Source organism: Balaenoptera acutorostrata, chromosome 16 (genome assembly GCF_949987535.1).
Source record: "Balaenoptera acutorostrata chromosome 16, mBalAcu1.1, whole genome shotgun sequence".
In the NCBI taxonomy this organism is placed as follows: domain Eukaryota; kingdom Metazoa; phylum Chordata; class Mammalia; order Artiodactyla; family Balaenopteridae; genus Balaenoptera; species Balaenoptera acutorostrata.
In genome coordinates, this window is record NC_080079.1 from 60,726,453 (window position 1) to 61,694,258 (window position 967,806).

Sequence of the window (967,806 nt, forward strand, 5' to 3'; positions counted from 1 at the left end):
CATCCTTACCCCCCACGCACCCCTACCCTGCAAGCCTCAGGCCGGGTGCTGGCAGTACGATGTAGCTGCACCCTCCTCGCCATCCCATGCCGAGGGGGAGCAAGCCCTTACCCGCCGGGCGTGCACCCCCCCGGCTGCACACTCGCCAGTGTCTGCAAGCACGTGCACCGTTCGCCGCTGCCTCCAGCCACCCCGGTCCCCGGCTAACCTCGCCTGCAGCCCGGCCAATCGCTTGCTGCCCTTTGTTGCTGCAGCCCGGGTCTCCCCGCTGCCTTCCTCAGCCTCCGCCTCGTCCTTTGCCAGCCGCCCGGGTCCGCAGCGCCGCGCTCCCCCCGCCCGGGACCCACCGCCGCCGCCTCCTTCTCCTCCTCCGCCTCCTCCTCCTCGGCTCCGGGCTGCAGCGCACAGAGCCCGAGGCAGCGCCGCCCAGCCCCGCTCCCCCCGCGCCGCTAGCTAGCCCGCCCGGCCCGGCCGGGGGCGCAGCCTGGACCCCGCCCGCCCCAGTCCCCGCCCCGGGGGTACCTGCCTCCGCCCTGGGGGGGCTCCGCTTGCCGCCCTCTGGGGAGGGCGGGGATGCCGGTGTCCGCGGGAGGATGGGGACGCCTGGGCCGTTTGGGGCGGGGAGTGTGCCCGCCAGGGCTGGGACTGAGAGGTGCGGTCCTCGCCAACGCGCCCCCCCTCCCGCCGCTGTGGGCCCCAAACTTCGTCCTCCGTCCGGGCCTTGTACCCTCGGGCGATCGCGGCAGTTTTGGGGTGGGGGATGCCTCAGGAACTGTGTCTACCCTGATCAGGAGGAAGAGGGAGCAGTGACATTCAGCGACTGCGGACAGGGCACGGCGGCGGCATCCTTGGGTGGGAGTGGGGATGTCACACGCGGGCTGGAGGGGGAAGCTGCCCCTCAAGATGCCCTCTCCCGGCCTGCGAGGAGCTGGAGAGCTCTAAGCTGCGTTCTCAGTGCTTTCTTGGGCGGTGCAGCCGGATGGCAGAGGGGTTGAGGGGCAGGGGGAGACGGCTGGGGGGCCCTTCCCCCTCTCCTCTAGCCAGCGCTCGAAGGAAGGCTGATGGTGAAGTTCGGTTTTCCAGGCTTCCCCTGGGCCCCCCGAGTTCCTGAGGCCCACAAGAGGGAGGCTGGGGACTCCTCTGGCCGCCCAGGCGAGGCCACTCTGACGCTGCCCACATGCCTCCCAGCGCCCTCCAGACTCCGAAGAGAGAGTCCCTCGTTCTTCCCGGAGATGGGTGGGATGCTGGCAGGGGAAACCTCTGAAAATAGAAAAAGTAGCCTCGAGAAATGGCTTCTACAGAGTTTGAGTACGAAGTTTCCCTTCCGAGGCGCCATTTCTTGGCGAGGGGGAGGAGAACTACGGCTTTGTAAAAGAACCAAGTTTCAGGCATGGTGGCCTAGGTGGAAAACCACCTGTTGACTGAAGTCTGTCCCAGGGCTATCTTGGGCCCTGGCAGGGTGACACATGGTCCCAGGGAGAGGAGTCCCCTGGTTGGCTCTAGCATCCTCATGGCACTGACACTGCAACAGCAGCATCTTCAACTTCCCATTAGAAACCATTGTACAGACTAGGTAGGTACTTTGTTAGAGCAGCTTATCTCAAACAAAACAAGCAGCACAGCCCAGTCATCAAATGCAGAGCTCAGCACACACTTCACTTTTTAAAGATGGTCTGCGTCTCTGGAGTGTGAGCTGCCCCTACTGATATGCTTCCTGGCAGCAAGGTGAGAAAGGAGCTAAGACAAAGGGCACAGAGTTGGATGAAAGGATAGAAAAAGGGAGAGGGGGAGCAGAAGAGTTGTAATACTACACTCAAAACTGTCACCGGTTCCATTATAAATCCCTTTTATAGGTGTTTTATTACTTGGTTGTTAGTTTTTAAAACACAAACCTCTTTAGATTAAATCTTGGCATTCACGGGCTCAGCTCAGGGAAACAAAACACAGGGAAAGCTCCACCATCCGCCATTCGCTTGGCTACTTCTGAGTTACATTACTGATAAAACAAACAAACAGCAGGTTGGGTTTCCTCAGAGTCTCTACCTCTTTTATTTAGTATCTTCAGTAGCCGACTCAAGGTGAATTTTTACAAGCCATTAGTTTATAATTCAGTCTAGTTCATTCAGGTATTTCAAAGAGAAGGACATTTATAAGGTGTGCTTTTTTTTTATAATGCAGATGCTGGGATTTTTATTCCCCAAGAAATTACTAAGTAAACTTGAGAATCCTGGCACACACTTCAGCCTTTATGTTCTATCTTTTTTCCTATGGTCTGCCCAGATGCACTTTATTTTGTAACTTAGATTTGAGTCTCCTAGCCTGCATTTAATCTCAAGCAATAAAAATAAACCATGTCTTAATTAAAAACAAGTTTCGAAACCCCAAATCTGTATACTCAGAGTATGCTAAAGAAGCAACCAAAGACAATAAAACCCATAAGTCCACATTTAAGATGTCTTCAGCCAATGAATTGTGGGAGGTTTATGAGCATCTAACACTTGTTATCACTAATGAGTTAGCCACATGGATTTCCAGTGCATCAAGACCTGAACAGATACCTTAGATAGAAATGGGTCTTATTTGTCTAAACTTGTGCTCCTGTAATCCCAGGAGCTGGCAAACACAGAAAAGGGAAGTATCTTTATACAACATCTTGATGTGTCTTTTGAGGTTCTTTTCTTAACAAACATAGTTCTCTAATGGGCATGGCAAGGAAAGGTACTGTGTTGCTTTCCCAATGATACTTTCCTCCAAGGTTACTTGTCCTTTGAGAAATCCTGGCTCTTCAGATAAGTGGGACTGGAAAGGATAACAGAGACACAGCCAGAGATACTTAATGCTTCCTCCTAAACCTCTCTTTATCTGTGATATCTCAAATCCTTGGCTGAGATAAATAGCTCAATTAAGAAGTTAACCTAGAAATAACTTGAATTGAAAACCAAGCATAGTGCAAAATTTGAAAGCTGACTGCACTGAAGGATTGTGAATCCAGGGGCCCATCTGACCAGTCCTTCTCTCTCCCCCAAAATAGTTGCCAATGGGCACCACTGACCAGAACTGCTCAGTGTGGTCCACAGATCAGTGGCATCAAAATAATCTGGGAATGAGTGCTTAAAACACAGGTTCCTTGGCCTAACCCCAGATTCTGATTCAGTAGGTCTATAGTGAGGCTCCCAAATCTACATTTTTAGCCCATGACTTGGCTTGAAGTTTATGATCATAACCACTGGCTTAGGCTGAATCCCCTTCTTTCCCAACTGCAAAGGAATGCTTCTTTTGTGAGCTTCTTAGCCAGAAGGCTATAGTCCCTAGTACTCAGATGATTCCATGGTCTGACCTATTTGTCCCTGAGTCCTGAGTAAGGATAAAAAAGAATGCAGAGTAGCTTCAGGAGCTGAAGGGAACCTGGAGGGTTTGATCTTTTGGGTTTGCTTACCTGCTCTGAAGCAAGTCAGACAAATACTCTGATAAGAGGGATCACATCCACAGATGCACTAACAAGTCCTTCTGAAAGAAATTGGGTAAGGGAGGCAGCAAGCAGGGACCCTGAACTGATTTGTCCAGGCCACAGCCCATGATGAACTCTATTCACATTCAATTAGTCACTTAAAAACCATTGGTCTATACTGTCCTTCCACCTGCCACATGACTGGAAACTGTATCCTAACAAGGTCACAGTGCGGTTTTGTCAGTCAAGGGCAAAGGGGGTGGGGGATGATCAGTCAAACCATTAGTTTTAAGTAAGCTAGCAAATCCAAGCTACAGATGTGTATGAGAAGCCTGCATTGTTTTAAATAGCAGTATTTTGCACTCTCACCCCATTCGTTCCAGCTTAAAAAACCTTTAGTGTCTTTTAAATGCATTCTGGACCAAGTCTACACTCCTCAGTCTACCTCTAAGGCTATGCACATCTGCACCCAACCATTATCTCATCTCCGGCTACTCCCAGCCCCATGCACTCCTCCATGCCCAGCACACGCTGTTCCCTCTGCAGCCGTGCCCGCCCTCTTTAGCTTATCTGATGAAGACCTTGGAAAAAGATTCCTCCAAATCCCTGCTTGGCTGCAGGCTCTCCTGTTAAGTTTCCCTGGTCTTTGCAGGTAGCCCACAGGACTTGAAGCAAACCTTTACTCCAGCTCTGGCACTTGTTAAGTGCTCTGTTATTATTTGTTGAATTACGGAATAAAAGAAAGCACTTACTACACTCTGTTGTCACATTTTGCCAGTCTGTTTTCCTAATGAGCTTTTTTTCTACTGCTTAGCCTGGTTTGTTCATCTTACAACTGCCCTAGAGCCTGGCACATAGAAGCTACTTAATAAACACCATCCACACCTGTGGTTCCCATCCCTGGCTGCGCATTAGAATCACCTGAGAACTTTTGAATCCGCCTAGCACCAAGTCCCACCTGAGGACACTTAAGAATATTTGGGGGTGGGGCCTGTTTATCAGTATTTTTTTTAAGCACCTTGTGCAATCACAGTACAGAACCACTGGTTTATATTTACCAGGAGGATGCCTCAGCATCAAGTGAGAAATTCTGAAGAAGACAGGAGGGTGGTAAAAGATCATAAGATTAGCTAAATGTTGCTGAGAGGACAGAGTTCTCAGGGATATTTTTGATGTTGTTTTGAGACTTAAGAGAGTCTTAATAAAGATGCGGTTTTTAGCACCAGGCTATACCAAAGAAAAATTGAACTACACCAATATTTAATTTAATGATTCCCAGTCCTTTGGATTTTGAAATTGGGGAAAATGACAAAGTTGCCAACTTTTAATTTTGATAATAAGGACATTTTTTAAAAGAACTAATTGCCATCCACTATCTGCATCATTACATAAAAGAAAGAACTCCCTGAATAAGGGATAGTCCCGCCCATGAAATGAAAGTGGATGACTCTACATCAACATGTACATTTTCTCTCTTCCTCTTTTTTTTTTTTTTTCCCATTTCAATGCAGAGAGTGAAACTTTACCTCTGAGTCTGGCTACCCGACCAGAATGCATTTAGGAATCACTGGACTATTTTACACTTTTCCAGGGGTAAGAAGTATATAGATCATGTTCAATCTAATAATTAACAATTTTCTCCAATATGCCCAACTCAGTGTGCTCAACTAATTGAAGATGGTTTTCTCTTATTCTATCTTTAATACAGAAAGAAAATATATAGCTCAGAAAGGCAGTGGCAAAGGAATATGGAAGAGAGCACCAAAATAAAAGTAGGTACCAGATTTTTTTTTTTTTTTAAGTTTTACTTGATTTTATTTATTTATTTATTTATTTTTGGCTGTGTTGGGTCTTCGGTTCGTGCGAGGGCTTTCTCCAGTTGCGGCAAGCGGGGGCCACTCTTCATCGCGGTGCGGGGACCGCTCTTCATCGCGGTGCGCGGGCCTTTCTCTATCGCGGCCCCTCCCGTCGTGGGGCACAGGCTCCAGACGCGCAGGCTCAGCAATTGTGGCTCACGGGCCCAGCTGCTCCGTGGCATGTGGGATCCTCCCAGACCAGGGCTCGAACCCGTGTCCCCTGCATTAGCAGGTAGACTCTCAACCACTGCGCCACCAGGGAAGCCCATGGTACCAGATTTTTATCCATCTCTGCCACCAACTAATACGTGTCCTTGGACAAATCACAGGGTGGCAATGTCTTAAAAGTTGGGTTTTCAATGAGACACTAAGCCCCGTATGGACAGTTTTGTCCTCAGAGCCTAGTACAATGCCTGGTACATAACAGATGCTCAATAAATATTTGTTAAATTAATGAGTAGATTAAATCAAGAGAGTTATTTTACATCATCTCTAAAGTCTTGGCCAGGCCCCAAATCCTACAACATATTTAAACAGTAAATTACAAATCTCTGCTCTTAGTAATTTATTATTGGCTTACCCTGTGATTCCCAAAAGGTCATCATTCTCGTATGTAAAGTGTCTAAAGAATTGATGAAAGAGTAAAACTGCTGAATACCTTTCTTTTTTTCCTACCGCACTTTAAAATTATAACATTTTTATACATATTTGTCATAGAAAGTGTGGATAATAAAAAAAAAAGAGGGGGACTTCCCTGGTGGTCCAGTGGCAAAGAATCCGCCTTACAATGCAGGCGACACGGGTTCGATCCCTGGTCAGGGAACTAAGATCCCACTCTGCCGTGGGGCAACTAAGCCCGCGGGCCACAACTAGCACACCTCAGCTAGAGCCCGCGTGCTGCAAACTACAGAGCCGACTCATCCTGGAGCTTGCACGCCACAACTAGAGAGAAACCCACGCACCACAAGGAAGAGCCCGCATGCTGCAACTAAGACCTGACACAGCCAAAAATAAATAAAATAAATAATAAATAAATCTTTAAAAAAAAAAAAAGAAAAAGAAAAAGAGGGGGGAAAGGGGAAGAATTAGTTGTAGGTCCTTACACTGAAAGATAATATGTTGGTGTGTATTCTAATTTTTTACCTCAGTCAATATTTCTGTTGTGACTGAAGTTTGCGGTAAAATTTTCAGCTAGGGAAACTGAAGTAGTAAAAAGTAACTTACTAGGACTTACTAGGATATTGAGACTTCTCAGACAGGTTGCATGTATGATAATCATTCCATGTCTGGAAATACTCCAATTTTTCAACAGAATTGCAGACAGAGGGCCTGAATTAGCCTTTTCAGCTATAAGGTCCTCAATTCAGTCCACATCCAATCATTCAAGTTAGCAAGTTAAAAACATCCCAAAGACGGCCAAGAGGATCAGCCTGGTGAGCCATTTAACCAGCTCCATATCTTTCCCGGTATTAGTAACAAGACTGCTTGTGGGAGACCATGGTTGAGCTTGATCATAACAACCTTGGCCAGAAACTCCTTCAGAGTTGGGATTGGGTTTATCTTTATATCCCCCAAATTGCGTTGCACATGGTATTAATAAATGATGTTGATGGAACTTCCCTGGTGGTCCAGTGGGTAAGACTCTGCACTCTCAATGCAGGCAGCCCGGGTTTGATCCCTGGTCGGGAAACTAGATCCCACATGCATACCGCAACTAAGAGTTTGCATGCCGCAACTAAAAAAAAAAAAATGATGTTGCATAAAAAGGTTAAGGATCTGTTATCTATCTGCTTATCTAAAATGTCTTATAAAATTCATAAATTAGACTGTAAACCTCATAAGTTTAAATATTTCTTGTATAGTGTGATATACATCATAGGCATTCAGTAAATATATGAAGGTTGGATGAATACATTCCCTAACCACTGTAAAATTGTACTTCCTGTTACCTAATCTAAAACCACTTTTTCTAAGCTATGTATGTTTGTTGGGGAGTGTCTTTAAACATTTAACGTTTCAGCATTTGATCAGTGGGCGTGTTTTATTTTACATTTGGTTTTTCTCTGCTATGTATGTGTGTGTGTGTGTGTGTGTATATATATATATATATATATATATATACACACACACATATAGAGAGAGACTTGAAACCACTCCCATCTCAGTTACTCTTTCTAAGATCAAGAATACCATACTTTGAGGAGCTTCTCTCTACTCCCACAACTGTTTTAGCTACCCACTTCTGGAGTTTGTGACCTATTATTCTGCTCCATGTGGCTCACTTCAGCGGCTGATGTGACTTGGCATATCTACTAGTTGGGACTGATATCTTCCATTTTCTTTCCATTGCAGTGCCACACATTGAATGATAACCTTTAGTAAATAGTCTATAATGGCTCCTGTTTTGTTTCCTGAATTGTAACTGATGACCTAAAATAACAACTCCAAGTTCAGTTTATTTGTAGCTTGTAGTATCTCAACCTATGGCAGAGAGATTAGTGTTCACCAAGTATTCCCTATCCTCCCCTATATGTCACAGCCTTCCTTTCAGTCAGGTTAGATCATGTGGCTAGTTTCAGCCAATGGACTATGAGTAGAAGTGGTATGTACTACTTCTGGGTCAAGGAAGTTAAGAACCAGGGTGGTCGTTCTCCATTCTCTCTTTCTCTGCTGAAGCATCTCAGAAGCCATGTGTTTACAGATGAGAAGCTATTGTACAATTCGGCAGAGCCATTATCAGCCTGGACCCCTGAGTGACTGAATGGAGCAGATTCCCCCAATCCCACAATTGGTTTTAATGTGTAACAGGAGAAATAAATTTTGTTGTGTTAAGCCAAAGAGATGTGTGTTGAAGTCTGTCTACTACAGCAGGTAGTAGAGTTGGAGAACCTAAATTAATATATTCCCTAAATGCAGTACTTTACAAATACCTTTTAAAAATCTCAGTAACTGTGTCATTGAGGTAAAAGCACTTCCCTCCTAATTATCCTTTTCTCCAAGCACCCCAGCTGACTGCCCATTGGCCATGGTATATCTGATGGGTATATCAGATATATCACATTATGTTGGACTTCCCCCAGAATGCTTTAGTAAAACTGTTGGTGAGATGAAGAAAATTAAAAAGTGGATCCGTTTCTTCATTAAATAAAAGCTGTGAAAGCCTGGGGCGGTAGTGTCATTCTCAGGCTAGAATCTACTGTGTTTCTGAAGACAGTAAAAGAAGTAAGTTGGAATCACCTTAGTGATTAGTTTGTTGGCTTCCAAATAATTAACTTTGTCACCACTGTAAGTTGAGTTTGTTGAAACTCAAAAATGGACAAATGGCTGCTTCTTAAGGGAAAGAAATTCTGCCCCAGTCCATTCAGTGCCCTTTTTTGCAGCTTCTCGGCCTACTCTTGGAGCTCTAAGAAATGACAAACGACCTAGGAGCTGATTTGCAAGGCGGCTAGGAGAAGTGCATTTTGTTCCTGTCAATTAAAGGAGTAGGGGACTCAATCGTTGGGCATGGTGTTGTGTAATTCTGTGGCTCCACTCAAAACCTCTTAGGATGAACAGTGGGGGAATAAGGGATGTTGAAGTGGACTGCGGGAGCATGTTGGCTGAGCATGGCTTTTGAGTGCTTGGCCTAACAATATTATTAATAATAGCTACCACTTATGGAGCACTTACAGGGTTAAGTGATTTCCCTGAATTGGCTCATTTGATCCTCACAAAAATCCTTTTTAAATACTGCTATTATCCCCCATTTTACAGACAAGGAAACTGTGGCCCTGAGGTGTTGAGTGGTTGGCAGGAGGTCAGAATTCCCTTTCCGGGCCTGTCAGTGAGGTCTGAACTCAAAGCCCAGGGCTCCAGCCACTGCCCCATGAGGGTGGCCCCGCGGGGCTGTTCAGGAGTCCAGGCCGGCACTGAGCAACCTGCCCTCCTCACACCGCCCACACGGCGCCCCCCCGCGAACCAGAAGCTACACTGCGGCGCCCGTGACCTCACCCAGGCACCGAGGCCGGAGGCCGGAGGCTCTCGGCCAGAGAGTAGGCTGGCTCCACCAAGGAAGGGAAGTACACGAAGGCAGGAGGCCAGGAAGGCAAAGCGGCCTCTGAAGCAGAAGCAAGGAGTCCTGGCACTCGACGGAACGGAGAAAGAGAAGAACCGCCCAGGCCAGGCCTCAGGGAGGCCAGAGGCCCGACCACTTCCAGGCCGTGAGGACTCCGGAACAACCACTTTTCGGCGTGCCAAAGCCTCTCATTTAATTCCGACAAGAATTCTTTTAGAGAGAGGAGGAAGGAGCGACGCCGCGAGCGAGGACACGAAGCTTCCGCAGACGGGTGCTGGGGCAGAGGCTCCTGGGTGCAAACTCGGGCTCGCCGCGGCCTCCCCTGCCAGCCACCCGGCGATGTTCCGCGCCTTTGTCATTCAGCATCCCACGGTGCCAGCTAAGTCACTCGGCTGTCACCGGCAGGCCCAGAGCCGCAGGACACAAAATAACTCCGGTGAGACCTCCCGGAGGCGGAAGGCCCCTTCTCGGCGCGAAGGAGCATCAGGGGCATCTCTGCAAGTTGCTAAATTAGCCCGGCTGCTGTTCTGTTTTTTAATTTTTTGTGTGAATTCAAGACTAGGTCGCGGATGTCTGGGCAGCGTGTGAATGAGTCCCTTTCTGAAAGAATTCACCTTGCCGAAGGGCCGCTGTCAGGCGCACCAAACTTGCAGTGAGCCGCAGGCGTTGACAGGACCCCTCCCTGTGCCCGGTGCCTCGGCCTCCCTTCCCCGCCGCGCCGCCTCGGGGAACCCCACGCCCTGCGCCACCACCTCCCCGGGAAGGGCCAGCCCGGCAGGACCTGGGCCTGGCGTGGCCTCGGTGCCTCCGCCATCGGGGAGCCCGCGCCCAGCCTTTTTCCTCCCGGCTGGACATGACCCCAGTGGCCTGCACACAGGAAGAAAGGAAATCAGGCAGAAGGTTCTGGAAACTGGCAGGTTCCCACCTGGAGGAGCTCTGCTCTGTGCTGAAAATGTGCCTGCCTCTGGGGGGTCCCAGCCAGAGCGTCATCACCAGCCTGACATCAGCAATCATGCAGAAGGAAAGGGCCATTTCAGTGAGGATGACCCCAGACATTTGTTGCTCTAGCAGAAAGCAATAAATACATAGCTGGGGCACTGTAGTGTGGGTTTTGTTTAAGCATCACATCCAACTCCTTGCTGCCACCTTTCTCAATCTGAACATGCCTGATTTCTCCCACGGAGGTCCCATAAACCTGCTGGATTTGGACCTCCAGTGTGAAGCCAAGGACACAGGAGCTGGAACAACCCATCACGTTGCCTCGGCTGCCGCTTTTGCCCACATGAGCCAGTGTTTTGACTGAGACTAGATAAGAATTGACATGATACATTTTAAAGAAAGTTTGATATATTGTAAAGAATACATAGTCCAACATGAACACTTAACAAATGAGGAAAAGTACAAATAGCTAATAAACATATGAAAAATGTTCAGATCTACTAGTTATTGAAGACGTGTGAGACCCTATTTTTTTTTCCCTTCTGAATTAGCAAAATGAAAATATGGAATCCCCCCCACATTGGCCTGGGTGTGGCAAGTTTAGCACTCTCTCTGGGAGCGTAAACTGATGCTGATGCGAGGTTTGTGGAAAGTAATTTGACAACGTTTATCAAGAGCCTTAAAAATGCCCCGCGCAGATGAGTGGACTCTAAAGCAGGGGCGTGGGAGCCAAGCAGATGTGAGTCCTGATCCTCACCATTCCAGTTGTGTACCAGGACAAGTCACTTGGCCTCCTTTAAGCCCCTTTCCTCAAGTATGAGAAAAATGGGATGCTTCTCCCTACCTCACAGGGCTGTTGTGAGGATGAAAGGAAAAAATACAGGCTGCTTGACAAACAGGGATGGTAGCTGTAGTGGTTGTTATCATAAATTCTCTTTGAGGCAGTAATCTGGACTGTCCTAAAGAAATAATCTGAAATGTAGGCAAAGATTCATGTACAAAAGATGTCTATCCAGCATTACCTATAATCATAAAAACATGGAAACATCACACCTAGCATTAGGGGAAAAGTTAAGAAAGTTATGGTACAGCCACGTGGTTTTAGATATAAACTGGATTGATAGTATAACAGGGAAGAGCCAAATCGGATTACATGTTGGACCTGTTTCTTTAACCTTTGCTTTCAGCTGCTTTTGTTCACTAAAAGGATACTGTCTATACATAATGGCCTGCCTTGGGGAACCCTGCCCCTCTTCCTGAATGTTAAACCAAAGTGCCTTTGTTCAGGGAAATATCCGGACCCTGTTCCACCTGTGGATGGCTACAGAAAGAAGAAATTAACACATCCCCTCCCCAAGGCTGCCCATTCCAGGTGATATTTGCAAAACTTATGGCCTTTTGACTTTACTTCCTCATCTCCTCCCCTTCTCTGTGCTATGAAAGAAACTGGCATCCAAACCCCAATAAGATGGTTTTTCAGAGATACTAGTCTGCCATCTTCTCGGTCTGCCGGCTTTCCAAATAAAGTCGTATTCCTTGCCTCCAAACCTCGTCTCCAATTTATTGGCCTGTCATGAGGCAAGCAGAGCGAGCTTGGACTCGGTAACAATAGCATATGATAATGCACTGTTCTGTACCTTGCTTTTTTCACTTAACAGTGTAACATTTCGCAAGATACACGTGTCTGCAAGATAAGTGCCTAACATTGGAATTGTTGGGTCAAAGATGTGCATTTAAAAATTTGCAGCTATGGCCAACTTGCCCCACAGAGGTTGTTCCAGTGCACACTCTGACAGAAATATCAGAGGGCCTGTTCCTGCAGCTCTCCACAACAGCGTTATCGACCTTCGTTTTTGTCCAAGGTGAAAGTGGTATCCTGTTGAAATTTCAATTTGCATTTCTCTTATTATGAGTAAGGTTGAACACCTTTTCATATGTTTAACAGCCATTTGTGTTTCCTTTTCATTGAATTGTCTGCTTTGGCCTCAGTTTCTATTGAGTAATAGGTCTTTTTTTTTTTTTTTTTCATTTAGCTCTTCAGTTGACACATATGCAAATCCTTTTCCTTTATCACTTATCTTTTAATTTTTTTGTGGCTTTTGCCATTCAGCTTTAAAATAAAAAAACATATTGTCAAGGTTCTAGGAAATTGCTCTCTCTGTGCTATGACACAGTGTATTGTCCTAACGCATTGACTCTTCTCCCTCATTCTGAGCTCCTTAAGGGCAGGGACTCTGACCACTTGAACCTCTGGCAAGCACCCAAAAGATACCTGGTCAGTGACTGTAGTTCCACTTAGTGAGTGAGTGCCAAGAACCCATGCCTCCTAGGTAAATCTGCATAGTACACAAGGGGAAAATATTCTCCTGACCTATCAACTTCTTCCATGAAACAGTCATGGTCAACTTGTAATGAAAATGTAATGAATTTTCAAGATATTATCCCAGCCTCAGAGGTCAGTAGCCTCAACGTTCAAGGTCACACTGAGAGTTGACAAGTCCACCCGCAGCCTCCCACCTGGCCCAGTCCCACCCAGTCTAGCCCCAAGTGGGACACACTCTCCCAGCCCGCGGGGACTCACTGTGCTCTGGCTCCCTGCTGAGCGAGCTGGTGGGCAAATCTCCATCCGCAGGGCCTGGGGCAGCTTCAGAAGACCCTCAACTTATCTTCTCAGGGACCTACAAGGAAAAGCAAAGTTCCTTTCCACCAGCAAAGAACAGGGTGGCCCAGATTGTGTTATGCAAATGATTAACTCCAATCTATGGAAACTTCAGAGCATTCCTGGCCTCACAGGGAAGGATCAAGAAAATTCAAATTTTAAAAAAAAGGAAAAGGAAGAGAGTACAGGCAACTTTCAGCCTTTGGCAGAGGTGGGCCAGGTTAGGAATTGCTGCCAGGGTCTCACATACCGCTTGCTGTTCAGGGGCAAAAGTGGGCAGAGGTACAAAGATAAACCTTGTCCCCAAAGCTGATTTCATTTTGGAGCTCAGCCATTGGTATCGTTTCTTTTCTAACAGCTGCACTCCATGAGCAAGGGACATCAGAGGGCTGTGTTCGGGCGTCCAATTCTGCTTTACTCGAACGGTTAGCCTCCTCTTCCCAGAAAGCATGATGGACCCAGTCTAAACAATGACCCTCCCATACCAGAGATATTGGAAATTTCTTTGTATCTTTACATATCTTAAAGGCTTTTTTAGTTTTTGTTTTTATTTATTTATTGTTTTGGCCGCGCTGCGTGGCTTGCAGGATCTTAGTCCCCGGAGCCCTAACCACTGGACGGCCAGGGAATTCCCAAGGCTTTTTTATTTTCCACTTCTATTTTGAAAAAAAGTCAAATTTACAGAAAAGTTGCAAAAACAATTCCGTGAACTCCCAACGCTCCTCATCTATTTTCACCAGTTGTTCTTATTTTTGCTACATTTGCTTTATCACGCTCTTTACAATATATACTATTATTATCTTTTTAATGAACTATTTGAGAGCAAATTGTAGACTTTTACCCCTAAATATTTTCATCTTTGCTGCTAACAGTAAAGACATCCTTTTAAATAATCATAGTACAATTATTAAATTCAGAAAATTTAACATTGTTAAATTACTGTTATCTAATCTGCAGTTCATATTCAAATTTCACTAATTGCCCCAATAAAACCCTCAATAGCTCTTTCTTTCCCAGACCAGGATCCATTCTTGGTTGCATTTAGTTGTTTTGTCTTCTTAATTTCTTTTAATCTGGAAGAGTTCCTCAACCTAGTCTTTTTTTTTTTTTTTTTTTTTTTTTTACTGTAAACTATTATTCTTTTTATTTTTATTTTTTTATTTTTTAAATTTTTTTATCATCTTTAATCAACCTAGTCTTTATGATCTTGATGTTTTCAAAGATTACCGGCCAGTTGTTTGGTAGAATTTCCTTCAGTTTGGGTTTGTCTTATGTTTCTCTATGATTAGATTCAGATAATACATTTTTGATAAAAATATTTTTAATTGCTCATGATTCTTGTATATTATAACCAAATTATCAGATGAGTTGCATATTGAAACAAGTTTTTTTTCATTATAGTTCATATTCACTTGCAGCTGACTGTCTAAAACATTATTTTCTGTATTTTTGCACTATCTCCTTTTGGTAATCTTTAAACATGGTAAAAAAAAATTTTTTTTTTTGCATTTAGTGTTTATTCTTTTGAACACGGATCAGGGAGTCTCTCTTGCTGACTCATTCTCTTTTTGTCAGTTCTATTTTTTGTTTCTGTTTATTGGATATTGACAGTTTATTTAAATAGAAGTTGTTCCAAATCTCTCTTATTCTCCTTTGTATCTCTGGATCTAGCAACAATAACTGGTACCACTCAGGAAACCTCCGGGAAACGTTGGTTGACTAAGTGAATGAATTTAGTGGCTACACACTGAATTTTCTGAATTCAGGGCCTATGTAAAAAATAATTTTCGTTGCTATTAATTATTATACACATTGAGAAATATAGAAATTCAGGTATTACAGTTTTACAAAAGTGTCTTCTACTAATGATTTAAGTGTCTCAATCTTAAGATGAACCCAAAGTCCACCATCTTTGACTGAAACCCTGCTTGAGCCCTGGTGCATTTGAAGGGGGAAGGCTGAGAGGAAGGTGTTGGTGGTCTGAAGTCAGGCTTTTCTGGAGAAAGTCTCCTCCCAGAAATAAAGGCAGAGGCAGGCTGGGGGCTTTCAGGCTCTACTCAAGGACACCAAGTCTGAATGCAGAGAATTGGACCTAGTCACTCCTTGGTTCGAACCTTCTAACTTGTAGTATGGTCCAGCTACGTCAACCTGAAGCTCAACACACCTGCCATCTAGAACCTGCCCACCTCTCCAGGCTCAGGCTCTCCCTCCCCCTTGTTCCTCTGCTAGTAAGGTGCCTTCTCCATCCACCCCCTCCCAGGAGTTTTGATACTTGGTTAATAGAAGGAAAGAGGCTTAAACTCAGAATTTTAAAAATTTAAATCATAATGAAATTGTTTAAATTTATTAGCTTGGCAAAGATGAGAAAGATTAATTATATGCAAGAATGTGGCAAAATAAGCACTTTTATACACTTTTCATACATTTTACAGCATCTGTTTAAACTTAAGATGCCTTCATCTGAGGACCAAGCAATTCCACTTCTGGGACTGTTTCCTATAGAAATACTTACACAAGTGCAGAAAGAAACATATAAAAGCATGTTCACTGTAACCTTTTTGTAACAATGAAAAGATGGAAACTGCTTTCTCAACTGTCCATCCATAGGGGCTGGTTAAATATTGGGTTGGCCAAAAATTTCGTTTGGGTTTTTCCCTAAGATGTTACAGAAACAAACTTTTTTGGCCAACCTGATAGAATATTGCACAGCATATAGTATAATACAATCTGGCTGTTAAAAAGAACAAGGTGGATCTGATCTCGGGTGGCCTCGGCCTGCAGCAGCTTGAAGTGGGTTTCAGTTCCCAGCCAGTGATAGAGGTTGGGTCGCAGTGGTGAGTGCACCAAATCCTAGCCACTAGACCAGTAGTCAGTGACAAGGCCCTGGCCCTATGGCTTTGCCAAAAAAGAATTCCCACAAAGATGGAAAGTAGTGAAACAAGTAAAGTATTTATTAAGAGAAAAAAAGTACAGTACGTGTGGATAGACACACGGGCGGGCTCAGAGAGACAGTGTCGCGCCCTAGTGGCAGTTTGAATCACTTTTATGGGGCATTTCTTCTGGGTTTCCTTTGGCCAGTCATTTTGATTTGCCTGGTTCAAAGTCCATATTTGGTATAGCTCAGGATTTTCCCATGTGTGTGCGTGCATCTCTTAGCCAAGATGGATTCTACCAAAGAGGCCTATGGGTAAGTGAGCATTAGTTGGAATCACTCCCCTTTTGACCTCCAAGGAGCCTTTCTGCACATGTGTAGTCCGGGAGGTCTTCTGACTTCGAGAATGAGGAATACGTGGTCTCTTATCTTCTATCTGGGCAGGGCCCAGTCTCCTCTCTTAATTGTCCTGTTATTCCCGTCTCAGAGTATCGGTCCACAAGGAAGGAACTCACACTGTCTGTCCTGGGGGCCCATCTGTCTCCTGCCTCAGATCTACATGATCTAATATGGAACCTGTCCAAGATATATTGTTAAATGGAAAAACAATTTGCAAATTAGATTAAATACAGTTATTAATATTGTCAAAAATATTAACTAGTTTATGTTAATATATTCACAGCAAAAAAAAATCTGAAAAACACCTACACTAAACTGTGAACAATGATTATTATCTGAGGAATGTGGGATTATGGGAGGCTTTCATATTCTTTGTTCTGTACATTTGTGATGTTTGAAATTTTTATAAGAAATATTATTTGAAAATCAGGGAAGAAAACAAAGAATTTAAAAGCCCATGAATCAAAAAAATGGTAGTGTCTGGGGTCAGGGAGTCGTTGGGGTACAGATGCAGCAAGACTGACCATATGTTGACAAACGCTGAAGCTACGGGATGGGTCTATAGGGGTTCCTTTGTACTCTCTACTTTTGCATACATTAGAATATTCCATAATAAAAAGTAAAAGAAAAAAAAAACACCCCAAATCCTAGGATAGGTAGGGTAAGAGGAAGCACCGCCTGCTTGTCAGTTGGGAAAGGATGGAGTTCCATGGAGTCCTCTAAATATCTGAATTTAGATTTTAGTAGGTAGAGAATGAGGCTCATTATTGATTTTGTTAAAGTATGAAAACTGATTTTAGAAAGATTACTTTGTATAATTTGGGTTGGAGGAGAGAAGGATTAGAGGTGAGGAGACAGACTAGAAACCACTTTGCTACAGGCCAGTAGCAATAAGGTAGAAAGGAAGGATCAGTTAGAGGTGCAATGGAGGCCTCATGGAAAAGTCATGGTGACTGCTGAGGAGTGGGGAAGTGAGAGAGGAGTCCCAGGTAACATCTCAGTCCTTCTTCAGAGCCCCTGGGAGACTGGTGGGGCCAACAGACCCAGACAGAGATCAGTTTCCTGAGCGCCAGCTTCTATCTGCTTCCCAGTCAGGGAAACCTCCCAACCTCGGCAAGGGCCTTTTAGACGGCTCTTCTCTGGCTCAAGTGTGGCTGGAATAACTGGCCTTGAACTTGACTCCACTTTTTCCTCTCCATTCCTCCCAACACTACTTTCCATTTCTTGTAGGGTTCCCTAATGGGCTATAGGAGTTAGCAGGAGGATTTGTTTTCTAATGTTCGTTTATTCATCCATATCTTTAAGTAGTTAACAACAAGCCCAGGCACTGTTTGAGTACACACGATAATGAATAGAATGGACAAGGCACTGGTCTCCTGGTGCCTACGATCCATTCTTCCACCATCACATAAGTAGTTTATTTTCTCTTTTAAAAATTTATTATTATTATTGTGGTAAAATACATATAACATAAAATTTACCATCCTAACCACTTTTGAGTGTACTGTTTTGTGGCATTAATTACATTCATATCTTGCAAGATTGAAACTCTATACCTATTAAATAATACCTTCCTATTTCACCCCGCCCCCCAGGTCCCGGCAACCACCATTCTACTTTCCATCTTGATAAATTTGATTATGAAGGTACCTCATATAAGTGGAATTATACAGTATTTGTCTTTTTAAAATTGTTTAATGTAATTTAATTTAATTTTTTATTGAAGTATAGTTGATTTACAATGTTGTGAGTATTTCTTTTTGTGTCTGGTTTACTTCACTTAGCATACTGTCCTCAAGGTTCATCCATCTTGTAGCACGTGTCAGAACTTCCCTCCTTTTAAAGGCTGAATTAACATTCCATTGCAGGGATATATCATATTTTCTTGAGTTGCTTCTGTTTTTTGGCTATAGTGATAATGCTGCTATGAATATGGATATACAACTATTTCTTTAAGTCCCCAGAAGTGGAATTGCTGGATCAAATGGTAATTCTATTTTTTAATTTTTTGAGGAACTGCCATACTGTTTTCCATAGCGACTACACCATTCTCACCAACAGTGCACCACAAAGGTTCCAGTTTCTCCACATTCTCACCAACGCTTCTCATGTTGTTTGCTTATTTGTTAGTTTTTACAGTAGCCATCTCAATTGTTACGATGTGGTAGGATGGGTTTTAAAATATAAGAATTTTTGGGACTTCCCTGGTGGTGCAGTGGTTAAGAATCCGCCTGCCAATGCAGGGGACACAGGTTCGAGACCTGGTCCAGGAAGATCCCACATGCCGCGGAGCAACTAAGCCCATGGGCCACAACTACCGAGCCTGTGCTCTAGAGCCCGCAAGCAACAACTACTGAGCCCACGCGCCACAACTGAAGCCTGAGTGCCTAGAGCCCATGCTTCACAACAAGAGAAGCCACCGCAACAAGAAGTTCATGCACCGCAACAAAGAATAGCCCCCACTAGACACAACTAGAGAAAACCCGTGTGCAGCAACAAAGACTCAATGCAGCCAAAAATAAATAAATAAAATATAAAAAATTTTTACAACTAATATTGTTGAAGAATATGATTTTCAATTCAAAAGTTTATTTTCCTCTCGTATTAAGCCACTCAATCAGAGACAGAAAGCTTTGAGAAGGCTGTAGCACCTTCTTTCCAGGTGTCTAATTCCACTATTCTGAATGCAACACACGTGGAGGGTTTAATTCACTCCGTATAGGGCTGTCCTTTAGCTTAGTTTCCCCATTTATACAATGGGGATAATAATAGTATCTACCTCATGGGGTTATTATGAAGATGCAATGAGTTAATTAACATAAAGCACTTAGAACAGGGCCTTACATAGTGTAAGCTCTGTACAAACACCTATTAAGTAAAATAATAAAAATAGTTTTCCAGTTTTGTGGCTTCTTTGGAGGTGCTGACAAAATGTAAGAATTGTCTATTACACTGGAAAGAAATATGAACTGATCAAACTTTACTGAAAGCCTGTACGTCCAGGATTGTTCTAGGTACTGGGAGGGGACATAGGAGATGCCCCAGGACTGCCCAGGATCTGTGGCTACCTAGTGAGAAGAGCTTCTGAACTTCAAGTTTCAGCTTCTCCAGAATTAAAAACACAACTGCTCAGTTTGCCTACCACATTCTGGGCACTGTCCTGGGCATTTTATATGCCATTTCTAATTTTTCCAACAGTCCTATAAAGTAGGGATTATTAATACCAGTTTACAGATGATGAAATTAAGGCTCTGAGGGGTTAAGTGACTTGCCCAAGATGGGGAGCATGGTCGGAGATGAGTCTAGGAGGGAGGCAGAGACAGTTCACCCCAGAACTTGAGACCTTCAGGGCTAATGAACATCCATCGTTTTCTGAGCCCTGCCACATGCCAGGCCCAGGCCAAGTGTTCATACACTGGACTCACCACTCATGGAAGAATTCTTCCAGGGAGGGACTTTTGCAAAGAGGAACCGGAGGCAGAGTGAGGCTAAGCCATCAGCTAGCAAAAAGTGGGTTCATTTCAAAGTCTCCAGACACCTGGAAGGGTGGCTAAGCACTACCGAGGAGTTTAAAAGGATTTTGCATCAAAATCACCTGAATTGCATATCAAAAATTCAGATTCCTGGGCCCCATCCCAGGCTTATTAAATAAAAATCTGCCTAGGATATGGAAGTTTCAGTAAAGCTTTCCCTGCAGCCTGGAAATAAGGAGAATACAACTGCCCACAGAGAGTTAAACCATGAAATCAGCATTAAAGAATCCAGGCAAGATATGCAAAGTCACCTCTAAAGGGACAGATCAGTCTTCCCCTCCCCTCTTAACACTAACCAGATTGATTGTATTAACAAATATAAAGGAATAATGAATAGGAGAAAATGTTATGACCTTGGCATAGAGAAACACTTCTTAAACAAGACACAAAAATCTTAAGCCTTAAAAGAAAAGGATTCAAATATTCAACCGTATAAAAATTAAAAACTTCTGTACAACAAAAGATGTCATAAAAAAAAAGTAAAGACAAACCAGAGAAGGGGAGAATATATTTGCATTACATATAATCAACAACAGATTGTGTATAATCAACAAAAGATTAGTATCTAGAATATATTAAAAAACTTTAAAAAATCAATTTAAAAAGAGAGAGAAATACTTCTGTAGAATAGTGATCAAAGGACATGAACAGGGCTTCCCTGGTGGCGCAGTGGTTGAGAATCCGCCTGCCAATGCAGGGGACACGGGTTCGAGCCCTGGTCTGGGAAGATCCCACATGCCGCGGAGCAACTAGGCCCGTGAGCCACAACTACTGAGCCTGCGCGTCTGGAGCCTGTGCTCCGCAACAAGAGAGGCCGCGATAGTGAGAGGCCCGCGCACCGCGATGAAGAGTGGCCCCCGCTTGCCGCAACTAGAGAAAGCCCTTGCACAGAAACGAAGACCCAACACAGCCAAAAATAAATAAATAAATAATTAAAAAAAAAAAAAAAAAAAAAAGGACATGAACAGGCAATTAGAAGAAAAGCCTAAACCACAAATAAACATGTGAAAAGGTGTTCAACTATCAGGGATGGGGAAATGCAAATTAAAACCACAAAGAGATATTTCAAGAGCTGGCTAGGCTGTGCAACTGAAACTTGCATATACACTGGTGCCAGTATAAAATGGGACATGCTCTTTGCAGAGCAATCTGGCAATAGCTAATAATATTTAAGAAGCAAATACCCCACAATCCAGTAATTTCCCTCCTAGAAAAATTCTCCCACATGTGCTCTAAGGTACAAATTTTAAAATGTCTACTGTGGCATTTTGTATAATAAAAAAGGAGGCAATTTAAATGTTCACTGTTAACCTAAAACAAGAAAATAGCCAGTTATTTTTTTTTTTACCAGCAAAATGGGTTTATTCAGGAGCAGCAAAGAATTGCAATTTAGAACCTGCAACTATGGGGAACCACATGTAAGTCCAATAAAGCAAAGGAAAGGAAACTCTTTTATAGAGAGAAGGAGAAATTGGGAGGGGCTGTTAAAAACAAAACGTTTATTGCAGGAAACAAGAAGTTTGAGGTAGAGTAGCTTTTCATTGGCTGAGTTGTGACAGTCTCTCATTGGCTGAGTTGTTGCCAGGCGAGGAGAAAATCTTTCTTCCTCCTGCCAGCAGTAGTAGAGTAGTGTCACTTCCTCCTGGAGATGCAAGGTCCATCTCTTCCTGTTGGGATGTGTGGTGACTTGAGTGGTACATGTGTGAGAGCTCCCCTTCCTGACCTCCCGACTGGATAAGTACCCAGGTGGGTAATATGGTAGGCCTATTTTTTACTTTTTGAGGAAACTCCACACTGTTTTCTATAGTGGCTGCACCAATTTACATTCCCACCAATAGTGCACAAGAGTTCCCTTTTCTCCACATCCTTGCCAACACATCTTTTTTTCTTGTCTTTTTGGCAATAGCCATTCTAACAGGTATGAGATGATATCTCATTGTGGTTTTGATTTGCATTTCCCTGATGATTAGGGATGTTGAACATATTTTCCTATTGGCCATCTCTATGTCTTCTTTGGAAAAATGTCTCTTCAGATCCTCTGCCCATTTAAAAAATTAGATTGTTTGTTTTTTTGCTATTGAGTTGTATGAGTTCTTCATATATTTTGGATATTAACCCCTTATCAGATATATGACTTGCAAATATTTTCCTCCATTTAGTAGGTTGCCTTTTCATTTCACTGGTGGTTTCCTTTGCTGTTCAGAAGCTTTTTATTTTGATGTGGTCTCACTTGTTGATTTTTGCTTTTGTTGCATTTGCTTTTAGTGTCAAGTCCAAAAAAAATCATCACCAAGACAATGTCAAGGAGCTTACTGCCTGTTTTCTTCTAGTAGTTTTATGGTTTCTGGTCTTATATTCAAGCCTTTAACCCATTTTGAGATAATTTTTGTGCATGGTGTAAGATAGTGATCTGGTTTCATTCTTTCATGTGGCTGTCTGGTTTTCATTTCTTGAAAGAGACTGTCCTTTCCCCATTGTATATTCTTGGCTCCTTTCTTGTAAATTAATTGACCATAATATGTATGTGTTTATTTCTGGGCTATTATGTTACATTGATCTATGTGGGTATTTTTAATGCCAATACCATACTGTTTTGTTTTTTAAATTTATTTATTTTATTTTATTTATTTTTGGCTGTGTTATGTCTTCGTTGCTGTGTGCGGGCTTCCTCTAGTTGTGGTCAGTGGGGGCTACTCTTTGTTGCGGTGCGCAGGCTTCTCATTGCGGTGGCCTCTCCTGTGGCGAAGCACAGGCTCTAGGCGCGTGGGCTCAGTAGTTGTGGCTCATGGGCTTAGTTGCCCCGTGGCATGTGGGATCTTCCCGGACCAGGGCTCGAACCCGTGTCCCCTGCACTGGCAGGTGGATTCTTAACCACCGTGCCACCAGGGAAGCCCCATACTGTTTTGTTTGCTATAGCTTTGTAACACGGTTTGAAATAAGGGAGTGTGATACCTCCAGCTTTGTTCTTCTTTCTCAAGGTTGTTTTGGCTATTTGGGGGTCTTACGTGGTTCCATACAAATTTTAGAATTGTTTGTTCTGGCTCTGTGAAAAATGCCATTGGAATTTTGATAGGGATTGTATTGAATCTGTAGATTCTGTTGGTAGTACGGATAATTTAACAATACTAATTGGGCTTCCCTGGTGGTGCAGTGGTTAAGAATCTGCCTGCCAATGCAGGGGACGTGGGTTTGAGCTCTGGTCCGGGAGGATCCTACATGCCACGGAACAACTAAGCCTGTGTGCCACAACTACTGAGCCTGTGCTCTAGAGCCCGAGTGCCACAACTACTGAAGCCCACGCACCTAGAGCCCGTACTCTGCAACAAGAGAAGCCACTGCAATGAGAATCCTGTGCATGGCAACAAAGAGTAGCCCATGCTCACCACAACTAGAGAAAGCTTGCACACAACAACGAAGACCCAACATAGCCAAAAATAAATAAAATTAAATAAATAAATAAATAAATAAATAAATAAATAAATAAATAAATAAACTGATTGTTTCAACCCATGACTATGGAATGTCTTTTCCATTTATTTGTGTCTTCTTCAATTTCTTTCATCAATGTCTTATAGTTTATAGCTTACAGGTCTTTCATCTCCTTATATTTTTTCCTAGGTATTTTATTCTTTTTGATGCAGTTGTAAATGGGATTGTTTTCTTAATTTCTCTTTCTGATTGCTCGTTATTAGTGTACAGCAACGCAACAGATTTCTGTAGTTTTTATTTTTTATTTTTTGGTCTCACCATGTGGCTTGCAGGATCTTAGTTCCCTGACCAGGCATCGAACCCGGCACCCCATCAGTGGAAGTGTGGAGTCCTAACCACTGCACAGCCAGGGAATTCCATTCTTTTTTTTTTTCTTTTGCCACACCGTGCAGCATGTGGGATGGGATCGTAGTTCCCCGACCAGGGATAGAACCTGTGCCCCCTGCAATGGAAGCACAGAGTCTTAACCACTGGACCACCAGGGAAGCCCCCCCCCGACTTTTAAATTTTAATAAATAAATAAATAGATTTTGATCCTCTTAATTATTGTTGAATTTGGCTTGCTGATTTTTTTTAAAATTTATTTTTATTTTTTTGGCCGTGTGGGGTCTTTGTCTCCATGCGAGGGTGTTCCCCAGTTGCGGCAAGCGGGGGCCACTCTCCATCGTGGTGTGTGGGCCTCTCACTATCGCGGCCTCTCTTGCTGCGGAGCACAGGCTCCAGACGCGCAGGCTCAGCAGTTGTGGCTCACGGGCCCAGTTGCTCCGCGGCATGTGGGATCCTCCCAGACCAGGGCTCGAACCTGTGTCCCCTGCATTGGCAGGTGGACTCTCAACCACTGCGCCATCAGGGAAGCCCCAGCTTGCTGATATTTTGCTGAGAATTTTTCCATCTATATTCATCAGAGATGTTGGCCTGTAATCTTCCTTTCTTGTATCTTTGGTTTTGGTATTTTTCTCATTTCTTAAGGTGAAAGGTTAGGTGATTAACTTGAGATCTTTCTTCTTTTTAATATAGTACTTAAAGCCATACATTTCCTCCTAAGCACTGTTTTAGTTGCATTCCATAAATTTTGGTATGTTGGGTTTTCATTTTTATTCATCTCAAAGTATTTTGTAATTTCCCCTGTGACTTCTTTGACCCACTGGTTTTTTAAGAGTGTATTGTATGTTTTCCACACATTTGTGAATTTCCTAAATTTCCTTCTGTTATAGATTTGTACTTACATTTCACTGTGATCAGAGGCATATTTGTATGATTTCAATCCTTTTAAATTTATTGAAGAAATTTTTTATGGCCTAACGTATGATCTAATACTGGAAAATATTCCATGTGCACTTGAGAAGAAAGTGTTTTCTGCTATTGTTAGCGTATTTTATAGATATCTGTAAGTTGATTTATAGTGTTGTTCAATTCTTCTTTTTCCTTGTTGATCTTCTACCTAGTTATTCTTTCCATTATTGAAAATAGGATATTAAAGCTTTCAAGTATTATGATTGAGTTGTCTATTTCTCCTTTCAGTTATGACTATTTTTGCATCATGAATTTTGGGGCTCTGATATATATATAAAATAAATCTATGTTTATAATTATTATGTTTTCTTTATATATTGGTCACTTTATACTTATATAATCTCCTTCTTTGTCTTTAGTAACAATTTTTAGTATAAAGTCCACTTTGTCTTACATTTATATGGACATTTCAGCTCTCTTTTGTTTACTGTTTTCATGGTATGTCTTTTTCCATCTCTTTTCTTTTAACCTGTGTCTTTGAATCTAAAATGTACCTCTTGTAGACAGTATATAGTTTTTTTTTATCCTTTCTGAAAATCTTGGCCTATTAATTGGAATGTCTAGCCCATCTACATTGAATTACTGATAAGGTAAGATTTATACCTGTCATTTTATTATTTGTTGGCTATATGTCTTTTTTTTTTTTTTTAGCCTTGTGTCTACAGGTACATTATAACTTTTTTTTTTAATTTTTGAATTTTATTTTATTTATTTTTTTATACAGCAGGTTCTTGTTAGTCATCAATTTTATACACATCAGTGTATACATGTCAATCCCAATCGCCCAATTCAACACACCACCCTCCCCACCACCCAGCCGCTTTCCCCCCTTGGTGTCCATACGTTTGTTCTTTACATCTGTGTCTCAATTTCTGCCCTGCAAACTAGTTCATCTGTACCATTTTTCTAGGTTCCACATATATGCGTTAATATACGATATTTGTTTTTCTCTTTCTGACTTACTTCACTCTGTATGACAGTCTCTAGATCCATCCACGTCTCAACAAATGACTCAGTTTCATTCCTTTTTATGGCTGAGTAATATTTCATTGTATATATGTACCACATCTTCTTTATCCATTCGTCTGTCGATGGGCATTTAGGTTGCTTCCATGACCTGGCTATTGTAAATAGTGCTGCAATGAACATTGGGGTGCATGTGTCTTTTTGAATTATCGTTTTCTCTGGGTATACGCCCAGTAGTGGGATTGCTGGATCATATGGTAAATCTATTTTTAGTTTTTTAAGGAACCTCCATACTGTTCTCCATAGTGGCTGTATCAATTTACATTCCCACCAACAGTGCAAGAGGGTTCCCTTTTCTCCACACCCTCTCCAGCATTTGTTGATTGTAGATTTTCTGATGACGCCCATTCTAACTGGTGTGAGGTGGTACCTCATTGTAGTTTAGATTTGCATTTCTCTAATAATTAGTGATGTTGAGCAGCTTTTCATGAGCTTCTTGGCTATCTGTATGTCTTCTTTGCAGAAATGTCTATTTAGGTCTTCGGCCCATTTTTGGATTGGGTTGTTTGTTTTTTAATACTGAGCTACATGAGCTGTTTATATATTTTGGAGATTAATCCTTTGTCCATTGATTCATTTGCAAATATTTTATCCCATTCTGAGGGTTGTCCTTTGCTGTGCAAAAGCTTTGAAGTTTCATTAGGTCCCATTTGTTTATTTTTGTTTTAATTTCCATTACTCTAGGAGGTGGATCAAAAAAGATCTTTCTGTGATTTATGTCAAAGAGTGTTCTTCCTATGTTTTCCTCTAAGAGTTTTATAGTGTCCAGTCTTACATTTAGGTCTCGAATCCATTTTGAGTTTATTTTTGTGTATGGTGTTAGGGAGTGTTCTAATTTCATTCTTTTACATGTAGCTGTCCAGTTTTCCCAGCACCACTTACTGAAGAGACTGTCTTCTCTCCATTGTATATCCTTGCCTCCTTTGTCATAGATTAGTTGACCATAGGTGCGTGGGTTTATCTCTGGGCTTTCTATCTTGTCCCATTGATCTATGTTTCTGCTTTTGTGCCAGTACCATATTGTCTTGATTACTGTAGCTTTGTAGTATAGTCTGAAGTGAGGAAGTCTGATTCCTCCAGCTCCTTTTTTTCCCCACAAGACTGCTTTGGCTATTTGGGGTCTTTTGTGTCTCCATACAAATTTTAAGATTTTTTGTTCTAGTTCTGTAAAAAATGCCACTGGTAATTTGATAGGGATTGCATTGTATCTGTAGATTGCTTTGGGTAGTGTAGTCATTTTCACAATATTGATTCTTCCAATCCAAGAACATCATATATCTCTCCATCTGTTGGTATCATCTTTAATTTCTTTCATCAGTGTCTTATAGTTTTCTGCATACAGGTTTTCTGTCTCCCTAGGTAAGTTTATTCCTAGGTATTTTATTCTTTTTGTTGCAATGGTAAATGGGGATGTTTCCTTAATTTTTCTTTCAGATTTTTCATATTAGTGTATAGGAATGCAAGAGATTTCTGTGCATTAATTTTGTATCCTGCAACTTTACCAAATTCATTGATTAGGTCTAGTAGTTTTCTGGTGGCATCTTTAGGATTCTCTATGTATAGTATCATGTCATCTGCAAAACTGACAGTTTTACTTCTTCTTTTCCAATTTGTATTCCTTTTATTTCTTTTTCTTCTCTGATTGCCGTGGCTAGGACTTCCAAAACTATGTTGAATAACAGTGGTGAGAGTGGACATCCTTGTCTTGTTCCTGATCTTAGAGGAAATGCTCTCAGTTTTTCACCATTGAGAGTGATGTTTGCTGTGGGTTTGTCATATATTGCCTTTATTATGTTGAGGTACGTTCCCTCTATGCCCACTTTCTGGAGAGTTTTTATCATAAATGGGTGTTGAATTTTGTCAAAAGCTTTTTCTGCATCTATTGAGATGACCATATGGTTTTTATTCTTCAATTTGTTAATATGGTGTATCACATTGATTGATTTGCATATATTGAAGAATCCTTGCATCCCTGGGATGAATCCCACTTGATCATGGTGTATGATCCTTTCAGTGTGCTGTTGGATTCTGTTTGCTTGTATTTTGTTGAGGATTTTTGCATCTATATTCATCAGTGATACTGGTCTGTAATTTTCTTTTCTTGTAGTATCTTTGTCTGGTTTTGGTATCAGGGTGATGGTGGCCTCATAGAATGAGTTTGGGAGTGTTCCTTCCTCTGCAATTTTTTGGAAGAGTTTGAGAAGGATGGGTGTTAGCTCTTCTCTAAATGTTTGATAGAATTCACCTGTGAAGCCATCTAGTCCTGGACTTTTGTTTGTTGGAAGATTTTTATTTATTTATTTATTTATTTTTGGCTGTGTTGGGTCTTCGGTTCGTGAGAGGGCTTTCTCCAGTTGCGGCAAGCGGGGGCCACTCTTCATCGCGGTGCGGGGACCGCTCTTCATCGCGGTGCGCGGGCCTTTCTCTATCGCGGCCCCTCCCATCGCGGGGCACAGGCTCCAGACGCGCAGGCTCAGCAATTGTGGCTCACGGGCCCAGCTGCTCCGTGGCATGTGGGATCTTCCCAGACCAGGGCTCGAACCCGTGTCCCCTGCATTAGCAGGCAGATTCTCAACCACCGCGCCACCAGGGAAGCCCCTGTTGGAAGATTTTTAATCACAGTTTCAATTTCATTACTTGTGATCGGTCTGTTCATATTTTCTATTTCTTCCTGGTTCAGTCTTGGAAGGTTATACCTCTCTAAGAATTTGTCCATTTCTTCCAGGTTGTCCATTTTATTGGCATAGAGTTGCTTGTAGTAGTCTCTTAGGATGCTTTGTATTTCTGCAGTGTCGGTTGTAACTTCTCCTTTTTCATTTCTAATTTTATTGATTTGAGTCCTCTCCTTCATTTTCTTGATGAGTCTGGCTAATGGTTTATCAATTTTGTTTATTGATTAAGAACCACCTTTTAGTTTTATTGATCTTTGCTATTGTTTTCTTTGTTTCTATTTCATTTATTTCATTTATTTCTGCTCTGATCTTTATGATTTCTTTCCTTCTACTAACTTTGGGTTTTGTTTGTTCTTCTTTCTCTAGTTCCTTTAGGTGTAAGGTTAGATTGTTTATTTTAGATTTTTTTGTTTCGTGAGGTAGGCTTGTATAGCTATAAATTTCCCTCTTAGAACTGCTTTTGCTGCATCCCATAGGTTTTGGATCATCGTGTTTTTATTGTCGTTTGTCTCTAGGTATTTTTTGATTTCCTCTTTGATTTCTTCAGTGATCTCTTGGTTATTTAGTAACGTATTGTTTAGCCTCCATGTGTTTGTGTTTTTTACGTTTTTTTCCCTGTAATTCATTTCTAATCTCAAAGCATTGTGGTCAGAAAAGATGCTTGATATGATTTCAATTTTCTTAAATTTACTGAGGCTTGATTTGTGACCCAAGATGTGATCTATCCTAGAGAATGTTCTGTGCGCACTTGAGAAGAAAGTGTAATCTGCTGTTGTTGGATGGAATGTCCTATAAATATCAATTAAATCTATCTGGTCTATTGTGTCATTTAAAGCTTCTGTTTCCTTATTTATTTTCATGTTGGTTGATCTGTCCATTGGTGTAGGTGAGGTGTTAAAGTCCCCCACTATTATTGTGTTACTGTCGATTTCCTCTTTTATAGTTGTTAGCAGTTGCCTTATGTATTGAGGTTCTCCTATGTTGGGAGCATATATGTTTATAATTGTTATATCTTCTTCTTGGATTGATCCCTTGATCATTATGTAGTGTCCTTCCTTGTCTCTTGTAACATTCTTTATTTTAAACTCTAATTTATCTGATATGAATATTGCTACTCCAGCTTTCTTTTGATTTCCATTTGCATGGAATATCTTTTTCCATCCCCTCACTTTCAGTCTGTATGTGTCCCTAGGTCTGAAGTGGGTCTCTTGTAGACAGCATATATATGGGTCTTATTTTTGTATCCATTCAGCGAGCCTGTGTCTTTTGGTTGGAGCATTTAATCCATTCACGTTTAAGGTAATTATCGGTATGTATGTTCCTATGACCATTTTCTTAATTGTTTTGGGTTTGTTTTTGTAGGTCCTTTTCTTCTCTTGTGTTTCCCACTTAGAGAAGTTCCTTTAGCATTTTTTGTAGAGCTGGTTTGGTGGTGCCGAATTCTCTTAGCTTTTGCTTGTCTGTAAAGCTTTTGATTTCTCCATCGAATCTGAATGAGATCCTGCCAGGTAGAGTAATCTTGGTTGTAGGTTCTTCCCTTTCATCATTTTAAATATATCATGCCACTCCCTTCTGGCTTGTAGAGTTTCTGCTGAGAAATCAGCTGTTAACCTTATGGGAGTTCCCTTGTATGTTATTTGTCGTTTTTCCCTTGCTGCTTTCAATAATTTTTCTTTGTCTTTAATTTTTGCCAATTTGATTACTATGTATCTCGGCATGTTTCTCCTTGGGTTTATCCTGTATGGGACTCGCTGCGCTTCCTGGACTTGGGTGGCTATCTCCTTTCCCATGTTAGTGAAGTTTTTGACTATAATCTCTTCAAATATTTTCTCGGGTCCTTTCTCTCTCTCTTCTCCTTCTGGGACGCCTGTACTGCAAATGTTGTTGCGTTTAATGTTGTCCCGGAGGTCTCTTAGGCTGTCTTCATTTCTTTTCATTCTTTTTTCTTTATTTTGTTCCGCAGCAGTGAATTCCACCATTCTGTCTTCCAGGTCACTTATCCGTCTTCTGCCTCAGTTGTTCTGCTATTGATTCCTTCTAGTGTAGTTTTCATTTCAGTTATTGTATTGTTCATCTCTGTTTGTTCTTTAATTCTTCTAGGTCTTTGTTAAACATTTCTTGCATCGTCTTGATCTTTGCCTCCATTCTTTTTCTGAGGTCGTGGATCATCTTCACTATCATTATTCTGAAAGGTTGCCTATCCCCACTTCTTCTAGTTGTTTTTCTGGGGTTTTATCTTGTTCCTTCATCTGATATATAGCCCTCTGCCTTTTCATCTTGTCTATCTTTCTGTGGATGTGGTTTCTGTTCCACAGGCTGCAGGATTGTAGTTCTTCTTGCTTCTGCTTTCTGCCCTCTCTGTTTGCTATATGTCTTAAGTATTTTTTATTCCTGTGTTCCTCCATTACTGACTTCCTTTCTGTGAAGTAGATATTTTCTAGTGTACAATTTTAATTTCATTTCTTCTACTATATTTTTTTGAGTTATTTTCTTAGTGGTTCCCTGGAGACTGCAATTCACATCTTAACTTAAAACAACCCTGTTTGGAACTGTTCCAAGTTAATTTCAAAATTATACAAAAACTGTGCTCCTACATAGCTCTATTTCCTCCCCTTCCTTTGTGCTATTATTGTCAAGCAAATACATCTATATTTTTTATTTATTTTAATTAATTTATTTTTTAAAATAAATTTATTTATTTATTTTTGGCCGCATTGGGTCTTCGTTGCTGCACATGGGCTTTCTTTAGTTGCATCGAGCCAGGGCTACTCTTCGTCGCAGTGGTGGCTTCTGTTGTTGTGGAGCATGGGCTCTAGGCGTGCAGGCTTCAGTAGTTGTGGCACAAGGGCTCAGTAGTTGTGGAGCATGCACTTAGTTGCTCCAAGGCATGTGGGATATTCCTGGACCAGGGCTCGAACCATGTCCCCTGCATTGGCAGGCAGATTCTTAACCACTGTGCCACGAGGGAAGCCTGCAAATACATCTTTATACAATATATGACTATCAATATATAGTTTGTATCGTTCACAATTAGGTTATAATTAGTGCTTATGCAGTTGTCTTTTAAATCAGATAGGAGAGAAAGTTAGTTACAAACAAAATATACATGTATACTGTCTTTTATATACTTATTTAGTACCTCTTCCAATGCTCTTTATTTCTTCATGTGGATTCAAGTTACTCTCTAGTGTTCATTCATTTCAGCCTGAAAAAATCCTTTTAGTATTTTCTGTTGGATAGGTGTGTTGACAAATTCTTTCAGTTTTTGTTTATCTGAGAATGTCATAATTTCTCCTTAATTTTTTCTTGCTATTTTAATCTAACATTGTATTTTTTCTTACTGTGGTAAAATATACAGAACATAAAATTTATTATTTTAACCATTTTATTTATTTATTTTTGGCTGCATTTGGTCTTTTTTGCTGTGCACAGGCTTTCTCTAGTTGTGGCGAGCAGAGGCTACTCTTCGTTGTGGTGTGCGGGCTTCTCATTGCGGTGGCTTCTCTTGTTGCAGAGCATGGGCTCTAGGTGCACAGGCTTCAGTAGTTGTGGCTCGTGGGCTCAGTAGTTGTGGTGCATGGGCTCTAGAGCACAGGCTCAGTAGTTGTGGCGCATGGGCTTAGTTGCTCCACAGCATGTGGGATCTTTCTGGACGAGGGCTCGAACCCCTGTCCCTTGCACTGGCAGGTGGATTCTTAACCACTGCACCACCATGAAAGTCCCTTAACCATTTTAAAGTGTATAGTTCTGTGGCATTAAGTACATTCACATTGTTGTGCAACCATCACCACCATCCATCTCCAGAACTTTTTCATCATCCCCAGTTGAAACTCTGTGCTCTTTAACCAGTAACACCCCAGACTTCCCTGGCAGTCTAGACTGTTCTTCCACTGCAGGGGGCATGGGTTCGATCCCTGGTCAGGGAACTAAAATCTCACATGCATGCTGCGTGGCACAGCAAAAAAAAAAAAAAAAAAAAAAAGCATATAGAAAAGCAAAAACACTAATTCCCCAATCCCTCTTACTCAGCCCCTGGCAAGCACCACCATTCATCTCTATGTCTCTATGAATTTGCCTACTCTATGTACCTCATATAAGTGGAATCATACAGTGTTTGTCCTTTTGTGTCCTGCTTATCTCACTTAGCATAATGTGTTTACGGCTCATCCATGTCGTATGTGTCAGAATTTCATTCCTTTGTCTGTATACCTCATTTTGTTATCCATTCATCTGTTGACAGACATCTGGTTTGTTTCCACCTTTTGGCTCTTATGAATAATACTGCTTGAACATCGACATACAAATATCTTTTGAGTTCTCCTTAATGTTTGAAGGATAACTTTGCTGGATATACAATTCTTGGCTGACAGTTTTTTCTTTCAGTACTTTGAATATGTCTTCCCACTGCCTTTTGGCCTCCATGGTTTCTGATGAGATTTTAACTGTTAATTTTATTGAGGATCTCTTGTATGTGATTGTGTTGCTTCTATCTTGCTGTTTTCCAGGTTCTCTCTGTATCTTTAACTTTCAACTGTTTAATTATGCTGAGTCTAGGTTTGAGAGTCCTTGAATTTATCCTACTTTGATTTTGCAGAGCTTCCTGGATATGTAGATTATTGATTTTTCTCAAATTTTGGAAATTTTGAGACATTATTTCTTCAAATATTCTCTTTGCCCATTTCTCTCTCTCCTCTCCTTTTGGGACTCTTCTTATGCATATGTTGATACACTTTAAAGTTTCCTACAAATCTCTGAGGTTCTGTTCTTTTTCTCCAATCATTTTTCTTTTTGTTCCTCAGGTTGGATAATCTCAACTGACCTATCTTCAAGTTCTCTGATTCTTTTTTTAAAAATAAAACCTATTGAGATACAACTTACATACCACACAATTCACCCAAAGTATACAATTCAATAGTTTTTAGTATTCTAAAAACAGAGTTCTACAACAATCACCACAATTAACTTAATTTAATTTAATTATTTATTTATTTTAATTAATTAATTAATTTATTTTTGGCTGCATTGGGTCTTCATTGCTGAGCACGGGCTTTCTCTAGTTGCAGCAAGCGGGGGCTACATTTTGTTGAGGTGCGCAGGCTTCTCATTGTGGTGGCTTCTCTTGTTGTGGAGCATGGGGTCTAGGAGTGCAGGCTTCAGTAGTTGTGGCACGTGGGCTCTGTAGTTGTGGCCTGTGGGCTGTAGAGCACAGGTTCAGTAGCTGTGGTGCACAGGCTTAGTTGCTCCGCAGCATGTGGTATCTTCCCAGACCAGGGCTTGAACCCATGTCCCCTTCATTGGCAGGTGGATTTGTAACCACTATGCCACCAGGGAAGTCCCCACAATTAATTTTAGAATCTTTTTATCACTGAAAAATAAATCCTGTACCCATAGCAGTCACTCCCCATTTACCCCAAAGCCTCCAGCCATGGGCAACCACAAATCTATTCTCTTTTTGTATATATTTTCCTACTGTGAACATTCCATGTCTTCAACTTAAAGGTTTTTGGACAATAGATTTGGCCTGGTCACCATACCCAGCCCACCCTTCTGCCTAAATGGAATCAACTTTTCCTTCTTAATTCCTCCATCACAGAGATACAGGTTTCCTGCCACTTCCTTGTCCTCTTCCTTTATCTGCATCCCTGTTCTTCTCATCCATTCCCTTACTTATTTTTCCTCTCTGCTTCTTCTCTCTTCTTCCTCCTCTTTGCTGTACACTTTACTTCCACTTCCCTGCTCTCTCCCCTGTACCTCCCACATCTGCTCTAGTCAGGCAACATGACTTACTGAATGTGCTTGGGTTTTGGCAGCAAGAAGATCTGAGTCTGAATCCCAGCACTGCTGTGTGTTTGGGGATGACTGTTTACTCACCTGTAAAATGGATTTAATAACAATTAACTAGCAATGTTGTGGTGAGGAATAAATGAAATAATATATGCAAAGATTGGTACATGGTAAATTGTACTACATTGAAACATTATCTTTTTTTCGATTCACTGAGGCATGCGGGATCTTTCGTTGCGGCCCACGGTCTCTTTTGTTGCGGTGCTCTGGTTTCTCTCTAGTTGTGGTGTGTGGGTTTTCTCTCTCTGGTTGTGGTCCGTGGGCTCCAGGGCACGTGGGCTCTGTAGCTTGTGGCACATGGTCTCTCTCTTTGAGGTGCTCGAGCTCAGTAGTTGTGGCGCCCAGGTTTAGTTGCCCCACAGCAAGTGGGATTTTATTTCCCCAACCAGGGATCGAACCCACATCACCTGCATTGGAAGGTGGATTCTTTACCACTGGACCACCAGGGAAGTCCCCTGAAACATTATCTTTATTCATTAATAAAGTCAGTGTTATACATCATTATTTTTGCTATGACTATATTATTATTGTTTCCTTTTTTTCTGACTGTTAAATATTTGTATAATTTACTATCTATTGTTTTAAAGCATCTATTTCTTTTATTACTTCATGTCTTGATCCTTTATTTCCCCTTACCATGGCATATGGTCCCCGTCTCTTTAATTGTTTGTATCCCTTCTAATGTGTAGCTCCTCAAGGGCGGACCATGTGTTGGTCGCCATCTGATGTCAGTGAACAGTGTCTGGACGTGACAGGGACCCAAAAAACATTTGCTAAAAGCCAAATGAATGAATGAAAGAAACTCTTCCCACTCTGGGACAGAAAGACGTACCCAGCAGTCTCAGGATACCTGTTTCTGTTTCCTGTTTCCCAGACCTCACAATGGGGTATCAGTATCACTGTTTCACCATTAGCTGAGGGCTGACCATGCTATTATTTATTAAAAGTTTTATTTAAGTGAACTTGCTGCTTTACTGAAATGTAGTCAGAAGGGAAATTTTATGTCAGTATCATAAGATGAAAAGCCAGTATCATTTGTCTTTATTCATTAACATACACATATGAATGTTCCAAATTAAAAAAAAAACATTCCTTTGTGTATCCCCTAAAGTGATCTTGGGTATCATACTTTGGGAAATATTACTTCTCATTCAGCATTTTTCCCATCCAATATACTGGCCATTTACATGGCATATGTGAATTTCTGATTTTTCCTGTCCTTCTCCTTCCCAAGGCCTGAGATGTTATATCCTATGAAAAATGACAATTTTGGGCTTCCCTGGTGGTGCAGTGGTTGAGAATCTGCCTGCCAATGCAGGGGACACGGGTTCGAGCCCTGGTCTGGGAAGATCCCACATGCTGTGGAGCAACTAGGCCCGTGAGCCACAACTACTGAGCCTGCATGTCTGGAGCCTGTGCTCCGCAACAAGAGAGGCCATGATAGTGAGAGGCCCGCCCACTGCGATGAAGAGTGGCCCCCGCTTGCCACAACTAGAGAAAACCCTCACACAGAAACAAAGACCCAACACAGCCAAAAATAAAAACAAAAAAACAAAAAAACAAAAAAGCACAAACAACATGATGGTTTAAAAAAAAAAAAAGACAATTTTTTTGGTTTCACTTAATTTGAATTTATATGGGGTCAACTCAGGATGGTCTAGAAGAGCCCATCATGTTTGGTGCCCAGGTGTGCATTCTGCTGCCCTTGGGGCTTGGTCCTTGGTTGTTCTTATTTCATTGCACCCCTTTGCTTCCCCCCCACCTTGGGTGAGGCTGCCATGACCTGCCTCTGAGCATAAGACATTAGATTTTTAAGATTTGTAAATCTGATTACCCAGAAAGATCAGGATAAGGGCTCAGATGAATACTTGGACTCACCAGGGGAAAAAAAACAAAACATGTCATTATTACGTACCATGTCATTGTTTCCAGTTAGCCCAGGATTAGTGTTGTATGTTACGGAACATAAAGTATCTCTAAACATGCTAGGAGAAATTTTCCCTTGTAAAATATCCTTCATAATTATATCATTGCTGCTGATTTATAATTTCCATTATACACAAGTTTGCTGAGAGGTTCATAACTCTGCTTTAGTTCCCATAAAGTGCCTTTTTGGCAGGTAGATTGTTGAACTGGATGCAAATCCTCTCTCTGTATTAAGTGAAAACTTGTTAAGTCACTTTATTTAGATCAAGGAGGGATATTGATCTGCTTTCGGAGAGGGTACACTTTCTGATCTGTCCACTTCCCACAGTTATAGAAGGCTGTTTTACAAAGAAATACTCAGGAGGTTTGCCTTCGTTCACAGGGATAAGTACTGCCGAACACGGGAAGGCCCTCCTCCTTCTGAGGAGCAGAACTGCTGGGCGACAGGGAGCTTAGAACCTGTTCTCCTGTGCTCTGCTAGGGGACAGCAGAAGCCTGCCTGGAAGTGTGTCCTCCACCTGGGGTCCTGCCCCCAACTCTGCTCCGGCTCCCTGGCTCTGGTTGCCACAGTTCAGTTCTGGCATGAAGTGGCCACTAGTGCCAGCATCATTGGTCCTCTCCTCCTGCAGAATTTGTTTGGAAGAACTTTGGGGGCCCTTGTGAGGGGGACAGGTCCTCTGGCTAATCGAAGAGGCTGGTTATTTTGCCAGTGTCCCAAACTGACAAGTGACTGTGGCAAATAAATCACAGTCACTGGGACTTCCCTGGTGGCACAGTGGTTAAGGATCCGCCTGCCAACGCAGGGGACATGGGTTCAAGCCCTGGTCCAGGGAGATTCCACATGCCGCGGAGCAACTAAGCCCGTGTGCCACAACTACTGAGCCTGAGCACTAGAGCCCACGAGACACAACCACTGAGCCCATGTGCTGCAACTACTGAAGCCTGTGTGCCTAGAGCCCGTGCTCCGCAACAAGAGAAGCCACCGCAATGAGAAGCCCACGCACTGCAACAGAGAGTAGCCCTGCTCGCCGCAACTAGAGAAAGCCCGCGCGCAACAACGAAGACCCAACGCAGCCAAAAAATACATTAATTTTAAAAAAAAATCACAGTCATTTATTTTGAAATATAAAGTCTAAAAATTCTATCCAGGGAACTCCCTGGTGGTCCAGTGGTTAGGACTCCATGCTCTCACTGCTGAGGGCCCGGGGTTCAATCCCTGGTTGGGGAACTAAGATCCCATAAGACGCGAGGCCTGGCCAAAAAAAAAAAAAAAAAAAAATCCATCCAGACTCTCTGAAAGAATACAAGCCAGAAGTTTTTCTTTTAGGGCACCAGTGAAGTCAACGATAAAGTGGTTTTCTTCTTCCCTCATGTAGGTCTTCTCAAGCGGGTGAGAAGGGGAAGGAAGGTGCCTCTTGACACCTGCTGTTTGCATTTGTCCTTTTGAGCATTTTTGTTCCTGGGTGAGAGCAGCTTAGTGACCACACAAAAGAGCAAAGACGCTGCCTATGGTCTGAGTCATTCCCCTCTGCTCACATTTTGGTGTTCACACAGAATAATCCCTATGAAGAAGAATTCGCTCTTTCCTTATTAACAAACCAGTGATTCCTTCTCCCAACTCTAGATGCCAATGTCCTGTGTGTTGGGGAGGCCACGGTTTTCCGGGCTGGTGCCTTTCATCATTCTGTTTCATCTACCTGGAAAACCCATCCCTGTTTTCAATTGCACATCTCAAATGCCATCTCATTCAGGTTGCTTTTCTGTCTCTCCTTACTTTACATAGCACTCTGTGAGTTTCTTCTAGAGCTTCCCTCATTCTGTGATACTGGAGTTCTGTGTGGCCTGCGATCTCTCCCCACTGGGCTGTGTGCACCCTGAAAATAGGCCCTGTGTTCTCTCACACCCTGTATCCCTCCACACCCTCCCCCAGAGGGCTGAGGACAGCATGTGTCGAATTAAACCAATTGCATCTATCTTTGCTTCCTTGTTTTCTATTTTTCCCCGATTTGAACCCTTAGCTTCAGTCGTCACTAGTTTCTGGATATACGTCTCTTTCTCCTCATCCATCTCTTCATTTGTTGAGCATTTATCATGTTCCTTCCAAGTGTCGGAAGGTCACAGTGAACAAAACACTGTCCCAGGTGACCAGAAGCCCTGGTCCAAGGAGAGGGATAGGGAGGGGGGAAGGGCAGACTGCAAGGGGGCCGCTGATGCAGTTTAGGGAAGCTGGAGGCTTTCCTGGGCTGCCATGTCTAAGCTGAGGCCCCTGGCATTTGCTCATGTATTCCCTCTGCCTGCATGCACCCCTTCAACCCCTGGGACCAAATCCATATGGCTCTTCTCCCCTCCATACCCTCATCCTGGATGTGCCCTCCTGGGTCCTCTGACATCCTGGTCTCTCTTTGCCAGTGTCCGAGGGCATAGGCATTTGTCCTTGACCTTTTCCTCATTCTTCCTGGTTTGGTTCTCAGCTCAATGTAGATGACTTCTGAACATGTGTCTCTAAGCCCATCTTTCTCACCTGAAATAAATCGCTACCTGCTTGCTGGATCCAGCCCTCTAGACATTCTGCTTTCTCAAACTTTGGCACATCTAGAACAGAACACGGTATTTTCCTTCTGAGTCCCGGCTCCTGAGACATTCAGGTGACATTCAGAGGTCTTGGGCTAGAGAAGGCAGGCTTGCTTTTTTGTCTTTTTACGTAACCTGATACAAAGTTTACCCTTGTCATGTTCTCTCTTGCTTAGATGTTCTTTGGTGACAAGTACAACCATTCTATTATTTGTCTCTGTTCATAGGTAATTGTTCCTACCAACCTGCATCAAGGAGCACTGGCTGGCAATTTACATCTCAGAGGCCATACCCCGACCTCCAGGAGGTGCTGTGGGCCGGCTGGCTGGGTTTGCCTGCGGCCAGTTGTCTGAGCACCAGACAGCGCTGATATTTTAGGATGGTCACTCCCACTATTCACCAAATACTTCCGGCCTTGGTAGGACTGCATTTCCTGGCCCCCTTGTGTTGGGTAGGGCCATGTAGCTCCTTCTAGCTCCTGAGTCCTGAGTGGAAGCACCATGCCTGGGCTCAAGCATCTAATTTTGAGTACGAGATCCTTCCAAGATCTCTTTCCCTTTGCTCTGCGCCGGCAATGTTTGTGATGACAGCTGCTTCCCCAGTCTGGGTCCTAGAATGAGGAGATGTGGGGCAGTGGCCCCAGCCAGCTCATGATAGACACACAGATCCAGTGGAAATAACCTCTGTTGTTATAAACCACTGAGGTTTGGGTTGTTGGTAATGTATCTTATCCTGACTAGCACCCTGCTGTGTGGAGTGAAGTCATATTTAGCACCTTTTCTGTTTCAAGCATGTGTTCAGTTTTTGTAATAGCTGCCATTTCCACGTCCATGAACTTTGTAGATGAAACTCCCCACACCAATAGGTTTCTCCTGAAACAATGGTTGGAAGTATATACACACTGATGTCATATGTTTTATACAAACCTCACCCGTGTGAAATCAGAGTAGGTTCCACACTTAATGAGTAAATAAGTTAGGCAGGGACCACACGTACTGTCGAGTTCGCCTTAAGCTGCAGCTGCCTCTGCTGTCACACCACACCTTCGATCCCATGCTTGGCTCTGAGCTTGCATCCACAGCACCCAGCACTCAGCGGCTGCCTCGGGCTTTTTCGTGTCCGCTGTCACTCACTCTGACAAGTCAGAAGTGGCGTTTCCACTGGTGTCAGCCCCTCCGATCTCTCTCCTCCTTGTTCCAACCTGTCAGCAGAGTTTCAAGTTAGAAGAGCTCCTAATGGTCACATACCCATCTCTCAAACCCCAAGATAGAGAAAGGGAAACCAGGTGGGACCATCCATCTCCAAGTGGCAGAGGATGGACATCTGGGTTCCAGCCAAGGCCAGTCCTTGCAGATTCTACAAGAGACCACGCCCCATTCCCCCAGCCTCAGATACTGCTCCCTCTGCCTGAGGCTGGGTGGCTAACTCCCCCATCTTCAGGTCTAGTCCTCCCAGTGGACTGACCCTGCCCCCGAGATTTAAAATTGCAACCAGCTCCTTTCACCTTCCTTAACGCGCTCCATCTTCCTTGCCTTATGTCTTTCCTCCATAGCACTTAGCTCCTTACAACATCCATACCATTTACTAATTTATTGTGTTTATTGTTTCTTTTTTTCTCCACTAGAACATGAGCTCCACAAAAGCAAGGAATTTTGTCTTTTTTTTTTTTTTTTGTCAGTCTTATATCCTAAGTAAACAGAACAGTGCCTGGCACAAAATAAAGATGCTTAATAAATATCTGTTGACTGAATGAACAGCATAGGGCCGGGCACCGGTGACTTTGACAGGATCCCTGAGTGAGTCCAAGCAGAGCAGGGTAGAAAGCTACTGCCCTATGGTCCCTAGTTCACTGGTGATGTGTGTAGTTCTTGCTCTTTTCTTGATTAGGACCTAAGTGGACAAGCATGTTCTGGTTTATTCCTGCCTGTCAGGGACAGATCCCTCCCACAGCTTTGGCAGAGCAAGGAAAGAAAGTTGGTTCTATGCGAGCCCATGATGGCTGCTTCTCCCAGTGCCTGTATTCTAAATGGACACATACCAAAAAAGAACACCGATCACAGGATAACTCTTAGTGATTATTAAATTCGGGATAAAGGTAGAGGACGTTTTTTTTTCCCTAGTTAAATTTTTGGAGCAGAAGTCTCCCTGGCTTCCTGTGGCTGTCAGGAGAGTTTCTGATGCCTACTGTGGCATTGCTTTTGTTCTGAACATTGAGTAGCAACAGGGAGACACAGTGCCATGACATTATCTGTGCTTTGCAAGAGAAGAAACATCATAGTTGGCAAGCACATAGACGTTATTTATTTATTTATTTATTTATTTATAAAACCACTTTATTTAGGTATGATTGACACGTAAAAAAGCTGTACCTACTAATGCATACAACTCAATGAGTTTGGGGATAAATGTACACCCGTAAGACCATAACAACCATCCAAGCCATAGACATACCCATCCATTCCCAAAGTTTCCTCCCATTCCCCCTTACTATTTTTTTATTATTATTTTTTGTGGTAAGAACACTTAAAATAAGATCTACCCGCTTAGCAAATTTTGAGTGTACAATAAAGTATTGTTAGCAGTAGGCACTATGCTGTATAGATTTCCAGAACTTATTTTGCATTAACTGACACTTTGTACCCTTTGACCATCACCTCCCTATTTACCCCTCTTTCCAGCCCCCCCCTGGTAAACACCATTTGACTCTGTGCTTCTAGAGTTTGACTCTCTTAGATCCCACATATAAGTAATACCATATGGTATTTGTCTTTCTTTGTTGGGCTTATTTCACTTAGTATAATGTCCTTCATGTCCAACCATGTTGTCGTAAATGGCAGGATTTCCTTCTTTTTTTAAGGCTGAATAATATTCCTTTGGATGTATATACCACATTTTAAAATTCATTCATCCACTGATGGACATTTAGATTGGTTCCATATCTTGGCTACTGTGAATAATGCTACAATGAACCTGAAAGTGCAGGTATCTGAAATGCACACAAACTCTGAAAAAAATTTAAATTATTTTTAAAGAGTACTGGGATTTCCCTGGTGGTCCACTGGGTAAGACTCCACTCTCCCAATGCAGGGGGCCCGGGTTTGATCCCTGGTCGGGGAACTAGATCCCACATGCATGCTGCAACTAAAGATCCCACATGCCGCAACGAAGATACCTCGTGCCTGAACTAAGACCCAGCGCAGCCAAAATAAATAAATAAATAAATTTTAAAAAGAGTACCATTTGTTCATATTTTTTGGCCTGATCTGTGTTAGTCTTGTGTATTTTTAATCTGCCTTCTGTTTGCAATATTCTTTTCCTTAGTTTTTTTTTTTTTAATCAATAGACCATTTTTAGACCAGTTTTAGGTTTACACTAAATTGAGCAGATAGTAGGGAGAGTTCCCACATAAGCCCTCCAACACACGCAGTTTCCCCTATTATTAACCTCTTGCATTAATGTGGTATATTTGTTAGAATTGATAAACCAGTATTGATACATTATTATTAACTGAAGTGCATAGTTTACATTAAGATTCACTCTTTGCATTGTACATTTTCTATGGGTTTTGACAAATGCATAATGTCATGTATCTACCATTATAGCATAATACAGAATAGTTTTACTGCCTTAAGAATCCCCTGTGCTCCACCTATTTATCTCTCCCACCCCCAAACTCCTGGCAACCACTGATCTTTTTACTGTCCCTATAGTTTTGCCTATTCCAGAATGTCATATAATTGGAATCACATACTATGTAGCCTTCTCCAACTGGCTTCTCTTACTTAGCACTATGTATTTCAGGTTCTTTCATGGTTTTTTGGGCTTGATAGATCATTTCATTTTATCATTGAATAATATTCCACTTTATGGATTACCATAATTTATCTGTTCACCTTTTGAAGGATAGCTTGGTTGCTTTCAGTTTTTTAGCAATTATGAATAAAGCTGCTATAAACATTCATGTGCATATTTTTGTGTAGACTTTTTTTTAAAATAAATTTATTTATTTACTTTTGGCTGTGTTGGGTCTTCGTTGCTGCGCGTGGGCTTTCTCGAGTTGCGGACAGTGGGGGCTACTCTTCGTTGTGCTGCTTAGCCTTCTCCTTGCGGTGGCTTCTCTCGTTGCAGAGCACAGGCTCTAGGCGCACGGGCTTCAGTACTTGTGGCACGCGGGCTCTAGAGCACAGGCTCAGTAGTTGTGGCACACGGGCTTAGTTGGGTCTGTGGGATCTTCCTGGACCAGGGCTCAAACCCGTGTCCCCTGCATTGGCATGCGGATTCTTAACCACTGCGCCACCAGGGAAGCCCTAGACATCAGTTTTTAACTCATGTGGGTAAACACCTTGGAGTGTGATTGCTGGATAGTATGGTAAGAGTATGTTTGGCATTGTAAGAAAATGTCAACTGTATTCCCAAGTGGCTATACCGTTTTGCATTCAGAGTTCTTGTTGCTGCACATTGTTGCTAGCATTTAGCGTTGTCTGTTCTTTGGATTTTGGTTATTTCAAAAGGTGTGCAGTTGTTTAATTTGCAATCCCTAGTGAGATATTATATTGAGCATCTTTTCACATGCTCATTTGCCATCTGCATAACTTATTTGGTGAGGATCTGTTCAGATCTTTTGCCCATTTTTAAACTTGGTTGTTTGTTTTCTTATTGTTGAGTTTTAAGAGTTCTTTGCATGTTGTGGATATAATTCCTTTCTCAGATATGTGTTTTGCAATTTTTAAAAATATAGCAGCTCTATTGAGATAATTCACACACCTTACAATTCACCCTTTTAAACTGTCTAATTCAATGATGTTTAGTATATTTAGAGTTGTACAAACATAACCACAACCAATTTTAGAATACCATCACCTCAAAAAGAAACCCAAGACTATTAACAGTCACTTCCCATTTCCCCCCAACACCTCTAGTCCTAGGCAACCACTTATTTACTTTCTGTTTCTATAGATGTGCCTATTCTGGACATCGCATATAAATGAAATCATATAAAATGTGATGTTTTGTGACTGGCTTCTCTCATTTAGCATAATTTTTTAAGGTTCATCTGTATTGTAGCTTTTATCAATACTTTATTTCTTTATGTGGTTGAATAATATTGCATTGTATGGGTGTATCATATTTTGTTTATCATTCATCAGTTGGACATTTAGGTTTTTTCCACTTTTTGGCTATTATGAATAATGTTGCTATGCACATTTGTGTACAACTTTTTGTGTGGACATATGTTTTCATCTCTCTTGAGTATATACCTAAGAGTGCAATTGCTGGGTCATATATGGTAAAACTATATTTAACTTTTTGAGGAACTGCCAAACTGTTTTCCAAAATGGCAGCACAATTTTGCACACCACTAGCAACATGTGAAGATTCCAATTTCTCATAGTCTCATCAACACTTATTATTCTCCATCTTTTATTTTTGGGCCACACTGTGCAGCATGCGGGATCTTAGTTCCCCTATCAGGGATCGAACCCATGCTCCCTGTGAGTCTTAACCACTGGACTGCCAGGGAAGTCCCCATCTTTTTTACTATGGTCATCTTAGTGGGTTTGAAGTGGTATCTCATTGTGATTTGGATTTGCATTTCCTAATGACTAATGATGTTGAGCATCTTTTCATGTGCTTATTCACCATTTGTATGTCTTCTTTGGAGAACTGTCTTTTTTTGTCATTTTTTAATTGAGTTGTTTTTCTTTTTGCTATTTGGTTGAAAAAGTTATTTATATATTCTGGATACTAGACCCTTATCAGATCTATAACTTGGAAACACTTTTTCCCATTTGCTGGGTTGTCTCTTTACTTTCTTTTTTTTTTTAATTAATTAATTTATTTTTATTTTTGGCCACCTTGGGTCTTTGTTGCTGCGCGTGGGCTTTTCTCTAGTTGCGGCGAGCGGAGGCTACTCTTCGCTGCGGTTTGTGGGCTTCTCATTGGGTGGCTTCTTTTGTTGCAGGGCGTGGGCTCTAGGCCCACGGGCTTCAGTAGTTGTGGCACTCAGGCTCAGTAGTTGCGGCTCGCGGGCTCTAGAGCGCAGGCTCAGTAGTTGTGGTGCATGGGCTTAGCTGCTCCGCAGCATGTGGGATCTTCCCGGACCAGGGCTTGAACCCATGTCCCCTGCACTGGCAGGCGGAGTCTTAACCACTGCGCTGGAAGTCCCTCTTTTTACTTTCTTGATAGTGTTCTTTGAAGCACAAAAGTCTGTAATTTTGAAGAAGTCAACTTTGTCTATTTTCCTTTTGTTGCTTGTGTCTTCTTGCCTAATCCAAGGTCATGAAGATTAACACTTATGTTTTTTTCTTCTTTTTAAAAAATATTTATTTATTTATTTTATATTTAGGCTGCACCGGGTCTTAGTTGCAGCACGCAGGATCTTTGTTGCGGCATGCAGGATGTAGTTCCCTGACCAGGGATTGAACCTGGGCCCCCTGCATTGGGAGCGTGGAGCCTTAGCCACTGGACCACCAGGGAAGTCCCAATGCCTATGTTTTCTTATAAGAGTTTTAGTCCTTATGTTTAGGTCTGTGATCGATTTTGAGTTAATTTTTGCATATGGCGCATGTGAGGAAGGGGTCCAACTTCATTCTTTTGCATGTGAATAACCAGTAATCCCAGCATCATCTGTTGAAATGATAGCACACAGACTCTTAAGGAAGAAGCTAGTGTTAACATTTGAAAGAGGCAAAAGAAAACTTCTCAGCCAGGTCTTCTGACTCCATGCTTTCCTTTGGGGCCACCTGACGAAGAGTTACTCTGCAGTCAAGTGCTGATGGTGGCCATGACCAACTGTTCTCATCTTTCAAGACTCATCTGTACTCCACACCAATTTCCTTCATCTTCTAGTGCACTTAGAACAGAACAGAATCTCCATGAAAGTTTCTTATAGGTTTAGCCTGACCGACTCTCTGAAGCTTGAACCTTTCCCACAGGATCCTGGATAAACTGCTGCCCTGTCTCTCTTTAGATACCTCCTAGTAAGAGGAAACTCACTAGTTTCCAAGTTATAAGTTCCACCGGTGGATGGCTTGGTAATAATAATGACAATGATAATAACAGCAACAACAACAACTATTTTTTCAGTCCTTACATTGTGATAAGATATCATCTTTTAATTCTTACAACAACCATCTGAGGTAGTTATTCTTAGTCTATTTTACAGAGAAGCCCAAAGAAGTTATTCGCTCAAAGTCACACACAACGTTACTTTAACTGGGTGCATCTAGGTTCAAACCAGGTCCATCTGCCGCCAAAGGCTGTGTTCCTAATCATTATACTCTTCAAACGTGCTGTTGTGGAAGAGAACAGACTTGATTCTCTTCTCCTTTGTGGGCACACAGGAGGACCACATTTCCTGGCATCCTTGTGATTAGGTGGGACTGCATTACTACGTCTAGGCTGTGAGTGTAATTTCCAAGCTGAGGCATTTAAGAACAGGTGTGAGTTTTCCACTCTCTTGTTTTCCTCTTGCAGCAACCCTGGAAGCAATGGTTGGAAACAGTGGAACTATAAGATGAAAGGTGTCTTGATTGCTAAATCACTGCACGGCAAATAGCTACTCTGGCCTGCATTTAACCTTGCATGAGCAAGATACAAATTTTATGTGTTATGCTCCTGAGAGTTCAAGGTTGGTTTGTTCTTGCAGTGTAGACTATCCCATCCTGAGTATTAAAGCTGAATACTGTAAGTGCCTCCATTTATTTTCCTCTTGATTAGAGTTCTGCTTTCTAGGGTTATACAGGTATACACAAGGATATGCCACATAATCTCAGTTTCCGATACTTGCCGTGATGTTTTATTTGTTATCATTTCCTTTGTGCTCATCTCATGTCACTGGTTAGTTATAATCTCCTTAGCAGGTCAGAGATTATGTTTTACATTTCTTCTTTATCCTAGCAGTTCTAGGCACAAAATCAGTGCTGAAGCAATGCTAGTTAATTGTTGAATTTATATTACCCAGGGAAAACTATCTGTATTTACTCTGGCTTTAAAAAGTTAATATTCATTAGATTTTTAAGTTCAGTTGAAGGCCGTATTCTATTTATAAACCCAGAAAATTTTAGCAATTACTTTTAAGGACTTTTATGTATTTTTTTATTTTTTAAAGATTTAATTTTATTTACTTTTGGCTGCGTTGGGTCTTTGTTGCTGCGTGCAGGCTTTCTCTAGTTGTGGTGAGCTAGGGGCTACTCTTTGTTGCGGTACGCGGGCTTCTCATTGCGGTGGCTTCTCTGATTGCGGACCACAGGCTCTAGGTGCGTGGGCTCAGTAGTTGTGGCTCACGGGCTTAGTAACTCCACGGCATGTGGGATCTTCCCGGACCAGGGCTCGAACCCGTGTCCCCTGCATTGGCAGGCAGATTCTTAACCACTGCGCCACCAGGGAAGTCCCTCTATTTCCTTTTAAAGGTACTTCAATTATTTAACTGACAAACCCTTCCAAGTACCTAAGTAGTTTTTATAAATCTAATAAATTAAGCATATAGATATGGTGAATCTAATTTCTCTGACATGTTTCTCTACTGTATATAAACTTGGTAAGATTTCTACTTAAAAATCATAAATCTATATCAATTACCTGACAACACATTTTTGATACAAACACAAACTTATAGAAAAGTTGTAAGTACAGTACAGAGAACTTTTTCCCTGAACCATTTGAGAGTAAGTTGCCAATCTGATGCCCCATTACCTCCGAATATTTTAGTGTGTGTTTTCCTGCAAACAAGGACATTCTCCTATGTAACCACAACACAGGCATTAAAATCAGGAAATTAATACTAATACCATTAACTCTTCAGACTCCAACAGAATTTTGTCTATAGCCCTAACGATGTCCTTTACAGCAAGCCAATCAAGCTCAGAATCACGTGTTCATTTAGGCGTCATGTGTCTATTCTCCTTCAGTCTGGCAGTTCCTCAGGCTTTCTTTGACTTTCATGTCCTCGGTATTTTTGAAGGTTACAGGCCAGTTGTTTTGTCCTGTTCAGTCATGACCTTCAAGGTCATTCTATTTCCCCTGTCCTCAACCTCAACCCCCACCCCTTTCCCCCAGCATCCAGCCCAGATCCTCATGCTACAAACTTCCCTCGCTTCTTTTTTCCTGTGTAGGGTCCAGAGGAAGGCTCCTTTTGCAGACAAGCCCCCTGCCTTACAGCTTGGAGCACAGGCACCCCCTCTGCCCCCGCAGGTCTCCTCAGCAGGGTGAACCAGTTCCCTTAACACCAGGCACCAGCATGTGGACAAAGAACTCATGCTGTTGTGCTGAGCCTGGTGACTTAAACTGTAAAACTGCAGTCCAAGTTGTTAAACCCAGATTCAGGTAGACAGCCAAAGAGGGCCAAGGCTGCCCTGCATCTGGGTTTTGGCAGATAGAGCAGTTTCCCCATCTGTGGCGCCTTAGTGTGGCCTTTCTCTCTAGGAGGCAAAGCCGGTATAATTTATTGGGCCATAACTGTTGAAAGGAACAGTCCTTCAGGCCATTGATTCAGGCCAAAAATGTTTCTTTATTGAGCATTCTCAATGTTCTCTGCCTTATGCTCTGTGTGTGTGTGTGTGTGTGTGTGTGTGTGTGTGTGTGTGTGTATGTTGGGGAGAGTCACAAAAAAGACCAAGACCCAGACCCTCTTCTGTGGCTTACCAGTCAAGCAACAAAAGAAAGCAGAATAGGGGCTTCCCTGGTGGCACTGTGGTTAAGAATCCGCCTGCTAATGCAGGGGACATGGGTTTGAGCCCTGGTCTGGGAAGATCCCACATGTTGAGGAGCAACTAAGCCCATGCGCCACAACTACGGAGCCTGCATGCCACAACTACTGAAGCCTGCGCACCTAGAGCCCGTGCTCGCAACAAGAGAAGCCACCACAATGAGAAGCCTGTGCACCGCAATGAAGAGTAGACCCGCTCACCGCAACTACAGAAAAGCTCGTGTGGAGCAACAAAGACACAACACAGCCAAAAATAAAAATAATAAATAAAATAAATAAATTTATTAAAAAAAAAGAAAGAATGCCACTAGTGTTAAAAAAAAAAAAGAAAGCAGAATATGCTAAAGCCAAATAAGTAGTAGAAACAGTAAATGCTAAATAATTTCTAAGGAAGAACTTCTCACAGTGGACTTGAATTTCACAAGGTTTGAAAGCTGAATGGGATCTAGTCAGTGAATGGCCAGGTGAGGGAGATGAGCTCACAGGATGGGTATAGAAGGTTCTGGGACACATCCGGCAGTGGCAAGTTGTAGGTATAGAATTCCTTAGGTGGAGGCTCCTGGGGAAGTTCTGAGGGAAGAGCTGAAGATGTGGGCAGAGACCACGTGGGAGAGTACCTTGAGTGACAGACAAAAGAGTGTGTACTCCATTCTGCAAGAAAGAGGAACCCTTGTTGCAAGTTTTCAAGGAGAGGAGTAGCATGATCTGCTCTGTGCCACATGAAGGCAAAATGGGGATTTCTGCTCTCACCATTGGAGGTATTTTCTCTAAGAGGAGCTTTAGCAATGTGCCAAGATTTCCAGGCTGAGGGGGTCACGAGTGAAGGACAAAGGTTGGGGATGTTTCTAACATCCAGCTGTGCTCACTGGGTTGTCCTCGTTGTCCAGTCACATTTGCAGTAGGTGTCAGATATAATAATGTGATTCATACTAATAACAATAGTAATAAGTATATAACCATAAATGTAATAAGGATAGGTAAAATTTATTGAACAATTCCCATGTGCTAGACTCTGAACTAAGTACCCTACATGTATGATTTTGTAAAATACTAATGTCAACTCTCTGAAGTGGACACTATTTTTTTTAAATAAATTTACTTATTTATTTATTTATTTTTTTAAGCTGTGTTGGGTCTTTGTTTCTGTGCGAGGGCTTTCTCCAGTTGTGGCAAGCAGGGGCCACTCTTCATCGCGGTGCACGGGCCTCTCACTATCGCGGCCTCTCTTGTTGCGGAGCACAGGCTCCAGACGCACAGGCTCAGCAATCGTGGCTCACGGGCCTAGTTGCTCCGCGGCATGTGGGATCTTCCCAGACCAGGGCTAGAACCCGTGTCCCCTGCGTTGGCAGGCAGATTCTCAACCACTGCGCCACCATGGAAGCCCAGAAGTGGACACTATTATTATCCTCATTTTACAGAGAGAAAACTAAAGCACAGAGAAGTGAAGGAATTTGCCCAAGGTCACACAGCCAGGAAGTAGCAGGGGGAAGATGAGACTCCAGCCATGTCTGACTCCAGGGCTTGAACTCTGCCTGCACTGTATATACTCCCTTCTGAAGTGAGACGATTCCTCTATGGAGCAGTTCCCAGGGTATCTGGGCAAGACGGCAAATGAGAGGCTGGATGTTAACCCAACTAGGTGGTTTAGTAAGTGGCTGAAGGACCACGTTCAGACAGTGCTGGAGAATGAATTCAGAATGCCTTGGAGGGTAGTTTCTAGTGGTGTCACAGGCTCTGACAGTTCAATTACTTTAATGATGAATTAATTGATTTTAACTGGTGGCCCATAGGACATCTGTTCCATAGACATTTTTTTTTAAACATTTATTTATTTATATATTTTTGGCTGCGTTGGGTCTTTGTTGCTGCGCGTAGGCTTTCTCTAGTTGCGGCAAGCGGGATCTTCTCTTGTGGTGCATGGGCTCTAGGCGCCCGGGCTTCAGTAGTTGTGGCTCATGGGCTCTAGAGCGCAAGCTCAGTAGTTGTGGCGCACAGGCTTAGTTGCTTCACGGCATGTGGGATCTTCCCAGACCAGGGCTCGAACCCGTATCCCCTGCATTGATAGGCGGATTCTTAACCACTGTGCCACCCGGGAAGTCCCTAGACATTTTTATCCCACATGATGGTAAAAAAAGAGCGTCAATGTTTTAAAATCAGGAGACTCAAAAAAAAAAAAAATCCAGAATGCCAGATTCTAAACGAAGCTGGAGATCAGGCAATAGTGTATTTGCATTCCTGCAGAGCAAGAGTCAGCTGAAGTAAGTAGTAGCTGCCCCTCTGCCAAGGGGGAGCTCCTGTGTTCACAGAGCCCACATCACTCACCCAGAGTGTACACTTACACCCAGCCCCATTGATCTACTCCTTGGTCTCTACAGATATTTGATTTTGAAGCCCTGTTGACAGATGCTTCCCCAAATTATCACAGATGAAGTGAAAGTGAGAGGAATAGCAATAAAATGGATAAAAACATCAAGATCTAGAAAGATCTCGTAAACAGATGTGCATCTAGTGAAAGTTTAATAAAGATGAAGTCTTGTAATTGTCCATTAAGTTGACTGTACTAGTGAGGACACAGAGATATGGCTTAACAGCAATAAACTAAAAAAAAGCCCCCACAACTTTTAGTTGATGAAAGCCTCGATGTGAATGAATAGTATAATGTGAGTGCCAAAAAAGGCTGTGATTTTAGGTTATGTTAATAGAAGTATAGTGCAAATATTTGGCTTCCTTGTAACAGGGATTAGAGATGTACTGCATAGCCTCCCAGGAAGAGTATGAATTAATTTCACAGGGTAGAGCCTAAGGGAGGAGAGATATTGGCACAGTGTAAGGAAGCTGCTCAGAGCCACGCAGAGACAGAAGAGCTGCTCACGAGGTAGTGCGTTCCCTGGAAATTGGAGTGTTCAAGCATGAACTGGATGACCACTGGGCAAAAAGATGGGGCAGTAAGGGAACCATCAGAGGATGATGGGTCTCAAAGAACCTCAGGTCCATTTTGACGCTCACATTCCTCGATTCCAGAAGTCTCTTTAGTATATGTGCTGCCGAAGCAAGCGCTAGAAGTCTCTTTAAAGAAAGGAAAATGAGTATTAACTTATTTGTGCCATTTCATGTGTGGGAGCTACACATACTGTGCTACCTTAGAAGAAGGCACTGGTTAACTGTGAAAGCATATGTCAGTATCTCTCAAAGCCAAGCGTGCCCTGCCTTAATCTCATCATTTGAGGGCTTCATATGTGAGTTGAGCTGAAGATGGCATTTTGTTCCATCCCCTAGGTTTGTGGGATGGCGGAACTTGCAATGGAGACATGACACACATTTAGGAGAAACATAGGCTTTGAGGAACTGGCAGCCATCATATCCAAACTACTTGACAGTTACTAGGGGGGGCGGGGTCCCTGCACAGTCTCAAACCAAATCTGGAAGTCTGTTCTCTGACAACGCTTTGTACCACTGGGTTAGCAATGAGTCTGTAGTATCCAATGCACATAATCACAGCACACAGGACATGATGCTCTATAGTGGAAAAGAACACAGGCTCTGGAGTCAGACAGCCTGGGTTCAAATCCTGATCCAGATTACTCATGTGTAAAATGAGGATAATATCATCGATGTACAGAATGATATATAAGAAAGTGTTTGTATCTTAGTAGATGATCAACAGAAAATAACCAAAGACTTATTTTTCTTTACAAGTATTTTTAAGACCAGACTTATTTTTCTTTTTTCATTCTGTTGTGGCTTTGCCTGTGAGACCGCTTGGATTTCAGAAACTTTGGCCCTTTGAAAAAACACATGCTGAGGAGACTGGATGGAGGGATTAGAAGATGTGGGGACACATTACAGGCAGGAGCAAAACCCACCCTTCACACAGAGAGAACATCACTAGCAATTTTACTAAGAAGCCCCTTATTCACCATCTAACTCAATGTCTCCTGTAAGAGGCACTCCAGGAAGAATTTCTGTCACCATGTCTTCAAAGCGCCACCTTCGGCTCCTCAAACATGCCAAGCACATCTCCAGCCAGGGCTTTTTCTTGCTATTTCTTCTGCCTGAAACTCTTGCCTCAGATATGTGTGTGACTCAATTTCTTCATTCAAGTATTGCATTGTCAGAGGAAACTTGTCTGAGCAGTCCATCTAGAATAACATCTTTCCCCTTGTCCTGATTTCTCTCTCTTGCCCTGAAAACCACATGGCATATGATGTAATTATTTATTATCTTTCTTGTCTCATTAAGTGTGTGCTCCATGAGAGCAGGGAGCCCATCCTCAGGGCCTGGAGCCTGTTGGTATATGTTAGGTCTCAAGGAACATTTTTGGGTTGTCTGGTTTACAGTGGCTCCCTGGATGGCTTTATTGCTTCCCAGAAAAACTCTACCCTAAACCACCCTGAGTTCACTCTGAGTAATGGGTCTGTGGCTAAACAGCAATTCCTAGAAAGAGAATGCTACCCACCTGGCATTGGCATGGGCCTGTTTTGCGGTTGGCTCCTCTACCTTTTGCTTCCCTGCTGCTGATATGGCTAAACAGTAGCAGCAAGAGATTAAGAGAAGGAGCAGGGGCTCCTAGAAGAATGAGATGTTTACTCACATAATGGGGGACAGGACAAAGCACCCTACTTCTGCTGAGCCTCGCAGAATAATCCCTGGTAATAGGCAGCACTTACCATCCTGTCTTTCAGTGGTCTGATTGTCTGGCATCACAGAGCTGGTAAAGCTGTTTATAGATGGGCTTTCACACCAAGCAAGGAAAGAGTCTACTTCTGACTGCGCAGCTGAAGGTAAAACTTGAACGTGTCTCATCAATACACAGCCACTGCAGTTCATCCACATGGAAGATCATGTTTACTCCTTTGGCCCTTAAAGGGCTGATCCTGTTGAAGCAATTCTTCACCAGCGGTTCACGTGCTGTCTAAACCTGTATTTCAAAGCTGTGTTTGACATTAGACATAAACTCAACTGGCTTGGAGGATTGTTTTGTGTGTTGGCATTTGGCCTTGCTGGGCAGTGGGAGCTTTTGAGCTGACACTTCAAACAGTATCTTCTGATGGAGAGTGGTCACATGGATATGGCTGTGGGTCTTAAATGAAGAAACATTTTTGGGTTGCTATGAATATAATTATGTTTTGCATGACATTGATTTTTTAAAATCTAACTGATAAAAGTAAACAGCTCACAGGATGGGGGAGTGATGGCTGAAAGATAACATTTGGACTTCAGTAAGACAGTTAACTCAGCACTCAGCTATATTATGTATTCTGTATTTGTCCTTCACAACTTGCAGCTCATGCCACATATGCAAGCATTTCTCCTTGTCACCAGGGCTCGCTGGATGGGGGGTGGTGGAAATGTGGTGAAAAATGTGTTTGGTGACTCAGTGCATTTAATGCCCATTTATTGGACTACAAAAATGGCTGAGGCCCAGATAGGAGACAGGCAGAGATCATGGCCTTTTATTAAGGACCTTCCAGCATGTTATAAACCAGCTCTGGAACAAGCATATACACCCATTTCCATCTTTGTGCTACCCACCCTCTCTCACTTAATAAGATGGCCGGTCCTGAAATGGTGGGGTCTGTGAATCATTCTCCTGGGCCTAGAAAGTGCCTGGCACAGGATGCTCAATAATGATTGTTTAAAAGAATTAAATGATCACAAAACAGAATTACAGAAATGGATGGACTTCAGAGATCACCGAGTCCAGGAACCTGATTTCATAGAGAAGGGCGTGAAGAGCTGAAATAAGCTGCCTGAGATCCCAAAAAGGCTGGCAGCCACCACCAACCAGGGCTTTTGGTTCCTTGCCAGACCTTTTTCCACAAGAAAAACAAACGTTTCAGAGCTGGAAGTGGTCTTGGTATTCATGAAACATCTTTCTGTTTTGTGTGTCTGTGTGTATATATCCGTATGTACTGGGTCACAACTAATTTCTTTTGGCTTGTGATATAAAAGAGAAAAAAACGGAAGTTCTCTCTCTAATGCTCTCATTTTATAGATGAGGAGACTGAGGTCCAGAGTCACAGTGTAGCTACTGGGGTTACACGCTTGTGTGGGGCAGGGAGGGGCAGGGCTCCTTATTCTCTAGGAGCTAAGCCTGGGTTTTTCCTGGATGACTGAGCGCCAGGCCCTCCAGAACTTAGGAACCTGCCAAAGTGCCCATGGGGAGGTGAGCTATGTCCTCCAACCACAGTAAAACACTCTGAGAGGGTAAAGACCTTAAGCTTGTGGCAGTGCTTAGCACACAGTCAGTATCCAGAAACTTTGTTGAATGAATGAAGTACTAAGGGTATTTTGAGGTGGGCCATCTAGAGAATGGCTACAAAGTTACAACGTCAAAATATACTTGCACACTTTTTGGCACCAGGGACCTGTTTGGGGATGGGGGGGATGGTTTTGGGATGATTCAAGCACATTACATTTATTGTGCACTTTACTTCTATTATTATTACATTGTAATATATAATGAAAAAATTATACAACTCACCATAATGCAGAATCAGTGGGAGCCCTGAGCTTGTTTTCACTTGCCACTCACTGATGGGGCTTTTTTAAAAAAAATTTATTTAAATTTATTTTTGGCTGCATTAAGTCTTCATTGCTGCGCGGGCTTTCTCTAGTTGTGGCGAGTGGGGGCTACTCTGTTGTGGTGCACGGGCTTCTCATTGCAGTGGCTTCTCTTGTTGCGGAGCACGGGCTCTAGGCGCGCGAGCTTCAGTACTTGTGGCACACGGGCTCTAGAGTGCAGGCTCAGTAGTTGTGGCTCACGGGCTTAGTTGCTCCGCGGCATGTGGGATCTTCCTGGACCAGGGATTGAACCCATGTCCCCTGCATCGGCAGGCGGATTCTTAACCACTGCACCACCAGGGAAGTCCCACTGATAGGGTTTTAATGTGAGTCCGCAAGCAACTGATTTATTATGGTGTCTGTGCAGTCAGACCTCTCTGCTGATGATAATCTGTATTTGTAGCCACTCCCCAGCGTGGCCTCACTCCCCATCACAGCCTCAGCTCCTCCTCAGATCATCAGGCATTAGATTCTCATAAGGAACGCGTACAACCAGGATCCCTTGCATGAGTAGTTCTCAGTAGGGTTCAGGCTCCTATGAGAAACTAATGCCGCCCGCTGACCTGACAGGAAGTGGAGCTCAGGTGGTAATGCGAGCGATGGGGAGTAGCTATAAATACAGACGAAGGTTCGCTCGCTCGCCCGCTGCTCACCTCCTGCTGTGTGGCCCAGTTCCTAACAGGCCACGGACCAGTAACGGTCCGTGGTCCAGGGGCTGGGGACCCTTGCTTTAACAGAACATTTACATCTAAATGCGTCTTGTGGTCTAAAGAATTCACCTTTCAAGGTTGTGTACATTTATTTCAATATGCTGCTACTGTTCAAAATATTGATACTTTCTTTTCTTTTGCATATATTTATTATCTAAGATGCTATTATTGCTATCATATTATTTATTTTACTTGACGCTCATAACAAATTTGTGAAATAAGCAAGGAAGGGATTATTATTATCATTTCACAGTGGAAGAAACCGAGATTTAGAATTAGTTGGAGGCTTTTTTGTATGTGATAGAATGTCCACAGTGATTTCCACCACTCATTGCTGCTTCTCAGCCATGCAATTTTCCATATAGATATGAAGGAGACATAATTTAGAGAATCTTCTTGATTTGAAGACATTCAGTCACCTACCGTCTGCACAGCACACTGCTAAGGATGCTGGAGGAAACACAGAAGCATAATTATTATACGCATTGCCTATTCAGTAGACATGAGGTCCCTTCTCCTGCTTGGTTCATGGTCCTTCCTGGCTCAGAGAGTTGGCTCAAAAGCACAGTCATGGGGCTGAGGTCACCATGGATATAATGTTGCTGATAATGTACATTCTCTTAGATACTAAGGACTTGGTGTTAAAGCTGGCTTCCTCCTCTATTTGACCTTTTTTTTTTAAATTTTATTTTATTTTTATATAGCAGGTTCTGATTAGTTAACCATTTTATACATATTAGTGTATATATGTCAATCCCAATCTCCCAATTCATCAGAGGACCACCACCCACCTCCGCCGCTTTCGCCCCTTGGTGTCGTTTGTTCTCTACATCTGTGTCTCAATTTCTGCCCTGCACACTGGTTCATCTGTACCATTTTTCTAGGTTCCACATATATGCGTTAATATACGACATTTGTTTTTCACTTTCTGACTTACTGCACTCTGTATGACAGTCTCTAGATTCATCCGCGTGTCTACAAATGACCCAATTTCGTTCCTTTTTATGGTTGAGTAATATTCCATTGTATATATGTACCACATCTTCTTTACCCATTCGTCTGTCGATGGGCATTTAGGTTGCTTCCATGACCTGGCTATTGTAAATAGTGCTGCAATGAACATTGAGGTGCATGTGTCTTTTTGAATTATGGTTTTCTCTGGGTATATGCCCAGTAGTGGGATTGCTGGGTCATATGGTAATTCTACTTTTAGTTTTTTAAGGAACTTCCATACTGTTCTCCATAGTGGCTGTATCAATTTACATTCCCACCAACAGTGCAAGAGGGTTCCCTTTTCTCCACACCCTCTCCAGCATTTGTTGTTTGTAGGTTTTCTGATGATGTCCATTCTAACTGGTGTGAGGTGATACCTCATGTAGTTTTGATTTGCATTTCTCTAACAATTAGTGATGTTGAGCAGCTTTTCATGTGCTTCCTGGCCATCTGTATGTCTTCTTTGGAGAAATGTCTATTTAGAACTTGTGCCCATTTTTTGATTGGGTTGTTTGTTTTTTTTCATATTGAGCTGCATGAGCTGTTTATATATTTTGGAGATTACTCCTTTGTCCGTTGATTCGTTTGCAAATACTTTCTCCCGTTCTGAGGGTTGTCTTTTCGTCTTGCTTGTAGTTTCCTTTGCTTTGCAAAAGCTTTTAAGTTTCATTAGGTACCATTTGTTTATTTTTTATTTTTATTCTTTTATTGTTATTCATTTTATTCTCTTTGTTGCAATGGTAGATGGGAGTGTTTCCTTAATTTCTCTTTCAGATTTTTCATCATTAGTGTACAGGAATGCAAGAGATTTCCGTGCATTAATTTTGCATCCTGCAACTTTACCAAATTCATTGATTAGCTCTAGTAGTTTTCTGGTGGCATCTTTAGGATTCTCTACGTATAGTATCATGTCATCTGCAAACAGTGACAGTTTTACTTCTTCTTTTCCAATTTGTATTCCTTTTATTTCTTTTTCTTTTCTGATTGCTGTGGCTAAAATATCCAAAACTATGTTGAATAATAGTGGCGAGAGTGGACATCCTTGTCTTGTTCCTGATCTTAGAGGAAATGTTTTCAGTTTTTCACCATCGAGAATGATGTTTGCTGTGGGTTTGTCATATATGGCCTTTATTATGTTGAGGTAGGTTCCCTCTATGCCCACTTTCTGGAGAGTCTTTATCATAAATGGGTGTTAAATTTTGTCAAAAGGTTTTTCTGCAACTATTGAGATGATCATATGGTTTTTATTCTTCAATTTGTTAACATGGTGTATCACATTGACTGATTTGCGTATATTGAAGACTCCTTGCATCCCTGGGATAAATCCCACTTAATCATGGTGTATGATCCTTTTAATGTGTTGTTGGATTCTGTTTGCTAGTATTTTGTTGAGGATTTTTGCATCTATATTCATCAGTGATACTGGTCTGTAACTTTCTTTTTTTGTAGTATCTTTGTCTGGTTTTGGTATCAGGGTGATGGTGGCCTCATAGAATGAGTTTGGGAGTGTTCCTTCCTCTGCAATTTTTTGGAAGAGTTTGAGAAGGATGGGCATTAGCTCTTCTCTAAATGTTTGATAGAATTCACCTGTGAAGCCATCTAGTCCTGGACTTTTGTTTGTTGGAAGATTTTTAGTCACACCTTCAATTTCATTACTTGTGATTGGTCTGTTCATATTTTCTATTTCTTCCTGGTTCAGTCTTGGAAGGTTGGTTATACCTTTCTAAGAATTTGTCTATTTCTTCCAGGTTGTCCATTTTATTGGCATAGAGTTGCTTGTAGTAGTCTCTTAGGATGCTTTGTATTTCTGCTATGTCTGTTATAACTTCTCCATTTTCATTTCTAATTTTATTGATTTGAGTCCTCTCCCTCTTTTTCTTGATGAGTCTGGCTAATGGTTTATCAATTTTGTTTATCTTCTCAAAGAACCAGCTTTTAGTTTTATTGATCTTTGCTATTGTTTTCTTTGTTTCTATTTCATTTATTTCATTTATTTCTGCTCTGATCTTTATGATTTCTTTCCTTCTACTAACTTTGGGTTTTGTTTGTTCTTCTTTCTCTAGTTCCTTTAGGTGTAAGGTTAGATTGTTTATTTGAGATTTTTCTTGTTTCTTGAGGCAGGCTTGTATAGCTATAAATTTCCCTCTTAGAACTGCTTTTGCTGCATCCCATAGGTTTTGGATCGTCGTGTTTTCATTGTCATTTGTCTCTAGGTATTTTTTGAGTTCCTCTTTGATTTCTTCAGTAATCTCTTGGTTATTTAATAATGTATTCTTTAGCTTCCATGTGTTTGTATTTTCTACGTTTTTTTTTCCCCTGTAATTGATTTCTAATCTCATAGCGTTGTGGTCAGAAAAGATGCTTGACATGATTTCAATTTTCTTAAATTTACTGAGGCTTGATTTGTGACACAAGATGTGATCTATCCTGGAGAATGTTCCGTGCGCACTTGAGAAGAAAGTGTAATCTGCTGTTTTTGGATGGAATGTCCTATAAATATCAATTAAATCTATCTGGTCTATTGTGTCATTTCAAGTTTGTGTTTCCTTAGTAATTTTCTGTTTGCATGATCTGTCCATTGGTGTAAGTGAGGTGTTAAAGTCCCCCACTATTATTGTGTTACTGTCGATTTCCTCTTTTATAGCTGTTAGCAGTTGCCTTATGTTTGAGGTGTTATTTTGGGTGAATATACATTTATAATTGTTATATCTTCTTCTTGGATTGAACCCTTGATCATTATGTAGTGTCCTTCCTTGTCTCTTGTAACATTCTTTATTTTAAAGTCTATTTTATCTGATATGAGTATTGCTACTCCAACTTTCTTTTGATTTCCATTTGCATGGAATATCTTTTTCCATCCCCTCACTTTCAGTCTGTATGTGTCCCTAGGTCTGAAGTGGGTCTCTTGTAGACAGCATATATATGGGTCTTGTTTTTGTATCCATTCAGCGAGCCTGTGTCTTTTGGTTGGAGCATTTAATCCATTCACGTTTAAGGTAATTATCGGAATGTATGTTCCTGTTACCATTTTCTTAATTGTTTTGGGTTTGTTTTTGTAGGTCCTTTTCTTCTCTTGTGTTTCCCACTTAGAGAAGTTCCTTTAGCATCTGTTGTAGAGCTGGTTTGGTGGTGCTGAATTCTCTTAGCTTTTGCTTGTCTGTAAAGCTTTTGATTTCTCCATCGAATCTGAATGAGATCCTTGCTGGGTAGAGTAATCTTGGTTGTAGGTTCTTCCCTTTCATCACTTTAAATATGTCATGCCACTCCCTTCTGGCTTGTAGAGTTTCTGCTGAGAAATCAGCTGTTAACCTATGGGAGTTCCCTTGTATGTTATTTGTCGTTTTTCCCTTGCTGCTTTCAATAATTTTTCTTTGTCTTTAATTTTTGCCGATTTGATTACTATGTGTCTCCGTGTGTTTTTCCTTGGGTTTATCCTGTATGGGACTCTCTGAGCTTCCTGGTTTTGGGTGACTATTTCCTCTCCCATGTTAGGGAAGTTTTCGACTACAATCTCTTCAAATATTTTCTCGGGTCCTGTCTCTCTCTCTTCTCCCTCTGGGACGCCTGTAATGCAAATGTTGTTACGTTTAATGTTGTTCCAGAGGTCTCTTAGGCTGTCTTCATTTCTTTTCATTCTTTTTTCCTTATTCTGTTCCGCAGCAGTGAATTCCACCATTCTGTCTTCCAGGTCACTTACCCGTTCTTCTGCCTCAGTTATTCTGCTATTGAGTCCTTCTAGTGTAGTTTTCATTTCAGTTATTGTATTGTTCATCTCTGTTTGTTCTTTAATTCTTCTAGGTCTGTGTTAAACATTTCTTGCATCTTCTCGATCTTTGCCTCCATTCTTTTTCTGAGATCCTGGATCATCTTCACTATCATTATTCTGAATTCTTTTTCTGGAAGGTTGCCTATCTCCACTTCTTTTAGTTGTTTTTCTGGAGTTTTATCTTGTTCCTTTATCTGGTACATAGCCCTCTGCCTTTTCATCTTGTCTATCTTTCTGTGAATGTGGTTTTTGTTCCACAGGCTGCAGGATTGTAGTTCTTCTTGCTTCTGCTGTCTGCCCTCTGGTGGATGAGGCTATCTAAGAGGCTTGAGCAAGTTTACTGATGGGAGGGACTGGTGGTGGGTAGAGCTGCCAGTTGCTCTGGTGGGCAGAGCTCAGTAAAACTTTAATCCACTTGTCTGCTGATGGGTGGGGCTGGGTTCCCTCCTTGTTGGTTGTTTGGCCTGAGGCGACCCAACACTGGAGCCTAGCCGGGCTCTTTGGTGGAGCCGATGGTGGACTCTGGGAGGGCTCACACCAAGGAGTACTTCCCAGAATTTCTACCGCCACTGTCCTTGTCCTCATGGTGAGACACAGCCACCCCCAGCCTCTGCAGGAGACCCTCCAACACTAGCAGGTAGGTCTGGTTCAGTCTCCTATGGGGTCACTGCTCCTTCCCCTGGGTCCTGATGCGCACACTTCTTTGTGTGTGCCCTCCAAGAGTGGAGTCTCCGTTTCCCCCAGTCCTGTCGAAGTCCTGCAATGAAATCCCAGTAGCCTTCAAAGTCTGATTCTCTAGGAATTACTCCTCCCGTTGCCAGACCCCCAGGTTGGGAAGCCTGACGTGGGGCTCAGAACCTTCACTCCAGTGGGTGGACTTCTGTGGTATAAATGTTCTCCAGTTTGTGAGTCACCCACCCAGCAGTTATGGGATTTGATTTTATTGTGATTGCACCCCTCTTACCGTCTCATTGTGGCTTCTCCTTTGTCTTTGGATGTGGGGTATCTTTTTTGGTGAGTTCCAGTGTCTTCCTGTTGATGATTGTTCAGCAGTTAGTTGTGATTCCGGTGCTCTCGCAAGAGGGAGAGAGAGCACATCCTTCTACTCCGCCATCTTCTCTATTTGATGATACTTTTTTTTTGAATTTTATTTTATTTATATTTTTATACAGCAGGTTCTTATTAGTTATCCATTTTATACATATTAGTGTATATATGTCAATCCCAATCTCCCAATTCAACCCTCTCGCCACTTTCCCCCCTTGGTGTCCATACGTTTGTTCTTTACATCTGTGTCTCAATTTCTGCCCTGCAAACTAGTTCATCTGTACCATTTTTCTAGGTTCCACATATATGTGTTAATATACAACATCTGTTTTTCACTTTCTGACTTACTTCACTCTGTATGACAGTCTCTAGATCCATCCAAGTGTCTACAAATGACCCAATTTCGTTCCTTTTTATGGCTGAGTAATAATCCATTGTATATATGTACCACATCCTCTTTATCCATTCGTCTGTCGATGGGCATTTAGGTTGCTTCCATGACCTGGCTATTATAAATAGTGCTGCAGTGAACATTGGGGTGCATGTGTCTTTTTGAATTATGGTTTTCTCTAGGTATATGCCCAGTAGTGGGATTGCTGGGTCATATGGTAGTTCTATTTTTAGTTTTTTAAGGAACCTCCATACTGTTCTCCATAGTGGCTGTATCAATTTACATTCCCACCAACAGTGCAAGAGGGTTCCCTTTTCTCCATACCCTCTCCAGCATTTGTTGTTTGTAGGTTTTCTGATGACGCCCATTCTAACTGGTGTGAGGTGATACCTCATGCAGTTTTGATTTGCATTTCTCTAATAATTAGTGATGTTGAGCAGCTTTTCATGTGCTTCTTAGCCATCTGTATGTCTTCTTTGGAGAAATGTCTATTGAGGTCTTCTGCCCATTTTTGGATTGGGTTGCTTTTTCAATATTGAGCTGCATGAGCTGTCTATATATTTTGGAGATTAATCCTTTGTCCATTGATTCATTTGCAAATATTTTCTCCCATTCTGAGGGTTGTCTTTTCAACTTGTTTGTAGTTTCCTTTGCTTTGCAAAAGCTTTTGAGTTTCATTAGGTCCCATTTGCTTATTTTTGTTTTTATTTCCATTACTCTAGGAGGTGGATCAAAAAAGATCTTACTGTGATTTATGTCAGAGAGTGTTCTTCCTATAATTTTCTCTAAGAGTTTTATAGTGTCCAGTCTTATATTTAGGTCTCTAATTATGGATATAAATCTTTACATGTGTCACTTGATCTTTTCTTCAGAAGAAAATTCTAGATACCATATTTCCAGGTCATGTTTTTAAGGTTTTTATCTGCCTCTGCAGTATATGAAGTCCTTGCTTCCCAGTAGTTATACTATCATTATTTAAATCATTGCCAATCTTGGATGCAAAAAAAGGTAACTTATGTTAATCTGCATTTCCATGTTAGTGAGGGAAACATTTCTTTTTTTCATTTGTATTCTACTTTTGTGAATTGCCTTTTGTTCATTTTTTTCTACTGGGATATATGTCTTTTTCCTTCTGTTTTGCAAGAGTGTTTTTAAAATTAAGGATATTAACAATTTGTCTACATGTCATACTGCCAACATTATTTTTTTAACCCAATGGTTTGTTTGTATTTATTTATTATAAATTTAATTATTTATTTTTGGCTGCATTGGGTCTTCGTTGCTGCACGGGGGCTTTCTCTAGTTGCGGCAAGTGGGGGCTACTCTTCGTTGCGGTGCGTGGGCTTCTCATTGTGGTGGCTTCTCTTGCTGCAGAGCACGAGCTCTAGGCATGCGGGCCTCAGTAGTTGTGGCATGCAGCCTCAGTAGTTGCAGCTCACGGGCTCTAGAGCACAGGCTCAGTAGTTGTGGTGCACGGGCTAAGTTACTCCGTGGCATGTGGGATCTTCCCAGACCAGGGCTCAAACCCATGTCCCCTGCATTGGCAGGCAGATTCTTAACCACTGTACCACCAGGGAAGCCCTAAGTTTAGTTTTAAACTTTAAGTTATGTACTTATTTCTGGTGATATATATACACATACATACATATACACACACAAATATATATACACACATATATACAGGCATACCTTGGAGATACTGTACATTTAGTTCCAGACCACTGCAATAAAGTGAAAGTCACAATAAAGTGAGTCACACGAACTATTTTGTTTTTTCCAGTGCATATAAAAGTTATGTTTACATCATACTATAGTCTATTAAGTGTACAATAGCATCATATGTAAAAATGTACACACCTTAATTAAAAACGTTATTGTTAAAAAATAAAAACTATCATGTGATCCTTGATCATCTGATCCTTTTTGCTGGTGGAGGTCTTGCCTTGGTGCTGATGGCTGCTGACTTGATGCTCAAGGTTGGGGTGACTGTGGCAATTTCTTAAAATAAGACAGCAATGAAGTCTGCCACATCAATGGACTCTTCCTTTCATGAATAATTTTTCTATAGCATGTGATGCTGCTTGATAGCATTTTACCCACAACAGAATTTCTTTCAAAATTGGAGTCAATCCTCTCAAACCCTGCTGCTGCTTTATCAAATAAGTTTATGTAATATTCTAAATCCTTTATTGTCACTTCAAGTTTTATCCATTAAAGTTTTATCAGAAGGTTGCAGCCATTCAGTCACATCTTTAGGCTCTACTTCTAATTCTAGTTCTCTTGCTATTCCCATCTGCAGTTACTTCCTTTACTGAAATCTTGAACCCCTCAAAGTCATCCATAAGGGTTGGAACCAACTTCTTTGAAACTCCTGTTAATGCTAATATTTTGACCTCTTCGCGTGAACCACGAATGTTTTTTTTTTTTTTTTTTTAAATTTATTTATTTATTTTATTTATGGCTGTGTTGGGTCTTCGTTTCTCTGTGAGGACTTTTTCTAGTTGTGGCAAGCGGGGGCCACTCTTCATCGCGGTGCGCGGGCCTCTCACTATCGCGGCCTGTCTTGTTGCGGAGCACAGGCTCCAGACGCGCAGGCTCAGTAATTGTGGCTCACGGGCCCAGTTGCTCCGCGGCATGTGGGATCTTCCCAGACCAGGGCTCGAACCCGTGTCCCCTGCATTGGCAGGCAGATTCTCAACCACTGCGCCACCAGGGAAGCCCCCGAATGTTCTTAATGGCATCTGAAATGGTGAATCCTTTTCAGAAGGTTTTCAATTGACTTTGCCCAGATCCATCAGAGGAATCATGATCTATGGCAGCTAAAGCCTTACAAAATGTATTTCTTAAATAATAAGACTTGAAAGTCAAAATTACCCCATGATCCAAGGACTGCAAAATGGATGTTGTGTTAGCAGTCATGAAAACAACACTAATCTCCTTGTACATCTCCATTAGAGCTCTTGGGTGACCAGGTGCATTGTCAGTGAGCAGCAATACTTTGAAAGGAATCTTTTTTTTCTGAGCAGTAGGTCTCAACAGTGGACTTAAAATATTCAGTAAATCATGTTGTATACAGATGTGCTGTCATCCAGGCTTTGTTTTCCACTTACAGAGCACAGGCAGAGTAGACTTAGCATCATTCCTCAAGGGCCCTAGGATTTTCAGAATGGTAAATGAGAATTGGCTTCAACTTAAAGACACCAGCTGCATTAGCTCGTAACAAGACAGTCAGCCTGTCCTTTGAAGTTTGAAGCCAAGTATTGCCTTCTCCTATCTAGCTATGAAAGTCCTAGATGGCATTTTCTTCCAATAGAAGGCTGTTTCACCTACAGTGAAAATCTGGTGTAGCCACCTTCATGAATTATCTTAGCTACATCTTCTGGCTAACTTGCTGCAGCTTCTACATCAGCACTTGCTGCTTTACCTTGCACTTTTATGTGATGGAGACAGCTTCTTTCCTCAAACCTCATGAACCAACCTCTCCTAACTTCAGACTTCTCTTCTACAGCTTCTTCATCTCTCTCAGCCTCCAGAGAACTGAAGAGAGTTAGAGTCTTGCTCTGGATTGGGCTTTGGCTTAAGAGAATGTTGTGGCTGGTTTGATCTTCTATGCAGACCACTAAAACGTTCTCCATATCAGCAATAGGCTGTTTTTCTTTCTTATCATTTGTGTGTTTTCTGGAGTAGCACTTTTAGTTTCCTTCAAGAACTTTTCCTCTGCATTCACAACTTGGCTGTTTGGCTCAAGAGGCCTAGCTTTCAGCCTGTCTCAGCTTTCAACATGCCTTCCTCACTAAGCTTAATCATTTCTACCTTTGATTTAAAGTGAGAGACATATGACTCTTCCTTTCGCTTGAACAGTTAAGAGGCCATTGTAGAGTTAGTACTGGGCTAATTTCAATACTGTTGTGTCTCAGGGAATAGGGAGGCCCAAGGAGAGGGAGACAGATGGGGGAACAACCAATTGGTGGAGCAGTCAGAACACACACAACATTTACTAATGAAGTTCAGCGTCGTACATGGGTGTGCTTTGTAGCACCCCCAAACAATTAAAATAGTAACATTAAAGATCACTGATAACAGATCACCATAACAAACTTAATAATAATGAAAAATTTTGAGATATTCCAAGAATCACCAAAACGTGGCACAGAGACACAAAGTGAGCAAATGCTGTTAGAAAAATGGTGTCAACAGACTTGCTCGACACAGGGTTGCCATAAACCTTCAATTTGTAAAAAAAATACCATATCTGCAAAGCACAATAAAGCAAAGTGCAATAAAACAAGGCATACTGGTATACATTTTTATGTATTTATATAAAATTGCTGTAATTGCTACTTTAATGGGAGCTTTTTCTCACTTTATTTTCCAATGGATTATTGACAGTGAATATTCATTCAGTCATTCAGCAAATACTTATTGTCTACTGTGTGTCAGGCACTGTGCTAAACAGCAGGACTATGCTAGTACAAAACAGACATCGTCTGTGTATAGTACTTATAAATTGTAAAGTTTTGATTATCCTTGCATTTCTGGGCCAGGCCCTACTTGGTAATGGAATGTTATTACTTTAATATATTGTACTAATGGATTAGATTTGATAGTATTCCACTTTGTATGTATGTTTATAAATTCCATATAAGTTGCTTAAGTGAGACTAGTCTGATTTGGATTGCGTGTATGTGTGCATGTGTGTATGTTAGCTTCAAAATAAACTGGAAACCTTGCCATTATTTCTATAGTTTATATAGCACTGGAATTAAGTGTTTCATCCTTATTCCTTGACAATCACATTAAATCATAAAGTTCAAACTAGAAGACTAGAACTGAGAAAAGGCTCCAGGTTTCTTGAATCTCACACCTTTGAAAGAATTTATGGAATTGGGACAGAATAGAGATTTGAAAACAATAAGCCAGATGACAAGAAATGTGTTTCTTCATGCCGTGGAGCAACTAACCCCATGTGCCACAGCTACTGAGCCTGCGCTCTAGAGCCTGCGAGCCACAACTACTGAAGCCCATGCGCAACAAGAGAAGCCACCACAGTGAGAAGCCCGCTCACACAACAAAGAGTAGCCCCCGCTTGCCGCAACTAGAGAAAGCCTGCACGCAGCAACGAAGACCCAATGCAGCCAAAAAAGAATAAATAAATAAAATAAATTAAAAAAAAGAAAAAGAAAAGAAAAGAATGCGTTAAAAAGGAAGTACTATAGAAAAAAAAAATGTGTTTCTTGTTTTGGTCCTGTCCCCTCACGGGAGAACAGAAGCCTTGTATGTTCACTTCCTGAAAGGACTGGCTTTTTTTCCAGGGAGGACACCAAGTATGCCGTCATCTTAGAGCTGTTCATACTCTCGGCCAGTACAAGACTGGACTGATGCTTTGGGGCAGGTGTGACCAATTGGCTTTGTACGAGTTAAGTAGAAAACTCCAGTAATGACAAGTTGGGGGCAAAAAGCAGTAGTACCATTGTTGTTACTTTCTCAAAGAATCCCCTGACATCAGACATAAATAAGGGTCCCACTTCTTGTCTTCATTCTATGAGTCTTTCTGAATTTGTACAATGGTAGCTAAATCTATCAGGCCAGTTCCATGCCTGCTGCAGAGTTCAATATCACAGCCAACCCGTGAGTCCCAAACCCTGGTTCTGTGATATACTATAATCCTTCTCATAATATTTTTATTTATATCCCTGAATGTGTCTTCCAATTTTTAAGTTTAATTTAAATTTAAGCATCTTCCCCCTTACCTTCCCTAAGAACTTTTTAAGTTCTAAACCCCTTTCCGATAGCTCTTGTATTAGTTTTCTATTGCTGTGTAACAAATTGCCACAAACGTAAAACAACACCCATTCATTATCTCACTGTTCTGTAGTAAGAAGTCTGGTGGGGGGACCTGGTGGCGCAGTGGTTAAGAATCCGCCTGCCAATGCAGGGGACATGGGTTCGAGCCCTGGTCTGGGAAGATCCCACATGCCACGGAGCAACTAAGCCCGTGCATCACAACTACTGAGCCTGCGCTCTAGAGCCCGTGAGCCACAACTACTGGGCCCGTGTGCCACAACTACTGAAGCCTGCAGGCCTACAGCCCATGCTCTACAACAAGAGAAGCCACCGCAATGAGAAGCCCATGCACTGCAACGAAGAGTAGCCCCCGCTCGCTGCAACTAGAGGAAGCCTGCGTGCAGCAACGAAGACCCAATGCAGCCAAAAATAAATAAATAAATAAATTTATTTATTTAAAAAAAAAAAAAAGAGGTCTGGTGGGCTTGGCAAGGTACTCACCTTCAGATCTCAAAATGTCAAAATCAAGATGTGAGCAGGGCTTTATTCCTTTCTGGAGGCTCTGGGGAAGAATCCACTTATACGTTCACCTTGGTTGTTAGTGAAATACAGTTCCTTGTGGTTGTATGGCTGAGGGCTAGTTTCCTGTCTGGCTGTCAGCCTGGAGCCCCTCTCAGCTCCTTAAATTTTCCTTGTCACATTGCTTCTACATCTTCAAAGCCAGCAATGATGCACTGAGTCCTCATGCTTCGAGTCTGTCTCACTTCTCTTTCTGCCTCAGCTCCCCTGCCTCCTACTGGAGAAAGTTCTCTGCTTGTAAAGGCTCATGTGATTAGACTGGGCTCACCAGATCAAATAGAATAATCTTTATTTTAAAGTTTGCAACCTTAATTACATCGGCAATGTCCCTTTCCACATGCTACATAATATGCTCATAGGTTTTAGGAATTAGGGTTTAGACATCTTTGTGTGTGGGACCATTATGTTTATTAAAGCTTTCATCTCTATTTTCTATGCAGGATATTTTAGAATCATCATTTCCTTTGAAGAAGAAGTGGAAGACAGTTCCACCCCTTTGGAAAAAATAAACTACCAGCCACCATCATGCCCAAAACTCACATAGACATCATGCTTTTAGCTTATGACCTATAAAGTTGTTTGATTCTGGCATCAAACTTAGTAAAATTCGTTTGGTGGATTTAAGATTTGATATAGCCAAATACTGACACACCATTAGGTGGCACTTGATTAGAAAACTTGATTCTGTCTGAATTTTTCCAAGGCAGCAATCTGTAAGATGGAAAGGAAACTCTAATGTAGATGGTTTGGGGGGGGGTAGAGTTGGGGATAGCATCCTTAGTGATTACAGAAAAATCCTTAAAAACTATCCAAAACTTGAATGTAATTTTTGTATATTCAAGCCGATTTTACAGAACTTAATTATTGCTTAGCAATGTAAATGGAGTATTTAAAATCTTTTACACATGATAGTTTTAAAAAATCCTGGGGTCAAAAAATTACCTCTAATATATTTTTATTGCCTGCAGCATTTGTCCTATGTTAACAATGAGCAAATATTCATAGAACACTTAACATATGCAGGGAAGGCGTATAATGAGCACCACTATGTCCTCCCATTTACCTTTGGCCCATATTTAGCACCAAGCTGTGTTTCTCTGAAACAGCACTGTCCAACAGAAATAGAATGCCAGCCATATATGTAATTTTTCACAGTTTTTTTGATATATAATTTACATACCATAAAGTTCACATGTTAAAGCATATGATTCAATGTTTTTTAGTATATTTATAGAGTTGTGCAATCATCATGTAATCTAATTTTAGAACTTTTCATCATCCCCAACAGAAAACTTGTACCCATAAGCAGTCACTTCCCATTCTCCCCTACACTTAGGCCTAGCCCTCTGCTCATCTACTTTCAATCTCTATAGAATTTCCTATTCTGGACTTTCTGTATCAATGGGATCATATAATATGTGGTGCTCCGTGATGGCTCTTTCACTTAGCATAAATATTTTGAGGTTCATTCATGTTGTAGCATCTATCAGTACTTGATTCCTTTTTATGGCCGAATAATATTCCATTGTATGGATATAGCATATTTGTTTATCCATTGATCAGTTGATGGACATCTGAGTTGCTTCTGATTTTTGGCTATTTTGAATAATGCTGCTCTGGAGCATTCTTTGTGTGGAACGTGTTTTTATTTCTTTTGGATAGTTATGTAGAAGTGAAATTGCTGGGTTAGACGATAACTCCACGTTTAGCTTTTTGAGGAAACTGCCCGACTGTCAAAAATGGCTGTACCATTTTATAGTATCAACACATATGTAATTTAAAAAATAGCTTTATTGGGGTATAATTGATTTACAATGAAATGTACCTATGTACCTGTATGAAGTATTTAATTTGATAAGTTTTGACATATATATATACACCTGTAAAGCCATAACCACAATCAAGATAATGATCATATCCATCACTACAAAATTTCCCTCATGCCTTTTTGAAATCCATTCTTCCCATCCCTTCCCACTCCATCACCCTGTTATTCCCAAGCAAACACTGATCGGATTTCTGTCACTATGGTTTAGTTTGCATTTTCTAGAATTTTACATAAATGGAATCACACAATATGTACTCCTTTTTGTCTGGCTTTTTTCAGTGAGCATAATTATTTTAAGATTCATCCATGTTGAATAGATCAATAATTTATTCTTTTTTATTGACGAGTAGTACTTATAGATATATATAAATTTGTTCATTCATTCACCTGTTGATGGATATTTGGGTTGTTTCTAGTTTAGGGCTATTACAAATAAAGCTGCTACGAACATTCATGTACAAGTCTTTATATGGATATACGCTTGCATTTTGGCAGGGTAAATATCTGAATGGAAAGTCTGGATTATGTGTTAGGTATATATCCTACATTTTACGAAACTTCTAAACTCCTTTCCAAAGTGGTTGCACCATTTTATATTCCAACCAGCTGTGTATGAGAGCCCCAGTTCCTCCACATCTTCACCTATACTTGATATGGTCAGTTTTAAAAATTCTATTGATTCTAGGGGCTTCCCTGGTGGCGCAGTGGTTAAGAATCTGCCTGCCAACGCAGGGGACATGCGTTCAAGCCCTGGTCCGGGAAGATCCCACATGCCACAGAGCAACAGCGTGTGCACCACAACTACTGAGCTTGTGCTCTAGATGCCGTGAGCCACAACTACTGAGCCCACATGCCACAACTACTGAAGTCCGTGCGCCTAGAGCCTGTGCTCTGCAACAAGAGAAGCCACCACAATGAGAAGCCCATGGACCGCAACAAAGAGTAGCCCCCACTCGCCGCAACTAGAAAAAGCCTGCGTGCAGCAACGAACACCCAACACAGCCAAAAATAAATTAAAAAAAAAATTCTATTGATTCTAATAGGTGTGAAGAGGTATCTATTTCTGATTTTAATTTGCATTCTCTTAATTACCAGTGATGCTGAGCATCTTTTCATGTGCTTATTTGATGAAGTGCATGTTCAAATATTTCTCTATCTATAAAAACAGCTTTTTTTTTTTTTTAAAGGTTTTTATTTATTTATTTATCTATTTAATTTATGGCTGTGTTGGGTCTTCGTTTCTGTGCGAGGGCTTTCTCTAGTTGCGGCAAGTGGGGGCCAATCTTCATCGCGGTGCGCGGGCCTCTCATTATCGCGGCCTCTCTTGTTGCGGAGCACAGACTCCAGATGCGCAGGCTCAGTAATTGTGGCTCACGGGCCTAGTTGCTCCGCGGCATGTGGGATCTTCCCAGACCAGGGCTCGAACCCGTGTCCCCTGCATTGGCAGGCAGATTCTCAACCACTGCGCCACCAGGGAAGCCCAAAAACGGCTTTTTTATTAAGCAAAATAAAGAGCTTGTTATATATTCTTGATACAAGTCCTTTATCAGATATGTGTTTTGCAAATATATTTTTCCATTCTGGGGCTTATCTTTTCATTCTCTTAACAGTGTCCTTTGACGAGCAGAGCTTTTTATTTATTTATTTTTTTAATATTTTGGCTGTTCAGCTTGTGGGATTTCAGTTCTCTGACCAGGGATCGTATCTGGGCCATGGCAGTGACAGCACCAAATCTCAACCACTAGGACACCAGGGAACTCCCAGAACTTTTAATTTTGATAAAGTCAGAATTATTGATTTTCCTTTTGGAGATTATGCTTATGGTGTCATATCTAATTTTTTTTTCTTTGTATAATTGACCACAACAATTTTCTCCTGTTTCCTTTGTAGAAGTTTCATAGTTTTATGCTTTATATATAGGTAAATGGTAAATTTTGAGATAATTTTTGTGTATGAGATATGCAAGATATAGATTGTGAGATACAGATTGAAGGTTTTTAAATTTTTCTTTTTTGGTTTCTTTGTTTGGTTTTTTGGCATAGGACTATCTCTGGTGCTACTTATTCCAGCCCCATTTGTTGAAAAAACCTATTCTTTTTCTACCAAATTGCTTTTGGACTTTTTTTTTTTTATAAATTTATTTATTTATTTATGGTTGAGTTGGATCTTCGTTGCTGCGTGTGGGCATTCTCTAGTTGTGGCGAGCGCAGGCCGCTCCTCGTTGCGGTGCGCAGGCCTCTCATTACGGTGGCCTCTCTTGATTCGGAGCACGGGCTCCACGCGCGCGGGCTTCAGTAGTTGTGGCATGTGGGCTCAGTAGTTGTGGCTCGCAGGCTCTAGAGCGCAGGCTCAGCAGTTGTGGCACACGGGCCCAGTTGCTCCGCGGCATGTGGGATCCTCCCGGACCTGGGCCCGAACCCGTGTCCCCCGCATTGGCAGGCAGACTCCCAACCACTGCGCCACCAGGGAAGCCCGCTTTTGGACTTTTAACAAAAGTCTGTTGCCATAGAAATAAAATTTCAGAAATAAACACGTACAATTATCATCAATTGTTTTTTGACAAGGGTTACAAGATAATTTACTATCTGTTGAGAGAATAATCTTCTCAACAAATAGTGCTGCAACAACTGGATATTCATATATAAAGAATGAAGGTGAACCCCCTACCTCACACCATACACAGAAATTAACTCAAAATAACTCATAGACCTAAATGTAAGAGCTAAAACTATAAAAAGCTTATAAGAAAATGAAAAGTAAATATTTGTGACCTTGGGTTAGGCAATAATTTCTTAGGTATGACACCAAAAGCACAAGTGACAAAAGAAAAAATAGATAAATTGGGCTACATCAAAATTAGAATCTTCTGGGAATTCCCTGGCAGTCCAGTGGTTAGGACTCCAAGCTTCCACTGCAGGGGCCACGGGTTTGACCCCTGGTTGGGGAACTAAGATCTGGCAAGCCATGCAACTCGGCTAAAAAAAAAAAAAATCAAAATTAGAAACTTCTGTGCTGCAAATAATGCCAACAAGAAAGTGAAAAGACAACCTACAGAATGGAAGAAAATATGTGCAGATCATACTTCTGAAAAGGAATTCCACCCAGAATATATAAAAAAAATTTACAACTTAATAACAAGACATAAGCCAATTAAAAAATGAGCTAAAGGGCTTCCCTGGTAGCGTAGTGGTTACGAATCTGTCTGCCAATGCAGGGGACACGGGTTCGAGCCCTAGTCTGGGAAGATCCCACATGCTGCAGAGCAATTAAGCCCGTGTGCCACAACTACTGAGCCTGTGCTCTAGAGCCCATGAGCCACAACTACTGAAGCCTGCATGCCACAACTGCTGAAGCCCGTGAGCCTAGAGCCCGTGTTCTGCAACAACAAGCCACCACAATGAGAAGCCTGTGCACTGCAACAACGAGTAGCCCCTGCTCACTGCAACTAGAGAAAACCCCTACTCAGAAATGAAGACCCAATGCAGCCATAAATAAATAAATAAATTTTAAAAAATGAGCTAATGATTTGAAAATATATTCATCTAAAGGAGATTTATAAATGGTTGATAACACATGAAAAGATGCTCAACATCATTAATCATTAGGGAAATGTAAATCAAAACCACAATGAGATACCACTTCACACCTACTAGGATGGCTATAATAATAAAAACAAAACTGAAAAACAACAATAACCAGAAAATTAAAAATGTTGAAGAGAATGTGGAGAGATTGGAAATCCTGCACATTGCTGCTGGGAATGTAAAATAGCTAAGCCACTGTGGAAAACAGTTTGGGGGTTTCTCAAAAAATTAAAAATACAATTACCAGATGATCCTGTAATTCTACTCCTAAGTATATATCCAAAGCAATTGAAAACAGGAAATCAAACACATCCTTGTATGATAATAATTACTGTAGCATTATTCACGATATCCAAAAGGTAGAAAGAATTCAAGTGTCCATCAAGAGGTGAATGGGTAAACAAGAGGTGGTATAGACATATAGTGGAATAGTATTTAGCCATAAAAAGGCATGACACCTAAAACGTGCCATACCCTGGATAAATTTTGAAAACATTATGCTAAGTGAAGTAAACCAGAGATAAAAAGGCAAAAAATGTATGATTTCACTTGTATAAAATATCTAGAATGGGCAAATTAATTGCAAGAGAAAGTATATTAGAGGTTGCCAGGGGCTGGGAGCAAGGGGAATGGGATTTTATTGCCTAATGGGTACAGAGTTTCTGACTGGGGTGATGGAAAAGTTTTGGAAATAGATAGTGGTAATGGTTGCAAAACACTGTGAATGTAATTAATACCACTAAATTGTATACTTAAAATGGCATATTTTATGTTATATATATTTTACCACAATTAAAAAAAAAGATATACCACTTCACTTTTATTACAATGGATATAATAAAAAAGACAAGCAATAACAAGGGTTGTCAGGATGTGGAGAAACTGGAACCTTAATATAACGCTGGTGGGAATGTAAAATTTTGTGGCTGTTTTGGGAGACAGTTTTGCATGTCCTTTAAAAAGTGAAACATATTCAATAATTCCACCCCCTACATATCTATCCAAGAGAAATGAAAACATATGTACAGAAAAATCTGTACACAAATGTCCATGGCAGCACTATTCATAGTAGCCAAAAAGTAGGAACAACCCGGTGTCCATCAACTGATGAATGAATAAAGAAAATGTGATATATCCTTATGATACAATATTATTCAGCAATCATAAAGAATGGAGTTCTGATGCATGGTATAACATAGATGGACCTTGAAAAAATTATGCAAAGTGAAAGAAGCCAGCCACAGAGGATCAAATATTATATGATTCTGTTTATGCCAAATGTCCAGAATAAGCAAATCTGGAGAGATGAAAGTAGATTAGTGGTTGCTTAGGGCTAAGGGGAAGGTAGCAGGGGAAATGGGGAGCTATTGCTAATAAGTACAGGGTTTCTTTTTCAGTGGACAAAAGTGTTCCATAGATGGGAATTCCCTGGCGGTCCAATGGTTAGGACTCTGCGCGTCCACTGCAGGGGGCACGGGTTCAGTCCCTGGGCAGGGAACTAAGATCCTGCATGCCGCGCTGTGTGGCCAAAACAAAACAAAACAAAAAACAAAAAAAGTTCCATAGATAGCAGGGATCACTGCATAACCCTGTGAACTTACTAAAAAACACTGAACTGTACATTTTAAATGGGTGAATAGTATGGCTTGTAAATTATATTTATAAAGCTGTTAAAGAATCACTGGTCCATATCCATATGGTTCTATTTCTGGACTCTGTTCCATTTATCTGTCAATCTTTATGCCAATGCCACCCTGTCTTGATTACTGTGGCTTTAGAATACGTCTTGAATAAGGTAATGTAAACCCTCTGACTTTGCTCTTCTTTTTCAAAGTTGTTTTGCCTATTCTAGGTCCTGTGTATTTCCATACAAATTTTAGAATCAGCTTGTCAGTTTGCATAAAAAAGAGTACTGGATTTTTTATTGTGATTGCATAGCTTCTATAGATCAACTTGGGGACAACTGATATCTTAGCAGTGTTTTCTTCAACCCAGAAGGTCTATCATTTATTTTTATTTAGGTCTTCTTTAATTTCTCTCAGCAGTGTTTTCTAGTTTCCAGTGTAAAGGACTTTCACATATTTTGTCAGATTTATCCCCAAGTATTTCACATATTTTATGTTTTAGTAAGTGACATTTTATTAATTTTAATTTCTCATTTTCACTGTTAGAATACAGAAATGCAATTTTTATATATTAATCTTGTATCCTTCAACTTCGCTAAACCCACTTATTAGTTTCAGTTGCTTTTTTTCTAATTCCATTGGATTTCTACATAGGCAATTGTATTGTCTGCAAATAGACAGTTTTACTTCTCCAACCTAGCTGCTTTCTCTCTTTTTTTCTTGCCTGACAGCGGTGGCCAGTACCTCTAATATAATGTTGAATAGAAATGGGGAGAGCAGATATCCTTATCTTGTTCCTGATCTTAGGGGGAAACTATTCAGTTTTTCACGATTAAATGTGACGCTAACTTAGGGTTTCTGTAGATTCTCTTTTTCATGTTGAGGAAGTTCCTTTCTATTCAAAGTCTAATGAGAAGTCTGTTTCTTTGTTTGTTTTTAAATTTATTTCATTTACTTATTTTTGGCTGCATTGGGTCTTCATTGCTGTGCATGGGCTTTCTCTAGTTGCAGCGAGCGGGGGCTACTCTCTGTTGCGGTACGCGGGCTTCTCATTGCAGTGGCTTCTCTTGTTGCGAAGCATGGGCTGTAGGAACGCGGGATTCAGTAGTTGTGGCATGCGGGCTCAGTAGTTGTGGCGCACGGGCTCTAGAGCGCAGGCTCAGTAGTTGTGGCACACGGGCTTCGCTGCTCCGTGGCATGTGGGATCTTCCCAGACCAGGGCACGAACCCGTGTTCCCTGCATTGGCAGGCGGATTCTTTTTTTTTTGGCAGGCGGATTCTTAACCACTGTACCACCAGGGAAGTCCCCCAAGCTGCTTCAAGCTTTTGATTACTGTCCAGAGTTCTGAAAAAGTTGATTCTGACAGTTTTTGCCAGATTTTAGGTGCACTTTTAGCGCATAAGAATTTAGGTGTTCCTTACTCTGTTATTTTCACTGATGTCTCTCCTCTAAGTTTTTAAAATCTGGTTTGCTTGCAACCCTACTCTTCCAATCAGCCACATTTCAAGTGCTCAGTAGTCACATAATGCTAGTAGCTACCATGTTGGGCAGTGCAGGTGTATAAGAAAATTTCTAAGCAGAGTTATTTAAAGGAATATAAATGAAAAATGAGGTCTTGGGGACTTCCCTGGTGGTCCAGCGGGTAAGACTCCATGCTCCCAAATTAGGGGGCCCGGGTTTGATCCCTGGTCGGGGAACTAGATCCCACATGCATGCCGCAACTAAAAGAGTTCACATGTAGCAACTAAAAGTCCGCGTGCCACAACTAAAAAGATCACACATGCCGCAACAAAGATCCCATGTGCCACAAGTAAGACCCAGTGCAGTCAAAATAAATAAATAAATTTTAAAAATATTTTTTAAAGAAAGAAAAATGAGGTCTTTAATTGCTTTCTTATACCTTGCCATGAAATGATTTTCATGGCAAGGTGAGGACACTATGAACCATAGGTTGCAAATAATAATAGCTATCACTTCTTAAGCACTTTACTGAATGCCAGATAACATTTTAAGACTTACATGTATTAACAGTTTTATTCTTTATAACAACTTAATGGAATAGGTATTATTGTACTTTAACAACACAGAAAGCAAAACATCAAGAAGTTAAGCAACTTACCCAAAGTCTCACAGCTAAAAAATGGTAGAGCCAGGATTCAAACCTTGAAAGTCTGGTTTAAAGCTCATGCTGTTAACCACCACTCCATGCTACTTAGTAGACCTTAAAGGAGAAATTCAGAGAAAAATTATTTTGGCCAAGGGAGGACAGGGTGGGGAGGAAACAGTACTATACAGAATATTTTTAAAAAATATGAAAGTCTAAAACACATTTACAAGAAAATAAACTCACATTTTTATTGAGGGCTATATACCTGCACCTAGCACTTTACTTGATACTTAGTAAGCAGTCAGTGAATATTTGTTGAATAAATAACTACTGCATACTTATACATTGTGCTAGGTCTTTACAAATGTCTCACTCCAAGTCATTTTAAAGAAGAGACACTGAAGCTCAGAGTGGTGGAATCATTTCCCCCCTCACTTGCTAGGCAGTGCAGGGATTAGACTAGAGCTCAGTCCTCAAATTCCAGGTCTCCTACACTTTAGCTTTTTCTGAGTTCAAAAAGGATCAAAGTTACAAAGGATAAAAACTTACACCAGATTACACGATCACGTTTCATTTATGTGCATGTAGATTATGTGACTGGGGAGGGGGAGAAAAGACGGTCCAACTGTGGCAACCTGGGTACTCTTTTCTCTTGCTTGCTCAGGGGACAGACTTCTAAGAATGGAGCTACATAGAAAGGATGGAGCAGCAACTAATTGCCTGAGAGGTTTAGAGAAAACTTTTTAAAGGATTTGTTTGAACTGGATCTTTAAACTTGAGTAGTTACAGTATGAAAAGAGTAATCCAGATGGAGGCATGAGTGTAGTTATAAGGTATGTTTGGGCTGGAGTGAAGGGGTATGAGGAGGGATGGCAGTAGGAAGGCTGTTACAGTGGTTAAGGGGTGGATGGTCAAGGAATTTAAACAGACCAGGGAATATGACTGTGTCTTCTTTAGCGAGGCATGCCCCATGGTGAGGGAGGACGACTAATGAAGGGGAAGAACTAGAGTTGGGCAAATTAGTTAGACATGATAAAGGTCTAAATTACACCTGAGAGAATGAGGAGGTGAGGAAGAGATTTAGGAGAGGTAGAACTGACAGAACTTGGTGATCAATTAGATAAATGGGCGAGGAAGGGAAAAGTCGGGAAGAATTACTTCTATTAATGATAGAACAAGTAGGAAGAATAGACTGGGCTGGGGAGTTCAAGAGAAGTTGACTTCTGTTTTGATAATCAACTTGTCTGCAGAATATCCCAAGGGGTTGACCTGTAGGTTTTGAGCCTAAAGTTTGGGAGGAGATCAGGGCTAGAAACAGAGATTTGAGAGTAATTAGATGATAGGTGAATTTGTGGCAGTCAAATTGGACACCTAGGAGGAGCTGATAGAGTGACAAAAAGCTTGTGGGGTGGAGGCTCCCTGACACTGAAGAGAAGGACAGAGGTGTTCCTAAAGCAGACTAAGAAGAGGCTGTAAAAGAGGCACGATAATGAGGTAAAAGTGGTTTTGTGAAAGTCAAGGGAATAAGAGGTCTCAAGAGAGTGTGGTTCTCCAAGTCAGATGCTGAGAGAAGATGAGATAGGATAAGGATTGAAAACTGGCCATTAGATTTGACAATTAGGAATTTTCTGATGATCAGGAGAAGGGATGCCTCAGAGAAGGCAGAAGCAGTTTGCAGTGGGTTTAGGAGTATGGATGGGAAGAGGTCTGGTTGGTGTTTGCAGAGGTGGTTCATGAATATTCCAATTGTCAGGTGGGTTAGGGGATGAGGAGAGGGTGTACTCAGAAGAGGAGCTTGGAGGTTGTGGTAGCCCCAAGAAACCCTGCAGCAGCCCAGGACTGGCTAATTTTGTCATGGAATTCATGCGAAAATTACTTTGAAGTAAATTTATATGGGGTTTTGTATCATGTGGTCTTTTATCTTCTTCATGAGATGCTGCCATCAATCAAGTTGAAAAGGTTTTCAATAGCCAAGACATGGAAACAATCCAAGTGCCCCATCTGTGTATTCCATACACAATGGAATATTACTCAGCCATAAAAAGAATGAAATATTGCCATTTGTAGCAACATGGATGGACCTAGAGAATATTATACTTAGTGAAATAAATGAGACAGAGAAAGATGAATACTATGGGATATCACTTATATGTGGAATCTAAAAAATAATACAAATGAAATCTATATACAAAACAGAAAGACTCACAGACACAAAGCAAATTTATGGTTATCTAAGAGGAAATGTAGGCGAGGTAAAATTAGGAGTATGGGATTAACAAACTATGTAAAACAGATAAGCAACAAAGATTTACTGTATAGCACTGGGAATTATATTCGATATCTTGTAATAACCTAAAAAGGAAAATAATTTAAAAAAATATAACTGACTCACTTTGCTGTACACCTGAAACTAATACAATATTGTAAATCAGCTATACTTCAATTTAAAAAATTTATTAGGTTTTCCTACTTAAGTACTTTATATTCTTCGAACATTAGGACAGATTTCAACCGTACAGAAATATTGAAAATTATACAACAAACATCCAACTATTTACTACCTATATTACTACCTATATTTACTACCTAGATTCTACAATTAACATTTTGTTGTATTTGCCTTATCACTTACCTACCCATCTTACCATCCCTCTTTCCATTCATCTTATTTGATGCACTTCATTGCAAGTTAGAGACATCAATACACTTCATAATCTATCAATATGCATATCATTAACTAGAGTTCAACATTAGCTTAGTTTGTGTGTGTGAGATTTAAAAATCATGCAACTTAAGTGGGACATTCTCTGAGTTTTGGAAAATGCATATACCTGTGTAACCCCTATGATGACATCACAATTAGCTTAGAAAGTTCCCTCATTTCTCTTCCCAGTCAGTTTCCACTTCCCTCCTCTCCCACAAAGCAGCTCTTGTTCTGGTCTTTCTCACTGTAGGTTGGTTTTACCTGTTCTAGAACTTCACATACAGGGAATCTTACAGTATGCACTCTTTCGTATTTGGCTTCTTTCACCCAGTTAAAGTGTTTCTGAGATTGATTCATGTTGTATTAGCAGTAATTTCCTTCTTTTGCTGAGTATTATTCCATCGTTTGAATATACCACACTTTATATCTTTTCTCCTGCTGTTGGACAACTACCCAGTTTCCAGCTTTTGGCAACAATGAATAAAAAGGCTATAAATATTCGAATTCAAGTCTTTATGTGGACATATGCTTTCACTTCTCTAGCATAAATACTGGGAGTGGAATGGCTGGAGTCAAAGAATAGGTGTGTTTAACTTTATAAGAAACTTCCATGCCTTTTCCCAAAGTGGTTGTTCCATTTTACACTCCCACTGGCAATGCTGCTTCACATCCTCTCCAACATTTGGTGTTGTCATTTAAATTTTAGTCATTCTAATGCAATATCTCACTGAGGTTTTAATGTTCACTTCTCTCATGACTAATGAGTTGAATACTTTATCATGTGCTTATTGGCTATTCATATATTTTCTTTTGTCTTTTCATTACTGAGTTAGAGTTTTTAATATATTCTGGATATAAGTTCTTTTTTAGACATTATATGTGTTGCGACTATTTTATCCTGGCCTGTGGCTTGTTTATTCATATTCTTAATGGTGTCTTTTTAAAAAAATTTTTTTTTTTTTTTTTTTTTTAAGATTTATTTATTTAATTGATTGATTGGTTGTTATGTTGGGTCTTCGTTTCTGTGCTAGGGCTTTCTCTAGTTGCGGCAAGCGGGGGCTACTCTTCATCGCGGTGCGCGGGCCTCTCAGTATCGCGGCCTCTCTTGTTGCGGAGCACAGGCTCCAGACGCGCAGGCTCAGTAGTTGTGGCTCACGGGCCCAGTCGCTCCGCGGCATGTGGGATCTTCCCAGACCAGGGCTCGAACCCGTGTCCCCTGCATTCGCAGGCAGACTCTCAACCACTGCGCCACCAGGGAAGCCCTAAAAAATTTTTTTAATCAATTAATTTAAACATCTTTATTGGAGTATAATTGCTTTACAATGTTGTGTTAGTTTCTGCTGTATAACAAAGTGAATCAGCTATATGTATACATATATCCCCATATCCCCTCCCTCTTGCGTCTCCCTCCCACCCTCCCTCTTAATGCTGTCTTCATGAACAAATAGTTTATAAATTTTTTTTGGAATTCGATTTATCAATATTTTTTATGTCGTGGTTAGTGCTTTCAAAGTCCTAAGAAACTTCTGCCTACCCCCAAGATGTGAAAATATTCTCCTGTTTTCTTCTAGGAGTGTAATAATTTTTGCTTTTATATTATGGCCGTGATCCATCTTTAATTTTTATGTATGGTATAAGGTAAGGGGCCAAAGGTTCATTTTTCCCCATAAATATATCAAGTTGTACATGAATGGACCTAGAGATTGTCATACTGAGTGAAGTCAGACAGAGAAAGACAAATATCATGATATTGTGTATATGTGGAATCAAACAAAAGGGTACAAATGAACTTATCTACAAAACAGAAATAGAGTTACAGATGTAGAAAACACATTTATGGTTTCTAGGGGGTAAAGGGGTAGGGATAAAATGGGAGATTGGGATTGACATATATACATTACTATATATAAAATAGATAACTAATAAGGACCTATTGTATAACACAGGGAACTCTACTCAATGCTCTACAATGGCCTATATGGGAAAATAATCTAAAAAAGAGTGGATATATGTATGTGTATAACTGATTCACTTTGCTGTACACCTGAAACTAACATAACATTGTAAATCAGCTATACTCCAATAAAAAGTAAAAATAAAATCAAGTTGTAATAGCACTGTCTATTGAAAAGACTTTCCTTTTCCCATTGGGTTGCTTTGGTGTTTTTGTAAAATATCAAACTACTTCACATTTAAATTTATTGTACTATTTATAAAATGTTTTTACTCTCATATTCTCTTAACACTCTCTCACTGGGGGTGGATATATTTTCCTCATTTTGAGTTGAGAAAACCAAGGCTCAGGGCAGTTCAAGAACTTGGCCAAGGGGACACAAAGCGAAGGACGTGCACATAGAACTATTACTGAATCATAAAGAAATTGTTTACATTTTAAACCTACTTTATCCAGTGGAAATATTATTAAATGGACACTTTTTCTGAAGGTAGTGGAGTAACAGAAATAAGTGCATGTTTTTATATTTCAGCACTGGTGGTATTATCAGACTGCCAGCCGAACATATGCTTTCTTTGTAGGCTTGTGTATGTCTAAGACAATCTATATTATGCATCTCTTTTTGAAAGGGTAAAGAATTACAATACTTGCTTTGCAAAATGGGTAAGAATAATAGCTTTTAGCCAAGGTCGCTTGGACTTTATTTAAGATAAAGAATGTATTTCTCTCACCCTGATCTAAAAACAAAGTTACTCTTTGATTCGAGGAAATAAAGCAGTACGTAAATGTACATATCATGAAGATAGATATGAAAACTAGAAAAAAACTCAACAGCCGCTCTTGCTCTTTTTTCTTTCTCTCCTACTCTGCTATACTAATACTTGGGCATCCAGCCTGTCTCCAAATGTTTGGTACCACCTTCTTTTCCACCTCATGGAAGCAGTTTTCAAGCAAAATTGATCACTCGCTGAGACTAGGCCAATCTCAATGTTCTAACTCTCCAGATCACCTAGGCTCCCCCTTGAAGTATCAGTCTCCTGTGCCCACCTGATTCACCCAACTGTAACACACAAATGAATGGCCTCAGTCTTTGTGGCTCACTCCTCTGGTAAGAACCCTCTTTTCCCACATTCAGAGAGGCAACCTTGTTAAAACCACTAGTACATAATATACTTTAGGGATGTCACAACCAAAGCATCTACATTTTGTGAATTACATAGAATAAGAGGGTTACACAACTATCTGAAGGGAACCTGAGGTCAGAATCCATGTCTTTTTTTTTTTTTTAATATAAATTTATTTATTTATTTATTTTTGGCTGTGTTGGGTCTTCTTTGCTGTGCGTGGGCTTTCTCTAGTTGCAGTGAGCGGGGGCTACTCTTCATTGTGGTGTGCGGGCTCCTCATTGCAGTGGTTTCTCTTGTTGAGGAACACGGGCTCTAGGCACACAGGCTTCAGCAGTTGTGGCTTGCGGGATCTACAGTGCAGGCTCAGTACTTGTGGCACATGGGCTTAGTTGCTCCGTGGCATGTGGGATCTTCCCGGACCAGAGCTCAAACCTGTGTCCCCTGCATTGGCAGGCAGATTCTTAACCACTGTACCACCAGGGAAGCCCAGAATCCATGTCTTCTTGACAACTTCATTATTCTTCCCCCGTCCTGTATGACTTCCCTCAACTATCTGTTAAACCAGGATGCTATAAAGTGGGACTAGGTTGACTACTCCTCATTCCAAGATGGAAAAACTTAGGTCAGAGAGGAGAATGCCTAACAACCAATTAAAGGCAGTTTTCCTGAGACCCAGTCAGCTAGGCTAGCCATATTTTCCCTTTGTCCTTTACCAAAACAGAGAACTAAAAAAGTATGCCATAAACCCAAGAACAAAATACACAACCTAATGACTTTTTTTAACAGAAGAAAAGTTATGTGGGACTTCCCTGGTGGTGCAGTGGTTAAGAATCCGCCTGCCAATGCAGGGGACACGGGTTCGAGCCCTGGTCCGGGAAGATCCCACATGCCACGGAGCAACTAAGTCCGTGCACCACAACTACTAAGCCTGCGTTCTAGAGCCTGTGAGCCACACCTACTGAGCCTGTGCGCCACAACTACTGAAGCCCATGCGCCTAGAGCCCGTGCTCTGCAACAAGAGAAGCCACTGCGATGAAGAAGCCCGTGCACTGCAAAGAAGAGTAGCCCCCGCTCGCCGCAACCAGAGAAGGCCTGTGCAAAGCAATGAAGACCCAACACAGCCAAAAAAAAAAAAAAAAAAAAAGTTACGTGATCTGTGTGCATGTTAATTACTACCAGTAGGCATACTTTGGAACCTGTTATAAATAGCGACTGTCATAAAAGTTTAGCTGGTGAGTGGCACTTGATCAATAGCCTTGGGGTAAGGGATTTTCTTATCAAAAAAAGAATAGGAAAGGTTTATTAGTGTCTCACCTACTGATCTAAGAGAAAGATATTCTGCAGTAGTTTTAATATGATAAAGATACTCTAGCACTTAAACTAACTGTCTTTGAGAGACAAAGTTGGAGGACTCACACTTCCTGATTTCAAAACTCAAAGCTCTAGTAATCAAGACAGTCTGGATTGGCATAAAGATAACATACAGACATATAGACCAATGGAACAGAACTGAGAGTCCAGAAATAAAACCTTACATTTATGGTCAATTAATTTTTGACAAGGGTGACAAGACAATTCAGTAGTGGATAAAATAGTCTTTTTAATAAGGTACAGGGAGGACTTCCCTGGTGTTCCAGTGGTTAAGACTGAGCTTCCACTGCAGGGGGCACGGGTTCGATCCCTGGTCGGGGAACTAAGATCCCACATGCCACAAGGGGTGGCCAAAAAAAGTAAATTAAAAAAAGAAAAATAAAAAAGGTACAGGGACAACTGGATAGCCACAAGCAAAATAATTTAGATCTTCCAACTCAAATATATGCCAAAATAAACTCGAAATAGATCAAAGAGTTAAATGTAGGGGCAAAACCCATAAAAATCTTAAAAGAGAATATAGATGTAATTCTTCTTGACCTTGGATTAGGCAATGGTTTCTTAGATATGAAGCCAAAAGCACAATCGACCAAAAAGAAAAAAAGAAAAGAAAAAAGATAAACTGGATTTCATACAAATTAAAAACATCTGGGGAATTCCCTGAAGGTCCAGTTGTTAGGACTCCGAGCTTTCACTGCCCAGGATGCGGGTTCCATTCCTGGTTGGGGAACTAAGATCCCACAAGTTGTGCAGCATGGCCAAAACAAAAACAAACAAACAAACAAATTTGTGCTTCAAAGGATACCTGCAAGAAAGTGGAAACACAACCCACAGAATGGAAGAAAATATGTGTAAATCGTATGTCTAAGACTTATACCCAGAATATATAAAAAACGCTTACAACTCAACAACAAAAGGACAAATCACTCAATTAAAAAATGGGCAAGCAATCTGAATAGACATTTCTCCAAAGAAAAAAATACAAATGGTCAATAAACATAATATCATTAGTAAGAGGAAAATGCAAATTAAAACCACAATGAGATAGCACTTCATACCCTCCAAGATGGCTATAATCAAACAGAGAGTAGCAAATGTTGGCAAGGGTGTGAAAAAACTGAAACCCTCAAACCATGTTAGTGAGAATGCAAGATGATGCAGTCCCTTTGGAAAAAAGTGTGGCAGTTTCTCAAAAAGTTAAGCATAGGGTTACCATGTGATCCAGCAATTCTACTCCTATGTATATACCTAAAAGAACTGAAAACATACATCCACATAAAAAACCTGTATGTGATTGTTAATAGCAGCATGACTCATAATAGCCCAAAAGTGTTAACAACTGAAATGTCCATCATGAATGGATAAACAAAATATGGTATATCCATACAAAGAAATATTATTTGACAACAAAAAGAAGTACTGAAAATGTCCTAAGGTGGGCAAACTTTGTAAACATGCTAAGTGAAAGAAGCAAGACACAAAAGAACACATTTTTATGAATATCAAGAATAGGCAAATCTATATAGAGTCAGAAAATAGATTAGTGGTTACCAGAGAATGGGGAGTGAATTGGGTTTCCTTTTGGGGTGATGCAAGTGGTCTTGATTTAGATATTGGTGACAGCTGCACAGCTTTGTGAATATACTAAAGCCCACTGAATTGTATACTTTAAAATGAAAAATTTTATGGTATATGAATTATATCTCAATAATGATAAAAAAGATAAACAAGTATAGGAGACCTAAAAGTTGACTTAAACACAAACAAAACAAAAACCTGAATGCTTTTCTATGGTTTGAATTCAGTTTTATAACTATGATCTTTTTTTTCTTCAACAACAATAATCATAATGATAACAATAGTAGGTACTTATTAGACTTTAGGTAACAAGCATTTTATACTTAGTATTCTCTCTCAAATTATCTCAATGACCTTGTACATAGGGGTTATGATCACATTTTACAGAAAGGAAGTTGAAGTTCAAAGAGGCTGAGTAATTTGCCCAAGGTCATATCAAGGTAATTAAGTCTGACTCCAGAGGTTCTTTTTTTTCAGAGATTTTTTTTTTTGGTTGCATTGCACAGCATGTGGGATCTTAGTTCCCCGACCAGGGATTGAACCCGTGCCCCCTGCAGTGGAAGCACAGAGTCCTAACCACTGGACTGCCAGGGAATTTCCTGGAGGTTCTATTATACCATTTTGTGTTCCTTAAAACAGTGGCTTACTGGTCTCTAGCACTAAGTTATTTCTCAGTGTGTTATGTTGTTCTTTCTGCCTCCATCAACAAAACAGATATTATCTCAGGATCCAGGATTAAACAATGATCTTTCTTCCTTAGTTTGCGGAGCACAGGGCAAAGACAGAAAAAAAGTCCCATATGACAAGTTTTTATTTGTATCAAATTACAGAGTACCATAAGTAAATATAAGATTATGACTTGAATATTTAATATAGCTTATAATTTGGCAAATTATTTAATTATCCAAAGTTTATTACATGTTTGAGTACACACTGAAGAAATTACTTGGCATAACTTGGCAAGACAAATATTTCTGTACCTTATTTAACCATTTATCATGTATATACGTGGTACGTATATGAACATATGTGTGTATGTATGTATACACACACTTCTGAATTAAATATACTTGTATAAAAGCTAAAGATTTATATACTGATATTATCTTTAATTCCTTAAAAAAATCTATCATATTAAATTGCGTCTGCATTCAAAGCAGAAATGTAAAAAAATGATCACTTTACTAAGTACACATGAATTTACAAAGTAATAAAAATGAAACAAAATTTCTATTGAAATGTTATATTCCTGTTTAATTGACATTTAAGTGGCACTATCAAACTATGGAAATAAACCTCCGATTTTAGGTTGCTGAGAGAATAAAGATTCTAGTGCGTACTACTGTACCCTCTAAATTAAGATGAACATTATTATAGTAGGAAAGGTAGCATTTAATTTTCTTCTTTATTAATATGGGAATTCTCAGGAAGCCATCAGGGCAGTGTCTGTACTCCTGGGCTATGGTTTCCTGCTTTTTCATCAGTGGAAGTCTGGCTTCTCAGGAAAGGTGCAGCCAGTTCTCCTAATTATGACACTTGCTGCATAGTGGCCAGCACGGATGCATTCAGTCAGGGGCTTGTCAGAGACCAGCTGAGACAGAAAACCTGGAACACAGACAAAAGGGAAAAACATGAGTATTGTGTAACAGCATCAGAAATGTCATATGGGTCAGAACGAAAAATGGTCTACATACCTATGCCTTTCTTCAGTCTTGAGAGTGAAGTGTCAAACCTCTAGGGTTAGAGAGTTCTTTCCTAATATTTCTTTTAAAGAGCTCAAGTCGGGACGTGACAGCTCACCATCAAGTCAACCTAGTCTTTCTAAGCCTAAACTATCATGCTTTCCTTGATAAGGAGACTTTAACTCTGAGATTAAAAGGTTATAAGTAAGAAATACTGGCCAAATAATATTATATTGGGTCTTTACAGCTGAGAAATTATTAGTTATGCCTCTGCCTATCTCTCTGGATTCCTTCTGTATTGCTGTTATTCCTAGAAAATTGCTATTTGGAAAAAATACCTGGATATCTCTCTAAGAACAAATTTGAGAGTTGAAAAGTTATGAATGACCTTATATCTCTTTCACTCCCAGAAGTAACAGTGAAATAATTTCTATAGTCAAGCACCATGGACCTACTTGACATTAAAATAAATATGGTAAGGTAGGAAACAGTGTTGAGGCCTTCTGCTTCCGACCAACATGAAATAAAAGGAACCAGATTTACCCTTTCTCCAGAAACAACTTTAAAATAAAAACAAAGTATATGCAACAAAGTTTTTCAAATATTGTACTTCAGCCACAAAAGATCCATGAAAGAAGGGAAACAAATGAGGTAAACTGTAAAAGTTACCAGGCCACAATACATGGCCACAACACTCTGCCTAGGCAGAGCCTGACAGTTTCACTGACTTGAGAAGATGGAATTGGGAGTCAAAATAGGATAAAATTAAACATCTACACAGACTGATCAGGAAAAAAAAGAGGGGAGATATAAATTGCCAATATTGGTAATAAGAGATATGACATCACTATAGCATCTACACATGCTAAAAGGATAATAAGGAACATTAACAACTTTATGCCAATAGATCTGACAAGTTAAATTGGACAAACTTCTGGAGAGACACAAACTATCACAGCTCACTCAGGAAGAAACAGATAACCTGAAGAGCCTTCTATCTATTAAATATTTGATTTTATAATTAAAAAGTACATTAAAAGCACATAAATAATTCCAGGTTCAGATGGTGTCACTGGTGAGTTCTACCAAATATTTAAGGAAGAAACATAATGTCAATGCTATACAAACTATTCAGAAAACTGAAACGGAGAGAATACATCCCAACTCATTATTTGAGGCCAGCATTACTCTGATACCAAAATCAGAAAAGATGCAAATATTTTAGCAAATCTAATCCAGTAGTATATTTAAAAAAAGATAGTAAATCATAATCAGGTAGCATTTATCCCAGAAATACAAGGTTGATTTAACATTCAAAAACCAATCACTGTAATCTCCCACATTAACTAAGAAAACCATAAGATCATCTTCACAGATGCCGAAAAAGCATCTGACAAAATCCAAGATCAGTTTCTAAAAAAAACTTTCAGCAAACTAGGAATAGAAGGGAACTTCCTCAACCTCATAAAGGGCACTTGTGAAAAACTTGCATTTAATATCATTCTTAATGGTGGATGATGGAATGTTTTTCCCTTAGAATTGAGAACAAGGAAAGAATGTTCGTTCTTAAACATTGTACTGGAGACCCTAGCCAGTGCAATATGGCAAACAAAAGAAAGAAGAAAAAGCACCAAGACTGAAAATGAAGTAAAATTGTCTTCATTTGCAGATGGCATGACTGTCTATGGCTACGATTCTCAACAATGCCAAATGTTCTCTGGGGGGCAAAATTGCCAATGTCTGGAGACGTTCTTGGTTGTCAAACCTGCAGCAGAGGGTGCTACTGGCAACTAGTGGGTAGGGCCCAGGGATGCTGCTAAATATCCTATGATGTCAATAATGCCGAGACTGAGAAATCCTGGTCTATGTAGAAAATCCTATGGAATCTAGAGAAAATTTACTAGAACTACTAAGTGAGTTTAGTATAACTGCAGGATACAAAATCACTATGCAAAAATCAATTGGATTTCTGTACTAGTAACGTGTATATAGCAATTGTATATGCCAGCAAAATTGATATTAAAAATAGTATTCACCATACCATCAAATATGTGAAATACCTAGGGCTAAATATGACAAAAGCTGTGTAAGACATTTATTTACACTGAAAATGACAAAACAGTGTTGAGAAAACAAAACAACAATGCTGAGAGAAATTTTAAAAAGCTAAGTAAATGAAGAGATATAAAGTGTGCAGAGATCAGAAGATTCAATATTGTTATCAGCTCTACTGATTCAAAGTAATATCAACCAAAATTTCAGCAGACTTTTCTAACAGAAACTGACAAGCTGATTCTACAATTTATGTGGAAATGCAAAGAATTTAGACTAATCAAAACACAACTTTGAAAAGAAGACTACTTGATTAAAAAACTTATTACAGAACTAAAATAATTGAGACATTATGGTATTGGCATAAAGATAGACAAATCAATGCAACTGAATAGACAGTCCAGAAGTAAACCTACTTCTATATGGTCAATTGATTTTTACAAAGGTATTAAGTAATTCAATGAAGAAAGGATAATCTTTTAAACAAATGTTCTTAGAAGAGCTGGATGGCCATATGTGAAAAAAACCAAAAACAAAAGCCCCCACTTCTACTCTTCCTCACATCAACCACAAAAATTAACTTGAAATGGAACATAGGTCTAAATATAAGAGTTAAAACCATAACACTCTGAGAAGAAAACTTAGGAGGAAACCTTAGTGATTTTGAACTTGCCAAAGATCTCTTAAGACATAAAAAGTGTAAACTTTTATGAGAGAAAAAATAATTTGACTTTGCCAAATTAAATACTTTTATACCTCAATAACAAGAAACAACCCAATAAAAAATGGGCAACAGTGTTGAACAAACACTTTAGCAAAGAAGATAAACAGATGTCAAACAAGCACATGTAAAGATGTTCAATATCATTATTCATTAGAGAAATGCAAATTAAAGCCACCATTAGATACCACTGCCCACCCACCAGAATGGCTAAAATTAAAAAGACTGAAAAACCAAGTGTTGGCAAGGGTACAGATCAACTGAAACTCTCATATACTGATTGTGAGACTATAAAATGATAAGCCCCCTTTTGAAAACCATTTATCTGCATCTTAAAAAGTTAAACATATACCTACTATATGACTCAGTCTTTCTATTTCTAGGTATTTAACCCAAGGTAAAGGAAAGCATTTTTTCCATACCATGATTTGTAAATGAATGTTCAGAGCAGCTTTATTTGGAACAGCCCAAAACTGGAAACAATCCAAATAGCATGGAAGCAGTAGATATGTCCATAGTGATGGTTTCATAGGTGTATACATAATTCAACATTTGTAAAACTGTACACTTTAAACATGTGCAGTTTACTGTATGTCAATTACACTGCAATAAAACTATAAAAAATTGTTACAGTTATAAATAAGATAGTCAAGAACAGAAGAATCTGGGGCTACTTCCCTCTTAGGAAAACCCAAGCTGCTGTAGCAGTACTCAAATACTCAGAAGAACAGATGATAATGAGAAACTGTTCCGTAGCCAGACTTTTAGGCCCTCCCATAGCCCCTGGGCAGCTGGGGGGTGAAGGTTAATTTAAAAGCTGTGGTGTAGTGACCTGTACAGAGCATTATAAGAGATTTATGTTCTTTCTCTTCTACCATTCTGACCACACAGGCTTCTCCCTGTCAGATTTGGGGAATGCTCTGTATTCAATAAAATAAGTAAGTACGCCCAACCTAAGAATAATTAATTTGGTTAATGGAGTGATGTATTTTGAAGACGTTTGCTTAGAATGTGAAATCAATCTCTCAAGAGATTTAGTAAGAGTATTTTATCAATGGGTTTTCAGGTAACAGTCAAAGGTCGATATTAACTTTCAGCCAAACTGTGAGACTAAACTGCTCAGCCCACACAGTGAATGGAGCAGATGCCAAATTTAGTCAGATCAGCTTACAATGGAAACACGTCTATCAGAAGACTTATAAGGAACATCTGTTTTCCTCATTCCTCCTGGTATGTTCTTTGAGAGCAGAGAAAGGGAAACCAGTTTAATACCATGCAAATATGCTACTCCCCATCAAGAATCCCAATCTCTTCTCCCAGATTTAGTATTCACTCATGATTCTTAACTGAAGCAACTTAAACTGTGACGAATTTCTAACTCCAGCACTCCTTTCACATTTACCAGTCAGCTTCTGGCATTTTACTATATGCAAGAGCTTACCTTTTCTCCCATTTATTATTTTTAATCTAATTATTTATCAATAAGGAGCACAGACTTTTGTTTTTTAATCAATGGTTTATAATTCATTATAGCCCTTAATTTGGTGATCAAAATGTCCCACTTTTTGCCAGTAGGAGCACCTTCAAGCTGGCTCAGGTGTCCTTGGACGTACCCTCACACTATTTTTGAGCACTTCCTTACTTTCTGGCATTATGTTCTGGGCTCTTAAACCCACCCTATCCCAGCCCTGGAATCAGCCATTTTTCCAAGGATACCTATTTCCTATTAGGGTGGAATGGTATTAGAGACCAAAGTGTGGGTGGTAAGTGCATTCTTTGCTTTTGAACTCTGTCAGCGAATTGAGCTAGGAAGTATGCATGTACACACATGCACAGATATACATACTTACAGACATAAATGTGTACATATGTATATACATATACACACAGACCTATTTTAGAAACTGAGTTGACACCAATATTTCCAATTCCAATCCATCCCCACAGAGTTCTTTCTTACCTTCCCCCCTTCCATTAAAATGATTTTGTACTTTCTTCTATAGTGAAAACCCTAGTTCCCAACAATATCAACACATTTATTTATTGGCTCAGTTTTTTTTTTTAATTGGAGTATAAGTTGATCTACAATTGGCTCAGTTTTGAAATGTCTCTAAAACAGCTTCAAAATTGCTTCACCACTTATTCTACGAAAACCCAAATCTACTAAAAAGAGTTTGGAACTGGTTTGCTGTTCTCCAATGTACTCAAATACTGTGTTCAGTTTGCTCTTTAGATTGGTTCTCTTTTTTACTCCACTTTAGAAAGGTTCACTTTACTTAAGACTGAAAAAAATGTTGGGGTCGTGTGTTTCGGTTTGCTTTCAGTTTTCGTTCCCCACTTTCATCCTTGTTAATTTAATGTCTTTAAAAATATGTAGAATATTAACATGTTTCCAAGTAAAAACTCTAAAAAAGGTATACTCAGAGAAGTGCCATTTCCTTTTACCCTGTGCCCCTCTGTGCCCGTCCCCAATTTCACTGTTTTCTGGTTTGCCTTCCTGTTGTTTATTTTTGTAAAGGTAAGCAGACATATGTGCATTTTCTTATTTCCTCTTCTTTCTTACGCAAAAGGAGATAGCATAGAATACATGCCCTTTTGCACTTTGCTTTTTTCACTTAAAACACCACCTGGAAATCACTGCATATTAATACATAGAGATTCTCCTCATTCTTTTTTACAGCTGCATAGCACCATATTGTATGGATATACCATAGTTTATTCACTCCATCTCCTATGTGTGAATGTTCACATAGTTTCTAATGCTTTGAAATTACAAATAATTCTGTAATGAATAACATTTTGCATACATATTTTTGTGTTGTTGGGTGTGTGTGTGTTATCTTTGGGATAAATTTCTACAAGTAGAATTTTCTGGGTTGAAGGGTAAATACATAAGCAGTTTTGTTAGATATTGCCAAATTCCCCCTCCTTGGGGTTGAACTGTTTTGCATTTCCACTAGTCATGTTTGAGGGTGTCTGCTTCCCCACAGCCTCAACAAGAGAGTATACTGCCAAGCTTCTGAATTTTTGCCAATCTGATGGGTTAGAAACAATATCTCAATGTAACTTTAATTTGCATTTTTCTTACTATGGGTGAGGTTGAACATCTTTTTATATGTGTAAAGAACAAATCTCTTTCTGTGAGTTGTTTATTCTGATATTTTGCTTATTTTTCTATAGAATTTTTGGTCTCCTCTGCCCCCCCCCCCCAATTTTTAAAAGTTCTCTGCATTTTTAGAATATTATTCCAATAAAGTATTTTGTAGGTAGGAAAAATACAAATAATGACAATATGCTATTAATATATACAAATTCTGTGCCAGTAAGTAAACAAAGTGCTTATTCATATTTCATTCACTGACTGTGGTGAATTATAAAAAGTGTGGTTGGCAGACACTATAGCAGATAAATATGGCTTGCAGATAAATTTAAAAAAGAATTTTGCACTCTTTTACTGAAGATTTTGGGCCTAACAAGAAGTCAAGAAGTAAAATCTTAAATAACTGACTTGGCTTGTGTACTCAATATGAAAAAGTACCTTAGAAGCTCTTTTTTGGGGGCCATTAGCTTACGGTCCTTGTCAGTACATCATGTTGAAAATGAAGGGTAAGGCTCTGCATATATGCCTTTCAGCACAGCCATGAGAAGAGGAACAGGAGGCATAACACTGGAGAACAAGAAACATCAATACAGGTTTCCAAATCAAGAACTCATACGCTGAGGCGATTGTTGTTACCTTTTTACTTTGGTTCATTCTCTCTGTGACCTCTAACTCCCCTCTGATCCTTTTACAGATAGGCTTATCCCAGGGCCTCTCAGACTTTCCCCAACTTTAGACCAAGTCATGGACCATGGGTCTCCAGCTGTTGAGGCACAAGGTAGGTTAAGGCTTCTCAATGACACTGAGTTTGGTTCCTAGGGCTAGTATCAGCTGGCTCTGAATCCTGGAGCAATCACAGACCCAGAGCTCTCAGAATAAACCTCTGTCCATTAACAACTGGTACAGCTTATCACCTTCTGGTAAATTTCATTTGGAATTTTCTTTTACTGATGTTAAAGAGAGTGATCTGCACATATGGTCACCTTATCTTTGATAAAGGAGGCAAGAATATACAATGGAGAAAAGAAAGCCTCTTCAATAAGTGGTGCTGGGAAAACTGGACAGCTACATGTAAAAGAATGAAATTAGAACACTCCCTAACACCATACACAAAAATAAACTCAAAATGGATTAAAGACCTAAATGTAAGGCCAGACACTATAAAACTCTTAGAGGAAAACATAGGCAGAACACTCTATGACATAAATCACAGCAAGATCCTTTTTGACCCACCTCCTAGAGAAAGGGAAATAAAAGCAAAAATAAACAAATGGGACCTAATGAAACTTAAAAGCTTTTGCACAGCAAAGGAAACCATAAACAAGATGAAAAGACAACCCTCAGAATGGGAGAAAATATTTGCTAACGAAGCAACTGACAAAGGATTAATCTCCAAAATATACAAGCAGCTCATGCAGCTCAACATCAAAAAACAAACAACCCAATCCAAAAATGTGCAGAAGACCTAAATAGACATTTCTCCAAAGAAGATATACAGGTTGCCAACAAACACATGAAAGGATGCTCAACATCACTAATCATTAGAGAAATGCAAATCAAAACTACAATGAGGTATCACCTCACACCAGTCACAGTGGCCACCATCAAAAAATCTACAAACAATAAATGCTGGAGAGGGTGTGGAGAAAAGGGAACCCTCTTGCACTGTTGGTGGGAATGTAAATTGATACAGCCACTATGGAGAACAGTATGGAGGTTCCTTAAAAAACTAAAAATAGAACTACCATACGACCCAGCAGTCCCACTACTGGGCATATACCCTGAGAAAACCATAATTCAAAAAGAGTCATGTACCACAATGTTCATTGCAGCTCTATTTACAATAGCCAGCACATGGAAGCAACCTAAGTGTCCATCGACAGATGAATGGATAAAGAAGATGTGGCACATATATACAAGGGAATATTACTCAGCCATAAAAAGAAATGGTTATTTGTAGTGAGGTGGATGGACCTAGAATCTGTCATACAGAGTGAAGTAAGTCAGAGAGAGAAAAACAAATACTGTATGCTAACACGTATATATGGAATCTACAAAAAAAAATTGGTTCTGAAGAACCTAAGGGCAGGACAGGAATAAAGACGCCGACATAGAGAATGGACTTGAGGACACAGGGAGGGGGAAGGGTAAGCTGGGACGAAATGAGAGAGCAGCACTGACATATATACACTACCAAATGTAAAATAGACAGCCAGTGGGAAGCAGCTGCATCCCACAGGGAGATCAGCTTGGTGCTTTGTGACTACCTAGAGGGGTGGGATAGGGATGGGGGGAGGGAGACGCAAAAGGGAGGGGATATGGCGATATATGTATACATACAGCTGATTCACTTTGTTATACAGCAGAAACTAACACAACATTGTAAAGCAATTACACTCCAATAAAGATGTTTAAAAAAAAAATAAAGAGAGTGATCAATTTTGGCATAACTGAATCCAGTGTCGGAGACGAGGCCTGAGACATAATTTAAACTGTGCCAAGGTGCTAAGCTAGTTTTTTCCTCAAAGCACATAGAGGTGGGATGGCTGGTGTGGGCAAAAGGCAATGTGATTTCCTAACTTCCATGTAGTTACTGTAGAAGAGATATAACATTTAGAATTTTCTTAGTGTCATTTACAGAGAACTGAGAAATATCGTCAGTAGATATGAAAGCCTTAATGAAGACACTTAAGAGCTAGGGATATTTTAAAAGGAAATGAACAAAGTCTACAGATCAATTTTTTCTTTTCCATATAGTTCCTCCACTAATAGTTTTCATGGTGGCTGGAACTAAAAACCCAGTAGACTCCATTACTGTTCATTCAACATTCACAGTAAAAAGGATGAGTTAGCTTTTCTGATTATCATCAAATATGGTTACACGGCTTATGCTTAAAAAAAATCCAACAATTTGAAGAGGGGACTAGTTAAATCCAGGCAATGGAATAACAGAAAGCAGTTAACTAGAATGAGTTAGATCTTCACGTGCTGCTAAGAAACAACCTCCAAGATATGAGTAAATGAAAAATCAAGAGATTGAACAGTAAGCCCAGTATCCTTTCATTCGATGAAAACGGGTGTATTCATACACAAAGTTGCACAAGTACAGGATATTTCTGGGCGGATTCAACAGAAACTAGCAACCAAAGCTACCTCATGGAGGGGAATTAGTGGACTGGGGTAGGAGCAATGTTTACTTTTCATTATATATAAATACACTACTTCTATGATATATATATATATGTATCTCCTTTTTGTGCTGTTGTATTTTCTACTGCTTACAGGTGTTATTTCTGCAATAAAAAGTAGATTAGAAACATTTTCCCATACCTTTAAATATTCTTAGAGACCATGCATTTTAAATGTGGATGTAGCATAATTTACTTAATCCCATTTTTGGATATTTAGTTTTTTTCCAATTTTGTTTTCTACCATAATTAACACTGTAGTGAATATCTTTATAACATTTTAATAACATTTATCATTGTGCATGTTTAAAAATTTTAATTTCCTTAGGATAAATTTCTTTAAGGGTAATTAATTTTAAGGCTTTATAGCCACATTGCCAAACTCCTTTTCAAAATTATCTTATTAATGTATATACCCAATAGCAGTCTTGCTATAAAAAAATTGTTTGATAATCTGAAAAGTGAAAGGCAGAATCTTGTTTTAACTTACAGTTATTTGTTTATTAGGGAGGTTGAAAACTTTTTTTGTTTGTATGCCTACTGACCATTTGTATTTCTTCTTTTTATGAACTGTCTGATGACAGCTTTTACCTATTTTCCTATTGGGGTATTTCTCTTCTTTTACTGATTTGTAAGAGATATTCTCCCAGTTTGCCTACTACATATGTTGTGAATACTTCCCGTTATTTTGTCATTTGCCTTTTATTTCTATTGTTACATCAATATATTTATCTTTTCTTTAATAATTTTTCCACTGAATTTAGGCTGAGAAAGGTCTTCCATACCATGAGGTCAAATAAATATTACCTTATATTTTCTCTTAGTTCACTTAACGCTCATTTAACTTTTTTACTCCATCTAGATATTGAGTATGATGGGAGTGATCAACCTTCATTTTTCCCAGAGAGTTGTATTTTTGTTCCACTACCATATCTTAAGCAATCCGCCCTGTTCCTATCATTTTTAAACATTTTATTTTGAAATAATTTTAGATTTAAAAAAGAGTTGCGAAGATAGTACAGAGTACTCCTGTACTCATCCTGACTTTATTAAATTCTTACATGTGTTTTCTTCCATTTTTGCTCTTTGGTCAAATCTTTGCAATGCATTTTAGATACATGTGTATTCAAAACAGTAAAAAAGCAAAATTCTTATGTGTCTGAAAAATTATTATCATTTCCAGATTTCAGAGACGATTTTTATTTTCTGTTTACTTTTATTTCCTAAATATTCTATAATAAGCAGTATTACTTTTATAATCAGAAAAAAAGCCAATAAACATTATTTTAAAGAATAACATGGGAACATTTAGCTATTCAGATAAATGGTTAAGAAAAACGCATTCAAGAATTTCAGCTAAGTGGTATTTTATTCTGACAGTTTTCCATTCATGCTTTTAGAGTTTATTAGTAATTGTAGCCACTTGGGAACAGAGCTTTCTGCAAAGTAAGTCAGTATAAGAATCAGTGTTAAGTACAATGAAATCGGTCACTCTTGGAAAGATTCCTCAAAACTAAAGATCTTCACTACTTTCTGTACCCTTAGGCTTAGGGAAACACAGGCAGTGTTAGAGGAGGCATCTTAGAGAGTTTTTGAGGGAATCTTAGCACAATCTTTCTTCCCCACATGAAGTCTTCATCTTTAGAAGGCATATGCCAAATAAATCAGTCTGCATCTTTTGAAATGGAAATTCAAGGACCAAGGTTTCCCTAGCAGAGATTCTGGGAGAATTCCTCACAGAATTAAGCAGAAAGGATCACTGTACTTGGATAGCGTGGTCATTATGTGATATCAATAAAACAAGCTTCTGGTAAAAATGGTGAGGTCACTGGCCATAGGACACTGGCCTTAGCATCTCAGAACACTGTAACTGATGAAGTTGGGAAACATAAGGCACACACACAAACTGAAGATATTGGTAAAATGAGGTGGGTGGAAGAAAGGTTTTTCCATTTTGGCCTTTTTTGTTTTTTAAATTAATAGACTATTTTTCAGAGAAGTTTTAGGTTTACAGAAAAATTGAACAGAAAGTACAGGGTTCCTGTATTCCCTCTCATCTTCCCATCCCTCAGTTTCCCCTATCATCAACATCTTGCATTAGTGTGGTACCTTGCTACAATTAATGAGCCAATAATGATTCACGAAAGTCCATGGTTTATGTTAGGGTTCACTCGGTGTCGTTCATTCTATTTGATTTGAAACTGTATAATGATTTGTTATGCACCATTACAATACCACACAGAATAGCTTTACTGCTCAAAAAACTCCTGTACTCTACCTATTCATCCCTCTCACTCCCCCCTCAGCCCTTGACAATCACTGATATTTTTACTGTCTTCATAGTTTTGCCTTTTCAGAATGTCATATAGTTGGATTTGTACAATTTGTAGCCCTTTCAAATTGGATTCTTTCATTTAGCATGCTGTATTTGAGTTTCCTTTGTGTCTTTTCATGGCTTGATAGCTCGTTGGTAAATAATATTGTATGGATATTACCACAGTTTGTTTATCCAGTTACCTATTGAAGGATATCCTGGCTGCTTCTAAGTTTTGTCAATTAAGAAAAGAGTGCTATAAACATTTGTGTGCAGGTTTTTATGTGGACATAAGTTTTCAACTCATTTGGGCAACCAAGGAGCATGATTGCTGGATCATAAAAGACTGTGTTTTTTTGTTTTTGTTTTTTGTTTTTTTTTGATAAGACTGTGTTTTGTAAGAAACTGCTAAACTGTCTTCCAAAGTGGCTGTACCACTTTGCATTCCTATCAGCAATGAATGAAGAGTTCCTGGAGCTGCACATACTCACCCTATAGGCCACACATACGAACTCAAGATGCTGCTTAAACGATATGGGTGAAAGAATGTTTTTTCCATTAAAAAAAAAATTCTGTAAAAAAATTTTTTAATTAAAAAAATTTTTTAAAACATCTTTATTGGAGTATAATTGCTTTACAATGGTGTGTTAGTTTCTGCTTTATAAAGTGAATCAGCTGTACATATACATATATCCCCATATCTCCTCCCTCTTGTATCTCCCTCCCACTCTCCCTAACCCACCCCTCTAGGTGGTCACAAAGCACCGAACTGATCTCCCTGTGGGGTGCAGCTGCTTCCCACTAGCTATCTGTTTTACATTTGGTAGTGTATATATATCAATGGTACTCTCTCACTTCGTCCCAGCTTACCCTTCCCTTTCCCTGTGTCCTAAAGTCCATTCTCTACGTCTGCGTCTTTATTCCTGTCCTGCCCCTAGGTTCATCATAACCATTTTTTTTTTTTTTAGATTCCATATATATGTGTTAGCATACGGTATTTGTTTTTCTCTTTCTGACTTACTTCACTCTGTATGACAGACTCTAGGTCCAGCCACCTCATTACAAATAACTCAATTTCATTTCTTTTTATGGCTGAGTAATATTCCCTTGTATACATGTGCCACATCTTCTTTATCCATTCATCTGTCGATGGACACTTAGGTTGCTTCCATGTGCTGGCTATTGTAAACAGAGCTGCAATGAACATTGTGGTACATGACTCTTTTTGAATTATGGTTTTCTCAGGGTATATGCCCAGTAGTGGGACTGCTGGGTCGTATGGTAGTTCTATTTTTAGTTTTTTAAGGAACCTCCATACTGTTCTCCATAGTGGCTGTATCAATTTACATTCCCACCAACAGTGCAAGAGGGTTCCCTTTTCTCCACACCCTCTCCAGCATTTGTTTTTTGTAGATTTTTTGATGATGGCCATTCTGACTGGTGTGAGATGGTATCTCATTGTAGTTTTGATTTGCATTTCTCTAATGATTAGTGATGTTGAGCATCCTTTCATGTGTTTGTTGGCAACCTGTATACCTTCTTTGGAGAAATGTCTATTTAGGTCTTCTGCACATTTTTGGATTGGGTTGTTTGTTTTTTGATGTTGAGCTGCATGAGCTGCTTGTATATTTTGGAGATTAATCCTTTGTCAGTTGCTTCGTTAGCAAATATTTTCTCCCATTCTGAGGGTTGTCTTTTCATCTTGTTTATGGTTTCCTTTGCTGTGCAAAAGCTTTTAAGTTTCATTAGGTCCCATTTGTTTATTTTTGCTTTTATTTCCCTTTCTCTAGGAGGTGGGTCAAAAAGGATCTTGCTGTGATTTATGTCATAGAGTGTTCTGCCTATGTTTTCCTCTAAGAATTTTATAGTGTCTGGCCTTACATTTAGGTCTTTAATCCATTTTGAGTTTATTTTTGTGTATGGTGTTAGGGAGTGTTCTAATTTCATTCTTTTTACCTGTAGCTGTCCAGTTTTCCCAGCACCACTTATTGAAGAGGCTTTCTTTTCTCCATTGTATATTCTTGCCTCCTTTATCAAAAATAAGGTGACCATACGTGCATGGGTTTATCTCTGGGCTTTCTATCCTGTTCCATTGATCTATATTTGTGTTAAAAAAAATTCCTAATACTTAAAAATAAAAACCGCTCAAAACATAAAAGTATATGCCTTATATCCCATACTCACTTATCTATTTCACTGCTTGGTGAACCTACTATATTTTACGTTTGCTGTCTTCAGAAAGCTACATGATTCACTTCAGACACTTTTGGTAATCTCCACGGCTTTGGTTCAGAGCCTTGAGGACTGGGTCAATGATCTAATGAACCATTTGCATTCCAGATTGCTATAATACTATGCTTTCCCTACTGTCTCCATCCCTCACCCCACCCCAACTTATTCATTTAATTTATCAATGTTCTTTATACAAGAGTAATATCGAACTACACACTGTACAGTAGTGACAAGTTAATTACATAGTTATTAAGAGATAATGTGGGAGTAGTAACATAAGTTATCATGTAATTACCTTTGTTCTCAGAGGCATTATCATGTAATTAAAGCAAACCTGATATAATATTTTACAGCAACTAAGAGTGCTGAATTCTATATTCTCCCTGTCCTTTTCCCTGTAAAAAATTTGCTGTCATTTCTGGATCAATTTGATTTTTCAGTTCTTTGTTCATTCTCCATCTTTCTTAGATATCTACACTTTAGTGATGATTTTATGGGCTCTCTTAGACTGGCCTGCTGTACCTTCTAAACCAATGGCTACCAGATATATGCTGCCACACGGCACGTGAGACAGTAAACTTAAAGGCTGTACTTTTTTTTAAAGGCTGTAGTTTTATTATTATTACCTGTGCTTACTTTAAGAGACAGAATAAGATATAAATTAAAATGTTGACTAATCTGAATCCTCAATTTACTAGACTTATGCCACTACCACTCTGACCCTTGTATACATATGCAAACTTGTGTAAGAAGCAAATGAAAATAAAGTAAAAACCTAGAACGCTATCAAAAGTATTTTGATTTATTCAATCAACCAACATTTATTGAATGCCTACCATCACTAGGTACTGTGCTAGACACCAAAGGATTCAAAGATGGATAAAACATAGTGTTAATCCTTGAGGATTTTATAGTTTTAGGAGAGAAAGCCACATAAATACTTTAAAAATAATCCTGGCAGAAGTGTGGAGCATGAATTTACTAGGAAAGAGACTGGTGGCAGAGAGATCTCGTAGGAGTCTACTGGAATATTCTAGGAGCGTTTCTCGAAGTGTGGTCCCTGCACCAGCAGCTTTAGTGTGACCTAAGCCCCACCCTAGACCTATCGAATCAGAAACTCTGAGGACAGGACCCAGCAATTTATCTTTTAACAAGTCCTCCAGGTGATTCTGATGCATGCTCAAGTTTGAGAACCATTGTTCTAGGGTGACAGATAATAAGGATAGGATGGAGAATAAATAGTGATTTGATGTGGGTGCTGATGAAATTTAAAAAATTAAGAACAATTCTGTGGCTTAAAGCTTAGGAAACTATGTGGAAAATGAAACATGGAGTATGTCCCAGGCTCAGTTCATGTCAAGTGCTCTTCACCAGAGTCTCATTGCTTTTCCTGTGAAGGAGCTACATTTTACCCCACTCCCAGTAAGAAACAGCAGTAAAGATCCTAGGTAGGACATGACAAGGGTGCTGTTATTTGAGGCACTGGACATTCCACTGGGCATTTTGGCAAATCGAATCTAGAGATCTACTGGGTAACTTCAATACGTTCTATGAAATCTTGCCAGGAGCCTCTGACCTGTATGCTATTGTCTATTAACGGCAGGAACTGATGTTCAGGATTATGATCTTGAGAATCAGTTTTCATATTCATACTACAGGTATTAAGGGAAATAGATATGAAACGCTGCTTGCTTCCTTTCCTAACACATGTGTTCTCTCCACATCTACATCCATTTTAAATAACAGTAAAGAAAAGGTAGCTGTGATCAGTCTGTCACTGGATTATTCACATATACATTCTAGCATAGTTTAATGTTAAGTCAAGGTGACCTGATACGAAAGTATGGCCTAACCTGCTATTTCCTGACTCACTCCCTTTCTGACAAAATCCCTCAATAACCAAGTTCTTAGATATACTGACTAGAATGGTTTCTATCTGATGGTAGGAGGTAAGTTTGTTTGTAGCTATGCATGTGATTAATTGACTTATTCATTCATACAACGAAAATTTACTATCTACTCTATGCCAGGCACTGTGGTGGGTCCTGAGGATACATTGGTGAATAAGACACATAGTGTCCCTGCTCTCTTGAAGCTTATATTTTAATGGGGGAGATTTTTAAAGAAGTAATAAGTTAGTAATTAAGATAATAAAAAAGTAAATAAGATAATTCCAGAGAATGTTAAGTCCTATTAAGGAAAACGACTGTGTGTAGCAGTACAGAATAGTGAAGGGACCCATGTTAGATAGGATGGTTAGAGAACACTTCTAAGTTGAGACTGAGGATGGGAAAGACACAGCCATGTAGAGTAGGGAAGAGCATATTAGGCAAAGGGAACTCCACGTGCAAAGTGTCTAAGGCCTTAAGGAAGACCAGCATAGCCACTGCACGCAAGCAAAGGTGAAAGTGGCATGAAATACAGATTCAGAGATAGGAGATCATATAGATCCTTTTAGGCCACTATAGGAGTTTAGACTTTTAGTCTAAGTGCAACTAGAAGCCACTGAAGGGTTGTAAGCAGGGGAGTGAAATAATTTGATTTCTCCTTAAAGTGAGTACTTTGGCTACTGTATAGAAAAATGGAATAGAAGGCAAAAAAGACTGAAAGTATGGAGCTCAGTTAGGAAGCTACTGTAGTAAGTAAAAAACAGGCCTGAGTTAAAGTGGCAGAAAAGAAAAAGCAGAAAAATGGATGGATTTGAGATCAGATATGAGATATATCCTTAAAATTGAGTCAAAAGAACACACTGAAGGTTTGGACAAAAGGAAAGGAAGGTATTAAGAATGATTCCTAGGTTTCCACCTTAAGATATAAGCTGTTTGATGTTCCATGTATTGTGTGATAGATGGATCATGCTGTAGGGAACATTTTCAGAACTCTAAGTATGAGAAAAAGGGCAAAGACAAAGCATGCAAACATACATGTGTATAGAGCCCACCCATCCATTACCCTTTTAAGAAAAACTGCCTCACCTCCAGCATTGTTGAGGGGGTCAGTTGATGTATTTGGAGCATGTAAATCAACGCTTACTGCTAACTGGACCAAGGCCAGGGCATCTGACCCCAGATGTTCTTCCAGTATCCTATTTATGAATGGCACAAAAAGTGAATTGAGCTAACCTACTGTTCCCTTTCAGGAGCCAGAATGGAAAGCAAAGAAGGACCAGAAAGACCAGGAAGGAAGAAGCAGACATGCAATGCAGCTGAGTGACATTAATGTGTAAGCAATGGAGTGAAGATCCATGAATACCTGCTGTTGAGGTCTCTAGAACTGATGGAATCTAGAATCATCATCTGGCTCCACTCTCAGTAAAAACTTGTCCAGTTTTGGTTATTGCTTGAGATTCCTTTTATGACAGGTAACACATATGAATCCTTACTATGTGTCAGGTACTGTTCCTTTATAAACATTATTTCATTCAGCTTTTACTATAACCCAAATGAGATAGGTACTTTATCCTCATTTTTACAGACGAGAAAACTGAGGCTCAGAGTTGTCAAATAACTTGTCCATAGTCCCACAACTAGTTAATGCCAGAACAAGGACTCAAATCCATGTCTTCTGACCCACTGTCTTAACCACTGTTTTATAATGTCTCCCTTAATGCTTATGTGCGTCCTTAAAAAAAATTCCTTATTCTGAGCCAGATGAAATGGGTTCCTGTTCCTTTGACCAAAGGAGTCTGATGAAATAGTGCCTTAAAGCCAACGTATGGCTGCCCTACTAGATCCTGCACCCCTGCCCCTGCTTCCATGACAACGAGCTCCCTCACATAGTTGTCATTCTTAAGAAAATTGAATAGAACAAAATAAATTACTGTATTGTGGGGATTTTGAAATGCACATATATAAAACAGAATGATATATTATAATCATAAATCTATATCATTTCTTTTTCCTCTGTCTTTGAATACTTCAATATAGAATAGAGATCGAAATAAACTGTGAAAAACCAATTTCTTCCTCTACCTTCTGAAAAATTAAAAGAAGGAGCTCTGGTGGTGTCCACTTACGTAACAAAATTTTACAACCTGCTACTCCAAGGCTTAAAGGCTTAACTCAGGGTAGAATTTGGCTTATAACTCTATAGCATTTCAAAGGCAAAGAAAACTCCCCATCACCTTCCACTGTTCTTTTTGACAGAGTCTGTTACTCCTAGGCTTTAGAATTGTTCATCCCTCAGACATCATCATTTTTATGAGTTATTTAGGCAAGCTGGGGCAGTAGTGCAAGAAAGCATGAGTTTACTGTAAGGCACTGAATAAATGATTGTAGATATGGGAAGAAGACTAATTTTAAATATAACGGTAAAACTTATTTTTAATAAATTTTCAGTTTTGTGTTCATCATCCTAGGTGACGTATTTCAACTGTGGTGTTTTTCTAGTCATTTGCAAGACAGCAGGTAGAGTGTTTATATGAATACCTTTCATCAAATTCTATAGCTAATACAGTTTCTCTAGAAGGTAAGCAACTTCTCAATCTGACCTGTGTCTTTTCCACAGTTGTTCAATCAACTTTTATCTTTAAGATGACGACTAACTTACAGCAGGCTAGAATATTTTAGATTCTTCTTTAATGAAGGAAGGTATTAAGAAAACAGGGGTGGCATTGACAGTTTTATGTGTCTAGGTCATTTAGGTTAAACATTTAAACTTAAATGTTTAATAAAGATGCTAACTGGGTATTTTTTCCTTTATAGGATGTGTTTTAAATATTTTATAATTGCTTTATCACTTCCTTAAAATTGAGTTTTCAGAAAAACCGTGTACTTCTGCTGATGAGTACAGATCACTGTCTCTTTACATTGTGTTCTAGTGTTAGCCTAATTACTAGAATGAGAAAAAGTCTGAAAAACCTTTAGCCATTAAATTCATACATTTAACAAGTTACAACCTTGAAATCTTGCTCTACCTGAAAGCACCATTAAAAGTGCTTGACTATTATCACTAGAGGAAATTTTTAATAAAAGCTAATTAAGCTATGAAACTCCCAAATGGTTAACTGATTTTAGGGGCTAAATTTCTGGTACTTCTAATTATCCTCTGATGGCTTTACTTAGTGTTTCACAACCATGACAGACGACAATGAAAAACTGCAGTGAAATTCATCCACCCTGACACTGTGCTAAGCACCAGCTTCTCCCTCTCCAAGTAAAATCAATACTCTGTTTGAGTAAACACGTTTACAGCTTTATTAGGATGTCTTGCTTGTTCTGTAACAGCTACTTGAAGCTGTGGTAACAAATCGACTCAACTCAGTTAAACCTAGAGAGCTGGGTAAGAGGCCCATCGATAAGGCTGTTATAAAAATAAACTGCAGGAGATCAGAAAGCTGGAGCAAACAGTCTGGTAAATGTCAATATTTTCCCTTACAGAGGATGACAAAAACAGTGAGATTATGTGGAAAGTCTTTTCTTCCCCCTGAAAGATGTCTCTTGTTTCAACTGGATAAAGCATTTCTACTTTTTGTGTACAACTCTTCTGAATGAAATTTTTGCTTCCTAATGCCCATGTGCATCTGGAACAGGAAGCTGATGTAAATACTTGGTATTTCTCCTACCATTTCAGATTCTTTATTTTCCTTTATATAAAGAGGTTTATTTTGGTCTTCACTGACTTTATAAAATGACCTTATTCAAGTTACCTGGAATACCCGTGGTGGCTTAGTCTTACCTTCTTTTTATTAATGAAAGAAAATTTCTGTCATCCACATTTGGGAGGTCATTTCAACACAGTGTTCGCTCTTGCTATAATGTTGGTGAGACCTCATGTTGTACCTTCCAAATTAGGCCTTCCAAATTAATGCATTTAACAAGAGCAAACAGTGTTAGCTATAGTCAGGCTACATAACCTCCTGACGAGTGGTAGTACATAAAAATGTCTGCTACCTATTAGGAGCAAGCCTCCACAGTGGCTACAGCTCTACCAAACAAGAACTCACATACCCTCTTTTAGATGTTTACAGGTTGCTCAAAGAACTAACATATGGCAGGAAATTCCCACTTCAATTTGGCTGGCTTAGACTACCCAGATGTGACAAAGTAATGGTTTCCCCCTGCTGAAAAAGGCTCAGATGTAAACTTTTTTTTCCTTTCATTTTTTATGTAGTTTAGTTAGTAAAATTTTATTTTGTTTTGACTTCATATTGACTACCAACTAGTCATGAACTTAAGTAACAACTTGTGACTCATATGTTAGAAAACACAGATTTTTCTGGAAAAAGGAAATCAACAAACATTAAATTTTGAAATAACTTAAAAAGCTACTGTGCCTATCAGGGTAAGGTCTGACCTAGTAGGTATTTGCATAATGAAAACCAAAGCCTAAGTGGCGTCAGATGGTGTAGTGACTGACACGCACAGGAAGTCAATTCAGAGCAAAGGTTCCTTCACGACAGCTAAGCACAATACATCCTCCCACACAAAGTGAGCAACTGAGCAGTATGGTATAATATATAGGCAGTGGTCAGTGCTATAACAATGAGGATAACTTATCTGCTCTTTCTGGTGTATGAAAATGGAAACTTGCCAAACTGTATTAACATGGCATGGGATATTGCATTTGAATTAAAAAAAAAAAAAATCCCAAACCAAAAAAACCTTTCTATGCCCCTAATTCAGGAAAGAAGCTCCTGAAGAGTACTAAGCAGTATGTTTTACTTGTATGGATAAGGTGCCCTTGCACCCCAACCCCTTTCAAAATACTGCTTTAAAGATCATTCCTCCTTATGGAACAAAAATGTTAGAATCTGAATTTTAAACCTAATGTGTGATCTCTTGATGTGGTTCCCAAAATAAAAGTTTAGCATATGCTTCTGTTTATTGTTAAAGTTAAACATCTTGGATACCCACATACCAAAAAAACTACATCAAAGGCTTCTATCCATTTGGGGTATCAACTCTTGACCTATATATTTCCAAAAGGCCTATATAACAGACTACTTAACTGACAATTTTCATTTGGGTTATGAACACATGTAATCACTGGATCATGAATTAATGAGCCAGGAGATCTGGCTTCTAGTATTGCATATTTACAATTAACTCCCTTTCCTGATCCATCAAATGGGGGCTTTTTAATAGACCATGTTAGGTTTTCATACCTAACATCAACTCATTCAAGAGAGTTGCTTTTTATGAGCAACCAGATAAAATGTGGATAGGGTCAAATGGGGATTTGTTTAATCTCATTTCATTCTGATTCAGATAAAACCTCATTTGAACACAGTTTCACTATTGAAAGTTTGAAAACCTGAAAACCAGAAACGTGATTTTAAAAAATACTCCCTTTCAGCATTAACATTTTAAGCAATATAATTAAAAACAAAAAGACTTACCAGGACAAAGTCATAGCTGCTAGAGTGTTAGAATAAGGAGATGACAGTAAGCTTATTTATGCCCTAATTCATAAGCAAGATAACTAATTTTGTCACTATTTAACTCAATTCAAAAACCTGTATTTGATCAACTGACAATTTCTCACAGCAGGGTGGTTCTAAAATTCAAAGAGCACTTGACGACAGAAACTGGTTTTAATTTTCCATTTATTTCATGGGATAGAAATAAAACATACATATCTTAATTTTATAAAATGTCAATGTAAACTGGATAATTAAATGAAAAATAAATTAAGATCCTGTGTTCATACCCCAGGTTTGGGAACTCATATCTGAAGTGAGAATAGCTGTAAATTTAGTAATTGCATTGATAATTTTTGTTTGTTTTATTCAGACCCCTGTTTATAGTAAATAGCCATATAACATCAGAGATTACACTTCATACAAATTTTCATACAGTTTGGGAAGTTGTTTGTAATAACTTATGCACCATTGGTAAGACTTCTGCTAGGTCACAAGGTTGGCCAGGCTATGCATCAGTACTACCGACATGTGATTTCATTTATTTTGATTATATTAATTACAAAACCAATAAAGGCACATTGTAACAAATTCAAACATCTATGAGACAAGATTTTAAATTGAATACATTCAGCTTTACGAAAACTTACTATATTGCTCCTACCTTTTTTTCATTTTGCTACTGACTGATGAAATCTGTTAAGTCATAGATTGGCCCCAGTCTACAGACTAGTGTTTAGAAAAGCACTTTGGCTATTTTTCCTCACTTGGAGAGGAAGACAAGAGGATACTAATGGAATGGAGTATAACAAAATCATCAGAGGTAAGAAATTTGGGGTCAAACTTTGAGTTTGAATCCTGCCTTTCACTGTGACCTTGGGCAAATTACTTAATCTCTCGAAACTCTGAGACCAGAGGAACTGTCCAGTTGAGCCTAGGCCCAGCTGCCAATTCACAGATTTGTGGAGCTAAAGAAATGGTTGTTGTTTTAGGTCACTAAGTTTTGAGGGTAGTGTGTTATGCAGCAAAACCTAACTGATACAGATTGGATGAATCTGACAGATAAGGTAGGTAAAATTGACCAAATCCATGTAAGAGCAGCTTGGACTGCTACTGGATTCAAGTGAGTTCCATTTGACTCACAAATATCGTAGGCCAGGAAACTGATATACATATATTTTGTCATATCACAATTCTGTCTAACAAAATTAACTTCAGGTATTTTGCTTGTGACATTTCTTCTGGCCCTCTGCTACTAAATGAAATCTTATAAATACCAACATTGTTTTCTTAGAATAAGCATTTCTTAATAACCATCAAATATAGGAGATGTAAGGTTCATACTTAAGTTTTGGGGTCTGATAGCCTCCATGGCTCAGACTGTCTCTGAATTATCCAAATCTCCAGAAGACAAAGTCTTTTGAATTCCATTATCTACTTACAATTGCTTCTAGATGGAGGCCATCCAGGATACTAGATCTTTGAGGGAACATTCCTGTTTGTGAAAAATTCCAGACTTTATCCTAAAATCATCCTGTATCCCATGTTAATGAAAGTTATTTCTCATTTTTGTCATGGCTTGAGGATCATCTTTACCTCTTTAGACCCACAAAGGCTTAAATAATCTTAGGCAAGACTCTTGAAATTTGGTCCTGGTCCAATGTCAACTCATCAAAATCTCTGGATGTGAAACATCAGAGTAGCATGGCGTGAAGCATCCTAAGACTGTGCAAGGTGTGAATCTCTCTTCCCTTTCCCCCTGTGTGAACTTGAGCTGCTGTCTGTGGTGTATTTCAAATTCCTAATGACCAAGTCAATCCCATACCTCATTTGATGGTTTTAAGGGAAACTGCTTAAGAAATCAAACACCAAAGATGTCCTGCTAGAGGTGAAAGGCAGGGAAAGGGATCATTGTTGCTGTGGGATGGGGTAGGAGTGTGCAGCAATCATCTTGGTTACCACCCACAAGTAAATCTTCTGCATACAGTGGGTCATATGAAGGTTTCGTTTTTGGGTGAAGAAGTGTGAGAAATGATATATTCAACACTCACCAAGTTATTTTCTAGTCCTCTGAGTTGACAGCAAAGGAAGGGGGTGGTGTAGAAAAAAAAATCAGAAGACTTCTACACCACTTCTTTGTACAGCACAATGAAGCATCAGTTAAGAAGAATGGGAGAGTAAATTACAAATGTTTGGGAATAAAAAGCAAGGTGAGAATAGAAAATATAAACATAACTCAGAGATTCCCTCTGGTTCTCTGAAGTATAGACAGGTGCTACTTAAAAAGGAAGTAATATCCTTGCTCTGGTAACTTAAATCTTTTTTTTTTTAAACAAAAAGTCTTTTCTGAACATGAATTAGAAAGTGAAATTAATGCTCCTTTTTATTAGATGGGAAATAGGATAATTATTTACGCTGTGATTGCTAAGTGGCCTTAAAAGTCATTTGCATATTGTAGGTAATATCGTTTAGGATAATACATTTTCCCTGATAAAGCTGTCATGAGAAATTTGAAAATAAAAGTATTAAAGGCAGCACAGTTACTTTACTATCATTCAAATAAACTATTCTAAGTTATATATGGCTCTTAACATTTAATGAAGCTTTTTTAAACCTAAGAATGTTGGTCCTTGGGTAAGGTCTCTAGTCTTTTTTCTGAGTTATATGTACATGCCTGGGTATAATCTGTCAAAGGTGTACTCACTTTTAATCTAAAGATGATTTGTAGGTCTAGTTCATATTCCTACAGCTGCCATAAAACATACAACTAAATCATATTAGATTAACACAGGCTCGTATTGACAGCCCACTGGGAACATATTGATTAGGTCTCCTTTCATGTTACTTGTTATGATTTTTCTTCTCAGTTTCATTTACTGGGAAGACACAGGGGAAGAGATTTCACAGGGAACAATGACAGTGCCTGTCACAAAATGTTCTCAATGTTTCCATTTGTTACTATGGCAGTGACAAAGAGGGTTCCAAATGAAAAGGCAGACCTGCTGTGACAAAGCACAGCAGGACAACAGGAAGAAATTTTCTACTGACCTGGGAAATTAGGAAATCATACTCAGAGATTATAGAATTGTCTCCATTTCCAAGGGTACAACCGTGGCGCTTTGGCTTTTGAGGGAGAATGTGAAAAGGGTAGTTCCATCAGGGCTGGCTAGTGACAAGTAAAGGGCAGACATTAGAAAGTGTTTAAGATCTCCAAATAGAACAAGGAGGTATGCTTGTAGAGGTTAGAGGGATTTGTCACTGTCACCAAACCCTCGAGATGGAACTATGAATTTAATTTATGTTCATTTGGCGTACTCATTTTAAAATTATACATGAAAATCTATGATGTGGTCATGTATCTCTTATGTGGCTAATAAGAACGCATGGCACTCTGGTATTGGGATATGTAATATCAGCACATGGTAGGTGAAGTCATGGTTTACCTAAGAACTTGAAATTGGGACTGGAATATAGTTATGCAAAGTCACAAAAGAAAGAAATGCTTGTAAGCCAGCAAAACTTGAAAGTAATAGGAGGAATATATTAACCATCTAAAGATAAAATGTGTCAATCAGAAAGGAGATACGTTAATCAGGCAATAAAGCAAAGAAAAAGAAACTACATAGTAAACGCAAAAGTTGCCATTGCCTCTCCATTCATGATCAAGGTAGAGGAGTATGCTTCAAAAGATAGAGTATTTCCAATCCTCCTAGAAAGCCCTTCCCTGGTGTAGAGATGGGAGTAGGGGATTTCAGCCAATGGATTTTTGAGTATTTCCAACTAACCAGACCATCTCTATTGTAAGATGGATGTATCAGCCTGGTGCTATTAAACAGTTGATTCATATAGCTCCCTGTATTCGGATTCCATGCTGACCAAGCGAGTTTATGATCTGGCTTTCTGTATCTCTGTAGTGCAATCAATTCTACTGCTTAGCAAAAAGCTCCCGGTTCAAACTCACCAGGGATTACAGTCCTTCGATTCTCTTTCCTTTCACTTTCTTTTCTGCAACAATCTTACCCCAGAGTCCTAAGAATCCTATCATGTAACAAAAGCTCCTGTTCAATAAATGAAGTCATCTATTCAGTCAATAGGAAGATTCTCTCTGGCAAAACCAGCTTTTGTTAGTAAGGCTGGTCTGTGCTTCTGAGTCCTAATGGTGAGATTTCCCTAAAAGTTTAGAGAAGCAGTACAGTTCAGACTGCCTGGGTCTGAATCCTGGCTCTGCTACTTTCTAGCTATGAGAATTTGGGAAAGTTATCTAACCCCTCTGTGTCTCAGTTTTCTCATCAGTAAAATGGGGTTAAAAATAACCTACTTCAAGGAGCTTTTATGAACATTAAACGAGTTAATTTATGTAAAGTGCCTAAGATATCAATTGGCTAGTAGGTGCTGCATAAATGTTATCTATGCTATTAATATATAGCTTGATGTACATAGACAGAATGTGCTGAATATGCCAGCATAAGTATTCCTTGTTAATATGACATTAGAGTATTCATCTCATTGCATGACTCAGTCCTTCAGGATCTGAATATCCTGGGAACCGATGACAGTAGGGTTAAAATGAGAAAAATGGCTACTTAATTGAGGTTGTACCAGTAAAGTTCTGCCTAGTTTCAGCTTGACTTCCACTTTCTCTATACTGATTTCAACAGTGTGTAGTGAAATCCAGGGTATGATGAAAGTGAATAAAGTGAGGAAGTTGCCAACGTATTACAAAAGGGGTTGGCAAACCATAGCCTGAGAGCCAAATCCAGCCCATGCTCTGTTTTTTGTACAGCTGGAGAGCGAAGAAAGGTTTTTACATTTTTAGAGTACTGCAAAAAACCAAAAACAAAACAAAAAGCAAGCAAGAAAACAACTAGAATATGCAGTATACGGCTTGCAAAGCCTAATGTATTCACTGCCTGGCCCTTTAGGAAAAAACGTTTGCAGATCCCTGTTCCACACTCTTTCCTTTTTACTTACCTCACTGTACCCCAAGAATAAGTATATAAATGAGGCTGGGTAAGTAGAGTGAGATAAGAAAGAGGCTGAAAATCCTGTAACAAAGAGCCCAAGGGCTTTGATGATATAGTTCATTTATCACTCTAACTGTAATACAAATGGCTAGCTAGCTGTTCCTATTTTAGTATCCTAAGAATGACTTCTCTCTTTCTCAAAAAGTCTATATATTCCTACCTCGTAGTGGAAGCATTACAGGTAGTTAGGGATCTATAACGGAACCTGTTGTTGCAAGGCCAGGAAGCCCCAGGCCTCAGACCCAGGAGCAGTGGCTAATTAGGTCACCATCGTATCTATGACAGCCTCAGGATGTACCCAACTAAATAGCAAAGAAAGAGAATACTTACTGTTTTAAGTATTTTAAAGTGCTTAAATAATACACACACAGGTTACAAATTAAAAAGTTTCTGTACTAAGATTCCTGGTTTAACCAATTTCTAACCAGGAAATCAATAGTGTCTCCTTAATGTATTGCAGAATTTGGCCCAATTCTGGATAAGGTATTTTTAGGCTACATGGGTTTACAGCTCTGAAGCGGTATGGAATAGGAAAAATAGCTGCAAAATAATCAATGATGAAGCCTTTCAGAGCAAAGGAATAAAAGATGCGTGCGTGACAGTAAAGTAGAACATTATTTGTTGTATGTACTCTTTCCAAAAAAGATGGCATGGGGCATGCTACCAGTCTAATGGTAAACAGCTCATTTAAGACTAGGCATGAAAAGTTTCAAAGAAAGAAACATGAAAAATTTATGCTAGTGAACATTAAAATAAAAGAATATAAATATTTTAAATAACACTAAGTTCAAACCATTATACAAACTTAAATAAGTTTCCCATAATTCAACTTATCTTCCAAGGGAAGGAAGACAAGGGTCAGCTCCATTTGCCTTTTTTTCCTTGTCTTGCTTGATGTTATGAGAAAAAAAGATCAGGAGGGACTCTTCTGGGCTATCAGGAGTCTAAAGCTTTCTAGAGATCTTAACCTAGATTAACTACACTTAGCTAGAAGGAGTTCAGACATATGAAAAGAACTTTTGAATCCGATTTTAGATCAATCTAAGTTATCAAGCCAAAACTCTTCCAGTTGTCTTGATCTTATTTTTGACTACTCACTCCAAAAATGATTTAGTTTTTATAAATTGTGCCAGTTCTTTTTTCTTTTTTTTTTTAAAAGGATTTTCTTATTTATTTATTTATTTATTTTTGGCTGTGTTGGGTCCTCGGTCCGTGCGAGGGCTTTCTCCAGTCGCGGCAAGCGGGGGCCACTCTTCATCGCGGTGCGGGGACCGCTCCTCATCGCGGCGCGCGGGCCTCTCTCCATCGCGGCCCCTCCCGTCGCGGGGCACAGGCTCCAGACGCGCAAGCTCAGCAATTGTGGCTCACGGGCCCAGCCGCTCCGCGGCACGTGGGATCCTCCCAGACCAGGGCCCGAACCCGTGTCCCCCGCACCAGCAGGCAGACTCTCAACCACTGCGCCACCAGGGAAGCCCTGTGCCAGTTCTTATTGAACCTTAATGAGACAAAAATTTAACCCTTCCTGGTACAATAAACATCCAACTATTATGTTAGAAACAGATGTTTTAACTAAAGGATATAATCCAAAGACATCATCCTTAGTTATTAGCGTACTATTAATATTCACAATGTGTTTTAAAGAACAACAATTTGTTAACATTTAAGCCTGAAGGGCTATGAATATACTATGTACTGTCTTGATGCAGCCTGTTTATGCAATATTCTGACAGACACAATTAATCTTGTGAAAATGACTGGGATATAGCGTAACAGTAAATTATCTTTAAGCCCAAAATACATATTTTCCTGTAGTAATATACCCTCATAACACAATGATAGTAGCATACGGAAAAAACATCAGGAATTAATTATTTAAAAGCAGAAATTGGGGCTTCCCTGGTGGCGCAGTGGTTGAGAATCTGCCTGCTAATGCAGGGGACACGGGTTCGAGCCCTGGTCTGGGAAGATCCCACATGCCACGGAGCAGCTGGGCCCGTGAGCCACAACTACTGAGCCTGCGCGTCTGGAGCCTGTGCCCCGCAACGGGAGGGACCGCAATAGTGAAAGGCCCGCGCACCGCGATGAAGAGCGGTTCCCGCACCGCGATGAGGAGTGGCCCCCGCTTGCCACAACTAGAGAAAGCCCTCGCACGAACCGAAGACCCAACACAGTCAAAAATAAAAATTAAAAAAAAAAAAAAAAAAAAAAGCAGAAATTAAAAGTTACTATATTTATAAATCTTGGCTATGTGGCAGAGACAGGGTTAAAGGAAATGTTTAACTTGTAAGTAAGTATGAAATAAATGAGTCTGTACCTCCAACAAATGCATCTCCAGCTCCATTGGTATCAACAATTTCTTTCTGGTCTTGATCCAAGACAGCAAAAGCGGTGACTTCACTTTCTGCAATTAGAGCCAAAGAAAGGCAGACTGACTTCTCTTTGTAAACACTCAATATACAAACTAACCCAGGAAAGCTTGAAGCTCCTACATCAGCCAAAGAGAGAGACAGAACATGAGGCCCATATTCTGTACATGAGCACTTGGGAACCAAGGTGAAAAGCCATCTGTAAGCAATGCTTTTTGGCATTTTCAGCATACAGATGTTGTATGTGTTTTGTTAGAGTTATATACTTAGGTAGTTCACATTTTTGAGGAACAACTGTAAATGGTAGCAGTACCTTTTTGGACAGTAAAAATACCTGAACAGAAACTATGAGCTAAAGGAAGTATTAAGTACTAGATCATGGATCTCTAATAAAGCATCAAGCCTGGCTACATTCCTGGCAATGAAATCTTGGATATAGTTAAAGAGCTGTAAATTTTAAAAATACAAATAATGAGTCTTGAGTGTTTCTCTATAGAAAATCACAATGGCACAATAAAAATATAACTACTATTCTGAATAATACTTGATGCCAATGTCAAGGATTACTGATATTAGTTGGCTTATTACAGATAACCTAATCTGGTTACTTTTTACAACGGAGTCACTATTTCCTCCAAACTATCAGTCAAATAACAAAAGGGAAAGCTACCACTGAATGCATGGGCAGAACAAAATGGACAGTGCAATGAGCTCTTGTCTTACAGCAGTCTGGACCAGGGCTTGGTTGTTTTGACTACAGAGTAACCTAATACACTACTTTAAACCTGGCACATGACAGTGGAATGGCATTACAGTAGTCTCCATTATCCACAGTTTTGCTTTTTGCGGTTTCAGTTACCCGCGGTCAGCTAAAGTCTGAAAATATTATGTGGAAAATTCCAGAAATAAACAATTCATAAGTTTTAAGTTCCACACCATTCTGAATACCGTCCCAATCCATCCTGCCCTGGATATGAATCATTCCTACGTATGCCGCCTGTTAAGTCACTCAAGTAGCCGCCTCGGTTATCAGATTGACTGTCACTGTACTGCAGTGCTTGTGCTCAAAGTAACCTTTATTTTACTTACTAATGGTCCCAAAGCACAAGAGTGGTGATGCTGGAGATTTGGATATGCCAAAGAGAACCCATAAAGTGCTTCCTTTAAGTGAAAAGGTGAAAGTTCCCGACTTAATGAGGAAAGAAAAAAATATTATATGTTGAGGTTGCTAAGATCTACAGTAAGAATGAAGCTTCTATCTGTGAAATTGTGAAGAAGGAAAAAGAAATTTGTGTTAGATTTGATGTCGCACCTCAAACTGCAAAAGTTATGGCCAGAGTGTGTGACAAGTGCTTAATTAAGATGGAAAAGGCATTAAGTTTTGGGGTGGAGGACATGACAGAAAATTTATTCCTATTGACGGCAACGTGCTGTGCCAGAAAACACTGAGCCTATAGGAACATTTCAGCAAGGGATCCCCTGAAACAAGTGACAGCCAAGCCATTTACTGCAAGTAAAGGATGGTTACACAGATTCAGTAAAAGATTTGGACTGAAAAATATAAAAATTATTGGAGAGGCTGTGTCTGCCGATGAAGAAGCTACTGCCACATTTCCGGCAGTGCTGAAGGAGTTGATTAAGGAGATAGCATACCATCCAAAGCAAGTCTTCAATGGTGATGAAACTGGGCTCTTCTGGAAGAAGATGCCCAATAGAAGCTACATTCATAAAAGTGCAAAGGAGGCACAAGGGCACAAAACAAGGAAGGACAGATGAACTCTGGTACTATGTGGCAACACTGCAGGGCAGATGATAAAGCCAGGCGTGGTGTGCGTAGTGTTCAGGGTGAAGAACCCATGTGCTCTCAAAAACAAAACCAAAAATTATCAGAAAGCATGGGTGACAGTTATCTCATTTATGGGATGCTTCCACCAATGCTTCATCCCAGAAGTGAAAAAATATATGGAAGAAGAAAGGGTGGAATTTAAAGTCCTATTAATAACAGATAACGTACCTGGTCATCCTGAATTGTTATAAACGTGAAAATGTTGAGGTTGGAATTTTATCTCCAAATACAACTTCACTGTTTCACCCTTTTTACAAGGGCATCATTCAGTTTGTCCAGGTCACATACACCCACCCTGTATTTGATCACATTTGATCAGCAATTGATGCAGACTCTAATCTGGACACAATGCAGTGCTAGAAATCATTCATTATTACTGACACAATAACATTCATCAAAGCTGCAGTGGATGAATTAAAACCAGAAATTGTAAAGGCCTGCAGTCATGAATGATTTTAAAGGCTTCCTGGGGATCAGTGAAGTTAGGAAAATCATTCACACAGTAAGAAGGATTTGCCAAGATGCTTGATGAAGAAGCAGAACACATCAAAGACCATGGAGAAATGTTAACAAATGAGAAAGTGGAAGAACTTGTTGAGTCATCTACAGAGGAAGAGAAAGATGATGAAGAAGAAAGTGAAGCAGAACCAGCAACTTGGACATTACCAAAATTTGCTGAAGTGTTTCAAATTGCATAGACTTTAAAGGACAAAATTAGGGAATAAGATCCTTGGATGGAATGCAGCATTAAAGTCACCCTTATAATCACTGAAGGATTCAACCTCTGTAGCAAAACACTGATAAGTTAAAAAGAGACAACTTCCAATTACAATGTTCTTCCAAAAGGTTTCAGTGAAACAAATAAACAACCACAAACAAAAACCCTTCAACTATTGAGGATGCCCAACCATGGACATCATCTGCTGCTGATATCCAACCATCGACATCATCATGGCTTGATGATTCTCCTTCTGACATTATCATCAGAAGGTCAATGTTACCCTAATGATACATCACAATATCTGTGTCATTCACCTCACCTCATTTCATCACACAGGCATTGTATCATATCCTATCATCATAAGAAGGGTGAGTACAGTACAATAAGATAATTTGAGAGAGAGAGACCACATTCACAACATTTTTTTTTTTTTTTTTTGGCCATGCCGCGTGGTATGTGGGATCTTATTTCCCCAACCAGGGATGGAAACCTGGTCCCCTGCAGTGGAAGCGTGGAGTCCTAATCACTGGACCGCCAGGCAATTCCCATCACATAATTTTTATTACAGTATATTATTATAATTGTTATATTTTATTATTAGTCATTGTTGTTAATCTCTTACTATGCCTAATTTATAAATTAAACTTTATCATAGGTATGTATGTACAGAAGAAAAACAACATAGTATATATATAGGGTCTGGTACTATCCACGGTGTCAGGAACCCAGTGGGGGTTTTGGAACATATTCCCTGCAGGTAAGGGAGACTACTGTATCTGTGATGAAATCTGGCCTAGAGGACATTTGTAAAAGACTGAATAGTGCTTTTCATTGGTGTCTGGAACTTCTGAAACCACAAATTTGCATCCTTTATGGGGACAAATGTGGCCAAAGAGCTATAAACTTCAATCTCATCTAAGATCAAGAAGCAGAGAAAAGGAAATCTTGGAAACTTTAAGGTCTTAATAAAGAACCTAAGACTCTCAAAAAGCATGTTCTGTCTGCCTTTTGCTACCTGCTACTAATGGATACTTTCAACAAGAGATAAACAAAGTAATGATAATGAAAAAAAGATCCTCCTGGAAAGATTGATATTCAAGAAGAGGACTCATTCACTTAGTGATGCCTTTTGACTGTAGATGCTAAGAAGATTCCATATTAGAAGTACCTATTTAAACTCTTTAAGTATTACCTTTCCACACTTTGTAACACCAGACCTACATGAAGTTGACAAGATTTTGATTAATTGGAAGTTAAGGCATAAATATCCAGGATTAAATTTTCTAGGGAGTATGAAGTACAGACTGCTACGCAGGCCAAAAAGATATACGCAGACTTTATTAGAAATAATTAGGAAAGGAAAGGGCTACAGTCTGGTTTAGGGAAAGGTCTGTACCATAAATATTTATAAAGAAATCTGATTTTATTACTTCCAAGTACAAGTCACACTATAAAGGGAATTAACAACTATAAACTAAGAACAAACAGGCGCTAAACAAGTAAAATGAGCTAAGTTAATGAAACCATTACCATTTATAATAAGATTATATTATGTAATAATATAACATATCTATAAAACATTTTAGGTAATATAAGAATTAATTCCTGGATTACAGATTAAAATAATCACATATAAATGATAAGTAAGCTGCAATTAGATATAATTCCTTGAGTTCTTTGTTTTAAAAAGTTATTGATTTTTGATTGGATAAATCTTCATTTATGAATAAAACCTAATTCACAATGGAAGAGTTTATCTGAATTTTGTTCTTAAGAATCATGACTTTTTGTCTAAATTGGCAAAAATTCTAAATGAATGCAGCTTTACTCCACTTTTTTCTGGATATATGTGTAGATCCTTGAAATCCTTTATCCTTAGGTGTCATATGAAGTTCAATTCCCTGAAACATAAAGTAGAAATATTTTCCACTTTTTGTACTTATTAATTCAAATAAATATATAGAATATTAAGAATGTAAAAAGAGCTGTCATAAATTGGTACACAGTCCAGGCTCTATTATCTTCTGCATCTAGAGAGCTATATTATAAGAATTCCTTTCAAAATAATAACGCTGAAAATTTGCAACATCTTGAATGGTGTTCCAAATCATTGAAAAGGGATTAAACAATGTTCAATAATATTCAAGTTCAATTATATTTTTGGTACATTCTTATTTTGAAATACAATGATCTAAGCTGGTTTACAGAGTTATTAAAAAAACTCCCACAAACTAAGTAAATGGTATTCACCAGCATGACCCATTCCATAGCCTTCTAGTCAATTTACTGTATGAACATACAAAGTACCTAACTAAATCTTAAGACACACTTATAGGCATGGGCATTATTCAGCCAATGAGGTCCAAGACACTCACATCACTGTTACTGGGACCTTGTTTTCTTAGGTGTGAAATGGGACTGGAGTAGCTGTGGGAACAAGTAGCAAAAATAGCTTTTTGCCTTAGTTATAGAAAAATGACACTTAGTTCTGATCAAGTACTTCTACTCAAGAGCTTAAGATAAGTAAGTGCCATTGTCTCTTCCCAAATTCTTTATAAAGTGAGAAGGAAAAGGATTGGGAATAATTATTATTCCTATTTTCCAGACTTCTACAACAGCACAAAATCATGAGCTTCCCCAAGCAGACAGGAAACAAACACTAACAATTCAGCTGATAACAGATTTGCTTAGTGTCATTTATTGGATAAGACCCTCATGGCATCTTCACTCAGAACAATGAAATTTAATGTACTTAAAATACAAAATAATAAAAATCAAACAGTCTCTGGACAGTTTATACAAACAGGTAATTTACTCTTCACTTTACTGTGACATAAGCCTTACTACCCAGTCTCTTAAGAGGCCAGTCTGGCTAGAATCAACTATAATGTTAAGTCGTTTATAGTAGAGATGGTTAGTTCATACAAATGCCACAATATCTAACTGAAAAATAATAATAATAAATCCACTCATTCAATGCCAAACAATTAGACGAAATGTTCCTGCAGCTTTACTGCTACCAAATTAACTATACATTTTAGTACTGTATACACACACAGCCTCAAGATAATTAATATCCTTAGGAAATTTTGTTCAAGGTATATTAAAGTGCCATGTGTTGTCACTGTCTTACTGATGTCACCTCTAAATTGTAGTGAAGATATAACTGAAGAAGATACAAAGCAGGACGAGAAGCAGATAGGCAAGTGTTTTTCAGCCTCAAGGTAGACTGTAGTCACCACCTCTACCACTGCCTCTGATGAGCATTACCAGCCATGGATAAAAACAGAAAACTGATGGCAAAAACTTCACCAGAAAGTGACAAGTACGACTGTTTAAAAACCAGAACTCCTAAGATTCTGAAAAGTGGCTCCTGCACCTTGGTGATTTCTTATAATGAGGTATTGCCAGGGTATTAATGTTTTTGTTTGCTTTTTTTAACATTTAATTAATTAATTAATTAATTTTTGGCTGCGTTGGGTCTTCGTTGCTGTGTGCAGGCTTTCTCTAGTTGCGGCGAGCGGGGGCTACTCTTCGTTGTGGTACACAAGCTTCTCATTGAAGTGGCTTCTCTTGTTGTGGAGCGTGGGCTCTAGGAGCATGAGCTTCAGTAGTTGTGGCACGTAGGCTCAGGAGTTGTGGCTCGCAGGCTCTAGAGCGCAGGCTCAGTAGTTGTCGCACACGGGCTTAGTTGCTCCGTGGCATGTGGGATCTTCCCAGACCAGGGCTCGAACCCATGTCCCCTGCACTGGCAGGCGGATTCTTAACCACTGAGCTACCAGGGAAGCCCTGCTTGTTTTTTATTAACCTTTTTTTGGGGGGGATAATTTTAAACAAGCAGAAAAGTTTGAAGAAAAATACAGAGAACTCCCATGTAACGTTTATCCAGATTTACCAGTTTTTCATTTTGCCACAATTTATCAGTCCTCCTATATATATATATACATATTTATTTATTCTTTCAAGCCATTTGAGCATAAGTTGCATATATCATGTCCTTTACTCCTTAATAATTTATTTTATTTGGTGTATTTCCTAAGAACAAACATATTCTTTTAGGTAACCATTGTATAGTTGATAAATTTAAAAACTTAATATTGTTATTTCATCTAATCTATACTCCATATTCCAATTTTGTTAATTGTCCTAATGTCTTTTATAGCAATTTTTTTCATCCAGTACAGGATGCAGTCCAGAACCACATACTGCTTTTAGTTGTGCTTGTTTTTTTAAAAAATTTAACCTTTTAACTTTTACTACAGGTAATGCATAACTATAGTCCCCAAATATAAATATGTGAAAATATATGGTACAACCACCCTTCTCCTCTTATCTCTCCCATTCATCCAGTTTCTAGCCCCACTATTTTTCAATCTGGTTATCTCTGTTATTGCTTCCCTGTATATACTTCCACAATTTCTCTATGCACATATAAGCAAAACATTCTTCTTTTTCTCCTTTTTATTTTAAACAACAAAAAAAAGTATCATACTATATGCATGCTGTTCTGGACCATGTTTTTTCATTTGGAGATCTTTTTATATTGGTAAACAAAGAATGTCATTATTTTTAATGACTGCATAATAGTCCACTGGATGGATATACTATAATTTACTTAAGTAGTCCTTTATTGATGAACTTTTAGGCTATTTTCAGTCTTCTGTTATCACAAACAATGTTTCAAAGCACTAATGCTTTTATTTTAAGTAGACTCTAAATTTAATTATTTTACTTAATAGCCAAGTCAAGAATATCATTCCTACTTTATACTGGGAACTGACACAAAGAAATTAAGTTGTTATACAAACAGCATGAAATTAATGCCTGTGTCACAGAATAGGGAAAAAAAAGAGAATCCAGGAAATGCTTTTTCTTTTCATTGGGATACACATATCAGGATATGAGCAAAGACACCCTGCTCAGACTGCCCTAATAAACAGGATAATGAAACAGATGACAAATTCTGCTAATAATAGAGATTTATAGAACAATCCTAATTAACAAGGACTTTTGGGGGAAATGAAGAGCTCTGGGTTAATTTAATTTTCTGGTTAACTAAAGAAAAAGCAGAAAGTCTTTTTAGTTGGAAATCTTTCTAAATGTACTAATATAATAACATACCATGACATCCTTGCTTTAATTAGTTTAGTTTATTGAACTCAATGAAAATTTTCTTTAATAGAGAATCCTACAGCACATGTTAATGTCATTATTCTGAACATCGATTCTTATTGTAGTTCCAAAAGTATAAGTCTTTCATGAAAGGCAGAATAAATGGAATGATGGCAAGTACGCCGGATTAGGACTCAAAAGACCCACGGTTTGAGTCAGGTTTTTGTTCAGCTACTTTATTCAACAAATACTTATTAAGAGCTTATCATGTGTCAGGACCTCTGTCAGAGGAGAATACAGATGTGAATAGGACAAACGAAAACCCTGCTCTCACAGGATCTACATTCTAGTGAGGATAGATAATATATAACTAACACAAAAATGAAGAAGATAATTTGAGATAACAATAAATGCCATGAAGGAAATAAAACAGATGATAAAGTATGACTGGGGAGGAGGGTTAATTTAGATGGGTGTTACTTCCTCACTGAGGAGGTGATGTTGCAAGAAGGAGCCAGCCATGTGAAGATCCAGGGGTGGAATATTCAAGTGCAGAGGCCCTGGGCTAGCAACAAGCTTGGTGAGCTAGGCCTATTTAAGGTTAAGAAGGCCACTGTAACTAGAGTACAGTGAGTATGTGGAGATCAAATTTATGTGTGTGTGTGGGCGGGGGTGGGGGAGAAGAGCTGGTAGAATTTCATTCTATGTAATAAAAAGGGAAACCACTGGAAGGTTTTAAAGAGAGGAGTGACACAATCCCATTGTCAAAAGAGATTGTTCTGGCAGCCTTATAGAGAATGGACTGAATGGTGGGAGTTGGGAACGGAGTCTAAGATGCTACTTAACCAAGAGACCTTATCCAAGTCACAGTGTAACTTAAACTCTGTCTTACTGCTCAGAAAATGAGGATAATTCTTGCTTTAGCTATTTTCAATGACTATTATATGGATTAAGCATAAACATTAATAAAAGCACCCTGTCAAATATAAAGCCCTATACAATTCTATAAGGTGTTTTTAGGAGCTTATTATCTTCAATCAGGCAATAAGTACTTGTTGAACACTCACTATGAGCTCTTCATTTTCTGCTAGATCCTTTGGAAGCAGATAAAGGAGAATTATTAAGACATGGTCTGTCTTCTGAAGGAACTTAAGAATCTAGATGGAAAGAGAAATCTAGCATATGTGGAAGAATTTGTGAAATATTATACAATGTAATATTTATAGCTGCAACAGGAGCTCAAAGAAGAAAAAGAACAATGTGAGTTTAATTAACTGGTGATGGTTTCATGGAGAAGACTGAACTTAAAGCTGGGTTTTGATGTGGATAGTGAAAAGGAGAGGAAAAGAAAGGTATATATATCCCAGGAGGCATAGAGAAAGAAGGACACTTATATGTCAGGTAAGGCAAGAAATAACGCAAGATGGGTGGGGTCCAGCCATCTCTAGGGAGGCTTTGAAAGCCAGACAAATGTTTGGACTTGATACATGAGGCAAATGGGATGCAACTGAAGTTTTTGAGCAGAAAAGCGATATTCAAATACTTACTGTGAGCCAGGTACTGCACCAAGTGCTTTATATACTTTTTCTCATGTATTCTCACTGCAATCACATGAGTTAGGTGTTATTGACCTGATTTTATAAATGAAGACATTGAAGCTCACAGAGGCTGTCAACTACCCAGGGTCCCAAAGCAAAGTAGGACTTTGGGACAAAAAGAACGAGAGAGAAGTAAAATATAATTCCAAAGCTGCCATTTGAGCAATGTTGCTAACATTTTTTCCAGAAAAAAGGTAATAATGGAAAAAAACAGATTTTGATTAAACAGTATGTAACAGTTTACTGACATTTAAATTCCCCTTTTAAGCCCTGTACTGATAACTAAATTTGACTAAATTAAGTAAACAAATACTCCATAAAGAACAGAGGCAGTATAACATTGTGATTAAGAATATGAACAAGACTCTTGGGTTCATATTCCCATTTACTAGATCATAACCAAGTTAAACTCTCTATGCCTCAATTTGTCATGTGTAAGATGGGGGCAATAATTGTAATTATCTCATAGGGTTTTTGCAAACATTGTCAGTTAATACATGTAAAGCACTTAGGACAAATGTTGGCACGTAGTAAGCATTTAATGAATAAATGGACAAGAATATTATTAATCTTAAAATAAGACTTCTGGGTATAGGCGACCAGGTCTTACTTAAAATTGCTCCTTCTGAAGGCATGTTTTTTTTTTTAAAAACAAATTTATTTATTTTTGGTTGCGTTGGGTCTTTGTTGCTGTGCGTGGGCTTTCTCTAGTTGCAGTGAGCAGGGGCTACTCTTTGTTGCACTGTGTGGGCTTCTCATTGTGGTGGCTTCTCTTGTTGTGGAGCATAGGCTCTAGGTGTGCGGGCTTCAGTATTTGTGGCCATGCAGGCTCAGTAGTTGTGGCTCGCAGGCTCTAGAGCACAGGCTCAGTAGTTGTGGCACACGGGCTTAGGTGCTCCGCGGCATGCGGGATCTTCCTGGACCAGGGCTCGAGCCCGTGTCCCCCGCATTGGCAGGCGGATTCTTAACCACTGTGCAACCAGGGAAATCTGTTTTTTTTTTTAAATTAATTAATTTTATTTATTATTTTTGGCTATGTTGGGTCTTCGTTGTTGCGCATGGGCTTCCTCTAGTTGCGGCGAGCGGGGGCTACTCTTTGTTGCGGTGTGCGGGCTTCTCATTGAAGTGGCTTCTCTTGGAGCACGGGCTCTAGGTGCGCAAGCTTCAGTAGTTGCAGCATGCGGGCTCAGTAGTTGTGGCTCGCAGGCTCTAGAGCACAGGCTCAGTAGTTGTGGCACATGGGCTTAGTTACTCCGCGGCAAAGTGGGATCTTCCTGGACCAGGGCTCGAACCCGTGTCCCCTGCACTGGCAGGCAGATTCTTATCCACTGCGCTGCCAGGGAAGTCCCAACAGTCCCAACAGATTTTAAAAATGGATATGCATGTACAAAGTTGTTCTCTATTATTAAAGATGAAGCTATTGATGCCACTACTTCTAATCATGGGCTTTCTATTGGTAAGATTTCTGTTTGAATTGTTGATGGTGGCAATGGCAAATGTTATTTAGCTTACAAATGAAAAACTGCATCAGATATGAGACGACCAATGGCTCCTTTTTTCTCATTATGGATTAGAAGAAGTCTCAAAGCAAGAAAGCACTGCTGAAATACCACTGATATTTAGTGCCATCTGGTTTGCAGGGATGATAATTTGCAGCATCAGATTTTTGAAAAGTTTCAGTAGATTAAGAAGAACGGCACAACCCTATTAAAAAAATGATGAAGATCCTATTTCCAAATGGGCTGGTGTTTGTCATCCAATACTGTGCCAATTACTGCTAATTCCTCTCAGAACTGGTCCTACTAATAATCCCTAGTTGGTGCTTCCATTCCCCTCTCCAAAGTATCATTCTAAATGTCTACTACGCTTCTGAATCCACCAAACAATTGTTACCATGAGGGGATAGAACAGAAGCCATTAGGTGTCAAATCTTTATACTTTGCTAGTTATGTTGAACTAGCAAATAGTTCTTCAAACAATACAAAAATCAGTATCTTTGTTTCTGAGACTGGAAGAAGATGAGAGATAATTCAATTTAAGAACACCACATTGTACAGCTTCAGAGGATACTATTTATACTCTAGTCCATGTAAATGGCACCTGCTAGACTTGGCCTGTTCATAGTCCACAATACTATTTATACTTCCTCAGATGACCCAGAGACAAGACACAAACTGGTCAGGCACAGATGTCAGTGCAGCAAGGCTGGTGTCATTAATTGTATAGTGTGTGAACTCTTGACATTGGTTACATCTGGACAGAAGAAACTTGGGCCTTGCTATTAAAAAAAAAAAGAGTCTCTGTTTTAATGTACTGACAAATTGCACTTGTATCCCCAAAGAAATAAAAGAAGCAACAATGGCCTCACAGGCCAGATATCAATTTGCCCACCTATTTTAATACCTTATTTTAGATCATGTAAGTAAATGTTCTATGTGAGCAACATAAGCATCAGCAATTACTTTCTATTTTACTATAGTGGCTGCTGATAAGAAAAGGGAAAAACCCTCATGTTCCGGTTAGCACATTCTGAAAGCTTAGAATTTGAGTGTCTGCGGGTAAGGTTCACAATTTCTCATAGTAATGGCAATACCCTAAATACTTTAAGAGTTAAGGGAACATACACTGCATCATACAGGTGCCTTCTACTCCTTACATTCAGGTACCTTGGTTTTAAAGGTTGGAGATAGAAATATCTTTTACACCTTTAGGGAAAGTCATGGGCACAAGCTTTCACATTCTTTACAGCATAAATGCAGCTAGGAGATAAGAACATTTAATCTAGCATATTCCAAGACTAGGAAGTCACTGGAGACATCATATAATGCTTTCTTGATTATATGTTTACACATTTAGTGGGAAGAAATGGAGATAATTATTGAAACCTAACAGAAAGCCCATTATATTAGGTATGCAGTAAATACTTGGTGATTGACAGTAGAATTTAAAAGACTTCTAAGCTAGCGAACAAGTATATTTTCTGACAAACTAATTTTTATATACTATTTTAACAAAATAGAGAAAACTTCTGTATTCCTCAAATATTTTCTTAGTGGGTACCACGGGGATTACAGTTAACATTATAAATATATAACAATCTAATTTGAATTGAAACCAAATTGGCTTCAACAACATACAAAACCTCTGCTTCTATATTGCTCCTTTCCCCCTTTATGTTGTTATAAATTATATCTTTATGCAGGTGTGTCCATTAACATATATTTATAATTATTGTTTAATGTATTTGTCTTTTAAATCATGTATGAAATAAAAGAGGAGTTAGAAATCAAAAATACAAGAACACTGGCTATTACATTTACCTATGCAGTTACCTTTACTGGCGTTATTTCTTTATATGGCTTTGAGTTACTGTCCAGCATCCTTTCATTTCAGCCAGAAGGATTTCTTTTTATTTTATTTTATTTTATTTATTTATTTATGGCTGTGTTGCGTCTTCGTTTCTGTGCAAGGGCTTTCTCTAGTTGCGGCAAGTGGGGGCCACTCTTCATTGCGGTACGCGGGCCTCTCACTATCGCGGCCTCTCTTGTTGCGGAGCACACGCTCCAGACGCGCAGGCTCAGTAATTGTGGCTCACGGGCCTAGTAGCTCCGCGGCATGTGGGATCTTCCCAGACCAGGGCTCGAACCCGTGTCCCCTGCACTGGCAGGCAGACTCTCAACCACTGCGCCACCAGGGAAGCCCTGAAGGGTTTCTTATAGGGCAGGTCTACCAGTAATGAACTCCTTTAGCTTTTGTTTAACTGGAAATGTCTTAATTTCTCCCTCATTTCTGATGAACTGCTTTATCAGACATAAAACTTCTTTATATTTAAGCCGTTTTTTCAGATGGTGAATTACAAATCTAATTACCAAAAAAGCTAACTCACCAAGTAGATTCTCCATGATTCACCATGCATTTTAATTTACTGAAGGTCCAAGAAGATAAAATTGTAGTGTGGGTGGGCAAAGATCAATGTTGAGCTCAAGCTAGGAAAGCTTTTTAGAAACTGGTTGCTGATTGTACTTTGATAATTAATTAATTAATTTATTTATATTTATTTTTGGCTGTGTTGGGTCTTCGTTTCTGTGCGAGGGCTTTCTCCAGTTGCGGCAAGCGGGGACCACTCTTCATCGCGGTGCGCGGGCCTCTCACTATCGCGGCCTCTCTTGTTGCGGAGCACAGGCTCCAGACACGCAGGCTCAGTAGTTGTGGCTCACAGGCTCAGTTGCTCCGCGGCATGTGGGATCCTCCCAGACCAGGGCTCGAACCCGTGTCCCCTGCATTGGCAGGCAGACTCTCAACCACTGCACCACCAGGGAAGCCCGTACTTTGATAATTAAATATACAAACCTATGATCCTTTTAGGCTCACCTAATTAGTATCAAATGAGTTTACTTAATTATAGTTGTAAATTAAATGCATAGGGTTTGCCTCATCTCAAATAATTACATGTGCATTGTAATGTGAATTATGGAACATTAATTCGCAGTTTATCGATTACTCCCTAAACAGAGACTGGGACTCATTACGACAAAGTTATTATCATAGCAGTTTTGATAAATAGCTCCTAGAAAAGGCTTCTGAATAATGTTTGCCTATAAGTTCTTTAAAGGAAAGGTGTTCATGTGTCAGAATTGGTACTGCCCATTTATGCAAAGCCCCAGCCTAGAAAAATGTTTTTCCTGAGGTATTTAAGTGAGAGGCACATATATATGCATGTATGTATGTATGTATGTATACAAAATCTCCACTCTCATTCTGCAGAGCTAGAACTTTTTCAAGTTTATAGTAGAGGCTGTAATTACTTTTAGAGTCTTTAAGCATAATGTTAAGTAATTACAGGTCAAACAATTACCTCCAACAAACCAGTTCTTGGTATCCCTCAGATGGAGGCAATGATAGATCAACTGTCATGTTAAGAAAGCTTCTGCTATGTTCACTACACTCGGAACCAGCAAAAAAGAGGACAGAAACACTATATCTTCCTCTACTCTGTGGATACTTTACTACAGTAGATTTTTTTTCTTCCTATGTGATCTTAAAAAAAAAATCTGAGAAGGGAAGAAAAATTTGCTGCTAGAAAATGAATGGAGAATTATTAAAGGTATAAATACAGATTAATCAGGGGGAGAAAATATTCCAAATATTGAAATGTTTCAAACACAATTTCATGAACAGGCCTCAGGTTTTCCTTAAATACAAAATAAACTTAAGTAAAAATATGAGATTTTCATGTTTAAAAGACACAAACTTTTCAGACCAGCCCCTTGCCTCACCTACTTTAAATGCATCCCTTATTTTTTACATTTTCCTACTCCTGTTTTATTATGAGACAACTCCCAATGACCACACCAATAACTGTTACTGAACTTTTATTATTTCCTCTCATTTTTCTTGGCTATTTTGCACTGTGTGCCAAAAGAAACTCTCTGCTTCCACAGAGCCTGAAGAACGCACTTGGCCGCTTGCTGCGAACACTAACATTTTGCTGGTTAGGAGTAGTGATGTTATCTGGCTTCAAAGAGCAATAAAGGCAAAGACTGAACAGATATGTCAAGCCTTCCCTCTGAATTGACAATTTCTAACTTTGGCCACCATAGTTTTTTTTCAGTATACTTGTCGTTTTCTGCCATTTTCTCCCTTTAAGCATAGAAACTGAGGGGAAGACCCAAGCATAACAATTCTGCTTTAATTCAGCCCAATTTTGGCCTAAAGCAAACATCTAATTACTCGTGATTAATTCTAAAGCACATAACCTACTTTCATGTTCAATGGATCTATGTTTGAATCTAACTAGTGGCTTCCCCTCATTTTTCACTGCCTTTCAGTCTTTTCTCTGTGTTAACTTAATCCCCAAAGTGACTGAGGAATCATAAACTGCCATTCTCCTACTGCACAAAATATCTGTATTATGCAACTCACATTTCAAAGGACTTACATTATTAGTCTTGAATCGTGTGTTCAAATTCAGATTAAATTCAGACCTCTCTGTAATAAATGACAAGATGCATGAGGGCTGCCTATGTAATCTAGGCAACCATAATTATACAATTATTGATGAAGTTCCTGTTGATAAACAATGCAAACATTAGGAAATACTATTTTGCAATTAAATGGTGAAGAAAACTGTTTATTGCCTTCCATTCTATCCTCTGTTAATAAGATTGAAGTTGCAGATGTTCTTGTATGCTGCATTGATGTTAAATGGTGCATGATGCTCTAGGTGGTTCCCATAACCTTGCTTTGTCTACTATGAACTGACTCAATTGATATGATAATAGAGAAAAGAGCTGGGCTGAACTGGCACCATTTGCATAGCCTTGAAATTTGTGATTATTGGACAGCCAACTGCTCCTAAAAGTTCTTGTTCAGTTGTCACTGACAACAATGCGTCAGACAAATAATATTTTGGAATTAACCACTCAGGTGGGGGCATCAGTTATTGAAGCTTTTATCCCATCCAACAAGGTACTCAGCAATGCATTTCTAAAGCTAACAAAAGGGAATTTCATGATTTTATTTGGGATCAATTACTATTAGACTTAGTACAAAGAGAGCAGATATCATTCAGGGGGTCACAAAACAGTGGTAGCACTTACAGCTTTTTGACACAGGAATTATATTTCATAAAACCTGTATTTTCATCTCACTATTAAATAAATATTATATTTTAGAATAAGGAATAATAAAATCTTTAATGTTGCTCAATATTGTACTTTGCTCATTAAAAAAATTATATGAGATCCCATACAAATATAGTAGGAATTGCTCTGATGCATGAAAATAAAAGAACATGCTAAAGAACCTCAAACACCTCAAACACTGAAGAAAATCCCAATACATTCCAAAAACATTTTGAACAGTAATAGGAGAACAACTAGAAAAACACCATAACTATAAGGCAGAACTGAGAATCTCTGAATTTAGAATTTATGAGCATATATGATGAATGAAAAAATAAGAGATAGTAAATGTATCTTTGGTGCGTGGACAATGAAACAATTAGAAGAGAGAAGAAGTGCAAATAAATGGGAAGAATGTAATTTAAGGTTTTAAAAAACCTGTTAAAATAAAAATCCTAGAAAAGCTAGTATAAAAAATTTAGTGCTAATGAAGGTGTAATACAAAACAGAAAACAAATGGGCTGTGAGTAATACCTAGAGGTCAATATTAAAGACTTAACTCCCCAAAGAGCAAATTCCTTTATCACTAGTGGGATAAGAGATGGGATAAAGGAATTTAGAGAAACACCAGATGAAAGAAACTGTGCATACACGGAATTAATGTTTTAAAGAAGGGCAATTTGAGTGGTTTTTAAAACAAACCCAATTCTTTACCTTAATTCAAGGTTTAAGCAATAGTTTGTTTTGACTTTTTTGTTTTTAGTGGTTTAAATCCTAAATTATAATAAGACCATTAGTTTTATTTCAAGAAGACTAGAATATAAACCTGTGAAGGAAAATGGGGACACAGGTACACTGTATTCACTGCTCCTCTTTACTCGGCTCATTCCCTTGGGAGAACTATATTCTGTTAATAAGGACTGTACTTCCTACCTGATTATTATCAGGTCTGGCCACATGACTTGCTTCAGCTAATGAGATGTGAGAGGAAGTGATACAAGAGATATAAGTACTGCGTAGTTCTTTCATCAAGTCTTTACTCCTCTAATACAACTAGCATGCTCCTGATTAGGGCTGCCCTTCAGTGTTGGTCCTAGAAAGAAGAAAACATGGAGTAGGGCCTCAGCTACAGTGAAGAAAAAGAATGCAAGAGAAAAAAATATCTATTACTGAATGTCATTAAGACTTTGAGGGTTATTTGTTAGGCTGCTGCCTTAGCCTAACCTGGGTAATAAACCCAGGTAATACAGAAAAAGGGTAGCTCTGCAATCATTAATCTTAACAGAATTCAAAATTATGAGATGAAGGCTATAGAATAACTGCTTATTTGAATTTGATAATACCTCCAGTTTGTCTGAACCAAAATGTAGTATCAGACTAAACATTCAATATGTGCTCTTAAAGAGCTTCTGGATAAATGTGGTACAGATGGTAAAATGTGTCTATGAGGATGCCCTTTCAGGGTTATGCCTGCTCCCTAACAGCTTCCTAAGCAACCCAGAAAGATAGAGAAATATTAATATGAATTTAAGTAGGTTCTAGGGGCTTTGATAACAGTAGACTAAGTAATTTGTACCAACCATTTCATCAAGAACAATTACGTCTGGACAAAATGTATCTTTAAAAAATGTGCTTGAAGGGCTTCCCTGGTGGCGCAGTGGTTGAGAATCTGCCTGCTAATGCAGGAAACACGGGTTCGAGCCCTGGTCTGGGAAGATCCCACGTGCCGCGGAGCAACTAGGCCCGTGAGCCACAACTACTGAGCCTGCGCGTCTGGAGCCTGTGCTCCGCAACAAGAGAGTCCACAATAGTGAGAGGCCCGCGCACCGCGATGAAGAGTGGCCCCCACTTGCCACAACTGGAGAAAGCCATAGCACAAAAACGAAGACCCAACATAGCAATCAATCAGTCAATAAAGAAATCTTAAAAAAAAAAAAAAAAAAAAAAAAAGTTGCTTAAAAAAAAAAAAAAAAAATGTGCTTGAAGGTAGTGATGGCCTAACAAAAGAATGAAGAATTACCAGGGTAGGACATAAGGGATGAGAGAGACCAGAGAGGTGAGTCTGATGTTTGATATTGCTGGGAGGACAAAATTTGGAATCTAGAGTCTGTCAAGAGAGATGGCTCTGGTAAAACCTCTTCATCTTAAGTTTGGAACCCAAAGGACGGCAGCTAGGCTTAAGGATATACAGGGGGTAGATAAGCCTAGGCAATGAACTGTGGCTTAGCTTCCAATCATTCTAAGTTCCTGAACTTAGATCAAGATGATTCTAGTATGCTAGTGTTCCTGTGCCTGCCAAAAGAAAACATGAATCATCCTATGCCTCAAATTATTTCTACGAAGAATTTTCCAAATACAAAGTCTCACACACAATAAAAAATACTAATATATGGAGGCAAGCAAGAAATTAAAACCAGCAGAAATCATAGAACAGAAAGTAGCCTGAAGTGGTTCCAAATATTGAACTTATCAAACAGCAACTCTGAAACAACTATACTTACTGATCATGAGTTAAAAGCTAAGCTGAGAATTTTAGTAGAGGACTATAAACTATGAAAAATAGAAACTGAAATTAAGAATTTGATAAGTTTAAATGGAAACTGAAAATAAGAATTCAATGAATATGTTTAATAGAGAATTAGATGCAGCTTAGAAAAGAATTAGTGAACTGGAAGATAGGTCAGAAGAAAGCAGCCAGAAAGAGACATAGTGAAGATGGATAAGAAGGATTCTACATAGTTCCTGAAAGTGAAATTAGGACCAATGAAAAGAAGTTATAAGAAGGTACATATCTGTTCCACACAAGGAAAAACTTTTTAACAATTTAGGGTTTATAAAACCAAAATGAATAATCTGCTAGGCAGTGAATGTTTTAGAGAGGATTCTTGAATTGAGTTGGGAATGAGATAAGATGATCCTTATGCTCTTTTTAAGACATTAGGATTTTATAAGAATTCAGAGAGCTAACAGCGAGAAAATTTAAACTGAACTGTCTCATGAGAAAAAGTCTGGAAAAGTATAGTATAATCCTACATATGTAAAATTATATACTGTGGGCATGCAAGCACTCAGTAGAAAGATGTCTGGAAGGATAAGCACTAAATTGTTAACATCTGTTCTCTGAATGGGGGAATTTCAGTGGATATTTTATGTATGGGAATATGCTGAGGGTGTTATCAGTAACCATGAGATGAGAGCATTGCAACTAAGGGTATTACATTAGGGTAGGAGTTCTCACACTTTTTGCTTCTAGGACCACTGAAATACTTTTAAAGATTCAGGACCCCAAACTGCCTTTCTTTATGTGAGTTATATTTATCAATATTTACTGTATTAGAAATTTAAAAAGAGAACTGAAAAATATTTACTAATAGACCTATTACATTTTAACATATTTTTATAAATAATATATTCAAAACAAAAATATTATTGAAAAAAGTGGCATTTGCATTTTTTGCTTATCTCGTTAATGTCTGGTTTAATAAAAGACAGCAGGATTTTCATATCTGCTTTAGTAATCAATCTGTTGCTATGTTACATATTATGCATGCTCTGGAAAACTTCACTGAAATTGAGTCATAAAGGCAAACAATATCTTAGTATTATTGTGAAATAGTTTTGATTTCACGGAAGAGACGCTTTGGAGTCTTGGAGACCTCCAACTGGTCCACACTTTGAAAACTGCTGCATTAAAGTAAGGGCTATAGTTGTCCCCATGCTGGGATGGTAGAACTGCTCACTCTGAACAAGATGTAACTGAAAGAATATGTCAGTTCTGCTGTGTTTAGTGGGATAGGCCAGTAAGGAGCTAATGCTCTAAAGCTTAGAAAGTAAAAGATTCCAAAAAGTGCTTAGATGAAAGCAAGCTGGCTAACAAGAATGTTTTAGACTTCCCTAGGCAGGTAAAGTGTCACTATGCTGATTCCTTTATGTAATAATAGGCCTGAATTAATTAACCCAAACTATGATTGCTTTGTTGTTATAGCAAACAAAAGTAAAGTTTGCTATAAATGTTCTAGGTAAAGGACACTGGATGAGGCCTGAAGTGGGAGAACTAACAAAGGTCTCCAAAGTGATGACAGTCTGATCTCCATATTAGAATCCTGGTAACTTAAGACCAAGATATAAGCCCAACCCAAGACAGATGGAGACCTGAAGCCTGCCTAGCATGGCAGTTGCCCTTTTCTGGAAACACACACACACACACGGTCTGAAGCCCACACTACCATGAAAGGCATGATTTAGCCTATTTTATAAGAAACAAAATTAACAGGCCATTGAACTTCTCTCCTACTAGGCTCACAGTTTTGGAGACTTGAAAGAATCTAGTCACAAGTGTTGCAGACACCATTTCTTCCTTAATTGGGAATGACAGGATTCCTCTATTGCGGAGAAATTACTATAATAGTTTGGTGACAGGGTATTTTTATCCTTTTCTCCATGCTGCTAAACTCTGACTTTGAAATATCAGTTTATTTTATTTAATTAATGTATTTTTTGGCAACACTGTGCGGCTTACAGGATCTCAGTTCCCAACCAGGGATTGAACCCAGGCCACTACAGTGAAAGCCCGGAATCCTAACCACTAGGCCACCAGGGAATTCCCTGAAATATCATTTTATGTTTGACTAACCTTTAAAAGTAGAAAGTCTGAGAGAATGGTCCCTCTGAAATGTGATTTATATCATATCCCCCTAAGAATTCTTTTAATACCTCCATTACATTAATATCTAGACCAGAGGTTGTCCAACTATGGCTTATGGGCCAAATCTAGCTAGCTGCCTATTTTTGTAAATAAAGTTTTACTGGAACACAGCCAGACCTATTTGGTTACGTATTCTTACATATGGCTGCTTTCATACTAGAGGCAGAGTTGAACAACTACGACTGAGATCGTATGTCCTGCAAAGCTGAAAATATTTACTATTTGGCCCTTTGCAGAAAGGTTGCTGACTCCTGATCTAGACACATAGACCATTAGAACACTCTGGACATAAAGACCATTAGAACTGAAAGATACAATAGAGATTTTCTAGTCAGCCCTTTCATTTTATAGTTGAATAAAATGAAGCCCAGGGAATCAAAAAAGCAGTACACGGAGCACACAGAAGACAGGTGGAAGCTTCCTAGCACATGGGATACCCTCTTTGCTATTTTCTAGCCTACTCGTTCCACACTAGGAACGCTCTGCCTAAATCAAGAGTCCTGCCGAGTCTCTTAAAAGCCACATATGGTCTTGGCACAGAAATTGTTTTCTTAACACCTGGGTAACCAGGCTGTGTAGGTCCCAGGAGTACAGCAGTGCCCTTAGCATCAGCTCTAGCCAACCCCTGAGGAGTTAGATCTGAGAGAAAGCCACTTTCAAGGCCCTGCCTCATTAGTCCCTGCTGCCACCAATCTAACTCAGAGAAAATTGATCCTTCCCTCATGCCTGCTGCACCAAGTCCAGTCTTGGGGAAAGAGGTTTTGTTCATAGAGGATTTGTTAATTAAGTCATTACTGTACTAATGAAACCCCTGAGCTTCAGCCACTAGTAGTCTATATTACTTTAGTGTAGCTAAATTTATACACTTAATTAAAAGGCGTGTGTTCTTTTAAAAACAACTGATAATTTAAAAAATATATAAAATAAGATATGGAAAACACACAGTATTTATCATCTTACCCCCCAACATAATCACTCTTGCTGTTTTGATTGTAGTGGCAGGCAATTTTATATTCTGATTTTTGCATACTATAGAAAAGTCCTCAAATTTTAAGTAATGAAGTTTCACAAAATGAACAAACGCTTTGCATTGGTTCATTTTTTTATCTAACACAACACATAAGGATAGTCTCAAATTGCTGCATTATTTTTAATGGTAGCATCCAGTAAATGACATACTTTATCTGTTCCATCAAGGTTTCTTTTAATTTCTACTATTATACATAAAAAATGACATAAATATCTTCACATACAGATGCTCCTATTTTGATTATTTAAATTCCAAGAATTGAAATTACTGTATTAAAGGATATGAATATTTTCACATTTATATTTTAACAATATTATAAAGGCATCTGACTGACCACACTCCAAGCATCAAATAGCAATTCTTTTAAAAGATCCTCTTATATCAATCACATAACCTAATTTGATCTTTTATCAAAGTCCTTATGTCTTCTAGCAGATCTGTGTTCTATGTATAGAATTAACCTTTAAAAATTAGAGTTCACATTGGTCTCAACCACAGCCAGGATGACATGGTCAGAAAGCCATTAATAGTCTGATTTTTTTTTTTAATTTTTTTTTTTTAAAGCTCATTAATAAAAGTGTACAAAGGTAAAGAAAAGTATTACTAAAAATATTTATTATGATCTGGGGCACCTGGGACATTGATCTTTCTGCATCTCTCACACGGAAAAAATACTCAAACTAAGGTGGTACTGATGTATTGTAAAATCTGCTTAAAAGCCAATTTAACATCTTTAACATTCAATCCACAGTCACCAATTCCCAAAAAAAAAAAAAAAAAAATCATCCAGAATCAGCACAGATTCACAAACACACATACACAAATCTATATAAGTGTATTACTCTTAAGACTCTGGTTAAAAATCACTACACTCAATTCATTATAACTCAGGTAACCTAGATTTGTTCAAATTGTATATATACATTTAAAACTGGCTAGATCTTTTTTATATGAATAATGGTGCAGGACCCAAAATATTATATCTGACTATTCTAACATTAAATTTATTTCTTTTAATAAGAGCTATACTGAGGCATGATTTGAGACAGGCTGGGACTTGAGTCCTGGGACCCTTTATTGGAGTGTGTGTACCTGGACAAATGTCTCCCAGAGCAAAAGAATACAAAGAAACTATAAGGGACTAAAAATAACTGCACAAATGTGCAGTTGGGGCAAATTATGAACAAGATACAAAAAGGCAAAGCCCCAACTGCTACTTCTGAGGTGCCAGAGCAAAAGCAGGATACTGTACATGATCCCTGCACACAGCACCACGAAGGGGTTGGGCAGACCACCTAAGCCACCCCTCAGGCCCCACCCACCAACCCGCCCCTACTCTCACTCCATTTAAGGGACCAACTCACCCCCACATAGGGGAGTGAGCAAGGCAACTTGTTTTCAATCCCTTGTGCTACAGTATGAGTACCAATAAAGCCTTGCCTGAGTTTCTCGTCTGGCCTCTTATCAATTTCTATTGATTAAAGAGTCCAAGACTTAGGTAGGTAACAGACTGACATACAACAAACTGCACATACTTAAAGTGTGTAACTTGTTAAGTTTGTAGGATGTATACACCCATGGAGCCATCACCACAGTCAAGATAATGAACATATCCATTACTTCCAAAACTTCTCTTGTGTTTTTCTTAGTAAGCTCCTACCTTTTCCTGCCCCCTAGTTCTCAGACAACCACTCATATGCATCTATAGTGTCAAAGTTTGATTTGGATTTCTAATCAATTACTTTGTAATAATTCAGGTAATAATGCCTGTAGTCAGTGGGTTGTGTCTCAAAAAATGGATATGTAATTTGAACAATAGAGGTTACTTCTAGGAAAATTTCTGAGCTACAGATTCATTGGACCAACAGCAGCTTCAATCATCTGCTAAGTGCCAGTCTTCTGTCTGGCACTGCCAACTTTGTCATACATTAACACATAATTATACATCTAGTATTAGCTGATAATTGGTGGTTCTTGAAACAACAGTATTTTAAAACAAATGAAAGAGGAATTAATTTGATAATTTGATAATTTATAACCAAACCTTTGGAACATTCCTAACAGTTCTGTTTCTTATTCAGTTAACCTATTTCTTTTCTTCTGAGTTAAGAAAAATTCAGGTGAATTTTCTTTTATTTTACAGATTGTAATTTTGAAGAAAACTGTGCCAATGGTTAAGAATCAATTCTAGGTTGTTGATTGGCTTTAATAACCTATGATGAGCATATGATATTCAGAATTTCACTGATGAAACACATTTAGTGTTCAAACATACATAAAAAAATACCCTCTGGGTATTCCAGGTCCACTCAGATGAAAAATATCTACAGATTATGTAATTCTTAACACTGAGTTCCCATTTATTTGTATTATCGATACCATTCTTCTAGTCACTTAAATTCAAAACCTTAGGGTAATTTTTGCTTACTTATGTTGTCACTAATTTCTATTAAACCTTCTTTCATGACACCTTTTGCCTTTAGCGATGTGATCCTTCTTTATCTTTCTAGCTTCTTGTACCTATGCTTAGCTTGCACACGCAGACATACTGAACCATGTCCTCAATGCCATGATGCTCTACTCTTCTTTGCCTGGCAAACTTCAAATACTCATCTAATGTTTAATCTTACATAAAGCACTTCTTAGACTCTTCCATACAATTAGTTGCTCCCTCTTCTTGGGTCCTTAACACCTTAAACACTCATCTACTTTAAAAAAAAAAATTTATTTATTTGGCTACGCCGGGTCTTAGGTGCAGCACTCGGGATCGTCGTTGCTGTGTGCAGGATCTTCGTTGTGGCATGCGGGATCTTTAGTTGCGGCATGCGAACTCTTAGTTGCGGCATGTGGGGTCTAGTTCCCTGAGCAGGGATTGAACCCGGGCCCCCTGCATTGGGAACATGGAGTCGTAGCCTCCGGACCAACAGAGAAGTCCTAACATTCATCCATTAAAACTCTTATTACAACAAACTGTGATTAGTTCTCTACACCTGTATTTCATATATTGTGAGTTCCTTACCCAGTGCCTGGAACATAGTAGGTTCTCAATCCCTGTATATGGAACAAATAAATTCTATTACTTTCTTTCCCATTAACTTTCCATCATTCTAGTTCAAATTCTTATTGGTGCACCTCTTAATTGCTGCTCCCAAATAAGTCTGCATGATTATAACCTCTCCCTCCTCCAGTTGATTTTATACACTAGCATGAAATTATATCTACTAAACTACTGTTCTGATCACATTATTCCTCTGCTCAAAACCCTTTAATAGCTTCTCACATCCTTTCTAATCAGACCCATTCAAATCTAACTGTAACATAAACTTAAGTTTTTTTTCTTTATCATCTATTAATTTTCCTTACAAAACTTTACACTAGTCAGATAAAAAGTACTTGTATTCTCTGGAATATTCTGTAGTCTCTATTTTTGCTACATTATTCTTTAACATTATTTCTCTACTGTTTGCACCCCATTTGAAAGTAAACTTTTTACTGAGGTATAACACATATATAAAAAGGGTTTGAACTGTAAGCCTGACCCTGGACATACTGATTCTAAGACTAAATGGAAAGAGAGAGAGGGTTCTAGTCATCCCTAATGAATCCAGCCTGCAGCCAACACACTAGCTGGATGCAGTCACTCAAGTGACTACTGTCAAGACCAGTAGAAGAACTGCCCACCTGAGCCTAACCTTGATTTCAGAATCATGAGAAAATAAAACTGCTTTTCTTTCAAGCTACTAATTTGTGGGGTGGCATGTTATGTGGGAACATTCCCTTCCTGCAATTACTAATTCCCTCGAAAGGTAACCTGACTTCTATCTTCTTCTTCTATATATGGATTCACATAGTATGTAGTCTTTTGTTTACATAAAAATGACTTTATTCCACCTTCATCCTTGAAGAAAAATTCTGGGTTGGCAGGTTTTTTTGAGCTCTTGAAAAATGTTCCACTCTCTTTTGACCTTCAGTGCTTTTGAGGAGAAATCTGCAGTTATTCATATAATGTTTCCCTTGTATGTAATGTGCTATTTTGCTCTGGCAGCTTTTAATATCTTCTCTTTACCTTTTGTTTTCAGTAGTTTGATTATAATATGTTTAGTTGTGGTTTCTTTGTATTTATTCTGTTCGTGGTACACATTGAGCTTCCCAAATCCATAATTTCATGTCTTTGATCAGAATTAGGAAACTTTCAGCCATTATTTCATCAAATATTTCTCCTGCCCCATTCTCTCTCGCCCTTCCTTCTGGCACTCCAATTACACATACATTAGGCCCTCTGATATTATCCCACAGGTTACAGAAGCTCTATTCATTCTGTTTCAATCTTTTTTCTCTCTGTTCCCCAGATTTGATAATTTCTATAGATCAAGATTGAAGGTTGCTAGTTCTTTTATCATATCTAAACTGCTCAAAGAGCAACTAGTGAATTTTTAATTTCAGAAGTTGTATTTTCAGTTCTAGAATTTCTACTTTTTTAAGTTTCTATATCTCTGCAGAGAGTTTTGAACTGTTCATTCATATAAGCATATTTTACTTTACATCTTGGAGTACACAGTTAAAACATTTCCTTTAAAACTCTTGTCTGGGGGCTTCCCTGGTGGCACAGTGGTTAAGAATCCACCTGCCAATGCAGGGGACACAGGTTTGAGCCCTGGTCCAGGAAGATCCCACATGCCGCCAAGCAACTAAGCCCGTGCACCACAACTACTGAGCCTGTACTCTAGAGCCCACGAGCCACAACTACTGAGCCCACGTGCCACAACTACTGAAGCCCGCGCACCTAGAGCCCGTGCTCTGCAACAAGAGAAGCCACCGCAATGAGAGAAGCCAGCACACTACAGCGAAGAGTAGCCACCACTAGCCAAAACTAGAGAAGGCCAGTGCGCAGCATTGAAGACCCAACATAGCCAAAATAAACAAAGAAAAAACAAAAAAAACTCTTGTCTGCTAATTCTATTGATATATCAGGGTCATTTCAGAGCTGGTCTCCACTGACTGCTTTGTTCTTCATATGCATGTTTCTTTTTTTTTTTTTTTGGCCATACCATGCGGCATGCAGGATCTTAGTTCCCCGAACAGGGATTGAACCTGTGTCCCCTACAATGGAAGCGCGGAGCCTTAACCACTGGACCACCAGGGAAGTCCCAGTACGCATGTTTCTTTTCAAATCTTGTAATTTTAGATTATATCCTGAATATCGTGAACGAGATGTTGTGGAACAGTGGTTGGCAACCTACAACCAGAGGGCCAGTCATTTGCTTTTGTAAATAAAGTTTTAGCAGAATGCAGCCATGTCCATTTGTTTATGTATTGCCTATGGATGGTTTTGCATTACAATGGCATAGTTGAGTAGTTGCAACCGAGACCACAAGGCCTGCAATTCTAAAATATTTACTCTTGTACCTTTTAGAAAAAAGTTGGCCGACCTCTGTTGTAGAGACTAGTCAATTGTGTACCTGTGAAGAGAATTAATTTTTTAAAAAGTAGGCAGTTAAACTTGGCTAGACTCAAATTCTAAACTCCTGGCCCCAGCAATAGACAACAACAGAAATCATCATTCGGTTCTTTTAGCCTTAGCTGGGCTGCTAGAAAACTACTTTGTATATGTGTAATTCAGGGATCATACAGAGATTTGGGCAGGGTCTTTATGCAGAGTTTCAGGCTAGTTTTCTACGGTTCTCTCCTTCCAGGAATTTCTTTGCTCACTTTCTACCTGATGTGGTCACCCCAAACTCTTTCTCTGCTCTTAAAGTCTATAAGACTACATGTCTTCCCTTTCAGTTTCTGCCTGATTTTCATTGTCTTCTAGTATCTCCCAGTATTTGCTTTTCTAATATTTTGTCCAGAGTTATAATTGCTACCTGAGAAAGGACTGGTTTGATAGGAGCTATTCCTACTCTGTCTAAGATGGAAGTCAGTATCCACTGTTTTGGGTCTGACTATAATGAGTAAGACCTCTGTGAAGTAATATGGAGCAACTTCCAGGTTATATTACTCAGTGAAAAAAGCAAAGTGCAAAGGAGTATTAATAGTATGCCACCTTTCAAATAAAAAGAAGGGGAAATAAGAAAACACTGATGTATCTGTTCCTTTGGGCATAAAGAAACATAAGAATGAAATGTCCATCAACTGATGAATGGATAAATAAAATGTGGTAAATTCATATACAGTGGGTTGAATAGTGTCCCCCCAAAATTCACATTCATCTGGAACCTCAGACTGTAACCTTATCTGGAAATAAGGTCTTTGCAGATATAATTAATTAAAATGAGGTCATACTAGATTAGAGTAGGTCCAAAATCCAATGACTGGTATCCTTATAATAAGAGGTGAGGACGTAGATACATACAAGAAGTCCATGTGAAGACAGAGGCAGAGACTGGAGTGATTCAGCTACAAGCCAAGGAATGTTAGCAATGCCGAAGATTGATTGCCAGGAGCCATCTGAAGCTAGGAAGAGGCAAGAAAGGATTTTTCCCTATAGTCTTAAGTGGGAACATGGCCCCGCTAATATCTTTATTGCTCTATATGCTGATATCTGGAGACCGCTATGCTTCAGAACTGTGAGAGAATAAATTTCCGTTGTTTTAAGTCACCCAGTTTGTGGTAATTTGTTATGGCAGCCCTAGGAAACTAATATGCCATGCAAGGCAATATTACATAGCAATAAAAAAGAATGAAGTACTGACAGATGCTATAACATGGATGAACTTTGAAAATATTATACTAAATGAAAGAGGACCGATACAAAAGAGAGCATATTGTGTGAAAATATTATATATTGAAAACATAAATTTATTTAAAAATTTACAGAAAAATATACACGAATATATTGTGTATATCTTTCTATGTTAATAAAAACACTTTTATGACTAAGTCAATTCCTGCCATATGGATATATTAATAAATTCAAAATTCAAAAAACAAAAGGCATATATAGAGAGACAGGTTAGTAGTTGACTAGGGCTGGGAGAGGTTGGAGGAACTGAGGTAAACAGTATCTTTTGGGGTGATGAAAACGTTCTAAAATTGATTGCAGTGATGGTTGCACAACTCTGTGAATATACCCCCAAAACTGAATTACACATTTTAAATGAGTAAACTGTATGTTATGTGAATTCTATCTCAATAAAGCTATTAGAAAAAAAAAAGATGAAATACAGGAAGAATAAGTCAGAAACTAGTGAGTTCGGTTGCCTACAAGAGGTGGGTGGAAAAAGTATGAAAGAGAGGGAAAATGGGAACGCAGAAGAAGGAATGAGTGGAGAATGACACTTCACTGAGTATGTATGTAGTCATGGTAACTTTTCATATATCATAAAAATGTTAACATTAACCAGGATGTGGGGGGAACTCTGTGGTGTTGGACTGGAGTAGGCAATATCAGTATGAACTCATATTTTAAAAATCCATACACACAGATATAGAAATAGATATAGATAGATGTGTTTATACATTCATATATTTCCTAATCTCACCCACAGAAGTCTATAAATAAAGATAATCCAGTAGAAATGACAACAGCCAGTGCCAGTAAAAGGATCCAAGGTTTTTTAGAGAAATGGCTGATTCCATGGGTAGGGCAGGGTAAGTACAAGATGATCTTGGAACATATTGTGTCAGAACATAAGGAAATAAAGACGATGGGAGCATGTCGAAAGGGCACAAGAGCCAACCAGAAGGTACTTCCAATGACCAAATCTAGGACTATCTGAGCAACAAATAATGACAGTAATGAATGTGCATCCATAGAATGAAATAAATCTCTGTAAGTCCATGCTGATATAAATAAGTAAATGAATCAACAAATAAATGGGGAGAAGAGTATGCTCTTTCTGATGACAGAATTCCAATTAATAAAGCATGAGGAATAATAAAAACAGAAAATCATTATTTGGCTGACACCACAGTAATAATTATTACTGATCAATCAATGGATGTTAAAATTTGAGGGCAAAAGTATAATGAGAGGGGGGGAAAAAGATGAAAGACACAATCTCAAAGTGTCTACCCACAAAATATTTTCTTCACTAAGAAGGGAAAAACACTAACTTATAATGGAGAAACGTGAGAGGTACCACCTTAACCAAGTGATCAAAGTTAATGTCGCCACCAAAGAGGTAAATTGATATCGTATGCCTCCTGATATGATGCACTGAGAAGAGCAAGATATTATTTGTGAGGTATTCTTGCCTAAAAAGGCATAACCTGAATTTTATCTTGAGGAAACATTAGTCAAACCCAAATTGAGAGACATTCTACAAAATAACTGGGCAGTACTTTTTTAAGAGTGTCAAAGTTACGAAAGACAAAGAAAAAAATGAAAAACTATGCTGAACTGTAAGAGAATAAGAGGAACTGACTAATGACTAATGCAATGTGGCATCCTGGATTGTATCTTAGGCCAGAAAAAAGAACATTAGTAATAATTGGCAACATATGAATAAGGCTTGTAGCTTTATTAATAGTATTATATTAATATTAATTTCCAGGTTTTGATAATTGTACTTTGATTATATAAAATGTTAATGTTTAGGAAAGCTGGGGGAAGGATATATGAAGAATCTCTACTATTTTTACAACTTTGCTGCTGCAAAATGAGAAGTTAAAAAAAATTAAAAAATTAAGACCAATGCTGTTACAAACATCCTTGTGTGTAAATCTCTGTGTATATGCTAAATTATTCCATAGAATTAATTCCTGTAAGTAAAGTTACTGAGTCAAAGTTATGCATTTTTTTAAGGTTTGTGATATGTATTTTCAAGCTGTCTTCCAGGAAAGCTGTACAAGATTTCTCCCACCAGCAGTGGGTCACAATTATTTTTCAAATTTCTAAGATGTACCAGATGATCTCTAAGATCATTTCTAGTTCTTATTTGCATCAAAATCTTACTGATATTCCACAAACTAGTTTACATGTCCGTTTTAGAATATATCATTTCCCTGATCACTAGTGTAAAGTGAATTCATGCTTGCATTATTTCTACAGTACATTTTTGGATAAAATTCACATAATTTTTTCTTATTCTGTTTTATAGTGTATATCTCACCTGCCTTACTTAAGTACAAGCTCTGAAGTGAGGGCCGTATACCTTTGTTTCCAATATTACCCCAGCACGGTAGGTTACACATAGCGGTCTTCAATTTAGCATTGTAGTAGTTAAAACAAGTTGCAACTTGCTTTCTGCCATGACATGTTCAGATACCTTATCTGTTGACATTTTAAGTCCTGATTTCACTTGCATGAGTCCTTCTTCATTTTGCCCTGCTTACATCTTTCCTAGTTCTTTGTAGTTCGGGCTGCACCTGCAGAGTTGGGCACCAACTCTAAGCTAATCCTCATAAGGGCAGGATACTTACCAAGAGTAGGGCATGGAATAACTTTAGACATTCAGGTGTAAGCTGTGGTGGCCCAACTGTGACCACAAAGCTTTGTTCTATCTTAATAAGTTGTCTTCTGTGCCAGTCAGTCTTGGGAACTGGACTGAGCTTCACTCTAGATTCCCTATCCTTAGCCCTGAGTATTATCCTTCCCAACAGTCTAGTCTCCATCTTCTAAAACTAGACTCCTTTCACTCCAAGGTGTTTGCTAGGCATTTTAGTGCTTGCCGGCTCCTGGCAACCTTTCCTTTTAGAAGACCAATACAGCTCCTTTTATATAAAAATAGACTTCTCTGAATGACACTGATTTCCTCCTGAGAAAGAGCTTTTTCCATTTTCCCACTACCACTGCTACTCACATAATATCTTGGTGTGTTTACACCAGAATTCCTCAGGTTGTTGTACTCCTGTGGAGACTGTACTTAAACTGACTTGACACCAGATTTGCTACCAACCTCTGTAACCAGGACATCCTATCTCAACATCTGCCTCATGTGGTTTAAGTTTTTTTCAGTCCCTGCTGTCTCGGCTTTCCTGACTTTCCTATTTAACTGATCTGCTATGCCTCCTTCCTTGATCATTAATCTAACTTACTGTAATCTAAATTATCACAGCTTTGGCTTGTGAATTACAGAAACAGCACAAGAGGTCAATGCCCAGAACCTTTCTGGTTGGCATGACTCATCTGGAGAAAAATTATCACCCCAATAGTATCTATTTAATATTTCTATTTTCCTCTGTTAGGTAAAATTCAGAATAAATTGAAGGAAAAAGTGAGCTATGCTTTGAAACTGAATTGAGACCACCATATGCACAGGAACACAGGGAAAGCTGAGTTGCAAACAGATCCCAGATTAAATGTTAGTACTGTCAGTGGTGACAAATGCTTCCATGCTTTACAGATAAGCTTACAAGTGACATGCTGGGTTGGGTTCTTGCTATCACGTGTCAAAGAAACCTCATGACCTCCCTTATGATTCACTTCTTAAGTTGATACACCAATGTGCAGGTTTCAAAAAGTTTACTACAGCCAACTGTTCCATTAAGGTAAAAACAAACAAACAAACAAACAAAACTCCCTTCCTCCCTTTTTTTCCCCAAAATGGTTCTCTGTACTTATAAAACCTCCAATCAAATAAATCGGAATATAGAGATCCTTCATAGAGTAGTATAAAGATAGAGATTGATAAATCTGAGGTCATTTCAAAAGAAATCTTTTTTGATTACCCCTTGCATCAAATTTTCAAAGTAGCTAGAGTCAAGGCTCTAAAAAGTTTAAATCTATATGGATTTGCTATGAGGGCTTAAGGTCTAAATGCTTCAACAGATCCCAGAACAGCTGACTGCAAAACTACTGTTTATTTGATCATAATAAATTACATTGTTGATCTTTCACAATAATCATGCTATAATCTCTAATTTATGGTAAAACCTTCTGCAAGATACAGAAAATGAAGGCCATGGTTCACCTTCTAGGACTCACGGGCATATTAAGTACAACTAGCAGTTTAGACAGAAATATGAACCTTGCTAAGGGAACTCTATAAATTGTTCCAGGGAACTACACCTTTTGCCTAGGGCTCCACCCATTGTTCCTCATCTAACTTTCCTTAAGACCTAGATATCCTCTAGGCATATAAACAACATCTAGAGGGAGTAAGAATTTTAAAACATTTCCTTCATTAAAATCTGAGTCAGAAGTAAATGTTCTATACAAAATTCAATCACAAAGATTTATCTGAAAAACTTCACAAAAAATCCACTTTGAATCACAGAATATAATCACATTATACATCTTATAAACATAGACTCTTTAGTGATGACATATTCCTACAGCTCTACATTTTAGGCGACTCTACCATTCAGTTCTTAAAACCCTTAAACCAGGAGTATCTCCTGGAAATAGAGACATTTCTCAAATGCTAGCTGCTGCTTCCATGTGGGTTTAAAAATGGAATGAATATATTTTATCTTATTTTAAACACTATTTTGAACTTCTGTATCCAACTTCCAGTAATTATTATCAGAATTTCCATAATTTTATTAACAGATACAGTATCTCCAAATTTAGTATCAACTGCAAATTTTATTAATGGGTTACTTAAATTTTCCCCTTAATTTAAGGGAAAAAAATGCTTAATAAAAACCAGGCCAGCAGCAATTCTATTTGAAAGCACTTCAGTATAAACTTTCTCCATGACTGAATTCATTAGCCTTTTGCATTAGTCTCTGTTTATCATCTTTAAACCAAGCCAATCTTCATTAATTTTCTAAGGCGTTTTCCCTAGTGCTTTCACCACAGTTTATATATAGCTCCTTTTCTCTACAATTTTTCTAACCCTATCAAATTTGTCTCACTCTAACCCCATGGGATTGTTCATCACTAATACTTTTGAGAGGGATTATTGCAGCTTTTATTCTTTGGCATTTAATAAAAAAAAAAACACTTCATCTTTAGTATTTGTTGATCCCTCTGAAACAGAGCTTTATAAACAAGTGTAAGTATAGTTCCTTTCTTTTATTGAATTATGATAAACTGACCACAAAATGTTTCTCGACCCAAATGATCTCTTCCTTCTCAGTATGTACTTTAAGCACTTTACTGTGCAGCACAGCATTCAAAGGCCTATTACAACTTACCATTTCATGCTCACCCACACCCCTCTCCCCTATATGTGACTTTCTTTGTGATACATCACACCCTTTCAGGCTTCTTTGCCTTTTGATCTTATTATTCCGTTAACTTACATTCTTTTGTAATCTCAACTTGCCAAAATTGTAAGTATTCTTCAAAGCCTAATTCAAACATCACTTCCTTTGTGAAACTTTCCCCAACTTCTTCTTCCTTCTGTTATCCTATATAAATTAGTTCATAAAAATTGTATACCACTTCTCATACTGTATTAGTGGGTTATGTCTCTCCTAGATTTTAAGAAAAGGAGTTTTTGTCTTACATAACTACAATTTTCGACATATAGAAGGCACTCAATAAAACCACACTGACTTGAATTCATTTGTACTGTTACTTTATGTTTTATCTATCGGTGTCTTGCCTCTCCAACTTGTCCTGCTTGCACTTACAGATTCTCAGGCTTAAGTTCTATATTATCTGGCATATTCTTAGCACATGATCAAAAATCTGTGAGTTCGAAGAAATGTTAGAAATTAACACAGTTCAAAACGTCAACCAATGCAATAATTCATTTTACTAAAAACCTTTGTTTAAATATCTATAATGACTCGCATGACCACACAGACTGGTTTGCCCAGGATAGTCCTATTACAATTAATAGCACCCCCTTTCACTTCCAAAAGTATCTAGGTGTTGATGACAAGTTGTATGGTTATCATAATAATGAAAAACTGCCTATTTCCTCAGAAGTACTGGACAGCTGAACAGCCCTAATTATTGTACCTTTTGAATTCTGAACCATGTGAATGCATTGTTTATTCAAAAAACATTTTTAAAAATTTCCCCTTTGTTATAGGTGAGTATGAGTGGAATTCTAGGACTAAAGGAAATCATTAAGAGTATAGGCTAAATTTATTACGATGAGTAAATTAAATAGATGGCTAAGTGTGAAATAATTAATTTGACAAAAAAACTAGGCCATTTTCTTGAGACTTGATTGTTTATTGAACCAGAAAAACTCTAGACATAAGAACTTAAAATAGTTTAGTAGAAGCAGAGAAAAGCTAAATAAATGTTATGGACCAAGATTAAACAAAGGGGGAAGTCCTCAGGAATGCTGGCTTCTACAGGGCTACTTTAAAAATGAATAAATCAAAAATGATGTGAGCTTCTAAAGAAGTTTAATTGGGATAAACTGTCTTTATCCTAATAAAAGGAATAAGGCAATACTTTAGTCTTCATTTAAGTAGCTTTTCATATTCGATGTGCAAACAATTTATTCCTTTTAACTAAGGAAAATTTTAGCTGTTCAATGATCTGAATCATACTTATCTGCTACACCTCCAAAGATTTTTATCTGAGCCAAAAACTTCCATGCAGTGATTCAGCCAAAATAAAATTTTGCCACCAAGTTGTAACGCTCTGAAAAATGAATTTTGGTGTCTAATTGAATTTCAGAAAAATCACTCACTGGATACAAACAATAATTATTCTGAAAAATATTTGGTAATACACCTCTTAGATAAATATCCATTTGTATATTTTTAAGAGCTTTCAATGATAGAAATTGATTATATGGAGTTTTAAAACATGATGGATACATTCTCTAAGAACCATTTAAGCTAATGTCTATCTATCTATCTATCTAACTATAAATGTGTAGGTAAACACAGCTATCATCTAGATATCTACTCATATATGCAAAATGAATTTATAAGATATGTATACCCACCTCTTCATCATAATGTTTTCCAGATCTTAAGAGATTCTACTTAAAGAGAAGTCTTAGAATTGAAGATTATTTGGAAGAAGTTCTAAAAACACAGTTAACCAAGTATGGACTAGATCATACATGGATGCTTTCTTCGATCACGGGGCCCCTGGATGTATTCCTACAAGAAGATTTATCCTACTAAAGTCTATTGGTATTGATCTTATGGTTAAATGTGTAATGGGGAAGTAGACAGTGATCCTTTAAATATACATTCTGAGCTACACTGTGAGCCAGGGGTTTTCCAATCTTGATGCTATTTATATTTTCGCTCAGATGATTCTCTGTTGTGAGTGATTGTCCTGTGCATTATAGGATGTGTAGTGGCATCTCTGGCCTCTATCCATTAGATGCTAGTGGAATTCCCCCACCCTCCACCACCTATCCAATTGTGACAACCAAAAGTGAGGAGAAATACTGTTCCTAGTTGAGAACCACTGCTGTAAACAAATGAGGCAGCATGGTATAGAACAGATTAGACTAGATTGAGATTCAAGAGGCTGGGTTCTAATCCAGCTGTTTTTGTCTCTAATTTTGGGATCATGGGGAAATTACCTAATCTGGCAGTTCTCAAAGTGGATTATGGAGGGTAGTATTGCTAAATCAGCTAACAACCTTATATAACAAATAGCTAAGCCCACTTAACTTTCCAGGACTATATATTTTTCTATTTATAATAAAAAATATTGACTAAGGACTTTAACTTAGGCTCTAATGCTACTGCTTGTAATAAACCAACTCTTACACCATAAACAGCTAGAAAAGTTGCAAAAATTAAAAAAGAAAAAAATTTAAAACAATAAATGAAGCCAGGACTTGATGGGACAAGATCTCTGAGAAAAGAGAACCTTAAAGACCTAGGCTAATGTGCTAAAAGTTGACCTGCAAATTCTTGGTGCTGGGTGAGAGGTTGAGAATCTACGCAATTGGCTCTTGCTAAGAGGCAGCAAAGCCAACAGAGCTTTTGGCAGTCTCCAGGGCTGGTGAGACAAAAACTGGAGTTTCAGGCTGCCAAGGCAATCGGAATTGAAGTGGCGTGATCCTGAAGGGGAACACAGTGGAGTAAGCCTTATACTCAGGGGTTTTCTCCTTTGAGGTGTTTGCCAAACTTGTAAGGCAGCAGGACAAAAGGCCAAGATACTAAGCAGAAGACCTCTAAAAGGCAGAGTAATTTTTTGGCAGTTATATGGTGCCAAAGAGAACCTACCAATGAGTAGGGACCTTAGTAAATACGCCAGGATCAGGTGAGATTTCAGGAGAGAGACAGAATTTCAGGAGTGGGGAAAAAAAACGGAAGTAGATCAAACCTTATAAAAACTGCAACAAAACCTTGAGCTAGTTCAGTTTTTGATCTAGCTTTACTCTAGCTACCTTCTACAGGAAAACAGTATCACCAACAGAAATGCTATAATTTATTAGGAACAAAAGAAACAGACCAACAGATGACTGAGACATTATAGTTTTTGGACATGCAATTTACTATTACAGTGATTAATATGTTTGAAAAATTAATGAGAAGGTAGAGGATTACACTATAAAACTGGGATCAATAAAAAAGAATCAAATAATTTAGAAAAAGAAGAATGTGATTACTGAAATAAGGAACTCAACAGATGGGACAAAGCAAAAAAGAGAGGATTAGTGAACTAAATGCTAGGTCACCGCAAAACACACAAGCTGAAGCTTGAGGCGGGGAAAAAGGACAAAAAATACAAAAAAGGCATAAAAGACATATGGGACACAATAAAAAAGGCCTAAGGTATGTGTAATTGGTCTCCAATTGGAAAATCAGGGATGCAGTATCTAAAGAGATAATTACTGAGAATTTTCCAAAACTGTTAAGAGTCATCAACCATAGATTCAAGAAACACTAAAACCCCCAGCAGGATAAATACAAGGAACACCAAAACCAAATACAAAGTTAAAGTCAAAGAGAAATTCCAAAAAGCAATCAGAGAAAATGGAAATATTATATAAATACCTTATTCAAAGAATAAGACTAAAATAGTATAAAGATGTTAATTCTCTCCAATTGAGATGCAGATTCAATATAATCTCAATAAAAATTCTATTAAGGATTTGGAAAAAAAAAAACTTTGGGGGTTGTGACAACAAGTTGATTCTGGAATTTACCTAGAAATGCAACGGGCCAAGAAGAACCAGGACAATCCTGAAGAACAAAATTAGAAAGCTGACATTACCAGATAAAAAGGCTGATTATAAACTAAGAAACCAACAGTGTAAACTGGTACGAGAATAAAGAGAACAATGGAATAAAGTCTCGAAAAAGGGACACAGATATAAGGTCACTTGAAATGTGACAAAGGTACCAATTCAGTGCAGTTAGGAAAAGGATGTTCCTTTTAATAAGTGATGATGGGTCAACTGGTTACTCATACGCACAAAATAGATAAATCATGCCCTCTAGCCCACACCATATATAACTGATTCTAATTCTAGATGGACTGTGGATCTAGATTAAAAAAATAAAAAATAAAAATTATAGAAAAAGAGAATAGGAAAATATCTTCACGAGCTTGGCATATGCAAAGATTTTCTTCAAAGAACATGAAAAGTTATTACCCACAGGAGAAAACATTATAAATTGGACTATATTAAAATTAAAGGCTTTTGTAACAAGACTTGCATGCTGACTGTAAGAAGAATTATAATCAATAAGACAATCTAATAAGAGCAAAAGACTTCAGGGCTTCCCTGGTGGTGCAGTGGTTAAGAATCCACCTGCCAGTGCAGGGGACACGGGTTCGAGCCCTGGTCCGGGAAGATCCCACATGCCACGGAGCAACTAGGTCTGTGAGCCACAACTACTGGAGTCTGTGTGTCTGGGGCCTGTGCTCCGCAACAAGAGAGGCTGCGATAGTAAGAGGCCCGCGCACCGCGATGAAGAGTGGCCCCCGCTTGCTGCAACTAGAAAAAGCCCTCGCACAGAAACGAAGACCCAACACAGCCAAAAATAAATTAAAAAAAAAAAAAAGTTACTTTTGGATAACAGTATTTTGACTAGATACTGTAGGGCCAAAGACAAAAAGGACTATAATCTAACACTGTACATTAAGGAAATATGTTTCACACAAGGGTATGGGTAAGCAATTCAAAACTACTTTAAGACAGAACAAATAGTAAATATATCTTATATAATGAGAACCAGAACTTTCAATGTCAGAGGAAGTTATAAATAAGGAAAGAGAGAAGGCTAGAATGAACTCTTGCTGGACTGGAATCAAAGGTATCAGTTTGAACTCATGGAATTTAAATATATAAAAATGGACAGATATAGGAATAAGTATAGATGGGTATAGATTCATGGGTTGTTATACATACATATATTGCCAATCTATTTGCAAGAGGGCCTAGAAGCAATGATTCTCAAGTAGCAATGAACATATCTAGCACCCAGATCTGGGTTTCTAAATACCATTTGCTAATAAAAGGAACCGGGGTTATTTGAAGAAGTAGTCGATTCTTGGACCGAGGTAGGTAAATACAAGAGCCTAGAGCATTTTATGTTGTCAAAAGTAAGGTAGTGCTTAAAAAAGTATGGGGGGCTTCCCTGGTGGCGCAGTGGTTGAGAGTCTGCCTGCCAATGCAGGGGACACGGGTTCGAGCCCTGGTCTGGGAAGATCCCACATGCCGCGGAGCAACTAAGCCCGTGAGCCACAATTACTGAGCCTGCGCGTCTGGAGCCTGTGCTCCGCTACAAGAGAGGCCGCGATAGTGAGAGGCCCACGCACCGCGATGAAGAGTGGCCCCCGCTTGCCACAACTAGAGGAAGTCCTCGCACAGAAACGAAGACCCAACACAGCCATAAATAAATAAATAAATAAAATTAAAAAAAAAAAAAAAGTATGGGGACACAGCAAGATAAAAAGTCTATATACTGGGTGATTCTATTTTAAAAAGAAGCAAAACAAATTGTTAGCAGCAGAAGCCAAAATAATAAGTACATTTGGTGGGGGTAATGATTAGGAGGGGAGCACAAGAGGTGGCTTCTAAAGTGCTAGAAGTGTTCTATTACTTGATCTGCTGGTAGTTGGTACAGGTGTGTTGACATAGTGAAAATCTGTACCAATTTTGTATCCATACTATATTTCAAAATAAACCATACAAAATGTTCTATATTTTGATTATGGTGGTTACACGTTATTTGGTGAAATATATCTGCATTTTACTACATGTAATCTATACCTCAATAAATCTGAATAAGGGTCCTTCCAAAAATAAATGCTATAATAAGGCTAACATTTGCCTAATGTAGGCTGTCTCCCATTTTGCTTTCTAGCTTTGACAGAAAGGTGGGAGTTGAAAGAAGTCTCATTTCTTGACAGGCCTGAGATCACTAAACCACACATACCATGCCCCAAAGATATTACTTTGTCAGGAATGTGACAGTTCCACATATGTCATTCTAAATTATGTTCGACCTCTTGGCTAATTAAAGGACTTTGTCTTTTATGGTTACAAAAATCTAAAAATGGAACATGAGTTAGTAACTTACTTGTTTATATTCATAGTTAAGAAATATTGATATATATTCTGTAAAATCTCATCTGGTAAGAACTTTTTTCCATGAATGCCATACACAGACACTCTGAAAGAATGCTACTTAATTTGTTCCATCCACGCCATTACCAACCTATGCCAACAAGAACATGATTTAAAATTGGTTTGGCTGCAGTAGAGATAACATTTTCAAAGTGATTTATAATAATATTTTGTAGCAGTCGGAGTTGTGATGATGTGCTGACATTATTCTTCCAGCTGCTGAGATTGTTTTCCTTCAGAGTTTGCATTTTCTTTTGCACACCTTCTGTGCCTTATGCCTACCAGAACTGCAAATCACACTGATCTTTTCTTAGAGGGTAATGGACAGCACTGAGTGTTTTCAAAGAACGTGAAAACTTAACTAGCAAATGGGGTGACAAGTTTAAGGACTCAAGAACATGAAGGCAAGGAACTTCAATAACCCCATTTACCCATAATGAAATGACAAAGGACACTACAATGTGACTATCTTAAATTACAAGCATGCCAGAGGCGGGAGACTATTTAAAGTAGTATGTAGATTGCTTGTTATTGTGGATGGGTCCTTGTTACTTTGTGATTTATTGAGAAAGAGAAGCATTCAACAAGGCCTGACTTACTGAAGTACTAGATGCTTAGCTGCTAAAAGGTTTTGTTTCCATTATCCCATAGGATCATAGAACTCACAGAAACATTATTAAATCACCTAATCCAATGGTTCTCAACGTGAGAGATGGAGGATAGACAGCACTGCTATATCACCTAAGGGAGCTTTTTCAACAAATACACAATCCTATACTCCCCTTCCCTCAGACTCTATCACCCCCATTCTTATACATCTTCTTGAGGATGTATATTCTAACTCCTCACAGGGATGTATCAGGTTGAGGGGAAGGTGTTTTTATGAAGGGAGGGCTCTATTTACCAAAAGCCCATTAGGTGATTCTAATATAACAGCACCAGTCTTCCAGGTGAAAACCTCTGACCTAGTCTGTTTTTTCTGTGTGGGCAAAATTACAATTCAAACAGCCCAGAAAGCACTCTGAAAGTATTCAGAAAAGTCTACAGTTTATTCTTCAGTGGACCTATTTTATTGTCTCATAACAGCCACTGTGTAAAATGCATTATTTTCAATTTAGAACAAAAGTCCTATTGCTTCCTCTAATTTTTAGTGATAACTTTAGTATGGAAACTTGGAGAAATTTAAACTTCCTATAAGGACATATATATGTATATGTATATATATTTACACATGTGTATGTAGAAAATCTTTATTTTTTTCACTACAGTCCTTATCATAGTAAGATGTTAATATATGAAGACCTTATTAGCAGCTGCTTTCCAGTAGGTAATCTATAGTATTAGTTTTTCTAAAGTTTATAGACACAGAAACGATTTCCCTAACCTGACTCCCATTCCTCTAACAGGTTCATTCAACATTAAAAGGATCAAAATGGATAGAATCATCTTTTCCTTCCTGCCCTTCATCCCTAGTCTCTTACTCATTACTTTCCAGTCCCCCTCAGGTCCCCTCACCCCCCAAAAAGCTCGGAACTCAATTATCCTGTAAGCAATGAACCAATGATGTGACAAAACCTCTGGGCTGGTATGTGACAAAACCTCTGGGCTGGAAGGATAGAGGATGGATACCCAAATGAAATAGAGGTGACCAAAATAATAGGGTAAGTGGAAAAGGCTTTAGATTCACAAGCAATTTATAGGCGAGGAATTCAAAGAATTACATTTATAAAATAAGAGAAAGTAGTTTACAGACTCTGTATTTCAAAAGGAGAAAGGTCTCTAGAATTAAATACCAAGGAAACTAATTTTGTTACATTATCGCTAAATGTCACAAACTTAGCAGTGATCATTTAAAAGTACTCTACAGTGTGAGGTTTAAGGAACTAAAACACGAATTCCTAATTAGTGTTTTAATAAGTGTGCTAGCACTGCCTTGTGCCGTTCTGCAATGTCACTTATGGTAAATTAAGGGACACATTCCTTCCCCATCTTCCATTAGTATTTTATGCTAGGAGGTGGGAAAAAGCTGACCCATATTCAAGAGGAAAGGAGGAAAAACAATAACAAATTGGCATCTCTTCTGTGAATTGCCCCACAGGCCAAGCATTTTTATGTTCTTAATCATTATTAAATGACTTAACATGACACCCAGAGCCTGGCGAATGATTGCATCCTGACATGAGAACGAATTACAAATGAAATGAAAGATCAAGCCGTATTAGAGGATTGCCTCTGGGAAATGAAAATCTTTAATTCTCTTTTATTATTGACATTTATTTGGCTGCCATGAATAACAACATAGCAAAGAGATTCAGCTATGCTTGTGCATTGAATAGCTTATCCCAGGGCTCAAAACTGCATTAACATTTATCATGTTTGCTTTTGTAGCTGACACTGCTGAACAGATTCTCTATCCATCTTGTATTTATCATGCATTGCAGATATAGTGCATCCTCTAATTTAAGTTCATTTTCATACAGTAGGAACAGCAAAGATTAGCCAGCGTCTTTCCTCAAATAAATTCCTGCTGGTAAGCATCCTTAAGAATGGTTTAATAGATTTAATAAAGAACAAAATGAGTTGACAAGGAAATTCAGTCACAGGAAGGGGAAGCTAATTTTAAAGGTTTCAATTTTGGGAAAATTGTGCAAATTCACAACGAGGAAGACACTTGTACAATATGTAGATCTGGAATATATAAAGCCTTAAAATAAATGTCTCCATAAAGAGCAACAAATTGCATTTTATGAATCTGAAGGCAGTATAACAGTTCCTATAAGAAATCTGCATGTTTTTCACTTTTCTAAACAGTGTTCATTGCTAAGACAGGAACAGGCCACATACTATAGGAAGACAGCAATCCAGATAGTTATTATCAATGAAGGGATATCTTTTCATGACTTATTTCTTTTCTTTCTTGTACAAATTAACAACATGGCTTTTCCTGTCACAACAATTAAAGATTATATACTACCTGGTGCCTTTGCTCACATGGTCCTCTTTAACTGGACTGCCCTCCTTTCTTTAAATCCTTCCTAAAATTCAAGGCTTAGCAAGGATATCAATGTGTCTTGGGAAAAACCACTTAATATCTCTGAATTGTGTCTGAAAAATTATTTTTTACTTTTCTTTCTGTTTTATATACTTTTAATTTTGGAGAATTTTAAGCATATATAGAAGTGGAAGTAATAGCATAATGACCATCCCCCATATATCCATCACATGGCTTCCACCATTATTTACTCATGACAAATCTCATTTCATCTATAACCCCACTTCACTATTTACCACTCACTGAATTATTCTGAAACATATTTTTTGAAGTAAATTTCTCAATCTTGCTTTTGACAATTCTAAAATAAGAAAGTTGAAATAAATTAACTGTAGGGTTCCTTCTCCCCACAATTTGACAATAATTTCTTCTTTCACCCATTTCAGGCTTATATATTTAATTCAATAAAAAATTTACTCCATATTCACTATCACTTCTTTCTTCAAGCTTTACTGATCTCCTTCTCTGAGTCAATACAACCCATATACTCTGTACCAATAATTAAGAAATATAATTATACTTTGTTGTATTCATACTTTGATGTGTACCAATTTTATGTTCCAGTTAGATATTTAAGGCTATCTTAAATTTCAGTGTTCAGCAGAGTACTGAACAAACACAGAGGTAATAATTGCTACTGTTTATAATAATTATAAGTTAACTGGTTTTAATCCTAAGGGTTCAGAGAGTATTTAAAGGTTTGTATTTTGGCTTTAATAGTAGGCGGCATCATATTGGCAATATTACTCATTTTAATCAATAAATGTTTGTTTACTAGCTGAAATTCCTATTCTATTTATTTTTTTATTTATTTTTTTTTTAAAGGATTTTCTTATTTATTTATTTATTTATTTATTTATTTATTTATTTTTGGCTGTGTTGGGTCCTCGGTTCGTGCGAGGGCTTTCTCCAGTTGCGGCAAGCGGGGGCCACTCTTCATCGCGGTGCGGGGACCGCCCTTCATCGCGGTGCGCGGGCCTCTCTCTATCGCGGCCCCTCCCGTCGCGGGGCACAGGCTCCAGACGCGCAGGCTCAGCAATTGTGGCTCACGGGCCCAGCCGCTCCGCGGCATGTGGGATCTTCCCAGACCAGGGCTCGAACCCGCGTCCCCTGCATTAGCAGGCAGACTCCCAACCACTGCGCCACCAGGGAAGCCCCTATTTATTTTTAAAATTATTTATATATATATATATATATATATATATATATTTATTTATTTATTTTGGCTGCACTGGGTCTTAGTCGAGGCACATGGGATCTTCATTGCAGCATGCAGGATCTTTTTTTTTTTTTTTTTTTTTTAGTTGCGGCATGTGAACTCTTAGTCGCGGCATGCATGTGGGATCTAGTTCCCCGAACAGGGATCGAACCTGGGCCCCCTGCACTGGGAACACAGAGTCTTACCCACTGGACCACCAGGGAAGTTCCCTCTATTCTATTTATATGAGAGCTATAAAATAGATGGCTGAGTAAAAACAGAAGTGAGGTTTTGTTCTTGAAGTTTAAAACTAAGGAAGTAACTTATTTCTGAATTCTATTTGCTCATAATCAGATAAATTTATTTTATTCAAGCACAGGTATTTGCTAAGTAAAATGTCTTTTTTTTTTTCAGGAAAGACATTTCTAGACTGACACTATCTCCAAAATATCAAAGTAAATAAATTAAATCAATGTGGATTTACTCAACTGAATTTTAGTAAATTAAGTTCTTGAAAATGAAATCTTTTCTGAGAGAAGATAGGTGTATTTATTAAAAAAAAAACAATAAAAGGTATATTTTCATAGCAATAGAACAAACAGTCCTAAAATTTGTAGGGAACCACAAAATACTCCGAATAGCCAAAGCAATCTTGAGAAACAGAACAAGGCTGGAGGCATCACATTTCCTGATTTCAAACGATATTACAAAGATAGTAGTCAAAATAGAATAGTACTGCAGCATAAAAACAAACACATACATCAATGGAACAGAACAGAGAGCCCAGAAATAAACCCACACATGTATGGTCAATTAATTTATGACAAAAGAGCCAGGAGTATACAATGGGGAAAGGATAGTCTCTTCAATAGATGGCGTTGGAAAAACCAGACAGCCATATGCAAAAGAATGAAACTGAACCACTATCTTACAACATACATAAGCATCACCTCAAAATGGATGAAAGACTTGAAGGTAAGACTTGAAACTAAAAAACTCTTAGAGGGAAACAAAGGGGATAAGTCCTTGATATTGATCAATGATGATTTTTTTTGGATTGCACACCAAAAGCAAAGGCCAAAAAAGCAATAATAAACAAGTGGGGGTTCAAACTAAAAAACTTCTGTACAGCAAAGGAAATCATCAATAAAATGAAAAGGCAACCTATGGAATGGGAGAAAATATTTCCAAGCCATGCACCTGATAAGGGGTAAATGTCCAAAATATATAAAGAACTCATACAACTCAATAGCAATAAACCAAATAATCCAGTTAAAAAATGGGTAGAGGATCTGAATAGACATTTTTTCAAAAGAGGACAACACATGGCCAATAGGTACATGAAAAGGTGTTGACCATAACTAATCATCAGGAAAATACAAATCAAAACCACACTGAGGTATCACCTCATACCTGTTAGAATGGCAGTCATCATAAAGACAGGAAATAAATGTTGGCAAGAACATGGAGAAAAGGGTACCCTTGTGCACTGTTGGTGGGAATGTAAATTGGTGCAGCTGCTATGGAAAACAGTATGAGGCTCCTCAAAAAATTATAAGTAGAACTACCATATGATACAGCAATTCTACTTCTGAGCAATTAGCCAAAGGAAACAAAAACACTAACCCAAAGAGATATCTGTACCCCTATGTTCGCTGCAGTATTATTTCCAATAGCCAAGACATGGAAACAACCTAAGTGTCCACTGATAGACACTCAGGATGGACAGACTTCAGAATGGATAAAGAAAATGTGGTATACACACACACACACACACACACACACAGAAATATTATTCAGCCATAAAAAAGGAAATGCTGCCATTTGAAACAATATGGATGAACATTCAGGGCACTATGCTAAGCAAAATAAGTCAGACATGGAAAGACAAATACTGTATGATCTCACTTATATGAAGAATTTTAAAAAAAACAACAAAACCCAAAATCATAGATACAGAGAACAGACTGGTGGATGCCAGAGGTGGAAATGGGGGTGGAGGTGAGATGGGGTGAAAGGCACGAAGGTGGTAAAAAAAAAAAAAAAAAAGAAAAAGTACATTGCTTTGAATAAATTATAATAGAAAAAATATAGAATTTTGTTAGAATGATTAATCTCCATAATACTGGGTTTCTCCCACAGTTTCCACATGTACCTGTAGCCAGTACGGTGTCATCTCTCCCTTGGGTGAAAACCACGATTCGCTGCCTCTCTGAGTTCACCTTTGGAAGAGCCTGGGTCTTTTTGGCTATTTCTTTAATGTCTTCAGTCTATTAATAGAAAGGAGGAAAAAAATTCTCATAACCAATACAATAAACTAAAATTTTATTAGTAGATTAAGGATTTATCTTCTCATGTTCAAAATAAGAGATACCTGAAGATGTATTAAGAGTTATTATTTAAAAATTTTAACCACATACAGAAGTAAACAGAATAGTATAACAATCTTCAAGGAACCCACCATCAAGATGCAACAATTTTAAATTTATGATGACACTTATTTCATCTATATACCTTTATCCACCTTCCTTTCATATTATTCTGAAGCAAATCTCATATACTAATGTCACATGTAAATGCTTTAGTATGTATTTCTGAAAGGTAATGACTCAAACATAACCATATAACTATTACCATACTTTTAAAAATTAACATTTCTTTGATATCAACAAAAACACAGTTTTCAAATTTCCAATTAATGAGAGATTGTAAAAAGAGTAATATTAAATTATTTTAGAGGTTTACAGAGCATAATTATGCTGATTCTGGAAATAATGCAGTTACTATAATGACAAATTTTTCAAAGAACTAAAATAAGAGAAAGAACTACTTTTTTTAAAGATAAAGTTTTAAAAATTACAAATTAATTCTAGAAACCCTCATGCTATTTTGCATATCACATAGGCTGCGAAGTTTTACATCATAAATGTCTGTCTTGAAATCTAACTCTTGAGCTATGGGTTAGATTTTTAGAATCATGTTTTCAACAATTTTAGATAACTTAAAAACCCATGTCTGAATTCAGTGGGCCTCTACAATTGCCCATGGTTTGGGGTTTGTTGGTAGTTTACTCTAACACTGTGTAAAGTTTCAAACAGTTATGGAGAGAGAAACACATACCAGAGGGGAAATATATCTAAGAAAATAATTTAATTAGGATACAGGACAGAAGAATTTAGGTAAGTAAGGCAGACAAGTCACATTGGTTACAGACAACATCAGAAACCATGATGTTTTTAAAAGTATGATGGTCATCAGTGAAGTATTTGTATGCTGTTTATTCACAAAATACTTAAGAAATTCTGGATGATATATGAACCTAAGCTTCTCCTATACCTAACATCATGATTCCAGAGGACTGTTGTTTCTGAAAAGAATAGCCACTTGTGATTGGACAATGCGCTGACCTTTCAAACATGCTGACTATTCCACTTCTGGTTGCTTATTTTAGAAGAGAACTAAGCCTGAACTCTGATAACATGAGAAGAAATTCCCTCAGTTTGAGGGGAAAGACTATTAGAAATGACTGACAACAGTTGAAAGGACCCCTCAAAATGTCAATGTCTTTTTTCTGTTTGTTTGTTTGTTTTTTAAATTTTTACTGGAGTATAGTTGATTTACAAGGTTGTGTTAGTTTCAGGTGTACAGCAAAGTCAATCAGTTATATATACATACACATATCTTTTTAAAATTCTTTTCCCATACAGGTCATTACAGAGTATTGAGTAGAGTTCCCTGTGCTATACAATGGGTCCTTATTATTAGTTATTGCCAATGTCTTATAATAATAATGTCTTTACTCTCTCAAATAAATGTATACATTAAAAAAATTACATATATTCTCTCAGTCTCCTTATCAAACACATATTTTACTGCTGTAGGATTTTTGCTTATGATTGAGCACAGTTCATCTTAAGTAAAGGTAAGAGGTAAACTCCAGAAAGATTCACTTTACCATCTTGGGAGCGAATCTTATGCATGTACTGGATGTTTTTTAAGTAGAGGTCCTTCTTTAAGGTGGTATAAGGAATAAATTAAGAGTGAGATTCGGTTGTCTTATACCAACCCTGTGAGAAGATATATTTTTTGTGGTAGTTTTGGTATCCTAATCAAAGAAATATTTTTTTTAATGTCTCAGATTAAATCTTATAATAATGGCAATTCAAGATGGAAACAAACTTTTCAAATACAAAAGATAAATCTTTACAGAAAGGTTAAGCTATATTTTCTATTGATATTTGTATCGATATCCACAGTTCGTGCAAAACCCCTTTGTCCCTCTTGGAGCACTGTCAGTGTGCACCAAATCTAAATTTCTCACTATGCTTTGAGGAGTCATTGCTTCACCCTCAACAGCTGATTCCCATCTAGTATAAAAACTTTCCTTAAAATCTCAATTTTGTCTTCCCAACAATATATATATTTCGAGTTCTGTAGCCTCTCCTCCCCTATCCCCTGCTAGATTCTTCTCCCATATACCTGGGTTAACATATCTTAACAGAATGATGAAATTACAAGGGAGTATGACACAGCTGGATTTACTATTTGTGTGACCTCAAGGAGGTAAATAAACCTCTCAAGCAGGTAAATAAACCTCCCTACAAAACTAAGACAATAATATTTGTGTTAAAAGATGTTGGGAGTGAAGTATGCTAAAATCAGTGGGCAAAAGTCTAAAGAGAATCAGGATATTTGCATAGGCTCATAGTATCTCCTCCTAAGATACTTATTCATTACAAAAGGAAAAACAGAAATGTTACAGTGGAGAAAGTTGACAGACATCACAAACCCCAGTGATCAAATTTAGCGATGCTAAAATTAGTGGGTAAAATAGGATATTTGCACAGTCTCAAAATATTGCCCCCAAGATATTTATTAACTACAGTGGGAAAACAGTAACTTCACAGAGGATAAGTACCACCGTAACCCAGTGATCAAAGTTAACTTGGCAAACAGTAAGACACTGGGCTATCATGTACATCCCTGATGTGATGCACTGAGAAGGGTGATCTCTGTGGTATTTCTGCCAAAAATGCATGAGCTCAATTTAATTATGAGAAAACATCAGACAAACCTAAATTGAGGGACATTCTACAAAATGACTGACAGGTACTCTTCAAAAGTATCAAGTTCATGAACAAGTGAGAAACTGTCTGATAGGAAGAGACTAAGACAATATGACAAATAAATGCAACGTGTAACCCTGGATTAGATTGTGGAACAGAAAAAGGAAATTAGAGGAAACTGGTAAAATCAGAATAAATTCTGTAGTTCAGTTACTGACACTGTACAAATGTTAATTTCCTGACTTTGATTATTACATCCTGGTTATGTAAGATGTTAACATTAGGGGAAGCTGAGTGAAGGTATCTGGAAATTCTCTGTACTATTTTTGCAAATGTTCTAAATCTAAAATTGTTTCAAAATAAAAAGTTAAAAATGGTTTTTTGTGAGGATGAAAGAAGATAAGGTAAGTGAAAGAGCTTAATGCAATATTTAGCATATGCCAAGTACTTAATAAATATTAATTTATTTCCTCTATTTACTGTCATTTTAATACTTTCCAAAATTGTCAAATCCTAAGTTGCCTCAAAATCTCTAGAAAGGACCTCAAGAGTTTTGAGTATCGAGAATTCAATTATGGTATCTAATAAGGGAGGACAAAGAGAAAAAAGGAAGGAGAAGTAGAAGAAAGCTCACACAATTTAGCTATGAGCCATGTATAAATAGCTATGAGCACTCTGAAGTACTCATTAAATCTTAACCACTCTAGGCAGTAGGTATTATTACTATATCCCTATTTCATAGATGTAGAAACCAAGAGCCATGTATGTAGATCTAAAGTACTCATTAAATCTTAACCACTCTAGGCAATAGGCACTATTACTATATCCCCATTTTATAGATGAGGAAATTGAGTCACAGAGAGGTTAAGTAACTTCCTAAGGTCATAAACATACTAAGAGGTGGAGTCAGGACTAGCACCCACAAAGTCTAACTCCAGGGATTATACTCTTCCATGTTATCCACAGATTATACTGCTTCTATGAATTCTGGCAATGTGCCTTCTGTTGTTGTAACCAAAAAACTAGAGCATGTTTATCCTAAATCACTTTATGCCACATTCACAAGTCATTGCTGATCTTGCATTTAAATATGATATTTTTTCTTAATTATTCTGGCTTGTATTTTACCCTAGTGAATTTCATCTTCTGAATGTCCAGATATTTCTCATTTTCCAAGGTCACTGGAAATCTAATTTCCTCCTCCAGTATGTTAGAATGTGAGAAGGAAAGAAGTGTAGTTTATATAGTAAAGAGTACCAGACTCAGAGAGCTGAGCTCTGATTCTGGCTCTATTGTCTGTTACCTACATGACCTTGAACAAGTCATGCAGCTTATTTTTTCTGTTCAACTGATATGGCAATACATGCCCTACCTACCCGACCCACCAGGTTTGTATGAATAGTAAATGTATCGATGATATGTTAGAAAAGGTTTTATAAACTGTGAATCATTTCATAAATGTTAAATTATGCTTTTATTGTCACTGGTGATCACGCACCTTAAATTTAGCATTGTTTTCCAAATTAAAGAATATATTCTCGGGACTTCCCTGGTGGCGCAGTGGTTAAGAATCTGCCTGCCAATGCAGAGGACATGGGTTCGAGCCCTGGTCTGGGAAGATCCCACAGGTTGCGGAGCTACTAAGCCCATGCGCCACAACTACTGAGCCTGCGCTCTAGAGCCCATGAGCCACAACTACTGAAGCCCTCACGCCTAGAGCCCATGCTCCGCCACAAGAGAAGCCACCGCAATGAGAAACCTGCACACCACAACGAAGAGTAGCCCCTGCCTTCTGCAACTAGACAAAGCCTGTGCGCAGCAACAAAGACCCAACACAGCCAAAACTAAAAAAAACAAAACAAAACAGAATATATTCTCTTCATTCCATTTTTAACAAGCTGATGATACAAATGTTAAACAATACTGTCACAATCTACCTACTCTTATAGAATACTAATTGTGGTGTCCGCATACATTGCCTCACTTAACCACAGCGTATTCTGCTTTGTTTCCGAAATAGGAACTCCTTTAATAATTATGGGGTTCATATGATGTGTCAGCCTCCATCCTGTCTCATACTACTTCCTCCTCACTCACTCTGTTCCAGTCACACTGGCCTCCTGTCAGTTCCTGGAGTACACAGTACATTATGCTCTTTCGTGTCTGGGGGCCTGTGTACTCTTGTTCCCTCTGTTTGAAATTTGTTTCCCTATTGTTTATTTGTTTTGTTTTTTTCTGTCATAGCTAGATATTTGTATTTTTCAAGTTTTCAAAGTGTTAGGCAGAAAGTTAGTGCTCAGCAAATATTTGTTGAATGAGTAAGTGATTAAATGAAGAGAATTTGAAGACTATCGTATCTCTTTCTGTTAATCTAGTGTTTTAAAACTGTTGTCATTTGGGACTCAGTCACCTAGGGAAGCAGCATTGTACTCTCTTGGCCAGCATGACCTGACTTAGTGTCTTATTTCCAGAAACTCTTGGTGATCATTCACTGCATTCTTTGTATTTGTAAGGAACACAGGAACCTTAGAAAAATCTTGGAGAATTCTTTGGGAATCAATACCTCCTGAAACTCTCTGGACTTGCTATCCAGTGCTGATCAGTGGAACTTTCTGTCATGATGTATATGTTTATATCTGCTCTGTCCAATATGGTAGTCCCTATCTACATATGCATGCACTTCAAATGTGCCAAGAGACTGAGGAACTGAATTTTAAATTTTATTTAATTTTAATTTAAATAGCCACACGTGGCTAGTAGATGCATACTGGATAGCACAATTCAATACTTTCCTCTCTCAGTGGTATAAGATGATAGAGTTGTCATTGGTCAGAGAAAGACTACAAGCCTGGAAGCCTCTGGGTAGAGTCATGGGCTGTAGGGAAAGTAGGAAAATGTTAAAAGATTGCTTTATTTCCTCTATGGTTAGAAGTATTGTATTTTAGAGATCTAACGTAAGAAAATTAAAATTTGTTGCTTGGAGTAAAACTGAATAACTGATCCAATAGAAAAGGTATGAGTTCTCTTCATCATTTGGCATATACTCTATTTCACTGAGAATGAAAATATAAAAAACATTTTTATTTAGGTTTTGGAGGTATGTCCTTCACTTTAAATCAATTTTCAATACTGCTTTTAAAAGGTTTCATAATGAAACATGTTACTGAGTACCTTATTTTTATTTAGGTTCTAAAAATACAAACCTTTAATCAGTTCAGTTCAAGATAAGGTTGATTTAAAAACACACTGCAGTCTGAACTGATTTTCCATAATAATAAAAGGCCTCACGAAACTTTTTACCCCAAGAATTGTCATTTTAAATTCTTAGCAGGTCTGTCATTTAAATCAGGACACTATGCAATTTTCCATCAACCTATATATATATAAAAAAATCCTCTCTCTTCTGCTTTGTGCTCTGCCCAGCTCCAGTTTTTATCTCATTCTCCAGTGCCCTCCTAAGCTGCCTCTTCTTACTGAAAATTACCCAATTCGTTTTAAAGATTAAAGATTTTTTTCTTAAAGAAAGATTATCTAAAATTTGCAGAGGAGCTAATCAGAATATCATAAACAATGCTCCTGAGGATATTTCCTGATGAATAAACACTGGTTATTTTTAGAGGCATTTAGATTGGTCTCTTAGCAGACAGATCACTAGTGGCAACACTCAGTGGCTTTGGGAACTGATTGGGATTTATAATAGAAAATGAGGGTAGGACAGTGGATTTGTGGGAAGAAAACAATGCCCACCTTTCCTTTCTTTTTTAATTTTTTCATTTCTCTCCTCTCATTCATGCCCCAAATTAAGAGGTAAAATTAAAGTTGGGAAGAATAAGACACAGATTTTGTCTAGTTTGTCACACTAGACTTGAGAGCACTGACACATTTCCATAGACATTAAACTGTTAAGTGATTTATTCTTGTTTGAGTCTTTAAAAATACCAAGTTTCAAACCTATGCTTTCATATTCCTATCTAATGGACTAAGGAAACTTTCATGACATTTTAAAATCATTCAGTTTCTCCAGATAGCATTCCATACATGGATTATATTTTATTAACAATACTTACTTCAGGGTATTCTACTCATGGCTCTTACAGATTCTGCGATGCGTATAATATTTTAGGGAACCCATGAAGGGACACATGAAGACACCGTGTGCTTTAACCAATCTAACACATCATTGTCAAATCAACAACTGAGTCATCTTGCTATGTCAGGAGGTAATAAGGTATCCTACTATAATCATTATCACTTCTTAATATGCTGTAATCATTTTCACTTCTTTATATGCTGTAATCATTTATGGCAGATTTATGGTAAAAGAAACAACTCTAGAATCAATGAGTAAGAACTAACGGAAAGGTTAATATGGTGCTGGTTAGTAGAAAATAGAAAAAGTAGTTTGTTGCTAAGACTGTATTTAAACCAGGCATATACAAAGCATGTAGCTCAAGGGGGCAATAAAACTATGAATTAGTAAGGTTTAATAAACTATTAAAAATTACTATCAAGGTACTACTGAATCATGATCATTTGTTATACAACATGTTATATTTCTAAACATCTACAAAATTGGTTATTTTCTAGAACCAAAATACATTTTTAAATGTTAGCATAGAAAACAGGACACAAATTTATACTCTGCAGGCTTTTATCTTTGGAGAATTTTGATGTAACAACAGAGGGTATTAATTGTTAATACTGAAATTTCACATCAGTGAAACTAAAACATGACTGAAAACGTTTACGTATAGTCTCATGATCAAAACATTTGACTTTTAAATTGAATATTCCCTTCATTACACTTAGCCCTGTATATCAATTGCCAGTTTGGGAAATGACAAAGTGAAACTTAAATTAGATAAAAATTACTTGGAAATCTTTATTCCTTCTTCTTCATGTGACTCAACCCCATATTCATGAGAATATGTTAAAACAAAAAAAGCAAACTCCCAAGAAACTATCAAAGTTGCCATTAATTGAGCATTATGAGGCAGAGTTTCATACCCTGATACAGTTTTTTTCATAAGATCTTGAGAGTAGAATACTTATACCACATGCTCACTATCTTCCTCCAAGAAAAGGAAGCCCTATGCCTGGTTGTCAAGTCCTATGACATGGATAACATACACATGTATCACTTTGTTGCTTGATAATGAATCTGTCTTTAGTACATTTAAATAACATTTCCATCACAATTTCATACAACACCTTTCTCTAAAGAGTTCAAAGTGAGCTTACTAATATATCCAATCAATGCTCACAGCTTCTGTAGATGGTAGACAATACGGAGTATGCAAATAAGGAGAGAGTTTCTGTATGTTCCAGCTCTAGTCAGATTAAATGTTAAAAAATTACTACCATGAAACATTCCAAGTTGCTGTATAGAACACAGTATTCTATGTAGTTCTAGCTAAATAAATATGATAGTCATAAAACTCACAAACTCAGTGAATTCTCTGTCAATTAACCTGTGCTGAGATTAGTCAGTGTTTCCTAACGGTAGACTGGAAGGTAGATATTACGTAGGTAAAAACATAGTCTTGTCTATTATCTTAATTTTGCCAACAACAACCACATGGAGTTTGGAATCTTGACAAGATAATATTTCTATGAGGAAAACAGAATCAATTATCTGGAAAGTAAAGCAAGTATCAATATTTTGTTTCAGAAAATGTATATGTTTTATGCTATCAAAAAAAAAGAAAAAGAGAAGAAAAAAAGATTCAAACAGGAAGTTTACATGAGCAGTATTTAAAATAATCAGTTCCTAACAACTGTTAAGTACAACTTTTGGAAATTAATTTACATAATGATAATCTACATGTGGTAGGGTTGAAATTAGTTAAATGACATTATATTTCACTATTTAGTCTTGCTCCACCACTGCTTTAGCAGTGAATCCTTATGAAATGTAATGCAGCTAATGAGGTAGCTTTTTAACTGAACAAACTGACAGGCCCCATATCTGCAGAGGCAGCTTGAAACCGTGCCCAACCTCTTGGCTTCCCAAGAGGCTTTTCAAAATTCAATAAATAACATCTGTAGGCGATGTTGGGTGCAGACCTAGCAGAGTGCGTCATAACACTGTGCTGGCAGAACAAAGAAACCATGACGACTGCCAAGTTTCCATGGCAACTGCTGCGAGGCTCTGAGAGTATAATAGCACATCAATCACTGTCCAAAAGAACTTCATTATCAGCTAGAAGAAACCTTTAGGATCTGTTTAGTGTACAATTGTGGGTTAACTCACCTCAAAGCCTTGCTCTCTAGCAAAAGTGGCAGCTTCCTGAAATAAAAAAAAAAGAACAGTTAATTATAAAGTGCTAGGTAATGAAGAAATAATCCATTTTGAAACTCATTCAGTCTTCTTTTTACACAATTATCTCAATATATCCACATAGTTCAATTTTTATTCTTACACCAAAAAAAAAAAAAAAGATTTCTTTTTACCTTGGCATAAAAAAAAAGGCAGCATAATGTCAACACACTTCACAAGTTGAAATAAGATATAGTACATGTTTTTACTGTAGCTGTCACTGTGAGTTCAGGTGTTTTGACCCCAGCAAAGAAAATCATTTGAAACCTAAGGAAGATGCTGATGGTTATGTTTTTAATTAAAACAATACCTTTCAGAAAACTCTTCTGTAGAGAAAAACGTCTGCTAAAAAATGTATAGATTCAGAAAACCCACCACTTTGCAATCCCTGATGAAATTTATTCAGGCAAGGATCATCAATGGATATTAAATTCATTAGGTGAAAGGATGATGGGGAACTGGGTATTTCATGGAATCAAAGTATCAAAGATCACATGCTGGTCACAGGGAGCAAAGTATAACTTTATAATGGAAGGATCAAGCTGTCATCACTTTAACCCAGCGATCGATCCTATCACTTATCATTAATAATGGGATCACCAAAAATAGCGTGTCTTCTGTTATGATGCAGTATAAGGTACACAGCATCAGCTATAAAGTTTTTAACATGAATTAATAAAAATTTTATTCAATAACTTGCAGTCTACAGGAAATATAGAGGATAGGAGAACAAGTTAAATGATACACTGAGAAAGCATATGAACAAATCCATAATGCAGGACATTATACAGGACAAGTAGCTTGGTCTCTTCAATAAGTCAATGTTATGATAAAGTGGGGAGGGGAAAAATGACCAGAAGCAATATACAGATTTTAATTGGAAACTGTTTTGAAGAAACCAGCTATAAAATACATTTTGGGACAAGTGGAGAAATTTGATTATGAAATGGGAATTAGATAATATTAAGAATTATCGATTTGATAAGGAAAATGTTCTAGATTTTTAGAGGTGTATCCTGAAGTATTCTGGGATAAAATGGCATGCTATATGTAATTTATTTTAGAAAACTTAAAAAAAATAAAGTAAAGCAAAAATGGTAAAATGTTAATGACTGAATCTAGATGTATTCAGTATTACTATTTTTTTGGCCTGTTTGAAAATTTTTGTAATAAAAAGTCCCCCATTTCTCTTTGATATAAGATGACAGGGTAACAGAAGTTGAACATCATTTTAAAAATACAGTTAAAAATGTTAAAACAATGTTTTTCTGGATATTAAATATATCTTAAGGGCACAATCTGATGAACCTTATTGTATACTCTAATGCCCTTATAATAGGTTATCAAATGACAAAAAACACATCTGTGTAACCAAATCCTTTCCCTTTCTTCACTCTGCTTTGCATATATATTTTCATTTTATACTGATACAGAAAATGGAGGCAATATTACTTTTCCATTCCACTTCCCCCTTGAAAATGGAAAAAAAAAACTGCAGACAACTGTCAAGAGCCTCTACATCTTAACTTACATTCCTCCAAAATTATCTTTGCCAAGAGATATTAATAGAAGGATGGGATGTGAGCCTGAGTAGTGAGCAGATCCAACTAAAACGACTGCTGCACCAAACCATGTAAGGCAGAAACTACAGTTAATGTCTCCAGCACAAATCTGGGTACTATCTACATGTTAAAGAAAACACAGGGAAGAAAAGTATGTATGCACTTATGGTCCAATATACTAATAGCATATAAATTTAAAGAACCACTTTGAGGGTTTGAAAAGGTCGAAATAGACCATTACAGCTGAACACTGAAGTTAATAGAAAGTGATAAGCTGAAAGTACAACTCCTTAGGCTGTTGACTACAGAAGCATAAGGCTGATTGAGTTAACCTTACTTGATACAGATTTTTAAAAAAATGGAATTATGATCTTGACAATTGTTGCAAGCAAGGCTGGCCTCTTTGACAATTTACTTACACTAGAATCTTGTATACCACACAGTCAATAACATTTGCTAGCCTGGATGTCAAGGAAAAGGATAAAGTTCAAAAGATATCAACGTAGAACTTTTCCAAGCTGTCCAACTCAAGAACTAACCAAGCTAATTCTTATATGGAAAAGACAACTAAGAAACCCTGCGAGAACTACTTATTTACATGGAACTTTATCAGCGGCACAAAAGAAACCTAGAGGACTATAAGACAAAGTTAATATGAAGAATCTGTATGACTGAAGTTGCACTAAGACGTAAAAACTTAAAATTCACATACAGTAGTTAAGTTACCTTTTTAATGTCCAGTTCTGCTCCCACAAATGTAAGAAGCTATCGGCTGTGATCTGTTACGGTATAGTAGAACTGACTAATTGCAAGAAGGCACATTTATAAATGTCAGATCATTATTCTTTAAGGAAACTGGGTCCTAGGACACTTCCACATCTGTAAACTATTCCAAGCACCAACATATTTCTGACTGAGGAAGGACATGCTGAAGAAAAGTCAACTCAATTTTCTATCTTAGCGCCCCCTCACACAGGTTTGCAGAGCTGTGCCCTATCACTGAAAAGCTAAGCACTTGTTCTATGGCTTAAAAAGATCTTATCTCCTGACTTCCTCCCACCTTCTTTTGATCTTGGGCTGGTGCCCCCAGTCACTCCATTAGAGAAGGCAGCTGGCTCACATCACTGCAGACTTTCCCACAGCTAACCTCTGATCTGAAGGTGTTTGTAGATACAATGATGGAACAACATTTATTTTTCCCTCTCAGCAAAACAAATAAAACAACACAGGGGAACAGTTTGACCCAGTAAGAATTTTAAGCAGAAGTTTCGTCTTCAGATTCACTGCATGGAGGGACAGAAGGAAAAGGCATTAGGTCAGAAATCAGGGAAGAAAAAAGGGGCATAAATGGTAGGCAGAATAGTAAGGCAGGTTCCAAATATCAAGGGTAATTCCAAGTGAACTGATCACACTAAATTGAAAAGGACTTTTTAGCGTGCCTTCGCAGTAAAAGTGAGAAAAGAAAACAAGCAAGTCCCCATCTGTGCTGCCCCAGGGCGCCACGTACTGAGTTTCACAAATCTAATGAAGCAGTCAAGTTAAAATCCAACCACAGAGTGAATGTGACATGTGGAGAACAGCTAGGGTTAGAATAGAGAAGCAGAGCGGTTCCTAATGCAGGTGATTATCCATGTGATAATCATTATATTTACAGGCTTTCCATTTTAGATCTGACATAAAAAATCACAAAGGAGGAGGGATTAAGGAAATAAACAACCGACACAGAGGCTTTCCTGCTCCCCTGAGAGTGCAGCACTTTCATTCATGCATGACAAGCAACAAAAGCAAAAGGCCAGGAAAGAGTATTTCTGAGAAGGCTGGATTTCACATTAACACTTCTTTCCATTTTGATAACTTTCACTATTATTCAGTTTCTCATACAGGTCACATTTTCAAAATCAGTTCCCATTGTTGTCTATGCTATAATACAGTATCATTTTTGGTTTACAATGAATGATACTCACATAATATGTCTTTTACAACAACAAAGCCATTTTTTCCTTCCTGGAATTGAGTGTTGTGAATAAAATGACACATAATTAAAGTCTTAGGCTCTCATCTACACCACGCTATTTAGGATTTGCATTAGGCTTGCTGCTTCACCAACCAGGCTAAAAGGATAAAACAACAACCAAGTATGGTTTTTTGAGTAGAGGTTTAAAAAAAAGCTGAAATTCGCGGTTAATGAAAACTATGGAATACTTACATTACGAGTTATTTAAAGGGATTAGCAAACCACTACCAAAAAGCACAATCCTCAGATTATACAGGAAAGGAAGGAAAAACTCAAGTGTGTGTCTGTGTGTATGAAAGACAACAATTTCCTTTATATTCAATTGAGAAGAAAACTGTTTTCTCTGCATTTTGTCTGATAATACCCTGATTTTATTTTATAGAGAATTATCTGTAATCACAAACTAAAACCATAACTAGTCCATATTGTTATTCTAATTCCAATTATTTCTTACTAGTTATATAGAAATACAAATGATTTCTGTGTATTGGCCTTATATCCTGACACTTTGCCAAATTCGCTTATTAGCTGTAGGAACTATTCTTTTGCTCCTGTAAAGAAAGATGTTCCTACTAACCATACTACAAAGTTATTTTAAGAATTTAGCAAATGCCTTAAAAAAAATTACCTCTCTCTTCTCCAGAGTGATCTGAAGGGTATAACTACTAACTACCACCACTACCATAGCTCATAACCCTTGCTCTCCCACTTCCTGCTCTACACTTCAAGGCACTGAACCCAGTTAGAGCTATTATCTGCTTGCTTACGTTACCACTCTACTTTCTGATAGTGGACATGAGGGGTCTTGGGTGTAGGCTGAAACTTCATGGACTGAAGCAAAAAAGGGAGAAGACCCAACTTAGGACCAAAGAAAGGTAACTTGTGACTATCCACCGAAAGCAGCCCATCCATTCAAAACAAACTATTCTGTTACCCCAATGCAAACAGGAAGCAGAAAGTTCACTGGAGTTCCCATGGTCTTCACTCAAGTCATAGGAGTCCAGGGCTTTAGGAGAAGCCAAGGGAGAACCGAGCCACCAAAACAGTTCTGCTGTTTTGTTTGTTCATCTCTCCATCCAAATAGAATTTACCCAGCAAGGACAGTTTTAGGCTAACAGATACTATTATGCTAGAGGTATATCAGTGCTACAGCTGTTGTAGACCTTACAATAGTATTAGACTTTGACTTGATAATATTTGAAACAATACTGTAAATCCTAATGGTGTGGTGTACATGAGAGTCTAAGATGGAATGTTATCTATGTCTGCCTTTCTCTGTATAAATCTATGTATAAAAATCTCTCTATATAAATAAAATTCTTAAATTTGTATATACATTTAGATGTATAATGCCTTTTTCGAAGGGCTTTAAATGCAAGATGCTTCCTTTTTGCATTGGGGTAACAGAATAGTTTGTTTTGAATGGATGGGCTGCTTTTGGTGGATAGTCACAAGTTACCTTTCTTTGGTCCTAAGTTGGGTCTTCTCCCTTTTTTGCTTCAGGGGGCAGTTACAGCCAAATGGAAAGAGTACAGGGCTTAGAATCAGAAGACCTACACTAAGGTTGTTGTTTTACAGCTCATTTGATATGTAATCTTGAGCAAGTCACTCAGTATATCAGTTTATATCAACACATCTGAGGTCAACAAAACGTACTGGATTGTTGCTAGGAATAAATAAAATATTTAATGTGAACTGTAAAATCATTTTGCCTATTGAATTCAAGCTCTTGGTAAGATCTTAGGATAATTTAAACAAATGAATTTCAGAGCATCCAGAGTACATTCAATGATTTGTCCTATCTGTGGATCATATGTGTAGTAGAGAAGCCTCTGAATTGGTTGCCTACTACATTGATCCCTAACTGGTGATGTTCAAATTCTTGTAAAATTCCCTCCCCTTTGAATGCGGGCTGGACCTAGTGATTTGCTTCTAACAAATATCTGACAAAAGTGATGGGATGTCTTGTTTGCCCATCCACACGCTCTCTCTCAGCTCTTGCTCTAGGGGAAATAAGCTGCCATGTTGTGAGGACTCCTATGGAGCGGCCCATGACTAACAACCAGAGAGGATCTAGGGCTTGCTAATAGCCATGTGAGTGAGCTTGGTAGTGAATACTTCCCAAGCAGAGATATGACTACAGCCCTGGCTGACATCCTGATTACAGCCTTGTAAGAGAATCTGATTCAGAGGCACCAAACTAAGCTGTGCCTGGATTCCCTATCCACATTTTATACACGAGGAACCTAAGCCTTAGAGAGGTTAACTAACATGGCCCAATTCAGATACTTTCCATTCAGATTATGCTAATTCTTAAAAAAAGGTCACAAAAATCAAATCAAACAAGCGTGGCTAACAAATCAATCGTAGGTGAGCAAATTATGGAAAGATAATTTAGATACATACTATCTAAATGGTTTTATATACCTGATTATGATTAACCATTTCTTAGCTGTAGCGGTGATATACCTCTAAATCATGCTGACATTTAATGATAAAGAACTACCTGCTGTTTATTTTTTTCCTGCAATATATTATAAAGACTTATGTTGCTTAAGCCTCTAAATATTTCTTCATGCTATCCTTCAGACTATGAATTACTTCTTCTTTATGCTATCTACAAAATCATTTATATATTTTCTCATGAAACTGCATTAATGTTATACTACTTTTAATATTAAAGGATTTCTGAAGAGGAAAAGGTTTAATTTGTAAATAAAGTAAACAAAGCCTAGAGAAATTTGTTAAAGAAAATATAAATCTGGGAAACCCCTTTTAAAATGTTTCATTTACGAAAATATCTGTACTGGTTTTTCCAAAGAATATAACATACAACTTTTGGGAGATTTTCAACCTGTACTCTGACATTTATTACCATATGCTTCCTGTCTGCAGAATGCTGAATAGAAATATTATTTAACATTTACTGAGTGCCAAAAACTCCGTGGGGCAATGTATACACTATAAAGGCACGCATGGCCCCTATCCATTAGGTTTATAATAAAAATCAGATAAACAGTATATAAATTATAACTTCATAAACATGACTGAAAAAAATTACTCAGACAAATTACAAGCCAAAAAAAATTAGGTTTAGTTTAGAACATACTTAACCCTTTCACAAAATGATTTACTAGATGTGTCTATTCTACTAAGCAAAGTTGTTAATTCCCACTGTTAAGCATATTTAATGGTGGTAACTAAAGGAAAACAAGTTTAGGAAAAGTGCTTCATCAAAATTTGACTGACTAGCTATTTGGCTAACTTATAGAATAATCCAAGTTTTTCAGTTGCTGAAGAAAGAAAAAAGAGATGCTAGCATAAGAAAATCATCAGGGTAGCAGGCCTCTTATTGGGTATTTTATTTCCATTTTTAATGAGATAACATGTGCTTGGCATAATGAAGGCACTCAACAAATGTCAATTATTTTCCATATTTCATTTGATCCTCATGAAAATCCCGTAAAATAGGTGTTCTTCTCCTTTCACAGATGAAAATCTGAAGGTTCAGAGACATTTAAATATGTCCAAGACCAAATAACAAGTAATCGTAATAGCTGGCATTTGGATCTGAGGCTTTCCAAGTGGTTTGTGCTGGTCTGCTACTGATGAACTCTTTTAGCTGTTTTATGTCTGAAAAAGTCTTTATCTCGTTTTCATTTTTGAAAGATATTTTTGCTGGCTATAGAATTCTAGGTTGACAATTTTTTGTCTCAGTGCTCTAAGGTCCAGCTTGCATTGTTTCAGATGCATTCTTATCTTTGTTTCTCTGTACAGAATATGTCTTAAAAAAAACCCAACCTGTCTGCTTTTAAGATTTTTTTTATCACTGATTTTATGCAATTTGATTATGATGTTCCTTCATGTAGTTTTTTCATTGTTTCTTTTGCAGTTTGTTGAGTTTCTTGGATTTGTGGGTTTATAGTTTTCTTCAAATTTGGAACATTTTCACTCTTTATTACTTCTAATATTGTTCTGTTTCTCCTCTCCAGGACTCCAAGTATGTATGTTAGGTCACTTGAAGTTGGCCAACCCCTGTATTATGCTATTAGTAGAATATTTATAAGTTTTAAAACAGACATTTTTCTTCTTTACTGAATTACCAGTGAGGAACTGAAGGCCCTATGGAGAGCAGGCTACAGCTTGTTAGCCTTAAGTAAAATGTATATCTTTAGACAGGTCTTGTTTCCTTCATTCACTGGCCAAAAAAACCCCTAAAACCTAAATCACTTATATTAATAAAAAGACAGTAAAAGACAAGACAAGTAACCAATTCTTACAAGTTTAGACACATGTTTACATGGGGCAATGAGAAAGGTATTACTGATCAGTGCTAAACATTAGACCAAAAACGGAAAGGAAGGCCTCATGATGGGGAGAAACTGGCATTCTTACTAAGTGTCTTTTTAATAATTCTTCTCTCTCAAATGTGCACCAGTGTCTTTTGCATTTTCCATATTCCATGCACGAAGCTTCCTAAAGTGTCAAGGTGTGATAATCACTGCCTATCAATGCAACCTTCTGTGGCCACTCTGATGACACTAACAGCAGAACCTGTCATAAAAGCTCCTCTACTCTTTGAGTCTCTTGGTCTTTTGAGGAAGAAGACGAAATAGAATTGGAAATCACAGTAACATTCACAACCCAAAATATTACTGAATTAAATTAAGAAAGAAACTTATAGGACTACACTGTGACTTATTAGCATAACAAAATATAGTAAAAAACAGAGAAGCATCTAGTTTCCTACCTCTAGTGGGGAAGGGGGGCTGGGGGCAGGAAAGGCAGTTCCTCTTCCTCCCCAGGTCAGAATTTTTAACCTATGGATACGTACATAACACATTCCGTTCAAGTATCACCAATAACCAGTATTATTTTCCTCCTTCTTACTAGGTGACTCACAATAATTATGCACAGAGTGTATTGTAATACTTATGTCTTAGAAACAAGTTCAACATAGACAAACTTAGAATTTTCACAGTGGTCAGTGGGAAGTAACAAAGATAGCCATGGCAGTAACAATGAATACAGCTCTCTCAAGGAAAGGAAAAAAAAACAAAACCTACACCAAAAATGAAACTACAAAGAAGTCAAAGGAAAAAAAATCTAATGTGCATGAAAAACAAATCAGACAAATGTCAGGCTATTAAAAAAATAATCACAGAAAGACGATAGAAAACACCCAACAGAGTATGTAGCAGGCACTCCATAAATGATTAATTGAAAGCATAATTCACCTATCCTTCCTCTATGATAAATAGGTTTAAAAAGATACTTTTGAAATGCCAGTACTGCATTTGATAATGAAGTGGGAGCCAATCATTAGTCTACAAACTAGAATCAAGAAATGTCTATCTTTCTACCTCACAAACATTTTTTTGTTTTCTTTTTATTTTGGCTGCACCACACAGCTTGCAGGATTAGTTCCCTGCCCAGGGATCAAACCCAGGCCCCCTGAGAATCTGAGATAATATATTTTCTAATCCTAGTGCTTCCCTGTGTGTTTTGCTGTCTCTGTAACAAAGTATGAGTTTTCATTACATAGTAACAAAATGCAGGAAAATGAAGGTAATTCAGCACAGAGGTAGTAATGAAGTGCTGACATTTTTTTTTTAATTTTTAAATTCAATTTTATTTATTTTTTTTATACAGCAGGTTATTAGTTATCCATTTTATACATATTAGTGTATATTTATCAATCCCAATCTCCCAATTCATCACCCCCCCCCGCCGTCATTTCCCTCCTTGGTGTCCATACGTTTGTTTTCTACATCTGTTTCTCTATTTCTGCCCTGCAAACTGGTTCATCTGTACCATTTTTCTAGGTTCCACATATGTGTGTTAATATATGATATTTGTTTTTCTCTTTCTGACTTACTTCACACTGTATGACAGTCTCTAGATCCATCCACGTCTCTACAAATGATTCAATTTCGTTCCTTTTTATGGCTGAGTAATATTCCATTGTATATATGTACCACATCTTCTTTACCCATTCGTCTGTCGATGGGCATTTAGGTTGCTTCCATGACCTGGCTATTGTAAATAGTGCTGCAATGAACATTGGGGTGCATGTGTCTTTTTGAATTATGCTTTTCTCTGGGTATATGCCCAGTAGTGGGATTGCTGGATCATATGGTAATTCTATTTTTAGTTTTTTAAGGAACCGCCATGCTGTTCTCCATAGTGGCTGCATCAATTTACATTCCTACCAACAGTGAAAGAGGGTTCTCCTTTCTCCACACCCTCTCCAGAATTTGTTGTTTGTAGATTTTCTGATGATGCCCATTCTAACTGGTGTGAGGTGATACCTCATTGTAGTTTGATTTGCATTTCTCTAATAATTACTGATGTTGAGCAGCTTTCCATGTGCTTCCTGGCCATCTGTATGTCTTCCTTGGAGAAATGTCTATTTAGGTCTTCTGCCCATTTTTGGATTGGGGTGTTTGTTTTTTTAATATTGAGCTGCATGAGCTGTTTACATATTTTGGAGATTAATCCTTTGTCCATTGATTCGTTTGTGGATATTTTCTCCTATTCTAAGGGTTGTCTTTTCGTCTTGTTTGTAGTTTCCTTTGCTTTGCAAAAGCTTTTAAGTTTCATTAGGTCCCACTTGTTTATTTTTGTTTTTATTTCCATTACTCCAGGAGGTGGATCAAAAAAGATCTTGCTGTGATTTATGTCAGAGAGTGTTCTGCCTATGCTTTCCTCTAAGAGTTTTATAGTGTCCAGTCTTACATTTAGGTCTCTAATCCATTTTGAGTTTATTTTTGTGTATCATGTTAGGGAGTGTTCTAACTTCATTCTTTTATCTGTAGCTGTCCAGTTTTCCCAGCACCACTTATTGAAGAGGCTGTCTTTTCTCCATTGTATATCCTTGCCTCCTTTGTTATAGATTAGTTGACCATAGGTGCATGGGTTTATCTCTGGGCTTTCTATCCTGTTCCATTGATCTATATTTCTGTTTTTGTGCCAGTACCATACTATCTTGATTACTGCAGCTCTGTAGTATAGTCTGAAGTCAGGGAATCTGATTCCTCCAGCTCCATTTATTCCCCTCAAGACTGCTTTGGCTATTCAGGGTCTTTTGTGTTTCCATACAATTTTTAAGATTTTTTGTTCTAGTTCTGTAAAAAATGCCACTGGGAATTTGATAGGGATTGCACTGAATCTGTAGATTGCTTTGGGTAGTATAGTCATTTTCACAATATTGATTCTTCCAATCCAAGAACATCGTATCTCTATCTGTTGGTATCATCTTTAATTTCTTTCATCAGTGTCTTATAGTTTTCTGCACACAGGTCTTTTGTCTCCCTAGGTAGGTTTATTCCTAAGTATTTTATTCTTTTTGTTGCAATGGTAAATGGGAGTGTATCCTTAATTTCTCTTTCAGATTTCTCACCATTAGTGTATAGGAATGCAAGAGGTTTCCGTGCATTAATTTTGTATCCTGCAACTTTACCAAATTCATTGATTAGCTCTAGTAGTTTTCTGGTGGCATCTTTAGGATTCTCTACGTATAGTATCATGTCATCTGCAAACAGTGACAGTTTTACTTCTTTTCCAATTTGTATTCCTTTTATTTCTTTTTCTTCTCTGACTGTCGTGGCTAGGACTTCCAAAACTATGTTGAATAAGAGTGGCGAGAGTGGACATCCTTGTCTTGTTCCTGATCTTAGAGGAAATGCTTTCAGTTTTTCACCATTGAGAATGATGTTTGCTGTGGGTTGGTCGTATATGGCCTTTATTATGTTGAGGTAGGTTCCCTCTATGCACACTTTCTGGAGTCTTTATCATAAATGGGTGTTGAATTTTGTCAAAAGGTTTTTCTGTATCTATTGAGATGATCATACGGTTTTTATTCTTCAATTTGTTAATATGGTGTATCACATTGATTGATTTGCATATATTGAAGAATCCTTGCATCCCTGGGATGAATCCCACTTGATCATGGTGTATGATCCTTTTAATGTGTTGTTGGATTCTGTTTGCTAGTATTTTGTTGAGGATCTTTGCATCTATATTCATCAGTGATATTGGTCTGTAATTTTCTTTTTTTGTAGTATCTTTGTCTGGTTTTGGTATCCGGGTGATGGTGGCCTCACAGAATGAGTTTGGCAGTGTTCCTTTCTCTGCAATTTTTTGGAAGAGTTTGAGAAGGATGGGTGTTAGCTCTTCTCTAAATGTTTGATAGAATTCACCTGTGAAGCCATCTGGTCCTGGACTTTTGTTTGTTGCAAGATTTTTAATAACAGTTTCAATTTCATTACTTGTGATTGGTCTGTTCATATTTTCTATTTCTTTCTGGTTCAGTCTTGGAAGGTTATACCTTTCTAAGAATTTGTCCATTTCTTCCAGGTTGTCCATTTTATTGGCATAGAGTTGCTTGTAGTAGTCTCTTAGGATGCTTTGCATTTCTGCGGTGTTGTTTGTAACTTCTCCTTTTTCATTTCTAATTTTATTGATTTGAGTCCTCTCCCTCTTTTTCTTGATGAGTCTGGTTAATGGTTTATCAATTTTGTTTATCTTCTCAAAGAACCAGCTTTTAGTTTTATTGATCTTTGCTATTGTTTTCTTTGTTTCTATTTCATTTAATTCTGCTCTGATCTTTATGATTTCTTTCCTTCTACTAACTTTGGGTTTCGTTTGTTCTTCTTTCCCTAGTTCCTTTAGACGTAAGGTTAGATTGTTTATTAGAGATTTTTCTTGTTTCTTGAGGTAGGTTTGTATTGCTATAAACTTCCCTCTTAGAACTGCTTTTGCTGCATCCCATAGGTTTTGGATTGTCGTCTTTTCGTTGTCTTTTGTCTCTAGGTATTTTTTGATTTCCTCTTTGATTTCTTCAGTGATCTCTTGGTTATTTAGTAACGTATTGTTTAGCCTCCATGTAGTTGTGTTTTTTACGTTTTTTTCCCTGTAATTGATTTCTAATCTCATAGCATTGTGGTCAGATAAGATGCTTGATATAATTTCAATTTTCTTAAATTTACTGAGGCTTGATTTGTGACCCAAGATGTGATCTATCCTGGAGAATGTTCCATGTGCAGTTGAGAAGAAAGTGTAATCTGCTGTTTTTGGATGGAATGTCCTATAAATATCAATTAAATCTATCTGGTCTATTGTGTCATTTAAAGTTTGTGTTTCCTTAGTAATTTTCTGTTTGCATGATCTGTCCATTGGTGTAAGTGAGGTGTTAAAGTCCCCCACTATTATTGTGTTACTGTTGATTTCCTCTTTTATAGCTGTTAGCAGTTGCCTTATGTTCGAGGTGCTATGTTGGGTGAATATATATTTATAATTGTTATATCCTCTTCTTGGATTGATCCCTTGATCATTATGTAATGTCCTTCCTTGTCTCTTGTAACATTCTTTATTTTAAAGTTTATTTTATCTGATATGAGTATTGCTACTCCAGCTTTCTTTTGATTTCCATTTGCATGGAATATCTTTTTCCATCCCCTCACTTTCAGTCTGTATGTGTCCCTAGGTCTGAAGTGGGTCTCTTGTAGACAGCATATATATGGGTCTTGTTTTTGTATCCCTTCAGTGAGTCTGTGTCTTTTGCTTGGAGCATTTAATCCATTCATGTTTAAGGTAATTGTCGATATGTATGTTCCCATTACCATTTTCTTAATTGTTATGGGTTTGTTTTTGTACGTCCTTTTCTTCTCTTGTGTTTCCCACTTAGAAAAGTCCCTTTAGCATTTGTAAAGCTGGTTTGGTGGTACTGAATTCTCTTAGCTTTTGCTTGCCTGTAAAGCTTTTGATTTCTCCGTCGAATCTGAATGAGATCCTTGCCGGGTAGAGTAGTCTTGGTTGTAGGTTCTTCCCTTTCATCACTTTAAATATATCATGCCACTCTCTTCTGGCTTGTAGAGTTTCTGCTGAGAAATCAGCTGTTAACCTTATGGGAGTACCCTTGTATGTTATTTGTCATTTTTCCCTTGTTGCTTTCAATAATTTTTCTTTGTCTTTACTTTTCGTCAATTTGATTACTATGTGTCTTGGTGTGTTTCTCCTTGGGTTTATCCTGCCTGGGACTCTCTGCACTTCCTGGACTTGGGTGGCTATTTCCTTTCCCATGTTAGGGAAGTTTTCGACTATAATCTCTTCAAATATTTTCTTGGGTCCTTTCTCTCTCTCTTCTCCTTCTCGGACCCGTATAATGCGAATGTTGTTGTGTTTAATATTGTCCCAGAGGTCTCTTAGGTTGTCTGCATTTCTTTTCATTCTTTTTTCTTTATTCTGTTCAGCAGCAGTGAATTCCACCATTCTGTCTTGCAGGTCACTTATCCATTCTTCTGCCTCAGTTATTCTGCTATTGATTCCTTCTAGTGTAGTTTTCATTTCTCTAATTCTTCTAGGTCTTTGTTAAACATTTCTTGCATCTTCTCGATCTCTGCTCCATTCTTTTTCTGAGGTCCTGGATCATCTTCACTATCATTATTCTGAATTCTTTTTCTGGAAGGTTTCCTATCTCCACTTCATTTAGCTGTTTTCCTCGGGTTTTATCTTGTTCCTTCATCTGGTACATAGAGGTACCTCTGCCTTTTCATCTTGTCTGTATTTCTGTGAATGTGGTTTTTGTTCCACAGGCTGCAGGATTGTAGTTCTTCTTGCTTCTGCTGTCTGCCTCTGGTCAGTGCTGGCATTTTTACTGTACTGAACATTATAAAGTGATTGGGCTAACAGATGGGATTTTGTTAAAAGCAATTTTGACTTATCGCACGTAGTATTACAAATTGGCTTCTGCCTATATCCATTTCAGAAACTTTTCCCATTGGTCACCAATCTTGGCCTTTCTTTTTGACTTTTTCGAATAGGACTTGATGAATTTTCTAGAGGGATGAAGGGTTTCTGCATACTGTAAAATTTAGGAATAATTATTTTAAGAAATAAAATGGGTACTCGTTTTCTTCTATCTCTTCAGAGGTGTAATTTCAATCTCTCTCTAAATTTCTCTGCATCACAAATTACTGTTTATTTCCTGAGTAAATATTTTCCCTCCTTCAAGTCTTTGCTCAGTTTCCCCCACTTACTCCTGCACATTTAAGCCCTTTTGTTTGGATTTTTCCAATTCCACTGGATAATTTAATAGGTGAAAAAATGAGACTCTTTTTGATGCTTTAGGGTTTAAGTTTTGCCATCCTCTCCTAGAAACACTCCTCCCTACTTTTCTGTTGCATATCATTTTCCCTTTCTCTCTCACCTTTCTGTTGCTTACCTTCTTTCTCATTCATTACCTGCCCTATATAGTCTTATCTAGAAATTCAGCTATCAACTTTTCAACCTTTTCTCTCTTTATAGTTTTTAGGGGTAATTTCCTTTATTCCTTTCGTTTGGTATCATTCTCAGATATCCTGCCTCACTTCCAGAGTTGCTTTGCACTTGACAGCTTCCAAATTCTGCCAAGTATATTTTACAAGCACAAGGCCTATAATATCTAGTCTTGTTTCCATTCTTACTGACAGAAACCTAGGTCAGGCCTGTACTACCTCTTGCCTAGATTATTGCTATAGTGTCTTAATCAGTCTCTAGTACCAATCACACTCAGTTTGAATGTATCCTTACATTCCGACCATTAGATCCACCTTCCTAAATATCAACTCTGATTAGCCTTTGTTCAACAAGCTACCTACTACTTCCTGAGAAAAGTCCCAATTCCATAGCCTGACTTTCAAAGGTCCTCCATAAAGTGCCCCTACTTTTCATTTCTAGCCTGATCTTTTACTATTCCCTTATACATGTACCAGATGCCACTCAAACTAGAATACTTGCTATTCTCTGAACATGCCCCAGGCTTTTTTGCCTTCATGCTACCTTGCACATGTAGGCACTAAATGAATTAGAATACCCTTCAACCACCCTTGTCAAAATACTACCAGTCCCTCCAGGGTTAGTTCAGCCATCTTCCGCTTAATGGAAGCCTTCTTAAATTGTTCATGGTCTCTCCTTTCCCACCTTCAGAAGTGGCTTTATGCATTGCAGAAGTTTTCCTAAATTTGTAAAGGCTTCTTTTATGGCAGTTAGGTACAGACTGGAAACATAGTTATTTGTATAGACAGCTTATCTCTCCTACTAGATTATAAACTCTTAGTGAAGAAACTCTTTTTCACTTTGTATCCTCAAAACATCTAACATACTGCTCTGCCCAGAAGAGATAATAAATCCTTGTTGATTTACCAAATGATAAGGACAAAGCACTCACCTACATTAAGCAAAGAAGAAATACCTCTGCATTAGATCAGCAATGACTTGATTTGTTGTGCTTCATACTCTTATTTTAGGGATCTCAGTGCTCTGTATATTCTTCTATTACGCTATTTCTTCCACTGAATTATAATTTACTTACATGGTCTATTTTCTCCCCTAGCTTATGAGTTTCATAAGAACTAAGTTTTATATCATATCTTAGAATTGTGCCTCATACATAGTATGAATTAAATACATGAGCGCTGAAATGAGTTATACTGATTTAAAAGAATCTTATTTTAAAAGGTAAAAGATCTTTCTACTCATGTGTATTGAGCTTTTCTAGAATAGGATCTAAGATTTGGCTAAAAATTTAGTAAATTGCTAGCCTGATGTGTTCCGTGAGAGTATTCACGCAATACGTATATCGTGCCATTTCTGCAGTTCTCCTGTTTTGGGAAGTTACCATAAAGGATTTTGGCATTTGTCTCTTTTCCAAGGATCACACAAATAATCAGGGAAATAGTTTTTCCTGGAAGAATAATTGACTCTGAAATATTAAACTATATTTTCAAAGATATATACATTCTAGACATCACTGGCAGATACTGGATATTAAAGGGTATAATATAGCTCAACAAAGATAAGCACCAATGTTTATGATAGAATTAGCAAGAATAGCGAAAAATCAACAAAAATAACTAAACAAAACCCACAAAACAATCCCCTACATACAGATTAAATAATGGGTAAATAGCAAGTCTCAACTCAGTTTGAGGACTTTGTAAGTTATCAACTAAGCAATTTTATGACAAGCTACTATTTTATTTTGCTGAAATGCATGGTAATTAGAAAATTTATAGCATGTGGGATAGAAACACAGGTCAAATTAGTTTATAAACAGCAACAACCCATTACAGTACATTTCACAACTTCAAAATGACACTTTTTTTTTCTTTAGCAAATAAATGCTAATACCTCCATTGTAATATATGTCATTTTTTCACTGCCAGTGCACATATCCTTATAGACACTACTCCATACATGTGTAGCTCAAGAGCCAATGCTAAATTTTCTTGTTTCAAAAGAAGAGATTATATACATAAATTCATCTTATGTGTTAAGTGTTTGAAGGACAAGATCTGAGTCAGATAGCAAATCCCTTGTACACAAAGCTAGGAGCAATGGTAACAATCTTAAAAACCTTGTTGTGAAAGGAATGATCTGAGTTACATCTCTAATTAACATGCACTACACCTCACAAACAAGGAAAGTCAATTCTTCATTAGCCAGAGTGGATTAGAGATGGTTTAGACACAACAGGGGCCTGCCTGAGACGTGCTCACCAACCCAGCAGAGTCTGGTAATTAGGCAGTATTGGATTAGCAGTAGCAGGGATGAAGGCAAGGAGCCTGGATTTAGGAGTGTGTTGCTGTATCTCCCACTTCCACTTCAAAGAGAATAATTCACTGTATCACTATCATGGTTAACCTTCACCTGGACAACCAACACTTAACAATGGTTTTGTTATTATAGAGATTTTCAGTTATCAATAACTTCTCTTCCTGCTCTGCTACCTTTACATTATCCTCTGCTTAACAATAGGTGATGGCATTCTATTTCTCTTTTTTGGAAAGGATGGCAAGGGAAGTCAAGAGTCACGAAAAAGCAACACTACATTCTTGAGAAAGAAACTACAAAAACTGCACATATGAAAAAGTACTAACATACTCAAGTTCTATTTAAGGTTTTTCAGGAGCATCCTAAATTACTCAGTGTATTATCGGACACAGCATCTGAGAACATAGTTGCCACAGAACATGGCATAATTTTCTGTGTAATTGTGTAAGAAAAATAAGCCCTCTCATTAGTATCCCCAAAGCAAAACATATACATTGGATATTCTATAGATATTGCCTAAAATGTGAAATTTGGTAACTGTAATAGGTTCAGAACAGGCATTTCATAATTGATGAATATCTCCAGCCTCAATGTAAACACCATGATAATGTTAGTCAGATACTATTGAGAGCTGGATAGGCATGGGAGTTGTTGGACTTCTCTTGGTTGTAATGACCTGGACAGATTTTTGATTATCTGTTGTAGGAATAAAGGGAGGCGGTAGCAATAACCATCGTACATCTGCTTCAAGAATTTTAGCAACCAATGAACATATTAGATACCATTTATTTCCATAGTTATATGGCACTGTGCTAGACTCATCTGATTAATCAAAAATAAGGAAAGAAGAATTAAGATGAAAGCAAAAATTAAAGTCAGAGTACAGTATGCTGCAATGGAAGTTAAAAGGAAAGAAAACAAAAGAAAAGGCTTTATGGCGGAAGCAGAATTTGATATAAATCTATCAATACAAGGATAGGTAAAATTTTAGGTGAAGGTGTATATAAGGAAGGACAGGGAGGTATGGAAAATGAGAGGTGTGTCCTGAGACTAGCAAGTGGTCCAATAAGGGATGAAGAGAGGACAGGAAAACACTAAGATTTTAAAGGTAGATTTACTCTGTAATGAGTTAGGAGACTGGATTTAATTCATTTAACTATGTGGTAGGTAGATGGAGAAGGTGAGAGATATTAAGGTTTCTGAGCGGGTAGGTACCCTTATTAGGACTACATTTCAGAAAGATTAACTTATCTAGCAGCAATATACAGACTGCATGTAAAAGGGAAGACAAGTGAAGATTTTTAGATGGCAGATCAGAAAACAGGTGATAAATACAAAATATTTTAACTCAAAGAGCAAAGTACAGAAATGACAAGTTATAAGATAAACACAATATAATGAATTTTAGACAAGCAATCTTTTTTAGGCTTTCCTTCCATGTTCCATAAAATAATGAAATAAAATCAAAGAATCCTGCACTTAAAATGAAGAAACTTGGATTCTAGTTCTTACTTTGCCTCTTATTTTACCTCTAGTGTGACTCTGGGCAAGACATAAACTCTCTTTCTCAGGTTCCTCATCTTGCAAATGAGAGGCTTATAACACTTTCTAAAGTCCTTCTAAGTCTAAAATTCAGTGACCATAAAAATGAGTTTTTGGAAGGTCTCTAACAACCACAGGGAGGGTTCCTTAAGCAAAAAGTCCAGAGACTCTATTAAGAAATGACTGGCCTAAATCAGTGAGATTTAAATATCTGTCATTTACTGCTCATACCTTTTTGTAAAAGGTAAAGTAACTTTTCAGAAGACAGTAAAAGATTCATTCCTTCTTGCTAAAAGCCAAAATTCAAGAAACCTTTTGCGTTATTCATGTATACTTAAAACAAACCCTTGCCAAGAAAAACAAACTGCAAAATATGGAGGTTGGAAAATGTGAATCATCACTGGTATTAAAACCAACATTTGATAATTATGTTGCAATTTCAAACTACTGCTGAATCCCATTAGGTTTAAACATAAATTCAATAAGAATTTATGATTTTATAAATGGCATTTAAATGTATTCAGAAGTAGAAACAAGAACCATCTGACAGAGAAGTGATTGTGGTTAAAACGAAAAGGAGAAAATAAAGACATAAGGAGGCCAGAAGGTGAAAGAGAGGAAGGATATAGAAATAGGCTGAAAGTGAATGCAGTACAGTAATGATTCTGAGGCAAATGCTTACAAATTTATCTTTTGTACTATGCATTTTCATACTTGATAGGATTCTGAATTAATACAATAAAAGATGAGGCACCTGTCATTTAAGAAGCAGAAATTATTACAGCAGAACTTTATGCCAAGTTCTTCTTCCACATTTTTAGAAATATGGAAATATACACCACATGAGTGAAAAATAACATTTTGGCCTTTATTCCACATCCAATTTGGATTTTATTTAACTGTTTTCTAAAATTTTTATTCTATCTTATTTTTAATCACATTCATTTATCTGAAAAATAGAATTGCAAGTGGGGTCTTATTACACTGTTCCCCTTCCTAAGACAAGAGTTTTGCTTTATTGTTGATATGACCACTTGTTTAAAAATCATCAGTATCATAAGCAGTATCATAATCTTGAATTGTTAAAATCTTTAACTGTCTCATTCAGTTAGTTGAGACAACTCAACAAACCCATATGAAGGACCCAGTAATGTTCCTGGAGCTCTACGGTACTGGAGCTAGGCTGAATTCTAAGACCCATGATTTGACCTTCCAGGCTCTAACTCCCCCTTTTTGAACCTGTTTACTTTCACCTGACCTTTTAAAACCATATTTTAAATAATTTAGGGCCTCACAAGGACCTTTTCTCTCCATGCTATTCATACTCAGCAATTTTCTAAGGGCCCTTGGGCACAAAACAGGGAAGGAAGAGAGTAAAAAGTCAATCTTGAAGGGTCAACAGAAAATATTCAACACAGAAAATTAGATCCAAGCTACTAAAGTCACCAGCCTTAGCCAGAACTTTCACGCCAAGGAAGGAGCAGAGCCACTGAACTTTAAGGGCTAAGGGTTGGGGATCTAAAACAAAACAGACACACACACAAAAGCCTACTTCCAATACAAAATAATGTACATATAACCAAGTACATGATAGTATAACATATAAAAGTTGAGAAATAATATACCAAAATGGTGAGAAAATTCAAAGAGCTATAAAAAAATGGAATAAGGTTAGTCAGGAAAGGTTTGTTAGAGAAAAAAGATTTCTGTGTTGGACCTTGAAAGAGCATCCTGAGAAGAAAAACAAAGCAAAAGCATAAAAGTATAAAGTATTACAGAATTCTAAGAGAATCACAGGACTGGGGCACATGGGCCATCAAAGAGAATAGATGAAACACCATTAGTTTTCCTGGGCTTGAGAAGGTTTTCAGGTTTTGAAAATTAAAGGTAAAATGTAATATAGTGTTTTCTTTTTTCAAGTGGCTTTCCTCCAAATCTTGATGGGCTCATTTAATTTAAATAGCCTTTTCTGGGAGATTTCTGAGATTCTGGCTTTTGACTCTAAGCAAAGAACTGTTAGAAGCCAAAGATGCAGAAGCAGAGAGATGCTTGGGGAAGTTGATAAGTGAAATGGGTGGTTTTTCTAGAAGTAATTGTTAGGAAATTATTATACAACAGTATCCACTAAAGTAGTAGCTTTCAAGTTTTCTTGACAGCAACCACAGTAAAATATTCACTTTACTTTGCAACATGCCATACACAGACATATGTATACATGCATTTATTATAAATGTACATTCTTATATCTTTTATACTTATTTCATTCAGAATTGCTAATTTTGTCCCCTGAAGTGAAACTAAGAATATCATTTACAAAGTAACATGGCCCTTTGGAACTCAGACGTAAGAAAGTTTCTTGAGGGCATTAAAAAAAAAAAAGTATTTATTTGGCTGCGCCGAGTCTTAGTTGCGGCACACGGGATCTTCGCTGCCCCGTGCGGGATCTTTTAGTTGCAGCATGTGGGATCTAGTTCCCTGACCAGGGATTGAACCTGGGCCCCCTGCACTGGGAGCTTGGAGTCTTAGCCACTGGACCACCAGGGAAGTCCCCTTTGAGGGCATTTTATACAATGAGTAGTATATAGTAAGTGCTCAATATATTAATCCATCCTTTCACTTACCAAGCACTCACTATGTACCAGGAACTATTAGGAACTAGTAATATAGAAGAGACTATTAAGGGGGACCTAACTGAGATTTGGTGGTGTGGATGAGGAAGGAATCTCTAAAGAAAATGATATTTAAGTTGACACCTAAAGAATGAATAATAGTTAGCTGGGTGAATAATACTAAATAACGGGGTAAAAATAGGTCAAGACAGAGGTAAGAGCACATGCAAAGACTCTGCTAGGAGAAAGAGTTCAATGGTTTTTAAACTGGAAATGGGCCAGCACCGGCAGGAGATCGGTTTTTGGAGAGACGGTATTATGAATTCTGAATTTTCTTCGATGTAAAAAAACAGAATAAAGCAAATGCCCACGACACAACGTAACCAAACAAAGAAAAAATCCAGAAACCAAATTTAATTCTGCCCTTGACCTGGTTTGTAAGGACAGTTTTAAAGTTATAGAGCATAAAATATAATGCAAGTGTACTTGACACAAAGAATGCTGATTTAATTTCTTGCCAAAGCAGGCATTTATTGAAAGCACATGTACCACACTAAAAAGGATCCTAAAATTTTATGTGCCACATTTGATAAGAGATCTAATTTATATTCTGGCATTTAGCTAGAAGCCTGGATTAGTGATGCAGCAACATAACAAGGACTTCAATTTTTGTGTTCTTTTATAGTTGTTATATGCACTTGGTCACTGGCAATTCCAACTAGTTCAAACCGATGCACTGATTTCAAAACAAAGGTTAAAGGTCAGGAACAAGGAGACTAGGACTATGAAAACGAAACAAATTGCTAATTAGTGAAAGTGTATTTATACGCATTCCAATATACTCTAGTCCTTGAATCATCCCCAAATCAGAACCCTTCATTGTTTTTCTACCTGCTCCAATTACCCTAGTTCTTTGTCAAGTACCCTACAGACATACACTTTAAAAAAAAAAGTCTATATTCCTTTAAAAATGCCATTTGGACTTATTTATTCAAAAAGCATTTATTAAGCATCTATTATGCATCAGGCAGTGGGCCATTAAAAACAAACAAACAAACCCTCCCCCACCATGAATCACATCCTTGTATTTCCCCAGTACTGATACTTTCCATAATTAATGCTGGTGTTTCCCTGTCTCACTTTCCTACTAGACTGTCAATCTTGCTCACCATTGTATCAAGAGAAGTGTTAGGCACACAGCAGACATTTAAATCTTTTTTGAATTACTAAATGGTTTTTACAAACCTTTAGTGGTGAGAAGGTTATGGAAATGCTCAAGAACATCAAATATAAACAATTAAGCACAAAAAAACTCACAACCAAATTTCAGTTAAACTAAGCTATAGACCATAATATCAAAGGCTAAATTCTAGGGTTCCTTTATAAAAAATTACAAGGTAAAGGTAGGAGGCAAGGCAATGGAGAAACAGTAAAACTGTGTCACTAATCCTTTTGAGATCTCTTAGAACATGTTTTTAATCCTCCAAAGAGGACAAAATTCATTCTCATAAAAGCCACCTCTACAAAGTTCGTTAAATATCCAGATTTTCAGTTGTGCACCCTACGAAACATATTTCTACATACCAGGATCTCTCATACATAATAACATTACAAAGTGGCAAATAGTTTAATTGAACTAAAAATGGAGTACTTTCAGTGTTCTACCTATATTCTTAGATAAACCTTGCAGGGCTTTAGGTGAAAGACTAACTCAACTAAAATATTATATCCCTAAATGAGATATTCCAAGTATTAAAAAAAAAAAATTTCACAGCCTTTCTAGGCTTTAGATTTTACACCTGCAAAATGAAGGGATAGATTCAGATAGCCTCTTGAGGAGACCCTTCTATTTTATGACCAGCAACAAAGCTTATTTTCTGAGTGTGAATGGCACTACTGTAAATGATTATTAGGGTTACCAGTTGTAGGGAAACTATTTTTTGTGAATTACAGCCGAGATAAGAATTATTGTTTAAATTATGTCTAAAGGATTAAGATGGCTTTTTTTTTTACATATCAGCTTGGTTAGGCTGAGCTATCTTCCCCAGGTATTCAACCAAGTCCTATTCTAGCTTCTGCTGGGATGGAATTCTGCAAATGAAATTAGAGTCCCTAATCAGTTGACTTTAAGTTAATCAAAGGGAGATTATCCCAGGTGGCCCTGACTTAATTAGGTGACCCCTATAAAAGAGAGCCTAGGCCTTCCCTGACCTGAGACTCTATCACACATACACCCATAGGGTTTTTCTTATATACCATTTTTTTTCTTTTTTACTTTTTTGGCTATATTGGGTCTTCGCTGTGGTACGCGGGCTTCTCTCTAGTTGTGGTGTGCAGGTTTTTTCTCTCTCTAGTTGTGGCATGCAGGCTCCGGGAAGCATGGGCTCTGTAGTTTGTGGCACGTGGGCTCTCTTGTTGAGGCACGGAGGCTTAGCTGCCCGAAGCATGTGGGATCTTAGTTCCCCGACCAGGGATCGAACCCGAGTCCCCTGCATTGGAAGGCGGGTTCTTTACCACTGGACCACCAGGGAAGCCCCTACCCACAGGGCTTCAACCTGCTCATGATCTTCCCTTCCTGAATGGACTTTGAACTCAGCCGGCCTCCAGAACTCTATAAGCCAATTCCTTGTAACAAGTCCCTATATCTGCATCTGTATGGTTCTACTGTTTCTGCTCCTCTGCTTCAACTGACTCATATAATGACATCATATAGTGATGCTATATAAGCTATAAACAGTGAATGCCTTAAACTATTTTAACTGTTCCCATCAATTTCAATAAAACGTGTGGATATGAGGAATAGACACATGTATATTGGGCAGATGAAGTGTATATTCAGATGAAACTTTGAGGTGTGCAAAAATTCCCTTTCCCCAGATTCATACTGTTCATCCTCTCCCCTTACCTCAGACTTCTAGTATTCTCATTGTCTCTCTTCTTCCCTATCCAAAACTGAGATGAGGAAAGGGTGTTAAAGTTATTCACGCTGTAGTATTAATATTTGCCTATACTTAGTATGCTAAAATTTCCCAAGGTACTTTAATAAAAGTGAAAGCCTGAACACAAAGGAGTAACTGGCAAATGGTGAAATAAGCAAGAAAATAAGTATATTCTGGCATACTTAAATTCACAAACTCTTAAATGACCACTTATTCTGCCTACCTGCAAACTGGCTACTTTCAGTTTTTTTTTTAATGATTTATTCACTTTACATTCTAGAAATGATTGCAGCCAAAGCTTCCACACCAGTAACATTTCCTTAGCACGTAATACTGCTACAGAAGAAACTGATACTTTTTTTTTTCTGTTTTATTTTGGTTTGGGGAGGAGTCTTCATATATTATTGGGCAATTATCATTTTTTTATTATTTAACTTTTGATGTACTTATGCCATGTATACCAAACTAGATCATGAACTCTTTGAAGAGAGACTTACAACTCGCACCTTGAAAAAAAACAAAACAAAAAACAAAAAAACAACTTACCAGTGCTTTTTCTTGTAAGAACCTAGCAATAAAACAGGCACTTAGTAAGTATTTATTAATTTGATAATTTGCAGAATAGTATGTAAAATGAGGATAACTGCAGTTTGGCTTTTATCTAAAGGAATTTTCTTCTGTTCTGTGTGAAATGCCAGTAGTCATGCCTTTCATAATAACACCATTAACTTGGAAAGATGTCCATATATTAGCCACAAACCTAATAGTAAATATAAAGACACAGAAGAGACTAAATTAACTAAATTTCAGAAAAGGACAGATTGTTTGTTAGATGTAGCTTTTTACTTTGGCTTTACATGTTACATGTTACCTTTACTTTATGACAATATTCAGAAGTAACTGTTAATAATTCTACAGAATTTGGTCATGTTACAAGTTACTTTGCTTTACAGCAATATTCAGAAGCAGCTGCTAGCCATTCTAGAGAATTTGGCCTACTGCTAGGCTAAAACATCACTGTTGCAAATATGATTATACTCCTAGACTGTACATGCAGTACTGACCTATCATCTCCAGACACTTGGTATACTATAGGACTCAAATGATTAGATTCTGTAAATAAGTGAATAAAATGAGTACCTTAGACCCAGATGAAACATATAATTTGGTATTAATAAAGGTCAGAAGCTACAAAGGACAACACTAACAAATGTGACTACCAATAAATGAAAAACTTCCACATACAAAAAGCACCAAAAATAAAGTCAAAAGACAAACTGCAAGAAATACTTACAAGTCACCTGGGATTTATTTCCCTTATAAACAAAGGGGGGGAATGGGGAGAAAAAAGTTAGTAGTAAAAAAAATGAACCATCCAAAAGCAAGATGAGCAAAGAATTTGGGAGATAACAGATGAAAATACAAATAGCTTGTCAACTTATGAACTTCAACAATAACTTTAGAAATGCAAATTAAAACAATGAGATGTCACTTTAAATTGATCATTTTGGCAAACTTTAAAAACACACTTAAATTGGGAATACGAATTGGTAGAAACACTCAGGAGGGCAACTGGAAAAGTTTATCAAAACTTAAAATATTTATTTCCTCAGAATTGGCAGCTCTACTTCTAGAGATTTATCCTATAGAAAAATTTACACTAAAGTACATAGACATATATATTCACTATAGCGCTATTTATAATAATAAAAAAACAGAAGACACCCCAACAGCTTTCAAGAGGAGAACAAACTATGGTGTATTCATACAATAATATAACTATTATAAAAAGTAAGGAAGATAAGTCTGTACTAACAAGAAAAGAGGCCTATGTATTTTGTTAGGTAAAAAGCTTCAAAGCAGAATTACAGTACAATCTCATTAAAGTGAATATTTTAAATACTTTTATGACAAAAAATAATCTGGAAGGGCATACCCAAAACTAGTAACAGAGATTATCTTACTATGAGATGTGGTGGGATTATGAAAGAGTTTCCTTTATCTAGTTTTATAAAGGCCAAGTTTTTAACAATGACCACGAAAAAAGAAATAAAGTTCAAGTACAATATAACAATGACATCTTCAGTCATTTGTTCTATACTATTTGGATACAGAAGTATCTGATACTATATAATTTATGTAATACTAAGTTACATGGTTTTTAAATTACAAAGGGGATGAAAGGGCAAACACAAATATTATACACTCAACATATATCCCATCAGTAATAGCCTGTCAAATATATGCCTATTTAGCTTCTTAAATTTACTTATTTGTGTTTGAAGACCTACAATTCACCTCTCACAAACTGCAGTCCAGAGTATAAGGTAAAATATGAGGAAAATAAAGCACCAGATTCCTCTACTATCTACGGTACAGTTGGTTCTAGTAGTTTCAATAAAAACATTTAAAAATTTTAATTCATAGCTCCAGTGACAATAGGTGTAACATAGCTGGCAGCTCAAGTAGAAATTTATTTTTATTTTATACACATTAGAAATAGTTACCGAGTAGCACCACTCTCTCATCTGTCACGGTTCTTGCTTGGACTGTTTCAAATAGGTATCTGATAAGATCCACAGTAACAGGGGTGTGCTCGTATTTTATTTCTGAGGTCTGACACCCTACTACCTACTCTAAAGAATGCAAGAGGCAGAAGTGAGGACCTGACAGCACCAATCACAGAAATCTGAAGTCCTTTTTTTTACAGATACACTGCTGTGTAACCTATGCTTAAATCTTACAGAGCAATAGTGGTCCTAAAAGGGAACTAACAGCATGCCTCCAGCTGTGCCTGGCATCCTCTTCTTCTCAAATTCTAGAACAGACTCCTGTATTTTTTTTAACTTGATACATAAAAGAAGGCAGTAGGAGAAAAGCTAAGATTGGATAAGGACTGGTCAATAAGACTGAGAAAATGTTTCCGTGAATGCTACATATGCCCCTCCTGCCAAATCTCCTGAGTAGTAGAGATATTCCAACAGAAGATATTTGGTTGAATACACAATAGCAGAGTCCCCGCTGGTCAAAGCTAGTGAAGCCGTTCTTTTAGCTCAGTGGCAAAGAATACACACTATATAATACAAGAGAGGTTGGAAACTTGAAATATACTCCTGCCAATTGCTTTTCACTTTGAAAGCTTTCTAAATCAATGATAAGCTATCTGCACTGAGAAGGGCATGGAATATCCTCAAGTTGTATATGCAGTCCTTATGTAGAAAATAAGCATGGCTCATATGGCATATTGCTGTTCTCTATTTTAGAACTAGCACAGGAACCATGTGATGTGTTCATTGCTATGGTAACTACATTTCAGTAGCGAACAGGAGAGCAAACGGGCATGTAAAACATGTATAAGTTGTCAATATATAAGTAATTGCTGCCCTGGAGCTGCAGTAACGTAAATTTCCTTGTTGCATGACTTATTAGAATAAAATTCTACACCTTCTTTTTAAAAAATGAGGTTTAATAAGCCTTCACTCCCTATAATGCCTCCTCCATTCAAGAAAACAAATGAATAGTGTCTTTCATCACAGGGTTTTAGTTGCTTCCTAAAGAACTACTACTACTACTACTGCTACTGCTACTACTACTACTACTACTACTACTACTACTACTACTACTACTACTATTATTATTATTGATCTAGGCTTCTAAAAAAGTATGTGCAATGTCCCATGTGATTTAAGGATGAATGAAGTCTCAGCCTTGGTCAATAGGAAAAATGCTCTGCTTATCTTCTCTAGGGGTCTGAGTCTACTGTTAGGACCAACTAAGTCAGATTTTTAGGTTGATTACAGCGGGAGAAATCTCTGATTTGGCACCAGTGTTATTTCAATCTTCTAAGTGCTTTCTTGCCAGAGCAACCTAGAAACACGATCCTCCTAAGACTCTGATTACTTTTAGAACAGTCTCTGATTGTCCTGTATTTTAATGATATGTTTATAATATTCTATATTTAATTTTAAACTTTCTGTATGATGCCGCTTAGGAGTATAAATCTTAACAAGTTTCTCTGCCAATTCTCTCTCCCTCACCTCACCCCTCCCTCCCTCTCTTTCAATCCATTATTCTGACTTATGAGACAGCTAAAGGGATCTCACATAATGACTTAAATTATGTTTTTATATAATAAACATTTTGGGGTTCTTTTATAAAGAACCATATTCTGTGGGAAATAAAACACTACTAAATACAACAAATACTAACATCAAGATGGACTACTGAAAAAACCCATCAGAATTATGTTTATTATTCATAGTAAATGACAATGTTATAAGCTTTACCATATCCTATATTGAATAACTTGCTATTAACTTTGACCTGGAGGTTGTTATTTTTCTTAATTGTAATAAACTTTCTAACCTAGAAAATACAGTATCATTTTATTAGAACTCGGAGGAAACATACAGGTTAAATAAAGCAGGTTATATTTATAATCAATATACTTTATACATACAACTATCATATAGAAAGACAAACTTGTGTACAAAAGAGTAACCCATACGTTGTGCTGTTTGAGCAATAGGAATATTTTCTTCAAGCTCATTGGTTCAGTGGCACCATATGGAGCATGTTGATCTTCAGATAACAAAAAATGTCTCCAAGATACACTTCATTCTAGTGTGTTAAAACTTTCTACCCTGCAGCTGTCAGTATAACTATATAATTCATATCCTACTATGAAAATGCAAATCATATAGCTTACTATACTTGTAGAAATAGAAGGGACTTCTAATGGTATCTATATTTTCAAGTCATAATGTTAGAAGTGTTCCTTACATGTGAAGTCACTCATGATTTTGCTGATTTAACTACTGCTACAGGTGTAGTCAAACGATGTGAAAGACGGCAAAGGAAAAAGGACCAAAATTTTTTTCAACAATATCATACAGCAACATAAATTAATAAACTTCAGCTATATATAGCAACATGGATGAATCTTAGAACCCTATTATTGAATGAAAAGAGCAAAACTCAGGACACTACATTCCATATTATACCATTTCTATAAAGCTAAAAGAGAAGCAAAACAATATACTGTATAAAGATATATATACATATGTATATACACACACACATATATTTCAGAAAATAAAAATGTAGAAGTCAAAATAGGTATTAGCTTTGCAGGGGATTGGCAAGAGTTTTAAATGAATCAAATGGGGAGAGAGGCAGACGCATCTGCTTTGTAACATATGTGTTCTGTACGTTCTTTGATACATATTAACAATTTCATAATAAGAGAAAAAAGAAAAAGGACAAGAGAAGAGAAAAAGAGTACACAGATGTATAATTACCCTTTCTTGGGCAGAACATCACAGTTCACATTTTACCACAAGAAAGCATAAGAAAACAGAGTATAAGAGGCTACCACAGGAAACCACCTTGTTTTACTAAATATAAGAGCATATACAATAAGGCAAAAAACTCACCCTTCTTCATAGAGGATCTTTATTCCATTTGTTTAGATAATCTTTTTATAATCTGTCATATATAAGCATTTGTAAAATAGCATTAAATAAAACTGTTTCCTTTTTTTAGAAACAGGATTTATTTTTCTTGTAAAAACTGATGAGATTTATTAAGAGAGATGCTTGGTTGGCTTGCAATTGGCTGTTATTTATAGCATTTTGTATTTTCTTATAATTGAGGTATACTTTGCAAACAACAGGATGCACAGGTCTCAAATGTTCACTCAAAACAAGGTGTAGAACATTTCCATAATCCCAGAAAGGTCTCTATTGCCCTTTACCAGTCAATTTCCATGCCTGCTTAACAAAAAGGAAACTATTTACTGATTTTTATCATAGATAGCTTTTGCCTATTTGAATGGATTAATACAGAACACAAATATTATTTTGTGTCTGACTTCTTTGAGATTTATCCCCGTGGTTGCGGGTAACAGTAGTTGATTTCTTTTTATTGTCTAGTAATGTATTATTGTATGAGTATACCACAACTTATTGAAAAATTATCCTTTTGATGGACACCTGTTTCCTGCTGTGAATGTGCACAAGTATTTTTGTGGACATATATTTTTGCTCCTCTTAGAGATAAATGACTTGCTGGGTAATAGGGTAGATGCGTGATTAAGCTTACATATATTTTTTAAAAACCTTATCAAATAGTTTTCTAAATTTGTGGTCCTACCAGCAAAGAATGGGAGCTCTAGTTGTTCCATATCCTTTCCAACACTTGGTAGTTCTTTTAATTTTAACCACTAAAGTTGGTGGGGAATGTTATCTCATTGTGTTGATTTATATTTCCCTAATGATGTATGACACTAAGCCCCTTTTCATGTGCTTATTGGCCACTATATTATTTCCCTTTGTGACGTGTCCAAGTCTTTTGCCCACTTTTTGTTGTTGTTGTTGTGCTGTTTAATTTGTAGTATATATCTTTATATATACTATATACAAATCTTTATCAGATACATGAATTGTAAATGTTTTCACCTAACTTGCTGTTGGCCTACTCATTGTATTAATGGTGTCCTTAAAACGAGAAAAAGTAGTTTTATTAGGGTATCAATTTACATACTATAAAAGACATGTTTTCAGTGCACAATTCAATGATTTTTTTTTTAAGTTTTTAAAAATTAATTAATTAATTAACTTTTGGCTGTGTTGGGTCTTCGATGCTTCGCGCAGGCTTTCTCTAGTTGCAGTGAGCGAGGGCTACTCTTTGTTGCAGTGCGCAGGCTTCTCTTGCTGCAGAGCGTTGGCTCTAGGCACATGGGCTTCAGTAACTGTGGCACGCAGGTTCAGTAGCTGTAGCTTGTGGGCTCTAGAGCACAGGCTCAGTAGTTGTGGCGCACAGGCTTAGTTGCTCCACGGTTTGTGGGATCTCCCCGGACCAGGGATTGAACCCGTGTCTCCTGCACTGGAAGGCCAATTCTTAACCACTGCGCCACCAGGGAAGTCCCTCAATTCAATGATTTTTGCAAACATCACCACAATCCAGTTTTAGAACACTGCCATCAGCCCAAAAAGATATCTCCATGCCCGTTAATAGTCAATCTCTTTCTACTCCCAGTCTACTATTTGAACTGCTTTAGACATAAAAGACATTTTGAATTAATGAGCCATTTTAAAAATGTAAGGTAATAATGTAAAGTAAAAATAAGAAGTACAAAATGTTTTAAAATATCAAATAATAGCTGATAGCGGTGGCTTATGAAAACAATTTTTTATTAGGTTTATCTAACATTACCACCTAACTAAATCCTTTCTATCAATGTAAAAAATTAGTGGAAAGGGCTAAGATATCTCACTATTTAATGAGGATAAATGTGGCATATTTCATAGTTGGCTGGGAATTAAAAAGAGTTGGGGAAAGAAAACCCGTTTTCTAACCATTAAAAAGACCCTAAAAGATGTATATAACATATGCCTGAATTTATAAGCCTAAGGTATGTACATTTACTAAGTAAAAGTCATAAAATCAGAACAAGTAAGGATTCAAAATGTTTTCTGGCTTTAGTTAAATGCAGGATTCTCTACTTTTCATATTTCTTATATAGGGAAAAAAATCATGCATGACCATATTTCCTTTCACTAGTCTCCCCTGCTGAACTTCTCATGATTCTTAAGTCCACTTTGTATCTTATCTTTTCACTTTCATAATGATGTATTTTGAGGAAAAGAATTCCTTAATTTTAATGATTCTAATTTATTTTTCTTTATTGTTAGCATTTTGTGTCTTTCATAAGACATTTTTGCCTACTCAAGACCATGATGATATTTTCCTGAGTTCTTCTGGAAGCTTTATTGTTTTACATTTTATATTTATGTACAATCCATATAGAACCGATTTTTGGTGTAAGGTAGGGATCAAAGTTAATTTTGTTCGACATGAACATTCAAGTGACCCCCAGCACCATCCTTTGCTCTCTATTCGCCAGTGGCACCTCTGCTGTAAATTAGGTGACTGTACATGTATGGGTCTATTTCTATCCTTTGTCTGTTAGTTTATCCTTAAGTCAATGCCACACTGGCTTAATTACTCTTGTTATATAGGATTGTCTTAATATAAAAAAAAATTTACCTAAAATCACTAGGTGTGTAACAGGAACTAACATAGTCTTGTAGGTCTATTATATTTCAAAAACAAACATACAGACAAACTCATAGAAAAAGAGACCAGATTTACATTTACAGAGGCAGGTGGTGGGGTGGGTGGGGAGAGAGGGGGAATTGGATGAAGGTAGTCAAAAGGTACTACAAACTTCCAGTTATAAGATAAATAAGTACTAGGGATGTAATAATAAATATGAATACAACATGATAAATATAATGAATACTGCTGTATATCATACACAAAAGTTGTTAAGAGAGCAATTCCTAAGAGTTCTCATCGTAAAAATTTTTTTCTATTTTTTTTTAAATTGGAGTATAAATGCTTTACAATGTTGTGTTAGTTTCTGCTGTACAGTGAAGTGAAACAGCTATATGTATACCTATATCCCCTCCCTCTTGGACCTCCCTCTCAATCCCCCCCATCCCACCTATCTAGGTCGTCACAGAGCACCGAGCTGAGCTTCCTGTGCTTATAGCATGTTCCCGCTAGCTATCTATTTTATGTATGGTAGTGTATATATGACAATCCTAATCTCCCAGTTTGTGACAGATATTCACTAAACTTATTGTGATAATCATTTCATGAGGTATATAAGTCAAATCATCATGCTGTATACCTTAAACTTACATAGTGCTGTACGTCAATTATATCTCAATAAAACTGTAAGAAAAAAGTTTACTTAATAAGTAATGCAATTATATTTGAGTATAGCACATTATAAACTAAGGTTCAAATGGATATTAATAAGTAAAAAGATGCAAATTAATTAAAAAGACTAAGGTTATTAGTGTTCTCCAAATCAACCCACATTTACCCTATTCCTATTCCAATCTATTAAGCACAATGTAGCCATGTCAAAGCACAGATCTAATAATGTTACCACCACTGCCTAAAAACCTCTAATATCTTCCTATTGTTGCAAGGGGGACAAGATCCAGGGGGGAGCAATTATGAGTATTTTGAAATAATCCAGGAAGTGATAATACCATCTTGAACTAGGAGGAAGATAACAGACGTGGTATGAAGTAGTCAGATTTTCAATATATATTGAAGGTAGATTCAAAACAACTATTTTGATTAATGTGACAATGGTTATCAAAGCTCCTTTGACTGCAAGTCCCTGGATAGATGCTCCGACCTAAAATTGCCACTCAAGGTCTACAAACTAACAATGACAACTAGGCATCACAACCTTCTTTAAGATGTTCAAAGAATCCAGAAATAGTCTCAATCCTAATGTACACGGCATATCTACAGCTATCAGAAGCTCCATTATAACTTCAATGAATCAACATATAAATAATTTATACCTATTGATACTATACACATGAAACTATATGGGATAAAAGTAAATCTAAATACTTTTTTGCCTATCCTAATCTCTCCTTTCTCAAAGAATATTCAATCTACTATGTAAAGGAAATCACCCACATAAAAAGATAAAAAACCAAGTGTGACAGCCCAAAGAGAATTCTATAAACTCAGGGGGAAAATTAATGAACGAAGGAAAACTTCATAAAAGAAATTGTGTCACTCCCTCAAGACACAACATAACTCCATGTTGAACCTGGTCAGGTTTTTAAGACTACATCCTTATTTTATATAATTTCAGAACAAAGTACCTTCCCCTCATAATATTTGATTGTGTTGATACTTATAAATTAAGAAGTACCTTAATTAAATAATGTCTGTCACTCCTGCTTGACTAAAATCCATAAGGGTAGGGACCATAACTGTTCTTATTCACCTAAGTATCCCTAATGTGAATGAGACACAAAGTTTTTATCCTTATGGAGCATACTCCATTCTTACATTCAGTGGCTTTCTGAAGCCATTCCTTTTGTGTAAAACATCTTCTTTACTCCCTTCCATCACCTCTACCATGAAGGTTTCCTGAACACTCAATCTTCTGGTATGGCTGCCAGATGAAATACTAGATGCCCTGTTAAACGTGAATTTCATATATGTAATTAATAATTTTTTAGTGTAATTATGCCTCAAATATTGTGAATCCCATCTGAAATTCAAATTTAAATGGAAATCCTGTATTTCTCTACGCTGAATCTGGCAACCTCATTATCTGGTACTTTTCCCCCTTTCCAAATTTCCATTTTAATTACATTCAGAATCATAGAGATTAACATAGAGATTAACCATAGAGATTAATTTAATTGTTGTCTTCTGTAGGATTTTTGTTTTGTTGCTCCATGTTGTAAGCACTTAACAAATACTTGATAGATGAATTCAGAAATCAAAATTACATTGAAAATTTATTTACAAAGATGTTCTTCCAAACTGTATTTGAATACTGAAAAAATCAGAAACATTAAAAACATTCAACAATACAAGACTAATAAAAATAAATGATATTATACAGCAACCCCAAATGATACTTGAAGGACAATTAATGACGTTGGAAAATGACGAAAATATAATGCAAGTAGAAAAGGAGAAATAAAATTATAATAATGGAAATAATGTCAATTTGTTAAAACTTTGCATATATCAAAAGTTGGCTATACTCTTTGAAAATGCCAATGTCATGACAGAGAAAGACCAAGGAACTGTTCCAGATTAAAGGAAAACAAAGAGATATGACAAATAAAGGCAACGCACAATCTTGGATTGGATCTTGAAGTAGAAGAACAAAATTACTAGAAAGGACATTCCTGGAAGACAAGAAAAATTTGAATATATGCTGTGTATCAAAGGCAGAAAAAGAGAATGCTTAAAGCATATGGTAGAAATTAATTTGTACTCTTCTTACAACTCTTCTCTAATTTGAAATCATTTCAAAATAAAAAGTTTAAATATATGTACGGAAAAAAACACTGCAAGGAAACAGAAAAATGTTTTGGAATAATTAATGCTGGATGATATAATGAATGTTGATTTTAATTTTTTTCTTTGCATGTTTCTATATTTTTCATTCTCTAAAATGAGCATGTATTATTATTATAGTTGGAAAATTGTTAAAAATCACTTAAAGGTACTTTGATGAAATATATAATTTTGACTTGTAAATTCGTCATATTTATAAATTTCCAGAATAAAAATTTATTTTTAACATTATATTAAAGATCATTATAAAATAAATTAGAAAACTGAATACATCCTCAATTACTGTCTTAAGAATGAGGGGGTCCCAAAAGGTATCAAATCATCTGGAAGTTTGTCCATCTTCTTTTCCACTTCTATTTCTACTCTTCTCTCTACTATCCAGGATGTTCTATTTTCTCACAACACAGGTAATTTTTAAAGGCTCGACCTTGAAATTGATCTAGGCATGAGCAATCTTTCTAGAAACATTCCCTGTACTCATGTTACCTACTATACAAAGAGATAAAGGGAACCTGATAACTAAATCAGTGACATCTTAGGAGTATTTTTCTGATTGCTTAGAATAAAAGAAAAAGAAACAAAATCCAGAACTCAGTATAAATCTAACTGAGAGTAGCTAGACAAATAGAGATTAAAATATTTCTAGAAAAGGCCTAACTCTTCCCATGCTTTTGCCACACAGTAATTAATGCATTAAAATCACAGTTTAAAAGGCCCCTCCTAAATCCTCCCCTTTCCTAAATATTCCACTTCTTCCACTTGTTATTTGAAAAACAATACCAAGTACCGATCAGTTGTGACAACACTGCTTGATAGGTTTGTGTCTTTTCACCCATTTTGTAGCTGATCTAAACATCCTGAGCAACAAACAAAAGTTCTACTAATTCATTTTGTGGTATTCCTCGTGGTGCATTTTGGGGTTCAGCATATCAAGAAATGTAAACTCTCAGTTTAGCATAACAAAAGGGAAATTTGATTATGAAGGAGTAAACTGAATTTACCTCCTAACCAGAATTTCCCTCCTGGAAGAGGCAAAAACTGAAGAGGTCAATTTTATTTTATGTATTTACTTATTTTTAGCAGTCATGTTGCTTTATTTTTTTTTCTTTTTTTTTTATACAGCAGGTTCTTATTAGTCATCCATTTTATACATACTGGTGTATACATGTCAATCACAATCTCCCAATTCATCACACCCCCACCCTTACCTGCTGCCGCTTTTCCCCCTTGGGGTCGATACGTTTGTTCTCTACATCAGTGTTTCAATTTCTGCCCTGCAAACTGGTTCATCTCTACCATTATTCTAGGTTCCACATATATGCGTTAATATACGATATTTGTTTTTCTCTTTCTGACTTACTTCACTCTGTATGACAGTCTCTAGATCCATCCACGTCTCTACAAATGACCCAATTTTGTTCCTTTTTATGGCTGAGTAATATTTCATTGTATATATGTACCACATCTTCTTTATCCATTTGTCTGTCAATGGGCATGTAGGTTGCTTCCATGACCTGGCTATTGTAAACAGTGCTGCAATGAACATTGGGGTGCATGTGTCTTTTTGAATTATGGTTTTCTCTGGGTATATGCCCGGTAGTGGGATTGCTGGGTCATATGGTAATTCTATGTTTAGTTTTTTTTTTTTTTAAAACATCTTTATTGAAGTATAATTGCTTTACAATGGTGTGTTAGTTTCTGCTTTATAACAAAGTGAATCAGTTATACATATACATATGTTCCCATATCTCTTCCCTCTTGCATCTCCCTCCCTCCCACCCTCCCCATCCCACCGCTCTAGGTGGTCACAAAGCACCGAGCTGATCTCCCTGTGCTATGCGGCTGCTTCCCAGTAGCTATCTATTTTACATTTGGTAGTGTATATATGTCCATGACACTCTCTCACCCTGTCACATCTCACCCTTCCCCCTCCCCATATCCTCAAGTCCATTCTCTAGTAGGTCTGTGTCTTTATTCCCGTCTTGCCACTAGGTTCTTCATGGCCCTTTTTTTTTTCCTTAGATTCCATATATATGTGTTAGCATACGGTATTTGTTTTTCTCTTTCTGACTTACTTCACTCTGTATGACAGACTCTAGGTCCATCCACCTCACTACAAATAACTCACTTTCATTTCTTTTTATGGCTGAGTAACATTCCATTGTATATATGTGCCACATCTTCTTTATCCATTCATCCGATGATGGACACTTAGGTTGCTTCCATGTCCTGGCTATTGTAAACAGAGCTGCAATGAACATTTTGGTACATGATTCTTTTTGAACTATGTTTTTCTCAGGGTATATGCCCAGTAGTGGGATTGCTGGGTCGTATGGTAGTTCTATTTGTAGTTTTTAAAGGAATCTCCATACTGTTCTCCATAGTGGCTGTATCAATTTACATTCCCACCAACAGTGCAAGAGGGTTCCCTTTCCTCCACACCCTCTCCAGCATTTATTGTTTCTAGATTTTTTGATGATGGCCATTCTGACCAGTGTGAGATGATATCTCATTGTAGTTTTGATTTGCATTTCTCTAATGATTAATGATGTTGAGCATTCTTTCATGTGTCTGTTGACAATCTGTATATCTTCTTTGGAGAAATGTCTATTTAGGTCTTCTGCCCATTTTTGGATTGGATTGTTTGTGTTTTTAATATTGAGCTGCATGAGCTGTTTATATATTTTGGAGATTAATCCTTTGTTGATTCGTTTGCAAATATTTTCTCGCATTCTGACGGTTGTCTTTTCGTCTTGTTTATGGTTTCCTTTGCTGTGCAAAAGCTTTGAAGTTTCATTAGGTCCCATTTGTTTATTTTTGGTTTTATTTCCATTACTCTAGGAGGTGGATCAAAAAAGATCTTGCTGTGATTTATGTCAGAGAGTGTTCTGCCTATACTTTCTTCTAAGAGTTTCATAGTGTCTGGTCTTACATTTAGGTCTCTAATCCATTTTGAGTTTATTTTTGTGTATGGTGTTAGGGAGTGTTCTAATTTCATTCTTTTACATGTAGCTGTCCTGTTTTCCCAGCACCACTTATTGAAGAGACTGTCTTTTCTCCACTGTATATTGCCTCCTTTGTCATAGATTAGTTGACCATAGGTGCGTGGGTTTATCCCCAGGCTTTCTATCTTGTTCCATTGATCTATATTTCTGTTTCTGTGCCAGTACCATATTGTCTTGATTACTGTAGTAATCAAGTATAGTCTGAAGTCAGGGAGTCTGATTCCTCCAGCTCCGCTTTTTTCCCTCAAGACTGCTTTGGCTATTTCGGGTCTTTTGTGTCTCCATATAAATTTTAAGATTTTTTCTTCTAGTTCTGTAAAAAATGCCATTGGTAATTTGATAGGGATTGCATTGAATCTGTAGATTGCTTTGGGTAGTATAGTCATTTTCACAATATTGATTCTTCCAATCCAAGAACATCGTATATCTCTCCATCTGTTGGTATCATCTTTAATTTCTTTCATCAGTGTCTTATAGTTTTCTGCACAAAGATCTTTTATCTCCCTAGGTAGGTTTATTCCTAGGCATTTTATTCTTTTTGTTGCAATGGTAAATGGGAGTGTTTCCTTAATTTCTCTTTCAGATTTTTCATCATTAGTGCATAGGAATGCAAGGGATTTCTGTGCATTAATTTTGTATCCTGCAACTTTACCAAATTCATTGATTAGCTCTAGTAGTTTTCTGGTGGCATCTTTAGGATTCTCTATGTATAGTATCATGTCATCTGCAAACAGTGACTGTTTTACTTCTTCTTTTCCAATTTGTATTCCTTTTATTTCTTTTTCTTCTCTGATTGCTGCAGCTAGGACTTCCAAAACTATGTTGAATAATAGTGGTGAGAGTCTGGCTAATGGTTTATCAATTTTGTTTATCTTCTCAAAGAACCAGCTTTTAGTTTTATTGATCTTTGCTATTGTTTTCTTTGTTTCTATTTCATTTATTTCTGCTCTGATCTTTATGATTTCTCTCCTTCTGCTAACTTTGGGTTTTGTTTGTTCTTCTTTCTCTAATTCCTTTAGGTTTAAGGTTAGATTGTTTATTTAAGATTTTTCTTGTTTCTTGAGGTAAGCTTGTATAGCTTATAAACTTCCCTCTTAGAACTGCTTTTGCTGCATCCCATAGGTCTTGGGTCGTCATGTTTTCATTGTCATTTGTCTCTAGGTATTTTCTGATTTCCTCTTTGATTTCTTCAGTGATCTCTTGGTTATTTAGTAATGTATTGTTTAGCCTCCATGTGGTTGTGTTTTTTACGTTTTTTTCCCTGTAATTCATTTCTAATCTCATAGCACTGTGGTCAGAAAAGTTGCCTGATATGATTTCAATTTTCTTAAATTTACTGAGGCTTGATTTGTGACCTAAGATGTGATCTCTCCTGGAGAATGTTCCATGTGCACTTGAGAAGACATTGTAATCTGCTGTTTTGGATGGAATGTCCTATAAATATCAATTAAATCTATCTGGTCTATTGTGTCATTTAAAGCTTGTGTTTCCTTAGTAATTTTCTGTTTGGATGATCTGTCCATTGGTGTAAGTGGGGTGTTAAAGTCCCCCACTATTATTGTGTTACTGTCGATTTCCTCTTTTATAGCTGTTAGCAGCTGCCTTATGTATTGAAGTGCTTCTATGTTGGGTGCATATGTATTTATAATTGTTATATATTCTTCTTGGATTGATCCCTTGATCATTATGTAATGTCCTTCCTTGTCTCTTGTAACATTCTTTATTTTAAAGTCTATTTTATCTGATATGAGTATTGCTACTCCAGCTTTCTTTTGATTTCCATTTCCATGGAATATCTTTTTCCATCCCCTCACTTTCAGTCTGTATGTGTCCCTAGGTCTGAAGTGGGTCTCTTGTAGACAGCATATATATGGGTCTTGTTTTTGTATCCATTCAGCGAGCCTGTGTCTTTTGGTTGGAGCATTTAATCCATTCACGTTTAAGGTAATTATCGATATGCATGTTCCCATGACCATTTTCTTAATTGTTTTGGGTTTGGTTTTGCAGGTCCTTTTCTTCTCTTGCGTTTCCCACTTAGTGAAGTTCCTTTAGCATTTGTTGTAGAGCTGGTTTGGTAGTGCTGAATTCTCTTAGCTTTTGCTTGTCTGTAAAGCTTTTGATTTCTCCATCGAATCTGAATGAGATCCTTGCCGGGTAGAGTAGTCTTGGTTGTAGCTTCCACCCTTTCGTCACTTTAAATATGTCATGCCACTCCCTTCTGGCTTGTAGAGTTTCTGTTGAGAAATCAGCTGTTAACCTATGGGAGTTCCCTTGCATGTTATTTGTCGTTTTTTTCGTTGCTGCTTTCAATAATTTTTCTTTGTCTTTACTTTTTGCCAATTTGATTACTATCTGTCTCAGCATGTTTCCCCTTGGGTTTATACTGTATGGGACTCGCTGCGCTTCCTGGACTTGGGTGGCTATTTCCTTTCCCACGTTAGGGAAGTTTTCGACTATAATCTCTTCAAATATTTTCTCGGTTCCTTTCTCTCTCTCTTCTCCTTCTCAGACCACTATAATGCGAATGTTGTTGCATTTAATGTTGTCCCAGAGGTCTCTTAGGCTGTCTTCATTTCTTTTCATTCTTTTTTCTTTATTCTGTTCTGCAGCAGTGAATTCCACCATGCTGTTTTCCAGGTCACTTATCCATTCTTCTGCCTCAGTTATTCTGCTACTGATTTCTTCTAGTGTAGTTTTCATTTCAGCTATTGTAGTGTTCATCTCTGTTTGTTTGTTGTTTAATTCTTCTAGATCTTTGTTAAACATTTCTTGCATCTTCTCGATCTTTGCTTCTATTCTTTTCCCAAGGTCCTGGATCATCTTCACTATCATTATTCTGAATTCTTTTTTGGAAGGTTGTCTATCTCCACTTCATTTAGTTGTTTTTCTGGGGTTTTATCTTGTTCCTTCATCTGGTACATAGCCCTCTGCCTTTTCATCTTGTCTATCTTTCTGTGAATGTGGTTTTTGTTCCATAGGCTGCAGGATTGTAGTTCATCTTGCTTCTGCTAGAAGAGGTCATTTTTAAATTAATACCATGCTGAGAGAAAAACGTGTGTTTCCCCATGTTGTAAAAAATTAATTTTGTACAAACTATCAACCCTAGTTGGCTTGATGCTGTAATAAAAGAACTCTATTTGTGAAATTAAGAATTCTAACTTAATATGAATAATTAGTACTAATATGAATAAATTAGTACTAATATCCACTCTATTAACTAATATCTCAATACATAATATTTAGTTTTATTCAGGTCAGTTACTGAAAACACACATCGCCTCTCAAAATGTATTATTCATTATATAATGTTCAAAAGGAATAGTAACTTAACATTATAACAACAGTCATGGGGACAGCATACCTATTTGGCTTAAAAATATCTAACATCAATCCTATGAGCAGTCGTATTTTAGAAAGAATGTTAGGACACCCTTCCAAGGAAAAGGAATTGAAAATAGGAGGAACCAATCATTTCTTGACTATAGGAAAAGATGATAGGTTTAAATCTTCTGTTTTTTAGATAGCGAAATGTGAAAAGAGGGAGCTGAAGTTTCAGTTCCCTGGTCTCCCTTCTCTACAGTATGGATTGAAACCAGAGAGTAAGAGGGCTGACAAAATACTTTTGGTGGAAACCAGGGTCCCCTGGGCTTGTGAAATTAGTACAGGGTTACCACAAAATTGAGGCTCTTAAAACGATTCACATGGACTGGGACCTCTAAGCTGGACCTGAACTCCATACGTGAAAACACATTGCAGATTCTTATTTTGAAAAAAGTTGAGAGGAAAAAGATAGTGATAAGTGAGTGACTGTGTAACAGCAGTGTTAACATTCTAAAAAGATTTTAGAATACAAATGTAGAACACAGTGCCTGATGTAGAATATGCTCTCAATAAATCGTGGTCAAACTGAAGGACAATATTATATTACCTAAAAATATTTTAAATGTGTTAGATACAGCCTAAAATAGTTACAAAGTTTAGTTTGGTGGATTCAGATTTAAGATCAAATTTTAAATCCTAAATCTTTCTAAGATCAAAAGTGGTGATTAAGCAGGACAATCATATTTAAAAAGACAACTATTCTCTGTAATTTGCAAAGGTTCAAACTCTCCCAGCAAAGGAAAAAACTCATTCATTCATTTATTGAATGTTTAATAAATACATATTATTTGTTAGGCAGTAGGACTATAATAATGAACAGAAGTCTGCTGTAAAGGAATACATTAGTGTAAGAGAAAATACATTAACAAGTAATTACTAAACAATGTAAGTATGAAGAAAAAATGTCTTATAATTACACACAAAATATCAAAAAATCAAATTTATAAAATGACTAAGTGAATGAGGGTGGAGGGGGGAGGAGAAGGAGAGGAGAAGGTGAGGGAAGTAATATATGAACTGAGTTTTAATGGATAAGTAGAAGTTAGCCAGACAGAGTTGGAGAGGGGTAAGGATAAAGACAGAAGGATTAGAATATGAAAAGACATGAAGGCAAAAATAAATATGGTGCATTCTGGAAAACATGAGTAGTTAGGTAGTGCAGGAGAAAGAGGGATTTGTAGGAGAAAAGAAAATGAAGATAAAAATATAGGATCAGAAAATAAAACTATATGATGAGGATTCAATTCATATTCATTGAATGATTTTAGACAAACAAGGAAAAATGAGATGGAAGTCTTTACAGTCTATACCTTAAAAAATTATCACTTTTTTATTTTTTAGATTATTTTTCCTGTGCTAAAATGAATTGGCTGATAGGTGCTGAATCATGTTATAGTCTTAATTCAGTTTAATTCTTGCAGCAACCAAGTTTGTGAAATAAGGCTAGAATCGGACACTTCTAATGAATTCTATTTGATGGCAGTGCCTTAAGAATAGTTAATATCCAAACATTAAAATAACCCCATTAGAAAAAAAATTCACATATACTGCTGTTGGGAATGAAAATATTCACATATACTGCTGTTGTATCTTTCGTGGAGAGGAATTTGGCAGTATCTAACAAAACTACACATGCACTTATTCTGTGACCCAACAATCCCACCTCTAGGAAGTTACTCTGAAGAAATACCTCTAACAACATAAAAACATGCATGCACAAGATTATTTATTGAAAGATTGTTTTTAACTGCAAAATACTGTAAAGAACCTACATGTCCATAACAAGAGGGTGATTGAATAAACTATAGTACATTCACATAGTTGGGTAAATACAACTATGAAAAAGATGAGAAAGATCTCTATGAGTTTTTATGGAATGACTTCTAAGATATATTTAAGCAAAATCAACAAACAAACATTTCTAAGATATATTTAAGCAAACAAACAAAAAACCCAAAAAACAAAAACAAAAAACTAAGTGCAAAGAGAACCTACAGTGTGCTATATTTCATGTAACAAAGAAGGAGATATGAAAAAATATACATTCTGCTGGTTATCTGTGCTAAGAGAAATATAGGAATGTGAGTCAGATTATCTACAGGGTAGGTGGGAAGAAACAAAGGAAGAAAGAAGCAGAGAGAGAAGAGGTCCTGGGACACTTCTGAGGAAATTTTTTGGTATAGTTCTTATGTTTAGAACCATGTAAATGTGTCGCATGCTTAAAAAAAAAACTGTACACAAATACTGAATTCTAGTTCATAAATATGTTTTTCTCAGCAAGTATTAGTTATCTATTCTTGCATGACAAATTACTCCAAAACTTGGTGAGTTAAAACAACAAACACGTTATCTCATAGTTTCTACACATCAGGAATCTAGGCATGGTTTTGCTAGGTGCCTCTTAATCAAGGTGTTTCACAAGGCTGCTAACAAAGTATAGGCCAGGGCTGCAGTCATCTTATGTTTGATTAAGGGAACATTTGCTTCCAAGTTCATTTATGCTCATTCATGTAACTCTCAGGTCCTCATTGGCTACTGATTTGGGGACATCAGTTCTTGACATATGAGTCTCTCTTTAGGGCAACTCAAAGCATGGCAGCTTGCCTTCCCAAGAGTGAAGGCTCCAGGGACTTCCCTGGTGGTCCAGTGGTTAAGACTTCACCTTCCAATGCAAGGGGGGCGGGTTTGATCCCTGGTCAGGGAGCTAAGATCCCACATGCCTCGGGGCCAAAAAACCAAAACATAAAACAGAATCAATATTGTAACAAATTCAATAAACACTTTAAAAATGGTCCACCATCAAAAAAATCTTAAAAAAAAATAAGAATGGGGGCTCCAAGAGAAAGTGAGCAAGAGAGGGAAAATGAGACAGAAGTCATAGAACTTTTGTAATCCAGTTTTGGAAATGACATGTCATCACTTTTGCCACATTCTATTTGTTGTAAGTTACTAGCTCCAGCCCCACAGTCAAAAAGAGAGGACTACATGAGATCATAAATACCAGTAGAAAGGGATCAAAGGGGAATATTTTATAGGATGTCTATCATAGTCCGTCTTCTAGCCCCTAATTCATGTCCCTCCTGCATACAAAATACACTCACCTTCTCCTAAGGGTGGTTTTGCAATTCTGAAACTATAGGTATTTTAGATTTGAGCAAATGAGTCATTAAATTGCAGATAATGAAAGCCAGGTCTTACTGCCAAGGAAAGGAAATATGAATAAGGAAAGAAGGAAGTTTAGATTTAACCTTGTGATGCTGGATCGCAATCTGAGTTTTCCTTTCAGCCTCATGATTTTTAATACAAATATAGCCAGGTAGGTAGGTAGGTAGACAGACAAATATAAAAGTGTGTACACACACACACACACACACACACACACACACACACACACACACACACACATATATTTCTTAGGTCTGTTTGCTTAGAGGGCCCAGAAGATACCCAGTAGCACTGAGCACACCTAGTTCCCAGCTCTTGGTTTCTAAGTACAATTTCTAATAAACCAGTCTTCAAGGAACCAGAACTCTACGAAGAAACAGATGATTCCAGGGCTGAGACAGGCGAAAATACAAGATGAACTTGGAACAACTTGTGGTGCCAGAAAGTAAAGAAGTGCTAAAAAATTAATCAGGGCGTGTCAAAAGAACAGAGGAGCCAAGATGAGGGAGCTCCTAATGGCCAAAACTGAGATAAATGGAGAAACAATTAATGATTTTAAAAGGATTATAGCCCATAGAATAAATATCCATAAATTATACTGATATAAACAAATAACTTAATAAGTGGAGAGGGAGCATTTCTTCCTTACACAGAATTCCAATTAATAAATTTAAGAGGGACTTCCCTGGTGGTCTGGTGGTTAAGAATCTGTCTTGCAATGCAGGGGACGCCGGTTCGATCCCTGGTTGGGGAACTAAGATCCCACATGCTGCGGGGCAACTAAGCCCACACACCACAACTACTGAGCTCTGCGCCACAACTAAAGAGCCCACGTGCTACAACTACAGAGCCCACACACTCTGGAGCCCAAGCACCACAACTAGAGAGAAGCCTGTGCACTGCAACAAAGAGGCTGTGTGCTGCAACTAAGACCCAATGCAGCCAAAAAAAGAGAAAATCATAATAAAAAATAAATAAATATTTTAAAAAATGTAGAAGAAATGATGGGAATAGAAAAATCACCATTTGGTAAACACGCAGTAAGTGCTGGAGGCAGTAAGTGCTGGAGGCAAGAATTATCAATGAATGCTAAAAGTAGTGGGTGAAAGTACATTGAAAACACAAAATATGTACATAATCTCTTGTAAATATTTCCCAAGATAATTATTATTTAAATTAAAAGGGAAAAATGGTAACTTTAAAGTGCATACACTGGATCAACATCTTCTTAACCAAGTGATCAAAGTCAATATCATCAGTAATGAGACAAGCTGAAATCTTGATATAATGTATGAAAAAAGACAACAGCATTTTGAGGTATTCTTGTCAAAAAGAATTATGAAAAAATATCAGTTAATCCTACCTTGAAGGACCTTCCATACAATACAAAATAACTGGCCTGTACTTTTCAAAAGTGTAATAGTCATAAAAGACAAAGAAATACGAAGAAATTGCTCCAGATTAAAGAAACTAAGGAAACATGGTAAGTAAATGATAACTGAGATCCTGGATTGGATCTGGATCAGAAAAAGGAGGTTAGGAGTATTTCAAGTGTGGATATTTACATAACTATTTTAGAATCATCAAAGCTAGGAAATTACTGTTGATAAAGTACTATTAACTAATCTATAAAACCTATTTAAAATTTGCCAATTATCCTCCTAATGTCAAAGAAGAAAGGCACAGAAAAATTCAAGCTGAGTCAAAAAACGGATTTTCTAAATATAGTCCTGGGCTCCTTCTTCTGTCATATAAATTTAGTTTTTATTTACAAGCATAAGTCAATTTCATTATAATTTTAGTAATAAGAAAATTTTAAAATTCATTAAATAGAAAGTTTAAATATTAACTCATTACCTTTATATCATGGCATACTAGACAAATAATACTAAAATAGTCACAGATTTATAGTACAGTATCTAAAACATTCAAATAAAAAGAGTAATTGAAATACTGAATAACATAGAAAGACATCAGCATAAAATATGATTATCTCCATAGCAATTCAAACCATTTCAAATTACAGGGTTTTTTTTTTTTTTAAGCCAATGATGAGTTTGGGAATGATTTGAAAACCTTTCATCATTAGAGAGGCAGTGTAGCTTGGTAAGGGGAGGGAGATGAAGGGAGTAAGAAAGGAAGGGTATGTTGGTGGGGACTGGAAGAGAAAAGGAGAGAGTTAAGTAGAAAGGAAGGAAGAGACACACAAAGCTTATAGTTAAATAGCCTTTGGCTCTTTCCAAATCCTTCCCACAGCACATCTTTACAACATGCCACTGACATTAGAAGACTCCCTTGTGCTACAGTGAATCTCATTTTTTTTTTTTCCAGGTGAGTAAAATATATCAGAAACACCCAAAGGAGAAAGTTGAATCCAGGAGCTAAGCAGCAATCTTACAATGCCACAGCCCTATCTTAATTGAAATTTCATTATCCTTAGCAGAAAATACATCAGAATTTTATATGAGCACCATAAGTTTTAATTTTTTTGAAGGGGTTACGTATCTTCTCTGAAACATCATTTCCCACTTTCCTGGATTGATCTTATAACAACCTTAGATTTTTATCTGTATCATAGGCTCCTCTCACTTTGTTTGCTTATAGTAAAGAGAGAGGAATGGAAAGATCTATAAGAAGAGTCTCAGGAAGGTGACTTCCATCTTTCCTTGGAAGAAACTAGGCACTTTTGTATAATTACAAGGGTAGAAATTACCATTTTAGGTATAGCCCTATTCCCCACATTCATGTTGGAAACACCTTGATATGAGGAAAGAAAAGACCATCTCTTCTCCCGTCAGAATACGGATCTGGTGACAGCCTGCCTCTGTGAAAATGTTTGGAAATCATGTATCCTAAGGAATTAGATTTAACAAAAAGATGTAACAATTCAAAAAGGAATTCCCTGAGGATAAAATGTACAGACTTAGAAAGAAAGGAAGTTTTTCCCATAATTAAAAATAATACCTTTATAAAGAACAGTAAGTCTCCTAACCAAAGAGAGACTATCTGGATGAAGATGTATGCATTCATAGCACTTATTATATTTGGTGCACATAATTTAAAGATTTACACAGATTTTCATAGTGAAACAGCAAATGACATCTTTCTATAGACGCTGACAGACTACTTCAGATAAGACAGAGTTTACCAAAGGTTATTTACAATTAAAGCACTATTGCTGTTTTCCAATTATTAATTTTTATATTGTTATTTTAAAAAGAATCAATGGCTATTAGAAAGATTAAGGATTTAACAGTGTAAACAATAAATATCAATAAATGTCCCCCTCCTCTCCCAGCAAACTATGTAAAAGAAGAAAAAGTTAACCTAATTCATCTGCTTTAGTAAAAAGATGATCAGGGTTTACTTATAAGGAGACACAGCCATTACTCAGGTTTAGAAAACATGGATTCAAGTAATTAAAGCCAATTATACATTTCTTTCAGAATGTCCCAATGCATCATGTAGCATTCCTGTTTTTGGCTATACATCACTATCCTAATATGATTTAAGAGCTACTCAGCCACAACAGAAACAACAACAAAAAAACTGCAGAATTTTGTATATTGCTTTGTAATTCATTCATTGATAAGGGATATTTTTTTTAAAAGTTAAATCATCACTTAGGAAAGAGACAGTAATTTCAATTTTCCTAGTCTGCACTAGAGGTTTTTAACATACTGAATCCTCTGTAGGATCAATAGGTTTAAAATGGATTTCCCTGAAAGAAAATGTACAGTGTGGGAATAATGCCAGCAGAAGGATGGATGAAACAGAGTAACACATAATCTTTATAAACAGAAATCATCTGTGAGATTCAAAACACTAGGTCTATGTGGGAGAGTTTTATCTAAAATGCAGCATTCTTAATATGTATGAAATAATTAAACTGAATTCTGCCCAATTTTCAAGCTGTATTTTACTGTTTAAACTCTATCTTAAAGCGCATTGTACGGGTAATGTGACGTTTCACTGTGGAATTAAGTGGTAACTCTTGACAAAGCAGTTATTATCATGAGATAATTGACCTTGTTTGAGAGTTAAGTATCCTGAAGCAAAGTTGAATGTACTTAATCCTGGCAGGTTAATTATCTAGTCATTATGGAGCCTTGAAAAGTATTACTTTTAAGAACCATTTGCAAGGTGACACTATTCAAAAAAAGTTCTTAATTTAATAAAAATGAAAAACAAGAATAATCAAGTTCTTTAGTCATGTACTGCTAGATTATGACTACAAAGCAGACTGCATTAGCAGGCATCAATGAATATAATTACCTGCATGTAGAATGTCCTTTTTTAAGCTGAGTCTAGGTAACAAATGGTTGTCTAGGTAACAAATGGTTGTCGCAGAAGGGAAATGCTTTAAACTTTGAAGATGTCAGAAACAAATTAAAAATACAATGTAACATTTAAATAATTTATATATTATGGTAGTTTCAAAACTACCTTAACAAGGACAACCAATAAATTCAGATGTGTAGTTTAAAAGTATAAAATGCAATTTACCAGGTTACCAAGAATTTTTAATTGAGCCAACATAAAAATTTATTGCTATGCATTTCTGAATCTCAGTTAAAAGTAAGTCACACAAATCAAAATCAGAATGAGATGCTATATTACACCCCTTAGGATGGTTATTGCCAAAAAAATGGAAAATAGCAAGTGTTATTTAGCAAGGATGTAGAGAAATAGGAACCCTTGTGCATTGCTGGTGGGAACTGTAAAATGGTGCAGCTGCTGTGGAAAACAATTTGGTGGTTCCTCAAAAAGTTAAAAAGAGGATTATTACCATATGATCCAGCAATTCCACTTCTACATACCCAAAAAACCTGAAAGCAGGGACTTGAACAGATACTTGTATACCAGCAGCAGCAGCATTATTAACAAAAGTCAAAGGTAAAAATAAACTGAATATCCATCAATGGATGAATGGATAAACAAAGGGGAAACTCTGATACATGCTACAACATGGATGAACCTTGAAAACATTATCTTCAGTGAAATAAGCCAGACAGACAACTATTGTGTGATGCTACTTTTTGAGGTATGTAGAATAGGCAAATTCATAGAGAAATCCAGTAAAATAGTGGTTATCAGGCACTGGGGGAAAAGGGGAATTAGCAGTTATTGTTGAATGGGTACAAGGCTACTCTTTTGGAAAGATAAAAAAGTTCTGTGAATAGATAGTGGTGATGGTTGCACAACACTGTCAGTGTACTTAAAGCCGATGAATTATACACTCAAAAATAGTAAATTTTGTTCTGTATTTTTTACCATGATAAAAGAAAGAAAAAAAGTAAATCACATCAGTTAATAATTTATACTTTGTTTTTATCATATTAATGGAGTATCGGTATTCCTGTGAATACTTCTATTTTGTTTCAGAATGAGCTCAACCAAATATTTTCAGACATTCCTTAGAGAAGAATACCCTTTTCCCTGGGCAAATCAAACAGAGAAAAGAAACAGTAGGGGTGAAAGAAGAGGAAAAAAAATCTAGCTTGTAAGGCATTACAGTTGAGCCTGTTAACAATGAAAAGAATAACTATCTAAAATTAATGTTTGGGATTATATTATTCTAGATTTCAGAACAAGGACTTGCTGATTTATAGTAAAATTGGTCAGTGTTACTATTAGAACATCTGAGAAAAATGAATCCATGGTTTTTGTAAAAAACATTTTTAGGCTCTAAGAAAAAATTTAAAAGATCTTCTAGTATTTCTACACAAATCTTTCATTTTACATATGAGGAAATGGAAGGAACAGTAGTTAGCTAATAAATCAGCAAATTGATTAAATTTAAAAAAATTTAGTTTAAAAAGTCTATAAACATTTTATTAATATATAATGATATATCATTTGCTAATATTTAAAGTAGGGTCAAGACTTTTAATGTGTGTATGCTGACTGATATTCTAGAGCCTTTCTTATAGAATCAGATCCATAATTCATGGTTTATGAATTTCACTTTTAGTTTCTTTAAAGGAGAGTCAAAACTTGAAGACTTCTATGGAGTACTCCTGAGTGCAGATATTTAGTTTCTTCTTCCTTTAATCTTTAAAACTTTTCATGCCCACACCTAATTCAAGAACAACTTTTTAAAGCAATTTGTCTTTACTGAGTTTTGTACCCAAACTTAATTCATTAAACGAATTCTCATTCTATTTGCACTCTATTCTATTTTATCAGATTATATAATCATTAAAAGCAAATTTGTAGGAAGAGAAGTTGGTCTATCAGAGAACAGCCTAATAGCGTAATAGTTTTTCCTTACTCACTTGGCACTACTTATTATGTTTTATCAAGGGAATGGAGAGTGCATGTTATTCAAGCAAGTTAGTTAAGTGAAAACTTAAGAGAGGAATAATATCAATACTGCTAAGAACACCTTCAACACTACCTAACAAAAACTGAGCACAGTTGACCTTTGCACAACACCAGTTTGAACTGCACGTGTCCACTTATATGCAGATTTTTTTCAACAGTAAATACTACAGAACTACAGGATCTGCCGTTGGTTGGAACTTCAGGTGCAGTGGAACCATGAGTACAGGGAGCCGACTATAAATTATATGCAGAATTTTTATTGCCTTTAGAGGTGGCAACCCAACCCCCTGTGGTTTTCACAGGTCAACAGTACTTTCTATGGACCACCTCATGAGGGAAGTCCCTCGTGTCTTCATTTAACATTGGTTCTTTAGAGCTTTTTATATGAACAACTCTAATTTTCCCCATTTTTAAACTTATGTAAATGGAATCACACAGTACGTATTCTTTCAAAAAAGCTTTATAAGGTATAATTCACATATAATGATCTGCACAAATTAAAGTATCTACTTAGATAAGTTTTGACACATGCATAAAGTCCTGAAACTACAATCACAATCATGATAAGGAACACATTCATTATGTCCAAAAGTTTTGTTACGTCCATTTGTGATCACTGCCTCACAGCACAACTCCTTCCCAGGCAACCATGAATCTGCTCTCTGTCACTACAATTTGAATTCTCTAGAATTTAATTTAAATGGAGTTACACAGAATGTACTTTTTGTCTGGCAGCTCATCTTTCACTCAGTATAAATATTCTGACATACATCCATGTTGGTGCATGTATAAATACTTCATTTCTTTTCTAGACTAGTATTCTAGCATATGGATATACCACAGTTTGCTTATCCCGTCACCAGTTGATGGACACTGAGTTGCTTCTAGACTTTGGATTTTACAAATAAAAATTCCTACAAGCATTTGTATATGTGTTTATGTGTATATATACTTTCATTTCTCTTGTGGGGGGACAGCTAGATCATATGGTGGGTTATATATAACTTTGTAAGAAACTGGAAAACTATTTTTCAAAGTAGTTGTACCATTTTGCATTCTCACCAGCAGTGTATGACAGTTCTAGCAGCTCGTGCAAATATCTCATATGGTCATACTTTTTAATGTTGGACACTTGAATAGTTGTTGCATGTTGTATGGGCTGAAGTTTTGCTTTTTTGGATATGGATATTCAATTGCCATAGCATAATTTGTTAAAAAGACTATTATTTACAGAACTGCTACTGAAATTTTGCTAAAGAATCAATAGTTGGTCTATTTCTGTACTATCTCCTCTGTTCCATGGATCTATTTGCCTGTCTTTAGGCCAGTGCCACACTGTATTGACTACTGTAGCTTTATAAGTCCTGACACCATGTAGTGTAGGCCCTCTGATTTTTTTTTTCAAAGTTGGTTTGACTATTTTAGTCCAGTGTTTTTCCATATTAATTTTAGAATACGATTGTTGACTTCTAGAAAATGAACAAACAAAAAACCTGTTGGGATTTTAAATTAAATTATGTTGAATCCAAAGACCAATTTGAGACCTGACATCTTCACAATAGAGTTAAAATCCATGCACATGCCCTCTCTCTCCATTTACTTAGTTCTTTAATTTTTCTCAACAATGTTTTGTAGTGTTCAGTATACAGGTTTTGTATATATTTTATTAGATTTATCCCAAAGTACGTTATATCTTTTTATAGTAATGGAAATAGTAATTTTAAATTTCAATGTCTGCGTGTTTGCTGCTACTATATAGAAATGCAACTGGTTTTTGTGTGTTTATCTTGTATCCCACAACCTTGCTAAACTCATTTTTATTTGTAATAGCTCTTTGTAGATTTCAAAGGATTTTTCTACAAGATGATCATGGTGTTTAGTAACAGACAGTTTTTCTTCTTCCTTTCTAATCTCGATGATTTTCATACCTTATTAGCACGGGCTAGAACCTCCAGTACAATGCTGAATAAAAGTGGAAAGAATGAACATCCTTGCTTTGTCCCTGATCTTAGAGGAAAGTATTCAGTTTTTAATCATTAAGTATGATATTAGCTGTACATTTTTTGTGGATGTCCTGTATTGGGTTGAAGAAGTTCCATTCTATTCTTAGTACTCTGAGGGCTTTTTATCAGGAATGGATGTTGGATTCTGACATAGGTTTTTTTCTGTGTCTATTAAGATGGTGATGTTTTTTATTTTTACAAAGGTGAATTACATTGATTGGTAAACCAACCCTACAGTCTTGGTCATGATGAATTATCCTATTATTGGATTGAATTTGCTAAAATCAGGGGGGGTGGAGAATGTCAAAATCCAACATCCATTCCAGATAAAAAGCCCTCAGATTACTAAGAATAGAAGGGAATTTCTTTAACCCAATACAGGGCACTGTATGCATATTGGGATAATATTGTTCAGAGGGACAAAAGGAGCCTCACTCTAGACTAATTTTGCCCCAGTGGTGTTCTAAGTACTCTGAAGCTCATGAATTATGAGGTTCTCTACTCTAGCTAGTAGAATAAGAATGGTTACAGGCTATCTTCTCAGGTGGTTCTTTTCTCAGCCTTCATTAGTTTCCTCACAGCTGATCAGTACTCAGCTGAAAGACTTGGGTGGGACTCTGCAAATCTCCTGTGTTCTCTCTCTATGCAGCTCTTTCCTTTCGGGTACTATGAAGTGCAAACTCCAGCTGGCTAGCTGTTAGATTTCCTGAACTTCCAGCTCCATCTCTTCAATTCAAAGAGACTGCCAAGCTCTACGTGGGTTCTCCTCTGTGCAATGGCCTAGAAATTCTCTTCAAGTGGTAAGTTGGGTTAATCATAGGGCTCATTTCATTTATTTCTTGTCTCATAAGGATCACTGTCCTTCATTATCTGTGAAGAGATAGCCTTGGTGGACAAGTTCTTTTTTTTTAAAATATACTTTCTGAGGTTATCAGAAAAGCTTTAAAACATCATTAGTAGTACACAATCCTATGAAAAGGAAAGTGGCACTAGGTAGAAAATAAGAGCCAAGTGCGTTTGGTTTTAGCTAAGTGCTGACATTTTGAGAATTTATATTAAGCACAGTAGATTTGTTTTTTTTTGTTTGTTTGTTTGTTTTTTTTCTTTTGAGGGAGAAAGAGGGGGAGAAGGACAAAGCAATCCTGTGTGTATTCCCTGAGAAATATATTTCACACTTTATTGCAATTTAGAAAAGAAATGTCCCTTGTTTTCCTAGAGAACCAAAGATAGTTTATTATTACTATTCAAGGAGAACAATGAAATATGAGATTAAAGAGATAAAGCTCATAATAACATATTTGCTTTTTTATAATCAAATATGGTATCATTTTTATTTATCCTCATTAAATTTCATCACTTAACTGGTATTTCCAAATCTACTAAAATTGCTGAAAGTCTCATTTTGACATTCAACTTACTTGGTATCTATTAACGTGTTGCATTATTTACATTCTGTGCGTTTGCATTATCTACAAATACAGCTTTATCTGAATCACTGATAGTTTACTTGAGCAAACACTGAAGCATATCACTAGAAATCTATTAATTTATCGGAGGACTTTTTGAGACTGGTTCAGTAAACTATCAAATATATCTAATTGCCCTGTATCCAATATTTATTATTCTATAATCCATATTACAACAAATCATCTCAAATATACTATATATCTACTGTTTATTGGTCTGCTATAATAGGTACTACATATCTGTTGAATTCATATGAATAGCAATCATACAAAAAAAGTAAAAAGTTATCCTGACATGACTTGTAGCCATGTAGTAGCTTGTAATTTTACTACTTCCTCTTCTAGGTAGGGAAAAATAATTTCTTTAATAATCTATACAGTACTAAGTTCTAGCCAAACTTTAACTTTACCAATCTGTAGAATCAACCAATTTTTTAAATTGTGGTAAAATATACATAAAGTAAAATTTTACCACTTTAACAATTTTAAGTGTTAAATTCACTGACATTAAATATATTCACAATGTTGTGCAATCATCACCACTATCCATTTCCAGAACTTTCTTTCATCCCAAATAGAAGCTTTGTACTCATTAAATAACTCCCAACTCCCCTTTCCCCCCAGTGCCTAGTAACCACTATTCTGCTGTCCTTCTTTATGAGTTTTTCTATTCCAGATTCTTCATTTCAGAGGAATCCTTATAGGAAAACCCAATAGGTGTCTGCTTGTATCTGCCTTATTTCACTTAACATAATGTTTTCAAGATTCATTCATATTGTACCATGTATCAGAATTCATTCCTTTTAAAGGCTGAATAATATTCCATTGTATGTATATACCAGATTTTATTTTTCTATTCATCTGTTGAAGAACATTTGGTTTGTTTCCAACTTGTGGCTATTGTGAATAATGCTGCTAAACATTGGTGTAAAAGCATTTGAATCCCTGCTTTGAAGGTTTTTTGGTTATACCTAGAAGTGGAATTGCTGGATCATATGGTAATAATTCTCTTTTTAACTTTTTGAATAACTACCAAATTGTTTTCCACAGCAGCTGCACCGTTTTACATTCCCACCAGCTATGCACAAGAGTTCCCATTTCTCCACATCCTTGCCAGTACTTGTTATTTTCCATTTTTTTATTTTGAAAACAGCCACCCTACTGGGTGTCAAGTAATATCTTACTTTGGTTTCATAAGCATTTCTCTAATGATTACTGATGGTGAGCATCTTTTCACATGCTTATTGGCCCTTTGTATTGATATATCTTCTTTGAAGAAATATTTATTTAAGTCCTTTGACCATTTTTAGATTAGGTTGTTTTCTTCTTGTTGAGATATATTTGAGTTGTTAAGATATATATTCTGGATAATAATCCCTGAACCGATAGATATTATTTGCAAATATTTTCTACCATCCATGGGTTGTCTTTTCACTTTCCTGATAGTGTCCTTTGATGCACAAAAGTTTTTAATTTTGATGAAGTCCAATTACTTTTTCTGTTGACTGTACTTTTGGAGTTTTTTTAAACAATGAAGACCATTTTGATATCATCAGCATTTTCTGCAAACCTAATTATTCTTGGGCCTCTATTCTTTTCTATTCTTCAATGTCTCTGCCAAACTTTTAGCATTGTTCCCTGGTGCTATAAATGCTTTCCATCTTTTTTACATATGTTTTACAAATGTGAGCTCTTATTAAAGAGTTTTCTGTGTGCTCTCCAATGCTTTTTATTTTTGTTAAGGCTCTTCCTCATTTTCTTTTTAATTAAGGTCATTTGAGGTTGATGTTAAGGGCTAAGGATGAGGGCAAGGGTTGACTGATAAATGTGATGAAAATGTTTTTTATCTTGCTTGTGGTCACAGTCACATGACAGGTATGCATTTGCAAAAGCTCACAGAAACGTATAAGAAGAGTGAATTTTACTACATGTAAATTATAAACCTGAATAACCTAATCCTTTAAAAGACTAATTTTTTACTGTGTAAGAAATTAGTATATTCTGAAGGAAATACTAAAAATACTGAGTTAGAGTGGTCCAAACTGAGGCAGTTTTACTTAATTCTCAAATACACAGTTTTTATTTATATATTTCTAAACATATACACAAAGAGAAACCAAAACAAGTAGGTACTTTAAAAAAAAAATTACTCACCGTCTCATTTCCAAAGAGTATGTCAACATAAGGCATAACTTTCATCAATGATTCCTTGTAGAACTGACTAATAAATGGTGCAGACAGATTCAAAGTGAAAATTCTGTTGTTTTCAGAAGCATGGTGAGCCACTTTTAAAACTGACTCTGGGGAAACTGTGAGAAAAAAACCCTGGATAAAGAAAAAAAGGAAGGGAAATTAGAAATGCTATCTCCACAGAGTCACTCTCAGTGAGAATAAAAGAAACCTATACAAAATACAAAAGCCTATATAATGTAAACCTTAAAAATACAATTATAAAATGCAAGGCAGAAAATAGCATTTGATTAGGAGAAAAGTTTATCATACGAGTACTATATGCTTGATATATGCCATTACATTAGAGAATAAGACATTATTTCATATTAGATTTGTATGTTCAATACTGAAAGAATTCTAGGAATCTACATAAGAAAAAATATTTGAAAGGTCTCATTCAGGACAATAATTACTTTTAAATTAGAGAAATAGTAATGAAGGTAGATTAGATCCTTACAGCTTCTTACAAACAGTTTGGATTCTTATTGTCAGGAAAGCTACATTTTAAAATACTATTTAACTGTATCTTAAACATTAGTAAGTCTTTTAAAATATATATTTACGCTTTCTAGATGCAAGAAAGTATAAGCAAAGACATGGATGCTTATATAGAAATCTGGTTTGGATGATGTGCAAGGAAATGAAGGAGTACACAAAGGGCAAAAGAAGATAAAAGTTTGAAAGCCCAGCTGAGTTAAGAACACGAAGGGCCTTGAGTGGCAGTTCAGGAGTCTATTAGGTGGAGTGGGGATGAGTGAAGGGTAATGAAGTTTTCCTTGAAAGAAAGGAATAGCAAGCTTAATAGGAGAATTCAAGGGAAGGTTACTCTGGACAGCAACAGTCAATAAAAGCCTGCTTTTGGCTTTGTAAAAGGAAATGATACTGGGAGTATTACATACTGGACTTAGCAATTGTTTAAGATGTGGGATACAAAGGAGAAAAGAGTCAAAAGATTACTAAGATTTTGAATCTGGTTCTACTATTAATAGAAATAGAAAAATCCAGGAATTCCCTGGTGGTCCAGTGGTTAGGACTCTGCGCTTCCAATGCAGGGGGCACAGGTTTGATCCCTGGTCAGGGAACTAAGATGCCACATGCTGCATGGCACGGCCGAAAAACAAACAAACAAACAAAAAACCCAAAAAACAAAGGAAAAAAAATAGAAAAATACAGAACAAGACCTGGCTTAGATGTCAAAGAGAGTGTTTAGTTGTGGTCATATTACATTTGAGGTGTTAAGGGACTTCCAAATATATCAGAAAGCTGGACTCAGGAGAAAGGCCATGGAAGTAGGAGATGGTAAAAGAGGAGTTGTAATTACCAAGAAAGAGAACGTAGAAAAAGAAGAGGGCAAAGGACAGAATGGAGAAGAACCAAAATCAGGGGACAGAGGAAAGGAAAAAAGCAGAGTACAAGAGGAAGGTACACAAGAAGAACAGAAGCCATGAGAGAGAAACCCAACAAGGGAAACTTTAAGAAGATACTTAAAGGCACCGAAGCTATCAATGGGTAGAGAGGAAAGGACTGAGCCAAAATCACAGGATTTGATGGTTAGGAGAAAGCACTTAAGGTATGAGGGTAGAAACAGATAGTTGTTTAAAAAAAGAATGGTGAGAAAGTAAGGGTAAAGATAAATTATTTGGGGAGTTTTATCAGTGAATAATAATAGAATCATCTAAAATTCACTGAGCAATTCTTACAATCCAGGCACTATATTAAAAGCTCTATGTATATCAACTTAGTTATCATTTTTTCCTTACATAAACCTATGAGGTGGATACTGTTATTATTCTCTTTTTATTAATAAAGAAGGCAAGATAGGAAAGTTAAGAAAGGTTTCCCAGGTCCTACAGCTTATGTGTGATGGAGTTTGAATTCAAGTGACTCCACAGATAATTACCCTAGTTTTAGTAGATAACAGAGAAGAAAAGAGCAAAAAGATACTTTTAGTGGGAGAAGGGGAGTAGGAGAGTTGTTTTTAAGAACAGGGAAAGTTTGAGCATTTCTGCTCTTCAATGAAGGATCTACTGGAGAACCAGAAGAATGAAGAAGCAAGAGAGGGAGGATAATTAGAGCAAGGAACCAGAGGAAGTAGGGAAATGGGAACGAGAAGAGGAGAAGAGCTACCTTATGTTAGAAATAACCATCAAAGTGTAAAGGAAACTTCTTTTAAAAGTTACAAAAGAGCTATTGAAATACTCACTTATAACTGAGGGACTAACCACTTCTACCTTGCAAACTCAAAGAGTTTAAAGAGAAACAAGATTTTTTTTCTATTATTTTCAAACTTCAAAATGAATATTAAAAGAACACTAAAAAATTAATTTTCTGGCAGGAGTCATGTGTACTGGGATCCACCTTTGAAGGGTTTCTTGCCCTTATAAATTCTGAAATATTAAGAGAATTTTATACTATAATTGTCTCTTACTAAAGTATTGCTAATGAAATTCTAATAAAAACATTTTCCTATCACAGTAACATAAAATTTTCTCATCATTTAAAAATTCTAAACCATTAATTCTTTACCAATATTCAACTGTTCTAAAAGGAAACAAGTCTTAGTCTTAGGTAACATCATTTAATGTTTTCATCTTACTTTTTAAACCAAATACCATGTCACTTGCAAACTATGAGCATCCAAGCTGCTTTGCTATTTATGTCACTTGGAGAATTAAAATGAACAGTTTCTATAGCATCTTGTCTCCATAGTAATATGTATGTACTTGCTTTTTAGTCTTTCATTTAATGAGGAGAGTTTAAAGCTCCCCCCTCCCCCTATTTCTCCCCAAACTGTTTCAGCATGAAATAAAAACCTCCCAGAGCTAGCATTCTGCCAGCTGTGGATTAACCACAGACAGCCATAGAATGGTCTACATAAATAGTAACCTGGTCAAATAATTAGGCTTCTCACCAACTTCAGACTGAAAATTTGATCTGTGCTAAAATACATCTGATTGTAATTTAAGGTACAGAACAGTATGCCCCAGAGTCTAAATCTGGCCTCATTCCAAATGTGTGTATGTTGTATGTGTGTTTTACTTTAAAATGCAACATAAGAGGATTGTGATATGGACAGTAGAACTTCCATTTTCTTAATTTTACAAAGAATACACAAAAAAACATCAGCTTTTAATTGAGGCAAATTCACAATTTAAATTAATTCCATTTTTGAATGGTTTCTTGTTTTTCTTTAAGTAAATATTTAGTATTTAAACAATTTAGGATTTGTGTTCTCTTAGAGTGTAAAGACTTAAAATTGATGCCAACCATAATTTTTCTTTCTAGATTTATACCCTTTGCTAGGCCACACGTTCCAGACCATCATATCACCAAAACAACACTATTATAAAAAAATTTTTTTTTCAAGTAACAGGTTTGTAATAAAAACAGGCCAATAGTTTATAGACCTGTAGTTTAGAAAAATACTCTATATTATCAACAAAAATCTTGTAATTTTCAAAATAGGGATCTCAGTAGATACAAGAGTTAGCCCTTCTACTCTTTGGCCCTAGGACCAACGAAAAGCAAAGGAGAGTCTAACACTTAGAGAGTGGATAATATTAATCAGAATTGAGGGTGAAGTGAGACAATTTTATCCATTAAAATGGAAACTGAAACAGAAAAAAAAGGCAGGAGTAAGAGGAAAGGGGAAAGACCAAGACAGAGCCGAAGAACCATTTTTATCAGAGCCAGACTTAAAGCTTGGAAATCTCAAGTATGTAGATTTGTCATTCAGCCACTCTGAGGATTTCTCAGGGTAGTTTAAACATGGGGGAATGTAAGTAATTGAAATATTTAAAATACTAAAAGAAAAGAAAAGAAAAGAAACTGCTCATTTCAAATCACATCAAAAACAAAATACCCAGGAATAAACTTAACCAAGGAGGTAAAAGACCTACACTCTGAAAACTATAAAACACTGATGAAGGAAACTGAAGATAATACTAAAAAATGGAAAGATAGTCTGTGCTCATGGATTAGAATAATTAAAATCGTCAAAATGCCCATACTACCCAAAGCAATCTACAGATTCATTGCAATCTCTGTCAAACAACCCAAGGCACTTTCCACAGAACTAGAACAAATAATCCTAAAATTTATATGGAACTACAAAAGACCCCAAATTGCCAAAGCAATCTTGAGAAAGAAGAAGAGAGCAGGAGGAATCATGATCCCTGTCTTCAGACTATACTACAAAGCTACAGTCATCAACAGTATGGTACCAGCACAAAAACAGACACATAGATCAATGGAACAGCATAGAGGGCCCAGAAAGAAACCCACACACTTATGGTTAATTAACCTATGACAAAGGAGGCAAGAATATACAGTGGAGAAAAGACAGTCTCTTCAATGAGTGGTGCTGGGAAAACTGGACAGCTACATGTAAAAGAATGAAATTAGAACATACTCTAACACTGTATACAAAAATAAACTCAAAATAGATTAACCTAAATGTAAGACTGGATACCATAAAACTCCTAGAGAAAAACAAAGGCAGAATACTCTTTGACATAAATCACTGCAATATTTTTTGGGTTTGTCTCCTAAAGAAAAGGAAATAAAAGCAGAAGTAAACAAATGGGAATTAACTAAACTTAAAAGCTTTAATACAGCAAAGGAAACCATTGACAAAACAGAAAGACAACCTACTGAATGGAAGAAGTTTGCAAATGATATTACTGATAAGGGGTTAATATCCAAAATGTTATATAAAGAGCTCATACAGCTCAATATCAAAAAGATAAGCAATCCGATTTAAAAAATGGGCAGAAGATGTGAATACACATTTTTCTAATGAAGATATACAGACCTACAGGCACATGAAAAGATGCTCAATACTGCAAATTATTAGAGAAGTGCAAATCGAAACCACAGTGAGATATCACCTCACATCTGTCAATATGGCTATCATCAAAAAGTCTACAAATAACAAATATTGGCAAGGATGTGGAGGAAAGGAAGACTTGTATACTGTTGGTGGGAATGTAAATTAGTACAGCCACTATGGAAAACAGTATGGAGGTTCCTCAAAAAACTAAAAATACAATTACCATATGACCCTGCAATTCCAGAGCTGGATATATATCCAAAGAAAACAAAAACACTAATTCAAAAAGATAAATGCACCCCAATGTTCACAGCAGCATTATTTACAATAGCTAAGATATGAAAGCAACCTAAGTGTCCATCAACTGATGAATGGAAAAAGAAGATTACTCAGCCATAAAAAGGAATGAAATTCTGCCATTTGCAACAATGTGGACAGACCAAGTGAGAATTATACTTAGTGAAATAAGTCAGACAGAGAAAGACAAATATTCTATGTTATCACTTATATATGGAATCTAAAAAATAAAATGAATATAATAACAAAACAGAAACAGACTTGCAGATATAAAAACACAACAGTGATTACTGGTGGGGAAATGGAAGGGGGGAGGGGCAAGACAGGGATATGGGATTAAGAGATACAATCTACTATGTATAAAATATATAGGCAAGTACATATTGTACATCACAGGGAAATACTGCCATTGTTTTGTAGTAACTTTAAACAAAGTATAATCTATTAAAATATAGAATCACTATGTTGTACACCTGAAACTAATGTAATATTGTAAATCAACTATATTTCAGTTAAAAAAATAAAATACATAAAATATAAAAAAAAGAAACGTGGTAGTAACTTGATGATGAAGAAAGGTTGGTGAAATTAATATATTAATACCACTGATGGGAGTGAAACTGACACTTTTTCCAGAAAATAAGTTGAAAATACACACGAGGAGCTATAAACAAATTCATATTCTTTGACCCAATATGAATAGACTTCTGAGAGTCTACCTTAAGGAAATAATCCAAAATATGGAAAATATTCATTTAGGAACATATCAGTATACTATTTATCTGACTGAAAACCTAGGAACAATATATTCAATAATAGAAGAATAAATAGTCAAGTAAGAATTGGCATATATACCCGTTCTAAATCTGGCTACTGATCATTTATTTATTTTTTTTAAAAAATATTTATTATTTATAAATTCTTTACTTATTTATAGCTCTGCATCTATTGGGTGTTTCCTTATGCCAGGCACTGTGGTAAACACTTTACAGCTTATCTTTCTTTTTCACATATCTATGGTCTTTAAGAGGTGGGAGCTATTGTTTGTTTCTTTTTTTTTGTCCACGCCACATGGCATGTGGGATCTTAGTTTCCCAACCAGGAATTAAACCCACACCCCCTGCATTGGAAGTGCAGAGTCTTCACCACTGGACCGCCAGGGAAGTCCCTGGCTATTGATCATTTAAAATGTGGCTAGTGCAACTGAAGACCTGAATTTCAAATTTTATTTAATTGTAATTTAAATGTAAAAAGCCACATGTAGCCAATGAGCACATGGAATGTGGTTAGTGTGACTGTGGAACTGAATTTTAATTTAATTTAATTGAAAAAAAATTCAAAATGGAAGGAATGTAAAATATTTTTCTGCTAAACACAATTTTATTGTTTTGGTAGGCTACACTTCATTTTGACTGTTGACAATTTAGTGACTGAGCTGTGTTATAAATGTAAAACAGACACCAATTTCAAAGACTTAGTATAAAAAAAGAATGTTAAAATATAATTAATTTTATATGATTACATGTTGAAATGAGGATTATTTTAGATATCTGAAGTTAAATAAAATATATTGTTAACATTAACTTTAGCTGTTTCTTTTTACTTTTTTAATGTTGCTACTAGAAAATTTAAAATTGTTTATGTGGCTTGTTTCATATTTCCATTGGATAGTGCTATTCTAGAGAATACTTTGAAGATAATAAAAGTGATGATTATTAAAACTAAGTGGCAAAGTGGAAAATGTTTATAATACACAAATGTTAAATGAAACATAAGATATACAAGTAGTATGTACAAAATATGGTTATAAACTATATCATATCAATAGGAAAAGAAAACTGGGAGAGAATATACCAAAAGCAAAAATGGTTAAATTTCAGTAGAAAAATTATGGATAATTTTAATATTTTTATTTTTCAAATTTCAGTGAAGTGGTTTGATTACTCTCTGATAAAAATTATTTAAAAGATAAAAATATTTTATTCACTTGAATTAAATCTCTGTTCAAAGAAAAGATGTTTATAAATAGTGAGAAGTTTAGTTCAAAAAACAAGAGTAAGAACAGATCAAGAGCTGGGAGTAAGTCTATTATTTCTTCAAGTAGATAGACGGCTTAAAAAGGAACAAACTAAATATGAAGTGACTTTAGTAAATATAAACCACTATTCATAGAGGCAAAAGAGAAAATAAAGAAGAATGTATAGTAACAGGAAAATATTTGGACAACTCGAGAACCCCACTAAACCTAGACTATCACTGATGAGGGATGGCTGAGAGTACCAGATGGTGTATCTCAAGATGTACCACAGTTGTCTATTCTAAAGAACATAATTAGTATGTTTTCCATGCCATAACGAAGGTGCCATAGTAATACTAGTCAAGACAACGGGTCGAGAGAAAGAATAAATTAGAAGCCAAAAATAACAAATACAAAAACCATATAGCAAGTTTTCTTCCCTTTAATGAGTCCTACATGTTTTGCAAATCTCTCATAGAGTATAAAATCTATTTCCTTGTAGGAGTGTGAGGATCAAATATGACTTTTTTTTTTTTTTTTGGCTGCGTTGGGTCTTTGTTGCTGTGTGTGGGCTTTCTCTACTTGCGGTGAGCATGGGCTACTCTTTGTTGAGGTTTGCGGGCTTCTCATCGCGGTGGCTTCTCTTGTTGCAGAGCACGGGCTCTAGGCATGCGGGCTTCAGCAGTTGTGGCTCACGGGCTCCAGAGCGCAGGCTCAGCAGTTGTGGCACATGGGCTTAATCGCTCCATGGCATGCAGGATCTTCCCGGACCAGGGCTTGAACCTGTGTCTCCTGCATTGGCAGGCGATTCTTAACCACTGTGCCACCAGGGAAGCCCCAAATGTGAATTATTATAAAACATACTTCCTATTTGCTTGTAAGGAAAATGACTTTGACAAACATTAAGATAATGTATGAATTGTTTACTATTACAATGTTACGATATGCACTACTTCATAGCAATGACAGCAAAAGAATACTACAAGAAGAAAGCCAGAACAAATATACTAGTGATGCTGTAATGCTTATGTTACCACTGACTGAACATAATGCATCAATGGAATAGGATAATTCACCTAGATCTTCCTGCCTGTGTGGCTCCTTTTGGAAGCATCAATGAAATCACCTATTCCACATATATTTTAATCTTTTTCAGGATTAAAAAACCTGCAATCTTACCTATCCCATGAACACAGATGTCAGCTTTTCTTCCATCCGAAATAAACACCTCAAAAAGCATGTAATAGGAGGCAGCAAGACATAGTAGAAAGAAGATGGGTTTTAGGGGGACATACAAGAGGATATTTATCACAGCTTTGCTGAAAGTAAAAGGGAGTGTGAGGCATTCTGGGAGTCTATTTCTAGGGGAAAAGATACGGAAAATGTGGTGAATGCACACTATTATATAAAGATTTAAAGTAATATATTAGAAACATATACATCATATTGTATATAGTTCATCCTTTTATATGTTATGTATAATGTACACACATGTGCGCATACCTAAAACATCATGATACACTTTTCAAGGATGCAGGACACATAGCAAACACACTGGAGTACCCATGGTGGGGAGAAGAATAGGATTAGGGATCAGGAATGATAGGAAAAACTAAAATAGTAAGAGAGGAGCCATACCTAAGCCAAATAGTAATAATCCGTCAGGATCTGAGATGGATTCACTCAATTCTCAGCACCACAGAGTTTAAACAAACTAGTATACTTATTTTTAACAGTTTTGCCAGTCTTGGTACTTATTAGATACATGACTTGTGCTATGTAACTTCCCTACGTCTCATTGTTCTCATCTAAAAAAATGGTAATAGTAATGGCTATTAAGGTTGGTGCGAAAATTAAATGAATGCTTAATACAATGCCTGGTATGTAGCATGCACTCCATACATATTAACACTGTATTAACATTATTTCTGTAGTAATATCAAGAGCATTAGAACGTTTTGTTTTTCCATTAATGTTGAGTTCTATGTTATAGCTCTTAGTTCTAATGCTTATCAAAATTATGCTTTTTAACTTGAATATAGAGCTTGGTATTTCCTTTGAAATACAAATACATAAAACAAGATCCATCATTCCCTTTCCAAAAGCTCTCCCTGTCTCCTCTCTCTCCTTGATTTAATCATCCTATATCCTGCCGACAGATTAATCACCCTAATCACTCTTCTTTTACTAGTAAATTAAATCCAAATGCCTCACACCCCAGCATTCAAAGCTCTCCACAACAGTACTCCAATGTACAGAGCATACCAGCTGTAACCTCTATTACTCTACAATGTATGTGCTTGCTTCAGTGATACAGAATGATTTGCTTCCCCCCAAATAAATCTTCTGAGTCTTTATGTTGTTTCTTCTATCTGAAATATCCACTACCTCCACCTGTTGGAATTTCACCCCTCCATCAAGGTCCACTTAAAATCGAACTTTCATCCCACAAAGTCTTACTGCATTCCCACCAACAGATGTACTCGTTCTTCTCTGAACTTCTGTAATATGTATTATGAAATAAATAACCAAGGGTATTTATTTTATTAATATAAGCAACTTGCATTTGTCTTACCTCCCAAACTTCATTGTAACCTTAAGGGCAAGAGTACTTTTTATTTTTAATGTTTGCTACAGCACAAAGAGCAGTGTACAGTGTACAGATAATTTTAAAATATCTGATTAAATTCTTATTGAGATTCTACATAAATTCCCATGTAACTGAAATGCTATTTTGTTTTTGTTATTTTTCTTTTTTTTTAAATTTTTATTGGAGTATAGTTGATTTACAATGTTTTGTTAGTTTCAGGTGTACAGTAAAGTGAATCAGTTATACATGTATATATATCCACTTTTTTAGATTCTTTTCCCATATAGGTCATTACAGAGTATTGAGTAGAGTTCCCTGTGCTATACAGTAGGTCCTTATTAGTTATCTATCTTATATATAGTAGTGTGTATATGTCAATCCCAATCTCCCAATTTATCCCTCCCCCCTTTCCCCCCTGGTAACCCTATGTTTGTTTTCTACATCTGTGACTCCATGAAATGCTATTTTGGGGGGGGGGGGGAAGGACTGCTGCATTTTCACATGTTAAAGGAAGAGTATATTTATTTTAGAGTTGGATAACTCTCTAGCTCAAAGAATCTGAACTTTCTCAGCTCACAGCACCCTTAGTGAATAAGTAACTTTAACATGGTGCCCTAAGAGATACCTAACAGTTCTATTTTTTGTAACAGTCAGGTCTGAACAACTTAGTAAGTACTGATAATCTTAACAACTTAATACCTGGTTTGAAAAAATAATGTATATAAATTGAAAAAAAATTTTTTTTACTTCATTCAAAAACCACCACAACACTTACTAATGGGATATGGTGCTGATGATGGGCACTGCACAACTCTTCAAGCCTTGGATTCTAACTAAATAGTGCAACCCTCATTTCCTGTTCTGCACTGATTTTCAGGATTTTGTTTTTTTTAATCACAGCAACCATTCCCAAAGATAGGACATCATCCCAAAGGAATGCATCACAATCTGATATTGAAGATATGCATTACCCTGATATATAAAATACCCTATGGAACTCTTGTGAGTTTGTTGCAGGACCGTGGGGTGTCTCAGTGTACAGTCTGGGAACTGTGGCTCTAGTTGAAGAAAATACTGTGATAAGCGTTTTTATTTGAGAGACCTAAAGCCCTTCTTGGGCATGATTCAGAGTATTTAGAAAATGTCAGTAATTTACTCTGCATGAGACAACAGAAGTAAATCAGAGTATAAGGGTGACATTCTGGAGAGCAGAGGTAAGAGGATTTTATGAAGAGATGGACCCCAATTAGATGATAGCAATGGGATACCCTGAAGGTAAAATATGGCCAATGAAAAACTGCCTTTGGCTGGGATGCCCTAACAACTTTGGTAATGCTGATACCTAGTAAACAATTTTAATTTGTTTCTTATCCTATATAATGTTATAACCTCTCTCCATTAACTTAAACCTTCCATAAAAATTAGTTCTTCACTTCCCAAACAAATATGTACAAACAATTTTGTGTCCTGCTCAATGAAGTTTTGAATCTAAGAATTATTAACTCTTTGTCCCCAAATCAAATGTCCTATCAATTACATCTTTAGAAATTCTTACAACTATACTCTTTCCCATTAATATGTATACAACATTAGTATTAATCTTCCATTAATACAACCCTCATTTGCCTTGTAAACATTACTGCAACAGTTTCCTCTTTTGGCTAAGTTCCTTTGCTCAAAAACCTTAAATGGCTCATTTCCTAAACAATACATCTCAAATTCCTGACATGGCATCAAAAACCCTGTAATTATGACATAAGTAATCTATCTTTTTTTTTTTTTTTTTTTTTTTTAGTAATCTATCTTGTCTACATTTTCTCTGATGATCCACCTTCAAGAAACTTTTACACTGACCACACAGAGCTTCTAGCTAGCTTAAGCACAAATTCTATATTTCCCTATATCCTCTCCTTTGCGGGCCATATTTATTCACTCTGTAGAATCTGTTCTTCACCTTCCACTTGGACAACAAAAGCAAAGATTGCCAAATGTTTTCTGTTAAAGGCCCAATAGTAGGTATTTTAGATTTGTGGGTCATATGATCTCTACTGCAACCACCCAACTCTGCTGTTTTAGTACTAAAGTGGGTATATACAATACATAAAAGCATGAGCATGACTGTGTTCCAATAAAACTTTATTCACAAGAACAGTCAGTGAGCCAAATCTGGCCCAGGTGACATATTCTGCTGACCCGTGAACTGAAGGAAAGGAAGGAAATACATACTACCAAGTAAAAATACCACTCAGATAAAAGGAATATTGAAGAGAAAAATTAACAGGAAATCCAAAATAGTATAATGACAGTTAGCTTCCTTAAAAGAATAAAGAGCATGAAGAAATTGAATGTCAAAGTGGGCTTAGAGCGGAGAAAACAATATACAGTTGATCCTTGAACAACAAGAGTTTTAACAGCACAGATCAACTTATACGTGGATTTTTTTCCAATAAATACATGTGAAAGTACTGCATGATCCCCAGTTGGTTGAATCCATGGATACATATGCATGCATGTGGAGGGTTGATCGTAAAGTGATATGCAGGTTTTTAAAAAAAATTTTTTATTGGAGTATAGTTGATTATATGTAGGTTTTTGACTACATGGGTTGGCACCACTAAACTCCCACATTGCTCAAGGGTAAACTGTAATTATATTTCCTCATGTCCTCCCCTGAAATAAGAACACAGACTATTTTGAGGCTAGCACTAAATCAACACAAGTTACTTACACTTAAGTAGAAGACTCAATTTCCAAGGGATACAAGTTATCTTGTTTTCATAGTTGCTGCTCTCTACCTCCACCCCTCAACCCCACTCAATGCTTCTCCCTAGGTGCCTCTGAAGATAACTGTTGAAAACAGACCCTCTAGTCACCATAAGCTAGGCAGAAACACATATAATTTTTATACCCTGAGTGTTCTTCTCTGTTGGAGAAACAAAAATTGCCAAGTGGTAGAAAGCTAACCAATTTTTTGAAGACTTTTTTTTTTTTTTGTGGCCACCACACGTGGCATGTGACATCTTAGTTCCCTGACCAGGGCTCAAACCCACATCCCCTGCATTGGAAACACTGAGTCTTAACCAGTGGACAGCCAGGGAAGTCCCTTTGAAGACTTTTTTGAACTTTCAGAAATGAATCATAATCATGGTAGAACCACAGGGTTCACAAACCAGACAACTGTGGACTAGAATTAAAATATATGCCTTCTTTGATGTATTGCAGAGAATCCTCTTTTAACTCAAGCTCTGGCCTGCTTTTTGGCACATTATTGAAACAAACACCTGCTGTTCCTGCATTTTTAATAAGTGGCACAAATGAAGCTATGTTTCTTTGTTGTTATTTTTATGTGTAATGACAACTGGAGTAGTATTTCCCCTAAAATATCTAAAATAGTAGCAGATAATAGAGCAGCATGTCATAGCTTAAAAAAAAAGTGACTGGACTAGAAATTCAGGATTTCAAATGCTGGTCTAGGTTTTGGACAAGCTACCTTGAAATACTTGAGTGATATATTTAATCTTGATGAACTTCAGTTTCTTCATGACAGGAGAATGGGTGGATGATCTTGAGAAGCCCCTCCATCTCAAAAATTCTGGAATTCAGTTAGGTTTTAAGTTAACTGATTTTTTTTCCCAATTGAGGTGAAATTTACATAAAACAAAACTAATCATTTTACGGTGAACAATTTCATGTCATGTGGTCATATTCATAATGTTGTACAACCATCACCTCTATCTAGTTCAAAAGCATTTTCATCACCCCCAAAAAGAAACCCCATAGCCATTAAGAAGTTACTCCACATTGCCCCTAGCTCCTGGCAACTACCAATCTGTTTTCTGTTTCTGTGGATTTACCTATTCTGGATATTTCAAATAAATGGAATCATATATTATGTGATCTTTTATGCCTGGCTTCTTTCACTTAGCATAATATTTTTGAAGTTCATTCATATTGTAGTACATAGTAGATTTATTCCTTTTTATGGTCGAATAATATTGCATTGCATGGATATACCACAGTGTGTTTATCTATCTGGCTATGGACGTTTTTCTTGTTTCCATATCTGATTTTTTTTTCCTGTGGATTAAAGTTAATACAATTGTACATTCATGCTGTGGTGGTAACAACTTTCACATTATTTGTTTGACTGCTTTTCTCAGTTGACTCTTTCATGATACAAACACAAAGGTGCAATCCAAAGGACACTTACCTTTATAATAGTTTTAAACAAGTGTGAAGAACAAATTTTGAGTACTAAACAAGACATTTGAATATGGATCAACTTGAATATATTTTCATTAAAGAAAATATTTCTACTTTTCAACAGTCTCATTTTGATGATTTTTAAAATAATTTTGGAAGCAATAAATAACATAAAGAACATGTACATATCAAAGTTGTACTTTAAAAAAGGTCTGAAAGGATATTCTGAGGGAGGGTGTCCCTTTTATCCAGAAATTGACAACTCTTAGTGAGCCACAAATGCAACTTATACTTATAACTTGTGATTCATGTAACTAATTAATTGAGGATATAGTGAAAAATTAACAAATACAACATTCTATCTAAGATGGAAAAGTTTATGAAATACATAAACCAGGCTCTGAAAGAGAAGGAATAGAGAACACAAGTGATCTGTAAGAAACTACACTGAGATGGTTGTTCTTTTGGATCATATTTTATCTTGAAGTGATCTTTTAGTTGTTACTTAATGTAATGCAAAGTAGTGATTTCTCTCCCTTACTGCTGGACACAGTTGTTTTAAATCTGAGCTCAAAAATGGAGAAAATGCAACTATGCAAAAATAAACCATTGCTTGTTTATTTCTATAAAAGTATTACTTTATAAATGGAAAATGACTAAGCTGAAAGCTATTGCTTTATCATTCTGAGTGGTCAGTGTTTCTGTTTTTGATAAAAGCCAAATTTCAAACCATTTTCTGTGACATAGAAAAGAGCTAAACTGTCAGTAAATGCACTTATATTGACTCTGACATTTTCTTCTTAGGTGCTTCCAGCATGTCGAAAGGAGAGGATTGCTTTTAGACTTGAATAATTTCTTTATTGCTGAAGCCAACCCTGATTGCTGCCAGATTACTATCTATCCACTCATAACAGTAGCACAAGAAGTCAAAAAGGTACAGATAGCCCTTACTGCTAGATATGAAAGCTTCAGGACATTAGAAGCTTTGGATGTTAATTATCTTATTTTACAGATATCACTTATACATTACTTGTCTTCTGGCTGTTATTGTTACATGATTTGATATAATTTTTAAAATAAGAAAACTGACTAAAATGCATATTTAACACTGATATAGGACAGCAGTTCTCAAAGTGTAATTCTCAAATCAGCAGCTTCAGTATCACCTGGAACTTCCTAAAAATGCAAATTCTTGGTCCTACCCCAGACCTACTGAAAGAGAAAGTGTGGGAGGGACACAGCAAACTGTGTTTTCACAAGCCCTCTAGGTGATTTTGATGCATGTTGAAGTATGAAAACCACTGATTTAGAATAATGAAATGCCTACTCATTACCCTTAAGACTTTTATTCCATCACAGAGCAACTCAAAATCTTTATGAAGATGGCAACAAGGGGGGGCCGCCACAAAATATAAAACTTGGCTGTAGTGGAGGAAAAAGGGTTGTGTTTCTTTGTTCCAAGAGGTAGCACTGATATTATCTAGATTAAAAAAAAATCAGAATTAGTTTCCCTGCAGCTATGGCATTGGCCTGAACACATCCTCCTATTATCTGATTTATATATTGGGCATCTGAGTAACTTCCCATGAAAACAGGGTTCTGCAGTTAAAAATATTTGATCTATAAACCCATTCTGCAGATATGGAAAATACAGCCCAGAGAGATTGCTCTATTTGCCTAAGGTCATACAACTAATGATGTGAGGAGGCACTTGCACTCCAGTCTACTGACTTGTATGTCTGCTTACTTGTTTATACACTCCACAATTCATGTTCCACAATTAATGAGGCAACTTTGAAAAAAAAGGATGAGGGAAAATATAACTCAGAACAGGTTAAGACTGGGTGGGAATGGACCTAGAGACTGTCATACAGAGTGAAGTAAGTCAGAAAGAGAAAAACAAATACCATATGCTAACACATATATATGGAATCTTTAAAAAAAAGCGGTTCTGAAGAACCTAGGGGCAGGACAGGAATAAAGATGTAGATGTAGAGAATGGACTTGAGGACATGGGGAGGGGGAAGGGTAAGTTGGGACGAAGTGAGAGAGTGGCATGGACATATATACACTACCAAATGTAAAATCGATAGCTAGTGGGAAGCAGCCGCACAGCACAGGGAGATCAGCTCGGTGCTTAGTCTTTCATTGAAGAATGCACTGATAAATAGACTGAACTTGCTACTGAGGAGTTGTTGAGGACAGCATAGTCTCCTGTATTAATCAGTGTTCAATATGTTAAGCACCACATGAGAATATTTTAGAAAGTGGCTATTAAAAAGAATGCTTAAACTATAAAATAACTACAAGTAAAAGGAGAAAAATCACCAAATTCCACTGCAAGATTTTCTTATATTCATGCCCCACCTCCATTTCACCATGAGGCCTTGTGGAGAGCAAAGGTAGTTTGAGAGAAAATGTTGGGTAAGGAGAAGAAAGCTGGTAACTGGTCCTCAGGTCAATCTAAAACCACTGTCAGAAAGATGATATCCACCCTAAATATGAAAATATTTAATAGGTATCCAGGTAGATCAGAGGAGGAATTTAAAAGCACAAAAATTTGAAGGGGCACTCTATGAAATGCATACTTTCTAAGGGAGAAAAGAGGCAAAAAAAGAAGCCCCTTCAGCAATTGAGTCATGAAGAGAATAAGAATCAAAAGGGGCAAAATTTAGGGTTTTGAAAGAGAGCACAAAGTAGGAGAACTCACAATTCCTAACCCCTTCACAAAACAAACCCACTGAAAACAACTCCTGCCCCCCCAACCCCCAAACAAATCCACTAATAAATCTGCACTTTGACATACTGATGGAAGAGGACACTATTACACCAGGAGTTATTTAAAGCACCATAATAACACACACATGCTCTCTCTTTGAATAAGAGACAGAGTAACAGATAGCTAGCAAACATCAGAAGTGAAAATCAACTAAGGAAATTTCCACAAAGGAAAACCAACCATGAAACAAAAGAAAATAACAATTTAGTACCACAAATGGAATTAAGTATACTCAAGTAAGCATCTGAAGATTTGAAAACTTACCATAAATCTGAAATTCAAAAACTTAAGAACAGAAATAAACAAAACAACAAAAAAAGACTGGATTGAACTCAGAATGAAAAAGGAAGACAAAGATAGGTTTCTCAAGAAAGAATAAACTCAAATGAAAATGTAATAACGGACACCAAAAAAAAAAAAAAATAAAAGACAGGAAAGTAAAAGAGAATGAAAATGAAATAATAAGGAAGTAAAAAGAGGCAGAGGAAAATAATGGAAAAGGAAGACAGAAAAAGGAGGAATAACATTCATATTGTTTGAGTCCCTAAAAAAATAATACAAGTGGACAGAATTAATATTTAAAACTACAGTCCCAGAAAACTTTTGAAAAATAAGAAAGAACCTGATTCTAGACATTGAAAGAGCCCATCGGATAGCTGGGAAAATTAAAAACCAACAATAAGCAACCTAGAGATATATCAGAGTAAAACCATTAGATTTCAAGAATAAAGACAAAATCTTCCAAACATCCAGTCAAATAACTTAAAGGCAAGATAATTAGAGTGGTATGAGACTTTTCAAAACTAACATGTAAAGCAAGGCAACAATAGAACAGCAAATTTTTAAAATCTCAATGAAATAAAGAGTCAATCAAGGATTTTCATATCCAGCTAAGCTGTCCCTTAAATATATTAAGACTACAGAAAAACTGTTTCAACACACAGAATTTAGGGAATTCTGTACCCATGAGTCTTTCTGAAAAATTTTTTAGAGGAAGAGTTTTAAAATGGGGGTGAACATTAAAAATATATACATGTACATCTATAACTAAAACAAAACCAGGAATAAATATAAAAGACTAAAGTACACATTTTATATGTTGGGAGAAAGTAGAAATAATGTAACTAACAAAGGGAAGAAAAGAGAGAGAAGGAAACAGAATAAGCTCAACACAGGCAATAGATGAGAGTTACAGGATACCAATAAAACCAGATAAACCAGATAGTAACAGGTTAAATAAAATAAGAGGACTCGGAAAAGAACATTAGAAAATGTGTAAGTATAACAGTAACCACTAAAACCAAAATATAAATAAACTCAATAAATACACACAAAACATTTAATTTTTAATTTACAAACAAAGTTTTGTTTTTTTTCATAGGCAAACTTAATAAGTGAACTGAGTAATAACATTCAAAAAAGTCATTTCTTCTCTCTAGGCAGGACTACACATACTCAATGAGCAACAAACACCATTGTTTCTGGCAAATAGTAGGTGATTCATAAATGTATGTGGAAATGAGATAGATCATTGTTTTTGGCAAATGTTAACAGTATGTTATTATTTTAATTGAAAAATGCTGCCAAAAGCAATGCCATATTTTGCTCTGATCAAATAGAATATTACCCATCTCCAACCATAAAATATTATTGATTCTTAAGTACTTATTTAAATGGATTAGATCATTAAAAGTCAAAGATTAAGGAAAACTTCATTTATTATAGCTATTTCTAACTACTGACAGACTTTAATGAGAGATAATTAAAAGCTATGGAGTTGGTTTTAAGATAGCATTTCTGATGCCAGAGTATAGACATTTCCTACAGTCTCTTGTCAAAAATTACCTCAAAATAATAAAGAGAATGAGAAACTAAAACAAAACACCTTTGTAAATAAAACTAGAAGATACTGGCAATTATGGGTTATAATATCTAAAGGCAGAAAGTATACAGAGAAGTAGTACCTAGATTAGCAGAGTAAAGAAAGCTAAAGTATAAATGCTGGCAGAGATTCCAACAAGAAACAAGCTGATTCACCCTAAGAACCCTGTGAAGTTCAGGAAGTGGTAGTACCATTTATCTAGTGGGGCTGAAAAATTGGGGGGATGATTAAGAGCTGAACTTTCAGGTTCCCATTCACACCCCATAGAGCCAAATATCTTTCCTGATTTCCTCCATTATCTCTGAAGGACAATGGAGAGAAGGTACGCTAGGAAAGAACTGGAAAGGCTTCAAGTTCAGGAACTCCAAGCATAAAGGAAGATAGGATTCAGGATGAAGTGCTATGCTGAAATCAGGCCAAGGTGAAGGTGGTTATGTGAAAATCTATATACTAAATTGTCAGCCCTTCAGACACTTTTCCTGGCTAGCATTCAGTCTCAAGTTCACCCAAACAGAAAACTGGAGGATCCAATCTACTCTGGAGAAACTAAATAGCCCTGGAAAGACACAAATTACCTCTCCCATGAAAAAGCTGTCTTTTATTCCAATACTCTAAGAAGGTCAAAACGTCCCATCTTGTGCAGTCTAATGAGGTATTTAATGCATCACTCCTAAATATAAATGGACAACCAGGATTACCAGATACTTGAGAAGAGTCTCCAACAAAAAGTGAAGATATAAAAAAGGAATTCCAATGAACAGAAAAAATGGGGGAAAAAATCAAGAGAAAAAGAATGAGAATAGTAAAGGGTCATTCCAGGAAGTCAAATTTCTATCACAAATTGCAAAAAGAAAGAATAGAAAAATTGTAGGAAGGAAATTTTAAAAGAAATTACATTTTAAAATTCACCAGAACTTTCTTATTGCCTAGATTTATAGGAACCAGTAAGTTAACACAATGAATTAAAAGAGACCTATGCCACTACTACTTATCAGGAAATTTTAGAAAACCAGAGATAAAGATAGATTATAAATGCTTTTAGAGAAAAATCAGATCACATACAATAGCTTAGGAAACAAATGAACTGAGACTTCTCAAAAACAACATTTGAGGTTAGAATATAATAGACCAATTATTTCAACATTCAAAATGAAATATTCTTTCTAGAATTCCATATGCAGCCAAACTATTAATCTAGAGTGAGAGTAAATGGTAGAGATTGAAATATTAGGTCTCCAAGTATTTATCTCCCTTGTATTTTTCTCAGAAAGTTAACAGAGAATGTGTGTCTTTCAAACAAGAATTTAACTAGGGAAGAACTCACAGGATTCTAGAAACTAAGGATTCAACACAGATCAGAGATGAAAGGAATTTCAGGATGATAGTGAAGGAAAAGTAAAAGCTTGAAGCAGAGAAATGAAGGGCCTCAGAAGGAAGGTCTTCAGGAAAAAAAGAAAAAAGAAAGTAAAAAATTATTACTACCTTCTTTAAAATATGAAGTATATAGGGTAAAAAGGAAAGAGGTCAAGTATTTTGAAGCAAATCTTTGAATGTAAAAATGTTTATGAGGGCAAGATGGCAAAATCTTAGTAATTGTTGAACCTTAGTAATGGGTAGACGTGGATTCATTATAGAACTTTTGCAATTTTGTGTGTATCTTTGAAAACTTTTGTAATAAAATGAAAATTTAAGGAAACGGAATGCACCAAATGAAATGACATTTTATTTACTTAACAAACACTCAATTGAGTATCTTCTGTCTACCAGGCACTGTGAAAAAATGCACTGTATGATCTTTATCTCAGATTAGAACTATCAAGACTTTTATAAATAGCTTAAGTAGTAAAGAAATGTTTTTTCCTTATGCTCATTTTAAGCTGACACAGTAATATTTAACTGATAAAAGCTTACTATTAGAATCCTATGAGGTCATTATTTTGGTGACTCAATGTGTCATATTTTTGAAATAAAAAGAAGACATTACATTGTATAGAAGTATACAATTCCTGTAAGTAACAAGTAAAAATTAAAATAGCCACAGATCTACGGGTGCAAATCTGATTGAATATCTGATATCTCAGGGTGTACAATACTACTTCTATCCTGCGAAGCTATCTGTGAGTTAACAGAGAAAAATCAACAGAATTCTCAAGCTAGAGGAAGCTTTGAGGATCACCTTGTTCAACCCTACCAGCAGAAAACTAAGACAACTAAGACAAAGATGAACTGAGTGACATGCCCAAGGATAAAACAAAAACAAAAAACTTTGTTATTAGGCAGAGATGAATGGTAATGAAATCTTTGGACTTTTGGATCATTTAAATTAGGAGATCTAGGCTGAGACACTAGATCAAAGATGTTTTTCCTCTTATTTACTAGCACTATGAAAATAATTTTAACTATTAGGCTCTGAAGCTTTGTTCTAATTTTGGCAATGTATTCTGGAGATCACATACTGCATAGGGATATAATATCTCTGGTACCATCTAGATATAAAGAGAGAATGTAAAAAGACAAAAAGACTGCATTTTCAACTGTAATTTTCTTCTATATAATTTGTGGCTTTGGTAAATCTCTGACAATATTTTGTGGGTTAACATAGTTCTATACTATCATTAATTATATAACATATACCATATGTTGAACTTATTCAAAGTTACTATGTAAGTATCTTTTCAGAAACACATTGATAAAATCAGTATTGCAATGCATGCATAAAGATTTTATTTTGTCAACCATTTTTATCTAATTTGGAAAATCTTTTCTAACACATTAAAAATGCTTATTTTCTTCCTTATTGAAATATTTTCCAAATATAGATGCTATGAATTTGAAAAGAAGGAATAAAGGGAAGGAATTCCTAAGTATAGAGATTATGATTGGAAAAATGATTCATTTTCAGAATAATTGGTTAAATGCTCTAACATGTTCAAAAATATGGGTTAAAACATTATTATAATAAGATAACATTAATGTGGGCCATTTGTGTTCCAAGAAACTTATAAAAACTCAAATCATTTTATATGATTTTTAAAGAGTCTCTTAGAAGAGCATTTCAAACCCCAGTATATTATTCCTATTTACACAAGACTTTTTCCTGCCTGAACTTTGGTGGTCTCAGTAAGTTATATATATAAGGTGTGTGTTAGGTCTAAAAAAGTAGAATCTGTGAATTCCATTTTGACAGAGTAAAATGTAAATAGGTTTAATTCTGTGAGTCAGCATTTAGTAGTTATGCACAGAACTTAGGTTGAGCCATCATACTGTGATCCAATTGGAGAATAATCAGAAAAGTATCCTATCCTGTTCTGATTCTGGCACAATAATAGCAGCATTTTCAGGACTAGATGTATCCCTGTTTCAAAGTATGACTTAGGAAACAGAATGCTATCAAAAATGGGATGCTTACAGAAAATGAAGTCTTAAAATCAGAATTTAATTCAAATCTAAACATTCTGAAGATTATTTTCATATACATTTACACACACACATACACACACACACACATTCTAATCCACTGGATGTACTACATGTATCTGTACCCTTCCCCGACTCATTATCCCAGCTGGCAATGTCTCCTTTCAGCATTTCTCTAATCTTTATCCAAAATTCATGACTTCCTTTATTGATGCTAATTCATTGAATTTCTCGGAGTAGTATTATTTTGACACTTATAAACTCTCTGCTAAGTATATCCTTACCTGTTTCTTGAGCTGAAAGCTACGTTTTATATTGTAGAACTCCGTATCTGATTGAAAACATGACTAAGCATATAAGCAGTGTTCTATATGAACTTTCTATATGAACTTCTAACATAAAATGTATAATTACCTTGTTTTTGAGTCAAACTACTACACTGTGGCAGTCCAGTCTTATAGTCTTACCCTTTCTTGGCAAAGATCCAGGTTATAACAACAACAGCAGCAGCAGCAACTCTACTTTTTAAAACACTTATAAGTGCTCCAAATATATTAACTCATTTAATCATTACTAAAACTCTAGGAGATAGGTACTATACTTACCCTATTTGATATGAGGAGACTAAGGCACAGACGCCACTGACATCAGAAGACTCCCCTGTGCTACGGTGAATCAGGGTATAAACCTGGACAGTTATAGAGATTAGCCACTTTACCACAGCACCTAAATGTTCAATACTATCTGTTGAACAAAGCTAAACACTGAATCCCAGTTAGATAAATTAAATGCCTTTAATGTTTTAAAAGGCCAGTTTTCATTAGCATTTAGATGTGAAATGAAAAACATTTTTTGGATTCCTCCATTTCCAGTATTGGAAGTTTGGAAAATTATTTTTAAAAAGTTACCAAGAGGGAAAAATCTTTGTCATATAAACATGATTTCTAAAAATATAACTCATAAAAGTTACAAAAGTATATTTAGTGTATTAATTTATTATTATTATTGCTACCATATTTGAAAATGTATTTTTTACCTTGTAGGTTATTCATCCACTCTTGGTTTTGAAAAAATAACAAACTTACAGAAAAAGCTGAGAGAATAGCAATGAACACTCTTAGAGCATCTGTATTTACCAACTGCAACATGTATGACACAGGGCTTTTTTTTCTCCCTGAACTGCTGGCAAATAAGTTCCAAACATCATGACCCTTAAGTCCTTTAGTATTTATCTCCTTAAAGACCAAAGACATTTTCCTATATAAACACAAAATATAACAGTGATACAATAATATTATCTAACATGCAGTCCATACCTAACATTTTTCAACCATCTCAAAAATGTTCTTTGCAGCAAGTTCCTTTCTTCCACTGAAAAATTTTTGATGCAGGTTCAATCAAGAATCAACTATTGGGGGCTTCCCTGGTGGCGCAGTGGTTGAGAATCTGCCTGCTAATGCAGGGACACGGGTTCGAGCCCTGGTCTGGGAAGATCCCACATGCCGCGGAGCAACTAGGCCCGTGAGCCACAACTGCTGAGCCTGCGCGTCTGGAGCCTGTGCTCCGCAAAAAGAGAGGCCGCGATAGTGAGAGGCCCGCGCACCGCGATGAAGAGTGGCCCCCGCTTTCTGCGACTAGAGAAAGCCCTCGCACAGAAACGAAGACCCAACACAGCCAAAAATAAATTAATTAATTAAAAATAAAATAAAATAACAAATGTTCAAGTACAATTGGTGTCTAAAAAGAATTCCCCCACCCTTGGTATCTAATCAAGTTCCTTTCTTAAAAAAAAAAAAAAGAATCAACTATTGAATTTGCTTGTCAAGTCTCTTCAGTGTCCCTTATTCTGAAAAACTCCTACCCTCTGCCCTGTGTCTTTCACGAGAGTGGCATTTTTGAGATTCTAGGCCATTGTCTTATGGAATGCTCCACAGTCAAAACCGGTCTGATACTTCAGTGTTCTAGGCGATGTAGAAGGTGATGTTTTGTACTTCTCACTGTATGCCTTGGGAAACACATTAAGTTATTATTAAAGATGTTATACTGAATCACGTGGTTAGGATAACTCCCTAATCTTTATATAAGGTTCCCTTTCTAATTGGTTATATTTAATGACTAAAACTCCTGGTTGATTAAAAATATATGATTTTTAGATAAGCCAAATAATATGTTGACTGTGAAAGATAATTTTCTGTTAGAGCTTCAATATACTCTTTTAACTGTTCTACTATTTCTTGCAATTTTCTCTTTGGAACTTCCCTTACTTTCATTATTTCAAAAATATGTAAGAGTTATTAATCCTAATTTTGACAACATTTAGAAATATAAAAATTTAAAAATCTTTTCCTTTATGTTTTTTTTGTATCTTCCTCAAGAAGTCATTCCTCTATAAAACTCTTAGAGGAAAACATAGGCAGAACACTCTATGACATAAATCACAGCAAGATCCTTTTTGACCCACCTCCTAGAGAAATTGAAATAAAAACAAAAATAAACAAATGGAACCTAATGAAACTTAAAAGCTTTTGCACAACAAAGGAAACCATAAACAAGGCGAAAAGACAACCCTCAGAATGGGAGAAAATATTTGCAAATGAAGCAACTGACAAAGGATTAATCTCCAAAATTTACAAGCAGCTCATGCAGCTCAATATCAAAAAAACAAACCACCCAATCCAAAAATGGGCAGAAGACCTAAATAGACATTTCTCCAAAGAAGATATACAGATTGCCAACAAACACAATGAAAGGATGCTCAACATCACTAATCGTTAGAGAAATGCAAATCAAAACTACAATGAGGTATTACCTCACACCGGTCACAATGGCCATCATCAAAAAATCTAGAAACAATAAATGCTGGAGAGGGTGTGGAGAAAAGGGAACCCTCTTGCACTGTTGGTGGGAATGTAAATTGATACAGCCACTATGGAGAACAGTATAGGGGTTCCTTAAAAAACTAAAAATAGAACTACCATACGATCCAGCAGTCCCACTACTGGGCATATACCCTGAGAAAACCATAATTCAAGAAGAGTCATGTACCACAATGTTCACTGCAGCTCTATTTACAATAGCCAGGACATGGAAGCAACCTAAGTGTCCATCGACAGATGAACGGATAAAGAAGATGTGGCACATATATACAATGGAATATTACTCAGCCATAAAAAGAAACGAAATTGAATTATTTGTAGTGAGGTGGACGGACCTAGGGTCTGTCATACAGAGTGAAGTAAGTCAGAAAGAGAAAAACAAATACAGTATGCTAACACATATATATGGAATCTTTAAAACAACAACAACAACAACAAAAGCTGGTTCTGAAGAACCCAGGGGCAGCACAGGAATAAAGATGCAGATGTAGAGAATGGACTTGAGGACACAGGGAGGGGGAAGGGTAAGCTGGGACGAAGTGAGAGAGTGGCATGGACATATATACACTACCAAATGTAAAACAGATTAGCTAGTGGGAAGCAGCAGCATAGCACAGGGAGATCAGCTCGGTGCTTTGTGAACACCTAGACGGGTGGGATAGGGAGGATGGGAGGGAGACGCAAGAGGGAGGAGATATGGGGATATATGTATATGTATAGCTGATTCACTTTGTTATAAAGCAGAAACTAACACACCATTGTAAAGCAATTATACTCCAATAAAGATGTTAAAAAAAAAAGTTATTCTTTATCCACAAAGTCGTAAAGGTAGTCTTCAATGTTACCTTCTAGAAGCTCTGCTGTTTTAACTTAAATATTTAGATCGACAATCCACATGAAATTGTTTTCTGTTTGTTGTAGAAACAGGAATTCAGTTTCATTTTTTATGAAAAAATAATTATCCCAGCAACAGTTATTGAATATCAACCATTTCCTCACCAAGCTGCAATGCCAGCTCTTTCATAAATCAAGTTACTATGTATGAGGGGGTCTATCTCTGTGCTCTCTATCCTATTCCAATGTTCTGCCTCTGTGCCAATACCCAATAGTTTGGGTATATGGTAGGCTATGTCACACCTCCCCTCACTGTCTTTCTTCAGGAGTATCTTTATTTTTTTGGCTTTTGCTATTCCTTAAAACTTATGGTAAAGTTCCCCAAAATATTTTAATTTTGATGGTAATGGCATTAACTCTATGGCTCACTGTAGGAAGAACTGACCTTTTTAATGACATTAAAATTTTCAGTTTATGAATGGTATAAGACTGAGGTATTTGATATTAGAGTTAAAATTTTAATGGGCAAAAATAAGAGTACTTCCATAATAGCTGTAAGTGATTAAAAAACTATGGCAAACTTTCCCTAGATATCATCAAGGCTTAACAGAAAAGAAATCTAATATAAAGTGCTTGAGGAGAGTGGTAAGAATACAAGTTAGAAACATAAAACAGTAGAACAGAAAAATTATTAAAAAAGTATTTCGAGATAACAGCATTCCCCCTACACGAAACTTCTATTCATCTTTTCTCAATAAGCCACAGTAACAACAAGCAATGCAAATAAAATACATGACCATGTCTTCAGTATTACCAGGGCACAGAATAAATAGTAATAGTAGAACTTAACTTTACTGGTGTACCTGTAAAGTAGTTGAAAAATTGCTAAATTGTACCTTTGATAAACAAATTAATCACTGAAAGTACAGTGTATATATGCACAGTTCTTTATGTCTTTAGCCTTATAGTATCTAAAAAAAGTACTGTTTGCCGCCTTATTTAAGTTAGCTCCTTTCTTCCCTAGTAAAGGTACAGTAATTTAAAAAATAATCCTCTGGTGAACCAGCAAAAACATCAAGCTACCTAGAGAATTGGAATATGGGACAGAATCAGTTTGATCTCATTAATTCAACAAATGTTTATTAGATAGAAACTAAGTAGTGAACACTAACAGAGGTTCTTGGAATTCAGCGGTGAACAAATCATACCAAATCCCTTTATTATTGATGTTTTCATTCTATCGGATGGAGACAGACAACAAACAAATAAACCAAGAAATACATAACACCAGATGGTAGAAAAATAAAACTGGGTAAAGGAAAAGAGTTACCCATGAAGAGAGAAGAAATATATGTGAGTGTGCAGACTCTTCAAAGCATCATCTAAAGCTGCAAGATAATGAAGCAATGGCCATCCCCTCCTCAAGGAAAGAAACTCCTTAGTTAAAGAAATTTATTTCTGATTAAATTACCAGGTAAGTATAAATGAAATGACAAAATCTTTGAACATAAAAGAACTAGGGGAATGCAGTGTCTAGTGACTTTCTGAAGAAATCACTGAGAATAAACTTTAGCAAACTAGAGATGACCTGACTACTATTATGAAAAGCTTGGCAATGAATGTTGATTCTTTTTAACTGTTAAGAATAAGACCAAAAATTTTGGGTGGATGAGTGGTTATGGTTATAGATCAGAATGTAAATGTTATAAAACCTGATGCATGCATACTCTCTCTTCCTCTCAGTAATTGAGAGAACTGTGAGAAACAATGATATTAACTAAGATTTCCTCTTCTTTCAAAGTCAGGGGTCAAGGAGCTTCGGAAAAGCTGATAAACCATGTAATTGTAGTCTAAGTATACTTAAAAATACAAAGAAGAAGAAAAAAAAGACACTCTGTAAGAAAAGAGAATGTGGAATTTCTAAGAAGCGACAGTTAATATACAAAAAAAATACTTAATTATTTTATATGAAGTTACAGATCACAAGGGAATCATTAGAATAAAAATACAAGCCGTAAAAATTTATGGAAAACACACACACACAAACCAAACCAGGGTGGAAGTAGGGGGGTTAGGGAGAAGGAAAAGAGACCATATGAAAGGTAAAAACAAAAAAAACCTCATAAACAGAAAGCATAATATAAAATTACAGAACTCATCCCCAAAATATCTGCTTTAACTATATATTTTACATAATAAACATGACTGATTCATACAACAAGAGTGAATCTTAAGTGCATTTTGCTAAGTGAAGAAGCCAAATCCAACAGGCTATATATTTATGATTCCATTTAAGTGACATTCTAGAAAATACCAAACTATAGAGAAAGAAAAACAGATTCATGCTTTCCAGGAGTTGAATGGGGGAAGGGATTATTTATAAAGGAGCCATACTTTTGAATTTTTAGGGTGATAGATTTGTTCTGTCTCTATTCTGAACAGAATAGAGAACCCACAAACAAACTCATGTATATGGTCAAATGATTTTTGACAAAGGTGCCAAGTCTACACAACAGGGAAAGGATGGTCTCTTCAATAAATGGCAATGGGAAAAATGGATAGACACATGCAAAAGAACAAAGTTGGACTTTTACCTTAAACCGTATATAAAGTAACTCAAAATGGATTGAAGACCTAAATACAAGACCTGAAAGTACAAAACTACTATAGGAAAACATGGGGGAAAGCTTCATGACATTGAATTTGGTAATGATTTCTTGCATATGACACAAAAAGCGCAGACAACAAAAGCAAAAATAGACAAACGGGACTACATGAAACTTCAAATCTTATATCTAATAAGGGATTATTATCCAGAATATATAATGAGCTCCTACAACTCAACAAACAAAAAACAATCCAATTGTAAAATGAGTAAAAGACGTGAATAGACATTTCTCCAAAGAAGATATTCAAGTGGCCAATAAGCACCTGAAAAGATGCTCAACATTGCTAATCATTAGGAAAATGCAAGTCAAAATCATAATGAAGTACCACCTCACATCTGTTAGAATAACTACTATGAAAAAAGAAGAAAAGAAATAACAAGTGTCGATGAGGATTTGGAGAAATTGGAACACTTGTATGCTGTTGGTGGGAATGTGAAATGGTAACCACTATGAAAAAACAGTATGAAGGCTACTCAAAGAAATAAAAATAGAATTACCAAATGATCCATCAATCCCATTTCTGATTATATATCCAAAAGAACTAAAAGCAAGATCTTGAAGATATATTTGCACACCAGTGTCAATGAAGCATTCTTCACAATAGCCAAGAGGTGGAACCAATCTAAATGTCCATCAAGAGATAAATCGATAAAATGTGGTATAAAAATGTGATATATGTGTACAGTGGAATATTATTCAGCCTTAAAAAAGAATGAAGTCTTGTCATATGCTACAGCATGGGGAAACCTCGAGGACATTATGCTAAGTGAAATAAGCCAGTGACAAAAAAAAAAATACAGATGATTCCACACATACCAGGTATCTGAAACAAACTCTTAGAAACAGAAAGTAGAATGGTAGTTGCCAGGGGCTGGGGGAAGAAGAGAAGTTGTTGTTTAATGGATATAGAGTTTTAGTCTTGAAAGATGAAAAAGTTCTAGAGATCTGTTTCACAACAATGTGCTTATAGTTAACACTACAGCACTGTACATGAAAAAATGGATAAGAAGATAAATTTTATGTTAGGTGTTTTTGAATACACACACACACACAAAACAAAAAACTAGATGATAAATACACACACCTTATCTGGATTATGATTTGAACAAAACAATTGTGAAATGAAAATTATTTTTACTGAGATGATATGAAAATTTTAATATGGACCAGATATTTGAATACACTAGGGGTTACTGTTCATGTTGATAACATATGAATGTGGGTAATGGGAATATAGGAGTTCATTATGCTATTTTATTTTTGTGTATGATTTCAATTTTTCCATAATAAAATGTTCAAATGATTACAGATTTCTAGAGCTGAAAGAAACTTTAAAGATAACCCTATTCACCTTCCAATTTTATGAGAAATGTAGGCCTAGAAAGTTTATTAAACTTGCACATAATATAAATTAGTGACAAAACTATGATTAATACTTAAATACTACTTAATACTACAATACTTAAAATTGTTCCATTAACAATTATCACTAAAAACTGAAATGACAGTATGTCATACTTTTTGAAGGGATCCCTAAACATGACTTGTGAAAGTTTGGAGAACATAAGTTTATTAAAACTGTAAAAGTAAAGGACCTTTGGTTCATTTTTCTTTGAGTTCCTCACCTCAATAACAGTCCGAAGACGTCCCTAATGGGTGGCTTCATAAATAAGAATGGCAATAAGTCAGTTAAGGCACAGCCTTTGTCTTGAGAACGTGAGAGGAGGCTCTTTTTAAGAGGCATAAGTGTACATCTACCTGCTTTCCTGAGGACCTTTTAATCCCACTAGCTACAACACCACCCGCTCCCTCTCCCCAATAAGAATCACTGACCACTTGGGACCCTTGAATAGAAACAGTACTGAATGGAAAAGGGAACTTGAGAAGAGAAGCATAGTTCTGCTTTAACAGCGTAATAAAATACAGAAAGTTAAGAGGAGGAAATTGCCTGTATAGTGCAGTGAGAACTAATGAGGAAATGTGGTATAAAGGAAAAAAGATAAGGTACCTGGGTTTAAGAACCAGCTGTCAGTGTCATGAGATGTGACCTCTATCTAGCTGCAAAAAGAAGATACCTTATTTAATAGAGATCAATTGAGACTGCAAACTCACCTATCACACAAAAATAACATTTTATATAAATTGTGATTCCAGGGTACTATAAGATCAGCTGATGTTTAAAAAAAATGAATAATGAAAATTAATACTGTCCTTATAAAGGTATTTACCATGAAAACTGCAAATAGAGAAAAACATAAAATAGAAAGTGAAAAGTTGTCCATAATCCCACTTCCTAGAGATAAAAATGAATAGTTTTACTAGTAATTATCAACTACTGTTAAAAAAAAAAAGATTTAATATATTATTCTATAATTTTTTACTGTAATGTAGCACTGAATGTAATATGTCAAAAAATTTTATTTTATTCTTTTGGAGTCTAAGTATCAATGACTGGCAATCTGGACTGTGGAATCAAAGACACAAGGAAAGCCCTGGAGATATAAATAATCCATAATTTTAGGTTAATATTTGTTGTGGCTTTGTGTACTATCAACTCAAGATAGAGGCATCCAGACGGTAGTTCAATGTTTTTCACTGTACCAAGTCTGAAATACGCTGGTAACTCACATTTTCTTTCATACAGACTTACAACAGTGATATAGTGATAGAAGGTTATTCAAAAGGTAAAGGGACCAGTAAAAACATCTATGAATTTTATTTTAATGCTAAAAGATGCCACTGTCCTTTCTTTGAGGTCATTTACCTTCACTGAAATAGTATAATAGATAAAATAATTTTTTTAAAAGGAGGATGGTAATTCTATTGCTGGATCAATAACCTATACTAACAAAAGGGAAAACCTTGACTTCTATCTTTTCCTTCTATATTTACCAAAAATATCTAAAATCATTCATTTAAAAAATATACAAACGCATTAACATAATCATATATATTCACTTATTGTCTTACTCCTCTTGGGATTTTAAATAACTAGTTTCTTTACATTTTTTAAATTGGACTGAGGATTTTATTTACTGCATGTAAATACTATTAAATCACCAAATGTCTCATGTAACAGATATTAAATGAAGACATGACATTTCAGCTAATGAAGCAAAGCCATTTATCTTGAAATTTTCTTGCTACAGAAAGAGGAACCTTTAAACATGGCCTTAAGTTTGCAAAAATCAGCAACTTTAATCTATCCACTTTCTTTTGACCTTTACACTCAAACTCAGAAAAATGTTCAGCAACATAAATTCGATCTCAAAAGGCTGCTGCAGATCTCATTTTCTGCTGTTTTTCCATTAGGTATTTATGGGACTTGCTAGTGTTACAAGGGACTAGTAAAACGCCAAAGTAATCCTGCAGTTCCTGTGTATGAATTCAGCTTTTCCCTTAGAGATGATAACTTTTTTTCCCCTTGCCCAGGCCTTTTCAGAATCAAATATAAAACTAAGACTATAGGTGTAATGTGCTTTTTTAAGAGGTAGGATGGGTGAGTTAGGACAGGGCAGGGGGAAAGAACATTAACCAGGTTTAGCAGTTCAACTATTGAAACAAAATAGTTTTTTAAGCCATTAAGGTAACTTGTTACACATTTGTACTAATTGAAATCACAGCATGATTACACAAGATAGAAAATGAATCCAACGAATTCTGAAGTTTGAAGACCTCAGCTGTGTGCATGCCTTCTCTTAACTACACAGGAAACCAGCTGCTTCCACTTATGAACTGTATTGAACACATGTGCTCCAGTATACCCATGACATAATGTGTAACACTATACTTTCAAACAAGTTTGCCAAGAAGGGGGAGGGTGTACAAATATGTTAGTAAGACAAAAGACATTATATATACTTGTTTTTGTTTTTAATGTTAGTAAGGAAAGAAAAGAACTTCAAGCTGTGTTTCTACTAAGGTGCCTCAAATTCCATTATAAAATAGAAATAATAGAATCAATGAACTTAAAAAGACCAGTTTCCTCATCATAAACATAGAAGGTTATCAAAGTCTAAGTCTAAACCAAGTCTGAGACAAAAAGAAATATTAAATGACTTATCACTCATTCACTGTGGACAAGGGACTGTATCAGCCATAGGACACTGGGCTATGAGACTAAAACTTTCCATAGTTTATATAAAACTGGACCAAATTTTCCCCATTTCCCCCATCTCAGTTAATGGATGTTCCAACTTTTACTTCTTTCTTTCTCTCATACCTTACTTCCAATCCAACAGCAAATTCTATTACGTCTACCTGCAAACTATATTCAGAACCGGATCACTTCTCACCACTTCCACTGCCAATATCCAAGTTCAAGCCACCATATCTCTTCCCTGCATTACTGCAATGCCCTTCAAATTTATCTCCTGTCTTCTATCTTTGTCCCATTCAGTTTCTTGTCCATAGAGCAGCCAGAATAACCCTACACTAAAATATAAGTCAGGTTACGTTGCTCCTCCACACAAAACCCTCTAAAGACTTTTTATTTCATTGAGAGTAAAAAAAAAATAAAGTTTTTACTATGGTGTGTAAAGTCATATCCAATATGCCTCTCAACTCTTTCCCTCTATAACTACATCTCCTACTACTTTGCCCATTTCTTACTGCACTCCAGCCAGATTTGCCTCCTTGTTGTTCCTGAAATATGCTATGCTCCCCCCCGCACAGTCTTTTTTTAAAAATAAATTTATTTATTTTATTTATTTATTTTTGGCTGCGCTGGGTCTTTGTTGCTGTGTGCGGGCTTTCTCTAGTTGTGGCGAGCGGGGCCTACTCTTCGTTGCGGTAGGCCTAGGGAGCACGGGCTCTAGGCGCACGGGCTTCAGTAGTTGTGGCTCGCCGGCTCTAGAGCGCAGGCTCAGTAGTTGTGGCGCACCGGCTTAGTTGCTCCGCAGCATGTGGGATCTTCCCAGACCAGGGCTATAACCCGTGTCTCCTGCATTGGCAGGTGGATTCTTAACCACTGCGCCACCAGGGAAGGCCCAAAGAGTCTTTATACTTGTTATCTATTCCCTGTGTCTTGATTGTTTTTCTCCCTAAGATGTGCATGACTGGCTCATTTAACTTCTTCAATTTTTATTTAAATGTTACCTTCTTGAATGAGACTTTCTCTAATGGGGCTATTTGAAAGTACAATCCCTCTCTCCAGACCCCAGGACTCCTTTGCACTCCTTTTCCATTTTATTTTCCTCCATAGTTCTTATTATCATCTAATACATTATATATTTTGGTTGAAGTCTTTATACACTAAAACGTAAGCTCCTTGGGGGCAGCAATTTTTATTTGTTTTGGTCACTACTATATTTTTAGCACCTATAAAAAGTGCCAGGTACATAGTAAGCCTGTAATAGGAATGAATTAAACATATAAAACAATGTTTAAATTTAAGTACATTTCTAAAGGTAAGGTATCTTTTGAACTTATTTCATGTACCTCCTGAATAAAAATGATTAAAAGTTCATGAAATATTCTCTCAAAGTATGATGGAAACAAATATAAAGTAAAACTCTAAAATAATATCATTCCATGAATTGTTTGTTTACAGATTCTTATTTACATAGAGTTAAGAAAACACTTAAATACTATTCTTAAGAAGATGAAAATTTCTAGAAACTAGAACACAAAGGACACAGGAAAAGGTGTCATATATAAAATATATCCTAGGTGTATTCCTGAAAATTTTCTTACTGGTCATTGTTAGTACAAATGCCTTATATGTATAACTTTGGAAGCACACAAGGAACACACGTATACAGGAATCTTTGGGTGTCTATAAGAATACACCGATTCAGAGTAATCATAAAAGTAACAGTACTTTCTAACTCAGTAAACACCGCTTTAATAAGTTTTGCTTATGATTTTTCTCTTATAATATATTTAGGATCTTATATGTTGGCAATTAACAATCTAAAAACATTTCCTTGAGTTCTATAAGTATTTTATTTACACTTTGCCTAATTCCTTGAGGATTAAGGTGTTTGAGAAGAATGTAAAAAAGATAAGATCATGACTAAAAGTTAGTGGTAAAGAAGAAAACAGAATAAACCTTTAATGTCATAAGCTGCACAAGAGAGATTTGCTTTTAGTTTTCTAATAACCATGAGAAAAAGGAAAAATACATTGAAACAATTGAAAATGTACAAAGACTAGCAAACTGTAAACAGTATAGAGGTTCTCTGTTTTAAAAATGAGAAGATAAAATAATCACATTAGGTAGAAATTTCTCAAGAATTTCTCAGAAACATGTAGTTTTCCATGTTTATTGATGAAATCTGAGTCATCGCTTTCTTCGAATTCCAGAAGACAGTTTGAGACCATCACAAATCCTTAAATCTATGAATTATGGAGAAGTTAATTAAAAATTGTTTTTATCCTAAATTTTGTATGAGAGTCATCCTTCCTTAATGTGCATCTCTAAACTTAAAGCTAATCAGTTTTTAACCCTACCATAATCTACTCTTCTCACTGAAAGGTAATTTTTCAGAAAGAATCCAAATTCTCATCATTTCAGAAGGGCAACTGCTATTTGATAAGCCGTAGGGAACAACAAAATATGTCACACTGGATGCTAGATAGTTGACTAGACTCATTCATCACCTAAAATCATGGCAAAGGTGAGTCAAACTGTGAAAGCTAAATTTGTGAATGGCAAGAACTATCTTGTTCTTTCATTTTGAAGTGGATGACCCACTCAACCATGACTAAACTGTAAGATTTCTACCTGATAGCCAAAATAAAAATTACTTGGATTTTTGAAATTAGATATGAAACACACATTATTTAATAAATTACTTTCCGAAACTTCAGTAGTTAATTTTAGGAGAAAATGCAGTCTCTCCATATTTTTAAAAAACTTTTTTCCTATACTTTTTTCTCTGTATATTGACCTACAGAATTTTAGAAAAGTTCCTCAAATGTACTCTTAAAGAGGTTTTATTTCTCCTGGGACTGCCATGATAAGACTGTTTTCTTACTATGCTGTATAACTTCTCCTCATTTTTCCAAACTGTTAAAATTTTAGTCATGTTCCCCATAATACATCAATAATGTAGATAGACTTTATCTAATTTAAAACATATTAATAATACCATATTATACAAAGCAATGTCCTAAAGTTGCTGGTGCTTAGGACTTGGAGTTCTGGTATAAAGACAAAACAAACAAACAAAAAAGACATACAGCAAAGAGATTAGATTCTTCTCAAACACTGTAAAGCATTTGTATAAGATTTAAAACAGATAAATACTCTTAAAGTCAAGAACTTTCAAATGCAACAGTTAATCCACATAATAATTCAACAACCAAGATAGGTTTAAAGTTCTAACAGATACCATATGCAACCTGTAGTAAAACTCGAGTTAAGATATTTTCAAGCAACAGGATAATTTCATTTTCCATTTTAAGTACCCATTTATTTTTAGTTAACAGGCTATCATATAGCACAAGAAAAAGCTGTAATTATTGTACAATAAAACTCTAGTACAGATAAGATATTTTACTATTAGTCAGGAAGCTAAGATTTGGGGAACAATATTGCAAAAACATTTTTTTACGTTTACTACAGAAGATAATGCATAATGAATTTACCATTAATTGTAAAAACTCGTGAAGTCTAGTAACTGTTAAAATAAATCTAGTTAAGAAAGTAGATGAAACAGCAGGTTATATTTAGCCTAGAAAATGTATGAGTTCCAAATCACCTTCCATTACGCTGAATACTGCTATACGTAAAGCTCTATGTCATTCATAAAGGGGATATATGTTTGCAAGATGTTATGCTACTGCAATAGGAATTACCAAAAAAATTAATACTCAGATAGGGAAGGATCAGAGATGTATCTAAAATTGTTCATATTTTAAATTGTAAGGAAACAATTAAATGAAGTGCAAATAGTACTGTCAGGATATTTTTCCTTCCCAAAACAAAGAATGAAAGTCTTTGTTCTGACAATCGTAACAATACAGGGCTACATAAGCCATTCAGACTAGGAAGGCGAGAAAAGTTTTAAAATGGAATCAATGAACAGATAAAATCAGATGTTAGCTGAGTAAAACAAGAAGTATATTTATTGTTTTTTGCTAGCAGTTTTTAGACAAAGAAACAAGTGTCTGGCAGCTGAAGCAAGAGAAGTTGGGAACTTAAATGGCATTATTAAAAGGAAATATCATTTTCTATTTCTGGTTTCTCAAGTTTAGAGTTGGTTTACTCTAAGGACTTATTCTAAGTATTCCTTACCTTAATCACAGAAGATGTTCTGTAAATTTAAAGACAGAAAACTGGCAACCCCCATCAGCAGTTTTTCAATATTACAGTAGCGTCTTTTATAAATCAGTACTCCTAATTCATCTGCTTGACAGAACTTCCTGGTTAACAGTCCATTGTGATGACATAATTTCTGACAAAGGTATGCTCAATAAAATGGAGACCACCAGGACTAATCATTATAGTTTTACTTTAAATATTTTCTTAAACTATTTGTAATTCATGGAATAAAAGGAACATTTCAAGCATCGACATACATACACTACTGAATGTAACATAGTTGGCTGGTGGGAAGCAGCAGCATAGCACAGGGAGATGAGCTCGGTGCTTTGCGATGACCTAGAGGGGTGGGATAGGGAGGACAGGAGGGAGGCTCAAGAGGGAGGGGATATGGGGATATATGTATGCATATGGCTGATTCACTTTGTTGTGCAACAGAAACTAACACAGTATTGTGAAGCAATTATACTCCAATAAAGATTTAAAAAAACAAAACAAAAGGAACACTTCACTAGAACATCCACATCATATCATGTTACCCTGGAGGGACAACCTGACAGAGGAAAAGATACGAACAAACAAAAACTTTGCAGATTTCATGTTTGCTAGGAACAATTTTGCTTATACTACAGTTGTTTGCAGTGTCTAAATTGTACATGCCTATTTGATAAGGCAAATAGGATAATCTGGCACTGAGATGGAACCAATTACACTGAATATAAAATCATAACTGAAGTTTTAGGAAAAACTAAGCATCCTTGAATAGAAATCTCTTCATTATTTGAATTATACAAAAAAACGAATGGGGTTAATGAACATCTAAAAAAACTACAACCTTTTTACATCCATGCAACTTTTTTGTAAAAAAATAGCAACAATACTACACATGTGAGTGAGGTAAGAAATAAAAATCAAACCAACAGGACTTCCCTGGTGGTGCAGTGGTTAAGAATCTGCCTGCCAATGCAGGGGACAAGGGTTCAAGCCCTGGTCTGGGAAGATCCCACATGCTGCGGAGCAACTAAGCCCGTGTGCCACAACTACTGAGCCTGTGCTCTAGAGTCCGTGCGCCACAACTACTGAGCCTGTGAGCCACAACTACTGAGCCCATGTGCCACAACTACTGAGCCCACACGCCACAACTACTGAAGCCCGTGTGCCTAGAGTCTGTGCTCTGCAACAAGAGAAGCTGCCGCAATGAGAAGCCTGTGCACAGCAATGAAGACCCAATGCAGCCATAAATAAATAAATAAATATCAAACCAACAAATTGGATATACTAATAACTGAGATTTCACAACTGCAGAATAGCAGACTCATAAGCACAACAAATGAAATAAGCTCCCCACCCACAACAACCAAAATGAGTTTGTGTGTGTGTGTTATGTTAGTATCACACAGCTTGTGTCAAAAGGACCTTTTGGTACACAGGTATCACAAGGCTTTTTTTGTTTGTTTGTTTTCCATTAAAAAAACCCCTGCTTTATCTGCGGTAAGCGTGGGAGAATAATGTTCAAAGAGCACTCAATAGCAGGTGTTCTTTCACAGTATTTTCCCCTTGGGGTAGAGGAACAGTTAGGTAGCCAGAGAAACAGCTTCCAAACCCAAATCTCTTTCTAATTTGTAATTTCAAAATAAAACAGGCTGTCTTCCATTTCTTAAAGTGAGAGCAATTAATGGGAGAAATAGTCTTGGAGGGAAGCTAAAAACAAGAAGTGATCATGCGGTTGGGGATGGGGTGGGAACATATTTAGGTATTTTTTCTTTATTAAATCATTGTAAGAGAAGAAAGAACCAATAAAGGTTGATATGGAAATTAAGCAAGGAGAAAACAAAAAATCTGCCTTATTTTAGCAGTGAAAATGTTTGACTCTTGACTACGGAGAGCTTATTCTTTTTGTACTAGTATTTTCCAAATAGTGTCCTGCTGAACTCTAGTGCCCCTTGATATGTAAAAACATGTTCCGTGAAAAAAGTGTTTTGTTCCACAGTAAAGAAATCTGTTCAATTTTTGCCTATCCTTAAATTTTTCCAGCAATTTGGAAATGAAACTGTTTTCTCATGGAACATAATTTAGGAAAAACTGCTTTTCATCATATGTTAAGGTAGGGTATATACATGTATGTTTAAAGAAAAAAATCTTTTAATCAAGTTTTGCTTTATCATTTCTTGATCTTTCTCATGTTAAATATTAACTAATCTAAAGAATTCTGTGGTTGTTTGTTTTGGGAGCTGAGACAAGTGGGAGCTAGTAGTACAGGTGTGGTAAATGGAACGGCCTACACCAATCTGGATCTACAGGACCTTACTATAAAGTATGGCATAAAAAATTTCCAAAGTCATACCTTCAGAATACATCAGAGATATCTGTGATCAGTCTGATTTTGTGATGCTAGTTATAAAACTAAGCTTAAATAAATAAATGGATTTTGTAATCTAAAAATAAAATAAAATAAAAAGCTTTGAGAAAAGACTAAAAAAAAAAATTTCTAAAGCCAAGCTGAATGATGATATACAGCTCTCCTCTGGAATAGGTCTCAGAGTACTCACTCGTGAATGATAGAAAACAGCAGAAACTTCAAACTGGGATGTGGTGGGAACATGAGGAATCTGAGGGATATATCATAAGTTAAAAATTCTTGGTCATCATTTTAAAAAATCATGAGAATTCTGCATTAAAATGTTCTCATACAACATTTAAGAAATCATTTACTCCCAATTTTACATCCAAGAAGATGTGACAAACTTCTGATATTTTTCAAGCCAGTTTGAAAGGCAGGGGCTTAAGTCGATCAAGAGAATAGTTATTAAATAAACAATCTGTCTGTTTTGCTAGGAAAATAATGATCTGGGCCAGTGTTTCAAATATCAGTCTATCATTCAACAAATATTTACTGGTTATGTGCTAACCACTATTTTAAGGGCCACAAAATATTGCCACCCTTCTCATCACAAAGGTTTCTTGTTCCTCAAAAACATCAAGCATGCTGTATTCTCTGTTCTATCTGCCTGGAACATTCAGATACATACATGATTTTCGCCTCAAAAAATTTTTGTCTCTGACAAAAATCCTTTCCTTAAAGAGATCTTCTAAGAATACCATGTTTAAAAGAGAACATTCCCAATCCTGCCTGTCAAATGCTAATCAATTTCCCTGATTTATTCTTTTATAAAGTACTTATTGCCACATGATTTCCATAAAGTACTACTACCACCTGAATATATATACTATATAATTGTTGTGCCCTACCCCCTTCCCCTGCCTCTCTAGAATGAAATATTCCTGGGAGCAAAAATTTCTGTTCCTGAAGTATATACATGGTACCTAGCATACAGTATGGACTCATTTAATATCTGTTGTCGAAAGCGTGAATGTTGTTGGTAGGATACAAGAGTATATTAAATGAAACTAACCAAGTCAGGAAGTGATGACTGAGGTGAAATCTGATAGAACTGTAGAGTTAACTAGGTAATGGAAGGTGAGAATATGAGAGACTTGTTTCAGCAGAGAAGAATAAAACCTGAAAGAAGTCCAGTGCGGCTGGAGCTCAGAGAACACTGTCTGAAGACAGGCAAGAGAGGCAGGTAGAAATCAGTCAAGGAAAGGCCTTTTTTGGAAGTCAAAAAGATTTTTAAATTAAATTCTCCCTTAAAGATTTGCTTAGAGGAAGAGGCAGATGATAGTTTTATGCATCTTAAAGGCAGGCCATTGCAATGCAAGATAATAACAATCACTTCAGAAATATTCATTTATTTTAGATGAAGCAATATTTTTGAAAAAGAAAGTTAAATATTTCCTATGCTACATGAATGAAATTCACTTATGAATCATGAAATCAAACCTGAAGCTTCTGATCATATTGTTCAAGTTAACAAATAACTTTACTTTTTGTATAAAAAAGATGTCAACTCTCTGAGGTGCTCCTGATCAGCCAAGGAATAGACAGATGCTATTTACTCACTATAACTCAACCATAAGTCCAAGAGTTAACTATATTTTCTAAATTGTGAACTTCCTTTGTACACAGTTCGACTTCAATGAAGTATAATGAACTCTTTTTATTATACCAAATAAGCTACTTGTCAAATGTTATTTTTATGTATAGATTTTCTTTTTATTGGGATTCAACTTATCTCTTTTGGTATACCCTTAATTTTGGAATAAACCTGCATAAAATTTTTTTAAAGACGTTTAATTTATTCATTTAATTTTTTTGGCCGTGCTGCGTGGCATTCAGGGATCTTAGTTCCCCGACCAGGGACTGAACCCAGTGCCCCCGGCATTGGAAGTTCGGAGTCCTTACCACTGGACCACCCGGGAATTCCCCTAAACATGTATAAAATTTAACATAGAGTCTGGCAAATAATAAAAATATCTTCAGAGCAAACATTTGCTGAGTATTTCCTGTGGGCCACACCATGTTTTAACAACGTACATATATTATCTCAATTTATCTGTATAAGATACATATTATTTTGGAGATGAAGAACATGAGGTTCATAAGTTAATTTGCCCAAGCTCACATAGTTAGTTAAGTAGTGATACTTGGATTTATATCCTGATAGTTTAACTCCATGGCATACCCTCTCAACCAATACAATGCATTCTTGCCTTAATATAGCAGGAAGTGCCTATTAAGTATTTGCTATTATTTTTATACATATTTTCAAATAAAAAGTGTAAAACATCAAGAATATTTCTATAAATGAATATGACATTTCATATACTGATTGCAATACTTTAAAACTTTTCCAAATTACCTCAGATGCACTCTAGTTTTGGTTTCTTTACGATAACCAAGTATATTAATGAAACAAACTGAGTCAAGTACTGTAAATTTACAAACACCAAGAAAACAACTCTTAATAAACAATTTTTTAATGGGAGAATAATAGAGAAATCGTAGCAAAGATTCCCAATATGTACAAATGAAGCCAAAAGATTTTAATTTAATCAATGCTATAGCATTCCTAAAGACTTAGGTGGTCTTCAACATTTCTTACTTCTGATGTGGTAAAGAAAGGTCCATTCACTGCAAAAGTTAAGGAACCAAAAATATGGACATCTGCTAGCTATAAGAAAATGTTAAGGTATTAATATAACTCTAATTTAGAAAGCATACTGCCTCAAAAGCTTGAAATATATATATACACATGTGCTTTTTTAAAAGCACTTACTAAATAATTTTTAGATCCAATTCCTGTTGTTGTTCTCCAGATTCATTATGGCTTCTATTATGAACATCCATAAGCTTAAAATAAACAAGTCTTATAAAACAAAACAAAAAATTTCATTAGTCCTGTAAAAACTGTGTTAATTAAAATACTAAATTACTGAATTACAAGTTTCTAAGTTGTTACTTTTTATGAAATCAATCAATGAAACGGTTGTTTCAAACCTTTTTTCTAGAGTTTTATAGGTTGGAAAGGGGAGAGAAATGAGAAGGAAAGGAAATAATCATAAAATGATGAAGTAATTTTTAAAAGCAAAATCACTGAAAGGCCACTAATAACTTCAAGTGAAATGCCATATAAAAGCTTTTAATTGCCTTAAATTTGTGAAAAACTACCCAGGAGATCAACAAATTCACATCAATGAACTGCATTATACTAATAAGAGACCCCTGGCCTCTAGCCAGAGAGAACAAACAAAATGAACCATTCTCACATGGCTGCAAATTATCCAAAAGGAAGAGAAAGAGACAAAGTAACATGTTTGCATGGTGGGAAAAAGATCAAATATTGATCAGTCCAAGCTGAGGTAATTAGAACCATAGTCAAGGAGATGGGGTGCAGGTTCTTAGTCCTACAGAAATGCATCTTAAATGTTGAATGAATTAAGCTATTCACTAGTTGGACTTATGCTAAAAAAAATTTCAATGAAACATCTGGATGGTACCAGGTGTTTATACTTTAAAAATTTAATAACTTCTTGAACCTGTAAGAAATCATCTCGTTTGTATGATTTTCAGAAAGATTTATAAAATTTGCTTGATTTTTAGTTAAACATATCTCTGTTACCAGGAAACTAATCACTTGTCCATATGATAAACCATGGTTTGCACAAAAGTAAAATAATTGCAAAATGAAGACAATTTAAAAATTAGTATATCTGATTAAGTATTTATATACATCTATAAAGTATGAAGCTTATATAAGTTTTTCTAAATTTTATTATAGTAAAATCTAGACACTTATCACTCTCATTGCTGTAAACTTTAGAGGTTATAGTAACCTAAAAAAAATTGGGAAAAATTCTTAAGTCTACAGCAAGAAGCAAACCAAATTTGTCCATTACTTGTTCAAAATGAATTTTTTCATTTAAGAGCTATTCTAATTATAACCACTAAGTGTATGTGGTAGTTAAAATTAAATGTCTATATTAAAAACTTGTGGCCAGTCATAAGATAAACTAGAATTAACATGAAAATGTTCAACCAGAATCAACTGGCCATGAAAGAGTGCTGTTGAAAACAACTGAAAAGAATTCTTATTATTACTGTTCTACAGCAAAATGAAGCTCTCATTTATAAATTTCCTGAAATATATCCAAAGAATTTTATTTCTATAACTATTTATAAATTCATGGTTTTATAGTGTTGAAATAAAAATAAAGGTTATATGCCTAACCTCATTTCTTCCTACCACATTCAAGTGTGTTGATCAATTAATTACAGACTGACTTCAAAAACTGTTTAAGAAACAGCAAATCATTAACAGCTAAAAAGAAGGCAGCACCAAAAAGCTTTATACCATAAATTCAGTACTTTAAAAGCTGTCAGTAAGTAGAATGAATGCCGGGACTTCCCTGGTGGCGCGGTGGTTAAGAATCCGCCTGCTAATGCAGGGGACACGGGTTCGAGTCCTGGTCTGGGAAGATCCCACATGGTGCGGAGCAACTAAGCCTGTGCGCCACAACTACTGAGCCTGCGCTCTCGAGCCCGTGAGCCACAACTACTGAGGCCGCATGCCACAACTACTGAAGCCCATGCGAGCCACAACTACTGAAGCCCACGCGCCTAGAGCCTGTGCTCCACAACGAGAAGCCACCACAATGCGAAGCCTGCTCACTGCAACGAAGAGTAGCCCCCGCTTACTGCAACGAAGAGTAGCCCCCGCTTGCTGCAACTAGAGAAAGTCTGCGTGCAGCAACAAAGACCCAGTGCAGCCAAAAAATAAATAAATAAAATAAATAAATTTAAGAAAAAAGTAGAATGAATGCCTAGTTCTACATTTTAGCTAATGACATAATCCAAATGCAGATAAAATTATAGCTTAATCTGAAAATTTTAAATTCATTTATCTGAAATATATCTTTCATATATTTTCTTGTCAACCAAGTCTATTTTCTTAGTTGCAAATTTACTAAAATAACTATTATTTGTTCAAGGTAAGGTGTATCTTTCTTTTAATTATGCATGATTATACACAGCTTAATTTTTGTGCAACACATGTCTGTACTCTGAATAATTAATTATAGCTGGTCCACCATTAACAAGCAAAACAGTCAAATGTGATGTTTAATCAATGTTTAATCAAGTACTTTCCGATTAAGTACTTTCAAGTTCCTTTCCCCAAAATACCAAATACAGAAAAAAGGAAATAATCACTAAAATAATCATTATTTTTACATTAAGAGTTATTCTTTTAAAGAATACCATGTTTAGTTTTCTTTTTACTTTCACTCTTTCTGGCATTTTACTCCTTCATTTTAGGGTAGTTCTGTTCCATCATTTACTTTTTTGTAAAAAGCAAATGAATTACATCCATTTCTGTCAAATTCTTGATACCAGTGAAGCTCTGACAGATGGAATGAAATACTCAGTCACTTTAGTGGCTTTGCTATATATTAGCCCTCCCACTCTCACCTTTTTTTCTGAATTGCTGAAAAAAGTGGATCAGGTCATCTGTTGAAAATGAACTGCAAATCTAGATGTCGCCTCAAAAACAGGTTTCATTTCTAAATTTTTAGTCATATTTCAAGGAATAGAAATCATAGTCATCTTTCATCATTAGCATTTTTCACTATATCTATAATCATGTGATAAAAGCTACCAGTACCTGCCAAGAAAGCGCAGTTAGCGAATTGTTCCACTGGAACACTGCTTTTATTGTCTCTTTGCAGAAAGGTGGAAAAGTAAATACACTCCTTTGCATTTTGTTACCTAGTTTGCAGACAACTTTACTAGCTAAAATAAACAATAAAGCAATGTCTCTCTTTCTAGTAATAAAATCACTAAACAGCCATCAGAGTAAGATATTCTTTGCTCCCTCCTGCTCCCCACAAGGAAATCTCTATAATAGCCAATTGATTAGATATTATAAAATCAGGAAATTGAAAAGAAAATCATTAAATAAATGGAACCAATATTTTACTTTTTTCACAAGATCCCAGGAAAAAAATAATTTAACTACAAAAAATAAGCAGTAGAGTCATAATTCTTAAAAATTTTAAAAGCACAAAAAAGGAAAAAAATGTCCAGTTGTTTTTCCTTTGATATTTTTGATACTTAGAAGTGGGAACACAGTGGGAAATAAGGCAATTTCTGTGTATTAACAGACGACTGACCTACAAATGAAATAGGAAGGTAAAAAGATAGCACAGTTAATTAATCTTTAAACCATTTAGGGGAGTTCCCTGGTTGCCTAGTGGTTAGGATTCTGGGCTTTCACTGCCGTGGCCTGGGTCAGGGAACTGAGATCCCGCAAGCCACACTGTGCGGCCAAAAAACAAAAACAAAAACAAAACAAAACAAAACCAAAAAACCCCTTTAAACCATCTATCTAATAAACCTTTAATCCAAACAAATATTTATACTCAGTAGGAGAAAACTACAGCACCTTTTGGGACTCCCCTGGTGGTCCAGTGGTTAAGACTCCACGCTCCCAAAGCAGGGGGCCCGTGTTAAATCCCTGGTCAGGGAATTAGATCCTGCAAGTCAGCAACTAAGAGCCCGCATGCGGCAACTGAAGAAACCTGCATGCCGCAACTAAGACTCGGTGCAGCCAAATAAATGAATAAATAAATATATAGTATAAGTACTAAGTTAACAATCATCACAAACATAATAAGAGATGTTTGACAGAAATTATTACTGGAAGGGTAGAAGATGTGAAATGCTTTCAGTAAAGCAATAAAAAAAACAAAAACAAAAACCCAAAGCTTCCCCAATGAAAATCAATTAATGAGGAACATGAGGTGCTTTGAGACTAACCATATATACTTTTGGCTTATAAAATCAATGTAAAAGTTTGCTTAAAATCATTGTAATATTTAAAATACAGAAAATATAGTTGATGAAACAGGAATAGTTGAAGACCTTTCTTCTACATTTCATTCACTGTACGTATTTGGGAACCACTAGCATTAAGGGTTAAATACAAATGTACAATTATCTAACCTCTCACTAGTATTCTTCCAAATTACATTCTTATACCACATTCCTTCTTCAAAAGATGTTATGGTTCCCAACTGCTCATACTATAGAGTTTATACTTTCAACCATGGGATATAAGGTCCTCCTAACTTTTCTATTTCCTACCGTCATCTACTTTTCTACCACCACCTCCTACCATTCTTCACCATGCAACCTATCTTAGTATTTCACAATCTGTTCCACAGGAGAGGTTAATAAGCTGTCTTTGAAAAAAGGCTTGAGTGGCAAATAGATTTTAAGAGCTGCATATCATAGCTCCCTCTTGCAAATTCAAAATGAACATTAGCATATTAAGGGGAGGGGGAAGGTTGGAAGGATTTCTGAGAAAGTAACTTACACAATGGTCACACAATTAGTGGCAGACCACCCTCCCTCCCCCCAATTTCAAGTAATTAGAATGAGTAAGGAGAAAAATTATCAGTCTTAAATCAGTATAAAAGAAAAGTTAAAGCCCTTTAAAGTACCTACCATCCATTTTACCATTCACCTGGCAGAACCTATTCCAAAATTACTTACTGGGTTTTGGCTAACCTACTATTTACATGTAATAAAAAACATGTTTATGCTGTATGCTTCAATTAATTCAAAATCACTACTGAGATAACAAATCAAAACACCATATATATTCATTTATGTATTTATATTTAAACAGCTCTTTTTTTAAAACGGTAGAAGTTTTAAAAATGATAGTTCAATGAGTGAACTGTAATTCCTTCAAGAGAGGAGAGCAGTTGTAACTCTTTCATTTATACTTGACATTTTCCATTACCCTTTCTTAGAATTCTCAGTAAACAATTACTTGCACTCACTCTATGATTTAGGTAAAGCTCAACAGCCACTTCCTCTAAATAAGGAAATCAAGGTTAAGAGAGGTTAAATGCCTCAGAGCAGATCAGTGGTGAGACTAGCTATATAACTGTGGGGTTCTCAGGAAATAATTTACTCTCTCCTTCAAGCAGGTGTAAACATACGAGGGGCATGGGATATTACAGACATTCCAAGTAGCTTCTTTTACATTTCAACCACTTTCATTCACTCAAAGGCACTTAAAAATATGGCATAATAGTGGAGAAATACATAAAAGAATGAATACAAAAAGCATGTTATAAACAAATATAGGAATTATTATTAAAACTATCAGCAGCACTTTATTCTTTATGAAATTAAAGAAATATAATTACCACTTAGTTACAAACTGGAAATTTCTTCATTCTGAGGAATGAATAATAAGAAACATGAGGTGTTAGTAATGAAATTAAATGTAGATACATTAATGATATTCACACTTGTTATTAACATGTTAATCACTAAGTACTCAAGATTTGTCAAGGGGCAGCTGATTTTTAACAGAAAGTCTTTTCAACAGAGGCTGTGCATTACATCTGCAATTTTCATGTCAGAATAGGGAGAGGAAAAACTTTTTTGGAAAAACTTCTGGGCAAGTGTGTAAAAACTAAATGTGTGGGCTTCCCTGGTGGCGCAGTGGTTGAGAATCTGCCTGCCAATGCAGGGGACACGGGTTCGAGCCCTGGTCTGGGAAGATCCCACATGCCGCGGAGCAACTGGGCCCGTGAGTCACAATTACTGAGCCTGCGCGTCTGGAGCCTGTGCTCCGCAACAAGAGAGGCCGCGATAGTGAGAGGCCCGCGCACCGCGATGAAGAGTGGCCCCCGCTTTCCACAGCTGGAGAAAGCCCTGGCACAGAAACGAAGACCCAACACAGCCATAAATAAAATAAATAAATAAAATTTAAAAAAAAAAACAAAAAAACAAAAAAACTAAATGTGTATGCAAAGAACTAATTCTTTAGAAAAATACCGAACAATCTATTTACACCCATTGTTTACATTTGTTTTTCTAAATTAGTGATTATGACTTTAAAAAAATTAATTCTACCAGGATATTTATTCTCAATGTCTTATTACTTCTTTTCTAACCCATATTTTTAATCTTCTGTGTGTATGTGCCACTATAATCAGATGTTATGAAAATTATTATACTGTCATAGGAAATGGATTTTGTGATTTCTGGTGGGAAATAAAGCAGTCAAACAAATGAACCATTACCAGAAAAAAATTGTATTTTTTTATGAAAAGTAATGGATCAAGATATTAATGACCACCACCCCTGAACTCACTGCTGGATGCTGAAGAAAAAGGATCAAAACCCCTTAACTCTGAATTTAAAAAGGAATAGGTTTTTTAAAAGACCAAATCATCTTTTTACCACATTATAACTTGTTGATACTACTATAGTCATAGAAGAGATGTTGCCCAAGGGAGAAGCTGCCTTAGAGTACATTCCTACCATCCCTTGCTACTTTTCCATGTCTACTCATTTCACTTCAAAAGACTCCAGAAAGAAAGAAGCCTTTCATTTTAACAGGGAAGGCTAGAGAACAAATTAGAGATGTTTACTCTATAGAGGTTCATATCAGTTATATGACTGGGATCAAACAGAAGACCAGTGAGTCTATTTAACTCTGAAATATGTGTTCCTCAAAAAACAGACAAATATTTCCCATTAAAAGTGCAAAACCTTGGGGCCAGGATTTATCCTCAGCAGAGACTTTTCTTCCTCCTCTTTCACTGCCTCCTACCTAATTAATGCTTTAATTTAGCTGTATTAAGCATTAAGCATTTATGAAATAGTGTGGGGAACTAACCAGCATCTGCACAGGGGGATAATTTCTGTGGGGAAATGCATTTTAAGCTCCAAACAACTAAACTACAAATAAACTTTGGGCATGTTGCTCATTTGTTCACACTGCATCATCTGGCAAATGACTGATGAAGTGCCAAAGAGATCATCGTATTAATAGGTAGGTCAGCTGCATATACCTGAGATGGAGAGGCAAGTGACAGATGATCTATAAAATTCTGATATCAATTCTTCCTCACTGGATCACCAACATTTGAGTTCATTCTAAATACTATCATGTATTTAACCAATAGGGACTACAGTGGAATGAGTAAATTACCACCACCACGGTTTTGATGAAAACAGTAAATAAAACAACAGTAATAATACTTCTACATTATACATTTCTCCAAGGTGTCCCTCTCTAACTCTATGCCTTTAATACTACAAATAAATATACTTCTAAGTACTAATCTCTTAGATGCTTTGTTCTTAGGTGTGCCAAGTGGTCTAAGTAGTCTAAACATTCTGCAACATCATGTTTATTATTATTTTTAATCCCAGCTTTACTGAGCTCTAATTCACATACCATACAATGCACACATTTAAAGTACACAATTCAGTGGTTTTAGTATATTCACAGAGATGTGTAATCATCACCATGATCAATTTTAGAACGCTTCCATAACCCCAAAAAGAAAGTCTGTACCCATTAGTAGTTACTCCCCATCCCCCCCGCCCCACCAGGCAACTTCCAACCTAACTTCTGTCTCCACCAATTAACTATTCTGGAATTTTCACATAAGTGGGATTATGCATCTGTAGCACTTTGTAAATGGCTTCTTTCACTGAGCATAATATTTTCAAGGTTTATTCATGTTGTAGCATGTGTCAGTACTTGATCCTCTTTATTGCTGAATAACATTCCAGTGTATAAATCCATAGATTATAATACATTTTATTTATTCATTCTTCAGTTGATGGACATTTGAGTTGTTTCTAATTTTGGCTATTATGAATAATGCTGTTATGAACATTTGTGTACAAATTTTTATGTAGACAAAGGCTTTCATTTCTTTTGGGTATACAGCCGGAGTGGAATTGCTGGGTCATATGGTAACGCTATGTTTAGCCTCTTGAGGAACTGGCACATTCCCACCAGCAGTTCATGAGTTCCACTTTCTCCACATCCTTGTCAACACTTGTTATTATCTGTCTTTTGTTTTTATTTTTTTGGCCATGCCATGCAGCTTGTGGGATCTTAGTTCCCTGACAAGGGATCGAACCCGGGCCCTCGGCAGTGAAAGCGTGGAGCCCTAACCACTGAACTGCCAGGGAATTCCCCTATTATCCGTCTTTTTTTTTTTTTTTTGGCCACACCGTTCTGCATGTGTGATCTTAGTTCCCCACCAGGGATCGAACCCCCACCCCCTGCAGTGGAAGCACGAAGTCTTAAACACTGGACCACCAGGGAAATCCCATCTGTCTTTTTGATTACAGCAATCTTAGTGAGTGGGAAATTGAATCTCATTGTGGTTTTGGTTTACATTTCTCTGATGCCTAATGATGTTGAACATTTTTTCATGTGTTTATTAAAACCTCTACTTTGGGTATATATGTATGTATGTTTTCAGAAAGTGATGTAAGGTCTTGAGTTTGTAGAGCTATAGATTAGTACAAAGGCGATGGAATTACAGTTAACTTGTTACTTTTGACAGCTTAGCTGAGGAAATCCTCACATATACTAAGTAAGCACTCATCACTCTAATTTATATTGCAATAGATCTTATCCTTCCTAGAAGATTGGTAGTTTAATAAAGACAGCACCCATGTTTTCTACATCTTTGTACCTGTCCCATTACTTAATAGAATACACACAGTAGGCAGACTCAATGAATGATGTTTAAATTAATAAATTTAACATGTGTTCTCATATTAACTTCACAAATACCTCTAAGATATAATGGACTGATAGTATTCAAATTCCATGTGAAAAATGATGATCACAGACAATTATGCTTTGAATTAGTGAGACCAAAACAAAACTCCAAATTTCCTAATCCCAAGTTTACTGCTCAGTATGTCTTTGATTAGGCCAGAGATTTTTCTGGTTCAGATGATCTAGGTTTTAAAATATTCATTTCAGTAACAAAGCAATGTCTTTATTTTGGTTTACGAGATGAATAAGTAGTTCACTTATTTTAAACAAAATGAACATAAAACTAGGTACTATCTCATTAGGATATGGTAAAGCTTAATTAATTTTCTCATTAACTGTGAAATAAGTGATGAGTAGAATCTTTGTTCCTATCAAGTATAAGAGGCAGAATTGGGGAATGACTGTTTACTTCCATGAACCTATAATGAGGGCCTGAGTTCCAATCCCAAATCTACCACTTACTAGTTGGGTGACCTTGAGCAAACTATTTAACCTCTCATAACTTCAGTTTCTGTATTTTTCAAGTAGATAAAAGAAGTTAACTCAGAGGGCTATCAAGGGGAATAAATATGTAATGTACTGGGGTGTAGTAGGATATGTTGAAGTAAGCTATTATAATTCAAGGAAACGTTGTAAGTATGTCCAATATGGAATCAATTTTGAACAAAAAAATTCTTTAACCTATACCAAGCTACTAGGATTAATCCAAACATCTTAGCTTGGTGGGGAACTAGGTGACAGAGATGGGAAAAAGATGAACTTGTACTTTTTGAATTACATATTATTTGCATGTTTTATATACTCAAAGTAAGTCAATAAAAACATAAACAAATAACTTTAATTACTTGACTATTAAATGGAATATACTGTTATGAGAAAAATACTTATAAGTTGACAGAAGAGTTTATAGGACCTAATAACATGAGCTACTAATATCAAACATAAATGCTTACAAGAAATTATGCATGTCTATATACTGAAATTAGTCATATGGATTTGTAAGAAAAAGTTGTGAATATTTCAAATCGGGACATTAATTTGAACACTAAGTAACAAAAAATGGTTTAACAGGTTTAACATTTAATTTTATGTGATGCCCTTAATATGTTCGCTTGATTTATTGTATATTATACACTTCATAAACATGAGAACCATATTTGCTGAAATAAGTAAACATTTTCAATATGAAGGAGAACTTTCTTTTGGAAGCCAAGACAGATTATAATCCATTAATATATCTTTCAACAAAAAGGATGAAATCTTCCACTGGTTAGGTTGATAAACTCTTTCGTGTCAAAACTAAGCCTCTTTATCATGATAACCCAGAATAATGGTCGGCTGCTCTAGGCACTTTATCTACTTTACAGATGAAAAATCAGCTCTACTTTCATGGAATTAGATTAATGCCATAACAGGAAATACTTCTGGGCCTGAACTTGCTTCATGCCTTCAAAGCTGCCTGTAAATTTAAAGTACTTCCTGAACTCAAAAGATAAGACAGGGGAAAGAAAAAGAAAAACAGTACAGTGACCCTTTTACTGAAGGAAAATATTGCTTCCTGAAAAAGCTGTTGAAAGCTACTTGCTAAGGGTATTATGCTCTAGAAAGCCTAGGGCAAGTCTGTTTTAGTTGAACATGGGGATTCTGGTCATATATCAGACAGTTGCTATAAATCTGTTCTTTCTATAATCCTTTTTGATAAACTTTCTTTAAGTCATCTTGGTGAAAGCTAAAGTAATAACTTTCTCAGCTTTTAGTAAATTCAAAATTGCTCACTATTTTACATATAACATTTTATAAAGGATTACAGTTTAACACATTTGGAAAAATGCTGATCCCAAGCTCTAGAATTAAATTTTGGTTCAGAACATGTACCAAAGGCAGCAAATCCATCTGACACCGAATTGGGCAGTCTAACCTAACAACAAGAACAAAAAATAGGAGGCATTCTGTAGAACACATAAAAGAATTCTTTAAAAGGTGATCATGATAGACAAGAATTTTTATTCAGAAGACATATACTTAGGGAGAAAAGAATACTGGTCATAGGTATGCATTTGAATAGGCCCACATGAAACTGAAGACAAATCAATAATACAAATGATTATATGATCTAAAAAAGAAGGGAGAAAGGAGGGAATGGACCCACTATAAAACAACAAAGAAAATCAAGAGAAATACAATATCTCTCTCTCTCGCTCGCTCTCAATGCCTGGCTGCCAACAATGTGGTTAGCACTGTGCAGTATATAAAAAGAAAAATAAGATTCTACAAATGCATACTGAACAGTCATTAAATACTAAGCACTATGCTAGTTGCTAGAGGTAATGTGGTTAAGACAGGCAAGGACTTTCTTTACCTTCTCATCTAGTTAGCATCTTAGGAGGAATCAAGACAAGATAATTACCAATTGAGATAACTCAATAAAGGTAACAAACACGATTATAGGGCAGGTGGGGAGTATGTTGGAGATGTATAATAACAGGAGCAAGAAAAAGCAGGAGAAGCAATTTTAGACAGGTGAATTCTCGGAAGAAGGAATAAGAGTGAAGAACTTGAAAAGGAAAAGAGCTTAGATGTTTAAGAAACGGTCAGTGAGGGAGGAATGGAATAAAACAGTATGACTGGTAAGAGAAAGCCATAAGACATGTAGGGTCTTATATATCATTGCATGAAGTTTGGACTTGATTCTATAAGCAACTGGCAGCCATGCAAGGAATTTAAACACCAACGTGTCTTATGCTGATTTGCATTTTTAAAAGATCACTCCTATTATTCTGTGGAGAATGGTTTGGAAAGAGTTAACAGGAAAAAGTAAGGAGACGAGTTATTGCAGTAGGCCTAGAGTAAAATACTGATGTCTTATAATAGAAAGGTAATTGCAGATAAAAGAAAAATAGCTGGATTCCAGATAAACTTTAAGGATAGATACTTCCTGAAGGTAAGGGAATAATCAAGGATGACTCTTAGGGTTTGGCCAGAGAGCCTTGAGCAAAACCCTACAGTGATACCATGTACAGAGATATATTATCAATAGATTTGAGGGAGAAACAAGAGCAACAGTGTACTTCAAGACTTCTGTTTGCATATAATCAAGTAACCAGTGGGAGATTAGAAAAGAGATATGCACTAAAAAATACATTTGGAAATCATCACTCTATGAATGGTATTTATAGCCATGAGTATGGCTAAGATTAAGTGAAGATAATATATAAATAAATGAGAAAATTTCAGAATGTGTCAAACTTTTAAACATATTGGCCCCAATTTTTTCTTCATTTTACTGATTAAACATCACTTTCATTTCTAACATAGCTAATGTGCTTTTCCTTTTTTCACTTGATTAATATTATCAGATGATTAATATTATCTATTTTGATTACTCATTTTATAAAACCCAGGGTTTAGATTTATCTAATTTTCTATTTCATTACTTTCTGTACTTATGTTTATCATATCCCTTCCCTCATTTTTTTCTTTTCCTTAGTGGATGTTTTAAGATTGTCTATATGCAAAATCATATTATCTGCAAATATAATGTCTTAGTCCATTCAGACTGCTATCACAAAAATACCATAGACTGAGTGGCTTGTAAAAAACAGAAATTTATTTCTCACATTTCTGGAGTCTGGGAAGACCAATATCAAGTGTTTGGTGAGGGCCTGTTTCCTGTTTCATAGATGGCCATCTTTTTGCTGTGTCCTTACATGGCAGAAGGGGCAAGGGATCCCTCTGGGGTCTCTTTTTTAAGTGCACTAATACCACTCATGAGGGTTCTGTCCTCAAGACCCAATCACCTCTCAAAAACCATACCTCCGAATACTATACCATTGGGGATTACATTATTAACATTCAACACATGAATTTTGGAGGGACACAAATAACCTATAGCAGATAGCTTTACTTTCTGTTCTAGATGTCGTTTATTTTTCCTCCTTAATTGCTTTGACTAGAACTTCTGGTACAATGTAGAATAGAAATTTGCTTAGCCCTAGATCAAGAAGATTTTCACCCACTTGTTTTCTAAGAGTTTTATAGTTTACATTTTATATTTAAGTCTGTGACCCATTTTGATTTGATTTTTGTATAAGGTATGAGGATTTCTATATAAGGCTCATTGTTTGGCCTATGAATGTCCTATTCCTGACGCAATGTTTTGAAAAGACTATCCTTCCTCCATTGAACTGATTTTGTACTTTTTGTCAAAAATCAGTTGAACATATTTATATGGGTCTTTTAATGATTTTTAACTATAATTTTTGTGATTTTCTCATTGGTTGTCCCAAGGCTTAAAATATACATCTTAATTACATCTATATCAGATTCATATTAACTTAATTCTAGTAAGATATAGAAACTTTATTTCTATATAGCTCTAGTCCCTCCTCTCTCTTGTGTTATTATTATTACATATTAAGCCTATATGTATGTGACATACATATAGGCTTAATACATTTTTGTATGTATTACTTTATATAATTTTATGTCTCTTAGAGAAGAAAGGAGAGCAAGTATGCATTTATGGTGTTTGTTATATTAACCTTCCTATTTACCATTTTGGTTTTCTTCATTTCTTCCAGTGGATTTAGGTTACCATCTGGTATCATTTTCTTACTTCAATACTGCTTTGTTGCCACTCACCCCCTCTGTGCTGTTATCGTCATATATATTACATTCTGATATGTTATAGGGCTAACAATACATTACATACATATTGTTGTATGCATTTGCTTTTAAATGAGTTAAGAGAAAAAAAGAAGTATGCAATTACATTGTCTTTTATAATAATTACCTACATAATACCTTTATTGGTGCTCTTTGTTCTAGTGTGTATAAATTTGAATTACTGTCTGTTGTCACTTTCACCTTGAAGAACTTTCTTTAGTATTTCTTGTAAGGCAGATAGAGCTGCTAGCAACAAATGCTCTTGGATTTGCTTATCTAGGGAAGTCTTTATTTTGCTTTTATTTCTGAGGTATTTCTGCTGGACAGAAGATTACTTGTTGATAATTTTTTTCTTTCAGCACTTTAAATATGTCATCTTGCTGCATTCTGGTCTCCACTGATTCTGATGAAAAGCCAGCTTAAAATCTTAATGGTGCTCCCTTTTATGTGATGACTTTTTTTTTCCTTGCTGCTTTCACAATTTCCTATTTGTGATTGTTTTTCAACATTTTGACTATTGTGTGTCTTTACATTTATCTACTCTTTGCATTTATCCTACTTGGCATTCAGTGAGACTCTAAGACGTGTTGATTAATGTTTTTCAATAAATTTAGGAAGTTTTCAGTCATTATTTCTTCAAATATCTTTTTTGTTCTTACTTTCAGACATGATAGTAGTTATTAGTATAGAACTAGGCATCAAAATATTTCCATTCTTTAACCACGTTATCATGGATAAGGCACTTAAATTTTTTTTTTTTCCTCAATTTCCTTCCATGAAAAAGGGAATGAATTATACCAATTATACTCCACCTAACTCACTGGATTCCTGTAAGGACCAAAATAAACATCTAATAAAAACAACACACAAAATATTAAGTGTAAATTTTCCCCCAACAATAAAGCCTTCATCTATATGCCTTTCATCTCATTCCATCTATTAGTTATCATTCTTCCATACTGCATCATCAGACTTCTATCATACCTTCTTCAGACAATATACAAACTCAGATCTCTTATGTCTTTAAACAAACCTTTCTTCTCATCCAATACCCTTTAACTCTATGGAATCTGCCTACTATCACCATCTCTTTGGTGTAGTACATCTCAAAGTCTCTGTGGTGAAAGACAAGTTGGGTTTTTTAACCCACTGCAGCATGAACCCATATATAGTACTACTGTACGTGACTTGTTTAGAGACTGTACTACAGGAAACTCACCACAATGTTTCCCAACATTTGAAGTTGTCCATTCCCTATTCAATGAGGAATTGAACTGACATTTAGCAACAAAAACTTGCTAAAAAGTTTCTAAATAATTACTCTTGATTTCTGTATTTTATTCACTGCAGACTGGGATCAAATGTTTCGCAAACTACACTCTGCTCTAGTGATTTTTTTATTTTAAACTGTCACCGGTGATATAATCAAAGTCTGTAAGTTGGTTTACTCAGTGATGAACTCTTATCTTTCAGAACCATTCTTCTCTACCTTCTTAGTTAGTTTTAATTTCTTCATTCACCAATTAGGAAGCACTTTTCAAAGTACTGCTTTTGGTATTCTTCTTCTATATTCTTTCTCTTGATATCCTCAATACTCTAGAAGCCTTACCAACTCCATCATTAGGGCTGACTCCCATAGCTGCACCTTTAGCTCCAACTCACTTCCCAAGAACCATAGTTGCATTTAGATTACTTATGGGTATCTCATTGGTATTTCTAATTCAACATGTCCTAAATCAAACTTACTGTGTATCTAGAAAATCATTTCTCCCTCTGGATTTACTAATGGAGCCACGATTCTCTCAAGTCATTCAAGAGGGTAATCTCTAATTTGTTTTAGTCTGCCACACACATTCTTTTCCAAAGGCTTTTATGTTATCTCCTGCTTTCTTACTGGTATCTTAGTTCAGGTTCTTACACTCTCTTGCCTTGACCTCCACTAAAGTAACACTTTGCTGATTAACGTCCTTGTAACCAATGTCTCTCACTCCAGGTCAGGTTAATGTAGCCAGTAAAGTTTTGATCCAACTACTTCCCTATCTACTCAAAAACTTTCAATACTATTTAGTTGGTTTAGCACACTGTGATATAGCACCAATTTCAAATTTTACCACTAACTTATACAAATCATTCTGACAAGTCAACAATTCCCTTAACATACCTAGCAAGTGTAAACATCAGTAAATAGTTAATGAATGACTAACTTAAATGATTAAAATATCTGGATTCAAAATAACTTTGAAAATTAAAAAATCACTCTCTATACTGTTTATGATTATATGCTTTTATATTACTATTCTTCTTTTACTAAAACCACTCCATAACCAATGCTATTTTCCCATGTCTAGTAACACTGCTGCTGGTTTTACTCTTGGATGAACCACATTCTAGCCTCCTGCTGTTACTGAGAGATGCATTAAAGCAGGTCACGTGGTTTTTTCCTCCTGTCAACAAATGATGGCTCAATTAGGCAGATAAGTATCTACAGCCCTCAGCAGAATCTTCAGTCCATTCTCAGCAGTTTAGAAAAGCACTCTGGTTAGCATTAGAGCTAAGGAAAGGAACACTTGTAATTCTTTAAGCATTCAATTAAATTTTTAAATTCAAGCCTGGCTATTGAATGTTTCCAAACACAAACAGGGTGCAAGTAGACTTTCATCATGAATGAGTACTCTAAAATCTGTGTGTATGTAAATTTCTTAATGAAATGAGATTATGACATTTCCGATACACTGTTGGCAGTATAACCAATTATGGATGATACAATTTGCTAATTTTCTCATCAACAGAATAATTCTTTGTCGGGTTGCTTATAATGGGCAGTATTTGCTTCCACTGAACCAAAGGACTTCCAACTAAATGATACATGGAGCTATTGCTGAGTTACCTTGTAAAGCCTTACACTTAATGAAAGGAAACCTCAGAAATGCAGAGTACAAAAAAGAATCAGGAAGTAGAAAAGTTCCCAGAGTATTTAAATACTTAAATATTTAGTACTGGATTTATTTACTCTTCTCTAAAAATGCCACCTACCTAATTAGATTTTTCACACCCTAAAAAATTAGAAATACTAAAAGGAGTTTGGTTAAGGATGATACATCACCAGCTCCAGAAGTGGTAGAATTATTACAAAGTATCTATATATATTCAAAATACATAGCAGTTTGGAGCCACTTAAAAGCAAATAAATGTACCGTAGAAAAGATCAACATAATAACAGATATTGTATATCACAATCTTGAGACATGGAGAAAAACAATTATATTCATAGAATTGATAAATAAAGAAGACCATGAATTTATACAGCTACATCTTTATCTGAAAGAAAAAATTTAGAAAAGGTCTCACTCAATACTTCGTTTGTTTGTTAAGATTCACTGCTGTCCTTGACAATTCTGGATAAATGATATATCGCTAAACAAAGTTTCAATAATACTAATTGCAATACTAAATTTATCCAAATGAAAAAAAAGTCTAGTCATTTTATCACTGTTGCCAGTACAATGATGCAGTGTGAGACATCCCTCAATAACATGTAATAAGAAATATTCAGACTGCCTTTTAGTCAACCATAAAACAACAAAGTAGGATGAGATAGGCAATATGGCCTATCTAAATATATGAACAGATCTAGAGAAAGACTATGTTGAAGTTAGGAGTTATGTTAGTGTTGATAGGTTATGAAAGAAACGGAAAGGCAAATGTTAATACTACCTATTAAACAAGAGCTCAGGAACTGAGGTCAATGAACTTTAATTTTTTAGGTCACTATTGATGAGATAAATGTGTCACATTCATGCGCTACTGAAGATGAATTTACTGAAGTCTCCTTCCTCTGACTCTACGTCATCAGAGACAAAATATTAAGTTCCAATGCAAACTTATCCATGGTTAGAGAATGTGCAGATTAAGCAAACAAAAATATCTGGGCAATGTGATAATTATGTTTCCTACTGTAAAAGAGTAAGGTGATCTATTGGTTTTCACATATCACTTTGGACTTGGTAAACTGAATCATCCCTGTCACCTCTCTTCCTCTTATCCAACAATCAGCCTATCAAAAATATATCCAGGACTTCCCTGGTGGTGCAGCAGTTAAGAATCCGCCTGCTAACAATGCAGGGGACACAGGTTCGAGCCCTGGTCCAGGAGCAACTAAGCCCATGCACCACAACTACTGAGCCTGCGCTCTAGAGCCCGCGTGCCACAACTACTGAAGCCTGCGTGCCTAGAGCCCGTGATCCGCAACAAGAGAAGCCACCGCAATGAGAAGCCCGTGCACTGCAATGAAGAGTAGCCCCCTCTCGCCACAACTAGAGAAAGCCTGCGCACAGCAACGAAGACCCAACACAACCAAAAAATATATATATATACATATAAATTTATTAAAAAAAAATATAGACAGCTGCCCGCGCCGCGATGGCCCCGCCGCCGCCCCCGGCCGCGCGCTGAGCCGGGCCGGGGCCGCGGAGCCGCAGCCGCAGCCGAGCCGTGGCGCCATGGCCCCGACCCTGCTGCAGAGGCTCTTCAACAGGAAGGGCGGCGGCGGCTCCGCGGCGGCGGCGGCGGCGGCGGCGGCCCCGGGCCGGGCGCCCCGGGAGGGGCCGGCCTTCAGTTGGATTTAAAAAAAAAAAAAAAAAATATATATATATATATATATATATATATATATATATATCCAGAATCTGACCCATCTTAAACATCTCCACCACTAGTGTAAGCCACCATCATGTATTTGCAAGTACTATTGTAACAGCCTCCTAATTGTTCTACCTGGCATAAGTACCATCTATTTTCTTTCAAGGAGCTACAGTGATTTAAAAATATAATACAGAATATGCCACTCCTTTACTCAAACTCTTCAATAGTTGCCTGTCTCACTTTGGAAAAATTTAAAACCTTATGTATCTTAGAGATCTAACTCACAGCTGCCTTTCAGAGCTCATCTCCTTCCATTCTCCTTGCAGTGTGTCTCACTGTCCTCCTTTGCTGTGTTGCAAATACTAAAGGCATATTCCCACGTCAAGGTCTCTGCACTGCTTCCGCCTGCTTGAAATGTGCTTTCCTCAGAGAGCTACGTGGCATTTTCCCTTAATTCCTCAGGCTTCTTTTCAATGTCACCTTACCAGCAAGTCATTCTCTATTCAATTTATTGAGAGATGGTAAAATGGGATGGATAAAGCTTAAAAGCAGCTCAGAAAAATAAAAACAAATATAAACTAATGTTTATAAAAACTTGTTTGTAATAGCCCCAAACTAGAAACAACCTACAGGTCCTTCAATGAGTGAACAAACAAATTGTGGCACTTCCATACCATGGAATACTATTTATTAATAGAAGAGAATGAACTACTGATATATGCAAGAATCTGGATGATTCTCCACAGGATCATGCTGAGTGAAAAAAGCCAATCTCAAAAGTGAAATACTGTATGATTCCATTTATACATTCTTGAAATGACAGAATTATAGAGAAAAGACTAGTGGTTGCCAGGGTTAAGGGGGTGGGGCAGAAGGTAAGCGGGTGTAGCTATAAAGGGGCAACATAAGTGCTAGGTACTGAATGTCTGTGTTCCCCCCCCCCCAAATTGGTATGTTGAAGCCCTAATTGCCATTGTGATGTTTTTGAAGTGAGGCCTTTCAAGGCTATTAGATCATGAGGGTGGAAGCCTCATGAATAGGATTAGTGCCTTTATAAGAATAGACAAGAGAGACAGTCCTTTCTCTCCACCATGTAAGGCTACAGCAAGAAGGTGGCCATCTGTAAGTCAGGAAAAAGGTCTTCATCAGAACTCAACCATGCTATGCTGTCACCCTGACCTTGGACTTCCCAGCCTCCAGAATTGTGAGAAATAAATTCCTATTGTTTAAGCCACCCAGTTTGTGGCATTTTAATATAGTAGCCTGAACTAAGACAATGAGAGACGCTTTTTTTAAAAATTGCATTATTATTATTTTTAACATCTTTATTGGAGTATAATTGCTTTACAATGGTGTGTTAGTTTCTGCTTTATAACAAAGTGAATCAGTTATACATATACATATGTTCCCATATCTCTTTCCTCTTCCATCTCCCTCCCTCCCACCCTCCCTATCCCACCCCACTAGGTGGTCACAAAGCACCAAGCTGATCTCCCTGTGCTATGCGGCTGCTTCCCACTAGCTATCAATTTTACGTTTGGTAGTGTATCTATGTCCATGCCACTCTCTCACTTTGTCACAGCTTACCCTTCCCCCTTCCCATATCCTCAAGTCCATTCTCTAGTAGGTCTGTGTCTTTATTCCCGTCTTGCCCCTAGGTTCCTCATGACCACTTTTTTTTTTTTTTTTTTTTTTAGATTCTATATATATGTGTTAGCATACGGTATTTGTTTTTCTCTTTCTGACTTACTTCACTCTGTATGACAGACTCTAGGTCCATCCACCTCACTACAAATAACTCAATTTCATTTCTTTTTATGGTTGAGTAATATTCCATTGTATATATGTGCCACATCTTCTTTATCCATTCATCTGTCGATGGACACTTAGGTTGCTTCCATGTCCTGGCTATTGTAAATAGAGCTGCAATGAACATTTTGGTACATGACTCTTTTTGAATAATGGTTTTCTCAGGGTATATGCCCAGTAGTGGGATTGCTGGGTCATATGGTAGTTCTACTTTTAGTTTTTTAAGGAACCTCCATACTGTTCTCCATAGTGGCTGTATCAATTTACATTCCCACCAACAGTGCAAGAGGGTTCCCTTTTCTCCACACCCTCTCCAGCATTTATTGTTTGTAGATTTTTTGATGATGGCCATTCTGACCGGTGTGAGATGATATCTCATTGTAGTTTTGATTTGCATTTCTCTAATGATTAATGATGTTGAGCATTCTTAATGAGAGATTCTTGTGATGGATATGTTTGGTATCTGACTTATGTCACTGTCATTACGATGGCTGTGAAATTGTATTATAGTTTTTTTTTTTTTTTTTTAAAGGATTTTCTTATTTATTTATTTATTTATTTATTTTTGGCTGTGTTGGGTCTTCGGTTCGTGCGAGGGCTTTCTCCAGTTGTGGCAAGCGGGGGCCACTCTTCATCGCGGTGCGGGGACCGCTCTTCATCGCGGTGCGCGGGCCTTTCTCTATCGCGGCCCCTCCCGTCGCGGGGCACAGGCTCCAGACGCGCAGGCTCAGCAATTGTGGCTCACGGGCCCAGCTGCTCCGCGGCATGTGGGATCTTCCCAGACCAGGGCTCGAACCCGTGTCCCCTGCATTAGCAGGCAGATTCTCAACCACTGCGCCACCAGGGAAGCCCTGTATTATAGTTTTATAAGAGATTAACTTTGGGAAACTGTGTAAAGGGTTTATGAGATGTCTCTGTATTACTTCTTATGATGACGTGAATCTTCAATGATTTCAAAACAAAAATTTTATTTAAAAAAAGGGCTTGGGGGCTTCCCTGGTGGCGCAGTGGTTGGGAATCTGCCTGCCAATGCAGGGGACATGGGTTCGAGCCCTGGTCTGGGAAGATCCCACATGCTGCGGAGCAACTGGGCCCGTGAGCCACAACTACTGAGCCTGCACGTCTGGAGCCTGTTCGCAACAACAGAAGCCGCGATAGTGAGAGGCCCGCGCAACGCGATGAAGAGTGGCCCCCGCTCGCTGCAACTAGAGAAAGCCCTCGCACAGAAACGAAGACCCAACACAGCAAAAATAAATAAATAAATAAATTTATAAAGTTCCTACCAAAATTCAAAAAGAAAAAAAGGGCTTGGACACACGAGCCTACACGATGTGTTCAAATCCTGGGTTAGCCACTTACTAGCTGTGAGACCTGGAGCAAGTTAATTAACATCTCCATGCTTCTGTTTCTTCAACTATTAAATGGAGGTGGTAACAGTATCTATACTCATAAGGTTATTTAAGGTAAATTAATTAATATATGTAAAGATCTTAGAACAGTATGTGGCACAGAGTAAGTGCTACACAAATATGATCTACTATTAACAATTCTTCAGAGAATATTTTCTGTTATATTGTCTACTATAAATACAATCCTTATTCTCAACTATGTTCTAAGTGCCTAAAACACTGTCTAGCACATGATAAGCACTTGAACAAATGAATGCTCCTGAGAGATGTATTTGCTTCTAGTACACTGATAAATTCACTCTTCTGAATCTCCAAGTTTGAGAATATCACCTGTCAAACTTTGTTTTTATATTTGTATAACTGATTATGGATGACCACAAAAATTTTCCTCTGTATTAGAGAGTTTCTCCTTCTTCCCTTCTCATGAAATCTTTCTTGGCTTAAAATCCATTCATATTATATCCAACTTGATTGAAAGAGCTGATGGGTATATTTTTAATCTCTTTCTTCTCTATATCTACTACAGATATGAATTGTGGTTAATAAGGCCACTTGTCTTAAGAATTTGCAGGTTTCTTCAAATAATTCTAACAATCTCTTTTATGCATATAAAAATTGATCAGAATTAATGGAAAGAATTGAGATATTTTGTTTCAAGTTACAGTACAAGCATATATTAACTATATAGCCAGCCTTCTGTATCTGTGGATGCAGAAACACCTTGATATGGAGGGCTGATTGTACCACACCATTTTATATAAGAGATTTTAGCATCCAAGGATTTTGGTATCCTTGGTGGGGGGACATGGCTCCTGAACCGATTCCCCACAGATACTGGGAGATGACTGTGTAATTATATATTAACTCTAAACCATATATATAATATATATTAACTATACATATAACCACATATTAAACTGCTATCATGTTAAATCTCAAGGTGATTCTAGGTAACATAACTTAATGCTGTAAGAAGCATAAAGTCAGTGTAATAAGACATTTCACAATTACACCAAAATCAGTTTCCTAATTGAATAGTTTGAATAATATTCACTTAGAAGGTTGGCTAAGTGTCATTTGGGACTCTCCACTATCTGAGTGCACTTTAAAATGTTTTTCTCCTCAATTTCTCCTCTGTTACTAAAGAATAATTTATCTAAATTTTTGATTGGAAATAATTTCAAATGTAAAAAAGTTCCAAAAATAAAAATTGTACAGGAACACCCCTATACATGTGCCTTTTACCCAGATTCCCCTGTTAATATTTTTACCTCATTTGCCTTATTTATTTGCACTTGCTAGTATTCCTTCTCTATTTGAGTGTATTTTTCTAATATGTCCTTGTGATTAAGTTGAGATTATGCATTCTAAGCCAGAATATTGCATAGGTGAAGTTGTGTCCTCCTCAGAGAACCTCATCAGTAGGCACACAATGGCCATCCGACCCTCACTGGTGATCATAATTTTGATCACTAGGGCCTGACATATCCAATGCATTACTGCTATTTCTTTTTGCCCCTACAACTAATAAACATGCTTTGGGGAGCCACTTTAAGACCATGCAAACATCCTGCTCCTCATCAACCCGTCCTCTTAGATGTTGTATCTACTGATGATTTTTGCCTGATCTAATCTTTATCCAAAAATAATATCGGGTTTGTTTTCATTTTTGTTTTTTTCCAACTCCACCACACCCTTCACATTTGCCATTCAACTTTCAGCATTCTACTGTCGGCAAGATGCTTTCCTCTTCCTTCTTTCCTTCCTTTTTCTTCCTCCCTTCCACCTTTGATTGGCATAATCTCATAAAACTTTTTTTTTCCCCAGTGGTTTATAATTCATTACTGTATTTAATTATATCGATGCTCAAACTGTCCCAGATTTCGCCAATGGGATACCTTCAAGCTATCTCCTATATAATTAAGATAAACCCTCCATCATTGTTTTGAGCACTTCCTTTGTTGACATCACAAGATGTTCACCTTGTATGTACTTGGCCCTAGACCTGGAACCTGCCATTTCAATATGGAGTCCTGGTTCCTTTTAGTGGTGTTGTGGGTTGAATTGTGTCCCACAAAAAAGGTATGCTTAAGGTCTAACTGCTGGTATTACTTGTGAATGCAGGCTTACTTGGAAATAGAGTTTTTGCAGACATACCAAGATGAGATCACACTGTGTGGGCCCTAATCCAATGACTGATGTCCTTATAAGAAGAGGGAAATCTGGACATGGACACATGGAAAATGCACGTGACAATGGAGGCAGAGACTAGAGTTATGTTGCCACAGGCCAAGGAACTTCAAGAATTGCAGGCAACCACTAGAAGTTAGGAGAGAGGCATGGGACAGATCCCCCCTTTGTCTCTCCAAGATCAAGAATTAACCAACCCTGTCAACACCTTGATTTCGAATGTCTGGACTCCTGAACTGTGAGAGAATAAATTTCTGTTGTTTTAAGTTTCTGGTAATTTGTTACAGCAGCCCTAGGAAACTAATAGAGTGGGAAATAGTGCTAGCTGTGTCATTACTACTTGAGCAACTTTGCTCTTTTGCCCATTTGGCAAGAGAGCTAGGAAATAAAACGCATATATATTCACATAAAAACACACACATATACAAGTACACACACACATAAATCACTTACACACAGGAATGTATATATTTACACAGATACCTCTAATCCAATCCATTCTCACAGCATTCTTTTCTGTCTTCTCTCATTCTATATTTGTGTGTCCATTTTTCCAGTGATAACGCAGGATCCAAACAATATTAAGTCAATTACTCATTTGCTCAAAATAGTTTCAGCATTAGTTTGCCCATACCACCAAAATAAACAAACCTTAATAAAAAAAGTTCAGGATTTATACGCAATACTTTTCTCCTCTCCCACTCTGCCCCAAACTGAGGACATATAATCCAATATTGTGTTCATAAATTACTTGGCTGAGTCCTCCCTTCTTTCTTCTTTATCCTTTGGTATACAGTATTCATTTGACTTTTGATAAACAATCAAGTTCATTTGTTTTAGTATGCTTACAATTTTACATCCCCTATCCTACCGATGTCATTCATTTTCCTTTAACCTTTGAATAGGCAGGGTATTAACATGCTATCAAAATTTGAAACTATACCAAAAAAATAAACTCCAAGAAGTGTCATGCTCACCCACATCTCTTTCATCACTCTTTCTGCCACATATAGGTTACTGATTGTATTGTTTTCTACTTTACCCTTCCTGCATATATGCATTTTTTATTTTCCCTTTTTCTTACACAAAAGGTAACACTCTATATGTTCTTTTGCGCTTTTTGTGTCATATTTCCTGGAAATCAATCCACATCTGTTTATAAAAAAGCTGCATAGTACTCTATAGTGTGTATGTACCATAGTTTATTCAATGAATCTCCTATGATTGGTCATTTATATAGATTCTAATATTTTTAAATTATAAATGCTGCAATAAATAACCTTAGCAAATTATTTTAATATGCCATAAGGACTGGATTCCTGGATTAAACTAATTCCTATCTGTGCAGATGTTTTTCTTTACTCTCATGTGTAATGGGGTGTGGGGGTCTTGTGGAGGAATATTTAATGACAAGCAAACATTCATTAAATATTAAGAAACAAAAACCATTATTATGAAACAGTAGATACAGTATGATGTAAATTATATAAAAACTCAAAGGGACAAATGTATGCACAAAAAAATAAATGTGTGATGGGATTACGGGGGATTTTAATATTCTTCTCTATACTTTTTTACATGTCTCAAGTTTAATGTAATCATCATGTATTATGTTTATAATAGAAAAATAAAAAATAAATTATATTGTTAGAAGGAAGAGTTCTATTTTTGGTAGTCAAGCTGACTCAGTTATCATAACATAGCCCTTTTGCTGAAAACAATAACAAATGATGAGTTAAAAAAAAAAAAGAATCTTTTTTGTTTCGAAATGCATTGCTAGGTTAACACAGAACACTCAGAAAGCTAAAGCAAAGTAAAAATGGAAATCCAGGGAGATAAGCAAATACTCAAATGTCTTTCATTCTGGGGACATGCCAAATCCCGTGAACTGAGCTTTAGGTTTCACAGCCATGTATAGAGCTGCCAGTAGTGTGCTGAAAACGGCTTGTGAAAGCAAACTATACATATCTTTTCCAAATTCATGTTCAATGACTTCACACTGGTAGCTTGAAATCAGCCGTAATATAAAATTAGAAAATATTAAATATCAGGACTTTTTTTTTTCCCTCTAGAGAGCAAGTTTCAAAGTATTTACCAGCACACTACTAAGCCCAAGGTTTAGGAGAGAAATCCTAGGTATATCAAAGATAGGGAGTCTATAGAGATCTCCACATAAAGCTGGTACTCTGAAGAGCTGCACACTTAGTGTAAGAGTGAAACAGAAGTATGCCTTTCCCAAAGAAAGAATCACGGGAAATTCGCCTGTTTCAAACTTGATGCTAGGTGGAGGTAAAAATATCTTCCCTGAAAATTTAACCACAAGCCCACCCTCATGAAAGTTTATGTGTCTACAACTCATGTTACCTATGCAGCCCACAAAACTTTAAGCCTAAAATTTATTTGAATGCGTTCCCAGGCCACCAGTATCCCCAGGCTTTTGGCAGATTCCCATGCAAATCCTCTCTCAGGAAACGTATCTTCATCTCAGCCTCAAAATTACTACAAATAATGAATATCAGCTCACAAACAAAACATAAGGGAGCCTGAGTAAGAGCCAGCAGAACCAACAGACAACAAAATCAGAACTGCAAAAGTTTTAACTATTAGGCTAGGCACAAAATAGAAAATAAGATTAATGTATGTAAAGAAATGAAAGGATTAGAAACGGAAGAAAGGAGTCACAGTTTATCACAATGATGAAACAAGAAGCACATCTGAAAGAAATGAAAGTGAAAAATAAAGTAATGGATATTAAAACTCAATGGACAGGCATAAAAGGAATATTAGACACTACTGAAGACACAATTAGAAACATCAGAATATAGATCTGAAGAAATTATCCAGAAAGTAGCAAAGAAGACAAATTATGTTAAAAGGTTAAGGGATGTGATAGAATGATTAGGGATACATATGTGGTTAATCTATAAAGAAAAACATGGGAATAATATTCATAAAATTCAAGATAATGGTTACACTGGGGGTGGAAAGAGACATGGGATCATAAGGATCACATAGAGATTCAAAGATACTGGTAATGTTCTGTTTCCTAAGATGGGTGGTGGGTACACAGGTTTTTAAATTATTTATTTATTTATTTATGGCTGCATTGGGTCTTAGTTGCTGCCCACAGGCTTTCTCTAGCTGTGGAGAGTGGGGGCTCTTTGTTGCCGTGCGTGGGCTTCTCACTGTGGTGGCCTCTCTTGTTGCACAGCCCCGGCTCTAGGTGCGCAGGCTTTAGTAGTTGTGGCACACGGGCTCAGCAGGTGTGGCTCGCGGGCTCTAGAGCACAGGCTCAGTAGTTGTGGTGCATGGGCTTAGTTGCTCCACGGCATGTGGGATCTTCCCGGACCACGGCTTGAACCCATGTCCCCTGCATTGGCAGGTGGATTCTAAACCACCGCACCACCAGGGAAGTCCCCAGGTTTTTAATTTTTAAATAAAGTTTTATTTGGGAATAATTTTACATTTATAGAAAAACTCCAAACATAATAAAGAGAGTTTGCATATGCCCTTCATTCAGTTTGCCCTAATGTTAACATCTTCCATGACCATGGCACATTTGTCCAAACTAAGAAATCAACTTTGGTGTATTACTATTAACTAAAGTCCAGACCTAATTCAGTTTTCACCAGTTTTTACACTAATGTCCTTTTTTGTTCTGGTTCCAATCCAGGAAACCACTTTGTACTTAGTTGTCATATCTCTTTAGTCTCCTCTTATCAGTGACAAGTTCTTAGTTTTTCCTTATTTTTTATAACCTTTAGAGTTCTGAGGAGCACTGTTTGGTATTTTGTAGAATTTCCATCAGTTTGGATTTGTCTGATGCTCTCAAGATTAGATCAGGGCTATGGGTTTCATGGAAGAATACAAGATACTACAAGTTCATTTTCCCTGTCCTAGAATCAGCCATTTCTCCAAGGAACCCTGGATCCTTTTAGTGGAGAATAGTATTTTCAAACCCAGATCTGGGTGCTGGGTGTGTCTGTTGCTATTGGGGTATCACTGCTTCTAAGCCTTCTCAGGTGACAGAGCTAGGAAATATATGTATGTACACTAACCCATGTGTACACATGTACCTGTAATTATTTCTGCATCTACCCATTTATACATATTAAGCTGAACATGAATTCATACTATTATCTCCAACTCTAACTCAGTACCACAGGGTTTATTTTAGCCTTCCCCCCGGCTTATCTTGTTTATCTGTAACATCCCTCTCTGACAGTGAGAAACCTGAATCCCACCATCCATCATCTATTTAGATATTTATCCAACCCCAGTATATATGCAAAGTGGGCTCAGAATTATTAAAACTCATACTCCTATAAGAAACAAATCTGCCCAGTAGAATACAGTGTTTCTATAGTGTTCCTCTGTATTTAACTTAACATTTTCCAGTCAAGACACCATTTTCCAAAGTTACTTAGGTCAGCTCCTTTTTTCTACACCCCTTCAGTGAGGTGATGTCATATATTTGTAACACAGGTTGATTCATTTGTCAAAGTCTGCATTAATCCTAGGATTCCCAACATCAAAAGCATTTGCAAGTTAACTTGTTGTGATGTACAATTCTATGGGCTTTAACAAATGCACAGAATCACGTACCTACCACTATAGTACCATACAAGAACAGGTCTATCACCCAAAAAATTAACCTGTGTGTCTTCTTTGTAGTTAATGATTTTCTTTCCCCATCACTTGTAATTTTAACATCTCAATGATTAAAAATCAGAGTGTAAAAATTAAAACTCATGATTCTTCACAAAATAATACCTAAAACTGTGAGGAGAGTCAATGCTTAAAAGTTATGGTTGAGTGCTTATAATCTATCATTTCAGAGTTCTAGACTGGAGAAAAGACATGTGAGAGTATGAGATCAACTTTGACATTGTTCATGGTTAGGAGTTGGGTTCTAGTCCCAAGCACCTATTTTATACATTTAGAAAATATTCTCCAAGAAAGGACCCTCTAAGCTTTTCTCACAAAAATGTTTAGGATTGAATTGTAAATGGTTTACTAGAAACATTTTAAAAAACAAAAACAAAAACAAACCCACAACTACACTGTAGGGACAATAAACTAGAAAATTATCTTACAGACTACTCAATTTGGTATATCAATTATGTGACTATTTAATCTTAGTGGATACACTGACAGCTACCCAATATCATAGATCTGAAGAATTCAATTTCAGAAGGATAGCTCAAGTAGATTGACAGTTTAAAAAATATAATAAAAATCTTCAGCTTGCTTATTTGTACCCTCTCTTAAAAGAAAAAAAAAATGAGGTTTGGAAGTTTCCATTTTACTTACATTTAAGTAGTCTGTTAAATCAGTACAGATTTCACATACAATTTGAGAATCACGTTCCCAAAGGCAGTATCATCTGGAGATATGGTTAACTATATGGGTCTAAGCAGCACAATCCACTTACTGGCAGTATTATCACCAGTTAAAGACTTTAAGTTTAGCTTTCTCCCCCTGGTGGTAGTATCTGTGTTAACGTTTTAAATAATATTTGGCCTCTTCTAAAGGAAGCACTTGTCTCCTATAGTTCCTCTTTTTTTTTTTTTTCCCAAAATGCAATTACAACCATTATATTATTGTAAATTACATGCTGGGGTTATCTCAGTAGGTATCTGTCAAATGTAAAACTTACAGAAGGTTTTCAATGTAATAACGATGTTTTATCATCTTAATGACAAACTCTTTAAAAAACTTCCTAAAGTGTACCAATTGGGGTGGTCTAAATTAACGGTATCTTAGCAGCCCAAGGGTAGTAAAAATAGATTGAACTACCAAATTTCATCATACTTATAGCAGCTGTCTTCCTGCCTCTAGGAAGCTAAGTATTTAACAAAGCAGACAGCTTGGCATTGGCATCTGATTAGCACTGTGTGTATTGTCAGATAGAATGTGCTTGGCTCTTTTGTTCCAGGGTTTGATTAAAAATCTGGAGAGCAGTGGCATCATGTAACTTTATTCTTAAGGCCTCTGAAAGGTAAATAAACTGTGATGCTTCGTCTGGTATTGTACATGAAAGACTGATCAATGATTTTCTGGTAATATATTTTATCAAACCATAGAAAATTTAAATAAAGGAATTCTTTTTTTTTTTTTTTTTGGTACATACACCAAAGATTTATTGAAGCAGGCAGATCTTAAAATCATTTAAATTAAATATTTTATATATTAAAAACAGTTTCACAATAGGTTGCTTTGAAGCATATTGAGTCCTATAATTAAAATACTGTGGGTGGGGAGGAAGAAGGGTCATTTTAGAGCACATAAGTACAAGATTCTATTCCTAAAATTATCAACAGTATAGATGAAGATTCACAAAAAATTTTCAAATGCATATGAACATCTTACTGGAAAAATAACACTTTCTTGTAAGAATAATACTGTTTTGATGCAGATGCCCAAACATTAAACTATAAAAGGGTGACTCTCATTACCTCCTCCCCACAAATTTCTTCGAAAATTAATTACAAATGATTGTGCTTACTGGCAGAGTTCAAAATCAGTAGAGTCCATGCAAACAATCTACTTCAATGAGAAGTACATTCTTTTACTCTATCAAATCCATCGGAGGTAATCAGACTAGATGTTTTATTCAACAGGGCTGAAGAAAATTGTTCTACAATAGGTTAATTCAAAATGGCAGCATAGAAAATGCATCTGTCAGTGGGGATCAAATTACAGGGCAAGCTCCTCTCAATGCTTAGAAAAACAAGTCTGCAGTTCTACAGATTATGTGCCTGTGTGTGTTTAAAGGGGTGGGAAAGGAGCTAAATATCTGAGCTAACCTCCAATTAAAGTCAATCATAAAAACAGCCAATTTAATGAGTGCGGATTTCTTTGGGTAATTATAACACCAACCACTTTTTTCTCTTTTAAATCTGTAATTCTGCCTTCTTGTTATTGCTTGCTTTGTCATTAATCGCCTCAGGACCTTGATTTCCTAGCAACAGACTGCCACCAAACATTTGGCTCCTGTTCAACATTTCCTTTGTGAAAAATGGCACTGCTGTTGCCGCCTGGGCTGCTGCAGCTAGACTGGCTGTGTAAGTGCTCTAATAATGTATTCTACTGAAAAAAAAAAATCACATGATATGGGGTGCGATGACTGAGCTCAGTTAATTACTGAGCTGGGAAGTTTATCTACAATCTAAAAGCTGTTGAGGAGTAGGGGGATATAAGGATTAAAAAGGTGCTCCTTCCATTATCAATAATTTGCAGGTGAGAATTTACAAAGAAATATTTTATTCTTGAGTTGACAGGTTTCTGTTTAACTTTATTTAGGAAAGGGTACAAAAGGCCAATGTCCCTCAAATGTTGCTTGACAAATTCTTTCTCCACAAAATAGCCCCAAACACACAAAAGAATCATAGAACAGTTTGCTGCAATTTTAAAAAGGAAATTAACCTACATATCTGTCAGCTGTTTCTTTTCTACTTAAGGCAAAAATCATGTGTATATGTAAATATACTATGAGATGACAGAATGAGGTTTTCATTCACAATATGAACACTAGACACAATGAAAATAGACTAATTTAAGTTATTGTGTTTTGATATATTGTACACCTAAATAACTATTTTATAACTCAAGGTAAGAGAAAAAAGATGCTTATCATTATTTTTGAAATGATTCAATTGGGATTGAAAGAAACCAAACCTCATAATTGGAAACCCAGTGATAAAGTAGATATTTTGTCATTTTTTTTTACTTGGTAGATTTATCAAGATTCTCCATGCCTTAGAAATACTACCACTTCCAGTAATGATAGTTATGGAAATTAACATGGCATGTCAGAGATGGTTCGCTGAAACCTTGCTTTAGTTCTCAGAAATATGGCTTTATAAGACTGGCATGTTTCAGGATTGCTGTCAGGATATGATAATTTAACATACCCAAGGGTACACTAAGTATTATGGAAGCATCTGTGAAACTAATAAGTCAGTGGACATTCCGATTCTTACCAATGTCTACATACTATATTAAAAAAACTTTCCACAAAGTATAGTCCCAATTCGGCTCATCTGAGGAAGTAAAAATGCTACAGTCTACCTGAAAACATCACAATGGCCACCTTGACAGACTGAAATAAAAATGACTTTAGGGAATATTTACAAAGAAGCACTAGCATTATTAGGTCTTTGGTTATATTCAGGTAATGAAAACATACAGATATTTTTAAAAGAGAGCAAATGATTCAAAGATATTTGAATAATTTTATAAATTCTGCACTTCTATCACTGGCACTAAATATATCATTTCACCACTAAGTCTGATTCTCCACTTTAACATATTTTCACAAAAAACAATTCTTGACTGATATAAGGAAACAAGTATAGAGTCACACTAGAAAAGTTTTAGAAATCCAGAATGGACATTTTCTAATATGGAACTATAATTGGATTATGTATCATTTAATTCACTATTTACTATAACAGAGGTTCTTGACCTGGGCTCCAATAATTAGCAGAAAGCTTTTTGAATCTATGAACTACCAAAAATTATATAAAAATTTTATGAGTAAATAAATTTTTCTGGAATGGTTCAAAACTCAGAAAAGATTAAAATCTACTACACTAAGCACATCAATCTACCTCAGAAACGCTAGTCAACATTCTTAAGCAAAATAATATTTTTAAGATTCAATTTAGTTTATTATAGCTGTCAAATGTTAACCTTAAAGGAGCTACATATCTGTAAAAATAATTATTTTTGTAGGATGAGTAACAGAATATATGGTGCTCTTTTATTTTGTATATGTGCATCTTTCTGAAAACACTGAATCAAAATATTTTTGTTGGGTTACTATACATTTTATATTTTATTTGATAGTGACAATTTATGTCATGTCCCTTAAACTTAACAATAATAAAGTTGGTCTTAAATTGTTTATAGAATGAAGAAAGAAATAATACTTTGAAAAATGAATACACAAAATGACTAGTCAGGACAGCAGAGTTAAACAGGGGTGGGAGGTTACACAAAATTTATGTTTGGGCTAAGGGTATTATAGGGAAAGATGGGAGAGAGTTACAGGGAAAAGTGTTCAAGGGTTTATCAAAATTTAAAGAAAAACTTGTGTCAGCAATCTGTATAGAGTACAAGAGGAATGCATTTGGAAAAGCAGCAATCTATCTTTCAGAATATCTTCAACTATTTAGGATTTGCTAATGTTTCTAACTGTATCAGGACAATGTCAGTGAAAAAGTTAACATGAATATGTCCAAGTGGTAGAGAGAAAACACATGACAGACACAAGAGGTTAGAGTCAAATGAGCCCTCTTATAAAGCTGAGAAACCTGTATTGGTCTGAAGCTGGATAACAGCAAATATGGATTTAATATGCCTGAGTAAGTACTGGAAAGGAAGAACACTGTTTTCTCATTCTTCATCCCACTTTACCAAATAGAATTTTAAAATCTTCATCTACTACATGTCATTCACCCAAATCAGAAAAAAAAAATTAAGTGACATTTTAAAGAACTGACCCCAAAACATGGTAACATTGTATCTAGAACAAATAAATGAGAACAAAAGCTTACAAGACACTCTTTAGAGTACCTGCAAAAGAGAAAGAGGTAATAGGAAGAAAACAAAAAAGACTTACTATGACTTCCAATACATATGTCAAAGAACAAAGACATAAATTCATTATTTGTCTAATTAGGAACAATTATATAATTTATAGCCATAATACCTGAATATCACTGAAACCATTATGAGATGTGGATACAAGATTGAATGCAGGGACCATGGAGAATAACTGCTAATTGGTACAAAGTTTCTTTTTGTGGTGATGTTCAAGTTCTAAAATTAGATTACAGTGATGGTTGCAGAACTCCATGAATATACTAACAATCACTGAATTGTACACTTTAAACCAGTGAACTTTACAGTATATAAATATCTCAATAAAGCTGCTATAAAGAGATTAAATCCAATTTAATTTATCTAGAAGAATAGAGACAACAGAACATATGGGTTAAATCATATTAAGCTATAAAGATTGTATACAGTAAAATATGTTAGAAAACAGATATACTTCTACAGATACTAGACTATGTCCAATTTATATACAATTTCAAACATGTGACAACTAGCACATAAAAATGTATACTGTCATCACAATGTCTATAAATTTTCCCTCTCAAAGATGTTTATTAAAGAGATTTAGTAAACATTTTCTCAAGCAATTGCTGAGTGGTCTGAAATATATAAATAAAGTAAACTGAAGTGTAAATATTTCAGTAGATGGTTTGTTAATTCATTTGAGGCTCTATATAAGAACCTACTGTCTTAATAACTAATTGCTATACATACGTTTATTTTCTTACCTTCTAAGGCAATTAGCACGTAGTGTGGTTTCCAACCTCACATAAAATTCCAAGACTTCATTATAATGTCACAAATCCGAAACACAAAAACTTCCAATCTTTATCTTTAGAGCCCAAAGCTTCTTTAATCAACACTCTTACTTTTCTAACTAAGTAAAAAGATTATTCTGTTTAGCTGAAAATAACCTTACTTTAATATTTCATAGATTCCCTCCTCCTAGTAGAGAGTTTTATTTTTGACAACTGCTAAAAATAAGACTTAAGAAAAATTACAGGAATATAGGAGTAAACTGCTCAACTTGGAGAAAATATTTATCTATAAAAATTCAAAGTATTAGTCTAAAAAATGATACTGTTAGAGTTTAACTTGCCAGAAAAAAATTCTAGACAAACTGAAAATAAGTACAAATAGAATTTCTAAAAATCACATTCTTGTTCGAAAAATTTTCTAGTATGAATCAAAGATTATCTCTAATAAGGAAGAAGTAAGAACAGTAATCATTTGTGTAACTCACTGGACATCAATAACATAAGGAAAATTTTAAGTTAAAAATTAAACTCTAATACTAATGCTTAAGAAGCAATACAATTAACAGTCTTTTTCTTTCTCTCTATATTATATCCAAGCTAAAGATAGACATTTTTACCACATAGTTTTGGGCTTTACTTGAAGGGGTATCAAATTGGTACATAAAACTCTAAATTCCTGCAAGACAAAGATTCATATATATACAACAACCCCCTTATCTGTGGGGAATACGTTCCAAGAACGCCAGTGTGTACCTGCAACTGCCAACAGTACTGAACCCTTTATATACTACGTTTTTTTCATCAGCACTATTCTTGCACTTTGTGGCCATTATGAAGTAAGATAAGGGTTATTTGAACACAAGCACTGTGATACTGCAACAACTGATCTGATAACTGAGACAGCTACTAAGTGACTAAAGGGCAGGTAGAGTACAGTGTGGGTATGCTGGACAAAGGACAGAGCAGGATGGCACAAGATTTCATCAGCCTACTCAGAATGGTGCACAATTTAAACTTATAAATTGTTTATTGCTGGAATTTTCCATTTACTATTTTCAGGTTGAAGTTGATCATGGGTAACTGAAACCACAAAAAGTAGAACGGCGGATAAGGGTTGGAAGGAGGGGCAGGGGTTGGGTGTACTACTATACTAAATGTCAGGAATTATATACAAACATGTAATGCTCCAGATAGAAGGGAAAAAAACACATTTTTCTTATTTTATTTTTTCAATTTATAAATGTAATAGTTAATGCCACCTATAAGGATATTTTAAAAAATTTTAAAAAAGGCTTAAAAATTCACAATTACTCCCTAATGAAGTCAATGAAGCAATCCAGAATAGTATAGTCAAACACCTGAAGTAAAAAAATGCAGAAATAAAGCCAAATGATGATCTTTGATTTGACCAATACAATGGGAGCTCCAATACATAAGCGTTCAAAAACTGCATTTAGAACACTGATAAAATGAAAAGTCAGAGGTAGTTCAACCATCCAACTCCTTAACTAATAATCTCAGAAGACTATTATGAAGATTAATAAATTCTAAAAATGCCTTGAATTCATTCATAGCTAAATGCTTTATAAAGAACTGTGACCTAGGGCTTCCCTGGTGGCGCAGTGGTTAAGAATCTGCCTGCCAATGCAGGGGACACGGGTTCGAGCCCTGGTCTGGGAAGATCCCACATGCCACGGAGCAGCTAAGCCCGTGAGCCACAACTACTGAGCCTGCGCGTCTGGAGCCTGTGCTCTGCAACGGGAGAGGCCGCGACAGTGAGAGGCCCGCGCACCGCGATGAAGAGTGGCCCCCGCTCGCCACAGCTGGAGAAAGCCCTCACACAGAAACGAAGACCCAACACAGCCATAAATAAATAAATAAATTTATAAAAAAAAAACAAAAACTGTGACCTATTAAATCAATTATCATTCACAATTAAATAGCTTAAACTTAAAAAAAATCAATTTGTTTACTTATTTTGCCAAAGTATATTCATTATAATAGTACAGCGCTCACAAGATGATACTACAAAGGCTTTTTCTATGGTGTAATAAGGTTTTATGGCAACGAGTTTAAGTAATTGTCCATAAGTGAGCAAAACTTTTCTATTTTCACCTATCCAGATTTTTTTTGGGGGGGGAGGGAGTAGTACAAATCTCATACATGTATATTAAATTAATAGGTATCTTTCATTTCCTTGTACATTACTCTAATTTCTGTTAGGTCACCATTACGAGACAAATTCATTCCCTTTCATTAGAACCTTTCTCAAATTTTTTCATGACAAAGTTAGAATATTAGATGATACAATTTTGAACATAATCAAATGTCTTTTAAAATTCCTAATCATGTTATACTGTAGAGTATTTTTTAGTAAATGCTATCAAAAGAAAACCAAATCCTAAAAAAACAGCAATTATATTATTTCATTATACATTCAATTTGTTATTCAACATTCACTGAAAAAATTTCTAATATGTAAAATTCCAAATAATGATCTCATAGACTAGATTTCTTATAATTTATCACCTCATTTTAATGAATTTAGTTATTGCTTTCACATTACTGACAAAAATATTTAATTGTGAGTCTAAGTAACAGTTCTACTAAGATAAATTATTACTCATGGAGTCATTAAGAATTTTAGTAGAAAACCCAATCAGGACAAACAAAGTGAGAGATGTAAGACCTAAATAGATGTTATTGATTACTGCTTGTCCTTTACATGCAAAAACTCCTATTTCTTACCAAATATGGGAACTCTATTCCTTTCCTCCAAGGTTGTACACTTCTCCAAACCATGTTTCCTCCAATTATCCATGATCATACCTCCCGTTATTCCAGAAGCAAATATTAGTAACATTTAAAACCTTACCTTCACAAAAACTATATTAACCAAAATGGTAAGACTGTAGACTGAAAAGAGATAAAAGCGGTCAGATGGAGTTATAAATTAAAGACAGACAGGGTAAAAGAAGATCTGTAATAAGCCACTGGAACTGGAAAAATCACAGAAAGAAGGAAATATGCATAGGAGTCAAAGGAAAATTCAAACTACTGGTCCCATATTCTCAAACAATTATTGACAAACTATGATTCCCTATTCTTCCATTACAGTGCTTAATTTTGAATCAGTAAAAAAGAACACACATTGGGTGACAGTTTATGCAAAGTAAGTCACATGGCACTGGAAGCTTTTGTTAACCTATTTCTTAAATATCTGTTTGATCTCTAAAGTTAAAATTTCTCCCTATATAGGCCTAAACTTGCAAGATGATTAGTGTTTTACCATGTATTTGAAACTTGGAACCTTTTTCTCATTAAAAAGTCTTTAGAAATAATGCATAAATTTCTGTGCCAAATCCCACTGTACTCACAATGTAGTCCAAAACACTATTAAGGACTGACTGACAATATTAGAAAAATTACTATAACATTAGTAATTATACATGGATGAACAGTTATCTACTAGCTAAGAGCTTTTAAATTTATTTTTAAATGATAAAGTGACAGCTAGAGAATTTTATAGAATCTACAACAGTAATTTAGGGAGTTTCTTAGGTTGAATCAACCTTAAGACTGTTCAAATTCAAAGAAAAAGTCAGGCAATCTGGCAGAAATAGAGAGTCATCTAAAAAAAAGGAAAAACAAAACCAACCAGGAAATTTCTAATTCCAACCAAGATGAAAAGAATGAGGAATGGATTTAAACAACTTACACAACTATAAAATTGGACAAAGTATAGGAAATATCAATTTTGAGAAATTGGACAATAATCAAATAAGGGGCAAGATAAGGTGATCCCTACAATTATTCAAACTTAATTCCTAGAGAGAATTTCCAGATTGCAGTCAGGGCAGAGAGAACCTAAACAGAGTCCAGTAGTCTCCATTCAGGAAAGCCAAGGTAGCTAGCACATGCAAGGGCAGCATACTGGAAAGGAGAGAGCCATTTGAAGAAAGAGGTACAAAATGAGAACTCAAGATCTGCAGGACTTTCCCAAGTCTTTAGCACATGTGCATGAGGAAACAACCCATTGCCATGGCAAGAACCAGAAAAAAACACATATGATAGAATTTGCAGACAAGGGCATTAAAACAGGTGTTACAACTATATCCCGTAACTTTAGAAATGGCAGACAGCAACACGAATATGTAAAGCAGACAGAGCAGGAGTAAAAACAAGGCCCAAATGTTTAAACACTGAAAATATAAAAATAAAATGAAAATAACTACAAATATCAAGAGGCAGGATGAAATTAGAGTGCTAATTTTCTCACTTTTCACAGCACATTAATATTGCTTAAAAAAGAAAATATATGGTTTAGAAATTTAATGGCTCCAATTTCCTCATGTTTTTCATAAACCTTTCCTAAATATCATAGTCTTAGAGGGCTAGTGTAAGAAATATTTCATATAAGAGAAGAAGCAGACATATGCCAATCTGATTATAAAGGTAAAGAGCAACTAAGATTTACGTTTTCAACATGTAATTAGCTATTGACATAACCAGTAATCCCTAAAAACCTACTAACAAAGAGTTCAGTTTAAACATGGAAAAACTGAGTTTATATGCTGTAAGTGGGACACCTGCTATGAAGGTAAAAAAGATGTCAACACTTCATTTAAACCGAAGGAGAATGCTGGTATATGCATATTCCATTTCAACTTTTTATTAGAAAAGTTTTTGCTGTGAATTGCAGATTCAATGCATTATGTGACAGAAAATGAGGAAGGTTTTGAATTTTCTTAACGCTTGTGACCATTATTAATTCATGGAAGAGTGAGAAGAAGAGTTGAGTATGTAGATCTAGTTTATTTTATGTAATGCAGATAGACATCTTACTTATGGAAATGTGTTAGATATATTGAGCTGCTTCTTCAGATCAAGAACCTTTTGTATAAAGAGCTCCCACAATTTCAAGTTATTGAACCTCTGAAGTTTATGATGATGATGTAAGACGACTGCTGACACTACAGAACCTGAAAGTGTAGAGAAGCCAACCTGATTTCTTGAAATAAGTATAGACATACATATCTACTCTATCTAAATTTGCAGTTTTCTTATTAAGACTAGACTGGATGCTCTGAGCTGAAAGGGAATTAAAGATTTAAAAGAAATGCTGAAAGTCTGTGGAAATAATTTTACATTTCAGAAGAAATTTCACAGATTTTGATGAATAAGAAGTACGTTCTTAGTTGTTAGCAGAATAAATATTTGTTGAATGTTCACCAAGAATATACAGCATCTACAGCATCCCAAGTATCCAATATGAGTCTACTATTTTCAGAACTATTTAAAAATAGCCAAACTCTGAACAAACTATAGATTTACCTGGCAATGTGAAAGAGCATTCTTTTATGAAACAGCTGAAACAGAAACTAAGAGCTAACAGCTACAATCAGATATATCAACTGGAATACATTTTGATACTTGTTTCTGGCTGAATATACCACACAAGGCTCAAAAGTAATTCAATTTTATTAATTTGACCAAAACTGATCACTCTACACTTTATACAAAACTGTACTTGAATAGTTAACACTACTATAAAAGTTCCATCCACCCAAAGTTGGCTAGATGAGTTATAGTTACATGATTGTTAAAACTATTAGCTGGTTGCAAGTTGGGTCTATACTGCTACAAAAATTTCATTCACACAAAACTGGCTAGATGTGTTACATGTACGTAAGTGTTAAAATTATGACTTGTTTCCAAGTTAGCTCATTAATTTGGGGCCCAATTACTATATACTGACATACAAAGAGTTGTAATTGTCAGGATAAAAATATTTTTCTAACTTAATATATTGTCATGTTTCAGTCAGTACATATAACATAAATAACACCAAACTTTAAACCATATGCTCTTTGACTTTCAAATGTAAGATGGCTGGAAGAAGAGATAACATGACTTTCCTCTATATAATCGTCTCAATGTAAGCATTTACTTGACAGTTATAAAGGGGTAGGATTTGCTATACAGAGGAATCAATAACCTTGTAAAGCCTACAGCAGTGCACATAAACATGCTGTAGGAGACATTAACACTAGACTGAAAGAAATAATTATATTTTCAATAAACATGTTCCTACTGGATAATCAATTTTTTATGCATCTTACCAGCTGTTTCACAGCTCAGGTAGTAAATGGCAGCAGCTGTTATATCAAAACCGTATATGCAAATGAAGTGCTTTTAATTTTTCATAGGTATCTACTTAGTATTTGTGATGAGCCACATTTAACTCACATTAAATAAAAACAAGGTATTCATAGGGTGATTAATTCAGGAGAATCTTTAGTACAGTCTTATTTTAGAAATGAATTCTTAACCAATTATTTTTTATGCCAGAAGGCTTAATAATTCAAATTACATGCTGCCCATATTCTGATATTTAAAAGATTTGTCATGATCAATGTTTCTAAAATATTAACTTAAAAGGTGTCATGGTAATTACTATGGAATAAATAGTAATTAAGTTTTTTCATCAAATAAGCTCAAACTGTTTGCAGTGAATATTTATATTGCTAATAATATTTCCGCACACAATGCATGGCATCATTCACAACAAGTAGCCTAAAAATACAAAATATAAATTTCCAGAATTACTTCAAAAGACCTTAAGATTTAATATAGAATTTGATACTTGGTTTAAAAACATCTATGTATAATGTATGCAAAAAGAGGTATATTTGAAGGTGAATAATACAAATCACCTTACCACAGAATGATCATATTTCTGTTCTGTATTTGTAATAGTGAACCTAGCATATGCTTTGAGATGGGTAAAGAATTTACAGGATAATAAGAGACAATTATTTTTAAATGTACATCAGCTAACAACTATAATTTATAGTGTGAATATGTACCAGAAATTTGAATTAGGCAAATACTTACTGCTATATAATAAACTCTTGCTTTGTCTACCAACATCCAGTTTTTCTCCATATCAAGATGATTTTCCTTTTTATAACAATTGGCAGCAGCAAGATTAGCTACAAGGGATCTAAAACAACAATAACAAAAAGTAAGTAAGTTTTACATATAGTCAAACTTGTTTTATAACTATACAGTTAACTAAAAACATTTTTGTAAATTTTGTTTTAATTTTATTCTTAATTCTTCAAACTGCCGTACACTGATTTTAATAAATGTAAATAAAGTTACTTTTGTTTTGAAAACTTTTCAAGACTTCTCTGTTGCCTTTGAGATAAACAAGGACATTAATCCTTGCTCTAAAATCATCTGGTATTTTGAGAAACTGGCATTTAAGCTTCCTTTTGATACTAAAATGATAAAATTATCTACTTTCTACATTTTTAATAGTTCAAAATGCAGTTAAGAAATAGCTACTATGTAGTTACACACAAAAAAATATATATGCAACTAAACTTCAGTTTTCAAATATCAACACACTATCCACTGATATTTAATCTAATGCTTTAAAAGCCAAGTATGGGATTAATTTTACAAAACATACATATAAATGTAGACCATATTTACTATGAGGGATTAATTTTATTAATCCATTACATTTTACATTACATTACATAAAACCATTACATTTTATGGACTAGAATAAATTAAAATTAGTTTTCATAGTTGAAAACTCCCTGCGCTGTTCCAGTTTTGTAGCTGAAAATCTAAGCAGAATACTACACTTAAAATCCTGTTCCAAGTGCCACACAGAGCATTTTATTATTGCCCAACAATTATACTTAATACAATAATTATTTATGTTACAAAGAAATAAAAACTTTTCCCCCTCCTTCTGACCCACAAATTAAAAAAAAAAAAACTTGCCAAGTTTTCAAATTTTTTTTTTTTTAGTACAGTTGTGGTTAAAAACATCCCACAAATACATCATCTCATCACTTAAGATTTTGGTAATATGGCTAGATTCTCTTTTGAAAAAAATAAATCAATTCTCTTCCAAAACATATATCTACTCACTCATATGCCATCTGACTAACTGAAGGATACATTCTGTTTATGCTCAATTAAATTAATGAAAATAAGAGTGATATTCATCAATACATGTATATGCAAAATAACTATATTACAAATTCAAGGATAATTAATTTATAAAAAATATTTTAGTAATCATGACTCTTGCAAAATGTTGACAAAAAATGGTTACTAAATAAAAGAAAATACTTCTGGTATGAGCTACTAAACTGTATTTTGATTAAAAAAAACTACTCTTTCATAGGAAACTAAATAGTTCCTCCAAAAGAAAATACAGGTATTCTTACTATCCAAGTATATCTATCTGGTTCAGAGTTTGTGGAGAATAAGAAGATTCTTATTCTGTGGATTAAGAAGAATATTCCCTTAACCTGAGTTTGGGACACTGGAAGTAAGAGTTCCTAGCTCTATTTAAAACAACTTATCCAAATCTATTAGGTTCCACAATTTGCATAATGAATTAGACAGCGAGGGTTTCCCTCAGTTTCTGACTTCCAATAGCACCTAATTAATACTGATCACCATAACCATTATATGAGTATATAAATTAAGCTGTTGAAATCTGGAAGACCTAATATTATCATACCTGTTCTTTAAAATAACAACTTAACATACAAAAACAATTTAGCAATTTTACTGTAGCCAGAGTGGTATCAGAGGCAAAAGTTGACACATTTCTCACTAATGGGAAAACTCTGCACCTGCCTACTAAAGTTGGTTTTTAGAAAAACTGAAAAGGGAAAAGGTCTAAATAAGTATATCTCAGTGTTTGAACTGATGGTTTTATTTATTGAAACCTTAAAATCATAAATTTCTCCTACACCCAAAAAATAAAGTTACAGGAAAGTTTGAAAATGGCTTTGGTACCCTAATTGTTTTTGAAAGTTATATTTTAGTTATTTAATGACTACTGTCCAGAATAGTGTCAGGTCTTTAACATACATTTGAGAGGTCAAAGAGTGAGCAAAAACAAATGAGGTAAAAAGGAGGAATGGAGCAAGGGGAGGAGAGATAAGGGAGGAAATAAGGAAAAGAAGACAAAGAGGCAAATAAGAAAGAAGGGGAAGAAAGGGAGATAGGAAATGGTGGAGGACAGACAATATTTTTAGCTATAAGGGATGTAAAGTATCTAGTAAATCACCATTTTAAAAGAGATCATCTTTGGTGATTCTAACAATATAATAACTAGGAAAATTATTTTTTTTCCTTTCCAAAGGAGAAAAAAGCCCATGCTGATAAGCAGTATGCTAATAATGATGTTAGCAAAGCATGAATGTACTGAAGATATACCTCCATGTAGCTGCAAAAGGCACCAAAAAAAGCAATGCATGGAAGGTTCTGAGAGACAGAGTCCAAGTTCACACAAAGAAAAACTTTCTGATAAGCAAAGTTGTACAGAAATGTAATAGATTGTTTTTTGAGTGGTGCATTACCCACGACGGAAGTTGTTTAGTATGGACAGACGACTGTTCGCCAGAAATGCTTTAGATGACCTAATTTATATGAGGCTGGATATAATGTAATATTTTATATATGTTAAAAAATATATATGTGTATATATGTATTTTAATATTCCAATCTCAGGATATGTTGAAAAGAACATTCTTCCTAATGCCAGTTCGGCAAGAACCTAGCTACAAAACACTGAATAAAATGCGCTCCTTTTCTGACCCTAATTATAAAAAGTAGAGGCTGGACTAGATAATCTCAAAATTTTCATTTCATTACGCTTCATGAAGATAACAACAGGTTCAAGAAAGGTAAAAAAAAAAATTTTTAAGGAAACGTGATACTAGGAAGAAGAGTTTATTAAACATTAAAATCAATTACAAACATGAGGTCTAAATTCCAAACTCAGATTTGAATTCAGATTTTAAAAGTGGTTAAACAGTCAATTAGTACAGTGCTTCCCTTGAAATAGCACTGACCTGTTGCCACCAGTGATGCATGCAGCACAAGTTCCTGTTGGTTGCTCATTCTGTTCATAGTAATGAGCGTCCACATGGGCTTCGGCAGCTTTTTTCTTCAGGATCTCCCCAAATTTATCTATCCCGATGCATCCAAAAAATGTTGCTGCTTTGTGTGGCTGCTGAATCATCCACTGAAAAATAGGAACATAAATAATTTTAATGGGTCAGAAAAATGGTACACATAGTTCAGTATTCTGCCAAGGATGGTGTCATAAAAGGGTTGCTTTGTTAGCAGCTGTGGCTGTTAGGAATGGAATTTCAATCCTGTATCACCACTTATGATAACAAATTTGATATAACAACCACATAAAATCTTATTATACTTCCTTCAGGGAAAGAAAGAGAACACAGTGGTTAAGAACTCAAAGTCATACAGACCTTAGGTCAATACTGGCTTGATACAGAAAAATAATACTGAGTCCAAAAGAAGTAGTGAAGTGCTGTCATTAAAAGCCCAGAATCTATACTGAATACTGTGTGGGTTCAAATCTTGCCTCTGCCACTAATTAGCTGCATAAGTAAGACCATGTCACTTAACATTTCTATGCCTCATTGTCCTCATATGTAAATGAGGAAAATAATTATAAATACACCTCATAAAGCTGTTGGGGAATAAATTAAGTAATTTAAGTTAATGTATATGCATTATGGTACCAGGCACAAAGTAGATGATGTAAGATGATGTATATTAGCTGTGGTTGTCACTATTATTGTACTTCATATATATATGTGTGTGTGTGTATATATACACACATATATATATGCTAAACTACGTTCATGTTTAATAAGTTGTTTTAAAAACAAGTTATTGGACTTCACCAGTGGCGCAGTGGTTAAGAATCCGCCTGCCAATTCAGGGGACACGGGTTCAAGCCCTGGTCTGGGAAGACCCCACATGCTGTGGAGCAACCAAGCCTGAGCGCCACAACTACTAAGCCTGTGTTCTACAGCACACGAGCCACAACTACTGAGCCCGTGCTCCACAACTACTGAAGCCCGCGCACCTACAGCCCATGCTCCACAACAAGAGAAGCCACCGCAATGAGAAGTCCACGCACTGCAACGAAGAGTAGCTCTCGCTCGCTGCAACTAGAGAAAGCCCTCGCGCAGCAATGAAGACCCAACGAAGCCAAAAATAAATAAATAAATAAATAAACAAACAACTTATTTATTCAGAAATAAACAGTATTAAAAATTCTAATTCATTAGTCTCATAAAACTTTAATTTCTTTGCTATAAATTAATCACAGTGTATTTATTTTAAAATGCATACTTTTCACTGGTATGTTATCTTTTATAATTAGGCTGAAATTCCTGAGGTTTCTAATACTTGTATTAGTTATTGTAAACAGCATCTATTTTTTTCTAGGACTTTTTAGCAAAATACTCAATATGCAAAGTCAAAAGATAACAAAATCTTACATTACTTCCAAATATCTGGAGTATAAAAGAAATGCATGTATATTTAGTGTTAAAGGGATGAGGAAAGTAACAAAAGGTAACAAAGAGAAATCTGTAAGATAAAGATACAGTAACTGATGATCCAGTAGTCCAATTCTACATCTAGGGATTTATCCTGAAGATACATGTCCACAAATATAAAACAACATATACAGAAGTATTCTTTGAGACATTATTTGTAATGGCAAAATGTTGGAAACAAAATGTCCATCCATAGAAGACTGGTTGAATAAAATATGATAAATTCAATCAATGGAATACAACACAACAATTTAAAAAAGAACAAGAAAAGCCATTTGAAATACAACAAATAAATGCAACATGTAATCATTACTAGATGCTGGACTGAGAATAAAATCAAACAGCTATAAAAGACTATTAGAATAATCACTGAGATTGGAATATCTATAATATATCAGAAAACAGGATTGTATAAATTCTAAATTTCTTAAATAGAGGATAAATACTTCAAATTGTTCAGGGGAAAAAATATATATATATTTATTTATATAAAGAAAGAGAAAGCAAATGTTGAAATGCTAAAAACTGGTAGATCCAGTGGCATTTTTCACAGAACTAGAACATAAAATTTCACAATTTGTATGGAAACACAAAAGACCCTGAACAGCCAAAGCAATCTTGAGAAAGAAAAATGGAGCTGGAGGAATCAGGCTCACTGACTTCAAACTATACTACCAAGATACAGTAATCAAGACAATATGGTACTGGCACAAAAAGAGAAATATAGATCAATGGAACAGGATAGAAGGCCGAGAGATAAACCCACACACATATGGTCACCTTGTCTTCGATAAAGGAGGCAAGAGTATACAATGGAGAAAAGACAGCCTCTTCAAAGTGGTGCTGGGAAAACGGGACAGCTACATGTAAAAGAATGAAACTAGAACACTCCCTAACACCATACACAAAAATAAACTCAAAATGGATTAAAGACCTGAATGTAAGGCCAGACACTGTAAAACTCTTAGAGAAAACATAGGCAGAACACTCTATGTCATAAATCACAACAAGATCCTTTTTGACCCACCTCCTAGAGAAATGGAAGTAAAAACAAAAATAAAATGGGACCTGATGAAACTTAAAAGCTTTGGCACAGCAAAGGAAACCATAATAAAGATGAAAAGACAACCCTCGGAATGGGAGAAAATATTTGCAAACGAAGCAACTGACAAAGGACTAATCTCCAAAATTTACAAGCAGCTCATGTAGCTCAATATCAAAAAAACAAACCACCCAATCCATAAATGGCAGAAGACATAAATAGACATTTGTCCAAAGAAGATATACAGATCACCAACAAACACATGAAAGGATGCTCAATATCATTAACCATTAGAGAAATGCAAATCAAAACTACAATGAGGTATCACCTCACACTAGTCAGAATGGCCATCATCAAAAAATCTACAAACAATAAATGCTGGAGAGGGTGTGGAGAAAACGGAACCCTCTTGCACTGTTGGTGGGAATGTAAATTGATACAGCCACTATGGAGGACAGTATGGAGATTCCTTAAAAAACTAAAAATAGAACTACCATATGACCCAGCAATCCCACTACTGGGCATATACCCTGAGAAAATCATAATTCAAAAACAGTCATGTACCACAATGTCCACTGCAGCTCTATTTACAATAGCCAGGACATGGAAGCAACCTAAGTGTCCATTGACAGATGAATGGATAAAGATGTGGCACATATATACAATGGAATATTACTCAGCCATAAAAAGAAACGAAATTGAGTTATTTGTAGTGAGGTGGATGGACCTAGAGTCTGTCATACAGAGTGAAGTAAGTCAGAAAGAGAAAAACAAATACCGTATGCTAACACATATATATGGAATCTTTAATATCAACAACAACAACAAAAAATGGTTCTGAAGAACCTAGGGGCAGGACAGGAGTAAAAATGCAGACGTAGAGAAGGGACTTGAGGACACGGGGAGGGGGAAGTGTAAGTTGGGATGAAGTGACAGTGGCATGGACATACGTATACTACCAAATGTAAAACAGACAGCTAGTGGGAAGCAGCAGCATAGCACAGGGAGATCAGCTCGGTGCTTTGTGACCACCTAGAGGGGTGGGATAGAGAGGATGGGAGGGAGATGCAAGAGGGAGGAGATATGGGGATATATGATATGTATAGCTGATTCACTTTGTTATAAAGCAGAAACTAACCACCATTGTAAAGCAATTATACTCCAATAAAGATGTTAAAAAATAAAAAAAAAACAATAAAATAAAATAAAATGAAAATTGGTAGATCTATGACAGGTATACAGAAGTTCCTTTTACTGTTTTTTATACTTCTATGTAAGTTAGAAAATTTTCAAAATTATAGGATGGGTTAAAGATATTGTAATGAAATCAAACATTCCATTTAAAAATAACAATAATTTAAAATTAGCTTATTCAGTCTTTAATATTATCAATCAATTTATTAAAATGAGTCCATCACATGAAGCAGTTAATATCTTAAAATGCATCAATATCCATACCTAATAGCTTTTAAATCCTTTAAACCATGCTTAGGTAAATAATACATTTAACAGTAGAAAATACCTGTATGTTGTTCTATAATTTACTTTTATTCATGTAGAAGCATGGTTAAATGATGAACCATGTGTGCTTTAGGTAGTAAAATAAAAAAAGGCAAAGTCAATAGCAAATTTTACTATGATTATTAAAATAACTTAAAATGCCATCAAAATAAAAGGAAACATCAGTGAAAGTGACGTTATTATAATGTAACTCAGCCTAATTATAATCAAAGTTCACATGTTCTAACTAGTCTGAAAAAAAGGGCTATATCAACTAACTATCGGGCTTAAATCTGACTTTCAACCCTCCCATAAGCAGGATTTAAATGAATTGAAATGTTTCCTTTACAAATCAATACTACTTGAACCTGCAAGACAAAAAAATGGACAAATAATAGAACTATTAAGCAGGTTGTTGTAATTCCACTATTGAGTATTGCATCACAGGAAACTGGCTAACATTCTGGAAATATCTGATTATCAGCATACTAACAAAGTATGATACCTTTACTCTTGATCAGTGATTTCCACTCAAAAGTTAGTCAATCTAAAATGAAAGTTTAGTAAGCCAAAGCAGACACACTAAAGAAACAGAAGCAATGTTCACTGTTCAAAGTACTCAGTAATCTAGCTGAATAAATCAAGATGTTGTAATCGAGAAAGTTCAAAAATATTAAAAATATAAATTTTAAAAAAGTTTATAAATAATTTAAAAAAATTTTTTTAATTTTATTTTATTATTATTTTTTATACAGCAGGTTCTTATTAGTTATCTATTTTATGCATATTAGTGTATATATATCAATCCCAATCACCCAATTCATCAACCCCCCCCCCACTTTCCCCCCTTGGTGTCCATACCTTTGTTCTCTACATCTGTGTCTGTATTTCTGCCCTGCAAACCGGCTCATCTGTACCATTTTTCTAGGTTCCACATATATGCGTTAATATATGATATTTGTTTTTCTCTTTCTGACTTACTTCACCCTGTATTACAGTCTAGAGATCCATCCACGTCTCTACAAATGAACCAATTTCGTTCCTTTTTAGGGCCGAGTAATATTCCATTGTATATACATACCACATCTTCTTTATCCATTTGTCTGTTAATGGGCATTTAGGTTGCTTCCGTGACCTGGCTATTGTAAAGAGTGCTACCATGAACATTGGGGTGCATGTGTCTTTTTGAATTATGGTTTTCTCTGGGTATATGCCCAGTCAAATTACCATATGCCCATAGTAGGGTCATATGGTAATTCTATTTTTAGTTTTTTAATGAACCTCCATACTGTCCTCCATAGTGGCTGTATCAATTCATATTCCCATCAATAGTGCAAGAGGGTTCCCTTTTTTTTTTTTTTTTTAACACCTTTATTGGAGTATAATTGCTTTACAATGGTGGGTTAGTTTCTGCTTTATAACAAAGTGAATCAGCTATACATATATATATATCCCCATATCTTCTCCCTCTTGCGTCTCCCTCCCACGCTCCCTATCCCACCCGTCTACGTGGTCAAAATGCACAGAGCTGATCTCCCTGTGCTATGTGGCTGCTTCCCACTAGCTATCTATTTTACATTTGGTAGTGTATATATGTCCATGCCACTCTCACTTAGTAACAGGGTTCCCTTTTCTCCACACCCTCTCCAGCATTTGTTGTTTGTAGATTTTCTGATGATGCCCATTCTGACCGTTGTGAGGTGATACCTCATGTAGTTTTGATTTGCATTTCTCTAACAATTAGTGATGTTGAGCAGCTTTTCATGTGCCTCTTGGCCATCTGTATGTCTTCTTTGGAGAAATGTCTGTTTAGGTCTTCTGCCCATTTTTGGATTGGGTTGTTTTTTTTTTTAATACTGAGCTGCATGAGCTGTTTATGTATTTTGGATATTAAACCTTTGTCCATTGATTCATTTGAAAATATTTTCTCCCATTCCGAGGGCTGTCTTTTCATCTTGTTTATAGTTTCCTTTGCTGTGCAAAAGCTTTTAAGTTTCATTAGGTCCCATTTGTTTATTTTTGTTTTTATTTCCAATTCTCTAGGAGGTAGGTCAAAAAGGATCTTGCTGTGATTTATGTCAAAGAGTGTTCTTCCTATGTTTTTGTTGAAGAGTTTTATAGTGTCTGGTCTTACATTTAGGTCTTTAATCCATTTTGAGCTTATTTTTGTGTATGGTGTTAGGGAGTGTTCTAATTTCATTCTTTTATATGTAGCTGTCCAGTTTTCCCAGCACCACTTATTGAAGAGACTGGTTTTTCTCCATTGTATATCCTTGCCTCCTTTGTTATAGATTAGTTGACCATAGGTGCGTGGGTTTATCTCTGGGATTTCTATCCTGTTCCAGTGAACTGTATTTCTGTTTTTGTGCCAGTACCATACTGTCTTGATTACTGTAACTTTGTAGTACAGTCTGAAGTCAGGGAGTCTGATTCCTCCAGCTCCATTTTTCTCCCTCAAGATTGCTTTGGCTACTCGGGGTCTTTTGTGTCTCCATACAAATTTTTAAGGTTTTTTTGTTCTAGTTCTGTAAAAAATGTCATTGGTAATTTGATGGGGATTGTGTTGAATCTGTAGATTGCTTTGGGTAGTAAAGTCATTGTCACAATATTGATTTTTCCAATCCAAGAACATGGTATATCTCTCCATCTGTTTGTGTTAACTTTGATTTCTTTCATCAGTGTCTTACAGCTTTCTGAGTATAGGCAATCAGAGAAGAAAAAGAAATAGAGGAATACAAATTGGAAAAGAAGAAGTAAAACTGTCACTGTTTGCAGATGACATGATACTATACAGAGATATTCCTAAAGATGCCACCAGAAAACTACTAGAGCTAATCAATGAACTTGGTAAAGTTGCAGGATACAAAATTAATGCACAGAAATCTCTTGCATACCTATACACTAACAAGGAAAGATCAGAAAGAGAAATTAAGGAAACAATCCCATTCACACTGCAACAAAAAGAATAAAATACCTAGGAATAAACCTACCTAAGGAGGTATAAATAATTTAAATTCTGTTAAAACTGTAGTACACCAACTTTGTCTCAAACACAATGTTACCAACACGTGACCAATCTGTTTCCTACCCTTCTGACATGCGATCAGTAAACATTTAATACATGTATACTAGAGAAAAAAATGATGAAAATGACAGTGTCCCTAATATGAAATCAAAATCTTTACATTGTCAGATTCTCTAGAAAAGAGATTCAACTTTGTTCATAACCTGATTATGCTGCCTTTTTTTAGGTAAAACAAACTGCCCAACTTTTCTTTGCTTATATAAGGACATAACATCGTTAAACACCTATCTTTAACTTCCAGTCTAGCCCTGAGGGAGTAGCAGGGTCCAGAACTACCCCTGTGTTCTGAATAACTAAAAAGAAAAGCCAAAGGGAACGACTACAGAATTTTCAGACATTGGCCAACAGGCAGAACTGGACTGTAATCTCTGATAGAAAAGACAGAAGGTGAGCCCTGACATCATGCAGACTCTCTGCCAGGAGGCCATTTCCAGACTGTGGTGCAGGGAGGAAGAAGCCAAACAGAGCCTGGCATTCTCACTGAATTAAGCAGACAGAGATAAGTGTTCAAGGAGTCAGGAGACTGGAAATGGCAAAAAAGAGTTTCAGAGAGGAATGAGCTGAAATCCATATAGAGTAACTCTTGAGGCTTTGGCTGGGGACCGATCTGTGCATGCTTACGGAATATATGAGATCACAAAGAATCTTATATAAATGCTCCAGGATTAGAAAGTCAGTTTATCAAGGTCTCAGGGCTCAAGAAAAAATCTAATGTGATTCTATATACTACCAAGGAACAGTTGAAAATTAAAATTAAGAAAACAGTGTCATCTATAATAACATCAAAAAATGAAACATACTGGGAAAAATTTAAGAAAACACGTGCAAGACCTATGCACAGAACACTATATACGTTTGCTGAGGGGGAAAAAAAAAACCCCACCTATATAAATGGAGAGCCTATGTGTATGAATTGGAAAACTCAATACTCTTTTTTTTTTGTTTTTTTTGGGGGGCTGTCCTACGCAGTTTGCAAGATCTCAGTTCCCTAACCAGAGACTGAACCTGGGCCCTCAGCAGTCAAAGCGCGGAGTCCTAACCGCTGGACTGCCAGGGAATTCCCGAAAACTTAATATTCTTAAAACAGCAATTCTCCCCTAATAGATTCATAGAGTCACTGCAAACCCCAGTCAAAATCTCAATAGGATTTTTGCGGATATCAAAAAGCTGATTCTATCAACAGTAAAAGGAGAAGTAACTAGAATAGCCAAAGGTTAGGAGGTATGTCAGTGTGACAGAAACCAACATTGCTAAATTCCAATTTCTTCAAATATAAAATGTGTATATATAACCTGTGATCTTGTAAAGATGCTTAAGAATTAGAAACAGACTATCAAGACATGCACTCTAGTTCAGTAAATGCTACCTAATAATATAGTTGTTTCACTTTTACACAGAGGATGAAAGGGCTCTCACTATACTGTAAGTAACTACACCTAAATAGAGAACCAGAAAGCCATTACTGTTAACTTTAAACAAATAAATGAATTAGTTGCATTCAATTTTAACAGCAATAGTAAAGCTACAATGTTATCAGAAAACACCCAGGAGGGAGATTAATTGCAGCTGGGGGGATCAGAAAAGGCTTCCAGAGACAGGTGACATTATCGAGTAGTCTTTGAAGGATAGGTATAATTTTTAAAAATGGCTATGAACTGGAAAGAAAGTAGAAGCATAGAGCACATGCCTCCTGTACTGTGTTATGAATTTTATCATGGTGTCCCTAAGGCAAAAGAAATTCTATTTATTAAGTAGTTAGTTCTAAACAACTTAAGTATTTATTTCCTAACAATTTAGTACTTGTCTAGCACTGCAAAATTCTCAAACCTTGGAATCAGGCTGGTCACCACCACCCTCATTTCCTGTCTTACATTGATTTCTGAGCAGTGCTTATTTTTTCTAATCACAGAAACCCAGTTTTACAAAGTATATGATCACCAAAAGGAATGTAGCAACCTAATTTTAAAATGAAAATATCTGAAGTTAGTGGTTTGTGCTGTACCTGACAGATGTCACTGTTTCCCTAGAAAATTTAAAATATCCTAAGGAACCAAAGTGGGTCTGCAGTGAAGAGGCCTTAGCACACAGTTTGAGAAATAAAAGAAGTATAGTGTTAACAAAAATAATAAGAAAGAGAAATAAAGGAAAATAAACATTTGTCAGTTAGGAGTATGACAGAGCACTATGTGTGAGGGAAGAGACTAATGGAGAAAAGATCTATGCCAGATCATTAAATACCACTTAAAGAAGTTTAGGTGGCATTCTGTAGATAGAAGGGTGCACAGGAGGGTTTTTGAGCAAAGAAGTTAGGTGATAAGAGATGATACCTCATTAAGGTAAGAAACCAGGAGGAGAAAATTTACAACTGAATTTAAACAGGGGCTGAAAAAATGAGCTTCACATTTTGAGCTTCACATCAAGAGTCTTTAACAACATATGGAAAGATTTCTATTAATATTAACTTCACCTTCCAGATGAATTTCCACTTTGTCACCTAAATGCAATATTTAGGACAATATAAATGACAATGATGCTCAAGAACCAGCCACTTCTAAAATAATGCTATGTACTTTAATTCAATCTGTAACAGAATAATAATGACACCTAGATACTAAAATAATTGCAAGATAAGTCTAAGAAATTTTATACAAGAAAACCCAATGAGGCATTTCAAGAAAACTGTAAAGCACAACTAAAAGAAATTAAATGTCAAAACTGGGAAATAACAGGAACAAGCAGATTGCAAAGGGTGATGAGGAAATCAAAACTGAAGTAGTTGGTTAGGACAAGAGCATATATCACAAAGCTTAAAGGATTGATTCTCTCAGATGACGGCTAAGCTAACAAGTGAGTCAGGGTGAAACAGAAAATTTTCATAAATACTATTAAGAATCCATTCTCCCTCAGTAACTAGTAACGTTAGCCTCCTTTCCTGCCAAAACTGCTCCATTTTCACCTGCTGGCATGCATCCTATTAGTAAAATTGATTCCCAATAATCCTACTATTATCCCAGCAATAGTTTTTTAGTTATTTTTGTTGTTAAATACCTGTTAACATCTATTGCTCAGAAGAGATTTTGGGAAACTTTGGCCTACTAGAAAAAAAAAAAACTTTAGACTCAGATATATGTAAATTCATCTAGTCATGGGATGATAAATTATATACTCTGTGAGAAATTATATTCCTTGCAGAATTATTGTGAGACTTGAATAAGATAATGCAAGCAAAGTGCCTAAAGTAGTGCCTATTAAAGAGTGCTGCTGCAGCTGATAATAACAGGGCACTGAGATATGATAAAAATAAATTTTAGTGTAACGTCATTTAACTCATTCCATAAATATTTTTTGATCACTTACCATCTGTTGGACATTACTGTAGTAAATAATAGATAAAGAAACATTTCTCTATCTCTTTTGTAGGCTTGTTTTCTTCTCCCCATTCTTGAGTGTTCCCCAGCCTGGATTCTCTTCACACCCTATCTATTTAGATAGACAGATAGATAGACAGGTAACAAGAGCAAGAGAGACAGAGAGAGAGAGAATGAGAATGTTATTGCAGCACATGGGAGTAGCAAGTACCTTAGACTTTGGAGAGTGACCAAAGAAGATCTCCTAAGGGAAATATGAGAACCTGTGTCCAAACTGAAATTTGTAGGAATTAAGGGACATGGTGGGTGTTGGGTGGGATAGTTAATTTTCCATGCAAGAAGAATGACAAAGAGGCTCAGAAGCAAAAAAGAGAGTACTGGAATTAAAGAACTAAAAATAAATTCAGTATTCCAAAAAGGATTCTGATACCTTATAAATGCAATGAATGAACATAAATAAGGTGTTAGAATCAAAATGCTTATAATCTCTTCTTCCAATTTGTATTCTAAAGATACAATATTTTCTAAAGCACACGATAAATGCAAACTGGATATAGTCCACATGGAGATATCATTAATAATATAACCATTAGTCCAGGTTAAAGGTTCAGCAGAAGACCTGGCATAAGGTTGGCACAGAATAAATTTTAACTATTCTTATAATTACTACTATTGTAATTATTATATGAGTAGCAATAACACTATTATTTCTAAGGCAAACTGTTAAATATTTAGAATACTAGGAAGGAGTTTGAATTTTATTTTCTAAGGAGATTTGTAGCCTGTACAATGTCTGTGGGCCCCAATCAGGGCAAGGTATATGTGAGAGGAAGCAGGGAATCCATTAACTCCCTGAAATGTAAGGAAATTTTTATGTATTTTTCAGAGGAGAAGATTCACGAATTTGATCAGATTCCTAAAAGGGATTAGGCCACTCACGCCAGAGAGGAAGGAGGGGGGAGGAAGAATGGTATAGGGAGAATACAGCTATAGCTAGGGTGGACGCCTTTTTCTTTCTAATAGGACTGCACCAAATTAACCAAGAAAACCATTGATCCAAAGCTATTTATCTAAATTAGAAAATACTGTATGTTATGTTTTTTAAACAACTTATATTAACTGAAATTGTTACTCAATTTCTTTGGCTATCAAAAATAAGTAGCCTAGATTTATTTCCAAAAGTCTCCAAAATTAGGTGATAAAAAATAACACAGCACCTGAATATGGTGCTACAACAGGCTTCAGTTTTTTATTCAATCTGCCTTTCCACAGAAGCCTTTAAGCAACAAGACTTCTACCCAATGGATAATATATATTCTATTTCTAATTCTCCCAAGATTTTAAAAATCATGCCTATCTTTTCTTTAAGTTTCTTGCTATGCACAATGAAGTCTCACTTTTAGGTTGGAATAAAGATATCTCATAAGGAGAAATGAGATCTATAATTAAAAAAAAAAAAAAAACCTGCCAGAAAGTGTCTGCAGAAACAGAATTCAATATAGCATTTCCACAACATTAACTGAAATTGTTAAATTCCCTTACATAGTGAAATGATGTTGTAAATATATATGGCAGAATGCTGAAGGGGTGTAGGACACACTACTCCAAATTATGGCATACTGGCTAAAGGAATCTGAGAAAATGGCAGAAGTAGAAAGGTCCCTCTGCCCATCGCTCTCCTTCTCTCCTGATACAGGTCATAAAACCCTCACGTGAGAGGTGCCTTCACAGTATCTGCAGGAAAAGAGCACATTTATCTCCAAAGACAAAGGGATGCACAGAAGAATCCTAACAAAAAGACCTTGCTAAGTTTTCCCCAGTTAACACTTGCTTCATACTCTGACCTATATCATATTTCTGATCGAACCTAGCTACTCAGGTCAAACTGTTTCTTTGGGTCTTCATTTCCTTATGAAGGCTCCCATGTCACATAAAACTTATACTAAATAAATTTGTATGTTTTATCAGTTTAATTTTCAGACCCAGCCAGGACCCTAAGAGGGTCAAGGAAAATTTTTCCTTCCCTACAATCCTCAAGAAACTTCAAAGTAAAGGAGATGGTAGCAACGGCTGCTCTAGTTTAAAGGACATTTTATTTATCTATATATTTACCATAATTTAAAAATAATTTCTAAAATCATTTTCACTTTCCCCATATAGTCTAAATACTTCCTTCCCCCTGACAACTTCAGAAAAACTGCATTGAAAAGCAAATATAAGGGGCTTCCCTGGTGGTGCAGTGGTTAAGAATCCTCCTCCCAATGCGGAGGACATGGGTTCAAGCCCTAGTCCAGGAAGATCCCACATGCCGCGGAGCAACTAAGTCCCTGCGCCACAGCTACTGAGCCTGCGCTCTAGGGCCCGCGAGCCACAACTACTGAAGCCCGTGCACCTAGAGCCCGTGCTCCGCAACTAGAGAAACCACCGCAATGAGAAGAAGCCTGTGCGCAACTAAGAGTAGCCCCTGCTAGCCACAACTAGAGAAAGCCCGTGCGTAGCAACGAAGACCCAACTCAGACAAAAATAAATAAATTTATAAAACAAAAACAAATATAAACCAAAAGTTCAGCTAAAAAACACTATAATTAACCAAAGATGAGTTAGAAACAAAAACATAATTAAGAGCTAAATTAGTGAGTACTTACTTTGAGTACTTCAATTTGCTAATTCTTTACCTACTACGTTATCTCAGCTAATCTGAACCACCAAACACAATGCAGATACTTACTATTCCAATTTTACAGATGAGGAAAGTATGTCAGAGGCAGGCTCAAGTCTGTATGATTTTAGAAGGTATACTCTCAATCACTACTCTAGATATAGGCAAGAAAGGGAAGTAAAGAAAATCTTACTGGAAAGAGTGTCATCAGTTCTCAGAAATACAGCTGGCCTCGAAAAGAGTAACCATGTGACCTTGAATAAGTAGCTTAATCTCTCTAGCTATCATTGTCCTCAAGTGTAAAAGTCAGGAAATTACGGTGATTTTCTAAGAGATCCATCACTTCAAGCTACGAAAAAAACAGAAGAATGTACGGTATATGAAATAAGAAAAAAAAATCTCCACAGAAGCTTACTGTGGCCAATTAAAACTGGGACAGAGAGGTGAGCAGAGTAAGAAACCTTTAGAGAAAAACCCACAGTGGGTCTTTAGAGGTAAAAATGTCACTCAGATGCATTTGCCCAGAAATTCTACAAAATCCACAGAAAAACATGCCAACTTATAACCAAAGAGCAAGAGAAGAATTGAGAAAAATCCTTCTCCTTTACTATTTCTAGCATACACCTTATAAAAAGAAAAATCCCTCAAGGCAGTAAACATCTGCCCATCAACACTTATCAGCAGCAACATCAAAAGCATAAGGCAAAGGTCAAGTCAAAGTTTATTGACAGTGATGAACTATGACAGCTTCTATTAAATTACCTCTTCCTTCAAGGTGTATGTGATCAAAGCAGCAAAGATATTTTCACTCAGTCACATAACAAGCTATTTGTTGAGATTGAAACATCTGGTCAATATCTCCTAACACTGCAATTTCATGCACAGTTAGCATCAGGGCACATTTCTTCTCCTCTTCTTACAGGGTCCATAAGGGTGGCACATATGGCTGATCATTTCATTCAAAAAGGATTCAATTCAAGGCATTACACACAATCATCTGTGTTTTATGGTGTTTTAAGTCTACCTTCCATCGTTTTCCATCATCATTGCTCACTGCTGTTCTCTTCGACTATAAAAGCCTGCAAATATGACAGAGCACTTAAAGCTTAACAGCTTTCCTCCACTGGAGTTAGCTAGCATTTAAGGCAAAGGAATCTATAAAGTGGCAGGTCATTTTCTATTGTCAAAAACTCCCAATACAGTAAACTATTTACCATTTAAGCAAAGATCTAGTACAGATTAGAAAAGTAATTTTTAATGTCAAATCAAATGCTTAACTTTCTGCATGACAGATCTATGAAAGTATATTCTTTTGGTATAATTTTAAGTCATAATAAATGACTTTAAAACAATATTATAGGAACATTTAAAAATTAATTTTAATAGGGGATTTCAGAATTTTTTTTTTAACTTGACAAAGAGCAATTCTATACTAAGAGAATAGGGATGCTATAATTTTATCAGTCCCCTATGCTGAAAATTTTCCACTTGAAATACATGCATTTGTTGTCATGGTAACAGGGGCCTTTCTTAAACACAGTAGTAAACCTGAACTCACACCATAGATTTCTCTTTCTTCCCTTCCTTCCTTTAGGATAATAGCTTCAAGGGAAAAAAGGGGTGGGAGTAGGGGACATCTTTAAAGCTGCTACTTCACATTTCCTTTGACACATCTCCGTGACAGGTACTATAACTATATGACTATAGTTACCTTCTGAAATATAAGGATTTGCCTACATGTTAATAACTAAATGAAATTCAAGGAAGAAATTTTCTTCTAGTGATAAAGAATCATGTATGACCATCTTACAATCAGCAATATGCGATGGCTGATTAAGGAAGGAGTATCAAAATAACAAGACTAAATTAAAATCTAAGTTAGGTGTAATGTCCAGGGCTGCTACTCTGGCATATAAAGTAAACATTTTGTTTGTTCATTTGTTCATTAATATAGTCAGTCAATCCAATCTAAAGCTATTTATTGAATAAGTCTATGAGCCAGACACCTGGCTAGCACTGAAACACAAAGTTGAACAAGTTAGACATAGTCTCTGCTTCACGGAGATCCCAAACAAACAAATGCAAAGCAAACAAAACAAAAACATTAAACAGAGAAACAAAATAATTGCAAGAAATGCCATGAAGGAAAAAAAAATGGCTGAAAAGGACAATGGGGTGGAAGACAGATGCAAGGAAATAATCTACTTTAAATAGGTCTAAGAAACTAAGCTGAGACATAAAATATGCAAATAAGCTAAAACAGGCAAAAAATAAGCTTGGAGGTTGGGAACTCTTCCAAACCGAAAGAGAAGCAAGTGCAAAACTTCTAAGCACGTAAGAGGTTGGCATATATTCAAAAAACTGAGGAAAAAAAAATTTTTTTTTTATAGTAGCTAAGTTTTTATAAATACGTAGGTTCCAGATCATGTACACCTTACTGACTATGGTAAGGAGAATAAATTTTATACAGGGTGCAACAGAATGCCACTGAAGGGTTTTAAATAACAAAGCCAAATTATCAAATTTAAATGAGGATCAATTTTGCTATTGTATATAAAAGGATTTTTATACTGCACATAAACAGAGGCAACAAAGAGATCAGTTAGGAGGGTGTTTCTCACATCCCACATCCAGTCCTTTGGGAAAGTTTATTGGCTCTATCCTCACAATATTTCCAGATTTTAACTACTTTTTTTCCCAAACACTTTTTGTTAATTCCACTGCTACCACCCATCCAAGTTACCATAATCTCTTGCCTGGATTATTGCAATAGTTTCCTGATCTCCTTGCCTCCTTTCTTGACATTTTCCTTTTAAAACATAAATCAGCAGATGTCATTCATTTGCTCAAAACCCTGCAATGCTCTCCAGATCACTCAGTAAGAAGCAAAACTCCTTGCATTAGTCTCTGAGGCCCTACAGGTTCAAGCCACTCTTCTTTACTACCTCCTGCTGCCTCTCTAACCTCATCTTCTGCTACTCTTCATATCTTGCTCCAACTACAATGAATCCCATGCAGGATTCTGAAACATGCCAAGCATGTTCTCCCTTAGCAACTACTGACATCTCTACTAGACCGGACTTCCCCAGTGAGCCAGAAAGCTATTGCCTCATCTCGAAAGTCTTTAATCAACTCGCAACAAAACTGTTCCACACACACTCTATTTAATATTGTAAAATGCTCTTTTTGTTCCAACATTCCCAATACCATACTCTTCTACTTTTTACTATTTTGCTTATGTAAAATTTAATAAACAGAAACCTCAATTACTTTACTTCGACCTCTCAGTTCCTCCAATGGACTCTTCCTTTACTATAGCCCCCCAACTTCTTTTTCACCTCTTTAAGAGTCCTTCCCTCCTTCATGTGCAGAGACTTGCACAAGGCTTGTCATGGTTGCAGATGCCCAACTGCAATTCTTTGTTGATCCTGAATAAACCCATTTTGCTAAAGAAATATTTTTTAGGTCAACACTTACATATGACATTATTTGTATTTCTCCCTCCCACTAAAATATGAACTACATGAAGGTAGGAATTTTTACTTGTTTTCTCATCAATGTATCCCCAGCAAGTGACACACAGTAGATACCCAATAGGTATTTGATTAATAGTATCTTATTAGCAGATCAGTAGATACCAAAAATTTTATTTTGATGATATCATTGCATATTCCTAAAATAACACATTTATTTATTATACAACAAGAATAAGAGTAAAACAAGAATAAGATAATACTTCAATAAATATTAGCTATTAATATTATTGGAGGTCACATGTTAACACTGCCATTATTTAACACTGTCATAGCCAGTATAATTACATCATAAAATTAAGTAAAGCACTAAAAAGGTTGAAAGGTGAAAATATAATGTCACAATCTGAAAAAGAAAAGGACATTAAAAACACAAACACACACACACACACACACACACACACACACACACACACACACACACTTTGGGAATTCCCTGGTGGTCTCGTGGTTAGGACTGCACTTTAATTGCCGAGGGCGCTGTTCAGTCCTTGGTCGGGGAGCTGAGATCCCGCAAGCCACACAGTGTGGTCAAAAACAAAAACAAAAAACCCCATAAACAAACAAACAAACACAATTTATTTTCTGCATATTATGGGAAATAACTCACTAATCTCCCTTTTACAGATGAAGAAACCAAGTCAAATAAACTCCCTAGGACTTAAATCTAGACAGTGTACCAACAAGGCCCATGTCTTAACCACTTTTCTGTAATGGTCACTGAAGAGGATCCACACAAAATTATTAGAAATAGTAAAGAAAGTTTGGTAATATGTTCAGTTACTAAAACATGTGTTTTAAGAACTTCCCCAAATACTAATCGTAACTTATTAGGAAAAAAATAAAGAGATGTAATGTACAACATGATGACTGTAGTTACCATTGCTATATGATATACATGAAAGTTGCTAAGAGAGTAGATTCTAAGAGTTCTTATCACAGGAGAATTTTTTGTTTTTCCCATTTCTTTTTACTGCACTTTTCTGACGTGGTGGATGTTAACGAAGCTCACTGTGGTAATCATTTCACAAAATATGTAAGTCAAACTTTTATGCTGTACACCTGAAACTCAAACAGTGTTGTATGTCAATTATATCTCAATAAAACTGGAAAAAATGTTAATACAAACAAATCAAAAAAGGTACAAATGCTACATATAATGGCAGCAAGAAGAAACCAAACTTGAACCCACTGCTTAATCTTAGATTGCTAAAAGTGGAACAACCAGACATGATGGATTACAAAGGAGATATAATAAAATGATAGAATAGCACTTTTAAAAGATTCTTGCCTAAAGAAACAAATCTGCAACTAACTAAACCTCTAGCACTAACTACAAGCAAACATTAAATATGAAGCAATAGACCAAATCCAGAAAGTGAGACAGTCTACAGTAGAAATAACCCATTTGTTCTTAAAGAAAAAAAAGTCACTGACTCTTTAACAAGGAGAAAAGCAAGATAACAGCTAACTAATACATATAAGGTATAAACGCACTGTTTGAATTCTTGTTTAGATTCTGATTCAAATAAAACTATCACAAATGGATTTTTAACAATTATGAAAATTTGAATTCTGAATTGGGTATTAAATAACATTAAGAAATGAACATTTTAAGGTAATAGTATGGTATTATTGGGTTTTTTAAAGTGTCATTCTTGGAGAGACAAACTGAAGGATTTATAGATAAATGACAAGATACCTAGAATTTGCTTCATAGGAGAAATATAAAACAAGTTTGGCAAAATATTGATAATTACTGAAGCTAGATAATGGGTACATGGAGGTCATTATACTATTCTCTATTCTTCTATGCAGGTCTGAAATTTCCTATAATAAAATGTTAAAAATATAAATATATATACAAAATGGGAAATTAAAATGAAAATATTAATGTAAGACAAAAAGACATTTACCCTAAAAAATTTATTATAAAAATGTTATTTCGTCCCAATGAACCCTATAAACCCTAATGTGATATTTTGAAAATATTAATATGGTCCTTAAATTCACCTGAGTGGATAATAGGAAAGTACATCATGATGGGGGAAGGGGAGGCTTTACTACCAGGCATTAAAATGTATTATTTGGCAACTGTAATTGAAACTATTTGGTATTGACATCAAAAGAAATCAATGGAAAAAGAAAAAAAAGAGTTCAAACACAGATTCATGTACTGATGGCAACACAGCATAGGATACAGATGACATTTTGCTAAGTTGGGGAAAAAGGGAGTTATTCAATACAGTGAGCCAGGTTAACTACACAGCCTTTGGTGTGTGGCAGGGGGTAAGGGTATGATTCTTTCCGCTAATAATTTTATTTTACTTTTTTTTTTTTTTTGGCCCTGCCGCGCAACTTGCTAGTTCTCAGTTCCCCGACTAGGTCAACTCTGGCCCCCAGCAGTCGAAGAGTGGCGTCCTAACCACTGGACCGCCAGGGAATTCCCTCTCCTCATATTTTAACCAAAAAATGTAAAGAAGAAAACCAGAAAGGTAGAAAATTCAGCTACTTCAAAAATAACTTTAAGACAAAGAAAGATTTCCTTAACCATGGCATAAACGCCAAATACTATAAAGAAAAATATTGATAGCTGTGACTAGATTTAAACTTAAGATCATTACACAGGAGAAGAGAGGGGCAGGGGGTGGGGAGAGGTCAGTATTCTTAAGGTACAAAGCACTCTCAAAAATCAATAAGAAAAAAATGTGCAAGGTTGTCACAAGGATGGTGGTGCTTGACAGAGTGATGCCCATATACCTAGGCAATAATACATATATTCCTTTAATGTAAGTAAAGAATACAAGCATTTAAAATATCAAGAGGCTGTACACAGTAAGAATCAGCAACATTGTAAAAACAAGAAAACTTCACTGGCTTTCAAATCTGCATTAAGGACACCACTGTTGATGCTACTTCCTGTTCAGAGGGAGGATGCCATATGTCTTTCAAGAAGCTACCCTTGCCATCCTCGTCATACTGCTAAAGTGCTTATGCAATTCTGGCCCCTCCTGATTGACTCTAATAAGAGATTTTAGCTTTCAGCCTGTCTATCCACCGTGTGTAAATAAGTGGTAACAACTGTATCATCTGTGAGGCCACGTGAATCAAAGGATAATTTCTCAGGCATATCCATATCTCTGACAAGCCTACGCTTTAGCCCACCTGTATCTATTCTTAAAATGAAATATTCAATAGCAATCAACAATAAATATGTGTATTTTTTGCACAGTAACATCAGATAATTACACAGTAGCATCAAATAATTAAAATGTATAGTGTTTTTTAGGGAAAAGATTTACATTCAGAGATTGCAAGGAGAATCTTATTAGCAGCTCAGTTATACCATCATCAAAATAAAAATGTTACTGGGCACCCACCATGGAATTATACACTTATTAATCCAATAAACTTCTATCAAGCCCTTATTATATCTAAAGTACTCTGTGAAGAAATACAATCTCAAATTAAGACCTTGAAGAGTTCACATTCTAGTGGAGGAAGCAGCATGGAAACAAAATACAATGAGCGAGGGATTTCCCTGGTGGCGCAGCAGTTAAGAACCTGCCTGCCAATGCAGGGAACATGGGTTTGATCCCGGGTCCGGGAAGCCGCGGAGCAACTAAGCCTGTGCACCACAAATACTGAGCCTGCACTCTAGAGCTCGCGAGCCACAACTACTGAGCCCGCGTGCCACAACTACTGAAGCCCGCACGCCTAGAGCCTGTGCTCTGCAACAAGAGAAGCCAACGCAATGAGAAGCCCGTGCACCGCAATGAAGAGTAACCTCCGCTCACCACAACTAGAGAAAGCCCACGCACAGCAACAAAGACCCAACACAGCCCCAAAATAAATTAATTAATTAAAATAAATAATGATACCAATTTATGAAACATACAGCATGGGGAATATATTCAATAATGATATAATATCTCTGTATGGTGACAGATGGTAACTAGACTTATCATGGTGATCATTTTGTAATGTATAGAAGTATTGAATCATTATATTGAGCACCAGGAACTAACATAGTATTGCAGGTCAATTATACTTCAAAAACAAACTCGCAGAAAAAGATATCAGAATTGTGATTACTAGAGGCAGGAGGTAAGCGGGGGAGGAATTGGATGAAGGCAGTCAAAGATACAAACTTGCAGTTTTAAGTAAGTACTAGGCATGTAATGTACAACATGATTAGTATATTTAACAATGCTGTACGTTTTTGTTAAGAAAATAAATCCTAAGAGTTCTCATCACAAGGAAATAATCTTTTTCTTTTTCTTTTTGTATCTGTATGAGATGGTTGATGTTCACTAAAAATATTGTAGTAATCATTTCATGTTGTATGTAAGTCTAAATACTATGCTGTACACCTTAAACTTGCACAGTGCTGTATGTCAATTATATCTCAATAAAACTGGAAGGAAAAAAAAATTTTTTTAAGATACTAATTTAAGAATTTTTTGAAGCAGCAAAAATCATTGATTTTTATTAAACAGTGAGCTTTAAATACACATCTTTTTAATAATCTGTGTAACAAATTGGAAAGTATGAATGAAGTAAAATGGTTTCCTGAGGAAAAACACTTGTGCTGTTGAGTTTCTATTGTACATGAATCAACTGCTTTCTTTATGGAAAACTATTTTTGTTTGAAATAATGATTGACAGACAAATGATAGTTATTCAGACTTGAGTATTTGGCAGATATTTTCTTAAAAATGAAAAAAAGTTAAGCCTGTCATTTAAAAAAATAACTGTCAGGATTTATTGCTAATAATAAAATTTGAGCTTTCAACTGAAAATTATAATTGTGTAAATCACATATTCACCACTGTGAGATTCCCAATACATAAAAGACTCTTTTCTTGAAATTGGTAGTGATATCGACAAATGAGACATTTTACATTTGGAAGATCTGCATAATTTAATGAACAAGAACTTTGCAAATGACCAATGCACCACAGTAAAAGTCACGTGTGGGCAGAATTTCTATCCAAAGAGTTAAAGAGACAGATATATATTTTTTAACATGACAGCTTTGTTGAGATACAGTCCACATACATACAATTCATATTTAAAGTGAACAATTCAATAGCATTTAGTATATTCACAGAGTTGTGCAAGGATCACCACATCAATTTTAGAACATTTCAATATCCCAAAAAGAATCCCTCATCACTTAGCCATCATACCCTCAAACCCCCATTCCCACAAACCCCAGGAAACAACTACTGTATTTTCTGTCGCCATAAATATGCATACTGAGGACATTTCACAGAAATAGAATCATAAAATATGTGGACTTTTGTGAGTGGTTTTTTTCACTTACCACAATGTTTTCAAGATTCATCCATATTGTGGCATGAATCAGTATTTCATTCCTACTTATTGCCAATATTCTGTGGTATAGATACTTCACATCTTGTTTATTCATTCCTCTGTTGATGGACACTTGTATTTTTTTCCACTTTGCTATTATGAATAATACTGCTATGAATATTCATGTACAACTTTTAATGCAAAGATATGTTTTCATCTCTCTTGGGTATATACCTAGAATTGCTGAGTCATATGGTAACTCTATCTTTAGTCTTTTGAGGAATTGCCAGACTATATACCAAAGCAGCTGCACCATTTTATAATCATACCAGCTCAGTTTCTCAACATCCTCACCAAAATTTTTGTATATGGTGTGAGGTAGAGGTACAACTTCATTATACTGTATGTAGATATCTAGTTTTCACAGCATCATTTATTAAAAAGGCCATTCTTTCTCTACTGGATTGTCTTGATATTCCTGTCAGAAATCAATTAACCATAAATGGATGAATTTATTTCTGTACCCTCAAACCTATGACAACTAAATCTGACAAAGGTACAAAAGTAATTCACTGGAGAAAAAATAGCTTTTTCAACAAATGGTGCTAGAATTATTGGATAGTCATATACAAAAATTTCCATTCGCTCCTCATACCATAAGCAAAAATACTTCTGAATGGATCATAGATCTAAATGCAAAACCTAAAACTATAAAACTTCCAGAAGAAAATCTCTGTGAGCTTAAAGTTAACTTTTGTCTTACCAATGAATTTTTAAATACACAGATTTAATATAAAACTGACATTCAATAAATGCTAGTGGCATAATTTTTTTATCATTGGAAAATTAGCATTCCATATACAAATATATCATGACTGTAATTTTCCCCTATTGCTGAATGTTTAGATTGTCTTCAGTTTACTTTATTATAAACACTGTCTAAATATATTTACATATTACTTATGCACATATCTAACTATTACTATAGGGTACCTAAAGTAGGAATTACTGAGTCAAAGATTATGTACATATAAAATTTGTAATAATACTGCCAAACAGCTCTACAATAAGGTGTACCTTGTTTTCATGCCCATACAGAAGGGTATAAAAGTGTCCTTTGCTGTTATTTATTTATTTTTGATTTTTATTTATTTTTGGTTGTGTTGGGTCTTCGTTGCTGCGTGCGGGCTTTCTCTAGTTGTGGCAAGTGGGGGCACTCTTCATTGTGGTGCATGGGCTTCTCACTGTGGTGGCTTCTCTTGCTGCGGAGCACCGGCTCTAGGCTTGTAGGCTTCAGTAGTTGTGGCACATGGGCTTCAGTAGTTGTGGCACTCGGGCTCAGTAGCTATGGCTCACAGGCTCTAGAGCGCAGGCTCAGTAGTTGTGGTGCATGGGCTTAGTTGCTCCACAGCATGTAGGTTCTTCCCGGACCAGGGCTCGAACCAGTGTCCCCTGCACTGGCAGGCATAGTCTTAACCACTGTGCCGCCAGGGAAGTCCCCTGTCCTTTGCTTTTAAATCTCTCTACACTGAATTCTAATCAGTTTATTTTCAACAAAGTAATATGCAAATGTGGTGACTTTTATTTTAACTTGCATTTTTTTATTGTTAATTAGGTTGAGGAGCTTTTCATTTACTCACTAGCAATTCATATTTTTTCTTATATGAATTGAATTACTCATCATATCCTTTGTTTACTTTTTCTTTTTAAAGATAGAGTGTATTTATTTATTTATTTATTTATGGCTGCACTGGGTCTTCGTTGCTGCACGCGGGCTTTCTCTAGTTGCGGTGAGCAGGGGGCTACTCTTCATTGTGGTGCGTGGCCTTCTCATTGCAGTGGCTTCTCTCGTTGCAGAGCACGGGCTCTAGGAGCGTGGGCTTCAGTGGTTGTGGCACGCGGGCTAAGTAGTTGTCGCTCGCGGGCTTAGTTGCTCCGCAGCATGTGGGATCTTCCCGGACCAGGGCTCGAAAGCATGTCCCCTGCACTGGCAGGAGGATTCTTAGCCACTGCACCACCAGGGAAGCCCCTGTTTACTTTTTCAGTTGGGTTTTTCTTTTCTTAATGCTGCCAAGATCCCAAGAATCAGTTCGGGGGCTTCCCTGGTGGCGCAGTGGTTGAGAGTCTGCCTGCTAATGCAGGGGACAAGGGTTCGGGCCCTGGTCTGGGAAGATCCCACATGCCGCGGAGTGGCTGGGCCCGTGGGCCACAACTACTGAGCCTGCGCGTCTGGAGCCTGTGCCCCGCAACGGGAGGGGCCGCGGTGGTGAGAGGCCCGTGCACCGCGATGAAGAGTGGCCCCCGCTTGCCGCAACTGGAGAAAGCCCTTGCACGAACCGAAGACCCGACACAGCCAAAAATAAATAAATAAATAAATAAATAAAGTAGCTATTAAAAAAAAAAATTAAAAAAAAAAAAGAATCAGTTCACATGTTAGGGACATTAACTCTTTACCTGATACATCTTACAAATATTTTCTTTCATCTTTGTTTATGATTTTTTTCACCTACTTTTGTTTTTGTATTTTTATGTACTTTAATCTTTATGACTTATAGATTAGAAACAACAGTAAGAAATTGACAAAGGAAGATAAGCCAGTAAAGGTAAAGAGACAGGATAACTGAAAGAGTTAGTAAGAACAAAGAAAGACTGCTATCTGTCCTGAAAGCTAAGGGAAGAAAGAAAGTTTTCAAATTGAGGAAGTAATCATCAAATGAAATAACCTCAAGTGGGTCAATTAGGATTCAGATTTTTAAATGGTCTTTGGTTTTGGCAATTATATTATTAGTGACTTTTGCTAAAAAAAAAAAATGTTTCCGAAGAGAGATAAGGTTGAGATCCCACACTGCAGTTAGTGAATAAAGAATGAGTGGGAAGTAAAGCAGTGGTGAAAATGAATGTAAACTACTCTGTCTAGACATCTGGCAATGAAGGGAAGGGGGAAAGGATAACAATTTGCAGTTGTAGAGAATGAGAAAGAAAATGGAACAGAATTTAAAACACAAAATTATATAAACAAGTTTGAAGGCAATGGGGAGAGAAGGTGACGAAGTTGAAACCTGATGATTCCTGTTATATTTATAGAGTAGGATGAAGTAGCTTGCTGAGAGTAGGGTAATATGGTACAGGAGACTGAGAAAGATTTGAACAAACAGAAAGGAAATGAGAGTTGGAGTAGAAACTGAAATTATTGTAGATGCAGACATGTGTGAGTCCCTTACAATGCCTAGAAAATGCTTACATATAGACAGACTCAATGAATGAGTATAAAATATGACCAAATTTTAGATAACCAAAAAATATACATGCTTCAGGAAACTTAGTTTTTATATTAGTTTTTAATATATAAGTTTTATGTAAACCAGTATACTAATATGATGAATACATGGTGACATGATTTCCCAAGAAGAACACATAATTCTACTTTGTTTAATTTCTATAGAATCAGATAAAAACTTTCAGATAAGGGCTTGGCAAGTTGCTGAAGTGGCAGCTATTAAAATTTGTAAATGTCATTAAAAATGGAATCTTTGGGCTTCCCTGGTGGCGCAGGGGTTGAGAATCTGCCTGCCAATGCAGGGGACACGGGTTTGAGCCCTGGTCTGGGAAGATCCCACATGCCGCGGAGCAACTGGGCCCGTGAGCCACAACTACTGAGCCTGCGCATCTGGAGCCCGTGCTCCACAACAAGAGAGGGTGCGCTAGTGAGAGGCCTGTGCACCGCGATGAAGAGTGGCCCCCACTCACCACAACTAGAGAAAGCCCTCACACAGAAACGAAGACCCTACACAGTCAAAAAAAAAAAAAAAAAGGGTATCTTTAACTTCTCAAGGCATTTAATAATATTTTAATACATATATAACCCTAGAAATAATAACTTAAAATATTATATTGTATAATATAAGAAAAAAATTTTAAATTAGTCAAGTTTCTATCTAAACTATATTACCAGGAATAATTGTCAATAAATCGTTTCCATAATAGAAGCAAAAGTAAAAAGTATTAAAATTGCATATTAATGGTAAAGCTTATATCTAAATAGAGTTAGAATAAAGACTTTACTAAATGTATTCAGCTACTAAATGTACACTGAAAATGATATTTTTATTTAATAAGCTAACACTGAGAAGAAATTAGGTGAGGATTACATAGGAACTCTGTACTATTTCAAAATTTTTCTGTAAATCTAAAATTATTCCAAATAAGAAGTTTACCCTCCTACACTGTTGGTAGGAATGTAAATTGGTATAGCCACTATGGAGAATAGTATGGAGGTTCCTTAAAAAACTAAAAACAGAGCTACCATGTGATCCAGCAATCCTACTCCTGGGCATATATCTGAAGAAAACTATGGTTCAAAAGGATTCATGCACTCCAATGTTCACTGTAGTGCTGTTCACAATAGCCAAGACATGGAAGCAACCTAAATGTCCATCAACAGATGAATGGATAAAGAAGATGTGGTACACATTACAATGGACTATTACTCAGCCATTAAAAAGAATGAAATAATGCCATCTGCAGCAATATGGATGGACCTGGAGATTATCGTACGAATTGAAGTAAGTCAGAATAGAAACACAGATATCACTGATACCACTTATATGCGGAATCTAAAAAAAATGATATAAATGAACTTACTTACAAAACAAACAGACTCACAGACTTAGAGAACAAACTTATGGTTACCGGGGGAATGAGTCGGGGGGAGGGATAGATTGGGAGTCTGGGAGTGACATGTACACACTGTCTATATTTAAAATAGATAACCAACAAGGACCTACTGTATAGCACAGGGAACTCTGCTCCATATTCTGTAATAACCTAAATGAGAAAACAATTTGAAAAAGAAAAGATATATGTATATGTATAACTGAATCACTTTGCAGTATACCTGAAACTAACACTGTAAATCAACTATAGTTCAATATAAAATAAAATTTTAGTAAGTTTATTTTAAAAAACTAAAAATGAAGTAATAGTTTTTTTTTATTTTTTAACATTTTACTTTGAAATATTTTATACTTATAGAAAAGTTGCAGAAATAATACAGAGAATTCTCATATACCTTTCACATGTTATATTAACATGTTTATAATAAAATTAACACATTCTATAACAATAATAAAATTATCAAAATCATGAAATTGCTTTCCTGTTTTTAAGTGTTTGTTCCGCATATCATAAAAATCTTCTCTGTGTCATGAAGTAACATTTTTTTTTGCAAAATATCTTTGACATGGTTTGTTGATATTCAACTCAAGTGATAAATAAAAGGATACATTTCCATTTGCAAGCAGAGTAAAAAAAAGAGTAGTGTTTTCACATATCAATTACAGTGGACCCTTGAACAACACGGGTTTGAACTGCACAGGTCCACTTAAACACAGATTTTTTTCAGTAATAAATACTACAGTACTACACAATCCATGGCTGGTGCACATTGGGGATACGGAGGGTAGACTATAAGGTTATAGGTGGAGAGTCGGCACCCCTAACATCTGCAATGTTCAAGGGTCAACTGTATATTCTTCAACTGTCTAGAATGTATTCCTATTTTGGAAGTCAGTATCCTCCAAGTGGATAGATAACGAAGTATTTACTTAAATTATACAAGACTTTAATATTAATCTTCAAAAGAATTTCTAGAAAGAAAAGCTACTATTTCAAAAAATGTTACAGGCAGAACTAAGTGCGGGTTTGGAGACCAGGAATTTGAAATAGGACCCACCCATAAAATAGTACTATGATTTTCATCTAATAATCTCAATACCCAAGGAGTAAGAGTGGTAGATGGTTAGACTGACCTAGAATTGGTGGCTAGGCACTGTGAAATAAAAGGACACAAAAATTGAGAGAATTTGTTTACATAAGTTTGAGAGAAAATTAAGTGCACTCAAATGCACTAAGTGCAGTGAAATGGCAGATTTGGGGGCAGTGACACTTAGAGGTGCAAGGGTTAGGAGAATTCTGTGTCATCACAGAATATGAGATTTTTAGATTTCATGCATAGAACTGTAAGGGATGACAGTGTACAGCATGTAGACATGATAGAGAATGATTTTAAAAGAACCAGGTTCAACAAATTCTGAAAATGGATGACGGCTGGGTTCATAACAGCTAAATTATCCCTTACCTTCTGATTGGGAAATTCTAGATAGACACCTTTACAAGCCACAATAAAATTCACTTAAAGATCTTTAGACTTCAAAAACATAAAAAGAAAATTAAAATGTGCATTTTTCCTGCTTCTGTTGGACCAATAAGAAATATACAATTTAAAAAATGATTGCCAAAAGAGGGAAATGTTAAATTGTCTTGAAAAGGCATATTAGATCAAGATCACCATTTCACAACATTATATTCTTTGTTTTTCAAATAATGTCTAGTATTATTAACTTGAACTGAAAGTATTTATTCATAAAAAAGTTTTATTTCTTCAAAAAAGTAAGATAAGTGATTTGAAAGTTCAAGAAACATATTCTAAACCAATGCTATAAAGAAATACTAATCATTCAATAAATGCATACTGACTCAGAATAGAAGGATCTGAAACATATGTACAAAATAATGCTGGGATTGAATATTGTCATTGTTCTGAGCAGAGCAAGAAAAAACAATAACTGACAGTATAAGTGATGTGAAAATATGAATGGAATTTTTACTAAAATAAAAAATACTGATTATCATAAATGTCCCATTTATTAGATAAGTTAAGGATTTAAATAAGAGTAACAAATGATCATGGGGCACTCAATAACTAAAAATAGAGTATAAAACAGACAACTATTACATCAAGGATTATAATTCTTCATTTGGTTAACTTTTAACAACTACAAACACTTTCCCAGGAGTCAACTGATATCAAAAGTTACCAATTAATAGACACCAAAAAAGCCTATTATTCAGAGAAACTGCTACTTGGAAAAGTAGACAAAAAATAGAATGTTTCTGTTCCCGAATAATTCATTGCCCATTTCTCAGAAATAATTGGTACATGGTGAAAATTCCCTGATAGCTAAGACATATACCTTATTAAAAGATGTAATTTTTAAAAGCCACAAACAAACAAACAAAAAGATGTAATTAGTCTCCAGAAATTACATGCAATGACAGAGAACAGACATTCAAATTAAGTTTGTAAAGTAAACCCTTTAGATAAAGCAGAAAAATGTTATATCTACAAACTTTTCATTTGGAAATTAGTAGATGTCAGATTTATTACATCTTTGAAAAATTTGGAGGTAAAAGATATTAAGGGATATATGAATTCTCTCTTGCAAAACCTAATCTCTTTCGTGCATTTAGCATTATGGCTAAGCCTTTCAGTTTTTCCTGAACATAAGTCAAAGTAAATATATGACCTTTCAAAATCTGTATGTTAGAAATCTAATCTAAAACACTTCAGAAAGTTGAGGGTAATTTACCATCTTTGGGGTGGGGGGGTGAAGAAAACTTCAGATTATAATTTTTCCTTTCCAAATCCAAAAGTTACAATTGCTAATATATATATTTCATTGTGAATTTACTTTTCATCACAATCTGTTGCTTGAAAAGGAAACACCATGATTAAAAACATACTAGACATTCAGTAAAGGTACGCCCAAACCAACAGTTTAACACATCTCCATGAAAACAAATTGCAATTTATTATTTTCAAATTACCTCAAAATTACTGTATATAATCTTCAAAAATATTAATCAAAGATTCTTAATAATAAATAATTCTTAAATATCCTCTACACTAAACACACATATCTCAAACTCATCTCTAACCCTAATCTGTTAGACCAACTGTATACCAGAAGAAACTGGAAAACAGTCAAAAAGGTTCAAAAGATGTTGCTCACTCAAATTTTGGAATGCTGACCCAAAACATTATGGTTAACAAGAAAACAAATTGGTCAAGGCTATGAATACTCAAGCTAGTTGTGCTTTGCAAAGAAATAATGTTGACTAGTATCCAACACTCTATACTACACTCATAACTTTTGTTCAGTGATGTTTAGTCATTTTTTAGAGATCTTCTGATTAAAAATTGAGTTGACTTTAGTCAACTCACTTACTGTTATGTTGACACAAATTCCTTTACTTTTCTCCATTGTTTGTTGATTAAATCGTTTCACAGAGGTTTAAATGATACAAATTTATTTATATGAATATAAGGTATAAAACTGTGTAGGTTCTGATCTATGTATATATACAGGTCTTGTACATCTTTTGAAAGATTTGTCCCCAAGTATTTTATATTATGGACATTATGGTAAACATTGCTTTTACTAAATTTCAAATTTGTTGTTGCTAATAGAGAAAAATACACCTGATTTTAAAATGTTGATCTTGAATCCTATAAGCGTGCTAAAACTCAATTATCAGTTCTAGTAACTTTTTGTAGATTCTATAGGATAATGAACAGAAATGATCGTATCACTGACCAACGATGACAGATTTACTTCAGCTTTTCTAATCTAGATGCTTTACTTTTTATTGACTAATGGCTCTAGCTAGAACCTCCAGTACAGTTTTGAACAGAAGTGGTGAAAGTGGACATCCTAGTCTTCTTCCTAATCTTAACAGGGAAGCATTTAGTCTTTCAACAATAAGTACAGTGTTACCATTGGTTCTTCATGGATTTTAAGAGAAATGGATGTTGGATTTTGTCAACTATTTTTTCTGCATCTATAAGACATGATCATATGGTTTTCCCTTGATCATTATTTCAGGTGAGAGGGTAAATCCAATACTTGTTACTCCATCTTGTTAGAAAGAGGGAGCCCCAAATTCCTTTAGTTGTGAATAATGAAAAAGATAAGTGCATTCACTGAATCAAAGTAAGTATGCAAATATAGAGCTAATATTTGCTAAAGACCCACTTCTAACTCTTTAACTGTTAATGAATTAACAGGCCCTTAGATAAAATGGCTAATGTCAGTATGAACAGTTACCAATATCCCATAGCAAAATATGGTACATGTATTATATTCCAACATACTGTATGATGAGTGGTAATAACATTTCAAACAGAAATTTGAAGTAGACCAGTGAATTCTGGCAGAGGTAGAAAGTGTAAATATGAAGCCCACTTATGTCAAAAGCATTTATCATGATTATGTTAGAAGCATTTGATGTGTGATATTAAGAGATGAATGATGCATAGCCTCATTTATATAAATGTTCACAGAAAAATAAAGAAATATTAAGTTAAAAAAAAGACTTCAAAAGGTCAACTAGATAAGCTTCACTGGCTCTAACCAATTACAGTTAATTCTTGTTATTCAAGGTACTTATGCTGTACAAAGTTATTATGAACACTGAATTCATGAATACTGAACCACTGTTCCAACCAACATCAATACATAATTTTGTTTTACGTGTGTTTCGGTTTAGACATATATTTATACTTATATAAATATATCTATATATAATCATAACTGCATGTAAAATATTTATCTGTATATATGCACAAATTTATATTTGGCTCATTAACATTGATTTCGTGGTCAACAGCACTATAACTCATGTCTGAAAAATGTGTACCTAACAGTATTTTCTCCATAAGGCTCATCACAGCCTTCTAGATCTTAGAAACAATAGAGAGCATTTCAGCACTATGCTTGGGGCCGATATTAAGCAACAAAATCATCCACAAAAAGAAATGCAAAAAACATAGCACTAAACACACCTCGAAGAAGATACTTGAAACAAAAAGGCAAAGTGTCACCTTGTTTGACTTCACACAGTATTGTGCACATCAATGACTATAAAAGTGCCCCTTGTACTAATTTTGCATCTACAAATAAATTTTTACTGCATAGGTGAAGCCACAAAAACGGAATCTACAAATAACGAGGATCAATTGTATATATAGTGGGCCTTTACCAACATTTTAAATCAGTGGTTTGTAACCAATTATAAAATCTTGGATTCATTTGAGAATATGATACAAGTATTGTATTTTCCTTTTAAAATCACATTAAAAATTATAATTTCAGTGGATTTATGGACTTCCTATAGGTCCATAAACAGACCTCCACTACAACTGACAATCTAAACCATAGTTTCTAAAATGCCAGCTTTACAGGCTCTAGGAAAAGAATTTTTAAAGCACCCCTTGATAACCATTTTAGATTTCAACTACTACCCAACTCTTCAAATTCACAAAACACTCACTGCTGTCCCTACCATCAGCTTACATTTTCTGAAGGAAAGTGCATAGTGGTGTTTACCAACTAGATAAACTACATAGTGTCATAGAGATTAAAACAAATTTCTGGCTTTCATGCTTTCCAGAACAAATTTTTCTTGCAGAATTACTATTTTTAAAAAATCTACAGAACATAAGTAGAAAAACAATACATATATTAATTTAGAGAGCTCTTCTTGCTCTTAAAATGCTCCAATTCTCGTAATATGAACACAAGCTATGAGGTTTCACAGCACATTAATATTTACATCAGCTTTATAATTTATTTGGTTCTTGCCATATGAAATATCTAAAATTGTTGACTATAATCCATTATCCCTTTAGCCACCCCCCCCACCAAAAGTATGACTACCAAAAATATCTTTATATCTGATTTACAACTGACACATTAATCTGGTAAATGTTTCTGAAGTACTAACAAGCAAGCAAGTAGTATTTTTTAAAAAGAGAAAAACATGAACAATAGAGAAATATCACCAATTACTTGAGCATTAACCAATGACTGCTAGTTAATCGACAAGGGAAATTACACCCTTTATATAACTGTTCATTAGGGTATGAAGAACTGCTAAGTGGAAATGTTCTATATTAAAACTATCAAAAGGTACTGGATATTTTAGTACTAAGATTAAAAAATAATTTGCTGCATTTTAAGTACAGAGGGTCCAGACATGCTGAGAATGTTCAAATAGTTATTAAAAATGAGACTATAATAATAAAGAACTTCAAAGATCAAAATGTAACTCTTCTTTGATAATCATTAAGTCTAGAAATATGTTGGATCTGATCATTTAAAAGGTATTTCTGAGTTAAAAACAAAACACAAACAAATCTAATAAAAAATGGTTAAATAAGTTGAATACACATTACCCCAAAGAAAATATACAAATGGCCAACAAGTGCATAAAAAGATGTTCAATATGATTAGTCATTATGGGAACTAAAAACATGATGATGAAATACCACTTCATAACCATAAGGTTGTTCATAATTAAAAGAAAAAAGAAACGGTGGGGGGATAGTGCTGGCAAGAATGTGTACAAATTGGAACCCTCATACATTGCTGGTGAAAACGTATACTACTGCTGCCACTGTGGTAACAGCTTGGTGGGTCCTTGAAAAGTTAAATGCAGATTTACCATATGATCCAGCAATTAAATTCCTAGGTATATAATCATACGAATCAAAAAGAGGCATTTAAACGATCTAAACAACCCAAATGTCCATCGACTAATAGGTAACAGAATATATCCATACGATGGAGTATTATTCAGCTACAGAAAGGAATGAAGTGCTAATACATATGACAACCTAGATGAACCTCAAAGATATTATTATAAGTCACAGAAGCCAAATAGGAAACGTCATATAAAGCAATGATTTCATTTACATGAAACACTCAGAACTGGTAAATCCATAGAGAAAGATAACCTACCAGTGGCTGTCAGGGGCTGGCAGGAGGGGAGAAAGGGGAATAACTGCTTTCATTCTGGGATTTCCATTTAGAGAGATAAAAACACATCTTGGAACTAGATGGGGGTATGATTGTACAACACTGTGAACACAGTAAATTCTACTGAATTGCACTTTAAGTGATGTATGTTATATGAATTTTTACCTCAGTAAAAAAAAGAACATAAAAAAGAAAGATAAGATTCTTTATCCTAACTATTAATGTTACCCACTGAAGCATTCTGAAGGAGTAACATGACAAAATTTGTCTTTTAGTAGGGTTTTCAGCAGCTCCATTACAAGACAAATTGGTGGAGAGCCACATTAGCTGAAGATAAAACAGAGGAAAATCATTCTATAACCTGGAAGAGAAGAGAACAAACTAGGGTAAGGGAGGAAGGAGTGTCAGAGAAAGATAGTGGGAAACAGTGATACCCGGGGAGAGACTTTCTAAGACTGCCAGGCAGATAAAGGAAAGGAAATCACAAAGAGGGCCTGTGATACTCCAGTTTAGTGATAGAATATATCAGAAAAAGAGTTGGAATTCATTTGCTAAGAGGCTATGAGAGACCTTCAAGATGGTGGAGGAGTAAGATGTGGAGATCACCTTCCTCCCCACAAATACATCAGAAATACATCTACATGTGGAACAGCTCCTACAGAACACCTACTGAATGCTGGCAGAAGACCTCAGACTTCCCAAAAGACATATTTTTTTTTTCCTTTTTCTCCTTTTGTGAGTGTGTATGTGTATGCTTCTTTGTGTGATTTTGTCTGTATAGCTTTGCTTTTACCATTTGTCCCAGGGTTCTGTTTGTCCATTTTTTTCTTTTATTTTATTACTTTTAAATTTTTTTATTTTTATTAATTTTTTATTTTAATAACTTTATTTTATTTTTTTCTTTCTATTTTTCTTCCCTTTCTTCTGAGCCGTGTGGCTGACAGAGTCTTGGTACTCCGGCCAGGTGTCAGGCCTGTGCCTCTGAGGGGGGGACAGCCGAGTTCAGGACATTGGTCCACCAGAGACCTCCCGCCTCCACATAATATCAAACGGCCAAAGCTCTCCCAGAGATCTCCATCTCAACGCTAAGATCCAGCTCCACTCAATTACCAGCAAGCTACAGTGCTGGACACCCTATGCCAAACAACTAGCAAGTCTGGAACACAACCCTACCCATTAGCAGAGAGGCTGCCTAAAATCATAATAAGGTCACAGGCACCCCAAAACACACCACAGGACGCAGTCCTGCCCACCAGAAAGACAAGCTCCAGCCTCAGCCACCAGAACACAGGCACCAGTCCCCTCCACCAGGAAGCCTACACAACCCACTGAACCAACCTTAGCCACTGGAGGCAGATACCAAAAACAATGGGAACTACGAACCTGCAGTCAGCGAAAAGGAGACCCCAAACATGGTAAGTTAACCAAATGAAAAGACAGAGAAACCCACAGCAGATGAAGGAGCAAGGTAAAAACCCACCAGACCAAACAAATGAAGAAGAAAGAGGCAGTCTACATGAAAAAGAATTCAGAGTAATGATAGTAAAGGTGATCCAAAATCTTGGAAACAGAATGGAGAAAATGCAAGAAACGTTTAACAAGGACCTAGAAAAACTAAAGAGCAAACAAACAATGATGAACAACACAATAAATGAAATAAGGAATTCTCTAGAAGGAATCAATAGCAGAATAACTGAGGCACAAGAACGGATAAGTGACCTGGAAGATAAAATAGTGGAAATAACTACTGCAGAGCAGAATAAAGAAAAAAAAATGAAAAGAATTGAGGACAGTCTCAGAGACCTCTGGGACAACATTAAACACACCAACATTAGAATTATAGGGGTCCCAGAAGAAGAAGAGAAAAAGAAAGGGACTGAGAAAATATTTGACGAGATTATAGTTGAAAACTTCCCTAATATGGGAAAGGAAATAGTCAATCAAGCCCAGGAAGCACAGAGAGTCCCACACAGGATAAATCTAAGGAGAAACACTCCAAAACACATATTAATCAAACTATCAAAAATTAAATACAAAGAAAAAATATTAAAAGCAGCAAGGGAAAAAAAACAAATAACATACAAGGGAATCCCCATAAGATTAACAGCTGATCTTTCAGCAGAAGCTCTGCAAGCTAGAAGGGAGTGGCAGGACATATTTAAAGTGATGAAAGGGAAAAACCTACAACCAAGATTACTCTACCCAGCAAGGATCTCATTCAGATTAGATAGAGAAATTAAAACCTTTACAGACAAGCAAAAGCTAAGAGAATTCAGCACCACCAAACCAGCTTTACAACAAATGCTAAAGGAACTTCTCTAGGCAGGAAACACAAGAGAAGGAAAAGACCTACAATAACAAACCCAAAACAATTAAGAAAATGGTAATAGGAACATACATATCGATAACTACCTTAAACGTAAATGGATTTAATGCTCCCACCAAAAGACAGAGAATGGCTGAATGGATACAAAAACAAGACCTGTATATATGCTGTCGATAAGAGACCCACTTCAGACCTAGGGACACACATACAGACTGAAAATGAGGGGAAGGAAGTAACAACTGACACTGCAGAAATACAAAGGATCATGAGAGATAACTACAAGCAGCTATATGCCAATAAAATGGACAACCTGGAAGAAATGGACAAATTCTTAGAAAAGCACAACCTTCTGAGACTGAACCAGGGAGAAATAGAAAATATAAACAGACCAATCACAAGCACTGAAATTGAGACTGATTAAAAATCTTCCAACAAACAAAAGCCCAGGACCAGATGGCTTCACAGGTGAATTCTATCAAACATCTAGAGAAGAGCTAACACTTATCCTTCTCAAACTCTTCCAAAATATAGCAGAGGGAAGAACACTCCCAAACTCATTCTATGAGGCCACCATCACCCTGATACCAAAACCAGACAAAGATGTCACAAAGAAAGAAAACTACAGGCCAATATCACTGATGAACACAGATGCAAAAATCCTCAACAAAATACTAGCAAACAGAGTCCAACAAAACATTAAAAGGATCATACACCATGATCAAGTAGGGTTTATCCCAGGAATACAAGGATTCTTCAATATACGCAAATCAATCAATGTGATAAACCATATTAAAAAACTGAAGGAGGAAAACCATATGATCAGCACAATGGATGCAGAAAAAGCTTTCAACAAAATTCAACACCCATTTTTGATAAAAACCCTCCAGAAAGTAGGCACAGAGGGAACTTACTTCAACATAATAAAGGCCATATGTGATAAACCCCCAGCCAACATCATTCTCAATGGTGAAAAACTGAAACCATTTCCTCTAAGATCAGGAACAAGACAAGGTTGCCCACTCTCACCACTATTATTCAACATAGTTTCAGAAGTTTTAGCCACAGCAATCAGAGAAGAAAAAGAAATAAAATGAATCCAAATCAGAAAGGAAGAAGTAAAGCTGTCACTGTTTGCAGATGACATGATACTATACATAGAGAATCCTAAAGATGCTACCAGAAAACTACTAGAGCTAATCAATGAATTTGGTAAAGTAGCAGGATACAAAATTAATGCACAGAAATGTCTTATATTTCTATACACTAATGATGAAAAATCTGAAAGAGAAATTAAAGAAACACTCCCATTTACCACTGCAACAAAAAGAATAAAATACCTAGAATAAACCTAACTAAGGAGACAAAAGACCTGTATGCAGAAAACTCTAAGACACTGAAGAAAGAAATTAAAGATGATACAAACAGATGGAGAGATATACCATGTTCTTAGATTGGAAGAATCAACATTGTGAAAATGACTATACTACCTAAAGCAATCTACAGATTCAATGCAATCCCTATCAAACTACCAATGGCATTTTTCACAGAACTAGAACAAAAAATTTCACAATTTGTATGGAAACACAAAAGAGCCCGAATAGCCAAAGCAATCTTGAGAAAGAAAAACAGGGCAGGAGGAATCAGGCTTGTGGACTTCAGACTATACTACAAAGCTACGGTAATCAAGACAGTATAGTACTGCACAAAAATAGAAATATAGATCAATGGAACAGGATAGAAAGCCCAGAGATAAACTCACGCACATATGGTCACCTTATCTTTGATAAAGGAGGCAAGAATATACAATGGAGAAAAGACAGCTTCTTCAATAAGTGGTGCTGGGAAAACTGGACAGCTACGTGTAAAAGAATGAAATTAGAAAACTCCCTGGGCTTCCCTGGTGGCGCAGTGGTTGAGAATCTGCCTGCTAATGCAGGGGACACGGGTTCGAGCCCTGGTCTGGGAAGATCCCACATGCCACGGAGCAGCTGGGCCCGTGAGCCACAACTACTGAGCCTGCGCGTCTGGAGCCTGTGCCCCGCAACGGGAGGGGCCGCGATAGTGAAAGGCCCGCGCACCGCGATGAAGAGCGGTCCCCGCACCGCGATGAAGAGTGGCCCCCACTTGCCGTAACCAGAGAAAGCCCTCGCACGAACCGAAGACCCAACACAGCCAAAAATAAATAATAAATAAATAAATAAAGTAGCTATAAAGAGTATTACAGTTTAAAAAAAAAAAAAAAAAAAAAAAAACTCCCTAATACCATACACAAAAATAAACTCAAAATGGATTAAAGACCTAAATGTAAGGCCAGACACTATAAAACTCTTAGAGGAAAACATAGGCAGAACACTCCATGACATAAATCTCATCAAGATCCTTTTTGACCCACCTCCTAGAGAAATGGAAATAAAAACAAAAATAAACAAATGGGACCTAATGAAACTTAAAAGTTTTTGCACAGCAAAGGAAAACATAAACAAGATGAAAAGACAACCCTCAGAATGGGAGAAAATATTTGCAAATGAAGCAACTGACAAAGGAATAATCTCCAAAATATACAAGCAGCTCATGCAGCTCAATATCAAGAAAACAAACAACCCAATCCAAAAATGGGCAGAAGACCTAAATAGACATTTCTCCAAAGAAGATATACAGATTGCCAACAAACACATGAAAGAATGCTCAACATCATTAATTAGAGAAATGCAAATCAAAACTACAATGAGGTATCACCTCACACCAGTCAGAATGGCCATCATCAAAGATCTACAAACAATAAATGCTGGAGAGGGTGTGGAGAAAACGGAACCCTCCTGCACTGTTGGTGGGAATGTAAATTGATACAGCCACTATGGAGAACAGTATGGAGGTTCCTTAAAAAACTAAAAATAGAACTACCATACGACCCAGCAATCCCACTACTGGGCATATACCCTGAGAAAACCATAATTCAAAAAGAGTCATGTACCACAATGTTCACTGCAGCTCTATTTACAATAGCCAGGACATGGAAGCAACCTAAGTGTCCATCAACAGATGAATGGATCAAGATGTGGCACATATATACAATGGAATATTACTCAGCCACAAAAAGAAATGAAATTGAGTTATTTGTAGTGAGATGGATGGACCTAGAGTCTGTCATACAGAGTGAAGTCATAAAGAGAAAAACAAATACCGTATGCTAACACATATATATGGAATCTAAAAAAAAAAAAAAGGTCTGAAGAAGCTAGGGGCAGGACAGGAATAAAGACGGAGACGTAGAGAAGGGATTTGAGGACATGGGGAGTGGGAAGGGTAAGCTGAGGCGAAGTGAGAGAGTGGCATGGACATATATACACTACCAAATGTAAAATAGATAACTAGTGGGAAGCAGCCGCATAGCACAGGGAGATCAGCTCAGTGCATTTTGACCACCTAGAGGGGTGGGATAGGGAGGGTGGGAGGGAGACACAAGAGGGAGGAGATATGGGTATATATGTATACGTACAGCTGATTCACTTTGTTATACAGCAGAAACTAATACAACATTGTAAAGCAATTATACTCCAATAAAGATGTTAAAAAAAAAAAAAAAGAGAGGCTATGAGAACCCAAGAAAAAATGTGGAGTAAAGATTTAAAGGAGAAGGAAAGAAACACTGTAGGAGCTAAAACAATAGGAAGATCCAGCTATGGAAAAGATAGAGGAATCAGAAAAGGAAGAAAGTCTGAAGAAGAGGTATCACAGAAGCTAAGCCAGAGAGGAAAAAAGTTTCAAACTGGTGGTAGGGTCAACAGTGATAAATGCCATAGATGAGTCACATGAGATGAGAACTAAAAAGTGTTCACTGGATTTGACAATGTGGCTCCTACTACCTAGGTTTCAGAGCAGCGGTAACAGCAATTAAGAGATACAGAAGTATAGACTACATTTTTCAAGAAATTCAACCGTAAAGGAAAGAGGACACATAAGGCAGATGTTGGAGAGAGATTTTCTTATCTTATATTGGAATGGGAGAGAATTAAAGCACATTTTTAACAAAGATAGTGAAGGTCAGGGAGGGTATAAGATTTGAAGGTAGACTCAAAGATGAGAAGAAAAGCACAAATAAGGGATGTCAGAAATAAAATGAAAGAAGGGGAATAACTAATTCTCACATATTAGGTAGAAACAATAAAGTAAAGGTATGGATATAATTAAGTGTCACTGCACAAGACACTGAAAACACTTCTTGAAGCCAAAATGGTTGCTTGGTTGAGAAGTTGGGAAGTTGTCTCCTGATAGAGGGATAGGAGACTGGGTAGATGTGGGGATAGGAATAAATTATTAACATAAATTCTACAGAAAATAAGAGAGAAAGCTAACTAAAAGCAAAATAAAGAATTGAAAAGAAGGTTCACGTCCTACACTGCTGGTGGGAATGTAAATTGGTGCAGCCACTATGGAGAACATTATGGAGTTTCCTTAAAAAACTAAAAATAGAGTCACCATATGATCATACAATCCCACTCCTGGGCATATATCTGGAGAAAACTATAATTTGAACACCCCAATGTTCACAGCAGCACTATTTACAATAGCCAAGACATGGAAGCAACCTAAATGTCCATCGACAGATGAATGGATGTGGTATATGTATACAACAGAATATTACTCAGACATAAAAAAGAATGAAATAATGCCATTTGCAGCAATATGGATGAACCTAGAGATTATCATATTAAGTGAAGTAAGTCAGACAAAGACAAATATCATATGGTATTACTTATTTGTGGAATTTTAAAAAACAATAAAAATGCACTTATTTACAAAACAGAAAGAGACTCACAAAACATAGAAAATAAACTTATGGTTACCAAAGGTGATAAATTAGGAGCTTGGGATTAACATATACACGCTACTATATAGAAAACAGGTAAACAACAAGGACCTACTGTATAGCACAGAGAACTATACTCAGTATCTTGTAATAACCTATAATGGAAAAGAAGCTAAAAAAGAATAAATATATAGAGTATCTATATATACAATACATATATACATAAATTGAATCACTTTGCTGTACACTTGAAACTAACACAACACTGTTAATTAATGATACCTCCATTAAAGAAAGAAAGAAAGAAAAAGAAAGAAAAGAAAAGAAAAGAAGGTTCAGGGCCCAACTTAGTCTGGAAAACTGAGTTACTTTGCCTATGTACAAACAGCATGGTTTTATGCAAGTCTCTACCCATCACTTATTCTGCTATCACCCTGATTTCTCTGGCAAGATATGCAATTTCAAATAACTATGATTCAGAATACCACAAATAACTAGACAATATTTACAAATTACATATGCTGCTTAAATTTTTTTTCATAATTAACCACATTAGACAGTTCCTTCTGTACTTCAGAAAATGTGGCTATATTGAATGGATCTGTACAGATAGATATAAGTATTTGTTGATGAGAGCTTATTTAAAACAAAAACACCTTTGCCCTCTCCTGCAGCCAAATATAGGATAAAGAATTCCTCACTCTGAGGAAGCAAGCATTAGTCTGTTTCTTATCTCCTACTATGAACTATATATAATGTGAAATTTATATTCTATATATACATTGTGAAAGGGTTTTTAATATAAAACCATATTCATATAGAAGTAATCTGTATGCTTTTGTGTAAACTATTTTCTAGATTCTCAAAATAGAATGAGCTATATTCTTCTGGCCACAAACTTAATCTCGATATAGATATAGATATAGATATCCTACAATGAAATTTGAAATAAATGGCCCATAGGTTTGTATTAGACCCAGATAATGTTAAATCAACTATTTTAACACCTCACACTTCGTTTTAGAAGCCTATGCTAATGCTAAATTAAGGGCTTTCTCTTAAGTGTTCTATAAGGATAACACATTACAAATTACTCCTCAAAACACAGGATTAATACCTAGAATATCACATAAGGAGGGTCACTTAAAATCAATTATTTGTGGATATTACCTCACGGTACTTCCATAACAAGTATAAAGATATATTCTAATTTTTTTTTGGCTGCACGGCATGCAGGATCTTAGTTCTCCAACCAGGGACTGAACCCGTGCCCCCTGCAGTGGAGGCACAGAGTCTTAACCACTGACCTCCAGGGAATTCCTTAAAGATTTTACATCTGTCACAATCATGAGAAAATTTTAGTTTTAAAACTTTTTATCATAAATAAGTGGTGAATTAAGTCCAGTTTTTTACTTTGCATTACAATCTTAGCTACTGAAAAAAATATTAAATTAAAAAATTCTAGAAGTACTTTTATTCTGTGGGGATTAGATTCTTTTAACAAACTTTTTTAATTCAAGGTCATTACACTTTTATTTTTCAATATGTTCTGAAATGTATGTACATATATAGGAAACTTTATTCTTATAAAAATAATTTTACCCCTAGATATTACAGGCTCAGCCTATCACTTTTTTAGTTTAACATATGGGGATGAGGAGAAAAACATTCACACTGCTCATGAGTCATAGATCAAAAATATGCAAATGTGATATAAAATATTTATTTTGTCTGCTTACACCAAACTCTAGTCATTAGCACCATATTTTCTAGTTATATTATCCACCTACGTAAGGTATAGGTTCAAATTGCAGTTCTGCTACTTACTAAGCATGAGGCCCTGCACTTCTTCTATAAACAAGTGTTAATTCAAAAACCATCAAGAGTCTGCTATTTAACTGTACTTACATGCTAACAAAGTAGTCAGCCAGTGTTTGCCTATCTGTCTCTTTCTCCCCTTTTCTATATCCAGGAACATGAGTGTGCATGCATGTGCACACACACACACAAACACGCACACACACACAAACAAACAGAAAGACATGAGACCTCTGGATCAGAGACAAAGACAATTTATTACTCATGGCAAAAACAGCAGCAAGAGCAATATCTTAGTGCTGCTTCCCTGAGCACCAATCCGCATGGGGCAATGCAGTGAGGGTTGGATGTTACTAGTGCCAGCGAAGAGCATCTCAGGAGAGCAATCCCAAAATTTAGAAACTGATCTTCACAGGGTTTCTGCTCCAGAAAGAAAGATTATTCATTTCTCTAGTAATACAGACAGTCCCTGACTTATGATGGTTCGACTTATGATTTTTTGACTTTATGATGGTGTGAAAGCTATACACATTCATTAGAAACTGTACTTTGTATTTTGAATTTTGATTTTTCCCAGGCTAGCTATATGGTGTATGATACTCTCTCCTGATACTGGGCAACTGCAGCTCCCAATCAGGCACCCAGTCACAAGGGTAAACAACAGATACACTTACAACCACTCTGAACCAATGCAAACATTGTTTTTCACTTTTAGTACAGTATTCAATAATTTACATGAGGCATTCAATACTTCATTATAAAATAGGCTTTGCGTTACATAATTTTGCATAACTGCAGGCTGATGTTTTAGGTAGACTAGGTTAAGCTATAATGTTCAGTGGGTTAGGTGTATTAAATGTATTTTCAACTTACTATGGGTTTACTGGGATGTAACCCCATTGTAAATCGAGGAAGATTTGTTTACACAAATCTCCTATGGAGATGGAAAACTGAGGTCGTTTATATTTAATTCCTTGGGATGTCTCCAAGGAGGGACATGGTACTAGTTTTACTATCCAGGAATTTATACTTGTATATACAAACATGGGAACTGTAAATGCCCTTGCTTAGAAGACACAGACTGTGCAGGAATATAAGAAATTCATGAATTATCTCCCAACATTCAGCCATCTGTAAATGGGGGTAATAGATATAGTAAAGTTACACTGAAGTATTAAAAGGTTTAGAAGTAAGGTGCCTAATAAAGTGTCTAGCATATGGAATAATTAACTATTTGAGACACGAGGAATTGCACTAGGCTTGCTAGAGATGCACAGAACAAGAGTGCTCTTGATTCACTTGGTACAAAAGGAAACAATGGAAAAAACCCCACAATGTATAACAAGATACAAACCATCCTATGAACTGAGTATCCCATGAAATAACCTAATAACCTCTCCTATACAAACAAGATGAGAAAGATTCCTCCATTTATACTAATCAACCTCTTTTATAGTGACTTTCAAGCTGTAGTCTGTGATGTGCTAGTGGATGTTAACTGTAATTTTTCACAACCATCATTTTTACATGTAACAGCATACAATAAAAAAATGAAAATGTACTGCAAGGTACCAAAGGTAAGAATTATTCAGTCATATATACACTCATAGGCATCCTTGGAAGTAATGTAAACTGCATTTCTTAGTGCGGATTGACAAACATATGCATTTAGTAATATCATAAGATTAATAAGTAGCACTATACCCAAGAATTGGGAATTTATAAATAGTACCTAATGTTTACCAACAAATAAATGCTTAAGAAAATAAAACTGAGGAAACCTGTTTTAAATATAGTGAAAATTAGAAAAGATATGGATCAACTGTCCAAATTTCAACTGAAGATAAAAACAACTAAATTATAAAAGAAAAAATGAGACAGTGCTGAGTCAGAAGGCCTAAATATCTTAATGAAAAAGTTGGGCAATGCTAAAAATCCTTCTAAGGACAATATACCCTTTTTGTTCCACTTCTCAAAATTCTAGGTAGCAAAAATGAATCTGGCACATATGAAAAGAATTACATAACACCATCATGTGAGATTTAATCCCAGGAATGCAAGGTTGGCTTAACATCCCAAAATCAATTAATATAATAATCATATCAATAGCACAGAAAACAAAACTCACATGATTATGACAACAGATGCAGAAAAAGCATCTGGCAAAATCTAACACTGTTTCAAGTTAAACAGACTCAGCAAACCACTAATAGAAGGGAACTTCCTGCATATAATAAAGGGCATTTAAGAAAAACCCACAGTAAACAACATAGTGAATGACAGGATACCTTTGCCCTCAGACGAGGAACACAAGGATGTCTACTCTCACCACTTCTCTTCAACATTATACTAGAGGCCTACAGGTGTCAGTCAAAGCAATTAAGCAAAATAAATAAATAAGTAAATAAATAAATAAATGTCTTCCAAATCAGAAAGGAAGAAGTAAAACTCTCTATTTGTAGATGACATATTTAGTACATAGAAAACTCTAAAGAATTCACTGAAAAATATTAGAACTGATAAATGAGTTCAGAAAGGTACAGGAAACAAGATCAATATTTAAGTAATGAATTGTGTCTCTATACACTTGCAATGAACAATCCAAAAATGAAATTAAGAAAACAATTCAATTTACAATAACATCAAAAAGAAAAAATATTTGGAAATACCAAATATTTCCTTTAACGTGCAAAACTTATACTCTGAAAATTCAAAACACTGTTGAAAGAATTTAAAGATCTAAATAAATGGAAAAACATCCCATTATGAATCAGAAGACTTCACACTATTAATACGGTCAATAATACCTATATTGATCCTAATTAGAGTCCAAGCTGTATTTTTTGTAGAAATGAACAAGCTGATTCCAAAATTCATGTGGAATAGGGATGGGGGAGGACCAGGGAGTGATAACTAAAGAGTATGGGGTTTCTTTTTGAGGTGATGAAAATGTACTAAAATTGACACTGATGGTAGCTACACATATCTATGAATATACTAAAAACCATGGAATTGTACCCTTTAAATGATGAAATGTATGGTATGTGGATTATATTGCAATAAAACTATTTTTTAAAGTAGAATGAGAACAGAGGTTTAAAAAGTTAAAGAACAGTTTAAAGGTACCAAGGAGCAGTAACATTTATGCTAAGTATATGTTTTACTGTTCTTTAAGTCTTCAAAAATTTGAAAATACACATATAGCAACAATTAACCACAACAGCACAAACCTGAGCACACTGGTCTTGCACTGCGTATTTCTGTACTAAGGAAGTTCATAAATAAACAACTGTCAAACAATTTTCAATAAAATGACAGCCAAATAAATAAATATATAAAACTCCAAGAACAGTTACCTGTATTATGTAAGCAACTGCATGACATGGTGAACTATTAGGAGAGCTAACACATGGTGGATTTTGCAATAAATAAGTCCAAACACATATAAAACTCTGAAAAGGGCATAAATAGACAGCAAAACAAATGAACAAACAAACAAAACCAGAGACAGCAAGAAGCAAAAGAAATAATTTCAAAAATTATTTCAATGTGTAAAATACACTATGGCAAGTATAAGAAATTTTGGCAAAAGCATAGTAAAAATTAAAATTTAAATGATTTTTGACATTACTTTGAAAAGAAAGTAAGACAGACATTACTTTGAATATACCTGTGTTAGTATACTACCAAAGAGAAGGGAAAAAACTGTAAGTAGAAAACTGTAACTTTGGATGTCACAAAGGCTATAGCACAAGAAAATGATGACAAATGTTCATCAATCAGGTTGTCATAAAATTTCTCTCATTCTAAATTTCTGACATAAAGGATAATGGTAGGGCATCACTGGTGGCGCAGTGGCTGAGAATCTGCCTGCCAATGCAGGAGACACGGGTTCGGGCCCTGGTCTGGGAAGACCCTACATGCCGCGGAGCAACTAGGCCCGTGAGCCACAACTACTGAGCCTGCGCATCTGGAGCCCGTGCTCCGCAACGAGAGAGGCCACGACAGTGAGAGGCCCGCGCACCGCAATGAAGAGTGGCCCCCGCTTGCCGCAACTAGAGAAAGCCCTCGCACAGAAACGAAGACCCGACACAGCCAAAAATAAATAAATAAATAAATAAAATTTTTTAAAAACCTTTATTTTAAAAAAAGGATAATGGTAAATGTCTAATGAATAGAGTTAATTACTAAGAAATATTTTTTATGGAAGAAGGTTGACTATTTTTTAAAAAAGTATTTGAAAGACAGCATCCAATGTTCTACAGATCATACTAATCCTGGTATAATTATATTTTGCAAATGGACAATTAAATATTGATTAAATAAATTGCTCCTATAAAAATTTGCCACTCATTTTAATTTTTCAAAATTATGTACTTATTTAAAATTGGTAATACACAACATGTTATAAAAATGATTAAAACAGTAAGAAAGCACATTGAGTGGAAAAAAATTCTCCCACAAATAGCAATTCCTTAGTTTTCCTCCACTGGTTGCCAGTTTTATATATATTCTTCCTGAATTTCCATTTCTATTTGAGTTTATTTCTTGACTCTATTTTGATCCCCCAATGTTAATCTATGTACCTAGATTATATATATACATTGAAACTATATATCCTAGATTTTCCAAAATAGCCCATATTTCTATTCACTTTATCAAAGCAAATGGGACATATGCCCTCATTTTCATAAAAGATCTATTTGCTTACAGTTTTGAATAGTAACATTCAGAGTTCCCAAACTAGGAACCAGAATACATCTTCTGAAACCTTGTTTAAAAAATATTTTAAGGGACTTCCCTGGTGGTCCAGTGGCTAAGACTCCATGCTCCCAATGCAGGGGGCCTGGGTTAGATCCCTGATCAGGGAACTATATTCCACATGCCTCAACTAAAGATTCCGCATGCCGCAACAAAGATCCCATGTCCCGCAACTAAGACCTGGTGCAGCTAGCTATATATATATATATATATATATATATATATATATATATATATATATATATATATATGATATTTATTTAAATGAATAAATATTTTTAAAAATATATTTTAAGAACGAAAAGTTACTAGGTGCAGAAATGAAAACTGTCATACTTCTCAAACTGTCAAAAAATATATGGGAATATAGGGAAACAACCAAGTTTTTCTCATATAATATAAACAATGCAAAATTCAGATACACAATGAAACATTGAAAACACTTCCTTAGATTATTAACCAGCATTTTATACCTTTTCTTTCCCTCATACCAAAAAACACTATTTTTTCTGGTCAATAGATCTGAATCCTAAAATTACACTTAATAAATATAAATTTATATATATATATATTTTTTTTTAACAAACCAAAGATAATTTATAGTAACAGAATGTTAATATCAGCTCAAATAGTTTAAATTCCCTCATATGTAGGTGAAAAATGGCTCTTCAAAATGGAAGGGAATTTCACCAACTGGTTTAAAAATAACAGTGAAATAAAGAGCAGAAGAGACAAGACTACTTACTGTTGACCTCTGGGCTTCCTTCAATATAAAAGTATTATAAAGCAAAGAGTAAGCCAGCATTGATATAATAAAGGAACCTCCACTTTAATAAATCATTTTTTTAGGAAAAGGAAGTCTGCAAAATCTGAGAAAGCAATTTATCTTCAGGTGAATAAAATAAACTGCAACTGATCTTGTACCCAGGGAGTGATTCTTCTTCTACCAGTTACAAATACATCTCTGTTAAGCATCACTAGAATAGGCTGGGTGGTCTCCTGTTTTAAATAACTGATTCACACATTTAAGATTTAGGATGTATTCTGAAATTTTATGCCAAATGCCACTGTCTCAGTTGGCTGATTAACTTGCCCATTATCTGGTCACGTTGTACGTCTGTAAAATGAATCCAACTTGGTATAGGAGCATACCTGAGTAGCACCAAAGACAGATTTTGGGGGAAAGAGGAGTGTCAGAAGTAAGACCTCCACAAGAAAGTCACATTTAAGCTGAGACATATGAAATGGGCACAAATTGGTCAAATGAAGAAAAAGAATGTTACAGGAAGAGAAAATTACATGTTTATATCAATGAGATGGGTCACCCCCAAAAATTTCGATTTATAGCCTAGAATTCTGAAGACATCATGAGTGTCCTCTAATATAGTCTATAAAGGAGTTCATTTAAAAAATAAAACTATTCTAATTATATTTGCAATCTTGAAATTCTGTGAAAAGGTCAAAAAAGTAACACCCAAGGGAAAAATAGTTTACAAAATTAATTTTCACACAATTAGTTTCATAGTCTTTTAAGCCCTAACTTTAAAAAAAATTTTAAGTACGTATCATGAGATTATTCTGTCATGAAGAAATAATCAGCTTAAATATAAGACATAAAGAATGTCAATAAATAGAACATACTGAGTGACCAAATAGTAATTTTAGATTCACAAGAAGTTGCAAAAATAATATAGAAGGCTCCCACATTACCTTCCCCCAGCTTCCCCTAAAGATAACGTAATTACATAACCATAGTCCATTTTCAAATCCAAGAACTTGACATTGGTACAACACTAAACTGCAGACCCCATTCAGATTTCACTAGTTTTTACATGCACTCTCATTTCTGTATGTGTACAGTTTATGAGATCTTATATGCTGTATGGGTTTGTGAAACCACTACCACAATTAAGATATAGAACTCTTCCATCACCACCAAGAAAGTCCCTTGTGCAACTCCTTTATATTCATACTATCTACCTTTCACCTTCATCCTTAACCTCTGACAAGCACTGTAATGTTTTCTAAGACTGTAATTTTTTTTTCATTTCAAGAACATTATATAATTGGAATCATACAGAATGTAAATATGTGCCATTGGCTTTTTTCACTCAGTGTAACCTCCTTGAAATCCATGCAAGTTGTCTGTAGCAATATTTTATTCCTTTTTAAAGCTGAGTAGTATTCCATTGTACAGATGTATCACAGTTTGTTTATCCATTCACTTGTTGAAGGTTATTCGTATTGTTTCCAGTTTGGGGCAATAACAAAGTGCTATGACTATATGTGTAGCAAGTTTTTGCGTGAACGTAAGTTTTCATTTCTCTATGACAAATGGTCAGGAATCTGACTGATGAGTCACGAAAATGTATGTTCAATTTTGTAAGAAATGCCAAGCTGTTTCCAGAGTGGCTGTGTCATTTTACATTCCCACCAGCAATGTATGAGAGATCCAGTCATTCTGCATTCTCATCAGCACTTGTTACTGTCATCATTTAAAAATTTTAGCTAATTATCACATGTTCTAAATTTGCACTCTTCTGATGGCTAAAGATATTGAAAATGTTTTATATGCTTATTTGCCATCTTATGTATCCTCCTTTATCATTTAACATTTTAACATTACCTGAAAAGGGAATATACAATATTTCCAAGTGTGTAGTTAATAAGCTCTTTTACATAGTATGAGAAGGATAAATATACAAAAAGTTAATGACGCTTTACGAATAAGAAGTGGAGACAGACACGTAAGTACAGAAAATATAATCTAATTTATTTAGAAAATATCATTATAGGGATCATTTGATTAAAGCTATTTATTATGATAACCCAGAAAAGGGACTTAAAAGTCATAGAGCACGCATCAGATGCTGTCAGTGCCCCTCCCATATCCTTTGGACCTAACAATTTCCCCTGGCTCCAGGCTTCCAAAAGCTAGAAGCTTCCTCTCTGTGCCAGAGGGATTTTCTCCTGAAGTGGTGAAAGCTGCTATGCCCACCTGGGCACTAGGCAGGTGCACAGCCTTCCAAATTGCACTCCACAGCCAATAACAGGAAATATACTTGCATTTCCAGTGAGTTAATTCTGAAATCGATTTCAACATTGATTTTTCTCAAAATTTCCCCACAGGATAAATAAAGCCCCAGTAACTTATTGTGGTAGTTCGATTAATGACTTTTTATTAGCTGCTTTGTGTTCCCTGAATCACCTCCTGCCACCCTTGCCAAAGTTACCTACATCTTCCAAATTGGCTACTTGTTTTAAAATCCTTGTTCTGGGTTCTGCTGCTGGGAAAACCTATAAAAATTAAACCACCCACAAAAACAAAATAAGTCTCATTAAAAATAAAAACATTTAGGGGGCTTCCCTGGTGGCGCAGTGGTTGAGAATCTGCCTGCCAATGCAGGGGATGCGGGTTCGAGCCCTGGTCTGGGAAGATCCCACATACCGCGGAGCAACTGAGCCCGTGAGCCACAATTACTGAGCCTGCGCGTCTGGAGCCTGTGCTCCGCGACAAGAGAGGCCGCGATAGTGAGAGGCCCGCGCACCGCAATGAAGAGTGGCCCCCACTTGCCACAACTAGAGAAAGCCCTCGCACAGAAACGAAGACCCAACACAGCCATAAATAAATAAATACTTTAAAAAAAATAAATAAAAACATTTTTAAAAAGTAGTGACAAAAAAGTAGTGACAATAAGATGTATAAATTTTCCTTTATTTAATTTTTCTTCTTATTACTATTAAATAAAGTCACTACTACAAAACTCTTCAACTGTAAGTTAACAGCACTTTGCATACTGAAACAATTTCTAATATGTAAATTAAATCAAAATTCAATAGTGAAAATTTATAGATGCTTATGACTACAAATGTAAGAAATTTTCAACCTGTGAAATGTAATAATTTCAACTTCTAGATTCAATGTAACATGATTATAGAGAACATAGAAAACAAACACATCAAGGGTTATTAGAAAGCTGCAGTAATCAGGGCAGCATATTGGAGACAGGATAGACATATAGATCAATGGAACAGAACACATAGTACAGAAAAACAACCATATAATTGATTTTTGAAAAAAGTACAAAGGCAATTAAAGCTATTTAAAAAGACTTCAGGAAAGGGTACTGGCTGGAACAAGTGGATACCCATATGCCAAAGTGGGGATTAAAAAAAGAACACTGTTCCATATCTCATCCTACAAACACAAAAATTAACTCAAAATGGAACACAGACCTAAATGTAAAAACTAAAACTATAAAATTTCTAGAAGAAAATATAGAAGAATATCTTTCTGACCCTCAATTAGGCAAAGAGTATCACATAAAAACATTATCTGTAAAAAAAACAGACTGATAAATTGGTAAAAACTTCTGCTCATTGAAAGATACTGTTAAGAAAATTAACAGACAAGAATATAATGGGAGAAAATACTTGCAAATCATATATCTGACAAAAGACATATTCAGAAAATATAAACAAATCTCAAAACTCAATAATAAAATGAACAACACGATTTTTTAAAAAGATCTGAACGCTGCTCTAAAGAAGATACACAGATAGCAAAAAAAAAATAAAAATATGTTCAACATCATTAGGAAGTGTAAATTAAAACAATGAAATACTACTTTACCCCTGTTACAGTGAATAAATAACAAAAGCTAACAATACCAAGTGCTGGCAAGAATGTGAAGCCAATAAAACTGTTCATACACTGCTGGTGGGAATGTAAAATGATACAGCCACTTTGGCAGTTCCTTATGAAGCATGTGATCCAACAATCTTACTTCTAGTGGAATGAAAATGTATGTCTGTATAAAGAAACTTATACAGAAATGTTTATAGCAGATTTATTAGTAATCATCAAAAGTGGAAACAATCTAAATATTCCTCCATTGGGGATGGATATACAAGTTGCAGTACATCAACATGACGGAATACTACTCAGCCATAAAAGAAACAAATTACGGATACTCAACAAAAGGGATGACAATCTCTGATGCACTTATGCCAACTAAACGAAACAAGATTCAAAAGCTATGCACTATATGATTCTATTTATATGTGTCAGGAACTCAAGTGAGTTGGAGAGAGGCAAGCTGCCAGGTTTCAGAGTAGTCGATTAAGACAATAAGCCAGGGAATTCCCTGGTGGTCCAGTTGTTAGGACTCTGCGCTTTCACTGCCCAGGGTGAGGTTCAATCCCTGGTCGGGGAACTAAGATCGCACAAGCCTCGTGACAAAAGAAAAAAAAAAGACAAGCCAAAGTGAAGTAATAATTAAGTCTTTCATCACTTACTGTAATACTATAAGAAAGACGGTGAATCGGAGAAAGTGTCAGCTCCCCACTGCTCCACATTCCCCCAAGGACCAGTACACTGGTCAAGGATCAGGTGAATCTGCACAGATGCAGGAGTTGTTTCACTGCGAAGGGAGCCCCCAAAAAAGGGTCCTGCAGTTTTAAGACCCTGGGTCTGGGGTAAGATGGAAGGGGGAGAGCTAGGTGTAGAACAGTATTGAGTTCTAAGTCACAGTACAGAAAGGTGTCTCCAAAGTTCTTTGTCACTTCCCTAATAAAAGTCTTGACAGAGGCATCTAAGCCAGGCCTCAAAGAAAAGCCCCAGATAAAGGGGCCTCCAAATGAAGGTGCTTGGGCTAGGAATACTGACATGTGTAAGAGCATAGCTGGCCAGGTGGGATGAGTCCTTGACTGCAACTCCCTTCAGAGACAGCAATTCATTGGCTTTACACCAAGTCTGGTGTGGGGAAGGCAGCTTTCCCACATAAACCCCACCAAGTAAAACCTTTGTAGATCCCTATGATTGGCCTGAAAAATCACACACAGGTTTTTGGCCAGGAGCTAAATTCATCAATATGAAACACTGGAAAATGCAAAACTGTAGAAACAGAAAACTATGATATGGAATTTGATTTTACCTTGTTTTAAAAGCTAACAACAACAACAAAAAAGGTTTGATGCTGATTCACAGACAAGGGCAGAAGACACGAGACCCCTGGGTGAAAGGCAAAAGATTATATTTTACTCAAGTCAAGGCACACGAACATGGGCATATTCGCACCAGTTCCCCTTGTCCCAAGTCCTATGCAGGTAACAGGATGGTTCAGATAGATGCTATGTATGCACTCACTGGGTTTGCACTGGCAGGTGAGGAACATAAAGCTTGGGGAATCTACCAATTTTATAGCAAACAGTAACTAAGTCTGCTCTTTGTCTGGGGAGAGACAGTTACCTCATGTTTTAAGTCCATCAGCTATATAAATAATACTGAGAAATGTCCTAGGAAAGAGAGCAGTCAGAGCCTTACAGTCTTGGCACACCAAGCAAGGAGGTCTGTCTCTGCCAACAAAAACAGAGCAGTGATCGCTAGGAGCTGCGGTGGGGAAAGGCTGACTACAAAAGAGCACAGGGGAAGTTTTAGGGTGCTGGAACTAAAACATATCTTGCTCCTGGTAGTGGCTACATGACTGTGTGCTTATGTCAGAACTTATACAACTGTACATTAAAAAGGTCAATTTTATTTTATGTACGTTACACCTAAAATTTTTTTATGCAAAACAATACTGGGGGAAAAAAGGTAAATCTTTTAAAAAAGAAAAGGAAACGATACCTAGGACTTTGTGGAAACATCCCCAGTGGCCTTTTCTCCATATGTCTTCTTTCCATTGCCAACTACTTAACAATGTTTCCAGCATTCATTTAAAGTTAATAAATTAAACACTTTTAGATATATTTAAATCACCTATTCAGACTTATTAAATCAGAACTCACAGTTTCTAAATCTCTTGGTTTTTACAATTTCTGAGAAAGAAAATAGCTTAAATTAAATTTGTAAAATAAATTAAAAATATAGTTCACTGTTGCCTTTCAGCTTTCTAAATTAAGATATCCAAAATACCATAACATTTAGCAAGTTTCCCTTCACCCTCCCTACCAATATTAACTGACAAACAATAAATTTTCAAAATCATTAAATTGCCATTGTTCATGTTTCTCCCATTGACCAGTGATCTAAACATTCATTTTAGTTAAGAAGGTTTTTAATAGAATGTAACATCTGTTTTATGTTACATGGGAGACAGCAAAATTCTTCCTCTCTGACTGGATTATTAATGGTCGTGCCTTCTATGGAGTTATTCTCTTCATCCGCATCCCCACACTAGCTCTCTAAAGTGCAACATACCCCCTGATGTAATACATTTTCCTGCTAACTGTACAATACTGTAGACACCATAACTTTAATGTGACATGCTGGTATTTCTTTTTTAAACCACAAATGCATTTCTTATTCTTGATCACAAATTTAAATTTCCTGTATATTCCCAGCCCACCAGGCATTTTTTGTTTAAAACTGCTGAATAAAAATAGGTGAATTCAATTTTTTGACTTGTCATCTCATTTTTTTTATAGACCTCTCTCCAACTCTTAGAATGGAAAAGTGAAAAGATATTTCTTTTTATCCTTTTACTATTAAATCACTTAAGCTTAAAACACTGTAAACTACTTCTACTCCTTAAGAGTGATATAAGTCCAGGACACACATAAAATTATTTAAAATAATATGTTTGCATTAAATTCAAAACAAATACCTTTAATAAAGGCATTCTTCAAGTGTTCATCTCTATAATTATTTTAACATGAATATCTTTTTGTTTTTATCTTTAAAAAGTCCTCAAATTTGACATATATTCCTCATTTTATTTCTGAGGTTTACATCAAGATTTGAGACCATCTTAACATTTCACTGATTAAAACCAAAATAAAATAATATGCCAAATGGAGTTTTTGTTGTATTTCTACTACCTTCAGTTTTTCTTGTACAATATTTTGCCCTTTATGAATGAATTCTGACAAAATTGAGATAAACCACGTAACTACTAATGATTCTCAATTAGTTCTTCAGTTCATTTCCCTTGCCTAATTCTAAGAAAACTACATATGGTTTAAACCACTGGTATTTTTTGCTTTCTGCCAATACACAAACCATCCATTTTTTGTGTTGAAAACACTCCCATGAATAATTATAATAGTCTCCAAAGAGACCAGATGGTAATAAACACTAGAGCAGATTTGGAAGCTAACCATAAATTTACCTTTTCATAGTCTCACCATCATAATATAGTTCTTTGTGCTTATACCATTAAAAAAAAAATACTGGTGATAGAAACAATATGAGTATACTTTGCACTTAAATAAAAAGATACACAGTAATGTTAAGGTCTTTCATAACTACATATACCTCCCTCATTTCATATTGTTATCATCAACAATTTTTAAGAGAGCATCAGCTTGATAGAGTATGACATTACTAATGACGTTATATAGTAAATTTTTACATTAGCAAAATTACTGTTAAAGTAAAACTTAAGAAATGTGATCCAGCTAAAGGCAACAAACGATTTCAAAGTTAAAGAAATAGAAATATAGGCTAATGTTACATAGAATTACCACTGATTTTTATTTTGTTATTCTTCTGGGATATTAAATTATTCTGGCTTTCCTACTTCAATTGAAGTAGAATGACTTAAATAATCATTTATCAATATATTTATTTTAGAGTATCATATTTCTGACAAATAAAAATTAAGAATGGTTTTCAAAACTAGAAGCATGATACGAAACTTTCAAAACACGTTGTGGTATATAAGATTGAAATTCAGGCATTTCCCTGCATCTGTAAAAAACAAAAATTAGCCCAAGAATTAGCTTATTTTTGTACTTTTTGATGTAAGCTACAATAGTAAATTATATTAACTATATTTTCTGTATGCATTGCAATATTGCTACCTGTAATGTTTCTGGTATTAAATTATTCTTACAGCTCAAAGCAATAAATATATAAAGTCACATGGCAATGGAAGGATAGAGACAGAAAACAAATAGAAATAAAAATAAGAGGAAAGAAAAAGTACGCTTAAATAAAAACAGGAAATATGAAAGGGGGGTGGTGGGGGAGAGACTGCAGAAAACCAGAATAAAAACAATGGCTGTCCAAAAGGTATTTATCTTTTTGGTTGCTATTGTAAATGAGGTTTATAGTTTGTTTATCCCGTCTATTAATTTAAGCACCTAAATATTTTAATTTTAAATCCACCTAATTTATTAATTCTTTGTTTACAACAGTATTCACTTCACTCTATTGGGGTTTTCCACAACAGACTCAACAAAGGTAGTGTTAATTTTATTTTCCTATTTTATCTATAAAATATGATATTGGCATTGGAGTTGAGAGAGACAGATTCTACTAAGAAAACATATATCTATTTTCTTTAATGGAAGTTGTTTTAGCATCTCCATAGAAGATCCTATTTCTCTTTTGTTTTATTGCTATGAGACCAAATTACAGATTTTGTAACTCTGAACCATCCTTGCATTCCCAGAATTAACTTCTCAACTTGGTCACTGACAATTATTAATGTGGTACTAAATTTATTTCCAAATATTGTATTTGGGCTTTTTTTCACAACAGTCATAAATAGTATTAATCTATACTTTTAGTTTTATGCTTCCTTATTTTTCTTTCTGCTATCCTTGTTGGGTTATGGTATCAATGGGAGACCAGCTTGAAAGAAAAGAATCTAGAAGGGTTTTTTTTCTCCTATGCTGCCCAATGGTTTAATTATCTTAGAATAATCTGATGTTCACAAGTCTGGTGGATTTGCCAAGTGAAGTCACCTAGGATTTTTACTCTTGTGGAGAGGAGGTTCTTTGATAATCTGCTCTATTTCTTAGATGAGCATTACACCACACAGATTTTTCTCTTTTTAGAATGAATTTTGGTAATTTATTTCTCTCAGAAATTAGTTCACTCCATCCAAGTAATTCATGTCATCCAGAGAAATGTAAATGTAAACTTTCAATGAGATCTTACTTTTTACACATCATACTGATAAAGAAGACCCTGATTATATTCTGAATTGGTAAGGATGTATTAAAACAAACATATGCATTCAGTTCTGATAGGAATAAAAATTGGTAAAATGTTTTATGTGGACAAATTTGACAATTTGTATAAAAATTTACCATGCTTATGCTTTCAGCCAGCAATTCTTATTTCTAGGACTAAATTATAAACATACACAGATGGAAGGGACGTCCCTGGTGGTCCAATGGCTAAGACTCCGCGCTCCTAACGCAGGGGGCCCAGGTTCAATCCCTCGTCAGGGAACTAGATCCCACACGCTGCAACTAAGAGTTTGCATGCTGCAACTAAAGATCCTGCATGCCACAACGAAGATCCTGTGTGCTACAACTAAGACCTGGCACAGCCAAATAAATAAATATTAAAAAACAAAAACAAAAAAACCTATTCAGATGTAACTTTCTATGTGACTCCCACATAGGAAAAAAAAAAGATATACATATGGAAAATAACATGCATATTAAGGTACTCCTAAAGTATCTTTGTAAACCATCTAAATGTTAAACAGTAAGAGATTCATTAAACAGATTATAATACTGGGACTTCCCTGGTGGCGCAGTGGTTAAGAATCCTCCTGCCAATGCAGGGGGCACAGATTCAAGTCCTGGTCCAGGAAGATCCCACATGCCGCGGAGCAACTAAGCCCATGCACCACAACTACTGAGCCTGCGCTCTAGAGCCTGTGAGCCACAACTACTCAGCCCGCATGCCACAACTACTGAAGCCCACGCACCTAGAGCCCATGCTCCACAACAAGAGAAGCCACCACAATGTGAAGCCTGCGCACCGCAACTAGAGAAAACCCGCGCACAGCAACGAAGACCCAACGCAGCCATAAATAAATAAATGAATAAATTTATTTATTTATTAAAAAAATTATAATACTATCATAGAATGGACCATTATAGTCATTAAGAAGAATTAGCCATATCTATTTCATACTGGTATGGAACAATCTCCAAGATATACTATTAAGAAAAAAAAATCAAAATACAAAACTGTGTATACAGTATAACATATGCAGAAAATACACATTAATAGATATGCACATAGCTGTAAAGAAATAAAATATTTCTGGAAGAACACAAGAAACTTGTTACGGGAATCACATCTAACTATGTGAACTGGGTGAGCAGAGTATGGGCACAGGAAGGAAATCTACTTTTCCCTACATACTCTTGTACTTTTAAAATTTTGGACTTTGTGCCTCTTAGTTATCTGTTGCTGCCAAACACAGTGAGTTAAAATAAGAAACATAACATTATATAGTTTTTTTTATGGGTCAGGAATTTGGGAGTGGTTTAGCAAAGCAGTTGTGTCTCAGGGTATCTCATTAGGTTATGGTGACTGGGGCTGGCTCCTGCACATGGCTAGCATGTTGGTGCTCGTTGGTGGTAAAAAACTTTAGTTCGTTGTCATGAGGGCCTCTCCATAGGCTAACTGAGTCTCCTCATGACAAAGCAGTTGACTTTCTTATTATGGGCATCCAAAAGAAAATAATGTGGAAGCAACAATACCTAGCCTCAGAAACAGCCCATCATCAATGCCACACATCAATGCACATCATCAATGCCACACACAATTCTAACACATTCTATTTGTTAGAAGCAAGTTACTAAGTCTGGGCATACTCAACAACAGGGAAATTAGGCTCTACCTTTTAAATGAAAGAATGTCAAAGAACTTGAGAGAGATACTTTAAAAACCAAAACATGCATATTGCATCTTGGTAAATACAAACAGAGTAACATTAGAAAATTAAATTAAAAGATGCATTTAATTCTCTGGAAGACAAACTTTTTTTTTTGGCTGCATCACACGGCTTTGTGGGATCTTAGTTCCCCAACCAGGGATTGAACCCAGGACCTCAGCAGTGAAAGCACTGAGTCCTAACAACTGGACCACCAGGGAATTCCCGACAAACTTTTATCATTAATCAAAAGGATGACAGAGAGTACTGGGAGATTTAACTTTTATGAAATGACAACACATACCTCAATCCCTACATTTCTATGTAAAATCCCACCCATAACACTATACCTTCTGAGAAGTCACAGTAGGTAGAGCAGCAATTTAATAAATGTGTAACTAAAGGACTATTTTGAAAATGGCTCTCAACAGTGAAATATATCCATGTGTACCACCTATTCATATAAATATGTTGTGAAAACAATGAGAAATTAAATCACATAATCTTTAATGATGATGATGATACTGAAGTTTAATAACATCTGTGATGTTATTAAAGGTGCTGTGTGCCAGCACCTTACCTAGTAGTACATACTCCTCCTTTTATTTTACATTTCACCCTCACAGCCCCAAGTGTACAGTGTGCATTTTACAGTGTACAAATGAGCAAACAGAGGCACAGGAAGGCTAGGAAAACTTGCCCAACGTCATCTACAACGAGAAGTTTGTCATGTATTCTAAATATATGGTTCCCAGAACTAAGCGCCACATTCAAGAAATATACTGTTCTTAGCCCATTTTCCTTCATTTGGAATAATCTTTTTACATTATTTTCCCTAAGATTGTGTTTTGGTGGCTCTGTAAAACTACGTGACACAAACTGAATTTACTTTAAAAAAACAAAGCAAACTGTTTTCTCCCCCAAGTTCTCCAATTGTAGAACTAGGTAAACACACACACTGACTCACATACAACTGGAAAACAAAAAAGAGGTTACTGTCATTTTTTCTTTCTTTACATTTCAATTTTCTAAAATGTGTTCTAAGTGTAACAATTAAAACCACTTAAAAAATGTTAAGAAACCCTACAAATAAGGGGGTATGAGGGTGAAGTATCAACCTGCCACAACTTCCTACATGAAAGGTTTGATTAGACATAGAAGAGCCCAAAGGCTGAGCTTGCTACTTCCACCGACTATACAGTCACTCCAAAAGCATGAGCCCTATCAAGTCAGCTTTGTACATGTCCCCAGCAATGTACATTACTTGTAGTCACTGCTGCTATGAAATTAACCTTCATCCCATAGGGGCCTAAAGGAGATGGTTAAGAATTGATAGTTCCTGCTTTAAAAAAAATGCAGGGGCTTCCCTGGTGGCGCAGTGGTTGAGAATCTGCCTGCCTATGCAGGGGACACGGGTTCGAGCCCTGGTCTGGGAAGATCCCACATGCCACGGAGCAACTGGGCCCGTGAGCCACAATTACTGAGCCTGCGCATCTGGAGCCTGTGCTCCACAACAAGAGGGGCCGCAATAGTGAGAGGCCCGCGCACTGCAGTGAAGAGTGGCCCCCGCTTGCCACAACTAGAGAAAGCCCTCGCACAGAAACGAAGACCCAACACAGCCATAAATAAATAAATAAATAAATAAAATGCAACACTGACTACGTTATTACTGACTACAATCTTTCACATTTAGGATAATTTTCCTCAGGGTAGGATTAAATCTATAAGTTTGGGGAAGGGAAAATGACCTACTCTAAATAATTTAAAGTACTGCTCTATATACTTAGACTTTCACCATTTCAGACAAATGACACATTTATATAAATGCTTCACAGAGATATTACTTTTTAGTTCCCCAGTATTTTTAGATAAATCACATGGTTCAAATATTACTTTCCTAGGTGAGTTGTATTAGTCTACCTGATGAACATCTCATTCAATTTTTAATATAAGAGAAGGTGACGGGAATTCCCTGGTGGCACAGTGGTTAAGCATCCGCCTGCCAATGCAGAGGACAGAGGTTCGAGCCCTGGTCAGGGAAGATCCCACATGCTGTGCAGCAACGAAGCCCGTGCGCCACAACTACTGAGCCTGCGCTCTAGAACCCCCAAGCCACAAGTACTCAGGCCGTGTGCCACAACTACTGAAGCCCGTGCACCTAGAGCCCATGCTCCGCAACGAAAAGCCACCGCAACAAGAAGCCCGCACGCCACAACTAGAGAAAGCCTGTGCAAAGCAACAAAGACCCAACGCAGCCAAAAATAAATAAATTTATTTCAAAAAAAAGAGAGAGAGAAGGTGACAACTGTTACATAAAGCACGAATCTCTAGTGGTCCATAAATATGAATAATTACTATTCTGAACATAACTGAAAGTAATCTGATCTAATGAAACATATTATTTAATTGTTCATATTTGCATAAATTATATGCCATCTTCATAAAGGACTATAACTGGTATTGCTTTCATAAAATCAAACCTCTCCCTTCGCCCTGGGGCCCCCCTTCCTGGTCAGATGGCGGGCAAGATGGCTGGGTGTGCACCGTCCTCGAACCCACAAGCGAGCAGATCCTCCGCGCCTCTCAGGACTCCGGTCCACGCCATGGCGGATTCCGAGCGCCTCTCGGCCCCTGGCTGCTGGGCCGCCTGCTCCAACTTCTCACGCACCCGACAGGGAATTCTCCTGTTTGCTGAAATTATACTGTGCCTGGTGATTCTGATCTGCTTTGATGCCTCGACATCAGGATACTCCTCCTTGTCAGTGATAGAAATGATCTTTGCTACTCTCTTCTTTGTTGTCTACATGTGTGACCTGCACACCAAGATACAGATCATCAACTGGCCTTGGAGTGATTTCTTCCGAACCCTCGTAGCGGTCATCCTCTACCTGATCACCTCCATTGGTGTGCTTGTTGAGAGAGGAAACCACTCCAAAATCGTCGCAGGGGTACTGGGCCTAATCCCTGCATGCCTCTTTGGCTATGATGCCTACATTACCTTCCCCTTGCAGCAGCAAAGACATACAGCAGCCCCTACTGACCCTGCAGATGGCCCAATGTAGGTGAACTCCCTTCATTTCTCTCAGCAACCTGCAAATAACACCGCCATCGAAGTAATTCCTCCCAGCTCACAACTGAGGTAAAAGTGCCTTTATCGAGAAAAATTGTCTTCCAGACTGCCAATCAACTCCTCTGGGTATGGCCACCTTTATGGGTGTGCCTAGGTTCCCCTTCCTTCTGCAGTATCCAAACGGAGACACCAGTTCTGCCTCGACAATGCCCCCACCTAAGCCACAAAATGACGGAAGAGGGTGCCTCAGATTTCAAGACTCCAGGCCCCAGGTTGCAACCCATTCCAAACAACCTCCTCAGTGTCCGTGTGTGTGTGGGGGGGTGGGGGTGGGGGAAGGGGGCTCTGTGGAGGAATAAATAAATAATAAGTAGATTATTAGGGGGAAAAAAAATCAAACCTCTCTAAGTTTCTTATTTTGCCAGATCTCAAATTTTTAAATCCTCAAAATTTTCAGTTTTCTGTTACATGTTGTTAAATCACTTCTAAATACACAAACAGTAAATGGCAAAGTTCTTCAATTTAACTAGACACCACATGCAATCAACCTGCTACGCCTACCAAGAACAGAGCTTCTCAATGGTGAGCTAACTTTCACCCATCCATCCAATCTTCTTCTCCCTTATGTGAAAAGCCCACTGCATAGCCGTTAATTTTCACGTAGAGATTTTGTGAAAGAAGGAAATTATAGCTGTCATGATGGGATGGACAGCAATTACTACCAAGTAAGGTCTATGAAAATGAGGCCAAGGATTGTATCACTGCATACTGGATTCTAAACTCTTTACATGGGAGGGATCCAGGTAGGACAGTAGAATGAGATAAGGCTCCTTAGGTCAATTCTTCATTTAACCTCACAAACTCCGTGTATACATGCATACATATTTATCTTTAGGGCCAAACATACACATAGTTTAATTTCAAAAAGAGAAAATATACCTCATCCTATTTACCTTGCACTTATTTCAAATTTCATTAACAGAAGATCAGGCCTTTCATTTCCTAATAATATAAATATTAAACAGGTACATATTTAAATAACTTTATAAATCAATGTGAATACATGCTCCTGAAAATGCTGAAGATGGAATAAGAATATTGACTGGTACAGAAATAAAAATTAGAAAATAGGAAGTTACTGGCTCTTAATGGATGGCAACAATGCCTCTGAGGGGGAAAACAAAAGACAAGAAGTAGGGAATAGGGGTTCTCAGTATTTGGTCACCTATAAGCAGCAATGCACAGGATAGTACCTAGGAAGCCAGCATTTTGGCTCACTTTCTTACAGTTAAAGATGACTAGCAGGCAAATTAGTAGAACCTGGAAAGTAATAACACAGATTCTCAATTTGACAATTCATTATTATAGATTCCAAAAGTTGACAGTGAACTACAATACGCAGACTATATCTATGAAGAATGAAGAGCAATTTCCTAAGATTTAAGACAGATGCCTGATTCATTTACAAATTCAAAATTTTTATCAATAAGCGGTTATATTCAAGAGCCTATTCATAAAGTACTGTTACAATAAAAACTGTCTTAAACATTTTCTTTTACATAATTTGAATTTCTTCCAGTGGAATCAAGAACATTTTGCAATAATACTCAACTTAAAATCTAAAAAAACCATTATTTTCCTATACGCTTTGTCTTGGATATTATCAACTAAATTCAGGGTTTAATGGGGAACCTTAAATGATTAGCAAATGCTTTAAAATTCCTTATTTATATAGCACAAAATGTATTGTTAAGCAAAATTCAAACCTTTGATTTAAGCCTCAGAAGTTAGCTAAATTGTTCATTGTTCCAAGTAACAATCACAATGTTATTTTATTCAGTATGGTGAATATCTTATGAGAGCATATATTAAAAAGAATGTAAACATCTTGAATACCAACTTATAGAAAGGTATTCATTAGGGTCCCACATTTTACTTTATCATATCTATTATTTATGTGACAAATCACCATTGTATTACATTACACGTGTGAGTCCTTCAAATCAGAGATAGTTATATAACTAACTGTATATATAAGCACAGATTTTTAGGACACTATTGAAATGACTGCTTTTACAGAATAAATATAAACTTTTACAACCCCATGAAATAACACACCAAAAATCAAACCCAACTAAAATAATAATAGTTTAACAGCACAGCTAAGCTTTTTTGATCATTTACCATGTGCCATGAACTTTCCTAGGTAATTTATGTGTATTACCACATTTAGTTCTCTTAATAAACTACAAGGTTATAGTGTTTTGCGTTATCATCTCATTTTACTTGTGAAGAAACTACTGCTCAAAGAGTTGACGGCCACTCAGTATGCAAGAGAAGAACCAGTTCTAGAATCCAGATCTTTGCCTCCAAAGATTATACTCTTCATTATAAACTTTGTTTATATTGCTGTCAAAATATACCAACGCATGACATTAAAAGAAAAAAATTCAATAATTAGATTAAAATAAATACCTATGCTTGTACAGAAATTATGTGTTTGCCCTGGCAAAACACTAAATAAAATTAATACAAACCAGAGAATCGAGCAGTAAAGAAAAATACAACTTTCTCATATAGGGTTATATCTATTAATCACTTCAATCACTCAAAATGTATTCACTTAAAGTCTTCCAAGTCACAGAGATTATTGGAGATGTTGAGGACACACAGTAGGGAACAAAACAAAGTGCCTGCCCTCATGATGCTTATATTTTAATGAATACAAAACTAATAAAAGAAGGAAAAATATTAAGATAATAAATTATAGCAATAGGCTAAAAAGGGAAAACAATTATGTTACCAACTCAACAACTATTCTTAATAAAATCTGTGAAAATACAAGGATTAGAATTATTCTTCCCTATCATGAAGTATATATCTTTGAGCTATTTCATGAGTTTGTAAATTGTATATTACTTGCAGCAATAATTATTGCCTATAAAAAAAAATCAGAAAATAAAATCTGTCCTGTAGAGACACAAATGAAATCCGCCACCCCACCAAAGTCAGTTTTGTAATATTTATAGATTGATTTCATGGACCACACATATCTCCAGTCTTTGAATTCCCCTTTAAATAAATTGCAACATCTTACCTGTACACTAATTAGAGTTAAATAAAATTGCTGACATGTGTTCATTTCATATCTGAGAGTCCCATTTTCCCTTTTAAGAATGTTAGCCTATAAAAGTACTATCATTATTCCCATTTTACAGAAGAGGAAACTGAAACTTGAAAAGGTTAGGTGACTTGGGACTTCCCTGGTTGCACAGTGGTTAAGAATCCGTCTGCCAATGCAGGGGACATGGGTTTGACCCCTGGTCCGGGAAGATCCCACATGTTGTGGAGTAACTAACCCGTGCGCCACAACTACTGAGGCTGCGTGCCACAACTACTGAGCACATGCACCACAACTACCGAAGCCCGCATGCTCTAGGGCCCACGTACCGCAACTACTGAGCCCACGTGCTGCCTACTACTGAAGCCCGCGTGCCTAGAGCCTGTGCTCTGCAACAGGAGAAGCCACTGCAATGAAAAGTAGCCCCAGCTCACTGCAACTACAGAAAGCCTGAGCTTAGCAAAGTAGACCCAACGCAGACAAAAATAAATTTTTTAAAACAAATAAATAAATAAATAAAATATAAATAATAAATAAATAAAACATATTATTAAAGAAAAAAAAGGTTAGGTGACTTGCCCAAGTTTGTACTTGTCCAGCTTTGCTTATTGCACAGCACATTCCCTAAGCCCCTACGCTGTGCTAAGCTAAAATTTAGACTATTTTTTTACTTTCTCTCAAGTATCTTAATGCCAAAAGTACCAAAGAAAACAGAAATACTCTAGAAAAGCTTGTCTTAAAAAACATGGCAGTTGACAGTACCACTATGTAATTTAAATGGCAAACACCATATTCATTGCCCAACCAACCAAACAAATGAGACATTTTTCTCTCCCAGAAGAGATTTGACTTTATTTTTCAGTTCAAATAAATATATTAACAAGACATTTATTTTTAAAAGTTCCTGAAATCTAATTACAAAATAGAATGAAAAGGAATGGAATCAGGGCAAGAATTTTATCCCCTGAATGAAATAAGATCCTGCAACTTGTGGTTTTCCTTACTGAAGCACTTGTTGCTTTGCTCTTAGGCAGGAGAGACAATCTCAAACTGTACCCGTGTTTAATGTCATACTGCAGGACAATGCACCACATTAAGGTTCATAAGTGTAAAAGGTATGCTTTCTTTCATAAAGTGGATAGTTTATGATGTGTAGGTGTAGATTTATACTATACAACCTCAGAGCACACCTTAACTACTGAGACAAAACTAAAAGCATGTTTTACTAACAGTGGCAAAAGAATCCCTTAACACAAGACATAAAATAAGGCTTAAGGACAAAAAGCAGAAAGAAAAGAAGAAGGAAAGAGAAAAGAGGAGGGGGAGATAAGGAAGGAAGAGAGAAAATATAGGTTTTGCTTTACATTAAAGAATCTGACTTAACATAGAAGGATATCACAAACACATTAAAAATATCGTTCAGGAAAACAAAACACTACTTTCTTCACCTTAGTTTAGCTACTAAAATCTCTCACAGTCTTATTCAACAAAGAAAAAGATTATCAAAGAAGGGAGGTGTTAATTCATACTTAAATTTTTCAATTGCAAGGAGAAATTCACAATTTTAATAGTCAACTTTATTTTGTAAGACCTAAGTTACTTAAAATTATTCATTAATCTTAAAATTGGCACTAAAAGGAACCTCCTCTTTAGTGACATAAAGGTTTGGCAAGACTCTGTGTTGTATCACCGTCTGCCACATCCTGCTCTGATATTTATAAATGTAGTTGTGCTATTGACAGTTCTGCAACTGCTCCAGGTGTAAGGCATTAGAAGGGAGAATTCTCTTTGATCACTCCAATGTCGTTTCTTCTCTTTAGATCTAAGCAGTCTGCACTGTTCCCAGATTCCGAGATATATCTACTAAAATGCCTTTTAATCTCTATATAGTTTTTTCAGATGAAATAGGTCACAAAAAGAGATAATCAGAATAATATTTATTCATACAGGAAAGCCACACAGATTAACTGGTTTTTTTTGAAAAAAAGGTCTAAAAAAGAAAACACGAGGCTCTCAATTTTCATCAATTTTCATTTCTAAATACTACGACTTAATTGGAAATGCTACATGGTTCTTAAAATATCAACTTTACAATTCTGGGTTGAACATGTTTCTATTCATTCAAACATAATTGTATAAACTTTATAAAAAAATGTTTTTAGGTACTCAATATACAAAGAGTTTGGGAAAACTTTAAAACACAATTCTGAAAACTGGTTCATTACATGATGTTTGTATAAAAAAAAGAATTAAAGCACCCCTCCCCCCTCCACTCACCCCAGCAGCCATCCTGTATAAAACGTAAAAATACTGGCACAAGACAGTTCTCTCAAAATTTCATTAAAAACAAAACAAAACAAAACAAAACAAAAGCTTGGTTAAAATTTCACTAGAAGTTAAACATAGAGGCTTATCTAACTGTGAGAGAGATGAGAAAAAGAAAGATTGAAGAGTCAATAATGAGAGAACCAGGTGAGGAATTAGAAGTAAGGATATAAGAATTCAAGTGACCAAGAGAAACATTTAATACTTATGTGAAGAAAAGAATCAAATCTATTACTGATGGATTTATATAAATGATTAAGGAAGAAAATTTGTAATTAGGAACATATTTTACTTCCTGAAGAAAAATGGAGGAGAGAGGGCTATTTGGCAAGGAACATATACACATTTAGTAGTTTTCAATAAATGATTTCAATTACAGCAAAGAAAGAAGTACTATTTTATCCCTAAGATCTTTGCTTTAAATGAGAAAGAAAAATCTACTTTATTTAGAAAAAATGGCAGTTATTAAAGTAATAAGAAAATGATTACTCTTTATTATTGAATAGCAAATCATAAAAATCCATATAGCCTCAACACTTTGGAGGATGAGAGGAAGAAGAAATAATTGATTCCAACGATGATCTACTTATACTTCAGGTAACAGACTAAGAAGGCACTTAAAATATTTGATTAGATGCCCAGAACATATGCAAAAATGACTAATTTTTAACAGGTATAGAACATTAGAAAGATCAGTAAATCAATTTGCAGGAAGCTTAATAATGAACTTATATAACTTAAAACAATATAAGAATACCACATGTAGCTGCTCATGAGGCTTCTGAAAAACACGAGTCAGAAAAAAGCATATACTGCCATGGAGCAAAAAGATATCCAAACACCAAAAAAACTGCTGTCCCTCAGAAGCATGAAGGAAAGAGTTGGTTTAATTAGAACTGTATTAAAAATGATGGCTACTTGATTCTCTCTGACAACCTCCAATTCTTCCCAAATTGAAGCAGACTGTAAAAACTGGAGAGAGTATGTGAAATGCTACTCAAATCTAACATATATGGACAAGTCTAAACTGAAGTCCATTAAGGAAGAGAGAGAAATTTCCAGTAAGGAGAGCAATCAGAAGTTTCCAGTTAGAACACCTGGGTTCTAATTCTGATCTGCTTAGTTACCAACCATGGCATTTTTATCTATCTTATATAATCAGAATCCTTTTCATTAAAATGAGATCACATCTTTTTTCCTATCTCACAGGCTGTTATGAGGCTCTGAAGGTTGAGAGAGCATACAATAGTATAAAATAAAGATTGCAAAGAGGTAATACAAATAAGTTAAGTAGGTAAGTTTTTTTTTTTTTAATATTTATTTATTTTTGGCTGTGTTGGGTCTTCGTTGCTGTGCACGGACCTTCTCTAGTTGCGGCAAGTGGGGGCCACTCTTCGTTGCGGTGCGCGGGCTTCTCATTGCAGTGGCCTCTCCTGTTGTAGAGCACGGGCTCTAGGCACGCGGGCCCCAGCAGTTGTGGCACGTGGGCTCAGCAGTTGTGGCTCACGGGCTCTAGAGCGCAGGCTCAGTAGTTATGGCACACGGGCCTAGCTGCTCCGTGGCATGTGGGATCTTCCCGGACCAGGGACCGAACCTGTATCCCCTGCATTGGCAGGCAGACTCCCATCCACTGCACCACCAGGGAAGCCCAAGTAGGTAAGGTTTATGAAAACCAATAGCCCAGCATAAGAACAGAAAACAATAAGGCCACTGGCCTTAAAACAGAGTGACCAACTTTTTAGAATCCCAACACAGGAACAAATATAACAGACCAAAAAATACATATATAATGATAATTATGGAGCAACTTGATGGAGTATGCAGCTCCAAACTCTTTCCAGAGAAGCATTAAAACAAAAATAAACAAACAAAACCCTATCAAGTACACCAACATATGTACTGTAGGTACTGCAGAAAAGAGAAAGGAGCAGAAAAAAATATTTGAAGACATATGGCCAAAAAATTCCCAAACTGATGAAATACATGAAAGTACACATCCAAGAAGCTCAATGAACTCCAAGGAGAATAAACCCAAAGAGATTCACACCAAGACTTGACTAAATTATCAAAAGATAGAGAAAGAATCTTAAAAGCTGAGAGAAGCAATTTGTCAAGAATAAGGGGTCCTCGATAATATAAATAATATTTCTAGAGCTTCCCTGGTGGCGCAGTGGTTAAGAATTCGCCTGCCAATGCAGGGGACATGGGTTCAAGCCCTGGTCCGGGAAGATCCCACATGCGACGGAGCAACTAAGCCCGTGCGCCACAACTACTGAAGCCCACATGCCACAACTACCGAAGCCCATGTGCCTAGAGCCCGTGTTCCGCAATGAGAAGCCACCACAGTGAGAAGCCCCCGCACCGCAATGAACAGTAGCCCCCACTCGCTGCAACTAGAGAAAGCCCGTGCACAGCAACGAAGACCCAATGCAGCCAAAAATAATAAATAAATAAATAAATAAATAAGCAAGCAAGCAAGCTGATTTCTCATCAGAAACCATGGAAGCCAGAAGGCAACGCTATGACATATTTCAAGTAATAAAAGAACTATCAACCAAGAATTCTACATCTGGCAAAACTATCCTTTAAGAGTAAAGGATAGGGAGTTCCCTGGTGGCCTAGTGGTTAGGATTCCAGGCTTTCACTGCTGTGGCCCAGGTTCAATCCCTGGTTGGGGACCTGAGATCCCACAAGTTGTGCAGCACAGCAAATACATAAATAAATAAGAATAAAGGATAAATTAAGACATTCCCAGATAAACACAAAAGCTTAAGGAGGTTGTTAATAGTAACCTGCCCTACAAGAAATGCTAAAAGGAGTCCTACAGACTGAAATGAAAGGACACTAGAGAGTAACCTAAAAACATAACAAGAAATAAAGAACAGTGATGAAGGTAACTACATAGGAAAATATAAAAGCCAGTATTGTATATATGTGCTACATCTTCTTTATCCATTCATCTGTTGATGGACACTTAGGTTGCTTCCACGTCCTGGTTATTGTAAACAGAGCTGCAATGAACATTTTGGTACATGACTCTTTTTGAATTATGGTTTTCTCAGGGTATATGCCCAGTAGTGGGATTGCTGGGTCATATGGTAGTTCTATTTTTAGTTTTTTAAGGAACCTCCATACTGTTCTCCATAGTGGCTGAACAGAGTGAAGTAAGTCAGAAAGAGAAAAACAAATACCATATGCTAACACATATATATGGAATCTTAAAAAAAAAAAAAAAAAAAAGGTCATGAAGAACCTAGAAGCAAGACGGGAATAAAGACACAGACCTACTAGAGAATGGACTTGAGGATATGGGGAGGAGGAAGGGTAAGCTGGGACAAAGTGAGAGAGTGGCACGGGCATATATACACTACCAAACGTAAAATAGATAGCTAGTGGGAAGCAGCCGCATAGCACAGGGAGATCAGCTCGGTGCTTTGTGACCACCTAGAGGGGTGGGATAGGGAGGGTGGGAGACGCAAGAGGGAAGAGATACGGGGACATATGTATATGTATAACTGATTCATTTTGTTATAAAGCAGAAACTAACACACCATTGTAAAGCAATTATACTCCAATAAAGATGTTAAAAAAAAAAAACAACTTGATGTGCCTTTAAAATGGCCAAGTAGTCCCTGAAGAAGAAAATAAATGAAGAATTCTAAGGCAAAAAAAAAAAAAAAGCCAGTATTACCACACTTTTGGTCTGCAACTCCTCTTTTATTCCTAGAGGATTTAAAAGGTAAAATGAATTATACAATAATTATAAATCTGTGTTAATGAGCACACAATGTATAAAGATATAATCAGGGACAACAACAATATAAAGGGGGAGGATGGAGATATAAAGGGGCACAGTGTTTATGCCATTGAAACTAAGTTGGTACTATTCAAACTAGATTGTTATAAGTTTAGAATGTTAATTGTAATCCTCAAATTAACCAATAAAATAACTAAAACACATACAAAAAAGTAAAGAAGATGGGAATCAAAATGGTATACTACCAAAAATAAAAAATATAAACAAATGAGTACTTGTCATGGACTGTGTCCTCCCAAAATTCGTATGTTGAAGCCCTAACCTCCAAGATTTCAGAATGCAACTATATTTGGAGATTGGAGCTTTAAAGGAGTCATTAAGTTAAAATGAGGCATTTATGTTAGGCCCTAATCCAATCTGACTGGTGTCTTTATAAGAATTAATAGGAACACACAGAGAGACACGAAGGGTATGCACAGAAGGACAAATATTTGAAGAAGCAGCAAGAGAAGAAAGGACCCTGAAGAAACCAAAGTAGCCAACACCTTGATCTTAGACTTCTAAGCTTCCTTGATCTGTGAGAAAATTAATTTCCCTTGTTTAAGCCACCCAGTCCATGGTTATTATGGCAGCCTGAGCAAACCTATACAGTACTTAATTGAAATTATATACTATTCTGTATTATTTCCTTTTCTGTTACATAAGTGCGATTATTTAAATGAAACAACATGAATAATTAACAAGTGGCAATTAGTAATAATTAAAAGAAGGACTAACTAAACAGTATATGTATGGGAAAATATAACAATCATTTCTTTTGTTTAAATAAATATAGCAACTTATTTTAACTTTTTTAAGCTATTACGTATTTAAATTTCTATAGGCCATATTGTATGTTCTTAACGTACATAAATATAAGATTTTTAAAAAGAAGAGTAAGTACAGTTGGATTAAACAGATGTTACCAAAATTTAGAAAAAAAATAACAATGATGTGTTCCTTTTTGTCCCATGAAATAAAAGAATATTTTAACTCTGTGTGTTTCCTTTCCAATAATACTTCTCTGAACTGATTAAAACCATAGGACACCTTCTTTAATGTGTGGTAAAACTGAATACAGTTAAAAGTAAATTTCACTTTGACTTATGGCTCTGCTGTTATCTCCACATTCTTGGTGTCAGTCCAACGTGATGACATCAAGCTAAATATTCTTTCAACAAAAGCATTTGAGCGTGGAATACTTAGGATTTTATTTACTAGCAATAGCAGGCATTTAGATATACAAGAATTAGTTTCTAGCTCTACAAAATATTCATCTACCTTGAATCTATCTAAATGCTTGTTGTGGTATTCCAACTGCTTATTCAATCATGTCCTTTGCATTTATAGATTCATTACATATACTATCCATGCCTAAAATGAACATTATTTCAAAACACTCCAAACTACAATGGTGATTGCAATTTCTGTTATCAAAGTTGGATTCCAAGTAACTTACAGTTTTAGTTAAGACACTGAGAAAGCCCTATTTAAGTTGGCTGCCCTTCTATAGTAAACTTTTCCCCCTCTTGAGATATAAAGCAGTCATATTACACAAAAATGAGTCATTTGTTTGTTGTATGAGTTTTTCCTAGCCTCCTTATGGCCTCTTCAAATATCATCAAACACTTTTGGAGAAATGGCATATAAATTTTTGTTTTACTGTAATCTTTCTCTGCATTCTCATCTTCAATGTATTGCCACATTAGATAAGGACATTCTTCTTGTCTCACATTCTAAAAATATTATACTGCAGGACATATTTTCTAGGTCCAGCAACAATTATAGCCATCTTTTAGGCACATGTCCAAGGAGGCCATCTCCTTCCATTTTTTTTAAGTCAAAAATCACATTAAGTGCATCTGTACTTTTAAAAAAAACAGAAAAGTGACCAAAAACGTTCACTATGAAAGCATCAATATCATGGGTAAGCAAATCACATCCCTTTTTTTAGCAGTGCTGTATACAAGGTGTGCAGGATATTTAGAAGATAAAATCTTTATTTTCATTAATAAGTTTACACTGAATAGAATTTGTCAAAATTTAAATTTGCACTGTCAAATATGTAGGTGAGAAAAGTCTAGAAATTATATTGGACATGATATCAACAATACTGTTTTATGTTGCCTGTGGTTTCATTAAAATCTTCAAAAACATGTTTTAACAAATTAAATTATCTAAGAGCTTATGGGAAGATTTTCTTGTTGACATGATTTGTCACATCACTTGATATATCAAAGTATGATTGTTGGTAAGATCTGACAGAATGAGCTCTATATTGTCAATGTTAACCTTTACTCTTCATATGACTTCCACTTCTTCTTTCACAGAGGTGATGATTTTTGCCAAGTAACATTCTCTTTCAATGTTTCAGCATATTTTTCCATAGCTACCATTAGAGTTATTGTTGTTAAACTACCGAACAAGGAAAAATCGATCTAAACCTAGTGTGATGTGGGGAAATTATCTTAAAGCCCTGGTAGACTCCAAGTATCAATACATATATAAGCAAACTATCCCAGAGGACACAGAACGGAAAGGGCCTACCAACCAAATTAAGATGCTTAAATCACAGATGTATCCATTTAAAACACACAAGAAGCAAGGGAGAGAGTTGGAGTAAGTTAACACACAGGGTGCAAACAAGTATAAGGACCACATTGCCTGAATGTTCAAACATCATCTGCTTTTCACCTCATCTGCCTTCCCTGATGATGATGGTATCATTATGAGAACAGGGCCACAGTTTGAGCAAGGGGGCCACAGACAGGAGTCCCTGGGAGATATTAAAAATCAGGAACACTTTGGAAAAGAGCCTGAACAGTCATGGCTTTATTTGCCTTTCCTGGGTTATATGCATGTGGAGGTTAGAATGAGAACATAGTAAGTTTCACTAATGAGTGATCTTTGGAGAGGTGAGCCTAGTGGTATATGATCATAATACGGTCTTTCCATCTCTTTGTATGTATCACTAATACTCTTGTTTGTTACAACACAGTTTTGCTTTATTCTGTCTTTAGCAGTCTTACAGGTTACAAACTTACTTGCTATTTATATTTAACAAATTGTATCAACTTTGCCCATTTCCCAAGCTACTTGTTTATTTACTATCTATACTTAAAATATCCTATGAGCTTTGCCTCAATCTTAAAAGCTACCAGGTTACTATCTATGAATTTCATCTATCTTGTTATTCTTCTTGTCTTTACAGAAGAACTGAATTATTTTCAAAATACCTGTAACAAAAAACACATATTACAGATGGTACATGCTAACGAAAAACATATAGAAGTAAGTGGTTTATGGGGACTTCCCTGGTGGTCCAGCGGTTAAGAGTTTGCCTTCCAATGCAGGGGGTGCAGGTTCGATCCCTGGTCTGGGAGCTAAGATCCCACATGCCTCGCGGCCAATAAGCCAAAACATAAAACAGAAGCAATACTGTAACAAATTCAGCAAAAAATGGTCCACATCAAAAAAAAAAAATCTTAAAAAAAATGGTTTATGAATACTTCGATGATGATTGAATTCTTACTCTTATCCTTGGCCCTAATTTTAGATCTACAGTTCACAGCACCTAGCATACATTCAGTTAGTGTAGCTACACTGAACTGGTATTTGTTGTCCAGTATTTGCTTCTTCAGTAACCTAGAGTGATAGAGAAAATGGAAGACTGTAATCCAGTTGTTCTCAGAGGTGAAGGAGACACAAATGAATAAGAAAAGAACACAAAAGCCCAAAATCAACCAATCAAGTGCATTAACAGAAAACAAAAACCAGAACCTTCCTGGATGGGCTGTCCCTGGCGAGACTTTTTAAACAGCATAAAGCTCAACCTCATTCATTCACCACAATAGATTCAAGCAAGATTATATCAAGATTGTTCACTCTAAGGCTCTAAATATTTTATCACATTTTACTTAAAATTTAGATAGCATAGCTTATGTTACCAGCTACTACGTAGCACAATGACTAGCACATAGCAGATGCCCAATAAATATCTGCTTTATGTACAAAGGAATCAGTTCTTCCTATTAATAACTGCCAAGGAAAATCTTAAGAATTCTCCTTCTAAAGAAAAGTACTTCTAAAGGAATGTTTTTCAAAACTCTGTGGTTATCCTAGTCATAAATTATAACTGGGCAATTATGTAGTTGAATCATCAATCAGATGGAAAGGAAAAGCCCTCTCAAAATAGTAGGGGAACTAAAAACCCAAACAAGATGTTCAACTGAAGACTAGATTGAAATAAGTATTTTTAAGTGAATGAGAGCCAAAAATCTGGTTGTTCTGTCCATGAATGGGTAAATTTACATTCTGTTAAGATGAAGAAAATTCAGAAAAATGGGGGGAAAAAAGCCCTTTCCAAACTTTCCAAACTTTCTTTTGAAAACTAGGATAGGGACTTCCCTGGTGGTGCAGTGGTTAAGAGTTTGCCTGCCAATGCAGGGGACACGAGTTCGAGCCCTGGTCGGGGAAGATCCCACATGCCACAGAGCAACTAAGCCCGTGCTCCACAACTGCTGAGCCAGCACTCTAGAGCCCGCGAGCCACAATTGCTGAGCCCACGTGCCACAACTACTGAAGCCCGTATGCCTAGAGCCCGTGCTCTGCAACAAGAGAAGTCACTGCAATGAAAAGCCCGCGCACTGCAATGAAGAGTAGCCCCCGCTCACTGCAACTAGAGAAAGCCCATGCACCGCAACTGGAGAAAGCCTGCGCGCAGCAATGAAGACCAACACAGACAAAAATAATTAATTAATTAATTAAAACAAAAAGAAGCATAATTTTTTTAAGCATTCATTATCTCATAAATCCTTACAACTTCCACCTGCAATAAGCATTAACCTCCATTTACAGGTGAAAGGGCCATAAAAGTTGCTCATGCTTTCATAGCCAATAAAGTGACAAAGCTTGAACTCAAACCCAGTTCTAATGTACTCCCATGGCCCCAAGAGCAAGCCCATGCTTTTGACTTGTTATGTCACCTCACTGATAATTGAATAAACAAATGAAATCCGTAACTTGAATCAAGTTGTTATCACTCCCTTTTGAAGCATTTCTAGAATCTACTTTTGATTTATTTTTTAAATGTAGTAAGACATACAAAATTTACCTTTTTAATCAGTTTAAAGCATACAGTACATTCGCATTGTTGTAAAACCATCACCACTATTTATCTCTACAACTCTTTTCATCTTGTAAAAGTGAAACGCTATGCCCATTAAGCAATAACTCTTCATTTCCCCTTCCCACAACTCCTGGCAACCACCATTCTACTCCCCATCTCTATGAATTTGACTAACCTAGGTACCTCCTATAACTGGAATCATCATCATTAGTCCTTCTGTGACTGGGTTATTTCACTTAGTATATATGCTCAAGATTCACCCATACTGTCGTATGTGGTAGAATTTCCTTATTTTTAAGGTTGAAAAATATACCATTGTGTGCATATACCACATTTTGTTTATCCATTCATTCACTGAAGGACATTTGGGTTGCTTCCACATTTTAGCTATTGTGAATATAATGCTGCTATGAACATGGGTTTACACATATGTCTTCCACACCCTGCTGTCAATTCTTTTGGGTATATAACTTGTCTTAGTCTGCCCAGGCTGCCATAACAAAATATTATAGACTGGATGGCTTGAACAACAACAAAAATTTTTTTTGGAGGCTGGAAAATCCAAGATTAAGATACAGTTGATTTGGTTCCTGGAGAACCGAACGCTCCCCCTACCACCCCACCCCCACACGAGGACACAGTGAGAGGAAGGCAGCCATCTACAAGCCAGGAAGGCAGCCATCTACAAGCCAGGAAGGCAGCCATCTACAAGCCAGGAAGGCAGCCATCTACAAGCCAGGAAGGCAGCCATCTACAAGCCAGGAAGGCAGCCATCTACAAGCCAGGAAGCACCTTCATCTTAGATGGCACCAGCCTCCAAAACTGTAATAAAATAAATTTCTGTTGTTGAAGCTAACCAGTCAGTGGTATTTTGTTACGGCAGCCTGAGAAAACTAATACACAAGTAAACTGTCTTTTTTCCATTAACCTGAGCTCTCAAAGTGACCACCAGAATGTTAAACAAACAAACAAACAAAATCAGCTGACAAATACAAAGACCTCATCTCCTCAGGCCACTGCACACAATATTTTACAACCTACAATATTTTAATACTATGATTAAATTTGAGCTTTGGAAGTATGCAGGATAATTAGAGTGTATGTCTAAATCTAATAAAACTTAGTTCAAAAAACCAGAAATTGTTCAACCTTTGTCAATTTTCCACTTCTCTGGCCCATAATTAAAACTCAAAGGGAAAGCATTAATCAATAAAACAATCAAAATGACCTGAGTCCCTCAGAGTTGACCTTTGACGGCAGTTAGTGGGATTTTGAGCTAGTTTACAAATCGTAGAGGTAAGAACCAGAAGTTTGTAAAGCTTTTTCATGTCCTTCATAATTGGAACTTTAAATAGAACACTAACACTCCCACTTAAAATTAGGTCACACTGGTAACTTGTAGAGTATATGTCAAAATGAGTTTATCCAACTACCCTCTGGAAGACGTATATAGATAGAGACACAGATACCTAAATTTACACATACATACATACAACTATGTAGATATACAGGTATATATGTATTTATATATACAACACGAAAACTTATAGTATCTTGTTGTAAGAATGTCCATTCTAAGTATTATATGAAATGCAGAAGCCATAAAGTTTAACTATATTAAAAAAAACTAAGAACTTTGGCAAAGTAAAAGACATGATAAGCAGGGTTAAAGTACAAATGACAAATAAGGAATACTTCCAATTTATAGAATAAAAAAGAATACTATCTATAAAATATGCAGAATTTCTACAAATCAATAACATGAAATATAAAATAATAATCAAAGGATTCCACAAGAAATTAAGAAGAAATGTAAATGAATAATAAACATTCAAAACCAACAAAAATATTCTATAGCAACAAAATATAGATTGGAATAATTATGCACAATGACCAAAAGTCTAGAATCATTCTGAATCCATTTCTTTACCACCTTTAAAATAATTAACCAACCTGGGCCACTTTAATTGAATTCTGGGTAGAGCCACCAGCATGATATTCAACTTTGAATTTTTTTACAAGTTCATCAAACCTAAAAGGAAATCACAGTAGAAAAAATAAGTTAGCATTTGTCAGTTGTCACAATGCAAATTTTTCTGATTAGAAGTTCGTTAAATCACATTTAGTGAAACTTTTGGAACTACATAATAATGTTGAATAAATGAATTAAAATGTTGTATAAAAAACAACTTTGCTAAATTTCCATACTTAAGAAATTCTTTCCACAAGTGTACAACTATAAGAATTTAAAATATATAGGCTGACCAGAATTAGCCATTAAACTCAACAGAAGGTAAAAATAAAACTTTATAAATTATTATTTATAAGCAATGCATATCTTCCTATATTAAGTGTTGAACTCTAAAATCCTTACAAATGTATATTCTAATAAGTTCTAAAAGTTTTAGATATCATAAAGGCTATTGGTTTATAACTTAAAGAATTGGGAAATTACATTGGGTTGTATGATTCTAGGAAAGTTGCTTAGTGACACAATTTCTGTATCTGCCAAATATAGGGGCAGAGAGAGACAAACTAAACCTTTGATACTTCATTACTTTGGCATCTGATAAAAGCTAGAGAACTTCTCCAGGAAAATACATATACTAACTATACATAAAACTTTTCATACAAGATGATCCATATAAACCCCTAGAATTACACATACCCAGACAAAGGGCTATGGATACTGATTCTAATAAGTCTCAAATTACATAGCATTTAATAATCCAGATCACAAGTCAATATTCCCTACTACATGTCTCTAACATGTTAGACGCTATGGGAGATAACCAAAGGGCATACGTATACACTTTAATTTCAAAGGATTTACAAGCTTTGGAGGGACAAAAGGATGAATACACATGAAAAAGAAAATTTTAAAATACCAAATTATCAACCAACAAAATGTATGCAACGTAGACAGCAAGTGCTACAGAAGATCAGTCAAAGAAGAGAGAGATGGGGATGTGAATACAGTATTCAAAAAAGATGCCAGTCTTGGAAAGTATTTTCAAAACTTTAAATTTTTAAGTATGGAAGTAGATCTTTTTACTCAAATGAAACATTTCACAGAACTTCAAAATATAAAAAGAGATAAATACAGAGATGGTTACATTAGGAGTAGGAAAAACACAGTTATTATACCCACTTCCATACTTCCAATTGCCTTCAGATCCCATCTATAAAACCCTGAGATGCCAATAAACACAATTAGCAAACCTGCCAAAATGCTGACAGCAGTTATTTGTATACCACTAATAATATTCACCTAATACTAACAGGAGAGAAAACAAAGCACATAGTCCCAGATGCAGATAGGTGGCTAGTTGTGGTAGTTTAGGAAATGTTCTCTTCTAATTACTTTCTGAACTATGTAACAGCTAAGAGTGATATTAGAGACTGGAGGAGAAAGGAAGAATGAATAGACAAAGTAAACATACAGTGATCAACTGCCATGTTCGTTTGAGGTCATTCCACTTTCAAAAGCCAATTTCTCCAAAAAGGTATGTCCCCCCAGAACCTGTGAATGTAATCTTATTTGAAAAAAAGGTCTTTGCAGACATAATTAAGTTCAGGATCTTCAGGTAAGATCCTCCCTCCTGAATTACCCAGGTGAGCCCTAAATCCAATGCCAGGTCTTCTTACAATGGACAAAAGAGAAGACAGAGAGGAGAAGACGAGGTGAAAATGGAGACAGAGATGGGAGTGATGTGGCCATATGCCAAGGAAGCCAAGGAATGCCAACACCCACCAAAAGCTGAAAGAGGCAAGGAAGGATTCTCCCCTAGGCTCGTCACAAGGAGTGCAACCATGCTATCACCTTTATTTCAGACTTCCGCCTCCCAAGAATACTGAGAGAATAAATTTCTGTTGTAGGCCACCCAGTCTGTGTTCGTTACAGCAACACCATCCTTTCTCACTTTCTCAAGAACTTTCCTTAAGTTATAGTCTTCTGCGTTCCATCATCATTAATTTCTTCCTTCCAATGACTAAGAATCAAACAACTATAATATTTCGGGAAGAACTAGATGAGCCAAAATTTATTATAGATACTAAAATTACAGTAAACCAACTACATACTCTATTGTTTACTTTGTTTTTGTTATCAAATTCTACCAGCACCATCCAACAGAACTTTCTGACTCCAGTGGGAATGTTCTGTATCTGTGCGTCCAGTTTGACAGCCACTAGCCACACGTGGCTATTGAACGCTTGAAAGGTGGCTAGTGTGACTGATGAGTTTTATCTTAAATAAAATTTTAAACTTTATTTAACTTTATTAACTTAAATTTGAGTATCTATAACCTCAAGGCTAGCCGCTACCTTACTGGACCAACATGGTTCTAGACTATTACGGTTTAAAAAGAACACTAGCTTTGCAAGACGCTCTAGAGAAAAAGGATTATGTGACCAAATAAGCGTAGGGAATGTGTGTACTCTATTTCCACCTTGAATTTTCATAGTGCATATCAGCATATTAAAGGCACTGAGATATCTGAAACAAAGAAACCTGTTTGACTATTATTCAGTTTTTCTAAAACTTACAGGATTTCAGAACCCTCTGACGTTTTAGGGTGAGGTTCCACAGCTAACATTTATATAATATTTATTATGTGTGCCAAAAATTATTGTTTTAAACATTTTATCCAAATCATCATTTTAAAAAATGCTCACAACTTTATGAGGTGGGTACTATTAGCTCCTATATTTTTCAATTTTTTTTTCAATAAATACCTGCATTGTACAGTACAACACAATCCACAGTTAGTTGAATCCATGGATGTAAAACCATGGACACTGAAGGCGGACTGTAAAAGTTATGTGAAGGTCTTCCACTGCAAGTTGTTCAGGCAGGATAGAAGGGGAAGAGAGGCGGCAACACACCAATCCCCGGGGACAGTTATCTCTGCCTCAAAAATAAAGGAACTGATAAATGACTCACCCAAGGGCAGGATGCTAAAGCAGTTTGGATAAAATCAGGATTCAAACTCTAGTTCTTTTGATTCCACGTACTGTAATCTCTAACCAAAAACAAACTTTTCCCCACACTTAAAGACCTGTAAACTACGTTTATTGAAAAAAAAATCCACTTATTAAGTGGATCCAACACAGTTCAACCTACGTTGTTCAAGGGTCAACTGTAAACATGATCAATTTTAAAACTAAAAGGGATAAACAGAATGGCTTTATTTAACAAACAAGGAGGGGCTTCCCTGGTGGCGCAGTGGTTGAGAATCTGCCTGCCAATGCAGGGGACACGGGTTCGAGCCCTGGTCTGGGAAGATCCCACATGCCGCGGAGCGACTAGGCTCCTGAGCCATAATTACTGAGCCTGCGCATCTGGAGCCTGTGCTCCGCAACAAGAGAGGCCGCAATAGGGAGAGGCCCGCACACCGCGATGAAGAGTGGCCCTCACTTGCCGCAACTAGAGAAAGCCCTCGCACAGAAACGAAGACCCAACACAGCCATAAATAAATAAATAAATAAATAAGTAAAATTAAAAAAAAGAAGCAATGGAAGGATGTGGCTGAGGCTTCGCCGGCCTCACTATGTCTGCCATTTAAAAAACAAACAAACAAACAAACAAGGAAAGTGAGGCATAAAGTACTTGAGCAGACTATCCAACAAAGGTCACATACAACTCACTGGTTAGTCAAATTCAGAACTGCAGTTTCAGAATTACTTGTTAATTACAAACACATAGAAATCAGTGTATTTCTCCTCATTCCAGTCAACTAAGAGTTTTCTACAGAGACCAAAATTTTGCTTATTAATGTTATCTCTAAAATTAGTTCAAGGGGTATAAAAATTATAGAACCTCACATTTCAGGATGGAAGAGGAAGCGTATGTTTGCTTCCCCTTCCAAATCTGACTGAATGGCAAAAAGTATGTTTTTTATATATGAAAATGAACAAAAGTATAACAGCACCACAAAGCAAGGAAAGATGCCACGAACAGACAACGAATTTGAGAAATAAATTCTAATTTAACAGAAAGCAAATGTAACAGAATTGACAAAGCAGTGACAGGAGACATAACAGCAAGAGCAATTTCTTTAAATACTATATTTGGTACACGAGGATAGCTGCCCAACCACTCCTACCTTACCCACAAGAGTCAGATCTGTTTAAATGCTCTAATCTGTCATGAAAAAGTCCTCCTTTATCTAGCAAATGTGTAGATTCCTCGCCTGCCTTTTTCTTTTTTTCTTTATTTTTCTGATAACAGCTTTATTGAGATATAATTCACATATCATACAATTCAACCATATGAAGTCTACAATCTGATCATTTAAAATATATTTATACTTCTGTAACCATCATCACTAACAATTTTAGAGTATTTTCATTAACTCAGAAAGAAACCCCATACCCTTTAGCTATCAAAACCCAATCTTACATCATCTTCCCCCGACCTAAACAAACACTAATTTACTTTCTATCTTCTGTATTTCTACCTATTCTGGACATTTTACATAAATGGAATAATATATATGTGTATGGCATTGTTGACTGGATTCTTTCACTTAGCATAATGTTATCATGATTCATATATGCTACAGCATATATAAGTACTTTATTCCTCTTTATTGCTGAATAACATTCCATTATAGATATACCATATTTTGTTTAGTCCTTCATCCAACAATGGACACTTGGGTTGCCTTCATCTTTTGGCTATTGGGAATAATGCTGCTATGAAAACATTCATGTACGAGGTTTTATGTAGATATAACATTTTCATTTCTCTTGGGTATATATGTAGGAGTAGAACTGCTGGGTCAAATGGTAACTCTAAGACTAACTTTTTGAGGAACTCTCACACTGTTTCTCACTTTCTGCCTAGTTTTTTCTCAGAGACAATTCGGAGAAACCTACCTGTCTAGTTATATGAAAAACGAACAATTAGAGAATAACAGAGCTGCTATAAATTAACTTTACCACCATTGAATTTTTAAAATTAATAGTTGAATCAATGACCTAAGCAATTAAAATGGACACAGATTTTAAAAAGATGAAGAGAACGAAACTGAAATTAAGAAAAATACCCAGAAATTGGATAAAAAATGTAAGAGATGAAAAGTATGAAAGAAAACTTAAAAGGAACAGAGAATGAATTAGATGGTACAAGATCCATTTAATATGAATGACAGAAAAGGAGAACAGAGATAATGAAGGGTAAGAAAGAAACACTAGGAAAAAAAGAAGTCATCAAAAGAAAAAATATATATATATATAATATTCAGATATCTCCAAACACCAAGCAATTACACTCGGAAGTAGGGACTGGAATCCACACTTGGACATACCTTGTTAAATTTCAGAACTCTCATATTAAGAGAAAACCTTAAAAGCTTCTGGGGTGAAAAATAACACACTACATAAAAAGGAATAAGAATCAGAATAACACCAGACTTAATATAGGAAGCTAAAAGACAACGAACTACTGTACTCTATGCTGGTGTATAAATCAAAAAGAAACATAAGAGGGAATTCCCTGGTGGTCCAGGGGTTAGGACTTGGTGCTTTCACTGCTGAGGGCCCGGGGTTCAATCCCTGGTCGGGGAACTAAGAAACTAAGATCCCACAAGCCCTGAAGCACGGCCAAGAAAGATAGAAAGCAAGAAAGGAAAGGAGGAAGGGAGGAAGAAAAACAATTGCATGGGGTTTTTTAAAAAAAAGGAAAAAGTGACAACTGTTTATGACTTTGGAAAAGTGTATTTTGAAAGAAATTTAAATGAGGGTCTATTATATTTTTTTCATGTAAAATTCTCCCCTACACAGTAAAAATTTTAATAACAAAGGATTGTATTTTCTCTTCTAAGAGTTCATTCAATCACACTACTTGGTTCTACAGAGAAAAATATCTACCTAGTCATTCAGTAATGATGTTTTGTTTGGTTTTCAACTTTGGAATCTATGCAGAGATAAAATATGTAACATTTAATTATACTTATAAAACAGAATGTAAAAACATCTATAACACTGACATTTTGAAGATGGGAGAATGGAGAGATGTAAAGTTTTCTTTTTTTTTTTTTTTTTTTTTTTAAAGTTTTACTTGATTTTATTTATTTATTTATATTTATTTTTGGCTGTGTTGGGTCTTCGGTTCGTGCGAGGGCTTTCTCCAGTTGCGGCAAGCGGGGGCCACTCTTCATCGCGGTGCGGGGACCTCTCTTCATCGCGGTGCGCGGGCCTTTCTCTATCGCGGCCCCTCCCGTCGCGGGGCACAGGCTCCAGACGCGCAGGCTCAGCAATTGTGGCTCACGGGCCCAGCTGCTCCGTGGCATGTGGGATCTTCCCAGACCAGGGCTCGAACCCGTGTCCCCTGCATTAGCAGGCAGATTCTCAACCACTGCGCCACCAGGGAAGCCCAAGTTTTCTTATTCTCATTCCTTCATTTGAAAAGAGTCCACAAGTATCTCATGTTAATGATCAACTTTTTAAAAAAGATGCTTTAAGTATATTGCTTAAAGTCATAAAGTCACGGGACTCCCCTGGTGGCGCAGTGGTTAAGAATCTGCCTGCCAATGCAGAGGACACAGGTTCGATCCCTGGTCTGGGAAGATCCCACATGCCGCGGAGCAACTAAGCCCAGGTGCCACAACTACTGAGCCCGTGTGCCACAACTACTGAAGCCCGCGCACATAGAGCCTGTGCTCTGCAACAAGAGAAAGCAGCGCAATGAGAAGCCCGCACACCACGACGAAGAGTAGCCCCCACTTGACGCAACTAGAGAAAGCCCGTGTGCAATGAAGACCCAACGGAACCAAAAATAAATAAATAAATAAATAAAATAAAATTTCCATCCTGTTGCGAAGAAGTCTCTTGACTTCCCCTAAGCTTTAAAATAAATAAATAAATAAATAAATAAGTCAGTAGAAAAATTAAAATATCTAAAATAACATAAGTAAGACAATGAGGCAGGAAAAAGGAGAAAAAACAGTAACATGTGCACTATATTCTTCAGCTTTCAGATGAGTCAATAGATAAGTAACTCTGTTAATTCAAAAAATGGGACATAACTACATTATTTATATTTGTAACGGTAAACTATTAAAAACAAACTGTTGGACTTCCCTGGTGGCACAGTGGTTAAGAATCCGCCTGCCAATTCAGGGGACACTGGTTTGAGCCCTGCTCCGGGAAGATCCCACATGCCGTGGAGCAACTAAGCTCGCGAGCCACAACTACTGAGCCCGCGCGCCTAGAGCCCGTGTTCCGCAACAAGAGAAGCCACCGCAATGAGAAGCCCGCACACCCCAATGAAGAGTATCCCCTCCTCACTGCAACTAGAAAAAGCCCACACGCAGCAACGAAGACCCAAACGCAGCCAAAAATAAATTAATTAACTGATTTTTTTTATTTAAAAAAAAAAACCTGTTAGTGTTTGCCCCTGTATGGAGTGGAGAAGGGAAGGTTTTTTTAAAATTGTTTCTTCGTTTTTAGTTGTTTTATTTTTTATAAATTTCTTAAAGGTATCTGAAATAAATATACAACTTAAAAATAGTATTTTGAAATTCAGCGCCTGTGTAACTACCATGACCATCACCACTACCAAAGACCAACAGACAGACAGACAAATAGACAACTATATGTGTGTGCGTGTGCGTGTGCGTGTGTGTGTGTGTGTGTACGGGGGGGGAGCTCTTTATTCTGACTCATTGATCTATATGCCTATCTATATGCCCTGCAAAAATTCCATTTCTGTTTATATATTATTGTTTTATCAGTCTTAATGGAAGGACAAGTGCCCTCTTCATGTTCTTCTTCATGAGTGCTTTGACTATTCTTGGCCCTCTTGGACCTCCACATAAATGCACAACTAGATGTCAATTTCCAAAAAAAAAAAAACTTGTCAGAATTTTGACTAGGATTGCAATTACTTATTTATATATATATATACATATATATATATATATATACACACACACACACATACACACACACAAGGAAAAGTGGTATCTTTCCAATATTAAATTGTCCACTTGTAGCCGACATGTTGCACAATTAAGATCCATGAAGCAAGCCCCCCCACCATCCCAACAATTGTCCAATCCATGATTACGGTATATACCACAGTATATTTATTTAGGTCTTTAACATCTATTAGTTTCATAATTTGTGCCATAAATCCTGCTCCTCTCTTATAGTCACGACTTCATACTTCCTACGTTTTAACAGTACTGTAAATGATATCTGTTTAAACCTAATTTTTATTTGTTGCTGGTATTTAGAAATATAATCTTTACATCAATTTTTTTTTCCAACCAAGTTGCTAACATCTTTAATTAACAGCAATGATTTTTCTGTGTTTTTGCCATACATATATAGTCATCATTTGTGAATAAGGAAAAAATGTTTTTCTCCTCTTTTCCTGCCTTAGTGCAGACACTAGAACCTCCAGCATAATATGCACAGAGAATAAATAGCAGTGAGAATCAATGGACAAATTAGGCTTATTCCAAATTTTGGCCTTATAAATCCTGATGAATTCTGATGAATGATAGGGTAGGTCCATTTCAGAAAACTGGAAGTCTTAGAGAGAAATGCTTAATTTTTCACTTTGATTTATTTTTACTGTGTGTATGCATTGCTTCTACTAAAGAGTTAAATATTTTTAAATGTTGTAGACTTATACTACTGATAGATATTTTCCATATATTTCAATTCAGAAATATTAAGTAACCAAGACATACGCACAATATAATCCAAAAAAAGTGCAATATATATATGCATATTGCAAACAAAATTATCCAATATACATGTGTACTAAAAAGGACCTGGAAGACTACAACCAAGGTGTTAACAGTGGTTTGCTCCAAACTACAAGCAATTATGGATCTTATATACATTTGTTTCGATTGTGTAATAAGCATATAAATTGTTTTCTAATAAAAATATTTTAAAATCTACTTCACCTTATAATGGAAGAAAACAGCAACTTTCCATACAATTATATAAATAGAACTATATACAGAACAAAACACAGAGCAGAGAAGTAAGTGTTTCCAAATGAAACAGGTAGGGAAAGTTTAACATTTGAACAATAATTTGACAAATAAGGGAGAAAAAATATTCAACGGTAGGGGTAAAACAAAAACTCTAACATATTCAGAAAATAAGTTACAGGTAATGTAGGTAAAATAGTAAAAACTGACAAAACTCTCTGTGCCAGGCTAATCAATTTAGACATTCTTCAGTAGGCAACTAGGAATTTTTAACATCTGTTTACTAATAGTGTGAAAGGCAGATTTTTTTTTTGGAATGATGATAGCACTCTTCTGAGGACAGGGCAGAATAAAAAGAGGCAGATCGCCAGCCTTTGGAAAAGTTCATACCTAAGATCAGATGCTGAGTTAAGGGGCTACAGGGAAGTGATCAAGCTAAGGAATCATTTCTTAAGTTTAAGACATCAGATGTGATAAATAACTGGAGGTGAAAGATGTGGCAGAGGGAAAACAATTCTAAGACCTCTACTTCGGATGATCAGTTGGATGGTGTTAGGAAAGAAAATACAGGAGAGAAGAAAAATCATATTAAAAAAAGGGAACTCCTAAGTAGTTGATTATCAAACCCAGAAAATTTTCTGTTTACGGAACTAACTGCATTGAGGAAAAATTTAGTTTCTTTAATCTCTTGCATGGATTCGGCACATTTTCTCTACACACTTTTCTAGTTGATACAAAATCTCCGGTTTGTGTATGAATGGTCCACATTATCTGTGTCAAAACTATCAGTGTACACAGTGGAAAATGCTAGGAAAAGATGAAAGACTGTGTATCTTTAATGAAAGAACAAAAAAGTTCAGGCTAAAACATTAATAAGCCTCAAAACCATGATTACAGCTTTATAAGGATATAATCAATTATATAAAAACCTTATTTTCTAAGTTGTTTAGTGATGACAGAGTTTATGATATCTTTATATTTTGCAGGGAACTTCTATATATTTCCAACACGTGATTTTTTTCTATAGGGAGAGATGTGTGGCAATTTTAGTACTTTATAGATACATTCTTACTTTCTCCATTTGGTTCAGCTTCTCTGTGGGAATGGAGTAGGCATATCAAACACCTCAATCAAAAAACACAACTGGGACTTCCTTGTTGGCACAGTGGTTAAGAATCCACCTGCCAATGCACGGGACACAGGTTCGTTCCCTGGTCCGGGAAGATCCCACATGCCGTGGAGCAACTAAGCCCATGCGCCACAACTAATGAGCCTGCACTCTAGAGCCCACGTGCTGCAACTACTTAAGCCTGTGTGCCTAGAGCCTGTGCTCCGCAACAAGAGAAGCCCATGCACCGTGACAAAGAAGAGCCCCCGCTCGCCGCAACTAGAGAAAACCCGTGTACAGCAATGACGACCCAATGCAGCCAAAAACAAACAAACAAAAAACACAATTGAAAGAACAGTAGCTGATACATTTTCCTACCAGCAATCTGGTAGGATTTATGAAGCTCAAATTAATAAAGTATGCAGCTTTTATGATGCTAAAAAATTCCAGAGGAAACATTACTTAAATAAAATGCCAGAGAAAACTGGATCCAGTGCTTATCAAACTTCTGGATGAGAGTTTGCAGTTGACAGAAGCAAACAAAGAATAAGAACAACAAATTTGATAACAAAAATATTTAAAGCATTTCTAAATAAAAGCAAATTCAAACAAATTAAAAACTTAAAATATAAAGGATAAGAACTGTTTAACAAATATGAAAAATGGTTATCTTTACCCAAAAGATTTTTAAAATATTTTAATTATCATTTTATATATTTTAACATTAACTTTTAATGAATTTATTGATTCAATATTTTTTAAATACTATTTTAATATTCTCATATGAGAAAAAGAAACTATTATGGCTCATATAAATGGACAAATGAACAATAAACAAAAGAAAAATGATACATGTTGAAAAAGAATCAGCTTCCTTCACTAGTAATCAAAAACACGATTCACTAGTAATCACTAGTAATCAAAAACATGTAAACAGATTTCTGCACATTAAATTGCACACTAAAAATTAATACTCAGCATTACTAGAGATGTGAAAAAGCTGATATAACCATACAGTGTTAGTGACAGAACTCTTTTGGAAGGTAATTTAGCAATACATATCAAGAATCACAAAAATTTTTATATACTATTATCATAAAAATCCATTTCTAGGACTCTACCCTAAGGAAGTAATCCAAATCATAAATAATGCTATATGCAAGAGCTGAACATATTACCATAAGATATAATAAAGTAAAATTTAAAACAAAATATTCAAAAATAGTGGAAGGATTAAATTATAATGATTATCATTGGACAGAATATAATATAGTTCATATTATAATTGTTTATATGCTATACTATCCTAGGAAGGAATTCTGGCAGCTTATGATGATACAATTAAAATAGAGTGAGTAAATAAACAAATGTATGAAAATGACATTGAAAATATAGGTAGCAAATTAAGATAAAGTCGAAATAACACAAAATGTAAGAAATGAACATTTGTAGTTTATGAAAACCAAAATATAATAAGGAATGTTCTTATATTTACTGTTCAAAGAGATTATCAGAATATAAAAAGGTATTCAGTATTTTTCGTTAGAATTTAACAAAATGTTCAGTATTTTTCGTTAGAATTTAACAAAAATGAACAGAAGAACCGCATTAACAGCCTATCAGTATTTTAGACATAAGCCTTTTCCTTTTCGATATTTTCTACAATTTGATCATGTATTTATATTCATTTTTAAATGGAAGTATTTTTATTAAAGACAACTTTTAAATAAAAATGAATGTCACTGGAATGTAGTTCAGAATTTCTTGGAAGACTAACCTTATGGAAAAAGCAGAAAGCAATATACCATATACTTATAAAGAATTTTTAATACTTGTGCTGATAGTATATAGGAGAATTCAAATTCTAAGTAATGCTTTCCACTCTCATATCACATATTATTAAATACTTTATAAACAATTGATAATTCTTGACAATAATATGAAAGCTATCTATATATCTGCTTTGTTTCTGAGAAGAAAAGTAAAATACAAGAGAGTGGAGAAGATTTCAAATACTAATGTGGTAGGGAAAGCAATGACTAAATACTACTCTTTTAATCCTGGTTTAGTATTAGACCATACCTCAGAATGGTAGTATGCACAGAAAAGGTATCATATGAAAATGATCAAATATGAATATTTAAAGTCTATTAAAAGATAGAACATAATATCAAAAAAACAACCCAATCAAAAAATGGGTGGAAGACCTAAATAGACATTTCTCCAAAGAAGACATACAGATGGCCAACACATGAAAAGATGCTCAACATCACTAATTATTAGAGAAATGCAAATCAAAACAGTGAGGTATCACCTCACACCAGTCAGAATGGCCATCATCAAAAAATCTACAACAATAAATGCTGGAGAGAGGGTGGAGAAAAGGGAACCCTTTTGCACTGTTGGTGGGAATGTAAATTGATACAGCCACTATGGAGAACAGTATGGAGGGTCCTTAAAAAACTAAAAATAGAACTACCATATGACCCAACAATCCCACTCCCGGGCATATACTCAGAGAAAACCACAATTCAAAAAGACACATGCACCCCAATGTTCATTGCAGCACTATTTACAATAGCCAGGACATGGAAACAACCTAAATGTCCATCAACAGAGGAATGGATAAAGAAGATGTGGTACATATATACAATAGAATATTACTCAGCCATTAAAAGGAATGAAATTGGGTCATTTGCAGAGATGTGGATGGACCTAGACACTGTCATACAGAGTAAAATAAGTCAGAAAGAGAAAAACAAATATCATATGTTAACGCACATATGTGGAATCTAGAAAAATGGTATAGATGATCTTATTTGCAAAGCAGAAATAAAGACACAGACATAGAAAACAAATGTATGGATACCAAGGGGGGCTGGGGTGAGATGAACTGGGATATTGGGATTGACATATATACACTATTGATACTATGTATAATAAAGAGATAACTAATGAGAACATAACTGTATAGCACAGGGAACTCTACTCAATGCTCTGTGGTGACCTAAATGCGAAGGAAAACCACAAAAAGAGGGTATATATGTATATGTATAGCTGATTCAAGTTGCTGTGCAGAAGAAACTAATAGGACATAGTAAAGCAGCTAAACTCCAAAACAAATTTTTTTAAAACAATGTATAGATATAAAAAAATACATATATATATATATATGTATAACTGAGTCACTTTGCTATAGAGTAGAAATTAACACAACATTGTAAATAAACTATACTTCAATAAAATAAATTGAAAAAAAAGATAGCACAGACTTCTGATAAAAATAAAAATAATACTGATGATCATAAGCATGCTACTCACAGCAGCAAGAGCTTCTAATTGTGGAACAGCTGGGCAGTGACTAAATGACCAAAGTAAACATAGGCAAGCTAACATAATCCATCCTTAGCTAACATAATCCATCCTTTAGCATAAAAGCCATTTTGGCATTGAAGTCAAGCCACAAGTATTAATGGAAATAAATGCAGGATAGTATACTACAAAGAGATTCACCTTTTCAAAAACAGTAATTATTATACTAACTGCAACATGGTCAGATAGGTTATGGGAAAGTCAATAACTGAAAAATTTAATGGAAGAGAATTATGATGCTATACTGAAGAGAGCATCTACATTTTGCTGCTTGTTAATATACTGTACTGTTCGTTTCAGAAAATTTCCAACTAGTTTCTACTTTACAAAGTTAGAGTGAGGAACAAACAGTGAATGATTTTTCAATGAGTTGTAAGAAGTAAACACAAGCAGAGTCTAACATAATATATCCAATGGGATATATAATGTTCTGCTCAGAAAATTTAGCACTCAAGAATAAAGAATACCCACCACACACAAGTAAAGAAAATCAGGAGTGTGAAGAGTAAGGAGAACAGTACTTGTTGGAAGATGATAATAAAACAATGCATATTCACTATATCTTACAAAAACAATCACAGTATGCTTAATTCCACTGACTGTGACCCACACATAAGGATATGAATGAAAAACTAAGTCTTATTCCTGTAACCTGAGGATCAAACATCATCTAGTTCAATTTATAAGATCCAAAGAAAGTTTTAGAATTTAGGGCATTTTAAATTCCTATCATCACTCGGTTTTTAGGTTAAGAAATTTCTTCCAAATATACCTCTTTTTAAACTCTAAATAAATTACCCAATCAATGATGTAAATTGGTAAGACAAATGGCAAAGATATAAATGTGAGAATTTTAAAAGAAAACTTTAGAAATATAAACTTTTTATTCTCTAACATTCCTGAAAAAAGTGACTTACCAAGCAATGATATTTTTCATATTATATAATATTAATTCCTGACAAGTCTGACAAGCTATGCTCAGTCTGAATATGTCATAGTGAACCTAGCAACTAAGGGTGCTAAAGCAGTGTTCATAATTCATAATGACTTAAACAGTACTGACCTACCATTTCAAAAATATACTTATTGTTATAAAAATACTTTTCAACATTTATTATAAATATTAACTTTGAGAAGTATATACTATCCAGAATACATAAAGAACTCTCAAAATTCAGTAATGAGAAAACAAACAATCCAATAAAAAAAACTGGGCAAAAGATTAATAGAAACATTTCCAAAGAAAGGATATAGACAGCAAATAAGCATAGATTCTAACATCAACAGTCATTAGGGAAATCCAAATTAAAACCATAAGGAGATACAGCTATTAGAATGGCTTTTTAAAAAATAACAATACTAAGTGCTGACAAGGATGCAGCGTAACAGAAACTCACACACTGCTGACAGAAATGAAAAATGGGTACAGTCTCTTCAGAAAACAATTTGGCAATTTCTAAAAAAAGTTAAACATATACTTACCAGCTGACTCAAGTATGTGACTGTTTATAACAGCCTTATTTATAATCATCAAACTCTTGAAATAACCCAAATGTCCATCAGTGAATGGATAAACTAATTGTGGTACATCCACACATTCAAGAACATGGGTGGATCTCAAAAGTATTACGCCATGTGAAAGAAGCCAGATATAAAAGGGCTACAAACAATATGATCCCATCTATTTGACATTCTGGGTAAGGCAAGGCTATCGGGACAGAAATCAGAGTAGTGATTGTCAGGAACTGAAATCATCGAGAGGAGAAAATGACTACAAAGAAGTATGAGTTTGGAGGACAACAAAAATGTCCTAATTTGGTGATGGTTACACAACGGTGTACATTTGTGAAAACTCATAGAATATTACATATAAAAGCAGTGAGTTTTACTCTATGTCAAGTATACCTCAATATACCTCAATAAACCTGACTTATTTAAAAAAAAAAAAAGGACTTCCCTGGTGGTGCACTGGTTGAGAATCCGCCTGCCAATGCAGGGGACACAGGTTCAAGCCCTGCTCCAGGAAGATCCCACATGCCGCGGAGCAACTAAGCCTGTGCACCACAACGACTGAGCCTGCGGTCTAGAGCCCACGAGCTACAACTACTGAGCCCGCGTGCTGCAACTACTGAAACCTGCATGCCTAGAGCAAGTGCTCCGCAACAAGAGAAGCCACTGCAATGAGAGCCCACGCACCGCAACAAAGAGTAGCCCCCGCTCGCCACAACTAGAGAAAGCCCACGCACAGCAACGAAGACCCAACACAGCCATAAATAAATAAACAAATAAATTAATTAAAAAACTAAATTAAAAAGAAAAAAGAACATAGTATCTAGGGGGGCACCAAAGGAAATTCCCCAAAACTCTCTCTCTTCAATAATGAGATCCCTTGCTCTAAGGATCAGGACAGGGTTCAGGGGCTTTCCTAGGCAAGCCACTTAAAGGGCAAAAAGAGAAATCTAACTGGAATGGATTGGGGATGGCGCACTGACTGGTGAGAGGGCCTGTCTGATCCTGCTCCATAAACACAGGTCTGGAACATGTGTTGGACTTTTTCTTTTCAGGAATGATCGTGTCTGTTCTTGAACTACATTCTCCACATCTCTCCCTTCTTTTTCATAGGCTCTTAAGGCCCTCCACCCTCCACCTCTGCTCTCCAGCGGTAAAGATGTACAGGAGTAAGTAAGAGCTTGCTCTATTGCAACATGATGTTTCTTCCAATACTTATAAGAAATTTGAGTTCTTAGTATGATCTGTCTCCTAGCAATTCTGAAGTGCAGGTTATGTGTGATTCTATTTGTGTTCCTTGTTTTAAGAAGAATGAGTAAATTCACCTTCCTTATCCTCTAAGCCCAGTTAAATGATTTTTGATGAATTTCTCACAATTAGTAAGTGGCAGACTCAGAATTAGGAGATCCATCCAAAAATTAAGAAAAAATTAAAATCATATAAAATAAAAATAAGACTATTTAGAATAAAACACCTTGTGGCCCAAAACTAAATGAATTACTTTTTAATAAAAAGGCAGTTGGGGGCTTGTTTTTAAGATGAATCCAGAAAATCATTCTAAAAAGCCAGAAAAATAAAAGGAAGAATGATAAGGAAAAAAAAAATGGGAGAGAAGAAATTAAAGAATAGAAATAGCTCCTTAAATTTTAATGTGTAATTTTTCTAGCTATCTGATATTAAACAAATACTACTTGAAATGAGAAAGATTTCATGATTCTACCCTAATGTAGGACCAATCATCCTTAAGCACACACACAAAAAAAACAAAAAGTCCTTATAAGTAAAATGTAAGAAAGAATATCAATAGGAAAGTGTCCATAAAACCATCCTTTATAATTTCTAGTTCTATCTTAGGGCAATTGCTTCCCACTTTCACAGTTAACTACAGCCTCTTTTACCCCAGTCTTGGAGGGAAAAAAGAGAGAGAGAGCTCATCATACATCATAAGATAAAGGAGATCTCACATTGTGCTAACATCATGGCACAGAAACCAAACATCAATGATTTTGAAAACTTCATAAAGAAGACATATTAGGGATAAGACACAAGTAAAATCTTTAGAGTAAAACTCAAAAAATTTAACTTCCTTAAGAAAGCATTCATAACTGCCAAGTAGGGTTTTTGATGAAGTTCTTTCCTAAACTTCTCATCTAAACAAATAATAAATGAAAAAACATCAGTAATTCTAAACAGGTTATACTTATTAAGACCAAATGTTAATAGAATAACACAGGGGGAAAAAATCCATAGGCAAATAGAAAGATTCAAAGCTTTGAAATCTTTTACCACAAATGTTTAGTGAGGTTCAAAAAAATTCACTTAAATGTCAGTTTGATAAAAGCCAAAAGAACATTTCCCACATGTGTTTATATTTAAGCATATTTTTAAAAGATGGAAAAAGTAACAGTCATTCAAAACCAGGGTTAAGCTATTAGTTCATAAGGATTGTAATTTAAAGGTATTTCTCCAACCTCTAATTTTATTTTCTTTGATAAGAAAGCAGTTTTAAGCATGTGTTGCTTAGATAAGTCCTTATTCAATTCTAAAATGTTTTAGTTTTTAATTATTCCCATTTATAACTCTGAAGGTGAAGATTTTTGCACATGAAATAATCAAATATACTGTTGAAAAGTACTTTGTATATAAGTATAGATGATTAAGATAAAATGAATTATTCCTAAATTCAGATGCACGGCATATGCATTAGGTTTCTACCCATTATAAAAACACACAACAGAATTTCACTAAACCAAAGTATAATTTTCATTAAACAGTAAAACTGTTTGATATTTACTCTTAAACTATACAAGAAAAAGCCATATATAAGGAAAAGAGAAATACTGTAAGACAGTGTTTCTCAAAATGAGATGAATAGCCTCTTGATAAACCTAGAATGTCATCCATATGTCCACAGGAAGTTCTAAAACACAAATTATACTTTTTCCCTCCTTTACTGCTTTGGTTTTGGCTGTTATTTCTATCACAGAATACATGGTTTGTAATGGGCCTTAGTTACTCTGATTGCAAAAGTCTATAAACATATGTAACAGATATGGATAGTACTCAAGCAATAATTAATCATTTTTCTCTACACAACTATAAAAAATATCACTCATCAGAAACACTCAAACATTTAAATCTCTTATCCAAACATAACATATAGAACTTCTGATTCTGAGTACCATATAGTGGGTCATAAGCAGCACTCCTGACAACAACTAGAAAAGTCATGCAAATTATAAATCATTAAAGGTAGAAAAGATCTATGGAAGCAACGAGCACCAAATGAATAAATTTCCAGGGAGGTTAGAACTGTTCAAAGGGTAGGCCAGCACTGGTAGCTGTTTGCCTGACCTGTCCAAATTTGTACTCAGCAGTATGAGGCTAGAAAGACAAAATTTGACATTTCAGGGACCTCAAACACACAGCTGGTTTGTCCCATAACACATCTGCTGAATTCTGAAAATGAAATGTAAGCTAAGAGGGTTAACCCAAATCACCTAAAAACCAGAAAGTTTGCCCAATTTGGCAGTGCATACAAAACAAAGGCCAAGAGCAAAGGAACTAAAAACATGATAGGCAAGAAATGAAATCCCTAGAAGAGTGGAGAATAAAAAACTAAGACACTCTTCTGCTGGGGACTGGGAGAGGACATGTATCTATCCTGGTTATATCTAGAAGCTTAAAATTCAGACTTTGGGTTTAGCAGAACAATGGTATGGAGGTGGAAGGCAAGGGGGTTAAAAAAAAAAGTTGGAATTTTAGTTATTACATAGTACTAAAGTGATAAAATTGGAAACTGAGGGTCTAAAACAAAATGTCATATGGTTACCAAAGGGGAAAGGGGGTGGAGGGATAAATTAGGAGGTTGGGATTATTATATACACACTATTATTTTTTTTTTATTTTATAAATTTATTTATTTATTTATTTATTTATGGCTGTGTTGGGTCTTCGTTTCTGTGCAAGGGCTTTCTCTAGTTGCGGCAAGCGGGGGCCACTCTTCATCGCGGTGCGCGGGCCTCTCACTATCGCGGCCTCTCTTGTTGCGGAGCACAGGCTCCAGACGCGCAGGCTCAGTAGTTGTGGCTCACGGGCTTAGTTGCTCCGCGGCATGTGGGATCTTCCCAGACCAGGGCTCGAACCCGTGTCCCCTGCATTAGCAGGCAGATTCTCAACCACTGCGCCACCAGGGAAGCCCTATACACACTATTATTAATAAAATAGATAACTAACAAAGATATACTGTATAGCACAGGGAACTATACTCAATATTTTTTAATAACCTATGAGGGAAAAGAATCTGGAAAAGAATATATGTATTAGTGAATCACTGTCCTGTACTGGTGAAACTAACCCAACATTGTAAATCAACTACACTTCAATTAAAAAAAAATTTTTTTTTTAATGTCAGTCTCCCACTTGAGCTATTTGGCAAATTTTGAAGGTATGCTGGGCAGAAGGATGAAGAATTAAGCTAGAAACCTCTGAGAGCAGCTCTAGTGAACTGTTTCACACAGCTGATAAGACAAAGACCCCAGTGGTCTAAACTAAGAGTCCTAGAGAGTCAAGCTCTAGAAACAGAGGCAAATAGTGTAGACTGAACCTATCAAAACTGAAAATCAACTTTGACCTAGCTTTAATCCTTAACTTTATTAAGGTGATCAGCTCTCCTGTCACTCCACATCAGCCTTGTATACAAAAGGGTGAACACTCTGGTAGAATATACAATCTGAAGGATCAACAGTTCTTATATAAAGTGTCTGGCAAACAATAAACAACTGATAGTTATGGAAAGAGGCAAAATAATTTGATTAAAAACTAAAACCAAAACAAAACAAAACTAGAAGAAGTTTTCAAAATGATTTAGATACTGGAAGTAAAGAAAAGAATGCATAAACTAGATGAAAAAATGGAGAATTTCAACAGAGGATTAAAATTGTAAAAAAGAGTAAACATCTAGAACTGAATAATTTGATATATGAGTTTAAGAATTTATTGAGTAAGTTTAAACCTAGAATATTCTCTCTATATCTTCCTATTACTTAGCCCCAGACAAGTCTCAGTCACAGAAGTTTGTGGCAGAACTGGGAAAATAAAGCCCCGGCTCTCTGGCTAGAGGACCAAAGAGGAGAACTCCAGGGAACCAAAACTACTAAAACTCTTGAAATATCTGGAAAAAAAGAAAGACTCAGCAAAGAAATATAAGATGTAAAGGAGACCAAATAAAAATTAAATAAGTGAAAATTTAAAACTCACTATATGGACTCCACAGCGAAATGGAGAAGACAGAATTAAAACTCAGTATACTTGAAGACAGATCAATAAAAATGTTACAGTCTGAACAACAGAGAGAAAAATGATTTTTTTTACATGAACGAATACTCAGATACCTATGAAATAATACTAAAAGATCTAACATTTATGTTACCAGAGAGTGTCAGGAGAAGAGAAAAAATGCAGTGCAGAAAAAAGTTTTGAAGAAATAACATATTATTAAAACTTCCCAAATTTGATTAAAGACACACTCTTACGGGCTTAAGAAGCTCAAAAAACCCAAATATTATAAAGCCAAAGAAATCCATGCCCAGACAAATGAGAAGAACCCAGAGGGTGGAACTAGGTGGAATATCAGTATTTAAGAGGAAAAGGTGGAAGGAAGGAAGGAAGGAAGGAAGGAAGGAAGGAAGGAAGGAAGGGAGAAGGAAGGAAGGAAGGAAGGAAGGAAGGGAGGGAGGGAGGGAGGGAGGGAGGGTGGGTGGAAGGAAGGGTGGGGAGGGGGAGGGGAGGGGAGGGAGGGGAAGGAGGAAGGGAGGGGGGGAAGGGAGGGAGGGACGAAGGAAGGATCCAGCATAGTCAAATTCCTTACTAAGGACATATAAGACAAATTTGATACCAATATGGTCAAAATACGATTTTACACTGCAAGGCATCAGGACAGGCAGTGTTCCTCAAGCAAAGGCTCTGGTATAGACAGACCTGGCTTTAACTTCATGTTCATCTAGTAGTCTGACATGGGGCAAGTAATTTATTTTTTAAGACTAGGTTTCCTCATTCACAAAACATGGTATTAAAGACCCTATCTGTTTTTGCATTCCACAATATTTAAGCATAGTGCCTGACATGCCACATACACGCCAAAAAAATAGTTTGATAAATAAATGGATGGATGAACTCTGGAAGGATTAAATGAGAGTCTTCTTGCTACTGCTGCTGGTGGTGTTGGATTTTTAAGAAGGTACAGATTACCAACCTGTACACATTTTAAGGAAATTAAGTTTTTCTTGAATATTTTTTAAAAGAACCCAATATTGACATTGATTGTGATTTTGCCTATGTCCCACATACCTACTAGACACGAGGTGGACTATGAAGGCAAAAGAACTCAAAAAAAACAAGAAAAAAAGAATGTAGAACATTGTTATTAGAGAGAAATTTAACTGTAAGACAAATTTTAGGTTAACACTTAGATATGATGTTACCTGGTGAGAAAAAAATCAGATTATTTCTAAACAACTGAGATCAGATAAGATGCTCCTACTTGCTTCCTTTACAACAGGCTCAAGATGAGAAAAGCCCCTGTGTTTGTAGTGCACTATTTCACTCTTTCATTTATTAACCCTTTATTATCTTTCGATTAGTACAAATCATTACCACTCTGTTGGGAGTATTATGCCAGTGCCTTGAACATAGTAAGCACTCAATAAATGTTACCAACTATTTTTATAACTATGGAGGAATAATTTAGTTGCTGATTTTTCAAAGAATTTGCAATTTGGCTACCCTCTAAAAAAAGAACTAAATGACTGACATCTTTAAAAGTTTAAATTCAAACTTCCCAACATTTCGGAAAAACACTTGAAGCAAAGCATCCTCAGTCTCTACTAAGTAATGAAGAATAAAATCTATTGCATAACCCGTTAAACAACTGACCAAATGTCACAGCTATAAAAAACCAAAAACGAATCACATAACAAAGTTGATTCAAAAGCACATGCAACACACAATATTATTTTTTACATTATTGTTAATGCAATTCTCATTTTGATATTTTTAAAAGAAGGATTCTGAAAATTTATCAGTATAGAAGTTTTATTTTATGCATGTCTTCGCAGCAAAAGACACTAAAATCAGTATGAAAAGTGTTTAGAGACTGAGGAGATGTTTTCTTTCATCTTCTGAATACTACCAACAGAGATTCCAATAAAGAAAACCACAAGTTTGCTGGAGTTTAAAACATCTGGGGAATATCTTAAGATATTCATTCTTAAGAGTTCCATGTTAAAGAACAGCCTGAAGGGTAGATGATAAATCTGCTCTAAAAGTGGAAGTGTGTTTTTAATCCCACTGAATATAAACAGACTTAAAAAAAGAAAAAAGGAACTATAATTCAGAAGTAAAGTACCAAAAGACAAAACTGCTCCATAAAAGAAAACTTGAAAAACAAACACTAGGGCTCAATATATAGGACTTAATTACAAAATAATCATGATAATATAATGATTTTAAAAGGATCAGCGACCAGAAGGTGACTGTCAATAATCCTTTGTAATTGCTAACTGAACAATATTGGGTGATGAGTTCAAATTACAAATATTCTTGTCAAAGATGTAAACTCTCAAGAGATAGCAATAAGCTCTCAGAAAGCTACTGTAAGGAAAAAATGGATTAATTTATATTAAAAACCTGAAGATGTATTGTTCTTTTGCATCAAGATATGAATGTAAATGTGTTTCATAAAAGATTTTTTACCAATATATATATTATAGAATGTATCAAGGCATGTTATATGAGATCCTAAAACTCTTATTTCTCACAGAATTTAAAATAAAACTGCCCATGAAGCTTAGTAATTTGCAGGAGGTATTCATACTTTTTTTTTAACTTGATTAATCTATTTTTGGCTGCGTTTGGGTCTTCGTTGCTGCGTGCGGGCTTTCTCTAGTTGTGGCGAGTGAGGGCTACTCTTCATTGCAGTGCGCAGGCTTCTCATTGCGGTGGCTTCTCTTGTTGCAGAGCACGGGCTCTAGGTGTGCAGGTTTCAGCAGTTGCGGTTCACTGGCTCTAGAGCGCAGGCTCAGTAGCTGTGGCACACGGGCTTGGTTGCTCCGTGGCATGTGGGATCTTCCTGAACCAGGGCTCAAACCCATGCCCCCTGCATTGGTAGGCAGATTCTTAACCACCGCACCAACAGGGAAGTCCCCATACTGTTTTTTAAAACAACCGCCAACATTAGACTCAGCATAAAGTGGAATAAAAATCCTTTTCAGTATATACTGGATTTCAGAAGTAAAAAACTTTGAGCAACGGTCATCAGTCAATTTGGAAGCAAAAGCAAACAAAAAAAGGTAAAGAAGGCAAAGCTGTGAATTCCAAAGTTAGACAACTACTACAGAATAGTGTTTGTTTCAAGAAACCCTATAGGATATACTCTACTGACATAATTTACAGGTGAATTTTGTTTCCAACACTTCAGAGATTTAAAATACATTACATAGACAATAAACTTTTCTAAATTTGAACATTTTTAGTATTTTCTAAATGCAAGAACTCTAAAATGAGAATAAAAGACAATCAATTCAATGCGTAACTGGTTTCTAATTAGACATACTATTATTCCTTCAGGGGGAGAGTAGGTTCAGAAAAGTTTCTCTGTAAAAAGTCAGGTAGGGCTTCCCTGGTGGCGCAGTGGTTGAGAATCTGCCTGCTAGTGCAGGGGACGCGGGTTCGGGCCCTGGTCTGGGAGGATCCCACATGCCGCGGGGCGGCTGGGCCCGTGAGCCACAACTGCTGAGCCTGCGCGTCTGGAGCCTGTGCCCCGCAACGGGAGGGGCCGCGATAGTGAAAGGCCCGCGCACCGCGATGAAGAGCGGTCCCCGCACCGCGATGAAGAGTGGCCCCCACTTGCCGTAACTGGGGAAAGCCCTCGCACGAACCGAAGACCCAACACAGCCAAAAATAAATAAATAAATAAATAAAGTAGCTATAAAAGTAAAAAAAAAAAAAAAAAAGTCAGGTAATAAATATTTTGGGCTTTGTGGATAAAGAGAAAAACAAATAATAACAGTATTATTTAGGTAGTTATAAAATAAGAGAAAAAAATTTCCAAAAAATTTTTGGTAATTCAGGTCTACTATTAGTGGTAGAACGTAATTCTTTTGTGGGGAATAACATTTCATTTAATGGGTGTTCAAAGTTACTGCTCGCTATCATCAAAAATGACTGCAAATGTTCACCTACTAACACTGATCTATAATGAGATTTTACATATTTCAACTTTGAAAATGTCTTTTCACACAGATATACTGCCAAATACTGATACCAATCCACAAGCATATGATTTTAATTGAGTATATTCATCACTTAGAAGGTATTTACAGAATTCTATTACAGAGGTCTCTTGATATTTGCCTTTTAGCATGTCACTACATTTTAGATCAATCACTTCTAACTTAAGGTTAAGTAGAGGCTCCTCAACTGCATGGTTAGAAGATTCTGAAATAAGGAAGTTTCTTTGCACTTCCATCAAGGTCTGAAAAATACTGTTGGAACTGTAGTTTCAGCCTGGAAAATATATCTGCTACAAATGTGTGTGTGAATGGAGATATGACTCTTTGCTTTAACTTCTGACAGAATGTGACGTATACAGATTGATACTACTTGTAATTCAAACTACCTCAGTCGCTGTCAAATGACTACCATGGTGTAAGTTTCACATATAAGAGCTGGTTTGCCTCATAATTAAGAAACACTATCAATTATATCAGTAAGAAACAATATAAAGACTGAAGCAAAAGGTAATGTTCAAGCCATTCAGTGTTCCATAAGAGTAGTAAAACGAGAGTGTTCATGTATAGAAAAATTTGAATCTTGACCGTGAGGTCAAAAAATTGTAATTATCAAACTTACGGGGGTAGGCCATGTCAAATAGCTCAAATTTCTGACAAAAACTGGAACTCTCTCTTCATGAAATCAAATGAAGTTCACTATTTATATTACTGGTTCAATAATAAATGACAGACACAAATGTTTTCCACAATTTTGTAATCATAATAATACAATGAATAACCACAGGCTTTAAAATCTTTACATTTTCACAAACTTTGTAAATTTGTCCAAATAACTTTTTTTCTGTTCCACAATTATTTTTACCGCCATCGCTTATAACACATCTTAATATTCTACTTCAGACTATACTGAAATAATGTTGTCAACTTCTATGAAAATAATCTTGCCTGCAGTTGTTCTACAAACACTTATCATGGAGGCTAATTAATTCTTCAGTCATTTGAAACTTAGCATTACCTCTTTGAATACACAACTGAACACTCTCAGTAAACATCTGTTGACTCATCAAGAGTCAGGAAAACCAGTCAAAATCATTATCCTCTTCTTTAATTGACTACTGATGTTGCTACCAATGTCCTTGATCCTTAAAGCAATTATTGTCGCCAAAAGGCTAATAGTCTTCAACAAATTTATTTTTTCTGAACACATTTCTTTGGCTACTACAAAAAAACACAGTTTAATTAGCTCACCGTTGGTAAGTGGTTCTCTTTGCTTGGCTAACAAATGAGCCACTCCAAACCTTACTTTGACTGCCAACTCATTTTCACCATTTTTGTACTTGTGGAAAAAATCTGCTATGATGAAATATTTTAAATTTTCTAACTTTTATGAGAGTTGCTTTCCTGTGTTTGGAATGTAAGTACTTAGCCTGGTAAAGGCAGTGTATATTATATTCTTTTAATAGAGCATAACAAACCCAATGTTTTACCATCTAGTTTAATAAAATAATCCACAGTCCATGCTCCCTTAAAACCATAAGATTCAAAGCCCCCTTTTCTCTCCTTTTCTTGTTTTGACATAATGGGATATGAAACAGTAATAAAAAATAAAGTGTATGGTACAGCAATATGCATGACACCTGAAACACTACTGAATCACAACTGCATCACTGAGATGTGCAGTGTGTCAGGCAGCAGTGTGAATGAAGCAATCAATGAGAATACCACGTCAAATCTCTACTGCAACTACTCAACTCAGCCACAGTGGTGGGAAAGCAGCCACAGACAATACATAAATGAATGTTTATGATATCTTTTAATAAACTTTAATTATGGACACTGAAATTTGTACTTCATATAACTTTCATGTCATAAAATATTATTCTTTTCCCCCCCAAGTCATTAAAAAATATAAAAACCATTCTTAGCTTATAGAGCATACAAAAACAGGTGATGGCACAGATTTGTCCCACAGGCTTTACCAATCCCTGCTTTAGAGAAATCACTTAGTCACTTGGGCTCAGTTCACTCTTCTGAAACATGAAAATAAAATAATGACTGCTGTATCTATCTACCACAGGGGGCTAAATATGTGACCAGGTTCTGAAACTATAAAATAAATGAGTGTCTGAGTGTCAACTAATTCTATTTTGCATTCACAAAATATTGACTGTACAGCATTCAATGTATTATGCCAGGCAGTGTAGAGCACATAATGAGCATAGAACATGGTCCATATCTTCTATTTTCATTGAGTTTACAATATAAGTGAGAAAATACAACATAACTAAAAGAAAATGCTGAATAGCCTGTGTGAAATACCAGATGAAGTCAATTCAATTCCATAAACATAAAACAAACAGCCTTTACCTTGCACAACTGACACTAACTGGCACTTCAGAAATTCACTATGCACACATGAAACACAGACACTTCACCCATAAACTCTTTTAACAAGATACATTTTTCAGCAACCAATCTTTCCCAGAGCTTGTTCCATAACAACCAGCGCCTACAGTCTACCTCTTTTCAGTGGCTTCATAGCTCCATTGCATAGCTACATAAACATACAGGTGTTTTCTAAGCTTTTATTTATTTATTTTTTGCTTTTACAGTTAATAAGGGAACCAACATCCTTATGCATACATAAAATTCATAGATTAAAGGGCTTTTAAAATTTTGATAAATAATATAAATTGTTCCTTCAAAGAGGTTGTGGCAGTTTATATCCCCACCATATTATGCAAGTGCCTAGTCTCTATATCCTTGCCAATATAAGAATTATCACAATATGTTTATTTTGAATTCCTCTTACGAGAGAGGATGAACATCATTTCATATGCTTAAGTGCCATTAATATTAACTTTTCTATCCATCATCTATCTGTTCATAGACATTGCTCATTATGAATATGTAATTGTTGCTCTTTTCATATTGACTTCTAGAAGCTCTTTACATATTAAAGAATTAGGACCTGGACTCTGATTTAATTGGCAACTATTTTAATCAGTTTGTAAATTGTCTTCTGACTTTATGCAAACTTTTTGCCATGTATTAAAAAAATGTATTTTTTATGGTCAAGTGTCTATTCCAGAAGGTAAAAAGAAAGAACTGCAAACTAAACCCAAAGGAAGTAGAAAAAAGAAAATAACAAAGAGCTGAATAAGTAGAAACAGAAAACAAGCATGCTCTGTACGGGAACAACAAAGCCAAAGCTGGTTCTTTGAAAAGGTTTATAAAATTGATCAACCCTTAGGAGTAACAAATAACCAGTAGCAGAAATGCAAAAGGGTACATCTCCATAGATTATATACAAATTAAGAGAATCACAGGAAGATATTATGAACAAGGGTATGCCAACACATTTTAATATTTAGAGAAAATGTACTAATACTTATAAATACAAATCTTACCAAAAGTGGTATAAGAATAAATAGAAAAATATAAAAAGTCCTTTACCTATTTTTAATGGAATATTCCCACAAAGAAAACTCCAGGTCGAGATAGCATTATCACTAAATTCTACACAACATTTTAGAATGAAATAATACCAATGACAGTCAAAATCATAGAGTAAAAACAGAGAAGAACACCAAAAGGAGTATCCAGATTAAAATGAAGAACATTTATTTACAAAAAGATACCTTTAAAAGAGTGAAAAGGCAAGTCTCAAAGTCACAGAAGGCATTTGCCAACCAAAAGGGGCCATAACCTGAATATATAGAAATTTCCTATGAATCAATCAAATATTATTAAACACCCAAGGGAAAACTGGAGGAAAGAACTTAAACATGCAATGCACAGACAAGTATATACAAACAGTAAATAAAAAAGAAAATGCTTAACTTCATTAGTGATCATGGTCAAGGAAATACAATTAAACACTAATGAGACACCACAACCCACCCAACAGTATGGCTAAAACAAAAGTTTTAAAGACTGAAAACACCAGTGGAAAAACTAGAATTCTCAGTCCTGCTGATGGGAATACAAAACTTTGGAAATCTTTTTGATGGTATCTAGTAAAATTTAAGACAAGCATACTCAGTGACCCAGTATTTCCAATGCTACATATAATTCCAATAGAAATGTGTGCACATGAACACCGAAAGATACATACAATAATGTTCATCACTAGCATTATTTCAAATAGACCCATACTAGAAACAACCCAAACATCCATCAACAGTAGAATACAAAAGTAAACTAAGATGGATTTCTACAGTTGAATAGGACATAGGAAAGAAAATGAATAAAGCACTACTACTGATGTGGATAAATCACACGTAGATGAGCCAGAGAAGCAAGAGACAAAAAATACATACTATATGTTTCCATTTATTTAAAGTTCAAAAACAGCAAAACTACTCTCTGGTGTTTAAGTCAGGATAGTGGATACCTTTGGGGAAGAAAGAGGGGGACCAGGGCTGCTTCTGGGCTGCTGGCCAAGTTCTATTTCTAGAACTGGATGGCAGTTAAAGACTATGTTTACTCTGCAGTAATTCTTTCAGGTGTACACTTATGATTTGTATACTTTTCTATGTGTGTTATACTTCAATTCATAAAAAGTTAATAAAAGAATGAATCTTGAGTTTTGAAAATGTACTTTTAGCATCTATGAAAATAATCACATAAAATTTCTCCAAAAACCTACTAAATATAGTGCAGTAGTTTGATCAATAAAAAGATTAAAACCACAGTAAATAAAATGGGGGAATTTTAACACAAAGGATTAACTATGATAAAAGAGTAACTATAAGATACAAGAAAGCTCCATATGGTACTGTAGGGTTGACTGAAGAATGCCTAAGGAAGGAAAAAACGTGTAAAGGATCACACTTCACTTCAGAAGGTGTGGTTCAGCCACCAGATAGCAGGGTTCATTGGTTTAGCTGGTCTGGAGTTGATGAGTGAACAATAATAACCTCTGGGAAGCAGCTGGGGACAGCATGGTAAATGATATTCATCAATTCCCTAATTCTGAATGATCGTTTCATTTTAGAATAAACCCCACTGGTACTACTCTCTTCATATTTAAGTTGTACTCTGTTGATGTTGCTGTTAATTTATCATTTATGGGTCTTTGTATACAGAAAAGTATAAAAAATATTTTTTATGTATCAATTCTATAATCCTCCACCAAGTAAATGTTGTTTCTAATTATTTGTCAGTTCACTTTTTTTGAGTTTTACAAAAACACATTCATTTCACCTGCAAATATTTCCTTTCTTTACCATTTCTATACCTTATTTTTATCAGACCATCATGATCTAACTTTTGTTTTTAAAAACTCAACCCATCTGCTGTGCCAAGAACATAATGAAGGTGGGAAGGATGGAAAAAGAGAGACTAACAGAGACTACTATAACAAACTAGGCAAAGAATGATGGTGGCACAAAGCAAGGGACAGATGACTGTAGTGGTGTTGATGGTTAAGAAGTGACTACAGACCAGAGGGCAGACAGCGGAAACAAGAAGAACTACAATTCTGTAGCCTGTGGAAGAAAAACCACATTCACAGAAAGACAGAAAAAATGAAAAGGCAGAGAAACAACTAAATGAAGTGGAGATAGGCAATCTCCCAGAAAAAGAATTGAGAATAATGATAGTGAAGATGAATTAGGACCTCGGAAAAAGAATGGAGGCAAAGATCGAGAAGATGAAAGACATGTTTAACAAAGACCTAGAAGAATGAAAGAACACACACCTAGAAGAATTAAAGAACAAACAAACAGATGAACAATACAATAACTGAAATGAAAAATACCCTAGAAGGAATCAATAACACAATAACTGAGGCAGAAAAACGGATGAGTGACCTGGAAGACAGAATGGTGGAATTCACTGCCATGGAACAGAATAAAGAAAAAAGAATGAAAAGAAATGAAGACAGCCTAAGAGACCTCTGGGACAACATTAAACGCAACAACATTTGCATTATAGAGGTCCAAGAAGGAGAGGAGAGACAGAAAAGACTGGAGAAAATATTTGAAGAGATTGTAGTCGAAAATTTCTCTAACATGGGAAAGGAAATAGCCACCCAAGGCCAGGAAGCACAGAGAGTCCCAGGCAGGATAAACCCAAAGAGAAACATGCCAAGACACACAGTAATCAAACTGACAAAAGATAAAGAGAAATTACTGAAAGCAACAAGTGAAAAACGACAAATAACATACAAAGGAACTCCCATAAGGTTAATAGCTGATTTCTCCACAGAAACTCTACAAGCCAGAAAGGAGTGGCATGATATATTTAAAGTGATGAAAGGGAAGAACCTACAACCAAGATTACTCTACCCAGCAAGAATCTCATTCAGATTTGACAGAAAACTCAAAAGCTTTACAGACAAGCAAAAGCTAAGAGAATTCAGCACCACCAAATCAGCTCTAAAACAAATGCGAAAGGAACTTCTCTAAATGGGAAACACAAGAGAAGAAAAGGACCTACAAAAACAACCCAGGGCTTCCCTGGTGGCGCAGTGGTTGAGAATCTGCCTGCCAATGCAGGGGACGCGGGTTCGAGCCCTGGTCTGGGAAGATCCCACATGCCGCGGAGCAACTCGGCCCGTGAGCCACAATTGCTGAGCCTGCACGTCTGGAGCCTGTGCTTGGCAACGAGAGGCCGTGATGGTGAGAGGTCCACGCACCGCGATGAAGAGTGGCCCCGCTTGCCACAACTAGAGAAGGCCCTCGCACAGAAACGAAGACCCAACACAGCCATACATACATACATACATACATAAAAAGAATGTAAGCAGACAAGAATAGCATTAAAAAAAAAACCCCATAACAATTAAGAAAATGGTAAAAGGAACATACATATCCATAATTACCTTAAACGTAAATGGATTAAATACTCCAACCAAAAGACACAGACTCACTGAAGGGATACAAAAACAAGACCCATATATATGCTGTCTACAAGAGACCCACTTCAGACCTAGGGACACATACAGACTGAAAGTGAGGGGATGGAAAAAGATATTCCATGCAAATGGAAATCAAAAGAAAGCTGGACTAGCAATATTCATATCAGATTAAACAGACTTTAAAATAAAGAATGTTACAAGAGGCAAGGAACAACACTACATAATGATCAAGAAGATGTAATAGTTATGTCTTCAAGAAGATATAACAATTATAAATATATATGCTCCCAACATAGGAGCACCTCAATACATAAGACAACTGCTAACAGCTATAAAACAGGAAATTGACAGTAACACAATAATAGTGGGGGAATTTAACACCTCACTTACACCAATGGACAGATCATCCAGACAGAAAATTAATAAGGAAATACAAGCTTTAAATGACACAATAGACCAGATAGATTTAATTGATATTTATAGGACATTCCATCCAAAAACAGCAGATTACACTTTCTCCTCAAGTGCACACGAAACAGTCTCCAGGACAGATCACATCTTGAGTCCCAGGATATATCACATCTTGAGTCACAAATCAAGTCTCAGTAAATTTAAGAATACTGAAATCACATCAAGCATCTTATCTGACCACAACGCTATGAGATTAGAAATCAGTTACAGGGAAAAAAACGTAAAAAACACAACCACATGGAGGCTAAACAATATGTTACTAGATAACCAAGAGATCACTGAAGAAATCTAAGAGGAAATCAAAAAATACCTAGAGACAAATGACAACGCAAACACGACAATCCAAAACCTATGGGATGCAGCAAAAGCAATTCTAAGAGGAAAGTTCATAGCAATACAATCCTACCTCAAGAAACAACAAACATCTCAAATAAACCATCTAACCTTACACCTAAAGGAACTAGAGAAAGAAGAACAAACAAAACCCAAAGTTAGTAGAAGGAAAGAAATCATAAAGATCAGAGCGGAAATAAATGAAATAGAAACAAAGAAAATAATAGCAAAGATCAAGAAAACTAAAAGCTGGTTCTTTGAGAAGATAAAATTGATAAACCTTTAGGCAGACTCATCAAGAAAAACAGGGAGAGAACTCATATCAATAAAATTAGAAATGAAAAATGAGAAGTTACCACGGACAAAGGAGAAACACACAGCATCCTAAGAGACTACTACAAGCAACTCTATGCCAATAAAATGGACAACCTGGAAGAACTGGACAAACTCTTAGAAAGATATAACCTTCCAAGACTGAACCAGGAAGAAATAGAAAATATGAACAGACCAATCACAAGTAATGAAATTGAAACTGTGGTTAAAAATCTTCCAACAAACAAAAGTCCAGGACCAGGTGGCTTCACAGGTGAATTCCATCAAACATTTAGAGAAGAGTTAACACCTATCCTTCTCAAACTCTTCCAAAATATAGCAGAGGGAGGAACTCTCCCAAACTCATTCTATGAGACCACCATCTCCCTGATACCAAAACCAGACAAAGATACTACAAAAAAAGAAAATTACAGACGAATATCATTGATGAATACAGATGCAAAAATCCTCAACAAAATACTAGCAAACAGAATCCAACAACACATTAAAAGGATCATACACCCTGACCAATTGGGATTTATCCCAGGGATGCAAGGATTCTTCAATATATGCAAATCAATCAATGTGATACACCATATTAACGAACTGAAGAAGAAAAACCATATGATCATCTCAATAGATGCAGAAAAAGCTTCTGACAAAATTCAACACCCATTTATGATAAAAACGCTCCAGAAAGTGGGCATAGAGGGAACCTACCTCAACATAATAAAGGCCATATATGACAAACCCACAGCAAACATCATTCTCAATGGTGAAAAACTGAAAGCATTTCCTCTAAGAGCAGGAACAAGACAAGGATGTCCACTCTAGCCACTATCAATTCAACATAGCTTTGGAAGTCCTAGCCATGGCAATCAGAGAAGAAAAAGAAATAAAAGGAATACAATTTGGAAAAGAAGAAGTAAAACTGTCACTGTTTGCAGATGACATGACACTATACATAGAGAATCCTAAAGATGCCAACAGAAAACTACTACAGCTAATCAATGAATTTGGTAAAGTTGCAGGATACAAAATTCATGCACAGAAATCTCTCGCATTCCTATACACTAACAAGGAAGACCAGAAAGAGAAATTAAGGAAACAATCCCATTCACCAATGCAACAAAAAGAATAAAATACCTAGGAATAAACCTACCTAAGGAGGTAAAAAAATGTACTCAGGGGCTTCCCAAGTGGCGCAGTCGTTGAGAATCTGCCTGCCAATGCAGGGGACACGGGTTCGAGCCCTGGTCTGGGAGGATCCCACATGCCGCGGAGCAACTAGGCCCATGAGCCACAACTACTGAGCCTGTGCGTCTGGAGCCTGTGCCCCGCAACAAGAGAGGCCACAATAGTGAGAGGCCCGCACACCACGATGAAGAGTGGCCCCCACTTGCCGCAACTAGAGAAAGCCCTCACACAGAAACGAAGACCCAACACAGCCAAAAATAAATAATAAATAAATAAAAATTAAAAAAAAACTGTACTCAGAAAAGTATAAGACACTGATGAAAGAAAACAAGGATGACACCAACAGATGGAGAGATATACCATGTTCTTGGATTGGAAGAATCAATATTGTGAAAATGACTATACTACCCAAAGCAATCTACAGATTCAATGCAATCCTTATCCAATTACCAGTGGCATTGTTTACAGAACTGGAACAGAAAAATCTTAAAATTTGTATGGAGACACAAAAGACCCCAAATAGCCAAAGCAGTCTTGAGGGAAACAAACGGAGCTGGAGGAATCAGACTCCCTGACTTCAGACTATACTACAAAGCTACAGTAATCAAGACAATATGGTACTGGCACAAAAACAGAAATATAGATCAGTGAAACAGGATAGAAAGCCCAGTGATAAACCCACACACCTATGGTCAACTAATCTATGACAAAGTAGACAAGGATATACAAAGGAGAAAAGCCAGTCTCTTCAGTAAGTGGTGCTGGGAAAACTGGACAGCTACATGTAAAAGAATGAAATTAGAACACTCCCTAACACCATACACAAAAATAAACTCAAAATGGATTAGAGATGTAAATGTAAGACCGGACACTATAAAACTCCTAGATGAAAACATAGGAAGAACACTCACTGACATAAATCACAGCAAGATCTTTTTTGATCCACCTCCTAGAGTAATGGAAATAAAAACAAAAATAAACAAATGGGGCCTAATGAAACTTAAAACCTTTTTCAAAGCAAAGGAAACTACAAACAAGATGAAAAGACAACCCTCAGAATGGGAGAAAATATTTGCAAACAAATCAACGGACAAAGGATTAATCTCCAAAATATATAAACAGCTCATGCAGCTTAATTAAAAAAAAAAAAAAAAACCCAATCCAAAAATGGGCAGAAGACCTAAATAGACATTTCTCCAAAGAAGACATACAGATAGTCAAGAAGCACATGAAAAGCTGCTGAACATCACTAATTATTAGAGAAATGGGAATCAAAACTACAATGAAGGGCTTCCCTGGTGGCGCAGTGGTTGAGAGTCTGCCTGCTAATGCAGGGGACACGGGTTCGAGCCCTGGTCTGGGAAGATCCCACATGCCGTGGAGCAACTAGGCCCGTGAGCCACAACTACTGAGCCTGCGCGTCTGGAGCCTGTGCTCCGCAACAAGAGAGGCCACAATAGTGAGAGGCCCGCGCACCGCGCCGCGATGAGGAGTGGCCCCCGCTTGCCACAACTGGAGAAAGCCCTAGCACAGAAACGAAGACCCAACATAGCAATCAATCAATCAATAAATAAATCTTTAAAAACAAAAACAAACAAAAAAACTACAATGAAGTATCACTTCACGCCAGTTAAAATGGGCATCATAAGAAAATCTACAAACAATAAATGCTGGAGAGGGTGTGGCCAAAAGGGAACCCTCTTGCACTGCTGGTGGGAATGTAAATTGATACAGCCATTATGGAGAACAGTGTGGAGGTTCCTTAAAAAACTAAAAATAGAATTACCATATGACCTAGCAATCCCACTACTGGGCATATACCCAGAGAAAACCATAATTCAAAAAGACACCAACACCCCAATGTTCACTGCAGCACTATTTACAATAGCCAGGTCATGGAAGCAACCTAAATGCCCATAGACAGACGAATGGATAAAGAAGATGTGGTACATATATACAATGAAATATTACTCAGCCATAAAAAGGAACGAAACTGGGTCATTTGTAGAGACGTGGATGGATCTAGAGACTGTCATATGGAGTGAAGTAAGTCAGAAAGACAAAAACAAATATCGTATATTAACACATGTATGTGGAACCTAGAAAAATTGTACAGATGAACCAGTTCGCAGGGCAGAAATAGAGAAACAGATGTAGAGAACAAACGTATGGACACCAAGGGGGGAAAGTGGTGGGGGGATGGTGGTGGTGGTGGGATGAATTGGGAGATTGGGATTGACATATATACACTAATACGTATAAAATAGATAACTAATAAGAACCTGCTGTATAAAAATAAATAAATAAAATTAAATTTAAATAAAAAAATAACTGACTAGACTCAGGATATATTTTAAGGTGGTCCAGTAGGATTTGTGAAGGATTGTATATGCGCTATCAGAGAAAGAGAAGAATCAAGAATAACGCTAAGGTTTTTTAGCCTGAACACCCTGAAGGATAAAGTTGTCATGAAGTGAAAAAAAGAAGGCTGCAGGTGGAACAGGTTTTGGAGAAAGGTCAGGAGTTCAGTTTGGGATATGTTGAGTTTAGGATATCAAAAATACAAGCACGTTCATTAAATAAATGCTGAAAGAACAAGCCAATTAGAAAATCTCTCAAACATGACTGATTCTCCAATATTCCAAAATTGCTATGATTAAGGACAGAATTATGTCATAGGACACTCTACTTCACTGCAAAGAAATGATCCATGAGATCCACCAAAAAGGATAGAGACGTCACAGCAGGTGCCATCTTTCTATGGCAGAAACCGTCCTATATTTGGACTGCCATGTGCAAGGTGAACCAAAATGCAGGCTTCACTACGGCAGAACCAAAAGACCCAAATTCCCCTCCAGTATATTCCATATGATCTTTGTAAATGAATAGAATGAGTAAAGGACTGGTATCCTTGGTATAGTAGACAACACTAGGTTCACAATAGTCACAGATAGATAGATAGATAGATAGATAGATAGATAGATAGATAGATAGATAGATACATAGGTAGATGGATGCGTGTTAAATAAATACATTTGAGAAACGGGGAAAAAACCTCACAGTTCATGGTGCTAGTGATGTAGTCATTCTGTGCCCAAGGGAAAACTTGGAAAGTTTACTTCAAAAGAGACATTTTGTATTAAAAATTTGAACTCTAAGATCTTAACACTTCCTGTTTTTCAATATGATATATTTTTCTTTATCCCATTGCATAGATGAGAAAACTAAAGTTGCAAACATCCCATTGCACAGATGAGAAAACTAAAGTAAAATAACATAAAGATAATCAAAATTAGAATCAGTATCTCCCACATCCTTTGCTACTCTCTCAAAGAATTGCTAACATTGCAAAGCTGTCATACTAAACCAAATACAAAGAAACGAAGAAAACAATAAAAATTTAGCACATTTTCAAAATTCCAATGACCTTTTTTTCAGAAATAAAAAAGACACACCTTAAAATCCATATGAGATCTCAAGGGACCCCAAATAGCCAAAAAAATCTTGAAAAGAACAAAGATGGAGGACTCATTTCCTGATTTCAAAACTTCCTACAAAGCTACAATAATCAAATAGTCTGAACTGGCATAAAGACAGAGATATAGACCAATGGAATACAATAAAGAATCCAGAAATAAACTCTTGCATATATGGTCAAATGATTTTTGACAAGGGTGCCAAGAGCACTTAATGAAGAAAGAACAGTCTTTTCAACAAATTGTGCTAGGGAAACTGGATATCTACATGCAACAGAATGCAGTTGGACTACCTAACACTACATATAAAATTAACTCATAATGGATCAAAGACCTAAGTTTAAGATCTAAAACTATGAACTCTTAGAAGAAAACACAGACAAAGGATTCATGACATTGGATTTGGCAATAATTTCTTGGATACGACACCAAAAGAACAGGCAACAACAACAACAAACAGACAAATTAGACTTCGTGAAAATTAAAACCTTTTGTACATCAAAAGATAATATCAACGGAGCAGGACTTCCCTGGTGGCACAGTGGTTGAGAATCCACCTGCCAATGCAGGGGACACAGGTTCAATCCCTGGTCAGGGAAGATCCCACATGCTGTGGAGCAACTAAGCCCATGCGACACAACTACTGAGCCTTTGCTCTAGAGCCCACGTGCCACAAGTACTGAAGCCCACACGTCCTAGAGCTCATGCACCACAACTACTGAGCCCACGTACCACAAGTACTGAAGCCCACGTGCCTAGAGCCCATGCTCCACAACAAGAGAAGCCACCGCAATGAGAAGCCAGCACACCACAACAGAGAGTAGTTCCCGCTCGCCACAACCAGAGAAAGCTCACGTGCAGCAGCAAAGACCCAACACAGCCAAAAATAAAATTAAATTAAACAACAAAAAAAGATAATATCCACAGAGTAAAAAAGAGAACCCACAGAATGCAAGAAAATATTTATAAGTCATATATTTGATAAAGGATTATGATCCAGAATTTATGGAGAACTCCTAAAATGCAACAGGAAACAACCAAACAGCCTGATTCAAAACAGGCAAAGGACCTGAATAAAACATTTTTCAAAAAACATATTACAGAAATGGCCAATAACCACAGGAAAAGATGTTCAACAGCACTAATCATTAGATAAATGCAAATCGAAATTATAATGAGATACTACCTCACACCTATTAGGATGGCTACTATCAAAAAACCAGAAAACAGTAAGTGTTCCACAAGAACAGGGAGAATTTGGAGCACTTGTACACTGTTGGTGGGAATGTAAAATGGTATAGCCACTGTGGAAAACAGTATAATGATTCCACAAAAAATTAAAAGTACAATTACAATATGATTCAGCAATTTCACTTCTGGGTATACACACAAAACAACTGATATCAAAGAGATACTTGGACATCCACATTCAGAGCAGCATTATTTACTGAATAGCTAAAACATGGAAAAAACTTAAGTGTCCATCAAAAGATGAATGGATAAGCAAAATGTGGTATATAAAGACAACGGAATATTATTCAGGCTCAAAAAAGAAGGAAGTTCTGACACATACTACAGCATGGATAAATTTCAAGAATATTATGCTGAGTGAAATAAGACAGTCAGAAAAAGACATACACTGTATAATTCCATTTCTATGAGGTACTTAGAGTAATCAAAACCATAGAGACAGAAAGCAGAATGGTGGTTGCCAGGGGCTGGGGAAAGGGAAAAAGAGGAGTTATTGTTTAATGGGCATAGAGATTCAGTTTTACAAGATGAAAAGAGTTATGAGATGGATGGTGGTGATGACTGCACAACATTATGACTGTATTCAATACCACTGTACATTTAAAAATGGTTAAGATGGCAAATTTTATATGTATTTTACCACAATTTTTTTAAATGGGTAAAAATTAAGCAGATATAATATAAAAATATTTTTTAAAAAGTCAGTACTTCTATCATCACAATACTTTCCCCAATCCCTGAAAATTATTCAGATTTGACCACTGCAGTATATCCTGTATATCAAAGAGTTTCATAGAGCTAAGCTGGCTTCCCACTTGTCTGTAACTGATAACAATCCAGAAAGTGCTTTGGTTTAAAAAAAAAAAAAAAAAAAAAGCTTTCTTTTTGTTATATGTGACATCAGGATTATGTTTTGTTTGTTTTTATCAGCTGAAGATAATAATGAGCAAAATGCTTCTATATCCTTTAGCTTATATCTTACATATGGGCATTAAAACGTATTACAAAACATTTTCCATTTTAAGTTTATTTGGCAGAATATCTCCCACAGCATTTAACTTATTATTTGCTACAGACTCTTCCTAAAAGCAAGAGGTTGCCCATTTTCTCCAGATGACTCATTAACTAAAGGCAAAGTAGAATGAAGTGTTCCAACTTGAAATACCAACAACTAAATATAATCTCTTCTACAACATTAGAAAATTCAGCACCTCTCCTTAGTCTGTAAGAGCAATCTTAAAGGGTCACCTTAACAAAACACATTTAGCACATTAGTTGATCAGCAAGAAGAAAAACCTGGAACAATGCAAAGTTTTTTTTTTTTTAAAGCATTCAGCAAAAAATGGGAAAACACTGCAAATTAAAAAAAAACAAAAATGAATCTTTTTCCTCATTCTTTAAGTAAAACACTTACCTCTTTCATAAAAGCATTTTAACACCTCAGAATATGAATACTGGTGTCACAAATACTAAAATTTATCAGCTGGTGCCTAGTGTAAATTGAAAGGCTTTTTCAGCCATTAAACAAATGAGACTCCAGTCATGGTTATTTCACTTGAAATTACTCTTCTGAGGAAGAATAATGAAATACACCATAAATCTTACAAAAATATCAAACCAAATTATTTTTTCTGGATATTTACTTTACATATAAAACAAAAATGTAGGGACTTCCCTGGTGGCACAGTGGTTAAGAATCCGCCTGCCAGTGCAGGGGACACCGGTTCAAGCCCTGTTCCGGGAAGATCCCACATGCTGCGGAGCAACAAAGCCCGTGCACCACAACTACTGAGCCTGCGCTCTAGAGCCCGCGAGCCACACCTACTGAAGCCCACGCGCCGAGAGCCTGTGCTCCACAACAGGAGAAGCCACCACAATGAGAATCCCGTACACTGAAATGAAGAGTAGCCCCCACTCACCACAACTAAAGAAAGCCCGCACGCAGCAATGAAGACCCAACGCAGCCATACATACATACATACATACATTTTAAAAATAAAATAAAATAAAAATGTAGGGATTTTCCTGGTGGTCCAGTGGGTAAGACTCCGCGCTCCCAATGCAGGGGGCCTGGGTTTGATCCCTGGTTGGGGAACTAGATCCCACATATATGCCACAACTAAGACTCTGCATGCCACAACTAAGAAGTCTGAATGCCACAACTAAAATATCTCGCATGTCGCAAATAAAGATCCCGCGTGCTGCAATGTAGATCCCACGTGCCGCAACTAAAACCCAGTGCAGCCAAAATACCTAACTAAATAATAAGTAAATATATTTTTTTAATTTTAAAAAAGTAAAATAAAATAAAAATGTAAAAAGTAACATCTGAAATTACTAATCAACAGTACTGACAGCTTTTCAAATAAGCAAGAAGGAAAGCCAGCAGAAGACCATAACACGCACACACAGTAAGTCAAAGTCAAAACACAGAAGTCTGACAAACTGAAAATAACTCTCAGAAGGAAAGAACTAAGGCCCAACCTGTACACATACTTTTTGTCTGCATGCAGTTTTAGTGACTAGTTGCTAAGTTCCGTTTTTAGACTAAGCTAGTGCTAGTTAAGTTTACTGTCACATGTACCCAAAAATCTTAATAGAATGTAAAAATACTATCTTAAGAAAGAGTAAACTACTAATTGTCCATATATTTATAGAAATGCATCAATTTTCAGGTATATGATGACATACATATTTTCCATCTTCTCTCTTTTTTCCACAAAGGAGAACTTTATTTCCTTTATTTTAGGGGAAGGGGCCAGTTTTTTGTTTTTTTTAAGCATCAAAATAAGATTCACTACAGGAGACAACTTCAGAGCCAAATTTTGAAAAGTGCCAATGTAAGAAAGTAAATTGACGGCAACTTTCCTGAAGTACTCATCTCTTTCAAAACTGCAGTACCACTTTTTTTCTTCCAGTTTTATTGAGATATAATTGACATACAGCACTGTATAAGTTTAAGGTGTACAGCATAACAATTTGACTTACATACATCATGAAATGATTACCACAGTAAGTTAGTGACTATCCATCATCTCATATAGATACCAAATAAAAAGAAAAAATATATTTTTTCCATGTGATGAAAACTCTTAGGATTTACTCTCAACAACTTTTGCGTATTAACATATGTGAAATTAATGTATTAATTATATTAATCATGTTATACATTACATCCCTAGTACTTACTTATCTTATAACTGGAAGTTTATACTTTTTGACTACCTTCATCCAATTCCCCCTCCCTAACACGCTCCTCCCACCTCCACCTCCGGTAATAACAAATCTGATCTCTTTTTCTATAAGTTTGTTCATTTGTTTTTTACAGTACTATTGACCTACAACACTATGTTAGTTCCTGATACACAACATAGTGATTCAACAATTCTATGCACTACAAAATGATCACCACAGTCTAGTTACCATCTTATGCAATACAAAGATATTATATTATTATTGGCTACATTCCCCACACTCTACATTTCATCCCCATGACTCATTTATTTTGTAACTGCAAGTTTGTAGTACCATTTTAAACAGAAAAATTAGTTGGAAGAGAATAAAAAATGGTAACAGAAGTACTTTATTCATGGTGGAATTACTGATGATCTTTATAATTTCTGTTGTATTTTTATGTATTTTCCAAATTCTCAACAATCAGAAAGAAATGTTACTTTTTAATTAAGAGTACATTTTATGTAATTTTAACCTTCATCGTGGTTCAACAGACATCCTTACTTAGGCTTAATCTTCACATAACTTTGAGAAGTAAAGTGTTTATTTAGTTCAATTCAACAAATGTTTATCAAATACCGACTATGTGTAAAGCAGAGTGTCATAAAAAAAAGTGATATGCTATCAATTTACTTTCTTACATTGACGCTTCTCAAAAAACTTGGCTCTGAAGTTGTCTCTTGCAGCGATAGTTCATGGAAGAAGCCATAGACCTCAGTGAATATATATGTGCTTAGAGTGTGTGTGCGTGTGTGTGTGTATGTGTGTGTATGTGTGAGGCATGTTTGAGTTGCAATAAAGTTTAATCCAGGCATTATGCCACAACCTTATGGCTCAATTCAGCAATGCCGTGTAAACTGCTTCATTCTGATATTTTCATTTCCTACCTATTGACATAATTTTCAAAGTACTCACCGTCCCCCAGTCTGAATGTTATGCTTGGAGATCCTAGTCTCTGCACTAAGGCAAAAACGAGAGGAGAAAATTTTCTCCTCTTTTCCTGCCTTAGTCAGTTGCAACAGAGGCTTATAAAACATTACTTGTTTTTCATATAAATAATCTCTCAAATAATTTAAGGCCAACTAATTTCCATGGATATTAAAAGAAAAGTGAAGTAACCCTGTTACCCATTTTAGATCATATTTTCTACTATATTAGTTATAAAGGTTCCACTCCAGAGGTATCTAAAGAGAGAACTTTAATACAGCTCATCTTCACTGTAATATTTTAATAGTATATAAATTTTGGCAAAAAACAATGAGACTTTCAGGTAAATGCCTTTATAGTGAAGTTTTAAAAGTTTCCTTCTACATATTATGGTCACTTTTTTTTTTTACACCACAATAGTGACTTACATGACCTCCAGTAAGTTAGTTTTCAGTGCTGGAGAAAATGAAAACTGGAAGTTCCTAAGCTGCTTAAACTCAAGAATTTCAATTAGATAGGCAAGTCCTAGAACTTCTATTGTGCCCCCCACACACCCCCACCCTGCCCAGGAACCACAGTATAACTGGGCCCTAGGTATTTTATTTAGTTAAGGCTTGATAAATGAAAAGGCTTAGTGGCCACAGCTGTCTAGATGTTTAAGAACACACTCCAATAAAAATTGAGAGACAATTTAGGAAGCAGCTTCCACAAATATTTATTCAGAGCCTATTAATGCCTTAAGCACGTCTACATTACGTACTATATATTATTAACATGCTTTATCTCAGATGGACACAACCACTCTCCCACACTGAATATAACCTGAGAAATCATTCCTCTCACTCACTTTTTATACCAAGTCTTTTGATTTAAGCTCCCAAATAGCCTTTAAATTCCACCTCTTTCCCCTTCAATCTCACTGCCACATTTCAGGGCCTCCATATTTCTTATTTGGGGTATTCCAACAGTCTAAGATGTCTTCATGATTGCAGAAAGGCCTTCGTCTAATCCATTCTCCACACTGTTTAATCAATTAACTCTCCTATTTAAAATCATTCCCATCACTTACTAAAAACAAATCTAAATGTTTTAGCAGGATACACACACACACACACACACACACACACACACACACACACACACACACACACACACACACACACACACACACACCCCCAGGCTGCATTTTATAATTTTATATATATATATAAAATGCAGCCTGGTTTAACATCTTTTATCTACTAAAGTCATTCTCAGTTCCCCAACTCATGCACTATGCTTCAGTCGTACTGAGGTGTTCCCATAAAATGCTTTCTCATGTCTCTGCATGTCTTTTGCAAAGGCTGTTCACAGTATAACCACGCTACACACATACCTTCTTACCTATCACTTTCTTTGTCTAACTTCATACTTGTCTTTAAAGACTCAGCTTAAGACACCATCTTCTCTGTGAAGCCAACCTTAACTGTTAATCTTCTAATCGTAGACTAGATATCCCTCCTTGATGCTCTCATAGGTACCTTTTCAAGTATTTATCATAACATTAATCACTTGTTTATTACTTAGAATTCACTGAGACTCAGTTTGCTCATCTGTAGAGCAACTAACAATATCTACACTGAAGGACTATCATAAAGACAAGTGCAGGAAGTACCTGTTAAAGTTCCACTAAATGACAGATGTACTGTGACATTAATATTTTTCTTAAAGACAAACGCCTTAGCATTCACCTTCCTTACTCCAGCAGCTAATCCAGTACATGGCAAAAAATAAGTGGCTGAACATTTGTAAAATGAATTAAATCCATGTTTCAGTGAATTCCCTGACAGTCCAGTGGTTAGGACTTGGCACTTTCACTGCCAGAGCCCGGGGTCAATCCCTGGTTCCCAAAAAAAAAAAAAAAAAAAAAAATCCATGTTTCAGAAAGACGACTTCTGTAGCACTACAGATGATGCAATTAAGGAAGTCCTGCAACAGACATTTCAGAAAGAAGAGAATTGCTTTTATGATGTTTTCAAAACCAAATACACACCCCACAGAGACCTAGAGGATTTGGCACCTCAATTGAGAATTACTACTGAAGGGAGACTCTCTTAATTTAGGGGGGAAAGGGTTAGAGATCTAATCCCTTATATATTGTTGGGAGAGAAAAAGTGGAAAGAGAGAACCACTGGAGAAATAAAACCAGAGAGGAGAGGGCTACAGTACTTAATCCAAGAGATAATATGGGCAGTAAACATTAAAGTTGCAAAGAGAGGTGAGATTTGATATCCATTTCAGATGGTAATAACAGATGGTGAACAACGTGCTTATGAAGGCTTAAGGAGAAGGATTAAAGATGGTTGAAAATGTCTAGTATGACAAAATAAGTTAATTGTGATAAGAAGTCAAAAAGCAAGGCACAGGGCTTCCCTGGTGGCGCAGTGGTTGAGAGTCTGCCTGCCAATGCAGGGGACACGGGTTCGAGCCCTGGTCTGGGAAGATCCCACATGCCGCGGAGCAACTGGGCCCGTGAGCCACAACTACTGAGCCTGCGCGTCTGGAGCCTGTGCTCCGCAACAAGAGAGGCCATGATAGTGAGTGGCCCGCGCACCGCGATGAAGAGTGGCCCCCGCTTGCCGCAACTAGAGAAAGCCCTTGCACAGAAACGAAGACCCAACACAGCGAAAAATAAATAAATTAATAAAAAAAGAAAAAAGAAAAAAAAAAAGCAAGGCACACAAATTGACCCAGGTTTAGAAATTGGCTTGGTCAAAGGGGAGAGAGAATTGAAGATAATGGTAAGATGTAGTTGAAATAACTAACCATGCCACTCAGGCTAGATAAAGAGAATAAGGTGAAAATAGGAACGAAAAAGGAAAATACAGAATCTTTTTTGTTAAAGCAGGTCTGGGCAGGGAGTAAGTTCAGAATGTGAAAAGAGGGTTGCTCAAGTGGAATGAACAAAATGGTAGTTATAATAGAGGAGTTTAAGGAAGTGTGATGACTGGTACTGGAAATGTCATCCACATGGGAACTAAGAAGACAGCAGAAAAGAGAATATTTGTAAAACAGGTACCAAAGTTTTCAAATAATGAAGGAGCCTAAAGGGGTGACACATATCAGAACCCCAAAAGCTTCCCAACCACCTTTCCTAGTAAGATCTAGTGTTTGCCTTATTCGCTCAAAGAAGTTAACTAAAGCTTCTTTCTGCTTCCTCTAACCTATCACCGCCTTCCAGAAGTCCCTGTCTTTTGATATTTTTTTCAATAAATACGTGACAGTCTGTCATAACCAGAAGAGCACAGTCCACATCGGGTGACTTTCACATACTGTAAAACAAAAATTACAGCTAAAAAAAAAAAAAAAAAAAAATCTGATTTTACACTGAACAATGCTCATTTAATAATCTTATACTAGATGGTATCAATGAACAATTATTCATTCTACAGGTTTTATTAACAGAATGACTTACATGAAAACAAGAAAAAACTTCATGTGTGTATTTGATACAACTGTGAACACTTCTGTAAAAATACATGTTCTCTAAGTGTTCTCTAAGAAACTTCAGCTATTCTTATTACCACCATACTATATCAATGGTTATTCTTATTACTATGCACAGCTTTAAAAGCAACAAAACAATTTCTTATTAAGGTGGTTAAATCCAACAAAGGAATACAACTAAACCTTACAACCCTTAAAAGCTTAAGGGAATTATTACGATTTATGGCTTTTCATAATATTTTAGTACATTTTAAATGATCCAACTACAGTGTCTTTTCATAAGTACACTGGAATCACCATGCAATTCTAATCCATATGCTTAAACCTCTTTCACAGTTTACAGGAAGAAAGGAGTTTTGATTCACAAACAATGCCCTGTAGTCAAATACACTCATGAGGTATTAATTTACAACTTCATCTGTGATCAGTTAAACTGCATGTGAAATCTTAAACATCCTTAAAAAGCTCACCACAAATAGTTCAATAAGAGATTTTTGGGTAACATTACTATAACAAAAAACATGTAAGATTAAATTCTATTGTAAAATAAAACCAAATGACACTTGCTTTTAAGGATAAGTCACTAACAAGACTATCTTTTAAACTGTCATCTTTTGCATTTAAATATTAATTAAAAATGTAACACCAGGGACTTTCCTGGTGGCACAGTGGTTAAGAACCCACCTGCCAATGCAGGGGACACGGGTTCGATCCGTGGTCCAGGAAGGTCTCACATGCCGCAGAGCAACTAAGCCCGTGCACCACAACTACTGAGCTTGCGCTCTAGAGCCCATGTGCCACAACTACTGAAGCCCGCACGCTTAGAGCCTGTGCTCCGTAACAAGAGAAGCCACTACAATGAGAAGCCCACACACTGCAATGAAGAGTAGCCCCCACTCGCCACAACTAGAGAAAGCCTGTGTGCAGCAATGAAGACCCAATGCAGCCAAAATTAATTAATTAATTAATTATTTTTAAAAAAAGAAAAAAATGTAATGTCAGTATCAAAAACATATGATCCCAAAGCTTTGGCACGGCAAGTCACAAAAAAAAAGAAAAAAAAAAAAGCAACCAATTTCATAAAGAAAATGTCCATATTTCAAGAAATAAGATGTTTCTTTAATCAGTCCTAGGAGTCAGATTTATTAAAACGTCAGGTCAACCTGAATCACACCACAACAAAAGAATAAAATTACCAGTTTTACCAAACAACTAAAATGTCAGAGCCACACAAGTTATGGGCAAAGACAATACTAATGAAAGAATGCAATATAAATTCCCGATTCCCAATTCAGCTTATTTGGCGGGGCGGGGGGAGGAACTACGAACTTCTCAGAAACCTGCAGTTTTAAGCTTTAACATTTATGTAATTTGAACTTTAGAATGTTTATTTACTAAGGATTCTTTTTTTTTACCTAGCTGCAAGTAATGGTTATTTTGATTATTTTTTTAAGACAATTAGAGGAGTTATCATCTCACATAAAAAGCACCAGAATTAGAGCAGCTCCAGGATTAATTTATGACTCAACATCATCATCATTGACCTAGGTTGTTTCTATGTGTTCTCTGTGCCATCCTTAGTGTGATGACTTTTGTCCTTTAATGGCCCAAGATAGCAGCAATAGTTACAGTTATCACTTTACCTAACGTCCAAAGATCAGGAGAGAGACGGTCCCTTCCTTATGCATTACATTAAAAAAAAAAGAAAAAAAAAAAAAGTGAAGAAAAACTTTCCCAATAAATTTCTTCAAGTGTCATTGGCCACTTGTTACTAAGTTAATCAAAAGGAATGAAATAACAATGATTAGCTTATGGGACTTCCCTGGTGGCACAGTGGTTAAGAATCTGCATTCCAATGCAGGGAACACGAGTTGATCCCTGGTCAGGGAACTAGATCCCATATGCATTCTGCAACTAAGAGTTTGCATGCCACAACTAAGGGGCCCGCCTGCTACAACTAAGACCCGGCACAACCAAAATAAATAATAAAATTTTAAAAATTAAAAAAATAAAAACAATGATCGGCTTAGACTAATTCAGATTCAGCCCCTGAAGGTAAAGAAAAACCTAGCTTCCCATAAAGCATATGGGCATCTGATAAGTGATAAAAACTAAGCATCAAAGCAACTGTATAAAAATTGAAGCATCGGGCTTCCCTGGTGGCGCAGTGGTTAAGAATCCGCCTGCCAATGCAGGGGACACGGGTTCAAACCCTGGTCCGGGAAGATCCCACATGCCACGGAGCAACCAAGCCCGTGCGCCACAACTATCGAGCCTGTGCTCTAGAGCCCGCGAGCCACAACTACTGAGCCTGTGCGCCTAGAGCCCGTGCTGCACAACAAGAGAAGCCACCGCAGTGAGAAGCCCGCGCACCGCAACGAAGAGTAGCCCCCACTCGCCGCAACTAGAGAAAAGACCACACACAGCAACAAAGAACCAATGCAGCCAAAAATAAATAAATAAAATAAATAAATTTATTTAAAAAAAAAAAGTGAAGCATCAAATTAACACTATTTTCATACACTGCATATAATATACAAGAATCATTATTTCCTTTACATACTTCAAATGAACATTATATATAACAATATGGAAAACCCTCTTTGTAACTCTTAAAATCTCAACTCTGATTAATTGAATATCTCACTAGAAAGCTATAATGCAAAAAAAAAAAGGTTCTGAAGCACCTAGGGGCAGGACAGGTACAAAGACGCAGATGTAGAGAATGGACTTGAGGACACCAGGAGGGGGAAGGGTAAGCTGGGATGAAGTGAGAGAGTGGCATGGACATATATACACTACCAAATGTAAAGTAGATAGCTAGTGGGAAGCAGCTGCATAGTACAGGGAGATCAGCTCGGTGCTTTGTGACCACCTAGAGGGGTGGGATAGGGAGGATGGGAGGGAGACGCAAGAGGGAGGAGATATGGGGATATATGTCTATGTATAGCTGATTCACTTTGTTATAAAGCAGAAAGTAACACACCATTGTAAAGCAATTATACTCCAATAAAGATGTTAAAAAAACAAACTATAATGCAATAATTTTCCATCTAAATTAAGAGAGACAAAATAAGATAAAAGCAATAATGTGTCATACTTTCAGGAAATAAAAAAGAAACTGAACACTCGCATAAACTTCTGATTCCTCCTGAACCCCACTAAAACTATTCTCAAGGACAAAAATTACAGAAAAGGAAACAATGGTGACAAAAATTTGGACACTAGAAAACAGAGTGGGGGGTAGTGATTCACTTAACAGACCCAAGGAAGTTAAATTAAACAACAGTGGAAAAAGGCAGAAGGAAACAGGGAGTAATCAAATTTACACTGCCATACTCCCAAAAGGCACCACACTAGGTAGCACTGGGAATTTCTAGGAATGGGAGTGAAGGTAGGGCATAAAGGTTTGCTTAAGATCCCTCCCTGTACTCTGCACATCAGGGAACATGCCCCTCTTTCTCAGCCATGCAGAAGACTAGAGGCCCATTTTCTAAAACACACAGGAGGGTGCTAGAAACATATTGAAAACACAAGGATTAACCAAAAGTTGATATACTAAACTTTCAGACCTCCAATTTTCTTCTTCTTGGCTCCAGAAGGCAGGAAGTTGGAAAAGGAACCTTCCTATAATCGACCTAGTCTAAGAAATGATCTAATGACATCAATATGGAATTCTGCTACAAAACAGCACAGCAGATCATTTAACAGTGACCAACTCCTACCCATGCACAGTTATTGCCTTTCAATTTCCCACTCTTAAAAATAAAGAGGTGAATATTGCGAGAGACATCTGAAACTCTCCACTGTGAAAGACAAAAGCCAAAACAAACAAAAAATTTAAATAACAACTTGGAAGAAAGGGAGACCTACATTAGAAAAAAACCTTGATAAGTAACCTATCTTATCATTAAAATCCTCAAAGATAAGATATTGCATCTATGAGACAAGAACAGATGTTACTAAAAAAAAAAGTATCAGAACAAATAAGAACACTTTGAAATCAAAAATATGACAGTAAAAATCAAAATTTCTCAAAACCTAAACAAAATTAGAGGAGAAAATTTAGAGGACCAATTCAAGATGTCCAATATCCAAATAACTGGAGTCCCCAACCAAAAAGAGAATAGAGAAAATAGGAATAAATCATATAAATAATTCAAGAACATTTCTCAGAACTCCAGGACATGATCCATATCAAAAGAATCCACCACCAATGTGTCCAGCAAAATGGATGAAAAGAGACTCATACAAAGACATTATCAGGACAAAGCCTAAAGGCTTTCTGCAGAAAAAAAAACAACTGTTTTGAACAAAGGATAAAGAATTGGAATGGCATCGGATTTCATCACAGCAACACTGAAAGCTAGAAGATGATGGAGCATTGCCTTGAAAACACAAAGGCAATTTTGGCAAAAAATACACTACTGAGATTTAGAATAGCTTTGCACCAAAAATGTTCGCTTCGAGTAAGCTGGTTTTACAATAGCCAAGAAAGGAGTAAGAGCACTCAAATCTCGGCAACTCTAAATATTTCAATTCTATACAGAGAACAAGAAAAATGGAGCTGTGGTTTAATGTAGGATGCTCCCAAGTCTATTAGAAACTTCTGACTAGAACTTCTAATGTTCATGGAACACTCTGTTCCTCCTACTGGAAATCATGCAACATCAAGGATAATGAGAACAGCACCTTATTTTCAGTAAAAGTAGGAGACAAATACTACTGCAAATTAATAAGAAAAAGATGGAGTAATCAATGATGGTATGGAACAACTAAAAGTACACACTGTAAGCTATCAAAAGCAACTGCCATGCAGTAGGAAGGAAAGCACAAAGTGTGGCACGGCAGTTCACTGGTGGAAATTCCCTGAAACGAGTTTGTGAAAATATACTTTTTGAAGGTGGGAGGGGTACCATGAAACGCATAACATACCACTAATTTACTAAGTTAGAAATAAAACAAGAAAGTCTATTATCACCATCTACCATCATACTAGAATACTAGCCAACAACATTAAACAAAATGAAGGAAATTGGAGGTATAAATATTGGGATATGTTGGAATATGTTGTCATAGTTTAAAATAATTGCATAGCTAAAAAAAACTGAAAAAGAATTAATAGAAAACTAATGAACAATAAGAGAATGTGGTGGGACTTCCCTGGTGGTCCAGTGGTAAAGAATCCACGTTCCAGTGCAGGGGACACAGGTTTGATCCCTGGTCGGGGAGCTAGGATACCACATTCCGCGGGGCAACTAAGCCCACGCACCGCAACTACTGAGCTCGCGTGCCCTGGAACCTGCACGCCACAACTAGAGAGAGAAAACCCTCATGCCACAACTAGATAGAAGCCTGTGCACCACAACTAGAGAGAAGCCCATTCATCACAAGGAAGAGCCTGCACGCTGCAACAAAAGATCCTGCATGCCGCGATTAAGACTCGACGCAGCCAAAAACATAAAGAAAATAAATAAAGAAAATAAGAGAATGTGGTAAGGGACATGGGTTAAAAAATTAATACATATAAAAGTCAGTAACTTTCATTTATATAAACCAAAGCCAGTTTTAAAAGATCTTGATTCACAATACCAATAAAAAAGATAATAGACTTTAAAAATTTATAATACCTATAAGAAAATAAATTTAAAACACTCCTGAAGGCATTAACAGAAGACATGAAGCAATAAAAGGACACAGCATTCTCTTGCTTAGGAAGACTCAATGTTAAGATGTCAATTTACGCTCAGTTAATTTCTAAATTTAACATAATAACCATATCAAGAGCAACAGGTTTCAGGGTTTTTGTCTGTTTTTTGTGGGATGGGTGGTGCAGATGAGACAACATGATCAAATGTTGAAAAATAAGCAAATAAGGATAAAATGAGAAACTGAAAAACTAAAGCTAAGAAGAGGGAGTAGCCCAATTAAGAATAAAGCTACTATACTTCAATAATTAAACTGGCACACGAATAAAAAGCCATACCAATGGAAAATAGTAGAAAGTCCAAAAGTAAAACAAAATAAATATGGAAATTTAGATATGAGAGTAACATGGCTAAAGTGGTATCTCAAAATAATGAGGAAGTAATGGAGTAGCCAGTAAACAGTATGGAACAACTAAATGACCAGTTATGAAAAATAAAGTAGAATCCACATCCTATACTATGTATAAAGATAAATTATAAATGGATCAAATATTTAAGAGTAAAAAACTGAATTTATAAGTCTTAAAAGAAATAATAAGGCCAACTGTATAACAATAAAAATGAAATTAGCAAAATAAAAAATCTAAATTATAATCTTGTAAAAATGTCTGTAACACATATCCAAACAAAGAACTTATAGTTCCTAACATATAAAAAGCTCCCAGAAACCATTAAAAAAAATCAACAATTCACCAAAAGAGAAAGTGTGGTGTAGAATATATGAGCAAACATTACACAGAGAGAGAGAAGCAAATGGTTTTCAAATAAGATCCTCAACTTCACTCATTTTAAAAACACACAAATTAGAAGTAGGCTGAAATACCATCTTTTTTAGTGATTAAGTTGGAAAAAAGAAATCAGAAGTTTAACAACTCTGTTGGTGAGACTCCAGGTTAAAGGCACTCAATTTTTTTTTTAAAAAGGCAAGAAAAGAGAAAAAAAGAGAAGACAAATTTTAAAGGCACAATTATATGCTAAAGGAGAAAGATTTTAAGATAAAGAAAAAATTCAACTAATGGCTGTTATAAAAGATACATCAAAAGCATAAGGACAGGGCTTCCCTGGTGGCACAGTGGTTAAGAATCCGCCTGCCACTGCAGGGGACACGGGTTTGAGCCCTGGTCTGGGAAGATCCCACATGCGGCAGAGCAACTAAGCCCATGTACCACAACGACTGAGTCTGTGCTCTACAGCCCACGAGCCACAACTATTGAAGGCCTCACACCACAACTACTGAAGCCTGTGCGCCTACAGCCCATGCTCTGCAACAAGAGAAGCCACCACAATGAGAAGCCAGTACACCGTAACAAAGAGTAGTCCCTGCTTGCCGCCAACTAAAAAGAAAGGCCACGAAGACCCAATGCAGCCAAAAATAAAGAAAGAAATGTATTTAAAAAAAAGCATAAGGGGCTTCCCTGGTGGCGCAGTGGTTGAGAATCTGCCTGCTAATGCAGGAGACACGGGTTCGAGCCCTGGTCTGGGAAGATCCCACATGCCACGGAGCAGCTGGGCCCGTGAGCCACAACTACTGAGCCTGCGCGTCTGGAGCCTGTGCCCCGCAACGGGAGGGGCCGCGATAGTGAAAGGCCCGCGCACCGCGATGAAGAGCGGTCCCCGCACCGCGATGAAGAGTGGCCCCCACTTGCCGCAACTAGAGAAAGCCCTCACACGAACCGAAGACCCAACACAGCCAAAAATAAATAAATAAATAAATAAAGTAGCTATAAAATTAAAAAAAAAAAAAAATTTGTTAAAAAAAAAAAAAAAAGCATAAGGACATCTAACGTTCTAATGTAAAAAGAGGAAAAGGATATACTGGTCAAATGTTAATGAAAAGAAATAAGTTTAACTGTAACTATTATCAGATAAACTTTACAATAAAGATATCAATTAGGATAGAAAGGGTCACTACATAATGATTTTTTAAAAGCTCAGTTTACAAGGAAGAATAGTAATTCTAAAAGTATATGGCACCTAATAAAATGGTCAACTATATTAAACAAAAATAAAAGAATCTGAAAAAGAAATTTGAAAATCTAGCATCACAGTAGATTTCTACACACCTCTTTCCATTATTGATCATCAAGCATATAAACAAATACACACACACACACACACACACACACACACACACACACATACATGCAAGAAATAATAAGACCATGAGTGGATCATATAATGATATATGGAATCTTTCATCCAACAATTAGAGAATGTATATCCTTATCAAGTATACATAAAACATTACAAAAGTAATTGTATACTGGGACATAAGACAAATTACAAAAATTTCTAAGAGCAAATATCCCATGTAACTTGTTCTGTAACTACGATTTGGAATTAAATTAAAAAACAAATATATAACTTCTTTAAAGCCCATTTTTCAAATTTTAAAAGATTCCCAATTAAAGAGTCAAAAAGAAATTGTTAAGGGAAATTTAAAATACTTAGAAATGAATGATAATTAGAACACTATCTCTCAAAATGTAGATGATACCACACTAAAGGTGTTCTGAGAAAAACATATAGCCTGAATTGCAAATCTTAAAAAAGGAAAAAAACTAAATCTGTAAATGAATAAGCCAAGTGTTCATTGATATTAGAAAAGGAACAATAGATAAGCCAAAGAAAGTAAAAAGAGGGAAATAAGAGCACAAATCAAGGAAACAGAAAGCAAGGTACAACAGAGATCAATTTAGAAAACACACACATGTATAACTACAGAAACAACAGAGATTCAACAGATACAAGTTTGTGGTCAACAGCAAGCAAGCAAATGGGACCTCAGTCCTACAACTCCAAGTAACTGAATTCAGCAAACAACTTGAATGAGCGTGGAAGCATTCACCCCTAGAGACCCCAGAAAGGAATGTTGTCCTGCCAACATTTTGATTTCAGTCTGATGAAACCTGAAGCAGAGAACCAGTTCAGTGAGATACACTGTATCTACTTCTGACTTATAGAGCTATGAAATAATAAACGGGTGTTGTTTTAAGCTGCTAAATTAGTGGCAATTTGTATGGCAGCAACAGAAAACTAATATACCTTCCTTGCTTGACAGTTAATTGCTGCTCCCTAGGGTTTACTATTCCAGGATCCCATCTTCTCCCTTGCTACTAGAGAGTCCAGTTTTGTAAAGGCATCTTCTACCATCAGCCTCCATCTACAGTAAACAGCCACTTGAGGCTTCTCTATGATGCTGGTGCCCCCTCATTATTGCATTTCCTTGTGCATTATTGATAAAGAGTGTTTTTCCAGTCTCATAAAGTAGGTCCATTCTAGCATGCTCACTTCTCTGAGCCTGTTGATCCCTTGCCCCACTGTCTGCCATGCAGCTCTCACATATCTACTTCAATTAACATTGGCCATCACTTTTCCCAAGCTTCCAAGAGCCACTACAGCAGCATATTAGAACCAGCTCCAATGGCTTTTGCCAGGGTGCTTACATTGCTACATCACTGGAGAATGCTCCCCTCTCAACAGAGCTCTGGCTTACATGTTAACCAAAATCAGAGGTTCACAATACTTACTTTGACACTGAATCCAAAAAAATCAAAAGCCTTTCCTCCTTAATTCCTTGATAAAAAAGACCTGTAGTTTTCCATCTAGCTTTAAGAATAGCATGAAAGCTGTAGACCCTCTCAGAATGATACACACACACATACACACACACACACAGACAAATTTGCATAAATTTTATTGAAGATTCAAGGACAACATGATGCCCATACACCTCTCTGTTGCAACCAGGATTCTCTAAAATCAGACACTGAAAATAGTTTGGGGTACAAGATGTTTACTAGGGATCATTCCTGTGAAAGGAAGGGGGTCGGGGGGAGGGGGAGAAGCAGGATTGCAGAGAGCTAGAGAAGTCAAATTACAATACAGACCTCACAAAGCCTCAGGAAACCTGGCAGGGATCTCTGGAGGTAATTATTTGTCAGAGTTGTCTCAGGTATGAACAAAAGGGCTGGGCCTTTATACCTCTGCCTTGCTCAGTTGCATGATGAGAGGTGCCCTGGGAAAGGCAGGACCTTAGGCAAGGGGGCTGTCTCTACCAGAGGCTAACCTTGACAGAGCTGACAGCTGAAGCCTTTCTGATTACCTTCTTCTGCACATCTGGGCTGTAATTCTTCCTTGAAGAAGGATCTGGGCTGCACAGCTCCGTGTCTACCATGCTTCCACTTAGGAACCCATTTCATCCATTCTGAAAATCCTCTCCTTCTTCCACTTTACTCCCTCTCCTCTTTTCTACTTCTAATTATACTCTTGTGCTTGCTTAAGGCAAAAGCCCAAGCAGATAAGCTCTGCACTGTAAAGACCTCACAAGAGGTACACTACAGACTGTGGGCAAACTGAAGTTGCATATGGGTAGAAGGAGCAACAGGAGGCCCTACTGACCTAAGTTTATTTGTAAATTGTTAGCTAAGCCTGTAAATGAAATAAGTAATTACATAAGAATAGTTGACAAAATGATCTAACAGCAAACTTCTGAAAGTAGAAAATTTTTCCACTAAACCCAACTAGAATTAAACACAGGATGGCTTATAATTTATCCATCACAACAAGTAACAGTAAAATATCACTATTTGGAGGCTATAAAATTAAGCATTTATAATACTATCTTTTAATTATAATGAGAATTAGAAAATAAGGCATTTTTAAATGATTTCATCTTATAACACTTAAATATAACCTTCCTTCTTACAACAATATTTAAGGTCCTACTGTGTGCCAGCCACTCCTAGAAGCAGAATATATATAGAAGTCAATTGGCAGGGGCTTCCCTGGTGGCGCAGTGGTTGAGAATCTGCCTGCTAATGCAGGGGACACGGGTTCGAGCCCTGGTCTGGGAAGATCCCACATGCCACGGAGCAGCTGGGCCCGTGAGCCACAATTGCTGAGCCTGCGCGTCTGGAGCCTGTGCCCCGCAACGGGAGGGGCCGCGATAGAGAAAGGCCCACGCACCGCGATGAAGAGCGGTCCCCGCACCGCGATGAAGAGTGGCCCCCGCTTGCCGCAACTGGAGAAAGCCCTCGCACGAACCGAAGACCCAACACAGCCAAAAATAAATAAATAAATAAATAAATAAATAAAAAAGAAAAATCCTTTCAAAAAAAAAAAAAAAGAAGTCAATTGGCAGAGCTCCTACCTTCAAGGAGCTTATACTCGAGACACATAATAAACAAGGAAACAAAGTCACTTCAGGTTATCGGTAAGTGCTATGAGAAGTGTCATTTAAACTGAGAACTGAAGGAAGCCCAAAAAAACCAAAAGGAAGAGTATTCCAGAAAAAGGAAACATATGCAAAGGTCCCAATGTAGGAATCAGCAGCTGTTCAAGAAACAAAACAAAGATCAGCATCATTGAAGCATTGTGAGCAAGAGTGCTCTTAAGTGAGGTAAGAGTTATACTCAAAGTGTCTCTGTCAGGATCAACCATTCTTCCTCCTACTTAATCTGTTGTTGATTGTTAAACAATTATGTAAATACTTGAGACTGAAAGCTGATAAGCCAGCACTTTCAGATCTTGCCAGATCTCACATCTCTTGCAAGGAAAATTAATTTTACATGTAACATTAAGTAATGCAAAATATATTAGCGACACTTCGCTTTTATGCAGATATCTATATGTATTTTGACTGAGTTAAAGACAATAAACAAATCATCTACTCTTCATAACATAAGTATATTCTGCATAATTAAGGTTTCCCTACATGTTAAATCTCCGCAATAATTTAGTATCAATGGATTTACAGTATAGTTGAGTTCTACTCAGGAAAAGCAAGTATTTATTTGCTGGACATAACAAAGGGAAGTTTAAGCTAATATGACAGTGCCAAGTAGCTTTGTCATACCAAATAATTAGTTTTGATAAACACTATTAAGAAAGAAAAACAAATGATACACTTAAAAGAAAATTGCCTTAAAACATACCTGATAAAAGTGTAAAACAGAAATACTTTTAATCTCTAAGCATGAAAACATAAATGTTAAATTGTTTAACCAGTAGTGTCAAAAGCTAAAATTTCCAACATTAGAAATGACAATTACTGCAAGATATTAACCGAGGTCTGTTTTGTCTCCATGCCTCAGCTGAACAACTGCCAGTTTGGAGGTATCAAAATCCCCCACAACTTGATATTGGGGTGAATCTATGTTATACTAAGAAAAGATCTCAATACAGAAGCCCGTATATGTTAAGTAGGTTAAATCCCATTTGTTTCTTAATCAAACATGTCCAGCTCCTATATAGAGCCCTGTCAAACAGAAGAATACATTGTTATCCTCCATTCCTAACTTGCTGGTACATGTATTCTAATTTGGCCTCTTTCTCCAAAATATTCCAGTTTTGGTCACAGTAAAAATTGGTCATGACGTAATTTCTCTCTTCTTGATGATTTCTGCACAAGTGTCATACGAAACTTTTTAGCAGCTATGGTATCCACAATCGCTGCCTCGCCACTTACTTGGGTATCACATAAATTTAAAGGGCCTTAACCCTAAAGGACTATCCCTGGCTGTGACAAATGTGATCAGCAGCACTCACACACTGTGTTGGACTTTAAATTCTCAAACTCTTAGTCTTTTAACATAAAATCAATAGACATCTAATATTAACTCCCAAACTTTACTGTAAATTAGAAAGAATTTCTACCAATGCCTCATAGTGATTATTTTAAATTGTGTAGGCTAGCAATTCTCACAAGTGTGGTCCATGGACCACAGGATTCCCTACAATTCTATCAGAGAATCCACAGGTTAAAATTATTTTCTTTTTATAACTTATTCTTGCATGATTATATAGCAAAGTTTTGCAGAGGCTACATACGTGATGACATCACTCTGGTGGCTAATGGAATGAATGATTATGTATTTGTGTTCCATTTTGTTTTGAGACGTTTTTAAGGTAATATAGCTAGGATGTTAATATGTGCATTTTCAAAGATTAATAAATTTGTTCTTGCTACCTCTATAATGTGCTCTTACTAGCTGTACCCGCTATAATCTCGGTGTGAGGCCATTATTTCATCCGTATACTTCAATCAAAACAATATATTGCAAGAGACTGAATGTAGAAGATGAGAATCCACCTGCTTCTATTATGACATATTATGTCAGACATTAAAAAGATTAGCAAAAATGTAAAACAAACAAAAAAAAGTAAAACAATACCAATCTTTTTATATTATTTTCTGTTTGGAAAATATAATCATTTTTCACAAAAATATGTTACTTATGTTAACATATAATGGGTTTATTACAGCTATCTTTAAATGTATTAATAAGTAATTTAAATGTCTTCGTGTTAGTTTCTGATATGGTAAATATCAAGAGATATAACCAAGAAGCAAGAGCTCTCTGGGGCACAGGCACACTACTTTTCACATATTTAATCACTGGCTTTGTCTTCAAAATAATTCCTGTTGTTGCACAAACTAATTTTTCATCACTTTCCTTTTTTTTTTTTTAATTTATTTATTTAATTTATTTATTTTTGGCTGCATTGGGTCTTCATTGCTGTGCGCGGGCTTTCTCTAGTTGTGGACAGCAGGGGCTACTCTTCGTTGCGGAGTGCGGGCTTCTCATTATGGTAGCTTCTCTTGTTGCAGAGCACGGGCTCTAGGTGTGCAGGATTCAGTAGTTGTGGCATGTGGGCTCAGTGGTTGTGGCACACGGGCTCAGTAGTTGTGGCGCACGGGTTTAGCTGCTCCGCGGCATGTGGGATCTTCCCAGACCAGGGCTCGAACCCATGTCCCCTGCATGGGCAGGCGGATTCTTAACCACTGCGCCACCAAGGAAGCCCTCACCATTTTCAATTAAAAAAATTTTCTCTACTTATAATTACCATCAGATTGATACCTCTCTCCTTATTAGCACTTTATATTTTTACTGCTTTTATATATACTTAATACAGTGTTTTAAAAAATAAATTGCAATTAAGACACAAACAAATAATAAACACAATAACCAACAATAAAATGATGAGCCACATCAGTTTACAATATCCCTTGATCTGATGTGCCTTTATTTTTGGTTACAAAATTTTATATAGTGAAATATTTTTTATTTGTCATTGATATTTGTCACTTCTGAATAAAAGATTTTAGTATAACACAGTTTATTGCTAACTACATTTACCACTATGTTATACTATAAAGAAAATAATTAGTTCTATGCCATCACTATCAAGAGTTTTATGTATATTGCTAGTTATCAGAAATGTAGGTTACCAAATATCTAAAGTTCAAATACTTTAAAAACCATTACAGAAGTTCTTTTCTTGAGACTACACACCAGTTAACCTAAATGGATTATAAAAGCCATACAGTTGGTGAAAAAATATTATGATAAATATAAGTAATATTTTCTAATAAAGATTAATGGTAGTTGAAAATTAATGTTACATTTAAAATACATTTCTGAATACTGCACACAGCACGAAGCACCTTAATTAAAAAAACAAGTTTAAACCATAATCATTCATCTTTCTCTCTCGCTGCCAACTTCCTTCTATTCTTCAAACACATGAAACAGTTTATATTATTTCCCCAATGAAAACATTTATCATAATTTCACTATATTTATTGCTGTCTTTAAAGATAATTAATATTTCCCAACATAGATTAATCACAAAAATCTTCATGAGCTAAATCTGCACATTCAATGCAAATATAAAAATACAGGTAAGTAGGGGCTTCCCTGGTGGTGCAGTGGTTACGAATCCGCCTGCCAATGCAGGGGACACGGGTTCGAGACCCGGTCCGGGAAGATCCCACATGCCGCGGAGCAACTAAGCCCATGTGCCACATGCGCCACAACTACTGAGCCTGCGCTCTAGAGCCCGTGAGCCACAACTACTGAGCCCATGTGCCACAACTACTGAAGCCTGCACACCTAGAGCCCGTCTCTGCAACAAAAGAAGCCACCACAACGAGAAGCCCGCACACCACAACCAAGAGTAGCCCCCGCTCATTGCAACTAGAGAAAGCCTGCACGCAGCAACAAAGACCCAACGCAGCCAAAAATAAATAAATGAATTTATATATATAAAAAAAAAATACAGGTAAGTCATGAATAGGATGGTATCTATCAACTATCATTTTAATCACTTAAAGTGGTAATCAATAAATTACATTAAGAATTTAGAAATTTATCATTAAAAGTTACTACACTTAAAATACTTACTGATTATAGACTAATATGAGATACACATTAAGTGTTGATTAAACCCAAAAGTGTCTGGCTAATAGCCGTGCTTAGTGGTAAACAAACATTTCTGGAATATCTAATATATTCCAGGCACTCGGCTAGGTATTTCACAAATATTATCTTATTTCATCATCACAATAACTATAGCAATAGGTGTCATATTCCCACTTTTGCCAATGAGGAATGGATTCTGAGAAGTTGCACAACTAATAAATAGCAGAAATGGGATTAAAGTAAAAACAAACTCTAGCAAAAATAAAATCAAAGGAATGAAAACACTTTTAAAGACAACCTTCTTAATGAAATGATTGTCATTTTACAACCATTCTTTATTCCCATAACAAGATTCAAATTTGCTTTTGAGAAACCATCCCTCCAACACTCTTAATTCCTAAATTTCCAGGAGTGCTAATTCTATCTCCAATCACAGGAGCAGATATGTAGCCCAAGCCAAGCCAAACAGACTTAACATGATCTAATGCTACAACTTTTCTTGTAGCAATTAGATGCAAAAACATGAGAAGGATATAAACCTATAGCTGCTGAGAGCTACCCTACCTCCAGGAGATGAGAGCCTATTCGCAAAAGGAGCCAACACCAAGAGAAACACAGCTAACAGTTGAAGAGGGTCCAAAAATGTTATTTAAACCACTGGATCAAGCTTCACCTGAAATCAGCAATGCCATGATCTTTTAAATTACATGACCCAATAAATTTGCTTAAGCCAGTCTGAATTGGGGGTTTCTGTCACTTGTTCAATGCATGTTTCAATAAAAACTTAGTGGTGTAAATCATCCACAGAAATCAAATAATGCGTTTAATTATTCTCAATCTGGAATCTTAAAAGAAATTAACAGGAATCAACAAACTATTTTCAGTATTTCAAAAAGTTTAATGGAGTTGTACACCAATTCGAGATAAGGTCACTAAACCTTATTAAAACACCAAATTCCTTTTGACTTTATCATCTCAATATGAAAACCTGTTGTTTTACCATGAATTCTAAATAGAAATACATTTTTATATATAATCTTTAATTTAAAATTAGAAACAAATGATTGTCCACCAAATAAACTATTTAAAAAGTAACAAACTGCTTTAAAACAAAATTTTTCAAAATGATCACTGGAGGAGAAAATATCAAGAACTATCATATTACTTTGAAATATACTTAATAAAACAATTCACACTTTAATATACAAGCAATTCCTGACTAATCTTTTAATTTGTGACTGCCTGTCTATCTTTCTACCCTGAGGCTATTCAGCCTCCAGAGAGATCAAATAAGCAGTCTAGACTAATGGCACCACCTAGTGTCCTGCACTGGTCACTATCTGAGACTCACTGTCTTCTCCTTCCCTTTGCAGCTAAAGCAAAGGCTAGTCTCCTACTGTTGTTCTGTATTGAATAACTATTCCAAAGTCCATTGCTTTATTATTCATATGTACATACATGTTATCCTAAGTCTCCCCTCATCCTTCTCTCAATAATTGTCCAGATACTTTAGGAACAATTGTTTAGAATGTCCATTACCTTTGCCAGGCACTTGGTGTTTAATGTAGGTCATCATCACAAGTACTCTGTAAAGTCACTACTCTTGAGTATCCCATTCACATGCCCAAGATCACAAATCATTGGACAGACAGTAAGACTCCAAAACCCATTTGCTTAATTACTACTCATAAGACCCATGTTGCTTTTTCTTAATTCTCCTTTTCATACTATGACCAAACTACAAACTCAATTTATAAAACTGGTAACAAGTGATTCAGCTGTGTATCAGAAGAAAACAAAAGGCACTAAAAGTGAAAATTAGATTTTAAAAAATTTAATCTACCACTTTAAAGTGTCTAGAAGTTCTGACTTTCAAAATGTTATCCTTTTTTTTCCCAATCCTCAAAAATTAAGCCAAGCTTTCCTCAAATACCATCACAAGTTTTTGTTCACTTCTGTTGGTTATACTAATATCATTTTCTAATATTTTGTATTATGAATTACAATCCTCTATCTTAACATCAGTTAAATCAACTCTGGGATCTGGAGGACTCAGACTTAACCACTATTGTTCTTTTAAGAAAATTAAAAAGAAATACTGGTATAGGGATAAGTGGACAAATGAAACAGATAAAAACCCAGAAACAGACTCACACATATTTATAAACTCAATATATGACAGTGGACTGTTCAAAAAATTATGCCAGAATAAATGGTTATTCATATACAAAGAAATTCAGTCTCAAACTCTACCTTACACCATACACAAAAATTATATTCAAATGGATGAAAGATCAAACTCTGTAGAGCATACATAGGAAATTCTTTGACCTGGAGGTAGGAAGGAATTTCTTAAACAAAGCATAAGAACATAAAGCATAAAAGAAAAAGACTGGTAAATTTAGTTACATCAAATTATAAAACTTACATGGAACAAAAGATACCACAAAGACAAGTCACACACAGGGCACAGATAGATATATGTAACAAATACAATCAAAGAATGAGCATCCATAAAATACAAAAATATATAAATTAGTAATTTTAAATATTATAGCAGAAAAAAGAAAGTGAGCAAAAGACACTAAGAGGCAATCACAAAACAGGAATCTTTAGGCAAATATACATGTAGGAAAATATGCTCAACCTCACCAGACATTTTTAAAGTGCATGTGAAAACCACAATGAGACACATTTCACACCTATCAAAATAAAAATAAATTAAAATTTCTATTGACAGCAATTCTTCGCACGACAGTTGAGAAAGGGAATGCTCAGATGCTGTTGGCAAAAACAATTCAGCAATATGTAGTAAAGTGCAAGATGTGCACAACCAACAATTTTACACACAGGTATAAATCTGTGGCAGCACTGCCCTACAGAGCTTTCTGGAAAAATGGAAATATTCTGTATCTACAATACCCAGTACATTAGCTGCTAGCTATATATGACTTCTGAGCACTTGAAATGTGTCTAGTGCAACTGAGGAACTTAATTAATTTTATTAAATTTTAATTAATTTAAATTTAAATATCCACATGTGACTAGTAGCTACTGTAGTGGACAGTACAGTCCTAGAGAATCCTTCACATACTCATACATCGGTATATACAAGAACCTTAAATGCAGTGAAGTTTCTAAAACTGAAAAACTTTTAAAGTCCTCAACCAGAGTATAAATTGTGACACATTCATACAGTACTATATAGAAAATAAATATTTCATAACATATATATTCATAAAATATACAACATACAAATAATATTTTAACATATATAAATCTCAAAATATAATACTGTACCAAAAAAAAACATGAAGGACACAGTAAAATAGCATTTACATAATGTTTTAGAACCTTCAAATCAACCCCTGATATTGTTTATGGATACATATATATTCACTTTAAGTATTAAGAAATGTATTACAACAAAAAACATGTAAAACAGCTAAAAATACCAGTGACCTAGGATAAGAGGGAGAATGGGATTGCAGACTAGTATATACAAAGTCCTAACTGTATCTGTATCTGTTTTGTTCCCTCTTGCTGCCACACTCAAACCGTCAACAAACATAGCACAGTGTTATGATACTGGGTACATGGGTGCATGTTTCAGTATTGTTAAATTCTTCTATACTAAAAATATTTCATAAGGAAAATCTAAAAACAAGAAAATCCATGCTACAAACTGTAGAACACAACCACATGACAGTCTGAGAGTTCCTGTTTAATTTCTTCCCATCTCATTCAGCTTACTTTAACATTTATCACTGAACACAATGAAATCAAATTTGTGAAGGCCTAAAACACCCAACTGTATTTTCACGATGAAGCGTAGCCTGTTACTAAATCGTTCTCTATGTCCTAGCTAAAGCACTAAAAAGGCAAGGTTTCTCTTTTTCTTATGACTTTTTGACTTCTTATTCAATTCCCTATGTAGTATTTGTAGAAATCAAGTATTTCAGCATGAAAACAAAACAAAACAAAAAACTCTGCTACATAAGAATTACCCTTGGAATAATTCATAGATTCATAAACCAGGCCATTTAGCCATTAGGTCAACTATAAGCTATGTTTTAAATAACATTTAATCTACTTTGTTGAATGCCTTATTACATGTTTTATGTTTTGCAACAATTGAGAAACTCATAAGGATCACATATTAGGTCTTTCTACCAAGACACTCTGCTCTCTCCTAGCTTTAAAAATCAAAACCTAAGAAATGTATTTATGAAAATACAAACAAGCAAATATGACATTCCACTTTAAAGCAAGTCTGTGTCCGATTCAAATTTTCCTGAATTATTCAACCCTTCTATTGTCAAGAAGCACAAACTACATGTTTTATCAATTAGACTCCTACCAATCCCTAGGACTGTATGTTCCATGAGATCAAGTATAGTGTTACTGTGACTGAATGAATAAATGAATAATCAATGAATGAAACTATCTATTATCAGTATCAAATGTGTTCCATGTTGGTTTGTTATGCTTCATGACTTGACAGGACAAAATAATATGAAAAACTGAAAATAAACATGTTTGAAAAAGTAATTCTACATGTTGGAGCTTCACACCAGAATATGAGTAGGAGAAGCTCAAAACTTCTCCCTCTCTCTGTCTTCTGCCTCCCACCCTCCACCTCTCAGAGGAAGCACTGATAAACAGGGTGAAAGCCCAGTCCCGATTTTAAGGTTAAAATCTCGTGTTTTATAGCCAGGTCTTCTGTCAGTGCTCCGTTTTGCTGGTACATTTAAACTTGGGAACAATCCCTCTGTCTGAAAAATGACAAAGCCAGGAGAAAGGCTTGGAATGGATGGTTTAGGCCAGCCACTCTCACCCTAAAGGAAAAGAGATCTTTTCCTTGCCCCATTAACACTTGAATAGATTCTCTCATGATGTTTCTCCCTATTAGAATGCTAATACCAATAATAGGTTATAAATATAGAAGAAAATGGCCCAAAAGGTCTGCCTGCAGACTGAGTACAACTGGCAAAATATATAATTATAGATGGCCAATAAAACAAAAATGTTCTCAACCTCAGCAACAATCAGGGGAAAGAAAGCTTATTAGAACTGATAAATGTCATGTTTTCACCTGTCACATTGGCAGCATGTGTAAATATACACCATTATACTCTATCATAAGTGATACAACTTCTATGAAAGACAATTTGGCATCTCTCAAGAGTTAGAACGTGTATCCTTTTAAGTTATATCTTATTTAAAAACTGACACAATTGTGTAAAAATACATGCAAGAAGATAATAAATGTACTTTTGGTAATGAAAAACTAAAAAAACACAAAGTGTTCATTAATAGAAAACTGATTAATAAAGATAATTTACAGTTCTACAGAGAAAGAACAGAAAAAATGGTAATTTTTGGAAATTACCAAAAATAGCAGGAAGGAGACCTCCCTGGTGGTCCAGTGGTTAAGAATCTGCCTTTCAATACAGGGGGCGTGGGTTCAATCCCTGGGTGGGTAACTAAAATCCCACATGCTGTGCAGCACAGCCAAAAGGAAAAAAAAAAAAAAAAATGGCAGGAAGGACATTAAAGTTTGTGGATAGTAAGGGCCTATCAAATGCTCCTAAGAAAAATCACATAAAGATATTTCAGAATACCAGAGGGAAAGAAAAGATTCTAGCAAAATGTTTCCTAAGAGAAAAAGCAGGTCATGTATAAAAGCTCATGGGCAACACTAGCTAGTAATGAAGCAAGGCTTTCAAATTTTTGAGGAAAAATTGCTTTCAACCTACAATTCCATACCTAGTTGAAATACCAATCGAATGTGGAGAAAGAATGAAGACATTTAAGACTTCCAAGTCCTCAAAACATTTTTTTTCCACACATTCTTTCTTTAGGAATCTTCAAAAGATATGCTTCAGTAAAATGAGGGAATAAACTAATAAGAGAGAACACAACCAAAAAAGCAAATTATCCAACAAAAGAAAGTCAGAGGATCAGGATCAGGGCTGTGGAAATTGGGAAAAAAAGACTGAAGCAAAACATTAGGTTGAGGGAGAGAAAGCTCTAGGGGAAATAAAAAACTGAGCTTTTACAACTACACTTAAACACAAAAAATTGAGCAGTGCCTAAGAGATCTGTTGAAACAGAGGGAAAAATTAGCAAATTAGTCCATAGGAAACTAAGCAAATGAATAACCAAGGCAATAAACCATACAGGAGGTGGAAAGGACACAAACATTTGCTTAAGTTAATGGATGTAATATAGTGCATTAGTTATTCAATGCTTACAAGGTCATTATAATGTAAATATTAACTACAGATTATTCACAGATTTAACCAAAATTATTATATATATATATATTTTAAACTGGAGGAGTAGGTGCATAATATGATCCAAATCACGAATTGCCATAAAAAGGTCAATAGATTACATCTAAAATTGGTTAATCAAGAAAAGCTGAATAACCATATTATTTAGAAATAAAGTGGTATAATAAGGAAGAAACTAACAGCATTAAAAGCGGTTGCTTCTAGAAAACTGAGGGGAAAGTAGGAAACTGCTATATTTTATTGTAAACCATTTGGCACTAATCAGTTTTTTACCTATATGCAAGAATTAATTTTTTTAAGGGTATCCAGTTTTCTTTCTTTTTTTTTTTTAATTAATTAATTTATTTTATTTATTTATTTTTTGGCTGCATTGGGTCTTCGTTACTGTGAGCAGGCTTTCTCTAGTTGTGGCAAGCAGGGGCCATTCTTTGTTGCTGTGCGCAGGGTTCTCATTGAGGTGGCTTCTCTTGTTGCGGAGCATGGGGTCTAGGCGCGCGGGATTCATAGTTGTGGCACACGGGCTCAGTAGTTGTGGCTCAACGGGCTCTGGAGCTCAGGCTCAGTAGTTGTGGCACACAGACTTAGTTGCTCCGTGGCATGTGGGATCTTCCCAGACCAGGGCTCAAACCCGTGTCCCCTGCATTGGCAGGAGGATTCTTAACCACTGTGCCACCAGGGAAGGCCAAGAATTATTTTAATACAAAAACATTCTTAGTACTGATATTATCAACTTTGATAATGTTAAAATTAAAAGAAGCTGAGAGAAAGAAAGCAGGGAACAGCTAATAAAACATGAAATGTAACATTCCTATTATTATTTCAAATACAAAGTAAACAATTTAAGAACAAACTGATCAAAACTAGGAAAGGTAGAGATTGTATGAGACAAAGATTCATCTAATCACAGAAAAACATAGAAGAGCAGAAATATCAAGAAATAATATACAATCTCGACTATAGGTAGAGATAACCACAACAAACACTCAAAACAGATTGAGTTAAAAGTAGCTGCCTTTGGGGGGAGTGAGAAGAGGAAATGTGGGGTAGGATTTCTCTTGTTTTTCATTATAAGACCATCTGTTCTATCTCAATTCTAACCATGTGCATATATTAACTTGGAGTTTTTTTTAAAGTGGCTCTGAGATATAATGGATCAAAGGCCCAGGGGGTTCCCTTAAACTTGTTACCAAAAATAACTTTTTCAAAAGAGTGGAATGCATTTAACACAGTTTTCACAACCTAGAAAACCCCCATCTATAATATTCTTACAAAGAATTTATTGGGAAGAAAGCTGGTCAGGGCAAGGAGTATTCCTAATAATATGAACATGCAGAGGATGAATGAGTAATGAAATTTAATCTGAATCATTTAATTCAGTGAGCAGTTAATTGAGAAAAGTTATTACACTGAGTTCATAACTCATTCCTAATACTTCTGAGGCACACTTAAGTCACCACCTCAACAAGGATAAAACCATAACAAAAGATCACTTTGCTAACGACTTAAGTTAATTATATTTAATCACCTTATTTCTTTAACATAATTCTGGAAAAAATACACTTTAGCACATGCTTACATGTTCAAAACCGACTACTAATAAATATTCTGTGTGGGCCATGACAAGGAGAAGGTTGAAAAGCAATGAATTAAGGTATACTCATATATTATTTATATATATAATATACATATAAGATACAGAGATAAAACCATGCTACAGAAATTAAGTTGGTAACAAAAATTTTAAGGGTAGAATATAAAACTACTATATTATTAATATCTAAAGATATTATATAATCACTCTCGCAGCCCACAGCACTCAACAATGAACATAAATCGCAGCTGCATGCCTTCATTTTTAAAGTGATGAACCTCTTAGTTTAGCAGAATCGATATGTGAATTACTTGACATTATGATCCTTCACTTTGTCCCAGCTAAATAAAATACTTCAAAAATTTTGATTACTTCAGGCTTCCCTGGCGGTGCAGTGGTTAAGAATCTGCCTGCCAATGCAGGGGACACAGGTTCCAGCCCTGGTTCGGGAAGATCCCACATGCCATGGAGCAACTAAGCCCACGAGCCACAACTACTGAGCCCGTGTGCCACAACTACTGAAGTCCGTGCGCCTAGAGTCCATGCTCCGCAACAAGATAAGCCACTGCAGTGAGAAGCCCGTGCACCGCAACGAAGAGTAGCCCCCGCGCGCAGCAACAAAGACCCAACACAGCCAATAAATAAATTAATTAAAAAAAAATTTTTATTGAGTACTTCTAAATCTGTTGTATTAAGTCTGAAACCGATTAATGATGTGCCTTACCCTGCTAAGTAGAATTAGTGTATAATTGATTAGTGTATAATTGAAGCAGTTGTAGATGTACCAACTTTAATTAAAATGGCTTATTACAGATAATTTACACTATAATATAAGAAAATAAAAATCAAGAAGTTCATCAAAACCTTAAATTAAGATCGGAGACACAATATCATAGATTTGAAAGGGCTATCTGCTAATACCAAGTACTTTGAAAGTAAAGCATTTTACCCCAAGTTCTATAAAAGGAAAAAATTGATTAACCTTTTAGGCTAGATTTTTCAAGTAATTACACTATTTATGGTAATCTACTATAATAGGTGATGCTAACCTATGTGGGTTAATGAAAGCATACCAATAATATTTTGTCTACCTACTACCTTAAATTACACTAAAAAAAAACCACATTAAACTATTTGAATATTTCTCGTAACTCCTTTAAAAGGTATTCAAACAGAAAAATCTCGTCTTAACCTAAAAATAAACGAAAACTAATTTACCAACAAAGAAGCAAGTAAGGAGAAAGAGTATCTCAGCAACAAAACAAAAGTAGTATCTGCAGTTCTCTCAATACCCTTGTGCGTGGTAACTACAGCCCAGAAAGTTCCACACATACACTGCTAACTCCCCTGAGTTTAAAGCCATGGTAATTAGGTTCATTATCTTACATGCTAATGACATAGAGATAATAAGTTTGCAGTGAATAATTCATATACTACCAGCTCTCACTGTGATGCTCATTACTAATATTTTATTTACAGTACAAGTTACACTGCATTTTTTTCCTATAGTTTAAATGTATTGCCTAGATAAGCAGAAATCATTTAGTGTGGAAATCTAATTTACTATCAGTAAACGGTAACAATCTTAAGCATATATTGGTTTGTACATTTTGTAGTAAAATTTTTACTCATTATTTATTATTAGGATAATAACCAAAATATCACAAAAGTGTCTTATATAAAGATTAAGTTACCTATATCTATATAGATGATTATCCTAATGATACTGGATAATGATGATTATCCAAAATGATTACATGATGTCAATGAAGTGTGAACTGCTTTAGTAACTCTTATTTTCAAATAAATATGAATACCATCACACTCATTTTAAAATGTACCTATAGACTACTTTGGAACTCTGAACATCAAAGTACATACGAACCCCTTAAGTTCCTGATTATGTAAATACTTACTGGAAAATAATTATTGAGTGTAAAAATTAATTCAGTGCCTTATAAAATTGCAGTTGTCTCCAATTTTTACCCAGTTTTGTAATGGATTTATATCACATTTACTGTATTTATCCTAAAAATTAAAGATAAGGTCATTTTAGGGCTTCCCTGGTGGCGCAGTGGTTGAGAATCTGCCTGCCAATGCAGGGGACACGGGTTCGAGCCCTGGTCTGGGAAGATCCCACATGCCACGGAGCGGCTGGGCCCGTGAGCCACAACTGCTGAGCCTGCGCATCTGGAGCCTGTGCCCCGCAGCGGGAGGGGCCGCGATGGTGAAGGGCCCGCGCACCGCGATGAAGAGCGGTCCCCGCACCGCGATGAAGAGTGGCCCCCACTTGCCGCAACTAGAGAAAGCCCTCGCATGAACCGAAGACCCAACACAGCCAAAAATAAATAAATAAATAAATAAAGTAGCTATAAAAAATTTAAAAAAAAAAGATAAGGTCATTTTAATCTCTTTCAAAATGACTTTTCTTATAGATACTTGCAATAACTCATAGTCTACATATATTATGAAAACTTTTACATTACAACATACATGAATTATTGTGGTTTAAATATCTCTAAATCAGATAGGAATATTTTCTCTACATATTTTTATATTACAATGATTCCTTCTAAAATATTTTTATTTATAAGCTAAGACTTTTAATATACAGGTTGCATCAATGAAGAGAGGTCAGGCTAGGTGCAGGTAACATTTATCAGGTAAAAACTGCAAAATTTCAGTGGCTTAAGATGGTAAGGTCCTTTTCTCACTTACACTAGATGTTCATGGGTCTTCCTAAAGGCTCCACTCCATGGCTTTTCATCTCACTTCCCAAGATGATGCAGCAATCACCATCTCAAACTCTGCCAGTCATCAGGATAGATAGAAAGAGAGCTCTGGACAGAACTGCACTGGTAATTAAATGCTCCAGCCCAGAAAAACACATTTCTGCTCGTAACTCATTAGTCCAATTATCTGAGAAAGATAAACCTTGAAAAGGTTTAAATGTTTAAAATTTCAGAAAAAAAATTTTTTTTCTTAAAGACATCTAACTCACTAAGTAGTTTATAAAGTTAGGTTAGATAATGTTCATGGTGTCTGAAGACAAAGAGAATTTCAAATTCCTTTTTGTATTAATTTACTATCAAATCGTAAAAATCAGTTCCTGCCAAAACTGCCAAAAGTATAACCAGGATAATATCAAGCACCCTTTCAAAACTGCAAATTTGAACACATCAGGCTTCCCTGGTGGCGCAGTGATTAAGAATCTGCCTGCCAATGCAGGGGACACGGGTTTGAGCCCTGGTCCAGGAAGATCCCACATGCCGAGGAGCAACTAAGCCCGTGCACCACAATTACTGAGCCTGCGCTCCAGAGCCCACAAGCCACAACTACTGAGCCCGCGTGCCACAACTACTGAAGCCCACACACCTAGAGCCCGTGCTCCACAAAAAGAGAAGCCACCGCAATGAGAAGCCCGCTCACCGCAACTAAAGAAAGCCCACGCGCAGGAACGAAGACCCAACACAGCCAAAAATAAATTAATTAATTAAAATCATTTTTAAAAAAATTTGAACACATCACCTGCTTACAATACTCAAATTTTCTTAGCATCACCCTCTATGAACTGAACCTTGCCCACTTTTCTGTCATCTCAGAATACTCAATGCAAGTTACAAAATGCTCCAGGGAGACACAACTAATAAAAATGCTGCATTCAGGCTTCCCTGCCTTTTCACATGCTGTCTATGTCAGAAGGCTATCTCTTCCACCTCCACTTGATGAAATCTTACTCTTCTTTCAACTAAGCCTAAGTCCTTCTGCACTGTGAAGCTTTGCCTGTCTGGTAACAACACCCACAGAGTTTTGTACTCCCTTAAACACTAATTCCACATCTGCACTGTGACTGTTCATTGGCTACCCACTAAACTAGGAGCTCCTCAAAAAGGAGACACTGCCTTATTTACCTCTGAATCCCTTGCACTTGATATTAGGTGACTAATAAACAAATAAATGTCCAGAAAAATAACTAACATTCTATAGTGCCAAATGAATGGTCTTAGAGATGTTTTGTTTTGATAAATGAAGAATAACTGTCCTGACAGTTCATGGAGATATAACTGCAAAAGTTAAGTTTGCTCAATTAGTTTCTTTTAGTACCAAATGTTAGTTTGTTGGTGGCAATTCTGATAAAAATTAACTTAAACTTATGTGACATTCAGTTCATTTATTCCCCACTTTCATTTGTTCAACTAAGATCTATTAAATGCCAAGAGAGAGCTGTGAGAGGGTCTAGAGATGGCATTAATACAGTGAAAATGTTGTCATCAATATACATACCAGATGAAAATAGGTTGTTCAATATTTTGCTCACTGATGTCTCATCTAATTTTTTGATAGTTCATTTTTACCATCACTATGAGGGTTAATATCGTACAGCGTAATTTAATATTAACAAAATTCACTATAGTTATGAAAAAGTTTGGAACAATTATTATCCATCAGCCACAAAAGTATCAACCATGTTTTACTTAAAAATCTTTTTTGAAGTATATTCCATAATAACTTTTTTCAAGTTCACAACAATTTTAACATTAAACATCTTAAACAAAAATACACTGACACTGGGACTTCCCTGGTGGCTCAGTGGTTAAGAAACCGCCTGCCAATGCAGTGAACAGGGGTTTGAGACCTGGTCCGGGAAGATCCCACATGCCGCGGAGTAACTAAGCCCGTGCGCCACAACTACTGAGCCTGCACTCTAGAGCCCGCGAGCCACAACTACTGCAGCCCGCGCACCTAGAGCCCCTGCTCCACAGTAAGAGAAGCCACCGCAATGCGCTGCAACGAAGAGTAGCCCATGCTTCCTGCAACTAGAGAAAGTCCGCACTCAGCAACAAAGACCCAACGCAACCAAAACAATTAATTAATTAATTTAAAAAATACACTGACATTAAAATAGATTGTTTTATTTTTAGAAGAAAAAATGAAGTAAAAAATAAAGACGCATATTCAAATTCAGTTGCTGGACCCAGAAGGGTAAATACTGAAAGTACTGTACAAAAAAATCAATAAATTAATAAAAATGGTAAGCCCAAGAGAATAATGATATTTTATAAACAAAAGATTAAACTCTTCAAAAGTAAAGATACTTGGAAAAATAGCATGTTCTACATTCCTGAAATAGTTTCAGAGAAAGAAAAAAGACAGTTAAGACCAATTCTTAGTCATTCTTATTATCATCATTTAGTTGCCTAACTTATGGCAAAGGAAAATGACTCATACAGCCACTGAACATTTTTTTACTTTTAGCATTATACAGGCAAAAAATGTTATTTTTTTAAAAGAGCTGATAAATTAATAGCTATATCTTTTGGTGATGATATACTACTAAACTACATAAAATCTGTACTACTGCAAAATATCAAGAAACAGTGTTTACTTCTCAGTTTTAGTCTGGCATAAATTTCATGACCCAACTTGATAAGAATTCCTTCAATTTGAGGAGATTAACCAAGATGGCGGAGTAGAAGGACGTGCTCTCACTCCCTCTTGCGAGAGCACCAGAATCACAACTGGCTGCTGGACAATCATTGACAGGAAGACCCTGGACTTCACCAAGGAGGACACCCCACGTCCAAGGACAGAGGAGAAGCCACAGTGAGACGGTAGGAGGGGCGCAATCAGAGTAAAATCAAATCCCATAACTGCTGGGTGGGTGACTCACAGACTGGCGAACACTTATACCACAGAAGTCCACCCACTGGAGTGAAGGTTCTGAGCCCCACCTCAGGCTTCCCAACCTGGGGGTCCGGCAAAGGGAGGAGGAATTCCTAGAGAATCAGACTTTGAAGTCTAGTGGGAATTGATTGCAGGACTGTGACAGGACTGGGGGAAACAGAGACCCCACTCTTGGAGGGCACACACAAAGTAATGTGTCCATCGGGACCCAGGGGAAGGAGCAGTGACCCTGGGGGAGACTGAACCAGACGTACCTGCTGGTGTTGGGGGGTCTCCTGCAGAGGCGAGTGGTGGCTCTGTTTCACCGTGGGGATAAGGACACTGGCAGCAGAGGTCCTGGGAAGTTCTCCTTGGCGTGAGCCCTCCCAGAGTCTGCCATTAACCCCACCAAAGAGCACGGGTAGGCTCCAGTGTTGGGGTTGCCTCAGGCAAAACAACCAACAGGGAGGGAACCCAGCCCCACCCATCAACAGTCAAGTGGATTAAGGTTTTACTGGGCTCTGACCGCCACAGCAACAGTCAGCTCTACCCACCACCAGAGCCTCCCATCAAGCCTCTTAGATAGCCTCAACCACCAGAGGGCAGACAACAGAAGCAAGAAAAACTACAATCCTGCAGCCTGTGGACCAAAAACCACAGTTACAGAAAGACAGAGAAGATGAAAAGGCAGAGGGCTATGTACCAGATGAAGGAACAAGAAAAAACCCCAGAAAAACAACTAAATGAAGTGGAGATAGGCAACCTTCCAGAAAAAGAATTCAGAATAATGATAGTGAAGATGATCCAGGACCTCGGAATAAGAATGGAGGCAAAGATTGAGAAGATGCAAGAAATGATTAACAAAGACCTAGAAGAACTAAACAACAAACAAACAGAGATGACCAATACAATAACTGAAATGAAAACTACACTAGAAGGAATCAATAGCAGAATAACTGAGGCAGAAGAACGGATAAGTGACCTGGAAGACAGAATGGTGGAATTCACTGCTGCGGAACAGACTAAAGAAAAAAGAATAAAAAGAAATGAAGACAGCCTAAGAGACCTCTGGGACAACATTAAACGCAACAACATTCGCATTATAGGGGTCCCAGAAGGAGAAGAGAGAGAGAAAGGACCAGAGAAAATATTTGAAGAGATTATAATCGAAAACTTCCCTAACATGGGAAAGGAAATAGCCACCCAAGTCCAGGAAGCGCAGAGAGTCCCATACAGAATAAACCCAAGGAGAAACACGCCGAGACACATAGTAATCAAAGTGGCAAAAATTAAAGACAAAGAAAAATTATTGAAAGCAGCAAGGGAAAAACGACAAATAACATACAAGGGAACCCCCATAAGGTTAACAGCTGATTTCTCAGCAGAAACTCTGCAAGCCAGAAGGGAGTGGCATGAAATACTTAAAGTGATGAAAGGGAAGAACCTACAACCAAGATTACTCTACCCAGCAAGGATCTCATTTAGATTTGATGGAGAAATCAAAAGCTTTACAGACAAGCAAAAGCTAAGAGAATTCAGCACCACCAAACCAGCTCTACAACAAATGCTAAAGGAACTTCTCTAAGTGGGAAACACAAGAGAAGAAAAGGACCTACAAAAACAAACCCAAAACAATTAAGAAAATGGTCATAGGAACATACATATCGATAATTACCTTAAACGTGAATGGATTAAATGCCCCAACCAAAAGACATAGACTGGCTGAATGGATACAAAAACAAGACCCATATATATGCTGTCTACAAGAGACCCACTTCAGACCTAGGGACACATACAGACTGAAAGTGAGGGGATGGAAAAAGATATTCCATGCAAATGGAAATCAAAAGAAAGCTGGAGTAGCTATACTCATATCAGATAAAATAGACTTTAAAATAAAGAATGTTACAAGAGACAAGGAAGGACACTACATAATGATCCAGGGATCAATCCAAGAAGAAGATATAACAATTATAAATATATATGCACCCAACATAGGAGCACCTCAATACATAAGGCAACTGCTAACAGATATAAAAGAGGAAATCGACAGTAACACAATAATAGTGGGGGACTTTAACACCTCACTTACACCAATGGACAGATCATCCAAAATGAAAATAAATAAGGAAACACAAGCTTTAAATGACACAATAGACCAGATAGATTTAATTGATATATATAGGACATTCCATCCAAAAACGGCAGATTACACGTTCTTCTCAAGTGCACACGGAACATTCTCCAGGATAGATCACATCTTGGGTCACAAATCAAGCCTCAGTAAATTTAAGAAAATTGAAATCATGTCAAGCATCTTTTCTGACCACAACGCTATGAGATTAGAAATGAATTACAGGGAAAAAAACGTAAAAAAGACAAACACATGGAGGCTAAACAATACGTTACTAAATAACCAAGAGATCACTGAAGAAATCAAACAGGAAATAAAAAAATACCTAGAGACAAATGACAATGAAAACACGACGACCCAAAACCTATGGGATGCAGCAAAAGCGATTCTAAGAGGGAAGTTTATAGCTATACAGGCCTACCTAAAGAAACAAGAAAAATCTCAAGTAAACAATCTAACTTTACACCTAAAGAAACTAGAGAAAGAAGAACAAACAAAACCCAAAGTTAGCAGAAGGAAAGAAATCATAAAGATCAGAGCAGAAATAAATGAAATAGAAACAAAGAAAACAATAGCAAAGATCAATAAAACTAAAAGTTGGTTCTTTGAGAAGATAAACAAAATTGATAAGCCATTAGCCAGACTCATCAAGAAAAAGAGGGAGAGGACTCAAATCAATAAAATCAGAAATGAAAAAGGAGAAGTTACAACAGACACCGCAGAAATACAAAACATCCTAAGAGACTACTACAAGCAACTTTATGCCAATAAAATGGACAACCTGGAAGAAATGGACAAATTCTTAGAAAGGTATAACCTTCCAAGACTGAATCAGGAAGAAACAGAAAATATCAACAGACCAATCACAAGTAATGAAATTGAAACTGTGATTAAAAATCTTCCAACAAACAAAAGTCCAGGACCAGATGGCTTCACAGGTGAATTCTATCAAACATTTAGAGAAGAGCTAACACCCATCCTTCTCAAACTCTTCCAAAAAATTGCAGAGGAAGGAACTCTCCCAAACTCATTCTATGAGGCCACCATCACCCTGATACCAAAATCAGACAAAGACACTACAAAAAAAGAAAATCACAGACCAATATCACTGATGAATATAGATGCAAAAATCCTCAACAAAATACTAGCAAACAGAATCCAACAACACATTAAAAGGATCATACACCACGATCAAGTGGGATTTATCCCAGGGATGCAAGGATTCTTCAATATACGCAAATCAATCAATGTGATACACCATATTAACAAATTGAAGAATAAAAACCATATGATCATCTCAATAGATGCAGAAAAAGCTTTTGACAAAATTCAACACCCATTTCTGATAAAAACTCTCCAGAAAGTGGGCATAGAGGGAACCTACCTCAACATAATAAAGGCCATATATGACAAACCCACAGCAAACATCATTCTCAATGGTGAAAAACTGAAAGCATTTCCTCTAAGATCAGGAACGAGACAAGGATGTCCACTCTCACCACTATTATTCAACATAGTTCTGGAAGTCCTAGCCACGGCAATCAGAGAAGAAAAAGAAATAAAAGGAATACAAATTGGAAAAGAAGAAGTAAAACTGTCACTGTTTGCGGATGACATGATACTATACATAGAGAATCCTAAAACTGCCACCAGAAAACTGCTAGAGCTAATCAATGAATATGGTAAAGTTGCAGGTTACAAAATTAATGCACAGAAATCTCTTGCATTCCTATACACTAATGATGAAAAATCTGAAAGAGAAATTATGGAAACACTCCCATTTACCATTGCAACAAAAAGAATAAAATACCTAGGAATAAACCTACCTAGGGAGACAAAAGACCTGTATGCAGAAAACTATAAGACACTGATGAAAGAAATTAAAGATGATACCAACAGATGGAGAGATATACCATGTTCTTGGATTGGAAGAATCAACATTGTGAAAATGAGTATACTACCCAAAGCAATCTACAGATTCAATGCAATCCCTATCAAATTACCAATGGCATTTTTTACGGAGCTAGAGCAAATCATCTTAAAATTTGTATGGAGACACAAAAGACCCCGAATAGCCAAAGCAGTCTTGAGGCAAAAAAATGGAGCTGGAGGAATCAGACTCCCTGACTTCAGACTATACTACAAAGCTACAGTAATCAAGACAATATGGTACTGGCACAAAAACAGAAACATAGATCAATGGAACAAGATAGAAAGCCCAGAGATTAACCCACGCACCTATGGTCAACTAATCTATGACAAAGGAGGCAAAGATATACAATGGAGAAAAGACAGTCTCTTCAATAAGTGGTGCTGGGAAAACTGGACAGCCACATGTAAAAGAATGAAATTAGAATACTCCCTAACACCATACACAAAAATAAACTCAAAATGGATTAGAGACCTAAATATAAGACTGGACACTATAAAACTCTTAGAGGAAAACATAGGAAGAACACTCTTTGACATAAATCACAGCAAGATCTTTTTCGATCCACCTCCTAGAGTAATGGAAATAAAAACAAAAATAAACAAGTGGGACCTAATGAAACTTCAAAGCTTTTGCACAGCAAAGGAAACCATAAACAAGACGAAAAGACAACCCTCAGAATGGGAGAAAATATTTGCAAATGAATCAACGGACAAAGGATTAATCTCCAAAATATATAAACAGCTCATTCAGCTCAATATCAAAGAAACAAACACCCCAATCCAAAAATGGGCAGAAGACCTAAATAGACATTTCTCCAAAGAAGACATACAGACGGCCACGAAGCACATGAAAAGATGCTCAACATCACTAATTATTAGAGAAATGCAAATCAAAACTACAATGAGGTATCACCTCACTCCTGTTAGAATGGGCATCATCAGAAAATCTACAAACAACAAATGCTGGAGAGGGTGTGGAGAAAAGGGAACCCTCTTGCACTGTTGGTGGGAATGTAAATTGATACAGCCACTATGGAGAACAATATGGAGGTTCCTTAAAAAACTAAAAATAGAATTACCATATGACCCAGCAATCCCACTACGGGGCATATACCCAGAGAAAACCGTAATTCAAAAAGACACGTGCACCCGAATGTTCATTGCAGCACTATTTACAATAGCCAGGTCATGGAAGCAACCTAAATGCCCATCAACAGACGAATGGATAAAGAAGTTGTGGTACATATATACGATGGAATATTATTCAGCCATAAAAAGGAATGAAATTGAGTCATTTGTTGAGACGTGGATGGATCTAGAGACTGTCATACAGAGTGAAGTAAGTCAGAAAGAGAAAAACAAATATCGTATGTTAATGCATGTATGTGGAACGTAGAAAAATGGTACAGATGAGCCAGTTTGCAGGGCAGAAGTTGAGACACAGATGTAGAGAATGGACATATGGACACCAAGGGGGGAAAACTGCGATGAGGTGGGGATGGTGATGTGCTGAATTGGGCGATTGGGATTGACATGTATACACTGATGTGTATAAAACTGATGCCTAATAAGAACCTGCAGTATAAAAAAACAAACAAAACAACTAATACTAAACTTTCATTGGGTTATTTGTATGGAAATATGTTAATATAAATGTTTCAGACATTACATGAAATTTCTAAAAATCTTATATTTGTATTTGTATGGAAATATGTATGGAAATATGTTAATATAAATGTTTCAGACATTACATGAAATTTCTAAAAATCTTATATTTGTATTTGTATGGAAATATGTATGGAAATATGTTAATATAAATGTTTCAGACATTACATGAAATTTCTAAAAATCTTATATTTGTATTTGTATGGAAATATGTTAATATAAATGTTTCAGACATTACATGAAATTTCTAAAAATCTTATATTTGTATTTGTATGGAAATATGTATGGAACTATGTTAATATAAATGTTTCAGACATTACATGAAATTTCTAAAAATCTTATATTTGTATTTGTATGGAAATATGTATGGAAATATGTTAATATAAATGTTTCAGACATTACAGGAAACGTCTAAAAATCTTATATGTTCTGGTATAATGTTATAAGTAATAATCCTAGTTATTACTTTAAAATGTATATCTCAGAAATAACTAATTTTCTTGTCAACTGCATTATTATGAACTTTCATCAAATCTTTAACCATGGTCATTTTTAAGTCTTTTGTCATTTACAGACAGTTCTGGGTGTACTCTGATGATTTTGCAAATATGTTCCTATAAAAGAGTTTCATCTTCAAGAAATTCATGGAAAAGACTCTGACAAGTACAGGTTTCTGGTAACTGACTGTACTGCTGAACTGAATGAATAAGCATTTTCAGAACTCTAATGAAAAACTGATGAACTCATAAAAGTGCTAACAAAAGATCAAGATGAAAAAAAAAGAAATTAATTACATGGGACTGAGTGAACTGATGAGGATGAGTATAATTTCTGTGACTTTCTGTCTGAATTAAAAAAAAAAAAAATCCCACAAGGACTCAGAGGAAAAGAATATACAAATCAATTTTCACTGCAAAGTAAAGGAGCTATTACAGTGGAGGATTACTGGACTGAATGTCAATATTATGACATAGTATAAGTGTGTTTCATGTTTGGTAATTGCAATCATTGTTGCCTTTGTTGTGGTCATCCATGTACAATGCTTGGTATCAGTCTATCTATCTCTTGTAAAAATAAAATACAGTGTGTGTGTGTGGGAAAAAAAAAAAAAAATCCTTCAATTTATCTCAGATACATGTGGGAAGATCATTTAATGTAAGATTTTGGTACTGTAGCAATTTTAACCTCTCATACAACTGGCTTAAATATATTTATTGAAGTATAAAGTGCAGTGTTTGCAAGAGGAAGACAGGAGGCTCTTGAAAGAGAAGAGGCTGGAGTGGTGCAGGTGGAGATACAAAGAGGTACGCGGACTTAGGGCATTTTGAAAGAAGAATATACAAAACATGCTGTTGGACTGCAGGTGGGGAATGAGAGAGAGGGTGGTGCCAGGGATAGCTTCCAGTTTTCTGCTGTGGAATTATCTATTAAAGTGAGGCAGACTGTGGGAGGAACAGGTTTGGACATGTTAAATTTCAGATGACTGGGTTTATTAAAAAGGTAGCATTCAGAGGTGGCTCAGCCCTCTGATGTGATAAAGTCCAAAGCAAACAAGAGAAACAATTCATCCAATTGCTTTGGCAACACTTAACAGCTTTATTAACGGTTTAGTTCCTTATATTTATAGAATGGGACCTAAAAGAGTCGCGTATACGTTTTTGAGTTGTACTTGGTTTCATTTTATGGGTGATAATATAGGCTAGAGAAGCATTTGGTAGTCTGGGGTTTCATAAAGATAACGGGTATAACCCTCATGAATATCAAAGGTCTACTACAGATATACTAGACAATATATTTAGGACAAATTACTAGAATAATTTCCAATAAAACTACAGAAAATGTAAAAAAAAAAATTTTAAATAAAGTGCACTGCTGATCAATATAAATTAAACTAAAAAAAATTTACAGGAATTGGAAGTGATGGAGCAGCAAATCTGTCTGGAAAAGAACAGAGTTATTCTTAAAAATTACGAGGCTACTAAAACAAAGAGTTGGTTGGAATCACAGTTTTATGTAGTAAAGCTTTAGCACAGAAATTCCACCAAATCTCATGGGTAAAAAGTAATAAAAGCTGTTAATGTAATGAAAGGCGGCAAACTGAATAGCTGACTTTCTAAAATATTTTGTTCAGAGATTGGAACTAACTATACCCACTTAGGATTACATTTGAAGTGCATTTATTGGTTGTTGAGAAAGAAAATACTAAGCAGAGGGGATGGTATGAAATGCAGGAATAAGATACCTTTTTTTTTTATTCAAGTGAAAAAAAATCTTTTCTGGCAAATATTACTGAAAACCTGGGGGACAAAATAGGCATATTTGATTATTTTCAACACTCTTAAAGAAATAAATGTCAAACTGTAGGGAACAAGTAATGATATATTTTAATAAAACAGACATAGCCAAGGACACCAAAAGACAGTGTTCCCTAGCTTACTGAAGAGAACATTAACGAAGACAGGTTTGAACTAAATAGTTGTATTGTAAATTCTTACTTCTCCGTGTAAAACATTTCATGATTAATTTCTGAATGAGAAATTTGAAACTTTAAAGAAAAACATTTGGATAATAGATCCAGTTTTTTAAACCTTGAATCAATCATTACATTAAATTTGATGCCCGAACAGAATGAATTATTTTAGATTAGGACCAAAAAGAAATTTCTAAGTAGAAAGAGCATATTACCACTTGACAACAACAACCTACTAGAATAAACAAGGATTTCATACTAGTAGTGTACCAACTAAACATACTACATTGTTTTTCTATGCAGTGAATTGAAATGAATTTATGAATAGGCAAGAATATCTATAATAAAAATTTCCAAAACTGTATAAATATTTCCGAAACAAAATATTTCTAAACATTAATTTCTTTATTGCTCATTCTGGAGATTTTAAAATCATATTTGTCATTAACTTTTTATATTTTCATTTTATTATATTTAGTAATAGTAAGCAGTAAGTTAGTTCCAGTTGTAGGAGTGTGTGTGTGCATGCATGCACTGAAATGTAAAATGTGTTTCTTGCTCCAAGTTGCAGTTCACAGTATTTTGATAAGCACTACCCTAAATAAAACTCTTGCATATGTACAACAGGAGTCACAAATAAGAATGTTCACAGAATTACTGTTCATAATCACACAACTGGAAATGACATAAATGTCCATCAACCAGTGAATAGAAAAATAAAGTGATGTATGTTCATGCAATGGAATATGAGTTACTCAACAATGAAAATCAATGAACTTCAGCTATATGTATCAACAACGATAAATCAGAGAAACACAAAAATGTATTAATTTTACAGTTTCAAAACAAGCAAAACTAAAGAACATATTGTTTAGGAATATACATTGATAATAAAACTACACAGAAGGGGAACTGTAAGAACAAACCCCGCCCTCAAAAAATAAAACCCTATGTTCTGGAGAATGGTTACCTCTGTGGGGGATTTTAGAGAGTATGACCCACAGGGAGCACACAAGGAGTCTCAAAGCTATTAAAAACATTTTACTTCTCAAACTGGGTGATGGGTCCATGACAATTTCATTAGTATGCTTCACAACATTATACATATTCTTTTTGTGTGAGTGATTTGTTATTTTTATAGTTATGCACCATACAATGTTATTACAATATTATTGACTATATTCCCTCTGCTGTACATTACATCCCTGTGACTTATTTACTTTTTAACTGGTAGTCTGTACCTCTTCACCTATTTCACTCAACCCCTCACCCCCCTCCACTTTTGGCAACCACTAGTTTGTTCTCTGTATCTGTGAGCCTGTTTCTGTTTTGTTATATTTATTCATTTGCTTTGTGTTTTAGATCCCACATATAAGTGAAAACACATAGTATTTGTCTTTCTCTGCCTGACTTACACCTATTATTTTGTTTATATCAAATACTTTTAAGGAAGATGTTCGAAAAATATATACCAAGTTATTGGCATTGGTTGTCTCATGGATAAGGAATTGTGGGGAACTTCTGCTTTCTATATATTTATGAATCATCTTGATCCTTCACAAGGAACATGCAATATGCTTGTATCTGGAACCAAAGAATAATGAATTTTTCTAATTTTGCAACTGTAATTTAAAATAATTAAAAAATAAGAAATAGAATGAGAGTTTACTGCATTCACACTCTCCAGAGAGAAAGCTGTTAATAGTTTGGTTATACTAGTATTTTTCAAATGTACAACAAAACTTTTATGTACGTGTTCAGTACAAATGCATTTAAATAGATTTTATAAAATTATATAACTTACGTGGTACAAAAGTGACCAAAAGGCCCAGATATTTTAAGAAAATTATACTTTAAGATATTTAAAGATTATAGTAGTTCTTTATATATTTAGACATACAGAGACAGTGAGAAAGCATGTACAGGTGAGTACACCACATTAAAAAATTTTTTTCATGTAAATGTTTTACTATTTCCAGAAGAGATGAAATAATTCAAACACAGGTTCTATGTTCAAATAATACACAATTTTTAGGAAGCGACAAACTGAAAACAGCTTAAATACAATGCAAAAAAGCAATAACATGCTATGGGAATGCAGGAGAGGTTAGCACGATGGAGGGAGGAAGACAGGGGAAAGGCTTTCAGGTAACCTTTTAAGGAATTCTGAATTTTCAAGAACAAACAGAAATTAGCCTTGTGGGGAGAAATTCCAGGCAGAGAATTATATATAAGCAGTGAAGTCAGGGCACAATCAAGAAACTGCAAATAGGGACTTCCCTGGTGGCGCAGAGGTTAAGAATCCGCCTGCCAATGCAGGGGACACGGGTTCGAGCCCTGGTCCGGGAAGATCCCACATGTCGCGGAGCAACTAAGCCCATGCACTGCATCTACAGCCCGCGAGCCACCACTACTGAGTCCGTGTGCCACAACTACTGAAGCCCGCGCGCCTAGAGCCTGTGCTCCACAAGAGAAGCCACCTCAATGAGAAGCCTGCACACTGCAACAAAGAGTAGCCCCCGCTCGCCACAACTAGAGAAAGCCCACTTGCAGCAACGAAGACCCCACGCAGCCAAAAAAATAAACAAATAAAAATAAATAAATCTATAAAAAAATTATTAAAAAAAAAAAAAGAAACCGCCAATAGTGTACCTGAGGCTAACCAGAAAATGAAAGCCTGAATAAATAAGAGGCTAAGGAAGAAGCTAAGGATAGAGGTTTTCAAGTCATTTGAAAGACTGCCCTGTTGATCTTGAATCATTGATCCTACCCCAACAAAGTTAATCATTCCTTCCTCAAAGCTGGCTTGGTATCATATACAAATTCCTTTATTATTTCATTTAGCATACTATATGATTATCTTACTGTTGTTTGTTTAAATTAAATTCACTCACAGTTCTCTGATTATATTATAATTATCGCTACTTTTGCTCCTAATCTACCCTATTCAGAAATCACCTTCTCCTTAGCTGCCTTCCCCAGGAGAAGCCACTATTTGATACCTACTACTACATCTTCAATTTTACAAGCTGCTTCTTCGCTCATTATAAACTCCAGGAGGTCAGGGACTGGGTCTTTTTACAGACTACTCTAACGACAGGACCAGGCACAAGACTTAACATCTCTTGAAGTAACAGTCACCATCAAGTGAACCTGAAAATGGAAGCCAGCACAGAGAAAATGGAGCTTGGGCTCCTGATAACTGTACAGCTATTACACCAACCTGGACTAGCTAACCTCTAGATATCTTTTACATGAAAGAAAAATGAAGTTCTATCTTGTTTATGTCACTGTGATTTTGGACTTCCTAGTATATGCAAACTCAACCCTAATTGACATAACATGTTGTTAACACAAGTTCATGTGCCTGACGCACAGTGAGGTCAAAAAGACTGAAATGCCGGAGTTTGGAGCAGACAAAAGTTTATTGCAAGGCCATGCAAGGAGATGAGGTGGCTCATGCCCTGAAAAGCCTCGAGCTCCCCAAAGGGTTTCTGCAAAGCATTTTTAAAGGCCAGGAGAGGGGGTGTCGCAGGGTACGTGATCAGTTGTGCACAATTCTCTTATTGGCTGATGGTGAGACTGCAGGGTGGTGTCGCAGGGGTTAACATCATCAGTCCTTAGGCTCCAGGAGGCCTAGGGCTATGTGCTCATGATTATCAAGTAGTTCTTCCATTTTTCTGGGGGGGGTGGGGGGGAGGTTCACATCTGCAAAACAACTCAGGAAATTTGCATAAAATATTAGTATCTAGGTACTTTAGAGAGGAGCTAAAGCAGAGGATTTGGGGGAAGGCCTGTCCTGGGAAGGCCCCATAGTGTCCTGCTCGGTTACAGTGTGAACTGGTGATTAACATTCTCCTGAAAATGAAACACTGAAACACATAATAGAACAAAAAATAAAAAGTTCCATCTCTTATGAATGAGGTTGAACATCTTTCTCATATGTGAGTTGTCCGTTCAGGTTTTTTGTTTTGGTGCTGCAAACCACGAAGTCCTAAATTGTGTTCAGTATTTTGGCACATAATTTTAGAATCTGTCTTTCTGGAGGTATTCTCCTCCAATTTCAACTGGGTACTGCAATTCAATTCTGACACCAACCACCCAGAGTTAGTGCAGACCCCACAAGTTAAAGGACACTGTTCATAGCAGGATCTCCTCTCATAAGATGCCACGCACACTTCTGACTGACAGCCTACAAATTTAGGGGTTTCCGTTACCCTCTCAGGTTGAATAATTCACAAAAAGATTCACACAACTCAGGAAAGCACCATACTTACAGTTTTCCTGTGATACAACTCAGAAACAGCCAAATGAAGAGACATATAAGATAAGGTGTGGAAGGATCCCAAACAGGGAGCTTCCATGCCCTCTCCCCCTGTGGAATCAGGGCTGGACACATTCCTGGCACCTACTTTGTTTACTAACAAGGAAATCCCACTGAGCTTCAATGCCCAGAGTTGGGATTTCATGTACAGTGAATGATTAAATCACTGGCCACATGACTGAACACAATCTACAAGCCCCCTTTCCAGAGGTGGGGTGGTTCAAAGTCCCAACCCTGTAATCACATGGCCTGGTCTTCCCGGGGGACCAGCGCACCCCCACCTGAAGCTATCTAGGGGCCCACCCTGCATCACCTCGTTAGCATGACAGTGATAGTACAGTGATCCAAGCAGCTCATGAATAACAAAGACACTTCCATCACTTGGGAAATTCCAAGGGTTTTAGTTGCTCAGTACCAGGAACCCAGGACCCAGCAACTAAAAACCAAACAAATTCTTTATTATACAACAGAGAGTGATTCTGTCTGTTCTTCATTAGCTGGCACACAGTAGAGGCCTTCTTTCCGCTCATCAAATATCTCCCATTCCAATTCCTGAAGAATATTAGTGAAGAAAGTATCTCCTTAAACTATTCCTTTTTACATCTTAGTCAAGGGCATAGTTTAGTGGTTGAGATAAAGTCTAAGATGGCTAAAACAATCTGTCACTTTAAAGCAGCTACAAATGACTGCTTTTTTTTTTAAGAAAGCAAAACAATGGAGACTGTCATTCATTTAGCAAATATTTATTGTATTTTTACCATGAACAAGATAATATGCTGTGTATTTTGGGATAACAATAAAGAATCAGACTCCAGCCTTATACTTGAAAACATAAGACATGATGAAAATAAGATAATTATGTCATAAGATCAAAAATAAAAAAGGAAAATATCATCAAGGCTGCCACAGCCATGTACCGGAAATAATCTGACAAAATGTTAAGGGAAACTATTATTCAAACCCACCATAGCTATTAAAACCCCCCAGTTCTCTGTGTTCATGTCAAACTTTTTACCTCTATCTTATTCTGCCATAATAATGAAACATGGGACTCGCTTAACTGTCATTTGACTTGGTTATTTCAACACTTCTACGAAACAAATCTTAGCTTTTGTTTCCTATGAGGAACGGATCCAGGTTTTGTGGGCCAGAATCTTTTACAACTTGGGGAATTCTCTTTAAGGAAAAGAATACAAAATTTGGTATGAAGTAAACATTTAATTAGAATGTGAAAATAAATTACAACAAATTACAAACTTTAAAAAGCTGGCAGAGGCCACAAACGTCATAAATTTCAGAAAGAATGGCATATTCTTATCAACTACCTGACCAACCTCTCTAATGCTCGTATTTCCTACTTTTCTGGTTGCATATTCTATTGCCTCTTCATATAACAATTTTGTAATATCAAGAGAATAGAAAGACAATTCTTTCTGCTAGTGTATTTGATTACAATTAATAATTTAGGAAAGTTTATATCAGTTTTACAACTTACTACAGATAAGGTCATGCGCATTGTTAGAAATGTTGGATTTATGAAAACCCCTATCAAAGTTTCTTTCATATATTTCAAATCTTTCTAAGATTTGGAAATTTTTTCCAGACTAGCTTCTGACTCCATATACTTAAATCATGTTTCCCTTCCTTAGCCTAGATACTTCTGGTACCAGACACAAAGAACGTACTCATTGCTCTACGACCCTTGGCCCTGCATCTATGTATCAGTGGAAAATAAGAATATGCCAGAATGGCTAGTAATAACTATACACAGAAAAAACTGCAAACCACATACTCCATATAAATATGTCCGCTACTAAACTTCCCTTTAACTAGATCCCAAAAGTGCCTCTGGCCACTCTAATGCCATTCCAATGAGGGTACTAGACAGAGGGAAAGTCAAAGTGAAAAGAGACAACAGTTTTAACTGGTTAAAATATCTAACACTTGCAAATTTTACAAAAAAAAGAACAAAAAACAAACAGAAAAAAACTATGCAAACACATTGCTTGGGATCCTCTCAGGGCCTTGGAAAGGCCTGTGTAAGTGAGAAACCCTGAAACTTAAGTTAACTGACCACGAAGTAAATCCAACCCTATTCCCTATGCTAATTTGAAGACCTATTTTCTATTCCTTTTAACTACAGAAACTGTCAAGAAAAGAAGCCTTATTTCCTCAATGACACTTTCCTACTTTAACCTATAACATCTATTTTCTAGAACATAATCATCTCTAGCTTCTACCCCATTTAAATTAGGCACACTGACACTAAAAACTATTATTCCTGTTTCAATTGTACCTTAATAGTAATGCAAGCCTTATAATGTTTTCTATTGTACTTCAGATCAAGGGTAAATAGTTTAGACTCCAATTGGGTTTCCTTCAGTGGTACTTATGAAAATAAAGAAAAATCCAATTCAAAATGGCCTAGTAAATTTCCTTATTTATTTCACATAGCGTAAGAAATTTCCTCGAATTGCACATAAGACTTAGTAGTCCTGAGGCAGTGTAGCTTTAAGGTTGGGTAATCTAGCAGCTCAACAAAATCATTAAGGATCCAGGTTCTCTCCAACTTTTCACTCTGCCATACAGTGGGGTTTTTTTGTTTTTGTTTTTTTATGCTCAACTAGCCCTCAAATGGTTACAAAATAACCCCCACAATTCCAAGTACCGACAGAGATGGATAACATCCAGAAATATGTGGGGAAAAAACTTTCCCAGAAGCCCCTCATCAAACCTCCCCTCATTTCTCACTGGCCAGATATGAGTCACATGCCCACATCTTAACTAATTACTAGCACAAAAAAATGGGACAACCATGACTGGCCTAGACTGATAAGGATTTTACTCAAGTCACACAGTAGAGGGGTAAACACACACACACACACACACACACACACACAAGAAAGATCTGCCTCAAGGACAACAGCAGTAATGAAAGGCTGCTGGGTAAGCTTTTTATTAAGTAAACTGGAGAGCTAATCTTAACATTAGTTACAGATTTTAGCTATGACATATATTGGATTATAGGGCATGGCTAGATAATGTCTTTAGATCTATTACAGCTCTCATGTTCTAAAAGACAGGCAATTAGCATACTGGTTAAGAGCCTGGATTTTAAAGTTAGACTAACCTGGGTTTGAATACCCATCCTGCCACTTACTTCCTGTTCTCTCTTCTGAAAATTCAGATAGTAGTAATATTTAATTCATGCTGCTATGTGAATTAAACAGGATTATGAACATAAAATGCTTAGCATTTCAGCTAAGCTTCATAGGAAGCACTCAATTTTAACTCACTCGATAAATTTTAACTAATATTATTAGTCTATAACATACATAATTATTGTGATTTTTGCACCACTAATTTAGAACTTGTGATAACTAAAACATTGCTTATTTCCAAACCATAAAAATTACTGATCCCACCTCCCATAGTTTATAAATAACAACTGAGAATTGCTCAACTGAGAATTTAAGAGATTCAACGACATACCTAACAGCTAGCTATATCTCTCCTAATTCTTCTCCTTTCTCCATAATAGGCATTTTATCCACTTAACAACTTAAATACCTTATAGCATTCCTTTTAGGTTCACTCCTCCAAACTCAACATTACAAAACCAAATTTATTACTTCCCCCAAATCAAGTTGCTTTTCCTTTCAAATTTAATAGCATCATCATTTACCTATACAGATGCCAAAGACAAAAATTCAAAACCTTCCTGGATGTCCTTGCTCCTCATCAGTCACTAAATCCTGTCAATTCAACCTCTGAATTATATTTCAAATTCATTCCCTGTGTTCTGAAGTCATTACTACTACTCTGTAAGAGATCCTCAGTATTTCATTCATATCTATTATGAAGAGTTTTTAAACTAGTACACCCACCTCCAGCCTCAACTTCTCTCCACTTCATCCTGTATTCTATCAATTATCTTTGTAAAATGCAGACTAAGCAGGATTGCCTGCTTTAAAGCCTTCACAGGTCCCACATACCTCTCAACTTTACCCAAAAACTTAGCCTAGTATATAAGACCTCTCTCATAATTTGGCTCCAACCTACATGTGTAACTTCTTCCCTTACCTCTCCTTCCATAGCATACCTAACGTTAAAACCAAACTAAACAATACTTCATCATTCTCTACATACACCTTGCTCATTCATGCTTCTGTGTGTTCACGTAGATCCCTCTATCTGGGGCATAGGGGTGCAAACTAAAGAATGTCACTTGCCATCTGGTTCTAAAGAATGAAGTCACAGGACTTCCCTGGTGGCACAGCAGCTAAGAATCAGTCTGCCAGGCACGTCTCCCCACAACTAGGGCACCTGCCAGACGCTGGTGGGGGACCTCGATGCCCAAGGAGACAAGAGGAACACCCAAGCGACTGGGGAGGATGTGGGGGGAGTGAGGGGGGAGAAGTGGTGGACAGACAGGACTGGCACCACTGAGGGGTGGATGAGAAGGGGGAGGGGTTCCTACACCTGGAGGGACGCTGAGGGGTTCAGAGGATCAGGGGGGAGCATGCCTAGCATTTCAACCGGCCCAATCGGGCCCGGGAAGCCTGCAGGGCTCCCAGCTGTGTCCTCCGCCCTCCGAGGCCCCCTCGGGGCCATGTTGGTCGTGGGGGCACAGGACGGAGGCAGGAGGTAGTGGGGGGAGAAGAGGAGAGGTGGACGGAGGGGGGCGCTCCAGGATCGGGGGATCAGGGGAAGCACAGAGGGTGTTTTCCCTGCACACTCGGGCCCTGGGAAACCTCCTGGGCTCCCGGGCCTGGTCCTCTGTTCTCCGGGGCCCCCTCCGGCCTCGTGGGTGCTAGGGGCATGGGAGGGCGGGAGGAGGGGGAAGAGGAGGAGAGGCGGACGGTGGGGGGTGGACCCTCCAGGACCACAGGATCAGGGGCGATGCTACAGGTGTTTCCCCCACCGACTTGGGCCCCAGGAAGCCTGTTGGGCTTCTGGGACTGGTGCCCTGCTTTCTGGGGCCCCCTCCGGCCACGTGGATCCTAGGGGCATGGGTTGGGGGAGAAAAAGGCCAACAGGGAGGGGCCGTCCAGGACTGGAGGATGGGGGAACGCACCTAGTGTTTAGCCCACCCACTCGGGCCCATTGAGCCTGCTGGGGTCCTGGACCTGGTCCTCAGCCCTCCAAGGCCAGAGGCACTCCTGGGACCCTATGGCTTCCTAAGCCCCACCTCCCACCCCCACCCCCAGGACCTTTTCCAGCCCTGTGGGTCCTAAGCATAGGCCCCACCCACCACCTAAATCCCACCCCTACCTACACCCCACCCCCTACAGACAAGGCCTTTTCCGGCTTCTTCTTTGCCCCCCTCCTCTTTTTTACTATTGTGGTTCTGTTTTACCTTCCAGTTGTTGTTTCATCTATATTTTAATTTTTTTACTTTCTAAGATATCGGTTAGTTTTCTAATCTTATTTTATTTTTTACTCTATGTTGTTGTTCTGCTCCTTTTTTTCTTTTTTCTTTTTTCGCTGCCCCACATGGCTCACGGGATCTTGCTTCACGAGCCGGGGGTCAGGCCAGAGCTCCTGCGGTGAGCACTCCGAGTATGAACCACCAGACTAACAGAGAACCTCAGATCCCAGGGAATATTCACCGGAGTGAGGTCTCCTGGAGGTCCTCATCTCGGCACCAAGACCCAGCTCTACCCAACAACCTACAAACTCCAGTGCTGGAAGTCACAGGCCAAACAACCAGTAAGACAGGAACACAATCCCACCCATCAAAAAACAAAAAATGAGATGACAAAAAAATATGTCACAGACGAAGGAGCAAGGTAAAAACCTACAAGACCACATAAATGAAGAGGAAATAGGCAACTCACCTGAAAAAGAATTCAGAATAACGACAGTAAAGATGATCCAGAATCTCAGAAATAGAATGGAGGAACGGATTGAGAAAATACAAGAAATGTTTAACAAAGATCTAGAAGAACTAAAGAAGAGAGATGAACAACACAATACTGAAATGAAAAATACACTAGAAGAAACCAATTACAGAATAACTGAGGCAGAAGAACGAATAAGTGAGCTGCAAGACAGAATGATGGAAATAACTGCCAAGGAGGAGAATAAAGAAAAAAAGAGTGAAAGGAATTGAAGACAATCTCAGAGACCTCTGGGACAACACTAAAGGCACCAACATTCGAATTATAGGGGTTCCAGAGAAGAACAGAAAAAGAAAGGGTCTGAGAAAATATCTGAAGAGATTATAGTGGAAAACTTCCCTAACACAGGAAAGGAAATAGCCACCCAAGTTCAGGAAGCACAGAGTCCCATACAGTATAAACCTTAGGAGAAACACACCAAGACACATATTAATGAAACTAACAAAAATTAAATTCAAAGAAAAAATATTAAAAGCAGCAAGGGAAAAGCAAAAAATAACATACAAAGGGATCCCCATAAGGTTATCAGCTGATTTTTCATCAGAAACTCTGCAGGCCAGAAGGGAGTGGCAAAATATACTTAAAGTGATGAAAGAGAAAAACCTACAACCAAGATTACTCTACCCAGCAAGGATCTCATTCAGATTCTACAAAGAAATCAAAAGCTTTACAGACAAGCAAAAGCTAAGAGAATTCAGCACCACCAAACCAGCTTTAAAACAAATGCTAACGGAACGTCTCTGGGCAGAAAACAGAAGAGAAGAAAAAGACCCACAAAAAGAAACCCAAAACAATTAAGAAAATGGTAAAAGGAACATACATATCAATAATAACCTTGAATGTAAATGGATTAAATGCTCCAAACAAAAGACAGAGACTGGCTGAATGGATATAAAAACAAGGCCCATATATATGCTGTCTACAAGAGACCCACTTCAGACCTAGGGACACATACAGACTGAAAGTGAAGGGATGGAAAAAGATATTCCATGTAAATGGAAATCAAAAGAAAGCTGGAGTAGCAATACTCGTATCAGATAAAATAGACTTTAAAATAAAGACTCTTAAAAGAGATAAGGAAGGACACTACATAATGATCAAGGGATCAATCCAAGAAGAAGATACAACAATTATAAATATTTATGCACCCAACATAGGAGCACCTGAATACAAAAGGCAAATGCTAACAACCATAAAAGGGGAAACTGACATTAACACAATAACAGTAAGGGACTTTAACACCCCACTTACACCAATGGAGAGATCATCCAAGAAGAAAATAAATAAGGAAACACAAGCTTTAAATGACACAACAGACCAGACAGATTTAACAGGAGAGATATTTATAGGACATTCCACCCTAAAGTAGCAGAACACACTTTATTCTCAAGTGCACAGGGAACATTCTCCAGGATAGATCACATCTTGGGTCACAAATCAAGCCTCGAAAAATTTAAGAAAATTAAGATCGTATCAAGCATCTTTTCGGACCACCACACTATACGATTGGAAATCAATTACAGGAAAAAACCTGTAAAAAACACAAATACAGAAAGGCTAAACAGTGCACTACTAAATAACCAAGAGATCACTGAAAAAATCAAAGAAATAAAAAAATACATAGAAACAAATGACAACGAAAACACAACAACCCAAAACCTATGGGACGCAGCAAAAGCAGTTCTAAGAGGGAAGTTTATAGCAATTCAATCTCACCTCAAGAAACAAGAAAAATCTCAAATAAACAAGCTAACCTTACACCTAAAGCAACTAGAGAAAGAAGAACAAAGAAAACACAAAGTCAGTAGAAGGAAAGAAATCATAAAGATCAGAGCAGAAATATATGAAATAGAAATGAAGAAAACAGAAAAGATCAATAAAACTAAAAGTTGGTTCATTGAAAAGATAAACAAAATTGATAAACCTTTAGCCAGACTCATCAAGAAAAAAAGGGAGAGGACGCAAATCAATAAAATTAGAAATGAAAATGGAGAAATCACAACGGACACCTCAGAAATACAAAGGATTATAAGAGACTACTACAACCAACTATATGCCAATAAAATGGACAACCACGAAAAAATGGACAAATTCTTGGAAAGGTACAACTTTCCAAGACTGAACCAGGAAGAATTAGAAAATATAAACAGAACTATCACAAGTAATGAAATTGAAACCTTAATTAAAAATCTTCCAACAAACAAAAGTCCAGGACCAGATGGCTTCACAGGCGAATTCTATCAAACATTTAGAGAAGAGCTAACACCCATCCTTCTCAAACTCTTCCAAAATATTGCAGAGGGAGGAACACTCCCAAATTCGTTCTACAAAGCCACCATCACTTTGATACCAAAACCAGACAAAGATATCACAAAAAAAGAAAATTACAGACCACTATCACTTATGAACATAGATGCAAAAATCCTCAACAAAATACTAGCAACCAGAATCCAACAACACATTAAAAGGATCATACACCACGATCAAGTGGGATTTATCCCAGGAATGCAAGGATTCCTCAATATACACAATCAATGTGATACACCATATTAACAAATTAAGGAATAAAAACCATATGATCATCTCAATAGATACAGAAAAAGCTTTTGACAAAATTCAACACCCATTTATGATAAAAACTCTCCAGAAAGTGGGCATGGAGGGAACCTATCTCAACATAATAAAGGCCATATATGAGAAACCCACAGCAAACATCATTCTCAATGGTGAAAAACTGAAAGCATTTCCTCTAAGAGCAGGAACAAGACAAGGATGTCCACTCTAGCCACTATCAATTCAACACAGCTTTGGAAGTCCGAGCCACGGCAATCAGAGAAAAAAAAGAAATAAAACGAATACAAATTGGAAAAGAAGTAGTAAAACTATCACCGTTTGCAGACACATGACACTATATGTAGAAAATCCTAAAGATGCCACCAGAAAACTACTAGAACTAATCAATTTATTTGTTAAGGTTGCAGGAAACAAAATTAATGCACAGAAATCTCTGGTATTCCTGTACACTAACAACGAAAGACCAGAAAGAGAAATTAAGGAAACAATCCCATTTACCATAGCAACGAAAAGAATAATATACCTAGGAATAAACCTACCTAAGGAGACAAAAGACTTGTACTCAGAAAACTACAAAACACTGATGAAAGAAATCAAAGATGACATAAACAGATGGAGAAATACACCATGCTCTTGGATTAGAAGAATCAATATTGTGAAAATGACTATACTACCCAAAGCAATCTACGGATTCAATGCAATCCCTATCAAACTACCAATGGCATTCTTCACAGAATTAGAACAAAAAATTTTACAATTTGTATGGAAACACAGGGACTTACCTGGTGGCATAGTGGTTAAGAATCCGCCTGCCAATGCAAAGGACACAGGTTCAATCCCTGGTCCGGGAGCATCCCACATGCCAGGTAACAACTAAGCCCATGCGCCACAACTACTGAGGTTGCATGCCACAACTACTGAAGCCTGCGCACCTAGAGCCCGTGATCCGCAACAAGAGAAGCCACTGCAATGAGAAGCCCGCACACCACAATGAAGAGTAGCCCCTGTTAGCTGCAACTACAGAGAGCCCGTGTGCAGCAATGAGACCCAACACAGCCAAAAATAAATAAATAAAATAAATATGTATGGAAACACAAAAGACCCTGAATAGCCAAAGCAATCTTGAGAAAGAAAAATGGAGCTGGAGGAATTAGGCTCCCTGACTTCAAACTATACTACAAAGCTACAGTAATCAAGACAGTATGGTACTGGCACAAAAACAGAAATATAGATCAATGGTACAGGATAGAAAGCCCAGAGATAAACCCATGCCCATATCGCCACCTAATTTATGACAAAGGAGGCAAGAACATACAACAGAGAAAAGACAGCCTCTTCAGTAAGTGGTGCTGGGAAAACTGGACAGCTACATGTAAATGAACTTAGAACACAACCTAACACCATACACAAAAATTAACTCCAAATGGATTAAAGACCTAAATATAAGACCGGACACTACAAAACTCTTAGAGGAAAACATAGGAAAAACACACTTTGACATAAACCACAGCAAGATCTTTTCTGACCCACCTCCTAGAGTAATGAAAATAAAAACAAAAATAAACAAATGGGACCTAATTAAACTTAAAAGCTTTTGCACAGCAAAGGAAACCATAAACAAGATGAAAAGATAACCCTCAGAATGGGAGAAAATATTTTCAAATGAAGCAACGGACAAAGGATTAATCTCCAAAATATACAAACAGCTCATGGAGCTCAATATCAAAAAAAAAACATACAACCAAATAAAAAGTGGGCAGAAGACCTAAATACATATTTCACTGAAGAAGATCTACAGATGGCCAAGAGGAACATGAAAAGATGCTCAACATCACTAACTATTAGAGAAATGCAAATCAAAACTACAACATGGTATCACCTCACATCGGTCAGAATGGCCATCATCAAAAAATCTACAACCAATAAATGCTGGAGAGAATGTGGAGAAAAGGGAACTCTTCTGCACTGTTGGTGGGAATGTAAATTGATACAGCTACTATGGAGAATAGTACGGAGGTTCCTTAAAAAACTAAAAACAGAACTACCATATGACCCAGCCATCCCACTACTGGGCATATACTGTGAGAAAACCATAATTCAAAAGGACATGTGTACCCCAATGTTCATTGCAGCACTATTTACAATAGCCAGGACATGGAAACAACCTAAATGTCCAACAACAGATGAATGGGTAAAGAAGATGTGATACATATATACAATGGAATATTACTCAGCCATGAAAAGGAACGAAATTGGGTCATTTGCAGAGATGTGGAGGGACCTAGAGTCAGTCTCTCATACAGAGTGAAGTAAGCCAGAAAGAGAAAAACAAATTATCATATATTAACACATATACATGGAATCTAGAAAAATGGTACAGATGAACCTAAATAGGGCAGGAATAGAGACGCAGACGTAGAGAACGGACATGTGGACACGGGGGAAGGAGAGGGTGGGACGAATTGGGAGATTAGGTTTGACATAAATACACTACCATTTGTAAAATAGACAGCTAGTGTGTACCTGCTGTATAGCATAGGGAGCTCAGCTCAGTGCTCTGTGACGATCTAGATGAGTGGGAGGGAGGTCCAAGAGGGAGGGGATATAGGTATACATATAGCTGATTCACTTCATTGTACAGCAGAAACTAACACAACACTGTAAAGCAATTTTACTCCAATTAAAAGAAAAGAATAAAAAGAATACGCCTGCCAGTGCAGGGGACATGGGTTCAATCCCTGGTCTGGGAAGATCCCACATGCGGCAAAGCAACTAAGCCTGTGCACCAACTACCAAGCCTGTGCTCTAGAGTCCGCGTGCCACAACTACTGAAGCCTGCGTGCCCTAGAGCCCGTGTACCACAACTACTGAGTCCACACGCCACAACTACTGATGCGCGCACGCTCTAGGGCCCACATGCCACAACTACTGAGCATGCATGCTGCAACTACTGAAGCCCACGTGCCTAGAGCCCGTGCTCCACAACAAGAGAAGCCACCGCAATGAGAAGCCCGCGCACTACAACGAAGAGTAGCCCCTACTAGCCACAACTAGAGAAAGGCTGCACACAGCAATGAAGACCTGACGCAGCCAAAAATAAAATATAATTTAAAAAAAAAAAGAGAGAGGGAGAGAATGAAGTCACTAGCCACTGTAGTCCCAGAACTTTAACACACCCTGAAAGGATTTCATGGTGGAGATCAGGAATGAGGTACTCTGTGCTCTGAGACAAACTGGCAGAACAGACCTTCAGCTGGTTAGATATTTTCAGTAGAAAATTTTATGAATCCAATTTCTTGCATATTCTCACACCTAGAAAAGCACTTAAATCATTAACGAAGACATCTGCTCCTTGTGACTAGAAGCAACCTTCTTGTGACTAGCAGCAACCTTCTGCTTAGATGTGTGCTTGGTTACACATACCCCCTTGACCAAAATCACATATATAATGACCTCCCCCACTACCTCTTCGAAGCAGCTCCTCAGAGCTGAGAGGCTGTCTCCCGTGCTATACTCCTCCGTAAGTCCCAAATAAAACTGAACTCATTGCCCTCACATTGTGGGGTGTTTTTTTTTTGTTCAGTCGACAAGGGTAACTCCTCCTTTGTTCACACGGATTCCTCTGTTCCCAAATAATTTCTACTCATCCTTCAAGGCCTAGCTCAAATATCAGCTTTTTGAGATAGGTTCTTGTACCCCTCATAGCTAGAGGAATGTACTACTCTTGTAGGATTTTATACATAATTCAACCACAGAAGTTATCACTAGCTATTGCCTGTCTATAATCTTGGAGACACTGAACTTGTTCAGGGCAGAATTATATCTTACTAATTTCCACATTTCGGGTATATATAATAAACACTTAATAACAAGCATTAACTGGATGAAGAGGTAAATAGTAGCTGAATAAGAACTCAAATCAGGGACTTCCCCGGTGGCACAGTGGTTAAGAACCCACCTGCCAATGCAGGGGACACAGATTCGAGCCCTGGTCTGGGAAGATCCCACATGCCGCGGAGCAACTAAGCCTGTGCGCCACAACTACTGAGCCTGCGCTCTAGAGTCCACAAGCCACAACTACTGAAGCCAGCATGCCTAGAGCCTGCAGAAGCCACTGCAATGAGAAGCCCGCGCGCCACAACTAGAGGAAGCTTGCACGCAGCAATGAAGACCTAACGCAGCCAAAAATAGATAAATAAAATCAAAAAAAGAAAGAACTCAAATCATTAGACTCCAAGTTCTCTGCTTTTTTACTTTATGTTTTACTAGAAATATTTATTGAATAAGAAATTTAATGCTCAAATATGTCTTCCCCATTAGACTATAAATGCTATGAGTGAAGGAAAATTACTGTCTGATACTGCATCCAATGTCTAAAGTAGGCTTTACACATTGTAGGAGATTAATAAATGTTAATGAAATGAATAAATACATGAATTAATAAATTTTTTAAAACCTCAGCATACTTGAAGAATGGGTATATTACTTAATTTGTCTAATGACAAGTTGACCAAGAAGTCCTTTCATTAAGTTCTGGTAGAATTTCTTAACTATTTAAATATCACATACAACAATGTTATTTACATTGTATAACAGAGGGCAAGATTCCACAGTGCGACAAATCTTATTTTGAAGAGAGGCTATAATCTACCTATCAATCAAAATCTATTGCTCCAACTTGGCTCATTTCCCCCATTCATTTCCTACCTGAACCCTGCAATAATTTAATTTAACTCCTATGCCAGGCCTTCAATAAATGTCTGATGAAAAATGAATCACACGGTGTGTGTGTGTGTGTATGTGTACGATAAGACATTATAAGATCTCAAATTATTTTTGGAAGTATTAAGAATATACATGATATATAGAGAAAGATACATGCATAGACACAAAAACACAGACACCCACTCACAAATGAAAATAAAGGCAAATATTTTGCTATAATCCATTTACTTCTAGGAATAGTAAGAACATGGCTTTTCATCTAGTATGCCAAGGAAAAAAGTTAAAAATATTAGCCTAGATCCTCCCCTGACCCATACTCTGTTAAATTAAGAATGTTTTAATGCAGTCATCATTTTGATTATATTATAAAGGAGCCTACAACTCATAAAACCAGCAACAACTGAAAGAATTTCACAAAAATATTAGTTACGGAATAGTTTACTTTGTTGGAATACTTGGAAAAGGAACAGACAGGAAAAGAGTAGTAACAAAAGGCAGAAAATATTTGTGATCAATGAGCAAATACTAAAATAAATCTCAAAATATCATCAATTCAATGTACATCTTCAAAATGGCTTTCATCTTCCTTTCTAATGTTTATCATTCCTTTTGCTTCTAAATTTCTGCTACCAATCCATCATCTCTTCAAATGGCTTGCAATAAAAGGAACAAAGAAAACACACACTCCTTCTAGGAGAATCAATTATACTGCTCATGGCAAGACCACAGATCCATAAAGTTTATTGACTAGTTAATATAAAAGTAGAATATATCTGCTAAACCAATTACCTTTTTAAAATAAACTCTTATCATTAAAACAAGTTATTTTCAACAAGTATACCAAAACAGATAATAATAGAAAGAATCTTATGAAAGGTCATCTAACCCAATTAACCAGAACTCCTTTATTCATTTGCCAACATTCCTACCAGGGAATCTGGTCTGCAATTTAACACCTCCTGACACAGGGAAATTATTACCTCCAATACAAGCTGATTCTATTTTTGTATTTCTTTACTTCTAGAGACTTTCCTTTTAACGAGCTAAAATGATTCAGTCTGTGTCACACACCCATTGCTTCTTCTATCCTTGAGGTTTCACATATAAATCAATAAATCTAATCTTATTTCCGCATAAAGAAATTCCTTCAAATGAAGATGTGTAATATATGATCTCCTGATTCTCTCTCTTCAAGCTCAGACTATCCAGGTTTTCAATCTATCTTCATGATGTGGTTTTAAATTCCTTCAACAATTTCAAAAAACGGAGAATGTTTTAGAATTTAACCCTCCAAGCATGAAATTCAACATGAGAAATAATGCATATCCACCAAAATAGCAATGTAGAATTATTATACTATTAATTTTTGAAACCTAAGAATAGAACACTTCATTCTTCTATGAGTGGACTGCCATAAATGTCAAGGGAAGCCTGTAACCAATGTTTTATTGTGGATGAATGGGAAGAAAACAAGTAAAGAGTAGTAAAAGAGTCTCTAAAACACAAGAGGCTACCTCTTTGCCCTCAACTTTATTTTTTTTGACACTAAGGCTACAATTTTTCATCTATCAATTCCCTTTCCTTGCTAGGAAGTTCATACTTTATAGCAAGGTTATACTAGAAATTTTATGTGTTAAAAAAACTTTTTTATTGTAGCTGAAAAATCAGGTCAATATTCCCAATTTATTCATATACTGAATAAAGTCAATTAAAATATCAAACTAAAAAACAGTTTAAGGAACTCAGAACTGGTATTAGGTTGGAAAATACCTAAGTATCAAAACAGCTAATAAAATAAATCAAAGCAGTCAGAAGTCAGTGACACAAGTACCAGCTAAGCCAAAAACTGGCTGAGTATACCTGATTAAACCACTTCACCTCTCTGGCCACTGAGTACCCTCATCTGTGAAATGAAGATAAAGAATTAGGATCAGAAGTTCTTATATGCTTTGATCTTAGGACCTCTTTATACTTTAAAAAAAAGTATTGAATACTTCAAAGAGCTTTTATATCTATCCCTGGTTACCATAGTAGAAATTAAAACATATTTTAAAATGTTTATTAATTTATTATTTTTAATAATAGAAGCATTAAATGTCAAACAAGTAACGTTTTATGGAAGAAAAAAAAAAACTATTTCCAAACTAAAAATATTTAGTGCCAAGGGTTACATTGTTTTATAATTTTTGCAACTCTCTTTAATGTCTGGCTTAATAGAAGACAGCTACATTCTCATATGCTTACACATTCAATCAATATCGCATGTCATGTAACCTCTGGAAAACTACTTACATTCATGACAGAGTGAGTATGAAAAAGCAAACAATGTCTTACTATCATTTTGAAAATAGCTCTGTCCCCATGGACCCCCTTGAAAAGGTCTTAGGAACCCCCCCAAGAGGCCCTGAACCACACTTTGAGAACTACTGGACCAGACCATCTCTAATTCTCAAGATCCACATGAAACTAGACTGATGACAAGATTTTTTATTTTTAAGAAAACTGAAAATACACTTATCTTCACTAGGATAGAATGCATCACTAGTACGATTTTAAGAGATTTTGGTGAGATGGTCCTTTTAAACCAACTATAAAAAGTCATATAAGAAAAGATGTTTAAGATTAAAAATAACAGAATATAGTATACTCTGTTACTATGGAAATCCCTACAAGGAGGAAAAGCTATCTAAATAACTTCCTTTGTATTATAATACTACTACTAATACTGGGCATGAAAAAATTAACTCTTTTTTGTAATAAATATACACAGAACATCTACTATATATAAAGCACTGTGCTAAGTGGAGTGAGGGAAATAAAGCAGGAAGAACTTTATACTCTTGCAAGAGAGATCTGAGGTATACTCAAAAACTATAACCCAAAGTTTTTTTAAAATGCTACAAAACAAGTTAAGATAAAGCAATATGGTGGTCCAAAATCTTCAGGTTGTTATGAGAATGTCAACAATGTTAATATAGTTATGATTAAACTATTCATTCACAAAGTCTAGAAATACAAGAAAATCTACTATCTGTATTTTCTAGCCTATAGAGGTAAGTTCCATTCACTGAATCCAAAGTTGAAGGGGTTCAGAACAAGCCTCCCCAAAATGTGCCACTTTGGCATTTGGATTACTTTGAACTTAAGACAACCAAGGCCCAAAAGACTCAGGAAGACCTTTTTAACCTCTCCCTTAAGTACCTAAAAAAATTTGCATAAGGGGCCTGGCTCAGAGAGAGAGCTACCAGAGATAACAGTTTATCTGAAAGACCTATCTGTATGGCATCTAATTACCAAACATCTGCTCTTCTAGTCCTGTGAATTACCCCTCCTCCCCTTTAAAGCCCCAGTCCCCTATCCCATTCCTTAGCTCAGGAAGGCCTCAACTGCCAGACTTGCCCTTGGGTTTCATATTTTTATGGGGCTCCCATACCTACGTAATTAAATTTGTTTTTCTCCTGTTAATCGTTTTTCATCAACTGAATTAGCAGACCAGCCAAAATAACTAAGAAGAGTAGAGGAAAAAATCTTCCTCCCCTACAAAGTAATACACATACCTTTCCAGGAGAAAAATTCAAATGTAAGACATAAAAGCAAGTTTAATCTCTAATTTCACACATGCAAATAAAATCATTGTTGTTATAATCAACAATGACTTTGGCAAATACTTATAACAGCACCTACACACCTTTATGCTTCAGTCTCATGGCCAGATGCAAATACAGAGTGATATAATAAGAGCAGAAAAAGTTAAGTATATTAAAATCCTAGAAACACTGGCTGAATCTTTCATACATCACTGAAAAGTATATTAGCTAGCCAATTAAACTATAATGGATAGTCAATCATTCAATTGCAGCATCTAAATGACTAGTGTGCTGCATGGTTGCCTTCTTCCTAATATACAAATTAATTTAGAAGAGTTATTTTTCCTTTGTAGAAATAATGAATTCAAGCCTAATCTTCTCTCCTTGATCTGAGAAATATTCAAGAACATAAAAAATAATCAAAATGTTTTCTTATTTGTAAATAACTATGTAACTCCGCTGGACAGTAATACTGTTTACTTCAAAATAAAAAGAAAACTGAAATATAAATTTTGGTAATACCTCCTTTTATAAATAATTACATTTTTCATGATTATGGAATTATGACAGTTGATAGCATTTGCATTATGTAAACCTTAAGAATATCTACTTAATATTTTTACACTAAATAGAAAGTTCTCAGCCATGTTAATTCTAGCAATGGTCTCTACCTTTATTAAGATAAACATATTAGTATAACATATATGTAAATTTATTCTACATTCTGTAAGTTTATAACACTTGAATACTTCTCTCCATTGAACTCCTCTATCCCCAAAATATTATGTCCCCCAAAATAGTAGGAGATATTCCATACACTTTTTAAAAGTTCTGTATTCATCTATCTTCCTTTTTTTTTTTTTTCACAGACAAAACAGGCGAAATAGCACCATCTGGTGGGTATCATCTTAGTTTTAAAATAAATTTCTACGTTTACATTATTAATACTATTTTGGAAAACCTGCACAACAATAGGGACTCATTTTAAAGTACTACAAATGATTAATAAAAAATGGCTTGACTAGCAAGCAAAAGTATACTTGAAAACTGAACCAAGGTTGCAGCATTATTTTGTTTTTTAATTACTAAGAAGTTAACCATTATTCTAAGATCATTCGGGATAAAATCTCCTCAGAACCTTGTGGTCTTAGTTTAAAAAAAGAAAAGAAATGTCAATTTTTAATACAAAAAATAATTTTTATTTTTGAAATAATACATCTACACTACTCAATGAAGAGGATGAAATGTGAACATAATCTTCAGAAAAGACAGTGTTCTCTGTTGTTTGTGTTTATATCAGGGTTGATTTTTTAAAAAAACAGGTGTGTCCAAATCAACTGAAATTAGTTAAGGCTGATCTCAAGGTTGATTAACAATAAAATCTTTCTGAATACTAACTGTGCTGGATAATGGTGAAAACATAAATTAGGTCATAATTTTACGAGCTAACAGTAACAACTATGAAAAGGAATATAAACAAGCTAAAGACAAAAATCAGGACATTAATTACAGGCTTTTAAAGGTGAAATGGAGAATGAGAGCAGGATCAAAATACTAAAAAGCCCAAAAGAGGGTAGCATATTTCTTGATGTACTTTCTATCTAAAATGATTTTTTAAATTACATATTATATTTTTTCAATAACTATTGGTTAACCACACACTACATTACACAAAGTTAGGCACTATGTATACAATGGAAAGGAAAGACAAATACACAAAGATGTAAACCCGTTCTCTCATGGAGCTTACAATGTAGCTATCTTTCTCTCCACTTTCTGAGCACCTTGCAGATGGAGCAATTCATCTCCCTTTTAATTATGCTGCTGTTTCCTAATGTAAAGGAATTGAACATCTCAATTTATACAGCTTTCATATTAAAAATACACTGACCATTATTTTACTTCAACACAAAAGACTTAAAGCAAAGCTCATCTCTGCTCCTTGCACTAAAATGACAAGAAGCTTACAAAAACAACATTTTTGGTGAAAAATGTCCATAAGATGTTGAAGTCTTTAAAGTAACAAATATTGATGGCTGAACCAGCACACCAGACAAAATCTAAAACCAAAGACTGAGGAGGAAGAAGGGAAAGAAGAAATAAGAAGCAAGTCAATTTATTTGCAGAATCACCAAAAGACTCAATTTCTGGAGAAAGGGATATGCATTCATATTAAAAAGCAAACAGATTAAATAAAAGTCTGCACTTTGAATGGTAAAATAAACTTCTTTCTCTCTCTCTCTCTCTCTCTCACACACACACACACATCCCCCCACACACCCATCCCTCCTCCTCTCTTCCTTTCCCTTCCCTATCTCTTCCTTTCCACCTTCCCCCTTCCCCACTTTCTTTCTCATCCTTATTTGACAACAAATAAGGTGGAATGATGAAGTCAGCATGGGAATAAAATTATGCTCTAGAAATGTTCTGATAATTAACTCTATTTTTAAAACGATTAAATTATGGACCAATTTTTTTTAATATATTTTCCTAGAACATTCAATACAAAGAAATCAGAATCATTTTATGTTGTATAAAAATCCTTCTATAAATAAAAATTAAAAGTACTATCATTTTGGATATCATGCTTTAAAAACTAACATCATTTTCCTAAAATTCCTAAAGCATCATTTTCTTAAAATTTAACTTCTGGGACCTCCTTGGCCATCCAGGGGTTAAGACTCTGAGCTCCCACTTCAGGGGGCATGGGTTCTATCCTTAGTCAGGGAACTCAGATCTCACAGACTGTACACCATGCAGCCAAAAAAAAAAAAAATTAACTTCCAATTCAACTAATACTTATTTCTTAACCCACAGGCATTTAATTTGATTCCACAGCATTTAATAAGCAGACCTATGTATGACACACAAGCAGAACTGGATATGAAATAGTCACAGGTTTCAAGAAGTTCAGTCTAATATGGACAACAGACAAGTTTTAGTACAATAACAAAAGCAAATTTATTAGGGGTGAAGAGGGAGCTTTTTGGAAGAAGCAGTTGAATTTTGAAGTTATCAGGCAGATAAGACTGGGAAAGGGTAGAACAGTACATGCAAAGACACAGACACAAAAACAAGCAATCAGATCTTAAGGGAGCTTAAGGAAGAAAAAAGCTGTTGGCTGGGGATAGCGATAAAGGGGGAAAGCCAGTCTCAGATCATCAACTGTTTCCAAGTCATGCATAATAACTTGAAATTCATCCAGTAGACAATGGAGAACTATTAATGTGTTTTAACAACATGGTCAAGTGATGGGACAAACTAGTGCCTTAGAAAGGTGGACAATCAATAGGACAGAAACAAAAGTGCAACCATGTGAAGTAAAGAATGTGAATGTTAAGTAAAGAGAAGGGGTGAGAATAGAGGCAGGGTGGTTATATAAGGTGCTACTGTAACATTCCAGGCAAGAATTATGAAAAGAAGAATACATAGAGTTGGAGACTTTTTTTTTTAAGATTTATTTATTTGTTTATTTTATTTATTTTTGGCTGTGCCAGGTCTTAGTTGCGGCATGCAGGATCTTTGTTGACGCATGCAGGATCTTTCATTGCGGCGTGTGGACTTCTCTCTAGTTGTGACATATGGGTTTTCTCTTCTCTAGTTGTGGCGGGCAGGCTCCAGGGTGAGTGGGCTCTGTAGTTGTAGTGCGTGGGTTCCAGAGCGTGTGGGCTCTGCAGTTTGCAGCACACGGGCTCTCTAGCTGAGGTGCACGAGCTCCACAGTTGTGGTGTGCGGGTTCAGTTGCCCCGTGGCACGTGGGATTCTAGCTCCCTGACCAGGGATCAAACCCGTGTCCGCCACACTGCAAGGCGTACCCTTCACTACTGAACCACCAGGGAAGTCCGAGTTGGAGACATTTAAAGCATGTTATTTATTCATTAAAAATGTATTGAGGGACGAGGGAATTCCCTGGTGACACTGTGGTTAAGAATCCGCCTGCCAATGCAGGGAACACAGGTTTGATCCCTGGTCCAGGAAGATCCCACATGCCACGGAGCAACTAAGCCCGTGTGCCACAACTACTGAGCCTGCGCTCGAGAGTCTGCAAGCCACAACTACTGAGCCCACGCACCACAACTAGTGAAGCCTGTGTGCCCTAGAGCCCACGTACCGCAACTACTGAGCCCACGTATTGCAACTACTGAAACCCACGTGCCTAGAGCCCATGCTCTGCAACAAGAGAAGCCACCACAGTGAGAAGCCCATGCACTGCAAGGAAGAGTAGCCCCAGCTCGCCACAACTAGAGAAAGCCTGCACACAGCAACGAAGACCCAACAGAGCCAAAAATAAATAATAAATAAATAAATAAATAAATGTACTGAGCACCTAGAACATGCCTGACAAAGTGCCAAGCCTCAATGTTACAGAGATAAAAGTATCTGTGCCTTTGGGTAGCTCATAATCTAGAGGAAACGAAAGAACAGTAATCAGGGAAATACAAAACAATCTAATAACTCCTATAACATAAAATCTGGAACAAAATTTGTCACCCTGAAACAGAACAGGACCCTGTGGGGCTCTCCCTGGTACAAATCCTTTCTGTTTCACCTGTTCTTTCTTTGTAGGTGTCAACTGAAAAAAACTGCACAACCTTAAAGTTGAGAATTATGTTTTATCTGGAGGACTTTCTGAGGACTTCAAGCCCAGGAGGCAGCTTCTCAGAAAGCTCTGAGGGACTGCTCTGAAGAGGTAGGGGAGGAGCCAGAATATACAGGAGTTTTGCAATAAGGACCAGGTAGTCTGAACACCAAAAGATTAATTAAAGAAAACTAGATATGTCAAGTTAATGAATTTAGCACTTTTCTACATATAGGAAGATGCAAGAGTCAGGGCTCATGGAAATCATTCCTTTGTTATGCACCTTAGCTATCTAGGGTCAGCATCCTATTCTTTTCCTTCCTGGGTCCCCTCAGGATGCACTGTTATGGGGTGGCTGCAGTGGTTGAGGGCTTTGTCTCCATCCTGAGTTCCCTCAGGGCTCGCTTTGGGGCTACAGCCTTTGGGGCTGTAGTGGCTTGATGGCTGTAACAGCCTTTGTTTACTGATAAGGCATTTTTCATTAGCAAAGAAATGGGCTTCATTAAGCCTCCTAGACCTGAGTTCCAAAGGGCAGATTCAAACAGTTGCTAATCAGGGAAATAAAAATGCAGAAACAAAGGAGGAGCAGCATAGGGCAACTTCCTGGTTCCTCCTGAAGGAATATATGTAACAGTATCTTTGAGTTCTTCTGTAGGAGTTAAGCCCTCCACCCAGGTGGAGGATGGTAACTTCAGGCTGAGCACAAGATTCCTGGAGCACCGCCCTGGTACCTTACCACCAACCAATCAGAAGAAAGTCACACACCCTGCAGCCCTCACCACAAATTTTGCCTATAAAAACTCCTCCCTGAAAACATCAGGGAGTTTGGGTCTTTTGAACACGAGCCACACATACTTGCCTGGCCCTGAAATAAACCTTTCTTTCCTCCAAACTCCAATGTTTCAGTTTGTTTGGCCTCACTGTGCACCAGGCACATAAACTTGCTTTCGATAACAACACCAAAATATGCCACTTTGGCACTGAAACTGAGCAGGACCCCGTGGGGCTCCTGGGCACAGAAACCTTTCTGTCCCCCATTTCTTGGGAATAGACCCCAGACTCCAGGACCTTCCCTGAGTTCCAAAGGGCAGATTTGAACAGTTGCTAATCAGGGAAGAGAGGGGATGCAGAGACAAGGGAGGAGCAGCCAAGAAACAATAGTGCAGCCTTGGGGCAGGGTCCTGGTTCCACCTCAAGTGTACATATAACAATATCTCTGAGTTCTTTACAGAACTAAAACCCCGAACAAATGGAAGATGTTAGCATTCTTCATTCCAGAGAAGACCACCTGAGGTCAGATTAAAGGAACTAGGGAAGCTCATCAAGAGACTACCTGAGAGCAGATTAAAGGAGTGCAGGCCCTGCAAGCACCCTAATCCTTATCAGTAACCCTGCCCTTGAACCACTGCTATAAAACTCCTCACCAAATCCTCCCGGGCTGGGACAGACAGTTTTTTGAGGGGCACATGCCCCCTGTGTCCCCCTTTGCCTGGCAAGGCAATAAAGCTATTCTTTTCTAGTTCACCCAAAACTCTGTCTGAGATTCAATTAGGCACCAGTGCACAGAGGCCAAGTTTTCAGCATCAGCATGAGGATTATTTTAAGCTAAATGCAATCAAAACCCAGGAGATTCAGGAAAAGCTCCTCCCCCTCCCCTTAACTGCCTAATTTTACATTGAAAAGGGGTCTGTACCAGGACTACAGCTATTACCAGACATACTTTTATACCTAAGAAACTTAACAAGGCAATCTTTGTTTTCTCTCTGCCTTCCAGTGAATGGCCTTTCTCCCTTTGTAACAGGGAAGAGCAAAATCTGTCTCCATGTTGGATCTGTTTCTTTTACTTTAACCTTTGCTTTTCGTTGCTCTTGTTATTATAATCATTAAAAGGATGCTGTCTATAGCTATAAGCATACATAATGGCCTGCCTTGGGGAACCCTGCCCCTCTGCCTGAATGTTAAACTGAAGTGCCTTGTTCAGCTCACAGAGAGACATTCTGACCCTGCCCACCTGTGAATGGCTGCAGAAAAGAAGAAATTAACATCCCCTCCTCGATGCCGGCCAAGCCAAGAGATATGTTGTAAGACTAATGGCCTTTTTACTTTACTTCCTTATCTCCTCCCCTTCTCTGTTCTATAAAAGAAACTGGCATCCCAACCCCGATAAGCTGGTACTCTAGGACATTGGTCTGCCATCTTCTGGGATGCCTGGTTTTCCAAATAAAGTCACTGTTCCTTGCCTCCACACCTCGTCTCCTGATTTATTGGCCTGTTGTGTGGCGAGCAGAGCAAGCTTGGACTCAGTAACACCCTTTATATTTCCAAACCACTAACCCTTTCCTCAGTTCTAAATGTTAAATTAGCTTCCATTACCTGGTTGCCTTTTAGGTCTCATATTTTTATGGAGATGCCACAGACACATAATTAAATTTGTTTTTTCTCCTGTTAATCTGTCTTTTATCAATTTAGACCAGTCAATGAACCTAGAAGCAAAGAAGGGAAAATTTTTCACAGCCCCTGGGTTGGGCATAACACAGATTTAGGAAGTCAAGAAAGTTTTCCAGATAAATAAAGATCTGCATCTTGAAAAGGATGTAGAATGGTGAGAGGAGTGGTGAGAGATGACCTACAAGGAAAAGGTTTTTAAGGGGAGCAGTGTGTTCAGATACATGGACAAGAAGGACATGTTCAGTGAATAGCAAATAGACGCCAGAACTAGGGAGTAAAAAGCAAAGGAAGTTCTTTGGGTTTCATCCTGCAGACAAAGAGGAATCATTAAAAGGTTTTAAACCTAGAAGAAACAAGATCAGATTTTCAGTTTAGAAAAATTATAATTGGCCAAATGTAAATAACGTGCATATTTGAGTGTCCCCATGCATGGGAACTAGTTTGATAATTCACATGAATTATCTCACACTAACAATACAAAAGCTAAGGTGACAAGAACCAAAGGCTTACAATTGATTTAAGAGTACTCTCAATTTAACATATACACCATGACTCTGAACAAGTATGTTAAGTTTCTATTCCCCTATTCTTCATAGGAGGAAATATCACTACTACTTCAAAGAGGTCATGACAACAAAGGATAAAATACTTAATCACTAGACAGTTCTATTTGAAATGAGCTTTCTCAATCTGTATTCAAACTAAAAATCCATGGCTGGAAGATGAAGAACAAATCTGTTTCTTTTCTGAAAGGGCATCAATTCAAATTTCAGTATGCTTCTATAACGCATATCTCGGGGAAATGAATACAGTTTGGTAAAAGAAAGAACAAGGAACTAAAAAGAAGACCTGAGTAACAGTCTTTTCCTTGCCAATTATGATTTCTATGCTTCAGCTTACTCATTAACAAAATTAAAGGGATGGTACTAAATGTTCTCTACAGCTGAAAATGGAACCGAGCAGAACACTGCAGGGCACCCCCCAAGTACAAAAGCCCCTCTGTGTCCTCTGCCTCTTGTTTATAGAACAGGTTAAGTCTCCCGGACTTCCCGCAGTCACAAAAGAGCAGACTCGAACAGTTAATGATAGAGTAACAGACTCGGTGTCTAATGCACATTCTTAATTTATTTTACAGGTACTATAACTACCACCAGAGAACAGGACATAAACTGCTCCATCTTGAGCAGTACTGAATCTGTGGCACAATTCCAAAAACTGGCCTCAAGAGAACAGTATTTACATTATTGCTCATAATGATCTACATCTTTGTGGGCATCAAAATAATTGTAGTTTGCTCTGCTCGTATATGTGAGTGGGCGACTAAAATTGTCAGCAAACAGATTCTACAGACCCACGCTGACATCTTCCACTCTGAGAATATAGTGCCCTGTGTCATCATGAACAAGTTACAGAAGATGGACCTTCACCCCTAATCACATAGAAATGGAATGGTGTTTCACAGTGAGGAATTGAAAGCAGATCTTTTGTCCCTTTCCTGTTTGCCCATTTCTGTTCCCCTCTAACCTTGAAAGAACCTAATCATAAGAATGAGATCACTAGGCAATTAACTAACTCCTGACTTATGCTCTCCTGAATGCACACTATGCCTTGCCTAACCTGTTGATTATTTTCCAAGATTAGAAGTAAGAATGAAGTATTTAGGAGTTAAAGAATGACTAGCTCTCTACCTCCAACAGCCCCCATTAGCAATCCTGCAGGCAGATCACTCGGGTAAGATAACATCTGAAGAGTCAGCCAGCCTGCCCACAATGGAGAATGATGCAGAACCCAACTTCCTGCCTTGATGATTCAGAGATTCTTCCCCCACTCTTCCCCTTAAAAACTGTCATGGCTGAGCAGAATCTTTGGTGTTGGTCTCAGGACACGAGTCCACCTTCTCCTCTGATTAAAGCAATTTCCCTTTCTACTGACACTTGGCTCTCGAATTATTGGCTTTTGAGTGGCAAGCAGCTGAACCTGAGTTCAGTAACAAAAATATTCAGTAACTTAGGGACATTTTAATTACTGCTATGAGAAAAGAAAGGCATAAATTAAGCATTAAGTAATACCCTAAGAATACTTTGTATATGGGACACGGATTCACTTTAAGCTGATAAAACACAATTTTTACCACCAAAAATTCTGCATGTAAAATGGCCATAAGCAGAGGACCTTAGAACCATAACCACCTAAGGCCAAAAAAAAAAAAAAAAAAGGTTTTAAATAAGATTTCTACAGTTTATACTAAACAGTGTGCTAAGTCATTCCTAGAATCCTTCTGTTGACTGAAAAAAAAACATGCAACCTAAAAGTTGAGAATTTTGTTTTATTTGGGGATATTACTGAGGACTACAGCCCGAGAGACAGTCTCTCAAACAGCTCTGAGGAACTGTTCCAAAGAGGTAAAGGAGGAGCCTGGGTATATAGGAGTTTTTGCTGGGGGGACAAAAAAAAGTAGTCAAACATCAAAAGATTACTGCTAATCACAGAAAACAGACCCTCAGATTAATGATTTTAGTGCTTTTCTAGGTATGGAAAGATGCAAGAGTCTGGGCTCACTGAAATTATTCCTGTGATATGCATCTTAACAATCTAGGGCCAATATCCTGTGTTCTCCATCCTGAATTCCCATTAGGGCACACCATCAGCGGCAGCTGTGGTGACTGATGGCTTGTTTAACAGAATGGCAGGCAACCTTTTTCATCCACAATTCCAACCTGTACAATGGCTTTATTTACTCTGCCTTACAAATGTAAATGTTTAAAGGATAAAGATTAATAACAGTGATAATTCTGTCAACAATACCAGGTACAAAGTCAATGAGATGATCCCCAGAATCCTACAGTCTTACTGAAAAATTTTATTTTAAATTATCAATAAATCAACCCAGACAGAACAGAGATAATTAACAGACCTATACTTTTACATAGAGGTTTCCCAGATAGTGAAACCTGAAATTAGCAATAAAAAGAAGTGCTTCATATCATACAATATTCATTTTTCCAAATAACTAACAATGGATTTACAAGGTTAGATTATTACAGTTTTTAAAATAAGCACTTGTTTTATGCAGGTCCAGATAAAACCATTATGAAATACATACATAATTTTAGAATATACTTTACAGATCACAAATCTAAGATAAGAACAACAGAAAATTCCCTCAATTATACAAACCAATGGAAGACTGTGAAATATTATTACACATTAAGTCATCAATCAAGTCAATCAACAAACATAAATGCCTACTAAGGCCTATGGATACAAATGACAGTTTCTACTCCTAAAAAATGTGTAATCATTTTCAAATATCTGATGAGGTATCCTCTAGAAAACATAATAAATTTATACTATGTTAAGTCCTGAGGGCATAATTAGAACCAACAAAGGAAACAAATAAGAAAGATGCAGAAAGTAAGAATAACAGCTAAAAATAATGAAAGTCCTGAAGAGAGGCTGAAAATTATCCACTTCTGGTAAACACTGTAAAATCAGATACTACTATAATCTTTAAGGAATTGCAGCATTATTACTATTATTTTCCAAGTCTGACATATTAACAAAAAAATTTTGTAGAGAAATAGAAAGCATAAATATATAGAAACATTATGAAAATTAAGGGAGAACTTTATATTTTGATTCAAAGATACCCTAAATTAGAATACTTTAATTATAAAATCACCTACTAATATTAAACATTCTTAATATAGTAAGTACTAGAATATGACAGTCCATCTTCCTTTTTCCACAGATTATTCAATTCTACTTATATTCTTTCTTCAAGGTAGATTGAAGCCAGAGTCATTGCTTTCATCCATGGCAAATCTATACCTCTTTGCAATAGGAGATAATATTCTTCATTTTATGGAAAAGATATAATCCTACCTTTGTCAGGTGACTCAGTAAAATAATTCCAAAACAAGATATTGAATAATAATTTATAATAGTCTGGAATAAAATTCCCCAAACTACTAAAACTTTTAAAAAAACACCAAAAAAACCATATTATAATGATGTTTTCAGGAAGCAGTAGAAATAGTCCCCATTATGATCCTCTAAAAATACACATCTCAATATAAATATATATATCAAATATAGAACATATCAAAAAAATAGAGAGAGAGAGAGCATATCAAATATAGAGCACTAACCAAAGCAGCAGTTTACACTGTATACCATTCTTCTGAATGTATTTTTCTACCTCTCCTGGTTTAGAGAACAGTAAATAATTTTGTTTCTTTATTTTTAAAGGTGTCCTTCTGGATTGCTGAGGATGATCAAAGAAATCAAAGAAAAGGCTGAAAATTATGTCAGACAAAAGGGAGCAATAGTTCCCACGAGGTCACATAATTCTGCATATCCCCTTTCAAGTCTGAGTATAACACAAATGTCCCATGCTTTAAAAAATATTCACTCAGATTTCACACACTTTATTATCTTGGCTACTATCAGGGAAAGGGTTTAAATTTTCAATTCTTAAAAATTTTAATTTTCTTCAATGTGCACAGTAACAAGGAATAAAGACTGCAGCAGAAAACAGTTTTACGAAATCTCTCACTGAGGCAGTTTGTAAGTTTGACCCTGGTTGCTGTGTACCCAGGGAAATGTGACATAGCCATTTTATTTAAGCATTGTAAGCAATGCATTGTTAATTCTCCAACCAACAGCTATTTCCCTTTCCCAGAAGAACCCCAAATTTTGTTCCGTTATTAGGGAGCCTGTGCTTTGACCCATGGAGTGACTCTTGATGAGAATCATGGTAATTCTATCTTCTTTGCCAGTCAGAGGTCTAGGAATGAATATATAATGCAATGGAAGTCAATGATAAATTAAGGAGAAGTCTGCTGGGGTAATTCTGGGAAAGCTCTTCTTGCACTTAAAAAAGAACAAGAGGGCTTCCCTGGTGGCGCAGTGGTTGAGAGTCTGCCTGCCAGTGCAGGGGACACGGGTTCGAGCCCTGGTCTGGGAGGATCCCGCGTGCCGCGGGGCGGCTGGGCCCGTGGGCCACAATTGCTGAGCCTGTGCGTCTGGAGCCTGTGCTCCGCAGCGGGAGAGGCCACGATAGTGGGAGGCCCGCGCACTGCGATGAAGAGTGGCCCCCGCTTGCCGCGGCTGGAGAAAGCCCTCGCGCGGAGGCGAAGACCCAACAAAGCCAAAAATAAATAAATAAATTAATTAATTAAATCCATGGGGGGAAAAAAAAACTCAAGTTCATATTCATTAAAAAAAAAAAAAAAAGAACAAGATTTTCCTGAGAGTCTCTAGATATCTTCAACTACATCTGACCTCTGGAACGGCAAATAGCCATTTGTAACCATGAGGAGTAAACAGCCTAAAAGAACATTGGGGATGGTAAGCAGAAAAACAAAAAGGCCCAGGGCTCCCTGATGATGTTCCTGAAGCAACAAATTAACCAACCCTTACCTCCATATAAGGGTTGGTTAAATAATAAAATAATAAAATAGGGTTAAATAATAAAATTTTCTATATATAAAGTCATTTTGTTTTGAGTGTCCGTTACTCACGACCAAAGGCATCATAATATAGGTAGTATATAAATCTCCTGACTTTAGAGAAAACCAGTTCTGAAAAAGTTTATGCTTTCACCTACCACATATTTTAAAGGAAAAAGATTATAATTAAAGAAACCTAAAACTGGCATTAAAAAAATTCTCTCAGAATCCAGACTTAAAAGGGCAGTCATAGAAGTTATTCCAAACTTGATCACTGACACTAGCTGGCTGCTAGAATTAGAGGTACTTATATACAAAGTCATTCCAATTGTTGGAGAAAAAACAGAAGGATTTTGTTCTCTAACAAAACTTAAATTGGTAATATTTAAGGAATAACAAGATTGGCCCCTAATTGTTTCTTAGGAGTCTATCTGATTTTCTTGAAGAAGCCTGCTGTTAAATTTGATTATATTCAAAGACAGATATAAAAACAAAAGTCTCGGGACTTCCCTGGTGATCCAGTGGGTAAGACTCCGTGCAACCAACGCAGGGGGCCTGGGTTCGATCCAGGGTCGGGGAACTAGATCCCACATGCATGCCACAACTAAGAGCCCACATGCCACAACTAAACATGCCACAAGGGAGATCCGGTGTGCCGCATCTAAGACCCAGGGCAGCATGAATGAATGAATGAATGAATGAATAAATAAAATAAAAACTATTAGAACCTCTAGAAAAATGCTTATATAGCACTACAATTTTTTACTGATAAAGGAAAACAACAGTACTGTTTCAAGGGTGTAATATATGCTTTAAAGATAATGAAGATGGTCAAAAGGTACAAACGTGCAGTTATAAAATAAATAGGTCATGGGGATATAATATGGTAATACCGTATTGTACAGTTGTCCCTTGGACAACAATGATCTGAAACGTGCAGGTCCACTTATACACGCTCGGGCCCACTGTATACTACAGTAGTACACAATCCAAGGTTGACTGCATTCGCAGGTGTGGAACTGCAAATATAGACGAATCAAGTATACAGACTATAAATTATATGTGGAATTTCCACTGTAAGAAGGGTGGGCACCCCTAACCCCCACTATTGTTCAAAGGTCAACTGTATATCTGAAAGTTGCTAAGAGAGTAGATCTTAAAAGTTCTTGTCACAAGAAAAAAAATCTGCAACTATATGTGGAGATGGATGTTAACTAGAGTATTGTGGTGATCATTTTACAATATACATATATATCTTCAATATCCTATGATAAACCATAAAGCAAAAGGATATTAAAAAAAGAATGTATATATATGTATAACTGAATCACTTTACTGTATAAAAAAATTAACAACATTGTAAATCAATAATTAATATGCAAGAGGAAGGGGATAAGGGGATATATGTATACGTATAGCTGATTCACTTTCTTATACAGCAGAAACTAACACACCACTGTAAAGCAATTATACTCCAATAAAGATGTTAAAAAAAATACTTAATAAAAAAAACAACATATACATATATCAAATCATTACGTTGTACATCTGAAACTAATACATTACATGTCAGTTATAGCTCAATGTTTTTATAGATAATGAAGGATATTGTTATATTAATAAAATAGCTCAATTCTATTCTTTCAAACAATTCTGTTATCAAATTCAGTCAAGCTAAACAAGTATAAAAAAAAAAATAAGAATCATCCTTGGGCTTCCCTGGTGGCGCAGTGGTTGAGAATCTGCCTGCTAATGCAGGGGACACGGGTTCGAGCCCTGGTCTGGGAGGATCCCACATGCCGCGGAGCGGCTGGGCCCGTGAGCCACAATTGCTGAGCCTGCGCGTCTGGAGCCTGTGCCCCGCGACGGGAGGGGCCGCGATAGAGAAAGGCCCGCGCACCTCGATGAAGAGCGGTCCCCGCACCGCGATGAAGAGTGGCCCCCGCTTGCCTCAACTGGAGAAAGCCCTCGCACGAACCGAAGGCCCAACACAGCCAAAAATAAATAAATAAATAAATAAATAAGAAAATCCTTTAAAAAAAAAAAAAAAAAAAAAGAATTATCCTTGATGTTATTTGTGCCACCATAATGCACGCCTGTGTTTGTGTAAACTATATTATACTTTAACAGAATAAATATGTTTAGAATTAACAAAAGGTTCAAAGGTAATTATCTTACAAAATTGTTTAAAAGCCAATTCGTGCATCATCCTAATAATGTCCCTCAATCCTATTTAGAAGAGAGTATAGTTAATTTTTTTTAATTGAAAGAGCATATATATTTTAGTTCTTTCCTATCCTCATATTGTGTTTTAGTCCCTAGCTTTAAAGTTGACATCAGTTCGCCCATTTTTCCAAATTCCATCTTGGAAGCTAGTCACATTCCCTCTGCCTTCATTCCAGTGGGGAAAGCATCTCTGAAGAGATAATTATACAACTTAATATTTAAATAGAAAATAATTTGCAAGAGAAAGGAGAAAAAGTAGTGATGAAAGAAGTATCCACACTCACACAGAGGAAAATTGGTGGTAGGATTTGATAATAAAGGATTTTCCTACAAGAACATAAATTTATGGAAACTGTGTATGTGAAGCATATTTTCTGCATTTCTTTGAATTTTTTTGTTGAATTCAATTTGAAAAGAAATGAATCTTTCTAGCACGCAGAAATTCTGTTTGTCTCCTTTTCTGCAAGACACTCTCCCCCAAAAAATTCCCTTAATGACCATTTTCTCATCCAATTTAACAATGAAAAAACTCTTTAAAAAAGATCATTTCAAATATGATATATGGAAACCAGTTACCCTTCCAAAAAAAATTTTTTTTCAAATCTTCCATTGGTTTTTTTCTACCTCCTCTGGTCTTACCCAACACAGACCCTACAGACCTAGAAATCACAAGTGTCTCTGGCCTTCACAAACAAAAAAACATTAAAGTAGTAGGAATATTTGGGGAAGATGGCTTCCCTTTGTATATGCTACTAAAATTTAGTATATACAAAGTGAGACATTTTTATAAAGGTAACATCTTCACAAGAAAAAACACTTGGAAGTGATTAGAATATAAAGTAAAATTTTAAAAGAAAAATTTAAAATCTATTCTAGATAATGCTTCAATCACTTTGCAAAATGATTGAAAAAGCCAAGTTGCAATCTTAATGAAGTTCTACAGAGGGAGCTAGCATCACAAGGAATAAATTTATAATACACAGAACTTCAAGAAAAGACCTATTTGGTTGGAAATACTGGATTTCTAGTCAACATAAACTCAGATTATCCTCTAAGGTTTTACACCTTAGCCATCAGCCAACCCCCAAAAACCACAGTATTACCTACAAACTATGGTATTTTTCTAGTAAATCATATTAAAACTAATGAAATATAACATCCACCATAAATACAGTTTGTGAAGTAAATGTGTGTTTTAAATAATATTCTTCTAAAGAATTTTTTAGAATCTTCTTTTTCCTAAGTCACTGAACTTAGGCAAAGTAAAAAGCAATAAAAAAGATCTGAAATCAAATTGGAGCATACCTTTCCTACTATAAGAAAAGTAATAGAGTCTCTCCAAGCCTTAGTTTCCTGTAAAATGGGAATGATTATAATACCTACACCTACCTCACAGGGTTGCTGTGAGGATTAAATTAGAGCATAAGGGTAATTAAAGTAATGCCCTCTTTCCTTGCTCTTAAGTGTTATTCAATTTTTCAATACTTTCCAAAAAGAAAACATTATAGTTAGTAGAGAAAATACTAATTATATATAGTTAGTAGTTTTCAAGAACTAGATTAGCTGCTAACAGATACTAAAGGTTCCCCAAAACTCCTAAATTCATATCATTCCCAAATAGTCTGACTCAATCCTTAAGGGAATATAGACCATGTCGGCATAACCCTTACACTGTTTTTCAGGTAGATATCTGTCACAGCTGCACTCTCAAAATATTCTTGCGTCTGTTGTAGACCAAGAAAAATAAGAATTCAACACAGCAATTTCTACTCTCTCCAACCCATGCTGACCCTAATAAATTCACCCCATTGATACCACATAGTAAAATACTGTCAAGTAAATTATTTGTAGCAAAAGATCAATGAACTACACTTGGACTGAAAAGGTCTGGATAAAGTTTCAGACCCCACCTTACCCTTCCCCACTAAAAAAATCAAAGAGGTAGAAAGCAAAAAAGACCACTACCATTTTTTTCTGAACAATTTTATGCCTGAAACTCAAAAACTATATTCAGAGGGATTACGGAATAGACTAAAAGAGAAGTAGCTAATTAAAGAAACTATTTGCTTAATGGATAATAATGAAATAGCAAAGCACTAATCTAAACCCACAGTGATATGTGACAGCTAAGCTTCTCTAAGAGCTTAGATATAGAGAGCTAAGCTTCTCTAAGAGCCGAAGCCAGTTCAAGAGTGTTTTTATAAACATCATCATACTCAAAAAAACCTACATCACAACTAACCTCTATGATTCCTTGTAGATCAAAACTTTTTCACATATATAATTTCATCTAATCCTCATTAAACCTAACAAGATAAAATGAAATTATCACTATATTACAAATGACGATGTTATATTCAAGAGATTAAGTGATTAACCCAAGTATGGTAGTTTTATACTGTGTCAACTAAAAACTACAACCCCCAGAAATTTCCTTCCCTATGTGGTTTTAGGTTGGGATTAGCCACAAGAGAAATTTGTGTACAATTTGGGAGGTACAAGTGAAGCAGTGGCCGTTTCACTCCAAGGGTAGTTACTGGCTAGAGGTAGTGAAGACAGAAAGGTATGGGAGGAATTCCAATTTATCCTTATGTATCCCCACTCCACCTCCAGCTTACCTTTCCAAGCAGGCCTAAGCCCATCACCAAATGCTGCACTGAAAACTCACAGAAGTGGTAGCTTCAAAGAGCCAACAATCCACCAACTCTCCTCACAGTTCACTCCAGCAGCTAGACATGCCTAGCTGCTTCTTGAGAGCTCCAATTCATTAATCCACACACCAGGACTGGTTAGTGACTTTTCTCTAATCCTTTCTGGACCTCTACTTCCCTAGTTTTTCTCGCAATGAGTAAGGTTTAATCCCTATAACAGGTTTCTTATTTCTTATTACTCATAGTAGAACTGAATCTTACCTGATACACCAAGGATACAATCTGTGGCAAAACATACATAAACTCAGTGTCTTCTAGTGCTAAATCCAGAGCACCATACATTTCTTCAAAAACAGAAGGTGGTAATTTAGGATTAATCCTTTGAGGCTTTTAAGGTTTTACCACTAATAACATACATTTTTCATTCATCTATCATATATGCATGAATATATGACAAAGTTTAATACTAAAATTATCTCTTGTAATGAGTACTTCTTTATGTCAGGGTTAATAATTTTCTTTTAAACAATATTTAAGCAAACCTTTCGAAAGTTTCAAAATCCAGTTATAACAACAGATAAGAAGAAATTATGAAATCCTAGAATTCTAAAGTGAGAGCACAGTCACAAAAGTTCACCAAAAGGGTGAACTCTGGTCACAGATTAGCTTAGAACCATTAGTAGTTGCCTGGAATGAATTCAATCAATGCTAGTTTGGTATTCTTACAGAAGTCACCTGATGATATTAGTAAAAAAAACAAAGAGCAAAGAATTTGAACACACATTTAGTACTTATTCCTGGAGGCACAGCTTCATAAGCACAAATGGTAAATGTTATTGTAGAGCTTTTTAAAGATCAATTTAAAAAGCAATATAGTAAACAGCTACCGTACAAAGATCATGACTATATATTAAAAAATCAACTACAAAAATATTTCACAAACAACAACAACAAAAATGTTTCCCATGTAAGAGGCATTTGTAGCTTAGGATAAAATGTCCAAAGAAAGGATCATACGTGAAATCAAACAACTTCGATCAAAGAAGATTGCTGTGTTCTAGAGAAAAGGATTCTTCTACTGGTAACAAAGATTATGAAAATTCTGAATGTTCAAACAAATGAGAAGTAAAAAAGAAAAAAGAATTTTAAAATTATTTCACATAATATGTGGTTGTAAAATGTATATAACTAACCTAAATTACAAGTATAAATTTGACTTATTTCATAAACTTCTCTAAAAGCTTTTAGAGTCAACTTGGCCAAAAAGCTTTGTATTATACCATCTCCTTGGAAGAATGAGAAGTGCCTTGCATTTGGAATTCGGGTATACATAGTATACCTGACTCTCCTCAACTCACTCAATGAGTCTGAGGTGGTTTCTAAACCATAATATAATACTGTAAAATTAATCAGCCATTGAGAGCCTTGATATAGCCACTGGGTTCATTATAATCAGTCAGTACTGGGACTTGCACTGAATATCAATCCTTTTTATTTAAAAAAATTATTGTATTTTTAGGGAGCTGCTTGGTGTGATAGAAAAAGCATTTAAATGGGAATCACAAGACTTGAATTCTGGTCCAGCGTTGTCATTAAAGAGCAGTGTAACCTATAGCAAGTCACTTTATCATGTGGATCTCACCCATTCATCAAAAAATATGAATAATTAGTTCTAGGGTTCATTTCTAGAATCTTAAATTCTATAATTTAAAATATGTACAAGAAAGTGGGCCCTGAGAAAGGGACCATAAAAATGTTCATGGTATTTAAAATACTGCAGCTTTTATGAATATTGAAATCATATTAACCACTTAACCTTGTTGGTGGTCCTAGATGTTCTTTATTTCAATTTTGACTTTTCACTTCCCAGGCTTTTTTTTTCTCTTTGGCATTTGCCATGAACAAAATCTAGCAGCTTTATAGGCAATCAGTTCTTACGCTACTCTTACAAGACAATCTTGATATTTTCAAAGAATTATTAAGCCACACCATCAATAATAATGAATTTAAGAGCATATCAGATGTTACTGATTGTCTCTAAGGGCTCTGAACATGTTCTGAAACATGCTACTTAAATACTTAAAAATCTCCCCTGCTGGTTTAGAAATTGGCATTGTTCTCTAAGAAATTATAATATTTTTACACTGAACCAAAAATTAAGGTCTAAGAGTGTCCTTTCCAATACTCCTGCTTCATACCTCTTACATAATTCATTTATTTTCTCCCATTTCATCATAATCCTAAACCAATAAAAACTTAAATATACTTATTCCAAGATAAAATTTTTAAATTCAAGGGGTAATTCTAACAAAATAATTCAATTTTGACATAAAAGAATAGTCAATAAGGAGAATTCATTCAGTAACAAAAGGGAAAATATACTTCATATCTAGAACAGCATAGGGCTTCACTGGTGGCACAGTGGTTAAGAATCCTCCTGCCAATGCAGGGGACACGGGTTTGAGCCCTGGTCCAGGAAGATCCCACACGCCGCCGAGCAACTAAGCCCGTGTGCCATAACTACTGAGCCTGTGCTCTACAGCCCGCGAGCCACAACTACTGAGGCCGTGTGCCACAACTACTGAAGCCCGGGCACCTAGAGCCCATGCTCCACAACACGAGAAGCCACCACAATGAGAAGCCCACGCACCACAATGAAGAGTAGCTTCCTCTCGCTGCAACTAGAGAAAGCCCTCACGCAGCAACAAAGACCCAACACAGCCAAAAATAAATATATAAAATAAATAAATTAGAACAGCATAAACTGCTTGTAAAAATTCATCCCTTATCTTGGGAGCTATCTTGAAAAGCCAAGTAAATAAATGTGAATCTCTTTTAAGAAGAAGCTTTCCCCATGCTTTATGTAGTACAGCAAACTGAAAAAAATTCTCAGATATCAAGTTATTTCTGTCTGTGTTAAGTGGCATGGATACTTCTGAATTTATTTATATTTGCCTTTGGAATTTGTCTCTTACTCCAGCCAATTTTTATCTTTCCTTATCTCAATCTATATGTTCTGATCTCAATATTCTATTCAATGTAATACAGAATTTAGATATTCATAAATGAAAAGGGTTCTATCTTCTATAACTGCAGATATGTCCAACAATAAGAAAACCCACTATTACAAAATCTCCAATTATGAAACTGTTTTAAAATGTGAAATAATATTAATTGGAGAGTAAGTCTACATTGATAAATGAAGTCAGTATCTTTCCTTTAAATAGTGTCTAGCATAGCAACTGGTAAGTAGGTAAAAAAAATATTTATTCAATGAAATAGTGATATTTTTCTAGTTTATTTTAAATATCTCCACTTAGAAAACTAAATCTCTGACAGACTGAGAAAAATTTGTAGAAGACTAATGGAACCAGTTCATTATTGGACCACATACAGAGCAAAGTATAAATTCCATAGTTTTGGATTAATCAGATCACAAATTTAATTTCTTAGCCTTCCCTACTTAAAAATTATCCCTCAGAATCTTCAGTATGTAGAAAAACAGAAAACAAGAACCTGAGAAAAACCATTATGCTTAAAGAAGCAAGTGTCACTTTCGTTGCTGACCAATCTTCCCTGTTTCCTTGCATGTCAGTCTTCCCCAGACAGGGAAATAACAAGTAGAAGTATGAGGCATGAGTGGCTAAGTGTATATGGAATCTGAATCACAACATCTGGGGAACTAAGAATATTTTAAATAAAAGCATAGTTAATATTTACCACATAAAGTAATATCAAAATAATTAGTTATTATATTCTCCCATTGGTATACAAAGAATCAAGGTACGCTTTCAAAAAGCCAGCTAATGTAATGGTGCCAATGCATTTTTACAATATCATGATGAATCAAGATTATCTTCAGCAGATTAGAACTAAGAAGCAAATAACGTTTTAGGAGAAAAAGCATGGAATTATTAATTGGATAATTATTTTTGTTTTATAGCTACATTTCTTATGATATTTTTAAAAGCTTGGTCTTGAGCACAAAGAGATCTTAGCTATTTTAAGTGTAAAAACACAAATGAAATTATTTATGAGCAGCTTTCATGAAGGGCTGGTGTTGAGTTTTTTTAAATTAATATTCTGCTCTTATAGGGGCATACTCATCTAAGAATTTTCTTTAGTGTACAGGTCAAAAACTACAAAGCAGAGAGCCAGCAGCCAAAAGAATTAAGATAATCAACCAATGCCAAATCAATCAAGCATATACTAACAAGTGTAAGATCCTTGTTATATAAGCACTAGTCATTAAGAAACAAGAATTCATGTTATACTTAAAAAAAAAAATTAAGTTGTACCCTTTCAACCTTTAGACGCTCATTATGTTTCTTAACTTAGCTCAACAATTATGATTATAAAATAGAAAAAGTTCATCTTGTAATAGATAAGTATATTTAATAACCAATTAAAATTTAGGGAATTTATAATTTCTTTCATTCTTTCTTTTTTTCTGGTTATAGAAATAACACAACCCATTAGAAAAGCACACATAGGGCTTCCCTGGTGGCGCAGTGGTTGAGAATCTGCCTGCTAATGCAGGGGACACGGGTTCGAGCCCTGGTCTGGGAAGATCCCACATGCCACGGAGCAGCTGGGCCCGTGAGCCACAACTACTGAGCCTGCGCGTCTGGAGCCTGTGCCCCGCAACGGGAGGGGCCGCGATAGTGAAATGCCCGCGCACCGCGATGAAGAGCGGTCCCCGCACCGCGATGAAGAGTGGCCCCCACTTGCCGTAACCAGAGAAAGCCCTCGCACGAACCGAAGACCCAACACAGCCAAAAATAAATAAATAAATAAATAAATAAAGTAGCTATAAAATTAAAAAACCAAAAAAAAGCTTTATAAAAAAAAAAAAAAAGAAAAGCACACATAAAACACACATAACGGGCTTCCCTGGTGGCGCAGTGGTTAATCCGCCTGCCAATGCAGGAGACACAGGTTCAAGCCCTGGTCTGGGAAGATCCCACATGCCGCCGAGCAACTAAACCCGTCCGTGTGCCACAACTACTGAGCCCGCATGCCACAACTACCGAAGCCCGTGCGCCTAGAGCCCATGCTCCACAACAAGAGAAGCCACTGCAGTGAGAAGCCCACACACCACAACGAAGAGTAGCCTCCACTTGCCACAACTAGAGAAAAGCCCGCATGCAGCAACGAAGACCCAACGCAGCCATAAATAAATAAATAAATAAATAAAATAAAACACACATAAAAGTACAAAGAAAAAAATTAAAATTAACCCATTATCAATCACCCACAGATCTACTATTCTACTACAATTCTCTTTCATGATATTTACAAGCAATCTTTTTCACCTACTTAAATCATCACGATATTAAATATTTTCCTAAAAACATTTTAATAACTGCATAGAAAGAGAAAAACAAATACCATATGCTAACACATATATATGGAATCTAAAAAAAAAAAGGTTATGAAGAATCTAGGGGCACTACAGGAATAAAGACGCAGACCTACTAGAGAATGGACTTGAGGACATGGGGAGGGGGAAGGGTAAGCTGGGACCAAGTGAGAGAGTGGCATGGACATATATACACTACCAAATGTAAAATCGATAGCTAGTGGGAAGCAGCCGCATAGCACAGGGAGATCAGCTTGGTGCTTTGTGACCACCTAGAAAGGTGGGATAGGGAGGGTGGGAGGGAGGGAGATGCAAGAGGGAAGAGATATGGGGATATATGTATACGTATAGCTGTTTCACTTCGTTATAAAGCAGAAACTAACACACCACTGTAAAGCAATTATACTCCAATAAAGATGTTAAAAAAATAAAATAAATAACTGCATAATATTCCACAGAGTTAATTTAGTTAATTGCACTAGAAAAAGAGAATAGTTCATTTAAGATTTATCCAATAGTATGGCACTTGCCTTTTAAGAGAATTGAAAATTTTGTGTTTTCTGTAAAATGTGTATATATTAAAACACAGGTCATTTGGCTCCTAATAAGATTTAGACTCCTTTCCAACATCATTTTTAATTGAAATAAAGTAATTAAAGCAAAGAGTAACCTAGAAAAGATGTGATTTTTTAATGCTAAATAGTGACAAAAGAAAAGGTCTAACCTGAAAATCTGCTTCAATCAATAAAATGTATTTTTCCTGTCATAACGCCATACAATTTTTTTTTCCAGAGCACTTCCATTAGATTAAAAATTTGAGGGGCTTCCCTGGTGGCGCAGTGGTTGAGAATCCGCCTGCCAATGCAGGGGACACAGGTTCAAGCCCTGGCCTGGGAAGATCCCACACGCCACGGAGCAACTAAGCCAGTGCGCCACAACTACTGAGCCTGTGCTCTAGAGCCCGTGAGCCACAACTACTGAGCCCATGTGCCACAACTACGGAAGCCCATGCGCCTACAGCCCGTGCTCCACAATGAGAGAAGCCACTGCAATGAGAAGCCCACACACTGCAACGAAGAGTAGCCCCCGCTCTCTGCAACTAGAGAAAGCCCGTGCGCAGCAACGAACACCCAACACAGCCAAAAATAAATAAATAAAATAAATTTTTTTAAAAAAAATTTGAGCTATTAATCTATCATCACACTACATGCCTTGAAGAGTTTCTCTAAGAATTATGACAGATTTAAGCTAAATATCTACCTCTCTTTTCCAGTCTGTGGTATGGCCTAATGATATTCATTTTAACCATAACTGGCAAAGATTAGGGACATCACTAATTTTCCTACACAGCTAAATATGTAGTTATGGTAGAAAAATAATAACTCCAATATACTTTTAGTGATACATGCTAACTTATAAAATAATTACTATGTAATATATTCAAAGAGGAATAAAAATCTGTAAGAAGAATGATAAGAAAAAGTATATAACAATCAAATCCAGAAGATATTCCAAGTGGCCTAACATAAAAGAAAGAAAATTCTGGAAAAGTACATATTATTTACACTCAGCTAGTATGTTTTATACCTGATACTGTTAACGAGACAGGATTGCCCTACCAAAGGTCTGCTATGGAATATCCAGAAGACGTATTAGACACTGTGAGAAGAAAAAAATCATCTATCCAAATTTAACACATTCTAGGTGAAAATACAATTTGAAACCCTCAATCTTTTGTTTCGAAATTCATAGTCATAAAGCAAGGCTGGTATTAAAATTCATTTGGCCTAAAGATAAGCAAAACTCCTTCACTGAGAACTACAAAGCACTGCTGAGAGAAATTAAAGATGGACTAAATACTGTTAAAATGTCAATTCTCTCTCAAATAGATTCAACATCCCCATGATAATCCCAAAAGGTTTTCCTGAGGAAATTGATACGCTGATTCTAAAATATATGGCAATGTAAAGGCTCTAGTACATCCAAAGCAATCTTGTAAATGAAGAACAAAGTGGGAGGACTTACAGCAAGTGACTTCAATACTTACTATACTGTGTGACTAGCATAAAGAGTGACAAGTAAATCAACGGAACAGGATAAACCCATATTTCTAGTTATTTTATTTTCAACAAAGGCATCAAAACAATTCAGTGGACAAATAAAGTCTATTCAGCAAATGGTGCTGAAATAACTAGATATCCATATAGATAAAGGAGAATGAACATCGACATCTACCTCACATCATATACAAATATTAATGCATAATAGATCACAGACCTAAACAAAACAGCTCAAACCATACAGTTTTTAAAGAAAAATATAAATAAGAGTATCTTCATAAATTGAGGGCAAAGGTTTTTTAGATGAACAAAGTAATAATCATAAAGGCAAAAACTGATAAATTAGACTTTATAAAAATTTAAAACTTGCTTATCAAAAGGCACTATTAAGAAAAAATGGTAAGCCTGGGACTGGAGAAAAAAATTGTAAAACATACATCTCACATTGATTGGTATCCAGAATATATAAAGAATTCCAACAACTCATCAATAAAAGGCCAAAACAATCTAATTTTTTTCATCAGCAAAAGATGTGAACAGACTCTTCACCAAAGAAAATATACATGGCCAATACGCTAATGAAAAACTACTCAATATCATCAGTCATCATGGAAATGCAAATTAAACCACTCTGAGATACCATTACATATCCACCAGAATAGCTAAAATTAGCAAGACCAACAAATACTAAATGTTGATGAGGATGTAGAGCAACTAGAACTCTCATATATTGCTGGTAGGAATGTAAAACGGTACCACTTTAAAAGAAAATCTAGGGGCTTCCCTGGTGGTGCAGCGGTTGAGAATCCGCCTGCCAATGCAGGGGACACGGGTTTGAGCCCTGGTCTGGGAAGATCTCACATGCCGCGGAGCAACTGGGCCCGTGAGCCACAACTACTGAGCCTGCACGTCTGGAGCCTGTGCTCAGCAACAAGAGAGGCTGCAATAGTGAAAGGCCCACACACCGCGATGAAGAGTGGCCCCTGCTCGCCGCAACTAGAGAAAGCCCTCGCACAGAAACGAAGACCCAACACAGCCAAAAAAAAAAAAAAAAAGAAAATCTAGTAGTTCCTTATAGAACCAAATATACTATTACCCTAGTGACTCAGCAGCAAATCTATTCCTGAGTAATTATCCATGAGAAATAAAAACATGTTCACAAAGACTTATACAAAAATATTAACAGCAACTTTATTCATAGTAGCCAAACGAAAGGAAACAGCCTAGACATCCACCAATAAGAGAACAGATGAACCATGGAATGTTAATCAGCAATAAAATAAATTAAATAATATATGCAACAACATGAAAGAATCTAAAAAATATTATACTGAGTGAAAGAAGTATTATATAAAACATAACGTACATATGATTCCATTAATAAGAAATTCCAGAACAGGAAAAACTTAATCTACAGTAGAAAAAAATCATAGAAAGGGTTACCTCTCGGAGGGTAGGAGCAGAGAGTGACTACAAAGAGGCATAAGGGAATTTCCTGATAGAGGACTGGGTTACAAACATTTATGCACTTCTCAAAACTCAGCAAATGTACACTTAAGATCTGTGCATTTCACTGTATGAAAATATTTACAGGTAAAGACAAAAAACTCTAAACTATTGAATTCTAGGTGATGGTATGCATGTTGAAATATTTATGGGGAAACATATTGATGTCTGCAATTTACTTTTGAAATGCATTCAAAAAGCAGATGAAGTAATGGATAGACAAAAGAATGGATAAGGTGAAAAAGAGTAAAATGTTAATGATAAAATCTAGGTGGGTATATGTGTAATTATATACTATACATTTAAAATTTTTCATAATAAAATCTAAGAAAAAAAATCAGTCTATCCATGAGGGTGAACTATATCACAGACAGCTAAAGAAACTGTAAATGAATTAACACATTCATATGGGTTACATATTAAATAATATGAAAATATTCACAGTATTGCAGTTTTCTGGTATTTTTAATATTGGTCATAGTCTCCAAGGGCCAAAGGAACCTCTAGGTTGACTACCTAATTCCCAAAACAGAAAAGTTCTGTTACCAAACCTATAAGTAAGCAACCAACCAATGGTACAGTGACAATCACCTACCCTCACTGACTAGGCAGCAAAGAAAGAAATTATATAAAATTCCTTAACAATAAATTTGAGAACCCACGATGGAGATTATAATCAAATGAAGACATAACAAATATAAAAATACTGATGAAAGGCTAGCATAACAATGGGATATATCAACTCTAAGAACTCTTAAATCCTTTTCTTACACGTTGAGCCTACCATTTTACGATTAACACTTACTATAATCCCTTCTATAAGACAGAAGAAAGAAAATAATTTGGAAAAGATTCAGGACAGAGTTTTTAAATAGCACCTTAAAAAGTACTCAGAAAAATCATTACTTAACCTTGAGAAGAAAATAATAGTCTTGAAGCACTCAATCTACAGAAAAAGTTATTCTCCATAACTTGAGTACAAATGAAGATTACATTTAAACTAAACCACGAGGGACTTGAGTCAGATATTAAAGTATCTTTAACATAAGGGAGTGTCAAACATTAAGGAAACTCCCAAGGAAGTTTGTAAAATTCACCAATGTATTTATAAAAAGGACAGATAGAACCTTGACTATCATCAATAATAAGCGCAGCCCGTACAACACTGTAAATCAACTATACTTCAATTAAAATAATAATAGCAATAATAATAAGTGAGGTCCAACCTGTAGGTGTAGTTAGCCTCAAATTCCTCAAACTTAATTCTACATTATTATTTGACATTAGGTGTTTCAATAATAATTACAATTATCAGAACTTTCTTATGCACAATGGAGAAAAAAAAGTAGCCTACTAGAAAACAGAAGCATATACTTTATTTTAGCTTCCCTCTTTGGACAATCCTATGATATTGAAAAGAGATGAAATTTTTTTTTTAAGATTTTTTTTTTTTGATGTGGACCATTTTTTTTCGAGTCCTCATTGAATTTGTTACAATATTGCTTTTGTTTTGTATGTTTTCGCTTTTTAGCCCTGAGGCATGAGGGATCTTAGCTCCCTGACCAGGGATCGAACCCACACCCCCTGCATTGGAAGGCGAAGTCTTAACCAATGGACCGCCAGGGAAGTCCCAGAGATGAATTTTTAAAACTCCCAAGTCTGTAATTTTTAACTAAAAACCTCACAGTTCCTGTGAGGTAGTAATCTTTTTAGATACTACCACAGGGCAGAAAAATAGCAACAGAGATATCCCAGAATCATGTATACAGCTATCCTACCTGAAAGATAGGATCCTACAAACATTAAAATTTTTTAAAGGAACAAAATTTTATTCACATTTAAAACTTTATATTTAAAGTGTTTTACTGTGTGCTAAACAGAGTTAGGCATTTACTTTTTCATAAGACAACAAACAAAATCATATTTCTCCACCTTAAGCACAGGGTGGAAGTCAACTGAGCAAGAGCCAAAGTTAACAATGACAGTTTAACATTTTATCTGGGGAAAGAAAATGAAACGACCTATTTCCGAATATGCCCTTAGTCTAGAGGATGGGATACAATACTCCATATTCTAATGTGTGCATAGGAAGAATTATTTCCTGTGTTAACCTTCTGTAGTTTAAATTATCCTAATCCTACTAGGATTAAGATCATAATATTGATTACATCTTTATATTTTATACCCCACAGAATTCAAAAAATCAGATTGTTTACATGCATCTACTCCATAGACAGAGTAAATTATGTACAGCCTAGAGTTTAATGCACTTACAGTTCCTTGTGTTTCTCTTCAGCCAAGATTTGGTCATTCAGTTTAAGAGAATACCTGTTAACACAGAAACAAAAATATACTGGTCATATAAACATATGTTTGCCTCGTGGACATCTGACTGTGGTATCAACATACAGCCAGTTGACCCCTATCAAATAAACACTACCACACTGTTAACAGGTCTCTATCTTAATTGATAAAACATTTAAAACTGCCTAAGTTCTTTTTTTTTAGTATTTATTTATTTATTTAGGATGCACCGGGTCTTAGTTGAGGCACGTGGGACCTTCATTGCAGCACACAGTATCTTTTAGTTGCAGCATGCAGACTTCTTAGTTGCGGCATGTATGCGAGATCTAGTTCCCTGACTAGGGATCGAACCCAGGCCCCCTGCATTGGGAGCACGGATACCCACTGGACCACCAGGGAAGTCTCCCAAAGTGCCTAAGTTCTCTGATGGTCTATTAGTTACTTCCACAGACACCACCTCAAGAACTAAAGGGAGATGAACTTGATCATGCTTTAAAAATATGAGTTATCTTCAATATTCTTCTGTAGTGAATCATCTATGTTACTTTCACCCAGCAGTTCAAAATTCAAGAGACTACTACAATGTTAAGTATTTAATAGTTCACGAAACAATATGAAGTTATTCTTTTATTAAATACATAGCAAACATCTATGTGTACCAGACTATGTACTAGGTAGTGAGACACATGAGGAAAAGTAAGTTTTGGAGTTCTTGACTAAGCCATTTACTAGCTTAATGACCACAGCCAATTCTTTCACCTCTTAAGTCTAAGTTTCCCTGGCTATAAAATAGAGGCTACCATAAATATTAGAACAGGGATCTTCCAATATCATATATTTATGCTACTGAAGGTAAACAGACTCTGAGGAGCACACAGAAATAGATAAACAACAATGGACAGGTCTTCAATTTCCACTTGTATTCATTCCTTTCCTAAAACTAATCTGCCTGACAATGGATCAGAGGTCCAAACGGAGAGGTCATCCAAATTCTCCTTACTTGACTCCCCTTCCACAAGTCTTTACTCACTTTATAAAAAGAATGGCATACCTCTCGTCCATCCTGACTGAAACCGTACTGCATTGCCTAGGTATAAAAATCTCTGAAGTATTAAACAAGGAATGATTCATAATATTTTGTCTGCAAAGCCTTCTTTTTTTTTTTTTTTTTTAAACATCTTTATTGAAGTATAATTGCCTTACAATAGTGTGTTAGCTTCTGCTTTATAACAAAGTGAATCAGTTATACATATACAATATGTTCCCATTTCTCTTCCCTCTTGCATCTCCCTCCCTCCCACCCTCCCCATCCCACCCCTCTAGGTGGTCACAAAGCACCGAGCTGATCTCCCTGTGCTGTGCGGCTGTGCAAAGCCTTCTTTACTTAAAGTACTATAAACTGACTATAGGGCTTCCTGTTCTATACATTATTACTGTAAAGAATGAAGATAGAAATTAAAAATGAGTAATTGTGATAGGATGTTCTATTTTCAGATATATTATAGAATGGGGCAGAAGTTGGTTACGATTTTCATTTAAAAAGTTCATCATTTCTAGCCCATGTTCATCATCAAAGAATACATTACTTTTCAGGGAGAGTTCTGTGAAGCAAAACTCAGAGTTTCTAAAAAGAACAAGAAAGACAGTTCTTCCAAGCAACACACTTTTAAAACAAGTCTCCCTGCCTTCCATTTATCTACCAAGGATTAAATATCAAACATGGTTGTCACAGGAACACAAATCAAATCATTTATTTGAACTGAAAAATAAAGTCAGACTTCTTATATCATGAAAGTAAATCTGATTGGTTTGACAATGAAAGAACAGTTTTGCCAACAAGGTTCCAAGACAGACAATGGCTTTAAACTGAATAAATGGCTTTGGTTAAAACATGTTTAAGGCACCTGATAAAAACATCTTATCAAAAAAATATCCTTTTGACATAGGTATACTGAAGTTAACAATACTTAGCTTTTCTCAATACCTCCTGAACAATACCTATAAGTAAAACACTAACAGATATAATTACTACCTAATATAATTATATTAAGAAGACTTAATAAAGCCTTTTTTGGTATACTTCCCGGAATTGCATGCCTCTAATGACTCTAATGACCCTGGCAAGTCAGGTGGTTTCTAGTCTTTGCTTTCAATGAAACTGAAGAAGGACTTAAATTATCAGCTGACAGATAAATACAAATAATTCTGATGATAAATCATTTGATGACAGAAGAGTTCAAATAACTGAGTGACAACTGCTGAAACAAAACTGTGCATTACCATTCAATTAATTATGTAAACAAATTGCTCAGAATTTACACCTCTTAAAGAAAAAAGGGGGAAATAAAATTGATGTTGACCATTGTCTTATTGCAGCATTGAGTATTATTTATCTACAAAAGGTTGAATTAATTGAAAAACATTGAAGATCAGCTTCACCCATCTCATTCAAACATGCATTTCCAATAACTTCTTATTTTCTTGTTTAATAATGATTTAACATTTTAATACATTTATGTTGTTTTGCTAACTATATGCTAATTACAATTTAAAAACTAGGAAATTTTTTTTTTAACTTGACTTCACATATATATATGTTGCAGAGATATACAATAGGGTGATCAATATGCACGAAAGGCTTTCATGCATGAAAATATATTGCCTTCATAATGTATGCATAGTATATTACATGCAAAACATAATCCATGCATAAAAATACACCACATAAGAATAAAATCTGGTGGGGAAAAGTGTAATAGAGATACGAATTTACACAGAGAAAGGAATATAAATTTTTTAAATGTTTAAAAAGAGCCTGTTTGTGTCTTTTTATAAATGAATAATGGTAGATATCAAACCACAATGGTATTTAGCATCCACTAAGAGTGATTTATCAGTTTTATTTAATGTTACAATATAAAAATCATAAATATTAACTTAATGAGTGAGGAAGTACTTGTTCATCAAAATATTTTTATGGAAGTTAAAAAGTTTGCAACCAGTGGATTTGATGATATCTATGTCTTAGCAAAGTGCTTGGTACATATAAAATAGGAACTCAATCAATGTTACTTTCCTTCTTTCTCTAGCTGGCTAGGCTAGTAAAAGAGAAAGAACAAACATTTCTTGCCCTTAAGGACCTCACAATTTAGTAGACAAATCAGAATAAAAGTAACTGCTCACAGTGTGATAAGTATTACAATAAAGTTAAGTACAATGCATAATGTTTATTGTAATAAACAAAAGAGGGAGTAATAAGTCTCCTTCATAAGAGGGTCAAAAAATGGACAGCTTTTATCTGTTGCCCAACTTTCTCTTCCTCTCCCATTTCATCTCTTCTTTGCTCCTTCCCCATGAACAACCTTACCTTTTAAAGTCTGAGGACAAGAATCTGAAGGGAATAGTTAAGGTGGCCCGTAAAAAAGATCCATAGTATAGGCAAGAAGCAGACTAGGATAGCCTAATTGTGATCAAATCACCCAAAGGGAAATTCTACTCTCCAGATTCACAGAGTACATCTTCAGGTCCTCAACAATAAATTTGCAAGATCCATTTTGCACTATCCTCCAGGCAAATTAGTTCTCTAACCCCAAACTTCAAAATGTTCAGTCTTCCCATAGTATTTCTTTCTCTGATCTGATATTCCCCTGCCCCAAACCAGGGAATTTTCCATCAGATCTCAATAACCTTTACTTTTCTTCATCTTTGCTGCTTTTTATCAATTTTATCTTGCTTATCTCTTCCTTGACTCTTGCACCCTTCTTGTTAAGAACCTGACCTATACATATACTACCCAGAATCAGCCAAACTGCTAGGTTTGAGGACACAGTTATATACTAAAAGGACTGCCTCAAACTTATTTTGGAAGTAGGCAAGATATAAATTAGAATTATAAATGTAAAAGTAAATATACCATCAGGTCCATAATTTTTACTAATGAAATGGAGCTATTTCTCACTGAAACATTTAATGTTAATGTTTGTTAAATGTTTGTTTAAATGTGGGGCTATAATTATATGTAGTTCTTATTTTCATTTAATGTATGCTGTTCTGCCAACCTAACTGCTGTTGGCAGAAAAAAAAGATACACAGCCTTTTGAATCTATTACATTTAACTTATTCTCTGAATATTCAGTTTTAAATTACTAAACGTCAAAGGGAAAATTCAACTTAGTAGGAAGTAGAAAGTAGAGCGCTATACTTCAACTTTCTACTATGTCTTTTCCAGAATAATACAAAGCACAGACTATTTTTCAGTTGGGTTTTGTTTCCTAAAAATGTGATTAAACAGATGTTCTGCTTTTATATCCATTTCTTGATTCAAACATGAACATAGTCCCTAAAAAAGCCAGAGACAGCAAAATGGTATAGTGGTAGTTCTCAACCTTTTTCCTACCTGAATTTACCAGAGGGAAAAGAAATACACACCAATCAGCAGAAAATGAGGAAGCAGGAGAGAGCATAGGGAAGGGCCCTCTTTACCCTGCCTCTAGTCTCCACAAAGAGAGCCTCTGAGTCAATGAAACTACATTAGACTGAAAGTCTAAGACCTGTGTCATTGTCCTGATTCTGCCATTAAGTAGACAAGCCATTTAATTTCTCTAAAGAGGATAAAACTACCTATGTGACAGGGTTGCTATGTGGATTCAAAAAGATAATACTTCAGGGGGCTTCCCTGGTGGCAGTGCAGTGGTTAAGAATCCACCTGCCAATGCAGGGGACACGGGTTCGATCCCGGGTCTGGGAAGATCCCACATGCCGCGGAGCAACTAAGCCCATGTGCCACAACTACTGAGCCCGTGTGCCACAACTACTGAAGCTTGCGCCCCTAGAGCCTGTGCTCCGCAACAAGAGAAGCCACTCCAATGAGAAGCCCATGCACCACAACGAAGAGTAGCCCCCACTCGCCACAACTAGAGAAAGTCCCCGGGCAGCAACGAAGACCCAACACAGCCAAAAATAAATAAAATAAACTAATTCTAAAAAAAAAAAAAAAAAAAGATAATACTTGAAAAGGGCCCAGCACATTATTTAACAGGTATAAATGCTCACCCCTCCCCCTTTCTTGGAATGCCTCCACCTCTACCAAATGAATAATTAAATTAGCTCAAAAATAGATTGGGGGGGGTCGTTAAAGTGTTTCACTTGTTCTGAAACAACTGCACAACTACAAATTTCCATTAAGGAAACATCAGACAGTTGTATACAAGGATGTCAACTAGAGCATAATTTATGGGAAAGTAAAACTGTAAACTATTACACCGTCCAAAAAGTACCCAACTGCATCAGTAAATCACAATTCAACCATGGGGAAATGGTTCAATATTTTTTTAAAAAAAAAAGGAGAGGGACTTCCCTAGTGGTCCAGTGGGTAAGACTCCGTGCTCCCAGTGCAGGGGGCCCAGGTTTGATCCCTGGTCGGGAAACTAGATCCTGCACACATGCTGCAACTAAGAGTTCGCATGCCACAAGTAAGAAGTCCGCGTGCCACAACTAAAAAAAAAAAAAATCCTGGAACTTCCCTCGTGGCACAGTGGTTAAGAATCCACTGCCAATGCAGGGGACACGGGCTCGATCCCTGGTCCGGGAAGATCCCACATGCCGCAGAGCAACTAAGCCTGTGCACCACAACTACTGAGCCTGTGTGCAACAACTACTGAAGCCCGCAGCCTAGAGCCCGTGCTCCGCAGCAAGAGAAGCCACTGCAATGAGAAGCCCGCGCACCGACGAAGAGGAACCTCCACTCACTGAAACTAGAGAAAGCCCATGAGCAGCAACGAAGACCCAACGCAGCCAAAAATAAATAAATAAAATAAACAAATTTATAAAAAAAAAAATCCCGCATGCCGCAACTAAGACCCAGCGCAGCCAGAATGAATGAATAAATGAACGAATGAATAATTTTTTTTAAAAAAAAGAAAAAGATTGCAATATACTCCCAAAAAGAATTGGAAACATATATATCAAAATATTATATATCATTGCATATGATTTTTATTTTTTTGTGTTTTTAAAATGTACATAATAAGTATATTATTTTGAAATTAGAAAAAATATATTAAAAACAATTACAGGGCTTCCCTGGTGGTGCAGTGGTTCAGAGTCTGCCTGCCAATGCAGGGGACACGGGTTCAAGCCCTGGTCTGGGAGGATCCCACATGCCGCACAGCAACTAGGCCCGTGAGCCACAATTACTGAGCCTGCGCGTCTGGAGCCTGTGCTCCGCAACAAGAGAGGCCGCGATAGTGAGAGGTCCGCGCACCGCGATGAAGAGTGGCCCCCGCTCGCCGCAACTAGAGAGAGCCCTGGCACAGAAACGAAGACCCAACACAGCCAAAAATAAATAAATAAAGTAATTAATTTAAAAAAAAAAAAAAAAAAAAACAACGTACCGATGACTGAGCCGCACCCCAGAGCAATTAAATCTGAATGTCTACAGATAGGACCCAGTCCAGACACTATATTTAAAAAAAAAAAAACAATTACATACAACATTTTAGAATGTGGTTATGATACTCATCCGGATACAGTTTCCACTTAAACTTTTCAACCAATGAACCTGTAAGCCTCCAAAGATTACATGACAACTTTTCTTGTACAAAAAAATTTAAATAAATTTAATTTAAATACTTTATTATATAAATATTGACAGCAACAGGTGACAAGTAAGTAGGAAGAAGGGAAGTGGGAAGGGAGGGAAAAGGAGGGGGAGAGGGGACACAGGAGGAGGGGAGAGGAGAAGGAGAAATACTTCCCTCAATCCTGTCTGAGCTATTTAAGGAAGACACTCTTGAAGCAAAAAAAAGAATAAAATCCAATAATGGCATTCCTACCATGGGCAATGGGAAAATGGTATTGTTATTTAGGTTTATAATTAAATATCGGAACACATAAATAGAATGTATTAATACATTATAGATAACTATTGAGATACGCTAGAACAACAGTAGTATACAACTAACAGTAATAAAACAAAGTTGGAGCCTTTTGTAAGACTGAAACAGACACTATTTATTCAAATGTGTTCTTTCCCTGAAGATTAGCATAACTTAGAATTTCAGGCTCAGAAAGGTCCTTGAAGAGACTGTGAAGTCCAGAAACAGGTCAGTCATAAATGAAATGCCCTACCAATGTCACAGATAGTAATGTCAAGCTAAGACTTGCTATATAGCAGGATGATAATAAAATATTCCATAAATACTTGCAACTAAGATTGCCCTCTGAGAATTAAATGAGTAAAATTATAGAAATCTACAAATATTACCATATAAACCAAAGAACCCTAACGGTTCCTGTCAAGTTTTATAAAGTTGACAGAATCAGTCATACAGATAGTGTGGATATAGTGAGATTTTAAACAACGTAACGTTTAAATGGCTCTTGCAATTGTAAAATAAAAGTTGATTCAAACATATTAGAGGGACTTCCCTGGTGGTCCAGTGGGTAAGACTCCACACTCCCAATGCAGGGGTCCCAGTTTGATCCCTGATCGGGGAACTAGATCCTGCATGCATGCTACAACTAAGAGGTTGCATGGTGCAACTAAGAAGTTCACATGCCACAACTAAAGATCCCACATGCCGCAACGAAGATCCCGCATGGTGCAACTAAGACCCAGTGCAGCCAAAATAAATAAATATTTTTTTAAAAAAACATACTAGAGGGAATTCCCTGGCAGTCCAGTGGTTAGGACTCTGTGCTTCCACTGCCTGGGGGCCAGGTTCAATCCGTGGTCAGGGAACTAAGATCCTGCAAAGTGCGTGGTGCGGCCAAAAAAAAAAGCAAATTAAAAAAAAAAAAACATATTAGAAAGCACAGAGAACTATATTCAATATCCTGCAATAAACCATAATGGAAAAGAATATTAAAAAAGGAAGGTATATATATGTATAACTGAACCAAGGAGATCAAAAGTGTTAATCCACTAATCTTTCAGCTTTCACTGAAGCTGAAATTTAAGAGGCTTATAAAGAAACAGATTAAGAGTAAACAATGGGGGGCTTCCCTCATGGCACGATGCTTAAGAATCCGCCTGCCAATGCAGGGGACATGGGTTCAAGCCCTGGTCCAGGAATATCCCACATGCCACGGAGCAACTAAGCCTGTGCACCACAACTACTGAGCCTGTGCTCTAGAGCCTGCGAGCCACAATTACTGAAGCCTGTGCACCTAGAGCCCATGCTCCGCGACAAGAGAAGCCACCGCAATGAGAAGCCCGCGCACCGCAACGAAGAGTAGCCCCCGCTCACCGCAACTAAAGAAAGCCCTTGGGCAGCAACAAAGACCCAAGGCAGCCAAAAGTTAATTAATTAATTTTTTTTTTTAAAGTAAGCCATGGGGTTAGAATGCAAATAACCGCAATAAGTTATAAGGTTTATGAAAATAATATTTTAAATTCTCATTAAAAAACTAGATGAGGATTAAAACTCAATTAGAGAAAGCTGGAGGAAATAATAATTAAGCTAGATTTAAACCTAAACACATAGAACTATACTCTTTGTATTTTAAAAAAATCGTTGATAATTATTCATAACAACCAGCCACATATTTTCATTAAAGGAAATTTTTTAAATTTGGTACTTGTAAGATGTCACCACTTGGCTCTTGGGCCACCTGAACAAAACTAGCCCACTTTGTATCACACTTCCTATATATTTCTAAGTACATTTTAATCTGGATTCTGTCCCTACATGTCACTCCACTGTGATTTACTTAGCTGAGGTCACCACTGACATCCTACTGTCAAATCCAGTGGACTCCTGTAGGCTTTATGTTAACAATCTGTTACATCTGATATTATTAACCACTCTGTCATACAAAGTCACTATTCTTTGTGAGACCTTATCTTAGTTCTCCTGCTACAAGCTCACCATTTCTTCTCCATCTCCTACCATACTTCATCTACCCATCCATTAAATGTTCTATCTTCACCCCACTTCTCCTTTTACTTTATGCCCTTCCTCTAGAAAGGCTTATCTATTGGTTGCTTTAAACACTACGTATATAATAATGGTGGCAGCAGTGGTGGTGATGATGATGATGATGATAATGGTAACAATAGCTAACATTTATTGAACGGCATTATGAAATTACAATTAAATATAATGTTTATTACACGTCTCTCCCACCATGAATCCTCTACCCACCAGAAACATAAATCAAACTCTCTCCTAAATATATCCACTTAGATATCACACATTCATCTCATGCATGAACAAAACAACTCAGTCTCTCCATCCCCTCTAACAGGTCCTCCCCCTCCCATACTCCCTAACTCAGTTATAAATAACAACATCTAGTCATTCACCAAAACTAAACATTGGAATGTAATCCCTGACTCCTTTGCCCTTTTCATTAAATCAATCATCAAGTCTTACCTTTATAACACTGAAGTATTATTGAACTTTCTCCCATTCTCTCCTAACTGTAATGATTAGGTCACCATCTCTCAACACGTCTATCACTACAGCCTCCTCTAATTTATCTCTTCAAATTCCCTGACCTACCGCAGACACAGTGATTTATAGAATTCTAAACGTGAATCTGACCATGTCATCCGCCTGCTTATTAACCCCCCTCAAGTTGTCTCCATTGTCTGTAAAAGAGATGTGAGACATTCCAAGCTCTCTAGTAGCCAACAATATTAGCTAGCATATGGCAAATACATAAATTATCTCATTCAATTCTCACATTATAATATTCCTATTTTAATATTCCTACTATAATATTCCTATTTTATTCACAAGGAAACTGAGCTTCCACAGATTAAGAAATATAACCGAAGTCACACAACTACAAGTCACTCCAGAGCACAATCTTAACCTGTATTCTATAATGCCACAGTATATGAATCAATTTCTTTCTACATTTGTCTCCTCAATTACACTACTAGCTGCTTAAAGGCAAGAAACTTATTTAACACTGTAGTCCCAGTATTTGGAAAAATGCTGACCACAAAGCAGGTGCTCCAAAAAATGTATACTGAGCTCAAATGAACTGTTAAAAATGAATCCATGCTTAGGTAAGCCTCAGAAATACCATTTTCCTCAATATTCAAAGTCAGGTCTGGAGGTACTTCCCTGGTGGTCCAGTGGCTAAGACTCTGCGCTCCCAATGCAGGGGGCCTGCGTTCGATCCCTGGTTCGGGAACTAGATCCCACATGTCGCAACTAAAGGTCCCATATGCCGCAACTAATGACCCAGTGCAGCCAAATAAATAAATAAATATTTTAAAAAAAAAGACAGACCAAGGTTGTTTAAAAAAAAAAGTCAGGTCTGAAAATCAGAGAAGCCACAAGGAATACTGTCTTATATCTGGGGCAAAACGAAGTCTTCATAAATGAGTCTGTGTTCATTCAGCATCCATAATTTAGGTTTTATTTGAAGAAGCTCCAGAACAACTCAAAACCAATTACTTAATATGAAATAATATAAAGATTCAGAGTTTATTTCAAATTCAAATTTCAATACCAGTTTATTTCAAATTCTAAGAACCTAGAATTCATTAAAAAAAAAATCAAAATAGCCGAAGATCATCTTTCTTTTAATGAAGGGCAAAGGTAACTAAGTTAAAGGAAATATTCAAAATTCAGTAGCCTTTCCAAATACCACGAATAACCTAAAAAAGTTATTGAAAAAAATTCTACTCACAATAGCAACAACTATATTTTAAAAATACCTAGAATAAACCTAATAAAAATGTACACTTATGAAGAAAACGAAATTTTGCAATAAGACCTAAGCTACAGTGTCTAATACTATAACCACTAACCACATTACTATTTGAATTTAAATTAATTAAAATAAAATAAAATTTAAAAATTCAATACATCAGTGGTCAGACTTCCCTGGCGGTCCAGTGGTTAAGACTCTGTGCTTCCACTACAGGGGGCACGGGTTTGATCCCTGGTCGGGGAACTAAGATCCCACAGGCCTTGCGGTGCAGCCAAAAAAAAAAAACACATCAGTTGCACTAACCACACTTCAAACATTCAAAGCTAAATGTAACTACTGGTTACCATATTGGAAAACACAGATATACAACATTTCCAGCACTGCAGAAAGTACTAGTGGACCGCTGCTGCAGAGACAGTAAGTTACCCCAGATTTCATTTTTACTTTTAATCGCTTCTACATGGTTTGAATTTTTTCCAAGAATCATTTACTTTTATAATTTTTGAAGCTAACAAATTTAGCAATGATCACTCCGTAAGATGTGTAAGTCTAAAAAAAAACTATTCATTTTGCAACCCTGTATTTAATGTACTTAGAGCCTATGTGTTATTGAAATATATAAAAGAATACATAAACTAAATGGAGAAATACATGTATAGATAGAAAAACTCATATGTTAAAGATCTCATTTTTCCCAAATTCATCTATAAAGGTAATGCAATTCCAAACAAAATCCCAGAAAGAATTTTTGTAGAACCTGACAAGCTTATTCTAAAATCTGTGGACAAAAGAAAAGAGCCAAGAACTAAGAAAATTCTTGAATAAAAATGAAGTGGAGGGACTTGCCCTATCAGACATCAAGACTTAGTGTAAAGCTTTAGTAACAAAATAAAAATAGGGCTGTATTAGTTCAAGGAGAGACAAACAGACCAGAAGGGGGGAAAAAAAAAATTAAGAAGCCAGAAACCAAACTATAGATAAATAAAAATTGGCATTGCAGATCAGTGGGTAGAAGTTGGCCTATTCACAATATAGTAATGTAATAGCTGATTCCCTCAAAGGAAAACCTTTTTAAAAACTAGATCCCTACCTCACATCATATACAAAAATCAATTCAGGATCAATTAAGGACCTAAATACACAAAGCATAATGTTATAACTTGTAGAAGAAAATATTGCAAAGTAGCTATATCGAGACTTAACTACAAAAGTGTCAGAGCATCTCACAATTAGTTTTAAACAAAACAATGATACCTTTTAACTGTATATAAGGAGTCTCACTTGACACTCCAAATATTGTTTCACCTTCAAACCTAATATACATAATTTATCAAAGTAATTCATCGTAACTTATACAAATAATTCACCTGCAAATTTTTGGCACTGAATAATCAGTGTTGAAATTTATGACCAACTATTATTACTTTGAGTATTTTTGGAGTAAACATTAAGTAATATCTTTCATGCATGCTTACATTAATCAAGATTTACCTAAGGTTCATATCATTATATTATTAAGGATTTATGTCTGTGAGAGAAACACATTTCGTGAACTACTCTAGCTTCCCTTCTTAAAACTGAGTATTTTTATTTCTAATGATGATTTTTATTTCCCAATTACCATTTCATTAATTCTCTCATTCCTCTTACTTCTGTGGTATTTATCTGGTGTCAGGAAAAATAAAGGCAAATCTGTCTTACATACTCCTTCCCTCTGTTTTCCATCCCTATTAATACATTCCTTTCCTTTATTCCCCATAATTACACCAATACTCATCTGGAAGTATTTATATGTTCCATATTTCCTCCTCCCCTCACACCCACTGTTGTCTCTTCAATATGCTGGAAAAGATTATTCTCAATAGCCTACTTCCTACCACAAGTGTCCTACTTATTTTCAGTTGCAATATTTTGGCAAATTGGATACATCAAAACTAACTAACTTAATTCTGCTTTTCTCAGATCCTAATTTTTTCTTATTCAAGGGAAAAACCAGCTTTACAATCTTCAAATAAAGACTAGCATACTCTAAAAGAAATTTAATTTTTGAATATCAAATAATTATCTAGTTGATATTTCTGAATCATGGTAATGCTTGCTCTATTCTGGAAACAGGTCAATTGTAGACAACATACCACCCTCCCAACATAAGAAGTGCATTGTTTTGAAAGTTCAGTCAAAAAGAGAATTGTTCAGTCTTTCAATCTCTCACAAAGAAATTATTAATCTACTCTGATGCACTAATTAAAACTAAATGTTAACAATTTTTGGAGCAAACTACACACATTTTTCTCATCTACACTATATCTATACTAAAAGGAAAATAGAATTTCATTAAGTTTATGAGCCTTTATGTATCTACTTAATTTACACTCAAAAAATCTGGATGTATAATTGAGTTTTTCACTTTCAAATTAATACTTCCATAGTAAGATAGTAGAAAATAAAGAATACAGGTTTTACAATTAAAACAAGCATGTATTTCAAATTACTGCACAATGACTGATACATTTTTTGGTATGAACAAATGTCTTAAGCTCTGTTATTTTTCACGAGGATAACTACCTCATAAAGTTGTCATGAGGACTAAACTAATACCATATAAAAACGTACCTAATACATATTGAATAAATACTTTATTGTCAGATAATAATTGTTAAAAATTATTATACTCTTATTTTCCTCCTTACTCTTGACAGTTTTTCAGATGGATTCTCCATGGCCCTTCTTTAGATTCAACCCTTTGTTGTATACCAGTCCAGTGTGCAAAGACCATTAGAATATGATGGTTCTTGTTCTTTAAAAAACTGCTCTGAAAAGCTTGACAAACGTAGCATGTGAAAAATATATCTTCACAAAAATGTATGTGAAGAAAATATCAATTCTCTCATTAACTTTTAACACTGAACACTTAAAATTCCACTTTAAAAAGGCCTTTCATAAAAAAATGTTTTTCAGTCAAATGCTATTTACCAAGTGCCTAACATGTATCCAGCACCATGCTAAGGGTCATGTAAGAAAAAAGCATAGTGCAGTCCCTTTGCACCAAGAGCTTACTGTCTATAGAAAAGATTTACTAAGGTACTTTCCGTAATTGCCTCTCTCCCCAGCAATGTTTATAAACGCTGCATGCAAGGCTTATACTATGGATATTTAATTATAAACCTAGTACAAAAAAAAAATATTGAGCTTCCTCTCAAGTAAGAAATTAGAAAGCAGAAGAGAGTAATGAGAGCCAAGAAAGTCAAAGGAAATTGTAAATTAAAGGGAAAAAAACCTCTCTTTTATTCAAAACACTGCTTGTCTGACAAATCGTAAGTTAAGATCATCACATAAATTACACAAATTGTTAAATAGTTAAAACAAAAGGTGAGACCAGTAATCAACAAAAGATATGAACTAAAGGAAAGTAAGAAAATCATTTATCCAGAGATTGCTCTGACATAGAAACCAGGCTTACCCATTTTGAATCCCCAAAATCTGGCATGTAGTTATTAATTCTTAGTTTGTACAATAGGTTTAAATTGTTAATAATTTAATCATCTGTTTAAAAAATAAAGGTAGTTAGTGTGGCATGGTAGAAAAAGGAACAAATAGGGTCAGGAGATACAGATTCCATCTCAGGCTTGCACTGCTAACTGTAATCAAGGGCAAAACATCTAACTTTGCTGAGCCTGTTCCTCTGTTGTAAAATGAATAAAGAGGACTAAATTATCTCCAAATTCCAATTTGTCTCAAAAATCCTGAGTCCATGGTTATACATTTCCTGCTATAGTACATATAATAATAGTGAAATACACACACTCACACTCCTTGGACTTCCACTTATATATGGCAGAAAGATTATCTACTCTTCCTTCCAAGACTGTTAAAATGATAATAAAGGCACAAAAAAAGGCAAACACCTACAGGATCAAAAAGAATACTAATGTAATTAAGCGTTAATGGTCAAAAGGTTTCCACAAATTTTCAGGAAAAGGAAAGCAGCTGAGGAACTCAGCAGCACTAAAGAAACTAAAATCTCATTTGCAACTGAAAGAGGCTACTTATGATAAGCAAGACTAGTCCACCTGCAGAAACCCTAAATCTCAGAGGATACAGATAAGGCATGGAGCTACAAGTAAGGAAATGGACTACCATCTCACCATCACAACTTACAATTCCTAAAGTAAATTAGAGATAAATTAGAGGTTTATTCCCTCAAGAAACCAAAGAGAAGCACCTCGGAACTAAGGAACAACAGGCAAACCAGGGGGCGTAGAGAGGGACAGGTGAAACTGCCTACTTAATTATGGTACCTCTAGCCCCCTTTCCCCGGCCAACTCAGAATAAAGCAGCCAAGCTTAAACCTTCAGAAAGGAAAATGGAAGACTTTTCTGTAAAGAAACTGAACAGACTCTTTAGACTTCCAGATACTAACATTAAGGGTCACACCCCAGCCCCCCAAACTAGGTTTTTAGCATAACCAAGCCACAATAAAGTCCCATCAGTCAACAAGTCCAACCTGATAGGGACAGAGTAAAGGGACGAAGTAGGTAATTAAATAGTTAATCCTACTAGAGGATTGTAAGTAAAGAAAAAAGTATGGGAGACCCCTATAAGTTATTGATCACTCAAGAAAGAAGGTTTGCTTAACCACAAAACCAAGCTGGCTTGCTTAGCAACAAAACCATGCAACAGAAGCATGAGACATGCCCCCAAACAATAAAACAATGGTGGCATGAGACCCACATCCTGCTCAGTGAGCTCAGTAAGTTAATGATCCCTTGGACATGCTCTCTGCACACATAAAAAACAATAATTTATGGAAAGGTGACATTTCAAAGTGAAAGACCCTCATTGTACTGAGACACAGAATAATTTTTCCATAGTGCCATGACAGTCCCGGTTTGACCACATAGGGACAAGAAAACTCCCCCGCCCGACACAGAGAAGGAACTGATGATGGAAGTGTGATGTCTACTCAAGAATGAGGAAGAAGGTGGTCTTCTCCCCCTCCCACTTTTTCTTTGATTATAAAACTGTAGCCCACTATGTTCTCGGGGCACAGCACCTTCTCACCTGCCCACTTGAAAGCCTCACAAGTGCCCTACTCTAATAACTCACTTCTTATCTATCATTTTGCCTCTCACTGAATTCTTTTTGCGCTGAGACATAAAGAACCGGAGCTCCTCGGAGCCCCCTGAAACGCCACCTAGCGGTTTCAAACCCACATATACCAACCTGCCAATGAGGTTTTGAATGTGGGGTATGGGTGTGTGTGTGTGTTTGAAAAAAAATTTTTGGCTTTATTTATTAGTGCTCTTTGGCTATGTAACAAATTCACCCAAAACCTGGAAGGTTAAAACAAGAGTCATTATCCCACACAGTTTCTGAGGGTCAGGAATCCAGGAGTAGCTTAGCTGAGTTTTTCTGGCTCAAGGTCTCTCACGTGGTTGCAGTCAAGCTGTCAGCCAGAGCTGCAATCATCTCAGGGCCCAACAGAGAATGGAGAATCGACTTCTCAGCTCACTTACATGGTTGTTGGCAAGTCTCAGTTCCTCACTAGCTATAGGCCTGAGGCCTCTACCTCCAGTCATTTGAGCCTCTCACAAGGTGTCTGAATGTCCCAGAGAGAGAAAGAAGAGAGCAGCCACAATGGAAGACACAGTCTTTTACAACATAATCTCTGAAGTAGGATACCATCACTTCTGCCATATGCCACTGGTTACACAGATCAGCCATGGTGCAATGTGGGAGGGAACTACTCAAGAGAATGCCAGGAAGAGGGGATCATCAGGAGCCATCTTGGAGACTGACTATCATAGCCTGCCTTCTGGCCCCCAAGGATCCCTGCCTCCTATTTTTCAAATCCATGTGTAGTGCCCTCCCACATTATACCAGGTTTGGTTTGTATGACCAATAACAAGCATATGGCAAAAATGATGACATGTTACTTCCAAGAATAGGTTATAAAAAAGACTGCAGCTTCCATCTAGGGAAAATTACACTATTACTCTCTCTCAAGTCACTCACAATAGGGCAAACAGCTGCCACATTTTTAGGACACTCTGAGATTTATGAAGTGAGGGACTGAGGCCCTCACTCCAACAGCGCTTAAGAAACTGAGGCCAGCCAACAGTATCAACGAGCTTGGAAGCCACAGTTGAGCCTTGAAATGATTGCCACCCTGGCAAACAGACTGACTACAACTTCATCAGAGACCCTAAGCCAGAACCACCCAGCGATGCTACACTCTCAAATTCCTGTCCCTCAGAAACTGTGTGAAAGACTAAATGTTTGTTACTTTAAGCTGCCAAGTTTTGTGGTTATGTATTACAAAGCAATAGGTAACTATTATTACACAGCAACAGATAACTTCATTAAAGCTTTAAGAAAAAAAAGCTCATAAAAGCAATTAAGGATTGTTACAAAAATATTAAATTGTATAGAATATTGAAATAAAAGTACCCACCCTAGCCAACCCACCCTCCCATGACCACTGGAGTTTAGAAGATATCCTTCCAGACTTTTTCTTATTCCTTTGCAAATAAACAGAATAAGTTTTTTTAATGTCTTACCCTTAAATAAGAACAGACAGCCAAAGATCACCTAATATTGGAGGAAAGTCTCCACCATGAAGGAGAAAGGCCACAATAAACAACCAGAAAAGAGCAATCCACAGGGAACAAAGATAAAGCAGGAAAGAAAAGACATTCAAAAACCAAACAAAACCAACTCTAATCAATATACTTAGACAGACAAGGGAAAAAAATGCATCCATAACACAAGAACAAAATGTTACATAATGATAATTTACTAGTACCAAAGTCAAAAAAAAAATTCTAAAAGCTTCCATAGAGAAAAAACTGGTGATATAAAGAGATCTATTAGATGCTGGAAGACAATGGCACATGCCTTCAAAATTCTCAAAGAAAACTCTATACTAACCAATCAATAAGACGTGAGGGGAAAAAAATTTAAAAGATCATCAGACATATACAAAGATTCAAAAAATTACCTTACATGTGCTTATGCACTCTTTCTCTGAAGGATATGCTATACACACACACACACACACACACACACACATACACACACACACAGAAAACCAATAAAGAAGATATGAGATAAAGGAAGACTGCTGTTTAAAAGGAAAAAAAAAAAAAAAGACAAGTCTAGCAACACAACCAGTTCAGTTTGGAGCACAAAGATGGAGAACTGAAGAAGAGAGGTCACCAGAGGAAAAGAGGTTGATAGACTTACTGATTTTGAGGAGGAGGGGTAGAGGGGAGAATGGTTATTAGGCACATGACAAACTTAATAGAGTGGCTATTGAAAATTTGAATAAGTGTATAGAAAATAGTGCAAATGAACACAGGATGTAGTAAGTCACTGAAAGAAAAAAAAAGTTTTATAAGTAATCAAAGTCTACAATTCTGTTCACAATGATTACTGATCTGGTTTTTTTAAATTTTATTTATTTTTATTAATTAATTATTTTATTGGCATAGAGTTGATTTACAATGTTGTGTTATTTTCCGCTGTACAGCAAAGTGAGTCAGTTATACATATATATATATCCACTCTTTTTCAGATTCTATTACCATATAGGTCATTACAGAGTACTGAGTAGAGTTCCCTGTGCTATACAGTAGGTTCTTACTAGTTATCTATTTTATATATAGTAGTGTGTATATGTCAATCCCAATCTCCCAATTTACCCCTCCCCCCACCCCTTTCCCCCTTGGTAACCATAGTTTGTTTTCTACATCTGTGATTCAATTTCTGTTTTGTAAATAGGTTCATTTGTACCCTTTTTTAAAATGTTTTAATGTAATATAACAAAATGGGGAAGATGAAGAAGAGGAAATGGTGTGAGTAAAAGAGAGCTAAATCCTTAGGTATCATAACAGAGACTATATATAATATCGCAATAGCTAGAGAGAGAGACCTCAGAAAGCCCTAAGCTTAGGACGGCTAGGTGGATGGGTATTCATGAGACATTAATCTCCAATTCACCTATTCTCCCAGTAAGCATTCAGGAATGCACAGGGGCTCTGACAAGTAACCAGAACCTGGTCAGCAAGGACAAAAGTAATCAGAAACCCTCCAACAATTTAAAAAAAAAAAAAAAAAATCAAGAGAGTGTATAAATCCTGTTGAGAATGGCAAAAGCAAAGTTCTCAGAAGGTCAGAGGGAATCCTCTCCACCATCACCCAGTAACAAGATTTGGTCATCTACTCTCCTAGTGACTTGAAGACCAAGTGTGCCCCTCCACACAGTGCTATTGTATCCTCTATTCTGGAATCCTCCCTAATGGAATCATGTTCTTGTATCCTTTCCTTACATTAAAGGAACTTTTATCCTTTGCCTCTCCAATCAATCATCCTTATGAAAAATCACACAAATACTAGCATATTATTTAGAAATAGGCAGATAGCAGGAAAAAACAGCTAACAGAATTTAAAATCTTCTGGAAAAACAGCACTTATGCAGAACGGGGTAAAAGCAAGGGGAAAGATGGAAGATGCAGCAAAGAACTGATTTTTTCCTTAAAAACCTTCAGTACTAGCTTACTTTTTAACTAGTATTAGTTTTACAATAATTATTTTTTTAATTGAAAAGGCCAAATACTGTTTTTAAAAAACTCAGAATCACAAAAACAAATACTTTATAAGAATTTTAACAGTTAACTCATTTTTATAGTGTAAGATACTAATAAGTATATATTTAATTCATTTGTTATAGTACCTAGCAAATTGTTCCTGGATAATTTATTTTTACACAGTGCAAATATAAAACACTCATCTAAACATGGTCTAAAATGTAAGTTAAACATAGTCTGTTGAAATGATAAGGAACACTTTCAAGTGTATTATGGAAGAAATGGTCAGAATATAAGAAAGAGAATGCTCTACTTTTTATGATTAGAGTTCAAAAATGTGCTTTTTATCTCCAAGTACTGATTTCAAAAGTCAGTTTTACTGATTAAAACCCTCCCAAAATAAAAAAATAAGACTTCAGCTGGCCATTTAGGATCAGATGCTAGTGAAACAAGCTATTTGAGTTCCCAATACTGTCAGCACACAGCTGCCAGATCATAATCACTCTGATCATATTTGCATGAACCTTTAAAAACATAGTATACAGTGAAAAAAAAGCTTATTTCCTAAGACTACACATAGTATTATCCCATAAACACAAACATATACAATATCTCTCTGGGTTATACATAGATGTCTGGGGCATGTTCATCAAAACAGTTTAACACTGGTTACACGTCATAAAATTTCAAATTTTTTACTTTCTCTCTGTACTTTTATATGCTATTAGAATTTTTTTAAAACAGTGACAATCAATTAGTTGATTTCCTGGACAAAACATCTCACACTAAGCAAACAAAGGAGTTCTAACTTCAAACGCATAAATTCATGTCCATTGATTCTATTTTGTTTTATTTGTAAAGCTTTCCTGACATGTAACTGACATACATCATACATCTTACATATTTAAAGTATACAATTTGATAAGTTTTGATACATGTATATGCTCATCAAATCATTATACAATCAAGATAATGAACACACTCCTAAAAGCTCCCTCCTGTCTCTCTGTAATCTCTCCTTCCTGCCCTCCACTACACCCTGGCACATGCACAGGAAACCAATGATCTGCTTTCTGTCACTATAAATTGAATTCCCTATAATCTCAATATAAATGGAATGATACAGTATGTATTCTTTTTTGTCTGTCTTCTTTCAATGAACACAATTATTCTGAGTTTCATCTAAACAATACTCTATTCCTTTTTTATTTCTGACTAGAATTCTAATGTATGGGTAAACAATCTGTTTAATGATTCACCTGTTGATAGACATTTAGATAACTTTCAGGTTCTAGCTATTAAAAACAAAAATCACCACGAACATTAGTGAACACGTCTTTGTATGGACACACGTTTTCACTTCTCTTGGGTAAATATCTAAGAATGAAATGGTTTTATCAAATAGATGTGTGTTTAACTTTTTAAACTGAAAATTCAGTGCAGCATTTTAACTCCTCATGAGAAGAAAGTTGTAGTTCCTCCATTATCTAGCCAACATTTGGTATGCTCTGTTTTAAAATTTTAGCCATTCTAACAACTGTGTGGTAGTACTTCACTGTATCTTTAATTTACATTTCCCTAATAATGAAAGAGACTGAGTACCTTTCCATGTGGTTATTTACCATCCATATATCTTTGGTGAATGTTCAAATCCCTTGCCCATTTTTTAATTGGGTTGTTTCTTTTCTGATTGAGTTTGGAGAGTTCATTATGTATTCTGACTGGTAGTCCTTTATCAGACATATGCTTTGCAAAGATTTTCTCCAAACCTGTGGTTTGTCCTTTAATTCTTATAACAGTGTCTTTCCAATAGTAAAAATTTTCATTTTGAAAAGGTCCAGCTTATCAATTTTTCTTTTATAGAACATACTCCTGGTGTTCTATATTTAAGAAATTCTGGTTTAAACCACAATCACAAAGATTTTCTCCTATATTATCATCCAGAAGTGTTATACTTTTAGGCTTGACATTTAGTTCTATCAGTTAATTTTGTATATGGTACAAAATACAGATCCAAATTCATTTTTATGCATGTTGATATCCAATTGTTCCAGCACGATTTGTTGAAAAGACAATACTTTCTCCACTGAACTGCCTTGCACCTTTGTCAAAAATCAGTCATCCAGGGACTCCCCTAGTGGCACAGTGGTTAAGAATCCGCCTGCCAATGCAGGGGACACGGGTTCAAGCCCTGGTCCAGGAAGATCCCACATGCCGCTGAGCAACTAAGTCCTTGCGCCACAACTAATGAGCCTGAGCTCTAGAGCCTGCAAGCCACAACTACTGAGCCCACGTGCCACAACTACTGAAGCCCGTGCTCCACAACGAGAAGCCATGGCAATAAGAAGCCCACGCACCGCAACGAAGAGTAGCCCCCGCTCGCTGCGACTACAGAAAGCCCGCGTGCAGCAACGAAGACACAACGTAGCCAAAAATTAATTAATTAATTAATTTTTTAAAAATCAGTCATCCATTTCTGTGTGGGTCTATTTCTGGACTTTCTATTCTATGCCATCAAACTTTACACTGATATCACTGTTTTGATTATTGCAGCTTTATAATAATTCTAGAAATCAGGTAGTAGCTTTTTTTGTAGATTCCATCAGTTATTCTACATAAATGATCATGCCTTTTGGAAATAAAAACAGTTTATTCCTTCCTTTGCAACTGGATGTCTTTTACTTCTTCTTGCCTGATTGTCCTAAACAGAATCTTCAGGACCACTGTATACATTTTGAAGTGGTCAGAGCGGACATCCTTGAATTGTTTCTGATCTTAAGGGAAAGCATGCAGACTTTCACCATTAGGAATTATGTTATTAGTAGGCTTTTCCCTAACCTAAATTTTATGAGGTTAAAGGAGTTCCCTTCTATTCTAAGAATGCTATAAGAAACTTTATCAGGAATAGATAGTAGTTTTGGTGAATGGTTTTTCTATCTATTGAGATGACTATGTGATTTTTCTTTCTTTAGTTTGTTAATAGAGTTAAGTGCTCTAATTACATTCCAAATGTTACACCTACTCTACATTCTTAGTACACTATATAATTCTGAAAAAAGGGATAAATACAGTGATACTAGTATTAAGTATGTTTAAGTGATTTTCAATCTTCACTACCACTTTGTATTCAAAGTTGGTAAGACAATTATAGATAGCTAACAGAATGAAAACATATCAATCTTTATTAAAATAAAAAATATAGTTAAACAGAAGTTAGAAAGTAAAAAGTTAAAAGTTAGAGTAAAAAAAAAAAGAGTAGAAGTTAGAGTCAGGAGTTAAAGTAGAAGGTAAACAGAACTTAAAAGTAGGGAAGCAGCAGATGGAAGAATAGAGGCACTTCTAATTCTATATAATGAGGAGTCTAAGGATCCTATTGAAAGTTGATACAAGAAAAAATTTTAATGTGTGTATATTATATCATTTAAAAGTACAAGGTAACCAGAAGTAAAACCATTACCATAATTGTATGCAGGAGTGTTTCTGATTAGCAAAGTATATTTTAAAAATTTGTATCTGAATTTCTTAGGATAAGACACATTCTCCAGTTAGTCCTTGGCGCCTCAACCTATTTCCTATTATATTACAATAGGCCAAATTTACACATTTATAAATTCTTGCCTGATCCTTTGACACTTGAGTTTATACAGATAAAGAGTTATAGAGATAATCTCCAAGACATTAAAAAACAGAATTTGTTAAAAATGGTTATCCCCCAAAATCAGTTGTATTTCTATGTATTAGCAATGAACAATCCAAAAATGAAATTAAGAAAACAATTCCATTTACAGTAGCATCAAAAATAATGAAATACTTAGGATTAAATTTAACCAAGGAAATGCGAGACTTCTAAACTTAAAACTACTAAACACTGTTGAAACAACTTAAAGAAAGACATCTCCTGTTCATGAATTGGAAGACTTAATATTGTTAAAATGGCAATGCTTCTAAAACTGATCTACAGATTCAGTGCAATCCCATTCTAAATTCCAACTGCCTTTTTTACAGGAATGGACAAGTTGATCCTAAAATTAATATGGAATTGCAAGGGACTCTGAATAGCCAAAACAACCTTGAAAGACAACAACAAAGTTGGAGGGCTCACACTTCCTGACTTCAAAACTTACTACAAACCTACAGTAACCAAAACAGCGTGGTACTGGAATAAGGACAAGCATACAGACTTATGGAATAGAACCGAGCATCCAGAAATTAACCCAAACACCTATGGTCAACTGATTTTTAAGAGGGCCAAGACCACTCATGGGGAAAAGAAAATGCTCTTCAACAAATGGTGTGGGGACAACTAGATTTCCACATGCAAAAAAAATGAAGTGAACCCTTACCACACATCTGATACAAAAATTAACTCAAAATGGATCAAAGCCCTAAATTTAAGAGCTAAAACTAAAACTCCTAGAAGAAAACATAGGCATAAATCATTGTGACCTTAGATTTAGCAACAGATTTTCAGATATGACAGCAAAAGCACAGCAACAAAAGAAAAAATAAACTGGACTTCATCAAAATTTAAAACTTACACATTAAATGATACTCTCAAGAAAGTCAAAATAAACCACAGAATAGGAGAAAGTGTCTGCAAATCATAAATCTATTAAGGGTCTAGTATTAAGAGTATATAAAGGGCTTCCCTGGTGGCGCAGTGGTTGAGAATCTGTCTGCCAATGCAGGGGACACGGATTCGAGCCCTGGTCTGGGAAGATCTCACATGCCGCGGAGCAACTAGGCCCGTGAGCCACAACTACTGAGCCTGCACGTCTGGAGCCTGTGCTCTGCAACGAGAGGCCGCGATAGTGAGAGGCCCGCGCACCGCGATGAAGAGTGGCCCCCGCTCGCCACAACTAGAGAAAGCCCTCGCACAGAAACGAGGACCCAACACAGCCAAAAATAAATAAATAAATAAATAAATAATAAAAATAAAGGAATTCCTTTAAAAAAAAAAAGAGTATATAAAGAATTCTTACAACCACAACAAAAAACAATTTAAAAAATGGGTGAAGAACTTCAATACACATTTTTCCAAAAATATACAAATGGCCAAAAAGCACATGAAAAGATGCTCAGCATCATTAGTAATTAGAAAAATGTAAATCAAAACCACAATATTACTTTACACCCACTAGGATGGCAATAATTTTATTTTTTCTCCTTTTTTTTTTTCTGGCCATGCCACGCAGCATGTGGGATCTTAGTTCCCCAACCAGGGATCGAACCCGTGACCCATGCAATGAAAGCACAGTCTTAACCACTGGACCACCAGGGAAGTCCCAGGATGGCTATAATTTTAAAAAGGGAAAAGACCACGTTTTGGTGAGGATATGCTTCCTCAAAAAGCTAAACACAGAATTACCATCTGACTTAGCAATTCCACTCCAATATATATATGCAAAAGAAATGAAAATATATACCCATGCAAAAACTTGTACATGAACGTTCACAGCAGCTTTCTTCATAATAGACAAAAACCGAAACAATCCAAGTGTCCATCAATCAATGGCTCCACCAACTGATGAATGCATAAATGAACTGTGGTATATACAAACAATGGAGTATTATTCTGCCTTAAAAGGAATGAAGTACTGACACATGCTACAACATGGATTAGAGAGGGCAGGAAGAATATGTAGGACACAATTCAAACACCATGAATCTCCACTATTTCCCCCTAATAATAACTTCTGATGATACATGGAAGAGCACTGAAAAACATCATGTTAAGTAAAATAAGCCAGACACAAAAGGCCACATATTGTATGTCTCCACTTATATGAAATAAAATATCCAGAACAGGCAAATCCATGGAGACAGAAAACAGACTGGTAGCTCCCAGGAGATTGGGGAGAGGTGGGGAGGGCAGGTGGGAATACTGAAATGACCACTTAATGGCTACGAGTTTCTTTTTGGGGTGATGAAATGTCCTGGAGTTAGATAGTGGTGACGGTTGCACAACACTGCAAATGTCCTAGCAGTCACTGAATCATACACTCTAAAATAGTTTAAATTATGATTTAATTTTAAGTAAATTTTACCTCAATAATATTTTTTTAAAAGTGGTTGCCCCTGGGCATAGAACTTGGGGTGTTCAAGGGGAAGGGGATCTTAATTTCTCATTATTAAATATTTTTTAGTACTTTTTCTTTTCCTTGCACCAAATCATCAAAGATAAATAAACACAAAATGATTTCTCAGCTAAATTAACAACATCAAAAGTTATTATTAGGGGGAAATAGTGGAGATTCATGGTGTTTGAATTAAGTCCTACATATTCTTCTTGCCCTCTCTAATCCTATTCCTTCTCCCATATGTTACGGCACCATTATAGATTTAGTTCATTGACAGTAATTTTAAAATGTGGAAATTAAATCATTAGGTAATTCACATACTTCTTCCTTGCAAAGAATAAAAAAATAAATTTCAAGTGAAAGTAGCAACAGGAATGAACAAATGTACCTAAGTTTTCCCAGGGAAAACTACGGTCAATTACTCAATAAATAATAATGGTGCACTTGCTATTATCAGATTTAAATTTCCTGAATTTTCCTCCAATTGAAGATGTTAAACAGTAAATTCAATTCCAAAATTTTCAGTTTTTCTTTAGATGTAAGTTTCACATAGTACATACAAAGAGCTTAATACTTACTTATCAAGGAAATCCTTATCCACCACAGCAGTGATGTCAAGAAGAGGATTTCCCAGTCCAAAGAGAATATTTTCACTAAAAAAACACAAAATACAAGCACAAGTTAGAAATACTTCTGAAAGTAAGGTGATGTGTAAAATGCACAAATATAAAAGTAAATATCTTCACTTTACCTTGGAAATAAACTTAACATACTAGTTTATTAAACCTCTGATTTGCCTATTACATGTAGGACAACATTTTAGAGGAAGCACAAAGCCATTTAGAAAGGAGAATGACTTTTAAACTGGATGAAATAAAACATAACAAAAGAAGAAACCAGATCATGTGATTTTTTTCCACAATATTTAACAGCTAATGACTAAAGCTAATTAAATTCAATTTTTTTAAGGTCTATCACAATAAAGTTTTATACTCAACAAACATGATAGATATTTAACTCTCTCTAGACAGTAAAATACTGAACTAATGAAAGTTTATCAGGGAGCATACAGCAAGTCCTGGAGGAATCCAGGCAACAGCCTTACCCTTGAAAAACTGAATGACTGGGGTGGGACCGTCACAATGGGTATCATAGATAGTGTAATTTTCAATTACATTTAACAGACTTTGAGGGAGTCTGTTTTCCATAACTGATTACAATACGGCTCAAAACTGAGGGAAAGACAGAACTCCACCACAACTGATAACAACTGACAGCAAGAAATGGACCAGAGGCCATAGCTGGGTCAGCCTCAATGAGGGCCATTCTTCTAGTTTATGCAATAAAATTTGCCTCTGTGTAATTTCCCATTGGTATCTAGTTTGCTCAAGCTCTCTTCCAGTTGCCTCCAAACCAGTTACCATCCTCACCATTTGGAGATTATTAGTAATATCAATAGGACTGATACCCAAAAGTTTCTTTAGGAGAACGAGGTATAGCCTACAATTATAGTGTAAAATGATTTAGAAGACTGAATTACAGTCTCTTATTAAAATCACAGATTGGGCAACTATGGCTGAATATGCAATTAAGAGAAATTTGTCCCTTTTTCTATTTAAAGAAAGATGATGGGGGAGGGATAAAAGACAATGCATTTATTTATTCACACAGGCATTTGTAATCAAAATAAAAGTCTAATATAAAAAGAAAATAAGTGCTTAGAAAATGAAGGATCAACAGGCAGATACAGTAAAACATGACCATCATTTCATTAGGGACTTCTCTGCCTGATTTGTGTATTATTAGTCAAACAAAAAAACTCTTAAAACTTGTTTATTTTTCTTTAAAAAAGCACAGGGGAGCTGCTTCGTTGTTTCTTTTTATTCACACTTTTTAAGTGTTCAGTTCAATATATACAGTAATGTAACCACCACCAAAATCAAAATATGAAACATTTCCATCATCACAAAAAAATATCCTCCTGTCCCCATGTCAGTCTCTCCACCCCCAACTGGTCCCCTCTTGGTTTTAAGGAATGTAACTGTGATACTTCTTTTTAAGAAGTCAGTCCTTTGCACATCTCCTGCATTCTCAAAATAGTTCATTACACTCTATTTGAAAATTTATTAAAAATAATATTACCAAATTAATTCAACCTCTCTGGGCCTATGGTTTCTATAAAGAATTATGGGGGAAAATGAGCACACTGAATCACAATAACCATGTTTAAACTCATTCCTAAACTTATTTGTCCAACAAAACCTTTGCTTATGAACAAAAATGGACAAGAATACGTAAAATGTGATTCAGAGCTCCATGTGTAAAGGACAAAAGAGGAAGAACTTATACACTGACTACTGTTCCTCACTGCAAGAAGTACACAGCATGGGCCCTGATGAGAGATGCTGTCAAGGTGGAATTGTCCGGAGCCTGTGTGGAACCTGTTGCAGCAACAGTGGCTAAGGTAAGAGGTGGGGACAATAAAATTTAAAATAGCAGATAAAAGGTGTCTTCAAACAGTAAGTTAAGTAAAAACTATACAATTATTTCCAAAAGCAAATAAGTTTAAACTACTCACGTCGTTTTCCTCTCCATCACTGTACGTAAATGAGAAACTATTATATGATTTCATTCTAATATGACAAATTAACTTTGTTAAAAACACTAATTCTTCAAAATGGCTAGTTTCCTAAATATAAACTAGTGTCCAGGCCAGTAAATACTGTATCATCCTTCTTAAACAATAAAGATACTATTTAAGTAAGCATTTATTTTGAACTTGTCCTATTAGATGTGAACAAGATGGGGGCTGGTCTATGGCCAAAAACTATGACTAACCCATACTAGGATTATTATTTTGTTCCAAATGTTAGCAATGTCTTTTTCCTGGAATGGATGCTAGGGTGAAAGATTCTGAATGACTTTTTCTTTCTTTCTTTTTTTTTTTTGGTCAGTAATTTTGAAGTGTCTCATAATTCAGGCTCCATCCAACATAAACTTATACTATAATTATTATTTTGTTAGACAACCTACAAACACTATATACCGACATAGATATTACAGTAAAAGATCCTGAGAAAACTTTGTCTTGTTTATTGATATATTTATATTGATTAGCCCTCTGGTCAGCGAAAATATTTAGTTACATCTGGTGCCAGAATAAACACTATTGATGAGTGTCCTTAACTGTTACAGCAATCATCCCCTTTTTAAATTCAGAAACCTCAACTTCATATGTGATTCCTCTCTCTCCATCAATAAGCACCATTCTTAGTAGTAACTGCATCTTCTTGGTTTGTTCCAACAGTTCATCTACCAGGAACCCCACAATATCCGACTGGCGCTGCCTTTAACTAGGTCCTCTACAGACCTTGCCTAAATTCCTACACTGCTGCTATTTTTTTAGCCACAATAAATCCTGTACAATATCACCGAACTATATTATTTAAACAAATAATGATATTTTTCCACTTAAAAGTTATCCCCCTTACAACTATGTAGAGGATAAAATACAAAAGCCTTTTTAACATAAAGGACATTAGGTCTAGCTGGAACCTACAATATTTCATCAAATCTGAGATGCCATGAATCATAAAATTCCAACTTCCCATGGAGATTGCAAGGCATAAATGCATCTAAGAGTTGTTAAAATGTGAAGAAATGTGCATATTACAACCACTGAAATACAGTGCCTCTCTAACTTTATCTCTCACCATTCTAACACATACAATCCATTTTCTAATCATAATACTACTTCACTGTACCCTGAAAGACTGACTGTAAGGTCCTTCCCCTATACTTCTGTGCCTAGCAAACGCCCATTCATCTTTTTAAAATTTCTCGTATGCCAGCTCTCTTAGAAAATCTTTTCTGCCCAACTCGTACCCAAAGGTTCCCATGTAAAAGTGTACAGGCTGTCCCCTGCACAACTTCAAAGGGTGCAGTTCACAATGTGAATGATAGCTCCTATAAACTAAGGCACTGCTGCCCACCTCCTAGTTTTACTCATTCCTCCTCCCTAGGTTCTGTTAAGTTCTTTGATGAACTTTTAATTGATTTTAAGGGTTGCTTTGTACTTTATCTCAATCAACTTATCTCAACATAAAAGGTAAAGATTTTGTTTGTTTGTCTTTTTAACCTTAATTACATTTGTATTCTCAATGGCTGGCATATGATAATCACAAGGGCCTTGAGGGATTTTGCAATTCCAGATTCTGACTTCTATCAACAGACTGCTGCTTACCTCAGGCTCCCACAGATCAGGGCTGGGTCTAGAGTAAGGTTAAATTTTAAAGGTACTTACGTCAAAGGTCAAATAATAGAACACTAATTCAAAATAGGTTGTAATAGAGTTCCCTGATGGCCTAGTGGCTAGGATTCCAGGCCTTCACTGCCGTGGCCCGGGTTCAATCCCTGGTCAGGGAACTGAGATCCCACAAGCTGCGCAGCACGGCCAAAAAGAAAGCAACAACAACAACAACAACAAAAATAGGTTGTGATAAGTTAAAAATGAATATTGCACTTCCTAAAGCAATCACCAAATGAGAACACAACAAGGTATAGCTAAAAAACCCAATAAACAACATAAAATGAAAAATTAAAATATAGTCAATTTAGAAAAAAAAAGCATTAAAGACATAATAACACACAGGATAAATGGAAAACAAAAGATGGTATACTTAAACCCAACCATATTAGTAGTCACACTAAATGTAAATGGATAAACATTGCAATTGAAAAATAAAGACTATCACACTGGATTTTTAAAAAATGCCATTTACTAGAGATACATTTTAAATATAAAGACAGAGAGAGTTTAAAAACAAAAAGGTTGGATAAGAAGACATACCATGCAAACACTAATCATAAAAAACCTACAGTGGCTATAATTAATATCAAACAAGGCAGACATCACCAGATATAAAAGGATTTCATAAAAATAAGCAGGTCAATTCACCAAGAAACAAAATAAATGCCTTCAAAATACTTGGGAAAAAAAAAAAGAAAACCTGAGAGAAACACAAGAAATAGACAAATTCACAGTCTTAGTTAATTGTAACACCCCTCTTTTAGTAGTTAGTAAAACAAACAACACAAAAATAAGGTAGGGAATCACACTACTGGATATTTATCCTAGAGAAATGAAAACTTAAGTTTACACAGAAATGTGTACACAAATGTTCATAACAGCTTTACTGATAATAGTAAAAAATTGGAAACAACCCAAATGTCCTTCAATAGGTAACTAGGTAAACAAACTGTGGTACACCCATACAATGGACTAATATTCAGCATTAAAAAGGAATGGGGGCTTCCCTGGTGGCGCAGTGGTTGAGAATCTGCCTGCCAATGCAGGGGACACGGGTTCGAGCCCTGGTCTGGGAAGATCCCACATGCCACGGAGCAACTGGGCCCGTGAGCCACAATTGCTGAGCCTGCGCGTCTGGAGCCTGTGCTCCGCAACAAGAGAGGCCGCGATGGTGAGAGGCCCGCGCACCGCGATGAAGAGTGGTCCCCACTTGCCGCAACTGGAGAAAGCCCTCGCACAGAAACGAAGACTCAACACAGTCATAAATAAATAAATAAATAAATAAAAAAGAACGTGAATTTCTTTAAAAAAAAAAAAGGAATGAACTATGATACAACTTGGATGGATCTCAAAGGCACTGTAGTGAGGGAAAATAAAAGCCTTATCTATGTGTTACCTACTGTAAAATTCTATTTATATACCACTCTCAAAATGACAAAATTACATTGACTGAGAACGGATCAGGAGTTGCCAACTGTTAAGGCTGGGGGGGAGGGTGTGACCATATACTGATAACACAAAGGAGTTTCTTTGTGGTGACAGAACAGTTTAATACCCTAATTGTGTTAATCTGGAATCTGGACATGATAAAATTTTGAGGAACTACACACCACCACCATGTCAATAAAAGACAGTGTATGCAAATGCTGGTGATATTCTAATAACATCTATAGTCAACTTAATAGTACTAAACCAACATCAATTTCCTGGTTTTGGTAAGATACTGTGGTTATGTAAGATTTATAATTGGGGGAAGTTGGGTGAAGAGTGCATAGGAACTCTCTGTATTGTTTTTGCAACTTCTTGTGAGTCTTTCAAAATTAAACAAAAAAAAGAAACTTGTATTTTAAAAGAAAGAAAAAGTAATATTTTTAAATGTTTAAGAAACAATTAGGGTGATAACATCAGGAATGTCAGAATAAGGGCCTCCAAAACTCCTCTCTTCCATAAAAGCAACAAGAACACTAGCAAAAAAAAGTCAAAATCAACACTTTCAGAACTCCACATATTAACCAAAGGCTTGCAACACCTGAGGAACATTTATTCAAGGGGAAAAAAAAGGCTGAATCTCAGTAAAAACAGCAAGCTTTGTGGCATTTTAACTTGCCCTATTCCCATCCCCCCTCCCCAGCTCCAAGGCAGCCTTAAAAGCAACAGCCCCAAAACACAGTGGAAACCAGGGGCCTACCAGCCACTGGATGAGTTGGAACAGAACTGGAGCTCTTTCAAAGCCCCATTTTCAGAAAAGTGCTATTATTTGAGCTTACTGGCAGTTACCCGAAAAACTCCTACTCCAAGACTTCTCATTACTTGACCTGACTCAGAGTTTCCCCAGTACTAACAGCCTTTTCCCCCGGGGCATTTGTCAAAAACAATCAGCTGCAATTGTTTAACACCCCAGCCATCTGAAGCAGTTGTGGCAAACAAGCAGCTAACCAAAAAAACTTAAAAGGAAAAGTGGGGCATGAGATATCCATAAGGGGTTTTGAAAAGTTCTGAATATTCCTGAGAATCTAGGAGACCATGTATTATACATATGCCCTGGCCTGTGGGCATGCTCAAGAAAGACCTGAAAAGGTACTAAGCAATCATCTCTGAGCATGAGGCTCTGCACAAGCAGGAAATAGAGGCTATGGCAGCATTGTAAGCCTGGCTGGGCACTGAAGGTATGCCTCATCAAGCACGTACAGCCTCTCAGCAGATACTGCTAGACAAAAACAAGTATTGGCAAGAACGCAGAAAAATTGGAATCCACATTGCTGGTGGAGACATAAAATGATGCTGCCAGCTTGGCAAAAAAGTTTGGCAATTCTTCAAAAAAATAAACATAAAGTTACCATATGACCCAGCAATTCCACTCCTAAGTCCAAAAACTTGGACATGAATGTTTATAGCAGCATTATTCATAACAGCCAAAAAATGGAAATAAAAATATCAATCAACTGATGGATAAACAAAATGTGGTCTATACATACAATGGAATATTATTCAGCCATAACAAGGAATAAAATACTGATACATGTAACAACATAGATGAACTTTGAAAACATTATACTCAGTGAAGGAAGCCAGGCACAAAAGCCCAAATATATGATTCCACTTATGAAATGTCCAGAATATGGCAAATTCACAGAGACAAGGTAGATTAGTGGTTACCAGGGGATGGGCAGGGGAAATGGAGAGTAACTGCTAACAGGTATGAGGCTTCATTTGGGGATGATGAAAAAGTTCTGAAATTAGATAGTAGTGATGGAGGCAAAACCCTGAATATCCTAAAAACCAATGAGCTGTACAGTTTTAAATGGTGCATTTTATGGCATGTGAATTATATCACAATTTAATAATTAATAATAATTAGTTAATAACTAAGTAAATAAAACAATTAAACTAATTGGTATTTATAGAACAATACACCCAACAACTGCAATATTCATTTACTGAATAAACGATGTGTAAAACAACTACACTGAAAACCTCAAAATATTGCTGAGTGAAATTAAAGACTTTAAAAACACATGTAGGGCTTCCCTGGTGGCACAGTGGTTAAGAATCCACCTGCCAACACAGGGGGCACGGGTTCAAGCCCTGGTCCAGGAAGATCCCACATGCCGCAGAGCAACTAAGCCCATGCACCACAACTACTGAGCCTGTGCTCTAGAGCCCGTGAGCCACAACTACTGAAGCCCACGTGCCTAGAGCCCATGCTCCCCAACAAGAGAAGCCACCACAATGAGAAGCCCGCGCGCCGCAATGAAGAGAACCCCCGCTCGCCGCAACAAGAGAAGGCCTGCATGCAGCAACGAAGACCCAACACAGTCAAAAATAAATAAATTAAAAAAAAAAACACACATGTAACATTCACCAGAACAGACCATAGATGAGACTATAAAACTCATCTCAATAGATATCAAAGGACTGAAACTTAACACTATGTTCTCTCTTGATACATATAAAATAGATACATGCTTATAATGTGTAAACAATATATTCTCCAAATATCATGGAATTAAATAGAAAATCAATTTTTAAAAATAACTTAAAAATCCCCAAATATTTAGAAATTAAACAGTAAACTTCTAAATGACCTGTGGATGACAGAAATCACACTAGAAATTAGAAAATAATTTGAACCGAACACACATATCAAAATTTGTATGATGTAGTTAAAAAAGTACTGAGGGGAACATTTTATATATGAAATGCACATGTTAGAAAACAAGAAAGGTTTAATATCAATGGTCTAAACTTCTAACTCAGAACAAAATGGAAAAAGAGTAAATTAAATCCAAAAGAGTAGAAGCAAGAAAATAAAAATATGACAGCAAAAATAAATGAAATCGATTAAATAAATGAATGAATGAATGAAATAGAAAACTATTACAAAAATAGAAGTTCAACAAAACCCAAATCTGGGCTTTTGAAAAGATTAATACGTTTGATAAACCCCTAACAAGAATGATCCCAAAAAGTTAAAAAAAAAAAAAAAAAAGGCGTGGGATGAGTACTAATACCAGGAATGAAAAAGGGGACATAAAACAGTTCCTACAGGCAGTAATAGTATACTATAAACAACTTTTAACAATCCAACAATTCAGAATAAATTTCTTTAAAAATGCAACTTACCAAAACTGACACAGGAAAAAATGTTAAATCTGAATACTCATTTATCATTTCTTTAGTAAGAAATTGAAATCTGTAATTTAAAACCTTTCACCCCTTCATCCAAAATATATTCCAGGCCCAGTTGGCTTCCCTGCTGAATTCTATCAAAAATTTAAAGAAACAGTACCAAGCTTACAAAGCTACAATAATTAAGAAAGTGTGGTATTGGTGTAACAATATACAAATAGGTCAACAGATCAGAACAGTGAGTCCAGGAAAGTCCTACATCTATCTAATCTACTGACTGAGAATCCTTTTGAGGAAACCCTTACACCATAGCAAAAAATCAGCTTAAGATGGATCTTAGACCTAAATGTGAAGGTTGAAACTACAAGGCTTCCAGAAGAAAACATAAGAGAATAGTTTCACAACCTTGGGATAGAAGAAGGAAAGATTTCTAAGAACCCAAAAAGTAATATACATAAAATAAAATAAATCAATGAATTCAATTTCAAATTTTAAAACTTCTGCTCCCAAAAGACACTGTTACGAAAATGAAAAGACATGGCTCAGGGAGAAAATATTTGCTACATAGGAAGGTATGTATGTTTGTTTGTAATATCTAACAAATAACTTGTATCTGAAGTATTGAAAGAATTACAAATCAGCAACAAAAAGACAGCTTATACTTACAAATACCATATTTACAAATATGGGTAAGACTTGAACTGGCAGTTCAAAAGAAAAGATAAGCAAATGGTCTCTAATCACATTATTAGCAATCAATGAACTAAAACTACAATGAAATATAACTACACGCCCATCAGAATGGCTAAAATCAAAAATGCCAAACATTGTCAAGAAAGTGGAGTAACTGGAACTCTTATAACACTGAATGTTTAATGTATTCTGTTTTCTATTTTAGAAAACAGTTCGGTGGTTTCTGAAGTTAAACATCCATCTACCCTAGAACACAGCAATTCCACACCTGGGCATTTACCCACGTCCACACGAATGTTCATGGCAGCTTCATTTACAATAACCAAACCCTGAAAACAAGCCAAAGTCCATCAACAGAATTGTTGCTATATCCATATAATGGGATCTTACTCAGCAGTGAAAAGGAACAAACTATTAACACACACATCAAAATGGATGAATATCAAAATTGTTATTGAACAACAGTAATCAGATAAAAGTAATCAGACACAAATAGTACTTACCGTATGATTCCATTTATATGAAGTTATAGAATATACAAAACTAATCTCTACTAATAGAAGCCAGAAAATGATTGCCTGGATGGTGCAGGGAATGAGATTGATTGAAAAGAGGCAGGAGGGACTTCCCTGGTGGTCCAGTGGGTAAGACTCCGGGTTCCCAATGCAGGGGGCCTGGGTTCGATCCCTGGTCAGGGAACTAGATCCCGCATGCGTGCCACAACTAAGAGTTCGCATGTAGCAACTAAGAGGTCGGCATGCTGCAACTAAGAAGCCCACATGCAGCAACTAAGACTGGGCGCAGCCAAAATAAATAAATACATAAATAAATAAATATTTTTTAAAAAAGAAAAGAGGCAGGAAAAAACTTTCTAGGAGATGAACATGTCTTGTAAGTTGATCTGGGTGGTGTTTTACACAAATACTTTTTTTCCCCCAAAATACAGTGAACTTAGGATCTGTGATTTTACTATATATGAATTATATTGTTGGCATTTTTTAAAAAGTAAACAAACTAGGAAATTATCTGTGTCCCTTAGGCTATGTAAGGCCAGTCCTTCCATTTAAGCCTGTGCATACTGGCATGCCTTCTTGCAAACTCAAGGAAATAATCTCTTCCCTCTGTCCAGCATCATCTGTTTTTTCACTTTCTACTGTATCATTCTTTTCAGCATACAAATACGCTGAAACTTCTGCCCCTCCCTCCCCAAAAACCTCAAAGACATATATATCTCCAACTATTATTTCCCTGCTCCCCATTACAGTAAAAACACTTCTAAAAGATTGTGCTATTAAATAGCAAGGTTCCCTAAACAAGATAAAATCATTAATTTAAAATTCAATTTTCAGGAGCACATGTGTGACATACTAATGACTAACAATTACATAGCAATTTGCAGCTTATAAAGCATTTTTATGTATGTTCTTGCCTTTAAATCCTCACAATAACCCTGTAGTGTAGGTATTGCTATTATCTGTTTAAGAGAAACAAAAGGTTCAGCAAAGTTCTATAACCTGCCAAAGGTCAGACAACAAATAAATGATACCTAACTTCAAATCATGTGCTTTCTTGTTCAATATACTACTCTGAGACAGTAAGAACTCTCAACACAATAAAAATGTCCGACCAATGCAAAATATCCAAATCTAGCCAAAATAAGCTAATATTCCATCACCTCATGGTCGTATTTCAAGTAACATTTAAACAACCAAAATCTACTACAACAAAATTATTATAGTGTGTAAGTAGGTAACTAGATAATTTATTATCCAAATGGGATACTTTTGAGAATAAAGGAAGAGCTATTAATAACTATGCCAGGATAAAAGGCATGATCCAGGACTGTCTTGGGCAAACTGGGACATATGGTCATCCTATTTATAAGCCAGCTATGCTATGTGAAAATAAGAATTCAGACTTACGTTTTATTACAGTATGTTTTAAAATAACGTTTTAAAACTGAGTAGGTATGAAGAGGTAAATAGGCGTGATTGTTAACCAATGTTACAGGAAAGGGTTAACATTTAAACAGTCTAGACATTTTGGTTCCATTTCATCTTTGACAGTTCTGCTTAATATAGCAATACTGTGGCTGGAAAGATTTGGAATTAGAAAACCTTGTATGCTTTTTCAAACAAAGATGACCTATTTATAAATGAGTATTAACAGCTGACATTGCAGTTCTCCAAGGGAAGGATTCCTGCTTTAGTTCTTCAAAATATTTCATAAATGAAACAATTTCATTTTTCATTTTATTTTAAAAACTCATTAGCCTCACTAAGAAGTCTCATGGCATAAAAAAGTTCGTACAATAATATGAAATTTATAATTCTTAAGACACAAGTCCTGAAGTGAGTTTGAAAATTCTGTTTAAAGGTTCTAAAGATACCAAATCAACAAAACAAGGCAGTTTCAGTCTTAGCCAGAATTTAGTCTCGATATGAATGTTCTCCATCTGAGTGGCTTGGCAGATCCTCCTGGATGTACCTCAAAGTCTTGAGTGTTAGGAGAAAAATACCCCAGGACCCCACCCACAGCCCACATAAATTTCCCAATGTAGGCTTAACCCACAGAAGTGGTTACAGAATTATCATGTAGGGCAGTCATGTCAAGTCCCAGAATAGTCTTAAACCAAACCTGACCTGTCTGGGAAAGCCAAAGAATTGGGTTCCTCAGCTCTACAGCAAACACTCTCCCTGTCTCCGTACCTCATTTTCCCAGTCTTCCCTGGCACAAACTCAAGCTGTAAGCAATGCCCAAAACCAGATGAGACATTCATGTCAGGAAGGCAATATTCATAGGAGTATTTTGAAATACTGTTGGCTCACTGAAAAGTGCATAATGTAGGAGTTAGGAGACCTAAATTCTCTCTTAAGCTCTATCACTGCCAAACTAGGATATATTACTTCACTTTGGGCCTCAAGGTCCAGTATAGAAAAAGAAAAAGAGTAAAATGGTGACTTCCCTGGTGGTGCAGTGGTTAAAAATCCACCTGCCAATGCAAGGGACAAGGGTTCAATCCCTGGTTGGGGAAGATCCCACATGCCGCTGAGCAACTAAGCCCGTGCACCACAACTACTGAGCCTGTGCTCTAGAGCCCGCGAGCCACAACTACTGAGCCTGCGTGCCCCAACTACTGAAGCCCACATACCTAGAGCCCGTGTTCCGCAACAGGAGAAGCCGCTGCACCACAACGAAGAATAGCCCCCGCTCGCCACAACTAGAGAAAAGCCCGTGCACAGCAACTAAGAGCCAATGCAGCCAAAAATAAATAAAATTAAAAAAAAAAAAATTAAGAGAAAAAAAAAAAAAGAGTAAAATGCTCTCTAAGATTCTCTTCTAGTCCTGACATTCTACATTTTCCTATGTCTCCTGAATTTTAACTCAAGTGTCAACTTTCCTGTTGGGGCAATTAAAAATGTTTTATTATTTCTCACATGAAGACAAGCTGGAATCTGATATACGTAATCTGATAATCGGCTTTACAGGATGTAAACTCTTCATTAGTAATGGTGTAGTAGAGTAGAATACAAATAATAGTAAAAGTCAAAGAGTCAAATTCTCCAGCCAAACTTATTCAAAGATTTTAAATTCTTTTGATTTATATATTTAGGAATTCATAATAGTTGAATGCTACACTGGAAAGGGCACTAAACTAGGTATCTAGAGATCTGGGTTCTAGTTCAAGATATGCAACTACTTGTGTGAACCTGAACAAATCACAGTATCTCTTGGCTTCAGTTTCTTCAACTGTAAAATGAGGGAATTAGGTCAGTTCACTTCCTGTTTAAAAAATATAAGATTTAAACATTTATTTTCAGACGACACCATTCTCTAAGGGGACCAAATTGCTTTCAACAAGAAGAGAATACTCCATTTATAAAACGCCTTAAAATATAAGAACACTTTCATATCTAACCAGCAACGCTGTGGAATACATATTTGTATCACCATCACTGAGTATTCCATTAAACAAATGTCCAGAGAAGGAAAAAAGAGAAAAAGAAGATCAGTAACTCAGAAAAATACCCTCAATTAGAACCTAGGTATGTTGACCACTGGCCCTCACTTGTTTCCAATCCTATTGAGGTATTCTGTCGTAGTCATTACGAGGAGTCACATATTACTATATTTAGCAGCAATTATTTTAAGTGTGGTATAAAAAACAACATTAGACACAAAGTCAGATTTTGATAGCTTGGTGACCTTGATCATTCTCCGCACCAGTATTAAAAGCAAGTAGGTAGTACCCATCCTTTCGGCTACCGTTAAACTGGGTACAAAATGGGTATATGCCTAACATCATAAACGTGAAAACTAAAGGTATGACAAAATTGCATTAAATGCAGTCCTCACTGGGAACCAGCTGCTATCTGTAGGATTACCAACCCATTTAAAACTGTCACCACATATATAGAGTTGCTTCAACTTCAGTAGTCTCCCTGCCTACTCCTAAACCTAAGTTATTAAGTTCCTTGGAGGACTACAGGAAAGCAAGAAAGTTACTATAAATGTCTCTCAGAATACTCTAAAATTTTTGTTCACAGAAGCAGCTTTTTCAGGAAATTTTAGTATGTTGTTTTTATAAAGGTATCATGCAGAGCACTATATCATGGATATCTGGATTCAGTTCCTAACTCTGCCACTAACTTATTTTGCACAAGGCACTCAAGTCTTCTTGGTCTCAGTTTCCTCAGGTATAAATGTGGTAGCTGGGTTTAGATAATATCTAAAAATCTTTTTTTGAGTCATGTCACTATAGTTGAAGTCTATGTAAAATGTAGACTAACATCTGAAGAAACAAGGATAAATGTAACTATTAGTAGTTATCTATCCTTCCACAAGTCAAATAAGGCTGGTATTAACCTTTAAATCAGTCTTTTTAATACAACCACCATTCAACCTCTACGTTAAAAAATACATCCTACTGTCACTGGCCGAGCAGCAGAAGCTTTATATTTGGGTTTTTCTCCACTGAAGAGTAGCCAGGAATACGATGATGGATTAATATTGAGTCCACATAAGAAGTGGCCCTTAACATAGAAAGTATTTGACCCACACTCCTAGTTAGTAGCCGGCTACAATGATGGGAGTTGGGAGTGGGAAGAGGGAGAACTGACTAGGTTTAACAGCATAATCCTAATTCATCATAAAATACTGTTAGCATTAAAAGCTAGACTTATATGTCCCAATACAATTTATTGTGAAATCTTTCCATGTTGATCTCCACACTTCAGTACCCCAATTCCTCCTTCTGCATAATGAGGTAAATACTCTTTGTGTTAATATAGAATTACGCCGTTTAAGAGAAACTGCATCCCAGTTCAGCACAGTTACGTATCTTACTTTAACTTCCCTGAGGGTCAGGTTCTCAAGTCATTTCTTAAACATTGTGTAGTCAAATTCACCACTGAGAAACCATTAAATCACCGCGACTTAGGCTGCTGGAAGCTCACAGACCAAAATTTAACTAATTTTATTCTCTTCACATTTGTGCTGGGGCCTCCCTTTCTCTGGGACAATGAAGGCCAAGGTCTACTTTAAAAGAGGCAGTTCAGAACACTGAGTAAATAATGCAATTTATCTCTTTTTATAAATAGTTTCATTAGCATAAGGTAAACATTCAGTCAATGCTACCTGCAGACATTGGACAGGGCCATTATCCTGTCGCCATTACCAAAAAAGAACGTTCCGAACTCTGGAAGAGCAATTGAAGGGAGCCTCTCTTTTATTGATCTCATTGTATACCTACTACCTCATGAAACCCATATTGCGTGTGACTCTCAGATAAAAGTAGGTAAACAGATGGTACCTGGGGAACCAGAGTACTAATTCCAGTCATAAGCAAACATTTTTGGGACACACAATTTCACAACTTGGTGGCAATCTACCTGCATCAAAGGGCCAACTTTGCAGGTCTGCACTGGGCCACCAACGAAGTTGTCAGAAGGCATGACACGCGGGTATGGACACGCCCGGTGCACGTCACACTTCCCCAGGCCTCGTGCTATCCCGGGGGAGGGAAAATATAGCTACATTTTCACGAGAAACCCACTACGCTCACCAGCAAGCTTCAAACCCTGTAATCTGGGTAAGGGTCACCTCAGCGGTGCGGCTACTCGCAGGGCTCCGCCATGTGCCTCAGCCCCCAAAACTTCTGAGGAAGGCAGAAATGACCACATGAAAAGGGCAGAGAGAGCCTCCAACACGAGGGGGACCGGTGGCACTGGGAGGCTCCAGAACACCCAAGAGAAGGGGCGACAGTTCTCCGACAGCCAGGAGGCTACTGCCCAGCAAGCGCGCAGTTTAGGCTGCCGCTCTGTCTCATTACCTGATGGCCGTCATGGCTTCACCTTCCTGCCCCACGCAACAGCGTTCGCGTCCGATGCTCTGCGTCCGCACGGGCGGCAGCAGCAGGTACCACAGCCACTGCTCCTGGGCTCAGGCACTCAGCGACGGGGAGCGCGTCCTCACACACCCCGCGCGCGGGCGGCCCCCGCCAAGCCGGCCGCACGCGCTGATTGGCCGAGCCCGGAAGGGGCGGACGCTCCGCCCCGGGCCCGCGGCCCGAGACTAGCCGAGGCCGCCTCGGGCAACTGCAAGCCGCCCGCGCGTCTCGTGCAGGTTCGCCGGCGCGCGGGCTAGCGGGGTGGCTAGCGGGTGCGGTGGCCATCTTGAATCCTGGTAACGGAGTTCCCCCCTACTCCTGGCTTACGGGGCACGAGGATGGGTGCCCGCCTCAAAAATGGCCGCCCCGAAAGGCAACCGGCTTGTCAGTCACATGGCCGTGTCTACCTCGGCCAGCCCAGGTCGCTTTAACAGGACTTGGGACAGGGACGGAGTCATGGCAATCTTCGGGGATGAGGTTTAACAGCCTGAAAACCCATCTGCAGAAAAGCAGCAGCCGCCTGGGAAACCTCAGCCCGGGTAGAATCGATCGCGTGGCAACAGCAGCACGTTTTAATTCGAACTCGCAGCCTTTTAAGAGTCAAATGCTGAGTCTTGTGGTCCCCAAACGTTTTTGAAATTCAGAAACACTTAAAACAGGCTCTTTAATACAGAAGTGTCCACGGTCTCACTATAAACCTGTGAAATCAGAACCTAGAAAGGTGAGGCCCATACACTGGTATTTTTAGCAAGTTCCCGGGTGATCCAGGTACACGTGTAAAGTTTTAAAACCTCTGGGCCAAACTAGCCCACTCAGACTACCTGCTTGACACACTAATTGTCAGACTTCCTCACTTTTCTGAAAAGTACGAAGCGCTCTGAAGTAAGCATCTAATGCCATAGGGAAAAATTGGAAGAACCGTAACTCTTGGAGCTAGCCTTACAATTTAGTGGGGGTTAAAAGATTTAAGAAACTGATTCTGAACCACTAATAAAAAACAGGTAAGGGGCTTTCCTTGTAGTGCAGCGGTTAAGAATCCGCCTGCCAATGCAGGGGACACGGGTTCGATGTGACCATCGAAGACCCAACGCAGCCAAAAATAAATAAATAAGACAGGTAAATCAATTCCAACTACGGGAAGGACAGAATGGAGGATAATCAGTAAGCGCTTTATGACCTAAATAGCTTTTATTTATTCCCTGTGCAAATATTTATATAAACAGACCACAACCTCCAGTGGCATTCATTTACTAACCATTTGGATGGTGATCAAGTCCATAAGTGTGAAATCAGTTACATTAGAAACACAATCCAGGGCTTCCCTGGTGGCGCAGTGGTTAAGAATTCACCTGCCAATGCAGGACACATGGGCTCAAGCCCCCATGGGGGAAGATCTCACATGCTGCAGAGCAGCTAAACCCGTGAGCCACAGCTACTGAGCCTGTGTTCTAGAGCCTGCGAGCTGCAACTACTGGGCCTGCATGCCACAACTGCTTAAGTCCGCGCACCTACAGCCATGCTCTGCAACAAGAGAAGCTACCACAATGGGAAGCCCCGTGCACCACAACAAAGAGTAGCCCCCACTCACTGCAACTAGAGAAAGCCCGCAGAGCAACGAAGGCCCAACAAGCCAAAAATAAATAAATAATAAAGTAAATAAATTTTAAAAAAACACACAATCCAACATGTGATATTGAAGTGTGCATACTGTGACTGAAGGAACTGAATTTTTATTTAATTTTAATTAGCTTAAATTTTAAAACCAAAAGCAAGGTAAAATATTTTTCCATTAAACACAATTTTGTTTTCATTGCACTACATTTCACCTTTTAACTGTGAAAAATTTAGCATCCAAACTGAGACACTGTAAATATAAAATACATACTGAATTTTTCAAGACTTAGTACAAAAAAATTCAGAATATCTCAGTAATAAATTTTGTATTGATTATATGTTGAAATAATACTTAGCTACACTGGGTTAAATAAAATATATTAAGATTAAATTAAACTGTTTCTTTTTACTTTTTTAATGTGGCTACTAGAAATTTTTTAATTTTATGTCTTGCATTATATTTCTACCTGACAGTGCTGTTCTACTAAGCTAGCCTTGCTTTTTTCTTACCTATCATTGCCCCGCGACAGAATAATTATGTTCACTAAATGAAATTAGAGACCAATTTATACAAATCTGTCGTTCCTTACTAACCATCTGAAACATCAAGTATTCCAAAAGATTTCAAGTTTCCTTCGAAAATGCGCTTTTTTTTTAGCATTTTTCTCTTTAGTTTGGAAAATCCTACCTAGAATGAAGCCATGTACTATAAATCAGATGTGTTCAGTCCATGAGTAAATGCTATCAAAAACAGAGCTATACTTGGCTGATTGGGACTTTGACCAAATGTCCACAAGCAGAACTAGTCAATTGTTCCTCTGGATTAAACAAGATCTGAATCAAGCAGCAGCAGAATAGCAATTTGAAGCAGGGGAGACACTGACTAATTCAACGGTTTGCCTCCTCCTCTAATGGAAAATGTTAACAGATAACCCACATGAACTAAAGTAAAACCAGGAATAATCCTTAGAACAAATTTCAAAACCTCCATGTAACTTTTAATATGGGATGGAGTATGGTGCTTTTCAAACTTTAATATACATACACATCACTTGAGTGATCTTGTTAAAGTAAGGGTTTGATTCGGCGAGTCTCTATGGTCAAGATTTTGCATTCCTTTATGTTCCCAGATTTTGCCAATTGCTTCTGGTCCGTGGGCCATGCTAAGTAGCAAGGCTGTAAAGGGAAGTAGCAAGATTGTAAAGATAGCAAGATAGAAGTGACTTGGAACCCCTGCTTGACTTCCTGCATGACCTTGGGCTGGTTCTTAACCTATGTGTCCCTCCGTTTACACATTACATTCTTTTCAGGGCATTGGGAAGATTAAAACTTAATTCTAGTAAAGTCTAATAGAGTCCTCAGCACATGACATGATTATTACTTCGTTGTTACCACACTTCTTAAAATTACATCTCTGGGAAGCATGATATGAAAGCTAACATGAACTCGGCCTTGTGAAAAATAAATGAACTTTTACTCATGCCTAACATACTTTGTTGACTCCTATTTTTGATTTTTAACAAAAAACTACTTGTGGTACCAAAACAGCTAGATTTGAAACTTTGCTTTTTAACAAATACAGTATATTCTATGTCATTAAAGGATGATAAAAGCCTGCAATATTCAAATATTCAATCAAATTAAAGCCATATCACATTCAAAGATTTTTTAAAAAGCTACTTATTTTTGAGAAGTGACACTTTGCATCTAACAATCAAAACTTTGATTTTTTCACTCATAATCAGTCAACACAACTTTCAAAAAGTGTATTACTTAAAATGTACTTAGGTAACAGTTCATTTCAGCAGGTACAGATACAAAAATGCTATTTCAGTAAACAGGGCTCATGTGTGATTGTTCTTTCAGAGTCAATCAGGTAGAGATAAAAGACATGTTTTTCCAAATAAAGACAGCGGCTTTTTTAATTCCCAGCACGTTCCTTTCCTCAGCCTTTCATGCTTTTTTTCTCTTCCACCCAATTTTTCTCAAACACACACACACACACACACAGTTAGCTACCGAGTAACCACTAAAAAACTCTTTCAATCAATTTTTTAAGCAATTTATTTCAATCCTATTCTTCACTTTAGGGAAAAGCAGTCAGTTTGAATTATTAACCTTCATTAACTGTCTTCTAATTCAAATAGTTGAATCAAGATCAGTGGGTCAGAATAGTTTGCTCTTGGAAAGATAGATAAGTAAATATTCTATCTACTTTACCTAATCGTGTGGTTAGTCTGCCACTAAAAGCACCTAGATAGCTAACCCCAAATAGTTAAACAAATATGTTTACGGATAGCATAACAAATATGTAGACTAACCTTTTCAACAAATGCTTCCAAACCCAAAATAATAGCAAAGTTCTCTTCAAACACAACCAGTTTGTTGTTAAGCATGCAATAAAACAAGTATTTTCATATATTAGTACATTTCTAGAAAGCTCTGTGGCAATATGTGTCACCAATTCCACTTTATAGGCAACTATCATAGATAAAATAGAACAAACATGAACAAAGATGTGTATACCTGGTTATTCATTTCACATTAATAGTAGCAAACATTTATTATATCCCTAAATAAGCAAAAATAGAGTAATGGTTAAATAAATTACAAAAGAATGTTATAAAGCTACCATAAAATGTTTTCATAGACTTTTTAAGGACAGAGGAAAATGCTCATGATATAATCTTAAGTGAAAAAAGCAAAACAATCCAACAAAAGGAATGTAGAGTATAATCTTGACTATGTTAAAAAAAATATATATGCCATATATGCACAGAAAAAAGACTGGAAAGAAACACACCAAAATGTTATTACTAAAAAAAAAAAAAAAAAAAAATGTTATTACTGGATTCTCTGGAAAGTAGAATTATGTGTCGTTTTGACTTTATTATTTATATTGATCTACTTTATAAATTTTCTACTACATGTTGGTTTTCTTAGCATAAAATTTTTGTATTATTAAATTTTAATGGCCTTTCTGAAATGGTTTAAAAATACAAAACTTATTCCTGCTCTTTTTTAAAACCTGTGTCTTTTTAAATCACAACCATCAAAACTACCCTTATTTTTAGAGGAATTAGGCTTACTTTATAAATGTCTCATCTTTTCATGTGTAAAGATTCTTTAAGACAGGAATAACAAAAATAAAATGTCTTTATGATTTTCTTATTTAATTTTAAATCTTAACTTGACAAAAATTAAAAGCATAAGTACCACTTTTAGAGCTTTGCATAGCCTTTAAGAGGCCAGCTGTCACAAGATTGAATGTGGAATATCTTCCCTGCATGTTACTTAAAAATACATCTCCTCATTTCATATGAATGAAAATACTGGGACTTCCCTGGTGGCGCAGTGGTTAAGGCTCCCAATGCAGGGAGCCAGGGTTTGATCCCTGGTCGGGGAACTAGATTTCACATGCATGCCACAGCTAAGAGTTCACATGCCACAACTGGGGAACCCACCTGCCACAACTAAGATCTGGTGCAACCAAGTAAATAAATATTTTTTAAACGAAAAGAAAATACTGATAAAATAAGATTTTAAAGCAATCTATACCATACTCCAAAAAGAGAAATTTCTTAAGACTTGTCTCCCTAAAATAATTAGTGCCACAGAGTAAAGTTCAGGAGCCGGGGAATAAAGAGATGGGAATTCTAATCCCAGGCCTACCCAAAAAATGTATGTTCTTTGACCATCAGTTTCCTTCTGAAACGCCAGGTAGTTTGTTACAGGTGACATCTCAGGTCCCTTTCAGTTCTTAATGGACAGTGGAAGAAAAAAACTGTCCACTTGTAACAATACAAATTGGGTTGCTTTTTTAAGAGTTGATCAGTTTTAATGAAAATAAAACACATGCAATTTTACTTAGCTTTCATTATGGACAAAGTTATTCAAAGAAACATTGCTAAATGTATTACCCCAAAAAATATTATAAGAGGTTCACTATTTTTATTTCCTTTTAATTATTATCTGTAGATTCTTATGTCACATTTCACTTTAACATGACATATTCAAACAGAATATAATCTTTAAATGGAACCTGACAATTTATTTCCCAGGAGAATTTGAAGAATATAATAACATTTGATTGACTGAACTTTACTTACTAAGAATTCTTAGCAAAACTCCCTCCCAAGAACACCTACACAGTGCTTCTATATTTTCAGTGAACCACAAATCTTTAAAAGTCAAAGAAAACTTCCAATCCAAAAGTATAGGACAGGGACTTCCCTGGTGGTGCAGTGGTTAAGAATCCACCTGCCAATGCAGGGGAAATGGGTTCGAGCTCTGGGCCGGGAAGATTCCACATGCTGCGGAGCAACTAAGCCCGTGTGCCACAACTACTGAGCCTGTGCTCTAGAGCCCGTGAGCCACAACTACTGAGCCCGCGTGCCACAACTACTGAAGCCCGCGTGCCTAGAGCCCATGCTCTGCAACAAGAGAAGCCATTGCAGTGAGAAGCCCATGCACCGCAACGAAGAGTAGCCCCCGCTCGCGGCAACTAGAGGAAGCCGGCATGCAGCAACGAAGACCCAACGCAACCAAAAAAATAAAATAAATAAATAATTGATTCTTTAAAAAATAAAATAAAAAAATAGAAGTATAGGACAACAGTGCTTCCCAATTATTTATGCTGCCAAGAATATATTTTGAAACTATATAATTGAATATATCACTATCATTTCACAAAAGGGCATTTTAACATAAAAATGTAAAAAGGACATCACAGAACAAACAGCGCTACCCGAAGTATTGCTGGTAACCTGATGAAGTATATTTTCTATATAAAAGATTTTTCTTATTTTTATTTTACCATAAATCTGGTACTTCACAAACAAGCTTTTAGGAATCAATCACTTGGGAATTCCCTGGCAGTCCAGTGGTTAGGACTCCACGCTTTGACTGCTGAGGGCACGGATTCAGTCCCTGGTTGGGGAACTAAGATCCCACAAGCCGCCGTGCAGCCAAAAGAAAAAAAAAAGGAATCAATCACTCATTAACTCAACAAAAATTTTTTTAATAGATTCATTTATTTTTATTTATTTATTTTTGGCTGCGTTGGGTCTTCATTGTTGCGCACGGGCTTTCTCCAGTTGTGGCGAGCGGGAGCTACTCTTCACTGTGGTGCGCGGGCTTCTCATTGTGGGGGCTTCTCTTGTTGCAGAGCACAGGCTCTAGGCGCGTGGGCTTCAGTAGTTGTGGCACACAGGCTCAGTAGTTGTGGCTCGCGGGCTCTAGAGCGCAGGCTCAGTAGTTGTGGCGCATGAGTTTAGTTGCTCTGCAGCATGTGGGATCTTCCCGGACCAGGGCTCGAACCCGTGTCCCCTGCATTGGCAGGCAGATTCTTCACCACTGCGCCACCAGGGAAGCCCTCAACAAATATTTATTGAGATCTTCTCTACTACTCAATACATTGGAGATTCAGCAATGACCAAGAACATGTACTGCCCTTATAGAACTTATATTCTAGTGAGGAGATATAGATAATCAAATAAACAAGAACATTAAATGATCATAAGTGCTATGCAGAGAATTAAAACCAGCAGATAACATAGAGAAAGGCTCCTTTAGAGTGGGTAGTCAGGGAAGACCTCCAGTAGGAGAAAACTGAATGACAAGGAAGAGCAAGGTGGGGGAAGGGATTCCAGACAGACAGACAGCTCTAAAATAACTGGAAGGCCAGTGTGAAAAAAAGGGGAGGGGCAAAAGGTTGTGGTCAGAGAAAGAAGCAGAACGTCTTAGCTTTGATGAGCCTAAGAAGTTTAGACTTTATTATAAGCAAGACAGGAAGCCACTGTAATTAAGTTCTAAACAGAGGAATGACATGATCTGATTTTGTTTTAAAAGATCAACCTGGTTATAGTGTAGAGAATGGCTCAAAGGAGCATGAAAGCAGAAAGACTAAATTAAAAGCCTATTACAGTAATAAAGATGACAAATAATTGTGGTTTGAACAATGAAGATAGTGGTGGACATAGAAAGAAGTAAATGGACATTTTGGAGGTATTGGGTTGGCCAAAAGGTTCTTTCGGTTTTTTCCATAAGATGGCTCTAGTAGCCCTTAGTTGTCTTTAACTTCATTCGAAACAATTTTGTTAGATTGTATTGTGACAGCTGTCATATCAGAATGCATTTTTTAAAAAAAACATCAAAATTGGTGAATTTTTGTGTAGCCATTTTAATACTGAAGTTGGAAGAAAAAAAAGCAACATTTTCAGCATATTATGCTTTATTATTTCAAGAAAGGTAAAAATGCAACTGAAACACAAAAAAAGATTTCTGCAGTGTATGGAGAATGTGACTGATCGAATGTGTCAAAAGTGGTTTGCGAAGTTTCGTGCTGGAGATTTCTCGTGGACGATGCTCCACGGTTGGGTAGACCCGTTGAAGTTGATAGCGATTAAATCAAGACGTTAATTGAGAACAATCAACATTATACCACACAGGAGATAGCTGACATACTCAAAATATCCAAATCAAGTGTTGAAAATCATTTGCACCAGCTTGGTTATGTTAATCGCTCTGATGTTTGGGTTCTACGTAAGTTAAGCAAAAAAAAACCTTCTTGACCATATTTCCACATGCGATTCTCTACCTAAACATAACAAAAACATTCCGTTTTTAAAACAAATTGTGACAGGCGATGAAAAGTGGATACTGTACAATGTGGAACAGAAGAGATCGTGGGGCAAATGAAATGAACCACCACCAACCACACCAAAGGCCGGTCTTCATCAAAAGGTGATGTTGTGTATATGGTGGGATTGGAAGGGAGTCCCCTATTATGTGCTCCTTCTGGAAAACCAAGCGATTAATTTCAACAAGTACCACCCACAATTAGACCAACTGAAAGCAGCACTCAATGAAAAGGGTCTGGAATTAGTCAACAGAAAACACATAATCTTCCATCAGGATAACACAAGACCACATGTTTATTTGATGACCAGGCAAAAACCGTTACAGCTTGGCTGGGAAGTTCTGAATCACCCGCCGTATTCACCAGACATTGCACCTTCAGATTTCCATCTATTTCAGTCTTTACAAAATTCTTAATGGAAAAAATTTCAATTCCCTGGAAGACTGTAAAAGGTACCTGGAACGGTTTTTTGCTCAAAAAGATAAAAAGTTTTGGGAAGATGGCATTATGAAGTTGCGTGAAATATGGCAGAAGGTAGTGGAACAAAATGGGGAATACGCTGTTCAATAAAGTTCTTGGTGAAAATGAAAAATGTGTCTTTTTTTACTTAAAAACCGAAGGAACTTTTTGGCCAACCCAATAGAATGACAGGAATATGGGGGACTAAGCAAAATAAAGGAGTCAAGAGTAACTCCTAGATTTTAGACTAAATTGGATAAATTTGGACTAAATTGAGTAAATGGCGCTGCTGTTACTGAGATAAAAGGGAAAGACAAGAAAGAAGTTCAAAGGACAAGTTCCAGGGGAGGTCAGGGATAGAGATAAAGACTTGGGAAACAGATTTTTCTTTCTAGTCTTTCTTATTCTGTAATGCCTACTGCTTTCTATTAATAGACTAAAAATAGTTGTCCAGAATTGTATATGCAGTTTCATTTGAACAACACCCTACGAAGGGAACCATTCTACCTTAGCAGTCACCTGCTAGCAGCCACTAAATATGTATATAAGTAAAATAACAGGTAAAACTTAATGAGTGCTTAATATGTGCCAGACACCATGCTATATATGTCTCAAGTACTATCTCATTTGAATTTACAAAAACCTTATCAGAAGATATTTTATTATCACCATTTTACATTTAAAGAAATTGAAGCTCAAAGAGGTTAAATAATTTGCTGAAAGTCACATGTTACAGAACAGAAATCCAAACTCTGGTAGCCTGACTCCAGAAGTGGGGCTAATTACCACTGTACAGTGTTACCAAAGTAAACCCAAGACAGACTGACATAAGTCTGAGACTTTTATAAACACCCAAATTTCAGAACACCACACTATGACTTCAACCCATAAGATGTAGTAGTCCGGTAACAGCTTTCTTACTAGCCAGAGCATCATATGAAATACTTTCAGAAATTGCTTCCTTTATTTCCATATGTGCTTATTCAGAGATTAAATCTGAGCAGCCAATGAATCTGCTATTTTTGTCTTTAATTTAGCCAAGACTCCTAATTGCCACCAAGAATCATTTCTTAGACCTCTTCATTTTTAAAAATTTCAACCACAATTTCATTTCTGTCAAAATCACAAGACTGATTTTTGACAAAGAAAAACATGTTTTTTACCACTCTGCAAGAATTCAGGGGCACACAATGAATAGCAAGTGGTTAAATTTACCATACAACTAAGTAAATCTCCCACCCCAGCCATTCACTTTATGCAAATCAAATTTAGGCTTTAGTAAAATTACAAATTATTTCTTATCAAGATCTTTCAAAGGGCTTCCCTGGTGGCGCAGTGGTTGAGAATCCGCCTGCCAATGCAGGGGACACGGGTTCAAGCCCTGGTCTGGGAAGATCCCACATGCCGCGGGGCAACTAGGCCCGTGAGCCACAATTACTGAGCCTGCGCATCTGGAGCCTGTGCTCCGCAACAAGAGAGGCCGCGCTAGTGAGAGGCCCGCGCACCGCGATGAAGAGTGGCCCCCGCTTGCCACAACTAGAGAAAGCCCTCGCACAGAAACGAAGACCCAACACAGCCATAAATAAATAAATAAATAAATAAATATTTAAAAAAAAAAAAAAGATCTTTCAAGACTCATAAGTTGAAACCACAAATGTCCACAAAAGGTTCCACTGTAAAAAAAACAAATTTTTTTTTACTTACATTAGTCCTTGGGTATATCCTCTAACTCCTAGTGCCTATCATGTTCTACTATATAAGAGTAAAAATAAATGTGGTCTCAAATTAAACATGCAGTTTTATCCAAAAAGAGTCCTAAGAAATAGAAATTTCTAATGGGTTGCTTGAGAAATGATGGAACTGGTTTTATAAAAAGTTTTCTTTTATTCAATGTTTTTTGGGGTTTTTTTTTCTCTCTAAGAGAGTATCCTAATAATAGGAACCAGCAATTTCATAGTCTCCACTGATGAGGACTGACCTAGATTTGAAGGCCCTATCTTCCACCCTACTACATGGGCAGACGGCCATCTTCTCTCACAGTCTGTGGGACAAGACACAGACTGGTACTGGCTCTCATCTGCCTAAAGACTGACCTGAAATTGGATTTCAGGGTGCAGAGAGAAATAGTGAAATATTTAGAGTGAAACCCCTCCTTGTGGAAATAGGGTAGACTGCTTTTCTGCAATAACTAGATATTTAAAATTGAAAGACTTGGAAGTTTATACAGTGGTGATGGTGGTGGAGGTGGTAGTGATAGTAGTCTCAGAGTTACAGCGAAACCTGGGAGGGAGAGAACTGCAAAGAGCCCACCAAAACTGTTGTATTGGGAAAAATGTAATCTTTGAAGTGTCTTTCTTTACGCAGCACAAGTCAAGTAGAATTAAAATTATAGATATAAATATAGTATATATACCATAGCACTCCTTGGAGTGCTTTCAATGGAGATTACTTCACCCAGTGGTTACTTAATGTGATCATGTAATCTCAAGTTAAAGGGGAAGGATCATTAGCTTTTGGGGTGGGTCGTCGTGCAGATTTCCTAATGATTCATTACATACATGAGAGAATCAGGTATAGGAAACATTAAGAACAAATTTCTTTTATTGCCTCAATAGTTATATAAGTTCATCAAGAAATGAAATGTGATGGGACTACCAATATCAGGGTTTGATATATGTTCACATACACAAACTATGTACATAGGTATGTGTGTATATATAATATTATTCCAAAAATTGTTATTTTGGTGTAACTAATCATCTATAACTTATAAGACATTTATCCTCATATGCCTGTTTATAAGTTTAAAATACACATAAGTTCTCCCATTCCCATTTCATTTGGGGGTGGGTTTAAATAGTTATTTTTAAATACTGGCATCTAAACCCACAGAATTTCATTCTAAGCTCTTATAATTTTTCACATTCTCCTCCTTAATTACTTTGAAGGAAATCTTGACCATCATCATGTCTTCCTCAGTGGGGAAAAAAATAGACTGGGGTGGAGGAGCATTTAAGATGAATGTGGTTTATCTGAAAAACAGGACGTTTGTCTGCAGACTGAGGCAAAGAAGAATGACTCTGCAGCATAACTAGTCAAACAACCAGCCCAACCCATTCCCCAAAAGCCAGGGGTTAAACCCAAACACTGCTTCAAGATCTGGGATTCTAAATAGCCAAGGGTATGAGAAGATAAGTCCTTTTGCTTATATCTTAAGAAAGTGCTATTAATATTCCAAATATGGGCAGATATTCTGACATGGACATTTCCTCAAATCCCTACAGCTCTGTCACAGGGAATAGTCCTCTTCTGGAAACCACTCTGTCACCTAAAGATACAGTACACCACAAAACCTGCATTTTACAAGAATTAATGCTTTTTTTTTTTTGAGGTATGACTGACATATAACATTAGATTAGCTTCAGATGTACAACGTAATGATTCAGTATTTGTATATATTGCAAAATGATCATCACAATAAGTCTAGTTAACATCCATAACCATAAATAGTTACAAAGATTTTTTTCTTGTGATAACAACTTTTAGGTTTTTAACAAAAACGTTTAACGGTTTTGTTTTCTTTACTGAGGGGTGGAATGGGGGTTGGTGGGAGCAGATTTCTCACTTTTTCAGATTTCAACAAAAACATAACAGCTTCAGACTGCCTGCACGTGAAGGGAAGAAGTCATTAAATCCAAATGTAATCTTCAGGCATTGTAGGAAGGCAGTTCTTACTGAATGCCAAATAGACTTTTCAGGTAGTGTTAGGTAGCAAACTTATCTTAAGACTCCACAGAAATTTTTAGACCTTAAATTATTTCTACAACCTAAAACTCACAGTTCCATGGAAAAATACTATACATATTTAAATTAAACTCTGCACTTTGAAATCAAAAATTGACACATTTTCCAATGTTAGGGGTACGCGTGGCGGGGTGCAGGGGAGTAGACTATTGAAATTAATCATCTTTCAAAAGGCAATAACAGAATTAAAAGGTTGGATAAATTCAGTCATGGTTTTCAAAATTATTTTACTATAATTGTGGCAGATTAAAAATGGCCACAGTTTCTTGGAGACAAGAGTCTATGTCCCCTCCCCTTAAATATGGGCTAAACTATGACTCCTTTGACCAGATTCCAGGCTAGCCTTAAAGGACTGCCAGCTCCTGCCTTGGTCTCTTGGAGCCCTGAGTTGCCATCTAAGAGGTCCAACTACCAGGCTGAGGAAACTACATGGAGAGGCCCTCAAACCACACAGAGAAAGAGAGGAACCCAGCTAAGCCAAGATTGCCAGCCACCACTACCAAAACACCAGGCAAATGAGTAAAGACAACTTGTACCCTCCACACCGGACCTGTTATCAGCTAAATACCTCCAAGTGATCCTAGTCAATAGCACATGGAGCGGAAGAATCAACCAGCTACTCCTGACCCACAAAACCATGAACTCTAATAAAATGGCTGTTCTTTTAAGCCACTAAATTTTAGTACAGAAAACCAAACTCATTGTGAAAAATACATTTTGCATTGCAACTAATACTCCATAAATATACATAATGGAAACGTTTCACAAAGCAATACTTACCTTTACCATATTCAATGCATTGACCTTTTCTATTTTCCTTTTATAAAATACCACTTTTTCTACACCCAAATTGATTCATGATCTAGTTTGAAAAGCATTTTAATCTGTACTACTCACTTCACAGGTGCATACACAAATCTGGACAGAAACCTTAATAGGACCCAGGTGTTCTGATTCCTAATACAAAGCTCTTTTTCCTTGCCCCATGCTAACAGCCCACAGGTTCATAATAAGAAGCTTCTCACAAACTCACATACACACCTCAGAGCTGAGTGAAAAGTTGAAAAGCAGAGATGTCTGACGTTGGAAGTTATGTAGAAATCAGAAATAGCTAAGAGGAATGAGCCTTTTCCTTTTTTATCACTTCCCTTTACTTCCCCCCGTCTTTTCACAGATCTGTATTTTCCTACCCCTACTTCCTTTTTCCTATGGTTATCAAGCATTATAAAACTGAGGTTTTAAAATATTATTTGAACTTAATGAAATGTTATAGTCATATTCTTAAAAGTAGGCTAACTGAACATTTTATCATTTCTTTAAAAATGTTGCTTTTTTTTTTTTTGTATGAGGTCCAAGACTAATTGTGGCTGTAGGTCATTTTTAATGAAACAGAATTCTCATCACTGCCATCTCAGATCTCGTAGAACATTTTCATAAAATTTGAATTAATAATATTAAAAGATTAACAGCTTTTTAGCAGATTACTAGTAATTGTTTCATATATAACATAGGAGTATTTTTTGAAGCAAAGGGCTTGCTTTTTTTTTTTTTTGATCACACAAATCACTGTTGATTCCTGTTCTATTGTTTATACAATACCTGAATATTTGAGCTAATCACTAAAAATAAATCAGATTCAGGTTTGAATCCTATCTCTGCCACTTATTGTATAATCTTGAGCATATTAAACTCTGTGAATAGTAACAGTTATCCCATATAATTATAATAATTAATAATGCTAAGTCATAAGATTCAAATTATCAATATCAGGGAAAATTTCAAAATCTCTGAAGTAAATAAAAACTTACCAGAAATTGTTCTCTTAACTGGAACATTTTGACTCTTAAACATAAGCAAAATTAGTTTGCCCAAGGCTTTTAACGGAAAACACAACCTGCTCAAAACTGAAGTTTAGTGAGTTAATCCATTACAAAGCATACAATTAAGTATATCCCACAAGGGGATATTTATTCTTGGTGGGGGTGGGAGGGTACCTACATGTGTGAATAAGAGAACTTGAAAGACAAAAATCTAAAAAAGGTTACTAAACACTAAACACATTACCACAGAATTTCTTTAAATAGTGTGCTTATCTAGCACATACAGAGTTCACTTTGACAAGTTCTCAATTTGTGTCTTCATAGTGTAATACAAACAGCAAGAAATGTGAATCAGATGTCCTGAGTGTAGAATGAGAGCTTAGTATTTAGGGATGCTTAACTTCTCTGGGTCTATTTCCTCAGATGAAGGCAGTTACCTGGTGGCCTTGTGAGGAACCGTAAGAAAAGGTAAAAGTGCTTGACATATTCTTTAATATGTTATTTGTTTGTTTTTAACATTTATTTATTTATTTGGCTGTGCCAGGTCTTAGTTGCAGCATGTGGGATCTAGTTCCCTGACCAAGGATTGAACCCGGGCCCCTCACATTGGGAGCACGGGGTCCTAACCACTGGACCACCAGGGAAGTCCTAAATATGGACCACCAGGGAAGTCCTAAATATGTTATTTTTATCTTTAAAAAAAAAAAATTGCCTGTTGCCTCGTTGCAGCCGAGAAAGCAACATGGGGCACCAGCAGCTCTACTGGAGCCATCCGAGAAAATTCGGCCAGGGTTCTCGTTCTTGCCGCGTCTGCTCAAACCGGCACGGTCTGATCCGGAAATACGGCCTCAATATGTGCCACCAGTGTTTCCGCCAGTACGCGAAGGACATCGGCTTCATTAAGTTGGACTAAGTGTGAACTTCTTGAATGGGTCATCACGCATATCTACCTTCCTCAGAAACAATAATAACTCTTTGTATATAAAATAAAAATTTTAAAACTTCAAAAAAAAAATTAAACTTCATTTCTTGTTCTAGAAAGTAGGACAATGATAAGTTATAAGACTTCGGATCAAATTTCACCTCAGATACTTACTAGCTGTTACCTGATTGACATTTAACCTCACTGGGCTTCAATTCTCTAAACACAACCATGTAAATACAGACTTTGATTTTTAAGTACCTCCTCAGGCACCAACAATCTAAAGAGTCTAAAACATGTTCAAAGAGTTTTCAAAAATCACATGAAATTGTAAATTACCATCTCAAAGCCACATCTGGCTAATACTGAGATTTGCTGTTGTTTTCACACTTCAGCTCCATGATTTGTTGGAAACTTCAGCTATAGAAGATCCTACCCAACCTCAGGATTTGCACACCCAGCCATCTCCTCCCATTCCTGCTCCCACCAGCATTCCCTAGCAGTCTTTGGAAATACCAACGTAGCTTCTAAAAGGGAAAGGCTAAGAAAGCCTGCTTTAACCTGTTTTATGAGTATAAAGAAGCAATATCTTGACCAACAAGAAATCATTTAAACAGCTCTGAATCTGACTTGATAGCTACAGGATACTAACAAGTTTTCTAAGGAATGCAGTTTATTCAAGCTTCACATAGAAGTGAGATCAAAGGTCTCGTGTGTGTGTGTTTTCCATTAGTGAAAAAATGTACTCCTTTTCCCTTATTTGTGCTGAATCTAGGGGAGGAATGCTACACAAATAGGGAAAGAGGGGTACTAACGAAGGGATTCCTGTCTAATGCAGGAGGCTGGGCAAAGATAACTTAACATTGCTCCCAATTCTAAGGACTTGTGAGTGTAAGTCTAGAAATTTATATATTTCTCTACAGAGCATCTTTACAATATTCAAACTGAGGGATGAATATACCCAAAGAAGTCAAACCTACCATGTAGAGAAGAACCTAACTCCAACTCCCGCACCTTCCAAAAAAAAAAAAAAATCTTTTCAAGCTATTTTTTACTAAAATACTATTTTTTAATACTAAATATTTAGTACTACTTAATTTAATAATGTAACTATGTTTTATTATAATATTTCAAATCTAAACAATCCAGCTCTGTACACTTGGATAAGCAAGTGCTATGTAAAACAAGACAAAGTAGAATTGTCAGTATACTTGAATGGGGATCAACATGCTATCCCATGCTAAAATGTTATATAATCAGTTCCTCTTGAGTATGTGAGAACAGAGACATAACCAAGGGTGTAAATCTGCATCACTTCTACAGCTTAACAGCTCTAATCTTCACCAAAACTAAGAACTAAAAATGATAGCTAAGGTCTCAGCTCTGCGTAGGAAAAACAATTTCTGAAAAACTCTGTTTTAGGAGGAACCCAAGACTTCCTCACTCATGCCTATAAAACAAGAAAATGTTCAAATCTCTAATGTGGTTAACTTCAAAGACAACACGTTTGAACCGGTTTGTTATTTTTTTAAAGATAGTTTTCTTGTTTTTCAATTTGTTTACTCAAAAACTTAACATGGCTTTCCAGACTTCAGCTCAAGGGCTCAAAGAGTAAAACTATTTTGCTACATCAAGCTTAAAGGAATTTGAGAACCCTAAGACATCTGAATTTGATTCTTTTGCTATATTTTGTTTTCCAGTGACCCCTCTTGGATGAGTCAACAGACAAATTTCTTAAAAAGACCATTTTGCGGTATTACCTATTGGTTACATAGTACACTGTTACACAGTATGCTATGAAATTAACAACAATGTTGCTGACCTTCAGTGCTTTTGGAGTTCTAATTACAATGCAAATAAGCTCACTAATTAAGGACCTGCTAACCCATAGGGAAAAGACTGATCATTCTGATAGGTCACTGAGTTCTTTGCAAATTCACTTTCAGAAAATTTATTTCTCCACCAAATAAGCAATTCTACTACATTTTTTTTTTTAAGAAAGAAAACACTGACCACATGGCCTTAATAAAATGTTACTATTGGGCTTCCCTGGTGGCACAGTGGTTGAGAATCTGCCTGCCAATGCAGGGGACACGGGTTCGAGCCCTGGTCTGGGAAGATCCCACATGCCGCGGAGCAACTAGGCCCGTGAGCCACAACTACTGAGCTTGCGCGTCTGGAGCCTGTGCTCCGCAACAAGAGAGGCCGCGACAGTGAGAGGCCCGCGCACCGCGATGAAGAGTGGCCCCCGCTCTCCACAACTGGAGAAAGCCCTCGCGCAGAAACGAAGACCTAACACACCCCAAAATAAATAAGTAAATAAATACATTTATAAAAAAATAAAATAAAATGTTACTATTTATATAGGAGTAATATATATATTCTGAGGGAATTTTCCCCACGGACAAATGCAAGAAATGGTTATTATAGTCAAGGCTCACTATAGTCACCAGAAAGAACAGAAATGTAATCTAGGAGTGCATCTCTTGGCCTCTGTCCTCCAGTATTGGATTTATTTCACACACAAGCTCACTCTATGTAACAAGAAAAAAGAAAGGTCCAAGAACCATGAAATGTTTTCAGGTAAGAGTTCTATCAACTCTTATGAATAGATAAGAATTTACAGCCAATACATGAATCCATTATGTGCCACTGAGTACTACAAACATAACCTTAAAACATCTTTAAAGAGTTTAAGAATTAATTCACTGAATAAAAATTTAGAGCCTATGTTGCAATGAAGTAATTAGTTATAAGGCATTAAGAGTTATTCAACTAGTTTCCCTACTTCAAGTAGCACTAGATGAGATAAAACATGCATACACTGTGCACTGCAATAATGCAAAGTATAAAGTACAAACAACCAGTGAAGGAGCTGTTTCCAGGCTCGGTGATTAGGAAAGTTTTATAGGGAAGACAGACTTTGGCTGGACCTTGAGGAATGAGGTTTTCATAAATATATTCTATATATGCTATAATGAACTTTTCTCTTGCTGAGAGAATGATACCACCTCACCTCCTACACCCTACAAGGTGCTGGCGGAGCTGTTGATTAGAGCGTCCTCCTCAACATCCATGCACTCCCCCACATATATAAACACCATTGGTGTGCACGCAAGCACGCACACTTGCACACAGGAAAATGGCTGAGAGTATATCCAAGGCTGGCCAAAATCCCCACCTCTGATACACTAACTGGTTCAATGGTGGGTATGTAACCCAGGCAGGACTAATCAGAGTATTCTCAAAACTGATACACAGATGTGGAAAGTCTCTGCCTTTGGGCTCATGAGATTTTTGGCTTAGGGATGAAAAATGCCATCTTTCTTGTTACATTAAGATGGGCTGTGTGAGAAATGAATTCAATACCAGAGGACAATAGAGGCAAGAGATGCACTCCTAAAATGAGTCATATTTGGCTAGACTTCCTGCTCTTTTAGTCAACTGAGTCTCTTAGAGACTTAATGGTTCTACTAGGGATACACCAAAGTCCAGCCTCAGCCTCTAGAAGGCAAAAAGCCAAGTAACCACTTCAAATATCATTTCTGATAACCCCTAATTTTGTGAGTGATCAGTAATCACATATGCTACCTTCATACCTATAATCCTGTATTTGCAGCTAACATAGCAAAATAGCGGGGCTTATTAGTAACTAAATGTGGTTTGCTGACAAAATTGTGAGATCCTGTTAATACAGTAACCAAACTGTGTCTTGAGAAGGTAAGAGTTTCTTACATAATTGCTGTACATATTTTCTTATTCTCTTCTACAGAAGATGCTGAAATCAGCATGTATGCAATGAAAGCCAAAATGCAAATGGAAACTCAAGATGTTCTTATGTTGAAAGCTAATTATTGTTTCCTAGATGAATACATTTTTAAAGAAATCATATGAGGGCACAAGTACAAACAAGTACAAACAAAAACATAAGAAATAAAACATAAAAGTGAGGGCAACAACTTTAAATCTACTTTGGAAAATATTCAAAAAGTATCATCTTCAAGCAGTATGTGAAACTTTAGTTCATGAGACCACTTCAGTGAAATGAGCTTTCCAAATCTTGAAGGTCAAAAATTGAAGAGAAGTCTTTACCTTAGTCAGTTACTATTTGAAAGGAAGAAAAGCCTAATAACTCAATTACATAACCAGCACCAGTATTATGGTAGAACTAGCCAAACAAGACCTTTGAAATAAGCATCTATTTAGTATCATCAACATGTAGAATGGGGACTGCAGGAAAATTTTAGCAAGTGATTCTGATGAGAAATTGTCGTTCCTGCACAATAGAAAGCTTTTAAAAACTGAATATTTAAATTTTTAGAAAGGCCCTCAATCCTATTATTGAATCCTGGGGCAAGATATGTTCTGAGGCCAGAATTTTATGGGATTTAGAAATCTGTCAATTTTAGGAAGGTAATGCACTGTATGTACTATATATTTTATAAACTGCCCAGGAGTGTTTCACTCAGGATGCCATTAACAAACACATATTTCTACAGCAAAACATACACATTTGTGTCAGACAAATAAATACTACAGGGGGCCTCAAACCCATTCAAGTTTTGCTGCCAAATTAATTGATCTCAAACTTTTTTTTTAATTTCCAGTTTTCAGAGCTTTTGGGATTTCAGAAATACAGATGAAAAGATTACAACCTATAATAAAATCATAATACTTGTTTTACAAAGTTTCAGATTTACTTAGTATCCCAGAGGTCCATTCTGTAATGATGATATTTAGCCACTCAGCACTTGGCCAAAATATGTATTTAATGCACATCAAGTTCCTCCAGTTTAAAATCAAGAGTCTTAATATATATGTTCAGTGTAGAAAAGTTGGAAAATACAAAAAAAAAATAAAGAAAGAAAGAAAATAAAATAACCCACAATCCGAATGTAAGTTGGTGCAGCCACTATGGAGAACAGTATGGAGGTTCCTCCAAAAACTAAAAATAGAGTTACCATATGATCCAGCAATTCCACTGCTGGGCATATACCCAGAGAAAACTATAATTTGAAAAGATACATGCACACCCATGTTCATAGCAGCACTATTTACAACAGCCAAGCCATGGAAACAACCTAAATGTCCATCGAGAGATCAATAGATAAAAATGTGAGATATACACACATACACACACACACACACACACAAAATGGAATATTACTCAGCCATAAAAAAAGAATGAAATAATGCCATTTTCAGGTACATGGATGGACCCAGAGATTATCACACTAAGTGAAGTAAGTCAGAAAGAGAAAGACAAATACTGTATGATATCACTTATATGCACCTGGAATACCCTCTCAACCTGAGGACTTTGATCTTTCTTAAATTCTGGAAAATTCTCAGTCATCATCTCTTCTAACAAGGCCTCTCCACCATTCACACTCTTTCCCCTTTTTGGAACTCCCAGTTAGATGTTAGTTGGTGCCTCTCAATATATGTATGTGTTTATATATATATATATATATATATATATGTATATATAATATTCTCTTGAGTTTTCTTGATTTCTCTGTGCTACATCAGGGTGAATTACTCAGTACTATCATCCAACTCACTAATTTTTGCTTTAAATACGTTTGGACCAGAGTTTAACCAACTTTTTAAAATTTTTTTAATTTTTCACCATTTTTTCTTTTATATAGCCATTTACTTCACATTTACCTATTGTTTATTTTTAACATGCTTTTTTTATAACTATTACTTCTTTTATCTTTTTAAAGATATTTAAAATACTTAAAAGTTATTTTGAAATTGCTCCATTAGATTTTAAGTGAGTTTATCTCCTAGTGCTTTTGTTATTTTCTAAGTAATAGTCTTCCTCCTCTGTTTGCAGGCTCAGACTTTCCCTTCCTCTTTCCAATGGTTTTGAGGTAAGCCACCCCTCTTCCACAGCCCATGACCTCCAAGCTCGGTGCTCTTGTACCAGGTGATACTGGAGAAATTACAGTTCCCATCTCTGAGCCATGTGGCAGCTCAGCCACTTCTGTGTCGCCACTTCAGAGCCACAGCTTTTTAAAGCAACAGCCAGGAGCAGAGGCTTTCAGCCTTCTTTTCATCCAGCCCCAGCCCAGCTCCAAGTTTCATCCAGGGTATCTGACTCCAGTTCCCCTGCACAAAGTTATTTCCACTTGCTCCAGGATCTAAATGCATGTTTGCTTTCCATTTCAGTCCGTGGAGATGGTTATCTTGTTCTTGAGTATACCTATATCTTTTCTTTTTCTTTTTAAATTTGTAATTGCAGTGTTTGGAGCAGGGTAGGGAGCTAAAAGCAGGATAAAGAGTACCATAATAACAACAGCTAACTTTTACTGAAAACATACTATGTGCCAATTTTATATTTATTTTTTCATGAAATCCTCTCAACAATCTTTTGAGGTAGGTATTTTTATTATACCCATTTCAAAGATGAGAAAACAGAGGCATGGGGCCAGTAAACAATCTTTCCAAGATTACCAGCTAATAAGGACCAAGAGTCAAACCAAAGTTCTTAACCACTGCTCTACTGGCTTCCATCCTGACCAGAACACTCTTCAGAATTTTGATTCTCTCTCTTATTTTTTTCCCCACTTAACTCTGAACATTTTGCATACAGGCAGGATTTTAATCGATGGAAGGGAAGAAGAGCCATATTCCAGGTAGAAAGTAGCATATTGGCCTCATGTTTATTTAGTGTTATTCAGTCTAGGCCTATACCTAAAACCAGAAACATAGTTTCAATGCCTGTCTTTTTACCAAAAGCCCTTCTCACTTTCCCTGGGCTCCAGGCATTTCATGTTTACCTCTAGATACCCAGGACAATCCATGCAGGCTTTTCTCTGACTCTGCCTTTTCACCACCCTCACTCTGCCCTAGTATATAACGTCTAGGAAAGGACCTTATTAAGGGATTCATAGAAAGTACCTCAGGAGACTTCCGTTTTTCATTTTCCTTCATAACCAAAGTTTTAATCTTAAAGGATTAAATTTGTAAATATAAGTGAACAACATGCAATATCACCCGAAAAGAGCCAAACTCAATTTTAGGCTTCATTGTTAAAAACATAAGGTCTAGAAAAGTAAAGATTATCAGTCCCACGCTATGCTGCACTGATAATTTATCCAACAAACATTAACTGAATAGCTCCTAAGGACCAGGCACTGAGCAATACACTACGGACGCACAATCGATCATCCTTTCTCTTTTCTAGTATGCATACATTTTCCTCATTTAATCCTCACAACAGGCCACTCCGGGAACAGTATGCTCAGTTTATAAAAATCATCTTCTGGAGAATTTCCTGAAATAGAAAAAAAATGTGTTTTAAAAGAAGAGGTCAGACGTTGAGAATGGACTTGAGGACATGGGGGAAGGGGAGGCTGGGACGTAGTAAGAGAGTAGCACGGACATACATACACTACCAAATGTAAAATAGATGGCTAGTGGGAAGCTGCTGCATAGCACAGGGAGATCAGCTAGGTGCTCTGTGACCACTTAGAGGGGCGAGATAGGGAGGGTGGGAGGGAGGCTCAAGAGGGAGGGGATATGGGGATATGTGTGTACATATAGCTGATTCACTTTGTTGTATGGCAGAAACTAACACAACATCGTGAAGCAATTTTACTCCAATAAATATGTATTTAAAAAATAAATAAATAAACACCAAAAAAAAAAAAGAAGAGGTTACTAAAACTGTTGCTTGGTCATCTAAAATACGTACAGACTTTTATTCCTAGGTTTAATACACAATTCTAAAACACAGAGTCCTAGTGAGAGGTAAAAGACAGAAGGAAAGACTAAAAGGAGTCCATGGAAGTGAAATGGTTAGGAAGCAATAATTTGAGAAAAAGTCAACATTTGCTGACTGGAGAAGTGCAGTTTGTCTCCTTTTTAATAGAGATTAAAATTATATATAATTTATATATATATAAATTATATAAAATTAAAAGTCATGATCCAGAACAATGTGTAATTGCTAAAACATCAGAGAGAGTTACAGTGTGGGCTCTTCAGGTTCAACCCTTCCTAACATCGACTTCAGAGCTTATGAATATTTGCTATGATGAATAAGTAGAGCTACTCCTGAAGAAGATTAGGCAGAACTTGAACCTGTAGGTGGAGAGACTGGTTAAGAAGCCAACATCAAGTCTAAGCAAAATAAAGTCTAAACTTGAGTTGTGGCAGCAGGGATGGAAAAGAAAAGGAATTTATCAGACATAACTGAAGAAGAAAAGACCAACTTTGATAACCATACGCAGAGGTAAAATGAATCAAGTATCTAGGTTCCAAACTTTGGAGTAAGAGAAGTTAGTGGTGCCGTTAACAGATGTAGGGACCATGGAAGAAGGTGCAGATTTAGGACAGCAGATGGATTTAGTTTGATATATATGACTTTGAAGTGTCAGCAAGACACTCAGAAGGAGATATTCAGCAGACAGTTAAAATTAGGGTCTGAGAGCTGAAGGATACAGAGATAGAAAGATCACACAAGTTAAAGTGTTCAGTACAAAGCCTGGACCCTCCTACACCTTCTGCTTCAGTCAGACCAAACAAATGTAGTTCCCCAACAGAGGCAGCTCTCTGCCATTTCTACCTCCAAACAAACTTTTTTATAAAGCCAGACACCCTACTTCACACCTCTGTCATCTTTCAGTATGCTCAGGTATCATTTTCCCAAACCCTACTCATTTTCCACCAAGAGGATGGTACCTGGGTCTTAGCTCTCTCACTCTATGTACCTAATTTTTAGCACCATGCCTAAAATAGCAGGCATTTGAAAGGCTGACTAAAAGAATAGATTTGGCATGTGCTCAACAAGCCTTGGAAGGAACTCCATCCTCTTAGAGGTGACCACTGAAGAAATTAACTTGGGTGATATTTCCAAAGGAGAGAAAAGAAAGTTAAGTGGTCCTAAATACAGATAATCATCATGGAACATTTTCATCTAGGGAGCAGTTCCCAAAAATGCTTCTCGACTTCTTTCAGGCCTAAATACCTCATCTGTAACACAAGGATCATTATTCCTACTTCACATGTTGCTGGGAAGATTAAATGAGATAGCATAAATAAAGCACCTAGTATAATGTATGGCACTCAATTAATGTTCCTCAACCCAATGTGAAAACATGATAGAGCTAGCTTATTTCTTTGCAACTTCAGTAACTGCTATACCCTAAAAAGCCTAGAAAAAGAATGGATATTTGAGAAAGGGAAGCTAGACTTGTCAGATGCTCTCCATGAAGCAGAGTTTTTTCCAGCCTCACACTATCGTCACTTCTGTCTGGATAATTCTTTGGTTTAGGGGGCTTCCCGTGCATTGTAGGATGTTTAGCAGCATCCTTGAATTCCATCCACTTGGTGCCATTAGCCCTCCCCACCAAATATGTCTCCAGACATTGCCAAATGTCCCTTGGGGGGCAATACTTCCCCTGCTTGAGAACTATTACCCTAGAACTAACTGAAATTCTCACAAAGCCCTAAATCCTTTTCTTGACATCTACAAATATATATCAAATTTATTTGTTCCCTAGGAACTGATTCTACACATTAAATCATGCTTAGACTTTATAAGCCGTTCTCTTCTTTTTTATTAGTTGTTTTGTTTGTTTGTTTTTTTATACTGCAGGTTCTTATTAGTCATCAATTTTATACACATCAGTGTATACATGTCAATCCCAATCGATAAGCCGTTCTCTTAAAAGTTAACCAAAACTGTTAGCTAGCCCCTTAACTGTCAAGCAAGTCATCATAGATAATGCATGCAGTCTAACCACTCAGTGCATTACCACACTGAGACCCTTAAAGCCAAACTAATATAATGAAAGTAGGAATAGCCAATCCCAAAAGGTCTTCACACAAAATGAAGAGATTTATCCCAGTACTCAAGTGTCTAATCCTGACTTCATGGCTACAGGTGGTACTAACTACATATTTTATAAAATGAGTTTTAGTTGCCTAAGGACTTTTACAAGTTTTACGTAGACACTAATGACATGTAAAATAACCTTATACCTGTTTAAGAATTCTTATGTATCATATACCCATATATTGCAACAACACAAAAAGTTATGTACACTAACCGCAAAACAAAACAAAGAACAGATGGGAAAGTAGAGAAACAAAAGCGGAGTGAACAGTTCACTAGGGCTTTTGGACAAACTGTGAGGTTAATAAAGTTGACCTTGATCAAATTACTTAACCTCTCTATACCTGTTTCCTCCTTGCTAAAATGTATATAATTATAGTGTCTACCTTGTAGGGTTGTTGTGGGATTGAATGAGTTAAAATATGTAAAATGCTGAAACAATACATATTAAACATTATTATTTATCGTTATTTTTAAGGCTGCATAGGCGAAGAGAAGTGTATCTTGGGTGGTTGTATAAAAGTAGGCACAGTAAAGTCAAACAATGAACTTGCACCCAGATGCTCTATGTTCAAAAACTTCAGTTCCTTAACTAATTGTTTCATTTGGGCTTCCATTTTCTCATCTGTAAAATAGGAAAGCACTTTGAAAACAGATTACCATACGAGAAAATCTAAGGTCTGTATGTTCAGTAGGATAGCAGGGGAAAGTTGCAGCTGTCTTCCAATTTGGTAGAGGAAACTTTGTGAAGAAGGTACTTTTTAAGGAAATACTCTAATAATGGGCCAACCAGAGAAAGCACATGCCTTGAACCCAGGTAGGTGTGATTCAAAAGCCTTTGCTTTACTCTATAGTTTGAAAGCTTAAAACGAAAAAGGAACATCCTGAGTCGTTTAAAAAAAAAAAAGTTTATTTTCTTCATATAAGGTAGGCACACTAACCCTTTGACCCTTTGAAAGTAACAGGAATACATTAAAGGCACTGGCAGGGATTTGGTCACCATCCATTCAAAACAGCGTTAACACACCACCAAATCCCTAAGTGATCTTTTCTTTTCAATTATGAAAGATTCGTTTTTTCAGAGGTGAAGAAGGGTAATGCTGTTAGAAATGAGATTTGCCCTGTATAATCAGGAGTGTCCCAACAGTTTTCAATCAGTTTGATGTCTATTTTTAGATACAAAAATCTTTGCCTTCCAAGGAACATTTCAAAATCATCAAGGAATGGGCATACTGCACCTTATACTTATTAGGAAGGAATATTTTAACCAATAACTTTTTGTAAGTAAAAGTTGCAACATCAAATCATATGTGAAACAAATGTTAGGTGCAGAACTATCTCCACTGCTGCCAAAAGTGCAAGGAAAAAAAGAAAAACCAAGCTTTCCTAACCGTTCAGGCAAATGCCACCTCCGCAAAGCCTCGGAGGGGGAGTCTTGGTCCCCGGTAGAGGGTCTCCAAAGATAACACCATTCGGTTCGATGTACGTACGAAAAGGAAGGTCAAGGCGCCCTTCCGCGACCTTTACGAAAAATCCCAAGAATTCTGTCGTTGCCCCAGGGTAGAGCAGTCGCTGGGCATTCTCCTCGACATCCCCCAAGGAAGAGGAGGTGGCCGCGAGTGACTCGGCTCAGGTCGGGTCCGGTCCTCCCGGGTCGCACCAGCTCAGCGCGGGCGGGCTCCCACGTGGCGCCCGCAGCCTGCCCAAAGCCGGCTCTGCACCCCCGGCCGGCGTTCTGATTGGCCAAGGGCGGCGGAGCTTCTCCGGAGCCGGCGGCGACTCGGCCAAACTGGGAGGGCGCCGGGCAAAAGGTCGCAGCCAGGCGGGCAGCTACCCGAGCAACCGGTCCCGTGTGTTCGCCCCATGCCAGCGGTGAGGATACCACCCGGCGCCTCGGTCGCGCAACCCCACGTGGTCCCTGGTTAGCAGCAGGCACAGTCACCCTCCACCCTATGTCAGGTAGCGCTCACCTCAGCGCTCGAGGCGCCTCCACCTTCAGCTTTTTGGGCTTCGGCTCCTCCTCAGGCGCTGCCATTTTCCCACTCCCACCTCACTTAAGCTCCAGCGCTCGCCCCACCCCTTCGGCTCCCGAAGGCCCCGCCCCCTCTCGCATCACCTCCTCCTTGTCTCGAAACCCCGCCCCTCTAGGCTCCTCCCAGTTCGTGCCTCTCCCAGCCACAGCCATTTGGCTCTACCTCTCAGCCTCACCCATTGGCTAGTACACAGCTCTTCCTAACCCCGCCCTTCCGACTGTAAGGACACCCTGACTGGTTTAGGCTGCGGATGAGCGCCTAAGTCCAGAAGATGTGAAAGCTCCCATTCATCTAGACTCTGGATGATCTAGAAGATTATATCCTAAAATTCAAAAGACGTCTTTCTCCTCATTCAACGTCTTCTCACTCATTTACTCTTTCCAATACTGTTGGTTACTTTGAAGCTGTTAGTCAGGCAATCTATCCGGCATCCCAACTGCGGGGTCCTCACGATCTCAGCTGCCTCGGCCTCCGTCCGGAGAGGACCCCGCGTCGAATCACTGACTGGCCCAGGAGTCGGGGTGAGTGTGGGGGGCTGGGGGTCTGCGGACGGGGGGGGCATCACGAAAACTGGGACGTAGGCTGAATAGCTCGGGCTCTTGACTGCTGTCTGGGGTGCGGGAGCGTCTCCGGTGCTGTGGACCGGGGCCGCGCCTCCCTCCTGGCCTTCCGGTCTTTCTTGCCAGCTGGGCCGGAAGGGAACGGTGCACCTGCAGCCCAGTGTTTTCAGGCCCTCAGGCTCAAGAGGTTCAGGCTCATTGGGGTCCCTCACCGTGCTCTGACGCGGGAAAAAGGTCTTGTCACCCACGGAGAGCTGAAGTACCGACGACTCGGACCTCACCCCCAGGCTTCTGCTGTGGAGGACAAAATCCTTAACTGTCCTGAGCGGACGTCCCGTTAGAGGGTGGCGCCTGGATGAGCCTGGGGTAATGCGGTGAGGACGGTGTTGCAGTTCTTCAGAAACGAGTTGATAGGATTCTAAACTGAGGAGGTGACAGTGAGTATGGAAAAGTGATAAACGATGTGCTTGGTTGGATTTGGTGGATTTGGATTGAACCCGAAGCTGAAGCTTGATTAAAAACTTGAGTCCTCACATGAGAAGGAGGAATTTTGTGGAGCTTGGAATATATCGAGTTTGAAACAGTAGTTTAGGTGAAGATGAAAGAAAAGTTTATTAAAAAAAAAAATCCTTATAAGTAAGCCAGAAAGAAACTTTCTAGGGGAGAACCAAGACAGGTGAAGTTCCGTATAATTTGGTAAGAAGTATTTGTTTTGTTTTGGGGAAACTTATCAGTGACATGAAATGCTGCAAGGATCAAACGAGGAAGTTGAAGTCTGAGAATAGGTCGTTGGATTTGATGATTAGGAAGTCATTGGGTCATTTGAGAGAACTGCTTTAATAGAGTCAGTTATTGAGAGGAGAGACTGCAAGTGTAGACTAATGCTTCTTCGTTTGGAGCATGAAGTGAAAGATGGTTGGCAAGGTCCCTAAAAGGTTTGGGGTTTGTTTGTTCTGTGTGAGAGCAGAAAGCAAGTAACTAATGTATAAGATTAAACATTCAAGAAACAGGAGATAAGACTTGGGAAGAGAGAAAAGGATATGGGATCAAAATTACAAGTGGAAAAATTAGTGTTAGGAAGAACGGAGGACACTTTCATTTGAGACCATAGGAAAAGTGGAGGATTGAAATGAATGAAAAATTACCTGAATCTTAACATACCTTTAGTAGGAATGCTCTCTTGGCAATAAGGTTAGCTTTTCTTACTGAATCTTAGGATTTTACAATGTTTTTAAACAGTCAACATAATAGGCTGTTGGAGTTCCCTGCAGACTAGATATTTTTAAGTAGCTCAATAATATTTCAATTCACACATAACGAATGGTATTTGTAGAGAAAAGGAATTCACTCTCTCTCAACAAATGACTTTCTCTCCTATTACACAGAGAAAATAGAAGCCATCATCTTCATGCAACCAAATATACAAATCTGCTACCCTTCTGTTTAAAGAGGAAGAAGTGTCCCTTCTCCTTAGGGAAGGCAAATCCTTTCACCTGGTTTCCCAGTGCCATCCTCTCCTACCTTCTCAGGGTCTTTTTTTTTCCTTTGGTTAAGTTATTTCCTCTCTCTAATTCATCAGCCTTTCCCCTTCTACTCACATTTTTCCTTCAGCATTTAAAAATATTCTTTCTTAACGTTATGAACTACTTCCATTTATTTTCTTGTCTTTTTCTCTCCTTCATAGCTATAGTTCTTGAATGGATCATCTACTCTCATCTCTGTTTTTCCAGCTTCTTGCTATTTATTTCTCAGCCCACTGCAGTATATCTTGTTTCCACCATTCCACTGAGCTACCACTGAAACTGCCCTTACTAAGATCACCAAATGGCCTCTATGTGTTAAATTGTACGTTCTCATCAGGCTGAAAATTTGCTTCCTTTGAGGCCAAAAAAAAAAAAAATCATACTTTTATGTATAAAGCACAGCTATTTATGGTACATAAAGAGGTGTACAGAAATATTCTGTGGTATTAAAATTTTATGGAGGAGGGGTGTGAGTGAAGGGGAGTCTGAAAAGACACCTTAGGATGCAATAATGAAAGTTGAGAAACACTGTAAAATAACAGACATTTTCAGTTTTCCTTGTAGCTTGACCTCTTTGTGCCATTTAAAATGTTTACCACTTCTTTTTTCTGGAAACAAACTAACATACTCTGGTTAGTAAACTACCCCCCCCCCTTTTTTTTTCTTATCCCTCTTCAGCCACGTCTTCTCAGTCTTTTTCCAGGTCCACTTCCTTGACCCACATGCTACTCAGATTTTGAAGTTCCTTCCATAGGTTCTCTTCTACTATACACATTCTCTCTTTGTAGTTTTAGTCTCCTTATAGTTATATTTTGCATTAATAAAAAATCATGATTACAGTACTCACAAATCTATCTCCAGTTTGGCTTCTCTCTGAAGCACCAGACCTATATATACAATGGTCTTTTGAATATATCCATTGGGGTCAAATATATCCAGAATTGGGTCAGATTATATAGGACCAGGGCTGAATCCCTCGTTTTCCCTCTCATCTCCACTGCCTGTTCCCCACCCCCCAAACTTTTCTCAACCCTAAATGTTTCTCTTATCTTTTCGTTTTACTCATCCCTATTATCAACACTCTAGTCTAGACCACCACATAACTCATCTCTCAACTAGTGTCAAAATATTCAGTTGCCCAATTATCCAGTTTCCACAGTGCGATCTTAAAACTGTAAATTGGGTTGCATGAATCCCCTGCATAAAACCATAAAAAATGATTTTACATTGCACTGAGAATAAAGTGAACCAATCTCTGCTTATCTTCTTCTCCATTCTCATCTCATCACTTCCATCCTCCTTCTGAAGTTGCTAAATTTGTACTGGATTTCTTTGTCTTACATTCTTTCTCACCTTGAAGCCTTGTGGATTTTTATAGCACACTGTATTTCCCCTATCATCTTACTGTATTAAATTGTTTGCCTTCTTTGCTGAACTCTAAATGCTGTGAGTTCAGGGACTCTTATTTTGTTCACCTTATATCCCCATTGCTTAATATATAAAACATTCAAAACTGTTGAATGAACAGGGTCAAAATATTGGTTAAAGATCAGAATAGCTAGATTATATTCTGGTTTCATTCTCTCACCTTAGATACAGGCCCTTCTATGCCTCCATTCTGTTATATACAGAAGGAATACATTTTCTTTTTTAGACACTCTCTTCCAAGGATATTTTGACTATTGTAATTGCACTGCTTGTGAATCATCAGGGTGAGTGTGTTCAACGTTCAGTAAAGAGGGTTTATGAAGTATTTAAGCTGCAGTCAAAGCTCTGATGGAACTGCCTCTGAACACAGTTTCTTAAGTGGCTTTAAAATAAGCTTGGAGAATTCTGTTTTCTGACTCAGAAGTCACTAGGAACAAAAAGATAGTTGTGGTGGTAGCTTTCCCAGAAAGTTTATTAAAATAATGAAAGAAAGAACTGCAGCTACTCAAAGGATAAGTAGCTAAAGAAACAAGCAAATTTACACTGCTGCATGTGGTATTTGCTTTTTGCATTAGGCCCTTGGTCTTAATATGGATAGAAGAAATAAGCTTTCTTCCTATAATAGAAGGTTAAGATGGGTTTTGAAGCTAAGCACTGTTGAAAGCTGCGAGTGCTGTGCTTTCATCTCAGCACTGAGGACAACAGCAATAAATCCAGATGGCAGTTTAACTTGCTCTATTCTTCTGAGACCTAAACTACTGCCAATGAAAACAACTTTGGTGGAAAGTTTTCCTGGAAAGAATTTTTCACCAGCTTAAGAGGATGAGTAGGAATCTGGCCGCTCTAATAAAGAAACTACAAAGTCACTTGCTTCAAGAATAAGCAGCTTTTTTAGGGTATATTTTGGCAATGGAGTACCACAGATCCATGTGAACTACACTTTCTTTAGGATGAATAGTTTAAGAAGATAACCTATGTCAGCTCTCTTAAATATAATTTCTGGTCTAAATAATTTATTAGAATACATTTTGGCTTCTAACTAAACAAGAGGCATATCCTTCAACTCTTCCTCTTAAATTATAAGCTCAAACAGCACATTTGCTGCCCAGTCCAATATGATAACAGCCAGCTCCGTGTAGTTATTTAAATTTAAATTAATTAAAATTAAAACTTCAGTACCTCAGTTGCATTAGCCACATTTCAGGTTCTCACATTTGACTAGTGGCTGCTGTATCGGACAGCACAGATAGAGGACATGTCCATTATTGCAGTAAATTGTACTGGACACTGATGCAATAGAGTGTGTTCCTGATAATTAGTTTCTAAGAGGCAGGTAAGAACAGGAGCTCAAGATTCAACTAGATCTGGGTTTGAATCCTAGCTCTGATACTTATTGTATCATCTTAGATAATTGACTTATCATTTCCAAGACTTTATTGTCTTATCTGTAAAATGGGGATAAGAACAGTATTATAGCATTGAGTTGTGAGGATTAAATAAGATAATATAAGAAAAGTGCCTAGGATAGTGTCTGGCCCACAGTAAGTACTCAGTTTTAGATATTATTAATTCATTTATCTTTAATGAATAAAACTTTGAATGAAGCTGAAAATTAATTATTGTGAAGGATGCTGTATTCCATAGGGGGCTCACCTGAAGTGCTCAAATATGGGTCTCATTGAGTTGATGCCAATGTTCCACTTTAAATCGTACTTTATATTTCAGATGAAAATTTTATTCCACAAATGGCATCATAATGCAAATTTAGTTGCAGATCTTATTGCTGGGTACTCCTGTTCTACTTTTTTAAAGTGTATCAGAGAACAGAGGTTAAAAGTCAGTAGGTTCTCTGTATTCCAGTGGCAGTATTTTAACACTCAAATAGAAACTGACACAAAGCAAACCTATTAAACAAAGCATCTGACTAAATAAAGTGGAAAGATTTAGGAGGTTCCAGATATTAATCCAGAAAAATTTAGTAGGTCCAAAGCCTGAGGTATCAGCGTTTATTGCTGCCACCTCAGGTTGATTACTTGGCTAAATAGAGATGCCTTTGAACAAAGAAACGTTTTCTTTTTCTAATAAACTGGAACCCTAAACTATCAATATTAACAGCATCCATACTTTATTAATACAATAATTGCTAAAGCACATCCTAGTAATTAGTATTATTTACTTAATAACTATTGAACATTCACCAAATGGGAAGAGGAAATCATCGCCAAATAGTCTTTAAATGTCAACTGCTTTCATTAAGTAAATGACTTCCTATAAAAAGAACTGGTCAGGTTGATGTCATTGTTTTCTGTGTCAATAGAATTGAATGAATTCATTCTGGAAACTCTTCCTTTCCTCTTTGGAATTTATCTTCATACATAGAAATTATTATATTCATAGATTTTATATTCTTTCTCCTTAGGCTACATTTATCATTCACTACTGTAATTTTGAATGAATGGACCCCTAAACACCTGATACTGATGTTATCTATATAAAAGAAAGGAGCAAGTTAAGGTAATTAGATATTTGTCCACTGTCTCCCATATTACAAGGACAATAAACTTTTTATTTGAAGCATAACTAACACTCAGAAAAGTATACAAGCCATAACGTAAAGCCCAATGAATTATCACAAAATGAACGCAACTTGTAACCATCATCTAGATCAAGAAATAAAACATTACCGGCACCTTAGGAGACCAACCCTGTTCCTGTCTCAGTCATCACCCCCACTCTCCTTCCTAAAAGAAACCATTTGATTTCTCAAACTATAGATTAGCTTTGTCTGTTCTAGAACTTCATATAAGTAGAATCATACTGTATGTATCCTTTTGTGTCTGGCTTTGTTCAATATTGTGTTTGTAAGATTCGTCCATATTTGTTTCATGTAGCAATAGTTTATTCATTTTCATTGCTGTGTATTTCCCTTTAATAACACACTAGTTTATTTTCCCATTGTACTATTAATAAATAATAATAGTTTTCACTATTACAGTATGTTTTTATACATGTTTTTTGTGCACATTTGTACACATTTCTGTTAATCCACCTGGGAGTGGATTTGTGTGTTACAAAGTATTAAAGAATACTTTTTATTAATTGAAAAAATAATTATATTAAAACTAAGCATTTTTTAGACTGAAAACTACTAAACTGCAGTTTTCTAAAAATGTGAAGTTTAGTAGTTTTCAGTATATTCACAAATCTCTAATTCCAGAAGATTTTTTATTTTTATTTTTTTATACATTTATTTTATTTATTTATTTTTGGCTGTGTTGGGTCTTCGTTGCTGCGCATGGGCTTTCTCTAGTTGCAGCAAGCGGGGACTACTTTTCGTTGCAGTACGCGGGCTTCTCATTGCAGTGGCTTCTCTTGTTGTGGAACACAGGCTCTAGGCACATGGGCTTCAGTAGTTGTGGCTCGTGGGCCCTAGATCACAGGCTCAGTAGTTGTGGCTCACGGGCTTAGCTGCCCCACAGCATGTGGGATCTTCCCACAACAGGGCTCGATCGAACCCGTGTCCCCTGCATTGGCAGGCAGATTCTTAACCACTGCACCACCAGGGAAGTCCCTCTAATTCCAGAAGATTTTTATCACCTCAAAAAGAAGTACAAAAACCAGTGGGGCTTCCCTGGTGGCGCAGTGGTTGAGAATCTGCCTGCTAATGCAGGGGACACGGGTTCGAGCCCTGGTCTGGGAAGATCCCACATGCCACGGAGCAACTGGGCCCGTGAGCCACAGCTACTGAGCCTGCGCGTCTGGAGCCTGTGCCCCGCAACGGGAGGGGCCGCGATAGTGAAAGGCCCGCGCACCGCGATGAAGAGCGGTCCCCGCACCGCGATGAAGAGTGGCCCCCACTTGCCGTAACCAGAGAAAGCCCTCGCACGAACCGAAGACCCAACACAGCCAAAAATAAATAAATAAATAAATAAAGTAGCTATAAAATTAAAAAAAAAAAAAAAAAAAAAAACCAGTAACTCCCCATTCTTCCCCCTCTACCCAGCCCCTAGCAACCACTAATCTACTTTCTGTCTCTGTGCATTTGCCTGAATCCTAGACATTTCATACAAATGGAATCATACAATATGTGATCTTTTGTATCTGGTTTCTTTCACTTAGCATAATGTTTTAAAGGTTCATCCTGTTGTAGCATGTACTGGTACTTCATTTCTTTTTATGGCTGAATAACATTTCATTTCGGATATTTATTATTTATCCATTCATTGGTTGATGAATCCATTCATCAGTTGATGAGTCCATTCATCAGTTGATAGACATTTGGATTGTTTCCACTTTTTGACTGTTATAAATAATGTTGCTAAGAACATTCGTGTACAAGTTTTTGTATGGACATATGTTTCCAGTTCTCTTGGGTGTATACCTAGGAGTAGAATTGTTGGGTCATTTGGTAACTCAGTCTTTAACTTTCTGAAGAACTCAAAACTGCTTTCCGCACAGCTGCACTGTTTTACATTCCTACCAGCAATGTATGAGGGTTCCAGTTTCTTCACAAACTTGTCTACACTTGTTATTGTCTGCCTTTTGATTTGATTATATCTAGCCTAGAGAATATGAAATGTTATCTCATTGTGATTTTAGTTCATATTTTGAAAAGATAGTGAGCATCTTCTCTAGTGCGTATCAGCCACTTGTTTGTATATCTTCCTTGGAGAAATGTCTTTTCAAATTCTTTGCACATTTTTTATTGGGTTATTTGTCTTTTTATTATTGAGTTGTAAGAGTTCTTTATATATTCTGGATAGTAGTCCCTTGTAAGATGTATGGTTTGCAATTATTTTCTCATTCTGAAGGTTGTCTTTACTTTCTTGATAATGCCTTTTGAAGCACAGAGGTTTTAATTCTGATGTAAGTCTGGGTTATCTGTTTTTTTCTTTTGTTCCTTGTGCTTTTGATGTCATATCTTAAAAACATTTTCTAATCCAGGGTCATGAAGATTTATGCATATATTTTTTCTAAGAGTTTTATTGTTGTAGCTCTTATATTTAGGTCTTTGATACATTTTGTATTAAGTTTTGTATATGGTATGAGATAGCAGTCCAACTTCTTTATTATGCATGTGGAAATCCAGTTGTCCCAGCACCATTTGTTGAAAAGACTATCCTCTCCCCCACTGAATGGTCTTAGCACTCTTGTCAAAAATCAGTTGACCGTATACGTAAGGGTTATTTTAAGAACTTTCAATTCTATTCCATTGATCTGCATGACTCTCTTTGTGCCAGCACCTCACTGTACCTTACATCAAGTTTTGAAATCGGGAAGTGTGAGTCCTCCAAGTTTGTTCTTCTTTTTCAGGATTGTTTTGGTTATTCTTGGTCTCTTTCATCTCCATGTGAATTTCAGGATCAGCCTCTCAGTTTCCATTAAAAAAAGGCAGCTGGTATACTAATAGGGATTGCACTGAATCTGTAGATCAATTTGGGGAGTCATGTCATCTTAACAGTATTAAGTCTTCCAATCCGTAAGCATGAAAGGTCTTCCCATTTTTTTAGGTCTTTTAAATTTCTTTCAGTGATGTTCTATAATATTCAATGTACAGGTCTTACACTTCTTTTGTTAAATTTTTTCCTAAATATTTTGATCTTTTTGATGCTTTTGAATTGCTTTCTCAATTTCATTTTCAGATTATTCATTGCTAATGTGTAGAAATACTTGATATTTTATATTAATTTTATATTTTGCAACCTTGCTTAACTCATTTATTGCTCTAGTAATTAGTGTGTGCATGTGTATGTGTAATTCTTAGAATTTTCTACATGCAAGATAATATCATCTGGAAATAGAGATCGTTTTGCTTCTTCCTTTCCAATTTGGAAGCCTTCTGTTTCATTTTCTTGCTTAATTGCCCTGGCTAGAACTTCCAGTACCATGTTGAATAGAAGTGGTGAAAATGACATCATTGTTTGTTCTTTATGTTAAGTGGAAAGCTTTTGGTCTTTAAGTATTAAATGTTAGCTATGGGATTTTCTTTTCTTTTTTTTTTTAATTAATTAATTTATTTGTTTGTTTGTTTTTGGCTGCACTGGGTCTTCGTTGCTGTGCGCGGGCTTCCTCTAGTTGCGGAGAGTGGGGGCTACTCTTCGTTGCAGAGCGCGGGCTTCTCATTGCGGTGGCTTCTCTTGTTGCAGAGCATGGGTTCTAGAGTGCAGGCTCAGTAGTTGTGGCACACGGGCTCAGTAGTTTTGGCACACTGGCTCTAGAGCGCAGGATCAGTAGTTGTGGCGCACAGGCTTAGTTGCTCCGCAGCATGTGGGATCTTCCCGGACCAGGGCTCGAACCCGTGTCCCCTGCATTGGCAGGCAGATTCTCAACCACTGCACCACCAGGGAAGTCCCTAGCTATGGGATTTTCATAGATGCTCTTTATCAGGTTAAGGAAGTTTCTTTCAATTCCTGGTTTAAATGTTTTTAATTACAAAAGGTTGTTGGATTTTGTCAAATGATTTTTCTGCACCTTTTGAAATGATTATATTTTTTGTTTTTTATTTTATGAATATTGTATATTGTGTTGATTGATTTTCATATGTTGAACGAACCTTGCATTCTTGAATAAATCCCACTTGGTCAGGGTTATAATCTTTTTTTATATGTTGCTGGATTCAGTTTGCTAGTATTTTGTTGAGGATTTTTACACCTATAGTCTTAACTGATATTGGTCTGTAGTTTCTTGTATTGCCTTTGTCTGGTTTTGGTGTCCAGATAATACCAGGATACTTTTTTGATATATACTAAATTTAAACTTTTTTCCTCCCCCAGAAAATGATCCACAGTCTATTTCTCATAAACTGTTCCGGTGACATATTTCTAGAGAAGCACTGGAAGAGTGTTGTGAGCCAGTCTGTCTGTGATTATTTCTTTGAAGCTCAAGAGAAAGCAGCTGATGTTGAAAATGTACCACCTGTTATTTCAACACCTCACCACTACCTCATCAGTATCTACCGGGATAAGCTCTTCTTTGTCTCTGTCATACAGACTGAAGTGCCACCTCTCTTTGTAATTGAGTTCCTACATCGAGTTGCTGATACTTTTCAGGTTGGTTATTCATCAGATATTTTGAATTTGAATTATCCAAGTTATATTATGATTATATTCTTTAAATACCCAGTTTTTGATGTATAGTCTATTTCTCTGTCTCTCTCTCCCTCTTCTTTTCAACTAAGCATAAGTTCATAAACATAAACCTTTTTAGTAGGGCATACAGTAGTACACATGGTGCTCCAGTTACTGTTTTAGAAGAACAAAACAATCTCATGGTCATGGAAGCTGTATTTTTTTTATGTATTATATATTATGTCATCAGGAAATAATAGTGCCCTCCACATACATTTCTCTGAATAGTACCACGATTTTTACTGGTTATGAAATCTTCCAATACTTACACTTTATTTCTTTCTTGTCTTGCTGAATATACCAATAATTTTAAACTGATCTTTGTTTTTTGGAGTACCTAATCGGGGAATGAAGTTTATAGTTCACATTCTGTTTTAACATTTCAGTGTACTTTCTGGCACAATATGTAATAGGAATTCAATTCAATTTAAAAATATTAAGGAAATATTGAGAAATAGTATATAGAACTATGGAGGTTTTTTTCCCTCTGTTTTACATATTTTCAACATCTTAAACAATGAATTACGCTACTGTAAGCTTACCCTTTAGAACAAAAAGTACTTAGCAAGCCTGTCTTCATGTCTTCCATTGTGCAATGTTATGAACATTTTGTTAGGACTACTTTGGTGAGTGTTCGGAGGCTGCAATTAAGGATAATGTGGTCATTGTATATGAGCTCTTGGAAGAAATGTTAGACAATGGATTTCCACTGGCTACTGAATCTAACATTTTGAAAGAACTGATTAAACCACCAACAATTCTGCGTTCTGTCGTCAACTCTATTACAGGTAAGGTGAAACACACTCTGTTAGGAACTGAGCCATTAAAACTTCATAAACAATTCATTTTTGCTTATGATCTGGCAGATTATTAAGGTAGTCCATTTTGGCCAGAATTATAGTTAGTGATAATGTTAAAATGGATGTATATTTCTTTTCATGAAAAGAGACTATATCTTAAATGATACAGAACTTTTGGCTATTACTCTTCTGTTATTTTGCTACAGGACTACAAAAATATTATTACTATTGTTTAACACTAACTAGTAAGACTGAATAAATTATCCCAGTTAATCATAAAGAAGCCAATGTAGTGACGGCTGTTAACTATTGTGGTAATCATTTTGTAATATATACATATATCAAATCATTATGTTGTGTACCTTAAACTAATACAATGTTATATGTCAATTATATCTCAGTAAAGCTGGGAAAAAAATAAAATTAAAAAATAGCATTATAGGGCTTCCCTGGTGGCGCAGTGGTTGAGAATCTGCCTGCCAATGCAGGGGACACGGGTTTGGGCCCTGGTCTGGGAAGATCCCACATGCCGCTGAGCAGCTGGGCCCGTGAGCCACAATTACTGAGCCTGCGCATCTGGAGCCCGTGCTCCACAACAAGAGAGGCTGCAATAGAGGCCCGCACATCACGATGAAGAGTGGCCCCCGCTTGCCACAACTAGAGAAAGCCCTCGCACAGAAACGAAGACCCAACACAGCCATAAATAAATAAATAAATAAATAAATAAATAAATAAATAAATAGCATTATAAAACTGGCATTATGCTGCATACCCCACAATTACTAGAGTGTAGAAAATTTAAGACTGCACCACAGAGTACATGCCATCTCCTCCAAGTCTTTATTTTGTACATATAGAAGATATATTAAAAAGAGAAAATTAGTCTATTTGTGAGATTTCATGCATTGTGGGCCTTGTATTTGTGTTACAAACTTCTAATTTTGGTTTAATTCTTGAGTATAGCTAGAAATTAGGTACATCCAGAGGACGATATACTTTTGAAAGTATCAAAGTCTTCTAGAGAAAGATTTCTGTGAAATGTTATATGCCACTTCAGCTATACTGTCCACCATTGCAAACCCCTTTCCAATTGCACTGACCTAAAAAATGGGGTAAGAGAGGCCTATAAGAAAGTGATTATTCCTTTATTCATCCTCTGGGCAAGACTGAGTGTCAGGAGAAATTTAAGGAAAGATAAGATGGGGTGTCTTTGCTCCTAAAACATAAACTCTGGATGAGAAACTGGAAAAAAAAAATTAAAACATATAAGTAACAGTATAAGATTTTGAAAAGCAATTCCATACTTTATAGATGGTATAGTGACACTGGAGGGTACACATGGTGTAATATTAAATGGAAAAAAACAAACAAACAGGGAATTCCCTGGCAGTCCAGTGGTTAGGACTTCTTGCTTTCACTGCTGGAGCCCGGGTTCAGTCCCTGGTCGGGGAACTAAGATTGCACAAGCTGTGCAGCGTGGCCAAAAAAGAAAAAAAAAAAAACAAGCACACAACCATAAAAAGTTACTCTTAATTATACATAAATATTCCCACAAAAAATGTTCTAAAGTTTATAATACCATCTCCAGCTAAGGAACTACATATTATCTTTATTCTTGCATTATACTCTCTGATTTCCAAAATGAACGTGTATTTTATAGTCAGAAAAAAATTAGTGAAATACAAAATTTTTAAAAATTGATTTTTTTTATATTTATTTATTTTATTTTTATTTGTCTAGCTGCTCCGGATCTTAGTTGCAGCACATGGGATCTTGAGTTGCAGCATGTGGGATCTTAGTTGCAACGTGCGGGCTTCTTAGTTGCTGCATGTGGGTTTCTTAGTTGCTGCATGCGAACTCTTAGTTGCAGCATGCATGCAGGGTCTAATTCCCTGACCAGGGATCGAGCTCGGGCCCCCTGAACTGGGAGCGCTGAGTCTTAACCACTGGACCACCAGGGAAGTCCCATAACATGGATTGTTAAGGCAATACATTATAAAGATCAAGAGAGTGGTTCAGTGGATAAAGTAATCTCTCCTGAACTGTAGTGGGTAGCCCTAGGACGGGGTCCTGGAGAATCAATAGAATTTAGGAAGAGAGGGAGGAATAAGAACATTCTTCATAGATGGAACTGTATGAGAAAAAACACAGTGAAAAATCTTGAATTGTATTACCTGTTTAATAGAAGCAGAGCTGTTTTTCAGTTGAGTAGTGAGATAAAATTAAAAAGTTAAGTTGAGGAAGTCCTAGAATGCTAGTCTAAATATTTAGCTTTAATCATAAAGCCAGTGGGGAAACGTTTAAAGTTTTTGAACAGGAAGATTAAAGCAGTGTTTTTAGAAAATTCTGGAAGGCAACAGGGTTGGAGACAGGAACACCAACCATAATTACACTACAAAGGTGTATGCGTACTTTGACTGCAACTACAATCAAACACGGGTTTGAACTGCCCAAGTCCACTTAAAGTCAGATTTTTTTCAATAAACACGTATTATAGTACTACACAATCCACAGTTGGTTGAATCTGTTGATGCAGAACCATGTGTACAGAACACCAACTGTAAAATTATACATGGATTTTCAACTGCACAGGGATCAGCACCCCTAAACCCTGCGTTGTTCAAAGGTCAACTGTATTTTTATTTATTATTTTTAATAAATTTTTATTTTTATTTATTTATTTAGGCTGCGTTGGGTCTTCGTTGCTGCACGTGGGCTTTCTGTAGTTGCGGCGAGCAGGCTCTCATTGCGGTGGCTTCTCTTGTTGCAGAGCACGGGCTCTAGGCACACAGGCTTCATTAGTTGTGGCACGCGGGCTTCAGTAGTTGTGACGCACGGGCTTAGTTGCTCTGAGGCATGTGGGATCTTCCCAGACCAGGGATCGAACCCGTGTCCCCTGCATTGGCAGGCGGATTCTTAACTACTGCGCCACCAGGGAAGTCCCAAGGGCCAATTGTATATTTTAAAGTGAAATCTGAAAAAAGCAAAATTATCAAAATAGAAAAAAATAATAAATGCAACGTGTTCTGAGGGAAATGTTTAAAGAAATATACCAAAACGTTAATGGTAGTTGTATTTCGGTGATAGGAAGATAGATTTTTTTTTAGCTACTTTTCTGAACTTTTCACATGTTGTTGTTATTGTTAAGCATGTACTACTTTTGAGTTGGAAAAGTAAATTAACCAGAATGTTAAATATGTCACAGCTCAAGGGTGTATGTTTTGGACAACCAGACTTATTTTCAGACATATGTCAGTTTACCAGGAAATTAGCCAGATTTTGAACATTAGCCATATTGCATGTGGGTGTGCCATATGGGTGTGCTGACCTTAAAATGGGAAACGGCCAGAGTATGTTCTTCAGCCAGTTAACTCTGCTTGGCGGCATCTCATGTATAATTTAAGCTGAATGCCAAATGGCCTACTTATCACTCTGTATTCTCAGTGCAGACATTTTATCAGCAGAGGGTTTTGAAACAACCAGCCTCTTTTTTCATCAGTGGTAGCAGGATGAGATTCTGTCGTTGAGCCACTGGAATTAGGTTAGGTTACTGTTAACACACAGGAAGCAAAAGATAAGTAAATGAATTTAACCTGGTTTGGCAGATAGACACAGGACCACATGGCCTATTTCTGTCTTCTAGAAATTTGATCACATTGGTATGGATATGTCTCTGACAATTCTGTAAACCATCCACAACTTCAGTGGAGAAAAACCCAAACACTAAATAGTGAAGCAGCTAAAGTACTTGAGTTTTTTTTCTGTTAAGAGCTTTTCTCATGAGCATCTTATGTGTTAGCTTTGCTTTCTGTTTTTCTGGTTTCTAGGCAGTAGTAATGTTGGGGACACACTCCCCACTGGGCAGCTGTCCAACATCCCATGGCGCCGAGCAGGGGTAAAGTACACAAACAATGAAGCCTATTTTGATGTCGTTGAAGAAATAGATGCAATTATAGATAAATCAGGTAATTGTGTGCATATTATCAGGGAAAAAACAGTTCAGCTGACATAAGCTGAATAGAAAACCGAAATCCCTTGGCAGTATGCATTTCAGTGGAAAGGCATTCATTTTCAAATCTGTTTATTTTGTCCAGAGGTTACATATTATTTTCATAACCTCTAGTTGAGAAATGCCAAACCTTTGTAAATCAGATCTCATGCCACCTTACTTTAAGCCAATTATTACCCTATATTCATTTCCATCTTGCCATTTATTCAGTTTAATATTTGTTGTATATCTACTATGCACCATATTTTTTGCTACCACTTTATGTGCAGTCCTTCTAGTAAAGACCCCAGACTAAAGAACAGTACTGTATTAGAATCATAATGTTTTATTAAAAACATCTAGTCCAACCCTCACATTTTATACATGGGGAAACTGAGGCTTAGAAGAGTTAAGTAATCTGTTCAAGGTCACACAGCTAGTTGGTGTGTGAATATGAGTTACTGTGAATTATAGACACTATCTCTACAGTGAGTGCCCTTTTTATTATAAAATTCCATTGTATGGAATAATAGCTGTACTATTAAAGAATAATGGCCCCTATTTCTTAAAAGTTAACAGCTAGCTTAGTCCATTTCATTAGAAACTTGTCTAATTTTATTTAAAATATTTTAACTTTGATTTATTGTTAAAATATTTTAAATAACATTAGCCAAGTTTCTAATGAAATGGACTAAGCTTCCTGTTAACTTTTAAGAAATAGGAGCCATTACAAACAATAAATGCTGGAGAGGGTGTGGAGAAAAGGGAACCCTCATACACTGTTGGTGGGAATGTAAATTGATACAGCCACTATGGAGAACAGTATGGAGGTTCCTTAAAAAACTAAAAATAGAACTACCATACGACCCAGCAATCCCACTACTAGGCATATACCCTGAGAAAACCATAATTCAAAAAGAGTCATGGTACCACAATGTTCATTGCAGCTCTGTTTACCATAGCCAGGACATGGAAGCAACCTAAGTGTCCATCAACAGATGAATGGATAAAGAAGACGTGGCACATATATACAATGGAATATTACTCAGCCATAAAAAGGAACGAAATTGACCTATTTGTAGTGAGGTGGATGGACCTAGAGTCTGTCATACAGAGTGAAGTAAGTCAGAAAGAGAAAAACAAATACCGTATGCTAACACGTATATATGGATTCTAAAAAAAAAAAAAAAGGTCATTAAAATATTTTAATTTTGAAAACAAAAACACTAATTTGAAAAGATACATGCACCCCAGTGTTCATAGCATTATTTACAATTGCCAAGATATGGAAGCAACCTAAGTGTTCATCAACAGATAAATGGATAAAGAAGATGTATACACAGTGGAATACTACTCAGCCATAAAAAAGAATGAAATTTTGCTATTTGCAGCAATATGGATGGACTTGGAGGTCATTATGCTAAGTGAAATAAGCCAGATAAAGAAAGACAAATACTGTATGATATCACTTATATGTGGAATCTTAAAAAATACAACAAACTATTGAATTTAACAAAAAAGAAGTGGACTCACAGATATAGAGAACAAATTAGTGGTTACCATTGTGGGGTGGGGTGGGAGAATGGGAGACACAAACTATTGGGTGTAAGAGAAGCTCAAGAATGTATTGTACAACACGGAATATAGCCAATGTTTTAACTGTTTAATTTACAGTTAATTTAATAACTGTAAATGAAAAGTAACCTTTAAAAATTGAATAAAATTTTTTTTTAATTTTAAAAATCACTGGAAAATAAGTATTTTAACTTCACATCCAGCAGTCTTACAAGGTTGACACTATAAAGATAGGGACAGGTTTGATTTTCCTTAGAATTGTCATATTCTAACCAGAGATAGGTACAGGCCATGGCACTCAGTAAAGAAGCTATCTGAACTAGTGTAATGGGTCCTCTGTCCACTAACCTTTTAATAGATGTGCAAAGCTTCAGTATGTCTGACACCCAGGAGATATCTCCATTACTTCAGATACAGTGATAGCTCTAGTAAAGATGCAGATTCCAATGATGTTATCACCTTTATTTCTTTCTTTAGGGTCTACAGTCTTTGCAGAAATTCAGGGGGTAATTGATGCTTGCATTAAGCTATCTGGAATGCCTGACCTTTCCCTTTCTTTCATGGTAAGTTTTGTTCTCCTGTTTTGTAGCTCCTTGCAAGCCTAATACATGTGAAGTACTAAATGAAATGATAAATACTGAGACATGTTTGTTTTAGATTGCAAAGGATTATCTAAGAAATATTCCTAACACAGCTTCCAAAGACAGTAGCTTACATGATGAGCATTGCCTTTATGGAAAGGCTGAGGAGGGGTCTTTGCCTCTGAGTATGCTGGAAGTAGCTTAAATGGCTGGCTGGCGTCTGCAAATGTGCAGTGCTGCTTTTCCTGAATTATTACATGCTTTGTTGATATGAAAGGGCATTGATCTTTTGCATCATTTTAGATACAGCATGATACACTACTAAGAACCGTAAAGAGAACTGAGCTCTGATGCTACCTCTGCCTCTAACTTGTCCTGACCCTGAGCTCTTTGAACCTCAGTTTTTTCATCTATGAAATGGAAATGATACCACTCACATTTTCTACCTCATAGTTATTGAAATTCAAATAAAATAATGTATATAAAATATTTGCAGACTTTAAAGCATTGTGAAACTGTAAAGTTGTGTTGATGTGATCATAATAAACTCTTACATGACTTCTCTATCTTGATGAAGCATATTAATTTCTCACAATATCTGAATTAGAGTTGCAATATTCATTATACTTTATTTATTTATTTTTTAAAAAAATATATTTATTTATTTTTGGCTGTGTTGGGTCTTCTGTGCGAGTTCGGTTTCTGTGCGAGGGCTTTCTCTAGTTGCGGCGAGTGGGGGCCACTCTTCATCACGGTGCGCGGGCCTCTCACTGTCGCGACCTCTGTTGTTGCGGAGCACAAGCTCCAGACGCGCAGGCTCAGTAGCTATGGCTCACGGGCCTAGTTGCTCCGCGGCATGTGGGATCTTCCCAGACCAGGGCTCGAACCCGTGTCCCCCGCATTGGCAGGCAGATTCTCAACCACTGTGCCACCAGGGAAGCCCCATTATACTTTATAAATATGGTTGTCTTCTGTTTCCCTGGCAGAACCCAAGGCTTCTAGATGATGTCAGCTTCCACCCCTGCATCCGGTTCAAGCGTTGGGAATCTGAAAGAGTTTTGTCATTTATTCCTCCAGATGGAAACTTCCGACTTATATCATATCGTGTCAGCTCACAAAAGTATGTTGATGCATCGAATCTCCTGTCATATATCAGTGTACTGCATAGAACTCACTTTTCCCTGTTTCATTCTGACAAGTTGGGTACTTGAATTCATCATTGCTCCCTTTAGCCATTGCTCACCAGGAGACCCAGGAAGAACTGGTGAAAATGTGTGTCTAACATAATCAGTATACTTTGAATCTTAAGAGTATAGAGTAGTAGTAAATTAGACTGTAGTAAGAATATATACCTGAGAGCAAGCATTTTGGACCATGCATAACCTGGGCGAAACTGTGAACCCATGCCATAATTTTACTGTGGTCTGTGGACGTCATGCCTGATAGAAGGAGACAGACTTACCTGTAGCTCTCTAGGACATTCTTCAACTAACTGACTTGAAGTCACTCTTCTCTGCACTGAAGTTTAAATGAATGATTTAAATGATTTAGCATCGTGGGTTGTAGCTGGTTTGTCCCTTGAAAATATCAGAGTATTTTGGTAACATCAGAACAGGACTTAAAAGCAGAGGAATTGTTTCTTGGCCCTTACCACATAGAAACTGATTTATTTAGTTTGTATAATTTTAAATTATCTTTCTATGGGATCTTAATTCATTTCTTTAAACTAGGGCTATTTGCCCCAATTGTTTATACTATAATTAAGCTTCAGATTTCTATCTTGATTTGTATACTTACTGCTCAGAAATTGTATAATTCCTAGCAGAGTGGTTCCAGAACACTGTGCTATATTCAACCTGCCTTGGTACACATACTCAATCTGCGGTTCTGGGGGTATAGGATACTCTGGACTGAGGTTTTCAGGCCACCTCTGGAACTCACACTATTAATTGTATGTTTTTGTGGTTGTGTCTTTCTTTCTCTTTTTAGTCTAGTGGCAATACCAGTATATGTGAAACATAGCATCAGTTTTAAGGAGAACAGTTCTTGTGGTAGATTTGATATTACAATTGGACCAAAGCAAAATATGGGGAAAACTATTGAAGGAATCACAGTGACAGTTCACATGCCAAAGGTTGTGTTGAATATGAACCTGACACCAACACAAGGCAGCTATACATTTGATCCAGTTACCAAGGTACAGCCACCTAAAATCAAGAGTGAGCAAGTGTTTCTGCAATCTTTATTTTGTGCTTTGGGGATGTGGGGGGACAGAGGGAAGGGTCTAATGTCTTGGTTAAAATTAAAGTTCCTAACAAAACCTAGAATGCATACTGTGCTGTGCTTCTGCCACTGCCTGAAGAGGGAATCCTGCATCTGCTGCTGAGTCGACGAACAGAAAAGTGAGACTCATTCTTTCTTCCTTCAGAGTCTGCCTTTACTTATCCATTGATAATCCAGAGATTCACTCACTCTTCAGTGAGGAAGATGTCTCATAGAAGCCTGTGATATAAATTTTGTCTTCCTTTAACAAACAAGGAAACTAAAGCTCTGAGGTCAAGTGACTTGCTCAAAGTCACACAGCTAGTTAGAGGCAAGGTTGGGATTTGAACCTAAGGCTATCTGGTAAAAAACTTTTTAAAAAGAGAAAAGCATTATGTGGATATAATGATCTATTAATTGTTAATAGATATTATAATCTATTAATTGTTAAATTTTCTGTAGAAATTAAGACCTTTCTCTTCCTTTCTCATTTAAAAGCATTGTTTCATACTCTTCCACAGAGGATGTTGGCTAGGAAAGCTGCCTTCTCCCCCTACATATATTTGCCTCTAGCAGAAGGATTTCAGAGGAATTTTAAAAGATGATTTTTCTCTCTGCTTCCTGCTTGGGTAAAAAATGATTCTTTTCCTCAGTAGAGTCATTGAGCTACCTGGTAAATGAAAAGGGGTTTTGGTTTTTTTTTAGTAAAATCATTGAATGTTAAAGATCATCTAATCCAATCCTGAGGATTTGAAGAATCTCCCCAGAGACCACACATGGCTGAGAAGTGAAGGGGGAGCTCCAGATCCCTGGCCCTTCACCCCAGCTTCAAACATAATAGCTTCACTTTCTCATCTGTTACTGAGCTTCCTCACTAAAGATTTCATTTGAACAAAGAGTTCCATCACTAAAAGTTTAAAAACACCAATTTAGGCCCATCTTCTTATTTTACGGAAAAATAAACTTAGGCCCAGAGATAAACAGTAAAGGTGGTATAGTGGAAAGAACATTTGATACCAGAGAGCTGTAGGTTCAAATCCCAGCCTTGCCTCTAACTAGCCGTGTGACCTTGAGCAAGTCATTTGACAGAGCTTTAGTTTCCTCTTTGTTAAAAGAAGACAAAATTCACATTACAGGCTTCTATGAGACAGCATATGAATAGTGCTAAGCACAGTGCTATATCCAAAAGTAGATGCCTAACAAACATTGGTTCTCTGCCCTCACTCTTCATTCAGAGTCACAGAACTAATTAGTGATAAAACTCAGTGGAAATCCCAGGTCTGTTTCCAAGACACTGTGCTTTATTTTGTACAGAAGTTTATGGTGTCTTTGAACATATGTCTTTAATAAATAGTTCAGAATGTTTTTGCTTTTTATGTCTTTTTAAGGTACTAACGTGGGATGTGGGAAAAATCACTCCACAAAAGCTCCCCAGTCTTAAAGGACTGGTAAATTTACAATCTGGAGCACCTAAGCCAGAAGAGAATCCAAGCCTCAACATACAGTTCAAGATCCAGCAGCTTGCCATTTCAGGTAAGGAGAAATTTGACTTGTGTTTAAGGGTAATTGAGTTTTGCTGAGGTCAGCTACTAGGATCTTAGAAGGGTAACTGACATTCCGTCTCTACAAAGAGCAACAGCTCCAGCATGCCTTTCACTCTGTGCTATGGGTACAGTGGTTTTGGAGAGCACCTTATTTCACACAGCTTCCCTTCACCCCTACCCTCATTCAAGCACAAAGAAAGGAGCCATTCATACTCAGAGAAAGTAGAATTATCCTAAAAGACACTGCTTGTCCACATGGGAATCTGAACTAAAACCATACTTCCATAGTGCTATAATCTGTGAATGGTAGAAGGAACATTGCTTCCAAATGGTGACAAGGACACTGGTTAATGTCAGATTTACTGTGTAGTAAACTCTATTTGCTAAGCAAATATTGTATTGGTTGGTGTTACCAGGATAGTAATTTATTCCTTTCCTTACCTATTCTTTTTGACACAGGCTTAAAAGTAAACCGCTTGGACATGTATGGGGAGAAATATAAGCCATTTAAAGGAGTCAAATATGTCACGAAAGCTGGAAAGTTCCAAGTGAGGACATGAGAAGAGGCCAGAATTCCTCAAGATATGTTTGTTTTCCAAGTGTCATTACAGTTTATTACCATTAGGTACCAATTGGATGGGAATACATATTCTAGTTAAAGCATTTGTGTCGAGCCACACACCGCTAACAGAGTTGCTTAGTAATCAATGTAGGGTTCTTAAGGAGCTTTAAGCTAAGGAAACTTCTGAATGACTTAGCTTATTTGTATCTTGTCACTTAGGAAGATTTTAGAGGTGATTTCCTCCATAGGGAGACACCAGCTGGAGGCTACATATTTTAACAGTCAAGGCAAAAGTCTACAGTGATAACCTCTCTCCTAAAACAAGTGAGCTGGTCTCAGCAGGAGCTATCTTAGTCTGTAATTGATGTATCAAGTGCAGCCAAATGTCACACTTGATCTTAGCCATCCCAAATCTTCTGTCCCAACACAGGAAAAATTCCTCCCACCCCAAGAAGTTTACAGAAAACTGCCTCTTCGAGTGTTTGCCTTATTCAGCTTTTCACTTATGCCATTAAGCAAGCACTGTAGCAAAAGCCACTTCACATGGCCCTGGCAGGGAGCACTGCTGCTCCATGCTCCATTCTCACTGTACTTGATATTGTATTTTTTATAAATAAGATTTTTATGTAAAGCTCAGATTTTGATTTATAGGGACCTTGCTGCAGTAAGTACCATCTCAGTTTTGTGCCACTTGGTTCAGCTGTTAGCACAGTAAAAATGATTTGTATCAAAGGGCTGAATGCTTTAAGGTAAAAAAAGGGAACACTACTTCTGCTTTTAGGAAGTTATTGCAAGCACAAGCATTTGAGATTTTAAGCAAATTAATGTAGTAAAAGAGAAACTTAAGTGAACCTTTGCCATCTTCATGTTTTATAAAGCTTATCCAACACCACTTAAAACCAGTTAGCCTGAAGGCCTCATGCCCTAGTTCAGCTAAAGGAAGAAAATGTGCCTGCCTCACTGTTGTCAATCTTTTTTTTTTTTTTTTTAATCTTTTATCTCTTTTTGTTGTTGTTCTTTTTTTTTTTTTTTTTTTTTTTTTTTTTTTTTTTTAAATTTTTTTATAGCTACTTTTATTATTTATTTATTTATTTATTTTTGGCTGTGTTGGGTCTTCGGTTCGTGCGAGGGCTTTCTCTGGTTAGGGCAAGTGGGGGCCACTCTTCATCGCGGTGCGGGGACCGCTCTTCATCGCGGTGCGCGGGCCTTTCACTATCGCGGCCCCTCCCGTTGCGGGGCACAGGCTCCAGACGCGCAGGCTCAGTAGTTGTGGCTCACGGGCCCAGCCGCTCCGTGGCATGTGGGATCTTCCCAGACCAGGGCTCGAACCCGTGTCCCCTGCATTAGCAGGCAGATTCTCAACCACTGCGCCACCAGGGAAGCCCTGTTGTTGTTCTTAAGGGTTTCAACTTGCCTACACTCCTTGTCTTCAGGGGAACTCCCTTTTCATATTTTGTGCTTCCCAATTCCCTAATCTTTTCACAATATGAAAAGTCAGTAGATTCCTTCCTGAAACTACTGTTGTAACTGTCACTGGAGTACTTAAATGTCTCTACTGACAAAGTACATGAAAGTACACTATAATGAGGCAGAAACAAAATCCTCAGTAGCATTGATAAACCTGTATTGATCTCCATGGTTGGCAAGTCAGTCCACAGTTGTTATCATTTAACTTGATTGACTTAGAAGTCCTTGCCCAGTTATTTTGCTTCATTAGACATGAAGAATGGAGAAAGTTAAGATGTAAGTGCTTGTTCTTGCTATTAGCTTTCTCTTTGTGACTCCATTCTTTTCATTGTCAACTTATCCCTTACCGTTGTCATGCTAACCGTAGCCCTTACACTCATCCCACTCTGCTGTCAGGGCTAGTGGTTGGTGCTGGTACAGGGAGCCCACTGTACAGCAGCATTCTTACCTTTGCCTGCCTAGGGCACCCAGCCTGCCTTTCACCTAATAGGAAAGGTTACTTTCTGCAACTTAGTAATTTCTAGGGTAACCAATATCAGCTTGGCAGCTAAAATTAAGATGTTGCCAAATATTTATTCCCTTTGCCTAAGATTGGATACCCAGTTCAATTGCTTTTCATTTTAATGTCTTCCTCTTCAAAGTTCATACCTCAAAAGAGCAATCAATACATTTACTTCTCTTTCTGCAGAATCCCTAATCTCAATCATCCATATATGGACTAATTTTCTTTCTGTGCTATCTTCTCATATACAAGCAGATTGTATGCCAAGAGTCCCTTGCTTCTAGCAATTTCTGCTGAAACTTCCAAGTAGACTGTTTCCTTTTACAATTAAATTATTGTATTTATTAATTTGATTGAATCCAGTAAGTCCTTTCTCTAGCTCTGGCTACACTGTCAATAAAAAGATGAAAGCAACAAGTTGATTTTTTAGCTTGACTGTTAATTGAGCATTCTCAGCTGGGCATGCCTCAGTGTTAGGGCAGGCTGAACATGGTCACATTTTACTCTGCATCATCACACAAGGTGTGAGGGTTGCTGCAGAGCACTTCCAAGTGCTCCTCTCTTGACCTCAGCCTTATATACTTTCTCTAACCATCACCCTTTTAGCCACAGACTGAACAATAAGTGATCAAAGCTACTCTCCCTACCACCACCTACTAACAACAAAGATCCATGAATTCTTAGTAGTATTGAAATATTTTTCAAGCACAGAATTCCAGATAATTCCAGAATAGCCTCATTTTCTAAATTCTTAAAGGAGTATAACCCAAAAGCTCATTTTCTGCATAAAGGAGTCACCATCATTTTATTCAAAGGGAGTTCATGTGATGGGTTCATTCCTTAAGTGCTGCTATAGAAGAACCTTGGAAAATACTGGTCCTGGTGTCCTTAGAGTCATCTGACTCGAGAAAAACTATAATGCAGCAGGAAGGCAGCACCAGTGAACATATGGTGAATAGAAAAAATGAGACCATGAATACTGTTTTCAGATATTGCTGAGCTAATTCAGTACCTCTGGACAGTTCCCTTTAACTCAGACAGCTGGAATCTGCCTCCCTAGTCAGCAACTTTTCTAAGTTAAAGCAGTGATAAGTAGTCAGTACTATCCCCCTTTAGTGATATTTACCACTTTCAGATCTGGAAAATAAGGCAAAAATACTGATGTCCCAGCTCTGCTTCAAGAACCTGTTCCTACTCTTAGAGCTTCCTCAAGCAAGAAGAGGAATATGTGCCCAAAAGCTAGCTCTGCCTCATAACTCTGGTGGATCCCTGACAACCCTGTTGTTCTGTATTGGGCTTTAGAATATTAACTATAGACCTGCAATATTCCTGCACATGTAATAGCTTTAGCTTAGGGGATAGTGATGGCCTCCACATACAGCCAGAATCTTCTAAGATGGACTGCTTCAACCAGGGGATGATCTATATCATCTGGCTGCTTTCCTCTTACTGCTAACCTTTTGTCACTTCTGCTCCTTCTAGTTTATAATCCCCAGTGTTGTCCTTTATTACAAAGATCTTGTTAAGTAAATATATTACCGCTGGTTTCTACTTCTTCCAGTACAATATTTGGATTAAATAAAAATCTTTAGTTCCCACATTTTGAGGATTAGCTTCTCTGGCTATGCTTCAAAACAAAGGAGAAACCTGATATAAAAGCTCTTGCTGAAATAACACCCATCATTTAAAGCATTATTTATATAAATGCACTTTATTGTTTTAAACAGAAGAGGCAGAAAATATTTGCATATAACAAATCCTAGCTTATAAATGTAGTTTTTTAGTGGTGATGTCTAATCAGCATTCAGGGATTTTTTTTTTTTTTTTAATTTGCTTCACTGTGTCTTCAGCACTGATATTAGAGAAAAGCACATTGGTATAAAGTGTAAACCAGTGTCTCAAAACACTGGAGGAACTTGGAGAGCAAACATGATTTTTCTTATTTCCTCTAAGTAGTCTTTAGTAAAACAAAAGGTGATCTTTGGCATAGATTCATACTTTAAAGGCATTAATATTGCATTTATATCAGGTAAGCAACTATACAAGGATGCTGAGGGCCTTGAAAATAATCATCAGTTAAAAGGAAACAGAGGAGGCCTGAGTGTACAGTACCAACTTAAGACAAGTTTTACACATTTGATGTTAGGGTCTAACACACACTGGAGGTGGGGAGGACATTCAGGCAAGGGTTCTTACTCCTTTACTCATCCAGTTCTGGCTTTGGGAAGAAATATAGTTTCATGTGCTGGGGAATGCTTAGACAGCAGTGATAAGTACAAGAAAGGAAAAATTGCCTTCTCTCACTTAGCTAATAGGAAACTTACTATGGTGATAATTAAATATTATACCCATTACTCTCTTAACAACTGTACTTAGGAGGGAGGGTAGGATGCAAGGGGCTTGGCTGTTGTTGGCTGAGGGAGGTAGGAATCACTGAGGACTATTTCCCATCGATTCATCCCCAGCAGTGCCAGAATTCCAGTCTGCAAGTACCGCCTCCCTTAGGTAGGAAGTGTCCTTCAGACAGGACTGCCTTTCCATTAGACACTCCTGGGGACAAGCACCAATTCTTAGGACTGAATTTCAAAAGGATAAAAACGATCTTTCAAAATTATAGAACAAACATATATCTTTAAAACCTTGCTTAGGAAGGGTGTGGGAAGAATACAAAAGCCAGGACAGGAGACATGATTTGGTTAAAAATTAAATGCAGCATTTCAGCTCAGAAAGAACAATAAGAGCTAAGAATGAATGATAAGGCCTCAGCATAGATCTCTGCAGGCAGTGACAAAGCGTGGAGTGCCTGGGAGTGGCCCTGCTGGGAGGATGGGCAGGGCCACGCCCCGGCCACTCTGCCTCTCCAGTGGCAGAGAGCACCAGGACACACAGTGTGTTCTTGGGATGGCTACCTTGGCAGGCCGAGGCAGGATATGGGACGGAAAGTTTCCCTAGCACAGACATTGCTCTGGAGTGAGGTAAAGACAGAATCACATGATTTGGTGATTTCCTCCTGACAAAGTGAAATTTGGTTTTGTACTGTGGGAAACTAGAAGGATTAAATTGGGGAAGGGCAGGAAGTGAATCCAGGCCCCACATGCTGGGGCTCCCCAGAGGCCACCTTCCCCTGCAACAGCAAAGCTCACTCCTGAAAAGGACCAAGGTAGCACAGCCAAGGAAGGCAGGCAGGGTCAGCAGCAACATGGAGAGCCCAAAAAAATTTTGGAGGCACAGTGATTTCCTTAACTGACTTGCCTGGGCCCTGGGTCTTGGGAGCCTGGTGGAAAGAATGGGGGACAGGGGCAGAAAGGGAACTGTCCTTTAGGGAACAAGGGCAGAACAGGATGTCTGGCTAGTGTTCACTCTTGGATTCTGAGCTTATGTGAAGTCCATGGGCTAGAAACCCCGTCTGCCTATTGGGACAGAGTGTGCACAAGTAAAGCCGTGTTCAAGAATACAGGCTTTATACGGAGACACATTTCAAAGTGTCCATGACAAGAGTATAAATGTTTTCTAATGTGAAGAGGCCCCATTCCTTTCTGTTATGTCAGGCCAAGATGTGGCTTTCAACCCCCCAGTAATCTTGGGTGGCTTCTGGGACTCCGATCATTTTCATTCTGTTCAGCAGGGGCTTCTGTGTTAGCCAGGTTCAACCAGGTGTCTACTGGTACCAGGGAGTCTTTCTAACCCAGCGCAGTGTAAATCCAGCATCTGTTCGAATTTTGATTGAAGCTGCTTCTGCTTCTCGAACAGTCTCCTTCACCGACTGCATGAGGTTCTGGGCGTTGTGAACCAGCATCTCTGTGGCCTGTAAGGAAAGAGGAGCTCTCCATTACTCACAGTCCCTGATGGAGCCCAGCCTCTGAAACAGGCTTAAGCCAGGAATGGAACGCAGTTTACCCTACCTGTACCTGGCATCCCTTCTATTTGTCATATCACTGGTGGTTTATAGCTGGATCACCAAAAAGAACCCAAAACTGGACCATCACTGATTGTATACTGTACCCTCAGATGGCTTCTAGTGTATACTCCTTTCCTGGTGTTCAAACAAGCCCCTACCTCGGGCTCTTGCAGTTCCCTCTACCTAGAATGCTCTTCCCCCAGGTATCCCATGGCTCACCTCTCACCTCCTTCAGATCTTTGCCCAGTTGTCACCTTGCTGAGGCTTTTCCTGCTCACCTTATTTTAAATCACAAACTACCTTCCCAACTCCCAGCATGCCTCATCCTCCAATTCTTTCTTCACTTTTCTCTACCGAACTTACCATCACTAATTGATGTACTATATGTTTTACCTAGGTTGTTTATCTATGTTTCATCTAATTTTATCTAAAATTTAAGTTCCATGAGGGCAGCAATTTTTGTCAATTTTGTTCTCTGCTGTACCCTAGTGTTACGTCAGTGCCTGTCACATGAGGTATTTCATAAACATTTAATTAACACATGAAAAATAACCAAGTGAACCAACCACCTTATAAATCCATGAAAATCTAAATAAGTAAATCTTGTAAACATACAAAATACAGGACTAAGATCACACTAGTAACTAACTTATCCATTAACTCAGTAATTCTTTTTTTTTTTAATTCTTAAATATTTTTGAGCTACAGACCCTTTGAGGGTTTAATGAAGGCTGTGGATTCTCCCCAGAAAAAATTGCTCACGTGCACAAAATTTGTACATGCAATTTCAGAGGGTTCATGGGCTCTGAGAGGCATAACTATGGACTAGAATTCCCAATCAGTTAATCTTTTTGCTTGGTCAACAAAGAGGCTGAGGCCCAGCGTGATTCGGGGACTTGCCAGCCCAACTCACACAACAGTCAGGGTGAGCCTCAAAACTTCTGACTTGCAATCCTGTGTTTCTTCCATTCTACCACACTGTCAGTTTCTTCCTTTTTTTTAACTGGAATATTTAATGGAACATAGTAGATACTCCCAAGATACATTTTTGTTGGCTAATTGATTAACTGATAAGGTCGGAAACTCTGAGTCTTACCCTTTCTTCCCTGTTTTTTCTATTTCCTTTTCTTGGGGCAGGAGAGATCACATGACAGGAAATAGCCTAGTGCCCAAACCCTGCCTAGAATACGTGGAAGTTAAAGGTTAAAATCCAGTTCCCATGGTTTGGGAGAAGAGAGGGTTATGGTGAGAGCTGTTGAATTAAAACATGGTAGTTAAGGTAGCACTACTGACACCAAGAGAAGTAGCCTCCTTGTTCCTCTAAAGTGCTCCTAACCTCTGTCTCCTGGCCCAGACAAGGAGAGGGATTGTGTCTATTTCATTAACTCCCCTACATAGTATGTAATACAGTGCCACATACATATCCCATTGTATGATGAGCCTTGTCTGAGCAGTTCAACAAAAGATGTGCTACCTTCCATAAGAAGAAATTGTAAGTCTGGCTCATAGCAGAGCCTACTAGAGAGGAAATAAGGAGAGGAAGAGGTGCTCAAATGAGGGCTTTCTGAGAAGACCTGAGCCACGTTTCCAGGAGGCAGGGAAGAGAAAAAACTGTGACTGCCGAGATACATACAAGAAACACTTAAGGACTTCCCTGGTGGTGCAGTGGTTGGGAGTCCGCCTGCCTATGCAGGGGACACGGGTTCTAGCCCTGGTCCTGGAGGATCCCACATGCCGCGGAGCAGCAGGGCCTGTGCGCCACGGCTACTGAGCCTGCGCTCTAGAGCCCACGTGCCACAGCTGCTGGGGCCCGTGCACCTAGAGCCCGTGCTCCTCCACAGGAGAGGCCACCGCAATGGGAGGCCCGCGCACCGCAATGAAGAGTGGCCCCCGCTCGCGGCAACTAGAGAAACTAGCTCGCGTGCAGCAACAAAGCTCGCGTGCAGCAACGGGGACCCAACACAGCCAAAAATAAATATATAAATAAAATTTTAAAAAAAATAAGACTAAAAAAAATAAAGGGAAATCTGACCCAACCTGTGAAATTATCTTTAAAAAAAAAAAAAAAAAAAAAAAAACACTTAAGCAAACACTCCCACCATCTTTATTTCATTCTCTGTCAAAGAAACCAAAAGAGAAGCACCTCGTTTGAGATGTCATTTCAGCCTCAGCACAGGCCTAACCACCTCATGCCCCTGAAAAGCCTACATTATTCATCCTCCCTGAGATACTTATCACCCAGAGAACAAGGAAACAGAAATTCACCAGCCAGAAGGATAGAGTGAGCAGGACTGAACAGGCACTGGAGGCCTCGACAGAGCCAAACCTCTTCCAGGGAGGAAAAGAACCGAGTAGAGTCCTAACTGCTGCTGATTCACTTAACCTCCCTAACCTCCCAAGGCCTCAATTTCTCAACTGTAAAATGACAAGAGTTGCACAAGAGCTTTTTACTTCCTTTTCCAAATTTCTGATGCATCTCTCCAACATAGATGCCCTTCTAAGAGAACTGAAGACTCCATCCTACATACTGAATACCCATTTCACAGGTAACATTTCCTCAAGGCTGAATTAAACTGCTATCAAGTGGCATAGAAGCTGCTGGCGAGAAGTCAGAAGCACATACCTGCTCAGACTCCTCGTCACTTATGTTGGTCCGGCCCAGCATGGTGGCCTTCACCGTGGACAGGATTTTGAGCTGGGTGCTTATGGTTGGGATTCGCTCGCATACCTAAAAAGAAAATTTAATTTAGTATGTTTGTTTTTCTTGTCCACAAGCTCCCTGAGGACCAGACTTAATTCACCTCTGTATTCTCAGTGGCTGGCATGCAGAAAGCATTCAGTAAATCAGCAGCAGGATTCCAATTGTTTTCCCCCTAGGATCAGTATAGTCCTTCTGTCCAGACATGGAAGCATTAAAATTCTTTCATTTGATTCAGAAATAAACTTGCCTGTATCTCTCTTTCCCAAATACACATGTGTATTTCTCCTTTCTGCTATTTCTTCCCATTCTGAAATACCTCCTCCTCCTTGCTCACCCAGTTTTCTCTCTCCTGCTTTGCACCCTACCCCCTGCCCCCCCCCCCCCACACACACTTTTCCTGAGTACCTGTAAGAGGTTGGTTCTAATCCGCTTATCTGTGCACTGCTTGGCAACCTCCTTGGCCAACCGAGTCACCTCATCTGAGGCCTTGGCTATGTCCTTGGCACACTGAATCAGTGCCCGCTTGGTACCGCTGCCCCCTCTGACCAGCCGAGACATCTCAGCCATCAGCAGAGCCATGCGCTTGGCTGCTGCAATGATGTCATTGCCCTAGAGAGAAGCAAGATACAGTGTGAGCTCAGCCCATACTCTGGCCAAGTTAGGGAAGGAAGTAGAAGCACAGAGAAGAGAGGAGGGAGCCTGCTGCTCTAGCAGCCCTCTGGAAGGGTGAGAAGAAGATATACAGACTATTCTTGAGTGATATGGATAGCACAGGAGAAAGAAGAGTGAGCCAGGGTACTCTCCCCAGCACTCAGTGAGAGTGAGAGAGAGAGAGGGAGAGATCACCGGACCAAAAAAGACTTGGATATTAATCTGAAAGGGCAACATGTGAGCCCCAGGCATAGGACTAAACAAGCATTTCAGCATTTCCAGGTTAATCATGTCAATAAATTGGGGATGGGCCCAAGAAGTTGGTTAAACAGGCATTTTCCTTTCTGTGGGGGGAAAGCAGTACAGCTGGCCTGAAGGGAAAAATACAGATGAGCCTTTCTAGATGCTGAAATCATTCTCTTTATCCTTACCCTTGTTACAAACAGCAGCCAATGATTGTCGCTGCTTAACTAGAATTTAAACCAAGTAACTATTAGCCTTGGTGAAAAAAAATTTTTTTCTGACCTAGTCTGCTCCTGCCCTCCCTCTACTGCCTCTTGTCTGTACTCTCAGCCTAAAGGAACATGTTATTTTAATTTTTCACATTTAAAAAGGCCAAGAATCAATTCTTCAGTCCTCTCAGCTAAGTGGCTTCAATTAAAGAAACTTTCACAGTTAAGAGGATGCTGGGGGAGGCGTTGGGAAAATAAAAATCGTGAGTCAAGCCGTAAATGCAACCCTCACTCCAACTAACAGCAGTTTATCTTACACTGGGCATTTTGGTTCATTAAAACCCTCATGGGTCATAATAAGGAAATGTACAAGTAATTTACTTTATGCCTTCAAAAGGCTGATATTTTGGCTGATAACAACCAAAAATAATAAATGCATTGTTCAAAACTACCTAAAAGGCCAGGCCCTACGCATTTTTCCCCTCATGCTTTTCAATTTCTAGACAATGCAGTGAGACATACACAAACCATGCCACTGCAGGGTGCTCTGTGAGAAACCTCCACAGGTACCATAAGTGGCTGATCATTTACGCTGGAGGGTGTGTAACATCCCGGGCAGTAATTGGGGCCAGAGCGAACACAGGCATGGGAAGAACTCATGAGAATAGGGGTATGTTAGACAAGGCTGGCTGGGCCCACCTCTTCCAGTGCAGACCTGGGATCATTCCAGGATTTCATGACCTTGGTTAGAGGACAGTGTAGTGCCAGGGTTAGTTATTTATTACCCATCACTCTTCAAACCCTTTCTTCTTGCAACATGCCACCTTCAAAGGGAAAAAAGTGATTGCTCCCATCCCCCACTCCCTAAGGCCAAAGCTCTGTTGGTTCCTGTCCTGCAGACTTGAGCGCTATCTGTTCCCTACTCACACCCCCTCTCCCACTGAAACCCCTGAACAAGCCAGTCAGTGAAGCCCCCTTCCCCGTGGGCTCCCATGAAGGCCAGCATCTGCCCCACAGCCAAGTGCAAGACAGCAAGCAGCCCTCCCCAGAAACCCTCCTCACGCTGATCAACTCTGCCTGAGCCATCAGTGAGAGGTCAGCGGGGAGGGGGGATGGGTGGGGGGCAGGCAAAGTCCAGTGATCAGGCCAGATGACCTCTTAATGGTCTACAATGATTCCTGACCTGAAAGTCACTGAGAGAGGCGTCCACGGCTTCCCAAGGGGTTTAAGGTTCCAATATTGGCCACAAGGTCAGTAAGAAAAGGAATCCTTTCAGAAAGTGACCCCATCTCTCTAACCCCCAAACATAAATGCAATCCAGTTAATCTGGCATTAGCAGACCTATCAAACTTGTGAAGCCAGTCCTAACAACAAGGTGCAGACAGACAGATGCCCGCCCGGCTCAGACTCACAGGACCCGCACAGATCATGAGTGATGCAATGTGTCAAGGCTGCACATGGCCAGATGCATAGGGAGCAGCCCCAGCTGGGGGCGCTAATCAGTACCTTACTAGACCACTTGGTAGCTTCCCGATGCAATGACTGAGCCGCTGCCAGAATGGGCTGGTTGACCGGCTGACTGGATGGCACTAGCAGCAGCTCAGGTTCGTAATCGTCTTCCATGTCAGGGGGGACAGGGGACCCAACAGCAGCAGCCGCATCTGCCTCAGCTACAGCACTTACACCCACCTCAGCGGCTGGGTTACCCGGCTTGGTCGATGGCAGGAAGGGTGAGAAACAGGGACAGTGTTAGTAAGAGCAGTATAGGGCTTGGGCAACTGAGCTTCAGCTGGTTTAGTAACCAAAGCTTGCCTAGGATGGGAAAGAAAATGGAGACTCTCCAGGAGTCAGATGAACCGAGCTCCACAGAAGGGGGAGTTCTCAGCCTCCGGCACCGGCCTGTTCACAGTAGAGGAAAGAGGCTTACGCCAGTAGCAAACGGTTTCCAGAGAAACATTTATACAAAGAAAGAAAGTGGCATTCCTTTTGCATACGCTTACTACCAAAGAGTCATTCTCAGGTCAGAACATTTTTGAGAAGCCGAACGACCAAACAATAGTAGCTTATTAACTTTAAAAGGAATCCAGAGGGAAAAAGCAAATGGAACCGCACAAGGTGCTTTGAACAGAACAATGCGAACAACTGCTGGCTCAGATGAACACTGTTCTACAGCTTCCAGGAAACAGAAAGTGTCTTGGGTCAGCTCTGCAGCTGCCAGACACAGATTACTTCCTTCAGGGGTTAAAACTTCCAGAACTGAAAATGATAAATTTGAGGCAACAGATATCAAACCAGGAAAGAGGCAAGAAAAACACAATGGTGAGTGAAGAGGACTTATCAAATACCCCACAATCACCCAGCTAGAAGGAGCCTCAAGAAGACATCTCATCCAGCAACCACCTTTGGGAAAACCCACACTTCAGAGCAGCGCTCCCTATCTAAGGTCTACAGAGACAACACTTCACAATTTCACGTTGCATCCATGACTAGCCGACGAAGAAAGCTGTTCTTCGGGTACACCCTGAATCTCTCCAGTTGCACTTACCCCAAACTCAATTTATTGATATTTCACAGATAACACATGGACTTGTCAACTGACCAAAGCTGAGTTCAGAGGAGCTCAAAACTGGTGCCCATGAGAAAACAGGACCCGTGATGGGGGAGAGAATTAATTTAATACCAGGCATGGGCATTCTGAAAGGCCAGGAAGGAAGCAGAGAGATCAGATGATGAAAATAGGCTAAGGGGGAAAGAGAATGAAAGGAATTGCCCCAATGAAGCCAAACCACTTATATGCTCAGGTTCTTTATATCAAACATCTCTAACCAAGAGGAAGTAAGAGTTTGTGTGGAATTTTATTTGAGGTTGCTACAACTCCTGAAAGTCTTAATCTGCAGAGGAAGCCTGCCTCCAAAAGCTGACTATTAAGTTGGAGGATTCAGGGCCAACAAGGGGTTTGGGTACCTTCTAAATCCTTTCACCTAAACTGTCTCAACCAGGACTCAACTCACCCCCATTCCTTAGAAGAGAGGCCAGCCCACTTCTGCTGGGGTTCAGAGTCCCAAAGTACAATGCCGACCGACAGATACACAAACACATACCACCACCCGGCCTCCCTAAACACACATGGTTCAAGTAGCTCCTGACTTCACACAGCTCAAAGTCAGCCATCCACAGATGCTCCAAACCTCCAGAGACAGTCAGACCTAAGGATTTTTGGCGACAAATGGCAGAGTGGGATAAACATGTAGGCCAGTGCTGTCTGCCCCTTAAGTTTTGTTTGTCTTTAAATTCATGTGTATTTTGTGTTCCACTGCACAATGTATCTGCGTTGTTTTTTTTTTTAAGTTCAAAAGTACATTTATTTAAAATGTGGGCAAGATATCAATATAAAAGAAAAGAGTGTAAGAAGTAAAAATAAAAGTACAAGACATTTCAAATCTTTAACATCCATAATTTAGAGTGTATCTGGGTTTATAAAGAAATTTAAATTTTCCTTAGGGAACTCCCTGGCGGTCCAGTGGTTAGGACTCGGCACTTTCAATGCTGGATGCCCAGGTGCAATCCCTGGTCAGGGAACTAAAATCCCACAAGCTGCGTGGCACGGCCAAACAAACAAATAAATAAATAAAAATTTTCTTTAAAATCTTTGAGTAAAACCAACCTTCACTATCACCCCCACCCCACTCCCCATGTGTACTGGGACTCTGCTAATGGTCCCAGGGGTGTGCGTGCCCCAGCTGGAGAGATATGATTATACGTGATTCCACGGGTCAGGTCCAACACCAGCAAGGTCACCATTCCTTCTTGGAACATGGGCTCACAACTAACAGTTCAGAAAAATACAGAGTTAAAAAACCAAGGTCAAATTCCCAGCCTGAAAAAACCCAAGATCAGCTTCATGTGCAGGAGGTCCCTGAGGAACTACATTCACTACAAGAGCTTGAGGTGGCTGAAGGTGTGAAATGAACACAGGCCAATAGATTGTGGGAATAAAGATGTAGGTTCATGGTAGAAACAGTTTAGAACTGACTTAGAACCACCTTCCACTGCAGGGTTAACAATAATATTTAGCTCTTGTCTAGAAAAGCTACCACTCACTTTTCATCACTCACGAGACATGACTGCTGCAGCATCCAAATTTTCACCAACCATGTTAATATTTACACTTCCAGATTGTTTAGTAGGAGTTAGCCTGGAGCTGTCTTGAGTTGAGGGGTAAGATGCTTCTGAGAAAGGGACAAAGCACATGGCTTCTAAGACACCAATCTACCTGCTTCTGTGAGAAAAGAGAAGGAAAATGCAAATATTTCATGTAGCTATAGCAGAGCCTACAGAAGACTGTGCCGTGTTTGTAGTGTGGATAATTAGCACGAGAACATCTAAAAACATTCAGTGACCCCAAGAAAGAAGAGCAATTTCTAAAAGACCAAATGTCCAGCATCAGGGCAGCTGACACTCTAGAGGACAGAAGGAAAAGAACTTTCATCTCTAACTACAGGTATCCTAGCTCTCACTTTAGCTGCTAGAAGGAGAAACCATCAAGTACCAGAAACATCTCACTAAACCACAAGAAAGAAGAGGATTGTGCTATTGGCAATAACAGGAACCAAAGCAGAGAGAGGGTGATTTTCCAAATAGACTTCCTGGGCTGTGTGCATGGTTCTTCATCCTTTCTCAACAAGAAGAGCTTCGTTACTTACCTTGCTGGACCATTTGCGAGCTTCATCATGGAGCTGCCTGGCAGCCATCATCATTGGCTGGTTAATCACCTCCCCAGCTTTCTGCTCAGGGAACTCTTCATCCTTCTCCTCTGGTGGTGGGGGCCTGGGAGGAGGGACCTCACCCTCAGGCAGAGGTGGTTTGGGAGGAGCAAGCTCATCTGTCAGCTAAGAAAGAATTACCAGGTTGTAAGTAAGGCTCTAGGAACTACTCCCCACCAGAATTCTTTCCTTTCCTTTAAAAAGCATCCCCAAAAAAGCCACCCACATTCACTCCATTTCAGACCATCCACACTGATCATAAGGACCACCTGTTTCAATCTCAACAGAAGCATATTTTCTTCCTTTTTTCTCCACAACAAGTTAGCACCTACTGTTTTGGACACATCCCAGGGAGGCATGCACAGCACTACGGGGCCAAGCATCCTCAAAGGAGATCTAAGTTCTGGTCCTGACTCTGTTGACGGGCAGCTGCATAAGCATACAACTTCTCCCCTGGGCCTTGCGTTCCTCGTTTATCAATGAGGAGTATCTAGACCAAATGACCTCTAAGTTCTTGATTCCAAATGTCAGGACTCTATTGATCACATAAGAATCCATTCCCCAGAACAGCCTTCCCTTACCACCCACCAATAGCCCGGCTGAAAAGAATCAAGTCAAATCAAAAAAGAAGCATTGAAGGCTAGGGAAGCACTGTTCATTGGCTATGGGCACAGTGACCCAATTTTGTCCTCAACAAACTTAGAAACTTAAATATGCAAAAGTAAATTTGGGACATTAAATATAGGAAAGTATATCAGGGACAGTAAATCAAATTATTGCCTTGATAAGCTATTCCCAAGGACAAGCTATTTCCAATACTGTCAGAGAAAATGTCTAAAAATAATGACTATTTCTGATTCTAGGATTTGTATCTGCAAGCTATTGCTCAGCTTTCCTCCCCCTAAACCATCTACCTATGGAAGAAAAAACTCATGGTACTTTGTGGGGCATCAAAAGATTTTAAATTATAGTTAGGGAAAAATTAACTTTTTTTTTTTCAAAAAAGGATTTTATTACTTTTGCTACTAAAAAAAGTCAAATGAAGGAAAGAAGAATGTACACAAGAGTCTAACCACCTCAGTTTTGTCATCGTCAACTGGGAACACACAAATTCTCACCACAAACTGTGCAGATTATTTTCCCACTCCTCACTAACTTGCCCCACTAACTCATCACTCATCACACACTTACCACAGCCAGCTCCTCTGCTCCAGTCACTTCCCACCAGAGCAGGCCAACACCAAAGACCCCCACTTACCCAGCACACTCCATGCATAAGCACTCGGTTAATACCCCGCCAGATTCAAGAATGAAAGTCAAGTTGTGCCTCTGACTGAGCTTCAAGTAAAAGTTAAACAAAGCTACCTAGTGACCGAGGCTCCAGAACAGCCTACCTCTCTCTTGCTACAGTCCCGACACCCTGCTGCTCAATTCTCCCAAACTCTCTGAATTTACTTACTCGGAGCTGTTCAAGGTCTGGCGGAGGAGGCGGGAAGTCAGGCTCCTGAGGTTGGAAGGCTTCTCTGACCTTGGCCACTGCTCCCAGGATCCGGTATCCTGAGTCCAGGAAGCTCTTTTGCAGGCCTAAACACAGACGCCCTCACTTTCAGTTGGGTAGGTCAGTGCCCTGGAGCACTGTCTGTCCAGGAGAAGAACTGGTTTCCAGTAACAAAAGCTGGATATGAAGCTGCCAGTAAGCAGCACAGGCAGTGACTGAAGGGGAAGGGAGGTAAGAGCCAGGCAGATGCCCTGAGGCCTGCAAAGAGTCAGAAGTGGCACAAACCAGCTGATCCCTGTAGGGCTCAGGGTGCCTTCTTGCCTGTACAGCTAACAAGTACTCAGCACATTCCTGGGCCATGAACACTTTGGGCTCAGGTGGTGCTCATCACCTCTCATGATAAAGCAGTCGAGAGATAAGCCTGCCCCACTCAGAACAGGGGAGATGTCAAGTTTCAGATGGGGCACACATTCCCTGGAGTACTTCTCACCTTTCTCCCTACTCCTTTGCGCCACTTGGCATTCAGCATATTAACCCCTACAATGAGCTGCTGCTACTGTGTCCAGTCACCCAGAATTAAGGAATCTACTCAAACTATTAGAAACTCCAATTAGGAAACTGAGCACGGCCTCAGTGATGGTGGGTTGAGAAAACCAGAAAGATTTTACCTGGGCTAGGGACGAACAGGGCAGCCCCTCCTTCCCACTCTCTCACACTGAGTGGATTCTACTCATAGAAGAGGCTAGAAACACTAGAGGCTCACAGGAGGAAGGAATTCAGATGTTTCCGACCAAAAAGGAGTGGTTACATCTTTAGTAGTAATGAAAAAATGATCAAAATTCAGCTAAAGAAAACCCAAATTCTTTGGTGTAGGATCAAGATAATCACCTAGGAGACCCACAGGTTAACTTAGGCCTTCCAGATTTGACAGAAATAAAGAATGTTGTCCAGAGAAAAAGCATTTTAAGAAAAGCAGAAGGTATGCCAGTTACATAAGCTAAATGGTTGATAAACTGGTTATTATGCATCTTTCGAGAAATTTCCAAAATAATGACTAAACAGGACCAGGAGTTATTTAATCAGACATTAAGAAAGCACAGAGGGACTTCCCTGGTGGCGCAGTGGTTAATAATCTGCCTGCCAATGCAGGGGACACGGGTTCGAGCCCTGGGCCGGGAAGATCCCACATGCCACAGAGCAACTAAGCCCGTGCGCCACAACTACTGAGCCTGCACTCTAGAGCCCACAAGCCACAACTACTGAGCCCGCGAGCCACAACTAGTGAAGCCCACGTGCCTAGAGCCCATACTCCACAACAAGAGAAGCCACAGCAATGTGAAGCCCACATACTGCGATGAAGAGTAGCCCCCGCTCGCCGCAACTAGAGAAAGCCCACACACAGCAACGAAGACCCAACGCAGCCAAGAACAAATTTTTAAAAAAATTTTTAAAAAAGCACAGAGAGGTCGGTCCAGAGAAACTAACTTGCAATAACCCTGCCAATATTGCAGAAAATATTCTGTCCAACATATTTTGAACAGAAAAAGATTAATATAGTATCCTCAAACTAAGTATCTGTAGTTTTTGCTCCCAGACTTTGCATGTCGTGGTTGTGGGGTGCATCTTCTCTCCCCAACCTGTCAGCTTCCTGAATTAACCTCTGAGCTGAGGTGAACCACACCATGCATTGCTTACCAGGGTCAGAAATGTTTCCTGCCACAGCCTTTGCATCCACCACCATTGGGGAGATGGTTTTGCTCAATTCGTCAGAGGCAGCTTTCACGGCCTCTCGGAACTTGGGATCCTCAGAGTTCTCCACCTCCCTCTTAGCAACCAGCAGGATCCGGTTGGCCCGACGAGCAATGCTGGTTGCCCCAGCGACCAGCATCTGAGGCTGAATATTGGCCATGGCGACTTTACACTTGTCCAGGTCTTTTTTAATTGCTTCTTCGGAAGCATCCAACAGAGATTTGGTGTCAATGGCTTCGTCCACCAGCCCTGTCCGGAGAACAGAAAGGGAATTTAGTTTCTATTTTAGAAGAACAGAGACTCCAAAACCCTGTTGTCCACTCAAATTTCTCATGTGAAAGTACAACACCCATAATTCTCACCTTCAGCTCAAAACCCTTCTTACACAATCAAAAGCTTCCAGGTGATCACCATTGTAAAAAAAAAAAAAAAAAAAAAGTGAGAATGTAGCCCAGGAGGCCATACAGACTCACAGCATTTATACCAACCGTGGTCACCAGCCTTCTTGTATCTACCACAGACAACCAGAAATGCTTTGACATCAGGAGGAAACAAGGATTGCGTCTGAAACCTTCACCGCATCAGCACCACATTATCTGTTAACAGTATTTTCTCCCTTCCCGTCTCACTCCCCAGCCATCTGTTGCTTATTGGCAGCTTGTAGTGCCCAAGATGAGCCACGCAGAGGATTCCAATAACCCTAACAGCCTGTTTCTTGTTTCTGTTACCTCTCTTCAGACACCTCAGGAGCTCCACTTTCATCTCTGGCTGCTATGGACCCCTGTCCCAGCAGGTTCTGCAGGGAAGCCGAAGAGCCTACATTCCTCATCTCTTCCTCTCCCATCCCTCCCTCCACAGAGAATGAAGAAGATTCAGAGGTGCCACCTCAATCGCACAGACACAGGTTTGTCAGTTGTTGGTTTCTCCTTTTTTTTAAAAAAAAAAACTACGTAGTTGATAAGTTGGAGGAAACTCTGAGACAAGTTGTATTAAATGGTAGCTATTGTGGTTCCTTGAAATGTGAACCTGCTGAAAATGACAGGGACACTTACTGTATCCACAAACACCACCTCTCAGCCTCTGAAACCAAACTCTGGCTCAGACAGAGAAAAGACACTATTCAGAGAAGATAGGAGCTGTAACAATAAACATCACACCGGGAGGGCCACATTAAAATCAAAGAGACTCAAAGAGTCTCTCTTCGGACAAAGTTGCAAGGCTTGAATGAGAAGCCGCTGCTGCTCAGCGGCCTTAATCAGGGCCAAGTACACTGTCGAGCACATGACGGTCCCTTTATCCAATTACGGCTGAGTAACATAACTGGTCCTGTTTGAGTTTCTCAGAACTCATTTCTCATGGATCAGACAGCAAGAATCTTGCACACAACTCTACCTGTCATTTTTTCAACATTATCGATCCACTGGTTCTTCATGGTCTCAAAATGTTCATAAGCAGCTTGATTTCCGGGATTCCTAAGTAAGATGCGAGCCGCTGAGATGACCTGGCAATGACAAAACAACCTTTAAACACCACTCAAATATAAACCTTCAGCAAAGCTTCCCCCTCTTGACCTACAGGTGGCACTATAAGGCCAAAAATCGGCAAGTCTCTTTTCAGACCAGGCACTTTAGTTTTGGTCTCATAAACAGCTCCCCAGAATGGGCCCTCACAAAAGATTTTACAGTCACAGCCTGATTTTAAGAAGGTAATAAAGTGACAAAGTAAACGGGTGTTTGCTTGATACTTCTGAACATACACAAAACGGAGTGATACTTAAGCCCTTGATGCCCTCATCTTAAAAAGCACCATTAAGAAAGATACTAAAAATTACTTAAAACAGATTTATGAATATTTATTAAAAATAACTGTCGGACTTTCCTGGTGGCGCAGTGGTTAAGAATCCACCTGCCAATGCAGGGGACACGGGTTTGATCCCAGGTCTGGGAAGATCCCACGTGCCGCGGAGCAACTAAGCCCACGTGCCACAACTACAGAGCCTGCGCTCTAGAGCCCGCGAGCCACAACTACTGAGCCCACGTGCCACAACTACTGAAGCCTGCACGCCTAGAGCCCGTGCTCTGCAACAAGAGAAGCCACTGCAATGAGAAGCCCATGCACCACAACAAAGAGTAGCCCCCACTCGCCGCAACTAGAGAAATGCAGCAAATAAATAAATAAATAAATAAATAAATAAATAACTGTTCCTTAAAAAAAATAATAACTGTCTACAGTTAACAAAGTGCTTTCACATCCACTGTCTTACTGAATCCTCACAACAAGCCTGTGAAAGAGACAGGACAGTAATTTCTCCACTTCACAGCTGCAAAAACCAAGACGCAGAAAATTTAAGTGACTTGCTCAAGAGCTCCCAGCTAGTCAGTTGCAGCACTTGGGGAAGGAACTAACATTTACTGAGTATTTGATAAGTTACAGGCTGTACAAGCATCTTCTTAATCCTCAAAACAATACACTAGGAAGGAATTATCTGCATTTTACACAAGGAAACTCAAAGTGACAGAGGATTCGAGTCCAGATCTGTCTCCAAAGTCCTTGCTCTTTCCATAGTTGGTATCTTAAGCCTAGTGCTCTGTTTCTGTTTTTTTTTAGTATAGAGAAATCCTATGTTTTATGTTCTACGTTTTACGGAAATTTTTAAGGAAAGTTAGACATGTTCATATTTTATGGACTTTTTTTAAAAAAGCTAGACAAGTATGATTTTTCAAGAGAATCTGACTTGTTAACATGCCACATGGGCAAAAGTTGAACAATTAAGAGACAAGCTTATTTCCCCTGTCTCTGCCTACAAGCTCCCCACCAAATCTAGTATCACGGATTTCTAAAGCCCAGACAGTTCCTAATGTATCACAGGCACTCAGGAAATATCTGCTGAATAAATGAGTGAAAAGATAATGAATTTTCTGTAATTTTATTGTAAGAAAAAAATGCACAAACACACTAAACGATGTTGAAGTGATCTTTTAAGAACATCTATCATGTACTAGAACTTTAATTCCTGTCCAAGTTGTTTTCTTTTGTTCCCACTCTTCCAATATTCTGTTTACAGTACATTAGCTACCTCTTGGTTATATAATTAAAGAAAAAAGAAAAATTATGGACACATCTAAAATTTTTAAAATACCATCAAAGAAATGTGGGGAAAGGCATAAGCTCTAAAATCAAAATAAACTAACCTCTCAAGATTATTGAATTTTTCCCTAATTATGCATGGGAGGGGGGTGCTTTACTAGTATTTTCTACTTTCAAAACTAATCATGATCACTGTAAAAAATTCAAACAATATAAAAATGATTTCGACATTAAGGGTATGTGTGGGTTTTTTCATGATATTTTATAGTAAGTGTTCAAAAATGTATAGAAACTGTTCTGTAGTTAACCTTCTTTACTCGATATGGTGTGTACTGACATGATGAAGGGGGAGTGAAACCCACCTGGGGTGTGAGTTCTCGGGCTGTCTTCACTGAGGCCTGAATGCCTTCCACCGTTGATTTATTAGCAGTTCCAACAGCAGCCGCCTTCTCTGCCGTGGCCCCAAGCCTTCCTGAATGGTTTTCAAAGTTAGCTGCCCTCTCGTCAAATACCTTGAGGAACAAACAAAGACATTAAGAAAATTTATTGCAATTAAATGGGTCAGGCAGCCTGAGAAAAAGTCTCTCTTTAAGCAGAGGCAGCCACTGCTTCAGCAAAGACTTCACAAGTTAATAAGACAACAGTCACATCGAGTCTTGGCCTTGCCGTATCTCCTCAGAGGTTTGGCCATCAGCATCACATGCATGCACGCAAGCGCACACACACCGTTGAATTTCAGTGCAATCAATGCTTACCAAGTGCAAACAGGACATACAGTGCTGTGCAGTCTGCAATAAGGAGTTCACAGAATCCAAGGACTTAAATAATCCCTGTTCACAAAAGGCTTATCCTCTAGTTTGAAGAGTACAGAAAAACCTACTCCAGGTTCCAGTGCAGGTGGCTGGATGCATTAAAGGCCAAGAATATCCAGAGTCCTAACCAGAGCTCCAGCCTCCTCCGGGCAGCTTCCCTCACATATCCCATTACCATTAATGTTGTAAAAGCTCTGCCCCTGACCTCCATGGGAAAAACGATAGCTGGTGCTCACACCCAGGCCTGACACAAGGGTAAGGATGGCTGACTTCCATCACCCCAAATGCAAAACCATCTACTGCATTGTTCATTCAGTTCACACATTTTTAAAAAGTTAACTTTTTCTTCGACATGGATATTATGCAAGGTCACATACCATGAAGGGGACAATTTAACTTAGACGACAAAAGTTCTTCTGTCATTTGTGTTGGATCACATTATTAGAATTGATGCTTGAGGCAAGGTATATCCAACAGCCCTGGGTGAGCTTTATATCATACACAGAGCACATTAGGAACTGCCTGGCAGAATCTACCCTCTTCTTTGCCTCCTCCTGGAGGTCTACCTGCCCATACTTGGAGACAAGTTCTGGCTCCCAGCAGACAATCTCTGAAGGTCTCTTGGCCCAACAGCAGGCTCCAGTCTCACTGCCAGGGCTCTATGTTTATGCACTCAAGTCTCTTCCCCATTCTGACCTCTTGTTTGGATTCAGCCAACTGGGTTCTTGCCATTTAATGCTCAGGATCTCTTCCTAAATCTCTAACCTCCTGGTCCTCTTCTCCTGGCCTCAATCCTTGTTTCTTTCCTTGGCTGGTCTCCCACACTCTGAATCTATAACGCTTTGCCAACTTTGGTTGACCATCTCAGCCCCAGTCTATGTCTGCTGCTCCCTCTGATTTAACCTACTGCTTAGCTTGCTTTCCTTGTCACTCAACAAAACTGTACTGAGCACCTACTATGTGCCAGGCCCTGGAACAGATGCTGAAGATACAAAGATGAATAAGACATAATTTCTGCATCTCAAGGATCTCACGTCCTAGCAGGGTTAAAAAGGCCCATAAACAGATACCTACAATAGTTGTGTGCTATGTGCAATAATAAAACTAAGCATTGATACTTGGGAGGAAAAAGAAAGGCACTCAGACTATCCAGGAAGTAAAGGATACTAGAATAAAGGATAAACAGAAATTAGCCAAAAGAGATAAGGGGACAATAATTAGGTAGAGAGACAGAAAGAACAAAGACATGGAGAAAAGAAAGGACAGAGTATGCAGGAAACTATAAGCAATGAGGTATTGCTGGGGCATGAACTGAGAGGCAGGGTTTGTGGGAAACAGGGGTAGAGGAAGTATTAGAAGCCAGATCACAGAGCTCTGGCTTTCTCCTATGTGAAAAGGAAGGGCCAATGAAAGGTTTAAGCAGGAAAATATCAGGGTCAGATCCGTATTTTTATTTTATTCGTGCCCTAGTGATGGATTCAAAGACCAGTCTCAGCTGTGTAGTTATAAAGGCAGCAAGGAACAAGGATCAGAACTAGAGCTGTGGCAACATGAATAGAAATTAGAGAGAATTCAAGAAGTATTTGTGAGATCAGATTAGCTTGTCTTACATTATAGATGTGGGAAGATGAAGGGAAGAGTCAGTGGCGACTCACAAATTTCCAGTTGGAAGAAAACAGGAGGACAACACATGCTGAGGTACCCATGCAGCATCTAGGTAGAGATTACCAGCAGACAGTTTTGTCTGCTCATCTGACACTCAGATGTGTGGAATGAAAACACAGCACATCACCCCAGCCTAAGGGGACCATGAGCTGCACTGCCCAGTAACCTAGGCTAGAGAAAGAAAATGGGGGTCATTAGCAAATAAGAATAACATAAACCTCTGCTCACCAGTTCTACATTGTCTTGGGTGCCTGACCCAACCCCTTCTCCTTCACTACCAATACTATAGAGGATGGAAAACCAAATACTTGCTTTCCTAGATTCCTTTGCAGTGAGGTAGCCACGTGACAGCATTCTAGCCGATGAGACATACACAAAAGTCTCCTGGAGGATTTCTGGGAGAGCGTTTACTTTCATTTATTCAGCACCAATGATGTGTCAGACATTGTTCTAAGAAATGGGAATAAAGTAATGACAAAACAAAATCCCTGCCCACATGGAGCTTTCATGCTAACGTGAGGAAAACAAGGTAAATATGTAAGTGTTGATAAACACGAAGGAGAAATGTAGGATATGGAGATTAGGGAATTCCTTGGGATGAGCTTGGGGTGGGGTTGCTATCTTAGGTGGTGACCCCAAAGTGACATTTCAGTAGACAGCTGAAGAAAGTGAGTGAACAATACCTGCAGTTATCTGTGGGAGGACCAGAGAGAACAACAGCAAGGGCCCCAAGGTTAGAACATACAAACATAAACAAGGAATACTGGGAATACAACGCAAGAAGGGCAATGCAGAGACAGGAGCATGAAGGGGAAGAGAGGCAACACACGAGGTCAGAGAAGTAGATGGGGGACCAGATGCAGTGGTGTGACGAAGCTGCTGGTACCAACTCACACAAGCTCATAAGAGCCAAACGTGCCCATCTCTTCCCGACTCTGCTTACGGTGAATTCACATTGAAACAACCATCGTGGGAATATTTACATCATGGAAATTAACAAACATTACAAATCAGGGCCTTTTGTTTTTTGTTTCTGTTTTGTTTTGTTTTTTCCTGTGTCTACCAGCACATCACTGGCCTTACTGTTCATTGTAAGGACTCTGGCTTCACTCTGGGACAGGGAGGAGTAATCTGAAGGGTTTGAGTAAAAGAATGACATCAAATGATTTAAAAGAATTGCCCTGACTTCTGTCTGGAGAATAAAGTGTCCTAAGGGGACACTAAAGGGAAGGTTATAACTAGAGGGACAGTTATTCTAGCTGTGACTGGAATGTCCCCATTGCTCATTTCTTACTGCCTTGAACATAATGCCTAGGGCTGCGTCAGCATCTCACATCATGAGGAAAAGATCAAGAAAATCAGAGAGATGCCAGCTTTCATGGCATCAAGCTGCTGAACCAATGCCAAGGCTACCTAGCTCCATGTTTCTTGTTATGTGATGAAAATAAAACCCATTTGTTTTCATCTCTGATGGTCAGGTCTTCTACTGCTTGCAAGTGAAGACATGTCCTAAAGACATTCCTAAGTGACATACTTGGTGACTGAAAGAAGAAGTGGCAAGGCCTTTCTTCCCTCTTCTACCTTTCCACCCTTCATCCACAATTTCCCAACCACTCCTGACATACACTGCAGTCACATTTTACCTTTACACACACACACATACACATACACATGCATATACATATACACATACATATGGCTGGCCTGAGCTCTAGAGCCCGCTTCTCTTCTTGTATATGTATACATATACATATACATATGGCTGGCCAACAGAAGAAATGGAAGGCCTCAGATACCCACCTCTTCCCTATTGGGTGCATCAGGAGGGGCAGTGGCTGCCACTGCCAACAGCTTGATGGGAGTTGTAGTATCACTGAAAACATCTGACACCTCCTGAGTCATGGCCTCCTGCATCCGGGCTTTCAGATCCTTAAAAACATTGTTTAAAAATTAAAATTTCCAGAAATATCCAAAAAGCACATTCGCCATTGTCCTTTCTTCACTGACACATTCATGCATTCAGTGTTTCGTTCAAATTTATCAGCTATGAGTATCAACTGTGTACAAAGCACTGAGCTAGTATGAAACAGGTGTAAGAAGTGAATCCTGCCCACATGACCCACATTTCCCTAGACTGTTCCACCCAAACAAGAAATCTTACTTCCTTTCTTGATGGCCCCTAAGAATAATACTAAGAATCATAGGGTTGAGCCCAAAGAAGACCATGAGATGAGACAGAGTTCCTCACCAATCCCAGTGCTGGAGGGGCCTGACATGATTACAGTAACCGTAAGGATTGTTTGGTGGATGCAGTGCCAAATTTCTAAGCAATTTCTTATATTGAGAGGAAAGAAATCAATAATGGAATTTTTCTGGATATTTCAAATAAGTTTCTAGAAAAACTTGATAACCAATATATGAATCCATTTTTTATTTTAACATGGGTCAAAAGAAGAGGATTCTCAGAAGTCATGAAAAACCTCCTTTTCATAATTATCACACTTCGTCCAATCTAAGTTTTATTCTAGATTAATACTCGAAGAAGGATCAATCACCCCCATTGTTTCTCAAGGTGGGTGGCATGCACTGGCTGGTGGTATCTGAGATGATTTTAGGTGTTATACAGACAAATGTTTTTATTTTAATAATTGTGTGTTTCTTTTACAGAATATTAGAAAAAATATAACTAACTCCTCAAACTCCTGATTTCAGGATTTTTATAAACTTTTCTTTTAAATAAAGTTTAAAAAAGGAGTCCATTTTAAGAAAAATACTGACTAAATAAAAAAGTATAGGTGATACATGGTAGAGCAAATATGAAAGACCTCTTGATTGAGTGAAGCTTGAGGAACACAATTTTAATTGCTATCACACACTAGTAAGCTTTTCCTTAATAAGCTCTGGATTTCCTTATATTCTTTTTTTTTTTTAATTTATTTAATTTTTGGCTGTGTTGGGTCTTCATTGCTGTGCACAGGCTTTCTCTAGATGTGGCGAGCAGGGGCTACTCTTCGTTGTGGTGCACGGGCTTGTCATTGCGGTGGCTTCTCTTCTTGCAGAGCTCGGGCTCTAGGCGTGTGGGCTTCAGTAGTGGCACGCGGGCTCAGTAGTGGCGGCTCGCAGGCTCTAGAGCACAGGCTCAGTAGTTGTGGCACACGGGCTTAGTTGCTCCACAGCATGTGGGATCTTCCTGGACCAGGGCTCGAACCTGTGTCCCCTACATTGGCAGGCAGATTCTTAACCACTGCGCCACCAGGGAAGTCCATGGATTTCCTTATATTCTTGGTCACACCTTTTTCACTTTCCCTAGACTCAAGAAATTATATTTTTTAAAAACTCTCCCTCCTAGTTTTTGAATAACAGTAAGCATAAGAAATGTAATGAGGGACTTCCCTGGTGGCTCAGTGGTTAAGAATCCGCCTGTCAATGCAGGGGACATGGGTTTGAGCCCTGGTCCAGGAAGATCCCACATGCTGCAGAGCAACTAAGCCCGTGCGCCACAACGACTGAGCCTGAGCTCTAGAGCCCGCGAGCCACAACTACTGAGCTCGCGTGCCACACCTACTGAAGCCCGTGCACCACAACTACTGAAGCCCGTACACCTAGAGCCCAAGCTCTGCAACAAGAGAAGCTACCGCAATGAGAAGCCCGCGCACTGCAATAAAGAGCAGCCCCCGCTCGCCACAACTAGAGAAAGCCTGCGCGCAACAACGAAGACCCAACGCAGCCAAAAATTAAATAAATAAATTTATTTTTAAAAAAAAAAAAAAAAGAAAGAAAGAAAGAAATGTAATGATATGTGCTCCCAAGTTCTACCTTTAAAGAGTCTTGGAGCTGAGATGCAAGGGCTCTCGCCTGAGGACTCTCCCCTTCCCCTCTGGCAGCCAGGTCAGCCAGCTGGGCCGTCAGCTGGTCCACTCGGTCACACTTTGCAAGAAGATCTTGGCGATAAGGCCCCATCATGACATTTGCCAGACGATGACCTTCGGCCACAAGCCCTCGGATGGCAGCCTGACCTGCACCAAGAGGAAAACACTGAAACTCACATAGACCAGGAGAAGCCAACCACCGTGCCATTCTGGTAAGGATTTCTTTTCTTAATAATACATTTAGTGGGGTTAGTGGGGTTTTTTCCCCTATCAAGACAAAAAACTGGGGGAATATAAAAAACGTAAAAAAATATAAACCACCCATATCCCATCACTTGGAGACTGATATATTTGAACATTTCCTTCCAGTCTTTTTTAATGCATTGCATGCTCCTATACATACATACATTTCTCTTTTACAAAACCAGGATCATACTATACATTAATTTTTATTCCTTGCTTCTTTTTATTTAACGTGAGCATTTTTCTACATCATTAAATATTATTCAAAAACCATGGTCTAAAATCTATGCAACATTTTATCATATGAACCATAATTGTTAATATTATTAAATATTTACGCTATTTACATATTCTCATATGTAACTCCTTAGAAACATCTCTAATTATTTTTAGAATAAATTCCTGTCAGTCAAATCGCTGAGTCAATGGGTATGAACTTTTTTAAAGCTCTTGACATATAATTCCAAATTGCCACTCAGAAAATTTGTACCAATTTATTCCTCCACCAGTAAATTATATGTCTGCCTGATTCCCCAACACTGGGAATCACCAATTAAAAATTTTATCTTTTTCCAGTGAATACAGCAAATGAAATAAATAGATCTTTCAGCTTCAACAGGCTTGCTATCATAATACAACCTAAATTCTTATAGATCCATTCCTAAAATCTCTCAAAAATCAAAATTTTAGGTTATCAATTCTACAGGTGATTGTGTGGTACAGGAGCCCTCACAACTGAAAACAACCTTGGTAGTTAAGTGTCTTTTACTTATTTTCAAAAATTATATTTAACTGTGAACTTACTAAGGACTGTAATAACAGAAATACAACAGAATGAAAGTATACATAGACTGGAAATAATTAGCTCAAAGTTTCAACTGCAACCTGAGGACTTTTCTATTTGCCTGCAGCAAAATCATTTATTTATTAATACTTCTTGATTAAATCACAGGAATTTTATTGGCTACATTTGGAGGTGGAGTCACACTGTGGAATGACTTACTCACCAGTGGCTAAAGAATCCCTTCTGTACCTAATTACAGATGATACAGGATCTCTACTAACACCTTGCTTATCTTCACTGAAATAAGTTTAATGAGGATTAAGTGCAGTGATGATCTTACCAACTCCCCGGTCATCCACTGTGGGATTATCAATCCACCGCTGTGCCTGCTCAATCTTGCCCTCAAGGTGGACAGCTGCTTTGGCAGGTCTGCTGTTGGCCACAGCCTTGTTGGTTTTGGTCTGCAAGTTCTGTAGGGCCGTGGCCACCTGTTTGGCCAATGCTCGGGCCTCTGGGGAATCTCCTTTTCCCCTGCAGAGAAAAATATAGCCATCCTGTCACAAAGACACTCTTTACATTGAGATGACTTAATTGCTAATACAAATGCTAATGAGATGACAAACTGCTAATGATTATTATTAACTTGGTTTGAAAGGAGAGGGATTTATCTATTTGACCCTTAAATAAGCAATTAATAATATAAATTCTGATTGTTTTGCCTCATTAAGACAGTTAAATATGTTGTAGTTAAATATGAGTTTGGTCAGTCTGGCTCAACCAAGCTCAACCATTTGGTAAGCTGAGCTCGATCAGTCATCACTAGGTTAGCTGACCCCTGAGCCTGCCATCTCAAGTCTGACTCATTTTATATCTCCAGTCCACTAGGTCATAGAAAAGTAAACTTCAGGATAATCATACCTGGCTCACCGATAAAAAGGCAAATATTAGTCTACCTGACAGAATGACTAATTTAGATACTATCTTAAGAGTTCCTTTATGATTCTAAACTTTCATACTTTCTCCATTATAAAGCTGGACAAAGAAGGTAATTACTATGGTTCTGATCATAGCTACTCCTGCTGCCAGGAAGTTTTAGATAGACAGATAGATGGATAGAAAGATAGATAGATAGATAGATAGATAGATAGATAATAGGAATAAGTAATGATGGCATGTGACCAAACTTGGTCTGCTGTTATCACTATTATCATTAATTATCTCTTCATCATTAAGAAACATTAATGAGTGCCTGCTATATATATGGACTTGTGTTAGGATCCTGAGACCATAGTTTCCTCCTCTGAGTATTTTTAAATCTAGTAAAAATGTAAAGACTATATTAATTAGCTAATGTTAATGAACAGAGACCAAAATTTGTAGACATATATTATTTTACAATTGTCCAATTATACATTTTCCCACCTACATAATTTTATATTTGGGGTATAAAATAGTGACCCCCCAAATGACTGAGCTTGATATAGAATCAAACTTGAGCTATTACTTAAGCTGCTCTCTATCACCACAACCTCCTGCCTAAAGTATGTCCACCCTGCTCCCACTCATTCTTATTTCAAGGTCTGAGGCAGAAGTTTGCTTTCTTAGCTAACGTTGGTCTCTTAGCCAATATGAGATTTGAAAGGACTCTAAAGTACCTCTTTGGGAAAAGGTTAGGCACTCTCCTGTGGAAGAATAGGAAGTGAAATACACAAGTTAAATGAAAAGTCAAATCTCACAAGATACTTGACTATGGTTATTCCTGGAGAAGTGGCTGGAGGACTGAGGTGGAAGAGAAGCAACTCTTACTTTTGCCGTTGTACACTTTTTAATGTTCTTTTAGCATATGATGCAGTTTTTTTTTTTTCTAAGACAGAAAAATATCTTTCAAAAGGAGAAAGTGACACTTCTTTTCTATACAATCAAAGTAGATGCTATGAAAGCCTTATCTGTCTCACCGATTAAAACAAAAATATCCCCTTAAGAGAAGAACCTGCAGTGAGGATGTCATATTTAAGGATCTTTTATAATTGCTACATAAGAAGTAACACTGCTGGTCCAGGAAGAAAGTATCTTCTTATGCCTCCCCATCCCACTCCCTAACACACACACACACACACACACACACACACACACACACACACACACACACACACAAAGCTTTTCATAGCTAGCCACAAAAGTTATTTTCCTCATATGCCTGGGAAACAAACAAGTCACAAACATGGTGCAGTACTATGTCCTAGCTTAGAAATTTAAAAAAATGGATCTCAGGGATTTCCCTGGTGGTCCAGTGGCTAAGACTCTGTGCTCCCAATGCAGGGGGTCTGGGTTCAATCCCTGGTCAAGGAACTAGATCCTTCATGCCGCAACTAAGAGTTCGCATGCTGCAGCTAAAGAGCCCACATGCCACAATGAAGACCCGGCGCAGCCAAATAAATAAATAAATAAAAAATAGATCTCTTAAAAATATTTTTTTAAAAAATAGTTCTTAGTATCCTAAAATTATTAATTTAAAAATATCTGCCCTCACCACGTCACACAGAATCAATAAGAATACAATGGAGGAGTATCATATGTGCATTTAACCTATAAATTTCAACAATATATGTGCTTAGGGGAAAAAAGAGAGAGATTAAAGGACAATTTAATTGATTAAATACATACTGTCTTCGTAGATCTGCTAATTTAGAAGTCAGAGCAGATATTTCTCCAAGAGAACGTAGAATGTCATCTCTCTCTTTAGGATCATCACATAATTCTGCTATTTTCCGAGCTTCAGCCAAAGCCCCTCGAATCTGTTCTTCTCCTTCTGGTCCACCATTTGGATCTGCAAGCCAATTCTACACACACAGAAACAGAAAAGAAGCATACTGTGATCTACTCATGAACCAATTTTACTAAACTTAACAAGGCCATCAGAAATATTTCAAAAGTAATCATAAGGCATACCAGCAATTGTTTTTATAATGCTGATCCTTATTATTTTACATCAGTTCTTACTCAGGCAAAACCAAATCAATCTTTCAGCTATTTATTTATTTATTTATAGAGATTATTAATATTTGCACGTGTGGCATGCAGGATCCTAGTTCCCAGACCAGGGATCGAACCCACCCCCCTGCAGTGGAAGCTCGGAGTCTTAACCACTGGACTGCCAGGGAAGTCCCCCTTCATCTTTTTAAAAATGACTTTTTTCTTTCTCATTAGGATAAAATATCTTCATGAGCTTTATCTTTGAATTAATCACACCTTATTAACTCTTCAGTTTCTTAAACATTTATGTTTCTTCATGAAATGCTTGAAAATCATTTTACAGTAGAGTAATATCAGAAAGCTTTAACCCTTTTACATTGCTATGACCACACACAGCTGTGAATTCTGAGATGAAGAACAGGTTTAACATACTGTAATCTCCATCAGGAACTAGGAGAATGGTACTCAGAATGCTTACTTTTAACTAACTGAAGTATTCAAAATTAAGATCTCTATTTCAAAATATGGATAAACATTAGTCTTAAGCCTGTGGTGGTAGGGGACGTGTTAACATTGGCAACTACTGGGTATCAGTCATCACTTAGAAACACCCATTATCCACCCATAGAAAATTAGGGGGGGAGGGATACAGGATATTTATGGAACATTTCTCTTTCTCCTTTATTTCCCACCCTTCCTAAAAATCATCATCGCTACCTGAGCAGCATCGATCTTCTTCGCAATGCTCTGCTTTGAGTTGGTCATGGCTTCCAGCTTGCGGGCTGCATTTTCCACTTTTGCTGTGAGCACATCCAGACCCTGAGACACCTGCTGGGCTTTCTGCATGGCCACCGGTGAGGCTCCTTGCCCTCTACTCAAACAGATAGATGCTGCTGTTGTACTCTCTCAAATTCTTAATGGCAAAATATTACTAAAAGCACAGTATGTGTTCTTTTACTAACATGTTTGTCCTTTTCTTTTTCTACTAAATCTGCGATAACACAAGGAAACACAGAGAGAGAAAAAGCAAACACCCAAACCATCTAACTTCTCCTTTGCTCTTAAAAATACACAGTAGCTTCAAGGAACTGCATAACCACTTTAAAGACCAGACTTGCACATTTTGATAATAATGATTTTCCTCTTGGTGGTGATTACATAATCAAACCTAATCTTCAGGGGGGAAATGTGCTTGTGATCTTATTGCTATGGAGGGTTTTGTTACCATAGTATGTATGCTTTAGAAATAAACAGCCCATTAGATTATCTTATTTATGGGCAAGTATACATTGAAAATGTTTCAGGAGGCAGCACGCATAGTGCGACTGAAAGCATACCACACTGGGACCAAGTAGATCTCTGTTCAAATCCTGGCTCCTGCTACCTGAGGAACCTTGGGTACAATGTTTAACTTCCTTGGGCTTCAGTTTTCTAACTTAGAAAATGAGGGGTGGGTAGGAATAATACTGGCCTTGCCTATCAAACAGAGTGGCGTCAAGCAAAAAGAAATACTTGAAAATACTTTGGCAATAAAGCAATACACATATGTAACTATTGTTATTACAGAATTGTCATTATCATAACCTAATGGTAATCTTAAATATCTACCTTCCACTCCTATGCAACCTGTAAGTATCAAAACCAGATAGTACTGAGGGAAAAGGGCACACAGGGACAAGAAACCGTTATTTCTCATCATGTTCCTAAAGAACTAATTTCACTATTTTCCTCTCTCAGAAGTGGTATGCTACTACTAAAAAAAAATGATGTGAGTTAGTAGAAACTTGTTTTCCCTTTGTAAGAGACTTCCCAGGTCATAGCAAAGTAAGATTTGCCATCTTTTTATACTCATATTTTTGAATCCACCCAGCCTGGTAAACTCAATGATAGGGGTGACAACTTTATCATTTGGTTGAATGGAATGGCTGATCATCATAATCTGAGCTTCTGATTTTAGGATAAACTACAAAACATCTTTGCTTCCCTTAATAATAGTATGGGTTTGTCATTCATCTATCTATCCTCTTTTTAAATTTATATGTTTTTCATGTATACCAATATTTGAGGTAGTGAACTCAATAATATTTATTGCCAGGTATATAAAAGGTGTATATATATATATATATATATATATATATATATATATATATATACACCTTTTATTTGTACTTGACACCTCCCTTTTACATGGCAGAGGAGTCTAAGACTTTTGGAAATATACTTTTTATGTTTTAATTTGCTTTTTTCCTTCAAATCTAGTAATTCATTATGAGGAACATTGTCTGTATAAGAGTCCAACTGTGAAAAAGTAAAAATATTTATGGGCTACATAATTTTTCATTCAAAATTAAAAGTTTGAGTAACATGGAGGGGAAAATATATACTCACAACCCTAGAAACTCTAGGTGACTGAATAGAAGAATACCAAAGAGGAAATTGTTACTGAGTTTCAGCCACTAAGCTGTTAGAAAGCTAGGCATATTTAAGAAAAGATAACAAGGAGACAGCTTTGTAATCTTTCATTGTGAAAGGCTATTGCAGACTCCAGTGTGAAGCAGGCCCATTGGGGCTCCTCACTGTTCCAACCTTTTCTCTTTACAGATTTATGGTCAATCCCGTACAGCAACTACCTCGTTCTCTTGCTCAGATTCATCTTTCTCTAAATACATACAACTGTGTATTTGAGAATTCCAACTGAAAACTGTCTACCACACTGTGAAAAGGCTGCAGACAAAAGAGCCAGCAGTGAGAAATCAGAAGAGCCAAGAATCTTGTCAAACTGCATTGGCATTTCTCCAAATGGGAACAGAACTTCTTTTTTGTCCTTTCTGTAAAGTTCTTGGCATGCTCGTGGCAGAGGAGACTGCTTCACAGCAAGAGAAAAGGCCCACTGCACTCAATGAGATCACATTTATTTATGCTGTTCCTTCTTCCCTTTAAGGTAAAGGCTCTTAACCTGAAGCCCGTGGAGCTTCCAGGGCTACAGTGAATCCATGAACCTCTGGAAATTACATATAATATTGTACAGGCATGTTTATATGTGTCTTTTTAGGTAGAGATTAATGGCTTTCATCAAATTATAAAAATGACCTTGGTCCAAAAAAGGTCAGGAACCACTCCTTTAAGAACTATATTCTTAAGTCCATTATGTTAATACATTTGAGGCCAGGTGTAATGGTGTGCAACACGTCAAGGCGTGTTCCTGAAGCCTTAGTTTGTAGGGAGACCCTATACTGTATTCCAATTATCTCAAGATGTTTCATGACAATCTTGAAGCAAAATTAAATTTCATTTATACTAGTGTGTCATCATACCTCAATTTTTCACAATGTCCATACTATAAAATTCCATAAAGATGAGAATCTTTTAGAACTTCATTAACTATATGTATGAGTTCCAAACAAACCTATATTATACTGAGTTTTCTTAATAGCAAACTATACATATTGAATTTGGGGGAATGGGGGTGGATCCTAAAAGCCAAGACTTGAGGTGGGTAAGAGATAGGTAAAAGAATTATAAAACCAAATGAATAATGATGAAATAGAAACTCAAAAGAGCCTAGAAATGACCAACGTAGAGGACAATCTATTTAACTGATTTTTAAAATGACATGTGAAATAATTCCAACGTTTTCACTCTTTATGTTTTTTTTCTATCCAGCCTTCATAAAAGATATCTATGCACCTTATTTTTCATAAGCCTATGGCTAGAAACTAAAAAACCAGATTTCTATTTCAATTTCAACTTTACGATAAGGCATCTACATATTTTAAAAGTTCAACAAAAGGAAAATTCACTCCAATCTCAAAAGAATTAGTAGAATATAATATCTACGTTATCTATTAGCCAAAGAGAACTCAGTAAAATTCACAGAAACTTGTTTTCTGAATCACTCCATCAGGAGCGAGATCCCAACTGTTACCACTACTGCTCTGGTGAGAGCAGAGGAACTTTACCTGGCTCGGAGGTCAGCCACTTGATCAGTCATCTGCCCTAGCATTTTGCAGGTTCCCAGGATCTCCCTGCGTTCTTTGCCTGCACAGAGTTCACCAACTTTTCCAGCTTCATCTAAGATCTGCCTGATGGCCTGTTCACCAGCATCACCTAAAACAAAGAGATTTTCAAGGGAGTCCCCTGGTGGCCTAGTGGTTAGGATTCCAGACTTTCACTACCGTGGCCTGGGTTCAATCCCTGGTCAGGGAACCGAGATCCCTCAAGCCAGGTGGCACAGCCAAAAAAAAAAAAAACGAGAGAGAGAGCTGTTCAATATCTACATTGTTGATCCATTAATTATTTAGAAAGGATGCTTTACAAGTCATTTCATTCATGAAGGAATGGATGATTTTAAATGAAAAGACAAGTGAATAGAAAGCAATACATCTGATAGCTAACAGCCAAACACTGCCCTTACAACCATAGGGTGAGGTTTTAACCACAGAGACTGCTCAAAAAGATCCTTGGAACCATACCCATCTGGAGATAATAAGCAGTTTGTGGCAAGCATGTGAATGATGAAAGTAGACTCTAACAATTTAATAGTACTCAATGCCTCTAAACTCCATTAGGTTTTTCACATTCATTCAAATATTAATCTAAAACTGAATAAATATGAGATTAGAAAATCCATAATGCGTAGCTCAATAACCTGTTTGGGTCTTATCTTTATACAAGTCAACTTTGCTTCCCAATTCTTATTAGCGTCATCATTTCATCTGCTTAATTAAGTACTCTGTTGACGTAAATGGAAATCTGCCCAATGGGAACTAGAAAAGAAGAGCTTTTATTCAAAGTAATTCAGGGAAGGGGTGAACCAATAATTTGGCAAAGAATGCCAGTTCACTTTGGTTAATTCCTCTGTGATGAGAGGTAGTCTATGCCCTTCATCCTTTTAAGGACCAGTAATACTTCAATTAGTCAAAACTATCAGAGAATGGAGTATGCCCCTAAATGTTGCAGTAGTTACCTCAGGATTATGAGATTATGAATGATTTTTCTTTTTTTTTTCCTTTTCTTTTGTTTGCCTGGTTTTTAGCTTTTTGCTGTATCTATCAGAAAAGTAGAACCAGAGGGTTACCTGGGGAGGCACTGGGGTCACGGAGCCAACCTTTAGCCTGGTTCAGTTTGGAGTCTATGGAGGCCAATGCTCTCTTCATGGCTTCAGTGTCCTTTTGAAGAAAAATACCACAAGTATTTTCTTTGCAAAAACTAAGATACCATGATACAAAGTAAGACAGAGAAGTTACACCATTAACATACAATAGCTACAGTAGTCCTACAACAGCCTTAAAAATATTCTCATCACAGCATAACGCTTATTTCTGTCAAAATGCAGCATCTTGCATGCAAATCTTCAGTTAATTCTGTTTCCTAGTCTCCCTATTGCTAAACTGTGAAAACTGGTAAAACTGCTCAAGCCAAAAGATGTTCAATGTCTTCAGCCAGAAAAAGCCCTCTTTGTCACATGCCTCATTATCAGCCTTTCCACTAGTCAACAATCATCTACTGCAGCCCTGCCAAAGCTCTCCCAGCTTCAGGGAAGCCTCATTAGCATGTGGCACCACAAACCACAGTTCTTCTACATCTTGTTTTGAAATATACACACACTGCTTGATGTTTCACTATGTTTAATCTGAAAAACCTGGAATTACTGGTTGGAAGAAAACTGAAAATTTTAATCTAGCAATTTAGTTTTAATTCCACAAATAAACCACTAAATGTAATACAAGAAAGAAGTGTCTTTCGGGCCTTCCCTGCCACTCCTCATCCTTAGTTCCCTTACTGTCCCTAACCTGGAAGAAGAGGCAGGATAAAATAAGTGGGTCTCAATTTATTGTCTACAATCAGGATTCATAATGACTTGCATAAAACTAGCATAAAATCTCCCAGGATGTAGCATGAGAAGTCCAAACAACAGACTAATCACTTTTAAAATATATATATATATTTTAATAAAGTTTTTTAAGTAAATAGATATACAGAAAACAATATAACAAATATGCACGTACCCATCCTCACAACTGACAGACTGGCCATCTCTTAAGTCTATTTAACACCTTAAAAGACAGCCTCTCTCCCTTTTGCTTAGGGAACTGGCTCTTACAGAGTCCATCCATCAAAGCACAGAGTTAACCTCTGTAACTCTAGGCAATGCCTTAAATCCCTACCTTTTTTCAATTTCCAGTCCTGTAAACCGGGGTTCTTCAAGGTGTGGTGCCACCAGTTTTCCACATGGGGGCACTAGGAGCATCCCCACTTCCAATTCAAACAAAACCCAGCAGCAGCACCAATAAGCATTGGGAGCACTCATAATTAGGCTTAAGGTCAGCAGCCTGACCCCAGCTTTTCCAAAGTACCTATTCAAATTACAGGACTCTCAGCTTTGGACTCCCTCTTTCCCCATCTAAACAGATACAGATTTGGCTATCTAAGGCTCTAAATAACAAATTCTCAGCCATGGCAACTGAAAAGAAGTGAACTAAATTACTGAAAAAATGGAAATAAAATATTTTTATTATCAAGTTATATGAAATTATGATAGCTATCTATCAATAAAAGGCAGTCAGAAGAGGATCTATTTCAAAATCCATCTGTAATTAGTACTGTAAGTAGACAAGTGGCATTTTTTTGAGTGCTTTGATTCTCAAATGGTTTAAATATTTGCTCTTCCTTCATCTAGTTCAAATTAATCTGTACAGCAAACCTTGTCTTCAAAAGTCAACTTTAGCTTAATTCCAAATTAGCAAGGCCCAAATCAATATCTTTTGAAAGAGAGTCTCAGGCAACACCCAACCTCAAAGAGTCGGATAGCCTTTAAGGTCTAATACAAGTTAATAGGACTTTGTCTAGATACAGATTAAAAAAAAAATTCATGATCTCTCACCTAGAAAGTATTGTGCACACTCTGAAGAAGAGAAATTATAGCCATGTAAAAATACTTAATTTAAAATCTATTAATAACCATTTCTCTAATACACTTATATTTTCAGTGAAAAAAAAACAATAGATACTTATTACATTTCAAAAGTCTCAATTCAACGGGAAACAAAGATCAGAAATTTTTCAGTGTCTATTCTAGCATTAAAGGCTACTAGTTAGGAAACTAATCTTAATTGAGCACTTCCTACATGTTAGGTTCTACTTTAGGCATTTTTTCCCTCATTGCTTCACTGAACTGCAATTTTTAATGTAATTTAATTTTATAATAGGTTCTACTTTAGGCATTTTTTCCCTCATTGCTTCATTGAACTTCAATTTTTAATGTAATTTAATTTTATAAATTAAGCAGCTCAGTCATAGAAACACAGTTTGATCTCAAACCTCATTATTTTCTATTAGATGAAATTCAAGAATTTTTTTTCTTTTACCAAAGAGAGTTGCCAAAGATTCCACTAACCTTTTACAGTAGTCAGCAAATCTTTTGCCTTGCCAATTTTGGCTTGGTTAATACTGCCCAGAAAATTAGCTCTATAAATCAAATTCATAATCCTCACTAACCTAAATAACTGCTTTTATTCTCCACTGCCCCAAAATGATTTGAAACACAATAGAAAAACTGGTTTTGCTCTGTTCAGTATCCTCAAAAGTCACTGCTTTTTTCTCCCTAATAAAGCGTGGTCACCATGCTTCAAGGAAAGAATCTGATTCTCAGGATGTGACTAATTTGGTCCTGAGTATGAGATGTGAGAATATCAAGAACTTAACATTAAGAGATGCTCATTTTCTCCTAAAAATAATCAATGGCAAATTTGCAATGAAGCTGCATTTTTACACTGGGAATTTCAATTAGTTACCAAAGTTTTTAATAGCATGAATTTTAGACAATTTTGGAGATTTAAAACAGTCACTGAGAGGGCCACATTAAATTCTTTCTGGAATAGAGCAAATTGTGAAGAATCATTTAAACACAATACATTTTAATGTCATATCTATTAAAAGCAAAAATGTCTATGGGAACAAATATTTTGGTCTCCTAAGAATCTCATAAGAATTTCTTTTGAAGGGCAATGTTTGTTATGGAATTGACAGAATTCTGACATAAGCAACAAAAGAAGTATACTAACACCGGCTATAATATAAACAAATTCAATGAACAACTAGGACTAAGAAGCAATTTTGAGATATATTTATAAAGGGTAAAAATAATCATAACTCTGGGGTCAACTACACTATGTACCGTAAAGCTTTTTGTTAAACCTTGTCATGTAGGTCTAAGTACTCAGAATACACTCTGGGTATGAAATAGAAGAGAAAAAAACTGTACCCTCAATAAGTACTGTTCTCTGTAAAATCTCAAATTTGGGAACCAGAAAAGTCTCCACCAATCTCTTCTCTGTTTTTGTTGTTGTTGTTGTTGTTCTTTTTTTTAAAGAGTGAATATAAAAAAGACCAGATCTAGTCATGTAGCTTTGGAGACAGCTGTCAGGGATCTGATACCCTCCTGCTCTGGTCCCTTTTACTGTAAAACTCTGATGAGTTCAGGTTTTAAATGAGAAAAACCATAGTGCCTTGGCACTCTGCCACACATACCAAAAGTCAGAAGGACAACCTAAAAGACTCCTTTTTACATGCTTTTCCAGGAACTGAAACACTTCTGAAATTTAATATAAAGTCAGACCTAAAGAACACTGAATAGTACCAAGAACCACTGAGTTCCTCCCACAGACGATCAAGAGGAACTGCGGTAGGGAAAGTGAGCTTCTGCATTCCCAGGTTCTTGAAAATTTTAAATTTGGGACTAAGGACCCCCTCTCATTCACTGCCCAAGCTACTCTCCCTTTTCCACTAACACCTCCTGCCCCCACCCTTCCCACTCCAGCCCATTCCTGACCACATTTCTACCCTCAAGTCCGTGTTTTAAACAAAGATGTTTCTGGAAAGATAAATTGGGCAGTAGAACAAAATCTTATAAACTACATTTAACCTTGGAGAGAAAGTCACCTAGCCCTGAGCCTTCAGGCAAGCTACCCTCTCAGGCATCAGTTCCTCATCTCCAAGAATACCTTCTCAGGGCTTCTGTGCCACCTATGCACACACAATCAGTTATACCAACTAAAAGATCACTTGGATCAGAAGGGAAATGTCAATTCCTGTAACATGTCGGGCTTTTCTCCTTTGGCTGGGGGGAGAGGATAAAATATTATAAATGCCTAAATTAACTATTTATCTCAAACTCCAAAAGATAAATCCTTTGTTGTATTAGCTGCATACTAGAATACTAAAACTAATACTGCATAATAGAATACTAAAAGACTCATAAAAAGCTCATATATAACCTTATTTTTTTCAAAACTGAAATAAAAATCAACCCTTAAATCCTCAATGGTCTGCAGTAAGGGCAAGTTATTATAGGATCATATGTTCTAACCAGTATTTCCTTCTTTGGTAGACTAGAGTAATCTGTGCAAGACATCTGAGTCACTCACTACATTTACCCACCACCAACCTAGGCCCACAGTGGTAGGAGACACACCACAGGGACGAATTCTGAATAATAGTATCTAATGACTCAAGATGCAGTTACAGGAACACCTACATAGGGTTCAAAAATTCTTAGCAATGAAATGCTTTTTAAATTTTTCTCACTTCCTCTTTTTTCTCAGCATGCATCAAGATACAAGTAATATAAATACCAAAAAAAAAGAGATTAAATATAGATTGCTAAATTTACAAAGGGTAAAATTAGAACTGTGTTTAAACCCCAAATTCTTTTGTCTCATAATGTATTCCCAGGAAAAATGCTAAAATAGTTTTTAATAATCATTATGATTGTTGATTTAGGAGGGGAAATTTTTTATTTTCAAAATACAATGAAGTGTTTAAAGTCAAAGTACTTGTAAACTTGTAAATCGGCCATTTGAATGTAGGTATAAAACGTAAAATAATCAGCTATTGCATTGCCTCTTTAAAATCTTATTCGGCAAGACGCACTTTTACCAAGAATTTTTTCCACTTACTTTCTTCCCCCACTTTTCTAGAGGAACCATCACTTTCCAGGAGAAAACTGCACCAGTGGGGAAGCATGAAACAAGTATGGTAAGACAAAGTTAATTCTTTACTGGTAGGGGTGAGAGGAGGTAAAAGATATCGTATGTATTAAACAGACTGGGAACCCAGGGGTCACAGACAGACACAAGGTCTGATTAATTCACTGCTTACAGTTGAGCAATGAAAGATGCATAATGCTACTAAACTGAAAAATAACCAAACCCTAGTTACCAATTTCCATTTTCAGGGTAAAATTTTTTCTAAATATTCTTGCAACTAATAAAGACAATTACTCTTAGGGGGTAAGGGAGGTAGAGTGGATAGGGATGGGGATGAGAGTGAGCTGTGTCACGCATATCCTTTTATAGCATTTTTTCAATATTTATTTATTTGTTTGTTTGTTTATTTATTTATTTGGTTGTGCCAGGTCTTAGTTGTGGCTCGCCAACTCCTTAGTTGTGGCAGGCAGCCTCCTTAGTTGTGGCATGTGAACTCTTAGTTGCAGCATGCATATGGGATTTAGTTCCCTGACCAGGGATTGAACCCGGGCCTCCTGCATTGGGATCACGGAGTCTTAACCACTGCGCCCCCAGGGAAGTCCCTTTAAAGCATTTTGATATTTGAATCAGGTAAATGTAAAACAAAAGCAAAATGAAGTTAAAAAATAAACATTTCTTGCTCATTCTGATGTCATTATGTACTTAAGCTTCTTTTAGCTGAATTAATTTTATTTATTTCCTTTCATTCTGATAGTTTTACAGCATCCTAACAGTCTGGTTCCTTCCAGATCAGCATAAAACTGAGATAGCTATTAGACTGTACACAGTGGGGACCAGATTTATATTTCCCTTGTATATGCCCCCAAATGCCTAATCTTCCTCCTGAAAAACTCAACTGACCACGGTTTTGGTTTGGGTTTTGGTTTTGGTTTTTAAAGAAGCAGCTGTCGGCACTTGCACAAAATAAAGCTCAGTCACACTTAGTTACTAATTGATGGATGACTTTTCCCCTCCAAAAATAGAGAAACATTAAGGTTGCAAGGCCTGCTTTTCTTTTTTACTATTTCTCATCTGCTAGAAGCAAAGGGAAGAGAATAAGGAAAGAGATCAGATTAGGGGAACATGAGATCATGGAGAACTACAGCTGATTCACAGCTTAGATAGCAGAACATGCAGTGAGCCAGGTACTGAAGTTAGGAAAAACTTTAGGTACACCTGACTTTTTTCCTTTTGATTTTTAATGCTAGGATTATTGTGAAGGACAGGTGCTCCATCTAGACTCTCTAGCCTACCCATTTTCATTATGGCTTAAAACCTCAATGATGCATCTCCAAAAGTCAAATTCCAGAGCCTGCAAAGGAAACTGGTAGGAGAGGCAAATACAGAGATAGCATCAGCTGGAAGTTTCCTTTCCTAAGAGCAAGGTCCACTGGTAACTTAGGGGTCACCCAGCTACCTGGGGAAATCTGCCCCTCAGATGAAGTCACTGGGAATGACCAGACCAAAACAGTTCCCAGGAGCCTGCTCAAAGAGAGGAAAGCACCCACCAGATATAGAAAGCCTGACATCCCATAGTAATGTCTTTCCTTTTGCTTTCCCCAAAGAAACAGCTCCAAACATGAGCCAAACAGTCTGCCCAGCACAGCCCCGAGTCCCGTATTAAGTCAAATTCTGACGCATATTCGAGCACAGTGTTACACACCGGCACACGGAATAAGGCACGGCACACAGCACAAGAAAACCTCACAGACATGCTTTTTCTCTTTTTAAGCAAAAAAGAAACTAGAGGGCAAGAGAAAGCTTACCTTCTAAACGTGAGAAAAAGAATAAAACAAACAAGAGAACAAAAAAAAGATGCATAAAGAAGTCATAACAGGGAAGTGAAAGTTATCAAATATGCAAAAGCAAAATTAAGTAAAATATCAAAGACGTTACATGATTTTACAGTATGGATTTAAAATACAGTCTTAGAACTTGTTTAAGAACTTCATGCCTCTGAAAACAAATCCATAGTTAAGATAAGCTGACTAATTTCTCCTCCAATCTTAGTTTAACTTTCTGGTCAACAAAAGAAAGAGTTGGTGATCTTAGCCCCAGCTTTGACCTTACCTTATAGGTGTCCTGGAGGACAAACAGAGCACTACTGGGCACCCAGTGGAAATCATACTACAAAATCCCCTCTGTAGTCTGCCACCAGCCTGCTGGGTGGCCCTGGAGATAGCATTTGGGTCCACACGGTGGGGGAAGCTGGATCCTGGAGACAATGTGTTCCCCCCACTGCCTGCATCTTGGGCTCCTACAAGGGAAGTGTAAACCCAAGTGTCTCTGTTCCCAATCACTAGACAAGGAGAAGCAGACCAGAGCAGCAGCACCTCAAACCACCGCTGCTGGGCTCTAGGAGGAATCCACAAACCCTTCTGGAATTCAAGAGGAAATTCTAGACCAAGGGTAAAGGGCCCCCTCAAACTAACTGACAAATGTGAAAACTAGTATTTCAGTTAAGCTCTTTTTAGGGAAAACAGAATGATGAAGGGACACACCTAGAAATGCCAAGAGTTTCCTTTGCAGATTTCTCTGGGTCAAAAATTGGTTAAGAAAAGTTTTCCATAAAATTCAGTCATAGGCATATTCTTTATGTTACTTAGTCACACAGCAACAACCACCCACATGAAAGGCAGGGCTCCCACCCAGGGGAGTATACACCACACCAGAATTTCTCCACCAGCCCAATCCATGAGACTCCAGCTTGAAGGAAAAGCTATACATCTCAGCTTTCAACCAACATTCACCCCGCATACCTACTTGTTTGTTCTACCTCAGAGCAAAGGAAAAGTGCAAAAGCAGGAAGTAACCCATAACCCTTTATTTTACAAAAATAAAGAAGAAATTACTTTCACAATATCTAAGTAGTCTTATGCTACACACAATTATAAGAAAAAATGTGAGACAGTCACATCCCCAGGAAGGGAAAATTGGGGATTTTGCTTATTTCTCCCCCAATAACACTTACCTTGCTGGCCCAGGCATCTTCGTCCCAAGAAGTGAGTTGTAATACACGAATGATCTCATTAATTTCAGCGCTCATCTTTTCTACAGTAAAATTACGATTTTTCAAAGCTTCTTCAATTCCTTGGTTTTTTGAGTTTTTAGTTGTTACAAAAATCTTCATAGCTGTAAAAATAAACAAAAGATCAGAAACTAAGCTTGGAATTTAATCTTGCTGTATTACACTATTCCCACAAGATGTTCCACACTGTGAACATGTTTTGGGCTTCTAAGGTCTTAAAAAGAATATGAAAACAAACACTGCAGGTCTGCCATTAAAGTTCCAGTATCAGCAACCTTCACTGTTAAGAAAGCTCAAGGTACAAAACATTGCCACATCATGATCAGAAAACTAATTTAACATACATATACTGAAGATCCACAGTCACAAAATATCCACTATCCTTCTAAATCAACTATCATCCCAGCCCTAACACTGGCCCCATCAAACACAAACCTAATGGGACGAGATAAAAACAGTCAGTAAAACTGTAACCAAAGTATGCTGCTTGACCCAATCCTAGTGGAAGATCCCAAAGTGTTGAGTTTATCTTCCATGATTTCTCTTAACATATAGCAGGGACTATCTAACCCCTAAAAGTGAAGAAGAAGAAAATAATAACGAAACATTAGAGAAGAGAATATCTTCTTATAAACTAACTAAAATTATAAAAACAAAGATTAATCAACACTTTATTGAGTTACCCAGATTAGAAAGAAAGATTCTTCCCAACAACCTTTCTGCCATATGGACCAGTTGGTCTCAAAAACATATTTTTGAGAAGATTATAAGGCGCTATTTACAAATTTTTGTTTTCTAGTTCATGTAAGGGCTTTCTGAACTCTTACACTCACATCTCCTATTTTAGCTACTACTTGAAATTACAAAGCAGGAAGGCAGTAGCTGGCGGATTACAGTGACATGCATTATAAAATTCTGAAAATAAAGCTGCCTTCCGAGACTTAAACCAACTAACCCACAACTTGACTAAGATAATTTACATAAACCATGAGATGTCTGGTACATACTAGACACTCAATAAGTGCAACTCCCTTTTGCTAGTTGAGAGATCAGCCACCATGTTTGCATTTCTGGGCTCTGCCCAATGGGAGCGTGGTCCTAGTTGGTGTACACCACCTGCTCTTCAACATAGAGAAGAGTTAAATATCTTCTAGGAAAGGGCTGTGGGTTCACTTCCTTACTATACAGTGCTCTATAATATCCATTCCAGCTCCTAAATGTTTTTTCTGAGTACAAATAAAGGTGTCAAAATCCATACATCCAAAACTAGAGTTTCTAGAGGAGAAAAGGGCCTGTTAGAACTTCAAGAGAACAGTACGAGGCAACAGGAGAGCAGTTTCAAACAAAGAGCAAGAGAAGGAGAGCATTAGAGAAGATAAATACTGGTTCTTAGCTAATCAGCTGCATTTTTATTCAGGCTGAAAGACATGCAACTAAACAGCAAAAGAAAATAAACATCAGAGTTTAGAACATGTTAACATGTTTTTTCCTGTAAAATAAAGTACAGACAGAAAATACCTGAAATGAGAACTGGCAGCAACTCCTTCACGGTGTTCATTGAGTTCACCAGCATCACTCGGTGCTCCTGATGAGTCAGTTCCTGCTGCCTCTCATCAATCATCTTGGCCATCTTAGTCATTCCTGGGGCACAGGGAATAAATTGTGCAGAGTGAGCAGTGGAACAATCCAGAGTCTGGCTTTCTGAGCCTAAATCCGTTATGAATTACTGTGAAAGTCCAAACATAAAAGCCATTAAACAACAGATACTATCACTGAACTCTAACATTTATGACATAGAATTTTTCAGGACAGTTCTAAATTAATGCAACTTTCTTCTTCTCATTAAAAGCAATTTATTAAATATAAATCCTAAATGTGACATAATTTTCACACATCTGACATAAATACATTCACAAATATTTTTTAAATGTTGAAATTAGTAAATATATATTTGAAAAAAAATTCACAAGTGGGGGGAAAAATACTTTGCCTGGTTACCATACCAGCTTTCATGCCATGTACCCAGCCACTGAGCCTATGTGTATAAGAATCTCATGTGAGCCTAGTACAGGCACACCTCAAAGATACTGCGGATTCAGTTCCAGACCACTGCAATAAAGTGAGTATCATAATAAAACGAGTCACAGGCATGTTTTGGTTTCCCAGTGCATATAAAAGTTATATCTACACTATACTGTAGTCTATTAAGTGTGCAATAGCACTATGTCTGAAAAAACAATGTACATACCTTAATTTAAAAATACTTTATTGCTAAAAAATGCCAACTATCATCTAAGCCTTCAATGAATCATAATCTTTTCAGTAGTAACATCAAAGATCAGTGATCACAGATCACCATAACAATATAATAATAATGAAAAAAATTTGAAATATTGTGAGAATTACCAAAATGTGACACAGAGACATGAAGTGAACAAATGCTGTTGGAAAAATGGCACCAATAGACTTGCTTGAGACAGGGTTGCCACAAACCTTCAATTTGTAAGAACGCAGTATGTGTGAAGCGCAAGAAAGTGAAGCAAGGTGTGCCTGGGCTAAGAATCTAGCGGCTGAAAAAAATCTTAAGAATTACAATAATGTGTTTTGTTTTCATCTTTAAATTTTTCTGTACTTTCCAATTTATCCAAAATAAGGATGTATCACTTTTATAATTAGAAACAAATAAAAATAATTATGGGGGCTTCCCTGGTGGTGCACTGGTTAAGAATCTGCCTGCCAATGCAGGGGACATGGGCTCGATCCCTGGTCTGGGAAGATCCCACATGCCGTGGAGCAACTAAACCCGTGTGCCACAACTACTGAGCCTGCGCTCTGGAGCTCATGTGCCACAACTACTGAAGCCCGCGCGCCTAGAGCCCGTGCTCCGCAACAAGAGAAACCACTGCAGTGAGAAGCCCGCCCACCGCAACGAAGAGTAGCCCCGCTCGCCGCAACTAGAGAAAGCCCACGCACAGCAATGCAGCCAAAAATAAATACAATAAATTTAAAAAAATAATAATAATAATTATAATAATTATGGTGATGACAGCATTTGAAAGCATCTGGTGTTTTGGAGTTAGCATGCTAGCACGTTTTGTTTACTTTGGTTATTATTCAAGGGTACTATGTGATTCTCTAACACTTTGGTTTTCAAACTGCTCTTAGAATTTCTTACGCAGGTTCACAGATTGTCAAGGGGCACCCAAAGGGAGATGGAAAGGGTGGGGCTGCCTCTGCTTCATCCAGAGTAGCTCCATTTCTGTCTTTTATATGTTGGGATTCTGCAAAGATTTTTTTTTTCATTATTTCATTAGATTTTTTTATTGAAGTATAGCTGATTTACAATATTAGTTTCAGGTATACAGCATAGTGATTCAGTATTTTACAGATTATACTCCATTAAAAGTTATTACAAGGTAATGGCTGTAATTCCCTGCTATACAATATATCCTTGTTGCTTGTCTATTTTATTTTTTAATTGGAGTAGAGTTGCTTTACACTGCTGTGTCAGTTTCTGCTGTACAGCAAAGTGAATCAGCCATATATATATACATATATCCCCTCTTTTTTGGATTTTCTTCCCATTTAGGTCACAAGAGAGCACCGAGTTCCCTGTGCTATACAGTAGGTTCTCATTAGTTATCTATTTTATACATAGTAGTATATATATGTCAGTCCCAATCTCCCAATTCATCTGCATAAGATTTCATTTGAAGAAATAAAATTTCTTCACAGTGCTAGGAGAAAGTTTAAAGGGTACTGCTCTAAAGCCATTTCCCAGCGATTTTCAATGACAGCTCAGAGAAATTCTTAACTGCCATAAGTTTACAGGATGACTGCACTGAAACCTCAAGAAAATACATTTTATGTAAGACAAAAGAATTTTATAAGATAATATGTGATTCTTAATACTAACAAATTAAACATCTGATATGTCTTGTCATTGGTCTCATTCATACTTTAAGGAGCCTTAAGTTCATGTTATATGTCTATAACACCAAAAGCTGGTATCTGTTCATGTATTTTGAATACTGAATTCTCAGATGACTACACAATCAGAGATTTAGCCACAGAAGTTCTTCTCTCCTTCTAGGTCTGATTATATTATGCAGCCTTGGGCAAGGGCATGAATCCATAATAGTAGGCAGGCTAATTAGCAAGCTAAGAGGTCACAGAGAGCTACAGGCCAGCTGGCAGACAGTGAAGGAATGCTGTATAATGTGGAATGAAGAGGTCAGGATTCAGGGTGACCTTAAGCACTGCAGTAATAGAAAAGTATTTCCTACATTCTCCAGCAACATTTGCAATGTCTAGTTTAGTTCATTAGACAGGGCCAGGATCTGTAGAAAGCAGATTCAGCTTTCAGAGACAATGATATCTCTTCAGTAGAAGCACAGAGTCAGCTCCATCAACAGAGTAGAGACAACTAAAAGTTCAATGCATCATTACCTATCTTCCACAAAAAAAGTAGGGAGGAGTGCCCCTTTCCTCTTGATCAAACATGGACAATCCATAAAAAATTCTGTTATAAAAGTAGAATATGACTAACCTGGTCCAAGATTCTTTGTGTAAGTGACCAAATCTTCCATAGTTTCCACCACCTCTGCCACTGTAAGATATTCCAAAATTCCTTTGCAAACTCTAATAATTTTACGAACCTGAAAATATATTTCAGAGTATTCAGTCAATTGAGTAAACGATAAGTAGAAAACACAATAATTCAGATGTATAGCTGGTCAACATTTTGTCATCCTAAACAATCCTCAATCCTCCATTATTATCTTTAAGGCTGGGCTTTTTGTCTGGAAGAGGTCTGCATGGGCCTCAGGTTGCCTACCTCAGCCTCGTCGAAGGTGAGGAGCAGGTCTGATGTGCCGGAGAGGATGCCCCTTGATCCATCAATTAGATAATCTCGAGCAGGCACTGAGTAAGGGTCTGACTGAAGCATCTGGGCTGCCTGGACAAGCTTGGTGCAAGCATTCTCCACCCTGTGGGGAGGAACATGGAGTTAACTCACTGGCAGAACCAAGCAGAAGAATATCACATGCAAATGCAAAGAATGTAAATGGACATAAATTCGCTTTTTTTCCTATATGGAAAATAGCCAAGACCAATTTATAATAGAACCTAAGTTTCCAGCTTTTAAAATTTACAATTAAGGGCAGCACATTCTTTCATTCACTGCACTAAGCCCTGGTTCTTCATTATTTCCTGGCAACAAAAAATAATGAGAAATAGTTTTGGACCTTTTACTTTAGGTTGCTATATCTCTGTAACTCCTTTGTTTCCTTCCTGTTCACCCTATATACACTGCCATTAAAAGACACTTACACAAAGAATTGATATCCCTGACAACAGTTTCAGATTCAACATCTGGAAATAAAATACCAAAGCACTGTGTTAAGTGAAATTTAATAATCAGACAAACCAAAGAAATAGGAGGAAACACAAAGCAAAAGTATGAGGTAATGCATAAATTTTTCTTTCATCTAGCCAAATGGATTTGTTTGACAAACTGGACAGTTTGAAAACAACCCTATAAAACTATGCTGTTAATTAAAATGTCACTGGCATTAATAACTGAATCAGTTAGTAATAGTTTAATATAATATAGTTTAATAACACAGATGACCTGATCAGCCAAAGGTGTCTTTTTTGGGGGGGAGGGGTGGGACAGGTCATTTAAAAAAGGAACCCGAAATGCATAAAGCAAGTATTCTCCTTGACCCTCTTGTACTACTAAAATGTATTCATTCATTCAATTATTCTTCTATACAGAGTTGAAAAGGACCTAACAGATCATTTCCTCATATTCAGTAAATTCATTATGTTATCACTGAGTAACTTACGTGCAACAAATTACTTTAAGTTAAAATATTTAGCCAAAATTACACATTCTTATTTGGAAACACAGAAAATGTCCCATGCAAATAAAAGCCCACTTCACAGCGAGTTATATCAAATGAAATAATATAAAAACTCAACAAGTATAACACAGTCTTGCACTGTTAAAAAATAGAATTAAACCAACATATCAATTTCAACTACATAAAAAGCATTGGGGGCTTCCCTGGTGGCGCAGTGGTTGAGAGTCTGCCTGCTAATGCAGGGGACACGGGTTCGAGCCCTGGTCTGGGAGGATCCCACATGCCGCGGAGCGGCTGGGCCCGTGAGCCACAACTGCTGAGCCTGCGCGTCTGGAGCCTGTGCCCCGCGGCGGGGGGGGCCGCGATAGTGAGAGGCCCGCGCACCGCGATGAAGAGCGGTCCCCACACCGCGATGAAGAGTGGCCCCCGCTTGCCGCAACTGGAGAAAGCCCTCGCACGAACCGAGGACCCAACACAGCCAAAAATAAATAAATAAATAAATAAAGTAGCTATAAAATTAAAAAAAAAAAAAAAAAAAAAAGCTACTCTTTAAAAAAAAAAAAAAAAAAAGCATTGGGCTATGGACACTATAGGTATGTATATAAAGATGCAAAAAACACTATTCTAACTCTCAAGAAGCATACTTTGGTAATTCACAAACTTCAGAGCCATAAGGCAGCACATAATAAATATCAGCAAAGAGCAAGACCTCACTGACGTGGCTTTTGATCAGTCTTAGATGACTGGTTATTTTCTGTTCCTTTTAAATTTTTAAATTAAAATTAAAATTTAATTTGAAATTACATTATATATATATATATATATATATATATATATATATATATATATATACACCCATACATATGACAAAAACATATACACATATATAAAACCCTAAGGCATACAGTGAAAATTTTTCTTCCCTCCACTATCTCCTAGGCATTCAAATTCCATCTACTTGCAACCCATGTTATGTGTTTCCTCTGTATTCTTCAAAATAAAGACACTTTATGCCCAAAGAAACAAAAACATAGGCTTCCACTTTTTTTACACAAATAGGATCATACTATGCATACTCTCTGCATTCTGATTTTTTCACTTAATTTAACTTGGAGATGTTCTAGTAGAAGTACCCAAAGAGCCTCCTCATTGTTTTATACAGGTACATAACTAGTTCCTAATTTATTAGCCTGCTGCAATGAATCACCTTGAATAAACGTCTTTTTTTTTTTTTTGGCCGTGCTACGTAGCTTGTGGGATCTTAGTTTCCCAATCAGGGATTGAACCCGGGCCCCGGCAGGGAAAGCCCCAAGTCCTAACCACTTGGCCACCAGGGAATTCCCAATAAATATCATTTTTAAATGTATATGTCTGTAGGATACTATCTAGAAATGGAACTGCTGAGTCATAGGCATGGACATTAATAATTTTGACAAACATTGCCATATCGCCATCCACAGAAGTTATCAATTTACACTCCCACCACAGTGGATGACAGTACCTGTTTCCTCACAGATTCAACAACTCAATGTATAATCAGACTTATGTATCTTTACCAATATGATAGACCAAAATTGATTTCAATATAGTTTGAGGTGAAATTTATATAATATACAATTAGTCATTTTAAAGGGTATAATTTTCTGTGTGCTTGAAAAGAATGAGTTTGCTCTAATTTTTAGGTGAAATATTTCACATATTCTATTAGCTCAAGCTTGTTAATTGTGCTGTTCAAATCTTCTATATCCTTGCTGATTTTTTTGGTCTGTTTTATCTATCAATTACTGAATGATAAAATCTCGCACCATAACAACAGATTTGTCCATATCCCCTTGCAGCTCTGTGTTTGTTTTATATATATTGAGGCTAACTTATTAGGTACATATAAATTTGCAATTATTATATCTTTCTTGTAATCTGAACCTATTTATCATTATGTGACACCTCTCTATATCTCCAATAATGTTTGTTGCTGATATTAATATTGTAAACCAGCTTTCTTTGACTATTTTATTTGACTGGTATATAACTTTCTAACTCTCAGTATCCTTATATTTTAGATGTGTCTTTATAACTACATATATACATATAAGTACACAGTTTTAATCCAGGTTAGCAACTTTTAACTTAATAACTTAGCTCATTTAAATTTATTATTATTGATATATTTGGGGGGGCGGATTGAGAGTCTTTTTCTATATTTTTCTTATTCCCTTTACTATTTTATAGGTCATATACTTTATTTTTTATTACTTTTGTGGTTCATTAAATAGTTTAGCATGCATATTTGGCATGGTAACAATCTAAAATGAGTCAATGAGGACTTCGCTGGTGGCACAGTGGTTAAGAATCCACCTGTTAATGCAGGGGACATGGGTTTGAGCCCTGGTCCGGGAAGATCCCACATGCCGTGGAGCAACTAAGCCCATGTGCCATGACTACTGAGCCTACAATCTAGAGTTCACGTGCCACAACTACTGAATCCCACGTGCCTAGAGCCTGTGCTCCACAACAAGAGAAGCCACCACAATGAGAAGCCTACACACCGCAACGAAGAGTAGCGTCCTCTCGCCGCAACTAGAGAAAACCCATGCACAGCAACGAAGACCCAACGCAGCCAAAAATAAATTAATTAATTTTTAAAATAAATAAAATAAAATGAGTCAATAATTTTACTTCCTCCCCAAACAACAGAATGATCTTAACATACTTAATTCCCAATCATCCCTTTCCTGACCTTTATGCTATTGTTTTCAAGTTTTGTTTCATGTTTATGTTATTGTTTTCAGTTACAAAATGCTGTATCTTTTATTTTCAACTTTTAAATCTTGTTAGGCATTACATTATTATATAAGTCAAAGTTTGTTTATATTTACCAACAAACTGTCCAATATGTTGGCTAATCATTCCCTCTTGTATCTCAGGCCTTATACCTGGAATCATCTGACTATTGTCTGAAGGACATTCTTTAGCATTTCCTCTAGTAAGAGTCTGCTGGTGACAAAATATATCCATTTTGGTTTGTTTGAAAATGCCTACTTTGTCCTCATCCTTCAAAGACTACTTCAGTAGTACAGAATTCTGGTTGACAACTATTTTATCAGCACATTGAAGGTATTACCTCACTATAATTTGACAACAGAACCAGAAAGAGATGTAACAGAAGCAGAGGTTGGAGTGATGCGGGCTATAAGCCAAGGAATTTGGACAGCTTCTAGTGGCTGGAAAAGGCAAAGAAATGGATCCATTCCTAGAATCTCCAGAAGGAACACAACTCTGCTAACTCATCCTGGGCTTCAGACCTCCAGAATTGTAAGATAAAACATTTGTACTGTGTTTGTTACAAGAGTAATATGACACTGGCATCCAATTGAAATTTACCAGGCATACAAAAAGGCATGAAAATACCACCCATAACAAAGAGGAAAAAACAATCATTCAAAACCAACCCAGAAATGACATAGATGACAGAATTAGTAGACAAGAACATTAAAATAGTTACTATAACTGTATTCTATATGTTCAAAAGCTAAAGGAAAGACTGAGTAGATAAATGAAAGATATAAAAAATACTGAAATAGAACAACTAGAGATACAAAAATACACTGGATAGATTACTAGCAGATAAGATATTGCATGAAGAAGATTATTGAAACTGAAGTGCTAGCAATGAAAATTATCTAAAATGGGAGAAAACAAAACTTAAAAGAAAATGAACAGAGCATCAGTGAGCTGTGGCACAACTCCAAGCAGCCTAATATGTGTGCAATTGAAGTCCCCAAAGGACAGAAAAGGAGACAGAAAAGAATATTTGAAGAAATAATGGCCACAATTTTTACAAATTTAATGAAAACTATAAAGCCCCAAGTCCAAAAAGCTCAGTAAAACCCAAGCACAAAAAATATCAAGGGAATTACAACAAGGTACATCATAATGAAGTTGCTTAAAACCAATAATGAAGAGAAAATATTAAAAGCAGCCAGAGAAAAATGAGACACTTTATATTACAGAGGAACAAAGATAAGAATAACAACAGACTTCTCACTGGAAACAATGCAACCCAGAGAACAGTAGAGCAAAGTACTGAAAGAACTTTGAGTAGACCCAAAGAAAATATTTCAAAAATTAAGGCAAAATAAAGACTTTTTCAGCTATGTAAAGGTTAAAAGAATTCATCACCCAGCAGATCTGAACTATAAGAAAGGTTAAAGGAAGTCCTTCATGAAGAAAGAAAATTATACCAGATAGAAGTTTGGATTTACAGAAACAAATGAAGAGCACAAAATGGTAAATATGTGCATCAACATATAAACACATTTCTTCTTATTATTTAAATCTTTAAAAGATAATTGACTGACTAAAGCAAGAACTTTTTTAAAACACAAAGTTAAAAAAAAGTAAATCTGATTCGGCTGACTAGTTAGACAATGAGAACTGGTTTTGCCAATGACTGTGGCAGATGTTTTCCACAAATTAAATGAGCTAAATTTACAGGGAAACATATTTAAGATGTGTATATAGCACACAACATGGCAGAAAACACATGCTTTGCAACTAAACTTATGATTTAAAAATATTTAAATGAAAACTTTAAAATATTCAAGGTATTCAAAAATATTCAAGTGTTTCAAAAGTCTTTTAGGGATGTCAGCCACTTATTGAAGAGCACTAGTTGAAGAGCACTGGCCTCCTGCTTCAAGGTATTTTTTTACAGCCATTCCTTCTAGCTGAAACACCTCTCCCCCTCTCCCTCTCCCTCTCTCTCCCTCCCTCCCTCCCTCTCTCTCTCTCTCTCTCCCCTCTTTTGCTTGACTAACCCCTACTTATTCTTTTAGGTGCCATTTTTAAATGACTGTTCCTTCATGAAACCATCCTAAATCTATAAGTACCTTTCTTATGTGCTCCCATGAGACATAAACCCTCCCAGTTTTGTTTTCTCTATCTCCCACAAGAGTGTAAGTTCAGCAAGGTCAAGGACCCTATATATCCTATATTCACACAGTACAATCCCTGATACATAATAAATGCTCAGTAAACATTTATTGAATGAATGAATGGATTTTCACCAAGTACAGGAGATCATGAAACCATCTGGCCATAGAAATCATTAACTTTAAAAGGTCACAAACTTAATTTTGTTTCCAGGTAACATGAACCTTGATGAAATTATAGCAAACAAACATAAGCACCACAGAATGCAACTATCACACTACACCTATTTGAAAGGATACAGTTACTGCATAAGTGTTTCAAATTTGGAAAAAGCAAAAAATAAATGGAAGGAATAACCATCATGGAGAAAGGAAACAAGAAAAAAAAAAAAAGATGAAATGGAAAAGCTTTACAGGAATCAATTTGATTCTCCACTAATGGTTCCCTTGTGTGGTAAAATGATAGGGCCAAAACAGACACTACGCCCTTTCCTTTTACCTACAATGAGACATCTGATCTGTACATTAAAATTTAATGGCATTCATAAAGCCAAACAAATCCCACCATGACTAACCAGTAGGCAGAAACAGGAAGGAGTCTGTCTTGTCTGTGGAAAATGAGATTTTATTTAAACATTCAAGCTGCCTGGCTTCTTAAAGTAATCTTCTACTTTTTAATACAAATCTGAATTTTTAAAAAGCATTTTAGAGAATGACAGTAGGGATAAAGTCCATTTCCTAAATAATTATAAATCTTGACTACATAATAATATAATATATAATATTGATTCAGCTACTTTAAATCAATCAACTAGCACATTTTAAGGCTTCTCTCTGCCTCTGAGTCTTCAACCTAAATTAATAGGAAGCTCTTATGCTTTAGATCAATGGACCAATGACAGCCTCACAGGACCCACTCATACCCTCTAATCCATTCTTCACAGAATTACTACATGATATAAGCCCATACAATTTAAGAGATGGAAAGGTTCCAAACTACTCAGTTCCATGTGATTTCAATTATCACTAATCAAGACGCTTTAACTTATGCTGAATTTTTTATTTAAGAAAAATAAGAGGAAAACAGATCTAGAGATTATAAAGATTCACTGCCACAAGACGTTTTTAAAGGTTCTTCTAGACTGCATCCAGAAGTGAGAATCTTAAATTCCTTTAGTTTAATTCTTTCATATATTTGTTCATTTAACATACTGAGGACCTACTACATGCTACACAAGTCCTAGAACTAGATTTGCGGGGGTCGGGGGGGCACACTGCACAGCTTGGGGCATCTTAGTTCCCTGACCAGGGATTGAACCCAGGCCCACAGCAGTGAAAGTGCCAAGTCCTAACCACTGGACCACCAGGGAACTCCCTAGACTTTAAGTCCCTACTTTTAAGGGGTTACCACCTTGGTAGGACAAGACATACATATAAACAAATACAAATTAGTATTTAAAAGTATGCCCAGCACATGCTGAGGGGACACAAAAGTGGAAGTAGTCATTTTTACCTAAGAGATTAGGACAGTTGTGGTAGAGAAGGTGAAGACGACACTGCTTCTGCCCTCAGAAGTTCAGCACTACTTATAATGATGATTCTCCTCACAGCATCTCTTTGAGTTGTTTTTCCAATGGAATAACATTCTCTCCGCTCCCCCCACCTCTCTCTCTCTCTCTCTCTCTCTCTCTCTCTCTCTCACACACACACACACATACACACACGAACACACACATGCACGCACACAGTCGAGAGTCCTTTCTGTGAACAATAACATGCATTTGCAATAGACCTGGTTTGACTAGGAAGGGCAGTTCACTATCACAAAGGACAGGTAACTTCCTCACCCTGAAGCCAAACAATCTCAGTCGGCTTCTGTCAAAATCAGTTATCATGTCCCAGCTCACTGATTTAGATGAGGAAGGGAGACAGCTTTGGACAAAATAATACAGGCAGACCTTGGAGATATTGAGGGTTTGGTTCCAGCCCACAGAAATAAAGCAAATATCACAATAAAGTGAGACACACAAATGTTTTGTGTGCATATAAACACATATAAAAGTTATGTCTACACTCCACTGTAGTCTATAAATGTTATGCATATAAAAGTTATGTTTACACTCTACTGTAAATATATAAAGGTTATGTTTACACTCCACTATAGTCTATTAAGCATGCAATATCATTATGCCTAAGAAAAACAATGTATATACCTTAATTTTAAAATACTTTATTGCTAAAAAATGCTAACCATAATCTGACAGTGTAGGGTTCCTACAAACCTTCAATTTGTGAAAAATGCAGTATCTGCAAAGCACAATAAAGTTAAGTGCAATGAAGCAAGGTATGCCTCCTTAAAGGAGAGAATCTGATGGGCCTATTTAGACATATACTGCTGCATAACTTTAAATCAAAAAGCTCTCTAAAACATTCAACAAGTTAAACTTTCACCCCACCCCCAAAAAACATGTTGGAGGGGGGTGGTGGAAACTACCCCATACCAAATTCACTGTTTTAATAAAACCTGACCTTAGACAGTATAGCCGTTTAGGTTATAAACACTGTCACAAAAAATGCATTCTGCTTACTAAAGACTGCAGTGCTACGGAGCAGAACACCTGAAAATCTGACATCATGGAAGTCAGATTACCCTGGAGCACATCCAAGGAAGCAGGTGTTTACATCCTGGGACCCGTCCTTTCAAGAGAGCTGGTCAGACCACAAGCATATCCGATCACAAAAAGCACAGACAACACTTGGTAGATAGGAAGGAAACAGGTGGGAGGAAGAAAGAACACAGTCAGCTGGTGGGTGAGGCTTTCCGCCACTGTGGCCATGGCACCCAGCATGTCCATTTCCAACCAGGCTGGCCCTGGCATAATTTATCTGGCAGGCAAAATCGACTGGCCGGGCTATTCCTGCTGTCTTCTTAACCCATGTTGAGACTCTCCTTCCCTTCCTATCTGGGCAGGGTCTCTGAGAGATCAAGAAAGGCCCAGATTACTTCCAAGTTTGAGAAGCCCATCATATTTAAAAATGAAGAAATGCCAAAACAGGGTCATAAACATGGTGGTATATTTAAGTCTTTACATTGAATAATTTTAATTGCATGATAAACATCTTCTTTTAAGAATCCCTCTCTTCCTCTATGACTACATATATCATTTGAAGAAAATATTGAAGTCTAGGCCCTTCATAAATATAAGGCCTGGGTGAGAGGCCAGGGGTTGGGGGTAAGGGGCAGGCCCTCACTCTGCTTCCCCACATTTAGAACCTAACCGCAGATCAGTAAAAATGACTGCTGATGACTCAAAGATTCTCCCTTCGCTATGTATTCAAGCATTTAAACTGTTAACCTGAAGAATGAGCTCTCATGAAATTCCAGGTATTAGCAACTGATAATGCAGTCTTTCTAGTATCCCTCAAATAGGAAGTATGGCCTCTATAATCAACTCATTCCATCCTCGTATCTTTCTGTGCATATACATATGATTTTAAAACTGATAATACATGTAAAGATTTCAAAAGACTCAGGGAGACATGTGAAAATAAAGTATTCTTTTATATACTAGCCATTTGGCACTAATTTCACTTTAAAATAGCAAAAAGCAGAGTCATTCCGTGGCTTCCCAGTACCAGCCAATACGCTTTGCTCCTGGCATTGCCATTTTGAGAAAGGTCAAGGAGTCTTGGCCATTAGTCATTCAGAAACCTGAGTGAAGGCTACAAGCAGTTACAGTTTTTAGGAGGGAGTTAGGAACACTGAGTACAATGACAAACTTTAATCTAGTTCAAGTAGCAAGTGCCCAGCACCAACTCACCCCTGTGTATACTGTGTGGTAACACTAAAACATGCTGTTCCAACCCTGTGCTCCTAGATTTAAACATCCTACAGGCCTCATCCACAAATTATTCCTTTCCCTGACCTAACTCAGTGACAGTACCGGACACTGCATGTGTACACCCAAAACTAAAATTAAAAACCACAATGAGTCATACTGAAAGCATTCAAAACCCTTTAACAGCAACACCACACTCTTTTTGCTAGAACATGTACATTGAGATAACAAAGCTAAAACACACATAAACATCAAAGGCTCACTAAATTCTTTTATTTCAGATGAGATTAGGAGGGTATGTAGCCAGTTTCAACTTCCCTTCAAACAAAACAGGATTCTTCCAGAGCCCAGAGATAACTGAAAGGGAAGCAGCATGTCGGGGATGGGAAGGTTCGAAGTGTCACTGCTGCCCAAGCTACATCCTCCTCAAGTCTTGGTGGCAGCTTATTTGAAAGGCAGAGTATGAGTCACAACCTTTGAATCCTTTAAAGCCTGAATGACTAGTCCTAGTCTTTCTCCCCACCTTCTTTCACCCCTTGTTCAAATCTAGCATCTGTGAAGGGAGAAGAGATTCTGATCCTGCAAGGTTCAATCAAGAACTCTGCTACCTACAGGTCTATCAGCTCCCCTGGTCCTTCCTCCATCTCATGCTGCAGTTACAGCAGAAACAGATAAACATATAAGCAAGTGTGTCTTACAGATACTGTAGTTTTCAAATGTATGTTGATGCTGTTGTGATGAATAAAATAAAAATCTATTTTAAAACATTACAAATTCATTGTGACTTTCATTCTTATACATTCTTAATCAACTAATAATAAAGAGTCTCACCATTATTATTTGAAGGTCCTTATGCTGAAAAAAGTTGACAATCACTGTTCTACAGCAGAATGTAATGAATGAGCTAGAGGTGTAAATACCTAAACACAAAGTGAAGTGGAATAGACACACAATAAGAGAATATTTTTACTTAGGAAGAAAACTGACAAAAACTAGGATGTGGGGCTTCCCTGGTGGCGCAGTGGTTGAGAGTCTGCCTGCTAATGCAGGGGACGCGGGTTCGAGCCCTGGTCTGGGAAGATCCCACATGCCGCGGAGCGGCTAGGCCCGTGAGCCACAGCTGCTGAGCCTGCGCGTCTGGAGCCTGTGCCCCGCAACGGGAGGGGCCGCGATAGTGAAAGGCCCGCGCACCGCGATGAAGAGCGGTCCCCGTACCGCGATGAAGAGTGGCCCCCGCTTGCCGTAACCAGAGAAAGCCCTCGCACGAACTGAAGACCCAACACAGCCAAAAATAAATAAATAAATAAATAAAGTAGCTATAAAATTAAAAAAAAAAAAAAATGGAAGTTTCATTAAATTAAAAAACATGTTTTAAAAAAAAAAAAAAAAAAAAAAAAAACTAGGATGTGGCTTAAAAAAAAAAAGAACAAAATCTGGAGATAAAAGTCAACAGTAGGCTTAACATCAGTCAGCAATCATCCTAAAAAAAGATAATAACAAAATAATTGAGAGAATTTAGGATCCAAGAGAATCATAAGCTTGTAACCACTTATAATATTGCTTTGAAATATATAAAGTTAAAACTGACAATTATGAGGAAAATTGACAAATCTACAACTATTATAGATTTCAACAGACCTCAATCATAAACAGTTTATGATTTATAGTAAGACTATAAAAGTCTGATCAATAATACTTATATGTTGACCTAATTGATAAAAAGAGAACCCTATACCCAAGCAGAAGAGAATACACTTTCTTTTTAAGCACACACAGTACACTTACCAACATTGACCACTTATTATGTCACAGAATAATTTCGAAGAATTGATAACATACCAACCAAGACTTCTGGGCACAAAGCAATTAAATTAGAAATATAACAATTAAAAGATATAGGCATACCTCATTTTATTGCACTTCACTTCATTGCACTTAGCAGATGCTGTGTTTTTTACTGTGTTTATACTGTGTTTTTACAATTAGAAGGTTTGTGGCCCCTGTGTTGAGCAAGACTACAGGCATCGTTTTCCCAACATCATTTGCTCACTTCATGTCTCTGTGTCACATTTTGGTAATTCTCACAATATTTCAAAATTTTTCATTGTTATGATATTTGTCATGGTGACCTGTGATGTTATTACTGTAATTGTTTTGGCATTTTTTAGCAATAAAATATTTTTAAATTAAGGTATGTACATTGTTTTTTTAGACATATGCTATTGCACACTTAACAGACTACAGTGTAGTATAAACAACTTTTATATGCACTGGGAAACCAAAAAATTCATGTGACTTGTTTTACTGCGAATATTGTGGTAATCTGGAACTGAACACGCAACATCTCTGAAGTATGCCTGTAGTAAAGAGAATCTTTAAATGTACTACTAAATAATGCACATGGGTAAGAGGAATTCACACCAAAATTACAAAATATTTAGGGCTGAACAACTATTAAAGTACCTATACGGCTGTTTCTAAACTTGTAGTCAGAGCAAAATTGAGAGCCCAAAATATTATATTTATTTAAAAACAAGAAATACCAAACATAAAGATAGAAACATTGAAAATAAGATATTCAAATAATAAACTTAACAAAATAAATAATGAACCTAAGAACAGAATTTAATGAAATAGATCTTTGGGGAAAAAACTAATAAAACATAAATTCCCCATAAGAGTGATAAGAAAAGAAAAAGGCAGAAATAGATAATACTGAACAAAAAAGGATAGAGGAAATGCATAATTTCTTAGAAAAGTATCAGATTATCAAAGTTGACTCAAAATGAATTTAAAACCTGAATTAGATAATAAAAGGAATCTGAAAGAGTAATCAAATTACTTCCTCTAAAGGACACCAGACCCAGAGAAAGTTTTAGATGCAAGTTTTGCCCAACTTTCAAGGACAATCCTTTTCTTATATAAAATGTTTCAAAGACTAGAAATCTTATTTTATGAAACTAAAATAACCTTGATAACAGAATAAGAAACAGAATAAGAAAATTAAAGATCAAGACCCCTCATGAACAAAGAAGCAAAATCTTTTTAAAACATTAAAGTTGAATTTACCATTATATTTTCTTTTCTAAATCACTACTACATAGGGTTTATCTTAGAAATGCGTAGATGGGGGAACTCAACGCTTTGACTGCCGGGGCCAGGGGTTCGATCCCTGGTCGGGGAACTAAGATCCCGCAAGCTGTGCAGTGTGGCCGAAAAAAAATAAAAGAAAGAAAGAAAGAAATGCATAGACGGTTCACCATCAGAAAAGTTGATACTTATGGAGTAGACCAGAGACCATCTTATAGAGGAAAGAATAAAAACTGCATGATTATCTCAACAGATACAGAAAACTTATTAAATAAAAACAAGCAATCGTGATTTTTTTTTTTTACAAGGTCTTACTACAAGAGACAATAAATGAGAGGAAATTTGTCTATGAAAAAGCTTAAAAAGTAACTGAGCTTATTTGGAGAAAATGAGAAAAAAGATTGAGAAGCTCAAGAAGAAAGCTAATTTTCACCAAATATCTTTTTTTTTTTTTTTTTAAAGGATTTTCTTATTTATTTATTTATTTATTTATTTTTATTTTTGGCTGTGTTGGGTCTTCGGTTCGTGCGAGGGCTTTCTCCAGTTGCGGCAAGCGGGGGCCACTCTTCATCGCGGTGCGGGGACCGCTCTTCATCGCGGTGCGCGGGCCTTTCTCTATCGCGGCCCCTCCCGTCGCGGGGCACAGGCTCCAGACGCGCAGGCTCAGCAATTGTGGCTCACGGGCCCAGCCGCTCCGCGGCATGTGGGATCTTCCCAGACCAGGGCTCGAACCCGTGTCCCCTGCATTAGCAGGCAGACTCTCAACCACTGCGCCACCAGGGAAGCCCAATATCTTTTTTTTTCAGGTACTTTCACATACATTATCTCACTCATTTAAGCCCCACAATAACTATTACATTATGAGAAGAGATTCTTATAAGGAAGGGTGAGAAAGAGTCTTAGCATACTGGATTGAGTACAAGCCTGGGTGTCAGGTAGTTTAGGGTTCGAATCTTACCTCTGACATTTATGTACTAGGTAACTTTCAACAAGTTACTGTGAGCTTCTCTGACTCTCAGCTTCCTCATCTGCAAGATGAGGTGCATTAAAAAACACAATATAAAGTACCCAGCTCATAAAAGGTACTCAAGAAATAGAGCTATTTTTATAAGGCTCTTTTGCTTCTATTAAGGAAAGAACAATAAAGATTTTAAATAGAGGTAGGAAAAAAAAACTTAAACCTTGAGAACTTCTTAATTTGAGATTGGACCTATATAGTCAAGGTAATCATTAAGGGAATACTAGTGTCGAATTACTTTTAGTGTTTCTGTTTGTATTTGCAGGGTAGGGGTGGGGCAGCCAATGGCCTCAATTCATCTATAAAATAAAGTAGTTGGATTAAATAATCTCTATGATTCTTTTTAACTTTAAAATATTATGACTTTAACTTCTTTATAGCTTGAGGAGGTGTAAGACACTGCAGTACATCACAAATTACATCCATAAAATTCCTTCTTTGTAAATACTCAGGAAAACTGTAAATCGTTATCTTCTAAGAGTGGTATAAAGTTAGTAGTGCCTGGAAAGAGAGGGGTGGACCACCTGACTTCTTGGAAGTCAGATTATGGAAAGAACATGGACTTGGACGCCACGAGACCACCAACAGGTAACACGTTCTGCCACTTACATGCTGATCAAACTTGGGTGAGTTAAAGTTTGTCAGACCTCAGTTTTCTTATCTGTAAGATGAATGTATTAATACCTTGAAGTTGATGTTCTCAGAATTACATGAGAAAATAAAAATATGTAAGTACCTCTCCCAATAATACATACTCAATAAATGTGAGTTCCCTCGGCCCCTTGAGTTCCCTTCAATCATGTGACTGATCACTCTGTTGACAATGGAAACCAAAGTATTACATGTTTAAAGTATTATTTGCTTACTTCTTAATCATGAAGTGTATACAAAGTAAAATAAGGGTTAAATCCCTGCCAAGTTGTTTAGAACTCTTCCACAAGTTAATAAAATACCCAGAGTTCATTATTGAGAAGACTCAAAACTTAAATCATTTTTGCTTGAGAAAGTGAAAAATAGTAGTACTCAACTATGTTTAATGTGGCAAGTTCAAAGGTGAACTACTTAAAGTTTGAGTGCTTGCTCGAGGTCAAAAGTGCAACAAGTCAGCTGACAGATGTGAATAATTATCGCATAGTTACTTGGTCATCTATGTTAAGTAACAAAAATCTTCTCTTAAAGTAGCAATGGAAGGATCACTAAAAACTCAAAGTTTAAAAAACAAAAATTAGAATCACACATTAGCCCCAGAGAAGCACAGTGCATGCTCAAAGAATTAATACTTTAAAAAGATATTCTGGCCACTTTCACCAAAAAGTGTTTGAAAATTCAAATTTCATCACAAATTATTCTCAGTGTTCAAAATCAAAAGGAAAGAAAAAAGCTAAATATGAGGGCTTATGATCTAAAAATATGACACTACCACTTTAAGTCAAAAGAAATCTAAATTAAGTGTAAGCATGTTTAAATCCTTTTCAAATTTCTTCTTTGTACATGAATATCAGTCAAGGTAAAACTGTACAAATACAGACCATAATTGTGCTTAATAAAGTTTAAGGGTTAAAACATGGCAATTTCCTAGGAAATATGATTAATGGCAATCATGTAGATTGCCACTACATACACCCTTTCACAAAGTATTTTAGGAACATTCTTTTATTCAATAGGCTTAGACATTACAATATGTTTCAAAAATAGTCCAAACTGGTGAATCAATCCAAGTTTTGATGATTTCAAGCAGACTGTTCAGAGTAGCACTGAGACAGAGTGGCGACACTTCACAGTTCTAAAATGAAACTATTTGCCTGCCAACAGACAAAGCACATTATGCCCTTTTTAAGGAGTTCATACCAGGAGACCACCTCACAAGTGACACCTTTTGATACATTCAGATACTGAACACCCCTGGATACGGGTCAAGAACTGCCTTCCTTATCCATTTCTGCTCCATTGCAGAAATAAGAATGAAATTCCACTGTATACTGCAATAGCAGTTTTTCCGAGGCTAATAAAATAAGTTTGCCACAAACATTTTTTACCTATTAAGAAATCAGCTTGAAGCAAATCCCTGCTGACAGGAAATGAATCTGGTCAGTTTGACACACAGCTTACGCTCCTTCACTAGCACCTATTATTCATCCTGTATTGGCTATGACTCTTCCTGAAAAACCACCTTCATCTTGTCATTCGAGTTACTGCTCAAGAAGCCCAAAGCTTCCCTACCACCCAATTCCAAATTCCTCTGCCTGGCTTTCAAGGGCTTCATCACCTGACCCAACTACCTAAGCTTAGTTCCTACCACCCCCACCATGACTGTTCCTCTCCTCAAAGCCCCCATGACTGACCCATGCTGCTCATTCCACCTGGAGTATTTTCCTTTCTTCCCACACCTGTCCCCACTTCCAGTACTTTCCTTTTTCCCTACATCTGTCCTCCCAAGTCCCACTTCCTACATGAGCCTCTTTCTACTATTCCTACCTACAATGATAGCACTCCTTCTCTGAATTCCTATTATAAAGTCAGTCTGTTTTACAGCTCTTCAATTTGAAATTTCTTAAAGCACTTTCTTAAAAATCTCTCTGTAGCAGCAGTTCACCTTAGTGCCTCCATGATACACAGAAGAATAAAACTCTCAATATACGACCTGCCCCTTTGAGTGTACCTGCGATTATGCACAATTTCCAGCCACAACAGCGATATTTCCACTAATTTCTCCTGCACTAAAGAAAGCATAATAAAAAGCCAGTGAATATATTATATTTCAATAAAAGTTAAAAGGAAAAAACCAAAACCTATGAGTAGGAATGAGAGGAATGTTATTATATAGATGATCTTGAATATGCTCAATTTACTTTTTTTTTTTTTAAATAAAGCATTTGCAAACTTTGGCACTTTATTACTATTAATAAATAACTTGTAATATCTCTTACAAGTGATCATTCATAATAAGAACGATTAAAAACTGCTATTCTATGTAGCACTTAGCATGTTAGACACATAGAAAGCAATCAATAAATATTCTATTAACCAATTAGTGTGTCTAGCCCATTAATCAATCACACATAACTATTACAGCTGCTGCAGCTGCCTGATGATAATGATTGATGACGATGACGCAAAGTACAAACACAAAGAACAGTAGCTGAATCTCCTGCGGACAGTCTCTAAAGGAACAAATGACTTCTTATAGGGTGAGTCTAACCACTATTTTAACAGTACAGCATGACCGTGGCACTCCTGAAGTCTATAAAGATCACAGCAGTTTCTGTGGCAATCATCACGCAACCCTACACCTCTTGTGCAACACTGTGGCTATTAATGCAATCTGGTAAAATTAGCAAATTGTAAACTCTATTTGCCAGTGCAGTCAGGGATCAGATAACTTTTGCTCCACCCAAGAGAAAGCCTTCCTGTGACAATGCAAATCTTGTTCTATATTAAAATGGCCCTCACTTTTACAGTAAGGAATTGCCCAAGCATTGGAGTCCCTCATTAACAGTTACAACCCAAATGTATGATCTTTAACTGATATTAAACCATTCTCCAACACTGCAACATGCCCTTAACTGCCAGTCACACAAATAGACTATGGTTTGATTTTGAGACCCCCCCCAAATCCTGAAAATGTCAAAAATTCTGAAAATGACATATCCTTCCCTGAAAAATCTCTAAATCTACATCAGATTGCTTATGTATAAATCCATCTATAGATCAACAGTCTTCTGTTTTCTCTAGCCCTGACATTCTAACATTCTAGGAATAGAGATTGATCTAAGAATAAATTTTTAAACGTATTTTTTAGCGTTGTCAAAGCAGACACTATTTAGAAGTCCTTGTGAAAGTAGAGACAGCAGAAGCATCAGTCTGTCATGCTCTGGAAACTTCCAAACATCAACCAAACAGCCCAAAAGAATGTCCTACTCAACAGTTCCAAGGATGTCATTAATTGCTTCCATCTGTTTCCCTCTCTGTCCCTTCCCCATCCTAGTGAAGTTATTTTTTGCTTCATTTTGCATTCTAAAGAAAAGCATAAAGAGCCCTCATGTTTTAAACTGCAGAATACTTATTTGTCCCCCAAATTTGTTTGATAACCACAGCCATATTGTTTTTGTACTCCAGGCTATTTTCAGGTAACATTTCAGAGTGTGGCACATTAAGTCGTGTACTTTTTAAATACTGCTCAGTAAATATTTCAGTTGCTCATAACACAATGTTTTTCCCTGACTCCTCAAGGTGACCAGGGTTCTCCCCGCATGGCATGATAAAGGTTAAAAACCTCTGAGTTGTTTCATATCCATTGATGATCCTTACCTAAATCAGTGGTTTCATTAAACATTGCATAATCATGACTTTCTAATTCTGTCATTTATTCCACTTTTACTGGTTAGAATTTCCCCCATCAACTAGAGCTATTAGGTTACTGCGAAATAAAGTATGCCTAAGAGAGAAAGGATAGTTACAATTTTTTTTTCTTCTGATGAGAACTTTTAAGATCTACTCTCAGCAACTTTCAAATATATAATACAGTATTATTAACTATATTCACCATGCTGTACATTATATCTTCATGACTTATTTATAACTGCAAGTTTGTACTTTTTGACTCCCTTCCCCATCTTGCACAGCCCCCCACCGCCCCACCTCTGGCAACCACCCACCTGTTCTCTGTACCTATGAATTCATTTTTTAAAATATTCTACATATAAATCATATAGTATTTGTCTTTCTCTGACTTATTTCACTTAGCATAATGCCCTCAGGGTCCATCCATGTTGTTACAAACAGCAGGATTTCCTTCTTTTCTGTGGCTGAATAATATATTATATATATATCACATCTTTATCAATTCACCCATTGATGGACACAGGTTGTTTCCATATCTTGACTGTTGTAAATAATGCTGCAATCAACATGGGGTGCAGATATTTTTTTCAAGACAAGTGATTTTATTTCCTTAAGATAAATACCCAGGGACTTCCCTGGTGGTGCAGTGGTTAAGAATCCACCTGCCAATGCAGGGGACACAGGTTTGAGCCCTGGTTCAGGAGGATCCCACATGCCGCGGAGCAACTAAGCCCGTGCGCCACAACTACTGAGCCTGTGCTCTAGAGCCCACAAGCCACAACTATGGAGCCCGAGGGCCACAAATACTGAAGCCCGCGCACCTAGAGCCCATGCTCCGCAACAAGAGAAGCCACTGCAATAAGCCCACGCACCGCAACGAAGGGTAGCCCCCGCTCGCTGCAACTAGAGAAAGCCTGCACGCAGCAACAAAGACCCAACACAGCCAAAAATAAAAAAATAAAATTTAAAAATAAAATAAAAAAAAGATAAATACCCAGAAGTGGAATTGCTGGATCATGTGATATATCTATTTTTTTTTTTTTTAATTTTATTTATTTATTTATTTATTTTTGGCTGTGTTGGGTCTTTGTTTCTGTGCGACGGCCCTCTCCAGTTGTGGCAAGTGGGGGCCACTCCTCATCGCGGTGCGCGGGCCTCTCACCATCGCGGCCTCTCCCGTTGCGGAGCACAGGCTCCAGACGCGCAGGCTCAGCAGCTGTGGCTCACGGGCCCAGCCGCTCCGCGGCATGTGGGATCCTCCCAGACCAGGGCTCGAACCCGTGTCCCCTGCATTGGCAGGCAGATTCTCAACCACTGCGCCACCAGGGAAGCCCGATATATCTATTTTTAATTTTTTGAGGAACCTCTGGAAAGATAGGACAAATGCCTCTTTTCTTTAAATTTCCCATTACCAGAGTAAGGGGCTGGTGTCCTAGTTACCACCAAGGGTGATCAATGAAGTTTTGTTTTGTTTTAAAGTTATCCACTTTTCTGAAAATATCATCACAACTAGCGTACTCCTTAATTTTTCTAAGTCCCCAAGGAAGCCTGTGAGAGAGCACATAGCATATTTCAAAGGTATATCTCTGGGAATAAGCAGAAATGAGTTTCCTGAAGAAATTCATTTACCAAATGATATTCATAGGCTTGAATGTGAAGGGTTAAAAGGAATTTTTATAGGGTCATCAAGTCCAACTTCCCCGATATTTTTTTTTAACAGCTTTATTGGAGTATTATTGCTTTACAATGGTGTGTTAGTTTCTGCTTTATAACAAAGTGAATCAGCTATACATATACATACTTCCCTGATACTGAATCTCCCTATACACTATCTCACCATGCTCTGTACCTTCCAGGGGGTGAGGGGCAAATGGGTACAAGCTAGAGCTGTGTTTTTTTGTTTTTTTTTTTTTAAAGCTCTTTGAAAACTAACTTTTTTTTTTTTTGGCTGTGGGTCTTCGTTTCTGTGCGAGGGCTTTCTCTAGTTGCGGCTAGCGGGGGCCACTCTTCATCGCGGTGCGCGGGCCTCTCACTATCGCGGCCTCTCTTGTTGCGGAGGACAGGCTCCAGACGCGCAGGCTCAGTAGTTATGGCTCGCTCAGTAGTTGTGGCTCATGGGCCCAGTTGCTCCGCGGCATGTGGGATCTTCCCAGACCAGGGCTCAAACCCGTGTCCCCTGCATTGGCAGGCAGATTCTCAACCACTGCACCACCAGGGAAGCCCTAGAGCTGTGTTTTTAATGTACAGTAAATGCAAGTTTAATTATACTATGTTTAACTGACAGCATAGGACTCTTAATATTACCATGCTGATGAAATGGCACGTAAACAAAGTAGGCTCATACTGGTTAGAGCTGGAAGAAACCCAGGATGCCACCAAGTCCAAAGAGGGCAAGTTTAAAAAGAGACTCCCACAAAACAGACTCTGCAAAAAACAGATGCTTCTGGTACCTTACTTCCTGACATATGAACATTTTGCAGAATTAACAGAAACATAGTTCTGTAGAAGCACCCACTAAAGTAAGTTAGAAATAAGAAGATACCAATATGGGTGAAATTCTCATCTGTTCAATGAAAATAATAGACCATAAGGAGGATAAAAATAAAGGAACACTTTTTGCTTTATTTTAAATTGTGATATATAACATACATACAGAAAATTGCACAAAACATATGTATAATATAATGAGTGATTATAAAACCACCACTCACGTAACTGAACAGTTAAATCAAGAAATAGAACATTATTACCACTTTAGAAGCCCTTGCATGCCTCTCCCTGAGTACAGCCCTCTTCCTTCCTCCCGGAGATACCACTACCCAGACTTCTGTGTTCATTACTTCCTTATTCGTCTTTATCTTTTTACCTTATAAATAGGCATCCCTAAACAACAGTTTATTTCTACATGTTTTTGAACTTTAAATAAATGGAACCTACCTACATATCTATATCTCTATCATTCACTTCCCTTAATTATTTTTCAGATTCATTCATTCTTTTTTTAATTCATAAAATTAACCATTTTAAAATGAAATACTCTCATTCCTTTTTATTACTGATTAATATTCCAATTGATGACTATACCATGATCGTTTTTATCCATTCTACTGTAGACAGACCAGTGGTATCATCATGAGCAATGTTGATACCAGTATTTTTGTATATGGATCCTAGTGTACATGGGCATAAGTTTCTTTAGGGAATATACTGGGAGGCAGTGAAATTGCCTATCTTCCACTTTACTAATGCCCAACTGTTTCCCAAAGTGGCTGCACCAATTCACATTCCCAGCAGCAGTGTCCCAATTGCTCCACATCCACACCAACAACTGACATTATCAGACTTCTTAATTTAGGAGCTTATAATAGAACAATTTGCACTTCTCTGATGACTACTGAGATAGAGCACCTTCTCACAGGTTTACTGGCCATTTGGATTTCCTCTCTTTTGAAGTGCCTATTCAAATTCTTTGCCCTTGTTTTTTAAAACTGAATAGACTTATCTCTTTCTTATTGACTTGTAGAGGTTCTACCTTTTTTTTTTTTTTTTGTCTTATGCATCAGGCTTTACTTTTACTTAGGACTTGACTGCCATAAAAAACAAAGTCATTAATCAAAGACAACATAATCAAGAACCTGAGAAGCTTTAACTAATCAAAAGTTAGCATCTCTGCTTACTTTACATAGGATAGGCCAAAATGTCTGGAAATTATTTGTAGGAGTATTAAGTGATATGTAAATATAACTTAAATTTAAAACGCTACTGAAATATGTAACAAAACACATTTTTTTTTTTTAAGTTTGTATCCACTGTTATCTCCAAGCAAAGGTATTTAGTACACAATCCAGACTCATGCATGCTAAGGTCAGAATGTTTCTGAATCCTTTCCATTCTGAAAAACAAAATTCAGAAGTCATAGTTTGATCAAAAATTATGTCAAAAATGCCTAACACCAATGAATAAAATCAACAGTAGGAAATTTGACTGTTGAAAAATGAAAAATTGAAATTTCAACTGTAAACAGAGCTTTATATTTAAAAAAAAAAAATTGCTCCTACAGTCAGTATTTTTCCTTTCCTAACAAGAGTATTATCCTGCTTAGCAATAGAACAATGTTTTAATTACTTACTTAATAAATGCTGGTGGCATATCTCTCTTCAAAATCTGATCCTCGGTGGTCTGAACGGTCTCTTTCCCAACCTACAGGGAAAAAAGATTCACAATTCAAATTTAAATTCTCAGACTTTTAAAACTATTATTTAAACATATTTGAAACATACACATTACACATACTCTATCATTGAAAATGATAGATTTGAAGAAAATTTCTGGATTTTTTGAAATTATTAAGATTGCTCCCACATATGCTTCCATAATACACCTGGATAACAATATAGAGTGCAAATATAATGTATTAACCCTGTTCCAGAGTAATTAATTTGAAGGCATCATTGAGCACAGTGAGAAAAAAAAAAATTCATCATTGAGAATATATATGTTTGTGTATATTTATGTTTAATGACAAACTGCTACACCTCTGAAAGAGTACATGAAGTACATGAATCCAGTTAGGTAGGCTAAAATGTCTATTCAGAAAAAAATGGATATTACTGGAACTGGGAAAATATGTGAAACAATCATAACTCTGAAACTAGAAACCAAACATATGAAAGTACACAACTTCACTAGTAATCAACATGATGTTTTCCCTAATCATAGAGCAACTTAAAAAGAAATAATATATAATGCTAAATGTTGCAATGGAATAGTATTACACCCTGTTGGTAGCGATGTAAACTGGTATATTCTCTTTGCAAAATCATTTGCTAGTATGTGTTAACAGACAAAAACGTCCTATCTAGGAATTCCACTTATGAGAATATACCCTATAAGCAATAATACCAAGTGTGGTAACCACAATATTTACAAAAATATTCACTATCATGTTAGTTAAAAAAGCAAAAACATTTTCAAAATAACTTATCCAACAATGAGGAACAGTTAAGTAAATTAAGATATATCTTTAGACTTAGTACTACGGAGCCATTAAAACAATGGTTATAAAGACTCAGCACTATGGGAAAATGTTTATGACATTATACTTCGTTTAAAAGGAGGAATAAAAAATAATAAATACATTATGATTACAACAAACCCAAAACTCATTATGTACATGGCAAAATACTGAAAGAATATAAAACAAAATGTGTTTATTAATGTTTGCAAAATTTTGAGTGAATTTGTATCTGTATTTCCTGTTTTCTAATTTTCTGAAATGAGAATATATCATTTTTGTAATTTAAAATGTAAAATTAAAATGTTACTCTCGGTTACTTAAGTGTAATTATTTCCTACCTAAAAATTTTATTAATTATCTGTCATTTTATATAAATCTTCCCCAAAAGTAATGGCCAAAAATTTTAAAAACATATCAAAATACTGCCACACTAACCAGATTGTGTGCATGTACACATGTATTTATTATACCACAAATGGTATACATACTCACTTTCTTTAAAGTCATTCCTATGTAGGGCCTGGATGTCAATTTTTCTTTAACTATATCATATATTACAAAGCACTCTAAAAGAAATAAACTTTAATATAAGGAATAGTGAAATTCACCCTTTTATCAATATAAAGCTACTTAGGAATATTAAATCGTAAATATAAACCACATTTTAATGCAGAAATCTGTGAAATTTTTAAAACCCAGAACGGAAAGTATCTCAATCCTATTATTCAACTGTTTAACTTTTATTGAGTTTAAAGAAGAAAAACGAGTTTAAAAAATTCCTAAATGCACAGTAAAGCAGCTAAAGCAAATATCACAATAAACTATTCTCAGGGAATACCAGTCAGGCATGAGTTAATAAATACAAGTTTTTTCTCTCAAGTTAATAGCTCAGAAAAAAGCAAGACACATATACCACTGTGTAATAGCCAGTGCTTTTGTAGACAATAGACTGTCTGTATCATAATAAAACCCTTTCAAATCAGCAGCTGGTTCTCTAGAGTTCCTCAGATCAAAACATGACAGAATATTTCCAGATGTATTGTTCACCATAGTTTCTAACAAAAATCAGCCATTCAAAAAGCTGTGGGCCATGACTTCATGAAGGAAAAGATGAAGTGCAGCAACAAAGTCACTAGTTCATACTAAGCATAAAGGGTCTAGAAGGATATTCACACTTAGAGCAATGGCAATTCCTTTTATTTTACACCCCATGTGTACATACATAGAGAGAGCCAAAGAGAGACAGGGGCAGAGAGAAAGAGAGAGAGTGAGCAAGCCAGGGGAGTGGGGAGAATTCCTCTTATATCTGCTTTAGAAAGTATTCAGTTATTCAGTGTTATTAAACATTTATTGAATGCAACTACATGTGCCAGTCACTGTTCCAGGTACTTTAGACAGAGCGGGAGTAAAAATAAGTTTCCTTCCCTCATGGAAGTTATATTCCAGTGGGAGTAGACAGAGAGAGAGCACACAAGTAAATAAATAAATAAATAAACAAAATCATTCCAGGTAATAGTAAAGATGACGCTACAAAGAGTATGGGGTAGGAGTAGAGGGAGCCTACTTTAAAAAGTGTGGACAGGGCTTCCCTGGTGGCGCAATGGTTAAGAATCCACTTGCCAGTGCAGGGGACACGGGTTCGAGCCCTGGTCCGGGAAGATCCCACATGCCGCGGAGCAACTAAGTCCGTGCACCACAACTACTAAGCCTGCGCTCTAGAGCTCATGAGCCACAACTACTGAGCCCATGTGCCACAACTACTGAAGCCCACATGCCTAGAGCCCGTGCTCCGCAACAAGAGACGCCATAGCAATGAAAAGCCCGTGCACCCCAACAAAGAGTAGCCCCCGCTCACCACAACTAGAGAAAGCCCGTTGCACAGCAACAAGGACCCAATGTAGCCAAAAATAAAAATAAATTAAATAAATTTTTTTAAAAACTCAATAGTGATAAAACAAACAATCCAATTAAAAAAAAAAAAAAACAGTGGACGAAGAAGTAACATTGGAGCTGAGATTCTGAAGCTGAAAAGGAACCACTCATGCAAGAGCTGGGAAAGAACAATCAAGAGGGAGAAGCAAGAAAAAGGTCCAAAGGCAGGAAAGTTTGGGTATACTAAAGGAGCCTTAAGGAGGCCAGAGTGGCTGAAGCTCAGTGAGGGGGGGAGGTGTGGTGATGAGGTTGGGTAAGAAGGCAAGGGTCAGATCACAAAAGAGCCTTTTAGGCCAAGTTAAGGTGTCTGGAATCTTTCCTAAGTACAACAGGAAGCAGAAGTGCTAAACAAGAGACTGACATGATTTTTTTTTTTTTTAAAGGTCATTTTGCCTGGTATAAAGAGAAGTGATCTTAGCAAGCAAGGAGAAGCAGAGTGACCAGTTAGGAGGCTACCGTAGTCATCCAGGGGAATGATGGTAGTGACTTAAAACAAGACGCGAAAGTGGACATGGAGAATTAGTTCTTTTGGAGGAAGAGCTAATGGGACTTGCTCTTGGAATGGGTGAAGCAGGGGTTGGGGAGTGGACTGAGGGAAAGAAAAATTTAAAATAACACATAGATCAATTAAGTAAAATGTCTTCAAAAGCAGCAATGCTAAAAGGATGATGTATAGCAAAGATTTAACATGAAAGGATAAAACAATCATGAGTAAACCAGGCAAAACCACTGAAACAGTTTTTCAATAGCAACTATTCTGACCCCAGTAGAGGTAATTACTAAAGAATGAATTCTATTCAAATTTCTATTTTAGGTCTCTTTTGTAAAGGTAGGGGGTAGGTGAGGAAACAGAAATAGACAATAAAAACATACTCAAGGGCTACTTATTTTAAAACTATTTTTAAGTATTTAAGTGATGGGAACTAAATGTGATTTATTATTCTAAGCTGCATTCATAACTGCAGTGATAGTATCCATAATCACTTTGATCTTCAATACACTCAGCCTATAATTAGGTTACACACAATGAATGGTCCTGTTTTTAAGGCATAACACATAAAACGTGACTATGTAGAATGAATGCCATTTTTACTTGGGGAATTGATTTTTGGCCATGCTGTCCAATAGAACTTTCTGTTATGATGGAAATGTTCTATTTATGTTCTATTTAATTTGTGCTATCCAATACAGTAGCCATTAGCCACTTGTGGCTACTGAGCACTTGAAATATGGCTAGTGCAACTGAAAAACTGAATTATTACTTTTATTTAATTTTAATTAATTTTAATCTCTTTTATTAACACTATTTTTTAAACAGCCATTTTAGCTTTACAGCAAAATTGAGAAGATACAGAGATTTCCCATATACTCCCCGCCCCCATACCAATAGCCTCCCCCATTATCAATGCCCCCCACCAGAGTGGTACATTTGTTACAACTGATGAACCTACCATTGACACATCATAATCACCCCCAAATTCATAGTTTGCATTACATTCCACTCTTGGTGTTGCACATTCTATGGGTTTGGACACATGTATAATGACAGGTATCCGTGATCATGGTATGACACAGGGTTTTGCCCTAAAAATCCTGTGCTTTGCCTATTCATCCCTCCACCCCAAACCTCTGAAAACCACTGATCTTTTTACTGTCTCCATAGTTTTGCCTCTTCCTGAACGTCATATAGTTAGAATCATACAGTATATAGCCTTTTCAGGTCGTCTTCTTTCATTTAATTTGAATTTAAATTCCACACGTGCCTACCATACTGGACAGCTCAGGTCTATGGGACTTGCACTGTCTCCTAAAACTGGTCTTCCTGCCTCCAGACTTCCTTCTTCTAATTCACTCGTCACGTGGCTGCTAGATTAACCTTGATTTTTACCTTTGCTACGTGGTGTCTTCAGAGAAGAAGGGAGCTGGGCCTAGAGAGACAGCAGTTGCCGCATGGAGGAGAGAGGGATCAGACAGCCCAAGCACAAAGAAGAGCACAGGCCAAGCCTCAAATGGGTTTGAGCACATGGTTGACTAGACAAGAAAAACAGGCTGGTGTGCCTTCAGCAAAGGAAATGAGGCTAGAAAGGAAAGCTGGAGTCAGCCTGGGAAGGGCTTTGTGTGCCAAGGGAAGGCAGAGAGGATTGCGTAACTTAACCTGCCCATTTATTCAAAGGCTGTCATCCTTTGTTCTAGATCTAAATCTTTTCAATTCAGTGTTCTATTGCTGTATCAAGTATCAAGTCAAGAACTTCCAAAGAAGCCAGTTTCTAAAGATATGCAGGACCAGAAAGGCATCTTCTATGTGTAAACAGCTGGCAAAACCTATTGAGGAGAGCTGGAGACAAAACTTCCCGTTTTTTAAGCCATCGACCAGGAGATGACAGGAAATGCGCTTTCCTCCTCTCTCCCCACACTATCAAAACAAAAAGTTTCTACAGCAGCCATCTTTTCCAAATAAAAAGAGTAGAGCAATTCAGAAAGGGATTCACAAAATGCTCTTTGTTAACTAGCAGGAATCTTCGCGGCTTGTGGTAAAACATTATTCCTGGAGGTCAACCTTAGTATGGGGAAGCATATGCCTAGTACAGGCCACAACTTTGCAAACAAGCGGGAAGTGATCAACTTGACAAATGCTTCTCGAACCTGTGCAGCACCAGGTCATCAAAATTCTTGCCTAGTTAAGCCAAATGTTTTTGCTACATACATGTTAAGAGCACATGTATGGGAATTTGGTGACTTGATTTCTAGTTCCAGCTTAGCTAATAAACGGCTATGTAACCTCAAATAAATCATTTGATTACTCAATTATTTCTTCTGTACTACGTGATCTCATTGGGGGTCTTCTTACTTGTCTACTGTGTGTTGGCCAAACTCCCTTTTAGCTCTCTGATGAAGAAAACTTACTTTTAAATTTATATTTTCTACCTTAAGTCCTCATTTTCTACCTCAAATTCTTTTGTAGAACAAGGTATAAAACGATTAATAAATACAAAATTTAAAAGCTCTCACTTCCTACACATTTTATCTGTATGTTTTATCAGTGTGAGATTAAACTAAAGTAGATGCCTGATTTTTTTAACCTTAAAATAAGTCTTGGGCTTCCCTGGTGGCGCAGTGGTTGAGAATCTGCCTGCTAATGCAGGAGACACGGGTTCGAGCCCTGGTCTGGGAAGATCCCACATGCCGCGGAGCAACTAGGCCCGTGAGCCACAGCTACTGAGCCTGCGCGTCTGGAGCCTGTGCTCCGCAACAGGAGAGGCCACAATAGTGAGAGGCCCGCGCACCGCGATGAGGAGTGGCCCCCGCTTGCCACAACTGGAGGAAGCCCTCGCACAGAAACGAAGACCCACCACAGCCAAATAAATAAATAATTAATTAAAGGTGCTAAAAAAAAAACAGGAAAAAAAATAAAATAGAATAAGTCTTATTCCTTCTGAAAAAAAGACCTATATGTTAAAGGGCTTAAAAAAAAAAAAAAAAAAAAACCCAGAGAAAAGAATGACAAATAGGTCTTAGTTATAGTCTTAAGTTCTCAGAAGGTTTTCCAGGTCAGCATTTAACAACAACCCTTTCAAAGTAATCTAACTTTACAGTAAATACATTTTATTTCTTCCAAACTTTATTCCATTGCTGAAACTCAGATTTGTTGGTTCTATTCACTGTTAAAATTACATCTTTTATTTTCTTCTTCAGAGAATTGCTTCTAACTCCTGAGGCCCAATTCCATTCAATTCAATAAACAGGCAGTAAGTGCCAACTATGTGTCCGCTAGGTGCTGGGAAGAGAATGAGATAAGAAATAAAGCATCCTTAGACATACGAACTGAAATAATGGTAGTGAATGAGTAAAAGGCCTGGGGGCATTTTTAGGGGGCTTGGCAGGAAGATGTTTCTTTTGAAGAGCTCTTACTTCAGTTCTGTAGTTAATTTAAATATCTTTTGTTCACTACATGACTTTAGTTCAAAATTCTATGTGAGAGGCCTTTTGTCTTCTGCTGTTGTTATTACTCCTTTTATCACAATCTACTCCGATTTGGTTCAGTAATTCAGTAGAGAGATTTGGTTTCTTTCCAGCAAAAAAAAAAAAACAAAAAAAACCTTGGCTGGTTCAAGTCACTACCCAGACTAAAAAATATGTTAATGTAGATGTCTCCCTTAGCTAGACTAAGTATAAGAAAACAGGAAGACAAAACACAGCAGGGAGGACTTGTGTTATTAGCGATTTGTACAGTATAAGTGGTAACTATAGAGCATTACGTTAAAAAGGTGGCAGGGAGATGGTAATCAACAGAAGTTGCTAATGTATTTAGACAAGAAGATACAAATGATGAAAATGTAAGCCTAACTTAAAGTTACAGTAGGCCAAGCCAAGCTATGGGGTCAACTGACTGACCAACTGATTATGACCAGACAAGGGAGTGTGCATCCATCTGCCTATTAGTTTGGCTCAAATCAGTGTTTCTTATGGCATAAGTATCAATCTATTATACTGAACAGCCATTCTGATAGGCAGCTGTGTCCAGTACCATGCGTGGGTCATACAAGGATAATAATAATGTATGTGACCCAACATCAGCAACACTTTTGGTTGTTTTCCTGCAGTGCTTGGTGATGGACTTGTGATCTATCCACCCCCTCACTGGTACCTTTTGTATCATTCACAGAGGACACACCAGAGCCAAGTGTTTAAAAAAGCCATATATACCAGAAAAACCAGAACTCTCTAAGCTACTCTGATTTCCAACTCACTCATTCATTTAATCAAGCACTTATTGAGAACTTCCCATGTGGTAGGCAGTATGTACAACACTGTGTGTGATGGGAATACAAAAAATAAGTGAGACTCAGGCCTCGCCCTTCACAGACATGACAAATGCTTAAACAAATCATTGTAACACAGGGTAATGCTCTAACAAGAGTTATATCCAAGTTTCACAGAGGAAAAGAAACTCTAGGAAGGCTGATAAGAGTTCTCCAGGAATAATGGGATTTGGGGAAAAAAGGAGAGGTTTCCAATAGTGGAGAAGCATATGTGAAAGTATGGCCAGTTCAGGGAACACAGACCCACCTGGCTGGAACACAGGGTATTGGGTGGAGAAGAGGTATAGAGAATAGGAAGTTGAAGAAGCAGAAAGATGCCACATCAGGGAGGGCCCTGTGTGCAATGTGCTTAGACTTTACTCTCTAAGCAGTGGGAAATTATTTCATGGTTCTAAGCAAAAGATATTCTTAGGTTTACATTTCAACAAGAAAAACTCAGCAGCAAGAATGGAGCAGAGGGAAGAAAACTAGGAATACAAGTTCACTTGTTAGTTCATTTACTCAATCAAATATTTATATAACATACCAGTGCCAAATATTAAGACAGTGGTGAAAAAAATACACATGGCCCCTGACTTCATGTAGCTTAGAGTCTTAGTGAAAGATGAACTAAAGCAGCAGCAGTATGGATGGATATGAGGGTAGATGTAAGAAATCCATCTACATGACACTCAGTCCACATAGAGGGTAATGGAGACACCCAGACTCCTGACTCAAGTGACTTGGTAATACATGCAATGGAGGAAGAAAGCCAGCTCTGAGAAAGAAACTAATCAGAAAGTATGGGATGTTCAGATGGAGATAAGGAAATGTTAGAGGAGGAATCATAAAGACGGTTCCTCCGTTTACTTGCCTGGCTGAAGAAATAGATTGCGGCTGGTGGAAGAACCTGCTGATGAAAAGAGCTGAGAAGGGAATGTCTGAGAGCGGGGTAGGGGGAATGGTAGAACTGTGTGTCATGAAAGCCAAAGGAATAGAGAGTTTCAAGAAACTGAAAAACAGTGTCGACTGCTAGAGAGAGGTTAATGGTTTCTAGTATATTCACAGAGTTATACAACCATCACCAGAATCAATTTTTGAACACTTTCATCACCCCAAAAAGAAATTCATTAGCAGCCACCCCCTTCATTTATCCCCAGACTTTCCCCACCTCCATCCAGCCTTAGGAAAGCACTAATCTACTTTGTCTCTATAGATTTGTCTATTCTAGATATTTGATGTAAATGAAATCATACAATATGTGGTCTTTAATGAATGGTTTCTTTCATGTTGTAGCATGCATCAGTACTTCATTGCCTTTTATTGCCAAATAATATGCCATTGCATGGTTATACCACATTTTGTTTATCATTCATCAGCTGATGGACATCTGGATTATTTCCACTTTTTAGCTATTTTGAATAATGCTACTATGAACATTAGTGTAAATGTTTTTGTGTAGACATATGTTTTCATTTCTCTTGAGCATATACCTAGATGTAGAATTGCTGGATCATATGGTAACTCTATGTTTAACCACTTGACAAACAGCTAGACTGTTTTCCAAAGAGGCTGCACCATTTAACATTCCCACAGGCAATGTATGAAGGTTCAAATTTCTCCACATCCTTGGCAATACTTGTTATTATCTGCCTTTCTTATTACTATAACAATTCTAGTGCAGTGGTGTCTCACTGTGGTTTTGATTTGCATGTTCCTAATGGCTAATCACGTTGAATATCTTTATATGTGCTTATTGACTATATGTATATCTTCTTTGGAAAAATGTCTATTTAAACCCTTAACTCAGGGGAATTCCCTGGCGGGCCAGTGGTTAGGACTCTGCGCTTTCACTGCCAAGGGAGGGGAACTAAGATCCCACAAGCCAAGCGGTGCAGCCAATAAATAAATAAATAAATAAATAAATAAATAAATAAATAAACCATTTATTCATATTTTAATTCGGTGATGTGTCTTTTGCAAGTACTTTCTCCCAGTCTGTGAGTTGTCTTTTTGTTTTCTTGATAGTGCCTTTTGCAACACAGAAGTTTTTAATTTTGATGAAGTTCAATTTATCTATTTTTTTCTTTTGTTGCTTGTGCTTTTGATACAGTATCTTAGGTTTTGCCTAACCAAGGTCACGAAGATTTATTCCTTTGTTTTTTAAAAATTCTATAATTTTAGCTCTTACATTTAGGTCCATGATCTATTTGGTGTTAATTTTTGTGTATGGTGTAAGGGAAGGGTTATTATTTTGTTTAAATAGGAGAAAATTAAGCATGTTGATAGGGTGAAAGAAAGGAGGCAGGAAACCAGACCCTGATTATGAAGCAATGTCTCTGAAGAGGCAGGGATAGAATCTGAAGAGTAGGTAGACAGACCAGCCTTTACCAGAAAGAAAGCCACCTCTTCCTCAAGAGGCAAGGGGGGTAGTGGGGGAAATAAGTGGAGATAGGGAGATAACTATAACTGTAGAGTCTATGGGCTATATGTTCTTCTTAGGAATTTACAAGGCATATTAGTATATTTAAGGATCTAAGATAACCTTCAGACAAGAAATCGGTTTAATTTTGTTTAATCCATTATTTTCCAAATTCATTTGACGAAGAATTATTTCTTTTCTAATGCCTACTAACCTATGGCGGAATTAGAATTTGTAGGATATACTTAGGGAAATGGTGATCTAGGCCAGGAGTTGCAAACTAGTGGCCTCTGTGCAGAATTTGGGCCAAGGGTGATTTTTGTTTGGTCCTTTTTAAAAACAAAAACAAAAAACTTCACAACAATTCAAATTTCTGACATCTCTTGAAATATCAAAAGATTTGGCCATATGAGATCTGCATTCCAGTAAGGAAACAATGTGCAGGAACCCAAATGTTCCATATGGGGAATATACTTTCTGCATCACTCCCTAAAATCTTAACATCCAGACCATTTCACTTGTTTATGTCACTGCCTGGTCCCTGGGAGTATCCGAGTTTTTCACTCCGGTACTAGGCAACCCTCTCAGTGTCTACACAGTGAAAAGTTCCTGAAGCCACTCTTAGAAAATCCTTATCCAGCTCCTCTCTAAATATTTTCTAAAAGTGCTCCTCTTGTGAGAGCTATGAGAAAGACTGAGACGTATTTATGTCAGGAATGACAAAATGCGAGTGTATGGGGCAAGTGCAACCCATAGACCTATTTTGTTTGACCTGCACAGTATTCTTTTTAAATGGGAAATTTCACATTGAAAGAAATAGAGATTTCCAGATTTTATTGACTATCAGGAAGATCTGGTAACACTAGGCCCTGTTTCCATATGGCAACAATAAGCTGAAGATAGCAGCTTTCTTCAATCAGGGCCTGCATTTTTCAATTTACCACAGTCCCTACCACTCCCTGGTGCCCTATAACCCACCTGATTCACTCATTACCTATTTGACCCTGCAGGTATTTGAGTTTGTGCCACCTGATTTAGCAAAAAGATTCCATTCTTAATTAGCACAGTACAGGAGGCAAGCTCCGCAATATCATGAGTGTCATGTAAAATTTTACTTATGCCTCAGCTATTTCACTAATAATGAAACATGCCACTCTCTCCCCAATATATAGCCACATCAAAAAAAAAAAGACTGGAAGGAATTACAACATGGAGAGTAGACCTTCAGATGATTTTTATTTTCTTCTTAATCCTTCTCCAACTTTTCAGATTTTTTAAAAAATGAGTATGCAATGCCTTCATAATCAGAAAAATATATGTTAAATTTCTAAAATGTACTAACAATATTCTTGGTACACAACAATCTATAAAGTGAGACACCACCAGTGCCTAAAAGATTCAAATTTTGACCAACTGCCAAAAACTTAAATGTGCATCAATAAGAACACAATCAAATGGGTTAAAGAGCAGGTGAACTACATGGGTGGCAAGTTCTAATGTCAAGCAAGCTCATTTGATGCAACATACTTTCCTTACAACTAGTGTTAAGCTGCGTTGGCAGTAGCTGCTTATTCTAACACAACATGACATTGAGTGTATCAATTAAGGCTAGATAAATGTTAGCAGAGAAGCCCTGCTCACCAGATCCCTATTTATGAAGATACTGTGGGCAGGCTTCCAACTTGCAAATATTTTATTCTCTCCCTCAACTCAGGATTCTTCTGTAGACACAACCACAGACACCTGTGCTCTGGGTGGCCACCAATTTAACAAGCAAGCATATCATCAGCACAGGAAACTTCTCCCCATCACCCACTTTCTCCCACAACTAACTCAGAAAGATCTTCCATTCTCTTATTTTCATTATTTCTTCAACATACCTATAAACTAATCCTCTATGGCTCTATTAAGGTGACTAGCTGGGCTCCCACAGGCCATTAAACAAAAATCATGGACTAAAAACGTTAAAAAAAAAAAAAAGAAAGCTAAATATTGCTAAGAGAAATTAGGTCAACTCTACCATCCTGTCTCATACATGATTATAAGGAAATAATGCATACGAATGTGTTTGTACACTATTAAGGTGTTATCAAATGCAGGATGTCTCTGTGCTATATAAATTTTAGTCCCTTAAGTATCCCAGAGGCCCCATCAGCATCAAAACAGTCTGTATCTTCCTCACTGCCCTCTAACCAAATCTGCTTTTCTCAAACATTCCACAGAACTTAAAATACTCTTATTTTTCTTGTTTTCCTACTTTAATAGCTAGATGCACTTTTTTTTAGCAAATGCATTTTTTTCTTAACAGATTTAGTTCACAAATGTGAAGAATTTCAATTACATTGCAGCTTTTGCAGATAAGCCTGGGTATATAACATATCGTTTGTAACATTGTCCCTATGGAAAAATAACTCCAAATCAATTTGTAAATGAATTTTGAAACATCGCCCATTTTTATGTTTGGAAAACTGAGACGGAGGTCCCATCCTGGAAGGTAACATAGAGTGGTGGGAAAAGAACTGGGGCTTTGGAATGAATCTTACCTTGCTCTGTTATTACTAGTTCTGTGTCCTGGGGCAAGCAACAATCTCTTTAAGCCTCAGTCTCCTTATCAGTAAAACGGAAAAAGTAAAATGTCTCTCATGGCTAAAGGATATAGTAATACACATGTAAATCACCTAATACATACTCTTCCATGGCCTGAAAGATAACAGTGCTAAATAAACATTAGTCGTGTTTTCTTTCCCTCTGCCATTGCGGTACTCATTTGTGACTTCCATTTTATCCTTTAAAAGAAAAAAAAATTTTTTTTAATTGAGCACATGCTATAAGTCAGGAGCCCCCTTATTACCTCATTAAATCCCTTTAACAACTCTATGAGGGAGGTACTACTGCTATCTCATTTTACAGATGAAGAACAGAGGCACAGAGAGGTTAATTGATTTGCCTAAAATCACTCAGATAGTGGTGTTGACTTCAGCATATCCATGCTCTAATCCTAAGCCACTATACTGTTTTTCAAAAATGAGGAAAACAAATTTAATGATGCCTAAAGTTTTCTGCTGTAATACTGCATGATTTTACAATTCTTTGGAACTTTCAGATGGCAAGAAGGATAAGAAAACTTCAAGCTCACAACCAGGCAAATATAAAAACTTCAAGCTCACAACGGGCAAATATAAACCATCAAGATGCAGTTTAAACTACTGATGTCCAATTGTTTGATTTTCCTTCCCAGAAGCTGGAAGGTTTCCACAACAACATGGGTCAGGCTCACTAGGGGTTCAGCTGCTTAAGCTCCTTAACTGTTATTTGCTTAGAGATGATCAACTGAGTGAACCTGGCTGCAACTAGCTTTCAAAATTGAACCAGGACTAACAATGCAACCGTTTTTTTTTTTAATAGGTGTGGTCAAAACTTGAAATAGTAACCCAATGGCAAAAGTAAGTATTGTCACTACTGTTGGGAACCATCCTGCTTGGTAATTGGAGATTATTCACAGTCACTTTTACAGTACAGTAATTGAATTTGGCTCTAGGCTGTAATAGACACTCTGACCCATTAAATTAGGGCCATAAGTAAAATTACTCTATTTCTTAGCTCAAGCTACAAACACACTTCTTATAAGCAGCCAGAACTGGAAATTCAATGTTTTGTAATATCGATGTGTCAAATGGTTAAGGCTGCCAATTATAATGCTCATTGGAAAAACTCCCGTTTTATGGTACCTAGAAAATCCCCAAAGTTTTACCTTTAGGCTTTTCTTCTTAATGTTTTTACTTTTTCTTTCTTCTCAACAACTACAAATATAATTTAGTGTGACTACATATGGGCTGAACACAGACTTAATTCTAAACATGCTGAGAAGTGAAATAAGAGAACAGCTACAGCACATCCAGACCAAACTGGCTAAGATGTACAGACAGAAAAAAGCTATCAACCATCCCCAGCAATACTAGTCATGTTCGTGCGTTTTGCAGATTGCATTTCATCACCATTCTTCATATAACATTAACAAATTAGACATAGCCTCTGTCTAACCAACAGAAAGACTTTTACAGGAATATTAAAGTTGATTTCCTTTTGTTTCACTTGCTTCCTAATACAAACTATCAATGATGCAGCCTAGATGTTCAACAGTTGCCACAGACAACTAAACCTTTAGTAAGTTCTGGCTCTACCATCTTAGATAACTTATTCCCAGTTGGGCAAAAGGAAGAAATAGAACTGAGAGAATTACAGCATAATAAGAATCCATTCATCTATTTTTTTATTTGGGGGGGGGGGTGGCTTTGTTTTGTTGTTGTTATTGCTTTAAGGAAAGTAAAGACAATGCTGGCAATGCACCTAAACACTAAATTACATTCCTTTTATCTTCAGTCCTTACTAAATATCAAGTTCACTCCTAATGGTTCATCACAGAACAATACAAGTCTATATTTAGTTCATAGATGGAAACCATCCCAAACTGAGAGTTTATATGGAAGGTATAACAGCAGAGAATCCCTGGAGATTGACAGAGAATGTGGAAGGTTTTCATTGTTGAATTTGTGTGAATTCCTACCTTGGCAGGTAAGTTTCTATAAGCCTAGTAATCAACAAATATACTAAAGGCTTAAATAATCATCACACAATTAGGTAATCCTCCTTAGGACAAATCCAAGTTCTCTCTCCAGGGTGTATATACTTCATCAATTGCTAGGTGGACATGGTGTAAGTAAACTCCCTACGAATTCTTTTATATAGCTGATCCCATCAAAAAATATTACTCAGTGGTGTTATAGTCTTTCTCTTTCTTTTTTAATAGAAGAGAAGTAAACCAGAGATCTTGAAGGTGTCTCTGGTATCCTTACATTTTTAGATTGCTTCATTCTTTAAATTATGTCCTAAGAATTCTGTGTGTAAGGCAATGTGCAGGTGATACTTCCTCAGGTGACATAAAGATGCACAGTTGGGAAGTTTATGGCCTGGAATAGCATCAGAACTACATAAATGACTCTGGTGAGTGCTAACGGGGAGACAGAACTTAGCACTACCGGGGGCATGTGGACAGAGAGCTCAACCAGTTGCTGAGATAAGGGCAGTTTTCAGTACTTGAGCTGAGCCTTAAGGCATAGATTAAATTTCTGGAGGGAAGAAGGCATCTTAGATGGAAGGAAATGCAGCATGTACATAGAAGCAGAGGTGAGACAACCTGGAGTTTGTTCATGAAACAGCCAGCAGTCCTACTGGGCTAGTACAGGCTTCATGGGAGGGGCAATATGGTAGAGTAGGACCGGCAATGAATTCTGATTTTGGCTTTTCCACTGCCAAAGGTACTTGCCTTAGACATATTGTTGATTACATCTGAGAATACATTTTCTCATTTTTAAAACTAGAGAGTTGGATCAGAAGATCTCTGAGATCTTATTTCCAACTTTATAACTCTATGACTCTAGGTTGAGGGTTAGCAATTTTTTCCATAAAGGGCCAGAGAGTAAATATTTTAGGCTTTGTGGGTCATATGGTCTCTGCCACAACTTCTCAACACTACTGTAGTGTGAAAGCAGTCACAGAAAATATGTAAATGAATGGGCATGGCTGTGTTCCAATACAGCTTTATTTATGGATATTAAAAATTTAATTTTATTTAATTTCATGTGCAGCAAAACATTATTCTTCTCTTGACTTTTTTCAAATACTTGAAAATGTAAACACTATTCTTAGCTCCTGGGCAGTACAAAATTTGGCCCACAGGCTGTAGGCTGGTTTCTCCACTCCACAGAGAAATAAGAACAGAAAGGGCTGGCGTGTAATAGCCCTCAAGAGCTAGAATAAGATAGACAATATTGTACTATAATTATATAATGTGATAAATATCACAACAGCAATCATATTGCAATAAATAAATGTATCAAAGAAACATTGTATACCTTAAATTTTAACAATGTTATAGCAAATATATTCAATTTTTAAAAAGAGCTAGAAAAGGGAATTTAATTTAGAAAGCAATGGGAGGAGGTGCCAATTTCTGGGAAGAAAGTGTTGAGATCAGAGTTGTATTAGAAGCTTTACGTGACAATAATGGATGGGAGTGAGAGATTAGTAGATAACTATCAAGAACTGAAAATATTAAGCCTAATCTAGGCTGGTAGCTTTGAGAAAGGAGAAAAAAAAAAAAGATATGGAAGAATCAACAAAATACTACTTGAAAAAAGATGAGGAAAAGGTTTATTTCACAAAGGTAATAAAAGAGGTCAATTTCCAGACAAGAAGGGGGGAAAAGGTGATTTTTGCATTGCCATTCCTCAGTGCCTTCAGTAGAGTATATGACTGCAGCAGATTAAGGAATTTGCCTTTTTGTGGAAGCTTTCAAACAAACAGCCCAAGTTGGAATTTCCAGTTCCAAGATAAGAGTTCTCGGGTATATATCAGGTAAAATGTAGCCTTCATGTTTTGGTTTTGGAGATTCAATAGATATGGCAGTTTTAGAGATGATGTTTATTTATTTATGGCTCCTTTTACTCCAGAGAATTTTCAGCAGCCTTCACAAATTAGGAAAGAGTATTCATCCAGTGCACCTAGATATATCATTGCCTTGAGAATTTTAAAATCACCCTGCTGACTGTGACTCAGAATTTATATCTATCTTTCCTTGCTCTGACAGAGAAAAAACTGCACTGCTGCAAATACAACCAATTCAACATTCAAGTGTCTATCAAGTGTGAGTAATCCAACTCGATGGAAGCACTACATGCTTTCTAGAACTCAAATTTTGAAGCTGAGTGGGGCTGGAGGAAGAAGGGGTGCAAACAGACATGCACGTAGTAGCTCTAACTCATGGTAGAATTTGATAGGAAACATAGTCAAACCTCACGGAAACACAGCAAAGCAGACATTAATTTCAACTAAGCAGCCTGGACAGAGCTTCATAGAGAAAGTGGCATCAACACTGGGCCCATTTTAACATGAGAGGAAGAATAATTCCAGGCAGTGAGAATAGTGCAAATAATAACAATAAAAAGACGTGGGAAAACACTGGACTTATTTTTTACCTCAAAAGTGGTACATGTTTATCGTTAGGAGACAAACATTAATTATGGTAAGAAAAAAAAAAATTTTAACCTGAAACCCCACCACTCAATCCCACCACATTTTAGTATATGCTCTTTCACATATAAAATAATACAAAATGGGATCATTCTAAACATATCCGCCTCCTGTTTTTTGCATAACATCTTAGCATAGATATCTTTCCATGCCAGCTCGGAATATACATTGGAATGATTAAAAACCACTGGCATACCTGAGTTCAAGGGTAAGTATAGCCCTTCCCTTACAGACCTTCCTTTGAGCTCCCAATTTCAATTTGATCTTTTCTTTGTCTTTTTCCAAGATTTTTCTTGCATCCACATGAGAACAAAAAGGTATGTGTATAACTTGTTGTATCAATAAAATCGTTGTTGACTTCTTTTAAATTTGATAAGGACTCTAGGTTTTCTGTCCTGCATTTCAAAGTGATCTCATTTGTATAATTAAAATACTTAAGCTCTGGTCCTGCCACTTACTAGCTCAAGGCTCTATGAGCCTTAGTTACCCCACCTGTAAAATGGGAGTAATAACCACATAGTATAAATAAAATAATTGAGGATAAATAAAATAATTTGTTTTACTGATGTATTTTTGACATTGAGAATACTATGAATCCAAATGTAAATTAAGTAATAAAGAGGCTGTCTCTAGAATTTGGCCCTCTTTATCTGCATTCTTCCCACTGCTTGAGGCAACCTTTACCATCTTAGATGGATGGCTCTCCAGCTCCTGTGTCTCACTTGCCAATCTATCTCCTCGCCACTACCAGGGATCTCTTACCAAACCCCTAAGCTATCCACGTTATACCTCAGCTTAAAATCCCTCCATTGCCTGACATCCAGTGCTTAGAATGTTCCCCTTCTAGAAATTATCCTATAAATGTACTTGCACGTGCATAAAATGACATATCTATGTCATTCTTTGCCACACTGTCTGAATTAGTAAAAGATCATAAGTAACGTAAGATCCTTCCACAAGGGTCTAGTTAAATAAATTGTTATAACCACCAATGGATTATATTATGTAACTATCAAAAGAAGAGAAAGCTTGTATATAATAAGCTACAAGGATATATTGTAATACAGCACAGGGAATATAACCAATATTTTATAATAACTATAAATGGACTATAAACTTTAAAAATTGTGAATCACGCTATTGTACACCTATAACATATAATATTGTACGTCAACTATACTTCAATTTAAAAAAAAAGAAGACGGGACTTCCCTGGTGGTCCAGTGGTTAGAACTCTGCACTTCCACTGCAGGGGGCGCAGGTTTGATCCCTGGTCAGGGAACTAAGATCCCACATGCCATGCAGCACAGCCAAAAATTAAAAATAAATAAATATAAAATAAAATAATAAAATAAAATAAAATAAAATAAAATAAAAAAGAAGAGAAAGCTCTATACAAACTGATAAGAAATGTTCTCCCAAATAGGTTAAGGGAAAAAAAATCAAGGAACACGACAGTATAACAGGACATCTTTTGTATAAAAGAGGAATACATATTGCCTAAATATGCATAACTATCTCTAGAAACACACCCAAGACATTTGGTTTCCTTTGTCCATTAGTTTCCTATGAGGAGGGAAACCAGGTGGCTGGAGTTCAAGGGTGGGAGGGAGACTATTCACTATATACCTTGCTGTACCTTTTAAATTTTGAACCAGGTAAATTTTTCACTTATTCAAACAGGTATACCTTCCAAACTAGTAGTTAAGGTCCCCTGACCTTTACATTCAACTCTATTACTCCTATATCAATAGGACATCTGAAAGAGATTCTATCCCTCCTTTCAGGCTAGAGATACTAACCTCTTCCAGTATCCAGCTTAATATGTAGTCATTAAATATTTGTTAAATTAATTTGGCTGTTCCAGAACAAGATGAATTCTATTTCACAAATGCATTGTACTTTTTAACTCTACCTGTAAGGGCCGATTCCATTTACTTTAGTGACTACCCCTTCAGTTTTTTCTTTTTTAGAAAATAGGACAGGGCTTCCCTGGTGGCGCAGTGGTTGAGAATCTGCCTGCCAATGCAGGGGACACGGGTTCGAGCCCTGGTCTGGGAAGATCCCACATGCCGCGGAGCAACTGGGCCCGTGAGCCACAATTGCTGAGCCTGTGCGTCTGGAGCCTGTGCTCCGCAACAAGAGAGACCGTGATAGTGAGAGGCCCGCGCACCGCGATAAAGAGTGGCCCCCCGCTCGCCGCAACTAGAGAAAGCCCTCGCACAGAAACGAAGACCCAACACAGCCATAAATAAATAAATTAATTTAAAAAAAAAAGAAAATAGGACAATGAATGTTTGGGATAAATCCCAAATCCTAAGTCCCAATTTTTGCTTCTAAACTGGGGTGGAAGAGGGGAGAGATACAATTTTACCCTCACTATTGCTCCAAACAAAGGAGATATCAATCATAAATTCAGATGTCTGAATTTTTCATGGGAAACTGGCAATCAAAGGCTCAGGCACCTAAACTGTGAATGATATTTTCCCCACAGTTGATAAAACTGTATATTCCACAACATATGGAATTCTACTGAAAGCTTTCACTGGCACTTTGCCTTGTTGAGTAAAAGTTAGAAGTTATACTTAGACATTAAAAAAAAAAAAATCAACACTGCCTTTTCATTAGACTAACATTTAAAATATGACTTAAAAATTATGGAAAAATATATTAATATATCTAACACTCACTGAAATCTTTAACTATGTGTCAGGCATAGTTCTAAACATTTTTACAAACTCATTAATCTTCACAATAATACACTCCAAGTCAGATACAATGATTAGCTTTGTTTTACAGAAGAGGACTATGAGAAACAGAAATTACTTTCTCCAATGTTACATACTTTGCAGATGTCAGTCAGTGGTAGGATTTAAACCTCAGGAGTTCAGCTCTACAGCCTTTACACTTAACCATTACACTATAGGTGATTTATCTTATATCTATATCTAAAGTCTGACTTTGGTATTTGCCAACTCATACCAGATGCACTTTGCCAAAGTTGGCTATTCTGTTCATTTGCAAAGCATCAAAACTAATAGAGAATCCCAAACCCATGTTCTATATTTCTTTGAATTTACATATCCTGCATAATCCTATGTTGGGCAGGATTATCCCCATCTGCACTCCAGGACTCTATGCCTGGAATTAATTCATTCAGGAAACATGAATTGGATGATCCTACTGCATGCAATACCCTGTGCTAAGCAATGATTTACTGCTGCTTTCCTAATCGCAGTTAAATTTCACCAAGATTCACCCACAGTATGATATACATTTGTCTAAAGAAGCATAAAACAGTTTGGGGTACGGAAGCAGCAAACGGTCTTCACACTTGTTTGTTCAACAATTATTCCTCAAGACTCTACTATGTGCCAAGCACTTTGATGGGTGCTGAAAATCAGGGGCAAACACGGCAGAGCCAATATTTGCCCCTGGGGCTCTAGTGGGGGAAAGATGTTCAAGAAGTAATAATCACACAAATAATTACTTACAACTGTGAAAAGCACAGTAAGGAAAAAAATAATCAAGAAGAGGGCAGCTGAAGCCAATGCTCAGAGGTCTTTTCCTAACTAGGGGGCCCACCACCTGCTTATTCTGCTGCTGGCCCACTCACATTTTCTCCATGGCTCCAAGGAATCAAAACTGTAGTTACAGTACTAGCGTACAACCCTTTAAAGTAAATAATTTAAATTCTGCAACAATTTCATGGATGGAGAAGATGTAGATAAGCTAAATCTTTTATAAGATCATACATTTCATCTGTATTTTAACAACCTGAGGCCACAGACCATGTCTTATATACCCTACTATTATTCAGAACACCAGGCAATGTGCACAGCTAGAGTCATAACTAATTTTGGCGGTTTGGGGGGAAAAGCCACAGAATAAGAAATTTAAGTGTTACTAGAGATTTACTAGCACATTTATATACCCTTATCTACTTGAATTACATGAATAAAAACATGTTGTCCACCTTACAGATAAAAGATACGCCAGTTCTCCAGGGATGGGGTGGGGACAGAGAGAAGGCTGGAAATATAGGGAAGCTAGATAAGTTGATAGCTGGTCCCTCAACTTTCAACTCTAAGAACAAGTATACCATTTTTCTTTCTTCACAGAAAGCCTACTTGTGGGAAAAAGTTAAGCTTATTTCAAAAAGAAGGAATGACTTTGGCTTGGATTGTTGCCAACTGCAATGAAATTCAGCCACTTTCCCCTTAAAAGTCATCCAACTGGAAATCTTATCAGTGGGAAATTCTCTAAGGGCCAAAGACTCTATTTTCAGCAACTTCACGATATTTGTAAAACATTTTTAGTTCTAAGATTCACTACCTCTCATCCTCTATGCATACACACATTGCACACTCATACCCATCCAATGAGCTGCCTTCTCATAGAAGTGACGGAATTTTTTGGAATCTAAAGTTCCAATATGTAACCAACACAATATAATATTTATGAACCTTTGTTTCTTTTTGTGATTATGCAGGCATCTGCATATAGCAACATTTGAGCGCAGAAGAGTCATCAAGCCATCCAATGGAGGCAAGAGATAGTGAGCTATCTTCATCATGAATGAGCCTAGAATGACTAGCAGGTATACAGAGTATCAAGGCACAACACACTTATCAAAGGAATACCACGATCAAGAGACTGGGATAAGCACAGCACCAGGGATATCAAGAAGAATATAACCCAGTCCTTGTCCTCCAGAAACCAACAGTCTTAAAGGGAGACACCCTAGGGGAGTAAGGAAGGAGGGGAAAAAAAACAAACAAACACACAATCAACTCAATCATCTGAAGACTGATGACCCAGCATACAAGGACACAAGACCTACAAAGCCTTACCAAGAGACTGGAAGGAAGGCGAGGAATCCCCAACTGCCTATGTCTAATTATACAAGTCCCCTTTTATCCATTACTCTATCATACTCTATCTCTTTGTCTGCACACAATGCACATACTTAAATAGATTTAATCAATGTAAAGACCCCATATCTTTAATAAGGATGTTGAGATTAGAAGTTCTTTCGGGATCTAGCCCATTATTTTGAACTTATTTCATTCCACACTTACTGAAAGAGCAGTTAGCCAAGTACAGCATGGCTCCCTAAACAGCACATAACAGAGAAAGTCATGGGTTGTTGTAACTAACTGGGTTTCCTCACTTTTCTTTGCAAATTCTTGAGCAGGAAAGTGAATTAAACGGTTTGCAGGGGGAAGGGTGTTAATGGTGAAAAGGGATAAGAGCTGGTGCATCTATATATAGTTAAGTTTGTATTTATATCTAGGGAAACAAATTGGTTTGGAGTAGAGAGAAAAGACAAAAAGACAAATCAAGTTCAAATAGACTGTAAAAGGCTGAGGAACACTGTGAGACGACTGTGACTAAAGATAGATTTTTATAAATTTCAACAATAAAAATGTAATACTTTTGTAACAAGAGAAATTTTGTTCTTTTTGAAAGACTATAGGAAGCTCAGCATGACAAAAATGATTTTTTTTTTAAATTTATTTTATTTATTTATTTATTTATTTATCTTTGGCTGTGCTGGGTCTTCGGTTCGTGCGAGGGCTTTCTCTAGTTGCGGCAAGTGGGGGCCACTCTTCATCGCGGTGCGGGGACCGCTCTTCATCGCGGTGCGCGGACCTTTCACTATCGCGGCCCCTCCCGTTGCGGGGCACAGGCTCCAGACGCGCAGGCTCAGCAGCTGTGGCTCACGGACCCAGCTGCTCCGTGGCATGTGGGATCTTCCCAGACCAGGGCTCGAACCCGTGTCCCCTGCATTAGCAGGCAGATTCTCAACCACTGCGCCACCAGGGAAGCCCAAAAATGATTATTAATAGTATACTGTTCACTAGTATTATTTTTAGTGTTAAAGATAAAACATTAACGATGATAAAAATACAAATGAACAAAAATCCCCTACTTATATATTTCAACTTCCTTCCTAACAAACCTTTTTGCAGATTGTTAAGAAGAAACAGGTAAGATAGCCTTCCTCTCATAATCATTCCCAATGGAAACTGAACAAATACGAAAATGACAGAAAAAAAACAGAGAAGCAGGCGCCTAGATAACTCAAAACTTATGTTATCCAAACTAAACTGTCTATGTGGCCCAATCTACCCCAATGCATATGGTAAGAATTCTACAGGTCCAATGTGCAAGGAACAGAAAGACAGATGAAAGCCTGCAATGGGAGGTCCTTCCTCCCATATACCAACTTTTGTCTCTGGGTGTTTCAGAGTCTTATTACAGATTTGAACTTTACTCCTTAAATTTCACTCTGAAGTATTTATACTACATAGCACTGAAGGCTGTTGGAGCTTAAAAAAGCCAAAGCTGAAATTTGTTTTCTTCTTTTAGTCCTGTCTATATGGGAAGGTTTAAGAGCAGACTGGCCTGAAAGCAACATAAACTAATAGAATGGCCCTTTTTCAGCAACAGTCCTGAGCACAGAGCATTATCCTAGAGAGAAACCTTGCTGGGATACCAGCTAATCTCTGATATTCACTCTTTAAGGACTGCTACTTCTTTTGATACTGCTCTAATTCTGGTTTATTATGTAAAAAGTATACCCCACTGTCATGACCATGACATAAGGTTCAATGAAAAGGTTGGGCCTGGATCAGCCAAAAAACAAAAAAGCAGCAGATCAACTTTCTGATATCTTTTGTCTCCTGCCATATGGTTCAAGGAAATAAAGATCTCTTAATGAGGAATTCATGACTCAGTATGATACTACACTGTAACCAGCAGAGTTCCAAATAATATATCAACACCTGGTCTAAATTGTTATGTTTTAAAAAGACAAAAAGAATGCAAAATCCCAATGCCACTTTCAGATAGGAGGCAACATATTCTCACATTATGAATTTAGTAAGTGGCCTGCATAGTTGAAATGACTCTGAAACAGAGAACCACAACCCAAAATAGACTGAACACTTTTGTTATCTCAAACAATGGGCAGTTAGCCATTCATTCCTCCCTCTTAGTGTATATTCTACTTGTTTCAGACAAGGCCCATTATAAATTTGAAGAGACTGTTCAAATTCAGCTATACCAGATGTCTGAAAGCTGGGGATGGAAAATTGTCACTGCACAAAAATTCCTATTACAATATTTTGTGCATAAAAAAATGAATGATGGGCTTCCCTGGTGGCGCAGTGGTTAAGAATCCGCCTGCCAATGCAGGGGACACGGGTTTGAGCCCTGGTCTGGGAAGATCCCACATACTGTGAAGCAACTAAGCCCGTGCGCCACAACTACTGAGCCTGCACTCTAGAGCCTGCGAGCCACAACTACTGAGCCCACATGCCACAACTACTGAAGCCCGCGCACCTAGAGCCCGTGCTCTGCAACAACAGAAGCCACCGCAATGAGAAGCCTGCGCACCTCAGCGAGGAGTAGCCCCTGCTCACGCAACTAGAGAAAGCCGGCCCGCAGCAACGAAGACCCAACGCAGCCAAAAATAAATAAATAAAAATAAATAAATTTATTTTTTAAAAAATGAATGCCATATATATATATATATATATACACACACACATATATATATAGTTAGTTCGTTTAAAAAAAAGTTATATTGCACACCTATCACCAGCCTGACATTGAAAGAGGCAAACACAACAGACGGCCCCTGCCACTGAGAAACTTACAACCCAATGAAGACAAACACTGACCAAGTATAATGACTGTCACAAGCGAAAAAAATACATGCTATGCTGGACTTTAGACTGTGGATAATTAAGATATTCCCATCCTACCCTCTTTCTAGGTGTGCCAGTAAAAGACCAGGAAGTTGTCAGAAAGCTTTTAAAATAATGACCCTCTCAGTTGTGATACATACAAAACGTATTTTATATATACATATACACAAACACACACATATATGTATATGTATATATATATAAGTGACCGGTAACTAAGTATATAAAATAACCAGACTCCTTTTTTAACCAATATACCAGAAATATTAAAATCCAAATAAGTCCCATCTCCATAAAAACAGTTGCCTTAATGCTGCCCTTACTCCTGACTATAGCAGAAGGAGTCAACTTATGATACTGTGGTTGATACCACAAAACTTTTACTCTAACTTTTATTTTGTCCATAAAATATAAAATAACTTTTATTTTGTCCATTGTTATACCAGTGCTATTTATAAAACAGCTTTAGAAAAGCCCAACTTTCCACCGTGTCAATATATATAAACAAATATTTAAATTGGGGCTCCATTAAAATTATAAACATAGTTGTAGAAACATACAATCTCCGAAACTCTTCCATGCTCTTGATCATGAGTAAATGCTAAGTCCTACTTGTATATCTCTTTTGATCTAGAGACAAAGTGTTTCAAATGAAACTTCACGATTCCCCAAAGAATCCACAAACCTACTATAAATACTATTTAAATACAGAAATCCTACAAACTTACTTTAAATACTATTTAGTTCTCATAGACTTCAAGCTAAGCAGCCATAAATACTAGAAAAGCCTTTACGTGTTTGGCAGACATAAATACTTTTGTGTTATCGGTATCTATTCTTTTTTTTTTTAATGCTGCAAAATTGAATGTCACTGTGAAACAGAACACTACCTTCACATCATTTTTTTTAATATAGGCCCTTCACACAGGCCATGCCAAAGCCAGCCTTTAAACAGATAATCTTGCCAAGCCCAGGACAAATGGAAACTCTTTGACTAACAACATTCTCGTTGCTTCTGATTCAAGCTAGAAAACTTCTAGTGATATTTAACAACTTTGTTCTAAGTGGACACAGAATGGTGGAGTGAAAAGAGCAGAGGGTCCAGAGTAAGAGAAACAGAGTTCAAGTCCAAGCTCCACCACTAACTAGCTGTGCCACTGTGGGCAGGTTACTTAACTTCCCTGATCTACAGTATCTTCATCTGTAAAATTCAGACCATAGCAATACCTACCTTAAAGGACCGCTATGAGATTATACATATGAAAGCATTTTATAAACCATAAAGAATTATACATTCTTATTATTTACCTTATTAATTTTTTCCTTAATATAGGAATTTATATGCTCATTTTAAAAATTGGAAAATACAGAATATGAAGAAGAAAATCACTCACAGGCCTGTCACCCAAACACTGTTATTTATTTTAACTGAAATAAGTCCAACATCAACCAAAAGAAATTAAAGTAGGAATAATTTCAGATGTTAATATAGATAATTTATAAACGACAAAATTGATTTCTTTTTAAGAGCAGAACAGTCTTTCCCATCTATCAGTTTAAAGACAATGCTGCTATTTGTCCCAGAGCTGGTCCCAACAGGGTATGATATATGGGTGAGGCTCATAAAAGTAAAGGCCACAAAAACATCCGAAATAAATATTTCATGAGCCCCAGGAGTAGTTACAACACATGCCCTCAGATGCAATGGAGAAGCAAAGTGTATGAACCCCCATTAATAAAACTGGCACGACTATATGGTCACAAAGACTGTCAGATTTCTATGGGCCACTTCAATGGGAAAAAAGAAAAATTTATATACCATGCTACAAGACAGACAGTCTAAGACTTCTGAATTTTTCACACTGCTGACTGAATCCCATCCTTGGAACCTGTACCCCTCCTCTATTTTTCCTTTCCTATCCATCTTTCTCCTAGGCCCCCTCCTTGTTTTGTGACTGCATTAGAATCATTCTCTGTGTTTAAAATGGCCTTATTTTATACAATGGAATATTATTCATCAACAAAAAGGAATGAATTTCTGACACATACTACACCACAGATGAACCTTGAAAACATTATGCTAAGTGAAAAGTCCTACACAAAAGGCCACATATTTTCTGATTCCATTTATATGAAATGTCCAGAAAGGGCAAATCCACAAAGACAGAAAGCAGACTGGTGGTTGCCTAGGGCTGGGGTGCTGGGGGATGGGAGAGAATCAGTGACTGTAATGGGTATGAAGTTCCTTTTTGAGGGAACTGTCCTAAAATTAGACTGTAGTGATATTGTGCAATTCTGTAAATATACTAAAAAAAAAGAAAAAAAAACTGAATTGAGTGTTTAAATGAGTGAATTGTATGGTATGTGAATTATATATCAACAAAGCTGTTTTTTAAAAAATCGTCTTATTCAGTTGAAAAAAGGACATGTAAATAATCCCATCCCACCCTCTCCCTAAGGGTGGAGTAAAAGTGATGACTCAATTGTGATGATATATATATATAAAGTGACCAGACTACTTTTGTTTAACAAATACACATGAAAAATTACAAATCCAAATGAGTCTTGCTTAATAATTTCCAAGTCAAAACTTGGTCCTCAGATTCTCCATAATTCTATGCCTTTGTTTAGGTATTCTTTCCACTTGTAATGCCTTTCTTACCATGTCTTTAAAAGTTCCAATCCCACCTTCTTTAAGGCCAGCTCAGAGGTTACCTCCTCCATGAAGCCTTCCCCATGCTCTCAAGAAGAGTAACCTTATCTTCCTCTGAACTTCTATGATCCTTCACTTCTTCTGGGCCACTTAGGACCTTCAACCCAGTATTATACTTATTCTGCCCAATATCATACTTATCGCTTTGATGTTAGAAGGGGGATGTCTCAATAAATACCTACCTGATAAGTGGATGACTATAGCTTAACAATTCAGAATTTCATCATCACCTGGTAAATTTTAATTTTGGAAATATCCAAAAGTCACTTTAGACTCAAGAATGGTACATAAAGTAGTAGGGTTAAGAAATGCCCACTTCAGACAAAATTTTCTTGACCAAAATAAAACAAATTAACTTGATATATGTATGTAAATAATCAGTAAGAAATTCCCAAAGAGAAGCACTGGAATAAGGATATAGCCTCCCAAGGTAACTGAAAGACACCTGAATTGTATAAATTCCAGAATATTTGTTCAAAAATCAGATTCATTAATTTATAGTAGCACCGTGTGTTTTTTTCCTGAGAGTTCTATTATCAAGCTCTACTAATTCTTCTTCTACTGTATTTCTAATATGTTTTTTGGTTTTTTTTGAATTTTTTATTTTATTTATTTATTTAATTTTTGGCTGTGTTGGGTCTTCGTTTCTGTGCGAGGGCTTTCTCCAGTTGCGGCAAGCGGGGGCCAGTCTTCATCGCGGTGCGCGGGCCTCTCACTGTGGCGGCCTCTCTTGTTGCGGAGCACAGGCTCCAGACGCGCAGGCTCAGTAGTTGTGGCCCATGGGCCCAGTTGCTCCGCGGCATGTGGGATCTCCCCAGACCAGGGCTCGAACCCGTGTCCCCTGCACTGGCAGGCGAACTCTCAACCACTGCGCCACCAGGGAAGCCCTCTAATATGGTTTTAATTCCTGCTCCATTTTCCCTGCCACACCCAAAGTCCAGGCCCTCATTTTCCTCATGACCAACCAATTTTAAAAGTCTCCTAATTTATCTTCCTTCCCATAGTTCCTTCTTTCCTTCAAAGATATCAAGCCATCCCATGTGCCAATGTTGAGGGTAGGAACAGGGAAGCACATACCTATCATATGAGGCCTGTTCTCCAGACACAATCTAGTTGGGAACTTGATACATGTACACGATTCATCACAATATTCAGCAGCATATAGACAGGGCCACAACTGACACCCAGGATTCCAAGCAATGGGTAGGTCCTCGGGCCTCCCCAGAACACAATCTATACAGTCTCCCTCACACACTGTCCTCATCCTATCCCTTCCATTCTCTTTGTTCGTCTTATTGGACTTCTGTTAAAGTGCCCATATGGCATGCACTGATTTCATCTCCAGTTTCTCTCCAACTTGCCTCCTGAGCTAAACAAGACAATCTACTTGCTGTAATCTGGAAGTCACTTATTCCCAAGTACCTTTGTTCATGATTAACTACTTATCAACACAACCCTCCCCACTTTCTCTCTGCTAACTCCTATCTACCACCAATCTCAAGTCCCTTCTTTTGTAATGTATTGGGAAGTTTGCAATTACATGTAATTTTGTTTTCAGCTTATCAATGGCCTCATTATTTTGGTATTTGTCTCACAGTATCTATTAGTGTTTCTTAACTAAGGGACTATATCAAAGCCACCTATGGAGCTTCTCAAAAACACAAAGGCCTTGACCTGACCCCCTAAAGAGCTCCTCAGTAAGTCTGGGGTGGGAGCTGGACATCTTTATTTCTAAAAAGCCCCACTGGTGATTCTGATACACATCTCAACCTAAGAACCACTGATTTATTAAAATGCTCCCTATATAGCAGACATTCAATTCTTATTAATTCATGCATTGAAGCTCATAAATAACTTTTTTCTAAATAGCCTAACCAGATATCAGCCCCTAGACTATACACTAGCTGTGTTCCAAGTGCAACATGTGGTTTTAAGATTTCATTTCCTGAAGTACTCCTTGGAGGGACACTATTACCTTGTCTCTTTACATTGTTTCCTATTTGTTGAGAAATGGAGGCCTGGAATGCAGCCATGTTAGACAACACTACATAAGAATGTACTCCGGAGTCTTAGATTAAAATTAGTTATAAAAAGAACAAGAACAGTGTAGAACTAAACGTTTTGAATGAATTCAGTATTCTTCCTGAATACAGTCTAACTAAATCTACACAGAAGGCAGATGGGGAATTTGGTCAGTAGCGTTCTCCTAGTTACCAGTCTCCTGAACTGTCTCCTGAACTGGGCCCCTGAAGACTGAGGAAGACTTTGAGCAGCTGAAGTGCGCTGAAGTGCTCTAATCAGATAAGGAACCCAATCCCCACTCAGACCCACAGTTGCCTACCAGCCTCCTAACTACCCTGGAACACACTAGTTACACAGCTCAGTGGGGAAGCCGTATAAAATTTTTCCAAACTTGTTCCTCACAGGCAGCAGCAGTCTGCGTCACCCACCCAGGGTGGGAAAGAAAAGTGTGGTATTAGCCAGCGCAGTGTTAGGAGACTGATCACAGCACCTCTTTTCCCCTTTCAGAAGTGGACTCCGCCTCCTCCAGGAATCACCTCAGTTATTAGTCACAGCTGTGGGCTACAGGGGTCTGCAGAGCCACTTCGCCATCTAGGAAAGTTGTGGCTCGGGGAGGAGACGCCCCGTTCTTTTCTCCGGCAGGGGCCGCAGATCCCAGATTCCACAGGCCTCTCCCAGCAGCTCCATCTTGCTTCCTGCCAGGAGGAGGGGCCGACGAGGAGGGCCCCCGAGTCTGGAAAGGCCCCAGTGGGAGGAAGCCGTTTGACAGCAGGTAAAGCCAGGTGGAAATCTCCACGGGAGTTGGAGGGGGAGGAGGGGGAGGAAAGGCAATAGGGTTAAGCGAAAGGGGAAAAGGGATTCGTAGTCATGAATTACTGCATAAAGAGATCACCCGGTGTTTGTGGGTGCCAGAAGTGTGAGCAGAAGTAGAATGCCCGGGAAAGGAGGAGACAGGGACGAGTGGCCACTAAGACAAGTGGACAGAAGGGTCGGACGCGGGGAGCTCTGGGGAGGGCTCAGAGGTGGGTGAGGCGGGTTTCAAGGTGAGGGGCAGAAGTATTAGAAAGGAGAACAACGTGGCTCAAATAAGAATCCCTGGAAGGAAAGGCAGGGAATCAGCAGAGGAGCCCGCCAGCCCAGAGGCCAGACTGGGGAGGCCTAAAAAGGAGCTGAAAGCAAGGCTGTCAACGGGAGGGGCGACAGCCTGCTGAGGCAAAGGGGCTATCAGATATCCTAACGCCTATCATTTATTGAGCGCTTACTATGGGTCATAAGCTGCGCTAGCCACTTTATAAATACCACCTCGCTGAATCTTCACAACAAACCCGCAAGGCAGGCATTATTATGATTGCCCCCATTTTATAGATGAGGAAACTGAAACCCAGAGAGGCTCGGGGGCTTGCTCAAGGTCACAACGCGGGGGCGTCAGGATTCAAACCCGAGGCGGTCTGGCTCCCGAGCCCACCGGCAAAGCCACAGGCAGCGCAGGGGAGCCGCGAGGCGAGCCGGAACCCCAGGGACGTCTCCCGCCCCCGTTCCCCATCCCAGGCCCAGCGCGCTCACCCGAACGAGGTTACTGACGGCCGCCTGCACGGCGGCCACAGGCGCAGTGAGGTCAGGGATGGCTTTGCCGTCCACTTCGCCTTCCTCGTGCATGATCACCAGGTGCGAGATCTGCTGCGCCACCGGCTCCAGAATGCTCTCAATCGTGCGCGTATGAAACACCGGCATCGCGGCGGCGAGCGGGGCGGCGAACCGCGGGCTACAGAGAACTGAGAACGGCGGGGCCGGGAATCCGCGGAGAGACGGACTCTGAGCAGCGACTACGGAGTCCGGGCTTCCCTCGGCGTAACCAGCCTCGCGGGCGCCCCGCCCCCTCTCGTCGCCGCGCCCAATGGCAGCGCCGCTCAGACCCGGGCCTCCACTCCTATTGGCCCCTCTTTGAGATGCTCCGCCCACGCAACCGCGCCGCCAAGGCCCCGCCCCGCCCCCATTCCCAAGGGAGGGGCCTGGGAGTGGGGCTGAGCCACGGGTTTTGCGACCGGATTCCCGAGCCCTAACGCCGGGCGCTCCTTATAAGGGCATGGTGGGAAAGGAGCGTGCGGCTGGAGTCGGGGCCCCGCCCCCCAGGGCCGCCTCCCGTGTTGGCTCTGCAGAGCTCCGCCCCTCTGCAGAATCACCTCAGCGGGGCGGGGTCTCCTCACCTCAGACGGCGCTGGAGTCTGAAGAGACCGGGGAGCTGTAAGTCTTCACCCTGCTCCCCAACTTTTCCCTTCACACGACGCCCTCAAAATACACTTTCCATTTCCTCTCAGTAAAACATTCAAACACAGAAGTGCACAGAGAAAGCATAAGCGTCCCATTCATTCACACACACACTCCACCCACTCCCGAGCTCAGAGATATTCACAGTTTAAAGTTTGGTGTTCAGGCTTCTAGACCTTTATCTACTCATTATCTTGTACATATATATTTTCTAAGTAAATGGGATTAATCATTTTCCTGGAACTTGATATTTTTTCCCCTTAATTAAAATCCCCTGGTGGTCTCACTCCTGGTAAATATAGGTCCAGGTCTACCTCATTCTTTTTAATGGCTGCATGGTACGCCATTGCCTGAAATCGAACAGTTTCCTAGTTATGGACATTTAGGTTGGTTTCTGTTTTTTGCTATTCAACAATTCTGCATGAACATCATTGTACTTGCTTCTGTATTGTACACATGTGTATTTATCGAGGACCTAGAAATGAAGTGAAAATGCAAAACTATGTACATTTTACATTTTGATAGATAAGGCCAAATTGCCTATTCCTCTCACAGCATGCTTTGTAGAAGACATCTTCTAAATGTCTTCCTCACCTCAAAATCTCTTTTGCCTAAGCTTCCCCATTCCAAGAGGAAACAGTTTCGCTGATACCTCCAAGCTGAAGATGCTCAAGTCAAATGCAAATATTTCTCAAGCACCCATGTTTTGCAAGAGACTAAACTAGTGTGTGTTGCCCTGTGCAATTCTTGAAATTATTTTTGCCTAGTGGTATATATCCCCTGTTTCTGCTGTGTGTGTTACCACGTCCTGTACTTTTCCTTCTCATAATACTTCCACTTTTTTGTTACTGCTTTCATGTCCTTAGAGGCAATGGATTTCTTTCTCTCTCTATTTTAAGCTAACGTTTATTTGGTACTTTCTAAATTCTAAGAAACTTTAAATTTGGTACTTTGTAATTTCTAAGATCACACATAGGACGAGCTACTCAATTTGTGGGACCCAGTGCAAAATAAAAATGTGGATCAAAAAGCGGAAAAAAGTGCTGTTAAAGATACTAAAATGTAAAGCTTACTCCTTTCTTTGGTGTTCTGTCTCTCAACCTGTCATAGTATTTTTTATTTGCTATCTCATGTCACACTCCTGGGCAGGGAGATACCTTTGGGATAAATACAGATCCCCCCATAGGAAATTGGGAGCCCATGCAACCCACTGGCTGCCTGAAGCCCCCTCCTGCTAGCCGCTGGACTGACATACTATTCCCAGCAAGGGACAGGAGGCCAAACCAGGCATCTCCCCTTACCACAGGCCTGCCTCCCCAGCCCACAGCAAATGGGTGACCTCCAAAGGTATTACAACCTCCACACTGAGACTCTCTCAATAACTGGGCAAAGGAAGGCAAGAGACTCACCCCCCACCAAGTCAAGCGCAAAAAAATGCAGTGGCATTGATACCTTGGGTTGAGAATGACCACCTTCTTGCCTAACCCCTAGATACTATCGGTGGCACACACAGAGCCCTGCCCAAGGTAGAGTAGAGGGTAGAAGTAGTCACTGAACAAGGGCAGGGGAGGCTGGGTGAGGTCAGGGGGCCAGAGGTTGGGAGAGCAAGCAGCTGAAAACCCATCCAAGAGAGGTGGTAGAAGGGAGGACCATGTAGAAGCTGAGGTTCCAAGCCCCCAGTGCCTGTTCCAATTGTCCCATTGGACTTCCCTTCTAAAATACAAACTCAAAGATAAAATTATTAAGAATAAAGACAATGATTGCAGAGCATTTGACCCCAAATGTGAAGTTCTGAGTGCAGGGTCCTGTGTAACTACACTGATTCGCACCCATGAACCTGACCCTAGTTACATAGCTGGTAACGTAGGTCTGACCATGACTGACTTAATTACTAAACAGTTCCCTAGGAACTTCCATTCCTTATGGAGTTTCTTATCAAATCTATTAAAATTTTTCTCGGGGCTTCCCTGGTGGCGCAGTGGTTGAGAGTCTGCCTGCTAGTGCAGGGGACACGGGTTCGAGCCCTGGCCTGGGAAGATCCCACATGCCGCGGAGCGGCTGGGCCCGTGAGCCACAACTGCTGAGCCTGCGCGTCTGGAGCCTGTGCTCCGCGGCGAGAGAGGCCGCGGCGGTGAGAGGCCCGCGCATCGCGATGAAGAGTGGCCCCCGCTTGCCACAACTGGAGAAAGCCCTCGCACAGAAACGAAGACCCAACACAGCCAAAATCAATCAATCAATCAATCAATCAAAAAAAAAAAAAAACATACGCATCTGATTCAAGATCCTCATTAAAAAAAAAAAAAAGAAAAAAAAAGAAGAAAAAAAAAAAAGAAGCCATAAGGAAGTTGAGATTTAAATTACGTAAGAAGAGCTTAACCACAATAATTGCTTTCTTGGGGAGCTAGTAGACTGTGGTAATTAAAGGGAATAAGCTGTGAAAAAAAAAAAAAAAAAAAAAAAAAAAAAAATTTTTCTCTAGTCCTACCATAGCTACCAAAGCTCTTTTCTCTGTTCACTATTTCACATTAGTAATAATAATATTTGGGTGATGGAACTGTATACGATTTGTTTTCTATAATCGTCACGCTGCCTCCACTTTGCTGATTGTATACTTATGTGCTGTTTAACATGTTCTCTGTCCTGTGAATTTCCTGCAAGTTGGCAGCGAGATTCAGAGGCTCGATCATGTAGTTGTCAACTGTAACATATGATCCCTGCCTACAATCTTGTAATCCAGGCTCCTCCTGACTGGCCATATTAACCTCCCTAAAATACCATATTGCATATCGAGTCCATGTGTTCCCCTCCATCCACATCCATATCCACTTCTGTCCCCTTCCTCCCCCACAATTCACATGCACCCTCTAAAATCTTCCATGGCACCTGTTAACACATTTTAATACATTTTAATGTCAATACCTCCACAGACTGGGCTCAGACCGACATTACTGCCTTCTGCTTTCCCATCCAGACCCACAGTCAGGTGGGTTACACAATGCAAAGAGCACAAACTCGGAAGTCATCCAGAGCTCAAGCCGTAATCCCAGCTTTACAACTTGATTGGGATAGAACTCTGGTGAGTGGCTTTTCTTCTCTCTGCCTCAATATCTTTCTTTGTAAAAGTGAAATGATACCACCCTCACAGAGCTGATATACGGACTGGTGAATGAATTTGTGTAAACACCAAGGAGACCTCAGTAAAAGGAAGCTATTATTATTATTGGAGCAGTCACAAACAGACATATTCTAATATCCAAAAATCTGTGGTGGAGTTTCACTTTTGAGTTTTGCCTGCATTTCTTTCCCACCTAGAAAGTTCTCTCTACTTGTCTATGTCTTATCTACTCTGGTAGGTAAAATTCTAAGATGTCCCCCTAGATTTACGGCCCCTGGTCTAATCCCCAGGACTATGACTATAATAGATTTTACTCCCATGATTAGATGACGTTATATAGTACAGTTGAATTTAAGATAGGGAGGTTATCGAGCAGCCCTCGCCTAATTGCATTAGCCCCCTTAAAGCAGAGAATTTTCTCCAGCTGGTCACAGAAGAGGAAATTAAAAATTAGAAGCACAAGAAGGATTTGACAAGCTATTGCTGGATTAAAGATGCAAGAAGCCACATATCAAGGAATGCAGGCAGCTTCTAGGAGCTAGGCCTGGCCCTGGCTGACAGACAGCAGGAAAACATGGACCTCATTCCCACAGCCGCAAGGAACTGAATTCTGCCAACAAGAAGAATGATCTTGGTAACAGATTCGCCCCAAAGCTTCCAGATGAGAACTCAGTCCAGTTGGCACCTTGATTACAGCCTTGTGATACTGAGCAGAGAACCCAGCCTCACCACACAGGACTTCTGACGTATACAATTTTGAGATAATAAATGGGCGTTGTGGGCTTCCCTGGTGGCACAGTGGTTAAGAATCCGCCTGCCAATTCAGGGGACATGGGTTCGAGCCCTGGACCGGGAAGATCCCACATGCCGCAGAGCAACTAAGCCCATGTGCCACAACTACTGAGTCTGCGCTCTAGAGCCTACGAGCCACAACTACTGAGCCCACATGCCACAACTACTGAAGCCCGTGCACCTAGAGCCCGTGCTCTGCAACAAGAGAAGCCACCGCAATGAGAAGACTGAGCACCACAACGAAGAGTAGCCCCCGCTCGCCACAACTAGAGAAAGCCTGCGCGCAGCAACGAAGACCCAATGCAGCCAAAAATAAATAAATAAATTGATATAAAAAATAAAAAAATAAATGGGCGTTGTGAGGTAATTTGTTACATAGCAATAGAATAACTAATGCACCTATCTTCAAGGCCCACTTCTAGTTCTTTCTCTATGACTTCCCACTGCAAAGCCCTGGCATGAGCTCTTTATACAATCCTTTCTGCTTCATAGCACTTATCACAATTTTCCATTTATTAGATGACCATTTTACATTTCTCTCACATCTCTCTATGACAGAGGCTGCTAGATGTCCCCAATATCTGTTCTGCTCTTCCTCTATAATAACAGAACCCCAGATTTATAGCTGGGCACTTAGCCACACGGTTTCAAATTGACACTTGGCAAGTTACAAAGCTTCGGTACTCTCATCTCTAAAATGGGGGTAATAATGTTTTCAATCTTACTGAATACAAAGGATTAGCACATGATAAGCACTCAAAAAATGTTACCAGAGAGAGAGAGGTCAATTCATAACCTGCACTAGACTAAGAACCATCATGAAAGTAAGTCAAAAATAATGTGGTGAAGATCATGTGATCAAGTTCCAAGCAAGAGGAGCTCACCATGGGCCTGAGGGTAAGAAAGAGTTTATGGGATAGTGGAATTAAATCTGGCCTCAAAGGAAGAATAATGTTTGGTTAGGCAGGCAAGGCGGCAGACATTCCAGAATGAGCAAGACCTGGAGGGAAGCATGTTCGGGAGAGTGATTAAATTAGTCAGACGGAAGTGAATGTTCATACAACTCAAAGATAAAGGTGAAAAGGTAAATTTCCACAAGATTATAATCTACAGAGGTTAGGGACTGTGTGACATTTGCTCGTGGTCGTGGCTAGCTCAACATTACTCTTTGCCGTGTAATTAGTCTGAAGGCCACTAATGATAGGGAACATTGTAAGATATGTAAAAATTTAGCATTTTCCAGTTAGAAGAAACTGGGGAAGAGTTTTCGATGCTGGCAGTTATTTTACACAGTGCCAATGACATGGGAAACTTTAGATTCTTTTAAGTCCGTAGCAATTCTCTGAGGTAGGTAGAAAACAAGAAGTACAGTTCTCTTTTTGTTACACAGACTGGGAAATTGAGACATAGTAGCAACTGTCAGTGTGAGTACAATTTGTGGAAATTTTAGTCAAGGATAGAGATTCTTCTATATTTAGTTTGGATGCTCAGTTTCGCTCCGTGTTTGTGTTCTCCTCCTGATGAGGTTTTGGACTGCTGTATGTCGGTCATGTGTCTAAGGATTTACTTACACCTACTCAGTACACTCCAGTGCACTTTACGCCCACGTGGGTCAATCTACAACTTACACATACACACTGCATTCCCCCATCTCACCACGGATGTACCTTCTCTCTCTAGAACACGTCACCAGCCCTCTCCCCACGCTGTCCCCACATAAGAACCACACAGTGGCTCAATCAGTAGTTCTTCCTTTCCTTCCCCAAATGCTGCATGCACACCCCACCCCACCCTCCACCCCCACCCAAAACCACAACCACTTCCGCCATCATTTTGAAATCAATGTGCTTCTTTTTCTTTTTTTTACCCCTAGATTTAATAAGGTATAATTCACACATAAAGACTGTTTATTTATTTATTTATATAAAATATACGGTATCATATATGTATATATACATTTATAGTGTACAATGGGGTGTTTTGATATACAGATACATTGTGAAATGATCACCACAATCAAGCTAATTAACACATCCATCATCGCATATAGTTACCATTTTTCACGTATGTTGAGAATACTTAAGATCTACTTAGAAAATTTCAAGTATACAATACATTAACAGTATACAGTATTATTAACTATAGTCACCAGACTGTACATTAGGTCTCCAAAACTTACTCATCTTATAACTGAAAGTTTGTACACTTTGATCAACATCTCCCCATTTCTCCCACTCTGTCCATCCCATCCCATAGTAACCACCCTTCTACTCTTTGTTTCTACGAGTTTGACTTTTTTAGATATTACATGTAAGTGAGATCATGCAGTATTTATCATTCTGTGTCTGGCTTATTTCACTTAGCATACTGTCTTCCAGTTTCATCCATGTTGTTGCAAATGGCAGAATTTCCTTCTTTTTTAATGCTGAATAATATTCCACTGTATACATATACCACATTTTCTTTATCATTGCGTGGACACATAGGTTCTTTCCATGTCTTGGCTATTGTGAATAATGCTGCAATGAACATGGGAGTGCAGATATCTTTTCAAGAGTTAGATTTTGTTTCCTTTGGATATATACCCAGAAGTAGAATTGCATTTTCTAAAGAAGACATCCAAAAAGGTGCTCAATATCAGTAATCAACAGGGAACTGCAAATCAAAACCACACAGATATCACCTCATATCTGTTAGAATGGCTCCTATCAAAAAGTCAGAAAATAACAAGTGTTGGTGAGGATGTGGAGAAAAGTGAATCCTTATACACTTTGGGGAATGTAAATTGGTACAACCATTATGGAAACCAGTATGGAGCGTCCTCAAAAATTAAAAATAGAACTGCCATATGATCCTGCTCTTTCTTGACCAAGCTTTTAAAAATTCAATGTGAATTTAAACCATTTTCAACTTTACACCTTTTTCCAGTTTTCTCAGTTTTTTATTGCACTTCAACCTTCTTCACTGTGTGAGAAAGCTACAAAGAATGGTATTAAATATTATGTAGAATTTCAGCTTCCAAAGATAACTACTAATAACATTTTAATATATTCCCTTTTAGCCTTTTTTTCTGTTCATATATATTTTTATGTGTATGTTCAATTTTTTCTTATACAATTTTTTTCTGAGATAATTTACATACTATAAAATTCACCCTTTTAAAATATAGTGTTCAATTTTTATTCCTGCTATTTTCACCTTAACATTATTATATCAAGAACATACGCCCATGACATTGAATATTCTTCAAACCTTGATTTTTATAGTCAGTTTATAGACATATTACATTTAAAGTGTGCAAGAACCATAATTTATTTAAACAACTTTCTAGTTTTGGACATTTAGGTTGTCTCCAACTTTTTATTATTGTAAATAGTGCTTTGAAAAATAGCCTTGGGTTTTTATTTTTATATGCATTGAATTGTTGCTTTAACACCTTTACTACTTATGAGTCAAACAAACACCATTGGTTACCTACTCAGTAGGCATTCTCTCCTTCATCCTTAGCTTGTAGAATCTAATACTTTGGAGAAGTATATTAGTTATCTATTGCTGTACGTAAATTACTCCAAAACAATAATCTTTTATTCTCTCATGTTTTCTGTGGTTCAGGAATTTGGAAGTAACTTGGCTGGGAAGTTCTAGCTCAGAGTCTCTCATGAGGCTGCAGTCAGATAGTAGCTACAGCTGGGGTCATCTCAAAAGCTTCTTCAGTCATATGTCTGATACCTGGACTAGGAAGACTCGAAGACCATGGGGGCTTAAGTGATGGAACCCTTCAGGCATCTCTTTCTATTTCTATGTGGTCCCTCCCATGGGCTCTCAAGCATGATGATTTCAGGGTAGCCAGACTTCTTTACAGGACTCAGAATTCCAAAGGCACATCTCCCAAGAGATCAAGAGCTATGCAGAAGCTGTATTGCCTTTCCTAACCTAGCCTTGAAAGTCACAAATATCACTTCTCACCTGAATCATACATGAGTCCTCCCAGATTCCAGGAAGGGAACATAGACCCATTTCTTGATGGAGAAGTATCAATTCACATTTAAGGAGAACATTTGAAAAGTGTTATCTGTCAAAGGAGGCAAATATGCTGAGAGAAGGTGGGCCCCTCCCCAAACCTAAGGGATGAACGATGCTTTCTCTGAACCAAGTATGATAATCCCACTCTTTGTTGTTGGTATAAAAGATACCACCAGTTGTCCACCCAAAATGTATTTCCCCTTCCTCCTATCAGAACTCAGCTAACTATACTAAATTACCCAGGCTTTCTTGCAGCTAGAATAGCCAAGGGATCAATTCTGCCCAATGAAACCAAACTCAGAGATCTAAAAAACCTTTTGCTTTTCTGAGATGGATACTTGCCCCTTTCTAATGCACAAGAACATAGCTCCAGGGGTAGTCCTTGATGGACATGAGTCAATCAATACAGTCTCTCCACCTGCTCATAGTGACTGGTTCAAAAGTAAGCAACTGACAAAAAGAATAAAATACCTAGGAATAAACCTACCTAAGGAGACAAAAGATCTGTATGCAGAAAGCTATAAGACACTGAGGAAAGAAATCAAAGACAATGCAAACAGATGGAAAGATATACCATATTCTTGGATTGGAAGAATCAACATTGTGAAAATAAATATACTACCCAAAGCAATCTACAGATTCAATGCAATCCCTATCAAAATACCAATGGCATTTTTCACAGAGCTAGAACAAGAAATTTTACAGTTTGTATGGAAACACAAAAGACCCCGAATAGCCAAAGCAATCCTGAGAAAGAAAAACAGAGCTGGAGGAATCAGGCTCCCTGACTTCAGACTATACTACAAAGCTACAGTAATCAAGACAGTATGGTACTGGCACAAAAAGAGAAATATAGATCAGTGGTTCAGGATACAAAGCCCAGAGGTGAACTCACGCACATATGGTCAACTTATCTTTGACAAAGGAGGCAAGAATATACAATGGAGAAAAGACAGCCTCTTCAATAAGTGGTGCTGGGAAAACTGGACAGCTACATGTAAAAGAAAGAAATTAGAACACTTCCTAACACCATACACAAAAATAAACTCAAAATGGATTAAATACCTAAATGTAAGGCCAGACACTATAAAATTCTTAGAGGAAAACATAGGCAGAACACTCTATGACATAAATCACAGCAAGTACCTTTTTGACCCACCTCCTAGAGAAATGGAAATAAAAACAAAAATAAACAAATGGGACCTAATGAAACTTAAAAGCTTTTGCACAGCAAGGGAAACCATAAACAAGATGAAAAGACAACCCTCAGAATGGGAGAAAATATTTGCAAATGAAGCAACAGACAAAGGATTAAGCTCCAAAATATACAAGCAGCCCATGCAGCTCAATATCAAAAAATCAAACAACCCAATCCAAAAATGGGCACAAAACCTAAACAGACATTTCTCCAAAGAAGATATACAGATGGCCAACAAACGCATGAAATGATGCTCAACATCACTAATTATTAGAGAAATGCAAATCAAAACCACAATGAGGTATCACTTCACCGGTCAGAATGGCCATCATCAAAAAACCTAGAAGCAATAAATGCTGGAGAGGCTGTGGAGAAAAGGAACCTTCCTGCACTGTTGGTGGGAGTGTAAATTGATGCATTCAATTTGGAGAACTAAGCCACTATGGAGAACAGTATGGATGTTCCTTTAAAAACTAAAAATAGAACTACCATATGACCCAGTAATCCCACTACTGAGCATATACTCTGAGAAAACCATAATTCAAAAAGAGTCATGTACCACAATGTTCATTGCAGCTCTATTTACAATAGCCAGGACATGGAAGCAACCTAAATGTCCATGACAGATGAATGGATAAAGAAGATGTGGCACATATATGCAATGGAATATTACTCAGCCATTAAAAGGAACAAAATTAAGTTACTTGTAATGAGGTAGATGGACCTAGAGTCTGTCATACAGAGTGAAGTCAGTCAGAAAGAGAAAAACAAATACCATATGCTAACGCATATGTATGGAATCCAGAAAAACGGTACTGATGAACCTAGTGGCAGGGCAGGAATAAAAATGCAGATGTAGAGAACGGACTTGAGGACACAGTGGGGGAAGGGGAAGCTGGGACGAAGTGAGAGAGTAGCATTGACATATATACACTACCAAATGTAATATGGATGGCTAGTGGGAAGCTGCTGCATAGCACAGGGAGATAAGTTTGATGCTTTGTGATGACCTAGAGGGGTGGGACAGGGAGGGTTGGAGGGAGGCTCAAGAGGGAGGGGATATGGGGATATATGTATACTTATAGCTGATTCACTTTGTTGTACGGCAGAAACTAACACAACATTTTAAAGCAATTATACTCCAATAAAGACGTTAAAAAAAAAAAGTAAGCAATTAATCCAATTTGTTCTAATATGAGAAAGAGTGACTCCCAGGTGTAGGAGCTACCAGAGACATGCTTTCTTTTCCCTCAAGGTATGGTGTAAAAATGGAAGCATATGCAACCATTTCACTTCCATGGTGGGAGAGTCTGGAGCTCTGAGGAACACCATAAAGAGCTTGAATACGAAGGCAACACTGTGGAGAAAGAAAGTGAGAAAGAGAGAAATATGTCCTCAGTGAAATTTTTATTTTGGACTCAATTCTCACCTGATGCCAGTCTAACCTGAGGATTTTTTAGTTACTGAGTATATTGATCAAGGTTCTCCTGAGAAACAGAACCAATAGAAACCAAAGAGATTTATTGTAAGGAATTGGCTCATTATGGAGGAGGACAAGTCCCATGATCTGCAGGGTGAATTGGCAATCCGGAGACCCAGGAGAGTGATTTAGTTCTAGTCCAAGTCTGAAGGCCTGAGAACCAGGAGAGCCAGTGGTATAATTCCTGTCAAGGGCTGGCTGGCTCAAGACCCAGGAAAAGCTCATGTTTCAGTTCTAGTCCAAAGGCAGGGAAAAAGGCCTTGTCCCAGTTGGAAGGCAAGCAGGAAAGAATTCTCTGTTCCCTGGGCGGTGTTCACCCTTTTTGTTCTATTCAGGCCTTCAGTTGATTGGATGAGACCCACTCACATTAGGGAAGGCAATCTGCTTGACTCAGTCTACCAATTTAAATGTTAATCTCATCCAAAAACACCCTCACAGAAACACCCAGAAAAATGACCAGATATCTGGGCACCTCATGGTCCAGTCTAGATGGCACAAAATTAACCACACTGAGCAAATTAGTCTTGTGGTTTAAGTCAGTTTGATTTGGGTTTTCTTTTTTTAGCCACACCACATGAAATGCAGGATCTTAGTTCCCCCACCAGGGATCAAACCCGCACCCCCTGCAGTGGAAGCTCGGAGTGTTAAGCACTGGACCACCAGGGAACTCCCTGATTTGGTTTTCTTTCACTTGCAACCAAAAGAGGCTAACTTGATACAGGGCACCTATTGTGTGCTAGACTGTGCCAGGTGCACAGAAGTGGTGATGAAGACAGAGCTTACAGTCTAGCAGCGTGTGTAGGAAGGTCATTGCTTTAAAAAAAAAAATGTTATTAAAGCATAACATTCAGGTAACTGCAGCCTGGTTGACATCTTGACTACAGTCTCATGAGAGACCCCGAATCAGAACCACCCAGATAAGCTGTTCCCAAATCCCTGACCCAGAGAAATTCATGTGAGATAATAAATGGTTTTTGTTGTTTTATGCCATTAAGATTTTGGGTAATTTGATACACAGGAATAGATATCTAATACACCCCTCCCACAGAAGTATTCACTAATCTGATTTCTATCATCATCGTAGATTAGTGTTGCCTGTTCTTGATATTTATACAAATGGAATCACACAGTATGTACTTTTCTGTGCCTGGCTTCTTCCACTCATCATATAGCTGTGAGGTTCATCCAGATGCTTACATACTGCAGTATTCTGTTCTTTGTTGTTGTATGGTATTTCATTTCATGAATATACCAAAATTTAGCCTTTCTGCTGTTGGTGGACATTTGATTTTTTTCCCAAAATTTGGCTATATATGAATAAAACTTCTATGAACACTCATATATGTCTTTTGGTTGGAGAGATACACTCATTTTTCTTAGAAGCCATTTCTTTTTAAAAGGTAACTCCCTTATTTTTTTAAAAATAAATTTTATTTATTTTATTTTATTTTTTGGCTGCATTGGGTCTTCATTGCTGCACCCGGGCTTTCTCTAGTTGTAGCAAACGGGGGCTACTCTTCGTTGCGGTGTGCGGGCTTCTCATTGTGGTGGCTTCTCTTGTTGCGGAGCACGGGCTTTAGGCACACAGGCTTCAGTAGTTGTAGCACGCGGGCTCAATAGTTGTGGCTTTTGGGCTCTAGAGCGCAGGCTCAGTAGTCGTGGCGCACAGGCTTAGTTGCTCCGCGGCATGCGGGATCTTCCCAGACCATGGCTCGAACCCTTGTCCCCTGCATTGGCAGGTGGATTCTTAACCACTGCACCACCAGGGAAGTCCAGAAGCCATTTTTTCATGTAATATTTCTTGCTGCTTCTAACTTTCCCATGCAACTGCCTACTCTGATATTTTACTTATTAATTTGTCCTGCTATTCTTTTGAAAATGACTGTAAACGCAATCATACCTTTTAAACATCTCCAAACAACCCTTAATTTGTACAAGTACTTATAATGGTAAAGGAATAATCAGAGGACGCTCTGTTTTTTTAGGTGTTCAGATGAGTTCTTTATATCTTACTCATTCCCAGGGATTTTCTTAATCCATCAAATGGAACTTTCAGTCCTAGATTTTTATGCACAGAGAACTTTCAACAATGTTTTTGCACATTCCAGATTAACCCTAGTGAGTAAAGCCACTACATAGCAAAAGTGTTGATTAGCTAATTTCGGCATATGCCAGCAGTTCTCAAGGTTTTTGGTCTCAGGACCTCTATACACTCCTAAAAATTGTTGGGGACCCCAAAGATCTTTTGTTTATGTGACTATATTTATCAATATTTACTGCTTTAAAGAAATTATCAAACTTTTACTTATTTATTTATTCATTTTAAAATAACCATAATAAACCCACCATATGTTAACATAAATAACATAATTTTTATGAAAAATAATATGGACCCCCTGAAACTGTTTTAGAGACTCTAAGAGGTCTCTAGACTATACTTTGAACCACTGGTCCATGCTTATGAGTTCCTTGCCCCTATCATACCATATTGTAGCATTCATCTCTTATTTTGACTTCCCAGCATCACATTCATCTTTATTTGGTGACAAAACCCTTCTTTCCTAAGGAGAACGTATTCAAGATGGTCCAGATGAGGCTGACCACACCCCTTTTCCCACTCAATGATAAATAAGCATGTGACGTCTGACTGGCCAAAGATTCTTGGGAACTCTCATGCTGAGCTATTAGACAATTTCTCTCTCTCTCTTCCCTCCCCCACCCCCCATCCACGTTGTGAATCATGGCCTGACAACAGCTTTCTTCCCCATTACATGGAGAGAGCTGTCCAAGAGCTGGGAAAGATCCAATCCTTGATGACATCATTTGAATCACTAAAGCAAGCCATGACTGAAAAACCTCTCCTTCCTCTTCTCAATTGTGTCAGCCAATTTGCTGTAAGTTAGGTTTCTATCACTGACAACTGAAGGAGCCCTGATTAAAACACACTGATAACATTTGCATGTCAATTGTAATCTTCAGTATTTAAGTGTAACATGAGAATTTCAGGCATTGTGGTAGGACGACAGGCAAAATATTTAGGGGCATGGAGTCTTCCAGACATCTAGGTCAGTAGTTCTAAAATTTGACTACACCTTGGAATCAACAAAGGGAGTTTCTTCAAAATACAAATTTCTAGGCTCTGCCCAGAATACTCTGACTCAGTAGGTCTGTAATGGGGCCAAAGTATCTGTATTGTTAATAAGATCCCTTGGTGATCCCGACACAGTCAGTCCCAGCTCTGGCATTTGGTAAAGACTAACCTAGGAAGCTACCCACTCCATCTGTAAGAACAATACTTGCTACAGTGTGGATTTCTATGTGTCTATAAAGAAAACTTTCTTGGCTGGTACAGGAATGCTATGATTTTCAGAAATTCACTTAAGAAAAAGCCTGAAATCTATAAATTTGGTAAAATGTTCACACACAGCATAGCATCCACGTACTTCCTGTAATTGCCTTTGTCCTTGCATCTTTTCTAAGTAGCCTTTGGTCAAAGCAGAAGGAAAGTTGAAGAAACTTGATTAGGGCTTTAAAATAAAAAACCAGGGACTTCCCTGGTGGCGCAGTGGATAAGAATCTGCCTGCCAATGCAGGGGACATGGGTTTGAGCCCTGGTCCGGGAAGATCCCACATGCCGCGGAGCAACTAAGCCCATGCGCCACAACTGCTGAGCTCATGTGCTACAACTACTGAAGCCCTCATGCCTAAAGCCCACACTGCACAACAAGAGAAGCCACCATAAGGAGAAGCCCGCGCACCGCAACGAAGAGTAGCCCCCACTCGCTACAACTAGAGAAAGCCCAAGTGCAGCAACGAAGACCCAACGCAGCCAAAAATAAATATAAATAAATAAATAAATATAAAAAATAAAATTAAAACCCAATTCATTTCTCACAGACTTTACATCTTAACCACTGTCTCTTCAAGTCCAAAGGTAACTTAACAATTTGTATAGATATTGCTGAGCAGAGGAGTCTGGAAGGAGCAGTAAGTTCAAAAGCTATAGGAAGAAAAAACAAAAAAGTATTTTATCATGTGGTTTGGAACTAAAGAAAATAATCTCATCAGCTTAAGCAAATTATAGTTATTAGCCCAAGAAACTGAGACATAGAGAGACCAAAGGTAGAAAAATCTAGATTGGATTCCACCTTTTACCCTCTGGGAGCTATAACATTTAACACTCAGTATGTTTCTTCTATCCTCCTCCTAATGTGCATACCCTTTTGCTTTGGAGAATTCCTCTCCTACTTCATATGACCTGGTGGGGCTCTTAATTACAGTTTTCCCTTTTCTCTAACCTTTTCCCCTCATGATTACCAAAGTAGAGTGACTATACCCAGGACCGACCAATCATAATATCCCACCTCCTTGGTAATAGTCAACCATTCAAGAATGGACACACAACCCTAGCAGAGCCAATCTAAACCCTTCCCTGAAATTGACTTATGAATATTGTGAGAGACAGAGAGAAATTCTCTATTGGACATACTAAACTTGAAAGATGTGAAACTGGAGTTGTTGAAGACAATTTCCCCAGAGTCCTATCTAGAGTAGAAAAAAATGAGGCCAAACTACAGAGAGAAGCAAGGCATAAAGACAGGGAAAGAAGAAAACTTTGTCCCATTGTTTGAGCCCCTGAATCCAGTTATGCTTAAAGCCAGAGCCTGCCCTGAACCACTCAAATGTAAGAACCGATAAATGTCCTTTGGCTTTAGCTAAGTTAAGTTAGGATTCTCTCATCAGCAGTCAGAAGAGCCCTGGTTAACACACATTGCTATTCCCCAGTCTTGTCTGTGTCCCTAGCCTGAGAAAAGGGAAAAAACTGTATACTAAATGGTTTGCACCAGCTTGAGAAGATAAAGGTATTCAAATCACCCAAACAGGAGAGGTATTTCTTCGCTTTTCCTACCACCCCCAATACACACCCTACAGCATCAGGCACACATTTAATATTTTTATTTGAGGACTCATTTTGAGAACGGCACAGTATTATAGTTTGGAGTATTGTGAATAATTATATTACTATCTTTTCTAAGAGAACTCTTGTTTTCTCTCCAATATGTGACCTATACAAACCTTGCTTTTTATAAAGAGGTTTTATTTTTATTTTGAAACATTTTCTAAGGATACTTATAATCAGCATGTTTTACAGCCCCCTGATTTGGTAATTATTTAATGGAAGTCAATGAGAGAATGTAAGCCACTTAGCAAAATTCCTAACATGCAATTCATTCTCCTAAGCAAGGGAGACTTGCATTACTCTTTATGTGCTCAGAAGTGATTTCTCCAGAAATCAGAGTGTATTCGTAGATAAATCAACCCTGGAGCATGGCATTTTATAGAATGACAGAGAATCTTGGAAAGGAGGTGGAAAATAACTAGCATTAATTATAGGCCTGTTGTGAAGTGCTCGTTTTACGTAGGTAACCCAAATGCTTGGGTTTCATCAGCCTAAGGTTACAAATTTCAGCCGTGTGTCCATTAATACTAAAACAAATACTTAATACTCATTCCTCCGAATGCCAAAAAGTCACCTTTTCAATATGACCTGGTGAGAAGGGCTATCTCTTGAGGGGTCAGGAATAGATCTGTAGGATTCTGCTGCTTTGGCCTCCTCACCTTGTGGTCTCTCTCAGGGACCTTGATGAGACCATCAAGGTAGGGGACACCTCTGCCCCACTTCTCCCCACGGGTATCCATGGTCTGGCATCAGGAAAGGGGTGTTGCTCTGCTCTTAGCTACCTCTCCCACACGTGGCAGTTCTTAGGAGTCAAATGCACTTAAACAAACAAACCCAAAAAAGACATGTGTTGCATAGATAGAAGAATATCTCAAAGAATCAAAGTTAGGAGGTACAGCCTAGCCTCATCAGTGACAGAACAAAAGGGATTATGGAGTGGTTGAGTACAATGGCAGATATCTATCTATATCTGTATCTTCTCAGGGCTCCTGCTTCATTCTCCTCCCTCTGTACTGACTTTCCTTTTTCATCCACAGTATGAAAATGACTGCCCCAGCTCTCTTGGTTCCCTCCCCATTTTCTGTCACAGACATCTTCCTTAATGCATTTCTTACACATTTAATACTATCTTGATTCTACTTCTCAGAAGACCTGGACTAACACATCCAGCATCAGTACATTCTGGATTATTGTGTCTTAAAAACTACTGTGTGACATGGAGAAGATGGCCGTCTCAAGCCAAGGACAAGCCTTGGGAGAAAGCAAGTCTGCCGACACCTTGATCTTGGACTCACAGCCTCCAGAACCAGGAGAAAATAAATTTCTGTTGTTTGAGCCACTCAAAAAAAAAAACAAAAAACAAAAATACTACTATGTGAAGGTCAGCAATTGACAACAGCTGTCACTGTGTACAGTTTCTCCTCCGACATGAGATGAAGTTCATGCCTGCAGTCCCTCCTACAGTTCTCAGGGTTCCCTCATAAAAAACAACTGGAAAAAATTACACTCTTCTCCAAGAGTGAGCAATAATTTATAGGCAAAGCGCAGCCTAAATTCATAGAGGAAAGGAGAGGTTCCGCTTCAAGGTAGCTAAAAGGTACACTCAATTTACATTATCAAACACGTAATTTCTTTATGGAAAACCACTAAATTTGAGTTCTGTCACTGTATTCAATTTTTCTCCCAAGAACAATGGGTGGATAGTTTGTGTACATTTGCATAATTTAAAAACAAAGTCGCAACTCTTCCAGAAAAGAGGGCAGTGGATTCTCAATGTGTATCCAAATCTTCACTTCTTACCAGGAAGGAACTGCTTGTAAATTTTAAGTTACTCTTTTTATTCCACTTTACAAATTTCAAAATCCAGTCTCTATCAAGATAATCACTGCACATATATTGTCTCATTTAATCCTAAAAATAATTATGTCTTTCATTCATCTCCATTTTACAGAAGAGGAAACTACATTTCAGAGAAATTAGGAAATTTAGAAATTAGGAAATTGCTCCACTAAGTCTTAGAGACAGAAATTAAACCCAGCTCCTTCTAGCTCACAATCTCATGTTTTTCCACTGCTTTCAGAGATGCTATTAAAAATCTTGTTTGGATTCATAAAAAGATAGACAAGATGAAAAGACAGAGGGCTATGTACCAGATGAAGGAACAAGATAAAACCCCAGAAAAACAAGTAAATGAAGTGGAGATAGGCAACCTTCCAGGAAAAGTATTCAGAATAATGATAGTGAAGATGATCCAGGACCTCGGGAAAAGAATGGAGGCAAAAATCGAGAAGATGCAAGAAATGTTTAACAAAAACCTAGAATAATTAAAGAACAAACAAACAGAGATGAACAATACAATAACTGAAATGAAAACTACACTAGAAGGAATCAAGAGCAGAATAACTGAGGCAGAAGAACGGATAAGTGACCTGGAAGACAGAATGGTGGAATTCACTGCTTTGGAACAGAATAAAGAAAAAAGAATGAAAAGAAATGAAGACAGCCTAAGAGACCTCTGGGACAACATTAAATGCAACAACATTCGCATTACAGGGGTCCCAGAAGGAGAAGAGAGAGAGAAAGGACCGGAGAAAATATTTCAAGAGATTATAGTGGAAAACTTCCCTAACATGGGAAAGGAAATAACCACCCAAGTCCAGGAAGCACAGAGAGTCCCATACAGGATAAACCCAAGGAGAAACACGCTGAGACACATAGTAATCAAATTGGCAAAAATTAAAGACAAAGGAAAATTATTAAAAGCAGCAAGGGAAAAATGACAAATAATATACAAGGGAACTCCCATAAGGTTAACAGCTGATTTCTCAGCAGAAACTCTGCAAGCCAGAAGGGAGTGCCATGATATACTTAAAGTGATGAAAGGGAAGAACCTACAACCAAGATTACTCTACCCAGCAAGGATCTCGTTCAGATTTGACAGAGAAATCAAAAGCTTTACAGACAAGCAAAAGCTAAGAGAATTCAGCACCACCAAACCAGCTCTACAAAAAATGCTAAAGGAACTTCTCTAAGTGGGAAACACAAGAGAAGAAAAGGACCTACAAAAACAAACACAAAACAATTAAGAAAATGATAATAGGAACATATATATCGATAATTACCCGAAATGTGAATGGATTAAATGCTCCAACCAAAAGACACAGGCTTGCTGAATGGATACAAACACAAGACCCATATATATGCTGTCTACAAGAGACCCACTTCAGACCTAGGACACATACAGACTGAAAGTGAGGGGATGGAATAAGATATTCCATGCAAATGGAAATCAAAAGAAAGCTAGAGTAGTAATACTCATATCAGATAAAATAGACTTTAAAATAAAGAATGTTACAAGAGACAAGGAAGGGCACTACATAATGATCAGGGGATCAATCCAAGAAGAAGATATAACAATTATAAATATATATGCACCCAACATAGGAGCACCTCAATACATAAGGCAACTGCTAACAGCTATAAAAGAGGAAGTCGACAGTAACTCAGTAACAGTGGGGGACTTTAACAACTCACTTACACCAATGGACAGATCATCCAAAATGAAAATAAATAAGGAAACAGAAGCTTTAAATGACACAATAGACCAGATAGATTTAATTGATATTTATAGGGCATTCCATCCAAAAACAGCAGATTACAATGTCTTCTCAAGTGCGCACGGAACATTCTCCAGGATAGATCACATCGTGGGTCACAAATCAAGCCTCAGTAAATTTAAGAAAATTGAAATCATATCAAGCATCTTTTCTGACCACAATGCTATGAGATTAGAAATCAATTACAGGGAAAAAAACGTAAAAAACACAAACACATGGAGGCCAAACAATATGTTACTAAATAACCAAGAGATCACTGAAGAAATCAAAGAGGAAATCAAAAAATACTTAGAGACAACTGACAATGAGAACACGATGATCCAAAACCTATGGGATGCAGCAAAAGCAGTTCTAAGAGGGAAGTTTATAGCTATACAAGCCTATCTCAAGAAACAAGAAAAATCTCAAATAAACCATCTAACCTTACACCTAAAGGAACTAGAGAAAGAAGAACAAACAAAACCCAAAGTTCGCAGAAGGAAAAAAATCATAAAGATCAGAGCAGAAATAAATGAAACAGAAACTAAGAAAACAATAGCAAAGATCAATAAAGCTAAAAGCTGGTTCTTTGAGAAGATAAACAAAATTAATAAACCATTAGCCAGACTCATCAAAAAAAGAGGGAGAGGGGACTTCCCTGGTGGCACAGTGGTTGAGAATCTGCCTGCCAATGCAGGGGACACGGGTTCGAGCCCTGGTCTGGGAAGATCCCACATGCCGCGGAGCAACTAGGCCGTGAGCCACAATTACTGAGCCTGCACGTCTGGAGCCTGTGCTCCGCAACAAGAGAGGCCGCGATAATGAGAGGCCTGTGCACCACGATGAAGAGCGGCCCCCACTTGCCGCAGCTAGAGAAAACCCTTGCACAGAAACGAAGACAAAACACAGCCATAAATAAATAAATAAATAAAATTTTAAAAAAAATTAAAAGAAAAAAAAAGAGGGAGAGGACTCAAATCAATAAAATTAGAAATGAAAAAGGAGAAGTTACAACAGACACCATAAAATACAAAGTATCCTAAGAGACTACTACAAGCAACTCTATGCCAATAAAATGGACAACCTGGAAGAAATGGACAAATTCTTAGAAAGGTATAACCTTCCAAGACTGAACCAGGAAGAAATAGAAAATATGAGCAGACCAATCATAAGCAACAAAATTGAAACTGTGATTAAAAATCTTGCAACAAACAAAAGTCCAGGACCAGATGGCTTCACAGGTGAATTCTATCAAACATTTAGAGAAGAGCTAACACCCATCCTTCTCAAACTCTTCCAAAAAATTGCAGAGGAAGGAACACTCCCAAACTCATTCTATGAGGCCACCATCACCCTGATACCAAAACCAGACAAAGATACTACAAAAAAAGAAAATTACAGACCAATATCACTGATGAATATAGATGCAGAAATCCTCAACAAAATACTAGCAAACAGAATCCAACAACACATTAAAAGGATCATACACCATGATCAAGTGGGATTTATCCCAGGATGCAAGGATTCTTCAATATATGCAAATCAATCAATGTGATACACCATATTAACAAATTGAAGAATAAAAACCATATGATCATCTCAATAGATGCAGAAAAAGCTTTTGACAAAATTCAACACCCATTTATGATAAAAGCTCTCCAGAAAGTGGGCATTGAGGGAACCTACCTCAACATAATAAAGGCCATATATGACAAACCCACAACAAACATCATTCCCAATGGTGAAAAACTGAAAGCATTTCCTCTAAGATCAGGAACAAGACAGGATGTCCACTCTCGCCACTATTATTCAACATAGTTTTGGAAGTCCTAGCCACAGCAATCAGAGAAGAAACAGGAATAAAAGGAATACAAATTGGAAAAGAAGAAGTAAAACTGTCACTGTTTGCAGATGACAAGATACTATACATAGAGAATCCTAAAGATGCCACCAGAAAACTACTAGAGCTAATCAATGAATTTGGTAAAGTAGCAGGATACAAAATTAATGCACAGAAATCTCTTGCATTCCTATACACTAATGATGAAAAATCTGAAAGAGAAATTAAGGAAACACTCCCATTTACAACTGCAACTAAAAGAATAAAATACCTAGGAATAAACCTACCTAGGGAGACAAAAGACCTGTATGCAGAAAACTATAAGACACTGATGAGAGAAATTAAAGCTGATACAAACAGATGGAGAGATATACCATGTTCTTGGATTGGAAGAATCAACATAGTGAAAATGACTATACTACCCAAAGCAATCTACAGATTCAATGCAATCCCTATCAAATTACCAATGGCCTTTTTTTACAGAACTAGAACAAAAAATCTTAAAATTTGTATGGGGACACAAAAGACCCCGAATAGCCTAAGCAGTCTTGAGGGAAAAAAATGGAGCTGGAGGAATCAGACTACCTGACTTCAGACTATACTATAAAGCTACAGAAATCCAGACAATATGGTACTGGCACAAAAACAGAAACATAGATCAATGAAACAAGATAGAAAGCCCAGAGATAAGCCCACGCACCTATGGTCAACTAATCTATGACAAAGGAGGCAAGGATATACAATGGAGAAAAGACAGTCTCTTCAATAAGTGGTGCTGGGAAAACTGGACAGCTACATGTAAAAGAATTAAATTGGAACACTCCCTAACACCATACACAAAAATAAACTCAAAATGGATTAGAGACCTAAATGTAAGACCGGACACTATAAAACTCTTAGAGGAAAACACAGGAAGAACACTCTTTGACATAAATCACAGCAAGATCTTTTTTGATCCACCTCCTAGAGTAGTGGAAATAAAAACAAAAATAAACAAATGGGACCTAATGAAACTTCAAAGCTTTTGCACAGCAAAAGAAACCATAAACAAGATGAAAAGACAACCCTCAGAATGGGAGAAAATATTTGCAAATGAATCAATGGACAAAGGATTAATCTCCAAAATATATAAACAGCTATGCAGCTCAATATTAAAAAAACAAACAACCCAATCCAAAAATGGGCAGAAGACCTAAATAGACATTTCTCCAAAGAAGACACACAGATGGCCAAGAAGCACATGAAAAGCTGCTCAACATCACTAATTATTAGAGAAATGCAAATCAAAACTACAATGAGGTATCACCTCACACCAGTTAGAATGGGCATCATCAGAAAATCTACAAGCAACAAATGCTGGAGAGGGTGTGGAGAAAAGGGAAGCCTCTTGCACTGTTGGTGGGAATGTAAATTGATACAGCCACTATGGAGAACAGTATGGAGGTTCCTTAAAAAACTAAAAATAGAATTACCATATGATCCAGCAATCCCACTACTGGGCATATACCCAGAGAAAAGCATAATTCAAAAAGACACATGCACCCCAATGTTCATTGCAGCACTATTTACAATAGCCAGGTCATGGAAGCAACCTAAATGCCCATCGACAGACGAATGGGTAAAGAAGATGTGGTACATATATACAATGGAATATTACTCAGCCATAAAAAGGAATGAAATTGTGTCATTTGTTGAGATGTGGATGGATCTAGAGACTGTCATACAGAGTGAAGTAAGTCAGAAAGAGAAAAACAAATATCGTATATTAACGCACATATGTGGAACCTAGAAAAATGGTACAGATGAACTGGTTTTCAGGGATGATATTGAGACACAGATGTAGAGAACAAACGTATGGACACCAGGGAGGGAAAGCGGCGGGGGGGTGGGGGTGGTGTGATGAATTGGGCGATTGAGATTGACGTGTACACACTGATGTGTATAAAATGGATGACTAATAAGAACCTGCTGTATAAAAAAAAAAAAAAAAAAGAAAGAAAGGCATGGGCTTCCCTGGTGGCGCAGTGGTTAAGAATCCGCCTGCCAATGCAGGGGACACGGGTTCGAGCCTTGCTCAGGGAAGATCCCACATGCTGCAGAGCAACTAAGCCCCTGCGCCACAACTACTGAGCCTGCGCTCTAGAGCCCATGAGTCAGAACTACTGAGCCCACTCACCACATCTACTGAAGCCCGAGCGCTCTAGAGCCTGTGCTCCGCAGCAAGAGAAGCCCGCGCACCGCAATGAAGAGTAGCCCCGCTTGCCACAACTAGAGAAAGCCTGCACGCAGCAACAAAGACCCAACACAGCCAAAAATAATAAATAAATAAAAATAAATAAATTTTTTTTAAAAAAGGAAAATAAAAAATCTTGTTTGGGAATTCCCTGGCAGTCCAGTGGTTAGGACTCCACCCTCTCACTGCCGAGGACTGGGGTTCCATCCCTGGTCAGGGAACTAAATCCCACAAGCCGTGCGGTGCAGCCAAAAAAAAAAAAAAAAAAAAAAAAACAGAAACAAAAACAAAGAAAACAAAATCTTGTTTGCTAAAATCTTTGTTAATGATAATATATGGAGATTTAAGCAAACTTAATTGGCCTTTTTGTTATTTAAGAAGATGAATGGTCTCTGAACTGCATGGTCAAAATAGTTGAATATATATAAATGTTTGCTATATATTGCTTAAGTTTCTGACACATTGAGGAAAAAAAGCCTTTTTTCTTCCTCTTCCCCTTCATTGGGGCCAACCTTTCCACTGGTACCTAGTAAGGAGGTTGGCATGTCTGGGGTTAAGCAAATAAATGAATACAGATTTCTCACTGGTAAAAGAATTACAACTATGGAAACTGAGAAGTGTAGAATATACCTTGGAGTGTTGCATAGGAATTGGAGATGCCAGTATTGTGGTCTGATTAGACAGATAGACAAATATAGTTTTATGTGAGTGTGTGTGTGTGTTTTGTTTGTTTACTGAGAGGGTCTAGAAGCAATACCATTCCAATAACAATGAGCATATTTAGATCTTGGTTTCTAGATACCATTATCCACTAAAAAGAACCAGGACTCTTAATTAAATGGCTGACTCCAGGACTGGAGCAGGGAAAACACAAGGTGTGTTAGTAACATTTTATGACACCAGAAAGTAAAGAAGTGCTTGAAGAATGATGGGGACATGTCTATAAGTAAACAGCTTGAAGGGGCTCTCACTGGCCAAGTCTGGGACAATTTAAGTATCAAAAAAAAAAAATGATAACAGATTGTAGCCCTGTGAGTAAAAGAGAAATCATGAGTCCCTATGTAATTAAGTAATTAATCATGATATTAATTAATTACTTAATTAGGGAGAAAGGAAAACCCTATCCTATCTAATAAATCTAGAAGGAATGATAGGATTAGAAAATTCCCATTTGGTGATCATCTGAGTAATAATTTATTCAGGTTAGAATCATTAATGGATGCTAAAACTGGGGACATTTTGATGAGAAACAAGATAGTCACATGATCTCAAAGATTTTTCCACAAAATAATTATTCATTACTTTATGGTGGAAAACCTGGCAGATACCATCTTAACTAAGTGATGACAGTTAACATCCCCAATAATGGAACAATGACATTATGTGCCTCCTCATACGATGCCCAGAGACTAGCACAGCCTCACTTCTGTGACATTCCTGCCAAAAAAAAAAAATTATAAACATCAGGCAAACCCCCATAATTGAGGAACATTCTCAAAACAATTAGTTTGGTTTCTTCAAAGCTATTAACATCATGAAAGATAACTGAGAAACTATTCCAGATTGAAGAAGACTAAAGAAACATGACAACTAAAGGCAACATGAGACCCTAGATTGGATCCTGGACCTGTAAGGGACACTGTTGAGACATAGGTGATATTTAAATTGGGTCTGTAGATTAGATGATATTATTGGATTAATGTTAATTTCCTGATTTTGATTGTTGTACTGTATCCTTACACTCAAGATACACAAATTGAGATGTTAAAGGGTAATGGCACATCGTGTCTACAACTTATTCCCAAATGATTCAGAAATAATAAGTAGAGAATCAGAGTGAATATTTGGAAGATCTGTGTACTATTGTGCAACTTTTTTTTTTTTTTTGGTAAATTTGAAATTATTTCCAAATAAAAAGTTTTAAAAATGAAAAACTATGGCAGTTTATTCCCCGAATAGCTCTAAGAACAGCAAAGCCCACAAACACCTGTGGAGGTTTAGGGAAAACAAAACAAAAATATTCACTTCAGTTATTTATGGCTGCACAATAAACCACTCCAAAATTCAGTGGCTTCAATATATTACCTGTCATGATTCTGCAGATTGATTGGCCTCAGCTGGGCGGTTCTGCTCCATGAGATGTCAGATAGGGCTGCAGTTATTTGGGGGATGCGTGAGGCTGGAACATCCAAGACAGCACATTCACGTGTCTGGTGCCTTGGTGAGGACGGTTGGAAGGCTGGACTCAGATGGGCTGCTGGGATGGTTGGGCCTCTTTCTCCGTTCAGTCTCAGGGTCTCTCCCTTTCTACATGGCCTTTCTAAGTCACTTCTCCACGTGATCTCTCCAGCGGGTAGCCAGACTTCTTACATGGCATTTCAAGACTCTTTTCAAAAGTGCAAAAGCAGAAATTGCCACGTATTCTTAAGGCTTAGGTCTAGAGCTAGTCATCACTTTAACTGTGCTCTGTTGGTTAAAACAAAACAAAAAAATTGGGGAAATATTCAAACATATTAAAAGTACATGAGCTTTCATGTACCCATCACCTAGCTTCAAATTTTTGTATGACATTTTAAATCAAATTTAAATTATTAGTAGTTAAAAAAAATTGAGTCACAGGGTCAATCCAGATTCTATGTGGGAGGGGACTACACAAAAGCATGAATAGCAGGAGGTGTATCAGGGGCCATCTTTGGGGCTTAGCTGCCACACCATCACAGCTAATTTACCAGTCTCCTTGCCAAAAATGTGTTATATTTCAAAATCATGTTAAATAAGTATGTAGTCTTTGAAAAGCCAAATGTGAACTAAAGCAATATAAAGCTGAGACATGCTCTAGATTTTTGTACAAGCCACCTCTTCTTCCTTCTATGTGACTAGTATGTAAGTTGTGGTTGTTTCTTGTGGTTTTTAAATTTTTGCTTTCTCTTCTCATTATAACTTTGTCATATCTGAACAGCAAACTACCTTGATTTATGATGGTATTCTTTTTTTTTTAAAGATTATTTTTGATGTGGACCATTTTTAAAGTCTTTATTGAATTTGTTACAATACTGCTTCTGTTTTATGTTTTGGTTTTTTGGCCCCAAGGCATGTGGGATCTTAGTGCCCTGACCGGGGATCAAACCCGCACCCCCCGCATTGGAAGGTGACGTCTTAACCACTGGACCACCAGGGAAGTCCTTATGAAGGTATTCTTGATTATATTTTTATTTATTCTTTAGGTTTCAAGGACAGGTTGAAATAACCAAATGGATTTTGATTATTACATTCACTATCATGAATGAAGTTTTAGCAGCTTTATCGAAATATAATTTAAATACTATAAAATTCATACATTTAAAATATACAGTTCAGTGGTTTTTAGTATATTTACAGAGTTATGTAACCATGACCACAATCAGTTTTAGAATATTTTCATCACCCCCAAAAGAAACCTGCTACCTGTTTTTAGTAACTCCCCATTTATCCATTCCCAGGTTAGTAGGTACCACTAATCTACTTTCTGTCTCTATTGATTTACCCGTTCTGGACAATTTATATAAATGGAATCATATAATATGTGCTCATTTATGACTCGTTTCTTTCAATTAGCATAATGTTTTCAAGTTTTATCCCTGTTGTAGCATGTATCAGTACTTCATTCCTTTTTATTGCTGAATAATATTCCACTCTGTGGGTACACCACATTTTGTTTATCAATCAGCAGTTCATGGGCATTTGAATTGTTTCCACTTTTGGGCTATTATGAATAATGCCACTATGAACATTTATGTACACATTTTTGTGTGAATGTGGGTTTTCATTGTGGGGTGTTGGTATCTGGGCCTATGAATTTTTTTAAAAAATAAATTTATTTATTTATTTATTTTTGGCTGCATTGGGTCTTCGTTGCTGGGCGCGGGTTTTCTCTAGTTGCCACGAGCGGCAGCTACTCTTCATTGCAATGAGCGGGCTTCTCATTGCGGTGGCTACTCTTGTTGCAGAGCATGGGCTCTAGGTGTGCGGGCTTCAGTAGTTGTGGCACACGGGCTTAGTTGCTCCGCGGCATGTGGGATCTTTCCGGACCAGGGCTAGAACCCGTGTCCCCTGCATTGGCAGCTGGATTCTTAACCACTGCGGCACCAGGGAAGTCCTGGGCCTGTGCATATTTTGATGTATTTTATAATACATTATTTTTATATATTTAATTAATTTTATACAATTAATTATATATAATTAATTGTATTTAATTACATTTATATGTTTAATTAGTTTTATATTTTGTATAATATGCCTGGACCCATTGATTTTTTTATGAGAAAGCTAATGGTTGTTTTCCAGTTATTAAACTTCATCTTTCTAATATACAGTGAACTGCAAATAATAATCTGGGGGAAGAGGATTGGAGAAGTTGATAAGAACTTCACTCAAAGTATAAAGGAACTTAGCTTAGCTATTGAAGTATAATTGCCTGGTTTAAAATCCTGATTCTACCACTTGCAAGATGTGTGACCTTAGGCAAGTTACTTAACCTCTCTGAGCTTCAGTTTCTTTGTCTGCAAAATGGAGGAAAATATAATAATAATAACTACCTCATAAGAGCACTGTGAGGATTAAAGTAGGTACCTCTAAACCTAGTGCTGGGCACAATGTAAATATGTATTCATTGTTAGTAATTTTTATTAATAACTTATATACTGCCACAGTTTTACATTTTTATTATGACCATGCATTGCATTTGAAATTTTAAAAGCAATTTTAAAATGTGTGAAGTCAACCTTAATATTGCGTGTTTACTAATTTAAATGCACTCATATTACCAAAAAATACTCATATTACCATTTCAAGCTGGAAAATAGAGATTTGATCCAGCTTCCTTTGTGTCTGCGTTTTAGATTCACTAAGGAAATGGAGACTAATGGCTTAAGGTCCGAATTGTGCTTTAGTTATTGTTTTCCATTTTACAAATCAAAGAGGGAGAATTTCCTGGGCAAAATAATAAAAATTCATGAAGCTGTGGTGCCATTTTTACCAAAATTGATCCTGAAACAAATACTAATAATATTAAATTTCCTAGTCTACAAAGAATTGCCTTTATTATTCCATCAATCACTTGGATCTTTGAAGCAAAGCAGTTCTAACTACTTTTTCTGACTCCTAAGGCTTTTTCGTTTTAGTGCAAAAGAACTGTGTTAATAATCTAGCATCTTGCCAAAGATCCTGTCTCAACTCCCTATAGCTGATTTGAGCATCCCATTTTAATTCGTTGCCTGTGGAGCTAGTAATCATATGATTTCTCCAGTGACTCCAATCTTAAATAATAATATCCATCTAATAAGGCTTGTTCCATTTATGGGGCTTAAAGAGAAATTAGATTTTTAAGAAAAAACAGCAGCAATACTAGAAATAACTATTAAAATGTACTCTAGAAGCCATTTTCTGGCCTATTTTCTACTGTTTTATTCATGTTTCTGGTCAAAAGAACAGGAGTACAGAATGAAGAGCTTATGAGGTCCTCACCCTGGTTCCTCCCACCACCCATGCTTGGACTCATAAGTTACCACTCACTAGGATCTCCAAACAAGACACCCGGACCATTTTCAAGACCTTAGGAGACCTGTAGCCTTTTAACCAACCAACCTGTAAGTACCTACAAGGTAACAAGTACTGTTCTCAAGGCTATCTTTATGTGTGTGTGTATAACAGCTTTACTGAGATATAGTTTATATACTATGCAATTCACCCACTTAAAGGGTACAAGTCAGTGGTTTTTACTATATTCACAGAGTTGTACAGCCATCACCACAATCAATTTTAGAACATTTTCATCACCCCACGTAGAAACCCCATACCAATTAACAATACTCCCCTTTTCGTCCCAGCTCTAGGCAACCGCTAATCTATTTTCTGTCTCTGTGAATTTACCTATTTTGTAAATTTCATATAAATGGCATCATATAATATGTGGCCTTTTGCGTCAGACTTCTTCCACTTAGCATAATGCTTTAGAGGCCCATCCATTATGTTGTAGCATATATCAGTACTTCATTCCCTTTTAAGGCTGAATGATATTCCATTGTATAGGTATACCACATTTTGTTTATCCATTCATCAGTTGATGGACATTTGGGTTGTTTCTACTTAGCTACTGTGAATAATGCTGCTGTGAACATTCATGTGAAAGTTTTTGTGTGAAAATATGTTTTCTTTTTTTTTTTTAAGATTTTTTTTTGATGTAGACCATTTTTTTTTTAACATCTTTATTGGAGCATAATTGCTTTACAATGGTGTGTTAGTTTCTGCTTTATAACATAGTGAATCGGCTATACATTTACATATATCCCTGTATCTCCTCCCTCTTGTGTCCCCCTCCCACCTTCCCTATCCCACCCCTCTATGGGGTCACAAAGCACCAAGTTGATCTCCCTGTGCTATGCGACGGCTTCCCACTAGCTATCTATTTTACATTTGGTAGTATATATAAGTCCATGCCACTCTCTTACTTTGTCCCAGCTTACCCTTGCCCCTCCCCTTGTCCTCAAGTCCATCCTCTACGTCTGAGTCTTTATTCCTGTCCTGCCCCTAGGTTCTTCATAATCATTTTTTTTTTTAGATTCCGTATATATGTGTTAGCATACGGTATTTGTTTTTCTCTTTCTGACTTACTTGACTCTGTATGACAGACTCTAGGTTCATCCACCTCATTACAAATAACTCAATTTCATTTCTTTTTATGGCTGAGTAATATTCCATTGTATATATGTGCCACGTCTTCTTTATCCATTCATCTGTCGATGGACACTTAGGTTGCTTCCATGTCCTGGCTATTGTAAATAGAGCTGCAATGAACATTGTGGTACATGACTCTTTGAATTATGGTTTTCTCAGGGTATATGCCCAGTAGTGGGATTGCTGGGTCGTATGGTAGTTCTATTTTTAGTTTTTTAAGGAACCTCCATACTGTTCTCCATAGTGGCTGTATCAATTTACATTCCCACCAACAGTGCAAGAGGGTTCCCTTTTCTCCACACCCTCTCCAGCATTTATTGTTTCTAGATTTTTTGATGATGGCCATTCTGATCGGTGTGAGGTGATACCTCATTGTAGTTTTGATTTGCATTTCTCTAATGATTAGTGATGTTGAGCATCCTTTCATGTGTTTGTTGGCAATCTGTATATCTTCTTTGGAGAAATGTCTATTTAAGTCTTCTGCCCATTTTTGGATTGGGTTGTTTGTTTTTTTGATATTGAGCTGCATGAGCTGCTTGTAAACTTTGGAGATTAATCCTTTGTCTGTTGCTTCATTTACAAATATTTTCTCCCATTCTGAGGGTTGTCTTTTCGTCTCTTTTATGGTTTTCTTTGCTGTGCAAAAGCTTTTAAGTTTCGTTAGGTCCCATTTGTTTATTTTTGTTTCTATTTCCGTTTCTCTAGGAGGTGGGTCAAAAAGGATCTTGCTGTGATTTATGTCATAGAGTTTTCTGCCTATGTTTTCCTCTAAGAGTTTTATAGTGTCTACCCTTACATTTAGGTCTTTAATCCATTTTGAGTTTATTTTTGTGTATGGTGTTAGGAAGTGTTCTAATTTCATTCTTCTACATGTAGCTGTCCAGTTTTCCCAGCACCACTTATTGAAGAGGCTGTCTTTTCTCCATTGAATGTTCTTGCCTCCTTTGTCATAAATTAGGTGACCATATGTGCGTGGGATTATCCCTGGGCTTTCTATCCTGAACCACTGATCTATATTTCTGTTTTTGTGCCAGTACCATACTGTCTTGATTACTGTAGCTTTGTAGTATAGTCTGAAGTCAGAGAGCCTGATTCCTCCAGCTCTGTTTTTCTTTCTCAAGATTGCTTTGGCTATTCAGGGTCTTTTGTGTTTCCATACAAATGATGTGGGCCATTTTTTAAAGTCTTTTTATTGAACTCGTTACAATATTGTTTCTGTTTTATGTTTTGTTTTTCCTTGGCCCTGAGGCATGTGGGATCTCAGCTCCCTGACCAGGGATCGAACCCGCACCCCCTGCATTGGAAGGCAAAGTCTTAACCACTGGACCGCCAGGGAAGTCCCAAACATATGTTTTCATTTCTCTTGGGTATATACCTAGTAGTGGAATTACTGGGTCATATGGTAACTCTATGCTTAACCTTTTGAGAAACTGCCAAACTGTTTTCCAAAGTGGCTGTACCATTTTACATCAAGGCTATCTTAAGGTCTACTTGGTCTGGGGTTAATTGTTCCATTTGGGTATGGACTCGGGAACAGGCCTTTGCTGTTCAGGTAAGAAACTTCTGTCAAAGATTTTCACCCTTTTTTTTTTTTTTTTTAAATTTATTTTTGGCTGTGTTGGGTCTTCGTTTCTGTGCGAGGGCTTTCTCTAGCTGCGGCAAGCGGGGGCCACTCTTCATCGCGGTGCGCGGGCCTCTTCACTATTGCGGCCTCTTTTGTTGTGGAGCACAGGCTCCAGATGCGCAGGCTCAGTAATTGTGGCTCACAGGCGTAGTTGCTCCGCAGCATGTAGGATCCTCCCAGACCAGGGCTCGAACCCGTGTCCCCCACATTAGCAGGCAGATTCTCAACCACTGCGCCACCAGTGAAGCCCTACCCTTTTTTAAAGTTAAAAAAATAAAATGATTAGCATTCTTCTGTTTAGAAAGAAAAAGAATGAACCTATTTATCAAGTTTCCAGAATACTATAGACTCTTATGGAGCACTTGCTTCTTCTCACCCTAAGAAGCTGAGTAGGCTTTAGGGGCAGGTGTACAAGGCATAGTGGTATAAATTAAGGGGCATTGCAAAATAAAATGTCCCCAGTATCGCAAGGAAATTCTTCATCTCATTTACAATATAACAACGTTCCTGGTTACAGAAGTCAGAAGTTCATATGCGCTAATAAATTTTTTTCATTTTTTTTTTAATATATGGCTTTAGTGAAATTCAGTATTTACATACATTCTTTTTTTTTGGCTGCTCACGTGACATGTGGGATCTTAGTTCCCCGACCAGGGATCAAACCTGTGCCCCTTGCAGTGGAAGCACAGAGCCCTGACCACTGGACTGCCAGGGAAGTCCCATGGGCTAATAAATTTTTATTGTAGTCACTCACACCTTAGCACAAATTACTTTAATAATCACATTTTCCTCCTAACCCCCGGTTAAATACAGTTGACTCAAACTAAGGTGTTCTGATAGTAGAAGAGGTACTAAAGAAAGGAAGGAAGAGGACAGTTGATTCTTGAACAACAAGGTTTGAACTTCACGGGTCCACTTATCCACAAATATTTTTTCAGTGGTAAAAACTTCAGTACTATAGCATCCGTGATTTGTTGACTACATGGATGGGAAAGTGCAGATACGGAGGAACCACATATACAGAGGGCTGACTATACCCAGATTTTTGACTGTGCTGAGGGTCAATGCCCCTAACCTCTGAGTTGTTGAAGGGTCAACTGTAATTTTAGAACCTAAAAAGGGGAATTTAGAACGTGCTATACACATTACATTTATTAGATTATTTACTCCTCATAACAACTCCATAAGATAAGCACTATTATTTTTAGTTTAAAAGAAAGGAAAAAGGTTCAAAAAGTTAAGTAATTTACTGAAGGTCACAAAGATTCTATGTAAGGAGGTAGGATTTTAATTCAAGTCTATCTGATTCCAAAGAATCGGAGCATCCTGTTTCTGTTCTGAATAGAGAGCAGACACTAGCGGGACTCTGGGGCTGGGAAGGAGGGAGTGGGGAGAGCATGGCTGTACAAAACCAAACTTTGCCTTCTCTACAAACTTTTCTCATGCCCCTGGTTACCACAATCAGTTGCTGGCAGCACCCCCGACCCCCAATGGTTCTGCTGTGCAGTAGTGCTAATGAGTCCCTAAATGCTTCCTGGCTTAGTGGAGCTACCGTATGTGACTAAGTTAAGACTCCAGCAACTACTGCTGCCTGGGCCACACACACTCCAGCAAAACTTCCTTATTTGGAAAAGTCTTTTCCATCCTCTTTGGGCAGAAAGAATACAATCTCACATTTAAGAAAAACAAAATGCTTTGACCTGAATCAGAAGGGGCACTCGAAAACACTAAAACACAGAGATATGCCAAAAAGATCAAGTATATTTCTAAATGCTTTCTCAGGTGGAAGGTGAGGGGCGGGGATGAGATTGCTTCATCAGAGAGTAAAAGAACATTCACACATCCCTTTTTCTTTAACTCCAGATGCTTTTCTGGTTAGCAATAAGCTTTAAATCTCAGTTATATGAAATTGAGCACACTTTTTACTGGAGTTAAGAAAAAATACATTTTGAAATTGTTGATTTATGCCGGCAGAAGACTATACCTTTTCGGATATGGTTTAGCATTGCTTCTCACACCCTGAGTAGAGGTTATATTTGAAAAGGCAGGGTAGATATTTGCAGATATGGGCCAGTGAGGTCAGCCTGAGTGTTGGCTCCTGTCATCCCTAGAAACTGCCCGGGAGCAGTTTGGTAGAAAAATAAAAAGAGGAGACTTAAGTCTCAACTCTGCCACTAACTTGCTGGGTGAACTTGGGCAACTTAATTAACCTCTCTGAGTAGACCTCAGTTTGCTCTTCTCTGAAGAGGGGTTGGACTAAATGACTTCCAACAGCCTTTCCAGAATTGACTTTCTATTTATGTTTCCATGATTGAGGAAAGGGCTTGTCTAGGCTAAAATATGCTATAAAAACCATGGGTTTCTGATGTTCTCTAGACCCACCCCTCGTTTCCTAACTTCCCTCTTGGTACCCCTGCCCTCTCAGCCCTTCTGGAGTTCAGGGCTTTAGTGCTGCTTTCTGGCTTCCTGGAGGAACCTCCTAAAGGGCCCATTGGTAAGCAAAGCATAATAAACTGGATATTATCCCTAGTGCTTATCAAATCTTATCTGTCCCATGTTCCATTCCCCCAGAGCCTGCCTGCAACCACCTGGCCCTTGGTGATGATGGATCAAATCAGATAAAATAACCTTCCTTGATATTTACTGACATGTAGCCCCACTCACAAAAATACCTTTAAAATAATCAGAATATACATCTCTCCCCTCAGAGGTCCTATTATCTGCATTATTTATTTATGTGAAAGGAGAGTGTTGCTGTGGGGTCTTCCTGTGCCCCCTCAAATTACATGAAGGTTGGATTGCTTTCTCTGATCAGTGACACTTGGGGAAGTCATCTTATCTTGGCAGGAATATTGTAAACTCAAGATGGAGATTCTGTTTTTCTGTGCATTAATCTGCAGCTAATGCCAGTGAACATTATCCTTGTTTAATTACATTCACTAACCAACTGACACAACTTCCCCTGGGAAGAAGCTTATCCAACTCTGACTCATGCTTTACAGCATGTTGGATTTGAGGAAATGGATAATATACGCCCCGCTGGCTTTGGAATTTTAAACAGAAACCCACATGCCGACAAGTCTCCGGCTTACTCCCAAATATGGGAGAATGTGTGCCCCAGCCACGGTTGCAAGAGGCATGCTCAGTGTGACAAAAGGCAAACCCACGGTGTGTGCTGAGCTCCAGGCCAGACGTGGAAGGCCAGAACCAGCATCCACTTAACAGAAACAGAAAACCTTAGGAAAGGGGAGAGAGGCTGCCACCCCTAAGGACTGTCCCTTGTATAGAGTTATCTTGATGATGTCATGGCAGTGAATTTCTTATTAAAATTAAAATGAATCCTGAGCTTCAGGGACAAACGAGGAGCATCTTCAAGAGGCTAACCTTTTAGGGCAGTGCTCACAGACACAGCCTGTCAGAACAGGAGATGAAATCATACCAGCCTTGTGCTTGAGCTGGCCAGGTCACCCTGGACCCAGATCATGACAAGAAACCCTCTGGTGGCCGGTGTGCCCCAGGATTCTCTGAGAATCAGAGATGTTGCCAGGGTAGAGCTAATTGGGGCAATTGCTCTTATGTCTGAGCTGAGAGTGCAGGGGGCAGTATCGCAGAGCAAGAAGAGATGGCTCCTCAGCAGGAGGCCAAAAAAAAAGGCTCACAGTCCCCTTCAACCACGCCCCCATCTCCATCCATGTCTGAGCCTGTCCTCCTCCTGCGCAGACCCTGCGAAGTCTCCACATGCCCTCTTACAGTCTTACAAACTCTCTTCCCCTAACAGCTATCCTTATTCTTCTTTTCTTTAAAAATGAAAACAAAAAAAAAAACTTTACTGTTTTTATTTTAAAAATATGTGTTGTTGAAAACAAAATCAAACAGTATAGAAATATAACAATAACAGTTCCCATTTATGGAGAGTTTTCTCTGCATAAGACACAGTATTAAAGCACTTAATGTGCATCATTTCATTGACACTTCATAATATCCCTGTGAAGCAGGTTTATTTTCATTCCCTTTTACAGATAAGAAGATTAAAGTTCATACAGGTGAGGTAAATTGCCCAAAGTCACTCAGCTAGTACACAGCAAGGCTGAGATTTGAACACAAGTGTTTGCTCTCTGAAGGCCGTGTGCTTAAGTATTACATACGCTACCTTAAAAAGTACAAAGAAGACAGAGATATCAACTCCACACCAGGACTCAAAGGTAACCTCTGCTATTGTCCTTCCAGACTTCTCTTTACATACATGTGTGTGGTGTTCATTTTAACCTGATTTTAGTAGAATAAAGTCTGGGGTTGGTTAGGCTTCTAGGAAGAGGGAGAATGAGTCACCCACTGTAATTGATCCAGATTTCTCTTCCCCTTAAAAAGCTCTAGGTCAGGGAACGTTGGCTGAGTCCCAGGCCCTCTGCTGGTGTCCGAGAGGCTCAGATGTCTTCCTGGGAGTGTCATGCCAAGCACACAGTAAGCACTCAATTAATTCTCTCCAGTGGTACTGTAAGGGACAGATTCTTCTGGGATCCTTGGCCTCTGCTCCAGTGTAGGTATTTAGGAGCTGTGAGTGCCTTCCCTCTCCAAATGGTGCTGGTGCCAGTGTTGGAGCCAAATAAAAAACCAGCTGCCCCAGTGAGCCTAGAAGTGCAGACATGTCATCACTCTGGACAGCAAAATGAATGCTACCACTGCTGTCTTGGGACTGCCACTTAAAGCCCTTGCTGAACTTGTAATCCTGATCTTTCTCATGGCTGCTAATGAAGAAAGAAGCTTTGGGGACAGAGGTAGTTACAGCTGAGGCTGAATGTGTGTTGTGGGACTAGAGGGAGCAGAGTGGGACCTGGATTCAGTGACATTTCTAGAACTTATAGTTACTCCTGTCATCTGGTCCAGCCTGGCTTCAGGGGGTTGGAGAGTCACCCCTAGCCAACAAAAGGACTGACTTCAGGGGGCAGTGACATTTCCCTGTTTGGTCACAAGACCTTAGCTTAGCAAGCAGAGCAAATGCTTGTCACATCAGGAACTCAGGAAACCTATCTTTCCTTCCCACCTCCCGCTAACCAGTACCTCCCCTGCTGCACACACAACTACACACATTCTCTTTAAAAAATTATAAAGTGGTGAATTTTATGTTGCAGAAATTTTACCACAATTTTTTTAAAGGTACCAACCCAAATTAAATATTCTATTTTCTCTCCTTATTCCTGTGTCTGCATATTTGTCAGGTTCTTTTTTTCCCCAAGCACTGTAATATACATTGTGGAATTTGATCCTCTCGACTTGTGATATAATAAGAGTAGTTATCCTTAGTTCCCTAAACCAGGGATTACTAATTTTTTAAAACTTTTTGTGGAAGTATAACATATATACAGAAATGTACACAAATCATAAATATACAGCTCTATAAATTTTCAAAAGGCAAACATTGCTATGTATCCAAAACCTACATGAAGAAACAGAACATCACTAGCACCTCAGAAACCCTCTTTTGACCCCATTCTAGCCACTAATCACTCAAAGGAAATCCCTATTCATAGATTAAAGGCATAGATTAATTTTTCCTGTTTTTGAACTCGACATAAATGGAATTGTGACTATGTATTCTTTTTGTGTTTGATTTCTTCCACCTAATGTTATATTTGTGATATTCACCCTTATTGTTGTATGTAGTTATCTCATTGTTAGATAGTGGATTACGTGAATTCACCGTGGATTATTTATCTATTCTATTGTTGGTGGACGTTTGAATTGCTCATCGTTTTTAGCTATTACAAATAGTGCTGCTGTGAATATTCTTATACGTGTATTTTGGTGAACACATGTATTTCTAGAAATGTAATTGCTAATCATAGGGTACACATATGTTCAACTTTGGCAGATATTGCCAAACAGTTTTCCAAAGTAGTTGTACCAATTTACACTCCCACGAGCAATGAATGAGAGTTCCAGTTGCTCATATTCTCACTAACACTTAGTGTTGTCTGTCTTTTTCATTTTGGCCATTTTGGTGGGTGTGTAGGGATATCCTATCGTGCTTTTCATTTGCATTTTCCTGCTTGTTAGTGAATTGAGTACCCTTTCATATATTTATTAGACATTTGAATAATTTAGGGACTCTTTAAAGTTTTTTTCCCTGGTTATTAAAGTAATACATGCTAATCGAAGAAGGTTTGGCAAATATAGAAAGGAATCATGGTAGATTCGTACTATGTCAACTTAGCTAAATGTTCGAACTATGTTTTACAGAATTGCTTTCCTTGTCTGGTTCTGGGGTAGGGTTGCCCACAAGAACATTTGCACAATGTCTGGAGAGCAGAAGCAAAACACCCATGTTTATGGTGAGGTGTAGAATCAGGCACTGTTGTATCTCACACACATTGTCTCAGTTCTGCTGGCTCACCTTGTTGGCCCCGGGATAGCAGTTAGGCCCACAACTCCTTCGGTTCCCACCAAATCTCATCCTTGAGGCTTTTCAACTCCTGGGCCAAATGTATGTTTAGCTCCATGACAAAGGACCCAGTAAGAGACTAACACTGCTTCCAATTCACCCTGTGGGCACCACATTTTTTTTTTTTTGCCAGTTCCAGTTTGACTTTGTTCTCCCATACTTCATGTCTAGCTACTCTTCCTGACCACCTGCCCCCCTGACTTCAGGCCCAGCACCAGAAGCATACGCAGCAGTCACACACAAGCTGTTTAACCAGCTCCCACAATTGCAAAATGTCAAATCTTTATAATAAACTTCTTTTTTTTAATAAATTTATTTTATTTATTGATTGATTTTTTTTTTTTTTTTGGCTGTGTTGGGTCTTCATTGCTGTGCGTGGGCTTTCTCTAGTTGCGGCGAGCGGGGGCTACTCTTCGTTGTGGTGCACGGGCTTCTCATTGCGGTGGCTTCTCTTGTTGCGGAGCACGGGCTTTAGGCGTGAAGGCTTCAATAGATGTGGCACATGGGCTCAGTAGTTGTGGTACACGGGCTTAGTTGCTCCGTGGCATGTGGGATCTTCCCAGACCAGGGCTCGAACCCATGTCCCCGGCATTGGCAGGTGGATTCTTAACAACTGCACCACCAGGGAAGTCTCTGGTTTTCTTCTTAATGCCTGTATCAGTCAGTGTTTAATCAGAGAAGCAGAACTACTAGGAATGGTGCAAAAAGCCCAAAGGCCTTCCCCTCCCCACCAAACACAGCTCCCCAGATGTCAGAGATGTAGTCCTTTGATTTAAGCATTACTATCTTGAGTTCTCTTTTAAAATATAAGCACTCCTAAGAGAGGTAATACCTGAAATCCTTAATTCTTCAGCATGAATGATCCCCCAGATGCAGTGATAAGTGAGTTGGTATCATAAAAGCTTTGGTTGAGAACAGGCTGGTCATGGGGCAGCCAGGGGGATGAGACGCCAAAGACAAACTTTGCCTCATTTACAATTTGTCCCAGAGCCTCCTGGGCTCTGAGTTTTACAAGGACAAGATTCAACAGGGCTTTCCTGCTCAAGTCTGAAGCTTGGGCATCGGCTATGCTCCTCACTGGAGGGCGGACTCACCAGGAGGACAGATTTACTTCCCTGAGAAGAACAGAACCAGAGAGAAGCAACTGGAGAGGGAGAGCATTTCAGAAACTAGTGGTGATGAGAAGAAACTGGTGACACCCTCCCTCCCAGCCAGTTCTGCCTGGCTGGTTTCTTAAAGAGGAACAAAAAGGAGATATTGTGGTAAATGTTTCTTGCTTTGTTTTATTTTTCTCTTCCAACGGCTAGAGATACTGTTGGCCTCTTTCCCCTTTTGCTCCTGTCACCACCCTCCCAAGCAAAGGGGACAGTTACCCCACAGGTTGGCTACTGAGCTGGGACCTCCAGGCTGGCAGGGAGGCCACAGCCCAAAGCATAGGAGTGCCCAGGGGTAACATTATCCTGCCAGAGCTAAGCAAGAAACTGAGTGTTTAGAATAACTTCAAGAAAGTCGTAGGCGTTTCCTCTGTCAGGGAAACAAGAAACCACAGTGAGATAATGGATAGCTATATTCAGGTCACAGATTATCAGCTGCCACTGCTGCTTCCTGTTCAGAACTCAATGAAACTTCTTTCTAGTCACTGGAGCTTCGTGGATAATGCAAGCGTGACAACATTTAGTGCTGTGGGGCTTGGGAGTGCTGCCTGGGGATCTGACACAACCCAGTGATGAATTATTTTTTTGGGGGGTGAGGCTTCAGGGACCTGTTCCTGGTGGGGTAAGTGGTGGATGAGAAGCAACAGTGAGAATAACTTTTGCCAAACTCATTTTTTTTTCAGGCTCTTGGACTAAGAGAGTTTTGTGCATTATCTCATTCGACTCTTAAAATTACTTGAGGCAAAAAAGTGTTGGCAAGGATGTAAAATTAGACCCCTTGTACATTGTTGGTGGGAATGCAAAATGGTGTAGCCACTATGGAAAGCAGTGTGGAGGTTCCTCAAAAATTAAAAATAGAACTGCCATATGATCTAGCAATCCCACTCCTGGGTATCTATCCAAAAGAACTGAAGTCAGAATCTCAAAGAGATATTAGCACTGCCATGTTCACTGCAGCACTGTTCACAATAGTCAAGATGTGGAAACAATCTAAATGTCCATTAAAGGATGAATGGATAAAGAATATGTGGTACATATATACAATGGAATATTATTCAACCTTGAAAAAGAAGGAAATCCTAAAAACATGTGACAACATGGTGGAGCCTTGAGGACATTATATTAAGTGAAATAAGTCAGTTACAGAAGGACAAATACTCTATGATTCTACTTATATAAGGAATTTAAATAGTGAAACTCATAGAAGCAGAAAGCAGAACAGTGCTTGCCAGAGGCAGGCTGGAGGGGGAAATGAAGAGCTGCTAATCAATAGGTTTAAGGCTTCAGTAATGCAAAATGAATAAGTTCTAGATCTGCTGTATAGCATCATGACTATAATTAACTATATTGTACTACACACTTAAAAATCTCTTAAGAGAGTAGATCTCATGTTAAGTGTTCTTACCACAATAAAATAAAAATCAAAATTTAATTTAAGAACTACCCTATGAGAGGGATACTATTATCCCCATTTTATGGATGAGACAAGGGGATCATAAATGTTAAGTAACTTGCCCAGAAGCCACAGTAGTAGAACTGGGAACTAGAATCAAGACTTACTTCCCTCTCTCTCTCTCTCTCTCTCCCTCTCTCTCTCTCTCTCTCTCTCTCTCTCTCTCTCTCTCTCTCTCTCTCTCACACACACAGTACTGTATTGCACTGTCCCTTAATACACTTAATATACATATACCCATGTGGCCACCACCCAGATCAAAATCAGAACACTTCCATTCCCTTATGCCCCTTTCCAGCAAATACCCACTCCCTCTAACTTCCAAGGTAACCAATATTCTGACTTCTATCCTCATAGATTTGATTAGAACTTCAAAATCAAATTCTTGATTCCTATTCTTGAACTTTGTATGAATGGAATCATACTCTTGTTTCTGGCTTCTTTTGCTCAATACAGTACGTCTAAGATTTATCCACATTGTTGTATGTATCAGGAGTTTGTTCCTTTTTATTGCTGAATAGTATATGATTTTATGAATATACCACCTAATTTATTTATCCACTCTCCTGTTGATGAATATTTAGGTTGTTTCCAGTTTTAGGCCATTTTGAATAATACTGTCATGAACATTTTTCTTAGGTAGGAATATATTTAACATTATTAAATACTGCCAAATCATTTAGTTTCTCTGTGTCCTTGTCAATACATGGAATTGTCAGTCTTTTCATTTTAGCCATTGGAGTGAGTGTGAGAAATACCTCTTTCTGATTTCAGAGCCTGTGCAGCAGCATCAAGCTCTGGATCTGAGCAACTGCTACATCCATGGCTCTCTGGCTTGGGTGGGAACAAGTGGCCTAAGTACCACTTACATGCTGGCAGCAAGAATGGAAAGTGGCTCCCCAGGACAGCTGGGTGCCAGGAAGCTGCCTCCTCCATCATTTCTGAGGGGTGTCCACCAACTTCAAGATTGAGTGTGCATATGTCATTTTCTAGGAAAAGCTCTCTTAGAGAAAGCTCTCCTGTAGCTTCCGGTACAAGGGTGTGCCAAGTGTGTGGCCAGTGTGGTCAGAGCCTACTGTGAGGTCGGCCTGTTCTTCTTTGCTAACAACTTTGGAGTGGTTCAAGCCAGAACATCAGAACGCTCTCAAGGATAGGGCCTGGCCCAGGAAGCACTGTAGCCTGAAGCATAAAAACCCTAGAACTATGTTACAGCTTGGCCTCCTCCTGTAATGTGGACTTGGGCAAGTCATTTAGCCTTTCTGTGACTCAGTTTATTCAATTATTAAATGGACAGCTATATAGCTGCTCTATAGCTCACACAAGGTTCTTCAAAGGCTTCTTACTCTTCCTAGGGTGCCTTTCTCCAGCCCATCTTCTCCCCACGTCCCCTGTGTCTCCACCACACTGACCTATTTAATGTTCATGAGCAGGATAGCCTCTTTTACTCCTCTAGATTTTTATAAAAGGTGTTTTCATACAAGGTATTCTCTTCCTGTGGAATACCCTTCCTCATCTTGTCCAAATGGCAACCACCTCCTCATTCTTTAAGACTCAGCATAAGCACCATCTCCTCTGTGAAACGCTCCCTGGTCATTCTTTGACTCTCCTGGCAGATGGAGACCCTCATAACACTTGGTGTTATACATCCTCTCACATCGCACTGTTTTCTTGTGAGTCTTCTCCACTAGACGATGAGCTCCTTAAGAAAAAATCCTCTGGGGAATTCCCTGGAGGTCCAGTGGGTTGGGACTCGGTGCTCTCACTGTGGAGGGCCCGGGTTTGATCCCTGGTTGGGGAACTAAAATCCCACAAATCATGCAGTGTGGCCAAAAAAAAAATAGGGCAAAGGATTTGAATAGACGTTTCTCTAAAGGAGTCATACAAATGGTCAATAAGCATATGAAAAAATGATCAGCCTCATTAGTTATTAGGGAAGTGCAAATCAAAACTAAAAAAATGAGGTACCACTTACTAGAATGGCTAAATAAAAAAAATTTTTTTTTACTTTAAAAAAAGAAGAAAAACGTCTAGCACTGTGTCAGGCTGATAGTGGTTGCTCAGTAAATATTTACTGGATGAATGAATAAATCTTGAATGAAAAGGAAGTATGGAAATAGTAAAAAAAGGACATTAACCCTTCATTATTATTATTTATATAAAAGAAATATATACATATTGCAAAATATTCAAGCAATAGAAGTAAAGGTTTCCCCTAATCCACTCCATACCCAGGTATAGCTCTATAAGCAGTTTGCTCTGAGACCTTTTTCTATACATATACAAATTTTTCTCAGGTTTTCTGAGCCTGTTTTTTACTTATTATATTATGAACACCCTTTAGTAATTTTTAAAAAATTTTTGTTTATTTTATTTATTTATTTTTGGCTGCGTTGGGTCTTCATTGCTTCGCACGAGCTTTCCCTAGTTGTGGCGAGCGGGGGCTACTCTTCATGGCTGTGCGTGGGCTTCTCATTGCAGTGGCTTCTCTTGTTGCAGATCACAGGCTCTAGGCGTGTGAGCTTCAGTAGTTGTAGCACGCAGGCTCAGTAGTTGTGACTCACGGGCTCTAGAACACAGGCTCAGTAGTTGTGGCACACGGGCTTAGTTGCTCCACGGCACGTGGGATCTTCCCAGACCAGGGATCGAACCCGTGTCCCCTGCATTGGCAGGCGGATTCTTAACCACTGTGCCACGAGGGAAGTCCCTTTTAGTAATTTTTTAAAAAAATATTATTCAAACAGAAGTTGAAAGAACAAGTCTCAGACTTGGTAAATAGGTCAGGGAGAGGAACCTAAAGAGTGAGTTTTCTTTTCCGTTCACTCCTCTGAAAATCCTAAAAAGTCCCTATTCATTCATTCCTTTATTCATTTTCATTACAAAACTCACATCTGTGCACTGTAACAAATTCAGACAATACAGAAATGTATAAATAAAAACATAAATGTCTTCCATATATGTAAGTATATATGTGTGTGTACAATTTTAAAAAAGAAAAAGAAGACTGTACTATATGTGTTCTGTAACTTGCTTTTTTCACCTAGTAGCTCATGGACATCTTTCTACATCAGTAAATATATATCTACCCCATCCTTTTTGATGCTTGCATAGTATTCCATTAAATGATATACCATGATTTTGATGTTTTCTACCTTCTGCTAATACAATATATCCATTCCATAAACACTTATTGAGCACCAATAGGAAAGATTAAATAACAGTGTGGACCTTGCGATGACAGGTTTATCCCAGGATGCTGTGGGAGCCCAGAGGGGACACACAGACTGGGAGGCCTGTATTTGACAGCAGCACCTGCAGTAACAAGAGTGGAACTTGAAAGCGTGACTCGAAAAGGCCAGCTGCCCAGCACTCTTCCTCCCACACAGGTCTTGCATGTCATTGGCTGGAACAAGGCAGGATCCAGGACCCCCGGAGAGAGCTTCTGGAATGTGAGCTGAATGGAACAAGTACCATTTGCTTTAGATGAACAGATTGGTTTTACAGAAACAGGAAATTTCTCTCATACTTTAAGTCCTAAAATAGAATAAATATGCTGGGATGCACAGGGATTTGGGGAATTTGGTTAACTTTGTGAAGTACATTTGATGTGCATTTTGAATCTGGCAATCTCAACGTGAGCTGTTACACACTTCTTAAAAAGGCTCGTATTGAAAATCAAGTCATGGCCACAATCAAGGAATGTTCACACAGTAATAGAATGGAGGGAAGAAAACACTTCTAAGCATTGCTGGTCTAAAAGGTACAGGAAATGGAACCCTTCCTGCTCTGTTAGGGAGACTGTAAATCAGGCAGCCTAGAGGACCAAGCATGACCTGGCCCAGCCTTCCTCTTTAGCCTCGCTTCCAGATTATTTCCCTGACACTGGCCCTCATGTTCCTCCAACTCAGCACACTGTCCACCTCAGGGCCTCCACACAGGCCTTCCCTTTGTCTGGAAGGCCCCTTCTCTCCCAGTCGTCTCCTGGACCCCCACTCCTCCTAGTCTATTCCTATTCATCCTTGAATTCTCAGCCTGATGGAGACTGTCTCTGAATCCCCAGTATAAATTAGGTTCCTCTGTCTACATTCTCCAACAACCTTTTCTTTTCTTTCAGAGAAGTTACAATTGCAATAATATTGGTTTGTGTGATTATTTGTTTAGTGATAATGTCCTCTACTAGGAACTGTGTCTGTTTTATTCATAGCTGAATTCCTAGGGTCTCATAAATGTCTGATGCAAAATAGTACCCAATAAATATTTGTTGAATGAACGAATGCCTTTAGAGGGCAATCTCTTTCAAAATTGTAAATGTGTGACTCAGTAGTCCCATGGAAAGAATCTCTCCCACAGAAATAGCATGACTGCCCAAGATACAGGTGCAAGTATGTGCATAGATGCATTTGTATTAGCAGAGGCTTAGAAAATGCCTACATTATGGTACATCATTCAATGGAATACTATGTAACCATTCAAAGGAATGACAAATATATACATTTACTGATATGAAAAATGTCAAGGGAGAAATGAATAGGCGGAGCACAGAGGATTTTTAGGACAGTGAAATTACTCTGTATGATATGAAAATGGTGGATATATGTCACTATACATTTGTCAAAACCCATAGAATGTACAACACCAAGAGTGAACCCTAATGTCAACTGTGGATTTTGGGTGATTGTGATGTGTCAGCACAGGTTCATCAACTGTAACAAATATACTGCTCTGGTGGGGGATGTTGATACTGGGGGAGGCTGTGTGTGGATGGGGGTAGGGAGTATATGGGAAATCTCTGTAACTTCCACTCAATTTTGTTGTAAATTTAAAACTTTTCTTTAAAACAGTCTATTTTTGAAAACGTGCTTGAGCCACATATGGGGGATTTCTACTTTTTTATTTACACATTCATGTTTTCTAAATTTGTTAGAGGGCACATCTATTAATTACTTTTGTAATTAAGAAATACTAAAGATCAAAAGAGAAAAGAAGATAAAAACCTTCCAGAAAGTAGGCATAGAGGGAACTTACCTCAACATAATAAAGGCCATATATGACAAACCCACAGCCAACATCGTTCTCAATGGTGAAAAACTGAAACCATTTCCACTAAGATCAGGAAGAAGACAAGGTTGCCCACTCTTACCACTATTATTCAACATAATTTTGGAAGTTTTAGCCACAGCAATCAGAGAAGAAAAAGAAGTAAAAGGAATCCAAATCAGAAAAGAAGTAAAACTGTCACTGTTTGCAGATGACATGATACTATACATAGAGAATCCTAAAGATGGTACCAGAAAACTACTTGAGCTAATCAATGAATTTGGTAAAGTAGCAGGATACAAAATTAATGCACAGAAATCTCTTGCATTCCTATACACTAATGATGAAAAATCTGAAAGAGAAATTAAGGAAACACTCCCATTTACAACTGCAACTAAAAGAATAAAATACCTAGGAATAAACCTACCTAGGGAGACAAAAGACCTGTATGCAGAAAACTATAAGACACTGATGAAAGAAATTAAAGCTGATACAAACAGATGGAGAGATATACCATGTTCTTGGATTGGAAGAATCAACATAGTGAAAATGACTATACTACCCAAAGCAATCTACAGATTCAATGCAATCCCTGTCAAACTACCAATGGCATTTTTCACAGAACTAAAACAAAAAATTTCACAATTTGTATGGAAATACAAAAGACCCCGAATAGCCAAAGCAATCTTGAGGAAGAAAAATGGAGCTGGAGGAATCAGGCTCCTGGACTTCAGACTATACTACAAAGCTACAATAATCAAGACAGTATGGTACTGCACAAAAACAGAAATATAGATCAATGGAACAGGATAGAAAGCCCAGAGATATACCCACGCACATATGGTCACCTTATCTTTGATAAAGGAGGCAAGACTATACAATGGAGAAAAGACAGCCTCTTCAATAAGTGGTGCTGGGAAAACTGGACAGCTACATGTAAAAGAATGAAATTAGAACACTCCCTAACACAATACACAAAAATAAACTCAAAATGGATTAAAGACCTAAATGTAAGGCCAGACATTATAAAACTCTTAGAGAAAAACATGGACAGAACACTCTATGACATAAATCACAGCAAGATCCTTTTTGACCCACCTCCTAGAGAAATGGAAATAAAAACAAAAATAAATAAATGGGACCTAATGTAACTTAAAAGCTTGTACACAGCAAAGGAAACCATAAACAAGATGAAAAGACAACCCTCAGAATGGGAGAAAATATTTGCAAACGAATCAACGGACAAAGGATTCATCTCCAAAATATACAAGCAGCTCATGCAGCTCAATATCAAAAAAATAAACAACCCAATCCAAAAATGGGCAGAAGACCTAAATAGATATTTCTCCAAAGAAGATATACAGATTGCCAACAAACACGTGAAAGGATGCTCAACATCACTAATCATTAGAGAAATGCAAATCAAAACTACAATGAGGTATCACCTCACACCGGTCATAATGGCCATCATCAAAAAATCTAGAAACAATAAATGCTGGAGAGGGTGTGGAGAAAAGGGAACCCTCTTGCACTGTTGGTGGGAATGTAAATTGATACAGCCACTATGGAGAACAGTATGGAGGTTCCTCAAAAAACTAAAAATAGAACTACCATATGACCCAGCAATCCCACTACTGGGCATATACCCTGAGAAAACCATAATTCAAAAAGAGTCATGTACCGCAATGTTCATTGCAGCTCTATTTACAATAGCCAGGACATGGAAGCAACCTAAGTGTCCATCGACAGATGAATGGATAAAGAAGACGTGGCACATATATACAATGGAATATTACTCAGCCATAAAAAGAAACGAAATTGAGGTATTTGTAGCGAGGTGGATGGACCTAGAGACTGTCATACAGAGTGGAGTAAGTCAGAAAGAGAAAAACAAATACCGTATGCTAACACATATATATGGAATCTTAAAAAAAAAAAAAGGTTCTGAATAACCTAGGGGCAGGACAGGAATAAAGACACAGACATAGAGAATGGACTTGAGGACAAAGGGAGGGGGAAGAGTAAGCTGGGACAAAGTAAGAGAGTGGCATGGACTTATATATACTACCAAATGTAAAATAGATAGCTAGTGGGAAGCAGCCGCATAGCACAAGGAGATCAGCTCGGTGCTTTGTGTCCACCTGGAGGGGTGGGTTAGGGAGGGTAGGAGGAAGACGCAAGAGGGAGGAGATATGGGGATGTATGTATATGTATAGCTGATTAACTTTGTTATACAGCAGAAACTAACACACCATTGCAAAGCAATTATACTCCAATAAAGATGTTAAAAAAAAGAGAGAGAGAAAGGAGGAATAAACACTATCAGTCTATACATACAGTCCACACTCTGCATCCCACACATGCCCAGTAACAGGCAGAATGTGAACATGCTCATAGCTCTCTGACCACCAATAAGAGCATCAGTGCTTCTCCCTGAACACCCACAGGACCACACATTTTCACTGATGACCTTGCAGAGGGAGTGGAAGGCTGCTCATCTGCAGGAGATTTGCTCAAACCTGGCCCTGGGAGAAATGGAGCCTGGGACCCAGTGGGGGTTGGAATCTATGCAAGACATCCAGGGAAGTTTCTGAGCCTGGCACCCTGTTCTTTCAGGCAGACCCAGATGAGGTATTTTTCTCATAATTATAACATTTACACATTTTTATTTTAAAATATTCAGACAATACAAAAAACTATGAAGAAAAGAACCAATAACCTATAGCATCCACATCCTAGTTATAGTATGACCTAGAGTTAATAACATATTGGTGTAAATTCTCCCAAACTTTAAAATTCACATGTTATATCTATATCTAAGATGTGTGCATATAAACACATATGTATGCACACATCTTAGATATAATATATACCTGATTGATATATTTACTTATTTCCATTTCTTTTTAAATGCCTTTGGACTGGAGCTTTTACCTTTTAAAAAATTTTATTTTGAAATAATTTTAGATTTACAGAAAATTTGCAAGGAGAGAGTTCCTGTCTGAACTTCACTCACCTTGCCCTAATATTAACACCTTACATACACCTAAGAGTGGTCCACTTGTCAAAACTAAGAAATTAACATTAGTACTGTACTATAAACGTAAATTCAGACATTGTTCAGATTTTTGTGTACTTATGTCCTTTTTCTGGTCCAGCATACCACATTGCATTGGGACAAATAAGTTTTCACAAATTTCACCTGCTTCTTAAGTTGCTCCCTTTCTTTCCCCACATGTAGCACTAACCTGGGGTCAGAGTGCCTTCCTTCATTTTTTTTTTTTTTTTTTTAAATATTTATTTATTTATTTATTTATTTATTTATGGCTGTGTTGGGTCTTCGTTTCTGTGCGAGGGCTTTCTCTAGTTGTGGCAAGCGGGGGCCACTCTTCATCGCGGTGCGCGGGCCTCTCATTATCGCGGCCTCTCCCGCTGCGGAGCACAGGCTCCAGACGCGCAGGCTCAGTAATTGTGGCTCACGGGCCTAGTTGCTCCGTGGTATGTGGGATCCTCCCAGACCAGGGCTCGAACCCGTGTCCCCTGCATTGGCAGGCGGATTCCCAACGACTGCGCCACCAGGGAAGCCCCCCCTTCATTTTTCTATCACCTTGCTTTCAGGCCAATCATTTGCTTTCCTTATGTGCTTCTCCATAGACTGCCTTTAGGGTCCCCATAGATATGAGGTCTCCATGAAGATTCATTTAGTCAAACAAATCCTGCTCACTGCCCCCTCTCTGAGTAGACTGATTCCAGGAGCCAAAGGTTTGCCCATCAGGAGACATCTCACCCAGGACAGGACTGGACCCACTGTGTTCTGGCTTCCTTCATTGTCCATCTTCCCTATACTTTCCACTGTAATTTCACTCCATGACTTCCCTGGGCATGTCACCTGGGGGCCTAACCCTTTACCTGCTTTCTCATTCATACAATCCCTGCATCACCTTAAAATGCCTCCAAGATGCCTGAAGCATTTTGTGATCATCTTCGTGGTCCTTCCTTTGAAATGTCTATCCAAACTTTATATAGCCACCAACTCTTCAAATCATTAGGGGAAGCTCCAGATGCCCTTATTTTCGACCGTCTGTATGAAAAAAAATTTTTTTTATAAATTTATTTATTTATTTTTTGGCTGCATTGGTTCTTCGTTGCTGTGCGTGGGCTTTCTCCAGTTGTAGCGAGCGGGGTCTACTCTTCGTTGTGGTGCGCGGGCTTCTCATTGCAGTGGCTTCTCTTGTTGTGGAGCACTGGCTCTAGGCACGCGGGCTTCAGCAGTTGTGGCTCACAGGCTCTAGAGCGCAGGCTCAGTAGTTGTGGTGCACGGGCTTAGTTGCTCCGCGGCATGTGGGATCTTCCCAGACCAGGGCTCAAACCCGTGTCCCCTGCATTGGCAGGCGGATTCTTAACCAGTGTCCCACCAGGGAAATCCCTGTATGAAACTTTTTGACAGCAATTTTTTTTTTTGTCTCTGGCACAGAGAGTTGGACAAATCTCTTCAGTTGATGGTACATCATTTCATCATTGGTAGGTAGGTGCCCTCTTTTATTCTTTTCCCATTCATTCCCCTAACCATTTATTTTTCTCCCCACCCTATAAAGGGCACTCACTATAATATGTGTAATGTACGTTCACAGGTATATAGGTATTCCTAAAAGATACATAGTGCTCTTTTATGGATAGATGTGACTTCAGTCTACGTAAATGTTATTGTACCATAGATCTTATTGTATTTCTTCTTTACATGACACATGTTTTTAAGATTGATGTGTGGCTCTAAGTACCTCTGGTTCATTGTGTCTGGTGGCTACACAGTACTTCCAAGCATGCATCTACACATTTCACTGCTTCATTTCTCCAGGGATGACACCCAGGTTTGCCTCCACACACAATCCACCGACAAATATACTTGTTTATGTTCCATTATGGGCCTGTTTGAGAGTTTTGGGCGAGCAATATACCCAAGAGTGGGATCGCTGGCTCTTTGGGTATAGCATATTTAAATTCATGAAATAGAGTCAGATGGCTTCTAGAATAGTTCTACAAGTTTATACTCCCACCAGCAATGGTTCCGTTTTCCCCACATCCTTGCCAACACTTGGTAAGTGATATATGACTTGTCTAATTTTTGCCAATCTAATGATGCAAAGTGATATCATGTTTTAATTTGCATCACTCAGAATGCTTCTAAGGTTGAGCATATCTTTACACACTTGCCAGCTCTTCTGATTTCCCTTCTATGATTTCCTAATTTATCCATTGCTCACTTTTCCATTGGATTTCTGGTCTTTTTTCTTGTTGATCTTCAGGAGTTTCCTGTACATTGCAGGTAGTAATCCTGAGTCTGAGCAAATCTGAATCCTAGATACAGACTGCTCCAGAAATAGGTTTTTTCAATAACTGTAAATATGCTTTTCCTCTTTACTATCCATTGATAAAGCCAACCACCGTTTTGTGGTTGAGCCACCGTCTGTGTTCTGTGAAATCCACAACTGTGATAAGGCCCTGTGCCATCAAGCAGCCCGGGCTGACCCGGGCATATGAGTAGAGGAATGGCATGATTTCAGAAACCTCTGAACCTGCCCATGGCCTTGAGGGGTTAGATCTGCCACAGCTCTCATAGGCCCTGGGTAATATACAAAGCAAGAGAAACAGGCAGAACTGGGGAAGGCTGCTACCACTAGTGACTTAAGGACCCAAAGTTCACACATAAGTGTTCTTAGTCCATATGAAACTAAGCTGCTTTTTCTACAGTTTAAAGTTTCCATCTGTAATGTTGAATGAGAAACAGAGTGAAGAGGGAAAGCAAGCTGTTGGGGTGTAAACTGCTTTACTCATGATGACGACAACCTATGTCTGTTTGAAGTGAGCCTTGGCCAGACCTAAAAGGCTCTATTTTCTCAATAACCTGATACCAGCTTCTGTCACTAGCCATGGCAGCTGCACTAAGCTGTGGGCTCCCGTGTGTTATTTTTATCCCCAATACTCACTGAGACCCACTTGGTCACCAGTATGTTCAAAGAAGGGTTTGGGGGCCTGACGCTACCATCTACCTCACAGGGATAAATGCCACATGCACAAGAAGGATTTTCATTAACTGGCTGGGTAAGGCTCCCACTTGCCCTCAGAACAAGGTCCCTTAGTAAAAGCTGGATCACAGAACTCAGCCGTGGCCAGGAGGCCTCAGCAACTCTTCCTGGTCTCTCTCTCTGAATCAGAGGGGTCATGACCAGCTGTATGGAGGAGGATGGCTGCCCTTCTCAGAGAGGCCAGGCCCTTTGGTGGTCACTATATGGAGAAAGGAGTCAGAAGAGAAGAAATTGAGTCATGAATCCCCACCCAGCAATAGAATATTTCTCTTCCTGGGTGCAGCCATCTTGCCTTCAGATCTGGACTTGCCTCCCTTCCTCAGCACCACTATCAGAACAGTTAAACCAGAGCATGGCATAAACAACCTTGAGGTCGTCAGATCTTATCTTCTTTGAGTCCCTTCTGATACCAAGGCCCTCGCACTGCCCATTAGGCAATTCCACCCAGCTTCCCAGCCAGAGTTCTGAGCGCCACCTGATCCTCGGTCGCCCTTCACCCCCAACCCAGCAGAGGCCGCTAGAGTGATGCAGATGAAGCCAGAGTTGGCCAGAGCAGTGAAAGGAGGTCCCAGAGGCTGGCAGAATACCCTGTCCTCTAGAAGTTCTGAGTCCAAGCACCCAGCTGGGACAAGCGCTCTGAGCCTCCTGCTTGGAGTTCCCCTTATCCTTCTCAGATGTGAAGATAGGGCCAGACTATTTCCATTTTATTATTTTTTAAAATATGTTTACTACTTCCATATTTTTTGGCTCCTGATGTTTTTTAATTGCCAAAAAATAGTTACTAAATTGTGGTCTATTTCAAATGTTTATACTTAGTAAATTAAAGCTTGTGACCCCCCCCCCCATACACACATACATACACACATATAATGCAGCATAATGGTGCAATTCACAAGCCATATGAAAATAATAATCGTTTACAGCACACTACAGCTGGTGATCTGGTAATGGGACAAGTTTGGGATGCATGTTTTCTGCTAATCCCAGTGAGTGAGGCTGAGTGTAGCTCTTTGATGGATCTAAAACCCCACACATTTAAGGTCTGTATTTGAGGCCCTTCATAAACGTGAGGCCCTAGCTAAATGGCCACTGGTCCACTGTCCCCTCTCCACCCCCACCCTCCATGGACCAGGCCACAGTGAAATATGACACTAAGTGCAGAGTGGATAAGAGGAAGGTGGAGAGGGTTCAAGAGTTACTGGTCCCCCTCTTCCAGCTCCCAACCTGTCACCCTCAGTGGAGAAATGCTCTCCGCTGGCCGGAGGAGCATAGCTGGATGGCGAGGGGAAAGCTTCTCTGTACCTGGCTGTTCTCTGTACAAGCCTCCATCCCAAAGTCTCCACTCTGGTTCATTATTCCCTCCCCTTAGGCCCCAGACCCTTATCCTGTGTTTGTGTTGTTTTTGTCAAAGCAGGAAGTCTTCCTGGAAATATTCCAGAAATCCAGCATCCTCCTCCTAACCCAGGGGACACTGGCCTCATGTGCGCCCCACAACCGCACCTCAACTCTGGGCTAGAACAATGATGCCAGAGCAACAGGAAGCCATCTTCCCAGGGACCCAGCATCTTGCCCTCAGGGTGAACATCAGCACTGGGCCTGCCTCTGTCCCTCAGCAGCACTCAGAACAACTCCTTGCAGTAGAAAACAATAACCAGGGAGGGAAAAAAGTGAAGTTTTTTAAAGCAATTTGAAAAATGTGGAAGAGTGCTAGGAGGAAAGCACTAGCCCATGTTTCCACAGTGCTGCTCTTCCTCATGCCCCTTTTTTCCACCCAGGACCTGAAGGCTGAGCACCATGACTACCCAGCCAGATCTGCTGTGTCTGGTGGGTGCTCAGTCTTTCAACCTCCACCTCCTTGTTCAGCTATTAGAATCCACATGTCATCTAGTTGTCACCAGAGATGATGAGGCTAATGTGAGTGCCTGGCAAGGCCACAGTGTGTTCCCTCCCCTGGGAAAGTTGCTTTGCAGACCAATAGCTCGGGTGTCAAGAGTCTGGGGATGCTATTCCTCTTGGATGCTCCTGGAAAAGGGGGGTTCTGTGGCCAAAATATATTTGGTGGGGCTTCATACACAGGTTCACAATCCTTTATCCACAATGTTGAAGTCCAAAAAGTCCTGAAAACCAAAAGCTTTTTCATAACTCAGGGACAGAACCTGACCTAAATTGATCTGTAAGTTTTCAGATTCTTTATTTAACCTACTTAGTGTGACTATCCAGAAGTTTTTCTGCAGAAATATGTGATTACAGGGCCTGTCCCACTCTGCTGGGGATGCTAGGGGATAAATAGCATATTCACCACATTACCTTATTGAAATCTGAAAAATTCTGAATTCCAAATACATCTCATCCCAAGGGTTTGGGGTAATGGATTGTGAACTGTATAAATGCCCTTATTGGACCTTTATTCTGAACATAGTATTTCAAGGGCTCTGAGAAACCTTGTTGTAGACAAGAAACTAAGTCCACAGAGCATTCCCCAAACTTATTTGGCTACAAAAATCTTTGTTCCACTTAGTATCTACTAATACCTCCCGGAATTTCCATGTGGACACTTTGGGAAACACAGGATGTTTAGAAGAATTTAACTGTCTAAGAATGGACTCTCAGATGTAGGAAAAGGTGGATCTTCCTGAGCGCTCTTAGATCCTAGGCCCTAGGGACAACTTTTCCTCACTCTCAGGGCTAAGAGAGTGGGCAAGATGAAAAGCTATAATAGGGAAGACAGAGGCAAGACTTTGATGACTCATGTAGGCCTGGAACAGGGACAAGGTCTGCTGGAAAGCCCAATTAGGACAGACACATCTGTTGAGAGTCAAACCGCAGAGCCAGACAAGAACCAGGAGGGAAACAGTTAAGAGTTCAGGTAAAGATTGGAAACTGAGAGATATGCAGGATCTAAAGCAGGGGTCCCCAACCACCTGTCCTTGGCCTGTTAGGAACCAAACCGGGCCGCACAGCAGGAGGTGAGTGGAGGGAGAGTGAGCCAGCAAAGTTCATCTGCCGCTCCCCATCACTCTCCATCGCTAGCATTACCTCCTGAACCGTCGCGTGCATTACTGCCAGAACCATACCCCCACCCCTGGTTCGTGGAAAAATTGTTTTCCATGAAACCGGACCCTGGTGCCAAAAAGGCTAGGGACTGCTGATCTAAAGCACTCAGGAGTACAAGTACCCAACACAAAACATCCTCGAAACTAAGGCAGTGTTTTGCCTCATCCTCTGAGTTTTTACATGCTTCCTATAAAGACCCACTTTATAGGAGTCTGGAGTTTACAGGTAGAAAGACAAGGGAGGGCTCCTGGCCTGTGTGTTAAATCAGTGAATAGGCAGGTAACCCACCAAATATTCTCTCTTGACCCCGGTGGAAGGGATACTTGTGAGAATAGCATATTCAGGCAATAAGGTTTGCAATATTCTTCTTGTGTCTCTGGTCTCTTGGCTGCTGCTTGTTATCATTTGTTGAAATTATGCATTGACCAAAAATGTTGGGCTCCAATACCATGTGTCATCAGGATCAGAGCTGGGAGCCCTGGCCTATCAGAATAGGGTTGTGAGGAGGCAGTCATCTTGGCTAGTATCCCTTAACAGTCCTGGGTCTATCAGGTGGCGGGAAACTCTTCAGAGTTAGCTCTGGGTAACTCTAGGATAATTCATCATTGGTTTTCTCTGAACTCTTAAAACTGGTGCTTGGGAGCAGCAGGAGCATACTGGGAAAAGGATGTGTCCGGTCCATCCAGGGCTTTGTTGCCACTGACCCCTGTCTCTTGCTGCTGTAAGTACAGTATACACAAGTCCTTAAAAAAAAAGTTTTTTCTGAAACTCTCACGCTCACCCTCTGGCTACCTCCCTATGTCTGCCCTTTACAATTCATTCTCTGTCTCAGGATTTCTCAACCTTGGCACTATTGACATTTGGGACCAGATAATGCTTTGCTGTGTGTGACTGTCTTTTGTAGGATGTTAGTTACCCACTAGATGCCAGTAGCATCCCCCTAGCTGTAACAGCCAAAAATGTTTCCAGACACTGCCAGATGTCTCCTGAGGGGCAAAATCACTCCCTGTTGAGAACCACTGCTCTATCTGAATGAGGAAGTAGCATTGCAGACTGAGTGAGTGCCTCGGAGAGACCCCAGCTTTGCCCTGGGCTAGCTGTGTGCTGAGACATCTATAGTATTTCCTGTGTGACCCTGTAATGTTTCCCACTGAATTTAACCTCTCTAAGCCTCAGTTTCCTCACTCATAAAATAGAGAAAAAATAATGGTAAATATCTCAGGCTTGCTGGGAGGATTAAATGAAGAAACTTATGTAAAAAGATTATAGTGTTTGGCATAAAAGAGCATTCCAATACCTGTGGGTTATTATTAACCCCTGTCCCTAGGTGCTCCACACCTGCCTTCAAAGTGACCACTAACTGATCTTAAACTTGTTTATAAAACACTTCATGATCTGACCTTACCTCTTTAACTTCATTTCTCCAACACTCCCTCCAAACTCAACACTCCAGAGCTATCGAGTGCTTGCAATTCCAGGGAAGCAACCAAGATTTTTTTATGGCCCCTGCAGTCTTTGTACTTGTTGTGATGTTCCGTATGCCTGGTTCTCTCTTCTCCCCTGGCTAACTCCTATGTACACTTCGAGTCTCAGCATGGACAGCACCAGGTCCAGGAAGGCTTCCTCTCCCTGAGTCTGGCCAGAGGAGCCTTCTTTGCACCTTCCCCATCATCACGCTTCTGACATTGCGTGGTCATTGCCTGGTTCTCTGTCCCAATCACTCTCCCGACGGGGATCTCTGTGAAGCAAGGGATGCTGCATTGCTCTCTGCAGAGTCTCCAGTACCTAGTACAGTGCCTGATGTCCAACAGGATGCCATAGTGCTTGTCCAGTCAATGACTAACACTGTGAATTACTTTAGCACTAATATGGAAAAGGATTCTCTTTTTCTCTTCTTTCTCGGGTAAACATGTATTATTCTTTCTGTTTGAATAGGGAGTACTTGCAAATGGAACAAAATTTAAAAGTTATCAAAGAAGAGTAAGAGAGAAAAGTAAGGCTCCCTTTCCTGTCCTCCAACCACCCACTTTCCCTTCCTAGAGACAACTACAGTGCCATGCAACCTTCCACAGATGTCCAACTATGCATTTTAAACAGAGCCTTTGTAATGTAGCACTGTCAGGACTCCAACCTGGGCAATAGGCAAGAGTCCTCCTGATTCCCCAAATCCCACTTTCCATACTCAAGAAAATTGTCTCATTGGGTGCAGGAAACAAACTTTAGACTCTCCTCAAAGGCAGCAAGGTAGAAGGTGGGAAAATCTGGTAGATCCCAGCATGCCCACCACCCTCAAATCTCCTAAACTGTACAAACACACACACACACACACACACACACACACACACACACAGTAAAAGCAGAAGTGTGGGGATGCTCTAGGGGACCTTCCCTGGTGCGGTCACCTGCAAAGCCCCACCCTCTCCCTCACTATCTTGAGAAATCTGAGTGAGGGGGAGGGCCAGGCCCAGCTTCAGGCTTCCTCCTCTCTCCCCAGTAAGAGGAAGCAAGTTCGATGCTTAGTCACTTCCCATTGGGTTGGGCTTTACCTGGGGGTCTGAGTCACACACAGGTGCCTGGGAGGGAAAGGTGCTGCCCAACATGACACAGCTGCCTGCCCAGGAAGGAGATTAGCCGTTGGGGGTTGCAGGGACCACTACAAGTCTGATTATGGATGCTAAGAACCCCTGCTCTACGAGGGACTTTGGAGTCCCAGGCCAGGGGCAAGGCCTTAGGATAGAGAATCAAGAATCTGGGGCTCCTTTGCCTGTCTATGTTCCAGGCACTTGGTGGGCCCTCAGTAAATGTCATTTCCCTTCTCCTCTCTCTGAGAAGAGGAGAAAGTCCAGGGCCTGAGGAACACCAATAAACATGTGACTGACCAAACATCTCAGGCACGCCAGGGACTTCCTGGAGCCAGCCAGACATGACCAACCCAGCCCTGGGAGAAGCTGGATTGCAGACTGGGGACCTTCACCTCTGCTTGACTTTCAGTGTCCCTGAAGCAACTATTTCCACTCCCATTAAGCTGTGCTAACTATAGTAGGCAAATAGTGGCCTCCCAAAGATATCAACATCCTAATCCCTGGGACTTATGAATATGTTACCTTATATGGCGAAGGAGACTTTGCAGATATGATTAAGTTAAGGATCTTGAGATGGGGAGATTGTCCTGAATTATCCAGGTGGACCCAATATAATCACAAGGGTCCTTTAGACGGAAACAGAAGGACCAGAGTGAGAGGAAGGGATGTAATGAAGGAAACAGAGGTCAGAGTGTTATGGGACCATGAGCCAAGGAATGTGGGCAGCCTTTAGAAGCTGGAAAAGGCAAGGAAATAGATTCCACCTAGACCCTCCAGTCCTGCTGATTCATTTTTGACTTTTGACCTCTAGAACTGTAAGATAATACATTTGTATTATTCTAAGCTACTATATTTGTGGTCCTTTGTTATAGCAGAAATTGGAAACTAATGTAGATTTTGGTACCAGGAGTAGGGCACTGATGTAACAAATACCCTAAAAACTAAGTGGCTTTGGAATTGGGCAGTAGGCAGTGAATGGAAGAATTTTTAGAAGCATGATAGAAAAAGCCTAGGTTGTCTTGAACAGCCTGTTAGTAGAACTATGGATGTTAAAAACTCTACTGGTGAGGGATAAGAAGAAAGTGAAGAGCACAGTAGAGAAAACTTATATTGTTTTAGATAATATCTAAATCATAAACAGAATATTTGTAAAAATATGGACATTGAAGGTACAGCTGGTGAAGGCCTGGAAGTGAGGAATATTTTATTGGAAACTGGAGAGGGGGGTGTCTTTGTTATATAGTGGCAGAAACTTAGCTGAATTGTATCCTATAGTTTTATGGAAAGCAGAACTTGTGAGGAATTAACTTGGGTTTTTAGCTTAGGAGATTTCCAAGCAAAGTGTTGAAGGTGCAATCTGATTTATGTTTGATCTTTATAGTAAAATGTGAGAGGAAAGAAGTAAATTGAGGGAAGAACTCTGAATAAAAAGGAACCAGGACTTAGTGGTCTGGGAAATTCTCACCCTATCCAGATTGGAAAAGATGTTATAATTAGCAGATTCACTCTCAGGAAACAATACTCTAGAGAGAAAGTCAAATTTGTGGCTGGACGACCTTCTGCTAATACAAAAAGTCAGAGCATTTATTACTACAAAGTGCTCTTACAATGGAATGGGCATGTTACTCATGGATCCCTACAACCATCTCAGCAGAATCCAGAGATAGAGATGGGATCATCCAAGAAAAATCTGTGGAGGAGACTTTTATCTAATGGAGTGAATGCGTATGACATACATGGGAGACCCACAAGGTTCTTAAGAATTTTATATCAGTAGAAACACTGCCAATTTGGACTGAAAGTGACAGAGAAAACAAAATGAAAGAAGATTATCAGACTCTCAACATTCCACAGGCAGAAAACAGGGTGATAAAAGTTCTTGCTGTAAACATAAGTTACCCTTCAAGTAAAAGGAAGAATGACTCTGAGAGAGGAGGGGCAACCCCAGAGGACAGAGCCTTGAGCCACAGAGGATTATTCTCAGTCCTTGAAACCTAATGGAGTTTGCCCAGCAGTATTTTGACATTTCTTGGGACCAGTGACTTCTTTTTTCCTTCCATTTTCTCCCTTTTTAAATGAGAATGTCTATAACTATTATCCTATGCCTATTCCTAGAAGCAGATAACTTGTTTCTTGAGTTTCACAGGTTCATAGATGGAGAGAACATGGGTCTTAGGATGGATTATATCCAGTGCCTCACTCATACCTTATTTAAGAATATTTAGGGACTTCCCTGGTGGCGCAGTGGTTGGGAGTCTGCCTGCTAATGCAGGGGACACGGGTTCGAGCCCTGGTCTGGGAAGATCCCACATGCCAAGGAGCAACTGGGCCCGTGAGCCACAATTACTGAGCCTGCGCATCTGGAGCCTGTGCTCCGCAACAAGAGAGACCGCGATAGTGAAGAGGCCTGCGCACCGCAATGAAGAGTGGCCCCCGCTTGCCGCAACTAGAGGAAGCCCTCACACAGAAACGAAGACCCAACACAGCCAAAAATAAAATATAAAAAAAAATAAATTAAAAAAAAAAAAAAGAATATTTAGATGATGAAAGTTGGGGCTTTTGAGGTAATGGGATTTTAGGCTTTGAGTTCATGCTCTAATGGGTCGAGATTTGGGAGGATGTTGGAATGGGGGTGAGTGTATTTTGCATATGTGATGATTGTGAATCTTTGGGGGCCAGAGAGCAGACTGTTGTAGGCCAAATAATGACCCTCAAGAATATCCACATCCTAATCCCTGGAATCTATGACTATGTTAGCTTACATGAAAAAAGGGACTTTGCTGATGTGATTAAGTTAAGGATCTTGAGATGGGGAGATTATTCTAGATTATCTGGGTAGGACTGACATAATCACAATGTATAAGGGGATCTTTGTAAGAGGGAAACAGGAGAGTCAGAGTGAGAGAGGGAGATGTGATGCCAGAAGCAAAGGTCAGAGTGATGTGGAGTCATGAGCTAAGGAATGTGGGTAGCCTCTAGAAGCTAGAAAAGGCAAGGAAATGGATTCTGCTCCCCTAGAATCTCCAGAAGGAATTCAGCCCTGCTGACCCATTTGGGATTTCTGACCTCCAGAATTGTAAAATAATGCCTTTATGTTATTTTAAGTCACTAAATTTGTGGTAATGTGTTACAGCAGCAGTAGAAAACTAATACACTAACACTTTTCCTACACCAAGCTCCACACCACTCAAGCCAACCTACTCCCCCTCCCACCTGAGGCCCTTCCCACCTTTCTATCTCCTCCCGATTTCCAACTTGACATTTCTAACCTCCCCCACAGGATTCCACCAATTGTTTCCTTGGCACTCCTTCGCTTTCTCTTGTTTCCTGATTCTTCCCAGATCTGCATCATCCTTTAACCTGATGGTTCTTAACCCTAATGATACATTAAAATCACTTGGGTGGGGTGGGAGGGACGACTTGTATAAAATATTGAAGCCCCATCCCAGACCAATTAAATCAGACTCTCTGGAGGTGGGGTTCAGATATCAGGTCACTGTTAAAGTTCCCCAGGTGATTCTAACATGCATCCATCATTCAGAATGCCTGCGGACCCGGGTTATCAAACTTTCACATGCATAAGAATCACCTGGAGAACTCTGAATGTGGCTGCCAGGTCCTCAGGTCCAGAGATTCGGGGTCAATACATCTGATACTCATCCTGCTTTTCTAACAAGCTCCCCAGAAGTTCAGATGCAGGTGGCGTTTGGAACTTTGAGAGACATTTCCACAGCCTTCTGTCTGCTCCCTCCCCAGGAGACTCAGCTAACTGATAAAATGAATTCCTTAGATCAGTGATTCTCAATCTTTGATGAATACCAGAATCACCTAGGGAGCTTGCTAAAAATACAGTTGCCCAGATACCAATCCAGTTTTGTTTAACCACGTTATGGTTAACAAGCTCCCCAGGTGGTTCAGTGTGCATACTGAAGTCTGAGAATCAATGCCTTAGATGGGTGGTTCTCAAACTTGAGTATGTAACAGAATCACCTGGAGGTCTTGTTAAAACACAGATTGCTGGGTCCCCCCTCTAGAGTTGCTGATTCAGTAGGTTTGAGTGGGACCTGATAATTTTGCACTTCTAACATGTGCTAGGTGATCTGAAGTTGCTGATTTAAGGACCGTACTTGGAGAGCCACTGCTTTAGATGGATGTTCTAAGCAAAGTGTTTATCCCACCCCGTGCCTCTGTCCATCCTTCCTCCTCATTCTCTCAGCCATGAAGTAGTCCAGCTAAGGAAAGAGAAAGGGCCAAGGTAAATGCCTGAGGGAGTCTTGATGTGATGGGGCTACAAGAAGGGGCGGCTGTCAGAGCAGGACTTCTGGTAAGCTTACCATTGGGGCATCTGGCAGAATTCTAATAGCTCTCCAAGGCCAGGGATGGTGGCCAAATTCCAGTGGAGAATAAAAGTGATCTGATCGATAGCTGTTAACTCCACATATATGTCCAGCTCCCTTGGGGCTCAAAAGCTTAGAGTTCCCCAGGCACAGCCTCTCAGCCTGTGACGGAAAGAGGTATACAGGTGTAGTGAGGAGTAAGAGAAAATCTGAGGTAGGGGCTGACCCATGTCACCAGGCTAATCAGGGGGAAAGCCCAACTGGAGCTAGAGTCCTGTTCACCCGTGGCACTGACGCCAGCTCTGGAAAGAGAGAGCTAAAGAGACTGCAGAGCGAGGATGAGAAGAGCCAGGTGAGAAAGGAAAGTCATTCCCTTTCCTTTATATTCAGAGGGAGTGAGAAAGTAAAGGCAATTGGCAGACCACAGAAAAGGGGGATGGAGGGATTGGGTTGAAAACACCATCAGCCAGAGTTCTTACAAAATCGACTTCACCTTCACACCCTGTATGCAGAACTTGGTTATGTGCCAAGTGCATATGATCTTCCCGAACACCAGAAGTCATGTCTCAGTTCTAGGAAGCCATAAGGCAAACAGCTAGATACAGCATCTGCTAATCCCCTTATACATACCACAGACCCATCCACCAGTTCACTGACAGTGCATCACAGGACTGGGAGGTTTTGGAGAAATTCCTTCAGTCAGAACCACAGTCACAGGGCTGAACAGACCTGGGATGTTTAGGAAACAAGCGTCAACCCCCACAGGTTTGGATGACATCACCACTTAGTGATTATGGTGATGAGGATTTTTCCAATTGAGTGGACAGAGTCACATAGGCCATCATCAGCAGGTCTAGCTTGCCCTGTAGATACTGATCCTCAAAATTGCACCAGTAGTAACTCTAGTTCGGTCAACTACCTACTAGATATGGCTTTAGGGAAATCACTTACAGTGAAACCTCAGTTTCTCACCTGTAAAATTATGCAGTATCTTACTTATCCAAAGGCAGGAGGCTAAACCAAATGATACGTCCTTCTCCTCCTTTCACCCCATCCAGACTCCAAGTCTATCCTATCCCCCCCAAATCTCCCATATCTGTACCCTCCCCTCCCACATCACTGCCACTGCCCTGCTTCAGACACTCTTCAGCTCCTACCTGGCTAATTGTACTAGTCTCTGAGCTGGTTTTCCCTGCCCATAGTCTCATCTAGGCCAAAGAATCTTCTTTTACTCAAATCTTTCACACTGCTGTCACATGCTCCAAACTTTCTAATGACTCCCCATTACAATAAAATCCAAAGTCCTTCATGTGGCAGGCAGGGTCCTCTAGGCCCTCAGGTTTCAGCTCTCGGCAATTCCTCCAGCCAAATTGCCTCTCTAACATTGGCCCTGTACAGCCCATCCACTTGAACTACGTGCAGTTCCTTGAGGGCTCCATGCATTCTCCTTCCTCTTTACGTTTGCACATACTGTTTCCTGTACTCAGATTGTCATTTGTCCCTTCCATATTTGCCCTTTGAGACTCCACTGTTAGCCCTCCATGCCCATCTCACACATCTTCCTCATAGCTATGCTCTCACTGTAGTCTGTTCATTTGCTTGTCTGTCCGTCACTTTACCTTTAGCCCATTGAAGCTGAGACTGGGGCTTTCATCTCTACACCCAGTACACAGCACAGTGCCAGGCCCATGACCAACTCTCGATAAATGTTTGTTAAATGAATGAGTGAAATGAGTGAGAATAAACCAGTGAATCAGTGAATATCTTGAGTCCTCTCTCAGCCCCCAAACCTCACCAAATTGGCTGTAATGACCTTCATTTAGAAGTCCTTTTAAAAAATGTAAACTCTTTGGGCTGGTAGCATATTAAAGTTAATGAGTTATTTTAGACCTTAACAAGGTGGTCAGGCAGAACAAGGGCACCAAAAAAAAAAAAAAAAAAAAAAAATGCCTGAGGAAAAGAGGTATAAGGGCAATGGTGGAGAGGGCACCAGAGAGAAATTTCACCCCCATTTCCTTTTAAATGCAAATAATACTGTCTCATATGTACGTATAGATTACAAATAACTTTCACATACTTTATGATGCCTCAATCCAGAAAGGTAGGTTGGATGGGTGTTATTAACTACATTGTACATAATCTCTCTCTTGGAGAGATTTGCAATACCACAGGAAATGGCTTATGACAAAATATGACAAAAGCAAAGGACAAGATACAAAATTATGTATAGAGTGTGAACACAACTATGTAAAAAAGAAGCAGAGAAAAAATGGAAACATCAGAATGCATTCATTCAGTAAACATTTATTAAATATCTGCCATATTCTAGACATCATGTTTGATGCTGGGGATTTAGTGGTGATCAAAACACACTGTCAGGACTTCCCTGGTGGTGCAGTGGTTAAGAATCTGCCTGCCGGGCTTCCCTGGTGGCGCAGTGGTTGAGAGTCTGCCTGCCGGTGCAGGGGACACGGGTTCGAGCCCTGGTCTGGGAGGATCCCACATGCCGCGGAGCAACTAAGCCCGTGAGCCACAACTGCTGAGCCTGCGCGTCTGGAGCCTGTGCTCCGCAACAAGAGAGGCCGCGATGGTGAGAGGCCCGCGCACCGCGATGAAGAGGGGCCCCCGCTTGCCGCCAACTAGAGAAAGCCCTCGCACAGAAACGAAGACCCAACAAAGCCAAGAATAAGTAAATAAATAAATAAATATTTAAAAAAAAAGAATCTGCCTGCCAATGCATGGGACACAGGTTCGATCCCTGGTCCAGGAAGATCCCACATGCTGCAGAGCAACTAAGCCCGTGCACCACAAACTACTGAGCCTGCGCTCTAGAGCCCGCGAGCCACAACTACTGAAGCCCGCGTGCCTAGAGCCCATGCTCTGCAGCAAGAGAAGCCAAAGAGAAGCCACCACAATGAGAAGCCTGTGCACCACAACGAAGAGTAGCCCCCACTCGCCACAGCTAGAGAAAACTGGAGCATAGCAACGAAGACCCAACGCAGCCAAAAATAAATAAATAACTAATTTAAAAACCCAAAAAAACCCACACACTGTCCCTCATGGAGGTTACATTTTGGTGGGGAAAAGCAAACGTTAATCAAATAGTGATGCAGCAGAAGTAAAATTGCAACAGTGACAAGTGCATCAAAGAGGTGATACATAGTGTAATGAGACTGTAGACAAAATAGTGAGACCTTCTATAGTTAGAGGCAACCCAGGAAAGACTTCCTTGGCAAAGAGATCTCTGAAGCATGAGGAAGAACTTAACCAGTCGAAGAAAGTCCCACTCAGAAGGAACATGACTAACAAGGGCCCTGTGGTGAGAGAGGAACTGATGAGTAAGAGAATGGCTGAGTAGGGCAAGCCTGGGAGAGGTTGGTGCCAGGTGGAGCTAAAGAGGAGGTAGGGTCTGGACCCTGCCCAAGCTAGCCAGCCAGGAGCAATGGGAGTTATTAAGCACATTTGCATTTTCAAAGATTTCTTGCTTCAGATGAGCAGAATGGATTGGTGGGGGTGTGGGGGGAGTGAAAAGAGAGATAGTCAATGGGGGAGGCCAGTTGGGAAGCTATTGTGGTGGTCTAGGCAAGAGTTGATGGTGGGATGAGCTCAGCTAATGGTGGTGGTGAAAATGGAGAGACATGGATGACCTCAAGAACTCTTAAGCAGGGCTTCCCTGGTGGTGAAGTGGTTAAGAATCCTCCTGCCAATGAAGGGGACACGGGTTCGAGCCCTGGTCCGGGAAGATCCCACCTGCCACGGAGCAACTAGGCCCGTGCGCCACAACTGCTGAAGCCCACGCACCTGGAGCCCATGCTCCACAACAGAAGAGGCCACCACGATGAGAGGCCTGCGCACCGCTGCGAGGAGCGGCCCGCGCTTGCCGCAACTAGAGGAAAGCCCACGTGCAGCAACGAAGACCCAACGGGGCCAAAAATAAATAAATAAATAAATAAATAAAATAAATTTAAAGAACTCTTAGGCAAATTGCCAGAATTTGGAGATGGATGGGATGGTAGGGGGTGCGCGGTGAAAGGAGAGAAGCATCTGGATGACTCTTAGGTTTCTGGATGTGAATGGAAGTGGTGCCATCACCCGAGACAGAGAGTAATGGAAGAAGCCCGTCGGGTTGGGGCCTGAAGACAGGGCTGGTTCGGGGCAGGTTGAGTTTGAAGTGCCCTATATGTGAAAACCAAAAGAGGACGTCAAGTAGACAATGGAAAGTAAGGGTTTGGATCTCAGAGGAGAGGTCTGGCTGGAGATAATCATTGTAAATCAACTGTTGATTGATGGTAATTTAAGCCTGGGTGTGAATAAGACTGTGTGGGAGAAAGTTTAGGGTGGGAAGAGGAGCTGGTCTAGGGTCTGGTCTTGGGGAACCCAATGTTCAGGGCCAAGTAGAGGAGGTTGAGATGGCAAAGGAGACCCAAGAAGCTAGAGATGTTAACAATGGCTGTGGGGGTGAAGAGGGGATGAATTGGGAGATTGGGATTGACATATATACACTACTATGTATAAAATAGGTAACTAATGAGAGCCTACTGTATAGTACAGGGAACTCTACTCAGTACTCTGTGGTGAACTAAATGGGAAGGGAATCTAAAAAAGAGTGGATATATGTATACATATAACTGATTCACTTTGCTGCACAGCAGAAACTAACACAACCTTGTAAAGCAACTATACTACAATAAAAATTAATTTTTAAAAATGGCTGTGGAATGCTATGGAAGCATTTTACTTTTATAGTTACTTTTACAATTGGGTGGAAATTTTTAGTTCAGAGAAAAAAAAACTTTTTATGCCTCCTTGACCTTAATTAACCTTCTAGATTTACTACCTGAGGGCAAGAAGTGATATTCAAAATATTTAACTAGCAGGACTTCAGAGTACCAACACATGGAAGGCAGCTGGAGGAGGGAAGGAATCTCAGAGGCCCCTGCTAGGGGCCCTCTGCCAGGCATTAACCCTGTGGTTGCTGGATTATGAAGAACTGGAAAGAGGCTAAGTGGCAGGGGACCATGTCAGGGGTGGGGTGTGTGTGGATCTTGGGACATCAGTGTTTTAGAGACTGAGCAGTACTGGCACCTGCTACTAAGTATCAGCCCTGCCTAAGGGTCCTCACCTGCTGGATCCCAGCAGCTCCTTACCCCCACCCCTACTCCATGCTTGCTCACTGCCCCTCCAACTCTTTCCTCTACCACAACAGTTTATTCATCACTTCTTGAGAACACCTTGCTTTTCTTTTCATGCCTTCATTATCTTCCCTATGCCTGGAATGCCTTTCTCCTCCTTGTTTGGCAAATTTCTTTGCATCTTTGCAGGCCCAGGTAAAATATCACCTCCTCTGGAAAGTCTCCCTTGATTTGCCAAGGCAGAATTACTTGCTTCCTCATCATTGTTCCACACATTTATACATACTTTTATTATAGCAAAAATATTACAATTTTTATCACATTAAACTGTGGTCATCGTTCTGTCTCCTTCGCAAAGTTGTGAGCTCCTTGAGGACTAGCACTATGTCCTATTCATTCCTGTATCCCCAGCATCTAAAACAGTGCCTGGTGTCAAGGTCCTTAAAAAAAAATTTTTTTTAAGGTTGTTGAATGACTCCCAATGGGACTGCAAGGTCGGAAGGGGGCCTAGACTATCTTTTCTCCCAATTTGCTACTTAAAACTCAGCATCAGTACTAATACATGCTGCAACATGGATGAAACTGGAAAACATGGTAGGGAGAGAAGTCAGTCACAAAAGACTAGATGTTACATGATTCTATTTATATGAAATGTCCAGAATAGGCAAACTCATAGAGACAGAAAGTAGATTAGGGGCTGAGGGGGTTGGGGAGAAAATCGGAGTGATTACTAATAGGTATAGGGTTTCTTTTTTTTAAATTTTATTGGATTATAGTTGATTTACAATGTTGTGTTAGTTTCAGGTGTACAGCAAAGTGATTCAGTTATACATATACATATATTCATTCTTTTTCCGATTCTTTTCTCATATAGGTTATCACAGAACATTGAGTAGAGTTCCCTGTGCTATACAGTAGGTCCTTGTTGGTTATCTATCTTATATATAGTAGTGTGTGTATGTTAATCCCAAGCTCCTGATTTATCCCTCTTCCCCGGTATGGGGTTTCTTTTTGAGGTGATGAAAATGTTCTAAAATTGATTGTGGTGATAGTTGCACAACTCTGTGAATATACTAAAAATCATTGAGTTGCACACTTTAAATGGGTGAATTGTATGGTATGTGATTTAGTATACCTCAGTAGTACTGTTATTTAAAGAACACCTCAGCAAACTCCTCTCACTGTGATTCAAAGGGCAGGCTCAAATGTCAGCAGCTGGGGAGGAAGGTGGACAAACAGGGGTGAGGGTGGAGGGGTGTATTCAGGGGTGTTGTTGTTGTGCGGGGTTGGCTTGGGAAAGGCAGAGCATGAGTGGAAATCAAGTTGAGTCCTGATAATAGAATGAGCCACAGACTATTTCAGAAGGAGGGGTTCTGGTGAAAACAAAAACCACTTCAATGAAATCAGGTTTCAACCAAAAAGGCTGAGGTTTGCTTGAGAAGGGTAAAGTTTTACTTTGAAACTGGTGGCTGAGTGTGATTTGCTCATTTGGCCTGGGAATCTTTTAAGAGGAAAGAATTATAATCTAGGCCAGGGTTGAAATTCTGATACACTTAGCCTCCCTGCACCCAGCATCCCTGAAGTAGGGAGCTTGAAAAGAGGGCTGCTAACCTTCCCTCAGGTTGGGCCCTGCTGAGAGTGCTGGGCCTGTGCACTCTGGAGCCAGCTGCCTGGGTCTGAACCCGTGCTCTGCTACTTACCAGCCACGTTGCCTTGGGCAAGTCACCTAACCTCTCTGTATCTCCATTTTCTCTGCTGTTAAATGGGGCTAAGGATGGCACCTTCCCCATAGGATTGTTATAAGGATTAAACCAGATAATAGGTGAAGAACTTAGCACAATGTCCAGCACTTAGGGAGCACTAGAAAAAGGCAGTCCCTAAAGTGAGTGACAGGGTCGTATCTGGAGCCTTGAAACTGGTTGCTGGAGAAGTGGCTGATCCCTGCTAGCCCGGAGTGAGGTCTGTGACTGGGAAGAGGTAGCAGCTGGCTGGGGGTCGGTCAGGTGGCTGGGAAATGGTCTGAAGATTGTTAGCAGTGCATTGCTCAACCCACCAGTGGCGCTCATACTTCCTGTTTTCAGTGTCTGTGAGCCCTGATGCTGGTGCTGTTCATGTTGGAACAAGATCTTTCTTGGCCCCTGGGGGGTATGCAGAGGCTGAGCAGCAACTCAGCCTGGGCTGGGCTCCTTAGCTTCACATCTTGCCTTTTCTCTCCTAGCAGGTTTCAGCTTCCACAAAATACACCTATGCAATCCTGGGGTAAAGAGGGGAAGGGGTTCCCATTCAATTCTATGAGAATTTACAGAGTTTTGTAATAGTAGCCACTGTTTTTGTGCCTTTACTAGGTGCCAGGATTATGACTAAGAGATTTATGAACGCATGAATCCTTATAACAATCCTAGGAGGTAGATATCTCTTTTATACAGATGAGAAAACTGAGGCACAAAAGGTTAAGAGTTTTTCCCAAGTCATACAGCTAGTATTTTAGAGCCAGGAATCTAGTCCAGGCCACCTGACTCCAAAATCTATGCTCTGAACCACTGCATCATACTGAATGAAATGTGCTAGATTATGGGGATTAAAAGCTGAATGCTCTGGGTCCTTGCCCTCCAGGGGTCCATTGTCTAGGGATCCTCTGAACAGGAAGCCCAGGAGACCTTGTGCCCCCAAACCCCACTCAGAAATCTAACTGTTCATGCAGAGAACATATGCTGACCACATCTTGAATTTATTGGGCCCTTCACATAATCTGGCCAATTGTCGCCAATGGATCTCAATCAGGGCTGCATATCAGAAACATCTAGGGAATTTTTCTAAAATCACGAGCCCTGGCACCAGCCCTGACCTGAATCACAATCTCTGTGGGTGGAGCATAAACATATATATATATATATTTTTTTAAGTTCGCAGGTGACTTGGCTAAGAAACACTGCCAAAACTCACTAGCATAGCTTGGAAATTCCAAAATTTTGGCATCCAACTGTAACTCCTGACCTGCCTTCTACATCCAGTTCTTAAGAAGCTGATGTTTGGTTCAAAATATATGTACACGCCCATTAGGATATCACCCAGCTTTAGATTCTGAGCTTCCTGATATTAGGGATAGCAAAGGCTAGTCATGAGCTTCATTAACACACACTGAGGAAACTCAGCACCAGCCCCGTGCACAGATGATGGGAAATTATGTCTTCTGTTTCCTGAATGCCACAGACTCAAGCTGGGCTGGGTTTGGGATCATCAGTTTTCACTCATGCACATGTCCCCCTTGGTTGAAGTCAGCCCAAGGATTGTTGGGGGCAGAGTGAAGAGTATATGGTAGGATCACCGTGTAACGTTGTATAAGATGTGCACTGCACAAAGGCATCAGGCTGAGGAGGGAACTGGGAGTTGACAAAGCCTGCACACCATTTACCAAGCTGTGGACTTCTGGCTTGGGGCACATTTTTGTACCTTATGTGCTATGGAGGGTCTGTTCTACAAGTCTCCTAGCCTCTCCTCCCAAAGCCCCATTAAGTCCAGATATAGCCCCCCAGGAAACTCGAGTGCATTCCACCATCGTCATTTTCTACTTTTTATGCTCCCAACTCCCTCCCATACAAGCACGAGGGAAGAGCCAAAATCTTCAGAAAAATCACATTTGATCAATCATACTTATTCAAAATTACAAAAATAGATATAAATAAAAATACCAGAATATAATTATTAAATATTCAGTGTACAGGAATGGTCTTCACCTCACTCAGTGAGGATTGGATGAACTCGGCTGGAAGGTCAGAAGGGATAACTGGCCAAGAATGGACATCTATGTGAACGTGAAACTGGAAATTTAGTGCTGGTCACAGTCTGTGCCCCAGAATGATACATTTATATGTATCATTGCCTGGGAGACCCAAGAGGCCCCACAACCTCTCCAAACAGGCCATTCTGTGTGATGTCACAGTCCATACGATTTGGGGAAGTATCTAGATGTGCAGTCAGACACAGAACACCAGCTCTTACACTGACACAGCCTGTGCACAAGTGTGCCAACATACACACACGTATATAACATTTCCTGATACATTCATGGAATGTCAGAGCCCTTCCCTCAAGTCATTTAGTGTCCTTACTCTCCAAACCATTGTTCCTGCATTGGCCAAGCTCTCTCAAGAGACCTCAGTTCTGTTACACTTCCTAATTGGGAAATTATTCATTTCCCAACAGTGGGCCTCATCAATGGCCCACTGCCAGGGAGCTGGCTCTCCTTCCACCTATGCACAGGAGATGCCATTTTTAACTCCAGGAAGCTTTAGTCCAGAAAACGACAATACCATTCTGGTTCAGGACCACCCTTCCATCCTGGCCAGGGGAGATCTGGGTGTCCAGCACCCAGCCGTGTATCTGAGGGTGAAGCTACTGTCACTCACCCTGATGGGCAGCACAAGCAAAACCACCTCTGCAGAGCTCATCTTCCTCAGTCTCTTCATTATATATAGCTGTGCAGATGGCCCTACTGCAAAAATGACGGTCACTGTGGGAGTGGGTGGTACCCGTCTCATCCCTTGGTTCTCTGGGGGCCCTCAGAGGGCTAGGCCATTCTCTCCCCCAATGTGAGTGTGGATCCAGGGCAGGAAGCTTGAGACCCTTGTGTAGACGCCTGGCTTTTCCTTCATGGCACATTCACGGCCCCAGCTCACAATCCCAGTCAGAGTCATGCGGCCTTGGGTGAGGCAGACCAGCGGCCCCCCTGAGTCTCCCTGTTAAGCCAAAGACACAAAAGGTGAGCCCTGGGAGAAGTGAGAAGGGGGCCATCTGATCCTACCACCCAATCATGCCCGAGAGAGAAGGGAGAGTTTCCTAGAGTCAAAGTCCTTAGTGACTCCCCATCTCCTACCACATCAAGTTTAAAAATCCCCTGCTTGGCTTTCAAAGTCCTGTTATCTACAGTTCCACCTACATTTTCAGACCCTACTTCTCCTTCCCATCCCAAAATAAGCCATGCTTATTCTCATTTTTGTATCTTGCAACTGAAATGCTCTCTTTTCTTTCCTCTGCCTCCTCAAATTCCTATTGAGTCACATTCTCTCTAAAGTGCCCCCCTCGGTGACCATCTAGTTGGTGCTCACATCCCTCTCCTAAACAGCTGATCATTTATAATTCACACCACACTCTGAGCACTGAATTGTGTTATTTTCTGTTGTTTTCTCTTTCTTAGGGTCTTAGTCCCCCTCGCTTCCTGAGTCTGAAGTGCCTAGCATAGAGCCAGGCTCTTGACAAATGTTTGGTAAATACATAAGGACTGGTTTAAACCTTCTAAGACCTGAACCCCTGGTCCTGGCTTCTTGGGATTTTGACTGGAGAGAGGCTCCCCAAAGCTGGTAGGGACAGGCCCAGGAGCCCTGGGAGATCTAGGGGTGACGGAGAAAGATGCTTGGAACTCTCACCTGGCAGGAATCTGTTTCCCACTGTGGGTCAGCCGCACACAGCATTTTGTTGGTGACTTCAGTGCCATAGTAGTGGGGCTGCTGACACTCCTTGTGGGAAACCAGCTTCACAACAGTCATTTTCAGCTGCTCTGAATAGATATAGTCAGCTAGATGGAGGAAACAGGGAGGAATGTACATTAAAACGTGTCTGTTGGGACTGTCTGCCAGGGAGGGGACGAAAAAGTGTCCCTACCAGGGAAAGCCCTTATTTTTTCCACCCACATCTAAGTCTTTACCCCACCTATAGTCTCTCATCCCTCACCCACTTAACTTTATGGCTCATCATTCCCTAAACAATGCTCCCTACTCCATCCCTGGACCCACCTACTGCCTCCACGGTGCTCCCATCTCTACATCCACAGTCCTCCCTTGATCAAGCTGAGCTCACTTCCAGGTTACAACACTCCCTCAGGACCCTCTCAGCCAGACCCAAATGTCACTTACAGGGATTCTGTTTTCCAAAGCCAGTAATCTCACAGCTTGTGCCAAAACGGGCATCCTCATTCGCTGGGGGCAGGCAGATGACCTGTATGGACCGGGATGGCTGTGCACACTGGCCCGTGCTGGAACGGATCTTCAGCAAGGCTGGGGGAGCAGGAAGGGGTCAGAGGGGAAAGATCACCACCTAGTCAGGTGGTCACCATCTCTCCCCTCCAAACCCTGAGGGAATGGCTGTCTATCCCTATGTCAGAGTCAGAGGTCATCCTGGGGGTTCTGTTGGTAGCTTGTCACCTGAAACAAGTCTCCCCTGTCCCATGCTTCAAGGACTTTGTTCCAGCTGCTGACAAAGCCTTGGACAGCCAGGGCAACTGCATACAGCTGTATGAGTTTTTTCCTGCAAAAAACAGCTCATAAAGCCCTGGCTGAGGTAGCTGGGCTGAAATCCAGCCCAATAATCTCTCCAAGTTCTATATCCTGGGACAGACAGAGGCTCCATCCAGCAATGGAAGGGGCATCCCAGCCCAAGCTATATGCCATCAGGGCCATTGCCACCCAGAGGAGGATACCTGTTTGGAAATTCAGGGACTCTACAGAGGAGCACCAGGCCCCTCATGTTTTCCACTCTGAACCCTTCCCCACCACTCCTTTGTTGTGTAAAGCAGGGTCTTCAAGTTCCCCTACAACCCCAACTTCACACTTGGGTCTCTTCTCAGACCCCCACTCCCACAGCTATCATCATCACGGCAGATGAGGGTTTTCCACTCACCAATATCATTGTGGTGAGCAAGGGTGTCAGCACTGTAGTCCTCACGTAAGATGAGCTTTTCCACCTCAAACTTCATCTCGCCAGGCGTGATGGAGTTAAGCTTTGACCGACCCAGGTAGACAATGTAGTCCTCCTTCTTTTGGTAATCACTGTGGGAGGGAGATCAGTCAGTCTGATCTCATGAGATCCTGTCACTTCCCCCTCCCCACCACAGCGACCTCAGAGCATCACTTGTCCCCAAGGCCATGGGCCATAGAGAGAGAGGCCGAGGGGGTAGAAATAAGGGGAATCTTTTGCTGGGAAGGAGGAAGGGATTTGTTTGGGGTAGGGCAGGAGGGTCAGGGAGAAGAGACAGAGGGACATACATGAAGCAGTGTGTGGCGCTGACCACCCAGCAGGGGCTGATGAGGCTGCCACCGCACACGTAGGTGACAGAGCCTGCACGGTGCCTCCTATAGATGGCTGCAAACCAAGGCTGGTTCTCGATGGTGGTGAATTCTCCCCCAACAATCTTAAAGCGGGGCCTCAGAGCCTTCTGGCCGCACTGTAACTTTTCTGGAGGAGAGAGGGCACTTTTTCCTGGAGGAGAAAGAAAGTGATATCTTGGGGAGGGAGGGAGGATAAAGTGTCCTTCTCCTGGTCCTCTGACCTTCCAGTTTTTCAGGGCCAGGCAGGCCTCCCTCCTCATCCCTCCTATGATGGAATAAGGGAACAAATGAGTTTGTCCCCTTCCACCCACCATCATAAACAGGCCGGTGACACTCACCAGAAGAGCAGTTGTGCACCATGCACTCCTGGACAATCTGCATTAGGCCAACCTTCACATAGCACCAGGGCCTTCTCTGATTGTCTGGGTTCCTGGCAACACAGAGGGGAGAAGCGTGCCATTCCAACCCAGAATGCCTTTTCTGTGTCCTCCCCTCCAGGGAAGACTCAACCAGAGGCCTTAATTTTCTCATGCTATGGCCAGCACTTGGCAAGCAGAAAAGATGGTAACGAGGGTTTCTGTGAGGCCATGAGGAGGGTCCTTGCTGCCCCCACCTCACCTGCAATAATTGTGTTTCCCCAGTCCCAGCTGAAGGGCATCAGGTCTGTGGGCATGGTACGTTTTCAGAAGGACGGTGGCAGAGTTCCAGGCCAGGCAGGGCCGGCCGCTGGTGTCAGTGTTGGCCTTCCCTCGGTAAGAGTGACCATTCCCCTGATAGCAGGTTTTCGATGTATCTATGGGAGGATGTGAGGATGAGAATATTAGAAAGAGAAGGAAGTTCAGACAGGCATTTTAGAGATCCTGTCAGGCCTCACATGATTTCAGTGAGGCAGAAGATACTAGAAGGGGCCTCCTTCCATCCCCACCTCACATTTGTGCAGCCCCAGCTTCATGAGAAAGTGTGTGTTCATGTTTGACTGTGAATCACATGAGGATAAGGATGCCCCCCACTCTACCTCCTAACTCCTGCCTGCTCTTGCATTCCACCCATGTCTCCCTGCCCCCAAGTCTCTGGTGCCCCCTCCTCCCCAGTTGGAGTCAGGATCCCCATACCTATCTCACAGTGTTCCCCTTGGAATTTCTTTGGGCAGTTGCATCGCTGAATGTTGGAGAAGTACTTGTAGGACACACATTTTCCTCCATTCAGACAGCCACACTTCGCTGGAGAACACAAAGGTTGGGGGGTAAGCAAGGAGCATAGGCGGAGGCAAAGGGGGAGCCAGCAGGGACAGGGAGGGGCTGCCTCCTGAGGCTTTTCCAAGATATCTGTGCAACCAGATATTGTGCAAGGGGTGGATACTCACATGCACCAGACACTTGATGAAGTTCATGGCTGCCCTGGAAGAGATGCAGGCGGGGGGAGAGATTGAAAGGAAAAGTTCACCAAAGGACCCATGTTCCTGGGACCCCAGGGTGAGGATAAACTGGCCCCAGTCCCCAAACTCAGCCTTCCCTCCAGTTCCCTCTCTCCTTACCCTGTTCATGTCTAACTATCCCTTAAATGGAAGATCATCAGCTTCTAGCAGGGAGAAATGAATTGACTCAAGCAAGCTTCACAAATCAGATACCAGCATGTTGGGGCAGTCCCTGCGGCTTCTTCCTCCCTTGCCGAAAAGTGCAAGCTCCCTTGGTTCTCAAGGCCCCAATGCCACACCTGTTCTATTTCCCGGGGAGGGTTTGGACCTGCTGTTGATGGAATTAGGAGGACTCCAACTTCCTATGCAGCCCCTTCCTTCCCCAGCACTTTTCAGGGGTCTTGCAAGCCCCCTCCTCCTGCCGCCAAGAGTCAAAAGCAGGGAAGCCACTCACCTCGGAGTCGCTCACGACCAGGGCGCAGAGGAGCAGGCATGCCAGCAGGACTCTCATGGTGGCGAGGCTGGGGCTCTAGACAGCGGTTCTACAAGGGAAGGAGAAGTCAGGGGAAGAAGCGCAGGAGCGCGCGAAGGCGGACCGGGTGGGTTACTGCAGTTCAGGGCTGGAGCCCCTAAGTCCCCTGCGGGAAGAGCCCGCGGTGACCAGGCTCCCCCGGCCCGGCCGTCTATCCTCTCTGGAGGCTCAGAGGTCGTGGCGCAGCCTGCACTGGTCCCCGCAGGGGAACACATGGGCACGGAGCGCGGTGACTCAGCGTGCAGCCGCAGCCGAGCCGGGGCAGCGAGTAAGGAGAAGTAAAGCCGGCAAGGGCTGGGTCGCCCGCATCCACCCTGCGCTCTTAGGGAGGTCCACACTCACCCGCAGCTATGGCCGGAGGGGCGCAGGGCCGGGATAGCGGGGACTAGTGGACACTCTGATGCTCGGGCGGGCCCTAGGGCTCCAGTCTCCGCGCTGTGCTGCTAGCGGGCAGTGCTGGCTCTATATTACGACTCGCCCCAGCTCTGGCCCCGCCCCAGCCCGGGATCGCCCCGTCCACTCCCTTCCCTCCGCTTCCCTTAGGACCCGCCGCGACTTGGACCCCGCAGGCTTCCACAACCTAACCTGTGAGGGGCAGCGCGGTCCCCATTGGAGGGGACGAACCAGGTCTGAACTGAGGTATGGAGAGACATATAAATTCTCCGCCCCCTCCTCCCATTCACCTGGCCTGGGCCCCGCCCCCGTGCAGCACCCCTCATCCCCCGATTTGCCAAAAGGAGAGGCGCTAGGGAGACGCTCTCCTCCAGCTCTGATGCCTCTTCCCAGATCCCCTAAACCTCTTCTCCACCCTCGGCCCCCAACTGCCTAGGACACTGATTCGGACCCCTGGGCTTAGAGGCATAGTCTGCAGCTCGTACAGCTGTGAAGTCTCTTTCTCAATGTGAAAATACAGGTCGCTGAAACAGACAAAAAGCGTGTTCACAGGGGCTGCCTCCAAGTAGTATGCCAGCTCCCCGAAAATCAACACAACCAGTGGATAAGACAAAGCTTAGTTTATTGCTTACTGCGGTAAGGTACTTTGGTAGTGGTGGGGGAGGGGGTCGGATTTTATTGAGAATTTGCAGTTTGGTATAAGGCAGGTCTTTGAAAGTGAGGGTCTGATAAGGATTGGATAAGAGTTGTGATATGATATTGTAGGATTGTGAGAACAAAGTCTTAGGGCACAAACTGTTGATGCTTTCTATTGAAGTGTTGATAGGTTTTTCAGGAAGTTCCTAAAATGAACTATTCATTTATTTGCCTGGGCCATAGTATTGTCACTTAATAAAGACAATAGAATAGTAAAGCCTTATTAACGTAGAAAGTTCTATTTTCACCTCTGAAGAGAGAAATTGGGGAACTGGAGGACAAGAATGAGAAGATTTATTTTTCACTGTATGGCCTTTTACACTGTTTAAATTTTTGAAAACACATCCTTGTATCACCCGTTCCAAAAAGATAATTACAGATTTTTAAATGCAGGTGTATTTAGTATTCTACTTCATCATAGAGCCTTGTTTCTAATAAGATAAAATATTTGCTCATCAAATAAGATTGGCCTCCAGAAAGACAGACCATGTGTAAAGGACTCCACCTATGCTTCCTGCTTGAGAGTGAGCGCACACAGTTGTGTACACACGCACAAGTCCATGCACACACACGTATCTCTCAGGCAGAGCTGAAGAACTACAGTAGGGACTCTGAAGTTCAGTCACCCCCATCCCTTTCCCCTAGTGTTGGGAACCAGGGCTTGGGGTCACTTAAATCCACCCTGAAGGACTGTCTCCCTCAATGGAAGGGGAGGAGGTTGAATCCCTGTAACTCACTAAGGGGCACAAGGCTTGTCCCTCTCCCTGCCTAGGCCTACAGCGTTTTGCTGCCTGGCAAACCTGGACCTTGGGTCTGGGTCCACTTGAGAGGGGCAGGAAGAGGGCAGAGAAAGTGCCAGGAGGGCAGGAAGAAGGAAAGCCTCTTTGCTCTGCCCCAGCCAGAGGTCTCAGGATGCCAGCCTCTGCCTGGGGAAAGTACAAGTTAACCGTCCAGCTTAGGAGGCAGGTGACCCATCATCCTCCGGAGAGAGAGTTTTTCTGTGCCCAGCTCTGAGCTGCCAGCCTCCTAGGGGATGGACTGAGTCAGAGGTGCTAGAGCCTTCAGAACCAGCCAGGCTACTTCCTCTAGAAGACTGTGATATGTTCTGTTTGGAGTTAGAACACATTAATTGTAAATAAACGTGATCAAAATGTAAACAGACCTGCAGCCTGAGGATTTACCCAGAAACTCTTAGGTTAGTTATCAGGAAATTCCCCACTGACTCTTGTGATTCACTGAGCTTCCCCGGCAGCTCTCATGACTCCAGATTACTTGGCTGGAGGCTGTCATGCTGATTCTGAGAGCAAGATGACCTCATTTCCTCCCGGACAAAGAGACTTGGAGACCGTTAGGCAGCATGACACCCCTCTTCCCCCTCCTTCCTCTTGTGGGCTCTTCACCTGGTTGAACAATCCTAGAGCCTCTGTGAAGACAGAATATCCTTTCCACTCTGTGATCTTTGGCACTCTCTGAAATCTGTGTCCGTCTTTTGGTGCACAGTCTGTGCTATCTTTCAGTTCTTTTAGGGCAGAGACTACATCTTAAATATCTTTCTCTCCCTCAGCACCTGGTGCATGCCTTGTTCACCTAGGTGGTTTATTATGAATGAATCCGTGAACAAGTGAGAACAGAGCGCTTTGGGTCTCCCTGGAAGTTTCCCTTCTCCTTGTCTTTTTTTTTTTCCTTGCCATAAAAAAATAGTACTGACATCATTTCTGTCTTTTGCTAAAAAGCACCTTGATACAAACCATTCCTCTTTAAACTCACAACTGCCTTACGTAGCTGGGAATCATTATTCCCATTTCACAGATGAGGAAAATGAGGTGGAGAGAAGATACGTAGTTGATGAGTGGCAAAGCCAGCGCTAGAACCCAGGTTTTCTGATCCTTGTTCCTGTGCTCTATACCTCACTGCCTCCAAAGAGAAGGATTCAGAACAGAAGGCTGTGAAGAGAAGGGCCAGATGCTGTAAGATGTTCCAGCTCAGGGGAGCCTTCTTGCTGGCTTTGGAGACCTCCTTCCAGAAACGTGCCTAGGACTATGGGCTCTGAGCTCCTAGGAGACCCTGGCTATAATATGAGTTAGTTGCTTGCCTAAGTTCCAGAAACTAACTTGGTGGTCTAGGCTATCTGAAGTTTCTATCAAGTGTGAGAGAATAAGGAACTGAATACATGTGGTTTCATTCTGTTCCTGAGTCTCAGAGAAAAACCACCAGCCTCCTGCCTCCACATCTTAGTGGTCCAGATCTCCCATGTTAGATGTGGCAACAGAGACTACTGGAAAAGCCCCATTTCCTGGAGCGGCTCATAAAAAAGCAGGCAGATGCCAGGTGTGCCAGGAGGACCAGGATGTCGAACTTGGCCCTGAGACTGTGTCCAGGAAACAGGACCACTGAAGGGCTATTTTCTGACCAGCAGGACCCAAAGGGAAGTTCACGTCGAGTCACAGGATGTTTTCCTGGGTTGCTATACCAAGAATGTTCAGTTTGGTACTGTGTGGAGAGTACAGTGTCTAGCCACAGGTCAGCCACATCCAAGTCTAATGACCTCAGGCAAGATGCTTAATTCTCTTGGTCTCAGTTCCCCATCTAGAAAAAGAGGCAACGCCTGCCCTGCCCCTGCCTCACTTTGCAGATTGAATGAGATCATACTTGTGTGTGAAATCATTCATTCATTCCTTTATTCACTCACCAAGGATTTATCATGGGCCTAACATGTGTCAGGCACAGTTCTAGATGCTAGAGACACACGGATGAACTTTGTAAACTGTAATTCCTACCTTGAGTGCCTGCCTTGCCTTCCTGTCTATGACTGTCCTGGCCCAGAAGTCCAGGCCATTCCTGGGAGTCCATCCCAGGATTCCAGTCAAGTGGGGATGCTGTGTCCTTAACCAACAGTTCCCAGCAACTGGCCAGCTGTGTGCACTGCTCACCCCCACATCCCTGACTCCCACTCTCTCCTCCTCCTCTCCAGTTGTTCGTGGCCTGAAGCTCTTCTTTCTCGCCTACTCATGGGGGGCACAGACTCCTCTGCAGTCCTGGGAAGGAGGCGGTGAATGCTGGTCACATAGTTTGCTTGGGTCTGAGGACTCCTTCTCTCTGCATGTTTAATGCTGAGGGAAAGGATACTGTCTCACAGCAGGCACTGGAAGCCACATTTGGGGCCTGTAACATGATAGGGGAGGTGTCGGAGCTGCTAGGCCCCCAGCGGCCTGTGGCAGGAGTAGGGCGGGGGAAGCCACATAATTGCTTCCTTACTCATGGAAAGCAAAGAGTACAGGGGCTGCACCCTGAGGTTATACTCTTTCGTCAGTGAACAGAGGTGCCAAGTTGGACCCTCCAGCTTCAGCCTATGACCCCTACCCTTTCTCATTGTTTCCGCCTCATCATCTCTGGCCCAATTCCTAGCCCCACCCAAGCCAGTGAGCTCAGACCTCTGCATGAGTATTTTGAGCCTTGGCCAGATTTTCCTTTGTCCCTAATCTAAACCTGGTTACTCCCTAAATCAGGAACTTACTACCTCAAAGAATGTTGGTCGTGGCTTTCCAGACCTTCTGGATTCTGAGGCCCCCACCAGAACAAAAGCTAGGCCCTGGTCCTAGAACTTCTGCTTAGAGCCCAGGCTACCATGCTGGATGGCAATGGCTGCTTAACCGGAAGCTAAAGGGGATACCCAGGAAAAAAGGGCAGGAATGGGAAACCAGAAACCGGTGGTTTTGCTAAAAACTGCCAAAAAGTCAATGATATTAAAGGAAATATGTTCAGCCAGGAGCTCGTATACTCAAAAATATTGTTCAGAAGAAAACCAACATAACATCCACAGCCCGTATGATGTATAATTTCATGGGCTCATGACTCTCCCAAGCTGGATTCTATATGCTTCTCTGCCTTTAACACAAGTGCAAGCACTTCCCTTTCCATTACACAGAGAGGAAAACAGAGGGCTGGTGAAGGGAAGTGAATCATCTGAGTTCATTCACTGAAAATGATGAGACTGAGAATTCACCGATTTTGAGGAACTTCGTGACACATTTCCCTGCCTCCCCCTCCTATTCTGAATCCTCTCTCCTCCCATCCTGACCACCCTCAATTCCCACCCTCAGTCTCTTTGTCTTCCTACCCACCTGCAGAAGGTGCTTCTTTTCTCCAAGCAGTGATTGATAACAGTGTGATGAGGCAGCCAAGTCCTGGGGAGAGGTCAGTCTCCTTTTAGAAGGTACTAGAGGATGAAATGTATGGAAGTCTATGAGAAGAGGGAGCAGGGGCATGGCAGGGAGCCCCTTAAATAGGTGTGTATGCAGAGTGAAGAGAAGGAATAGTATGTGGATAATCTAACCAGGAGGCTCCTGTTTACTCTGAGAACAGAGATGGTGGGGAATATGACAGAAACTAAGGAAGTCTGTTCTCTCCAAGGGACTATTATAATCTATCCCTTGTTGAAGACAGATTATAATAGCCAACTTTTATTTACCTACATTCATTTTATTTTTCAATCTTAACAACAACCTTTAAGGAAGGTACTATTAATATCACCATTTTGTGGATGAGAAAACTGAGGCTCCCAGAATTTAAGCAGTTTATCCAAGGTCACGCTGTAGGTATATGGTAGGGTTGGGACTCACACCCAGAGTTGGTTGATTCCAGGGGTTGGAGAACTACCTCTGAGGCAATATCACATTCATTCAGGAAGGTAGGGGTGCTGGTCCTTATACCTAATAGGGAATCTCCCTATTCTAACCCATGTTGTTATCCCAGAGTGGCCCCAGCTGTCCAAGTCATGTCTGGGTTGATTCCTGTCTATGTAGCTCAAGCCAGACTTTGATTAAAATGTTCCTCCTTTTGCTTAGTAAAGCCAGCCACAGTTGTATCTGCCGGGTCTAGTCAGAGAAGTGATCACTGGGTCTTCTGCCTGTGCTTATATATCTGTGTAGATCTCTGGAAACATCAATTGTCAGTTTTCCCTTTTTCAAAGCCGTTATTCAGCCATATTTATATGACAGGGATACCTAGGGGTTTTCTGTGGGGAAATAACAATAGCATCTCTGTATTGAACATGCATTTTATTTAGCAGGCATTTGGTAACCGTTCTGTGTGCATTCTCTCATTTAATCCTCAGTGAGGGAGATGTAATATCAACCCCACTTAATGGATAAGGAACTGAAGCCCTCAGAGGTTAAGGACGCACAACCAAGCCAATATCAATGGTGTTGTCCCTTTACCCTTTCCTGAGGAAAAAAAAAGTTACCCTGTTATGTAGGTGCCCGGGAATCTGTAATAATATTCACTAATGTTATGTTTTCCAACCTTGTCTGATGATAAGAATCACCTGGCTTAAAGGTTTAAAGAATACAGACTCTCAGGCTACTTCCTTTTCTGATTCATTAAGTCCAGGAGGGGGCCCAGGCGTGATTCTTAATATACGTCCCAGAGGATTCTTACCACCAAACAAGTTTGGAGAAAATGTCAGCCAATGCATACCTAGGGAGTGTTAGTTTATTTTTCACCTAGGAATGCCCAGCTAAATCACAAATTTTCTATCGACTGGGGTTTCTACTTTAACCCCATCCTTTGAGGTGGGGGCCAAAGGAGAACGCAGAGGTGGGAAAGGTTCAGGGCAGGAAGGCTGACTTTTGGGCAGAGTTTCGCAGAGATGAATCAAGGAGGGGATGTACACCTGAGCCTTGTGCCAACCCAGCCACCCTGAGGTGATTTTTCTAAAGAAGCTGTTCTCAGAAAGTTAATTTCTTCAGCACCTCTGTACTTGTTCTTTTTTCAGATACTAATGATAGTTCCATTTAAAAAATGCCAAATGGATGGCTAATGGAGGGACTTTTCCATGTAGAAGCTAAAAGAACTTGGGGAATTAGAGTAACCCTCAAAGTCATGGCAGTGGATAAGAAATTGACTCCCCAAGACTTCAGGAAAATTGGGAGAAACTGAGTAAACGTGAGAACAAAGCAGAATTGAGAATACTTGTACTTACTGGTACTTTTCTATCTGTGATATTTCCTCACATTTCCTGTGCTGGCCCAACTTCTGAGCTCTCAGGGCCAGTTTGTTTGTTTTCCCCTAGGCTCTTCTGGTTCCACCTGAATAGAACTGGGATTCCAGAGCACTGTCCCTTTGCAGGAGTGTGGGAACTATGCCCATCACCAGTGGACCCAGCAGCTTGTGGGATGACCACAGCTTTTGCATTTGTAGTCAAGAAGGAAGTAACAGTGTCATTCTCCCCATGCAGACCCTCTGCTCTATTGCATAGTGTCCTAAAGACTTATTCAGTCTGTATCGTTGGCAGTCAGCCTATTCTATTTGTAAAGAAAATTCGACCCCAAGTTCTAAAAATAAAAGAACTGAGCTCAACTCAGACTGTTCATTTCATTCAATGAACTAAAAATTACTTTCAAATACCTAAGGTGTGCCAAACACTATGCTAGTCTCTGAGGGCACACAGAACAGACATGATCCCCACCCTGAAGAAGTTTAAAATCTTGTAAAGAAGAAAAAATGAATACACATGAAATGATTAAAAAGCCACTAGGTAAGATGGCTACTAAAAAAAAAAAACAAGCCAGAAAATAACAAGTGTTGGCAAAGGATATAGAGAAATTAAAACTCTTGTGCACTGCTGGTGGGATTGTAAGATGTTGCAAACCACAATGAAAAATGGTGTGGCAGTTCCTCAAAAAATCAAATCTAGGACTATCAAATAGCCCCTCAATCCCACTTCTGGGTATATATCGAAAAGAACTTAACCAGAGTCTTGAAGAAATAGTTGTACACTCATGTCATAGCAGCACTACTCACAATAGCCAAGAAGTGGAAGCAGCCCAAGTGTCCACTGACAGATGAAGAGATAAGCAAAGGTGGTGTATACATTCAATGGAATATTATTGTCTTCATTTTTTATTTTTTAAAAGCATCTCATTTCTTTTTTTTCTTTTTTTTAAAATAAATTTATTTATTTTATTTATTTATTTTTGGCTGCGTTGGGTCTTGGTTGCTGCGTGCAGGCTTTTTCTAGTTGCAGCGAGCAGGGGCTACTCTTCGTTTCAGTGCGCGGGCTTCTCATTGTGGTGGCTTCTCTTATTGCGGAGCATGGGCTCTAGGCGCGCAGGCTTCAGTAGTTGTGGCACACGGGTTTGGTTGCTCCGCAGCATGTGGGATCTTCCCAGACCAGGGCTCAAACCCATGCCCCCTGCATTGGCAGGCGGATTCTTAACCACTGCGCCACCAGGGAAGCCCTATTCAGTCGTTAAAAGGAAGGAAATCTTGTCACTTGCTGTATAACATCAATGAACCCTGAGGACATTATGCTAATTGAAATAAGCCAGTCACAAAAATCATATATGGACATATATGATTCCACACATATCTATAGATATAGAGGTATCCAAAGTAGTCAAATTTGAAGAGACAAAGAATGGTGGTTACCAGGGGCTGGTGAGAGGGAGAATTGGGGAGCTGTTGTTTAATAGCTATAAAGCTTCAGTTTTTTGTTTGTTTGTGTTTGGTTTTTTTTAGATTTAATTTTATTTATGTTTGGCTGTGTTGGTTCTTCATTGCTGCACGTGGGCTTTCTCTAGTTGTGGTGAGCAGGGGCTACTCTTCGTTACAATGCACGGGCTTCTCATTGCAGTGGCTTCTCTTGTTGCGGAGCATAGGCTCTAGGCGTGCAGGCTTCAGTAATTGTGGCACGCGGGCTCTAGAGCTCAGGCTCAGTAGTTGTGGCGCACAGGCTTAGTTGCTTCTCAGCATGTGGGACCTTCCCAGACCAGGTATCGAACCCATGTCCCCTGCATTGGCAAGCAGATTCTCATCCACTGCACCACCAGGGAAGTCCTGTTTGTTTTTAATTGAAATATAGTGATGTACAATGTTATGTTAGTTTCAGGTATACCACATAGTGATCTAACATTTAAATATACTATGAAATGATCACCATAGTAATCTAGTAACCATCTGTCCACATACAAAGTTATTACAATATTATTGACCATACTCCTTATTCTGTATATTTCATCTCTGTGACTTATTTATTTTATAACTGGAAATTTGAACACCTTAATTCTCTTCACCTATTTCGCTCAACCCCCCACCCTTTTCCCCTCTGGCAGCCACCCATTTGTTCTCTGTATCTGTGAGCCTGTTTTCATTTTGTTTTACTTATTTGTTTGTTTTGTTTTTTAGATTCCACATATAAGTTAAATAATTTGGTGTTTGTCTTTCTCTGACTTATTTCACTTAGCATGATACCCTCTAGATCCATCCATGTTATTGCAAATGGCAAGATTTTTTTATGACTTAGTAATATTTCATTGTATAAGTACACCACATCTTCTTTATCCATTCATCTATTGATGGACACTTAGGTTGCTTCCATATCTTGGCTATTGTAAATAATGCTGCAATGAACATAAGGGTGCAAATATCTTTTTGAATTAGTGTTTTTGTTTTCTTCAGGTAGATATCCAGAAGTAAAATTCCTGGATTGTATAGTAGTTCCAATTTTTATTTATTTATTTTTTAAATTTATTTAATTTATTTATTTTTGGCTGCATTGGGTCTTCGTTGCTGCGTGCGGGCTTTCTCTAGTTGTGGCAAGCGGGGGCTACTCTTCTTTGTGGTGCATGGGCTTCTCATTGCAGTGGCCTCTCTTGTTGTGAAGCACGGACTCTAGAGTACACACTCAGTAGTTGTGGTGCATGGGCTTAGTTGCTCCGCGGAATGTGGGATCTTCCCAGACCAGGGCTCGAACCCGTGTTCCCTGCATTGGCAGGAGGATTCTTAACCACTGTGCCACCAGGGAAGCCCAATTTTTATTTTTTTGAGGAACATCATACTCTTTTCCATAATGGCTAACTGGTTTACAGTCCCACCAACAATGCATGAGGGTTCCCTTTTTTCCACATCCTCGCCAACACCTGTTATTTGTTGTCTTGTTAATAGTCATTCTGATGGGTATCAAATGGTATCTCATTGTGGTTTTGATTTTTAGTGATGATTGATGATCACTAATCATCACTTGATGATTAGTGATGTGCATCTTTTCATGTGTCTGTTGACCACCTGCATGTCGTCTTTGAAAAAATGTCTATTTAGGTCCTTTGCCCATTTTTTTTTTTAAATTTATTTTATTATTTATTTTATTTTTGGCTGCGTTGGGTCCTCACTGCTGCACGCGGGCTTTTCTCTAGCTGCGGAGAGCAGGGGCTACTCTTCATTGCGGTGCGCGGGCTTCTCATTGCGGTGGCTTCTCTTGTTGCGGAGCACAGGCTCTAGGCGCGTGGGCTTCAGTAGTTGTGGCACGTGGGCTCAGTAGTTGTCTTTGCCCATTTTTTAATCAAACTTTTTTTTAATACTGGGCTGTATGAGTTCTTTATATATCTTGGATATTAACTCCTTATCAAATACATAATTTGCAAATATCTCCTCCCATTCAGTAGGCTGATTTTTCTTTTTTTTTTGATGGTTTCCTTCACTGTACAAAGCTTTGTAGTTTGATATACTCCCATTTGTTTATTTTTGCTTTTGTCTTTCTTGCCTGAGGAGACAGATCCAAAAAAATATTGCTAAGACAGATGTTGAAGAGTGTACTGCCTAGGACTTCCCTGGTGGCACAGTGGTTAAGAATCCACCTGCCAATGCAGGGGACATGGGTTTAAGCCCTGGTCCGGGAAGATCCCACATGCCGCAGAGCAACTAAGCCTGTGCACCACAACGACTGAGCCTGAGCTCTAGAGCCTGTGAGCCACAACTACTGAGGCCACACCCCACAACTATTGAAGCCCTCGTGCCTAGAGCCCGTGCTCCGCAACAAGAGAAGCCACTGCAATGAGAAACCTGGGCGCCATAACGAAAAGTAGCCGCCACTCACCGCAACTAGAGAAAGCCTGCACGCAGCAATGGAGACCCAATGCAGCCAAACATAAATAAATAAATAAATAAATATATTAAAAAAAAAAAAAAGAATGTACTGCCTATGTTTTCCTCTAGAAGTTTTATAGTTTCAAGTCTTGCATTTAAATCTTTAATCCATTTTGAGTGTATTTTTGTATATGGTTTTAGAAAGTGGTCCAGTTTCATTCTTTTGCATGTAGCTGTCCAGTTTTCCCAGCACCATTTATTGAAGTGGCTGTATATCCTTGCCTCCTTTGTTGTAGATTAATTGGCCATATAAGAATAAGTTTATTTCTGGGCTGTCTATTCCATTGATCTATGTGTCTGTTTTTGTGCCAGTATCATACTGTTTTGATTACTGTAGCTTTGTAGTGTAGTTTGAAATCAGGGACTGTGATATCACCAGCTTTGTTCTTCTTTCTTAAGATTGCTTTGGCCAATTGGGGTCTTTTGTGTTTCCATACAAATTTTAGGATTGATTGTTCTAGTTTGGTGAAAAATGTTTTTGGTATTTTGGTAAGGATTGCATTGAATCTGTAGATTGCCTTGGGTAGTATGGACATTTTAACAGTATTAATTCTTCCAGTCAATGAGCATGGTATATCATTCCATTTGTTTGTGTCATCTTCAATTTCTTTCATCCATGTCTTATGGTTTTCAGAGTACAGGTCTTTCACCTCTTGGTTAGATTTGTTCCTACATATTTTATTCTTTTTGATGCAGTTGTAAATGGCATTGTTTTCTTAATTTATCTTTCTAATAGTTTATTAGTGTCTAGAAGTGCAACAGGTTTCTGTATATTAATTTTGTATCCTGCAACTTTACTAAATTCATTTTTTAGTTCTAATAGCTTTTTGGTGGAGTCTTTAGGGTTTTCTATAAATCACATTATGTCATCTGCAAATAGTGACAGTTTTACTTCTTCATTTCCAATTTGGATGCCTTTTATTTCTTTTTCTTGTATGACTGCTGTGGCTAGGACTTACAATACTATGTTGACTAAAAGTGATGAGAATAAGCATTCTTGTCTTATTCCTTATCTTAGAGGAAATGCTTTCAGCATTTTACCATTGAGTGTGACGTTGGCTGTGGTTCTGTCATATATGGCCTTTATTATGTTGAGGTATATTCCCTCTATACCAACTTTTTCGAGAGTTTTTATCATGAATGGATGCTGAATTTTGTCAAAAGCTTTTTCTGCATCTACTGAGATGCTTATATGATTTTGATTCTTCATTTTGTTAATGTGGTGTATCACATTGTTTGATTTATGGATATTGAACCATCCTTGCATACCTGGCATAAATCCCAGTTGATCATGGGGTATGATCCTTTTAATGTATTGTTGAATTCAGTTTGTTAATATTTTGTTGAGAATTTTTGCATATGTGTTAGTTAGTGATATTGACCTGTAATTTTCTTTTTTGTGTGGTGTCTTTGCCTGGTTTTGGTATCAGGATGATGCTGGTTTCATAGAATGAGTTTAGAACCATGCCTTTCCTTTCAATTTTTTGGAATAGTTTGAGAAGGATGGGTGTTAACTCTTCTGTAAATGTTTGGTAGAATTCACCTGAGAAGCTGTCTGGTCCTGGACTTTTGTTTGTTAGGAGTTTTTTGATTACTGATTGAATATTCTTACTGGTAATCAGTCTGCTCATATTTTCTATTTCTTCCTGATTCAGTCTTGGGAGATTGTATGTTTCTAGGAATTTATCCATTTCTTCTAGGTTGTCCAATTTTTTGGCATATAATTGTTCGTAGTAATCTCTTATGATCCTTTGTATTTCTGGGTGTCAATTGTAACTTCTCCTCTTTCATTTCTGATTTTATTTATTTGGGCCCTCTCTGTCTTAGAGCTTTAGTTTTGCAAGATGAAGAGGTTCTGGAGATCTGTTGCACAACAAAGTGGATATACTTAACACTACTGAACTGTACACTTAAAAAGAATTAAGATGGGGCTTCCCTGGTGGCGCAGTGGTTGAGAGTCTGCCTGCCAATGCAGGGGACACGGGTTCGAGCCCTGGTCTAGGAAGATCCCACATGCCGCGGAGCAACTGGGCCCGTGAGCCACAACTACTGAGCCTGCGTGTCTGGAGCCTGTGCTCCGCAACAAGAGAGGCCGCGATAGTGAGAGGCCCGCGCACCGCGATGAAGAGTGACACCTGCTCGCCGCAACTAGAGAAAGCCCTCGCACAGAAATGAAGACCCAACACAGCCAAAAATAAACATAATAAATAAATAATAAATAAAAAATTTAAAAAAAAAAAGAATTAAGATGGTAAACTCTAGGTTATGTGTTTTTTTTTACCACAATTACAAAAAAAAAAACCTGTTAACATTAAACATTCTGAACACTGACCATAAATGCAGTAAAAACTTAGAGAACAGAGACACTGAAATTAAAGATTTCCTGGACCTGAACAAATCTTAAAAGATGGGTCATATTAGGATTGGTAGAGAGCAGGAAAAAAGAAGTTCTAAGCAAGAGTCATGGAAAAAGACAGGAGCTTGAATAAACATTGTATATATTGTGGAGAGTAAACTTTGTATGTGTTTAACTGCGTGTGTGTGTATACACACGTGTACATAAGCTGTGAGAAATCTTGCCCAATTAAGGAGCGTTTACAATGAAGAGTAGTGAGAACCAAGTACAGGAAGGCAGGGTAAAGTCAGATTATAAAAGGTCTTAAAAGCCAGATAGAAGTCTGTACTTGATATCATAGACTCTAGAAAGGCACTGTAAGTTCTTGAACAAGGATGTATATAAGATTTTTAGTAAAGCTGAAAATTCCCACCGGTCTCAATCAAAATAAATGAAACAAAGAGCTTAATTTGGATTTTGTTTGGGCTTGGGCTGGAAGGAATGGGGAAATGATAAACCCCCAGGGTTGGGTGAAGAGTGGGAGTGAGAACTGAAATAAGAGGATACCAGAGGGGAAGTGAGACTACAAGTAAGAAACTTGGACTTGGACTTGGACTCGTACAGCTGTCTTTGTTCCTATTGGTTAGGAGCTTTTGTTTTCCCAAACTTGCAGAGTCATATGTTTTGCTTTAGAAAGAGCTTTAGAAAGTTCCTTTAAAGGGCTGTGCCACGAAATCCGTATTTGAAGGCCAAAACAATAGTTTCATGGATTGGAGTGGGAAGACTGAAGACAGAGAGTCCCACTTTCCAATCCCAGGGGCACCTGTCAAGTACAAAGGCCATATCTCCAAGCATGAGCTGAGAGCTTCCTCCTGAGGAAGGGGGTGACTGCCCATGGAGGGCTGTGGTTTCAGAGTCAGAGAATGGAGCTCCATTCCCAGCTTAGTCGCTGACTCCACCTTTGCACCTGGGTGAGTCACTTCCCTCTGTAGGCCTCTGTTTTCTCTTTTGTGGAATGCAGAAGGATGTTCTTTCCACCTGCTTTCATGGAAGAAAGAAGCGGCTGGAAGAAAAAGAATTTATATCAGGCACCTTTAAGCAAAGGGGTGAGGCCTGGGCTGACGCAAAGCCCAGGATGTATGAGGACACGGGGGCCAGGTTTGACACACCATGCCCTTGACATCAGAAGTCTATGGAGAGGACGTTAGTATTAAACAATATAAACAAATGTTGCCCCAGAGAGTCTGGGTTCTGGGAATATGAACAGGGAATCATGACCAAAATTCCAGGTCTCCAAGTTCCCCTCAAGGAGTCATGAGGCTCATGAGGAGGTGAATCACCACACCCAGAATTTGTCTTGAAGACCTAAACCACCAAATATGAGCCTCAGCAAAGGAAGGGGCTCAGGGAAGTCTTGATTCAGATAGCTTGGGGGCAGGGGGGATAGCTAGAATATAAGCTGTTCCCTTAAGTTCTGGAAAGACCAAGAAATAGTTTTGCTCAAGGCGCTGGATGTTTTTGTAGTTCTGAGGTCAGTGGCAGGTCAAAGTCATAAAGTTGGTCCCATGGAGCCAGCACAGTTGTCTCTGATCTGGAAGACCACATTGAAAAATGAGCTCAGAAAATTGTGGGGCCTAAAGAAATTGAATTTGTATTCTTCCCGAAGTCTGTGTTACTTCTCAGTCCAACTCTCCATAAGCAAAAGGCAGAGAGATGGGCAGCAGCTTGTCAGAGCCTGGAAGAGAGGTCAGAGGGTACAGGGACAAAGAAGTGTGTTGGCTGGAAATACCAATTCTCAGAGCCAGGCAGGCTCATGGGGTCCCCAGTGTTCCCCAGCAGAACAGACCTTGGGAATCTGGAACACTTGGACGTGTGGAGTGCTGTGTTCAAAAGGGATCTCACATACCACTTCACATCCATTAGGATGGCTTTTATCAAAAAAGTGTAAAACGACAAGTGTTGGTGAGGACGAGGAGAAATTAGAACCCTTGCGCATTGCTGGTAGGAATGTAAAATGGTGCAGCCACTGTGGAAAACCGTTTGGCAGGTCCTCAAAAAGTTAAACATAGAACTACCATATGATCAAGCAATTCTACTCCTAGGTATATACCCCAAAAAATTGAAAGCAGGGACTAAAACAAATACTTGTACATCCATGTTCATAGTGGCATTATTCACAGTAGCCAAAAGGTGAAGCAACACAGCTGTCCATTGACAGATGAAGGAATGAACCAAATGTAGCATAGGCATACAATGGAATATTTTTCCACCTTAAAAATGAATGAAATTCTGACACCTGCTACAGTATGGATGAACCTTGACAACACTGTTTAGTGAAATAAGCCAGACACAAAAGGCTACATATTGTATGACTCTACTTATATGAGGTACCTAGAATAGGAAAATTCATACAGATAGAAAGTAGAGTAGAGTTTACCAGGGGTTATGGGGAATTATTGTTTAATGGATACAGAGTTTCCGTTCAGAATGAAGAAAAAGTTCTGGAAATGAACAGTGGTGACGGTTGCACGACAAAGTGAATGTACTTAATGCCACTGAACTGTATGCTTAAAAACGGTTAACACATCCGTTCTCTACGTCTGTGTCTCTATATAGCTGATTCACTTCGTTGTACAGCAGAAACTAACACAACATTGTAAAGCAGTTATACTTCAATTTAAAAAATGGTTAAAATGGTAAATTTTACATTATGTGTATTTTGCAAAAATATAATTGCAAAAAAGGGGGGCCCCGTGACATAGGGATTGACAAGGCACTGAGAATAAGACTCAGAGAAACAGGACATGAGAAGGTGGCAGCACAGATATTCAGAGTCTTGAGCTGAGATGGGGGTGGGGACTGGGACAGAGACAAAGAAACCTGTCCATGAAGGAAATGGGTAAAGTGTGGGAGTCCGAAATGAAAGACAGAGAAGTTGACCAAAATGGAGCCCTGTTAGGGGGTAGAGCTGAGTATGGAGGAAGAAATGGGGATTGGTAGGTCTGATTTTTTTTTCCTTTTTTTTTTTAATTTTCATTTTTAAATTTATTTTAGCATCTTTATTGAAGTATAATTGCTTTACAATGGTGTGTTAGTTTCTGCGTATAACAAAGTGAATCTGATTTTTAAAATGAGTCTTAAGTCTGGGTCTTTCTTTGGCAGGCATGTGGGTTTCCACGTTTAACCCCCACAGAGCTTGTGGTGGATGCTTCTGGGACCTTCATCCACTCTGCAGGGGTCAGCTGGCAGTTGCCCTCTGAGGCTTCCTGTCTCCTTATAGAGCTGACAGACACCACAGTGAGTCAGTCCTACCAAGGCTTGACTCATTTTTGACCCAGTTTTGGTGATCAAACACAATACTCTGGAATTTGGCACTACAGCTCAAAAGGTATGGTGGGAACATGGTTGCAGGACCCAGGCTCCTAGCTGCTCCCTGCTGCCATCCCATTTCTTTTTTTTTTTTTTTTTTTTTTTCTGAGTCCTTGTGGGATTTATTTTTTTTAAATTCAGACAGAAAGTCACAAAAATTATACTCATCCTCATCAGTTCACTCAGTCCCATGTAATTAATTTTTTTTTCATCTTGCTCTTTTGTTAGCACTTTTATGAGTTCATCAGTTTTTCATTAGAGTTCTGAAAATGCTTATTCATTCAGTTCAGCAGTACAGTCAGTTACCAGAAACCTGTACTTGTCAGAGTCTTTTCCATGAATTTCTTGAAGATGAAACCCTTTTATAGGAACATATTTGCAAAATCATCAGAGTACACCCAGAACTGTCTGTAAATGACAAAAGACTTAAAAATGACCACGGTTAAAGATTTGATGAAAGTTCATAATAATGCAGTTGACAAGAAAATTAGTTATTTCTGAGATATACATTTTAAAGTAATAACTAGGATTATTACTCATAACATTATACCAGAACATATAAGATTTTTAGAAATTTCATGTAATGTCTGAAACATTTATATTAACATATTTCCATACATATGCCATCCCATTTCTTGGTAAAGGTTGAAGTGAACTGCATTTTTTTAAAAATATTTATTTATTTATTTATTTGGCTGCGCCGGGTGTTAGTTGTGGCACACGGGATCTTCATTGCCGAGTAAGGGATATTCCTTGCAGCATGCGGGCTCTTCTTAGTTGCAGCATGTGGGCTCTTAGTTGCAGCATGTGGGCTCTTAGTTGCAGCATGTGGGATCTAGTTCCCTGACCAGGGATCGAACCCAGGCCCCCTGCAATGGGAGCATAGAGTCTTACCCACTGGACCACCAGGGAAGATCCTGAACTGCATTTAAGGTCACAAAGACTTGGGTTCAAATTCTGTCTTGCCTCTTACTAGCTGTGTGGCCTTGAGCAAGTTACTTAACCTCCAGAAGCCATGGTTTCCTCACTTGTAAAATGGGGCTACAGAGCTCCATAGCCTTGGGGTGGGTACTAAGTAAGATAATATATGAAGAGCTTTTTAGCACTTTGCTTATCACAGAGAAATTGCCCAGTAAGTTAACGTAATTATAATTATCAGCACTACTATTAAAACCCTGAGGTCTTTGATTATCTAGGATCGATTTGCCACAAAGGCAATGGAGACCTATATGTGGAGCTTCAGTAACCCAGACACCTGCAACCCTAGATTTAGAGCAGGAAGACCTGAATGTCATCTGGGTTCCCTGATTTACTAGCTGTGTGACCTTGGGCATTTTTCAGAGTCTCAGTTTTCTCATTTGTAAAATAGGGATGATTACATAGAGTTGTAAATATAAAATTAAATAATATGTGTAAAAGTCTAGGTAAAAACCAAAAGAGCACAGATGTATAATATTATAATAAACTCAGGATCAGAGGCAAGGATGTGTCTGGGCCAAGGTTAGGGTCAAGATGGGAATCAAGGTCAAGGCTGGCACCAGGGATGTAAAAACAACTGTGATCAAGATCACGGTTGGAATTGGGTCAAAGCAAAGTTTTGGGCTAGGGTAGGGAGGGAGTCATGAGTAGGGTCACAGTAGGGGGTTAGGTGGAATTTTTGATTTGGGTTAGGAATCCATGCCGGATGGTGTGCATAGTCTGAGCCCTAAGGGCTATAGCAGTGCTGTGCAGTGACTCAGAGGTGGCTGCACTGTCTGGGATAAGGCTCTAATCCAGAGATCTTGGTTTGGGGGAAAATAGCGTGTGAGATTTACTGTAGAAGTGTAGGCCTTTAGGGAGACAGTTCAATTGCAGTAGTTCAGCCACCTCATTACCTTCGTCATTCTCCTCCCAAGCTGGTAGGTAGCTACATCACATTAAGTATCAGCCTATCTCCAGGTGCATCTTGCACAGCGCTGGTCCTCACAGTTCTGATCATCCCTCCTCCATCATCCATCCATCTATCACCCATCATCCATCATCCATCCAACAAAGGTTTATTGAGTACTTGCTACATGTTAAGCACTTTGCTGAACTCGAGGATCCAGCAATGATGGAGACAAGCATATTGTCTGTCCTCATGAACCTTCAATCTAGAGGGAGAGACAGGTAATACAGTGGATTTCCATCTTCCGCATTTGTGTGTGTGTTTGTGGGGGTAGTGGTAGATTCTAAAGTAAGTTCATGAGGCAAAGATTGGAAAATTATTCTTGAAAATCCTTTAATTCACCAGGACCTTGACATTTAGAAGCACAAAAGCCAAGAAATATCTATTTCTCTTTGCACTTTGGTTGTGACCCTGGAGCAGTAGATGTCAAAATCTGGCTTTAATGATGGAAAGAGATTTTATTTATTTATTTTTTAAATTTATGTTTATTTATTTATTTTTGGCTGCGTTGGGTCTTCATTGCTGCGCACGGGCTTTCTCTAGCTGTGGTGAGCGTGGGCTACTCTTTGTTGCGGTGCGCGGGCTCCTCATTGCGGTGGCTTCTCTTGTTGCAGAGCACAGACTCTAGTTGCGCGGGCTTCAGTAGTTGCGGCACACGGGCTTAGTTGCTCCTCGGCATGTGGACCTTCCCAGACCAGGGCTCGAACCCGTGTCCCCTGCATTGGCAGACGGATTCTTAACCACTGCGCCACCAGGGAAGCCCGAGAAGTTTTAAAGAAAGAGTTGGGGACTTCCCTGTTGGCACAGTGGATAAGAATCCACCTGCCAATTCAGGGGACACAGGTTCAAGCCCTGGTCCGGGAAGGTCCACATGCCAAGGAGCAACTAAGCCCATGTGCCACGACTACTGAAGCCCGCGCGCCTAGAGCCGGTGCTCCGCAACAAGAGAAGCCACCGCAATGAGAAGCCCACGCACCCCAACGAAGAGTAGCCCCCGCTCACCACAGCTAGAGAAAGCCCGCGCGCAGCAACGAAGACCCAACACAGCCAAAAAAAAAAAAGAACAGAAAGAAAGAGTTGGATGAGAAAGTTTTAAGGGTGGAAACCCATGCCAGGTGGCAGTGACTGCTTAAAATACAGGGAATTAGAGAGGGACTCAGCAATGCTGCGGTTGCTGGAATGGCAGCTCCTACCCACGGCTCCCTGCTGCATGCTTCCTTATTTGAATGAGCCCTGGCAGCCACCACTCCCACCAGGGTAAATCACAGGAAGGCCCCATGGGAAGTTTCATAGCTGAGGCAGACCCAGCAGTCGCCTACACCAAACTGGTTCTGCAGCAAGAGTGACAAGCCAGAACCTGCTAGCTGCAGGGTCCCCAGAATCAGACTCTCCTCGTTCCCAGTAAGCAACCCTCCCCAGAGCCATGAGACAGCTGCTGTTCTGCATGATCTTAGTCCAGCTAACCTGGCCTCTTGGTGCAAAGAGAGGTCCCAAGAGTGTGGATCTGAGGAGCTGGTGGGGGAAGCCAAGAGCCCCCTCCCTTGGCACCTCTAGTCAAGCCAGCTTTCTGGGTAGTCATCCAATTCAGGCACCCAAAGTGCTGACTGGAGGCACTGTCATCCTGGTGCTGCATAGAGGAAGACAAGCCAGACCCTGGAGGGTAGAGGGCTGCACCTGGCTGAGATGCCCAGACAGGCCCACGGGTGACAGGCAGCACATTATGCCCAAGCCGTCTCCAGCAGTGTTTGCAGAGCCTGTGCTATTTTAAGTTCCTTTGTCATCACTGCAAGCAAACTGGACAGAGGGAGTCTGATTAGAAGGGAAAGAACCGGTTTAACAGAGCTGGGGTGCGGGGGCTGCTTCCCTGAGTTGGCATCACAGCCCCAGGCATAAGAGCTCCATGCTTCTGAGGCCCAGGACTGGGTTAGGATTCAGCACTGGCCTCAGAATAACTTGTCTGACAAAAGAGGCAAAGAGGAAGACTCTGAGGTTCAGGGGTCAGTGTCTATAATGCCCATCATAGGAATAAACATGACAATAAAAATACCTTATTATATAAGTGCTTCATAGTATATGTTACCTTCATAGACATGATCTCATTTGATCCTTACTGCAGTCCTATGAGGCAGGCAGGTATGATTTGTCCCACCTTAAATATAAGGAATCTAAGATTTACCAAAGCAAGTGACTTGCCCAAGGTCATAGTCTCAAGAAAGTGACAATGGCAGAGCCTGAATCAGTTGCAGAAGGGGGTTTGGGAACCTAGACCGGCACATCTAGAGGTCTTCGTAGGAAGAGGGGAGTTCAGAGAGAGAAGGGGAGCCTTGGCCTTCTGTTGGTGGCCCCAGGAAATGTGGGCCTTAGTGGACCAGTGGCTGAGGAATAGACCCACCCCAGGCTCTGTGGATGGTCTGGCACTACAGGGTGGTCACAATAGGCATCAGGGCAGCTTTGTCTTTTCTCTTAGCTGGTGGGTGTGAAGGGTTTTTCTCTTCCCCTTATGCCGCCCCCTGAATCAGCTCTCTGGCATCGCCCTGGCATGTCTTGGGCCCCACGCCCAGGCAGTGAGGAGGCACTGGCAGATTGCCCGGGGAATGCTGCTGTCTTAACTCAAGCCGATTCCCAATTAAGACCCCCTTTCCAGAGGACAGCCCAACAATGGCTGCATAGGGAGCTGCAACTTGTAGTCATAGGGTGAGTCTCCCTCACCCCTTGGACTTCCTGGCACAGGTGGCATTGGGAACATGCCTTTAGCTGTGGGCTGCAGCCCAGGAGGGGATGCAGGGACCAAACACATTTTATAGACTGGCTGCGCCAAGCTCCTAACCAGATCCCTGCTTGGGTTTCTGGTCACATCCAAATAGCTAGGGAGGGTGTTGCTTTTGGACAGAAAAGGGGGAAAGAGAGCCAAGACTACAGCCTGAAGCTGCCTCAGCTGTTTCTGGGGCTCTGACTCAGAAGCTGCTTCTCAGGAATGTTGAGCACATGGGCCTCTGAGCCCTTGTTCAGGCACAGTGGAATGAACAGCTGGGGCGTGGGGGAGTGTTTCACCCTTCTCCCTCTTCTCTGAGGATGCCTTGTCCAGAGAAACCCCCCATGGGGCAGATCGAGGGCTCAGCCTGGAAGGCCCTGGTCACTTCATCCAGGAAGGAAACCTCCCCCAACCACCTCAGCCCCCGGGGATTGACCCCAGCAATGACTGTCTGCAGCTACCAATTTGCATTTATCAAAATGCTGCATTGCGTGGGTGTCTCCCTCTACCCCTCTCTCTAGTTATCTCCTCCGCTCTGTTGTAACTTCCTTAACCTCATGCTTCCGGGTAAAACAATGTGCCCTGAATATACTACTCATCTGATAAATATACTGATTGATAACCTGAGGACAAGGAAGACAGAAAAGAAAGAAGTAAAGAGAAAGCAGGAAGAAAGCCAGTAGTCTGAGTCATATCCCAAAATATGGGGAATCTACTTCCCTTCCCAAGCAAAGCTCTCCTTGTAGAAAGGAGAGCAGAAAAGCTGTAGTGAGGTGGCCTGGCACTTCCTTGCCCCCAGACACCCTCAGATCTGCCAGGAGCCACTGGGAATCCTTCCACCTTGAGAGAGGAGGGGGCCCTGCAGTGATTCTCCAAATGTGGGCAAAGGTTCTTTCTCTGCTTCTTGCCTTTATTTCATTTCTTTAGAGCAAGAGATACCACATGGGAAGATCCACAGTGAAATGATACCCAAAGAAAACTAATCCTGGAACAGAAATCATGTCAGCAGCTTATTTTAGGTTTTAGGTTTAATTGTCTGCATATCTCCTTAGATCATAAGAGCTGGGAGGGCAGGAACAGAGTCCATCTTGTTCACCGAGCTAGTCCCGGAGTCTGGCACACTACATGGTACACAGCAGGCTCCATGGTACTCAGTAGGGTGCTCCACACACCATCCTTGATTTGGCTAATTCAGGGGCATCTGGAACTTACTGGTACTCTCCTGCTACCTAGCTGCCATCAGCAACTTTTATTCTGGAGCTAACTCATTCCAAGTGTGGGAATCTGATGATCTATTGGAAGAAAGTGAAGCCAGGGTCACTGATAGGCCGTCTCTGGAGGCTTGGGTTTTAGGACAGACTTGGTGTTGGAAATGACTCCTGGGGTGGGGTCGGCTGAGTAATCCACAGCCTTGTTGGCTCTCTAAAACTGGGCCTACTGCGGCCTCTAGTGGACAAGCAGAATCACTGTCCTTGCTGGGTGGAGGTCCAGCTTCCCCACCTCTTTGCCCCCAGGATCTCCAGGTTCTCCATCCTTGGACCCAGGGTCAAGAGCGTACAAGATGGCACCACTAGCAAGTTAATGGACCATATCAGAACCATAGACCAGCCATGCAACAGACCAATTCATTAAAAAACACCCATTATGTACAGTACAGAGCACCCTGATAAAAGCATGAGGAGAGAGGAGAGGGAGATAAAAGAAAAAGACAAGGGTTCTGCCCTTAAGAAACCTATGATCTAACTACGAGGGCAAAACTAAAATTTTTTAAAAGCAAACAGCAAGCCTGTCATCAGGTGCCAAACATTTCAAGAGCTGAGTTCAGAGGATCAGTGCAAACTCTCTTGCCTAACTTTTCTCATCTGTAAAATGGGGATAATAAAATTCACCTTGCAGGGTTATATGAAGATTAAAATAAGGTGATGGGGAAGAGAAAATATGACACTATTGTTGTTGTTATTCAAGTAAGTTCATCATAAAAAATTTAGAAAGCACATTTAAGGAAAAATGTTCACAGTAATACCACTATCAGAGATAAGTACTATTAATCTAACGATGTACATTCTTAAGCACGTTGAGCATGTCTGCAGAAGCAGGGGCATTCTGGGAGCGGTACGAAATCACAAGATAACACAGAATTACAGAGGGTCTAGAAAGTTATACATGAGCATTCATACTTAATTTTTTTTTTTTTAAGTTTGTGGCTTTTTTTTTTTTTTTTTTTTGGCTGCCTTGGGTCTTCGTTTCTGCGTGCAGGCTTTCTCTAGTAACGGCGAGCAGGGGCTACTCTTCATTGCAGAGCACAGGCTTCTCACTGTGGCAGCTTCTCTTGTTGCGGAGCACAGGCTCTAGGCGCCCAGGCTTCAGTAGTTGCAGCACACGGGCTCAGTAGTTGCGGCACTTGGGCCCTAGAGCACACGGGCTTCAGTAGTTGCAGCACACAGGCTCAGTAGTTGTGGCACACGGGCTTAGTTGCTCCGCAGCATGTAGGATCTTCCCAGACCAGAGATCGAACCCGTGTTCCCTGCATTGGCAGGCGGATTCTTAACCACTGCACCACCAGGGAAGTCCCATACTTAATTATGAAGGAAACAACATTTCAGCAAAGATGTGACCTACTTAAAATAATATTATTTCCTGCAGATCTCTGCATATATGTTGGGCTTAGCAGAGGGTCCTTCCCTGACCACCCTGCATTAAATAGCACCTCTAACCCCTTTCCCTGCTTTAACTTTCCTCATAGCACTTAGCACTCGCTGATGTATTAAATATTTGTTTGTTTATAGTGTTCCCCTTTCACTAGAAGTAGGCTTCCTGAGGGCAGGGACAGCATGTATTTCATCCACTGCCCCACCCCCAGCACTGAGACAGTGCCCTAAAAAGAGTAGGTGTTTAATATTTCATGAAAGGAAGGAAGGAAGGGAGAGAGGGAGGGAGGGAGGAAGGGGGAAAGAAAGAAAAAAAGAAAGAAGAAAGAAAGGAAGAGAAATATAAAATGTAGTTGGTAAAGTTAGGTTGGCTACTGCAGTAACTCTGGAGGGTGAGGTAGACCTAGTTTAGGATGGTGGGAGGGAAATAGAAAAGAAGAAATGGATACAAAGATATTTAAAGGGAAAAATTTACTGGTGTCAGTTCCTGATGATACACAGGATGATAATAATAACAGCTACCATTTATCTAGCATCAGACATTGAGCCATTCACCAACACATATTATTATTAAATTATTATAACAACCCTACAGCAAAGTTATGACATCTTTATTTTCCTGATGAGGAACACAGAGCTCAGAGAGTTTAAGTAACTTGCCAACATCGCATAACTAGTAAGTGGCAGAATTCAAACTCAGCTCTGCCCCCTAAGTGAGGTGAGGGATGAGTCAAAGTTGACTCCAAGATTCTGAACGTAGGTCATTAGCAAGATAGTCAAGTCACCGTCAGAGCTGAAAAAAACTGAAGAAACCTGGTCAAGGGTGGCAAAGGAATAATAATTATCGTTAATATTGGGTTGGCCAAAAAGTTCGTTTGGGCTTTCTCTAGTTGCGATGAGCGGGGGCTACTCTTTGTTGTGGTGCATGGGTTTCTCATTGCGGAGGCTTCTCTTTGTTTCGGAGCATGGGCTCTAGGTGTGTGGGCTTCAGTAGTTGTGGCTTGCGGGCTCAGTAGTTGTGGCTTGCGGACTCTAGAATGCAGGCTCAGTAGTTGTGGCACACAGGCTTAGTTGCTCCGCGGCATGCGGGATCTTCCAGGACCAGGGCTCGAACCCACGTCCCCTGCATTGACAGGCGGATTCTTAACCACTGTGCCACCAGGGAAGCTCCCCCCACCCCCCGTTTCTTGTTATAGAAAAAGTTTTAGTCTCCTAGGCCTTCCCCAAGTTCCAAAAAGCAGATTCAAGTAGTTAATGATTAGAATAATCACAGGACTCCTGGTTCCTCCTAAAGGGATATAGATAACAATCTGATGCATATCTTTGAGTTGTTCTGCTGAAACTAAGATGCCCCCACCCCGACCCAGGTAGAGGATGGTGACTATATTCTGACCACAAGCACTAGAACCCAGACTGGTTGGAACCAGAAGGTTGATGATTGAGATTCCCAAAACATCATCACCAACCAATTAGAAGAAAGTCCTTGAGCTGATCATGCACCCTGCAACCCTCACCCCTAATGTTGCATTTTAAAACCCTTCCCTGAAAGCCATCGAGGAGTTCAGGTCTTTTGAGCACAAGTTGCGTGATCTCCTTGCTTGGTGCCCTGAAATAAATGATGTACTATCCTTCACCACAACTCAGTGTCAGTAAATTGGCTTTGTAACAAGCAGAGCAACAAACAACATTGGCTATTTCTGCAAGAATCCCTCTGCACACCACCCCCAGAGCCCCTAGAGTGCTGAGAGTTCATCCTGTGCCCATCTCCACCACCCTTCTTTATGGTATCCAAGGAACAGCATCATTTCTGGCTTCAGGCCCAGATTTATGTCCACCCTTGATCAAGGTATCTTCTCACATTGAGCTGGGGTTTCCAGTCTTGTGCCTCTGTGAGGACAGAGGCAGCCTGCCCTTGTGGAAGAAGCACTAGGGTGGTTATACCAGGACAATGGTGTTCATTAGGGCTCTAGGTCCTGTTCTCCTCCTGCTTCCCCACTTGCCCACTCTGCTCCCACCACACCAACATTCTTTCCACCCCTCAGATATTTTTATCTCAGGCCGTTGCTGCTCTTCCTTCTCTGAGGAATGCTCTTGTCCCAGATCTTCAAATGACCACCTCTTTACCATCATTTAGCTCTCCCTTAAAAATCACTTTGTGAGGGCAGCCAGCTCTGAGAACTTCAGCTAAAGTGGTTCTCTATTCCCTCCCCATTCCTCGCTCTCTGCCTCATTACTTTATTTTATTTTCTCTGTAGAACTTACTCCAGTCTAAAATGACCTCTTTCTAGTTTCATCACCTGCCTACAAGAATGTAAGTTCCCTGAGGGCAGGAATTTTGTCATATTGTTGTCTTCTATTTCCCAAGTGACTGAAACAGAGGAGGTGCTTAATAAAATGAAGAAATGAATGAATGGATGAGTGTCCCCTCTGAGCTAGTCACTGGATTCAGGACTAGGGATGCACTGGGATAAATGTGAGTTGGGTTTAAGATTCCAATCTAGATCTTATTGGTGTTATGAGTACAAAGGAATTGAACCCCCATGCCATTTACTCCCCCAAATCTATTCATTTCCCTTCAATCACATTATCCCAGCTCTACCACAGAGTAGCTATTTGCCCTTAGGCACGCTGCTTTACCTTTCTAAACTTAGTTTCCACCTCCGTAAACTGGGGCTGATGGCTCCTACACCCACAGGGTGGTGATGAGAGTTAAATGAAATAGCTTATGTTGAGTGCTTAGTGCCTGCACCCTGCGTGTAGCAAGCTCTCCCTAAATGTTAGCTACAATTGTGATTTTTATTATCTTCTCTGCATTTCCTGTCTCTCCCTCTCCTGTCTCTCCCTCTAAGCACCCTGTGCACCTCAGGTCTGCCCACCAGGGGGCCCCACATGCTGCTGTTCATGCCCAGGCCATGCCTGCTGGTGCAGGACATGCACCTCACCTCAGCTCCTCCCTTTTACCTCTGATGACAGCTCTGTCACCTCTCCACCAGTGCTCCCTCTTCATCCCAAATAACTCAACTCCTTGCCCCAATACTTCATGCATTCCACAAATACCTATTGAGCACCTACTATATGCCAGGCTTTGTGTTAGGTGTTGAGGATATAAATTGAAAGATCTGGTACCCTCTGTCTTCAAGGAGCACACAGTCTATAGGGGAATGGTGGAGGGCCCGAGAGGCCGAGGGAGCCCTGACCTGGATTTGCAGGGTCAGAAGGCAGGAATCAGTCTGCCCTTCAGAACCAGCCCTCTAGCTGCAAAATGGAAGGGAGTTCCTCCCTGCCAGCCCCTCAGCCCCTCACTCCAATCATTTTGGCTTCTCACAACTCACCTGAAACTCATTCCTACAACACACCTGAAATTCTGAGCTCAGCTCATTCCCTGCATCTCAGACCCTATTACAAACACCTCGTTTCCTCACACCAAATGCTTTAGTCCTCACTCCAAATATTCTCAGCCTCTCACCCCAAAATCTCATCCCCTATGCCCAGTAGGAGTTGAGCCCCTCACTTAAAATACCTCAGCTTCTCTTTTAAGAAATACCGCAGTCATTGATTTAATTCATGGTTCTTAACCCTTTTTTCAAGCTCTTAGACACAGGAGGGATGGGAAAACACTCCCACCAAAGACAATGGCTTGGTTGGGAGTAGTTCTCTTTGGGGATGGGGCATATCAGCTTTTCTGTGCGTGGTTGTGATTTGAAGTGTCATCCAGGGGAGACAGGGGCATCCCTTACCCCCTCCTAGTTTGGGGATTGCTTATTTAAATGTTTTCATTTGTCTTTCTCATTGTTTCTTTTCCTCATTATAGTATCTTCTCACTAGTTTTAAATGCCTCACCACAAAAAATTTTCTCAGAGCCCTTGGAGAAAGGCCATTGACCTCATCACCCCTAATTCTCCAAAACTAGCCATAGAATCCTAGAGTTGGAGGGGAACTCAGAAGCCACTTATCCAGTGGGTTTCAAACTTCTTTCAGATACTTTTTTTAGCCAGGGACTCTTTTTTTTCAACAAAATCTTATGTGGAACCCCGGTATATTAAGCAGCTGCTGGGGCTTGACCATGTAACCCATAGGGTTCTGTGGATTTAAAGTATGGATTTAAAAACCCCTTGCAGTACAAGACTGAATTCTCTTCAAATTTATTTTACTACATCCCATAACAAGCAGGTACCTATTCTTTGTTTCCAAGAGTGTCATCCCTCTTGCATTTAAATACCTCACTTTCATGCCCATCAACAAAGGATTGGTTTAAGAAGATGTGGTATATATATATAATGCAATATTATTCAGTCTTAAAAAAGAATGAAATATTGCCATTTGCAGCAACATGGATGGACCTAGAGATTATCATACTAAGTGAAGCAAGTCAGACAAAGACAAATATCATATGATATCACTTATATGTGGAATCTAAAAAATAATACAAATGAATTTATTGACAAAACAGAAACAGCCTCACAGACATAGAAAACAAACTTATGGTTACCAAAGGGGAAAAGGAGGGGGGAAGGGGTAAATTAGGAGTATGGGATTAACAGATACAAACTATGATACATAAAATAGATAAGCAACAAGGATTTACTGCATAGCACAGGGAACTATATTCGATATCTTATAATAACCTATAATGGAAAATAATCTGAAAATATATACAAATATATAACTGAATCACTTTGCTGTACACCTGAAACTAACATAATATTGTGTCAACTATACTTCAATAAAAAGAAAGCCTCACTTTCAACTGCCCCATTTTCCTCAACTCTGAAGAGTAAGTAACTTTATACTCTAAAATTGCATTCCAAAATTAGGAAGGGAAGCTTCTCTCATTCAAGGAGAAGTGTAATTTTCAGAGACTTCAAAGAGAAAGATCAGCAGAATGACGGAGGGTCCACCTAGTGGAGCTCCTCTGGTGATTATCAGGAAATCCATTTTCTGTGTAATCCCTGTTCCCTGCTCTGTGGGCATGGCCTGAGTGCTGGTGCTGCCCAGAGGACCGGCTGCAATGGAACATAGCCACTCTTGGACCCCATGAGGTTGCCATAGATACATAGATGTGCAGGGAGCTGGCAAACTCGTTATTGTTTATATGTATCTTCCCTCTAATTGCCATGGGGTAGCTGGAGCTTGTATGGGTGCTACAGCAATGGGGATCAAGGAGTGTGCGTGCCAGGGTGTGTTTGTGTGTGCACACAAAGGTGTCTAGGCTCCAATGGCCACTGCGGCCACGTCAGAGAGGCTGCTGAGAGTAGTGAGGGAGGGAGGGAGAAATGAGGTAGTAGAACCCTCACCCTCTGCCAGGAACAGGTCAGGTTTGTAGTCCTGTTTTTCTGTTTTCCCTTGGGATACCCTAGGGGCCTCCGTGACAGCCCTGGTCTGTGCTTGTTCTGATGTCTCTCCATCTTCTCACTCCACCTTACATTAATGAATATAAAGTTTCAGCATCTGGAGGTCGGGAACCAAGTTGCCTTGAGGGCTCAGGAATGACACACTGATGATTAATATGCAAGCCTTGTTACTAGAGTGCAGGCTAGCCATCACTTCTGCCTTTAAGGTGGATGATCTACTGTCATCCACGTGTATACAGTCTCATTGCCCTGCCCCACACTGGGACTTGGAACCAGGCTCTTACCCCGGTGCTTCGAGATAGGAAGTGGCCTTACTCCCCAGCGCCTTACTTCCTGTTGCCCTGAGGAGGGGTGGGGCATGATATTCTGTGACCTCAACCCTTCCCTTCTGCCCTCTGCCCTCCTCCCAGGCAATCTATTAATGCTTTTCCTCTCCTATTCCCTTAATCACCCCCACTGGGCAGTCTGGTTCTCAAACCAGCTCCAAGGGCTGTTGGGTAAGGAAAGGAGAGGAACCCTCCCTGGGAGCTTTGCTCCACCCACTCCCTCAGGGAGGTGGTCTGGGAGGCTGGGACGCCTCTCAGCCTCTCAGCTGCCTTCTCCGGGCGAGCCAGCCTGCTGACAATGGAGGCCCAACTCCCAGTGGGCGTCCTGCTGTAATCAAGACTGAGCTGCAGCAGTTGGCTGAGCTCCGCCCTGCCCAGGAGGGGCTGGTCTCTGACTTGGGGTACAGCTGCCCGGGCAGGTCAGGAACCTGCCCAGCCTGTTTCTCCTCCGCCGAGACAGTTGTGTGCCTCCGTCCTACCATCCTCTGACAGTGGAGACAGGAGCCAGGGCCCCAAGGAGTCCCTTCATTCCACAGATATTTACTAAGTGTCTGGGGCTGAGTAAAGAGTGGTGAACAAAGGAGGCAGTAGCCCTGCCCTGTTACAATTTAGTGGGAAGGCAAATATTAAACAGATAGCTAACACTCTTCTACTTAGGTACCAGGTACTGTTCTAAGTGCTCTACGTGATTTAGTCCATTTAATACTCAAAACTCTGTGAGGTAGTTAGTTACTATTACTCTTCCCAGTTTTCAGATAAGGTAACTGAAGCACAGACAAACTAAGTGATTTGCCGGATGTCACACAGCTGGTCAGTGAGTTGCCCAGAAATCCAAGTCAGGCAGTCTGACCCCGAGCTCACTCTTAAGACAGCCATGCTCTTGCTCTACTGCCTCTCATACCAGTAAACATATCATTACACAATGTGATGAGTGCCATAAAATAAAATAAAGGGTGCCTGCAAGAAAATGGGGCTATTTTTTTCTTCCTTCCACTTGCTCTTCTAGCCCACACCGCACAAAGCCTTTACTAAATGGTTCCCATTTCATCCCTTTCTTTGCTGGCCGGAGAGAGAACATTCTCTCATCTCTAAGGTTGGAGTGCAGGAAGGCAGAGTTCCACCTGCATCCTTCGTCCTGGCCTGGTCTCCCTGAACAAACCGTGCCTGAAGGGTTTTATCTAATAATGGCCCTGATGCTTACACAAGTCTAGACTGTCAGCTTCCCGAGGGAAGGCTGCTGAGAGCTGGCTCTGCACAGACTGGGGGCGTCTCCCGAGTGTGCAGTGTGACACGGGCTTTTTGACCTTGGCCCTCTCTCCACATCGTGTGCGCCGGACTCGAGTGTGGAGCTTCACCAGAAAACTCGGTGGTCCAGACCCCTACACACTCCCAACACACACACTCGCACGCACGTTCTGAGCACTTGTAGGGTCCGCCCTGAGACAAGCCCACAGGTCGCGAACCTTTCAGCTCCCTCCTGGCGGCCCGGGGCTGAGACCACCCCCCCATCCCCCCACACTCACCCTTCCCTCCCTCGCGCGCTCGACCCAGCCCAGGCGGCTCCCTGGGCGGGGCGGGGCCGGCGGCGGGAGGCCCCTCCCCGGGGGCGGGCCGGGGGCCGGGCGGGGGGGGCCGGCGGGGCTGGGGGCGGGGCTGGCGGGCGGCGCGGGGGTGTCCCTCCCTCCCTCGCTCTCCCCGGTAAAGTCTCGCGGTGCTGCCGGGCTCAGCCCCGTCTCCTCCTCTTGCTCCCTCGGCCGGGCGGTGGTGACTGTGCACCGACGTCGGCGCGGGCTGCACCGCCGCGTCCGCCCGCCCGCCAGCATGGCCACCACCGCCACCTGCACCCGCTTCACCGACGACTACCAGCTCTTCGAGGAGCTCGGCAAGTACGGCTCGCCCGCCGCCCGCCGCCCGCCGGGGCTCCCCCACCCTGCCCCCGCCGCCCGGGCGCTATGCGGCTCCTCGCCCCGCCCCCCGGCCCTGCACCAGCCGCTGCAGTGCCCCTCGGCCCGCCCCACCCCCAGCCTTTCCCGCCAGCCGCCTCCGGGGGCCCCGTCGCCCCCAGCTCCCTGCCCCTCAGCGCCCTCCGCGCCCTGCAGCAGCTGCCCGGGCTGCTGCACCCCGCGCTGCCGCGGGGACTGCAACCCCTGAAGAGCTCCTGGGCGCCCCCCCAGCCCCGCCCCTCCTGCAGCCTTAAAGCGCCCCCCATCCCGACCCCACCTGCCCGCTGCCTCCTTCCCACTCAGTTCAGGAGCTCATTCAGCATCCCGTCCTATGTCCCACGCGCCTGGCACTCAGGACCCTCCCCGGCCCTGCAGCTCCAACCCCGCTGCGGTGCCCGGGTGTGGGGGGATGTTTGGTACCCGGCCCCGCCCCCGGCTAGTGCAGCTTCCAGGATCCCAGCCCCACTGCTGGGCAGTGCTGCAGCACCCCCGTCCCCTCCCCCCATCCCTGCAGCGGTCCCGGGAGCCGCGCGCCGCAGCCGCAGCATCCCCCTCCCCTCCGCACTAAGCAGGCCGCTGCAGCAGCCCCAGCCCCCCCACCCCCACCCCCACCCGCGGCGGCGAGCCCGGCCACTGCAGCCCCCGCCCTGCCCGCCCCCCTAGATGTTTCCAGAGCTGGAGAGTGCGAGCTCCCGTGGGGGACTGGGCGGGGGGGGGGGGTGTGGGGGGGTGCGGACGTAGAGGGAAATATCATGGGGAAGGGGAGCTGTTGATGTCTGAGACCCACAACTGGATCCTCTCTTTCCTTGCTGTCAGTTGAGCCAGGTTGCAGTGGGATGAAGCCAGGTGAGGGGGATTTGAGCCTCACTTTCCTCACCTTCCCCCATGGTTGGGGGAGATTTCTCTCTCAGGGGATTATACCCTCTTTCTAATCTCTCCTCCTACCCCCAACTATTCCTGCTGAGAAAAGGGCAGGGTCTCTTGCCTTCTCCGGGTCCTCTAGGCCGGGACTGCAGGGCTGTCCGTGAGATGCAGCAGGTGTGTGTTTTAAGCATCTGCCACCAGCTTGACGCACAGCCTGAGGTTGGGGCTGTTGCTTTGCCCAGAACTAGATGTGGGTGTGGGAGTAGGGTGGTCCTCCACCCACATCTGTTGAGTGTCCTGCCGAGGCCACATCCTTTGGCCCCATGTTGGATGGTGATAGGTACTACGCTGATGTGTGTGTGTGATTTTGACTGAAGGTCTAGTGATGGGAGCATCACTGTCCTCAGACCTGAAGTGTGTTTGCTCCGTTTCCCAGTTCTTTCCCCCTTCTCCCTCCAGGGGTGCTTTCTCTGTGGTCCGCAGGTGTGTGAAGAAAACCTCCACGCAGGAGTATGCAGCCAAAATCATCAATACCAAGAAGTTATCTGCCCGGGGTGAGTATTCCCCATCTTGGTCTCTCCCAAGGGTGCCTTCAAGGGCTATGGATTCTTCTGAAGATGCTCCAGGAGTTGGGGATTGTGCGTTTTAGCACTTGGAGAAGCATTGGGATTTCAGGGTGGGTGGACTTTGAAACCAGGCAAGGAATTGTATGGGGAACAGGTAGAAAAGAATGAAGATGTAAGAGATGTAGGTTGCTGCTGGGAGGAGTAGTCTGTGAAGGCTCAAGGGAGTTTGGTTTTTATGGAGGTGGAGGATATGGGGAGTGGTGGGTGGCTAGCTCTTCATTTGGGTCATTTGGAGTCTGTGTTTGGGGCAGTGGTAACCACTCCAGGCCTGTCCGAGTCCCTGTGCCCCAGTGGGGACTTAAGATGAAAATGCAGTAAGTGAACAGCTCTGACAAATCCAGCCTCCCCCTGCCCAGCAGGCGGCAGAACAGACTCCCAAGGGAAGGAAATCTGTAAACATCAGGGGAGGCTGCTACTGGCGAGGGCTTCTCAGGAACAAATCCTGCCAGATGAACTTGATTGCTTTTTTGATCAAATTACAAAGTTGGTGGTGCAGCAACAGCAGATGCAGTCTGTCCTGGGTGGAGGCTGATGCCTCATGGTCTGGAAATCTCAATGGCCTGGTCGGAGTGGGAGCAGCTTGGCCTCGGGATCTGAGAATTGTGAAGACCCAGGACTGGGGGCCTAACTTGTGAGATCCTTCCAAGTACCTGAGGCCAGGAGGGTCAGGCCCTGTCTCTCACACCTTGAATCTACACTCCCTGCACCTTGTATTGGGTGCTTGCCAAACTCACCTCATCTGATAGGTATAGACCCAACAATGTGTGAAGTGCTCTGTGAACAGGTGTGGTGAGTATGGAGGTATGTGGATGGGTCAGGTCATCGAGAGCTGCAGGGTGTAGCACCAAGACAAAGGTTATGAGACTCATAGAAAGGAATTAAGACTAGGCAATAGGATGCGATAAATATATTAGGAGCCAGGACAGATGCCTTGGAGAAGATGTGGGCCATGGCTAGTAATGACCTGGGCGTCTCTGGGGTAAGAGATGTAATAGATGTCCCTAAGCATTGGAGAAGCTATAAAATGACAGTGGGCTTCTGTCATGTCAATTATTCTGGGACCTGTTTAGCAGGGCTGTGTCTGCCTCCTGGCTGGGAGGGCCTCTCTCCATCCCCACGAGCAGGGATTGTCTTGCTGTCTCCCTCCCAGCCCCTGTCTCTTGCTGTTCCTCTACATTGGCTATTAAGTTGACTTATTTGTTTGTTTTCTTTCTCTCTGGGTACCTTGAGTCGGAGGCGATGGTTGCCATAGAGATATGTGGGCAGTCAGATGCCCTCCTTCCATGGGGAGGCGGGACAGTGCGGTGGGCTGGACTCTTTGGCAGACATCCTCTGGCCAAGGATGCAGGGCGCAGGCAGGGATGACGGTTTGAGAATGGATACCTCCCCGTGCCCACACAGCATAGCCCTGGTGCATCAGAAATGGGGCTGGTGTCTGGTGTCTCCAGTTAATGATGCAATGCTTTGCTTTCCTCATCGCACCACTGTCCTCTGACCCAGGGGTGAGGGAGGGAGAGAGAGAGACAGCTGGGAGCTGAACTCTGGGATGAGGATAGCTGGTGTGGTGACTTTGTGGAGCTGCCTGCCTTGGGCCATCATTTTCTACTCCTTCCCTACCCACCTGAACTTCCCTAACCTATGTGATCATGTCCCTTTCCAGTCCTCACCTTCTTTCAACCTTGTCCCATCTTTCCCAGCTGATATCTTTCTTTCCCTGCCCAAATGGGATGAGGTTTCATTTCTTTTCTCCTCAAGAAGATTCTTGTGTAAGATCATATGCTTTAGGCAGCAACTCCCCCTCTCTCGAGACGGTTATGCCAAAACTGGGGCTCTGCTGTGTGGCCTGTGTGCCAGGTTAACTCTGGGACAGAGGCCTGGTCCTGGCTGATAGGCGCAGATGCCAACAAGAGAGTTCAGGAATATGTAAGTGCCCGTACTGTTTGGAGGTTGAGAGTGGGAGGGTGTTGTCTTGGAGATGGAGGGAGCCATCCAGGGGCTGTGCTGTAGGTGTGGGCGTGGGGGGTGTGAGCTCCTGGGGAGGGTTGGGCCAGTGCCCACTAGGCTGGTGCCCATGGGGTTAGGGAGTGAAGGCCGCGGCTTCCCTGCAGCCTCTCAGTTTACGCTGTATATTTTATAAAGGTGCAGCGGCTGGGGCTGGGTTTCACTCGTTGCTGTCTGTCTGTCTGGGGCTCCACAGGTGTTGGATTTCTGTGTCTGGGAATGTGGTGGGCCCACCAGGGTCATCCATGAGGGTCTGAAGGAGCTTGCTGTGTTTGCTGAGTCTCTCTGCCTGTTATCTTTCTTGTTTGTGATCCTCTGTGCTGCCGAGTGAAAAAGAGCGTATCGGGCTGGTTCTCCTTGGCATCCATGGTAAGGTGGCCCAGGAGGCATGGGGAGAGATCACCTGGCCTTCTGGGGGGTCAGCTCTGGATGGGAATCCTTCTTTTGCTCTGTTGTTTCTTGTCATGGTGGCCTCGGGGGCCCACGGTGGTGGCTGTGCGACAAGGTAGGGAGTTCACGTGGCTGAGCCTTGAGCGCTGATGTTGTCTGCGGGCCTGTCCACATAGAGTCACTGAAAGTCACATAACGTCACTCCATTTGCTTTGGAACAGCAGTAGGTGTAGAGTTGGGGCTCTTAAGGGAGCCGGTGGTTCCAAGCTTAGCTCTCAGCTAGGCTGCAGGAGGCATTTAAAATAGGCTTGGATGCAGAGCTAGTGGGCCAGGTGATGGCAATGATAAGTCGTTATTTTAAGATTTAAGAGCACCCCCTCCCCCAGAAGCCTGAGCCCTTATGTCTTTTTTTATTTTTAAATCTTCATATTCTCTTCTTATCTTTATTCATATGCATATAGATTTTCACCTCGTGGAGCATAACATTTTATATCCCACTCTCTTGCTTATATCCAAAGCATTTCCCATATTGCTACAGTTGAAGGGCAAATGGTCCTTTCTTTTCTCTACATAGTTTAGGATTTATCTTTGGAGCAGTTCAGGTCATAAGAAACTTCTCTATTTGGACCATTTATCTGAATTCCGATTGCTTTCACTATGATGGGATACTTAGCCTTACTAAGAGGTGCTATCGGAAACAATATTATGAAATCTGTTACAGCACTTGCTTTGTTTATTTATTTATTTAATCTGTATACCCCATGTGAAGAAATTTCTGTTGAAGCTAAATGTAAGCAAAAGCTTTCCCTTTCCTCAGGACCTGGGAGGTAAAGGTAGGAACCATATCTGTTTCTTTTACTTTGGTGTGGGCGGGACCGGATACATATTGATACAGCAAAGTGCCTGATACATATTGAGCCTCCTATACTTGTTGAGTGAATGGACTGTGTAACCAGCCTGGTTGCCTTTTGGCTTTGGCGCTCAGGAAACTCATAGCCAAGTTGCTGGATCCCTTGTACCCTGGTGCTGGCTTGGGTTCCCCCTTTCTCATCCGTGGAGCCAGGCTGTAGGCCTGACACAGCTGTAGGGGAGGACAGATGAGGTTAAAGACCTGTGCTTGGAGAATAAAGCAGGTGGGAGATATAGGAAGACAGTGCAGCTTATCATCTTCCTTCCGTGTCATAAACGGCCTTATAGGGCAACGTTGGGACTTCCTCTAAGCAGCAATTTTCAATTTTAGTGTACAAGAGGATCACCTTGAAGACTGGTTAAAAATGCACATTCCTGGGCTCTGTCCACAGAGATTCTGCTTCAGGAGGTCTGGGGTGGAGCCTCAGAATCGACATTTTTAACAAGTGCCTTAGTGAATTTCATGCAGGTAGACCCTGAGCCACACTTCAAGAAATGCCGTCTAAAGTCAGCGACAGCTGTGACAGTTGCTGTTGCCATGCTCTCTGAGATTTACCAGACACACCTTAGCCCAGCCTTCTCCAGGTGGTGTCTTGGCCGGTATGTGGCCATACTGTGTACGTGGGCTGTTCTGCGATTAGAGGCCTGCTTCTGAGCCCCCAGATTGGGGTGCCAGTTCGTGTCCAAGGCTGTGGCAAGCTGAGGGGCTGGAGTTGTGGCATGTTGGCCACCAGAAGGGCAAAGGCTGTCCCTTTCTGGGTCCAGCTGGCCCTGAGGAGTGAAATAGGATCCCCCTGGGTGGTGCCAGCTAAAAGTCTCCACCCGCTTAGTGTTGGCCTGAGTAGCCCCATGACATTTGTGTCCCCTGTGGTATCGCCAAGTGAGACTTTCCTGTTAAGGATGAAGAGAGAGGAGGGTGATACAGCAATGAGGGAGGGGCAGAAGAAAGAGAAATCTATGCAGCATGGGAACGCTGGGACTCTGAGACTTGAGGAAGCATTTAAGGAGATTAGATATTAGATCCAAAACCGTGCTTTCCTCCTGAGGATAAAACAGACCAATTTCTGTTGACAGAGAAATGGGCATCCTGTATATAAGTGAAGGAGCTCCTCTGACCCTTCCCCCTGGGTAGATGAGGAAGCAGCCTGGAGGCCCCTTCTTTGTGCTAAGGGCCAGTTTCATCACACAGTCATGCTTTGAGCTGTGCGACTTAGCTCACACAACACTGGCCGGCCTGCCTCCCTGCCCTCCCACCCCTTCCCCGAGTGACTTGGGGTGCTGGCATCATAGGGTGGAGATGGAGGTTGGAAGGTGGCCCCATCCTGTAGGGGAAGCCCTGCTGCTTGCTTCTTCCTGCTGCTTGCTCTGGTCCCTTGTTAGGAGCTGTGCTCCAAGCTTTGAGGCTGTGCTGAAACCCTAGAGGTGAGTGGCTGACCCCATTCTCTGCTGAGGCTGGAGACAGGGAAGGGGAGGAGTGGGTGTGACAGGCTTCTGCCCCATCTCTGTGCTTGCTGCTCTCTGGACAACCTTGGCGGGCTGACGTGGGCCTGATCCCCTGGGTGCCAAAAGGGTGGTGACAGGAAGAAATGGGCACTTAGCACCTTCTGAGTGCCTCTCGGCAGAGGCCCTTTGTCTTCTGCCCCTGGCCAGCCAGATCTGTCCCACAGCCAGTGGGGAAACCAAGACACAAAAGATTGGTTTGTTTTGAGATGTAGGCATGCCAGTGATTTTGCCAGTGCTCAGATCCCAGCATCCTTAAGCAGTATGGACTTCACTTACCCTTTGACTCTTCCCTTTAAAATACATATTCTGGATATTTTGTTCCTGTGATAAATCCTGATATATCACCCCCGTACCTCTCCGTCTAGGCCCAGAGCTCTAAGCCCAGTGGAGCAAATCCCTCCTTGCTGCTGGCTAGGTCTTGCTGTCATCTGTAACCACCTCTGTGGGTAGAGACCGCTCTATGATGGGGATATTTCCAGCCACTTCCCCCCAACACCACCTCTACTTCCTGGGCTCTATCAGCAGTAGCAGCTTCCCATCTGCTCCCCTCTTTTCTCCTCCCTCTCTTTCCCCTCCCCCTGCTTGCTGCTGCCCTGGGAGGAGCTATTTTTAGGGGCTGCTTCCTGGGATGTTTTACTTGGGGCTGGTTACCATGAAGGAAATGTCACCAAAACAGTGGGCAAAGGCTGCAGGAACCCAGAGCCCTGCCAGGGGCATGGAGAACTCAGCGGCTGACCCTGTTCTGGCCCTTGAGAGTGTCCAGAGGCAGAGCCTTGCCTTCTTGGGGCTTGCTAGTGACCCCATGGGGATTCTCTCTGTCCAAGCTGGTTTGGGAGACTTTCACTATGGGGCACTTCTTGGTGCCTCCCTCCTTTTCCTCCTTAGTTAAAGCTTCTCTTGTCTTAAGATTCAGAGACCAAAGTAGGGCTCAGGTCTTTGTGTCGCCCAGTTAAAACTGCTCGAGTTAGGACTGAAGAGAAGGGGGGGACACCAGGTTAAAGGACAGAGCCCCAGGGGTTCACGTGGGCACATTTCAGGCTCCGTCTCACTGTATTCACAACCCTCAGCTAGTCCCCGGGTGTATGGGTGTGAAGGAATTAGAAGCTGTGGCCCCTGCTCTTACATGATACACGGACTTTGCTCTTAACTGGGCACTTTGCACCTTTAGAGTGAGATTCAAAGAGGAAGGGATGTGGCATCACAATGGCAGGGTAAAGGTCAATGAGACTGTGGCTTGGGATTCCCACTAGTCAGTGCCCAAGGCCAGGGGCTGTTTATAAGCAGCTGGGGAATGTGGATTATGACACCAAATCCCTATGCTGCCCTTGTTTATTATACTCCTCGGAGCGATATCTCCGGGGGGCCTGGAGGGGGGCACTTGGAAGAGCAACAAGAGGAGAGACCCACATCGAGCATCTGAACTCAATAGGCTCTGGGAAGCTTTTCCTAACCCATGTTGGGGCCACAGGCACAGACCTTTGAAATACCCTTTGAGAAGTCAAGGGTGTCATTGAGGTTGGAACTTGGGGAGAGTCCCCATAGCCAGAGCAGGGCTCTGTGTCCTTTCCCACTTACAGTGGGTTGTATGTTTAGATGGCAGCAGGATCTTAGTTGAAGCTGGTGGTGGCATTCGTGGTTTTAGAGAAATGTCACTAAATCAGCCAGCGTGTCTCTGCAGGGCTGTGGAGAATCTGACCGGCCCTCCCTGGGCCCCGATCCTGTTGGGGAAGGAAAGTGAATTTGGAGTGGGCATCTCCCCTGGGGTCCTAAGGGAGAGGTGTTTCTGCCGCCCCTTTGTCACGCACCGTCTCCTCACTGTCTGCTTCCTCTTTTCTGCATCTGGTCACTCCTTGCTGCCCTTCTTGTCAAGGGTATTCGGCCTTTGTGGTGCCCTGAACCAAGTCTTGAAGCGCTTGGGCAGAAAGCGGGAGAGGTGAGGCCTCCAGGGATCCTTGTGTCCCAGGGCCTGGCTCTGCCCTGGGTGGGCTGTTAGGAAAGCCTGAAGCGGGATCTCGATAACGGCTGCTTCTGCTTTCTGCTCCTGTTGCCACCTCTGCTCTTGAGGGGAAATCCTTGCAGAGGGCTATGGTTGGAGCTGGGCTGAAGGCCGGCAGGGGTGGGTCTCTCCATGGCAGTAGCGCACAGGCAGGCAGGAAGTGGCCCTGTGCAAAAGCGGGAAGTGGCCGTTGTCAAACAGGAAGGGGGGGGCTGGGCCGTGTGAGGGGGTGGGGATGAGCCCAGTTGAAAGGTGGGTGGGAAGAGGGTCAGCCTTGGAAGGTCTGGGCTATTCCCTAGGAACGGCAAGCTCAGTGGTCACTGGAAGGAGGGGGCTCTCAAGGGAGAAGGCTGCCTTTGTGACAAGAGCACCGGCTGATGTGTTATCACCTTGGGATGCCAAGACAGGACCTGGACCTACCACTGTGGACCAGGCCAGTTCAGTGGCCTCACCCCTTTTGGGGCTGGGGATGCGAGTTTACAGGACAGACCTTGCATCTGGAAAAGATGCTCTGCAAAACTTACTTGTTCCTCAAACACCACTGCTGCTGGGGTGGAGCCCTTTGCTTTTTCCCAGACATGGAGCAGCCCTGGAGGGGACAACAGGACCGGAAGTGAGGGGGGAAAGGGACAGGAGACAATAGCTGGAGAGGTGGGGTGCTGGCTGGCTGTGTGAGGAGTAAGGAGGCAGGGAGAACGTGGTAAGCAGAAACCACACGGCTCATTGAGCAGAGCTTCGGGATGGCAGGGCGCCACAGCCAGCAAGGCTGAGGCCGAGGAAGACCAGGGATCCCACGGGCAGCGGCATTTCCTGGGCTGTCCTCTGTCTGATGAGCCCCTGTTGTTAACCTTCCCCTGTAGGCGCTAGACACAGGCGGGCCCCCCCCAAACAGGAGGCTGTGATGGAGCCAGGTTGGAGGGCTCAGCTGCTGTGCTGTGGACCCCATGACTGCCCAGGCTGAGGGAGAGTGGGCCCGACTCTCTCGTGTCTCTGGTGATGGCCATGGGCACAAGCCCAGCCTGGGAGGTCTCCTCCGTCTTATCACTGGGCCCTTGGAAAGGAGGCTCTCCCTGTGTGCCAGGCACTGTGCTGAGCGTTTACCCAAATACATCATTTAATCCACGGATATCGCTGCCTCCATTTTAGAAGCGAAGAAACTTTTTCCCAAGCTATGTGCCTGGCTCACTCTCTCACCTCCTTCAGGTTCTAATCAAACGTCACCTCCTTGCTGAGGTGTTCCCTGACCACCTATTTTAAGTGTCCACTCTCGCGCTTCCCTGCTTTATTTTTCTCCATTGCACTTACCACGACATCCAACGTACCATCCAGTTGTTACTGTCTGTCCCTCCCCACCCCCAGCTCCTCTAGGATATCAGCTCGATGAGGGTGGGGATTATTATCTCTTTTGTTCACTGCCATATCCCCAGCATCTGGAACAGTGCCTGTCACATAGTAGGCCTCAATAAATATTTTCTGAGTGAATGAATGAGGCTCAGATGGGTTTAATAACTCACCCAACGTGGCGGCTCTGGGACTCAGCCTAGGGCTCTCTGACTCCAAAGCTGATGTGTTAATGGCCAGACTCCATGACTAAGGATCAGAGCAAGGACCAAGACGCAGCCCGAGGTTCAGAGGAGACACAGGCCTTGGGCAGAATGTGGGGCTCAGCTCCTTGGAGTTAGGGTCGAACTAAGTGACTATCTAGGACCCTCTGGACCCTGGGCAGCTCCTTCAAGGAGCTGGGAGTGTGACTCTGTGTCTCTTCTCTTCTTACTCTGAGTCACTGATAAAGCCAGAGCATCTGTATTTTTAGTGCTTTTGCTGTTGTGGAACTGTAACTATTAGCCAGTAAGAGTCTTAAGGGAGGAGATAAACATTAATCTTCTGGGCCTTCCCCTCAGCTGCCACCTCCGCATGGCAAGATACTGTTCTCCTGCACCTGCCCAGGCAGCCAAGCCCGACAGTTGGGGGTTGGAGGGTGTGAGGTGAGTGGTCAGAGAGAGGGCTGGTGGGTCTTCAGCTTTAGGGTGACTAGCTTGGTACCGCCATCCCACGTCCAGGGATGGGGAGGAAGGTGGGGTCACCCTGACATCCTCTGGCCAGATCTGGAAGAAGCAAGCCCCCCTGCCACCAGGCAGGGCTAGTGCTGCTTCCTCAACTGCCTACCTTCTGAAGGTCCCTGGCCCTAAGGGATCCCAGGCAGTGTGGGGTTACCTGGAGTTCTCCTGGCTGCATCCTGGTCAGTGGTCATACTGAACTCGAGGAAGGCCTGACCCAGATCTTTGGACAGCTGGGATGGATTAGCTAGGCAGCAGGAACTAATCTCTGCCTGTCCCCACGTCCTTCTTCCACAAAGCAGAGCTGTCCCTAGAGGGAAAGTTTAGGACAAAGCTGAGGGTGGTTGGTGAAACAATAAATATGAATTCCTTCTCATCTATAATCCGTACATTATCTCAGGCAGGCCTGGGCCTGAAATCACAGTTCTGTCCCTTTCCTGCTGTAGGATCTCGGGCAAGTTATTTAACTTCTCTGGGCCTGTTTTATCATCTGTGAAATGGGATAATCAATGCACCTGCCTGGTAAGATGGTTGTGAGGGTTGTGAGGGTCATGGGAGGCTTTACAGAGGCTCTTTGCTATTTAGGTAGAGGTGGGATGGGCAGAAGCCCCTACCAAGGGAGGCGGGAATTGCTTGGCAGCTATGGATGGGAAAGTATCTGCCTGGACCTGGAGAAGTTGAGGTGAACTGGACTATGCCCCCCAAAGCCTGGAGTCTTTACTTGATACTCTCACTTTTCTTTATCTTGTCATTACATCATAGCAATGGAGAAAGAGGGCTCTAGGCTCGGACCACCTGCATCCACTGCCTGTCTGTGGGACCTTGGCCAGGTTACTTGAACCTTTTAAGCCTCAGTTTCCTCCTTTACAATGTAATGGAGCTAATCAGATCCTCCACTTCACAGGGTTTCTGTGAGGATGAAATAAGATAATCCGTGCCTCTGCCTGGCATATAGTAAATGCTTCGTAAATAGTAGTTTTTACTACTACTGTCAATGTTATTGACAAACCGTTATTAAGCCTCTGATATGGAAGGAACTCTAGGAAGCATCACGCAGAGAGGTCCCACCCTTTGAAGAGCTTGTGACCGAAAGATTTAATGTACGATTTAATGTGTGATGTGAGAATTATAAGAGGTGCTGTGGGAGACGGGGGTGGGTCATGGGGAGAGAAGTCACAGACTACCAGGAGGAACAGGGAAGACTCTGTGAAGCAGGTAACTTTGGCAGGATTCCAGCAAGTAGAGATGGGGGCGGGTAGAGTAGGCAGGGCTTCTAAGCCACCTTGCTTTGAGTAGTAGCAGCCTCTCTTTCTACTTCCTGGAGCTCTGCCTTCCTGGGGAAGGAACTGACCAACACAGCTTGCTTAGATTTGTGGGCTCTTGGATTCTGGTCATTTCACCAAAACAGAGTAACCCCAGAGCCTGAGTGCCAAGAGGTCAGAGCTCTCAGCAGTGGACAGCCACGAGGATCCTGGGGAGAAGCAGGATTTCTGCAAAACAGGCATCATAATACTACCAACCTCACAGCATTGTTCTGAGACTAAATTAAAATATGTATCTGCCTGGTGTAGAAGTAAGCTCTCAATAAATGTTAGCTAGTATTATTATTTTTTTCAAATCATCACCATCTTCATTGTCAGCATCATTATGTTTCAGGGTTGCCATGAAGACTGTATTAGAGAATATATGCAGCACTCTTAGCACAATATCTGGTCTTGTAGTAGGTGTTCAATAAAACTTAGCCATTATTATTAGTATTTGCAACAAGGAAGAGATTCTGGACACACTGGCCCAGTGAAATCCCTGCTGTGGTGGAAAGAGCACTACAGTTTTAGTTAAAGACCTGGATTCATATCCTGGCTCTGCCACTCACTGACTTGGGAAGCTTTCCTAAGGCACTTCTTCATCAGGAAAAGGTTGTCATTAATACTTGTCTCCAGAATTGCCGTGACCTGCTGTATTAATTCAGCAAATTGTAAAAAGGGCATAGTTGGTGCCTAAGAATTGAAAGCATATGAATAGCCAGGTGGCCACAAATAGAATGGATGTTTGATGGCTTTTGTTGTCTCTCTTCTGCTCTTAGATCACCAGAAACTAGAACGTGAGGCCCGGATATGCCGACTTTTGAAGCATCCAAACATTGGTAAGTGCCCTTATATAGAGCATTTCTTGGGCATTTTGTGGAAGTTGGAGAGAACAGAAATCCACTGTTTTTGTGTAGGGAACCACTTCTGTCCCTTGGCCTTTGCCTGGTGTCTTTTTCTGCCCAAGCAGGATAGCAGCCATATATTGCTCAGAATTCTGGGGTGTTCTCGTTCAGAGACCTGAGTGTCTCCATCCCTGTGGTGCCACCTCAGGGCTGGGAGTGAGCTATCAGAATATGTTTCAGACTCGCTTTCTTCCCCTCTCCTTCCATCTGTGGGCTGAGGTCCCGGTCCTCGGCGTGTGAGGCTCTGGGCTAGTAGCCTGCCAGCATCCCTCACCAGGGGCCTTCCATGGCCGTCATAAAAGGGTCCGGATTTTGTTTCTGGACTTGAAAAAGTTTTGTTCCTGTTGCGGTGTCGTGCACACTCTGGGGGTTTCCATGGTGCTCCCGTTTGTATTCCCCGGAGCCGGGAAAGCAAGCTGCCCACCCGCCTGGCTTCTCTGGAGATGGGATGGCAGGAGCCACTCGGATGGAGAAGGAGAAAAATAAGAGGATTTCTCCCTGCTCCCACCCTGACATGCGGGACAGGAGCACATTGTTGGTTGTTCTAAAGCCGAGGAGGTTTGCCTGCCACAGCCCACTCCAGCTCCGTTTTACATTGTTCAGCTGAAGTAGTCTTTGCCAAAAACGCTGGCCCCAATTCGGTGCTTCTTGCAGAGGGAACAGAAACTGGGCTGGCTGCAGTGTCTGAGCAGAAGCCCCGGGCTTGACTTGAGGCAGAGCAGGGAGCATCTCCTAGGTTTTCCCTGAAAGCTGTGATCATCACAAAGGACAACACGTTTTCCGCGCTCCTCAGGCACAGCCTCAATATCGGGGCTCCCACAGTGCCCTGGAGGCCTCCCACTCCGCTGGGTTGGCAGCTGGGGCTGTAAGGCGACTTGCCGAAGCTCGATGCTTCCTCCAGAGGTACTCAGCCTCCGGCTTCCCAGATCTCGGGCTGGAGTGCTCACCGGGAGCTCTTAGGTAGGAGAGTGAGGTCGTACTCCAGCCCAAGGGGAGAGGAGCTGTGAGGTAACCAGAACTGCAGCCGTGCAGGGCTTTATAGATGGCAATCAGCAGCTTGGATTACACCCGAAGCAGATTGGCATCGCTGGTGCTCAGCTCTGCCTGGTGCAGTCTTCCACGGAGCCAGCACCTCTCAGCCCACAATTCCTGGGTTTGGAACTACCGGAGCTCTCTGAAGTTAGACCCTCACCTGCAAACAGGACGGTGGGGACCGAAGTGTTGCCTTAGGTAGAAGAGAAATGATGAGAGGAGCAGCTAAAACAGCAGTCACAGACTCAGGCGTGTTTTGTTTGGCCGGCCCAGTGGTTTAAAAATATTTGTATTGTTTGCCAGTATTTTAAAACGAGATTTCACATTTTGAAAAAAATTCTATTTCCCAATCTTTCAAATCAGAAGGTTTGGCTCTGCTGAGCCCACATCCATATGTGGCCGGAATCAGCTGGGGCTGGGCAGTGGCTGCCCCTTTAGCCCGCTGGCCACTGTGTTTGCTGTTATCTCACATTTGTACTGCCTACCTGGTCCCTCTAGGCTTTGTGAGCTTGTGACCTCTGACCTAGCAGTTCCAGAGCAGGAGAAAAAAAGAATGTGGGTGACTAAAGCCATCCACGAGCACAGAAGCATTTTGGTGTTCCAGTCCCGGGTCTCAGGGTCTGCGGACAGCAACTTCCTTTCCTTATGTCCCAGGTGACCAACTCGTAGAGCAATGATGAATTGTCCTCCTGGAGGGAGGAGAACAAGGGGTGGGGTAGATGATGCAGGAGGCAGAACCATGTCTGCGTTACCTGTGACATGGGCATGGTTGACCACAGCAGGGTCAGGGTAGGATGAAGACAATGGAGAATCAACCGGCAAGTACAAAACTCGGATTCTAGCTGAATAATGCCCGAGCCTTCTTTTTATGTTTTCTTTTAAATTAGATATATACTTTTCGACCTTTTAGACTTTACTTGGTTTGGTAGCCCCCCCGCTTTTTGTTCTTTTTAATCACCTGCCCCCAGCTCAGAATTAAGGCAGGTGGAGTGACCATCTACCCCAGCCATCTGCTCTGTTCGGGAGGGAGCAGGACCCAGGGAAGGCCAGGCAAGGCACACTCCCTTTGTCAGCATCTGATCGCCTAGAACTGTGCTTCTGTTTCACGACTGCTCCCAGATCCTGAGCGTGTTGGTCTGAGGCCCTATTTTGGGGTCAAGGGCAGGGAGAGGGAAGGGTGAGTCAGGACCATGTCCTGGCAGAGCAGGCTAGCCAGGCTATCTGGTGTCCAGTGGGAACCAGGACTCCTGAAGATGTGGGGGAGCTGCAGGTCCAGGAGGCGGGGTTGCCATGGAGCCGGACCTGGCTTGTGGCAGAAGAGGAGACAGTTTTGTCCCCTTAATTCAGTATTCCTCTCCTCTCTCCGCTGCTCCGTCCTTCAGAGCTGTGGCCCTTTTGGCTCTAGCCTCTAACTCCATCCCTCAAGGATACAAGTGGACCAGCCCAAGAGTGGTGCAGAACTGAGGAAGCTGAGTGCAGAGAGCATATGGTCCACCTCTGGTTATTGTCAGACTCTTAGGTACTTGAATTCAGAAGGGTATTTGGTACAAGGAGCCAGGCTCCCCCAGTTTTTTTCCCTGATAGATATTCTGCCCCAGGAGTTGAAAGCCTGTTGGAAGAGTGAACCCTAATGTAAGCCATGGACTCTGGGCGATAATGATGTGTCAGTGTAGGCTCCTCAGCTGTAGCAAACGCACTGCTCCGGTGGGGATGTTGATGGTGGGGGACACTGTGCGTGTGTGGGGACAGGGGGTAGGTGGGAGCTCTCTGTACTTTACTCTCAGTTTTGCTATGAACCCAAAATCGCTCTAAAAGGTAAAGTCTACTTTTTTTTTTTTAAAGCCTGTTGGTTCTGAGGCATCCTGCAGGACCTAAAACAGCCCTGGGAGAGTGGCCAGAGGCGTGGAGTTGAGAGGAGGAAACGGCAGTAGTGCTAATCATCTAAAGTCTGAATGAAGTGTCTTCTACCTGTGCCCTGCTTGCTCCCTGCTCTAAATTCCTCTAATGAATAGACTCTGTCTTCCTACGTGCTGAGCTGCCCCAGCAGTTTCATCACAGTCTAGCATTGTGGTTTAGAGCAGCACTTCTCAAACTTTCATGTGCTCGTGAATCACTTAGGGATTGTGTTAAAATTCAGACTGATTCAGTAGGTCTGGGGTGGACCTGAGCTTCCTCACATCTCCTGGTGATGCTCACGCTGCTGATTCATGGACTGCACGTGGAGAAGCAAAGGTCTGTGGCTTTAGAGTCAAGTCCTCTAGGTTTGAATCTGGGATTTGCTGGTTAGCTGTGACCTCCGGCACATGGTTTCACCCACCTGTGCCTCCGTTTTGTCATCTGTGCCTCTTCATGGAGTTGTTTTGAGAAGGTTCAGCAAGCAAAGGAGGCCTAGGAAATAAATGGAAATGATGAAAATGGAGATTCCAGCTCCCAGAAGTGATCCCTTCTAGACTCCCAGACCCAACTCAGTTCGCAAGTTATTCAAGCCTGGCTGCGTTTTACCTTGGGCCCAGGGCCCATACAGCTAATAGTAAGTGTAGTAAAAGCAGTTGTAAAGAAAGAGAAGGAAACTGGATCATAACTGAGCAGCTCCCAAATCCCTGCCCACCTGCTTCTGGAGGACAGCGTTCATCCCTCACCAGCCCATGGGATGACAGGACCTCCTTCCCACTGTGTTATTTCCATGGACATGAACAGTGATACTTTGTCAGTGCTTTTTTGACCAAAGTTTGTTAGTTAAAATGTGGCGTACTGTTGGGTGGTTTTTAAAGAATTGGAAACAGCCACAAAATTTGCGTTGTGGCTTTGTCAGTACTTGAAGGTATGAGACATCGAGTGTTTTTTTTGGCCTGTTCTTCCTTCCAGTTTGTAAAGAACAATAATTAGGTTTATCACTGTAATGCAGTAAATGCTTCATACTCCTTTTCCAGATCTTCCTGTCTAGAGTTGGTCTGGTCCTCCTTGGCCTTCGTACCCTCTCATGACTGTGGAATGGCCTGGGTGTCGGATTTTTTTTTTTCCCCACGCATCCGTAGCATCCTTTACTTCTCCCTGACAGCCCTCAGCACAGTACTGCTTGGTTATGCATTTGTGTAAGTGCTTCTTTAAAGCCCGTCTTCCCCGATCCCCCAGAGGCTGCGCAGTGGCAGAGCTGTGTTTCCCTTGTTCACAGCTGTGTCCGTGGCATGTACAGTCACGCCTGCTTCAGGGAGGTGCCGAATGGACACTGTTGAGTGAATCAGAATGGCCAGGGCTAGTGGGGACAGGTTGGAGCTCCTTTGCCTAAGAAGATGGAGGAAGTGACTCCCTGGCAGGCAGTTCCACAAAATCAGGGATCTTGCTGTCAGTTTGCTTTGTCCTCAAGTCTCAGCTCTGCCACTCAGTATAACTTTGGGTGAGTTTCTCTTGGAGCCACCGTTTCCTGTCCTGTTAGATGGAGGTGATAGAAGTACCTACCCGACAGAGCTAATGCAAGGGTTCAGTCAAATGACATGTGTAAAAGCACTTGGCACAATGCCAAGCACATTGAAGCAGCTGAACTAAGAGTTAGGTATTGTAATTTGGATCATTATTATCAAGAATCTGCTAGGTTGGCAGTTAGAGTGGTGCATTCAGGTTTCTCGTCTTGTTCTCAGTCCCCTGTTAATTTTCTTTACAAATGGAAAAAAAAAAAAAGATAGCAGTCTTGCTCAGCGATGGAGCCTTGCACACCTGTCCCTCCTCGTCTTGGCGGTGCCACGCTCTGAGACACACATCAAAGCCGTTCTCTGGGCTGGGTGGCCTGGGAGGATTAGTCTTCCTTTGCTGCTCCGCTCTTCTGATTCCCCTCCCAGCTTCCTCCCACCTGGGCTCCGTGTGTGGCCTTCCTGGAGGAGGGCAAGTTCCAATGACTCCCTGCCTGGGCAGAGGCATGGGTGCCTGCCCTTCTTGCCCTGTTCTCAGCCCTGCTGTGCTGGGTTCGGGGCGGGTGGGTCTGGGGGCGGGGATCCTGGGGAGGCAGGGCCAGGCGGCAGGACTCCCCTGGGAGTGGCTGTTAGCATCGTACCTGCTGCCCTGTCAGTGCATCATCCTGCTGCTGTTAGTCACCTCCCTAATGAAGCTGGTCTTTAGCTTCTGGGACAGCTGATTTCCAGGGGATTATTTGTGTTACACACTTTAATGCTTTTTAGTAGCAAATTTTTAATTAAATGGAAAGTCCTCTTGGAAGCAAGGTAGCAGCAGCTGCAGCAGGACTCAGCGTGAGACACCAACTCCCGCCAGCGGCCCACAAGTGAGGAGGGAGGGTGGCAGGGCTTTGGGGCAGCTCGCTTGAGCGTGCCTGGCTCAGTTAGGGTGGAAGGGAGGCAGGGGTCTGGCTATAGCTCCTTCCTTCTGTCCCCCACAGGCCTAGAGAAGTATGAGCTTATGTGCCCGAGTATAGGAGAGAATCATTTGAGGAGGAGGGGTTTTAGAAGTACCACTTGCCTTTGATCCCATTGGTAAATTGCAGAAATACTGAGTTCTGGTGGAATTTTGGGTTGAGTAGCCAGATCAGATCTAATAAGGTTGGCAATATGAAGCATAAACAATTGTCAGGCCCTGGTTCTAGCCCTGGCAGGCCTGAGTCCTCATTTGTCAAGTGAGGAAAACCACAGGGCTCTAGTGATGGCTGAGTGCCTGTACTTTACATTCGGCTGATCTTGCTTTGGTGGGAAGGGTATGTAGGAAAGTGCCTCAGCCCTGATGAAACGCTCTCACACTGGAAACGGTAGTTGTCATTTGAGCTGGTTGGGGCCAGACATGGAAGAGACGCTGTGATTTCTTTGTATCCAAGAACTTCACTGGTTGGTTTGGTGTCAGGCCATTCCTGAAGTGCTCTGCAAGGTGCTCCTGGAACTGCTGAGGGATGGAGTGAATGTCAAACGGAAGAAACCCTTTGGAACATAGGCTCCCCATCAAGAGAGTGCAGGTGAGGGAAGGGACAGGAGCAGCTAGGATGGTTGGCCAAAACACAGTTGTGTTTGCATTAGAATGATGCTCAAGGGTTGGCATTTAACCCCGAGGTGGCTTTGTGGGCACAGGCTTGAAGAGGAGACCTCAGAAGACATTAGGTTGAGCTTTTGCCCACGAGCTCTGGAGGTGGGGAGTGGGAAGGGATTCTGCTCGCCAGCCTTTTCTTGCAGCCTTTACTGCAGCTCCATGCAGTAGCCTCTCGGAGCCGTCTTTGATGCTGTTGTAGGCACATTCGTGAGTGGTTTCTCTCCGGGCTCCATTGCTTTGTTGCCTGGGTGTGTGGGCTACTCCACATTTCTTATAGGAAACAGTGATATGGACCAGTCTTTGGAGTCAGAAAGAGCTGGGTTCACATTTGGACCCACTACATCTTTGGCCTTTGGCAAGAAACTGTATGTCCCTGAGCGTCCAGTGTCCTCATCTGTGGAATGGGAGTAATACTTATCTCGGGGTGGTCATCAGGAATAATAAACTCCTTGAAGGCCAGTACTATGTCCTTCCTAAATCCCGCTATCTACCACAGGGTCCAACACACAGTAGTCACTCAGTAAATGCTTGTAGCATAAGTAATGTACGCAAAGAGCCTAACACAAGGCCTGGCACGTCGTGAGCACTTAATAAATGGTTATTGTTGTCATCGCCTGACTCTGTGTGTTGCCTCCCGTGCGCACCATCTGTCATCCTCCCTCCACGCGCCTCCCTGCTGGGCTCTGCCTTTCCCACTTCTTCCCCTCCCTCTAATTCTTCTGTCCCCATTTACTCCAGGCTCTCAGGCTCTCCCATCTTGTCGTTCTCTGTCCCCCTGCAGTCTGTGTCCCTCGGTGCTGCTCGCTTTGCGTTGCACCCTCACATGTCATATCCCAGGACTACCTTCTCTGGGACCAGCCCCTCTGGGAAGAAGGTTCTTGCTTTTCTCCGTCCTGTCTTTACTTCTTAGCCACAAAGCTTCTGTCTCTCGCCTACATTGTAGGCAGTCTGAGGTGGCGACCAGAGCGCTGGACCTGGGGTCTGTCTGATCGTCTCTGCTTTGTGGCCATGTTGCCTTGGACCGGGGCTGCTGGGCGTCTGCCCATTCTCAGGAGAGAGCCTGTGGGGCTGGCAGGATGGGGCAGGGCTGGGGTGGCCAAGGAGGAGAGGAGTAGGATTTCCAGGTTTTCTCTCTGTTAATCTCTGTCCCCATCTCCTCTCTTGCAGTACGCCTCCATGACAGTATTTCTGAAGAAGGGTTTCACTACCTCGTGTTTGACCTGTAAGTGCCGCTTTCTGAGGGTGTGGGGGCCTTTCCCTCCAGCTGGCTCAAGAGGAAGGCTTGGAAAAAAGGCCTAAACTGGGTCTTCAGCCACTGCCGAGGGTCCCCTTCCTTTGCCCGCGGAGAGGGGTTTGATTTTGAACTTCCTCTGGTAATGGGCAGGTTACCGAGGGTCTCCTTGCTCAGTATCTCCCCCGGGCTCTGAACCCCGGGATGGCATTGCTCTTGCATTTCTGTTCAGCAGCACACCTTGTGCAGACGCTTTTTTCTTGTTTCTTGGTGTGTTGTCCTTAGTGAAGAAGTAGAACATAGGTCTTTGCATGACCTTAAAAATTCTGGGAAATTGAAGGTACCTTTTATTAGTCATAAACTAGGCTCCCGTTGGTCTCTCCTCCACTTCGGTTATGGTTTAATTTCTTAAAAGTGGCTCTTCACCTCCTAGAAATGCCTCTTTGGTATTTTCCGGGTTGGGTCTCTGTGTCCTTGGTCTCATTATTCTTCAACTTCAGTGGTAGGTCTGTCATTCTTGGGCAGCTGAATCTTCGTATTCATATTGGTCTCAAATAAAGCTATGACTGTTTGAGTAGGTTGATTATTTTCTCTTAGATGCCTGTATATTCATCTTTACCAGAGTATTAGCTAATCTATAGGTTACAGAAACAGAAATGTGCAGGGGGAAGGGAGGGCCCATGTTGTCCCAAGGAGAAGCTCCATGTCATTGAAGGATTGGCGTGCTCTGGGCTCTCAGACAAACTGCATGTAGAGCTGACACTTCTCTAAAGCTGTTGTACAGTGTGACCTGTTACCTGTTGGATGCTGGGGTTGGACACCTGACCTGCCTCCTCTGACCCTCTTTGTTGGTTGCAGTGTTACCGGTGGGGAGCTGTTTGAAGACATTGTGGCCAGAGAATACTACAGTGAAGCTGATGCCAGGTGAGATGAGGGCCCTGGGGGCCAGGTATCCTGCCTATTTGAATCGTCTTTGGGGGAGATCAGAAGAGCTCTTATCTGGACAAAGATTCTGTAGAGCTGGACTCAGGCTACATTCCGTGGGTATTGTTAGGAGTTAATAATTCAGCACTCCCAGATCAGTTTTTTTGCAAAGCTCTTACATATCTCCTTTACGCTTTCACACCAGAAATACCTTTTCTTTGCACCACCGCCTACACACAAGGGCCCAAGGACCCTCCCTATCCCTGCTTCTTTCTTTTGACAAATCCTACTGCATACGAGGCATCCTGGGGATGATCCAGAGATGGAGAAAACATGGTTTGTGTCCCAAAGGAGTGTAAATGTCTGGGTTAATAATCCAACCAGGGAACCTTCCTGGGAGATTTCAGCCTGAATCACCTTGTGTCTTGACCACCATCACCAGCCCCCATGTGGGGCTCCGCGGGCTAAAGGACCATTCCTCAGCCATACCCTTCAGCCCCCAGCCCTCCAGGAAGCCCTGGCAGCTCCTTCGTGTGACACAGCAGAATTCCTCCCACACCACAGCTCTTGGGCGCTTGTTTGGCCTGCCTTTCCTTCCTCGGCTCCTCCCCCGCCCTGAGTTTTCTCTCGGGTGATGTCCTTACAACCTGATTTTGATCATCCTGCCTACAGCTTCTCAGGCGTATGTGGCAGCCCTGGCTGCCTCTGGAGGGTGGGGGAGCACAGCTTCCTCACAGATTTCTCAACCCTGAGAGGCCAGTGTTTGCTGATCAACCTCAGATGCTTCAGCCTCAGGAAAAATTCTCAAGTGGGAGATGAATTCCAGTGCCAGCAGGGGAGGACTAGGCTCTGGGCGGGAGGAGGCAGTGATAGCTCAGGGAGCCTGGCGGGGAGGAGGGGGAGCTGGGGCGGGTGACTGTACCAGTGGGCTTGGCCTGGCTCTGCTGGGACAGTTCGCACTTTTGCCATTTTTGGCCAGAAGACTCTCCCTGCTAGCCTGGCTCTGTTCTAATTATATATTTCTGTGGAGACTCGCCTCTTCAGCTCAGTCTTAAAGTCTCTTTGCCCTACTCTTGGGCTGTGTCCTATAGGGAGGCCTGAGCCTCAGCCTCCAGGAACCCAGCAAGACCCTTTGGCTCTTGTGGAAGCCCCAGCATCAGATTTTAAAGGAAGGAAAAATAAGTCCAGGTCACCAGCTCAGCACACACTTGGTAGTACCTGCTCCATTCTCTAGGCCAGGGTTCCTCAGCCTCAGCACTACTGACATTTGGGCCAGATAATTTTTTGTCGTTAGGGCCCCTCTTGTGCATTGTAGGTTTAGAAGCATCTACCTGCTAGATGCCAGTAGCACCGTCCCTCTCAGTTGTGACAACCAGCAATGTCTCCAGGCATTGCCAGATGTCCTCTGGGGGCCATAATCATCCCCCAGCTTTCACCAGTGCTCTAGACTGCCAGTACACCCCACCAGGAGTTTGACCGCAAGTGTGGCAGGATGGTTTGGAAGGTGGATTCATGAATCAGCAGCTGAATGTGACTCTAGGTTAGTTTATCTTTTTCTATGAAAAATCATGATCAGAAATGCTCCTCAGGTGCCTGTTTGGAACCCTCTTTAGTACCTTGTTTCTTGATGGTGCCTATGTACTTGTTTTATCTCCCCTACTAGATGATAAACTTCAGGGCAGGCACTGGGTCATCTTTACAGCTGGTGTGGTACCAAGCACAATGCCTGTAGGTGCTCGATAAATGTTTAAATGAAAGAATGAGTGTACCGACCCCCAAAACAGCTTAGGCTAATAAGTTGGACTATCCTTCCTGAGTTGCTACCACAAGCCTCTTCTCCAAGAACAGAGTTACCACAGGGGGGAAGAGAAACAAGGAAGGAGTTGGATGGTCTCTCTTTCTCAGGATTCTGAGATGTCCCCCAGTTTCTTGGAAACAAATTGAATATGTTGGGTCTTTACAGTCTAAGGAGGCATGGTGGACCCTGTTCTAGTCTGCCCTCTGCCATTATCTAGCAGGAGAGCCTGGACAAACTACTTAATCTGCTTGGGCCTCAGTTTCCTCTTCTATAAAGTAGGTTGAACAGATGATGTCCGAAGTCCAAGGTTCTACCTCCTCATTGAGTGGTTCTCTGTGAATCCCTGACCCAGAGATAAGTGCTTTTGTCCACAGCGTGTGGTCATGGATGGTTTAACCCTGAACTGACCTTTCCTCTGCTTTTGCAGCCACTGTATACATCAGATTCTGGAGAGTGTTAACCACATCCACCAGCATGACATTGTCCACCGGGACCTGAAGGTACTACCCAGGTTCCCCCTTTGCCTCTTGCTTGTGAAGCATTGGCGCCACCTGGTGCCAGATGGTAGTACTGCGAGGCCCAAACTAGGCTCCCTCTGGGCTGCGGGGTGGGTGCCTCACGAGGTTCTCTGTCTTCCTTATACAGCCTGAGAACCTCCTGCTGGCGAGTAAATGCAAGGGTGCCGCAGTCAAGCTGGCTGATTTTGGCCTAGCCATCGAAGTACAGGGAGAGCAACAGGCTTGGTTTGGTAAGAGTGACCCTGTCTTCCTGGAATGCAGCCCCCGCCCTTCCTCCTCTTCCTGATCTGCCTTCCTCTTTCATAACTAGAAGCCAGACCCTTAATGGCCCTGGGCTCCTCAGGGATTGGAGGAGGGGAGGGTGCAGAACTCCCCCTGGCCCTCCATGACGCAGTACAGTGAGACTTGCTGCTGTCAGCACTGTGTTCTTGCTGCCTCTGGGGAGGATGGGAATTCCTGGTAGACACATGGACTTGCCCTCTGATTTAGATTCCGGGCACTACAAGAAGCCCAGCCCGTCATCTCTTGCTGCCCATGTGCTGAGAGCTTATGTAGCAAAAGCAACAGGAGTAAGAAGGGACTTGGGGGAAATTGCTAATGTGGATTTAATGAAAGAGAAAGTGGGTTCAGTGTGCCTCCGCTGTCTCTTCCGCTACAGGTTTTGCTGGCACCCCAGGTTACTTGTCCCCTGAGGTCTTGAGGAAAGATCCCTATGGAAAACCTGTGGATATCTGGGCCTGCGGTAAGCCCATTCCACACACTCAGCTTTTTGGTGTTAAGGGCCCTCGACTTCCAGCGATGGCAAGAGAGAGGCATTGCTCTTCCTTGTGGGTCCCACAGGCGTCTGGTATATGTGAACTCACGGTGTTTGCTCTGGTGTCCCCGGGATGGCTGTTCCCATCACACCCTTCTCCCCAAGTATTTCCTAGATGATGTTGCATCCTTCTTGAAGAGGGATTTGCCCATGCCTTAGCAGGTGGGTTGTGCCTAAAGAAATCCCGGACGTGGCTTGGTGACGTGGGGAGTGAAGCATAGTGGCACAGCATTATTGGCTGCCATTCACTTCTCCTTCTGGTATGGCCTTGACTTTCTGGGTGGCTCTGAGCCCTGTGTGGCTTTTCTTGGTTCCTCAGCAAAGCAGGTGACTGACCCCAGTGACCTGTGTCCTGTCTTGTAGGGGTCATCCTGTATATCCTCCTGGTGGGCTACCCTCCCTTCTGGGATGAGGATCAACACAAGCTGTATCAGCAGATCAAGGCTGGAGCCTATGATGTAAGGACCTGTTTGTTCCTGCCCCTCAGGCTCTGACCAGGGAAGGGGTGTGTTGAGTGTGTCACAGGGTACAGGGAGTGTCAGGGACTTTGAGGACCCAGGGATGGGCATATAGGCCTCAATTCTTGGCACCACATGTCCCAGGGAGCAGGTTTTTTGCACAACCGTTTTTGGTAGCTGTAAAGTCACGGAGTCCACTGAAGCCCTTTGGTCTATTATTTGCAAAGAATGGTGTGGCTGTGTGGTGTGCTGCATGACATAGGGATGAGAAGTCTGGTGGCTCTCCCACTGCAGTGGGGCCTTCGGCACAGCGCTGAACAATTGATTCCTCCTAGTAGAGAGATGGAGTTGAACCAGAAGATGTCAGAGTCCCCCGGTCTGATATTCTGTCATTCTAACCATGATTATTCTGTTTTCCTTTCCTGGTCTTTAAGTTGACCCTGATCCTGGGATACCCCAGGACTTTCCCACACCCTGCTGGGCAGCTTTAGGTAACACAGAGTACCCCAATTATAGGGGATATGAGGCTCACAAATTTCATATCACTCCTTCTCCTGTTCCCGCTCCTTAGTTCCCATCACCAGAGTGGGACACGGTGACTCCTGAAGCCAAGAACTTGATCAACCAGATGCTGACCATAAACCCTGCAAAGCGTATCACAGCTGACCAGGCTCTCAAGCATCCATGGGTCTGTGTAAGTGTCTTCCACCGAGATCAAGGAGATCAGGGATGTCAGCTTCAATGTGCGCATAGCACTGTCTTTACCCTCCTTCTTATGAATAGAGAATAATCATTTTGGGCCCTGAGCTAAGACCCAGCAGAGAGGAGGGGGGACTGGGTGGGGCCCAGGGGCAGCAAATGTCACCAGGAGGAGTTGGGGAGGCGACTGGGACTAACTGGCCTCTTTCTCTCCCCCACTCACTTGTCAGGTGTGGTTTAGCTTTGATCTCGAATGAGGGCTTAGGTTGACCCTTGCAGACTCTAGTTGATGAGAGAAAGCAGCTGGCAGAACTCAAAGTGAATTGCCACGCCTAGAGTGCATATTCAGATCTCAACTCTTAGACACCTCTAATGGAAATGGGACCAAGACCCAGAAAATAAACAGAAGGGACCTCTGAGCAATGAAAAAGAGCCTCCTGAAGTTCAGTCATAAATCTCACCCTAGGAGAAGCCCCCGGGGCTATCATTGTGGGTCAGCATATTCTGTTTTCATTTACGGTTCTATCAGGCTGAAATATCTTTTTTCAAACAAGAGGGTCTGCCTCTTGTTAGGCCTCCTGACAGCCACGATGCATTTATGTATTTGTTCTTTCCCGTGTTTACTGAATGCCTCTTTGATGCCGGTCCCTGTGTGGGTGCTGTAGATACAAAGATGAATAAGGCATGGTGCCTTCCCCCATACATCTCAAAGATTATCTGGGGAGACAGGCACTCAAGCAGGCAACCACTCTGCAATGTGACAAGTACGTAAAAGAAGCTAATGAGTATGTAGGAGCTCCTGCCGTCTCTGGTGGGCAGTGGGATTGCTAAAGGCGTGGAGGAGGTGGGCCCTGTCCTGGTTCTTGGAAGATGACTGGGGGTTCCCCAGGATGACAACCTGCAGACAGAGGTTAGCAAGGGCCAAGGTGAGGGGCCATCGGGAAATTGTGGTGAGTTTAAGGAATATTAAGTAGTTTGGTTGTAGGTGAAGGTAGGACTACAGGAATACAAGAGACTGAAGCCAAAAAGATTCCAGGACATACAGGTTTCTGCCTAAGGAGTTTGGATTTTATTCTGAAAGCACAGGGAACCATTTAAGGGTTTTAAAGAGGGAATGAAGTATGCAGTTAATTAAGAAAGATCATTTTGGAAGCTGTGTAGAAAATGGAATTGAAGAGGAAAGAGGCAGGGGCAGAGAGCTCAGGAAGCTGTCGTAACTGTCTAAGCAAGTCCAGATGAGGTCTCGGCTAAGGGTGATGATAGGAAGGTGGGCGGTATGGCAAGCAGTGGACACATTTGAGAGATGTTTGGAACATAGAATAAAAAGGACTTAGTGACCAGCTGGATTTGGGAAGTGAAGGAGAGAGTGGGATCTATGAGGACTGCCAGGTTTTGAGTTGGTAACTGAGTGGAAGGTTGTACCATTCACTGACCCAGAGGAAACCCAGAGGAGGAACCTGTTTGTGAGAAAAGATGATGATTTTAGTTTCATACATGTTAAGTGTGGTGTTTGAGGACCTCCGGCTAGAGACATCCAGTGGATAGTTAGAAACATGGAAACGAAGTTAAAAATTGGAAATATAGGTTGTAGTTATTTGGGTGGTGTTGGGGCTGTAGAAATAGATGGGATTGTTTCTATGCTGATTGAATTCCTTTTTTTGTTTTTTTTGGGTTTTTTTTTTGGCTGTGTTGGGTCTTCGTTACTTCGTGCAGGCTTTCTCTAGTTGCGGCGAATGGGGGCTACTCTTTGTTGCGGTGCGCGGGCTTCTCATTGTAGTGGCCTCTCTTGATGTGGAGCACGGGCTCTAGGCGCGCGGGCTCAGTAGTTGTGGTGCACGGGCTTAGTTGCTCCGCGGCATGTGGGATCTTCCCAGACCAGGGCTCAAACCCGTGTCCCCTGCATTGGCAGGCGGATTCTTAACCACTGCGCCACCAGGGAAGCCCCTGATTGAATTCTTACCGTGGGCTGTTGTACGAGAAGAGATGGCCACCAGCATTTAGCACCAGGGAGAGTTGGAGGAGCCGGCAAAGGAGACTGAGAATGAGAATTTCCATGGGAGAAGGAAGATCAGGAGATCCTAAGAAACAGGAGGTCTCAGGAAGGGAGGTTCTGTAATCAGATGCTTCAGAGAGTCCATGATAAAGACAGAAGAGAGCCTGTTGGCTCTGACCGGTTAGAAGCATTGTTTCATTATTTCACTGATAGAGGCAGTGGAGGGAGAGAGACTGAAGCCTGTTTACGATAAGGTGAGGAGGGAATGAGGGTGAAGAGAGAAAGACATGGTACTAGTTAGAGAAGATGGATGAGTCAGGGGAGTTTTTAAAATCTTGCGCTTGACTGTATTGTGTAGACTGCAGAGAAGAATATAATCCAGAATAAGGCGTTAAAAATATTGGCTAATTGAGGAACCAATGTTTGGATAGCACAATGAGAGAGGGACTCCTGAGCCCAGGTCAAGGGGTCAGCACATGAGGGATGATGCTTCTGAGACCTGGGATTAGGTTGCAGGGGTGTGAAAATCAGCTTGTGGTTGGAAGGCTGAAGTTGAAGGAGTTCTTGCTTGATGATCTCTCATTTCACTTTGTGGAGAAGTTTACACTTTGGAGGAGGAGGTGAAATATGAGATCTGGGGAAGGTAGATAAGGTTGGGAGAGTTGCTTCGGGAACTAGAAAAGGGAGCGGCCAGAGGGGAAGGAAGGCAGGGTGGCCCTGTGGGGGTGTGGGCACCAGGCTGCATGTTGTAGGATTTGTTTTCCTAGCAGGCTGGCCAAGATAACAACAGCAGAATGAGGAGATGAGCCACTTAAAATAGGTACTCAAGAATTGCGGAAATATTATGTTCTGGGGTCATGTTTGTGGACCCCACTCTCCATCATCCTATATATCTCAGCAGACCCTGAGAACATCTCTGTATTAGGATATGTAATCATTGATGCTTGTATTGCTGACCCTGTGTCATCAGGGAAATGTAAATCATGTTCAGGGGACTCTGTTTAAGGAGGAAGTTAGCAGTAATATGTTGAAGAAAAATTCCCATCCAAAATGGTGAAAAGAATTAATGCTTCAAGGTAAAGATCCTTAGCTTCTCAGATCACAGCTTCATTTAAGACCTTGTTGGCGGGTGGGGTGGTTGTTGAGAGGAACTCTTAGAAGGAATGAATGTTCTCTCTAGAGAACAGGAACCCTTTCTGTTCTCTCACTGCCCAGAATGTGGAGCGCAGTAGGTGCTCACTAAATAGTTGCTGAAGGAGTAACTGCATGAGGATCACAACACACAAAATACTCTCCCTTTCCATAGCCTCCGTCTCCCAAGGAAGATTAGAATGCTCTCTTGGGCACCTTCATCCAGCATCAATTACCGGTGGTGTTTTCATGTCCAGATTATTGTCCTTACATAACCTTGATTTTTGGGTAGTGCTTTTATTGTAAAAGCATTTTCACATCTATGACCTCATCTTATCTTCAGAGCAACTCTGGGGCGGCTGAGCACATGGCCACCGGTGCTGGGACTATGGTGAGGGGCCTAGGATCCGGTGGGGGGCTCACAGGCCTGTCTATTTGGCTTCCAGCAACGGTCCACAGTGGCATCTATGATGCATCGTCAAGAGACCGTGGAGTGCCTACGCAAGTTCAATGCCCGGAGAAAACTGAAGGTGAGTCTTGCCTTCCGGGCTGGGCTGCCAGCATCCTGAAATCATACCTTTCAGCAGTGCGCCCCCTGCCCCATCACAGAAGGAAGCTCCCCTCCTGGCTGGAGCTGAGCTATGAAGGTTGTACTCATTGGGAGCCCCTAGCCAGCAGCTGCCCTCTGCCTGAGAACAGACTGTGCTTTTCTAGAGCCTGATGGAATTCACAGGACCCTCTTCTTTCCCCAGGGTGCCATCCTCACGACCATGCTTGTCTCCAGGAACTTTTCAGGTATGTTTTCAGCTGTGCACTTTAATTCTACGAGGTGAGTGGGTCGGAATGGGCTGTTGCCATATATCATGCCTTTCTGACACTGGGTGTCTCAGGCAACACCTTGACCAAGATGATGAGGATCCTGTTTGGAGGGGCTGCTGCAGCTGAGTTTTGTAATGTGAACTTCTGGGGGGCTTTACTTGACTTCAGGTTTATGAACTGTATTCCCTAGAACCTCCCAAGGAGTAGCCTGCCCAGTCTTCCATTTACCTTGTCCCTGGGGATTCTTATTTAATTCTCTGAAGACTCTCAGCACTTTAAGATTTTAGCCAGTCTCAAGGGCATTGGAGGATGTGCTGGGAAAAAGAAGGAGATGAGATGTAGTGAATCTTCCCAGTCACCACCATTAATTGGCTGACTGGGACGATCACTACATCGTTGTGTCCAAGTGGAGATGACTAATAGAAATTATTCCAGGTGTTTAAACCTTTTACAGAGACTGTGCTTAAAATATTCTCTTTTATACCAACCGTAAAAGTGAAGAAATAGAGACCAGCAGGATGGAGAGAAAGGAATTTGCTTAATGTTGCGTGAGGAATTAGGAGAGTTGGGACCAGTAATTTGTAAATCACACTTGACATTTCTTTTTAAGATGCAAGACATTCCACCTTCCCCCTCCCCCCACCCTCATCATTGTTTGCCCTCAGTTGGGAAGCACAGTGGCTTTTCTGTGAGGAAATGATTAATGACAGGACTTAAGACAGAAAGGTTTCTTCCCAGCTTGCCTTTTCCCCTGATCTTCCCTCCTCCTAACCCCCAGCCCCACTGTTTTGGTTCAAGACCCCCTTCTCATTCTCATAACCAGACTCCCTCCCTTGCTTTCCTTCTACACAGCCATGGCAGGGGGTGGGGGGGTGGGGGGGGGTTGTGTGTGCAGGAGGCTCAGGTGGGCGGCTACCTGGGCAGAGATTGCTCCTTTGAGCTTGAGTCCACGGGCTTGGCTGTACTGATTCCCGGTAACCTCCAACCCTGGCTCTGGGGCTTCATGAGCTCTAGCCCCAGTGAGAGCCACAGGGCCCTGGAGGATCAGGACTGGAGAGTAAGCTGGGAGAGTGTCCCCCTCAGGCCCATCCCCTGTGACCCTAGTTGGGGCTCGATCTTGTGTCATGGGTACCCATGAGGGGGAGGCTGTGTTTCTGGATTCACCTCACAAATGGGGACAGGAGGGCACAGTGGGCCACCTCCTGCAGAGGTGGAGCTGTTGTCCCACATCAGGCCTCTGGTCCTCTAATTACTTGTGCACCTTCTACTTTCTGGGTTGAAGAAAGCCTTTCCAGAGGACACTCAAGGGCAGATATGTGCCGACCCTAGAATGGGGTGATCTCTTCTCTCTCTGAGTGGAAGAGATGTAAAACAGGCTGCTAGGAAATCAATAGCATGTGCCCTGTCCCGTGGCCTCCGGCCTCTGCATCAGCCTCTCCCCGTCCATTTCATAAAATTGGTGTCCTGGTTTCAGGAACTCAGTCTCTCTGTTACAACACAGCATCTTCACTGATACCTAAAGAGCCTCCTGTCCTTGCTGCCCAGACTTTGTCTGGCCGTGGCACTCACTTTGCCCTGGCGCAGGAGACAAAAAAACAAACAAAAAAGAATGCTGCAAGCATTCCAGGATGACCTCTTCTGCCCTGACTCTGGGACAGGTGAAGACAGAGCCAGTCTCCAGAAGCTTCTGTAGGAAGAGGTTTCTAGAAGTATAATCAAGAAGGAAGGGCACTTGTGTGCTTCTTTAGAAACAAGTGAGGCTGTTTTCTGAGTTGATCCCAAAAAGAAGGTTCAGCTTATCCCTGGATTCTAGCAGGTTGGCTAATGGTGGAATCGGGCCTTCTAGAATGTATTGCTTAAGCGGCCTTTGTTTACTTTCTGGGCGCTCATTTTTGGGGCACCTACACCTTTGGAACTCTGAAATGCAGCCTCTCCTGGCCACCTGCGTTGAAGAGGAAAAGTTACCGGTGTCTCTGAGGAGTTGCGGGCTGTGGAACATCAGTGAACTGGCTGCACAAGGGCCACAGACCCTCCCTGGGCCCCGAGGGCCAGTCTCTCTACTGTTTGGAATGTGGCCAGAGGAAAGGGCTGCGCTCTGAAAATGTCCTCCTTTAGGTCCCCTGGGGAGGAAGGTTTGCAGATGAGGCTCAGTTTCCTGACAGCCTTTAGCTAGGGCTGGGCTGCCTCTGAAGGGACACCGCCCCTTGCCAAGTCAGGCTTTGACCTGCAGACCCTCACCCGAGGTGGTCGTGGGACAGGTGGAGCCGCGGGATCCTCCACGCCCTGTCCTCTCAGGTTCCCAGACTGCTGCAGGGCTGGCTGCACCTGCTCACCAGCCTGCCCCCGGCGCCTCCGCTACCCCAGCTCGGCCGGCTTGGCCACGCCGCCCGGACCCCGCCGTGCGCAGCGGCAGCGGGTTCCTGCGCCTCGCGCTGGGGCATGCTCGCTGCTGACTGGCCCCCGTGGCTTTGCGGCAGCTCTGTGCACTCAGAGACTGTATCCCCTCAGTTGGCAGGCAGAGCTCCGCCCCCGCCTCGCCTGCCGCGAGCGCCGCCGGCCTGGCCGGGCAAGGTACGTGGCATGAGTCCTCCCCGACCGCCTGCCTCGGCTCCCTGCCACCCCACCAGGAGGGCCAGCATGCCAGGCCCGCTCACCAGGGAGGCGAGTCCCATGCTTGCGGGCTGAGATGGGCATGCCGGACGGACCACCTAACTTGGCATCTGCGAGCGCATCGGTGTTACGGAGCCCCCTAACCAGCCGTGCATGCTGGACGCTTGCCAACTCTCAGGAGGCAGTAGCCTGGGACGTGGAGCTGGGCAGCAGGAGGCTTTCCTCCCGACGCCACCCGCCCGAGAGCCTGGCCTGCCTGTGAGGGCTGCGGCCAAGGTGGCCCGAGACAGCCCTGGCGTGGCCCGGAGCTGAGCTGCCCACGGCAGAAGACTAGGCTTCAGCGGCACTGGTGGGCGGCCCCGAAGGGGAAGCCACGCCCCTCACAATTGTGAAGTCTGGCATTTGCCGGCCTCCGGGTCTGAAATGCAGTAGAGTACAGAAGCTGTGCAGACAGCCGCTCCTGAGTTTGGATCCCAGCCCTGCCACACCCTGAGCAAGTCACATCAGCTCTCCCAACCTTAGTTTTCTCATCTCTGCAATGGGGCTAAGAAATAACATGGTGACGATTAAGATCATGTATGTCTAAGGCCCTCAACCCTGCCTGTATGAGAAAACTTGTTAAAAAAAAAAATCCTGATGCTGAGACCCCACCCCAGACAAATAAAATCAGAATCCCTAGGGCATGGGATAGGCATAAGCATTTTTCTCTAACTCCCAAGTGATTCTAATGGGCTGTCAGAGTAGAGAACTTTGACGTATGTAAAGCACTTAACACCGTTGGTGGTCAGGCATAGTAGTAAACACATTTTAAAAATAAGTTTCAAATCACCCCAGCATAAACTGGAGATAGGACCAAAGGCCATTTTTGGAGGTCAGAATTCTTGTGATGCAAGGATCCTTATTCTCACTGGAGACCCAGCTTGGATAGGAAAGGCCACCTGAAGGGAAGAATGGCAGCAGTAGTGACAATAGTTAACACTTGCGGAGTTCTTGCTATGTGCCAGGCACTCTGCTTAGTGCTTTTCATGCCATTATCTCATTTTATAGATAAGAAACTGAGGTTCAGAGAGGTTAAGTAACTCACACAGCTAAAAAGCAGTAGAACCAAGATGCAAACCCATCAGCGTCTAGGTGGATCAGACAGTTGGACTGATTCAATCTCCCTGGAATCTCCCATCCACTGTCTGCTACTTTCCTGTGACCTTTGTGGCCAACAGGCATCACCAGCCTTCCTATGTGGAGCTCATCAGCCTTGAGCATCACCCTGTGCCTGGCTAGAATCTGTTTAATACCTCATTATTCTGCCCAGTCCTTTCTGCTCAGTGGGTCCAGAGAGTACGACTGAGGAAAGGGTGGCAGTGAGGACCTGCCCAGTCAAGGCTTCAACCCCCTGGCAAAACCCTCCTGTAGGTGGTCCTAGTCTCTGTGTCTGTGTCTGTCTGTCCTCACGTCTGGTCTCCTTCGTGAACTGTGACACTCTTGTTTCTTGAGAACACTCAGGAGATGTCTTGCATCCTTGCAGCTTGGCTGTCCTGAAAATCTCCATGGCATCTAGGGATGGAGCCCTCACCTTTCACCCTGGCACTCTGCTTCCAGGCCTAGGTGGAAGCTGTTGAAGGCAGAGTTCCCAATGGCCCAGGCAGCCCCAGTATTGAATGTGGTTTCTCCTAAATGCGAAGTGTCCCTGTTAATGCTGAGCCCTCTTCCATGGCAGAAGAGATCCTGGGGTGCCACTCTGAGGGTCTGACGCTGCTGGAGATGCCCTTCTTGCTTTGAGGCATCAGGAAGGGCCTCTTCTAGGGGTTTCAGGAGACTCCTGGCCCCCTTGTCAAACACATCAGTCTCTTGCGGATCCAGCTGCCAGACTTCAGGATGGGAAGAGGGTACAATACAGGAGACTTGATTTTTCTCTTTGTTTTCACAGCTGCCAAAAGCCTATTGAACAAGAAGTCGGACGGCGGTGTCAAGGTAGGTGTCTCCACTCCTCCAGCCCAAGGTCTGGCCTTTCTCTCCCAACAGTCACTCCCAAGGGACTCCTTGGCACTTTGTTCCCCCTTTCCCCAAGAGCCTTCCTATCCTTGCTTTTCTGCTTTAAACCAGAAACCTCTCTGCTCAGAACAGCAGGTTCCACTGGCCTGAGAGGGCAGAGGGATACGTGCTTCACCTGACCCTAGCTTGATTGGAAAGACTCAGGGGAGGTGATCCAAACTATAGTTTACTAGAGCTGAATCCTGAACTTGACTTCCAGACACAGGTTTCATCTTCAGGGCTTGACTCTCTGGGTTTTTTAGGTCACTGGTTAATCTTCCTTTCTTTTTAAAGCACAAACCGATTTAATCAAATGAAAGCAAAGTTTGCCTGGTTGATTCAGGGTACAGGGCTTGGCACCTGAAGCCACTATCCTTTTGTTCTTTTTTCTTATCTCCAAAGCACTTCCAGGACCCAGCTCAGATACCACTGAGTGAAAGCGTCAAACTTTCTCGAGGCATAGGTGCCTTAGACACAGACCAGGGACATGGTACATCACAGCTCGTTTTCATTTGGTGAGGGAACTTTTCCTGGGGGATGAGGGCAAGAGGAGGGACAGGGGCCCATAGGGACCAACAAGAAGCCTTAGTGGGGGTGGCTGCTTGGCCAAGGTAGAGGGGTCCTCACACAGCCAAGGTGTTCTTAGAGGCTTTGGGGGTAGAAAGGACCCTGGGGCTGGGGCTTTGGATAGGAGTTCATGCTATCTTGAAGCCTACCAATTTATGCCACAGAGAATTTCAAACCATTATTATGCAAACCTTTAAGTTCCAACAAAAGTTTAAATTAGACCTTTCCCCAGGATCTTATGTCCCCAGCTGAGATATACCTGTGTGCCCCTTTCCCTTCCCCCATCCCTTCTCTTTCTCTCATTGTCTGCATGCCTGCTTCCATGTACTTCTGCCCTAAGGAGGGGAGCTTGGGCTCCACACACATTTGCTGACATGGAGCTGGGGTTGACTGGCAGCCCCTCAGTTACAGGGGTGTGAGCTCGATGGTGGAGCCAGGTTAGGAAAAGGTGGCTAGTTGAGTTAGAGATTTTGCATATATTTTTCTGGAGAAGAAGCTAGAGTCAATCTTTACAAAGTATTTATTAAGTACCTATCAGAGGCTCAGTGCTACACTCAGTTCTAGAGGCACACAAGAGGTATAAGAGGAGATGCAGGTTTCATCCAGCCTCAAGAATTGCAAGGTCAATTAAAAAGTAAAGTGGACACACCTGGGATCAGCTAAGCACTGAATGGTATATGGTATTGGACCCTACATGGGATGGTTCAGTCCAAGAAGCTTCTGGGGAAGAGACTTATTGGAGAAAGCTAAAAGGAGGTAGGAAGATTGGAACCAAGTCAATGATTGCCTCTAGAGAATGGGATTGGAGGTGAAGGCAGGGTGGGGAGACACACCTTTTGTTTTTTTACTTTGTACACATGTGTTTTCTTTAAAATGAGAATGTATTCTGTAACTTAAAAACAACAAAAAATATTTTTATGGGTTCTATTATACATATTGATATACTCTGCCCAACTGGAACATGGGGTGTTTGGTAGAGGGATATAAAAAATACAGCTGGATTGGTCTGGTTGAGCAGAGGAATTGGAGGTTTGTGTGTTACACCACAGAAAACACCATAGACCACTGAGCACGGAAGGTTAAGAGTGATGTTTTCGAAAGACTTGGCTAAGCGTGTAAGGGTGAATAGAAGAGGGTAGGAACTAGACACAGGTATCAACTAGGATTTATTATAGTCTGGGTGTAAGGTGAAGAAAAGATGATGAGAAATAGAAAGGGTTAGTATTAAAAATAACCACCAGAGGAGCACAGACCAACCACTTGGAATAGGTGCTGCCTGTAGGTCATTGGTCCAGCTCTACCCATGGGTGCTGGGCTCTGATTAGACATTAGCTCTGATGAGGGGTGTGGCAAAGGAAGTTCCCATTAGGTACGGGAGATTTAAAAAGGGTCCATCAAAGGTAATGGCAAAGTGTCTTGAATATTGAAAGAAATGGTGGTATCTTTGCTAGAAATGTCAGTAGTTGTGAAGGAATGTTTTGGTGGGAAGAGAAGTTTTGTTTTGACCATACTGAGTTTGAGAGACATGTGAAGATCTGGGCAGAGAGGTCTTCAAAGGTGCTGGGAGATACCTGGTGTAGCCCAGGGAGGTGTGCAGAGGGAGACTCACGTGAGAGAATCTCATGTCCACTGAGGGAGGTACGTGCCAGGCAGGCGCTGGAGGAGTAGAGAGACAAGCACCTGAGCCAGAACAGCAAATTTTCCTGAAGGAGATGGCCCAGGAACTGAGTTTGAAGGACTAGTTGGATTTTGCCAAGTTAAGGAGGGGAGCGGAGAGGAGAGGACATTCCAGGCAAAGGGAACACACAAGTTTGAAACAGCGCGATGATTCTGGGAACTCCATTAGCTTTTGTATGGTGGGGAAGCAGAGAGTGATTGCACAAAATAGGACCTGAAATAAAGCAGTGACAGCGGAGATGGTGAGAGGATGGGTTAAAGGTGTCATTAAGGAGTAGGTTTCTGGCAGAACTTTGTAGATACTGGCCTCAGGCACAGCCATGTAAGACTTGCCTAAGGAGCTAGTTAAAATACACAGATTCCAGGGTCCAGCCTGGAATTCAGATTCAGGAAGCCTTGGGCGGGAGGCAGAATCTGAATTTTTTTTTTTTTTTTGAATTTTAATAACACTCCCATTCCTCCATATGAATCCAAAGCACACAAATGTTGAAGAGTCCAGGAAAGGCAGAATTTCAGGGTTATCTGTTATTAAGGAGCTGGAAGAAGAGGAATTAGCAAAGGAAGTGGAGAAAGAGGTGGAGGAAGAACAGAGGTGTGCAACAATGCCAGCCCTTACAGGAACGCTGAGAAGGATACAGCCTAGGCAAACAGAATTGGTAGTTAAATTGCTTTAAATGAGAACATATGTGGGGAACCTAGCCCAGGTTCTGACCCTAATTAGGTACTCCGTAAATGAGTTTTATGCTTGAGAAAAGACTTTGAATATAGAGGTGGGAACAGAAGCTAAGATGCAAGAGTTTAAGAAGGGCATGACCAACCAAAATTCAAAGACCAACAAGAGACAGGTTGGAGAAAATATTCATAGCAGGTGTGATGGGATGAGTTAATATTATTTTTATACAAAAGAGCTTTCTCTGATAAATAAGAATACCCCCTAAAATCCAGCAGATAAATGGTCAAAGAAGAAGAACTGACAATCTGAAAAGAGGAAGTAGAATGAGTTAACAAATGTGGATGTTTAGCCTCACTGGTATCAGAGAAATGCAGGTTGAAACGAGGTGCCAGTTTTTGACTCTTAAGTTCGTGATGGTGGTGTAAACCGGAATGACCCCTCCTAAAGCAGCCTGTGTGTCAAAAGCCATAAAAATGTTCCTGTTTTACCCTTTAGTTCTACTTCTGGGAATTTGTCCTAAAGAAATCACTCAAAATATGGAAAAACTGAAAGCAGAAAGATGTTCAACATGACATTACTTATAACCATGAGAAGATGGGAAACATCAAAAGCCCAAAGGATAATGACTAAATAATTATGGGAAATCTAATTGACCATTACAAAGTTATTAATTTTTATGACCATATAATGACAGAAATGTTTCAAGTGGAAAAAGTGGGATATAAAGCAGTACATACACTACTGTCTAAATTTTGTTTAAAAAAACAAAGTACTTATAGATTATATTCAGTGTATAATATGTGAATAGAAAAAGAACCGGGAGAAAACCCACTGAGGTGTTAATAGTAACTTCACTGGGTGATGGGAATTTGGGAAACTTTTATTTCATACATTTTTCTGTATTTTCTACATTTTTCACCTAGACTGTGTATTACTTTGATAATCAGAATAAAAATTAAGATACTATTTATTTTTAAAGTAAGACATTAAAAGAAAGTAAGGCATAAACTTGTATATAGCTTACAATGATATGTTTAAATTGCATACACAAAAGACTGGTAACAGTGATAGGATTATGGGTGTTTTTTTCCTTTTCTCTTTTCCAAATTGCTTGTAATGTGGCTGCAGTCCTTTTATAATCAGGAACAAGTATATAATAATGAACAGCGTGGTTGGATGAAAGTACTGCAAAAGGGGAAGGAAAAGACAAGGCAAGGTATGCGGGGTTTTGCTTTTCTGGGCCTTCTTGAAAGTCAAGGTGATAACCTATGTTATGAGGGAGGCCTGTGAAGCCACTCAGAAGATCCTGACCTGTCAGCATCCTGGATCTTTCTTTTAGACCCCATCCTCCTTTCCCAGCCCACCCCCCCTCCCCAGTTTCTGCTGCTTAAAGTCCATAGGGAGATTTCTTTCTTGCTGTTCAGAAGCTTTCACAGATGCTCGGATATTAGCATTGGTTTGAGCAGTGAGTCTACCTTGTGCAGTTGAATTTGGGGACTTCAGGTTCTGGTTAGGTTTCTTTGAAGGTAGATGCCAGTGACCCAGGGTCTGTGGAGGAGTGAGAGCCACTTAAGAGGACAAGACTTGAGGGGCCCCTAATTGAGGACAACTTGTGCATTCCACTAGTCCCAGGCCAGAATGACCATCCAATCTTAAAAGAAAGAGCGAGGAAGCAAAGAAAAGGAGAGAGAAATAAGGAAAAGAAGGAAGAAAGGAAAGAAGGAAGGGAGGGAGGGAGGGAGGAAGGGAGGAAAAAGAAAAGGAAGAGAGAGATGCTATTATTTTCCTTAAGTACTGTTTGAATATTTGTTTAAGTGTGGAAAGGAGACTTGAACCTTTTTCTGGTTTAAAATTTTTAATATTTAATTTTTTTTTTTTTTTTTTTAAGGAAACGTTTTGAGAGCATTCTGTTGCCCCGTCAAGTGGGGTTGAGTTGATTGGAGTATAAACACATGTTCTTTATTTATTTATTTATTTATGGCTGTGTTGGGTCTTCGTTTTTGTGCTAGGGCTTTCTCTAGTTGCGGCAAGTGGGGGCCACTCCTCATCGCGGTGCGCGGGCCTCTCACTATCGCGGCCTCTGTTGTTGCGGAGCACAGGCTCCAGACGCGCAGGCTCAGCAATTGTGGCTCACGGGCCTAGTCGCTCCGCGGCATGTGGGATCTTCCCAGGCCAGGGCTCGAACCCGTGTTCCCTGCATTGGCAGGCAGATTCTCAACCACTGCACCACCAGGGAAGCCCCCAATATTTAATTTTTAAACATAAGTGAGGTATGGTTCTTTAAAATGACCTGGTAATTAAACAGTGCTGCAGGCTGCCGGAGGAGGAGGCCAGCTATGCATGGCTGAGGGCAAAACCCTAAAGGGATGGAGAAAGAAATTGAAAGAAGCCTGCTCACCTGGTAGAAACTAACCCATGAGTAGAAAGGATTATCTCAAGTTTTCATGCAGGGCAGTTTAAGTAAGAGAGACAGCTGGGAGCAAGTTGGGAACTTACTCCCCATTAGTTGAAGCAGACAGCAGAAAGTACTCTGCCTAAGGCAAGGTCTGGGTGAAAGCAACCTGTATGGCCTTTTGACTCCAAGACTGGCCCTGGTCTGTGCTCCTGCAGTTTTCAGTGCTGTAATTCCAGGCAAGTTAGAAGCCTGTACTCTGCTTTATCCTGGGGAAAAACCAGCGTCAACAAACCCAGTTGAACTTGGCAAACATTTGTTGATTGTATGCTGACTTTTAGACATTTTGCTAGGCACCATGGAGATTACCAAGACAAATAAGATAGGACCTTCCTTCAAAGTGTTACCACTCTGGTTGGATAAAGAGAGAAGTATATATATGAATGTAAAGCAACTCCCTTTTTTTGGATAATTTGGAAGTAAAATCTCATATGTGGGTATATATGAAAGGCTAAAGCAAGAGGCCTCATTATATTTAGGCTTTCTTTTTCTTTAGACCTATTTCTAAATTGTGGACCATTCTTTTAAATACTTGTCGTCCCCTTCTTTTGAATAGAATACGTTCTCAAAAGTGTCTTCTCAAGTAGAGTGTCAGCTTCTTGAGGGCAGGAACATTTATCTGGGTTCACTATGCCTGGAATAGCCCTCAGTAAGCATTTGTTGGCTATCGTTAGATGAATATGCGAGTAAACGACACACAGACATGTTCCTAGGGGACTTCTGTCTCCCGGCGAGCTAATGATAAAATCCTTAATTACCTTTCACCTTTTAGACACAGTCTTCCAAGATATATTTTCAGTGTTCCGTGTGGTCTTTATTTTTCGGCTCTTGTTTCATGTCTGAACATAAAGTGTTTGAGCTTCTAATTGAGACCAAGGCATCCCTGCTTTCAGCATTCCCTGTGGTTTACATCTTTGTGTCCGTAAGATCACTGCACTTTTAATCACCAGCACGCCTGCTTTTCCATTGCCCCCTAATTACAAAATGCAATAAAACATTGAAATCTTATAAATGAGCATGGCCATACCAACAAAGAAATGGGTGCCAAAATTTAATATTTGTCAGATGATTTTCAAAAGCTCAACATCTTTCTCTGAAAAGGAGTTTTAGGAGTCCAGTGAAAAAAAGTCTAGGTTCAGAAGTCAAATGTTGTTAAAGCTGAGGATGACCTAGAGTAGCTTTTGCTCTTTACCTGATAGCTGCTCACTCAAATTTCAGGCAGACCTAGTAATGAAAGAAAATAAATAATCCTGTAGGTGAGCTAGATAAGCCCAAACCTATAAATCTGCAGCAAAATGTTACTTACTCTCATAGACTTGTGATTTAATCTCCTTTTAAGAGGTTTCTCTGAGCAAATCTGAGACACCTCAGAATATCCTCAATCTGTGTTTGTGAACCTGACAGCAGAGGAGTTCTTCCTCTCCCAGGGTCTGGAGGGGTGTGTGTGCCTGTCTGTCTAGATGCTGTTTTAACCCTTCTGGTGCTGGACTCCAGGTCTCCTCCTTCTGCTCTTTTCTCCTGAGGCAGAGCCCATGCTGGTGCACTAACCTGCAGCGTCTCTGTGCTTCTCTTCTTACCTCCTCTTTCCCCTTCTCTTTCCCTTTTGCTGTGGTGTGTCCAGAAAAGGAAGTCGAGTTCCAGCGTGCACCTAATGGTGAGCCTTGCCTGCCCACCCATCCGCCCGCTCCATGCTGCCTGCGCCCGCCTGCCAGCCACGCAAACCCATTCTGCCATGTGCGTGTGCTTCACTCATCCTCACTGCATGTCTGTGCTGTGCGGGCAGGTGTGGCCTGTCCTGCCAGGCGGGGGCCATTGCCCGAGGTCGCCCAGCGGCCTAAGAAATGGGCATTGGAATGTGTGGTATGGCATTCCCTGCTGCAGCGCTTGGACTGCCCCCAGCAGCCCAGGGCAGGATGTGAAGCTGGTAGCGATTCGGGGCCAGGTGGCAAGCACAGGGGGAGACCCTCACTCACGGTCGCTCAGGAGGAGAGGCCCTGCTCACCGGGCACAAGCAGCCGTTTCCTACAGACTGGCAGCCAGCGGACCTCTGTGTGGTGTGCAGAGGAGCAGGTTGTAGGCTCTCGGGTCTGAGCCTCACTCTCCTGGCCTTTTCCCCTGTGCAAGTGCCCATTAGCACGCTGTGCCCAGTGTTTCATCTTTCCCACCCCGCCCGCAGAAGCAACAGCTGAAAGGCTGCAGAGAGTGCATATTCTTTCTCATGGGACACAGGACACCCAGGGGAACACAGCAGCCTGCATCCTTATGAAATCATCTATAAAAGCCAAAGGTGGGGCCACCTGGGTGACATCACAAGCCTCTGCAGATATGGCAGTTATTACGGACACCCTGCAGTCCTTGCCCCCTGCCAGGGTCTTTGTCTCAGCTGGGTTTTGGAAATAGAATAGCTTTGTCCAATCAGCCCCAAACAGGTCCATGTCAGCAGCTGAGCTAGGAGGGCTCTGCTCTTTTCTGGGGGTGTATGGAAGAGAGCAGAGTTCATGTGAAATTAGACCCATATCCTGGGGCCCCCTTCTCCAGCCTGCAGAGTTCAGCGGAGTCTGATAGCACTTAGGTACCTGGCTTGAGGTTCCATGCCTAGCCCTGGGTTTGGGGACATCTCAACCATTGATAGCAAGTTACGGCTTCAGGTCTGGTCCAAGGGGCCATAAAAGAGGCCTCCAGGCAAGAAGAAGTAGGACAGTCTGGATGGCTTTCTGTACGTGTTCTAGGGGAGAAGAAGCACATCCTAGCTGCCAGCGTGCCCTCATTTGCACCCTGCACAGAGATGGTAGCTGTACATTTGTCTCTCTGCTTGTTGAAGAATTTGCAGGCATCAGGCTGCTCCTCAGTGGCCACCGACTCCACAGGGACTCCCAGTGAGACTGAGTGTATTGGTTAGGATATTGTAAGAGGCAGAGAGCATCAATAGGACTCCCTGCCCTGGAGATTGGCCTCCTTCCTTCCTCGCCATCCTGCCCCCACCCTCCCTTGCTGTGCCACTCAGTGTAATATTTTGAAAGGCAAGGAGATAGCCCAGTGGTCTGCTGTTGGGAATGTTGGCCTGCTGGGCAACCTACTCTTTCCTGGGGACTGGGTTCTGGATTCACCTGCCGCTCCTTGGAGCTCTGCCCTCATTCCCAGCTGACCAGGTCGAAGATTGATCAGGCAGAAGGGCCAACAGCACAGCCCTGTCTCTACTCCCTAGGGTCAGTGGATGCATTTTGTATCCAAATTCCGTCCCTTTCATCTCTGGACACCATCTCCTAGGCCAGGTTTTCTTCCTCTCCTTGTTCCTCTTCTTTTCAGATCAGGCTTCAATCTGGTGTTGTAAGGGGAAGGAAATGCAGGTGGCAGGTTGAAAGGGCAGCAGGGGACTGCCCACAGGGGACCCAGAGTTTCTGAATTTTGTTCTGCTTTCTTATAAACCACACTCCTTTCCCTCTATAAAGTGAGAAGATCCTGAATTTCTTTGGGTGTGAAGTATGATTGTGCAGTGACATGGCACCTGGCATCAGCAAAGATTTCTGGATGCTTTAAAACAAGTCTTTGGGCTTATCCCACCTTGAGGATGCCTCCTGGGCTAGGTCTTTGGGTCCCTCCAAATAATCTCCTCTGATCATCTCTCCCACCATTGCTCCCATCCCGTAGTGTTATGGAGGCCACCTCAGGCCTAGCTCCTCCGGGCCAGGCCGGGGGGGGCAAGGGAGGTCTGGGAGTCGAGCGGCTTTGATGACTCTAGAGGAACTAAACCATCTGTTTTCTTGTCTCAGCCACAGAGCAACAACAAAAACAGTCTCGTAAGCCCAGCCCAAGAGCCCGCGCCCTTGCAGACGGCCATGGTACCTCCTGACTGCCGCTTCTCCGCCCCTGCCCCTGGCTGCCTCCCCTCCTTCCCGCGGCCCTTTTCCTTTCTCATCCCTGTAGAGCAGGCTGCTCTGTGCGCTGCCCCGTAGGCCCCTTCCCGCTCGCTGTCGTGCTTGGCCGTGCTCCTTCCTGCATGGCAGAACTGCTGCTCCTGCTGCCTTTGCTCTCGGCGGGGGAGAGTGATCAGGGCTCTCAGCTAAGCCTCCCAGCCCCAGGCTGGGCCCTCAGTGGGTCTGCTGCAGGGGCCGGGAAGGTGAGTTGCTTATAAAAGGAGAGGGTAGGAGCTTCCTTGGGATCTGTACATCAGTTCTTGGAGGCCTCCTTGTAAAATCTGCCTCAGCCTCTCCTTTGCAAAGCAGTGAATAGGAAGGGGGGCTGGGGTCCCCCACCTCTGGATGGTGCTGAGGTGTCTGGGTTCCTGGAGACCCCCATGCTGTCCGAGTTCTTTCTGGGCTCAGCCAGGGGCACTGTGTGCTCTCAGAGCTCCCTCTGCTGGTGACTAGAGTTAGCAGGGGGTGTCTGGGAGAGAGGGAGGGGGAATTGTGTTGCTCCTCCTACTTCCTGTGGCCTCTGGAGTTGCCTGCTGTGGTGCTGTAGGGACAGGAACTCTGGGAGAGGCAGAGGGTGGGTGAAGCAGGCGGCTCTCTGGGCTCAGCTTGCTGAGGGCCATTCCAGGTCTTTCTGGGAGACCTTAGTCCACTCTCCCGGCATCCCTGCCTCCTGCACACCCCTTGATGAACACTGTTGTCAGGGCCCGGCCTGTGCCCTCAAGCCTACAGCTCCTCCAGTGTACTTGTCCCATGGGAGAAAGGACACTCAGATTCAGCAGGAATCGGGAACAGGGGCCCTTGTCCTCGGCTTCCCCGGTACCTGCTTCCATTAAGCGCCAGGCCTCTCCTCCTTACCAGCCAGTGCTGTCCCCTAAATCTCGGGCTTCCAGCTGCCTGGGACCCAGTTGAGCCAGGATATTTTGTCTTGTGAGAATGGCTGGCGAGCAGGCCTCAGTGGTCATCACAGGGTCAGTGTATGAGGGTGCTGGGGTAGGGGTGGGGTCCCTTAGGGAAGAGCTGTAGGTCTGTCCCCAGGTCAGGAGGGTAATTTTCATCTTCTCTCACAGGAGCCACAAACCACCGTGGTCCACAACGCTACAGATGGGATCAAGGTAAGTGGCTCCTGAACCAGTCTCCTGCTTTCCAGGTCAGCAGGAAACAGGTGGGCTGGGTCACAGGGTTTAAGCGTCCTGCAGATGGCAGCCTACAGGCTGCACCTCAAGGCCAAGGTATTTGCAGAGTCTAGGCTGGGGGTAGCACATGCCTGTTTATCACTCTGTTGCCAGGGAGGGCATCATACCTTAGTGGTGCTGAGCTCAGGCTCTAGAACCAGACAGGCCTGAGTTTGCATCCTGGCCCTGGGCCCCTGGACAAGTCACTCTCCCACGCTGCACCTCAGTTTCCTTATCTGTAAATTGGGGATAATAAAAGTAGAATCTTTCTCCATGTGAAGTTTAAATGAGAGTAAACATTAGCTAGAAAAACAGAGGCAAGAGTATAATCAGACCCTAGAGCAGTCATTCCCCATTGCCTCACTCCTTTATGCCCTCAATAACCTTGTCTCCGTATTTTCACTACCATTAGTAAATATTTATTGAGCCCAAAACCATCCACGGCTCTGGTTTACAGAGGTGACGAGACAAAATCCCTCTCCACAGGTGTAGGGGAGGCAGATAATAAACCAAAAACCAAATAAATAAGATAAAATCCAGTAGTGATAAGTGCTATGAAGAAAATGATGCAAAGTAAATAGATAATGAACAGGGCCTTTAATTAAGTGGTCGGGGAAGGGCCTCCCTCAGGAGGTGATATTTGAGCTAAAAACTAAAAGACTGGAAGGAGACAGCCAGGCAGACTCTGAGGCAGAGTGCCGCAGACAGAGGGAATGCGAGGGCAGGGGCTTCGCACATATACGGGACAGAAGAAATCAGAGCTAAGGGTGTGGTGAGCAAGGGGGAGAGTAGCAGGAGGGTGGTGAAGCTGGAGGAGCAGACAGGACCTGCTCTGTAGGACTTGATAGGAGTTTGCATTTTTTTTCCAGCAGCAATAAGAAACTGTTGGAGGCTCTTAGCAGGGGAGTAATGGCGTCTGATTTACACTCTGGCTGTGTTATGGGCAAGAACTTTAGGGAGGAAGCAAGTGTGGAAGCAGGGAGACCAGGCAGCTATTGTGTAGTTCAGGTGCCAGATGTTCGCATCTTGGGCTGAGGTTGTAGCTGTGCATTTGAGGAGAAGAGGTAAGACACGTGATTTATTTTGGAGGTAGAACTGACAGATTTGGTTTTAGATTAGATAATTGGGATATGAGGGAAAGAGAGAAAGAAAAGAATCAGCATAAAAATCAAACCTAGAAGATGACTCTAGGTTTTAGCCTGAACAACTGGATAAGTGGTACATTTACTGACTTGGGGAAGACTCAGGACGGTGTTTGGGAATCCAGAGTTTTATAAGAGTCAGATGGCAAGGGTGGAAATAGAACCTTCTGATTCCTCCTTGCAGCTCCCATAGGAGCACAGGCTCTGCTTTTGTTCTGCTTGGCTCCTCTGGGCCTGATTTATAGAAACTTGTTCTTTTTGGCCTGCAGGGCTCCACAGAGAGCTGCAACACCACCACAGAAGATGAGGACCTCAAAGGTAGGTGCTAGCCCTTGGTGGGGAAGGGGCCCCGGCAGTGTCCCAGGTACCTAGGCTCCAGTGGGGCACCTGCCTTGTCTGCCCCCAGAACTGAGATTGGTGGCTCCTTATACCCCAGGAGGAAGTTTGGCATAAAAGCTATGAGGCCCTGTCTCTTGTTGCTGGGCTGGGCAAGTGGCTTCTCTTCTTTGACCCCAAGTCTGGGATAGCTAAACGAATGCTGTTCCTGAGCCTGTCCAGGCCTAGGGCTCAGAGAACTGTTCCTGTCGCTGCTGCGATGTGATATCCCAGAACAGGGACATCTTGAGTCCCTGCAGAAGCAGCCTATAGATGTCATGAGCCATTAGTAGGGTGACCAGTCATCCCAATTTCCCCAGGACTGAAGTGATTCCCAGGATGTGGAACTTTTGGTTTTAAAACTAGGACAGTCCTGGACACGTCGGGGTGGGTTGGTCACTCTTATCACAAAGCTTTGGCATGAGTGACGGAGTCAGAACCACATTTGGCCCTGTCCCAGTGGTCCTGTGCAGACCACCAGCTTAAGCTTGGGCCTGGCCAGAGTGCCAGGGGGTGTGGGAAGGCATGGCAGGCCAGGCTACTGGGAATCTCTGTCCTGCTCTTTGGTTTGGCCTCCTGGAATTGCTCCCTTTGCCTTCAGTAAGTGACCTTAGGCCAGGTCCTCAGAAACGTTGGAGGAACGTTACAGGACAGAGCTGAGAGAGCATGCCCAGCGGCAATAAGGGAGCAACAAACCTCTGGTAATACAAAAAAAAAAAGGAAAAGAAAAAAAAAAGCATATACGTATAAGGCAGTAAAGAACAGTGCCTCCGGGGCTGCTGGGATTGAGGTCAGATCAGTTCACTTCTGGCGATGCTGGCAGAGTAAGCGGCTCCTTCACTGCTGGGCTCTTGACCTTGTAGCCTCGCCCCCTGGAACATCTTCCCCTGAACTTGTACAGGCTGTTCGAAGGCTCCTCTGGAAGCCACAAACCCAGGTCTGTGCCCCTTCCTGGGGCTCTCAGCTGGGAGGCCTCTCTGGCAGAGGCGGCGGCGTGGGACGTGGTCCAGTGTCCACAGCAGCCTGAGGCGTTGCCTTGCCCCGGCTCTTCAGTGCCACGGGCTCGGGTCCTGTCCGGCTTGCTCGCTCACCTGCCTTGTTTTGTTTGTTTTGGCTGCTCTGCCTTGCCCTGCCCTGCCCTGCCCTGGCTGGCTAGCTGCCCCGCTCCGCACTGGGAATGGCAGCTCGGTGCCTGAAGGACGGAGCTCCCGGGACAGAACAGCCCCCTCTGCAGGCATGCAGCCCCAGCCTTCTCTCTGCTCCTCAGCCAGTAAGTGTGAGGGAGGCACATTCTGGCTTCCGTCTCCCTGGCTCGTCCTCAAGCCCCTCGGGGATTCCCCCCCAGCCCCTCCCCAGAGCTGTCAGCCCAGCCCAGCTGTCCCTCTGCTCAGCCTCTGCTGGGTGTGGGAGCTGATTGGAGGTGCTGTTAGGACCAGGCAGGGGCCCTTGAGACCGGGGCCCAAAGACATGAAGAAGAGCGGGTGGAAGATCGTTGCAGGAGGGAAGGAGTAGAAAGCCACTGGGATATGCAGTGGGCCTTGCCTCAGCACTGAGCGGGAAGAAAGGTGGAGTCAGAAGTCAGGTCCAGGGTAGTGGGCATGGGGGGGTGGTGAAATTTGCCATAGTCAAGAAACCATGTCGGGATGTGGTGCTTCTTGAGGCTAAGCATAATATCATATTAAGAGCTTGGGGTGAGACAGACCTGAGTTTAAATCCAGCTACACTACCTTCACAAATGTGTGAAGTAGCTTAACCTCCCAGAGCTACAGTTTACTTATCTGTAAAGTGGGGATAAAATGGCACCTACCTTATAGCATTATGGAAAATAAATGGGATAGTAGAATGTCTGGGTATGATGCTTTGCTGGGTTAATGGTAGCTTGTATTTGTATTTTTAGTTGTGTTTTTGTAGAGGATGCCTTTGTCTGCTTCTTTCCCTCCTACCATCTGTCCTTTCAGAGTTTCTAAACACGATCCTCTTCACCCATAGGGCGCCAGTCAGGTCCTGCAGATGGGTGTGGTGGGGTTGGAGAGGGTGTGTGTGTGTGTGTGTGTGTGTGTGTGTGTGTACGTGTGCCTACCTGCTTGCCTCTAGAAAGTGGATAGAGCTCTGTGGTTCCCCTCGCCTCCTGTTTATTCACCTAGAGCTGCCCCCATGATGGTGCTGATGGCTGAAGAGCCCCCTCCTGGCTGTACCATTGGCTGCTCTGCCTTCTCCCAGTGGTGCCCCTTAGCTGTGCTGTTCTAATGCTCGCATTTGTCTTGCAGCCTCTCGCTCCTGTGAGGAAAGGCTTGTGGCCTGGGCCGGCCTGGGGCTCCGGTCAGGGTTAGCCCGAGCTCAGTACGAGGCCTCCCTTACCCTGGCGGTACCCTCTGCTAATAGTGGCGCTCCCTGTAAGTGAGCTGCCTAGGAGAGCAGGATGTCACCAGCAGTCCCTTGGCTTGGGATTGGGGTAGGGGGCGCTCTGAGGGCACCAACTCTGCCTGCCTGTCAGTCTGAAGCTTGTCTTGGTTTTCCTGAGGGACATGTCCTGGCTTGAGAGCTGGTATGAGATTTAGAGCCTTTCCAAGGCTTGTTCAGGGTAAACGGAACTGTCTCACTGGTGAGAGGCTCCATTTAAAGAAGAGTGTTTATAGTTTCAAGATCCTTTATCCCAGAAAAGCCCTGTGGAGGACATGAGCAGGGTAAAGAGAATTAAGCATCCATCCCAGGGCTCTGTTCATCCTTTGGAGCCCTCATCCCTGGCTAGATTCTGCTCTCAGGCTGGCTGTCGCCCAGGGCTAAGTTCTGGACCGCTGAGTGAGGGCTGGGGGTGGGGAGGTGGTAACTGAGACCTGACTGAGCCCCTTCAGGTGAGAGAAGCAAGTGGGTGGTGGAAATAGCCATATCGGGAGATGGTTCTTTGAGAGGCTGAACTTGCTGGGGATCAATCAGATACACAGACTGAGGGCAGAATATTCACAATGTGTCAGGCTCCTCAGCTGTTAAAGACAAGAGTGTTTTCTGCATCCTGGTTGTTGATGGAGAGGGAGGCAAAGGCCAGAGGATCATAAGGCGGGCTTTGTGGGGAGGGGGTCGTTAGCTCTATGGACAACAGAGGGGGAATGGAGGGAAAGGTGGGCTCCTCTTCCTGCAAAGGGCCTTAAAGACAGAGAAGACAGGGATGTCTTTGTCAAAGAGATCACAGGGGATTCTCTGAAGGATTGGGGAGGGCTTCCCGTCACTTGGGAGATTCCCAGTCTCACACGGGTAAATTGCTGGATTTTTCCCCCCACAGTGCGAAAACAGGAGATCATTAAGATCACAGAACAACTAATTGAGGCCATCAACAATGGGGACTTTGAGGCCTACACGTGAGTAGAGACTTATTTCCTTGAGACCCAAGTCATCTCTCGAGGCCTTCCCTCCTCCCAAAAAGCAGCTGGGACCAGGGGAAAAGAGAAGGCTGGGCCTTGTGCACAGTGTCTGACTTAAACACCAGGCCCCTAGCCTGGGAGCCCTTCCAGGTAGACATCAGTGATTGAGCCCGCCTGTGGTGTCTGGGCCGTGGGCTGAAAGGGCAGAGCTAAGCGGCTTGGCAGGCAGGGCTCTAAGATCTCAGCCGTCTTGTCAGGCCCAGCCCACAGCTAACCTGCTGCGGGACAGACACCACTGATGGGGAAGAGAGACGAGTAATTCTCATACAAGACTGACGGGCTGCTTTTTTTTTTTCCCCCTGCAGGAAGATTTGTGATCCAGGCCTCACTTCCTTTGAGCCTGAGGCCCTCGGTAACCTCGTGGAAGGGATGGATTTCCATAAGTTTTACTTTGAGAATCGTGAGTGGGTTCGTGCTGCTGAGATACTCCTGCCTGCCCCTCACCCTCTTGCCTCTGTCCCCGCTCACCTTCTCCTCTTCCCAGTTGCCCGCTTTTCCCTTACTGGACCTGCCTGCCGCACCCTGGTCTATGTGCTTGCCCCCTTGGGCCCTGAGGATGGTCTTCAACTGGCACCTTCAAAGGCCCGCCTCCAGAGCCCCGCCTGCCCCTGCATTCTGCAGCTGCCTCGTGGCAGTGCCAGTGCCAGTTGCCATAATCAAGGCCACTGTATTTCTTTAAGCCTCGCCTCTTTCCAAGACGATTGGAAACCATGCGAGGTTAGGTTGAGATGATCTCAGCTCTGTGTCTGCAGGTTTCAGAATAGAGGAAATTAAAACCAGGATAAGAATGTGCAAGCAAGCAAGTAACAGGGCACCGTTGGTGATTGTGAGATCGGAAGTTGGGGCTAGGGTCCTCCTCCTAGCCGCGAGGGAGACAGGAGTCCTGGCTGGGGGTCAGGGGAGCGAGGTATATGTTCTGGACAGTTCCTGGAAGTCCCAGAGGATAAGAAGCTGATTCATCTCCTCCTCCCATCTTTCTTTCCACTAAGACCGTCCCCCTTCTTATTTTTTTTGTCATCTTTCTCACTTTATCCTGGGCCTTCCCCATCCTGCCCTGGATTTTATTTTCTCACTATTTTCTCTACTAACTGCCATCCTCTCCATGTCTCAGCTGCAGTTATAAATCCTCGGTTTTCTAGGTAATTCTGTTAGCCAGAAGCAATTCCAGAATTTATAGAAGCTCTCCGAAAGGTCTCATGTAGCCCCTAACATTTGAATTGAAGTAAAATATGAATCTCAATAAAAGCAACACAATCCATAGTGTTTGCCGATAATGGCAACCCATCTTCTTTTGGTTTTCCCCCAGAGGACCTGGGAACCCTGGGAATATCCTGAGCTTGGTGCTTTGGTGACATTTTTTTTTTTTTTTAACTTTGGATCTTTTTAAAATCAGAAGTCAATTTTGAATATTTTAAGTTCTTGATTTTGCTCTTTGGCCCTAATTAGGGACAAGCCAACCCTTATGAAATCTAAACCCACCTGTTAGGGTAGAAAGATCATCATAGGCTTTCGTTAACATAGTCCTGAGTTCAAATGTGTGATTTGGACAAATTACTTAACCTCCTTGAGACTATTTCCTTATCTTATAATGAAGAAAATAATATTGACCAAGGAATATGGCTCATGCGTGTAAAACCCCCCAGCACAATGTCTGATTAAAACAGTAGCTGCTATTATCATTGTTCCACACCTTTCTCTTCCTTTTGAATAATCAAGACTAATCAGATGGGGTTTCCCAGCCTCTGGAAGGTGTATGGGGACTTGGAGACTCACAGAATGGTTACTGGAGAGAGGGTGAGACTTGGGAAGTGCAGGCTGGGAGGAAAATGCCAGTCCCCAGGCCTGACACCCTCCTACCTACCCCACCCTGCCCTGCCCCCTACAGTCCTGTCCAAGAACAGCAAGCCCATCCACACCACCATCCTGAACCCACACGTCCATGTGATCGGAGAGGACGCGGCTTGCATCGCCTACATCCGCCTTACCCAGTACATCGATGGGCAGGGCCGGCCTCGCACCAGCCAGTCAGAGGAGACCCGGGTCTGGCACCGCCGGGATGGCAAGTGGCTCAATGTCCACTATCACTGTTCAGGGGCCCCTGCCGCACCGCTGCAGTGAGCTCAGCCACAGGTGCACCTGGTGGGGGGTTGGGGAGCGGCTGGGACAAGTGGGGTCAGAGGAGGAAGAAGAGGTTGAGAGGTGGCATTGGGGGAGGATATATGGGCCATCCCAGAAGAGTAGCGAAGGCTGGACAGTGTGGTGGTTGTAATAAGTCATGCTCTGAAGTCAGACAGACTTGGGTCTGGCTCCTTGACTCCAAATTGGGTGACCTTGGACAGGTTACTTCCCCTCCCTAAGCCTCATTTTCCTCAGCTGTCAATAAGAAAGAAGGAGGGACTTCCCTGGTGGTCCAGTGGTTAAGACTCCACCCTTCCACTGCAGGGGGCGAGAGTTTGATCCCTGGTTAGGGAACTAAGATTCCACATGCCCGCAGTGCAGCAAAAAAAAAAAAAAAAAAGAAGGAGCGGTGCCTACCTCCTTTGTTGTTGTGAGGATTAAATAATATACTTGTAAGTAAAGCACTTAGTAAGTGCTCAGCAAATGTGAGGCAGTGTTATGTTTAAATACTAGCTTCTCCCCCATCCTCCACCCTCTCAGGCAGACTTGACCACGTGTGTAGTGTGTTTAAGTCTCTGGAACTCCTCTGTGTGGGTATTGTCCTCTGTTCTGTTACCACGTCTGTTCTGTTTGACAGGGGCATAAGGAGATCCCAGCCGGAGGTCAAACCTTCGCAGCCAGTGGCTCTGGAGGGCCTGAGTGACAGCGGCAGTCCTGTTCGTTTGAGGTTTAAAACAATTAAATTACAAAGCGGCAGCAGCCAATGCACGCCCCTGCATGCAGCCCTCCCGCCCGCCCTTCGTGTCTGTCTCTGCTGTACCGAGGTGTTTTTTACATTTAAGAAAAGAAGATCGTTTTAAAAAAAAAAGGGATCCATACCGTGATGCGTTTTAAAACCACCGATAGCCCTTGGGCTAGCAAGAAGGCAGGAGTTTGTGTGATGCCCATCCTGGCACAAGCAATGGGCTCACCTACCAGCCCTGAAGAGGTGAGCTCAGCCTCTGGCCTCCATGGACTCAGGGGACCAGGCAAGAACTCTGACAGAACTTTGGGGGCTGTGATGTGATTACAGTCCCTGAGGTGGCCTACCTGCCCCAGGTCTAGGAATGGACGTCTTCAGAATTTGTATACACGCCTAGAATGAGGCTGATGAAGAACATCATGGCCAACAGACCTACTTGGGAGAGAACGCGGAGCTCCCAGCCTGCCGTGGAGGCAGCTGAGAAACAGTGGCCTCAGGACTGAGAAGCAGGGCCCGGACATTGCTGTACTGTACCATTTAGTATAGAAGGGAAGAGAATTGGTGCTGCAGAAGTGTGTCCGCTACAAAGCTGATGAGAAACCTCGTGTTAGTCTGACATGCACTCACTGACTCATCCATTTCTATAGGATGCACAATGCACGTGGGCCCTGCTATTGAGGCCCCATCCTTGCAGCTGGGAAGTGGGAGGGGTTGCCGCTTTGCTTCGTGTTTGTTTTCTTATAACTTAGCAAGAGAGAGCCGGGCCTTGGTCTGGGCTCCCCCTGCTGCCTTTGGCAGTTGTGTTTCCGTGCTGATTTGGACCATCTTTGTCTTGCCTTTTCATGCTGGTGGTCCCTGTGCTGACCCTCATCTGGGCCTGGGCCCTCTGCCAAGTGCCCCTGTGGGATGGGAAGAGTGAGGCAGTGGGATTGAGTGATGGTTGTTTCTATGCATTCAGGCTGCCCTCGGGGCTGCCTCCCTTCTTACTCTTCCCTTGCTGCACGCCCATCTCTTTTCCTGTCTTTGAGATTGACCTGACTACTCGGGCAAGAAGAGGTATCCTCTATAAAGAGACCTCTTTACTGACCAACTGAAGTATAGACTTAACTGCTGGACAATCTGCATGGGCATCACCCCGTCTCTCACCTGCATGTACCCAAAAGAGATGTCCAGAGCCAAGGCTCGTACATTCATTGTCCCTCTCTGTGCTCAAGGAGTTCCATTCCAGGAGGGAAAAATTTATACTCTAAGCAGATAGCAGAGAAGATAATGGAGGAGCAATTGGTCGTGGCCTTGGTTTCCCCCAAAACAACCGTGCAGACCTGTCTGCACAAATGTCTGCACTATTGGGGGATAGATGGGTAGGCCCCAGCTCCCTGGACTGCCTTAAGGAGGCACAGGAGCTGGGAGAAGAGGCAAAGCTACAGGTTTACCTTGGAGCCAGCTGAGAAGAGAGCAGACTCACAGGTGCTGGTGTTTGGATTTAGCCAGGCTCCTCCGAGCACCTCCTGCATGCCCCAGCCCCTGGGCCCTAACCCTTTCCTGCCCTGCAGCCTGCAGTACCACCACGCAGACACCTTCACCACAGGGTTTGGTTTTGCTGGCTTGAAGACAAATGGTCTTAGAGTTCATTAAGACCCATAGCTTCATATGGCTGCTCCAGCCCCACTTCTTAGCATTCTTAATCCTCTTCTGGGGCTAATGTCAGCATCTATAGATAATAGACAATTTAAAAAAAAAATCACCTTTTAAACAGGAAATGAGAAGGCATTTGATGCAGAATTTTTGCATGATGACATAGAAATAATTTAAAAATAGTTAGTGTTTGTTCTGAATGTTGGTAGACCCTTCATAGCTTTGTTACAATGAAACCTTGAAGATATTTAATAAAATAACCTTTAAACACTCCATTGTGTTACTGCTGTTGGAGGCTTATGGCCAGAGGCTTAGATTTAACAGCTTGGGTTACAAGGCTTCAGGTGAAGAGATATACCTTCTCCCACCCTTTTTGGGCCCATTTTAGAATAAGACTTCCTCATAAACTCATCAGCCTCCAATTAGTCCCCCGGGCTGCTGAGGCGAGTTTGGAGCGGGGGGAAGAACTCGGGCCCTTAGCGGGTGAGCTCGGAGTCTCGCCCCGCCCCCGGGCCCCGCCCGCGTCCAGGACAGCCCTCCCGCCCCTCAGTGGGCCGGCCCGGCTCCCCCTCCGCCGGGCCGAGTGGAAGAGCCCACACCCTCGGCCCGCCCCAGCTCCGGGAGCCTCGGCGCCGACGCTAGCCGGACCGTGCCACTGCGCAAGAAGGAGGGGGGGGTGCCTCTGCCGGGGCGCTCGGAGCCCGCCGTCTATGAGGCTGCGGCTCGGCCGAGCGCTGCGGAACACCGTTCGGCGGCCCGGCACCTCGGCCGCGCGGCTGCCCGGCCCGGAGGCGGGGGGGACCCGAAGGGAGGCCGCGAGCGGCTGCGCGCCTCCTCCCACCGCTGGGAGCGGTGGTTGGGCCCGGCTGCGGCAGAGCGTTCGCTCGGAGATGGCGGAGCCGCCGCGACGCGGCCCGAGGCCCCGAGAGCAGGGAAGCCGGGCAGCCCCGGGACGTGGCGGAGCCCGGGGACAGCGGGGACGCCGCCCAGTCCGCCGGGTGAGCCGCCCTTGAGGAGACCCCCGCTCAGAGTGTGGCCCCCACCCACGGTCCCCGCAGTTCTCCCCTCACAGACTTCCCTCAGTGTGGCCACCGAAACCGCCCGCAGGGGCGTCCCCGGCCGCCCCTCGGGGCGGCCTGCGCTCCCCTCCCCCGTCTCTTCCGCAGGCCGCCCTGGCAGTGGCCTCATTCCCCTCGGCTCGTCCCCTCCGCACGGGGCTCCTCCTCGCCTCGGGGCTCCCCCAGTCCGACGCCCGCCCCGATGTCGCCGCAGACTCCTCCGCGCGCCCCTTGCCCCATTCCCTTTAATGCTCCACGGCCGACTCTCTCCATACCCACCTGTGAGCCCATGTTCCCACCAGCAGGGCCCTCCATCCGCGACCCCCGTGTGCCAGCCCCCCACGCCCGTGTCGCTGCTCGGTCCCCCTCCTCCCGCGGCATCTGCACTGCCGCTCTCCCAGCGCGGGGCCCACACCCCCGCTTTCCCCAGCCCCCACCTCCCCCCCCCGCTGTTGCTCTCCTCCTGCTGCTGCGCGCACATTTAGCCCCCTCCCCGCCGCGGTCCCGCTTCAGCATTTATCTTCCCACCCCACATCCTCCCCCAGTACTGCCTCATCACCCCTTCCCTAAATATTGCTGCTTCTTCTAGGTCCGAAGCTAAAATGCACTGGTTAAGACCAGGGCTGGAGCCTGACAGGCCTGACGTTGAATCCCATTTCCTCCACTGACTGAGCTGTGTGATCCTGGGCAAGTTACTAAGTTCCCTAGACCTCAAATTACTCATATGTGAAATGGGAATATTAGTTACCTCTTAGGGCCGGTGTGAGCATTAAATATATGGAAAGCTCTTAGAAGAATGTCTGGCATAGTGTAAGCCCTCAGTAAATGTTAACTCTTATTCTTAACCTCGTGGGTGATGCACCCCCAGTATCTGCTTCCCCACAGTGACTTCTTCTCACTACTGTGTTTACCCCAAAAAGTTTCCTCTAATTCTTAGGATTCATCCCTTCCCATCACCATTTTTATCTTTTCCCAGCTCTCCTTTCATGCCGATTAGTTTTACCCAGGCCAAAGCAGAACTATTCTTAAGTTGTCTCTCTCAATTCTGAAGGACTCCATCTCTGCTTAATCACCCGGAGATGTATGTGGGGGGGTGGGGGGAATGTGTGGTAGAGAGAGATCTCCAGCCACTGGCCTTAACTTCGAGTGACTAAGGTGGGGAGAGTGACGGTAAAGCTTCTAGAAGCAGTTTACTTAAGGAAAAAATTCTCCGAAATTAGGTCTCCTTAAAACTATTTTCTGATCTTACTGTTCTTACTTCTTCTCTATTATTGATTGGATACTACTTAAGCTCCTGTTCTCTGTCATTCAGCCCCACTCAGTTTGCTCTGTTTTTGTAACAGGACTCAATCCCTAATGTCTCTCCAGGCTAGCTCAGGACCTTTCTGAGCTGTTCAGGGGTGAGGGTGTAGTACCATCTAGGCTAAGTTAGGAAAGAGAACTGGAGTGGATAGGGAGACAAACTCTGGACTCAGCTCTCTAGCTTTTCTTAGGTGCCAGTGATGTGGCCTGCTCTGGGGCTACATTGTTATCACCCCTCCTGACACTGGCACAAGTGAGGTAAAGGGGGGGATGGGTAATTTTTCACAAGCAATGGAAAAGAGAATCCCCAGGTTCTGGGTTTGGAAGGTAATAGAATGATTAGCTAGCACCATTTCTCTCCCCTCTTGAATTTCCCCACCATAGTGTCCACCTGACTGCAATTTCGTTAGTGCTGTTAGCCTGTGGTGTTGCGTTTGATAGATGAGGAAGATTAACAGACACATGAGTTTCCTCTTATCTGATATTTTGTTGGAGCACGGGACTTCTGGGGCTTTCCGTCCCTTCACAGGACGAACAGAGCTCCTACTGGCTGAACAAATGCTCTGTCATGGGTTGGGAACTCCTTTCAGAGCAGGTTCATTTTCAGCCTCCTGGGCTGTTTGGCCTCTTGTCGATGGGAAATTTGTTCCCTTCCAGATCTTGGATATACTGCTTCAATTCTGAGCTTAGCTCAGGGAGGAGAATTTAGACAGTATTCTAAGAAATGGAACAGGCTGTGAAGCTAAAGTATGAGACTCAGATTATGTTGTTCTTCTACAGGAGTTTTTTTTTTTGGAGAACAAACCATCCTGTGAGCAGGAGGTAAGAGAAATGGGGTGAAGAGAGGAATGGATTAATGACACAATTTCAAGGAGAGAAGTAACCCATTGATTTCTCTGTCTTACAGGTAGTGAGGGCAGAGATTGTGAACTTTGCTGACCTCTGATGTGAGGAGCTCAGCCAGGACCAAAGGTGGAGCCTGGCTAGATTTGCATCCTGAAGCCATGGGCCAGTGGGCCATGGTGACCTGAGACCAATGGACTCTGTCCAGTTGCCCCCTGTTGCCCCTTCTACCTCCCCTATCCTATACTAAGGGGACTTGTTTCCACCTTTTCAGGGAACTGACCCTGCAGGAATCCCTTTCCCCTCTTTTCATATCCTTCTACCCTCCCAAGAGAGCCTCAGCCTATAGAACTCCTACCTCCCATCCCCTAAGGTGGTCCCCGTCCCTGTCTCACCTCCCCCGCCATGCTCAAGCTGTGGAAGGTGGTACGCCCAGCTCGGCAGCTGGAACTGCACCGCCTCATACTGCTGCTGATCGCTTTCAGTCTGGGCTCCATGGGCTTCTTGGCTTACTACGTATCCACCAGCCCCAAGGCCAAGGAACCATTGCCCCTGCCCTTGGGAGACTGCAGTAGTGGTGGGGCAGCTGGTCCTGGCCCTGTACGGCCTCCAGTCCCACCCCGGCCCCCTAGGCCTCCAGAGACAGCACGAACTGAACCCGTGGTCCTTGTGTTTGTGGAGAGTGCATACTCACAGCTGGGACAGGAGATTGTGGCCATCTTGGAGTCTAGCCGTTTTCGTTACAGCACTGAGCTGGCACCTGCCCGAGGGGACATGCCCACACTGACTGATCATACCCGTGGCCGGTATGTCTTGGTCATCTATGAGAACCTGCTCAAGTATGTCAACCTGGATGCCTGGAATCGGGAACTGCTAGACCAGTACTGTGTGGAGTATGGTGTGGGCATCATTGGCTTTTTCCGAGCCCATGAGCATAGCTTACTGAGTGCCCAGCTCAAGGGCTTTCCCCTTTTTCTACATTCAAACTTGGGGCTCCAGGACTACCAAGTGAATCCTTCTGCCCCACTACTGCATCTCACACGCCCCAGCCGCCTGGAGCCTGGGCCACTGCCCGGTGATGACTGGACGATCTTCCAATCCAATCATAGCACATATGAACCAGTGCTTCTTGCCAGCCTTCGGCCAGCTGAGCCCCCGGTGCCAGGACCCTTGCCTCGCCGGGCCCGGCTTCCCACTGTGGTACAGGACTTGGGGCTTCACGATGGCATCCAGCGGGTGCTCTTTGGCCACGGCCTCTCCTTCTGGCTTCACAAACTCGTTTTTGTCGATGCTGTTGCGTACCTCACTGGCAAGCGCCTCTGCTTGGACCTTGACCGTTACATCTTGGTAGACATCGATGACATCTTTGTGGGCAAGGAAGGAACCCGCATGAAGGTGGCTGATGTTGAGGTCAGTCTTTCTTTTTTCTGACTCACATTTCTTTTCTTAGAAGCTGTTTCAAGCTCTGTCCTATCAGACTCCCTTCCTTGATTCTGAGCTTGTCATAGGTATGCTCCCTGCCCTTTCTAGGCAAGAAGAATGCTACTTCTCATTTTTCTCCTCCTGAGTCTCCTGATTTCTCATGTCCCTGCTACTCTTCCCAGGCTCTGTTGACCACCCAGAACAAACTCAGGACCTTAGTCCCCAACTTCACCTTCAACTTGGGCTTCTCGGGCAAGTTCTATCATACTGGTGAGCTTATTCCCCTGCTCCTTCAGCATATCAGTCTTATTTTGATCTGTCCCTTCACTGTCCATCCTCCTGGGCAGACAGGTTGGAGAAAAGGGGCAAGGTTTGGGGTCAGAATGCTGTGAGGAGCTAGCAGTGGGTATGAATTTAGGTTAGCATGGGTGGCTGGAGGGCAGGCTGGCAATCGGGAAAATTAGTCGGTCTTAGGTGGGCAGAGGTCAGCAATGTTGTCCCAAGGATGGAAAGTGGTCAGTGTTGTTACAGAACAAAGGAGGGCACAGGGGCTGACCGGCTGTGGTCAGTGGTCAGTGTGTGGTCATAGGGACAGAGGAGGAGGATGCAGGGGACGACATGCTGCTGAAGCACCGCCAAGAGTTCTGGTGGTTCCCCCACATGTGGAGCCACATGCAGCCACACCTGTTCCACAACCGCTCCGTGCTGGCTGACCAGATGAGGCTCAACAAACAGTTTGCTCTGGTGAGACCCTTGGATCTCTTCCCCGTACTTTCTCCCAAAGATGATGCTTCCTTTTCAACCTTACCCTAATGGGGTACCCTTTCCCTACCCTTTCCATTTTTCTTTCTGTGGAGGCATCCCCACCCTCTTTACCCTCTACTCCCCAAACCTCACCAGGTCCTGGTGAGAGTCTCTGCCATTCCCAGGAGCATGGGATTCCCACGGATCTGGGGTACGCTGTGGCCCCCCACCACTCCGGCGTGTATCCCATCCACACACAGCTCTATGAGGCCTGGAAATCCGTGTGGGGCATCCAGGTGACCAGCACTGAGGAGTATCCCCATCTCCGCCCTGCCCGCTACCGCCGTGGCTTCATTCACAATGGCATTATGGTGAGGGACTCCCAATACAGACTTGGATCAAACTCCCACATTTGGACAGCCTCCAACCTGTATTGTCCAAGTTCATCCATATAATCGGGCGTAGAGGGGTGAAAAGTCATAAAGCACATAGCGAGAGCTTTGTTGCTGTAACTTCAGACTGAGTCCTCTACAAACCCAGGGAATCCTAATGCCTCAGGTCTTTTGTCCTTAATCTACTTCTCATTCTACCTTTCAAATCTCATCTGTCCCTGTTTGTTCTTTTCCCTTCAGGTGCTGCCACGGCAGACGTGTGGCCTCTTCACTCACACGATCTTCTATAATGAGTATCCCGGAGGCTCTCGCGAACTAGACCGGAGCATCCGAGGTGGAGAACTCTTTCTGACAGTGCTGCTTAATCCGGTAAGGTGCCGAGAGGAAGGGCTAGAAGACTGGACAGCCAAAGTGTTTGCATACTGAGACTTTTGCTCACCAAGCCCACTTCTGAAGTGGGGTAGGCTCTCCAAATCTGACATGCAGGCACCCCCTTTCAGATCAGCATCTTTATGACTCATCTGTCTAATTATGGAAATGATCGGCTGGGCCTGTACACCTTTGAGAGCCTGGTGCGCTTTCTCCAGTGCTGGACACAGCTGCGCCTACAGACCCTTCCTCCTGTCCCTCTCGCACGGAAGTACTTTGACCTCTTCCCTCAAGAGCGAAGCCCCCTTTGGCAGGTATAGGTGGAGCTCAGGCTGACCTAGAGACGTGATGGGGGTGGCCGTTGAGGAAAAGATTATCTGATTCTTGGCCTCATTTTCAGAATCCCTGTGACGACAAGAGGCACAAAGATATCTGGTCCAAGGAGAAAACCTGTGATCGGCTCCCCAAGTTCCTCATTGTGGGACCCCAGAAGACAGGTGAATCATCCTTAGCCAACTTCTGTTGCCTTGCCTTAAACCCAAAGAATTCTTTGGCCAAGAAACTCCCTTCTCATACCCACCCCTCATTAATCTAATCCTTTGAGTGATTCTTAACCTGGTTATATATCAGAATCATCTGTTGAGTTTTTTTTTTGAAAGACCCACAAGTGATTCTGATGCACAATCAGGGCTGAGAACTACCATTTTAACCCTTCCCTGGGCCTCTCTCAGGCTTTCCTTTTCTCGCTCTAGTTTGGCCAAAGGGTATTTTACCACCCAGAGTGATTATTTTCTCACCTCTTTCAAGCTGATGTTGTTGAGGTGGATTCTCTCCCACGATGGCCTGGACTTTCTTTCCCATTTAGGGACCACAGCTATTCACTTCTTCCTGAGCCTGCACCCAGCTGTGACTAGCAGTTTCCCGAGCCCCAGCACTTTTGAGGAGATTCAGTTTTTCAGCGGCCCTAATTACCACAAGGGCATTGACTGGTGAGACCTGGAATGCTTCTCAGGACACTCCCTTCCCCTAAACTCCCCCCTTCCAGCTTCTACCAGCACAGATATCTGGCCCCTTCACTCTGCAAATTCTCTGCCTCTCCTCTCTACTACTTCCTAGGTACATGGATTTCTTCCCTGTCCCTTCTAATGCCAGCACTGATTTCCTGTTTGAAAAAAGTGCCACCTACTTTGACTCAGAGGTTGTGCCACGCCGTGGGGCTGCCCTCCTACCGCGAGCCAAGATCATCACTGTGCTCACCAACCCTGCTGACAGGGCCTACTCCTGGTACCAGGTGAGCCTGCAGCTAGGCACACATCAGAGCTTAAGAGAGGTGGTGACTGCTAGAGAGAGAAAGGAATGAGAGTAGGGACACTAAGCTAGTGCCTTGGGGAGGGGTGCCTATGCTGTCTGTTCACTAGACCAAGAGTAAGGGCAGAACAATGCTGTCAAATCACCAATTCCTTGCCTTCCTGTTCCTTGTCCTTCAGCATCAGCGAGCCCATGGAGACCCAGTTGCTCTGAACTATACCTTCTACCAGGTGATTTCAGCCTCCTCCCAGGCCCCTCTGGCACTTCACTCCCTACAGAACCGTTGTCTTGTCCCTGGCTACTATTCCACCCATCTGCAACGCTGGCTGACATACTACCCCTCTGGACAGGTACAGTTCCCCAGTAGCCCACATGGGGGTCCCCTTCCCCTCCTTTTTCCTTCAGCCCAGAGGCTTCTAAGGAATACAGAGGGAACCACATCCCTGTCCCTTTAGTTGCTGATTGTGGATGGGCAAGAACTGCGTACCAACCCAGCTGCCTCAATGGAGAGCATCCAGAAGTTCCTGGGTATCACACCCTTTCTGAACTACACACGAACCCTCAGGTGGGAGAGCATGACCCAGGGGAGGATGACTCTGGGGGAAGTGGGGAAGCAGGTTGACCGTGTCTGTTTGGAAGAGACATGGATTTACCCTGTCTTGCAAGGAGAGACATGTGTCCCTCTGGGCTGGGAGAGGTAGTGTACATTTATGAGGCTTGGATTTCTTTTCTGTCACCTAATGGCCTCTTCTTGTTGAGCAGGTTTGATGAAGATAAGGGATTCTGGTGCCAGGGACTTGAAGGTGGCAAGACTCGTTGTCTAGGCAAGAGCAAAGGCCGGAAGTACCCAGATATGGACACTGAGGTAAGCAAAGCCAGGGATAGGGTATCCCTTTCCACCTGTAAGATCTGATTTTGTCCACTCCTCACCATTTCTGACTTCATTTTTCTCCTGTTAGTCCCGCCTTTTCCTTACGGATTTTTTCCGGAACCATAATTTGGAGCTGTCGAAGCTGCTGAGCCGGCTTGGCCAGCCAGTGCCCTCATGGCTTCGGGAAGAACTGCAGCATTCCAGTCTGGGCTGATGTATCAGCCTCCCGTACCAGCAAAAGCCCCCTTCTTCCCTAAGGGGCAAGCCCAGAGCAGGGCCCACAAGGGGGATTAGAGTGGCCTGGCCCCTCCCCCTTCTACCTCAGTGGCCTCGAGGCCTGGGATGGCTAAGGGAAGGGCATCCCTTTCCCATAGCTCTGGGGTCTAATAAAGGGGCTTCCCTTGATACCCCACAAGATGGTACTAGGCACCTCTGGCCCATGGTCTTGGAAGGTGGGGGGGAAATGAGAGGGTCCAGGCAGGGTGTAGAGGAACGTATTAATCCAGTGCTTTCCCTCTTTATCCCCAGCAGTGTATCTATCTATAGTGGCCGTGGGAGGGACCCCTTACTGTGGGATCAATGGGATCTACCTGTGGCCCGGCCTCTCTAATGTCATTCACATTGAATGGGGATGAGGTCGGACGGTGGCTCATAGAGCTGAATATGAGCCCTAGCTGTGGGCTAGAAATGAGTTTAATAAACATCCTTATTTTTCTGTTTTGTCCGCCTCACTGGAGTGGGAGAAACCTAGAATAAAGCAAGTATCAAGACTTTTCCTCTGCCCCAGTTCAAGGTTCATCCACACATGGAGGGAAAGAAGGGAAAGGCCCAGGCAGACGAGAGTAAAAAAGAAGTTTATATATTTATAAATGCCAAATAAATACCAGAGGCCACCCAATGCCCCCTCCCAGACAGGGCTGTCTCCCCCAACCCTAGGCTTCTAGGGTCTGAGACATCTTGGCCCCAAGCTACAGCCCAAGAACAGCTGCCAGTCTGGGCTACCAGGGAACTGAGTGGGGATGATCTGTCCAGCCAAGATTCATTCCCCCTTTGTGAGGGGCCCCCATAGCCACAGGCCTGTGTCCCTGTATAGGGCCCTAAGGGGGCCAGACTCAGGGGGAGAAGGTGGTCATCTCGAGTGAGACCCGCTGCCACAGCTCCTTGGTCTGTTTGCTGCGCTTGAGATTCTGCAGGATGTCGTTGAACTGCATCATGCCCATGGGTGTCAGGCAGAAGGCGCTGCGAGCACTGCGGATCGCGTTCACAAAGTCGTCGTAGTCGGCAGGGGTCAGGTGAATCAAGCGGTGGTGGATGTACTGGAAGATGTGGGGAGCCACTAAGCCACTAAGCACAGAACCAGGCCCCTCTGCCCTGGCGTCCTGGGTGATCTGTTCCCTGCCTGCCCAGGAGGTGTTCCACCCTGCTCCATACTTCCTGGGTTATCACCTGCATGTATGCCTGCTGGCAGCGCTGCACCAGCTGGTGGAAGGCCGGGGCACGCAGGTGGTTGTGGGCATGAGCGGGGCTCAGCCGCTGCAGCGTCTCCATGACGATCTCCTGCAGCACAAACGGGCTCAGCACCCCCTTGGCTGCCCCCACACAGAACTGGTGCACGTAGTTCACTCCTGGGGGGCAGGGGGAGGGGCATGAGACGGGGGTGGCCACCTCTGCCCTAGGGACCCAACTTTAATCTCTCAGCTCTGGCCTGGCAGAGAGCCTCCCTCCACCCCAGGAGCTGAGGTAGCCCCCCGCCCCTCGCGCACGCACACGTACCCGACCAAGGCCTCAACTCTGAGCAAGAGCTAGGAAGGAGGTCTGGGATGGGAAGGTGGGGGGAGCAGGTGAGGGCGGACAATGGTCCTGGGGAGGGGAGGTGTTACCCAGCTTTGCTGCCAGCCCCAGCAACCATTTGACATCATCAGTGTAGGGGGGGGAGCGAGAGAAGTTGTTGGGGTGATCATTGTGTGCCCGGCGACCCAGCATCTCCAGTGCCAGCATCCCTGGGAGAAAACGGTGGGCACATGGTGAGGGTGCGTCCTCCACCCTCTACCTCAGCCTGGTACCTGACGCCACGGTAAACCAATTAAGAGGTATGGTGGGGAGGGGTCACAGAAGAGCCTCTGGCTGCAGGTGGGGGCACAGGAAGGGCCCTCCTCTCACCGACACGGTAGGCGGCGTGCAGGTGGTGTAGGCTGTGCGGGTTGACAGGCTGACTGTGAGTCTCCTCCTCGGGTGGTGGAAAACCCCCGCTCACCAGAGGGCTGGGCTGTGTGGGCAGGGCAGGCAGTGAGGCACCCTGGATGGCCGGAAACGTGGAAGCTGGATGGACACTGCTCACTGAGGGTGGGATGAAAGCCACGTGAGGAACTGAACCCAGAGAGGGACAGAGAGGATTCCCTCCCCTCCTCCCCTGCCCGGTGTGCCTCCCCTCCATTCACCTGTTCCCTGTCCCCACAACTCACAGGCCACACTGGTGGGCAGTGGGAGCCCTGGCTCTGTGTGGTAGGGATGTACTGTGATGGGTGCCATGGAAGGGACGGGGAAAGACACAGCAGTAGCGGCAAGTGAGGGGGGAGTCACCGAGTAAGGGTACTGAGCCCCCAGGAATGCAGGATGCACACCCTAGAGGTGGGAAGAAGAAAAAAAGGAAGATTTCAAATTACATTAGGATGTAGCTCTTCCCCATTCGTCCCACAGCTGGGTATCCTGCATTTCTTATATCTTAGTTGGGCTGGGTCCCCCGACTGCCACCACCTCACCAGGACTCTTGGACAGCCCTGTTATCCTCCCGGAGTACCCCACTCCAACCCCCCGTGAACTCCCAACGTGCTCCCACGTGCCCAATCTCCCAGTAGAACATCGCATACTCACCTGTGGGTATGCAGAACTGGGCACAGGGAAGACGGCAGGCCGGGGCATATGAGGCATGGGGTGGGCGGGGTGAGCTGGGTGGGTGAGGTATTGAGGGCTGCAGGGCAGGTGGGGCTGTAGAGCAGTGTAGGGGTGCAGGCCAGGGGAATGACCATGCCCCAGTCCTGGACCCGGATATAAACTGGACCCCACCGAGATGACTGGCACCACTGTGGCTGCTGTCACTGCTGCTGCTGCCGCCGCCGCCACTGTAACCGGCTCAGTCCCTGGGCCCCCCCTGCCCTCAGGCAGCCCCCGCCCAGCCTCCCCAGCTGCCCTGATCCCACTGGCACTACAGCTTGTAGCCCCTTCACGGGCTGTGGATGAGCCACCTGCTGTTTGCTCATATAGCCAGAACCACTGGTGAGCAACCTCAAACAACACTTCAGGGTATACGCCCCCACCCTTAGCCGCCTCTTCCACTGCCATGCAGGCCTTCTCCAACATCAGGTTATCCTGGAAGGGAGGGGCAAAGAGGGTTAAGGGGGAAGGGCTTTACTCAGGGACAGTTTTAGATGACATTCCAATGTCTCCCTCAGAGTTGGCTGGTTCCTGGGGAGGCATCTAAGGTCAGGGCCAGTGCTCAGAGTCAGTGTCAAGAGCAGTGAATGCTTCACACAGACAATGAACAGATACTTGTTGACCAGTAGAAGTCAAGACCCAGGTTACAGTCCCAGTTCCAAACTAATTTAGCTACTCCCAGCCAAGTCCCATCATCTCCCTGAGGCCTTCCCTAAGGACTCCATCCTGGTGATCATCTTGGTCCCTAGACTATAGGCCACATTTCCTTACCTATGAACTAGGAATAATCCTGTTCTCAGAGTTGTAAGGTAAAGAATGTAATAGATGTGAAAGCACATTACTATGTCAAGCGTCACCATGAGAGAACCAACTGGATAGTTTGTGAACTCCAGGATATGGGAATCAGGAGCTGGACCCAACCTCCCTGCCCAGATGTCCCAAAGCAGGTCCGCAATTGCCTGTAAAAATACCTGCTCCTTGCACTGCACCAGGGCCCGCTGGATCTCATTGGGGTTCAACGCATGGGCATGAGGCAGGCAGCTTAGGGCTAGTTCCGCCGCCGCCCTCACCATATTGGAGTCTCGTGCCCGTGATGCCCTGTCAGCCAGGGATGCAACCTCAGGGGGTGTCAGGTGCCCATCCCAGCATTCTACCAGTATAGTCAGGGCTGCGCTGCCAATCTCCATTGCCTGGCCTTCAGGAAAAGGAGAGAAAAGCAGAGTGGGGTTAGCACGGGCAATGGGAATGGGAATGGCGTCTCTCCTATCAGGTCAGTAACTCCACAAGGATAAGACTTATCACCATCGATTAATCCCCTTCCCATACCCAAATCAAGATGCTGGATTTACCTGTAATCCAGGAAACGTGGGAAGAATAAGTACGTGAGAGCCAGTTGGGAGAAACAAAGTTGTGCAGGCCAAGGGCGTAAAGCCCAATCTCGAAGGCGCAAAGGTGCAGGTTACGGTGAGGACCCTGGTGGCCCCCTGAGGAAGATGGATGTGTGAAAATGGAAGTGCTGCTGTTGCCCCCTGCCTTGATCAGCACCGTCTTCGCCAGCTCGAAGTAGAAGTGTGCAGCTGCCTCTGACGGCTGATTGGGTACATGGGGGGCATGACTCTCAGGACGGCGGCCCTTGTACCTGAAGGGGCAATGGGGTAGGGACAGGGATTGGGGTTTCTTTGAGGTGGGTGTCCAGGTAGGTTGGAAAAGACCAGGGTAAGTGAGGATGCTGACGGAGACAACAGTTGGATTACACTAGGGATATGGTTCTCGGGGTGGGCCAGGTCAGAAGACAAGGGTATTTCTTCCCACTGACCTGCCAACTTCAACTGTCTTCGCCCGGGCCCCTCCACTGGCACTGGCCCGGCGACTTCCGCTGGAGGACGAGGAGCCAAGGGAGTCTGAGGAAGAGCTGCTAATGCTGTCACTGTCCTGTCCTCGACCCCAGGAGGTAGGGGCCCAGCCCCCTCGAAGTGGCCTCCGGCTTAAGGTTGGGGAGCTATCCGACGTCGTTTCAGGGGCACTGCTGTCAATGCTGGCCATGCCTAACCCCCCCAAGGCAAGTCAGTCTCAGAAGTCAGAAGCTCCAGAAGTCAGACTCCAACCTTCAGGAATATCCTTCCCTCCATGTCATCCCACGGGTTGTTACCTGTGTGCTTCTTCTTAGGCCGCCCTGGTGAGCCCCAGCCCCGTCCATTGTAGCCTCCACGGCTGCCAAGTGCCAAGCGGCTGGGAACCTTTCCCTCTGGTCTTGGGGTCAAAGCTGCCTCAGATGGGAGACCCTCACAGGGGGAATGTGGGGAACTCTCTACGTAGGGCAGACAGGACACTGGGATGAGCCTGGGAAAGGGGGGCCCAACACAGCTCCATACCACTCATCCCCCCTGCCCAGTGCCCCCACCTCACCAGGCACATTCTTCTCGGTGAAGCCCTCAGTGGGGCCTGGCCCAGCCCCTGCCACACTCCCTGGCTGAGCAGGCCCTGCAGAGGCTGAGGTCAGAGGTTGCAGGGCCCCTGGGGCAGATGGGCCCCCATGCTTTGAAGGAGACCTCTGGCTGGCTGTGGCCGGGCGGCTAGATGAGTAGAACGAACTCAGTGTCTGTGGTTTATGCGTCTGGCTCTCTCGGTCCAAGAGTTTGTCTAAGATCTGAAAGACAGAGAAGCGGTGACTGGATGCCCTTTAGCTCCTGACTTCTACTACTTTTCTTTCTCCTTGAAACAGCTTAATACTTCCTCCTCAGGAAGGCTTTCCCAGTTCTAACCACAGGAGAACCTGCTGGAAGACAGGGGCTGGCTTACATATCTTGGTATCCCCTATAACATTTACCACAGGACTAAGTATATTGATATTCAATATATATTGAATAAATGAATGAATGAACAACTTTATGCCCCCTGCTTCTCTTCTTCCACCCCAAGCCCAAGCATTCCTATAAGAACCATTGGTCTCTCATGTTCTTTACGAGGTGTTCCCAAGATTCCCCCGGTATCTCCTGTAGGTAGAATAGCCCTTCCATTATACTAGAAACCCCTGAGAAAGGTGATAAAATTTGCTCTCTCTGCCTGTCGAAATCCCAGTACCTCAATCCCTTACCTTTTTGAGTTTGGCCTGGTCGTCTTTGTAAGTGATCATTAGTGCTAGGGCCAGGTCACCCTTCTCCCGACGTGTGCCTTCACACAGCAGGGGATGCTCTGCCTCACTCACTGTTGTCTTCATGCCTGTGAGAAAGAGACGCTCATGGGGGTTGTGAGTGGCCATAACTCGCAAGACAGCCAAGGGTAAACAGGCCAGGGCTCCCCAGCCACCAGCATGTGAAGTAAGGAGTTCTCCTGGTCCAACCCCCATTTCCTATGGAAGGTGCCCACTGCCTAATACATCCAGCCTAAGCTCTGGTCTGCTTTTTAAGACCTTCATAATTTGGCCCTCTCTATCACCCCAACATATCCATCACTTCAGAGAAGTTGGGCTCCCCACTCTCATGAAGACTTGATTGCCCCTGTGTCTTTATTCACAGTGTTTTGTCCCCCTACCTAGAACTTAACTGATCTTTTAACCCATATTCCATACTCTATCCCCTTCTTAAGGCCTTTCCCTAGAGTCCTGTTTTGCTGTCCTTATAACACCCAACATTCATAGCCCACGTTTTTGCCCTCAATTCTTCAGTCTCATAGGCACTACGTGTCATGGCACATACACGTCATGCTGGCTTTCCCCTTACCATAGAGCCCCTTCAGAAGAGGGCCCATGTCTCATGCACTTCAAGGCCTGGGCCAGGCTTAGCTCACAGACGTGCTCAAGACACTGAGAGACTCACCCAAGGCAGCAACTGCTGCTTCAAATCCCAGCTCCTCATCCCCAGGCATCTCGTTGTTCCAGTTGCGACTTGGGGGCCGGGAACCCGTGGGAGAAACCACTGGATAAAAGTTGGGGTAAGGTAAGCAGACAGAAGTAGCATGGGACAGAATGAAAAGGGAAGAAACCCGACGCTCATCATTCCAGACCCTTCCATGAAGCTGCCGGATGCTTCTTACAGGCGATTCAGAGCCTTGGGGCTCTTGATTTCTCTTTAGAGAAAGCTACCCCTGCCCCAGTTCCCCACTTTCTGTAGTGTCAGGCATCATACCTGGAGTACAGAGAACATCAAAGATGAAACTGGCCAACATGAGAGGCAAAACAGGCCGATAATCACAGAGTGTCCCCTCCCGAAGCTCCTCTGCCCGGCAGCGCACGGTACTCATCTCACTCGGACCCAGAGGAATCTTCTTGAGCAGGGTGGCCACCTCAGACTCCTGATATGCCAGCTTCACCTGAGGGCATAGGGAGGAGCTAAGACCTCAATCACCCCAATGGAGATCAAGGTGTGAGTGTCTGAGGAGATGGCAGTGCAAGGTTCAGATAGAACCTCTGACCTCCAAGGCCTTGGTGGAAGCTGGGGGCCGCTGTAGCTCCAAGGCAAACATGCCCACTCGGAAGGCCAGGTTGTGGTGCTCTGGGCGCTCACTTAGCACCGTTAACAGGAAGGCCGCCTTGGTCAGGGTGTTGGTAGCCACCCAGGTCTGACGGCTTGTAGATACCTTGTTCTTCTTGCCCTAAAGACGGAAGCACAGGAGGCAGGCAGATGAGTCTGACTCGCCTTGGTGGAGGGAGGAGACTCTAGCCTGGGGTGGGGCGTGGGAGAGGGTTATGGGTAACTGGGGAGGCAGGAGGGGTTCCCTCTTACCTTGGCAGGGGGCGGCTCTACCTTGAGGTCAGGTGGGTTGGCTAGCAGGTCCTGGGCAAGCTCCACGGTGAGGCGGGAGGCCTCACTGCTATAGCCGTGCGCATGCAAGGCCTCAGCACAGGCAAATAATATCTGGAAAGAGGACATGGGCACCAAACATGTTGCAGGACACCATACTCACTCATGCAGCAAATATCCCATGAGCACTCGCTATACACTGGGCCCTATGCTAGTCCTGGGTATACCACAGAGACTCACAGCCCATTAGAGAAACAGACACATAAACACACAAACAGGTGTGAAGCTGGCTACTACTGGGAAAGGTCCAGAAGGGAGCAGATGGGCAGGATACCTCAATGGGACTTGGGGCAGAGGGGCAGTCTCAGGGAAGACCTCCTAGAGGACATGATCTCTAAGATCTCTGAGGCCTGAAGAAGGAACAGGGGCTAACCAGGTAAGATGAGGGAAGAATATTCCAGACAGAAAGGCCAATCCGTACAAAACTATGGATGTAAGAGAGAGCATGGCAAGCTACGGGAATGGCTCAACTGAGTGCAGTGTAACTGACATAGTAGCTAGATGAGGCTGGAGAAGCAGGCAAAGTTCAGAACAAGTGAAGCCTCATAGGTCATGCCAAGGACCTTCATCTTCACCCTAAGGGTAATGGGAAACCACTGAAGTTTTAAGCACCAGAGTGACAAAATCATACATTCCAGGAAGATCAACATGGAGAGAAGAGAATGGACTGCAGGCAGCGAGGCCAGTTAGGAGCCTGCTGCAGGATTCTAACAGTCACACAACAGTCCTGTCACTCGCAACCAGAGGCAGGCGGTCCCTCTCCCAGCTATGGCTAAGAGGCACCCTCAGAGTCCCCTCCAAGCCCCCTCACCTCCATGCGGCTCTCCTGTTCCAGTGGCTTCAGTCCGGCAAACAGGTCGTGTTCCTCCCCAGCCCCGCCCTCAGCCTTCTCCTCCTCGCCCCCAGCCCCATCCTGAGCGTTCAGATAATACGCCTGGTAGTCATCCTCCTCCTCTCCAACCACAGGGGCTGCCTCTTTGGTTTTAGGCAGCCCATTGCCACTCTCATCTGTGGAAGCGAGGTCGTCCCGGGTACAGAGCTCCCTGGGCAGTAGGCCAGGGGGGCCAGCAGAGGCTGTGGAAGGCTCAGGCCCTTCTGAGAAGTACACGCCACCATCTTCTTCATAAGTATCTGGAGGTTCAGGAAGGAAGGTAGAAGGGCCTCGGGAGCCACCAGGGTGAGGGCAGGGTGGTGGGCTCTCAGGGAATCCACCAAAGGTGCTGGCCTCTGCGCCCAGGGCCAGGCTGCTATCATCCAGGCTCATCTCAGCCAGATCCGGCTCCAGGGAGCTGTCTTCACTGCTCAGCCGTCGCTTGCTCCCGCTGCCTGCTGAGCCCTTGCCCCCACTGCCAGCCCCCCCCAATGCTTTGGCTTTGCCCCCACCTGGACCCATCTTATGCAGAGCCTTATCTCCCCCCTCAGCCGAGAGGCGGCGGGGACCCCGCTGCGACGAGAGGACCCCCTCACCCAATCCCTTGCGCTTGGCCCCAGGCTCCTTGGGCCGCACAGCTGGCTCGGCAGGAAGAGGGCGGGGCCGCTCCCGGGATTCCTCCAGGCCCCCAGATCGGGAGGCACCTGGTCGAGGGGGCAGGGCTCGGGCCCAGCACAGGGCCAGCTTCCTGTCAGTGGCACTGTAGGTGACACCGGGAAGGGGGTAGGCCTCTTCCCAGTTGAAGTAGCAGGCCTCCACCGCCGGCCGGAAGCCAGGGAAGAGCCGCTCCAGGGTCTTCTTGTGCTGTCCCCGCTTCACGTTCTCAATCACCTTCAGCTGCCACTGGCGCAGCTGCACACACAGCTCCCGGCGGCTGTGGGAACAAAGCGGGGGCAGGTTGCCAGGAGGGCGTGTGGGGCCTACACTGCACCGAGCAGGGATGGGAGGAAACGGGGAGATGGTATTCCCCGGAAGCGGGGCACAGGGAAGGACCCCAGGAAGCGCTTCTTGAGCCAGCCCCATAGACATCACTCGAATACTCAGGGATTTGGGAAAGTGGGTTATTTAGAGGGGGGATGGAAGAAAGCCTCTCAGGAAAAGAACTCATAAATCACTGGAAACCCTAATGCTCAGCACCTCCCATTTCCCTAGGACTAGAAAAACGGTACGTGTGTCTATGTACGGGAGATGAGGGCTCGGTTTGTCCAGGGCTGGCCCCATCTCCGGGCGGTGGTGAGCCGTGGGGGAGACTCACCGCTGGGGGCTGAGCGCAGGGTCCAGCACAGCCAGCCTCCACAGTGTGACCATCTCGTCACACATGCTGGCGCACGCGTGGGCCGCCACCTCTGACTGCCCGTTGCTGCGGCCTGTGTGCCCACTGGCGCTGCTGTGTGAGGCTGAGGTGCGCACGCTGTACCACCAGCCTGTTATCTGGAAACAAAGAGGGCTCTGAGATGAACCTAACAACTTAGAGGAAGACAGAGGAGCCCCACGCAGTGTCCCTGTCAGCAAGAGGGGAGTGCGGTTAAGGGAGGGAGAGGATGCGCCAGCACGGGCCTCCCGGGCTCTGCGGGATTACCTGTTCGTAGGTGAGGCACTGGTCGGTGAGGATTTCCAACAAGGGGGCAGCATTGCTGTCCCTCCGCTTGAACATCTCCCGCACGATGCTAAGCAAGTTCCAGACTCCCTCTGGCTCGCGGCCCCTCAGTGGGCGCAGCAGACATGCCCATTCAGCAGCGGCCGGAGGCTCCGTGGAAGACAGATACATGGAGTTCACATCACTGTGAAAGTCGCAGAGTGGAAAATGATGACCCTAAGATGGGGCTGAATAAAGCAGGTGAAAGAGCAACAGGACTTTGACACAAAAGGGGTCAAAATACAAAGTACAGGGGACAAAGTATGACCCAGACAAAAATTCTTAATCGCCCTCTGCCTCAGTTTCCCAATTGCTGAAAGGAAGCAAAATAACTCCTGCTCTACCTAAGGACAGACCACTCTGTGACTACATAAAATTATCATCACCCACTGATCTCACTAGTGACATGTATGCGCCAGGCAGTGTACCAGTGAAGGGTGGGAGAGGTAGGCATTACTAAAACAAAGAAACTGTCCATGGCCCGAGGGATGCGCCCCCCCCACCACAGACACAGGCATGAAGAGACCCTGTTTACCTGAACACCACAGGGGAGGGGCCACAGAACTTGTGCAGTGTCTTCTTGATGTTGTCAGTGAGTGTCGATTCATCCAAATACCAAGTACTCTGATCGGAGGCAGAGGGCCCTGCTGTGGGGTCTGGGGGTGACAGGCAGTCAGTCACCTAGAGGTAGGAGCCTGGATTTGCCTTTAGTAAGTGGCGCTCTGCACCCCCAAGCTTGCTTTCTTCCCGCTGCCCTTCTTTCTCACCACACTCACCTGGGGCTCCACATACTGTATTAATGGCTGTTGACTGGGAGGAAAGGAGTTCATCCAGGAGACGCTGGGCTGTGGGCAGGATCTGAGGGGGAAAGGGACACAAAGGCAGAAGTGACCCAAGGAGGCCTGGGCCTAACAGGAAGGCTGATATGCAGCCCTGGACTAGTCAGAGAGGGTGTGCCAACCTCCCTCACCTGCTGAGGGAGCTCACTGATGAGGTACTGAGCAAACTTCTGCAGCTGGTCCCTCTGCAGCCGAGACAGGGACTCTGACACTGGGGCCCGCAGGCAGACTGCAGAAGCCTGAAGGGAACACCGAGAGAAATGAAACAATCTGGGAAAAGGCTTGCTGACATCGGAGGTGGGGACAGAGAGGCAGAGTAGGGGAGGAGAGGGGGCTCACATTGTGGCCAGGCATGCAGCAGAGAAGGGGGGGTGGAGCGGAGAATAGGGCCAGGATAAATTGGGAGGGCCTCACGTTGTGGATGCGGAAGAGACAGAGTGCCACGACGTGGGTGCACCATTTGGCCCCAGCCCCACAGGTGCAGCTGCAGGAAGTGACCCGGCAGCGGTCAAACATCACAGCCACGTTGTAGGCCCCTTTGGGGGGGACCATCTGAGGTGGCACCACTGTAGCACTCAGGTGGAACCCTGGGGAGAAACATCGGTGTGGTCAGGGAGAGCCACCAAGACACAGTTCTCTGCCCTTGACCCTGGCCCTGCAGTTCTTCAGACAACCCGCTCCAGCTTCTTGCAGTAGTTCCTGAATTCTTAACACGGGGTGGGAGGAGCAGGAAGTACCAACTGGTGAGGGACCCTTACCAATCTGCAGGGGGTCCTTCACAGCCCTCATGCGGAATAGCTGATCCCCTCGCTGGAACTCATCTGCACTGCCGTTGGCCAGGCAGGAATACAGTCTGGGAGTGAAGAAGACATGGCCACAATGCAGCAAATACCCTTCCACAGACCCTGTCAGAAACCACCATGCCCGGGGCACTCTCCTCAGTGTCACACCGTGCTGGGGAAAATCCCAGGGACTTCCTGCCCCGGCTGCCTCCTTACCGCAGCCCCAAGTACGGTGCCCTTTGTTCCGTGGGAAGCCCAGCGCGCGGTGTGGAACATCAGGACCCCACTCCCCACCGTCAGTCCTTTAGCCTCACCGAATATCCTCTTCATTCTCAGGGAAGCTCCAAAAAGCAATTCGGAGTTGGAGCTGCTCAGGCACCGGGGGGTAAACTTTCTCCACCACTTCAAATGGGATATGAAATGCCACCTGTTTTGCTGACAGCTCCACCAGTGGGATCACCAGTCCATCTTTGGAAACGAAGGTTGAGGTAAGAGGAAAGAGGAGGGGAAACAAAAAGGGCCAGGATTACTTGGCACCAATGCCAGTGCCACATCTTGACGCACCCCACCCCCCCTTCACTATGAAGGAAAGAGGACATCTGGATGAAAAACCAAGGGACCCTCCTGTCAGGATACACTAACCCTTAAGACTCCATCTGGGGAAGGGGAGCTAAACAATCCCCAGCCTACAGCCTGCTAGAAGATACCAGGGATATCCCAGAAACTCCTGGCCAAACAGGTGTGTCCCAGGAGCCTAGCAAGTAATGAGTCTCACCTGGCTTGTCATCTAATTTCCCATATACCTAGCACTTGAGATTCATATTACATTGTGTATATATCTCCCCTGGCATTCGCTTCTCTAATTGCTTTTACTGTCCCTTTCTTTTTTACTATCCCTTTTTTGTTTGTTTGTTTTTACTATCCCTCTAAATGACTCCATGCCTCCATCTAAGGAGGGAAGATAGGCCAGAGCACGGAAGAGTTAAGAGAGGGACCTCCAGAAGCAAGAGAGATTCTGCACTTTCTTTGGCACACCTGAGCCCTGGCTTCCCACAGTGGATGCCCCGGGGTGTGGGCTGGGGGTGGAGAGGTTACCCCAAGGGAACCTGGCTGCCACTCACTCCTGGACTGGCCTGGAGTAAGATGGAGTGACCATTCAAAGTTTCCCACACTGTTTTAATCAAAAAGCAGTGAAATGCAACAGACTGCATATCTCACCAAATTGCTAGTCAGATTAAAAGACATATACAAAATCATGGTGCTGAAAGGAACCTTTCTAAAAAAAAAGTCAATCTTCTTATTTTATAAATGAGCAACTGAAAAAGGGTAGGGTTGGCGGGGCGGGGGGTGGGGGGAATGCCATGCTTTCCTAGATTTTAACCTGTTCAGAAAGATACCAATATATTGAAAATCTTCACCACCATCTTCAGTTACTTCCCTCAAAGTGAGGAGCTCTAAGCCTACCCACACATGCAAATATGAAAGAAGCAAAGAGCCCATAGAAGACCCACAGCGAAACTACCTATGATGTGTGTGTGTGTACAGGGCATATGCTATCTCTCCAAATGAAGGTAAATATTACCACTCCTAAACAGTGACACATGTAAATTTCTCTCTGTCCCTAAGGGGTGCTGGAAATCTCTCCGGGGCCGTTTGGAAAACAGAACCTTAGAATCCAGAGTAGAATCACAAATTAAACCCCTCAACTGGTGAAAAAAGTCCACTTCCAATGAAGCTCAAACTGTGCCTTGAGGAAGGCAAGGAAAGAATATGGTGAGTCCTGAGTCTGCGGGGCTTCTGTTTTCACTCTCTTCTCCATCCCCTTTAATAAAAGCAAAATTCTTCACAGCACTCATCAGAAAGACCCAAGGATGAAAGAAACTCAAGTGAAAAGCAAGAAGAGTGTTTCACAAGACTCCAGAGTCAAGTACCCACACTCTTCCCCAGGCCCCAGATGAAGGAAATCTAAGGCTTTAGTACAGTGGTCCCAGGCTTGGCTTCTGACAGATGTTCAATATGGTCAGGAACCAAGCCTCTGATCTAAACCTATGTGACATCTCCTCTCATAGGCCAGTTCACCTCCACTTTCCTCTGGGTGGAATCCCTTCTTCGTGCAGCGGGGACCAGAGATCATCACCTTGAATCAAGAAGCTCCCAATACACTTTGCAATGGGGTGACACACCTCAAGGGGTCACTTCTTCACAATCCGGCCCCTACCCATATTCTTTTCTATTTTCTGGCCTGCCTCAGGCTGAACTCGGTAAGTACTCCCAAGTCAAAGAGGGAATTCTTCTCCTTTACCCCATCTCTTACGGCAAATAAACGACAGATCTACTTTGTCTTTAATCCTATCCAACCCAGGATTTCCCAGCCATCACTCCAACACACACACAAACACACACACACACAGGGAAGGTGTGGAGAAGGCAGCCCCAGGAAGACCGGAAAAGCGAGTCCTGAACAGCTCCCGAGCAGGGACAGCTTGGGACAGCTCCCGAGCAGGGACAGTTCTCGAGCAAGGCCGGAGCAGGGCCTGCCCGCTCCCCTCCTTCCAGCTCACCCTCACCTCGCATTCTGGTACCGCCACTGCCACCTCCGCCACCGCCGCCAGTGGGGGAATTGGGCCCCGCTGACTGTTTGCGCCATCCCCGCCAGTTCTGGCAGAGGCTCTCAGCCTCGGAGATGAAAGAACAGAGCGAATCCTCCTCAAAGCGGTCCGAATCCTCGAAAGAGAAGCGCTCTCCGTCCTCCCACTCCGCGAACATCAGCTCCATGGGGCCCGCACCCCCCGGGGCCGGGTCCCCCCCCGCGGATCCGGGGCCTGGGCCGCCGGCCGGGGGCTGTGGGGAGGCCCGGGGCCTGAGGGGCGAGCCGGGGCTGGGGGTGGCCGGGGCGCTCAGGGCGGCCGTGCCGGGCGAGGATCTCAGGCCTGGGAGAGATACGGGACGGGGCCTTGCCCAACTGCGAGGTGTGAACGGGAATCGTGGCCAGTCTCCGAGATTCAAGGCCCGGACGAAGCGCTCGGCAGCCGGGGCCTCTTGGCTGCTGCGGCGCCGCCTCCCCCATCAGCTGATCTGAACTTCCGGCCGCGCCGGCCACCACCACTTCCGCCCTCACGCGCCCAGGAATCCGAGCCGGGACGCGCGGATATAAGGAACCTGTTTAATTGCTACATTTCCTACTTTTTTTTCTCGAGGCCACCCCCAGATACCGTAAGAGGAAGCCAACCCCCAAAAGTATACGAAACGACTACGGATCCCAGCAATAACCCGGCGTCCATAATGTCCCGAAGGAATAAGCAGCCGCCACGCATGTCGGGAGTTGTAGGCTGTCAAGAGACAAACACAGGAACCGTTGGGTGGAGTTATTGTCCTAACTCCAGATAGGCCCCGGGGCCGCATCACCTTCTGGGAATTGTAGTTCAGAAACCTGCATTCCAGAAGACTTTTTAATGGGGTTTAATTGGCGAAGCAACAGGAAAAGAAGGCGTTTGATTTCAGGAGATGGTTGCACTGTTTGTCAGTGGGGCCTTTGAGTTCAGGGGTTCCTAGTCTTTTTTTGTGCCATGGGCCGTTTAACAGCCTGGTGAAACCCCTAGACCCCTTCTCAGATTGTTTATAAGTAAACAAAATAAAAGAATTACAAAGGAAACCTTTTATGTTGAAATACAATTATCAAAATATTAATAAAACAAATTTGTAACATAGTACTTCTTTATTTATACATTAAATAAGATCCAGCAGCAAGTGTAATAACTACCATAATTTTGAAGTTAGTGATGAATTTAAATATTGAGATACTGTGATTTCATATAGGTATTGCTAATAATACTGTGGTTTCCCACAGCCCTAACTGAAATGCTCAATTTAAGTTGTGGTTAAAGATTAAATTTTTTTCTCATCCATATTCACAGACCTCTTACTGGGAGTCTATTGACTGTAGGTTAAGAACTTCCAAGGCTAGTCCAAAATGCCTAAGCACTGAGCTTCTTCCTAGCAGCTTGCAGAACTAGGCAACTGCCCAATGCTCCACCAATGGGGTATGTGGACTATAGAAAGAGGTAACTGTGGGGGGGGGTCAAGGAGGCATGGCCCCTTCTTTATCTTGATAATTATCCCACTGGAGCTTTAAAACCCCCAATGATCCCTTTGTACATTTAAAGGGATGTTATGTGCTGTAAAGTACATAGAAAAGGTTAACTCAGTTATGCCTGGAAGGGCAGAGTATACAGAAAATGCTATACAATTGTTCTAATATCAGGACGTCACAAAAGTAAATGCCTTCAGCAGCTAGGCAGACAACTTAATGAGAGAAGTGAACAGGTGATACACAAAGAAGATAATTGCCAATTAAGTCTCAGTCTCATCATTTGGGAGAGTCCTGTGGCCAGATCCCTGGAGAATGGAGACAAACGATAATCAGCTCTACTTGATTAATCTTTATTTCCATGTGGGAATAAGAAACTACGGTTCCCAGATCTTTTGATTTTTTTAAGAAAAGCTAAAAAGTGGGCTTTTTATGACATTTTTCCTATTTTTGAATGTGGCCAGCTAATTTAAAAACAAAATTTTAACTGTGTGGGCCAAATAAAATTCATCTGCAGTACCTTTGGGTCATCAGTTTGTGAACTTCTGATTATTCCCGCAGCACCCTACAGGGGTTATGCACACAATAGGTAGTCGCTAAATACTTACAGATGATGGCAAAAAACTCTGCATATAGACAGACTCCAACATCCTTAATGCATCCAAAGGCAAGGGCACTAAATGATATACAGGACTTCAAATGCAGGACAAGACAAAGGTTTTTGTCCTGCACCTGGTGCAAATTAGGGGGCAAAGACCTTCCAGAGTGTACGGGAGGACACAGGTTCAACTATGGTGGGAGTACCTAATCCACAACAAAAGGCCAAGTTCTCTTCAGAGGATTTTATTTCAACATAAAGCATAATTTCCACCCACATAATGATTCCAAAGGGTAAAAGAAAGTGTTTTGCCTCCTACTCTTCAAACAGAGCATGGCAGTGCAAATATCTCTAAAATGCCTCTGCATAGTTCTCAGAAGCTACAGTCCAGTCATTGAAAATGCTTCTCCATTTTCAGCTGACATGAGGTTTGTTAGGAAACCTACATAACAACTTATTCAATTTCTTGGGGGGCAAACTCCCCAACTCTCCCAGGTCCTCCTGGATTGATCTCACTTTTCGGGCTGCCTGAAAACACAGAACAAAAATTAAAATGACAGCTCCAAAGTTGGCCCTAACCTAAGCTAACACTTCTCACAACACCCCAAATCACACTAAAGTATTAACCAGCCTGGAGATCTGTGTCATCTTCCCAGTCCCCTTTCATCAAAAGGACTTGGGACCCAAGAATGACTGTATGATCTGAAGCTACCATGCCAGCTGGCAATTAAGTCTAGGCTGGAAACCAAACAACCTGTCCTTTACTATCTTTAGTTCTACTTCAGACAATAATGTCTATTTGAACAGCAATTTAAACTTTACAAAGTGGTTTTCCCATTCATCTTGACACTCACAAAATTCTGTAAAGTGGATATTAATATTAACCTCATTCTGCACCAGGTAAAGCTAAAAGCAGTGAAACAAATCGCTCAAGATCACAATGCCTTCAAAACAGTAACCTTTCCCACTTTGGCGTGACTCAAGTAGCTTCCAAAAATTTCCTCGCCCTTTTAGAATGAGAGGGACTTTCTTATCTCCTAGCAAGAGGCAGTAAGAACCATTACTGTATGCCCCCCATTTTCCTCCCAAAAGGGCACCCCAGGAGCCTCCTGTCACCTCAGCCCTCGAAGCACAATCGAAGAAGTCCTGGATCTCTTTTTTGCAAGCTTCGTCGCGGAATTCATTCTGCTTCCAGCAAGCCATCATTACTGACATCTCCGTGATACAAGTCGCCTCTGGAAGAGCAGAACGCGGGGACCCTCAGTCACAGGAGACCCTTACCTTCCGGCCCTCCCACCCAGCAGCCCTCTGCACTCCTCCGACTTCCGCTCTGGGGCCTCCACGGCTCCGACTGCTCACCGCCCTTCTCCCGGCGCCGTTCCCCGACATGGTTAGCTAGGATGAGGGGCTTATTGGGCTTCAGTATGGGCTTCCGCGGGTTTCCAAACCGTGCTAACCGACCCCGGAGACTGGGCGTCGCCATTGCTCACCGAGCTCCCGGCAGGCTCTGCGGCGCCGTGCGTGACCCTGCGTGACCCCTACGAGCTCGACGAGACTCGGCGACAACCTCCTCCCCCCCCCCGCCCCCGCCCCCCCCCGCCCCCGTGCTCCCGCCCCAGCATGCACCTTTTTCTTTTCTTGGCGGGGTTGCCTTGATGCGGGGTTCGGATCCCGGCTGGTGCAGACCCGCGTGCAGGTTAGGAGGAGAGTCTTTGGGACTCTCGTGAATCTACGCTGACTCTTGTGGGCTCCGGGCTCTGAAGTCTTGGGGCAGTACTGGGCCGGGAACACCCAGGAAAGAGGCCTGATCAATGGACTCTAGTTTCTGGTGGTAAAGTCTGGATTAGAGGGTGCTTGACATAGGCAAGGGCAGAGAGGATGGGAGCGAATCAAAATATGAGAGTTTAAGATGCTACGTTGGGAATGATTTTATTTTAATAAACCTTTAAGAACTGTTGGTTTTGATTACCTTTAGAGCCACTCCGAAGCCGGAAGAAAAATAGGCTCATTTACTCTAACAGCTGCTGCTGCTTAGATATCGTTTGTTCATTTGTAGTGATCTCACTGGATTGGGTGAGGTTTAAGCACTTTCTCGCATTCATCGTTTTACTTAATCCTCTCGCCAATCCTCTGAAGATACTTAGCAGTACCATTCCTATTTATACACTTGGCCCTTCAATTATGATGCCTAGCTTTAATCAGACTTGGTTCTAAGATACTTTTTTCCCCCAACCCCGCCCCCCACCCCACCCCCGCCAAGTGACTTTTAGCTGTTTACAAAACTCAGTCCAAAGATGAACCACTCATTCTCAAGGCATTTACACATGAGCTCCAAGAAATGTCTCTGGTAATGGAAGCATAACTTGGACAAGCTTGTAGTTCATAAGATGACTACTATGTAGAAGCAATATTTAGTGTGTGCTAATCACTTATCACAGATGTTTGGAATCTTCCCATTTATCTCTGCATGACTGGTTCTTTTTCTTCTATTGAGTCCCAGTTCATGTCAGAGAGGACTTCCCTGACTTCCATCCAAACCACCATCAACCTGTTTTTTTTTCTTCAGAGCACCTATCATAGTCTGGATTATCTTGTTCATTTATTGTTTGTTTACAGCCTTACCCCCCAACATCCATTTAAAATGTAAGCATCATGAGACAAGGGACCTTGTCTATCTTGTTCAGTGCTGTATCCCCAAGGCCTAGAGTAGTGCCAATAAATACTTGTTAAATGAACAAATGTTTGAAATATTTTGGCAAGTCTCTAGCTTTACCATCTTTACCCCAGAAATAAAACCAAGCAGAAGACACTGTTTAAAAAGAAGCCATTTATTATACAAAATTAAACCTGTGATAATAGAAACAGCAACTCAGGAATAATAAAGGCATGAGCCCCATGCTCCACCCCCACTGCAGCAACACAAATAAAGCTAATTCCTATCAGAACTTCTACCACCAATAACCCCAAGCCTGCTACTGTATACAGAGCAGGCTGGGCCCCAAACCAGAGAAAATTCACATTGCTTGCTTTCTCCACAGAGAAAGTGAAGCCTTTAGTTAGACAGCCATGTGGCTATTCCTGGTTCTGCTTTCCCTTGTGGAAATGTAGCACCTGGTTTTGAATACTTTTATGGTAAGAGGAATAAAGGAGAAAGTCTGGGAAGCACTGACCACAAAGCAGGCATGAGTCTCCAGTCACAATCATTCATAAAAAACTGGCCTACTTTGTACATAAAAGTGCTGAGGTAATGCCAGTGTGAACTGGTGTAATTAGACAGGAGAGGTAGGGATGATTCTACACCTTGCATAACCATCACCTACCCTTTTCATTGCACATAATGAAATTCGAGTCCTAACCTTATTTTGCACTTGGGTAATAATGTATTTTGCACTATATAAACCAGCATCTGCATTTAAATAGATTGCAAGCTTAGAAATCAGAGTCCTGAATTTGGCTTCTTTTGTAAGAGTACTTTCTATATCAAATTTTAACATAAGGATTTTCGAAGGTCTGTCTTTCTCATTCTTTTCTGCAAAAGTCCAAACAGAAAACTTTCCATGCTGTTATGAAGGGCATTTTTTATTAAATAAAATGAAAAAAAGGGAGTTCCCTGGTGGTACAGTGGTTGGGACTCTGTGCTTTCACTGCCGAGGGCCCGGGTTCAGTCCCCGGTCGGGGAACTGAGGTCCCACAAGCCACGCGGCACAGCCAAAAAAAAAAAAAGGAAAAGAAAAAAGAACCACCCTGGCAGTGAAACCCAGCCTAAATTATAGCTTTGCTTGGCCACATCTTTAGGACCCTAGTTGTTGAAGCATCTCATATATACAATATATGAGCACCCCATATATATAAATGTTTATTGTGAGGTCTGTTACAGAATTTCCATTTTGCAGTATATTATATAGTTTCATGTCAGCCAAAAATTGTAAATTCTCTGTAAATCTTCACCCCATTCCAAGCAGGTGCCATTATTTTTTTAAATAAACACTTGATGTTAGCTTTGGATTTCTTAAATTTAAAAACAAGCTGGTGGGCTTCTCTGGTGGCACAGTGGTTAAGAATCTGCCTGCCAATGCAGGGGACACGGGTTCGAGCCCTGGTCCCAGGAAGATCCCACATGCCGCGGAGCAGCTAAGCCCCTGCGCCACAACTACTGAGCCTGCGCTCTAGAGCCCCCGTGCCACAACTACAACTACTGAAGCTGAGCGCATGCTCCGCAACAAGAGAAGGCACCGCAATAAGAAGCCACCGCAATGAGAAGCCCACTCATCACAACGAAGAGTAGCCCCCACTCGCTGCAACTAGAGAAAGCCCGCACACAGCAACGAAGACCCAACACAGCCAAAAATTAAAAAAAATAAAATTAATTTAAAAAAAAACAAGCTGGTATATCACACACAGAACAGCTTAGCAGTCTGCTCAAAATATTAAAAACCAACAAAATCTTATAGAAGGACAAGATTCTATTATACATAGTCTGTACTGAAGTCATAAGCATCATCTTCCTCTTCAGTCTTTACAACTATATATATATATATATGTTTGTAAATTAATGTGTGTATATATACATACATACACACACACTAAGTTAAACCAGACATATTGATAAGCTATGGAACTTCTCTAGTGATAACTCATTAATACAATATTACAACCAGGGTAGTTCTAAGATCCAAGGTATTCTTTCTTGTTCCACTGCCCCAGAAAAAGCAAATGGTCTCCCTGTCCATTAAGCTGTATGTTTAAACCACAGCAAGAGAAGGGTCTGGCTACCTCCCTAAATCTGACTAACAACTTTTTATTTAGCCAGCCACTTGCGATGGCTTAAATGTCTTGCTTCGCTTCTCATGCCCTTGAGCTTAGGTGGGTGGGCTCCCTCAAAATGTAGTCTCAGTAAGTACTATAAAGTTATGCATTGTAACAGTAATAGAATGAATGAAGTTGGAATATTTATCCCACTTAAAGTGAAAAGTGCCACAGAATATGAGAGACTTACTAGAGCTATATTGCTGGGCTGTTTTTTTTTTCTGCCATAATTTCATGAGTTTTGGGGGAAAATGGACTTTTGTAGCATATAAAAATAATAGAAGAGTTCATTAGGCAGACAGAAGAGATCAAGGACTTATAAAAATCTGCACTTAGATTCACATTGGCCTATTTCAACATTTCAAAATCATTATAGCTTTTTCTGCTGTCATTTCCAGCCTGAGTCTCCATCTCTAATCTAAAATAGAGCAGGACAATTCATTAAATTGGCATGACATTTATTAGCCACTGAATCTTTCTACTCACGAGTTGAGAAGGAATTTCAGATATGCCCTAGATAAGAAGCAAACCAGCAGTAAGAAAAGCTGTCAAATCTACAGGCAGTTTAATGCTGGGGAAAACGAATGTGGGAATAGTGGCAAGGCTACTCCGTCTCCAACAGAAATTGTGGAAAACCAGGAAAGAAAAAGCCATTCAAAATGAAAAGGTTGACATGAAAAGCAAAGTAAATGATATAAAAAATACAACTCCAGAGAGCCAGAATACAACCCACCAGGAGTTTTGCTTCACCACCAACATAACAGTTTATAAAGCAAGAGATGAGGAAAAGAGATTGGGAAAGGTACTGAATAATGAGTGGTTTGAGGAATAGCACAGTAGTTTTCTAAAGACGCTAAACCTGGCCCATCTTACCTCATTCACAGCCAAGTACTAACGTGTTGTCCCAATCATGACTGAGAGGATGATATGGCTAGAGAAATAAGCAGTTCTTTAAAATTTCTGTTGATCAGCACCTTTAATCAAATGGGTGTTTCAGGCTTCTGGTTCCCACTAAACCAAGAACTGGATGCCTCCATCTCTCCTTGAGGAGAGGCCCTATTACCATAGACTGAGACCCTGGCTACACATCTTTAGGATAAAATATCAGTAGATATAACTTATTCTTTGAATTCATGGTAAGACAGTGTTCATTAAGAACTTGCATAGCAGATACCCTTCATGTCCCATGGTAGAATAAGGACTTCCATCTCCTTAGCTCTATCAAGTTAAGGACTCTTGCAAGAGTAATTAGAGATTTTGGTTCCTTTTCATGAAGATCTCAGTTAGGTAGTCCCAAAATTTCCTCTGCAGTGTCTCATTGTTGTGGATCATGGCAGTGAGAGCTTCCCCCTGGTCCAGGCCTTGCCAATAATCTTGCAGCCACATCTCCTTCCAGCTGAAACATCAAAATGGGAGTTGGATTATGGAACCTCAGCACAGCTATGAGTCCTCCCTTTCTCTGAATGGCCAAAGAAATCTTAAGCAGATACAGTGGTTTCTGGCTAGGATGAGGGATCTGCTTTGAGGGAAGGAAATGTGAAGTAAACCCAGTACTAGTCCAAGTGACAGGCAGTAAGCCACAAACAGAAATTTATCACACAACATCCCCCCCTCCCCCAATGAGTTAAATTTCCTGACTTGCCTGCTCTTCGTCCCCAAATGTGGGGGGAATTAAGAGGCAGGCAGGACAGGGGCCAAACTATGGACACAGTAATCTCCCTAAGAAAAGCAAGGGGGTCATATTTAGATGGTTACCTTTTATGTTACACCTATTTCAATAACCAAAATGAAACTGCAATAGTATCCAGTATCTTGATGAGACACAACCTGAATGTTTCTCTTTTTTTAATGTGTTACACTTTTCCTCTGATAAATCATAATATTATGTTCAGCACAAACTAGATACAAATTACTTGATGTAAATTACTGGATACAAATTATCTCCACTCCCAGGACCAAACTGTGCCAGCCCTCTGCTGCCATCCACTGTCCAAGGTGATCTCTGCAGGACATTCTAGCAGCCTCTCTTTCTCAAGGCTAATAATCTTTTATCACCCCTCCCCCAACAGGTGTGGTTTGCTGCAAATGGCTTCAACATTTCCCCACCCCACCTCCCATGCTGACCTTGTTTCCCAATGTCACCACCTTCTACCACCTACTGCAGCAGCCCCCACTTCCCTTCCAATCCACACTGCCCACCATTGTTAATCATCCTTTGAAAGCATCCCTTCTACTCTGTCTAGGACAAACATATAATTTATCATCCAAATCAGGGTAATTTTAAGAGTGAAAGGAGGTGCTGTTAATAGTTACACCAGGTTAACAGGTATAAATCCCGATTGTTGCAGACAAACCTCCCTCAGAATACTCACTTCTGTATTTCTCATCCCCAGCCCCACCATGCTGAAGGTGCTCAATAAATAGCTGAGTTGATTTTCAGGACAGTCCAGCTCCAGAGCCTAGTATTCAGAATATGTACAACGTGGCCCAGCTTTGTCTCTCCCCCATTGCTTCCCTGAACGGGCCCTCTGCTCTAGTTGAAGCTTTTTTTGAACCACTACTGCAAACATTGTTTACAAAAGCTGATTTTCGTATGTTGTTGCCCTGAATGATATCTCACATCTTTTACTGAGCTTTCACAGTTTGTCTTATCCCCACAACTAGACTCTTGATACCTTAAAGGCAGAGTGATCCCACATCATAAGTTCCTTACACAACATCCCCTCAGCACCTAGTGCTAATTTATTGCCTGCAGGAAGCAAGTCAATAAATCATTTGATTTGACAGCCACAGGGGACCCCAGCTACCCTTACCTGTCATTCTCAGGAATCTCTTCCACACTGCCAAAGCCAGGTGTGGGCACTGGGCAGTCCATGTGTGAGGGCTGGGCAATATGAGGCTCAGGGACAGGGATGTCCCCAGGAGAGGCTGCATGGGCCTTCTCGGCATCCAGCCGAGCCAGTTCGTGGTCACAGACGAAACACTCGAAGCCGTTAAGGTAGTTAGGCAGTAAAGGATCATTCACTCCCCACTCCCGCTGCTTCAGACTATCCAGAAGGAACTGGTTGGTGATGCCCCCAGGTTGCTTGTATGCCAGGTATTTCATATATTCCTCATCATTTTTGTCCAGAAAGTCAATAAACTCTGCCAGCTTCTGCGGCGACTCAAAGTCGTCAATGAGGATGATGGAGTGATTGTTGGGCACCCAGTCCCTCACAGAAGGAGAGCCGCGATACACAGGCACAGCACCGAGGTGCATGGGGCGCCACAGTTTTTCCGTCATGTAGTCGTCACAGATGGCATTTTCGAGGGCCAAATGAAACTTATAGCGGGACAAGAAGGCCAAGAGTTCTGGATCCTCAGTGGTGGCTGTGGCTGTGTCCTGTAGCCGCGGCGTGGGCAGCTCCCGATTCTTCAGGCATTTCCCATATGAGTCCACCTGAGTGGGGTACAGCACGGCCGTCAAGAGGGTATGGGTAGTGTATATATGGACATATATACACTACCAAGTGTAAAATAGCTAGTGGGAAGCAGTCGCATAGCACAGGGAGATCAGCTCGGTGCTTTGTGACCAGCTATAAGGGTGGGATAGGGAGGGTGGGATAGGGAGGGAGGGAGGGAGACGCAAGAGGGAAGAGATACGGGGATACATGTGTATAACTGATTCACTTTGTTATAAAGCAGAAACTAACACACCATTGTAAAGCAACTATACTCCAATAAAAATGTTAAAAAAAAAAAAAAAAGAAGAAGAAGAAGGTATGGCACGTCGGCCTGGCCACCAGGGGCCGCGGCCTCAGCCCGGCGCGCCACCCTCCCCTTCCCGCCCCGCCCTCACCCACCGGGATGTAGCGCATGAGCTCGCGCACGTAGCGGTCTCGGTCCGCAGGCACGTCGCAGTGGGACTGCAGATAGAGCAGCGGCGCGTAGCCCCGGCGGCGCCAGTCCGCGCGTTCCGGTAGCGGAGGCGCCGCGCGGCGCAGATAGGCGGTCCCAGGCAGCCACTGCAGCGGCAGCGGGTAGTCCGAGTGACGGCTGAAGGTGGCGGTAAGATTGAAGAGGCGGATGCCCGGACTGTGGCTCAGCAAGAAGTTGTTGAGAGGCGACTCCTCGTGCAGTAGCGCCCAGCTCTGGTGCGCCAAGCGCGGCAGCGGCGCTTCGGCCGCGCGGAAGTCGGTGCCGTAGAAGAGCAGCGCGCGCGTCCGCGAGTCTCCCCGCACCCGTCTGTCCCGGGACGCCACGCACGCGCCGCGCGCGCACTCGATGCGCTCCGAGTCGCCCGGGAAGTGAGGAAACAGCCCTGGGCTCCACCATAGCAGCACTGGCAGGTCCACCGCCTCCCCCCTCCCCGGCCGCGGGGTCCCCGGACCGCGCGCCACCCCCACTGCGCCCAGCGCGGAGGGAGGCCGGAAAACTGCGCCGTCCCACGGCTCCGCCCACTCCACCTCCCCGCCGGTCTCCCCCTCCGCCACGGGCCTTGAGCTGCTGGCCGCACAGACACTAAGCACTCCCAGGGCGGCAAGCACAGCCCCCGTGCGGCCGGCCCCCATGTCTACTCTGACGGCCGAAGCCCCTCAACAACAGTCCCCGCCTTGCGGTGAGTCGCGACGGGACGAGGTCCTACGCCACAGGGGCACATGGCGCATGCGCAGTTCAGTGGCCACCTCAGCCGGCCACTTCGCGGGAGCCGCTAATCCTGGCAGGAAGTACTGGAAGGAAAGTGATACGTCGCAGATAAAACTGAGGCTGCTGGTTACATCTTAATTTATTTTATTTCTTTACAAATTAAAGATGCATTGAAAAATAAACCAACGAAGAGAAATGAGAGGTCCAGAGCAGGGGCGTCCCGGGCTGGGAGCAGGCAAGCCTGGCCACCATCAAGCCTAGCCCTTGTCCTGCCCCAGCCAGGTGGGGTTGGAAGATAACTGTCAGCCACTCTGTCAGTACGAAAGCCTGAGTGGTGTCCTAGCAGGAGAGACTAGCCACCTCTGCCTCTCTCCCCAACAACCTCCAGCTTGGAGAGCAGTGCTTCCAGCGGGAGCTCAGAGTGGGATGTGGGCTGGCTCTGTGAGGTATTGCAAGTTGATGACCAGGCTCCCTACAGAACCATCCAGTGTTGGGGCCTCTCCAGCTGGAAAGGAGGCTGATACCACTACCAGGTCTTAATATACTTTGCAACTCTGTTCTCACGCTCATTCATTTCTGATTACGTGCCTCTTCACCAAGTGATCACCAGTCATTTCAGGAGAGAGAAAGATCAGTGGAAGCAGAGCAAGAAAGCTAATCAACCACCCTCAGTCACTCTGAGTTGGCTGTTGACTTCCAGGCCCAAGAAGACTGACCACTTTTCTCTCTACCATCTATGGTCTATACCCCAGCTCTTGTGCACCTGTATGTATGTTTATCCCTAATATAGGAAGTTGTTGATGACAATGAGCTGAATTAGCAGCCCCTCCCCCTGTAATAACCCTGGGATCCTCACTCCTTCCTGCCTGCCCTTCTCTTCTTGGAGGCTGGTCCAAAGGGACACATAATATTAATCAGGGTCTGGCTCCAAATCCCCCATCACCAAATCATATACAGTGAACTGAGAAACTACATTCATTACGACAGGATTAGCAGGAAAATGAGGGTAAAGTGAGGGGATAGGGGCACCTTCCAACAGCAGGACATGACAGAGTGGTAGGATACTTGAGCCCAGAAAGAAGGTGTCTCCTTATACCTCCCCCTCCCCCCAAAGAGACTGAGGTCAGCTTATATGACTTACAATGTATGGAACTGTCCCAATTTCTCTGCTGTCCTGGGGTATTTTCTGGAAGCTGGCCTGGACCCTATATTGTTTACCCACATGCTCTAGCTCAGTAGCTGCCGAATCTCCTTGTGCATATGACAGAGAAAGTCCACATAGGATGCTCCGCCACTCAGGCTCTTGTCTTCCACCAGGAAGTGTTTGAACAGTGTCTCCAGCTTGTCCTCTTGTTTCACCACAATAAGCTACGGCCAGAACACAGGGTCATGAGGCAGGGCTAAAGGGAATTAAACATGCCCTGAAATCCCAATACCTAGTCACTTACTCCCCATCCCCCTTCCCAGGGAGGACTTGACAAGGTAAGAAATCCAGGTTCAGATCAGTGTTACCTTCATGTACCGTGATCTCTGTGCCCTCAAACTGTCAATGAGGCCTCGCACCTTCTTGGACAGCAGATTATCCAGAACTGGCAGAACACTCTGGAACACAAAATTTATTTATCCTTACGGTAAGGTATGCTGAATCCAGAAGTGAAGATGGCGCAGCACAGATTTATGCATTATCTGAAATATGGAGGCCTGTGAAGAACGACAGCACCCTCCCTAAGTGTACCCTGCTATTTAAGGGAATGAGCACACTTTTCTTGGCTCCTAACTCGTATCACAGAGTCTACTTCCACACCCACATTCTCCTTGACTCCCTGCCCTCACCAAGCCACTGGTGATCTGACTGAAGGAGGAGACACCGAAGAGGCTCTGGACAACACCCTGCTGGACACTTGCTCCCACCCAGAGGAACAGGTTGAGCCCATTCTCCAGCAAATATATATCCCCGTTGCTTAGACGCTCGTCAGATGCTCGAACTGCTGGTGGTTCAGTGGTATTCTCAATGGGAGACTTTGTCTAGACAAAAGGAAGGGGGCAAAAGGTTACCAAAGACCATAAGACTCGTTTGCCCACCCGCACCCCCATCCTCCACCCCCATACACACGAAATTTCAGAAAGCTAAGCACCTGAGTAACTCTCAGTATGAAAATACTACAGCAGATAAGACAGGTAAAAAATTCATGAGTGTCAAACACAGATAATATTAATCCTTCCCTTCCTCCTCCTATGATATCCCTTTCTCACTACAATGTCTCACACTCCAGCACTCAGTCGCACCAACGGTAGGAGCCGAGGATAGAAGAAGACATTGGTCTCAGCCACATCCATGGAGGTAACCAGCTGTCGGACATAGGCCCGGTCATCAGTTGTGACTTCAGCTCCAGGCTGCAGGACATCACTCTTCAATACACAGTTCAGGTAAACTGGGAGTAGCTTCATGCACTCAGGAAGGATCAACTAAGGGGGTTATCAAAACAAAGTCAATGATCATGAGAAATCCCTCCCAATGCAAAAATGTATCCCAACAACTCCTCCACCAATAAGCTTGCCCTACCTGTCCTGCAGAGGAGGGGCTGGCACAGTTCTTTCTGTAACAGGCCAGGATCTGGGCACACTGAGTGATGAGAGTGTCACGAACAGTCTTCACAGGGCTGTTCAGGACCCCCCGGTATGCTGGATGGGAAAGGGAGACAGCACAGCCACTCTATCACATGTGCCTTCCCACCGTCACACCCACTCAGGAATGCTGAATCGCTGACCATTCTGGACCTTTCTCTTAGCCCCAATCCCACCCTGTCCTGCCTCTGCCCTCACCAAACTTGGCCATGTAGTTGATGAGCGTGTCAGTCTCACAGTTTCGATACAGATCAGCCAGCTGAGTGCAGCAGTTGAGGGCGAGGTTGTGGATGCGGAGCCGTCGCTGCCCTGCACAGCTGGTGTAGAGCAGGGCACACTAGGGGAAGGGAGAAAGGGGGAATTCACACCCCTCCCTCAGCAAAGCCCTCGGAAAACTGCCTCTTTGCTATATTATTAAACTAGAAGACAGACATGAGCTATCCCTTCTCCAGCCTCTTCTAGTCTTCTCTACCCACCCCTCACCCCCTTCCCTACAGCCTATTTATAGCCAGTGAAATGACCGCGGACACTTCTTCCCCAACCCCTGCCTCCTGCCCCCTACCTGCAGGAGGGCTCCACTCTCTTCATTGAGCCGATCGTCATGCTTGAACTCCACAGTCACCGTCTTGTCCCCATCCAGCCCAGCCAGCTCCACATCTGTTGTGTTGCTCATGTAGAAAGCCCCAAAGAAATCTACAGCACGGATACCTGAGGCCACATGGACAGGGCTAAAGGTATGACAGGTGCCTCCCTCCAGACTGAGCCCCGCCACCTGCTCTTCTCCAACTAGGACTGACCAGTGCTTGTCCGGACCCGCATCACAGCATCAAAGCCAACGACCTTCTGTACATCCCGACGCAGGTCACTCAGGAACCGCTCCTGGTCATTTTCCACCTGCATCCCCCCAGGCCCAGAGTCACATCACTGACTACATATAAACAATCTCCCTGCACCCCCTCCACTCTACAAGCCTGCAGAATTCATAATGAAGATAATAGTAATGATGATGATAATGACAGCTTTTAAGCACTTATTACATATTACATGCCAGGTATCACATTAAGTGCCTTACATATAATTACTTAATCCTGATGACAAATCCTAATTAATAACTATAAAAATCCCATCTTATAGATGAAGAAACGAAGGAGAGCATAATTAAGCAATTTATCCTAGGTCACATAGCTGGTAAGTGGTAGGGCCAGAATATCAACCCGGGACTGATTCCAAGCCCCGTGCTCCTGACTGCCACACTCTCTTCTTTACACTGTGCAGTCTTCTCCAACGCTATTCCTATTAATGAGTCAGCAGCTAAGGGGCCACTCCACATGCAGGCAGGCATTCCCAGTCCTGCTTCCCCCTGCCACCCAGAGTCCCATGCCGTACCTGAAAGCAAGCGTATTTATAGACAGAGCCACCAGTGAGCTGGGGTACAACAGAGAGCGTGGCCACATCCACATACTGGTTAGGGAAGAGGAAGAGGTCTACGCAGCAGCCTTGGGCCACACACTCTTTGGCCAGGGTCTGATAGGCACCTGTCTGAGGCTGGAACAGAGTCTGGGGAAGAATAGCAAAAAATGTTCAAAGATCTCAGTTCCACCCTGTTTGAGAACTGTGTATGTAATGTGGGATATTCAAGGACATGTAAGACTTCAGATCTACCTCTCAGTTTGCAATAGTAACAGAACAGTCTCTTAAAAAAAATTAAAAAAAAAACTCTACCAAGGGCTTTGGGATGGGGTAGAGGTGTGGGAGCAGTGGAGAAGGTTGGCAGTCACGGATGTGACATGTGAAAGGGCAAAGGATCCAGTCCCAGTCCCCCTCAAGAAAGTTAAAGAGTACTGCATTGTGAAGAGACAGCATGTTCCTCTGTAATAGAAAGTCCTCCCCGCAGCTCCCAATCCCATACCTTCTCCTTGTCTGTGTTGATCAACTTCCTGTCGTCTCTGTTCTTCAGTTTCCCTGGGGCCTCTGCAATGGGCAGGGAGGTGTGGAACAGAAAGAGCTTCCCTGCACACTCAGCAGCCTAGAAAAGAAGAGAGATCTACTTGTCTATTCTTTCCTTTATTCATCCATTATTCATTCATCCCTTCCCTCGTCATTTACTCAGTGCCAACTATGTCAGACAGGCTGACTCACTGCACAGCCATCAATCACTGAAGAAACAGGGGTTGTATCCTAGGGGGTAAGATGGTCAGAAGACAGTGTTGCAGAGGTGGTTGCCAGGGACTCGAGCCTTACCTTCAGAGCCTCCATCCCAGCCTGGATAACTGGGGCAAATACTGTCTCTGTCTCCCTTGTGTCTGCAAACATTTCTGGAATCTGATCCAATAAGCTGAAGAGATAGGTGATAGGAGGCAATCAAAATTGCTATCCACATTTCAAATCCCTCAATTCCCTGAAGAGTCATCTGGCCCCCAGACTCTGAGAACTCCTGAGGCACAGCCTCTGTCCATCCGCTGAACCCTCTGCTCAACTCTCTGGCTTTCTGTGGTTGTACCCACCCCACCCCTGCTTTACCCCCACAATCTAACTCCTACCTGGTGATGACTGCTTGAGACTCATTGACATTGACCAGGAAGCCATCCAGCAGTGGCACAAACATGTCACCCACGTCAGATACAACCATCATCTGTGGCTGGGCCAATGAGCTCTTCACATTGTAGAAGTGGAGCACCTTATTATAGGTGACAAAGCCAACGCGGACTGCTGACTCTTCTGCCCCGCCCTCCCTGTAGAAGGTGACATTGTTACCCACGGTTGCCACCTTCTCCACCACCCAACTTCATGACATCAGGATCCATGATGTGCTGAGTTAACCCAGCCACCCACCCCTAAGCCCCCTCCTCAGGCATCATTATCCAAAGGAAGCACCTCGGCCCCTAACTCTCACCTAGGCAGGAAGTCTAACAGTGACTTGAGCTCCTCACAGAGGAGCCTAACAAGACCACTCCTGATGGCATTGTAGGAGACGTCAATCATGAAGATGAAGGCAGGAGGGCTGGGGAACTTATTGTTCTGCAAAGGAAGGAAATGTTGGCAGCGGGGGTGGGGAGAGGGGTATTAGTAAGCAGGTCAGTTGACTAGAGAGAAGTCAACACCAGAGGGGACAATGACGGGGTGAGGGAAATGACCACAGCAAGTCTCAGCTGTCTCATTGTCCACCCACTGCTGCTTCCCACACTACCTTCCCTCACCTTGCAGTAATCTACAGTGGCCAAGAATTCATAAGAACCCAGGGACAGCTCAGGACGGTCATAAGCATCCACACGTTTGCCGGTATGATCCAGATGTTGAAAATACTGGGGGGGAACTGTGGGGAGTAGGGCAGAGTGTTACTCAAAGGTCCACGCTCAATCTTAGTTGGGTCCTGGCTGAGCTCACTCCATTGCCCCACATCCCCACAGGCGCCTTATTTCCCCAACTCCTGAACCAACGGACCCTCATCTATCTAACTAGAAAGAGAACAATGAAGATGCAATCCAGATCCCCCCAACCCCAGCCTCTGTGAACATACCATCGTTGATACAGCTGCAAAAGCAGCACTGGAAGCGCCTCCCTCCCTCAACGAACTGCATGAAAGGGCACATGTATGCTTTGCAGCGATTGCAGCGCAAAGGGCCAGATTCCCCGTGGTCGACGACATACGGTGAAGCCTAAAGAGCAAAGGGGAGGGGCTCAGACATAGAGGGAAGCTACAGCAGGGAGCTATATGTGGCAACAGATGAGGAGGAACAACCTGGAGGGAGAAGGACATGGCTCAGATAGTTTGCCTGGGGAGGGAGCAGAGAGAAGGGGAATGAGGACAAATGTCAAATGTCCCTAAGGAATGTCCCTAAGAGTCTAAATTCTATAGTCCCCTCTCCTTACTCCTCATCTCTAGAATTTCACTTCTTCTGGAAAGAGAAGAGCAACTGTGGAACTGGCCCAAACAAGCCAGGGGCTGACATGGATGTATGAGGAGAAAACCAGAGATTACCCAGGATTCTCATTTCTGGCCCAATCTTCAATGCCCTTCACTCCTGCTCTAGGGATCTTGACTCCTACCTCATTTCCCAACGAAGTATCTACGACATTTGTCCTCCCCAATCCCTGGATTTCTGTGAGCCTACTGATGCCCAGGCAGATGTCACCCTACAGATAAGAGACCAGCAGCCAAGTGTCCAACCATCCCCACTGAGACCCAGGAAAAGAGAAAGAGAAAAACACAGAACAAAACAGAGAAGCAGGATGTAAAGTGAGCCATGAGTATCCAGTTACAGAGAAATCCACCCCAAGTTCATTAAGCTAGGCATGATCATGAGGGTATCCTACCAAGGCCTGGCAGAGCAGCTGCCAAGCTCTCTCTCTTTCAATGCTGATTCCAGGTATTGGAGTGACAGATCATGGCCCAAACCAGGTAAGAGAAGGACTACTGGATCTTAATCTACCTTTCTCCTTAATATGCTGTCCTAACATCTCGACCTACCTGGGATGACAGGACAGCATACAAGAAAAAAACAGAATGATGTGCTTCTAATCATCTGGAGATGACCATGCTATGAGAGGCTCCTGCAACCAGCTGTCTTCTCCCCTACAAGTTGGCCTTGACTCTTTCCATAATGTGTTTCCCCTGTGGACTCTGCTCCCATCCAGCAATTTCTTGGGCTTTTACTCTCATCCCTACCACCCCCTTCAGGCATGGGCCCTGTGACAGAAAGCTATTGAAGATATTCGCCCCTCCCGCCCAACCAAGACTTCTTCCATTGTGACTGCCAGAATCACATCTAGGAAGAAGTCCCACTCCCCACTCCCCCTCCCTTCCTCCCTTTCGTTATACTCTAGTCCCTTCCCTGACTCACCTCCTCTGGGGGCAGCCTTGCCAGCGGCTTGATGACAGCTGCCAGGGGCACCTGAGCCTGCTTAGCCATGTCAGATGTGCAAGGGATATTATAGGATGTGCATCGGATATATCGGGGACTTGCATTCCCTGAAGAGGAAGTAGAAAAGCTGAGTCAGATCACAGAATCACTCCAGACACTGGCTCTTCATTGCCAATCCACCCCATCATCCCAACAAATGCTAAAGCTGACGGTGGCTTTTTCCCCCTAGAGACCAATAAGGGACTGGTCTCTGATTAAAGACTGACAAAGCCCCATCCATAAGCTGATAATGCTGGAGAAAAAGTCCCCGCAGGGAGTAATTAATGCCCTTCTCACCTTGGTCTTTCACGAGGAAGTTGGTGGTGACTAAGGGTGGCACCTGGCCCCGTACTCCAGTAACAAATGGCTCTGAACCCCGGTTGTTCCTGTCATCCTCAATAACCTGAATCTGTAGGGAAGAGGTGAAATGAATGAAGTGACAGATGAAAAGGGAGTAGCGGGTCGCAGAGAGCTAGGAGAAAGAAACACTGGAGCTGCAGCACGGAAACTAATAATTTGCCAAGGAACACGCCTCATGCACCAGGCCTGCTCTCCTTTAGGAGATCATATAAAATGCTGTAATACCAATCTTCCACTCCACAGTCAGCAGCAACATGCTGGACAGGCAACATTGAGAAAGGGCTTCTTTATGAATCGCCCTGATCCCCAATAAATGGTGATCACCCTGTTATAATACCTACTCCAGGAAAGCTCCAGCTCTTATCACAAGCCTTCAAACATGGTCAGATTCCACTTCCCTCCCCCATCAAGCCTCCGCCTCCCCTTCTCTTCCCAAGACACATTCTGAATCAGAGCAGGAGAACAGACAACAGTAACCATGTAAAAATGAAATCTACCTGGAATGACTTTACACTCAATGAAAGTAGAAGGGACAGGGTGAGGAGAGGATTACATAGCAGGAAATGATCAGGTAAGGTGAGGAAGCAGATGCTGCCTTATTTTCAGGTACGCCTCAGTGTGTAAATATGGGAGAAGAGGATATTATAGCCCAATCCTCAGTCCCCCACATTTTGACAGACCCAGCAAAGGAAAAAAAAAAGATTTTGCAAAGCTGGTGATCAGACCTTCATGCAGGCTGATAACCTTTGGTCAGTTACTTCAAGATGGGTTTGGTAAAACCAGAAAAAGTAAAGGGAGAATAAGACTGTATCCCATAGCAGAAAGAGTTGAAGCTTAGAAGTATATCAGAGTCAAACAGACTCTCCCGATGAGAAAGTGGCCCACACTTTCCCAAACCAGCTGTCCCCTCCCTGTAAGAATTGACAGTTTCCCAAATTTGTACATTAGTAGCTACCTACCCACATGTTTCTCTACAACAAGCAGTAGACAAATCAAACCCAAAAGGGAAGGATCTACTGTTCAGTTTTGTCCTGTTCCATCCTATGTCACATGCAGGCTCCTGGAGGAGCCAGCAGGACTAAAACCAACACGCCATCTGACCCCGCCCTTCGATCCTGACCTTCTACCATCCCATACTTAAAGGCACTGCTAACAGCTTGCTACTTCTTCATTATATGGTGACTCGAGGCATGCACATCCTTCTAGCTTGTAAAAGCAAGGGTCTAGAAGGACTAAGGGAAGAGGATGCGGAGGGATGGACATGGTGGATGAGGTGAAGATGAGGTCACAGGCATGCATGGGTGACATTAACACAGGGATGACACACACACACCCACCCCCTGCACTTACTGGACTAGGAATGGCATCAGGGTCTATTCTGTGCCTGGTTTTCTGCTGAGGAGGCAGCTCATTGAGTTGCTTTTAGTGTTTTAATAATAAAGGCAGCAGGGGAATACAGGGAGGGAGACAAAAGAACAAGAAGCAGATGTTACTTCTCTTGGCCCTGATGAGTTAGACATGAACAGCTAGAGCCCAGCTCATACTGCTGAAATCAGGCCCCCCCTAGATCAGAAATTCCGAATTTTTCTGGGTCAGAAAAGAGTCTTTAACGGCTCAGGCTATGACGTAGAAAGGTAAGGAAGGGGGCAAATAGGAGGCAAGAGGGGTTATACGGAGGGGCTGAATGGGAGAAATTTTTTTTTTTTTTAATTTATTTATTTATGGCTGTGTTGGGTCTTCGTTTCTGTGCGAGGGCTTTCTCTACTTGTGGCAAGCGGGGGCCACTCTTCATCGCAGTGCGCGGGCCTCTCACTATCGCGGCCTCTCTTGTTGTGGAACACAGGCTCCAGACGCGCAGGCTCAGTAATTATGGCTCACGGGCCCAGTTGCTCCGCGGCATGTGGGATCTTCCCAGACCAGGGCTCGAACCCGTGTCCCCTGCATTGGCAGGCAGACTCTCAACCACTGCGCCACCAGGGAAGCCCCGGGAGAAATTTTAAGAAGGAAGAAGAGGGATGGTTCCCTCCAAAAGGCCAAGTCTCCCATGTAAGAACTATTCTTATGCTGAAAGAAGCCTCACATCCAACCAGACTCTCCTTCTCACTAAAGGAGGGAAAAGGAAAGAGGGACGGCTTAATCCTCTAGAGTCCTCCTTTGCCAACTGGGTCCCTCACCATGATAGTTCCCCAACGGAAGAGGGAAGAGAACAGAATGGAATATGACAATGGCTAAGCATGGTGAGGTAATTGACATAGCAAATGTTGCAGACGGAACTATAAAGTGGCCTCCACTTGGGAGTACAGTACCAGCCTCTATTCTGCATATGATGAGGAAGGCCTGAGTATTATGATGGCTCTGAGAGTGAGATTCACCCTCTTCCTGGGAGAAGCAACTTCCCCACATTGCCCTTGAAATTGTAGTTTACTATTCCCCATCCACACAGCAGCAGGCTAACAAACAAAAGTATTGGAGGCTTCCTCCTAAAACACTGTCCAAGTAGGGGCAGAGAGAATCCAGAGAGGCTTTCCTTTTCTTACCACCTACCACCAGAGAATTTCCACCAGCTCTACCCATTAAGAAGACTGCTATCCTACTAGATCTAAGAGGACAAGACCTGGACCCACCCACTACTCCACAGAAGAGCAAAGGTTACCGTGCTCTGTCCAGCAGTGACAGAATGCAGCACTCAACCCAGAGCTCTACTGATACTGCTGATCACTCCTGGTTTCCCTTCCTTTCCTGCCCAGCTATGAAGTAAAAGTGCCCCCAAAAGACTTCTGGGACTTCAAGTTCTAGTTAAACAGTCAAAAATTACATCTAGGTTCTACACCTACAAGATGATGAACGAAAAGGAAAATCAGAAAAGGCTAGGCAAACATCTCTTCTAGGTTGACTCACTTATCTGGCAGCCACAGGCTCCTTCCCCAGGACCACATAAGTATCTACTTACAGGGCTCGGGATGGCATCAGGGTCCAGGCGCTTAGGAGGCAATGGTTGAGGAGGCCCAGGCTGACTTCCAAAAGCGGCTGCTCCTGGGTAGGGACTTCCATAATTGGACTGAGGGCCCCGGGTTGGTCCATAGGAACCTGAGAGACAAGGACACAAGGTTGATGAACAAATTATTCCTTCTCTATCTCTTCTTAAGGCCTCACGGAAATTACTAGACTCCTATAAATGTAGAATTGAGAGGTACAGTAATGACCATTCAGAGAAAGCCCACACTATCTGAACTAAGAGAAAAAAAAAATCTTATAAATCCCAGATCCTAGTAATAATACCCTGAAGCTGTCTATCTAGTTCACCACTTAGCAAGCGATACTAAAAGCAAATAAAAACAACAACAAAAACACGTGAATTGCTAAAGCCTTTGGCTCCTAGGTAGACCTTGGGAAAAACTCACCATTTTGTTGCAGCTGATAGCCTGGCTGCTGGGAGGAGTGCATAGGTGGTGGTGGTGGTCCTGGGGGCCCAGTCATTTGGGTGCCAGGGGGCAGAACTTGAGGAGCAGGTGAGGACACATGGTTGGGCTGGCTCACTGGGGGCCCCCCAAAACTCTGTCCAGGCAAGAGAGGACCAGTCATCGAAGGCATCCGAGGACCCCCTGAAGCTGGGGGTGTGAAGCTGGAGGCCTGTGGTGGGACAGATCGCTGGGGAGGCTGGGCCCCAGGATGACCCTGGGCCTGGCCAAGGGGAGGAGCTTGGCCCTGAGGATAGGAGCCATACAGACCAGAGTTAGGGAAACTTCCTGAGGCTGAGGCCAGCGATGTTGGTGGGCCTGAGAAGTAGAAGAAGTAGAGTCAGAACCCCAGTCATTCTGCCTCCTTGTTCAGTAAATCACTTTCCTTTCCACATGAGGGGCAGGAATGACTCCTCCCATCTGCTGGGGCTCAGAAGCACAAGAAATAAAAGGGAGTCAGGTATAGCCCCAGAGTCTGATGCTTCTAAAAAGAAGGGGACAGTATTCCTGTGGTCACAGCTACTCACCATAGCCTAGCCCTGAAGGTGGAGAGGCTGGGGCCACAGCACCACTGATCTGCATTCCGGCCAGCTGAGCAGTCACCTGTGCGCTTGTTGGGGGAGGGCCATAGGGCTGAAGCACAGCTGGCTGGCTGACCACAGGGGCCAATACGGCTGACCCAAATGGCTGATACCCAGGGAGCCTGTGAAGAGAAGGAAGGCAGAGGTTTCTAGTGGGCCGAGACACCCTTCAAAGTTGGCAGGAGCTCCACATCATATAGGAAACTATATTGTTTTACAGCATCTTACTCTCATCTGGGCTCTTATATGGCTTCACATTTTTATGTATTTGTGAATAAATTACATTCCTCATGATCTACACTGTGATTATTCATGGCAAACCTTGTTTTCCATTAGGTTCACTCCAAAAACATGTGTCGAACACCTTCAGATCAGAGTATTATTCACTCTGCTAGTTAGATTATCACCTCCTCTGCCTTAATCCTTTGTTGACAAACCACCTCAGTTCTGTAATCTGAAGCACTGAAGGAGTCAAAAGGGAAGGTGCACAGAAGCATTAACACAACAGGAGCTTAATAAATGTGGGCTCAAACAAATGCAGTTTGACTGTTTAACTTTTAAACCGAAGTATCACTTAATCCTGGGAAAGATGTTAGAAATATCCATAAGATCAGACGAGCAGGTCAGCTAAGTCTGGCATTCTATACTAAGCAGAAAGATGATGCTAACTCTACCAGAGTTAAGGACTAGACAAACAGGACATAAGCCAGGTAGCCTTCTAGCTGGGTCTATCTAGCAAAGCCTCGTTATTTGGATAGCTGTCTTGGATACTCCCATGGTATCAGATGGCATATTAATATATAAATTCAAAATCATTCCAATATCATTGTATACCAACTAGCAATTGCAACAGTGTTTTACAGTAATGTTACTGCAGAAATCTATAACATAGATTATTATACATAACAAGCTCCTTCTGGGATTTCAAGAATGAATCAAATTCTTCACAACGGTAGCCTGTTACACTGAAATTCTGATTTATCCTTCCTGCTTATTTTGTCTCTACTAAATAACTAGAACTTTATTATGTTTGGTCAGCTTCTACTAGTTCTGCAGTTTCACACTTTTCATTTGTTCATTCAACTAGTATTTTCTGGGCAATATGCTAGTGAAACTTACCTCCCTAAGCTCTTTGTTGGGCTTTGCATTTTTTGTCTTCCATAGCAACAAACATACTGTTAGCCCCATGGCAGATGCTCATAAATCCTTGTCAGAATAATTATATTCCATGGTACTACTCTATTAACATGGATAATACTCTCCACTACCCAGTGGTATTCTATCACATACCATAGTAACAATAAACCAACACCTTATCTGTACATAGCTTCATAATTTACAAAGCATCTCTAAGTGCTTTATTTAATTTAATTCTCACAGCAAATTAATGAGGGAAACAGAGCAGACAGAAAACTAAAACACTAAGCGTATAAGTAGCAGACTATTCTAGGACTAGAACCCAGACCCAATTCTTAGTCCAATGTATCAATACTTTATTTTTTAATTGTGAAATATAACATAAATAGAAAAAAATACATAAAACATATACGTACTGCTGAATAATACAAAAACCCATGTAACCAAAAAGCAAGTCAACAAATAGAATACACCAAAGGCCCTGTGTGCCTCTCCTCCATCACAGCCCTCTCCTTTCTCCCAAAGATAACTACTTTCCCAACTTCTTGATAATTGTTCCCTTGTCTTTAAAACAATATAATTCAGCTATGTCAGGTTTTTAAACTTTTGTAAACAGAATCACATTGTACATACTCTGAACTTTGCTTCTTTTGTTCAACCATATGTTTATGAATTCATCTATGCTGTTGCATTTAGCATTCTCTTTCATCACTAAATGCTATTCCACTAAATAAATATGCCATGATTTACTTAAGCATTTTACTACAGATGGATATTGGGGGTTTTCCAATTTTTAGATATTATCAATAATGTTGCTATGTTCAATCATATAATCAACTTGTTTATACATACATGAGTTTTTTCTAAGGCATATAGCTATGAGTGAAATTACTGGTTTATATGATATGCATATCTTTAATTTTAACAGATAATTCCAAGTTATTTTCCCATAGCAGTTGTACTAATTTGCATCTGACCACCAGTGGATGAGAGTTCCTGATACTCCATATGCTCAGCAATATTTAGTACTGTCAGACTTTTTAATTTTGCCAATCTGATGGATACATAGGAGTATCTTGTTGTATGTTTTTTAAAATAAATTGATTAATTAATTTATTTATTCATTTTTGGCTGTGTTGGGTCTTCGTTGCTGTGCGCAGGCTTTCTCTAGTTGCAGCAAGCGGGGACTACTCTTCGTTGTGGTGTACGGGCTTCCCATTGCAGTGGCTTCTCTTGTTGCAGAGCACTGGCTCTAGGCGCAGGCTTCAGTAGTTGTGGCGCACAGGCTTATTTGCTCCGCGGCATGTGGGATCTTCCTAGACCAGGGCTCAAACCTGTGTCCCCTGCATTGGCAGGTGGATTCTTAACCACTGTGCCACCAGGGAAGTCCCTTGTTGTGGTTTTTAATTTTTACTTTTTTCTTTACTTAAGAGGTTGAACAGCTTTTTAATATGTTCTTTGGCCATTAGTATCCCTTATTTCATAAAATACCTATTCTGGTTTTTGCCCATTATTTTTTTCAACTGAATTGACTTTTTCTTATTGATTAGTAGCAGTTCTTTACATACTCTGGATACTACTTTATGTTTATACCTACTTTATATGTAAATATCTTTTTCCATTCCGGAACTTGTCTTTCCAATGTACTTCCTGTTTAATGTCCCTCTCTTTGATCATTCCCATCAGCACAAAAACATACAAACATCTCAAAAAATAACCAACTATTAGTGGAAACAACCCAAATGTCCATCAACAGATAAAGAAAATGTAGTATTATATGTATACAATGAGATACTGCAATAAAAAGAATGAAGTACTGATACATGGTACAACATAAATGAACACTGAAAACATTATGCTAAGTGAAAGAAGTCTGTTACAAAATATCATATAGTATATGATTCCACTAATATGAAAGTCCAGAATTGGGAAATCTATAGAGACAGAAAGTAGATTAGTGGTTGCTTAACATTAGGGGAGTGAGGAATTTAAGGAAAACCTAAATAGGGATAGCTACTTAGATAAAGGATATGGCGTTTCTTCTTGAGGTGATGAAAATGTTCTAAAACTGACTATAGTCATGGTTGCACATCTCCGTGAATATACTTAAAACTATTAAATTGGTATACTTTAAATGGGTGAATTGCATGGTATGTGAATTATATCTCAATGAAGTTGTTTAAAAAATCCAATCAAATAAAATTGCCCTAAAACCTCACATCCCCCTCAAGCTCTTGCTCTTCTTTTAGCCAAACATTAGAAAAGAATTGGTCTATATGCTGTCTCTTTTTTCTTTTGGCCACGCCACACAGCTTGTGGAATCTTAGTTCCTGGACCTGGGATTGAACCCGTGTGCCCTGCAATGGAAGTGCGGAGTCCAACTACTGGACTGCCAGGGAATTCCCTATGTCTACTTCTTTAATTACTATTCCTCTCTCTCTTTAAAGATCTTTCTTTCTAGGTTCATTTTCCTTTTTTTCCTTATTCTATCCCTTAGTAGTTTTCTCAACCAAGGCCTATACACTGTAACCTCTCAGTCTTTGTCTGCAAATGTCTTTACTCGTCCTCTCTCTTCGCTAGGTACGTAATTCTACGTTGACAGTTACAGTCCCTCAATCAAGGTACTAGTCTACTATCTGCTCTCCTCTAATAGTCCCTGTTTCCTCTAATCGATATTTTTTTCCTCTGAGAAGGTACTCCAATGATACTGCTGCCCAAGATCAAAATTTTTTTAAAGTTTTAAGATATAGTTTCCATACCATTAAATTCTCTCCTTTTAAGTGTGTACAATTCAACAGTTTTTAGTAAATTTACAGAGTTGTGCAACCATCACCAGAATCCAACTTTAGAACATTTTCACCGCCCCAAAAAGACAGGTTCATTTGCAGTCCCAAGACCTTTTCTTTTTTCCCCCACTTATCCACAGCCAGCCTGGGAGAAACAGGACTTCTTATTATTTCCCTCAGCCAGTGTGCAGATTTTTTTTTTCTGGTCTACCTGTTCACTGAAGGTGTAGCCTAGGTCCAGACTTCATAAACAAGGTCTCAGTTCTAAACCGCAGCTCAGAAATGCCCAAGGTACCGGCTTAAACTTAAGCCCGCAGGATCTCAAGATGATAATTTCCACCCTCTCCACAGGCAGCCACAGTGTCAACTTACCACTCTGATTTTCAGTTCCCACTTGGTCTCTGGCACTTGAGGATTTCACTTTCTTTCTTTTAAGCTTGATTATGTATTTGAAAAAAAAGAATTGTTTCTATTTCCTCTCCCCTTTCTAGATGTTTGTGGCAGAAGGGTTTTAGGTTACATTAATCTACTTACCAGCTGAAATTCTTTCACCTGCCTTCGTATCTCCACTGAAACTACATCTGTCAATGATGTCGAACCTTGCCAAACCCAACAGTCAATTCTTCGTCTACATCTCACCCTTCAGCAGCAAATGACACAGCTGATTATTTTCTTTACTTCCTAAAATACTTTCTTCACCTAGTTTCAGGATGCTACTCTGTCAGGCTAATCTCCTACCTCACTACTGCTCTTTCTCAGTGTGTTTATTTGTTTGTTTGTTTTATTTGGCTGTGCCAGGTCTTTAGTTGTGGCATGTGGGATCTTTAGTTGCAGCATGCAGGCTCTTAGTTCCCTGAACAGGGATCGAACCCAGGCTCCTGCACTGGGAGCATGGAGTCTTAACTGCTGGACCACCAGGGAAGTCCCTCATTGTGTTTTGATAGCTCCTCTTCTGACTGTCTTTTTTTTTTTTTTTAATAAATTTATTTATTCATTTATTTCTTTTTGGCTGCGTTGGGTCTTCGTTGCTGTACACGGGCGAGCAGGGGCTACTCTTCATGGCAGGCTTCTCATTGCGGTGGCTTCTCTTTGTTGCAGAGCACAGACTCTAGGTGCACGTGCTTCAGTAGTTGCGGCACCTGGGCTCAGTAGTTGTGGCTCGGGGGTTCTAGAGCGCAGGCTCAGTAGTTGTGGCACACGGGCTTAGATGCTCTGTGGCATGTGGTATCTTCTGGGACCAGGGCTTGAACCTGTGTCCCCTGCATTGGCAGGCAGATTCTTAACCACTGCACCACCAGGGAAGTCCCTCTGACTGCCTTTTATATGTTGGTAAGCTCCAAGGCTCAGTCCTCAACTCTACTATTTACTCTCAATGCTCACTTTCTAAGTGATTTCATTTAGTCCCATGGCTTTAAATAATGTCTCTATACTGAAGACTCCCAAATTTGTATCTCCAGTCCTGACATCATTCCTTAGCTGCAGATCCATATACAACTGCCTACTCAGCATCTCTACTTGGTAGCTAGTAGCTTTCTTAAATCTATAATGTACAAAATAAAACCCTTCATTTCACCCCCCAAATCTGCTCCTTCTCAAATATTCTTCATCCCAGTAAATAGCACTATTTACCTAATTGCTTAAGTCAACAGGTTAAAAGACATCCAGAATTCCTCTTTCTCTCTTAACTCACATCTAATCCTACCGACTCTACCTTCAAAATATATCCCAAATCTGACTGCTTCTTACTACCTCTACCACTACCATCCTAAACCAAGCCAAGATCATCCCTTACCTGAACTACCGGCAATAACCTCCTCATAGGATTCCCTACTTCTACTCTTGAATTCAGCAAAGTGACCTCTTTTTTAAAATAAATATATTTGTTTCAATTATTAGAGAATGGGGAGAGCACAAGCAAAATTTTTAAAAAGTAATGTTTTTACTAATCACATTTGTGATAGTATTAGTATTGTTATACTGAGATTGTTGTGTATAATAAGGGATAAAATAAATAAGAAATTGTGGCATATTCCAATATTCAAATTCCATCATCCCCACAGTCTTGAGAATCAAGACTCCTGGTGTGGAAGAAAAGAGATACAGATATAATGAAGAGGTTAAGTAAAGGTTCTGTAGTCTTGAAATTGAACTGAAAGTACATATTTAAACTAATGAGGTACTGTAACTTTAATATATGTAGATATGTATTTCTTAGCTATGTCCACTGAAGAGGCCTAGGAAGTGACCAATCAGGCAGCAATGAACATTCCTAGTGCCCAGGTTATAGTCACAAAATAACATTTCTCACCAACAAAATAAAGGATTTCTTGGAAAAATGGCTAATTCCTGGTCTAGAATATAAATGTACAAGATAAGCCTGAAACATCTCATTAGACCGAAAGATTACTAGGGTCATGTCAAAAGGACTCAGGAGTCAACTTGAATAGGCTCGCATTGGTCAAAGACAGGACACTTTACACTCCAATAATGATGATAATTGCAGTGAATTGAAACCCATCAAATACGTTTAAAACTATAAATTCATAATGATATTAAAAATAAGAATTGGTCAGGGGCTTCCCTGGTGGCGCAGTGGTTGAGAATCTGCCTGCCAATGCAGGGGACACGGGTTCGAGCCCTGGTCTGGGAAGATCCTACATGCCGCGGAGCAACTACGCCCGTGAGCCACAATCACTGAGCCTGCGCGTATGGAGCCTGTGCTCCGCAACAAGAGAGGCCGCGATAGTGAGAGGCCCATGCACCGCAATGAAGAGTGGCCTCCGCTTGCCGCAACTAGAGAAAGCCCTCGCACAGAAACGAAGACCCAACGCAGCCAAAATAAATAAATAAATAAATAAATAAATTTAAAAAAAATAATAAATTAATTTAAAAAAAAAAGTCCCTACAAGATTAAAAAAAAAAAAAAAGAGTTGGTCACCTTGTAGATAACAGAGAACCAATTCATTTCCCTATAAGCTAGGAAATAAAGGTAAAGAATCAAGCATTTATTCTACATGAATTGCACAACCAGTAAACAAATAACAGATGACAAGAACTGTCTAAAATGGTATTCAAACAAATAAATGAGGAAAACAAAAGAATTAGAGTATCACCATTTTGTAAACCCAGTGAATTAATATACATATGCATCAACAACTGCTAACATCACAAAAAGAGAGACATCAAGATACTATGTGCCAGGCTTCCCTGGTGGCACGGTGGTTAAGAATCCGCCTGCCAATGCAGAGGACATGGGTATGAGCCCTGGTCCGGGAAGATCCCACATGCCGCAGAGCAACTAACCCTGTGCGCCAAAACTACTGAACCTGCGCTCTAGAGCCCGTGAGCCACAACTACTGAAGCCCGCGCACCTTGAGCCCGTGCTCCACAACAAGAGAAGCCACCGCAATGAGAAGCCTGCGCACTGCAACAAAGAGCAGCCCCCGCTCACCGCAACTAGAGAAGGCCTGTGCGCAGCTATGAAGACCCAATGCAGCCAAAAATAAATAAATTAAATAAATAAATAATTTATTAAAAAAAAAAAAGATATTATGTGCCTTCAAAGTCTTGCTCCACACTATCCACACGGATCAAATCTGGATCCAGTCTCTGGATTCAGCTGCCAATTTGCAGGAAATACAAAGGAAAAAGGAAAATACTGAACTGCAACATGAATATGCAACCCAGATAATCCAGGCTGTGGGAACCTCTTCAGGTCAATTAGCTTGGAGTCCTCAACAGATAAATAGTAAGAAAAAGAAAGAGATAAAAAGGGAACCTATAGACTTAAAAGACACATCAAATTGTTTTTTCTTAATAGGTAAAACTAAACTGTGGTGTCTAGGGATGTACCTTTGGATGTAAACTATTTTAAAAAACACAAGAAAGTGGCTACTATAAAAGTTAGGATAGGGAATTCCCTGGTGGTCCAGTGGTTAGGGTTCCGCGCTTCCACTGCAGGGGGCATGGGTTCGAATCCTGGCTGGGGAACTAGGATCCCACATGGCCAAAAAAAGTTAGGATAATGGTTACTTATGGGGGGAGGGAGAGAGCGATGATTGAATTGGAACACATGGAAGGGGTTTTAGGGGTGTGTGGCAGAGTTCTATTTCTTGATCTGGGTTGTAATCACTTTATGAAAATTTACTAAGCCATACCTTTGTTTTGTATGGTTTTTGTGTATGTGTTTTACATTACAATGAAAAGATCCATCACATAAATGAACGAACAAATAAATGGGGAACATGTTACTCTCCAGCTTAAAACTCTCCAATGGCTTCCCACTGCAACTAAAATTAAATTTAAACTTCTTACTATGGCTTAGAAAGCACTACATGATATGGCTCCTGCCTATGTACCTACTTTATCTCCTCCACTCTCCACTCTGCTCTAGACACACTGGCATTCTTGCTCTTCTTCACATCAACCAAATTAATTTCTCTACCAGGGCCCTTGCACCATTGTTCCGTCTATCTAAGACACTCATCCCCCAGATCTCTGGGTACCTCCCTTCATCATTTCACTGTGGTTTCAAACATTACTTCAGAGAGGCTTTCCTTGACCAATGTATTTAAAACAGCTCCCTACCTCCTCACCACTCATTCTCAATATCCTTATTCTGTTTTATTTCTTATTTACATTTGACAACTTGTTATCTTCTGTGTACTCCATGAGACTATAAGCTCACGAGGGCAGAGACTTGATCTGTTTGATAATGCTTTATCTCCAACCTCTAGAACAACATCTGACACATAGTAGTACAAAATAAATATTTTTAAGTGGATGAATGAATTAATGAATTCCCTATACCGCTTCTCAGAGTTTTCCAACACAGAGGGTTAGGGAGAGTTTCCTAGGCTCTTTCTCCGGGCTTACATTGAATATTAAAAATGTATATTCTGGACACCTAATAAAAATGTCAGTAAGTGACTCTTGCACTACCACATACCCTACACGTAGTTATACTTTATTCTTTGTTTACCAAAAAACAAACAGCATTCCAACAGAGATGACTGCCCTCCTTTAATGGACTTCCATGCAAAGACAAGGGTTTATTGAGTCATGCACCACCAAAGTTTTCATCATTTATGTAGTTTTCCTTTGAGTATCTTTCCTTTCATAACTGGTCACACCCAAACTTAACCAATAAGTCCTACTAAGTGCCTGATCTAAAGGAAAAGGGGAAGTCAGAAGAGACATAAATAATCCTGAGGTTCTTTTTTCCTGTTTTTCCCGTAGGGTAAGCTCAGAAGGACCATAACAATTATTAAAGATATGTCTAGTCAAGGAAAAAACCCAAGTTCACAAAAATAGAAAGAATATGAAAAAAACCCAGGTACTTAGATGGGTCAATAATCCACAGGGTGGACATTAGCAGCACCTGTAACCTGCAAAAATGAGAACAAAATACAAAAAGATGAAGGGAAGAGGAAAAGGGATGTAAGAGAAAAGCAAAGAAAAAAAAAAAGAAAAGAAAAGTAAATAGGCCCTCACACATTCCTAATTTTTCCAGTCTCATCAGACCAATTTTAGATTGAGCCAAATACGTACCTCTGAATGGACTTGAGGACACGGCGAGGGGGAAGGGTAAGCTGGGACGAAGTGAGAGAGTGGCATGGACTTATATATATTACCAAATGTAAAATAGATAGCTAGTGGGAAGCAGCCACATAGCACAGGGAGATCAGCTCGGTGCTTTGTGACCACCTAGAGGGGAGGAATAGGGAGGGTGGGAGGGAGACGCAAGAGGGAGGAGATATGGGGATATATGTATATGTATAGCTGATTCACTTTGTTATAAAGCAGAAACTAACACACCACTGTAAAGCAATTATACTCCAATAAAGATGTTTTTAAAAAAAAACAAATATGTACCTCTGCATCTGAACAGTGGAGCTTGGCCCATTCTGTACATCTCCTTGTCCAAACTGGCCATATGCAGTCTGGCCACAAGGGCCCTGTGCTGTCGAGGCTGGAGGTGCCCCTGAAGAAGGTGGGGCTCTTGAAACACCTGAGGGTAAAGAAGAGAAACTAAGCAATTGGGAAATAACTTTCTCCTCCACTCTGAGCAAGGAATGCAAAGCAAGGATCAATAAGCTCAGACCTTTACTGCAATATCACAAACATAATACCATAGCTTGGCAATGAAAAGGACACCATCAACATGCAACTCCAGCTACAGGAGATTCTGAACATGGATGCCCAGCCAGAGAGCCTCTACTCTTCTAGACAGGTATACTACAGGTGAAGCTGGAGCCAGAGCCACAAAAATGTAGGGCCTTCCTAGGATCACCATACACTCTCACTCAATCCAGGACAGTCTAACATTCTTACCCTAGACAAAACGTCAACTCTTTTAAGGAAAAGATCCGGGGCTTCCCTGGTGGCACAGTGGTTAAGAATCCGCCTGCCAATGCAGGGGACACGGGTTCAAGCCCTGATCCAGGATTATCCCCCATGCCGTGGAGCAACTAAGCCCGTGAGCCACAACTACTGAGCCTGCGCTCTAGAGCCCTCGAGCCACAATTACTGAAGCTCGTGCTCTGCAACAAAAGAAGCCACCGCAATGAGAAGCCCGTGCACTGCAATGAAGAGTAGCCCCCGCTCACTGCAACTAGAGAAAGCTCGAGCGCAGCAACAAAGACACAACACAGCCAAAAATAAATTAATTAATTAACTAATTTTTTTTTAAAAAGGAAAGGATCCCACTCCAGAACTCAGAAACTTAGAGCATACGTGAGAAAGGTGGCACAGAAGGTGACCAAGTAACATTCTAAACTAGGTTGTAAAGAAAGGCACCTCTTAGGAAGACTATTCGGGACATCCCTGGTGGTCCAGTGGGTAAGCCTCTGCGCTCCCAATGCAGGGGGCCCGGGTTTGATCCCTGTTCGGGGAACTAGATCCCACATGCATGCCGCAACTAAGAGTCCGCATGCCACAACTAAACATGCCACAATGAAGATCCTGCATGCCGCAACTAAGACATGGCGCAGCCAAAATAAATAAATAAATATTAGGGAGACTATTCTGCCAACCTCTTCTTCATATATTCTACTCATCCTACCCATCTTCTTTTCAGCCACTTCTAAGTGTTGGCACTCCCAATAGCACATGGCTCAGGAAAGTATTCCCACAGGTTGGAGAATTTGTTTCTGCCCAGTTGTTCAGTCAGGACAGGTCACCTGCCCTCCAATTACTGCTGTCACTATGTCTTCACAAAAGCTGTACTCCATCCTTTCTGCTCATCAGAGCTGCCATCAAAGCTACTTCTACTACCCCCAACCATCCTTCCTGCATGAGATGCAGGAAGAAAGCAATTAGTTACTTGGCATATCACTTTGGAAATATTGCTGACCCCTGTTCAAACTATTGTTTTTTTGTTTTTCTTTTGCTCTGCCCTCAGTAGAGATTAGACACTATAGAACCTGCCTACAGGAATATGATTAATCTGAACCTGCTCACTAGCCATCATAGAACCAGATATGTTTTCCTCTCAATAACAGAGCTTCCTCTTGGGGCAATGCCAAACTCCACCTTGATAAGCCAGGACTTGACAGATCAGAGGTGGACTCTGTCCAGCCAAAGTCCCAACTCAGAGTAAGGCTCTCCAAAGCCCTGAGACCTAATCTCACCACTTCGCAATTCTTTTCTACAAAGTCATAATTAAAATGGTCATAACTTCAATCATTTCCCAAATCTTACCTATGCCTCCTTGGTACCTTCTTTTTCCCATATCCCTTTATGGAATTTACTGTCTTAAAAAGCATAAAGCATTTGGTATACCTAAGTCCTTAGCTAGCCTAACCAAAGATCAAATGTCAACCATTTTCTAAAAAACCCCTATGAATAATATAATCTGTAGATTACCAGCTGCTCTTCATGAAAAAGTAACGTAAAAGCCAAACACTGATCCTAAGGCAGCACCAGATTGGTTTCCTCTTATTTCCCTGATATTAGACAACATCTAAGAAGCCAAAGAAACTCAAACAAAGGAAAAGGAATGGTATCAGCAGAAAGATATGAGAGGCACCAAAAATCAGGCACACAAACATCACACTTTTCATCCATGAACTAGTTCCCCAAGTCCCAGAGTCATTTATAGATAGAACTATGAGTCCGATGAGAGGCATTATCAATATACGTGAGAAACAAGTGATTTCAGAGGGACTTTAGGTCAACAGAAATAATTAATCCTGGTCACAGGCTCTGGACGAGCTGTGACCACAACCCTTCCATCCAGCTGTGAACAATGCAGCCAGGTGAGGCTGCACAGGGTGACACCCACAGGAAGTGAACTGCCATTGAACCTGGAAGATGTGCTCCCACTAGATGTCTTAAGGTAGAGACACAGTCACCTTATAAAAAAACAGGGAAAGGTGGGAATTCCCTGGCAGTCCAGTGGTTAGGACTCAGCACTTTCACTGCTGTGGGCCTGGGTTCGATCCCTGGTCAGGGAGTTAAGATCCTGCAAGCTACGTGATGCAGCCAAAAGGGAAAAAAAACAAAACAAAAAAACAAAAAAAGGGAAGGGCAGACTGCCCACAGGACTCTCAGTGACCAAGGGCAAGATTCATGTTCCTCAATCCCAGTCACCACAACCCTTTAGGCAGCTTAGGTAGGGCAATACAACCCAACCTGAAGACTACTAATTCCCCTCCTTAGCTCAAAGGAAGCTTGGAAACATACCTGGGGGAGGGGTTTGCTGATAGCCTGGTACTGGGCCATTGTAGGCTCCATAGGAAGTGGGGGCGGTTGTGGACCCTGGCTGCCCACCATAGCTGGATTGATGATGCCCTAGGTAGGCAGGCTGGGGCTGCCCAAACGGCGGCACAGGTGGAGCTGACTGGTTAAGGTTCATTATGAGAGCATCCCCGACTTGGTCTCACCTATTAGATGAGAGAGAAGAGAGAAATTAGTCAAAATCAGTTTTTTAAAGAGAGAGCACTATTCACAGTAGGAAGTAGAAATAGAAAAGGACTGACCTTATCAGGCAGTGATCAGCCTAATCATTCTCACACTACAGGATCTTTGTAATTTTCTTCCCCAGACAGCAGACAGACTGCCTCCTCAAAGTAAGGATTTTGTTACTCTGAACCCTATGCCTTGTCACTGCCAAGAGGGTATAAATTTCAACCTCAGATAGGCCCACTGGAATGGAGCAGCAGCCTCCATTCCCCAGTGGTATGATTTCTAGTGTCTAGTCATACAAGAAGTCCTGCCACTGATGAACTATTGTGATATTACAGGTAAATGAAACAATGCTCCCACTTTCCATTCATTCACTCTAGCATCCATTCATTCCACAAAACGGAATACCCTCTAGTGTGCTAGTCATTTTTAATCACTCAGACTACATGTCTAAGACAGATTAGCTAAATTCCCTCCCCCTCAAAAGACAAATTTTAGAGTAACCGGTTAGAAAAATGACATTCTTTGGCTAAACTGCAGTAAATCAAGTGCTACTCCATCCCCAGTCTTCCCACCAAAAGAGTACATGGACTTTAGAACTGAAGCATTAAAATCACTAAATGTAAAGGACAGCTGAAAACTCTAGCAAGGTATCAGATTAGAACTGAGTGCAGGCCTGGCACAAAAACTTCTCACAATAACCTAGGGAAACAGTTCAAAGATCAGTGGCAAAGTTAGATTTCATGGGAAAAGATCATTCACCTTATCCTTCAAGCAGAGGGGACTATAAGTATTCCAAATCCCAATGCACTTCTCCAACTCTCCTGTTTCTGCTCTTATATGCTTGTAATGAATCTAGGCCACCACCAAAATTATTACAATCTTGCCCAGCAACAAACGAATAAATTGGAGAGCCTTTCCAAGGTCCTTCCAAGAACAGGACTATCTGATCACATCTACTCTTCATAGCCTGATCATTCCAACTATCCTATACACAGAAGGGACCCAGGAAGCATAAGAGCTCACAGCTACTGCAATGGAACAATGGGTCTCTCCCCTTTGCTAGGTAGGGCCATCTTGACTACAGAAAAGCTGAGCTGCTCTTGGACTAGAACTCTTTAAATTTCAAAGCCATCTCAGGAGCTGTTCTTCCAAATCCTAAACCTCGCACAGGTCACTACATTAAACTTGACAGATGTCCTCCTCTTATTTTCCTAAAGTCAGTGTGGGGGTGGGGATGGTAGGAAAGGAGCTTCTTCTCGAGGAAATAATGCCCTCAAACACACCCAAGAGTTTGGAGTCAGGCTCAAGTTTCAACTCCACTCTGGGTGGACAGTCGAGGGTGACAACCCAGGAGGCGGGGCAAGCTTCCTAGAACTCTGAAAGTAGTCGAGCTGTGGAGGCTGGGAGCGCCGGGGATCAAGACCGAGAAACCAAGCCAGCTTCTCGGGCCGCGATGAGAGAGACTTCCACTAAGTAGGAGATCGAGCGTCTTGCGCCCTTCAACAGGCTCAGGGCAGGAAGCGGGAGCCGGAATCTGGGCCGGGAGGAGAGAAGGGAGGGTCTAGGACTGATTCTGGATTGTGGATGCATGAGGTGAGGGTCTCTCCCCGGGCCCCGCCCCCGGGCCCCTCCCTTCCTTCTCAGACAGGACCCCGATCTGGCCAGTGATACCCCGGCCTCTCCTCTGCTTTCCTACCCACCAACCTCCCGAAGCCACTCCTCACCCGGCTCCAGATCCAGGTTCGACTTCGTTCCTAACGTCAAGGCTCCCAGGCTCCACTTCCGGTTCCGAGGGGGCCGGCGCGTCGCCCCCGGAAGTTCCACCCCCACGCTCCAAGGCCACTCCTTCTGCCACGTCTGCAGTAAGCACGCGCCGAGGAACCCGGATGCCGCGCATGCGCTACTTTCCCTTCTCGTCATGGCCGCCCCCTAGGGGCTCCGCAGTTTCTTATGCATTTCCGTTTTTGTTTTTGTTTTTGTTTTGCCCAGATGTCCTGGTAACCTTATGGTCCCACCAGCTAAGATGCGATTGAACTATGTTTAGTAACTCTCCTTCTTATGACATATTAGAAACCTCTGATTTAGAGTCCTGTAGCGATTTCCTGCTGACCCCTGGCCCCATTGATTTCCGTCTTGGAGGTTCTCACCCATGACCTTTGCCGGTCTTGAGATTTGCGGAGCAGAACGTACAATTTTTTTAATATAATTATTGTGATGTAATACATCTTTTTAAAATTTATTTATTTTGGCTGACCCATGGGGCTTGCAGGATCTTAGTTCCCTGACCAGGGATCCAACCCGTGCACCGGGCAGTGAAAGTGCAGAGTCCTAACCATTGGACCACCAGGGAATTCCCTTAGAACCCTGTAACGTTAAAGGGCACTAATTCTGCTTTCTGGGGTCATGTGTTCAAGTTCTGGCTCTGCAGTTCCCTAGCTTGGGCAACTTAATCTCGGCCTCAGTTTCTTTCATTTGTAAAATGAAGAGAATATGAATGCCCTTCTAAAAACTTGTTGAGAGTATGGGATTAGGTCACAAAGACTGCCTGGCACCGTAGTAAGTGCTCAGTAAAGGTCAGCCGTTATTAACCGTTTTTATAGAGCGCCTTGGTTTAGATGCAGAGCACTGCCACAGCCTGATAATCTCTACTCTTAGAATGCCCCCAGCCTGTTGGAAGAGCTACAGTTCCTGGAGTAATTATTATTACCCCATTTAATAATAACAATATTGTAGCTAATATTTGTAGGAGTTTTTAAAATATACATAACCTCATTTAATCCTTTCAATAATCCTTTCATTTAATAATTATTTTTTAAGCATTGTTGTGTTCCAAGCCATGTTCTTGGGTCCGGGAATACAGTAGTGAACAAACAAAAGTTCTTCGCCAATTTAAATAAGGTTTTGTAATTACATACACGTATGATAAAGCTATAAAGAAAAAGTGGGAATTCCCTGGCAGTCTAGTGGTTAGGACTCCACGCTTTCACTGCTGGAGGGCTTGGTTTCAGTCCCTGGTCTGGCAACTAAGATCCTGCAAGCAGCCCGGCCTGGGGCCAAAAAAACAAGAAACAAACAAAAAAAAAAAACCAAAGTAACAAAACTCAGGCTGTTGGTTACCTCGGGGGAGGGAAAGAGAAAAGTATAATTGGGAGGAACATAATGGAGCATCAATAATATTAATAGTGTTCTATTTCTTAATATTCACATGGATATTTACATTATTGTTATTTTCAAATAGTTCATATGTATTATGTACAATTCATTTTAAAATAAAAGTTTTCTTTTAATAAGGAAGAAAAGAAATGGGGAAAAAGAGCACTGGTGTAAAGGAAGCATTTAAAGGGAAAAAAACATTAAATGAAGAATTTTATGACCAATGCGGGGAAAAGTTCTTGCTCTCATATTGTGCACAGTAAATTTTAGTTATTCTGAGGCACAAAGTGGTTCATTCATTGAAAAAATTGCACTTCTAGTCTTTGCTGGAATCTGTTATTAGGCATTGAGCACGTTTTAGTGAACAGGCAGATTTTTCCTGTCCTCAGGAGTGTATAGTGGAGGTCAGTGTTTCTCAAACTGTGATCCTGGGATCAACAGTACCAGTTTCACCTGGGAAACGTGTTACAAATTTCAGACCCACCCTAGGCATATTGAATCAGAAATTCTGCAGGTGGGGCCCAGCAAGCTATGGCCCTCTAGACAATTCCATTGCACACTGAAGATTGAGACCCACTAGTCTAGATTAGTAATTTGCCAAATTCAGCTAACATTTGTTGAGCAATTGCCATAAGCTGGGCCCTCTGCGAAGTATTTTCGCATAATTTATCCCATTTAACACATGTCAGCATAGGAAAGTAGGTATCCTCTGTCTTGCTTAAATGTTGCACTCCTAGTAAGTAGCAGAGTTTAAATTCATAGTTTCTTGAGAATAGAGGCTGATATGTTGCATTTTATTGGTTTCTGTATCCCCACTCTGGTTCTCAATCTTGGCTGTGCATTAGAATCACCTGCAGTGCTTTTTAAACTGGCCATGCCAAAATAACTAACTAACTAACTAACTAAAAATAAAATGGCCATACCAGCTATTAGGCCAATAAAATTAGAATCCCTAAGGCTGAGGGGCCTGAGAATGTGTGTGTGTGTGTGTGTGTGTGTGTGTGTGTGTGTGTGTGTGTGTGTGTATAAAGTATTTGTATAATGTATAAATTTATGTAATATGTAAAATGTCATTACACATCATCTAATCATATACACAGTCCTATTTTAGGGAACCAGTAGCTTTAAAAGTTTTCCAGGTGATTCCAACATGCACTTAATTGATTCCAATGTGCAGGGTTAACTGAAAGCTACTGGTATAGCACAATGGCTTACATGTAGCTAGCACTCAATAAATGTTTGAATAGTGAATGAATGGATATTTAGATACTCTTTTTACTGATGAGGTCAAGTAACTGCCCAAGGTCACACAGCTAATAAATGATAGAACAAGAATCCAAGTCCAGTTCTGACTCTAAATTCCAAGTGCTTTCTATGACTACATCAAACACCAAGGCAAACAGCATTTAGCATGCTATCAGAGCAGCTATTCCAGGGACCTCTGTAGCCTTTAATAATTACAGCACCATAATATTATGTTTTTTAAAAGAAAGAGATCTCTTGACATAGGGCATATGCATGTAATGGAAACCTAAAAATAACTAAATATTTTATTATTAACAGGGGTTGGCATGTTTATGCACACCTATTTGTACCCACCTTTCCATGACCAACTATGTGTTGTAAGAGGTAATTTATTTCACCAAACAACGAGCACCTGTTACATCAGTCATTGCTCTGTGGGCTGTTGATTGGCTGTTACACACAGTCCTTGGCTTCAAGTTTCTCACAATCTAGGAGGGAGACAGGCATATAAACAAACCGTAATATTGGCTGAAAACTACAATAATAGAAATACGAACAAGATACATATTTTGCCCAGAGGAAGGAAGGATTAATTCTATAGGTAGGGAGTCAGGAGATGGGCAGGAAAAGCTTTATGGAACAGGCAACACTTCAGCTGGAGCAGGCTGAACAGAGTTCCTCTACATTGCACCCAGCACTGCAGTGGGATATGAATCTCCACTTTGATTAATAGGTTAATTCATACAGCAAAGGGGCACTCTTTTCTGGGGATCTTGCAATCTTGTGGGACAAACCCAGCCATTCCTTGCTCAGGAATTGAAGCCCCTGATGCTGCCACTTTTAATAAGCTTTGGAGGAGAGCAGTTGGGATTAGTCCATGATCCTATCAGGGAAGGCACAGTCCCTGAAAGGATGTACATTAGTTATAGAGCCCACAGAGCTAGTACTCTGAGTCCTGAGTAAAAAGCCCATGCAGGAGAATGGGAGACAGGGGAGGGGAGAAGTTTTCACTATAATTAGCTCTGGGAGTAATACAGCTCAGGGAGGGAGGGGAGTACAGCCGGTAACTATTTTGAGCACAGCTTCGATTGACAGGACATGTGTGCTGGACTGTACTGATCTCAGGGCCAAGTTGCCTGCCTGTGGTGTGTGGTGTGGGGTGGAAGGCCTAGGGCAGCAGAAGCAGGACAGCCAGACAGGCCGGACGGGGTACCAGCACCTCGACTTCTCTCCCTGGGACACTGTCCAAACTCCGAGGGCCATAGGCCAAGCTGAGAGATGGGTGCTGAGGAGGAGGTGCTGGTCACACTGTCTGGGGGAGCCCCCTGGGGCTTCCGACTTCAGGGGGGGGCCGAGCAGAGGAAACCTTTACAGGTATCCAAGGTAAGGGAGCCTATATTGAGGTTTCAGGGAAAGGGGAACCCAAGGGAACTTGGGAAGAGTCATGTGGTGGCCTGTGGGGGGAGAAGTGGGAGGCTGTGAAGAAGTGGAGTGGGGGTGGGTAGGTGGTCGAGGAAGCATGCTCAGATCTGACGGGGGGAGTAGTGTCTGAGCACAGCCTTCTTGTGGCGGGCTATTAGAAAAGGGAGTTCCTGGTTTCTGGGAGCAGAGAAAAAAGGAAGACTGTGCCTCAATTTCATAGAAGCAGAGGTCCAGGGCTGGCAACATAGGAGCAGAGGCCCAGGGCTGGCCATCCAGTCTTTGCTCTCCTGGGTCTGTGCCTCTACTCCAAACTCCAGGAATGTAGCGAAGGTTGTAATTTCTCTCTAACTAAATTGGTGTGTGACGATCTGAGGCTCTCACCCAGCCCAGCCCAGCCCAGCCCTGCCCTGCCCCTGCCCCAGCCTTCAGTCCCCCTCTTTCCCTACGCCAGATCCCTTCTCTCACTAGGCAAGACTTTTTTTAGGGCTAGGAGGGTTATGGCAAGATATGACCTGTCAGATGAAGTTGTTACCATTTTGGTTTCATAGCACAGGTTTAATTTTCTCAACTGTAAAATGTAGGTAATGATAGTACCTACTCCATAGGTACTAACTTCTAAGGATTAAATTCAATAAAACATGTAGAGTGCTTGGCACTGTGCCTAACATTTAGTAAGCACTCAATAAATGATAGCCACTATTACTATTATTACTTTAACATATGTACATGTGTGTGCACACCCAGCACACATATACATACACAATCGCAATCCTTCAGAATCTGCTGGACTCCCTCCAATCTGGAGTACTGTTCTAAAATCTTGACTGTGTAGATAATGGTGCCTAGGACTCCAAGGACTAGAAGAGAACTGTTGGCTAGCATAGATATCTCCTTTGGAGGAAAATCTTGAGGGGATAACCACCGTTTCTACAATAGTACGTCCCGTCCCCCCTTGCAGTTTTCCCCGTCTTTTTCATTCAGTGATTACCCTACCTCCCTTTAAAGGATGTGTTATTCTCTAAAATCTGTACCTTCTTCCCTCTAGATTGACCCCCCCTTAACTGTCACCCCTTGTCCCTCCCCATCCTTTCTTACCCTGTAAAGTAAAATTCCATCCACACACCGGTCCCTCCTGTCCTAACTCCTTTCATTCTATTCCCCCCTTGGAGCCCTCCCTCACCTACAGTCTCTCCTCCAACACCTTCTCAGATCCGAAGACGGAGCCAGGCTGGCAGAGCAGGACTCCGGGAAAGGGATCAGCTTTTGGCCGTCAATGGGGTTTCCTGCACCAGCCTCTCTCATGCCAGAGCCATGAGCCTCATCGATGACTCAGGGAATCAGCTTGTCCTCACCGTGCGGCGGTATGGACCCCTCCCACCCCAGCCTACACCCATCCCCCTAGTCCAGGGCTTCCATTGCCTGTCTCAGCTCTGTGTCTCACTGGCCTGACTTCAGCTACTGACAAGTACCCACTTCTGCTTGTGTATCTGTGCTGGAGTACAGATGTTTGTGCATGCCTCCCAAAGCACTTGAATGTGGGTGCGTGGGCCTATTTAGGCCCCTTGCCTGTCTATTTATCATCACATCTCTCTTTAAACCCACTTCCAGTCAAAGCCTGCCAAGCAGATTTGCCTACCAGTTCATCTTCAGATCTCCACTCTTCCCAGCCCATCCATTTCACCTACATTCCAGTCCCCTCTCTCCCCTTACATCCTTCTCCCATCTCCTCCAGATCTCTCTAGCTCTCAGTCATCCAGCTCATTTCTCAAGTTCTGTCCTCTTTTCCATCCAGGGTAGAGGACGAGGGGCCTGTGCGATCTCCATCCCCTGGTGAGCTTCAGGCACTGTCACCCTTGTCTCCGCTGAGTCCTGAGCCCCCTGGTGCTCCAGTTCCCCAGCCTCTCCAGCCTGGGAGCCTCCTCTCTCCCCCTGACAGTGAGGCTTACTATGGAGAGACAGACAGTGATGCTGATGGCCCGGCCACCCAGGAAAAGCCCCGCCGACCCCGCCGCCGAGGCCCAACAAGGCCCACCCCTCCAGGAGCCCCACCTGACGAGGTCTACCTGTCTGACAGCCCCGCAGAGCCAGCACCTGGTGTCCTTGGCCCTCCCAGCCAGGATGACAGCCGCGTGAGCTCCCCATCTTGGGAGGATGGGACAACCCTTCAGCCACCCCCGGCTGAGGCCCTGCTGTTGCCCCATGGCCCCCTCCGGCCTGGCCCTCATCTCATCCCTATGGTGGGGCCTGTTCCCCACCCAGTGGCAGAAGATCTGACTACCACCTATACTCAGAAGGCCAAACAAGCCAGTGAGTGCCTGAACTCCTTTTCCTTAGTCAGGATCCTTCAGTCTGAGCCCTAAATCTAACCCTCCATAACGATACATTCCACCTACCTTATGCTTCCCTTGGATACAGTCTTGGGGACAGGTGGAGAAGAGTAATGGATAGGAGGGGAAAATAATTATTCTCACGATCCCCATTAGTTTTGCTGTTTGAACTAGAGTGACAAAAAAGTACAGGGGGCTCAAGCCAACCCAGGAACAGGATAAGTAGGGAAGTTGGAAAGGCACATGAATTGATGAAGGGTTTGCTTGTCGTTGCCATGATTTTGCTAGGCGTCAGACGGGGTGAGGGCAGAGTGCAGACATGGGTCAGGGGAGTATCTGGAAGCAGGACAGGGATACAGTGACTCTTCAGTGTTAACTCCAGGCACAGCAACAGAGCTACCTTTGACGTTGCTAGTTCCATTAGGATTCCTGGGGACTGGGAGGCTATGGAATAGTCACGAGATCTCTAGGAAGTGGTGGAGGGAGGGATCTTTGGCTTCTTATCTTAGGCGAGAATGTAGGCCCCGGCAGAAAAAGCCACTTCCACTTATCTCAGGCTCTTTACTATTTTTGATGTGAGCTACAGAACAAAGTCTAAGAGTGAACTTTCTCCCTGTCCTATGCCTCCCATACCCCTCCTCTAGAGACCTTTCTTTTCACCTTGGAAATCTCAGGGTTACCCCTCTAGTTCTCATCTCTCGTTCCTCCCCTCCACCATTCTGATTCCTGATCCATAGTATTTTGTGCCTCTAAGTCTGGAATAGAGGCTAAGGACGTGACAGTTTACCATCTGACATCCCTGAGAGTGTCCCATGTCCCACAAAGAAATTCCAGATGCACACCCACGATCTCATGCTTATCCCCAATTCTCATTTTAGCACCCTCTCCCTTCCCCATCATGCTGGGTGAGACTGTAGTTAGTGAGTGGCTCAGGGATATTTTTAGCCAAGCAGACCTCATTGTCCAGTGTGGTGGGGTAGGTGAAAGGGTAGGCAGGTGCCCATGTCCATCATACCAGGGCTTGTGAGGCAGCCCAGGGAAGGGAGGGGGCCAGGCTCCAAAAATAGCACAGTGAGCTCATTCAGCTGCCAGCTCTGGGGATAAGACAAAGGGGCTTTAAAAGGCGTGGGGGGTGGCTCAAACTGGTCCTGCTCCAGCCAACACTGCCTTTCTCGGCATGGAGACTTTTGAGCCCATCAGCCAAGAGCCTCTCAGCCAAGCCAGTTGCGACAAAGCCCCAAGCCCAGTTCCTGAGCTCCAGGACCCGTTCTATGCAGGTACTACCCTCCCACAGCCAAGAGAGTTCTGGAATCTAGAATGGAGGGGACTACATCAACAGTTTGGGAAGGGAGGTCTTTGGGAAAAGTCTTACTCCCTTACCCCCTCCTCCTTTTTTTCCTTCCTCTTCCTTCTTTTCTTAGGAGTTTCACTGCCCTTTTCTCAGAATGGGCTGATGCTATGGCCACATGTCAAAGGGGTTTGTGACCACATGAGCAATGGAAAACTCATGGAGAGAGGGTGTATGTGTGAGAGAGAAGTGTGAGTAATCTATGAATACATGAAAGCATGTATGTGGGAGTCCGTGGGAGAAGATATGAGTGAACAAGAAAGTGTCTGGATACATGTGCAGCTAGTGTCAAGAAAGCTTTGATAGTAATAATTACTCACAGTGGGGCTTAGGTTAAATGCTAAATTTACCTACATTATCTCACTTAAACCTCATAGCAACCCTATGAGGTAGACGTTATGTTATCATCCTTCTTTACAGATGAGGAAACTGAACTTCAGTGAGATGAAGTAACTCTCCCAAGAACCAAAAATCTGAACTAAACTATGACTCCAGTGCCTATCTCTAGTCCACAGTACTATTGTGTGGTATGAACGTTGGAATGGGTGGAATGAAAGCCCTAATCAGAAGGGAGCTTTGATATCTTGAGTGGAACGTAGATGGAATTTCAGGAATTTTTCAGGAGGAACAAGGGATCATGGATCGGAGAGTATCTGTGTCCGAGTCAGGGTCCTAGCAGCAGGGCAGCGTTCCCATTTCCTGGCTCCACCTCCCAGGCCCCACATGGCATGGGAAACCCTGTCCTGGCTCCCCTTAGCACACAGTGCTTGCGTGCCTGCCTGGTAGTGTCTACCTGAGCTCTCTACCCAGAAGGCTTGGAAAATAGGGGGCAGCTCTGACTGTCAAAGAAGCCCACCCCACTCCCACCCTCAGCTTGGGGGAAAGGAGACTGTATCAACTGGTGACTTTGAGATATCCTAAAGATCTGGAAGCTTTCCTTGGAGAGCAGCACTCTGGCTTTTCCTGCATCTCAGATCTGAAGCCATCCCTGCCTGTGAGTAGCAGGGGTTTGAGGCACAGAGGAGCACCTTGGATTTAGAAGGCACTTAAATTTTGCCCCAACTGTTAGTGACAGTGTCTCTGCTAGGGGAATTCTGGGAAGAAGGGCCACCTTGAGTATGCATGTATGTTTTTGTGTGGACACGTGTATTTATACATGTGTATATGAACTAGGATGTATATAAGCTAGAGTATATGGGGATGAGAGAGAAAAGTACAGATGAGAAAATATGCCCATAGCCACCTCTCCCTAGAGCCATATTCTTGTTGAAGTGATGTGTGGTGGGAGTTATTTCTCTGGATGTATATGATGTGGATCACATGATGATAGTGGAATTATGAATGAAGATCCTCATTGCTAAGGATCCTTTGTGTCCTTATTATAGGGTAAGGGGTAGGAAGAGGGGATAAGTCCCAAACTTTCTGAGAAGTCCCCTAACAGGGTTTCTTTGGTGGGAGAAAAGTGCCCCTTCTTATTTTTTCTTACCCTGGGACCTGCTTCATGTCCTTGCCTGCCATGGGAAGTAAACCCCCTTCTACCTCAGCCTCACATTGCCAGCCAGGAATGGAGGGAAGCAGGGGAGGCATGCGTGTGGTGTGAGTAAGAGCAATCTCCTGAAAGATAGGAGGGAAGAGAGGATAGGAGGAGAGCTGTGGTCAGAGTGGTGTCAGGGCAGCCAACTACCCTCTGCCTTCCCTTCAACTGTCCTTGGTTTCACCTTTCACCTCCACTCTGGCCCCAAGTTAGAGGACTTTGCCAAAGGCAGGAGAGACCTTGTGGGTCAGGCCAGTGAAAAGACCAGAGGTGGGAGGCCTGAGGGAGCTGGCTGGGGGGGCGGGGGACGGGTGAGAGCCTTGGGGAACAGAAGATGCTCACTGGCCATTCTCTCCTCCTCTCCTCAGAACTGCAAAGGGCAGAGAGCCTCCAAGAGAGAAGTGTGAAGGAGGCCAAGACCAAATGCCGGACGATTGCATCCCTGCTAACCGCAGCCCCCAACCCCCACTCGAAGGGGGTACTGATGTTTAAGAAACGTCGGCAGAGAGCCAAGAAGTACACCCTAGTGAGCTTTGGGGCTGCCGCGGGGACAGGCGCTGGGGAGGAGGACGGCGTCCCTCCGACTAGTGAGTCCGAGCTGGACGAAGAGGCCTTCTCCGACGCCCGCAGCCTCACCAACCAGTCCGACTGGGACAGCCCCTACCTGGACATGGAGCTGGCCAGGCCGAGCTCAGGCGCAGCAGAGGGCCAGGGCCCGGGGCTGGGAGGGCAGCTGAGTGAGGCCTCTGGGCGAGGGGCCCAACTCTTTGCACAGCAGCGCCAGCGCGCAGACTCCAGCACCCAGGAACCGGCCGGGGATGGTCCAGCCGCCACGCTCAACGGGCAGGGCCTGCAGTCACCACCTCGGGCACAAAACGCTCCGCCAGAGGCGGCTGTGCTCCCATCCAGCCCTTCGCCGGCCCCTGCAGCCAGCCCCAGACCTTTCCTCCCTAGCGGTGGAGCCTCTACCCCAGCTCCAAGCATCTTTAACCGGTCAGCCAGGCCGTTTACTCCGGGCTTACAAGGGCAGCGGCCAGGTACCACCTCAGTTATTTTCCGGCCCCTGGCTCCCAAGAGGGCAAATGAGAGCCTGGGAGGCCTCAGCGCCGTCCCACCGCCTTTCCTGTCCTCTCCGCAGGGGACCACTCCTCTGCCCAGCTTCTCTTCAGGGGTTCCCAGCCACGTGTCAACCCCCGGTTCCCCCAGCACCCCACGCTCCTCCGGCCCCGTGACGGCCACCAGCTCCCTATACATCCCCGCCCCCAATCGTCCTGTTACGCCAGGCGGAGCCCCAGAGCCCCCCGCCCCCTCTAGCGGAGCTGCCATGACCTCCACCGCTTCTATCTTCCTATCGGCGCCTCTGCGACCTGCTGCACGCCCAGAGGCCCCCGCCCCTGGCCCCGCAGCCCCTGAGCCCTCCAGCGCTCGGGAGAAGCGTATCTCCGTGCCAGCTGCTCGCACCGGCATCCTCCAGGAGGCCCGGCGTCGGGGGACCCGAAAGCAGATGTTCCGACCGGGAAATGAGGAGACGAAGAACTCGCCCAACCCGGAGCTGCTATCGTTGGTGCAGAACCTGGATGAAAAACCCCGGGCTGGGGGTGCGGAATCTTGTCCGGAGGAGGATGCCCTGAGCCTCGGGGCTGAAGCCTGCAACTTCATGCAGCCACCAGGGGGCAGGAGTTACAAGACGTTGCCTCACGTGACAGCTAAAACCCCGCCTCCAATGGCTCCCAAGACCCCACCCCCTGCGACTCCTAAGACTCCACCCCCAGTGGCTCCCAAGCCCCCTTCTCGAGGGTTCCTCGATGGGTTAGTGAATGGGGCGGCCCTTTCGGCTGGAATCCCTGAACCACCAAGGCTTCAGGGCAGGGGTGGGGAGCTGTTTGCCAAGCGTCAGAGCCGAGCGGACAGGTATGTGGTGGAAGCACCTGGTCCTGGCCTTGGCCCACGGCCCAGAAGCCCTTCTCCTACCCCCTCCCTGCCCCCTTCCTGGAAATATTCACCCAATATCCGTGCCCCACCTCCAATTGCTTACAACCCACTGCTCTCACCCTTTTTCCCCCAAGCTGCCCGAACTCTCCCTAGTAAGATCCAATCCCAAGGGCCTCGGGCAGCCCCCAAGCAGGGCATTAAGGCTTTGGATTTCATGCGGCACCAGCCCTACCAACTTAAAAGTGCCATGTTCTGTTTTGATGAGGTTCCCCCGACTCCTGGACCCACCTCCTCAGTGCCTCCCAGAACTGCCCGAGTCCAGGAGATCCGCCGATTTTCGACTCCAGCGCCCCAGCCCACTGCAGAGCCCCTGGCACCCACTGTGCTTGCCCCCCGAGCAGCCACTACATTGGATGAGCCCATCTGGAGGGCAGAGCAGGCCTCAGCCCCTGTCCTTAGCCCAGCCCCTCCTCCAGAGTCTCCCAGGGGTCTTGGGGCCTCCCCCAGCTCCTGTGGCTTCCAGGTAGCCAGGCCCCGGTTCTCAGCTACTAGAACGGGATTGCAGGCTCATGTGTGGAGGCCTGGGGCAGGCCACCACTGAACAGGGCACGGCTCCCAGGACCAAGGGGAGGTGGAATATCTAGTTCCTAAAGTTGCTTCTACCCAACCCGCCTGCCCCCGCCCCCGCCCCCCCTCCTTTGCAGGCTAAATTCCCTCCTGCCAGAGAAAGTTTTGGAGTTGGTGTCCCATCTCCCAGCTTCCTCCTGACTCCTAACCTCCCTGCTGCTTTCCAACCTATAATACTATCTTTGCTTTGGTGTCTGTGCTTCTCTTTGTAGTTCCTTGCCTGGATCTCTGTCTTTAACTCTGTCTCTTCACCTACACTCCTCCACTGGTCTCCATTTCTCTACATTTGTGCTTTTTTCTGTGGGCCTTGTTTTAACAGTCAATGAGAAGGACACAGAGAAGTTACCACTGAGACCTCAGGCAAGAAGCTCACCACCAGACAGGCAGCAAAGGGACTGAACTGACCCCTATTTGCACGAAATCACTTGCTGCTCCTCACTCTTCTTTCCCAAGCTTGGCTGGCATTTTCCTAGGCGTGTGTGTGCAAGTGTGTGCGTGCACACAGATGTGCTCTTCTGTCTTAGGCAAGAGTAAGAGGAGCGGTCTAAATAAAGACCCAATCTGGGTCTTACCCTTGCACTAATGAAAGAAGAGTCAGTTATCCTCACATAGACTGTCTGGTGGGGAGAAAGAGACTCATTAGAGTTAAAGATCATCGTCTGTAGCAGGTGTAGAGCATCGGGTGAAATTCATAGAGTATGAGGAGACTCGAAGGACCAGAGCAGTTTGTATGGGTTGAGTTATACCAGCTAGACCAGGAGTAGAACTAAGAATTCTGTTCCTTGGGATTTCAGAAAGTTAGCAACTTGAGAGGCCCATGCTGAGCAACAAAGCATCCAAGAAGTGAAAAGAAAGAAAGAAAATGTCCTCTGAGAACGAACAAATCATTGGCTTCATTGTCTCATGAACTTAAGACAGAAAGGAGAAAAGAACCATGATGTGGAAAGTGAGGTAGAAACCAGGAGCAGAACAGAAATGAATGAAATTGATCGAGCCTCAGAGAGAAGCATGGTGAGGGAGAATACAGTGTTGGTAGAGAGTAAAATTGGATAATAAGAAACCAATCATGTACAAAAGTGGGATTGGGGAGAAATTTGAGGGAGAAGAATGTATTTGTTAGAGTGAAGGGGGATGATGGTGGAGGGATGCGAGAGTGTGTGCTGAGTGTTGAAAGACAGGTATCTGTGCTACCTCCTTTGAATCTGTCCCTCTGTCTTCTGCAGCTTGTCATAACTACCTGAGAAAGGGCAGGGAAACACCCAGAGCCAAAACCTCTTTTTAGTTCCACCCCATCCCTCAAACCCTAGTTCTTATTTCTTTCCAGCTTCAGGTCCTGATCTCTGATCCTAGAGGGACATGGACTCCCCTCTCACCATGACCACCACTAGTCACGTTTGCTGCTTGATCTGGAAATTGATAATTTCCTTTGCATATTGAGTGTGAGTCACAGTACTTTGGTTTGTGCACAAGAATAAACTTATGCCCCATATCTTCTGTTGTTGTCATCTCTTCTAGTTTTATACCTAAATCCTGGTCTCCCCTTCATCTTCTCTAATTCATTCCCCTGATCTCCTGATTCCTGATCTCTTTTCTCAGTTCCTACCCTCCTATTTTTTACTGTTTTGCCCTTCACCCCCTGGTCTTTTGCTCTTCTCTACCAATTCTGTCCTGCTCCAATGTAGCCACCTCCATCACTCCCCCAGTTCTCTCTCTCCAGATTCTCCCCTTCTCCATCCCCTGCTCCATACTTCTCAGATGAGGCCTCAGCTTACAGAACCTAGACAATCTGGAAAGGCCCTCTAAGCCTTTCGCCGTCAACATTTCCCAACACCCTGGAGGAAATGAAGGGAAAGCAATGGCTGAAGTTGAAGGTGGGGTGAGAGAGGGAAGAAGGAGAGAGAGGGTGGATCAGCATGGATTGAGACTAATAAAAAAGATAAGGCACTGAAAGGCGGCTAGAATTAGACTTCTGAGAAGGGGAAGTTCTGTTGCCCCAGTTTTACCAGCAGGGGGCAGATTTGTGCCAATAACCAGGCCCATGACCCTGATTCTCCCAAATATGCAGCCTCTCAGAATTTCAAAGGAAGGGCTCAGAGAGCCTAGGCTAAATATTCTGTCTTCATTCACTAGGTAGTTTTAGGTACTCAATCATAAGAGACCAAAATTTTGGTTGGTTTTTGAGGGGAGGATGGTAATGATGATGAAATCACCTTTTGCTATTTATGTTTTTTCATCTAATTGCTTCTTTGGGTTAGGAGAGAATGGAGAAAAAGGACAAAAGATGAGGAATCTGGAGGCTAAACTGGTCTGGGCAGAGGCCAAGTAGAGGGGAGCAGGGCGACCTTTCAGCCCCTAACCTGAACCTATAAAGTTCAGGATGGGAAAAGGACATGGTCAGGAAGAGTGGGTAGCTCACAGAGGGACAGAAAGGTATTCTGGGGACTACAAAAGCCACTTCCTAAGGCAGCCACAACAGGGCGGTGGATACAGCAGAGGTGCAGCAGCTGGTTACAAAACCTGAGCAGAAGATGGAGAAGGATCCAGGATGTTCACGCAGCTACTGAGGAAGGTGCCGGGCAAATGACAGGTTTCCCTGGAGGGGGCTCTCAAGCTTGTGCCCTTTCCCAGAGGCTTCTCTTGACCAGTGTGAATGGGACAGTCCAGATCCTATGGGGTGTGTGCTCCCTTTGAAGAAAATCCCAAGTAGGAGCCTCAGAGAGTAAAGCCCTGGCAGGTCAGAAGCCTATGTGTACCCCTTCAGGGAGAAGTGACATCTGGGACTTCCCTGGTGGCGGCCTCAGTGGTTAAGAATCTGCCTGTCAATGCAGGGGACACGAGTACGAGCCCTGGTCCAGGAAGATCCCACACGCCACGGAGCAGCTAAGCCCGTGCACTACAACTACTGAGCCTGTGCCCTAGAGCCCGCGAGCCATAACCACTGAAGCCTGTGCACCTAGAGCCCGTGCTCCGCAGCAAGAGAAGCCACCGCAATGAGAAGCCCGCGCACCACAACGAAAAGTAGACCCTGCTCGCCGCAACTAAAGCCTGCGTGCAGCAACGAAGACCCGAAGCAGCCAGAAATTAATTAATTAATTAATTAATTATTTTAAAAAACAGTGACATCTATCTAGCAGAGCAGGCTAAACTGAGCACCCAAACAGCAAATGGGGATGAAAAGGCAGAAACTGGTCAAGTCTTCCCCCACATCATCCCTGATAGCCTAACTACTGGATTTGGTTAATTTGGTCCCTTATCCTACCAAAATCTGGCCCTCCCAAAGGAAAGACCAGCCTATCCAGGAACTTTCAAAGGGCAGTTCCATTGTGAACAGAAATTCCCTCCCCGAAACATAGCATCTTAAACCCTCCCAACCCCCAAAATGCACCCACATGTCCCTCCAGCTCCAGCCTGGATTGTCTCTGAATGGCTCTCCAGACACGTTCTCCTGGTTCTCACTTTCCCACTCCAAATTCCTATTCACCACTTGCTGCCTGCTTCCTCTCTCCCTCTCAGTTTTCAGTTTCTCCCTGAGTGCTTCTTTGGATCTCAGCCTCAAGGTGCCAAAGAAGAGGAGTCCCTGGGCAGACTGATCCTTGGCTCAGACAGCTTAGTGAGAGAATTCTAAAGGCCTTTCCTCCCCTTCCTGAGCCTCTGGGCAAGGAGGATGGGACCTTGGTTCCAGGGTCTCAGTACCCCTGTGCCATTTGAGCTGCTTGCGCTCATCGTCTCTATTAATAACCACCCTCCCTCCCCCATTGCCAGTGCTGCCCCCACGCCTGCCCAGCTCAGGTTCTCTAGTCACAGCAGCTCAGTCCTCCAAAGCTGCTGGACCCCAGGGAGAGCTGACCACCGCTTGAGCAGCCGGTAAGTCTCCAGCTTTATAGTCAGAGGGGCTAGAGCCCACTCTGCTGACTGCTGTGTCTGTGTCTGTAATAGTGACCCTTGATCCTGGGGGGAGCTGCCCAGCTCCTCCATCTGTACTCAATTCCCAGTTGTCCAGTTCAGGGGAGCCACAGAGAGTTGGAAGGAGAAGGGCCCAAGAGGGTGGGGGGATTGGAGATGTTGGGGGAGGCACTGGAGGAATGAGAAGGCGGTCTGAGAGGCTGGATGGAAAACAACCTAGTTGGGGCTGAGAGAGGTACGGGGAGAATCTATTTAGCAGTTCCTGGACTCTGGCCTCAGCAGACCCCACTAAGCTAGTAGAATCGCAGATGTGTTGTGAGACAGGACTCAGCAGAAGACATTTCGCTGAGTGCCAACTTCTGTTAAGGAGGGGCTGGAATCTGTATCTTTTCCCAGCTTGTCCCCCTCCACTGCCAGATCCTATGATTATGTTCCTGTCCTCCCTGAATTCCCCACTGCTATGATATTGCTGAATTGACATGCATCAAGATTGACCTCCCTCTCCACTCCAGGTCTGGGGGGTGGGGAGTGACTGAAACGGAGTGGGAGCACTGCTGTCACCTCCCAGGCCATGATCCAGCTGGCCCGGTGGAGGGGCAATAACCTCTCCATCCTATGGAGAATGTTTCTGGCTGGATCTCCTCAACCCTGGCAGAACATTTTTTCTGCTCCCCCCCCCCCCCGCCCGCCCCGCCCCGCCGCCCTGGGGCTTGGGGAAGACTGAGAGGCCAGAGCTTGCAATGATAATCCCAGTCTGGGAGCCCCGTACAAATAAAAACTTCGAATCATGCCAAACCAATGAAACCTGGGTGCATTACCTGACCTGTAAGTAATGTGTTTGTTTTACCCCCAGGCCCCCCTAACACATATTGTGTTCCTAAGCCCTGCACCAGCTCTATGTAAAACAGCTGAAAAGAGGTTGGTAGAAGGTAGGGGCAAGGGGTGCATCTATATTTTCTGCCCTGCTTCCCAAGAAGAGAAGCCCTAAAGCAATGGTTTTTCACCTTTTAGAGAAATATGTATTTCTTTAAAAAAATCGAATGAAATTTTGCTCCCTGAAGTCCTTAAGCAGTGCCTTACTGTAGACACTCACCCCAGTCCCTGTCCATCCTTCACCTCCTCCTTCCCACCCGATCCAGGCTCCATCCACCTCCACAATGCCACTCTCAGAGACCCCTGCCCCCAACAAGAAGCGGAAATCCAGCAAGCTGATCATGGAACTCACTGGAGGTATGGCATGTGTGCACCTACCTAGTGTGGGACTTCTTATTGAGAGTATCTCTGGCCCATGAGTCCCAGAAGTATCATAAGGTTATATGTGCCTTAAGGTGAAGAGATAAGGAGAGACAAGAGGAATTTGGGGTGGGGGTGAGGTTTGCGGGGGTGGGGGGAAAGGGGGAAAGGAAGAAAGAATTCAACACTGACTACTCACCCTTCCACCCTTTTCACCTTGTAATCTGAGACAGTAATACCCATGCCATGTTACCCGGCACAGGTCCAAGACAACAGGACCCACAGGTCAGTGAGGTATGTTTGAGAAGAAAATATGTATGATGGAGACTGGCACAGAGTAAGGTCTCAATACATGGTTAGTTTCCTTACTTCTTTCCCCAGAGCTAAGGAGCCTCGTATAGGCACTTAAAATGGAAAATTGCTCAGGCATTTTTCCTGGGGGTGGTAGGAGTACAGCAAGTGAGGAGCTCTCCCAATACCTAGAAGCCGTTTGCAGCCAGTTTACTGAGGGGAAGAGAAGGCAAAGGAGTTAAGATAGGAGTATATATTTAGAGGTGGCCTTTGGGCTTTCCCCCGTGCTATAGTTTCCCCAATGACCTCCATCTATGATGTTTCTTTACTCTTTTGCCCTGTACCCCATACCTTTTACCCCATTCACCGTCTTCACCCCATTCTAGTATCCCCACTGTCTCACTCTGCACCCCATTTCCCATGCATCCTCTCCAACTCCAAACCCAGGAAATCAAAATCCCTCATAAACTAGACAGAATTTGATCAGACATCACAGACAGCATCTGCTTCACTCAGTGATCTCTGCTGGGACACACGCACTTAATTAGTTGTGGACGGCGGCTTCATTTGGAGCTAGAAAACCCTACTTTCCTCTTTCCCTTGCCTCTGCCTCCCCACCTCCCTGAAAGGTGGACGGGAGAGCTCGGGCCTGAACCTGGGCAAGAAGATCAGCGTCCCAAGGGATGTGATGCTGGAGGAGCTGTCGCTGCTCACTAACCGGGGCTCCAAGATGTTCAAACTGCGGCAGATGCGGGTGGAGAAATTTATCTATGAAAACCACCCTGATGTCTTCTCTGACAGCTCAATGGTGAGTTCGTAACTTTACTGCTCTCAAAGCCTCGTGCCTCTTTTGACAGCTTCTTGGTAGGCCCCGCCGAGTCTCTAAAATATGACCAACCTCCCCTCCCAGCTAATTTATAAGCTCATTAACCCCCCAGATACAGCGAGCCCCCAATAGCTCCAGGGTGAATTACAGCCCACCTCTGAAACTAAATCTGTGTCTTAGAGCTGGTGAGGCAGGGTGGGGAGTCCACACCTTCAAGGAGAAAACTCCTTCCCAGTATGGTTAAGTATTAAAGATAGGATTACCAGATAAAACACAGGATGCCCAGTCCTATATTTTAAAGTTGAGATACACACTAAATAAGCTACGAGGATATATTGTACGGCACAGTAAATAAAGCCCATATTTTATAATACCTTTAAATGGAGTATAGTCTATAAGAATATTGCATCACTATGTTGTATACCTGAAACTAATATAATATTATAAATCAACACTACTTCAATTTAAAAAAATAAAGTTGAGATATACACAGATAATTTTTTAGTAAAGTATGTCCCATGCAATATTTGGGACATAAGTTTTTTTTTAAAAATTGAAGACACTTAGGGAATTCCCTGGTGGTCCAGTGGTCTGGTGCTCTCACTGCCAGGGGCCTGGGTTCGATCCCTGGTTGGGGAACTAAGATCCTGCAAGCCACGCAGCATGGCCAAAAAAGAAAAGAAAAGAAAAAAAATTTGAAGACACTTAGTTAAATTTGAATTTCAGATACACAATAATTTTTTAATGTAAGTGTGTTCCATGAAATATTTGGGACATGAAAATTAAATTAAAAAATACAGGACACCGAGTTAAATTTGAATTTCAGATACATGACGAATACTCTCTTATATCTAAATATATCCCATGCAATACTTAGGCATATTTATACTAAAAAAGTATTATTGTGTATCTGAAATTCAAATTTAACTGGTATCCTGTGATTTTTTCTTTTTGCAAAATCTGGCAACCCTAGAAAGAGGTAAGTGAATTTTTATAGCCATCTCTTCTTGAGCCATTCTTTTATCTAAAGGGTCAGTATAAGGACCACAGATGTGGGGACTGAAACCGTGCTTTAAGGTCCTACGTCTCCTAGTCAGGATCATTCTCCAAAGAGAAGTAGAGATTGGAGAGGGACCAGGCACAAGATATTTCAGCTGAGAAGGAGGGGATCGTCTCCATTTCCTTTCTTCCCCCTCCACCTTTCCTGGGCAGCCAGGGGAGAGTGAAAATAGATGCCTACATGGGGCCAGGGGCAGGAGTGTCTGCCATTGGCCCGTATGTAGGAGCAGAATAAAAATGCTGAACCGGTCATATCTAACTTTAGGAGGCCAAAAGCCCTCCTCCCTGCCTGTGTCTGGTTACACTGGGTGGAGCATGGGGGTGTGTTCGGTGGGTGGCCAGGAGAGCCTCCTGAAGGAGTTGGCAGGGTTATTTTTAGGCTTTGGGGATGGATCCAGTGTTGCCCTTTGGGCTTCCCTTCCCCCTACCCACTACAGTTTCACTGTCAGGAAGTCCTGGTCCAACAGGCACCAAGAGGAGAAAGGGAGAGGAAGAGGAAGAGAGAGAAGAGACTTTTATCTGTTAGACAAGATGCAGGGGAGGAGCAGAGATCTCTCTAGTTCTTTAACTTAAGGCTGGGTTCTCCGTGCCAGCCCCAATCTCTCAAATCTAAGTTGAGCAGAACTCTTGGTCCTCTGCCTTGGTAAGGAGGGAAAGGGGATTTCGGAGAATGAGTTGCCCCCATCCTAGATGTAATTCGAACTGAGCCAAAGGGGTTGTATCCCTTAAGGAGAGTTTAATTTCTCTCAGTCAGGCTATCTGCTAACCATCTATTGGACGGGGGAGTCTCAGACGATTCAGTGTCTTCGGGTTGTCCATTGTCTCTGATCACCTCCTACTTGCTATGGTATTCCCCGTACCCATTGCTAACCTTCCCCTTACTTTGTCCTTTCTTTTCAGGATCACTTCCAGAAGTTCCTTCCCACAGTTGGGGGACAGCTGGGTACAGCTGGCCAGGGATTCTCCTACAGCAAGGGCAGCGGCGGAGGCCAGGCAGGGGGAAGTGGCTCTGCCGGACAGTATGGCTCTGATGAGCATCACCATCATCAGGGCCCTGGGTCTGGATATGGGGGTACAGGTGGTCCTGGGGGCCAGACTGGCCGAGGAGGAGCTGCTGGCACTGCAGGGGTTGGCGAGACAGGACTAGGCAAGTATCCTCACCCAAGAATAATGTGTCTGGTCTCTAGAGCAGAGAAATCCCCAGGAATGAGGCCTAGACTGGGTGTAGGAAGCAGGAGAGGCCTGTTGAGATAGCCTGATGGACTTTCTGGGTCCATAAGGATACAGAGACGTGTCTATTCCACCCAGAAGCCTGTCTCTCAGTCACCTTTCTAGCCTTTCAGTTTGTATCACAAATCCGACTCCAGGCTGTCATTATTTCACAAACCTTATACAATTACCAAGATGTTTTACCTTTGGTCCCTGGCCCCAGCAACTTCTCTAGTGCAGGGCTCTGAGACTAACCTCCATTGGCTACTAACTGCTATTATTTGACTTATTATTATTTCTCTCCCATGGCTGCCAGACGACCAGGCAGGTGGAGAAGGAAAACATATCTCTGTGTTCAAGACCTATATTTCCCCATGGGAGAGAGCCATGGGGGTTGACTCCCAGCAAAAAGTGGAACTTGGCATCAACCTGCTGGCCCACAGGGCCAAAGGTGATCTCCCTCAGTATAAGTCCTTCAACAGGTAAGGGGGATGGGGAAGGAACCTGATGCATTCCAGTGTATGGCAACATGCCCTTAGTTGGAATGGAGACTGGTTCAAATGTTTCAGGAGGATGAGGAGGCATGGGAGGAATTTGGGGGCCGCAATTGAAGGCTTTTGGTCTTTCCACTGTAGCTCAGAGAAACAGCATGGTATGATGAAGGAAAAATTTGCTAGGAGGCAGGATCTGAATTTTAGTTCATAGTTATTAGCTGTGTGGGAAAGTCACCCTACTTCTGAGCCTTGGTTGCCTTGACTGTGAAATGGGAATAATATATTACACATTTAAAGGCTTCTTGAGGCTCCCTTCATTCAAGGTTACAATTCCATTACTGTCCTTATAGTATAATTCTATTTTTCTTTTCTTTTCTTTTTTTAATTGAAGTATAGTTGACTTACAACATTATATTAGTTTCAGGTGTACAACATAGTGATTCAGAATTTTTATAGATTACGCACCACAGCAAGTTATTATACTATTGAAGATTCTATTTCTTTATACCCTACTTTAGTAAGGTTCAAGTACCTATCCTTTTGGAACTGGGCTTCTCTAGACTGTGTGAAAACAGGACAGGGAAGCCCTAGAGAAGTGCTTTTGCGTTTGGTCCTAAGGTGCCTGGATTTTCCAGGAAATGTTAATTCCTCTCATCCAGGGCACACACTATCCACTGGAGGTGGGGTAGGGGTTTGGGGGGGGGTTCTCTACATTATAATTTAAGGTGACCTCAGACCCTTGAGTCTGTAGTGTTTGGGGTAAATTTCTCTGAAAATGTGACTGACTTGGGTCACAACTATCCATGAGACTCTCTATCTAGTACACACTAGACTACTTTTCTCATTTTTAGCTTTGGGGAAACAAGCAAACCAGAAGGGGGAAAGGAGTACTAAGGGAGAAGAAGAATAAGGAGTGCAGAAGCAATCTGAAACTAGAATTCACAGACTTCCCCATCCTCAAAACAGTGTAACATCTCACTGACAAAACTTTTTCTTTTGTTCTGGTTTTTAATTAAATAATGTGTCCCCTTTTCAGGACAGCAATGCCTTATGGTGGATATGAGAAGGCCTCCAAACGCATGACCTTCCAGATGCCCAAGTTTGACCTGGGGCCCTTGCTGAGTGAACCCCTAGTCCTCTACAACCAGAACCTCTCCAACAGGCCTTCTTTCAATCGAACCCCTATTCCCTGGCTGAGTTCCGGGGAGCCTGTAGACTACAACGTGGATATTGGCATCCCCTTGGATGGAGAAACAGAGGAGCTGTGAGGTGTTTCTACCTCTACTTTGTATCAAGTTTCCCCTCTCTGGTTTCATTTTGGAGAGGGAATGCTGAGCAGGATACCCCCACTGAAAATCCAGTATCCTTGTGGGAATGGAGGGAAAAAGAAAGGGGAGATCTGCCCTTCCATCCTTCACTCCAAGTCCCCACTCCAAGCATCTTTTCTTACCAACTCAGAGCTCCCCTTCCACTTGCTCTGTATGGAACCTTCTCTTTTATGGAATTTTCTCTGCCTTCGGTAACAGTTAATAAACTTCAAGGAAATGAACTCATTCTTCCTCTGATATTTGAGGGCAGACGAAAACTGAGGCTAACAATGCACAGAGACTAATTAAAGTCAAATACCATATATCCATTATTCAGACTTCAAGACTGACCTGCTTACTTACACACCCACACCCACATCCACACCTGCCAAAGCACATTCATAGGTGTATACAAAGACATACTTATTGAATAGTACATAAGACAAATAATCGTGCACAATCACACGTGCTGGCCCATATGTGGGCAAAGCTAAGCAGCAATTGTGTGCTGTGTTTAGGAAATAGGCGTTGGTGACTCTGGTGTTAGCTCTCTTTAAGAAGCTGATTAGAAACTGGGATAATCAGGATTACCCAATTATTACAGAACAAGAGCATGCCATAAAGTTTCCATATGACACAGGCGTGAGCTTAGGAATATATGTCAAAGGTTACAGGTTCCTAAAAGGATGAAATAGAATAGGGAGCCATGTTGGAATCCAGAAGGAAGTGGGAGAAACCAGCTGCAGTTATAGTATGCCTGGCTCATCTGTGAACACATCAAGAGAAGATCTAAGGGTCATAGGGACACTGCAGTTGTGTCCAGAAAGCACTATGATTGGGAAGAAACCATGAGAATCCAATAGGAATGAGTGACAATACTCTTTTTATTGACTTCAAACATGGGGTTTCTTTAGAGTCCCAGACTTACTCTTATGTCCCACAAAGTCAGAGTTAGATGCAGATCAGGAAAAATAACTTCTGAGGAGAGCTGGCTGAATTCAGCTAACTCCATGAGCCATTAATGATTATATTAGGTTCCTAGACTCTGCCTGGACTGATTCAATTTTCATGGAACTTGGGTCATATGACATTTACCCTGGTCACCTTCCTTTACGACATAAATAAATTTCAGGGAATTCATACTTCCTCTAAACTAGTACACAAAACTCTCTTTCTATGTGCATTTATCTTTTTATTAATTTATTTTTATTTATTTATTTTTGGCTTCATTGGGTCTTTGTTGCTGTGCGTGGGCTTTCTCCAGTTGCGATGAGCAGGGGCTACTCTTTGTTGTGGTGCACAGGCTTCTCACTGCGGTGTCCTCTCTTGTCGTAGAGCACGGACTCTAGGCACGTGCGCTTCAGTAGTTGTGGCACATGGGCTCAGTAGTTGTGGCTCACGGGCTCCAGAGCACAGGCTCAGTAGTTGTGGCACACAGGCTTCATTGCTCCACGGCATGTAGGATCTTCCCGAACCAGGGCTCGAACCCGTGTCCCCTGCATTGGCAGGCGGATTCTTAACCACTGCGCCACCAGGGAAGTCCCTGTGCATTTTTCTAAGAAGAGTTGTCATAGTTTGGCTTTCCTCCCAAACAGACCCTGAAACAAAGATTTGGATGCAAGTAGTAAATCTGGGAGGTGGTCCCAGAATCCAAGCAGTGTAAGGTAATGAGAAGAAGGCCCAAAAGGTGCTTCCAGCAATTGGGGCTGAATCTCACTAGAGACTCTCTGAGAAAAATGTTATTCAAAGTGTGGTCCATGGACTGGCAGCATCATTTTCTCCTGGGAGCTTGGTTAAAAGTGCAAATTCAAGGGAATTCCCTGGGGGTCCAGTGGTTAGGACTTGGCACCCTCACTGTCAGGGACCCGGTTCGATCCCTGGTCGGGGGAACTGAGATCCTGCAAACAGCGCGGCAAGGCCAAAAAAAAAATTTGCAAATTCAAGAATTTGTGTCTTATTAATCTCTCCAGGTGATTCTTATGTGTTAGTAAAGTTTGAGAAACACTATAGTAAAACATACTTCAGAATCGCCTCACTGAGGCAGGGTAGAAACTGGAATATTTAGCTACCAAATCCCATCTCTCCTTGGTTACAGATTGCCAAGGGGAACGTTAACTCTGCTGGCACTTCCAGGCAAGGAGATAACTCAGGTGTTTAAGGTAGGAAGCTATGGGCTTGTATAGAATTTGTCTACCAAGGCTGTAGTGAACTCTAGGATAGGCTGAGGGAATATGGGCAGGGCACAGACAGGATGTGGACAAGAGTTCATAGCTTTTATGAGATTCTCATGTTTAAAAGTCTGTGGGCCTGGGCTTCCCTGGTGGCGCGGTGGTTAAGACTCCACCTGTCAATGCAGGGGAGACGGGTTCGACCCCTGGTCCAGGAAGGTCCCACATACAGCGGAGCAACTAAGCCTGTGCACCACAACTACTGAGCCCACGCACCACAACCACTGAAGCCCAAGCACCTAGAGCCCGTGCTCCACAACAAGAGAAACCACCATAATGAGAAGCCCGCCCATCGCAACGGAGCGTAGGCTCCGCTTGCTGCAACTAGAGAAAGCCCGCGTGCAGCAACGAAAACCCAACACAACCAAAAAAAAGGAAAAAAAAAAAAAAAGTCTGTGAGCCCTCCCCAAAAGTTAAGGACTATATTCCTTCAACAAATGTTTATTGAGTGCCTACTATATACTAGGTACTATATATCAGGCATCAGATGCACAAAAGCAAATAACAACATTCATGTGACAAAGAGATTTCCCAACTATAAAATAATTATTAAATGCCTACCCTTAAAGTTGGGGTAAAAAAAAGTTCAGGGTCTAATAGTCAACAGCTCTGAAAACCTAGAAACTTCATTTTTCCAACCTCAGAATATCTGAAATCTTGTAAATATATACCACATTCTTTATCCATTTATCTACTGATGGGCACTTTGGTTGCTTCTACATCTTGGCTACTGCAAATAATGCTGTAAGGAACATAGTGGTGCATATCGTATATCTTTTCTAGTTAACATTTTTGTTTTCTTCAGATAAATACTCAGGATTGGAATTGCTGGATCATATGGAAATTCTATTTTTAATTTTTTGAGGAATCTCCATACTGTTTTCCATAATGGCTGCAGGAAAGCTCCCTTTTAGATAGAAGCTTGTGAAACCATGCACTTCAGATTGGGGCTTTAACACCCATGCCAGAACCCCACCAAAACCCACAGTCTTCCAAATGAGATCACACACCTGGTTTCAGGACTTAATGAAGCTCAGGTTCTTGATGTCTCATGGCAGAAAGAATTCAGTGAGAGACAAAGTGGTAGGTAAGAAGTGGATTTATTTAGAGAGAAACACACTCCGCAGACAGAGTGTGGGCCATCTCAGAAGGTGAGAAAGGCCGCCAGGGTATGGGGTTGTCAGTTTTTATATGGGTGGGTAATTTCATAGGCTAACGAGTGGGAGGAGTATTCCAGCTATTTCGGGAAGGGGTGGGGATTTCCAGGAATTGGGCCACCGCCCACTTTTTGACAGTGGGCACTGCCACTGTCATGGTGCCTTTGGGTGTGTCATTTAGCTTGCTGATGTGTTACAGTGAGCGTATACTAAGCCTCCAGGTCTAGTGGAAGTTGACTTCTCCGCCATCTTGGACCCATTTGGTTCTAATCAGTTTATGTCCCATCCTTAGGCTGTGTCATTCTTTCAAAGGTTGTGCCCTGCCCCCTTTCCTCCTGTTTCACTTGCACTCTTCAGTGGGCACAAGTCCCCACTACCACCTATTGTTTTACATCAGGTCTCTTTTATTGTTACCCACCTAGACTCTGCAGCCGTTTGAGTTAGCAACTTAAAGGGTTTCTTTTACATAAACCACATGCCCATAATACTATGCCCCTAAGGTCACACAGATAATGCATTCCCTGGTATAGGGTCTAGAGCTTTGCTGTCTAATACTGCAGTCACTAGCCACATGTGGCTATTAAGCTCTTAAAATTTGCCTAGGCTAAATTAAGATGCTCTGTAAATATAAACAATGGATTTTGAAGACTCAGTATGAAAAAAGAATGTAAAATATCTCATTAATAATTTCAAAATATTAAAAAAATTGCTGTACACCAGAAACTAACACACTGTAAATCAACTATACCCCCAATAAAAATTTTAAAAAATTTCAAAATATTGATTACATGTTGAAATATTTTGAATACGTTGGGTTAAGTGAATAACTAAATTTCATTTTTCTTACTTTAAAAAAAATGTGGCTACTACAAATTTTAAATTGCATGATGTGGCTCACAGTATGTTTCTACCGGACAGCACTGGTCTAGACTATGAGAGGTATTCAGGGGATTGGAGAGAAGAAACTGAATTCTCCATTTATTATTTTTATTCCCTTATTTGTACCCCTCTGTTTTACTCTCACTGAACAACGTTCTTTATATAGCTGTTGCAGTAAGGGGGACCCCTTCCAGGGCCTGAGGGTGGGCTGCTGTCTAACACTCAGAAATGAATTGTCCGAGGAGACACACGTGCTGACAAAGCAAGAGACTATTGGGAAGAGGTGCCCGGGCAGATAGCAGCAGGGTAAGGGAACCCAGGAGAACTGCTCTGCCACGTGGCTTGCAGTCTTGGGTTTTATGGGAATGGGGTTACTTTCCGGGTTGTCTCTGGCCAATCATTCTGACTCAGGGTCCTTCCTACCCTTATTAAAATGTGGTGTGCACACTGCTCAGACAAAATAGATTCCAGTGAGGATTCTGGGATGTTGGTAGGACATATGGACTGGTGTCTCCTCTCTCCTTTTGACCTTTCCCGAATTCTACCGGTTGGTGGTAGCTTGTTAGTTCCTCGTTCCTTACCAGGACCTCCTGTTGTAAGATGACTCACACAAGTGGCTACTATCTTGCCTGGCCAGGGTGGGCAGCTTCAGTCAGTGTTTCTCCTAACATGTCCGTCGTCTGTTCCAGATCCTACTCAGTCAGTCTGCATTTACAGCTTTCTGAGAGCAGAGAGAAAGCCCTTACAACTAAGTGTTGAGAGAGTCACCAAGTAAGGATGTGCCCGTCCACAGGGTGGCAAGCAACAACTGCAAAGTTCAAATCACAAACCAATGCGGCCCCCTTCCACAGCCAAGGCCAAACATCTGTGCTTATGTTCGACTAAAATCAACAACAACAACAAAACACTTTGATTTCCTAGTTTCGCTGGGCAAATTGAAGGGGGCGGGGCACCAGTGTATAAACATAAATATTTCTGTTAAGTCAAATACCATTCACAAACCAAAGTAGGGGAAGAACGAATCAAAGTTTCCTGAAGGAAGGTTAAGGAGGACGTGGAAAGGTC

At 39.6% G+C, this 967,806-nt stretch overlaps 14 protein-coding genes and 1 long non-coding RNA gene across 58 annotated transcripts; 8 read left to right on the forward strand and 7 right to left on the reverse strand.

The window, feature by feature from the left end:
* Nucleotides 1-86,793: 86,793 nt before the first annotated feature.
* Nucleotides 86,794-593,284, reverse strand: ADK (adenosine kinase). Of its 7 annotated transcripts, none has more exons than XM_007166572.3 (11): nt 593,164-593,284; nt 550,644-550,718; nt 524,694-524,747; nt 392,517-392,595; nt 314,095-314,267; nt 311,096-311,204; nt 228,343-228,513; nt 171,594-171,629; nt 162,430-162,544; nt 115,988-116,074; nt 86,794-87,605 (listed from the first exon to the last, which is right to left on the reverse strand). In XM_007166572.3, the coding sequence occupies exons 1-11, from the start codon at nt 593,226-593,228 to the stop codon at nt 87,481-87,483; spliced, it is 1,089 nt and encodes a 362-aa protein (XP_007166634.1). In that variant the 5' UTR covers nt 593,229-593,284; the 3' UTR covers nt 86,794-87,480. The 7 variants fall into 7 exon arrangements, with proteins under 7 accessions (XP_007166634.1, XP_007166633.2, XP_057386652.1 ...); XM_007166571.3 differs by lacking the exon at nt 593,164-593,284 and adding an exon at nt 566,028-566,184; XM_057530669.1 differs by lacking the exon at nt 524,694-524,747.
* Nucleotides 375,694-376,443, forward strand: LOC103003047 (proteolipid protein 2). The gene has a single exon (XM_028168518.2). It carries the CDS (start codon nt 375,727-375,729, stop codon nt 376,183-376,185), a length of 459 nt encoding a protein of 152 aa, XP_028024319.2. The 5' UTR covers nt 375,694-375,726; the 3' UTR covers nt 376,186-376,443.
* On the forward strand, nt 581,138-581,441 carry LOC114238843 (40S ribosomal protein S29-like). The gene has a single exon (XM_057530674.1). The coding sequence runs from the start codon at nt 581,164-581,166 to the stop codon at nt 581,332-581,334; it is 171 nt and encodes a 56-aa protein (XP_057386657.1). The 5' UTR covers nt 581,138-581,163; the 3' UTR covers nt 581,335-581,441.
* A 184-nt stretch (nt 593,285-593,468) lies between the features above and the next one.
* AP3M1 (adaptor related protein complex 3 subunit mu 1) lies at nt 593,469-616,189 on the forward strand. 4 transcript variants are annotated; one of them, XM_007166576.3, is made up of 10 exons: nt 593,469-593,747; nt 599,157-599,251; nt 603,511-603,786; nt 604,481-604,652; nt 608,492-608,629; nt 610,705-610,790; nt 611,795-611,928; nt 612,798-613,005; nt 614,459-614,603; nt 615,074-616,189. In XM_007166576.3, exons 3-10 carry the CDS (start codon nt 603,514-603,516, stop codon nt 615,172-615,174), a joined length of 1,257 nt encoding a protein of 418 aa, XP_007166638.1. In that variant the 5' UTR covers nt 593,469-593,747; nt 599,157-599,251; nt 603,511-603,513; the 3' UTR covers nt 615,175-616,189. The 4 variants fall into 4 exon arrangements, with proteins under 4 accessions (XP_007166638.1, XP_007166637.1, XP_007166639.1 ...); XM_007166577.3 differs by lacking the exon at nt 593,469-593,747 and adding an exon at nt 593,803-594,223; XM_007166575.3 differs by lacking the exon at nt 599,157-599,251.
* A 372-nt stretch (nt 616,190-616,561) lies between these two features.
* On the reverse strand, nt 616,562-717,872 carry VCL (vinculin). 2 transcript variants are annotated; one of them, XM_057531178.1, is made up of 22 exons: nt 717,705-717,872; nt 686,559-686,629; nt 664,181-664,331; nt 663,893-664,001; nt 660,862-660,984; nt 659,287-659,447; nt 651,368-651,458; nt 650,250-650,397; nt 647,008-647,161; nt 645,982-646,157; nt 643,658-643,848; nt 642,238-642,437; nt 640,222-640,350; nt 636,307-636,456; nt 634,250-634,358; nt 632,804-633,106; nt 631,070-631,194; nt 629,551-629,736; nt 626,354-626,557; nt 624,150-624,353; nt 623,667-623,771; nt 616,562-620,950 (listed from the first exon to the last, which is right to left on the reverse strand). In XM_057531178.1, exons 1-22 carry the CDS (start codon nt 717,870-717,872, stop codon nt 620,804-620,806), a joined length of 3,405 nt encoding a protein of 1,134 aa, XP_057387161.1. In that variant the 3' UTR covers nt 616,562-620,803. The 2 variants fall into 2 exon arrangements, with proteins under 2 accessions (XP_057387161.1, XP_057387160.1); XM_057531177.1 differs by lacking the exon at nt 626,354-626,557.
* On the forward strand, nt 716,624-722,609 carry LOC130705054 (uncharacterized). Its single transcript, XR_009005686.1, has 3 exons — nt 716,624-716,913; nt 717,507-718,382; nt 721,334-722,609. It is a non-coding gene; the product is annotated as an uncharacterized LOC130705054 (long non-coding RNA).
* Nucleotides 722,610-788,804: 66,195 nt separating this feature from the next.
* PLAU (plasminogen activator, urokinase) lies at nt 788,805-794,791 on the reverse strand. Its single transcript, XM_007166582.3, has 11 exons — nt 794,635-794,791; nt 794,215-794,302; nt 793,710-793,743; nt 793,459-793,566; nt 792,965-793,139; nt 792,685-792,776; nt 792,284-792,497; nt 791,919-792,067; nt 791,156-791,296; nt 790,670-790,818; nt 788,805-789,982 (listed from the first exon to the last, which is right to left on the reverse strand). The coding sequence occupies exons 2-11, from the start codon at nt 794,269-794,271 to the stop codon at nt 789,806-789,808; spliced, it is 1,296 nt and encodes a 431-aa protein (XP_007166644.1). The 5' UTR covers nt 794,272-794,302; nt 794,635-794,791; the 3' UTR covers nt 788,805-789,805.
* Nucleotides 794,792-825,721: 30,930 nt separating this feature from the next.
* CAMK2G (calcium/calmodulin dependent protein kinase II gamma) lies at nt 825,722-879,738 on the forward strand. Of its 21 annotated transcripts, none has more exons than XM_057530515.1 (23): nt 825,722-825,896; nt 827,277-827,371; nt 838,383-838,442; nt 845,727-845,781; nt 846,649-846,714; nt 848,940-849,012; nt 849,158-849,260; nt 849,689-849,772; nt 850,208-850,302; nt 850,874-850,996; nt 854,572-854,655; nt 854,878-854,920; nt 857,453-857,515; nt 859,479-859,522; nt 866,573-866,605; nt 868,722-868,790; nt 869,933-869,977; nt 871,449-871,497; nt 872,711-872,824; nt 874,832-874,907; nt 875,276-875,370; nt 876,856-877,100; nt 877,726-879,738. In XM_057530515.1, the coding sequence occupies exons 1-22, from the start codon at nt 825,832-825,834 to the stop codon at nt 877,086-877,088; spliced, it is 1,767 nt and encodes a 588-aa protein (XP_057386498.1). In that variant the 5' UTR covers nt 825,722-825,831; the 3' UTR covers nt 877,089-877,100; nt 877,726-879,738. The 21 variants fall into 21 exon arrangements, with proteins under 21 accessions (XP_057386498.1, XP_057386499.1, XP_057386505.1 ...); XM_057530516.1 differs by having other exon boundaries at nt 827,301-827,371; XM_057530522.1 differs by lacking the exon at nt 872,711-872,824.
* Nucleotides 879,739-880,110: 372 nt separating this feature from the next.
* On the forward strand, nt 880,111-888,489 carry NDST2 (N-deacetylase and N-sulfotransferase 2). 5 transcript variants are annotated; one of them, XM_057530749.1, is made up of 15 exons: nt 880,111-880,463; nt 881,113-881,214; nt 882,737-884,078; nt 884,273-884,360; nt 884,680-884,834; nt 885,020-885,205; nt 885,467-885,595; nt 885,727-885,909; nt 885,996-886,092; nt 886,461-886,584; nt 886,712-886,886; nt 887,083-887,253; nt 887,359-887,431; nt 887,666-887,768; nt 887,863-888,489. In XM_057530749.1, the coding sequence occupies exons 3-14, from the start codon at nt 883,074-883,076 to the stop codon at nt 887,725-887,727; spliced, it is 2,448 nt and encodes an 815-aa protein (XP_057386732.1). In that variant the 5' UTR covers nt 880,111-880,463; nt 881,113-881,214; nt 882,737-883,073; the 3' UTR covers nt 887,728-887,768; nt 887,863-888,489. The 5 variants fall into 5 exon arrangements, with proteins under 5 accessions (XP_057386732.1, XP_057386730.1, XP_057386728.1 ...); XM_057530745.1 differs by having other exon boundaries at nt 880,112-880,463; nt 887,359-887,468; XM_057530747.1 differs by lacking the exon at nt 885,020-885,205 and having other exon boundaries at nt 887,359-887,468.
* Nucleotides 888,490-888,611: 122 nt separating this feature from the next.
* On the reverse strand, nt 888,612-903,004 carry ZSWIM8 (zinc finger SWIM-type containing 8). 5 transcript variants are annotated; one of them, XM_007166588.2, is made up of 26 exons: nt 902,260-903,004; nt 900,007-900,160; nt 899,669-899,763; nt 899,325-899,497; nt 899,042-899,149; nt 898,848-898,929; nt 898,607-898,727; nt 898,015-898,216; nt 897,691-897,866; nt 896,316-897,309; nt 895,427-895,558; nt 895,116-895,295; nt 894,830-895,013; nt 894,521-894,619; nt 893,800-893,924; nt 893,112-893,352; nt 892,855-893,013; nt 892,522-892,750; nt 892,055-892,344; nt 891,677-891,900; nt 890,646-891,140; nt 890,237-890,396; nt 889,935-890,111; nt 889,655-889,774; nt 889,221-889,331; nt 888,612-889,090 (listed from the first exon to the last, which is right to left on the reverse strand). In XM_007166588.2, exons 1-26 carry the CDS (start codon nt 902,465-902,467, stop codon nt 888,630-888,632), a joined length of 5,700 nt encoding a protein of 1,899 aa, XP_007166650.1. In that variant the 5' UTR covers nt 902,468-903,004; the 3' UTR covers nt 888,612-888,629. The 5 variants fall into 5 exon arrangements, with proteins under 5 accessions (XP_007166650.1, XP_007166653.1, XP_057386727.1 ...); XM_007166591.2 differs by having other exon boundaries at nt 890,213-890,396; XM_007166590.3 differs by having other exon boundaries at nt 888,737-889,090; nt 889,221-889,399; nt 890,213-890,396; nt 902,260-903,003.
* A 1,602-nt stretch (nt 903,005-904,606) lies between these two features.
* CHCHD1 (coiled-coil-helix-coiled-coil-helix domain containing 1) lies at nt 904,607-905,902 on the reverse strand. The gene is made up of 3 exons (XM_007166593.2): nt 905,737-905,902; nt 905,494-905,612; nt 904,607-904,905 (listed from the first exon to the last, which is right to left on the reverse strand). The coding sequence occupies exons 1-3, from the start codon at nt 905,858-905,860 to the stop codon at nt 904,792-904,794; spliced, it is 357 nt and encodes a 118-aa protein (XP_007166655.2). The 5' UTR covers nt 905,861-905,902; the 3' UTR covers nt 904,607-904,791.
* A 2,318-nt stretch (nt 905,903-908,220) lies between these two features.
* On the reverse strand, nt 908,221-913,801 carry FUT11 (fucosyltransferase 11). Its single transcript, XM_057531235.1, has 3 exons — nt 913,026-913,801; nt 911,997-912,622; nt 908,221-910,579 (listed from the first exon to the last, which is right to left on the reverse strand). Exons 1-3 carry the CDS (start codon nt 913,731-913,733, stop codon nt 910,432-910,434), a joined length of 1,482 nt encoding a protein of 493 aa, XP_057387218.1. The 5' UTR covers nt 913,734-913,801; the 3' UTR covers nt 908,221-910,431.
* Nucleotides 913,802-913,930: 129 nt separating this feature from the next.
* SEC24C (SEC24 homolog C, COPII coat complex component) lies at nt 913,931-945,705 on the reverse strand. 4 transcript variants are annotated; one of them, XM_057531231.1, is made up of 25 exons: nt 945,568-945,705; nt 943,320-943,453; nt 938,343-938,542; nt 935,532-935,667; nt 925,681-925,856; nt 925,097-925,471; nt 924,646-924,782; nt 923,046-923,114; nt 921,633-921,744; nt 921,276-921,403; nt 919,952-920,090; nt 919,632-919,747; nt 919,328-919,452; nt 918,975-919,166; nt 918,676-918,769; nt 918,344-918,460; nt 917,821-917,991; nt 917,232-917,328; nt 916,997-917,142; nt 916,633-916,771; nt 916,373-916,491; nt 916,096-916,275; nt 915,643-915,834; nt 915,322-915,411; nt 913,931-915,177 (listed from the first exon to the last, which is right to left on the reverse strand). In XM_057531231.1, exons 3-25 carry the CDS (start codon nt 938,512-938,514, stop codon nt 915,037-915,039), a joined length of 3,363 nt encoding a protein of 1,120 aa, XP_057387214.1. In that variant the 5' UTR covers nt 938,515-938,542; nt 943,320-943,453; nt 945,568-945,705; the 3' UTR covers nt 913,931-915,036. The 4 variants fall into 4 exon arrangements, with proteins under 4 accessions (XP_057387214.1, XP_057387213.1, XP_057387215.1 ...); XM_057531230.1 differs by lacking the exons at nt 943,320-943,453; nt 945,568-945,705 and adding an exon at nt 940,292-940,564; XM_057531232.1 differs by lacking the exons at nt 943,320-943,453; nt 945,568-945,705 and adding an exon at nt 938,639-939,776.
* On the forward strand, nt 944,102-955,730 carry SYNPO2L (synaptopodin 2 like). 3 transcript variants are annotated; one of them, XM_057531233.1, is made up of 5 exons: nt 944,102-944,348; nt 945,597-945,748; nt 946,180-946,694; nt 949,965-951,507; nt 954,984-955,730. In XM_057531233.1, exons 1-5 carry the CDS (start codon nt 944,244-944,246, stop codon nt 955,072-955,074), a joined length of 2,406 nt encoding a protein of 801 aa, XP_057387216.1. In that variant the 5' UTR covers nt 944,102-944,243; the 3' UTR covers nt 955,075-955,730. The 3 variants fall into 3 exon arrangements, with proteins under 3 accessions (XP_057387216.1, XP_007166703.2, XP_057387217.1); XM_007166641.3 differs by lacking the exon at nt 954,984-955,730 and having other exon boundaries at nt 944,105-944,348; nt 949,965-953,644; XM_057531234.1 differs by lacking the exons at nt 944,102-944,348; nt 945,597-945,748; nt 946,180-946,694; nt 954,984-955,730 and adding an exon at nt 947,814-947,991 and having other exon boundaries at nt 949,965-953,644.
* A 151-nt stretch (nt 955,731-955,881) lies between these two features.
* On the forward strand, nt 955,882-962,719 carry MYOZ1 (myozenin 1). The gene is made up of 6 exons (XM_007166595.2): nt 955,882-956,019; nt 957,198-957,288; nt 958,212-958,390; nt 960,368-960,614; nt 960,993-961,158; nt 962,207-962,719. The coding sequence occupies exons 2-6, from the start codon at nt 957,216-957,218 to the stop codon at nt 962,436-962,438; spliced, it is 897 nt and encodes a 298-aa protein (XP_007166657.1). The 5' UTR covers nt 955,882-956,019; nt 957,198-957,215; the 3' UTR covers nt 962,439-962,719.
* The last annotated feature ends 5,087 nt before the right edge of the window (nt 962,720-967,806 follow it).

What these genes read in the sequence shown, in the direction of transcription:
- LOC103003047 (XM_028168518.2), top strand. Translation starts at nt 375,727, where the DNA reads ATGGCGGATTCCGAGCGCCTCTCGGCCCCTGGCTGCTGGGCCGCCTGC.
- NDST2 (XM_057530745.1), top strand. Translation starts at nt 883,074, where the DNA reads ATGCTCAAGCTGTGGAAGGTGGTACGCCCAGCTCGGCAGCTGGAACTG. An exon ending in TGACAGTGCTGCTTAATCCG is followed by an intron (nt 885,596 to 885,726) that starts GTAAGGTGCCGA and finishes ACCCCCTTTCAG; the next exon opens with ATCAGCATCTTTATGACTCA. An exon ending in AACTACACACGAACCCTCAG is followed by an intron (nt 887,469 to 887,665) that starts GTGGGAGAGCAT and finishes CTTGTTGAGCAG; the next exon opens with GTTTGATGAAGATAAGGGAT.
- FUT11 (XM_057531235.1), bottom strand. Translation starts at nt 913,733, where the DNA reads ATGGGGGCCGGCCGCACGGGGGCTGTGCTTGCCGCCCTGGGAGTGCTT. An exon ending in AGCTCATGCGCTACATCCCG is followed by an intron (nt 912,623 to 913,025) that starts GTGGGTGAGGGC and finishes TACCCCACTCAG; the next exon opens with GTGGACTCATATGGGAAATG. An exon ending in GAGATTCCTGAGAATGACAG is followed by an intron (nt 910,580 to 911,996) that starts GTAAGGGTAGCT and finishes TTGATGTTTCAG; the next exon opens with CTGGAAGGAGATGTGGCTGC.
- ZSWIM8 (XM_007166591.2), bottom strand. Translation starts at nt 902,467, where the DNA reads ATGGAGCTGATGTTCGCGGAGTGGGAGGACGGAGAGCGCTTCTCTTTC. An exon ending in TACAGTATGTGGAGCCCCAG is followed by an intron (nt 898,728 to 898,847) that starts GTGAGTGTGGTG and finishes TGTCACCCCCAG; the next exon opens with ACCCCACAGCAGGGCCCTCT. An exon ending in AACAGGAGAGCCGCATGGAG is followed by an intron (nt 895,559 to 896,315) that starts GTGAGGGGGCTT and finishes TCCTCTTTCCAG; the next exon opens with ATATTATTTGCCTGTGCTGA.
- VCL (XM_057531178.1), bottom strand. Translation starts at nt 717,872, where the DNA reads ATGCCGGTGTTTCATACGCGCACGATTGAGAGCATTCTGGAGCCGGTG. An exon ending in AAGATGCCTGGGCCAGCAAG is followed by an intron (nt 651,459 to 659,286) that starts GTAAGTGTTATT and finishes TTTCTTCAAAAG; the next exon opens with GACACTGAAGCCATGAAGAG. An exon ending in TAATGTTGAAAAAATGACAG is followed by an intron (nt 633,107 to 634,249) that starts GTAGAGTTGTGT and finishes TTCTCCGGACAG; the next exon opens with GGCTGGTGGACGAAGCCATT.
- MYOZ1 (XM_007166595.2), top strand. Translation starts at nt 957,216, where the DNA reads ATGCCACTCTCAGAGACCCCTGCCCCCAACAAGAAGCGGAAATCCAGC. An exon ending in GATCATGGAACTCACTGGAG is followed by an intron (nt 957,289 to 958,211) that starts GTATGGCATGTG and finishes CCTCCCTGAAAG; the next exon opens with GTGGACGGGAGAGCTCGGGC. An exon ending in GGTTGGCGAGACAGGACTAG is followed by an intron (nt 960,615 to 960,992) that starts GCAAGTATCCTC and finishes CATGGCTGCCAG; the next exon opens with ACGACCAGGCAGGTGGAGAA.
- LOC114238843 (XM_057530674.1), top strand. Translation starts at nt 581,164, where the DNA reads ATGGGGCACCAGCAGCTCTACTGGAGCCATCCGAGAAAATTCGGCCAG.
- AP3M1 (XM_007166576.3), top strand. Translation starts at nt 603,514, where the DNA reads ATGATCCACAGTCTATTTCTCATAAACTGTTCCGGTGACATATTTCTA. An exon ending in TGCAATTATAGATAAATCAG is followed by an intron (nt 608,630 to 610,704) that starts GTAATTGTGTGC and finishes TTCTTTCTTTAG; the next exon opens with GGTCTACAGTCTTTGCAGAA. An exon ending in TATCGTGTCAGCTCACAAAA is followed by an intron (nt 611,929 to 612,797) that starts GTATGTTGATGC and finishes TTCTCTTTTTAG; the next exon opens with TCTAGTGGCAATACCAGTAT.
- ADK (XM_007166572.3), bottom strand. Translation starts at nt 593,228, where the DNA reads ATGGCAGCGCCTGAGGAGGAGCCGAAGCCCAAAAAGCTGAAGGTGGAG. An exon ending in GAGGCGCCTCGAGCGCTGAG is followed by an intron (nt 550,719 to 593,163) that starts GTGAGCGCTACC and finishes GTGTTTTTTTAG; the next exon opens with TGAAAATATTCTCTTTGGAC. An exon ending in GATAAGGATTTCCTTGATAA is followed by an intron (nt 524,748 to 550,643) that starts GTAAGTATTAAG and finishes CTGTGTTAACAG; the next exon opens with GTATTCTCTTAAACTGAATG.
- SYNPO2L (XM_007166641.3), top strand. Translation starts at nt 944,244, where the DNA reads ATGGGTGCTGAGGAGGAGGTGCTGGTCACACTGTCTGGGGGAGCCCCC. An exon ending in CTTGTCCTCACCGTGCGGCG is followed by an intron (nt 945,749 to 946,179) that starts GTATGGACCCCT and finishes TTTTCCATCCAG; the next exon opens with GGTAGAGGACGAGGGGCCTG. An exon ending in TCAGAAGGCCAAACAAGCCA is followed by an intron (nt 946,695 to 949,964) that starts GTGAGTGCCTGA and finishes TCCTCTCCTCAG; the next exon opens with AACTGCAAAGGGCAGAGAGC.
- SEC24C (XM_057531231.1), bottom strand. Translation starts at nt 938,514, where the DNA reads ATGAACCTTAACCAGTCAGCTCCACCTGTGCCGCCGTTTGGGCAGCCC. An exon ending in CTTCCTCGTGAAAGACCAAG is followed by an intron (nt 921,404 to 921,632) that starts GTGAGAAGGGCA and finishes CTTCCTCTTCAG; the next exon opens with GGAATGCAAGTCCCCGATAT. An exon ending in GCGGGTCCGGACAAGCACTG is followed by an intron (nt 917,143 to 917,231) that starts GTCAGTCCTAGT and finishes ATGTGGCCTCAG; the next exon opens with GTATCCGTGCTGTAGATTTC.
- CAMK2G (XM_057530515.1), top strand. Translation starts at nt 825,832, where the DNA reads ATGGCCACCACCGCCACCTGCACCCGCTTCACCGACGACTACCAGCTC. An exon ending in AGAGCAACAGGCTTGGTTTG is followed by an intron (nt 849,261 to 849,688) that starts GTAAGAGTGACC and finishes CTTCCGCTACAG; the next exon opens with GTTTTGCTGGCACCCCAGGT. An exon ending in CGCCCTTGCAGACGGCCATG is followed by an intron (nt 868,791 to 869,932) that starts GTACCTCCTGAC and finishes CTTCTCTCACAG; the next exon opens with GAGCCACAAACCACCGTGGT.
- PLAU (XM_007166582.3), bottom strand. Translation starts at nt 794,271, where the DNA reads ATGAGAGTCCTGCTGGCATGCCTGCTCCTCTGCGCCCTGGTCGTGAGC. An exon ending in AGCGCCACACACTGCTTCAT is followed by an intron (nt 792,068 to 792,283) that starts GTATGTCCCTCT and finishes TCCCTCCCACAG; the next exon opens with TGATTACCAAAAGAAGGAGG. An exon ending in TGCTCACCACAATGATATTG is followed by an intron (nt 791,297 to 791,918) that starts GTGAGTGGAAAA and finishes CTGCTCCCCCAG; the next exon opens with CCTTGCTGAAGATCCGTTCC.
- CHCHD1 (XM_007166593.2), bottom strand. Translation starts at nt 905,860, where the DNA reads ATGGCGACGCCCAGTCTCCGGGGTCGGTTAGCACGGTTTGGAAACCCG. An exon ending in ACGGCGCCGGGAGAAGGGCG is followed by an intron (nt 905,613 to 905,736) that starts GTGAGCAGTCGG and finishes CTGCTCTTCCAG; the next exon opens with AGGCGACTTGTATCACGGAG. An exon ending in ATTGTGCTTCGAGGGCTGAG is followed by an intron (nt 904,906 to 905,493) that starts GTGACAGGAGGC and finishes CTGTGTTTTCAG; the next exon opens with GCAGCCCGAAAAGTGAGATC.